This window comes from Pelodiscus sinensis, chromosome 20, assembly GCF_052426305.1.
Source record: "Pelodiscus sinensis isolate ZL-2025 chromosome 20, ASM5242630v1, whole genome shotgun sequence".
Taxonomy (NCBI): domain Eukaryota; kingdom Metazoa; phylum Chordata; order Testudines; family Trionychidae; genus Pelodiscus; species Pelodiscus sinensis.
The window spans coordinates 9920111-11004432 of record NC_143071.1 but is presented as its reverse complement, the minus strand read 5'-3'; the positions used below and the strand labels follow the sequence as shown (position 1 = coordinate 11004432).

Genomic DNA, 1084322 nt, shown 5'->3' with positions numbered 1-1084322 from the left:
TTTTGGAAACTAATTAGGCTGCATGTTTTAATAGGCAAAATGCTGGAGTTGAAGAACTATGATTATTGAAATGGATATAAGGCTCATCAATCTAGTGGCTGTTGAAAGTGAGCGAGGGAAAAAATAACCTATTCTTCCCATCGGAATAATTCACATGAAACAACTGTTAACACTTCTTTGGTCTGGCTTAGGTTTAGGCAACTAGTTGAGAGCTAACCAACTGTAGAACCATAATTTCATATTGCAGCTTGTTAGATATGCCCATTTATTCATCTAAAAAAAGGGGATGGTTCCTTTAAGTTAACGTTTAAACTATTTCTGCATTTGCACTGTGTGTATTATACATCTTGTGATCTTTGTTTTAAGATTGGGACTGGTGCTTGGTGGCCATCTGTCCCAGAGATGTCTGTCAAGGAATATCAGTTTATGTCCATCAGAATTAAAGGTGCAGTGACAATCCAAAGGTGTTGAATATAATGGTGGTGTCTGTCAAAGTTTTCTCCTAATCTGTATATTAAAGATTTTAGAAGCTCTCACTTTGAATATACCGTAGTACTTATCAGCTATATGCTTTGGTCTAAATTTAGAGTAAATTTCTCCTGGGAGTTATTGATGAGTGCTTCAGATCTTGTTTGATGTCTGAAATAGTGATGATGCTGAGGAAAGTGCACAGGCTGGGGCAAGGGAGGGTATCTCATTGTAGATACTATTTAAGACAGGTTATTTGTGAAAAGTTGGTATTGTTACGTGAAGTAAACCTGTTGTGTCCATTAATGTCATAATCAGCATACTTATATCAATGGAAGAATAAGTACATTACTAGTAGTAGAACCAAGATATCAAGATGTAGGTATGAAAAGGCTGTCTGAAATGCAAACAAAAGCTAGAAGTACATAAAAGAATCCTTCTGCTTTTCCAGGAGCATACAACTTTGGAAGGCTCCAGTGATGGTGAGAAGGGTATCCTTATCATAAAGCAGGACCCTCAGCCTTATAGGTTTGGAATGGGCATCTCTACCAGAGAATGAGTGACTAGTATTGGGGAACTATACTTTGGCATAGGTGGAACAAGAGGGGAAACTTTCAGTTTTGATCTGGATTGATATTGTGTCCTTGGAGAAGGGATGTAATTTGGTCCTAATGACTGAGTGCTTTCTTTAAGAAGTTTAGCTCTTTCAATTGGAGGCTGAATACAGGTGTTCAGGGCCTGGTCTCACACCACATCTAGAAGTGCTGAAAATGATAGATTGTGGACAAACAGCTGAGTTAAGGAAAGGGCAGTGTGAGGCAGAGGCTTGAGGCTGATGCAGATAACCAAATTTGAAGGACAGTCAGAATATTTTCCAGATTAATGCTGATAGAATGATATTGTGAATCCTGGTTTTTTTTAAAGCAATTAGTGTTATATTTGTCAAATCAGCAAGAATATTTGGGATTAATTGCTGTAGGAAGAGCTTCCCTGAATGGGTTGGATTCTTCTCTAGAAGACGTGGTGACCTTTTTAAAAAAAAAAAAAAATTACAAAAAGGGTGCAAGTGGAACAGATCACAAGTGCAAAAAAACCTCCAAACACTGTAGAAGAGAACTGTTATACTGCATAACAAGGCAGTGAAATAAGGATGTATGTTAGTCAACATGCCAGCAAAGGGAGGTGGACTTTCACACAGAAAGGAATTAAGCAAAGCTGCTTCTTGACTCATTGGAGAAGCCAAATAAGAGTAATCTCCAGATGATAGTCAACATGAAAAGTTTTCAGAAGAGATGGGGGAGATGTTGCAGGAAAGGTTTGGTGTTTCATCAGCAGTGATTTATATGGGGAGGAAGAGTTATGGGCAACAGTGGCTGAGCAAATGGCATGGGTGTAGTGAGGCAATGTCTGGAGTAGGCTACATCAAGTCCATAGTGTTTAATTTAGCAGTTTAGAAATAGACCATGAAACTAAGGGAGTCAGTTTGCAGATGTATATAATGAACAAGGCAATTTAAGTATACCACCACCTTTTAGTCTTGTGGAATATGAACTACCTGTGGTTATAGGGAGAAATTATGCTTGTCTTGTTCTTCTGAACAGTAACGCTAATAAGATTAAAGGGAAGAATCACCAGTTGTGTTCATGAACACAAACCTGCTACCGAAATAAGAATGGTTTAACTCCATATAGAAAGAATAGTAAAGCTGCACTTGGTCAGAGTAGACATGGTTATATGTAGTTATGCTAGTCATCTGATCTATGGAAATTGGTATAGGGTTAATCTATACCTAGTTTGAACAGATGCTGAGATTTATTCAGAAGGGGGCAACATAAGCAGTGCTAACAATTACTAGACAGGCACAAAGTTCAGCAATCAATTTTTATTTTTTTAAAAAAATTCACAAGACAACTGTCAGAGGTATTATAACTTCAGAGAACATACTTTCAAAGTTTCATAAGTTTAGTTTTCATAAGTTTAGTATTCATAAGTTGTTTGCATGATTTTAGTATTTAGATGTAGAACACATTTTGAAGCAATTGCAAACGTCAAGCCTTCAATCTACTGCAACCCTTAACTGTTTTGGAAAATACTCGTGCTACAATAATAAGGTTCTTTAGAAAGATTAACAGTACAGGTGAGTATTTTGATGTTTGAAGAGTACCTGATGTGCTAGCTTTTGTAAGCAATGACACAATTTCTCAAGAAAAAGCTGGAAGATGACATTTTGGATAATGGCAAAAGATGGGTTTTAACATTAATTACTTTAAATCATGAAGTAGATTAAGACTGATTTAACCTCCATTAAGCCTTTCTTAAAAGCTGGAGAGTGAGAACTTGCAGTAGTGCAGGGACTAATTTACCATTCCAGCCATTTCTCCAGTGTTGTAAAAATGTATCACAAATTAATTTTTTTAAGCTGGCTTGCAGTATGTACTGTGAACAAGCTGACACAACTACGTCATGCAGGCGTATATTCAGCTGTGTAAATAGAAGTTCCATATAATGTATCATCATTTTATATTTTGATAGTTACCTATTCTTGCCAGCCCTTTGACAAAGTGGGAGGCATACATTTGTTTCTTACAGTGAGTAGAATTTTTCTTTAAACAGAGGTTTGGCTCTATTTTTGCTTGAAATTAAGCTTTTAATAAAGTTACTCAATGTACCTACTACCAAACATCTGGACTCAGGGAAATGGGTCAGTAATACACAGTGGATAAGGCATGGGCATATAAAACAGACGTGTTCTGCCAACTTCAGCGCTAACTGTACTATTGCCAAGTTGTAATCTCTGTTCTTCTGTAAATAGGAATACTCTCAGAATAGTCTTCAAAAGCACCTTCCTACATAACACTACAGTATGTTAAACTATACTATGTTCAAGTTGCATTAGATCAGTGATCTATCTAATCTAGTACATTAAATGTCATCAACTGCTTCGAAGAAATAATCTTTCACTTAACCTGTTAAACAGTTTGTTCCTAATCCCCCATTAACAGTTTGTACAATGATATACAACACTTTTGTAAGTGAATATTGTTACCTGTTGCTAATATTCTAATTCTCACTATCTTTTCACAGTAAATCACAATCTAGTTCTGTGGTGCTTGAGTGCAGGTTTTTGGTATCTGCTTGAAACTTCTACTTTTTGCTTACTGTTAAAATACTACTTGTGTAACAAAAAGGGGAATGAATAAAAGCTGCAACTTTAGTTCTTCCCACTTCTAACATGTTCTCAGTGATTAATCCCTCCCCTCTGAGTTTCTTCCGTGCCCCTAATTGTGACCTGTCTTAAAATCAACTTGCTTCTCCTATATCCTTTAAGGTAAAGTGAAGATAGGAAAAGTGCACATAATCCAAATGGGGTAATTTTGACACTAGCATATTAGGCACCTGTAGCTACCGTAGCCATGAGTATATTTAAAAGAAAGGAATAGGGCAAGATCTTATGACTGTGTTGTATAAAAAAAAAAAAAGCTTCACAAAATATTGCCACTTGTATTTAAAAAAAAAAACCACTTTATATACACAATATTTGCTTTTGAGGTAAGCAATGTTTTTAATATGCTTATTGTATTTTAGGGCTCTAAACACTTTGACATGCTTATGTAAACCAAGTAACACTCTGGCTTAGAAATATATCTAGTTTAATACTGGTACCCAGTCATTTGTAACTACCCTGTGCAAATTCATAGTAAATTCTTATACTACTACACTTTATTGTAACAGAGCAAGAAAATAATTTGCCAATTTTTATTTTTTGGTTTCATTTAAGTTCCACAGTTTGTGGTACTAAAGTGGGGATCTTAAGCATAGTCCTTATGATTATCAAATTTATTCCAGAAGACATACAAATACTGTTCAGTACTTAAAGGTAAGGCACATTGGCAAAGAAATGAGACACTTAACAGCCTGATTGCATATTACAAGATACTTAGGTTTGGGGAATGAGGACAACCCGTACCACACCAAGAACAAAATGGATTAAACAGAACCACAACAGTTTTGACTTCTTACAAATTTAAGTTGCAACATTGTGTAATTAAGTCTATTTTAAACTTACTATGATAGTTTGTCCTTATTTGTGGGTGGAATAGAAAAACTTTGGACTATTAACCCTAAACCAAAAGTGTTACTGGCTTCTTTCACAGAACTGCAGCAGTAAACAAAGTTCATTCAATTTAATATATGTACCCTGAGGTTTTTCCAGTTTATTCCAAAGATGTATGATGAAATTGTCTGTTTAGCTTTTAACATAGTAATATACTGTTTTTCATTTATTTGAAATTAAGTACAGAATAGTGACATGCAAGTGATGTAGAAGTTATACCCCAGTTTGATACTAAATTTCGAAAAATTACTTCAACTTTAAAATTTACAGCAGGCTAGAACACTAACACCTTCCAGCCTGGGTAGGAGAATGAACATCCAAAATATAGAGAACCACAAGAATGATCAAGTACCCAATCAAACACTACTTCTCTGTTGTTAGAACTGATGGTTACTCTGAGTTTGAAGCTTCCTCCCTCGTTGTTATTGGGACCTAAATGCACAACTTCCATATCAAATGTTACAGTTGATCCACAAGTAACAGCAGGCAACTGGTTTGTCATCTCTTTGCCATTTACAAATACTGCCCCTGAAACAGTCAAGATATTTAAACATTATTTCTTACAGTACATAATGATTGGGGGCAGAAGTTGAAGGCCCCTGCACACTTTCTCCCCCCCCCCCCCCCCACAAAAATAATGTAGGATATCTAGCTTGATTTGCTTAGTAGTCAAAGCCCCAGGAAACTGATGCATAAAATTATGCTGGAACTTTGCAACAGCTACTCTAACTGTTTACAACTGATAGCTCTTCCCAAAATCAGAAGAGGTGATATTGATTAAAGCATCTTACCCTGGTCCTGTGACACTTTTTTGCAGTGGAATAATAAGCAAATATACTAGCTGAAGAATAAGGGCAGCGGAGCTCTACTATTGCATTCCTTATGCACATCAGTAAGGAAACAATCAACATTTTTCATATACCCCTATCCTAAACTATTAACCATTCTTTTTTCAGAGATAATAGAAATTAGGTTTCAAAATAGCTGTTAAACTATGGTATATTGATCCATTATTAAAAAAAAAAAAATCAAGGCTATGGCAAACTGTTTGGTCAAGCAACAAAAGATTGCTAATGAAGCATAAATCGAATAAGTGATTTTAAAATAATACATGTTCCTTTTCCTGCCTCCACTGCATTTGCTTAGAGACTGACTACAGGACCCAAGTAGGAATGTTTTCAGTAATTTTCATTGTATGTGCCTCAGGGCAGGGTCTCTCTTTAGAAGTCAGAGTGGTGTTTAGCAAGCTTTTGAGCATTTATTTAATCAAAGTAAATTTAAAGTAAAATCAATAGTACTTCTGACCAATGCCCATTTTGAACCCAGTATACTGTCTTCTGAGAATGAATTGAACAGGGCCATTTGAGTGATCGGTCATCCAGTCCCAGGTAACCACAGGTTTAGGGACACTTGGTGTTGCAGCCCTAGCTGTCTTGGCGAATTGCCATTGATGGATCAATCCTCCATGAACTTATCTAATATACCAGACGTGGCAGACTCCAGTTGTAGCAGCCACTAAAAGGCAAGCCCTGGTCCAGCCATGTTCTCCTAAATGGACACTAGTCTCAGATTTTTTGTCTTAGAACAACACATACAAATTACTATAGCATACACAGCATTAAGCTAATTTATGAATGTTAAAAATACACAAGTACACTTCAGGCATCTCATTTTGCTCAAGTTGCTGGAAGCTGTAACAATACTACAGCAGCAAAGATCCAGCAGTTAGGAATAAAGTGAGATGTTAGAGCACACACTGTACAAGTAAGACATAGTCATGATCTTCGTAAACAAGTAGATTATATTCAACAGTGCATCATTAATAAACTCACCATTTGTGCTAATGCATACAGCTTTATCTCGCTGTAAAGAATCATAGCCATTCTGCTGTTCCACACAGACTCCAATACTGTCTCGTTTATCTAGCTGACCAACTGCTTCGATTCTATGAAGAAGAAAGTTGTTAAATTCTGAAGCTTAGTTTTTAAAAAAAGCACTATGGCGCATCCCTAATCAGCACTACTGTCACCAGGACCCTAAGATATCCCCCACAATTTCATCCAAACTGAGTAATTGGTGGCATAGATCCTCAGGCTTCATCATATGTTTCTCTTACCCATGTTGCAGATGCTTACCTGCCTCAGAGGTTACAGCTTTATTATTTCTCTCAATCCTCAAATTTTCACTTTTTTTTTAATTTAATTTAAATGTTCTCCCTAATGGTATAGCTTATGGCCTGTAACTTTCAATAGTTGTGGAACACTGCTTTTAGGCAAGCTGGTCCCACCTATAGCATTTGTACCAATCCAGGCAGAATTACAAATGTAGTCACTGTGTACTAAATGGTCGTCAGCACATTTTTTAGAACAAAATGCTCCTCTTCTCCCAGGTACAGGAGGCCCTATGTGCAGCAGAAGTGGGACTCATTATAATAGTGATTTAAATTACTAATTGTGAGGTCCTAAGTGGGTGTAGATGATATCCATGACAAAATGAGGAAGAAATCATGTAGGAGAACAAAGTACAATCTCAGATTAACATTCTCCATTCTGTTGCCATTCTTCTATTTGAATACAAAAGTTAATACAGTATCAGTGATGACAGTCAACTGTATAAGAAGGATTAAGTCACTACATAGAGGTTAGAATAGAAATTGGTTAATATGAACGAATCTCAGTTGATATTTGCAAATGTCAGTTACTGGGTATTGAAAATAAACACATGATATGAGCAACAAGGTGCACAGAGACAGCCTGCTCCCACAACATGATTTCTGAGCTTGCTGTACTTCTGCCATATGCATGGTTACCTTTTTTTGTTCAAATCTTTTAGCAGTTAACTGACTACTTTTCAAGACCCAACAGCCCTATTAATATGAAGACCAGTATTGGTCATCGATAAATCCCTCAGGGTGAGAAGGTACACACAGTTGTAGACTATCATCGATTAGCAGGTTCCCATGGCAATTATGAGAGCCTAAGCCTTAACTCAGCCTGCTCGCTTTCTTCAGACAGAGGCCATGCCTTTGATGGGGAAGCCGGGGACAGAACAAGTAACTGAGGAAAAGTAATTTGCAAACCTGGCTTCTGCCAAGATGGATTTATGATTTTGATACAGAACTGACAGTGAGACTTTTCCAGATAGATTTGTATGTATGGACCAACCTTTGAAACCTAATGGCCATGTCCCAGCCAAAGGCCAGTCATCAGGCTTATAATGCAGAGAAGGATTCCATAATCTGTGTATTTAAAGATACTTCTAAACATTGGTCTGTTTTCTTCGGTCCTGTGAATCATACCTTTATCTTTACACAATAGCAGTCACAGAGATAATGGGTAAAATTCTGAAGAAATTTAGAAGTGATTTAGAATACTACATTATATTGACTTCCAAGAAACAGACTAAATGGCAAAGTTCCTTTAAAAGCAATTGGATTTTAGCTCCTAAATCTCTTAAGTGCTCTTGAAAATATAACCTGCCCTGTTCTGGTGGGGATTCGTTTTCACTGGAGCGGATACAGCTAATAATTTAATATCAAGGTGGCAGGTGTTCAATGCTTATTTTGCTTCAGTCTTCATTAAAACAGTTAATTGTGACCAGATACGTAACTCAGTATTATCAAGGGAAAAGCAATAAAAGCTAAAATGGGGAAACAACAAGTTCAATGTTTAGCTAGATGTATTAAAGTTGTCAGGGCCTGGTGAAATTCACCCTAGAGTACTTAAGGAACTAGCTGAAGCAATCTTGGAATCGTTAACTTTTAAGAATTCACAGTAGAGGGGTGAATCTCAGGCTATGTCTAGACTATGGGATACCAGAGGTATCCCAGAAAAACTCCGCCGTGTCCAGGGAACACATCTGCCCTTCTAACATTTTTTGTGGAAGAACAGATGCACTCTTTCGTAAGCCCTGTTTTCCTCGTTTCACGAGGAAGAAAGGGCTCTTCCAAAAGATGTTTTTTCGAAATTTGGCTCAGTGTAGACAGGCCAAATTTCAGAAAAGCCTCTTCCCCCCTCTCTCCCTCCCCACCCCCCAAAAATCAGAAAAAGGTACGCAAATTGCAGAGTACAATTTGCATACCTTTTTCTAACAAAAAGTGGCAGTCTGGATGTAGCCTCAGAGTACTGGAGAAGGACAAACATGGTAGCTATCTTTAAAAAGAGGATCCAGGGAATTACAGACCAGTCATCTTTCCAGGTATCAAGGTTAGGTTAATCATTAATGCATAGTTTATTACTAAACAATCAATTTGTAAGCAGTAAGAGAATAATAAGGTTTTAAGGAATAGCCAGCATAGATTTGTCAAGAATAAATCATGCCAAATGAACATAATTTTCTTCTTTGATAGATTTAACTTTCTCATGGACAGTACAAAGTATCTAGAGGCTACAGTGTATCACTAATTAAGAGTCAATGTGATGCAACTGCAAAAAACTGAAGAGTCCTTTAATCCAGAGTACTACTCAACTTTGGAAGCTCCGGGGGCCACAATGATACAGCACATGCCAAGGGCTGCAACTTAAGTATGGTTGCATATACATGCAAATATATATGCAAATAGTTTTTCACACTGAAGAGCATGAACACAAAAATTAAGGCAAGACTATACAGCACACAGGCCTCATTTAAGTCAGTTCTGCTGATATTAATCAAATGCAATATTCACCCAATTTCCACCCATATGACAGAACTTTTAATGAGCAATGACAGTCCAGGAATTTAACTACTAAAATGCATATCAACAGAAGACTATTATATTGACTACTTTTTTGATTTAGCTCCCAACTGTGGGCCGCAAATAAGCAGACCGCATGTGGCCCACAGGACACGTGTTGAATAGCCCTGATGTAGAGTCATGTGGCACTAGCGAGGGATCAGCTGGGGTACTGTGGCCAGCTTTGGACACCACACTTTAAGATGTGCATAAACTAGAGGGAATCCAGAGAAGAGCAGTGAGATCCATGAGGAAAGGAAAAAAACCACTGGATGTTTAGTCTTAAAAGATTGAAGGAGGAGGCTGATTAGTTTTCAAACATGTTACGGGCTTAGTTGTTCATGTCCGCCCAAGGCAAAACAAATAGTAATGGATTAATTTGCAGCAAGGAGAATTTAAGTTAAATATTAGGAAAAACTTTCTAATTGTAAGGGTAGTTAACTTCTGGAATAAGCTTTGAAAACAGGTCATGGAATCCCCATCACCAATGTTTTTAAGAACAGGTTGGACAAACACCTGTAATGGATGGTATAGATTGACATGATCTTAGGGTAAGAAACTCAGCTTGATAAGCTCTCGGGGTCCCTTCCAGCCCTACATTTCTACAATCTGTCAAATTTTACAAAGATGCAACAGCAGCTTCAAAAACTGGAAATTAAGTTAAAGCCCTTTTTTTAAATCATGTTTTATTATTGAGTAGGTGGCAAATTATTAATTAGTTCCTTCCAGATGTACAAGAGAACTCCACATTGGAACCATGTTGAACTCATACTCTAGCAGGTTTTTCAGTTCTCTGGAAAATATCACTGAGGCAGCAGAAGACTATGTTATAAAGCAGTGATGGGCAACGTAGGCTAGTGAGAGGGCCAGATAAGTGGCCCGCAAGGTTGTCGTAACCAAGATTTGTCTCCTGGGATTAGGGTAGTTTTTCTAATTGTGTTTGTGTACCTAGAATTTGTGGGGTTTACTGAGTGAACCATAACAGCGCTTTGACGGGATGCCCATGGCTCTCAGTGTTGTGTGCAATTAGCACACGCCTCACTTCACATGCTCTTGCTTTGTGTCACTATAAATATCGGTAGGAAAAAACTACACGGAGGGAAGCCAGCAGAATTTGACAATGCTATACGTGAATAATGGTTTAAAAAAAAAAAAAAAGTTTCGTGGGCCACATATAGAACCCAGATGGGCCAAAGGTTGCCCCTCATTGAAAACAAAAATCCAAGATTCTTAAAGTTTTGCATCTCTAACTGATCCACAATGAGAACTGTTTGTACAAAAGAACCTTAGATAAGGTTTACAATTCTCATCAGTTCATATTTTTAGTTTTCATTACACCTAGTCATTACTGCTCTTTTACAAATATTAACTTAAATATTCAGGTATCATTTAGGGATGTTAGTTATCAGTTAATTGAACAGTCGACTAACTGCATGAATTCTTAGCAGTTAGTCAACTATTTTATAGTCCCCAGGGATGGGGCTAGCAGCCTATGCAATCCAGGCCCACTCCTGGGGAGCTCCCTGCCACCCCATGCTGCTGCCTCTCTATCAGAGGGAGCAGTACAGGGTGCAGGTGGGAGCTGGTCCGTGAGGGGACCCAGTTTAAAACCCTGTTCCTCTGGTGGACCAGCTGGGCTGCCTGTCATCCCACGCTGCTGCCTCTGAAACAGAGGCAGCAGCACGTGGTGGCAGCAGTCCCGGTCTGCGGGTGTGGTCCGAGCTCCCCACAGACAGAGGCAGCTGGGAGAGCATGGAGGAGGCTGCTCCGGCAGCAGTTTCTGTCTGGGGGTGCTGGCTGCAGACAGAGGCTGCTTTGCAGCAGCAGCCACTGGCCACAATGAACCTATGCCCAAGGTGAGCCTGGGCTTGCTGTGGGCAAAGGCTGCTTTGCAGCAGCCTCCCTGGCTTCTCCCCCACCCTCACATTGCTGCCTCTGATGGAGGGCAGCAGTGGAGGGGGCAGGTGGTACTGCACAGCAGGTACCAGAGGGAACTGGCTTTTAAGATGGCTCCCCACAGCACCAGCTCCTACTCCCCGCCACCCTTGCTGCCTCTCCTACAGAGGCTGGGGAGGAGGGGGAAGAGTGGAAATGCCAATTAGATTAACGGATATACCTAGGCTTATTGGTTAATCAACTAGTCAACTACTTGTTCACATCTCTAGTCTCATGTTTTTGTACATTAGAAAACTCCAACTCTAGGCCCCTCATTGTAGTTCAGCATCTGATTTTTTTTTTGTCTAGAAATTTGTATGTTTGCATAGCACAATGCTGACCACGTGCACTAGCTTATCTGTAAATGTAAACCCATTTCTAAGTGAGCCACTGCGTTGATCTATCACTTCATCCACATTACTGTGTGTGACTGAGCAGATCACAGAAACGTGCTAGAATAGGACTAGTGAAGGAAGAGCCAGTCATTGCATAATCAGCAGGACAGAACAATTCGGCTCAAGGGCAACAGTGAGGAAGTCCTTCTAAACATGTCAATAACATGGGCATAGTGGCAGGCTGGGCACCCCAGTAAAGCGGTAAGCTTAAATTAATGGGCCCATGGGTACGGTGCAGGACAGCATTTCTTAGCTTAATATTTCTGACAGTTCCAGCAGAAAATCCTCCCAGTGCACTACCCTAGACAAGAGAAGTCACGTGTAAGGGTACTTTTAGAAAGAGTTTAACTAGAATGAATCCATATTTAGAAGACCTATTTTTCTCTGCAGCTTTGGAGAACTTGTGATCTGGAGTTGTGAAGTCTATCTATAATGTGCAGTAGAAATACTATTTAAGAGCCCATGTTTTAAATCTTATATCACTACTTTACTGGAAGCATGCAGCCCACAGCTGTCCTTTATAGCTGCAGGGAACAGTCACTTTTACAAGATCAGCCACAAGTTTTTTAGGGTTAGTGAAACCAAACCAAACCCTCCCCCTTGCCCAGTTTCCATTCATCTTAAAGCAGAAAGTTGCACAAGCCACTATCCCATTGTATGCACATTCCATTCATAAATTGGCTGTATGCAGATGAGACCAAGCCTGCCTGAGCCACTATGGCGCACACACTGTGTGCGCACATACTATGTACCCCCCCCCACCACCATCAGACAGCCTCATCTCAAATTGCTAGATCAGTTGGACTAATCATGCAAGTACAAACAACTGCAGCCTGAAGAGGTTGATGCTCATCCTTGAATCTCTCACCAGCCCTTCCAAGTATAGCTCTTGGGGGCAGCAGAGAACTGGGAATAACATTGGCCCAGGCCAATTGCATCATACCCCCAATTACAGCTTCATCTAAATGTCTTGACTGAAGTGTCACCAACCAAAGGGGTCTAGTTCTGAGAAGGGGATGTACAAAATGCTGTTTTTATTACAGCTTTGCTAGTCCCTGGGGAGGCTATTATGCCTCCTGAATATATGTTAAGATTACAAAGCTGCACAATTATCTGTAACATGAGTTGTGCCCGTTTCTACTCAGGAGTCTGGTTATCCCTTTGTGAATGCGCTGTTGAAACAGATGGGTAAAGCCAAATGCTAAGGTACTACATTTTGTAAACTAGCAGAATCTAATATATATTTAAATGGAACGCTCTTACAGGGACTGGGGAAGTAACACGGCTTATTTTCTTAACTTTTGAGATTCTCTTTAACACAGATGTTCCATCACATCTTTTACAGACACAAATGAGCTAGTGTTCTGTTATACAGAGGAACTTGTCTCAGAGAAAAGAAGCAAAACCAATACTACCAAAAACATTGCACATTAAAACTATTTAAATCTCCGTTACTTATATGAACAGGTAAGGACACTTGTGAAACAGAACCAGGGGGAGTCTCATAACTGTATTTAAGAGCACAGATGCTTCTGTGCCAAGTGATATTAAAACCTAATGGGGTATTTTTTAAGTTGGAAGCTGTGGAGCTGTTTGTCATGGTGAACAATGGACAGCTGAATATGCCCTTGCTCTATGACTATCCAAAGGCAACAGAATCCAAGCTTTGTGAAAAGGGAAAATGCAACACCATCTCACTGTTGTGTCAAATTAGAATCTTAACCATGAAAGTAATTTTCCCAAGATACCTTCTCCTTTCAGGAGTTTCTACAGATGGCAACCAACTGTCATCTGACCAGAGCTATAATTATGATGGAGGTGGCACCTGTTTGAGAACTTACTCCACTGTCAGCCCTTCTTATGCTGTCACATGAAAACAACGCTCCAACCGTTCCAGAAGAATTGGGAGGGCGGGAAAGGAAAGAAGTCATTACTTTGGCCAGAGCATCTAATCTGAAGCCCACTGGAATCAGTGGAAGAATACCAACAGGCTTTAGATCAGGCAACAGCCATTGTTGAAAAGTACCAACAAAGATTCTAAACACTTCACAGATCCACTCAGCCTAGGTTAATCTGAGACTTCATGGAGGAAGGAAGTGTTTCAGCATCTTTTCTAGATTAGGATAGATCCTACAAGAATATCTTAGGCTTTGTCTGGAAGAACTAGTAGGTGGAAGCAAAGTGAAAGTTCAGCCTTCACATACAAATGGGACTCTGTACTATGTACACACCACTAAGTCTGATTCAGGAGTTTATAACTCTGACATACACAGAGATAACAGAGACAAACAGGAAATTCCATTTGCGCAAGTGCCTCATGCAATGGCAATACTGCATGTACTTGCCTGAAGGTTAACGTCTGCCCACAGAAGTAAGTAGGAGCTTTGGAGTAGAGCACGCCGCCGCATGACTGAGAATCATTTCGAAGTGCTATGTTTCTTCTACTGCTCAGGCTGTAACCCTCCAAACCTGCTGTCCATTCTTCAACAAAAACCAAAAAAGAAAGGGCTTAAATGGTCATGTGGGGAAAGAGCTGCATCTGCATCTAGTCTTTTTACTTCATGTGAAAGAGTCATGTTACCAAAGCTGTGGGTCTAACCTCTCCTAGATGTGCAAAAGGAGTGAGAGAAATGAGGCATTTTCTGCAATATTGTGATTCTTGCCAAAAAGCTTAACTTGCATTTGACTCTTGGCTATGATCCCTTACACAGAAGTGACCAAAATATATATTACACAGTTTCCTTATCAGATTAATTGTGATAATAGTAAATTGGTAATAATAATAATAATCATTTTTAGCCAGTTTAAGAACTAGCCTTATAGACATTTGCAAACTTCTTAGATTTAAATCTTCTACAATAAGGGGAAAAAGCTCCAGGCTATTAAAGAAATCAGAAATCCCTGAGGAAAACGAACAATGGTTAATGCTCCATTTCTCAGGACAACAAATACAAAAGGGAAGTAGATGGGAAACCTCCACAAACAGGCACGACAGATGTGAATTTAAAATTCTTCATGAAACAAAAGAGAATTTCACACTGGCATTTTCCAAGTGCAGGAGCTACTCCAGCCCAAGTATAAGGTTAATAGCTACCACATGTGCTACAAACTAGCTACAGTTAAAATTAAGCAAAGAATCCAGCTGTAGAAAGGTATATATCTAAATACCTTGTATTATTTATACACATTTAATTCAATATATATTGCAAAGCAGGAAACTCCATTGTCTGCGGACAGCAAACAGCTCCACAAAATCTACAGCATATTATTGTTTTTTCACACACATTATCAGCTTCAGAAGACCAACAACAAAAGTGTATACCATGAGGAACTAGTGTAGAACGACCAGTTTGAGGAATGCTCCATGGACTCCATTCCTGCCGTCCATCACCTCGGGCACAAACTCTGAACTGGTAATCAACATTGGGGTCGATCTGTAGTACTATGAATTCCATCTCAGAGCCAACATACACATCTTCAAAGTGATGGGCAGTACTCTTGCGAGATTGAAGCCTGTAGTCTTGAGGTATAAAGTCATCATCCACCTAAACAGATATTCAGTCCATCAACAAGGGATTGTGACTCTGGATTTCTTTGAACTACAATGTGTCCCAGTAACATTTTATGTTAGCAACATTTGTCCTTTGCAAGGTAAAACAGCTAAAACAGTGTTTGCTAAAACAGCTGCTGAACACACAACATTCTTTCGTACTTCCGTGGGAATGGTTTGGTCAGCACCTACCACCCTGGGCCTCACCTGCAATTTCCTACTGTAATACATACCGCCACCAAATATGCATTTTACAAGATGTTTATTCCTAAATTAATCTGCTTCTGACACATACACGACACTAAGACCTATTTTTGCAATTGCTAGTTTCACAGAATTAATATTTCTGTATCACTCCTCTGTTTAGGGGGACGTGCTCATTGGCAGCAGGTAACTGCCCACGCTCTCACCACCCAGGAACGCTGGGGCTGTGGCACGGCTGCCGGGGAGAGCTGGACCTGCGCCACCCGCTGGGATGATGAGACTGAGTGGGTCTCAGGATGTTCAGAGGGCTGAGGGCAGAAACCTACGATGGGAGTGAACGTGGCTCCACTGGGGGGAGGCTGTGGAAGGGGCAGGGCTTCAGGTGGGAGGGGCAGAGCTGAGGTTTGCCTTCCCCAGCTGGGGGTTCACCCACCACCCACAGAAGTGCTATAGGCTGGTTTTGTTTTGGGGGAAGAGGGCTGGGTGAGGTAACCTCCTGCCTCTTCCATTTCGGATAGTGTGGCCCAAGAAGGGAGGAGGAGTGGGCAGCTTTTGTCAGTTACGTCTGCTGGCTTTTCTTCGTAACCAGTTGTAAGCACACCTGTGGCACTAACTGGCAGATGCAGGTACTCTCAAGCAGCGAACAGGTAGTCCAGTGCCAGACTTAGCAGACTAAGGGCTGGATTCTCATGTGAAAGTTTTCCCACACACACACACACGTGTGTTTCAAAATCTACCACTATGTGCACTGGTTTAAACCGTAACATAAAATTTCTTCCAGTATATTTTAAATCCCAAGTCAGAAGGAGATGGAGAAAGAAATGCAGGGTGAAACGGACAGTCTCTTGAGAGAGAATACTTCTTTTTCTGAACAGGATCAAAGAATCTGAGCTACATTCATTCTTTTACTCACCTTACACCATCGCACTAGGATACCCCCAGGCTTCTCAGTAAGTTCTTCTATCTGTACAGGTGGCCGAGATGCTACAGTCCCATGATTGAAGATTTGATTTTTCACTATGGTCAGGAGACAGTCATCCAGCTGGGCAGATAAACAAGGCACATCAACCAAGGCAGGCACTTCTGGCAAGCTAAAGAGAGAAAAAAAATGCTGACATGTAAGACAACAGCTTGTATACAATTCTATTTCAACCATAGACTTAAAAGACAACATGTGGATTTGATTATTTTTTTAACTCTATACTTCAAGGGACTCGTTTTGAAAGCTAGAACACTAAAGAATTCCAGATTTCAGACTTAAAAGACATAGGAAGTAGCTACTATTTTAGGCTTAATTATGGCCATGTCTCAGTAATCTCCTTTCTTTCATCAGGGTTGGTAAAAACAATTGCAAACAGACAACCCATATTTCAAGGGGGACCATCCGAGGACTAAACACTACTTAAATTATCAAGGCCAATCCCCTGTCAGAATCTACATGTAAGTGGGTTAAGCAAAGCCTGAAATAAATCCCTAATTCCATTGTCTTAAAAAGGGAAAATACAGCCCTGGGTAGAGACATGTAAATCGTGATCCTTGCTGCATTCGCCAATCCTCCCCACCAGATCAATGGCTCTTACCTATCCAGCTGAATGTGCAAAGCCTTTTTTGTAAAGCTGCACAGTTTTTCATTCTGCTCGCCCATGACCCCATGGATGACACACTCTCCTAGAGTGAAAGAGTAAAAAAAGGTCCTTGTATGAAAAATGCTCAAGAAAAATATTCTCCACGTCAAGATGAAGTGAACAAAGCTAATATTTTTTTTCCTCAGTGTTCTCAATGCTCCAGAAAGACACTTAGAATTTCAACACTTGTATGTTCTAGCTATTAGTTAATAATATATGCCTATATAGCATCTTCTGCTGACCATCTCAAATAACTTTCTCACGGGAGTTCCCACAAAGCTATGTGATTTGATCCGAGGTCTCAGACAATAACAGAGCTGGGGCCAGATGCCGGAAATCATGGCTCCTAATCCTCTGGCTCCAGCTACTTGACAGACCAACTACTTTAAAAGGGAAACACCATCCCAGAACGTGCAGAGCATCTTTACTGATCAGAACTTCAAAAAGCAAAAACCGCAAAGAAATTATACCAGGTTCAACAGTGCATAGAATCAGGCCCTGCTCATCATTAATGTAATTTTTTTTTCAAATGTAACAGTCTGTGATATTTTGTGCAGTGTGAAGGCTAGGGATAAGTAGAAAGTTCTGCTACCCTACATTTATTTGAAAGACCCTGAAGTTACAGGAAGATCTATAGAGACTTCTGCTTAAATCCATCTTGGATTCTTCTCAAGTCCAGTTATCATCTGATGACTGAGATGTGAGCACTGACCTGTTCCAAGTGGACAACTGTCAACATTCAAAAGAAAAAGAGGAGAGAGGAGAGGAGAGGAAAACATTTAGTAGCAAAAGGCTGAACGTGCATGAAGAGTGAATTCCCTTTTTGCTCTTGTTCAGATTAGAGTCACTATATAGCAAAGCTTTTACTGACACCATCCATATAGACAGATGTGGCCCAGTGGATCAGAAATAGACTAGTAACTAGGGATCCAAGCCATGTTAACTTGTACCAGGGATCAACTCTACTGCAATCAATGCAATGGAGGTCAATTTAGTAGGCCTAATGAAGACCCACTAAATCAACTGCAGAATACTCTCAACTCTGGTACTCCACCGGAACAAGAGGAATAAGTTAAGCTGATAGGAGATGGTCTTCTGTTGACAAAGCGTGGTGTTACTGCAGTATGTAAGTCAACCTAAACTATGTTGATGTAGGTCAACTTATCCCAGTAATGTAGACAAGGCTTTAGGCAAGTTATGTCACCTCCTTTGGTCAAATGGAGATGGTGCTACATGTTGGACCCCCATGGTCTGACACCCTTAGAACCTGGCCAGTCTTGAACAAGGGAATTTGCTGGGCCAGGGGAGGTCCCCTGTCACCAGCTTCCCAGGCACCCGACTCTGCTTCTAACCCCAGTCAGCCCCTACTTTCCTCAGCCATCTGTGTACCTGGCCCTGGCTGGACCCCTCAGCCCTGGCACTCCCTGCTGCACTGCCTGAGACCCTGCTGCAGGACTCCCGACTATACCAGCAGAGTTCCCCATGCTGGTCGAGTCCCCTGCCGTGGGGCTCCTTATGCCGCCAGAGCTCCCCCCAACACGCTGCAGGACTTCCCACGTCACCTGAGCTCTCTGCCACAAGCCTCCTAGCCATGCTGTGGGGTTCCTTGCATGGCCTGAGCCCCTGTCACACTCCTGGCTGCACCATTGGCGGCTTGTACATTACTGCTCCCTTTAGCGATGTGCTACCGGTAGAACCCTAACTTCTCCCTAAGTAGCACATCGCTACAGGAAGAGCTCCCTGCGCCGCCTGAACCTCGTGCCACAGGACTCCCTGCACTGCCAGAGCCCCTCCTGAAGGACTCCTGGCTGCGTCACCAGAACTCCCCGCACTAGCAGACCCCCTGCCACATCGCAGGATTCCCCGTGCTGCCTGGGCCTTTTAGCGCTGTGCTAAAAGCCATGGTCCGGCCTGGTTTAGGGAGGTATAACCTGTAATACCAGCTTCACTGGAGTAGGTGAAATTATTTGGATAGTAACAAATTGCTACTTAATTATGACCACTCTGTTGGATTCAAGACTTCAGTCAAGCAAGCAACTTCCTTACACACAAAACTCACATCCAAGTAGCTGACTGTACGACATGTTGCATTTCACAAACCAGAAAGCACAGTAGCAGAAAGTTAAAGTTGAGACAGACAAGAACAATGCAAGGAAACAGCCAGCACTGTCTTGGCAGAAACACACTGCACAATAGGTTTTCCAGTGCAGGGACATAGTTAGTATTGATATTCCTTTCTGACTAGATATTTAGTAATGATATGGAAGAGTTCACACTTCCACACTTCTACTGTTTTCTGTCCCAACTGCAAATCTTCTGGAGAAACGCGTGACTTTCCTTGCGGATAGAACTTGGATGCAAGGAAGGGAAAGGTCTCTAACAGGCAGTGTAAGCCTTCAATTTCTGTACAGTATGTTTTTGAGTCCAAAGACTCAAAAATTACTTTCTTTCAGTCTCATATGCGGGAACAAACATTCCCTCTATTTTTGGCACAAACTCATTTTCCAATATAAAATAAACTCAGATCCAAAATTGCGTTCTCCCAGAGCAAAACCAATTTGACCACACTGGATGAAATGTATCCCTTATGAAAAAAACTAGCATAAGACCTATGCACCAATGAAGTTCCACTTAGGTTTAAAATAAACTTCCACTACCAAAAACAACATAGAAGTGTTGTTACTTATTAGGGCATCTGAGATACGTTTCATTTGAAGAGGCCAAACAATCTCTTGCTTTTACTTTGGCAGCTTGGAAGTTTATTTTCAGAGAGATATATTGCCAAGACGTTGGTACTCTTCCCCTTTTAACATTCCATACTTCAGCCCATTTATACATAACCCCAGGGTGCTATACAGAAATGCTAAACGATGAATCTGCAGGAGCAAGCATCGACATGTTTCTCCCAACCGCACCACCAATTCTGCAAAGAGATCTATAATTCTTTGAGTGTTGGTTTAGGATAGTCCCATTTTAGCCAAAATATGCTGTTTGTCACATGCATTATAATCTACCCCAGCGATGGGCGACCTAGCCGCACGAGTGGCCCTCCATCGCAGCGGCCACAAGATTGTCGTAAGCAAGATGGTCTCTCAGGATAGGGTAGTTTTGCTAAGTGGCGCTTGTGTAGCTAGAATTTTCAGAATGTGCCAACTGAACTGTAGCAGCACTTTGATTGGATGCAGAGAGCGCACGGCTCTCTCTGGCAATATTGTGTGCAATCAGCACGCACCTCACAACATGTGCCCTTGCTTTACACTCATGTCACTTTAGTATTAGGAGTACAAAAAAAAATGTGGACAGAAAGCCGCGGAATCTGGCAGCCTTGCATGTGGGCAACAGCAAACAAAATTGTCTTGTAGGTCAGACATAGAACCCTGATGGGCTACAGGCTGCCCACCACTGATCTATGCTAGTCTTTAAGAGAAGACCTTTTGGAATGTATATTTTAAATAGCCCCATACCTTCCTGGAGCAGGTCATCAGCCGTACTGACTCCATGTTCTATTAGTTTCTGGCATTCATCCAGTGGTTTGATGCTTTCTTGTTCTATGGCATCCACTTCCTGCAGCAATAACACTAGTCGTTCATCCAGCAGCTTCCTCAGGGTCCCTTTTAAATCATTAAAATGCTGCTCAAGTACTTCCCTCGTCAGAGCTGCACTCTCTTTGATCTGACTCAAGACAACAGAGAAGGATTCAGGGTAAGCAGCTAAATATATATATATTGCTTTTATCATTTTAAATCACATCGCCTGCATTTGCTAGTGGAAAGCTCTATGTTAGGTCAAATTTTACAAAGGCTCTCAAACAGTTAACAAACCTACTACAGGTTAGACCTCCCTGCTCCAGCATCCTCTGGACTGGGGAGTTCTCTGGCCTGTGGTGGGCCCTGGAGCTAGGGCTCCCCACTCTGCTGCCAGCCCCATGCCAGGCCTCCAGGGGTCAGCCTCCTCTGGTTGGGCTTCTCCAGCCTACTTCAGTCCCACTACTGCTGAGGTTCCGGCGGGGGCTGCAGATTCCTCCCAGCCAGCGCTGGCCCCACTACTGCCAGGCTTCCCTACCAGCCGCCACCGGGTCTCCACGGGTTGGGACTCCCTGGGGTTGGACTCCCCACCCACCACAGGACCAGCCCCTACTGGCCCAGCAGGGTCTCCTCAGCACCTGCGGGATTCCCAGCTGGCTCATGCACCTCACTTCCAGGGCTCCTTCTTGACCAGGGATGTTGCTGGACCAGAGAGTCCCAGATTTGGGAGGTTCGACCTGTAGGATGCTGTCATTGTAAGATACACATTTGAATAAGGGTACAAAGCAGGGGAGAGAAGAAGCAGTGAGGCTATCCAAGTGGAAAGACAAGGGATGAAAGCAAAGCAAGACTTTAGAGAAGGATTATAAATAATTAGGAAAGCCTCTGAGAAGAGAATGTCCTTTATAAGTGGTTCTCTCCCTCTTCCTCTCCCCCTCGCCCCCAATCTAAAAGACAAGCTTTACAGTGGAACAAAAAACAGGACTATGTAGCACTTTAAAGACTAACAAGATGGTTTATTAGGTGATGAGCTTTCGTGGGCCAGACCCACTTCCTCAGATCAAATCGTGGAAGAAATTTCCACAATTTGATCTGAGGAAGTGGGTCTGGCCCACGAAAGCTCATCACCTAATAAACCATCTTGTTAGTCTTTAAAGTGCTACATAGTCCTGTTTTTTGTTCCAGCTACACCAGACTAACACGGCTACATTTCTATCACTAAGCTTTAGAGTGATGAGCCTGCAGTAATAAGGTCACACGGATCAGGTGGACAACAGGATGCCTTTGGCCAACTAGGAGCTAAGCCCTGTCTGCCATGGCCAAAATAGCCCAATGCAAATGCGACATCTTGAAAATTTAACCAATACAAATCAAACTAGAACACATTAAGTAAATCAGTTTACTCTGGGACTATGAGAAGATAGAAACATGGCCTCATTACCATTGCATTTGAGTGCCTCTATCTTGAGGTATTTATCCTCACACCACCCTTGTGAGGTAAGGCAGTGCCAGCATCCCCACAGTAAATAAGAGGAACTGAGCCAGAAAAGTAAGTGACAAGCCCAACGTAACAGAGGAAGTTTGTAGTAAAACAGGGACTTGAACCCACATCTCACAAATCCTTGGCCAGTACCCTGACCACTAGATAACTCTTCTTTTATTTTATTCAACATATTTCCTTTCTGGTTTTTAGAAACTATTTGCATTTCCTGAGGAAAGGAAAGTCATTAGCAGCTTTTTTGTTCTCAAGTAGGGGAAATGTCCCCCTCTGCAGAATTTGTGTTCTTCCTCAATAAGAGCACCCACAGACAGTACAATAACCTATAGGCTGCGCCTCAGAGCTGCAAGTCTCAAGCTGGTGCATTAGAATGGAAGAGTAGATCAGATGCACAAGAATTTTAGAAAAGAGTTACAAGCAATGATATTAAGGTTCTGTATTCAAAGGAAGGATGTAAAATCCTGATAGTCAAGTTAACCTAATGTTTAACCAGTTAACCTACTAAACAGGGTCCCGGGGGAGGGAGGGGGGCACAAAGAACCGCTCCAGCTCCCAGCCAGCAAGGCTCCTGCTACCAGTTCTGCACTGGGGCTGGGGCACTGCCGGCTCCCAACCCCCATGCTGGGGCTGCTACCAGCAGCCAGCCCCCTGCTCTGGGGCCCGGCGGAGCTGAAGCAGCGCTCTGCCCACATCAGGCTGCTCCAAGGTACCAGTTAACCACTGCCCTTTCACATCCCTAATTCAAGGTTACAGAGAGTGTCTTAAGACAACTTGCACAGGAACAGCCATTAACACATTAAGCAGCAGCGTGGTATTTCCCATCCCTCCAGAGCACTAAGACAATGGAATACCCACTTCTTGTGCAGCCCCTTTCCCACACATTGGACTCGCTTTAGCAAGGAGAATGGCCCCCCAGCTCACGGTATTAGAACAGAGATATAATAGTCTGTATGTTAGCACACCACAGGTCTTCATTGATAGTTCACTGCATTGTAATTGAATATTTTAGCATATTTTATCTAAAGCCCATTGAAGTTAGTGGAAAGACTTCCTAACTTCAGTGCACTTTGGATTAGACCGATCACAAGCCAGTATTTGGAGAAACTTACAATAATTAGATCCACAGAATGGAAAGAAAATGGTTTCAATGTTCACTATGGATGACTGTACATCTGTGTGTTTGAGTCACTAATTTAACATGAACAGGACATTTTTAAGTTACAAGAAGACTATCACGGCGTCTCAGATCAGGCAAGAATCCAGTTATGGCCAGTACCAGATGCTCCAGAACACAGTAACAAATCCTGCATTCAGTAGGTATGAAATATGCTGTGCTCACCGAAAAAAACATCTCTTTCCTCCTATATTGAAAGGCTTAACCCCAAGAAACATGGGGGGTTGAATCCCCTCCAAAACTTTTCTTTTTTGTATTTACTATTACAACTCTAAATAGTTATCCACACAAGTGACCGATTAATCATTTGTTTGAATCTTACTTTTTTTTTTTTTTTTTGCCTTGAGCTTGGTGCAAGGAGTTCCAACTGCACGTCGGGTGCAAGAGAGTTTTGTTTTGAAATCAGATGGAAATGGATCACCTGGAACTCCATTGAATGTTTCCCTTATTCCTTTTTTTATGAATCAGGATGAATAGTGAACATGCCACCATCTCCATTTTGATTTGGTGGATAACGTAAGAATCTTTATTCCAAAAAAATTATGGATTACAAAAGGCTTAGTACAAAGTCTAAGAAGAACTCACAACATCTGACTTTTTAAGAAGGAGACACCTGAATATGTGAAAACTTAATCACAAGCTAATAGTCAGAATTAGACACCCCACTCTGAAGTGTTTTTATGATTTACACACACAAGGAAATGATGCAATAAAAGCCAACTCCTAGATGCAATTTCTGTATCTTTAGAAGGGCTGACAACCTACACAGGAAGCTTTGGTTAGGTAAAGTAAATTTCCTCTTCAAGTAATCTTCATGAGCCTCTGCGCCTGCCACATAGCTTGGTTTCCTTTCACTTGTTATTTCAGTGTTTCAGAAAAAAAGGAAGTGCTTGGTAGTGTACATGTGAGGCAAGGATGGCGGATGACAGAAGAGAATGGTTATTCCCCCAAACCTATGACTGAGTTTGTATACACATCTAAATCAGGATCAGAATCTCAATCCTAAAGCTAGAGCTGTGCAAAGACAAAAACAGCAGAAAGTAAAAACACACACAGAGGCTTGAGAATGGATTTGAATTACTGTAGTAAAATGATCCAACATGGAGGCTGATGCTACAATGCTAAATGATGCACAGAGCTAATGTTTCCTTCTAGCTCAGTCTATAACTCTTGAGATTTCCAGAGGCTTCCCCCCTTGTGTCCTGCATGTTTAATTCATGTTCTTCATCAGATATCTTTTTAACATGGGCTCAGTTGTGGCCAACTCCAACAGGTGCCCAACCCCACCATTGGAAAGTGGGTGCAGGGGAACAGAAACAAATGCATACCACCACCGAGCCATGCAGAAAAGAGAGCCACTGAAGTTGCAAGTACAAGAAAAGATTCAAGACTAATGAATGCAAAGTCCCGTACCCGGAGAGAGGAAACAAACAGCACAAATAAAGAGGAAGGTGGCAAAGTAGTTGCACTCACTATGGAGCAGCTATACTCACCGTGCTAAGGCAAATGTATTGTCATTTGTCTCATTTTATGTGAATGAGCAGCACTGTCGTTGCTACTGGAGAGGCAACATTTGGACAAGAGCAGTGGTTCTCAAACGTTTCAGGGTCACATCCCCTTACCAAGGCCAGGAGTGGGGATGTGGCTCCATGGTAGGGATGCAAACTCAGGATGTAAGAAAATGGTTAAAGTACCCAAAGAATTGATAAAAATCCTAGCAGTTACATGTGCTGCGGGCTCTGCAGTATAAACCTTATACGCACAGCCAGCTCCCCAGGAATGGGGCCAGAAGCTGGGAGTTGGCTTATGCATGCCGGCTGTCAGCCCTACTGCCAGGGACCTGGGTATGCTGCGGGCTCTTCAGTATAAGCTTTATACCACACAGCCCACAGCATGGGACGGCCGCTGGCTCCTGGGCTGACAGCTGGGACCTGGTGCATACTGGTGAAAAGTTTAACCATAATGTAAACCGATAAGCCAATATTTATCAGTGAACTGTTCAAACGCTTAAATTCTTACATTCCTAATGCAAATGGGGTAAGGTTGCCAAGGCCAGTGCTGGAAGCTGGGGCAGAGCCAGGAACTAGGGCCCCAGGGTAGGACCAGAGTCCCAGGAGTGGTCTCCCAGGTGCACAGCTGGCACCCAGGCCATGGGCACAGGGTAAGGAGGAGCAGACCTGATAGGTTCCCTCTCCATCCTCTATGTGATCTGGCCCTATCCCTAGCCACACCTCGCTGAATGGTCCTCTGTGCCTGGCTGAGGGAGTGTGCTCCATAGTTTGGAGACTAGATGAATCTGAGGCTCACTACCTTGAGCAGCTTGCAATAACAACTTTGAAGAAGACTATGTTTAATGAACATTAATCTCTCATTTGGTCATAACATCAAACACTAACCCAGATAAATTTACAACAGATTTCTGTGGTGATGGGATCAGTTTCAGGGAAATTATCTGATCACAACAGAAAAATTCTGTGAGAATTAAAATAAAAGAAAGATCACAATCATAAAAAGTTTCAAAGGGGTATCCATGTTACCTCTAATTGTAAAGCCAACAAGCAGTCCTATGGCACCAGTGAAATGGGTTTTACCCACAAAAGCTCATGACCTAATAAACGTGTTAGTCTCTAAGGTGCCACAGGACTCCTCATCCTTTTAACACCAAGGGTGTATCTCAGGTCTACAAAAAGCAAAAATATTCAAGGTATCTCTACAATGAAGAGTTAAACCAGATAAATAGGTACCTGACTCTGAATATGAAGTCAGGCAATTATTTGAAAATCTTACTTTGATCATTTTGTCTTACAACACACATTTCTAGCTTTCAGGGTTGCAGAGAAAAAACTTTAAAATGGAATCTCTAAAAGCCCCCAAACTGGAAAGCAGATTAAAAACTCGAGAAGTTTAACATCTCCTTATTTTCCAAACAATCTCATGATCTGTGAGGGAGAGTTGGCAAGTTCTGGCCACTGGCAAAACAGACGCAGTTCTCTTCCTGCATCTGACAAAGTGAGTGGCAGCTCAGGAAAGCTTATGCCCTAATAGAATCATAGAATACTAGGACTGGAAGGGACCTCGAGAGGTCATTGAGTCCAGTCCCCTGCCCTCATGGCAGGACCAAATACTGTCTAGACCATCCCTGATAGACATTTATCTAACCTACTCTTAAATATCTCCGAGATGGAGATTCCACAACCTCCCTGGGCAATTTATTCCAGTGTTTGACTACCCTGTCAGTTAGGAACTTTTTCCTAATGTCCAACCTAAACCTCCCTTGCTGCAGTTTAACCCCATTGCTTCTTGTTCTAGCCTCAGAGGCCAAGATGAACAAGTTTTCTCCCTTCTTATGACACCCTTTTAGATACCTGAAAACTGCTATCATGTCCCCCCTCAATTTTCTCTTTCTAAATAATAATTCTAAAGTGTTCATCTTTCAGGTACCGCCGGACTGCTTGTGTTTGCTGAAACAGACTAACAGGGCTACTTCTCTGAAGCCCCTTTTCTTAGAGCTGCTCAGTCTGTCAGAAAGGCAGCTGCCTGAATGGCTTCGGTTCAGGTCAGGTTCGGATTGTTTTCACTCCCAAGGGGGGCAGGGACCTCTTGTTTTCAATAGCAACTTGGACCCCACATAATCTGAATCCAGGAAAGGGGAGTGGTGTGTTCCAGCCTATGGACTAGCTCCCCTTCCCCTCTCCCCAGAGTCACCCCAACTCTCTCCTCCAGCCCAACCCCCCCCCCCCCCCAGCACACTGCACTCACCAGCACAGCTCTGCGCCCAACCCCCCTTGCCCTCATGCTCCGCCCCCCAGCTTCCCCCCCCCATAACCTCCTATGCCCCACCTGCTTGCGTGCCTGCTGCAGCCCCCGCAGCCTCTGCTGCAGCTCCAGCCGGTAGCTCCGCGCCGCCTCGATGCTCTCCCGAGCCTCCTGCAGCAGCAGCGCCTCACCCTCCGGATCCATCCCACTCCCCGGCCGGGCTGCGGGGACCCGCTGCTGGCAACAGCCGCCCAGGCTGGCCTCACACGCGGAAGCGCCCCACATCCGGGCAATGAGCCAAGCGGGGGGGCGGGGCAAAAAAAAAGTTTGCTTGACTTTTTGGTTTGTTTTGTTTTTTTTTAAATCAAGAACAACTTTATTGATCCCCGAAAATGGACATATCATTGGCATTCAAGCGTTGTAGGAAGAGAGTGTCACAAAGCACAAGTCCCGATTGCAAAAAACCCTTTCAGAAGTCAAGGCTATTTGTATGTATTCACATCCATCATCATCCGAGAAAGTAAACACATCAATTAATACTTGGGTGGCATAAAACAAATCCATTGATTATATGTACAATGAATTAGCTTTGAATTTATTGCTACATTTTACATGTCTCCACCCTAGTAAACTAACAATTCATTAGAGCAACGATAATGCAGTCATTGCATCACAATGGAACTATTTTGTAATTCCAAATTTAAAAAAACAACAACAAATGGTCTGGTAGCACTATAGACTAACAAAACATGTAGGACTATGTAGCACTTTAAAGACTAACAAGATGGTTTATTAGGTGATGAGCTTTCGTGGGCCAGACCCATTTCCTCAGATCAAATAGTGGAAGAAAATAGTCACAACCATATATATATGGTTCCACTATTTGATCTGAGGAAATGGGTCTGACCCACGAAAGCTCATCACCTAATAAACCATCTTGTTAGTCTTTAAAGTGCTACATAGTCCTGTATTTTGTTTCAGCTACACCAGACTAACACGGCTACATTTCTATCAGTATAAAACATGTAGATGAGCTCACGATACTATCTATATGGTCTATAAAGTGCTACCAGACCATTTGTTGTTTTTTTCTATACAGACTAACTCAGCTACCCTCTGAAGCTTCCAAATTTAAAAGTCACTAACACAGGAGAAAGGATGGGCTGAGATTAGAATGCAAGCCTGGGGCTTGGGAGAACTAAGTCACTTAGATTTCAGCATGGCCTCAGGCAAGTCATTTAGACTTCAGTGGAAGCTTGGAGCTTAAATACCCTTAGGCTATGTCTAGACTGGCATGATTTTCCAGAAATGCTTTTAACGGAAAAGTTTTCCGTTAACAGCATTTTCGGAAAAGAGCGTCTAGATTGGCACGGACGCTTTTCCGCAAAAGCACTTTTTGCGGAAAAGCGTTCGTGGCCAATCTAGACGCGCTTTTGCGCAAAAAAGCCCCGATCGCCATTTTCGCAATCAGGGCTTTTTTGCGCAAAACAAATGTCAGCTGTCTACACTGGCCCTTTTGCACAAAAGTTTTGCGCAAAAGGGACTTTTGCCCGAACGGGAGCAGCATAGTATTTCCGCAAAAAGCACTGATTTCTTACAATAGGAAGTCAGTACTTTTGCGGAAATTCAAGCGGCCAGTGTAGACAGCTGGCAAGTTTTTCTGGAAAAGCGGCTGATTTTCCGGAAAAACTGGCCAGTCTAGACGCAGCCTTATGGATTAGCGATTTAGCTGCAATCACACAGAAAATTATGAAGCACTACAAATGCTAAAGTAATTGGAACCAGATAAGTACCCAGGATATACATACTATTAATTATTTTTATGATGCATCTGGCCTTGCAAAAATAAACTTTTCCAAACATGAGGGACAAATATCTTTTTTCTTGTGCACTTAAATTCCAGATACTGCAAGTAACTCCATCTGGGTGGACCTCTCCACCTATGCTGAGCCAGACAGTATCAGATTAGTATTATAGTTGGTCCCATTATGACAGTCAATGTACAAATACATAATAAGATATGCAGACCTTGCCTAAGTGAGATTGCACTCCAAAATCGAATAGGCTAATGAAGCATGGGAGGACAAAATGAGGCACAGAAAGGCAAAGTGTTTTGCCCAGTGTCACACAGCAGTTAGTGGCAGAATAGAGAATAGAACCAGGCCTCCTGAGTCTGTCCAGTTCATTAGCCACTAACTCATGCTGCCTCTACTCTCAAAATTTATGAGCCACTCTTCCAAACTTTTTAACTTGCACATGCTTGATTTTAATGCACTGAAATCTCAGCATACATTCAGTTAAGCACACACTTGTCTTCGGATAGCTGCAGTCTTATATTGCAGTAGTGACCAAAAGCGCAAGTCAGGACTAAGGCTTTTCTGTCCTAGGCAGAGGATGCACTGCTTCAAAGCTCACACCCAATCAAAAGGTTCAAAGCATATTTTAATTTTTTAACGCAGTTCATTATTTTGGAAAGACATGAGGCATAACCCCTTACCCAAGACTCTTGCCGGGCAGATCTCTTCCTCAGTCTTTAGCAGTTCTCTGGGGGTCAGCTTCTACCCCTCCTAGGCTCCAGTAAGTCACTCTCACCTTGTGCTACAAATCCCTAACTTTTAAACCATTGGGTTGCAGGGCAGACACCCCAACCTCTCCCTTCTTTCTTTCTTTCTTTCTTTCTTTCTTTCTTTCTTTCTTTCTTTCTTTCTTTCTTTCTTTCTTTCTTTCCCAGAGTCTTTTCCCACAAATCCCATCTCAGCTTCCTCCCTGGCCCTAAGGTTGTCAGATGCTTTAACCAAAAGTACCAAACACATACCCTCCTCCCCCACCCCCCAAAAAAAAACAACTGGGGAAAAAATTCTGTTGAGGGGAAAAAAAAGGGGGGCGGGGAGAGATTGAAGTTGTTGAGCAAAAAAACAGCATGGCCCCTTTAAGAAATGTTTGTGAGGCTTTATGGCCTAATAGGAGCCACTGGCCATCCACCATCTTGTCTCCCTGCTCCGGGCTGGACAGCTCCCCTGCAGAAACCAGTAAGCACCTGGGATTTTCACCTCTTGGCTGGGAAAAAAAATCAGAAGGTACCGGACATTTGAGGTGTCCAGTATTTTTTGAATTTTTTACCAGACAGGAGGCAAAAATACCTGACTGTCCAGGTCAATACCGGACACCTGGCAACCCTACCTGGCCCTTTCCTAGCCATCCTCTCCCTCTTAAGCAGACGATGCACCCCAGATGGCTGCAGGTAGCCAAATGAACATCCAACAGCCCTGGTTCTCAGACACGTGCTCCTCCTGCATGTGACCCCAATGATCCTTCATTACTGCCCCCCAACCCTGGCACAGGTGAGCAATCCAAGCCCTTAGGCCCCACTTGCTCTGACACTGATGGCAGGGGGGGCATGATGGTGATTTCAGGGCCCAGGAGGCAGCAGTGGCCGAATGCAGGTGCCAGCCACAGGAAAGTGGCTTCCACTCGCCACACTTCTAATATGCGAGAAGAAGCCAATTAAGACCCTCTCCTCTGTGACCCCCGCCTCCAACCATCCAAACCCACCACCAGAGGAAGCCACTTCGCATTTGCAGAAAGTTTGTCCTCTATGGCCTCCCATTTCCACATCCCTTTTTTACGCCATGACGTTTCACGTGCCCCAACGCCTCCTTTCCCCCCCCCTTCAACTCGGAGGAGGCGCGAAAACCCACGTGACCCTCCCTTCGCAGGGAGGAGGTGCGAGGAGCTCGCGCTGACGTCACGTGACTCGGAGGGCGGGGCGGCCCGCGCCGCGCCAGGATCACGTGACGCGGGAGAGGCTGGCTGTGCGCCGTCCAGCCTGGATCACATGGGCCTATGGGCTGCGCCCCCTAGCGCGCCGGGTTCCGAACCTGTCCCGCGCGCGCTTTTCTGCCTGGGTGCTTCCGCCGCGCGTTTATTCCTGTCAGGCGGCTCCGGCCGGGCCGGGCGCTCTTGCCCTATGGCTCTGGGGCAGGGGTCTCCCTGGGACTGAGGGATCCTGCGTGCCCCCGACTGGGGGGGATGGTGGGGAGAGTGACCATGGCTGCGGCGGCGGCTACTTCTGCCCCGGGGAAGGACAGTGACGCCCCGGTGAGACACGAACCCCCCCCCCCCGAGCGCTCTCTGAGGGGGGAAACGGGAGGACTCGGGAGCTGGGGCCTTGCCGTGGGGCGCGGGTCCTGGCGGTACAATACAGGGGCGGGGAAAGCTCTGCTGGGGTGGGGTCTGTCAGGGATGGAGGCCTCGTCCTGGGGCTTGTGGGACATGAGCACGGAGTTGGGGTGCAGCGAGGGGAGGGCCATGTTACCGGGGCGGAGGGGCGTAATGCGGCGGTCGCAGGCACTGCTGGGCTGGAGGCAGGGACGGTTTTATTGTGCGTTTGGCTCCCAGCGCAACAGGCTCCTGGCCCATGAGTAGCGCTCCGAGGCACTCGGGTCAGACTCCGAATGCTGTTGAGAGAGGGCTTGGTATCGGGCTCTGATGTGGTGCCCTAGAGCAGCTTCACCTTGCAGCGTTGTGTATCAGGTGCTATGCTACTGCAGGTCACAGATGTCCTGCTTCTGGGTGGTGTGTGGTTGGGGGAGGGTATCAGTACTTAAGTGGAGTTGGTTTTTGTTTATTTGTTTGGGAGATGTGCTATGCACAGTAAAACAGTGCTGAATGTTACAGCTCAACATGAAAATTTTGTCCTATGGCATCCCAGCGGTAAATGTCATAACACCTAGTCCCTTGAATGTATACCTCACTAATGCTACCCAAGTTATGGCTCATTAAGTCGTTTCATTCACAACATTTGTGGATTCCCTGAAAGCTAAGGAAGGAGTCCCACTCAATATATCTCCTACAACAAAAAATTTAGCATAGTGCAATCTGTGTTCAATGCCTGGTCTACACACGCTATTTGTATTAATTGTTAGCTGTTTAGCTTATAGGAGTGATTTATTTATTTTTAATGAAGTAGATAATTTGTACTATAGAAACAGTTATACTAGCGTAAAGTTGGTTATTTGTCCTAGTTTAGCTTATTTCTATAATTTTATGGTGGTAATTTGTACTGGTGTAAAAAATTTTATGCCAATACACAGCTTTAATTATATTGATTTTTAATTAAAGTAGTGCAAAAACTGTATGTAGGCCAGTTGTTGCTATTGGACTCACAGGCAAATGCAAGAAGCATAGTAAATTACTGCAAAATAATGACATTTGTACATTTCGAAGCTGGTTCAGTTGTAGTATGAAAAAAGCAGTACTGTTCATATATTGGAGAAAGATGTAACAGATTCTTAATTTCTTCAAGAAAAATGTGTACTTTATTTTTCTTGAGATATTTTAGTATTAATATTTGCATTTCAATAGTGACTTTAGGCTCCAGTCAATAGTAGGGTACACTAGGTAGTGTACAAATGTGCACATGGACAGCACTGTCCTGGAAAATTTAGTCCTAGATAATTTGTCCTGAAGGTAGGCTTCCTTAACTAATGTTAAGGATCCTTTTAGAGCTGTTTTAGGTACTGATCCTGCAATTAAGCTCATGCAGTCAGACCTCTATGCAGTCTAGAGCCTTCACTGAAGTCATTTTGGCTATGCAGAGATGTAGGGGCCTGCCCTGCAGAGTGAATTTCAGAGTGAGTTTTCAAGTTACTGGATAGCTTTATCTAAGAAGGTTTACATGTCTGTTGCAAAGAGGTAGTAATATTAAAATGCACTGACATGCGCATTTTCCTTGGATAAAGACTTCAATTTTTCTTTTATCCTGTTAAATTGTTTGGTAATGTTCAATGTTACCACCTCATTATCTTAAGTAACTATTATTGTTAAATTAATGATGATTTTTTCTTGCTTGTAGCCATGCAAGAAACGAAGAGAGGAAGATCCCCCTACAAAAACAATTACAAATTATTTTTCACCATTAGCAAAAACTGTGGATAAAGTGTTGTCACCACCAAAATCTAACAACATATTGGATTACTTTAAAAAGACTTCTACAAATGAGAAGACCACTTTCCTCGTTGGAGTTGGAGAAAATAAAATTAACCAGTCTTACCAGCTATGTGCTGATGATGGCAAAGATTGTAAATCACCTTTGAGACCTACTTCAGAATCTTTTTCAAAGCTAAAAAGGAAAGGGAAGAGAGTTAATTTAAATAGTAAATTAAGAGATATTAAGACTCCCGAGAATGAATGTATGATAGAAATAAATAGTAACGATAGTACAGATATGATGAAATCAGAGGAAGAGTGTTTAAATACTAGTTTTATTGCTAACAGTGCTTCTGTTTCACTTGCACAAAAACATGTAGACAATTTAGCAGCAGATAATCAACAAAACAAAAACTCTTCAAACATTATCAAATGCAGAAATGATGCGAAGACAACCAAATTGGAGTTAAATGTATCAAAAAATCACCTAAAAAGATCAAGGAAGAGGAAGCACAAGTATAATACTGATTTGTCTGAAAATTCCTCCTCTGAAACCCAGCTGAATGTAAAGGAACTGAAAGATAAAAAACAAATCACATCTAAAATAATTGAAATTAAGAGTACTGTAAGCAATTCAAGCCTTGAAGTTAATGTGGATAAGACATCACAGTTAAATGATAGTACAGTTACAGTGTCATTTGAGGATTTTTTGAAAAGTCAAGGAGAAAATAAAGTGGAACAAATTCCAGAAACTAGTATGCCAATGCTAAACAATTTTATTACAGATAATGAAGAGGACAAAAGTGGTAGTATCAGTGACCCTGAAAATGGAGAGGAGTCTCAACAACTACCACTTAGAACAGTAACTGTCCTCGCACAGATTCATCCCATTCCCCCAAAATCTCTCTCTCTGCCAAAGGAGCAAAAGGTTTCTAGAAAAATAGCCTCTATTTTTTTGAAGCAAAAAGAATGTGAAGTAGAAAGAGAAAACAGTCAATCTCTTTTAGAGATTGAACAGACTGAACAAATGACTCAGAAAAGAAAATCTAATGTAGTTATAGAGGAAGAAGAATTGGAGTTAGCTGTACTAGAAGCTGTAGGACCTGAAGCTGTGAAGCCAAAATGTACTATAGAAGAAAGACATCAGTTTATGAAAGCTTTTAGACAACCAACATCTGATACGGTCAAAAGTGGAGTTAAAAAAACAATTGGAAAACTGAAGGAAGTCAGTGAAAAGCCTTCAAAACAAAATGAAGGAATGGATGAAGATGAAGCAGCCTCAGATAAAAGACATGAAAGTGAAATACTAAAGGATTATATTGACAAGCATTCCCATTGTAGTACTACTAAGGAGAGAATTAATATGCTTAAAAAGAAAGGAAAGAAGGTATTGGAGACTAAAGGAACAAATATTCCAAATAGTAGTGAAAATAATGAAAATACAGTGGCTAATGCTCATATTAAGGAAAAAACTTTAGATAATATAAGAATCCCATCGCATCTGAAACAGAGTGAATTAAGGAGGAGCCAAAGGCAAAAGAAAACTGAAAACTTCAAAAATGTTACACCTGAAAAAACTAGGGTTAATAATACTGTTTCTGAAAATGAACTAGGTGATAGTCCCCTACATGCTTCCACACCAAAATCAAGCAATAGATCCTTGAGGAAAAGTAACATGTATAAGTCTGAGGTGATCACAGTACCCTTTGATGCAAAGAGCCCAATAAGGTAAAAGTTTGGATTTTTAGAATATTTATAATTTTGATAATACTTTGCTTTGGTAAATAATTTTCATCTCCTAGAAAGGATGTTTGTTTATATAAATGTCAGCATTAAAGGCAGGGGAAATAGATGGTAAGTGGGTTGAAAAGCAATCTTAGGTTTTCTGCAAGGTTAGTGGGCCAGTTGAATAGCAACATGGAAGAAGTGAAATTTTCATTGATCTTTGAAGTAATAGAACCCTGTGCTGCAGCTACTGTATATACTTGGAACTTTTCAGTGTAAGGTCCTTAATCCAAGACTGGAGATTCATTTTTTTTTTCATGGATGGAAGAATATTTACAGTTTTGACATACGGGAAGATGTGACTTCTGCTAATCTGTTGAAAAGCAGTTCACAGTAGGGGAGTGGAAAATGGTACCCAAATTAAGGATCTTCAGATGGCTAAGAATTTCCTCCTATTTTTAAATTAGTGAAAATTCGAAATTTTTTTCAGGTTTTGTTTTTAAATCAGTGGAATGGGATAGGGAAGCATAAGTTCCTATTCCACATCTGAGAATTTTTAAAAATAAATGCACTACAGTAACTTGATACATTAAGAAATATTCTTTCTCTGAAAAGAACATTAAGATCAGTTGGGTGTATGCCTGTGTTCACAGGAAAAATATATTTAGATCCTTTACTCATTAGGATTTTTGCATCTGTTGATAGCAATCTTAAATTCTAATGACTCTGAGGTAGAGACTGAGGTTCCCTTTAAAAATTAATTTAATAATGTTTTTTCCTTGTTTAGAATGAGGTTTACTCGAATTAATGCATCTAAAAAATCCGAAAAAGCTGAAACAATGGAAAATGAAGAATTTACCCCAAGAAATATAAAGGTGGCTTTTATCAAGTCTGTTACATGTTTGTATTTTGTGTTTGGGAAGTCACTTACAGAATACTAAAGTAAATAAGTGTAGTACCTTCTTGTTCCAGATTATTTGTGGTGTACAGTTGATCAACTAAGACTTGAAAAATCCATTCACTTCAGGGGCACTGTTAAATGAGGGGGCCTACATCTTGAAGTCTAAATGAATTTAAGATAACATTTTAAAAATAAAACATTTGGTAGATGAGTGTAATCATAAGCAATGTCTGTTGTCAGAAAGATGGGTCAGTGGCATTAGCCTTACCACTGAATAAAATGGGATTTCTCTGTTTCATTGCTTTTACTCAGCATATTATCAGCAGCAGTAAAATTGTTTAAAAAAAAAAAAAAAAAGCTATAGCTTGGGAAAGACAGAAGCAGAAGTTGAGGCATGCATTGGAATTCTTAAATAGAGGGGAAAAGACCTAAATACTCGAAGCTATGGAGAGGAGGGAAGGATAGAGTTATTGACATATCTTTCTGATAGACAACACACAGGAGGGTGTGCAGGGATGTCAAGAGAAGGAAATTCCTCCTCTAGCTGCTCTGAGGATGGAGTGACGCTTCAGTTATATTTTGGCCAGAGACTCATTCAAAATGCAGTCTCTAGTCAGGGCCCCAGGGATAGCATCTCTGCAAAAACTCAATGTTTTGTTCCAGATAGATAAGGTTGTTTTTTGTCACCAACCAGACCTCACAGATGAAGCCTCTCAGCTTAATTATCTCTTTCTGTCTCATAGGGTTACGCTTGCATTGTGGGTGGGCTCAATCTGGTTTCAGATGGACAGATAACCAGTATACAATTTTGATAATGCAGTACATTTGGTCTCAAATATGTTTCAGTAGGTGTGAAGCTGCTTTTTATAGCATACCTGAGATTTCTTCATCGGGGTGATATTGTAGTAGGTATGTTAAATATCGGTTAATTGAGTAGTCAGTTAACCTCATGAATTCTTATTGGTTACTTGATTATTTTATAGTCCTTAGGGGTGGAGCCAGCAGCCAGTGTGCTCCAGCCCCGCTCCCAAGGAGCCCCCTGCCACTCTGCACTGCTGCCTCAGTATCCGAGGCAGCAGCATGGGTTGCCAAGTGGGAGCTAGTCCATGAGGGGACCCAGTTTAAAAACCAGCTCCCCTCAAAGACTGCCTGCCACCCTGCGCTGCTGCCTCTGATAGAGAGGCAGGAGTGTGGGGTAGCAGCAGATCCTGTCCAGGGTGGGTCTGAGCTACTGGACCCAACACAACCCAGAACTGAGCCAGGCTGCCTGCCTGCCCAGCTCCTAATACACTTTAAATGCAGAGCCACAGCGGCGGTAGGTCACGAACCTGGAGCAAGCCAGGACTGAGCTGGGCTGCTGGCCAGCCTGCTAAGAAAATTGACTGGCAAGTGGCAGGAGGGAAATGCGTGTAGTCTATAGCATTAACTTAAAAGCTTTTGCTTATCGGTTAGTTGACTATATTATTACATCTCTATATTGTAGCACAGTTATAAGGCAGAAACAAGCCGTCTTACATTTGGCACTACCTGGCATTCTAGTTAGCATTTTCAGCAGCAGGAGCAAATATTATTCACAGATACCCAAGTGCCTTCAGAACAGGGATGATCATAGAATACTAGTACTAGAAGGGACCTCGAGAGGTCGAGCCCAGTCCCCTGTCCTCACAGCAGGACTAAGCACTGTCTATATCTTCCCTGACAGGTGTCTGTCTATCCAGCTCTTAAATATCTCCAGTGATGGAGATTCCAGAACCTTCCTAGGCAATTTATTCCAGTGTTTAACCACCCTGACCATATTAAGTGTTTAACCATAGTAAGGGCAGAACAAGAAAGCTTCCATTAGCACTACCTGTGCTCTACTTGTTTGTTTCATGGATAAATTACAAAATCTCTTTGTAAAGTTATCATATAGATAGATAGACATCTGTTATCATATAGGTTAGATAGACATCTGTCAGGGATGGTGTAGACGGAGCTTGATCCTGCCTTGAGGGCGGGGGGCTGGACTCGATGACCTCTCGAGGTCCCTTCCAGTCCTATTATTCTATGATTCTATGATATCTTCCATGGGCAGTACATTTTTTTTAATTGAATGTTTATTTCTTATCAGCTCCATAGCATTTGCAGCTGCCCCACTCTTTATTTTCTCTCTCTTTTTTTTTTTTAAGTAATCTTCAATGGCAGTCCCTTCTCTTCTGCTCTGATAACTTTTGCAGTGTCTTTGTGAATGTGTTACCCAGTAGTAGCAATAGATTTATAAGAGTGGTAATCCTGATGATTTCCGGTTATCCAATATTCTCTGTTTTGTGGCCTGTGTTATATAGAAGGTCAGATTAAATTATCACAATGGTCCCTTCTGACCTTGGAAGCTATGAATTTCCTGATAGAATGCTTATGTAAAATGGTACTAAATAAGATTTTACTTTAAAGAAAAGCAGTTATTTTCACAACCATTTTATTTCCTTTTAAATTGTATGCAACATGTGTTTCAATGATAGTGTAACGTATGTAGACTGATTTTTATTTTAATGTAAAATATATGGCTATTAATGATCAGGTGTTTTCATCATTTTGTACTTTGTTTATAGAGGACCTGTACTTCTAAAAATCTATCCAAAGCTAAACAATTGATTGAAAAAGCAAAGGCGATACAACATAATAGATCAAAGGCTAATGAAGATACCCCAACACCTGTAAGACGCTCATCTCGACAGCAAGCTCTTGCTGAAAAGAAAAAATTACAAAAAAATGAAGTAAGTTTGCAAATTGAATAGTATAGAACTCATATTTCTTTTAAAGTTATTCTCATTTAAGCAATAATTTAGTTTTAATTTCTTATGCTGTTTATGTATTTCTGCTATGGGATCTTATGAAGTGAATGGAGATGATGTGGTAGCATGGTTTTGATTTTACAGTACTAACTAGTATGAGTTGGATCTGAAGATTAAGGGATCATTCCTGCAACCACTCGAGCCGTGGAATCACTCTAACAGGCATTGGACATAGCTTACTATAGTGTTCTGATTGAGGTTTTTACTTTAAGTAGAAAATGTCAGTTTCAGTAATAGGAAACTGGTCCTTGACCCAGAAGACTCAGAATCTTGGATTTTTTTAATGTCTCTAGTAGTTAGAACCAAAAGAGACAGGATAGGCAAGAAAATGTGACAGACGAGCATAGCTGTTCCTAAACAGAATGACATCTCAGGGACAATGTAAAAAAAATTATAAAATCAGACCAACTTTTGCAATATTCCTGTAGGAAAAAAGCTCACTCATTTGTACTTGGTGCTTTAGAAGATTTTTTTCCTGTAACTTGCTCCATGTTTGTAGGAAACACAAATAGAACTGTTAAATAGAGTAATTTTTGAGTTTTAGCAATTGTTGTTTAATTTATGAGCTCCATCAGTATCTATAATTAATTGGTAGTGTACAGAATTGGAAATAGTATTTAGTGAGAATAGAGTAGGTGGTATTTAATTTATTTATTTTTTATTATTATTATTCCTGTCCAGGATTCAGTGATCATTTTAAACTCAAGCCCAAAGAGTACTATTGATTCTACACAGAATGTGGAGAAAAAGCAAAAGAAACTTCGAAGTTTAAATGATGTACTAGGGAAAAAATCTAAAAATATGAAGGTTACTAACAGCTCACATGGTAACTGAATTTAAATAAACATGTTTTATTTTTATTTCAATGTATAACATGCCAATCTCGAACACCAGGACTATTTGGACTATACTACCGTGGTCACCAACCTGTCAATCGCAATCGACTGGTGGATTGTGGGGGCATGACCAGTCGATCGCGCAGCATTCCCTCCCTGCCCCCCTTTCCCTACTACTATCCCCAAAGAGGAGCCTGCGCTGACGCTCCCTCCCGCGAAAATGGAGGTAGCGCTGGCTTCCTGTGGCGTGGAGAAGAGGTCCTGCAGCTGCGCGCCAGCTCTGGGTCTCAGGAAGCACACGGGCTGCTCTTCCCCTCCCCCAAACAGCCGGGTCTGTGCAGGGGGAGGATAGGTGGGGGGGGGGGAATAGGAGTCCTGGGAATAGGAGTCCTGGCACTTTTCAGGAAGTGCGTGAGTTCTTCCTCCGCTCCCCACAACAGTCATGTGCTTCCTGAGAAATTGGAGCTGGCTCGGTCTCGGGACTCCTACTCCCTCCGCACAGGAAGGCAGCCAGGGGAAGGAAGTCCCCGATGGCGTGACAGACTTGGCTGTTTGGGGGAGGGGAAGAGCAGCCTGCATTTCTTCCTGAGACCCTGGATCTTGCGCGCAGCTGCAGGATCCCCAGGTACTGGCCAAGCTGTCTCTGTCCCCTCCCCTATGCCAGACCCCCATGAGTATCCTGCCCCAGCACCCACCAGTGCCCTGTCTCCTGCCTAAACCCCCACCAGCACCTTGCCCCTGCCCCATGGCCAGTCTCCCACCAGCACCCTGCTCCAGCACCCTGTCCTTGTCTTGTGGTCAGACACCTGCCAGAACCCTGCTCCTGCCCCCTGGCCAGTCACCATTCAGCACCCTGTCCCCTGGCCAGACACCCACCAGCACCCTGCTCCTGCCCCCTCCCTCCTGGCCAGACACCTACTCACAGCTTGTTCCTGTACCGTTTTCCATTCAGATTCTTGCACCCCCATTCCTATCTCACTCACTGGCAGCCCTGTCCAGCGTGCTGGATCCCTCATTTTTGGCCCCACCTCAGATTGTAGAGGGACCCACAAATTCCACTAACTCTGGAACCCAGAAGAATTAATCTGACCTGGGGCTGAAGTTCCAGGAGAGTGAGGTGTCTCAGTTGGGACCACATTAGTGAGGCTTGGGATTTTTTTGGAGGGGTTGTGTTTTTTGCATCTCACTTGTGTAGCCCCAACTGACTTTTCTGATGATGACCCCGACTCAAAACAGGTTCCCCGCCCCTCTCATAAATAAAAACAATGCTGAAACATTTTGTGTTTGACATAATATTTTATTTAAAAATGAAGCCTGGCCAAAAAACCCCAAATGGGGCCAAGTCCCATCTGGCTGCAGCATCATAACACTCCTACACCCCTCATAGAGCCCAAACCTGAGCCTGTCATACACCAGAACCCCCTGTCATGAGCCTCTCACATCCCCTACATCTCCAGTCTTGTGCCACAACACTCCTGCCCTATCCACACACTGCAAACCTGTGCCCTGAGCCCCTCATGCACCCCAACCCAAACTCCTGCACCCTCACATCCACAAGCCTGAGACTGGCTCAGCACCCCAACTTTCCACCTAACCCCAACAGTCTCCATCCTGGAGCCCCCTCCCTGAGCCAGCATCCCCTTCTCCACCTCCTGCTGCACCCAAATTCCCTCCAAGAGCTTGAACCTCTCTCTGCTTCCCACACCCAAATCCCTCCTTCCCACCCCAGAGCCCGCACTTCCTGTCTCAGCCCAGTGAGAGTGAGTAAGGGCTGGGGACAGAAAATGTTGGAGAGGAGAGGAACAGAGAGGGTGGGGTCTTGGGGAAGGATGGAGTAGGTCTTGGCTTGCCCTGACATTTAAAAAGTGATCTTGGGTGTAAAAAGGTTGGAGACCACTGCTATACAGGCAGTCCCCGACTTACGTGGATCCGACTTATGTCGGATCCGCACTTACGAACGGGGCTTTTCTTGCCCCGGAGCTCGCGGGCGGCGGGACCACCCAGAGCGCACCGGTCCCGCCACCGCGTCCTCTGGGGCGAGAAAAGCTGCTCCGGGTCTCCCTGCTGTGCTGGGGGGAAATCCCCAGCACAGCAGGGAGACCCGAGCAAAGCCGCACAGGCGGCGGGACCCCGCTGCCTGTGCGGCTTTGCTCGGGTCTCCCTGCTGTGCTCGGGGGGGGGGGGTTCCCCCCCAGCACAGCAGGGAGACAGGAGCAAAGCCGCAGAGGCTGGGGACCCTGCCGCCTGTGCGGCTTTGTTCCGGGGCAAAGGAGCAAAGCCGCACGGGCAGCGGGGTCCCGCCGCCTGTGCGGCTTTGCTCGGGTCTCCCTGCTGTGCTGGGGAGACTCCCCCAGCACAGCAGGGAGACAGGAGCAAAGCCGCAGAGGCGGCGGGACCTCTGCGCCTCCGCGGCTTTGCTCAGGTCTTCCTGGTCTGCTGGGGGAGGAGGGGACGCAGCTAGTGCGCCCCCCTCCCCTCCAGCAGGCCAGGCTTTTGTTGTGGGACGCCTGGGGTAGAGCAGCTGGGGTGCTGCCGGGTTGGCCCTGCGGGGACCTACCCGGCTGTGCCCCAGCTGTTCTGTCCCAGGAGTCCAGATTCAGCCGCTGTTGAAACTGATCAGCGGCTGATTCCAGGAAGCCGGGGGCAGAGCAACTCTGCCTAGGGCTTCCTGTAGTCAGCCGCTGATCAGTTTCAGCAGCGGCTGAATCTAGAGCCAGTTCCGACTTACATACAAATTCAACTTAAGAACAAACCTACAGTCCCTATCTTGTACCTAACCCGGGGACTGCCTGTACACACACTCTCTCTCTCTCTCTCTCTCTCTCCGCGCGCGTGCGCTTCTTATACATATAATTCCCTTTTGTTAATTTAGGTATGTGCCCTCTTGACAGTGTCCTTTTAATTAGAATAATTTGGAAAACTCTAAAGAAAGTAAAATAATTTCTGTTACTCCACCATTTTTCTTAGTCCTCTTGATAATTTAGGTGGGTTTATAGTCACACTTCTATACACTTGTATGGAAGGAGAAACTGACTATTTACAGTCTGACTGCAAGGTAAAAACAAAACTACAGAAAAATATTTAACAATACTAAGTAAAATATTTTTGGACATTTTTAAATTGACTATCTATAGAGCAAGAAATCTTTAAGGGAATTAAGCTGCAGAGTAAGTCGTTCTTAAAGAAAAGCATACTAAATTTTAGGGGTATTGATATATATATAATACAAAATATTTAATAGGAAGACAAAATGAGGATGAAAACATAATTGTAGAAGTTATTTGGTTGTTAGTGCTAATCCATATCTGCTTTTTCCCCCCCGCCTCCTTAAGGAAAAGGGAGAGTCCTGCCTTCGTTACTGGGCAAAAAAGCTCAAAATGTTGCAGATGAACCAATTGTAATTTTTGATGATAGCAGGTCAGTCCAATACAAATTGTGTATAATGTGTGAGAAATGTATTGAATTCTTTCATGGTCATATTGAAATGTCCAGGTTTCTTTGTGTTCCTGTCATATTACATAATTTTTAAAGCTAGGATATTAGAAGTTGTTAAATACAGTAACGATGTAATTGCTAAAAATCTTAGCAGTTGCAAGCACTGCAGGCTCAGCAGCATAAAGCTTACCTTTATACTGCAAAGCCTGCAGTGAAGCCTCCCCAGGAGCAGAAACGCCAGCCTCTGCCCACCTGGCTCTCACAGAGGAGGCTTCACTGCCCTGCCACAGAGAAGCCACCTCCTTGGGAGCCAGCAGAGTCTAACCGATAAGTATCAGCTTATCAGTTAAACTGTAATATCCCTAATTTAAAGTACACATCAAAATGCAGTAGCAAAGTATTGTGTTTAGATATTAATTGGTACATAACATTTTATATCCCTAATTTTAATATTTAAACTGGTTAAACTGTATGTATAACTGGCCTGCCCAGGTGCTATGGGCTCAGCCTGGCTAGAGCACCCCGTGCCTGTGGCATAGGCTTCTAAGGCTAGGCCAAGCCCACAATGCCACAGCTAGGGAGCTGTTCCGGCCAGGCCAGGTGCCCGTTAACCAGTTATCCGGGTAAGCATGCCAGTAGAGCTAATGCTTACTGGGTAACTGGTTATCCCTTTACATCCCTAATTAAAATGTTACAGGCTGACTTTTGCACTGTTGTTGGATCCTTTTATGCTGCTCAAAATCCAAACCTGCATTTAGTTAATCATAGAATACTAGGAATGGAAGGGACCTCAAGAGGTCATCGAGTCCAGTCTCCTGCCCTCAGGGCAGGACCAAATACTGTCAAGACCATCCCTGATAGACATTTATCTAACCTACTCTTAAATATCTCCAGACATGGAGATTCCACAACCTCCCTGGGCAATTTATTCCAGTGTTTGACTACCCTGACAGTTAGGAACTTTTTCCTAATGTCCAACCTAAACCTCCCTTGCTGCAGTTTAAGCCCATTGCTTCTTGTTCTAGCCTCAGAGGCCAAGAAGAACAAGTTTTCTCCCTCCTCCTTATGACACCCTTTTAGATATCTGAAAACTGCTATCATGTCCCCCCTCAATCTTCTCGTTTCTAAACTAAACAAACCCAGCCTTCCTTCAGCCTTCCCTCATAGGTCATGTTCTCTAGACCTTTAATCATTCTTGTCGCTCTTCTCTGGACCCTCTCCAATTTCTCCACATCTTTCTTGAAATGTGGTAGAATCATAGGACTGGAAGGGACCTTGAGAGGTCATCGAGTCCAGCCCCCCGTCCTCAAGGCAGGACCAAGCTCTGTCCAGATGTCTATCTAACCTGTTCTTAAATATCTCCAGAGAGGCAGATTCCACCACCTCTCTTGGCAATTTATTCCAATATTTGACCACCCTGACAGTTAGGAATTTTTTCCTAATGTCCAATCTAAACCTCCCTTGCTGCACTTTAAGCCCATTACTCCTTGTCCTGTCCTCAGAAACCAAGAGGAACAAATTTTCTCCTTCCTCCTTGTGACACCCTTTTAGATATTTGAAAACCGCTATCATGTCCCCCCTTAATCTTTTTTTTCCAAACTAAACAAGCCCAGTTCATGAAGCCTGGCTTCATAGGTCATGTTCTCTAGACCTTTAATCATTCTTGTCGCTCTTCTCTGTACCCTTTCCAATTTCTCCATCTTTCTTGAAATGTGGCGCCCAGAACTGGACACAGTACTCCAGCTGAGGACTAACTAGTGCAGAGTAGAGCGGCAGAATGACTTCATGAGTTTTGCTTACAACACACCTGTTGATACAACCTAGAATCATATTTGCTTTTTTTGCAGCAGCATCACACTGTTGACTCATATTAAACTTGTGGTCTACTATGACCCCTAGATCCCTTTCTGCCATGCTCCTTCCTAGACAGTCGCTTCCCATCTTGTATGTATGGAACTGATTGTTCCTTCCTAAGTGGAGCACTTTGCATTTCTCTTTATTAAACTTCATCCTGTTTACCTCTGACCATTTCTCTAACTTGCTAAGGTCATTTTGAATTATGTCCCTATCCTCCAAAGAAGTTGCAACCCCACCCAGTTTGGTATCATCTGCAAACTTAATAAGCGTACTCTCTATCCCAATATCTACATCATTGATGAAGATATTGAACAGTACGGGTCCCAAAACAGACCCTTGCGGAACTCCACTTGTTATCCTTTTCCAGCAGGATTTAGCACCGTTAACAACAACTCTCTGACTACAGTTATCCAGCCAATTATGCACCCACCTTATCGTGGCCCTATCTAAGTTATATTTGCCTAGTTTATTAATAAGAATATCATGCGAGACCGTATCAAATGCCTTACTAAAGTCTAGGTATATGACATCCACTGCTTCTCCCTTATCCACAAGGCTCGTTATCCTATCAAAGAAAGCTATCAGATTAGTTTGGCATGACTTGTTCTTCACAAATCCATGCTAGCTGTTCCCTATCACCTTGCCACTTTCCAAGTGTTTACAGATGATTTCCTTAATTACTTGCTCCATTATCTTCCCTGGCACAGAAGTTAAACTAACTCGTCTGTAGCTTTCTGGGCTGTTATTTCCCTTTTTATAGATGGGCACTATATTTGCCCTTTTCCAGTCCTCTGGAATCTCTCCTGTCTCCCATGATTTTCCAAAGATGATAGCTAGAGGCTCAGATACCTCCTCTATCAGCTCCTTGAGTATTCTCGGATGCATTTCATCAGGCCCTAACTTTTCTAGGTTATTTTTAACTTGTTCTTTTTTTATTTTACCTTCTAAAACTGCCCCTTCCCACTAGCATTCACTGTGTTAGGCATTCCTACAGACTTCTCGGTGAAGACCGAAACAAAGAAGTCATTGAGCATCTCTGCCATTTCCAAATTTCCTGTTACTATTTCTCCCTCCTCACTGACCAGTGGGCCTACCCTCTCCTTGGTCTTCCTCTTGCTTCTAATGTATTTATAAAAATTTGTCTTGTTTCTCTTTATTCCGGTAGCTAGTTTGAGCTCATTCTGTGCCTTTGCCTTTCTAATCTTACCCCTGAATTCCTGTGCTGTTTGCCTATATTCATCCTTTGTAATTTGTCCTACTTTCCATTTTTTATATGACCCCTTTTTTATTTTTAGATAATGCAAGATCTCGTGGTTAAGCCAGTGTGGTCTTTTGCCATATTTTCTATCTTTCCGACACATCGGAATAGCTTGCTTTTGGGCCCTTAACAATGTCCCTTTGAAAAACTGCCAACTCTCCTCAGTTGTTTTTCCCCTCAGTCTCGATTCCCATGGGACCACACAATTCTCCTATTAGCTCTCTGAGCTTACCAAAATCCGCCTTCCTGAAATCCATTGTCTCTGTTTTGCTGTTCTCCCTTCTACCCTTCCTTAGAATTGTGAACTCTATGATTTCATCATCACTTTCACCCAAGCTGCCTTCCACTTTCAAATTCTCAACCAGTTCCTCTCTGTTTGTTAGGATCAAATCTAGAACAGCTTCTCCCTTGGTAGCTTTTTCAACCTTCTGAAATAAAAAGTTGTCTCCAATGCAGTCTAAGAACTTATTGGATAGTCTGTGCCCCGCAGTGTTATTTTCCCAACATATATCTGGATAGTTGAAGTCCCCCATCACCACCAAATCTTTAGATGATTTTGTTAGTTGTTTAAAAAAAGCCTCATCCACTTCTACCACCTGGGTAGGTGGCCTGTAGTAGACTCCTAGCATGACATCACCTTTGTTTTTGATCCCTTTTAGCCTAACCCAGAGACTCTCAACACATCCGTCTCCTATGTTCATCTCCACCTCACTCCAAGTGTGTTCATTTTTAATGTATAAGGCAACACCTCCTCCCTTTTTCCCTGTCTATCCTTCCTGAGCAAGCTGTACCCTTCTAGACAAACATTCCAATCGTGTATTATGCCACCAAGTTTCTGTGATGCCAACAATGTCATAATTGTACTTATTTATTAGCACTTCCAGTTCTTCTTGCTTATTTCCCATACTCCTCGCATTTGTATATAGGCATCTAAGATCCCGATTTGACTTTGCCTCCCAGTTTTGTCCTGACCCTCCTTTCTCTCTGCCATTGTAGCCCACGCTCCCTCCTGTTTCTGATCCATCACCCAGGTCTCCATGTTCTCCACTTACCTGTGGGTTTTGCTCACCTGTCCCCGTCGAACCTAGTTTAAAGCCCTCCTCACTAGGTTAGCCATTCTGTGCCCAAATAGGGTCTTCCCCCTCCTCGAAAGGTGAACACCATCCCTGCTTAGCAGTCCTTCCTGGAATAATTATTATAATATGAAATGTCTTCTTAAAATATGTCTTAGAATTATGGGAACCAGGAAGATGAGTGTGCATTCCATCTTCAGGTTTGTTACTCTTGGTAAACCTTAGTGTTTAGCAAAAACCATAATATAAAAATTGACTGAGGCACTGTTTAGGGCATTTATACCTAGATTTGCCCTCAGAGGTCCGCCACTCTCAGGGTGTCAACTCCCTTGTCTGCTTCCTCTCTTTGGAGTAGACGTGTATGATTCTTTACCATCTTACTGGGGTATCTCCAGGATGAACAGTTTTCTACCTTCAGTATATTATTCCCTGCAGAAGGCTAAGTACTTCTTGCCTTCTTTTCAGAGACTAATAGTGTAATTGCCCATAGTTATAAGTTACCACACAATTCTCACTAATAGGGTATATTTAATTCTTAAGGTAAAAGCATAACTCAGAAAATATATTCAAAACAATAAAGAAACTAAATGCATGCTTAGCAGAATTCAACTCCACCTAGGACTTGTTTCATGTTCATCACAGCTTCTACCCAGAACGATCACCTCACTAGACAGAAATCTTTCCAACCCTTCCCTAAGGATTGGGATACTGTTCTTCAGCTAAAGCGACGAGGAGTCCTGTGGCACCTTATAGACTAACTGAAGTGTAGGAGCATAAGCTTTCGTGGGCAAAGACCCACTTCGTCAGATGCATGTAGTGGAAATTTCCAGAGGCAGGAATAAATATGCAGGCCAGGATCAGGCTGGAGATGACGAGATCATCTCCAGCCTGATCCTGGCCTGCATATTTATTCCTGCCTCTGGAAATTTCCACTACATGCATCTGACGAAGTGGGTCTTTGCCCACGAAAGCTTATGCTCCTACACTTCAGTTAGTCTATAAGGTGCCACAGGACTCCTCGTCGCTTTTGCAGATTCAGACTAATACGGCTACCCCTCTGATACTTGTTCTTCAGCTGTATCCGAACAAAAGCCTCGAGTCAGTTCATCACCAAGTTATTTATACCCATGTCATTTCTTTGTTGGTCTTTAGAGAATACACTTTGAACCTTTGAAGAAACAATGAATAGGTTATCAGCCAGACAAAGGGTCCCCTCCTCAGGGCAAAGTTTCAAAGTTCTGATAACCAGAAGAATTATGTCACATACTCCCCTTCTCCTAGGGAATTTGTATGCAATTGCACAATAATATATAAACAATTTTGTTTTTAATTCAATGGATCCCACAAGTACTAAACATAATTCAGGTCTACACAGCAGGGCTAAAGAAGAAATAAGCTACAAAACTTGAGCTACATCAGTTGTGTAGCTTAAATCGAAGTAGTTTATTTCGGCTTTTGGTGCTATCTACGCAGCAGGAAATCCAAGAGAGAGCGCTCTTCGTCTGACTTCCCTTAGCCCTCGTAAAATGAGGGTTACAGGAGCCAGAATAAGAAGTTCTCCAGCTTGTCATTATTTCAACATTATGTCAAAATAACTGCTTGTAGTGTAGATGCGGACTATGTTATTTTGGAATAACATCAGTTATTCCGAAAAAACACTGTAGTGTAGACTTACCCTAAGGTTTATTCAGGTTTTCTATCTGTCACAGTCAGGAATGAGTCAAATTACTGGTAGGGATAAGTAAACTTTTTCCATATTAAATCGTGTTATGAACTCTGCATGCTTGGTAGCTTGATTGACAATAAAATTCACTTATTTTGTGTAAAGCCAAGATGTATCTGAAAATTCTCAAGATGATGAGCAGTTCAAGGCAAAACGTGAATTTTTGATGAGTGGTTTGCCAGAGTCTCTAAAAAGACACATTGCAAAGAAAGCAGCAGTATTAGAAGCATACTCTGTGGCAAGTTGCTGTTTTCAGACAGTCATCCATGTACAGCAGAAGGATGATGGTAAGTTTTTATTTGTCTTGAGCTCGTGTAGTAAATTCAAGTAGCACTTTAGGAGATCTGGGTTTGAAATCAAAGGTTTAAAGACAGAGTTTTAATACAACTATGATGGAACTAGCCAATTAGCCCGTCATAAAACGGGATTTTCAGGTCTCTCCTCCATGTCGGTCTTCTCTCCTGAGCCTCCGGTCTCTTGCTCCGTCTGTCTCTCTCTCCTCCTACTGCCTCCCTCCCCTCCCCCCCCAGCTCTCCTCCGCCTCCTGCCTCTCTCTCTCTTTCTCTCTCTCTCTCTTTCTCTTCCCCCTCCTGCCTCTCACTTGGGGGACCGCAGAGCCCAAACAGCTGTTTGGGCTCCTCACTCCCCATGCTGCATGGAGAACGCTGAGCCCAAACGGTCGCTTGTGCCACTTGCTCCCACACGGCGGCCCGGCTGAGTGGCACGGAAGTCAGCCGAGCGACACAGCAGGAGGTGAAGGGGGGCAGGGTGGTGACGTTCACGGCCAGGGGCGGGGCCTGGAGCCATTGTCATGCCGCACGTCACCACCCCGTCCCCCTTCCCCTCCCGCCGTGGTGCTCGGCTCACTTCTGCACCGCTCAGCTGGGCCGCCATGGGGGAGCAAGCAGCCGTTTGGGCCCCGCACTACCCATGGAGCACGGGCCGTCCAGAGGGAACAGCCAGCATTTCAGGCAACAGCGCCGCCCAGAGGGAACAGCCAGCATTTCAGTGTTACAGACTCTCAGACATTGGGCTACTATATATATATATATATATATATATATATATAATATAATTGGCAAATCCTACTTTTTCTTTGTGTTACAGTAACAAAACTAAGCATATTGATACAAATAGTCTTATCAAATATGCATTTTAAAACAGAGCTCTGATATGTCAATAATATGTAATCATATTAACTTCATAAGTGGACAAATAGCATGTTTTAAAGGTATAATAATAAAATAGGACTTGAAAAAACAACTTATTTAGGGAGAATAAATATCTTGCTTTGGCCACGTGATGCATGGAAACATCTGATTCTTTACTGAAAGGGAATGGGATAAGAAGAAATAGAACAGCCTACATATTGCTGCTACTTTGACACTGAAAGAAGATTGAAGCCAAAGGGACCCCTAAGCTTCTTGCTTTTTCCTCAGAAAGTGAAGGATTGTGCTCCTGTGTGTTCTCTCTTTTTAAGAGAATAAGAGAAAGGAACCAAAGTAACTGCTGTGTCTCAGAGGGAGAGTGACAGAATTTCTCCTGGAGGTATTATGACTTGAAGTGATAATCTTGCAAAGAACTAAAGGAGCCCAGAATTTATTAATAGGAGTGGGAGGCCCAGGATCACTAGATGCAAGGAAGGAGTATATGTGAGCGTGTGCAGAATTGTTTAGTTGGTAGGAGGGTAAAGTTGATAGGGATATGAAAATATTACTGTGTAAATGAAATAGACTTGGCTTTGAAGGCATAGCCAGGTTGGAGGTTTCAGAGCAATTATTTCTCACTTGATCCAGGAGGCTGAGTTACTTAACCATGAACTTTTTCTGACCTGTTTCCATTCTTATGTAGATTGTGTGATGTGGAGGTTGACATTGCCGTCATGTCCTCTTCTAACCCAGCTAAGAGAACTGAACACGGAAGTAACTGATGTCACAAAACTCGCTATTTCACTTGGTGAATTCTCAGTTATAAATTCAAAATCTAGTGACGACAATTCAATTGTGGTTAGTATGTTTAGTCTTTTATTGGCATAATAAATAAATCAATACAAATGGCTTACTTTTTCAGGGCTTTTGTTCTTTTCCAAAATCCAGTGGCCTTAATCAAGGCATCTGCCCATGGTTAATTTATTTAACTTGAAGTTGGTTAATGTAACTTGGTCTTTCCTGTTACAGCATCGGAAAGGGTATGTAGCGCCAGATACTTTATAGCAGTGTTTTTTAAACTTTTTAAGACCGAGGAACACCAAACAATTTTTTTTTAATGAGGAACACCAGGGATTATTTTTGTTGAGCCAAAAAAAAAAGGAAAAGGGTCAGGGGAAAGCTATTGAGCCCCCCCAAAAAAGAGGTCGCCTGCCCCTTTAAGGGTGGCCATTTTGAACTCTGTTGTTCTCCCTGGCACACCAGTGTGCCGCGGAACACAGTTTAAGAAACACTACTTTATAGTGGTCATTGTGCTTAACAAACTATGTAAACAACTGTGCTTTACTAGTAAAATTTTTCATGTAGGTTTATTTGGTGCAATGCTTTTCGATATTTTGAATAACTTTTTATTTTATATCTATATATTGTAGCTGTCTGGACAGAGACCAGTTATTTCCAAAATACTAAGGATGTATTTGTTGGAAGAGATCAGATCTTCAAACTCACAGTTTCCCGTGAGAACTTTTTTTTACCAGTTTCTGAAAAAACAAACTGAACCTGTACTTTTCAAAAATAAAAAAAAAGGTTAGTAATATATATAATTAAAACTATTGATGACATAGAAATAAGTAAACTTTAAACAAAATATATCGATAGAAGCATTATGATTTGAATAAAATTTCAATAATATTTTGTGTCGTGACTAACACTTTTCTAAAATTTTAGGAAACAGAAATGTAGTGTCAATACATTTGAAGTTTTGAAATTATGTAATGCACTCTATTTTTTGCTCATTAGTATGCATGGAAGAACGTGAAACTACAAACTCTAAACTAGATCAGATAAGTTCTGAAAATCAGAAAGAAATCAAGAGGAAAAGAAAAAAAACTGAAGACCACAAATTAAAAAAAAGAAAACAAGTTGATAATGCAGAAACTGAACTAAAATCCAAAACTCCTGAGTGCATAGTTATCGAAGTATCCTCCATAAAGCAAAAAAAACCACATATGGAAACAAACAGACCCCAGGAATCTGATGTTAAAATAGTAGAAGACACTGAGCTTGGATCAATATTAAACCCTTTCTCTGGTAACTTTACGTTTGCTACTTATGTTTTTAGAAAATGCTTTTGTGCTATTTAATTAATGGACCTAGATGAGGTTCATGGAATCTCCACAGTTGCTGCAGAGAACAGTTCCAAATAGTCTCTTTTCAGATCCACAGAGGGAATGGAGAATTGGGAATGTCATATAATGAACAAGCCATTCTGGAAATACTGACTTAACCCCAGAATGGAGTCATTTAAATCTAGGCAATATATACCATGATTTAAATTACTTGCTTTATGTTTTAAATATTGACTTCAGTCAGGTTAAGACTTTATAAAACTAACTTGAACATTTGTGCTATTGCAACATTAGATCAAAATTTGTAATGTAATTATGAATGGTGTTTCGTTGCTTTTTTGTTTTGTTTTTATAAATGTCACTGCTGGCAGGGTATCTTACTTGAATTTTACAAACTGCTACAGTCAGAAACTAAACTGCTGAAAATTAAGGCCCTCATCCTGCAAATAGGTTTGTAGCTTTACTCATTGAATAGTCCTATTCACTTATTTGCAAATTCTGATGGAGGAGTGGTGTTGACATGTTGTAATTCTGTATCAGAATGTGGTGGTGTATGCAAATATAGCAGAGGGTATTTGCTTATCAACTTTGTGTTAATGTTTACAGCAAAAATGTTAATGAGGCCCTAGATTTGTCTCTTTTACTGTAAATGAGCATTTTAAATGTAAAACATTTTTGTAAGGAAAAAAAGTCTTTCAGTAAAATCTGGAAGTTCTAGGGACAATTAGTAAACTAGTCAAAGAAGCAGTATATTCACTGTATACATTTAAGACTATATAAAATAGGAAGAAAGTAAAGATCTAGTAATGTGCAAATAAAATAGCTGATTTTAAGTTTTAAAATATCAATATTTAACAGAATCTTTTTAACATTAACTATTTTCATCTAGCTTATCCCTTATGTGTATACAAGTTGTAAGGCCTAGTACAGGAGTAACTGCCTTACCGAAGCAAAATGCAGGACAATGTAGCACTTTAAAGACTAACAAGATGGTTTATTAGATGATGAGCTTTTGTGGGCCAGACCCACTTCCTGAGTGATGCTTACAGGTTAGCTGGCAGCACAGCCAGGCAGATGCTCCCGCCCAGCCAGGCCGCCTTCATTGTGCGGAGGGGTTGCTCTAGCCTGGCTGGGCCTTCTGCATTGTGCTGGAGGATAAGGGGCTGCTCCACATTTAAATGGTTAAACGTATTGTTAACCAGTTAACTTTTTAACAACAATTTATATCCCTATTGTGATATAGTTTAGGTCAGACCAATGTCCCTTTAGGTCTTACAGGGTACGTCTAGACTACAGGCTTTTGTCGACAGATACTGTCGACAAAGCAAGCCACTTTGTTGACATGAGAGTGTAGATGCAAAGGACAGTGTAGATGCAAGAACACCTTCTGTCGTCAGAACTCTGTCGACAAAAGGCGTTATTCCTCGTAGAATGAGGTTTACAGTCGTCAGCAAAACTTCTGAGTTCTGTCGACGTTATGTTGACAGAACTCAGCGGCAGTGTAGATACAGGTATAGTTTTGTTGACAAAAGTCCACTTTTGTCGACAAAACCCTGTAGTCTAGACACACCCATACTCTCTGATTCTATACTAGAGGCTGTCATGAACTTGGATGTGTTTGTGTGAACAGCAGGGTGAATTCTTTTTCTTTGCTTTGCTTTTACCTCCCAACTCTCATATAATCTCCTGCACACAGTGCACTTACTTAGACTGTGTGCAATGATTTCTGTTTGTCTCTAAGCATTTGTTGAGCTCTGTCTTTGCTCTTTTGCTTTTGTGAGGTGGTCCTTTTTCCCCTTTTTATTCTCTTAATTCTAGTGTTTTCCAAAAACCTGTTTTGAATCAATTTTATGACTGTTATCTTATTCAGATTTTTAGATGCAGAAATATTTAAAATGGACAGTTTCTGTTTTTCTTTGCTTGTAGATGGTGAAAAGGAAGATGTGCTCTGGACAGAAAAATATCAACCTCAGGACTCTAGTGAACTTATAGGGAACTCAGTAGAAATAAAAAAGTTACACAGGTCAGATATAAGAAAATGTATCCTTTTGTAAACATCATTGATTTTTTTTTTTTTTAAATGAAGATTTTTTGATACTGTCCTATATGGCATTCTCATAAGCAAGTCTGGGAATTTGGCCTATACTAAATAGGGCTAGAAAATTCAGTGTAATTGATTAACTGGTAATTAGTTAACTGGTTAAATGTGAAGTAAACTTCACGTTTAACCCATTTACCAATTAATGGTGACTGCCCCCCTGGACCTGCTGGAGACGGGCTGCTCAAACACCCAGAGCAGCCCCTGTCTGCACTGGGCCCCTATCGCGGGCGGGGAGCTGCTCTAGCCCCCACCAGTTAACCAGAACCAGTAAGCATAACCCATTAAGGATGATGCTTACCTGTTAACCTTTCACATCCCTAATGCTAAATTATTATAAAGTGGATGCAAAACTGATTGAAAGACCATACTCAGAGTGATCAGTGGTTCACTGTCAAACTGGAAGGATTATCTAGTGGTGCCCCACTTTGGTCCAGTATGATTCAATATTTTCACTAAGCAGTTGGATAATAGAGTGGAAAGTGTGCTTATGAAATTTGCAGATTACATCAAGGTGGGAAAGGTTGCAAGCACTTTGGAGTACATACTTAATTCAAAATGGCCTTGAATTGGTCTGGCATTAACAAGAGGAAAATCAAGAAAGAGGAGCAAAGTTCTGCATTTAAGGCCAAAAAGTCTAATGCACAACCTCAAGTTGGAGAATAAGTAGGCAGTAATACTGCTGAAAATGATCTGGAGGTGGGTGGAGTTAGCGGATCACAAATGGAATGAATCCCAGTCTGCACTACAAGCATATGTCGCTATAACTACATCATTCAGGGTGTAAACAATCCACAGCCCTGAATGACCTTGTTATATCCACCTAACTACCATCATCAGCCCCTGTCCCTCCCCAGCCCCTGTATATAGACAGCTCTGTGTATGTATTATAGACAGCACTGTGTGGACAAGAAGGCATCTCCCTTCGACACAGCTGCCACTTCTCACAGAGGTGGATTAACTACACCTGACAGAATAGTAGTGTCTTTGCTGAAGCAGTGCAGTTGAACTGATGTTGTGCTGTACATGAAGATAAGCCCTATGCCAGTTTATTGAGTAATATTAATATTTCTCTTCTGGGTTTTTTCCATAGTTGGTTGAAAGAATGGAAAAAAAGAGCTGATTGGGAAGAAAAAAACAGTCAGAAGAGTGAAAAAGATGCAGAGAGTCAGCAAGGTGCTAGAATTTTTCTACATTTTGCAAAATACTGACTTTAAAAGACATCTTTTTTGTGTTGAAAAATATTTTAAATTACTGTATTTTTTTCTAAATATGGGAAGTATTCTGTGTTCACTCTAATACATCCCTCTGATGTGAAATGGCTAGAATTGATAATGATTAAAATTATTTAATTGTTTCCTTTGGTTGAAATAATTGTAGATTCTATGGACTGCATGGATTTCAAAGATGACAAATCTGAGAGTGAAGAAGAGAGTATTCTCTGCAATACTGTGCTCATTACTGGCCCATCAGGAGTGGGAAAGACCGCTGCAGTGTATGCTTGTGCTCAGGAGCTTGGTTTTAAGGTTTGTTTTAGTCAGCTTTTCAATTTGTACATAAGCAATATAACAACTTTTTGAATAAAGAGCATCTGAATTCCCTTTTCATAAATTATTCTTGCAGATATTTGAAGTTAATGCCTCTTGCCAGCGAAGTGGTAGACAGATCCTGTCTCAGCTAAAGGAAGCTACTCAGTCTCATCAAGTGGACAAACAAGGTGTAAATGCACATAAACCTTGCTTCTTTAACTGTGGTAGCAGCACTAAGTCCCCAAGTAAGTGTGGCATTTATCTTATCTTTTCCTTTGAGAGGCCAGCAGAAGAAAGCTATAAGACATTCATATCAAAAGTGGTAAACTCAGTTTCACATTCTAATTATTTTTGCATGGTAGAATAAGTGCTGTAGCACTTGTAAGGGATATTAACCACAGTTGAATTAACAAAAGCAAGGAAAAAAGTAACTTTGCATATTGCTGGTTATGTTATATTACCTTGTATTAAACAAAACATCTGAACTAAACTCTGATGCTAATTTACCTGAGAAGTGTTTGAGAATATATTTTAAGTTGAAGGTTAATGTAAACCTTGTCTTTCAGAAAAAATAAATTCTCCCAGGAAAGCTATTTCACCAAGAAAACCTCCACTTTCACCCAAAGGAACAGGATTAAAACGAAGTTTACCCCCTAAAACATTAGCAAATTATTTCAAAGTATTTTCTAAGCCTGAGGATAATGAAGAAATAGTAAAATCTCAAGAAAAAAACAAAGGTAAGTATTACTGTTTTATAATGGGGTTATTCTGGTTGGGGTTGGAAAAATATATTAGGGCACGTCTACACTGCAGGGCAAAAGTCAAATTAAAATATGCAACTTCAGCTACGTCAATTGCATAGCTGAAGTCAAAATAGCACCAAAAGCTAAATTAAGCTATCTTCACAGCAAGAAGTTGAAGGAAGAACACTCTTCCTTCGATTTCCCTTGCTCCTTGTGAAATGGAGGTTACAGGAGTCAGAGTAATAAGTCCTCCATCTCAACATTATTTCAAAATAATGGCTTGCTGTTCTGTGTAGACATATCCTTAGATTTTAAGAGACATTGAAGTTCACAATTATTTGAGGGGGAAAATGTATGGTCTGTGTTATACAGGAGGTTAGAAGAGAGGATCACATTGGTCTCGTCTCTCTTTGGAATTGATGAATCCTACTGTGCAAACAACTTTGGAAACAATGTAGTGCAAGAGAGCATGATAATCAAATGTATATCTATAACTTTTGGTAGGCCTCTAGCATCCCAACTATAGGCTAGTATGTATAGAAATGGATTACATGAATATTATATTGAAGCTATGACAGACTAGACAAAAATACACTTATTTTATTATAGCAGTTTCCAGAGGCCCCAACCAAAAGGAAAGGATCCTTTTCTCTGGAAATGCCCAGCTACTGCAAACGCAAAGAGCACAGTTACACTAGAAGGTACATCTACACTGCACTCTTGTTTTAAAATAAGCTTTTCCAGAATAGTTATTCTGAAATAGCTTATTTCGAAATAGCACATCTATACTGCAGGGAAGCCTCAAAATTACTCCGAAGCAGGTTTCCTTGTTGCAGATGTACTATCTTGATTTAGAGCCCCAGAAGGCACTGGGGAGAACTAACCTAGAATGGCCCTGGTGAGGGGCTATTTTGGAATAGCAGCAGAGGAGCTTCTACACGCACCTTATTTCAAAATAGCTATTTTGGAATACGCACCATTCCTCATAGAATGAGGTTTACAAATTTCAGATTAAGCCATCCATTATTTCAAAATAATGGAATGGATGAGTAGACACTCACATTGTTATTTCGAAATAACAGAGAGTCTATAGGGCACAGCAGCACCAATACAGCTGCGCTGCTGTACGTTCTCTAACGTAGCCACTCTAAGTTGATTGGCGAGAGTTTTCCCATCGGCTGAACTATTGCAGCCCCTGAGCAGTAGAAGCTATTTTAGAAGGAGACGCTCTCCCACTGACACAGCTCTGTCCACACTAATGCTTATGTTGGTGTAATTTCTGATGCATAGCGAGGTGATATGTGCTTTACAATATGAGTAGCCTCATTGACTTGAATGAGACTATCCACTTGTGGAAAGTTAAGCTAGTTATATGTCTTTGCAGGACTGAGACCTATGTAGACTGATAAAGAACAGAAGAAAGAAAGCATTACAGCTGGCAACAAACCTGCATGGACTAATAACTTTCTCCTATCTTATTTTTATTTTAAAAATTAATGCACCTTGATAATTAGCATTTCCCAAATAATCAGTGATCCCCAGGAAACCATGCAGATCATTATCCTCTAGCGACATCAGAAAAGAAAATAGATGTGTTTTGAAGTATTTATGTTGATGTTTTTTCTCATTTCATACATATAGGACAGTGCTAGGGAACTAATGCATTGTAGAGTTTCCTATTAAACTGCTTGAATCATCTTTTAATTTTACATTAATCTTATGGCCTATTCTTTGTCTATATGCAGCAAATACTCAGAATTCATCTAAAGAAAAAGTGGATATACAAACTAAGTCCGCAAACAAGGAAGTGGGAGGAGAGGAACCCAATAGAAAAAATGCAACCTCTCTTATACTCTTTGAAGAGGTAAAACTTCAATATGTCACTGATGTGGAAAATTAATACAGGTTGAACCTCTCTTGTCCAGGACTCCCAGGTCTGGCCACATGCGTGGTCCAGCAGAGAGGTCTGGCTGCAGAGGTTAAGAGCGTCTGGGAGTGGAGTTGGTCTGGCCATGGGCAGTCAGCAGAGGCAGTGACCTGGGAGTAGAGAGCTGCTGCCATATGCACAGGGCCGGGGTCAGAGAACCCCTGGACCAGGTGCTGCCACTTCATACACAGGGTCAGGGAACTCCCAGAGCAGTTGCCACCCCACACGTGGAGCTGAACCCACGGAGCAGCTGCTGCCCCTCATACAGGGCAGGGAACAGAGCCTTAGGAGCGGGTTGGGGGCATCAGAGCCAGGCAGGTGGGTCAGAGGAGGTCAGGCCTCTGGGTTTTCCCAAGGCAGCAGCCAGGAGGAGAGCCCTGGGAGAGCTCTGGTCTGGAAAAGTCTCTTGTTTGAGACCACACTGGTCCCAAGGGTGCCGGACGAAGGAGGTTCAACCTTTATTTCAATAATAAATAGTTAAGTATAAAGATTATCCTCAACTTTTAAACTAATTCAGCTAGCAGTTATTTCACCCACGTAGATATTTCTGAACCAGACTTGCACAAATTTTCCTAGATGAAAATCTATTCATTTTCTACCATGATGATTAAGAGTGAAGGAATCTACTTACATATTTACTCACCCATCAACAAATTACTTGGAGTAAGCAAATTGACAAAATTTTGTTGAACAGTTCTAAAGTAAATTTCTTTAATTACGTCAAAGGTATTAGTTTCTTATTTAAGATTGCATGCATGCCATATTTGAAGTTTTTACATTTTTTTAAAATTATCCAAATACCAAATAATGTTTAAAACATTTCAAAATAGGCATTAAGATGTGTTTTTTTTTCCATACTTTAACATGAATACCTGAATGGCTTTTATGACATTTTCTCCCCAGATGCTCTCCTCACAAATAAAAAAAAAAATTTGGTTCAGAATAACTGGAAAATTACAGTTCAAAATGTAATTTAGAGAAAGTTAGTGCTGTTTTGCCCTTAACAATAACATCACTACTATAATCCTGTAAAATATTGTTAAACTTGAACATATAAGACAGTGTCCTGAATGCACTAGACATAAGGTAGTGGCTTTTATTCATAGCAAGAATATTTCCTTAGCTTCACTGTGTTAAGGTGAAAATTTTATATTAATGGTAAAAGCTAGATCCGTAGTTAAAATAAGCTACATGATTTTCCATAACTATGAAATTGTTAATCAACATTTAACACTTTATTTGTACTTTCTATAGGTTGATATAATATTTGATGAAGATGCTGGGTTTCTAAGTGCAATAAAGACGTTCATGGCTACTGCAAAGAGACCCATAATTCTTACTACAAATGGTGAGTAATGCTTATTTCAATAATGGAACTATGCAGATGTAAGGATCTACTTTTATAAAACGGATTAGTTTCACAGTCAGAATAAGGGGTGCAACACATTAATGCAAAGTTAAGGTATCTGGCATTCTCTTTAATCAGTGTATGTACTTTTATATTTACAAGGATTATTTTTAAAATGGTATTTTTGAATATTAATATGAAGTCACTAGCAGTTTTTTGATGGCTGCTTTAAGGAATACGGCGAAAAATAGTTCTGAATGTAAAATTTCACAAGATTTAATTTTTTGTCTTTGTGTAGATCCAACTTTTAGTTTAATGTTTGATGGTTACTTTGAAGAGATCAACTTTAGAACACCCTCTTTGGTAAGTCTTTTAGTTTTGGAATACAGATGGCATTAATATCTTTATAGTTTAGGATTTAATTATAACTGAAAACTTCAAATTAGAGTTTGAAACTTGTAATTCTGAAAGGAGTGGCCCATGGTTGCTCCACATTGAAGTGGTGCACTAGCGCTGCTGCGCCTCTAATTAGAGATTTATGACAGCAATGCCCCCCGGCCAGCTGTGCATGTGGAATGCTGATGCGCGACCTTTGGAATGGCTGTCCTGCACGCACAACCAACCGCCTCCTCAGTTCTTCTCTGATCGCTGCCAACTTCGGTAGCAGCAGAACAGTTGTCCTGAGTTTACTTTGTTGTTAGTCTTAGAGAAAGAGTTCATAGTTAGTTGAGTTCATTACTATTAACTATACTAATAACTATGGTTTTAAAAAAATTCCTTTTTGTCATTTAAACCACAGTTCATTATATCATCTATAGATAGTGACAGTCCCATTTCCAGAGACCACTTGGAAGAAACGGTTTTACCGAGACATGCCTGGCTCACCAGGATTTAAAGGTGCAATAGCTGCAGGTTGTCCATTTCTATATCGGACAGACACTCAGTGTGCATGCTGTTTGGGTGAGGAGCACAACACGGAACAGTGCCCTCACTGTAACAAGTTGACAACCAGAACAAGAAAAGTGAGGAAACTCCAGCTAAAAATGCTTAGCATGGAGAAAACCTCAGTCTGCCTCAGACCCTGAACATGCCACACCACACAGGCATGCGTCCCCTGGGGTGGCATCTGAGAGAGGGGCTCCTAACAGATCAAGCCCCAGGGACCAGGAAAGGGCGCAAATGCCAAAAAGAGGTCTCATTCTTCCTCAGGGTCTGTATCACCAGCAAGAAAGCACGCTCAGAATAAAAAGTCTGCCTCCATGCTGATTCCACCCAAGGCACCTGACAAACAGACAACAAACAGACGGCACCGAGAAAAGCTGCAACCCCAAGGAGAGGGTTCGACCTTCCTCCTTTAAAGCCGAGCATAGAGCTGAAACACAATAGCTCCATGCCGGCATCAGCAAAAGCGCTAGCAGCACAAAAACCAGCACCAGGAAGACCGCGATCAACACCGACACCGAACACTCCATTACAAGCTTCTGCAGCGCCAGCACCAATGAAGCGCGCAAATGTGTTTAACAACCGGCACCAGCTCCAGCCGTAATGCCAGTGCCCATCTCTCTCCCCCCACCTCCGCTGCCTCAGTTCACCACCACAACAGAGCTGACAGTGGAATCAGTACTGGGAACACTGATTTTTGGGACAGATGAACATATCCAGGTTCAGTTTTTCCTCAACACTAATATCGGCACTGCCTTTAATGAGTGACAATGAGGAACCTATACAGATGCATCCAGCCAAAAGTTTGTTGACCCAGCAAGTGGAGCATTGGCAACAACTACAATGGCTTCCGCCACCCATTCCAACCAACTGGCCGTATTGGGACCCAGGGGTGGTATTGAGAGTTCAACAACCTCAGCAAACCGCAGTTACCACAGGCATCCAAACCTCAGTCCCCCCCCTACTCATTCGCCAACTGTTCCTGCTTCTCAGAAGACGAAGGGGAAGTTGACATCGTAGGGACAGAACGAACAATAGACTCGCTCCCACCTACACACCTTTCATCCTTGTTACCCGATAACACAATCTTGCCCCCATCACCCAATGTAGGGGATGATTTTAAATCCTTTCAGGAACTGTTTAAATAGGTAGCAGACATGCTGGAAATATTGCTGTCAGCTATGCCTGAGACCCAGCACAAACTGACAAATATCCTGCATGCTTCGCCACATGCCAAGCTGGCAATTCCCAGGAATGAAGCACTCATGGACCCTGCCAAAGCCATACGGCAGACACCAGCAACAGCCCCACCAACTTGTAAAAGATCTGACCACAAGTAGTATGTGGCCCCGAAAGGTGCGGACAGCTTATTCTCTCACCCCTTGCTGAAATCTCTAGTGGTCGATGCAGTCAACCAGAGAGGCATGCAGCAGGTCATGCGTATAGTCCCTACAAAAGACTGGAAACACCTGGACCTAATGGGCAGGAAGGCTTACTTGTCAGTCAGCCTTCAGCTCCGAATTACAAACTATGTAGCCTTCCTTGCAAAATACACACACCACATATTCGATCAACTTGCAAATTTTATTGAAAATCTTCCTGATAATAAAAAAGAACAGTTCAAAATGAACATCAATGAAGGAGCGTTGATCTCTAGAACAGCCCTACAGGCTGCCTTAGATTTAGTAGACACGGCCTCAAGGTGCTTAGCATCAGCAGTTGTCACGAGGTGTGCTTTGTGGCTCCAGCTTTCCGGCTTCCCAAGGGAGGTCCAGTACACAGTTGAAGATCTACCATTTGAGGACACGAAGCTTTTTGCCGAATCCAGCAACACCTCACTCCATACGCTGAAAAGCTCACGAGCCACATTAAAGACCCTAGGCATACGCATACCTATGAATAAGAGAAAACAGCAAAGATCTTTCTCTCAGATACATAAGTCAACCCCATTTAACCAACACCCAAGACACTAATGACAGTAGGTGCCAACCAAGGCAGAACAGGTGCAGACAGACCTCTGACCAGGCAATGCACAACATCCCATCAGGCATTTTGAAGGTCTAGTCAAGGGTCAGACAGCACCAAGATTTCCAACGCAGCAATCCAAACCTTGTACAGCATTTGGCAGCAGACTAGCTGTATTTTATCCAGCGTGGCAAACCATCACCACAGACACGTGGGTGTTTGGAGATCATCAAAACGGGTTACAGTATCCCATTACTGTATCCCATTCACTACCATCTCCCACCCTCAACCCCCCGCCCCGTCCCTCTTCTGGAACCCCTCTCACGAGCATGTGCTCATACAAAAGGCACATCTCTTACAATTAGGGGCTATAGAAGAGGTTCCACCAGGACACAGGGAAAGGGATTCTACTCCCACTACTTCCTAACCACCAAGAAGTCAAGGGGTTGGAGACCAATTTTAGATCTCCAAAAACTTAATCGCTTTGTTCATTATCAACAGTTCAAGGTGTTAATCCTAGCCACCATCATTCCTGCCTTGGAAGGGAGCTTGGCTGTCCACCCTCAGCCTTTAGGATTCATATTTTCATATCTCAATACATCCAGCCCACAGATGGTTTTGTGATAAGGAACCTACATTTCCAATACAAAGTGTTACTTTTCAGGCTCTCAGTAGCCCCAAGGGTATTCTCGAAGGTAGTGGTGGTGATAGTGGCCCACCTAAGAAAGAGGGCGTCTTCATATTACCATACCTCAACGATTGCCTGCGGAAAGGCCCCACGACATGAAACACACAGCAAGCAGTTGTAACCACCAGAGCATTGTTCAATACTGGGCCTACAAATATTCCCGCTTCCACTAAGACTATAGAATTTGTAGGGGTGCACTTGGACTGCAGGAAAGCAATAGCATCACAACCAGAGCACAGGTGCTCAGCTATCAAGGACCTCGTATCCCTGGCACAAGCCAGCCCGTCTGTAATGGTACATCATTGCCTACAACTAGTGGGGCACATGGCAGCAGCCATGTTTGTGGTACCACATGCCTGGCTGCACATGAGACCATTGCAGGCCTGGCTAAGGACAGTATACAGACCACACACACACACCATATCAACAAACATCTTACCATGCCAAGCAGAATAAAGTCCACACTCATGTGGTGAACACTACACCACAATGTGTGCAGAGGGGTCCCCTTCCAGCAACCACCTGCAACACTAGCAATCATGACGAATGCCTCACTAACAAGCTGGGGAACCCATTTGGGCAAACACAATGTCCAAGCCAGATGGGACAAGGAGGAGACAAACAACCACATAAATCTACTTGAACTCAGGGCAGTCACAATGCTTGTGTTCATTTTCTGCCACTGATTCAGAAAAAAACAGTACAGATACTAATGGACACTGTCACAACAATGTATTATATCAATCGGCAAGGGGGAAACTCGATATTACCAGTTATGTCAGCAAGTGGTGAAACTGTGGGAGTGGTGCATCTTGAGAGACACAACACTTTTATAGCAACCAATGTCCTGGAAGACACTCTCAGAAGAAACTTCCCACACAAACACAAGTGGGAGATCAACCCCACTAGGGATGTTAAATTTCGATTAGTTAATTAATCAAATAGTCGATGGGATTTCCATCGACTATTCAATTAGTCGATAAAGACTAGCACATTCTGCCTTTGAAATGTACAAGAACCCTAGTAGGGACTCTTGTACATTCTAACGGCGGAACGCCATTGCTGTGCCCCTGCTCCCCTCTCCCTCCATGGAGCTGGAGGGAACCGGCTTTTAAGCTGGCTCCTCTCAGCGCCCTCACTTCTTCCCCCACCTTGTTGCCTCTTCACAATAGAAGCAGCAAGCGAGGAAGCAAATAGTTGACTAGTGTGTCGACTATCTGATAAGCTTTTGCTTATCGGATAGTTGATTAGTTGCTTGCATCCCTAACCCCACAGTACTGAACCATCTATCCCAAAAGTGGGGATTTCGGCTGATAGACTTCTTTGCCACCCGCAAGAACAGGAAGTGCCCATGTTGCTGCTTCAGAGCTGGCATAGATCCCTGATCCTTTAGGGATGCATTCAGCATAACATGGGAAGCACCCCTCCCATATGCATTCCTACCTTTCCCACTGGTCCAATGCACTGTCCTGAACATCAAGCAGGACAAAGCCAAAGTCATATTCAGAGCCCCAAGTTGGCCCAGGCAAACCTGATACACTTATCTGTGGCAGGCAAAGATATGTCCACCATACTGCTTCCATCCAGTCCAATCTTTGCTCATATAGCAGAATGGGCAGATGCACCATGCAGACATTCACACACTCCATCTTCACGTTCTAAGGATGTTAAGGAGTAGTCAACTAGTTGACTATCCAATAAGCAAATGCTTATCGGATAGTCAAGTTGACTAATTGATTTCCTTCCCCCCCACCCTTCTGCCTCTATCAGATAGAGGCAGTGGGGGACAGGGAGGAGAGCGGATACCTCAGAGGCAGCACTGAATAGAGCCCAGGGTGAGCTCCTTACAGGAAATGCTGTGTGGAACCTGTGGTCAGCTGGGGAGTCCCCAGCTGACCCCAGGCTCCATGAGGGTGCTTCCACTTTGAAATGCACAAGAGCCCCCGCTGGGGACTCTTGTACATTTCAAAGCTGGCATGCTGCCTGCAGCTGGGACTTCCTGCTCGCCCCAGGCTGCACATGAAGTTCCACATTCCTCCTTTGAAATGTACAAGAGCCCATGCTGGGGCTCTTGTACATTTCAAAGGGGGAATGCAGAAGTGCCAATCAAGTAGTCGATGGAAATTCCATTGACTTCTTGATTAATAAATTAATTCTTATTACATCCACCAATACAAGATTATTCTGTCTTCACTCAAGAGAATCCTCCGGGGCTTGCACAATATGTTTCCATCACGAAGAGATCCAATTCCAGCATGGGACCTCAACGTCATCCTCAGGGCACTCATAGACAAGCCCTTTGAACCATTGGCCACCTGTTCCCTTCTATACCTATCAATGAAAGTCGCTATTTTAGTTGTAGTTACCTCTGCAAGAAGAGTGGGTGAGCTAGGAGCACAAATGGCGGCCTCTCCGTACACAATATTTCATAAGGATAAAGTGGTCCTCCGTACTAACCCCAAAAGTATGTACCTCATTCCACTGTAATGAACCCATATACTTACCCACCTTCTTCCCTAAACCTCATAAGGGCCACAGAGAAAGGGTACTTACACACCCTTGATGTCCGTAGGGCAGTCGTCGTCTACTTATACTGTACAGAACCCTTTCGTAAATCTCTGCAACTCTTTGTGTCCTCTACAGAGAGATCAAAAAGGTTACCCATATCCAAACAAAGACTGTCCAAATGAATATTGGGCTGCATATATCTAGTTTACAACATATTCCAAAAGGAGCCCCCGGCAACAATGCGGGCTTACTCCATGAGAGCAATGGCAGCATCAACAGCCTTCCTCGGGAGCATACCAACAGAAAAAAATCTGCAAAGCTGCCATGGGTTCAGCACACACCTTTACGCAGCACTATGTCACTCAGTCATTTGCAGATGATGATACGTGTTTTGGCTGAACAATATTGGCAGTTACAGAGTCTAACTCATCGAAGCACCCGCCACTGAACATGAACGTTGCTTCGTAGTCACCTCAAGGTGGAGCACCCACGGGGACACTTCTCAAAGAAGGGAAGGGTACTCACCTGGTGCAGTAACTGGAGTTCTTCAAGATAGTTGTCCCCGAGGATGCTCCACCATCCACCCTTCTCCCCTCTGCTTCAGATCTGACTATGTCTGGGTCAGAGAAGGAATGGTGATGTATTCTGTGCGCAAATAGTAGGAATTAGAGTTGGGTTTGGGAATCTCCATTCTTCCATTTTTAGCCCTCTTTGCTAATGAGAACATTCTAATTTCATGGCATATTACAGTATGCAAAACTAATTTGCTTCTAGGGTGACTTGCCTTAGTCTGAATAGATAATTGTATTGTCTTTCAATGGGTTCTTCTCATATGTTTTATTTTAGGTAAATGTTGCAAGCTATTTACAAGTGCTCTGCTTGGCTGAGAATCTACGAATGGATTTAAAAGACTTTGCCACTTTGTTAACCATAAACAACTGTGATATCAGACAAAGTGTTCTTTACCTACAATTTTGGGCTAGAAGTGGAGGTGGATGCTTGAAAGAAAAATGTTTAGCACTTCATGGTAAGATAATCTAATTTTAAAGAACAGACATGTAACACAGTGGTTTGCAACCTTTTTTACATGGGGGACCAGCAAACCCATTCACAAGTGTTCGGTAGACCGGCAACACTGTATTTGTATATTTGCATGTTCATTACATAAATAACAAATATGCAAATACAATGTTAACTGTCTGTTTGGCCCCAACCCAGCCCTTTGCTCCCCAGTGCCTTAAATGCTTTGACCTCGACCTCTATACCCCGTGCCCTTTAACCTCACCGAACAGCCCTTTGTAAATATACTGTGAGAAAAGAACCTAAAGTAAAATTGTTGATGATTTTCTGACAAAGTCCTAATCTTCTATTTAGTGGTATTTTAAGAACTTTTTCATAAAAACAAAGATTCTTCATCGTAGAAGGAATCTGAATTTGTTATATCAGTAGTTCTCAACTGCCGGGCTGTGGTCTGTTAGCTGCGGTGCCGCAAAATCATAGGGCAAAATCGGCCGTGCAGTCAGAGGAAGTGGTCGTTGAAGGCGAGCGCGCTCTCTCTTCCTGCCCTCCACCATGCGGCTTTTCCAGCTGCAGCAGCCGCCTGCCCCACTGCTGTACCGGTCTTCTGGCCCCAGATCCCAGACTCCATGGCGCCACCCACCCGTTCAAAAATTATTGTCCACCCCTGCCATAAGGAGTTAGGGAGCCCTGATCATAGGTATCTCAATCTGCAGTTAACTCTGCACAAGAGAGCTGTTTGGGCTCTTGGAGGTTGAAAGCAGAACTGGAGGAAGAGAGAAGGAAATTTAAGAGGGAATTAGGGATGTGGTCTGGGAAGGTAGGGCTAAAATAACATACTGGGAGGAAGCAGAGATTGAGCTGATTGCTTACAATGGAGAGATAGCAAAGGAGGAAGAATGGAAGGGAAAGACTTGGAAGAGTGAATAAACGTGGGTGAGGGAACACTGGTAACTGGAGAAGCACTGCTATTCAAAATTACAGTAAGAAGTCAAGATGAAGTATAGGATTTATTTTTAGTGTGCAAAAGAATGGAGACCACAAAAGGATAATTTAAGGATTAAATTTTCATGCACAATTTGTGTTTAAAACTTAAACCTAAATCTGTGGTGGTGGTGTTGGTTTTTTTTGTAATAGGAGGAGAGGAACGAGAAGGAACAGATCAGATAACTTGCATTGAAAACGTTGCTTCTGAGAATGATCTTCCTCAAACTGAGATGGAGCTTCCAAAATGTGATACTGGCTTTACTGAGACTTTGCTTGGCCTTAAGAACATTTTTTTACCTTCAGAAGATTTGCTTTCATTTCTTAAGGTATCTTCATGATTAGGCCTGGTTGCTAATATTTTGAATGAGTCTTATCTGAAATATATGTGAGTTTGCTATAGCTCATTAAGGCTACGATTTAGTCAGGAGTATTTAGTAAAAGTCATGGACAGGTCACAGGCAATATACTAAAAATACCTGTAACTAAATCTAAGTCATGAATAGGTCACTGGCTGTGAATTTTTGTTTATTGCCTGTGACCTGTCCATGACTTTAACTAAAAATACCTTTAAATCTCTTAGGCAGTGGGTGGGAGGGGACTAGGGACCAAAGCTGCTTTGGCCAGCGAGCTGGGGACTGTGGCCAGGAGCCGCCAGAGCAGGGGCTGATGTGACTGTCCAAGGCCATTTGAGCAGCTGGTCCAAGAGCCAGCTGCTTGGGAGGCCTTGGGGTCAGCCAGACTGGCCCCTGAAGAAATCAGAGGGCCCAGAAAGTGATTTCTGCAATCTCTCTGACATATAATGAGTAGGACTCCATTTCTGTTCTGATAATTCTGTTTGTTATAAATGCTACAGAAAATTATCTTACAGAAATGTTTAGCCACAATATTTTTAAAGTGTCGGTGACTAAGTAAAACCCCACATTGGAAAATTCTCATTAAACCCCATAATATACAATGCCTTGGATGATGAGTACTGAGGTGTATGTGAATAGACAACTTTGTGTAATAACGTGGTGTGGTTCATATTTTATTTATTAAAACAATTATGGTAATAAATACATTTATTATGTTTACATTGTTTTTACAGCATAAAATCACAACAACAGAAGAATGGCGTAAACTGATACAGATGCTCACAGAATTCCAGATGAAGAAAGTGGATTTTATACATAGTAACCTTGAACTTCTTCTGCCTTTACCAGTTTGTGTTCTTCCAGAGCCAACACAGAATTCTAATCCTTCATTTAAAAGGACTACAGTAAATTCTTCAAATGACGTACCTCTTGATAGTAATTTCTCTGAAAAAGCTATCCCTGTCAAAAAGCCTAAAAGGATGAAGCACCAGAAAAAGATTGCTTTATTGGATGATAGTGATTTATTTGATACTGAATTGAACTATTCGGCTGGATTTATAACTTTGCCATCAGACATTCCTGAATCATGCTTGGAAGAAAACAAAGATGGATTAAAAGTTATGATGAATGAAAAAGATAAACAATTGAACACTGAAATATCAGCAAGGAAAAAAAGCTCTGCTCTTGCTTCTTATTGTTTAAATGCAGTAACTGAATTTGTGGAAAACATGTCTTTCTTAAACACTAATGTAATGACACACAAAGCGTTTTGTAAAAATGAAGGGTTTAATTGGACAAATAGCAAAATTAAAAATGGTCTTTCTGATGATTTTAGTACAGAAGACTTTGATTGGTGGAGTTATCAAAGCTGTAGTGAACTAAGGGCAGCTATAGAAGCACTCAGTTTTAGTAAGTGCTCTGCTGGTATTTCACAAAGCATGGAAACCTCCTTGAACTCCTGTAAAACACTAAGAAGAGATCAAACTGAGGAAATTACTCTGCATGTTTCAAAAGACAGAAATGATGTATATTTTAGTCAATCGGCTGATTTAAGGTAAGACTAAAACCTCACAATGCCAGAACAAATATCAAGAGGGGAAGAGAAGGTTTCTCCAACCCTCATCCCACTAATATTTGTATTGTTTCTTGGATGTGTACTTGCGCTTAAAAACAAACGATATAGTATGGTCTATTGTTAATTTTTATACACTTCAGAAAGGATCCTGGCTAGATATTTCTCATTTTAAAGAACATTTTGTCAAGCAGTAATTACTTTTTTTAAAGTTAAGTCCTCCATTGTTTTTTAATTAACCAGTTATAGTAAGCTTGCTTATGAGTAGTAGCACTATTCTGGTCTGTTACAGAAATAGAGTATTTGTCTGGAAAAAGCCACACATTTTAGAGAATTAAGTGTAGTAGGCAAACTGATGTTGCCTATAGGCTTAATTCTGCAAGCTCATATGCATGTGAATAATTTTACTAATATGTATAGTGTCATTGTGAGTCCAAATTGCATGCATTGCTTTTGCAGAATTGGGGCCTGAAAACATTAAAAGTAGGTCAAATGAGGATATTTTGTAGTAAGTCTTTAAAATCAAGAGAGAAAATCTTGAATATGGTGTTAGAGTAAATTGTTTTTGTTAATTTTAGCAAGTATTAAAGCAAAGATTTTGATTTTTAATGTAGAAGAGTAAATACCTATTATACCAACTTTTCTGTCACATATGACAAAGAATACTTAACTAATTACTGCAAAATAGATAAACGGAGAAATAAATCTTCTAGCTTCTTTTATTTTAAAACAAGTCACTGTAACATTGAGCACAAATGTCAACACATTTTTACAACACCTATTTAGAGCAGTGGTGGGCGATTTACAGCTTGCCTACGGGGTTGCCAGATTCCAATGGTTGCTGTCCGCATAGTAATACTGATAGTTCTTTTCCTAACACATACATGAAGGGCAATGAGATGAGGTGCATGCAGATTGCACCCAACATTGACTGTGAGAGCTGTGTGTTCCCTCTGCATCCAGTCAAAGCACTGCTATGGTTATGTCCACACACCCCAGAAATTCTGGGTGTGCAAGCATAGTTAGCAAAACTACCCTATCCTAGGAGACTGTCTTGGAAACAACAATCTGGAGGGCCACACATGTGGCCCACTCACTAGCCTAAGTTGCCAAACACTGATTTAGATGGAGTCATTTTGATACTAAGTCCTAAAATGGGCACATATTGCAACATGAAAAAGTTAGTGTGATAGAACATGAAGCCTGTATTCTAGCTATCCCAACAAAGGGCCAAGAACAGATGTTCTGGAGTGCACCATGTGTACGTGTGTGCTAAATATATAAACAAGGACCACACCTAGAAAGACCTTCCTCAAAATTGCTTTTCACAGATGAACTAGGAGAATCTGCAGCGTAGGCAGCTTCTGTCCTGTGGTCCCTCCTCTGGCTCTGGATATTTTGAGGGGACTACACAGAAGTGAGACTTTGGTCCTAAGATTCCTGGAGTCATAAGATGATTTAGTAGTGTATAATAGTCTTAGTTTGGAGCATTTTTGGATAGTTACACCTTCTGTAGAGTTTTAAATTGGTGGTTTTGATCCTCAAAGAGCTATCTGTATTCTTGAACAAGAAACAATAAGGGTTCATTATCCTTCTTTTCAGCATTCACAGAAAAGGACAGAAGAGGCTGGAAATCATCAAAACTGTATTTTCCACTAGAAGTCCTTTAAGCCTGGTTAACAGGCAAGCTAGTGTAACTGAATACCTGCCTGCTCTCCGCAATATTTGTAGATCAGAGAAACGTAAAGAACAAGGGAAGACTAAAAGAAGGTAGGTTTAGTTTACCCTAATCTCCGCTACATTTCAGCATGTGATAGTGTTTAGTAAACTTTAGAAACATTTATCATGAAAGTTTTTTTTTTCCTCTTAAATGTCCTGGATTCAGAATCATTGCCTAATTTTTGGAAAACTATCAGTCCTGTTCACTCTGATTTTTTTTGTTACAGGTTCCTGCATTATCTTGAAGGAATTCATCTTGAAATACCCAAAGAAACTGTTTACAGTCTGGCAGCTGATTTCCCTTAAAAGATTTTATACCAGTAGTGTCTTGTACAGATTGGTCTACATGGTATTTTGATTTTACCAGACCATTTAGTTTTTACTGTATGTTCAAAGAGCTATTTGTATTTAAAATACAGCTTTGAGTATTTAAAAATGCAAACTGTATATTTCTGCTGTGATAGTATTGATTTCCACAATCCAAATGTGGGTTCTTCTGGTGCTTATATATATATACTCCCTGTGTGTTCAAAAGCATTTATTCTGTGGTACCTCTCAGGACTTTAATTCTTTTCTCTAATTGCGGCCTTAACATTGCACTTTCAACTAAGGAGAATTAATTCATATATTCGATAGCAAAAGGTGCTTGAGTAATGAACTAGTGCCACAATTGGTGTTCGAAGTAAGTATTTTTCCAGGAGAAGACTGCTTCATTGCTCTAAGCAGTAGTTTCAACCTGATTCTTCAAAAGTTGTCAAATAACCTGCCTCATGCAAAACTTTGGTAAAAACAGGAAGCCTCTAAGTAATCACAATAAAAAATTAGGAAAAAATTGAAGTAAAAATACTTAAAATTGAAAATTAAAGTACTATGCATCTTAATATGCATATCTCTATACATTTTCATTTATTCCATGTATTCTCATTACATTTGCCAGGCCGGTGCGTTTATCTTAAATGGGAAGAAAATGTTTACTGTACTCCTAAATGGGCCCAAACAGATTCAGCCAGATTTTGTAAATAATACTTCTATATCTGTATTACTTCTGAATTTAGTAACATATAATTTGTGGTAATCTTGTATATTGTGTTCTATTTTTTTATATTGTATTTTATATTTGAAAGACTTCAATCCAGATATCTGAGGTTAAAATCTGTTTTATATATGAAAGGAAATAAATTTGAGTGAGATCTTGGTACAACTCTTAATGTTCTGGCAGTATGAAAGGTAAGATTTAAAATTTGATGATCTAAACCCTCTGCCTTTTTTAATCACCTGAAAGTTTTTTTTTTCTAAATGACACATTTATTTAAATATAAGCTTTTCACAGCCAATATCACGTTTGGACTGTTGCTCTAAAGACTAATATGTAAGGTTTAGTATAGAGACACAAGTGCACATCATTAGACATTCCTATAACTTTTGAGGAGACCAATTGGTTTAGTGCACTATTTCCTATAGCTGCTTTCTCACCCTATATTTTCCTGGCTTCCTTTCATTATAGTTTACTCCAGAACATGCTTATGATAAAGCAAATTGTTAGCTTGAGATTACTGTATGTGGCTTAGTCTTCGTTAGTGCAGGATTTCAAGCAACAGAATGTAGTGTATATTTATTGAATGGTAGCTAAACAGATCTTAATGAGTTGTATCAATGATCTAAATGCACTAGATTTTTTTTATCAATTGATTCTGTACAGCTTTGTAAAGAATAAAATATACCCAGTTTGTAAATATGTACCTATCTTCAGTATCTACTGTATACCATTATTTTATATAGTTAAGACCTATTTAAAGGCTTTAATACCACACAAGTCCTATTATTTCAGGTTAATGTTTTTAGGTTTAAAAAGTGTGCTTGTTTTTGGTAACACACATGAAGCCAGAAAGTTATGAAACTTCAATCTGCCAAAATATTCAATCTTTTCAGGTGCTTCCTTTACCTAGATATGGGGGAGGGGGAATTGTCCCTGGCTTCCCCCTTGGGAAAGGGGAACAGATATCCCCGTGGCCTAGACTTACTGTCTGGTGTTACAGCTCTCAGACACTCTCCCTCATTTAGTACTCCTGAAGGAATTCTGTATGTGTGTGGAGTTCATGTCCAGTGCAGAATTCTTTTCTGCCAAAAATATACTCCCTCCTACAAGAAGTTCTGCCTCCACTCCATACACACATACTGTTGATGGTAATTGTCACTGTACAATGCAGAATTTTGCAAAAAAGTTGTGAATGCAGAATTTCCTCCTCCCCCGCACAGTAATAGGCTGCAGTGCTACTAGCCACCACTAGAGGCCACAGACTCAGAGAAGCCCAAATTGCATAGACAAAAAACAGGACTATGTAGCACTTTAAAGACTTACAAGATGGTTTATTAGGTGATGAGCTTTCGTGGGCCAGGGTTGGTAAATCAAGAAAACCAACAATAGAACACCACTTGTCATCTCCTATAGCTCCCAACTTAAACCCATCCCACAAATTATCAATAAACTACAACCTATACTAGAACAGGATACTATACTCAGAGGCTCTGGGAGACAGACCATAGTCTCCTACAGACAACCACCTAATCTCAGGACAATTCTTACCAACAACCACAGGACATACCACACTAATACCAACCCTGGAACTTTTCCTTGCAACAAACCCCATTGCCAGCTTTGTCCACATATTTACTCTGCTGACACCATTATTGGACCTAACCAATTCAGTTATAAGATCAAGAACACATATTCCTGCTCATCCAGAAATGTAATTTGTCATGTGCTGACAGTGTCCATCTGGTACGTACATTGGACAACGTCTCAGACGCTTCGCCAAAGAATCAATGCACATAACGGATATCGGACAGTATCACAAAGAAAAAAGTTTCTTGCCATTTCAACCAGAAAGGGCATTGTCTCAATGACTTGATTATCTGCATACCGCTTTTTTGATCTGAGGAAGTGGGTCTGGCCCAAGAAAGCTCATCACCTATTAAACCATCTTGTTAGTCTTTAAAGTGCTACACCGTCCTGTTTTTTGTTTCAGCTAGACTAAACTAACACAGTTACATCTCTATTACTAAATTGCATAAAGTAAGCTTCCAAGGGGTCGCCAAATTAATCTGTAACAGGAAAAACTTAACGAATAATCTAGTAGCACCTTAAAGACTAACAAAATGTGAGCTTTCATGTCATCTGAAGTGGGTTGTGCCCACAAAAGCTTGTGATAACATCTGTTTTTAGTCTTAAAGTACTATTAGACTATTCATTCTTTGTTTTTCTTGCACAGAGGAGAAGGCATGGCTGGAGAGGAAGCTTGAGGATTCCTGGTAGCTGCAGTTGATAGGATGCCAGGAGGGAAGAAGAGGGTATTATGTAGAAAACTCTGTGCAAGCATGGGACTAAGCATCAGGTGCTTTCTCTGAATCCCTGGGCTCTGTGGAGGAGGGGAACAGGTATCCGGGGAAAAATGAGTATCTGAGCTGGGGGGAGTTCTGCATTTGGGTTCTCGGGTGGGGGGGGACAGAAGGGACAGAAACAGGAAATGTGTAGAAGAGCCATGAGAATCAGCAACTGTCCATTTCGAGGCTGAGATGCCAAGGCTGCTGATATAGCATCATGTGACATGTCTTAAGATACTTTGCAAAAAAAATCAGTTTGAGATGCCTTGATAGCAGTGAACAGCGCATGTAAACTTGGCTTCTGCTCGTCAGCCCAATATTTAATGAATCAATAGCCAATACTTGATTAAAACAGATTGAAGTTTATTGTGGTTCTGCTCAAATAGTAAAAAAGGCTTAAGTAGTGTTATTTAATATTAGAAGTTCATAGAAGGCAAGAGCCTGTAGTACTGAATCACACATTTCCTCATCTCTGTTTTGAGTAACTGAAGAAAATAGGTTTCTGTAACGTACCACCTTGTTCCTGGGAAAGGACAATCGTGGCTGTTCTTGGGTAACGGATTGCAAGAGAAACTGCTTCACAAGATCCATTCCACTAGTTCGAGAGTCTCCTACAATTAATCCAAAGTGTTTTCCTACAGTGCTTCGGGCCATACTTACTACTTTGTGCTGGCCATCTTGTATAAATGCCTTTTGTAATAGGACATACAGCATGGCTTCCACAGTACGAAGATGTAATATTATAGGAAAGAGATTCGTATTCTGAACAGGAAGTCCGTTTTTTTCCAAAATATAAAGATCAGCTTCAGGAATCTTAGATACAACTGAAGAAATCTAGGAGGGGGAAATAAATAAGCATGAATGTTAACACTAAGAATGCATTTAAGCCAAAAATTAAAGCTACAGATTTCATAGCTACTGTCTCAAATCTGAAGGTGGTTTCTATTAGGTGGCTATTATAAAAAGCTACATTTCACTTTTGACCAGATTATATAGTCGTCAGGAAAACTTTATCCAGTCTGTGGGAATATTAATGAGACATGTCCAAGCTGCACATTTTTACTAGCTCTATTCCTGTACTGCTCTGAAGAGCATTTGTTTGAGTCAGTTTAAAGATACTGCAGTCATGGTGAATATGGGGAGAAAAAGTAGTTAACTCTCAACTAGTTCTTTGGTGCATGTACACACATTGTACTAGGAAGATGTCAGTATAAATACCATTATAAGCTGCTCAGCCTTAGTACTTTAAGACTACATCTACACTGCAGGCTTTTTGCGCAAGAACTGTTTTGCGGAAGAGTTCTTGTGCAAAAAATCTTCCACAAGAGCACAGCCACACTGCTATGTGCTTTTGTGCAAGAGCATCCATGGCAGTGTGGACGCTCTCTTCCACAAGAAAGCTCCAATGGCCATTTTAACCATAGGGGCTTCCTGCCCAAGAAATTCATGTTGCCTGTTTACACTGCCCTCTTGTGGAAGAGTTCTTGTGCAAGAAGGCTTATTCCTCCTGGGGAGAGGAATAACTCCTCCAGAAGAAGCCCTGTTTTCCAACACTATACTGTAAATTTACTTGTGCAAGAACACACATGCAGTGTAGACAGCTGGCAAGTTTTTGCACAAGAACCATGCAATGTAAACACAGCCTAAGGGTGCATCTAGACTGGCAAGATTTTGCGCTTGTGCAAAAACTTGTCAGCTGTCTACACTGGCCACTTGAATTTGCGCAAGAACACTGACTTTGATGTACAAAATCAGTGCTTCTTGTGCAAATACTTTCCCGCTCAGGGATAAGCCCTCTTGCACAAGAATACTTGCGCAAGAGGGCCAGTGTAGACAGGCACCTTAATTTTTTGTACAAGAAAGCCCGATGGCTAAAATGGCTATCGGAGCTTTCTTGCACAAAAGCGCGTCTAGATTGGCACGGATGCTTTTGCGCAAAAGCATCCTTGCCACTCTAGACGCTCTTTTGTGGAAATACTTTTAACGGAAAAACTTTTCCGTTAATAGTCTTTCTGCAAAATCATGCCAGTCTAGACGTAGCCTAAGGGTGTATCTTCTCTGTAACTGAAAACCCACACCTGGTTGTGGCAGCTGAAGTAGGCCTCCCTCCAGCCCCAACTTGATGCAGCTGCTGCACCGCCAGCAGGCCCCCCCCCTCCCCCATAGGACCACGCACCATGGGTTCCCAGAGTGACTCTGTCTGGGAGAAGAGAAAGAGAATATTTCCCTAAAGTCCTCCCCCACTCCCATCAGTGTCTTTCTTTCTTGGTGGGAGGGTGCAAAGGTTTAACATGCTCCACCACCCCCAGGCTCCCAACTGGCCTGGGGGCAGGGAGGGTATGTGTGTGTAAAGTCTCATGCCACCAGGGGTACGCAGTGCCTAGAGGGAACCACCACCTGTTCAAAACAGTTGGCAGTTCTCTTTAGGTGCCGGGTGCCCCTGGCAGGGTATGGGCGGGAGACAAAGACTTCAGATGCTCCCCATCCCCAGGCTAATCAGGGTCTATGGGCAGAAGGGTACTTGAAGTTTCCTGGCCCCACTCCTTCTGGGGTGGCCAGCAACCACTTCCAAAATTACTAAAGTGGCCCCTCCTTCAAAAGTCACCTATGTGGGAGGCTCCCAGAGTTAGGGCTCCAGCGTGAGCCAGAACATCTATACCTCAGTTAAACAGCCTCAGTCATGCGAACCCAAGTCAACTGGCATAGGCCAGCCACTGATGTCTAACTGCAGTGTGAGGGGAGTGGGCGCATCTCTTCTCCAAAACCTTGTACTAGCAGAGATCCCAAAAAACTTTTGGAAAGAAGCCAGCTTTCCCACTTCTGTCCTGCACTTAAGTCCTGCAACCATTGACGGCAGGATAAATTTTGGGACTACTAACCTGCTACATTCTTTATCAAAGGTTGATTGCAGTAGTTATAGTTCTACTTTACACATGTTATAGAATTCCCTTTTCCACTCTGAAGAACATCTAGATCCCGCTCAAACTAGCAAAAAGCAGTTTAGAAGTACTGCTAAAAAGAAAGCCCTTCCTTGGAAAATTAAGTCAAATTGTACACACTGTACCATGACAGTCAAAAGAATAAGCAATTTAAGACTAACAAAGAGGCAAGGACCAGGTCTGGATGAAAATTTAAAGGATTCTGGCAGTGGTACACCAAAGCCCAGGAGTTAAAGTTTATTAAAGTCTCAAGCACACACTACTTACTTCTTCCAGATACACTGCCGGATTATAGGCTCCTTTCATGAATCTAACACACTCTTCTTGTTGCCAGTCACAAACTGTTAGGTTTCGATCAACATGAGCCCATGCAATTTTACGGGTGCCAAAAACAACAGACACAATGCTACCTAAAGTCTGAAAAGGGGGAAAAAAAAATATTATTCTGCATTTTGAAGATGTAACGCACAAATTATTTGATGTCTTAGGGTAAAATACTGCTTCTTAAAAATAATGTATATACTCAAAATTATTAAAATTATTGATTTATGGGAATAACAGAAGTTTATTCTGAAAATAAGAGTTTCTTGTTAAAATCAAATTAAAAATGTTATATACCTCCAACCTCTCTCTCTCTATTTCAGGTTTAATAAACCTCACTGAAGATCTGGTGTCTTGTATTTTTCTCTCTCTTCTATCTCCTTTCTCAGATGGATCGAGGATAAAGTTACACACTTTAACAACAGTTTTATACTGAAAGAGGGGCACTGCCAGTAAACTCTGCAAGTTCCGAAATGGTCCATTTTTTTCCCTATGCTGAATTACATTGCCAGACTTTTTTCCTCTCAACAGTTTAATGGCTGAAAGTTCTCTCTCAGATGCTGTGTTGAGCACTTGCAGGATGGCAGATTGTTGTTCAGGGGAGTACAAATTATAAAGTTCATCTTCTGGTGTCTTGAGGTTTTGAATCGCTGTTGGGGAATTGATCCAGTTGTGTTGTACAGAAGATATTGATTTTTTCTGACATGAGGAATGGTGCAGGGACTGAAGCTGATATGACACCAACCGGACATGAAAGAAATACTTTCCTAAGAAAAATGAGTTAAAATAATGTATTAACTTACTGAGCAGATACAACCATACCACTTTGCAAGGCACCCATTTCATAAATTCACTTCTGTGCCAATATAGAGAAGTTTGCCAGCCTCTGAATTCCCTTTAATTAAAATTAGTAGCAGAAATGTAAAATTTCAAGCAGGTTATAGAAAAATGAGTTAGAGAAAAGAGGTCACCCATCATTTTAAACTTCTTCTATTTGGGTGGGTTTAATTAAAATAGGTTCTCACCCATTAATGAGCAAGTGTTCTACGATACATACTTAAATCTAGCCCTGGTAAGTAATGACCCAATCCCAACCTGTGAAATGAGTTGACTGCTTCAATCTGTTTCTTAGGGCAGTGGTTCTCAAAGTGTGGTCTGTGGACAATCTTGCAGGTGGGCTGTGTAGGCCCAGGGCTTCCCCCTCTCTTGCAGCGGGGAGCCTATGCTGGTGTTCATGCCCCATACCCACCCCTTCCCCCCCAAAGTTACAATGCCAGGACTAGTTTCCTGCTGTGGGAGGGGGAGGTGCACATAAGCCTCATGGTCCAGATCCACACACTGCTGTTTCTCCTTCCCCTGCCTGGGGGAAAAATAGCACAGGAAACTGCTCATCTGGAGGCTTTCCCCGCTAAGCCCATTGGCCAGAATCACAGCTAATGGGAGCAGTGCTTGGGAGCAGTAGGAGGCACGGAGCCAGGTTAAGTGCCCCCCATTTTCCTCAGGCTCAGACCTTGCACTCCCATCCCCTCCCTCTGAAACCCCCACACCCTCAGTCTGCTCCTGCACCCTTCTGCCCACACAGACCCTCCGCCCAGCCCACTTTTGCACCCTACCTCCCATTCAGACCCTGCACCCGCACCTCTCCTGCACCCATTTTATTATCATGGGTGGTTGGCTGGTGGTCTGCATAAAGATCTGTGTTAAGCGGAGTGGGCCATGGGCCACAAAGTTTGAGAACCACTGTTTCACAAGGTAGGTGCCACTTTCACATTCACAACGGCTACTAGCTGTTCCCCAGATGGTAGTTTCAGCAGAGGCAAAGGAGCACGAAGACTCAATCACCCTCTCAGCCACAAAGGCTGCTCCTCTGAAGCAAGGTTGGCTTGAAGCCTGTTGGCAAAGAAATGGGGTTGTATTGCCACTACCTATTTTACAAGTAAATGGACCACTTTGATCCACAGGATTGTAGAGCAGCAGCAGCAGGTAAGTGCCTTGAAGGGCAAATTTCCCACCATTCACCGAGGCCTCCTCTATGCCAGTGGTTTTCAAACTGCAGGTTGTGACCTAGTACTGGGTCATGGAATATCAGGCACTGGGTCTCATTGCTGCATGGAGATCAAGAAACCAGCTGAGTGAAGGCAGCTACCTGCCTGGCACCACAGACACAGCTGACAACAGGATTCATTCCTAGGGGGAAAGGGCTCTGCACACTGCCCCAACCCCAAACTCTAGCTCCACACTCCCATTGGCTGGGAACCTGCTACTGGCTGGTTTTGGTGAACAGCACCCCCACTGCACCACGGACCAGGAGCTGCTCAAGGTAAGCCCCTCCTGACCCAGCCTTGAGGCCCCCCCAAAGCTCTCCTCTGAGCCCCACCCCAGAGACCACACTCCAGTGGTTCCCAAACTTTTTGGCATCACGACCCCCCCCCCTTTTTGATTTTTGAAAAACCCTCCCCCCAAAAATAGCAAAACTTGTTGAGCAAAAAAAAAAAAAAGGAACTGAGCAGGGCAGCAAAACTTGATGGGGGGAGGCTGGGCTGTCTCGCAACCCCCCCTGGAATTTCAGGGGGCACGCTTGGGACCCCGCGCTCTAGTCTAGTTATGTTGGGTCGCAGACACCAACAATTGAAGCGGGCTGGGGGGGGGGGGGGGATGTGACAACCACCGCCCTAAGCTAGGAAGCTGTCCATGGATTCTCTGAGGCCCTGAAGGCGGCTCCCCAGCCCCAGCCCAGCTCCGCGCTGTCTGAGCAGCCGAGGGGACCGAGTCCAACAGGGCCAGCGGGCTCCTGCAGCTGCCTAACCCCAGAACACGGCGCGCCCCCCCCCAGCCGGCACCTTCCCAGGGAGCCCCCCCCCCCCGCCCAGGCAGATCGACGGCTCCTCCTTAGACCCCCTCCCCCACCGCCGGACTCTCCGCCCCTCCCCCCTCTCTACCGCTCCGCAGCAGGCTCGGGAGCCCTCGGAAGCTCATCCTGCCCCTCCCCCGCCGGGCCGCGCGTCCCCGCCCGCAGAGCGCCCGGGGAAATGAGGCCCCCGCCCCCGCGCGGCTGGTAAGAAACGTTCCGGCCTCAGGCTGGGCCTGGCTCCCCGCGGTGGCCTTCCCCTGTAACTGCCACCGAGCGGGAGAGGGGGGAGGGGTAGCAACATGGCGCGTGCGTGAGAGCCCCCGGAGCGCCCAACCCCCCTAGGTTCTGTGCGTGACCCACAGCCCCGCAGCGCCCAACCCCCCTAGGCTCTGTGCGTGACCCACAGCCCCGCAGCGCCCAACCCCCCTAGGCTCTGTGCGTGACCCACAGCCCCGCAGCGCCCAACCCCCCTAGGCTCTGTGCGTGACCCACAGCCCCGCAGCGCCCAACCCCCAAGGCTCTGTGGGTGACCCACAGCCCCAGAGCGCCCAACCCCCCTAGGCTCTGTGAGTGACCCGCAGCGCCCAACCCCCCTAGGCTCTGTGCGTGACCCACAGCCCCGCAGCGCCCAACCCCCCTAGGCTCTGTGAGTGACCCACAGCCCCAGAGCGCCCCACAGCCCTGGAGCGCCCAACCCCCCCAGGCTCTGTGAGTGACCTACAGCCCCAGAGCCTTGCAACCCCCTTAGGCTCTGTGCGTGAACCACAGCCCCGCAGCGCCCAACCCCCCTAGGCTCTGTGCGTGACCCACAGCCCCGCGGCGCCCAACCCCCCCAGGCTCTGTGCGTGACCCACAGCCCCCAACCTCCCTGGGGTCTGATCTGCAAGGGCAACAGCCCCCGGAGCTCCCAGCTCCCCCCACCCGAGCCTCATCTCTACGAGGCATAGCTTTGGGGCTCCCCAACACCCTAGAGTCTGAGCTGTGAGAGCCACAGCCCCCCAGGGCTCCTAACCCCCTTATGGTCTGATCTGCAAGCCTAACCGTCCCAAAGCTCCCAACTCAAAGGGTCTGACAGTCCCAAAGCTCCCAAACCATTTAAGGTCTGATCTGTGAGAGCCACAGCTCCCAACCCCCCTCTGGTCTGTAAGGGCTGCTCACAGTACTGCCTCAGAGATCTCCTCTGGCCAGCGAAGGGGGAAAAGGGGCAAAGAGGAGGGGGAATTATTTGAGTTTCAGTACCCAGGAGGACAGGCCAAAGCAAGCAGGCAGGGCGGGGGGGTGAGTATCCTCCCCTCCGATAATTGGTTCTGGCAACCATTGTTCCTCCATCTACACAAGGATTTTCCTGCCCTGGCTGGAGAGCTCCCTTGGCAGGTCCACACTCAGCAAACCCTGCAGTAGTGATGGGGGGAGGGGGAAGGGGAGGGTGCTGAACTGGTGGCAGAGGGGCGTACCCCGATGGACGATGACCAAGCCTCCCCCTCTCTCCCACAGAGGCTGGAGCAGAAGTCCCATTTCCTCATTTCTAGGCTAGTTCAGAACTGCAGCAGAAGTGACTGGTTCTGGGCTAGGCTGGGGAATTGCCCTGTGCAGCCTTCCCGAAGTGGAGCGGCCAGGGGCAGGATAATGGCTCAGGACCGCAACAAACCTGTGCTACTGGAGCTGCTGACAGCAGCCGGAACGGGGAACTCCCATTGTGCAGACTGCGGGGCACCCGGTAAGAGGAAATGTTCCTATGGTGCAATTAGCCCCAATAGGCTGCCCCACTGCTACCTTTTTCCACTGCCTCAGACCTCCTCCCAATCCCTCCCCACTGGCTGCGAATCCCACCCTGGACCTCCCTGTCCAGGACCCCTTCTCTCCCCAGATTTAACTTTCACTCTGCAGGACACCTCTCCCTCCCTTGCCCATATTCCTACCCCCCAGCTCAGGACTTGTCTCTCTGGCTACAGAGGCACAGCTACAGCAGCTCTAGTGTGGATGGGGTGGGGCGGGGTGAGGGGGTGGCTTACTCAGTCCACAGAGCTCCAGTCTGCCTCTTTGGGACAAGGTTGAGAGCTTCATCTGCAACCCCAGAGCTCTGAGCCCACCTAGGGTCTGATCTGTCCTGCCAAACCAACCCAGCCTGGTGTTTCCAATGATCCTGCTGCCACTTAGTATCAAACTCTTATCCATCTGTGCTACTTAGTTACTTCCTGACAGTGGTCGACTCTTACTTGACAGAGTTCCTGACATCATGCTGAGATCAGCAGCAATAGCCTTTCACTTCTTTTATTAAAAGAATGTGAAAATGAGCAAAGCGCACATCCACGGCTGACACTTAAAGAGACAATGCGCATTTAAATATCTAGTCAATAAAAAAAAATGTGATGGTTTGTGATGGTCCCACTGCCCCTTAGTCACCTTGCCCTTTCTGTGATTTTACAATCACACTTTTTAATTGTTTTAAACATTTTTCTGTCTTCTGCTGCTGTGTGAAAGAACCACACAGATCACAGGGGCAAAGGATTGGGTTTAGAGAGGGACCGAAGAAGCCCAAGGTATGTTAAAGGCTGTCAAAACATGAGGGCTACGGCTACATTGGCAAGATTTTGCGCAAATACTTTTAACGCAAGAGTTTTTGCGTTAAAGTATTTGCTCAAGAGGGCGTCTACACTGGCATGTGCTTTTGCGCAAGAGATGTGCTTTTGCACAAAAGCATCCGTGCCAGTGTAGACGCTCTCTTGTGCAAGAAAGCTCTGATGGCCATTTTAGCCATTGGGCTTTCTTGTGCAAGAAATTCATGTTGCCTGTCTACACTGGCCTCTTGTGCAAGAACACTTGTGCAAGAGGGCTTATTCTTGAGCGGGAGCATCATAGTTCTTGTGCAAGAAGCACTGATTTCATACATTAGAACGTCAGTGTTCTTGCGCCATTTTTAAATCCCCGCTGGTTCGAGCCCCGTGCAGCGCAGCTACACGGGGCTCGAACTAGGTAGTTCGGACTAGAGTGCCTATTCTGAACTACCGTTACTCCTCGTGATGTTTGGTAGCAAAGCAGCAGAACAATGAGACACTTTAATGGCTAGTGAAAGCAGGTGCCATTTAATTGTCTGCAAAGGGGTCAGTCCCACATACACCAGGGTTGGATTTGACGCAACTTCTGATGTAGTTTTGATTAGAAGGTGACACTGCCCTCCTCCCCACACACACACACATAGTTGTCCCCTTTCCAGTGGCTTGATATATGCTCTGTTTTTACACTGCTGCCTTTTTTCCATTTGTGTTTAGATCCCGAGTGGGCCTCTTACAAACTTGGAATATTCATTTGTTTGAATTGCTCTGGAATTCATCGCAACCTTCCTGAAATCAGCAGGGTCAAATCCCTCCACCTTGACTTCTGGGAGAATGATCTAGTAGAGGTACAGATGGAGAAAGCAAAAATTCACATCCAATCCGCTGCAATTCAGCTCATCCTTTTCTGTCCTGTGTTCCAAAATAGCCTGGTCAGATTAACAAAAACCTCACAGAGCCAAATTCATCCTTGCTGATGCTTCTGGGGATGCCTCTGGTCCAAAATGTCAAATCAAAGCACACTAATAGGTGGTTGTGCCTCTGTATATTATGAAGGACCATTTATATAGCCCCATAAGTGTACATTGTGTTTTATAACAAGTATACAATGATTTTCACATATCTAGTGTCTGTGCATCACAATGCTCTTTTCAAACATGAATTCAGCCTCCCAACTCCCTGTAGGGAGGTATACATATTATTATCCCCATTTGACATCTGGGGGCTGGAGGTACAGTAATTCCTCATTTAACACGGGCCCACTTAACATGTTTTCACGATAGCACGATTTTTTTTTTAGGGAAGGTTTTTTTTAATTACACAACCGTCTCCGGAATAACACAGTTTCCCTAGCCGGCCCATTGCTGGCAGCTGCACGGGGATTCCCCTGCCTCCCTGCAAAGCAGCACAGGGTTTGCCGCTTGCCGCGCCGTTCCCTGGCGACCCCCCCTTGCCAGACACAGTGTAGGTCCCGGCAGACCCATCACAGGGGCATACTCCCAACCCAATCCCCCTCCCTTCTCCTTCCCTTCCCTTCCCCAAACACCTACCCTCCCTGCTGTAACCCTGTCCCTTTCCCCCTCCCAACCTTATGTCCCGGTCCCAACAGACACCACTGCTTGAAACGCAACCCCCACCTTTTCCATTATTTTCAATGGGAAAATTGACCCCTCATAACGCGATTTCACTTAACACGATCATTTTCTGAAACATCTCTATAGTGTTAAATGAGGAATTACTGCACAGATATTATAGAGGAATCCTATTCCTCAGTTTCTTCTATCTTGTGTTTTAAATTAATCAGCAAGTCCCAGTTTTCCAGCACTGATAGTATAATGTAGATCAATATACAGGCTGAAATAAAGATCACACACACAAATGGGTGCAAACTGTCATGCCAGGGAGGAGATTATAAATGGCTAGAGACAAACACACTCCACTGTGGGGAGGCTGGCAAAACATCTGAGCAAAGCACAATCCCGCATTTGATCCTAGTTTCTGTCATTCCATGTTCACCTCAAGGTATTGCTTTTTCTGGTTGCCACTCATCTAACTGAAACGTCTTTTGTCTTGCAGTTTATGAGGACTCATGGAAATTTCTGTGCCAAGGCTAAATATGAGGCAAAAGTCCCTCCTTTCTATTACATCCCCGACTCCAAGGACTGCCTGTAAGCTGCTATCTTATAGTGTCACAAACCTTTACAGATCAGTAACTACTGCTTGCCCATACATCTGTTTTCACTACAGATTGCTTCTCCCTAAACCAGGACTTCCTGGTCTGGCAACATCCGTGGTTCTGCCAGATCATGGATGTTCCTGGACCATAGAGCCCTGGGGTCGGGAGCCAAGTGGCAGGAGGGCCAAAAGCTGGGAGCCCTGCTGGCATGGGAGCCCAAAGGGACTGGCAATAACAGGGCCAGAGCTCTGGCAGCCCTCAGCAGCGGGGCGGGGGCCAGTGGCAGGGGGGCAGCCGGGGACGGCAGCAGGGAGGGCCAGTGGCAGGGGACTTCCCCTTGTTTGGCAAACTCCCTCATTCGGGACCACTCAGGTCCCGAGGATGCCACACCAGGGAGGTTCAACCTGTATCAATTTCCAGTAGGATGTTTGTTAATCTGAATGAATGTCAGGTCACGCCGGGCTGCAGAGGAAAGGGCCATGTGTCTGGGCTGTACCTGGTGTGTCATGAAGTGATATTTGGTTTGATCTTCTTGTTTCCAGTAGCACCTTAGCACCTCGGGTGGAGGGCTATAGTTGTAAACTTATTTTCCCTGAGAGGTGCTTTAATGGCTTCAACATTGGGATTTCTGGGGTCTAGAAGCCAAACAGCCACAGGTTCAGTCCCCAAGCATGTCTCTGTACCTGGAAGGTCATTAGACTTATACAGTAGTTCCATGCATTTGTATGAGGGAGATTTAAGTGAGGTAGGGAGCAGTCCTGGAGGTTTTGGGGATACGATTTGGCTCTCGTAAGAGAGAGGCCTGGGCCGTGAATTCTAGACCTAGAGCTAAAACTCTGGAGGGTTGGACATGATGTTCCCCGCTTTAGGATTAGGCCTGTGTTCTAAATACTATTAACTCAGCTACTTTGTAACAGTATGACTATGTCTGCATGGGCAGGCCATTGGCTTGGGACCCAGATCTGTGACTTAAGTGGAAAGATTCAGGAGTACAACACGTTGCTGACACACAAGTGAGCCCCAGCCTCTAAGTTGGACACCAGCCATCCAGCTTTAGACTGCAAGGTGCAAGCAGGGAATCTGCTAATTACACAACATTGAACCCTACCAGGGACAATGGTTTCTGTCTAGGATCTGAATGTTCCCCACATTCCATTTTGCAGCAGCTCTCGGGTGTTTCCAAGAGTCAGGGAAGCTGGGTTAGTTCTGTGGGTGGTTTTCATTTCCTCTCCTGTTCATTACATATATTTCCCCCTCCCTACAAAACCACCCATGTTAATTACTCTGCCCATTAGGGAGCAAGATTCTTCCTCCTGCTTGCATGGAAACTAGCCAAGAAAGTAACAGGAGACTTTTCAGTTGTGAACTTATATGAGTGGGAGTTTAGTTCTGCTGCCAGCAAATAGTCATTCCCACCAGCCTATGTTACCCAGGCAGGCAGCTACTAAACGTTTTGCCCTCTTCTCCAGTCATGTCTCTTTGTTGGCTTCAACTGCTCTCCTAGGAGACACGGGAGTGAGAGTGAATTTGCAGCACTCAGAGGCTGTTTCTATGTGTCAGGGGGCATTGGGTGTCCACAGCTGGGAAGGGCTGTGGAATATCAGTGAAAGAAAACAGAAGCCGGCCCGGCTAATTGCTATTTCCTCTCTTCAGGGTTTTAAAAGAACAGTGGATCAGAGCTAAATACGAGCGGGAAGAGTTTGTTGCCAGCAGTGTCTGCCATGAAACAGGTTCCTCAGGTGACTGCAAAAATGAAGCAAAAGTCCCAAAGAACTGGAATCCCATGTGTGTCAATGAGGCTGGGGGAAGCTGGAGTGATTCTGTATTCAGTCAGCTGCAAAACCTGCAGCCTGTTTGATCAGTTTGGGTGGGCAGCCAAAATCCTTTCCCCGGGGAGACCCAGCCTCTGAGGGTGGGCATCTAATTAAGGGGGGATGTTCACATTGGACGGACGGCAAGTAAAAGGGGCATTTTCTTGCTTCAGGTCCAAGATGAGCCCCCAGATGCCTAGTTGGGGGAGGCAGCCTAGACAGTCGGAGCCACTCTGCAGCTGACTCTACAGCCTTGGACAAGTCGGTGGAGGGTACGTCTGCACTGCAGTTCAGCACCCCCGGCCAGCCCAGCTCAGCCAGTTTGGGTTTGTGAGGCTAGGACTGTAAAACTGCAGTGCAGAGACCCCCGTCAGGGAGGAGGGTCTCAGAGCCCGGGCTCTAGCATAAGCCCAAATCTCTGTAACTCAGTTGTACAGCCTAAGTCATCTGAAAGAGGCCAGCCATGGGGGTGTAACTGCAGTCTAGGCATTCCCTTCGGGCCTGATCTTCACAGGCGCTTAGCCCCTATGATACCATTCATTTCAGCTGGAGTTATGGATGTCAGCCCTGATCATACAGGGGACTGGTTGTTTGGCAGTTGCCCTCATGATGGGAATAGGGAGCCGCACCCTTGGGATTAGAAGGAAGCTCACTCCCCCCTTTCCTTGATCTTGGTCTTCCCAAGGAGGTTGTGGCTTTAGCAGAGAGCAACAGGACACTCACAACCTGTGCTTCCACAGGAGGCTGCCAAACATTCCGGTTGTGTCTCCGCTTGCACTTGCTTGATAAAGCTTTTGTTGTTCACAAGTGTTTAGTCCTCTCCCTTGTGCACAAGGAGGTTTTGCTGCGGCAGGTGGACGTGTGAACGCTGCTTCGTCGGCAGGCATGCTGTCCTGCCAGCAAAGCAAAACCTGCCCACTGGGGGTGGAAGTATTGTGTTGGCAAAAGTGCCGGCAAACAGCATTCACATGCACCGACTTTCAGTGAGAGGGCTGGGTCGACACGGCTGTGTCACTAAAAACTTTCACGTAGACACACCCGAAGTCATCTCCTTTTCCCCCTCTGCGAGGGGTCCAGATTCCCCATGGTTCAGGTGGCGACACAGAAGCCCGGAGTGACTCAGTTCACTGCCTTAGATCCACGTAAGAAGTAACTGGAGTAAGATGTACGCGTCGGGATTCCCAGCCCAGGTTTTGCTCTAACCACTATGCTCCACTGTCTTGTGTTCCTCCTGTAAAAAGGGGATTTTCAGTCCGGCCAGGGGTGTGGAGAGCGCTATGAAGAGAGGACTTTCGAATGGTGGAAGCATGTCATTAGGGTGAGGTAGATTGCTGGGATGTGCTAGGCTCAGCCTGGACTGAGGAACTTGAGCTGACCTGCAGTGTCTCTCAGGATTGGGACCTGGGTGCCAGAGCGAATGAAAGGGGATCATTCTCCTTAGTGTGTGAGATGGAAACGAATGCCTGGATAACCACTTAGACCCTGTGCTGCTGTGACCCTAGTGCTCAGATGCCCTCGCTCTTGGTCCCGTCTGCAGGCAGCCGTGAAGGGTTCCTGTGGAAGCGCGGGCGGGACAGCAGGCGGTTCCTCAAGAGGCGGTTCCTCTTGTCGGCATGGGAGGGCGTGCTGAAGTACTACACCAAAGAGGTGAGGGCCCCCACCGGCCACGGGCAAACCAAACGGTGTCCAATCCATCCAGGACATAATCACTCTCCCCATAGGCTCAGATGCTGAACAGTTTGCTGCCAGGCCCACCTCTGCCTTTGAAGGGAGGTTGGAACCCTGTGCCAGGTAACACCTGGGAGGTTTGATACGTCTCTCTTCCTACCTGGGAGCAGCTGGCCCTTTCCTCCATCTCCCTGGCAGCCCCACCCTCCATCTCACTGATGAACCAGGGTGAAGAGACTTGGGCAGTTGAGCCGGAGGAGGAGCCGGGCTTCTTCAGTTGGTGCTCGACAGTCAGTTCTGTGCCCTGCTGGCTTCAGACATTTCAGGAAGCTGGTTTGCAGCTCTCTAAGGGCCCGTCAGTCATCGGGATGTTAACCGGTGAGCATACCAGGAAACAGGAGGCTTGTTGGTAGGCTTCTCGTTTAACCAGCCCTGGCCAGTGAACTCTGGTGGTCAGCCGCACCCAGCTGGAACAGAACCTCACGCTGCAGTGGGCCCAGATAGCAGGCCCTTGATTAAAACAGTTAACCAGTTAAGTGCTATCATTCAGCAGGTTAGCTACTTAAACCTCCCTAATGGGTGATTTGTCTCCATCGTTCCTGATTGGCTTCCGTCAGGGTCACTGCTGACCCGATGACTTTTTCCATTCCCCAGTCTAGAGGTCCGAAAGCTGTGATTAGCATAAAAGATCTGAACGCCATGTTCCAGACGGAGAAGATCAGAAACCCCCATGGGTTGCAGATCACATACAGCAAAGAAGGTCAGATGAGGAACCTCTTTGTCTATCATGAAAGTGGTAAGGTAAGTGCCCTGATGATTTTGTAATTAATAAGGTAGACACCTGAGCACAGGGTCTGCAAGCCCTGGTCTACATGAGGCAGTTCTTGTGAAAGAACCCCCCCTTATTTTGAAATAATAAGCAGCGCATCCACACTACCATGCCCATTATTTTGAAATAATGTGCTGGTTATTTTGCAGTCTGTACTCCTGCTTTCCTTGGGGAATAACGCTTATATTCGGGGTAGCCGAGTTAGTCTGTACAGGATAAACTTAAAAAACAAAAAAAAACCCAAAACTGATCTAATAGCACTTAATAAACGAACAAAACATGTAGATGGTATCATGAGCTTTCATGGGCACAGCCCACTTCTTCAGATGACTGGAGTTTTGAATTTAGGAAGTGCAGACCCAAAATAAATAGGGGAGAAGACAGAAGGAAAAAAAAGGAAGGGGGCGGGGGCAGGAAACAAGGATTGTCTATTTTGCCTTCCTGTTTTTCACTTTGATTTTTTCATAACCTCTGCTCCTTGTTTCCAGTCCCCCCTTCCTTTTTTTCCCTTCCCCCGTCTCTGCTATTTATTTTGGGTCTGCACAACTTAAACTCATAACTCCGGTCATCTGAAGAAGCAGGCTGTGCCCACGAAAGCTCATGATACCACCTATATGTTTTGTTAGTCTTTAAAGTGCTACCAGACCAGAGGTTTTTTTTTAAGTTTATTTCAAAATAATTATTTTGAAATAGCATTCATGTGACTGCTTCGCTGCTGCTATTTCGAAATAACTCCTCAGAGTCAAACTAATTAGTTTCCTCAGGCTTCAAGTCGAGATAGTGCATCCACAGTAACGGAGCCTGCCTTGAACTAATTTCGAGGCTCTCCCATAGTGGGGACACGCTATTTCAATTTTGTTGTTTCGGGAGTTATTTCAAATGTAATTATTTTTAAATAATTTCCTAATGTAGACATGCCTTAGGAGGGAATATTATCGCTACATCTCTCCCTTTCAGCCTCAGCTGAAATCACTCAGGCTACGTCTACACTATTGCATTTTTGCAGAAGAGGAAATGCAAATGAAGCGCTCATTTGCAAATCTCGCACTCTCATTTGTATAGTCTCTTCTGATCCTTTTTGCAGAAGAGGTTTTTCCAAAAAACCTGCAGTTTAGAAGGGGCCATTTTTCGGGAAAAAACCCTGTTGCGCAAGATCCCTTATTCCTCAAAAAATTAGGTTTAGAGGATCTTGCGCAAAAGGGTTTTTTGCCGAAAAATGGCCCCATCTACACTCCAGGTTTTTTTCTGCAAAAACCTCTTCCGCAAAAAGGATCGGAAGAGAATATGCAAATAAGAGCATGAGATTTGCAAATGAGCACTTCATTTGCATTTCCTCTTCCGCAAAAATGCCATGGTGTTGTAGACGTAGCCTCTAGAGCAGGCATGTCCAAAGTCCGGCCCGCGGGCCAATTGCGGCCCGTGTTCCGGTTTAATACGGCCCCACAGGTAATTTGGCAATATCTATCTTTTATGGCCCCCAACGAATCCATATGTATTGAGATGAATACATTGTAAAATCTCAGTTAATGTCAGTTGGTCTAAATCAGTTATAAATATATTTGGACACAACATGTATACTTGGTGTTATGTTCCTGTTCATATTTTTTGAACTTAAAAGTTGACTGACAACCTTTATTATCAATAATATGTAATGTACTTTACAATGTTCCTGACATATATTTCAGCTTCCTGGATTTTTTTTTTCATCTGGCCTTCAGATATGAAAGGCAGAGTGATTTAACACCTGTTTAGATTTGTCATCCATGTGACGAAATGAAAAGTATGCTGTTTGCAATAAACTTTGCATAAAATAGTTAATTTGCATTTAATTTTAATGGTTCAAAGAATGTCAGGCAAAATGGTCGGCCCTCACGCATGTTCACTTCATCAAATCTGGCCCTCTTTGAAAAAAGTTTGGACACCCCTGCTCTAGAGATTTGCAGAGGGTAGTTACAGAATTTTACAGTACAAGTAGCTATAGGTATCCATTTATATTGGTCTCCTGACTCTCTATGAGGGCCTGATACTGCTTGCTGCATGTGCTGTGATCAGTCTCAGTGGGTCTACTTGCAGTCCAAAGAGTTAAGCACGTTTTCATAGGACTGGGGCCAAACCGTGTACAAGTCTGCAGTTATATTCAGGGAAGTGCTTGTGATAGGTGTGAAAAACTCCAAAAAATAGAGATAATTCTCATGTTTTGCATTTTAATTCAGTCCAAAACAGTTCTCAGTCTTAGATCAAATCTGTAGAGGTTTTATTCTGGTTTTCTCAGAAGCATGATTGTTCCCCAAACCAATTCCCCCCTGCCAAGTACTCACAACCTAGGCAGATCCAGATTCAAAAGGTTTTAAGCAGGTGCTCATTGAACCAATTAAAAATTATTCCCACAGTTTCTGTGAGTTAATCTGATCAGTATCCCAATAGGAATTCTAGGGATACCATTATCCCACAAAGCTTTTTGAAAGGGCATTTTCTAAACGATTCTTGAAGTTTGCTTATTAATATCTGAAATGTCTTGGAAACACATCAAGAGCAAGCCACAGCACCTGATCCCAGTACAAGTGTTGCTGTAACAGTGACTAAAATAGCATTGCTCCCAAATGTATTATTTCAAACACCTGCCAGGAATGTCTAGAGAAAATATTAGTCCTGCCTCAGGGCAAGGACTAGACTAGATAACTTATCGAGGTCCCTTCCAGTCCTATGTGTCTATGATTATGAATACTGATAATTAATATGCATAATATTTAGAATGTGTTCATGTCATTCATCCCAAACATGAACCACAGGCAATATGTGCTGCTACCGAACCTCTCTAACGTGGCATCCTCGGGACCTGACCAGTGCCTAACCAGAGAATTTGCCAAAGCACAGGAAGTCCATATTGTCTAGCAGCGTTACCAACATTTCCACTGCTCACTGGGCTCTTAGAAGACATTTGGGGGTATATTAGAGCTAAATAACAGCACAGAACCCCGAGAGTCAGGACAAACTTTATGGGTGTGATGGTGCATCGGGGAGCCCCCAAACCTGCACCCCCATCCGCAGCCAGATGTGACTCTCAGCAGGCAGCACAGGCTCAACGCTGACATAGGAGCCGGGTCAGAGCCTAGTCCTTTTTGGGGAAAGGGGTTCACAGGCCCCTGAACCACCGTCCTGGACTTAGTCTCCTTTCTTCATGCTTCCCTCCGCTAAGACTGCCCCAACCCTCAGCAACTGGTCCCTCAGCCCCCAGGCAGCCACACCCCTTGCTTTGTTCAGATTCCACCATCTCTCTCTCTCTCTCTCTCACACACACACACACACACACACACACACACACACACACACACACACACACACACACACACACACACACACACACCATCTCTTTCTCACACACACACACACACAGATCCACCATCTCTCTCTCTCTCACACACACAGACACACACATACACACACACACAGATCCACCATCTCTTTCTCTCTCTCTCACACACACACACACACACACACACACACACACACAGATCCACCATCTCTCACTCACTCACACACACACACACACACACACACACAGATCCACCATCTCTCTCTCTCTCTCTCTCTCTCTCTCACACACACACACACACACACACACACACACACAGATCCACCATCTCTCTCTCTCTCACACACACACACCCACCATCTCTCTCACTCACACACACACACACACACACACACACACACAGATCCACCATCTCTCTCTCTCTCACACACACACACACACACACACACACACACACACACACACCATCTCTCTCACTCACACACACACACACATCCACCATCTCTCTCTCTCTCTCTCTCTCACAAACACACACACACACACACACACACACACACACACACACGAGTCTCCACAGGAACCAGTGGATCCAGGGCCACAAGAGTGTACAGCACTCCCACACATCACAGTGGGACTGCGGGAAACTTGGCCACATTCATGATAAATGGACATTCAGCTCACTAAAGCCATGCCGGGGCAGACCAGAGAGTGCCGGACTAGTGAGTTTCAACCTGTATTCAGTAATGGCAGTCCATGCTTGTCACATAGCTTGTCTTTCCTAGGAAATGTTGTCTGATGGTTGGAGTAAAGGACTTGACTCCTGGGTTCTCTGCCACTTCCTCATTATGTGACCTAGGGCAAGTCACCCTCTCTGCCCCTCAGTGTCTCAAAGGCTCTGGTGGAAGCAACAATAAATGTTTGCAAAAGAGCCTGCAGACCCATTGGGTGACAGAGGCAGCATTATTATCCCATCCCATCTCTCCTGTCTTCACATCGGTATGCACTGTCTCCCTTAGGAAATTGTTGACTGGTTCAATGCTATTCGGGCAGCGCGTTTGCAGTTTCTTAGAACCACCTTCCCCACTACTCCTGAGGCCGAGGTGAGAACTGAAGGTGCTTTAAGCATGAAAAAGCATCTGCTTCCTTTCTGTGCCTGTGCCTTTGTCACTAGGGCAGGAGCATGGCGTTGGGAATCCCTTCTGTGTCCCTTTTCCCTGCTTTTGGGGGCGGTAAGGACCACAAGGAGGGGCTTTGATAGACACATGGGTGATGGGTAAAGCCTAGCTGGGGAAGGCAGCCAAAGCCCCACCCCAAGTCACAACCCTTCATCCGAGACCATGCCCCTTCATACCCTCCCCCCACCATCTCAGCCAAGCCCTGCCCAACCAGCTGTGGGCCAGGGCTGCCGCGTGGAATGGCCCCGGCCTTTCCTGGCCACTGGGAAGCTGGGTTGCTGTGCCCATTTTGGAGAGCCTGGTTCTGTAAAACACCTTCTCTCTCTCTCTGTGTGCGTGTGCGTTTGTTCGTTCCTAGGGTTTTTCTGGGCTGATGTGGCTGAATGAATCTGTCCCTCTCTCTCTGTCTCAAACACATACACTCTCTATATCTCTCTTTCTCTCTCACCCCTTCCTCCCTTTTTCCTTGTTTCTAGAAATACAAGACACAGCTTAACCTGTTTCAGGAAATTTGTCCGAGTTTACTTCTGACAGCCCTGTTAAAGTTGAGTGTCATGACTATAAACACTGAAGTTCAACTCCTTTGGCTCAACCCAGGGTATGTCTACACTACCCCGCTAGTTCGAACTAGCGGGGTAGTGTAGACATACCCCCACGTATCAGTCTTTTCTGGGATTCTTTTACTTGAAACATATTTCAGTTCAGTCAGCAGAGGGAAATCAGATTTAATGGCAGGCCTAAGGGATTGGAAGCCAGGACTTCTGAGTTCTGGGCTTAGCTTTGCTGCTTACTCGATGGAGTTGGTTCATCTTCCCATGCCCACCTAGGAATAAGGACCAACCGTAGAGGGGTCTTGTGACACACCGATCAAGGATTTCTGTAAAGGAACTTTCAGAAATTGAATAAGGGCGAAGTATCGTCCTTTCTTAAACGGAACTAACATTTCTATCAACACTTCTCTAGCCCTTGATGGAGAATGAATGACTGAATTTCCTGTTCTCCATTAGCCATTTGCTCATTTCACTCTGTCCGTTTGCTGGAACCCTCCTGTTCTATGTTAATTTTGCCAGCCACTTGCAATATTACTTTCCATGCATACCATCAGGCCTACTCATCCTCCAGTGCCACCACTGATGTTTGGCTAGTGATTCTCAGTTTTCTGGTACCAAGGCAAGAATCCACTAACCCCTTTACTTCCCCTGTTGAGATGACAGCCCAGGTCCTTTCCTGGGGGAATAATCCACTTCCAGTCACACAGAGAGGTCTGAAACAAAAAACAGGACTAAGTAGCACTTTAAAGACTAACAAGATGGTTTATTAAGTGATGAGCTTTCGTGGGCCAGACCCACTTCCTCAGATCTCTATTACTATTCTACAGAGAGGTCTGGCATTGAATGTCACTCCAACAAGCATGAAGTCTGCCAATCAATCGGGCAGCTTCCAAGTTATTTCTGAGTTTCAGTTGTGGTGTTTCTCCTTTCCATTGACATGACAGAATTTGTCTCTCTTTTTGTGGTGTGTGTGTGTTCTGTCCCCAATATATTATTCACTTTGATCAAGGATTAGCTCCTCCTCCTTCTGCATAACGAGACAGCAGCTGTTTTAGTACCAATTAGCAATTAAGTTTGGATAAGGAGGACTCAGGACAACCTCGCAGGGAGGAACATGTTATGTACATGCAGTCTGCAAAAGGGAGATCAAACTTGGAAGTTAAAAAATGGCATCCTTTGAAAAATGCCCTTAACAGAATGACCCTCTAGTACAGGGGTCTCCAACCTTTTGAAGCACAAGATCATTTTTTGAATTTAAGTGCAATCCAGGATCTCCTTCAGACCCAAACACTCTTGACTCGCCTCCTTTGTACCCCTTCTCCAAGGCCCCCCCTGCTCACTCCATCCTCCCTTCCTTCATCAGGAAAGGGCAGAGGGTTGGGGCACAGGCTCTGGTCTTGGACTAAGGGATTTGGAGTGTGAGGGGGGCTGAGCTGAGCCTGGGGCAGGGAGTTGGGGGTGCAGGAGGGGTTCATGACTGAGCAGGGGTTCGGAGCTGGCTCCATCTGGGCACTGCTTACCTCAAGTGGCTCCTGGGTGGAGGTGCAGTGGGGCTAAGACAGGCTCACCCCTACCATGGCCCCACACCACTCCCAAAAGCAGCCAGCAAACTCCCTCCATCCCAAGCCCTCTTGTAGCCCCCCCCTCCGTGTGGCCCTGGGGTGGGGTCAGCTGCACCAGCAGTTGCAGAAGTCACAGTGGAGATAGAATACAGGGTGGGAGTGGGGGCACCCTGACATCAGTGCCCCTCCTCTCCCTTCCCTGCTCTGCACAGCAAGCAGGAGGTTCCTGGGGAGGGGGTAGCTTCAAAACAAAGGGCAGGAGGTGCGCAGCAATGGTGGGAGGGGCAGCTGAAGGGCTGGTACTTGACAGCCTCTTGGCCAAACCATCAGGATCACCTGTCAGAGGCTCTAAGATCCGATCGACTGGTTGGTAACAACTGCTAGTAAGTAGGCAGGCAAATAAACAAGCAAAACCCCTCTGATTGTTTGCTTTGACAAATTAGCACAGAGCACGGGCCGGTAACTAATGTCTCTTGTGTTCTTCTAGCTCCTACCCAAGATTACAAGGAATTATTTCAAGGAAGGCTATATGGAGAAAACTGGGCCAAAGGTAGTTCCACTTGAATTTCATACCTGGTTAACCACTGCTTAAATGCTTGGCACTTGCCAAACATGGCTCCTCCCCTTACGCAGTATGTTGGCTAAACTGCCAGGATCACGCTGAAGGAGCTTGCGAGGAGTCATGTGTAAGTGCATCCCCATTACACAGCACGGTCTTTCAGTCCATCAAGTGCTTTGGGAGCTGGTTTTATTTTTGCATGAAAAATGACTTTGAGGGATCCTTCTTCCCAGACGGGCTAAAAGTGTGATGGAATAATTGGGGGGATGACGTCTGGGAGAGCAGAGTTATATTATTTAGCACAAGGAGGCGGTAGTATCATCAGTATCTTTGCTAACCTCAGGTTCTTATCTTCAAATAACACCCAGAACAGCAGAAGCATTACAATGATGATCACCATCATGCAAACCTCTGCCCTCATCAGGTCTCCTCTTGTATGCAGGCGCATAGTTACGGCTACGATTTAGGGCTCAGATCAGTCAGGGGCTATAAACACAAAGTTGCAGCCCGTGACGTCTCCATGACTCTTACTAAAAATGCCCCTAACTAAAGCTTGGGTGCTCAGGAAGAGGCTCACTCCAACAGACACTGCTGTTTCAGGAGGGGGGGGGGTGCTCTGGGGCCCTGCTGCTGCTGCTGCTGCTCTGGGTGGGGAACAGCACAGGGTCCCCCACCACTGCTGCTTTGGCTGGAGGATAGCCACTGCTGATGTTGGGGGAGCACAGAGTGGCATCGCTGCTCCCAAACTGTTGCTCCAGGGCAGCCTGGAGCTGAGCAGTGGCCGGTTTGGCTGGCCTTGGGATGTGCCCAGCTATTTGTGTGGCTCTGGGGTGGGGTCAGCTGCACCAGCTGTTGCAGAAGTCACAGAGGTCCCAGGAAGTCCCCGAGTCCATGACCTGAGCATTACACAGAGTCCTAGCCCGCTGGCTCAGTAAGGGAAGTGGGGGAAACGGAGGCGCTGCTGCGTCTCTGGCATACCTTAGCTCTGCCCACGTACTCAAGCTCCACCCTGAGTCAGTGTTGCTGCTTAAAGGCCCAGCAGGGACACGTAACACTGGGATGGAAATAGCACTTGTCAGGGTACTTCAGGCACACAGGCGCCGTTTCAGTCTGTCTGCCTCCAGGAGGCTCCGTGCCCCCTCCCCTTTGGAAGAGTCCCAACCGGACGAGGTGGAGCAGGGGTCTCAAATCCCCGGCTGAGGCACTCTGGCTCAGGAATCCCCACAGGCTGGGGGCAGGGGCTGTCCGTTCCTGTCCCCCAAATCCCACCTCTTCCTGCCATCGCACTGCCCTCCTCCCCCCATGGCACCCTGTCCCCAAGGATGCAGCACCAGGGACCGGCAGGGGCAGGGGCCTGGTGCGGCGTGGCAGCAGTGGCCAGGTCCCCCACACCGAGCCGCAGGGAAGCGGAGTGAGAGCGCCCGCTTGAGTGCGCTCCACTTCCCCCGGCTCCTGTTGCCACAGGCAGTGCAGGGGGGATCTGACTGCTGCTCTCTCCCCGCGTTAACCCCCCCTCCCCCAGTAATCCCTAAAGCCACATCCTTGGGGGACAGGTTGCCATAGGGGGAGGAGGACAGTGCGATGGCAGGAAGGGGTGGGATTTGGGGGACAGGAACGGACAGCCCCCGCCCCCAGCCTACGGGGATTCCTGGGCCAGAGTGCCTCAGCTGGGGATTTGAGACCCCTGCTCCACCTCGTCCGGTTGGGGGATGGGAACTCGCAGGCCTCCCCCTGGCCTGCGGGGCCTCCTGGGCCGGATTGTACAACTGCTCGCTGGGGATGGCCTGTGGGCTGGGAGTTTGAGACCCCTGGGCTGGAGACACTTGGCTTTTTTAAATGAAACTCGAAATTCGGCGGAAGCTGCAGCAAGCCCCAGAGCAGGGCCTGCCCAGCTCAGCCCAGGGGGCAAGTGTCTCGCTTCCATTTCTGCCTCCCACGGCAGCAGATTATGTGTTGGAGAGGAAGGGACCTGCGTCACTCGGGTTGTCATGGCGGGGAAAGGGAGGGGCACGCCATGGCCAACGCTGAGCCGCAGAAATGCAGGTTACACGGAGAAACTGACACAGCCAACGCACGGAGTGAGCTGCAGAGCCGAGGCCTGGGCGAGTGGGCAGACCCCTGCTTCTGGACACCGGCTTATTGACGAGCTTCTCTCTCTCTGCAGCACAAGGAGGCCTTTAAGAAGCGTTGGTTCAGCCTGGACTCCCAGGAGAGGAACCTGCTGTACTTTAAAGACCCGTTGGTAAGAGGATTGTTCCCGTGAGCAGAGCCCCTTCCCTGCGTTTCTCTCTCACCCCCTCTCCGGTGACTGCACGAGCCTCGGAGAACTCCATTCCTGTTTGGACCCCGTAGTGAATGCCCGGATTTTCAGGAGAGCTATGCCCCTTGGGAGCGGAGCGCTGGCGGATCTGGCTTGAGCTCTTTGGAAAGTTTGCCTCCCTGCTGGTGGGGAGCAGCTCTCGAGAGAACCTCGGGGGAGATGACCAAGGAGGAAGTAGCAGAGCCCGGAACATTCCTAGGGCTGTGCTTTCCCAGTGCTGTGTTTTGGACACAGGACATCCTCCCCGTGGTTTTGGTATGACCAAGCACACACACCCCCCAGCTCCAAAATCCACAGCACTCTAGTTCCTTATTTTGAAAACGCCTTTGGGTTTATAAACCTCTGGGCCGTTCCCTGAAGCCCAGCGGCACTGGACCCAGGGTAGCGTCCCTTCCACATGGAACCTCCTGCCCTTGCTTTCCAGATGGCAGCGCAGCGCCACCCCCGAGCAGCCACGAACCCTGTAAAATGGTCTGTAACTGTCCTGCTTTCTCCTCCCCAGGATGCCTTTGAACTGGGCCACGTGTTTATTGGACACAAAGAGCAGGGCTATGAAGTCCAGGCTGACTTGCCCCGAGGAGTCAGCGGGAAGAAGTGGAAGGCTGGGCTCACCATAGTCACGCCACACAGGAAGTTTGTGTGTGTGTGTGAAAACGACCGGGAGCAGAAGGAGTGGCTGGCGGCGCTGAACGTTGTCATCTCCCAGCCTAGGACGGGCTGTGAGCTCCGGCAAACTGGACTTTCTGCATAGGGTTCGTCATTGGTCTGGGGCCAGTTTGTGCCAGGGAGGCAGATGCTAGGGCCCCCTCTGCAAAGATCCTCGGGGGTCGGGCTGCTTTGCTACACGCAGAAGCCCTGAGTGCCACGGGCAGAGCGGAGAAGAATGTGGATGGACGGAGCATGGCCAAGATGGACGTGTGCCCCAGCCCCGCCCCACTGGGCCCCCGCAACAACATGGGGCATCTCTAGACTGAGGCAGGGGCGGCACTCACCCCCAGATCTCCTGGCTGCCCCTGCACTGGCACCTGTGATCCATCCATTGCTTCATGGCCACTGGCACTAGTGGCAGCTTAAAACTCCTGACCACACAAGGGATTTGCTTAGGAGAGTTTCTGTGGCTGTCCTGACCAGAGCTTCGCAGACACTGCAGGCACAGCCATGGGGCAGGCAGCGTTCCTGCTACCTGGAAGTAATGTGATGTTTTGGGCTGTTGGCTCGCATCAGCAGAGCTCCCCGCTGCACAGAACATAAGAACGGCCACGCGGGCTCAGACCAAAGGTCCATCCGGCCCAGTATCCTGTCCTCGGACAGTGGCCAGTGCCAGGTGCCCCAGAGGGAGTGAACAGAACAGGGAATCACCTAGTGATTCCTCTCCTATCACCCATTTCCAGCTTCTCACAAACAGAGGCTGGGGATACCCCACTCCCCCGCCCATCCTGGCTAGCGGCCACTGATGGACCTAACTTCCTTGAATTTATCCAGCTCTTTTTTGAACCCTGTAAGCACTGTGTTGTGAGGGGAACGGTGGCCAGCCGCGTGCAGCATGGTCAGCTGGCACTCAGCACCTCTTGGCTATCTGCTGGAAATGTTCCAGAGGAGCCCTCAGCTAGAATAGGGTTTTCCAGCCATGGCAGAAAATAGCTGCTGGAAAGCGGAATCAGCAGGGGAATGAACACCAAGAGGTCAAAGGCCCGGCGCCAAAGGCGAATTCACAGGACCAACATCCTGGGGAAAAGCCACCTACCCCGGTGGGATGTGAACAGTAACCTTTACTGGGTGATGCTTACCGGGAAGCAGTTAACCAGTCCCAGGAACAGCCCCACAGCCATGGCCTGCCTTGGGCCAAGGGCTCCTCCAGCACAGGCTGGGATTTTGCCAACGGCAGCCCCACCCCGGGGGCCAGCCCTGCAGGCTGGGGGCTGCTCCAGCCAGCAAGCTCCTGGCCCCAGAGCTGGGATCCAGCTTGGTTGGTTAACTGGTTAAATGTTAGGTTAATCTAATGTCTAACCAGTTAACTGATTAGTTGGGATTTTACATCCCTACCCTGAATAGAGAATCAAGCCAGGCTGTATATCCTAGGTGCTTGCTGTGCCGTCTCGGGGCCCAGTGCTTCTGACCGGCCGGGCTCTGCTCAGCACAGCACCCACGTGGGGAGGAGGGAGCAAGGCAAAGGTTTGTGGACCCCCAGTCCTGGCCTACTCTGCAGCTCCTCAGCTCCAGAGCGGGCCGGGGATCGTGCTACATTACACTTGGCTGCCCGTGGCCGCCAGAGGCCATTTTGTGAGTCAGGAGTGGCTGGAGCACAGAGGCCCTCCAGCCGTGTCTCCTTTTGCTCAGTGAGGGAGTGAATGAGCTGCCCTGTGGGAGCCACGAAGCCTGGAGCGGGTTTGCCGGATGAGCCAACGAGAGACGTCTGGTTCGGGAAAGGAACCGCAAGCTGCCGACCCCTTGTGTGAGAGCTGACCTAGGCCTGGGGGGAGAAGGGAAGGAACTTGCTTGGACTTGCTTACTCATGCTGAGATGCCGCAAGGATGTCAGCTTGGGCAGGGCAACTGCACGCTGATAAGGAACCCTCTTGGCTTGCCCAGGCTCCGAGGCCATGCCCTGCGACAGACTTTTGGGACCCTGGGTGACCAGGGAATTTCCCAGTTCCTCCCTACGCAGCCACCCAAAAAGGAGCCCAAATGGTCTGTGCGTCAGAGAGACAAACTTTCAGTCAAGTTTCTCGGACTTTTATGAAAGGAAACCACCTTCCCCAGGTCCTCCTGGGAGGTGGTGGGATGGGGAGGAGACAGGTCACCCCTCCTTCCTGCTTCTACGTCCAGCCACGCCTGCTTCACTGGGGGCTTTGAGGGGCAGTGGCAAAGAGCCAGCCGCATGTCCGCGTGGTCCCCCAGGCCGCGGGAGCCTCAGCTGGCCCATTAAGCTGCCGTTGCAGCCAAGGACGTGGCTCTCGGTGTCGCGCCTACTTGGTCATTACTCGTTCTGGATGTCACAAACCGTCTCTGTCTTGTTCACATTTCAGCAGAGGCCACTCTCGGGCAACACTGACCACCAGACCCGCTGACTTGGGTGCACGGTTTGAGGGGGAAGATAAACTCAGAGACACCAGCTGAGCGCTGTCTTTGCCTTTGTTTTCTGCCCCAGAAAGAGGGGAGCGAGGGATTGAATTTCCGGGGCCCAGCCAAAGGAGCCACGGTGACGGGTAGGATGTGGCCACCTTAGCAGTAGGAAGCAGACCAAGATAGCCACACTCAGTTAGGGTTGCCAGGTGTCTAGTATTTTCGCCTCCTGTCCAGTTAAAAAATTCAGACAATACCAGACACCTACAATGTCCAGTATTTTCGGATTTTTTTCCTGGCCAAGAGGCGAAAATCCTGGCTGCAGGTAGGGTTGCCAGGTGTCTGGTATTCACCCGGACAGTCCGGTATTTTCAGCGCCTGTCTGGTAAAAAAAAAATTCAGAGAATACCAGACACCTAAAATGTCCAGTATTTTCTGAATTTTTCTCCGGCCAGGAGTCAAAAATGCTGGGCACCTGGCAACCTACAAACATTCAGTGCCCGGCTCCGAACACCCCCAGTCCCCCGACCCCAGCCCCCATGATTACCTGGTTCCCCAAGTCTGCCGGCACAAAATGGATGCCAGCCAAAAGGCCTAGGGGAAGCAATGTTTTTCTCTGGGTCTTAGTGCTCAACTTTTCCTATCCCTGCACTCACTTTTAAAGGGGACATGTTGTTTTAGTGCTGGGGTTTTTATTTTATTTTATTTTTTGGCTTAATAAGTCCTTGGAGTCTTTTTTTAAGCTCAACAACTTTGGTCTCCCTCCCGGTTTTTTCCCCTTCAACAGAATTTTTTCCCGTTTTTTTTTTGGGGGGGGGTGGTTGTTCGGTATTTTTGTTTCAACCATCTGGCAACCCTAGCTGCAGGGGAGCTGTCCAGCCCGGAGCAGGGAAATAAGATGGTGGACGGCTGCTGGCAGCCTGTTAGGGCCAAAAAGCCTCAAAAGTATTTCTTAAGGGGGCAAAGGAGCCACTTTTTTTTCTCAACAACTTTGGTCTCCCCCCTTTTTTTCTCAACAGAATTTTTCCCCGGTGTTTTTTTTTTGGGGGGGGTGGGGTCAGTATTTTTGGTTAAACCGTCTGGCAACCCTACACTCAGTTCATGGGACTGTCAGCCACTGTTACGTTCAAAAAGCCTGCCATGGACTGCCCTGGAGCCCGCAACCAGGGAAAGAGAGCGCTGCATCCCAGTGTCAGGGCCTATGGGGAGGGCTTTCAAAAGGCTTAGCCCTGGCTCTGCTCCCACTGAAATCAGACCCACAGGTCTCAAACATGGGCCCGCAAGATTTTTAGGGGTGGCCACACTCCAGCCCTCCACCCACCAGCCAGCTGGCAAGAGGTTCCCTGAGACCCATGTATAAGGCTTCTCTCCTGAAGTCCAAATGGTAGAGTCCCAGGGCAAGTGATGACCCTACTTAAACCAGCCGTGGGACCAGGAAGCTGTCTGAACTGGGCTCTCCTCGGCTCCGGACTGCAGGCCTTGTGCTCCTCTGGCATCTGACTCACGGATCCCGACATCCAGTTTGTCTCCTGCCTTTGATCCACTGATACCCTGACCAAGCCTGAGTCCGGATCCCAACATATGGTTTGCTTCTGACCTCCTGGGTCCCAATTCCTGTCTCATGGCTGAGGGCTCTATTAGGTCTGGCTGCCCCTGGCCCGGATGTGACGTCGTGGGAGTTTTACTATTGACTCTAGTAGGAGCAATGTTATGCCAGTACTGAGCACCCAGCCTACGGGCATATCCTAATGCGGCGGGGAGGGTGCACCCTATCTCTGGTTGGCTTCAGCGGATTCTCAGACTCTCCCAGGAGATGTCCCATGGGTTCAAAGAAGAGAATCACCCCCTTTTGTTACAAGTGGCACGAAGTCCCTTAGCTGTTCTGTACATTTGGATAACAAAATCCACAGACTATGGCAAAATAAAAGACAGTTTTGACCTGCTCTGACTGCCTATGTAATAACAATAGTGAGGATTCCCCATGCAGCCACCTTCATCCCAGGATCTCAACTCTGACTCCTTATGGCACCTGGGCAATCTGGCAGGAAAGAGAGGGAAAGGCCAAGTTTTGTCAAAAGCAAGGACAGATCTGGGGCATCCCGTCTGAGACAGCATTCAGAAGCACAGGGCACTTGCAATCCAGATCAGTTCAGTTGGGACGATGGGATGAGACACTCTTGACAATCAGGCCTATGTGGGGCCTACCAATCAGAGGCTATTTCTGACTTGCCGTTAGGCCCACAGTGCCAGAACTGGGGGCAGGACTCCGAGGCCAGACGCCCAGGGCCATGTGGCAGTGTTTTATACCCACTCTGCACCCGTGTCAATCAACGTCGGGCAACAATGAATTGGACCTCTCGTCCTCTCCTCTGACCACTGAGGAACACTCCTCTCACCAGGGGAGCTGACAGCCTCCACAAGTCCTTGGGCAAGATATGGGGGTGTGGTTTCATGTCCCCCAGAAAGGGAGGAGCCTCATGAAAAAGGGGGAGGGGCTCAGGTGGAAGGGGCGGGGCCAGAGCAGCCAGCCCTCAGAGCTGCACAGAACATGCCCTTCAGCTCTCCAGCAGCGATGTCAAGGGCCAAGGACTTCAGGGGCTGCTGCACTAGCAGTGGTGGTAGCCGGGAGCCCCAGGTCCCTTTGAATCACCAGACCTGCCGCTTACTGCTTTGGATGGACAAGTTCAGAGGTCTGGTCCAATCAAGCAGCCAGATGTCTGGGTGGTTTTCTTTGTATCTGGACTGTTTTCGTCTGCAGATCAGGCTGGAAAGCTTGCAAGCAGAATGTATGGTGAGGCTGCCTGCACTTCCTGCTCTGGGCCTGTGTGACAGGGCGCCTGCCCTGCACTGGCCCTTTAAGACCAGGATTCAGGCCCTGAGCTGGGAACAGAGAGGCCAGCTGAAGCTGTTAGGGCTAGTGAGAGCCCAGCTGGCAGCTATGTAGTGCAGCACAGTTGGCTTGGAGAGGCCAGCTGAAGCCGTTAGGGTGAGTGAGGACCCAGCCAGCAGCTATATAGAGAAGCACAGTTTGCTTAGTGGGGGGAGCTAGTGAAGGGCTGACAGCAGAGGAAGTAGGAGCTCCCAGGAGAGAGACCAGCTGGGGATAGCCAGCTAGGGCTGGGAGAGGGCCAGCCAAGACTCCCCCTGGCTAGGGGCCGGAGGCAAGGCCCAGGGTTTGGAGGCGGATCACAATGCAGCCTGGGTAAGCGGGGCAGTAGAGAGAACCCCAATGCCAATGATGAGCAACCGGTACAGACTGTAACTTGCCCTGAGAGGGGCTAGATGAGGACAGTCAGGGGGCACTGAGGCACGATGGGGGGCCTGCACCCTGACAGACAGCCTTCCTGAAGCACCCAAAGTAGCTCACTCTTCCTGCTGAAAAAGGTGCCTGGGGATGAGGGAAAGATTTCAACAGAACTTTGCTGCATCTCAGAAAAAAAAGTTTGGGCTGGAACTTCATTGTATTTAACTCATCGAGTTCATCATCCTTCAGCCTTAAGCAATCTGCTTCTCTAGCTCCCACCTTGCAGGAGGAGCTGCTTCTGCCTCTCCAGGAGGCCTGATGAGTCATGCTGGTTTCAGTTCACCCTTTTATTCAAAAATCTTTTAAAAGGCTCATCCTGTGTCCAGTGAAATCAGCCCCTGGTTGATTCGAATGGTGTTGGTTCAGGCCTGGATCAGTTTTGCACTACACTGTTTTATGTCCCCTGATTTTTGTGCTGAGTTTAACCAAACTAAAGAGTGTGAGGTCAAACCAGAAAACCTCTGATTTCAGCCCAGAAGGAACCAATAAATAGATCATCTAGGGAAAATGCAGGCTGCAGAATTTCACCCAAGAAAGTCTCATGTGCTACCAACAATGCCGATACCCAAGAATTTTGGTCCATGCTGCACCTGATTTCTGGGGAACCAGAAGATCTGTTGTATCACCAGCTGTCATGGGTGTTTTGTTATGAAACCAGGCAATTCACTCTCAGAAAACGAACGAATGAATATTGAGTTTCAATACACATTTTGTTGGACCTCAACATTTTTTTTTTTGCCAGGTTGGTTTCATTTTTCTGTTCAAAATCATCTTTAGTCTGAACCAAAGCTCCAGATCAGAACTCTCCAGAACTTTGGGTCAGGTACTGGCCTTAGGCTACACTGCAATTAAAGGTGTGATTGCAGCGTGTATAGCTAAAAGTTGTAAAAAAAGACAGCAGCATCAGCTTCAGACAGGGCTAGCAATGTGAGTCCATACCTAGGGACTTGTACAGATTAAAGTTGGGGGGGGGGTATGCCATCTGACCTGCAGTCAGCTGTGGAGACATGATCTTTGTGTCTCTGACCCCTGTCTACAGGGCCGTCCTTAACCATATGCATTATATGCAGCTGTATAGGGTATCTGAAAATTTGGGGCACCACTGGGTCCCAATGTCTCCCCACTCACTTCTTTTTATCCCTGTTCTGTGGTTCTGCTTCCTCCTGAGGGGATCTAGTTACCCATGAAAAAGCCTGCCAGAGCTATTAGCAGACCACTGAATCCGTGACAGAGCCATTCGATTGGTAATGAAGTCATGTAACAGGCATTGGCTGAGTATACTGTTTCTGAATTTACTGTAGTCTACAGGGCCTTAGTTTAAGATTTGTTTTATAAACATTTCGTTAGTGCGTTGCTGAAGATTATAAAATCACATCTCTAAAGAAAACCATCCCCCCCACCTCACCTGTGGGGCTGCCGTTAGGCATAGAAGTGCCAATTTAATAGTACTGCGTAGAGCCCCGTAAATCCTAAAGATGGCTTTGCCTCTCTAACTCAGATCATGGTTTGTGGCTTCACTGGACATGCTTACTGGACCATGCCTGGTCTCTGTTCTTTCTCTGGGCAAGATTCTGACACTAATGTTCAGTGGCAACCATACTCCGCAAGTGGTTCCATTGGACAACCTCCTAGAGCAGAGGTGAGAAAATACTGGTCCGTGGGCCAGATCTGGTCCACCAGGGTCAGCCCCGGTGGGCCGCCACCACTATATTTACCTGCATGGCTACAGGCGATCGGCATTTCTGTTGGCTGCAGATCGTTGTTCCCAACCAATGAGAGTGGCAGAAAGTGATAAGAACATAAGAATGGCTATACTGGGTCAGACCAAAGGTCCCTCTAGCCCAGTAGCCTGTCTGCTGGCAGTGGCCAGCACCAGGTGCCCCAGAGAGGGCGGACCGAAGACAATGATCAAGCGATTTGTCTCCTGCCATCCTTCTCCAGCCTCTGACAGACAGAGGCCAAGGACACCATTTCTATCCCCTGGCTAATAGCCTTTTATGGACCTAACCTCCATGAAATTATCTAGCTTCTCTTTAAACTCTATTATAGTCCTAGCCTTCACAGCCTCCTCTGGCAAGGAGTTCCACAGGTTGACTACACACTGTGTGAAGAAGAACTTTCTTTTATTAGTTTTAAACCTGCTACCCATTAACTTCATTTGGTGTCCTCTAGTTCTTCTGTGATGGGAACTAATAAATAACTTTTCTTTATCCGCCCTCTCCACACCACTCATGATTTTATAGACCTCTATCATATCCCCCCTCAGTCTCCTCTTTTCTAAACTGAAAAGTCCCAGTCGCTTTAACTTCTCTTCTTGTCTTGGACCACGCCGCTTCCTGCCTTTCCCATTGGCCAGGAATGGTGATTCGCAGCCAACAGGAGCTGTGATTGGCCGTGGTGGTAAATATAGCCGCGACAGCCCTTCAGGGGCTAACCCTAGCGAACTGTTGCATGTTATTGCCCACCCCGGTCCTAGAGCTACTTCAGGATTATTCAGCAGCCCAGAATCCTCAAATCATGACCCCATCCCAGACCCAACATGGGCTCTGTGCTCCACGGCACTGGGTCACTTGTGGAGTAAGGTCCCATCAGGTGGTGCAAGGGGATCAGAATCTAGCCCAATGTATTTCTATGCCCAGAACTTATTCTCTTTATTACCATTCTTCAGTTTATTTTTGTCTCTAGCTTTTTATTTACTGTATCCAGCTTGTCTTTTTCAGTACATTTCAAATAACAAAGTGCTCTTTTTAACCCGTCTTTAGCAAGAACAATAGAGGATTCCCTCTTGGTGAAGAGTGTGATGCTGATTTTCTTTCACAGAAGTTACAGGTGTTCAGCTGCTTTCAGAATCAGGCTGATTGTTGTGTGAAATGAAGTGGCCACAAGAGAGCGGCAGAGGACAAGGAATGGGAGGATGGATGGCTCCTACTTACTGAGCAAGCTGAAAATAATGTACTGAGCTGAGGAGACATTTTCTCTGCACTGTTCTGTTAGGGTTTACTTCTTTTTGATGAGGCTTCTTGTATAAGGAAGCTCAGTACTTCTTAAGTGCATGATGATTAACTTCAGCCAGATGTCCAGTTGCTAATACAGTCGTGAGCAGCCAAGCTTTTTTTTAGCAGAACACTGAGCCAAACACTCAAAAGGAATTCGGAAGGAAGGAGGAGTGTCATGGAAATGTGTGTTTTCAGCCTAAGCTAGATCCCAGATCCATACAGCCCCAAACTTGGAGGGCTTTGAGAGCCAGAGCTGCTTCTATGATCAGAGAAAATCTCTGTGGTCAAATCCCTAAGAGTATCATTATAGATCGAGATTTAGATTACACAGTGGCCAATAGCCTCAGAGAGGGAGCCGAGTTAGTCTGTACCTGGAAAAACTTAAAACGCCGACGAATGGTCTAGCTGCACCTTAAAGACTCACAAAACATGTAGATGGTATCGTGAGTTTTCATGAGCACAACCCACAAACGGTGGCCAATGTTTGCTAGCCGGAAGGGGTTAGATTCTTACGTAGCAGATGGGCGGAGCAGGAACAAAGTGCTCCTCCTCTCAGGGCTCTCCGGTGGACAGTCTTTCATAATAAGAAAAGAAACTGAAACTTCCCGTATTTTCTCTCCCCAGGAGGCCATGGCGGCTGCTGCTAATCCTGTCAAAAATCTCGAAGATGAAATGACTTGCTCTCTTTGCCTGGAGTATTTTAGAGACCCAATACTAATCACAAAATGTGCCCATAGCTTCTGCCGAGACTGTATCACCCAGCACTGCAAGGACCAAGGATCCGGCGTCCGCTGCCCTCATTGTAGGAAGACCTTCCATCAGGAAAACTTAATCTCAAACCGGCAGCTAGCCAACGTGGTGGAAATAGTCCAGCGTCTGAAGAAAACTGCTCAAAACAGGGGAGAGGAAAGTGAGGTGGAGAAACACCAGGAAGTATTGAAACTCTTTTGTGAAAATGATCAAGAAGCCGACAAATTGTGGACTCAGGATTTTCGAGATGGGCTTCCCCCCGATAGGACAGCATGGGAGAACAGGGTATTTACTGTGTGCTGCATAGTTAGACTGGCTACTTACATAAATAATAATAACAATAATTAATCATGTCTAGCACTTGTAAGAGCTATAGGTAGGGTCGTAGCAAATTCACATCTTTTCTCTCTCGGGAAGGTCAGTGTGGTCAATTTCACAGTCATAGGATTTTAAAAATTGTAAATTTCATGATTACAGCTATTTAAATCTGAAACTTCATGGCGGCAGAAGTGTAGCGAGGGTGTTATGTGCCTGGCGGCAAAGGCAAAATTTGCACCCACCCCCTCCCCGCTGCCACCACACGGCGGGGCCCTGAACCTGGCGCACAGCTGAGCCCGACTCTGGAGAAGGGGGGCAGCTTGTACTGCGTCTTCTTCCGACCCCTCCAGTTTGAGGCTGGGACCCTGCATGCGCTAACCTGCCGGTGGAGATGGAAGAGTGTCAAGCTGGGGGCGGAGAAAGGGGGAGGAGGCTCCAGCCGGCAGGCGGAGGGGCAGGCAAGCTGAGGAATGACGGGGAGAGGAGGGAGACTAAACTGGCGCCCCCCCCCAGTGTGGCGCCTGGAGGAAACTCCCCCCTACATGCACTTCCCCTCTCTATGCCACTGCATGGTGGTGTAACTGTGGGGGTCCTGACCCAAAAAGGAGTTGTAAGAGGATCACAAGTTTATTGTAGTGGAGATTGCAGGACTGTACACTGACTTCTGCATGCCTCCTGGCAGTGGCAGTGCCTTCAGAGCTGGGCAGTTAGAGAGAGGCGGCTGCTGGCCGGGAGCATAGTATGGCATTGCCACCTTTACGTCTGCTCTGCTGACTTCAGAGCTGGAGTGTTGGTCAGCAGCCTCCTTTCTCAGGCCACCCACCTCTCTAGGAAGCCCAGGCATAAGAGTGGTCCCCCATAAATGTCCTTGTGGCTTCCCACTGCAACTACTAGTCAGAGCCCCCCAATCTGAGAACCACTGGTCTCCCCCCCATGAAATCTGTATAGTATACGGTAAAGCAAACCAAATGCCACATTTCATGGTGAGAGACCAGATTTCATAGTCAGTGATGCATTTTTCATGGCCATGAATTTGCTGGGGCCTTAGCTATAAGCACAGTCATGTCAGCTGAAAGTTAAGGGTGCTCAGTATACTGAATACTTTGCTGGACTGGCCATAATTCGAGATATACTCCTCTGGGGTTGTGGGAAGAGAGTTTGACCTGACTGTGTCTTTGCCAGTAAATGCTTATGGGATAGTCATGCTAGTCAACTAGTCACTTCCCCCACTCCTTGCTGTCTCTATCAGAAAGAGGCAGCAAGGGGGGGGAAGAGGAGGAGGTACTTCAAAGAGGCAGCACAACTTGAAGCCTGGGGCCAGACCCCGGGCTCCACTTGGCACTGCCGCTTTGAAATGCCACGTGCAGCTCAGAGCCAGCTGGGGTGTCCCCAGACTCCACATGGCATTTCACAGCAGCAGCGCCAAGTGAAACCCAGGAGCAGTTGGGATCTCCTCATTGACCTGGGCTCCGTGCAGCACTACCGCTTTGAAACACCGCAGGGAGCCTGGTGTCAGGGTCCTCCCGGTGTTTCAAAGTGGCAGCACCGCAGGGAGTCAGGAATCAGTTGGAGACTTCCCCACTGACCCAGGGCTCCATGCGGTGCTGCTGCTTTGAAACACCGTGGGGAGCCCAGTGTCAGGCTGCATGCCGCGTTTCAAAGCAGCAGTGCCGCATGGAGCCCAGGATCAGCTGGAGTCCCCAGCTGATCGCGGGGTCCATGCGGCGCTTTCACCTTTGAAGTGTAGCAACAGCCTAGGGCTGTTGCTACACTTCAAAGGTGGAATCATCCTATCGATTATTCAATTAGTCAATATTTAACATACTTACACTGAACTACTAATATGTGACTGATTGGCACTTAAATGTCACAGTGATGGGAACACAAAAGGCCCAATCCAATTCTCACGGAAGTCCGTAAGAGTCATGTCATGACTGCTCACTGTAGCATTTCTCAACCAAGGGCCCATGGTCCCATAGGGGGCCATGAACAGGTTTCTGGGGCCAAGCAGTGCTGCTTTTTGACTCACAGTGGCCCAGAACAGAAAGACAAAGCCCCCAAGCCCTGCCATGCAAGGCTGAAACCAAAGCCTGAGCAGCTTGGCTGTGTGGGGCCCTAGGGTAACCCTGTTTGCTACTCCCTACATGGCTACCCTTAAAGGGACAGGTGATTTTTTTTTTTGCTCAATAACTTTCCCCCCGATTCCCTTTTTGTTTTGCTCAATAACTTCCCCCCAATCCTTTTTTTTCTACTCAACAAAAAATCCTTGGTGTTCCTCATAAAAAAATTATTGTTCGGTGTTCCTCGGTCTTAAAGAGTTTAAGAAACACAGCTCTAGATATTAAGTAACTGATTTGTGGCCAAAGTGCCCTCCAGGTGTGAACTGCACTCACGTTCATTTCACAGCTCTGACAAGAGAAGCCCAGTTAATTTGGTCTGAAAACCAGGTAGTTGGAGAGAGATTCTAGAGAGGTAGGTTTCCTGGGCTTGCCCCTCTCTGATACATGAGAGGTGCAGGGTGACTTTCACAAGACCTCAGCCATCTAGGAAAGGCCACTCTAACTTGGCTTCCCTTTGGGTGAGAGGCGGTGTATTTAACCCTCATCTTTGGCCCTATCTCATGATACTGTCTATATTTTTATCAGAGGGGTAGCCGTGTTAGTCTTAATCTGCATGAACAAGGAGAAGTCCTTTGGCACCTTGTGGACTAACAGATTTATTGGAGCATAAGCTTTCGTGGGCAAAGACCCACTTCATCAGATACATGACATAGACACGCTATTTCAAAGTAAATAATATTTCTTCTGGAATAGCTTGTTCCGAAATAACCATGCAGTGTAGATGTAGCCTAAGATGCCACGGGTCTACTCCTTGTTTTTAAAGTTATGGACTAACACGGCTACCTCTCTGAGGCTTTTAAACGTTCACTGCACTACATTCAGCCACACAGAGTGACTCCACTCAAGATCATCTCATCTGAGGAAGTGGGTTTTGCACAGGAAAGCTCATGATAAGATTCATATCTTGTTGTTAGTCTCTAAGGGTATGTCTACACTTGCTCCCTAGTTTGAGATAGGGATGCAAATGTAGCTGACTGAAATTGCTAATGAAGCGGGGATTTAAATATCCCGTGCTTCATTAGCATAATCTCATCCACATGTTATTCCTCTCAACAGCTGATTTGAACCAGGAAGTGCACTCTGGGATGTGTTAGTTCGAATCAAACCCCTTGGTTCGAACAAACGTTACTCCTCATTTTTTGTTTTAATTAGACACACCTATGTTTGGTAGCTGAAATAAAAAACAGGACTATGTAGCACTTTAAAGACTAACAAGATGGTTTATTAGATGATGAGCTTTCGTGGGCCAGACCCACTTCCTCAGATCAAATAGTGGAAGAAAATTGTCACAACCATATATACCAAAGGATACAATTTTAAAAAAAGTGACCACATATGAAAAGGACAAATCATATTTCAGAACAGAAGGGAGATGGAAGGGGGAAAGGTAAATGTCTGTGAGCTAATGATATTTACCTGCCTCCCCCTTCTTCTCCCCTTTTCCTGCCCGCAGCACCTGGCCTTGGCTACTGCCTCATCTTTTCCCCCTCCCCCCCATTTCCTCTCGCTATTGTGACCGCGCCGAGGCTGCAGGGTTGCAAGGGAAGCTGTGGTGCTGCACAGCCTCTGCCGGGCCTGCCTAGAGCCTGGGGAGAAGCCGGCATAGTCAGGAGCAATGTGCCCCACTGATCTTTTCCATGTGGAATAATTGTATGTGCACCAAGGCTTGTGCCACTGTGCACCACCTGTAGAAAATAACTGGGGGGGGGGGGAGTGGGCGCTCTACTGATGAGCTGGGCAGTGTTGGAATCTCTCCTGCGCAGCTGCACAAGCACCCAGCGTACTGGGAACTCTGGTCAGGAGCCTCCCCTCCTTTCTAGCCTACTTGTCCCCCTCTTCGGGAGTCGGATCGGGCGGAGGACCCCAAGTCTCCCCTCACCTAGAAACCACTTGCTTACGGCGTCAGACGGGCCGCCTGTCCCAGCGTGCTGTTGCTCACTAATTGCTTCCTTTCTCAGTTTTTGCCACATCCTTATAAAAGTGACTCTATCTGCATCTATAGAGTGGACTGGCACATCAGTGTATCGCACATAGGGCAGCATAAACAAGTCGTGTGAAATTTTACTTTGTGCTGACTTGGCTAGAGCTTTTTATGTAGCCTGTTGTAAAATTAGGCAAATACCTCGATGAGGTGAAGCACCTCCTGGAAGACCTTTGTGAACCCCAAGGGGTACATGTACCCCTGGTTGAGAACCACTATCTTATGGGACTCCCCCTCCCCCCCATTTCTGGTGGGAGCCTGCAGAAAAATGGAACTGCTACCACCCAGCACAGCTGAGTTCTGCTGGAGGGGGTTGGTTGGAGCCACTGTGTTTCTGGGCCATCCTCTTCCGCTGTGTCATGTAGTACTTTATGTAGGAATGGCGGTGGGGGGGGGGGGTGCAATTGCCCAGGGGCCTGGCAATTTAAAAGGGCCCTGGAGCCCCAGTTACTGCTGCTATTGCTCTGCTGAAAAGCGTCTCTTGATGGAAAGGCTCTTTTGAGATGCCCTGTGCAGTATCTGGGGCGGGGTTACTGGGCCCCACATATCGAAAGCATCTTTTGGTCAAGAGACGCTGCTGTGGCTTTCCCCAGAGCAGGCAGGATGGGTCTGGGGAAGGGAAGGGAGCTGCTCTGGGGCTCTTCAGAGCAGGTGGGGGACCAAGATGGCCTGGCCCAGTGCTCCTTTGGTGTGTGTGTGGGCACTTGGGGCTTCTCGGGGGGGTGGGGGGGGAGTTTGTGACACTGGCTGAGGGTGGCGGCAGAGGGCCCATTGATTTTTGCCTGGGGCCCAGAATTGCTGTTGGTGGGTCTGATGGCAGGCAGCAAAGATCCTGCCATATGAGCATGGAGGTCTGACGAGACTGCAGAGGGGCTGCTTGCAGGCTCAGATTTAAAGTACTGTACGTGCTTTGCTGGTTTGGGGCCAGAGCGCTCAAGCCCCTGCTGGGCTGCACCCACAATTAATATGGTTCCTGTCTGATGGGTATTTGGCGGCCTGTATGGAATCTGCTGGTTTCAGTTCATTTTCCAATAGACCGATTGGGAAACCATTCCCACAACTGGTACCTTGTCGGCTGGCTCACTGAAGCAGCTCAGGACCGATGGGTGTTTGGGATGCATGGACAGCAACAGAAACCCAGTGTCTCGTTCGCTGTGGGTGCGGCTCCGCGAGGATAAGAGCAGGGGATTATTATTACAGTGACTATTAACTATTGTGAATAGCGATCATTTGTATGGTAGCATCTAGGAAGCCCCCACTGGAGACTGAAGCCTCATTACCTAAAGCACTTTACACAAAGTACAGTGAAAATCCCCTACAGTCTCCGGCCCTGATCCTGCAAGGCAGATAAACTCATGACAGATGTTTAGCGAGTAGTTTCATCGACTTCGATGGGGTTAGCGCCATGCTTAAAGTGAATTGCATGCTGAAATCGCTGGCTGGATCTGAGACTAAATATTTAGGGTAAACAAGGCACAGGTATTTTTCCCCAGCATGTCCTCTAACCCTATCACAGTTTTTACACAGGTTCTATCAATAAACATTCATATGTTTCACTCTGAAGGAGCGGGAAATAAGTGAGGTCTCCAAGCAAATTGAAGTGGTCCAGGATGCCATCAGCAGCACTAAGCAGTCCAGTACTGAAATGAATGTACGTACATGCACCAGCCACTCTTCATTTATGCTTTTACCCTTCACTGAGAGCTGCATCACCATCTTTATGCAGGACGACATGGGGCAGGGAGTCTGTGTATTATCATCCACCTCTGATTCCCCCTTTTACGCCCACACTCCCAAGGGCTTTCTCTGAGGAGTGGCATGCATGCGTGCCTAGAATTAGCAGCGTGGGCCAATTAGATGCAGAGGAAGCGCACAGCTCTTACAATGTTTTGTGGGCCACACACAACCCCAGTGGGCCGTGGGTTGCCCACCACTTCCCTAAACATATGGACTGGCTTTGTGTCTCTTGCCCCCTCCAAGGAGCTGGGTGGGACGCATGTGCACTTCTCCGAGCCCGGCACACAAGGGACTGAGCTAGAATCTCGGTCTCAGCATTGACTGAGGCCTGCTGTCCTTAGGCTTACAGGTGCCCAACTCTGCGTTCCCAGCACAGCCAAAACTCCTGCTGCAACCAGTGCAAATTTGTGCCAAGTACACGTCTTCTGAATAAAAATAATTGTGCTGAAATGAAGTCACTTGCCAGAGGGGGTTAGATCAGGCTGTAGAGACTGATGTTCTTCAGCTTCCTGTTGCTAGTAGAACTCACTCCCCATCTGGTGCCCTTCAGGAATATGTGTCTCAGATCAAAGGCTTGATTACCGAAGACTTTGGTGCCATGAAAAGGTATCTTGAAACCCAAGAGAGAGCCACGCTTCAGGTCATTGCTCTCGAGCAACGAGTGGCTCAGCAGAAAATAGACGAAATGATTGGCCAGCTCACCGCGAAAGTGAACAAGCTCACCAACATCAAAGCCCAGCTGGGAAAAGGGCTGCAGCATAACACAATGGAGCAGCTGAGTGTAAGTAGAAATCTATGGGCCAAACCCCCTGAGTTTCGTGAGCATGTATGGAGTGTGTGCAATTTTCACTGACTGCACTACAGGTTGGACCTCCCTGGTCTGTTACCATTGGGATCTGATTGGTCCCAAATGAGAGAATTTGCCAGACCAGGGAAGGTTCCGTGCTAGCAGCCCCCAAGTCCACCACCAGCTGCTGGCTCTCTGGGCAGTCCAGGCTCTGGCTTCTGCTCTGGGCTCTAGTTCCAGTCCTGCGCTCCCAGGGACTTCCAGGGGAATAGCTGCTAAAATTAGATATTTTTAAATCAGGAGGCTTAGATAACTTGCATCCAAGAGTTTTAAAAGAGCAGGCTGAGGAGATCACTGGTCTCTCAACTTTGATTTTCAGTAAGTCTTGGAACAATTGGGGGAGGGGGCAGGTTCCAAATAACTGGAAGAAAGCTAATATGTCAATATTTTAAAAGGGTAAATAGGATGGCCTGGGGAATTATAGGTCCAAGGAATTAGAGGCCTGTTAATATGTTGTTGATCTGGGGCAAAATGGAGAGAGAGATAAGAGACTTCAGTAATAAAGAACTAATGGGGGTAATTAACAAATGTCAATCAGCATGGGTTTATAGACGACAGATCGTGTCAAACTAACTTGACTTTTTTTTAAAATGAGATTCCAAGTGTGGTTGTTAAAAGTAATAGTGCAGATGGAATATACTTAGACTTCAGTGAGGCGTTTTACATGGGTCCATACAATGTTCTGTTTAAAAAACTAGAATGTACAAAATTAACATGGTACACCGTAAATGGATTAAAAACTGGCTACTGATAGGTCTCAAAATGAAATCAACACTGAGAGGATATGTTTCTACTGGGGATCTGCAGGGATCGGTTCTTGGCCCTGTGCAGTGTAATGCAGCTGTGGCCCAAAGGGCTAATATAATCCTTGGATGCATAAACAGGGGAATTGTGAGTAGAGAAGTTGTATTACCTCAGTATTTGATACTGGTGCAACTGCTGCTAGGCCCTGTGTCCTATTCTGGTTCCCACAATTCAAGATGGATGTTGAAAATGGGGTCAGAGAAGAACTCCGAGGGGGATTAAAAGTATTAGAACACGAGTCTTCTAGTGAAAGGCTCAAGCAGCTCTGTCTGTTCAACTTCACAAGGAGAAGGTGAAGCAGTGACTTGATTACAGTTTATAAATAGCTACGCAGGGAACAGATATTGGATAAAGGGCTCTTCAGTCTAGCAGAGAAAGGTGTGACAAGATCTAATGATTGCATGTTGAAGCTAGATAAATCCAGACTGGAAATAAGGAAGGTTCTGGTGAATTCTCTGTCACTGGCAATTTTTATGGCTTTAAAGATTGGAATATTTTTCTAAAAGATACGCTCTAGTCATTTTTTCAGGGAGGTTCTATGGCAGGGATGGGCAATAAGATGGAGGTGATTTGCCAGGTTAGCGCTTGGTGGGCTGCTGCCATGATATTTACCTCTGCCTCCACAGGTACGGATGATTGCAGCTCCCATTGGCTGCAGATCACCATTCCCAGCCAATGGGAGCTGCGCAAAGCAGCGCAGACTGGGACATTGCTTCCCGCAGCTCCCATTGGCCAAGAACAGCGATCCACAGCTAACGGGAGCTGCAAGTGCTTGTACCTGTGGAGGCACAGGGAAATACAGCAGCAGTGGCCTACCAGGGGCTAACCCTGATGAACCAGATCTGGCCCATGGGCCAGTATTTGCCCTGCTGTACTAAATGATCCCAGTGGTGTCCTCTGGCTGTGAATTCTAATAATCTAAGACTGATTCGTTTTTAAAAACTCTGATTTCTTTCTCCCTCCACCCCAGCCCAGCTCTCTAGAGTCTGAGAAGAAAATCGAGAGAGAAAGAAATCTTATCTGTTTGTGGGGACGGAGGGGCTGTTTATTTAAACAAATTACAATCTGATTGCAGAGACAAATCCCTGTGAGTTCAGTGGGCAAAATCTGTTATTTCCATTTTTGGTCAAGAACGTATCTTTCGATATTTTCAGCAGTTTCAGCTTCTCCTCTGGTCACATTATAATAAAGAAAATTCTCTCTGTAAAGTCTAAGACTGACTGGTGCTTTCCTCTCCTGGTTTTCTGAAATTGCCAGAAACTCTTGATGAAATTATTGCTATTTGTTTAGCTCAAACCACTTGTGCATTCAGCTCTTCTGTCCTCCTTAGGATACCAGCACAGACTCTCCGATAATAACGCAGAAAATTACACTCGATCATAGGAAGATTTGTGTTGTCACAAGTGCGGTAGAGGACCTCAAGAAGCAATTGGAAACAATAATATTGAAGAATTATCCAGCACAGCTGCCACAAGGTAAATGTATTTTACTTGTGTCGTCTTTTGTGGTGAAACCTCTTGACTTGTTACAGGACTTGATCCTGCAAGATGCTGGTGACTTCTGGAGTCTCTGTGCAGTGTCACCTTCCACTGAGGTCAACAGCTTGTTTCGCACCTTGATTGCAGGGTCGTACTTGTATTACTAAAAGCAGGGGTCTCCAACCTTTTGAAGCGCGAGATCACTTTTTTGAATTTAAGTGCAATCTAGGATCTACTTCAGACCCAAACACCCTTGACTCGCCTCCTTTGTACCCCTTCTCCAAGGCCCCCCCCTGCTCACCCTATCCTCCCTCCCCCCCCCATCCTTCCTCCCTTTCATCAGGAAGGGGCAGAGGGTTGGGGTGTAGGTTCTGGTCTTGGATTAATGGATTTGGAGAGAGGCTCTGAGCTGAGCCTGAGACAGGGGTTGTGGTGCAGGAGGGGGTTCAGGATACAGGCTTTGAGGGGGAGTTTGTGTCTAGGGGTGCTCCGGGCGAGGGCAGGAGCTGGGGGTGCAGGAGGGGGTTTATGACTGGGGCAGGGGTTCAGGATGCAGTCTCCTGCTGGACGCTGTTTAGCACAGGTGGCTTCTGGGTGATGGTGCAGCAGTGCTAAGACAGGCTCACCCCTGCCCTGGCCCTGCACCGCTCTCAAAAGCATCCAGCAAATTCCCTCCAGCCTAAGACCTGTTGTGTCCCCCTCCATTCTATGGAGATAGAATACAGGGTATGAGGGGGCACCCTGACATCAGCGCCCCCTCCTCTCCCTTCCATGCCCTGCACAGCAAGGAGGGACAGCTCGTAGGCAAAGGACAGGAGATGAGCAGCAGAGGGGGGAGGGGCAGCTGAAGTGCTGGCATTTGACAGCCTCTTGGCCAAGCCAGTCAAGATCACCTGTCAGAGGCTCCAAGATCTACCAGTGGATCCCAGTTTGCTGGTTGGTGACCACTGACTTAAAGGGACACAGCTCGGAAGTTTGGGCTCAAATTGTTTCTGACTCTTACAGAAATAGAGAGGTGATTTTAGCATATTTGAAACTTAGTGGGGTTTTTTGAAGGGGAGGGAGTGTTCCAAATTCCCTTGCAGTTTTGAAGTCAGAATAATAGTGTGCTGTTCCATGGATCATGGGAACCAGAAAGTGAAACTGACTAGAATCCATTTGGAAACAAATCAGTGATTGTTTCTATCTCTCTTTACTTTTTAGGTATGAATGTAAACAATTTACGTAAAAGAAATGCTGTCTAGAAGTAGATTATTATAGTAGACCACGAGCTAAATATGAGTCAGCAGTGTGATGCTGTTGCAAAAAAAGCAAACATGATTCTGGGCTGCATTCACAGGTGTGTTGTGAGCAAGACACAAGAAGTCATTCTTCTGCTCTATTCTGTGCTGGTTAGGCCTCAGTTGGAGTATTGTGTCCAGTTCTGGGCACCGCATTTCAAGAAAGATGTGGAGAAATTGGAGAGGTTCCAGAGAAGAGCAGCAAGAATGATTAAAGGTCTAGAGAACATGATCTATGAAGGAAGGCTGAAAGAATTGGGTTTGTTTAGTTTGGAAAAGAAGATTGAGGGGGGACATGATAGCAGTTTTCAGATATCTAAAAGGGTGTCATGAGGAGGAGGGAGAAAACTTGTTCATCTTGGCCTCTGAGGCTAGAACAAGAAACAATGGGCTTAAACTGCAGCAAGGGAGGTTTAGCTTGGACATTAGGAAAAAGTTCCTAACTGTCAGGGTGGCCAAACACTGGAATAAATTGACCAGGAAGGTTGTGGAATCTCCATCACTGGAGATATTTAAGAGCAGGTTAGATAGACATCTGTCAGGGATGGTCTAGACTCTAGAAGTACTGGGTCCTGCCGTGAGGGCAGGGGACTGGACTCGATGACCTCTCGAGGTCCCTTCCAGTCCTAGTATTCTGTGATTCTAAGAATGTGTCAAATTCCCAAGTACTTGCTCACAGAGAGCTGAGCCTTAGCAAGGACTTTGGGATTTGGCTCAAAATATTTGCTCATGTCCCTAGTACTGTTCTGATGTTTAAGAAGGAGGACCTAACCACTTAGCAGATAATTAGGAGATCTTCAACCTAAGGACCACAGGCCTACAGTAGAAATTATTACTTATAAAGCATAGTGTGCTAGGTGCTGTACAAACAGAAATAAAGACAAAATCCCTGCCCCAAAAATGTTTCAGATGCAGTAAGAAACTGAAGGAGAGAAATTGAATGAGGTCTTGTTGCTTCCCCATTAACGAGAAAACACCAGAATAATGTAACCAAGAGGAGTTAGCTGTGAGCAGGTCCTCCCTAGTGAATCCTTCCAATGAATAGTCTCTTTCTATTTTTTGTTCCTCTCCTTTCAGGTATAGTCTTTATGCTGTGGGAACTGGGGTACCAATTCTGCAAACATAGTCACAGGTTTAGTTTTAAACCTGCATAGAGGAGTTTGCAGGATTAGGACTCTATTCATCAGGCAGCAACAGAACATAAAAGTGTGAACATAAAAGCAGAGTTGTTTCTAAAACACTAGTGCCAAAAAAACCTTCCACTAGAACTGTGCAGATCAATGTTGAGAGTGACTCAGATGTTCAAAGAGAGTTCCAACTGGCAGTCTTGCAAATATGCATTACAAGTGTTACTGCAAATCAGAATGTTCTATGAGTGGAGGTTATTTGTTTTAGAAATATACATGCCATTACACACACCTCAATGATGAGCACAGAAGAACCTGCATAGAACAGAGAGTTAATTTGTGGTTACCTGTCATGCCTCATGGGTCTGTTACACATGTAATTAGTCATGTGTAAGTATAGTCACTGCAGCTCCAGGCAAAATGTTTTGATAATTGTGGATGCAGCGTATGTGTGTCAGCTGCACAAACATCTTTGCATGAGTACTTCATGGAGAAATTTAGGTCAGAAAGCATTATAAAAATACCAGCTATTTTTTTTTCCTGTTGGACATGTATTCTAACTATTAGCTATTGCAACACTATTTTTGTTAGAGGGCATCCCCACTATAAGTTGCCCCAGTATACATCCGTTACACACTAAAGTTATTAACGCTTGTAAGAACCGATGAGTTATAAGTCCTCCCATTCCCTGCTCTTAAGTCGCACGCAAAAAAAAAAAAAAAAAAAATTGCGCAAATGGAAGTCAGTCATTGGAGAAAAATTCCCCGCTTTAAGTTGTTTTGCTATAAGTCCAAGGTTTTTCGAACGTATCTTGGACTTATAGCCAGCATGGCCTGTGTTACCTGTTATTTGCCTTTTATTTTTTAAAACAAACTACTAACAGAGAGACTTTCCCCCTCTCCCATTTATCAGAACCTGTAGATTTACTTCAGGACACAAGTGCCTGTGCCATGTCTGTGGATTCTGCATATGACAATCCAAAACCGGTTATTTCAAGTCAATTTTCTCAGTGTAAGTATGTGAAGCAATGTGACCAGTTTGTGAGCAACATTAAAATGAAGGGGATTAGAATGTTCACCCACATGGCTGGATCCTCACCTGCTGATTTGAGGTAGTTTCATTGACATAAGAGGAGCAATGCCCATTTACACCAGCTAAGGATCTGGCTGTTTTTCTTTCCAATACATGATTTATTTTAAAGGAATTTTTTACAGCATAATACAAAGTACTGAAGCTGTAGCTGAACCACTATGCAAATTTATCAGACTAAAACCATATGGTAACTTGTTCACATGAGTTGCTTACATGAATTCTGATGGGTAAATATTCCATTACTATTGGTAATAGGATCATTGTATTGTAAGAATGTGAGTGGAGACAGATTTGAAGTTTTAGATGCCCTCTGCTGAAGTCTGTGAACCAAATCCAGAGTCTTTACTGAGTTTTTATTCAGAACTGGCAGACAGACAATGGAGTTAGCTTGAGTAAGGACTTGATCTTAGATTTGGTCCCTGGAGTTCAGAGGGAGTTGATAGTTCTCATCAGTTTTCCAGATCAGTCAATATCTGAATTAATTATTATTACTATTGTTTTCTTTTGTGAAGCCTCAGTGTTTGATCACTGCTAGAGGGTTGGCATTTGGATTACCCTAATGAGGGATACATGTAGCAGTATTCAGAGAGGACCCCAACTTTCAGCTGTGTTTCATCTTTGTTGCAAATGTTTCATTGTCCAGTCTCCCTGATGCTTTCAGGTTAGGAAATTTCCCATTATCTGTTTTAGGGGCAGTGAACGTGACCTTTGATCCAGAAAGCATCCCCTCTAAACTGGATATCACATCTGAGAACAAGAAAGTGATCGTCTCCCATTTTTCAACTTCTTATAAACCAACTGCGAAGAGATTCCGCATCAGCCAAGTCATGTGTTCCCAAAGTTTCTCTGATGGACGCCATTACTGGGAAGTAAGTACCAAGGACAGCAGTGGATGGGCTGTTGGAGTTGCAAATGGAAATATTGGCAGAACCGATCGGCTGGGAAGAACCGTACTATCCTGGTGTGTGGAATGGTCCGATAAGAATAAACAATTGTCAGCTTGGCACAATAACCGGGAAACCCGGTTAAGTGATCAAAGGCCCCTGACGGTTGGAGTTTTCCTTGATCTTGAAAACAATCACCTGTCCTTTTACTCTCTCACTGATAAAGAAATGCTCCTGCATCGATTTGAAATCAGTATCCTACACCCTGTTTACCCTGCTTTCTGGCTGTATGGTTTAGATGAAGAAGGATCCTTAACTATAAATCATATCAACAGGGACTAGTTTGCAGTTCTTATGGAAACTGAAGACTTAAACTGTGAATTGCAGGGATGCAAGAAATAAAGCTTTATAGAGCTTCAGGTTTTGGATAGGAGGCTTTTATATCATGATGCAGGGATAACATCTTTAGCATGGCAGGGAATTAACAGCGGATGTGTTTTGTTCCTCTGCTTTTCTCTATTTTCACCCTCCTTTTTACAAATTCTGCCTGATCCGTCCTGTTTTTGTTAAAGCAGCTCTATCAAATGGCAGTAATGAGAAGCAGGGATCTGTACTTACAGGAGCGAGGCAGTTACTCTAAGTCAATGGTTTTCAAACTTTTTTCCTAGCAACCCGGGTTGAAGAAAATAATTGATACCCACAGCCCATCGGAGCTGGGGATGAGGAATTTGAGGTGTGAGCGGGGTTCTGGGCTGGGGCAGAGAGTTGAGGTGCAGGGGTGAGGGCTGTGGAATGGGGCTGGGCACTGGGGAATGGGCTTACCTCTAATGACTCCCAGTCATTGGTGCAGCAGGAGTGCAGAGGCAGGCTTTCTTTTGGATCACACTGCACACCGGACATGGTCAACAGCAAGTCTGGCTCCTAGGCGGAGGTGCACAAATGGCTCTCATCTGCAGGCACCGCCCCCCCAGCTCCCAGCCAATGAAAGTGTTGAGCTGGTGCTTGGGCCGGGGGCAGCACAGGGAGCCCAGTGGCCCCCCTGCCTAGGAGCCAGACTTGCTAGCTGCTTCCAGGACATACGGTGTCAGAACAGGGACTCCCCAGTTGTTTTCAAAATGCAGGTCATGACCCAGCTTTTAGGGTTGCCAGATGCTTTCACAAAAAATACCGAACATGGCAGGAATAAAATTCGTTGTTTTAAAAAAAAAAAAAAAAAGCCAGGGGACCAAAGTTGTTGAGCAAAAAAATACCGGACACCTAGCAACCCTACCAGCTTTCGCTAGCTGCCAGGGTCCCTGGGTGCTGAGCAAGGCAACCCAGTGAAAATGTGAAAACCACTATCCTATGTGCCATATATAGCTTTCTCTCTTTATATTCCATTTCATGTGCCACATGTAGCTTTCTCTCTTGATTCACAGGGAAGATTTGAGAATATAAATTAGTCCCTTATTGTCAGGGCTCACCAAACTGCAGCAAGCCCCGCTCTCCAGCCATGCTGTGCGGCGATCTGCGCATGCGCAGATTGCCTGAACCTGGCTCTTCCGGGTTACAATCTACTCGCCATGGGCGAGTAGATTGTACAATTTGTCGAGCCCTGCTTATTGTAATATGTTCATCCATCCACTTTAGTTACAGCCAGCGTAAAACAATCCCTTATGTTAAATAGGGACATCAGTAGAATCCTGTTCAATGGAATGAAAGATCTGTAGTTGAGTCAGGTGGCCAGATGAGAGGGGAAGATACCATGAGTGTGGTGCATGTTTTGGGGATAAGCACTGAATTCCAGTAAATGGGCTGTGTATCCTCAGGGACCCAGTGCTACTGGGAAATCTGCCAGAGGAAGAACAGTCTGTGATGGGTTGGGTCACAGCGATCCCCTTGAGATTGTCCCCTGATGTGGTGCTCAAACTACTGAGCCCACCTGTCTGCCCTCTGGGGGGTCCTACCACCCTGTCCTGCTAAGCCAGAATCTCTGGTCTCCCCCAGCCCTGGCACAGAGTTGGGGTATCATCCCCAGGGTATCAGCCCCCTAGCAGAGTAACAGACACTGATAACTACTCAGCTGTGGAGGGTGCAGTTACAGAGACTTGTCAGCATCCAGGAGCACAGCCTCAATGGGACCAAAACCCCAAATCTCTTTGTGTAAGTTTTAAACAGAGAAATCTCATAAAGTTCACTTTCTTTACCAACAAAAGAGAGAGATGCACAGCTGTTGCTTCACCCCAACCCCCAGTAACAGTTATTTACACTGGGCTTGCTACTAAACAAAAGTGATTTTATTAAGTATAAAAGTTGGATGTAAGTGATGGCAAAGGATGACAGACAGATCCAAGTAAGTTACTAAGCTAAAAATAAAACAAAATATACCAGCGAAGTTACAAGAAATTGTTATAAAGCATAATTTTCACCCCATTCCTTATTTTAGATAAAATTCTTCAGGCCAAAGCTGATCTTTTTTCTAACCTGGGCCCAGCTGCTTCTCCACCATTCCTTATTAGAATTCTTTATCCTCTTGTGGAGGGGAGCAATATGTGAAGAGAGCTGAAGACCCTCATTATTTGCTTCCCATCCCTTAAATAGAATTTCTGCAGGGTGCAAAGTCTTTGTCCCATTCCCCCTCCTCACTCCTGGGGAAAAATACCAAATTCAAGATGGATTCCAGCTCCAAGTGGCATGGTCACATGTCTTCATAGGACCAACCGCAGTTTGGGCTTACAGGAAAAACAAGAATATTCACAGATCCTGGTCTTGAGTTCCGGGCCATTAAATCCCTTAAGTACCACTAATGGCTTTCATTAGAAGATCTAGATTAATAAACAGGTTTACACTTTATATTTTGAACTATGCATACAAGAATGATATGTGCACACACATGGAATACATATACCAGGGCTACGTCTAGACTGGCATGATTTTCCGCATGTTTTCCGTTAAAAGCATTTTCGAAAAAGAACATCTAGATTGGCACGGATGCTTTTCTGCAAAAGCACTTTTTGCGGAAAAGTGTCTGTGGCCAATCTAGACGCGCTTTTGCACAAAAAAGCCCCGATCACCATTTTCGCGATCGGGGCTTTTTTGCGGAAAACAAATCTCAGCTGTCTACACTGGCCCTTTTGAGCAAAACTTTTGCGCAAAAGGGACTTTTGCCCGAACGGGAGCAGCATAGTATTTCCGCAAAAAGCACTGATTTCTTACAGTAGGAAGTCAGTGCTTTTGCGGAAATTCTAGCGGCCAGTGTAGATAGCTAGCAAGTTTTTCTGGAAAAGCGGCTGATTTTCCAGAAAAACTGGCCAGTCTAGACACAGCCCAGGGGATTGCAGTCTCTTGAATGATAGGTCACATGCTCTGATTTGCATAAAGCATATTTGAGTTTTGCATATTCATATTAACTCATTTCCATAAAAAATATGGGAGCGTAGTAAAAATGTTGCTGTCAGGTTTTCATGGAGGATCGAGGTTCCAGTATGTATATATTTCCAACAACGAAGATTTCCACATAGTTAGGGAAAGCAGAATATTGATGCTCAAGGCCCTGGTCTTGCAAATGTTTACAAATATGCTTAACTGAAGTATGAGGACAACACTTGTGCTTAAAGGCAAGCACATTCATACGTCTTTGCAGGATTCTAGGAATGTAGGTCTGTTGTGTGGCTCTTAAGAGATGATGCATGTGGGATGACATGTAAGCAAATTGGCCCTTGCAAGTGCCAACATGGATATTTCTTTCCCCAAGTCCACTTGGAAAAGATAGAAAGAGCAGCAACACTCTGAGGAGAATACTGAGCAGGATTTGGGCCCTTCCCATCTCCCAAATGCAGGCTGATCATAGTAGCTCCAAGACTGTAATTTGTCATTGTCCATAAGTTAACTCTCCCGTAGAATCTGAAAATAGGCACTTTACGTTGGCTTTGGTTTTTCATACATATTATTTGCATGTCTCATTTGCTGTCTTTTACTTTGTCATTAAAGTGAATTGTATTTTCATTAAAAATATGAAAATCTGCCTGTCTCTTGCATTTCTGAAATCCAAATCACAGTTCCATTGAAACCAATGGCAAAATTCCAAATGACTTCGATGAAACCAAGATTTAGCCCTTAAAATCTAAACCTATTGCCTTTTCTTAGGGAAAACTCCCAGGCTGTGTCAACATTGGCGTGATCTGGCGCAAAAGCGGCTGTGATCTTGCACAAAAACTTGCTGCCTGTCTACTCTGGTCGCAAGTTCTTGCGCAAGAACACTGACGTTCTAATGTATGAAATCAGTGCTTCTTGCACAAGAACTCTGATGCTCCTGCTCAGGAATAAGCCCTCTTGTACAACTGTTCTTGCGCAAGAGGCCAGTGTAGACAGGCAACATGAATTTCTTGTGCAAGAAAGCCCTATGGTTAAAATGGCCATCAGAGCTTTCTTGCTCAAGAGAGTGTCTATACCGGCTCTTGCGCAAAAGCACACGCCAGTGTAGACGCTCTCTTCGGGAAGAGTTTTTGCACGAGAACTCTTCTGCAAAAGAGTTCTTGCACAAAATCACGCCAATGTAGATGTAGCCCCACTGACTTGTACTTGAGCAAGGAGTGCTGGCTTTGGCTGTTAGTTTCTAAGTTACACATACAAAAAGGGAATGTTACACAGTACTACGGTCAGCATGTTGTAGTTCTTCTTCACATACTTGCTCATGTCCACTCAACATAGGTGTATGTGCTCACCACGTGGACCAGCGCTGGAAGAACTTCCCTTAGCAGTACCCATAGGGACCTAGCTCAGGCACCTCCAGGTGTGGAATGCACATGCTGCGCTATAGAGGGTGCCTCCAGCTGCCTCCACCCTCAGCTCCTTCTTGCTGCCAGTGATGGTGCTTGAAACCTGCTTGCCTCAGCTTTAGCTGTGGTGGCTTTTCCTATTGTTGGACTCTGTTTTCCCTGTAAATAGTTACCATTGTTAAGTCATTATAGTGTTATCATTTAGTTAGATTGTGTCTACATTGGCATGATTTTCTACAAAAGCACGCGCTTTTGCACAAAAACATGCTGCCTGTCTACACTGGCAGGGAGTTCTTGCGCAAGAACACTGACGTTTTAATGTGTGAAATCAGTGCTTCTTGCACAATAACTATGATGCTCCCGCTTAGGAATAAGCCCTCTTGTACAACTGTTCTTGCGCAAGAGGCCAGTGTAGACAGGCAACATGAATTTCTTGTGCAAGAAAGCCCGATGGCTGAAATGGCCATCGGAGCTTTCTTGCGCAAGAGAGCGTCTACACCAGCACGGATGCTTTTGTGCAAAAGCACATGCCAGTGTAGACGCTCTCTTGCGCAAATACTTTAACACAAAAACTCTTGCATTCAAAGTATTTGCGCAAAAATCTTGCCAATGTAGACGTAGCCTTAGTGTAGATCCCTTAGGGTAAGTCTACACTTGCACCCTCTTTTGAGAGAGGGATACAAATGTAGACATTCAAAATTGCAAATGAAGCCGGGATTTAAATATCCCATGCTTATTTGCATATTTGGTTATGGCGCTATTTCAAATCCCATCTCTATTTTGGATCCCATCTCTTCCTAAGAATCCTTGTGCCCGGAACAGATTCCCATGGTTGAAGAAACTAAAGCCCTCTCTCCGACACCACCTGCGCAACCACGCATTTACTTCCTCAATTCAACAATCCCTACCTAGACCTTTTCCTTCAATCAGAAGGATGGACGAGAACACCACTTGCCCTTCAAATTCCTTGATTCTTCTTCCCAGCGCTACATAATCTGCTGTGACCCACTCAAGGTCATTCTTAGCCGTATCGTTAGTTCCCACGTGGAGAAGCAGGAAGGGGTGGCGATCCAAAGGTTTGATCAGTTTGGTAAGCCTCTCAGTCACATCCTGAATGCGAGCTCCCGGTAAGCAGCACACCTCTCGAGATTCCAGGTCCGGACGGCAGATGGATGGCTCAGTCCCTCTTAGAAGGGAGTCCCCGACCACCACCACCCATCGTTTTCTTTTGGGGGTGGCCGGCCGTGGAACCCCCATCCCTAGGACTACACATCCCATGCCTTCCAGTAGATGGTGTTCCTTTCCAGTTTCTTCCTTGTGAGGTCCCTTCCAAAGCATTCAGCACTGTGGAGAGAGCCTGAAAGCGATTACTTACCTCTATAGCATGCTGGCCTTTTTCCCCCTTCTAGAAGTTACACACTTCCAGTTCTCTTCCTAGTCACGTACTGCCCTCTCTCAGGCTCTTCTGCCTGCTGTGCTTGAAGGATTAAATGCTGCCTTCTATCGAGGAAGTCTTCATCCTCTCTGATCGAGCGTAGGGTCGACACTTGGGCCTCCAGTCCTCTAACTTTTTCTTCCAAAATGGCAACCATCTTGCACTTAGTGCAGTTGTAATGTGTTCTTTCTTCTGGGAGGAAGACAAACATGGCACACACTGTGCAGGTAACAACAGCAGACCTATCACCATCCATCGCTGCTGCCCTGGAGAAGGGATTTAAAAAGAAAGGCAAGAGAACCTCACGCCCTTCCCAACTCCCTCTCTAAACTCCCTGTTGGCACTCACCTGTTTGCAAGCTCCTTGGTCACTTGCCCACTGCCTTATAAAGCCCTGGAGTGCCTGAAAGTCCCTCCCCCTACCAAGGCTCAGCCAATCAGCAGAGGCTTCTAGAATTCAAACTTTAATTAGAAGCCAACAGTTTCCACCTGCCAATCACAGCACACACTCCATGAAGGGGAGGGGGCAGAGGAAGTGGGGGGAAGCCTCACTCACAAACACAAGGGAAAAAAACAAATAAAAACAAAAAAAGAACACATACCAACCCTCACAAACACAAGCTCAGTACACAGCAAGAAAGCCCCAAACACAATACACACTTCCCTCAAGAGTCCTGTATCTGCTTCTCCTTTACCTGGAGAATTCCCTCTCTAAAGCCTCACTCAAAAACAGAGAAAAAAAAAAACACCCACCACACACCAACCCTCACTCACAAACACAAGCTCAGCACACAGTAAGAAAGCCCCAGTAACAATACACACTTCCCTCAAGAGTCCTGTATCTGCTTCTCCTTTACCTGGAGAACTCCCTCTCTAAACTCCCTGTTAGCACTCACCTGTTCGCAAGCCATGGGGGCCAAGTTTGTATGATTTTGGTGGTGGCCAGAATGGGTCCAAGCAGAGCTGTCTCATCCAAAGGATGGACCAGGGCTCTGGGCCCCATGCTTTTGGGGTACATGTAGTCCAGTGCAGCCTGGAGGGTTGGGGTGGGGCCTTGTGCCAGCAGTAATGAGCAATCTGGCCACACCTTGCCAGTTTCCAGTGTTGCTTGTAGTAGGGGATAGAGCCATGTTTCTTAAACTTTTTGAGACCACAGAATACCAAACAATAACATTGTTTTATATGGAACACCTATGAAAATTTTCTTAAAAAAAATTGTCGTCAGACCAAAAAAAAAAAGACAAAAACAAAATAGTAACAAAGAAGAGGTCGTGGCACACCTGTGAGTTGTTCACGGAACACCAGTATTCCGCAGAACGTAGTTTAAGAAATACTGGGATAGAGGCTAGAAATAAGTGTGATGGGAGCTTGGGATAAGGGGTGGAATAGGGTGGAGCTCAGCTGGGAAGGGGTGGAGCTGAAGTTTGGACGGAGTGGAGGAAGAGTGGGGGCAGAGCAGAAGTGGGCAGAGGCGGGGCTTGAGGGAAGGGGTGGCCTGGGAACGGGATGGAGCAGCAATAGGCTGAGGCTGGGTTGCTTTCTGCTGCTGGTGCAAGGGCTCCGGCTAACTCACCAGGCCGTTCTGGACCCTGTGTCTCCTGAAGTTTGGGGCCCACCAAAGTGTGGGGCCTGGGGCAGTCACCCTGGTCTATCCTGTGGGCAGGAGGGTTCTGAAACTATAAACCCAAACATTGCTGGAGCCAGGCCATGTTCCTAAATATAAGTGGAGCATGGGCACCACGGACCCTGAAATTAGCTGCCAACATGGACAGACAGACCCCACCTCCCCACACACACAACACAGACAGATCCAGCATGGACAGACAGACCCCCCCCCCCACAACACAGTCAGATCCAGCATGGACAGACAGACCCCACCCCCACACACACAACACAGTCAGATCCAGCATGGACAGACAGACCCCACCCCCCCACACACAACACAGTCAGATCCAGCATGGACAGACAGACCCCACCCCCCCACACACAACACAGTCAGATCCAGCATGGACAGACAGACCCCCCCCCCCCACACACACACAACACAGTCAGATCCAGCATGGACAGACAGACCCCCCCCACACACACACAACATAGACAGATCCAGCATGGACAGACAGACTCCCCCCCACACACATAACACAGACAGATCCAGCATGGACAGACAGACCCCACCCCCACACACACAACACAGTCAGATCCAGCATGGACAGACAGACCCCACCCCCCCACACACAACACAATCAGATCCAGCATGGACAGACAGACCCCCCCCCCACACACACACAACACAGACAGATCCAGCATGGACAGACCCCCCCACACACACAACACAGACAGATCCAGCATGGACAGACAGACCCCCCCCCCACACACAACACAGACAGATCCAGCATGGACAGACAGACCCCCCCCCCACACACACAACACAGACAGATCCAGCATGGACAGACAGACCCCCCCCCCCACACACACAACACAGACAGATCCAGCATGGACAGACAGACCCCCACACACACACAACACAGACAGATCCAGCATGGACAGACAGACCCCCCCCACACACACAACACAGACAGATCCAGCATGGACAGACAGACCCCCCCCCACACACAACACAGACAGATCCAGCATGGACAGACAGACCCCCCCACACACACAACACAGACAGATCCAGCATGGACAGACAGACCCCCCCACACACACACACACAACACAGACAGATCCAGCATGGACAGACAGACCCCCCCCCCCCCACACACACACAACACAGTCAGATCCAGCATGGACAGACAGACCTGCAACAAAGACAGATGCAGCATGGACAGACAGACACCCAAGGCAGACAGCTCCCCCATAGACTGACACCCCCCAGCCCCGCAGACCCGGCATGGACAGGCTGCCTAACACAGCAATGCACAGACACGCTCCGCACGCGCGTCACCGCCGACTCGCCCCCCGCCCAGTACAGGCTCCTCGCCGCCAGGGGGGGCGCTCGTTCTCGCGCGCTCGCGCTCTTCCTTCGCGCTATCGTGTCCCCGTCGGGCTGCCGTAGCGGGGCCGTGGGAGGCTGGGCCGGCGCCGGCTGAGGGGGCCGGAGCGTGCTGGAGGGAAGGCCAGGCCAGGCCGCGACCCCTGATGCGAGCGGGACCCGGCGCTGGGCCCAGGGAGCGGGGCGATGAAGAAGGACGTGAGGATCCTGCTGGTGGGAGAACGTGAGTCGGGGGGGGGGGCAGGAGGGGCAATGGGGGAGGGGTGGGAACGAGCAATGGGGCAATAGGGGAGGGGTGTGCGCTGGAGGGAGGGGGCCATGGCAGGAGCATGGGGGAGGGGTGGGAAGGGGCAATGGGGAGGGGTGCACAGGAACAGTGGGGGCGCTGGGGGGAGCGGGGAAATAGCAGGAGCCATGGGGCACTAGGGGGAGAAGTGGGGGCGATAGGGGAGGGGATGTGAGGGGGGCGAGGGGGTGGGGAGGCTGGTGCCTCTGAGCTGGTGGCTGGTTCGATGGTATTTGATGGGAGGGGAAGTCGCCCCCTTCCCAGGGCCCCTCCACCCCTGCTTTGGAGATAGGGCTACGTCTCAAGGGAGCCTTGGGAGGCTGGTGACCAGGAGCTCTGCTGTGTGTGTGCGTGGAGGAGACCATTAGTCAGGTGTAAAATCATACATCTCCTCCCCCCCCCATCATGCCATCTCCTCCTGCAGACTGCCCCGCCCGCAGCCGGCAGATCGCTGGCTTCCCCCTCGCCTTGAGTGACTGGAGAGCAGGCAGCGAGCTCAGTGCCACGGGTTGGCTCGGTTGTGCTAGTTAAATGGATTAATTAAAACTACACCAAGAATAAAAGAAGGAGGGTAGCAAGCTGTGTGCGTCCAATTAGTTTGCAATTACCGGCTTGGATTCTTACAGCCTTTGGTGGGTAGATTCCCAATTCTTAGCATATCCCTGGCCTACATTTGGCAGTGGCCTGGTCTGGGATTGAGGCGTTTTTTAGACTGCATTTGGAGTTTGCGAACGATGCTTTAAATACCATTATCAGACGAGCACTGTCGCTGTGTGGTTAGAACAGGGGATTGCGAGTTCTGATTCCTAGTTTGTGCTACTGATTCATTGACCTTGGAGAAATCCCTTGGATTCTGAGACAAAAAAATTAGAAAATTGGTGCCCAATTTTAAGTTCCTAGGTCCATAATTGGTCCCTGATGTGCTTAGCAGTCAGTGTATCCTACTGAAATTAGTTTGTAAAGCAGGTTAGGGTCCCTGAATGTGGAAGTACTATCTAGATGGCAAGTATTTAATATACATAATTATATTAAGAACATAGCAATTGCTTGAAAGGTACTGCTAACATAATTTTCCTGGCAAGTGTAGGCTTTACTTAGTTTGTAGAATGGTTTGTAAAATGATTCTATAGTGTGGAAGGTCCTATTTACATTGTAGGGGGAAACTTTTAAGGACTTTTCTAGAGAACAGTGTTACAGCATGATTCTCTTTCTAGACCAATGTTAATATGCTTTCAAATCTCAGTGTAGATAAATAAAGGCAATACATGGCCAGATTTTAAAACAACAAGTTTATTTGGCTTTGAATATATCTTTTATACATTTGAATATGCAACTGAATTTTTCCTATGTGGCTTCTTTTCAGAACCTGTCCCTAACCTAGTTTCTTTGTTACTAATTTCTGTGACACAATTTTGAGAAGTACGGTAGACTGCCAAGCTGACTTGCCAATTCACAGACAGTACAGTGTCTAAAATTGGGTTGTCTGGGTGAATCTCGTGTATATGAAAACAGGCATCATGTTTTAAATTGCATAACCTTTGTATTATCATTGCATGGAATTATCAAAAATCTGTATAACTAGTGAATTAGGTAGAAAATACATAGGATAAAGTCAATCGTGTTACAAGATGTTCATTGTTGTACGATATTAGATTAAATGTTATATAACTTGCTAAAGACATATTTTTAATGTTAGAAATGACAATTCTTCAAAGATAAATACATGGTTGGGAGGAAAACATAGTTCCAAGGTCACTAAATTGAAAATGTGGTTAGTATATTTTTAGGAGAAAAACAATCAAACTCTTTCAATATCACAGATCTACAATAATTAAAAGTTTAGTATTTTGGACTCTTTCTGCTACAGACTTTAAGTACAGATGCAACTCAAGGCTCAGTTCCTATATGATAAATGGGCACAGATCATGTAGGTGATATATGTTTCAGAATTTCAAAGAACAGTACTGAGCTGAAAGCACAGGCATAGTTTGACTTCAATATTTGGGGTGACAGATCCAGTCTGGCCAATTAAGCTGCATGTGGGGAGCAAATTTCATCCCTCCCCTGAGGCTTGCAGTTTGGGAGGGAGGGCAGTGCTTCTGCAGTCTCTCCCCCAAAACTATGCCTATGGCTGTAAGTGTATTGAGTTTCTTAAGAGATGCCAAATTGACAGTATTGGGAGCTGTACTGTATTTGTAATAGGGATGTAAATAAGTAGTAGAATATACAATTACTACTTCCCTTGCTGCCTGTGGGGGGGGAGCAAGGGAGGCTGTCATGAAGTAGCCTCTGCCTATGATAGATCCCAGCTCTCTGTTTGTGGCGGGACCAGACTTGCTGTGGACATGCACCTCTATTCCATGGGAGGTAGAGCAGCCTCTGTCCATAGGGCGCTTGGGCCACCTGCAGACAGGGGCTGTTGCCTCTGTATGAGAGACAGTGGTGCATGGCAGTAGGTAGCTAGTCTACGCAGGTAGCTGTTTTTTAAAATGCTCCCTTCCTGTGCCAGATTGCACTGGCTGACATCCCTGACCAAAGGGCTATAGAATAGTTGAATAACTGCTAAGATTTCATGCGGTTACACAACTATTCAATTAACCAATACCTAGCATCCCTAATTTGTAATTACACATACACAGCATGAATTGTTCGAAATTCTTTACCAGTATTCTTCAAATGTTTATTTTTAAGGATTGTTTCTCATAGAGGTGGAAAGTTAGTTCAATTTACATGGTCATTTGAATATTGGCTTGTCAGCAGAAACTGTCAGCAGTAGAGTTTTTTTTGTTTCTGATGTGAACACATCCATTGGACTGGAACCACAATTCATTTCACCTAGGTCAAGAAAGAGTCATCAGATGGTAATGCCAGTCTGTCAGATTCAAATTGTGAAATAAAGTGTGAAAACCCTTCTATTTTAGTGTATCCCCACATTCATACAGTTCCCATTGCCATGGTTTGCATTTTGAGGCTTTTTTTGGTCAACAGAATACTATCATCCAAAACAACCAAGCTGTCATTAATCTTTAATAACTGTTAATTTGCAGAGAAGCTCTGGAATGCTATTTTTAAACTTCATAATGTGAGAGGTTTCACTGTCATGCTCAGCCGAGAGAATCCAGGTTAAACACTTCACAATACCACAAAACTTTATATAGTAAACCTAACTGACAGATAAGGTAGTATTGCTAAGACTAAGTAAACAATAAAAAATAAATTGGAGCGATATATGTTCAACCCAGATTTTAGCAGAATAAACTTAGTTTCCTACTTCTCAAGCAGTAGATCTTCAGAGAAACAAGACAATAGAGGTTCCACCAAATCAAACATTCAGGCAAATTTTGTCCTGACAAAGATTTTCCTGAGGGAGGGGGAGAGGGAAAGGGCCAAAAATGCAACCCAACTAGGAATGTTACAAATACAGTCAGTGAAAAACTCTGACCCTATAGTGCCAGATGAGGGAGGAGATTTTTAATATTGTTGCTGTGCTTGTTCTGGAGAAATTTTCTTTAAAATTATGTAAAATCTTATAAACCAAAATAGCTCTTAAAGAATTGCAGCAATCTAGTTTTTTTTAAAGCAATGACATGTCTTCTCAGTTATTGAAAGAATAGTTCTTTCCTTGCCTGCAAATAACCCAGCTATGGGTAATACCATGAAGTTCTGGTCCATGGACTAGAGCTCCTTGGCACTGTGGCAATGCAAATTATTATTATTAATGGGAAACCAGAGATACCCACTCCTTCAGTCTATGGAGACCCCTTGCTTTTATTACAGTTATACTCCCCTCCTTTTCTAGAAGGATGTATGTGCAACCTCCTAGGCCAATGCAAAATTTGCTCTGTGATTCAACTATCAGGAGGCCCTGTGTAGCAAGAGGTTGATCTCTCTCCTTTCCTTCTCTCCACTGCTTTAATAGCTGACAGGCTGAAAACTTCAGGTCATTATTATACTTAGGACTTTCATGAGTAAAGTACATACAGGCAGTCCCCGACTTACGTGGATCCGACTTACGTCGGATCCCTAGATACGAACGGGGTGAGGCAACTCCCGCACATGCGCAGCAGCATTCCCGGGGCTCGCTCACCTGGGTCCTAGGATCCTCCTCCTCCTCGGGCCGGCTCCGACTGGGGTCCCGCAGAGCTGCTGGGAAGAGGAAAAGTGCCTCCCCACGCCCGCTGCCAGCAACAGGCTGCCCCCTCCCCTGAGCAACAGGCTGCCGAACAGACAAAAGCAGCCTCTCTGCCCCTCCTCCCCTCTATACATGCCGGGCTCCCGGAGCGCAGCAGCGTCCCCGGGGCTCGCTCACCTGGGTCCTAGAATCCACCTCCTCCTACTCTTCGGCCGGCTCCAACTGGCCTCTGCCTGCACCAGCTGGCCACAGGGACAGGGATCCCGCAGAGCTGCCGGGTAGAGGAAAAGTGCCTCCCCACGCCCGCTGCCCCCCCCCCGCGGCCTCGCATCCTGCACGCCTCCCCCCCTGCCAGCAACAGGCTGCCCCCTCCCCTGAGCAACAGGCTGCCGAACAGCAGACAAAAGCAGCCTCTCCGCCCCTCCTCCCCCTATACATGCTGGGCTCCCTGGGCAAACAAAGACTCCACCAAAACAAACAAAGTGCTGGCCTCATTGTGTTAGCAAAAAAAGGACCCTCCTCCTAGAACCCTGGGTGGTGTGTGGAAATAAAGCTATTAGCTCAAAGCATGGTGCAGAGCTGTTTGGTATTTGATGAGTTACTCCTTTAGTCCTGAGTTTGTCACAGGGACAGAAATAGATGTGAAATCTTCTGAACAGGGGAACAGACAGCAAAACAAACAATAGAGGGGAGTTAACCTTTCCCTATGCTATCCAAAACTAAAAAAAATGTTTGGCTAGAGTTTCCCCTACAATATGTACCAGTTCCGACTTACATACAAATTCAACTTAAGAACAAACCTACAGTCCCTATCTTGTACGTAACCCGGGGACTGCCTGTAATTATTACACAAAGCAACAGGCCTGCTTACAATAGATCCTTGTAATTAAATGAAGGAAGATTGAGACAGAAATTAATAGAAATTATCAGTATTCTATTAATAGCAAAGTAATTTGTAATCACATATCTATCTTTTAATATAAATGTCGTTTTCTTCTGTGATGAATCTGAGACAGTTTGGTAGTCATTAAGGGAAATAGCCAGAGATTTGGAGCAATCCAATTTTTCAATTGCTCCGCTCCAGCACCAATAGTGACTGCTTCAGCTCCACTCGGACTCTGCTCCGAGCTCTGACTCAAATTAATTTTTAACTAAATAAAGTGTATACTGTAATTTTGAAAAAACATGATTTTTATTCAGGGTTTTAAAACAATTTAAATGTCATCAACATTGATACAAACTAGAATAATTCATAATTCAATCTGTAAAAAGTTATTGCAGCAATCAAGTAGTCTTTCATAGCCTGCCGCAGATCATTTAAAATTAACTTTAAAGCTGAAAACAGTCGCTCTACACTAGCTTGTTGTTGGCATGCTCGAAACAATTCTACAAGCAGCCTGAGTGCGGTGTGGATAGCTATGAATGGCCTCAAAAACAGTCTTAACTTTTAGCCTCCCGGTAGACTCCATAGACTCTCAATCTTCCCGAAAGTTTCTCTCCAATAATGCTTCATTACAATTATGAATCACAGAAACTCGCCGGAGTCTTTCTTGTTTATCCAATTCCTTTTCAAAGTCGTCATCTTCTGAAGAATTGGTGCTTGAATTATTTCCATTTCCCTGTGATGGTTGAAGATGTCTCAGGGACGGACGCTCAAACAAATTCAGAGTGGAGACGCAAGTTTGAGAACAGCCTGCTATTTATGAATGATGTGAACTTTCTGAAACTGCAGATTCGACTGTTGATGACTCCTTTTGTTGTGTTTCGTTTTCTTCAACCTCTTTCGCCGAGTTCAAATGTAGCCATAGATTTTGTTTTTCGAGTCATCGAGCAACATCAAGGAGCCCTTTCTTTGCCTTTGGTATTTCCCTCGAGGTAAGAAGAATCCTATACCGTGGGTCAACATAAACTCCTGCAAGGAAATGAATATTGTCAAAAAGCTTCTCTTCGCATTTCTGCATGGAGGATAGAATTCTTTCTGCAATTTGTCCACCATTTTCTTGCAAGAATTTTGACAGTTTTTGCTATTCCTTCATTAAAACTCCCAGGGTTACATCAACAGCTTGAAGATTTACAGTTGTTTGGTTTGGCTTTGCCAGGAGGTCTCACAGGTTCTTCACATCGTCCCATTCAGCTTTTGTTAACTTGAGTTCTCTTGTTCCAGCAGCAGCCACTTGTTCACAGTAAGATTGAAAAATGAGAAGCATCGCAAATGTTGAACCCCAGTGAGTCACAGTATCCAATGATTGAGTTATCCCATGTAGATCAAGCAGAACACTTGGAATACTTGGGGTTTGTAGTTTGACTACGACTTGTCAAATTTTTGCCAGAAATTCCTTCCCATGTTCTTTGTTCAGTCCATCCCAGATTGTCAACTGAAGTGTGTAAATACCACACTTCATCAGTTGGACTTTTGAGTCGTCCTCATGAAGCCATGTTGGAAGTATGAGGCTAGGGTCATTTACCCATTGTGCAGCAGCATCCATGTTGTTTGATTTCATCCATTCCTTTAGTTCCTTCATCAGGAAAAATAGCTTCAGTTCTGTCCACATCTCTGTTCTCGGAGGTAGAAATGGTTTCATTGTCCTCGCTGAAATTTTTGACGGCACACGTCATGTTTCCTGCATTATCAATGCAGATGCTCAGCACTTGCATTTCACTGATCCCAAATTTTTCTAAAATAGCTTTTACTTGACTTTTCACGTAGGAAGAATTGTGACGCCCTTCAGTGTCGATTAAGGTTTTTACTACAGCTTTATCTTTTCCTTCTTTGTAGTACTGAGCATTGATTGCAAAGAAATTTCTGTTTCCATGGGTTCCTGCATACATTTTCAGGTAGCACAATTCATTTTGGATTGAAAATGAAAAAAAAAAGCTGGAGCAGTAGAGCAGTCAAGATTTTCTGTGCTCCAACTCTGCTCCAGCTCCGGGCAAAAACCTGCAGCTCCACTGCTCCGGGCTCCGCTCCAAAGCCCTGGAAGTAGCTCATAGTAACTTGGAGCTAAGATAGTAATTAGGTGCAACAAAAAAACCCACATATGTTTTGTTAGAGATCTCTGACATTTAAGACTGGACATTGCAAAGAGAGATAATTGACTGCCAGAGCTTGAAATGTTTGCTAAACATCTACTACAGGTTGGACCTCCCTGTTCCGACACCCTGGTCCTGGATGAGGGATTTTTCCAGGTCAGGGGAGATCATTTCAGAGTTTCCCCCCCCAATGGCCCCTTCTCCGCTTTCTGGCTCTCCTGGCAGCCTAGCTGAGCCGCACGCTGGCTCCTTGCCCCACCCTTTGCAGCTCAGTTGAGCTGTGTGCCGGCTTCCTGCTCCCTTCCCTCAGCAGCCCAGCGGAGCCATGGGCTGGCTCTCGGGCCCCCACCCTGCTGCAGCGCGCCAGGACTCTCTGGTCCTGGAACATCCATGGTCATGCTGGACCACGGATATTGCCAAATCAGAGAATCCTGGATTTTATAGGTGCAAGCTGTAGTTGGAAATAGAAGGGTGTGTCTACACAGCAAAGTTATTTCAGAATAACGCTGTTATTCCGAAATAACTATGCGAGCGTCTACACAGACATTCCGTTATTTTGAAATAATTTCAAAATAATGGGCAGCTTATTCTGACTTTTGTAAACCTCATTCTACAAAGAATAACGCCTATTCCAAAATAGCTATTTTGAAATAAGGTGCGTGTAGATGCTCCACTTCTTCTATTTCGAAGTAGCCCCTCACTAGAGCCATTCTGAGTTATTCTTCCTGGGGCTCTAAATCGAGATAGCACGTCTACATTAGGGAAGCCTGCCTCAGACTAATTTTGAGGCTTCCCTGCAGTGTAGTTTATTCTGGAATAACTGTGCAGTGTAGATGTACCCAAAAATGTCAAGTAGACCTGCCATCCCAAGCTGTTGAGAAAAGATGAGCTTTCTTCTAGCTCCTGCCTGTAGTTCTCTTTTGGGAGTTGCTACTAATCAAAATTGGTACAAAATCCACTCTAGGTTAAATTTCAAACTTCTTGCTGCAGAAGAAGTAACAATCTCTCTCTTGCAGGGCAGCTACAAGAGTAGGAAGACGGGTCCTCACTTGTATTCCTTTTCCAGGCTTCTGAAGAGCTTTCCAATAGTATGCATCTCATTCAGCCTCCAGGTTTTGTGTCTTCTTGCCTAATGAGTAATTCCATTGCCTGCATTTGTTCCTGCAAAGAACTTTCCAAAGCAGGACTGGAATAATATTTTGAAACTGACTGCTTAGCAAAGAAGTGCAAAGAAGCAGAGGCAGTGATGCAATCTGCAAATTCAGGAAGATGACATTCTTGCAGGTGATGCTTGGTTCAGATTTGGCAGTTTTATGTTTGGAAGACAATCTTTGCAATAAAAAGAACCAAACACTTTTTTAAAAGCATGAAAGTGCAAAGCCGGCAGATATTGATTCAGTTTCACCAACTTGCCAGAGTAAATATCTTGCTGGTCAAGGCTAATTGATGACAGCATCGAGTCCCGATGACAGCAGCAAGAGTGTAGCTAAGGAATAGACTAGTTCTTTTCCGTTTGGCTTTTTATATCATGCTCATCATCATAGTATCTGAGCAGCCTCCAAGGATAAAACTAATATAATGACTAACTCATGTCAGGAGTGGTTTCCTGTTTTCTCTTCCTCAGAGAGAAAATAGTTAGCTCATATTTCCAATGGTAATATAAATAGTATATAGTCTAGAATGAGGTATTGCAGTAAGGTGCACTGAGCAGAATTAGTAATAGTAATTCATGATTGTAGGTGGAACATTTAATCCTTTTATCTTTAATTTTCAGTTTTTGCAAGAAAGCTGTAATTTTTTTTGTCATTTCAGACGGAATCAGTTATAGAGGTGCATAAGAGATAGCGAATATTTGACAGAACTCCAGAAAAAAGTTCATGATCAAATGATGCAGATTGTAATAACCTCTTACCTTAGTCATTTTGCTGCTTGGCTCCGTTGTGCTGAAACAGCATTACTAAAAACAGCAGGTTTCTTCTGGAAAAAGTACATCAAAGGGTAGGTGGTCCAATAGCAATGGAAGGATTTTAAAAAATATTCTTTAACAGGATCCTAAATATGGCCTACCCTTTGGCCTACCCTTCTTCACACATGTGGCCTTACTGGTCTCATTGGGGTTACACTCATGATAAAGGGGTATTCATACAAGGGCACAGTATTGAGCCCTTTAATTGATAACTTTTATCCTGTTTTTAATTGAGGAAGGGAAGAACAAATAGCTTAACCTGATTTGAATATGCTTGTTTCTTTAAGCACTTATTTTATTTCTGAAAAATGTATAAAGGGCTCTTTAATAGTAATAGTATCTTTGCTAATCACTCATACAAACAAGCTTTTTAAGTGATTGAAAATACAACAGTTGTTACTGGCCTAAAGTAACCTTGAAAATAAATCAAGGAAAATAGAATGTACTCATTTTCTTATCCTACGATTACGCTGCTAATCTTTTATTTGCTTGTCAGAAAAAAATATTTGGCCCAGGTGTGTATTGAACAGTAAATAGCTCAAAGGAACAGCATGTAATAACTGGCTTAGAACAGTGCCTCTCACCAGAACAAAGTTGCATCTCTGGCTTAAGAGACTTGTGTGGTAGCTGCACTTTTAATAATTTCCTGAAGTGAAATCCAAATAATCATTTTTTACACTGGTCGCAAAATTCAGCAGTCCTTGTTGTTTTTAGAACAATTAGATTTTTTTAATAACAAAACAAAAACTTCATATCAGGCATTTTGCCATATTTTGTAATGTGAAAGCAGACAGAATACAGATTGTTGAAGACTCAGGATATTTTAGCATTATAAGCAGTACAGCACCATAGCTGCAGCTATGTAGCTGTAATAGGAATGTGAATGGCTAACCAGTTACCCAGGGAGCAGCCCTCTGCCCGCAGTCTGCCATGGGTGGAGGACTGCTCCAGCCCCATGTGGCTAGTGGTTGGGAGACCGGCGGCTGAGGTAGCCTCGGCCCCGGCGCAGGAGCCCGGCGCCTGAGGTGGCCCCAGCAGGGGCTGGAGTGGGAGTTTCACTGGCTAGGGGGCTGGAATAGTGGGATCTGACTAGTCGTTAAACGTTAGGCTAATCTAACTTTTAGGCAGTTCATTGATTAACTGGGATTTTACATTCCTAATATGTGATAGGTGGGGGGAAGGCCCTCTCAAGAGGCAGTAGCTAGGTTGACAGAAGAATTCTTCTGTGACCTAGGTGTGCCTACAGTGGGAGTTAGGTTGACTTAACTGCATTACAAAGAGCATGAAAATCCTGAGTGATGTAGCTAGGTTGACCCAAGTTTTAGGCATAGATCTGGTCTTAGTCCATTGTTCTTAATCTAACAAGAGCCCTGCCCTTTATCCCAAGGACAATAAGGGTACATCTACACAGCAGTGTTATTTTGGAATAACTGACATTATTCCGAAATAACATAGTCTTGTCTACACTACAAGCAGTTATTTTGACACAATGTCGAGCTGGAGGACTTCTTATTCCTACTCCTGTAACCTTCATTTTACGAGGAGTGAGGGAAATCAGAGGAAGAGTGCTCTTTCTCAGACTTCCTGCTGTGTAGTCAGCGCCAAAAGCTGAATTATGCTATTTCAACTTATGCTATGCAATTGATGTAGCTCAAGTTGCGAAGCTTATTTTGGCTTTAGCCCTGCTGTGTAGACGTGTCCTAAGAGTCTGGGACTGAGGTGGAATCATAGTGTCAAGAATAACTATAGTATAAAAGTAGGATTACATATGTAAGATTCCTAGACTCTGATATGTGGAGGCCTGGCTTGTCAGATAGTACTTGCTTTTCTCCTTTCCAATTGCTAAATTACTTTAAAAGAAGCTAAAAATACATTAATGCTTTTACAGTATTTATTATCAATGTAAGTAATTACTGTAATCTACTCTGTGAAAGTTTGGGGAGCCTTGATATGTAATTATGCAACATCATTCATAATATTCTTTGGAGGATTATGCAAATTGCTCTCAATAGCAGCCTTTGTAAAGCTCTGTTACTTGCTAGCTGGGTCTCCTTTGCTCTGTCTTTATACAGTAATTACTAAAGGGCATGACACTAATCACTTTAGAATATGGTAAAACAGTAGCCTAGTTGATTGAAAAGTCAACACAGAATCCAATCCGTAATCTGAGGGTAAGCTCTGATGTTCCCAGTAATAGTGTATTAATGACCAGAATTTCTTTCTGAACTATAAGAACCTCACTTCTTTTACCTGGATGAATTGAGACTAATGATCATATACTTGCCTAAACTTAGCATTTTTCTTTTGATGAAACTAGCCATGTGAAATTACCAGTATCTTCTCGTACAAGCATATTTAAAATAATGAGAAATCAGAGAAGCACAGAGTCAGCTAGAGTCCTTTTTTCTTACCAGTTTTATTGGGGGTTTTTTTTTTTTTTTTTTTTGAGGGGGAGGAGGAATATACATCAAAAGTGTGCTTAGAATTTGACAAACATAGAAAAAAATAGTCTGATCTTCATGGAGTCTACAATCCAAACTGGCTTCAGAAAGTGCTCCCTGTAGTATATTCTTCACTGTTCATCGGATTTTATTGAAGACATCCTTGTCTTTTAATCGTTTTCTTAATGCGTGTGTCACTTGCTACGTTGATTCTTTTAATCCCTTTCCTTCCTGAATTCTTGTGTTACAGTAAATATTCTTCATGCACTCCTAAATACTTTCAGAATTGCTACACATTGTAGTAATGTGTGACTAAAGCTGGCTCATCTTAATCAGGTAAATCTGAACAAGGCAAACAAGATTTATTTTTATTCTCTTAGCTGAAAAGTTTAGGTATGTATTTGAAAACGCACAGAAGTCTGACTCTCAATAACCCTGTGAAGATGCTGAGGACCTATGTTTATATTTTATAGAGAGACATTTTTGTTAAATTTTTAATATTCCATTTTTTTCCCTTCACAGCCAGAGTTGGAAAGACATCGCTCATTATGTCTCTTGTCAGTGAAGAATTTCCAGATGAGGTAGGACATCCCTATTTGTCCTCTAAATTGTGCTTCTCTCCTAGACAAGCTACTTAACCATTTACAAAAAAGTGAATGTAAGTTCAAGTTAGTGAGTTAGTTTTAAATTTATAATCAGTGGAGTTTTTCTTATTAAAGTATTAAAAAATGTAATAAAATGTATTGGCTTCTCGAAGAGTGTCTTAAATTGCTTCATAAACATATGAACAGTAGTCATATTTAAGTTATTTTTTCCTTGTTCTTTTCATATGCTTAATTGAACTCACACTTGTTCTTCTTAATCCATGTACTCCTGTTACTCCTTTAAGAATAGTCAGAAAATAACTTAGATCAACAGAGGGGAATAATAGAGGACAAGATATTAAAGAAGGGAGGGTGAACTCTCTGCAAGAAGGCATTACTTGTAAAAATGTGACCCACAGAGCAGGGACTGAGTGCATTCGCACGCTGGCTTCTCTGTGCTTTACAGTGCAGAGCGGCAGCTAGAGCAGTTGCGCTGTGAATGGGCACGAGCCAAATTGAGTACCGCAACTGCCTTCCCTTGTCGACTAATCGAATAGTCGACAGAAAATCTATCAACTATTCGATTAGGGAAATAATCGCATTTTAACATCTCTATACATATCCCAGTAGATGTAAATAATTGTGTCTAAACCTTTTTCAGAGAAATGAGGAAAGGGTTGGGTTTTTATGGAGTAGATTGTATTCAAACATTTATCTGGCTATTCCTTTGAGAAAATCAAACTTACAGCATCTTATTGCTAACATTAGCTGGTTTCCTTTTCTTGACACAGTATTAGGGGAACAATAGTTTATCATCTTTTAAAGTGAATGTTTAAAGTTTGGAATGTGGGACTTGAAGCTGGCCTCATATACCATGAAGGATCACTCTTAAACTGCAGTGTTGCATTTCCTAACATAAGGCAGTATGTGTCTGAAGCCCAAGAGCAAGGCTATAGATGTTTTACTGTACTGTTACATTATTGTTTGGGCTCCTTGCCATAGTTACCCTTCTGAATGTCTTGTAGCATTTCACAGCCTTCACATGGTAGAGTCCACTTCAACGAGTACCTTTTTAAAAGGAAAATTTAATCTACACTTACCTCAGCAATCTGCTAAAAACAGCAAAGATAATTTCAGACGTAACTCTATCAAATATAAATCTTCAGAAGGACTTGCTGGAATCATTCCTGTGTTTGTTATACAGGTCAGAACTGTGTAGCTATGTCATGGGGGTTGTCTTATTTTATACACCAGGTGCTGCCATTCTTGGGAGACATGTGACTGTGGTCTGCAGCTTTATACAAGGCCATTCTTTGAGCAGTCAGGCTTATTACAAGTACATAAAGATATGGCCAGGCAAAAAGTCAGGGCAGGTGGATGAATTTCATTTAGACTATAGATTGATGTTGTGATGTTAGGAAAGCAATATGGATTAGTGGATGGAGCATTGGACTAGGACTCAGGAGACCTGGATTCTATTCCCAGTTCTGCCATTGGCCTGCTAAGTGACATTGGGCGTGTCACTTCACCTCTCTGTGCCTCAGATTTCCCCATCTGTAAAATGGGGGTGATGAGACCGATCTGCTATGCAATCTGTGGATGAAAAGTGCCATGTATGACTGACCTGTTATTTACCATGATTATTACCACTATGTTCCTGAATCTGGATTGGTACTATTTGGTAATACGGGGAATAAATTACCTGCCATGGTTGATGCGCACAATTTTTCAAAGCACTAATTTTCAGGAGTATCATTTCTGAGTTCACTGTAGACTTCTGTAGATATAATGTAGTAGCAGAATCCGTCAAAGAAAAGAGCTTAACATGTATTGGGACTTTTTGGAGAGAGAGCTTTATATATTACATGTCATCTGTATTACACAAGTTTCCCATACTGTGAAGATGAGTGGTTTTCAGGGGCCTAGTCTGCTTCATTCAGGTCAGTGGGAGTTTTGCCATTTCCTTCAACAGAGCAGGGTCAGGCCTCGTAAGCCATTTGTGCAAAAAGAACTGAAAAATTAAAATAAGATTTTTGGCAGCACTTTTAATTTGGCATGTTGCCAAAACCTACAAACAAACTTGCTGCAGGGAGTTTCAAAGCCCTGTTCAACTGACGCAGGCTTGCAGAGCTTGCACAGTGGACCTAAAAATAACAGCATAAAAGTCTGGGCACAGGCTGTAGCTTGGGCCCTGAATCCCAGCAAGAGAGTGAGAGTCCTGCAAGCCCAAGTCAGTTGACCTGAGCTCTGAGACTTGCTGGCTCAGGTCATTTTTTTGATGTGTAGCTGTACTCTTAGGATATGTCTACACTGTAATAAAACATTCACAGCTGACCCATGCCACCCAGGTTGGATTCCAGGGCTATACAATTGCAGTCTAGACATTCAGACTCAAGCTCTGGGCCCCTCCCTCTTGCAGGGTCCTAGAGCAGTGATTCCCAACCTTTTTCCCATGGAGGAACCCCTAAAATAATTTTTCATATCCCGAGGAACCCCTACCTATGAAAACATTTGCTTGGCCAGAAAAAGTTGACAGTGGGGAGTGCAATTCAATTACTGCTAAATTATTGTCAAGAAAATGTATTTGTAAAGAGCTGTTATATATATGTCAGCAGAGAATTCTGGGAAGCAGAAGGGCAGGCACAATACAACTAAATATAACCTTAGATACGAACTGACCAAAACAAAACAGAGAGGCAGTTGGTTGCGTACAAAGATTATTCCAGTATTGCCAATTGCTGGACAAAAATTCCCGCGATATTTCGAAGGATATTTGGAATTGTTCGCGGTATTTCAAAATTTTTATTTATTCATTCCACGATTTCTCACGAAACCCCTGATGATGGTCTGCGGAACCCCAGGGTTCCACAGAACCCTGGTTGGGAAACACTGTCCTAGAGTCTGGGCAAATAAGCAAGGAAATGAAAAATGTACCCATTCTGTTATGCTTAAACGAAGCACACGAGATCTTTTATAGTGGAAAAGGCAGTACACCGCATTTATTGAGAATACAACAGTTGCATATGCTTTTCAATCACACACACACAGAACATCATGCATACACAGTCTTGCCAGATGATGTCATAGTTACCAGTGCAGAGTCTCTGTCAATCTAGTGGCCAGCTAGATCGAACACGGGGGAGCAGGGCCTTTGTTGGTCACGATCTGATGCTCCTCTGGGGTTGGTGACAGATGAACCCAAAGTTCCATAGCAAAGCACCTTGCTTTTATAATCCTTTTCTCTGTTGAAATCCATGGATTCCTCTCTGTCAGCTTGTGACCGGAATGTTATCTTGTTGATGTCAATTGTTCCCAAACATCTTCCAAGGCTCATCCTGTAATCAATCATCTTTTGGGGGTGCCCGCTCTGCTTCAAGGTTCGTCAATCTGCCAATCCTCTTGTGAGTAGGGGGTACACATTGATGGTTATAGATGGTTTCTTTGCAGCCAGGTTGTCTCATGTTCTGGCCTTTGCCCACGCTCGCTCACCCCCCTTCTCTGTTCTAATCAATACAACTTTGCATCTTATCTCGACACATTCACACTCCTCTTACACACATGAGCAATGTTACAAGGGCTTTCGAGATTACATAGATCTGCATCGGGTAAAGCAAAGAGGCGTTGCAAATCAAACAATTAAGGCTTTGATCTTCAACGTTTTTCAAATCTTATTAACACAGATACAATATCCAGAACTCTCTTTCCACTTAGGCCCATTTACTAAACTCACTTTTAGGGCAAAGGAATAGATATTTAACTAAAAGGACTTAATTCAATACAATATTAAATGTATATTGCTATATTATTGCTACATTATTATATTGCTAAACCTAAAATACAAATATATTAAAAAAAAAGCTTTCAATCCTAACAATTCTACAGAATAATATTACATAAATGATATATTTAAGCTTAAGGCTTAATTGTTAAATATGGTATAAGTGAACAAGCTTTAAATAATTTACAATTCAGCAGTTAATTTGTAGGATGCCTTGCAATAATGTTGCCTCTAACATTTTTGGGACTGAAATTTACTTCAGCCTTCATTCCAAGTCTTTCAATAACAATGATTCTCTGGCATAGCAGTGCTTAGACTTGAAATTCCTTACACATCAAACACAGTATAACAAAATTAATAATCACTTCTATTTAAAGCTTCCTAATCACTGGAGAAATGTATCTAAGCGCTTTTTATAAACCATGTTTTGTTCATTTACCTGCTGTATTGGCCGCTTTTATAGAGATTTTTCCTCCTTCTTGTTTCTTTTCAAAACAAGGTTCCTCCACGTGCAGAAGAAATTACCATCCCTGCTGATGTCACCCCTGAAAGAGTACCAACGCACATAGTGGATTATTCAGGTAGCGGTTCTATAGTACACACGGCTATAAGACTTACTGTGATCCAGGATTGCTTTCCTGCTTCAGTAGCCTCATCAAAACTTCCAGCTTCTGCCAGGACTGGAGATGAAATTAACATTACTTTAATGTAGGTTTTGCGAGCATCAGTGTTGTAGATTGACAGGGGTAGATTGCAAACTCCACTGAACCTAACCCTTGCTGTTGTGGGTAGTCCCACTGAAATCAACAACAGTAGCAATGTTCTAATAAGGTCAATGGGTGGTCTAATCATGGTAGTAAGTGTTTGCAGGATCAGGCACAAGGCAGCTAAATTCAGGGAAATCCCAAACTGCTCTCACTCCATTTAGTGAAGAAGTCAATACAAATGTAGGCAGCTTTTACATATTCTATGTACTGTGCTATCTTGGCACAACAGGATGAGATGACAATATTGTTTAAACTTCTGTAAATTTATGTACTCTTATTTTCATGTATTTAAAATGTTCCATTCTCATCTGATGCTTGCTAAATAAATATTAATAGTTTGAATACTGAAATCGAATAGAAGGCATAAATATACCCTACCATTGACCAGCAGGCAGAAACTCAAGCCAACAGTTATGTTTTATGCCATGCCTCAAAAGTCAACAAACTCAGGCTCTGTCAGAACAATATAGAAAGCAATTCCAAAGTCAGGAGCCCCTAAGAAAAACTCCTGTCAGACATTCAAAGGTGGGGAACCAAGAGTGAAGCTGCATCAACAGCTTTTCAACAATTGTGGCTGGATAGGAGTGGATTTGACTTTTTTTGTCTATTTTTGTGTGTGTGTTAATTTTCATGTTTTGTATCAGCTAATATTGGTACATTTAAGGACGTTAGAGTTTAACTGGTTAACCCAGTGTTTCTCAAAATGTGGGTCGCGACCCCCAGGGGGGTCAGGAGCAACTTACAGGAGGGTCGCAGCTGGATCTGTTTTTTTATGCAAAAATGTATCTCTCCCCGACATCTCAGTTGCCAGGTGTTCGGTTTTCACCTGGACCCCTGCTGTGTCTGGCGGGGGCTGTGGAGTGAGGAGCACCGCAGAGTCTAGTGAAAGGGGGACAGGAGGGGACAGTTGCCAGGTGCCACGCTAGGGGGATGCCGGGCTGGGTGGGAGCGGAGCATGTGCTGTTCTGGCCCACGTGACCAGCAGAGACCGGCAGCTGGCCACGTGATGCTTCCCCTACAAGCTGCGAGCTGAGGCAGCTGGGCTGGGTGGCAGGAGCAACTACTTTAAAAGTAAGATTGTTCCTCCATGCCTGGCTCTGTGGGGAGGGGGGAGATTTGATTGGAGCGGGGCTCCGGACACTGAGGATGCCTGCCTCAGGGGGAGGGGGAAGTGCACTGGGATGGGAGAGTGCTGGGGGGTCTGAGGCAGGGGGGAGTGCACTGGGATGGGAGGTGCTGGGGGACCTGGCTCTGAGGCAGAGGTGAGAGCATTGGGATGAGGAGACTGGGGGGCATTGCTCAGGGTGAGTGCATTGGTTGTTACTGTGCAGTCCCAAACTGGACAAAGTGGTGCAACTTTTGCTTAACAACTTTGGCTCCCCCTCCCCTTTTTTTTCTTAGCACCTTTGGAGCAGTGGTGGGGGGGGGGGGGGTCACACAAATTCATTTAGCAGTTTAGGGGGTCACGGTATCACAAAGTTCGAGAACCTCTGGGTTAGCCGATAAGCCCAGTGTGTCCAACCATTCTGAAGCGAACTAGCCGCACTCAGCCAGCCAAATAGCCACATTCTTCAAGCCAACTAGTCACACACAACTGGCCAAATAGCCACATGTGGTTCGTGACTTGCGTGTTGGATACCATGGCGATAAGCTAATGCTTATCAGTTAATGTTGTCAGTTAAACTCTGCCCTGCTTCTGGGAAGGCTTCACTGAGTACATTCCAGCATAAAACATGTCCTTGTAGAGAGTAACAGCATCAGTTTAGCACCCAAAGAAGGGGATGGCAGAAAATGCTGCGGACCCAGTCCCTGCTGCAGTCCAGAGGAAGCCTGTCTTGCCACTGCACTTATTCAGTTTTAAAGTTCAAACTGGAAACCTGTGTGCAAAAGCCAGTTGCAGCCTGGTGACAAGGGCCTCAGTTTCACTGCCTTTGCATTAGAAGCATTTTTTTTCCCCATATACTTTGCTAAATGTGATTAAAAATCAAATGGGCAATTCCCAGGATGGCTCTGCCCTGAATGAGCACAGTAAAATATTCTCTGGTTTAGTTCATGAAGATATTCAGTTTCAATGGCATTTTTTTCCTGTTGCTTGCAGAAGCAGAACAAAGTGATGAACAGCTTCATCATGAAATATCACAGGTAAGCAACAATTTAGGATTAGCTAGAATCTAATTAGACAGCTTCTGCTGCTTGATTTCCCTTTGCTGTTTATAACCAACTTTTTAAAGTTTATTCATTCTAGAGGGCTTCTGGCTTGAATTATTGGAAAAAAGCCCTCCCATTCTTCAACATTTCCCCCCACTTTCATGTTGGAGCCCTTTGGCACAGCAAAAATGTGTCTGATTGAGGAAGATTGGGTGCCACTTGTTTTCTAAGAACAACATGGGAGCAGTTATCACTATTAGTGAGATGGGATTGCTTTGTAGTAATTCAAATCACTTACTCCTTTGAGGGTTAAGCACTTTGTCCCTCACTTTACAGTGCTCCTGTCTGGTGGAGGCAGACTTGAAATCCAGCAATGGTAGAATGTGGTATTTGCAAGTCCAGGTTGAAGTATAATGAGATGGCAAAACCCGAATCAAACTTAAATCCTGTGAAAAACAAACAGATGTGCCCACAGAGCACTGCCTTTCCTGGTTCCCATGGGATAATGTGGTCAGGGCCAGCCTTACACACACTTACTTGGGATTTTGTGCTTTCTGCATAATCATTGCAAATGGTCAGCTTTGCCTTTCCTACCTACTGTGACCAGAGAATACAGCAGCCATCAGCACTATATTCCTCCCCTTTTGGCAATTTGTGTGGAAAGGGACAAACCAGCTTTTTTTAGGCAGTCATCCAAGAGCCTGATGATGTTTACAGCAAAAATATCCCAATGCCTGAAAAATTCAGTTAACCCTTAAGAGCAAACTGCTGCAGGGGGGTGTATGTGGAATTACTAGAACCCTTCATTTCCTGCCCTCAATACTTGCTGAGCATCTTCAGTGCACCACTGTATCTTCTGCATATAGAAAATGTTTTCATGTGCTCTCCTTGGTGGGTAGCCAAACTGGAGAACTGCAGCTCTGGGAACTCAGATGCAGATAGCTTAGAAGTCTATACCACCATTGCCCTGGGATGTACCGTGGCAGAAAATTGATTTGGGCATTTCTTGGTATTTCTTAATGCAGCACCCAGTCAACCTGAGGAACTCCTTGCCAGAACATGTTGTGAAGACCAGGACTTTAACTGAGTTCATAAAAGAGCTAGATAAACTCATGGAGGATAGGTCCATCAGTATTATTAGCCAGGATGGACAGGAATGGTGTCCTTAGCCTCTTTGTCAGAGGCTGGAAATGGGTGACAGGAGAAGGATCACGTTCTGTTCACTCCCTTTGGGGCATCTCGCATTGGCCACTGTCGGCAGACAGGATATTGGGCTAGATGGTCCTTTGGTCTGACCCAGTAGGGCCGTTCTTATATTCATTTCTCTGCTCTCTACAGGTCACCAGTAGGCTCTAAATTGTATGAGCAAGCTAGGGGCCAGACACTGGCCAACAAGGAAGCATGTTTTATTTTGTTGTGATGTTGCTAGGTATGCTTGTTAACTGTTTGCTGTTCTAGGGAATGCACGCACTCAGGATACAATGGTTCCTCTTTTTCATTTTAGGCTAATGTAATTTGCATAGTATATGCTGTTAACAACAAGAATTCCATTGACAAGGTATGATGAAAACACTTTTTATAGTATCTAGCCACTGTTTAAGACTGGGGTCTCAAACTTCCAGTTGTGCAATCCAGACCTGGTGGGTGGGGAAAGAAGGTGCTATCTGTTGCTGGATCCCAAGTCTCACCCTTTCCCGCCATACCCCTGCCCTACCCCCCACATGGCGCTCTGTTCCTTCAGGATGTGGCTTCGAGGATTAGGGGGTCGGCGCAGCGGCAGTGGTCACATCCCCCTCTACCTCCTGCTCCTACATGAGCCTCAGGAGAAGCAGAGTGCACTGAATGCACTTGCTCCACTGCGCTCCACTTCCCTATGGCTCGTGCTGCTCCAGGTGGGGCAGGGGGATGCAACCACTGCTGCTTCCTGGTACCAGGTCCTCCCAGTAATTCCCAAAGCCACACTTTCAGGGGACAGGGTGTCATGGGAATGAGAGGGTTGGGCAATGGCGGGCAGTGGCCGGTCTTGAGGGCCATTAATGGACAGGTCCCTATCCCCAGCTTGCTAGGAGTCCTGGGCTGATTGTGCAATCATTCTGACCTGGGCTGGTCTGCGGGCTGGGCGTTTGAGATCCCTGGTTTAAGATGTCTCTTGTGAAAAGGTACTGAAGGCACAGCGAAAACTTTGTTCTGGAGTACAGGCAGTCCCCGGGTTACGTACAAGATAGGGACTGTAGGTTTGTTCTTAAGTTGAATCTGTGTGTAAGTCGCAACTGGCGTCCAGATTCAGCCGCTGCTGAAACTGACCGCCAGTTCTGCCTTACATACAGATTCAACTTAAGAACTCCAAGCTCCCCAAGTCAGCTGCTGCTGAAACTGATCAGCGGCTGATTCCAGGAAGCCTGGGGCAGAGCAACTCTGCCTCGGGCTTCCTGTAGTCAGCGCTGGTCAGTTTCAGCAGCGGCTGACTTGGGGATGCCTGGGGCAGAGCAGCTGGGGTGCTGCTGGGTTGCTCCAGTAGCACTACTCCTCGCTCCTTGGTGCTACTGGACCAACCCAGCAGCACCCCAGCTGCTCTGCCCCAGGCGTCCTGATTCAGCCACTGCTGAAACTGACCAGCAGCGGCTGAATCAGGACCTGGGGCAGAGCAGCTGGGGTGCTGCCGGGTTGGTCCAGTAGTGCCCAGAGCGGCACTGCAGGACCAATCGGCAGCGCCCCAGCTGCTCTGCCCCAGGGTCCACAACAAAAGCCTGGTCTGCTGGGGGGGGGCACACTAGCTGCGCCCCCACCCCTCCCAGCAGACCAGGGACACGGGGAGCAGAGCCGCAGAGGCAGCGGGGTGCCGCGCCTCTGAGGCTTTGCTCTGGCAAAGTCTCAGAGGCGAGGGACCCCGCCGCGGCTGCGGCTTCAGTCCCGGTGCCCCTGGTCTGCTGAGGACCGTCTCCAGCAGACCAGGGGCACCGGGACTGAAGCCGCAGCAGCGGTGGGTTCCCGCGCTTCTGAGGCTTTGCCAGAGCAAAGCCTCAGAAGCGCGGGAACCCGCCGCTGCTGCAGCTTCACTCCCGGTGCCTGTGGTCTGCTGGGGACGGTCTCCAGCAGACCAGGGGCACCGGGAGCAGCTTACGAACGGGGCTTTCTCGCCCCGGAGCTCGCAGGCAGCAATCCGCCACCTCGACCTCCGGGACGAGAAAGCCCTGTTCATAAGTGCGGATCCGACGTAAGTTGGATCCGCGTAAGTCGGGGACTGCCTGTATTTAAAGTCCATAAAATCTAACTGGAAAATATTTCATGGTGCGTAACCTACCAGTAGTACTTTTTTCTGGTGGTGCCTGTCAATCATCTTGTTTAACATTGATACCTCAGGATATTCTGTTGGGCCTTTCTCACAAACAAGGGGTACTGGATAAAATTCTCTTCTGCCTGTTAATACCATGCAACAGTCAGCTGGGAAGTCAGCCTTTGCTGACTTTGAGTCAGCCTATGCCAGGTGTGGCCATCCTGAGCCTGAGAAGGAGCCACAGTTTCCCTATGTACATTGCCAAAGAGCTACAGTAATTTGTCAGCAGTCCCCATCGGGTGCCGCCTCCTCCCGTCTCCAGCATCTTTTGCCCACCAGCAGCCCCACCGATCAGTGCCTCCTCTTCCTTCCCCATGTCTCCTGCCCACTGCAGTCAGCTGTTTCATGGCACTCAGGAAGCTCTGTAGGGGCGGGAAGGAGCGAGGGCGCTATACACTTGGAGGAGGAGGTAGAGCCAAGTGTTAAGCACTGGAAAGTTGACACCTGTAGCTATAGCCCTGGAGTCAGTGCCTGAGCAAGGAGCCGCATATTAACTTCAGGTGAGCCACAGGCTGGCCACCCCGGCCTGTGCTTTTCCTTTATTCATGGCCAAATTTGATGCTCCTTCCAAATCACAATAAGCCCAGAAAACAAGAGACCAAGACCAGCCATTCCCAAGTTTATTGTATGCAATTCAGTCATATTAGCCTAAGTGTATGTTTCTTGATAAGGGTTAATTTGCTGCTTTAGGTAACAAGCAGATGGATTCCTCTCATCAACGAAAGAACAGACAAAGACAGCAGGTACGCATGGAGAGAAAGGAAGAAACATGACATAGACCTAAACCTTAGGGTGATGGGAGTGGTTAAATAACATTGGGGTCTTATACTTCCAAAAAAGACAGTTAGCCTGAAGTTGCCCCACTGCCTACATTTTTTACAAATATTTTCAACTAGCAAGTGACTCTTTGCCTATCAAATACGCTATTTTAAAAATGTCATTGATGGCATGCGCCATATATGTGAATGCCTTGCTGCTTTTTCTGCTGTAATGTCCTGCACGAGTTTTCTGCTTATGTCAGTTAAGCTAAGACAGTCCATAGCCTCATCACAATGCTGCCTCCATGGACAGGCTTCTGATTTCTTCAGGCTCCAGATATTTTACTATCCCCGCTTCGGCTCTGCATTTAAAATATAGAAGGAGCTGGGTGGACAAGCAGCCCAGCTCGGTCCCGGCTCACACCAGATCCGGTAGCTACCTCCACTGCGGCTCTGCCATTTAAATGTAGTAAGAGCTGGGCAGGCAGGCAGCCTGACTCAGTCCTGGCTCATGCCAGGTCCGGGACCAAATCCCACTGCTGCACTGCATTTCAAATGTAGTAGGAGCAAGTAGAGCACTTTGTAAGTGAAGTGCTTGTCATATTAATTTGTTTGACACCATTATGAAATACAGGTTGAACCTCTCTAGTCCAGAAACATCCATCGTCTGGAATGATTTTAGTCAAATGAATGTCCACTTTCCATGGGTGTGGACAAGTGTCCCATGGTCCCATAAGGTTTGTTTACAGCCACTAGTTCTAGCTCTCAGGGTTCTGTGCTGTTATTTAGCTCTAACTCAGAGTTTCCCAAACTATGGGCCACGGCCCGGTACTGGGCCGCGGGGAAAAAAAAAAAACAGGCCTCAGCGTGGCTGGTGGCTGCCGGCAGGACTAGCCTTAGGCCGATTCGGGCCCCGCGCCCCTGAACCTGGAAGTGCCAGCGAGTTACAAAGCCGGGGGCCCTGCTCCACTGACATGTGGAGCTGGGTCTCTCCCCCGGCTCTACCGGGCGCAGATCCGCTGCCAGGCCTCCCCCACCCCGCCCCCAGAGCGTCCCCGCCATGCGCGGCTCCTCCTCAACGCCTGCTGCTGCCCATGTGCGGCGTTGCTGGAGGAGTAGGTGCTGGGAGAAGGCTTGAAAGAAGGGGTGGGCATGAGAGAAGTGGGGATGGAGCAAGTCATGTGTGGGGGCACAGAGGCGTAGGAGGGGATGGGGTAGAGAGTGCTGAGGGAGTGGGTATCAGGGAAAGAGAGGGTAAAGGGGGCAGTGGCAGTAAGGGAAGGGGGAGGCACCAGGAGGGTGCAAGGCTAAGGGAAGGTGCAGGTGCCAGGAGATTCTGGGGTGAGGAGGATGGGAGAGCTGGCCACCGGAAGCAGCACTGGACGGGGGAATTGGGGCAGGCTGAGGAGCTTGGGGGGCTGGTGGAAGCAGGGCTGCTGGGGGGTGCGAGGTTGGGGGCAGGGAGCTGGCCGGGGAAGATGGGGGGCGGGGGAAGAAGTGGCCGCCGGAAGGAGGGCTGGATGCAGGCAGAGGGGCTGGCCAAGGGAGATTGGGAGGAGAAGCGGGGGGGGCGGGGCTGGCTGCCCGGGAGGGGGTTGGAGGAAGTGGGGCTGGCCAGAGGCTTCTCACTTGTGTGGTCTCCAACTGATTTTTCTGTGGGTCAGTGACCCTCATCCCTACCATAAATAAAGAAAACATTGAAACCTTTTTGTGTTGGAAATAATATTTTACTTTATTTAAATGAAATTTGATAAACTAACATGAGAATGTTAAAATGTTTAATCTGTTTAATAATTTAAATTAAACCATTCTCCCTACCTGCAGCTGATTCAGATAATATGGTCACCATACCCAGCCTACCTCTGTCCTCTCCTCCCCCACCACACAGATCCATGAATAAATTAAATCTTGGCACGCCACTTTTGAAAGGTTGTACACCCCTGTGCTAGACAATATTGACCTCTCATGGTCTGGAAAATTCTCTGATTCAGAACTGGTCAATGTCCCGAGGGTGCCGGACTAGAGAGGTTCAACCTATATATCTCAAACTATTTTACTGTTGTTTGCTCTTTACCATTGGTGTTTAGTTATTTATAGTAACAACATAAAAGCAAATTGTTTATTTCCTCTGGAATAATGGAAGTAACCAAATGAAATAGATGTCTTCAGCTCCTTCTCGTACATATCATCTGATAAATCTTATGTTTTCAGGCTTCCTCTTATATTGGTTGGAAACAAATCTGATCTAGTGGAATATAGCAGTATGGAGACTATTCTTCCCATTATGAACCAATACACAGATATAGAAACCTGCGTAGAGGTATGCTCCTAAATTTTGGAATCCATTGTGAATGAATAGCAAGTACCCATTGCTGCCTAGCTTATACTTAACTTTTTAGAGAATAGTAGTGATAGAGCAATTCAAAATTATTGTATTGTTGTTTGTATCTTAGTAGTGCCAAGAGGCTGCAGCTGACCTGCAGACCCCATTGAACTAGGCATTGCAAACACAAATACCTCTTTTTTTTTTCCCCCTAAAGGAGCACAGTGCCCTCTATAACGGACCAGATTTTTTCCTAGGCTACGTCTACACTGCAAGGTTTTTGCGCAAAAACCTGTGGAGCATCCACATCTCAATTGAGCATTTGTGCAAGTAAATCAGCAGTTAAACGGCAGAACAGAGGGCTTTTGCCAGTGTACGTAAACCTCCTTTTACGAGGCATAACTCCCTTTTGCGCTACAGCTATTGCACAAAAAGGCAAGTGTGGATGCTTCTATGGGGAGAAAGCACAGGTGCTCTGATGGCCATTCTGTGAGTGGCCATCAGAGCTTTCTTGTGCAAGAGCGTCCACACTGCATGGACACTCTTTTGTGCAAAAGCGATGTGCTTTGAGGTGTGGACATGCTCTTACGCAAGATGTTTTTGCACAAAAGTGCTTGAGCAAAAGGCTTCTTGCGCAAGAAGCATGTAGTGTAGATATAGCCCAAGAGTTCAGCTTTTATTTAGACACCCAGAGAAGTGGTAAAATAGTCAAAAGTGTTAACTAATTTAAAGACTTCTTTTTCAGTGTTCAGCTAAAAACTTGAAGAATATATCTGAGCTATTCTATTATGCACAGAAAGCTGTTTTACATCCTACAGGGCCTCTCTATTGTCCAGAGGAAAAAGAGGTACTTTATTTGTTTTTAAATCAATATGTGTGTGTACTAGTAATAGATTTAGTTTTGCCAAGCCCCTTTCAGAAATTAAGAGTAAAATATTTGTTTCACTTACTGCTTTTTATGCTACTTGCACCTCAATGATTTTTTTTTCCTTGCTTGATTATTTCTGTCTAACTGGTCATCATGTGCCTACTTCATTATGCCTATAATTGGTGACATTAAGCAGAGTTGTGGCTTTTACCAAGTCCTGGGGGAAGAATGTTGCAGAATGTTAATTTTTACCTCCCAATTAATTACCTGTACAGGCCGTCCTAGCTGTAAGTCCAAGATAGGTTCCACAAAACTTGGACTTAGAGCAAAATAATTTAAAGTGGGGAATTTTTTCCCTGTAGTGAATTCCATTTGTGCAAATTGGTGGGGGTTTTGCGCGACATAAGAGGACAGAATGGGAGGACTTATAATCAGTTCCTACAAGTGTCAACAACTTTAGTGCAGAATGGATGTATACCGGGGCGACTTACAGCAGGGATGCCTTGTACAAACAATTACAAATCGATTTTCAGATTTAATTTGGTCATAGTTATGTAATGATGTCAAATGTAATCTGATATAATCTGCTCCAAATTCTTTCTCCATTAACACAAATTAAAAGTAATGCTATTTACTTCTGGATAGTAACTCCAGAATTACTGCCATGGAATGGAAAGTAGAATTCTTTCAGAGCACTCTTTGACAAGAGAGATTCAGAAACATGAGTGCATTTTTTACTGTTCTAGTGACAGTTTCTTAGTATACTAGTTCTATAGGTTACCTGGGTGCATGTGGATTTTGATAGTTATAATATAGGTAGCCATTAACAGGGGCACTGAATTTATCACTTATTGTACATTGTCACTTCATCTTGACCATTGAGTAATAGAAAGCCACAAAACAATCGCAGCCTGACTTTGCACATCCTGATTTTGTTTACTGCTGTTGTGTAGTGTCATTGTATCACCATTGTGCAATTAGTATTGTCATTCCTTTTCTTTCTTCCTCACTGTTTTGTGGTTGGTAGTTGGAGAACTTTTCTCTCTCCTTTTTCCCTTACCATCGTATTGCGAGGAAATTCCCCCTCTTTCTGTTTTTGCACCTGGCTAGGGACTCGTCAGCGTTTCCTCTCCCATGCTGTTGGTCCATATGCACAGTGCTCTGTGTATAGATGAGAGCGGACTGTTAAAATTGCTGTTATTGGCTCCAAGGCTCTTTCTGAAACCTTGCTTAAACCAGTTAAATATAGGTCAGGTGCCTGTTCAGTATTGTTTCACTGTAGCTCTAGAGCCATTGAATTGAATTTCATTTTTGGGGTAGAATATCTGTTTAAGATATCTTAATAATGTATCCTCATTGATACACAGAAGGTTGTTCTCTATTCTAATCACATAAATATTCTTTAATGTCAGAATTAGGATTAGAAACATAGGGTTAGAGGGAATCTTAAGTGGTCATTTAGTTCATCCTGCAGTACTGAGGTAGGATTAAATTTACCGAGGTGATCCATGATGTCTGTTTTTATCATGTTCCTAAAAACCTCCTCTGACAGGGATTCCTAATCTCCCTTGGAAGTCTGTTCCAGTGCTTAGCTATCCTTATAATTAGAAAGGTTTTTTTCCTAATAGCCAACCTAAACCTCCATTGCTGTAGATTAGACTGATTACTTCTTGTCATATCTTCAGTGGACATGGAGAAACATTGATCACCATCCTTTTCATAGCAGTCTTTAACATGAGTTTTCCCTAGTTGTCTTTGCACTAGACACTTTTTTTTTCCTCAACAAAAAAATCCTTGGTGTTTCTCATAAAAAAAGTTATTGTTTGGTGTTCCTGGGGCTTAAAAAGTTTAAGAAACACTGCACTAGACTAAACATGCCCAGTTCTTTCAACCTTTCCTTGTAGGTCATATTTTCTAAACCTCTTCTGGATTAATGTATTATCTTAAAAAGCTGATAATTTAAAAGATGATTGTGTAGGACCTGAGGAAGGGCACAATAGTCTAATACAACAGTTATAAACTTTTTTTTCATTTGCGGACCCTTGAAAAATTTCAAATGGAGATACAGACCCCTATGGAAATCTTAGACCTGGTATGTGTACTGCAGGTTGAAAAATGCTGTTCTATGGTAACAAGAACCTTTCATGACCTCTTAGATATAGCCTGCTCTCCTGGATCTCCAAACTATAAGTGAAAATCATTGGTATAATGCACCTCAATGTATATTAGGAAAAGCTGGGACAATTATTTTCTTCAAATTTCTGTCCACAGATTAGTTTTTAAAATTACAATAAGGCAACAAATACAGAGAACTATTTTGGAGTATTTATATTTTGGATTTTTCTGCCTGCAAGGATAGATTCAGGATTTTATATAATACAAAAATTGACTTGTAAATTCTATTAAGCTTCCTTAATGTAGTCTGAATAAAAGTTTTTACTGGTGCTGGGTATTGTTGTTTGTTGTTAATTTTCTACATGCCCATTCTGAAAATCTAAAACAACTGTGCTCTGTTGTGGCGGTAGTATGATTATTTTCAAGTTTAAGCCAAAAAAAATTCCTTTGAAAGTGGGTCCTAGTTTTTCTCTTGATCTGTAGATGAAACCTGCCTGTATAAAAGCTCTCACACGCATCTTCAGAGTCTCTGATCAGGATAATGATGGCACTCTCAGTGATGCAGAGCTCAACTTCTTCCAGGTAGGTCCCTACTGTTTTTTAATCACTTCCTAACTTGTCTGTCTTAGTAGCTCAGCTCTAAAATACTGTCAGAGCAAGTGGAGCTGACTGGTGACTTTCCGATACCCATTTTTAATTATTATACTGATCACTGGCTACTTTGTGCCTTTTAAGGTGCTGCCATGTACTTTGGGACTGGAGGAGATGCTGACCTGGCCATAATTTCTCCTCGAATTCCAGGCTGAACAGTGGCCCAGTACCACATAGCTATTCTTCCTGTTGGCATGGATTTAGGGAAGGCCCATGTTCCCCTTGGGATTCTGTTATCTTCCGTGTCTCCACTGGGATTGTGCTTTTAGCCTTGTAGAGGGAATGGCAGGCGTCTCTTTGCACTCCCTCCCTTGATTAGTGCAAAAGCTTGCCATATATAAATCATCTTTGTATTGTTGATATGCATGAGATACTGGGTCTCATTCTTCTTTCACACTGGTAAAATCAGGAGTTACTCCACTGCTGTCAATGCAACGACCCTGGAGTAAAATGACCAAGACGAAACTCGGGTGTAACATTTCTGATAAGGAATTACGTTTAACCTTACGTTTTAGAACTAAGAACTAAAATGCAGAGTTAAAACATCTCAAATCTGAATTCACATTGCTGTGGCTAGCTATTGCTAAGATGGTAATTCAATTGAATAGCTTATGTTTTTCAGCTGAAATTAGCAACGCTTTTCTTGAAACAGCCCAGCTGTTTCCAGCCTTTTGTGGGGCTGTCGGCTCCCAACTTGTGCAGGGCAGGCAAGGCTGCTGCCGCTTCTGGAGCCACTTCCTCACTGGCTGCCACTTCTGGCCCAGAGCTGGCAGTCCTATGCAGGGGTCTGGTGGAGCTGGAGCAGCTCTCTACCTGCAGCGGGCGCTGCTCCCCAGGTACTGGTTAACCGGTTACCTGTGAACATCTCTATTTTCTACATATTCCATCTTCACTAACTAATGCAGGTTTAAATACAGTCCTAGGATCCCCAGTTTTGCATTTCAGTTTCTTTAAACACTTGAAAACTGAGGCAAGTAACAGATACTCTGACCTGTTCTGCTCTTAGGCAAGAGCTGTGCCAGTGAGCAAGGAGCTGTCCTGCCTGCTCTGCTTACATTTAGAGTTTGCTTGGATTGCCTATACCGTTAAATTAACATAGCTTTTAGAGCTGCATTTTGAGCAGAACATGCTGTATGATTGACTTAGTATCCGTGTTCCTAATGCATTTTCCTTGTTTGTTAGAGAATTTGTTTTAATACACCACTAGCACCTCAAGCATTAGAAGATGTAAAGAATGTAGTCAGAAAAAATCTAAGTGATGGAGTTGCTGATAATGGACTGACATTAAAAGGTAGGTATTGTTCGAAGACCGACATTTAAAGCTGATATAAAATAAAAGTCTATGCATCATCTCTTAAAGGAAAGTGATTGATATTCGAGTTCAGTTTCTTGCTCCCTGGGCCACAAGAGCTAGTCATAACTTGTCTGTGGCATGATTTCTGAGGGTGATAAACTGAGGAATAATGGGGGAGAAGAAATGGAGTTCATGTGGAGAATGCTTAAGGGGCTAAAATGTCTGAATTGAGTGTGCTGATTCAAAGAAATTCTCTCAGGCAAATTCTATTGTTTCCATTTAGAGTAGGCTATTTCACTGGTTTCAGTAGAGCAGGGGTGGGCAAAAGGGCCTCTGTGGGCCGAATGCGGCTCACCAAGTGGGTGGATCTGGCCCGCAGAGGCCCTGCCGCTGATTGGCCTGGGGGAGGGGGAGCATGGGAAGTCTCCTCCCAGCCAGGGGCATAGGCACCTAGGGGAAAGGGGGAGGCGGGCAGACAAAGGTGCTGCCCCACCCTGAGACCAGTCATAGTCTGGGGGCGGGGAACCTGGAAGTATCCCAGCCCCGGCCCTTCCGGTGCAGTCCGGCAAAAAATTATTGCCCATCCCTGCAGTAGAGGGAGCGCTAATGTATATAAACTAGCATTGGTTTCTCACCATCATTTTAATGACAGCTGTATAGACCTTTTAGAACAAGTGGTAAAAATTAAAGGCAATATCTTTTCTACTGTCTGTGGTAGCTACAACTGTGACACCAAAAGTGAGAAATTATAGAGGGAAAAGCCTAATCTAGACAGCCTTAATAAATCATGCATGGATTGAACTGGAGGAATAATCTCAGTTTTTGGTAAGATATGAAAAGCACTTAAGCAATTATCCTTGACTTTTGGTGTAGGAAAACTAATACATGCGTCTGTGAAACTACTGTCCTAGGTTGTCATTCTTTGTATGTTTAATGGAGATTGTGTAAAAACTTTTAGTATGAAACAAATTGAAACCAACCCTATAATGAAAATGCTGATGCTAAAATTTAGGAAACAAATTTTAAGGAAATAATTTTAGCAATCCAATTATAAAAGTATTATACTTGTACAAATTGAAGGTACAGAAAATGTCATATATGCATTCAGATTTTATGTATTCTGCACTGGGATTTTGTATTTGTGTGTGTTATATTTATTCAGTAAAAAAAAATGTAAATGCTAAATGTATGAAAAGCTTCAAAGCCTTAAGAGTTATCATTTAATTTCAGGTTTTCTTTTTCTACACACGCTTTTTATTCAGCGAGGAAGACATGAAACAACTTGGACAGTATTACGCCGCTTTGGATATGATGACGACTTAGAGCTCACACCAGAGTATTTGTTTCCTCCGTATGTTTCAGTTGTTAATTTTCACATGTTAACTTTACATGGAATGTGTATTTAATGCCTTGAGATTGCTAAATCAGCCCACTGTTTAGTATTATACAAACACAACTCCCAGTCTTGTCAGTAATGATTACATTTACATGAACACATTATGGGTATATAATATGAAATACAGGCTGCCCACGACTTGCGACGTGATTGGCTCCAGAGATAGCGTTGCAAGTTCGGGGCGTCGTAACTCGAACCTGCATTTACAACAGGCGTCGTATGCTGTCGTAAATGCGGGGCAGAGGACGTAACTTGGGGGATTTTGGCCTCTTCTGCACTTATGGGAAAGGTCGTATGAACGGGGGGGTAGGGGGAGTCGTAAATCAGGCCCTTGTAAAGCAGGGGCCTCCTGTAATCTCTTGATATTTGTGTCACTTCAATTATGCTTGTGAATTAAGGGCCTAAGCCAGTGCCCACAGAAGTCAATGGAAGTTCTTTCCGATTCCTTCCTTGGGTGTTGGAGCAGACTCTTGGAGCAGACTAATACCTTTTTATACTGACAGAGTGGAAGGATAAAGGAATTCCAGTTTCAGTATTCTAGTGGAAATATCTAAACTTAGGTTTCATAGTGTCTGCTAGTTTTCACTGTGGGTTGCATATGGAGAGCAGAGGGACATAGGATTTGCAGTACCAGATTAGACACTGTTCATTTCACTTCAGAATGCTGTCCCTCACAGAAGTCCATACCTCACTCTTCAGAGGAAAACAAACTTTTGTTTCTGATAATGACAGTTGTGCAATAAGAGTCAAATGGCAGGAGGAGGAAATTCTTTCCATGATCACTACAATTGGTTTATGACCAGAACACAGGACTAACTATCCTTTGTCCAACTGTGCTGGAAGAATGGACGGGAGACACTTGTGGCTTAATTAGGCCACTGCTTTATTCCTAAATGGGAGGGACCACCTGCCAGACAAGTGTGCAGGGCAGATAATTCCACAGCCCTTTACGTGTATCTGTGGGAGGAGGAGGCTGCTGGCTGCCTTCTCCTTTCACCCATCCTGGTCCGCAGCCAACCTGCTGCTTGGACTTCATTTCCCACCTTCCCTTCTGAAGGAGGGTTAAAGGAGACTGTTAAGGAGAAGACAGGCTCTTTACTGTCCCAGTCATAGGATCCCCAAGTCCCTCATTTCCACTCCTTTAAAGAATACCTCCTTTAAATCCTTTGCCAATCCATTTTATCGGATCACTATATCCCTTCCTTACAGAGTAACTGCACTGGATATCTGCCCCACACTTCCATGATCAGTTGTGACATTATGTCCTAACCCCCATTTTATGTTTGCCCAAACTAAGCCTCCTACCCATGGGGGGGAGGGGGACGGGATCCACTTTGCCTCAGCCAATGTGGTGGTGAAGGGAACAAATCCCATCCCAGTCCTTTGAGAAAAGAGCAACTAATGCAATGCCCACAGTGGATCATGACAAAACCTGGTTTTTAACCACAGCCATTGGTTGATGGGTGGGAACTACTCCACCTGGTCCAGGTAAAAGAGGCCTTTTCCTCCACCAGCATAGACCTAAATAGTCTCTGCTCCCTTCTGGTCATCTGCAGGGGAGGATCAGTGTCCCTGGAGACCTGGTTTGAAGCTGCTGCAGCAAGTTATGCTCCTGCTGTTTAGGCCTTAAAGGGGCCTCACATCTTTTCCTACAGGCCAGCCGACAGTCCTGACGGCTTAATGTGCAGTGCGGTCCTTCTCTTACCACGCATAGTTACAAGTGGGATGGTTATAAAACTAGTCAGCCTTTTTTATGGCATTTAACTTTAGGGTGAGATTTTTCAGAGACTCTTAAGGGAATTAGCTGCCTAATTCCCTTATTTTCTTCTTATCCCATCCTTCTTTCATAAAATGCTGCTGCTTTTCCTGTGATATCTGAAAGTGCTTTGTATTACAGATGATTTTAGAACTCCTAGTAAACAGTACTTGCTGTGTTCTCTGAGAAACAAAAAAGGAATTGATTGTAAAGCCAAAAACTTGAAATGCTTTTTTCCCCATATTTATTTCATGAAAGACTTGTATTATTTATTCCTAGAAGATTTACCCCAGTGTTGCTTAGGTCTTTATCTCAGTTAGTTTTTGTTCATATGAATCATTGTTCTGGGCTGAGGCGTTCAGTATGCAGTCTGTTCCGGGGAGAGAGGACTACCCCAGCCCTCTTTTACCGCAGCAGTTTGGAACCAGGTGAGAAGCGCCTCTTCATGGCCACTGCAGCTCCAGTGAGCGCAATTGGGGAAGGGGCACATGTACCCCAGCTGGAACAGGTCCGTGTTCGTCTGCCCCTTGCACTCCCCAGCCAGAGTGAGGAATGGAACAAATTGTGCATTTTCCCCACACTCCCTGATGAAGGGGAACAGCCAGCAATGTTCTCCTATAAACTGGGGGGCTGCAGCCCCCCATCCTCCCTAAAGGGCACTTGAGGTGTGGAAGGCTCAGAGCTGGAGCAGTCCTAGACACGGGTGTGTGGCTCTCCAGCCAGCCCCTTTCACCTTCCTGGTGATTGTCTCTTTTCTATAGGGTTTTATGTGTGTACCGATGTGCATCGGGGAGGGGTGGGGAAGCTTCTGCCCAACCACCTGCACAACCAAACTGTTACCTTTAAGTTATGATAAGAGGAAGCTGCATACCAAATTTGATGGTCTTAGCTCTTACCATTTATGAGGCGTTCCTGAAGTAACAGACAGACACTCTCTCAAATATATAATAGATGTGACTAATTTTTGTTCTTTTTTTTTTTTTTTAAATAAACAGGTTGAAAATTCCTTCTGATTGCACAACAGAATTGAATCACCATGCATATTTGTTTCTCCAAAGCATTTTTGATAAGCATGATTTGGTAAGCTATTAGTCTGACGTAAGTAGTGTTCATATGATGCTTTAATTGTTCTCTAAATTTTAACTTTTTGTCTTGATCTGTACAATGGGATGTTTATCAACAAAATTCACCCCTGATGTCCAGGAATCTTTTGTACCTTCCATTAAGTTTGGATTGAAGTTTATGAAGCTGTACCAAATTAATTTTTAAACCCAAAGAAAGAATTAGGAGCCAATGTTAATCCTTAATGTGGCACAGGAAACTAAATCAATACTTTATATTGGGAAAGCCATCTTCCTTGTGTTAAATTGTTCTGTGAGCAGGTAACATGCTGCCAATTTGTCTCCTTCCTGGGGCTGTGCTTTGTTAGCTCAAGTAATAACAGAACAAAACTCAGTTGAAGCTTTCCTCTGATTCTTGTTCAAGCTCTGGGAGGGAGGGTGAGAAGCATGGATGGTGTATGAATCATTGGATTTATGGTGCTCCAAAAGTCCTGGGAGGGAAGGGCAGGAGTAGGCATTGCTGGGCTCCAGTGCCTGAGAGTGCTTTTGTCTATGTAGCTTATTTTGTTCAGGAAACCAGTATAAATGATATCGGCAGAGGTACTGATACGCTAGTATAAACTGGTGGAAGACAGTAATTCCTCATTGAACACTATAGAGATGTTTCAGAAAATGATCGTGTTAAGTGAAAACGTGTTATGCGGGGTCAATTTTCCCATTGAAAATAATGGAAAAGGTGGGGGTTGCGTTTCAAGCGGTGGTGTCTGTTGGGACCGGGACATAAGGTTGGGGGAGAAAGGCGACTGGGTTACAGCAGGGAGGGGAGGTGTTTGGCTCAGGAGAAGGAGAAGGAGAGGGGAGGGGAGGGGGATTGGGTTGGGAGTATGCCCCTGTGACGGGTCTGCTGGGACCTGCACTGTGTCTGGCAAGTGGGGGTCGCCGGGGAACGGCGCAGCGAGCGGCAAACCCTGTGCTGCTTTGCAGGGAGGCGGGGGAAGCCCCACACAGCTGCCCGTGATGGGCTTGCTGGGGGAACCCAGCTGCCGGCCTGCAAGCGGGGGCGAAGGAGAAGGGGTAAGGCATCCAGCGAGGGAGACTCAGCGGGGAATGGTGCGGTGAGCGGTGAACCCTCCGCCACTTTGCAGGAGCCGCTGGCTACGGGCCGGCTGGGGAAATTATTTTATCTCGGGGATGGTCATGTAATTCAAAAAATGTTCCCTTAAAAAAAAAAAAAAAAATCATGCTGTTGTGAAAACGTGTTAAGCGGGCACGTGTTAAATGAGGAGTTACTGTATTTACCCTTTCGAGTATATACAAACCCAGAGAATGTTTTTAAAAACTGATCTCTCCTTCCCCAAGAGGTGGGTTATCTGAGACGGAAGGGGGCAGATGGGGTGCATGGGCTGCAGGTAGAACCTCAGTGGGCTGCATGCCACAGGTTCCCCACCTCTGGTTATGCAGCCCACTTAGATGAAAGAGGGTCAAATGAATGACCCACTCGCTAGTCTTGGTTGCCCATCGCTGATTTAGATAATGGCATAGAGAGTACGCTTATAAAGTTAACAGATGATACCAAGCTGGGAAGTGTTGCAACTGTGTTAGAGGATAAGAGTATAATGCAAAATGATCTGGACAAACTGGAGAAATGGTCTGAGGTAAAGAAAGTCAAATTCAATAAGGATAAATGCAAAGTACGCCACTTAGGAAGGAACAATCAATTTCACACACATACAACAGGAAGTAACTGTCTAGGAACGAGTACTGCAGAAAGGAATCTAGGGGTCAGAGTGGAACACAAGTGAAGTATGAGTCAACAGTCTGACTGCTACTGTTACAAAAAAAGCAAACATGGTTCTGGGATGCATTAACAGGAGTGTTGTGAGCAAGACATGAGAATTCTTCCACTCTGGGCTGACTGTGCCTCAACTGGAATATTGTGACCAGTTCTGGGCACCACATTTTAGGAAAGATGTGGAGAAATTGGAGAAGGTCCAAAGGAGAGCTACAAAAATGATTAAAAGTCTAGAAAACGTGATCTATGAGGGAAGATTGAAAAAATTGGGTTTTAGTCTGGAAAAGAATTCTGAGAGGGGACATAACAGCTTTCAAGTACCTAAAGAGGTGTTACAAGAAGGAGGAAGAAAAATTATTCTCCTTAATCTCTGATGACAGGACAAAAAGCGATGGAGTGAGGGGCTTAAATTGTAGCGAGGGAGGTTTAGGTTGGACATGAGGAAAAACTTCCTAGCTGTCGCAGTGGGTAAGCACTGGAATAAATTCCCTAGGGAAGTTGTGGTGTCTCTGTCATTGGAGATTTTTAAGAGCAGGTTAGACAAACATCTGTTAGTGATAGTAGATGGTGTTTGGTCTCCTGCATTTATGGCAAGACTGGACTTGATGACCTTTTGAGAGCCCTTCCAGTTCTAGTATTCTATGTCTTTCTAGGGCCAACTACATTTTGAGCTTACAGGAAAAATAAAACCATTCACGGGTCATTGGTTTGAGCCATTAAATTGATCCTCATTAGCACATTTAGAATGAAAACCAGAGTCAAACCTCATGTTCCTAATTTCACACACAGGAATGATACATGCAGAAAAAATAGGCCATACAGATTCAGCAGAGTGTAACTTTAAAAATGTTACAAGACCTGTTTTGCATAAAGCATCGAGTTATTTATATTCATAAGCCAATTTTCAGAACGCATGGGTGGGTGCACGACAGCAATTACACCAGCAAAAGATGCCTTTATTTATATAGCTTATTTTGTTCAGGAAACCTGTATCAATTATATTAGCAGAGGCATTGGCATAAACTGGTGGAATATTTACCCTTTCTAGTATAGACACATCCTGAGAATCCTTTTAAAAACTAATAACCCACCTATTGAAAGTAAGTCCTTACTATAGTTTTTATGGAACCAATGCTGCACTGGCCATTCAGATCCCATGCAAGAAATACTTTACTGTTGTGAGTACATTTTGATGAGATTATTTATATCTGATATATAACTATGTGCATATTTCCAGGATAGAGATTGTGCTTTGTCCCCTGATGAACTCAAAGATTTGTTCAAAGTCTTCCCTTATATGCCATGGGGACCTGATGTCAACAACACCGTGTGTACAAATGAAAGGGGATGGATAACATACCAGGGGTTTCTTTCTCAGTGGACGTAAGTATGGTAGATTATGTGTTGCTGTTGCTTCAAGTGTTAAGTTAGGACATTATAGTGGCTTATGTTAGGTTATTACAGTGTTTCCCAACCTTTTTGTATAAAGTACCCCTTTAAAAAAAAAAGTACCCCCAGTACCTACAGTTTTCAGACACACGCAAATTTTTTCTGCCATTGCAACACATTTAAACAACTTAATCGTAGCTGGGTGGGCATGACATTTTTGGATATTAAAAGTGCAAAAATAATAAAGCGCTGTAAAACTTAAAACAAAAATTCAGTTTTCTCCAAATTTCAGTTGTGTTGACTCTACTCCCCAGACTTCTCTCAGTACCTCCCGACTTCTCTCAAGTACCCCTAAGGGTACTCATACCACTGTTTGAGAAACACTGGGTTATTACATCTCTTGAAGTCCTATTTTATTTTATTTAACATTTATCTGTGTAGTTCTAAATTCTCTATGCAAATCTTTTGCTAAAATTAATGGTCAATCTAGTAAGGTAACTGAAAAAAATCAGTCTAGAGTTTAAAATTTTTTGATGAATGTTGGCAGTGATCTCCTTCATTGAATACTTTAAAATAACTATGCTAATTAAGATGCCATAGTTTTACGGTGTGAATTATTTTTATGTCATTCAGATCTAATTATCTGTACATATAACAGTGGAGTGCTGCTGCTTAAAGATGTATAGCAAATATTATGCCAAAATGTGGAGATCTACTTAACAGATGAGTTCCTGAGACTGTTGTAACTGCTGTTCAGAGAACTGGTAGTAATTCTCAGAGTTAGAGAATTACTTACCCCCTTGTTTTAAAGGGAACAGGAAAGATTATTGCTATGGTGACTGCAGTATTAAATTACTTGCTCAGTAAAACATTGTCCTTTCCATTTATGAAAACATGCTTTATTTGGAGCCAGAGTTTCTCCCTGAAATACCCTAATGAAGTTTCAGTTTACTCTCTTAATGGGGTTTAGTCTGCATTATAAAGTTGTTGCACGCGTTTGGCATAGCTACCAGTGTTCCCAAGGGAGGCGGGCTGACTTAATGTGAAAGAAGGTTGAATTACCTTGACCTCTGGAAAGAATGGTAATTCCGCAATAAACTGAAGCTCTGTGCACTAGGACTGTTGAAGAAGTTCACATTAACTCATTTTGTCTGAATCCTTTTTGTTGGTTGATTCAGAAACTTGCAGTTCTTTTTCCAGAACTTTTACATCTGCCATCTTTACATATCTGACCAGTAGAGAAATTCACTTAAATATCTATTGCTGATTTTGTTGGGTTTGTTTGGTGCTCTACTAGGTCAGCAACAGACTAATATATCTGACTGGAGCTAGGTGTAGCAGGGAAAACATGTGCAAGCTTCTACATACAGCCCAGCCAATGTAAATCAAATCTGATTTTCCTCACCCTGCCTATATCAGTCTTGGTTCTTCCATCCTCTTATCCTACCTCTATCAGTATATCTCCGTCCAGCTGAATCCTGCCACTTGCTTATCCTATCCTGAGACTCTCCTCTCCAAACATTACCAGTCATATTAAATTCTATGGTGTGACTTTTATATGAGCATCCTTGCTTGAAGGGGCTAATCTGAAATCATTACATTTATTCCTACGTGGCCTACATAGTATTAAAAATAGGTCTTCAGAAATACTAACTTTTTGTACTAACCAGCTGCTGTGACAGTAATAATTAAGGGATGCATATTGTTTTTTGATTTTTGTCTGTCAGTCTTGCTGACATTAGTTCATTTGAGAGTATGTTACTGCCTTCTGCTTGAATTCCTCCTGACAAAGACTTGTTAGATCATAGCAGGGACTTCCTTCATAATGTCAGGGGTTCGTTCTGTTAATATAATGAGGCCGTTTGACTTTCAAACACTTGTGTTCTCATTAATGTGTGGCATCAAAAGAACATTTAGTTTTTGCCAGATATGTTACATGGGACTCAAGCACTTTGAATAGAAATTTGGAATTGGGTGTTGGCAGTTAGGAATGGTTGTTTTGGCATTTTTTTTCCTTTAGATTAACTACATACTTAGATGTACAGCGCTGCCTGGAGTACTTGGGCTACTTAGGCTATTCAATACTGACAGAGCAAGAGTCTCAAGCATCAGCAATTATAGGTAATTATCCGGAATGTTTTTAACTCAGTTTGGGAGTTTACTTTAAAAGATCAGTTTCACTCATCCAATTGCCAAGCAGTAAATTGAGTTTAACTGAAACGTCCTCTGTGTTTTTTTTTTCTTGTTTCTGCTTAAAATGCAGACATATTTTGAAAAGGAATATCCTGGAGAACGTTCTAGTTTGTTTATAAAAGTAAAAAGTATATATGTAAAAGATCATGGCTTAAAAGACACCATTATATGAAAAAACTATTTCAATTCCTATTGAATTAGTTTGCATGTTGTTCACTTTTTAAAGAATGTGTACCATTGGAGTATTAAAGATTTTAATTACAGACATTTCAAAAATTAAGTCATTTAATTGTTCCTACTGTAGGAATTGTAAAATTATTTTTTTTAAAGTAACTAGAGATAAAAAGATAGACCTCCAGAAAAAGCAGACTCAAAGGAATGTGTTCAGATGTAATGTTATTGGGATGAAAGGCTGTGGGAAAAGTGGTGTTCTCCAGGCACTTCTTGGAAGAAGCCTAATGGTAAGAAACATTTTCCTTTTTATGAGAGTTATAATTGAATAATATTAAGCGTCAGTTTATGCAACAAAATTCTGTTAACAGTATGCAGCTGCCGTAGAACTTTAGCTGTAAGCTCTAAAGTTTGGGAGACCGATTATGGATTGCAGTATTTTACAAATTATCAAGTAAACAGATAGGACAATTGCAGATAACTGCAAAATGTGCTTTGTTCATTTTCCTTTATATTAGGGCTGTGTCTACACTGGCAAGTTATTCCGGAAAATCAGCCGCTTTTCCGGAAAAACTTGTCAGCTGTCTACACTGGCCGCTTGAATTTCCAGAAAAGCAGTGACGATCTAATGTAAAATCATCAGTGCTTTTCCGGAAAAACTATGCTGCTCCCGTTCGGGCAAAAGTCTTTTTCCGGAAAACTGTTCCGGAAAAGGGCTAGTGTAGACAGCACAGTAGTGTTTTCCGCAAAAAAGCCCCGATCGCGAAAATGACAATCGGGGCTTTTGCGGAAAAGTGTCTAGATTGGCCGCGGATGCTTTTCCGGAAAAAGTGCTTTTCCGGACAAGCGTTCTGCCAATCTAGACGCGCTTTTCCGAAAATGCTTTTAACGGAAAACTTTTCCGTTAAAAGCATTTCTGGAAAATCATGCCAGTGTAGACGTAGCCTAGTAGTTTTATTGTAATCTTTGATACTTCATTACTGACAAAATGTACTATAGCTTTGAGTTTACTAGCACTATGAAGCCGTCATAACATAAGACTTCACCATAGTTCTCTGATATTAAGTGGGCATATTTATTTAAATACATTTTGTATAGGGAAGAAGTTGCTGTTGATTTTTGTCTAACCAAGCAATGGGCAATAATTTTTTTTTGGGGGGGGAGGACTCCAAGAATTTGGGAAGTGGTCAAGGGCTGCACTTCCTGTGATATTAATGGAGGGAGTGTAAGGTCTAGGATGGAGGTTGAGTGCAGAAAGGAGCTCAGAGAGGTGATTGGGGTACAGGAGGGTGTACGGGGTCTGGGAGAGAGTTTGGGTGAAGGAGTGGATTCTGACCTAGTGAAGAGGTGCAAGAGGGGGTTCAGGGTCTGGGAATGAGCTGTGACCAGGGATGGGGGTGCAGAGGGTTTGGGTTGTGACTTGGGGGGCAGTGGAGTGCCCAGGTGCAGACTCTAGTGAGGAGGGGCTTACCCCTGGCGGCTCCTAGCCATCAGTCCAGTAGTATCCTTGGGCTGGCTCCCTGCCTGCGTAGCCAGCTGCTGGGGCCAGTGTGTGCATCTCTTCATGGTGCACCAGGGGCCTGGGGTGCTGTGAATTGCCATGAGCCTGCAAGTACGGCCCAGGCAGCTCCCATTGGTCAGTATCCAGCCAATGAGAACTACGAGGATTGTGCTGGGGCGGGGGCAGTTTGTGTGGGTTCCCAGGGGCACGTGCTGCTCAGACACACACACGCTGGTACAAGCAGATGGCTTCTTTGAGCAGCGTGTGGCAGGCAGAGAATCTGCTCGAGGGCGTTGCTGGGCTGCAGAACATTGGCAGCCCAGAGGATCATGGTGGGTTGGATTTTGCCCACTCTTGGTCTGACTTTTAAATTCTCTGTTTTCAGAGACAAAGGCAAATTCGCGCAGAGCACAAATCTTACTATGCGATGAATACAGTCTATGTATATGGACAAGAAAAATACTTGCTGGTAAGACTACATCATGGCGCGCGCGCTCTCTCTCTCTCTCTCTCTCTCTCTCTCTCTCTCTCTCTCTCTCTCTCTCTCACACTGTGAATTAAAAACAAATTGTATTACTGGCATACATAAGACTGTTTACTTGAGGCATTTGTTTCTCATTTGGATTTAGCTGTCTTTTGCCCTGGTTGTGAGTGCTTTTTTCAGATTTAAATACTTCAAAGAGTGTTAAATACATATTTCTAGCTGCTTGCAAAATTAAGTTTATATAATCTGTAAATTATTGACTGTGCAATATTTTATTTTTGGCAGCTTCACTTAAAATGTACCAAAAATGCAGAGGGAATATCTTAATTGCACTTATTTAGCTGGACAACTTTTAATAAGGTTTCTATTCTATTGTTACATCCTAATTATCACAACACATAATTTTGAAAACATTCAACGTTGCAAATCTAATGCACGCATAAATAAAAATCTTCTAATTCTCTTAATGTTTTAATGTTAAGAGGGGCCAGTCACATTCTATTAGGTTCCCCTAAATTGCAACAGTATTTAACTGTTTTAGTGTCAGTTGCGTTCAGTACGGTCTCGCCTATCTTTGTAAGCATCGGTAATGTAGGAGAGACGATGTTCAGTCTGATTCTTATAACTGAAGGGTCAATGCTAGAGAATAAGTGACTATACTTATTAGCTCTATAAGAAGTGTGCTCTGGTTTTTAGGAAAATTAAGATTTGATCCTCAGCCTAGCAATCATCATTTTCTCTGCCCCTAAACACGCTTTGTGGTCTATGCTGTGTTAAGAGACTTTGCAGAACTTAGGCTCTAGAAAATACACCTGACCATTTCTAAAGTATGTTTTCTCTTTGGGTCTGTTCACATATTTGGAGAGATTCCAACATGAGATATAATAGAAGGGAGAAATATAGCAAGGAATTTACCTCGTTACAAAATGAACCTTTCTGATGGGTGAGAGTTGTTAGCCCTTTTTTGTCCTAAAACATATTAATGCTTAGGATAAATTAATAATCTTCAATAGGTGAAGGTCTGTGAAGACTGGAAATATACTTTAACATTTGTTTTAAGGTAGTTCATTAGTCGTAATTGGAATGCTCCCTTTGTTTTGCAAGTTCTTGTTAGTCCTTGTATCAGTGGTTTTGACACTTAAGATGAGAACAAGATTGAATGGGCATACAAGGCATTATCTATTTATATATTTTAGAGTGTGTGTGTGTCTTTTTGAGTGTCTGCCTGCAAGTGCATTTGTTCCAGAACTCCTCCTATATTATAAGAGCTAGGGCCATCAAATTTGGTACGTAGCTTCTCCTCGTAACTGAAAGCAAGGTCAAAGTTTGGCTGTGCTAGGCAAACCGGAGGCCTGGAGAAAAGGACAGTTTTCCATAACATGCAAAGGGAGGAGCTGCTGTTCAAAGGGATGCGATTTGAGTGTGTCTATTAGGAGCAGACGTATTACTAAGGAAATCGCCAGCAGGGCTGGGCCTCTGCTATTTTGCGGGCCACCAGATCAGGGTTCCCCTGTCTGGGAGACAGCTTCTGCCACTCCCCGTCCCACCCTGGGAGGGGCCAAGCCCAGGGGGAAGGAGAGCCCTGGCTGGCCTCTAGTGATAAGCCAGTGGACGGGTTGTGCGGTCCCTGCTACCCTGCATCTCCTCCCCCCCAAGAGAAGCCAGCAGCAACCCTTGCCTTGAGCCCCTCCTTACTCTCCAACCCTCACCTAGCCCCTCATGCCCCCCGCTTCCTGTCCTGAGTTCTCCACATCCCCAAGGCCCTGCCATGACTCCTGTATCCCTCACACCACTAGCCCTGTGCCCTGGAGGACCTAGGCAACTCTGGGTAAGTCTTCTAATGTGGTATAAGCAAATATTTCTTTATGCTGAGACTATTTTGGTTGCTTGCAGATGTGATGATACCTGGTTATGTGCTAGCTTTGGTACAGTCTCAGTATTTTGAGCTTGAAGAAACTTGATAGAAAATGAAAATAAAAAAGAAAGAAACCAGAAAGCCGTGCAATTAATTTCATAATGCTAAAGCTTTTTTCCTCCTTTTTCAGCTACATGATGTTAGTGAATCTGAATTTTTAACTGATGCCGAGACATTATGTGATGCTGTTTGCTTGGTGTATGATGTCAGTAATCCTAAATCCTTTGAATACTGTGCTAGGATTTTTAAGGTTTGGATCTTTTGTATGTATCTCATTACACTGCTTAACCAGAATGAAAATAAATGTTCATGTTCAGTTATCAGCATTGCTAACGGTCTTAGCTGGGTGCCAAAGTGCATATACTTCCTGCCTGATTGATGGTTATATGCAGCTGATGCATTTAAAATTGCAGTAGGCGCTTTGATGGGCTTCTGTGTTACTAAGGCCTGGCTATGGTTTAGCTGCCTGTGCAGAGCATTCTGCTTCTAGAGCTAAGCCTTTGAATGCTTGATGTTGCCACAAGAAACACTAATAATAGGCAGTTCCAAATTGTTTGAACACGTGAACTCCTGTTTGTCTCAATATTTTTCTTTAAATTTGCAGCAACATTTTGTGGACAGCAGAATACCTTGCTTAGTGGTAGCTGCAAAGTCAGACCTACATGAAGTGAAACAAGAATATACCATTTCCCCTGCTGACTTCTGCAAGAAACACAAAATGCCTCCACCACAAGCCTTTACTTGTAACACTGTCGATATGCCGAGTAAGGATATCTTTGTTAAACTGACAACAATGGCCATGTATCCGTAAGTAGTCAAGCATCATAGTTTTCATACTGCATGGATCATGACAACACTGCATGTCATTCTTAGCTAAGAGGATGGAACTCTGCCTCATTTAAGTTGTTTAGCAACAGAGAGAGATATTAGTGATATCCGTGATTTAGAAGGTTCCGTTAATCCAATACAGACAAAGTTCTGTTCTCCCTTCATGTATACTTGCATAACTCATTGCTGTTAATCATTGTCAGCGGGGAGCTGTGAGAGTATGCAGAAGAGACTAGACTTCCATATGCCATAACTACTACTGTAGTGAGTTTAATATAATGTACAATTATTAAAAAATGGCTTAACAGTAACTAGTGATTGCCATTAAGTTAATATATGCATCTGAGTTTCAAAGGTACTGAGCACCCACAGTTCTTACTGAATTGGGGGTGCTCAGAACTTTTACGTCCGTGTTTAGATACAGAACTCTGGACACTAATGGTGGCTTTTGGTTATGTCGCTGTCTTACTATATGTATGAGTCTAAAAGCAATAATGTAAGCAGTGCCTTCCTGGGAGATTATTTAAGACTGAAAGTCACTGAAACTACAGCCATATATCATGTAAATAGGAATATCACATTGAGTATTTTTCTGTTTTCTTACATACCAAATGGTAATCAATATTTGATGAACTGACACAACATGGTGCAGTTTTTATAACCCTTAGCAATGAGATACATATCCATGTTCTGTTAAAACACTAAAATCATCATGTATTTCTAGCAATTCAATATAGAAATATATCTTAAATATTCACCTAATTAAACATTCACGGTGTTCCCTACTTGTTTAAAATGATGAAAGTAATTGTTGAGATGAATGACTCAGTCCTTCTTGCTAATATTTTCAGTCAGAGTTATACAAAAATAAATGACTTACCTGACAATTATTGCAGTTCAGATCCATAGATAATTAGGATTAATAGTTCCATAGAATCATAGAACACTAGAACTGGAAGGGATCTTGAGAGGTCATCAAGTCCAGTATCCTGCCCTTGCAGCAGGACCCAATGTTGTCTAGACTATACCTGATAGATGTCTATCTAACCTGCTCTTAAATATCTCCAGAGATTCCACAACCTCCTTAGGCAATTTATTCCAGTGTTTAACCACCTTGACAGGAAGTTTTTCCTAATGTCCAGCCTAAGTTTCCCTTGCTGCAGTTTAAGCCTGTTGCTTCTTGTCCTATCCTCAGAGGCTAAGGAGAATAATTTTTCTCCCTCCTCCTTGTGACATCCTTTTAGATACCTCAAAACTACTATCTTGTCCCCTCTCAGTCTTCTCCTTTCCAAACTAAACAACCTCAATTATTTCAGTCTTCCCTCACAGATCATGTTCTTTAGACATTTAATCATTCTTGTTGCTCTTCTCTGGACCTTCTCCAATTTCTCCACATCTTTCTTGAAATGTGGTGCCCAGTACTGGACACAAAACTCAAATTGAGGCCTAATCAATGCAGAGTAGAGCGGAAGAAAGACTTCTCGTGTCTTGCTCACAACACTCCTGTTAATGAATTCCAGAATCATGGTTGTTGGGTTTTTTTTTTGTTTTTTTTTTTGCAGCAGCAGCACTGTCACACTGTTGACTCATATTTAGCTTGTAGTCCACTATGACCCCTAGATTCCTTTCTGCAGTACTCCTTCCTAGACAGTCGCTTCCCATTCTGTATGTGTGAAACGGGTTGTTCCTCCCTAAGTGGAGTACTTTGCATTAGTCCTTATTAAACTTCATCCTATTTACCTCAGACCATTTCTCCAGTTTGTCCAGATCAGTTTGAATTATGACTCTATCCTCCAAAGCAGTCGCAACCCCTCCCAGCTTGGTATCCTCTGCAAACTTAATAAGCGTACTTTCTATGCCAATATCTAAATCATTGATGAAGATATTGAACAGAACCGGTCCCAAAACAAACCCCTGCAGAACCCCACTTATTATGTCCTTCCAACAGGATTGTGAACCATTAATAACTACTCTCTGAGAATGATCATCCAGTCAGTTATGCACCCACCTTATAGTAGCTTCATCTAAATTGTATTTGCCTAATTTATTGATAAGAAGATCATGCGAGACCATATCAAATGCCTTACTAAAATCTAGGTATACCGCGTCCACCACTTCTCCCTTATCCAGAAGACTCGATATCCTGTCAAAGAAAGCTATCAGATTGATTTGACATGATCAGTTCTTTACAAATCCATGATGGCTGTTACCTATCACCCTATTATCTTCCAGGTGTTTGCAGATGAATTCCTTAATTACTTGCTCCATTATCTTTCCTCGCACAGAAGTTAAACTAACTGGTCTGTAGTTTCCTGGGTTGTTTTTATTTCCCTTTTTATAGATGGGCATGATATTTGCCTTTTTCCAGTGTTCTGGAATCTCTCCCGTCCCCAATGATTTTTCAAAGATGATAGCTAAAGGCTCAGATACCTCCTCTATCAGCTCCTTGAGTATTATAGGATGCATTTCATCAGGCCCTGATGACTTACAGACATCTGACTTTTCCAAGTAATTTTTAACTTGTTCTTTTTTTTTATTTTATCTTCTAAACCTACCCCATTCCCACTAATATTCACTATGTTAGTCATTCCTTCATCAGACTTCTTGGTGAAGACTGAAATAAAAGTCATTAAGCACCTCCACCATTTCCAAATTTCTGGTTACTGTTTCCTCCTCCTCACTAAGCAATGGGTCTACCCTGTCCTAGGTCTTCCTCTTGCTTCTAATATATTTATAGAAAGTCGTCTTGTTTCCCCTTATGTCTGTAGCTAGGTTGAGCTCATTTTGTGCCTTTGCCTTTCTAATCTTGCCCCTGCATTCCTGTATTGTTTGCTTATATTCATCCTTTTTAATTTGTCCTTGTTTCCACTTTTTATATGACTCCTTTTTTATTTTTAGATAATGCAAGATCTCCTGGTTAAGCCAAGGCGGTCTTTTGCTATACTACTAATCTTTCCTATGCAGCAGAATAGCTTGCTTTTGGGTCCTTAATAATGTCCCTTTGAAAAATTGCCAACTCTCTTCAGTTTTTTCCCTTAGTCTTGCTTCCCATGGGATTTTACCTACTAGCTCTCTGAGCTTACCAAAATCTGCCTTCCTGAAATCCATTGTCTCTATTTTGCTGTTCTCCCTTCTACCCTTCCTTAGAATCATGAACTCTATGATTTCATGATTACGTTTCACCCAAGCTGCCTTCCACTTTTAGATTCTCAACTAGCTCCGTCCTATTTGTTAAGATCAGATCTAGAACAGCTTCCCCCCAGTAGCTTTTTCAACCTTCTGAAATAAAAAGTTGTCTCCAGTGCAGTCCAAGAACTTATTGGATAGTCTGTGCCCTGTTGTGTTAGTTTCCCAACAGATGTCAGGAGAGTTGAAGTCTCCCATCACCACCAAATCCTGCACTTTAGGATGATTTTGTTAGTTGTTTAAAAAAATCCTCATCCACCTTTTCTGCCTGAGTAGGTGGTCTGTAGTGTAGACCCCTAGCATGACATCACTCTTGTTTTTTGCCCCTTTTAACTTAACCCAGAGACTCTCAACACATCTGGTTCCTATGTCCATCTCCACCTCAGTTCAAGTGTGTGTACATTTTATATATAAGGCAACACCCCCTCCCTTTTAGCTCTGCCTATCCTTCCTGAGTAAGCTGTATCCTTCTATACCAATATTCCAATCATGTGTATTATCCCACCAAGTCTCTGTGATACCAACAATGTCACAGTTGTGTTTGTTTATTAGCACTTCAAGTTCTTCCTGCTTACTACCCTTGCTTCTTGCATTTGTATATAGGCATCTAAGATACTGATTTGACCTTGCCTCCCAGTTCTGCCTTGTCCCTCCTTTTTTTCTGCTATTATAGCCTACACTCCCTCCCGTTTCTGACCCATCTCCCAGATCTCCATGTTCTTCACTTACCTGAGGGCTTTGGTCATCTGTACAGTAGTTCCCTAGAAATGCACTGAGGTTTCTTTGGTTAATAATGCCTTTGTGTGACATGTAATCAATAAAATTTGCATCTTTTTGTTTCACAAATTTATTAGCTATTACATATTTTACATGGTGTTCAAATTTGTATGTCAGACTTCATAATTAATACATTTAAGATTGCATTGTTTCTCACTAAGCATCTCGCTCTGTTGCTAAGCATACTTTACATTCTTCATTTGGCAGGTGGAAGTTTATACACAGTGGTGAACTAAATATGTTATAAAAGAACAGATGAATTCTAGTATGACAGCTAGCATTGGCTTTAATATTAAAATAATGTTATCTTCACCCACCAGTCTAAATTTTAATAATAGAAATATCTTGAATTAGATCAGTAAGGTTCCTGATTTGTTTTTACTTTGGTTTATTTGGTAGTGCTGGAATTTTAGGACATTTAAAACTCTGTGTGGCATTGTGTATTTGTTTCTTATAAATATCCCTTATTCCTCCCTAATTTTCAATCGTGTGTATATTGGTTACGGGGGAAGGAGTATATAAAAATTGGGTATTTGTATCACTTTATAAAACAAAATGTGTTCTGTTATTGAGTGATAGAAAATGTGGCTCCCTCAATTTTCCTTTCCTTTCCTTTGATTGAAAGGAGGGTGTTATCTATTGCTGTGCAGACACATTTCATTAAACGTTTGACACTTTGTTCCTGAAGACACACATAACAGACATTTTTCATAATGTTTGTGTTTTGCAGTTTTTATCTGTGTAGGAGGAGGCATTTGCCAGTGTGTCATCTACACTTAAAACATCTAGCCTTGGAATTCTGCACAGCTTTAGTCTACCCTTGCCTCTCCTGCCGACCTTCTTTTCCTCTTTCAGATGTACCTAATTTATTCCTAAATCTCTTGTTTGGCACAGCTGTACTGTGTGCCTGATTTAATGAGCAAGATCTGAACTCGTGTCCTTCTGTGTGTTTTCGCAGCCATGCCCGATTACGCTGTATGTGCGCCTGCAACAGGTGTACATTTTGCATCTGTCAGAACTTCCTCAACTCAGACTTGCTGCAATCTGTAAAGAACAAACTCTTCACTGCAGTTCTTAACAGGTCCTTAACTTTATTTACTAGGTACCAGGTGTGCTTTTAAAATACAGCTTTAAAAAAAGCAGTTGGTAACCTTATATGATGCAGATTTTCACTCCATATCCACCAGACATATGCTTCTATTAATATTTGCAGTAAGATTAGCCCAATTTTATGAACTCTTCAGCTTAAAAGTATAGTTGATCACTGAGGGCTTAATATTATGGTGGTGTATTGAAGCATTGTCAACAGCCAATTAGTTGGTAGCAAAATATTGCAGAATTAGACCTATTTTTTTTAGGTAGATAGTTGAGAATGAAAAACTGTTAACTTTTTAAAATCTGTTTAGTACTTGAATAACATCTAAAACATGTAGTGTGAATTAGATCTTTTAAGACACAAATTTTAGAAGTTAATTTTATTTAAGTTATTATTGCCGGCAAAAGGTAAGGCTTATATAGAGTAACATTAGTCAGTGTAATTATGTTTATAATATAATTCATAGAACCGAACTTTGTGGGAGTTAATATAAAACACATTTTACTGATCTTCAGTTTGTACCGATTAGTGGATATGATGTGAATAAATCTGCTGCTTTAACAGCCAGCTCCTCTTGAACAAAACACAACCTGCTTATACACTTTAAGAATATTAGCCATTTTAGAAAACTTTTAACCTCCCAAAGATTCAAATATTTTGGGAAAAAATTGATATACGAACATGAGAATGTTTTCCACAACATTTTTCATAAGTGAAAACAGTGCTGCCTCTTCTCTTACTTGTACTGCAGGCTGTGTTTGTTGAACCCCTTGTCATTGACACACACACAAATTACTAACAGCTGAAATTCTGGCGTCTTGGCCTAGCAAATGAATGGGAGTTCAAACCGAACAATAATTCTGTAGTGTAAAGGCTCCATATTCCATATCTTTCTGGAAGGTACAGATGGTTGATATGTGCATTTTGAAAGATCAGGATTAGAATGCATTCTTGTATATCTTTAAAGTCTTGTGTTGCATGTTTTGTGTGCTACCTTTTGTTAATTTCAGATCATTGTAGTGCTGCCACGAAACAGAATAGGTATCCTCTTTATATGCGGGCTGTACATGTGCAAGGGATCTGATGATATTTCTGATTTGTGCGTAGACGGTATGGAGTGAGTTTTAGTGAAATGTATGTTTTAGAGTTCAAAGCATAACTATAATAGTATAATCTAAATTTACAGAAGAAAAACATTTTGTTAGAAAATTAAGATTATTGATTTAGAAATGTAGTGAAGCATTTGACACTGTCCCTTCATGTTACACTTTTTTTGCATAAATTGTCCCTCAAACAAATCCCCTTAAAACTTGTCCTCGCTTAGGTTTTCCACACAGCCAATTTAACACATATGAAAATCCCAGAAAATAGCAACTCTTCTAACTTTTCAGTAGGAAGTCTGACACCTTTCAAAATGATCATGGATAAATTGTCCCTGTTTCTTAGCTGCAAGGTTCTTCTTCCCCTTGCTGTTTTTCTGTTTGAGAAGTCTCCATTAGATTCCTCATGAGATTTATCCAGGATAATAGTGAGGATTATAGCTGACTTGCTATCCACTTGACCATATACCAGGGGTGGGCAATATTTTTTTGATGTGGGTTCATTCCAAGATTTTGGAATGTGGTCAAGGAAGGACTGCGCTCTTCCATGATATTCATGGAGGAGGCACGGGGTCTGGGATGGAGATCGGGTGCTCAAGGGTAAGGGTAAGAACTTGGGGTAAGAGATTAGGGCACAGGAGGACGTGTGGGGTCTGGGAGAAAGTTTGGGTGAAGGAGGCTGTTATGACCTAGGGCAAGGGACTGTGGGGGCAGGGGTGAGTACAGGAGCTTGGGTTTTGACCTAGGCCAGGAATAGGTTGTGACCTGGGGCAATGGATTGGGGTGCAGGGATTTGGGTTGTGCCCTAAGGCAGGAGGGGATTGTGACTAGGGATGAAATATTTTGATTAATTGGCTAATCAAATAGTCAGATAAGGGTGCCTCTGCCTTTGAAGTAAGGATGTTAAAATGCGGTTAATTGTCTAGCTGATAGGCACCTCCGCATTCCTCCTTTGAAATGTACAAAAGCTGCGTTGAGCTCTTAATCACAGATGCACTGGGCCTTGCAGCCTGTGTGGGGGTGGGGCAGGCAGGGAGTCAGTTTCCCAGTCAGAGCCTGCCTCAGGCACCTCAGCCACACCTGCCCCTCAACCCTCGGCCCCCCCACTCCTGGCCACCTACCCTACATAACCCAAACAATTAGTCGAAACAATAGTTAAGAATAAAATTGTTAGGCACGTAGAAGAATATAATTTGTTGGGCAAAAGTCAACATGGTTTCTGTAAAGGGAAATCCTGTCTTGCTAATCTATTAGAGTTCTTTGAAGGGGTTAACAAACATGCGGACAAGGGGGATCCAGTAGATATAGTATACTTAGATTTTCAGAAAGCCTTTGACAAAGTCCCTCGACACAGTCCCTCACCAAAGGCTCTTGTGTAAATGACATTGTCATGGGATGAGACGGAAGGTCCTTTCATGGATTGAGAATTGGTTAAAAGACAGGAAACAAAGGGTAGGAATAAATGGTTAAATTTTCAGATTGGAGAGGGGTAACTAGTGGTGTCCCCTAAGGGTCAGTCCTGGGACCAAACCTATTCAACTTATTCATAAATGATCTAGAGAAAGGGGCAAGCAGTGAGGTAGTAAAGCTTGCGGATGATACTAAACTGTTCAAGATAGTCAAGACAGAAGCAGACTGTGAAGAACTTCAAAAACATCTCAAAAACTAAGTGATTGGGCAACAAAATGGCAAATGAAGTTTAATGTGGATAAGTGTAAAGTAATGCACATTGGAAGAAATAACCCCAACTAGACATATAGTATGATGGGGGTAATTTGGCTATGACAAATCAGGAAAGAGATCTTGGAGTTTTCGTGGACAGTTCTCTGAAAATGTCCACACAGTGTGCTGTGGCGGTTAAAAAGGCAAATAGAATGTTAGGAATTATTAAGAAAGTGATAGAAAATAAGACCCAAAATATCTTACTGCCCCTGTATAAAACTGTGGTACACCCACATCTTGAGTACTGTGTATAGATGTGGTCTCCTCACCTCAAAAAAGATATGTTGGCCTTGGAAAGGGTTCAGAAAAGGGCAACTAAAATGATTTGGGGTTTGGAATAGGTCCCATATGAAGAGAGGCTAAAGGGACTGGGACTTTTCAGTTTGGAAAAGAGGAGACTGAGGGGGGATATGATAGGGGTATATAAAATCATGAGTGGTGTGGAGGGGGTGAATAAAGAAAAGTTATTAATTAGTTTCCCATAATATAAGGACTAGAGGACACCAAATGAAATTAATGGGTAGCAGATTTATAACTAATAAGCGAAAGTTCTTCTTCACGCAGCTCATAGTCAACCTGTGGAACTCCTTGCCAGAGGAGGCTGTGAAAGTTAGAACTATAACACAGTTTAAAGAGAAGCTAGATAAATTCATGGAGGTTAGGTCCGTAAAAAGCTATTAGCCAGGGAGTAGGAATGGTGTCCCTGGCCTCTGTTTGTCAGATGCTGAAGAGAAAAATCGCTTGATCATTGTCTTCGGTCCACCCCCTCCGGGGCGCTTGGCGTTGGCCACTGTCAGCAGACAGGCTACTGGGCTAGATGGACCTTTGGTCTGACCCAGTACGGCCATTCTCATGTTCTTATGTAAACCCTCTGTCCCTCTCCTGCACCCGTATTCCCTCCAGATCCTGCACCACAAACCCCAGGCCCAGGTCACAATTAGGGATGTGAACAACTAGTTGACTATCCGATAAGCAGATGCTTATCGGATAGTCGACGCACTAATCAGCTAGTCGCTTCCTCCTGCCCTTGCTGCCTCTTTCTGATAGAGGCAGCAAGGGGGGAAGGGAAGAGGAGCAGTGCTTCAAAGCAGCAGCGCTGTGTAGAGCTTGAGGTCTGCCACTTTGAAATGCTGTGTGCAGCCCATGGCCAGCTGGGAGTCCCCAGCTGTCCCAGTCTGAGTGCGGCATTTTAAAGCGACAGCGCCGCTTGAAGCCTGGGGCCAACTGGGGACTCCCCCACTGATCCTGGGCTCCATGCAGTGCTGCCACTTTGAAATGCCACATGGAGCCTGACCCCTGGGCTCCATGCTGTGCTGCCACTTTGAAACACCACAGGGAGCATGGGACCAGTGGGGGACTGCTCGAATCCCCCGCTGGTCCTGTGCTCCCTGCAGAACTTGCATCTTTCAAGTGTAGCAACAGCCCTGGGGCTATTGCTACACTTCAAAGTAACGATTTAAAAGACTAGTCGACTATCCGATTTGCTTACTGGATAGTATTTTGACTAGTCATATCTCTTGCCCCCTGCTCCCCCTCGCTGCCTCTAGATAGAGGCAGCAAAGGGGGGAGGGAAGGGGTACTTTAAAGTGGCAGCACCACACTTTGAAACCCGAATGTGGCATTTTAAAGGGGCAGCCACTGCACAGCTGATCTGCGGGTCATCTGTGCGGTGGGCTGCCCCTTTAAAATGCCACCTCTGTGCCTTTCAAAAGGCCAGCCATGGAGCCTGGGTCAGCTGGGGACTCCCCAGCTCATTCTGGGTTCCCCGCGGCCTGTCCTGTACAGACCCAGCTGATCCCGGGTTCCGGGGAAGTGCCAGGGTCAGCTGGGGACTCCCCAGCTGACCCCGGACTCCTAGCCCCATGCAGTGTAGCATGGAGCCCGGGGTCAGCGAGAGACTGAGCTCCATGGCTTTGAAATGCACAAGAGCCCCTGCTGGGGAATCTTGTGCATTTCAGAGCAGGCACTGGGAGCAGTGCCAGCGCTTGACGCCCACCCCACAGCTGTGAAACACAAATGGCTTGGCAGCCACTTTTCTGAGCAGCATGCAGAAGGGGGCGGTGCAAGCAGGGAATCTGCCTGAGGCTTGGCGGGCTCGATCCTGCCCCTGGTCCTATTTTGCCCAGGACTGTCCTGTACAGTAGGAACCACAAGCTGCAGAACATGCCACCTTCTCTGTGTGAGGTTCATCGTTTAGGAGGAGAATACTTAGGAGAGCTTCTTCCAGGGTGGTGCACAAATGCTTCCCTTGTATGATCTGTTGGATGGATCATTTACTTAATGCGAATTGTCTTCATTGTGGTGTCCAATTCACCTGTATTTTCTTTTAACCAGCTCCCCTCCTATCTAGCACTTCCTTTTCCTCCCCTAGCATTTTCTTACCAAGCCTCTGAGGATCACAGGATATGTAGTTTTACTCAGTCTCTCCACACTACAGTAGAGTGAACTGAGTAATGTATATATGAAAAGCTCTATTTTTCTTGAAAATACATTTAAGATGTTTATTCATTCTCATATATTGTTTTATAAAATGACAGCCGAGATTAATCTTTAATTATTGACAAACTAAAAGACTTACCCAGCATTGCCCGGGTCCTTCTGGCAGTGTGGGGTAAGGTGGGCGGACCAGGAATCAGGGCAGGGTCTTGGGGATGTAAGGGACTCTGGGCAGGAGGGTGGGTGGGGGCTCTCTCTCCCTACCCCCTGGCTCCTCCTGGGATGTGTGTGGTGGGTCTTCCAGGGACCCTCTCCTCTGCCCCTGGGTAGGGTTACCACGTGGCTTAAAAAAAAACACCGGACACACTTCATCTCAGAAGGGGGGGGGGGGGAGGAACTGGCTGCAGGAAGCAGGGCTGATGGGGGTGTGTGTGTCAGGGGCAGTGGGGCTGGGCGGGTGAGATCGGTGGGGGGGGGCACAGGCCTACGGGAAGCAGGTCTGGCTGGGAGGGGGTTGGAGGGAGCGGAGCTGGCCGGGGAAGATTGAGAGGAGGAGCAGGAGAGAACTGACCAGAGGGAAGCAAGGCTGGTCGGGGGGAGCAGGGCTGGCTGGGGGAGATGGGGGGGGGGGGAGAGGGAGAGGGACCAGCCAGTGGGAAGCGGGGCCAGCCAGGAGAGGGTCGGGAAGAGAGAATTGGCCGGCGAGAATTGGCCGGCAGGGAGAGGGACTGACCCGGGCGCATGCCGTCCCGGTGAAACATGAGTGAGTCCGGCCCCGGGGATTCCCTCTCACCCCGCCCCCCGCCCTGCCCCTCACGTAGTTGCACACTGCCTGGCTGGTAGAAACACTCTCACAGCGTGAGCGTGTCTACCAACCAGGCAGTTCGCATCTAGGTACTGATACTCCTAATAATAATAAAATTACCTAATTAGAAAATAACGGACTTTTTATATGTCCAGTATTTTCTTAATTTGTTTCCTGGACAGAACCCTCAAATACCGGACTGTTGGTTCAAAACCAGACGCCTGGCAACCCTACCTCTGGGTCCTCCCGTGGCTGGGGTAGCTGCCATGAGGGTCTCTTCCCTCTCCTCTTAGCTCCTCCCTTTCTGGAGGGGGGTGCCAAAGGCTTTCTCCATTCCCCCTCCCAGTGCAGGGGAAGCTAGCAGAGGCTGTTTACCGGGCACGGGCACCACTTACCCAGTAGGGTGGCAGGCAAGATGATGAGCCCTATTCCCAGCTGGCCACTCCTTTGGTGGTATGGCTGCCCGCAGTGGTCATTCTGCAGTATAGCTCTCTCATGTACTCGCTGCTTCCAGTGGCTACTGTGAGTATAGCATCCCTCCGAACAGCCCTCCGAAGAGGCCTGCATGACTAATATAAACTGAAATCCATTCAGATTTAACCCCTAATTGCTATTGTTAGCTGGTGTTGCTAGTTAATGTTCTATATAATCATAACAAAAATAGAATTTCATAATCATTTTTAATATTCCAAACCCAGCGATTAAGGTAGTATCAATGATTTTGGGCAAATGAAGAATCCTGGCTCCACTTATATTCAACTTCATGTCTGTCTGACATAGGGTTGCCAGATGGTTTTAACAAAAATACCAGACACATTTGACATTACCTCTCAATTGACATTACATCTTATTTAGAAAATCCTGGACATTTATATTTTCTCAATTTGTATCCCGAATAGAAAGCTCAGATACTGGACTGTCCGGTTCAAAACCGGACACCTAGCAACCCTAGTCTGACCATCACCATGGAAATCCCCAAAGAATCCTAGTTTAGCCAAAAAACAAATCGATAGAAATGTGGATATTTATCCATTTGATGTATCTGTTATGGAGAAGCAGAATTGTTGGTTTGAACTACCCAGGATCCTTGTTTGTAGATTTCACTAGGAAGACAGCACTGCATTTTAAGCACTGTAAATTGCATGTGTGAGAGAAAGCACTTGTTCGGATGTTGTAGTATTTTTATATTTTTAATTTGTTCTTTCCTTTAGGTGTTCATTTTCATTTGTCTGGCTGGCATTCACTCTCTTTTTATTACATTATTTTACCGGTTTTTAAAAACATTTTTGTGTGTAATTCTAACTCTTTTAACCATCAATTTGCATTTTTTTTGCTATTCAGCAAACTATTTTGAATGCTCAATGAGATTTTGTTTTCTTCTTTCTGCTTTGTTGGTTTTAAATCGTCCATTCATCTTGTTTCTCTTATACAATGGCTGCATTTTACTCTGGCATTTGGGATTTATGATTAAAAACAAGATGTTTGTATTGATTCATGTGTGTGAGAATAACGATGGTTCCATCAGGGAGATTTTTTTCAGTAAGTTTTGTACTTCGATTCTGATATTGAAATAGTGGAAATAGGAGTGAGGCTTTAGTTAAAAAAATTCTTTTAAAAAAATTGTTAAGAGAAAATAGTTCTCTGAATCCAGTATAGTGTAGTGCACTTACATTTTTGGGCAACGTATTTATACACCTTTCCAAAATCACCATAAAAATTGCTTAAATTATATAGGCATTAAAAAATATGTATTCGCTTTTACAATGTATTCGCTTTTACAATGATGTTGATCTAAATTAATGCTCTTTTATTGAAATTGATGAAAATCCTACTACTCATTACTGGCTCTAGCCAAGCATAATTTTGCAAAGCTATGATAATGCACTGTTTTACTAATGGAATATCTTGAACTGCCTGTTCACATTGCCTCAGGGGCTAAGCGGCACTTTTTATTTTTCATATTGTAGATGCCTAATGAGGAAAAAAATTGTAATATCCAGAATGTGTTTACAACTAGAAAATTATGTGCCTAAGTGTAATATTTTAATGAAAGCTGCAGCTACTTGCATGGTCTTTTTTGTTTTAAATTCAGTTGTTTAACAATTTGTGGCTAAAACATAGTTTGTCAAAGTAAACTGCTGTTGCCTGCTGTTTGTTAACTTATTTATCATTTGGTGTGAGTATCCATATGGCTGGTCCATTTTCGTCATGACAAGGTGGTGTTGACCTCATTTGCTACGTTTTTTATATTCTTTGCCAATTAGCATGTGGATAATTTTTGAAGATTTTTTTTTTTATAATATCTTCCCAAACTTGAGATTCTTCTGCTACTAATGTTGATTAAAAAGCTTGTCTATATTGGCTCACAGCTCAACAAGTTCTCATGTATAATAGGCATGCTCAGTTAATATCTTGCTTAGTGTGCAATACTAACTTCTTGTGAGTTGTTAAAGTCTGTTAAAAGAAACACTTTTCTAGATTGCAACAGATGTGTCACCAAAATATCAGGTGATAAAACTGCTACTTGCCTCAGTGTTTAAGGGCAATTTGAATCAAAGTTCTGTGCTTTTTCTTTCCAAATTTTTTAAACCTCAGTTCTGTTTCTAAATATAATGTGGAAAAAGTGTGTTTAACACAGAAATCTTATTTTGAAAAGTTGAATAGCTAAATCTTATTACTAGCCAGCAAAGTCTGACAAAACTCCACTCGTTTTTAGTTCTAATTTAGGATACACTTTGTTGTCTTGTTAAAGATAGGAACCAGTTCTTCCCTCATTTGGGGTATGTCTAGACTGCATCCCTCTGTCGGCAGAGGGATGCAGATTAGGCAAGTTGACATTGCAAATGAGGCAGGGATTTAAAAATTCCATGCCTAATTTGCATAAAAATGGCCACCGTGTTTTGCTGACTCCGCACTTTGTTATAAAAAATGCCCAGTCTAGAGAGAGAGAGAGAGAGAGAGAGCGAGAGAGAGAGAGAGCGAGAGAGCGAGCGCCAGCCTTTTTCGACAGATCCTGTAAACCTCCTTGCAGGACGCATAAGGGATCTGTCGAAAAAGGCTTTCTTTCTGGACAGATCCCCCTCTAGACTACAGCTTTTTGACAACAAAGTGCTGAGTCGGCAAAACGCAGCGGCCATTTTAATGCAAATTAGTCCCTCTGCTAACAGAGGGATGCAGTCTAGACATACCCTTGGAGTTATTGGAAGTTTTGATTATTGGCTAATTGACACATCAGTCGTATAATATATATTCCTAAATATACACACAGCATTTTACAATTTTGAAATTTTATTTTAATATATATTGTCTTACCTGTGTATTTAAGATTAGAAGGAACTCCTAAAATGTAGAGCTTTCATTGATACTAATATGGAAGCTGTACATTAGGGGACAAATTTCATGTAGTGTAACCACATTAAAGTTGAAAAGGTATATCAGAAATGAAACATCCCCTTTTTGTTGTATGGAGTTATTTTTTATATGAGGAACAAAAAACAGGACTATGTAGCACTTTAAAGACTAACAAGGTGGTTTATTAGGTGATGAGCTTTCGTGGGCCAGACCCACTTCCTCAGATCAAATAGTGGAAGAAAATTCTTCCGCTATTTGATCTGAGGAAGTGGGTCTGGCCCACGAAAGCTCATCACCTAATAAACCACCTTGTTAGTCTTTAAAGTGCTACATAGTCCTGTTTTTTGTTCCAGCTACACCAGACTAACAGGCTACATTTCTATCACTTTTTTTTTATAAGAGATGTGAGTAGGGCACTGAGCTGTGGGAAGATTACATTTCTTCTTACACAGATTGTTATGAAACATGAATAAGTAAAGGTGGGGACTTTAAAGGAGCCCAAAGGAATTAGATATCCCAGTCCCACTCAATTTCAATTTTGGACTCCTAATTCCCTTAGAATTTCTGCCAGAAAGTACAGTAGATCCAGTGTCCATTGATGTCACTAGAAGGACTCCCATTGGTTTCAGTGGGCATGAGATTGGGTCTTGGTGTTCGGTCAGGCTAATTTAGTTAAAGGAACAGCTGCTTTACTCTTTGCCTGAGATTAAATGTAGAGGAAAAAAATGCTATGTTATGAGTGAGTCATTAAATTCACTGATGCTTTGACATGGGAATAGGATTTTGGCATGATCATGAGGCTACCTTAATGTCTTTTACCCATATTCAATAACTTTCTTACGTAATGCTTATTAAATGTTCACATATGCAGAAACATAAAAGGCCAAATATAGAATTGAACGATAGATGGAGCTTCAGTAGATAAGATGAGATGCATCTACATAAAACAAGTATAGATTCACAGTTTTAAACTGGTGCATTTAAAATATATATGTTTTGTCAGGCAATTTAAAAAAGCGTTGCGCTATTAATTATATCAGAAATATGCATCCTTCAAAGCTGGTGTATACAACCATTATTCTGTATTTTAAGGCATTTTGAAACTGAGGTTTTAAGGTACATATTCACTACACAAAAACATTTTAAGATTACAGTTTCTTAGAGTACGACTTGACCCAACAACAATAAAGGAAATTAATCAGAATTAGAGCTAATACTCTAGTATTTACGTAGTCTGTTTTGATGAAGTCTGCAGTTAGGGTATGTCTTCATCAAAGAAAAGTTTTCTTAATTTGGGTTAAAATAGCAGTAAAGACACAGCAGTTTGGCTAGAAAGACAGATTAGCAACTTGAATTCAACCCCAGGACCTCTTGTAGATTTAACGCAAGCTTCTAATCTGAGTTAAAAGATGAGGTTGTGTGTCTGCTGCTATTTTAGCTTGAGTTAGCTAACTTGAGTTAAGAACATAACTATTTGTGTGTGTCTGGGTAGTGAAGACAAACTTACAGTGATTAGTGTAAAGTGTACTGCAGTATCCTGGGATAAAATGCTTCTTGGGTTTTCAGCTTCTATAGCAGCTTCCTTTTTCTTGTTAGTTAATGCTATAACCTCCTAGGTGTTTAACCATGTCCCTTTTTTGCATTTAATTTAGTTACCTAGTTAGTCATTGAACAAATTCCTGGTTTTATATATTAAGTTTTTAACAACTGCACAAGACCAAGAGAGTAGATAAAAACAAATTAGTAGCTGAATACCTTGTGTGAGGTGTATGTACAGCATACTTTGAGTCGCTTCTTGTTTTGAGCCCTGGTATGAATTGCAAACTGTGCATGTGTGTAAAAAGGTTAAGACTCCATGTAGATGAGTTGGGTGCCATGCTGTTAGCAGACGAGGAGAGCAGTATTATTCACCAGGTGCACGCCGTCAGCTCTGTGGAAGATTCCATCTTCATGGAGTCATCTCTTGATCCACAGTTACTTGAAGACAGGTAACAGTATCCTAATTGGCGTGAGCTTGCCATTTTCCCCTTTAAACCCCCCCCCCCCCCCAAACTACTTGACATCTAATTCTGAGTTATTTTGTAGAAATTAGTGGTGGGAACTAATGCTTGCAAGAATCCATGAGTTTGGTCTGTTTCAAGTTCATAACCTTGCAGGGAACTTTTGAATGAGAATAGGAATTTGGAGAGCAGATGTGAGTGGTTATTCATAAGCTGTATTTCACTTCAGTAGAGATAAACAGAAGAATCTGTGCCTGTTCTGTAGCATGCGATACTCTAGTATGCAAATGTCTATGTACAGTAAATGTCTGCTAAATGGTATTTTACACTGGCTTGTATGTTGCAGTAACATTAAATACACAATTCACGTTTTATAAAGCAGCATGATAATTCTGTAATTCACATTGTATGGTCAGCTAACTCTATTTTGCACATGGTATATGCACAGAATATCTGTATAGTCCTTGTGCTGTAACTGCTTTTCAAGCTTTCAACCAATAACCTATTCTTTTCCATATAGTTCTAAACCAGTATGAACTATATAAACTCAGCTACGATATGTAGGTTCTCTAAATCATCTCCATAACAATCAGTTTGAAACTTGAAGTACTTTCAGATAAGGTCATTGTAATAATTTTTAATACTTTATCTACTGCTTTATGGTAAGCTGTCATACTTGAGACTATGTGAAGATGGCTAGCAGTGTTTAACTGAGCATGCTCACAAACTTTATTTGTGGTATCAGGGATACTGGGTCATTGGCTTTCTCTATCTTGTCATGCATAATGTGGCTTTTTGTGTCATCCAATCACGTTCATCCTATTATGTTGCCTTGATTCTTTTTCTGTTCATGTCAATGTCACTGCCTGTTCCACCAGCATGTAATTCTCTTAACAGTTTTCAATGTAGTATTGTGATGAATTGCTTATCTCTTGATTTTTGTGATTCTGTATTGGGGAAGGATGTGCAAGTTGTCATTGTTGTGATTCTGGCTTTTGGAGAAGTACACTTGTCAGTCAACTGCTTGCGAATCAGCACTTTAAATAATGTTGCTTGGAAGGTTTAATTCTGAAAAGCAGAAATATGTGAACAGCCTTTTAAAATACTACCTTACAGTACTTCACAGTGTTGGAATATTTGCTCAGTCTGGGTGTGTAATTATTGCAGCAGCTTTCCCTTGTAGAGTAGTTTTTGCTGCTCTCAGAGAAAGTCAGTTCCACCCCATCCTGCCATTCCCAGCTGATTAATGGCTTGATCTTCTAGCCCACTTCACTTGCATAGTCTCTGATTTCAGTGGGACTTTCTAATATGATCAAGGGCTGCAACATCCGGTCCTAAGCCTTTAAGAGAAGTACCAAAGGCTTGCACTTATTAAACCTTCAAAACCCTAAAAGTGTGCTGCTTAAGTGTGACAAGTGTTAATATATTTCCAAAGCAGATTTTTATTTGACATGACATAAATTGCTGGACGTTCTTGTCATGAAATTAATTTCATTCTTTGTCTTTTTAACCTGCAGGCATGTGATACAAGCAGACCTCAAAAGCTCCACGTTTTGGCTTCGAGCAAGTTTTGGTGCTACAGTCTTTGCAGTTTTGGGTTTTGCCATGTACAGAGCATTATTAAAGCAGCGATGATCTGAAAAGCAGTATCTGGCCCCTACCAAATTAAAAAAAAAATTATGTACATTCTGAATGCTTTAAATTCTGCTAGAGATATTTATATATGCAGAGTTACTTTATTAATATTTGTAATTCATGCATAAGATTGTTTTAAATGAAAGCTATAACTACAGTATTGCATAATGTGTGGAAAAAATTGCATTGTAACAGCCAACTAAAAATGGCCTAATTTGTGAGGCCAAAAGGGAATCTTGTAAATAATCTGTATATATTAAGACATTGCTTCCCAAAAAGTTATTAGAAATACTGTTCTTAGGTGTTTCATCATAGTGAGAGTGTATAATTGGAATTCATTTTCAATAGAGTAGGTTCAACTCAAGGATCATACTTGCTCAAGGATTACTTATTTATTTCACATGCATCTAAAGTTCTTTTTTGGGACTACACATTATACAAGATGGAATATGTGGCTTTTTTTTCCTTTTTAAACTGAAGAGCCAGCCAATTTACCCACTGAACTATATTTTAAGGAAAAAGTCACTGTGGCAGATGTGGCCTAATGATTTTTGTATGTTACATGACCTTTGACATGTTTAACTATCTAAGAGACTCCTCTTTTAAAAGAAAAAGGTAAACTTTAAAAACTGCCAGGCAGACTTCATATGCATTGGAATTCTGTGTTGGTTCACTTTCCACTATGTTTTATAGCCCTTTCAAATCAGATGGAAAACAATTTGTAAATTATAAATGTTTATAATTCAAAAAGTGTTGCTGTTTAATTCTTCACGGTAAATCATTCTTGTAAAAGCTGTGTATGGGGTAGAACTAAAATAGTACACAGTGCTTATTCCACTTTAGTGTGTATTAGTTGCATGGTTCACAGGGGGTTAAATACCTGGTTAGAATTACTGTTAGACAGCACCTTTTTTAATGGATCGAGTAATCTAATGAATAGAATATCCTCATGACAAACCTATTTTTTCCATTGCAGGCCTTTTCAAGTATTTCAATAAATAACTATGTACTGTGCCTTGCCTAGATATCTTTATTATTTCATTAAAGGTACTGTTGATAGTAAAAGCCTGCCCTTCATCACAGAGAATACTGTAGCAACACTTTAAGATGTCAGTATGTAAATATCTTGGATACATTGACTCTTCTGTCCTACATTGTCACTCCATTCAAGTCAGTGGAGTTACTCTTGATTTTTACAACAGGAAAATAGGATTGGGTACTAAACTCCACTGAAACTAAAGAATGCATTGCTGATTTAAACTTTCTCCATCACTAAGCAACCATATTCTGATGCATTTTGATCCAATGGGGAAATGAAGAGGTTTTTCTCAAGATCATGTACTCTGAGGCAAGTAATTGCAATGAATGTCTATTGTTGACCAAAAGTTACATTAAAAAGTTCCCGTTTATTGCTGGCTGGGTTTTGCAGGACCTACTATTGACTGGTTCTAAAAGGATGTGTTAATATGCCGAGCCCAGTGAAGAGAGAGTTCTTGGCAGAGAAACAGAGAAATACTCAGGCTTTAATTTGGTATTGTATTCCCTTGTGTTGTAAGCTGGGTGAAACCTTGTGATGGGTTGGGTTCAAAATCATGTGCAAACATACCCTTCACTTAAGATAGTTGTTAAAAATACTTAAGGCCCATACATAAAGCAAGGCCTAATAGAATTTGCTCAGAAACTAGCAGAAGGTTCCATTAGATACTGTGGTTAGATGTGTAAAAGATGAGACAAGAGTCCAGATGACAACAGAGAAAGAGGCTCATGCAGATGGAAGAAGAAAGCCAAGCAGTTGCATGTGAGCACAGTGTACCCTGTAAAAATCTAGAGAAAACGCATTTGGATCTGTTGGCCAAAGAAACTTGGAAACAGCTCCTTTTGGTTTTTGTTCCTTCTGTGTTTGAAGGAGCAGGACTTTGTATATTCTTTGTAAATAAACAATACTGCATCAAAGAAAATTCTTGTCTCCGTCAATTTCTGCTTCCAGCTGGAACATCCCTTATGGCCCTGGAATTGGAATAGCCATTTGGGTTGAAAAGATGCAACATTGATGATGATAACACTGGGATCTAGTTTCAAAAGAGAAATATTGTGGGCTGGTTCTTCCTATTGACCCAAAATGCAGTAAGGGATGATGATGCTTACAGAAATCAAAGATGGACAAAATTAATTTAAAACAAGACTTGGAAGGCTCACAAAAACAACTCAAGCAGCATGAGAAGGATTCCCAGAAAGAGGTGAGGGGTTGACTTGCAGACAGGTCAAATCTCTGTTGAAGCAACAACCACAAAGTTTCTAGACAGGTTAGGAAGCCCAATTGCAAAGTTTTGGGGGCTGGAATAATAGGGCAGATCAAAGGAGTGAAAGCCATCTGACTGCTATAGAACAGAAGTCTATTTCATGAAATAGTGGAAGGCAGTATTTAGCTAGTTTGGAATTTGCTAACAAAGATGAGCTGCAGCAGAGAAATGTGTTCATGGGCATGGTACAAAACATAGTGAGGGAGGAAGTGGGAAGCTTATAAAACTGGCTAAAAGAATAATACCTGTCTGCTAAACTGTGACCTTTCCAGAGTAGAGGAGGGGGAGAGGAGATGATAAAATGAGGAAGTTCTTCTGCTCTACTCAACATCAGGAGACTGAAAATCTCCTGACCCAATGAATTTTGTTACAATGGCTGTTGGAGCTGATTTGATTTCTGAAAGCTTCCTGAAGAAAAGAAAAGATAAAAATAGCTAGTATTCTTCCTGGATAGATGCATGGTTTGGGGTGTAAAATCTTTCATGGGAAAGGTAATCACTGGAGATCCTGTTTGGTTTGTAGCCCAAAACAAAGACAGGAATTAAAGGGAATATTTTTATCATAATTTCTGTGGTTATACAATTCGCAGTTATACATTTCTTTTGTAATGTCAAAAATGTCATTTAGTCATAGATATTTGTTAGAAAAGTAAATAAATCCTTTTGCCTTTTTACATGTTTTATTGCCTTTTTTACTATGCTTTTTTTACTACTGTGGAGCCTGCATATTAATACAAAATTATATAACATTACAATACATATTTGGGGAATATTTTAGTTTTTACTGCTAATTCAAAGTACATCAATTTTTGTAGCTGAAAATATTACAGCTGTCCCATGCTTTCAAACATTTACTGGTTCAAGTTACACATCAGTTTAAATATGTGTAGGATAGGAAGCTGTCAGCACCTTTTTAAAAGTGCTGTCATTGCTTTAATCTATTCTAGTATAAATATTTAAGCAATGTACTTAGGTCTACATAAAAATATTGCTTTCTTAGCAATAATGGCCATTAATTTCTTCATAGTGCAATGGATTGACAGTTTATCAAAATAGTTGTAAAGGGGGTAGATATTCGTACTGTTGACAAGAATGCCTAGAACAAAGTCTGTGTACTTTCCTAATTTACCTTTTATTCCAGTTGATTTAATCACAGCAGGAGTGGGAAGATTTGATTTCGCTCTGACAGCTTTCTTTTATACAATTTAAAAGAGGCAGATTTGTGAGATGATGAAAACCAGAAAAAGTAAAACAGAATGGATTTTTATCTACATTCTCATTCAGTGTAACAAACATGTATTTGTCTGATTACACTTTGGAATATATGTGATAGCCATATGAATATGGCCTCAATTCAATGCAATTAAGCACATAGTTAAATCCCATGACGTTCACTGTGGTAATATGTACTAAGTATATGAAAGTTAAACACATGCTTAAGTGCTTTGCTGAATAGGAATGGATTTAAGCATGTTCTAAATCAGGGTCTGTATTCTGTATCAACATCTAATTTGTATTCAGTGCCTGCTGTTTTTATTCTGGTTTTTGGTGCAGCATAGCTGTCTCTTGTTTTGACTCTTCCACTGCTTCCAAATAAGTCAGAACAGATCTGGCAAACGTTTTCTAATAGGTGCTAAATAGAATAGATTTTAATTTGTAGTGTGTAAATGTATTTCCAGACACCTATATTTAATTCTCACATTGATTCTGTGTGAGAATCCATCAATTCTGCTCAGAGATAGTGGGAGATGGTGCTTTGTTTACTCATCCTTGATCCATTTTAAGTTATGGAGCAGCATTAATGTGCTGTTAGATGTAGCCATTCTTCATGGTCAGTAAGGAGTGGAAATAGAATTCCATGGCTAGAATCCTGGGTTCTATTCCTGGCTGGCCACTGACTTGCTGAATGACTGTGGACAAACAATCTCTGTGATGCTGAGATTTCATCTTTGTAAGGTGCTTTGAGATCTTTAACTGGAATTCCACAAGGATGAAAGGGGAGTGGTGGTAGCCGAAAAGGTTCTGCATGTCTAATTCCAAAACACCTCAGTGCCCAACAGTTCCCACTCAGGCACCTAAATGAAGGCTTAGAAAGTGCTCAGCACCCATAAGATCCCATGTTTTTCAGTGGGTCTAAACACTGCCAAAAATCTGTCGAGTCATCCATAGATGGCCGCATAATTCCACACCAAGCTAATTGAAGGTGGAGGTTCCGTACGCAACTAGACCTTGTTCCCATTTATATGACAGCTGTTAAATTTTGACATCTGTGTTAAATGAGTGATCACTAATAATGTCAGATGCAACTTCTACAAATGTACACAAGGACTTTTTTGAAAGAACTCCTAGATAGAAAAGGAAAGATAAAAGATGACAGTGGATTGGATTCAGAGCAGTAACCTCTAGGTGGGACAGTCTCCTTTGGTTGATCACACTGGCTGGGAGAAGCCTGTCTCCATATAAATCAAATGTATGTTTATTGGGGACAGGGCCTCTGTTCATCTCCTGGTGCCTTATACTGTGGCTTTATCTACACTGCAGGGGTTTTGCGCAAGAAAACGTCTTGCGCAAAAGTGTGTCCACACTTCAAAAGCACGTTGCAAAAGCGATATGCTTTTGCACAAGAGAGCGTCCACACTGCATGCTCTTGCGCAAGAATGATCTGATTTCCATTAACAGAATGGTCATCCGAGCACCTGAACTTTTTCTAATAGGCACTTTTTGCAAAAGAAACCCCTGTGGAGCATCCACACATGCCTTTTTGCTCAAGAGCAGCAGCACAAAAAGGAGTTATTCCTTGTGGTGAGAGGAATAACTCTACCAGCAAAAGCCCTCTGTCCTGTCTATTTACTGGGTTTTTTTGGTGCAAAAATGCGCTTGAAGTGTGGAAGCTCTGCCAGTTTTTGCGCAAAAACAGCTGGTTTTTGCGCAAAAACCTGGTAGTGTAGACATAGCCTGTAGGTTTAACCAAAATCATGTATTTAATTGGTTTATATATTTGCTAAATAAGTTACATACATTTTTGGGAAGCTTGTTATGGTTCCATTTTCATTCACTTTCTTTACCCAAAGCCATTCTCCATTTGCTACCAACATGCTCTATTCAGTTGTGACGAGGCAAGACATTAAAATGATGTAAAATGGAGTGTAGGCTAAAACTTTCAAAGGGACTGAGCGTTCTGCAGCCGACTTCTATTAAATGTCAATTGGACCTGAGAGCTTGAACTCCCTTAAATGTCTGGCTTCTAAGAGACTGGCATGCATGTGCATGCAGTGACTTTCTGTAAGTCTAAACATACTTTCTCTATTAAGCTTCACATCACCCATTTTACAGCTGGGAAAACTAAGGCACAGAATGCCCATAAGCACACAGTGACTTAATGGCACAGTCTGGAATACATGCGCGAACCAGCACCGCTGACTTATGTCTTGTTTTTTTTGCTAACACTTGTTTTTTAAATAGACATGTATATGGACAAAGTATTGGTTCTGACTCCAAAATACCACCACCTACTTGCAGATGCAGTAGGTGTACAAATTATTTACTTTTTCCATTTTTTATGTCATGGAGTGAAGGGGTAAATGTGTTATTTGTGCCTTCACGTTTCACAAAAACCAGGTGACATTCAATGGAATTAATAGACAGCAGAATTAAAACAACATAGGGAAGTATACTACTTCATGCGATTTAAATTCAACCTGTAGAACTCATTGCCAGGGGAAATTGTGAAAGCCGAAAGTATAACTGGGTTCAAAAAAAGAACTAGAGAAGTTTGTGGAAGACAGGACCATCGATGGCTATTTGCCAAAGTAGTTAGGAATGCAACATTGTGCTGGGGGTGTCTGTTAGCCTCTGACTGCCAGAATCAGGGACTAGATGATAGGTTGATGTGTCAGTTGATAATTTCCCTGTTCTGACAGTAGCAGTTGCCAGAAGACAGGATGCTGGGCTAGGTGGACCTTTGGTCTGACCTAGTATGGCCAGTGTTTTGTTCAACTTGGCATAACGAAAGAGGACAAGTCATATGGCCCTGGTCCTCAGCTGTAAGGGAAACAATCCCGATTTACACTGGCTGGAAAATTTGGTCCTACGTGTTTTAAGTCTTTTCCTTTATCAGGATGATAGAGGTTTGTTTGGGGTTTTTTAATTTTTAAAAGTGCCAATAGCAAATCTTAGAGGTTGCCTGAACTTGTGGAGGCTTATTTATAGAAATGCTCTTTAGGTGCAGTTGGTACGCAAGGCACAAGCTGCGAAAGTTTGTTACCCTTTTGAGATCACAATGAAAGATGGAAAGAGGAAACTGTCAGACCAACGGTCCATCTTGCCCATATCCTATTTTCCGACAGTGGCCAAGGCCAGATGCCCCATAGGGAGGGAACACAACAGGTAATCGTCATATGATCCCTCCCCTGTCACTCATTTCCAGATAGCACTGACGTCCTGTTCTTACCAGGAGACTGGAAGTCCTGTTGTTCCACAGCAGTCATTAGCATTCTGGCCCCAAAACATCTTTGTCATGGCAGCATGTCAAACCATTGCAATTGTGATTCCCATTCACAAGGGTATACAGGTTGGACCTTGCTGGTCCAGCACCCTTGGGACCTGACTGGTCCTGAATGAGGGGATTTGCCAGACCAGGGAAGGTCCCTGCCCCTATGGCCATGCTGCCACTAGGCTAGGACTCCAGCCTGCCCCCGCTGCTGCCTCAGCCCCCTGGGGCTCTTGCTGGCCCTGCTACTGCAGGGGCCAGAGCGCCATGGCCAGAGCTGCACAGCCACCTGGCTCCACAGCTGGGCCAGAACTCCACAGCCACCTGGCTAACAGCTGGGACAGAACTCTACAGCCACCTGGCTCCATGGCTGGGGCCGGAGTTCTGTAGCTGGGGTGGAGGGACAGGGCTGAAGCTCCATAGCTGGGGCCAGAGCTCCCTGGCCACCGCTGAGGCTGGAGTTCCCCGGCCACTGGAGCCAGGACGCAGCCGGAGCTCGGCATCCAGAGATGGGGCCAGAGCTCCATGGCTACAGCTGGGGCCGGAGCTCCCTGGCTGGGGCCAGAGATCCATGACCACAGCCAGGCTAGAGCTTCCTATTCACTGGGGCCACGGAGCTCTGCTTGGGCCAGAACTCCCCAACCATGCCATCCATCCTCCCTCGCCCGCCCCACTCTGGGCTCCCAGCTGAGTTGCTGGTGCCACTCAAGGTGTTCCTGCCCCACTGCCAGACCTCCCTCTTCCTAGGCTCTGTGATCCAGGAATATCCATGGTCCTGCTGGATCACGGATGTTGCCAGACCAGGGAGTCCCAGCTAAGGGAGGAGCTACCTGTACTTGCATTTCTCCAGCACCCTTCATCCTGAGATCTCAAAGCATTTTATGAATGTTCTGGCTCATCATTTCTGTCAAGTAGATAAAAGATTATTTTTCCCATTTTGCAGAAGAGAGGTGCAGAGCAGTTGTGATTTGCCCAGGATTACAGAGGATTCACCAGCAAGCTGAGCAATGAAACTGGTGTGTCCTGACTCCCAGTTGTTCAGTCTTAGTTTTAAACCATATCAGAACCAATGGAATGCCAACAAATCAAGATTTAGTCCATTAACGTAAGTCCACTTGATACTTGCTTTTTTTTATTTCTTCTTTTAAATCAAGATTTGAATTATGGCGAAGAACCAGCTATTTATGAAACTCTAAAAATGGAGCCCATGGAGGACAATCCTAGTGATGAGAGGAGCGAGTAAAGGGAGATATTAAAGCTGTTACCATGGGGAACGAGGTGAGCGATATACGTTTTCTCCACTTAATAAGAATCAATTACTGTAGTGCCATAAAGTAAAGATCTGGATCCAAACATTCCAAATTAGATGGTTTCGGGTGGGCTCCCTGATAGAGGTAGGAACCAAACTCATTCTAATGTGCTTTCAAACTTTCCCAGAAAAGGGAGAGTGTGTTAAGGGACACGATTTGTATTTGTATTCAGGACAGTCTCTGCATTATTGAGATCGGCCCATTGAGTAGATGAGCCAGACCCCACTGCTTCTGGATTCCTCCAGCATCACAACCCCCATCGGATCAAAGCCAGGTACTGACTTCCTGCTCCCGGGTCGGAACACTTCCTCCACTGTGCTTCTCAGCTCGGTGGCTTGGGATCTAAATTTGTGTCCCCTGGGCAAACAGCTGTTGTATCTCACTGGGCTGCTGAGTTGGCTCCTGAAGAATCTGTATGGAGAATAGCCTTGGTTGAGTAATGGGCAGGTCTATACTAAACCCAAAGGTCAGCTTAAGATATGCTTAAGCTACATAAATAATACAGCTGGAGTTGACTGACTTAAGCCAAATTTTTCTGGCGTCCCCACAGTGGGAGGTCAACAGGAGAAATTCTCCCATTGACTCCCCTTACTCTTCACAACTGCGAGGAGTTCCGGAATCGAAGGGGGCACTGTCAGCATTCCATTTATCAGGTCCTTGCCAGACCCGCTACATCGAATGCTGGAAGATCAATCTCTGCAGCGCCAATCCTCCATTTAGTATAGATGTGGCCTACCAGTGATAAGTGTAATGAAGAACAAAGACAGATACTTTATCTGTTCCCTCAGACATTCAGACAAAGCCAACCAAACCTTCAAACACCTGTGTTCGATGAAACCTTTCTAGTCTTACTGGAAGAAATCGGCTAGTGACGGTCAAGTTGTTCCTTCTGGACTCCTTAACCATTTGCCATCCAGTAGTTAAAACAGTAGGTAACCATGGTGCGGAGTGATCTGTTTTCCCTGATATTGGCATAGTCAACAATTTAAATGGATGCTAAAGCATTAAGAGGAAGGTGGTGGGAATGCCTCTAGATCTTTCCGCTTATTGTTGTCTTTCTACATGGCCTGCCATTGCTGGGGATTTGTTTTTTTTCTCCCAGGGATGAAGGGTGTGTCTCCTCTTGAGGTACTTGTATAACTTCTCATTGTCAATGGGAGTTGCTCCCTAGTCAACCTGTTACTGTGTGTGTGTGAGCACCTCTGCCATAAACTTGGCATCAAACGTACTCAAGTGCTGATGATCGTGGTCACCCTCATGTGCAGGTCTGCAAAAATCTGATGTGCGTACTCACCCTGGGTGGGTATTTTTATGATTAAAATCTGATGACTTCCATGACCAACACAAAACCCATACCCCTGTCATCACTGTACAGCAGGTGGGCAGATCTTCTGGCCAGGCTGATGGTTTGCATACGCTGCTGAAGTGGCTAGTATAGGTGCTAGAAACAGTGGTCCAAAGGTTGTGTACCCTCCTTCCCCCGGCTTGATATGGATTTCATTAAATACAGTGTTTAGAGTTTGGTTCAAAGGCTCTCAGCATCCCCACCATAAAAACTGTGACATGTCTGGTGGCTAAAGATCTACACAGGGCATAAGCCCTATTAATAATAAGCTTTGTACTTAATGTTGATTCTCCTTCAGCTCAAGTATGGAAAGGGGTAGAGGAAGGAAGTATGGAGCAAAAATCTCTCAAATAAGGAACCAAATATCTCCTAATATTAAAGAGGGGGAAAAGTGTAATGCCAAAAGTGCTAACCTGGGCCTCAAGACCAGATTTATTTCCCTCCTCTGCCACAGACTGCTTGTTTGGCTTTGGGTTAGTCACTTAGTGTCTCTGTGCCTCAGTTCCCCATCTGCAAAATAGCAGGGCTGTTGTGAGAATAAATTCATTAAGGCTTGTGAGGTGCTCAAATATTACAGTGAGGGAGTCAGGTAAGTACCTTAGACTGTGCTAATATTTGTGATTAATTTTCATAAGCTTTTTTTACATTTTGTAGACAGTCACAAAATTGAAAAACCATTTAAGGAAGTGGAACTTTAGTAAGAAGACAAGGTGTTTGGCTCCGTAAATCTCCCTGAAGCATATGAAATATGAGCACAAACATCAGAAACATTTAAGCGATGTCTTGTTGCCACAGGTGCTGATTAAGTCTTATTGAATCATTACATTGTGCATTGACAGGAGACTAGAGAGACAGCTGATGCTAATGGTGCTGCTATTTTTTCACTTATTTTACAGATAATGATTCTAATTAAGATGAGGATGCTGTTATTAGGATGTTGTGAGGACCCGAGTATAACTAAGTTTAAAAAAAAGAATTAGGCCAAGTCTACAGTAGACCTGGAAGGTCAGGTTAAGGTACACAACCCCAGCTACATAAAATACATAGCTGGAGTTAGCTTACCTTAACTCAAGCTTGGTGCCATCTTTGCTCTGATAGGAGCAAACACTCCCATCGGCTCCTTTTACTTCTCGCGGCTACAAGGAGTATCAGCACCAACCGGAGCCACCTTCAGCATTTGATTTAGTGGGTCTTAAGACCCACTAAATCGAATACCAGAAGATCGATCTGTGGTGTGGCAAGTGAAGACGTGGCCTTAGATAAATTCATGGATGATAGGTCCATTGGTGGACCATCAGCTATTCACCAAGATGTTTGGGGATGCTTTCAGTGATGCTAAATCTCTGATTGCCAGCAGCTAGGACTAGACCTGAGGAGACAGATCACTTGATAAATTGCTTTGTTCTCTTCACTCTTTCTGAAGCATCAGGTGCTGGCCACTGTTGGAAGACAAGATACTGAGTGAGGTGGATCACTAGTCTAACCCAGTATGGCTGCTGTTCTGAAATTCCAAGTTTCAGGAGAAAAGAAATTGTGTTTAGTAAGGATATTGGTGTGTCAGAATCTACCTTGCTGTGGAATTGTGCTCCTAAATGTAATATTTCCTTTTAAGGGAAAATTAAGTCTCTAGCCCTTATAGTTTGAAGACAATCTTAATATAAACTGATACAGTGAGGTCTTCCTGAGTCACCAAGCATCCTGAAACAATAACTGAGTATGAACTGTCTTACTCACCTCAGCAGGACGTCAACTCTGAAACCTAATAATGAAAGTTTAATCAATCATTTTTTTGTTTCACTGCTGATCACCTTAACCACAAATAAGTAGCTACTGAGCTTATCCCAGATTACCTCTCTCCACTTCTGGATTGCTAGAGTCACATCTGTGCCTTATTTGACTCCCAAAGCTTCCAGCTTTCCCTCTGCCGCTTGTGCAGAGGAGTTATGTACTGCTGATGTACAATTCTGTAGCATACCAATCACTGAGAATGTAGACAGAGGCTTGGGTTAAAAGGAATATAAACATAAAATGGGTACCTGAAGGACGGCAATTATTTAGTGACCAATTAAACTCAGCAAAAAACTCAACCTTTACGCTTGCTTGCAGCTGCTGCCGGATTTCCAGTTTGCTGCAGTAGGAAACCACACACAGGTGGTGGGGTCTTGCTGTAGAATGTCAGTCCCGATTGCCATAGAGAACATGGGACCTCTTTGTGCTAGCCCACAGCAGAATGGAGTGCACCAGACCCTCCCAATCGATAGCATTTCCTCGATGCCTGCCGAAGCATCGTCACTGATGCCGACTGTGGAGGCAGCAGTTTCTCCTACCCCCCCCGGCCAGTTGGAAAAGGGGCGGTTAAATACCTTTGAACACAACAACTGAAGAAGGGGTGCTCTCTGTTTGTTTCAAATTGCACCAAAAAGAAATAGAATCATAGAATCCTAGGACTGCAAGGATCCTCTGGAGGTCAAGTCCATCCCTGATGGACAGCCCCTCGCTCCATCTAGCTGGTCCCTGAAGGATGGAGCCGATTATTGGGACCCAAAAGTTTTTGCAGCTCGATAATTTCTCTGTTCCTGTATCTTTTGGCTACCTAGAGAGGCTGGGGCATGGTGAGAGACAATTTGAAGATGGGCATTAGACACTAATGAGGAGACAGCTATTGTTTGAAAGACTGGGTGAGGTTGCACAATGCAGTGTGGAGAGTTTGCAGGCATGGAAACCTTCTCTGATTAGATTTTATTATGTTTTTCACTAGGGGAAATTAGTGGAGATGCTAAAAAGTATCATGGTTGTGCTACTTACGTTGTGCAGAACACAAGAAGTGATGCATGTCTTGTTGTCAACAGCGCTGCCTCAGCAGACGATGAATTTATGCCCCGAGCCTTTCAGAAGGATCTGCTGGCTGCTAAGAAAGAACAATCTATTAATTTTACATGAGCCGCTCCCATCCATTCCTGAATATGTTTAGGACAAAAGTCCTCTTTAGGCAAAGCTGGATAGATGGGTTTTCCTTTGCTTCCCAGCAGGTTTCCAGTTTGGAGTCATTGTTGCTTTTCAAAACTTTTCCCTGTTTGGGTTAATATTTTTTATTAATTAAATAAGATTTGTACTAATTTTTTGTTTTTCAAGCATTACAAGATAATGTGCATTTATTTCCATGGTAACATGTGAAAATAACTTCTTGAAATATCTGACCTGCTCCCGGCTGCTGCAGATGGAAGCAAGTTGCCAACAATGACTCATTGCTACTTGTGAGGAATATTATAGTTGGTGATGGATGGAAGGAGCTGAAAGTAGCTAGATAGTTGCAAATAAAGACCTTGCTAACATGGACAAACAGAACTCCCTTCATTGTATGTAGAAGCTTCCAAGTTAAGTTGGATGCTCTTTCAAACTAGGTAGCACTGAGTATTACTATAGCATGATATGGGCCATATCCTTAGCTCATGTAAACAGACATCGGTTCACTGACTTCCTCCATTGGTATAAACCCAAAAAACATCCTTTGACTTTAGTTAATGGACCTATGCCAATTTACACCAGTGGAGGATTTGCAAAGCATCATATAAAAATAGTTAAACACAAAAAATAGTGAAGGGGAAGCTTTTTACCTGCTATGGCCTAAGTCCTGTAAACGTCCGGCAACAGTTGTTTTTAATCGGTTACTGCCAATCAGTGTTCCCCGTAAGCTGAGCACTTGGACAGCCCAGCTAAGAGAGATTCAAATGCCACCCAGATGATTAGCAGAGTGCCTACAGCTGGCAGCATGTATTTTTCCCGGTGGTGCACATCCATACATGCCTTAGTGCAAGCAACAAAATTTATTCTGCAACCAGATGGAAAAAATTAGAGGAAAAATTGCTGCCAATGCTTTACATGCGGCAAGATCCTGAACACTGGTCTTATCAGGTAGTTTAAGACCAGCTAGCAAGTGGGTCTGTCAGATCCAGATGCAAAGGAAGTTTATTTTCATGCTGCTCACATTGATTGTTGCTTACAAACCTGTTCTTTTTGAGTATTTGGGGGAAGGTCCTATTTAAAAAAGATAAATACCCCAGAAGAAAGGAGCAGTGTGAATTCTCCAGTCCATTCATTTCCCTTACAAATCCTTCCTGGCGAAGACCTTGGGGCTGAAATGTCATTGCTTTAGTTTGTCTGGTGTGTTCCGCCTGTGTTTCTCTCCCTCGTTCCGCTTTCAGGCTACGTCATGATGCACATTCCCCTTTTTTGTGTGATGTGTAGAAAGCACCTCACATTCAGGGTCTTATGAAGCAATTTTGCAGATTATTCCCAGTTAACCATGGGTTTAGGTTAGTGGTGGGAAAATACTTGGCCACTGAGGAGGATGGCGCGTGGGCAGGCGGAAGAGATGCTGGTGGGAAAGACCTGAGTGGTATAAAACTTGATCTGGGCTCAGTCCTGAGCTGCCTTCCTTGCCCAAGCTGGGAACGATGGAGGTGAGACACCCTTCACATTCCTCCTACCCACACTGCTGCTCCATGCATAGTGGGGAAAACAGTTACCGCCGGGTTGCTATTTGCTCTGCTGGGCAGACAGGCAGGAAAGGGGCAGGGCCTTGGCTTTGACCCCACCCTTCCTCCTAAAAAAACAGCCAGTGCAGCCAAGACTCAGCATGAACTGTGCCAGGAACGAGGCTGGTGCAGCTCAATTCCTCCCTGCAGCAAAAGGGGAATGGAGTCACCGTTCATTCCATGCCAGCTGTGCCCTACCCCTTCCCAAGGGCTAGTGATAACTGCAAACTAGGCCTTACCTTGGTGGGTCACCGAGTTGCTGGAGAGAGCCCTCCGTGCTGTAGATCAGCCAGGGAGCAGCCTGCATTCCAGGGCTGCTCTTGGGGACAGAGCAGGGCTTGAAACAGTGAGCTCCTGTCTACACCAGACACAGCACAGTCCCTGCAAGCGACCCCCATAGCTCCATTCCGCCACTGCGTTGTAGCCCTGGTATAGGGCAAACAACCTCAAAGAATGAGTCAGGCTGGGTAAACTCAGGCCTGGGGGCCGGATTCGGCACACCAAGCATTTCTCTCCAGCCCACCCAGCTGATTAGCGGAGCGTGCAAACTTACAGCCTGCAGTGTGTGTTCAGTTGCCCCTCCCCTCACTCCTTCCAGGAGTCTCCTAGCTGTGCAGAGCAGAGGGGGAGGATGGATGGGAGAGGGGATAGCTGAAGTCAGGGTGTCCCCCTGCCCTTGTACCCCATCTCTGCAGAGCGGGGATCACAGAAGGGGAGATAGTCAGCATAGCTGCTCCTGTCAGAAGCATGTGACCCATAGGAGTGCAGAAGGGGAGGAAGTGAGGGGAGACCGAGCGGGACAGATTTCCCTCCGAGACAGAGCGTGGTGTGTCTCAAACATGTCTCACACACACACTGCCACATGTACGCTCCCAAACTTTGTGCCACACACACTCAATCTGTCACAAAGTCTGCCTCTCACACAAAGCGTCTCTCTCTCTCTCTCTCTCTCTCTCTCTCTCTCTAGCCCCAGCCCCTTCTACCTGAGGCTCTGCCCCTTCCTTGGGGCCCAGCCCACAACCACATCAAAATTTGTGAAGTGCCTCCCGGCCCCCGCAAAAGTGATCCCCTTCCCGCCCCAGAAATAAGGAGATTCTATTCAGTCTTTGGCCTGACTCCAGACACTTGCAGCCAGTGTTGATAGGACACAGGCTTTGATCAGAGATGAGGAGACCATGAATTCATTTTGCAAACAGCCATCAGATACTGTCACGGGGCTCTAGGGGTGCTGGGAATATCTAACTGGAGGAAATCCTGAAGGAATATGAAATTAAACAGCCTGGTGTAAAACGACCCTTCCTGACTCTGTTAGGGGTAATTTATTTTAACGCCCGGGAGTCACTGAAGGGTGAGGCCTTAGCAGAGAAGCTAAACGCTGCTTTTATGGGATCTCCTAACACATGTTATTTTAGCAGGCCAGAAACCCATCTGCATTCCAGAAAGTGTGTGAACCTTGTGTAAAGAGGAAGGCTCCCTGAATCATGGCCTTGATTCAAAGGGCCAGATTCTGACCTTTCTTATGCTGGGGTAAATCTGGGGTGCTTCAGTAGCCAAGATTAGCATTTTCATCTTCCCAACAGCACTAGGAAACTGCATCATAAAGCTTTGCTTATTCGTTTATATGAGAATCAGCTGCCACTAGAGGGTAGTGTGGTTTCGAGACCTCACTTTCCATGAAACCACTTTCCACTGCAACCTTGATGCAGTAATAGTAGTTACCTGGCATGCTGCAGTGTTTCCAGAGACTGATTTTAATGGCACGCTCTTACTCAAAGTAATGGTGCCTGTTTTTTTTTTATTCTCTGCTAGAACAGCTGGTCCTATTTCAAGGAGACCAGATGAACCTTGTAGAACAAAAATGCAAAATCAGGTCAAGGCAGGTGCATTGTTTCCACTGGAGACGACACATCCGCTGACCAGAGATGCAAACTTCCTCACGTTAAGAAAAATACTTCAATTCAGAACATAATGGAGCAAATTGATGATGCTTGTCCATGCTCCATAATTACTCTTAAGCTTTGAGAGGGTTTGAGCTAGTTTTGCCGTCTGGCTGCAACAAAAGGCATATGTGTGTGTGCAGGTGCAGATCTCTGCTTGTGTGTATAAACATGCATTCAGTGCTGCCCGCTCTCACGATAGCTGTTGCTTTGTCCTGGAATTGTGGAATTTGGTAAGGATTTCAGCTTTCATTAAAGAAAAAAGTACATTTCTAGCCCTTTTGAGTGCAGACAAATCTAGAAACCGGATCCAAGGACAACCTAACGGTGCAGATATCAAAAGGCTTAACAAACACATGATTTGAGGGAGCTTGACTCCAGATTTCTCAACAGCTGGGGTAGGCAATGCCCACAGAACACACAAGGGCTTTTCCTACATACGCTCTGTGCTCAAATAATGCACCGAGATTTAATGGCCACTTATCCAAGCGCTCAGAACAGGTATCTTGAAATTTCAGGGGTAGCAGTTCTACCACAGAGCTAATCTCTTCTGAGGCTAAACTTCCTCCTTTCTCCCACCTTCCTCTCCTGAGGGAACAAAATATTTTCATGGAGCATCTGGAAACTTTGCAATACTCATCTGAATTCCTCCTTCCACTTCTCTGATTTACAGCCCATTCTCCTCTATTGCAGATTGCTGCAGGCGGGAAGAAGTGTTGTAAAATCCTGCTGCAGCATTACCCTGTTTCTCAGCACCTATGCAAATCATGCTGATCAATGGCTGAGTAGTACAAAGCAATATTATGCATTTGATTAGTGCGGCAATCCGGCCACAAGCACCAGAATTTTGTTCCAGTGCTTTGTAACCAGTATTTCGATTAATGGCAGCACACAAAGGAAAACAAAAATAACTTGAATCTGAATTAAGCCACACGAGGCGGGGCTGAGGGAGGGAAGATTTTCAATAACAGGATGCCCTTCACAGGGCAAAGGGAGATTGGCAACTTACCTTTTCACTGGACCTTGACTGCTCCCTTCGGAGTAATGTTAGGCAGAGCTTCTGGAGCTGTGGAAAAAAAATCTGGAAAAGAAAGTGAGAGGGTTTAGTGTTCAGCTGTCAGAACTCCACACATGCCTGCTTTCCAAGCCCGCCTTTATCTTTGCATCCCTCTCCAGTGAGGCTTTGTCAATTTACCACCACACAAGGGAGAACAGAAATGCAGAAGCATGAAATCCAGAGCACAAACAATATTCGTGCTAAAGAAGTGAATCCTCCCCTCCCATCTTTTAAACCTCCAGAAGTGTGTAGGTCTTCGGTAAGGCCAGAAAGGATGTTGACCAAGAAGCATATTGCAGCAAGATCCTGTTGAAGGTAATGGAAGTTCTGTGCACAGAGCACAGATTTAGGTCCTGACCTAGCATGAGATACTCCGGCGGCATGATTTTAGACCTGATTTGGAACAGCAGACAGATAAAGTAAATGCATAGACTAAATGTTGCTCCTGGAATATAATATTTAAAGGGGAATGTTTGCTGTCTTGCCACATCTTCTCATCACTTGCATAAGAATGTTCATACTGGGTCAGACCAAAGGTCAATCTAGCCCAGTATCCGGACTTCTGACAGTGACCAATGCCAGGTGCCCCAAAGGGAACACTTAATCAACAGGCAATCCATTCCCTGCATTCCCAGGTTCTGACAAACACAGGCGAAGGACACCATTTCTGTCCATCCTGGTTAAACTTCTCCTGCTGTTGTTCACTGACACTGAATCCTGCTTTATTTGAAACTTCACGTTTCTTTAATATCTCTTCTGCCAAATGGCAAAAGTTTGGTCAGAAAGCAAAACAAGGGGAATCTTGTGTCCCTTTTGGAGAAGAGACACTATCCTATGGAACTTTGATTTTAGAAGCCATTTTTATAGCCTCTCCTTATAAGTCATGTGCCCCTCCAATAATTTTTGTTGCCCTCTGCTGGACTCTTTCCAATTTTTTCCTCGTCCTTTCTGTAGCAGGGGACCCAAAACTGGACATATACTATGGATGTGGTCTCACCAGTGCCGAATAGAGGGGAATAATCACTTCCCTCAATCTGCTGGCAATGCTCCTACTAATGCAGCCCAATATGCCATTAGCCTTCTTGGCAGCAAGGGCACACAGTTGATTCATCCCCAGCTTCTCATCTAATGTATTCTCCAGGTCCTTTCCTGAAGAACCACCACTTAGCCAGTTAGTCCTAGCGTGTAGAAGTGCTTGGGAATTCTTCTGTCCTAAGTGCAGAACTTTGCACTTGTTCGTGTTAAACCTCATCTGATTTCTTTTGGTCCAATCCTCCAATGTGTGTAAGTCACACTGGACCCTCTCCCTACCCTCCAGCATATCTACCTCTCCCCACAGTTTAGTGTCATCCGTGAACTTGCTGAGGGCTCAGCCCACCTCCTCATCCAGATTATTATTGAAAATTCATGGCAATGTCTTTGCCATTGCCTCCAACTCTTTCCGTTAGGGCCCTGGATCTGCCTTTATGGAGTCCCTGCTAGGAAAGGAGCTGCCCCACTGTAGCCCAAAGAGTCCTTACCACAGCCCTTGTCTTTCCTGGATGGCTCAGCGTAAAGACAGCTTATCTGTGTTAAGTTAGTATGGCAAAGAGCCTTCCTTTTCTGTTCATTTACCAAGACACAAACAAACAATACTATGGCTGTGTGCATCTAATGATCAAACATGTCTGGCCATTAACACGTGCATTAGGGGTGGTTGTGTCAAATTACCAAAATAGGTAACCTATGGCACTTTTCATCTGGTGATCGCAAAGCGCTTTAGAAAACAGTGACATCTCTGCCTTTCAGCTTGGGAAATTGAGGCACAGAAAGGATCAGTGACTTGCCTATGGCCACAGAGCAGCTCTGTGGCAGAATGAAGTAGGATCCAGCTCTCCTGATTTCTGGGTTGGCACCCCCGTGTGGGATCTTTAAGGGAGGAGAAAAAAAAATCAAGCAGGTGGAATAAGGAAGGAGCCTTGGAACTTTCAGAGGGGTAGCCGTGGTAGTTTGTAACTTTAAAAACAAGAAGCTGTCCTGTAACAGAAGTATATAGGATCATGAGCTTTCATGGGTAAGACCCACTTCATCAGATGAGTTGGAGTGGAAATAACAGAATTCAAGGGATATATAACAGCAAAAGAAGTACCTGTCAATTGTAGGATTCCTATTAATGAAGCTAATTAAGTGGGCTTTGTTGTACCTCGGTGTTCTGTACCTCGGTACCTTCAGTGGTCTGAACTGCCACTGTTGTCTAGTCAGGGTCGTCCTGGCGCGCTCCTGACAGGACCTCTATTCCGTCGGTGGTGATGAACTTTCGGCTGCGTGCGTAACAATCGGTGCTCCCTTTATCTAGAGTGTTAGACCCCGTGCACTTGGGTCAACACAGGAGATCTCTGAGAGGCCCCGGAAATGACAGATGCAGGCAAGGTTTGAAATCAATCGAGCAGGTTTATTGTCAAATGCGAAGCTCTACCAGTTGGTAACAGAGATCAGTGCAATGTTACACCACTGGGCACTATGGCCCGCGTTGACAAGGTACCAACACTGGGCAGGCCTATTGCCGTATGACAGATATGAACAGCAGTTAGCCAAAGTTAAGCTACTGTACATTCTGTAAGTTCAGGCAACGACACCTGCCGATCAGGCACCTAGTGTGCCCCCACCCCAAGGTCAGCCGGAAAGCACCTTTTGCGGTGTCCTTTTATAGACAGGTACAAACAACTTACATCATTTCTTTATGTACCTGGTTGCCACCCTCTGTTGCCTAGTTACCACCCCTCACCTTATGGAAGGGGGGCGTATTTACTATCCTTCATGCTGTCAATCTCGACCCGGTCCTGAACCTAGGTCGGTATGTGCATTAGTTTTTAGGGAGTCTTTGTACCAAGACATTTCTTATTAAGATGTTGCGTAATTCCCCTTTGGCTTACAATTTGTACCCAGTGCCTCCCTGTGTCCTTCCATGCTCTACCTCACTTACACAATTACACAGTTATCAGTAGGGCCTCTTTCTTGGCTCCTGTTACTGAACCAAAGTCTTGCTCACTAGATTGCAGGCCTGTTTTTGTTTTCATGTTACAGGCATCTATTTAGGCCTGTTGACTCCATGTTACTGACCCTCAACTTACTATAGGCTTGATGTGTTCCAATCATAGCTTGTGTGTGGAAGAGATCACATGAAAATATTAAACTATAAGGCTACGCTGCAAACAAAACACTGCCTAACAAGACTTCTGTTATGTAACTATCCAAAAATATAATAATATGCTACATTTGTCATTGTGCCAGTGATCTCTGCTAGACAGGAGGTGATATCCACCGTTACCCTCTGCAATTGCACCCTTCAGAGGCAACTTATACAATTTTCAAAAGCACCCAAATGAATTTGACACATAGGGACCCATGTATCATTGAAAATTAATGTTCTTATGTCATGGGTGCTTTTGAAATTTTTACCCTAAAAGCCTAAATACAACTCCACAAGCATGAACGTTTCCCACTAGTACTTTATTATTTTAAAACCAAGAGTCTCAGCTCAGTCAGCTACTTTCTTTTTAGCTCTATAATTGTTAAAGACCTTCTGTTCATTTTTCCCTAGAGGTAAGATAGACAGAAGGCATTTTAAATGTAGCAATAGCTTTTAAATTTCCAGATAACTTTACAAGTGCACTTAACAGCTAACTAATACAAATAGTGGAGTTAAGCCAGGGTTAATTCAACCATTTTTCTACTACTGCTGCAGTTGGTTTAATATTTCCACTTAAAACATGACTGAATTGCTTCAGGAAGAAGAAAAAAAAACAGCTTTGGAGCCTGTACTTATGTTGTACGCTGCAGTAGCTCAGATTTTGAAAACAAAAACACATTGAAGGGAGGCTGTCAGTATTGTTACGGTACCATTTAAAATGAGATTTGAGCTGCAGTCAAACCAGGGAGGGAAAGAAATTTATTTCAGAACCAGTGAATAATGAAAAGAATTTAACTGAACTCAAAAACCTCTCTAAGCTGTCAAAGATCCTGTTGGAACTGGGGGATTCCAGAGAAAAGGAAACCGAAGAAGCCCGAGCCATGTTTCTTCTGTTTCATTTTGTTCATTTCAGTTTGGCTAGGGATATGCTACCTTGAAGCTTTTAAGTAATGTTGATACAAGGCATTAAGGTGAAAAGCAATATTTATTGTTTTCCAAAAAGACAAAGAATCCCATCATAGAATACTAGAACTGGAAGGGACCTTGAGAGGTCATCAAGTCCAGTCCCTTGCCCTCCCGGCAAGACCAAGTACCAATTAGATCATCTCTGGCAGATGTCTAACCTGCTCCTAAGTATCTCTAATGATGGAGATTCCATAACCTCCCTAGGCAATTTATTCCAGTGTTTAACCACTCTGACAATTAGGAAGTTTTTTCCTATTATCCAACCTAAACCTCTCAAGCCCATTGCCTCTTGTCCTATCATCAGAGGCCAAGGAGAACAATTTTTTCTCCCTCCTCCTTGTAACAGGTACTTAAAAGCTGCTATCATGTCCCCCCTCAGTCTTCCCTTTTCCAAACTAAACAAACCTGATTCTTTCAGTCTTCCCTCACAGGTCATATTTTCTAGATCTTTAATAATTTTTGTTGCTCTTCTCTGGACCCTCCCCAAATTCTCCACATCTTTCTTGAAATGCGATGCCCAGAATTGGACATGATACACCAATTGAGGCCTAATCAGCACAGAATAGAGCGGAAGAATGACTTCTTGTGTCTTGCTCAGAACACTCTTGTTAAGGTATCCCAGAATCTGTATGTTGTTGTTGTTGGCAACAGTGTCATTTTGGAGAAGGTAGATGTTGCAGATGAAGATAAGAACTGTTATCCTACTCTTATCCAAACCCAGCCCTCTTCTTCTGTTCAGAGAAGGGGGAGTAGTATTGTGCTTACAACTGGCAGTCATCTATTTCCAGCTGACTTATCCACTTGGCCGAGACCCTTTGTGTTTCCTGATGCTGCCCTCCCGAAGAGCTGCTAATCATTTGTAAAGCACTTTAGGATGCTTGGATGTAAGTGGTCAGCATATGGCACTCACTGAATGAGTGAGGAAAGAAAGAACTTAAAGCTGAAATACTGCAAGGTACAAATGATTATTAGGGTTACTGTGTGGGGGCTGGGAGAGGCTATGGCCCAGTCGTGCTCCATGTCAGATCAGACTCCTGACAGGCCAGCAGCATATTTGTTTTTCTCATAGTTTCATTTGATTTACCAAAAACATGACTCCCCCTCCCCCTCCCATATGCATTATCTCTGAGTTTCCTCTGATATAATGTAGTGCAAAGAATTCGGTGAAAGGATTTTGATTCCTATTCCTTCATCCTCCACCTCTTAGCTTTGGTCCTCCCATCTGAAAGCCTATCGGTTCAGAATTAATTATAAGCATGACTTTGGTTTGTGTTGACAAATAACCTGCAGATACGAACTGGTCTCTCTTTCAGGCTGATCTGTTACTTTTGGATGAGCCATATCAACATGTGGTGTAATTCTGTCAGATGGCAAAGCTAAATAAAGTGTTTGTAGTGGTGTAGTTGTGTTGGTCCCGGGATATTAGAGACACAAAGAAGGTGAGTGGTATCTTTTACTGGACCAACTTCTGTAGGTGAGAGAGACAAGCTTTTCAAGCTACACAGAGCTCTTCTTTGGGTCAAGAGCTGGTCCTGTAAAAGATGTTACCTTACCTCCCTTGTCTCGCTAAAGCTACATATGCTCAGGTCTTGGACTATAATCCTTTTGTAAACATCTAGGCACTGTGAGAAGTGGTTTGGGATACCCATACTGATTTAGTACAGAAGCAACATCCCAGCACTGAGTTAGGAGGATGTTGTCTCATCTTTGGAGTGCACTGTAAAACCCAAGTCCTACCCATATGTGGTCATACAGGTTCTGCTTAGGGTGACCAGATAGCAAGGGTAAAAAAAATGAGATGGAGGAGGGGAATAATAGGACCCAAAAAGAAAAAGCCCTAAATATCAGGATTGTATGTGTAAAATAGGGTCATCGAGTCACCCTGGTTCTATTGGCACTTTTCATGACACTGAAAAGAGTTAAGCTCACTGTCATTGTATCGAAATACCTTTGACATTTCAAGTGAAGCAGGGTTTTTCACTTCCTGTCCTAAACATCTCTTAAATTCTAGAAGTGACCTCATTTGAGTGTTGACTGTGGGGTCTGAGACCTGATCCTGCAGCCAGATCTACACAGATCTGTGCATTCAGCTACAATGGAGTGTGTAAAGCACTTTGGGATTTAGTGATCTGAAATAAGTGCTGTTAACAAGCTGTTTTGATTTCCTACAACAGGGTTAGAAAACTGTGTGTCATATGTGGGTAGATGTCCACTCCTAGAGCTTTATATTGCATGGTAACTGACCTTTTCAGCCACTTCACAGGTAGTGGGTAGGACCGAATACCATTTAGCTTAGAATACCAGATATCAAAGGTTGCAATAAAAAAAGGGTAAAAAACGAAGGCAGATCACGCTTGATAATCTCAAGGTTTCTTTTATAGGGCTTGAAAATGTTCCTCTGAAGTAGCTACGTGTGCCGTATCCTCAACAGTGATCCAAAATTCCACGTTCTACATAGCATATTACCAGGCAGAGCTGCCAGGGGGTGGAGTGTGGGAAACAGTCTCACTTAAGAAGCTCTCTAACTTGTGTAAGAGAGTAAATTGCCTGTAACAAAACTCCTAATTATAACCTTGTTAGTTCCCTACCCAATAGAGGAGTGCAATAACTCACATGCAAGGTTGTTCTCTCTTTAAAAAAAATCTAATTTTTATTGCACCTTTTAGTTGGTGAAAATAATCCTCAGAGATGGGACAGGATCCCAGCTTTCCAATGATACTTTCTTTTCTAATTGAAGGGCAGTTTAGTGCTTGTGTAAGGTGTCAGATGGACAGCCCATCCTAATTTGAGAGAATAATAAATCATACCTAGCTTTTATGTAGATCTTTCCAGCAGGACATCTTGGACCAATTCACATTGTTTATCCTCACAACACCTTGGTAAGGCAGGGTAGTGCTGTTATCCCCATTGCACAGATGGACAACTGAGGCACACTGACTAAGTGACTTTCCCAAGGACACACAGGAAGTCTGAGACAGGTAAGAGAATTGAACATGAGTTTCTAAAGTCCCAGGCTAATTTCCTGATCCCGAGACATCCTTCCTTAAGTGCCAGAAAAGCTTTTGCCATGCAAAATTTCTATATTGCCTGGTCTCGATCCTCATTTAAAAAGATCAGATTTAAACCTGAATGATTTCTCCAGTTCAGACCTTCGGTGGGACTGGCAGGCATGATTTTTTTGTTGTTGTTAATGATGTGACTATAAGCTCACTTATTTATTCCACTGAACAGCCCTTACATGAGGACTGAATTATCATTCACTTTCTCTGACTGGATTTGAACCTGTTGCCAAGAGGTTTAAAAGCTTCACAGCTCACCCACCTTCAGGACTATCATTTCCCTCTTAACATCTGTTGTACAATTTTAGCTCCAAAGCCTGAGAGAGAAAATTCCTAACCACTTTTGAGTAACAAGTTGATTTGTGTGGCTCAGGGCCGGCCCCCAGCTTGCCTGGATCTAGCCCCTGAGGCTTGGGGCTCCCGCCCCCCAACAGTGGGGAGTCCGTGTTGGTTCTCCAGCCCCCTCACTGTCTCCCAGCAGAGTTGGAGCACACAAAATCTACTAGGCTGGGCCCCCGAGGTTCTGGTGCTGGAGGGAAATGTGGGGAGTGTCCTTCTCTTCAGTGAAGGGTATTTTTTTTGTTTTATTTTGGCTTCTCACTTGCATACAGCCCCCGACTGATTTTTCTGTGGGTCAGCAGACCCAAAACCAAAAAAGGTTCCCCAACCCTGGTGTAGCTAGAGCTCAATTTATCAAGACAAAGCTTTCTGTATAGGAATACCCCACTACTCTTCGAAACAAGGGCTTGCTTTCCACGTTTTTCTTTTTAATTGAGGGCTAAATGGATAGTGCTGGAAGGACAGTGCTGTGATCTAGTCTTTCTGCCACACAGCAGATTAAAACAGTACAGGGCAAGCTTCTCCCTACAGCCCAGTCAGGGATTCTCAAATTTCTTCTGGAGGAACCCTCTGGAGGAAGTCCAAGGACAGGGATCTGATTCAGTGGTGGGCAACCTGTGGCCTGTTGGCCACATTTGACCCCTTGGGGTTCTCTGTGGCCTTCGAGACATTTTGTTTACTGTTGTCCATGCACAGGGTTGCCAGATTCTGCTTGTTTTTGGTCAGTATAGTTTTTCCTATCAGTATTAAAGTGACAGCTGCTTTTGCGGAAAAACTTGCCAGCTGTCTACACTGGCCGCTTGAATTTCCGCAAGAACACTGACTTCCTACTGTCTGAAATCAGTGCTTCTTGCGGAAATACTATGCTGCTCCCGTTCGGGCAAAAGTCCCTTTCCCACAAAGCTTTTGCACAAAAGGGCCAGTGTAGGCAGCTCAGATTTGTTTTGCGCAAAAAAGCCCCAATTGCGAAAAGCACATCTAGATTAGCATGGACGCTTTTCTGCAAAAAGTACTTTTGTGGAAAAGCGTCCGTGCCAATCTAGATGCTCTTTTCCGCAAATGCTTTAATGGAAAACTTTTCCGTTAAAAGCATTTGCGGAAAATCATGCCAGTCTAGACGTAGCCTGAGAGTAAGCCACTGGATTATAGATCTTGGCCTTGACTTTCTCTCTGTGCCTTCTGTGATGTGGCCTCCCATCAGCTGTTGACCACTCTTGGTTTCACATGTCACCATGCAGCTCCTCTTCTGGCTCAGTAGTGCTACATTCCACCACCCTCTTTGAGAAGGGGCTAATTCTGTATTTTGATTGGAATACACCAGACTTGCTGGCTTTCTCTTCCAGTCCAGGGTTTCCTGAAGTTTCTAATCCAAGCTCCCGACGGCTGAGGTTTTCATCTGGTAGCTGCAGGATCGGGGGGGGGGCATTCCTACAGAGCAGGATTAAAAATGATCTGGAGAATTACAAAATTCACTGGTCTGCCTAGGGTGGGAGCCTTGGTTAAAACTAATAAAACTCATTAGCTGCAGCTTGACCCGCTTCCATTGCTCAAAAGCCGGAGTAATGAAAAGGGGGTTAATGTTAAAGCGCCTTCAGCAGGGCAGAGAAAAGGGAGCAGGGGTGGCCCGTAGACTCAACCTTACTCCCCTAGGCAGCAAGGCCTCGAGAGGGGATCCTAGGGGCTGGTTGCTAGGGGCAGGTACAGCCGTCAGGGTCAGACAGAAGCGGGGGCTTTTAGGTGGTGCGAAGGAAGCAGCGTGCCAGACTTAATATCTGGGAGGGGGCAGGGATCCCCTCGCCGGGGTTCAAGCGCGGCTCTGCGCCCAGGGCAGGCTGGGCCCTTCTGCTTCTCCTCCCTCGGCAGCAGGGGAGCCCAGTGACCGCCCCTGGAAGCGCGGGACGCGGCCCTGCCGAGCTGCCTCTGGGTTGCTCTCCCGGCCGGGCAGGCAGCGCGCTCAGGCCCGGGCGGGGTTCGGTCCTTAGCGAGGAAGCTGCTGAGCCTGGCGCCCGCGGGAAGCCGGCCAGGCAGGGGCGCACCTGGGAGAGCCTCCTCCGGGCGCAGCGGGCTGGCCTGGGCGGGGGAGGGCAGCAGGCAGCCGAGGGCTGGAGGCTTGCGGAGGGGCTGGGATGAGCCTTGGGCTCCGAGGGCCGGGGGGGGGGGCTGCATTGGGGTGAACCCGAGGGGTTGCGGTGGGGCTGGGGGGGCGGGTTGCGTTAGAGTCGGGGGTCCCCGGTGCTGGGGGGGGGTTGCGATGGGGTCTGGGTAACCTTGGGGGGGGTTGATGTGGGAGCCGGGGGAAGCCCGGTGCTGGGGGGCGGGTTGTTGAGGGGGTCGGAGGGAGCTTGGGGCTGGAGGATCGCGATGGGGTCGGGGGGATCCCCGGGTGGGGGGCCTAGGGGGATCCCCGGGTGGGGGGCCTGGGGGGATCCCCGTGCTTGGGGGGGTGGGGGGGCTAGGGAGGCTGCTGGGGGGGTTGCTGTGGGACGGGGCCTGAGCCGGGGGCGGGGGGGGGGGCTGCCTATACACCGGCCCTACCTAGCGCTGCGCTGTCAGCGCGGATCTGGGCTCCCACGTGCACTTCGCCGCCCGCCCGCGAACTTGCCGGCGGCTCCCGCCCCGCAGCCCGGCGCTGCCCGCGGACGGAGCCCCCTGGCTGGGAGACCGCGCCACGTCCCTGTCGCAGCGCCCCCTCCCCCCGGCGCCTTGATTTGCCATTCTGGGCTGTGCCTCCCGAGGCTCCGGGGGAGGCGCCGCTCCCCCCCCCTTCCCCCCCGAAAGCGGAGGCGGAGGAGCTCGCAGCCCGGCTGAGCCAGGCTCGGGGGCCACACGGCTGCTGGCTCCCCGCGTGGCGCGCAGGTGCTGGCTCCGGGCTGCGGCCGCCGGCTTGCCATGACCGGCGGGCCCTATGCGGAGAGCGGGGCACGGCCGCGGGCTTGCAGGTCTGTCCCCAGAGCGCTGGCGGGGCTCACCTGTGCCGCCCCGAGCCGCAGCACACGGGCAGCAGCCGGCATGCCCGCGGGAGGGCTCCTGCCTGCGCGCCCGGGAGCCCCCCGCCCAGGATCCCCCCCGGCTGCAGGAGCCCTGATGGAGAAGCCGACGCTGGGCCGGGTTTGAAAGTTTGCCAGACACCAGCTAGTTGCAATTGCTGTCAAAATCCGGGCTGGTTCCCAGCATGGGAGACAGGCGGCCGGAGACACACGCCGGCTCTTCCCCGGCCGTGGCTGCCAGCTCCGAGGCAGAAGAAATAGAGGTGCTGGAGTCGGAGGATGTCTTGCCTATGGCCACAGAGGATGTAAGTTTCATTTGCTCTACACTCCCTCTTCCCCCCAATGCCTTAATCGGATCAAGCTATTTATAACTGAACTTCAAGGGGGGAGGAGGTTTGGTGACACTGGGGAGGGAAAGTCGCAAGAATAGAGCCCCCCCCCCGCCCTCCATATCCCCTTAACCACATGAAATCAAGGAGAGAAGCGCATTTCCAATGACTTTTCTGCCTAGAGTCAAATCTTTTCTCCACTAAAGGAGACTTCCTGATATGTCTATGGTGCCAGAACACGGGCCCTGCCCCTAAATACTCACAATCGACATACCTTGTCCCTGGGAACCCAAAGGGAGCTCAGAGGGGTGGGCCCTTCAGCTCTCAAGTTTCAGCAGGAGCAATATAGTTAACTCTTAAGAGGATCCTTTGAAAATCCCCATTTTTGTGTGTGTGTATGTGTGTGTGTGAGTGAGAGAGAGAGAGAAAATAAATCCTGTAGGAATATTGCTCTCTTCAGTCCCATGCTTACTTCAGACTGTGCATTGTGGCCACTCTGAATCCAAAGGGAGTTAAGTGATGGTTGGTTTACTTCAACCTACAGTTGTCATCCATATATGTTTTGCCACTTCAAGGTGGTTTGTGCTTTCAGAATATTATCAAGGAACCTGTCTTTACATGTAGGAGAACTTTATAACAAGCACCACATGGTCCATGTTCAAAGTGTGTGTTCTAATTCTTTCGCTTTCATTGTGTGCACACATCCTCTTAAATTTCAACTGAGTTGTAAGCCTTAATCTCTAAAGATTCTTAAACTGCAAACCTGGTATTGACCAAGACCAGCACCTCTATGTTTTTAAGTCTGAGACACCCCTTCCCCCAGTTTCCTTTCCACTGCTCAGAAGATTTAGGGATCCTGAATCTCTCTTCAGGTGACCACTAAAGATTCATGACTACATGGTAATGAGTGCATTCATACTGGGGCAAGTATGCAGCCAGCTAAGCATTTACAGTGCTATCAGCGTCTGACAGCATTATTCCACTGGTGGTGCTATAGTTAGGTTTCCAATTATCCTGTTTCTGACACTGTGCTGCATTCCTGATGCAAAAACTAACTGGTCAAATGTAGGAGGCTGGTTTGCTGTGGGTGCTTGAGTAATTCTCATTTGCATCAATGGAAGATCCTCTGAAGTATAAAGCAGAAGTACAGGGAAGCAATGGAGTTAAAAAAATACCTTTTATTTCCCAGAAGCCCTTTGCATCTCCATTGGACCCCTCCTAGGCCCTTGTGAACTCTCTTTTCCACCTCATCCTGTTGGGCATCCCCCATCCTGAACAGGCCTCCTTCCCTAATTTGTGACGGACAAGACACCACCACATTCTGCCCATTCGCTTTGATCCCTGTTGCCCTGTGCAGTGGGGAACCTGGCACTGGCTTACCAAGTGGTCTTGAGGCTTTGACTCTTTTGGAAGTAGAGAGGGGGTCAGCAAAGGTGCATGGGGAGTCTAAGATGAAAGCTGCTGTGTAAGAGCCTGATTCGCTGCTGATAGTGATCCGTGGAAGGACTCACATTGACTTCAGTGGGTGCTGGATTAGGCCCTAGTAGAGCAAAAAGTCATTTGTTATTTAGGCCTCCACCTGCATTACCAATCTCATGTCTGTGATGCTCTTTTTAGAGTCTGCAGTTTCTTGGCAGGTGGTTGTCCCCTGTTGCTCATCTCCTTCTCCCAGTAACCTGGGGGACACGAGTGCTCTTCAAAGGCAGAATTTGATGCTTTTCATATTAGGGATGTTAAATATCAGGTAATTGAATAGTCGAGTAACCTCATGAATTCTTACTGATTAGTCGACTATTCTGTAGTTCCCGGGGGTGCAGCCAGCAGCTAGTGTGCTTTGGCTCCACTCCCGAGGAACCCCCAGCCACTCTGTGCTGCTGCCTCTGTATCAGAGGCAGCAGAGCATGATGCCATGCAGGAGCTGGTCCGCAAGGGGTGCCAGTTTAAAAATCAGCTCCCATTGCGGACTGGCTGCCTGTTGCCCCACTCTGCTGCCTCTAATAAAGAGTGGGTGGCAGCAGCTTCTGTCTGGGACAGGGCTGAGCTCCCAGACCTGGTGCGAGCTGGAACTGAGCTGGGCTGCCTGCCCGTCTGGCTCCTAATACATTTTAAATGCAGAGTCACAGCAGGGTAGGTCCCGGACCCGTCACAAGCCAGAATTGAGCCAGGCTGCTGGCCAGCCTGCTAAAAAATGTACTGCCAAAGAGCGGGGAGGGAAATGTGTGTAGTCTATAGCATTAATCTACTTCATATGAATCTCTGAATGTAAATGCTGAACTGTTGTATGGATTTCCCTGTATAAAAGTGCTTTACAAACATTAATGGGCCAGTTTTGCAATTCTCATGTTAGATGAGCATTCATTCCTTATACGCTGAATTACTTACCTGGGAGCTTTGGGTGCATGAGAAAATCAGGATTGTAGCCAGTCTAACTATTGCAATGTCTCTTAGATAAGCAAAGATTCTCCCTAAAGACATATAGAGGAAGCTGAAGCAGAGTAGTATTAATTATGATTATTAATTTATTTTAAAGTGCCCTCTCCCAAGACAGTCGGGGCATCAGTAAGAATGAAAATATAATAACATTTATTAACACACAAGTATAAAAAAGACCACCCTGTATCATTATAATGTCCAAATTGTGACTTGTCCAGGGTCACAGAGAAAAATGACCAAATCCAGAATGTTTTCTGCCCAGCCTTCGGGAAGCATGCAGATACTGGTTTTGTACTGGATTTTTTCCCAGGGGGTAATAAACCGGGGTTTGTTACTTGGAGGATCTGTATTTCTTTTTGGAATTTAGCGTTATGTGCGATCCGTGGCGTTTGTAGTCAGCAGATGTTGAAAATGCTGAGCACTGGGCTATCATGGACTCTAGGAATGGAAGAGAAAACATGGTCTTGAGATGAAAAGCACATATCTGGATGAGATCTGGGGTGTAACCCTGACACTGACTTGCTATGTGATCTTGGGCAAGTCACATGAGGCCCACTCCAGCTCCCATAGAAAACATTCTATCTTTCCATTGACTTCGGCAGGGGGTGGAGCAGACTTTTAAAATGTCTTATGCCTCAGTTTCCCCATCAGGAAGACGGAGATAATGCACACCAACCTGAGAGCCTTGTGGTGAGGCTGATTTTGTTGGTAATCTAGAAGTGCCAAGATTCATTTGTGGGCAATCAGTACATAAAATGTTACAGAAAGTTGTGAAAGTTCCCCTCCCCCATGCAGTTGATGAATTTCAGGTTGGGATTCACAGGCTGCAGAATCCTGTCTGAAAATTAAAACTGTTGAGTTAGGAGCACACCGAAGGCCGAACTGAGCTTTGATTTTTCTTTTTCTCTCTTTGCTCTTCTTTTACTTGGAAACTTGAGATAAGCTCGCTGGCTTGTCTACCAAGACCTGACACACAGTCGATTCTTACACATTGCTAATCACTTAAAAAAGGGAGAGGGCTGTCTGTGGGAGGTTCTGCTCCCGCCGCGTTGGCTGGAAGGGAATGGCACCACTGTGTTGTCATTACAACACTTAGAGTGACATTAAACAAAGCCCGGGTTTAAAATACCCTAACACATGAAAGCATTGGGCAGGTTTACAGGCACAAATGAGAGTTTATAAATGAATATCCACTCCAGCTACAGCTTAACCCACTTGATGGGAATTCAGCAAATTAATATGTAAACCACGACCTCTCCGCTAGGTAGGCAAAGTTCAATAAATGATTGGAAGAGAACATAGTTAAGACTTTAACCGGAGCACTACTCTACACAAAGCAGCAGAGGCATTTTGCCTGCGTGAAATCTGGTGCCAATATTTTTCTCACCTTGCTTTCAAAAGCAAGCGAGGGAGACGCAACTCAGGAGCATTGTACTGTGGTTGGGGGGATGGGTATGAGTGGGCTTTCAAATACTAGACTGGAACTAACTTTTATAGCAGGGTTGGGGAACCTCAGGCCCCTGGCTTGCCTGGATCCGGCCCGTGAGGCTGGGGTGTGTGTGCCCTGCAATGGGGAGACTGTGCTGCTGCCCCATCATGGAACTGGAGCACAAAGTTTATTAGCGGGAGGCTCTCTAAGCTCTGGGGTGCAAGGAAAATGTGCGGAGTGTCTTTTTCCTTCTTAATTGGGGTGCCACGTCAGTGAGGACTTTTTTTTTTTTTTTTTTTGCTTCTCACTTGTGCATGGCCCCTGACTGATGTTTTCTGAGTGAGTGGTCCCCGGCCCAGAAAAGGTTCCCCACTCCTGTTTTATAGGGATCTTGGAACCAGCTGCGTTGCTGTGTCACCCTCACATTGCCACATGGCTACTTCTTCCTTCTCACCATGCCTCTTGGGAAGGAGACACAGTTATGTCCGATTTGAGAGCCCTGCTAGGGAGCTGTCTGCTGCTCGGACTTCTGCGCTTCTGATGGCATGTGAGCCTGAGAGGGGATGCAGAAGTGAGCGCTTTGGATCTGAGGCGGTGCAAAATGTAGAATGTGGCCAGCGACTGGCTTGCTTAGTGGTCCCAAAGCACTTGAAAGAAACAATGAGCCGTGTGAAGGCGAAACACACACACCTGACTGCATGCGGTATCTCCTGCATGGGTCTTTTAATTGCTGAGTTGAGGTCACAAGGATTGGTGGGCAAACTCTTGGTACCCCTGAAACACGGCAGGAGCATTAACCCTTCGAATGCCTCCCTTCTGCCTGGTGATATTATTCATCCCCATTTCTCAGATAAGGACATGAGGCACAGAGAGGATATGACTTGCCCAATGCCTCATCGCAAGTTACTGAGAGAAGCAGGAATTCCCAGCTCACCATCCCAAGTGCAGTCCACCAGATCGTTCAGTTATTTGCCTGTTTAAAGTATATTTCCAGAATGATTTGCATTCTAATATAATTGCTCTTATCTTTTTTTTTTTTTTCCTTTTTCCCCTTCTTTATGCATTGCCTCTTCTCTATCAGCACTGGAAAGCTCTGTTTGATCAGGTATGTGAACTATTCCCATATTTTATCACCCTCCTTCTGGTGAGAGAGACTCTCACATCTTCCTTCTGGTGAGAGAGACTCTCACATCTGCTCGCTTTCCTTTGTGCATTAGAGTTTCCCGTCTGTGCTGTGCTGCGTTGTGTGTGTTTTCAAAATCGGGCTTTAACCTGTGGCCCATGTAACTGAGTTGGGCCTTGATCCAGATCCTCATGCATTGGCATCTGTGATAGACATCACCGCTGCAGCTGCCTGTCCCCATGCAGCTGAGGTTTTGAATGAGTCCTGGAGACTCGATTCCCATCCATAGAGGTGCTGTCCTCTAGGTCAGAGCTGTGTGTGTGTGTATAGAGGTGATGTCCTCCGTGTGTGTGTGTGTGTGTGTGTACATTTATACTCAAATTGTTACCAATTGTGCAGTTCCTGCTCTCTGGCTAGAGGACCTTACTTTCCAAGGCTGTCAACCCAGCACCTTCATGATGATCACTGCTAGGTTCTTTGGGCTAGATCCTTAGCTGGTAAATTGACTTCAGTGGAGCTACTTCAGTTTATTCCAGCAGAGAAGCTGCTCCTTTCATTTTAAAAGTTTTTTTTTTTAAATCACATGCCTCTCTTTCCACTGTGAAATCCATAATTTTTATCTATTTAATTTATGGGAGCCAGATCCTCAGCTGGTGGAAGTTTATGTGGCTCCACTGACGTGGATGCTAATTAGAACTTCTAAAATTATAATCTGTGCTTCAGATTTTCAGACTGGAGCATGGGTTGTAATTTCCAATGCTGTAACGAGCATGCTTGCTTTGTGGCGTTCCTGCCATCAAGCACCATGAAATGCTAAGTAAATACAATTGGGATTTTTGTAGAGTTGCCTCCTTGACTTGCCTCTTGAGTGAAGCATTGTGTACATGAAACTGTCAATTATGGCTCTTAATGCCCCCGGCTTGTGTGTGTGGCTCTCACCTTGTGTCAGGGAGCGGGTGTCCCTTACACTGCCATCGTTCTAGCAGCACTAAAGTTCTGATGAGATTTTGCTGCTGCTTTATGAGGCAATAACCCTGTTCCTGAATGTGAATAAACTACAAAACGAAAGGCTCTGGTGCAGTCTCCTCAGAGGGATGTCCTTGCGGCCAGAGGTATCCTGTTATCATTCAGTAAATAATCTGACTGCTAGCCATGACGAGTGTCCATTTATAACCCGCTAAGCCACGATCTATTATTAATCCATAAATCTAGGTTGAGTAGCATTTGCCAGAGTGCTGCACTGTAGCCAGCTGGTGATTGGAGGCGTAGTAACTAGATCATTGAAATGGTCAATCATATTTAAAGCTCCGTAGTATGTTTTAATTTGTTAGCCTTCTGTGTATTAACGTGGATTGCTCCCATTCAGAGGGATTCCAGTAGGAATCAGTTGAGCTTGAATATTTGTTTTGACCATTCTGGATTTTTCCCTGTTTCAACAATTTTTTGCTTTACTCAGGAGTAGATCCTGGAAGCTCCCTGAACCTGCACTGAAGTAATTGAATCCTTGAAGGATGGGGCTTTTGGCTTGTAACTATGCGGGCTCAGAGAGGAAGTGGCAAATTCCAAGTGGATGCAGAGAACTTGACTGTACAGCTGGGGTGTCATTTTTAAAAAATGGCATGATGGCAGTTGCTTTTATGGTACATTTCCCCAATGACAAGGGAAACAGACTGTAAATCAACATCTCTCATAATTAGCCACATTTGAATTAGGGCTGCAGCTGAAATTTAAACCCTGTCCATAAGGCTTTATTATCAAAGAGAAGGCAACCCATGAAAAACCAGTCCCAAGTCCTGAGTAAATCAATACAGCCTTTGTTGCCTGCGGGCAAAAGCAAAAAAGCAGACGTCTTCTTTCAGCATTATATCAGGAAGACAGAAAGCCCATTAGCTTAGCAATGAACAGTAAGATGCTGTTTGTCATGAAACACATTCCCTGTATCCAGAAATTCACTGCACCAAGAGAGAGGCGTGCATTTTGTTGAATGCCAACTGGAATCTGTGTGAAACATGAGGTCAATATCGGGGATTTCTGCTGCACTGGCTAGGGAACACACATACACTGACACATACAGCCCTGTTGTGCAGTGCTAAACCTGATTCCCTCTGTGTGTCTGCCTGGAGGGTGAAACAGGTGCCCAAGGATTTTGTGTGCATTAAAAGAAAGGGTGGACCTCTCTTCCCTTCCCAGAAGTGTTGTGGTCTTAGCACTCTGATACTTGGCTCATTAACGCCCTTACTCCTGTTTCATCTGGAGATGTAGGTTGTGCCCACGAAAGCTCATGATACTAGCTACATTTTTTTGTTAGTCTCTAAGGTGCTGCAGGACCATTCATTGTTTTTTAAGTTCTTACTCCCTGTCAGCCGAAGCACGCGGGTCTCTCAAGTCACTCCTAGAGAGGAAGAGAACAGCTGGGGAGGAGAGGAGCAAATGTGGGAGCCCTTGAGAATTCACAGGCTGTGATCTAGGCTCCGGATGACGGAACTACTGTGAGGATAAAAGAAAGTACAGGTTGGACCTCCCTGGTCTGGCACCCTGGGGATCTGAGTGGTCCCGAACCAGGGAGTTTGCCAGACCAGGGGAGGTCAAGGCTCCTCTCTGGGCTATGGGCGTCCCTAGGGTGTGGGCCTCCCTCCTCACTGCTGGCCCCATGCTGGGCTCCCAGGGTCAGCCTCCTTGAGCTGGGATTCCCCCCAGCTGCCACTGGCCCCTCTCTGCCAGGGTCCCCAGTCAAGCTGGGGCTTCCTGCTGTCCCCGCTGTTTCTGGGGTTCCAGACCGGGCCTGGGACTTCGCTCTGGCCATCACCGGCCCCACTCCCACCAGGGACCTCTCTGCCAGGGACCTCGCTTCTGCCAGGGGTTTCCCTCACCCACCGCTGGCTCAGCTGCTGCCTGGGTTCCCATCTGGGACCAGGGATTCCTCCTGGCCCTGCGGGGTTCCCGGCCAGGACTGGGGATTCCTTTCAGCCGCAGCAGGGGCTCCCTGGCCTCAGGCTGTCCAGGGCTGGACTCCCCAGCCCCACAGGGCCAGCCCCTGCCAGCCCAGCTGGGGCTCCCCAGCACCCAGGGGACTCATAGCTGATTCATGCGCCCCTGGGGCTCTCTTGTCCAGCAACATCCGTGGTCCTTCCTTCCGGACCACGGATGCTGCTGGACCAGAGAGTCCCAGATTTGAGAAGTTCAACCTGTAATGATTAGATCTGGTTGGAAGATGGTTACTCTCCTTCCCCTAAGAATTTTTTATCACATTTTTTATTTATATTGAAAAAAAAGATCTTTTTAAATGTTGGGGGTTTCCCTGGGAAAACAAGGCATTTTTCAGTTTAAAAGTACAACATTTGGGGATTGGTGGAGGGGGGGGGGGGAGGTTTCCTTTGTAAAAATTCCAAACATGAACATAGAAACGTTTGGACAAACATTTCTGTTTAATCCCAACACAATGATGTTAAATATAAGAGACGTATATTGGGATGGAAAATGGCTCTAGTTTTGTCTCATGGATCACTGCATAGCCCTCTACAAAGAGGTGACTTTTACCCTAGGCAGCTAGTCTGAAAATCCTGGAGGTTGAAATGAGAGAGAGGTGTGTGATTTTTTTTGTTTGTTTTAAAAAGTCAAGTAAAGAAAGGCTGGAGAACAGCTCAGAACGGATGGACTGTTCAGTGAGGTTTTAGGATACCACTCGCAGGGTGAAATCCTGGGCGTATTGAAGCCAGCGGCAAAACTCCCCTGGACTTTAGCTGGGCCATGCAAACAGACAGATTTGCAGTGTCGCAGCTCCAATTCCACAGCGCATCTGTGATGCATTTTCATTGTGGGGCCAGGGCCCTTATCCAGTGATAAACTCACTGATTAACTTTTATATGGATTGATACTTTTATTTATTGTGCTCATAAACACTCCCGACCACACACACTTGAGCTCTGCATCTGCCATCTCTCATGGGGCTCAGGCCAGAACTGTGCGCTTCACACATTTGTTTCCATTTCAGATCCTCACTCCAAGCAAAGGGAGAGCTTGTCTTTTCCTCCCTCAGGTCTCTTGGCTTTTTTCCTCATTAGCTTTTCATCTGGTGGAGAGGATTCATTCCTTGTTAGCTATGGAGATGGATTGTATAGCAGGTGGGGCAGAGCGACTGCTTCACCAGGCAGTGTGAAGGCAAATGTGGCCATTGTCTTTTGGCTTGTGTAAAAACACCCCTTGTTAATTCTCTCTCTCTCCCAGAAATAAAGGGGTGTATTCAGTTCCCATGTGGATGCAAAATTTCCTGGTAGTTAAATTAGAAGACTGCAAGTCAGGATCCTTGGATTCTATCCCCAGCGTTGACACTGGTTTGTTCTGTGGCCTTGGTCAAATTATTTAACTTTCCTGTGCCCCCCCGATTATCCCTGTCAGCTGAAACATGCAGGTCTCTTAAGTCATTCCTAGAGAGGAAGAGAACAGCTGGGGAGGAGAGCCAGTGAAAACTCCAGAGAATGGGGAGGAATCCAGTTTAATCACTGTGGTAAAGTGCTTTGAAACCCTCTGATGAAAGTAGGCTATAGAAATGTGCAGTGTTTCTTGTCACAACAGACCAACAATTGTGGCCTTTTCCTAGAGATGGAGAGGGTGTGGGTTTTTTGGCAGCTCATTGACCAAGTTCCAAAAGCCGGAGTAATTCAGACCAGATGCCTTTTTTCAGGCCTCCAGTATCTGAGGTGCCGAGGACTGTTTTGTGGGATTGGTGTCCATGTCTAAGTCACCACCATCTCCCCCTTACCCATACCTTGGTCAGTGTCTGTGAGGGACAGTAGAGTGTTTGCTTTAAACAGACAAAGCCTTTGCCAACCCATCACCTGGGTTCATTTGCCTATGAGTCTGGGCTGCATTTTTGTTGCAGCTGTGTGCGAAGGCATGGATTCTTCCATCATATTTCTACGTGGGTGTGACGGTATCAGATAAAGTGTTTACTGGGAACCTCCAGAGATGGTTGGGCAGCCAATGAGAAGCTGGAGATCCATAAAACTCTGCAGACATACAGGCTTTCCTCACTAGAAGTCCAAGAGAAGTTCCCAAAAATTTGGACTTACAGCGAAACAACTTAAAGCGGGGAATTTTTCCCCCATGCACAAATTTGCACAAATTTTTCCGTTTGTGCAAATTGTTTTTTTTTCTTTTTTGCATGACTTAAGAGCGAAGTTTTACAATGCATCAGTTCTTACAAATGTCCACGACTAGTGCGGAGTGGATGTATACCATGGTGACTTATAGCGGGGACGTCCTGCACCCAAGACCAGAGGAGTCATTCTTGTCCGTGCCACGGAAAGTTAAATTGACGACAATAGTGTTAGGATCACATGCAGCTGAGTCCACTTTGTGGTCATTGCAGAACCATGGTTCAAAGCTGCACGGAGTGAAATCCTTGCTGTTTGCCTTCTGATGAGGAAGAGGTGGCTTTATTGGAAAGGGCTGTTTCCTTGCGGTTGTGGAGATGCAAACACAACTGCCTTGTGCTAGGGCATGAAAACAAGGACGGTCACCAGAAAGTGAAAGTGACGAGGCTAGCTTTGAGTGCAATGCAGAAAACCAAACATAGACAGGGGAAAACCAATTAGCTATCGGCCTAGATCCTGAATGATTGAAGGTGCAAAGCACTTGGCAGAATTGGACTCGCTGGATGAAGTTGTTGGTAACTGAGGCAAGGAGCTATTTTTAAGTAAATTATCTTTGTTTTAACAGTGACCCCTTTCTCACTGTAGCCTTTAATGCAGTTAAGACAATATGTTTCCCATGCTATAAAAGAGATTCCAGTTTGCTCATTTGGACACTCTGGAGTTTTAAAAAGCACATTTTAGTTTGTGTTGTTTTCCCCCTTCGTTTGTTCCTGGATACATTTACTGCCTGTGTCTAGCAAAAACAGCAAGATTGTTTAATTTGAGGCATTGACAGTGCTTCGTGTATGGTCAGTTTTTCTGTTTTCTCTGTAAAATCACTTCTTTCCCCTCTTCTTTATACGGATCTTAAACTGCCGAAACTGACAAGGAGCTCAAGGAAATGCAGAGCATTTTCTAACACTGCTTTTAACTCCTTTTAAATGTTGGCTATATGTCAAAATGTTGCTGTTCCTTTAACACAAAACATCTTTTGGCTGATCCTCCTCATAACAGCTGTCTCTATTAAGTGCATTGTGTCAACAGAAAGAACCTTGTGGGGTATAATATTAATGAGGGAACACTCATGGGGAGCTAACTATTTTATAGTGCGGACTGTGGTGTAAATGGCCTGACTCTCGCGGATGCCCAGGGGTTATGAATCAAGCCCCAAAAATAGGGTCAAGCTTTCTGTTGATCCAGCTCATTGAATTAAGCACATTTGTAGGAGCTCGGGGATGTTTCTTCCTCCCGACCAAGAGAGGGCTTGTAAAAGGGGGAAAGAAACTTAAAAGCTAGGAGAGCACATTTGGTATCGTGCAGAGGGGGCTCTGCATATGTCCCATACTCCAGAGTCTAATCTCATTTATAGTTGTCAGTGGGCCTGTTAGAGGAGATGAAAAGGAGAAGACAAGGAGGCAGAATATATTAACCTCGTGCAGAGGGCCCTAAGAGAGCACCTGCCTCTGCCCCATTACCTTGAGAAGGGGGCAAGGACGACAGCTGGGCATGTATCATCTGCTGTTCTTTGAAGCGCACTGTCCATGGAACATACGATTAATGAGTCAAGGGAGGGTCTATTGTAAACCACAAAGACTGGGGGCTTAAGTAGGGCTCTCAGTCCTCTTTCTTCTCGCTACTGCCATCACTTTACATTTCTCAAGTGGAGCAGGGGGTGCAGCCAGCCACAGTCTGAGACCACAAAGCCTCCCTTTTTCCTCTCTTCCCTGCTGACCCTTGTCACGCGGCATTAACCTTTTGACTCCGTCGTTTTGGACTTCGGGTTGGAAAAAGTCAATGGAAATTAATTGCACAGTGTGTGTTTTCTAAGAGAGGATGTGTCGGGGGGAGGGGAGGGCAGGCGGTGGTGTGTCGTTGTTTTCTTCAATGATGGGATGTTTCTCATGCGCTGATACTGTATGGGCCAGTCCTATAATGATTCCCTGGTACCCTCCATCTGAGGGTCTCCGAGCGCTTTGCAAACATTAAGCCCGATAGCACCTTTGAGAGAGATTTGTCATCATCCCAGTATGAAAGAAGGGAAATTGAGGCACAGAGCTGTCAAGACTTGCTCAAGGTGGGGCAGCCGGTCACTAACTGAGCGTAAGTCCTCTGCTTTAACAATAAGCCCCCCTTTTGTCTCTTGCGAGCCCAAGGCTGCAGGCATCAACAGGGGGTCTGCGACAGTTTTGTTGATAGTGGGGGTGTTGAGAGCTGTTGAACCCAAATGGAAACCCTGTATATAAAATAAACCAATTTAAACTAGGGAGTGCTGCCGCACCCTCCACACCACTAGTCCCAGGACCTAGGATCAGCAAGGGGAGTGGATAGATGCCCAAGAGATGGAGAGATCAGTAAGATCCTCAAATGTTGCTTCTGTGACTGCTCCTTCACTGCCAGTATCACACAAACAACACAAATTGTTGTTAATAAACCTATCCACCTGGACACTCCTTTCCCTATCCCATGCAGCTCAGCTGCCAGATTCCCTTTTCACCAGCTGTTCCATTTCCCATGGCTGGCTTCCCTTCCACTAACTTCCCATTGCTATTGCATTGGGTTGCTCTGTTGGGGACTGCTAGCCACAAGTGCAAAGCCTGCTGGGAATAGAAGCCACCATCATGAGCTGGCCGTGGGTGCACCGATGGAGCTCTGGCAGGTGGGACTAGAGCAGTGTTTCCCAATTGGTGCTCCGTGGAACCCCGGGGTTCCGCAAAGTGAAAGTAAGGGTTCCACAAGAACTCGGCACTTCCCTGCCTCCTCTTAAAGAGACAGAGCCTTTTTGCGGTGGGACTCGCCGAGTCTTTTTTTTTTTTTTTTTCTCAACAAATTTTACCCTGGCAACCGTAGGGGTTCCTTGCAATTCTTTTCAAGCTGAAAAGGGTTCCTTGGCCAAATAACATTGGGAAACACTGGACTAGAGGAATGGCTGCTTCTCCCCATGACAGTGATTTTTATACTTTCACGCACTCTTACGGGCTCGCTCCCTCTTTGCAAATGGCTGTGAATCACTTCTGATTTATAAGGGAGAAGAACATGGGAGACAAGTTTCCAACCAGTCTGGCTAATGGGAGTTGAGCAGTGCAGGATGTGGCAGGCAAAAATGAGCTGATCATTTCCTGTCTGTACCAGAGTGAGTCTTTCTGATTCTTCCACCTTGACCTAAGTTAAGACTCCTGCTCTCTCTCTCTCTCTTTCTCTCTCTCTCTCTCTGCCTCCTCCCTTTCACTTGCCTGCACCTCCTCCCTACCAACAATGCCAGAACCAGTAGCTTCGTTTCCACTTTGGCTTGGCTGACATGCTGGCAGGTTCGCCTGATGGGACTTCCATAGAAATATCTGGAGACTTTCAAAAGGCTTCTGGGGTGTGGCTTGCCATCTTTGCACTCCAGTGGGAGTTTAGCCTGTGCAGAAACTGCATGTTCAAACATTCCAGGCACTTCCTCTTTGTATTAGGAAATTGTAATAAACATAATTCAGCCCCAGGAAAAATGCTAGAAGGATGAGACCAGTCTTAAACAGCTCAGGCAAGTTTATTGTCAGTTGGGTGCATCTCTGGATTTGTAAAATCTTGAGATTTCTTTACAAAAATAGGTTTCTGTTCCCCTTTCTCTCTCTGAAACGCTTGGGAAACCAGAGGTGACAGAAGTCAAGTTGCACTCAGATGGTTCTACCTCAGTGTTGTCAGTGTGATTTTCAGTGGGATACTTTTTCTTCCATTGCAGTTTAGTTGGCTGAGTGGGCTTTTTAGGTGCACGTGTTTTCTTGCTAATGTGTTGCTTGGAACATCTTGTCCTGCATGCAAGAAACCACTAACGCAATATTAATGTTTAAGCTTGTGTGGGGGTTTTTTCTTTTTTTTTAATTTTAAAAATCTTCAATGCAGCATGGCCAAACACTGCTATGCAAATTGTCTGCGTGCTTAGTCTCACTCTCTAGCACTGATATTATTGTGGGTCCCTGTCTCTATAGGAACGGTGCCAGCTGGCTAGCTAGTCAAAACAACTTGCAGATTTCGCTTTCTCTCTCTCTCCCTCCCTCCTTCTTTCTTTAAATCATCATCACTTAGGCTTGTTACATTTGAAAGGCTTCCAAAGATACCTTTCAAGAGATCTGGTAGACGAAGGCTTTCCCCATAGGTCATGCTGTGTTTCTAGAGGGCACTTGTTGCAAACCCACAAGAGTATGTTTAGAAAATAAATGCATCTGTGGATGTGACATAGGCCAAGAAAATCCAGGAAATGCCTAGTTGAGGCTATGTTCTGCCTCCAGCTCCTCACTCCGTTAAGCTTCGTGGCTGCAAGCACTGGGCTGAAAACGAGTCCGGTTCTGATCACGCCAGATCTCCTGTCCTCAGAAGGGTGCAGGCCAGGGGGCTTGCTAGATGGAATTCTGTTCTCTGAGTCAGTCATTCAGCATGATGCTGGGGGTGTCTGTGGCTAGAGACACCATGTTGGGATGAGAGCATGGGGCGGGGCATTTGTGCACACAGAGATTCCAATGACTGGTGCAAGAGTGGAGTCACTAAGCCGAAGGCCCTGGCCAGGTTCCTAGCTGGCTAATGGGGTGCTGCTGGAGAAGTGGGACCTCACTTCCCCTGTTGTGTGTGGTTGGTTTTTCAAGCCCCCTAGAGAGTAAGGCGCCCAGCTCACTGGGAGGTGAGTTCCCAACTCCTTTAGGCCTCTTTGAGAAGGCCAGCTGATAACACTAGCCTAGTGCGTGCTGTGTCCCAGCCCAGAGGTAGCTGTGGGGTAGCGGCGGCTGAGCCATCCCCAGAAGTGCTGTCTGTAGAGCACGTGGGTGCTGTGTACGGTATGTTTGAGCTTCCATCCTTTGCAGCTGCTTCAGCCCAGTGGGAAGCACGGCGGCTGCCATCTGACCTATTGCCACATCATATCACTGGCCTCCCTCTCCCTCCCCCTCCTCCCCAGTCAGCAGCACTAGCGCTAAGCCACAGGGGACCTGCTCTCGAATAATAGGCCACGCTTGTCAGGGTGACTACCTGACACCATGCTTGGCACAGCTCGTTTCTGAGCTGGTCCCAAAGGGGAGTTCATTTTTCACTTAAAACACCAGGATCCCTGGTGTGGTTGCTATGGCATCTGATTATCGTTGGTACCTGTGGGGGTCTCCCTCGGGGTCAGGGCACCACTGGGTGAAGGAGTCACGGCAGCTTTTAATTCTCCCTTCTCTCCCAAGTAACCCCCTGCCCTGGGGAGATATTTTTTTCCAGTCGTTGCTTGGGAACAGCTGTGCAGGGTGGCCTGACGCTGCCAGTGACCAGCGTAATGAGGGGTGAAACTGATGTTAAACAAGCCCGATCAATCTTCCCTGCAGAAAACATTCTTCACGGTCTCTGATACTTGACACACTGTAGGGAGCATCTGCTTTGGAGCTTTTGGGCAGAGACAATCTGATGGGAAGAAATAATCTAGGCCATGAGAGGAAAAGCTAAGGATCAGATACCAGATGGCTAGTGCTAAATCTCTCAGCCCAGGCCCTTCTTGGATGGCTTTTTCCCTAGGGGCTGTCCCCTCCCTGCTGAAATCCTTTAGTTCTGGAGTCGGGGTGAGACTCACCCCTGGTACGCACTGCAGAGATAGGTTGACGTAAGCTGTCTTAAGTCAACTTCATAATGTCCATCCCCACAACAATATTCCTTCCCCCGACGAAACTCACCTGCTGTGTTGACTTCATAACGACATTTCCACAAGAGGCTGGAGCAATGTAGACACTGCATCGCTTAACTGGCCTCCAGGAGCTGTCCCACAATGCTTATTGTGGCCACTCTGGTTCCTGTTTTTAGTTCCACTAGCCAGAGCAGCTGGAGACATGCCGCTTTTACACAGAGCTGCATGCTATCCTATGCAAATGTACCTCTTGTTATGGTTGCAGAATTATTCCCTCCCTCTTCTCTCCCCCCCCCACCCTTTCCTGCTGTGCAGCTTTGCAACCCCTTCCCAAGACACCCTGTGCTAGAGTTGCAACGGGACAGAGACGACCAACTTTACCAAAGCAAAGAACGAAAAACCTCATACTGACTATCTCAAGGGCTTAATTCTGCGAGGTCCGGAGGACACTGATCTTTACTGAGCAAAGCACTTACATGCATGCTTAAATGGTCAATGGACTATTCACCTATTTGAAAGGGGATGTGCTTAAAATACACTTTGCTGGATTGGCACCCTTGTAGGACCTTGCAGGATTGCTCCCTCAACCCTGCTCTGCACTAGGGAGTTATTTCAAAATAACCCCTTGTTGGTGGGGTGTCTGCTCCTCACTGGCCTCTAAGAGTTAAAACCCATCCCTGGGAGTAGGGTTGCCAGGTGTCCAGTATTCACCCAGGCAGTCCGTTATTCGCGTGCCCCATCCGGTAAAAAAACCAGAAAATACTGGACATGTAAAATGTCTGGTATTTCCTGTTTCTCTTGGACGGAAGAGAATTTTCCCCTGCCATGTCTGGCAGGGGAGTGAGGAGCGTGGGGCCATTTAAAGGCGCAGCACTTTTTTTTTTTTTTTTTCCAACAGCTTTGGTCTCTCACCTTTTTTTTTCTCAATAGAATTTTTTCCCTGGTGGGTTTTTTTTTTGGGGGGGGGTGTTTGGTATTTTTGGTTAAACCATCTGGCAACCCTACCTGGGAGAGGGCTGGAGCAGTGGAGCCAGCAGCTGTCCTGGTATGAGCCAGTTAGGGCCCAGCTGAGAGCTGTGTAAATAAAGGCACCTGGAGAGGTGGAGGAAGATACACTCTTGCTCTGGCATGGGGACAGGAGGGACATGGCTCCCAGGGAAACCGGACGCTTCCTGAGACAGGGCAGTACTGGGAAGAGGCAGGCAAAGCTGGGAGCTCTGGCCAGACTTCACTCCCAGGCTGCAGGCCCTGAGACAGGGCCTGAGAGGAGGCCTGAGAATACTAGGGCTGTAGTTAGAGTGGGACTGGGGAAAGGCAGGCAGAGCTGGAGGAAGCTCTGGCCAGGGAAGCTCCTAGCTTGCAGGGCCTGAAGCAAACCCTGTGTGTATTAAGGCTGCAGAGAAGCAGCAAGGGCAGGCAAAGCGAGCAGGTCCACACCCCCTTGCCAATGATGAGCGGGCTTTTCAGCCTTGCAGTTGGCCCCTATGGTAAGTGGCTAGATGAAAACTGGAGGTGGGTCACTGAGGCAAGGGGGGCATAAGGGTTGGGGGGTTCCCAGAGGGGGAGGACCCCAGAGTGCAGAGACACGGAGAGACACCAGCCACAAAGGGGCTCTCCAGCACCAAGAAGCTAATTCTCAGAGTGACCAGCAGGAGGTGCTGTGGTGGTGAGTTGCACTGTTGCGCGTCCCCTCCTCCCCCACCTTATTTTGAAATAAAAAGTCCACATTACCAAGCCCATTATTTCAAAATCTGTACTCCTGCTTTCCTTGGGGAAAATAGTTATTTTGAAACAGCATTAGTATGGACGTCTGCTGCTGCTATTTCGAAATAACTACTCCCCAGAGTAGTTTGAAGTAATTACTCCTCAGTGCTTCCTGTGGTTCTAAGTCCAGGTAACGCATCCACATTAAAGGATCCTGCCTCTGACTAATTTTGAGGCTTCCCCTTAGTGTGGACACGTTATTCGATTCTGTTCTTTCGGGAGTTATTATTTCGAGTTTACTTACTTTGAAATAATTTCCTAGTGTAGACAGGCCCATAGAGAAACACGCAATACACTCTACCAACCAAAATATTGGGAATTCAGTTTTTTATTTCTGCTGATTTCCTGCCAGCTTTTCACAGGAGTTTTCATGTAGGTTACACGGAGAGCAGAAGCAAGTGACAGGAATCATTTTTCCCCTCAATGCTTTGCTAGAGCCTAAATAACCTATAGACTGAGCTCATACCACAGCTTTTAGAAAAGGGTTAGAAATCTCAGTGGTGTTTGGTTATGTCTGCGTGTGTGTCCTGGCTGTGATAACATAGTTCTGCTCTCCAGGTGGCATTGGAGGGCTAGCTTGGATCTCATTTGGGTTTCTCCTGATTTCCTGGACTGCACTCAGTTAGCAAATGCTAGAGGCAACAGCAAACCTTGCTGGGAGAGTCCTTTAGGAAGGGTCGAGGAATCCAGACATACATGTGGCTGTCTGGCATTTCAGAGAGACTCTAAGGATGTTGACATGTTTTTCCATCACGTATCTTCCTCCTTTTCTTGTAATCCTGGAGCCTGTTCCCCCCACTGACTCCACCTGTGTTAGATAGTGGAGACAAAAGGTAATGTCTGACTTCTTTGTACCAGTTATTTCAGCACTGGGAGCTGTCTGTGGGACTTCAGCCTCAGCAGAGGGAGCTCACACATTGGGTTTTGTGGGTCCTGCAAAAATGGCGATTTAAATTTGGACTTTTTTCCCCATTACCGAACAGCCTACGCAGACAGCCTGGCTCGGGAAGTGCTCCTCCAGAGCAGAGCAGTAGCCTGTTAGCGGAGCAGGGGCTGGGAGGCCGTACTGACGTTTCCTTTGCTGATTTACAGAGGATGCTGGTGTCCAGGATAATCAGCCAGTTCTAGCGATCGCTGTAAGATCACTGCTTCACAAATGTTTTTTGCTTTGCCGCTTGTCATTTTGGAGAATTATTTTGGGTTACCCTGACCAGACAGAGGGTGCGGGCGCATCATGGCTGTCATGTCTGTTAGCATGTTCCATTGTCCGGCATCTTATCCTTAGCATCTTCCCTGGTACTCCTCTGTGGTAAAATGGCCAGGCAGAGCTGGCCTTACCAGGAGGCGAACTGAGGCAGCCGCCTCAGGTGCCAAACTGTGTGGGGGGGGCCCACTAGGACCCAGAGTGTAGAAAATTGTGTCTGCTGCTGGTGTATATGTCGGCAGCAGAGCAGCACCACGAGAGCAGTAGAGCAGGAAGAAGGCAGAATTGAGACCTTTCTAAGTTTTGGCCCAAGCGAGGAGGCGTGGGGGCATCATTTGAGCTCCCCGCCTCAGGTCCCAAAATGTTGTGGGCCAGCCCTGTGGCCAGGATAGGATTGACTGGGTTACCCAGAGTATTATGGGATGGAGCCACACTCCACCCCTTCCCCCAGTTTGTCAATGTGAGTCTTCCCCCCTCGCTCCCCATGATCCAGTTGAACAAAGCAGCAAGTTGTTGCACTGAGCAGTCCCTTAACAAAATCCATACCTAGCCATGTCGCCACTGGGGACCTTCAGAATAGGGGTGTAAAATCGCGTTTAATTGGTCAGCTCCTTAAAGGGGCAGTGGGTGGGGTCGGGGGCAATTCAGCCTGGGTGGGATGGAGCAGCCTTCCCACTGCTGTGGCCGGGGATGGCTTCCCCAATTATCACCCCTCACAGACACTAACCTTCCCCCTGCAACCCCCTCTGTTCTAAAATCTGATTCGTCAATTTTATATGTGTTCACTTTTTTTTTAGTGTATCACTTTGGTATATATGGTTGTACCAATTTTCTTCCACAAATTGATCTGAGGAAGAGGGTCTGGCCCACAAAAGCTCATCACCTAATAAACCCTCTTGTGAGTCTTTGAAGTGCTGCATAGTCCTGTCTTTTGTTTCAGCTAGACCAGACTAACACGGCTGAATCTCTATCACTAACATGGTGTGTGTACGAGATGTCCTCTTCCCCCAGGCCGCTGCCATCCAGCTAAGTGAATTCTACACTGGACGCACTCCAGAGATCTGGGACTGCGTTGCCGCGGTGGTTGAAGTGCTAATAACATGCCGGGTGGGAGGCATTCGCTTGCTTTCATACGCTGTCGTTCACAGCATCTGAAGGGGGAGTGTGTGAGGCAAACAGGCACTCCACCTCTCCCTTCAAGGTAGGTGGGGACAAGGCCCAGGACACCAGAGCACAAACCACATCGCTTCCCCCAGAGGTGCAGTGGGCTGTTTGTATGCACACGCGCATCTGATATGGGACACGTGGTCGGGCAGAGCCGTCAGGTCAGAGGGATGGATTCTTGATCAGCCCGGGTGTTCACGCTACGTAACCTCTCCAGGCATGACCGCCACCGAGCAGAATTCCCCATGGGGGAGTGTGTGTACAGTCGCCGCCCAAAAGTTATCATGTGTATTGAACCGTCTCCTTTTGGGATTCCCAGGGTTGAGCTCTGGCACCCTGCTTTGATTGATGGGGCAATGGAGAATTGCTGTCGGTGGCCAAGCAGAACTGGAGCAGAAAGTCATTTGCTGGCTGCTGATTTATGGGCCTGATAAACAGTCATGAAAGGGGCATTTGAGAATCCTGTGTACCCTGTTGGGTTCCAGGTGACTAGCAACTCTGTCCCGTGATTTGACCGTGTGGAGTAATAAAACTGGGGACGCTAATTAACTTCTTGGCCTGCTGAAAAACAAAGTACTCTGCTCTTTCAAGCAAGAATGAGCTTATGGGCTAATGAGCCTGCATTAATGACAGAACGTGTAGCCGCAGCACAACAAGGGTACGTCTAGACTGCAACCCTCTGTCAGCAGAGGGATGCAGATTAGGCAGGTTGACATTGCAAATGAAGTGGGGATTTAAATATCCCGTGCTTAATTTGCATAAAAATGGCCACCGTTTTTGCTGACTCAGCACTGTGTTGGCAAAAAGAGGCAGTCTAGAGGGGAATCTGTCGAGAAAGAAAGCCTTTTTCGACTGATCCTGTAAACCTCCTTGCAGGAGGCATAAGGGATCTGTCGAAAAAGGTTTTCTTTCTCGACAGATCCCCCTCTAGACTGCCGCTTTTTGCTGACAGTGTGGATGAGGAAGAAGAGGAGAATGATCAGCAAGCGAGTGGGGCAACTGATCTCACTGACAGGACCTTCTTATAACTTTGGAGCCAGCCACCTCCTCCCAGGATGTCTTGCTGCTGGGCCCTGATGTGGGGGAGGTGTCAGCCGACGGTCAGGGCAGTGTGTGTGTGTATGCTTCTGAGAAAAGGTTTAACGTCCGTGTCTTTACTGCTAGGACCGGGGTCCCGTCGCAGAGGGTGGCCAGCAGGCCAACAGACGCCCCGTTATATAGAAAGAGCTTATTACACTTTAGATTTTAACTGCTAGAACACAGGGGTTCCTTCGCAGCGGGCAGCCTGGGAAAGGCTGGAAAGGTGCCCCAACGGATCTTGTCACCTGGGAGTGACACAGATCCAAACGCCTAAGCTCTCCTTATGTCTGTCCCTTTATGACCGGCTGAAGTTCTTTTAAATTGTGCTTGGTTCTGTTACAGCAACTGAAGGAGTCAGGTTAAAGCTTAAACAGTTACAGGTTTATTAAAAGACTTATAAAAGCATATGGTTACAATGGCTATTGCTCTATTTCTTAAATGCTAACAAATACAGATTTTAAAAATGGTTACAAAGAAAATAAAGATAGAAAATAGAAATAATGGTAGAAAATAGAAATAATGGTACCAAGTGACAGCTTAATCTTTAAAGAGCTCTAAGTCTATGTATATATATACTTAAACAAAGGACCACATCCAGGTACAATTTTTACCCCTTTCTGTGCCTCTCGACTCCAGCGTGTCAGGCCAGGGCCGGTCTCTCAATTCCTAGGAAAGACGAATACGAGGTGGGCGTCCCCTTGGAACCTCGGGAGATCAAACACCTAACCCGACCAGCAGATAGATGGTAGATTGACACTCAAAGAGAATGCGCTGCTGGACCTATCTTTATACCCCTGGGGGCCTGTATTCTCTTTCTTATCTAAGATGCCGAATTCTACTGGTCCGTTTTGTGGCGCCAGTTCTTACAAGCAAGTTTCAAGTTAATTTACACTTGCAAGAGAGATAACTAAATTGTGAGCACTAGACATTTTTTTACTGGGCGAGAGATTCCTCCCCCCCGCGGATGGATGTGTGTTCGTATCAATATGGGTTAAGTCAAGGGCACTCCTTGGCAGCCTCTTGGTCAGCAATTGGCATATCTCTGTTTATAGCCATTCACGGTCACACAGCTTGGGCCTTCTGCTCTGTGTGCCCTGTATGCTCCAGGCAAGCAAAAATGGATGTTACAAGGGGATTCCTGTCTGGCTACAGGAGGGCACTTCTGGTGAGTTCACATTTTTAATCATGCTACAAGTGGGATAAGGCAATTGGGGGGGATCTGTGGGGGCCACTGTGTTCCAGAACAGTTTGTTAACCCAGTGTTTCTCAACCAGTGGTATGAGTACCCTTAGGGGTACTCGAGGAGTCTGGAGGGTACGCCAACACAACTGAAATTTGGAGAAAACTGAATGTTTGTTTTAAGTTTACAGTGTTTTTTATTATTTTTGTACTTTTTACACCCAAAAATTTCATCGCCCGCCCAGCCACGATTCAGTTGTTTAAACAAATGTGTTGCGACAGTAGAAAAAAAATGTTGTGTCTGAAAACTAGGTACTGGGGATACTTATAATTTATTTATTTTTTTAAAAAAGGGTACTTTATTAAAAAAGGTTGAGAAACACCATGTTAACATGTCTGGAGATGGAGCAGGAATCCTCTCTGTGCATCTCCATGAAGCTCTCTCAGAGGAACTTTCATCCTTCTCACAGGGTTTCTGGGGAGCCCTGCCTTGTTCCGTCCTCCACTGTAAGACACACCTTTCCATGCCAAGCCAGCAGTAAATGGTCTGGTGTCATTGCGGCACAAAGCATTGCAGCATAAGGCCCAGGTTTCTGGCTGCATTCTGTCAGTATCCTTATTCAGAGAAGACTGACGTTGTGTATGGGAACGTGTTTAAAGCAGGGGAAGCTATTAATTGATGCCTCTGCAGTAAACCTCCATTTGTGCATCCCCAGTGAAACATGGCTCAAGTCCCTGCCATGCCCGGACCCCTCCCTCTTGCCTGCTTCTGCAGGAAGGGAAAGTTACACTCTCCTGGCACATGGGAGGGTGCTGAACATGTGGTCGCCGTGTGAGCCCCTGCTGTGCCACCGCCTGCCCTGTTGTCATGGTCTCAGCCGACAAGCCTGTTTTAGGCCCTGGCTTCTCCAGCCCCATTGCCCTTCGCTTGAGCTTTCAGACCTTCATGGCTAGGAGCATGAGGTTCCCTCCCTGACTCCTTGGGCTGAGCGCTCCCAGCTACCAGGGAGGCCTCCAGCGAATGGTGAAATGGCCATGCCTGGTTCCACCCACACTGACTGTACCAGCTCTGGCCCTCAGAGCTCTCCCTCCCTTGCTGTGTCCGTCAAAGCCCTGCCCCGGCTCTGTCCTGACTCCTGGTGCTGAAACGGCCACTAATGACAAGGATTTACAGCCAAGGGAGCACCTGAGGAGGCTCGTGTTTCCTGCAGGGTTAAAGGTCTGCAAGAGCCCCTGAGCGCTGGGGGCTGCAGAGCTCCCATTGTCTCTGCCCCTCGTGCCCTGCATGGGCTTGTGGAGCTGTCTACATGCAACCCTCGGAGGGGGCCCAGATGGAAGGATCACTCAGCCCAATCCAACCGGTGTGGGAGAAGGGATCAGGGCCCGCCTCAGCGGCATGCGCACCACAGGGAATCTCTTCCTCAGCCTTCATGCTGCTTGTCGCCCTCCCCCCCCCATCACTAACCAGGTTCTGCTATGGGCTCTTTGCCTCCCATCCCTGGCAGCTTGTCCAGCTCTTTGGCTGTCAGGGCTTAGTGTGCAGCTGGATAGCAGCCTGCCTCTCTCGCCTTCCCTCTCTCTTTGGACAGGGACTGTAAAAGTCTATTGGGAGTGTAATGGTGCAGGGAGCAGCACTGATTCTGCAAGGGAGTCCACCGGGATGTCTGAACATGCCACCTGGAGCAGCGGCTCTGCTGTCCCTGCAGCCAGGCCTGTCTGCTCCCTGGGGTGGTATGGTGCACATGCCAGGGGTGGGGAACACTTAGGGGAGTGGCCCGTGGTTTTTAAGGACAAGGCCTGCATTCCTCCTGGTGGAATTTTGGTCTTTGGCCACCAAATGGATGCACCCCTAGTGCGCACTACTGGCTTCACCCTGAAGATGCTGCGCTGTTATTAATTGCAAGCATCTATCGAATGATGCCTGTCACTGTGGCGTCTGGGCACCTTATCAAGATCACAGCAGAAGAGACCGCATCCAGCAATGCCCAGCTGCCTGAAGCTTTACCAGGGCAAGCAAGAAAGTGAAGCCCGTGTGTTGGAAAACCAGTTGGATGCAGCAAGAAACTCTTCTGGAGTAATTCACTCCGGGGCTGGGCTGTTTTGCGTTGTTGTTCCTGTCTGGGCTGGCTGCCAGTAATGCCACTTGCCAAGTAGTTTGCTAAATAAGCAGCAGCAATGAGGAGACCCAGTGGCTGAGATCTGATTAACCTTTGTAACTTCACCTGCATCTTAGTTGGATTAGCTGCATTTCTTTAAGCAGGGCTTATCTCTGTGACATCTGATGCAGAGAACTTCCTCGGGCAGCAGTGTTCCACCAAAACATTTATTACTAGCAGTTTGCTGCATGCCTGCTGCATAGCTAGTTAAGGCTTCAACCTATTACATTGTTATGGCTGATGCCTAGTGGAGGGGAACAAATAAGCACTGAAGACAGATCTCTCTGTAGAGAGGGGCTGGACTTAATGGCCGGAGCTCAGAGCTGGGTGCCAGAAATATCTGATTCCGTCTGTGGCTTTGGAGCTGTTGCTTAGGCTCTTTGCCTGAGTTTCTCCATCAGCAAAATAGTTTTAGCTTTTGTAGGAGTGCTGTGGGGGATGGAAAAATTGCAATGAAAAACTCTATACAGGTTCGAAGGATCATTATGTCTCTAGGCAAAGCTTCCTTTTCTCCCTTTCCTAATATCATAAACTTCCTTTGGGTCTTATCTGTTAGTATCTTTAAGATCTTTGCCTGTCTCGGGGCTGCAGAAGTGAGCTGACATGGAGACAAATCAGCAAATGGTTGGCATTTCTAGAGCATCTTTCAACCACGTGTCTCAAAGCATTTCAGAAGCGTCACATAATTGGGGAAACTGAGTCACAGAGGTCAGTGACTTGCCCACCATACCACAGAGAGGCTATGGCAGAGCTGACTGTTGAACCCAGATCTCTGCTCCTGGTCCATTTCTTTAATTCCAAGACTCTTCCTTCTCTCAAAATTGTACCCTGTACTATATATAGGCTCTATATTAGACTGAGGCTCATTTCTGGTTCTGTTCTGTGTATTTATTCCTTATAAACAATCATGCACTTTACATGGACAGACCCTTATTTTCCTAAGCAGGGTTATCGGGCCTTAGCCCCCTGCATTCTAAATGAAGTTGCTTTGGGAGCTTAATCCCTTTGAAAATCAGTTCCACTACTTATTTGTTTTCTTTGCTTCCAAATGGGAGACTTAATATTTGCACTGGCATCTGCTTCTGTCTTTGCAGCATACAGCAACACAATGGGCTACATACGGTACAAGGCCAATTGAAGAAACAGTCCTTGCTGCAAAAAGCTCGTAACCACCTAGTCCTAGGGTGTGTTTAGATTACAGGGTTTTTTCGAAAAAAGGGGCCTTTTAAAAAAAAAAAACCTTCCCCTGCGTTTCGACAGTTGCCGCAACTTCCAAAAGTAAATCAAAAGAACGCGGCAGTTTTTTCGACCGTGGAAAACCTCGTTTTACAAGGAATAACATCTTTTTTCGGAAGTGCTCTTTCGAAAAAAGGCATTATGTCACGCAAACTGTGCTTTTTCGAAAGAGAGCATCCAGACTGCCTGGGTGCGCTCTTTCGGAAAAGTGGCTTGCGTTTTCGAAAGTACCGATTGTAGTCTAGATGCTCTTTTTCAAAGGAGGCTTTATCAAAAGTCTCTTTCAAAAAAGGCTTGCAGTCTAGACGTAGCCCTAGACTCCAACCCAGAAAGAAGCAGAACTGATTTATGGAGGGCTTTTTCCCAGAGCCTGCCTTCCTCCAGCAAGAGCCAATTAATTATCTCCTAAACAAACTTAAAATAAATGTCTCCTTCCCTTCCACACCAGTAACTGACCCTGGCACACCCACTATCCCTATTGTTCATTTAGGTCAGCTGCCTATCTTTGGCATAATAGGAGGGTTACTTACCTATGGGAGGGTAGCTCTCTGCTATATATGGACACCTAAAAAAATCTGAGCTGTAATTTAACATCAGAGAGCGTCTCTGCAATAGGAGGAATAAAAGATGCACCTAGCCTCCCCTATAGATACTTTGAGGTCAAGAGGCTGACAGTAGATGCTTCTATAGCATTTGAAGTGTATAACAGTTCATGAAGTTCAAGGGTGGAACTTCAGGAGGGTAGAGGGTGAGGGTGGAACTTCGGGAGTATGGGGTGGGGAGAGCAGCTGTGCACGCCGGGATGTGGCTTACTTTTGATCCCGTTCTCTGGCCTCTAAGGGAGCATGGGGAAAGTGCTTGCATGCCATGCATGCCTCTCACGCTTGGCTGATGTGTGAGAGGCATGTACAGCATGCAAACACTTGCCCCTCGCTCCCTTAGCGTCCGGGGAACAAGTTCAAAAGTAAGCCACGTCCTGGCACACGTGGCTGCGGGGTGGGGGAGAAGAAAAGGAAAAGAAAAGTAAAGATCCTTACTTGTATATTTCTCTGGACCCCCTGCAGTGCCCTCGGGGACCCCAAGGGGTCTGCTGACCACAGGTTGGGAACCGAACCACTGTTCTAAAGTGTTGGGGGTATGTGTATTTTTTACTGGTGAGAGATGATCAGTGTTCCCTGTAAGCTGAGTGCTTGGCCACCCAGGGGAGATTAAAATGCTGCCCAGCTAATTAGCAGAATGCCCACAGCTGGCAGCATGTGTTTCTATTGGTGGTGCACATCCGCACATGCCTCAGAGGGCATAACAAAATTCTGCACACGGATGGCACAAATTAGAGAGAACATTGGTCAGGACTGCCAGTCCTAGTTGCATAATAAGTGGCATCTGGCCTTGGGAAACGAGACTGAAAATTTGTAATTTTCCCTCCAAACTGCCTAGGGGGTTTGGACACTCAACTCCTATTCATTTGACTAGAAACACTAAATGTATTAAGCAGCTTTGGAACACATCAGCTTTTAAGCCCATATACACATGATAGCAGGGATTTGGAGATCTTTAACATTACCCAGAAAGGTTCTTTAGTTTACCTTTTGGTCGTTAGCCTTGGTGAAGAAAACACACTTTGTGACTTGTTATTCAAAAACCCCAGGGAAAAGCAGATGACCTTTTGGTTTTTTCCTTAGTAGTTTGCTAGCTTTTCCAATTCTCTGGACGTTTGGGCACTCAGCAGCAGTTGCTCTGACCACCAGGTTCTTCTTCAGAAATTCTCCATTTATCCTTCTTGGGTGTAACCCAACTTATTTGGGCTTATGGTCGGTGTTCTCTCAAAACTGTGCAGCAGCACAGCTTCACAGGTCAGGCCCACCCAGTCAGAGGCTCAGGGCAGGGAGCTGACTGACTGGACGGAGGTGATTCATCAACTGTGAAGCTGTGCTGCTGAGCAGCTTAGAGGGAACACTGCTTGTGGTGCTTGGGTCCAAAAATTTCAGTGTGGACAGTTGGACCTGGGCAGGAGCCCAGGTTCTGAAAATTTCCCCTGTTTTGGAGATTCAGAGCCCGGGCCTTCAGCCCAAGCCCAAACATCTACGTGGTAGCTTAATAGAGTGTTTATCAACCTTTTTTTTAATAAGGTACCCGCTTTAAAAAAAAAAATTGTAAGTACCCCCAGTACCTACAGTTTTCAGACACAATTTTTTTTTCTACGATTGGAACAGATTTGTTTAAACAACTTAATTGTAGCCAGGTGGGCGATTACATTTTTGGGTGTAAAAAGTACAAAAATAATAAAGTGCTGTATAACTTAAAACAAAAATTCAATTTTCTCCAAATGTCAGTTGTGTTGATGTACCTCCCAGACTTCTCTTGAGTACCCCTGAGGGTACTCGTACCACTGATTGAGAAACACTGGTTTAATCGTCTCACAGCTGACTCTAGCCAGCCATGGCCATGCTATGTGACTTTTATCATAATACAGGGGTATTAACAGAAGCTCAGTTCCATGAACTGGCATTTATTTTCTTCTACCTGCTGCTGAAATTAGCTAACGATTGCTCCACTGACGATGTGACACAATGATTTTTAAGAGTCACAAAATAAGCAACTGTGTTGGGGTCCCCGAGATGAGCCTGCTGAGCAAGATTTGACTCAGTCTCTCACCCTAACAGATTGTACAAGCAGCTTATAGACGTTCCTCAGTAACAGCCTGGACTCCCTCCAGCCTGGGTCCATCTTCCCCAGTTCAAAGTCTTTTTCTTCCAGATATTGAGATGGGGGTGGAGAGAGGCCATGTGATGTCACCGTCTTTCTTTTTATACCAGGGGTCTCAAACTCACAGCCCAAGCAGTTCCACAATCTGTCCCATGTGTAGCTGCCAGCACAAGTCCTTGCAGCCTGTGTGTGTGTGTGTGTGTGTGTGTGTGTGTCCCCGTACCCTTCCCCCAAGCCCAGCCCTGCTCCGTCCCCACCCCACCCCTTCCTGCCCCTGCTCCGCCTTCTCCCCCTATTACACCCCTTCCTTCAAGTCCTCTCTCCTGAGGCACATGGCCTGGAAGATGGCAGCAGAGCAGGGGATCCTTGCTCTGTGGGGGAGTCCGACCTCTGCTGCTAGCTCCAGCCTACCCAGGGCCCTGCAGGTTCACCTGAGTATGGGGGACCATCCCTTCCATAGGACAGTAGGGACAGCTGCTGTGGGGCAGGGCCTGGGCAGCCACTATGAACCGGCCTTGCACCCACCTCCCCTGGGCCACAGGAGTGTGCCAGCAGCAGTGTGGCGCGATCAGCTGGAAGCTGCTCTAGCCCCTCTGTGCTGCCAGCCAGGACCCTGGCGGGGGGGCATTAAATTGCTTGGGGGTAGCGGGCAGGACCAGGAAATGCAGAGACCCCTGCCCCTCCCCCAAGCCCATGCCAGAGGGAGATGTGTGCTAGGAGGATCTGAGGACTGGCACTGTCAATAAGGTAAACTTGAGACTCTTGGGTTGTGTCTAGACTGGCCAGTTTTTCCGGAAAATCAGCCGCTTTTTCGGAAAACCTTGCCAGCTGTCTACACTGGCCGCTTGAATTTCCACAAAAGCACTGACTTCCTACTGTAAGAAATCAGTGCTTTTTGTGGAAATACTATTCTGCTCCCGTTTGGGCAAAAGTCCCTTTTGCGCTAAACTTTTGCACAAAAGGGCCAGTGCAGACAGCTGAGATTTGTTTTCTGCAAAAAAGCCCCGATCACGAAAATGGCGATCGGGGCTTTTTTGTGGAAAAGCACGTCTAGATTGGCCACGGACGCTTTTCCGCAAAAAGTGCTTTTGCAGAAAAGTGTCCGTGCCAATCTAGACGCTCTGTTCTGAAAATGCTTTTAACGGAAAACTTTTCCGTTAAAAGCATTTCCGGAAAATCATTCCAGTCTAGACGTGGCCTTGTTTTATACCTTTTTCCAGCTGCTAGAAGGATTCTTGCTGAGAGGTGATGGTCAAGCAGTCTTCCCATGCCTTCTCTGAGGAGTCTGTGGGATAGTAGATTTGTTTTGGATGGGCCACCAGTGCCAGCCTGGCCTTAGTCCTTCCTGAAAATCTGGCTGTGGGTGTCTCCTAACCTCACACTGTCTTTCAGTAGCACATATAGCAATATTTCACGACTTCACATATAATGATACTACATGCAACCCAACAGGGTATTGGTGTTCAACAAATCAAAGACTTTTAAAATGACACTCCACAAGACCATGCATTTGTACCAAACGTATCCTAGAGACTTGGAGATACGGCGTCCACAACAACAAACTTGTTTCCATGTATTTTAAGCATTTAATGTGATCTCTCCCTAATGCATTGTGCATTAGTGTGGATGGTACCCTACAGTAGCGTGAATGTAGAGTAGATGTCCTTGATGGTTGCAGCAGAAGTTTTCCTCTCGGATACTGTCCTAAGTCAGGCTGTAGAATGTATGCGACGACTCTACCTTTTTGTGATTCACATTGCATTCTTTTGTTCTCACAAAGGAGAACTGGCCCATTTCATAACATTTTCGATGCAGTCGTATGGTATGGCACCACTGGTGCCCGATTATGAGCGTTCCCATAGCAATGCCCTGCCTATCTCCGTTTCTGCACTCCTGTGTGACTTTGGGGGCACATCCTGTGGTTCTTTGTGCTGAGATGCTCTAGGATTCTTTCCCCGTCAGTTGTGTCTATTGCAGGAGAATTTTTCTGTCCTTCAAGAGGAATTATGGGAAGGGATTGGAGGACTATCCGTGCTCGTGTGGTTTTTGTCTGTACCCTTACTGCAAAGTGAGTGAGTCAAAGTGGCGATTGGTCTTTAATCTACTCCACAGCTGGGTCGGGTAGTTTTAGCTAAAAGCACTTCCAAACCTGGATCAGAGGTTTTTCTGTGTGGATGGTAGGAGACTTGGGCTAAACCTGGATAACTGTGCAATGAAAACATACCTTTCGTCTGTGTCTATACTAGGGAAAAAGGTGTGTTACAAACACGAGGTAACTAACGTGTTAAAATCCTGAGAGAGGCAGGGTAGGTGATAGTTTTATGATGTGTTAACAGATTAAAGTGGAGTGGATCGACTCAAATCAAAGTGATTGAAATCACCATAAAAAATCTTTTATTTAAATCAAGTTACCAAAAAAAAGTAAGTCTGCCTAGGCTTAGAGTGCATTTAATTTCAAAATTAGTCTCATTGAACTCACTGGCACTTCTGTTTTTTGAGAAAACAAGTATAGATTGAGGTTCCCTTGAAAAAGCTGAGTTATGCTGAAGTAAAATAGGAAATAAACTTGTGGCCATGATGTTCCAAAATAAGGGGGTAGGTATTATGGAATATAAAATAAGAAAATGACACTCAGTGGCAACTAGCATCTCTAGATTTATTTTACTGCTGCTGTATCGTATACTTGGGTGGTGGATTCTAACCCCAGTTAACTTATTAAACTAGCCATAAGAATTATCTAAGATAAACTTTTTTTTCTTAGCAACATCCAACACAGCAAATAGCTTGGGAATTTACTTGTCAAATTACACTTCTACTAAAAGACAGAGAGAGGGTCTTGAATACTGATGCATTGCAAAGTGAATTATTTAAGTTACTAACCAGTTGATCTGCTCAACCATATTCACATCTTCATCTACATAATTTTCTCCCAATAAGCAGTTTTCCTTAACATGTGTCATTCTTGCAACTAGGCCCTGCAACATCATCTTGCTCTGCTTACACTTGACATGTTTCCCTTTTTTACCCAGGGAGTGAATTTCTTGACAACATTCCCAGATAAGATCTCTCTTCTGCCCGGAAGCTATGGCAATTTTTCTGTGGCAAAAGTGTGGGAAATATAGACAACTGTGTGTGTGCTGAATAATGTCTTCCCTTTTCCTTTCGGGTCCACTCCATTCTTGCTTTCCCTGCTGCCTCCAACATTTTCTATATATTGCCTCTTTGTCTTTTAAGACAATGTCTTAACTAACTTCTCTGCCATGCTTTGGCAAGGTCCACCATAACATAAGCACAGAACAAAAACAATCCTGTCTAGCTTGTGTCTTTCTTTGCACACTGTTACTTTTTAGTCTACTGAGAGAGAGAAATTGAAAGCCCAGAACTTCGAAGAAGCAAGAGCTGTTTGTTAGGCTTGACAGATTAGAGCTATTTTTTAAAAAAAACATCAAATTTTATTCATCCTGGATTAAAACAGACTTTAGATCTAACTCTAGAATTTATCTTGGAGATGGAAGCACATGTTAAAATTACAACTTCTTTATTTACACTGAGGGTGAAATCTTGGCCTCATTTTAGTTAATGACATTTGGAGAATTAGAATTTCATTCTAGTGTTTTTACCTGCTTTAGTTATCACTTGCTAAGAAATACACATTTTTCATATTAAAGACAAGGTCTTGCACTCAAGGCAGATGTAATCAAGTTGGTCATGTGACTTATTGAAATACACATTGAGAAGATTTATTCCTGATATAACTCTTGCACTTCAAGTTGTAAAACCTGCGCGTCACGTTTTCTACATACTGTTATAACTTGGAAGTATAGGTTTTGCAGCTCATATATTATATACTGTCCATCTGTCTTAGTCAGACGTGGGAACCCCTCACTACTTTACCTCTTGTAAAGAAAGTGTGACCATTAAATTGAGTTACGATGAATGCTAATTTCCTTTTTAGGAATTAATGTATTCATGTAGTTCATGTCCACTGACCCTACAGCAGCTTGTAGGCTGGATATGTAAATTGCACGCTACAGAGGATGACTGATCCATTAAGAGATGAAATCTGATGCCCACATTTAATGTTGCGTGGGAATGGTTGGTTTGAATTTAGAAGGAACCTGTGGATATCTTTTTTCACATTTGGTCTCTAAGGCCATTTTATTACTGTGCCAATAGCAGTGAGGCGATCTTGTGGTGTTTAGATATACTATGGTCGGCGTTGTCTCCACCTGGCCTTATTTGAAACAAGGTGTGAGAGAATTTAAACAGGATGAAAAATATTTTTAAAAGTAGTTAAGAAACTTCAGTCTAAGTCCACCTTTCTCCAACACTAGCTTCGAGAGATTACTAGGATTCAACTGTTCTCTTGCAGCATTTGCAACCCAGAGATTGCACTACTGTGCTACTGCAGTGGGACCGAGCAAAACTGACTAGCACAAAAATCAAAACTGGCCAGTTTAAATTTTCTTTCAGCTAGGTACAAATTACAGTGAACCCTCGCTACTTCGCGGTTCGACCATCGCGGATTCACGACTTCGCGGACTTTTTTCATTACATTATGTATATACGTGAATCCGCGATGGTCGAACCGCGAAGTAGCGAGGGCTCGCTGTATACATGTTAAATATACATGTCCCTACTTCGCGGATTTTCAACTATCGCGGTCGGGTTTGGAACCTATCTACCGCGATAAACGAGGGTTCACTGTATACAAACAGCCCTGATCGTAAATAAAATCACCTTGGAGTTATTTTATAAGTCTCAGTCTAAGAAGCTAGGAGGGTATACAGTGAGAGAGGTAAGGAAATGCAGTTATGGTTTCTTAAATATGGGCTGAAATCCTAAAGTCAGTGAAAGTTTTGCCAGTGACTTCCCTGGGATCAGGATTTCACCCATTATTTGTAAGTTGAGTGTGTCCCTTTAAAAGTGTAGATCTAAACATCTTTGAGTCCTTTAATCTGGGTTTTATTAAAGGAAAATTGCAGAGATACATTAGGAAAATGTTTGCGTTCAATTTAATTTTTTAAGAGCATGAAAGAGTTAATCAGACAGTTTGGACCTGTATTCTCCAGTCGCTTCTGCATCCCTTTTCCTTTCTGTACCTCAAGATGAATGCATTGGTTGTTTTTGGAAAACATGGGGAAAGAGGCATCTGCCTACTAGCATCTGGGCTGAGTCTGAGTGTGTTGTTTGTGTGCAGTTAGCAAATAGGCACAGAAGGAACGGCTTTGATGAAGTATAGCATGCTTGAAGTTTGTGAACTAGAGAAAAGGAGAGAGATTAGACTGGAGTGATTCTTTCGCTAGTGTCTATAAAAGGGTCTCCAAAATATTGTAAAAATTCAGCTCGAGAGTTGAATGTTTTAAAAAATGAATTGCCACGTCCAAGCTTAGCTAACGAGCGCCCAATTTCTATCTTGTTGAAAAACACCACCTCTGAACAGGCACTTTGTTGTCAAACAGCCTCCCTGAACATGATCTTTCCAAAGGCGGGTGGGTTTGATCAAACAGAGCTGGTCTGAGGAAACCCCATTGTTATTGTAATGATGGCTTGGGCACACACTGCTTGGATCTGGCTGACTGACCTGTTCTCACATGCTGATGCTTTGGGGGTTAGGAGGAACAATGTCTCCATTTGGCACTGTCAAGAAATGAGCACAGTTTAATGCATTTCAATGAAGAAAACTCTCCTCCTTGGGGAGCGGAGGACAGTACCAACACCAATGTTTCAGTTGCAACGGCTGCTGTCTGCTGATGGCACCGTTCCATTGTGTACATTCCCTGTGTTAAAGAGAAGCAGACTTAGTTATTTAAAAAAAGAGAGAGTCCAGTGTGCGTGTTTGGGGATGTCTTGCCTGTAAAGTAGTAAGTCCTCACAGACAGCCACTGACTACAGGCAGTCCCCGGGTTACATGGACCCGACTTACATCGGCTCCCTACTTACAAATGGGGTGAGGCAATCCCGCACTAGCTGCGCCCCCCTCCAGCAGACCGCCGAGATGCACCGCGGTCCCGCCGCCCACGTCCCGCCCTCCCAGCAGACCAGAGAGACGCGGAGCGGCTTTTCTCAGCAGACACCTCAGTTTGAGAATAAAGGACTGAGGGAAGTGAGGTGTGGGAGAATAAAACTGAGCTCTGGAGAAATGTTTGGCTAGAGTTTCCCCTACAATATGTACCAGTTCCGACTTACATACAAATTCAACTTAAGAACAAACCTACAGTCCCTATCTTGTACGTAACCCGGGGACTTCCTGTACTGAAGTAAGTACCTCTTCAAACGCAGCTCTGTTTGTTCTCTGTGGTATCAGCTGAATGTGTTGGCAAAACCAGCTGCTTGGCAGTAGTCTGCTCCTGCTGCTGTTTGGTTTTGAATATGGACGCATCCTGGGTTACTGGGAAGCCTGAATTAACACATTTAAAGGTCTGATCTTGATCTCTAGGCAGGTAAAACTGCCCCTGAAATCAGTGGGAGCTGTAGGTATTCAGCCCGTCAGGCAATCAGCTGTTTCTTCAAGTGTCTGACTAGACATAACTTTGGTTGCCCAGGTTCATAACTTTTGGATGACTTTTCTCTTCCAGTCGCATTTTTGCTTCAGGTAGTGGGGACATGTTTCCAAATGGTTAATTTGTGGAAGTCTAGTACCACACCAGTGGGAGGCCATTAACCCCTTCCCTTCCAATAGCCATTAAAGCGGTGTGGCTGGTTACAGAGAATTCACAAAGGCAGGGCTTCAAGGGCATGAGTGGGCAGTCACCAAATAAAGAAAAAGGAGGAAAACATCCTAAGTGGTGAGTGATAGGACCTAGAACAGCCTTATTGATTGTACTGGGTACTTCTGGGAGTGTGTCATCACCTGGACTTCTGCATTCTGCTCCTACAGCCATCACCCCACCTCTCCATTTTTTTCCCTGCCACACTCCTTCAGGGCCTAAACAGAATTGTCCACCATTACCACAGCACCTCCTGGATCAAGGCCTCCAAGCTACAGCCCTGAAGCAGCTCTTGAGGCAGTTTATTTCCCACTGCCTTTGACGGTGTTGCTGCCACCCAGAAGGCTGTGAGCACTATTTCCACTGGCCCACCCGATTAAATCCTCCAGGCATCAATTAGCGCCACTTTGGGCATGCAGAACTTGGAAAATAAACAGACTTGGGTGCTCTGGGGACAGCCCAGTGACTCTGCAGGTAGCAGGCAGCACATGCCACATCTGAATGGAAGAGGAGTGTTTCCTTCTGCAAATCTATGCTTTTGGCTTTGGGGGCTTGGAGATGGAGGCAGATGTAGAGCTAGGAAGCAATTTATTATTTTATGTATTACTAGAGGATTTACCCAGCGTTGCTCAGGCCCTTCATTCATTCTTGTTTTTTTGGAAATAAAATGAAAATGCACACGTTTCATTGACATCATTGCTGGGGCTGAGGGGTTCAGTAGGCAGGCTGCCCTGGGGAGAGAGGACTACCTCAACCCTCTATCACCACAGCAGCTTGGAGCCAGGTGAGAAGCACCTCTCCATGTCTGCTGCAGCTCCAGCAGGCATAGTTGGGGGAGGGGTGCATGTCACCTGGCTGGGGCAAGTCCAGGTTCATCTGTCCTCTGTGCTCCCCAGCCAGAGTGAAGAATACAGAAAACTGCACTGTCCCCACACTCCCTGATGAAGGGAAACAGACAGCAATGTTCCCATAGGAATCTGGGTGGGGAGGAGCTTTAGTCCCTCCCCCCCCACACACACACTCCCTGAAAGGCTCCTAGGAGGGGGGAGGCTCAGGGTTGGGGCAATACCAGATAGGAGGGCACACCTCCAGCCAGCTCCTTTTACCTGCCTGGTGATTTGGTCTCTTTTCTGCATGGTTTTCTGAGAAGCAATCCCATTCCGGACACATCCTGTTTTCCTGGCACAACCAAACCCTGACCTTGCTTTAAGTTATGACAAGAGGAAGCTGCCTACTGAATTTGGTGGTCCTAGCTCTGACCGCTTAGGGGGAGTCCTTGAACAGGCAGACCGAGCCATGCACAGGCTCAGAGACAGACTCTCTCAAACATAGAGTAGATGTATGTGTGTTATCACTGTGCCTAGGAAGCCTGATCATGGACAAGGTCCCACGCTATGTGGTTCAAACACAGGATGGAAAGATGGTCCTTGCCCCAAGGAGCTGCAGTCCAGATACAAGGCAAGAGACAGTGGACAGATGCAGCAGTGGAAGGGCAGGAGTACAGGAAAACCATCAGACAATTGGTGAGATGCAGGTGGTCTCAGAGTGAAGCATCTCAGACCCTAAAAGGCAATTCCCTGAAAGCTTCATTTGCCTTCTTCCTTCCTGGCCATCTTTAAATAATAATATGGAGATATACCATGTCACAGAGCTGGAAGGGGTCATCAAGTCCACTCCCCTGCCCTCACAGCAAGACCAAGTACCATCCCTGACAGATTTGCCTCAGATTCCTAAATGGCCCCCTTAAGGATTGAACTCACAACCCTGGGTTTAGGAGGCTAGTGCTCAAACCACTGAGCTATCCCTCCCTGTTATGCTGGTGCTTAATGGCTTTTAGTCCATTTTTACTTTAGTTGCCGCCTCAGAGTAGTTCATGTGGTAGGGGCTAGTTCCTATGCAGTGAGACAGACACAGACATTATCCTACATCTTCCTCTCTGTGAGTGCAATTGACCTTATTTTGCCGCATCCATTTACTGTAAAGGGTCTGTCTTCAGTAGTCGGGCAGGCAAGGTAAAGGCCTTGTTGACTGGGAGACCCGAACAAGTTTGTCCCACCCAGGCAATCTGCAAGCTTAGTGAGGAGCAGAACCTGGCCATGGGAAAATGTTACCGACTTCCACTTTGATGTCCTTGGTCGTCAGCTCCTGTCTTGAGGAATTGCTCTTGAGTGCAGTGCTATTGAAATCGTTCTTTGGAGGAGCACGACTCAGTGGATCGACAGGGGACTGATGCCGTAATGGTGGAAGGAATTTGCCAACCATGCACAATAATCTTTGGCTGTTGTTATTCTGGTTCATTGGCTCATAACTGGTGATAGGGTGCGTGCTCGCACACAACGAATGGTTAAGGTTGCCAGTTATGATTAGACGCATTCCTGGGGATTTCATCACATGATGTAATCTTTACATTCTGGAGACTCCAGGACAGTCCTGGGAGACTTGGCAACCCTACAAATGGGGAGCTCATATGTTGATTGATTGGTTACTTGGCAGGAAGCGATCCTTGTGCAGCATGCGCTGTTCATGCACTGTCCAGGATTTGACTTCCTCTTTATCTCATCTCTACAGTCCTTGGCCTTTGATATCTAGTTCATAGTAAACAGTTCTCTGGGCCTTCTCCCACTTAACTTACTTGGCTCAGACATTCTGTCATCTTAGCCTACTGACCTATTTTCAACCTGGTCATTAATTTACTTCCCTAATTCTATCTCCTGCCCCCCAAAATTATTCTTTGCTCTAGATGTTAATTACTTGCGTCTGGCTAAGCCTCAGCTACATGCCTTAACATCTCCCTCCCCTCTCCCCCCAATCTGTGCCACTCCCTGGACTTTAGCTGTCATGGATCTAGTTACAACTATTGCTGTTCTAGAATTGACACTAGGGGGTAGACATGTCATTTTCTAGAGGACATTGAGCTAGGCTTCTGGGAGGAGTCAGTGTTGGGTTCTTGCCCGTCTGGGCTGCAGACAGAGGATGTGTCTGCTGCAGTGAAATACCAGCTGCTGCCTCTCAGCTGACTTGGGCCAGGTACGGATGTTTAACTACAGGATAGACATACCCTCTGTGATCATAGGCTGGCCAAACAGATGAGTTTAGATTATGGGATTGTGCATAAGGCTTGGAGACTGGCCTCCTTCATCCTAATCCCATCCCTGCAAGTGACCACATGTGGCCTTGAGCAAATCACTTACCTCTGCTGCCTGGTTTGCTCATGAGTGGAGAAGGGATAATAACTCGGCTTCCCAGGGCGTTAACAATGTGCAAATGCGGGTGAGGGCCTGTGTTTTTGTTAAGTGCAGCGGATGAGGGCATGGGCATGACATCACTTGGAGCCTATCAGAATGCGTCAACAGTATGAGCTGAGAAACCATTTCCTTAGCAGACTATGATGAGCTTCTTAGGTGATGAATGTGCCTGTACACCATGAGTGCCCTTTACTGTAGCTTTTCCTGCTTTTTCCTGGCTGTACAGGCTTTCATGAGGTACACCCTACAGATCCTGAGGGATAGAGCAGCTTCTACCACTCATGGGGCTTTATTTTCCGAAAGTTCCCCGTCTAGACTGGTGCTTTTTGCCGGCAAAGCCCCGAGCCAGAAAAAAGTGGCAGTCATGTTTATGCAAATGAAGTGGGGAAGATTTAAATCCCCGCTTCATTTGCAATTGCGCTGTGTCTAATTTGCATCCCTTTTACGGAAAAGGGGTGCAATCTAGACACAGCCCTGGGGTTGAACGGCTAAATTGAAAGGGTATTAGCTGTGAGGATGATTCTGCCTAAAGCGGGGGGGGAGGACAGAAGTTAGAGTAGCAGTATTGCAACCCCCCCCCCACCATCATAATAACCTTTTGACCTTCCTTCCACAACTCCCATGACCCCCAAAATTACAACATGGAGAAGTTTCGGATTTGAACAGTTGAAATTGTGAAATTTACATTTTTTTAAATCCTATGATTGTAAAATTGAGCAGAATGGACCATGAATTTGGTAAGAGGGTTGGAGGCTGTTGTATATCTACTATATATTGTAGAGAGTTTGTATGTTTGATCAAGAACTTCTCCTGAACGGTAAGAGCTAGGTCCACCAAATTTGGTATGCAGCTTGTTGTTATCGTCACTTAAAGCAAGGTAAAGGTTTGACTATGCCCAGAAAATGAGATGTGCCTGAAATGGGATTGCTTCTCATAAAACCAAACAGAAAAGAGACAGTCATCAAAACAAGTACAAGTTGAACCTCTCTGGTCCAGCAATATCCATGGTCCAGCATGATTTTAATTAGCCAGATGTCCACTTATCATGGATGTGACCTAGGATGTGAAGGAGTTATTGGATTGTTGACAAGTTTGTCAACTCATTATCCCCCCTCCCCCTTTGCTGCTTCTATCAGAAAGAGGCAGCGGGGGGGGGGGGGCGGGGGAGGAGAAGAAGGTACTTCTAAGCAGCAGTGCCACGTGGAGTTTGGGGCCAGGCCCCGAGCTCTGTGTGGCGCTGCCACTTTGAAACACCGTAGGGAGCCCAGCGTCAGGCTCCTCATGGCATTTCAAAGCAGCAGTACCACGTGGAGCCCAGGATCAGCTGGGGACTCCCCTGGGCTCCATTTGACCCTGCTGCTTACAAATGCCGCATGCAGCCTGGGGATACCCCAGTTGGCTGCACACAGCATTTCAAAGTGGCAGCACTGCACAGAGCCCGGGGTTAGTGGGGGAGTCCTCAGCTGATCCTGGGATCCACGTGGTGCTGTCACTTTGCTGATGCTGGGCTCTCTGCAGTGTTTCAAAGTGGCAGTGCCGCATGGAGCCTGGGGTCAGCGGGGAGTCCCCATCGACTAGTCAAATAGTTGATGTAAAATTCATTGACTATTTGATTCTTCAGTTACCCGCTATTTAATATCTCTAGTGTGACCAAGTTTCCTATGGTCCTATAAAGTTTGTTTACAGCCACCAGTCCTGGCTTTCAGTGTTCTGTGCTGCTATTTAGCTCTAATTTACCCCTAAATGTTTTCTAAGAGCCCAGTAAGCTGTGGAAATGTTAGTAATGGTGCTGGACAATATTGACCTCTCATGGTTTGACAAATTCTCTGGTTCGGCACCGGTCAGGTTCTGAGTGTGCCACACTAGAAAGGTTCAACTGCCACAGTCCTCAAAATTGACATAACCGAACGAATGCTGAAAGAGACTGAACCAAGATGATCCAGAAAAATAGGATGAACCTGGAATAGGATTGCTTCTCAATAAACCTTCTGGAAAAAAGGTAAAACAGAAAAATTTGAAGTAAAGCTCTGTTTTGGCACAGTTATATCAATACTTAAAATTTGAAAACTAGAAGAAAATGTTATTAGAAACCAAATTGACTACAACCCTTTTTTTGTTAAAACATAGTGAATGATATGAGGGCTGAAGAAACAAAATACACTTGATGGAATGCCCAAATCACAGACCTGAGCAATGCCAGGTAAATCTGCTAGTCAGTAATACAACTCTCCTGATCAGTCAACATCTGCTCTGCTTCAATTTTTTGTCACAAACAACAAAAGACCATGTTCTCTGCAGCTCGTACATTTTTTGGCCCAAGTTTGAGGGGTAGATTTATGGCTTTGGATGGAACCTCAAGTTAAAACAATCAACTTTTCCTAATGTCAAGTCTCTTTGGAGTTGGATTTGAGCTTGTTCTAACCAGCTGAGCACCCAAGAACTCAGGAAATGTTTGATTCCACAATGAAGGCCTCACAGCTGATACATCTCTCTAATGGGATCAAAGCACAAATTCAGCTTTAACCTCCCTCTGATTTTAAAGCCCAAAGGAAGCCCCGTCCTAATGAAGTATCACCATCAAATGGACTTGTACCAGCCCCTGTTACTCAACTAGTCAATTTTCTTTGATGGGAGAGACACATTTTTCAAAAGTGTCTAAGGAATTTAGGCACATGAATAATTTCATTTCAAAAGGGCTTATGCTCCAAAGTCACTTGGGCCCCGATCTTTAAAGATAATTGGATGCTAACTAATTCTCATTGACTTCGGTAGGATTTAGGTACTTAAATCCTTTTGAAGATCTAGTCCTCGGGCACTCTTAAAAATCTTTCTCCCATAGCTTACTGAATTTTTTTTTTAAATTAAGCCATTCTCAATGACATCTAGGCCTGAATACCTGGAAATTAAAATGTGATTTTTGTGGTTGGATGCTCCATTCCCCCTTTGCTCTGCCAAAGAGCAGCCCTCCTCATTTATGGTCTGTATTTCATCATGAAATTCTTTTAACCCCTTACCTCCCCCAGCTTGTCCTAAAGGTCTGGGAAAGTTGACACTGGTGCATTATGTTCCCTGTCCGAATTGTTGTGGGCTCGTGTTGATGTGGGGAAAGTCTCAAGACAAGAAGACCACCGGGCAAGAGAAGGTGGGGTTTTTCAATCCGTCTCCATTCATCTCTTGCGGCGGTGGGTGGGAAGGGCCTTGTTTGCATGACAGGATTTAGAGGGGAGTTTTTTGTTTTGTGTTTTTAGGCTCCTTTTAGAGCAGCTGTGTTGGCCTCTGCAAGCACAACAAAGCAGAGCATGAATATGAGATTCATAGGGCCAGCGCACTTGGAGTCTGGCAAAGAGGGAGTGACAGAATGGGGAGTTACTCAGCCAGATGCAGCCCAGAGGCTATCTATCACAGGGGCAGTGAGCCTCAGGCTTGGAGGCAGCCTCCGGCTTGCCTGGATCCGGCCTCTGAGACTCGGGGCTCCCCTCCCAGCCCGCTCCTGCGCTCTGCCTCATGCTCGGACCCCAAACCCCAAACCTCCTTCCTTGCAGCCCCATCCCATACACTAAACCCCTCATTTTTGGCCCCATCCCAGAGCCTAGGGGGGAACCTACAAAATCTACTAGCCTAGCCCCCCAAGGCATGTGAAGAGTGTTTTCCTCCTTCTCAGTCAGGGGCCGCATATTGAAGTTTTGGGGTTTTTTTTGTTTCTCATTTTTGTGCAGCCCCCAACTGATTTTTTTTGTGGGGGTCAGCAGCCCCCAACCCAGAAAAGGTTCCCCTCCCCTGATCTATCATTTCACCAGATGAGGGGCTTTTACCTTGCTCCCTCTCCCCACTCCTCCAGACCACAGCCTTTCAGCCACCCATCACTCAGCAACACCAACAAAATATGTAAATCCAACTCCATTGTGGCTCCCACTTCACACACACACACCCCGCCACCTCCTCCTTCATTTGGCACCTCAGACAGTGCTGTTGGTTTCTGGGGCAAAACATGGATCAAAACCTCCTTGGACAGGAGGAGGTTTGCTGTGTGTGTCCGTGCGCAGAGTTCTGGATTTCAAGGTGACCCTTCCCTCCCCCTCAACAGCGGCCTGGTGTTCATGAGTTCTCTCCCCGCACTGTGGGGCTGTTTCCTTTGGCCAGTGATCCTGAAATGCTGCTAGAAGTATCCCGTGAGGTAGGAAGCTGCAAAAGCCCTGCTGACGTCACCGTAGCTTTTCGTAGGCGCTTTCCTCTCTTACGGCTGGGTCAGAGCAGGTCTGCCAGGGTAATACAAGGATTCATGTGACCTAGTCCAGTGGTTTTCAAACTCTTTTTCTCATGACCCAGTTGAAGATGTTAGTGACTCAACATAATTTGACTAGAATGTGGGCTCCGGATGAAAGCTTTGGGGGTAGGAGGAAGCTCTGGCTTGTGGGGAGGTCAGGGCTGGGACAGGAGGGGCTTAACCTCGAGCAGCTCTCAGTCAGCGGTGCAGCAGGGGGGCTAAGGCAGCTTCCTACCTCTCCCAGCACCACAGACCATGCTGCGCCCCAGTAGCAGCCAGCAGCAGGTTCCCAGCCAATGGGGGTGTTTGGGGCAGGGACAGTGTATGAAGCTCTGTGCCCCTTCCCCGCCCCCATCTAGAAGCTGGGCCTGCTGCCAGCTGCTTGTTGGGCACAGCGTAGTCTGCGGTGCCACAACAGGCAGGTAGTTTCCTTAGCAACCCCACTGGTCACCTGATCCCCCTGCAGCAACGAGACCGAGTGCCCGACATTCCATGACCCAGATTTGGGTCACTACCTGTAGTCTGAAAACCACTGCCCTAGACTCTGTGCGTGCCGGTTATGAAATCTTGCTGTGAATTTTGCAAATCTCCCTTTCTAGGAATAATCACCTCTAGCTCTTTCATCCATGCATCTCCACGGGCTTGACAAAGGATGGGGTAGAGTCGTCATCCCCATTTTACATGGGGGGAAACCAAGGCACAAGATGGCAAAAAGATTTGTCCAGGGTCACCCCGCAGGCCTATGGCAGAACAGAGACTAGAATTCAGGTGGAGTGCACTATCCACTTCCCCATGCTGTCTATGATAGTAGAGTTGTTTTAAAATTTTCTAAGTTTTTCCACTGAATAATTTAAATGTATAGCAATTTCAAAGAGTTTTTTGTTTTTTTGACACTCTCCGCCCCCCCAATAGTTTAAAATGAAAGTAAAATGTTTGTTGTGAATTGAATTTTTAATTTTTTTTTGGTTTTTGAAAAACCTAACATCAAACAAAAAATTAAATTTGAAATAACCATCCCTTTCATTTTCAGTTTTTTAACTGAAACATTACAATTTTCCACAAGACATTTTAAATTCATTTCTTTTGTCTGAAGTTTCTTATAAGAAAATACATTTCATATAAGATTTTGTGCATGATTCTGCTTTCTAGATCTTGTAGAAACAGCGCCTGCAGCTGCTGCTGCCCCATCCCAGTTTAGAAGGGTAGAAGGTTATCCCTGTATCTGTCTTCCCTCAGACTTTTGCTGAGGAAAAAGTATTTTTTGGGTAGAAGCAGGTGATCAGTTGTCCAGTGGTATTTCTGCCCCTTCCTGAGGCTGCAACTGGCTTTCCCAGGCTAAGTCTACACTACAGAGCTTTTGCACAAAAACGGCTGTTTTTCCGCAAAAGCTCACGGAGTGTCCACACCTCAAGCACGTTTTTGCATGAGTAAAACGGAAGAACAGAGGGTGTTTTCCAGTGTAGGTATTCCTCATTCTACAAGGAATAACTTCTTTTTGCAAAAGAGTTCTTTCGCAAACAGGTGTGTATGCATGGGCAAGAGGGTTTTTTTGCGCAAGAAGAGGGAAGAGGAAAATGCGCAGGTACCCTGGTGGCCATTCTGTCCATAGCAATCACTGCTTATTTGCGAAAGAGCATCCAGGCCGTCTGGATGCTCTCTTTTGCAAAAGTGCATTGCTTTTTCGATTCGCTTTTGCAGCGCGGATGCTCTCTTGCGCAAGAAGATATTGCGGAAGATCTCTTCTGCAAAAAGCTTCTTGCACAAGAAGCCTGTAGTGTAGACATAGCTCCAGAGAGCCATGTTTTATGTGTGACTGGCTAGATCCCTTCTGTAATTTTGTGACCCAAGGGGTAGTTGGCTGAACTCAGGACTTCTGGATTTTAAAGTATCACTCCACTGAATGGTTAGCCACAACTGCATCAGGCTCAGCTTTGCTATGTGGCCTGTAAGCATTTCAGAGTACCACAGTGGAACGTCAAATCAAGATACGCAATTCCAGCTACGTTAATTACGTAGCTGGAGTCAACGTACCTTGTTGTGAGTTTTCCCGCCATCCCTACAGTGGGAGACTGATGGGAACAAATGCTCCCATTGGCTTTCCTTACTCCTTGCAGAAGCAGGAATACTGGCCGCTGACGGGAGCACCCTCCGAGTTCGATTTACCGAGTCTTGATTAGACTCGGTAAATCGAACTCCAGAAGATCGCAGCAGCATTGATCTTCCGCTTAGTGAAGACATGGCCTGAGTAAGTGCCTTACTCTCTCTGCCTTACTCTCCCTTCCTAGTTCATTTGCTTCTGACCTCTGCCTTCTCATGTTCTCTGCAACTTTCATTTCTCATTCTTCCTTCCCATCCTCCTATCTTCTCTTTCTCACTTTAGTTCCTGGCCTTATTTCTTCCCTTCCCTCAGCTTAGCCCCCTGTGGTCACATGTCTCCAACAAGAATATCATGCATGTTTACAGCATGATTTCAGAACTGATTTCTGCCCACAGATTTGTGCATATACCTATCGCTAGTGGCAGTGAGAGCTCTAGCTGCATCTCTGAGTCCTGTCACCTACATTTCTGAGGCAAATGTTACTGAATTCTGAGTAAACTCTTCTCTGTACTGGAATGTTTGGGGGTGAGGGGTGAAGTGGAAGGAGACAATTCAAATGATTAGTTCCAAAGGACACAGAAACTTGGAGTACTAGAACCAGAAGGGACCTTGGGAGGTCATCAAGTCTAGTCCCCGTCCTCACATCAGGACCAAGCACCATCTTCTAGACCAACTCTGACAGGTGTTTGTCTAACCTACTCTTAAATATCTCCAATGATGGAGATTCCACAACCCCCCTAGACAATTTATTCCAGTGTTTAATTCCTGGTAGGACGTTTTTCCTAAAAATGTCCAACCTAAACCTTCCTTACTGCAATTTAAGCCCATCTGTGTATCTTGTAGCAAAAAAACATCAGCAAGAGCTGCGCTCAGACCAGAACCCCATATCTAAACATGCCTATATTTGGGGGAAGTTCAGATCCAAATCTAAAATGTTATGGGCCATTCCCAAACCACAGGTCCCAACAGACCTGAACTTTGGGACAGTTTGGATCCAAAATTAGTGGGTCAGACCCATCTGTAAAAGAGAGACTTTCTCAAGAAACAAGTACTCTCAGGAGGCCCTATGGCTAGACACAGCTAGGGTTTGGACAGGGAATTTGATGGCCATCTTTTTTCTTCCAGTGATGGGGATGCTGCTAAGATGCTACAATTTCACAAGTGTGATCAAGGTCTCCATTTAGTATTCCCAGTCCATTGCCCCTGTCACAACATCTGCTTGCTCAATGGGACTGTGGCAGTTGTTTTTGTATGAGCATCCTTGGATTAAAGCAGAATTCGTTGTCCTGTTATTCCTCTTGGAAGCTGAGTGGTCATCTCCCGCCCTCCACCCATTCTCCACACTCAGAAAGCAGCTCTGCCAGTGTTTGCCGCTATACTCAAGTCATTGTCAAACACTCATTGAAACTGTCCCGATTATCCTCTGCTTATTTGCATAAGAAGATTAACCGGCCTGTGGTGACCATGCCTCTGCTTTCCTAGGCGGGACATCTGGATTTGGGAATGGGAGGGCGCTGGGCTTCCCAGGGATGATGCATAATGGGACTGGATTACAGACCCAGCACACACGCATCTGACAGGCGCATCTGATCCCGTCTAACAGCAGCCCTTGCTGGACAACTGCCAATCATGAGTGGCCCTCCTTCACCCTGGTGGGCTGCAGCAGCCCGGGGCCCATTGGGGTTCCACTCTACAGCCCGACAGCCCCCCCCATCTGCCCCTCTCCCGCACATGCCTCACACACTGAGGCACCAGAGCCCTGCACTTACCTGCTCCTCCCTGCTCCTTCCATCACTTTCGGAACACAAATCACCTGATTCGCGCTCCATCCCTGCTCCCCTCCCAGAACTGGAATGTGCGGGGTGTCTCTATAGTATCTGTTCATTACCAAGTGATGGGTAGGGCCCTATGCGGATACAAAATTGGTATCAAGTATCCGAGGGGTAGCATGTTAGTCTGAATCTGCGTAAAGGAGAAGTCCTGTGGCACCTTATAGATTAACAGATTTATTGGCGTATAAGCTTTTGGGGGCAAAGACCCACTTCGTCAGATGCATGTAGTGGAAATTCCAGAGGCAGGTATAAAATTGGTATCTGCATTCGTATAATAAAAAATGAGCCATGGATATGTGCATCCATATCCACAGATGCAAATACCCACCGATATAAAGTGGATAGTCGTGGATTTGCAGGGCTCTAGTGATGAGCTTTATGCTGTTTCCTTTAGGAAGTGTTTCATTGTTACGAAGTTTTTCCAGAAACTCAATTTAAGTCTCTTCCTTAATTTCATCCCTAGGTGGCCCATCTAAATCATTCATCTCCTTCCTGGGTGTTCACTCTGTTCGGACTTTCATAGACTGCTTTGTTCCCTGCCTTGAGTCACCCCATAACACAGCCATGCATATATAGTGATTTTTAACCTTTCCTCACTATTAATCAATCCCTCCAGCATGCTTGTGAACAGCGACTAAAGAAGGAGAGAAGGTTGGGTGAAAATTGAGTGCAAGCTTCACTCGAAGTTGGAAAAGGGGTTAAAAAGTGGAGTACGTTCTCTTGACGTGATAGGTTTCAGCGTTAGCCCCAGAAGTCTACAAACACTGGTAGCAGATGCACAAATACCGCTTCCTGTACTGAGCCAAAAATAATTCATATTCTCTCCCCCCCTCCACACTCCATATGTAAGATGCTATGCTTATGCCCAGACTGGCAGATGGAAGAGCAAGGAGCAGTTATAGTTGCAATTATGATTCTTTGTGGGTTTGTCTGCTTGTGAAGTTGCAATGTTCAAGCTTGTCAGTTTCTGCAATGCAGCCCTTCCGGAATTCTACAGGCTTCCTGGATTAGTTCCTCTTCCTGTTATTTCTCCATTAGAATCACCATGACACCAATGACATTTCCTGCTTCCTATAGATACCTTTAAAATGTCTCCACACACAGTTTACTTTCCCAGCAGCATTTTTGCTTTAATCTCTCTTAGCTCCTTCGTGGGATTTGCCCTTCACTTGGCCCATACTTTGGCCTTCTGTTTTATATTCTTTTCTATTAAGCTGCTCAGCAGGGAGAGGGAGATTATAACCAGGTAATCACAGAACAGGTAGCTGAATTCTGCTAGAACTCTGTTCTAATCCATCCTCTGTGTCTTTGGGCAAATTCCTTAACCTCTTTGCCTGCATTTTGCCATGTTTATGAGCAGAATCTTTCCCTAGCTCACAGAGGTGTTGGGAGCACTGATTATGCTCTTTATAAACACTATTTAATTTGTTAGTTCAAAGTACAGTACATGCCTAGGACCTCTGGCATAAACATATTGGCTGCATCTAGATTGTTAAGATTTTGTGCAAATACTTTTAATGGAAAAGTTTTTTCTTTAAAAGTATTTGCGCAAGAGAGCGTCTATACTGGCATGTGCCTTTGTGCAAAAGATATGCTTTTGCGCAAAAGCATGCATGCCCAGTATAGATGCTCTCTCGTGCAAGAAAGCTCCGATGGCCATTTTAGCCATTGGGCTTTCTTGTGCAAGAAATTAAGGTGGCTGTCTGCACTGGCCCTCTTGCGCAAGAATACTTGTGCAAGAGGGCTTATCCCTGAGCAGAAGCATCAAAGTATTCGCACAAGAACCACTGATTTTGTACATTACAAAGTCAGTGTTCTTGCGCAAATACTAGCGGCCAGTGCAGACAGGTGGCAAGATTTTGCACAAAAGTGGCTGCTTTTGCGCAAAATCATGCCAGTCTAGCCATTAAGTCGATTACACCGAAGTCCCTAATCTAACTCGTGTTCCCATCTGAGGTCTTTAAATTCTCTCTTGTCTAGTTCCTTTAAAAAAAAAAGTCTGTTTTTTTTTCTCTCTGATAAATCACGTTAGTATTTATGCTTTCGGTTTTGTGCTGTTGTTGCAACGTGCTTTTAAATATGTTGTACTGTTTTTATCATATTTGTTCAGTACAAGAAACATCAGGTATGTGGGGAAGAAAAATCTGCTTCTTGAGCAACAGCACAGATGGAAACCTTGCACTTTAATCTTAAGAACCCTGGTGTATATTTGACATCTGCATGGTGATGGAGATGCTGAGAAAGCAGAACAGGGGGACTGTGATGAGTGTCAGTCCAGTTCTCTCTTGATTGCTTTTGAATGCGGTGTTATGTTGTTGACTTCTGCACCCCTGGGATTGCCAGAGTGGCACATAAATATATTTGTAAGAATGTGAGCCATGAGCTTCAAATGTTAAAGTAACTCAATAATAATAACTATGAGCATCTTAAAGCACTTGGCAATCATTAATGAGTTAAACCTTGCAGCTGCCCTCTGTGGGAGGTTTTGTTGTCTTCTTACCCATGGGGAAGCAAGGCCCAGAAGAGATAAATGGCTTGTCCCAGGATCATGCAGTGAGTCACTGATGGAGTTGGGAACAGTTTCCAGATATCCTGTCTCTGGTTCCCATGCTTCACCCACGGGATCCTTCAGTTACCCCTTTATGTATGCAATCCTGGCCATTCATATAGGGTACTAGACTGGGCGTGAGGAGCCTGGGCAATATAGCTTTGCCTTTGGGTCGCTCTCTGACCATGGGTCACTTGTTTCCCAATAGTGTGTCTACATAGCAAAAAAAGACCCTTCACCGCCAGTCTCAGACCCCAGGTCAACTGACTCAAGCGAGTCTTGGGGGCTTATGCTGTGGGGCTAAAAATGGCAGTGTAGTTGCATGGGCTCAGGCTGGACCTCGGACATTGAAACCAGGTGAGGTGGGAAGGTCTTGAGCCTGGGTTTCAACCCAAGCCTGAAAGGCTGTTTTTAGCCCTGCCATGTGAGTCTGAGTCATTCATATTGTTGTTTCCCTGTTCAGATGTATCCTGCAGCCTTGTCTCCCCCTCCCCGCCGCACCCATCCTTTGTGAAATGGTGGTGATGACCCAGCTCTGAGCTTGACATATGAAGATGGTGCTAAGTGATAACACACAAAATCCAAACAATAGAATCATAGAACTGGACAGGACCTCGACAGGTCATCAAGTCCAGTCCCCTGCCCTCATGGCAGAATCAAGCTCCATCTAGACCAGAGCTACTCAACTTCGGAAGCCCCGGGGGCCACAATGATGCTCACAGCACGTGCCGAGGGCCTCAACTTAAGTGTGGTTGCATATGAATGCAAATAGCTTCTTTCACACTGACGGGCGTGAATACAAAGATTAAGGCAAGACGACACAACATGCAGGCCCCATTTAAGTCAGTTTTGCTGACATTAATAAAATGTACTATTTACCCAATTTCCACCCATATGACAGGACTTTTAATGAGCAATGACAGTCCAGGAATTTAACTACTAAAATGCATATCAACAGAAGACCATTATATTGAGTCCTTTTTTGCTTTGGCTTCACAACAGTACAGGAATTTAACTACTAAAACACATATCAACGCAAACCATATTGAAACCCGTACCACACTGCAAACGGCCCGGAGGCTGCATGTTGAGTAGCCCTGTTCTAGACCATCCCTGGCAAGTATTATTCTAACCCGCTCTTAATAATCTCTAATGATGGAGATTCCACAGCTTCCTTAGACAATTTATTCCAATGCTTATCCACCCTGACAGGAAGTTTTTACTGATGTCTGACCTAAACCTCCCTTGCTTGCAACTTAAGCCCATTGCTTCTTGTCCTGTCATAGGACATTAAGAAGAAGAATTTTTCTCCCTCCTCCTTGTAACACCCTTTTAGGTATTTAAAAGCAGTTACCATGTCCCAAGTTAAAAATGTTGCTTCACCTTCATATGCTGGTTGCCACCTGCCAGGCTGGTGGCAGCTCTTGAGCCCCTGCTTTTAATTCTTTTAATTCTTTTGGCCTTTTTTTTTTCCCTTTTGTTGTTCCCTCCACTAGGTTTTGGGGCCCCTCCCTTTGTGAGGGGATGAGCTTCCAGGTGTCTGGCATCCGGCGGCTGCTGACTGAGTTGCTCGGAGTTCGTGAGAACTCGGGCTGGAAGCAGAGAATGTACCGCATGTGAAGGGATTGGAAGGGGATGTCAGATGGTAATGCTGTCTGCTCTGGGATGCTTTCCTTCCTCCTGGATGAAAGTTCATGCCGTGTCACTCGCCGCTTTTGATAAGGGCTTGTCAAGTGATGTGGGAGGCCTTGCTGTCTCCGCAGTTGTGCTTTGTACATTCTGCTTTCTGTCCGCCTCATTTGCCTCCTTATTTTTTCATTCGTGCAACATCGTTAGCTCTTTCCCATTCACGTCTCCTTTTGCTCTCTGCTCCATGTAAGACTTCCTTGCCTTTGGCACCATTCATGTCCCCCCTGCTCATTCACGTCTGCTTCCCTTTGCTCCATTCATCCCTGCATTCTTTGTGGTCAATCAAGGGGCTCGTCTCCTTGTCTGCTCCTACCCTTTGTGCCTTACAGTCTTCCTTCCGTGAGCAACAGTTGCTGGAGGCAGTCAGTGAGGATACAGTGCTGAAAACCGCTCCACTTGGGGGCCTAACTCAGCTCCAAGAATGGCTAACAGGCGCTGCACGGAGATGATTTGGCTCTACTGATTTTTACTCAGTAAGCTAAAAGATTTTCCAAATCCCCTCTCCCTCCTTCTAGGGTTGCCAGATGGTTTCAACAAAAATACCAGACACACTTGACATTATATCTTATTTAGAAAACATCAGACATTTATATTTTCTCAATTTGTTTCCTGAACAGAAAGCACAAATACTGGACTGTCCAGTTCAAAACCAGACACCTGGCAACCCTACCTCCTCCACAAATGGGGAGACCTGTGGGCTGTCTGCCAGGGGAATGCAATGAATAGGAAGCACACCACAATTCACTAATACAAAGCTCATGGGTCCTGCCTGCCTTTTCATTTCCAGGTCTTTGTTCCCTTCTGTCCTGTCTTTTTCTGCTTCAGTGTATGACTTCTTATTTTAGTCTTTCAACTTCTTGGGCAGTTCCGAGGTACGAGTCAGTGTCTGCTCTAATTTCTCATCACTAAAGAATGTAATTCTACATCTCCCAAGGCCTTCATGTCACTGTCTCTCTCCTTTAACGGTGGCCATTCCTGGTATCTTCTCCATTTCTTCCTTATCCTTCCATCAATAACCTGCACCCAGACCACCTGGTGCTAGGACCACATCAGATTTTGAAAGTGAAGTTGGATCAGGCCAGATCAGGCCTTGTATGAGAATGTAGGTGATATTTAGGAAATACTATTGGTGAATCAGACAGTAGCTCTTAATTCCAGTTCAGCACTGACCCAGTACCCCAACCTGGCAATGGGCGGTGCTGTGTTGCTTTCAGATGAGACTCAGAACAGCAGTGACTGACCACTTGGGAGCATTTCAAGAAGATCTCACTCACTGGTTGTGAATGTGACCTCCCAACTCTGATTGGTGCCAGCATCGTGTAGTGTGACTCTTGTCGAGTTGCACAGAGGGAGCTCTCTCTGTGAAGCGTCTTTGTTGTAACATGTCATGACAACTGACTGGGATGTGTGCTGGATTGTCACGGAGGTTTGCCTGCCCTGTGTTAATCAAAGGCCTTCTGCTTTGGATGGGGAGACTGTTTCGCTCAGTCCATTGAGGGAAATGGGGAGCATTTAGACAGGCAAAAGACACCGGCCAGCAGGCCGCTTCTAAACCTCAGCAAGTGCTGTTGTTTTCCATGTAAATGTGGAGAATTCATTACAAGCAACAAAAGAGGATGAAATTACTAGTGAAGGCAGGAGTAATTTTTGGGGGGGGGGGCATTTTTGTGAGAGAAAGGATTCAGTTGGCAAAACAAAAGCTCATTGTTGGGATGAAACAGCTGTGGATATTTTAATTGCTGTCTCCGTTGGCGGGAGATAAGGAATTCTTACCATCCAGGACAAGGCTCTCGTAAAGAATATTCAACACCCACAGGAGGCCTGTTCCCCTTAAGGACCTATTTACAATTATTTAAAAGCAGGCAGAAATATTTCTAGTGCTGCCTCCAGTCAAGCCATGTGGATGTGGTAATGTGACTCTGTGGTGCGAGACAGCCCCATGCTGATAGCCCCATGCTGAATGTGAAGTAGCCAATTAAAAGACCAGGCCTGTAGCTACATTACATGTTCAGCCTACGACTCCTGCATCGTAGAGTTGCCAGGTGTCCAGTATTCACCTGGACAGTCTGGTATTTTCGGCTCCTGTCTGGTAAAAAAAATTCAGCGAATACCGGACACCTGAGATGTCCGGTATTTTCTGAATTTTTGCCCAGCAAAAATGCCAGGCACCTGGCAACCCTACAAACACTCAGCGCCCGGCCTTTCTCCCCTGAGTTCTCCCTGGCCCCCATCAACCCCAGCCCCCATGCTTACCTGGTTCCCCAAGGCTGCTGGCACAAAATGGGTGCCGGCCAAAAGACATAGGGGAAGCAATGCTTTCCCTGGGTCTTAGTGTTCAACCGCTCTTACACTTTTAAAGAGGACATGTTGTCTTAATGCTGTTTTATTTAAATTTTGTTTTGGCTTAGTAAGTCCTTGGAGTCCTTTTTTTTTCTCAACAACTTTGGTCTCCCTCCCTCCCTCCCTTCAACAGAATTTTTTCCTGATTTTTTTTTCAGGGGGGGGTGGAGGGTGTTCAGTGTTTTTGTTTCAACCATCTGGCAACCCTACTTGCATGCATTTTCTGATGGGCTTGTGCTGAAAGAATGGAACATGGCGCTGGGTTGTGTGCACATCTGGGTTCTGTTCTCCTGCAGGGCTTGTCTGTGTGTGATTGATCCGCAGGGAATACTTTCTGGGAGCCATGCCGCACTCCGGGACTTGTACTGTTCTATAGCAGTGTCCGCAGGGACGTTACCATGTGGCAAGTGAGTGTGTGCATGCTCAAATCCAGGCTGGCTGAAGAGACAAGCCCACCATTGGCTTTCAATGGGGCTTTTAAAGGGGGACTTAGACTTCTGAGCTGTTTAGGCATTTTGGAAACATTACCTTCTGTGATTCCGTTTCTGCAGTAAAAGAGGGCTCTTGCTTTGCCTCAGAAACATCGAAGTGTTTTGAGATCCTCAGGTAAAAATCACTTGGTAAAATATGATTATTACTAATATTGATTTTCATTGCCAGTAACAGGCGATGTCTAGACAGCAACATTATTTTGAAATAACTTAGTCTGTCTCTACACAGCAGGTAGTTATTTTGAAATAATGTCAAAATACTGTCAAGCTGGAGGACTTCATACTCCGACTCCTGTAACCCTCACTGTACGAGGAGTAAGGGGGGTTGGAGGAAGAGTGCTCTATTTCGAAATAAGTGCAGTGTAGATGCTCCCAATTTTGAAATAGGCTAAGCAATTGGGGGAGGGATAGCTCAGTGGTTTGAGCATTGGCCTGCTAAACCCAGGGTTTTGAGTTCAATCCTTGTGGTGGCCATTTGGGGCAAAAATTTGTCAGGGATGGACTTGGTCCTGCTGTGAAGGCAGGGGACTGGATTCAATGACTTTTCAAGGTCCCTTCCAGTTCTAAGAGATAGGCAATCTCCATTATCTTAATCTTAATTGACATAGCTCAAATTGCATAGTTTATTTCGAGTTAAGCCCTGCTGTGTAGTTGCACCCCAGGAGAAATTAAGTGGCAGTTGTGCTTATGATGTGCAGAATTCAGCTCGTTCTCCCACTGTGTGCATTTGTACAGGGCCTAGCACAGTGGGTAGCCCTGATATGGGTTGGGACTCTGCATGATACTGTGGTACAAATAACATGAAATTCAGAGTAGTGGTTAACTAAATAAATCACGCAGTAAAATAGTCAGATGAAAAAGGGGGGAGGTGAGGAAGCTTTCTTTTGTCAACTGAGGTGGTGGTTGTTTTTTTCCTGTGGGTGGCAACGGAAAGCCAGTACATCAGCAGGAGAGTGAGCTGGATTCAGTTTGCTTCAGCACATTCCAGCCGCATTCCCCTTGCAGAGTCTTTCTTAAATAATAGAGATGTACCTTTGATGTTTCTGGAGAGGAGAGCTCCTTGAAAGATCTCTGAGGCACTTTGCAAATGCACTTAGATCCTCACAGCAGCTGTGTGGAAGACCAGGGTTGCATCTGTTTTACAAACGAACACTGAGAGAGGCCCTTCTTCAAGTCCTGCAGTGAAACTAGGATCAAGGAATAGATGATGTTTAGTCCCTTCCTCTCTGCCCTTTAGACGACACCGCCTGTTATTAGAAGCCAAAAACACAGCTTCAGTTTGTGAGCCTCCTTTGGGTGTGTGGTACTGGCACTTAGACAAGTCTCTTAGAAATGTAAACTAAAAAACATGGTTGACATGGAAGCCACTGAGAGGGAACAAGCACCATAATGCTTCTCCTCAAAGCCTTTTAGTCAGGGAGGCCTGAACTAAGTGGCTTGCCAGGAGTTAGTCTCAAAGCATCTCCAAGAGCAGCAGCCAATCCCAAGGTTGCTTCCAGCCACCTGTCCCAGTGGTTACCCTGGGGCACCACCAACCATGAATGCTCACTCATTAGTGTTAAATGATACAAATTAAAGCAATCAGTGTTGCCATCCTCTGGCTGCTAAGTGCTGGAAAAAGATCTCACCACAGTAGCTTAGTTCCAAATACATCTGTGGAGTTACGCTGCGCCCACGTCCTCTCTCACTGAGGTTTGCATTACACTGTTTATTTCCACATATCTTGGACAGCAGAGAAGTTTCTATCAGGAGCTTCATGGGCAGTTTATGGGCCCTGTGTCTGAGCAGTGCCTGATGGGAAGTCACTGTACATGAAGCATGCTTCCCAGGCAAATAGTGCTGCCTAATATCAGTCAGTAGGCTTTGGTCCTCAGCCTGTCTGCTAGAGTGGATGGGACCTTGTCACAAACCTGTGAAAAGACAGTGCCAAGGCTGTTGTATTTACAAGGTGGGCCTGTTCTTTGCTTTTCATTTTCCTCTGTTTCATAGATGTGTAGATTCCAAGGCCAGAAGGGAGTACTGTCTGGAGAACTCTGCATCCAAGAGTTTTAGAAGAGTTGGCTGATAAGCTCTTTTGACCAGCGGTATCACGGAAAAGCTCTGCCAAGGAACACATCTGCTTTTCCAAAAAAAATGTTGGAAAAGTGGACGGTTTTGTTGGCATCCCAATAAACCTCATTTTACGAGGGAGAAGGGATGTTCCGAAAGAGGGCTTTTTCCCGAAATTTGGCATGTATGTGTAGATGGGCCAAATTTCGGAAAAGCCTCTTTCGGAAGTAAATTGGAAAAAGATATGCAATTTGGGTACTACAAATTGCATTTCTTTTTCCAATTTATCTTTGTAATGTAGACATAGCCTAAGTCTTGGGACACTGGTAAAGTCCCAGAGGACTGAAATGTCTGATTTTGGTAGTTGCTGTTTAACATCTTCTGGTGTTACTGTTGAAATGGAAAGTGTTACATCATTCTAGGATATGAATACATCATTTGGCATTTTCCCAAAGGCAGAGGAAAAATATTTGCTGTGCTCTTCGGCCTTTTCAGCATCATTAGTGACAGTTCTGCCATTTCTATCTATGGTGCAAACCATTATTTAGGTGCAAAGAATTAAGTTGATACCTTTGTCTATGCAAGAAAACATAGTGTCTCTATTTCAATAATGATTCAGCCAACCAGTGATAGCATCAGGAATCCTTGTCTATAAGAGGGAATTGTAAATAAAATAAACCCCCTTCCCCATAAGTGCAGGTTTAACTAACCTGGTAATAGGAAGGGATCTGGCTTATAGAAAATTTGCCCACAGCAGTTCTCCAACTGAATCACTTAAGCTGTGAATACTTTTGTAAAATTCCCTGGTACGCTATGCTAGCACTTACAGCTGAGACTATATCTATACCCCAGTGCTGTCTCTGTGCATGCTAGAGTTGTGTACTGGTTGTAAAAGCATTCCACCCTACAGGTGACAGCCCTTCAGTTGTAGGGCAAGCAGTTTCCTTGTATATCCCTCACCAGCCTTATTGAGAGACCTAGCTAACATTAATGTGAAGCATGTTGAGATCCTCTGATGAAAAGCTGCTACAGAGGTGTGAAGTCAGATTAACTTTAATAGGTCACAGTATTTAGGGTGACTATCAAATATCTGGTGGTTTTAAATGCCTCTCTCATGCTCAGTTTTTTGATAGTTGATCCCATAGCCTGTATGTGGGAGAAATAGGTTTGATTTTAATTAGACTGTGAAACTTATTGCCACACCATCTTGTGAAAATCAAAAATGTAAAAAGATTTTCAGAAATCTCGAACATTTATATCTCAAGTTATTGTCTTGTGTGCCCCAGCCAGGGCATTCACCTTGGATATGTCTACACTACAGCGTTATTTCAAAATAGTTAATTCAAAATAAGTTATTTTGAAATAACATGTCTAGACACAAAATACATTTCAAAATAGTGTTTTGCTATTTTGAAATAGCGCGTCCACACCGAGTAGACGCTGAATTGCATTTAAGGCCAGCCGTAACCAGGTTCAGCAGGGCATCAGGTCAGGAGTTACTTTGTGTGGCTGCTGCCTGAGGCTATCTGAGGCCTGTGCTTAAAGGGATCCCTCTCCCACCCCGCAACGGACAGCCAGTTCTCAGGTTTCCCTGCATGCTTGCCTACCTGGATGAGGGACAGCAAAGCATTTTGTCTCTGCATGCTCTGGTTACCCTCACTCAGGACACCACAGCACTCTGCAACATGGCAGAGCCGCACCTGGGCACTCTGGTGCTTCTCTTGGACATGTTGCGGTGAGCCTGGCTGCACTTTCTGTAGGCTGCCATTCGGGAGGTCCATTGGGGGGCTGTCAGTATCCAGGAGGCCCTGTGGGAGAGCTTCCACCTTAAGGAGCACTAAGATCCTCCCTGGTATGTCCCACTAGGGGCTTGTGCCTCATTCCTCCCTCATGGCCTTCCACTTACCCCTCCCTAACCTCCCTTCCTGATGTCATATAAAATAAACGTATTTTCATCAACACAAACTCTCTTTATTTAACAAAACTGGGGGGGAGTGGGGAAAGGAGGCAGGAGAAGGGATAAGAGAGGGTTGGAGAGGGGAGGGGGAAACCTTGGAAGAGGGAGCTGGAAGGGGGAAGCAAGGGGAAGAAGGGGGAGGGGAAGCTCAGGGTTGGGGGTCTTGCTGGACCAACTTAATTGTCATGCAAACCTTCTCCTGGATTTGCATGTGGCCTTTGGTGTCCAGGCTGGCAGCTATCCTGCCATAGACGGCCGCATTCCTCCGTCTAGTGCAGAGATCATGGACATTGGGGGCATCACCCCCCAAACCTGAATAAGGTCCATGATCTCCATTCTGGACCAGGAAGGCGCCCACCTTGGGAGCTGGCAGACTAATCCTGGGGAGCGGTGGAGGGCTGGCTGCCAGTGGCTTGCTGGCTCATGTTTTGGGGCCACTGGGTCAAGGGCAGTGACTGCTGGCTCTGGGCTGGCAGGCTTGGAGCTGGCACAGGCACTGTGGCTAGGGTCAACCCCTTTAAGGGCTCTAGGAAGGGGGGAGGGAGGGGAGTGTTCTTGGTTGAGGCTGGAGTGGCCACCAGGGCACCCTGGGAAGGCTGGAGGGTCCCTATTTCGATATAAGTGGCTACACAGCACTTATTTCGAAATAGCTATTTCAAATTTGGTGTTATTCCTCGTGGAATGAGGTTTACCAAATTAGAAATAAGTGCTCCGCTATTTCGAAATAGCGGTTTGGCTGGGTAGACACTAGTAAAAGTATTTCGAAATAACTTTACTGTGTAGACATATCCCTAGAGTGTGAGAGAATAGCAGGGCATGGACTTGAAGCGGGCTGTCTCACATCTTAACTGAATGCTCTCTTGCCACTGGGATATTGGCTATTTTGGGAGTAGGCGGGGTGTGGGAGGTGATTTTTTCTCTCTCTCTGTCTCTCTCTCTTACACTCTCCTTCTCCTTCCCTCTCCTCCATGAAAATCTTCAAAAGTTTTCTGATTTGTCCCACATTAAATTGGAACAATTTAGACATCTTGAAAATATTTTGCAGAAAACCCTTTCTTGCCCAGAACTAGTTATAGTTAGATTGGACGTTGGGTCTGCTCCAGTCTGCTAATTCCTTTCTTTTTATGATTTATGAAATATGTTAGAAGGCTATTAAAGTAGAATAATGTTGCTCTCTTTCCCCTGATTCTCAACATCCCTCTATTGGAGCCAATTTCTGATTGAAAACAATCCCCCTATTTTTTATTAAAAAATGAGGAGTCCAATGGCACCTTAAAGACTAACAAATGTATTTGAGCCTAAGCTTTCATGGGCTGGAGCCCACTTTGTCAGATGCATGAAGCTGAAATTTTGGCAGGGATAGATACATATGCAAATATGGGAGTGTTAAATTATTATGAGGCGGTCTAGTGCTAACGAGCCCAATTCAATCAAGGTGGATGTGGCCCATTCTCAACAGTTGATCAGAAGGTGAAAATACCAAAAGTGGAAAAATTGCTTTTTGTGATGAGCAAGCTGTGCCTGGTCTCTAATCAGACCCAGTCGGATAGTGTCAAGTTTGCATCTGAATTCCAGCTCTGCAGTTTTGTCTGGTTTTTGAGGTTTTTTGCTCAAGTAGGGCAACTTTCAGTTCTGTTCCTGAGTGTCCAGGGAGGTTGAAGTGCTCTTCTACTAGTTTTTGGACGTTACTGTTCTTGATGTTTGATTTGTGTCCATTTAGTCTGTTGTGTAGTGACAGTCCGATTTAGACAATGTACATGGCAGAGGGGCAGTGCTAGCACATGATGGTATGTATCACATTAGTAGATATGCAGGTGAATGAACCCCTGATGCTGTGGCTGATGTGGTTATCCCCTATGATGGTGTCACCTGGGTAGGTATGTGGACAGAGTTGGTAATGGGGCTGGCAGGGAATGGTTCTTGGGTTAGTGCAGGGGTTCTCAAACTTTGTGATACCATGACCCCCCCTAAGTTGCTTGCACCCACTCTAAGTTGCTTGCGACCCCCTGCAGTTTGAGAAACATGGGGTTAGTGTGTCTGTTGTGTAGCATGTCTGTTTTTTATGTTACGGTAGCACCTTGAAATCCTCAACCAGATCATGGCCCCATTGTTCTAGCAACACAGAGTAAGAGATGGTTCCTGGCCCACAGTATTTGCATTCTTGATAGACAAGACAGTCAAAGTGTGGGAGGAGAAATGACTGAGGTCACACAGCAAATCAGTGGCAGAGCTTGAATTAGCATACAGGGGCACTGACTGTGTCTGGTACCTAACCATTGGGGCCCAGTGATACTGCACAATTCAAAATTGTTTCTATCTCAAATAAAAAATCATTTTGCTTTTTTGGCTCCCTGCCCTTTTTCCATTAGTCTTAATGCACTCACATTAATAATGGAAGAGGAGAGAGCAGAACTGGGCAGGGCTTGCTCTATAAACACATCCCTTAACAGGAGGACTAGTTGCATCTCCTGCCATCCTGGCAGGCTCATTGCTAATGTAGCTGTCCACCTTGTTTTAAAAGTTGCATCTCACTTTGCTAGTAAGGGGGCAGCCTTTACCTATCCTGGATCTTTCAGACTGGAAATGAGCCTGAGGCATAAAGTTTGGATTTGTAACCCCTTCTGGTGCCAAAGTTTTGAGGTGTTCAGTTTCAGGAGTCCAATTTGGCATGTTATAGAGACACTCCGTGCTGCCAAGGTCAGATCTGGATCGGCTGCATCCCTAAAATCAAGGGGGAGGGGGTTGAATCCCAGGTTTCACTGCAGCCTATTATAGATTTGGGCCGGCTACAATGTGGACCCGGATTTGAGCTTCCACAAACTGTGGTGGGGGACAGGGATCTAGTTTGGGCTCATCTATAATTCAAATCAGCGGAACCTCCGCTCCAAGCCACCCTGGTTTTAGTGCTGCTATTCAAACAGCTCTCAGCCCAAAAGGCCCTCTTTACTGGGAGGTACCAAATGTTCAGCATAGCACTTCTCTGCTGCCTTCTGTCAGGAGTTGGCACTGTCCAGTGGCTCCGCACAATGATTTAGTGAGGGGCTTACTCTGGCACTTGGATGTTATCCGGCTTTTGAGAGCAGTTTCCAGCCCTAAGGTTCATCTCAGGGCAAAGCAATCTAAAGCCCACTGACAATACAAGACAGCACTTAATCACTAGATGCTGGCTGTGTGGTGGTGAAATTCATTATTTACAGTGAGAGACAGCGAGAGAACATCTTAGCAGGTACCACGCCAATGTTTCACTGTGTGTATGGTTCTCAACAACTCAGTTAATTAACTGTGTGTGGGAGTGGAATGGGAGTGCATGTATGGGGGTTATCTCACAGCATATTTTGAAATAAGCCACCTTCCTCCTTCCTGCCCTAGTTTAACCTCCTCTCCGTACACGGTTGTCGTCCCGCTACCAGAAGCAAGAGCAGCCACCTGGGAAGAGAGTTGCGGGCAAAGTTTTGTTACGGTAGCTTCTGCCATTTTGCTCTCTCCTTTTGGTTTATGAGATGGGATTTGATCTGCTGCCTGGTCAGGCCTTTAATCTTTATCAAAGCAGCTAATGCTGCATATTCTACGACTGTGTGCCGAGATAATAAAACATTGTGTGAGCTCAAGCTGAGTAGCAGCATGAATTTCAGAGACTGGTGAAAGCTAGAGATGTCAACAGAGTGAGACCTACAGCTATTTTGGGAAGCGTTTCTTTGCCTGTCTCATAAATTTCCTGAAGAGGCATTGCTCGTGTGAAGTCAGTGCTGTAATGGCACAAATGTACCTGTCTGTCTAGCTGCTTCTCATTGCCGCAGAATCCGAGTGCTTCATTAAAGTGCTTGAGAAAGTCTGCATTGGGGCGGGAGGTGTTATTTCTAGCATGGGAGGACCTCCCCGCACTAGCTCTGATTGAGCTATTGTGCTCCCTGTGACATTTCAACGTGTAGCTATGGTGATTCAGTGGGCTCACTGTCCCCCAGGACAATCCTGCCTTAGAGCCTTGCCTATCCTACTTCTGGCACCATGGTAAAAGCAGGCTAGCTTAAGCAGAGCTAGTGCAGGTATGTGTGCTGGAAATGACACCTCCCACAGAAACCTACCCTGTGTCAGCAAGTGTAAATACAGTATCACCATTTTACATATGGAGAATGTAAAGCCTAAGGATGTACCTACTCACCCAAGGTTTCCTTATGAAGGATATGGAAAACCCACTATAGATTAGCCCCACGCTTCTGAAAGATAAGAACGAAAGGTCATTTCCATTTTACTTCTGGGGAAACTGAGGCACAGTGGGTTTTTCTTTTAATGACTTCTTCCACGTCAACTGCAGATCTGGGCCCTGAGCCAGGAGTTCTGACTGTGAAGCCCATGTCCTCACCAGAAATGAGGGTGTCTCTCAAGCCTGACACCAGCCTTCATGCTGAGATAACATCACTATCACTGGAAAAACCACAGGCTGTGGTAAATTCTCCGCACCTGGGATAGATCTGTCATCCCAAATAGGGATGTTAAAATTAGATTAATGGAATAATCGAATAGTTGATGCAATTTGCATCGACTATTCACAGGGATTGACAGATAATGTAATCTACTCGCCCGTGGCGAGTAGATTACAACCCGGAAGAGCTGGCGCAGAGCGAGCTGCGCATGCTCACAACGCATAACAGCATGAAACCGTGCAGCTGGCGAGCGGGGCTTGCCACCGCTTGGCGAGCCCTGACTATTCGATTAGTCGATAAAGGCACCTCCGCCTTTGAAGTATAGCAACAGCCCCAGGGCTGTTGCTGCACTTCAAAGTTGAAAGTGCTGGCCCTGTGCTCCTTGCAGCATTTCAAAGCGGCAGCGCCACATGGAGCCCAGGGTCAGTGGGGGAGTCCCCAGCTGACTCCGGGCTGCACGCAACACTGTCACTTTGAAGCACTCTCTCCTCTTCCCCCCACTTGCTGCCTCTTTCTCATAGCGGCATCGGGGTGGGAGGAATGACTAGTTGACTAGGGTGTCAGCTATCTGATAAGCATTTGCTTTTCGGATAGTTGACTAGTCGTTTACATCCCTAATCCCAAGCCAGACTGTGATTTTCCCTCCTGCTTCCTTTCAGGCTGTGGCTCCCATGGCTGCTCTAGTGCCCAATAAGTGTCTGCCATTGGCTCTCCGGGGACCTCATTCAAATGAGATTCTTGGAGGTGGGGAAGGAGCAGCAGCCTGTGCTGCGTTAAAGTATTCATTGTCTAACAGCAGCGTGTCTTTGACTCCCACCCTATTTGTGCACTCAGTCGTAGCTGATGTGCCTTTAATTAAAGAGGCAGAACAGTGTGAGGTTTAATTTAACACCACTGCCACCACCTTTAAAATACATTTTCTAGCTGCTTCCTTTCCCAAGCAGTTTTTGCTGGGGTACCTTCCTTTTAGGATGAGTTCATAATAATAATAGTAATGAATAAGAGAGCTTGCAGTGGGTGGGGAAAACATGCGCCTCTAGCTGGGTGGTGGTTATGGTCATTAATGTATTTACATTTTTGCGTAAGAGCCTGGTGGGGGACCAAGGGAATTAAGGGTCATTGTCTTTGAGACGCAGAGGAAACCTTGCATGAAATTGCCGTTACTGCTCTATTGTGCCAACTGGGCTGCCAGCCTTCCACGCTGCTCAGCTCCTGCAGTTGAGTTACATTTGTTCACTTACATAAAGGCCAAGACAGAAGTGATACGGCTGAGCTTAACCCAGGAAGACAGTGGCTTGAGTTGGAGGAGAGGATATTTGTCTGGTGAACCGCTCCCTGTTGAGGTTAGGAGCTCAGAGCTACATGGGTTTGATGTCTGTGCTGACTTACCATCTTAATGGAATTGGCTATGTTAGTCCTGTCTTGAGGGATGAGTTTTCAGGAATGAATTAACCATGGATAAATATTTGAAGCATCTTCTAGTTAAGGTCAGCTTCTTTTTGCAACCATTTGATTTGGGGTAGAGTGGAGGGGGAAAGGGATTTTTACACTGTGTAGTTATATGTTGTTTTTATCATATGAGGGAGAAATGGAAAGAAATCATTACATTCTCTGATTTTGTAGATAGCTATCGTTTTGGAGTAAAGGTTGTGTTTGATTTCTTTGCGTGTGAATGTCTGTGGAAAACATGTGCCTCTAATTGGGTGGTTGTTATGGTCATTAACGTATTTGTATTTTTGCTTTAGAGCCAGGTGGGGGATGAAGGGAATTAAGGGTCATTTTCTTTGAGATGCAGAAGAAACCTTGCAAGAAATTGCCATTGAGATGAAATGCTCCAGATCTTGTAACAGACAAGCAAATCCAGAAAAATAAACATCAAAGCTTCCAGCATCTGTGTTAGAGATGGGGCTTAAAGCAAAAAATGTCAGATTTGGATGATCCAAATTTGGGGTCAGTCTCATTGTAAAGAGAGAGGCCATTTCTTAATATTCAGACTAGAAAAGTCAACAATTCAAATCTCAGTTGCCAAAGTGTTTGGATCCAAGGTTTTGATTCAAGTCCATTTCAAATTAGCAGGGCCCTACCAAATTCACGGCTGTAAAATATGCATCACGGACTGTGAAATTTGGTCTCCCCCTGTGAAGTTTGGTCTTTTGTGTGCTTGTACCCTACACTGTACAGATTTCATGGGGGAGACCAGCATTTCTCAAAATGGGGTCTTGATCTAAAAGGGAGTTGCAGGGGTTCATAAGGTAATTTTAGGGGTGCTGCAGGATTGACACTCTTCTGTACTGCCTCCAGAGCTGGGTGGCTGGAGAACGGTGGTGGCTGCTGACTGAGGGCCCCGCTCTGCAGGCAGCAGTGCAGTAGTAAGGGTGGCAATACCACACCAAGCCATCTTCGTCTGCGTTGCAGCTACCGCTGTCTCTGCCTTCAGAGCTGAGTGCCCAGCCAGCAGCCACTGCTCCCCAGCTACCAGCTCTGGAGGCAGTGCTGCCACCAGAAACAATGCAGAAGTAAGGATAGCAGTACTGCAACTTACCCTTCAATAACCTTATGACCCTCTCCCACAACTTCTTTTTGGGTTAGGACCCTTACAATTACAATACCGTGAAATTTCAGATTTAAGTAGCTGAAGTAGTGAAACTTACGATTTTTTAAATCCCATGGCAATGAAATTGATCAAAGAGGACCATGAATTTGGTAGAGTGCTATCGATCCATGATTGCAACAGCAGGCCTACTGTATTATAAGAATAGTGTTTGTTCCAGTCATAATATGCTTGGCATGCTATAGGAAGTATAGAATATGGAAGGGACCTTGAGCGGTCATGAAGTTCAGTCCCCTGCCCTCACGGCAGGACCAGCCAGGACTCTCCCGGACAAGTGTGTGTCTAATCTGCTCTTAAAGTCTGCAATGATAAAGATCCTACAACCTTCCTAGGGATTCTATTCCAATGTTTAACCACCCTGACGGTTAGGTAGTTTTTTCCTAATGTCCAATCTAAATCTCCCTTGCTGCAATTTAAGACCATTGCTTCTTGTCCTATCATCAGAGATTAAGAATATGTAACACCCTTTTAGGAACTTGAAAGCTGTCAGTCTTCTCTTTTCCAGACTAAACAAGCCCAGTTCGTTCAGTCTTACCTTATAGGTCATGTTTTCTACACCTTGAATCATTTTTGTTGCTCTTCTCTGGACATTCTCCAATTTCTCCATGTTTCCTGCTACCTCCTGCTGATCCTTTCATCTGAGTGGAACATCACAGGGAAAAAACACAGCAGCAAAGCGGCATGAAGAGTGAAAGCTGGTTGTTTGTGTGTGAGAGCAAGGCCTTTTCTGACTGAAGCATCCTCTAAAATGACCAATGTGGACTTCAGATGTCTGGGAAGTCGGTTTGTCACATTGCTATCTGCTTAAGTGACAAGATCAGATTTGTTTTGAGCCTAATGTTGATATCACAGCAGTAACTAGAATTAATTTAAGCAGTGTTTTTCAGGCTAGGAAGGGCTTTATGTACTGGTTGTTCTTACAAATGTTCATCATATAACAAGTGTCAGTGAAAGCTATTCATGATCTTTGTAGCTCTTCTTTGCTTATGGGAGGGTGTAATTCATACCCTTTAAAGAAATATACACACTTCAGATTGATTGTGATAGGTTTTCCTACCCATAAGTTACTTTCTCAAGGGCAAAAAAATGAACTAATAACATAGCTGGAGTGGAGTCTAGGTAGTTCTGACCTTTCTTCTGCTTTCACCACGAGACAAATGGACCTCAAATAATGAGAAATTTAAACCTACAGGGTACAAATGTATCATCCCTGAGCAAGATAAGTCTTTTCCTTTCAATTTGTGAATACAGGTAAATGATAGTTAAGTAAAATGACAGTGTTGGGTCAAATGTTGTCAGTTAACAGCCAGGTACTGGAGTGTTGGCTGAGTCTGTCCGCCTCAAATAAGGCAACGTAGTTTCTGCTTGATTAAGGTTCTATCTGCTGTTAGGCTAAGGATGCGCTCTTCTCTTTCAAAAAGGACTCAATCAAAGCACATTACTGAAGTGTCACATGGACAGTCCGTATTCAAAAGGCGAGTGCAGGGTAGATTCACTCTCCAGCCTGCCATGAACAAGATGGCCAGACAAGCTCTGAGTCCAGCTATGGGATTGGCTCCACTTTTTCAGGCCTCATTATAAAGGGGTCCTCCTTTTTGGTCCTCCTTTAGTGGGACCTGCTGGAGAACTCAACCTTTGGGATTGGCTGCTGCTCGGGGGGAAGACACGGCATATCACCATGTGCATTGCAAAGACCTAACTTGGCGCGTGGAGGAAGACATATTGCATCGACTTTCTGCAGATCATTTGTTTTTGTTTTGTTTCCAGTCATCCACCCCCACTGACAGCTCCTGTATTGAGGCAACTCCTCCATCAACACACTAGCACGCCGGCTTGGTTCCAATGCATGCCGCAGACCCCTCCCCTCTGCTGTTAGCCCCTTCCCCTTTTTGGACCAGTCCATCGAAACAAAGCCACAACAAAGGAAGCTTTTCAACAGATGCCTTAGACTGGTCACAACCGTGGAGTCTGTGAGCCTCATTCCGCAGAGATTATCATAAGGGATGCAGTGACTCTATTCTAAAGCGCTCGAGTGAGCCGGTTGTCGGCTGCATGCTGAAGACAGGCGGCAGAAGCTTTCTGATTAGGGGCCCAGGCTGGCTCAGTGAGTGGGCTGGAGCTGTTACACACATGCTGCCTTTTAGAAACCATTGGCCTCGTGCAGAGGTCAGTTTTGTGCAGCGGGTTCTTCAGCTGCTCCGCTTGACGGAGAGCGCTGAGCCAGATTTCACGGTTGGTATGCTGTGCCCCTGCTGTCTGGGCCACTTGCCAACTCAGCCTTTCTTCTGCAGTGTCCAAACCAAGCCAGCCTAAAGGTGCAGGCATCCCAGGCTTTTGTTCACAGCGAGGGAAGAGGGAAGGTTGTTGAAATCCGTGTTGCTTTCCCTGAGCTCCCTTTTATGTCCAAAATGTTTCCATGGAAATCTACCTCCTGCACGGACATGCTCCTGTCCCGCCCCCCTTTCCTTCTACCATGGAAGCCAGCCAACAAGCTTGATATCATTATCTGCAAAGAGAGGCCACTGGGATGCCAATTCGTCTGAATCAAGTTTGGAAACTCAAAGGCAAATCTCCCAGCAACTGAGAGCTGGCTGAGATGAGGCCGAATTGGAGCTGCAGCACATTAGTCCAGGGCACTTGTGTGTCTCTAGTTTTCAAGCTTAGAAAGAAACAGGTTCAAACTGGTGCTCTTTCTGGCTTTCTCCTTTGCAACGTGTTGCATTTTGGGTGACCCGCTGTCCAGATAAGGATCCACGTTGGCAGCCCTTTGCCAGGAGTTGCCGAGGGTGGAACCCGCCTGTGGTGACCAGGCCCATGATGGTGATGGAGCTTCCTTGCAAAGGTGATATTGTTGGGTCCCAGTCCAGTGAGTCTCACAAAACTCCAGTCCCTAACTGGTGCTGAGGGGCAGCGTGGGTGGCTGCCAGAGCAGGCAAGGCTGGAAGGGCCCGGAGAACGGACGGCATTGTCAGCAACTGTGCGGCTCCGTCACAGATAAGGCGTTTTGGAAGGGGGAAAACATGCAGACATGGGTGGTGGGTATAAGAGACAGGGGAAGCCTGGCCCCACCCACACTCCGTTCCTAGCCCCCGCCCCACGTCCGTGCATCTCCCCGAGACTGTCTGGGATTCAGCCCTGTTGAGGCTGGGGCCAACCTGTCAGCTCTCTAGGGGCTGGGGCTGTCTGCTGCTGGGACCCTGTGCTCCGGCCGGGGCCAGGGAACACTGGGGCCAGCTGCCCTTTCCCCACTCCATTCTCCCGGGCTGGGGGGGGAGGGGAGAGGCGAATGCTGGGACCATATGCCACGCACTGGAGGAGGGGAAGCCTGAGGACACTTGGCTCCCACTGGGCTCTGAGTGGCAGGGGTGGGGCCTCAGTCAGAAGGGGTAGGGCTGGCGCTTCCCTCCCCCAGCCCTAAGTTCCAGAAATTTAGCTTGGATTCACCATGGAGCTCATGGACCTTTTGACTAAAGTATTGGACAGATCTTAAACTGTGTTCCCTTTGGATAAATTCAGAACCAGGCCTGCACTTCACACTTGGTCTTTTCCTTTCTGGTGGGGCAAAGCAACACCATGGATCCAAATACCTCAGAACTTTTGAGGCTCTCCTTTCCAAACTTGGTTACTTGGAACTATGTGTAGTTTTGACCCCAAACTGGGTAGGACTTGGGGCTTTGGGCTGCCAAGTTTTTATATTGGTTTAAAGCAATAAAAGTCAAAGCAAAATTGGGGTTGGAGGTTCAGGAGCCTGCACCAGCACAGAGAGAAAATTAAAATGGCTCCTTCCTTCAAACCCAAACTGCTATGCTTGCCACAGTCTGTCAATGACCTTTCCTCTGTCCTGACACCTATACTTCTGTGTAATTTAAACTAAGACTCATCTTTCTTTAAAATGCCTTGACTTTTTGGCTCCTTTTTGCTTAATCCCTTTGGGTATGTCTACACTACCCCCCTAGTTTGAACTAGGGGGGGTAATGTAGTCATACGGAGTTGCAAATGAAGCCCGGGATTTGAATTTCCCGGGCTTCATTTGCATAAAGCTGGCTGGTGCCATTTTTAAATGCCGGCTAGGTCAGACCCCAAGGTGTACAGAACGAGGTGTACAGGTGTAGAGGTGTACAGGTGTAGAGGTGTACAGCTAGTTCGGATTAGGAAGCGTAATCAGAACTAGCTAGTCCGTGCCGCGCGTAGCCACGCGGCATGGGGTCCGACCTAGCCGGCATTTAAAAATGGCGCCGGCCAGTTTTATGCAAATGAAGCCCGGGAAATTCAAATCCCGGGCTTCATTTGCAACTCCGTATGACTACATTACCCCCCCTAGTTCGAACTAGGGGGGTAGTGTAGACATACCCCTAATTTGTAAGGGGTGGGGAGAGGAATAGTCTTTAGCACAGAAATGGCGAAATGGTGAACAATTTTGTGTGTGGGGGGAGGGATGCAGGCTCAGGAGGGAGTTTGTAACAAAAAACAGGACTATGTAGCACTTTAAAGACTAACAAGATGGTTTATTAGGTGATGAGCTTTTGTGGGCCAGACCCACTTCCTCAGATCAAATAGTGGAATAAAATAGTCACAACCATATATACCAAAGGATACAATTAAAAAAAAGTGAACACATATGAAAAGGACAAATCACATTTCAGAACAGAAGGAGGATGCGGGGGGGGGGGAGGTAAATGTCTGTGAGCTAATGATATTAGAGGTGGGGAAATGTAAATGTCTGTGAGCTAATGGTATTAGAGGTGATAATTGGAGAAGCTATCTTTGTAATGGGTAAGATAGTTAGAGTCTTTGTTGAGACCGACACGTAGAGTGTCGAATCTTAGCATGAATGACAGTTCAGAGGATTCCCTTTCAAGTGCAGATTTAAAAGGTTTCTGGGGCAGGATGCAGGGAATTAAGTCGTTGAGACAGTGTCCTTTCTGGTTGAAATGGCAAGAAACTGTTTTTTCTTTGTGATCCTGTCTAATATCTGTTTTGTGGGCATTGGTCCTTTGGCGAAGTGTCTGAGACGTTTGTCCAATGTACATAGCAGACACACACTTTTGGCACATGATAGCATAAATTATATTTCTGGATGCGCAGGAATATGTGTTCTTGATCTTATAACTCACTTGGTTAGGCCCAATAATGGTATCAGCAGAGTGAATATGTGGACAAAGCTGGCAATGGGGTTTGTTGCAAGGGAAGGTACTAGGGTTGGTATTAGTGTGGTATGTCCTGTGGTTGTTGGTAAGAATCATCTTGAGGTTAGGTGGTTGTCTATAGGAGACTATGGGTCTGTCTCCCAGAGCTTCTTGGAGTTTAGTATCCTGTTCCAGTATAGGCTGTAATTTATTGATAATGTGTTGGACAGGTTTAAGTTGGGGGCTGTAGGTGATGACAAGTGGTGTTCTATTGTTGGTTTTCTTGGGTCTGTCTTGCAGGCTCCTGTGATGCTAATCGTGGCTCCCAGGAATTGGCCCTGAGGTTCCAGCGGCCCCTGTGTGCAGGGAGGCTCTGCCTGCACGCTGCTCTCATGCCTGCCAGTGCCACCCCCACAGCTCCCATTGGTTACAGTTACCAGCCAATGGGAGCTGCAGAGCCAGCACTCCGTATGCTGCCCCACCCCCAAGTGATGGCTTTGTAGCTCTCCTTGGCTGGGATCCATGTTCTGGGAGCTGCGTGGAGTCAAGGCAGGTAGGGACCCTGTCTTGTACCTGAGCCTCCACTGTGTCTCTAACCAGACTTTTAACTTTTCCGTTAAAAGCATTTTTGGAACAGAGCATCTAGATTGGCACGGACGCTTTTCCGCAAAAGCACTTTTTGCGGAAAAGCGTACGTGGCTAATCTAGACGCGCTTTTGCGCAAAAGAAGCCCCGATCGCCATTTTCGCAATCAGGGCTTTTTTGTGCAAAACAAATCTGAGCTGTCTGCACTGGCCCTTTTGCGCAAAAGTTTTGCGCAAAAGGGACTTTTGCCCGAATGGGAGCAGCATAGTATTTCCGCAAAAAGCACTGATTTCTTACAGTAGGAAGTCAGTGCTTTTGCGGAAATTCAAGCGGCCAGTGTAGACAGCTGGCAAGTTTTTCAGGAAAAGCAGCTGATTTTCCAGAAAAACTGACCAGTCTAGACACAGCCCCTTAGTTTTTGTTAATGACATTGTAATTTTTAAGATTTGCAATGCTTCATATTCCATCTCCTCAGGATACATGATAGGCTTGAGGCAGACCATGTGAGCTTAGAGCTGTCCTAATGTATGAATTGAGACTGATAATTTCCCTTATTCTCTCTAGAGTCACTTGGGAGCAGTATTCTTTTCTAGGCCAGAAGGAGCCTTGCAGTGGCCTCGTCTGACCTCCTCACACAGGCTAGAGAACCTCTCCCATTATTTCTTGCATCAAGCCACCAACTTTTGGTTGAGCTACTTCAGTGGTTCTCAAACTTCATTGCAGCGCGACCCCCTTCTGACAACAATAATTTTGGTGTGACCCCAGGACTCTGATAGCAGAGGTCTCTTTAATTTAGCAGGGATCAAGACTGGATGTCTTTCTACAAGTTATGATCTATCAGCGGTTGTCAGACTGTGAGTCAGCGTCCCAAAGTGGGTCATGACCCCATTTAGTGGGGTTGCCAGGGCTGACATTAGACTTGCTGGGGCTCGGAGTGGGGGAGGGGGAAGCCAGTGCTCGAATAGTTCAGCACTGGGTGGTTGAGCCTGCCTGATGCCTGCCACCCAGGACTGAAACATTTGGGCATTGGCTTCTAAAGCCAGCCCTGGCAACCCCACTAAACGGGGTCATGACCCATTTTGGGACGCTGACTCAGTTTGACATCCCTTGAGAGATCATAACTTGAAGAGAGACATCCAGTCTTGATTTAAAGACTTCATGTGGGGGAGAATCCTCCACATCTTAGGTACATTGTTGCAATGATTGATTGCCCCCTTATTAAAAAAATGCCTCTTTTTCCTAGTCTCAGTTTGTCTTGCTTCAGTGTCCAGCACTGGATCTGTAATGCCTTCATCTGCTAGATTAAAGAGACCTCTGCGATCAGAAATCTTCCGGCATAGCTACCGATGGACTGAGATCAAGTCACCTCTTCGCCTTTACTTGCATTGATTAGATTGAGCTTCTTAAATCTCTCAGGATATGTCTACACTACCCTCCTATTTCGAAATAGGAGGGTAATGTAGGCATACCGCAATTGCAAATGAAGCCCAGGATTTGAATTTCCACGAGGAGTAACGGTAGTTCGAACTAGGAAGCCTAGTTCGAACTACCTAGTTCGTGCCCCGTGTAGCCGCGCTGCACGGGGTTCGAACCAGCCGGGATTTAAAAATGGCGGCGCCCGGCTTATGCAAATGAAGCCCGGGAAATTCAAATCCCGGGCTTCATTTGCAATTGCGGTATGCCTACATTACCCCGCTAGTTCGAAATAGCGGGGTAGTGTAGACATACCCATAGTCTAAGGCAGATTTTCCAGCTCTTGAATCATTTTTCTTCTCTGCTCATCCAGATCTGTTTTGTATTGTTGTACGTGGCTGTCAATGGCTACTAGTCTCTATTCCCTTCCCCCTCCCACCCCCCGGGGAAGCGCCTGTGTTTCAGGGGTGGCTGGTGCAGGTAATATTTTTCAAACAGGGTGAGATCCTTTTTAGGGAGAAAGTGCTCGACAAGCAAGGCAAGTTATGTTGTCTGTGCCCGGTATTTGACAGGATAAGGAATCTGAAAATCTCTGTAAGCCTTCTGGCTGCCTGCCTGCCAGGAGCAAATGTTGACAGTTTTAACTTCGCAAATAAAAGCATGAACAGAAATGAACACTCCATTAAATGGATCCATTGGCCAAACAGTGCAGTACCTGCCGAGACATGGTAGGGTGTATTTACTTGGAGATGCAGACTCCAAGAGAGATCTATGAGCTTGTGAGACAAGACGAAGGCTGTAGGTAAAAGAAGTGGGAATGAGGAGGCCGATGGGAACATTAATGGGGCATGTCTGCTCTCTGAATAGAATCCAGAGGAGAAGAGGTGGTATCTGAATGCCGAGCTGAGGGAGGGAGGTTCTTTTGTCCTCATAACCCTATGTGTCTCATGCTCTGGATTAGGAATTAACTTTAGAAAGCAGGTGCTTGCAATCCTGCAGGTACTAGAGCTTTGGGGTTGTGTCTCTGCTTGCTGGCAGTTTGGCGTGGTCACTCTCTCAAGAGCCAGGCCTCTCCTCCTTTCTAGCTAGGTGGGCTCTCGTGTGCCTGACTGGATGTGATCACCATCCCAAGCGGCCAGCAACCAAAGCCCTCAGGCTGCTCTCTAGGGAAATGCAGGGGTTTGCTTTTCTGCTCACCGATGTCTTCTCTTGCTCTCCCTTCTGTGTTCACCTGGAGCATCCCTCCCTGCCTCAGGCAGACATAACCTTTACATTCTGCAGCCCTGACACGGCATCCAGGACAGTGTCCCTCCACCTAGTATAACTGGCTGCCTACTACTGATTGGGTGATGGTAGAGGAGTTCTCCCCATCAAGAGCAGCAGTTGAACCTAGGGCAATGGGGGGCGGAGCCCCCAGCTCTGCCCCTTCTGCCTGAGGCCCCACCCCTGCCACCCAAGACCCAGTAGGAGCCTAGTGCCCCTACCCCCCTCACTATAGGGTTAGGCCACCCTACCCCAATGGGCAATACATGGCCTTAGTCCTCCCCTCCCAAGCACAGGGGAAGGGCAGGGCAAGTGGCACCAGCCTTCCTTGGCCCCAGCTGGAGCACAGGGGAGAGGGAGGGTGAGTAGCACATAGCCCCAACCCCTGGAGGGCTGATGGCTCGTCCCCAGCCTTAGCAGGGCTGAATCCCAGACAGCCCAGGGGAGATGCCCTGAAGTGGGGCGGGACCTGGGGGCAGAGGGTGGGCAGTGCTGGGCTGGCAGTTTGTGAAGGCGTTGCTTTCCCCTACCTCTTATACCCGCCGTCCATGCTCCCCATCCCTTGTACCGAGAGCTGCACTGCAGCCCACAGTGCTACCTGCCAAAGGGATACCGTTGTGATGGCGTGCGTGGCAACGTGTCACTCTGCAGCAACACTGCTGCCATCCCAGCGGGGCCTGTGGCTGACCCCTCCAGAGGTCGGCATTGTAGGCGCTGTGTCATGCTGAGCATATAACTCTTGCTTTGTTTTCTCCCTCTCAGTTCGACCCCGAGAGCACTGGCTACATCAGCACTGAGAAATTCCAAAACCTCCTCCAGAGACACGGCTCTGAGCTGGACCCACACAAGCTGGAGGTCCTCTTGGCCTTGGCAGACAACAATTCAGACGGGAAGATCTGTTACCAGGACTTCGTCAACCTGGTAAGTCAAGTGAGCCAGACGGAGGAGCAGCTTTCAGCCCCAGGTGCTGGGTTTGTGTCTGACATTCTGTTTCCAGCAACGATTTTGGCTGGGTCCCGCCTGCGAACGCTGGGTGCGGTTTTCCAAAGCGCGCCGCGCACTGATGTTGAGGGTAAAGCTCCCTTCAACTTCAGTGGAAACAAAGTTAGGCCAGTGCTGGGCACTTCTGAAAGTCCTCCCCCTCCCCCACACTGTCTCTTTTAAAGGCATTTAGAAGATGCCATCCCTGGGACGTTCCTTCTCCTCCCTCTGCCCTTCCAGCTGTCAAGTGTTCTGGAGTATGGCGGCCGGCTGGGAGATTCACACTTTCAGAGGCAGCACGGAGCCTCCAGCTATTCTCAGCCTTTGCTTAGATGAGCTGGCTCACCTGGCTGCTTGGGTTCTGATGACACAGGCTGCACGTTTGCATTAAGCCCCGTGCAGGGCTGATTTCCAGCCTGGAAACTGCCAGGCGGGACCGTTCCTGTTGACCTGCTGTGCAGGATGGCGAGTAATGAAAGAAAAAAGGGTTCTGTTTGACTTCCCATTGCCCCCAGCCCTAGGATTTCCTTCCTCAGCCTAGGCACCTAGGAGCAGAAATGATCATTATCCAAATTGGGTGCCGAGAGCTGTTGGCAGCCATAGCCCCTGGACCCTGAAAACTGACCGTGTGGTTCCTGTCCCACTGCAGAGAGGCCTGGGAGATGGGTAAGGTTTTCAAATGCACCAAAGTGCCATTTTCAAAAGTGACCTGGGGTGTGTCTGCACTGGTGTGATTGGGGCATGGGTAGGCTTACCTGCATGGGTAACACTAGCATCTTGCACACGGCAGTATAGGCTTCAGCACAGGCTGGCAACACAACTGTGGGGAGTCTGGGATTCTATTCTGGTTGCTATCTCATGCTGAAACCTGAGCTGCAGTATAATCACTGCCACTGTTACCTAATTAAAGCTGGCCTGGGTATGGCTCCCCACACTATAATACATCTTCACTTGCTGTGTACACATACCCATAGGCACGGCTGGATTAAGACCTTTAGAGGCCCTAAACACTGAAAAGATTATGGTCCCCCCCCCCCATATGTAATTCAAAATAAAAACAATACTATACCGTAAAATCTTTTTGTGTGTGTGTGTGTGTGTATGTGTGCCCCTGCTTTGCTAGTGCCCTAAGCACGTGCTTAGTTTGCCTATTGGATAATCCAGCCCTGCCCATAGGCACTTGGGAATCTGAATTTCATTGACTTGCCATGAGACCATGGGCATGTCTTCACTACAGGTTGGATCAAAGGGCAGCAACCGATCCAGCAGGAGTTGATTTATCATGTCTGGTATAGAGACTATAAATCAACCACCAAGCACTGTCCTGTCAGTTCTGGTACTCCACCAAAACAAGAAGAGTAAGTGGAGTCAATGGGCAAGCGTCAGCTGTCGACTTTCTGCTGATGATACTGTGGTAAGCAGACCTAAGTACATCAACTTTAGCTATGTTGTTCACCTCGCTGAAGTTGCATAACTTAAGTTGACGGCCCACGCTAGTGCAGACAACGCCCTAGACTCCTAAGGTTCCAATGTCATCTGTGCACTTTTGAAAATGTTCCTCTTCATTTCTGTCTCGCTGGCCTCTGGCTATGGGATCTCTTTGTGACTAGGATCACACACGGAGCACTAGAAATAGTCTTGTGCTCCATAAACAGCTACTGCTGTGAAAACAAGGGGGAGAAACTGTGACTTTTGACAAGTTGGCTCCTCGTGCTCTGCTCTCATCTGCCGACAAGCACAGAGACCTGCTTTCTTAGGCAACCCACCCTTCCCAGAGGTTCTCGGATGATAGCAAACATCCCCCCCTTTTTTTTTCCCATCGTGCACTCTCCGTTTTTCTCGATATGTCAGTTGATATATTGCATGTTGTTTGTTCAAAGGTAGATTTTTCTCTGGGTAGCTGTAGGTCTAGGAATCTCATGCTGTATAAAAAATTCCAGCTAAGCCTAATCCACATCTGATTAGTTTAATGAATGAGGCACTGAGCTGTAATAATTTGCCAGTTCAGGAGCCAGCATAAACTGTGAAAATGACCAGTGTGGCTGCCCGATATTGAAATAAAACCAGCAAGCAACCCGCCCAAGGAGAGAGAGGCCAGCCCAGACTCTGAAGCTGAAAACTGAAGCCAGGAGCATCCTTAGAATTTATGGAGCTCTATGTAGTACTATTAAACTGGTGCCCTATGCCCAAAGGCAGCCAGGCACGGGGCATGATTTTAGAGATGTGATTTTATAATCGTAAGCAACACGCTAATGACATGTTTCTAGACCCTCTCCGGAGGCAGCGAAGTCATGGAACAGAGCTAGGAAGAGGCGGGTGGGTGGACAGTAAGACCCAGTGGTGCCTCATATTTTCGGGTGTCCTATGCAGCTGTATATTCTGCGTATGCGTGAGGACTGCCCTGCCTCCACCCCCAATTCCTCCAGATCCCACTACAAACACTTGCTAGCTTCTGGCTACATTACTCATTCCAAACTGCTTCCCGCCACTGCCTTCCTGACTCTCTCTTCCCTGCCGCCTCCTCTCTGGAGAGCAGCGGCACCGTTTTGAGAACATGAAGGGTGGAAAGATGGGTTGCACTGACCACAGAGCGTGGCAGGGTGATAGGGAAGAGACAGGTTAGGGCATGATCTGGCACATACTGAAGTCACTGGCCCTAAGGGTGAAATCCTGCTCCCATTACCTCTTTGGTTTCCCCATCAATAACTTTGGAAGGACAGCTCGCTCGTGCCTCACCGTGGAGGCCCAGCTGAAAGATGCTGCATGGTCTCACTGCAGAGTGTTACTGTAGTTAAGGGCCATTTCTCTTGGCCTCCCGTTACACTGTAAGCTCCCTCGGTGTATTCTGCAGTTCTCAATGAATACAAGAAAAGCCTACCAGGACTGCACTCTCATGCATCTGGTTCACAACCTCGGCAATGGGTGAACAGGGCAGTGAAATTTCCTTAGGTTGAGGCACTGAAATAGATCCGTCGAGTTCAGTTATTCGGTCTCAGCGGTGCTTTGTGTGGTTTTAGATACACATCTGAAGTGCTGCAGCAATGAAACTGAATGCGGTGGGTTTGGGGAGGAATCTCCTCTCCCCACTAGCTGACGTGGTCAATAATTCCCGATGCTCAATGGTAAACAAATTTCATGCATTCAAAGCCTCCTGTGAGCATTTTAAGCCTTTTTGGGGGCAAGTATCATTAAACTCTTTTACAGGTAGAGGGAAACTGAGGCAGAGTTGCAGTAACTTGCCCAAGGCCGCAGAGTGAAATGTTGTTAGCAGAACCAGAGGCCTTTCTGGCTATTAACCAACAGGCTTAGTCCCAATGAAAATGTGAGTGATGGATCTAACACTAGGAGTGCAGAGAGCTGACTGGAACCCATCCTCCAGAGAAACCTTTTTGACCCTGGCACATGGTTCCCAGTTGCAGGACAGGGAGTTTCCTCCTAAGAGAGACCATCCTGAATCATTTCTGGCTGAAATGCTTGTAAAGGAATGAAAATGTCATTAGACTTTATGGCGTTAGCCTGGTAGGACATCAATCGCTTCTTATCACCTGTCCCTTCATCTCCCTCATTTACTTACTTGCTCTAGCTAATCAATAGACCCGCAGATGCTGAAAAGCTAAATTACTTCTAAGTGGTGCTGCTTCTTCACCTCCTCCAGACTGTTCAGTGGGTGCAATAAATCCAAGTCAGCTTTTCTGTTCTGTAGCCTTCCACTCCTTCCCCCACTCCTCTCCTCCCCAGCTTTATGCCATGCTCCTGCTGGAGAAATAGGGAAAGAACACCAGGGCTGTGTCTACATTGGCACCCTTTTCCGGAAAAGGGATGCTAATGAGACACTTCGGAATTGCAAATTCCGCAAGGATTTAAATTTTTCCTGCAGCATTTGCATGAACATGGCTGCCGCTTTTTTCCGGCTCGGGGCTTTGCCGGAGAAAAGCGCCAGTCTAGACGGGATCTTTCGGAAAATAAAGCCTTTTCCGGAAGATCCCTTATTCCTGATTTTAAGTAGGAATTCCAAAGTGTCTCATTAGCATCCCTTTTCCGGAAAAGGGTGCCAATGTAGACACAGCCCAGAAGAATGAGGAACATGATTGGAGCAAGCATGGATGAGATTTCTGTAAAACTAGCCCATCTGGTTCATTCCATAGCTGGGCTCTGCCCTGTTTGTGTACAAGCAAGTCTGGTCTAATGTAGGGATGTTAGATATTGCTTAATTGAACAGCTGAGTAACCTCATGAATTCTTATCGGTGATTCGACTATCCTATAGTCCCCAGGGGTGGTCCCCAGTGCGCTCTGGCTCCACTCCCAAGGAGCCCCCTGCCACTCTGCACTGCTGCTTCTCTATCAGAGGCAGCAGCAGGGGGTGCCAGGCAGGAGCTGGTCCGCAAGGGGAACCAGTTTAAAAACCAGCTCCCCTCACGGACTGGCTGCCTGTCGCCCCACACTGCTGCCTCTGATACAGAGGTGGCAGCAGCCCCTGGACTGAGCTCCTGGACACAGCATGAGCCAGAACCGAGCGGGGCAGCCCGCTTGGCTCCTAGTACACTTTAAATGCAGAGCTGCAGCAGGGGCAGGCTCCAGACTGAGTGGAGCTGCTGGCCAGCCTGCTAAAAGGTTTATTTTGGGGGGGGGAAGGGAATGCGTGTAGCCTATAGCATTAACCAATAAGCTTTTGCTGATTGGCTAATTGGTTACTCAACTACACTATTACATCCCTAGTCTAATGATAAAGCCCTGCCGGGGAGCTGGGTTCTGTTCCTGCCCTGGCCTTTGGGTGTCTTTGGGCAAATTATTTCCCTGCTCTGTGCTTCTGCTCCATCTGCTCTGAGTTTGTGAGCCCATGGGGACAGGAAGGGTCTCCTGCTCAGTGTTGGATTCTGAGCTTGATTGGGGTCCGTCAAGAGAACACGAAAACATTTTAGGCATAACCTCAAATCACATATCAATAGAGTTGCCAGGTGCCCGGTATTGACCTGGACAGTCCGGTATTTTTGCCTCCTGTTTGGTAAAAAATTTCAGATTTTTTTCCCAGTCAGGAGGCAAAAATCCCAGGTGCTTTCTTGGGTAGATGTCTGTCCCGGAGCAGGAAGACAAGAGGGCAGACAGCTGCTGGCAACCTGTTAGGGCCAAAAAGCCTCAAAGGCATTTCTTAAAGGGGCCATGCTGTTTTTTCTCCCTCAACAACTCTGGTCTCCCCCCTTTTTTTTCCCAGTGGGTTTTCTTTTGGGGGGGGGACATGTTTGGTATTTTTGGTCAAACCATCTGGCAACCTGTCAGCCGACGGTCAGGGCAGTGAGTCCCTTATGACCGGCTGAAGTTCTTTTAAATTGTGCTTGGTTCTGTTACAGCAACTGAAGGAGTCAGGTTAAAGCTTAAACAGTTACTATTTTATTGTTACAGGGTAAATTTAGCTGTTAAATGCTACTACTGTGTTACAGATAACACAGACACTACAAAGGACAGGACAGAAATTACACTAATAAGTTACTTACAGGTACCATGAAACCCTTTGGTTCTCTGAGCTCTTATTAAATGCATGCAAAATAGACACATAGCAGGTATATATTCTCACCCCTGCGTTCCAGACTTGGCGTGGCCAGCGTCTTTCTCTCAATCCCTCGGGAAGAAGTAGGGCGAGGTTGGGCGTCCCACAGACCTCGGGAGACAATCAATACCTGCCAGCAGGTATAGATGATTGGAGCTCAAATAGGGTGGGCTGCTGAACCTCTTTTATACCCCTTGGGTCATGTAGGCTTCTTCCTGGGCTCAAGTCTGCCATTAAGGAAAAATGGCTTTGAATGCCAAGTTTCCCACGAAGGGTGCAAAGCATAATTTACACCTGGGAAAATGCAGACAATGGGCACCTCTAGTATGTGATGGGCGAAGATTCCTCTCTGGGACAGTGCAGGCGTGTCAATTACTGGTACTAGCCATCAGGGCGACGGGAGGCCCCGGGTCATCAGCTAGCCCATTTACTGTCTGGTTTCTGTTTATGGTAGAGTCAGGGACAGGTAGCAAACCTGTGTTCCCAGGGCATCAAAGGCTGACTGCCTTTCTCTTGCTCTCTGGGGGGGGTAAAACAAGATGGGGCTCGTGGAAAAACAAGATGGGGTTTTGTGTCTGGCTACACAACCCTACCTATCAAAAGACAGGAAAGAGCTCACAAAGGGCAGAACTGAACGGTCTAAGTCTAGCCTGGTCCTGCAGATAGCCTCCTCTTTAGGGTTGCTGAGTTGTGTGAAAGATGTTCAAAGCAGAACTCTTTCTACTCCTGAAAGTGACTGACCATCAGTGTTCCCTGTAAGCTAAGCACTTCGGCAGCCACCCAGGAGAGAGTCAAATGCCGCTCAGGTGATTAGCAGAGCGCCCACAGCGAGCAACATGTTTCTACTGGTGGTGCATATCTGCACGTCTTGGTGAACATGACAAAATTTAAGTATCAGAGGGGTAGCCGTGTTAGTCTGAATCTGCAAAAGTGACGAGGAGTCCTGTGGCACCTTATAGACTACACTTCAGTTAGTCTATAAGGTGCCACAGGACTCCTCGTCGCTATGACAAAATTTATTCTGCACATGGATGGAAAGAATTAGAGGGAACATTGCTGGTCATCCTTTACTTAGCCCAGTAGTGGGCAATCTGTGACCCATTTGGGTGCCATCTGCAGCCCATTCACCCTGTCTCTGCTGCCCCCCCTGCACTTTTGGAGGGCCCATGAATTGGCTGATTCATGCTCTGTTCCCGCTCCTCCCCTCCTTTTCAGAGCCACTATTTCAATGCAAAAATGCATTGGAAATACCTGCAATCTAATGCCTGCGGTACGAGGCCCTATGAGTGTGATGAACTTCCATGTGGCACAAGCAGTGATACATCTCCTTCGGGGGAATGAGGTGACATTGCAATAGATGGGGAAACCTGGGATGTTTCATGTATCTATAAAAGCTCAGTACCAGGAGAGCTCATTTTTATTATTATCAAGGAAAGCCTGGCATGACACCATGAATTACGCTGATGAGCGCTTACAAATAGCTAAAAAGGAGCATGTATGACAGACAGGTAATACCTTACATGTACATGTCCTTGCCTTCCATTAAAGAACTTGGACGTCTAGACTTCAGATACAGCCATTGCGGTCTTGTGTGAGGAATCGCTTACAGCAACGGAGACCCTGGTGCACTAATAAATAAATAACTTGTGTTGGGTAATAATTAAATACCTCTGCCTTTTGCTCTTATTCCAAGGATTGATTTTCCTATTCCTATGGCATAGTTAGTGTGATGAATTGATCTGCTTTCAAAGATTGTGGTGATGAATCTCAGGGAGGAGAACATAGATCGTCTGTTCCACATTTCACCACCGGCACTTTACGAAGGTGGCTGGGTGTTTTTCTATAAATATTTATGAGTGAACACTCCGAATTGTTAAAACATTATTGATTAGCTTCTTGTGGGCCTATCAAACAAGTCCACGTTACCGTGACTTTTTTAGCAGCAATCACCAGAGCCAAAAAGGGCACTAATAGAAGGGAGGTTGCTGCAGAGGTCCAGCCAGGTGGGGCAGGTTTCAGTGGCCATGTCTGATGTGGTTGGTAATGTAGGGAAGGAGGGAGATCCCTGGGTTCCTGTGTGTCACAGAAGCAGTTCATGAGTTTCTTCACAAATTTTGCCCACGGGGAGGAAGGGATGTAAAATCCCATTTAATTAGTTAACTGGTTAAACATATAAACGCCTGGGCCTGCTGCAGACAGGGGCTGCTCTGGATGACTAGAGCAGCTCATGTCTGTGGTGAGAGTAGCCCCCTACCCATGGTCGGCAGGAAGCTGCTTCAGCCCCCACCCATTAACCATCCCTACAGGGTGGGTAGGCTGGGTGTGCTGTTTGCTGTTACCTGGAGCCTGAGAGTCAAACAAAAAGCCCCTCATACAGGAAGTCAAGTATTATACCAGGGATCAGGAGACCTGGGTTCTCTTCCCATCTCTTCCACTGCAATCTTGGCCACTCTGTTCCACCCTGCCCTGTTTCTCCTGCCATCCTCTGTGTGTCTGCTCTCCATAGGCCATCAGCTCTTGCAGGCAGGAACCGTACGTAGCCAGAGTACAGACTATGGCAATGGCTCAGAACATGGGGCTCCCGCAGCTGCCAAATACTCTGCAGCCGAGCCAGGAACTGAGCTCTGGTTAGAAACAGGACTTCCTGGCTGTGTGGGAGGAAGCCTGGAAGCCCTGGATCTCTGACCCTGGGCAGTCTGCATGGTGGGGCTACCCGAGGGCCATATATACCAGAAGCCCAGGCTGGATGGAAGCCCACCAGGGCAGGAAACCTGTCTGTGCTCCCTCAATCTTGATATATTTTCACAAAAAACTTGGGGTCTAAATCTATAATGTCCTATGAAAATTCCTGACCAGTTCCCATCCTGGATGCATTACAGCCTACCTCTCCTCTTACACCCTGCCTCTCGGATCAGCCAGGCATTTTCTACTGGTGTCCCCAGGAGTTGGTCTGCAGGGACTAATGGAAGCATGTTTTTGGTGGATGACCTTCTGCTCTGGAATTTGCGCCGTCAGTTAGTCCAGTGCAGCCAAAATTGGCAGGACCTTCTGAGCCTGCTTTGAAGCTCATCTTTTAAACTAGGGTTTTCCTTGAGAGTGGCAGCTTTGTGGGATGGGGTAACCTGGGAGCAGGTTTCACTGGAGGTCAGCTGATTTTTTTGTCAGTATGTCGATGTGGTTGATGATGGTCAACTGTCTTCACCCCCACCCCCGCAGTGGCTCAACCACATAAGAGGTGATCAACCAACAAATGCTTCCATGTTAGTTTAAGTGGAATAGGCTTGTGTTTTGGAGCTACGTGTCCTGGCAGGGCGCCATTTCATATGATATATGGGCTCAGAAAAACTAGGGTGACGGCATTACGTATACATCTTAAGACGGATCACATACATAATCGAAAATAACAAGTAGTCCTGTAGCGCGTGCTCTCTCTCTCTCTCTTTCTGTACATATATATCTACAGTGCTTTTTTTGTAAGAAAGAAGATGCCGGTACTCCGGGGGGGAGGAAAGTTGTTGAGCAAAAAAAAAAAAGATGTATTAAGTTATGCAGGGAAAATGGGTGTCGTTACGCACCTATACGATTGTTAGTCTCTAAGGTGCTACAGAACTATTCATTTGTAAAAGTTACAGACCAACACAGCTACCCCTCTGAACTTTAAAACAGAAAAGAGCATGTGTGTAATATGTGTAATATGAAGGGTGAGCAAATTCTACTTCTAGTTATTCATATTCTTTAAGCATATAGTTTACACTTTCTTTGTCCCGTCTGCGTTTGTTTTCTGGAAATATTCTAATGAACAAGCTTATTGGTCCTGGATTTTTTGTGGAAATACTGATTTCTAAGCAAATCTTGGAGGATATTTACAAAAAGCCTCATATAGAATTCTAAACCACACTGGAAACTTAAGAGTTGTTCATCCTATAAGGGATCATATGCATTACCAACATGCCTTTGCTTGAGTTTCTAATAGTGAAAACTTGTAACAGTCTGCTTCAGAATCATTTACAGACCCAAAAGTATCTCTAAAAATCATTTGGCAAACAATTAAGTATAATGAATACATTCTACAACACTGAAGTCTGCCGATGCAGTTCACAGAGTGAAAAGCATCAGGTAAATGAATAATTTTGAATGATTTTTCTCATCTATATGTATGAGAACCACATTGAGTAAGTATAAACCATAATGCTGCCTCATATACATATTTTATGTATAAAAGACCATGTTTTCAAGACTCTACAAAGAACAGCAAAAAGCAATCACACGTGGCTTTTTCTCTGTGAGAGACACAGGGAAGAAAAGCTGCTTGCTGGAAAAATGAATATGCATTTTGTTTATGTCTATCATCCAGTTGGTTTTTGTTGGCGTAGAGGAGACCCTAAAAGCACACAATGAACGTGCTGGCTGTAAACAAACAGCATCGGCTGCAGGAGGAGATAAAGCCCAAAGTTGTTTAACTAACATTGCTACCTTCTGAGATGAGATGATCCAGAAAGTAATTACAGATGAGACATTATTTATTGGCCTGAACACGCTTTGCCTTTGGCAGCCGGGGATCTCACAGGTCAGCTTTTTCACAGTGTCCTGTGAGTCCAACAATGCCAAGCAGCAGGGCTACGGATCCCTGTAGTGATGGAGTCTCTGCTTCCCGACCAAGCATTCTTTCTTTTCTCTCTGGAAACATGGGACAGATTTGTTACCTCAGACAAACCAGGCGACCCGCCTGCCACACCAGGCTTTTCCTCAGATGTGGCAGCAGAGCCAACGTATGGTACAGTGCAGCCAGCAGCCTGGCTTCTGTTATGATACAAAATAGAGGAGTCAGGCATACAAAGCAATTTCCAAGCTGCTGTGATAACTTGTAATACAGTAGAGTTATTACCTGGCATTATGCCTTGTGCTTACAGTTTTCTCTTATGCAAGTCACTTGGATAGGTCATGGCCCTACAATATGTAAGGAAGGAAATTTCAGACTAAGGCCTAGTGTGCTTTGCAAGTATAGCTACGTTGGCAAACCTCCCACTGGAAGTGCAGCTTATACCTGAAGAAGAGTGCTTTGCGGGGATAGCTTACACCAGTTCAGGGCCATCCTTAACTCTATGCAGAATATGCACCTGTGTAGGGCACCAGAAAATTTGGGGCACCAGTGGGTCTTAGTGTCCACCCAGCTACCTCTTCCAATCCCTGTTTTGTGGTTCTGCTTCCTCTGGAGAGGAGCTAGTTAACTTAAAAGTAAAGAAGCCTGCCACTATTAGTAGAGCACTGAACCTGTAAAAGTGCCATTCAGGTGGTAATGAAGCCATTTAACAGGCATTTGCCAACCCCAGGTATATACTATCAGTTTCTGAAGTTACTGTGTTAGTCGACAGGAGCTTAGTATAATATTAGCTTTAAAATATTTCATTAATGTGTTGCTAAAGATCATAAAATCACATCTCTAAAAATCATCCCGTTGGCTGTACATTCAGGCATAGGACACCAATTTTATAGGGTCCCATAAATCCTATAAAGTCCCATAAAAGACAGCCCTGCACCTGTTCCCTGAACAAAATACGCTTTCTACTGTCAAAATCACACCCCTACCCAACATGCGGGCTTCTGCTGGGAGCCAAGCCGCCCCCAGGAAGGTGCCGGTACGCCAGAGGGGAATCCCATTCAATTAAGGTTTGTTGGGAAAATAGGTGTCGGTACGCCGTCCCGGGGCGTACTGTCACCAGAAAAAGCACTGGTGTAACCACCATCAAATTTTAGTGGTTACATGACTATTTGATAGTCCCTGGGGGCAGAGCGGACAGCCAGTGTGCCTCCAGCCCCACTTCTGGGGAGCCCTCTGCCACCTTGTGCTGCTGCCTCTGTATCCCTCTGCCTGGGATAGAGGGGCAGCAATGTGGAGGTGAGGCAGCAAGGTGGGGGGGAGTGCATATAGTTGACAAGATTAACCAGTAAACCCAGGTTTATTAGTTAATCCTGTCGTCTACACATTGACATCCCTAGTAAAGTGTAGGTTTAAAGTTCTGGTGGACTTAGTTTCTAGTCCCTGCTCTGCCACACACATTACTGTGAGAAATGGGCAAGTTGCTTCACCTCTCTGAGCCTGTTCTCCTATAAAAGGGATATGATGGCTCTTCCCTACCTTGTTTAACATTAGCAAAACTGGCTGAGATCCTCCAATGGAAACTATGGAGGAAGTAAACTATGGAGGAAGATACATTGTGTTGTCTCAGCTCTGTGATGATGATTGTGGAGAGGAGCTGTGTGGCACAAGGAGGGTCGGGGGCAATAGCTGTCTCTGAAAGGGGCTGCTCCCAACACCCTGGGAATGTCAGGCAAGCTCCTAGAAACAGCCCGCAGTGTGAGATTACAAAATGCAATACAGTTCATTCCAAAATAAATAGCTGTTGCTTTGTAGTAACTATAAGCTGATGCAGCATATTTGCTTTGAGCAAAATGCACCCACTAATTTAAACCAGATCCTTTGTTACCCAGGTCTGGGATCAGTGCCCCAGGCAGCCACTAGGTTTTGGTGTTTTCCCAGAGGAGGCAAATCCTACCTGGTTTTGTGCAAGTAAAGTGCATTTTTAAAGAGCGTCAGCTGTACAACGGTAATCAAATCACCCTAATCCAGGATCCACAGACACCAGCCTGGTTCCTCCTCCGAGGAAACAGCCCAGCAGCCTTTTTGCTCACCAGCCCATCTCCTCTGAGCTGCCCCGGCCGTGCACTGGTAGCCTCCCACTCCAACTTCTGCTCTGGGAAAGCAAATATACCAAGTTGAAAAAGCAGGATAACAGCTGTAGCCTTCGCTCCTCCTGCCTGTTGTAAGACAGTGACACATGCCTGGTGATCATCCAAGGGGGAGAAGGAAACGCTAGTTTGGGATCATTCTCCCTCCAGTGAAGTGGGTGGGGGGAAGAGCTCTGGATTATAATTTGCTCTGAGTAATAATATACAGACATCAGGGCCCTCTGGGACTAGGTGCCCTCCATACATAATAATAAGAAACCCAGTACTTTTCCTGACACATTTCCAGTTCAGACAAGACAAACAAAATGTGGGAAGGGAAAGACAGGCGACATGAATCCCCTGAAGTCACACAGGTTAGTTGCTCTAGCAGGCTTTGGAGATTATGAAAAGAACACCAGCTATAGGAGGTAGGGCCCAGTTCTGTCATCTAGCTGTGTGCGCACCTGTGAAAAGCCCCAAACAGAAGGATACCTTCATGGAGCAGCTTTTGGGTCCCACTCCTAGTTCCTCCAAAATCAAAGGAGATGAAATTCTGCTGGCTCCCTGACCCATAAGACTTAAGAGTCTTTGCCTAAGGCCATGTCTTCAGTAGGTGAAAGATCCATGCTGCCACAATAAATCATCTGGAGTTTGATTTAGTGGGTCTAGTAGAGACCTGCTAAATTGAACTCAGAGAGCACTCCCATCAGCACCAATACTTCTGCTTCTGTGAATACTAAGGGAAGCTGACAGGAGCCTTTGGCTATAGGCAGACTCGGCCGCGGCCTAAGGCGCCGCCGCCCGGGTTGCCCAATGATGACGTCATGAGGGCACCTGGGGTGCCCACCGATGACATCAGGCCATTGATGGCCCTGCAGGCAGGGGTGCTGATCGCGTGTTCCACATGGGGCGCCAGCTGCTGCAGCTGGCCTCGGGCCACTCCTGCTTTGCTCCCGTCAGCCTCCCACTGTGGAGAGAGCGCAGAAACTCTAATTAAGGTATGTAGACTCCAACTATGTAATTAACGTAGCTAGAGTTGTGTATCTTAATCCACTTTTCCCCTTTAGTGTAGACCTCGCCTAAGTGAAATATATAGGCATCCGAACCAAGACCCATAGCTGGATGAATAGCAGAACAGAATAATTCTGCTTTGATAGACTGGCACTGTACCTGTTCTGCAGGCAAAAATGTAAAGCTACAATTTAGTTCCTGAAATATAACTCTTACAATTTTTTAAATGGGCTGCTCTTATGATCATATGGAAAACATCCTATGGAATTTAATAACTGTTCTAGAGATTTCATGAATCATTGTATCAAACGTAATAGACATCAACAGACTGGCTATAGAATGTTATAGGTTTGCTCATAAAACTCATAGAAAAGATCGCATGAAATTCTTAATACTTTTCTTTTTTTTTAAATTTTTGTAGGCCCTGTTGGTTGATTTAACAAAGCACTTAAGCAGTGGCTTGAGTGGAACTCAATGGTTTATAAGCAAGTATTTAAAATTAAGCATATGCTTAATAGTAATATAAATGGGTAACCGTGCTAAGTTTTAGAGGAGTAATGCTTATCAGTTAACCAATGCCTGGCCTGACCAGAACTGGCCCATGCCAGTGCTATACCATGGGCAGAGGACAGCTCTAGCCCAACCAGGACTGCCGCCCACAGCGCAACACAGTGTGCCGGTTAACCAGTTAAACAGATAGTTTAACCAGTTAACATTTTCAACGGGATCCCTGATGCTTAGGTCTTTCCCAAACTGGTGCCATAATCACTATTCAATTTTGTAGGACTTTTCAGAGGACTGGAGAATTGAATGAGGTTGTGCTGAGACCTTTCCCTCTTGGAAAACTCCTGTAAAACTTAGGCTGAAACCAACAGAGTTAAATTGAAAATAAAAAATAGAGTTCTTTTGAAATTACTCTAAAAACAGATCGGCTTGAATAGAAAATTGTGTCCTTTATTGGATTTTTTTTAAAGCAGTCACTACAATTTAATGGAGAGCTATATCCTGGTTACAGAATTTTATCGATTGGTTCCAGAGTTCTATAGATAAATGGCTGGCTCTATGAAATTCTGTAGTGTTTCCCCCCGCTCCTTTTGAGTTGTAAAAGGCTCTGTGCAGCACATCATTTTACAGCCCTTAAAATACCCTGTCGTCTTGGAACTTTGTAACCTTTTCCCTCTGCATTTTTTCAGGGTCATGCATTGTTGACAATTGTTCTGTGGACAAAACCTTTTGTCGGCAACTTACGGCACTGAAAAGAACCATAAAAGCAGCCCTTCGGTTTTCCCCTTCCAGCGGTCTTGGCAATAGTGCACACCCCCGCTCGCAGCAGTGTTGCAGATGAAAAGTTCACATTGTTTTGGTTTCTGAAAGGGTTTTTCCATGTTGAACTCTCCACATGTTGTTTAGTTTTAAAGGAGTGGGACATAGCTCAAGCAGGGAAGCATTGCACAGCCAGTGGGCACAAATGGGAGCTAAGCCATGCTGAGAACCTCCTATGAGATGTGGCATGCCTTCAACTCCCCAGCCCCCTCTCCACCCTCCCGTGGGTAGTTAGCTACTCTTTAATTACTAGCTGCACAGTTTGCCCAGTGACTTCTGTCTGACTTGATTTAGAAGCTTTGGGTGTGCGTACTTACATTTTCCTTAAAATGCTTTCCAAAGCACATGGCTAAAACCCATCCACTCGTCCCCAGCCCACCATTTCCCTGGTGGCAGCACATTGCTAAGAACCAAGTTCTGCCCTGCCTAGCTCTGGTGAGCAGTGTGGGTGCTTTCATCAGTGTTAAATCCAGAAGGGACTGCTAGATCATCTAGTCTGAGCTCTTGTCTAAGACAGGCCACAGAATTTAGTCCAGTCACTCCAGTATGGAGCCCATTAACGTGTGTTCACACTGGGAATGATCCAAACCTAAGATCTGAACTCCCACAGCCCCTCTCTTCCAAATCATGGACCAGTTCTGACGTGTATCTTAATGTGCTTTGGTTCCCAAGAGTGCCATTGTGCTCCTGGCTCCTCATCCCACTTCAGTGCATCTTTTCTCATGGCGTGAAATTCTGGTTCCGTTGCTTTTCATTGGCAGTTCGCCATTGACTTCAGTGGAGCCAGAACGTCACCCAGAACCTCCAGCATATGTGCACAGTAGTGTCATATGAGGGATTTTCTTGGGCACTGCAGCAATTATCTGGGGAGGGAACTACAGACCGGTCAGTCTCCAGAAAATCCTGGAGGGGATCCTCAAGGAATCCATTTTGAGGCACTTGGAAGAGAGGAAAGTGATCTGGAATAGTCAACATGGATTTACCAAGGGCAAGTCACACCTGACCAACCTTATTGCCTTCTTTGATGAAGTAACTGGCTCTGTGGATATAGGGAAGACAGTGGACGTGATATACCTTAACTTTAGGAAACCTTTTGATAAGGTTTTCCACAGTATTCTTGCCAGCAAGTTGAAGTATGGATTGGATAAATGACTTGTAAGATGGATAGAAAGCTGGGTAGACTGTCGTGCTCAATGGGTAGTGATCAACGGCTCAGTGCCTGGTTGGTGGTAGGTATGAAGCAGAGTGCCCCTCGGGTTCATTCTGCCACTGGTTTTGTTCAGCATCTTTATTAATGACCTGGATGAGGGGATGGATTGCACCCTCAGAAAGTTTGCTGATGACACTAAGCTAGGGGGAGAGGTAGATAAGTTGAGTAGGAATAGTGACCTGGACAAATGGAAGGATTGGGCTAAAAGAAACCTGGGGAGGTTCGGCAAGGACAAGTGTAGAGTCCTGCATTTAGGATGGAAGAATTCCAAGCACTGTTACAGGCTGGGGGGCTTACTGGCTAAACAGCAGTTCGGGAGAAAAGGACCTGAGGATTAGAGTGGATGAGAGAAGCTGGATATGAGTCTACAGTGTGTACTTGTAGCCAAGAAGGCTAATGGCATATTGGGGTGCATTAGTCGGAGCATTGCCAGCAGATCTAGAGAAGTGATGATTCCCCTTTAGTCATCACTGGTAAGGCCATATCTGGAGTACTGCCTCCAATTCTGACAATTTAGTCAGTGGCAGAACTTTCCGCTGCTCACTTGGCTGGACAAAGAGTTAAGGCAACGTATCCCAACATTTCTAGACTAAGACACACAGTCTGTGATGTATCATCTTACGTGTTTCATGACATGTTTGTTACCTCCCCTTGTACTTTCCTCCTGATATTTCAGACAACGCATTCCTATTCACCACCTGTTGTTATGCTTTTACTCCTGAGGTTTTCAGACAAAATATCACTATTCATCACATTTGTCAAACTATTTTATTGTGTGCTAGGTTGGGGTGTCCTTGTGCTGTCCTGGTGGAATGTATTTACATGTTCCGTATGTTTTAGCAGTGCTAGCAGTACTAGTGCCAAGTTTATGTCCTGAACACTGACTTGCAGGCAAACATCTGCTTTTGACAGGGCCTGCCTGTAACTCGTAGTATAACTCTTGCTCACTTTAGTTCAGGCCTCAGGCCTCACACCAGGCCCATGCGTCTAATTCTTTCTTTCTCCAACAGTGTGTAGACTGTGTATCTTACACATATAACATAATGTTTAGTGCATGATTTGTATGTTAGAACCTGTTTATATTAAGGAAATTTGTACCAACACGGTTATTTCAATATATGGACAGCAAAGCAACCTCCCACCTGATGTAAACAAACCACTGTAAAAGTAGGTTGCACTTACCAGAGCCAGCCTCGCGGATGCAAACCTCACATTGCCTTAATGTGGTGTGTTTTTGTTAGAGGGTTTGTGTCTGCGTAACAACACTGGCATAGTTGCTCTGGTATGCGTTTCCCTAGCATAGGTGGAACTTAAGATTGATCATTGGGGCAGGGGAAGAGGAGCTTGTATTTGAGGTCTCCAGTCTAAAGAGAGGAACAGGTTTGTAGTCAATAGTAGTAATCCGTGACAAGCCCTCGTATGCACAAATAGAACAAGACGCCTTGGTCAGGAATAATACAATATCTTGAGGGGGTGAAGCTGAGAAAACATAACTACTCTGTGTGGCCCTTGAAAACCCCAGGTTCAATCATGTGAACCCCTCACTTTTATGTCCAATTGTTCCCCTCAAAAGATTATTTGCATTGAGTCCCATGAGAAGACGCTACATGATAACCCATCATGGAGCCCCATCCACTGGCCATCCTTACACAGGTAAAATGCAACATTGGTGCCGATTGCCTTCCCATTGGTCCTATCTCATAGAATCTTATTGCATGTCATCGCTGACAGGCAAGGCACTGTGTACATCCCATTATGGGAAGTGAACTGTCATGGGAAACCTAATAACAGATATAAGAGGTGCTGTTTGAGCACATTCAGCTTGTGTGTCATTTTTGAGCCCCTCTGGTATGTGGTATATGCAGCAGCAGTTGAGAGAACATTCTCTGCAGTGAAATAGTCTAGCAACTAATCACTGCACTTGTTAGAATAGAAGTTGGCATAGGAATTTCCATCCAAAGTCATGATTTCTCAGCTGTTTTGGATCGCTTATGGATGAAACTTGATATGTGAGATGTCAAGTTAAATGGCCATATACACACAATGAAATTGTATAAATACATTTTTAAACAATTTAGTCACTTCAGAAAATTAAATCGGATTCTTTTCAGTTCCAAAGAAGTCTCTGCGCTCCCAACAGCTAAACCAGAAATGGACAGTTGCAGGTTTCTGGTGTGTCAGTTGTGATATATGCCATCATGTGCCAGCAATGCCCCTCTGCCATGTACATTGACACAAAAAAATAAATGGACACACATCACAAATGGCTAAATACAAAAAACAGCAGGAGAATATTTTAACCTCTCTGGACACACAGTTACTGACTTGAACGTTGCCATTCTCAGGCAAAAAAAACTTGAAAAACAGACTGAAACAAGGAAGTGCTGAGCTGGAATTCATATGCAAATTTGACACCTTCAAAAGAGGTTTAAATAGAAACATGAAATGTATCTCATTACAATAGATAATTTCCCCATCAAGTACTTTCACTTTCTCATCACTGTTGGGGGTGAGCCATATCTACTCCGGTTTAATTAGCACTCACACTCCCATCTCTGTATCCCTTCCTTTTGCCTTTTCTTTTGCATCTGAAGAATTGAGCTGTATCTAATGAAAGCTTATGCCCTAATGTATTTGTTCGTCTTGAATGTGCCACCAGACTCCTCGTTGTCTTTGCTGAAACAGACTAACACAGCTACCCCTCTGGAACCTGTAATGTAACTGGCTTCTAAGGCTGTGACTGCTAGAATTCACTGTGAATGCAGTTACTTGTATCCTTCCATTCTGCAGTGTTGAGATGCTTCACTTCTTGTTGCCGTCCCACGAGTAACATGACTTACCACCTGAAACAGATAATTCTCAGTTGGGGGGACATGATGGTCTGAAATACTCCTTGACTCAAGGCCAGAAGGGGCCACTGTGATCATCTTGGCTGGTGTCCCATAGAAAGTGAGTCCTAAACGCCCCCAAAATAGTAATAATTAGCAGGGCTCACCGCACCGGTTAAAGAAAAGCTCCACTGCCTGGTTAAAGAAAAGCTCTTAAAAATGACTAATTTGTTTCCTTGTGACAGTGGAGGGTCCCCAGGAAGGTGCTTATATGTTAACATGAAACGGATGAGGATGTGAAGCATATGTGTGTAATGAAATTGTTGTCGAGCTATGTGCTTTGGAGAGAGCCTACGCATATCCACTATAGAGCTTTGTGGAAGTGTGGGATGAGCGAAGGAAGTAAATATGAATCTTGAATACAAAATTGGTTAGAAAAGCAGCATTTATAAGTAAAAAAGTTATGAAATGGAACCTTTTAGGAGGCTTTTAAAAGGACCATGTTAACCTTTCATATTTAGTGCTTTGTCTCCGGGAGAATCCTATGGAGTGGGGAGGCTGAGCAAATTGCTTGTCACGGTGTGTTGGATATTTTAAAAGTAGCCAAGGGCAAACTTCAGTGGTTAGGCTTAGTGGGCAAAAGTTGATGCTTTTCCAAGCCTCTTAGGGCTTGAAAATGGGGCTAAAATCAGCTCTTTATGGTATTTTGGGAGTACTCCCATGGAATACTCCTTCATAAGTCATGGAATTGCAGCAGTAGCCCCTGCAGACCTCTTTTCTTTGGAAGAGCTACATTGTAAATTACTAGATATGAAGGGGATATTCAATCGTATGTACTATGTACCATACATAGTGAATGTATATGTCAGAAAGTTCTTTCTCCCTTTACTCTGGGATGGTCCCCTAATAGCGGAGCTGCTGCTGGTGAGCCATGGGTCTCCTCAACTTCAAAGCTTCAGTCGGAGATTTGGATAAAGGCTCTGGTCGGGAGGGAAAATCATATTTTAGCTGAAGTACTTCATTGATCCCTACCTAGGTAAAGGGATTTTTTTAGTAGATTTCAGTAGAGACTGGAGTCCAGGGGCAGATGTCTGCAGGACAAGAACATTATGGGCCAAAAAACTTCAGCAGTTGCCATTTAGAAAACTAGCCAAGTGGGTCTGATTTTTTCCAAATGCTTAGTACCCAGAAGAATGGGTCGTGGGAAAAGCTGGCTGCAATCTGGTATTTTAATGTTTCCAAATAGTCAAGACCAGGTTGACCCAAAGCCCTCAATTTGAAATCATGGGGAAAGTTGGTTCTAGATTGGAATGGTACATTGGCCCCTTCTTACAATGGCTTGAGGGTTTGGACACCCTTGATGTTACAAACAGTTCAGCTCCAGTTCCAAATGGGCATAATTAATCCCTACTCTAGAATGGACTCAACCCAGCACTCCAGATGTGGAGCGCTCTGGAAGTGGGGTGACATTCAGAGCTAAACTTTGGGCTCCATTTTGTCTGGGATGTTTATAGGCCAAGGAACCCACATGTCATCCAAGGTGAGCTGTGTGCCTAGAGCATCAGAGCTCTGTCCTCATCATCAGCCCATGCCCACTCATTTGCCAAAGGAGGTTTCTTTCTCCCTTGGATCCTGAATAATAAAGAGCCATTTAGAGGCGACTCGGCCCTAAATAAGCATGTGGCTTTTGTTCCTTTTTCATGTAATACTTTATACACCCATCTGCCTGCAGCTTTAATATCATGCTCATTAAAGAAGTTGCAGATCAGTTGCACGAGGAGGGAATGGGTTGACCTGCCCCGAATTTTTGGAGCCACAATACTGTGTGAGCCAACAATGGACTCAGTGTTCTTTTGGTTGGTGATTAAATGCTTGGCTTACAAATACCAATATTATATAACCTTCAAAATCAAGGAAGTAAATTATGACCATATGGGAGGCTCTCAGTTTGCGAAGATTTAATTCTTCCAAAGAAAAAACAGGTTTCTCAGTTAGCATAGGTCCAAACAGAAATAGTCACTTAATCTGCTGTCTGTCTGTCTGTCTCCACTGCCCTGGATCCCAGTCTTCTCCGGAAACAATTTAATGAAGTTAATGTCTGATCCAAAGTCTTCCCATTTACTTCAATGGACTCTGGATCATGTCCTGAGACTTATGCTGTAGCCCCACGCAACAGCCCCGGATCTTGTGGGCTCTATTGTGACCTGGAGCCTTTGTACTTGAATATAAGATAGCCAGTGACTATAATCAGGATCCAGCATGAAGGCTCTTTGTCTTGGGGCCTGATATGAACAGGGGCTCAGTGCACACAACCAGCTCCATCCAAAGTTCAGTTCCCAGTAGTAGGAAACCTGCCATTTTGTATCCTCCCCAAACCCCGCACCCCAAGCTTTTTCTTCTCTGTCTCCCTCTTCCATTAAAAATTGCATCCTGGCATTGAAATGCTGATAATAATGCCCTTCTAAAGCAGCCAGCAGCAAGGGAGGACAGCAGTGATAGGTAACAGAGACTAGAAGGTTTTACAACTGAGGCCTTGTCTACAAAACAGTGAGAGCATTTACACTGCAGTGTGACTTTCGTCTGGAAAAACACCCAGTTTTGGCAACAAAAAACTTCCACCCCTGCAAGCCTGCAAGTGACTTTTTTCTTTTCTCCTCCCTTTATTGTTGACAAAGAGCCAGTGTGGACTCTGCTGTTTGTTTTGTGGAGAGAACTGACTTCTGCCAGTATCCCACCATGCCAGCTCTGTTGGCTGTGCTCAGTGTTTTGTGATCTCTGCTGCCCTGCAGGCATGTGCCTCCTTCGCTTTCAAGCCTCCAGGAAGTATCTGACAGCCGAGTGAGCTGCTCTGTTTGGGGAACAATGAACAAATCATTGGAATGCTCCTGTTCTACCCTGCATTAGGAACACAGCAGCAGGCAGACTGCTGCTTTAGGGGGGAGGCCAGGAGAGACTGCTGATGCAGAAAGAGGGCAGGAGAGATTTGCTGCAGGGGGAGGGCAGGAGAGATTGCTGTGCTGTTTTGACATTCCTCAGCATGGAGAGCTCACAGAGCTACCAGGGAATGCCAAGAAGGCAGGGATCAGCTCTGCCTTCCCACAACACGAGATTGGGTGGTTGGTGGTTTGCAGCTTAGGCAGCATTTTATCTTCCGCCTGTATCATCCCAGTGGCTTCATCCTCATTAGCCACTGGAGAGGTGGAACACCACGAGCATCTTCTTGCCTTACCAGTTCCTCTTCATTATCTGCCCTCCTAAGTGAAAACCCAATAAAATGCACTGGAACAATGCTAGACTCTTACTCCATTTGTAATAAAAATGCAAGTGTCTACACAGCCATTCTATTATTTTGAAATAATTTTGAATTAACAGATGGCTTATTACAAAAAATGTAAACCTCATTCTACGAGGAATAACATCTATTTTGAAATAGATATTTTGAAATAAGGCTTGTGTAGACGCTCCACTGCTGCTATTTTAAAATAGCCCCTTACCAGGGCCATTCTAAGTTATCCCTCCCCAGTGCCTGCTGGGGCTCTAAATTGAGATAGCTAGTCTACATAAGGGAAGCCTGCCTCGGACTGATTTTGAAACTTCCCTGCAGTGTAGACGTGCTATTTCAAAATAATCGTGCAGTGTAGACGTACCCTCAGTGACCTTCAGTGCTATATTTTTGTATTGTCAGAACCCTGCAGATCTTACTTTATGAATATGTTGCACAGCATCTAAGCATGGGTCCAATAATTAAAGCAGAGCTGAGGGCCAAACAATTTGCTCCCCTTTTCTATAGTTCTACCGGTTACTGCTGTTAACAGGAATTGCTGTAAAATAGCAAACATCTGATTTACTGGTTTTAAAGAAAGGTAGATCTCCTTTAAAAAGAGGTGCTAGATGTTGACACCCATATTATGGGCTTGGTGAAGAAATTATTGCTTGAGATTCCTTAGCCCACTGTATGCAGGTCATATTGGTCCTGTCTGGCATGAAAATGCATGCCTCTGTGAATCTTTAGCAATCAAAGCAAAAGTTATAACACATTGGGCCAGAGGATAGCATGTTCCTTTTTTGTCTTCCAAACAATACGTGGCCTGAAGGGTTTGTCCTTTCCTTTTGAAAGTCTTCTTCCTATGCCTCTTGTTACTTCGAGCTTAGACTCTTGAAATTCACTCTGTGTCTGAGGTCTGTTGTAAGCTGGAAGTAGTGCTAAAGGCAACCTCTCCTACTTGGTGAGGAGAGCAACCAATCAAGAGCACCGTTAGAGTAGCGCTGTGTTTTCTGTGGTACTCACTGGTTAGCTTGAAGGGAGAATGTTGGCTTGAATCCATAAAACCCTACCTATTCCGGGACCCATCTGCCAGAGAGACTGCCCCTTTCCCCATACCATACTGCTTCAGCTGTGACCACTGGAATGGGGTCCCCTGTGTTAGGACAAAAATTGCTGGCAAGGTGCACTCTGTACGAGCCTCTCAGCTTTGGGACTTCTACGTTGGGTCAAAGCACCCTGAGTCTGCTGACCTGGGCAGGCTGAAAGGGTCCTCTGGTTTTTGGCCATTTGAGGAGGAGTCTATAAAAGGGAGAGCCTAGAGTGGTTTATAGCTGAATTTTACTGGGGAAAGTGAAGCTGTCCGAGGACTGTCAGCTGGAGATGTATTTTAGGTAATGGCAGGAGTCCCAGAGCAGTTGGACAGATGCCACCTTATCCAAATACATATAATTCAGAAGCTTCTCAGCATAACATATTGGCAGCTGGAGTCCCAGGCCTAAGAACGCTCTTCTAAATACAGCGCTGGTTAACATCTTGGCCGTGTCCAGACTCAGGGGTTTTTTCGGGAAAAGTAGCCTTTTCCCGAAAAAACTTCCCCTGCGTCCAGACTCAAGCCGCGTTCTTTCGAAATTATTTCGAAAGAACGTGGCTTTTCTTTCGATGGCGGTAAACCTCGTTTCACGAGGAAGAACGCCTTCTTTCGAAAGTTCCTCTTTCGAAAGAAGGCGTTCTTCAATGTAAATAGGGCTTCTTCAAAAGAGAGCATCCAGACCCGCTGGGTGCTCTCTTTCGAAAAAGCGGATTGCTCTTTCGAAAGATCCGCCTGCAGTCTAGACGCGATCTTTCGAAAGAGGCTCTTTCGAAAGATGCTTTCGAAAGAGCCTCTTTCGAAAGAAGCCTGCAGTCTAGACATAGCCCTTGGTATGACAATAAGTCAGCACAGACTTTTCTTAGAGAACATAATTCAAGGACGGACGCTGCTCGCACAAGGAGGAGAGGAGCGGGGAACTTGTGTGACTGTAGAGAACAGGAGTTAGCCCTACACCTTGCAGTATTTTCACCTTGAGGTAGTTGGCAGCAAAATAGACTCAGAAATCCCTCAGCAAGGTAAAGATATACAAGGGGGGGAAGTGCTTTTTTTATGACAGTATTGCCCGGTATACAGTACCGGCACCTCTAGTCACAGCTTACCTGGAAAGAACAGAGTATACCGGCATCGCTGTAATAAAAATGGCCAACAGCCAGCTGGGTCATGTGTCTTAAAGGGGCAGTTCTGGCCCCACTGCTTTTTTTTTCCTCAACAATTTTCCCCCTGGAATACTAGCACCTTTTTTTTTTTTTAACAAAAAAAAAGCACTTGGGGGGGGAGGGGTTATAAAAGTAATGGAGAATTAGCTCACTAACTGCCTCTGTTTGGAAGGCCCCTGCATAGCTTTCTGCAGCAGAATTAATATACTAGAGGGACAAGTTCCTTTACAGAGGTGCTAAAGAAACCTACATCATGGGGAAATGACCGTTAACTCATTTAATAGTTTTGCCAGTGTCAATCAGAAGTGAGCGGTGTCACCGGTCCTTGGTGAATCATCGTATTCTCTCTTGATCACCATTATAAAGATTAACTAGGGAGGGAAAATTCAGTTTGGAAACACAAAGAGGCCCCCGGATAAAGGTCTGCATTGGTTTTGCCGTAGATGGCTTGCAGTAGTTACTCAGCTCTGCAATGTGGACTCTTCTCAGCCCAATTATACGAACACATCCTTGCCAAGTGTGACGGGGACACATGTGCATTCAGCACAGAAATGTGAATGCAGAAGTCCTGCTGTGCACGACTACTAATCCAATAATCATCCAGCCCTGCCCAGCCAGAGCTTCCAAAGCACAACAGGAAGGGTGGTATTTTCGAAAGCAGCGATCACTGGCTTAGCTCTGCTTCTGCTGACGCCTATGGTAACACTCCATGACTCCCGTGTGCACCAAGCTGGACAATGCGGAGAGCTTTTGCAAATCCTCCGCTGGATGAACTGAGTCCCACAATCGCCCTGGGAACTGGATATTTTTATCCCCAGTTTTCACATAAGAGATTGGAGGCCATACAGCAAAATCAGTGGGAGAACCAGAATTAGGAGTCCCAAATGCCAGTGTTGGCCTCTGGTTACTAGACGGCACTGCCTATGAATGCTACCATCAGGTAGAGCAGCAATGGACAACCACAATAGGGAGTGAGCCGCATGAGTGACCCTCCTTCATCTCAGCGGGCTGCAGCAGCCCATGGCCCGCTGGGGTTCCACTGGCAGCCTGAGGACTCCCTGTCTGATCCCTTCCCCGCATACCTTTTGCACACTGGAGCCCCGCACTTTCTTCTCCTCCCCGGCATTTTCAGAGCACCACGGATCTGCTGATTTGCACTTTGCCCTGCTCCGCTCCCTCCCTCCCAGTTTGAACAGCCCGGAACAGCTGATTCGCAGTGTTCCAGCTCTGGGAGGGAGGGGGAGGAGCGGGGACAGACAGCCAATCGGCTGATTTGTATGCTCTGAAAGCCCTGAGAGAGGGGGGGAAGAATAGGAAGTGTAGGGCTCAGGTGTCTTAGTGCACAAGAGGTATGTGGGGGAGAAGGGCAGACAGGTAGTCCATGGGCTGCAGGTGGGCCACATGTATAAGCACTGACAGACCCCAATAGTTTGCAGGTGGAATTGAACCTGGGACCTCAGGCGCTCAGTGCATGAACCTCTACCGCATGAACTAAAAGCCAGCTGGCTATTAACTAAGGCTATAGAGCAAAATTGTATTAAATGAGTGGATATTTGCTCAGGGTGGTGGTCAAGGCCCTTTGATGAACCCATTGGCTTGCTGAGACCTTCCTTCATTGGAAACACTAATCAGAAGGATGGAGAAGACTTTAGTCAACCCACGCTGGTGCGGGCAGCCATTGCTGTACTGCCAGACAATGCACTAGAACTGCTTGACATTTTTTTCCTGGAAATCTTTCCTCCAGTGAAGAAAAGCTGCCTGAGCCCAACCAAAACAGCACCAAAAACCACTTTAAAACGTCCCACTGGGGAGAATTGTACTGAAAACTTTCATTTTGAATTGGGGGGGGGGGGGAAAGTATTTATATTTTTGAAAAAAAATCCGGGGTGTGTGTGTGTGTCCATTTCCTACATTGACACTCCCCCCTCCTTATTCCCAGGGGGCGAGGGAGATGGAGGAATAGTAGGAAAAGCAGAGAGAGGTTGAGGAGAGAAAGGAGCCTCTCCTCCTTGTTACAAGCACGGTAATGAAAGAGCAGCCACTGTGATACTGGATCCCAGTGAATGTGCCCAAGACCCCAAAAAGGCCATGGCACTATGGTCACCCAAAATAGCCCGGTGCGCTGCATCACAGCAATTAAATCTGTGTGTTTGAAGCCATTTGGAACAATTACCCAACAGCCTACGCGTGCCTGAGAGCACAAGGTTCCGGCTTTGCCATCTTGAGGCTATTAGCCAATAACAAAGCGAGCCAAGAACCCTGAGAGGCCAGTCCTGCTGTGTTGTATCTTTTATTCAGCCTTGGCACTGGGCGGGAGCAGATGTCTTTGGACTGTGAGCCTGCAAGAATGCAGGCAGTAAATCAGGGGAAGGGCCACAGCCTGGCTAGCGGCGAGCGCACGGCGCTTTCTTTCCACTTGTGAGGTAAGGGGGGGAGGTGAGTTCTGCTGTGCTTAAACTGTGCGGGAATGCATTACTCAAGCATGAACAATAATGGGAGGCTGTAATTGCTCTGGAACCAGGGTGCACACCCAGGGTGCACACCCAGCTTATTGTCAGCAGCTTATCACTTAAGAATTAACATTACGATGCAGAATAAGATCCATCTGTTTCCCTTGAAAGAGCCTTTCCCCCTCCCCGCCTCTGGTAACATAACCAGGACGCTCTTACCCATCCCTGAAGAGCTGGAAAGGAGAGAGTACATCGATCACAGGTTGAGCCACAGTGGGAATGCTTCGTGATCAAGTGGATTTTCAGGAGATTTCTGAAGGTAGAAAAGGAGGATGCTCAATATATATTAATTGATGGCTAGTTCCAAAGGGAAGCAAATCACAAGAAAGATATGGGAGCAGATCAAATGTATGCATTGGATGTGGGACGGGGTAAGGGACTTATTGACAATCAAAGGAAATTCTTATTGCCATGATCAGGTGGAACTCACTGCCTCATGATACTCATAGACTTTGCTCTTCAAGATCCTCCTCTTCCAGCTTGGTAACACACCCCACAGCCAATCACATGGACCCGCTTGGTAATACTCCCACCCGACAGGCCAATGGTTTGGGCTCATATTTTTTCCCTTTTCTCTTTTCAGATGAGCAACAAAAGGTCAAATAGCTTCCGCCAAGCCATTCTGCAAGGGAACAGGAGACTGTGCAGCAAGGTGCTGCTGGAGGAGACTGGGCTAAGCCTGTCCCAGAGGCTAATTCGACATGTTGCATATGAGACCTTGCCACGCGAGATAGACCGGAAGTGGTACTACGACAGTTACACCTGCTGTCCTCCACCCTGGTTCATGATTGCCATCACCATTGTAGAGGCAGGTATCCCACTGGGGAGCTCCTGAAAGCCCTGCCCCGAGTGTGAGCAAGTGTGAGCTTTGGCCCCACGCATACAGACCATGCCTCTGCCAATGCACTTGCCTCTCTCGGGCCCGCATTGCTGTGGGGCCCACACTCTGCTCATTTGGGGATCTGCATGGTGTGGGATAAAGACTACGGTGAAACCATCACGTTCCCTTTCACGTTGAAATTGGAGCTTTGGAACGGAGGTCTCCAAAAGCAGAAGTCTAGGCATTCATCTGCTGCTTCCCATGGCATGAGTTTCTGGTGAGGTACAGGTTGCACCTCTACAAACCGGGACACTCTGGTCTGGCAACATCTGTGGTCCGGCAGGACCATCGATGTTCCAGGATGAGAGAGTCCCGATGTGCTACAGTGGGGATGGGGCAGGAGTGGAGCAGGAGCCTGGCACATTGCGGGGGTTGGGAACCACTGTGCGTAGCTCAGCTGGACTGCCCAGAGGAGCCAGGAAGCCCAGTGGGGTGGCATGGCCAGCGGTGGGGGAGCAGTGGCAGGGGAGGGCGGGGAGGCCCAGTAATGACCTCCCCTGGTCTGGCAAAATCCCTCATCCGGGACCAGTCAGGTCCCAAGGGTGCTGGACCAGGAAGGTCCAACATGTACCTCAGTACAGCTATTAAGTTCTGCTTAAGTTAGTTGTCAATAGGCCATTAGACCAAGGGTGGAGCAGTGATGTGATCCAGTCATCCAGCTGGAAAACCTAAAACCTCTTGCTCTTTGGCCCAAATCCCATTTAGCCTTTGAGCTAGATAAATTTGGTTTCTATGGAGCTTAGTCACCTGCGGATCTTTAGGAAGAGGAGACCATAGCAAGGTTCTGCATGGATACTAAAGACTCTGGTACCTTGCATAAAGAGTAGACGCTTGCCTTGTCATTCTTCAGTAAAACATGTTCCTACCCCTCAGTTTTTCTCAGTTCCCTGCTCATGGTGGAACTGTCTGGATGTAGTTCGTCAAAGGGCTTAGAGGGCCTTTGCAGTAAAAGGTTGTATGTAGATTTTAAATAATTTTGTTTGCGTTTGTGTTTTTTTTTTTTAATTGCATCTCAATTGGAGTTTTGTTCCTCAGAGCCGGAGTCTTGCAGTCATGCATGTTTGTAAATTGCCAGTGTGGTCACAGTGCAGTCTGAGCGTGTTGTAATAGCTGCGGGGGGGAGGAAGGGCGGACTATTATGCAAGTTGGCTATTGGATTGTGGTTTATTTCCGTGGAGGGATGGTGTTCATTAACGAAGGAATCTCTCTGCTTTTCTAGGTTGCCTTTTTTCTTTACAACGGCGTGGTATTAGACAGATTTGTGCTGCAAGTCACCCACCCTTTATACCTGAAGAACTCACTAGTGTATCATCCTCAGCTCCGTGCGCAGGCTTGGAGGTACCTAACCTACATATTCATGCATGCAGGGTGAGTACTTCGCACGTTTTGGAGGTTCCCCACAGCTGAGTTTCCAGAGAGAGAGGTTGACTTGAAACCGTTCAGAATTGGATTTTTATAAAAGATTTTTCCTTTGCAAATGGACAGTCTGTGAAGTAGAACAAATCCCGAGCTGTTGAGGGACATGGTGAAATATCGGGGTTTGTCATTCAGATGGGATGCCTTCAAAGTCCTTCCACTGGAGGAAATAACACTCCTGATTCAATAGGTGGTGCTTGTGTCTCACTACTGTACCAGTGACCCCCACAGAGATATCTGGGGCTACGCAACTCTGCGCTTCTCTGCAAAAAAAATTAGCTGAATTTTATACCAAATTTGCCACATTTGGCTACGAGAGGCAATCTGGTCTTGTGGCTAAAATGATGGGATTCAAGAGCTTTGCGTTCTAATATTGACTCTGCCGTAGACATTCTGTGTGAGCTTGGAGGAGTTGGTTAATCCCTATATGCCTATAATATATAATTACTTCATAATATTTTGCTATCTTATTACATTTGGTGGTGCATACAGGCCCAATATGAAATCAGAGTCTCAATTTGCCAGGCACTGTACAAACAACAGGCTGTGACAATACCTGCCCTAAAGAAGCAACATCACAATCAGAGGGGAAATGGAGGCGCAGAATGAAGGGACTTGCCTAAGGTTACACAGCAAGTCTGCGAGCCCAGTTGGAAACAGAATCCAAATCTGCCCAGTGGCCCGGACTGGATTTTGCTGCCCACAGGGGGTTTATGAAGCTTACTAAATTGATGGTTGTGAAGTGCTCAGAGGCCATAGTGATCATTGAGCACCATAGAAAAGCAATCTAACTGGCTGAAATGTCCATGCTGTCTGTGTGTGCGTGTGTGTGCGTGTGTGCGTGTGTGTGTGTGTGTGCGCGCACACGCCAGTGATCTTTATCTTTACAAATGCCTGTATAGATAAATTGTGGTTTTTCCCTAATTTTTCATTGGCAAAATCAACTGAGACAACTTCTCTGCCATAATTTATTATTTGAGCCTTAGAAGGAAATAACTAAAGACCAGTGTTTCCTCACAGCTTTACAGGTGATTAATCAGCTCCGCCCACTCAGAGGCTCAGGGCTCCTTGCAGGGAACTGACTGGCTGGGCAGGGCTGATTAATCATCTGTGAAGCTGTTCTGCTGTGCAGCTTAGAGAGAACACTGGGAGGGACCTTGAGAGGTCATCAAGTCCCGTCCCCTGCCCTCACAGCATGACCCAGAACCATCTAGATCAGGGAGGCCAACCTGCAGCTCTCGAGCCGCATGCAGCTCTTTGCTTAAAGAAATGCGGCTCTTGCTAGTTCCGAGCTGCGCGCCCAGACTGCTCACGGCCAGTCGCTCTGCGCACGCCTCCCAGTGCCTGAAGGGAGAAGTGCGTAGTGGCAGCTCTGGGACCCAGGCATTGGGTTTTCGCAGTGGTACCCAACACGGTGCCTGCAGGTGCCATGACGCCCGCCGGGCCATTTCTGTGCATCCATCGAGTGATCAGGGGTGGCCCCGCAGAGCATGGGCGGTGCCAGCCCCGCGCGCATGGCATATGGGCGGCCCCTCCCGCGGGTGCGTGGCACATGGGCTGTGCCGGCCCCGGGTGTGCGGCACGTGGGTGGCCTCACCCGCGGGCGCGTGGCGCATGGGTGGCCCCACCCTTGGGCGCAGCATGAGTGGCGCTGCCCCCGGGCACCTGGCAGCCCCAAAAGGTTGGGGACCACTGAGTTAGAGCAAGGGCGGAGGGGGGCAGCGGTCTGGGGGTGCCTGGCTCTGGGGGAGGGGGTGGGCATTGGGTTAGAGGGGGGGCCTGAAGCACCTTAAACTCAAAGTCTTCATGGATGCAGAATAAGGCAGCCAACACAGATGTCATATTTAAATTCCAGGTCAAAAGAAGAATCAGCCTGTATCTGGTTTACACTGTTTCTTTAAAGAAAATTCAAAGGCTATTGTTTGCCAGGCTGAAGCAATTATTCTGAGATATGAGTCTCTCCCTTATTGTTTTTGAACCTCTCATATTTGCAGTCTGGGACAGTCTTGAATTTTTAGAACTATAAAAAAGCCATAATCTTCATAAATAAAAAAAATGAAGAAACCATACCAGAGATCAACAAGCTGTAGTGAAACAGGCACTTTAAATTGTGCTAATTTACTTCACAGGACATAATAGGGCAGTAGTGTTAAATTTAAAATACATGGTGGGGATGTTTTTCTTAGTGTGAGAATATTACTGTATTTTTAAAAGGGTTTTTTTTTTAATTTGATGTTTGTTCCTTGTCAAGTTCTCTGGCCATGAATTTTTTAAGTGACTGGAGACTTTTTTATTGGTTTTTGTCCAAAATGTCCAGTAATGTTATTTTTATCACTACATTTTGTGTAATCTATCTATCTATCTATCTATCTATCTATCTATCTATCTATCTATCTATCTATCTATCTATCTATCTATCTATCTATCGAGAGAAATATATAATACATGGCTCTTTTCACTCTATCTACAGCTATTTTGGCTCTTCATCTCTAACTGGTTGGCCACCATGATCTAGATCATCCCTGATAGTTGTCTGTCTATTCTGCTCTTAAATATCTCCGGTGATGGAGATTCCACAACCTCCCTGGGCAATTTATTCCAATGTTTAACCACCCTGACAGTCAGGAAGTTTTTTCTAAGTCCAACCTAAACATCCCTTGCTGCAATTTCTGTACAGGCCACTGTTCCTGAAGATGCATGCATCATGCAGCACTCCAGACCACCCTACATTTGTGTCTGTGAAATGCCCATAGCAATCCAGAAGCACCATGGAGAAGTCCCCCTTCCGATTGCTGTACTGATGTACAAGGTGGTCTGGTGCTATGATGGAAATGTGTGTGCCATCGATTGCCCTGCCGCAGTTTGGAAAGCCCACATCAACAAAGCCAGCCACTATGTCATCCACATGTCCCAGAGTCGCAGTCTTACGCAGCAAAATGTGATTTGTTGCCCTGCACACTTGCAGAAGGACTGCCCCGACAGTAGGTTTCCCCACTCCAAACTGATTTGCAACTGCACGGTAGTAATCAAGAGTCGCCAGCTTCCACAAAGCAATTGCAACCTGCTTCTCTACCGAGAGATCAGCTCTCCTTCAGGTGTCCTCGAGCCTCAGTTCAGGGCCAGCTCAGCACACGTCTCCAGGAATGTTGTTTTACTCATCCTAAAATTCTGTAGCTGCTGGTCTTCATCCCACCACTCAGCGCTAGTTTCCCTTGCCCAAAAACAACCCTACTCTGCACAGCTCCTCTGTGGCAGCCAAATGCAATGCTAAGTTACTGCTGTCCGTGTCACTCACTGTCATCCGCATCCAAGTCGTCATCTTCTACCATAAGTAGCTCTGCTGCAATGCATGCTGTCCTAAGCACAATGCACACAACATGGAAAAGAAGTCTGAGGTCCATGATTTCTCACAGGAGATGTAGGAGTGCACAGTTAGGACCACAAAAGCTTCAGAGGAGTAGCTGAGTTAATCTGTAGCAGGAAAGACTTAAAACACAACAAATAGTCTGGTACCACTTTAAAGACTAACAAGACATGTAGATGGTATCATGAGCTTTTGTGGACACAACCCACTTCTTCAGATGACTGGAGTGTTGCAAGTCCAGATACAAGAATAAATAAGGGAAGGAGGGAAAAGGGAGATGGGAGGAAAAAAATTGAAGGGGAGGAAGACAAAAAGTGAGCAGATAAGCTTCAGAGGGATAGCTGAGTGAGTCTGTAACAGGAAATTTAAAAATTAAAAAACGACAATTAGTCTAGTAGCATCTCAAAGACTAAATAGTTAAAAGAAGCTGATAAGAACCATTAGTTTGCACTTGGAAAGGAAGATGACCACCACCAGATTCTACACAGACATTAAGAACCATTAGCACCTTCATTGTTTGATAGGTTAATAATATGCGAGCCATCCAATATCCCGATTCAAATCATTAGTATAAGAATTAAACTTGTGAATGAAGTTAAGCTCCAATCCTTCTCTGTGTATTTGGCATGTGGAATTGGTCTTAAACAAAACAGCAACTTTAGTCTTTGAGATGCTACTAGACTACTTGTTTTTTAAGTTTTTGCTGTTACAGACTCACTCGGCTATCCCTCTGAAGCTTCTCTACTCTCTTTTTTCTTCCTCCCCTTCAATTTTTTTTCCTTCTCCCCCCTTCCCTCCTTCCCTTATTTATTCTTGGATCTGGACTTCCAACACTCCGGTCATCTGAAGAAGTGGGTTTTGCCCATGAAAGCTCATAATACCATCTACGTGTTTTGTTAGTCTATAAAGTGCTACTAGACTATTTGTTGTTTTTTAAGTTTTTACAGTAAGGATTGTCGGGTTTGAATGGCATGAAAGTCAACTGTAAGCTCCATGAGGGCTAGAAGCAAAGAGGTGGCTGACAGGACGTTTTTCATGTTCCCAAAATGCCTTGAGCAGCATTGCATGTTCCCACAGTGCCTAGTGACTGAAGGTGATGCCAGGCACAGGGAGATGCTTACCCACATTGCTTTGCTCTTTCTGTCCTCGGGGGCGCTAACAATTTGGCCATGATATGTCAACAGAGAGTGGCAATGCAAACATGATTTGGCAACTTTCTTTTTGGCGACTTTTGCATGTCGACAGCACTTTCATCGCCAAAACTTTCCAGGGTAGACATAGCTTAAGTGTGAGGTAAACTCACTTTGGTCCTTCTCGAGCTAGCGGGATTATAGTGCTGATTTGGTCAAGTTTTCCTCACAGTAAACCTCAAGAGCTTTGTTTTCACTGTTTTTAACCTCAGGGTAATGCATGTGTGTGAATTGGGGGTAAAAAACGTAGCTTTTCAGGAGCAAAGACAAGGCCTAATTGTAATATGTTATTTCATACACTCTGTTCCCTATCTCCCACCCCGTCCTTTTTCCTCCTCCCTCCCCCCCTTCTCTCCTATTTATTTTGAGTCTGCACATCCTAAACTCAAAACTCCGGTCATCTGAAGAAGTGGGCTGTGCCCACAAAAGCTCATGATACCATCTACATGTTTTGTTAGTCTTTAAAGTGCTACCAGATCATATGTTGTTTTGTAATATGTATGTGTGTACTTTATGTACACATATGCATGTGCATATGTGTACTATATATCTTGTACAATCAGATCAAATAGCAAAGTGCTTTGGGATCCATTTGAACAACAAGTAAGATCATTAGCATTTAAATTTGTTTCTTTATTGTTTGTAACATGGTTTTCTAATCCATGAAATGTCACTACTTCGCCTTTGCAAGCAACACTCTGGTGTTAATCACACTTGTTGCTTGAAGTTTTCCCAGCCCTTTTATTTACCAAGTTTACTTTGCATCTGTGGCTGGTTTCCTAGGGAGGCAATAGCAAAGACAGTATCTAACATCTAACCTTTGTAAATATTTGAGATTTATCCCCAGAGAGCCTCATTGCTTTTGTAGTGAATTCAAACTCATGTAGATACATAACCATCAAAGCCACACACAGTCCAACTTTGAATAATAAACCCTGTAGCCATTTTTATGAGGATGCGGCATCAATAGTTAGATGGTTAAATGATCATTTATTTCTGACTTATTTGTATTAAGTTCCTTTCATATCAGGAGAATAGATAAATCCTGAAAAGGTAATAATCTTTTTACTGGGAGCCCATTATTCTCATCTCGTTTTCAAAGGGCAGACTAATCCAGTGGTATGGAGTCTATTGTTGTTATACTTCCTGCTGAGACTTTAACAGCATAATTTGCATTCCTTAATTTACTGCACTTATCTGCTTTTTTTTTTTAAAGTGAAAGTGACAGAAGGTGTTTGGAGAAGAAGGCAGTTGCTAAGGCCAGCTGGCTCTGCTTCTTGAAAGATTCCAAAAATTCCCTGTTTGTGTGTGGAAAGAGCTTTATGAAGAGGCCTGAAAGCCAAGCAAAGCTGTAAATTTTGCCCTTCTGCTTTCATGCAAAGCAGCTGTTGATTATCTGGGGCCCAGCCATTTATAACGCTGCCGTAACTAATGACTTGTATTGATTCTCCGTCCCATTTGTTTGGTCCCTGAGAAGGCAAACGTCCTAATAAATCAGTTATAGTGTCACTTCAAGAATGACACATTCAGAGCTGGAGAAAGCTAATTATGTTTTATGGGCGCTTATTCACTATGGAACTGCGGATGCTCTCAGCTCAATGGGAAGGAGGCCTGAATAGGCTCTCACTCAGGGTGACACTTTTTAGAACAGTCCCATGTCAGATCCCCAGAAACAGCTTTTATCCTCCCTAACTCAGCTCCTGCAAAGCTGGCTTGCTCAAATACAGACAGTTGCTTGGCTTGAAAATGTTGGACACCTCCCCATGACAGTTACTAGTGTCAGCCTCTTGGTTTCCTTTCTATCCAAGGGCAGTGAGATGCTCTGAATCATCCCTGTGGTCTCTATTTGACTTTCACAAGAGCATTCCCAATTCAGTGCTTACGTCCCCTGGGCCTGCCTGAGCCGAATGAACACAAAAAAGTGACCTTGCCAGTAGCTCCAATGCTCAGAGCAAGCAAGAGAAGCACCCTCAGTTATAGCAATGTCCCATAATAAGCAGCAGAACAAATAGGGAGAGAAAGGGGATTAGGAGAGAACATGAGAAATTAGGGATAGAAACAAACCTAGTAAGACATCAGCCCATCTTTCTTTTTTAAGGACAGGATTGTGCTTTCCAGAACAATGTCTAGTACTATGGTGGGCAGTATCCGGCCCATGAGCTGAACGTGGTTCACCAGGGTTAGCTCTGGCAGGCTGCTGGCACTTTATTTACCTGCGCCTCTGCAGGTACGGCTGTTTGAAGCTCTCATTGGCTGCAGATTGCTGTTCCTGGCCAATGGAAGCAGCAGGAAGCAGTGTGGACCAAGACACTACTTCCCGCAGCTCTCATTGGATGGGAAGGGTGATCTACAGCTAACAGGAGTTGCAAGTGGCCGTACCTGCGGAGGCACAGGTAAATAAAGTGCCAGCAGCCCGCCAGAGGCTAACCCTGGTGAGCCACGTTCAGCTCATGGGCCGGATACTGCCCACCATAGTACTAGACATTGTTCTGGAAAGCACAATCCTGTCCTTAAAAAAGAAAGATGGGCTGATGTCTTACTAGGTTTGTTTCTATCCCTAATTTCTCATGTTCTCTCCTAATCCCCTTCCTCTCCCCATTTGTTCTGCTCCCCATAATCTGGCTTATTCTCTGGTCTAGTATTTTGTCTATCTGACTTTTAAAATATCCGAAGGGAGGAAGCTTCTGCCACAGTGGTGGGCAACCTGCAGCTGGAGGGCCACACGTGCCCCATGGGGGTTCTGTGTGTGGCCCATGAGGGATTTTGTTTACCATTGCCCACACACAAGGGTGCCAGATTCTGCTGGGTTTGGGGCACATAATTTTTTTCTCCTACCAATATTATAAAAGTGACTAGCATTTAAAGCCAGGGCCTGTGCAGTGAGGTGCATGCTGGATGCACACGCAGCATTGGGAGAGCCATGCCGGGTCTAAGTGCAAGAGAGGGCAGTGAGCAGAATGGCCCTACCCCAGGAGACTGTTCTGGTTCCAACAATCTTGCAGCCCACTGAGCTGAAGGAGGGACCACTGGTGCAGCTCCCTCACTAGCCTAGGTTGCCCCTCACTGTTTTACCACCTACCCTGGGAGAGTTCTCTACAGCCTCCAGCGCAGAATGTTTTCTCCGATGTTTACATTAGGCAAACCACAATGCTGGCATGAGGAAAGCCCACAAGAACTAGAGATACCTAGCCCAAGATAAATGGTGACTAAGGCATTGGAGGGCAAGATAGCCAATTGGATTTCTGGGTGGTGAGAACACAGCCGGTGACAAGGAGCTATGTAGGTTGGCAAAAGGGATGCGCAGTACAAGTTGAATCTCCAAATCCAGGACTCTCTGGTCTGGCAACATCGTGGTCTGGCAGGATCATGGATCTTGCTGGCTCAGAAAGCCCCGGCTGGCCAGGTTCAGGGGCTGAGCTGGCGGTGGGGAGGCAGGGAGCACAGACCTGGCCGGCAATGCAGCCGCGCCTGGGCTTAAGGCAGCAGGGCCAGCACCTGGGAGTGAAGCACTGGCCAGCAGGGGCCGAGAGCAGAGCCTTGGCTAGAGGAATCCCCAGCTCCAACAGCAGGGCTGGTGCCAGCTGGGAGGAATCCCTGGCCCCAGCCAGAGTCCCTGCGAGACCAGGGCTGGTGAACCCTGGGGGAATCCCCGGCCCTGGCCAGGAACCCTGGAAGCAGCGGGGCTAGTGGTGGCTGAAGAGTCCCAGCCCAAGGAGGCTGACCTCAGGAACCTTGGCTTGGGGCCGGCAGCAGGGTGGGTAGCCCAGGCTCCGGAGACCCCAACAACCCAGAGAGGAGCCTTGACCTCCCCAGGTCTGGCAAACTCCCTGGTTCGGGACTGCTCAGGTCTCAAGGGTGCCAGACCAGATAGGTCCAACCTGTACCATTGTTAAAGCGCTTGGGAATCCCTCAGTAGCAAAGGGGAGGTGTAAATATTTGCATGGTGCTTCAAAAGACAGAAAACGACATTTATGTGCCAAGTGTTGTTGATGAGACGCAAGATCTTTGCTGTTCTAAACTCGTGATCAAACACAGCGGAAATCTACAGCACCGGTGTCTTTTTTTTCACAGACACATTTGCTTGGGATTCACGCTTTCCGGCTGGCTCCCACGCAGCATGGCACTTGTTAGTGTGCACAGTAGGGATTGTGAGCAGCAGGCAGCCTTAAAACCATGCTCTGCTCGGCAGGTGGGAATTTCACAAGCACTCAGCATGGGCCTGTCTCGGATTCTGCTGCAGCCAATCAGCGTTTTACCATTGACTCTAGAGAGAGCAAAGCAAGGCCAGAATTCAGAGGTTTCCTTGCACTTGGCACATCCCCCACGTGAAGGTAACCTGTGTCAGCCACATGTGAAAGCTCTACGGGTTAAACCTCTAAACGCTGGGACTCTCTGGTCCAGCAACATCCATGGTCTGGCAGGATCGTGGATATTGCTGGTCCGGAAAGCCCTGGCAGGCCAGGTGCAGGGACTGAGCTGGTAATGGGGAGGCAGGGAATACAGCCCTGGTCGGGAGTGCAGCACCGGCCAGCAGGGGCCGAGAGCACAGCCCAGACTGGATGGGCACAGCAGGGCCGGTGGCTGGGAGAGCAGCCCAGACTGGCACCCTCAGTGGTGAGGAGCACAGCCCCAGCCCCAGGCAGGAGCACAGCACCAGCAGTGGGGGGGGAGGGGGCAGTGGAGCCAGCGGCAGGGAGCAGGGCCAGGAGGGGAGCTTTAACCTCTCCTGGTCCGGCAAACTCCATGATTCAGGTCCCAAGGATGCTGGACCAGGGAGGTCCTACCTTTACTTTCCTTCTGCTTCTGCTATGGGCAGCTAGGGATCAGCCCAGCAAATGTTAGGACCTGGGGATGGACCTGCTAGCAAGAGTCCTGAAGGAGAATTGTGTATCCGCAAGGGTGGGGAAGGAACTGTGGTGGAACAACTGCGTCTACCCTGGAATTGCCTGGAAAGCCACAAGTCAAATCGATGTGCAAAGCAGGAGAGCATCCTGTCGAGTGGTTAGAGCAGATCACTGAGAGTCAAGATTGCTGGGCTTTTGTCTGTGTCTGCTGCTGTCTTGCTGTATGGCTGCAGGTCACTTACCTCCTCTATACTCCATTGTACCCATCTGTGGAAATGGGTCTAAGATGAGCATTGTGAGGCTGTTGCTATTGGTTCAGAACTTGGCGGTCTGTGGCTGAAAGGACCAAAGGCTGCCAAGGAGGAACAGCAGAAAAGACAATGGGTGATGTAATGTGTTCTGAACAGCTTGGCTGTGAGTCCCTTGACTCCAGTAACCCTGCTTTTCTCTTGTATTACTGCTTATTTCCATGCAGAGGCTATTTCTAATGTTATACATGCATCAGTGGCTTCAATTATGCTTTGGCCATTATGAGGACTATGCTGAATGGGATTTCACTTAAAGGTGAAAACATTTCATAGCACCTGCCTGGTAGGATAAAAATGTTTTCAGGTTGGGTGTTTCTCAGTGTTTTTCTATCAGTAACACCCGTGCCACCAAAGTTTGATCTTTTCAGAGTACAACTTGGCATCAGAAGGGGGTAAGTTGCATCATATAGACTTAAATACTGTCTCAAGCCCGCTCCCAAATGATTACAGGACAATTCCGGGGAACCAGGAATCTTCTTCTCAGTTGTATTTCTAGCCCTTGAATAAAATATAGTCTTCACGTAAGCAACTTCGTCACTTAATATATTTGGTGGATCAAAGCATATTGAATGGCTCCATGGCTCTAGATTTCTGCTATATGCATTGGTTCGCGCTTTACTCCATGCTGTATATTTCTTTAGGGACACGCCTTGCTGTTCAAGTTCACACAGGAAAGTGTGGCGCATTCCTAAATCCGCTGATCTGAATTATCAGACTTCTTGTCGTAACAATCCATTACAATGCTACTGAAAGGAGTGACGTATCTTCGGGTAAAGATAGTGGCCTTTGCACCAAATTCTCTTCATCTTCCTTATTACAATCCTGGGAAGAGACATAATTCTTATGAAAAGGTTGTTTGACAGAACACTCAGGAGGTGCACTCCGCCTGTATAGATTTAACTCACATAACCTGGGATTATTTGTAATGTTCTGTTGGAATAATACAAACCTAATGTAATCTCCCACCCAAAAAATTTACTGAAGCAATCTACCATGGTACCCTATAATAAATGACCCCTGAGGAGTGTGAACAGTATCTGTCACAGCTGCTCTGTACTGAATGAAGTCAGATCTGTTTAATTTCATGCACTAGCATGGATTTCTAGTGGATGCAGCCTGCAAAGATTGGAAAATCCCTAATGCTGCTACAGCTAGCGGTGACTTCCTTAGGCGTTGGCTTTGTTTAACTTTTAAACAAAGGTCCTGGGTTTTTATCCCCTTCCTACATACACTTATCTTAGATTTTACTGTGGTGGAGTTGAAGCCATCAAACTCATGCCTAGGGATAGCTGCCTGTCTCTCCAAATACAAGTATCAGAGTGTGTGATATGAATATTGATGGTAAAACAGCCGTACGTCAATGGCTAAAAAAAATGTGTTAAAGTTACGTAGATTGAGCCACAGAAATGCTGTGATTAGAATCTAGATTGTGGCTCTCGTGGCCTCCCCTTCCAAGACGTCATTACCCTGTTGGAAACACGGGGGAAACACTGGTGGGAAAAACACAACAAATGATCTTTTCCTTTGCCCCAGGATAGAACACCTTGGACTCAATGTTGCTCTTCAGCTTCTGGTTGGGGTTCCCCTTGAAATGGTGCACGGAGCAGCAAGGATTGGCTTTGTCTACATTGCTGGAGTCATAGCAGGTAAGGGCTGGGTCTGACCCTAGATCACGGGTGGGAAACCTTTTTTGGGTCAGAGGCCATTAACCCACTGAAAAATCGGTTGGGGGAGGGGGACACTCACAAGTGAGAAACAAAACAAAAACATCCAAAACAAAAACCCCGTCACTGACATGGCGCCTGGCTGAGAAGGAGAAAGACACTTTCCACATTTCCCTTGCACACCAGAGCCTAGGAAGGTCCAGCCTAGCAGATTTTGTGTGGGCAGTGGGGGAGTTGGAGTGCCAGTGCAGGCTCCCCAAAGCTGGGGGGAACCCTGAGCCTCGGGGGCTGGATCCAGGTAAGCTGGGGACCACATCCAGCCCCCGGGCCTGAGGTTCCCCACCCTTACCCTAGATGAATGCAAGTATGGAAATGGTGTGTTTATGTGTTTATGGTACTGGTGAAGAGATGCCCATTGTTGACTTTTCTTGGGTTCTTTGACATGGAAAACAAAGACCACACTTGGGATGATGCCGGCCATTTAGCCTTGCCATTGCGATAACACTAAGGTGATAACACTCGCAACATGGATCCATTAGGGCTATACAGTCCATTTTGCAAATAGCATCTGGAGGAAGCCATATTTTGGAGATGACCTCGCATGATGGTACTGAGGTGGGCAGCAGTTATTAAAGTATCCCCCTGTCTCCACCATATCCGTTCTTTCAGCAGCAAGGAAGCCTGGATTTTAGCTTTTCTTTCTTTGAAGTGCCTGCATTTCTACTTGGCTGGGAAAGGCAAGGGAGAACTTCAAAGAAAGGCCCCTTCCCAAATTGCGAAATTCTCAGTTCGTTTATTTTGTTAAACATTCTACAAACTATGCAGCCCCATGTACCTTCCATGAACCTCAGGGCTCCATCTGCGACTCAGCAGGTGTGAAACTCGCATGGAAACCAAAGAAGTGGTTTGCACAAATCTCTGTTAAGTAAAACCTCAGAGGCCTGTGAAGGCTCTGCCTGGAGCACAGACACATGGCAGCCTTGACCCAAAAGGGCTTTATCTGCTGGAAGACAGCAGCTGTGCCCAGAAGGCACCAGACACCAGGACTTCCTGCAGAGCTGTCCTTCAGTGGCTGCACTTGGGGTGTCCTGAGCCAGGACTTCCTGTAGAATTCTCTCTGCTCCAGGGGTGTCCTGCTTCTGAAGTACTGGCAAGGTCTAAGTCCAGGGCAAGGCCAACTCAGAGCCTTCATGGCATCCGTGATCACTGGCATAATCGTGGCAGCATGACTTTGCATTTGCATCACTGTAATGTTAATCCTTTGTGGTTTAAGTAGGTGACATAATGCGCTTTTATTAGGAGGTGTAGCCTATGGGGCTAACCTGCCCACTAGCGTGTATATATAATATTTATTTTTTCCGTATGGTTTTGAGTATATGTTTATTATATTAAGTTCCAGTAGGTTTATATTGGCAGTAACACAAAAGACTTACAGGCCACGTCTGTATGTTGAGCTGAGGCAAACTTAGTATTTTTATCTGGGACCTTTCACTGAGATACCACAGTTAGCTCACATGTGTTCAGGACCTTTCACCTAGATAGATGGTGGTAAGATTAAGGAACTTTCCATGGTATGGGCATGTCCAAGAATACCCTCAAACTTAGCCAGTACATCATTTCTTAGAAAACCCCAAAATAACCAGTTGGGACCATACCAAATAACCAGGTAGGACAGAAATAATACATGTGATAGACAACCACAGAAGGCCCATGGTAACGAATTGATGCAGATGATAATAAGTTGAGATCGATGCTATACTGAGCTGTTGGAAAAAGACACTTCACCTTTAGTAAGGTGAGGAAATACAAATAAGGAGAAAAGGAAACATCCTCTACTGAATATTAATCAAACACAACAACGTCCACGTAACATATGATACAAGTGGCATCCCAGCCTAGGGGTGGTAGGAGAAGGAGATGCAGTCCTTGGGAGGCGCCAGAATAATAGTCACTAGTGATGATGGGGAAGGCGACGGTGACGAGGAAGATGATGGCTAACACCTTGGGTTGTTTTAGAAGAGTCCTGGGCAAAATCCGGCCTGGGAGCCAAATCCGGCCCACCAAGCCACCAGATCTGGCCTGCAGACTCTGCGGGGAGCCCCAGGCAGGCTCAGCAAATTCTTGACCAGCAGAATCCTGGAATATATGGGGTTCAGCTTATGAGAGTTGTAACCTGTAACTGTATTTTTAAAACGCTTCCAAAGTGATATAAACTAAACTGAAAAAGGCCTCTGTTTTTGCGTGTCCACCCAGGAGTTACAATAGTTTAATTACACCAGTATACTACTACCCGTAAACTTCCCTGTGTAGACATGATCTCCTTTGAAAATGAAAATTGCTACTAAATTGGTACGTCTATCCACAGCAGTGAGACTCAGAGCCCAAGTTTGACAGTCTTGGCTCCTGGGGCTCACACTGCACGGATAAAAGTCACAGTATAGGCTTTTAGGTTTGGCCTGGGGTCTGGCCTCCACCCCCCCGGGTTTCAGCGTCTGAGCCTGAACATTTGGGCTGTTACCAAGAGGGCGCGTCTACACAGCAGTGCTAAACTCGAAATAAGCTACGTAACTTGAGCTACGCTAATTGTGTAGCTGAAGTCAACTTAGCTTATTTCGAATTTGGACATGTCTACACAGCACTTATTCTGAAATAGAGCACTCTTCCCCCGACTTCCCTTAATCCTCGTCAGGGGCGGATGAGAGTTTTGCGGGGCCCAGGGCAGCACAATATCACGGGGCCCCCCCTTTGGAGAAAAAACAGAAAAAGAGGGTGTGTCCCCCCGTGCCCACTTCTCCAGTAGCCCCACACTGATCATGTGAGCTACCCCCTCCTCATCCCCTCTCCTAACACCTCCCTCTACACACCTGCCCTGCATCTCTCTTCCTGGTGCTGGTCCCTCCCCTGCAGGTGTCTGCCCTTCTGCTTCACCCCCAGAATCCCCAGGCACCTGCACCTTCCCTTTCCCCTGCACCCTCCTGGTGCCTCCCCCTTCCCTCACTGCCCCTGCGCCCTTTGTCCTCTTTTTCCCTGATGCCCACCCCCTCACCACCCTCTGCTCCCATTCTCCTCATGCGCCTGTGCCCTCACACATCCCCGCCATCCTCACGCCCACCCCTCCTTTCAAGCCTTCTCCCAGCACCTCTCCCTCCCCCCTTTAGGCCCCAATGCCCTTACCCTCTCCTCTCCCAGCATCACCCTGTCCCCCCTCCCACTAACACCTCCCCTCCTGCCCTTTTCCTCATTGTCTCCACTTGGCCCCCTGGCATTTGTCTCTCCTCCTCTTTCTTCTCCTGACCTGCCCCTCTCCCCTCAGCACAAGCCCCTTCCTCTGCCATCCACCTTCTGCCTCCCAGTGTGCAGTGTGGCAGCGGCCACGGCCCCGGCCCAGGCCACGTGCCAAACTGTGTGGTGCAACGCTAGGCCTTGTGGTTTTAAAGTCCCGGGCCGTGGTGTCACGCCACGCCACGCCACGCCCAAGCGTCTCCCCTCTCAGCTGTTGCGTGGCGTTTCAGCACGCCGCGCATGCACTCCCTCGGCCCCACGTGGCCTGTACTGGCTGGCGCCAGGGAATTTCAAAAGTGCGGGGCTGCAGTGCCCCGCCACAATCCCCCCCTTCCTCCTCCAGCAGCCGCCGGCTGGCCCTTCGGCAGATGGCCCACCGGGAAATTCCCGGTATCCCGCCAGGCCAGTTCACCCCTGGCGCTGGCGCGGGGCCTATTGAAGCGCGGGGCCCGGAGCAGCTGCCCCGCTCGCCCTGCCCTATATCCGCCACTGATCCTCGTGCAATGAGGGTTACAGGAGTCAGATTAAGAAGTCCTCCTGCTCGACATTATTTCAACATTATGTCAAAGTAACTGCTTGTAATGTAGACACAGACTATGTTATTTCAAAATAACACGGTTGAGTAGATGTACCCAGGCTGACTGGTTTAGCTCAGGATGTATGGTGATTTTTTTTCCCCATATGGAATTACATTTTTTCCACAGTGAACAGAGAAAGCTGCTGTAAAATATGTTGTGCTGAGTAATGATAAATCGGACGTTACTGTCTAGCAAGGGAAGGCTCTGGGATAAGAGAAGCAGGAAATGTAAATAGTTTGCTAAGCTAGGAATAGGTACCACGCGAATCACGTGCTTTTCAGAGCAGAGGGACAAGTCCCAGATACACTCTGTGGAGTCTGAGCCAATTGCCACTGGCGTCTGTAGGAATCTTGCCATTGAAGTCAACAGGCATTGGAGCTGACCCTAGGAGGCAGGTATCTTGCAAGGCTCAAGTCATCTTTCTACTTGACCCTGGGTTTGGCAGAGAGGTCCAAGTTTAACCACTTGCTACCCAGAAAACCCACCGATTTAAAAAAACCTATTTGTTTATAAATGCAAAGGGCAAACCTTGGACCATTCTGGGTGTCTCTAAACTACACCCTTCTGCCGACAGAGGGATGTAGATTAGGCACATCGCTATTGCCAATGAAGCGGGGATTTAAATATCCCACGCTTCATTTGAATAGAAATGGCCACCGCTTTTTGACGCCGCGGCTCTTTGCCAGCAGAAAGCGGCAGTCTAGATAGGGATCAGTCGACAAGGAAAAGCCTTTTCCAACCGATCCCTTATGCCTCGTGCAATGAGGTTTACAGGATCGGTCGGAAAAGTCTTTTCCCTAATTTAAACACAATGATCTCATCCGCGGAGTGGGGCTGGTAGTTGGGGAAACACAGGCAAGAGCTTGGGCTTCCCCTAGGCTCTGGGGTGGGGCAAAAAATAAGGCGTGAAGGATCAGGGAGGGGGCTCAAGTTCAGAGGTTGGGGTAGAGTTGCTGGGTATGGGTGGGAGTTAGGTTGCTGGGGTAGGCTCAGGACTGGGGGTAGGCTCCCTGCCGACCCAGGCCCTGCACTGTTCCCTGAAGCGGTGGCCCTCACTTGCAGGCATCGCCTCCACAGATCTGGGCTTTTGGCAGCCCAGAGAGCTTTTGCGGAGCCCCCCTTAGCCTGAAACCCTGGGAGGCAGCCCCTAAACCCCCTGTATTAATCCAGTCCCAGAGACCAGAAAGGAGCAATTCTGTGGCCTCAATCTTTATCCTTGGTAGCACTGGGCTCCTGCTCTCGCTTGAAAACCTGCTGTAGCTAGGATTAGCTGGCCCACACATGCTTTTGATGAACAGGAGACTTCTTTTGGATTTGTCTCATTACCATGCTCCTTATTTATGCTGAATGAATTGTCCGATTTCCCTTCACGCACACGCTTCTCCTGCCATTGGCAGCGCTATGTGAGCCGTGGCAGGATGCGGAAAGTGGAGGGGGAAAAAACCCTTCTTATCACCAGACGAACACAACTTGGAAATTGTGAACATGAAGAATCGCAGGCAGAAATCCAGCACACGCTATCCCTGTGTTGTTAGATTTGTTTAGCCAATTATTGGACGGCCTTCGATTGAAACCATGTTCCCAGTTCTTTGGACTGTGCTAGGAGAGTGAGTGAATGAGGAAATCTACTGTATATTTGAGAGAGTCTGTCTGTCTGTCTGTTCAAGAACTCCTCCTAAGCTGTAAGAACTAGGACCACCAAACTCAGTAGGCAGCTTCCTTTTATAACTTAAAGCAAGATCAGGGTTTGGTTGTGCCAGGAAAATGGGATGTGCCCGGAATGGGATTGTTTCTCAGAGAATCATGCAGAAAAGAGAGAGAATCACCAGGCAGGTGAAAAGGGCTGGCTGGGGGTGCCCTCTCCTCCCCATCTGAGATTGCCCCAGCCCTGAACCTCCCACCCCCGCAGGCAGAGCCGGCCTAAGCTACGGACTGACCGGGCTACCACCTAGGGTGCCCCATTGTAGGCGGGGCCACGCATGCGCCACACTCCTGGGGGGCGGCGCCACGTTCCCAGGGCGCACAAATGGCTCGGGGCCGGCCCCGCCCCCAGGTGCCCTTTAGTGGGAGGGGCTAAAGCTCCTCCTTCCAATACATACAGGAACATCGCTGGCTGATCCCCTTCATCAGCAAATGAGTGGAAAGTGCACAGTTTGCTTCATTCCTCACTCTGGCTGGGGAGTGCAGGGGACAGACAAACCTCGACCTGTCCCAGCTAAGCTGGCCCCCTGGAGCTGCAGTAGCCATGGAGAGGCACTTCTCAGCTGGGCCCAAGATGCTGCAGTGAGAGAGGGCTGAGGTTGTCCTCTCTCCCAGGGGCAGCCTGCAACCCGAACCCCTCCTCCCCAGCTCCGTCCCAGAACAGAGATTTAAACGAAGCGTGGACATTTTCATTTTATTTTCTAAAACACAAAAATTAATCAAATGAAGGACCCACGTAAGGCCGGGCAAGTCTTCTAGTCGAGATACAATATAGCTTGTAAACAAAGGGGGCAATGCACCCATGCTTATCCCCTGCCCTTAGCTGACTTTCATCAGGAGGGACAACTCATTATTTCTAATCTAATTCTCTGCACTTGGCTTGGCTGTGCTAGTAGAACCTTTTGCTGTGCAGAGACGGAGCGACTGAAAGGGCCGTTTCCAGCGCAGCACCCCGGGGATTTTATTGTGTAAATACTATTCTCATTAATGGCTCCTCATTAGCTTCTCAGCCAGAGAACAACACGCACAGCCAGGCGCCATAAGAACCCGGGAAGCTGGCTACGTTTCCCTGGGGGGGATGCCTATCAGCTATCAGAATTATAGAGGCATCCGTTCCAGTGTTAAGGACGTGCTGAGATTTGCACTCAAAGCAGGACTAAGCCCCCTTTCTATCTCTCTTTGACTGAGGTGAGTCTCTAGATGTAACACAAGGGATGTGATAGTGTAAACATGTGAGCAGTTAACCGATGAGCCTGGATTACACGCAGGTATCGGAGGCAACAGCGCGGGGGCACAGGTGGGAGCTGGTGCTCATGGAGAGCCGGCTTTTGAGCACAAGACCAATGAATGCACAAAAATAGGATACCCATAGTCAGCAGGTTGTAACTTTAAAAACAACGTGTTACATGACCTGTTTTGCATGAAGTGTCTTCGAGTTATGCATATTCATAAGCCAATTTTCATAGAGCATGGTGGGCGACAATAAGGATCCCCTTTTACATAGCCAGCATAGGGCAGTGACCCACATCTATTACCTCAAGACTTCTCCCCGCCTTCCACGCAGATGGGGCAGGCAGAGAAGGAACTCAGCAAAAGCTGACCCAACCCAGAGTGCACCAGCCTGTGCAGCCACACTGGCATGGGGGAGAAGACATCTGCTGCTGGTCTGTGCATCAGGCTCTGACTGATGGGCGATTAGCAAGCTTAGGAACATTCTTAGCTCGAGCGAAAGCCGATAGGGAAGTGTGGGGTTGAACTTGAGGTGCTATCCCAGGTTAAAAGCTGAGTTGCTCTGTCCTGGCACGGTTACCCGGAGCCGGCACGCTTTTTATTTGTCTGCAGCGAAGACATATTCTGAGTCACGTTTCATCCCCTGGCCCAGGGGCACTGTGACGATGCTTTCTGCTGAACCTTTTAGTTTTTTTGCTCATCCTTCCAACCCACTCCACTGGTCTGCTTCATCCACTGCTTATGTTCTGTCAGGGAGGGACTGCGAGTAACAATTTCTAAGGCACCAAAGACATGTAGGGGTCCAGCTCTTTGAAAATGGGAGTTAGGCTCCTAAATCGCTTATGTACTTTTGAAAATATTGCCCTGTCTAAAACAAAAGACAGGACTATGTAGCACTTTAAAGACTAACAAGATGCTTTATTAGGTGAGGAGCTTTCGTGGGCCAGACCCACTTCCTCAGATCAATATGTGGAAGAAAATCGGCACAACCATATATACTAAAGTGATACAATCAAAAAAATGAACATGTGAAATTGACAAATCAAATTTTAGAACAGAGTGGGGGTGAGGGGAGAAGGTAAGTTTCTGTGAGGTAATGACATAGCGGTGATAATAGGGGAAGTTTCTGTAAGGTAATGACATTAGGGGTGATAATTGGGGATGCTACCTGATTGCCCTGTCTATGCTGTTTGAAGAGTGCAATGGAGCCTTGATACTGGATTAAGCCACAATCAAGCTCTTACATTGGCAGAGTAATTAGCAAAGTCATAAAAGTCCATTAGAAGATTTGTTCTACTTAGGCCTTTTGTATTTTCTGCTGTTCTGTGATTTTTCCCTCTTCCTTCCTAATCGTGAATAATCTCTATTATCCCTGCCTTGTGATGCTGGCTTTGTCATTTCTACCTTGTCTTTCTTCATGTCTTCAATTACTTTATAAAATTCACAGTGAGAGGAGCTTTGTAACCTGACCCAGCCTGCCTCTAATTGAGATGAATTGAAGAAACCATGTCTTCCTTTGGGAACATGACCATTATTGTACTAGCAATATTTTGCTCTCTGAAATGTCTAGTTTATTATGCACAACTTTTACTGGCCCTGATAATCAGGGAGAGTACCCAGAGTCCTTGTTTTCTTACTGAGTCTCTGTGCAGTGGGAATCTCCCTTGGGAGTCTACTGAAATGGGAAACAGATGGCTATTCTGTTGCCTACCAGTATCCCAACCCATCTGGCTCTAGATCAGCAATAGGCAATAACCAGCCCATGGACCAGACATGGTTCACCACAGTTAGCCCCTGGCGGGCTGCTGTCACCGTATTTACTTGTGCCTCTGCAGATACGAGCGCTTGCAGCTCCCATTGGCCACGGATCACCATTCCTGCAGCTCCCACTAGCCAGGAACAGCGCTCCACAGCCAATGGGAACTGCAAGTGCCCGTACTTGCGGAGGTGCAGGTAAGTACCACAGTGACAGCCCGCCAGGGGCTAACCCTGGTGAATCGCCGATGTCTTATTGCCCACCCCTGCTCTAGATGCGTTCTTTTTCTTTCAGAGTTGTAAAATCACATGTGTTGTTTTCATCCAGGGTCAGCCATGAACCCACGACTAGTGTTTTGTGTTCTGCATCCCACATAAGCTCATACAGAGTCATAGATTCACGGATGTTAAGGCCAGATGGGACATTGTCATCTCATTTGGCGTCTGTCTTAGGCTAGAGGATTTCCCTCAGTGTCCCTGCATCAAGCCCATAATGTTTGTTTGAGCAAGAGCGCCTTGCAGGAGACACTGCATCTGAATTTCGAAACTGCAGTTGACAGGCTGGCTCTGTCACCTTCTCCTACAATGGCACCAGAAAGGGAATGAGCTGACGTGCTCATAGGTCCCTTCCAGTAATGCATGGCTCAGTTCCCCCCCTTCAGAACAGTTTGGCGTCCTGTAACCTAGAAGGCCAGCCCTGCTGGCATCTAATAATGATCGAAAGCAACTTTAGTCATTTCAGTTCACTCCGGGTGCAGCGCCGGAGGCATAAGGGCACACTTTGCAGGCTTTATGCTGGCCCTTGGCCGGGGGAATTGGACTCCAAATGTTGATCTCCAGCTTGTCTTTTCCCCTGACCCATCAGGGCTCGACTGAGTTCCAGGGGAGGATGGAAGTGCCTGGGTCCAAGTCTCTGGACAGAAGGTGAACTCCACGTAGGAAAGCATGAGAGAGCTGCAGCACTGAAGAGACCCCATAGTGGTCTGAGCATAGGAGTGTGGAGTGCCAAACCCATATCACATGGGTCATGGTTCCGTACAGTGGGGAGCACTTCCTGGATTGCAGCTAATGGGTGTGGAGGGCTCTCAGCACCTGCCAGGGTTGGACCTGAGTTCTCTTTGCCTTTGTTTCCATCGCAGTGCCCTAGGAGTGATGCTTACCTCTCTCGCTGCAGTGTGGCGGATTATCTGGGGGCGGTCTGGTGTAGCACAGGGTCTCAGCCCTTGCACGACCACCCCTCGTGTCACACTGCTCTCATGCGGGACTTAGCTGCCACCTAGAATCTCATTGTACTGACGAAGCAAGGAACTGTGCAGATTTCCAGTTATTTCGACACCAACCTTAATGGGAAAATCCAACCGAGCTGGCTCTAATTTTCCTTTCAAAATGACATTGAGTAAGCAAGGTTAATGTGCAGTACATGCTGCGCGCTGGCAGAACCGCAGCATGGCTGAACAACCCACGCAGCCGGAGTCCCCCGGGGAAGCCAGGGTCCCCGCTTCCATTAAAGAGAGACCAAAGAGTCGTTAACGGAAGAGAGTTTAACTACCAGGCAGGCAGCAGTTGCTGTTCTCCCGGACGTCTCCCAGCCTAGGCAGCTGGAACCTAATACCCAAGATATGATTGAAAAGCTCAGCATTACTGTGCCTCTGAAGATTTCAGATGACTCAAGAACTCAGAGCGAAGCTTGGTATGAGCCAGCTGGTTTCCTGTCATCTCCTAGCACTGAGCCCAGATCCGCTCGAGAGAGGTGAGAGCCTGGGGCTGGCTTCGGGGGAAGCCACCAAAACGCGCCAAGTGTTGCATGGTTTGTATTTATGTCTATTTTGGTAAGGCTCAGAGGCCCCAATTGGGATGGGGCCCTGCTGTGCCAGGCATGGGTCAAGCATAGGAAAGAGAACCCTTGCTGTGAAGAATTCAATCGATAGAATAACGTGAACATCTTTCATGGGAGGCTTTGCAAAGGCCTAGCCCCACACCCAGTGCATTGGTGATGTAAGCTTTCAACATCCCTGTGATATAGGGCAGAGTATAAACCCATTTCACAGACTGGACAAACTGAGGTACAAGCATATCAATGGTTAGATTGGGGGTTCTGTTGCATGAAGGTGGATGAGAAGACAGAGAACCCTTCACCTTCTTTCATCACCCAGTGCTTCATATCCTGAGTGCAAGATGTGGAGTGTCAGTGCCCTTAGCAACACTAGACATGCCAGGGCCACTGTAGCTGGAAGAACCACTGCCTGCCCCAGAGTGACATGCCCAAGCTCACATGATAAGTGAATCCCTTATGCCTCCTGCAAGGAGGTTTACAGGATCTGTCAAAAAAGGCTTTCTTTCTCAACAGATCCCCCTCTAGACTGCTGCTTTTTGCCGACAAAGTGCTGAGTCCGCAAAAACGGTGGCCATTTTTATGCAAATTAGGCACAGGATATTTAAATCCCCACTTCATTTGCAATGTCGACCTGCCTAATCTGCAACCTTCTGCCGACAGAGGGATGCAGTCTAGACATACCCTTAGTGTCTCTGTGTGATACTGGCAATGAAAGAGAACTGGAGCAGATACACAGATATTTTAGGCCCCCCCCACAATGCCCAATGGTGAAGTGGGAACATCCCAAACATCTAAAGAAAACTCTTTCCATACTGGAAAATTAAGAGTAAATAAAAATGTGAAAGTTACTTATAGAATCGTAAGGTTGGATGGGACCTCAGGAGGTCATCGAGTCCAATCCCCTTGCTAAAAGCAGGACCAATCCCAACCAAATCATTCCACTGTCAAGCCGGGACTTAAAAACCTCTAGGGATGGAGATTCCACCGCCTCCTTAGGGAACCCATCCCAGTGCTTCACCACCCTCCTAGGGTATGTCTAGACTACATGGCTCCGTCAACGGAGCCATGTAAACTAGTTTACCTGACATAGTCAATGAAGCGGGGATTTAAATAATCCCCGCTTCATTCAAATGAAAATGGTCGCCGTGCTGTGCTGACAATCAGCTGATCTGGCACAGCACGGCAGTCTAGACGCTGATCGGTCGACAAGGGAAGCTTTTGTCGACCGCTCCTGTAAACCTCGTTTCATGAGGCATTTCAACCAGAAAGGGCATTGTCTCAATGACTTGACTACCTGCATCCTGCTTCAAAGACATTTTAACACAAGACTTCAAAGAGAAACCTCTGAACTGTCGTTCATGCTTAAATTTGACACTTTACGACTGGGCCTTAACAAAGATGCTAATTATCTTACCCATTACAAAGATAGCTTCCCCAATTATCACCTCTAATATCATTAGCTCATAGACATTAACCTTAACCCCCATCCTCCCTCTGTTCTGAAATTTGATTTGTCCTTTTTATATGTGTTCACTTTTTTTTATTGTATCCCTTTGGTATATATGGTCATGCCAATTTTCTTCCACAATTTGATCTGAGGAAGTGGGTCTGGCCCACGAAAGCTCATCACCTAATAAACCATCTTGTTACTTTAAAGTGCTACATAGTCCTGTCCCTAGTGAAATAGTCTTCCCTAAAATCCAATCTAGATTTCCTGTTGCCTTCTTGAAACTGTCTCCTCTACAACTGATTCACCTTTTGTCATCTCTGGGATTTAAACTCTTTTGTGCTCCATTCTGTGCCTCCATTTGTCACCATCTGAGCTTCGATTTAGCCTTCACTGCTCTTGCAACTTCCTAAGTAATGGACTGCACTTGTACACCTTTAAATCAGAACCCAGTGATAAGTTGTGAGTCCCCAGTTCTTCCTCTTTGCACAAATGTTTGTCTTGCCAGGACTAAAATCACTTTCATTTTATCCATTCAGGGACTCATTTATCTCTTAGATGGCTCTTCACTATTTTAGCTCAAGTTGTGATTCCTTTTGCTGCTTGCACAGACTTTAAGATGCTGTTAAGGGGTGGGTGAACCTTTGTTTACAGGTAGGAGGTTGACAGATGTGTGATCCTTCAATTGACTTAATGGTCGGCCGATGCCCACCTTGGACAAAAGGAGCTTGGGAATCTACCCAGGAATGTTTGAGGAGTGTGTATGTGTGTTGGGAGAGAAGGCAGAACACAAAGCAACTGACAGAGACAGACAGACAGAACAGCTTCAAGCACAGTGACTGGATGAAATGTGGGACTAGGAGAAATGGGGGCTAAGGAAGTTTTGGGTCCAGGTACTGGCTGAACAGAGTGCTTTCAGTGAACGAGAGAAGCCGTTTCTGCTACCTGATTCCTTCCATGTTTAGAAGCATAGGGCTTTGTACATATGATATAAATACACCAAACCATATCTGAGAAATACCTGACTACCACCAATTTCTACTCCAACCCCGAATGCTCCCACGTTTCCAAACTTTGACCAGTTGCTTGAATCGAAAGAGGCAACAAGACATTGCTGCCTCATGCTGTATTAGGCTGTGAGGGGTGGGAAGGGTGTGCAAATATATTTGACTGTAGTTTTAAAGTAGATATGAAAGAATGTGTGTTTCTTTCCTGGCTGAGCTGCTGGGCTTAGTTGGCTTCAATGTATACCCCTACCCCAGTGTTGTTGACTGCATTCTGTAGTGCATATGGGAGGGTGCAGGTGGAGAGTTTTCCCATCAGTAGCAAGTTGTAATTAGCCGTTTTCTTTTCCCAAGGTTCCCTGGCAGTGTCGGTAGCTGACATGACTGCGCCTGTGGTGGGTTCCTCTGGAGGGGTTTACGCACTCATTTCTGCCCATCTGGCCAACATAGTGATGGTAAGTACTGGAGCCATTGTCAAGCCTGTTTGAAAGTGAATTAATTCTGGGAGACTAGATGGCTATGGGGAGCTTGGCAGTGGGGCCTATCCTAGCTAAAGCAGCAGTCTGGATCCAACCTGGGACAGAAGTGACAAATATGGTCACAAGCTGATGGTTGCTTGGCAGCCTCTGCTGAAAAGCCAAGGATTTGAATGGGCCTTAGAAAATCATTTAAGCCTGTCCGTGTACTTAGGACAGTTTTCATTACAGCTTCTTTTGTATAAGCACCAGGAGGGGACTGGTATAAAAAGCTCTGAGACAGAAGCTTCTTAGAGGAGGAGGATGTTAACAGTGGTCCCTCTGCAAGGAGATTTTGTTCCAAACACACCCATGGGTGTCTCCAAACTATATGGCTCCAGGCTGTAGGGCGGGCAGCAGTCCCATTCATAGGTTGCCAGAATGTAAAGGACCACAGAGTCTTGCTGTTTCCAGTGGGCTCAACTCCTTACCCCAAGGGACATTGTGTGTGCCTGGATCTTCTCTAGACCAGGCCTAAATATTCCACCGTAGGTGCTGCTCTCCTTTCTGGCTAACACAGTAGGTCCCTCTGGAGGTAGATCTATTGCCTTCTTCCCTGTTGTTCTGCACTATGGGATTGTACATCTTTGCTTTCTTCTGGCTTTTTATGCATTAAAAAAGTCACACACACACACACACACACACACACACACCCCGATCCACGGAGGAGGCAAGACTGAAGCATATGCAGTGGGTTGCCATTTTAAACAAAGTGTCCCTGCTTCTAGTCTAAATGGTCTGCACCCTATGACCAAACGTGAGCCTTTGATGTATCTGGCGAAGTGGGTCTTTGCCCACGAAAGCTTATGCTCCAATAAATCTGTAAGTCTATAAGGTGCCACAGGACCCTCATCACGTGAGCCTTTGGGTGACTTCGCAACCATCGTAGGGTCCCATTGTCCCACCCTCACACACACTACAAGGGTGTAAGAATAAGGGTGAGGAGCCAAAGGGAATTTGAATTTCAGTGGGATTTTGGTATCTGACGTCCCTAGACCCTTTTTCAAATTCAGCTTAAAACCTTACTCTGGATAATACCAGTTACCAGATAGTTTGCACTGGAGGAGTCACCATTCATCTACCATCCCAAAGCACTTTGCAATGGTCAATATGTATCATTCTCCTAGATTTAAACATTGGGTTTTTAAAACCCAGAGGAATTAAATTACTTGGCTCAGTTCATAGAGCAAAGCGATGGTAGAGCTGGGAATAAAACCAACACTCTTGGCTCACCGTCTTCTGACCTCACCACTGTGTTTTTCTAGTTACTGGACTCTGGGACTTGGAGTGGTGCAGCACTGCTCTTCAGACAGGCACCAGGAAGTAGTTAAGGCACATACAAATGTTGGTAACCCAGCCTACGCCAGGATGTGAATGGGGCAGCCAGTGAGAACCAGTTGCAATGTAGACGGCAAGTCTGTTGCTCTGTGGGCACTGAAGAAGGCAGGAGGGCCCTGTGGAATTATATCAGAGCCAAAAAGGAAAATTGGCTCTAAATAAAGCAATGCCTCTCAAACTGCAGGCCATGGGCCACCTTCGAGAGGGGCAGCTTGTCATGGAGGTCTGCAGAATGCAATATTATGAGACCCAGGAGAGGGGCTACAATGGTGGGTTAGTGAGTTTAGAAGGGGACCCATGAAAGAGGTTTAGATAGCTAGGTTCAGAACTGAATGTAATCCTAGACCCATGCACCAAAGAATTCTTCCCTAAAAGCTCCTGGTCCTTGTGCTCTTTGCAAACCTGGCATCAGCTGATAGAAATAGGCTGGTGATCATTAGAAACTAGTGAGATGGATTCTTTTTTGACTGACTTCTAATCCACTCAAATATTGTTGGTTCAAAAGATCAACAGCCAGGTGACTGTTACCAGATTCATGCACCGCTCAAAAGAAAGGAGCAGAGAAAGGAAGATTCTAATGGGAAAATAGATACTCTCTGCCTATATATTGGGCATCGGTTTGTCCAGTCGAGCTTGTATTAGGATGTATTCATTTGCTAATGTGGGTGGCTTATGTGGTTTTCTTTATGGACAGAAGGCTCATTTCAACATGTCCCTTTCCTGGACTTCTGCAGTGCATATGGGGTGGAAGGAAGGCCCAGTCATGAAGACACTAGCTTGGGAGTCCTGAGTTTAACTCTCTGGTCTGCCATAGCTCATGGGTTTCCTGTGTGACCTCAGTCTCTGTGTGCTTGAGTTCCTTAAGTTTCCCAGATGGGACATTCAAGCTAATTAAACACCTGAAATGGACCATTTGCAGGTGGGATGCAGGCAGGGGTGTTGTGTTTTCTTGCAGGCACAGCTTTATAGATGTCTTGGTTCTTACAAACATTTCTGCAGAAATGGCACTTCCATGAGGTTGACGCTTTCTCTCCCTCTGGCCTCACCCCGTCACTGGGCATCAATATAATAATTAAGGGCCTGATCCTGTATGGTGCTGAGCACCTTGAGCTCCCATTGATTTCTGTAGGAGCGCTAAGGCTGCTCAGCATGCCAAAAGAGATGCTTCCTTTAGGGCCCTGTGAATCTGAGGACATGCCTTGGTATATGAGGCCATATGCTCAAACCCACTGGCACTTGCCCCTGCAGGTGTACTAGTGGCAGTATCCATATGTAAGTAGTGAGATTTGTACTTTTAAAAAATTGGCCCCAGTATTATCATAATTCTATAGAGCGCTTTAGCTTGGCAGTGTCATAAATACAGTGAGCAGAGATCTTGGATCCTTATGTGCCACAAACCCAGCGTCCCATTCCCTTTCAGTTACAGGAGAACCTCTGTTAGCTGTAGAAGATTTTATGACACACAGTTGAGCACGTCTGCATCTGTCCAATAGAGGGCAGCATGCGCACACACACTTCAGTGAGTTCATTCATTTTTAATGCATTGTTCAGGTTTCTTAAAGTGTTGGATCATTCCATCTTTTTAATTCTCTCCTATTTAATGATTGTCACAGTAGCACCAGTCCCTTTGCAAAATGATCAGTAATGTACCAAAAAATAACTGAACTGACTTTTATGAACCTTTCTTGGCTACCCAGTCCTGGGGTATTTTTCTTTTCTTTTTTCTCCCTTGCTCACTTATTATTCCTATGAGTCTCCCTTACATAATGAAAAAACGCTTTGCATTTGCCACTCCATCGCGTCTGTTGACAATACTCATCTTTTTGCACGTATGGCTTGGTGGGGGAAGGGAGAAGGAGCTCATTTGAATCTTCCATTTCTATGGGGACTCTTGGTAACTGAAGGAAATTAAAATATCTCTGCTTGTAAAAAAAAAAATCCTGAAAATAAAATAACCAACAGGAGCAAGCAATAAAACCGTTTCACCCTCAGGAAAATAATAAAGGGGGGGAGGAGAAGTCAACAAAGCTGCATGGAAATGAAGACTAAAGGAGGAAAATGTATTAATCAGCATGAGCTCAGAGCCCATCTGACTATGTTTGCTGTCTCTCTGGAGAGAGAAAACTAGTTACTTTGTTTTGCACAAATTGCATTCTTGCAGCTGCCGAAATGATTTATACAAAGAACCTACATAGCATTTTACTAAGGGACTACGCCCCCTTCTCGCTACGTTCACCAACCCCCATCTCTCTGGGGCAGGAGTCGGCAGCCTTTTCAAACCAAAGAGCCAAACTACATCAAAATTCAGAACAAAGAGCCGTGTAAGAATGCCCATTTGCAAGACTGAAAATATGCAACTTAATGTTATTGATAATGAACATAATGATTAATCTCTTGGTATAAAAAAGCTTTTCCTGCCAGATGACAGAATGACGTCACTACGTCATCACTGTTGGCAGAGTGAGAAGGGGAAGCGGAATCGCTCCACCCTCAAACACCTGCTGCAGGTGTTCTGGGTGCGGAGTGTTGCTGCCCCCAGCGCCTGCCCCCTGTGTACACCGGAAGCCGGGGAGATGGGAGCCACGTGGCCTTTTCACCCTTCCCCGCTCCCTGGTGCTCCAGGGAGGCAAGAGCCACAGGGCCTCCTTCCAGACCCCTCCCCGGTGCTGTGGGGAGATGGGAGCTATGCGGCCTCTCCTTCCACCTTCCCCGGTGCTCCAGGGAGGCAGGAGCTGCGGATGCCCCCACTCCTGTCTGTGCCAGTGAGTGGGATAGGGATGGGGGTTCAGGATCTGGATGGGAGATGGGGTGTAGGAGGAGGTAAGAGTGCGAGATCTAGGTAGGATGTAAGGTGCAGGAGGGGGTGAGGGTGCAGAGTCTGGCCGGGGGGACAGTGCAGGAGCAGGGATAGGTACAGGAGCAGGGTAGGATAGGTGTCTGGCCGGGGGAGGATGCAGGAGCAGGCTGGGGATAGGGTGTCTGGCCAGGGGAAGTGGGCAGGAGCAAGAGAGGGTGCAGGAGTGGGCTGGGAGCAGGGTGTCTGGTCACAGGGGAGGGGACAGGAGCAGCCTGAGAGCAGGGTATCTGTCCAGGAGGGAGGATGCAGGAGCAAGGGGGGTGGAGGAACAACCTGGAGACAGGGTGTCTGGCCATGGAGAAGGGTACAGAAGCAAGAGAAGGTGCGGGAGTGGGCTGGGAGCAGGGTGTCTGGCCATGGGGGAGGGTGCAGGAACAAGGGGGGTGCCAGAGCAGGCTGGGGGCAGCATGAGCAGCTGTTTCCCTGCAAGTCAGATCCAGCAGGGAGGTTTGGTCCTTTTTCCCCCTTTTCCCCACAGGAAGCCAGCACAGGTGCTTCAACCTGGGAGGGGCAAGGTTGGAGCGCCAGAGCCAGCTCCTTGCTGCAGGGGAGAGCGGGGCGGGGACTGAGCTGGAGCTGGTGAGTGAGGGGGCTGGGTGGAGGGGCAGGAGCGAGGAAACTGCCAGCAGGGCGAAAGGGGAGCTTGCCGTGTGGGAGCATGTGACCCGTGGGGCTCCTTACGCTTTGGCTTCACCTACCGCCGCCCCCAGCATGGTGACGCTGACACGATTACATAATTCTGTCATCCTGTAGGAAAAAACATTTATATATATAGAGAGAGAGCTATGTTGTAAAATAATTGCAAAGCTACGTCAGGAGCTGGACCCTGGACTCTTTCCATATTTGTGTGTGTGGTCTGCAGATTACAATTTGACTTTGATAGCTCATGCTTCCTTACACAGGCCAAATTCCTTTGGAAAGAATCTGACTGAGATCAGATTTCTATCACTGTGCTTAATACTATTACTGCTTTGCCATTTCTAGAGATAGCAGGTGTCGAGAGGTAAATAAGAACCTAAGTAGAACAGGGTTCTACAGCATCTTCCTTGTAAGGATTTCCTAGTGCTTTAGAAATGCAACTAAATTAAGCCTGCCTCCCAGCACACCTGTGAATTGGCTTAGTATTCTCAGCCGCACTTGATTTGGAAGCTGATGATAGAGACTTGCCCAAGGAACCTGTGATGATCCATGTGTCTTAACAATCTACAAGTGTCTGTTTTTGTGTGGTCCAAGATGCATAATATTCTGCACAATGTGAACGTATATCAAAGAGCAGGTAGGCTTTGGCAATCATATTTACACTGCTGGAATTTTCTTAGAAGAGCAAAGTCTACACATATTTCTGTACATTTTCTTTCTTTTGGAAAGTATGGACACTGCACGGCTTAACTTGAAATAAGCTATACAAATTGAGCTACGTCAATAATAAGGAGCCATCTACACAGCACTTATTTCGAAATAGATAACTCTTCCTCCGACTTCCCTTACTCCTCGTACAATGAGGATTACAGAAGCCGGAGTAAGAAGTGCTCCAGCTTGACAGTATTTTTACACAGTTTCAAAATAACTGCCTGCTGTGTAGATGTGGACTAAGTTATTTCGTTATAATGTTGCAGTGTAGATAATGTTATAATGTTATAATGTTGCAGTGTAGATGTACCCTACAGGTACGTCTAAACTACACGGCTCTGTCAACGGAGCCATGTAGATTTGTTTGTTTGGCAAAGGGAAAGGAAGCCGCAATTTAAATAATCACGGCTTCATTTAAATTTACATGGTTGCCACGCTGAGCCGACAAACAGCTGATCAGCTGTTTGTCGGCTCAGCGCACTAGTCTGGACGCTTCCCTGTCGACATGAAAGCCTTTTATCGACCTCCCCGGTAAACCTCATCCTACGAGGCATAACGGGGAGGTCGATAAAGGGCTTTCAGGTTGGCACAGGAGCGTCCAGACTAGCACGCTGAGCCGACAAACAGCTGATCAGCTGTTTGTCGGCTCAGCGCGGCAGCCATGTAAATTTAAATGAAGCCGCGATTATTTAAATCACGGCTTCATTTCCCTTTGCCGATCAGCCTAATCTACATGGCTCCATCAATGGAGCCATGTAGTTTAGACACACCCTACATGTGCTCATAGGGCTTAACTGTACTGGGAAATTACACTGTATTAACCCTACATGTTACAAACAATTAGCTGACATGATGTTAAATGTGGCAATCCTTAGCCACACGGAATAAATCATTTTAGTTAACATGTTTTAATGTAACTAGTTTCCCAGTGCAGACAAGGCCCTAGTTTGTGTATCTTTCATCCCTGAAATCTTGAGTATTTCCTACTAAGTATAATGCCATTTTTATAATTAGGCTCTGTTTTTTTAATGTTATGCATTTCAATTATAATTATTAATGTTTATTTCCAGGGGTATTTTTATTTTAAATTTTGTTGCCCACCTTAAATTTTTGCACTAAATTTTTGCACTAGCTGGAAATTAAAACAAAGCTTTACACTAATTTATTTAAAACCTAATTATTTTAGAAATTAAGATTAATAAGATTCAGAAATAGAACAGTAATATTTCTATTTTAGAATAGTTCCCATAGTTTATTTGCTAGATAAAACTGACAGCAACAAAAGAGAGCATTAGCGGCCTGTGAATGCAACATATATGTATTCAGCTTCTCCATTCTGTCACTTTTTATTATTAATATGAGAAGTTATTTCAGTCTGTTTGGATGGAGGCATAAAATGTGAGTTATGGACACTGGCTGATTTAAAACCTAATCCTTCCAAGATTACGTATAAGTATCAGAGCAAACTGTTGACCTATAAAATGTTAACTGGGGTAAGATATGACCCCTTTATGAATGCTGACCTACTTGTGGGCTCCTAGAAATTTGCCGCGCAATCTGGTTCCAAATGAAGTCAATTAAGAGGCTTGCTACTCAATCCAATGGCTGTGACATCTGCTGCTTGCAGTTTAACATGTCGGCACCCAAAGAAAGAGAACCCCTGTTTTGGATGGATGTATTTCACGTAGTGACAAGCCAAAACCAAACTCTCCGCTCCAAACAGCCTCAGACGCTGCAGAAATGTACAGATCTGCAGTTCCCAGAGTTCCCAGTTCCCAGAGTACAGTTCCCAGAGTGCCTATGCCAGCTCCAAGCCTGCCAGACCAGAGCCAGCAGTCGCTGCACCTGACCCAGTGGCCCCAGCATGAGCCAGGCAGCCAGTGCCAGCCAGCCCTCCACCGCTCCCCAGGGCCAGTCTGCCAGCTCCCAGGAGCCTGCCAGGGGTCGGAAAAGGCGGGAGCCTGACTGGTCCAGTGCAGAGATCAGGGACCTAATTCAGGTTTGGGGGGATGCCTCCAACGTCCATGATCTCCGCACTAAACGGAGGAACACAACCGTCTACAGGCAGATGGCTGCCAGCGTGGCCACCAAAAGCCACATGTGAACCCAGGAGCAGTTGTGCATGAAAATAAAGGAGCTGCAGCAGGCGTATGCCAGGGCCACAGGGGGCAGCTCCCAATCAGGGACAGACCCAGACCTCTGCCCCTATTTTGATGCTGTGGATCGCGTCCTGGGGGGTCAGGACGGTCCGTGCCCTGCAGTTGGTCATCAACCCTGGGGCAGAGCTTGCTGCCTCCCCAGCTACCACTCCTCCTCCCACTCCTTCTCCCTCTCCTGCTTCTTCCTCTCCACTCTCCCCATACTCCCAGGGACGCTGAGGCCCCTGCACCCATGGTGCTGGGAGACAGTTGGGCGGGCGAGACCCTCAGCCCTGAACTTCTCCTCCCCCTTCCTCTCCTTGACTTCCCCTCCCAGCTCCCTCCTCCCAGGTTCCCCCTCCCCTCTCCCACCCTCTTTCCTCCCCTCTCCCACCTTCTTTCCCCAGTCTTACCTCAGTTTCATTCCCCTACCCACCCCAGTTTTGTTCAATAAAGAGGCTTTGTTGTAATGAACACATGTCTTTTATTGTACAGCAGGACGGTGGGTTAGGGAGGGGTAAGTGGAAGGATGTGAGGGAGGAATGAGGCACAAGCCCCCAGTGGGGCAGACCAGGGAGACTGTTACTGCCTGCAGAATGTGGTGCCAGGCTCGCAGCAACGCGTCCGAGAGAAGCACCAAAGTGCCCAGAGGCAGCTCTGGCTCCATGTTGCAGAGTGCTGTGATGTCCCGAGTGAGGGCAATCAGAGCACGCAGAGAAAAAAATGCTTTGCTGTCCCTCAACGAGATAGGCAAGCAAGCAGGGAAACCTTAGAACCAGCTGTCTGAGAGGGTTCCCTTAAGCACAGGCCTTAGATAGCTTCAGGCAGCAGCCACACAAGGTAACTCCTGACCTGATGCCCTGCCAGAACCACTTCTGGCCAGCCTTAAATGCGATTCAGCATCCTATCAGTGTGGACACACTATTTCAAAATAGCAAAACGCTATTTTGAAATGCATTTTGTGTCTAGACGCGTTATTTTGAAATAAGCTATTTCGAAATAACTATTTCAAAATTAGATATTTCGAAATAACGCTGTAGGGTAGATACACCTTTAGAGTCTTTCCATTGATTTTAATAGGCTTTGGATCAGGCCCTTTGGGATTAGCCTCATCTCAGTAGTGGGCTGATCCAAACTCCAGTCGTGAATGTTGGGAAAGTCCACTTACAGACTATGCAGCTTGGGTCCAGTGTCAGTTTCATGCCTTCTCTTCCCCACTTATCTTTTTACATTTTGCCTTCTATCCATATGACTGCAGATCAGTGCAGATCACACACCAAGGAAAATGTTCTCTGTGTGTCGATGTCTTACTGGCCTATTCCATATAGATTGTTAACAAGACAATCTTTTTGTGAATTCATGCCTAATTATATTGTCAGTGGTTTCTGCTTTCCATAGCTCTTTCGTACAGTTTCTTCTTTAGGTTAAATGCAAGTCCATAAAGAAAGGGAACTGATGCAGGCCATAAGCCTGCACAGAATTACTTGTGTATTGAATTGTGTACACTTTGAGTAGTTCCTTTGAAGCCAAAAGTCTCCTGAGGTCAACAGGAGCTTTCCATTGATCTCAATGGGCTTTGGATCAGGCCTATGGTGTATAAAATTAAGCCTCTGTGGTCTTTGCAGGATCAAGGCATTAGATTCTTCTGCATTTTATGTTTTGGTTCCCTCCTTTATTTAGAACATATGTCTTATTCTCCTGTATTTTTTGTGAAACGTTTACAGATTTCTATGTAACACAAAAGGTGGTTTATGCAGATATAGCTTGAGTGTAATGCAGATCAGAGCTAATATTCAGCTGGCTCATAACAGATGTGGTATTATATCCAACGTCCCTCATTGCAAAGATTATTGTACATGTTTGTATGCATCCCACAGTGCCTGGCAACACCATCTGTTGCTAGGTGTTGTGGGACCATGGAACAGAGCGTGGGGCATCTCGGGACCATGCAAACTTTCCTGTCAGGCACCACTTTGTTCAGGGGTTTCCGGCGTCCTTTCATGAGTTTTTTCCAGCAGACATTGTCTACTACGCAATCCAGCATCTGCAGTGCGAGAGAATGGCTCTTCTCTTGCATGCTCTGGTAACTGTGGTGAGAACCTCGTGTATAGCAGAGGAGGAAGACTCGGAGGATCCTGGTAGTGTGAGTGATATGGACAGTGGCAGTTGGCAGTCCCAGAGCAGCTGTACAGGGTAGTCTGGGGAAAGCAGCACCGAGTAGTGGGATCACATCCTCATGCAAGTGTGGGGTGAAGACCAGCACCTACTGAACTTTAGGATGCGTAAAGCAACCTTCCTGTAGCTGTATGCAGAGCTGGCCCCCGAACTGTGGAGCAAAGACGTCAGAATGAGAGCTGCCCTCTCCGTTAAGTAACACGTGGCAATTGTTGTGTGGAAGCTGGCAACTCCCGATTGCTACCGGTCCGCTGCAGATAGGTTTGGAGCGGGGAAGTCTACCGTCGGGGCTGCAGCCCTGAGAGCTGGTAAAGGAGGTACTGGCAAAGGGTTACAACTCACAAATGTACGTAGGTTCAGGTATCATCATCGAAGTTGGGAGAGGGGGTGGAGCGCATGAGAAAGTGCAGACTCCCAGAGCGGGAAAAAGGAATGGAAAGCATAGAGGGGGGGATTGCTGGACAGAGAATTTTGAATCTGCTGCAAGGGTGGGCACACCCATGTTGGCTCACTGTACTGCTTCACTAGACACTTCAGGAGCTCAGTCTGTTCCTCCATTACCCTGATTGTGCGTTCTGCGGCCTGCCTGGCGAAGGCCTGTTTGTCCTTGCGATTCCTCAGCTTCTTTTACAAGCGTTTTTCCAGATGTCTGTGCTCACTCGCTGATTGATTGATTGATTGATTGATTGATTGATTTAGCACTTTGCAAACCAAACCCTCCCTGTGTTTTCTAGGACATTTCCTTATCTGTGCAACCTCTCTGACGTGGTGCACAGAGGGGCCACCCAGGTCTCTGTTCAGCACAATGCACAAAACATTGAGTCCTCCATTGTAACGTTTCACTGACAAACCCCTTTTCCAACATTTCCACTCCCTTTCCCTCTGACTCTTGCAAGGAATGCATCTCGGCAAGCATCCTAATCGTGGTGAGTGAAGGGGTGGGGGTGGCTGGCGGTTGTGCATACGGACAAAAGTAATTCCAGCCGGGGCTAGAAAAGTCCTTTTGCAGGAACATAGTTCTAATTATGCCCCACTTCTCCACAAGCTGGGAACTAGGGATATTAAATATTGGTTAATTGAAAAGTCGAGTAACCTCATGGAAATTTTATTGGTTAGTCGACTATTCTATAGTCCCTGGGGGCGGGGCCATTGTATCAGAGGCAGCAGCGTGGGGTGGAAGACAGGAGCTGGTCCACGAAGGGAGCCAGCTTAAAAACCAGCTCCCCTCGCGGACTGGCTGCCTGTCACCTTGTGCTGCTGCTTCTGAGAGAGAGGCTTTATTTTCCAAAAGATCCCTGTCTAGACTGGCGCTTTTTTCTGGCAAAGCCCCGAGCCGGAAAAAAGCGGCAGCCATGTTCATGCAAATGGAGCGGGGGAGATGTAAATCCCCGCTTCATTTGCAATTCCGACTTGTCTCATCTGCATCCCTTTTCCGGAAAAGGGGTGCAGTGTAGACATAGCCTTAGTGTTTGCACTGAGGGAGGACAAGAGAAAGGATTCAATTCTCGTGCATTTGTTTGTGGGCCATAATCTAAATGATCTGTGTATTTAAAACAGTTGGTCAGGAAATGGATTTTTCCCTGTAGATTAGAAAGTTTTGAGTTTTTATTAAAAAAACAAACAAACACTAAAAAGCTTTTGGTCATAAAGTTTTCTGTATTCAGGATTGTGGGTTTTTTGGTGAAAGGTCAACATTTTCTAGAGAAAGCAGACACTTTCTGAATAAATAAATCAAACAAACCTCCAATTTTCTGTTGAAAAAACCCAACAGTTTAGATGGAACATTTTCAACCAGTCCTAGTATGTAAGCCATGAATATTTTGTCTGTCCTTTTCCCTCAAGACGTGAGTTCATCCTTTAAATCCTTTAAAATATATCACATGTCTGCAAAGAGGGAGAAATATCTTGGTATCTCATTGCTTTCAGTACTCGTTAATGCCACTTTTATTACCTAGGAACATCCTTTTCCCCTAGATCAGCTGAAGGAAAAAAAGTGTGTGTCCTATTCTTTCATTCAGAGCCTAACCTCTTAATGCTGGTGAGAGGATAAAAGTGTTTATTAATTACATTCTCTCTGCCCCATCAATTCCTCACTCCAAATTCTTCTCAGTTTGCTAGGTTGCGAAGTTTTGAGATTACACTCATAAAATATGCAAATAAAATGTTACCAGTCCACCAAAAGTTTGTGAATGTGTTTGCTGGTCCCCGGCATGAAAAAGATTGGGAACTACTGGCATTTATCACATTAGAGGATGTGCAGTTGTATGAGCCCTTAATGTGGCTTATGTGGTTAGGTCCTGTGGTGGTGTTGCTTGTATAGATATGTGGACAGAGTTGGCAATGGGGTTTGTCGCAGGGAAAGGCTCCTGGGTGAGTGTATGGGTATGTCTAGACTGCATCCCTCTATTGGCAGAGGGATTCAGATTAGGTAGGTCGACATTGCAAATGAGGCAGGGATTTAAATATCCCACGTCTAATTTACATAAAAATTACCGTCATGTTTTGTGGACTCAGTACTTTGTCAGCAAAAAGCGGCAATCTAGAGGATCTGTTGAGAAAGAAAGCCTTTTTTGACAGATTCCTTATGTCTCCTGTAAGGAGGTTTACAGGATCTGTCAAAAAAGGCTTTCTTTCTCGACAGATCCCCCTCTAGACTGCCTCTTTTTGCTGACAAAGTGCTGAGTCGGCAAAACGTGGTGGCCGTTTTTATGCAAATTAGGCGAGGGATATTTAAATCTCTGCCTCATTTGCAATGTCGACCTGCCTAATCTGCATCCCTCTGCGGACAGTCTAGACATAACCTATCTGAGGTGTGTGGCTGCTGATATGTGTTTGCCTAAGGTTGGGGGGCTGTCTGTAGGTGAGGATTGGTCTGTCTCCCAAGGTCTGTGAAAGTGAGAATCATTTTCCAGGATAGATTATAGATTGTCGATGATGCGCTGGTGCAGTAGGTGATGATCAGTGGTATTTTATTGTTTTCCTTGTTGGGCCAGTCCTGCAGTAGGTGACTTCTGGGCACCGGTCTAGCTCTGTCAATCTGTTTCCTCACTTCCCCAGGTGGGCATTTAAGTTTTAAGAATGCTTGATAAAGATCTTGTAGGGATCTGTGGGATTGGAATAGATCCAGTTGTATATTAGAGATTGCTGTAGATAGTGGATCGGGTGATGTGTCATGGTTGGAGGCTAGAGGCATGTAGGTAAGAGTGGTCAGTAGGTTTCCAGTATACAGAGGTGTTTATGTGACCATCATTTATTTGTACTGTAGTGTCAAAGAAGTGGATCTCTTGTGTGGACTGGTCCAGGCTGAGGTTGATAGTGGTGTGAAAATTGTTGAAATCCTTGTGGAATTCTTCAAGGGTTTCCTTCCTGTGGATCCATTTGACGAAGATGTCATTAAGGTAGCATAAGCAGAGGAGGAATGCCAGGGGATGGGTGCTGAGGAAACGTTATTTTAGGACGTGACGAAAAGCGTGATGAAAGAAACAGAAATGTAAAGCTTGTGGGATGCAGAGGGATTAAACAGGGATCCCCAGTTCTGTGGATTTACTGGGCTCTCACATCTTCATCTTCTAGCCGCAATTCATACGACTTGTGAGAGCTGCATAACCCTGAATTTGATGTGTCTCTCCTTTTGGCACGGTGATGAGTCAAGAACCCTAGGAAGTGTGGCAAAGGCAGCGCCAACTGGAGCAGAGCTAGTTTGTTCCCATTCTGTGTGTGTGGCCCCTTGACCTTCAGCAAGTGTCTAGATCCATCTTCAGAATCCCACGGCATAAAAATATGTGTAAATTGTACCCGGCATGATTTTGTGTTTGTTGTCTCCTTTTCCAGAACTGGTCTGGAATGAAGTGCCAATTCAAGCTGCTGCGCGTGGCTGTGGCCTTGATCTGTAGTAAGTATTGTAATATGCTTGGTGCGCACATAATCCGGTTTTGTTTACCTTTGCCATTAGTGATTAAGCATTCCCTGGCTTGGCTCTGTCGCTGTGAACCAGCAGCCCAAATTCACCGCGGCAGAACCTTGATCACTCTGGAATGCTGAGTCTGGATTCAAATGTTAAACAGGACCCTTTGAAAATTGAAGGTGCATTGTTTATTGGTATCTGGATTGTGGATGTTCATGAGGGCCTGGGGCTCATTGCTTCTCTGTGAACATTCCAATACACAGTGCTTTAATAATAGCAGTGTGTTGCACTTCTACCACCCTCTCAGTCTGAGGATCACCAAAGTATTTGGCAGGCATCAATAAAGTAAGCTGCCCTAAAACCCAGTGGCAGGGAAGTGTTATCCCTGCTTTCCAGAAGGGGAAAATGATGCACATAAAGATACCAAGGACCAAATTGTCCAAACCCCTGACATTGCCTTTTCAGAAGTAATATAGGTACTTTGGAGCCAAAGTCCCATTGACTATGGATGAGACTCACTGAAGCTATGAAGGGCCAGATTTTCAAAGGTATTTAGGTATTTAGGTCACACTGCACCTCTGTGCCAGAGGAATAAATAAAATCCTGACCTATTCACTCTCAGGCTGCAGCCTTACGCACTAGATCATCTTTCTCATGCTAATTTGAGTGCTTGAATGGGTATGTGAGTAGGTTATCCAGCTGGTTGGATAGCTAATTAGTGGGGCAGTGTGACTAGTGATTTTGAATAGCCTACAGTCTGTCAGACTAGTGGTTATTATAATGTATGTGTTATTATAAAGGTTTGTTCAGAGCCCATCACCTGAGTGCCCATATAAAAGGCTATAGACTAAGCCTACCCTCAGTAACCCCAGCCCATCAAGAGACAAAAGCCATCCAGCTTCATAAAAAAAATGAAAGAGGCATGGGGGTGAGGGAGAGAAAAGCTAAAACTGCAGCAGCATCAGAAACTGAGCTCTATGGGTAGCCAGGGCCAAACTTCACTAGACCAATAAAGGAAACAAGTTCTTCAGCTCCACCAAGAACACCTGCCGCCTACTCCCTAAGGCTATGTCTAGACTGCAGGCTTCTTTCAAAAGAGCCTCTTTCGAAAGATCGCGTCTAGACTACAGGCGGATCTTTCGAAAGAGCAATCCGCTTTTTCGAAAGAGAGCACCCAGCGAGTCTGGATGCTCTCTTTCAAGGAAGCCCTATTTACATTGAAGAACGCCTTCTTTCGAAAGAGGAACTTTCAAAAGAAGGCGTTCTTCCTCGTGAAACGAGGTTTACCGCCATCGAAAGAAAAGCCGCGTTCTTTCGAAATAATTTAGAAAGAACGCGGCTTGAGTCTGGACGCAGGGGAAGTTCTTTCGAAAAAAGGCTACTTTTTTCGAAAGAACCCGAGTCTGGACACGGCCTCAGAGTCAGGCATGGGACCAACTCAAGAGTGCCTCAGCCAAAGGGCAGGGGGCAATGTCAAGTGAGAATGAAAGGCTGCATTTCTCCCCTTTTGTCTTGCTATGCAAACGGGAAGCCCTAGTGCTGATGCACAAGGGGTGGGCTCATCTGGAGGAAAAAAAGAGGATCAAATGGATTTCCAACGTGTTGTCCATGACCAAACATCTTTCCACTGATGGGGGGGGGGCTTTTGTAATGTCAGTGTTAGATCCTGATGTCCTAGAGCAACTATATTAGATCATCCAAGTCTGGCTGTCTAGGGAATTGCAATCATATTCATGACTGCTGAGTCTTCCTGTCCTCTCATCGCTTAAGCATCAGCAATGCAGTCTACAAACAGTCTGTGGCTTGGTCTACACCTAAAAATTGCATTGACTTAGCTACGTCACTCAGGGCTATGAAAAATGTCCCCTCCTATGCAACATCACACCCTGGCTGTGTCTACACTGGCCACTTATTCTGGAAAATCAGCCGCTTTTCCGGAATAACTTGCCAGCTGTCTACACTGGCTCCTTGAATTTCCGGAAAAGCACTGACAATCTAATGTAAAATTGTCAGTATCTTTCCGGAAAAACTATGCTGCTCCCATTCGGGCAAAAGTCCTTTTCCGGAAAACTGTTCCGGAAAAGGGCCAGTGTAGACAGCCCTGTAGTCTTTTCTGCAAAAAAGCCCCGATCGCGAAAATGGCGATCGGGGCTTTTTTGCAGAAAAGCACGTCTACATTGGCACGGACGCTTTTCCGCAAAAAGTGCTTTTCCGGAAAAGTATCCTGCCAATGTAGACGCGCTTTTTCCGAAAATGCTTATAATGGAAAACTTTTCTGTTTTAAGCATTTCCGGAAAAGGGTGCCAGTGTAGACATAGCCCCTGTGTTTACAACTAGGGCCTTGTCTACACTAAATGGAAGATTGCCACTGTTGCAATCGATCTTCCAGAGTTTGATTGAGCAAGTCTAGTTAAGATTCGCTCAATCGAACTCAGAGAGTGCTCCCACTGTCGTCCGGTACTCCTGCTCTTGCCAGAAGTAAGGGAAGCCGACGAGAGTGTTTGCTCCTGTTGGCCTCCCGCTGTGGGGATGCCGCCAAGCTCAGTTTAAAGTAAACTGACTCCAGCTATGTATTCTATGTAGCTGGAGTTGCATACCTTAAGCCAAGCTGGTGTGTCTAATGTAGACCTGGGCTAGATGATGGAAGGACTCTTTTGCAGACCTAGCTGGCACCTCTCTGAGAAGAGATTTAACTATATGGATGGGATAAAAAACCTTTCCATCCAAGTAGGAAGTGTCTATCATACAGCACTATAGTGACACAGCTGCAGCTGCATAGTTGTGATGCTGTCAGGTAGACATGGCCTCAATGGGTTCAGAACAGCGATCCCCAACTTTTTCCAGATGGGGATCCATTTTGACAATTCAGGAAGACTTGGTGACCCAAGGCAATTCAAAAACGGGGGGAGGAGGGGGTCAGAGCCACCTGGGGAGACACTTGGTGACCCTTTTGAAATGTAATGGTGACCCATATTTAGCTCGCGACCCATACATTGGGAAACCCTGGTTCAGAAGCTTCTAAACCCACTGAGGCCATGTCTGTACAACAGCAGCACAACAAGCCTGCAACACTAGAGCTATACATCATCGCTACCACCACTGGAACTGCAGGTCAGTTAACCTACAACATAAAGGCTTGGTCCTGTGAAGGCCCAAGCACCTTCAACTCACACTCAGTGCCTAAGCCAGGGCTACTCAACTTTGGAAGCCCTGGGGGTCACAATGATACTCACAGCACATGCCTAGGGTCGCAACTTAAGTGTGGTTGCATATAAGTGCAAATATATATGCAAATATATGCAAATAGCTTCATTCACACTGATGGGCATGAATACAAAGATTAAGGCAAGACTATACAACACACAGGCACCATTTAAGTCAGTTCTGCTGATATTAATAAAATGCAATATTTACCTGATTTCCACCCATATGACAGCACTTTTAATGAGCAATGACAGTCCAGGAATTGAACTACTAACACGCATATCAAAAGAAGACCATTATAGTGACTCACCGTTGTGGACTGTGTTCCCAGTGGAGGCCATGTTCAAAGGATCCCACCCACAGTCTGCATGTTGAGCCCTGCGTAAACCCAAACCGCACTGCAGGCCGCAAACAAACAGGCCGCATGTTGAGTAGCCCTGGCCTAAGCCTTTGCAGGTGGCTGGAATCACAAATACATTCTAAATGTTAAGTCAGAATTTCTTCCTGAATTAGAGCTAATTGGCAAAGACAAATCTCAACGGGAGGTTGTCTGAGAGGCATTCCTAGGCTTTCAAACTTATTTCTAGGACTTTGGTTGCTATTTTTACATTTCCATTTTTGTAATTTATAAAAGTGAACAGAGATAACGGGCTCTGAGAACTGAATGCATAGAATAAGCAAAGCAGCAGCTGTGCCCATGTGCTTGAAGGAAGTATCACCTCACCATTTGGAGGCCAGGAAGGAATTTTGTTTTCCTAGAGGGTCCAAATTGGCAGAGAGGCCTGGGGAGTTTTTCACCTTCCTTGCAGCACTCTGGAAGTGTGATGAAGTGAAATAGGAACAGAATTTAATAATTAGTGATAGTACTTGGTAAAAATATTTGTCACAGCTTGTGACGGTTTTCAATATGGTTTAAAGGCATGATTCCTAGAAGTAAAAGACTTGGGATTTTACTCATTGGCCTTGTCCTTACAGGATAGGTATGGTGACCCTATTTTCTGAACCAAAAATGGGGACTGATTCAGTTCCTGGTTTCTCTCATGAAATTATCAGTAGGGAAACTGACTCTGGTAGAGTTGGCCTCTGGCAACTGGACAAGGACCATCAGCTCACCTTGAATAGATTATTGATGGCTGGGTTTGGTCACCACAGACCTGTGGCTGATTCAAGCAAGTGACCTAGCGCAGTGGTTCTCAGACTTTCCAGACTGCTTTACCCCTTCTATTAGTCTGATTTGCCTTGCCTTAAAGCTCACCTCGTTCAAAAACAACTTGCTTACAAAATCATCCTACATAAAAACCACAAAAGTGTCACAGCACACTAGCACTGAAAAAATTCTTGCTTGCTTGCTATCTCATCTTTACCATATAAATATAAAATGAATTGATTGGAACATAAACATTCTACTTACATTTCAGGGTATAGCACATAGAGCAGAAGAAACCAGCCATTGTCTACATGAAATTTTAGTTTGTGCTGACTTTGCCAGTTCTTTTTATGTAGCCTGTGGTAAAACTATAGAAATATCTAAATGAGTTGCTGTACTCCCTGGAAGACCTCTGCAAACCCCAGGGGGTATGTGTACCCCTGGTTGAGAGCCACTGGCCTAGAGAAGAAAGGCTTCCTGCTTTGTTACCACTCAGCTGATTCTCTCTAAGGTTTCTAACTTTAATGTAGAAATTTTTTCTTTAATTTCCAAAAAAGCAGCAAGCAATTAGGGTGAGTATTGCTTGTGGAATGTGGGAAATGCCACCCAGATGCCTCAATGGGTGGGAAGAATCAACAGGGCAGGCAGCAATTGGGGAAGCTAGGTTAAACAGGGAAGGAGTACAAGTGAGGCTTTAAAGCTGTCTCACCACTCCTGGGTCCCTTACCCTCCCCTTTCACTAATTTAGACACTCACCAGCTGGGCCATGTGGTGTCTCTTTTTGCTCCTCTCCAGCAGCTATACCTTCCCCACCCTGTACTAGTAGCTTTGGAGCTGTGTGTTGTGAATGCTGTGGATTTGACTGATAGGGTTTCAGAAAATACCGAACATGGCAGGAAAAAAATTGGTTGTGAAAAAAAAAAGGACACAGCAGGGGTTGTTCTGGGTTTTTTTGTCGATTCAAGACTGTCCAGGTGAAAACCGCACACCTGGCAATCCTAACCTCATGCAAGGAAGGGTGGGGCTTCCCTTCCCTCTCCCTCTTGTACGGGATCCGTCTCCTTCCCCCCCCCCCCCCCCAGCCTTTCCCTCAGGTGCCACATGCCTCCTTAACAGTTAAGGAGGCACTGCGGCCAGTGTAGGGCTAGCTAGGGCTACAAGACACTTCTCCTTGCTGCAGCCAGCCTGTTGCAGGGAAGGAGATCTAGGGCTTGCCCAGATGTGGCCACCCCTTCCTCCCTAAATGCACCCCATGCAGGAAAGGGGCTGGGGGTGATTCTCTTCCTTCCCACTCCTGCAAGGTATCCCCCACCTCCCCGCCCCCTGCTCCTTCCCTCCAGTCCCGCATGCCTCCTTAACTGGTAAGGCTCCAGTCTCCTAGAGGCTAGCCAGCCTATTCAAGGAAGGGGGGGGCAGTGGCTTCCCCTTAGTTCTAAAAGGTGCCCCATGCAGGGAAGGGGCTCAGGGGCTTCCCTTCTCTCCGACTCTGGGAATGGATCCCCTCCCCTCTCCTGTCATTCTGCTCATGGCAAAAGGAATTTTGCTGGCAGCCTCTTTCCCTGCCGCCTGGCTGACATGCCGCAGGGCTCCAGCATCTGGAGCTTCTCCCTCGGGCCAGATCTCCTGTGCGGCCTCTCCCACGGCCCTGTGGCAGGGGAGGCTGGGGAAAGTTTTTTCAGTGGCCCCAGGGACATCCCGCCCCCTCCCCTGCCAGACACGGCAGGGGGAAAATGTCCCTGCTGGCCTTCCGTCCGAGAAAAACAGAAAATACTGCACATTTTGCATGTCTGGTATTTTCTGGTTTTTTTACCAGACAGAAGACACAATTACTGGACTGTCCGGGCGAAAACCGGACACCTGGCAACCCTATTGATTGACTTCCCAATTGGAGGTCAGGAAGGAATTTTGTTTTCCTGGAGGTCCAAATTGGCAGAGGCCTGGGGAGTTTTTCACCTTCCTTGCAGCACCCTGGCAGTGCAGTGAAGCGAAATAGGAACAGAATTTAATAGGTAGTGCTAGTGCGTGGTAAGAATGTTTGTCACAGCTTGTGACTGGTTTCCAGTATGGCTAAAAGAATAAGAGGCATGATTCCTAGAAGTAAAAGGATTGGGATTTTACTGATACTTCTTGTCCTGATGGGATAGGTACAGTGACCAATTTTCTGAACCAAAAATGGGGACACATTAGCCATGCCTCCTGACCCCACTCTTCTGCCACAGGAACCCCCACCTCGGGGGTAATACTTCTAGGGTCAAGATGGACACATGACCAGAAGTAAAGGGTGTCATGTAACCCCCCCCCCCAAGAACTCCTCCCACCATTTTCTACCAATAGGGATGGGTTTGGGCCCATAGGCGCCCCCACGCAACTATACAGCAATTGTATGAACCCAGGCCCCAGACCTAGTGTCCCATGACACTACTGTGCTAGGTGTCCAACCTCGATTCAAGATGAAATCCAGGACCCAAGACCTATTACTTTGCAGTGTAGATGCAGCCCCATTTGACTCAGGGTCAGGGAATCCTCCAGAACTATCCCACAATTTCATGGGACATCTTCTTTAGTCCTCTTAACAGATGATGCTTACCAGTTCCAATTAACTGGTAATCAGAGGGGGCTGGAGCAGCTCTGCAGAGGGCCCACTGCAGACAGGGGTTGCTCTCATCTGGAGCAGCCCCTGTCTGTGGGGGACCCTTGGGACTGGCGCCAGTATCTGGAGCAGCCTCTCTCCATAGGAAGTCCAGCCTGCTATGGACAGGGGCTGCTCTGGAGGGGGCTGGGAGCTGGCGGCAACCCCAGTGTCACCTAATATTAACTGGTTACCTGATGAATGGGAATTTACATCCCTAATGAGATGGACTGCAACTGCATTTTTTGAAGTGACTGCAAAACTATCAAGTGTCCTTCATTTCCACGAGCCATAATGACAATACTGAATTAACCATGACAGGTACAGGGTGGAGAAGACCATGTCACTAACCCTCCCCACCACTGCTTGAAAGGTGCATTTCCCATGGCGGTCAATGGATCTGAGCTATTTTATATGTAAAGCTATTGAGAAATGTATGTGTCAATACCACAATGGCAATGCCTCTATTATGTAAATAATGCGGAATAATAATTGCCAAATGTGACCACTTCCCAACCTGCTTACAAAGGGCCTGATCCAATTTAAACTTTAAGCTAGGAGCGGGCTCAAAGCAATCTGTTGACGTTATCCAAGAAGATCCAGTTAACCCTTAGTCACCCTTAAAAAATATAAGGGACCAATCAGTAAAAGCCTCACTGCCGGGTATAGGTGATTTTAGGAGAAAATTGGAGAGACTCTGAGTTGACTTCTGACAGCAGCACTTTCTCTCACTTGGACGTGGGGTCTTTAGCACACTTTGTGTGTCAGAATAACTCAGAAATGCATTGTCACAGCTAACTCCATTCCAGTCTAGGCAACACGCAGCCCAAAGACAGAACAAATCCCTTGAAACTGGAGGTCAAAACATCTCACCTCTCCACAGAGCTCACGAAGGGCTTGTTTACCCAGAAATACAAGTCATGACAACCCTCTCTACAGAGAGACGATACATCCTGCCTCCCTGTGTTTTCACTTGGCATCTTACCACACTGTTTAAATCCTTCAACTGCTTGGATGAGTTGTCTGTCCATCATCCAGGCCAGATTTCACCACCATGGTAACAGACCCAATCTCTCTGTGGGCTCTTATGGAGCAGCAGGGAGCCTGGGGCAGTCTCTCGGGGTGGAGAGGCTGAAGGTGACTCTATTTCAGTGGTTCTAAATTTTTTTGGCCCAGGGACCAGCTGGTTCAGTGTCAATCTTTCTATGGACCACCAGTTGCTAATGGAAACTCACAGTTGATTACATAATTACACCTGAGCCATTTTGCTGGGGCTGCAGCTAGGGAGAATGGTTTAATTTAAATGATTAAACAGATTAAGCATGTTAACATTCTTGTGTTAGTTTATCAAACTTCATTTTAAATAAAGAAAAATATTAATTTATGTCCAACCCAGAAGGTTTCCATGTTTTCTTTATTTATGGCAGGGGTGGGGAACCTTTTTTGGGTTGGGGGCCACTGACCCACAAAAAAATCAGTTGTGGACCACAAAACTGAGACGCAAAAAAATCCTCCAAAACCCCCGATCCTCACTGATGTGGCCCCCAACTGAGACACCTCACTCCTCTGGCGCTTCAGCCCCATGAAGTGAGGGGAAAGGACAGGGAAGACTAAGATTCAGTGTTTCCCATAGGCCAGATTTACTTTTCTGCAGTTCCGGAGTTAGTGGATTTTCTGGGCCCACTTAGGCTTTGAGGTAGGGACAAAAGTGAAGGGTTCAGTGTGCGAGACAGGGCTGCCAGTGAGTGGGACAGGGATGGGGTGCAGGATCTGGGAGGGAGGTGAGGTGCAGAAGGGGGAGAGGTTGCAAGGTCTGGGTGGGAGGTAGGGTGCAGAAGCAGGCTGGGAGTGGAGTGTCTGGCCAGGGGGTAGGGTGCAGGAGCAACGATGTGAATGCAGGAGCAGGGTGGGTGTAGAGAGTCTGGCCAGGAGGGAGGATGCAGAGTCTGGTCAGGAGGGCAGGAGCAGGAGCAAGGGAGGTTGTCAGAGCAAGCTGGGGGTGCAGGGTCTTGGTGGAGGGAGGGGAGTGAGGGAGGGGGATTGGGATGTGGGGGTCTGGGCATGAGGGGGGATGCTTATCTGGCTTTGCGGCCCCTGGCAGCAGGGAAAGCTTTTGGACAGCACACTGCCATTCCCCCAGCGGGGTGGGGAGGGGGAGGAAAATCACACCACCACCCCCTGCACGCAGTGGAGAGCCTGTGCAGCCACCAAGTTGCAGCTCCAGCTCCGACCTCCTGCTTGGAGGATGCACGGAGTGGGGGAGGTGAAGAAAGCCCCGAGCTTCCCCACCAGACCTGGATCGCAGAGAGCAGCAGAGCAAGCAGCTCCATGCGCTTCCATTCCCCCAGAGGGATGGGGGGAGAGAGAGTGGCAGCGCATAGATTGAACCTGAAGTGCCCCAGATGGGCTCCATGTGGTGGCAGCAAATCCAAGGTGCTGAGGTCCAGGAGTGGCTCCGCCGGGTTTTGCCTCAGACGCGGTCCCCGCTGGCAGCGGCAGCTGTGGCCACTGTAACAAAGAGCACGTGGTTGCCAGGAGATGGAGGAGGAGGCGACGTGGCCGGACCAGAGGCACAGTGATGGAGCAGGAGGTGGCAGGGTGACGGGGGTTCACTGGGCGGCGGCACGCTGGAATTCGGGAAGTGCTCCAGAAACCGTATGCCACTGGAAGCCACCTCAGTTGCCTGCTGGCAAAGCACCAAGGGAGCCACCTACATGCTCTGTGGTGGTGGAGACCACTGCTGCTGTGCCATGCTAGGGGGTGAGCCTCTGCAAGGTTCTGCCAGTGAAGAGCAGGGAAATGGGGGTGCACCGAGCCGTTTCTAGCTTGCTTCTCCCAAGTCAGATCTGGTGGGGCTTTCTGGGACATTTTACTACTTGATGGAGACACAGGAACAGACAGGGCTGGCCTTACCATGAGGTAAACTGAGGCAGCCACCTCAGGTGCCAGACTGGGGGAGGGGGGGCGCCACTAGGACCCAGAGTATAGAAAATTGTGTCTGCTGCTGGTGCATATCTATTCTCTCTGCTCTAGATGCCCAGAGATGGTGGAGTGTCATGAGAGGAGTAGAACAGGAAGAAGGCAGAATTGAGACCTTTCAAAGTTTTGGCCCTGCATGGGGCCGTCATTTGAGCTCCCGCCTCAGGTGCCAAAATGTTGTGGGCCGGCCCAGGGAACAGAGTATTTAAATTCAGAACTGTCCTGGAAAATCCAGGACGTTTGGTCGGCATAGGGGAAGATCTTGCAGCCTTTACAGTTTGAATTTTCCCTTTTTAGTACCCTCCGTCTAAGCAGTGGTGTGTTTGTGGTAGGACTCAGCAGGTGAGTAGAGTCCTAGGGTTAAGCTAAGCAGAGTCTGCCCCAAGTTATGGGTTATATTGCAGGAGAATCCCTGCACTGGAACTAATTTAAAATACTTGATAGATGAGCGTATGGGAGGGTTTTGTCCTTGCCCCATGTTAAGTTTAATAAAGTTGCCGCCAACCACTTAAATCCATCCCTGTGCATGTTCTCATTCACCGCTGTGTCTAAAACTACATCAAGTGAAACAGGAATACAGAGGAGACCCGACAGGCCTGAGTAGGGAAAGAGCTGAGGAGATATGTCATGTACTGACTGGGCCAAGTGAAGAGGAGAAGGCAAGGGACAGCCACCAAGAGGTAGATGTAAAGGAAGAAAAAATAATTCCTGACTGTTCCTTTCTACGTTAATAAAAACCACCAGAAGAATCTAGAGCTGATCATCTCTGGTCTAGATCTGTTTCTGAACTCCCACAAAGTTTGGGGCTGCACAGAGCTGGGGATTTGGTTCAGCCCGATCTTTAATGAAAACCGCAACCCACATTCAGGTTCCTCTTCCAAACATGTTTCTGCAGCCAGCATGTCAGCCCCACGGCCACCTGGCCCGGCTCACGCGGAAGTTAGTACTAAGACTGTCATTACAATAACTGCATGAAGGTTGATTCTTTCTGTCTGCCATACATACAAGGTCATTGGGTTGGAGCTTCTGTTGCTCATAGGCATGGGAACTAGGGGTGTGGGGAGGTGCTATAGCACCCCCAGGCTCCTGGCCACCACCCTGCATGCTGACGGCTCTGCTGCCATCCCCTCATTGCTGGCATCCTGGCTGATGCACTGTGCGCCAGCTGCCTCTGCTCCAGCTCTGTGCCCGGGGGGAGGGGTCTGCTGCCATCCCCATGTGCCAGGGTCTCAGCTGCTTCCCCCACGCCCAGAATTCCAGCTGCCACCCCTGCGCCATATGGTTCTGTTGCTGGCCCTGCGTGCCAAGAGATTCTTCTGCCAGCCCAGGGTCCCAGCTGCTAGCCCCATGTGCTGGGGCTTTGCTTGTGGCCTCAGCTTGGGGGAGGGGGGCTGGAAAGGGGCAAGGGGGCTGGATTTCAGCACCCCCCCACTCTTAAAAATGTTCCCACTGCTGTTGCTTGCTAAGATTATCTTTGTGTTCTATGGCATGTCTGTGTTGTATAAGTACTGAACGCATGGTTGGCACTCAATGAATAGTAGAGAGTCCCAGCCAGCAGGAAGTCAACAGCAGCCCTAGGAAACACCTGGACAAATACCAAAAATAAGAGCAAGGAGTAGTCCTGTGGCACCTGAGGCTATGTCTAGACTATACTGAAGTTTCGAAAGTGAAAGTAGTCGGGGCGTGGTTCTTTCAGAACTCCCCTTTTTTTCGAAAAGCCGCGCTTCCTCAAAAAATGAGGTTTACGTGGCTTTTTGAAAAAGGGGGGAGGGTTCCAAAAGAACTGTGTCCCGACTATTTTTGAAAGTGAGATCAGAAGAAGATATGCAAATTCCCGCTCTTTCGAAACTTCAGCATAGTCCAGATGTACCCTTAGAAACTAATGAAAATACAGATAGTATCATGAGCTTTTGTGGGTAAAACCCACTTCATCGGATGAGCTGGAGAAGAATAAAAGAAACCCAGATTTTTATGAATGAAAAAGAAGGGGGGGAAAGGTACCTGTCAATTGTAGGACCAGTGCTAATGAGGCTAATTAAATGTGCTGTTAGCTTTTGATGTAAAAATGAGGTGAGCACTTTACACTCTCTGCCTACATCAGCGTTTCTTAAACTTTTCAAGACCGAGGCGCACCAAACAATATATTTTTTTTTAATGTGAAACACCAAGATTAGGGGAGGGACGGTTTGGGGGGAAGTTATTGAGAAAAAAAAGGGTTGGGGGAAAGTTATTGAGCCTTTAAGGGTGGCCATTTTGAATTCTGTTGTTCTCCGCGGCACACCTCCGACTGCCTCTCGGCACACCAGTGTGCCACGGGCAGGAGTGACCCGAGGCCGGCTGCAGCAGCTGGCACCCCAGGTGGAAGGCATGATCGGCGCCCCCGCCTGCACAGCCGTCAATGGCCGTGATGTCATCATCGGGCACCCAGGCCAGCTTCGTCCTAGGCATCTGCCTAGTCCTAGGCTGCCCCTGGCTGTGGAACACAGTTTAAGAAACACTGGCCTACATTCATGTTACATGTCTGATGTACAGGGAGCTGACTGGCAAAACTGGCCTACGACTTCCCCTTTCCTTGTATCAGAGTGCACTTTCTCTCTGTTTGGTACAGCAGTCATCTCTGTGCTATGCATGAGATAACAAGACCTTGATGAAGCAGCACATGCTGGTTTCTAGTCACTGACTTGAAGGAGCTCCAAGTGGAGGCAGAGAAGGATTGAGATGGACAAGGGGCTTATTTCTCTCTCTCTTTCTCTCTATTCCAGTGAGCTTTGAATTTGGAAGGGCTGTGTGGCTGCGGTTCCATCCATCTGCTTACCCCCCATGTCCACACCCAAGTTTCGTCGCCCACCTGGGCGGGGTGATGGTAGGAATCACGTTGGGAGTGGTCATCCTACGGAACTATGAGCAGAGACTCCAAGACCAGTCCTTATGGTGGATCTTTGTTTTTATTTATGTCATCTTTGTACTGTTTGCCATCTTCTGGAATGTTTTTGCCTACAACTTGTTGGATCTGAAGCTACCTCCACCTCCTTGAGTCCCTGCAACAGACTGCTCAGGAGGGCAAAAGACTTTTCCATCTGCCAGCGATGTTAAATGAATCGAAACCAAGGATTTATTTTTATATGACGATTGGGGATACATAAATGGTCTTCTGGGAATGCACATGTTAAGGAAACTTCTGACATCTTTTTCGTCTGACTGAAGAATCTGAAGATTTAAGCTAAAACGTAACAAGAGAAGTTGGGGCATGAATCAGACAGGTACTATTTATACTCCACTGGGACCCAATCCTGCAGCCTCTCCATTATGGCTACTCCCCTTGAAGAAGGGCTGCAGGATCAACCCAATGTTTGTAACTGGGCGTCTATCACTCGGTTTATTAGCACACCCATGGATGTTTAATTTGGATCACTTAGATTTTTCCAGGCTGTGCTGGATCCATGACCAGTCGGTTTATGAAAGTCTTGTGTTTAACTGAGTAATAAAAGAAAAACAAGTTTCACTTTTCCCACCTAGAGCATAGGAGCTAGAACTAGGGACACTGCCTCATAGCTGGCTTGAAGGAGTAAGAACAACCTTGATTGTTTCAACACCACCAAGCTAGAGACTCAAGGGATACTCACAAGGCAACTTGAATTTGGCTTTAATGGTTGTATCTGACTGTTCAGCCGAACCACTGCCATTGCCTTATTACTTGAATGGTTAACTCTAGGCAGAGCTGTCCTGTCCATAGGATGATTCAGGGCAGCTGCCCCGGGCCCTGTATTTTCAGGGCCTCCGTGGCAGCCGCCTTGACCATCTTATGGATGGGTCAGGTACGGACAGAGCCCTGGTCACCCCACTCTCTGCACTCATTCAGGTGGCGGGAGCTGTAGTGGCCCAGCAGCCTGCTGTGCCCTGCCCCACCCTGCCACCCTCTCCCGGCACACTGTGCTTGGCTTCTCCACAGGTCTGCTTCCTGCCACCAAGGAGAAGCGGAGTGCAGAGGGCTAGGCGAGGGTGATGGGCCAGAGCAGGCTGCTGGGCCCCTGCTGCCACTTGGCCTCTGGTAATCTCCCAGCTCTCAGCAATCAAGGGAGAGGGTTAGAGGTGTGGAGCAGGGCAGGGGGCATGGAGAAGAGGTGGAGCAGGGGCTGTGCCGGACCCTGTGGGGAGGAGGGCTACCCTGAGGTTGCCCTAAGCCCTGAACCCTCCTAGGGCTCGCCCTGAGTCCAGGGGTTTTCAAACTAAATGGCACTGTGACCTCGGTCTGACACACAAATTACTACATAACCCCAAGAGGGGGACCCAAAGCCTGAGCCCACTGGAGCCCCGTTGCTTTAAGTGGAGGGGGGCAAAGCCTCACTGCCTCAGGCAGAGGGCCAAGGCCAAAGCCCTAAGACTTCAACCCTAGGCAAGAAGGCCTGTAACCTTCAGCCACTCAGGGCTGAAGCCCTTGGACTCGGGCTTTGGCCTCGGGAGGCGGGTTGGGCTTTGACATTGGCCCCGGGCTTCAGCAAGTCTAAGCCAGCCCTGGCGACATCATTAAAATAGGGTCACTTGTGACCCACTTTAGGGTCCTGATCCACTGCAGAACTTTAGTCTATAGTTTAGCCTTCCAGTCAGCTTCCAAGGGGACAACCAGATGTGGTCACCTTTCATGGCAGAAGCGGACCTTCAACTAAATGTCACACAAAATTGCACTAAAAGCCTTGGGGACACTATAAAGTGGTTGTTTCAGACAGGACATTCTGTCGGAGGTATTTCTTACCAGTAGTACATGTTTCACTTGATTTTTACAACCCGTTGTGGTAAATAATTTGGCAGGGTTTTCTTTTCTGAGTGGGGGCAGGTTAGGATTTTGCTGCTGTTCAGTTGTGTTTTATATGGGTTGAAAATCAGGTTGTTTTCTTTTGCCCTTTCTTTAAGGTTATGTATGGTCTAATGCCTTGTCTGCAAAGAGTGTGGACATGATTTCCCTCACCAGTGTAGACTGGGAATATGCAGGCTATAAAGCAATGCTACATACCATTCAATATGCGAGGAGCCAAGTTTACAAACCAAAGTTATCAATTACGCCAGAGATTTATTTGCCACTAGAGCACTACTCAAGTGTGGCATCCCTGGCTTGGTATGTCCTAGGCTTGTAAAACACTGGGAACAACTGTTGGTGTGGACCCAAGGTCTTGCCTAGACAATGGATATTCCAGGGTTCCAAGAACAATTAGTTGTGATGCCTTTTGTTCTAGTGTGGCTGGGCCATAGGTTTTATAGATCCCTAATTGGTTGTAGTACTCTTTGTAAAGCAAAAAGGCATAGTGTCATGGTGCGTCATGCATCTGTAGGTCAGGGAAACCATTTAAAACCCTTGGCAGTATGGGCCATGCTTTAAGCACAAATCTCTAGTAAGGTGCTTACATTATTTCATATTTCACTGTTGATAGTTAACTGCACAGCAGAGAGAAAAATTGTGCAGGAAGGTGGAGGATTTATCCTCTTGTAGGTTTCCCTGAATTACTCGGCTCCTTCTATAGTCTCTTAGATTTTAAGGCCAGAACAGACCATCAGATCAACCAATTCAACCTCTGTCATAGACAGGGCGTAGAATTTCATCATGACTAAAGCATATCTTCTGTGTTACATGGATGCCCTTGATACTACAAAAAGGTGTGTGTGCAAAGTGTGGACCCCCATGTAAAGGGCCAGCAAGGGGCCTATCCATCAGTTAACTCTCACCTAAGGCCTTGTCTGTAGTACTGCGGGCTATTGATCTAACTTATGCAACTTCAGGTACATGGATAATTTTGCTGAAGTTGATGTACCTAGGTCTTCTTACTGCAGTATCTTCAACAGCTGACACTCTCCCCTAGGCTCTAGTTACTCTTCTTATTTTGGTGGAGTACCCGGGTCAATGGGAGAGTGCTCAGTAGTTGATTTATCATGTCTAGTATAAATGCGATAAATGGACCCCTGCTGGATCAATGGCTGCCCATCGATCTAGCCCATAGTCAAAACATGGCCTAAAACACATACTGAGCGGTTAGGTGAGACCTGAACAGGACATAGATCTCATTGGTTCTGTGCATAGGAGTGAATTTCACGCATCCCAAAGATGGGCATAGGGGACTTTGCTTCTAAATCACAAACTGAGTGGGTCAAAAATGCTAAATTTGTTGTGGGAAATTTTTAATTTTTATTCAGTTTAAAAGTAGTTTTGATGGATAGTTGTTGACCGGCTCTTTTTACAAGACGTGTAATTCCCCTTAACTGGGGAAAACAGAATCCTGACCTTGTTTCCTGAGATCTGGATCTTCTGTTTCAAAGGCACCAGGTCGGGAGCCTGAACGGTTCCTTCCTAATCTCTGCCACAGCTCATATAATTAGATGACTTGGGCTCAGTTTGGAATCAGTCTCATTGTCATTACAACAGCGAGTTTTGTTTCTTGTCCAGTAACAGCACAGCTTCACAGGTGATTAATCAGCTCTGCCCAGTCAGAGGCTCAGGCCTCCATTCATGGAGCTGACTGACTGGGCAGGGTGATTAATCAATCACCTGTAAAGCTGTGCTGCCGCACAGCTTCGAGAGAACACTGATCACAGGCCGTGTGTTCGCTACAGGGAAGATCAATGTTGCCACGATCGATCTTCCAGGGTCCAATTTAGCAGGTCTAGAATCATAGAATACTAGAACAGGAAGGGCCATTGAGAGGTCGTTGAGTCCAGTCCCCTGCCCTTATGGCAGGACCAAGCACCATCTAGATCATCCCTGATAGATGTCTATCCAACTTGCTCTTAAATATTTCGAGTGATAGAGATTCCACAACCTCCATAGGCAATTTATTCTAGTGTTTAACCACCCTGACAATTAGAAAGCTTTTTCTAATGTCCAACCTAAACCTCCCTTGCTGCAATTTAAGCCCATTGCTTCTTGTCTTATACTCAAAGGCCAAGGAGAACAATTTTTCTCCCTCCTCCTTGTAACTTCCTTTTAGATACTTGAAATCTGCTATCATGATATGTGAAAACTGCTAAAAAAACCCAGATGGGGTGAAATCCTGACTGCAGTGAAATTAATGGGAGCTTTTCCATTGAGTTTAGTGGCTTTCACCCATGGAGAGTGTTTTATGCAAAGCAGCAGAGATTAAAATGACAGGTGAAGAACATCACTGAGGCCAAGTCTACACAAAAGGGGAAGGTTGAATTAAGATACACAACTCCAGCTATGTTAATTACATAGGTGGAGTTGACATACCTTAATTCGAGTTTCTGCACAGTGAGGGGCCAACAGGAGCAAACGCTCCCGTCAGCTTCCCTTACTCCTCGCAAGGAGCAGGAGTATAGGTGCCGATGGGGCACGATCTGAGTTCCATTAAACAGGTCTTTACTAGACCTGCTAAATCGAATGCCAGAAGATCAACAAGTGGAGATGTTGCCTAAGCAATCACATGTACAAGAGTTTGTATCCATTGTTGCAAGTCAAGGATCATTCTCTTTCATAGTGAGAAGTGCAGTGTAGTTGTAACTAACTGTCAGTTGCAGAATATTAAAAAGACAAGGTGGGTGAGGTAAATAAGGTATTACCTCTCTCACCTTGAGTCTCAACGATAGAGTGGATGGAGGTGGGGTGGGGAGAGGAATAACTAGAGATATTAGATAATAAGTTACTACATTGTTCAGACTGAAGGGTGCTATTCTCTGCATATTGATAAACCATACCTTGTGGTGATACTTTTAAACTAGAGCTAGTCAGAAAATGGTGACGTTTTCCACATGGAAACTCCTGACAAAAATTAAAAACAAAAATTTTAAGTGCAGTGTTCAGCAGAAAAAGTGACTCTTCATCAATAAAACAAGAAACAGAACATTTTTTTGTCCAAAAACTGGAAAGAGTTTCAGATCTTCCAACAAAAAAACCCCAAACATTTTTAACTTTTTTTTTAATTTTGAGAAAAATAGACATTTCCTCACTAAAAAAAGTTTTGTCAAAAGCCCTCAATTGTCCATCAAATGCTATAGAATGTTTTCAATCTGTTCTACTTTAAACCTGATGAAGATTTTTCTGAACACTTTTGTTTTTGAAGTGCACCAAATTGGAAAGAATTTACATGCAAGTTCTTAAAGAACCTCCCCATGAAAAATCTCTATCCGCCCTCTGTATAAATAGGTGTCATATATATTTTTCACTTATATGAAGAATGCAGGTTCACTGTAGTAAAGTGCTGCTAGATGGGTCTTTGTTGATGTAGAAACCATTTTATTCCCATTACAGCCTCACCATGTATCAGTATTTGAATGAGAGAGAGGGAAGGAAATCAACATATTATCCATAAGATAATTGAAGACTATACCCTGTGGCTTGTATATTGGCAAAACTCCTGTTGACCTCACAAAAAGGCTTAGAATTAGGCCTTCAGGATCTGTATCTAGAAATGCCTCTGATCCAGCTGTACCTGTTTTGTGGCTTAATAATGGATTTTAGGCTATGTCTACACTGGGAAGGTTTGGCCACAAAAGTGCTGTTGAAGTGCAAAAGTGAAAACCGGTCAAACTGGTTTTTCTGCCTCCCACCGTCTCATGGCCACATTGCTAGCTCCCCTGTCAACAGATAGAGCATACCACAGTGCAGTGTTGTGGGAAGGCAGAACTGATCCCTGTGCTTCTTGGGGTGCTCCTCTGTAAGCTCTTGGTGCTGAGCAATGTAAAATCATCACAGCAGCCTCTCCCCCTTCCCCTGCAGCAGCAGTTTGCCAGCCGCTGTGTTCCTAGAGCAGGGCAGAACAGGAGCATTCCAATGATTTGCTCTTTGTTTGTTCCCTAAATGGAATAGCTCACTCAGCTGTCAGATACTTCCTGGAACTTTGAAAGAGAAGGGGGTGCGTGCCTGCAGGGCAATAGAGATCACAAAACACTGAGCACAGTCATCAGAGCTAGAATTGTGGGATACGGCAGAAGCCAGTTCTCTCAGCAAACACAAATAACAGAGTCCACACTGGCTCTTTGTTGGCAATAAAGGGAGGGGAAAAGACAAAAGTCTCTCACAGGGGTAGAAGTTTTATCACCAAAACTAGGTGTTTTTCCCGATAAAAGTCACACTGTAGTGTAAACGCTCTCACTGTTTTATCGCCAAAAGGCACTTTTTGGTGATAAAAAGTGCCAGTGTAGATAAGGCTCTCTCAAGGCCACTGACTCGATCAAGGCCATTTGTCTTCTTGTCACCTGTTATCCTTTTCCCCAGCACTAGCTAAGAGGGCCATTCATCAGTCCAGGAAAATGATGGTTAATACATTTTGATGGGAGGCTACTCCAAGAATGTGTTAAGTGATCACTCTTCCATATTAGTGGAAGAGATGCAGGGTCTAGGATGGCGGTTGGGTGCAGGAGGGTGCTCAGGATAAAGGGCTGGGGTGCAGGAGGGGTGAAAGGTCTGGGAGGAGCTATGGGTATAGCTGTAGGAGAGGATTCTGAGCAGAAGTGTAGGAGGGGTTTGTGATCTGGAGCAAGGGTTTGGGGTGCAGGGTTTGGGAGGGTGTATGGGTGCAGGAGCAGAGGTGCAGAGGGTCTGGGTTGTGACCTGGGGCAGGAGTGCAGGAGGAGGAGCAGACGGGTGCGGGGAAAGGGGGTGCCAGGTGCAGGCTCTGGCCTGGAGATGCTTACCTTAAGTGGCTCCTGGCCAGCAAATGAGTGGGACCCTGGGGCAGGCTCTCTGCCTGCTGCGCTCTCGCATGCCTCTCAAAGCAGCCAGTTGAAGGGGCCACGTGCTTCTCTGCGTGTGGCATGCCCCTTGTGGGGAGGGACAGATGGTGCATGCCTTACCTGAGCTACAAGCAAGGCCAATGCTGGGAGATTGTACTAAATGAACCCCCTCCCCCTGCTAGGGGTATGGGGCACTCAGAGAAGCACATGGCCCCCACAGCCAACTCCTTTGAGTAGCATCTGGGGGTGTGGCAGGCAGGGAGCCTGCTGGAGGCTCATGCTGGACCGGGATTTAGCGCTTTGGAGGGCCGGATTTTGCCTGCCTCTGGTCCAGGAGGATGAAGCTGGAAGCTGGAGGGAGAGACTTCTCTTTGACAGTGGGACCTTATTCAAGTCCCTTGTCCATTCATTATTCTGGGCAGGGTTCCTTGAAGGATCCTCACCTGCTTCTTGGATCCCTCATTTTGACCTTGTGGCCTTGTCTCCTTGTCCGTTTTGTTTTTGTTTTTTCTCATTGATCTGTTGGTTTTTAAGTTCTGTTGCTCCCTCCCTCATCTGAAGGAGTCGGCCTTTCATTGCTTAGGTGGACTCCGCCAACCAACCCCTGTTCTCAGTTAGGTGGCACCTTAAACTAGCAAAATTCACGCGTATAGATGAATGAATCAAACATTTTATGTGTCAATGAGTGAATTCATCCATCCATCTCGCACAAAGGCAGCATAATGCCAAATCTATGCTCGATGTCACCAGCTGAGAGATGAAGGGCAATACAAGGCACTTGAGCTTGGATCTTTATTCCCTCTTCTAAAAACTGTTTAATAGTCACCATTTTAAAACGATCAAATAAACTGCACACGTTCTTTAAAATAACGTCAGAATCTATCCATCTCCATTATGCTGCCTTTTCAGTTCACCCCATTGTGCCCACATATTGCAGCACCAATGAGTGGCCAGAGGATAGATTTTTCTCTTTCTCCTCCAGATGTCCTTGCGGCTGCTGGTTTGTCAGAGCCTTAGCATAACTCTTCCCCATCGTTTGTGGATGAATTGGGACTTTCAGTGGCTCTTCTTATCTGGTCATGAAAGAGCAATTTACATAGCAAATTGATTTTTTTTTCCATTTCAACTGCTGCCAGAATTTCACATTATGTAGCTCAATAAAATGTTAATCTATTGGACCTTACAGATACTTAACATCAGAGAGTAGGGGGAGGAGAGAGTGGAATTGTTATGATCCTCATGAAGGCATGAGTAAGTGGTGCATATTTTATAGTAAGTTTCTTCTTATGCTAGTGTCCTTGGACAAGTATTTTATGGAGAAAAGAAAAGATGTGGCGTACCTGTAACCGCTATTCCCATTATCCATGTTGTATTGCAGGGATGCACAGCTATTGTGTAGGACTATTCAGTATATTATTCTGTGGTCCAGGACTCCCTGGTCTGGCAATATCTGTGGTCTGGAAGGACCGTGGATGTTGCGGGATTAGACAGCCCCAGCAGCAGAGGTTGCTGGCGGCTCGGAGCGGAGCCAGCTGGCGGGGCAGTGGAGCCCCTGGGGCACCAGAGCTAGCAGAGGGGCGGGGCAGGGAAGCCGGGGGGGGGGGGGGGCAAAGCTCGCAGGGAAGCGGAGCCCACAGCTGGCAGGGTTGTGAGGCTGGTGGGGCTGCTGGGAGCTCCAGTGGGGCGTGGAGTTGCCGTGAGGGTGGCAGGGCTGCCAGGAGCTCCGACAGGGCCACCAGGAACTCCAGCGGGGTTGCTGCAGCTTGTGGGGCTGGGTAGAGGAGCCCAGCATCATAGGCCTCCCCGGATCTAGGAAACTCCCTTGTCCAGGACTGGTCAGGGAACTGGACCAGGGAGGTTCAACATGTAATGGGTTTGCAGAACAACCAAACAGGAAGGGAAAGGAAGACTGACTAAGAATCCGGGAACACTGGTAGTACAACTCCTAGAGTGACACCTGCTGGACAATTCAGAGATTGATTGCAGCAGCTGTTTTTATTTAGAGCTCCACATTGATGGCTCCTTCTTATGAGAACTAAAAAAGGAAAGCAATGAATAGTGTCCGGGGGGAAAGCACAACTCAGAATGAACAGACAAATGCACAGTCAATGGGAGCTGCAAGTTGCACTAATTATTCCTAGAGCCTTGGTTCCACAGACAGTTTTTTGCGTACATCATCCATCTACTATATATCTGAAAGAGTGAGTCTGTCTGTCTGTGTGTCTGTTTATTCGTGCAAGAAGTCCTCCTCAACAGCAAGAGCTAAGACCACCACATTCGGTATATAGCTTCCTCTGATCATAACTTAAAGCAAGGTAGGCAGGCCCATAAGCAGGAAGTTCTGTGGGGGGAGGGTGCTTTTTTGTAAATGTGCACCCCCAAGGTTCCCCTAGTAAGTGGGGAAATCAACCCCAGCATTCCCCCGGCATTAGGGAAGGAGGCTCAGGCAGCACGTTGCTCCTGCCTTCCCCCAGCTGACTGGAGCATGCTTACTTGGGGTACCATTGGGGGGAGAGGTGCTTTCGCAACACACACACACACACACACACACACACACACACACACACACACACACACACACACACACACACACACACACACACACACACAGAGAGAGAGAGAGAGAGAGAGAGAGAGAGAGACCTGTAAGTGTTTGGTTGTGCCAGGAAAATGGGATGTGTCTGGAATGAGATTGCTTTTCAGAAAACCATACAGAAAAGTGAGAATAACCAGGCAGATGAAAGGGACTGCCTGGGGATGCACAGCCTCACCCCTTCCTGGACTGCCCCATGCCCGCACATCCCACCCTCCAGGTGCCCTTTAAGGCGGGTAGGAAGAATGAAGCTTCCCCCTCAGATTCATACAGGAACAGGTCTGGCTATTCCCTTCGTCAGAGAGTGTGGGGAAAGTTCTCAGTTTACTCTAGTTCTCACTGTGGCTGGGAAGCACAGGGAGCAGATGAGCTGCACACTTTGCTCTCAAAGGGGAAGAGCAAGCAGCCCCCTGGTACAAATCTTGGGAGAGGCACTTCAGTCTGTCCCGCTCTGCCCCCCGCCCACACTCACTCGCTCTCCATTGCCCTGAGTCCATCCACACACAACACTGATGCTGCACCCCCCACCCTAACCCCTTCCTTAAGGACCCAAGCAACGCTGAGTAAATGTGTTAGTATTAAATAAAGAGGCCAGATAACGAGGGATGGGATATGGTCATGAGAAATAACCTCTAATTGTGGGTGAAGGAAAAAAAACCTTGCCAAATTAACTTTTGCTACATCTTTAACTAAGCATTTCATGTCCCTTTTTCCAGTAAACCAGTAATAATACTTAGCACTTACAAATATTTATGAATCTTCACTGCTTGCTTAGGTAGAAATGAGCATTTTATTTAATGATATTAATGAAGAAACGGAGGCCAGGGGAGTTGACAAAGTGAGCCCTTGTTAGAACTGGGCCAAGAACTCAGGGATCCTATTGCCAGGGACCATGCTCTGTCCAATGGATCATGCTGCCTCTGGTTTTTAGATAGGAGAATTTGGGTTTTCATTGGTGCACAACAGATAGGAATCTTATTTTTGAGCCCAAGTGGCCATCTCACAAAGTCAATAGACCTCCTCAGATATCCATGATTTTGTGCAAACATTTTATTCTCACAAGATTTCAGCCTGGATTAGTTAAGTTTTCAAAAGTTAGGAACACAAATCCTACTGATTTTCATGGGGCTTGTCTTGAGCACCTAACTTAATTATGAGTTTTTTAATATTCCACTGTTTGGTTTTACCGCAACTGTAACCACACCTGACCCCAGCTGGGCAAGTTTAGATCTAGCAAGCCAAAAGCCAACACATTTTGGGTTCTGGATTTGGTCTCTCTCTTATTATGGTAATTCTTTTTCTTATACAAAGTCACAGCCTTAGGGTACTGTGTGATGTTGCTCAACAACTCCGACAGCTTAGCACTGTACAGCACGGACACTGAGAACTGTTTGAAGATGAAGGCAATATTCAGTGGTTCACTAAAAGAATAAATCGCATGTGAAACAAAAACAAACTGTTTTAAAGGTAAATGTATTATTAATGTCATCATTAATCTTTGTCTTTTAATGGGAAGAAGCTCCCTAATGAGGTTCTTTAAAATGCCAGAAAACAGTACAGCAAATTTACATTGCTGAGCACTTCACAACACAGGACATGAAAAATTCCACAGGCCTGATTTATGCAGCAAAAATACATTAATTTCCAATGAGTTTAATAGACACATTAGTCATCAAATGTATCCTGACACACACCCCCCAGAGTCTGTTTCGTTTGAAAATAAAGCTAGATTTATGCAACTTGATTTTCTTTTGCTTTCACCATTAATGCTAATGCCTCCTCCAAGTGTTAATCACAGAGCACCAAACAATATAATTCTGCCTTAAAAATGCTGAACAAATGATGCTTCACCATCAAGGGCTAGGAGAACAAAATAATATTTGCAAAGTAACAAGTTGTCATATCTGTTTCCAAATATTTTTGTATTGTGTACATTCTGTATATTTTTGTTGTAACAAATATTATTTGAGCACAGCTTCCATTAAAGATTTTGGAGGCTTTAAAAAATGTGAGCTTGTTAATGTAACATGCCAAAAACGAAAAAATACCAACATGCAAAGAGGGATTGTGTTTTATAAGTACATCTACAATTAAAAATTAACAAGAATGCTTGACATGAGTGATTTGATGTCAGCTTTTCTGTTTCATCATTAACTATTGAAATCAATTACTTACTTTTGTATTTTATATAAAGTGTTTGGTAAAGGGAAAAATAGATTTCTGCCCCATGTTGTTTCTGTTCTAAGGTATGAAGAAAGTGGTATCATCTGATTGTTTTGTTTTTTAATTTTAAAAATTCAGGGCTTTTCCACTTCCTGATAACTGGAACACTAGTGAAATTATAAGTACAAGTGACAGCAGCCTGAAGGTTGAGAATGAGTGGGATTTTAAATTTGTCTGTTTTAACCAGACTTTTCTTAGCTATTTTTTTGTTAAAGTATTTACCACCAAAGTCTAATGGACACTTAGGAGAAAATATGTCTTGTTATAGATTTGACGGTCGTTGACACCCCCATTGAATTAAGAAATGAAGCTAACAGTCCTCCAGCAAAACAAGGAAAATTAGATTTCAAATTCCTGGGGCTATGTCTAGATTGCAGATTTCTTTTGGAAAAAGCTTTTCTGGAAGAGATCTTCTGCAAAAACTTCTTCTGAAAGCAAGTGTCCACACTGCCAAAGCACATTGAAAAAGTGCTCTGCTTTTTCGAAAGATAGCGTCCAGACTGAATGGATGCTATCTTGCATGTAAACTGTGATTACTATGGGCGGAATGGCCACCATGGCATTTGTGCTTTTTCCTCTTTCCTCTTCTTGCGAAAGAACTCCCTCTTCCCCATCCACAGATGCCTTTTTCCAAAAGAGCACTTTAGGAAAAAGGCTTCTTCCTTGTAGAAAGAGGTTTACCAATGTCGTAAAAACCCCTCTGTTCTTTCCATTTTCTTTTGAAAGAACGCGACTGCAGTGTGGACATAATTGAAGTTTTTTCGGAAAAACGGCCATTTTTCCAAAGAAGCTCTGTAGTGTAGACATATCCTGAAACTGATTAGATACGAAGTAAACAAAACAAAAAAAAGCCTGTCTTTATACGTTGTAAGGGAGCAAAAAAAAAAGGGGGGGGGGGGTGTAATTCCAATTTTAAGAAAATCCTTTGCATATTGACATTATGAATAGTTGGGCTACTATATCACTAAAAAATTAAATAGAACCTTGGCCACTTCTCTGAGGCATTTTGAGATCCCTTGTAACTAAAAAATAATGAGTGACAGTTTACAGTTACTGCATGAGTGTTAAATTCATCTGTTATTTTTAGTGATTTGCACTTAGAGCATTTTTCATCAGAGATTCTCGTGGCTCTTTAAACAGCATATAAGGCCTAGCAATGCTGCTGAGAAGTAGGTGAGTAGTATTTGTTTTAGATAATGCAAGTTGGCTGTTTGTGGCTACGTCTACACTCCAGAGTCCAGGGAACGCGTCCACATTTTCGGATCAGTTTCGGAAGAAGTGGGCGCGTTCTTTCGGAAGCTCTGTATTCCTCATTTTATAAAGAATAAGGGCTCTTCCGAAAGAGGAAGTTTATCCCATATTTGGCCTCTTATAGACAGGCCAATTGTCAGAAAAGCCTCTTCTCCCCCCCCCCAAAAAAATTGGAATACCTTAGGGGCCCCCCAAGCAGACCAGGGAGACGCAGAGCAAAGCCGCGGCGAGAAAAGCCGCTCCACGTCTCCCTGGTCTGCTGGGGGGGGGGGAGAGCGCAGCTAGTGCGCCCCCCCCCCAGCAGACCAGGCTTTTCTCGCTGTGAAGGACGCGGGCGGTCTTGCCGCGGCGAGAAAAGCCGCTCCGCGTCTCCCTTGTCTGCTTGGGGGGGCCCCCCCAGCAGACCAGGGAGACGCGGAGCAAAGCCGCGGCAAGAAATAGTGAGCATGCTATATTTAGAAAGAACGGGCTTGCAGTGAAGATGCAGGATGGCTATTGTAGTGTACACGTAGCCAAAAAGACGGAAACTTAGGTATGCATTTGCTCAGGGAAGAAAAGCCTATGCATGTTGAAGAGATCAAAAGCAATGTCTAAAAAGTTGGGCTTTATAACTATGATATGTGGCTGGTACTATTGAATATAGGTAACTATGAGCATGCTAGGACAACATCTAGAGACATGTAATTTTTTTTTCCATAATGAAGGGTATGCCAGGTAATTCTCACCAGTTTTGGATTGCCTAACGGTGATCACCACACAGACTGGTCTAGAAAGGTTTGCCTGGCTCAGATATCTTAAAGTAACCTGTCTCCACTGTAACGAGTCTGACATCTTCATAGTTTATGTTTTGCTAGAAATACTGTAGATATTTAAAACAAAGCTGTGAGAAGCATCAGGAAGGGAATGAGGATGAAACAGTGCTCAACCAGTGATGCCCAGGTGTTCTGGAACTTCACAAGAGGAAGCAAAAGGCATTTAAAGAGAACATTACCTTGGCATGTAACATCTCGAGCAACAGAAACTCTCTTATTTCACTTTGTAAGTATCCATTGTTTGAAATGAATGAGGAATTCCAAGAATATAGAACTGTCTTGTACAATTCTACTCATCTAAGGTCTTTATGAAAAGGCAGGTTTTAGTTTTTTTCCAATATAGTCATCCCTATAAAGGTTGGGTGAGTAACTAAAGCTAGAAAACTGTCTTAATAACTTTGCAAGGCCAGTACAAATCTATGAGGATGGTAGCAAATATTCATCTTAGGGATGTAAGCGACTAGTCAACTATCTGATAAGCATAAGCATAAGCTTACTGGATAGTCGACTACTGATGTGACTTGTCGCTTCTCCCTGCCTTGCTGCCACTATCAGAGAGATGCAGAAAAGGGGGGAGCAGGAGCTGGTGCTGGGGGGAGCCAGCTTAAAAGCCAGTTCCCCCAACACCATCTTCACAGGGGGCAGGACAGATAGAGGCACAGCAGGAAACAGCGCAAGCGGGGACTGAAGCAGTCTCCATTCGTACCGGTTCTGCTGTGATTCTGCTTTTGAAATGTACAAGAGCCCTGGCGGGAATCCCATAAATTATTCGATTAATTAATTACTCTAAAATTTAACATCCCTAATGCAGCCAATTCTATTAATTAAAGGTGCCCTGAAGGTAACTCAGAAGCCAGAATGCAGATTGGTTTTGATCACATGTATTGTGGGTTACATACTTGTGATATTTCTGGTATTCCAGTAACACCTATATTATAAATCTTCAGAATGACCTGCCCGTTACTATACTGGGTATTTTGAGGCCACCCTTGAGCATAAGCAAAACACATTACTGCTTGGGGCCATCAGCCAACCACTCTATCCAAAGTGGGTAAGGAGCAGTCTCATTTCTCACACCACCAGCGCATCCCCTGGCAATTAGAGGTTCTTGCCTGGCAGACTGTAATGCTCTTAAGGTTAAGATTTTGTTACTGTTATTTTTAGTAAAAGTCACGGACAGGTCACTGGCAATATGCAAAAATTTATGGAAGTCTGCAACCTGTCTGTGACTTTTATTAAAAATAATGGTGAGATTGATGGGAGGGTAACTGAAGCTGGAGCGGGGAAGAGGATGAGAACCCAAGCCTGGGGGGAGGGTTTGTTTTCCAGCATTCGCTGCCCTCCGCAGCTGAGAAATGTGGGGCTGCTGCCACCTGCAGTGACTCAGAGCTCTGGGGACTCCACTGCCTACAGATCCTGACAGCTGTGAGGCCAGCAACTTTGAGCTCTGTTTGCCCTCCCCACCACGGTGGCTCAGAGATCTAATGCTTCCTCCTCCCCAGCTTGCTGTCAGCTCTGGCCCCACCACCCTGGGGCTGAAGCTGAAAATAACATGACATTATTTTATCCTTAGTAATGCTTGATATGAAGACATTGTGCAGCAACCCATTCTTCGTGATGCTCATATATCTCTTACCAGGGAGAGGTCCTTTGCACCTGAACCAGTCTGAACACTAAAGGATCGGTTTTCCAAAGTAGTTAAAAATTTATGGAAGTTATAGAAAGCAACACAAGTTACTGAGTGCTGCTAGTATTGGTTTACTGACTCATGAATAAAACATGCTGAAGGAAACTATTATTAATCTTCGGTGATCATGCATGCAGCCTAAGATGTGACACGGTAACAAGCTGGGGTTTTTTTGGCTGTTTTTATTTTCCTCTCTACCAATGGACATCCTTTCTCTCACTGGTATGATGCCGCTATACCTCTTACTCTTCCAGATATTGGTAGGAGAATAATATAAGCTCTAGAGCCTAAACATTCATTTATTCATTGAAAATACTTGGAATTAAAGGTAAACTATACCATCAAGATTTTTAATTTATTTTATTAGATATTATTACATTGCAAGAAAGCATGTACCTTTTAACTCTGATGTACAGCGCTCACAAAACAAACAGCAGTTATACAACTGGTTGATTAAATTATTACAAATACAGCTAGTGACAAAGACCTCTTCATAATAGGCTTGTTCATTAAGTGTTGAGTTATGATAAAACACACTACATGCAGACTGCATTCCCTAGCTAGTTAATTGAAATAAATGAGAGTTTTGCCTACATGAGGCCTCCTTCCTGCAGTCCTCCTCTGTGTAATCTTGATAAAAGATAAACTTAGTTGTGGTTCCTATTGTACCTGAAATGGTGTATATCTTACATTCTGCTGTATAAATTACTTACGGGCTAGAAAATGTATTTCCCATGATGTGTGGGAAATTTCATTTCGGGAGTACAACGATGGACTTTCAAAATGAAATAGACCTGAGCTTAATTCAACACAGACTTAAGGCCAGGTTAAATTCATCTTTATAAAAGTTTTAGCCTGATTCTCCACTGCTTTGCAGCATATATATGTGCAATGGTGCTGTAGTTCTAGAATACTATACAGACAAGCTGGGGGCGGTAATATCTTTTATTGGACCTAACTTGGACAAATGATCCAATAAAAGATATTGCCTCACCCATCTTGTCTCTCTAGCAACTTAGGAAGTCAGATACACTGAATGTGAATGTAAAACACTACCATGCTGACATAGTGTTTATACACCTGTGCAAAATCAGTGATAACAGACTGATAAGGAAGTGAAGAATCAGGCCTATCATTTTACACATAACTTGACTGGTTCGACGTGTATACATACTCTGAGGCACACACCACATCAACCTTCCATACAAGTCAGGAAAGCTTATTTTAAAGATTATGTTCAGTTTAAAACAAATCAGTTCAGCAAGCATAATCTAAGAGATAATCTGATCAGAGAAGTACAGACTTCCAGAATTAAGGATGTGAAAACAAGTGACAAGAACATAGACCTTGTTGCCTGAGAAAATTCTCTGAACTGAATATGTTTAATTCATTTACTATATGCAATTTATCCAAATGTTTGTAGTTCTTTATATGACTTTTTTGTTTGTTTAAATAAATCTGATCTCAGCATTTAGTCATGATCCTCTCTACTTGATCTTATGCATTAAACATTTTTAAATGCTTAAACTGTCACTGCCATTCATGTGGAAGTTTTTCCTATGACAGTAAAAAACAAAATGGTGTGGTACCCCAAAAAAGGAAGAGGAATCAGATGCAAAATCTAGTAAGTGTTGAAAAATGAATGGCTGAATTGGCATAAAATGCTATATTCAAAAACTGAAGCAAATCTCATGCTGCTTTTTCTAAAAAGAGGAACTATAAAAAGACCCAGATGTGAAATAAGTTTGAAATGACTGAATGCACTCGAATATAATTTAAGTTTCTGCAATAATGAATTCTGATCTACAAAGAAGGAATTAATTATTTATATAATAGCAGAAAATGAGTACAAAAATTAAGATCTTACGCTATTGCTGTTTCTCTCATGAATTCCTCAAGGACAATTATTACATTTTTGGCTTCTGGCATTTCAGCATGCTCCACTTTAACGATCTTCAGAAGGACTTCTCCACTGCCACAGTTCTTTAGAAACATGTAACACTTAAACAAGGCATAATGGTTCATTTCTGCCTGACGAATAAATCTCTTCAGGTTGTTAGTGTCTTGTATGGCCTATAAACACAGTAACAGAAAATATTCCTCATCCTTTTATTTGTAGAAAAGGTATGCCAATACATGAATTTGGAGAAGTGGAGGAGTCTGCATTAAGAATTGTATTACATATACTAGTAGACAAATCAGTTAGCTACAACTATGGATGAGAGTTGCTACTGTCATTTTAAAGTTTGGTTGTTTCAATTAAAAATAGACTGGTTTCTAAATCTGTCTTTGTTTCCGTGAGAGGGTATTCTGTTGTTGCCTGCTCCAGATACAGCAGGACCTAAGCAAACTTTCACATTTATCATTATATCAATGCATAAGTGACTATTTACATACTCAGTAACCCTTCGGTCTCCTGAAAGCAGATGAGTGTACAAAGTTACCTTCAATTTAAAGTTCTCCAGTATTTGCTGGAAGAGAAATGGATTTCCACCTTCAGCACTGTTAAGAAAAGCTTGCATCCAATCCTCACAGAATTTGTTGCTTCCTGTCATATGTACAAGAATGAAGAAAGTAGGTAAGGAAAAAGTGTGTGTGTGCGTGTGTAAGCAATGCATAACCCAGGTCTATGTGACTATAATCTCACTCACATAATAATGACACCAGTAACATCTGTCCTATGGCATAAATATGCAAAAGCATAAAAATTCAAAAGATGGACAGGACAGGATGTGTATGAGAAAACAAAAGAAAATGTGACTAATTCCTCTTTCTTGCTATTTCGTCTAGTATTCCAAGAAAATAGATTTTGTTTTCAGTTTCTTTGGAACATCTCTCCCAAAGCTCCAGGTGCTTTTAAATCTACAAACAAGATTAAAATCTACAGCTAACAGTTCAATTCAATAGAATTTGCCCAAAATAGTTATAATTATCTGACTATCCACATCCTCCAACACCCCACCCATCAAAAGCCTGATGGAAAAAGTGAGCTTTACGGCTTGATCTGATCTGAGTTTTGGTAGATCACAGAGCTGAGCAAATTCCAGATTCTAGGACCCCTCACTTTGAAACCAGATATTAAGTGTCTCTGTAGATTGTATATGTGATATCAAATGGGAAGAAAGGTGTCCTCAAGATAGCTAGGCACCAAAATGTTCTGTGTATGATAATATAAGGTGTTGAGCCTTCTGTAAAGATGAGTTGGATAAGTTGATGGCAGTATACCGATCCATAATCTCACCTGCATTATGGAATTGAGGCTTTGGTCCACTGCAGTCTATTACCACCGATTTGTGCTGCTCTTCAGTCATGGCTATACACAAAGAGGTCACTGTACCTTCTTGAATGAGACCTTGGAGACTGGCAGCGCTCAGAAACCTGACACACAAAACTACTGTGAACTGCCAGTTTCCACCCAAATAGCAAAACCAGGAAAAGGGATCATACAAAATAAGTCAAGCTATTTATAGGCTCAACTATCTCTGTGTAGATGTAATATTCTTTACCTGTTAATATCTTTCTTTGTTCTTTCATCTGAATTTTTAACTTCAACAGGAGTGTAACTCAAAGCCTTAAAAAAAAAAAAACAGTTTGAATGCTGCTGGCTGTATATATTTCACTTCTGATACTATATAAATTATTTTTATAATCAGGATCACTTGTTACTCTTTACTAGTAAAGTTCTTTTCCTAGTAGTTTAGTAAGTATCAGAAACTAGATAACTGTTCCAGACTATATTCATTATAACTATTTATACATTCTGAAAAGCATACTCGTTTGTTCTTCTGTTAACCACTCTGCCCACATCTTTCTCATGTTCGTTGTCTACCAGTATTTTTATTCTCAGAGCTTTCTACGATGAATTTCATAGATACTGAGCTGTCCTGGTCTGAGCCCAATGGAATTTTATTGCCTATCTCATTTTAATTACAAGATGAACAATACTAAGTATGCAATTATAAAATAAGTCCGCTATAAAATTATTAATTTTAAAATGTTAGTTCATTCCTGACCGGTGAATGAAATAACTAGTACTGGCTTAGCAATATAGCTGAGAAAAGTTACTTTGTATTGACTAAAAGGGGAGGTTTTTCTCATTCAGTTCAAGGTGAATGGAAAAGCAAATACAAGTTACATGAATAACATAATAGGATCTCTGAGCTGACTAGAAGATGTTTTAGTTTGATGTATACTTACAGCATGTAACAAAAAGGTGAGTTTCTGCTGGAAGAGCTGTACAACTCTCTGGATAGGGCACACAGAATCCTCAAACCAATTTTTTAGGTATGGTTTAATACAAGTCTCCAGGTTACTTTTCTGTAGCAAATTGAAGCATTCAAGCTTTGAATCTGGCATGAAAATAAGCATTCAAACTATGCAATTTGGATGTCAAGTCCTTTCTAATTTTGAACTACAATTGCCTAAAATCATTAGCTTGGCATCTTAAGTCTTACTGACATGAAACACTAGCTCTGAAAAGCTTTCTATTCTGCAAGAAGATGACATGTTATATTTGTAATGTATTCTGACATGTACCAAGCAAGCAGTGTAGTCCAATAGATAGGACACAGGAAAGGGAATCAGAACCTGCGTTTCATTCCCTGAACTTTTGTTATCTTTCTCCTCCAAGCTTATTTACATAACAAAAAACAAAACAACCTGCCACTGCTTAGAAAATTTAAGAGACTGGCTGCATCGTGCAAACCTCTCTATATGCTATTACAGCATCCTGAAGGGATTTAGTCAATTTATTCACACTTCTGCCTGAATTTACCTATTTGTTTCACAAGGAACTTTTACGATTACCGTGCTTGGAAAAGAAAGTCTGATTTTCCCTTTGTTTAAAATTTATCCAGTGGGCAGCACCTTGTATAAATTGTTTCACTGTATAGACAGTTGCTCATTTCCCCATTTATGTTGGATTTCATGTCTTAACTTTCTGTGTACTATGTCTATGCTCTATGTAGCCTTTTGTCTGAGTAATCAATCCTAATTCTGTAGCCCATGGGACTAGCTTGCCAGATTGCTATACTGTGTAATCTGTTTTTTCTTTATTGGTTTATACCATTTTGTTTGATATTTCAGTGGGTTATTTCATTATATTTGGCTGTAATGCAAGGAATTTATAAGCCTATATCCTGTACGATTAGCTAGAGAAAATTAGCACAAGTGTTTACAACCTTTGGCGTGGATTCACGACCTACCGGTTACCTTTCTGACTTTGGGGAACTGAATGTGTTTTCCAAAATTCTGGGACACACCAGTAACCACAAGGTACCCCGGAAGAACAAGGGTTCTGTCCTCAGTGTGAATGACTTTGCTGCACAATCCAAATGTCCAGACAAGATACTGAACTCTATACACTCTCTAATTCTGTAACCTGATTTGACAAGAACCCAAGTATCTACTGTGCAGATCATTGTCAAATTTATAACAAATCAGCCCCATAAAATCAGATTAACAATTTGTAAAATTTCATCTTAACAGTTTAAAAAAATTCAGCCATAGAATTAGATCTTACCTCTGAATCAAGGCTAGCCTTCAGGCCTTGAACATATACATCCAACTCAAGTCTGAAAGTATCCTCTTAAGGAAATAAGATACATAAATTAAGACTTGCATATTGCCAATTTAGTATGTAGTATGTAATCGCATTCTCAGTTTCACATCTGGTAGATGTGTACAAGTAAACTAATAATTAATGAAGTCAAGTAACTTGCAGCAGAGATGGAACAGGTTTCAGAGTTAATTGGGGTAAACACGCTACTTGTTATTTTCGTATGCTTTTTCCCTACACCCAAATGCAGAAAGATTAAGGAAAGGATATAGCTCAAGTCCTTTCTCTGAGCCGCCTAAGAAACAAGTTATGTACTCTGGAGGGCTGATGTTTGATTCCACTGTTGTGTTTTCTTGTTGAAGAAGACAGTAATAACAAGCAACTCGACATTCTGGTATGCTAGAGACAGAAAAATAGATGTGTCAAATAATGTAATGATTGTTCTAAATTAATCTCATTTTGTATCTCACATTAGAATTTAACCTGCCACACTCTGTGGGCAAAATCTTGACTCTATTGAAGTCAAAGGAAGTTTTGCCATTGACTTCAGTTGGGTCAAGATTCCCTGTCCTACATTCTGTATACATTAGTGTGTAATCAGATAATGATTACAATTAGAATTTTGAATCTTGGTTTTCTTTCACCTTGATCAATATAAATCCATCCTGATCCCAAGAGAATACTCTTGCCTTCAGAAAAGTAATATGTCATCCCTTGACTGAGGGACATCCCAGAAATAAATACAAGTTTTAACTATCCGATTTATAAACTCTTTTTAAAAAAAATACTGTTTGTATTTTCCAACAAGGATTCAAAAGAAAAACTGACTTTAGAAATAAAGGCCATGTGTACTGTAGTGAGAGCCAACTACAATATGTACCATATGCTAACTCCCAATACAACCTGCGCAAAGCACCACGTGTACAACCTTTCTGGATCATTTCCTTCTTGTTAATTGCACAGAAAGTGTGATCAAAGTAACCTGATCAAAACCTATTTATAACAAATTAACATGTTTGCAGTTCTTCACTGCCACCTAAAGGAAATATAAGGGAAATGCTGCTAACGCATAACTAAACTTGGAGCATTACATATGCACTGACAGGCTGATTAGCTGCACTCAGGATTAAACTCGTATGAAGCAGCAGATGGTAAATTTAGTGAGACTGACAGCATTTCTTATTACTTCCCATGTTTATCACAAATTAAAAACAGTACATTTTACTCTCACCTCAACTCCACAGATGCAACATTGCCCATCCCCTCAAAAAGTGCTCCTTTAACAAGACGCTTAGCAATAAAACTGCGCAATTCTGTCTCTGCTTCAGCTGGTAAGTTAGTAGCCACCAGGGAGAGGCTATGAAAACAAGAGAAAATTTGTAGTGAGAAGAGGAGCAAACTGTTTTAATTCCATCTATCAAATGTCATGTAGGGAGGAGTGCTTCCTTATGGTTCTAGCAGAGGGTCAGTCAAGACTCCTGGAATCTGTCCTTGGCATTGTCCCTAATGCATTATATGACCTGTGGTAAGTCAAAAATGTATTCAGTGCTTTGTTCAGTAGGTTGGGATTCTTCAGTTCTAATATCAATTGACACAGATTCTCTCAGTAGCCTTAAGCAGGTCACTTAGGCCCAGATTCACAAAGGGACTTGGGCATTGTGGCAACAAGCAGCACAGTGTCTAAACTTTGGGTGCCTGCACAATCACCTGACTATACTGCAATTTAGAAAGTTAGCCGAGGCTCCCTAGTCAAAGAATAGGGAGAGAGAGGCATCTTAGGGCAGGTCTACACTAGGGATGTAAGTGAGAAGTCAACAACCTGATCAGCTTAACCTGATTACTCGCTTCCTCCCCCCACCTTTTGTATCAGAGGCAGCAAGAGGCGGGAAAGAGGAGCCGGTGCTGCGGGGAACTGGCTTAAACGCCGATTCCCCCCCAACACCATCCCTATGGTGTCACCTGCCCCCACCTCCGCAGTGCTGCCTCTATCAGAGGCAGCAGGACGTGGGTAGGGAGGTAGGGGAGGTTGCCACGAAGCAGCCTCTGCCTGTGGTGGCCTGGGCTGGCCATCGGTAGAGGCTGCTCTGACAGCAGCCCTTGTTTGTGGACGGCCGGGGCTGGCCACAGACAGGGGCTGCTGGACCCAGCTCAGTCCCAGTTTGTCCTGGTCTGGGACCACTGTGGCTCTGCATTTTAAATGTACTAAGAGCTGCAGTGGTCTCGGCTCTGTCCCAGCTCATGCCGGTCTGGGGGTCTACCTCCACTGCACCTCTGCAGTTTAAATGTAGTAGGAGCAGAGCCGAGCTGGACCAGAGCACATTCCTTTATTGACTAATCATGTCGTTCATACAAATTGTACATGATTTATTTGTATCGACTACATGATTAGTCAATTACCCGCCTCTTAACATCCTTAGTATACACTAGGAAATTATTTCTAACTAACTTATTTTGAAAAAATAATTCCCAAAATAACTATTTTGAACTAAGCTTACTCCCCAAGAAAAGCAAGAGTTATTATTTCAAAATAACCAGACCCTTATTTTGAAATAATGAGCATGGTAGTGTAAATGCTCTGCTTGTTATTTCAAAATAACTCCCTAGGGTAGACCTGGGCTTAGAATGTAATTCACAAAAGCCAGCAAACTGTGTGAAGAGCTACCTAAGCTAACCATTGGGGAAGCCAAACAGGTATATCCTAAGCTCTGACCCTCTCAGGCAAATAAGTGATTAAAAGCAGGCTGCAGAGAGGAAGGGGATAGACACCTCTCTTTTCTAGTGACTCATAACCTACAACTTCTCTCCTAATGCGTTCTTCTGAGACTGGCATAGGTTGATTGGTATCTAACTCCTCATAAAATGGCTGGAGGAAAAGGCGATTGTTACTGCTCACCTGATAACTTTTATCTGTGATTTAAGCACTCAGCTGGGACATGAGAAACACAGGTTCAATCCCCCCTCTGATGGAGGGGAGGGAAAGGATTTGAAGAGGGGTCTCCTATGTCTCTCAAGGAAGTGATCTAATCATTGGGCTATGACATAGTCTGAGGTGAAGGTCTCTCAATCTCTCCTACAGAAGCTATTCCACTCTCTATAAATAAGTCCTTGGTGTAGAGATTTGAGGGGATAACCTAGTCTTGCACCAATGAGTCATTAATTATCTATACTCAGACTACAATTATGTAGATACGTTAGAAGATTAATAGTAGTATAAAAGAAAAAAGTATGAATTTCCAAGGAGTACAATTTGTACCGGTCTATTATTCTAAGCTTCCACTCACTCAGATCAGAAAGTCAATTTGTTGTGTGGGTCCATTATCATCTTGGCGTTTAAAAGAAAAAAAAGCCACCAGAAAAATATGCCAGTATTGGTTTTAGGGGGATTTGTATTTTGATGTGGAATGTGTTCTCTAATGCTGTATTCCTTTTTGTATCTACCCAAATACCAAGCTTTCAAAGAGTACGAAGTAGAAACTGAATGGGGAACCACAGTACTTAAGTGGCATTTTACCTAAAATCTTCAGCAGAGGGAGTTTCTGATGTTGCACTGCTGGGACTTCCATCATCACTGCCAGCAGCCTGTTCTGATGAACTGAAAAGCAAGGTGTTTTTATGACTGACATTACATATATTAAATATAATTATATTACCATTGAACAGGGCAAAGGGGTAAGAAGCATTGTGGGGATGGTGCAGAGTAGAAGTAGCTTTTGTAGTTAACTATGGAGTGAAGGACAAACAGGGTGGTTAGGAGAGAAAGGAATTAATTGTCATTCCCTCTCTTAGGGTATGTCTACACTTGCAGCCTAATTCGAAATAGGGCTGCAAATGTAGGCATTCAAAATTGCAAATCAAGCCTGGAATCTAAATATCTCGCGCTTGATTTGCATGTTCCCGGCTGGGCGCCATTTTTTGAAATGGACAAGCCCAGAATAACTGCCCGCGTCTACACGCGGCAGTGAAACGGGCGTTCGAAATAAAGCCCTATTTCGAACTACCTGTTAAACCTCATTGCAGGAGGAATAACACCCAAGGCAGATCTTCCTAGCCACCCAGAGGGCCAGGGCTATCGCACAGCGGTTCCAGCCCTCCCGTGCAGCCAGAATACCAGGGCTACCGTGCTGTGGCCCAGGTCCACCACAGTTGGCGGAGTGCAGAGGTCTCTGTGCTGCAGCCCCACTCCTCCCTGACCACCGAGGCTGTCATGCCACGGCCCCAACCCTCCCTGGAAAGTTTCTGTTGGTGTTACACGCTCCCAAACAAAGCACTGCTATGGTTCCATCAGCACACTCCACAGATTGTAGGCACACAAGCGCCATTAGCAAAACTGCCCTATTCCAGGAGACCATCTTGGTTACGACAATCTTGCGGTCCACTGAGGTGAAGGAGAGCCACTCATGCACAGGGCCGGATTAAGGGGGGGGCCTAGTTGGGCAGCTGCCCAGGGCGTCAACCTATGGGGGGCACCTGATAGCAGCTGTCAGGGGCCCCGCATGCCTGGTACCCCTTACAGCTGCAATCAGGGGCCTCACAGCGCCCCTTAGCGCTGCAATCGGGCGCCACGTGCCCGATTGCAGCTGTAAGGTGCGCAGCGCGCCGTGGGTTCGGGGCCACGCATGTGTCGTGCGCCCGGGGGCAGAGCCACGCATGCGGTGCGCACCGGCTGCCCGGGGCGCAGGAATGGCTCGAGCCGGCCCTGCTCATGCGGTCCACTCACTAGCCTAGCTTGCTCATCGCTGCTCCAAACCTTAACATGTCTGAGCAACCCTCCCTTCTCCCTCCGCTGAGGGTCTGTCCTTTTCTTAGATAGACACCTATTATCCCCACCCCCGGTCCGGATTGTAGCCCTTCACCCGACCTCAACCCGGGAATTAAAGCCAGCAAGCCACAGCCTCGCTCCCTCCTTCCAGCTGCATCGGCTGCCAGCAGCGTGCGGGGTCGGCGATGGCACCTGCAGATCGCAGTCTGCGGGGCGGCCCAGGGACGCGGGGAGCCGAGGGCCAGCAGGCTAAGGAGGAAGTGGGGGAAGAGCAGACGGCTGGGTACTATGGAGCGGGACTCCATCCAGCCCCTCACCTGCAGCACTGGTAGCTGTACAGGCAGTAGTAGCTATCACTGTGCCGCTCCTCCGCCGGGCCGGCCCCTTCCTCGCTGCTCTCCAGCTCCCTTTCATCCCCATCCACAGAGTCCTGCAGAGACGGCAGCATCTTTCGTGCGCCGCAACGAAATCCGCCCTCCCCTGCCGTTACACGGCGCTCCTCTTCCTGCTCCGCGCACTCCACACACACTCCGGTTCCGGCTGCACTCATTGCCTGGCCTGGCTTTCACTCAGCGCCGCGCCTAATCCTGGAACCGCTCCCAGTTCCTGGAAGGACAGGGCAGGCTTGAGCCGGCTTCCCAGCCTCCCCCTCTACTGGGATGGAAGGTGGTGCTTTGTGTATTCCCACGAGATATTTCGTTTCAGCGCTACGCTTAAAATCTCTCCCAAAGAGTCCCAAGGTGGCAGCTCTGAGCATTTCTCCCCCTTCCAGGTATGTCCTCCTTCAGTTTGGAGGGAGAATCGTTCATTTAGGATGTTTTGAAATCTTCCTCGCTCTCTTAGGAAGAAGAATTTTACTGAATGTGCTTACATTATAGATACTGAAATTAATTCTGAAGCTGTTTAAATCCCCCCCCCATCAGTTTACCATTTGTGGGGAAAACCCTAATTTTTACAGAAGCTACAAGTCCTCTTTTATATCTCTTCTATACTTTTCAAATCTCAAATTTACAAATTTCAAATCTCTTCTATACTTTTATAAGTAAATTCACATTTTGCAAATAAAGAAACATGTCTTGCCAAGTACCATTTCACACAAGAATTTCAGTGTCAAATTATGTCTACAGACATGACATCTTGAAGAGTAAAGACCTCTACTTAGCCACACAATTATGGTATTGACCAATAGTGATGCAAACTTCTCCAAACAGCCCTGCTGATATGCCTCAAAGGCCAGCATGGTGTGGCCACCTCTTGATGACAATGATGGTTCAATCCCTATAGTTCATTCCTTGGTATCCATACTGGGACCGTTGTCACTTAGGACTTGTTTTGAGGGGACGAAATGCCTGCTGTTTTGCCTTAGTGTCATCACACAGTGCATCTGCGCAGTGATACCATGGCATTGTGTTGACATTTTGAGGGAATGCAAAATGTTGTTCCTCTCGGTGCTATCACACAGTGCATCAGTTGTGAGGACGCTATGCACGGATTGCCAACACTCCCGGATTTCCTCAGGTCTCCTGGAATTAATTAATCTTTAATTAAAGATTATGCCTTGTGATGAAACCGCCAGGAATATATCTCCAACCAAAGTTGGCAACCATATGCTGTGCTGATGTTGGATAGGATGGGATCACGTTTTCCTTTTGTTAATGACTTGATGTGACATGTTGGAACACCCCTAAGGCCATGCTGATGCTTTCAGGGGAAAGGACTGTTCTGGATGTGGCAGGCTGACATGGTGATTGCTGTGCCAATGGGGCTGTGGTGAGGCTTTGGAGGGCAGTTCTGCCTCAGCAGGTTGGGATGGGGAGGCACAAGCCTAGTGGCACATCACAATGGCACATCCATCCTGTCCAACAAGCCTGTGGGCACCTTAAATCTCTTGGCTGGTAGGCCCCGAATCCCTGTGGCTCTGGCCACTAGGGGGGGTTAGTGCGCAAGGTTCTAACCCTCCCCCCGCAGGACTGAAACAAAATGGCTGCCGCTGGCAGTCGCGCTCGTACGTTAGCACACTCCGCGGCGGAGGGACTGGAACCAGGCCGACGTCACGTGGCAGCCCCGTCGCGGAGCATGCTGGGAAGCCAAGGGCTTGGAGGCGGCGGCAGGAGGGAGTGCGGCGGCCATTTTGTGTTCCTGCGAGAGGCCGCTGGAAGGCCTGCGGCTGCTGCCTGCTTCTCGCCTTTCTCTAGCTCGGTAGCGCCGCCGCGATGGGGCGGAAGAAGAAGAAGCAGCTGAAGCCCTGGTGCTGATATCCTTTGCCGCAGATCGGGATGGCTTCTCGGCCGGGACCGGGGGTGGTGAAAGGGAGCGCGCGGCCTGGTCTGTTACCCCCCCCCCCACCGCCGTCGTCTCCTCACTGCCCCGTAACGTGGCCTAGTCTCCACTCTCAACCCCCCTCTCCTCCGTTCGTGGACGGGATGCGTCGGGTTCGTTCTCTTTCTCCCCCTCCCTTCACTTTTTCATGCCCGTCCCCCAATCCCTCACCGGCGGGCGGCCTGCGCTCTCCGTCCCCTCCCGCGCCCCCCCCCCCCCCCTCACCGGCCCCCCCCATCCTTTACCGGCAGGCGGCCTGCGCTCTCCGTCCCCTCCCGCGCCCCCCCATCCTTTACCGGCAGGCGGCCTGCGCTCTCCGTCCCCTCCCGCCCCCCCCCCCCCCATCCTTTACCGGCAGGCGGCCTGCGCTCTCCGTCCCCTCCCGCCCCCCCCCCATCCTTTACCGGCAGGCGGCCTGCGCTCTCCGTCCCCTCCCGCCCCCCCACAATCCTTCACCGGCAGGCGCCCCCCCCCATCCTTTACCGGCAGGCGGCCCGCGCTCTCCGTCCCCTCCCGCGCCCCCCCCCCCAAATCCTTCACAGGCGGGCGGCCCGCGCTCTCCTTCCCCTCTCCCAATCCCTCACCGGCAGGCGACCCGGGCTCCCCTCCCCCGACCCCCAGTCCTTCCCCGGCGGCAGCCCGCGCTCTCTTTCCTCCCCCCCCCCCCTCTTCCCCCCAATCGTTCACCGGCAAGCGAGCTCGGGCTTTTCGCCCTTTCTTTCTCCCCCCCCCCCCCTCTCCGGGACGCGGCCTTCTCCGCCTGGCTGCCGGCCGCCATGGTTGGAATTTCGGCCGTGGGGTGCCTGTTTCCTGCGGTTCCAGCCCCTAGGTCCCCATAACTTCTCGCTGCCCTGGAGTAGTGGGCTCCGTGGAGGAGACCGTGGGGAGTCAGCAGCAAGGGGAGGTTGGCTGGGGCAGTGCGTATTTGTGTAGAGGAGAAAAGGAAATAGCCCTGGGGGTAGAGGCGGTCACATTCCCTTAGAGAAACTTAGGAAGACCTCACCCATCTTGTGTGCCTAATACAAGAGTGGCCAAACTGCAGCTGGTGAGCCAGATGTGGCTTTTTTACATGTAAAAAGTGATTGTGAAATCCCTTCCTTCCCCCTCCCCCAGTTTCTGCCTATCAGCTTTGGAGGTAGGGGTGAAAACTTGGGGCCTCCTTACAGCAGAGTGATACAGTGAGGTTTTCCTCCCAGTAAAGGAGGAGGCTCTTAATTTCCCAGAGCTCTAAAGGCCCAAACTTCAGTAGGCACCTCCTGCAAGGCTGAAGCCCTCCGCAGGTGTTACAACAATCTTCAGAAGTTGGAGAGCAGAATCAGAGTCATAGGATCAGTAAATTTGGCCACCCCTGTTTTACTATCCTGGGACCAACAGGGTTGTGAGACTTGGTGCAAGTCTAGCTGAATAGAGAGGTGCTGAGAATTTTCCCTCAATCGCCTAAGGTTTGACTGCTGCACCAAAGGCAGTATTAAAGATCATTTGAATTTGCTACATTATAAATCGGTTCCTGGCCACTATTTTAAATTGATCTGTTGACTGAATTGAATTACAGTTGATCTATTCCCCTAGTTTTTTTTCCCTTTTGTCATTTCTTTAAGATGCTTCATACAAAGATCTGAAAGCTTCAGAATGTCCTTAATAATCTTGAATAGGTATTGCAACAGGGATTTTGATGATGAGAAAATCCTTATACAGCATCAAAAAGCAAAGCACTTTAAATGTCATATATGTCATAAGAAACTGTATACAGGACCTGGTTTAGCTATACATTGTATGCAGGTATGTCTTTTGTTACTTATACTTATGCTTCGTGTTCATATTATTCAGAGGGCTACTGAATTTAAAAAAAAAAACTATTGCTTCTAGAATCTCAAAACTGGTACAGTTGCCTTGTTTAGGAAACACTGATGTGTGTCTTCTCTATTTCTAATACAAGAACATAGACCCTTTTTCATAAGTTCACCGATGTCAGTAATGCTGTCACAAATGTACACATTAACATATACATTATTAGATGGTTTATCTTGGCCTTTCATTCACATTTAGGGTTGGGGAAGAGGCACTAGTTAGCTTTACATTCAGAAAGCAAGTTCCTATGATGGTTTTTATATCTATGTGGTTTATAATAACCAGGGTAAAGTATGCTTCTTAGAAGCTATTCTTGGGTATGTTTTACTGCAGAGACTATACCAGTATAGCTACATTGCCATAGTAAGGCTGGCATGACTCCATAGTATAGACATAGCCTGTGCTGGCTAAAGGGTGTTTCCTTCAGTATAGGAATGCCAGTTCTGCACATGATGGTAGTTGTCAATAGACATTCTTCCATCAAAGTAGCTGTGTCTACTTTGAGTTGGCATAAGTTAGGGATGTGATTTTCCACATGCCTAACAGATGTAGGTATGTCAACCTATCTTTTAATATAGGCCTACAATTTTTACTGATGAGGACATAATTACATAAACAGTTAAAAGTAGTATTTTAAAAAGTGATAAAGTGTGTAGTTCTTATCTCAACTGTGAATAAAGGACAATAGCACGTGTGTGTCTTTAGCAGCATCCCTTAGTTTAAAAGACATTTCCTGGCAAAAGTGTGATCAGACCCATGTGTCACAAAAGAGTTTATTGTGCAATATGACACAGAGTAAAAAAGTGTTCAGTGAATTATATATGTAGTGGAACAAATTGCTTAAAACATTTCCCTGAACAGACCAACACAAAAAGAAAATAGTTGTTGAACTAAACATCTGTGTATTTCTTATGGCTATGAGTGGAGCTGACAAAGTGAGTAATCTTAGAATAGTGTGTTTCAGAAGGGTAGCTAGCTGTGTTGGGTTTTTCAGCAAAAACAAGGAGTCTGATGGTACTTGAAAGTCTTAACAAATGTATTAGGGTATTAGGGCATAAGCTTTTATGAGCTACAGCTTGCTTCCTCATGCTGAGGTGAAAAATTGACACTGCCTGTAGAAGTTGTGGTATCAGTCACAAAACTCTTAGGTGTGTTCAGTAAACAAATTAATTTGTTTTGGTTTAGGTGCATAAAGAAACAATAGATGCTGTTCCAAATGCTATTCCTGGAAGAACAGACATTGAACTGGAAATATATGGCATGGAGGGCATTCCAGAAAAAGACATGGATGAAAGGAGAAGGTTACTTGAACAAAAAACTCAGGGTAAACTTGATATCTGTTTACTTGTATTGTATCATAATACGTTAACTGGATTATTGCATATAAAGAGGTGTGTGGCTTTGTCTCTGTTTACTGTGAATGATGTAGGTGTGAATAGTAACATTTAATGTATAATGCATTTCTGTAGTAATGAGACTAAATATTATGTTGGGCCTATTTTAATCCTGAAGTGCAGTGTATTATGAAGCTCTCATTTAAACCATAAAACTGCAATAGTTGGGCTTTGTGCTCTGTACAAGTAGTTAGCTTAAATATAGGATTAAAGCTACTACTTCGAAAATAGTTCAGCAGCAGGACTTGTTTGAAGGTGAATCCTCAGTGACCTGGGTTTTACATTACTAATCAAATTCTGAGTGGTAGAGTCCCTTGATCTTCTGGTAATGCAAGTAAGGAATATCATCAGATTTTTTGGTGCAGAGAGAGCAGTTGGTACGTTATGTAACCTGCTTTGGTAGGTTTTGCTGGCCATTTAGGTGAGTCTAGGTTGAACTTCCCTAGTCTGGCAACACCACTGGTCGGACGTCATTGCTGACCCCATGGGTGCTCTGGGGCTGGAGCACTCAAAGGAAAAAGCAAAGGGCTGTGGACAGGAGTATTGGCAGACCAGGGAGAGTGGAGCCAATAGTATGCTGGGGGAGCAGAGCCCTAGTACCCCAGGAACAGAAATTGAGTCCTGGGCAGGTAGAGGGAAGTAGGGATGTAAGCAACTAGTTGAGTAGTTGACTATCCAATAAGCCTGCTGAGTCCCAGTTCGCACTGTGTCCCAGACCCACACTTGCTGCGGCTCTGCAGTTTAAATGTAGTAGGAGACAGGCTGTCTGCGCAACCAGGCTCCTACTACAGTAAACTTCCGATAATCCGGTACCTTTAGGACTCGGGGTGCCGGATTATCAGATATGCTGTACTATCGGAAGGGGGGGCTATGAAGGGTCTGGGGTGGGGCTGGATGCCACCCCAGACCCGTCATAGCCCCCTCTTCCAGAGTCCAGCTCTGCCCTAGGTGTCCCCGATTCAGCCGCTGCTGGTCAGTTTCAGCAGCGGCTGAATCCAGGACGCCTGGGGCAGAGCAGTTGGGGTGCTGCCGGGTTGGTCCAGTAGTGCCGCCCTTCGGCTCTGCGAGACCAACCTGGCAGCACCCCAGCTGCTCTTGGGGACGCCCAGGACAGAGCAGCTGGGATGCTGCCAGGTTGGTCCCACAGCGCCGCTCCTCGGCACTGCGGGACCAACCTGGCAGCACTCCAGCTGTTCTTTCCCAGGCGTCCCCAAGAGCAGCTGGGATGCTGCCGCAGCCCCGAGAGACAGCGCTTCGGGACCAACCCGGCAGCACTCCAGCTACTCTGACCCCAGCTTCCCCAATTCAGCTGCTGGTCAGTTTCAGCAGCAGCTGAATCGGGGAAGCCGGGCACAGAGCAGCTCCAATTGTCCAGCAGCCAGAGTACTTCTGGGTTCCTGATGGTGCCGGACCATCAGGTTTGCCGGAGCATTGGATGCCGGACCAATGGAGTTTTACTGTATATTTAAACTGCAGAGCCGCAGCAGGACCTCTTATCGAGTACTCAATACAAATTGTATTAATTACCTGCTGCTTAACATCCTTAGAAGGAAGTGGAGTCCCAGCTGACCAGCTTTGACCTCCCTTGGTCCAGCAAATTCCCTGATTTGGGACCAGCCAGGTCCTGAGGGTAACAGCAGGGAGGCTCAACCTATAGTGATATTTTCTCCTAGCCAACGGTAACTGCTTTGGCAAATACCTGTCTGGAAAAGGATTATTCTATTACCTTGCAAAAACTGTGACTTAAGGGTGGATAGAAGAAAAGGAGTGAGACTAGTATAGAAGTTTGAACTTAGTGGGTGCTGAGAATGGCTTTGTGAACATCTGTGGTGTTTTATCCTATTCCTTGCAGTCCTACTACGTAGATTAAGCTATGGCATGCAGACCTTGGTGGCAATTCTTAAAAAAGATTCTAATGTGTTTTTTTGCCCCCTTTTACCAACTCATACACACAAGCCTTTTTCCCTTGTGTAGTTTGTATAAAAAAATTTTCTTCCTTCCTAAAATACATAGTTGCAAGTTACTAGTAGAGTCATTTGAAAGTTAGTTTCAAACTAGAACAGCTAGGCAGTAGATTAAATTTTATTCTCCTAAATTGTGTACATTAGTATTACTCATAATCTGATAGTGTTACTTACATTTCTATAGCAGAGAGCCAGAAGAAAAAACAGCAAGATGATTCTGATGAATATGATGATGATGAATCTACAGCTTCAACCTCATTTCAGCCACAACCAGTACAGCCACAGCAGGGATATATGCCCCCAATGGCACAACCAGGAATGCCTCCTGTGCCAGGTGCACCGGGAATACCCCCAGGTAACTAAGGCCTTTAAAACTAGACATGAAAAATCCAAATACATCTATTGAGATGCTACTTTAATGCTAGGGCAATGGACTGTCATCTTCCCAGCATTGTTAGATATGGCAGTACAACTCATGATTGATGCTTAAGCTTGTAACATCTTCCTTCTTGAAGGAAATATAACAATAAGAAAGGTCACAATAGTGGTAGAAAGATTGCAGAAGATTGGTGCCAATCAAGGAAAAATAATTATAGTGCCACCTTTCTAGTCTAGCTTCATGCTGGTTGCTGCCTCAGTTTCCCTTCAGTTGCTGTGCCAGTATCTCCCTGCTGTTCTCCCAGTCTGCTCAAGAAGGCCTTGCTGCCACTCCCATGACTTACAAGCCTATCTTCCAGGACACTGTTTCATTAGTTCAGATATAACTTAGAAAGTAACAATCAGTGCAGGATGCTGGTCAGAAGCCTTTCATTTTGCTTCTCTGTCTCCAGGATAATCATAGGAATCAGACTTCTTGTGGTCCATATTCAACTGAGCCCTTTTCAGCCTTTTGTAGAAAACACCTATCCCCTTCTTAGTTGAGTGATCAGCTGAACAGGACTGCTTGGCTCCTTGCCCTTAAAGGAGCATGCTACCCTGTTACAATCCATAAATGTGAAAAGCAAAATGTCACTGGTAGAAGATCCTCTCATTATATAAAGATACATTTTCTGTTGTGAATAACTTATTCAAAAATCCCTCCAAATAGTAACAATAATCTGATTAATTTTGCCTCTATATTCACATAAAAGCCTAGCTGAAATTCCATTTTGACGTGACCGGATGTAGTCTTCATATTTTAAATATATTCCTATTACAGATTTTAATGAGCCCATAATTTGGTGGTCATTTTGCAACTCCATTCCATAAAAAGTACTTTCTTGTCCAAACTGCCTACCGTTGACACTTATACTTTTCTGCTTTTATGATGCAGCATATCTCCAAGCCAGCTCCTATATAAATGGATTTTGTTCTGACACAAAAGGTGCATCTGCATTGCACTGTAACTTGAAATAAGATACGCAATTTGAGCTATGCAAATTGCGTATCTTATTTCAGTGCTATTTTGAAATAGCTTATTTTGTCATTTGGTGCTGTCTGCACAGCGCCAAATTTTGAAATACCCCTTACTCCTTGTAGAATGAGGTTTACAGGGATGTCGGAATAGCGAGCCCAAAATAAGGGGCTTGCTGTGAAGGTGTGGGGTAGCTATTATGGGATATTCTGGTATCCCAAAATAGTGTTGCATGGTAGAAGTAGCCCAAAAGCGATGAACATGGTTACATCTGCTGTATTGAAGAAGCTTTCATTAACTTGCCCTGATGCCATTTAAGAATTCCATTGTGGATGAAAACTGACACTTAGAGTATGTCTAAACAGCAACATTATTTTGAAATAATGTTGAAATACTGTCAAGCTGGAGGACTTCTCACTCTGCCTCCTGTAACCCTCATTATACGAGGAGTAAGGAAAGTCAAAGGAAGAGTACTTTACTTCAAAATAAGTGCTGTATAGACGCTCCCAATTTTGAAATAAGCTACACAATTGATGTAGCTCAATTTGCATAGCTTATTTTGAGTTAAGCCCTACTGTGGAGATGCACCCTTAGGGAGTTACTCTGCCAGGGAGAGAGAATGCCCTAGGAAGGTAGCCTAGTATGTCAGTGAATAGACCACTAGCCTAGGACTTGGGGAAACGTGGGTTTGTTTCCTGTTCGGCCACAGACTTTCTCTGTTATCTGTTAACCCTAAGTCATGTATTCTTGTTGTCTGTTTTCTATCTGTAAAATGGAACTATTTCCCTCCCTCACAGTTGTTATGGGGAGTACTACATTTAAGACTTGTGAGTGTTTTGGGTTGTCCTGATAAAATTTGGGTATAGGAGAGTAAGGTATTACTTCCCTTAGGTTTGCTAAATTTCATACAAAATGCTAGATTGTGTGTACACTTATATCAAGGGAAAGAGAGTCTCTATCCCTTAGTGATAGAACTTCAGTTTTCTGATCACATGTATTGATATCTGCCCCATTCTTGACAACTCTTACTGAATTTATCTTCCAGCAGTGTTGAAAGGGATTTTTCTCTGAACCATACATACCAGTTGTTGATGCAGTCTTATGTGTCTGAAGTCTCATGCTGATAAATCTGTTACCCATCTAAAAATTGCACTTTCCATTTAAAGGTATACCACCCTTAATGGCAGGTGTTCCACCAATGATGCCAGGAATGCCTCCAGTTATGCCAGGAATGCCCCCTGGGTGAGTAAAAACATAATCTTAAATCAGTTGGCCTGTGTTCATGCAGTGTTTTTTGCACACTAGCAACTTGCTATCTAAATCTGATTTAGTGGCTTTGAACTGTTTTAGAAAAAAATCAAAACCTTGGGGGGGATTATAAACATGATTGTTAATTTAAATTGCATAGGGCCTGGAAGGCTATACACCAACCTCAAAATGTCACTAAATTTAACAGATTGGATGTAAATGTGATGGTGATGTCACTCCTCTTCTGTTCCAGCCACCAGATTAATGTAATTGGATGTAAAATCTTGCTTTGCTGGTTTAAACCCTTCCGTGAACCCATTGTCAAAGTTTGCTGTTCAGATATATTATTACATCAGTTTCTTTTGTTCTCATTGGTTGTGGATCCAATGAGAAACAAGCAAGTTAGTCAGTTTAAGATTTTTGTTAAATGAGATGTACACAGACTGGTTCTAGAGTGTTCAGATGAAGTTTAAGTTGTTTATATAGTTGACACATAGCACCCTATCACAATGTGTTTGGAAAATCAGTTAGATTTTTTGATTTTTGTCATACATTTTCACAGATTACATCAACAGAGAAAGTACATGCAGTCATTTTGCGGTGAAAACATGTAAGCATCTAATTAATGTGATTTAGGTACATTCATTATGCCGTTTTATGTCAAATGAAACCTGCCATTGAGCTCCCCTCATTCAGTTCTCTTAGAGTTATATGACTTTTGGTTTTGTATTTTGCACAGTTTCATGTTTTCCTTGCTAAGAATAATTAGGGATCTCCAAAGACAAAACAAAGGGAGATAACATTGCAATAGCTGTCTTGTTTCTGTCTTCACTTTTCATTTTGCAGCAGGTATGCAGCTTCATTTGGTCAGCTTCATTTGGTCACTCCCTGTGACTAGACGGGAGTTTGGTTTTTAATCAAGATATTTTTGAAGCAAAATGCTTAATGTAATACACAATTTTTGAATTCCAAAAAGTGGTGGTATGGTGTTATTGCAGATGCAGTCTATGAGGATATTTTTTCTGTTTGGCTTTAAAACTTATAGCTTGAAAGACTTCTTTCTGCAGTCAGGAGGCTGCTGGTTTTTAGTCTGAGTTGCCCTTAAAGTTCCTTGTCTAAGTTGCAGATAGTAAGGAACATAATTTGTCAAACTTTACTGGTTTTACAGATTGAAATTGACTTTATTGTTACTGGTTTAAAGCCTAATTTAAACTAAAATGGATTTCCACTTTTTTTTTTAATAAGGGAATATCAGGAGAAATGAGTCTAGCCTTGGCCTATGAAATAATTTCTTCTGACTTACTATAGTTTAGTCCTGTTCATTTCAGACTCTAGGGAAAAAATGTCTGTTTCATAACATCATACCCTGGCTATTTCTTGTAAGTTTATCTTCATGGTGGCAGTGAGAGGACCTCCCTTATCCAAGAGTTGAGGAGCCAGGGGCGGGGGGCCCTGATTATTTTCCCTAACCTGGTTGCAGGTACTACTAGTTCAAGAATCTTCATTCTTCATATGGTATCTTGTGGACACCTTGCCTCCTGTTTAATAAAATTTGTGTGGGAACTAAATTGCTTAAGTTTAAAAATAATAGTAGGATGGTATTTAATGTCTTTTTAGTTTATTTTAATGCAGTTTAGCAGCCACTGATCGATAGTAGGAGGGGCTAACAGGACACCACTGTTCAGTCTTAGAGGAAACTTGAGTCATATCTTCCTAAAATACCACTAGTAGGTGGGAGGAATTTATTCTTAGTCTATGTCTACACTGCAGGCTTTTGCTGGCAGAGAGTATGCTAATGAAGTGCTCATTAGCATTTGCCATGCTGTCATTTACATATTCTCCGCTGATGCTTTTTGCTCAAAAAGCATTGGCAGAGACTATGCAAATGACATCATTACAAATGCTAATGAGCACTTCATTAGCATACTCTCTGCCTGCAAAAGCCTGCAGTGTAGACATAGCCTCTGAGACCAAGCATGGCCTTAGGTGCTGTCAACTTGAAAATCATATTGTTATTCAAAGAATAGATAAAATTATTGGAAATTGAAACATCAGAAAGTTTTCAGTGCAATTGATGGAATTTTATGTGGTTGGCTTTACCTGTTTGTCAGCCAACATTTTTTTTAAAATAGGAAGATGTGGCTGTGTATTCACCAAAATTGGCTTGAGATCTCAGACAAATGTACTAGCTGAAAATTTTGTCTAATATTTCTTATAACTTGATTTCAGGTTGACTGTCTTTTACACGTTCAAGTTTAGACTCCTTTATTTTCTCCTGAAGTCTTCAAAAATGAAACAGCATAATTTAAACAAATTTTCTCAGGTATTTTGTTAGAGAGGTACTAATATAGCTTAGGAAGATACTTGATATACTATATATTAGCAGGCCACTTCACATTGAAACAGAGCCAATTAACTAAAAGGGCATGCTTGAATATCTTTTTAATAGAGAGACTAGGCCTGGGAGTCTGATCAGATATCTGATTGATTGTCATCTTAAAGAATTGAGTCCCATGTGAAAAATAATTCTCTTCCTGTTAACAGTGGAACCTCTTATATTGAGGACTGGCTTGTCTACTGAGAATCAAGGCAACTTGAATTCCTGAATCAGTGGAAATAACTAGCTTACTTATAGCACCTTTAGCTTAATATTTGTGTGTGCAGATGGCCTCAATAGGACATCTGTAGTGCTTATATTAGTCTATTTTTTTATGTTTTAATAGGATGATGCCAATGGGTGGAATGATGCCTCCTGGGCCAGGAATACCACCTCTTATGCCTGGTATGCCGCCAGGTAGGTCAGTGATGTCGAACTCATACTGTGGTGAGCTAAATATCTTTTATTTAACTTGGGGATCCTGGGCTAATATGGTTAAAATTGGGTTAGATACTAACCATACTTCATAGTGTGCATCTTTGTAAAATTCAGTTGTGGCTTTCCACAAAGTTTATAAGGGTAGAATGTTGTGGCAAACTAACATTTTGAATTAGTACACTTTTATTTATTGGGGAGGGAAAATGTGGAGAGTTATTTTTCCTTTTTGTTATCCTTTCTTTCCCCTACAATACTCTGCTTCTGACCCTTTCTTTTCAATGAATTTTTCTCTCTTCTAGTTCCATCTCTTCCCACTTCTGTTTTTTTTCTCTATGGCAGCTATGGAAAAGTTGTAATTTAGCATTTTAGTCTATCCTCTGTAGCCTAGCTATGTGGAAAGCATTTCATGAGGAAGTTTTTGCATCAGGCTGTTAAACACTTAGTTAACTGCTTTCCACAGCTGTCCTGGAACTGTGGGAGTCTAGAACAAAGAAAATCCTGCATCACTGTTAATGACAGCTGGCTGAAATTGGTACAGTCTTAAACTAACCTGCAGTCTAGCTGATTAGGCTGGAAGATTAACACCCGTTAGGTAGATTGTACAAAATAATATCTTTATACCTGTCCAGGAATGACTATATTACCATATGCTTGGGGGAAACTTTTTGGCTTATTTTGAGAAGTTTTATATTTTTTTGCACAATTTTTCTCCAGACTTCTTGGTTTAGGTGGGTATTTTAATGTTTCTTTGTAATGAAATGTTGCTTTACTGTAAATAATAATTATAGCGTTGTATAAACTGCTGCATAGTATTGTACTGTTGCATGTGACTTAAGTTGCTTAATTCAAAGGTCTTGTACATATACAACAAAAGAAATAGCACTACAGTACTTGTGTAAGGTGAACAGAAAAATACTATCTTCTTATTATGAAAGTGTAACTTACACATGTAGTTTGGTGGGGTTTTTCCCCTTTGGTTACTTAACTGCACTCAAAACCATGCAAAATATTATTCTACAAGTCCACTCAGTCGTGGTCCTTCTTTTGACAAATGCTTAGGCAAACAAGTTTGTTTATATTGACAGGTGATATTGCTGCTGGCTTCTCATTTACAATGTCACCAGAAAGTGAGAACAGGCAATTCATTCATTCAGTGTTGCATGGTATTTACGTGTTAGATATGCTAAACATTTGTGTGCCCCTTCAGGATGTAAAATCCCATTTAATTGGCTAACTGATTAAACAAATCATGTCAAACCAATCTGATAGCTTTCTTTTATAGGATACCAAGTCTTGTGGATAAGGGCGAAGTGGTGGATGTGGTATACTTGAACTTTAGCTAAGCATTTGATACAGTATTGCATAACTTTTTTATCAGTAAACTAGGGAAATACAACCTAGATGGGGCTACTATAAGATGGCTGCATAACTGGCTGGATAGCTGATCTCTGAGAATAGTTATTAATTGTTTAGTCATGCAGGAAGGGCAGAACAAGTGTGGTTCTGCAGGGGTTAGTTTTGGGACCGGTTCTGTGCAATAACTTCATCAACGTTTTAGATATTGGCATAGAGAGTACATTAAGTTTGCAGATGATACTAAGCTAAGAAGGGTTGCAACTGCTTTGGAGAATAGGGTCATAATTCAAAATGATCTGGACAAACTGGAGAAATGGTCTGAGGTAAATAGGATTAAGTTTAATAAGGACAAATGCAAAGTACTCCACTTACAAAGGGAAAATCAGTTTCACACACACAGAATGGGAAGTGACTGTTTAAGAAGGAGTGCTGTAGAAAGATCTAGGGGTCATAATGGACTACAGACTAAATGAATCAACTGTGATGCTGTTGCAAAAAAAAAAAAGCAAACATGATTCTGGGATATATTAACAGGAGTGTTGTGAGCAAGACATGAGAAGTAATTCTTCACCTCTACTCTGATTAGAACTTAAGACCGTAAAACAGTCCTATTGTGTCAGAGGTAATGTCCATCTAGCCCAATATCCTGTCTTTCGACAATAGTCGACACTAGATGCCCCAGAGGAAATGAACAGAAAGGGTAATCATCAGCTGATCCCTCTCCTGTTACCCATTTCCAGCCTCTGACAGACAGAGGCTAGGGACACCATTCCTGTCCATCCTGACTAATAATTATTAATGGACCTATCCTCCATGAATTTATCTAGTTCTTTTTTTGAATCCTGTTAAAGTCCTGTTTTTCAGAACATCCTCTGGCAAAGAGTTCCACAGGTTGACTGTGTGCTACATGAAGAAATACTTCCTTTTGTTTGTTTTAAACCTGCTTCCTATTCATTTCATTTGATGATCCCCTTCTTCTCCTCAGGCCTCAGAGTATTGTGTCTAGTTCTGGGCACCACATTTCAAGAAAGATTTGGGCAAATTGGAGAGAGTCTAGAGAAGAGCAACAAAAATGATTAAAAGGCTAGAATACATGACATGTGAGGGAAGACTGAAATAATTGGGTTTGTTTAGTTTGGGAAAGAGAAGACTCCGAGGAGACATGATAGCATTCTCCAAGTATCTAAAAGGGTGTTACAAGGAGGAGGGAGAAATATTGTATTCCTGGACCTTTGATAGGATAAAAAACAATGGGTTTAAATTACAGCAAAGGGAGGTTTAGGTTGGACCTTTAGAAAAACTTCCTAACTGTCAGGATAGTTAAATACTGGAATAAATTGCCTACGGAGGTTGTGGAATCTCCATCATTGGAGATACTTAAAAGCAGGTTAGACATACGTCTCTCAGGGATGATTTAGATGGTGCTTGATTCTGCAGTGATGGCAGGGGACTGGACTTGATATCTTGAGGTCCCTCCCAGTTCTAGTATTCTATGATTCTTAAAGTGGGGGTGAGTGCAGGAGCAGAATAACCCTTCTTTTCCCCCAGTTGCAGGCAGGGGCTGCTCTGCCATCCCCAGTCCCAGCAGCTCCTGCCTGCAGGTAGGCCAAACCTGCTGCAGACTAAGGCTGTACTGGCCAGGATGCTGAAGCAGCCCCTGTCTTCAGTAGGTGCCCCTGCGGGGCTGGAGAAGCCCACTGCCTACTGTAAGTGCTCCAGCCCCCACTGGTTAGCTGGTTAAACCTTCACATCCCTGGTGCCCCTTCATGCTTCAGGCGCTATTCCAGTGGATATGCTTCCATGCTGCTGATGCTTGTTTTAATTGAATTCATGACTGAGCTCCTTTGGAAGGAGAATTGTATGTCTCCTGCTCTTATACCTGCATTCTGCCTTGTTTCGTGTTATAACAGTCTCGGATAATGACCCAGCACATGTTCATTTTAACAACATTTTCACAGCAGATTTGACAAAATGCAAAGAAGTGTGAGATTTCTAAAGTGTGAGATTTCTAAAAATAGCAATAGTACTTGACCCAAGATTTAAGAATCTTAAGCGCTGTCCAAAACCTGAGAAGTACGCGATGCGGGGTATGCTTTCATAAGTCTTAAAAAGAACAACACTCAAATGTGGAAACAACAGAACTCAGAGCCTCCAAAAAATAAGAACTTTTATTGGTCATATGTGACACAGGTGATGAAAATGAAGATGTCATTCCGCTTTGCTTTGGATCATTACCAAGCAAAACCCATCATCAGTATGGAAGCATGTCCTCTGGACTGCTGGTTGAAGCAGGAAGGGTCTTATGAATGTAAATATCTTGCAGAGCTAGCTACAGCAGTGCCATGTGAATGCCTGTTCCCACTTTGAGGTGACATTGTGAACAAGAAGGGGGCAGCATTTATCTCCTGCAAATGTAAACAAATTGGCTGTATAAGAAATACTGTTGCATGGACTTACAGGCTATAAAGTTGTACACTGTTTTATCTTTGAATGCAGTTAATTTTTGTACATAATTCTATATTTGTAAATTCAACTTGCATGGTAAAGAGGTTGCATTACAGTTAGGGATATTAAATTTTGATTAATCAGCTAATCGAATAGTTGATGGAATTTCCATCGACTACTCAATTAGTCAATAAAGCGGGTGCTCACCATCCCGCTGCGCTTCTCCCTTTAATATGTACAAGAGCTGCCCATGGCTTCTATACATTTCAAAGGGAAAGACCCAGCAGGTTCCTGCTGCCTCTCCCCCTTTGAAATGCAGAAGAGCTTCTCCTGGCTTTTGTACATTTCAGAGACACACAGCTGTTCCTCTCTGTGCCTCTTTGTTTGAAATGTACAAGAGTCACAGGCAGCTCTTGTACATTTCAGAGGGCAAGGAGCAGCAGTTGAACTGGCACCAGCAAGACTGTTTTAATCACAGTTTGTACCATTTTCCCACTGTCCCCTCTGCCCCCCACAGATGTGGTGCTGGGGGGAACCAGCTCACCCTCCCCCTTGCTGCCTCTCTCTGTTAGAGGTTTCAAGGGGGGAAGCAACTAAATCAAGTTCCCTTGGGTAGTCAACTAGTCGCTGACATCCCTAATTACAGTGCAACTAATTGTAATAAAAATAAATGTAAACTGAGCACAGTACACTTTGTATTCTGAATTGTATTCGTATATTTGAAAATGTCAAACATCCACAAATATTTCAAATTGTATTTTATTATTTAACAGTGCAATTATTCGCTTGATATCCCTACTTGATATCAACTTTGTCTGCAATATTGTTTCTCCAAAGGAGCCTGTAGAGCAGTCAGTCATAACTTAATCTGAGTTAGCGTGTTGCTACAGCCTCAAAGTCCAGTAATGACAATTTGTCCAGGCTTCATAGCTGCCTTATCACGGAGTTGGCAGCTTAGGGAATAAGGTTCACTTAGTGTATCTTAAACAGGTTCTCAGAGTTCCACATGGAATTAAATGGAAAGAACTTGTACAACTGTGTGTATGGGGTGGGTATCTAAGCACCCATCCATACTTTCTCTGTTTCTCAAAATTCAATCTAATTGTAAGAGGATGACACACAACTTCAGTCATGCTCATAAATGTGATAAAAATGTATGCATGTATAGTAAAAATTAATTCATGACTAAACACTCTACAAGCTGATAAAATGTAAATTGACATTACAGGCATATGTGTGTCAAGACTATACTATTAATGTTTTTAAAACATTCTGGAATAGTATACTCAGGAGGAATGTTTCTATTAATCTGTGCTTGAATTTTTATTAAAATGTCCTGTTTTCATAGGTATGCCACCGCCTGTTGGTCCTCGTCCTGGTATGCCTCCCATGACACAAGCCCAGCCTGTGACAGCACCAGGCATTCTTAATAGACCACCAGCTCCTGCTGTAGCAGCACCCACCCCACAGCCTCCAGTTACAAAACCACTTTTCCCCAGTGCAGGACAGGTAATGTGACCTCTGGAGACCTAACTACCAAATCTTGTACTTTATAATGGACTATAAAATTAATCATCATGACTTGTGACTGTTAGTACTTTTCGTTGAAGATATTACAAAAGTAATTGGTAAAGCTTCTCACTTCGGTTCTTTATTATAATGAAGTTTAATACTAGGCTGCTGATTTTTTTATTTATTTATTTTTTTAAGGATTTTTATTCACTTTTTATTTCCCTTGTCTCCAGTGTCCTATAGCAACTAGGGAACCAGGTATAACTTTTATCAGCAGGTGGTGTGTGAAGCTTTCTGGCATTACTTCAGTTTGGGAGGGGAGTGATTGCCTGAACATATTTGTCTGTCAGCAGATGGAGATTTGACTTTTTAAATCTTCCACTCAAGTTCACAATGCAAAAGTCTTGCCATAGTTTGTTTTAATCAGGATTCTGACTTGTGGTCTTTTGATAGCAGGCTACCACTGTCTATTAGCAGATAAAAAATTAAGATTGCAAAGCTGCCTCACTCTTGTTTTTCTGTACTTTTTTTACTGTATTTGAACAAGGAAGCCTTATTGGTAACATAATATAGAAGCAAAAGAAGGCAGTGATGCTTAACTTTGAATCATATGCTGATTTGAAATTATTTATGTAAAAAGTGTTAGTTTAAAGCTGCTTAAATGAGGGGTTTTTTTTTGTTTTTGGAGGCTTGTGACCATTATTGTTTGATTCCCTTTGTTGTAAATAAATACTTCCTTAATTCTTTACTTGATATCAAGAATGTACAGAAACTTTCAAGTGTCCTTTTTACAGTTTGGACTTCTCCAGAGAAGATAATCATTTACAAAAATTCAGTCCCTTGGTTGAGAGATCCTTCCATTTGGATATTTTCCACCCATTTGTTTGGAGACTGTTCACTGTTTCCTTTCTTTTATGCTACAGATGGGGACACCTGTCACAAGTTCAAGTACAGCTTCATCCAATTCAGAAAATCTGTCAGCATCTTCTAAAGCTCTGTTTCCTAGCACAGCACAAGTACGCAGGAAGTTGCAGTTTTAAAAAATTGCTTTGCAACTTAACCCTTTGGACCGTTATGTAAATCTGAAATTGTCTGCCTAAACATCTTCAGATAATTGCTGTTATATTCCTGATTATGTTTAGCTGGTAAAACCACAAAATCCTTATAATTATGCATTACATCTTGTAGGAATACACACTTTAAAGTGTTCAATTCCTCTTTGAAGAATGGGAGAAAATGAGAAATACTACATCCTGGTTCTGAAGGGTTAAAAAAGCATGAAAGTAGCTAAATGCATTTTAGTGGGCAGTGGTTAGCTTGATGCATGGTGAAACTTTTTTAGTTCATGCTGTTTAATCTGATGCATCACAATATAGGGAAACTAATTGCATTATGTTTTAAAATTGAAACATTTGGCTTTGATAGAAGGTTAAATGGAAGATTGAAAATGTATGCTGGCTACTGCCAAAGCATTCTCTCAAGTGAAACTCATTTTTGTAATTTTTACTTTTAAAGCAAAATTTTCTTGTCTCTAATGTAAACATAGATAGTATTGACTCCAGCCTCTTGTCTTTCACAGTGGACCTCACATTTGCTTTCACTTAGTTCTTCAGTCATAAATGAGGCTAAAATTTCAGGAAGAGCTGTAGACAGGTATTTGAGACCTTTTGCAGGCTATTGCAGTGTTTTTTTGTTATGGAGAGACTGCTTCAAAATTCATTTTAATTTTTAAAGGCTGATGTGTCAGAGCTCTTATATTGAAAGGTTTAGTTAAAGCCAAGATTTTCAAAACATTTAATTTCATTACTGAATGCTAACACTTGGCGTTGTATTCACTAATGATTACTAAAATACACTAATTTGTAATAACAGAATAGAAGATTACTTCAGCATAGCTTGTCTTTACTAAAGCAGAGAGATCCATGAAAGATTTATATATCAAATTGAATATTTTGAGTGAAACGATACAAGAAATTTAGCAGAATGTATATGCAGTTTTTATTTTGTATCTTTTGTGTTAGCTGTGGCTTTTGATCTGCAACATTTAGACTTAGTGTGTGTACTAGGTTTTATTTTGTCTTTGTTTTCAGTTGCTTTGGTATTATGTGATGAGGCTGAATGTTACTTTGGACCAGCTTATTTTAACTGTGTATATTATTGGAACATTTCAGATGTCAAACAGGTAAATGAATCTTATTTTGAAAACTAAGTATGTCTACTGATTAATTTTGTATTTCACAGGCTCAGGCAGCTGTTCCAGGACCAGTGGGTACTGATTTCAAACCTTTGAATAATACACCTGCAACAACCACAGAGCCCCCCAAACCTACATTCCCTGCTTATACACAGTCTACAGCTTCAACCACTAGCACAACAAACAGTACTGCAGCTAAACCGGCTACATCTATAACAAGTAAGCCTGCTACCCTTACAACAACCAGTGCAACCAGTAAGTTGATCCATCCAGATGAGGATATATCACTGGTAAGTTAAAACAGTTTTTCTTAAGTTGATAAATGCAACTCATGCTTCCTCTGAAATTGTCATGTGGCTAACTTTTCTCTATCCCAGGATGACTTCAATGGCGGCAGGAGTGTTAAAATACATTTAATTCATCAGTATTTCATGTTAGGGGGCATATCTTCAGGTTCAAGGCAGCAAATAGTGTACTACAGAGTTACTGCTACATTACCTGTTGCATTGACTCTAAGACTAGAGCCTGCTAGTACACTAGACCTGTCTGCTCAGCTTAAGGTATGCAACTCTAGTTATGTATTTTACATAGCTGGAGTTGGCTTACTTGAAGCCAAGCTTGGCGGCATTCCCACAGTAGGAGGCCAGTGAGAGTCGGCTTCCCTTACTCTTTGCAAAAGGAAGAGAACCTGACACCAGTGGGGCGTCCTCTTCCTTTTAGGGTAGACAAGGCCTAAGAATCTGCCTGCCTCAGTGTGGCTTTGCCTTAATTGGCTCCAACATCTCAAGTCTGGTGTATATCTATTAGAACTGTACCAGATGCAAACACATAGCTAGCCAGCTTGGCACAGGTGAGACTGAGCAATTAAGTGCTGACAAATATGAAAAACAGTTACGTGGATGCTGTTCTTCAGTTTCAAAACTGAAAAATATCAAGACAAAGTGCATCCTTAGAGTTAAGGTTACGCTTAGTTTTGTTCTTTAGATTCACAATTCCTTTCAGATTTTTTTACATGCTAGAGGGTTGCACCCTCTGCTTGCTATGCTCGCCTACCCCCCTCTCTCTGGCTGCTTTGGCTTCACTGAGGAGCCTGATGACGTGATGTAATTCTGTTATCTGGCAGTAGAAACTGAGAGAGAGAGAGAGACTACCACCATTGAGGGGAAATTGACTCTTCTTTTTCAGCCCTGAGAGGGGTTGGCTCCTTATACGCAAAATATTAGCATTGACGGGATAGTTGAACTTGCATTATGTGGTAATTTGTCTAAGACATACTATTGGTAATATACTTGACAATTTTAGAATAAGAAATTAAAAGTTCTATTATTGAAGGTACCTTTAATGAATTCTATTTTATGAATTCTGTCTCATTTATCTGGACATTGTGCACCAATATGTAAATTAATATTTCAGCTCCCTTGCTTTTTCTCTGCTGTGTTTAAAGCAGTCTATGTATGGTGTTATTTTTAGGAAGAGAGAAGGGCACAGTTGCCCAAATATCAACGTAATCTCCCTCGACCAGGACAGGTATCCATGGGCAATCCATCAGTTGGATCACTTGGAGGTATGATGCCACCACAACCTGGAATTCCTCCACAGCAGCAGGGAATGAGACCTCCTATGCCTCCTCATGGTAATCATACTTTTTCCTATTGCACTTGATTTCACTGAATTTTTTTTCATTAAGGAGCAGCAGTTAATTTGAAATAAGCATGTTTTTACAAAAATAAACTTCAGTCTTTTTTTAACATTGAAAGGGTTGAAGACAAAAGTTCGATCTACTAAGATAGCTTTATTTTAAAATAACATTTTTAATAGAAAACTTGTACAGATATATTTACTTTCGTCTTTAAAATGTTTCATTTATAGGTCAGTATGGTGCTCATCACCAGGGCATGCCAGGATACCTTCCTGGGGCAATGCCTCCATATGGTCAGGGACCTCCAATGGTGCCCCCTTACCAAGGTGGACCTCCTCGACCTCCAATGGGAATGAGACCTCCTGTAATGTCGCAAGGTGGCCGCTACTGATGCTACTACACACAGTCTAATAGGTTTGGAGATTAAACCTTTTCTCATCTTGTGCTGTTAATATAGCCAAGCTTCCGTCAGTTAAGGCTTCATTGTGACTTTAAAAAAATATCTTCCCACATGCAAGGAACTATTGGACATTCTTATTTTACATGGGAAAAATTTATTTGGAATAATAAAACAGGAACTTTTCCTGATGTTGCAATTTATACTGTATGGCTTCTTTTTCATGTTTCATCTAGGTTTTTAGAAGTGAAGTATAGTAAATATGGTTCGTTAAATTGTGAAGGCGCTGGAATTACATGAACATACCATCTTAAAGGCAAGTTCTGTAACATTATGTTGCTATTTGTAAAGTGATGCCTTCACAGCACTTCAAGTGCTGTTGGACTTCACGTCCCCAACTTAGCTTGGTGAGGGCTGTAACTATTCCCAACTACGTGTACATTTAAAAATCTGGACATGTAACAATATTTAATGTATTTAGAGTTCCACCTGTTGCAGGGTTTAAGTAAACTGACCCACTAAGGTCATGTGACTTTTCTGTACTGTTATAAACTTCATTGTAATAAAACAAGACAAAAATTTATATGCCTTTTTATTCATGACCAGCTGTGGACAACTGCCTGCAAGGTTTGTACAAATGCATGCCATGGTAGTTATTGGTGTAATAAACGCATATTTACTGCTGCTGTTTTGATATACTCTGAATTCTTGTTTGAACTTGTCACTTCTTAGCTGCATGTTGTAATCTCCTAAGCAAGTAGACTTAGACCTGTACACTTATTAACTAACTTAAAAATATTTAAGAATGAGGTTACAGGCTACATCTTACCTATCATTGGTAAATTAAGTGGTTGCAGGTTTCTTGAATAGGCCTTTCTTCTTTTCTGAAATAAATCTTAGGTAATTTGTAACATTGGCACTTTCACATGTTAGCAAGATGTAAATGTGATCTCTGGCTGATATAAATCCTAGTGCCAGATGTATCGTGTTAGTTCTTTCTTCAGATCATTTTCTTAGGTGTGCGACTGCATCGATGCATGAACCTCAGGAGCCATTCAGAAGAAAACTTCTAGAAGCTTAGGTGCATGGCACACAGTGAGTGACTGTGTTGAAAATGACCTGCAAAAAGGAAAAATAGGCCTTTGCCTTGTTTTGCCTCTATGATGTGTAATAGAGCCCCCAAGTAAGGATTTTTGTTTTCTGCTTTTACCATAAATATTGAGAATTTCAAATCTGGTCTTACTTGAATGGTGGTAGTCATTGGAAACAAGATGACTCCTGTTGGTTGGGTTGGGAGTTTTCTCGGCCCTTGAAGTGCCAGGTGTGTCGAACCTTTGAGACTCTTCTCCCAATTGTCTTAATTACTTCGCTAACAAATCAGAATTTTGAGTCTGAATTAGTCCCCTACTATGTTACTCAGATTAATTTCCTTGTTACAACTTAAATCTTGCTTCTTTAGTTGACTAGTCTTCCAGTGTTGAGGTGCTAAATTTCTAATGACAAAATACAAACACGGGGTAATAAATTTTTGTGAGGAAAGGGTCCTTTTAATCATCAAGGAGCAAAAAATGGCAAATCTTACTTTTCCTTTGCAGATCAACTTTAAATAGAAGTTTTAGCTTCAGGTTATATCTTGTCATCTATGCCACTTCTGTTGTGGTGATATTCTTTCCTTGTTTTTCCATAGCATAGGCTGACATGCTTTACTTCCACTTCGGTCATCAGTATAGTAGGATTTCCTGTATTTTTAACTGTAACACTAAGCATGGTGGCTTAGTCTTATTTTTGGAAGAGGTTTTTTTAGAGCTGTAGTTTGTAGCAGAAATTTGACAGTGCTTTACTTTCATGCTCTGTCTTTTCAGTCTGGAAATCTTTAATTTAAAGATATCCAGAATATTGTGCTCTCTTCCAATCGAGTGTGTTGCCCCATGGAACTCATTATACAATGTTTCTGGTTCTTTAGCATCTTAATTTCTAATTATATGGCCTTTGTTTAACAATTCAAAAATTTACTGGGCAAGTGTCCAGAACCCTGTACTAATCTTAAGAAAGCAGTGACACTCTCCAGATATTGTAAAGAAGCATATTTCTAGACACCATTTTACCCACTGGACATGTGTCAGCTTACATGTAGGATAAATAAGCAGATTCATTCAGGAGTTTGCTTGAAAATATATTATGAATTGGCCTTGAATTTTCAGGTCTTTTTTTTCCCCCTATAGCCCTTTACACTTTGATTTCTTTATAGTCATAATTTAATATGTTCATTGTTGTACTCCAGATGGAAACTGGTTGTCTTCTGTATGGTCCTAGGGATCATTTTAAAAAGTCACTTTTTTTTATACCACTCCTAAAAATATTCATATTGATATCTTGATTTTGTGTTCTGCCTGTAAAACTGTGAAACTTCTATCTTTTTCTTAAACTCTTACAATGCTGAAAGCACTTCCTCCACAAACAAATCCCTTTTTCTCACCTGCTACATTTCTATAATCCATTTTTTTAACTTATTTTCTGTTCCACTCCCCTCCCCCGAAGGATGAGTAGTCAAAAAAATAGTACATGCACTACTCACTTAATCATGCTCTACAAATTTGTCATCATTTGTCCTTTAGACCAAAGTAATTTCAATTTATTTAATCGCTGTTTGGCTGGCTAGTGTTATTTTATAGCTCACAAATATTATTTAACTCTTTAGAGGTTAGAAACATTTAGATACATTTTATATTTTTAACAATATTGATAAAAACTCTTACACAGAAATATGCTTAGCAATGTTTATTAGGGTAGACACACATGCTAGTCTTCTGTAGGGATGTGAATAACTAATCAACTATCTGATAAGCAAATGCTTATCGGATAGTCGACACACTAGTCACTCCCCTCCTTGCTGCTTCTATCGGAAAGAAGCAGCAATGGCGGGAAAGTGGGTCAGGTGGGAGTGCTTCAAAGTGGCAGCACCACATGGAGCCTGAGGTCTGACACTTTGAAACACTGCGTGCAGCCCAGGCCCAGCTGGGGAGTCCCCTGCTGACTCCAGGCTCCATATGGTACTGCCGCTTTGAAACACAGAGCCAGTGGGGGACTGCTTGGGTCCCCTGCTGGCCCCATGCCTCCCCACAGCGCTTTCACCTTTGAAATGGAGGCGCCCTTATCGACTATTGAATTAGCTGATTAACCTAAATTTAACATCCCTAGTCTTCTGTACACTGTTAGATCTGTAATGCAGCTACCTTGAATTGCTGCCACTTCTATTTCAGTGGGAATATTCTTACAGAATTTGCTTAATGGCCCCCAGTTTCATATATGTCTAGAGAGTTGGAATTGCAGTAGCATTTCCTGAGAAAAAATAATCTTAACCATTTAACCTGCCTCCCTTTAAGTTTAGCATGCCAAATCTCATACTGAAAATGAGAATTTGTGAATCAATAAGTTTGGTGACTGATCAGCAAACCATGTAACCAAATGTTTGTGTAGACCAGCAAACCATGTAACCAAATGTTTGCGTAGATAGAAATAGCTTAGTGAACAGTTTGCAGATAAATGTTTGGAAACAGGTGAGGAACGTCCAAGTTTGTGCAGAAGATTTAACTTTTTTCATTAGATCTAAATCATTTTAAAAATACTCATGGTATTCCTGTAAGAGAGGCATTCTGTCCATTTTAGGGACAGAAAACAAGTGACTTGCCCAAGATCATACAGAAAGACATTTGAAAGAGCCAGATTGGTAAACTTACTTGAGTTGCTAAACCACCTTTCAGCACAGTATTCAAGTTAGATTTTACAAAGTTGACTAGTTCTGGTCTTTGATTTGTGAGTGAACTCTTTCCTTTGAATAATTTAATAAGATTTCCTGATGGCTAGATTTTTACTCTTTTTTACAAATCATTGCTCCTCTATTTCAGATTATAGATTCAAGATGCTGGTAATAGGTATGAGGATGGGATGTATATCTGATCATTAACATGGATAATTAACCCTTGCTCTGTGCATGCATAGGAGGACACAGTCAAGCTTCTAGAAAGTATTCAACTGCTTCTGTGGTTTGCAAGGTGCATGCACTCATTTTGAGTGTATGGCACTGCAGAGCAAATTACCTGTGTAGTGCACTCAAATCAGTGGTAATTAATTTTTTCTATGACTAATAAATGAAGTACAAAATACAACATATAATCTGAAATTACTTTGCAGGAAGCAGATAATTCGGAACACAAGACCAAAAAACTCAAGACTTTAGTTATCAACAGTGAAACGGGCAATAAAATGACTTCTGGTTACAGAAGCTGAAACTAATATAGGAGCCCACCAGCTGGTGTTGCAATTCCTAAAATGATTTAAATTTTTTTTGGTCTGGTACTAAATGTCTTAATAATTGTACTGGTCTAGCTACTTCAGAAGACACTAAGGTGAAGGTAAACTTTTCAGTGGCTGATGGAATTTTCACCTAACATTACTTTTTGGGAACTAGAACAGTAAATGCCATCAGTTATGGGAAAACAGAAAATAGTTATGTTCCAGTCATCAAGCTACAAAGGAAGTAACCTAACATCTTAATTTTGTACAACTCAGAAGTAGTCAAAGTAGAAAAGGCTTAGTTTGGAATTAACAAACAAATGTTAAGGCAGCAACTTTTTTTGTTTGCTTGATCACTGGAATTTTGTTAATTTTGAATGCATGTCTTTCACTTAATTCGGTTATGTTTTTCTAAAATCTAAATTTTTCTTCTTCCTATAGCCCTGCCATAGGACAGGCTGAGGCAGAGTCTCAGTGTTGCCCTGTTCAGTCTGAGGCAAGTGGGATTTATTTTATTCATTCTGGGGGCTTTCACAGCTTTATGGCTGTTGGATATTTATGTCCCCAAACTTGCAGCAAGTTTGGTGAAGGCCCCTAAATTTAATTTAATTTAGGATTTTTATAATCTTTTGGTAGATGGGCTCTATATTAATATTCATACTTCTTTGCTGTGGTGTTTTTGAAGAGATTGGGGGGAAGGAGTATTTAAGATGAATGTTGTTGCAACTTTTGCCCCTTTATCCTTCAGCCTGGTCCTTTTTTTTTAAATCCCATGCACTGTTTTTTTGAAGGTGTAATCTTTTAATGTAGCTACATGTAGCCTACATGAACAAATCTGTTGGGTGATGCTGTTACTTTTTCTGATAAAAATGTGTTGAAATATTGCTTCCTTAATCCAAAAACTTCATCATAACACTTTTAAATCCATTTAGTTATCAGGCCTAAAATATTAATAATTATAATACTCAGAACTGAAGGCATAAAATTAGCTATATTTATAGAATCCTAAATAATAATTTTCCATAAAAAAGTGTGATCTAATTTGTTGTATTCATGTTATACCATGAAAGTTACACCATAAAAGTAAATATTAATATAGAGCCCTGCAAGGAGGAAATACACATTTAAGTTGGTAAAAAAGAAAAGAGGAATGAGAAATTGAAGTTGTGGATTTTGTAGCAATGTCAGTTTGAAAGTTTTCTTCTTGAAATTGGCCTGTTAAAAAGGCATGATATTGTAAAGTTTGGTGTATTGCACCATGTACTCTAAAATCACATCATTCTTTGCCAATTTTGAGGGTTGTGCAGTGTAACATACGTGTTTAATAACTGCCATTACCATATCAACAATATTGAAGTTAAACCTGAACTCTTATTTAGAAAATGAGATACTTTAGTATCTTCAAATAATTTTAAAATTGCTATTTGAGCACACTTGCCCCTTGGCCGTTTTCTTGCAAAAGTATTTTATATCTGGACAATTTCAGCCCCAAGCACAGGTTTAGTCCCAGTGTAATCTGATTGTCTCGTGTCAGCACTGACTCTTACAATGTCCAAATTAAACAAAAAATTAATGTTTGTTAGGCTGTTTGAAATTGGTGCAGCAGATAAGTTTTTAAAGACAGCTTGTGATGCACCATAGGAACTGTTTAATTTCTTTCTTTTTTTTTAAGTAATAGTTAACTAGTATAGCTTTCACAAGTCTGTTTGTGGTTCACAATTTCTCGAATACTATTGCCTGTCATCTACAAGAGTAGAACTTGTTCCTTCTGCCTGGTTGCCTTTTTCCTTTCGAAATCCTGCCCAAGTTCCCGACACTTGCATTCTGAGCCCTTTCTGGATTTCTGATCCTTCTTGGTTAGCACCAGAAACTTAATTATTAGTCTCACTAATGCTCAAATTTGTGAGACAGGTGCACTGAATGTTGATTGTATTCAAGTCATTGTTAAAAAATGTGTTGTGTTCCTAATTCTTTCAGTGTGAAGATTGACGCATAGCACTACATGATAATACAGTCGACAGCATTTTTCTGCTAAATTTATTCATGTAGAGCTTGTTAGGTCACATCACTGTCTTCTCTGCTTGTTTGAATAAACTGGTCACAGGCAAGAGTTTTCTTGCTGAAGAAAATTGAATAAGTTGTGTATTGTAGGTGTTGCTCAGGTATCTGAAAACTTTTAAGACTCAATGAATGAAAAATAGCCAGAGAGTGTGTTAATATTGATTCACTCTGCCATGTCACCACTTAATAGACTGATACAAGTACTTGGATGGAAACAATTTAGTGTTTGGTAAGTGTTCAGGTGTATTTTGTAGTAGAAATGTTCACATGTAGATTAATGTATACACTCTGCCTTATCTAAGGTATACAGTTCTACAAAGATAAGTATCCTTTGATCCACACTTGGATTATATCTAATAAACATTCTATTTGTTTGAAGATACTAGTTTAAGATGGCTATGAAAAATCACTCACTTGCACTTCTATTTCTATTATTTTTCTATTATACTAATGCTCTTAATGTAAATTAAGTGTTGCTTCACCATACCAACCCCCTTCCACACATGAGTCTCTGTATTTCTTGTATCTGTCTTATGAATGAGGCCAAATAGTATAGCTCTTTCTTTTCCCTTTCACTATAAGGATATTTTCTTTTCCATACTTCTTGGAATCCTAGTAGAAATTAGGGATGTCAACATGTACACAGTTAACCAATGAGCCTGGGCTCATCAGTTATCCCTCGTGGTTACATGCACCACTCGCCAATCCCCACGCTGGGTTGGGGGGGCAGAAGCTGGTATGCGAGGGGAGCTGGTGCTCACAGAGCCACCTGCCCTTCGCACTGCTGCCTCTAATACAGAGGTGCGGGGGAGCCAATTGCTCCCCCTAGTGCTGCTACTGTATCAAGCAGCAGTGCAGGGGGGAGAGGTGCAGGCAGGAGCACTCCACACACACCGCAAAAATAAACGCATTTTAACATCCCTAATAAAAACTGGTTTCTGGAGGAAGACTAATCACTTTATTGAGGATGTAAAATCCTATTTAAAATGTTGATTGGTTAAACTATTAATTTAACCAGTTAAGTGGCTTGTAGTGTGATGGGGCCCAGCCAGGTTAGAACATCCCTACACCTACAGCACAAAGCAGATGAGAGGCTGCTCCAGCCTGACCAGGCAGAGGGGTTGCTTTGAGCTCCAGTTAACCATTTATCCCGGTAAGCATGCCAGTAAGGCTAGTGCTTACCAGGTAACTGGTTACCTCTTTACATCCCTGTTTGCTATCCTCTTCTGAAAAACGCACTCAGTGGCACTCTGGAATGATTCTGCAAGATATTGTGTGGATTTGAACTTTTCTTTCCTATAATTTTTGATTCAGTGTGGTATCAGAAATCTTTGGTCTTCAAACATAATTTTTGCTCTTTCCTCCATGTTCCTGACTTCCTCTAAAAGAGTTTTATGGTTTTCAAGAGTTTTTCATTTTGAGATTTCTGTAAGAATTTGAAATATTTAGGGTCTCAGTGACTTAGCAGGCATGGCAGTATTATCCTAATGTGGTGCCACAGTTGAAGCCGTGTATTTAAAAGCAATAAAAGAGTAGTTTGCATTTTTCATTAAATATTCAGTGGTGTTCTCTGACCTAAAAGGTATAGAGGCTCTGCTTTCCTTCTAACTACAACAGATGCACACCGCTTTACGTTATTTAATGGGAGCTTTTCCTCCACTCCTGGATCAACCTAACAATCTTGAAAGCAAGTTGTCCGGTGGCACCTTAGAGACCCATGTCATCATATAAGTTGTAGTGGAAATAACAAAATCCAAAGTATATACAACAGCAAAAGCGTTTACCTGTCAAGTGTAGGACTCATATTAATGAAGCTAATTAAGTAGGCTGGCCATCTCTCCGAGACTTTTTGAACAAATCTTAAGTGTTTCAAAAATCTCTAAACATAGATCCAGTTTGGTTTTTTTGTTTCGTTTTGTTTTTTAAAATCTTGTCTCCTAATGGAAGCTTGTCTGACATCCTTGAGTGTGGATCTAAGGACATTGCCAGAAAATCTTCGGTTTTATCCAAGAATTTTCCCTATTTCAAAGTGGCATGTCCTTACTAATACCCTGTGTGGCACTATGTTGCTCTGTTTTTGCTTCTATTTTTTTTCCTGAGAGCCTTGTCAGAATCACTTAAAATATTACTTTTATTTTCTTACATCCTAATGGAAGTATAGAGTAGAAAAATTCAATTTAAAGCTACAAGGACCTATATTTTTTGTATGGACTAGAATTGCAATAATTTGAACTTACACATATATCTCATCACATGCAAGGTAAACAATAAGAGTGACAATTAAAATATGTGCCATTCATTAAGTTATTGGTGGTTTTAGAACATTCTGATATTTGCCTTATATAGAACACTTTGTATATTAGTAAATGCTGTCCCTTAAGTGCTGTGGACATTACTTAATGCCTATCTACCTGTTTTCAAAATGGTTACACTAAAGTAACTAGAATATCATATGGCACAGTGGTTTTTAACATGTTAATCATTGTGGGCTGCATCAAGTACTACTTGTATGTACTGATAATGTCACATGGACTGCAAGCTAATTGGGCTGCAGGTTGAGAACCACTGCAATAGCCATGGTTAGTAGATTTAGTGACCTCTTTCTGGCACACATGTACTGATGGTCCATTTTTGTATTTGCCATAAAAATGTGTCCAGATATTAAATTTGGGAGTGGGAAAAGAATTGAGGATAGATGCTTTGGAAATAATCTTGTTGAGTTTGAAGACACATTTAATCATCTGATTGTTGTCATTCAGTTTAAATACATTTCTTGTATGGCAGTCCTCTACAAATCTCTATCTGAGTAGGAAGTAGATTATTCATCAAGCTGTGATTATGATTCTGGTATCATGTTTCTTCTAGTGTGTATCTGAAGTTTAAATGCAACTTCATTGTTGGTCAAGTGACCTAAATATACTGAGGACTTTGGTGCAAGAGAATCAGACTTTTAATCCACAATTTCTTGATCCTTTGGCCAACATAGACTTGAAATACATCAAACTCCCCCAGGTGGCTGCAAACTGTGTCTCTCCCTTCTCAACCCCAGTCTTTTTCTTATGTGGTGTGGAAGATTCACAGTTGGGAGTCCTGACCAGTCCTTGATTGGCCAAATGGTGCCCACATAAAGCTTCAGAGTAAAGGAGGAAGATGAACTATCTGCAGGATTTCTACTGCAACATCTGCATTTCATTCAGATCATCAGACGTAGTGTATAGGGTTGTAAGATCCAGCCTTTTTATTCAGCCAAGTACTTAACTCACATTGTATCTAATAGGATGGTGTATCTTCAATGTTAGGATACTACACGTTTCACTGGAAGTCTATGCATTGGTTTCCCCCACCATCTCATAGCAGAAAACATCAGTTTTAATAATACCATTTTTAGTGGTGCTAAACTCCTCTTAAAACATTGATACAGGTTTATCTTGACTAGGAATTAAAAGGTACGACCAACAGTTTGACAGTGTAACAGTCTCTTGTATGAGATCATGTTTGATATAATAGCTGGCTCATTTTTGGGCTTCCTAGAATAATACACTAAGAATAAATCTGATTTTGAGGCCATGGGATTTTTTTTCCTCCCCTCTTCTCCTTCATGGGTGGTACAGAGAGAAGACACATTATGGCAGGGGAGTTGATAGGTCAGGTGAGATCAAGTTCAGGCATATGTTTCCTCAGGGTTTCCTTTTTATTTTTGCTAAATTCAGTATACATTTAGTTGCACTTCGAGAGTAATTCTTTTTTAAATTGAATTACACTTTTGTTGCTCATACTAACGCCACTTACTAGTCCCAACTTCAACCTCTTGGTTTAGAATGTAGGAATTTTCATCATACATTAGAAAAGCCCACATATACTCAAAGGAATGCATTTCTCTGTTCCCTGATTTACGAATCACATACCAAGATGAAGTAAAACTGAATTCACAAACCACTTCAACTTTATTGCCTCAGTGAAGCAGGTGAAATTTAAGAAATTTAGTGTACTCAATCTGTGTTCATTGAGTGCTCTTAATAGGGTCACTCTTGCAACTACAACTTGTAATTCCTTGACATTCAGGTTCATCCAAGAGGTATTTATCACATTTCACTTGTCAGATACATGAGTTAAAAAACTTAAATCAAATTTAAGGGCAAATTAAGCATAATTTTATAGCTATCTTTAATCCATTTTTTTTAAAAGGGACCCTAGCAATTGAGGTTTGACTCTTTTTTTTTTTTTTTTTTTTAAATGAGAACTAAATTATGGATAAACTCCTTGGTTTAATACAACTTGTGTTTTTGTTAACTAGCAGCAGAATTTCAGCATTTGCTACTTACTGGTAGAGAAGAAAAATCCCACAGCACTGCCAGTACAGGTTAGTTTAATCTGTAAGTACCTGATATTCCTATTTGAAATATTGTGTTCAGATTCCATTTAAATACACGAGGAGAGAATCTTTGATCACCTAAATGTGAATAAGTCTTTGTTATGTAGGATATATGTTGCTGTCTTCAGTAGTGGATACATTTGTAGAACTTAACAGTTAAAGTACAATGATTCTAACTACACCTAGTGGTTCTATACTTTTACAGACACCTGATTAATGGAAATGGGGATTAAAAGTTTTGATAGCCATTTTGACAGTATTGAGATATTTAATAGACACATGAACATGGATTCAGCAGTCACTTCAGTAATTCACTTGCCACCAAGAGAGGTCATTTTACCAGAGTGAAATGATTATATAGGATTTTGATATTTGCTTATTTTGGGATTGGATATTCATGACCCTTATGCTCTCACAATAATTTAACCTAGACTTAAATTTTCTGTTTACAGATCAAATGTAATATCACTGACTTAAGATCCCCACTCTCATTTATTTGATGTAGTAGGCCCTGTGCCATGGGATTAGACTCTGAAATCCATCTTAACCCCTTTCTGCACTTCAAAACTCCTACAGATGTTTTCCTCTGTTTAGTTTACCCCATATTTATTGCCTTTCCCTCATATTCCTCCTTACTGTCTCCTTGTACCCCTCTGTTATTGATTGATTATGCTTAATCTGCTTGGCAGGTGACTTGATGGTTTGGGGGTTTTGGTTGTGCAGTGTCCTGAGCATCTTGAGTGCTTCATTTGAAATTCAGTTCAGAAGATAAAGTTTTGTATATGTACGCAAATATTCTGTGATCATTTTTAGGTGCTCTTTAAAAATAAACTCAACTTACTCCAAGACTACAGCGCATTAAAGAGCAAATGTTAATGCAAACTACATCATAACAGCCATACTGGGTCAGACCAACGGTCCATCCAACCCAGTATCCTGTCTAATAGTGGCCAATAGCAGTTGCCCCAGAAGGAGGGAACACAACAGGTAATCCTTACGTGATCCCTCCCTTGACACCCACCCCCAGAGAAACAGAAGCTGGGACACCATTCCTACCCATCCTAGCTAATAGCCATTGATGGACCTAATCTCCATGAATCTGTCTAGCTCTTTTTTGGACCCTGTTAGAATCCTAGCCATCAACACATGTTCTGGCAAGGTGTTCCAGAAGTTTACTGTGCGCTGAGTGAAGAAAAATTTCCTTTTGTTTGTTTCCCTAGTTCTTATATTGTGGGAATAAGTAAATAACTGTTCCTTACTCACTTTTTCCACACGTGTCATGATTTTATAGACCTCTTATCATATCCCCTCTTAGTCTCCTCTTTTCTAAGGTGAAATGTCCACATCTCTTTAATCTCTCTTCATATGGGACTCGTTCTAAACCCCTAATCATGTGCCCTTTTCTCAACCTTTTCTGAATCAGCTTTTAAGTAAAGCCGTGTCTCGTGGTTATAGTACAGCCAGGAATAGTCAAATAGAAAGTAAAACCGTCGTCTCAGTTTAGCTAATTAGAGCGACAGTCTCATAAGAACGGCCATACTGGATCAAACCAAAGGTCCATCTAGCCCAGTATCCTGTCTGCCGACACTGGCCAATACCAGATGCCCCAGAGGAAGGGATCACAACAGGTAATCATCACGTGATCCTCTCGTCAGCCACCTCCAGAGAAACAGAGGCTAGGGATATCATTCCTACCCATCCTGGCTAATAGCATTGATGGACCTAACCTCCATGAATCTATCTAGCTCTTTTTTTAGAACCCGGTTAAAGGTTCATCTTGTATAAGTTTTAATAATTCATTCTCGATTATAATAGCTTGTTGGTTTTTTGTTATAGAAGAAAACACTGGCTTTCAGAGCTGTGATAACATTTGTAATTTTAGAAGTACACCTTAACCAAGGGCTCCTAATCTATGCACAGGAATTCAAATTGTAAATGTTCACTTGCTTGAAAGTGGAAGCACACAATTCAGCTTTCTCATTTGTGATATGCCTGTGCAAACTTGTCATTTGGGAACCTGGTAGGTCACTTGTATAGGAATTAAAATTAATCTGGCCTGTAAATCCAGAACACAATTGGGAGTTATGTACATGTATAAAAGTTGCAGATTGCTTACTGTCAAATCGGTGAGTATACCTCATATCAGGGATGGGGAACCTTTTTAGAGCCAGGGCCACTGACCCACAGAAAAATCAGTCTGGGCTGCACACAAGTGAGAAACCAAAAAAAAAAAGAGAAGAAAAACCCCACCCTTCACCAGCGTGGGAACGCCGAGCCTCAGGCTGGATCCAGGCAAGCCCGGAGCTGCATCCCACCCCCGGGCCTTAGGTTCCTCACTCCTGCCTTATGTAGTAAAGTTCATGAATCTTTCCTTTAAATTGATGTTTTTAAATAATTATGAATCTGTTTGCCATTTGTGGCACCAAATCTGTCAACCAATTCTTTTGGACTGCAGTATTGTTCTGAGACGTATGGATTAACGTTTTACTTCATGATACTCTCATTAGTATTGAACACTCTCCTGGGCCACACTCATTCTCTGGTGCTTCATATTGCAATCTTGAAGCATTGTATTCTCTTGCATTAATATAATGAACTACGGTGAAAATGCCATCTGAGATTCATGTATAATTATTTCATAGCATGATAGAATATTGTTTCAATAATAGAGTGAAATAAATTTTCCTTTCAAACAGCAAATTTTTATTTTTCTGAAAGGATACTGGGAGTCTGTAGACTTGTCATTACCACATAAGTCCATTTTACTATAGCAATTACGTGGAGGTCATGTCTCAAATTCATGCACTTTGAAGAAGTGATGTGAATGAGAGTGAAGTAACTGTTGGAACATTAAAGATGCCCATCAGTCTGTAAGCACATGTTGCAAATTGTGTACACGGTAAAAAGTATTGCTAAGAGGGAGGGATAAATTTAAAGGTTTGGTAAGTATGTGGGTAACTGTAAAATGCATGTTGACTGTAGAAATGGTAACTGTCTGCAGTTTAATTTTCATAGCATTCAGTTGACAAAGAAGTGTTGAAGATCATTTGGGACCAAGAACAATGAATCAAACTTGTGTACCTTGTGTGTTTTTATGGGACTCATTTTTCTTCAGGAATTGGCAATTGGATACAAGTACTTCCATAATATGTATCTAATTCTGACTTTCTCTAGTGATTAAACTTAGTAATTTAATAAATGATTTGCTGCCTGTGTGTTTTCTTTGAAAGAACAATTTAAACTCTGCAACACATTGTCTGGAAGTGCTCCACAAAAGTATAAAAAAGTGCATTTTCAACCAACCTTCATCTTAAATAGCTTAATGAAATCAAGCAAGTGAAGAAAAGTAGTTTCTCTGCAGAGACATAGGGTCAGAGATGCTGCAATTCCATATGTCTTTGAGGCTAAAAACAACCCAAATCTGATCCTTGTGCTTTGCCTTCCTAATTTTTGTCTGGGTGTTTTTTGTACCTTTTTTTAAAAAAATCTGGCTTCCTTTGTTTTGTGTAGATCTCAGTAATCTAACAATGAAAATTAAAATTAATAAAAGTTCCCAAAACTGCCAAGTAACTATTATGTGCTAGTAAGACATGATACTTGAAGTAAGTAATCCAGTTGTACTTTTAGATTAAGGCATATTTGACCAAATGAAAATGGGAAGGATTTTTTTAGCTGAAATGGTCTTGATACTAAATTGGCCCAGTATAATTAAACTTGAACAGTTGATTTGCAGTACCTAAAAATAACAAATCTTTTACATATTTGAAGACTTTATCAGGTCCACCCTCACTCACCTTTCTCAAAACTAAAATCCAGTTTAACTTTTCCTCATAAGTCATGTCTTTTAAATCTTTTGTCATTTTGTTGCCCTCCTCTGGACTCAAGTTTGTCCACATCTTAAAGCATGGTACCCAAACTTGGATGTAATACTTCAGCTGACACCTCATATTGCCAGGTAAAGGGAGACAATTACCTCCTGTGTTTTACACATGACGCTTCTGCTCTCCAGAATAACATTTGCCTTTTTTGCTACAGCATCACACTTTTGACTCATTCTGTCTGTGATCTACTATATCCTCCAGATCCTTTTTTGGGTTTTTATCCCTTAGTACTTTGCACCTGTCCTTGTTGATTTCAGTCCAAGTCATCAATTTGTCAAGATCATTCCGAATTTTAGTCCTGGCCTTCGGAGTGTTTGCAGCTCTATCCAACTTGATATCTGCTAATTTTGTAAGCATGCACTCCACTACGTCATCCAAGTTGTTAACACTGAATAGTACTACCGGAACCAATATGGATCCTACTTGAATAAGAACAGCCATACTGGATCAAACCAAAGGTCAGTTTAGCCTAATATCCTGTCCTCCGACAGTGGCCAAATCCACTTGATTTCTCCTAGTTTGATGTTGAACCATTGATAATTATTTTGAGTCTCATCTTTCAAGAAATATTTGAATTAAGAACACAAGCAATTCTGAGTAAATCCTCTAATATGCAAATAATTCACGTCACACAAAGTGACAATTCCGAGTCAAGTTTTTAAAGTCTTTGAACTAGACAGTGTGTAAAAAAAAAAAAAAAAAAAAAAGTTTGTGCAGGAATACCATTTTCTGTTCCAATGTAACATATCAAATATGTTCAGGAAGAGTAGGGAAGTAAATATTTGTCCGATTCAGACTCATGGTAGTCTCATAAGGAGTGCCAATTACAGGTAAATATTCTAGAACTGAGATGGATACCTCTGGCTTACAAAGAGTTTCTACCATTGATCAGATTCTACAGATTCTCGTGGACGATCCACAGTGACCTACTACATAGAGGAATGTACAAGAAGTCATAGCGCTCTTGGTGGGATTTATTCAGATTTGTGTCCATATGATGGCTCTCCACTAAATTGCCAACTTTCTAACTTTGTGCAAAACAACTCCTATGCCTGGCTCCTTCTGTGATGCCCTGCTCTTGATTGCTCTTTTCCCTGTTACTGTCTCCTGCCCTCTTGCTTTCACTGGGCTGAGCCAGCAGGGGAGTTGGAGTGGGGCCAGGGATGAGGTGTTCGGGGTGTGGGAGAAGCCTGGGGCAAGGGGAGTGGGCTCCACATGGGGCCAGAAGAGAGGGACTTGGGCAAGTGGGTTGTGAGGATTCTGGCTGGGGGTGGGCCAGGGATGAGAGATTTGGGGTGCAGTAGAGGAATTCAGGCTGGGTACTCCAATCAAAAAACTAGATGCCTGGCAACCCTACTCCACCTTCTGGAGGAGAATAATAGTTCAGCTGATTCACTGAGCAAAAAAGGATTATTAGAAGATTAAGGATCAAATCTTCCAAAAATCAGGAAAAAAATCCAGGATCCATAGCAGATGTTTTCATGATTGCTGGTTACACCATTTGGTGTGTGTTTACCCCCTATTTCCTTTAATTCCAGGGTTATTAAGGAAATATACTGGTAGTTCCTCCTTGCCCTCAACAATTCTGGTTTTCAAATCTCATGGTGCTAATTCAGAATGAAGTGATATAGAACTTACAGCCTAGCTCTTTGCCCAAATCACTCAGCATGGTTGTATCTCAGGTTGAATGGCTTCTGGATGTCTTCGTTATCTAGAGAACATTCTTTAGGAGTACAGAATATTTTCAGAGCAGGAAATTATCTACAAGAATTAGGTATTCTGCAAAATGAAAGTTTATTATTCTGGGCAGAATTGAAGGGTTACATTCCTTCTCAGTGCTCTAGTAATTGGTTTTGTTGCTTCAATTAAGGTACATTTTGTAGCAAAATCTGCATTCCATCTGCCTACAGAAGGGCCTGTGATTTCTCATTAATCAGTGAGCAGATTTAAGGGGCCTTTCTTATTTTCCTCCTGAAAATGAGGGCAGGGAAAGATTGCTGCACCAGGGGATTTAAATCTAAAGACTTTCTTCTATGATGGAACTTTTATTTTGAATCTTACCAAGCTGTTCAATATCCTTTTATCAATGAAAATGGCATTGTTGGTGGCAGCTACCTCAGCATATAGAATAAGGGATTTACACTGTTCTTCATATTGACAGAGTAACTATGAACATCCTTTATTTCTGAGTATTGTCAGACTTTCAAATTAATCAGTTTATTCATTTACAAGTTTTCTTTCTACAAATTCATTTCTCTCCACCTGAAGCTAAATTACAGTCTTGGTTGAGAGGATTATTGTTGTACTACATTTTCCATAACATAGCAAGACTTTTTACTACTGACAAGAGTTAGGGAAGAGTTTTATCTTCACATTTGGACTCACGCTACTGGAGCACAAGCATCATTGGTTGCATAACTAAGTCAAGTCCTAATACTGGAGATTTCCACAGCAACTTTCTGAACTTCAACTCACATGTTTATTCATTAGTAAACACACCTGTTTAGAAAGGGTGATTTTGCAATCAGTTTTCAAATAACTCCTATCTCCTGTCCCATTGGCAATTACCAGGGCTCGACAAATCCGCTTATCTACTCGCTTATGGCAAGTAGATTTCAGCTGGTTGCCCCGTTCACTGGCGGTGTGCGCATGCGCAGTGCGGGTCTGGTGCATGCACAGTGAGGGCTGGTGAGTGGGTTTTTGCTGTGGTAGTCAAGCCCTGGAAATTACAGATAGCAGTGCCCTGCCATGAAAAAATGCATCCCAGACACTGAAATCTGGTCATTTATGTGCTTTTCCAGAAGCTATACAGGTTTCATAGGGGGGGTTGTTTTTCAAATTGTAGGCCCTGACCCAAAAGGAAGTTGTGGAGGAGGCTTGCAGTATTGCCACCCTTGTGTTCTGCCTTCAGAGCTGGGTGGATGGAAAGCAGCTGATGTTAATTGGGCATCCATCTCTGAAGGCAGTGTCCTGCCAGCCGCAGTGCAGAAGTCACCCTGACTTCTGCACTGCTGCCTTCACGCCTGTGTGGTCAGAGAGAAAGTAATGCTGACTGAGGCCCACGCTCTGCAGGTAGCAGCGCAGGAGAAAGAATGTCAATACTGTACTGTACCATCCTTCAGTGCTACTGCTAGCAGCAGGTCTGTCTTCAGCGCTGACCTCCTGCCCAGTAGATGCTGCTCTTCGGCTACCTAGCTCTGAAGGCAGCACCACCACCAGCAGCAGCACAGAAGTGAAGTTAACCTTGTGAGCTGCCCTCCCCCACAACTCCTTTTTGGGTCAGGATTCCTATAATTGCAACACTCTGAAAGAAGCAAGAGAAATAAGAGCCCTGAAATGTTTAAGAACAGCTGTAGTGGGTCAGACCAAGGTCCATCTAGCCCAGTATCCTGTCTGCTGACAGTGGCCAATACCAGATGCCCCAGAGGGAGGGATCACAACAGGTAATCGTCACGTGATCCCTTCCCCGTCAGCCACCTCCAGAGAAACAGAGGCTAGGGATATCATTCCTACCCATCCTGGCTAATAGCCATTGATGGACCTAACCTCCATTAATCTATCTAGCTCTTTTTTAAACCCTGTTAAAGTTCTAGCCTTCACTGCATCCTCTGGCAAGGAGTTCCACAGGTTGATTGTGCATTAAGTGAAGAAAAACTTCCTTGTGTTTGTTTTAAACGTGCTGCCTATTAATTTCATTTGGTGACCCCTAGTTCTTGTGGGAATAAGTAAAAAACTTTTCTTTATTCACTTTTTCCACACAAGTCATTTTATGGACCACTATCATATCCCCCCCTTAGTTGCCTCTTTTCTAAGATGAAAAGTCCAAGTCCTTTTAATCTCTCTTCATATAGAATGACAAACCCCTTATTTCTGTTGCGCTTTTCTGAACCTTTTCCAATGCAAATAGATCTTTGAGATGAGGCTTTTGGCTCCCACTGCAGAGCAGTCCAGCGACAGCAAGCACAGGACAGAATGAAACACCGGAAATACCTGTAAGAAACCTATCAAATAGACATGTGCCATCCCCTGTTATAAATATTGATGGTTAACAGCAAGCTTTAGATAGCTAACCTGTGTCTGAAGAATGAGGATAGAAATAAAAAAAAGGTAGTCCTGGCAATATTAAAAGATGTGAAAAGATACACTGCATTGTAGCTACAATCCTATACTAAAAGTCAGGTTCCAGTTAAACTAAGACCTAGACTGGTGCTTCTCAGAATAGGACAGGTAAGTGCCCAAGAGGAAGAAGTAACAAACAGTACTGTCCCAGGATTGGTAAATCAGATGCTGAAAATAATGGAAAGGTTCACAGAATATTAGGAGACAGGAGCTGTGACTCAATTGCAGGGGACCGAATGAAAAAGAATTTGAATGTGAAAAGCTGAGATCGAGAGGGTTAACGCTTAGAATTGATGTATGAACACATGGAGTGGCCCCCAAAACAGTTGAGTGCAGCACATAAGGCCGTTCCTGCAATCCATTTGGCATGCAGACAAAAATAACAGACACTGGGAGAACAAATTCAGTTTTTACAAGAACAGGTAACTACCCCATCTCTCCTCAGAACCGGTAGCGTGTGGGTTCCCAACTGTTTTGACCCACCAAATCCCACTCCATGCTTAGCTAAAAATATTCCCCCCCCCTCAAATATTTTTAAATGTTTTCCTTTATAGTCTTTCTCAGTTTGCTAAATTTGCTGTTGCTGCCTGTACCTTAAACAACTGTGAAAGTTAATTTCTCTTGGCTGCGGTCTTGCTACGTTCCTCGGTTGCTTTTCATCCTTTTTCCTGCCTCGTCTCACTTTGACTCTGTTTTAAAAGTTACAGCTTTTACAGAAACCTCCAAAGGTACATCTACACATTAACATAACTAGCACTATTTTGGAATAATTTAGTCCGCATCTACACAGCAGGCAGCTATTTCAAAATAATGTTGAAATACTGTCAGTCTGTAGGACTTCTTACTCCGTCTCCTGTCACCATCATTGTACCAGGAGTAAGGGAAGTCGGAGGAAGAGCGCTCTATTTCGAAATAAGTGCTGTGTAGACTAGTGGTCACCAACTAGTAGATTGGGATCTACTCGTAGATCTTGGAGCCTCTGACAGGTAATCCTGACTGGTTTGGCCAGGAAGCTATCAAGTGCTGGCACTTCAGTTGCTCCTCCGCTCACTGTCATTCTGCTCCTGCCCTCTGCCTTGGAGCTGCCCCCCTGGGAGCCTCCTGCTTGCTGTACAAGGTATGGGAGGGAGAAGTGGGGGGGGATGCTGTTGTCAGAGTGTCCCTCCTTCCCCCCACTTCTGTATCCTATCTCCACACAGAGAGAAGGGGAGGGAGGGAGCTTGGCAATGAAAATCTCAGTCACTCCTACACCCTGTGTGTGTCTGTCATTCTTACAAACACACTGCCCTTCACTCTCATATCCTGACCAAACACACGTGGGGGGTTGTCGTTATAGCTTTTACTGCTTGCAAAGTATGTTGGTTTTGGTTTTTGACTGGTCTGTGCGTTTCATAATTTTCATTTCTCTCTTATACTTAAATGTAATTCTTTGAGTAGCAAGTTCTAAAATACCTAACCTGCTATGGCTGGAGTCATTATCCCTGTGGTAATTGCTGCTCCTGGCAGTGGCTGGCATGTCCCTGCAGCCCCTGAGAGAGGCAGAGCAGGGCATCTCCACATGCTGTCCTTGCCTGCAGATACCACTCCTGAGCTCTCATTGATCAATAACAGGGAACTGTGGCCAGTAGAAGCTGTGGGTTCAGTGCCTGTAGATGAGATGAGGGGCAGCCTGTACATGCAGTCTGCTTTTAGGAGTGGGCCTGGGCAGGAGTAAGCCTCCCTTAAGTCCACTGCTACACCACCTGGAAGCCATCTTAGGTAAGTGGTGCCCAGCCAGACCCTGCATCCTGGACCCGCTCCTGTACCAGACATGAGTTCCCCTGCACCCAAACTCCTTCCACACTCTGAACCCTTTGGCCTAAGACCAGACCCTTCACCCCAAGCATCCTGCCTGGTGAAAGTGCTTGAGGTTCAGGGAGGAAGGAAGATGGAGTGAGCAGGGGTGAGGCCTCAGAGAAGGAGTGGAGCAGGGGAGTGTGGGGCTCCAAGAAGGGGTGGTAGTTTTACATTGCAATTAAATTGAAAAAGTGATCTTGTTGAAAAGGTTGGAAACCACTGGTGTAGATGCTCTCAATTTTGAAATAAGCTACAGTGAAACCTTTGTTATTCGGCACTCTGTTAACCAGAAAACTTTGCTAACCGGCATTACCCCCAGCCACAATACTATCACATCTTCAGGCGCGCAGGCCTGGCTTGGTTTACCGTGATTGGCTTAACAATGTTTTATTTAAGAAGTACTAATCCTCTTTAACTCAAAATAGAAATGTGACACCAACTGCCTCACACTACAAAACTACCAATATTAAAACTTGAGTTTTACTATTATTGTCCATTGGTTTTTCCTAGCTTAATGGGACCCTCAGATAACCGGAATTTTTAGATAACCAGAATGCCCTAATCCCTGAGCATGCCAGATAACACAGGTGTTTCACTGTATTTTGAAATAAGCTACACAATTGACAGCTCAATTTCCATAGTTTATTTTGAGTTAAGCCCTGCTGTGCAGAGGCACCCCAAAAGCTAAAGCAATTGAACACAAAGCAAGAGGAAAACAAGGTAAAAACATTAAATTAATCCAGTACATTGATTATTTTAATCCTTCAGGAATGCAACAACTAGAATCATTCCTAATTTTCTTGAAACTGTTTGCTAAGCAACAAAAATGCAGACTTTGCTTCTTAGCCTAACCACTAACTAATATTTGTAACTTGGGCTTTTCTTAGCCCAGACAGCAAAGTTTTGAAACAGTTAGGCTACGTCTACACTGGCCCCTCTTCCGTAAGGGGCATGTAAATTTCAGCAGTCGTCGTAGGGAAATCCGCGGGGGATTTAAATATCCCCCGCGGCATTTAAATAAACATGGCCGCCGCTTTTTTCCGGCTTTTAAAAAAGCCGGAAAAGAGCGTCTAGACTGGCCCCGATCCTCCGGAAAAAGCGCCCTTTTCCGGAGGGTCCTATTCTTACTTTGAAGTAAGAATAAGACCCTCCGGAAAAGGGCGCTTTTTCCGGAGGATCGGGGCCAGTCTAGACGCTCTTTTCCGGCTTTTTTAAAAGCCGGAAAAAAGCGGCGGCCATGTTTATTTAAATGCCGCGGGGGATATTTAAATCCCCCGCGGATTTCCCTACGACGACTGCTGAAATTTACATGCCCCTTACGGAAGAGGGGCCTGTGTAGACGTAGCCTTATTGTAAAGCAGTGAACAGTGCCTTAAATTACTATATTAATGCAATAAATTTGGCAAATATAAATATAAATGCTATAAGTTTATTAAGTTTTAAAGAAGGTAATTTGCTCATTTAAATGTTTAAGCCTTTTGTTTTTCTATTTATTTTTATTTGCCTTATTTTATATAGTTATGAATGGAATTCTGGTACCATTTATTTTTAATTGTAAGTTGTGTGACATGTGACTACTTTTTTTATTTTGTTGCAACAAAAGTCAGATGTATAGCCTTTATTTTTTTTAAAAAGTGGCAGTACACTATTTTATTATCATGTTTGGGGTATAATCATATTAATACCACTTTTTTGCAAAGTTCAAAAGGTTTCAGTTATAAATATATGTACATATATTTTGCTTCAATAATGCAATTGCAAGCAAAAATTAGTCTTTTATTAATCACAATTTTTCAGTTAACTATTATGTTTAGTATAAAATATTAGTAACGCCCCTCAAGTGAAAATGCTGACTATACAAATAATTGCAAAAGTAGAGCTTGCGTTATAAAATACTTGATGCCTACTAAATTATAAACAAATGAAATTAATCTGTGTATTAAATTTGTTTCTAAAAATAAGATACATGTAAAACAAACAAAAAACCCATTATTATATTTACTAACTTAAACTGCTTAAGGATGCATCCCACAGCCCAAAGACAGAACATACCACACCACAAAGGTAACAGAAGATGACAGTACACAATGAAGAAATGCCCGAGCATCAGGACAAGAAAAATGAAATGCTTGATAAATAAGAGATTGATCATACACCTCAATCTACTACATATCAACAATTAAATTGGTAATCTGTTAGAAATTACTGTTAATTTAAAAGCTTCAGGGGGTAGCCAATTTAGTCTGTACACGATAAACTTAAACAATAAATGGTCTGGTAGCACTTTATTGACTAACAAAACATGTAGATGGCATCGTGAGCTTTCGTGGGCACAGCCCACTTCTTCAAATGACCAGAGTTTTGAGGTCTGCACATCCTAACCTCAAAACTCCGGTCATCTGAAGAAGTGGGCTGTATCCACGAAAGCTCATGATGCCATCTAGACAATCCCTGACAGATGTTTGTCTAACCTGCCGTTAAAAATCTTCAGTGATGGAGATTCCTCACCCTCCCTTGGCAATTTATTCAAGTGCTTAACCACCCTGACAGGAGGTTTTTTCCTAAACCTCCCTTGCTGTAATTTGAGCCCATTGCTTCTTGTCCTGTCTTCAGAGGTAAAGAAGAACAATTTTTCTCCCTCCTCCATGAAGCAACCTTTTATATACTTGAAAACTGCCATGTCCCCCCTCAGTCTTATACTTGACTGTGACATAGATATATTCAAAACCTGAATTGTACTAATGAATTCAGGGTTTGTGTCATATCTCACATGTAGAGCCCAGCACAAATACCAATTTCTTTCTGCGAATAGAAATTGGTATCCACTGAACTTCAGGAACTGTAGCAGTCAAAGGGGAAAATGTCATGCTGCCACTCCCAGGCACCAGTGCCTCACACCAACAACTCCTCCTGATTGTGCATCTGTACCAGTACCAGCCCCATCCCCACTGGGGCTGTATGACCCTAGACAGGAGATGCAGCTGCATGGAAGGGCTGGAGTGGGGATGGTACCAGCTGTATGAGTTGCTGTCCACCGAGAACAGCAGCACCACATTGGTCTTTTTGGCCACTGTGGTTCCCAGGTTCAATGCTCTGCAGTTCAGTGAATACCCATTTCTTTTCTATTCATGGATAGGCGCATCTGTGGATAGAACTTTGTATCCACACAAGGGCTCTGTTCATATGCAACATGAATGTTAAGTTAAAAAACAATTCAGCCGATTTTACCAACCCTCATTATAACAATCTCCATTTTACTTTAAAAACAACTTTCCTCTCTCCCCTGATTTTGAACAGAGAGTGGAACGTACAGTGGCTGATTGTAAATAGCGGCTGACTACAGTTTACAATAAACTGCAAAAATAAGTGGCTGCACCTAAAGACATCTGTTGAGCATTTCAGAAAAATTTACATCTGCCTTTTATCTTCTCTGTTGACAAGTTTCAGAAGGTACATAGAGTTCTGTGGCACCTTAAATCCTCACAGGTTTATTTGGACAAGCTTTTCTGGGCAAAAACTCACCTTTGTCAGAGACTAAATAAATCTGTGAGTCTTTAAGGTGCCACAGAACTTCTAATGGTGTCTACATTGAGCAGCTTAATGAACAAGCTGGGATTCATGTAAAGAGTTGTTTAGCCAGACCCCATGCAAAGTAGGATGTGAATGGATAGCTAGTAAGCATCACCTTACTGGGTTATGCCTACTGCTTACTGTTAACTGGCAGGGGCTGGAGCAGCCCTTCCCCCACCAGCCACAGGCAAGAGGCTGCTTCAATCCCACAGGGCCCGCTGTGAACAGGGGGCTGCCCCATCCCAGCTGGAGCAGCCCCCGCCTGTGGAGTGGGGGCCGCTCCAGCCGCTCTCCGTTTAATCACTTAACCAGTGAACTAATTAAAGGGTATTTTTGTTTCCAATGAAATTTAAATTAGGTACAGGCAGTCCCCGAGTTACGTGGATCTGACTTATGTCGGATCCGCAGTTACGAACGGGGCCCTCCCTCTCCCTGGTCTCCAGCAGACCAGGGAGAGGAAGCAAAGCGGCGGAACACGCAGGCAGCGGACAGGCCAGACGCGTCTGGGCTGTCCGCTGCCCGCGTGCTCCGCGGCTTTGCTCTGCTTTGCTCCCCGTCCCCCTGGTCTGTAGACCAGGGGGACGGGAAGCAAAGCAGAGCAAAGCCACGGAGCCTGGGGTTCTTAAGTTGAATCTGTATGTAAGTCAGAACTGGCGTCCAGATTCAGCCGCTGTTGAAACTGATCAGTTTCAGCAGCGGCTGAATCTGGACGCCAGTTCCGACTTACATACAGATTCAACTTAAGAACAAACCTACAGTCCCTATCTTGTACGTAACCCGGGGACTGCCTGTAGTTGTAATATAATGACATTGAAAAAAGCAAAACACAGACTCCAAAATTAATGTATTGAGTTGCTTTATTAGAATATGCTTTTTTATACATAATTAAAAAAATTGGTATGGTAAAGACATTTACAATATGGAGGGTTTGCATTTTTGACATTAGTAAATTATAATAGAAAAAAGTATTAATGTTCAGATAAGCCTATGAAATCAGTAAACATCTCAGTCATGTCCTAAGCCACATGACATGAAGGTTATAAATCAGTCAGTGCCTTTTCTACAAAATGTAACGTAGCAGTGTTAGAACTGCTCTTGTTTAGTTTCTTGCATTGTACAAACTATGACAAATTGTGACGAGTTTTTTACTTCAAACTATTAACTATTTTAAAAACAAAGCTGTTAAAATAGATTAACTACTGTTTCATCTACTTTACCTATTTAAAAAAAAATTTAATGTACAGCTATTTTTTTAAACAAATGCTTACTTTTCCTCCCTAACACTTTTTCTTGCACCTCACCCCCCAAAAAAGTTGACAGATGAGTGAATGTGCTATTGAATTTGGTTATCCAATGAAACAAGTATGCTAAATAGTTTGTTGATATACAACGAGTCATTTTAAAAGTATTTTCCTTTAATCTTGGAAACTACTACAACTAAATTACAGAACACAATTGCAAATTATATTCTATTTTATAATTCTTTTAATGCATCTTATATGCATTTTGGAGGAAAGGATACAATTTACATTAATACCTACTTAGTCCTGTGGTGGATTTGGCCTCATAGTTCCAAATAATCATTTCTCACTGTCTGTCTCTTTTGCATATTTCAGTTTTCCTCATAACTAATCTAGTAGTAAGTAGCACTCTTTTAAATCATGACGCAGGCTCATTATGATTCTCCCCACAATTCTTTGGACTTGTTTTTTTTCCTCGGTATCATACAGTTTGATTTCTTTATATACAGTTTTTTAATATAACAAAAGACTAACACAGTTTTCTAACAGCACAGTGTTTACTATCAATTTAATGCACGCAGGTAACTAACTTTATGGAAGAGATTTTTTTTTCTTTACTTATTGACCTGAATGTCATGGGCAACAAGCCCATTAAAAGAAAATCCTAAATAAAATGTCACATTTTCATTCCCTTGAGGCACGGACTCGTAATGTAAAGCTAAAATATGAATCTGTCCAACATGACCCCGTACAAACAATTTTCCATTCTCTGTCCAACCTGAAACCCTTCTTAAAACATCACGTATTTTACCTATATTCCACACATCACCATGTTGCCACTTCATCCGCCGATCATTTAGGGAGCCATCAATTAATTTATCAATCCTCGTCTTATGCACAATCTTTCTCAGACCAGTGCCCTTGCCCAAGAAAAAATGCGTGTAAATTTTTTTCTTTCTTGGAGCAACATTTTTGACCTTGATGTCATGCATGCGTTTCATAGTCTGAAGAGCTGATAGGAGAATATCATCTTTATCTGGATTAGGTTCTTTGTCTAAAGCATCATCAGGCCAGTACAATAAGGTGAGCAAAAAATGTGCACTTGCTGGAAATGCTGTTCTCCTCTGTTTAAAAAATCTGTTGCTGAGTGCTCTAAGTGTTTGAAAAGGAAGAAGTTTGGAAGATCCAGGAGCTAAACAAGCTAGTGTGATGTGACACAAAATATAATTGATGAGATCAATGTCCTCCAGCCTTTCTTTCAGTGGGTCAGCTGGAAAAAAATTAATTATTTGTTCTAGCTTTTCAACTGACCTCTTCTCTTTTGAATCAGACAAAAATGAGAGTATAGTAGTGACAGTGCCACCACCGTATTTATAGATGTTCATGCGTCTGACAAGTTGAGTTACAGGCTCTGCATTGTTTTCTCCTAGAAGACACTTTGAGGTAAAGAACTTAGCATAAACCTCGGACTGTCTTTTCAGCCACTTTCGGGGATTGTAAACTTGTTCTTCCTTTGCCTCCTTTGCCTCCTCATCTTCTTTCTCCTGGTTTTTATCTGTTTGGAAGTAACTTATATCTTCTGAAATCCAGTCCAGAGCATTATAAATGTTGTCACGTAAGCCTTTTAAACGACTGTGAAGCTTTCCCCACGGTTTTTTAATTTCCTCGGGAATGTAGTCTGTTAGCAAATAACGCACAAGCTCAGAATGCTCCCCTTGTGGGTTTCTGGGAAATACCTCAAGTGTAGAAAGGAATTTTAGCAGACGACATCCCACTTCAACCTCTCCAAAATAACCAGCATTATTCATGTTGTCGATCTCTGCCTTTGCTGCCTGTTGTGCAGCCCTGAAGCATTTCATAGCTTTAAGAGCAATTTCTATAATCTGAATGACTTCACCAGGAGTGGCCTCATCTGTCTTTTTGTCCATAGTAAAACTAAACCATTTTTTAAACACTTGCCCTTCCGTGTCCAAAATAAAGGAATCATTTGGCAAACGAGATTTGGCTACCCCAGCCCAAAAATCTGCATCCTCAAATTTTTCATGATTGTAATGCAGTCGAGCAAGCTGCTGGGCAAAGAAGGCATCTTTTCCCAGGCATTCATAGGCAGCTTTTAAAACCTCTATCGCTTTTTCAAACTTTTCAACCTTACAAACATGCTCAATGAATGGTGAGAAGAGGCTGTCAGTATTGTCTCCCCTGCTCTTCTTGTCACGACGTATAAACAGATCTCTGATGAACTTCACAAACTCTTCTCGTCCAAATCTATGGTGTAACAGCACTTTTTCCTGGAGAAGTTTCATAGCAATTTGACTCTGAGGCTTACTTCCTGAGAGCTGATACAGAATTTCCTTAGCTACCAGGTAATGTATGATGTGGACAGATGAAATGCAGGTAGTATTTTCTCTTAATTCAATAAAAATAACTCTTGCCTGTTCACTTAAGTTATTTTTAAAATCATACTCTCTCAGTCTCTTTTCGGTATATGCCCCCAGCCCTAGAAAAGCCTCACAGTGTGACAATGAAATGTATGAATTGTGTACATAGAAATTGAGCAAAGCCACATACCTCATTAAATTAGTAACAGGGGAAGAAAGGTCTATGCCTTGCAACAAATGCTCTACAAACTCCCTCACATACGTTTCATTAAACTCCTCACTCATTAGGACAAATGTCAGAATAAATTCAGGTTTGAAGTCTTTCTGCTTTTTAAGTTTTTCAATTTTGGTTTTAAACAGGTGTTTCTCTTGGTCTGTCAGTTTGTGAGTGACAGCAACTGTATCAAGGGGAGAAGCTTTGCAAAGCTTTTCAGGGACGTTAGATCGTTTACAACCCATAAGGATGAAACAAGGCTTGGAAAAATGACTTCTTTGAGCTGCCATGGCATCCATTAAATCATTTTTTAATTCATCCAGATAATCTTCATCATAGTCTTCAACCAGGAGGAGGACTGGGAGAGAATTCTTCATGTCGTTTTCATCATATTCTCTAAAATTAACTGCATGCTGGCAGACCGTTGCAACTGGGTATGTGGATTTGACCACAGCACATCTTAAATCCTTTCGTCTTTTCCATAGGACTTGCCTTGCAATGGTGCTTCCTCCACTTCCAGGTTGATGGAAGATTTTTATTTTAGCCACAGAATACCTAATTCTGTTTCCATACAAAATGTCATCTAAGATTTTATGAACCTCCTCGCAGGTCTCCCGTTCAATGACTTCTCCACAGCTCCCTTTATCAGCAAGCCAGAAATTTTTCCAGCTGACTTTTCTCCCTTGATAAAATGTCTGTTCTATCTCTTGTATTTCTTTTGTGCTCAGAAGATCCAGTTTGATATCGTCACACTGATCTGCACACAATATTTCAAGGGAGAACATTTTCTCTTCTTCCAGTGTTGGAAGCACACACAAACCTTTTGTAGAAACTGGTAAATGTCTGGGACATATTGCAGAAGGCATCATGTTTTGAATAGTGGCATCTACATGACTCAGCTTCATGCCCACAATACTTCTCTCTTGTAGTGTCTCAATATTACATGATGCCTGAGCTAGGTTAGCCCACTTCTCATAATTTTCTTTAGACTCTGCAATGCATATGATATAATCCATACCATTCATTTCTGTATAGAATTCCTGGAAGGTATCTACTATGGGCTTCTCCACAGGTGAGAACAGGAGGAAAAGTACCACAAAAGATCCTTTAGGAAGGATTTCATCACAGATAAATGAAACAGCTTTCTTAAGATACTTCTTTTTAGTTCTAATCCAAGTGTCTTCATCACAAGATTTTTCATCCCCACGGAAGTCACTCCGTCCATTACAAAATATCCAGCTAGTATGATCAAACAGGCCCAAATGTTTTTGAAATTCAGTGGTGCTCATTTTGGTTTCATTGGAATAATTTTGCAAGAAATGTGATCTTGTTGCATGATGCTCTTTATACTTGGCATATAAACCTGACACATTGGAATTCTCATCAAAGTCAAACACACAGAAAATATTCATGCGCATTAAAAAGCTAACAGATTTCAGATCCTCTTTTCCACATCTGTTTGTGACTAGAATATACCACAGAGAATCATTCATATAGTTCTTGCCATCAGTGAATAGGACTGATAACTTACGCCCTAAATTTTGGGAAATTTCCATAGGATCCTCATTACTAGAGGACTCAGCCTTTTCTCTTCTGACGTCCTTCTCTTGTAAACCCTGAATAAAAGTCACTAGTTCTTCAGTCTTTACCGGCTCAGACTTTGCTCCAACTCTTTGATAGAGAACTGGCATTCTGTCAATGGTCACTTTATTGCTGTCTTCATTAAATTTAGGTAAGCGTACTTGAAAGATCTTCCCCTTCACTATACTGGATGATGGTTCAATGTCAACCTCCACTATAAAGAGTTGTTCTTGAGAGTCTTTCTGAATCACTTCAGTAAAAATAGGAGGGTGAATACAATTTCTTGCGGTTTGTCGTTCAGATGGCTCAAAACATTTTTCAATGTAATCTAATGCATCAACATAGATATCTGTGTCTCTTACTGGTATGCCAGCTATCTGTCCATGTTTCCAGCCTTTGTCTTCGACACTGTCCATTACACCAAAGTGTATTGTGCCATTTGTTCGAACATTCATGCAGGCTGAAGCATATTTCATCACTTCATATGCAAACTTGGCTTGCAGTCGTTGCCTGTCTAGTTTTGCAGCAATTGTAAAAGATTTGTATTCATGGCAAGGCGTGATCAAATCTATGACTCCAGTTTCCGGAGCAAGAATTCTGTTTTTCACATATTTAAAATTAATGTCTTCATTTTTAAATTGTCTAAATTTGCTCAGAGTTAATGATTCAACAGTGTTTTCATGTGAGGAATGATTTTTTTTACCTCCTCTCTTGCAAAGAGAGGATGTTTTTTCTGTGTGCACCTTATCAATTTCTTCTACTGCACCAGAGTTGTCTGTTTCTGAAGATTCATTTTGGTGCAATGTTACTTGAAAACTTTTGGGCTGTGTGATGCTGAGGGCTTTTAAATCTCTATCTGTCTCTTCTTTTGGTGTATTAGCCTTGATAGCCACAGATGCATTACTGTTTTTTATTCTCCTTTTATTATCATTGGTTGTGATATCAGAAGCCAACACTTCTACAGTCTTATTGCTGGGATTATCTGCTTGGGCTGAGTCTGCTGCTGCATTCTTGTGCAAATGTTCCAAAAGTTCATTTCTTTTCCGTGTTATTATGTGGATTTGGCCTCCTTTCATACCCATGCTTCTGAGGAAAGGTTCATCTAATTCTTTGAGCACTGGGCCAGTCACTTCCTCATCACATAGCTTTTCTACATACTCTTTCTTAATTCCAATGGATTCTAGCCAGCATCTAACCTGGGACTCATTCCATTCAGCCAGAGGTAATGTTTTGTAGTCTGAAAACAAAATGGCATGTCAGTGTCACATACTCACAGAAGATTACTCTTAAAAAAAAATTGACCACACCATGCCCTAAAACCTTGTCTAGACACACAGTTTTAAGTGTGTTGTTAGCTAACAACACGTTTGAAAAGTCTAGCAAGGACAAGGTAGTTTCGACTTTAACGAGTACTAATCACACTGAGTTGAAGGCCAGGCTTCACCCCACATGCCCAGGTTTTAACTCCTCCATCTTAAAATGTGTTAAAGGCAGCTTGGCTTGTGTCCACTAGACTTCTCAAGCATATTAGCTAAAGCTTTCCAACAATGTGCTTTTTATCCTATTCTAGACAAGGTCAAAAAAGAGACTTTATGGAGCAGCTGTAGGGACTAGCAGACATGGTGAAGCTTCATAATTTCCTAGAGTTTAAGGCGAGAAGGGACCATTACATCTTGTCTGACTGTCTGCATATCACAAGATGTTAAATGTCACCTAGATACCACTTCTCTATGTTAGCGAGACTAAAACACTGCAGTCCTCAGGAGAACAGAGGCCTGCAGCTCCATTTTGGGAGGTGCCATCAATGCCCAAATCTCTACAAGGTCCGGAGCTTGATCACATGACATATGCCCAGATGATCCCAGCAGGCAAACCACACTGCATGCTGCAGAAGAAGGCAAAAACTAAGCCTTAAGTGCTTATCAGCACTAGTTACAGTTCTCCTCTACGTTTCTGGGGAAACCACTGAACTACTGTGTCTGTTCCCTTTCTCCCAAAAGAGGATACTACCTCCTTACCGTTCTCACAGGACTGTGGACAAGATTCACTAGTTTGCCCCACACACTGAATAAATAAAATGCTATGTATTCCAAGGGCAAGTTCCATTACCCAAGAAGTGTAAGCATCTTACACAGAGATACATACCCATTTTCTTGTAGAAGTAGGTTTATCCTCTTGCTCAGAAAGTGAGCGCTAAGGGAGAAAAAAGGCCATATTAGATGAAGACAACATGTTTTTAAATTAGCTGTTTCTATATTGTTCAAAAATAACAAGGGCTTTGTCTACACTGCAGTGTTTTTGTGCAAGAAGCTTTTTGCGCAAGAAATCTTCCGCAAAAACTTCTTGCGCAAAAGTGCTTCCACACCTCAAAAGCAATGTGCTTTTGTGCAAGAGAGCATTCACACTGCATGGACACTCTTGCGCAAGAAAGTTCCGATTGTCATTCAAAGAATGGCCGTCAGAGCACCTGTGCTTTTTGTGATTGGCTCTTTTTGCACAAGAAACCTCTGTTGAGCGTCCACACACATCTTTTTGCTCAAGTACTCTTGCACAAGGAGTTATTCCTTGTGGAGAGAGGAATAACTCTCCTAGAAGAAGTGCTCTGTCCTGTCAATTTACTGTATTTTTTTGTGTGTGCAAAAACATGGTTGAGGTGTAGACACTCCACTAGTTTTTGCGCAAAAACAACTGGTTTTGCGCAAAAACCCTGTAGTGTAGACATAGCCAAGTAGTCCTGTGGCACCTTAGAGCAGGGGCTGGGAACCATTTGGGGGTTGGTGGCTGCTGACCCATAGAAAAATCAGTCAGGAGCTGTACATAAGTGAAACAAAAAAACCAAAAACAAAACCCAGGAACCCTCATTGATGTGACCCTGAATGAGAAGGAAAAAGACACTCCCCACATTCCTCTCATACACCAGAACTCAGAGTGGCCTAGCCTAGTAGATTTTGTGTGCTCCAGCCCCACAGTGTTGAGGGAGGGAGAGATGCCATAAGTCTCAGGGGCTAGATCCAGGCAAGCCGGGGACTGGCCTTGGGTTCCCCAACCCTGCCTTAGAGACTAGCACAAATATATAGTATCATGAGCTTTTGTGGGTAAAACTCACTTCTATAGTGTTCAGTTACTTTTGGGAGTGTGTGAGGGAACCACTGAAGTTATTTACTGAATGTACCACCCATACCTGGGTTTGCCTTCCACCTCTGCCTTTCAGTCCTTGGTATAAAAGAGGTGGAAGAATAAACTTAATAATGTACAAACCACAGTGTGAGACTCTCTTATTCATAAACCAAAGCCAGTAACTATTCCTCCTTTCTCCCCTGTGACGTTATTGGGGTTTAATAAGAAAACACAGCTAATGTTTGCACTCGCTGATGATGTGTGTTTGCCCCAAATTCTGTGCAAAGTGGGCCATGCGAGGTGTCTAATGAAAGCTTATGCTCTGCTGATTCTGTTTGCACCACTCATATGCATGTACGATTTTTATAGGTAAAGTTATGACTATGGGCTCTGTGCTTGTGTTTTAAATGTTTTCTGTCTGGGAGACAGCAGCAGGCATCAACCACCTCTTGTGAGGGGGTGATTAATCAGTAAATAGCTGTGCTGCATGGAAAGTGAGTGGCTCTTAAATGTTGCCAATAGACACCTGAGGAATTTGGCTGTGAATCTGTAGATCAGCAGGTACACCATGGCTCCTTGCCTAAAGGGACGTGGTCCGGTCAATTGATCATGTGATCAGCTCCATTTTGGGAGGTACCATCACTCAGGAGAACAATGGATTGCCCGACCCATGGGCAAGATTATAAAAGGATCCTCGGGGTTCCCCCATCTTTGTCGTCAATCCTGCTCCTGAGTTCAGGAGTATCTCTGCCATGAATAGAGAGCTGGGAAGAACCTGTTGACCCGTGTTATCATAGCATGTACTCCAGAGACTTTAAGCTAGCAGTGTATTACATCTCTGCTAAGAGCCTGCATCAAGAACCTGGTGGCTGATGTATGTAATGTGCTTTCTTTAACAATTCTACTCTCAACCTTTTCTTTCATTTATTAATAAACCTTTAGGCTGTGTCTACACTGGGCCACTTATTCTGGAAAAGCAGACGCTTTTCCGGAATAACTTGCCAGCTGTCTACACTGGCTGCTTGCTTTTCCGGAAAAGCAATGACGATCTACTGTAAAATTGTCAGTGTTTTTCCGGAAAAACTATGCTGCTCCCGTTCGGGCAAAAGTCCTTTTCCGGAGAAACTGTTCCGTAAAAGGGCCAGTGTAGACAGCACTGTAGTCTTTTCCGCAAAAAAGCCCTGATCGCGAAAATGACGATCGGGGCTTTTTTCCGGAAAAGTGTGTCTACGTTGGCCACGGACGCTTTTTCCGGAAATACTTATAACAGAAAACTGTTCCGTTTTAAGCATTTCCGGAAAAGGGTGCCAGTGTAGATGTAGCCTTAGATTTTAGATTCTAAAGGATTGGCACAGTGGGCTCTTTTGGGTAATATCTAGGGTATAGAGTGACCTGTGGCTGGTCCTTTGGGACTAGGAGAACCTGTTTGATTTTTATAATCTCTCACCTGTGTAAGGTGTGGTGCTGGTTGTGGCATAGGTAAAGCTGGAGTGTCTAAGGGGATTGCTTATGAGACTTCTTGCTGGCCTGAGTGGCAGCCAAAGTGCTCTGTGTGACTGGTTTGCTGCCTTATAGAGGAGGACCCTCGTCTTGGACTGTAAGTAGCCCTGGTTCTAAGCCGTTCGCCCTGATTTGACCCTCACAGCTGTGCTCCAGACCACCTGGTATACTACACCCTATCTCTCGAGTCTACTTTTTTTCTTGTGAAGCTGGTAAAAGGTGCCAAACTGATGGCTCTGCCCCAGGTACAGCAGGGGAAATGTCTATACAAGGTTTGTGCCGGAAGGATCAGCTGCAGGCGTGAACAGATAGCTTAGGCTTTTGGCCATTGAGTTCTAGGTGTCTGCTGAGAGTGCCCTGAAGTGGTCATTTGTGATGGTATTTCTCTTCTTGAGCACTGGATTGAAACTATACTGATAACTAGATTACAGAGAGCCACACTGCAGCCAACACTAGGCTGGCAGAATTATAATTAAAATGTTAATTGCTGCATTGAACCTTTCTGAGTTCCCAGGAAGTGCTAAACCTCTCCACTCTGCCCAGGCCTGCCAAACCTATCGCCCCAATCCACCCTGTGTCTTCCCTTCCCCACTCTGCTGCCTTCCCTGCATCTTTCCACCCACACTCCTCCGCATCGGCCTGCAGCGCTTCCTGCATGGTCCTGATCACCAATGGGCAGGAGGTGCAGGAGGTAGAAGAGGAGGAGCTGATTGGCGGAGCTGCCAATGGGTGCTGAGCTCCCACTATTTTTTTGCTGGAACACCTGTTCCAGCCCCAGAGCACTCACGGAGGTTGACGAGAAGTCCTGTGGCACCTTATAGATGCACAGATTTATTGGGGCTTAAGATTTTGTGGCCAAAGACCCACTTCATCAGATGCACATAATGTGCCACAGGACTTCTCATTGTGTTTGCAGATTCAGTGGATGGAGAGGCTACCCCTCTGATACTTGTCTTGGAGGTTGGTGTCTGTGCCACCTCTTCACCTTTACAAAGGCCTGTTTCTCTCCTCTTCTGCTCAGTTATGCACCTCTCTGGACATTGCTTTATTTAATGCTACACTAAGAGAACATAAGAGCCATACTGGGTCAGATGAAAGGTCCATCTAACCTGGCACCCTTTCTTCTGACAGTGGCCAATGCCAGATGCCCCAGAGGGCGTGAACAGAACAGGGAATCATCAAGTGATCCCTCTCCTGTTATCCATTCCCAGGGACACCATTCCTACCCATCCTGGCTACTAATACTTAAATTTACAATCCAGTCCCCTCCTTGCTGTAGATACTTACTTTTGGCATAAAGGTGCCTTAAACTGGTGTTGTTCAGTGCTGTACTACAGACAACTCATACAAAGATGCCGTGTGCAAAATAGGGTCCCGTACTAGAGTTATGCAAAAGTGAGAAAACAGAAATTGAACATTACTGCCTGCAAATATTTATAAAAGTCCCCTCAAGCAAACTCAAGAGACAATAGAACAGTTAAAGAATGACAACAGGTGCATCAGACTATGTCACAGAAAATGTAAATACAAATAGCCTCAGATGTTTCCATACCACTCTAGGAAAGGTCACCTCCGCTGTCTCATGCCAGGTCAGTGGCGGCAGGTTTCGACACAGCTGTGATGGAGGTTCATCAAGGTAATTCCAGGCTCAATCTTGCCTCAAGGTTGTGCTGTGAATTCAGGTTTAAAGACAGAAGAGTGGATAAAGAGACCAGCCTGCAGCACAAAGGAAAATGAAGCAGGACCCTTCTCTGCATGTTTGGGGGAAATGAGGAACTCTTACTTTTCGGGGAGATGAAGAACCCTTATATCTTTGATGGAGAGTGGATGGAGAAGGAAGCATAGGATTGGTGAAAGATGGTCTAATTCTTGTGAAGGGTAGGGTGAAGAAGGAGCAGTAGCTACTGGCAGGGGTGCGAAGAGACTGGTGATAGGGGATTAAAAGGGAATGGGAAACAACTTCACACATTTAAGTAAGCAACAAGAAAATGGAACAAATATGAATGAGCGATAGGTATTTGCTATATATCCAAGCAACAGCTCCTTACATTCTCTTGCAGAAGCAACTCTCAAAAACTTCTGCGTTTTTTTAGCTGATCTCTTAAAAGACACTTGACATGGGGCCTGATTCCATTAAACCCTTCTGGCCTGCACTAGATTAGGAAAGTTAACTCCCAGCCTACGCCCTGCAGCATAATGTGGCCTACCAAATCAGCTAGAGCTTTTGAGGAAACGAAAGTTATTTTTGTCAGTCCTGCCTAAAAAGCTCCACAGGGAGGCAGCAAAATGCAAGAGCTGGATACATTTCTCAGCTGCTACATTCCTGATCAGAACCAAGCTCATGAGGATAAAAATGGCCTTAATTCAGATCCCTGTGAAATTCAAGCAACCCTATGGGCTGCCCTGTGTTATAATCAGCTGCCTCGGGGTCCTAGGGGCTGTTTTGGAAGCCGGGGACGCTCCCTCAGTCCACATCAGCAATGGGGGCAGGGAGGGGGAAGTATTGTCCATGATTCACTGCGGGAGTTTTGCAGCCCATAGGGCTAGCCTGCTTGCTTATATAACTTGTCTTAAGCCTGTGGAAAGGGACTATAAAGAAACCATGAACTGGACACTTGGTGGTCAACAAGTTTGCAAATCAGGCACGGAGATCTGGAATTTTCCCATTCTGAGTTACAGAAATCCAGCTCTTCTACAAGAGTTGGACTTTAAGGGGTGGGGGAATAAAACTTTCCTACGGTCTAATAGTGAGCTGCCCACTCTGTGCTCCGTGGGAGTGGGATCCTCATGGGAAGAGGATAGGAATGGGGGAGGCTGTATTTGTGGGGGGCACTGCCAAGACTGAGGACATTATCTAAGCTCATCCTGGGTCCTGCACAGTGATTACCTAGTCAAGGTAAGAGCAGTGGGCATAGGCCTGTGGAGGGAGGTGGTGCAAGGAGGCCACCTAGAGGAACAGGAAGGGGGCACGAGGAGACACCCCATTTAGCCGTTAGGATTTTGGCAGGCCCATGGGGGGAGAGGGAGGTGGTGCACCTCCTAAGAGCTACCATGAGTAGCCTGTGCCAATAGGCTGCATTATCTTTCAGCTGGGGCCCCAGCACATCGGGCTTGATGGGAAGGGAAGAATCAGAAGGCAGCCATGGTTGGGGGACCGATTTGCTGCTTGGGGTGGGATTGTGCCTGGCCTCCAGCTGACCTCCGAGATGCACCCGTGGGGCTTAATCTGCAGGGACTGAGGAGACAGACAGTGAAAACAAACTAGCAGGCTGATCTTCCTCTTAGCCCCCTCCATAGGCATCGCACAGTAGGGCCCAATGGCCCCCTAGACACAGATTCCTGCCTTAGCAACAAGCCTCCCCAAGGTTCAGGAGCAGGGAGGGGCAGGAAGATCATAGCCCCAAGGGAACATGGCTGTGGCAGTGTGAGGTTTCATTCCTCTCATCCCTGCTATGCCTTAGGGAGCATCATTTGCATGGAGTGACCCAGAAAAAATACCCACGCCACAAAGAACCACATAGTCCTCCTTATCCCTCTCATCCAGGCTGCGCCTTAGGGGCCACGCTGTACATTTAATTAACAGAATCAAGGTGCCAAGTTTGGAGCTCACGTCCAAGCAGTGCTGTAGGGCAGGCTTACCTGAGGCGGCTGCTGTGGGGGAGAAGTTCACGGTTCATTCACGGAAGCTGCAGCTCTAGAGGAAACATTTCCTGGTGCAGTTGGAGATGCAGCTTGTTTGCAGCTACATGATCACAGGGCTGGACAGTAGCCCATGGTAGCACGTCTCTCATGGGTCAGATCTTGCAAAAGCTGCTGCCTTTCCCTGCCTTTGGCCCCTCTTGTACTCCAGAAGCATCTGCCGGGCTGGTTACTTTGCATTTGGCGTTCCTACTTCGCAGCCTGCCTTTCTAAAAGCCTGTCGCAGCCCTGAGCTTGGAATGTGTCCAAGTCTCCACCCACCAGCCTCAGCCTGTCTAGAAATGATCAAGCACAAAGGCACTTCCCTGTTGGGCTGTGAGCTCAGCTCTTTTGCTTGCCGTCGGCCTAGTCTAGGCAGTTTAATTTAACTGATTTAACCATGTAGGGCTTTTTCTCACTGGACTAGCTAAATCTGAACAACCTTAGTGTGCTGCTCCTAGTAATACTGGGGCTTTATAGCACCTTTCCTTGGGGAAATGAGCTAGAAGCACCTTACTGCCAGTTATTCCATAGCTATTTCCTCAGCTGCCTGCCCCTGCAGTGTCACACCTAGGTAGGTCACAGGGCACTAGCTAGAAACAGATCTTAGTCTGATTCCATCTATTGCTGTAGTGCCAAAGAAACCGTGTATATCAGTTAAGACATAGTACAATAGTGCCGAGCGCATTAGCCAGGCCTTGCACATCTCCCACCATAGAGGTGTGCGTGCCCCTGCACAGATGACAGACATTTGTTCTCTGTAGGTGGCTCAAGCACTGTTCTTGGCACCACACCCTTGTGGTGTAAGAGAGTGGAGCTGCTCCCAATCCCCCACGGCTCCTTGGCACTGTCACGGTTATGGAACGATAGCTCCCCCTCCCCCCATTTCTCTTTGATTGCACATACCGATTCCACTGTAAGGTAAGACACAAGCCAACACGCCTTGGTGTGGGTTTGGACTCTACCTGAATAGCGCGTGTAAGCCAAGCCATCCAAAACTGGCGTCATGTCTGGCCTGATAGGAAATAGCATAACAAAGAGCAAAAATTTGGACTGATGAGCAACTTTCTGCTTTGTCTACAAGCAGCATTAATGCCAAGAAAGCTACAGACACTGTCTCTGCGCTAGCAGACTAAGACAATCCTGTGAGCTAGAATTGGCACAGCCAGTTGGTAGCATAAATTAATGCATGAAGAGATCCAGGATGAGATTCTCTGAATGGAAAAGGGTTGGCCCTTAGGTCTGTCTGCAACCAACAAAGCAAATAGAGGAGCTAACATTTTTAGTCTGCCCTAGATAGAAAGCAAAAAGCCCTTCTCCCGACTGAATGACACTTTTCCTTATCCTTATGTGCATGGCGGGGGGTTTTGGCAACAATGCAGGCAAACAGACTGCTTGGTTAACATGAAAATTAGGGACTACACTTGAGAGAAATTGTAGGGAAGAGGGGAGAAACATTATCCTTATGGAGAACTGTGTATAGGGATTCTGACACCAGAGGTCTCATCTCATGTACCCCACCAGGTAATTGCCACCAGAAATGCTACCTTAACAGTCAGATGAAGGAAGGTGCATGAGCATTCAAACAAAGAGCCCATCAATTTTATTGGGACTAACTTCAGATCTCACGCTGGAATAGGATTTCATATGTGGTGATACACTCTCACCAAGCCCTTTGGGACCTGTGTGGTGACTGGCAAATAGCCTCTTTGTCTCAAACCCACTAAGCTGCACCTCTTGTAGAGGCAATTGCCAAAATCTGTTTTAGAAGATAATCCAGCACAATGCCCAGGGGTGCCCACTCTGGAGATACACCTTTCTATGAGCCCAAATGGAGCCGAGCTTCCTACTTCTCCCCACACCCTTGGGCAGACCTAGTGAGGTGGTTTCTGCTATTCAGAAGTATGTCCTGAATAGCCTTCAAGCAGGACGTTTCAGTGTTCACTATAATTGGTGTGCTTGGGTGGCCACCTAAGGGCGAGTCAAATGCGGCCCAGGTGATTAGCAGCGCAGCCACAGCCAGCACCATGTGTTTCTACGGGTGGTGCATAGCCATACAACCCTTGGTATGCATAACTAAATTTATTCCACACATGGAGGGAAAAAAACATGAGGGAACATTAGTCTCTGACATAACACACCCGCTCCATCAGATGTAGAACTCAGCGGTTGGGCTGGAGAAGGCATCTGTGGGCCTTGGAAATTACATCTGGATCTAACAAGGGACAGTGAAGGCTAGGTGGACAAGAACAGCAGGATCGCGTACCAGTGTCGGCAAGGCCACATTAGGGTGCCGTGAGCATGGTCTTGTTTCACTTTACGATGACGCTGGGAGGTAAAGGACTCAGAGGAAAAGTGTCCAGGGAGGATTTCTTTCAGTAGAAGAAACAAGCATCTGTCAATGAGCTTTGCGGGTGCAACACGAACCAACACAGAATGCCATCAGTGCCTTTCCTGGGGCAGGCTCAGCAGAGTTGGAAAGGTATCGTGCCACATCTGGGCATAGTGTCAACGTGGCCATGTCCTTCCTGCCTGGTCTGCTTTATAACGCTGGGTAGCAGGAGAAAGGTATAAAGTAACCAATGAGACCAAGGAGTGAGAGATGTATTCTGGAGGGACAGCTCCTCGGGGGAGAGGTGTCACTAACAGCCCCTTAATGGGCCAGAGCCCATTTGTTCACAGACTCATTGTGTCTGTGCACAATGACTGCGCTCTCCTTGCTCTCCCGGATTTGTGGACAGATTCTTCAGAACTTCCACGTCCCCAGCTGTGTAACCCTTTCATGTCTCTACCAAGAGAATTTAAAATTTACTACAGTTTAAATCCCCTGAGACGCTTGTAGCACTTTTGCAGTGGGAGGCTGGGTGGCGCATGCACTGTGGATTTTTGATAGTAAGGTAAAATTAAATAAGATGGTTTTAAAATGCCCTTTGTACCAATCCCATTTTGTAGCTTTCATCTCACAAACTTTGAACAGCGTATTGGGGCTTCATCAGTGCTTACAGGAAACTAGGCGCTTATCTGGCAGTTGCTTTTATACTAACTAGTCAACAACTGATGTCGTTTAGCCTACGGCTACACTACAGAAGGTTTTTTTTGGAAAACCATCTGTTTTTCCCGGAAAAACTTGCATTATATCCACACTGCAATCACGTTCGTTCAAAAGAAAATTGAAAGAACAGAGGGTTTTTTCCAACAGTGGTAATCCTCTTTCTACAAGGAAGAACACCTGTGCCAAAAGAGCTAGTTTGGAAAAAGGTGTGTGTGGATGGGGAAGAGAGTTTTCCTTCAGAAGCAGAGGCCTCCAGGAAATAACTCAGGTGCCCTGGTGGCCACTCCATCCAAAGTAATCACAACTCTATAGTTTCCTGTCTCCTGGCTCCTCTTAAAGCTGCAGGCACTCTGGACAAGTCTTGTGGCAGGAAGCCAGCCTTGGAGCAGCACCCTGATTATGCAGCTTGCCCTGCCACAGGCCTGTTCACCCATGGTGGAGCCAAATGCCCTCAAGACCTCCCTCGTGCTCGCAGGGAGTATGAGCAGGGCTCCCAGAACCCACCCAGGGGGACCAAGAGGCGGACACCCTCCTGATCTGGAGCAGAGACCCTGTCCCTCCTCGAACTGTGGGTGAGGAGGAGACACTACAGGATCTCCATCCCAAATGCCACAATGCAGACATTTATGGCTGGATGGCCGAGTCCCTGGCAGAGTGCGGACACCCACCCCGGACCTTAGAACAGGTCCGGAGTAAGGTGAAAGAGCTCCACCAGGGCTATGTGAGGGCCAGAGAGCGCAGCTTGTGCTCCAGGGCAGGACCCCACATCTGCTCCTACTATGCAGCGCTCCACCAAATCCTAGGGGGTGGGGATGCCATTTCCCCACCTGTTGTGGACTCTAGGCTCAACATGTCTGTCGTTGCCCAGCTAGAGGTCACGGCGGAGGAGGAGGACAAGGGACAGCAGCAGCAGCAGGAGGAGGAGGAGATGGCTACTGTCACGCTGTGCTTGGCGTTGGTTGCCACGAGCCAGGATGTCTCCCAAGCATCGTCTGACACCGGGGAGGGCTCTTCAGGTGAGTGGTCTCAGTTTGTCACACACACAGGGCGGGGGAGGCGAGCACCAGGTGGGGAGAGGGGGTGCGTGCAAGCGTTGCTGAGCCTGCTAGGGCAGGACATCATGCTGCAGTCCATGCACGTGGAATCACGTGCAGCATTAGTGTGCACCACGCGGACTCAGCACGGACTTAGCATTAGTGTGCACCACACGGATTCAGCACGGACTTAGCCCCCTGAGCATGCCCAGGATCCTGCTTCCACACACACGTCTGGACGCCCTCCCACCACTTGCCACGGTTGGAAGCAGGCTGGGCACAAGGGAGCAGGCATGACCCCAGCCACACTGAGGAGTGCCGCACACAGCACATGGGCATGCCTGCATGTGAGCAGCAGCACCCACTCCCACAGGCAGCACTGCCAGGCGCAGCTGTGTGTGTGCTGGTCCCAGGGAGGGTCAGGCTGCTCCCGGCTCCTGCGCTGCTCATGGGGGAATCCCACTATGGCCGGACACTTCCCTTGCCTGCTTGCCTGTGGGCTGTGGCGGGGGAGGTAAAAGTGGGAAGCATGGTCCCCTGGGCACCTCAGGGCCTCTTTGAGGCAGGGCCCGCTGTGCAGGCCACACATGGCCTTGCTCCCGGGACATCCCCCTCCTCTGGCCCGAGGACTATTGGTCACTGCTCACAGAGGAGTGCACCGCCTCAGCGACAGTGTCTGCATGCCCCCTCCCCAAGTGATGCCCATGCCTCCTTCCCCTGACCCTTCCAGCCATCCCTGATCTTGCTCCAGTCCCCCCTCCTCGTGGTCCTAGGACCCACCCAACCCCAAGTCTGACGAGGTCCCTGCACTTGAGGTGGCACATCCAGCCACCCCCGATGCCCTGGCTGAACTGGTTCCGGGTGGCCTTATATGCGAGATAGCATCCAAGCAGTCTAGACGCTATCTTTCGAAAAAGCAGATTGGTTTTTTGATGTCCTTGGCCAGTGTAGACGCTCTCTTTCAGAAGTAGTTTTTTCGGAAGATCTCTTCCCGAAAAGCTTCTTCCAAAAGAAGACTGCAGTCTATATGTAGCCTTTCTTTTTTAGGACACCTTTCATCTAACTATCCTGCTTTGTATCTGTTAAGAGAGAACTCAACTGAAGTTTCTAGTAAATTTTGTTTGCCAAGCTAAGAGCAAGTGATATTTCAGTCTTCCATGGATGTTTCGGTGTGGTCGTAACCATGCAATAATTTTAGAAGAACCAAAATGCAAACTTCAAGAATTCTTTATAGCAGTCACTGTATCGTAGTAAGTGCAATAAAAACAATGAATCCATACCATTAAGATTCTTGTGCTGAATTGTCTGCCTTTTCAAAATTAACAAGTTAAAATATAAGAACTATATATGTTCAAACAAATGATATTATGAAGTCAGTACATATGTAAATCCTAAAATTAAGCAACAGGAGTATGTGATAGTAAGTTGTACAGCTTCTTAAAGAATTTGGGCTTCCACAGTATTAGAACTTCCTTTCTAACTTTCCTTGCCACAGGCAAATGCCAAAATGTTAATGATTATTCTGGCTTTTTTTTAACTCTTCAAACTACACATTGAACCTCTCTAGTCCGGCCCCTTGGGACCTGACTAGTGCCAAACCAGAGAATTTTCTGAACTATAGGAGGTCAATATTATCTACCAGCAATGTAAACATTTCCCCTGATTATTGAGTCTTAGAAGACATTTAGGAGTAAATTACAGCTAAACAATAGCACAGAGCACTGAGAACCAGGACTGAAGGCTGTAAACAAACTTTATGGGACCATGGGAAACCTGGTCATACCCATGATAATTGGATATCCTGCTAATTAAAATCATGCCGGACCATGGATGTTGCCAGACCAGAGAGTGCCAGTCTAGAGAGGTTGAACCTGTACTATATTTTTCTCTACAAAAACCATTGCATGTTTTGTTGCTTTCTTGGTTTTGGTTATTTAATAGAGATAACTTTCACTGTTAGTTTGCCTGGTACTATACAACAAATGATGTGTACTGAAAAGTTATGGTACTGTGCTAATATACAACACTGATATTGTGCTTAAAGAACTGCACGGGATCTTTTGCAGAGGGTAAGGCAAAATGCCACATTTATTGGTAATACGTATATCAATCAATACTATCATATACATATGATAAATTACATTCTCTCTCTCTCTCTCTCACACACACACACACACACACACACACACTTGTTGTTACCAACTAATCGCTCCCCTTAACTTCACTGGCTAGGTGAGTTAGATGGGGAGGGGAGGAGCCAGGCTTCTGACGATCTGGATCAATGCTCCAATGTTGATGAGACTCAGGGTCCTCTGCAAGACACCCCACATTTATAGTAGCTTCCCTCTCATGTATTCCCTCTATTAGTCATCTTTAGCTGCGTCACTTAGTCATTTCTGGTGACTTCTTCTGGTGACTTCTATGTCGTCCTTCATACTGCCACGTTCATCTTCAAAGAGAGTTTTTGAATTTGCCTCCAAAGAAGGTGCTTGCTTATGACTCCCAAGGCTGTCAATATGTCTGATCTTTCTCAATGAGTCCATCTGACAGGTCTTATTCTTGGATCTGGTCCTATTCCCTTCTCCAACTGTTGCAGTTGTTCGGAGGTGCTTCCTTCCACACTTTATTCATTCACACCTCATTCAACAGAGCAATCAAGCAAAAGTGGAGAGATCTATTCTACTTCTAATACAAAGATATTTTCTGTACCTTAACTATTCCTAATGACTATAACATTATAAAAAGACTTACAAAATTATATGAAAATCCTTAAGACAAAGTTATATGAAAATGATATAAAGTTATATGAAAAAGTGCTTAATACAAAGTTTCTATAAAACATTATACTACTATTTATCTACAATATGGCAGAGAAAGTTTATCAAAAGTTCTCCGTGTCCACTGGAAGTAGAACAAGAAGTAATGGGCTTAATCTGCAGCACTGGAGATTTAAGTTAGATATTAAGAAAAACATACTAACTATAAGATTAGATAAGCTCTGGAACAAGCTTCCACTGGAGTCTGTGAAATCCCCATCTTTGGAAGTTTTTAAAAACAGGTTGGACAAACACCTGTCAGGGATTGTCTGGTTTCACATGTTCCTGCCTTAGCCTGGAGGGCTAGAAAAGATGACCTCTCAAAGTTCCTTTCAGCTCTATATTTTTATGCTTCCATGAGTTAGTCATGGGCCAATGTGCAAAAGCCAAAAAGCATCACAATAAAACTTAAAAATAAAAAGAAAATTCTGAAAATTCTAAAATTTAGAAAAACTAAATACAGAAAAAAAAGACACACAAAATTAGTCTGTATGGGTACTTCTACACTGCAATGCTATTTTGGGATACCGGAGTATCTCAAAATAGCTATCCCCATATCTTCACAGCAAGTCCGTTATTTCGGTCTCGCTATTTCAACATCCCAGTAAACCTCATTCTACGAGGTGTATGGGACATTTCAGAATAGTGTTTTATTTCTAAATAAATGACAAAATAAGCTATTTTGAAATAGCATCGAAATAAGATACACAATTTGCATAGCTCAAATTGCGTATCTTATTTTGACTTACGATGCAGTGTAGATGCACCCTATGTGATTATCATAGTACTAGCTTCTTCCTTATACAATAAATATTGTGATAACATACCTATCTATACATAGTAATATAAATAAGTATTTGATATTGGTCACCTTAAAACATAATCTTCCTTCTTACTTTCCCTGAAAAGATCCAAATCAAATTATAGGTTGCAATTACGTATAGACAATTTTGTATCTTCCAGTAATTCATTTACTAAGTCAAAAAGGAAAATAAATTTATTGTATTAACTACTCTGGAATCTACTTCCCACAAACTGCTGTAAATATTAGTATTTCTGTCACTAAAGTTGGTTTATACGGTCTAGTGTTGAATTTGGCTACATATTGATAAGATTATTCGCTTTTGCCCCACCCTCCTGAAAACAAAACACAACACAACAATGAAACTTGACATTACAGTTCCCTGGTATTGTGCATAGAAATCAGAGACGGTTACAACAGAATTGTTAGATCAACCCAAATTCAACTTCCATTCAGTCTTTCTCCTGAAATTCCACCAGTAGTTAAAATCAGATACAGGATTTTTCTTCACTTCCTTACTTAATCTATTGTTGACCATTAATGCTGTTAAACTCATAGATATAATTATTATTGTACTTGTGAGTGAAAGGAACTAATATAAATGTAAAGCAATCTAAAAAGTATACTAAGAGGTTCCATTGTCTGCTGATGGCTCATAACTGATGAAGCAAGTTACTTTTAAAAGCAAAGGTTAATAGATCAAAAACAATTACCATGATTAGAGATTTTACAGGGTTTCATAGCATTCTAGATATTGGAATAGTTCCATCACCATCTTCCTCCCATAAGGGCTGGCTCATAATTTGTTTCTAGATTTGTTGTTATTGATATGAAAACTTAACATACCGTTTCAGTTTTATACAAATACACAAATAAGGAAAGAAGTCTCTCTGTGTTGAATATCCAATTTCCTTGCCCTTTCTAATGGGAAATAGCTTAAAAATTGTCTGAGAGGGAATTGAATAATGACAGCTGCATTGAAACAAAGTATTCAGATACAAATCAAGGACTTGAAGACTGCATATGGCAGTTGACATCAAGATTATATCAGAGTCTTGGTTGTACTTGCTCTAAGAGGAAGATTTATTATTCATTTTGGACAACTGGACTTATTTTTGCTGTCTGTTAATTTTAAGAATGTAACAGAAAAAAACTTTTAAAATCATGCAACATTTTCTTAGAGTCCAATGGGACTTTCAACTTAATGTACTAAGCACCTTATTTTCTGGAGCAGATTGTTTTATATTTTTACCTGAATGTCATAGGCAACAAGCCCACTAAATGAAAATCCTAAGTAAAATGTCACATTTTCATTTCCTGGAGGCACTGAATCAAAATGCAAAGGCAAAATATGAATCCGCCCAGCGTGACCCCGTGCAAATACTTTTCCATTCTCTGTCCAGCCAATCACTCTTTCTAAGACACTATGAACTTCACCTATTTTCCATACATCTCCATATAGCCACTTCATTCGTCGTTCATCTAAGGAGCCCTTTATTAATTTATCAATTTTAGTTCGATGCACAATCTTGCCTACACCACTGCCTTTTCCCAGGAAAAAATGTGTGTAGATTCTCTTTTTCCTTGGAGCAACGTTTTTCATCTTGACATCATACAAGTGCTTCATGGATCGAAGCGCAGATATGAGAATATCGTCTTTCTCTGGATTAGATTCTCTGTCTAATGCATCATCTGGCCAGTACAATAAAGTGAGCAAAAAATGGGCACTTGCTGGAAAAGCTGTTCTTCTCAGTTTAAAGAATCTACTGCTGAGTTCTCTAAGTGTTTGAAGTGGAAGAAGTTTGGAAGATCCAGGAGATACACATGCTAATGTGATGTGAGACAAAATGTAATTGATGAGATCAATGTCCTCCAAGATTTCTTTCTCTGGATTATCTGGGTATAAGCTAATTATTTTTTCTAGCTTATTACCTGACCTCTCATCCTTTGAATCTGACAATAATGAAAGAATGGTAGAGATGCTGCCACCACCATACTTATAAATGTTCATATGTTTGACTAGCTGGGTTTCAGATCGAGAATTTTTTACCACAATAAGAGAGTCTGAGGTAAAGAATTTGGCATACACCTCGGACTGTCTTTTCAACCACCTTCTGGGATTGTAAACTTGTTCTTCCTTTTCCTCGGCCTCATTTTCTTTGTTCTGGTTTTTATCTGTTTGGAAGTAACAGAGATCTTCCGAAATCCATTCTAGAGCATCATAAATGTTCTGGCGTAAGCCTTTTAAACGACTGTGAAGCTTTCCCCACGGTTTTCTAATTTCCTCAGGAATGTAATCTGTTAGCAAATAATGCACAAGCTCAGAATGCTCCCTTTGAGGGTTTCTGGGAAATATCTTAAGAGTAGACAGAAATTTTAGTAGACGACATCCCACTTCAACCTCGCCAAAGTAACCAGCGTTATTCATGCTGTCAATCTCTGCCTTTGCAGCCTGTTGTGCAGCCCTGAAGCATTCCATAGCTTTAAGAGCAATTTCTATCATCTGAATGACTTCATCAGGAGTGGGCTCATCTGTCTTTCTGTCCACGGTAAAACTAAACCATTTTCTGTACACTTGCCCTTCCGTATCCAAAATAAAGGAATCATTTGGCAAATGAGATTTGGCTACCCTAGCCCAAAATTCTGCATCCTCAAATCTTTCATAATTATAATGCAGTCGAGCAAGCTGCTGGGCAAAGAAGGCATCTTTTCCCAGGCATTCATAGGCAGCTTTTAAAACCTCTATCGCTTTTTCAGAATTTTCAACCTTACAAACATGCTCAATGAATGGTGAGAAGAGGCTGTCAGTATTGTCTCCCCTGCTCTTCTTGTCGCGACGTATGAACAGATCTCTGATGAACTTTATAAACTCTTCTTGTCCAAATCTATGGTGTAACAGTGATTTTTCCTGGAGAAGATTCATAGCAATTTGACTCTGAGGCTGATCTCCTAAGAGCTGATGCAGAATTTCCTTAGCAACCAGGTGATGTATGATATGGATACATGAAATATAAGTGGTGTGTGCTCTTAATTCAATGAAAATAAGTCTTGCCTGTTCACTTAAGTTATTTTTAAAATCATACTCTCTCAGTCTCTTTTCGGTATATGCCCCCAGCCCTAGAAAAGCCTCGCAGTGTGACAATGAAATGTATGAATTGTGTACATACGAATTGAGCAAAGCAACATACTTCATTAAATTAGTAACAAGGGAAGAAGGGTCTATGCCTTGCAACAAATGCTCTACAAACTCCCTCACATACGTTTCATTAAACTCCTCACTCATTAGGACAAATGTCAGAATAAATTCAGGTTTGAAGTCTTTCTGCTTTTTAAGTTTTTCAATTTTGGTTTTAAACAGGTGTTTCTCTTTGTCTGTCAGTTTGTGAGTGACAGCAACTGTATCAAGGGGAGAAGCTTTGCAAAGCTTTTCAGGGACGTTAGATCGCTTACAACCCATAAGGATGAAACAAGGCTTGGAAAAATGACTTCTTCGAGCTGCCATTGCATCCGTTAAATCATATTTTAATTCTTCTAAATAATCTTCGTCATAGTCTTCAACCAGGAGGAGGACCGGGAGAGAATTCTTCACGTCGTTTTCATCATATTCTCTAAAATTAACTGCATGCTGGCAGACAGTTGCAACTGGGTATGTGGATTTGACCACAGCACATCTTAAATCCTTTCGTCTTTTCCATAGAACTTGCCTTGCAATGGTGCTTCCTCCACTTCCAGGTTGATGAAAGATTTTTATTTTAGCCACAGAATACCTAATTCTGGTTCCATACAAAATGTCATCTAAGATGTTATGAACCTCTTTGCATGCATCACGTTCAATGACTTCTCCACCGCTCCCTTTATCAGCAAGCCAGAAATTTTTCCAGATGACTTTTCTCCCTTGGTAAAATGTCCGTTCTATCTCTTGTATTTCTTTTGCGCTCAGACAATCCTGTTTGATATCATCACATTGATTTGTACACAAAATTTCAAGGGAAAACATTTTCTCTTCTTCCAGTTTTGGAAGTGCACACAGACCTTTTGTAGAAACTGGTAAATGTCTGGGACATATTGTAGAAGGCATCATGTCTTGAATAGTGGTATCTATGTGACTTACTTTCATGCCCACAATACTCCTCTGTTCTAGTGTCTCAATGCTGCAAGATGCCTGAGCTAGGTTAGCCCACTTCCCATAATTTTCTTTAGACTCTGCAATGCATATGATATAATCCATACCATTCATTTCTGTATAGAATTCCTGGAAGGTATCTACCATGGGCTTCTCCACAGGTGAGAACAGGAGGAAAAGTACCATAAAAGATCCCTTTGGAAGGATTTCATCACAGATAAATGAAACAGCTTTCTTAAGATACTTCTTTTTCGTTCTAATCCAAGTATTGTCATCACAAGGTTTTTCATCCCCATGGAAGTCACTACGTCCATTACAAAATATCCAGGTGGTATAATCATCTAGGCCCAAATGTTTTTTAAATTCGGTGGTGTTCATCTTGTTTTCATTGGCATAATTTTGCAAGAAATGCAAATTTGTTGTATGGTGCTCTTTGTATTTGGCATGTAAACCCGATACACTGGAATCCTCATCAAAATCAAATACACAGAAAATATTCATGCGCATTAAAAAGTTGATAGACTTAAGATCTTCCTTTCCCCATCTGTTTGTGACAAGGATGTAACTCAGGTAGTCATCTATATAGTTCTTGCCATCATTTAATAGGACTAATAACTTACGCCCTAAATTTTGGGATATTTCCATAGCATCCTCATTACTAGAGGACTCGGCCATTTCTCTTCTGACATCCCTCTCTTGTGAACCCAGAGTAAAATCCGTTTGTTCTTCATTCTTTACAGGTTCAGATTTGGCATTAAGTCTTTGATAGAGAACTGGTTTTTTTTCATAGATGGTCTTATTGCTTTCTTCATTAAATCTAGGTAAGCATACTTCAAAAATCTTCCCCTTCACTGTACTGTATGATGGTTCAATGTCAACCTCCACAACAAAGCTCTGGTCTGCAGTGTCCTTCTCAATCACTTCAGTAAAAACAGGAGGGCGAATGCAATTCCTTGCAGCTTCTTGGTCAGATGCACTGAAACATTTTGCAATGTTTTTATCCAGGGCATCAACATAGATGTCTCTGTTGCTAACTGGAACCCCTATTATCTGCCCATGTTCATAATCCTTGTCACCTTCAAACCTGTCCATGACACCAAAGTGTATCGTTCCATTACTTCGGATATTCATGCAGGCTGAGGCAAATCGAATCACTTCGAAGGCAAACTTTGCTTGCAGCCGTGGCTGGTCGAGCTCTGCAGCAATAACAAAAGATTTGTATTCGTGGCAAGGAGTGATCAAATCAATGACTCCTGTTTCAGGAGATAAGACTGTGTTTTTCACATACTTAAAATTAATATCTTGAGTACCAAATGGTCGAAATCTGCTGAGAGTTAAAGCTTGGGCTCTTTTTTTATGCACTGAATGACTTGTTCCATTTTCTGATTTGATAAGAGCAGACAGTGATTTTTCTGTCTCTTCCCTCCTAGACTCTTCTACTGTACCAGAGATGTCTATTTCTGAAGCTGTGTTCTGGTGAGATGTTGCTTGACAACTTGCTACATTTTTAGGCCCTGTGATTTGGTTGGTTTTTGTGCTACTCTCTCTCTTTTCAGCGGGCACATTAGTCATTGCAGGTATATTGGAATTCTTGGCTTTCACTTTCTTTTTCTGAGCATGAGTTGTGCTACCAGGGTGACTCAAAATTTCTGTAGCCTTAAAGCTGGGATTTTCTGCTTGCTCTGCACTTGTTTTTTTGCTCAAATATTCCAAAAGTTCATCTCTCTCACATATAAGTACATAGATTTGGCCTTCTTTCATACCAATGTTTTTGAGGAAAGATTCATTTATTTTTCTAAGCACCGGACCAGTTACTTCTACTTCCCTTAGCTTTTTCACATATTCCTCTTTTATTCCAATGGACTCTAGCCAAGCACTGACGTGATACTCATTCCACATCGCCACAGGTAACGTTTTGTAGTCTGAGAATAAAGTAAGTGTTAATAAAAGTAAATAATACTATTAAAAATAAAATAATGGTAATCATAAAGCAGACAAAAAGTGAGGTTCTGTTCAGAGCAATTCACTGTGCTGTGTTCTCATAGCTGTGTTCTTCTGAGAGAGAGCATGCATGCCCACATATGCATGGGTTCTGGACTGAGTATAAAATTGGGGATCGGGAACTTCTACATTCTAATCCCAATTGTCACTCATTGGCTTCTAGCATGGCGCAAGTCACTTAGCCATTGTGAGTCTGAGCTTCCCAATCTGTAAAATGGGAATAATACCTACTTACTCAGGTTGCAGGGCCATTGAGAGGATTCACAATTGAGTACCATACAGTGGATATGTATAAAGCTATATTAAGGCTAAACATGGCCTTTCAGACATTTACTTGTACTTATATGTTTAAAAATAATTATGGGAAAATATTTTAAAAGCAAAGTACATACCCATTTTCTCTTGAAGTGGGTTTTCCCCCCACTGATAAGTGAAGATCTAAGGTAGAAGAAAACATACATAATGTATCAGAGGGATAGCCGTGTTAGTCTGAATCTGCAAAAGCGAAGAAGAGTCCTGTGGCACCTTATAGACTAACTGAAGTGTAGGAGCATAAGCTTTCGTGGGCAAAGACCCACTTCGTCAGATGCAGGCATCTGACGAAGTGGGTCTTTGCCCACGAAAGCTTATGCTCCTACACTTCAGTTAGTCTATAAGGTGCCACAGGACTCTTCTTCGCTCATACATAATGTGTTACAGAAAATAATTTCCCCATTGTCAAGACTGTGTTTTTTTTTAACAATGTATCTTTTTATATGTAAATTATTAAATCATTTTCTGAATCCTGGGTTGCCATCTAGGCACACTGCTTTTCATGGTGTGAGATAAAAGTGGTGGAAAACAAAGCCAGTAATGCATAGAAATTAACATAGCTCATTAGTCATGAATGTGGGAGCTTAAATTCATAACTCTCTAGGTGCTAAAACTCCTGGGCTGAATGGAGACACTGGACTTACAGCTTATTTCAACAATCTATAACCTACCAAGCACCCATGGAGCTGTTCCCTTCTCCCCCTCTTTTCTCCCTATCACTGGAGGGGTATCAATGCTCCACCTCAGCTTGAATGGTACCTTGAAATCAGGGATGTTAAATTGTGGATAATCAGCTAAACAAGTAGTTGATGCAATTTCCTTTGACTACGCGATTAGTCGATAAGGGGGAGAGGGCACTCGCTACCCTGCTACAGCCCTGCAGTCTGGCTCCTACTGAGGCAGCCCAGCTCCTACTACATTTAAACAGAAGAGCTGTAGTGGGGCTCGCTCCTGAGGGCGGTGTGAGCTGGGGCTAAGCAGTCCTGGCTTGCGCCACCCCCCGGAGCTAACCTCTGACTCTAAAATGTTGTAACAGCCACCTGACTCTTTCCCTGGGGTATATTTCAAACAAGGGGCCGTGCTCTCTGTTTACAAAATGAGTTCCCATTCCCAGCTTGTTCTTGATGGCAAATACCTATTAGTGCAGAGGTCCCCAATTCTGAGGGGTTCTGGGGAATGGTGGGAGGTGTAGCATGGCTGGGGGTGCAGTCCAGTCACAAGGGGAGGGAGTGCCAACCTGTTTTGCTCCTGGCCTTGGCTGCCAGCCCCATGCCTGGGGTCATGCCCCCTGCTGTGGCCACAGGCTCAGCCACCTTAGCCCTGTCCATTTTCCCCTTCCCAAAGCCTCAGTTCCAGCCCCAGCTCAGGGTAGGGAGATGGATTAGGTAAGAGGGCCACAAGGTAAAAATTTGGGGATCACTGCTGTAGTGCAATATCTGGGGGGCCCAAGGGGAGGGGGCTGGGGTGTGCGCTTTGGTAGAGGAGCAAAGCGGGTGTGCTAAAGCCCAGTGGAGTGTGCTAGAAGCAGAGTAAGCAAGTGGAGGAGGGGAGAGGAAAGAGGGACAACTAGGGTCTGGGTTTTTTTATGGACTAGCTGTTCCTGCATGGTCTTTTGGACTCTATTTGGTATTCATTGAACTGAGAGGGGTGTAGCTATGACCCTGCCCAGGATGTTGTGTGGGCCCTGCGCAAGGTAGCCAAAAGCTACATATACATGAATGGATCCACTAGGCAAGAAGAATGATTGGATCAGACATAATGGGTGTGTTTGGTATTTTCACTATGTTGCAGTGTACACATCAAATCATGTCAAACCAAGCTGATAGTTTTATATCCTATCAAAGAAAACTTTCTGGAAAAGGGAGTAGTGGTGGATGGGGTATACCTAGACTTATGTTGGTAAAAATCTATACCCTCAAGTGATGCAGTTAGATCACTCTATCTCCCAGGCTACATCTACTCTGCAGGCTTCTTGCGCAAGAAGCCTTTTGCACAAGAGTTTTTGCATAAAAACGTGTTGTGCAAGAGCACGTCCAAGATTTCAAAGCACATTGCAAAAGCGATGCGCTTTTGCACAAGAGAGCGTCCACACTGCATGGACGCTCTGGAGCAAGATAGCTCTGATGGCCATTCACAGAACGGCCATCAGAGCACCTATGCTTTTTCCCATAGGAGCGTCCACACTTTTGTTTCTCCTCTGGACCGTCCACACTTGCCTTTTTGTGCAATAGCTGTAGTGCAAAAGGGAGCTATTACCTACACCAGCAAAAGCCCCATTCTGCCGTTTAACTGCTGATTTACTTGTGCAAAAGTGCATTTGAGGTGTGGATACTCTGCAAGCTTTTGCACAAAAACCTTGCAGCGTAGACATAGCCCCAGTGCACAGCCCAGTGTCGACAAGAGGGCCTCTTGCTTGGACATGGTTTCCGCTTCTCAGGGAAGGAGGCAGCTCTACTGACTGGAGGAGTTCCCTCCGCAGCTGCACAGAAGGAGCCATCAAGACACTGCAGCCTTTTACGTATGAACTGGGAATGCTAATTCCACTGCGGATCTGATCCCAAGCCTTGTGGTATGATGGGACCTGACTAGCCCTCTACAGCAGTGGTTCTCCAAGTGTGGTCTGACCATTTCACAGTGGGGCCATGAGCTCAGGGCATGACCCCCCCCCCCCTCCCAGCAGGGAGCCTATGCTGGTTTCCAACCCCACAGCCATGCTGCCCCACCCCCACGAGGTTGATATGCCAGTGCTGGCTTTCTGCTGTGGGGGAGAGGAGAGCAAGCCACCCCCCGGGGTCAGATCCACCTTGCAGGGGAAGAAAGCAGCTCTATGCACCGCCACTTCGCCCCTCCCTCCCCCCAGGAAAGGCAGGGCAGGAAACCACTGGCCTGGAGGTTTACCCTGCTGCGCCCATTGTCCAGAATCATGGCCAAAGGGAGCAGCAGGGGATGGCACCTGGGAGCGATGGGCAGCACAGAGCCTGGTAAGCACCCCCATCCCCAGACTGCATCCCTCCATCCCCTACCTGCACCCTCCTTCCCTCCCACACACGACCCCCTGCCCCCAGTCTGCTCCTGTGCCCACAAGGGGGCAGCGGAGCGCAACAGCGGGACGCGTTTGCCGGGTGAGGGGCTCCGGAGGCTCCAGCCCCAGCGGGAGGGGGCAGAGAAAAGCCCCTTGATCCGAACAGCTGCCCCCGGGCCAGTCCCGCAGTGCAGCCACGAGCAAGGCCCGGGGCGCGAGCCCCCTACCCCCCCCCCGCCAAGGGCTGGTGCAGCAGAACAGGGAGTGGAGCGGGGCCTCTCCTCGGAGCCAGCCTGGCACAGTCGGGGGGGGGATGAGATGAGATGAGCCCCCCCTTTCCCCCAGCGCTTTGCTGGGGAGATGAGGCTAAACTTGGAGAAAGTCTATTCCCGTGGGGGGGGGGGGGTAGCGGGCTACGCCAAGGGCTGGTGCGGAGCGTGCGGACCCCCCCCCCCCGGTTCAGCCGCTTTCCTGCCCAGAGAGCCCCCAGCTGGGCCCGGCGCTGGAGGGGGGGGAGGGAGGGAAACTCCGAGCCGAGTTCTCCCGCGACGCAGCGGGGAGGAGGGTGAAACCTCCAGCCACCCGCCCAGTAACTGCCCCCGCCGGGCGGAGAGGAGCCCCCGCTGCCGGCACAGCCCGGCGCCCGGCTCACCCGCAGCCCAGGCTGCCCGAGGCACCGATAGCGGGAGCAGCTGCGGGCAGGTTCCGCCCCCTGGCGCTGCCCCGGCCGGGCTCCCCGCGCCCAGCGAGGCGAGGCGGGCTGGTTTCCTGCCCCTTTCCTAGGGGCGTTGGGCACCGCCCTGCCCGCCCCGCACAGGGCCGGTGCCAGGGGTCTGGCTTCCTAGCGGAGTTGGGCACCGCCGCGCCCCGAGTCTCTCCGGTGCCAAACCCCCCGCAGCGAGGAGCCCAGCTGGGCGCTTTCACTTTCATTTCCCCGCCTCGGCTCTGCGCCCCGCCTGCTGCCCAGGGGGATTTCCCTGCTGCGCATGGCAAACAGCGGCCCTGGCTCCTGCCCGCAGCACCAGCCCCTCACCTGCCCCAGTTTGCTCCTTCCCCCTCCCTGCGCTGCCTCTGTTGCTGGCCCGGGTAAACGCGGCCTCTGTGATGGCTGGGATTTGCCGGCTTGGGGCCTCTGCACGAGCAGTCTGGATTGAAACACCCCCCCCCCCACCTCTGTGATTTGAGCTTAGTGCTGCTCCCCCCCCCCCACAAACGTCCTAACTCTGCAACTACCTGGGTTGGTTGGCTGGTTTGTGCACACCCCCTCCCTCCCTCCCCTCTCATAGACTTTAAGGTCAGAAGGGACCATTATGATCATCTAGTCTGACCCCCTGCACAGTGCAGGCCACAGAATCTCGCCCACCCCTCTTAGAATAATCCTCTCACCTATATCTCAGATATTGAAGCCTTCCAATACTTTGAAGGCCCCAACATGCAGAGAGTCCTTCAGCTGTGATCTGTGCCCAATGCTACAGAGGAAGGCGAAAAACCTCCAGGGCCTCTGCCAATCTACCCTGGAGGAAAATTCCTTCCCGACCCCAAATATGGCGATCAGCTAAACCCTGAGCATGTGGGCAAGACTCACCAGCCAGACACCCAGAAAGTTCCCTATAGCAACTCCTATCATCCCTCCATTGACCTATTTCCCCCCCCCCACTGGGCAGATTGCCAGGGGTGCAGTGACATAGCGAGGGGGCAGTTGCCCCTGGGCTCCATGCTCAGGGGGCACCAATTTAGTTTCCCTCTACTCCCACTGTCATTCCTCAAATCACCTCCTTACTAATTTAAATAAAGCATGTACCTTTTTTGTTTACCCCCCCCCCCAAAAACAAAAGACAAAACAACCCCAACTGCAGTTAAAGACAAGCACCACTGGGTATAGCTGCTAATCTACTACACATTTGAGAGCACTTGTGTGTGTCTGTCTGTCTGTTCAAGAACTCCTCCTAAATGGGAAGAGCTAGGACCACCAAATGCGATAAACAGCTTCCTCTTATAACTTAAAAGCCAGGTCAGGATTTGGTTGTGCTAGGGTAATGGGATGTGCCCGGAATGGGATTGCTTCTCATTAAACCATACGGAAGAGAGAATCACCAGGCAGGTGAGGGGGGGCTGCCTGGAGGCATGTCCCTCCCTCTATCCAGGACTGCTATTGTCAAACCTGGACATGCCCCAGCCAAGGGACGTGCTCCCCTCTCCCAGCTGTGCCTGCTGGAGCTGTAGCAGCCATAGAGAGGTGCTTCTCACCTGGCCCCAAGCTGTTGTGATGATAGAGGGCTGGGATAGTCCTCTCTCCCTGGGGCAGCCTGCCTACTGAACCCTTCACCCCAGCCTCACCCCAGCGTAATGAATTAAATTAAGCATGGACATTTTCATTTTATTTTCCAAAAGTTAAAAAATAATTGAGTTGAGGACCGGAGCAACGCTGGGTAAGTCTAGTAACATACACAGGGCATACAAGGGTTTCAATGTAACAAGCATATAAAGGTCCTGTTCACACACAGGTTTTTAGTCTCACTGTTACAATCTAATCCCATATTTAATTCAGTGTCTACACAGCCCGTTATACACATGAGAGATTGTCACCATATTCATAAATTAAAAACCAAAATATTTAGCATCCTGTAAGTGCTGGCCTAGCAGTTACTCAGGCATCCAGCTTTGTTTACAGACAAACCCCATGCACTCTTAAATATTACATGGAAAAGATTAGACTTACACTTTTATTTCATTCTGCCATTGGTCCTTCTCAGCTGTGAAATTTAGAGAATATAGTTTTCATAAACTAGTTTCACTTCTCAGCTGAGCCACAGATGTAGGCGTGATCACCGCTGGTCCATTGCTATTGGTAAAATAGCTGCTAGGAGGAAGCTGTTACCAATTGCGCTGGCTCTGCTTTTCCTGTTGCTGCTTGTCAGGGTGCTTGGTCCAGCCTTTGTTATCTGAAACTCACCTTCTCTTTCAGACCCACTAGAGCAGTGGTCCCCAGCCTTTCGTGGCTGCCGGATGCCTTGGCGTTCGGGGTCAGGGCCGCTCATGCACCACACTTCCGGGTATGGGACCACGCATGTGCCCACGCATGTGCCGTGCACCCGGGGGGGGGGGAGGCTGCCCACACGCCACGCACCCGGGACCGACACCACGCATGTGCTGCGTGCCGGGGGCAGGGCCAGCCCAGACATTTCAGCGGGTGCACATAAATGCCCCGGTGGGCGCCATGGTGCCCACGGGCACCGCGTTGGGGACCACTGCACTAGAGTCTCCACCTGCTGGTTATGGACAGGGTCGTCCCTAGAAGGGTGTCTGCCTCAGGCCCCGCTTTGTCTTTTCCTGCTCCACCCCCACCCCACCTTTTCCCACCCCTTCCTCAAAGCCTGCAAGACTGGGGTGGGCAAAATACGGACGATGGGCCAGGTCCTGCCTGCCAAACCACCAGATCCATCCTTCCACCATCCCACGACCCAGCAGGAGCCTCAAGCAGGCTCCTTGTCTGCTGTGCTCCCACATACCACTCAAAGCAGCTGGCTGCAGGGGCCATGTGCTTTTCAGCACCCTGCGTGCCCCAAGCCCAATCTCACAGCTCCCATTGGCTGGAAAGTGCCCATGCCTGCAGTGCAGGCAGCTCATGGAGGCCCCCCCTTCCCAAGGGGTGCATGGCATAGAGAGAAGCACAGGGCCCCTTTGGATGGCATGCAGGGGCGTGGCCATCAGGGAACCTGCTGAGGGTTCTGGCTGGGAGCCACCTAAGGTAATCTCCTCCTGGCCAGAGCCTGCATCTAGCACTTTCCTCTGTCCCAGGTCACAACCCAAACTCTCCGCACCAGTGTTCCCTGTAAGCTTCAGGGCAGCACAGCTTCACAGGTGATTAATCAGCCCTGCCCAGTCAGAGGCTCAGGGCTCCTTGCACAGAGCTGATTGACTGGGTGGGGCTCATTAATCACCTGACAATGGTAGGGGAGGGGCTGTTGCTGGGGTATTGGAGGCTCTGCTGGGAGACGGGGGCTGTTTTGGGGGGGCTGAAAGCAGAGCAGGCAGGGCTCAGCTGGCTGCAGGGGAGACGTGGGGGTGGGGGCCCAGGCCGACTGGCCTGAGGGATCCTTTGCTGTATTCAGAGCTCCATAGACCTCCTGCTAGGGACTGGCTGGGAGTCGCTCTGGGCTGGGCTAGTCTCTCTGGGAGGGGCTCACGGCAGAGGCAGGCAGCTGGAGGCCCCGAGAGGTGCTGTCCCATAGGCGGAGAGGCAGACCCCCAGGTGAGAGTGCCCCCCCCCCCCCCCCCCCCCCGAGAGGGTCACTGCACTGGAGTGGGCCCCTGAGAAAGGGTTGTCTCACTGCCGCTGGAGAGGGGGATCCGCCCAGGAGCCAAGGGAGGCCAAGTGGGGAGTTCCCTTCGGAGGTTCCTGTGGGGGCTGGCTCCCCTGGAACGGCTCCCTCCAGCCGGCCTGTCTCTCTGCTTTGGCCCTAGGGTGCCACCCCTGCCCCCTCCCCGGCCAGCCTCAGTGTGGGCAGGACCCCAACTGGCAGCAGCTTTACTAGTGGAAAGCCTCCCTTTTCCCCCCGGACTCTGCCTAGCCCATGACGTGCCCGAGCCCTGGCCCAGTGTGGGGCTGGGTGCTCAGTCTGGGCTTGCAGACTCCACCTGTCTGGGAGTGGCTTGGGACAGGGGCAGCCCCCCACTCTCTGCCTGGGGACCCCTTGGGGCAGGGAGGACTGGAGCCTCCTTTGGAGTCCGCTGGCTCTGCTGCCCCACGCCCCGCTGGGTGTGTGTGGGCTCTGGCTGAGGCCTGGCCCTCCTGCAGGTGGGGCCAGATGGACACAGGGATTGCCAGGAAATTGGGCTCCAGCTCATAGGCTCTGTGGCTGCTTGCATTCACAGCTTGGGACCTGGGGAAAGGTGGGACACGCAGGCTGGCTGGGGCTGGGCCAGCTAGGAAGTGGGGGACATGAGGCCTGAGGGGCTGGAGGGATGTGGTTCCCAGGGGGGAAGTGGGGCCTAAGGGGCTGGGGGCATGTGGGTCCCAAGGGGAAGTGGGGCCCGAGGGGCTAGGCTGGAGCATTGCCAGCTGGGCTCCGGAGCAGCGTGTGTATCAGCACCCGGTTTTGCTGGTATCCGAGGCGGCACAGGCAGCTGGAGAACCTGCAAAGCTGTGCAGCCATGCAGCTTAGAAGGAACAATGCTTTGCACTCCTGCTCTTGCACCCCCACCTCTTTCCAAACCTTGCACCCCAAGCCACTGTCCCAGGACACAACCCCCCTCCTGCCCTAGGTCACAATCCAAACCTCTGCACTCTCCTCTGCCTCAGGTCACAGCCCCCTCCCAGACTCTGCCCCCTCTTCCCCAGGTCACAACCCCCTCCTTTACCCAAACTCTCTGTCAAACGTTACAGTGCCTCCTGTAACCCAATCCTCTACCCATGCTCCCTTCTTGCACCCAACCTCCATCCCAAACTCTGCTCCTTCTCCATTAATATCATGGAAGAGCATGGCCCTTACCAAATTCTTGGAGTGCCCCTCCTCCCCCATAAAAAATTACATACCCCTGCTCTAGAGGAGAACGAAAAGCAGACAACTGTACCGGTGTTAACTGTACTGCTTCTTCTAGTATAGTAATGCATGTCAATGCTGGCCTCCTCCTACGATGCAAGTCAGGCACGCTCTGTACATCTGAACATTGTAATGGGAAAAGGAGTCACGTTTGCCAGAGGTGCCTGGCCCTACATCAGGCTTGCCCATGCTCGGCTACTGGGACTAGCTAAACTGCAGTGCCTCTCACAGCACTGCTGCAGAGCCTGGTGGTGCCCTTTTACCCATATCCCTCACCCAGTCTGTTTGCAGATGCCCATGTGTCTGCATCAGGCCAAGAAGATCCAACACCTCGTCTTCTCCAAGCTAGCCTGCATCTGGAGCATGAAGACCGCATGGCTGTCTGGACAGGTGTGCACAAGAGAATGCTGCTAGGTATGCCTGCCCCAGTGGGTAGGCGGGAAAAGGCATTTCAGAACCAGTGTTGGACTTCTGGAGGGCACGTGGCTTACAGTCTTCATGATCCCCATGCATTAGAGTTGATGCTGTGACCAGAGTAGTCAGTATCGGGTGTTGTGGGACAACTGTTGGGACACTTAAGAATTGACACAGGTCACAGAGCAGCTGCATTTGCATTGAGTCTGTTTCAGTAAGTCGACCACAGCTTGATGCCGGTAAGACCCGTGGTTATTGCATTGCCATAGTGGAGCGATTACATTAGCCGGAGACAATTGTTGAGTGTAAACGTGCACAGCCAGGTAGAGGCAAGGCAGCTTAATCAAGCTGACTTTGTAACATAGCCCCAGCCTATGACTCTTCGGAGACCTCTCCTATTACTCTGGGAACTGCTACCTAGTCATCCTAAGTAGAATCCTCAAGACAATGAGACGCCAAGAAGAAACAGTTACTGATTTTGTAACAACAGTAGTTCCTCAAGCTGTTTTGCCCATGTGGGTCCCACAGCTTGTCTTCCATCTGTGTGCCATCCGAGCTCTTCTCTTCTGAATTAGCAAGAGAACTGAGAGCTAGTCAGGCTGTTTTGTCCTAAATACCTGGTGTGGGGAGGGAGGGAGGCGACAGGGGAGAAGGGCAGGAGGAGTGAGAGAGATGAAGAACTTATGTTCACAGGGCTCAGGTGCTATTTAATGGAGATATAAAATATTAAGATGCAAGAATTAGCCTGAGTTCTGGGACCCTCCTTCCTTTCAGGATCCTGCAGCCCAACCCTGAATGTCCACACCACTATTGAACAATCCCTCGGTCCAAGCTCTGTAGCACAAGCCAGTGGGCATGGGGTAGCTGTGGGTTTACCCCCGAGGGTAAACATACTCTCAGGGTGGAGGCCTGGCTTCAGTTGACACTGGTGCTTAAAAGATTCCAATTCTCTTATTAAGTTTTCAATCATGGTTTCCACTTTTATTTGCAACAAGTTATGCTCTCCCCATTCTCTGAATACGTGTGTTCAGGAATCAAGTCTTGTTTGTAGTATATTCTGCTGTGAATTAGCTGCTCTATCCTGGCCTCTCACCACTATTCTCTTGTTTACCCTCCTGGAGGTGGAAGATGTCATGCGAACAGACTAATCTACATCTGTCCCTGACTGTTTTGCATCTAAGACGACACACCATGTTGGTGTGCGCTCGCTCACCGTGTTTTCTTATGGCCTTACAAAATGATGAGGATACTTGAGCCAAAGTTAGATCATTTTAGTTAAAACAATAAATAGATGTGTTCAGGTTATTTTAGGTGTCTGTATAGCTCTTGTTAGAGTACCTGAGCCTTTCATAATCGTAATGTATTTATCCTCAACACTTCTGTGAGGGATGGCAATCCTAGGGGGAACTGGAATGTTTTGTCACCAAAAATTGCCTTTTGGTGACAAGAGTGAAAGCATTTACACTGCAATGTGACTTTTGTTGGGAAAAGCACCCAGTTTCCAGCCGAGAGATACTTTTTTCTTTTCCCCTCCCTTTGTTGTTGACAAAGAGCAAGTGTGGACTCCGCTGTTTGTTTGGTCGAGAGAACTGGCACCAGTACCCCCCAATTCCTGCCTGATGGCTGTGCTCAGTGTTTTGTGATCTTTGCTGCCCTGCAGGAATGTGCCCCTCCCCTTTAAAGCTCCAAGAAGTATCTGATAACTGAGGGAGCTGCTCCGTTTGGGGAGCAAAGAACAAATCATTGGAATGTTTCTGTTCTGCCCTGCACTAAGAACACAGCAGCAGACAGACTGCTGCTGCAGGGGGAGGGCTGGAGAGACAGCTGTGTTGCTTTGACATTCCTCAGCATAGAGAGCTCACAGAACTACAAGGAAACCTCAAGAACATTGATCAGCTCTGTCTTCCTGCAACACTGCATTGTGGAATGCTCACCCCCATCAGTTTGCTCCTTCTGTCAACAGGGAGCTAGCAATGTGGCCATGAAATGTCGACTGCAGGAAGAAGAAAAACTGGTCTGACTGGTTTTCACTTTTGCCGATTTTTGCTTGTCGATAGCACTTTGGTCACCAAACCTTCCCAGTGTAGACATAGCCTGACTGACTTCCTTAAGGTTACAGAAGAAATCTGTGCAGGGGGGCAGGGACTTGAAGCCAGATCTCTTAAGGTTAGAGCAGAATGTCTTTCAGAGGTGCTTGCAAACCAAGAGATGTTTTCACTAGCTGGGAAAGTACTTGCAACAGGCATCAATTCTGCTCCACTGGTGTTAGCAATATTAGGAACCCTGGGATAGATGGGCCACCAGCTGCCAACACCTTTTAACACAGTGTTACGTAAATACCAGAACAGGTCTAAGCTGACACTGCTTAAAACAGCTGCAATAGCCAGTGATTAACAGCAGAGCTCCTAACATCAAAAAAACCTGTGGAACAATGTTAGCAATAGACACACCCTAAGTCTCTTCACCCAACACACTAATGAAGAAGGGGGAAGTGAATAAAATAAACACCTTAGACCCACCTCTGATTTTAGTATGGTAGCCAAGTGCATTTTGAATCACAGGAAAACAATGCTTTACAAGGCCTCTAAAAACACTGCAATTCAGCTGTAATTTCCTATGCTCTCCTGTGCATGTCACCACTGCCCTCTGGTGGCTCGACTGTCAGAATCACCCACACAGTGTAGGGGAACATTTTAACCTGCCTAATCACTCAATCAGGGATTTAAAAGTAGCCATTCTTCTACAAAGAAATTTAGTTAATTACAGAGAGAGACTGCAGAACTGAAATTCATCTTCATTTAAAGCTGTTACTATAGGCTTGAATAAAGACATTAATTGGTTGGCACATTACAAAGCCAATTTCTCCTGCCTTTAACATGCACCTTTTCACATCAAAAGCTAGGAATGGGACACTTCAGCCCACTTAATTGGCCTTATCAACAGGGCTCGACAAACCACTGATTCTACTCGCCCGTGGTGAGATTTCAGCCGGTCGCTCCATGCGCTCCATTCACCGGCGCTGCGCGCATGCGCAGTGACAGTCTGGCACATGCACGGTGTGGGGCTGGCGAGTAGCTCTCGCCGCAGTTTGTCAAGCCCTGCTTATTAACATGGGTCCTACAATTGACAGGTGGTACTTCTGCTGTTATATGTATCTTGGATTCTGTTATTTCCACTGAACCTCATCTGATGAAGTTGGTTTTACCCACCAAAGCTTATGATATTATATATCTGTGTTAGTCTCTACAGTGCCACAGGAATACTTGTTTTAAAGTTACAGCCTAACACAGCTACTCCTCTGGGAGACAAGTGTTTCTGGCCTAGTGGTTGTCGCATAAAACGTCTTAATAGTACTACACACATGGGGTTACCGTAGCTCTTTATTTAGGAGTAAACATGAATATACCTACCCAGCTCCTGTATCAGACATTTGACACCTTGTTCAGGAGGAGTTTAAAAAGGGCAAAACCTTCCACCTTACGTTTTTTGCTTGGTTACCTTTAACATGGGGTTTTATACCTTTTCTTTTGAAAGCCATGCTGTTCCCATGAGAGAGCACAGCCTACTTCCTAGTCCTAATTCTCCTACTGATAAACAGCCATTTTCACTAAAAAATGCAAACGCGCCTCAGTTTCTAAACCTATTTTATTTATTATTGAGTACAAGTCATTATTTAGTAGAATTATAAAAGAATTGTACATTAGAGGTATAAAAATATGAAATAGGCTTTGAATAATCTTAGATAAAACTACCATTTTTTCAAGCTTTAAAAAACACGTAATTTGCACAATTTGGCATCTTGATATCTGGTTTCATATAATGTAAAACTTGGAAACTCCCATAAATGTAAGCTTCAGAAAGCTGATTGCATCAGAAAAAGGAAAAAAATCCCATACACCCCCTAGCAATGCCCAATCACACAAGTAACCGTCAATAATTTACTAGTTTATGACACAATGGCACAGTCAGACAAATTAAAAGCTTCCTTTGTCCACATGACTTACCCATTACCAAGAATAGACAAATTAGTTCCATTGAAAGATGCAGTATAGCTTTTCCTCTTCCAGTTATTAAAAAGTGGTTAATAGAAAACACAGGAAGGGTTTTAAAAAAAGATTTGGCATGCTTTATACTTGTACCATTTAAATTTGATACCACTTTGTAGTAAAAATTAAATAAATATAAATATGTTAAATAAATAGACTGTAAAAGAATAATACACATACATTACATCAGATCCCAGCATTTCTTAATGCTGTTCACACACTTAATGCTTGTCACAGCTTTATGGACACTGAAAAGGAATACTGCATCCTTTCAATGTAAAGAAAATGTATTTAAGCTTCACCTTGGACATCATCATCAATCCAGACACACAGGAACTCAGATTTCATTGCTTGTTACTACTTTAGTTCACCAATTAAAAATGTGGTAGATAATTTCACTGTTCTTTACAGCAATTCATAATTAGATCCCTTTCCCCCAATCCTGGTCACACTGCCACTGGCTCATTAACTGAAGACCTTCTTAAGAAAGGAAAGAACAATTCCAGCTATGTCCAATACACTACCTGGCTTCTTTCCTACAAAGAAGCTAGAAATGGACATTGGAATATGCTCCTCCAAATTATGGCATAGCTCAGTTTTTAATACTGTGATCTAAGCCAAATACTGCCATTGCCCTCCTATGTATATTTGGCTGATTTCTCAACACACCATGGCACGCAAATCTTGCATTTGTGAAGAAAATAAAACCGATTTTTCCAATCAGTAATTCATAGGATGGCATTGTATCGACACAACAACTGGGACTCATATTCAAGGGTTGCACTAATTAATCAGAAGTTACATTCTCTTCACAGGTGCTGGATATTTTCAGATTATTCCCTTTACAACCGCTGTATTGTATCTAAGACACTGTTTCAAATGCAGAATATGGCAGTAGTGCAATAGCAGGCTTGGATGGTTTGCTACAACTAAAAGGCTCCTTTTCCAAACCGTAGCGCGTAGTAACGAGATGGTTTCAGACACCGTTTCATTCTGTGCAGTAAAACATATGAATTATAAAATCAAGTACCGCGTAGGTATGTTTCGACAGCAGAATGATGTTTCCTCCCAGCTATTTGCCCTCACTTTTCACTTTTTTTCCTTAAAAGCAGACTTAGGATAACTCCATCCATTGGTTCAATGCTTTTCTGAAGGCAGCACTCATTCCTTGTGCTCCAACAGTCCTTTTCTGGCTCCGGTGTGCGCACAGCACAAGGCACTTTTTTGGAAGCTTGGTTTCTTCAAAAGAGACATTTGACTCTTTGAGGATCCCATTAGTCCCTGCTAAAGGTAGGCCCACTTCACAGCTCGATGCTTGGAATGCTCAGAGAAGGGAGCTCCATCCCTTCCTGCTCAAATGGCATCTCCTGGCAGTCTTTGCTCTGCAGAGTCCTGACTATAGTAATGCTGAAAGAGTCTTTCCCGGCTGCAGATGTGCATAGCGTGGTAGGTGTGAAGGAGAAGGCGAGGGAAACGAGACGTGAAATAACATACAAAATGGTCTGGGACAGAGCCCAGCGTCTCCTGTACTTCCAGGGGCAGTTCTCTGTAATGATGTTTCTAGGGGGGGAGGAAAAAAAGTCACAGAAGAGCATTTTTATAGAGGGTTCACTTTCGCTCTCTATGCAACATACTAAAGAGATCCCCATGGACAAGAAAGTTTAGTGGCCAAAGAAGCCTTACTAAATGACAAGTGTCATTTTATGGTGGTGGACTGTTGATAGGAAAGTGGAAGACCACCTAATATTACTATATATTTTAGAAATGTGTATCTGTCTACTCATCTATCCGTGAGTCCATTTGTTCAAGAACACCTCCTAAACAGTAAGAGCTAGGACCACCAAATTTGGTAAGGCAGCTTCCTCTCATCATAACTTAAAGCAAGGTGAGAGTTTGCTTGTGCCAGGACAATGGGATTTACTTGGAATGGGATTGTTTCTCATATAACATTAAGGGAGGGGTCTGCTAGCAGGCAGAGTTATACTGCACAATGACCACAGGGGGGTGGCAAACACCTCTGAACAGCTGCTGGCTAGCAGCATGCCCCTGGCTGGCCCCAGGGAGAAGCCAGCAGGCACTCTGAGTGGCTCTGGGGAGAACCTGGCAGGCACCCCCATCCCTGAACCCTCCACTCCAGTCCCTTCCCTCCTCCCTGACTCCTACAACCCCCACACTCCTAGCCTCCTGCCCTGAGCTCCCCCACATCCCAGAGCCCCTCCCCTGAATCTTGTATTCCCCCCACACCACCAGCTCCCTGCCCTGAAGGACTGATGGGTAAGTCTTCAAGTAAGCCAATAAAAAGATGGTTTAGGTGGAAACCACAACATATTGCTGGAAACAGATTGTGTCACATTCCAGTTATTTCAAATGCTGTTTATACTTCTGAATAGGCATGGAGAATATGACAGGTATGAGGAGCTAGATGTTTACATGGTACAAATTCTAAGGTTGGTTGTTCTACCCCTTTACCTTATTTCTCATTGCCCGTAGAAGATCCCGTACTGAACCCCCTTTATAGGATCTGAATTTTCGAAGATCTGCAAAAGCAAACAGGCTGTGTGGGTTTTGTTTTTGTTTTTAAATGAACTGATGTGTACAAATTCCTCCAGGGAGCTGCTCTGTTGCTATGTCCCATATTATCATATTAACACGGAAGAGCTGTTTGTTCTGTTCTGTTCTGGCCAGATAAATCACGATTTGAAGTATTACAACCTTTTTCAAACTCTACAGGAATAAAATCAGTGCAGGAGGCATATTAACAATGCAGAATATTAAACAGTTTGATGCATGTGGGGCCTGCATCATTTCTGTTCTTAAATGGAAATACCCTTAAAGCCTGGGAAGTAAACAGTGGGAAAAGAGGCCTGAAATTGCTTAACTTTTGTTTTTTGTATTTTCATGCTTAAGTCACCCAGCTCTAAAACAGGAGATATACATGTGTATGCGTGCGCGTGCGTGCATGCACATTCTTTTTAACTTTAAACAATTCAGTACTTCAGTTGCAGGCCAAGATCTCATGTAACAATTGTGAGAGATAATGATATTGTTGCCTTCCTGTACACATAGGTTAGGAACTATAGCCTGTAATTCCCTGGGGTTATTATGGAATATAGTTGGAGTTACCTGTCTGAAGGGGAACAGTGATGTGCTCTCTCCAGTCCATTTTTACCACCTCTCTCCCTCCTCTCTCTAACTGCTTGACTATTGGACCATCTAGAGATTCTTTCTCTATTCGGTCACTCACATCCTGTAAGAAACAATCAAGTTATTTCTATGGGTGGCAGATAGAAGAGATGGGGGAAAGCAATGCCCAAACTGCCAGGCATGGCCCCGCCCACTCTCCGCCCCCAGAAAGCATACTGCTTCAGCATGGCTCCCCAGCCACGCTGAGGCTGGGGACACCATGCGCCACCCGCCCTCCCTGTGCTCTGGGGCTTGGCTGGAGGCTTGTTCCTGCACTGGAGGGGATGGCTTGGCTCGGCTCCCATAGGTAGAAGGGGTAGGGCTGGGAGCTTGCCTCCCCCTGTAATATGTTCACCCACTGCTCATGGTTATTTCAAATGCCATATCTTTACTTCCAACTCCTACCCCCCAATTACAAACAACTCTGTCAAGTTAAAGGGTGTCCTGAACAGCGGCAGGGAAACAGTACCATGTAATTGGATTGCACGTATGATTGGCAGTCAGGCGCTATCTGCCACAGTCCTTTCAATACAGAAAACCCACCGCGCTCACTGGGCTGGAACTCTCCAAAGAGCTGAGCATTTCCTGGCATGCACTGACAAAGCCACACTTTGCTGTTTGCCAACCGCCGATTCGACATGCAAATCTTTCAAAGACTTTAAACTTGAAGTTCAAACGTACAATTAAAAAAAAAAAACCACTGTTTAATCCTGGACAGAATAAAAAATTGACAAGACAGACCTGAAAAAAATGGAGCTGTCTTTCTAGATCCCAGAAGAATGGGTGCTTCAGCACACAGTTGGCAGATGGGCGTTTCTGAGGATCCATGTTTATCATCTGCTCTATTAAGTCACGAGCAATTATGTCTTCTACAAGAAAAAGGGAGTTTATTCCTAGTGTCCGAAACAAGTGAAGTTGATTTCAGTCTTTAAGAAGCCATCACGACACTTTCGAGTTTGCCAGAGATCTAGAACATCCAGTTGGATGCTCGACCTACAAAGAACAGGCCAAGTCCTTCCCTGATTTATACTCTGTGCAACCCGTCACAAAGTCAATGGGGTTGAACTAGTACAGCCAAAGTTCAGTTCGGTCTTTTAACCATCCTGGATATACATGAAATTCTCCTTAGAACTATCACAGTAAAGCTAAGAGGGCTCAAAACTTTGCAATCAACCTGAAATTTCACATGCTTTTGGATAGTTAAGTCAATAGTTTTAAGGTCTTCTCACTTTCAATAGGTGCTTCCCATAGAATTACTTCAGATGCCTGCACTTCACATTGGCAACTTTGGGCTCATGGTGATTCTCAGGTCTCAGAACGTTTCCTCTGGTGTCTTGAGAGCTACCGATCCCCACAGAATGAACTACAGTGCTTTATATTTAACAGAGCAGAAAACTTCCATCTGCTTACCATGCGTCTCCGGATTTAAGCTGTCCAGGCTGTAAACACCCAGGAGAATGTTGGCTTGCCGCTGCAGGGATTTGCCAAAGGGGTGGCTGCCTTCGGATACCACGTAATAGAAGACGCAGCCAGCCGAAAAGATGTCCACTGTGTATGTCTGCAAATGCACATAGAGTTCATTAGCAACATTACAATGGGGTTTGTTCTGTACTTTGGGTCAACAACACAACTCCGTTGTGAATCTGAGGGAACAACAGAAGCTTTTATAGTCACTCTTCTTTCTCTTCACAGTATTCAAAAGTAATTAGGACATGGCAAATCCTGCACTGAAGTCCACCTGCTAGAACATTCTTAACTGACCACTTGCAATATCCCCACTTTTCTAGGACAATCCGATCTGTCTTTAAAGGTCACCTCCATGAAATGACTGATTGTTGGTGGGCTGTTGGATGATCACTTTGATTTCACCATGACGATAAAATGTGGTACAGGATAAAATTCATCAGGGCTACTCAACTTTGGAAGCCCCAGGGGCCACAATGATACTCTCAGCACATGCCGAGGGCCGCAACTTAAGTGTGGTTGCATATACAGGCAAACAGATATGCCAATATATGCAAATAGCTTCTCACACTGACAGGCATGAATACAAAGTTTAAGGCAAAACTGCATAACACACAGGCCCCATTTAAGTCAGTTCTTCTGATATTAATAAATTGTAATATTTACCCAATTTCCACCCATATGACAGCGCTTTGAATGAGCAATGATAGTCCAGGAATTTAACTACTAAAACGCATAGCAACAGAAGACCATTATATTGACCACTTTTTTGTTTTGGCTCCCACCTGCGGGCCACATGCTCAGCCCTTGGTAAACCTAAGCTGCCCTGCGGGCTGCAAACAAATGGGCTGCGTGTTGAGTAGCCCTGCAATACACTAATAGCCCACTGGCTGGAAGTTCAGCCCTCAAGAGCGAGTTGTGTTTGGAACCTCTGAAAATTAGACCACGGACATTTGAGCTCCAAATCAGCTTGAATGAAGAGGCAATACACAGTGGACACAAAGGTCTGATAGAGTGACACTGGCCAGCCCCACTCCATGGAACTTTCCTAACCCTGGGAACAAGAACAAATACAATTGACTTACAGGGTTCTCTTTGCAATCTTCACTCAGGATCTCAGGAGCGATCCACCCTTCCGTGCCTGGCACTCCAGACTGGCGACTAAAGCTGTGTCTGCCCACTGCCAACTTCTTACACAGCCCAAAGTCTGAAATCATGGCTTTGACCTTGCCATGGGCATTGGGCATTGAAATTAGGATATTATGAGGTTTCAGGTCCCTGTGGACTAATACAAACACCAGTTAACTCATACTGGGACTCACCAAGAGCATCTTTATTTTATTTAGCTGGAATGAAACCCATTCACCTTGCTGGAGCAGTTCTAATTACTGGTCAGGGATCTATAGGCTGAAGTGCAAGGCATCTCTTGCCTATTGTATTTCCTTTCCTTCAAATCCTGCATGCTTATTTCGAAATAGCACGTCTACACTACAGGGAAGCCTCAAAGTTAGTCCGAGGCAGGCTTCCCCAATGTAGACGTGCTATCTTCATTTAGAGCCCCAGGAAGCACTGGGGAGGAATAACTTAGAATAGCCCCTCACCAGGGCCATTTCAAAATAGCAGCAGTGGAGTGTCTACACATACCTTATTTCGAAATAGCTATTTCAGAACAGACGTTTTCCTTGTAGAACGAGCTTTACAGATTTCGGAATAAGCCGCCCGTTATTTTGACATAATGGAGCAGTGTAGACTCACCAAGAGTTCTTGTGAGAGCCATCCCACACCCACTGGTTTTCCAGAGCCATCCTGGGTTATATTTTGTACTTCAACAGCAGCTCAGAAGCTCAAAGCCAATACTGCTACAGCAGGGAAGTATTAGCCACATTTCAAAGACAGGGAAAACTGCGGCATGGAGGGGTTGTGCAGCATTCAAGACTTCTAGCTGGGAATAGAAACCAGAGCTCCTTTTCCTCAGTGCTGTGACTGAGCATCATGGAATGGTATTACCACCCCTCAACAAACTATAAAGCCGCCACAGTTCCCTGGCTCAGGCCAGCTTATTTCGCTTCTAACCCAATAAAACATGCAGTCACCTGAAACTGAATCAAAGGGCCTTCTTACCAATATTGAGAGAGTGTAGATAAGCAAGACCAGATGTTGTCTGTTGCAGTAGGGTAATGGGCTGTAAGCCATGGCGACTGAAGTCCTTCTGCTCCACATACTGACCATCACAGAAGGGAAAACAGAAAGTAAGTCTAAAATCCAAGCATATTCCTTATACACATAGATCCCAGGCCATTGAAAAGCTCCCTCAACAAAGGTAAATTCTAACCAGCTCTCATTAGACTGGGTATGTACTTACAAGAAACTCTCACAGACAAAGGGGAACTTTCAGACATCTGACTGTACTAAGATTCCACAAATTTGTCGCAGGGGCTGGTCTGTTCCAGCATGCTTTTCAAATACAGGACTTTTATTTACAAAGGGATCTCAAATAAAAGTGAAGAGTAACAGACAGCTCAGTAGATCAGCAGAGTCATTTTTTCCAGCCTTTTTTTGGGCCAAAAATGCAGATTCAAGTTGACTGAACCTCTTTGTGTATTTGAGTCAAATTTGCTGGGTTTGGTCAACCTCCAACCCCGCCCGAAAAAAAATTCACAATAAAACCAGTATTTGAGTATTGACATTGTCAAAATATTTTGATTTTTCAATTCAAAATGCCCTTTCATTTAGAATTTTATTTAAAAAACAGTTCTCTCTCTCCCCCCATGCACCTGGCTAAAATGAAAGGAAGCTTTCTGGTTTGGGCATCACTCAACTCAATTTTTTTCCACGGTGGGCACCAGCTATTTGTACCCATTCCTAAATTCCACAGCCCAAAGGGACTACTGTGATCTAGTCTGATCTGTGTAGCACAGGCCATAGGACTGCCCCAAAACAATTCCCGGAGCAGATTTTTTAGACAAACATCCAATTGTGATGTCAGCGATGCCACATGACCCTTGGTAAATTGTTCCACTAGTTAATTACTCTCACCATTAAAAATGTACACCTGTATTCCAGTCTGAATTTATCTGGCTTCAATCTCAAGCCACTGGATCATTTTATATCTTCTCTGCAAGAGTAAAAGACCATTCTTAAATATTTGGTCTCGATAGGGATACTTAAACACTGTGATCAGCTCATCTTTTAGTCTTCTCTTTGTTAAACTAAATGGATTGAGCTCTTTAAGTCTATTGCTACATGGCATGTTTTTTAATCCTTTAATCATTCTTGTGGCTCTTCCCCGAACCCTAATTGATCAATGTCATTCTTGAATTGTGGACACCAGAACTGGATGCAGTACACCAGCAGCAGTTACACCATTGCCAAATATGCTGGTAAAAGAACTTGTCTCCTCCTACTTGAGATTCCCCTTTTTGTGTGTCCCAGAATCGTTTTAGCTCTTTTGGCCACAGTGTCACACTAGGAGCTCATGTTCAGCTGTTTGTCCACACCAGAACCCCTAAATCTTTTCCTGAATCACTGCTTAGCCAGATAGGAGTCCTCCTTTCTCTCAGTATGGCTACATACCTTACTCCTAGGTGCACACATTTACGTTTTGCCACGTTAACATGCATATTGGTTGCTTGTATCTAGTTTATCAAGTGACCCAAGGCTGCTCTGAATCACTGACCTGTCCTCTTCATTATTTACCAATCCCCCATTGTTTGAGTCACCTGCAAACTTTTATGAGTTCTGACTTTTGGGTTTTCTTTTAGGTCACCGATAAAAATGTTAAATAGCGAAGAGCCAAAAACCAATCTCTGCAAGATCTGACAGGAAAAACAGCCACTTGAGGACAATTTCCAAGTGCGTTTGGAGATCTGTTAAAGAATTTTTTATCCATTCACTGCGTGCCAAGTAATTTGATACTGTTCTAAATTTTTAATCACAATGTCACCTGGTACCTGTGATCCTAAGCAACCAAGTCAAATGCTCTACAGAAATCTAGGTCTACACCAACATTGTTACCTTTATTAACCCCCAAAACAGATATCAAGTTAGTAGGACAGGACCTATTTTCCATAAGCCCATGCTGATTTGCATTAATTACATTCCACTTCTTTAATTCTTTATTGAGTCCAGCATCAGGGGCGCCATAATCTTGCCCAGGATCGATATCAGGGTGACAGGCCTAAAAATCAGTGACATCTCATTTCCTACTTTAAAAAACAGCCACAGCATTAGCTTTCTATTCTACTGCTCAGTACTAAATCTCCCTTATTTCCACAGGGAGAGCGGAGATTGCCAAGAGGAAAAGCCCCTGCTGTTTCCCTAGATGGCCTGGTTTTTAAAGGAACATAATTATTTCTGTTTTATCCTGGCTGAGAGAAACCTCTCACACAGGAATTAACCCCGAGTACATCCTGCTTATCAGCACTGTTCAGAGGGGGCTGAAAGTAGGTAGGGGGCTGAAAGTAAGTAGTCAAAGGTGTCCAGCAACTTACTCACACCAGGATAAACATAGCCCCTGCCTTGCTATCCCCACAAAGCTATCTTTAGCACATGCTCCCCCGACACTCAGGGCATGTCTAGACTGCCTGCAGCTTTCGAAAGAAGATATGTAAATTTGGCACAAATTTGCATATCGTCTGCCAATCCCATTTTTGGAAGAGTTTTTTCGAAAAAAAAAAGCAGTCTAGACATGGCTCTTTTGGAAAAAATCCCTTTTCAAAAGAACCCTTCTTCCTAAAAAAATGAGGTGTATAGGGTTCTTTCAAAAAGAGGAGTCCCCCCCCCTTGAGAGACCGTCTAGATTGCCTTTTTTTGGGGAAAGGGGAGAGAAAAAAAAACCACCCACACCCCTCTTCTGAAAACAGGACTGGAAGAAGATATGTAAATTTGCACCGAATTTGCTTCTTTCAAAAGCCGCAGGCACTCTAGATGTGTCCTCATGCTGCTGCGCTTCTTTAAAAGGAAGCTCTCAGGGCAGGCTGAAGCCTTAAGGAGCGACACTTTAGAGAGGGTACTAGCGAGGGCAGCAAGTGCCTGCCTTTGGGTGTATCATGCAGCGTGACTGAGGAGAAGCCTTTTTCAAGAGTCAACAGAAGGTTCAATAGTCTCTTCTCTTAGGCCAGGTGTACATAAAAGGGGCAGGTCAAATCAAGATATGCAACTTCAGCTATGCTTATTACGTAGCTGGAGTCAACGTACCTAGTTTCGTGTTTCCCACTGTCCCCGCAGCGGGAGGCAGATGGAAGCAAATGCTCATTTGCTTCCTTTACTTCTTGCACAAGCAAGAGTACCAGCAGTCGGCAGGGGCACCCTCTGAGTTTGATTTAGCGAGTCTCAACTAGACTTGCTAAATTGAATTCCAGAAGATTGATCATGCCAGCACCATGGAGTGAAGACATGGCCTTAGATCAGACACCTGGGAAGCCAAACAGCAGGCATTGGCAGGCATGGTGACATTGATGTCACACTGCAGCTTCTTTATTACAGTTGCTGATTACAAGACAGTAGGAAAAAAGGAATGTGTTTATGTTTTGCTTCTGTGATACCAACGTATTGCAATCAATTGGGTTGTCTCCAAGTCACCCTGGACTGTGAGAACACTGAAGGGATGAAGAGGTTAAGAAAAGTCTTTTAATTACACATACAGCAAACGACTATGCTGTAAAACTAAACAGCCAATTACAGACAGTGATGTGTTGTCTGCATATGGCAGGTCCCGGAACCACAGACTCAAAGCCGAGTTAAGAGTCTGCCATTGAGAAGCCTTTCACAGTTTTCTTTCTACATTTACACGGCTCCCAAGAGCTCTTTGCTTTAGCAATATTTGAGATTTGTCATCGACCGGTTACCTCCTGTAAGGTGGCAGCACAGAGCTCAATGGCAATGTACTGAAACTGCCTGTCCTTCTCAGTGCAGAAATAGCGGATCACGTTGGGATGCTCGTCCGACTCGCGCAGGAGCTGCACTTCACGGTCAGCGAAGCTGAAGCATTCGGGGAGAATTCTTTTTACCGCCACGTCTCGGTTATCAAATGTCCCTCTGTAGACAGTCAACCATGCGGCAGAGAAACCTTTTAGAGTCAATCTGGGCTACTGAGATAGGCGAGTTACACGGCACCAGGTGAGCTGATAGACTGGACAGGATCCTGGGCAAAGTCAGGGGTGTGGCTCCCTGCTCCTGGAAAGGGTGGGGCCAAGGCAGACAGCCCTCAGTGCAACCCCTCCCCTACGTGGCTGCGAGCCCCAGATCCTTTTGAATAGCCGGGTCCTAAGACAGTTGCCCCTTTGTGTCCTGTCCCCTCCAAGTTGGGAGACCTTCATGGAACACACTTCAGACAGACATTAAAAAAGCACTTCTCCAGTGTCGGGGACAGATGGACCAGGCGCCTCTGTTAAGTGATTTCATGTGAACAAACATTTCAAACAAATGACGACAAAACTCTGGATTCTTGTTAGTAAAGGGACACTGCAGAGAAGTGCCCTCCCCCCACATTTTCATTCATATTAGATCATAAGCATTTTTTTTAAAATGCTCAAAAAATAGTGGGAGATTAACTGGTCTATAAAATCAAAAGCATATATTTTCTTGTACCTGTAAACAATCGTTCCTTCAGCTCCATGTCCCAGAACGTCTTTCGGGCTGAATGAAATCTTGCCGACCATTATTATGCTTGTCTCCGCCTCTGAACAAAAACAAGCATCAAAAAGATTCATTTAAGGCAGATTTTAAAAGTCAGCACTTTGCAGCTGTTTATCCATTTAGCACCAGTAGGTAACAGCTTCTCTCTCAAGCTTAAATGCACAACACTGAAAATTAAAAGAGGGTGAGAGATCTAGGGCCAGGCTTTCATCATTACCTCTACAGAGCATTCCAGTTTTGGTACACAGTGCCATTCAGATCTGGGCATGCAAACTGCACCTGTGCATGAAGTTTGGGAGCTGGACTCTAGACAATCCTATTCATGATTTCAAACATTCAGCGGGGTGGGAGCCCTTGGAAAATTTGGCCCAGTTTTTACAACACAAAAGGTCATGGCTGGGGAGGTACACAAGGGAAGCAGCTTTTAGGAGACAAAAAGCTCTTTGCAGTTGGGACCAGAGACCACATGCAGAGGGGAGGGGAGGGGAGTCCAGCTTCCATGGTCCCACTCAACTCTTGGCTTCAATTAATGCCAACAGCATTATTTGTTTTAATAAGCTGGACTTTTCTGCCTTGGGGTCTGAGGCCACCAACCCATTTCAAATGTGCCCAAGAGCAGCCATGCACAGCCTGATCCTGTACTCCTGACACAGGCAAGCCTTCTACTGTGGTCGGATTAAGCTTAAAATGACAAAACCATGTAGTCTCCACTGAAAAAGAAATTGAAAAGTCACCTCTTGCTAGAAGAGCTCAAGAATAGGGATGGAAAGAATATACCTAATGATGGACATGAATCGCAAAGTTCAGGATTCAATACCAGACGTGTTTCTAGGAGATGTTCTAGCTCAACCAGAAGTCATGGGTTTGCTGCAGGAAGTGGGGGGGGGGGAGGAAAGGGGGGGGGGGGGGGGGGTTCTATGGCCTTCATCATACCGGTCACAATGGTTTCTTTAGGTCTTAAAAATCTATAAAGTGTTGTCAATATTCTATTTTTGTTCCTCTCCCTTTCCCTGTTGTGCTTTGTTACCTTTGGCATTGGAAGAAATGTAATTAATGAACCTTCTGATTTTTAATTCTTAGTGGGCCATCCCGTGAAAGACGTTAGATTAACTTTACCTCCCTTTTCTTGCTCAGCGAATAGACACCTCCCAGGTTCAGAGCCAGAGAGGTTGGAATATGCCGAGTGGTTTGATGCTTTGGGAGATACGTTGGGTGTGCTGGTGGCTGAGCTCTCTGTCCGCACACAGGTGTCGTCCAAAAAGTCTGTCTCTGGGGAGAGATCGCTGGGGGCTCTGAAGGGCAGTGGCTGTTGCTGCGCACTCTTCAGGAGGAAAGAGAGATGGTTTTACCACCACATCAATGAGGGAATAAAAATCTCAACAGACAAGGGGGCAGATCCAGGGCTCAGCATCCAGAAAGGAAAGATTCAACTGTCCTCAGAGTGAAAGATTTCTCATTTCCAGACTCTCAACTTATCTCAGGCAGGGCAGTTAGAGCGTTTCTGTCACCCAAACTCACTCTTTCACTTACACATTTTTAAAGCATGGCTGATAATTCAGGCTAGTGACTGTGACAGCAAAAAAATGTCATTAGCTTGAAGTTTATTTTCTCTTAGAAAAGTATCTTTAGACTAGAACATAAGAACGGCCGTACTGGGTCAGACCAAAGGTCCATCTAGCCCAGTAGTCTGTCTGCTGACAGTGGCCAGCACCAGGTGCCCCGGAGGGGGAGGACTGAAGACAACGATCAAGTGATTTGTCTCATGCCATCCATCTCCAGCCTCTGACAAACAGAGGCCAAGGACACCATTCCTACCCCCTGGCTAATAGCCTTTTATGGACCTAACCTCCATGAATTTATCTAGCGTCTCTTTAAACTCTGTTATAGTCCTAGCCTTCACAGCCTCCTCTGGCAAGGAGTTCCACAGGTTGACTATGCGCTGTGTGAAGAACTTTTGCTTATTAGTTTTAAACTGAATAGCTATCATTAAGCTGTAAAAGGATACAGTTCTGATTCAAAGCCCAATGAAGTTGGCGGGAAGCAGGAGGAGGGATCTTCTGATAAATTCAGTGGTCTTTGGATCTTGACCCAAAAAAGATAGCAAAACACACACACACACACACACACACACACACACACACACACACACACACACACACAAATAGCTGAATGGGCAAAAACCCCTGGAATAGGAAAAGTCTCGAGTGTAACCATGCGCGCTAGAAATCACTGCCACATGAAACACGCCATTGCCTTAGTTATCAGATTGCACAGCTGTGATTAGCTCAGTGATAACTGTTACTACACATAGCTAACAGAGAAAACGGAACTGCCCTTCTTTTATGAAGTCCTGGCTCTCTTCCTCCCCAGCTCCTGAATGATCTTTACCCGGTGAGGCTGCCAAACATTGCAGCCCTCTCAGAATTCACAATACCACTGAGCTCCATCAGCATTACCATTGGACAGGTGATGACGAACGCCACCCAGCCGACAAACAAAAAAGTGCTCAGGATGACTGTGGCCATGTCTTTCAGCATGGAATCAACGGGAGCTTCTGGCCGAGGTACAGGCTGGCTGGGCTTCTCTTCAATGTCCTTCGGAATGGAAGGTGGCAATTCTTTTGAGGACCCTTCAACCATACCAATAACCTAGGAAACAGAGAAGGCTCCATCGATTCAAAATTTCAATAGATATACTGAATGTCAGCACAGCTGCACAATGCATTTCAATGGGCGGGGGAGGAACCATTTCTTAAAAGCACCATGATATGCAAGACTCTCTTGAATGTGACGGTGGCTCACAGAAAAATTAGTTATTCTCTGAGGACCCTGCAGTTCATTCGACAGACTATTTCCACTGAAGTCAAAGGGAGTTTTGCATGTGGAAGGGAAGCAGGATTCATTAAGTCTGATATCAAGAGTTCTATAACAGAGTACTACCAATGATACCCTATGGTGCACTTCCACCAAGAACTTGGGAAAATTCCCTACACTTTTTCCTACAGAGTCCAAGTTCTCACAACATTTTCATATCCTTCCCATGCCTTCTTCAGTTTTTCAGTGATATGATCAAGTTATTCACAAACCTCCTCAAAACTTGCTTTATCAGAGTCAGCTGGAATCACATTTTCTTGCCGTTTAGGCAAATTGCTTGGAAACTTCTCCAGGATCTTTGTTGGGGCTGATAATGGTGTTTCATGGTGCCCTTTAAATAAAACAAACAATATTTGTTACAAGAATTGTTCCTTTTTAGAGGGAACAGGCTTGATTTTGGCATCTTTCTGCTGAAAAGCAATACTCAGGGCTTAGTTGCATTAATAAAACGGCTTGAGGCCATCATGGTATGTCAATTTAGAATAAAATGAGACTCTCTTATGTGTACCTTAGCACCAGAGCGCTGCCTCTGTAGAATGACCGAAAGCGTGGGAGATTTGGGCATAGATCTGAACACTGTTACATGTCCTCTGAAGTGAAGCAATGCTCTTGCTCTTAAAGGCTCGGAACCTGCAAGTATTGATTATGGCCTCGGACTTCAACAGGACTTGTATTCAGGGTCTAGGTGCAGATTTGGACCTTGACTTTGTCTCTTGCTGAAAATAAATATGGACTAGTCACCCATTCAGTGAGCACTGCCCATCCTGTGCACTAAATAAGATGGGAGCCTTCTGAAAATATAAGATATGACCATGCAATTGAAAACTACCATATGCAGAAGGTGGCAAGTGAAGGGTTGTAGTGGCAAACTTCTTTCTGGCATCCTCCAACTCTTGAGAGCTTGACTTTGCATCTTTTACAGTCTTTTAATGTAGCTGTTTTAGATATAATTTAAAATACTGTACATGGCAACAACAATCTGTCTGCATTGTTGATTTTGTCCAGCAGAGAGCAGTGTAGCACAGAGAGAGGGTGGAATTGTACTGATACCTATTAGCAGCCAGTGGTTCCTCCAATAGTTGAGTTTCTTTTCTTTCAATCCTGCTGAAAATTTGAGATCCGTACTTGGAGTGATAACACACTCGCCATTGTCTTCAATAGTGACTCCCTCTGTTTTGGGGCCCTCTAACAGAGGTATGGCTCTGCCACGAGGCTAGAAAGATAAGAGGTTGATTATTACAGTGAACAAAGCGCTATACTGCTACACAACACTTTGCGAAGCCTCAAGGAATTTATCAAATCTAAGTCAGACAAAAGACACAGGACATAACTCACAAACCATATTAGACGGGCCAAAAGCTTTCCCTTGGAATTAAGCAAATGTTTAACTCAAAATATGTTATTGTTAAAATTACAGGTGGGAAGCTTTACATTAATTTGTGATTTCCTTCACATACCATGCCTCTCATGTTGTAGGGTTTGAGAATGTTAGCAAGCAACCAGTTACAGCCCCTACACAGGAGCCATGGAAAGAGCGTGAATGCACCCACCCCCCACACACAATCTTTCATGGTTTGCCTTGGGGCCAATTCCAGCCGACCTAGGGAAGGTGGGGGCGGCAACATTTCCCCAACCTCTCTCCCCCATGCTCTGGCCAGGCAGAGATGGCTGGGGCTGATTTATTCTCCTTCACTTAGGAGTGAGGCCTGGGCAGGGTTGGGCCATGGGGGGATAGAGGGGAGCAACCACTAGCCCCTCCCACAGCTCACGCCCCCCCCCCCGAAATTCCTGCATAGGGGCCTGAGTTACATGCCAACAATGCAGTGACTGCAAGTAAACAGACAGACATTATGCCCTCAGCCATAGTAATCCTGCATTACTGAGAGAAGGAATCTTGCTTAGGAGGTGAAACTTCCCCCCTCTCCTCCAAAAGGATCTTTGCGTCCTACAAGGATAGCCACAATGCCAGCAAACAAAGCCTTGCTTTAACGTCTCAGAAAATGTCAGTGCTTTCAACGGCACAAACTGGTGGAAACTTTAACATCAATAACCACAACACACTGTCAACCGTGGTAGAGAGTTCCTTGATGTGGAACTTGAACTCACTCTTCTGATTTAGGTAGGAGAGGGTTTCCGTCTCAGCTCAGACAGACACGCACTCCCATGCCAGCTACAATGAAATGTTTCTTGTAGTATTGGAAACCATTCCAGAATTAAGGTTGGGTCGTCATATTTACATGTTTTGCTGCAGCTCCCTTGATTTATCATTTGTTACTTTAGAAACCCAGCTGCTGAGGAGTCCTCTCTGGGACGCTTTTATTTTTTTCACTAAGATGTTCATCCGTGTGGTTGTGAAGCTCCCTTTCTGAACATGAACTGAGCATAAAAAGCACAGGGCTTCTGACCCACAGGGTCCTACCCAGCATTCCTATGCTTTATAGCAGGGTAATGTAGACCAGTGACAGAAGATCGATCAATCAAACCACGTAATTTAGAAAAGCATATCATGCTTTATCACAATAAGATCTAGAATCACTAATTGATTCAGAACACACAGAATCACTGTACTACGTGTATTATGGCTATTTCTCTTTCGAATGAATTTATGTATTTAGCAAATTTTAAAAAAAACCACTCAGGTGTGTGTAGGGGGGGGGGAGGAGATTTTTTTTTAGCTGAAAAGGACACTTGCATTTTTTGTTATGACAAGGCTGTGGTTTTCCTACTATTTTGCTAGGATAAGAAGCCTGAAATTAGAGATGAGACTAAACAACCCAAACGTGGGAGAAGTTCAGATAAAAGGTGAGTGCGCAACTTTTCAGCATAGAACCATACCTAATGCTAGAAAGAGGGCTTTTCAAAACATGGTTTCAAAATCCTGAAGTATCTAACTTACCACAATAGCCACTCCTTCATGCACCATGGATGGAGATGCATACAAGCTTGTTGAGTATTTCCCTACATACAGCGTAGGCCTAGAACAACAAAAGTTAGGGAGAAAGTTCCAAACAGCTGTTTTTACCACCTGGGTTACAAACTTAGCCATACACTATTTAAGAGCCTATTAAATTTGAATCACTGGCATGCTCAGTATTTATTTATTCTTGTACAGTAAATGTTAAAGAACAAGGAGACAATTATCTCCTTCTAGTCTCTTGCAATCTATCGAATAGCAGCTCTACTATGTAAGTGAAAAGAAACACAATTTTTAATTGGAGTACTGAAAAGCACCATCAGTCAGACTCTGAAAACAATACTCACGTCAACTTGCTCTTGGTCTCTGTTTCCTTTGGGAAAGGATACTTCCACTTAGTGATGCGCCCAACCTCCCCGGACATAAAGGTCAGGTAGCGCAGTGTTTCGATTCCCACATTTGTGTGCATTACTTTCCGCAGACCTTCACGCTGCCAGATGTAAAAAGCTACCACAGGGGATCCATAATTCTGAATCCACAGCACATCCCCTGATTCACTATCCACAGTCACCACCAGTCCGTCTCCATTAGATACAAAATGGGACATTTCTAAAATGTACAAATACACAAAAGGTTATCCAAGTCTCCTACTTATTCCTAGATATAGTAACACACGCATCAGCAGTGCTTGAACCTTAAATGAATTAATACAATCTATCAGGGCTTGTCTATAAGACGACAAAGTCCATGGCAAGCCTCAGTGTGAATCTACAGTGTACTCACTACACTAACTGGTTGTGCAGCTTCTCCTACTACACACTAGAAGTTCCGTAGTGTACTTTGACATGTTGTGTACAACAAAGCACACTATGGAACTTTTCATGCATGGTAGAAGGGTCTGCATGGTCAGCTAGTGCACAGTAAGCTACTGTGCTGTAGAGTCACACCTTGGCTTGCCTTGCACCAACTCTCTGTGGGGACAAGCCCTTAGACTTGTTCTTATTATAATGAAAAACAGTAGTGCTAGTGAGTGGCTTAAGTGTTCACAAAATTATCCTACTTTTCTCCCCTTCCCTCCCCCCCCGTCAGAATATATTGTTTAGCTGTTCTCCTAAGCATACTGTGGCAGGGTCAGTCTCCCTCCTGAGACCCTGACCACTGTTCTGTCCACTGTCCCACCCTTTGAGGGCTGCAGCATGGCCCTTGCCTGCAGCGTTTTTGTCCCTGGGCCTTCCTAGTCCTTAGCATAAAGGAGGGTGCACTCTTCTTGCCCCAGGGGATGGGGGTAAGGGAGCCCTCCAACACTCCCTGCTCTATTCCTCACCTCCCCCTGTAGCCTTTAGCAGAGCTGGTGGTTCCTCCTGCTCCTCCAATTTATAGGCTAGCCATATACAGTGTTCACTCAGATACCAGGACTAAATGGCTAAATTGGGGGGAAGAAAAGGCTAAAAGGGGAAGGGAGCATAGCAGGGCAACTAGGGTCGGTTCCACCCATTGCAGAGAAAAATGTCAGGATATTCTGGAGCTATAAGCAAAAGTGAAAAATATGCAAAGGACAAAATCAAAGTTCTTACTGTATTTCACATCTTCATCAGGTACAGTGGCAGCATAATCAAAGTAGGTGGCATTCCATCGGAGCTCCTTATTTTTGGTATCATACATTGTGATAGTGTATTCTGTTACAAAATAAATACACACACTGTGAAAAAGACAACAGAACTTATCATCTGTGACGCCAAACGCTTCTCACACCTTGCTTTGCATGTTTTTTGGCTTTTTAGGTTTTTCTGGCACTAACAAATATAGGCACAGCTCATGAAACTGAGGCCACATCTTCACTTCCAGGAAGACTGATGCTGCCGTGGTTGATCTTTTGGAGTTCAATTTAGCAGGCCTAGTAAAGACCTGCTAAGTGAAACGGTAAGGACATCCCCGTCAACGCCAGAACTCCTACTCCTCACAAGGATCAAGGGAAATCTAAGACAGTGTTTCTCCTGTCGACCTCCTGCTGCGAAGACAGTGCCGAAGCTCAGCTGAAGGTATGTCAAATCCCACCTCCCCCCCCCTTTTTTTTTTTTTTTTTTTATTAACATAAGTGAAATTGCATACCTTCAGCCAGGGTTTCTCAAAGCGGTCCACGAAACCACTCTGAGAAACCTGCTAGCTGGCCTTTCCGGTGTGTTTATTTACCGGCTCCACAGCCACAGAGCCTCGTGGTTCCCGTTGGCTCTGGTTCACCGTTTGCAGCCAAGGGGAACTGCGGGAAGCAGCATGGACTGGGCTGCCGCTTCCTGTGTTCCCCTTGGCTGCAAATGGTGAACCAAAGCCAATGGGAACTGCAAGTCTCTGTGGCTGCAAACCCAGTAAATAAACACACCGGAGCAGCCAGCTAACAGGTTTCTCAGTGTGGTTTTGTGGACCACTTTGAGAAACACTGGCTTAAACCAATCTTCGGCCGTGGTATGGACCTGGCATAAAAGGCAAAACTAATTTCTGTTCCACTGAAATCTACTGCTCAAAATGAATCTCAGAAGACAAAAAAGCAGCAGGTAGCACTCCAATCCATTATCAGTTCTTTTTGCTTCTTCCTCCAAGAGGTTTTTTATAGCATTCCTATCTAATTTGATCTACAATCTCTGCATTTCAAAATTAAGTGAAATATCTTCTGTAACAGAATTTTTGCAATAAAGATAACTTTTAAAATATTCTTAAAAACAGATTCATCTACAGATATCATGGCAAGACTGCAGACATAGCCTAGAGAGAGACATCTCAAATATAGTTTGTGGGTCTATTTTAATCTTCTTTGCTTTGAACGGAGCATTTGTATTTTCATTACAACAGCTGCTGTCTTTCCATGTCCCCAATCTGTTAATTCATTAAGACCAAAAGCTTCAGAAACCACCAGTGTTACAAGCTGTTAGCATGGTACATCAATGAATTAATAGAATTTACAAGCCACTTTGCTTGGGAGCCTGCCCTAGCTATCACTTACACAAGCATCACTAGATGCAGGAACCACCCATTAGTCTGTGAATCTATAAAATGGCACTTCTCCACTGTTATCTGCGGGCTAATCATTATTTTCTGTGTACAAGTCACCATCACTGGCAGATATTCTTTGAGATTAAACAAAACTGAGTTTATCTTCAAAAGGTTATCCTATATGGGCCTGCATTGGCTTTAAAACAAAAGCAAAAAGCCAAAGATTCTATTAAGTGCTTAAGGAAAAGCGTCTTACCGGTTCGCCCAAGATACAGGAGGGACGTTGATGGACAAAGGCTTTCTGCAAATGATGAGGTTAAGGTTTGCTGTTTCTCCCCAGTGACAAGGTCTATCACGTACCAAATATCTTGCTTCTTTCCTGAAATCACCAATTAAATTGCATTACTGTTCAGTGTTAAAATTACTCAGATACAAAATCCAGGCTCTTAGGAGAAGCTTTTTTGATTTGAGAAGAATTTCTCTCGTGGGCCCATGTATGGGAATTTTTCGTAACTGTTTTAATAGAAAATGTTTAAAAGCTTTTTTGTTAAAATAATTTTGGAAAATAAACGAAAACTAGAAACCAAACAACACCGTTGCCCCCTTCATTTAATGTTACTAACTCCTAGCCGATACTGGCAAGCACAGTGATATTATTTCTCGGACACCCTCAGAAGCACCATCACATAAAATGAGTTATTACATTCACGGTATCCAGCTGGCAAATGGTTACTGAAGAGAGTTTTGAGGACTGAAAATCCTTCTGTTAAGAGAGGAAGAAGATGAAGGTGCTGCTTGCTGTAGCTCAGTATGGCGGGAAGGAGCGATCAGCTTCCACACCTATAGGAACAGCAAGACAATGGAACAGACTGCACAGGGAGGTTCTGGAAGTTCTCAAAAGGAGACTGGAGAGCTGTTTGTGCTGGATCATTTAGACCAGGGGTGGGCAATAATTTTTGATGGGAAGTAACCTCAAGATTTTGCTACCTAGTCAAGTGCCACGCTTTTCTATGAAGGGGATTCGGGGTCTGGGATGAAATTTGGGTGCAGAAGGGAGCTCCCAGCAGGTACTGAGGTGCAGGAGAGGGTGTGGGGTCTACGAGGGAGTTTGGGTGAAGGAGGGGGTTGTGATCTGGGGCAGAGGCTTGGGGTGCAGGTTCCGGGAGGGGGGATAGATGCAGAAGAAGATTCTGGTTTGGGAGAGGGGCACAGGAGGGGGAGCAGGATTTGGGGCAGGAGAGGGTGGTGGCCTGGGGGCAAGGAGTTGCGGGGGAAGGAGGACCTGGAGTGCCAGAGGCTCTGGCTAGGAGGCACTTAGATGGCTCCGGGCCAGTAGCCCTGCAAGACCTCAAGGCAGGCTCCCTGCCTGCCACAGTCCCAAGCCACAGAGAAGCCAGCCATTTAAAGTGGCTCGGGACAGCTCTGAAGTTGCTGGCTGCTCGTGCCAGAGGGTTCTAGTGGGGCGGCCTGTTGGCCTGATCTGGGGCCATCTTGCTTTCCCCTAGTTTAGACGCAACAAACCCCTGGGGGAATCCCGCCCAGGGGTCAGACCGACGGACGAAGGGGTTTGCTGAACCCCCCTGCCTGGCCGGCAGGGGGTGATTGCATCTCGCAACTCGTCCACACCTACACTACAACTTTTAACCATTTTATAACTCGATTTTCTGACTCAGTCCTAGTTGTGATGTAGGCAGGGGGCACTTGGCTGGCTGAGGCAAGTACATTTATAAGCACGAGAAGGTGTTTCAGTCTACCATATAACTGAGCTAACAATATATTTATATCACAGAATAAAGTGAATTAAATTTCCGTTAGTTGTAAAGTAACTTTTTTTAAAAAAGGAGGCAATGCAATGGTTTGAGAAGAGAAGGCAGTTGGTTTTTTATCTTGGCATGTCAGTAAGTACTGTATTTAACTGATTCTCTGGTATCAGAAAATATTACGAAAGGCTATAATTAACAGCCAAGGCTGAGATGACATTTTCATGCAAGAGTGCTTGGTCTGGTTTGGGCAGTTTGTCAGTTGCTGTGGGGTATGGTGCAATCTTTTAAATCAGTTAACCCATGGAGAGATTAATCAGAACTTACCCATGTAGAGAATCCCATCTGAACTGCGACAGGGCGATGCCTGAACCAGCTCAGGGATCGTAAACGGAAGTTTCTAGAAAAAAATGCAAAAGCTCATTTAAATATAAAATTTGTGCACTTTGAAACGTGTGTGATTTTCCCAGGCATCTTCAGGGGAAAAGGGAACCCACACGGCTCATTTTGGGGATTTCTCACTGTTTTTCTAGAAATGTCACAGGAATGGAGGAAATATTTCTAGCACAGAAAACTGGAGGTCAGGACTCTTGGGGTTTTACTCCTAACTCTACCACTGACTCATGAAATCAAGTCCATGTCCCAAGAGAGCGCTTTCATTGCCCCATCTGTTAATGAGTTTACGTATATTTACCAGCCTTGCAGAGGTGTAACATTAGCATTTGCAAAGCTCAGCAGTCTTCATACCAACAGTGTTATTAAAAAGGCAATGAATTATGATGATCACCCAATTCGATAATGCTCCTGGGCACGCATCACACCTACATACTTGATGAATAGCCTTCCAAGATTTTAATAGGCCTTCATCAGGAAGAGAAAAGTGAGAAACAGAAGGACTGCACACACACAACTGAGGCCAGGACTTTAGACAGTGAAATTACTTCCATTCAGCCTGGTATATCTACAATGATGCATCCAACAAGAATATTTTACCTAAGGAGATGAAGAGGTGAAAGGAAACATCATGTGCTGGACTGAATGCTACCTATATCTACCCACACAAACAGCACCAAAAATATGTACACAAATTAAGGCCATGCATCTAGGTGCATTAGGAAAAAAAACCATCTGTAAATACTTCTCTGTTCAAAAATAAAAAAATGTTTAAGTTCTAAAAGGAAGTTATAGTGGCTGCCAGGAAAAGAAACTTGTGGGAAGCCAAACATTTTATCTGAGTTTCATCAGAAAGCTGTTGCTTTTGTCAAGTGTTCAGCTGACATCTGTAGAGCTGACTATTTCAATGCAAATATTTTGGAAGGGTTCACAGTTTAGCCTGCTTACTAAGCACTACAACTGCACCTGCTATTTGAGACAGCACAGAATCCACATTTATCCTAGTATGGGTTGGAATTTTCAATAGGATTGCTAAAAAATTTTTTTTTTCAGGACATCACTCACTGAGTGTGCTATATTCGATAGGTCTTTCTTCTAGGGTACTGAGAGAATTACTTAATATTTGGAGGGGGTAGCTGTGTTAGTCTGTACCTTTAAAAACAACAAGTGTTCCTGTGACACCTTAGAGATTAACCAAAACACACAGAATTGTGAGCTCATGATTCTAGATATTTTGATTTGTCTCTAAGGTGTTATCCTCATTACACTGGTAAATGCTTCAGAAATATCACAGATCAAAAAGATCAAAAGGGTCTGCCAAAGGTGTTTCTTAAACTCACAAGGAAGGCTGTAAATTTTGCTTGTCCTAAACGAATTGATGACCCTCAACCAGCAAGCAGCACAGCTCAAATGCTGTCATTGCAGGAATGTGTGTCCTAAAATTGGCACTGGCACCAGAGTGTTTGCTAACCAATGTTGTCAGGCTTTCCCAAGAAATACTTGCTTCCCGTAACTTATTCAACATGTGGGCAGCCTGTAGAACTTCACAACACTGCCAGGAAAGCAGACAGTGGGAAAAGAAATCGAGGCACCTACGCTTTGTGCAATCTAATTAGGGTGCACGTGTAGGCAGATCAGATACTGGACAAAGCAAAATATACTCACAGTTAAGCCTTCATTATTTTTGCCACCAAGTGTATATAAACTGCCATCGTTTGGGTCTGGAAGAAATGCTGGCCTAGGAGTTAAACAGTGATTATAAATAAGTTAAAGACATTGCACTTGTCACCAAACAGAGAAGCAGCGATGGCCCTTCTGAGACTAGGTGAAGGAGCCCACTTGAGATTTGCTTATTGACTTTATAATATTTGGTTGTTGGAAACACTTATTAACTAGGCTTTTAAATTAAACAAATTTAACAAATGGAATGAATTTCAGAACTAGGCCAGAATGTTAAACTTAAATTAATCCCAGTATTGTTCCTAATCTAACTGAGGCTGGGTTGACCAGTATGTAATCCTCAAAATCATTCTACAGTTCATGATTGTTTTTTTTCCATGTGGAAGCCTCAGACCCTAAATTGGTCAATTTTTTTTTTACATTAGAATGACAGCTCTAATCAGGTTAGACTTGATGTGCAGATAAAGTAGCTCATTTTGTAGCATACAGTATCACTTTTGGGGTAAGGAGAAACAAAGGACATTATTTTACTGGGATTAGTAACGCTGTCAGACTTCAAAGCTATGAATATGCCAAGTGTGATTCTTACGGGGAGCGTCAACACTTCAAAACAAGACAGTACCACAGAAAATAAGGCTACCCAAGTGGGGAAGGACAGCTAGGAAAAACAAGAGGGCTGCGCAACTCAATACATCTGGGAAGTAGAGGGGAAAACTACAGGCAGTCCCCGACTTACGTCGGATCCGCAGATACGGGGCTGCCCCAGAGTATACGTACTGCGGGACCTCGCGGTCCTGCCGCCCGTGTACTCTGGGGCTTTCTCTGCGTCTCCCTGGTCTGCAGACCAGGAAGACGCAGAGCAAAGCCGCGGAGGGGCTCGGGCAGCCCAGGGGCGCCTGGGCTGCCCGAGCCCCCCCCCCCCGCGGCTTTGCAAAGCCGCGGGGAAGCCGGCAGCGGAGCAGTCCAGGCGCGCCTGGGCTGCCTCGCTGCCCGAGCCCCCCCGCAGCTTTGCAAAGCCGCGGGGAAGCCGGCAGCGGAGCAGTCCAGGCGCGCCTGGGCTGCCTCGCTGCCCGAGCCCCCCCTCCCGCGGCTTTGCAAAGCCGAGGGGGGGGCTCGGGCAGCGGGGCACCCTAGGCGCGCCTGGGATGCTCCGCTGCCGGCTTCCACGAGGCTTTGCAAAGCCGCGGGGGAAGCCGGCAGCGGGACAGCTCTGACGCCACGCGGCTGTCCCGCTGCCGGCGTCCTCAGAAGCTTTGCTCCCCGTCTCCCTGGTCTGCTGGTCTCCAGCAGACCAGGGAGACTGGGAGCAAAGCCGCGGAGGACCCAGGCGGCGGGACCGCGGTGCGTCTCGGTCCGCCGCCCGTGTCTTCCTGGTCTGCTGGGGTGGGGGGGTGCGCAGCTAGTACGCCCCCCCCCCAGCAGACTAGGCTTTTCTCCGGACGCCTGTGGCAGAGCAGCTGGGGTGCTGCCGGTTGGTCCCGCAGCGCCGCTCTGGGCGCTACTGGTCCAACCCAGGAGCACCCCAGCTGCTCCGGTCCTGATTCAGCCGCTGCTGGTCAGTTTCAGCACCGGCTGAATCAGGACGCCTGGGGCAGAGCAGATGGGGTGCTGCTGGGTTGGTCCAGTAGTGCCGAGGAGCGGCGTTACGGGAGCAACCCAGCAGCACCCCAGCTGCTCTGCCCCAGGCCTCCTGATTTAGCCGCTGCTGAAACTGACCAGCGCTGACTACAGGAAGCCAGAGGCAGAGTTGCTCTGCCCCGGGCTTCCTGGAATCAGCTGCTGATCAGTTTCAGCAGCAGCTGACTTGGGGACGCTTGGGGTTCGTAAGTTGATTCTGTATGTAAGTCAGAACTGGTGGTCAGTTTCAGCAGCGGCTGAATCTGGAGCTAGTTCCGACTTACATACAGATTCAACTTAAGAACAAACCTACAGTCCCTATCTTGTATGTAACCCGGGGACTGCCTGTATATGGAGTTTTGCCATTGACTTCAATGGGAGAAAGATCAGGCCGACTGTTTTCTAGTTAAAAGTCTGAAGCTTTACTATAGTGGAGTGGATTTACCGCTCCACTGGAATATATGACGTGGAACTGAGCTACCCTCAAGTGATAGTTTGAGAGCTTCATGTTTAGATTTTTGTTGCATGGGACTGTTTGTGTTGAGTGGTATATTTTTATATTAACGTAAATGTTTACAATCTGAAGACTGTTCCCCAGAAGGTTATGCTATTTTCTAGTAGTTCGAGTGATCCTGAAACAGGTGTGATCAACCTGTTTATGTCCCAGACATGTGGCTCCAAGCACGTGTTTGGGAGAAACCCAGACAGAAGGGAGAACATTTCATTTCAGTCTTACACACAGGGAAAGTTTATATAGCTGAGTGTGTCCTTTCATTGCACGCTCTTTAATCCCATGTTCAGTTATCTGGGGCATTTCAACAGTTCCCCAGTTAAACAAAAACCAAACTTTTTGATGTCAATGAAAATCAAACAAGCAATAGAAGGCTGAAGTAAACAGAGAACGAGAGACTTACTCTTCCACATGTGTTGGCACTTGGAGTACAGGATCTGCACAACAGAACAGGCAGGAGTCAATGTACATGCAATTCAAAGTCATGAGCTCACACCAAACCCAGGATTAACCACTTTGTGAGCCAAAAGAAGCAAACAGAGCTTCTAATTTATTATATAGCTCTGTATCCATCAGCAGGGCAATTCTGCACCCTATGGAGCTACCTTTGGACTCAGCCCTATCTGTACTCCTCCACTCCCGAAGGGAACTTGCATGAAGCAACAGTATTGCATTGTATCCTGGGTCATCCCTATACTCTTCCTAGACCACGAGCATCCTACTTTGCACATGAAGGTACGTTTCTAGAGTGCAAAAATGACCTCTTTTTCTAACGAGCTCCTTGGTGCCTAGTCATCGTCTGCCCAGAAGGAAGCTGATTATAATTCCAGGGCCACCACAACAACAGTCTTCAGTGATCAATTTGATTTAAACTCATGACAATATTCATTCATGTTAACAAGGGTCGTGGAGAAGAGAAAGAGGGAAATATAAATATTAATACCCGAATGCAAAAAGGCCTGCTTAATGCCTCTTTAATCTGTATTTTAAGATCACTCAATATTCAGTGTCAAAGCAGGCGGGAAAGCATATACACCTGCCCTTTCTTGGCCAACGTCACACTCAAATTTAGGATGCAACTTGTACACTGAGGACCCGGTTCTGTTCCTGTTGAAATCAACAGGAAAATGTATGGAATAAGGCTATGTCTAGACTGCAAGCCTCTTTCGAAAGAGCCTCTTTCGAAAGAGAGCATCTAGACTGCACGCGGAATTTCGAAAAAGCAAGCCGCTTTTTCGAAAGAAAGCACCCAGTGAGTCTGGATGATCTCTTTCTAAAAAGCCTGTTTGCTTTCAAGAACGCCTTCTTTCGAAAGAGCACTTTCGAAAGAAGGCGTTCTTCCTCGTGGAATTAGGTTTACCACCGTCGAAAGAAAAGCCGCATTCTTTCGATTTAATTTCGAAAGAACGCGGCTGCAGTCAAGATGCAGGTGAAGTTTTTTCGGAAAAAGGCTACTTTTCCCGAAAAAACCCCTGAGTCTGGACACGGCCTAAGTGAACTAAAATAAACTTAATCAACAAATGGTCTGGTAGCACTTTGAAGACTAACAAAAAGTGTAGATCATGAGCTTTTGTGGGCCCAGCCCACTTCTTCAGATGTCACAGTGTCCCAAGAACCATAAAACTTTCCTTCACCTCTGTCTGGGACAGAAAGAATCATCTGAACGCTCAAATGATTTCTCCAGTGAAGCCTCCCCAAACATCCATTATTCACCTCCTTCTCTGCACTGCCAGTGCTCGTGATATTGTCACACATCTCATAGTACTTAGTATCTTTCTTAAAGCCCCAGCCCTGATTTCCTGTGATTCCGTGATAGTTACAGCTAGGGATGTAAAATCCTGTTGAACTGGTTAAGGGAGACGGGCGGGGGGGGGGGGGGGGGGGGGAGGTGGAGGGGCTGCCATGTCGGGGTCGCAGCAGCTCCTCCCACCATAGACAGGAGCGCCCTTGCCTGTGGCAGGCCTTGCGAGACTGGAACAGCCCTCGGCAGGTAGGGGGCTACCTTAGCCCACACCAGTTAACCGGAACCGGTAAACCTCACCCATTAAGGTGAACCATTCTCATCCCTATTTACAGCTTTCATGTAAAAAAGAGAATTTCTAGACTTTTTAGATGCAGAGGAAAGTTTGAAAACAGGAGTCACAAGGGCTCTTACAAAAAACAGGCATGTTAAAAAAACTGAGTTTGGTTGTTTTTTTATCTCCTGATTTTTCAGCAAACTTAATATTGCTTGAGTACCTGGGGTTGACTAGTAACAACATATAGAGATACTCAAGTGTGCAGCATATACTCTTGTGCACAGCATTTGCAAGGGGACTTGGTGCACAAAGCATTCATCCTTCACTCTCATCTGTGAGAAAGTTTTAAAAGTAAACCAGAAGAGAGAGAGCAGAACAGGTGCTTGCTCCCAAAAGATACAAAATTAAAATACTCAATGAATAAAGAAAACAGTTTAAAGTTGACCCAACAAGCGAATGCAAAAAGCAACTCCTATTTATCTTTTACACCAGCTCTCTCACCACATACACAAACAAAATGATGCAAGAGGAAGGAAATAAGGGCTCAAACATTCTCTTCTGAGAGACTTTGATTGGGAAGCTGGCACATGTCCCTCTCCCCTTCAGTCCTCTATTCCCTTCCACTAAACAGCACTATGGAGCTGCTGAGTTCCAAATGCAACCAGAGCCAGAGTTTTGTTTGCTTTTGAACCCCCAAAAGATGAGTAGGTTCTTTCTGAAAGCAGACAGAGCAATTTAATTCATATTAGGGATGTTAAATATTGGTTAATTGAATAGTTGATTAACCTCATGAATTCTTATCGGTTACTCGACTATTCTATAGTCCCCGGGGATGGAGCCGGCAACCAATGCGCTCTGGCTTCACTCCCAAGGAGCCCCCGGCCACTCCACACTGCTGCTCTGTATCAGAGGCAGCAGCACGGGGGGCCAGGTGGGAGCTGGTCTGTGAGGGGAGCCAGTTTAAAAACCAGCTCTCCTTGCAGACCAGTTGCCGGTCACCCAGTGCTGCTGCCTCTGAAAAAGAGGCAGCAGTGTGGGGTGGTAGCAGCCCCTGTCTGGGCGGGGGGGGGTCTGAGCTCCCGGATCCAGTGCAAGTTGGAACTGAGCCAGGCTGCCTTCCCACCCGGCTCCTAACACATTTTAAATGCAGAGCTGCAGCTGGGAGGTCCCGGACCCGTCACAAGCTGGTCACCCTCCTAAAAACATACTGGCAAGTGGGCAGAGGAAAAGGCGTGTAGTCTATAGCATTAACCTATAAGCTTTTGCTTATCGGTTAATCGACTACACTATTACATCCCTAATTCATAAGCACACAAAGCTTCTGCAAGAAACTCAATGCAGGAGTATGAAGACCGCACACTGTTAGGCTGTTCAGCCATGTTACACTTGTAGATTAGATCAGGGAGACCATGGCAATAAAGGGTTAATGCTCCCTACACTCTAGCCCAGGGTGGGCAAGAGAGAGTCCACAGGCCAGATCTGGCCCGCCAAGCCCTTTGTTCCAGCCCACGACCACCCAGCAGTTCCCCTGCCCCCACTTCTAAAGTTCGTGAAGTGGCCCCCCTACAAAAATTATTGCCCACGCCTGCTCTGGCCTGTATAGATCATGCAAAACAGAAAGCAGGACACTACCTGCTTAAATCAATCAACTACTTAAACTTGAACTACAGGTTGAACCTCTCCAATCCCGCCCCTGGTGGGGGGGTCAGATCCTGACTGGTGCTGAACCAGAGAATTTGTCAAACCACGGATGGTCATTATTGTCTCTCAGCATTCCCAGCACGTCCACTGATTATTGGGCTCTTAGAAGACATTTGGGGGTAAATCAAGCTAAATAACAGCACAGAACAATTAGAGCCAGGACTGGCAACTGTAACCAAATTTTATGGGACTACAGGAAACTTGGCCACATGCATGAAAAGTGGACATCTGGCTTAAGATATCAACAGGCAGATGACCACATGATTAACCGATAAGCCCGGGGTTATTGATTAATCCCGTCGACTACACCCATTCCCCCCAACCCCACTGCCTCTGTATCAGCTCCCCAAGAACACCAGATCTGCCTGCTCCCCCAACCCTGCGCTGCTGCTTCTGATAGAGAGGCAGCAGCATGGGGGGCAGGGAAGGTAGGAGCTGACATGTGCAGGGAGCCAGCTTTTAAGCCAGCTCTCCACGTGTGCCAGCTCTGCAGACCCGCCTGCATCCCACAGAGGCAAGTCGGCAGGCAGGAGCCACGCTGCTGCCTCATAGGCAGCAGCGTGAAAGAAGGGGAAGGGAAGCTGCTGTGAAGCAGCCTCTGTCTGCAGTGGCCTGAGCTGCTGCGGACAGAGGCTGCTCTTCAGCAGTAGCCATGGTCCAAGGGGAGTCCGAACTCCCTGTAGACAAAAGCTGCTCCAGCATCCCACAGAGAAACCTCTGTCCACAATGAGCCGGGGCCTGCCACAGTCAGATATTGGTCTGTGGCAGCAGCCCCTGACTGTGGGGGAAAGGGGGGGGCAGGGCTGAGCTCCCCACAGATAGGAGCTTGGACCTCCCCACGGACAGGGGCTGCTGTCACCCTGTGTTGCTGCCTCTGATACAGAGGCAGCAGCACAGGGTGACAGGCAGCCGGTCTGCATGCAGAGCTGGTTTTTAAACTGGCTGCCCTCGCGGACCAGCTCCTGCCTGCCACCCTGCACTGCTGCCAGGGTGGCAGGGGGCTCCCTGGGAGTGGGGCCAGCCCCGGGAACTATTGAATTGTCATGTAACTATTAAAATTTGTTGCGGTTACACAACTGTTCAATTACACGCTATCTATCTAATATCCCTAATCTGGCAAACTAAAATTATATTGGACCACGGATGTTGCCAGACCAGAGACTGCTGGAGTAGAGACACTCAACCTATACCGTAGTTATTATGGTCAGTTGGGACTGGACAGAGATAGGGTTCAGAGTGAGAACAGGCAGTATAACTGGCCCACAACAAATAATCTGTAGCAAGTGTCACAGCAATGAGCCCCCAAAGCAACTGCGTTTCAAAGATTTTAAAATAGTACCACAAGGAATCACTTAAGGTGTCTAGACTACAGGGTTTTTTTTTTTAAAAAAAAGAGTGACCTTTTTTCGAAAAAACTTCCCCTCGTCTAGACTGCTGCTGCGTTTTTTTGAAAGTAAATCGAAAGAATACGGCAGTTTTTTCGACTGCGGAAAACCTCATTTTACGAGGAAGAATGCCTTTTTTCGAATGTGCTCTTCCGAAAAAAGGCGCTATGTAATGCAAGCTGTACTTTTTCGAAAGAGAGCATCCAGACTGTCTGGGTGCTCTCTTTTGAAAAAGAGGCTTTCTTTTTCGAAAGTACTGGTTGTAGTCTAGACACTCTTTTTCGAAAGAGGTTTTTTCAAAAGTATCTTTCAAAAAAAGCCTCTTTCGAAAGAGGCTTGCAGTCTAGACATAGCCTTAGATACTCGATCTCCATAGTCCTGTTTGGTTAATAAGAGTAATTTTCCCACCCAATTACATAAAAGAACAAACTGCAACAACTCACTTCCATTGGGTCAGGGGAGAAAACAGGTCTGAAGCTTTATGGGGAAGGAAAAAAGCATGGTCCATTTTACCAGCTAGATCTACATTGTCAGTTCTCAGCTGCCTCCTTCTTTTTGGTGTTCCCTGATCTGTAATATATGCATCTAACATACCACCAGGTGCTGACTTTCCAATTCAGCAGCTCACTGAAGATGTGTAAAGAAAAAATTATTAGAACCCTGATGTAGGGTTTGGTTCAACTCAACAATAAAAACACCTAGGAACTAAAGCGTGATCAGAAACAGTAAGTGTCCATTGGAATTCAGGTGAGATAGACTCAAGGCAGAAAGTGATAAATATCCCACCATATGCAAGATATTTATAGTCACAATAACCTCTCAGAAAGAGAAAAAATGTTATTTGGTGAAACATGAGCATCATAAATCTGCAGCAAGTGGCAAATGCTTCTATTAAAGGGAACTTTAATTCATGTGTTACATGCACTGCTAGAGGCATGCTCCAAGTGACTTTGCAAGTTCCTGATGAACTGATTATGTACTTAAATTTCTGGTGTGGGAAGACATAAGCTGCCTTTAGTAACTGCAAAGATTGATATTGTCAGTCTTTCTTCAGCAACAGTACTTGAGCAATCCTGCCAAAAGCCCTATCTTTGATCATCACTTCCTCAAGTGATCGCTTAGGATGATAAACCTGTATACTTTGGTTTTGAAATGGTATATTTGTTGGGGTTTTTTGGCAGGGGGGCGGAGGTCATTAAACGCAGTACAACCATACACATTTTTAAGATTGCTTACTCCCTAATTTAGACAAGGTCTTTGGTGACCCTTTCTTGCCTCAACTCTTTCTTTAAACTTTTAAAAACTTAAACAACAACAGAATAGTAGCACCTTAAAGACTAACAAAGCATGGAGATGGTATCATGAGCTTTTGTGGGCACAGACTCCTTCAGATGACAGGAGTGTTAGAAGTTTTTGTTTTTTTCTTGCATCTGGACTTCTAACACTCCTGTCATCTGAAGAAGTGGGCTGTGCCCATGAAAGCTCACGATACCATCTACGTGTTTTATTAGTCTTTGAGGTGTTATTGGTCTACTGTTTTTTAAGTTTTTCCTGTTACAGACTAACTCGGCTACCCCTCTGAAGCTTTTAAACGTTTAGATGTTTTTACTCTAAGAGTCTGATCATTCTCTTATTTATATGAATGTGAGAAGTCCATTGAGAAACCTGGTGTATAACTGGTGAGACCTGACTCAAGCATCAACTTTTCTAGTACACTATTTACTGATCCACTATAGCATGCACCCAAAGCTAATTCCACATGACATCTTCAATTTAAAGGTTGCTCTCATCTTCTTACTGCCCAAATCCATCATTGTGTGTTACTTTACAACTTGCTTCTAAGTAGAACAGGAAAGGATGTGGTGTTCTTTCTTCATGTGTATTAGTATCTAAGGTTTTTCAACGAATGTACGAGAAAAGGCCTTAACTGATCTGAACAACTGCAAGATCAGTCAGAAGGTTTTAGATTCTAATTCTGAGTTTCTTATCCAGCCTGGCCACAACCTTAGGCAAAGTGTTGTATCTCCCCTCTCCCCCTCCAAAAACTAGAAGAATTCAATGACAAGCAGAGTAAGTTCCATAAACCATTTGTGGAGTAAAAGAGCTTGAGTTCAACTCATCTTTTAATGCTGGAGAACCTACTCAGGAGGAATGAGCTTCACAGGCTGAGCTTAAAACAAAGCTCCTCTTTTCTACTACCTCTGGACTCTTCATCCAAGAATATGCTGTGATTTTATCAATTAACCACGCATCATAAGAGTTAGGATCGATCTCTCTCTCTCTCCCTCTCCCTTTGTGTTAAACAACTTTTTCCTTAACTCAGAACTTTGCAAAGCTGTTAGAGAAAAGAGTTACTCGTCACAATTTCATCAACAAATAGCACCCCCTTCAAGACACTGAAAAGTCTTATGACACCAGAAATCCAATTGATTTCATCCCACCTTCCTCGATGTATCTTTCCTGTAGCATTGTTGCATGTCCCCAAATATGGAAAGAAAGTATTGTAATGCTATGAAAATAATGAGCTCTACTCTGGTGTAAAAAACTCGTCCTCCAGTATTTCAGGTAGATTCTTATACAGATACCACCCCGAGAATGAGAATGTTCTCAACTTTCTTCCTAGGCACCATGATTCCAAGATCGATCTCAAAGAAATGATTCCATTTCTAGTGATTCCTTAGAGGAGAGAATCCCATCTTTTACTTACCCCCTTGGAGATGGAAATTTGGTTTAGTAAATATTCAAAATTAGCAAGGTGGGTGGCTTAGATTCAGATGCTGTTATTAAGGGTCAGGAAATTTTGTACAGGCAGTCCCCGAGTTACGCGGATCCGACTTATGTCGGATCCGCAGTTACAAATGGGGATTTTCTTGCCCCGGAGGACTGGAGTGGCGGGACACCTGGTCCCGCCGCCCGCCTCCTCCGGGGCGAGAAAAGCTGCTCCCCGTCTCCCTAGTCTGCTGGGGGAGCCAGCAGACCAGGGAGACGGGGAGCAAAGCGGCGGAGGACCCGGGCCGGACCCGCTGCGCTGATCTGGAAGCTGACCAGGGAGACGGGGAGCAAAGCCGCGGAGGACCCGGGGCCGGACCCGCGGCGCTTCCAGCTGATCTGGAAGCGCCCTGGGTCCGGCCCCGGGTCCTCCGCCGCTTTGCTCAGCGTCTCCCTGGTCTGCAGACCAGGGAGACGCTGAGCAAAACCGCGGAGGACCCGGGCTAGACCGCGGCGCTGATCTGGAAGCGCCGCGGTCTGGCCCGGGTCCTCCGCCGCTTTGCTCCGGGTCTCCCTGGTCTGCTGGGGGGGGGGGACACAGCTAGTGCCCCCCCCCAAGCAGACTAGGGAGACATGGAGCAAAGCCCGGGGCCTGTGGTAGAGCTGGTGGGGCGCTGCCGGTTGGTCCCGCAGCACCGCTCCTTGGCGCTACTGGACCAACCCGGCAGCACCCCAGCTGCTCTGCCCCAGGAGTCCTGATTCAGCCGCTGCTGATCAGTTTCAGCAGTTTCAGCCACGCTACTGGACCAACCCAGCAGCACCCGAGCTGCTCTGCCCCAGGTGTCCCCAAGTCAGATGCTGCTGAAACTGACCAGCGGCTGACTACAGGAAGCGCGAGGCAGAGCAACTCTGCCCCGGGCTTCCTGGAATCAGCTGCTGATCAGTTTCAGCAGAAGCTGACTTGGGGACGCCTGGGGTTCTTAAGTTGAATCTGTATGTAAGTCGGAACTGGTGTCCAGATTCAGCCGCTGTTGAAACTGATCAGTTTCATCAGCGGCTGACACCAGTTCCGACTTACATACAGATTCAACTTAAGAACAAACCTACAGTCCCTATCTTGTACGTAACCCGGGGACTGCCTGTAGTACTTACTGCACAAGAAAAAATAACCAAACATCAATCCCATTAATGGCCTCCTAGAACACTGTCTAAATGTCCCATATGAACTATATGAAACAACTGCCTACACAACAAATAAATGGATCCAATTAATTTTCACTCAAGAGGCTGTTTGCAGTAGAGCATAATGGGACTGAAGAAAATCTTTTCTATTCCTCTACCCGTAATACAATTTTCCCAGAAAGACTGGTTGTGCACATCCACTCAACTCAATTCAGCCGCTGAAACAAATTTTCTGATTTAAGACTTACATTGTCTTTAACTAAAGTTTAGATACCGCTATGAAACTTATTTCAAGGGAAACAGTGAACTTTTCTTACTCTGTCCTATGGTTTGGCATATATATCAACTTTATTTCAATGTTTAATTTGAAATAAAAAGTTACCTTGGGAGTAAAAAGAATCTCGAGAATCCAAGTTCATTGATATCTTCTCTTCTGGTGGCCTCAGACATTAGCACAAGCAGACTAGCAGAATAAAGAAGACTATCCTACCAGAACCTGTATCAAACTTTCTCTGCCTAATTGGCTAAAATGAAGAAAGCCTGTGTCAGAGTTACTCGGCTCACCTGTGTGCTCCCTTCAGGTCTTGGGCCTCAATCCATCACTTCTCTCTTGGGGTGGACTCACTTAATTCTTCCACACTCAGACAAGACCCGGGTTGCAGTTCCTGTGACCAACCCTGACTACCTCTGCAGCCTGACATACCTTCATGCCTACCGTTCTGTTTCCTCTGGGAGCTACCCAGTAGTAACCAGTGACCAGACAGACTCCTTAAAGAAACATATGATTTGTTTAGAATCAAAGCGTTTAAAGAGGAAACAATAAATGCCTATATGTGCCTGCCTGCTTCTCCCTGAGGCTCATCATTCTCCAAATTTAGGAGTATGTAGGGATAACATATCAATGTATTAAAAATGATTCCCCCAAGTGGAAGTGACTCCCCATAATTTGTTCCTCACAACTAAAAGTGTTTAGATTTATTATTATTATTTATTATTATTTGTTAAGATTGTTAAATGTTTAGATTTCTATAATTATTGCCCCTCTAGAACATAATTTGTTAGGAATATAATATTAGGACTATGTAGCCAGAAATAGCTTTCCCCCATCCCCCGTGTCCCAGGGCATGCTCAAGCTTGTGCAAGTGGCTGCTTGAAATTGACATTGCAGAGATACATTGTAACAATTCATTGTCAAGCCACTAACTCTGCTCTGGGAGCAAAGCCCTGTAATTGACTAAGGGCATTGTTACATAATTGACGCCTGTTCTCTTCAAAGCAACTGTAACTAAATCAGCACTCAGACAGAGAATGTTTCAAGAAATGCCACCCAGAAACTTGTGACTTCTTTTGTAACTATAACTCTTGAATATGTAAAGTTGTTATTATACAAAATACTGTATGGGAAACATTAATTAGGGAATGTATGTAAAGGTATATCTACACTACCCCCCTAGTTCGAACGAGGGGGGGTAATGTAGTCATACGGAGTTGCAAATGAAGCCCGGGATTTGAATTTCCCGGGCTTCATTTGCATGAAGCTGGCCAGCGCCATTTTTAAATGCCGGCTAGTTCGGACTGCGTGCCGCGCGGCTACACGCGGCTACACGCGGCACGAACTAGCTAGTTCGGATTAGGCTTCCTATCCGAACTAGCTGTACACCTCGTGGAACGAGGTGTACAGCTAGTTCGGATTAGGAAGCCTAATCCGAACTAGCTAATTCGTGCCGCGTGTAGCCACGCGGCACGCAGTCCGAACTAGCCGGCATTTAAAAATGGCACCGGCCGGCTTCATGCAAATGAAGCCTGGGAAATTCAAATCCCGGGCTTCATTTGCAACTCCGTATGACTACATTACCCCCCCTAGTTCGAACTAGGGGGGTAGTGTAGACATACCCTAAGAGAGAGAGTGCTTGGATGATGTATGAATGGTTCTGAGAGGTGCCAGCCTGAGAATACAGCAACAAAGGGCTGAAGAAGGCGTCAGGTGCCAGTGCAACCAAAAGGTGTCAAGTGGAGAAAACCAAGTACTGGAGGTCCACCCAATGAGATCACTGACGAGCACCTGGCAGCCACCCTGAAGACATCAGCATGATGCAGCAATTTCCATAGACTGGCACAGGAAGAAATTCCTATAAGAACTGGACTAAAAAACTATGGAATCAGAGTCAAAGGTTCTGCTGCCAGCCTACCAGGAGCTTCAGATGCGCATCTGATCAGGACTTCGCTCCCCACTACCATCACTTGTGTACAGAATACCTGGCCAGTATTCTGTCACAAGCAACTTCCAGGCTGGTAACTACAACAAATACACAGAACCTGAATGAATGGATGAATGAATGTTTATATGTATAAGGGTTAAGTAATTAAACAACGTTGTTTGCTTCTATCTTTTCTTTATTTTTTTATTATTATTTTTACAATAAATGTGGCTTTTTGCCTTATCCCCCTCATAAGATCGTGCTTGCTTTTATTGGTACAACAAAAAGACCCAGCTCCTTCAGACTCCAACCTCTATCAGCCCTTCCCCCCAAGTCTTTTTAGCATCCTTTTGCTCTCTTGGCTCCCAACCTGGCAAAGATGTCTCATTCGCTGGAACCTAGAAATAAGCCATTGTCCTGTAACTGCTCCTCAATGCTTGTTGGAAGGCTTTTGCTTATCTTCATCTATTGTGCTCCTTTCCTGCTCATTTTTTGCAGTGCCATTGACCCTATTATCCTAGAATAACACAATCATAAAGGAAACTCTCATAACTCAACAAGTAACAACTGCTCTTCACTGACCACTGCATAAAATTATTACGTCACAATTCCTAAACTATTAAATATAGCAGCTGCACATCTGGCACAGCCCTGTCAAAGTGCAACTAATTCACAGATGTAGGAGATAGGGGAAATGATCAGAAAAGTCGTTCAGTGTATACCTCGATGATGTGGAAGTAGAAAATAATTTATTCCATTTTTGCAACTCTTAAAAAAGATCTGTACTATTACAAAACCATCGGCTGGAAAAATAAAGGGTGAAACGTAAGAGGTTGATTCTAGATTCTATCTGAGGGCCCGCTTACAAGAACAACAAGAATCAGGGGGCCTATTTGCATAATGCTTGTCACAGGTTTTATCTCATTAATGGGGCCCAGACATGTCTCACTGGCATCAACATTTTAACCAAGCCACAGTCAGATGCCCTGACTCAATTCTGCTTGTATTATATGGACCCTACTAATGATAGACTAAATGGGTCTGGAATAATTCAAGACAGTATTTTGCAGGCAAAGCCTGGGATTTTAAAGTAAATAAAACAACAATGACAAAAAACCCAACCCTGCCATATTTGCATTATTTGAGAATAATTCCTAGCGAATGGCACAATGCTAAAAGTGCTATACAAACTTCTACCACTTTAAATTCTGTCTCTCTCGCACAGAAGTGAGATAAGGAGAGATTTTCCCTTCAACAGTTCTTTTTAAAAGCATGCTGCAGATTTCCATCACTTTAATGTGCCTTGGTCTAATAGAAACATATGAAAATAATGAGTGAAAAGGAGAAGTGGCAGATTCTGACAGCAATTGAACCAGCTGCTGCCACAGTGGAATGAACTGGAAAAAATGGTTTCTGAGGTAGGGTCTCTCGTAAGAGGATGTGAACTAAAGTGTGTGTCATCCCAGCTAAGTGTTGCAACTTCTCTCAAAGATCAGAGACACTGACTCACAGTCCTCTGGAGTTTCCTGAGGAGAGAGGAGTTCATTGCTTGCATGGATTTTAACACCTTCTCTCTCTAAAGTCTCTATAGGTTTTAATCTTTGGATCTGCAACTCTGTACCAAGCAATCCTCCTAGGCTGGGCTTAACTATTATTATTTATTTTATTGTCTGGCCTATAGATCCCAACCGGAGCCCACTAGCAGTGCTTAAAATGTAAATTGTAAAAAAGGGCCCAATCCTGCAACTTCTACGCATCAGTCCTCAGCTTCAATGGACTAGTCATGTTGGTAAGTCTTTGGAGAATCAAGAGTCTTCTTATAATTTATATTGATGACTGTTACAATGCCCAGTGTTGCACAGAAAAGAACATACAGTCCCTTTCCCAAAAAACTTACACTCCAAATTAGACAATACACTCTATATTGGCTGGGAAAGGCAGTACAGTCTGGTGGAAAGGGTGCCGGACTGTGACTCTGGAGACCTAGCACCTTTCCTGGCTCTGCTACCAATCTCTTGGCTGATCTTGGGCAAGTTACTTCACCACTCTGGGCTTCTATCAGGTAGGTGGGGCTGGGTCAGCTCTAGCAGGCTGTACACCCAGGAGACAGAAAACAACAATTTCAAACCAAGAACATCTGGACTGGCTGGCTGATTTGCAACAGCTGTGCCAATCACATACTCTATCCATCTGCATGCTGACTTTGACTAATGGGATAAGGCAAAGCAAGCAACCAACCTATGGTGGTTATAGATACAGCCTCAAAGCTGTGCATATACATTTGGAAAACACTTCATGGAAGGAGTTGGTTGTAGGTAATGGTCTGTAGAAAGAGAAAGATCATTTGGGACCAAAGGGCAGGGAGACTGTTCCATCAAAAACAGTGACAAAGAATGCACTGAAATAAACCAGAAAAAAGACAGACAAAATATGCCCAAACTAGCACCCTGAAACACAACCTACTCACATTTTTCGCTGTTCAAGATGCTGCTCATTAACACAGTCACATGTTAACAGACTAGTCCCGAGTGCTTTTTGTGAGAGACACAGGAGCAGTATTTCTTACAAAACACCCTCAGAACAAAAGACCCCTGAAATAAGACTTTTTAAAATACAGAACATTAATTTGATGGCATTCAAGGGAGGGCCATTCTCCAGAACTAATCTTGCCCATTGGCCTGGGCTGCCCTACTGAAATCCATTCAGATTTCTCACCTGCACTTTTTCTCCAGTTTAGTGTTCCCTGCTCTGAGAGATTTCCTTTCCTTCATTGTGGCAGAGAATATAGTTTTGTGACCAAATCAGGAGGTTGCCCAATGTGTCATTGTTAGGCTCATTGCTGGCTGTTTGCTGGTACTTGATTCCATCTTCCTCTATAGCAGCAGTTCCCAACCTTTTACAGATGGGGACCCATTCTGACACTTCAGGAAGACTTGGTGACCCAAAACAATTCAAAAAAAGGGGGGAGGAGGGGAGTCAGAGCCACCTGGTGAGACACTTGGCGACCCTTTTGAAATGTAATGGCAACCCATAGGTTGGGAAATCCTGCTCTATAGGAAGAATGTGGCATAGTTTGCACGTGTGGAAAAGAGCAGGAGCATTCAAATCACCTTTCTTGGCAGCACTAAATGTGGGCAGGAAACTCAAACAGGTTATTGTGGTGATAAGAGGCACTAGTTCATTTGCTTTGCATTCTTGAAATAGGCTTTAGTGCTAATCAGGACAAACTGACAATGGAAAAGTGTTGATGTTTAAGCGCTATTACAATGTGAACAACCCTTCTTCCCGATACTGAGTTTCAGCACATGAAGACACAAGGCGGTTTTGTTTTTAACAAAAAGGTACTATACCAGTTGGCCTTGAAAAACATCTAACTTCTTAAGTGTAATAATAAAACCCAATGTCACAGACAAAGTATTTCATTGTGCTGTAGGTGACCTCCAGATTATCTCAAGTCATGTGAATAACAACATATGCTTAATTTTCTGATATCTAGGGTACAAAGCAGCTGTCAGAGAACCCAGGCAAGTGTGCACAACTTACCAGTGTCACAGAAACGTTTGTATGCTTTACAAACTTACACTTAACAGAGATAGAGCAGCACTACATATGGCAAGCATGCCAAATTCAGCACTAACATTATATTTCTTCTGGTATTGAACATAGCATTGGAGTAGGATGGTACACGGTTAGCCCACTCTGACAGTGGAGCCCAGAACTGTAGTTGTCATATATCTTTCATGTGGGCTTTTCACCAACCTGGTAGTAACCAGCGGAAGATTCAGACACGCTAATTTCAGTTAGAAATCTCATTTCCAAATTCAATTCCCAGGTCACCTGTGTAGTTCCTTGCCGGTTGAGATTTCACAACACTAAATTAACCCAGAAGGATGCAGCTTGTTTTTAAATGGATTCCAGTGCTAGTGTCTAATACTATATATTTGTGCATTGAGGTTTGTGGTTTTCATTGCTATATAGAACCAAACTAGTGGGTGATAAGAACTTCTCAAAACACTAGTCAGGTGCACTGCCTGCAGAGAAATACCTAGAATATTAAACAGGCAATACAACAAAATGAATATCCTTTAGAACTTGACTATCCAGGCTAAAACAAAAAACAGGACTAAGTAGCACTTTAAAGACTAACAAGATGGTTTATTAGTGATGAGCTTTCGTGGGCCAGACCCACTTCCTCAGATCAAATAGTGGAGTCCTGTTTTTTGTTTCAGCTACACCAGACTAACACGGCTACATTTCTATCACTATCCAGGCTAGCGATGCTTAAAAAAAAATCAAATGGTGTTTTGCAACATTCATAAAAAGGAGTTAAACAATCTTTATTTAAATTAGTGTCCTCTCTTATTTTCATTAGTCTCTTCTGAGGCACCTAACCTCTTTCCCTTACTGCTTACAAGTAAAAGCCAACTACTGCACTGAGTCTATACAAATGAATTTAACGCTGCGTAAGACAGGGCTATGCACTTATATGCACTTGTACTGACGTAACACAGTGTGAGTGAAAATTTCTCTTAATATTAATAGAAACAACAGGGCAATAGTGAATTTAGAGAGTAATAATTTTCATTCTTCTAATCAAGACTGCTCAGGGACAAAGGGGCTCTCCATGCCTCATTAACATGGGTGACAATATTGGTATAGAGGGGAGAAAATGATGAGAATATCCATAGACAGAGATTCCTGCAATTTCTCACTAGCTTACCATTTCCTACTCCGCTGTGGATAAGTTGTGCGCTTATAAAAATAACTGCTTGTTTGATAGAACTTCATTCAAACAATCAAGCGTCTCATCAGGACAGAACCGGTTTGTACCACAAAGACCAAACTAGCACAGTCCTTCGCCTCCAATTCAGCCTGCCGACTGATCGGGCAACTGGTTTACAAACACGGAGCAGAATGATGCAATCACCGTGACAACATTTCATGAGCTGCTTTCTAAGAGATTTTCAAAAGGTGCAGAGAAAGGGCTGCCTCTCAAACATCTCCTTCATGTGTCATTGTCAAACACCAATATCCAAACACAGCTGCTTTATTTTGTATTAAATGCTATCTTTTCATCAAGGAAAAACTGATAAACTATTCTTATAAGATCTCCTTTCTTATTGTTTTATTAAGTTATAAGAATATCTAGAACTCAACTTGTTCCACATCAACAATCATAGAATCACAGAATAGTAGGACTGGAAGGGACCTCGAGAGGTCATCGAGTCCAGTCCCCTGCCCTCATGGCAGGACCAAGTACTGACTAGACCATCCCTGATAGACATTTATCTAACCTACTCTTAAATATCTCCAGAGATGGGGATTCCACAACCTCCCTGGGCAATTTATTCCAGTGTTTGACCACCCTGACAGTTAGGAACTTTTTTCTCATGTCCAACCTAAACCTCCCTTGCTACAGTTTAAGCCCATTGCTTCTTGTTCTAGCCTCAGAGGCCAAGATGAACAAGTTTTCTCCCTCCTCCTCGTGACACTCTTTTAGATACATGAAAACTGCTATCATGTCTCCCCTCAATCTTATCTTTTCTAAACTAAACAAACCCCAATTCTTTCAGCCTTCCTTCACAGGTCATGTTCTCTAGACCTTTAATCATTCTTGTTGCTCTTCTTTGGACCCTCTTCAATTTCTCCACATCTTTCTTGAAATGCGGTGCCCAGAACTGGACACAAAACTCCAGCTGAGGCCTAACCAGCTCAGAGTAGAGCGGAAGAATGACTTCTTGTGTCTTGCTCACAACACACCTGTTAATGCATCCCAGAATCATGTTTGCTTTTTTTTTGCAACAGCATCACACTGTTGACTCATATTTAGCTTGTGGTCCACTATAACCCCTAGGTCCGTTTCTGCCATACTCCTTCCTAGACAGTCGCTTCCCATTCTGTATGTGTGAAACTGATTGTTCCTTCCTAAGTGGAGCACTTTGCATTTGTCTTTATTAAACTTCATCCTGTTTACCTCAGACCATTTCTCCAATTTGAGCAGATTATTTTGAATTATGACCCTATCCTACAAAGCAGTCGCAGCCTCTCCCAGCTTGGTATCATCTGCAAACTTAATAGCGTACTTTCTATGCCAATATCTAAATTGTTGATGAAGATATTGAACAGAGCTGGACCCAAAACAGACTTCTGCGGAACCTCACTTGTTATACCTTTCCAGCAGGATTGAGAACCATTAATAACTACTCTCTGAGTACGGTTATCCAGCCAGTTATGCACCCACCTTATAGTAGACCCATCTAAGTTGTATTTGCCTAGTTTATTGATAAGAATATCATGCAAGACCGTATCAAATGCCTTACTAAAGTCTAGGTATACCACATCCACCGCTTCTCCCTTTATCCACAAGACTCGTTATCCTATCAAAGAAAGCTATCAGATTGGTTTGACATGATTTATTCTTTACAAATCCATGCTGGCTGTTCCCTATCATCTTACCATCTCACCTTCCAAGTGTTTGCAGATGATTTCCTTAATTACTTGCTCCATTATCTTCCCTGGCACAAAAGTTAAACTAACTGGTCTGTAGTTTCCTGGGTTGTTCTTGTTTCCCTTTTTACAGATGGGCACTATATTTGGAATCTCTCCGGTCTCCCATGATTTTCCAAAGATGATAGCTAGAGGCTCAGATACCTCTTCTATCAGCTCCTTGAGTATTCTAGGATGCATTTCATCAGGTCTTGGTGACTTGCAGGCATCTAACATTTCTAAGTGATTTTTAACTTCTTTTTTAAAATTTTATCTTCTAAACCTACCTCCGTCCCACTAACATTCACTATGTTAGGCATTCCTTCCGACTTCTCGGTGAAGACGGAAACAAAGAAGTCATTAAGCATCTCTGCCATTTCCAAGTTTCCTGTTACTGTTTCACCCTCCCCACTGGGCAGATGAACAATGACAGACATGAACCATTAAACTTGTCTCAGAGGGGTGCTGTGTTAGTCTGTATCTGCAAAAACAATGAGGAGTCTTGTGGTACCTTGAAAACTAACAGATATATTTGGGATAAGCTTTCAGGTGCCACAGGACTCCTCGTTTCTGCATTAAGCTTGTGTTATCCTTACTGCCATCTGCTTCCAGCACAGAGTAGTGACAGGAGATGAGTTTTGCACCATGCCTTTTAGGGCAATAGATTTAGGCTTTATTGTACAAGTGGCAGAAGCTCCATGGGAGCGGTGGCCAACTTGGAAATGTACAAGAGTCTCTACTGGGACTCTTGTACATTTCAAAGTTGGAACTCTGCGTGGAGCCCGGGTCCAACGGGGAGTCCCACACTGGCCCCAGGCTCCATGCAGGCGCTTCTGCTTTGAAATGTACAAGAGCCCCTACTGGTCAGCGGGGCTCCCCACTGGCCCCAGGCTCCACATGGCATTCCAACTCTGAAATGCATAGGAGCCTTCGCTGGGCTCTTGTACTTTTCAAAGGGTGGAACGCAGAAGTGCTAATTGAATAGTCGATGGAAATCCCTAAACTAATAAAAATGTAACATCCTTAGTTTATTCTGCAGTGCAGAGGAAAAATCTTTAAAAGGGGTATTATGTGCAAACAGAGGCAAATAAAGTTGTACAAATATTGCTACTGTGCAGGTCTGAACTCAAATGTTTGGCACAGTAATCATATCTATAACCTATGCCTAAATGTTCCAAAACATTAAAAAAAAAAATAGAAAAAATCCAAATGTGACTATATACAGATCAACATGATTACTATAATGCTGCAGGTAGATATTCAGTTATATCCAGAAGGGGAACAGCAGAGTTAAGGAGCAGGTCTTCCAATGTATACAAGGCCCTACCATATTCATGGTAATGAAAAACACATCACAAACTAGGGATGTGAATGGTTAATCAGGTGATGCTTACTGGTTATGGTTAACTGAGCAGGCAGGGAGCTACTCCAGCCCCTATGGGCCTGCTGTGGGTGGGGGGCAGTCCAGTCCCACCCGGAGCGAGGATGAGGCACTCTAGCCCAGCTAGACTAAAGAGAGGTGTGTAGAGCACCCCGCCCTCCCAGTTTAATCAGTTAACTGGTTAAACATTACATTTAACTGGTTAACTAACTAAACGGGATTTTACATTCTTATCATGAACCATGAAATTTGGTCTCGTGTGTGCTTTTACCCTATTCTATACAAATTTCATGGTGAGACCAGCGTTGCTCAAACTGGGGATTCTGACTCAAAATGAAGTTGCAGGAAATGTCACAAGGATTTTATGGGGGGCCATGGTATTGCCACCCCTACTTCTGCGCTGCCTTCAGAGCTCAGCAGCAGGTGAATGATAGCTGTTGGCTGGGTGTCCAGTTCTGACGGCCATGCCGCACCAGCAGCAGTGAAGAAATAAGGATGGCAATACTATACCATGCCATCATTACTGCTGTTGGTAATGGTGCTGCCTTCAGAGCTGAGCTCCTGGCCAGCAGCCACCTCTCCACCAGCTGCCCAGCTCTGAAGACAGTGCCACTACCTGCAGGATTGCAAACCTCCTCAGCCTCACAATAACCTTGCAACTCCCCATAATGCCTTTTTGGAGTTAAGACCCCCCCCAATTATAACACACTGAAATTTCAGATTTAAATAACTGAAATCATAACATTTATGATGATTTTTAAAATCCTATGACCATGAAATCAATCAAAATGGACTGTGAATTTGGTAAGGCCCTAACTATATACATCTGTTTCAAAGATTTTGTTGGTTTCACAGTGTAACAGATTGTACCCTGTCACAAAACCATGATAATATGTACAAAATATGTTTTATGGACTTTTAAAGACTTGTAATCAGCAAACATTACTGTCCCAGTAAAATGTGTGTATCCTCACTGTATATAAAGTTATACAGTTACTCACATTACTGCAAAGAAAGAATGAGGAGACCTCCTACTCACCTTCTTTTAAAGTCCATTTGATTGATCCTGTCCTCTTGCTGACAGCATGTAAACTTCCATCAAGGGTTGAAACAAACAACAGTGTCTCTGGCACAGTCACCGAGCTAGTGCTTCCATAGCTCTGAAAAAGAAAAGCCCATAAATGTACATTATAATTTGTTTAAAATCTGTTACTTTTAATTATGGCATTCTGCAAAAAGTCAAGATCCTTTTCTTTTTCATGTAAAGATCAGTTTGCTTTCTGCAAAGCACACTGTTTTACCAAATCCCTGCTAGACAGCTGAGTATTGCAGAGACAAATGAATGTCACTTGGGGCAGCCAGAAAACCTGAAGGAGGGAGGAAAGGGCAATGCCAGACAGGAATCTGAGGAATGGCTAACACCAATCAGTAGATAATATAAAGTATCTAGAATATGAGCTTTTGTTTAGACCCCCAGCATACCTGTTGGCTATTCCTGCCCCCGGATCTTAGCCCTCTTGTTGTATCAACACTATAAAAACAAACTGAGTTAGACATCTGGGGTGAAATCCAGACCTTGTTAAATTCAATGGGAGTTTTACTATTAACTTTACCCCTAGTGTCAAGTATTCTTTCCTACATGGGGTACTACGCTCTGCTAATCCTTTTGATAACGGTGGAAAAATCATTCTTAACAAATTTCATTCTATGAAATCTGTGTAGTATAAAGTTTGCATAGGTGGGAAAACTGTTTACTATTTGGCATTTTCATAGCACACTCTTTGAACCTAGTTATTGCAACATGTAATTTTATCACACAGCAAATCAAAACTATGTAATGAGAAAACTAGAACAATGAGTTAGGGTCAAAGTTGCTAGCAGACGAACCAGAAACTTAACTGACTCATGCTCCCCCCCCCCCCCCTCTGCCTGGTACAAAAAAAACAATATATACCAACAGCCTCAAAATGCATATTTTGTTACAAGCCTTCAGTTATCACTCATCACTTCCTAACCTGTCATCTGCCTCGTCTAGGAAGTTTCAGAAGAACAATATTTAAATCTCAAGTGACTATTGTTGGTAAGATTAAACTATGTGCATTGATCACCCAATGACTGAAATTTTAAAAATAACGTTTAGATTAGTGGTGGAAAACCTGCGGCCCTTCAGGGTTCTGTGTGTGGTCCATAAGACATTTTGTTTACCACTGCCCATGCATAGGGTTGCCAGACTCCACTGTTTTCCACCTCCCTAGGGTTTTTTTTCCTACTGGTATTACTAAAGTGACATGCACGTAAGGCAAAGATATGTGAAGCAAGGTGAATGCTGAATGCATGCAACATTGATTGTGAGAGCCCATGTGTTCCCACAGCATCCAAAGTGCTGCTCTGGTTCAATTGGCACACCCTGCCAATTCTAAGTACATGAGCGCAGTTAGCAAAACTACCTTATCCTGGGAGACCATCTTGGTTACGACAATCTTGCAGCCCACTGGGATGAAGAAGCGCCACTCATGTGGCTCACTGAGGTAACTTTCCCACCTCTTCACAGCAAGCCTCTTATTTCAGGCTTGCTATTCCGATGTCCTTGTAAACCTCATTCTACAACGATTAAGGGATGTTTCGGAACAGCGCTTTATTTAGAAATTTGCGTAGCTCAAACTGTGTATCTTATTTTGAGGTATGGTATAGTGTGGACACACCCTCACTAGTGTAGGTTGCCCATCAATAGTTTAGATCAATTCTAAGAGTTTTCACCATATCAGAATTTGTGCAGGACAAAACATGAAGTTGCCAAACTCAAAATCTTTGGCTCACCAGTGGCTCGCTCAGGCAGAGGCACAATGAAGCAAGGCTGCACACTGCCTCTGCAGCTCCCACTGGCTGCGGTTCCTAACCAATGGGAGCAGCGGAGCCAGCGTGCTCAGGGCAGGGCAGTACACCAAGCTCCAGTGTCTGTTCCTCCGCCTTGGAACGGCAGGTACATGTCACTGCTTCGACAGAGCCAGGTAGGGAGCCTCTAGTCCAATGCCAACCTGACCCTACTGAAGATCAGAAATGCTAATTTACAGAGCTTTCTGGTTGGTAAAGTGCCAGATAAACAAATATTATAATAAAAGCTGTGTTAACAAGGAGCACGTAACAGCTTCTCATATGCTGGTCCACGGTGCATATCACAAATGATGTTGGTAACCAATATGCAATTTAATAGCATCTTTCCACAAAAATATAATGAACTATAAAGAGCAGCAGCTACATTTTAAAGACAGGGAATCTGAATTATTTTGCAAAAATTAGGACAAATTTTGTTGAAATCAAGAAAAGCACCTAATTTTGGGGTGAAAAGTCAACATGGTTTCTGAAAAGGGAAATCGTGCCTCACTAATCTACTACAATTCCTTGAGGAGGTCCAACAAGCATATGGACAAGTGGGATCCAGGGGATCCAGGGTACTTAGATTTTCAGGAAGCCTTTGACAGTCTCTTACTCAAGGCTATTAAGCAAAGTAAGCTGTCATGGGAGAAGAGGGAAGATTCTCTCATGGACTGACAATGGGTTAAAAAATAGGAAATAAAGGATAAGAATGAATAGTAGTTTTTCAGAATGGAGAGAGGTAACTAGTGGTGTCCTGCAGGAGTCCTATTCAATATATTCATACGTAATCTGGAAAAAGGGGTAAACTGCGAGGTGGCAAAATTTGCAAATGATACTAAACTGCTCAGGCTGTGAAGAGCTTCAAAAGGATTTCTCAAAACTAGGTGACTAGGCAACAAAATGGCAGATGAATTTTAATGCTGATAAATTCAAAGCCATGCACATTGGAAGACATAATCCCCATAATTTATTATAATTTCCTCCTTTTGCAACAAAATCCCCATCATTTATTATAATATTTGTTTATCTGGCACTTTACCCACCAGAAAGCTCTGTAAATTAGCATTTCTGATCTTCAGTAGGGTCAGGCTGGCATAGGACTAGAGGCTCCCTACCTGGCTCTGTGTGGGACTAAATTAGCTATAACCACTCGAGAGAGATTCTGGAGTCATTGTGGATAGTTCTCTGAAAACACCCTCTCATTGTGCAGCAGCAATCAAAAAAGCAAACAGAATGTTAGGAATCATTTAAAAAAGGGACAGAGAATAAGACAGAGAATATCTTACTGTCTCTATATAAATCCATGCTGCGACAACATCTTGAATACTACGTGCAAATGTGGTTGCCTCATCTCAAAGAAGATATCTTGGCATTGGAAAAAGGTCAGAAAGGGGCAACAAAAAATATTAGGGGTTTGGAACGGCTATTTTAGGTGAGATTAATAAGACTAAGGTGAAAAGTCCTAGAAAAAAAGATTAAGAGGGGATATGATAGAAGTCTATAAAATAACTGGTGTTGAGAAAGTAAATAAGGAAAAGTTATTTACTTGTTCCCATAGCACAATAACTAGGGGTCACCAAATGAAATTAATAGGTGGCAGGTTTAAAACAAACAAAAGGAAGTATTTCCTCATACAACATGTGGAACTCCTTGCCAGAGGATGTTGTGAAGACAAGGATTTAATGGAGTTCAAAAAAAGAACTAGATAAATACATGGAGGATGGGTCCATCTATGGCTATTAGCCAGGATGGGTAGGAAAAGTATCCCTAGACTCTATTTTTCAGAAACTAGAAATAAGCAACATGGGTTGGAACACTTGGTGATTACTTGTTCTGTTCATTCCCTCTGGGGCACCTGTCATGGGCCACTGTCAGAATAGAGGATACTGGGCTAGATGGACCTTTGGCCTGACCCAGCATGGCCGTTCTTATGTTCTTAATTGCCTGTGGTGTGAGTGCCTAAGTCGATCTGTGATGTGATTCGTAGGTTGGGGGCTGGCTAAAACCAGCTCTATTTAGCTGCATCTGAAAATTATCAGCTTCCACAGTCACACTGAGGTGCCTCGAGACTAAACAGATCTCTTCACTTATAACAGACAAGTATAAAATCTAATGTTAATCGAATATATTTTAACTTTAAAGTCAAATCATTAAAGAGACTTAGAACAAGTTAAATTGCTCACAAGCTTCAGACCTGGTGCAATGGATGTTAGTCTGGAAAGATTTATAATGGAAATGCTGGCACAAATGTGAGCAGAACACATCAGAATAAAAGTGGAACGCCCTTTTCTGATTAAACTGTAAAACATTAACGAGAACAGCACATGTGCATATCCTGCCTAGAGACTGGGAAATACACTGCCCATGCCTGCTATTGATTCTGTGCAGACCAGTTTGCTCTGAGGAGGAGTTCAAAATGAAACATTTATATATATTTTAGTGCTTGTAATGTTGCATGATTTTGACGCACCCTTTTTCTGACATCTTATGAGGTTATCCTAAATCCACCACGAAAATGCACAAGGACGGGGAAAGGAGGAAATGGTGCAAAAGGAGAAACCACATACTCAGTTCTTGGCATTCGCATCATCTTAACAGGCTTTGCAACAATAGGGTCCATTTTGAGCTAAAGATTCCACCCAGAGTCTGCTGAAGGTATCATTGTTATATGGATTGACGGCAGCTAAGACTCAAGTAGAGTTGCCAGGTGTCCGGTACTGAACCGGACAGTCTGCTATTTTCACCTCCTATCTGGTAAAAAAAAAAAAAAAATCAGAAAATACCAGACACCTAAAATGTCTGGTATTTTCTTATTTTTTACTGGCCAGGAGGCAAAAATTCCAGGTGTTTACTGGGTTCTGCAGGGGAGCTGTCTGGCCTGGTGCAGGGAGGCAAGATGGCAGACGGTCGCCAGCAGCCTGTTATGGCCAAAAAGCCTCAAAAGCATTTCTTAAGGGGCCATGCTTTTTTTTTTTTTTGCTTAATAACTCTAGGGGTCCTTTTTTTTTTTGGTTCGGTATTTTTTCAGAAACCATCTGACAACCCTAAAAGCAAGATGAAGGCCCAGAGCTGTAACTAGTGACACCAAATATTAAAGGTAATAGAAAATAGTTTCAAGTGCAGTGCTGCTCACTTGATCATCACCAGATCTCAAAGCATTTACAAAAATGGATGTACATCATAGCCTTGTTTTGTAGAAAAGGAACTGTAGGCACAGAAGGGAAGTAGTTTGTCCCCAGACCACACACACGGACACACAGTGGCTGAAGGGGCAATAAAGCACAATACTTCTGACTCCTAGTTCATAGGCCTAACTACTCCACCATGCTGCTTCTCAGAACTATACAAGAAAGCTTTTCACATAAAAGGAGTGCAAGTCTTTCAAAGCTCTCATTTTACACTTTAAACAGTAGTTTTGAATGTTCAGGCCCAAAGTCGCTAGCAATTTTGGTGACTCAGTATTTGGGTGTTCAACTTGAGATGTCTTAAAAGGACCTCATTTTCAGACAATGGTGAGCAGCTTCCCTCTGAAAAATCTGGCTTCTAATATGTCACAGTTGGACACGCAAAATCACTAGTCGCTTTTAAAAATGTAGGCCTTACCCAACTTCAGTGAAGTCAAAGGAGCGTTTAAAAAAAATGTATGCATTAGATGAAATATTTTAAAAATTGGACACAGATTGAAAGAGAACATTTAAGAAAAAAATAACCTCCTCACACTATTCTTACCTTCATCACTGCTTGTCAATATTATAAAAAACAACAAATGGTCTGGTAGCACTTTATAGACTAACAAAACATGTAGATGGTATCGTGAGCTTTCGTGGGCACAGCCCACTTCTTCAGATGACTGGAGTTTTGAGTTTAGGATGTGCAGACCCAAAATAAATGGGGGGGGGGGGAGGAAGAGGGTGGGAGACAGGGAGCTAGAGGGAATCAGTAAGTAGTTAAAACGAAGCAGATAAAAATCAAAGTCAATTGATAGTATCCTTCCTGACACACAACTTTTTGCCACTTAACATTTTTTAAGCTGAGCAATACAAAAGTAAAAAGACCAATCAATTTCATTTTGGTTTATTATAAGTTTCACTTTCAGGTTTTAGTACTATAACCCAGGGCTACCTTTCTAAAAAGCCAAATTGCTTACATTGGAATTTATTTGCTTTTTAACATTTAAATTTCATGTACACATTTGTATGGGCACTAGGTTTGTTGGATGCTAGTTTCACAAAACAATTTTTTTTATAAATGTTATGGTCAGGATTATGCAGCAGCAAGAAAGCCATCTAAGGTGTTTCTACAGAAAGGCCTCGACCATTAAAAGACCTCACCTGTTCCATAACAGGATTCTGTTTTTAAAGATAAAATGCCTTTCTATTGTTCATTGTTGTTTAAGAGGCAATAGAGATAATCATGTTTGGTTTTTATTAATGTTCAATAAGGCTTTTTTTTTTTTACTGTTTTTTATGATGTGTGGTCAGGATAAGTGCCAGATCTTTGAGGGTTTGCAATGGGTTAAAATCCTTCCAAACTCTTTTCTTCCTGTGGATTACCACCATCATTCACATAAATTCAGAACATTCTGGTCTGGCATAACCTGACCTAACTTTCTGGTTTACCTAACGAATCAGCAAACAGCACTAACAGAACAAAAACGCTTATGTTTGTTTCTCATTCTCACAAAGTCAAATTCTTCCTCCCCCAACAGAATCAGAATCCTCCCCCAAAATCAACAGAATATGAGTTAGTGTGTGATATTTGTTTTGGAGAGAATTTGATTGAGATTTAACTGACAAGATTCATCAGTAAAATTAAAACATACAGCTAGCTGTGCGTCTTCCAAGAGAAGTTCATGCAATCAAGCAAGCTACATTATCATTTGATAATCTTGATATTGTGTAATTAACAAAAGGTTAACATTGAAAGGACTAACTTAAAAGAGCTGGTTCTTGTTCTCATGAATAAATTACCTTGAAAACAAGAACCAGTGAATTTATCAGCAAACCTCTAAATCTAAGGGAAGTTAATTTTCTGAAGATCATTATTTGCACAATACTACTTTGTAACAGTACCTTTTGTCTGGAAATCCTCACAGATGTCACAAGATCTAATTAAGCCTATTACTGTAGCGTGGCAGGTAACTGTTAAAATATGCATTTTACAAATGACTAAAAAGCACAGAGAGGTGAAGTGATTTCCTCTTGGTCACATAAATCAGTGGCAATCCCAAAAGCAGAAGTTAGAGGAGATTGGACTCTCAATCCCTTGATCTAATCACCAGATCATTTGCTTTTCTAATGTAGATACAGCTGATACAGTAGCATTTTCTTCTCTGGGTCAGAAATGTATGTATCTATATAAGAACGGCCATACTGGGTCAGAACAAAGGTCCATCTAAGCCCAATATCCTGTCTGCCAACAGCGGCCAATGCCAGATGCCCCAGAGGGAAGGAACACAACAAGTAATCCTCACGTGATCCCTCCCCTGTCCCGCATTTCCAGACACACGGAGGCTAGGGAATAAGTAAATAACTTTTCCTTATTCCCATTTTCCACACCAATCATGATTTTATAGATCTCTATCATATCCCCCCTTAGTCTCCTTTTTTCTAAGATGAAAAGTCCAAGTCTTTTTAATCTCTCTTCATATGGGACCCCTAATAATTTTTGTTGCCCTTTTCTGAGCTTTTCCCAATGCCAAGATCTCTTTTTTGAGATGAGGCAACCACATCTTTATGCAGTACTCAAGATGTGGGCATACCATGGATTTATATAGAGACAATAAGATATTTTCTGTCTTATTCGCTATCCCTTTTTAAATGATTCCTAACATTCTATTTGCTTTTTTGACTGCCGCTGCACACTAACTGCATGAGAAGAGTTTAACTCAAATACAATACCTGTAATGTAGTTCTAAATGAAAGTGATGCATTCTTTTTTAAAGGGGCGCATCCTTCGAGTGGTATATTAAATCAAAGGCCTTTATCCGCTGCCCATGTCAAAGTTTAAGATCTCATGTTACTTTAAGGAAAAATTAGAAAGAGACACACTGGCATGTATTACTCAAATATCCAGAGCAGCTTTCCCTATCTTATAATAGAGGTTCTAAAGTACAGGACTCTGTTCAAGTAAGTGCAGAGTGCATAATATCTGAAGTGTGTCATAGTACTAAGAACTAGTAATATCTAACAGCTTTGTAAACAATTCTGATGTACTTTACATAAGATAGATAATATATTTCTCTAGGTATTTTCCCTCCAATTATTAATGACCAGCAGCACCTAATTCTCAGCCGTCTCTGAAGTGCAAGCTGAAAGAAAAACATAGAAGTTTCTTACTCCTGTAGGTCAGGTATTCATTCTTCCTACACTTAAAAATGTTAAGAGCTAATTTACATATAAGCTAATGTATACGTAAAGCACTTAAATTAAATCCAAACATTAAAGAGGCCTTTTTAAAAAACTAGATGAGCCACTTATTTAATTTGTTCAAGCATTCTTTAAAACTCTGTTGCAAATTAAATAAAAATTCAATTTTTTTTGTTGCAGTGATCCATCATCATTTTTTCAGAGTCCTTAGAGCACAATGCTGTTTGAAAAAAACCTGAAAACAAAAATACCACAGCTGAACCTATGATATTAAATAAATGTTCCAGTTCTGAATCATCTATGAACTGCATAAACAAATTGTGCCTATCAAGTTAATTGTATTTGATTACGTATCATCCTCATATGCCAGATGTTGCCCACCTCCAGGTAGCAGGTTAACTAATAAAAGATAAGCTCATACTGGAAACCGGTGGTGGTTCATTTAAGGAGACAACCACTGCACTATACATTTTAAACAAGCTGTTGTATGCCTTTTATCTACTTGCTAACTTAGGGTGTGTCTAGACTACAGGGTTTTTTAGAAAAAAGTGGCCTTTTTTCAAAAAAAACTTCCCCTGCGTCTTGACTGCTGCCGCGTTCTTTCAAAAATAAATCGAAAGAACGCAGCAGTTTTTTCGACTACAGAAAACCTCATTTTCTGAGGAAGAACGCCTTTTATTCAAAAGTGCTCTTTCGAAAAAAGGCGCTATGTAATGCAAACTGTGCTTTTTTGAAAGAGAGCATCCAGACTGCCTGGGTGCTCTCTTTCAAAAAAGCAACTTGCTTTTTCAAAAGGACTGGTTGTAGTCTATACACTCTTACTCAAAAGAAGCTTTTTCAAAAGTATCTTTCAGAAAAGCCTTTTTCGAAAGAGGCTTGCAGTCTAGACATAGCCTTAGACTCTTGCCTGCCCCAATTACAGGAACAGGGCACTCATCTCTCATATTTTACATACGTCACTGCCATTAATACACTCCAGAATGAGAACAGACTTTTTTTTTTACAACTGCATCATGTTGTTGACTCAATTTGTAATCCATGAGAACCCCCCCCCAACTCCTTTGCAGCAGTACTGCTGCCTAGCCAGTTATTCCTCATTTATGTAGCTGTGCATTTGATTTTTTCCTTCCTATAAATGGCTTTCTGCCAAGAGGAAGAAAGAACATTCTCTCCTTACATAGCACCTTATATCCCCAAAAAGATCCCAAAGCACTTCACAAACAACATGGTTTTCTACCAGGTATCACTTTATCCCACTATTAAAATGCAGGACTCCCTGGGGTGAAACACAGCTGCTGTTTAAGAGCTGTTTAACACTGTTTAACAGCATACAGCCATTTAAAGACAGGAAGTCAAGATTATTGTACCCCACTAAAAATGTAGGTAGGACTGAGGCAGGCAGAGAGCTGGAATCATATATATAGTAGCCCAGTGTCTGAGTGTCTAATGCCGAAATGCTGGCTGTTCCCTCTGGGGGGCGCTGTTGCCTGAAATGCTGGCTGTTCCCTCTGGACGGCCTGTGCTGCACGGGGAGTGCGGGGCCCAAGCGTCCGCTTGTGCCGCTTGCTCCCCGGCAGTGGCCCGGCTGAGCGGCGCAGAAGTCAGCCGAGTGCCATGGTGGAAGGTGAAGCGGGGCAGGACGGTGACGTGCGGTGTGACAGCAGCTCCAGGCCCCGCCCCCGACCGTGAACGTTACCACCCCGCCCCCTTTTGCCTCCCGCTGTGGCGCTCGGCTGACTTCTGCACTGCTCAGCCAGGCTGCCGTGTGGGAGCAAGTGGCGCAAGCGACCATTTGGGTTCCGCACCCCCCATGCAGCATGGGGAGTGCCTAGCACAAACGGCCATTTGGGCTCCACGGTCCTGAGTGAGAGGCAGGAGGGGGAGGAGAAGTAAAAGAAAGAGACAGAGAGAGGCAGGAGGCAGAGGAGAACTGAGGGAGAGAGAGGGGCAGGCAGTAGGAGGAGGCGGAGAGAGAGACGGAGCGAGAGACCAGAGGCTCAGGAGAGAAGACCGACGTGAAGGAGAGACCTGAAAATCCCGTCTTATGACAGCTAATTGGTTAGTTTGTGAATAAAATGGCAAACCTCTCTTCAGACTTCTTCACAGATTAACAGTGCTTTTCTAAGCTACTCACCCTCTGAACAAGCATTTGTCATCTCACAGATTGGTTTCCCAACCAGCAATTTCACTTCCTGTCTTCTTTTGAGAAGTGAATCTAACATGCATCATTACTGATGATAAAAATACTCAGGAAACTCTTGTAGGGGCCCTTACTAATTAGTGGGAGAAACATGTTCAAACTGCAGAACTGACCATGAATCATTAACACCTTCTATAAAGGAGAGACTAAGGAAAGAAGAGCGTGTGAAGGCCCTCAACTATCAAAGTCCTTCCACAATCTCTGGAGAGAAGAGTCTGACCGTTGTTAGGCCACAACACAAAAAGTGTGTTTTAGCACAAGCCTCCTCACAATAGTGAAGGTAGAATGGCAGCCAGCTCCTGGGATGCAGGCCTGAATGCTATCTTACTAGGGATGTTAAAATCAAGGTAAATGTGTAATTGGTGAAAAACTCGGTGACGACATGGCTACACACACCAGGAGCCGGCTCACTGTGCGGACCGGCTCCCACCTGCCTCCCTGCACTGCTACCTCTGATACAGAGGCAGCAGTATGGGGACAGCAGGCAGCTCCCCAGGAGGCAGTGGGCACCGCGAGACGGCTTTTAAGACGGCTCCTAAGACGGCTCCTGGCACACACTGGCTCCCGTCTGCAGCTCTGCTCATAGGGAGCTGACTGCTACCCCCACGCTGCTGCCTCCGATACAGAGGCAGCAATGCAGGGTGGCGGCCGAATCCCTAGGAGTGGGGCAGGAGTCTGCACGTAACCGATAAGCCCAGGCTTATGCATTCACATCCCTATTTCTTACACAGACTGAGTTCTTCCAGTGACCTAGCCACCTCCATTCCAGCGGGTGGATTAACTACGGTGACGGAACAACACCTTCCATTGTTGCAGCGTCTATATGGCTCTGCAGCCGTAGCGCAGACAAGTCCTGACATCGCCCACTGGATTTTGAGCATGCAGGGAGAGCTACTCACCACACAAATTCCCAAAAGCAGTGTTTGACTAACTGCACCTTTGCATTAGTTACCAAAGACACACTGGGGATATTCAGCTGCTTCAGTCCCTTGCATGGGCTTGCGCCACCATTCCCCACAGAAAGCTTCTAATTACTGAACAGCTGGTGCCATCAGCTTGGGGTTTCCAGGTCTGAGCTGGCTCCTCACAGATTTATTGTGGCTTCTCGCAGGTAAAGGCAACAGCCAACAGGAAGAGAAACACAAATGAGAGGAGATTAAAACCTAGTAAAGCCATTTTACCACCAGTTCCAAGAATCTAAATGATTCGATTCAAGAAACAATACCTGGAGATGCAGCAGCAGCACAACTGTATAGACAAGCAGGACCATCCCTAGGGGAGCTCAGGACCTATAACAATCCCCCCCCCCAGGGGCCAGGCATGGGGCAAAGGGCAACTGCCCCACCCCCGCTCCACTCCAGCCCTACCCCTGTTCCACCCCCTTACCCAAAGTCCCCTCCCCTGAGCAACACAACCCAGGGGATTACCTGGGGGCCTGGCACGGAGTGTCAGCAGGGGTTACCCCCTTTTTGCACCCACTGGGATGGTGGGAGCCAGAGTGACCTACAAGCCTGCTCTACAGCCGGGGCTGCTCTGCTTCCTGCTGTCCCCCATGCAGCTGAGTGCAGTGGACTGGGAGATGGACAGCAGGCTGCTGGGTCACTCCAGCTCCCACTGCTGCAGTGAGAGGAACAGCCCCTCCCCCAGATAATCCCCCAGGCTGCCCTGGGCAGCCACCCCGAACCATCTCCGAGTGCAAGAGAGGCCCTCAACCATATTGAAATGTTCCTCTACTACTAAAGCTGCAGGACGACCCACCCAGACAACTCCTCACACCTAGAAGTTTAAAATCGTACCGTGAAAAGTACTATACAAGAGCAAATCATTAGAGACGTTGATTCTCTTCACAACACGGCAGCATGGGTGGGAGATAGGAAGGCATCCCTGAAGCTCATGATAATCCCAGGACTGTCCTGGAGGCCGACGTGTCATAATGGTGGATACACAATAAATACATATTTGAGATTCCGAATAAAGGAGAATTCAGGCTGCCATGTTCCACCTAAGGATTTCTCACATGAGAAAAACTGCCCTTGTTGGAGCCTTCAGAGTCCAAGAGTTATGCCTATAGTACCCCTTAGTTCTAAACTGTTTAAACAAGGTGCAGTCTTGCAAATACAATCATACAATGGGAAGGGCTACAGCAGCCACTGTACATCATCTGCAGTGGCTAGTCTAGATGAGACATGTCAAAGCCAGAACATTTGCAAAGCCTTTGCCTATAAGGACTGCTTCAAAAACACAGCTTATCCGTCAGTTTCTGCTGTGGCTGCTCTTTACAAAATATTAAGAATATGAGGGACGCCTCCCTCCACACACACACCTCCTCTGCCCCGAGTAAGATTCTGATAGCTTCCACAATAAAAAATAGGGAAACCCACAAGAGAGCTTTCAAAATATTTAAATGGATACTACCCAATTCCAGTACACTAATTTTTTCATAACCCCTGACAACTTTGTGTGACTCAAAAGCTTGCATCTCTCATCAACAGAAGTTGGTCCAAAAAGATATACAGGACTATGTAGCACTTTATTTTGTTTTAGCTACACCAGACTAACACGGCTACATTTCTATCAAAAAGATATATTCACTCATTCACCTTGTGTCTCTAACTTTCCCACGATGAAGACTAAATTTTCCCCAAAAATCACCATGACAAACGATAATTGCAACCATAACAATGTTTGGAATGTATGTCCTGTTTTAAAAAATAGTTCGTAAGAAGCAGGGAACTGAAATATTACTTTATTGTGGCCATAGGAGTTGGGAACTAAACACAACCCCTAAACTGCTTGTTTACATATCAACAAGCAATATTTTCTTTTAACTCTCTGCTAATTTACAAGCTTGGTTAATACCTGAAAAGGAATGGAAAGTAGTTCACGTGCAAAGAATTCTTTCTGCACACTCTACAAATGGAAAGCATGAAAGTATTTGCTCACTTTTTGCCGTCAGAGCATCACTGAGTTTAAAGATGAAGGGGAGACCATAACTGAAGGAGGTATTCACACAACTTTCTGATGTCTGATTGTTGGCTGTGCAGCGTATAGCCTAGAAAGTTCTGAAGTATTAATCAGATCATTTTAGCAGTAATCTGCACTCTCATCTTAATCTGTTGGGTGTCATATATTTGGAAGCAGGAGGGAATAATTTCACACCCACACAGCCAATTCCAGTAAGTCCAGGTAAAAACCTGACACAGCTTTCTGGTTCAGGGACAGGGATAATCAGGGAATATGTGCCCACTACTCCCCATCTCATCCAAGTTTCAGTGAATAAGGTGGGCACGCTGGTCTGCATGGCTGTCAATATAACTCTTTTCACAAGCACTAAATTAAATAACTAAAATAATAATAGCGTTCAGCACTATTTCACTCAGAACATACTATGCATGAATGATCTACTTAGTAATTACTAAATATTTTCAAATTACATAAAGAAATGTGTATAAGAGTGTGTTGAGAAGAAAGCCATGGCTCCACAGACTTTTCTGATACTAATGTGATATGTTTTCACTCTGGCCGTCATGCCACACAAAATAAATTACTTCCGGCGTGGTTGAGTATTAGTCCATCTCCTCCCCTGACACGCCAAACAGGTTGCTCTGCACATGGCTCACTATCAGTAAGAGTCCAAGACGCAAACGTGCCAGATGCTTTAATTGGTCTTACTCTTCTTTGCACATAGCACAGCCATTGCACAACTAGGTGGCAGTCACTTCTGGCACTCAGCACTCAAACGGCCACTAATATTTTGAAAAAGAGAATATGCAGGTTACAAAGCTGACACAGAAAGCTCCTGTACCAAAGAGCTTATTTTCACAACTCCAAAGGCCAATTTCTGTTTGCTTACATCCAGGAGGATGAAACTAATCCAGGAGGTTACACAGGTGTAAGTGACAGCAGAGTTTGGTCTCATGTAGGCATCTCTTCCCTTCAACCAACTGACACTAACAATAATGCCTGTTAGGCTTTGTTCCAGCCTGCTCCAATTGCTTTGTTCCACCACTGCTTGCTCCCCACTTTTTTCTTCAACCTTCCTTCATTCTCAATGCATGATCTCTAGCTGCTCAAGGACTCTCTCTCTCTCTCTCTCTGAAGCACCAAAAGTGGGCTTATGTGGTGCTGCATATTAGACGCTGCAGCAGCAATCTTGGATATCAAGGGTGAGCTGAACCTTGGAGGTGAATCAATCCTATTTTAGGCTTGTCAGTGTTCCTTTATTTCCAATGCCCCATTTGTTTTACCTCCTAATGGGTTAAAAATCCAGAAGCATATGCAACTCTTACTAATTCAAAATCGCCAATTAATTTTAATTTCAAGGTGCAATATTTTCCAGCTAAGACTTTCAAACTGACAGACCCATTGCAAATTACAGAAGTTTGTGAGATAGCAAGTAAAAAAGAAACCAGGAGTGCTGCACCACAAGATGGATTTTATTCAGGTTGACAAACAACTGCATAGTCAACTGGAACACCTGTTGTAAGTGTGAAACAGAAATAGGTTGATTTAGTAATTTAAATTCCTTCATGGCATATTTGTAAATATAGATTTACAGAAAAAAATTAACATGCATAAATGTCTAAATCCAATTTTTCATTATCCATGTTGTTTACTTGAATTTTGCACTTCACCCTGGACAATGAAAACAGACAAGTCAGTTTTACTGGTGTTTTATTAGTGTACTTCAGCACTACCCAAAGGCTGCAGTGCCTGCATTGCAAACACTGAATAGGAAGGATCGTTTTTCAAAAAAAACCTGCTCAACCGGAATTTTTTTAAATACCCAATGAAAATATTTCCATTAGCACAAGGACTTATAAAAGCTTGTATTTACAAAGCCTAAACTTTAGACAAGTTTAACCTGACCTTTCTTTGAGAAACAGACTGCTCCATCACAAAAAACACGAAAGCTCCAATTCTGAGATGAGCTCTACATGCCGGGGTCTACTTCCACAGAACTCCTTTTACTAACTAGCTATAATTCGATATAAAACAAGAATCTGTTTCAAGAATTTGTATTATAGTCAGAATCCAAAGAGCTGTAATATAACACATTGCTAGAGAGAGAAGGCAGCATGGGGAACTAACAGTGCAAGAAAACAGATCAAGCTATAACTCTTTAGTGAATAGCACAAAAGATGATCATATAGAACATGTGAAAAGCTTGATTTGTGTCCTCCCTCAAAAAACTGCCTTCTGTAGACTCAATTATGAATTTTTATCAGCAGGATAGCGTTTTACCAGCTGTGAATTTCCATTCCAGTGGTAAAGTTACATGAAATATTCAGAATATTAAAGAAACTATATTGCTCCTTTTGGCCTTATAAACAAAAAAACATTGTTTCTTTAAATACAAACTAAAAAGATAGTTTTCTAACATTTTAACTAGAGACTCAAATTTCTGCATATTCTCCAAGCCTTCACAAAGTTAAGATTCAACAAATAATCTTGAGTACTGAATGTTAATCAGGACACAACAGAAGAGGGTTAGGGGTTTTTTTAAGTGCTTGCTGCCACTCCTATAACACACTTCCTCTTAAACGTATTACCTCTTTAAGGGAGATAAATAAAGTTTTAGAAACCAATGAAGAAATGAATAAAAACTGATCTGAATTAAAACAAAGCTAAAGCACAGTTGTGTTAACAAAGTTCTCACAGATTAGTATCAAAGAGTAGTATCCATCATATAGAAAACCTTTGTATGGATTAGCAGATAAGTGCTCTATTTCTAGTGCTTCGCTTTTAAGACTAGAGAAGTTTGTCTAGAAAATACTGGTTTCAATCAAATTCCAATGAGAATAGTTTCCTCCATTAATTCAGCTTTGTTTAAAATCAGTGGTCTATATTTCAGAGGTGCTAAGGAGAACCCATATCCTACTGAAGTCAATGGAAGCAGCAGCTTTGTATCAGAGGCAGCAAGTGTGTGTGGGGGAAGGGAGGGTGAAAGGCGGGAGCCGGTGCCTATGAGCACCGGATCCTGTGGAGCCACCTGCCTGCCCCCTGTCCCCTCCCCTCCCTCCAACCAGAGCTGCTGCCTCTGATAGAGAGGCAGCAGCACAGAGGCTGGGAGGGGGGGAGGCAGGAAGCTGTACTGCAGTTCCTGCTTTAGAAGCAGTTCCTGCAGAACTGCCTGCCTGCCTCCCCCCAACACTTCTCCAGCAGCATGGATGGAGAAACTGGAGAGGGTCCAGAGAAGAGCAACAAGAATGATTAAAGGTCTAGAGAACATGAAAGAACTGGGTTTGTTTAGTTTAGAAAAGAGAAGATTGAGGGGGGACATGAGAGCAGTTCTCAGGTATCTATAAGGGTGTCATAAGGAGGAGGGAGAAAACTTGTTCATCTTGGCCTCTGAGGCTAGAACAAGAAGCAATGGGCTTAAACTGCAGCAAGGGAGGTTTAGGTTGGACATTAGGAAAAAGTTCCTAACTGTCAGGGTAGTCAAACACTGGAATAAATTGCCCAGGGAGGTTGTGGAATCCCCATCTCTGGAGATATTTAAGAGTAGGTTAGATAAGTGTCTATCAGGGATGGTCTAGACAGTATTTGGTCCTGCCATGGGGGTAGGGGACTGGACTCGATGACCTCTCGAGGTCCCTTCCAGTCCTAGTGTTCTATGATTCTAAGAGCCGCCAGGCAGAGGCATAGCAGGGGGAGGGGGTAACTGGGCACAAGCCGGAAATTCTGGGACCCGGTGTGAGCTAGGACAGCTGATTCCTGGCTCACACCTGGTCCCCCTGGCTGCACCTCTGCCTTTTAAATTTATTAAGAGGCTGGCAGCTCTTAATACATTTAAAAAGCAGAGGCGGAGCAGCTGGAACAGGGCATGAGACGATTCCTGGCTCATGCCCAGTCACCCCGCTACACTTCTGCCTCTCCTGCCCCCCTCAGAAACAGTACTGGGGGGAAACTGGCTTTTAAGCTGGCTTCCCCTAACATCAACTCCTGTTCCCTCCCCCCGAATCTGATGTTGATTCTGTCAGATAGAGCTCTAAGTTCATTGCTGGCTACAGGCTGAGAATCACTATGCATAACGAAACCAACCCACTAAACTATATTTTGCGAAATGGAGTGAACTGATTTTTATAGTATTAGTAATTAACTTAATACTTAAAAGAAAGCTGCCCCCATCCTCCCAAAAAACCCCAACAACCCCAAAACAAAAACTTTACTTTGCCCTTTCTTTAGAAAATTAAATAAAATAGAGAGGTCTTTATAACCTTAAAATATTCTAGCAATGATCTGTCAATTATTTTTAAAGTGCCTATCACTGAAGTGTGTAAGCACTGGTAAGTCTTCATAACTGTATACGTGCACACGACAAGACTATGCCCATAAACATCATGCTGTACCTCTGTTCCCAGGAGCAGGCAACATACTCAGCTATACATAAATTCCACTCTTACAGGACTCGGTCATCTTTCTAGGTCAAATTCTGAGAGGTGCTGATCATCGTCAACACCTAGGAAAGCCAAAGGACTGAGGCCCCTCTGGGGAAATAGAATTTGTTTAAATATTCACAAGAACACGAGAGCCGGGAAGGGTGGTAGGACAGTGTGATGCATATGTGCAGCTGTACGCTAGGACACAGTTAGCAGCTCTAATCATAGGTACATGGAATGTGTTAGCTTTCTCCTAGAGGAATATAAACACAGGAATTACATTACAATGAGCTATCAAATGTACCAGAAATTCAAATCTTACATACTGAGGTTATGCAACATAAACCTTAAAAATACATGTCTTTTTCCATTAAGTCTTAATCCTGTCTGACATTAATTTTCATATGTGTTTGGCAACTTAACTAATACTGGCTGATGACAGAAAGAATGCTTCAACAGAAAACATCTGAGAAAGCCTGGGGTTTCCCCCTTTCTAGAACATGATGCATGTGTTGCAATTCATGTGGGTTGTTAGAAAGCACTAAAACTCAGCCACTGTATAGGACATACATACTAATGTTCTAAACAGTCATTTTGTCCTTACTAATAGGTTGCTATTTTTGAGATGTATAATCTTCAAAGGGAAAGAGAATTCAGGATGTTCTGCTACAGAACTAATCCCATGGAAAGGGTTAAAATAAGTAAGTTTCTTTTACATTTTTCTTTCCAGTTCATCATAACATTCTCTCTTGTGAATTCCAGTGTTATATTGCAATGCGCTATAATATTAATAGTGGTACCACTGATATCTATTTATAGGTAATTCTATTGTATTCTTCACTTCGTATCTATGATGTTGCTCCCTGATAATGTGCTTCCATTTATTGCCTGGGCAATTCCCAGAAATGCTCTTTGAGAAAAATACCAGGAAAAATAAATATAAATCTGTAACAGTTATGGGAAACCTGCAGCCCATAGGCTGCACATGGCCTATCAGGATTTTGCGTGAGGCTCATGAGACATTTTGTTTACCACTGCTTATGTGCAAGGTTGCCAGATTCTGCTGGTTTCCAAACATGTGTTTTTTTCTACTGGTATTACTAAAGTGACACACATAGAAAGCAAGGCACATGAAATGAGGTGCATGCTGATTGCAATGACTGAGAGAGCTGTGCGCTCCCTCTGCATCCAATCAAAGTGCTGCTACAGTTCAGTTGGCCCAGCCCACAAATTCTAGGGATGCAAGTGCAATTAGAAAAACGACGTTATCCCAGGACACTATCTTGGTTATGACAAGCTTGCCGCCCACTGAGATGAAGGAGGCCGCTCATGTGACCTACTCACTAGCCTGGGTTGCCAATCTCTGATCTATAATATTAACTACAAGCAGCAGCAATGTTATCATACAAAATGACAAAGGCTGGGAAATTAGGGCTGACAAACTTACAACAGCATAATGACCCCATTCCTTTTTCTTTGTTATTAATATGTTCTTTTATGTCTCTCTGGTAATTTGGCTCCACAGCAGCAGCCCCTGCCCACGGGGGGCCCGAGCTCCCCACAGACAGAGGCTGCTCCAAGGGATGCCAGAGCTGTCTGTCCACGGGGAGCTCATACCCCACGCAAACAGGGGCTGCTGCCGCCCCACACTGCTGCCTTTGACACAGCAGCAGCAGCGCGGGTTTGCAGGCAGAAGCTGGTTTATAAACCGGCTCCACGGACATACCAGCTCCCGCCTATATTATTATGGTGGCAGGCGGCTCCTATGCGTGTTCTTCATTTAAAACTCAGACCAGTGGGCTGGGACTGAGCCAGCCTGCTGATCCAGGTTTTAAATGCAGAGCATGCAGGGGAGGGAAGCTTGACATGGTTAACCTGCACATTAACCGATAAGCAATCGCTTATCGGTTAACCACTTAATGGCTACTCGATGGACATTCCTACCCCTGACACATTTTTGTCTAATCTGCTCCTAAAAACCTCTAATGATAGAGATTTCACAATGCAGGCAATTTATTCCAGTGTTACTTCCTAACTGTCAGGGTGGTTAATTTCCCAATGTCCAACCTAAACCTCCCTTGCTGCAATTTAAGACCATTGCTTCTTGTCCTGCACTGAGAGGTTAAACAGCATACTTTTCCCCCTTCCTCCTTGTAACAACCTTTTATGTACTTGAACACTGTTATATCCCCACTCAGTCTTCTCTTCTCCACACTAAATAAACCCAATTTTTCCTCAACCTTCTCTCATAGGTTATGTTTTTGAGACCTTTAATCATTTTTGTTGTTCTTCTCTAGACTGTCTCCAATTTGCCCACATTTTTTCTGAAATGTGGTACGCATAACTGGACACAGTACTCCAGCTGAGACCTAATCAACTTGGAGTAAAGTGGAAGAATTACTTCCAGTGTTTTGCTTACAAACACACCTGATAAAAACAAACCTCATTCTGTATTCTTTCCTTTTTTTTTTCCTTTGGCAACAGTGTTACACTCTTGATTCTTATGTAGCTATGATCCACTCTGAGCTCCGCCCCCCCAATCCTTTTCTGTTGCACTTCTTCCTAGGCTGTCATTTTCCATTTTCTTATGTGCAACTGATTGTTCCTTTCTAACTGGAACACTCTGCATTTGTCCTTATTGACTGACATCCTATTTTCTTCAGACCATTTCTCCAGGTTGCTCAGATCATTTTGAATTTTAAACCTATCTTCCAAAGCACTTGCAACCCCTCCATCCACAACCTTCAGAAGTGTCATCTCTATGCAATTATCCAAATTGTTGATGAAATATTGAAAAGACCCAGACAGGATTCCTGGGGGACACCACTCAATATGTCCTTCCAGTTTGACAGTGTATCACTGATAACTACCTACTACTACTGTCAGTCTGTTAGCTGGAGTGGCAGACCTAAAGATTGCAACTCTCTTGATGACGCATACAGATGTTCATAGAATGAAATTTCTATTTTTTTCAAACTTCTATAACTACCGACAGCAGTCTCTTCTATTGCATAACTCGGATTCATTCTCAGAGCAGGTCTGTGTGTGCACTGAGGCAGGGGTTTGGTGGAAAAATAGTATATGATTACGTAATTCAATACTGTATGATTATGCATGTGCGCAAGGGGGCCAAATGAAGGTTGCCAGGCAACCATAATTATGTCATTCCTCTAACTTTTGAGCACCTGACTTTGCAAGTTTAATAACGTACTCTTAATGTAGTTATGTGTGAGTAATATAAATTTAAATGATACATTCCCAAAGGATGGGAACTGTATCTATGAAATATACATTTTAAAATCATCTTTACTTAATAGAATGGAAGTTCTTTCTCAGAGCCACTACAGCACAGATGACATATAGACAGAGTTTTGTATTGATCTCTGATGATTTGTTAGTGATTATACGTTAATAGTAAAGTAACGGATGATTTTAGATAAAACCTATACAGTCTAACTTCCTGTGCATCCTAAAAAAGTAAGTAGAGGGGGAAAAGAGCTTTATTTCAGACTCAACAACAGTAACCCTAACTGTGAGTAAGGAATATCAAAATGACCTAGTGACTAGGGCTGTACAAAGGGATGGTCAGTAAACTTGGATTCTAGTCTCAGCTGTGCCAGTGACCTTGGACAATTGCTCCTTGATTGTGTCTCCTTCTGTAAATGATAATAATCCTAACTATGACTACATATTTTTCCTAAAAACAAACAGAAGTATGTCCCTGGACAATATCATACATGTCAAGTGTTAGGTTTGAAAGAATTATTAAAGCCAAGTTATAAACTTCTAGAAAAAAGCACTAATATCATGGTCCCAATCCTGCAGCATGACCCTTATAAGTAAAGAAACTATGGGTTGGATCTCCCTGGTCTGGCACCCTCAGGACCTGACCAGTCCCAAATGAGAGAGTTTGCTGACTAGAGGAGGTCAGTTCTGGCCCCCTGCTGCCAGCCTTCCAGCTGCTGGGTTCCCATCCCAGCCACGCTCCGAGCACCGACCCCCAGCCATGCTCCCAGCCCCAGTTCTGGCCTGATCACACTCCAGGCCCATCCCAGTGCCAGTTGCTGGCCACTCTGTTGATGGACTCCCAACTGGCCCCCACTCCTTGCTGGACCACGGATGTTGCTGGACCAGAGAGGTCCTACCTATACTGTGTTTACAGTTCCTGTTGATTTAAACGGACTCTAAATGGGATCAGTAATTCATCCAGGCAAATCATCACTCAAGATAAATTTAAATGCGGTTTGCTCATGTAGTGTATTTGGACCAGGTTTCCTTTATAAGACTTCCAGGCATAGCTAAAATATTTCTTATCACAGACAGGATTTACAGTTTGGTTCAAAGGCTGTCAGCAACCCCACTTCCCGCACTCCTGCTGCCAGGCCCAAGATTTAGGTTTTTCTGATGTGGGTGGCATGGTAAGAATTTTACAAAACTTACTACTGATCTTATTTTTTCAACATTATAACACAGTGGGGGTTGAGACACTTATTTAAAGTTTTCCTCTGCAGTGCTCCAAACCCAACAGTAATGTGGTAAGCAGTGAAACTCACCAACTTAGATAAACTGACCAGACTGAAAAGAATAAAAGAAGTAACCAGCATACATGGAAAGTGGTGTCCTCTTTGTCTTTGAAGCCTCTATATAATTATACCTAAAATTCAATACAAATTATGAATACAAAAATCATCCTAAATGGTGAAATGCAAATTAGAACTACACAAAGATTTTTAAAAGTAGCTTATCTTGACAGTATGCTTTCAACCTTTTCAGTTTTTCTAATTGAGCAACAGTACTGAACACTTTAAAGTTTCACTGTTAAGCATGTTTACTTTTAAAAGGGGGAGTTGAGCTGTGCAGGGAAAAGGAAAGCTTCCAACTTTGCTTAACCTGAACTATAACCCCATCTATCAAATCAATATTCTCAACCAATCCATTATACTTGCTTAAAAAGCATAACCTTAAAATGTACCTCTCCTAGATTCAGGTGGAGAAGTGCATGTCATTTGGCCCTTTTCACTATCACGGGATCCACAGAGGTAACAATCTGTTTCTGAATCAAAAGCTAATTGCCATATTAAATTTATCTGTAAAAAGAATTCACTTGTTAAATAGACTATCTACCTTGACAAGTCCAAGGCTACATTATTTCCCACTGGATATATATCACGGGATCCACAGAGGTAACAATCTGTTTCTGAATCAAAAGCTAATTGCCATATTAAATTTATCTGTAAAAAGAATTCACTTGTTAAACAGACTATCTACCTTGACAAGTCCAAGGCTACGTTATTTCCCATAGCCTCTAGATGCCCAATGATACCGTTTGAGCACAACTTAATTATTTTGTGACAATGTGTTGTGCACTTGCTTTTCATCCTGGGGAGACCAAGTTTCAAATTCTGAGTAAGAGTCCCAACTAGATATTTGGTCCAATCACAAAGTCACCACCTGCGCATTTAGCACAACTGGCAAATTTTTGGTCAAGAGAGCATAGAAGTAAAGCAAAAGAAGTGCTGCAAATTGTGAATGCAGCAAACTGACAACGAATCATTTTTATCTTCAGCATCAAGAGTGTTTTGGTTTTTTACAAACGAGTAGTCCCGTGGCACCTTAGAGACTTTAAAAAAAATAAATCATGAGCTCTTGCAGGTAAAACGCACTTCATCAGACGAATTGTTATTTCCACTCCAATTCATCTGATGAGTGGGTTTTACCCACAAAAGCTCATGATTCTATATATTTTTGTTAGTCTCTAAGGTGTCACAGTACCATTCATTGTTTTTAAAGTCACAGACTAACACAGCTGCTCTCAGAGTTGGAGTAAGAAGGCAAGGTCTCGGAACTGAAGAGCTTACAATCTAAACAAATCTACAGATGAAGGAGAGGAGACAGCATAGAACAAAAAGTGAAGGGACTTGAGCGGTGTTGTTTTACTGGGTCTCTCTAGCTGATTTGTTTACATACTTTGTCCATCTTCAGTTATGCTCATGCTTCTCTGATCAGCACCCATCTGCTCGATGCCAAGTTCATTCTATTTTTGGTGTTGAAAATCAGTATATATATCTACGCAGCAAATATTTAGATAGGATATTATAAGTAACCATACCCGAAAGTAAATGGGTACACAGCTGCGTGTTTAGGACAGAAGTGAAACAGAGAAGAGTGTCATCCACATGCATGAGTGTACATAGTCACTGGGCATTCATGGGCAGAAAATGGTGATCATACAACGATGTTTAAATAGTCAAGTAAATAACTTTACCGAGATAAGTTATTGCCATTATTATTGCTATGTAGACAAAGGGGCTGTCTGACTCTGCAGATGTAACCTACCCAAGTAGCCCTAGCCAAACACACCTGATGGCAGCTCCCCGCTTCATATCCCACATATGTCTCCAGCTAAGAGAGCAGCGCCTTTCTGTGCAACTCCCTTCATGCAGCATCCTTCTGGGATTTGGGGAAGCAATTCCCCTCCTGTTCACACTGAACAACACAGCACTCAACCTGGGAGTCCTGCCCCTTATCTCTGCCCACACAGAACCCAGGAGAGGACCCCTCCTACAGTGCCTCCAAAGGCCTGAAGCAATTCTCCCTCACATACACAGATGTAGGACCCAAGGGGCGCCCAGCTCCTCCACCGCCCCCACACGCTTTTAAACCCATCTCCTACAGTGCCAGAGACTGCAGGCTGAGCAACTGTCCCAGAGGTGGGGAGGCGACAGCGCCTCAGCCACCATGGCAGGCACCAGAGTGGCAGGGCACCGTGTGCCAGGTTGGCCAGGGCTCTCAGCGTTGCCCAGGGGGTTACACGTCCCCACGCAGGGGAGGGAGCCGCCCCCTCACCCAGCGCAGAGGGATACACAGGGCAGCTCGCCCATCTCTTCCCTGGGGTGAGGGGGGCCCCCACTCACTGCGCCCCCTTCCTGCCCCCGAGGGGCCAACTCCCCCCTGCCAGCCTGCTGCGAGGGGTGCTGCGGGAGCGCCCCCCACCCCGCTCACTGCCCGAAGGGGGCGCAGGGGGGCTCCCCCCCTCTCCGTGCGGGAGGCTGAGCCCGGAGCCGGCGCGCACTTACCCTGGGCCCCGGCGGCAGCACCAGCCAGGCGACCAGGCCGAGGAGGCAGCGGCGGAGCAGGGCCCGGTGCGGGGGGCGGCCGCCCCGCTCCATGGCTCCGGCGGCGGCTCGCTGGCTGCGCCGCGGTGCAGCGTGTCCGGCCCCGCAGCTCGGCGGGGCGGAGCCGGGCTGGGGAAGGCCGCCCACGTCAGTCCCGGCGGAGGAGGCGGAGCAGCGCTCGGCCTGGAGGCCCGGGCTCCGCGGCTCATTCCCGCAGCGCCTCGGACGCCCGGGGAACCGCCTCCCCGGATCCCTGCCTGCAGGCGGAGTCTGGCTATTCCCGGGCGCGGCGCGGGTCCCTCTGCACCCCGCTTCTGAACGCCCGGGCGTGCCTGGCTCATGGCCCCTCTCCGGCGCCTTGGGCTCTCGTTCAGGGGAGAGCGCATCGAGCGCATCCCCTGTGTCATCTCTCCCAGAGGGGCAGCCGACTTAGGCGGTTACTTTAAAACACAAGAGCAGGCTTGTGGCACCTTGAGGTACGTCTAGACTACCGCGTTTTGTCGACGGAAGTTTTGTCGACAGATACTGTCGACAAAACTTCCGTCGACAATTTGCGTCCAGACACATGGAGTTCTGTCGACAAAGCAAGCCGCTTTGTCGACAGAACTCCGTAGTCTGGACGCAGGGTTACAGGCAATAACACCTTCTGTCGACAGAGTTCTGTCGACAGAAAGTGTTATGCCTCGTAAAACGAGGTATACCAGCGTCGACAAAACCGCGGAGTTCTGTCGACGTTATGTCGACAGAACTCCACGGTAGTGTAGACGCTGGTATTGTTTTGTCGACAAAAGTCCACTTTTGTCGACAAAACTAGGTAGTCTAGACACACCCTCAGACACTAAGGCTGTGTCGACACTGGCATGAATTTCCGGAACTGCTTAAAACGGAATACTATTCCGTTTTCAGTTTTTCCGCTAAAGGAGCGTCTACATTGGCAGGCTGCTTTTCCGGAAAAGCCCTTTTTCCGGAAAAGTGTCTGTGGCCAATGTAGACGCGCTTTTCCGGAAAAGAGTCCCGATCGCCATTTTCGCGATCGGGGCTTTTTTCCGGAAAAGACTACTGGGCTGTCTACACTGGCCCTTTTCCGGAATAGTGTTCTGGAATAAGGACTTATGCCCGAGCGGGAGCAGAATAGTTTTTCCGGAATAGCGGCTGATTTTGTACAGTAGAGCGTCGTTGCTTTTCCAGAAATTCAAGGGCCAGTGTAGACAGCTCGCAGATTATTCTGGAAAAGCGGCTGATTTTCCGGAATAAGTGGCCCAGTATAGACACAGCCTAAGGCTACGTCTACACTTGGGGCTTCTTGCGCCAGTGTGGCTGTTCTTGCGCAAGGAAATTGACAGTACGGCATGGTAAGAGAGGGCTTCTTGCGCAAGAGCTACGCTCTTTTTTGACAGGTGTAAGCTCTCTTGCGCAGGAGGGTAGTGTGGATGCTCGGCAGGGATTTCTTGTGCAAAAAAAGCCCTATGGCTAAAATGGCCATCGGAGCTTTCTCGCGCAAGACAGCGTCCACACTGCCATGGGAGCTCTTGCGCAAAAGCACAGCTCGCACATGGGAATGTGGACGTTTTCTTGTGCAAGGCTTCTTGCACAAGAACCCTTGCGCAAGATGTTCTTGCGCAAGAAGCCACAAGTGTAGACATAGCCTTTGACATTTCATTAGGTCACAGCTTTCATGGGGTGTCTGATGAAGTGGGATTTCCGCACAAATGCTCACAACCCAATACATGTGTTAGTCTCTAAGGGCATCTATGCAGCAGGGCTTAACTTGAGATAAGTTACACAAATTGAGCTAAGTCAATCATGTTGCTTATTTTGAAATAGCTTATTATGACATTGGGAGTGTCTACACAGCATTTATTTCGAAACAGAGCACTCTTCTTCCAACCTCCCTTACTCCTCATAAAATGAGGGTTACAGAAGTCAGAGTAGGAAGTCCTCCAGCTTGACAGTGTTTCGACATTATTTTGAAATACCTGCCTGCTGTGTGGACGCAGACTAAATTATTTCAAAATAACACTGCAAATTTCAAAATAATGTTCCTGTCTAGATCAACCCTATGATGCCATAGGACAGTACATTATCATCTACTCTATTTATCCTTGACTGTACCCTTTTTTAAATTGTCTTTGACTATTCGGGTGGTGAGATGTACAGCTCCAAACTGCAAGTTGAAATACCTTATACCTGCTCAAACCCCAAATCACAGCAGAACTAAAACTTGTGCAAGGCCATTTGTTGTTTTGGATGTGGGCTCTTCTGCATAAGCATTTAAAAAGTAAAGTGTATACACTTTGCATGGCCATATTTTCAGTATCAGCAGCCCAACTGCAAATTTTTATTAACATGTGCCATTACAACTGCATGTATGCATGAATTTTTAGATATCTGTATTTCCATTTGTATGTATTTACAGTAACTGAACACACAATGGCAACTGTTTATTCTTATGGAGACCTGGAACTTCTTTGCAAACTGCCTCAATGATCCTGTGAGAGGAGGGTGAAATAATTCTTCAAGAGAAAGGATTTGCTCTGCTGCCTTTCGTCAAAGTTTTCTGCCTCACCCCACCATTGTTCTATCGGATGTATTCTTCTTGGCAACTTCCTCCACTCAGAAGTGGCAGCTCGTCAGTGGCTTTATGTGTATATGGTTCTAAAGAGTTGTGAGAGTATTTGAGATGAAAGGAATATAGAAATGTCAGATGATATTATTGCTTTCCGTGTTTAAACTTGTTATATATTGGTTTATATATTTGCATCAAGAGTTCATGGCTTATAATCTTATATTCTGAAATTTCATTTCATTTTTGATTGAAATGATAGATGCAGAGATGTCAGCTATGTAGTTCACATGCCCATATTATGCATTAAAAGAACTGACCTTTTAGAATGGCTCAGCACAAGTTTGAATTTCTCAGTTGAGAAAACTGCCTTCCAAAAATATGAACAAATAAAATTATGGAAATTCTCGCCTGCCCCACAAAAAGCAAATAAACTGGAATCAGCATTGTGCAATATCTATGAAAAGCAGCATGTTTAGAAACTGCTTTCTGTTTAGTGAGGAAAAAAAACCCTCTGGGCACAGTTAAAATACATTTAGAGATGATCAACTTCTCCAAAGGAGAAATTAGGATGACATCAAATTCAGGCATGGGTAGGTATATTCCCAGCTTTTCTAGATCTAGCTTTCCAGATTCCACTGTAAGTAGATAGTGACTGGCCCCCTCCAGTGGGCAAAAACACATCCTAAACATTACAAATGTTTTTGATTTAGTGAACACAACTAGGCTACGTCTACACTGGCCCCTTTTCCGGAAGGGGCATGTAAATTTCACCAGTCGTCGTAGGGAAATCCGCGGGGGATTTAAATATCCCCCGCGGCATTTAAATAAAAATGTCCGCCGCTTTTTTCCGGCTTTTAAAAAAGCCGGAAAAGAGCGTCTACACTGGCCCCGATCCTCCGGAAAAAGTGCCCTTTTCCGGAGGCTCTTATTCCTACTTCAAAGTAGTGAATAAGACCCTCCGGAAAAGGGCACTTTTTCCGGAGGATCGGGGCCAGTGTAGACGCTCTTTTCCGGCTTTTTTAAAAGCCGGAAAAAAGCGGCGGACATTTTTATTTAAATGCCGCGGGGGATATTTAAATCCCCCGCGGATTTCCCTACGACGACTGGTGAAATTTACATGCCCCTTCCGGAAAAGGGGCCAGTGTAGACGTAGCCCTAATGTATCAAACCTTTAAAGTACTATTTTAAAAAAAGACATTGATTTTTGCTTCAATTATAAAGGGAACTTGAATAAAATAGGAAAATCATTAAAAGTCAGGAAAAATGGATGGATAGGCTAGGGCTGGTGTATTCCACCACAGCAAAATCAACATTTAATGCCCACAAAAATGGTCTTTTAGTAGAATGAGGTGATTTCCCAGGAAATAAAGAAAAACAGAAAACTCCTCTTGGGAGAATATCATTTATCAAGGAAGCAGAATTCTGAATTGTCAATGTAATACTGTGCAGTTTAATATTTGGGATTTATGCATCTCATTTAGTTGTCATGATCCTAAATTTTCATGCGTATTAAAATGCATATTGCCCAGCCTTTCAGAGTTGGCATTTTACCACTTAACACAAGGCAAGCAGAGAAAATGCCTCTACTTAGAAACAAGAGAGCAAGGATCATTGCATTTGGAGCTGGTAAATCTGAGAGCCAGACCTGGTATCTCAGGGGGGCTAGATGCATATCAGCAAAGGCATACTAGTTTGGGCCTCCCAGGCCTGATGTAAGCCCACCGCCTGCTCGTTCTCCACCCTGCCTCATGAGCCGAGGACCACCTGCTGACATCAAACTGCTGCATGTCCCAGGACTTGCATTTTATTGGTTGCTGGTGACAAGGAGCAGTGCTCATTGTGGGGCCCAAGCTCTAAATCCCAGTGAGCTAATCACTCATTTCTCCGTGGCTCAGTGCAGGAGGTGAGCGTGGCAGAGGCTGGGCACCAATTCCCTTGTGGCGCTAAAGGCAGGTTGAGGCTGTGGCAAGCTCTTGGCTTCTGTGAGAAGTGGGGGTTTGGGCGTACAGGTGGGGGAAGGGGCTTTGGACTGGCCATTCCTCTGGCAGTGGAGGGTGTCAGGGTGGGTCCAGAGTATCCTGCAGCTCCTCACAGACATTAGAACTTCTGATGCGGATGAACTGAAGCAGAGTCTGAGCCCCAGCATCAGGTCCCGCAGGCCTGCTTTGCTGACAGCCCCTTCCAACCCTACAGGCTGAGCCCAGCCCAGCCCCACGCGCTGGGGCTGTGAACCTCACCCAGCCCCTGTTCCTGCAGGCATGTTAGGAGATGGCGGGCACTCTGTTGCAGTCACTGGAGAGCTCCCATCTGGAGTGGCCCCAGCACCTGCTGACCTGCACTTGTAGATGGAGGAAGAATGATCAATAAAACAGCATCCCAGCTCACAGGCCATAAGTTCCCCAGCCCTGCCTTAGAAGTACCCCAAAATTAGACAGCTTCAATATTTTGGATACCAATAAGTGACTTTTTACTACAATTGGTCTGATAATTTCTTACCAGGGTTCATTAGCAGCTAGAGTAGGGATTTCACATCAGGCAATTCTTCCCCACTTTATGGGTCCCAGAGTTCAATGTGGTTCTTGCCTTGGACTTTCCGTTCTCCATTCTGTATACTAATGAAGTGATACACATGAGGCTAGGGGTTTAGGTATGTCTTTCCATGCCTTTTCATTGCTTTTTTCAAGTCCCTCTTCTGATCAGCTGTAGCTCAAGCAGATAGGAGTGGGGGGGAGAAGGTCTTGTACAAGATAGGCTAGACCAGCGTTTCCCAAATTATGGGCCGCAGGAAAAAAATACCAGACCTCAGTGTGGCTGCCGGGGTGCTCCGGGCTTCTGGAGTGCCCAGGCGGTGCTGGGTTCCCCAAGCCCTGGACTGGGCTGAGTGGAGGATGCAGCCGGATGTTCTAGGCTTCCGGCACAGAGGCGTAGCAAGGGGAGAGCAGGGGGACGGGACGGACAGTTGTCCCCGGACACCATGCTAGGCAGAGGCGTAGTGAGGGAGGTGGGACGGGGGGCAGTTGGCCCCAGGTGCCATGCTAGGGGGGCACTAGACTGGGGTGAGAGCAGAGCACACAGCACCATGAGTTGCGGCGAGTGGCAAACCTGGTCTGTGTGGAAACGCTCCCTGTAGGATTGTGCTGCTTCTAGTAGCAGTTTCCTATAGGAGCATTTCCTTACAATCGTACAGATAAGAAAATGCTACAGGTAGCACATTCCTATAAGGTAGCAGCTTTCTACATTACACAAGCGCTGTCAGGCCACGTGCTCCCTGTGCAATCAAGCCTCCAAGGCAGGGCCAAGTGGCATGAGGAGCCACTTTAAATATATGGTTACCCTACCTGGCTCTGCAGAAGGGGATTGGGCTAGGGAAGAGAAGCTGGGGGTGCCTGGCTCCAGGGGATGGGCATTGGATTAGAGCGGGGGGGGGGGGGGGAGGGGGAAGAGTTCTGAGGGAGAAGTGGCATTACATTGGGGTAGGGGGGCTAGGGATGCCTGGATCTGGGGGAGGGGTGGGTGCATTAGGCATACTTATAATTTTTTAAATGGGATACTTTATAAAAAATGTTGAAAAACACTGCTCTAAACCAGTAGTATGAATACCCTCAAGGGTACCTGAGAGAAGTCTGGAGGGTACATCAACACAACTGAAATTTGGAGAAAACTAAATTTTTGGTTTAAGTAATTTAGTGCTTTATTATTTTTATACTTTTGACACCCAAAAAGATATCATCCACCCAGCTATGATTAAGTTGTTTAAACAAATGTGTTACAATGGTAGAAAAAAATTGTGTGTGTCTGAAAACTGTGCTGGGGGTACTGATAATTTTTTTAAAGGGGGGTACTTTATTAAAAAAAGTTGAGAAACACTGCTCCAAACCATTCCTGTTGGCCTCCCTGTTTCCCTTTTCCTTTGGCAAGTTGGGTGGGTAGCAGTTTTGGTAAAAATATATCAGACATGTGCACACAGTGCCCTCTCTACCCCAACTTGTGCTGGATAATCCGGGCCTCAACTCTAAAGGAGTTGGCATAACAGATGTAATTGATTCCCTCCATGTGTTGTTGTGGATAGTGCATGTGGGGGCCTGCCCCAAACTGGAGGGGGTGGGGGAAGATGCAGTACAAGTTCCCCCCCTCCTCTCAGGGTCCAGCTCAGAAATGCACCAGTTCCAGGGCCCTGCCCCATGGCAGCAGGACGGGAGGGGGGGGGGGGAGAGCAAATTTTGCTTTTGCCCCGGATGCATAACACCCTCACTACTCCTCTGCCACTAAGGCTGCATCTAGATTGGAATGATTTTCTGGAAATGCTTTTAATGGAAAAGTTTTCCGTTAAAAGCATTTTTGGAACAGAGCATCTAGATTGGCATGGACACTTTTCTGCAAAAGCACTTTTTGCAGAAAAGCATCCGTGCCAATCTAGACGCGGAAAAGCATCCGTGCCAATCTAGACGTGCTTTTCCGCAAAAAAGCCCCTATCACCATTTTCGCAATCGGGGATTTTTTGCAGAAATCAAAACTGAGCTGTCTACACTGGCCCTTTTGCACAAAAGGGACTTTTGCCTGAATGGGAGCAGAATAGTATTTCCGCAAGAAGCACTGACTTCTTACAGTAGGAAGTCAGTGCTTTTGCGGAATTCAATTGGCCAGTGTAGTCAGCTGGCAAGTTTTTCCAGAAAAGCAGCTGATTTTCTGGAAAAACTGGCCAGTCTAGACACAGCCAATAGGGGTACCGGGATGGGCTGCAGGCAGGTGGTAGAGGAGGTGCAGGGCAGCTCACATGGGCTGCAGGAGAAGGGAGGTGCCAGAAACCCGAGGCTAGTCTCAAGGGGAGGGAGGGGCAGGAAATCAGAGCTGGGCTCAGCACTTTTGCAGGGCTTGGGGGGAGGTGCAGGGAAATGGGGCTCAGCTGTGCTGTGGGAGAGATATGCAGGGAACCAATACCAGGCTCAACTGGACTGAGGTAGATGGGGGAAGGCATAGGGAACAGAAGGGCAGCTCGGCTGGGCTGTGAGGCGCTGCAGGGAACTGGTGCTGCACTCCCTTGGATTGTGGGGGATGGTTTTGGTGGAGGTGCAGGGAACCAGTGGGGAGCTCAGTTGGGTTTCAGGGGAGGGAGGTGCAAAGAAGCTTAGTGGGAAGGGAGGGAACCTAGAGCCCTGAAATGACCTCTTCCGGTCCAAAAAAATCCCTCATCTGGGACCATTCAGGTTTGGGAAACCCTGGTCTAGACAGCTTTTTATCCATCTTACAGTCCATTTATCCAATAGATATTTAACTTGCTGGCAAGAATATTGTGGGAGACTATATCAAAAGCTTTGCTAAATCTGGCAGGGGGGGGGAGGAGAGGGGTGCGTTTGGAGGACCAGAAACAACTTATTTGCATATTCATCATTTGCTTAATAAATATGCAAATGAACAGTACAGGTCCACCAAAACCTTGTGAATGGATTTACTGGTACCGGTGTCAAAAAGTTTGGGAACCCCTGGGCTAGATTAACTATGACATCATTTCCCAAGAACACAGAACTGGTAGTAACAGACCCAACAGAATAAAACTTGTGCTATAAGAAAAAAGGTGGTAAAACTCCAAGTTACAAATCAAAGTATAAAAACCATAGCAAGTGCTACAATAGAAAGATTGAATTGCTAAAACAAATAAGTATTATTTAAATGATTTTAAGCACTAGCTATTAAAATAAAAATAGTATCATGACATGCACTGCACAATGATAATGCAGTTAAATGATGAAGTGATGCACTGCATAATGATAATTCAGAGACAAGAAGTTTTCAGAAAAATAAGAGAAATAGAAACAACATTTATAAAGGATCAAAACTACAATTAAAATGGGTTACAAGTCCTGGAGTGCAATTCAGAGAATCACAGCAGCTAAGACAAATTTGTGACCAGTTGTGAGATTTCACTTTAACATATAAACTAATCAGAGACTTGTAAATCCTCAAGATGTGTTACAGACTCCCTCAAACACTGGGAACAGCATTCAGTCTCCTGTATTGTAGCAGTGCAGAGAGAGTGGGGCTTGCTGGGAGAGCCAAGGCATTAGGGAAGCTGTACTTTTAAGAGCACAAATGAAAAGTAACAGGGGTAGCTGTGTGTAGTGCCTTGCATTTTTTTAAATTGTATCCTTTGGTATATATGGTTGTGACTATTTTCTTCCACTATTTGATCTGAGGAAGTGGGTCTGGCCCACGAAAGCTCATCATCTAATAAACCATCTTGTTAGTCTTTAAAGTGCTACATTGTCCTGCATTTTGCTTCAGGGGTAGCTGTGTTACTCTGATCTGGCAAAACAAAAAAAGCAGTCCCATGAAGAAGTGGGTCTGCCCCCCCACCCCCGAAAGCGCATCACCTAATACACCAGCTTGTTAGTCTTTAAAGTGCTACATGCTTTTTTTTAAGAGCACAGTGCTCCTGCGCTCATACCTTTCGCACGAGTGGGGAAATAAAAACCCCTCTCTGCCCCCCCTTGTGCCTCCCACGCTGGCCTTTGCACACTCAGCAGGTAGCTCATCCCCCCGGGGAACTGTTCACTCTTCTGCCCCTCCCCACGTGGGGACAAGCCCCTCCCCACGTGGGGACAAGCCCCTCCCCACGTGGGGACAAGCCCCTCCCCACGTGGGGACAAGCCCCTCCCCACGTGGGGCTGGTGGCAGTCGCCCCCCCCAAGCCCCAACTCCAATCACCCTCCCCCCCAAGGCCATTTAATTTCCACCCCTCCTCATCCCCCCCGAGCGCCTTTGAAACGCGAGTCAAGACCCGGCAGCGGCATTCGCACCCACGGAAGGCCAGACAGAGAACAGTAGCAGCAGCAGCTCCCACTGAGCTTGCTCGGAACCAGTACGCATGCGCCATACGCCTTTTCAGTAACACATGCGCAGCCGCCGACGTGAAAAGGTCGCGTGTCCCCAGACTTCCCTTTTATTGGTCGCTGGCCAGAAGGGGGCGGCGCCTGTTGAGGCACCCGCAGTATAAATAGCAGCGGCGCGCCACTCCCCGCCCTTCTCTCTGTGAGTTCGTGTGGGAGGTGAGCGCGGTGAAGATCGGGGCCTAGTCAGCAGCGGGCGGGCGCGCGCGCGCGACCGGGTGTGGGGAGGTATCTCCTTGGCGTCTGCGAGGGGAAGTGGCGCTAGGGGCAGGCGGTTGGCGGGGGGGGGGGGTGAGGAGGAGGCTGCTGCCGTGGGGGGGTTTTATGGGGGGGGGTCCAGCCAGCTGCCGTGATGATTCTCCTTACACGTGTTAGACTTCTGACGCGCATGAAGTGAAACCGAGTCTGAGACGCTGGGGCGGGCTGAGCCCGGCCCCTCCCCCTCCCCGGCACGTGGGGGGGGGCGTGAACCTCACCAGGCTCCTGTTCCCCGCAGGCCCCCCCGGAGCCGCCCTGCTGCAGTCCCCGGAGAGCGCGCGCCGAGCTGAGAGGACCGGTCAATAAACGAGCAGCGACATGCCCGAGTGGTCTCCGTGCTGCGCGCCGCGGGGTGGGGGGGGCACCGCCTTTGAGCCGCGCAGCCTCCCTCCCCGGGCGGCGCTGGCCAAGCAGCGGTGCCAGAGGAATCGCTTGTTCATAACTGGGGCCGCTTGGCTCCAGCCCGAGCGGCGCTTTTAAGAGCAAGCCACAGGCTGGGTGGTGTCAATTGAACTGGCCCAGGGGGCCCCGCTGGGGGCGGGGAGGGCGGTCTCATGAATAAAGTGTGAGCTGAAGGGGGGGGTGGGTGGGCTTAATGGCTAAGGCATGGGACTGTGTGTTTGAGTTCCCCTCACCCAGGACCATTGCAGGCCACGAGGGCTACGTCTACACTGACATGATTTTCCAGAAATGCTTTTAACGGAAAAGTTTTCCGTTAAAAGCGTTTTCAGAAAAGCGCGTCCAGATTGGCAGGACGCTTTTCCGCAAAAGCGCTTTTTGCGGCAAAGTGTCCGTGGCCAATCTAGATGCGCTTTTCCGCAAAAAAAGCCCCGATTGCCATTTCCGCAGGTATTTCTGCAAAAGCACTGACTATCTTACATGAGATTGTCAGTGCTTTTGTGGAAATTCAAGCGGTGAGTGTAGACGGCTGGCAAGTTTTTCTGCAAACGCAGATGATTTTGTGGAAAAATTTGCCAGTCTAGACACAGCCAAGTGGTCTGGGACTGAGGCTCAGCTTCCTGAGCCCATGGTCTGGAGCACCAGAACCACCTTCATGCTGGGACTGGGAGTGAGCCAGCAGGGGACCTACACAGCATACAGGCACTACATGGAATTGTGCCTGGGAGCAGCAAGGGGGTGCAAAGCCAGGTAAGCACCCCCAGCTCTCATGGCCAGATACTGTACACCTCCCTGCCCCATCCTCACACCAAGATCTAATCTGCTCCTGCACTTCCCTGGTCCCCTGGATAAGGGATCAGCCTGCAAAACCTGGGTTTGAGTTGTATCTGGATACGTGACACTTGGAAACTCCAGTCCCTGGCTCCTATTGGAGTACCAGCATACTTCCTGTTGTGGGGGGAAGTGCTTCCCCAGACATGCTGGCTATGTCTACACTGGCCCCTTTTCCGAAAGGGGCATGCTAATTTTCAACTTCAGAATAGGAAAATCCGTGGGGGATTTAAATATCCCCTGGGGATTTAAATAAAGATGTCCACCGCTTTTTTCTGGCTCGGGGAAAAGCCGGAAAAAAGCGTCTAGACTGGCCCGATCCTCTGGAATAAAGCCCTATTCCAGAGGATCTCTTATTCCTACTTTGACGTAGCTGCTGCCTGTAGGAATCTCCATCTCTGGAGATCTTCAAGAGCAGGTTAGAGCGACATCTATCAGGGATGGTCTAGATGGTACTGGGTCCTGCTGTGAGGGCAGGGGATGGGACTTGACCTCTCCAGGTCCCTTCCGGTTGTGTTCCATGATTCTGAGGCTTTCCCTGCTGTTGGCCAAATTGCAGTGGGAGGGGGTGGGGAGGAACCAGGTGAGTTTCTGCATCCCCCTCCACCCTGTTCTCTCTTCCTCAGCAGAGGTGGGGGCTAACAGAAGCCAGTCTTTAGGACTACCGCACTGCTCCCGCTCCTCCAAAGCCAGGCAGAGTAGCACTGGTGTTCCTGCATCAGTTCAAAGGAACTCTGGGTCCCTTTGAATGACCATGTCCAGGACAATGGTGCCCTCTGCCCCTGTCAGCAGGCCTTCCTACACCTACTTCCCACCCTGATCCCACTCCCCCCCCTTCACCCATTTTTTCATCATGGGTGGTTGATTGGTGGAAAGGTTTGAGAACCTCTGCTGTAGCATACAGGTATGTCCTACTAAGAGGAATATTCAATGGGTTTTATGGCAGATAGTCCCGCCCCTAAGCCAACTCTTTCCCTCCCAAGCACCTCCTGAACCAACTATGCAGTAAAGGAGCCGGTAGCACAGGAGAAGTTTGAGCACCACTGGTGCAGCAAGATTATCCCCTAATACAAAATTGTATATTATATACCCCAGGCATCACATGGTAGAAGTTTGATATGTCATTTTAAAACTCCAAAGAGTTAATTTGATGGTTTGTCTACATTGCAGGGGCAAGCTCTACAAAGCCCAGTCCTGCAGAGTAGGGGTGCAAAGTCAGTTAACTGATTAAATGGCACAGGTGGGGGGCTGCTCCAGCCCACCAGTTAACCACTCATGGCCCTTTAGCTGAGTAGAGACCATCTTAACTTTGAGATATGTCTCTTTGCTTGTGCTTGGGGGCTTGAGTAACAATCTAGGACAAAAAGGGGTTGTGACCAGTGTTCCCTCAAAGATTTTCCATCCATGTTCGAGAAGAGTGAGTTTTGTCCTGTGTATAAATACTGAGGTGATATGCACTTGCTCAGATGGGTAGCATCCACTAATGATGCTCTCAGAGAGACTATCCCAGCACAGGGAGCCCAGCCCCCCTTGCTAGGACCCTGAGTTTTGCTCCCAAGGAAACAAGGCATCTAGGGAGGGGAGACCTGCCTCCCTAGGGAGCACTGCGCCTCCCAGAGCTGTGAATCCCTGCCTGGGGTGAGAGTTGGCAGGGGATGGAGCCAGTCGGGGTGGGAGAGGAAGAGATGTGGGATGGGTGGGAAAAGGGATGCTAGGGCCCTGATTCCAGGAGCAGCTGCACTGTAGGCATGGCCCCCCATTTTCCCACCAAGCCCATCTCCACCAGCTTACCATGTGAAAGGAAGGTGAGTGCGTGGCTCTGCTAAGGTGGGTGGGACTCAAATTCTATATGTGGGCCTGTGAGGGTGCGCACTATAGCAGTAAGTTGGTATGTCACCTGGGACAGAGAACATGGTAGGGAACAGCCAGATCCAGAATCAGGGCCATGCAGGTCTGAATAGCTGAGAGTGGAGGGAGGGAGAAGTGGTTTGTGTGTTCCTGGGCTAATAGAATTGCGCTGGGCAGGGTAGTGCACAAAGCGTCTCCTAACCTTGGGGAGCAGCTGTTCAAAGACAAACAGGACCCTGCATCTGCTATTCTGAGCATGGGCCTGGCAGGTAGGGAGTCTTCTCAGGCTCCCTGCTGTGTCCATGGTCCTGATCCAGTGGATTGGTGGGTTAAAAGGCAGGCTGTATTTTTCCTAATCCTGATCTACAGTTTGACCCAGCTACAATTTACATTATAAAAACAGGATAAATACAAAGATTTAAAGCATATGATGAAAAGTGAAATACTCAACTAGCATGGAAGGAGCTAAAATAAAATGAGAGAAATAAGGCTAATAGGACAACTGGGAAAAACCTTTTGGACACTCAAGATCCTATCCTTAAAAAAGTGCCAGAGAAGTGAACTGGATAGGGGGAAAAGTTTAATTTCAGTTAGGTTGTCTCCTAATTCTATTGTAGCTTTAAGATTGATTATATAGGGTTTGCTCAAGTTTGGGTTCACTACTGCTTTCCTGCAATGGCCAATGCAGAGGAAAGATGAAGCTGCATGAACAGTAATTGAATCTCACTGGAGTTCTAAGACATCTTTCAGGGTCATTAGATAGCTGACACCCTTGTCACTTTTCAGTGTGCCACGTGATCACTGAGTTGTCCTTCCATGAGTGGTAAGGCATACTGACTAGTAAGAGGAATACTTGCAGGACAGCATTCTCATGCTATAGGTAGCAAGCGGTATACTTTCTCAAGATACTAAGTGATGCTGGGGTGAACTGACATGCATGGATCAGACAATACTAAAACCAATGGCTGCATCTAGATTGCCATGATTTAGTGCAAAAGCAGCCACTTGTGCAAAATCTTGCTGCCTGTCTACACTGGCCGTGAGTATTTGCGCTAGAACAGTGACTTTGTAACGTACAAAATCAGTGGTTCTTGCGCAAATACTCTCATGCTCCTGCTCAGGGATAAGCCTCAGGCTTCAAGTGCTTCCCCCGTCCCCAGGCCAATCAAGGCTTGGTGGTGGGAGAGCACTGATGTCTCTTCCCGCCCTGCAAGAAGCACATAGCACTTTGGAGTGCAATGTGGTCCTTGCAGGAAGGGAGGAAGTTTCGCATACCCCTCTGCCCCCAGGTCCCAATCAGCTTGGGGGCAGGGGAGCAGCAGGGCCTCTGCGGGCCGGATCTGGCTTGCGAAGACCCTTTTGCCCATCCCTGTCATAAAATCATACAGAAAAGCAGGTGAGGGAGGGGGCATACCCCCAGCCAGCCCTTTCAAGGACTGCCTGAGTCCCTCCCCACATCCTTTAGGGAGGGTGGGGGAAGGCTGTGAAGCTCTCCCTCTGATTTGTACAGGAACATTATTGGCTATTCATCAGAAAGCAAGGAGTAAAACACACATTTTGCTGCATTCCTCACTTTGGCTGGGAAGTGCAGGAGGCAGAGAAAACTGAACCAGCCCCAGCTAGGGGACATGCACCCCTCTCCCAGCTGGGCCCACTGGAGTTGTGACTATGGAGAGATGCTGCTCACCTGACACCAAGCTGCTGTGGTAAGAGGGGGCCCGGGGCAGCCTGTATACTGAATCCTCCAGCCCCACTATTTAAATGAAAACCAAAAATTGAGTTAAGGACTATATATTAGATGAAGGGATCAACTGTGGGATTACCTTTGCTTATAGTTCAGTGTGTTATCACTAACTACTCGCTCTTCATTTTGCACACTTTTACATAAAGATTCCACTGCAACTAAGTGAAGCCATTTATCCTCTACAGTTCTCCATAGCCTCATTAATGCAGCTTGAACATACAATAAAAAATGAACTTCTGGAGATACTGTAAGAGGGGTAACAATATGAATGGCTTCCCAACTCCATCTTTTGAAAACATGGGTGTTTTGCACAAGTTTAAACTACTGGCCAAATGTAATTATGCAGAAATAACTTAACAGGCTATGGAATGTGTCTGACATGGGATAAATTTATTTCAGGAAAAAAAAGCAAGCCAATTGTAGTACCCCACAGTTTGATTAGGAAGTGCAATATGACAATTGCGTAATAAATCTGGATATCTTTACTCATTAGTGCATCTAGTCCCTTGATTTTTAGTTATTGCACATAGAAATAAATCATATAAAAGACCTGCGTACAAGACATGCAGACTTTATGAAAGGCAGACAATGCCAATGTAGTAATGAGCGCAATACGAGAACAATATACACAAACTGGAATGGTCACAGGAGTTTAGGTAACAAGTCTAACCTACTAATATTGCAATTAAAAGTAACCAAAAATAGGTGTTCAAATATAGACTTAATTTTTAAATATATTAAATGCTAATTTTCTTTATTATGTTTCAGGCAAGGTGCTGTTTATAAAATCTTCACTATGATAGCTTCATTTAGAGATGGCAAATCATCAAAAGTTACACAAAGGACATTTTGATTAACAACAAATGGGACTGAACACAATATACAAAAAGTTCTTAAAATTTACTTAAAAAAGCAAATTACACTATTCAAAAGGAGAGCTACAAAACTCACCTGTGTAAACTAAAACATTCTGACAAATACATGAGCAGTTGGCAACACTCAGAAAAAAGTCAAAGATGTTAAATATCAGATATGTAGTGTTCAAATAGTCCAAATGCATACATTTTATCTGACTCTCCACACAGGATAGAAATACAAAGGCAGGGGGTTTTTTTCCTCATAGTTTTGGCCATTTATTAGAAGAAACTCTCCTTAAATCTATCATAGCCCAGTTTGTGATCAGCCCGAGCAACTTCAAATGTTTGAATTCCTATTTCACAAACAAAACAGAAATAAACACATAAGTGTCAAAATCTGTCTTCAGTTACAGCTACAAATTCTCACCAACATCAGGTGATTTGAAGTCACTGAGGATGCATGGCTGTAACATCAATATTTAGTCCCATGCTTTGCATGTAAACACTGGTGTCACAGGAAAACACAGCAACAGAAACTCCTATGAGAATCTCACCATTTATTTCACTGTATTAGAGACTTCTTACACAAGCAGGATAACTTTTTGATGTGCAGTTTTAGACATTTTCATGTGTGCTCATATCTTTAAACATTCAGAATTAACCACAAACCATGGTGATTGTACCTCACTATGAGGCAGGCTTGCTGCTATGGTTTGGTCTCATGGCTTTGCCTAATGCATTCTTAATCAAAATAACCCCACCAATTCCCACTTTCACTGATATATGTGAGTGTGTTTTATGGCTACTTGCTTCCCAAAAAAGCACTAATTTTGTATGAAAAAAATAAGTTAATATGTATACCCCACACAAATGCATTCACAATATTACCTATACATCTGATTTACATTCATTTCTCCTGAAAACATTTCCTATTTCAATTGCTTGACACAAGCTATTGACTGCAGAAGTGAAAGAACATAAAACAGTTCATTCTACACCTCCAACTGCCTGAGAGAGAAAAAATAGTCTTCCAGTTGTATACGTTTGTTCCTGCAAGAGGATATAGCAGGCAAGTTCCTTTGCTGCAAAAGAACCACAATCCAATGCATTAGCACGATGTATGAACACAAACTGACCACAATTTGTGTCATCAAGCTCCTTGATCTATTACAATTAGATTTTTTTTTCTTCAGAACAGGTCATCTTAGCCTCAGTTAAACTCCTGACAGCAGCCATTACAAAATAAATCAACTTATAAATGGAATGAAACTTCATATAAGTGCAGTAAACAGGAACAATAACCAGGCAAGTTGAGCGCAAAGAAATGGTTATAGGCAGTTCTCTTTAAAAAGTTGTGGCACGAGTTAAGGACAAAACTACTGCACAGTTTAAAAAACCATGAAAATAAATTTCTTAATACTGTAAACTGCAAGTCTTCACATTTCATGGTTCATCAACAGCCTCTGTGACTGCATCCTTTGAAGGGCACGTAGATGAGCGGGGATCCATGGCTGAGTGCATTAGAGGAATATAAACATCATCCATGTTTGGCATGACAAAAATTTTCTGCAAAATGAAGGCAAAAATCAAATGTAACTTGGTTTAATACGTTGTTCAATATTTTAGGATTTCTGGTTAGCCTAATTCAAAAGTAAGTAGCATACTTAAAATTCAATTTCTGGTTCTTTGGCTTAGAGTTTGATGCAATTTGTATATGCAAGCTCTGCAGTGCCCAACTAGCCTCAACAGTTTTGATGTGTAACCTGGGATGTCAATGTGTAGACGAATACACGATTAACCGATAAGCTGATCAGAGGCAGCAGCGCGGGGTGGCAGGCGGAGCCGGTTTAAAAACTGCCTTCCTGTGAAGACCAGTTCCTGCCTACTGCCCCGTCCATGGAGGAACCAAGCTCCCCGCAGACAGAGGCTGCTGCTGCAGAGCTGCTTCTATTCGTGCAGCGCTTAGACCCCCTGTGGACAGGGGCAAATAGGCAGGAACTGGTCTGTGTGAAGCCAATTTTTAAACCAGCTCCTGTCTGTCACCCCGTGCTGCTGCCTCGGATAGAAAGGCAGCAATGTACGGTGGCAGGGGGTCCAGGGAAGTGGGGCTGGGAGCGCACTGGGTGCTGATCCCACAACTGGGGACTATTGAATAGTTGTGTAACAGCTAAAATTTGATGCAGTTACATGACTATTCAATTACATGCTATCTAACATCCGTAGCATAAACTACAATTGCAGACAAGACATTAGGAAGTGCTGAGATCCCTGCACATTTTACTCAACTCACAGAAATGCCTGTTTTCTCTCCCAGCATGTGTCTCACTGTAGTTCAGTGGTGGGCAATCTGTGGCCCACTCTGGTTTTCTGTGTGGCATAGGGGTTGCTAGATTCCACTGGTTTCTGTCCATTGAGCCATGTGCTCCCTCTGCATAAAAGTGCTGCTGCAGTTCAACTGGTGCATTCCATGAAGTCTAGGTGCACAACCACAGCAAAACTGCCCTAACTCAGGAGACAATCTTGTTTAGGACACTCTCGTGGCCACTCGAGATTAAGGAGGGCCACTCACGCAGCCCATACACTAGCTTAGTTTGCCCACTGCTGCTGTAGTCTCTTTGAAGCTGAATTGAAGATGGCAGTCTTGATCTAGAAAGTCTCCTGGATAGGTCTGACTAGTCAGACCCTTCCTCTCTTTGTGCCATCCTGGGTATTTATATCAGTTGTGGTTGATCAGTTGGCCAGTTTTTCAGTAGTGCTCAGCATCTAGCCCCCTCTCACTGAGAGCAGGTGACCACTTTTACAAATGGAAAATCTGCAAGTAGCTTAGGTCAGCACTAGGAATTAAGGGAACAATTTTGAACCACAACTTCCACTGGTTACATAACAAATATCTTTGAAGTTATTACAGAAACATACCTGAAACTCCTGTTCCAGTTTCTTTTCTATCCAGTCAGTCACATGAACCAAAGTCACTTCTCTCTCACCAAGCTTTGGCCGAGCTTTTAGCTCTAGATAGGGAGGTCTTCGGAAACCATACCTCAAGAGAACACACCAAAAAGGGGATATTTTATTGTGACTGTCTCCTGAAGGAAATGCTTGAACACATTAGTTGTAAACGGAATTCGGATTCTGATGAACTCCTGTCACAACTCTAGTTTAATCAATATTCATTCTTATTGCATTTCTTCCAAAATGCTTATAAGCTGAGTATCTAAGCTTTTCTTGTTTTGGTCCCTCAGAACTATTTTGCATATGGCATGCTCTGCAGAGGAAGGTTTTATGATACTAGCACTTCTGAGAGGCTGGCCCCAAGACATTTTGTAGCAAAACATTTCAAAGACACTGGGCAAAATAAAAGAATTACACTGACATGTCTATAAAATAAAAATCAAACTGCTGCAAAGATATGTAGAGCCTTGTATAAATTGGAATGTTTATCCATGAATATGGATAGCCATTGGGATACACAGATCCACAGGACTCTTCTCTCAAGGTAGTACAACAAGGTTGTCTGATTCCAGACTGGATACATTGGGCTGGGCACAGGGTTGGGAGTGGTGCAGGCAGGAGGAGCTGCTGGTATGGGGTTCTGGTTCCTGGGTGCAACAGGACCATGCTTCTCTCCACTGGTTACCGCGACTCTTCGAATTAGAACACTGTGGATCCTGACATCTATCTGTGGCTATCACTTCTATCCATGCAGGGCTCTAAAGATATGAAAGTACCCCATGTCTTTTAGAAGATAAATTAGTATTGTTGAGTGGGGAATGACTGTTCAGAGAATTCAGTTTCTATCTTGCTCTACTGCACTTACCATATTCTGTCAGTAGGTGGTGGTGGAATGTTAACAGCTAGTGTTCCTTTACACTCTTGTACTTCAACAGTTAGCAGCAGTGGAGTATTGGAGACTTCTTCAATCTTTTTTTTAATGAACTCAGTCTCTGTGGCTTTCTGGAAATATTTTGACTTGGTAATTTTATCCACAAGCCTCATGATTTTACTTGTCCGATGTCCTCCAACATACCTTCAGAAGTGGAAGAAGAAAAAATACATAATCAAAATGATGCACCCAGAAATTAGCTAGTTTTTTTTCTAAAAATTTCTTTTTCTCTGCATGCTCCATGAAGAAACAGCACAGTGGGAGCTACAGGCTGTACAAATGATGATCTCACATAAAAAACATGGGAATGAAATGAAGAAAAGTGCACGCTGAATGCTAAGGGAAACTTCCTGTCAGGGAAATGTGTGTGGTGGAAGCCTCAATAGTTGAGAAATTTAAAATGAGGTATGCTAAAAGCACTTCTCCAAACATTTATTTATTTAGTTATTTATTTATATACACACACAAACACACACTCTTATGCTGAGATTTTCAGAGAGATCTAATAGTTACAATAGATGCTTACTACCTCCTGTAAGACCCTCAAAATTTCACTGATAGTTTACTCCTGCTGGGGAACAGAGTAAGACAGATTTTCAAAGATATTCAGGTGCCTCCTGGAGTTTTCAAACAGGGCCTAAAGTGCCTATCTTAATTTCAATTGAGCCCAAATGCTTTAGAAAATCCCACCTTCCTTCCCCTATCATCTCCAGCTGGGCTGGTCCCATAGGGAAAGCCCAAGACCCTCTGGCCCAGTGTGCTGGCTAGCAGGAGCCAAGCTGGCACAGAAGTGGCAGGGGAAAGCACTTTCCTGCCTGTTTGTACTCTGACCCTGCAGATTCTGCAGAAGCTCCCGGGCAGGGACTTAGCACCCTCTACACCCACCTCTCCCCACCAGGTCCTTTCCTGGGGAGCATACGACTGCTCCAACCACTAGGCACCCTCCTTCCCTTGCTGAGCCACCACTGGCCAGGTTCACTGAAGCCCCTGCAATCAGGTTCCCTGGGCCCTGGTGCATAATACACGCTTAGGGATTAACCCTTCCTGCCCACACTCTAGCTGGGGGACAGGAGGTGGCTGCTGGTGGCCTACAACATAACCTACAGGGACTTAAGTCAACTTGATGTTAATTTGAATGTTTGTACAGCATAGTTCTGATTGATTGCCATTGAATTCACTTCAGTACAAGTGTACAATTTTACCTAGTGTCCCATATTCAGCATAAGGAAACATAGTCACCCTATCTATTCAGTTATTGTCTCCCAGGCATTAATCTGCATGAACACAGTGGGCCAATTCTCAATTGGTATAAACCAACATATTTTCATTAATTTAAATTAACTGATTTATACCAGCCATAGATCTAGCCCAACCAGAAATAGAGTTATCCATTCATTGGTAATATTGTGAATTTTCAAAAGCACGAAAAAGTTAGGTGGCCAGTCAGAATTTCTTTCTACATTTATATACAAGTAAAAATTACATGCATTTATCATTGCCAACAGAACAAAAAGGGAAAACAATGTATTTGTAAAAGTAGAAGATATATATTGCATATAAATAATTACAAAGAGCACCATATACACATTAAATGGATTTGTCCATTAAAGATACACATCCTGGGTATCTACCCGAAGAGTCTAATTGAGAAACCCACAAAATTATTTTATAAGCTTTTCTTATCCCCACAGCACAGTAGGGAGTGGAGTCACACAGTCAAGCTACTCTAAAAGTCAACAAAAGGAGAGAAAAATCAAGTGACAGTGACCAAGAGAAGCTATGGCTCAAACGCTACACACTTGATACTTAAGTTTAGAAACTCCTAAACCATAAAGAAATAGGTTAACCCCTAACTAAGATGACCTAATCTTTCCACTTCTGAAGGCATTTACAACCGCTATGGTTTAAGCACAATGCTGGGAATTCAATTCCTGGCTCTGCCACCAGATGAGACATCTTAGGTATAAAAACTTCCAAGTAACTTTCCAAAGTCACCGAATTTGTAACACTGGATAAATACATTTAGCGTTTTTTAAAATCTACAGATAAGTTATGGAAGTATCAAAGGTAATCTGAGCACTATGCAGTACACTCTACAGAGATCTTTTGCAGGATAGCTTAGAAATTAAACTCCTGTGTATTCTGCTATGAGATTAGCTATTTATTTTGGTCAATATTTCCCTTTCTTCCTTTGTTGTAGTTTGCTAGTTTCTTGCCCCGATTCCATCCCAGAAGCAGCTGCCTTTCAGTTATGTTGTTGGAAGGTCATACATACACAGACACATATTAGTGATGCCCTTTTTCATGACAAACACTGTGGTGGAACAGAACGTGAAAGACTGTCAATCCTTCACCTGGCAAAGATTGTTTGACACTGTTACCCTGGGCTTTAACAAAGTCATTACCTACATGTTGTATTATAAATCCAGTCTCCCCCTGTCTTTAATAACTGCATTTTTACATCAAAAGCTATGACACTTCCAGTCCACTTAATTAGCCTCATTAGTACCAGTCTCACAACTGACAGATTTCTTTTGCTGTTTTATGTGTCTTGGTTTCTGTTATTTCCACTCCAGCACTTCTGATGAAGTGGGTTTTACCCATGAAAGCTTATGATACTATATATTTTTGTTAGTCTCTAAGGTGCCACATGACTACTTGTTTGTTTTTTAAAATCAGGTAAACATCTCACCCTTCTGCACCGGGATTCATCTGCTTCTCTCCTCCCATCACCTCAGGAGCATCATCCTCCTCTGAAGACCCAGCACTAGAAGACTCCTCATCACTGTCTGCAAGGCAATATGCCCTTGGCCTGCAACTGAAAGAGAGAGGGATGACAATTCATTATAAATATATAAGGTGCCTAAAGAGCTACTCATAGTGAATGGGTGTTAATATGATGTTTGTATGGAAATTGTCTGTAATCCCTCTCTCCCTCCCCCATCACTTTCTTTAACTATCTAGAGAAAGTAAAAATCCCAAAACCCAAATGCACACTGAGATTGGTTGCAGAATCTTTGGATTAAATACATATGACTATTTACAGAGAAGACTGCTTATCTTCAGGGAAGCTGAATCTTGCATGAAATGAGAGGGTGCTGTGTGGCAAGACAGAAAACAGAATGGCTATGTTGCATGCCATTTTAAGAGAATGGGAGATGGCTTTAAATATGTTTGCAGACACATTCTTGTTGGTGTTGCTTTTCAAAAGCTTGGAATAAAATGAAAAATGTCAAAAGCTTTATATAAAACAAACAAGAATTTTAAAGTGCTGAGATGAGAATATGTAGCTATATCTTGTCCTGAACAAGTGGATTTATATTGAATGCCAATATAAGACTCTATTCAACACAAATTTTGTGTAAGGGTCCCAGAATAGGAAGTTTCAGTTTTATTTTGGAGATAAATGTGCCATGCCAGGTATGGTGTTTACACTTCACATATGTGGAATCACAGAACAGAATCAGAATCACAGGGTTAGAAGAGACCTCAGGAGCAAATTGAGTCCAACCTATTATAACCTAAATAGCCCAAAGCTATTATCCCCAGTCACTACCAGAGTCACAATTGTCCTTTGCATCTACCTACTATAATAGATGCAGGGTGCCAGATTTAGAAGCAATGTGTGAAGTGATGTAAATTACAAACTGGTAGGTGAGCTACAGAGGGCTAGCTGATTTTAAGTGAACCTGAGTGAAACCTATATGCTGAAGGGCCAGATGGTGATTTAAGGGAAAGTATCCTGCCCACAACATTCTGTTGGCTACTTTTCCTCCCAATACCTTATCTCTTCTGGCCCCTACCTGGGAAAGCTGTACAAACTCAAGCGCTCTTACAATGCATACATTCACTTACTGGTGTGTAACTTGTAGCATCTTACATATTTTTAATAGAAATCTGCACAGAGCAGTGTGTTATGCACACTGTTGCTACTTAAGACATTCAACCTCTGATTTTGGGTGAGAAAGTTAAGACAACAACTCTAAATATTCACAGGTCTTCATGGGTGTTAGAGAAGTGAGAAAGACTAAATGGGGATTTCAAAGGACACTGGACATGACTATAGGCCTGTAAATAATGCATTCATGCACATCTGAAATGGATAGTTTGCTACACCATCTGTGCATGAAAGTAAGTGATTACACAAGGTGCAGGGCACTGGAAAAATCAGGTCTCAATGCTTGGTATATGTCAAGGAAACCTGCAGTGTTGTAATTAACTGGTGTGGTTACATTACTAATTTGTATCCATGCACTACAGTTGATATAGTTACAGGAGTATAAATTTTCCTAATGTGCGTTTAAAAGGGAAGGGTAGACAGACAATTTGCTGCTGGATAAAAAGAAATTATTCTAGGTACTAAAATTCTTTAAAAAGTATTTTGCAGAATTCCTTCCACCCCACCCAAACTTAGGACACAATTTCCAGTTGGTCTCTTTGCGGCACACATTTCCCCTTTCCCCATGGATCTATGGGAAAATGATTATGCAGGCAGGTCAAAATTGTAGCTCATTGTACCAGTGCACAGAAATCTGGTGAGTGACCTGGGGCTATATGGCTACAGTGTAATTTCTGCTGAAGAGAGTCCATCATGGATTAAAAGGAGTGAGGATAGTGGAGCAAAGAGGTTACTCACTTTGTACAGTGATTGCGTTTCTTCAAGATGCATGTCCCAATAGGTGCTCCACTTTGCATGTACCTCGAGTTCTTGATCAGAGATTTTCAGTTATCAGTGTTCACTTGATCTATCCATTTGCCCTGTGCCTCCTTGGGCCATGTAACAAAGCTATACAGAGATGTGCAGGCATGCTGCATACAGTCCTTTATTTACTCAAAACATCCCCTAAGGAACAGCCTGAAGCAAAGGGGAAGAAAGATGGGTACTGGAGCACCCAGAGGGAGACATCTCAGATTCACAGTTACTGCACCAAGTGAGTAACCTTGTTCAAATAGTGTCCCCCTGGGGACCAACCAGTATCCCCAGATGGCGGAGGGAACTTTGAACTGAGTCCAGAATTGAAGACAGTACTGCAGAACCAAGTGCCGCATTCGATCTGACAGCATGGATCAGGGCAGAATATTTGAAAAATGTATGCACTGTAGCCCATGTAGACATATTTCAGGTTCTGGTACATTCTTCAGTAATGCCAGATGTTGCCTGGGATCTGGTCGACTGTGCTATCAGGAGAATGCCTGCAGCGACATAACTGATAGCACATCCCAATATCCATCTCAATAGCTTCTAATGAGACACTGAGAACCCATAGATCTATCTGCAAAGGAAATGAAGAGCCTAGGTGACTTCCTAAATAGCTTGGTTCCCCCTTCTATCATCCAATGAATATAAACAGGTATGTAGCTTCTGGAAAAACTCTGGCAGATGAATGGATTAGGGTAGAACTCTGATAGAAACTTAGGTAATAATTTAGGGTGTGGATATGAAGAGATCTGGTCCATAAAGGGATGATCTACCATCAAGGCCCCAATCTCTCTGATCCTACAGGTCTGGGTGAGGGTTACAAAAAAGGCTGTCTTCATAGACAAATGGAAAAGAAAATAGGCTGCCATTGATCTGAATAGAGGTCTCATAAGAGAAGTTAAGGTCCCAGGTCTGGGTAGTGTATCTAATCTGCAGACAGAGATTCTCCAAACCTTTAATAACCCTAGATACCAGATTTGCAAATAGAGACTCTTTCCACTGGAGATTGAAAGGCTGATATTGTGGCCAAAGGGACCTTAATTGAACATATAACACTGATTTCTTTAGATCAACAGATAATTCAGAATGGCTGAAAGCGGCAATGAATCAGGCAGAAGGCCTCTTTCATTTCTACAGATAAGTAGTGCAGGTTTATCTTTTTCTCTTATTCAGTACATCTATACTCTATAGAGCACAGGGATTCTAATCCTATGAACCGACAAGGATCCATGCCCTCAGGCAGAGATCTGCAAGGTTGGGATGAAGCACACAACCTTCTTTCTTGATAGATGAAAACTGTCAGGAGCCTGAACAATAGTTGGACACATAGGTGAACCAGGTAATGGTACCACTGCTCTCACTATTTATCTAAACTAACTATACTAACCACAATAGAAATAGAAAAGCCAAGGAACATTCAAGGCAGCCATGTGAGGGTTCCACATCAGGCCAAGGCAAATGAGAAGAAACAAAGGGCCATTTGCTTGTGTATCCTCATACTGCCTTGCTATCTGGCACAAGGAGGCAGAGGGTGTATGAGCAGGCCACATGGACATTGCTAGCTAAAAATTCTGATCCAGAGCTTGAGAGGCATGTGCACCTGAAGTGGAGCAACGAGAGGAACACTATCTGAAGAATAAATATTGCCTTTACATCAGGATATAAAATATCACACAACAGAAATTAATTCCTGGACTCAATTTTTGGAGTAATTTCGTGCTCAAATGAGAACCAAATCTTTTCACAACAGATTTAAGTAAGGGAAGGATTTGGGTGAATACACTTTGACATTAATATACCTTTTGTAATGCAAGGGCAAGAGAGTTTTAAGCAGTTATACAATAAAAGTTTCGGCCAAGAGGGAATTACCCAGGATTGTAATTTTAGTTGTGTGATATTCCACAGCTTGTTACAACATGCAATTTATAGCTGGGTTTTCTTTCCTTTCATTTTTGTTGTTGTGGTTTTGCTCTCATGTTTCCCTTTTCAAAGGAACCAGGCAGAACACTGATTAAAGTCATTGTCATTGTATTGTAAGTGGGCAGAGAAAGATGCCACGGTTGTTGTATGGAGTCCCACCAATTTAAAGGAGACTCAAGTACAATGCCCCAAAACACAGTATTATTCCCTAAGAAAATGAGAGCAATAATTTCAAATTCATTTTTAATTAGTAAGGATCCAAGTTGTAACATTTGGATTTCTACAGAGGTACAACCTCACTGTTGCTCCCTGCTTGTATCAAAGCACCCAGAATGATGCATACCAAATGCTTCTACAACAAGTCTGAAAAAGATCACTCACAATAGTCCCAGTTTTATTAGCCCACACTTCCAGTATCCTGAAATATTTTCTGCATCTTGACAGCACGCCCCTTTATTTCGAAATATCTTTCAACATAATGGGTGCACTATTTTGATGTCCTGGTAAACCTCATTCCACGGGGATTAAGTGATGTTTTGAAATAAACTATTTTGAAATACACTCAAAATAAGGTGCTCAATTTGCATAGCTTATTTCAAACTACAGGTGCAGTGTAGACCTACTCATGGTGAGCATTCCTCAAATAATCCCACAACTATGAAGCTACCAACCAAGATATCAGAAAGTCCTGTCTGCTTTAAATTAAGTGACGTGAAAGACGGCCTCCTCCAATCTTAGTATATGGCGAATGGTTCACACTATGTGATCACAACAGAAGGATATTCCATTCTCAAAGTACCTTTTTGTGCTGGCTACATGGGATTTTACTGAACTGCCACTTGTACCCTGTATTACTATCTATACTTTTTGTTAGTCTCTAAGGTGCTACAGGACCATTTGTTGTTTAAGTTTTTTTAATTTTTTTTTATGTAGCATAATGTAACTAAGATAAATTATATTGTGTAAGAGACTGTACTTCATTTTAAAATGTGGATTAGCCTGCCTGTATTTCCATATAGAAATATCCAGTATGCTGAAACCTACCAGAATTGTCATTTGTTTTTAGAACAGCCATTTCACATTGGCTCACTGGCAGTGACCCAGAGTTGCATATTGTGTTTGAGTGCTCTCTAGAAGGAGAATATCTCACCACACTCCAAAACATTAATGCAAGATACCAGTTTTGATAGAACAATGCTAGAAAAAGTCAGACATGTTCTTTGTATATTGACAAAGCTCATTAATATGAGGAACTAAAAGTAACTCAAAGCCTGTTTCAAATGAGGTGGATATCTTATTCCAACTACTTGGGCTGCTGGATTTTTTGCCTGCTCTAGCTCCAGAGTTCAATTTGGCACTAGGCACTTCAGTCAAGGTCACAATCAACTGCCATTTATAAACAATCTGCACTGTTAACTGAGATTTCGTCTACTTGTTTATACCAATCTTACCCATACTGAAATCAAGTACTACTTTGGCAGATGGCGAGGTGTGGTATGAAGAGACAGAACAAAGGCGTTTGTGTGTTAGGCAGAGGGGTCTGGCAGAACTAGCATATTGCTGGGAGCCAGAAGATTCCAAATTCCATGCCTGGCTTGCCAGTGACTCTGGGGTAATTTAACCTTCCTGCCTCAATTTTACCAGTGCGAGGGATTAACATTTGCAAAGCATTGTGGACATGTAAATTAGTAGTAAAATTACTCAAAGAAAATATGTTGAAAGAATGTGAGAAATATTTATAATTGCTTCTTTATTTATATCTATTTCTAATTTCCTCATAATACTTAATTGTTTGGTGCCAAAGGTCAGATACCCCAATGATGTCTGTTAACACAGGCTGTAACATTTCACCACTTTGAAAACCGGAATTTCCTAAGGATTCATTGGAAAGTTGTCATCCTGACTGAGAATAAATATGGCTTTCGCCAGTCTGTTTTGCCCAGAAGTGACTATTTTAAAAAATGTGTTATTTCGTTTTTGTTTGGCCAAAGAAGAGTAAAAAGGCTTTATAAATAGGGGAGTAAAAGAAGCATTGTCTTCAAAATTTTCCTGATGCGATGGACCTTCACCCAGCTTCTCATGCAACAGCAGCCTTGCAAAACTCTACCTCAACAACTGTTCTGGGGAGAATTAACTTCTTCAGTTAGGTAGGATGACCAGATGTCCCATATTTAAAGGGACAATCCCGTATTTAAGCCCTCCTGCACATATCCCAACTTTTTCTTAGTCATGGGAAATTGTCCCCTATTTTCTCTTTTCCCTTCTTCCCCCATCAGTCCTGGTGAGTCCTGCTACTGACCAGATCCCTGCTTGTCAAATACCTGCCCACCAGTGGTGAGTGAGTGTGTATGTAGGGATAGTGGTGGACAATGGGGACAAGTGTGCAAGGCTGGTTCCAGGGCAAAGTGGCAGTGCACAGTGCTGGCTACTCCCCCTGCTGGCCCATCAGCTCAGCACCCGTGTATGCTAGTTCTAGGCCAGTAGGGCCCCACTCCCATCCTATTTCTGACCAGCACTGGCTGTGAACTGTGGTGATTGGTGAATGCAGACAGGTACCAGACAGTAGCTGGTTACATGTTGCCTCTGCTGCCCATCCATTGTCCTTTACATGCTCTCTCTCTTGCTGTCCTCTCCCTTGTTTGCTCCGGGCCCTCTACCCCAGACCCACTGTTCCTCCCTATTCCTCACAAGGAGGGTGCATCCTGTTCCCAGCACTGGGCAGAGAACCAGCCTCTAGCTAGGGTGAGCAGCTAACCAACAGCCTAGCGAGCAGGCTCCTTCCTTCCCCCACTGTCTCTGGCTAGGCTGGTCCCATAGGGAAAGCCCAAGACCCTTTGGCCCAGTGTGCTGGCTAGTAGGAGCCAAGCTGGCACACCCCTCAGCTAAGCTCTGAAGTGGTAGGGGAAAGCAATTTCCTGCCTGTTTGCACTCTGACCCTGCAGACTCTGCAGAAGCTCCTGGGCAGGGACTTAGCACCCTCTTCACCCACCTCTCCCCCCAGATCCTTTCCTGGGGAGCACACAACTGCTCCATCCACTAGGCACCCTCCTAGGATGGCAAGGTCATCCTTCCTTCTGTCCCCTCCCCCAACAGCCGAAAGCAGCTCCTGCTCCTTCCCTCCTGCATAGTGCTAAAGGCTGCTTCTGGATACGTTCTGGTGTGAATCCTGGCAGAACTTGGGAGGCACGTAACCCTGCATGCCCCTCCCCATGTGTTGCCTCAGGAAGATCAGGTACCAGGAGAGGCGGCAGGAGATCACAAAAAGTGCAGGACAGAGTGTGTCCAGGCGGGTCCATCTCAGGGACTCAGCCAGGTATGAAGGGCAGAGAGCACTGGGAAGGGAGAAGAGGGTCTGTTAGTCAGCCCCCTGCCCCATGTGAGGTGCACAGGAGTGTGTGTGTCACCTCCTCCCACGTGAGCCCCAATTTTTTTTTAATGGTGAATCGAAAGAATCCAACTGCGCAATATTTCTTTTCTACAGGGACTTAGTCAACTTGATGTTAATTTGAATGTTTGTACAGCATAGTTCTGACTGATTTCCATTGAATTCACTTCAGTACAAGTGTACAATTTTGCCAAGTGTTCCATATTCAGCATAAGGAAATATGGTCACCCTTCAGCTGGGCAAGTAATATATCTCAGTTCTTCATTACTGTCACAGTTTAGACAGGTAAACAGATTATATCTGGGATGGAAAAATCTTAGCAAGCATGTTGCACCATTACGCGGCTATGTTTTATTTTTAAAGTGCTTGTCAGAAATACCTGAATGAGTATGGAGATAATTATATTGTGGTATGGTTATCCGTTCTCAAGTAACTGGAATAATTTTCCCTCACAGTTATAAAGTAATTTTTCATATTACCATCACCCTTCTACAGTGAAGGGCATTGACTACAATTATATCAAACTTGGATTCAAAAGCATGGAGTTCAGTGTGATTTGCCAAAGCAATTATCCCGACAATCTGAACTAATACTTCGTTGGGCTAATTTTAGTAGTATGAATTAAGATGAGCTGTGCAGAACAGAACTGAAATGTGACTTCTACTAAGGTTTCAATAGTCTTCAGATATCTCGATTTTCAGAAGCTTTTACACAGTATCCATTTTATGTAGAAAAAAGCTTCTGAAAAAAAATCGAGATATTTGAAGAGTACTGAAACCTTAGTAGAAGTCACATTTAGGTGAGGCCATCTGAAGGGGCTAATCCACTTTTAGTTCTCAATTCAGAGTATACATTGCCTAATTACTGGTATTAACATTTACTTTACCTACAAATGATTGCCATGTAAACATTTAAACTATGCTAAATTAAAAAGAGATGTGAAATCAATGTGTTTGCCTGCTGTATTTCAGAGACTGTTCTTTTCATACAAAGACAATTCTGCAGACTTGAGGGAGGGCAAGCAGAAACCCATTCCTATTAGGGTTGTAAAATACGATTTAAAATGTTAACTGGTTAAACTATACATTTAATCAGTTAACCATCCCATCACAGGGGGCCAAACTGGGTGCCAGCTGGGTTACCCTGGTGAGGCAAATGCTTACCAAGTAATTGGTTAATCCTTTACATTCTTATTTTCTACCAGTGTCTGCTTTTTTCCATGGGGGAAGCATTTTGTGGAATACCTCCTTTTAATATTTAGGATCACATCATTTGTCAGTGATACTGATGTAAATCAAAAGTAACTTGCCAGACTTTGATGGAGTCACTACACATTTAGCTTCAGTAAACTGTGCAGAATCCAGAACATGACTTCAGATTCCAGATTTATCTGTGCAACAGTGCAGAATTTGATCATTAATATGTTCTGCTTGTACTTCCTTTTTATATGTCATGTCATTTAGCACTTCTATAAATCTTACTTGATATACTTCATAATGGGCCAGGTTATGTCTCAAGCATGCAAATGTGCTTTCATTAAATATTAAGGGACAGTTTTATTTATAATCCAGAAAAGGTTAGATATGCAGGAATATTTTCTGGATTTGCTGGCAGAGGGTATGCACTATATCATGCCTGCTGTTCAGAGACGTCTGATTTCTCAGTAACTAACTACTCTGATATTCTAGTTTGTTGCTGGAAAAAAAATAGTTACTTTGAACCATGAAAATTCTAGGACCTCAGTGGCTACTTAACCTCTGGCTTCACTATGCAGCAAAACTGGCATAGGACATATTTAGGAACATTCTTAGCTCCCAATGATTCAGAAATGGTGTCTTTATACACAGTCTCTACAGAACTGAGACACTAGGGGGCAGCAACAGCCAATTGGAAGGCAGTGAGTAACCTATTACCATCACACATTAAAATTATTTCTTTTCCTTCTAAACAGAGAAAGAAAACCCATTGAATGGCTTTATATAAGACAAAAAGAATCAACATTCCACAGCTACATTAGATGGATTTGACAAATACCACTCACCAGATAAATACAAATCCACAGATTGATGAATCCAAACACATTATAAACAATGAAGCAAAAATAGCACAAATACAAGTTAGATAGGATACAGTATGTTATTTCTAGCCAGCTTATCAAGGAGGCATATCTCATTTAAGAGGAACAGTTCTTTTTACCTCCTATGTATTCAAAACTAGACTTTAAAAGATGAACATGTTTATTCATTGCATAGTAAAACTAATGAGTAGCATCTGAATTGTCGTCATGCAGGATGCAATTACCCTTTTGCATTCATTTGCAACATTATTTGTGTTATAGTAGCATCACATAATACCTACTAATCTAAAGGAGAAACTGGACAGGGTATTGATTCTCAGGCACAAAGAGGAGCATTGTATTTATGAAAGAAAAATGGGAAAACACTATGGACTTAAATAAGATACATCCAGCATTTAGAATTCTGTGCATGAGATTCAAGTCAAGTCTAATGCCTGCTTAACACATACCTAGCTAGCTGCAAAACGAATTATATTTAGAGCCAATCAATAGGGATAGAAATAGGTATCAGAAAAACCTAGGCTCTATTTTCAGTTTTGCCATAGCTGCATAATCTTAGAGTTGCTTCATCTCTCTGACTCACTTTTCCCCCATTTGTTAAACATTAATACTTTCCTGCTTCATTACTATACAAGGATAATTTGAAGACTAATAAACAAAGTGATAGAAGCAGTCAAATGTAAAAATGTACCCTTTAAACACCGGAAGTTAAACCCTACTAAGGAAAATAGAGAGGAGCATAAACTCTGGCAAGTCAAGTGTACAAGTATAATCAGGTAGGCCAAAAAGCAATTTGAAGACGACTAACTAAATACTCAAACTAACAGGAAATTTTTAAAAAGTATGTCAGAAGCAGGAAGCCTGCCAAACAATTAGTGGGGCCATTGGACAATTGAAGTGCTAAAGAAGCACTCTCAGAAGATAAGGCCATTGCAGGGAAACTAAATGAATTCTTTGCATCTGTCTTCACTGCAGAGGATGAGAGGAAGGTTTCCCATGCATCAACTATTCTTTTTAGATGACAAATCTGGGGAACTGACCCAGAATGAGGTGTCAAAAGAGGTGGTTCTGAAACAAATCAGGGATGTAAGCAACCACTCAAGTAGTCGATTATCCGATAAGCTTAGTCTCATCAGGTAATCAAGTCATTTGTATCAGAGGCAGCAAGTGGGGAGAAGCAGGAGCCAGGACCGAGGGAAGCTGGCTTAAAAGCTAGTTCTCCCTAGCACAGTCTCTGCAGTGTGCCAAGGGGAGGCAGAGCCGCAGTGGTCCCACATCAGTACTGGCTTGTGCCAGCTCTGGAAGCCACCTGTACTGCAGCTCTGCTTTTTAAATGTACCAAGGGCCTATAGGCTCTTACTACATTTAAACAGCAGAGCAGCAGTAGGGAACCTGGTGTGAGCCAGGACTCAGCAGTTCCAGCTTGCACCGAGTCCCAGACTGCTGCAGCTCTGCTTTTTTAAAGGTAGCAAGAGTTAGTGGCTCTTGCTACATTTAAAAAGCAGAGCTGCAGCAGTCTGGGACCCAGCTCTGCAGTTTAAATATAGTAGAAGCCTAGCTTCTACTCCTCAGAAAAGAGATTTTGGAGTTATTATAGAAAGTTCTCTGAAAACATTTGCTCTTATGTGCAGTGGCAGTCAAAAGAGGCAAGACATAAGAAAGTGTTATTTACTCCTTCATGTGACATAAGAACCAGGGGCCACTCAATGAAATTAATAGGTAGCAAGTTTAAAAACAAACAAAAGGAAGTATTTCTTCACACAAAGCACAGTCAGCTTGTAGAACTTATTGCCAGAGTCATTGTGAAGGTCAAAACTATAATGGACTTCAAAAAATAATTAATGCAAGTTCACAGAGGATAGGTACGTGAATTTACATAATTCTATTAGCCAAGATGGTCAGGAATGTAACCACATGCTCTCGGTCTCCATAGTCTCTGACTGCCAGATGCTGGGAGTGAGTGATTGGATATGGAGCACTCAAAAACTACGTATTCTGTTTATTCCCTCTGAAGCACCTGGCACTGGCCACATGCAGAACACTGGATAGATACTTGGCCAGATGAACCATTGATCAGGCCCAGTATGGCCATTCTTATGTTCTAATTTAGGTATACCTGGTTATCTACAATCTGCGGTGAATGTGTTACAAATTTCATAGCAAGAATGGACAAAATTCATCTCTAGTGGAAGCCTACCAATACCATTGGAGTTACACCAAGGAGATATTTATCCATTACTTGCAGTTAACTAAATTCTTATATTTCATACTTGTCAGTGCCAAAGCAGAACATTAGGAGATCTTATACATGTTCAAATAAACTAAAATATAGGTATCAACATTGTTCCTTTTAGAAGTTAGCATATAATGTCACTGTCTTTTTCTTGCAGAAAATGTGCAGAATAATGAATTCAGAACTTATCAATTAAGTAACTGACTTTAATATACTCTTTTAAAATCTACTCATTTGTAATTTCCAAGTGTACCTGTTCTAAGGCCTAGTCTACATTACCAACCTAAGTTATGCTACTCCAGCTATCTGAAAATTGCCACTGGAATTGACGTAGCTTAGGTCATCTTAATGCAGTGTCTTCACTGTGCTGCATCAACAGGAGATGCTCTCTCATTGGTTTGCCTTACTCTTCTTGGGGAGCTGGAGTATTGGAGTCGAACAGAGACTTTTCTGCTATTGATTAAGCTGCACTTCATTAGACCCCCTACATCAGCACCCACTGCAGTAACCTCTCCAGTAGTGAAGACAAGCCGTAAGATTTAAAATCTTTTAGAACAGTATATTGTTCTGCTTACAAAACCTTTATTTAAAAAAAAAAAAAAACAGTCTATTTAGAGAGCATCTTTATATCTTGTGTACAAACTTCTCTTCAGCATTTAGCAGGTCTCTAATGCAAATGGAGATACCTTTAGATCAAAATCTGTTGTCTAAACAAAATTAAGAACTGATATAATAAAGCATATCTTGTTATAAAAATTTAGTTTATGAAGATAATCAAATGTCAATAAATAGAAACAATTGTTTGGTTCCAAATGTTATTACAGGCTTACATCCAAATTCAGCCCTCAGATACAGACATCAACTTCCACTAATCTAGAATGGAACTGCAGTAATATTTATGGGTAGAATTTAGTCCTGCCTTTCTAATTCAGGTCTGGTTGCTTTCATGGGCAGTAGTATCTTACCCTTCTTTGCCAATCTCTCCAACTTTCAGTGCTTCACCAAGAGGCTCTTTACCAAGTTTTGTCAAATTCATTTTGGTCTCGAGGGTCATTAGAAAAGACCCGTTGTAGGACATTTCCAAATCAATCCAAAGCCCTAGAATTGTTAATGAAAAAAAATAGAGTAACATATACAATCATTTTATATTAAAGTCATGTCAAGCTAAAATCATTTTAGAACAAAAGTGTTCACAGGGTTACTAACATGACCAGAGATTTTTCAAAATGGAAAAATATCTCATTTTACCACTTGTGCGGTTTACTTTTCAAATTTTACTCAGCTTGGACAGTGTGAGTAATATAGATGTGGCAATTACACTATGTAGAGAGCCTGCATAACTATAATGCCATTATGGTTCAATTTCCAACCTTGGGGGCATTGTCTTACAAGTATAAACAAAATAAATTAGTTTATTAAAATTACGATTTTTGTAAATGGTTCGAATCTCTGAACTAGTTGATCTCTCTTTACACATTACATTCTGAGCCACCAAATGAAGATTCGCCAAAAACCTTCTGTTGTCAGACATGGTTTGTTGAAGTAATAAAAGAATGTTCTATCACTTTTAACTCAAATTTAATTTTTTCCTGAGGTCTAACTCAAACTCTCTCTAATAAAAGAGATGAGTGTAATGTTTAACTTGCACTTTCAATCATCTGAATGTTATTCGGTTTGTATAGGTGGCCTCTTATCACTGTGACCATGAGAATTTCTGGGGACTTACATACTTGCATCTATTCCTTATCAGTGACATCTTTGCTCCTAAATGAAACTGTTAGCCATGGTGCTGTTTGTCCTTCTGTGAGGCACAAAGTGACTGTTCAAAGGAGATGAGCAATATAGATCACTTGTGATATGGAAGGTAAAGATACGCAGGTGCCACTCAACATATCACAAAGGAGGAAATGTTGTACTTGAACAGAGGAAGCTGCCTACTAATGAGCATTTAGAACATTTTTGCAACTCAACATTTATTCTGAACTCCCAACTGCAGTGGAAGCTAGGGACACAGTATCCATCCACTCAGTTTCACAGGAGCCTCATTTCCAGTACCAGAGGTCCCATTATTCTTAGGAATATGAGGATCAAGTGAGTGGCCAGAGGTATGCAGCCTTGCATATGATCTGTGGTATCACTGGAATAAAGTCTCAGTATTTTTTCTCCCCAAAAGAAGAGGCTGGATAATTTCCTGGTACTCTTGAGGCAATACACGAAAATACAGGGAAAGACTACAGGTTGAACCTTTCTGGTCTGGCACCCTCAGGACCTGATTGGTACCAAATGAGGGAATTTGCCCAGACAAAAAGGGAGGTAGCTTGCCATTGGCTCCCCAGCCTGCTGCCGGCTCCACTTTCAGTCTGGCTAGTCACCCTGCCCATAGCCATTACCAGGCTGCCTGCCACTGGCCCTGGCCCCGCTTTCCCTGCTGGGCCGCTGCACAAGCCCAGCCCCCCAGCCAGGCTGCCAACCTAGCAGGGCTCCCAGCTGCCAGCCCTTCTGCTGCCTGATTCCCTCTGGCCTGGGAATATCCATGGTCCAATGTTGCCAGACCAGAGAATCCCAATTTAGGGTGGTACAACCTGTAGCTTCAAGTTATAGGTGTATAACTTCCAGTAGATCACATTCCTGGTGGACCCATCTACTGGTTTGATAAAATATACAAAACAATTATTAGTGAAGTTCTAACTCTACTGTGGTACTAAAAAAAAAAAAAATCTATACATTATTATAATCAACATTCAATAATGAAACCGCACAATAAAATTATAAGTTAAACAGTCACCCCCACTACTGGCTGTATAGGTAGGGCCCTACCAAATTCTAGGGATGTCCACATGCAGACAACTACACAATTAACCAATAAGTCTGGGCTTATTGGTTAATCTTGTCTACTACACGCACCTCCCACACCTCTCTGCCCCTACTATAATCTTGTGACCCTCCTCCCACACCAGCTTTTTTCAGTCAGGACCCCTGACAATTGCAACACTGAAATTTCAGATTCAAATAGTTAAAAACATGAAGTTTGTGTTTAATTCCTACAACTGTGAATTTGGTAGGACTCTATTTTGTTGCAATCCTTTCTATGCCATTGTAAAAAAAAAAAATCAGCTGGGAAAAACCCTCTGATTCCTTTCCTGCCAGATGTGAATACCATGCATTCGTGAATGGCAAGATAAAGCTCATCAGAGAACGTATCAAACAGTCTCATATTACAAGGTCTTACCCAAACATTCCTTGAGATATACTACTTCTATATACTCACATTAAGGCTTCATTACACAAAATAATTCTTCCCCCCTCTCCCCCAATGACTTACCTGATGTGAATAACAACAAACAACACTCTCCTGCTGTAGTGCTTTAATGCACTGCAGGCCAATAGGAATATAATTCAAGAATTAAAAAGTCACCCTCTGAAAATTCAAACAAAAACCTTTCAAGAGCCCAAATTCAAAAACCTCAGATCTATGTTTTCAGAAGTGATTAGTCATTTTAGGTGTCAGATCTAATACCTTAGAAAAGCTCGAATACACAGAAGACAGGAGCTAAACATTTTCTGAAAAATCAGGCCCCATTAAAGTTGAGCAACCAAAAATTGACCCTCCAAGAACACTAGTCATATTTGAAAACTTTTACATTCACTTAGGCCAAGCGTCTATGGTTCTCTTTTCTACAAACACATCAGCAAACCTGAAATGCCACATACATGCCTGAAATGTCCAACCCTGCAACCACAACTCCAGGATGCAGAGCATCGAGTATACAAAGTCTAATATATTCATATAGTTAGAAACAATGCTGGAGGCTATTTGTCTTTAGTTCCCTCATTTATCAATATAAAACTTCTCTACAATTCAAATGAATGTGAGCTGTTTCACATTGTGTTTCTAAAGGAGGAAGCAAATGCTAATTTATGCAGAATTTCCCTCTCTGCTTTCTTCTGGTGAAATTAAAGATGGCATTGGGAACCAGATATCACATGTCTGAACAGCAGAGAGCAACTCTTTTTGAAATCAGAGAGTCAGCATGCTGCAAACTACTATGATGTTCAAACAATAGATTAAATTAAGCAAAGGAAACCATTCAGATTACTGAGAGAGAGGATGTTCTCTTCTACTCTGAGTAACAGGTTTGTCAGTATAAAATAAATGAAACCCCTCCCACCTATACACGTGTCGTGGTATAATTTAGTCATCCAGTTATCTGTTGTTTAACCTTGATGAAGACACAGAAACATCACAGTACTTCTTATCAATATATGGGAATGTTAACTCAAGCACTATTTAAATTCAAAAGCTACTTTCTCTGTCAATGTTCAGGATTGCTTAAATGCATGAAAGTCACGTAAGCAGACTGTCTGTTTCTTGTAGTCCAGATTAGTGGAATTTTTTTTTGTGAAGCACTTAAAGATTTTTCAAATATTGTACATCACTCCATTTTTAAGACCCAAATAGACTATATGAAGTGATTTTGGTGGCCTGAAACAGCATACCACCACAACATTTCATTCCAAACTTCAGTTCTGACTGAGAAAGTTGTCTAAATTACCTATATGTTTATCAGTAAGTTCTCATTACTTATGCAAAAATAAAAATATTTTCTAATCATTGTCATCATATCCACATACATCCCTTAAAAATCAGGGCCAAAAGACATTAAGATTATTTCAGTGATTTCATGTTTATTACAAGAATTAATGAAATGCAGGACCTAAAATGTCACTTCTAATTAGACAACATGACTGCAATTACATGGATTATTAATCCTACCATAAATACTTGCCTATTGTAACTAGTCTGCAAACAAGAAACTGAAAAGATTTTTACTCAGTGGTGGGGGTTGTCACAATACTAAATTAAACCAAAACCACAAAGCAATATCACAAAACTTGTCTCCTATCTTTTAAATGCAATACATTTATTACAAAGATAAGCACATAGAACTATAGTATTAGGTCACAATTGATAGCCCGAATACATTCTTAATTCCAACATGCATTTCCAGAATAAAATTTATCAGAAATCAATTTTAAAGTTTTTGAATTCCACGACCAGATAATCTGTCTACAACATTTTAGAATAAATAAAGTTTAACATAATCTAGCACTTCGGTTCCCAAACTGGGGGGGACGTGAAGAAATTCCACAGGGGCCTGAGGTAACCCAGCCTCCTCCATCAATCCCCCCCACAAGAAAGAGCCTGGTCCGTCAGTAAAAAAATTCAGAAATACCATGTGAAATGTCCGGTATTTTCTGTTTTTCCTGGCTCAGGTGTCCATGGGAGCACGCGCAGTTTAGGGTGGGGGTGGGGTTAGGGTTGGGGTGTCCCAGACAGACTTAAAAATGGCCACCTTAAAAGGGCAAAGCCTGCTCTGCTCTTAAAAGGGCAACTTTTAACAACTTTTCCCCCAAAGTACCAGCACTTTTTTTTTTTTTTTTTAAACAGGTCCTGGGAATTAGAGGGGCTGCCACTGTTTTATAGCCCCAGTCAGTCCCTTGTTTCTCCCCCCCCCCCGCCCCCAACAAGTTTTGCTGCTATTTCTTGGGTTGGGGATGTATGAGGGTTTCTCAAAAAGGGGGCATGACGACAAAAAGTTTGGGAACCACTACTCTAGCAGTTAATGAAGTTTTATTGGCTTTTAATCAAAGTTGGTGTACCATGTATTTTTTTATTCCATTCAGTTACTTCTGTTATAAAAGTCACAATAATGCTGATGAGATATATTTACTAACTGTTTTCACTTACCAGATAAGGGCATCATTTCAGGAAAAAAAAAAAAAAAAGGTGAAAGGAATAGGGCAAAATTATGCCAGCATTTAAAACATTTATTAGATTACTAGAAGATTCACTCATCATTGCTTGGGTCCTTAACTCAGTAAGTGTTTGGGGTTTGGAAAATAAAATGGTGAGGCTAGGGATGAGGGGTTCAATATGCAGGCTGCCCCAGGAAGAGAAGAATACCTCAGCCCCCTCTCACTGCAGCAGTCTGAGGTAGGGATGTAAGAGAGTAGTCCATTAGTTGACTACCCGATAAGCATAGGCTTATCAGGTAGTTGAGTCAACTACTGTACTCACATTCCTCCACCCCCGTGCTGCCTCTATATCAGAGACAGAAAGGGACGTGCTGCCTCTATATCAGAGACAGAAAGGGACGGGGGAAGCAGGAGCAGGTGCTTGGGGCAGCCAGCTTAATAGAAGGCCCTCTCCAGCACTATTTCTACCTCCCTTTCCCCCCCAATGCTGCCTCCCTCCCCCCCACCACAGCAGCAGGGGTGGGAGGGAAGGCTGCTCCAGCAGCAGCCCGTGTGGGACCTTTTGTGTGGACAGGAGCTGCTGCCACCTGGGCAGATAGCCCAGCTCAGTCCTGGCTCATGCCAAGACCAAACCCCACTGCAGCGCTGCAATTTAGAATGCAGTAGGAGCGGAGCAGCCTGCACTCCAGAGCTGGGCTGCCTGTCTGTCCAGCACCTAAACGCTGCGGCTCTACAATTTAAAACACAATAGGAGCTGGGGAACAGGCTGCTCAGCTCCTACTGCCTTTTCAATTGCAGAGCCACAGTGGAGTTTAGTCCTAGCGTGAGCCAGGACTGAGCAGGGCGCCCTGCCTGCTTGGCTCCTACTAAGTTTGGCTCCTACTAAGCCCAGTCAGCAGGCAGGCTGCTAGACTCCTACTGCCTTTTAAATTGCACAGGTGCAGTGGGGTTTGGTCCCGGCACAAGTCAGGACTGAGCTGGCTGTCTTTCCTTGCCCAAGTAATTGAGTAGTGGATAAAAATTTTATCGACTACTCAATTACTAAAATGGCCTAATTTTAACTTCCCTACTTTGGGGCCAGGTGACAAGCACCTCTCCATGGCCGTTGCAGCTCCAGCAGACACAGCTGGGGGAGAAGTACATTTTCCCTAGCTGGGGCAGGTCCATGTTGGTCTCCCCCACTGCTCCCCAGCTAGAGTGTGGAGTGCAGCAAACTGTGCATTTCCCTGGGGGAGCAGTAGCAAAATTATTAATAAAACCTTTAAGTGAAAAAAAATCACTTTTTATTAAAACTGGGTATGATGCTCCAGTGAGAGAGCCATTTTACAGGCAAGCTTCCAGTCCTCAAAAGAGTTGTTAATACTGGAGATGATGCACAGATTGTGTTTGCATTAGGAATGTAAAACATCATTTTAAAAAGGTAACCGTGTAACCATTAAAAATCTTAGTGGTTACATATGCTGCGGGCTCCAGCCCCTACCAGTTAACTAGAACCAGTAAGCCTCACCTTGGAGGGTGAAGCTTACTGGTTGACCTTTTCCATCCCTACTTTGTATGCAACAAACAGTGGTGATTCAGCAATGATGATTAGTATGTTTCTAGGTTGCTCTCGGATAGCTTTCAGAAAATCTAAAAACTTTAAACAAAACCATTTTGTTTACACTTTTGAGAGGAACACTAGAGCTTATATGCCTTCTTGTGTTCTACACTGATTTGAGAACACAGAATTTTCAGTGTCATCATCTACAAAGTGTATGTATGGCATTAACCAACTGTTAAGTGCTACAATTTTCAACAAGCATCAGTTACAGGTTGAATCTTTCTAGTTTGGCACTCTCAGAACCTGACCAGTGGTGAACCAAAAAAATTGATGAACCATAGGAGGCCAATATTGTCTAGTAGCATTATCAACACTGCCACTCCTTACTGGGCTCTTAGAAGACATTTAGGGATAAATTAGAGCTAACTAACAGCACAGAACACTGAGAGCCAGGACTGGTAGCTATAAACAAATATGAGACTGCGGGAAACTAGGCCACGTCCATGATAAGTGGACATCCGTCTAACAAAAATCATGCCAGACCACAGATGTGGAGAACCAAGAAAATACCAGACTAGAGAGGTTCAACCAGTATTGCAAAATTTGGTCTGACATCAGAGTTTGCACTAAGTTCATTTAATTAATAGATCAGACTCTCAGCTCTTTAGCAAGATGGTACAAGAGGATCTAGCATATTGCACCTAAGCACTTCAGACAGTAACTATAAGCAATGAAATTGATGAAACAGCTTCATATAGAAGCTATGAAAAGAAATATGAAAGTGTTGAATAGTTTCAGTTGTAAATTCAGAACTTTTTTACATCACTTTTATGTGGAGCCAAGGAACCCTAGCCTAAAGCCTAGAATTTATTTCTCAAGTTTACAAACAGAATCAGGATCAACTTAGTCAACTGAAAATGTTTTTTCAAAGACCCTAATCCTTTGGCTGAAAGGAGAGCTTGCTGGACATTCTGTTTTTCCAAATAAATTACCTATGCCTTCAATAGTTATCTTACTCCACTGGAACAAAACTCATCAATTTCAAATTCAGAAATGACTGGCCTTGGTCAAACAAACAGCTAATTATTCTGAGACTAAGTAGATTTACTTAGTTGTATACGCTCATATTATGACTTCTGAGTTTTTAAAAACAGAACAGATGTATTAACTTTCAGCAAATCTCCCACAGAAGTCCCCACCTTCAGAGCATCCCAAATATTGTATCAGTAGGTAGCATAAATGATTCTAAAACCTTGTCTGAACATAAAATTTATACCACTTTAACTCTATTAGTAGTAGCAATATATGCAAGTATTTTTGTACAGCTTATGTTCTTATATAAATTTAGGGGAATAAACTAACCACCAGAATAACTGTATCCATACTAGGGGCAGTTGTACTGATTTAATTATTTTGATGAGCAGTCACACCACTAACCAAAGCAGATAAACTGCGTACATACAGGGCCTAAACTTCTGCTATGCAAAATGTGATTGATTTGGATACAGGGCATCCCTGCTATCGGTCACCCTGGTATACATCCATTCTGCTCTTAAGTTGTTGATACTTATAGAAGTTGATGTGTTATAAGTCCTCCCATTCCCCACTCTTAAGTCACGCAAAAAAACCCAAAACCAATTTGCGCAAATAGAAGTCAGCCGCAAGAAAGAAATTTCCCACTTTAAGTTGTTTTGCTTTAAAGTCCAAGTTTTTTTTTAATGTGTTTTGGACTTATAACAAGGACGGCCTATATGACATTAAGTAAATAAAATGCAGCTAAACACAACACCAGCATCACAGTTCTCCCGCTCCAGTGAGTCATGTGACTTCACCTTTGCAAACAAATGAGAAAAACTAAGAATTAGAAAGAGAAAATACCCACCCTGGTAAGAAATTCATCAAATAGGTTAGTAATGAAATTCCCCCTGGGAAGCACTCGAGAAAAGACCTGGTGTCTTGTGTATGACCGTATGTATATTTCACCATACTTAGGTTCTGAGAAAATATCATTGCTGTTATCTTTATTTAATGTTTGTTCCTGGTAAGGGACACTGGTGGAAGGTCAGTTAGTCAGGAGTATTTCCCTAAAGTTCTACTTAATGGAAACTACTTAGTACTTATTTACACTTCATGACTACAGTGTACTTCAAACATTACATAAGACTTTAATGTCTTTATAAGGGATTATACTTGCTTTACACATTGAGAAACTGAGGCACAGATCATGTACACAACTTCTCTAAGTCACACAACAAGTCAGCAGAAGAACCTGCAACAGAACCTTGTGTCACGTGTTCTAATATACCCTACTAGTGGATCTAACTGACAATTCTTGTCAAGAAGAATTTACTAGTCTTCAGCAAAATTATCTTTGGAGCTACTAATTAGTTTCACTGAACTTTCCAGAGCACAGAAACAAAAATTTGGATACAATCCTACTTTACAGTTTGAATACATTATGCTGAGAAGTTTGTAGAAATAAAGAGTTTAACCTTTTGCTAACTCAGTCTCTGAAACTTATAAATAATGTTCTCCAAAGTCCCCACAACTGATGCAATTTTAAATCTATGCTGACTCACACTATGATTAGTCTGGGTATGGTTAGGATCCAGTGATTGGTTGCTGAGTGCCAGTTGGAACAAGTTCTTAGACTTACATCTTTGTTCAACTATCTGAAAGATGGGAAAATGGTTTTAAAGAGCAACTAAGTTATGAAGCAGATGTGAAGGGATAGTAAACAACAGAGTCCCTTAAGGGAACATTTCCCTGTATACCAATTAGTACCTTCTATACCCTGGGTCAAATAAGTCTCTTGTAGATCAACTGTATTCTTCAAAAACATTTCCAACAAGTCAACATCAAAATTAAAACAGGGAAGAGAAGATGTGGCTTTATAAAGAAAAGGCTTGTTAAAAGGAGACAGTTGAAAATCATGCCCAGGGCTATCCTGAAAATCTAGTTCCTAGCTAACAAACAGTTTCATATAATATCACAACAGATTTCTCTGTTTCTAGGATGAGGGGAGAACAGCTCTTCTTCATCTGAGTGGACTGACAAAAATCCTGCCTCTGAAAATAGCAAGGTGGTGGAAGTCATGGCCATGACAAATGCCTTGATTTGGGGATATGTAAAGCTAGAAAGAACTCTGATTAAGTTTCATCTCCCAACACTGGTAGTAAGAAAATAATCATTTCACAAGTTATCACCTCTGACATTGACAGACAAGCACAAAACCTCACAATGCTATTTTTATGAAGTCTCTTTTCAGAGCTGAGCCATATGTTTGTTTTCTAGTTTATTAGTATTTTATTCTGCTGAATCATTGTTTTCATACACTAAGGCAGCAGCTCTTACACAGAAGTCAGATCCAAATTCTGATACATCACAGAAGCAATTCTTCACTGCCTTGTACTCCCTCAAATTTTACTTTTCTTCGATAATTCTGTGAATTTATGGTGTTCTGTTGGAAATTCCCTTAAATTCACTCTGCTGCTCACCCATAGACGTTATAACACTGGTACCAGGCACTCAGTACCTTGCACAGCCAAATCCTAGTGCCTTTATCTAGTACTCATTCCCTCAAGCAAAGCTCACACTGAAATTCCAGGGCCAAGCTCTACTCTCAGCAGACCCACAAAGAAAGATCTTGAAGAAGACAGAAGTTGGCCTTTATCAAACTAAGTTCTGCTAAAGAGAATCCACAAAGTGGTCTGCTTTTCCCAGGCTTACCAGATCCCAATATATATCTTCTATAAACTTTTCAGGCACACAGCATATTTGGAGTGCTAAAGAAACTTTATAATCACTGCAGACTGAATGTCAATAACTTTACAAATCCATTTTTAATAATGGTAGCCAAATGAAAAATAAAAGAGGGGCAACTCAATAGTTAAAGCCCAGATCTTGTGCTTTGAGAAAAAGGTTTTGCAAAATATAAGAGAAACAGCCATGGAGGTTTTGTTTGTGTTTTTTTTAATATTTCAGTGAAAATGGTTTAAGTTGAGGACACTAGGGAAAATTTACATCTGTCTATTGTAGTAGTGAACAATAGCAGGAAATGAGAAAAAAATGGACTATAAGCACAAATGAAGCTAACTCTGTCCAAACTGAACAAAATGGAAAAAATAAACAAAACAAAAATGGTAAAGTAACTTACATGGTCAGTTTCAAACATTTAAAGGTTCTCAGTAACACTGGGTAATATGGTTTTAAAATAAATGTTTATAACTTGACAGTGTCCTTTTAATTCTGCAATAGAAGCAAACTATAATGAATATCCTTTTTACTCTCAGTGTAAAAAATTCCTGTTCAACCCAAGTATTCATTACCTTTGTGATCAACGTAAGGTTTGAAGGCTTGAAGAATCTTCGGCACCGCAACTCCCATGTCAAGTTCAGTTAGAGTTAGCTCGTTCATGAAATATGGCAGCTGGAAGAAAGTACAGAATACATGTATCAAGTTCATTTTAAACAGAAGTATAAAGAGACCAGGTATTCTGTGATACATGGAAAGCCATTAACGTACATTATATTTGAGAAAATATTTATCTGAGTTACCAATGAAAGGACACACAAATAATTATCATTATATGCAAAAATTTAAGTTCTAGGATTTAGCATTCCTTTATTTGAAATATTTTAGTGGGTTCCTTGGCTTATGAACTGAGTCACTGCATTTTTAATAAGTCCATTCCAATGAGTTTTGTGCCTTACAATTGTAGTTTTGCTCACAGTCAAGAATACAGGATTCAAACTAATACAATTGATTCATTATAAAAAAATGTCCATTTCACATTTAACTTATAAATGAACTGTATACTCTATCAATCAAAACAAACAAAAGTTATAGGCTGAGAATGAAGTGTGGATACTGGGCAGTTTGCCAGATTTAAAATGATCCGTTTTTTGTGTTTTTCTTTTTTTTAAACATGTATCAGGCTACAGTTAACACATTAGTTAGTGGAGAAATTCTGCAGGTAGGCTGATATATTATTTTAAGACCCTCGCTATTTTATCCACAGCTATTAGTACTATATACTGTGTGCACACAAACATACACAAATAAGTATTTAGAATTAAAGCAAACAAATGATAATCATGTACACATTATTAAGATATAAATATATGCAAAGGTACTTTCATCCTCAGTCCCAGTGTTGAGTGTGCCCATATATATTTTCAAACACATATGTACTGAACTGTGTTACACATGGTAAAGGAACACTTAGTTTTCTATTTTTGTTGTTGGAGGCTCATACGTTCCCTAACTTGCACTGCTCTGCTGTATGCTGCTCATCCGGTCAGAGTATAGAAACTTTGCCTCTGTTTCCTTCCTAGATGTCCCTTGCCTAAATGAAGAGATGAGACTAATTGCTAAACCTCTGTTTTAATTAAGTAGGGAGAGTAGTAATTTCAAGGAAAATTCTTTAGGTACGAAAGTACTGTGGCAAAGCTCTGACCATGCCCCATGGGTCCCACACTTCTAGCAGACAGCATTTGCCTCAGGGGCTAGCTGTAACTCTCCACATACAGATCCTTGGACTTTATTAGAGGCAAGGATCACAGCCTACTGCCCTTCTCATCACAGGCTCATCCATAGTATGGGGTGAAACCCTGCACAGTCCTGGTCTCCCCTCTTAGGGGCAGACTTTGTAATACCAAGGGGAGGGTTGGGGAGAACCCAGGCCCACCCACTATTCTGAGTTCTGGGCCAGGGATGTCAAGGGAATGGCAGCAGACAGATCTGGCAACTACTTCCCTGGACCATTTCCCAAAACGATCCCTCCTAGTGCCTTCCTCTGGCACCTGAGCAAGCCTGTCCTGCTCTTCCTCGGTCCTCAGCCTTACTTGCGGACCCCAGCTCTCACTCAGACTTTAGGTTCCTTTACTCCTCCAAAACCCCTCACATGCTTCCAACTAGATGCCAAGACCTCTTTTTAACCAATTGATCACAGGTGCTCTGATTAGTCCCACCTAGTTGACTCCAGAAACCTCCCAATTGTCTCCAGGTGCCTCAACTAGCCTCACTGATTCCTGAAGGTTCAAATCTGGTTCTGGGTTAGCCCTTGTTAATTCACCCTGGCTGTGTCTAGACTGGCCAGTTTTTCTGGAAAATCAGCTGCTTTTCTGGAAAAACTTGCCAGCTGTCTACACTGGCCGCTTGAATTTTCGCAAAAGCACTGACTTCCTACTGTAAGAAATCAGTGCTTTTTGCGGAAATACTATGCTGCTCCTGTTCAGGCAAATGTCCCTTTTGCGCAAAACTTTTGCGCAAAAGGGCCAGTGTAGACAGCTGAGATTTGTTTTCCGCAAAAAACCCCCGATGGCGAAAATGGTGATCAGGGCTTTTTTTGCGGAAAAGCACGTCTAGATTGGCACGGACGCTTTTCCGCAAAAAGTACTTTTGCGGAAAAGTGTCCATGCCAATCTAGACGCTTTGTTCTGAAAATGCTTTTAACGGAAAACTTTTCCGTTAAAAGCATTTCCGGAAAATCATGCCAGTCTAGACGTATCCCCTGTGTACAGAGACCTATTCAATTGGGAAACAAAATGGCAAATTAAATGTAATGTTGATAAATGTAAAGTAATGCACATCGGAAGAAATAATCCCAACTACACATACAATATGATGGGGACTAATTTGGCTACAACTACTCAAGAGAGAGATCTTGGAGTCACTGTGGATAGTTCCTTGAAAACATCCACTCAGTGTGCAGCAACAGTCAAAAAAGCAAACAATGTTAGGAATCATTTAACAAGGGATAGAGAATGAGAGAATATCTTATTGCCTCTATATAAAACCATAGTATGCCCACATCTTGAATACTGCGTACAATATGGTCACCAGCTCAAAATAGATATTCTGGCATTGGAAAAGGTTCAGAAAAGGGCAACAAAAATTATTAGGGGTTTGGAATGAGTCCAATATGAAGAGAGATTAAAAAGACTTGCACTTTTCAGTTTAGAAAAGAGAAGACTAGGAGGGGAGGGGAAGGAAGAGGAGGGGATATGATCGAGTTCTATAAAATCATGACTGGTATGGAAAAAGTGATTAAGGAAAAGTTATTTACTTATTCCCACAATATGAGAACTAGGCGGTCACCAAATGAAATTATTAGGCAGCAGGTTTAAAACAAACAAAAGGAAGTTTTTCTTCACTCAGTGCACAGTCAACCTGTGGAACTCCTTGCCAGAGGATGTGAAGGCTAGGACCTTAACAGAGTTCAAAAGACAGCTAGACAGATTCATGGAGGTTAGATCCATCAATGGCTATTAGACAGGATGGGTAGGAATGGTGCCCTAGCCTCTGTTTGTCTGGAAATGGGAGACAGGAAAGAGATCACGTGAGGATTACCTGTTATGTTCCCTCCCTCTGGGACATCTGGGTATTGGCCACTGTCGGCAGACAGAATACTGGGCTAGATGGACACCTTTGATCTGACCTAGTATGGACATTCTTATAGTCAATGTAGGGCTAATATACTTACCTTCTAACACTCTCATGTACTCCTCTGGCCTGCCCCATCACAGTACCTTATGAACACACTCAAGTGTCCATAATTAGAAATGGCTTAGAGCTGGTCTACACTACTATGAAAATCAATGCAATTTATGTTGCTCAAGGGTATGAAAATACACTCCCTGAGACATCTAAGTTACTTTGATTTAAAGTACTCTCTACACTGTGTTATGTCGGTATGAAAGTGTCTCCTGTCAACATAGCTTCTGCCTCTCACTGAGGTGGAATAATTACATCAATAGGAAAAAGCTTGTCTTCACCAGATGCACTACATTGGCACAGCTGCACTGATGCAGCATGGTAGCGAAGCTGACATGACTGAGTCTCTTGCAGGACTGATCCCAACCAAGGTAATACTGTCTTTTCTAATTTCACCCAAACACAGCAATCCCCTCTGTATCACAGCACTGATTAAATGTAATACCAAATGTAGGCAAGAGGCGTTGGTATAGACTGGTGCCATCACTGACTGCATTACAGAGTTCAAAACTTGCAGATACAAAAAATAATGTAATAACATTCCCGCTGAGATTCCTAGAAGAATTAAGGGAAGGAGGAATTTGGGAGAGAAATGAAAAAGGATGCAATTTAACCAACCAAATGAAGGGAAAGTTCCTAACATCAAGATGCTCAGCAGGGATGAGACTGTTCTCAGTTGGTTGCACAGTAATCAGATTGCTCGAAAGGTCATATAAAAGTATTGCAGCGTGCAAGAGCAAGAGGGTTAACACACAGGCTGTTTGACATAAGGGGAGGACAGTCTTGAACAAGAACACCTGAGCATAAATTTGAAGTCTACAATACCCTGAGTAACCTAAGGCACCAGGACCCAAAGGGGAGGTAACTAGAAGCCCAACATTTTCCCATTCCCCAATGGTAAGTGGGGAACCACCATGAAGAGTGAAGTCCTCTGCCACACACAGGTTTGCCCTCCCAATGTGTCTCCAAACTGAGCCGGAAGGATCATGTCTCCGAGTCAGAGGTCAGTTCCATCTCCACAGCTCTAGGCAATGTTTGGCTTTTCTGCTGTGACTAGGGTTCAAGTTGTGAGGATAGGTTTTTGTGTTGTGGACAACTCTCCACTAGCCAAGGCACTGACACCATGAACTAATTCCTCACAGGACACCAAACCATCAGCAAAGTAACTTTATATTGACTACCTAGGAGGTGAAAGGCTCAGAATGCCAAAAGGCAGCAAATGACAGAAAATATATTGCATGCCTCTGCCTGTAATAGCAGCAAATATTTATAATAGTGTATCACCCTATACATGTATGGTGTTTATTAGCATTTATCTCTCTCCCTCATTCTAATCTTTTGTCCTCAAACTACTCTTGCTTCAGTGGTCACAGAAACAGCCATGGGTAGAATTAGTTTATTGATTACTTCCAGTAGCAGAAGTAACATGTTTTCTTAGCTGTTTTTGGCAGCTAAATTCCAGTATTGGTGACAGCAGGCTCATTCTTTCCTTTTGTGTTTAGAAACAGACTGATAAACACCTCCATTCCATTCCCTCCCTAAGGAGTTGAACAAATCTGTCATTAGCTACTGCTATTTGGAGGAATTCATGAATGCCAGGGGCAGACCATGAAAGACAGTCGAGAGAGACGGGGGGGGGAGGAGGAGAGAAGAGTGTGCACACACGTGCGCACTAGATATCACTATTATATCCCTTTCCAATTCAGATAGATGCTGCCTTGAGAACTACTCCCAGACAGAAGCCTTGTTTAAATTCAGATTTCCGTTATAAAATGTGCTTATATGGACACAGTTATAGCTGCCTGATCCCCACCCCTTTCTATTGTCAATACATCATTTCCGAAAGCAGTTTTCATTTCAACGTAATCCTCATTGGAGGTTCCTGCTCATAGTATTAGTGTCAATGAGTAGAAAACTAACCCACTGTAGCACAAGGATAACATCAGCCTTAGAGATTTGTTGGTCAAGCGAGCTTAAAGAATATTAAGCAGTAGCATTACAGCAAATAGAGAAATATTTTTCACCTCTATCGGCCCTCTATGACTATGTCACACTGCTTCCCTCTTGCAGAAGAGGAAACGCAAACGGAGCGCTCATTAGCATAGCCACTCATTTGCATATCCTCTTCCGATCCTTTTTGCAGAAGAGGTTTTTGTGCAAAAAAGCCCTTTTGCACAAGAACCCCGTAAACCTCATTTTTTGAGGGATAAGGATTCTTGAGCAAAAGGTTTTTTTTGTGCAAAATGGCCCCATCTACACTGCAGTTTTTTTTGCACAAAAGCCTCTTCCACAAAAAGGATCAGAAGAGGATATGCAAATGAGAGTGTGACATATGCTAATGAGCGCTCTATTTGCATTTCTTCTTCCGCAAGAGGGAAGCAGGGTACGTAGTCTATGTATTTTGCAAATATCCATTAATTCGGCCTCCACAGTCTTATCAAACAAACAATGACTATCTACATTTTGTAACCAGGTCAAGTGACAGGGCCAAGAAGCCACAGTGAAATCTGTGGCAGAACTGAATTATGTGTCTGCTCTTTTTGTTAATATCAGGGCACAAGACACTATATCAAAAGTACAAAATAGTTTTTAAAAGTATTTTTAAATAAAATCTCTTCATAAAACATGTGACTAAATGAAAAAATATATAATTTCTTATGCTGGAGAATAGGAAGTGTAACCTCACCCCCCCAAAGAGATACCTTTATTTTGCTGAGTTTCATTTGGATCTTCTTGGACACAAGATCAGACCAGTACTTTTCTCCTAAGAAATCCCAAAATATTCTTCCAAGCAAAGCATTTACCCATGTCTCCCGTTCCTCTACTTCAGCTTCCGTATGGCTATCTGGCAACTGGCAACACAAATATAGAATACAGTTATTGAGCACAACTTAGACCATTGAGTCACTGTCTAAAGAAACATTTCCATCTAGGTCTTGTCTACACTGGGGAAATTCACTGTTTGGTAAGCCATATTAAAAATAATGTCTACACTGTTTAACAAGCTCTGTAATTTTCAAAATTATGCAAAGAGATCATGATTTACCCTAATTTGTCCCTATCAATACAATAAAATCTCAGTGGAGACCTAAGTTAGCCAAATATGGAGTCATTTGCAGCAAAGAATGAAGGTGTTCAAGTTATAAGATATTTACACAGACTATTTTTTAATGCTAACAGCAAAACTACGGTTCAGTACGAAACAAATTACAAAATTCCATAGCATATCAGATAATAGTAATCTGACAAGTGCTTAAGTCTTCTTTCTACACAAATACACTTATTTTATTTATATTTATTTAAATATTTTTACCCCACCTTTCTATTTAAAATATTCACTTGCCTTATCTAGTCTGAAAGCAAAGCTAAAACTTTTTTTGTGCTAAGCAAAACTAAAAATCAGAAAAAAGGAATATAAGGAAAGTGAGAAGCACCAAAAATCCTTTGTATTTTCCTCCACATATGTCCAAGAGTCCAATAATGGAATGACCAGGGCTATATATAGTTAAAGATGAAGGCTGAATCAATGAAAAGGGGGGGGAGGGGAATTGGCTAGGGAATGTTTCTCTGCAAAGTTCAAGCATAAGAATGCAACATGAGGAAAATCTCCCACAACATTAACATCTCTGAGGAAACTATGTGATTTTCTTGCCACTGAGCTGGGCGTCTTGTAGCAATATTTGTATGGATCATGTCTTGGCTCATTTGAGAGTAATCCCAAACAAATCAAGATATAATCTTTTTGGATATTGCAATTTTCTAATTTCAGCTATAAAGGCAGAGCCAACAATGCCAATATGTATGCACCTCCACTTTCAGGGTGTGTCTAGACTGCAGGGTTTTGTCGACAAAAGTAGCCTCGACAGAGTTCTGTCGACAGAAGGTGTTATTGCATCTACACTGTCCTTTGCGTCTACACTGTCATGTCGACAAAGCGGCTTGCTTTGTCGACAGAACTGGATGTAGTCTAGACACTCTTTGTCAACAGAAGTTTTGTCGACAGTATCTGTCAACAAAGCCTCTGTCGACAAAAGCCTGTAGTCTAGACCAGTGTTTCCCAAATGGTGCTCCGCGGAACCCTGGGGTTCCGCGAAGCGAACATAAGGGTTCCGCGAGAACCCAAACGCTCCCCTCCCCCACCCATAAAGAGACAGAGGAGCCCGGCACGCAAAGACGCTGGCTCCTTCCCCGCTCCCCTTTCAGACATCTCCCGCGTCCCCCGCTGCCGCTCTGCTTTTTCCACCGGGAAAAGCAGAGTGGCAGCGGGGGATGCGGGAGAGGGATCTTGGGTTGATCAGGCAGAAGCGGGACAAGCAGCTGCTGCTAGGTCCCGTGGTAAAAGCAGAGCGGCAGCGGGGGATGCGGGAGAGAGATCTTGGGTTGATCGGGCAGAAGCGGGACAAGCAGCTGCTGCTAGGTCCGGTGGTAAAAGCAGAGCGGCAGCGGGGGACGCGGGAGAGGGATCTTGGGTTGATCGGGCAGAAGCGGGACAAGCAGCTGTTGCTGCTGCTAGGTCCCTTGGTAAAGGCAGCTTGTGTGTGTGTGTGGGGGGGGGGAGGAGAGTACTATCAGTGAGTGGAACACCGGAACTCCTACTCACTGTGAGGATTGGAACAAATCTCCATACACACTGTGAGGACACGTGGCTCCTGTGTGTGACTTTAAGTTTAAGAATTCAATCTAATATCAAAATTCCCCATGGATCGTTGGTTAAAAGAAGGAACTTTTCTCTTTAAAGTGAGTACTTCAAACTCCAATATTTTTACTGAAACCAGCAAGGAAAATACTGAGCCAACTCAAGTTAATTATGAAAAACTTCAGCTGACTAATAAGAAACGCAGGTATTGTGAGGACTATTTGGCATTTGGATTCACAAGCAATGGAAATGAAGATGCTCCAGGTGCCCAGTGGTGTAGTGTGCAACAAAATATTATCTAATAGCTGTTTAGTACCTGCTAAATTGTGAAGACATTTTGAAACAAATCATCCAGAATACAAAGATAAAGACATTAGTTTTTTTAAGCAAAAGCTTGAATTGCTTGAAAAAAGTAAACTCTTCATGTCAAAAATTGCCAAATCTGATAATGAAAATGCAACAGAGGCGTCTTACAAAGTAAGCTATCGTATATCGCTTGCCGAAGAAGCACACACTATTGGGGAATCACTCATAAAACCATGTGCAAAAGATATTGTGATGTGTATGTTGGATCAGGAGTCTAGTAAAAAAGTTGAGGCTGTGCCACTATCAAACAATACTGTCACACGTCGTATTCACGATCTTGCTGCTGACATCGAGAAGGAGCTTATTTTTCGGCTGCATTTATGTGATGCATATGCATTACAATTAGACGAGCCCACTGACGTTGCAGGTCTTGCAGTTCTGCTTGTATTCGTCCGTTATGATTTTAATAGTTCTACTGAAGAAGACTTACTTTTATGTGAATTTTTGCAAACCAATACAACTGGTGAGAATATATTCAATTGTATCAATAACTTTATGAAAACACATCAAATAAGCTGGGAAAAATGTGTTGATGTGTGCAGTGATGCAATGGTAGGAACAGTGGCTGGCGCTGTAACACAAATAAAAAATGTAGCACCAAACTGCACCAGCAGTCACTGCATTCTCCACAGACACGCTCTGGTAGTTAAGAAGATTTCTCCCTGTCTTAAAAATGTGTTGGACGAAGCAGTACAGATTATTAATTATATAAAAACTCGACCATTACAATCAAGACTGTTCAAAATTATGTGTGAAGATATGGGAAGTCAGCACACAGCCCTGCTTCTACATACAGAAGTCAGGTGGCTACCCTGAGGAAAAGTGCTGGTTAGATTATTTGAATTGCGTCATGAGCTCTCCGCAAATCTGATGGATCACAAATTCCAACTGTCTGATCGTTTAACAGACTTTTTGTGGTTATCTAGAGTTGTGTATCTTGCAGACATCTTTACAAAACTAAATGAAGTAAATCTGTCGCTGCAAGGAAAGAATGTAAATATTTTTCATGCGAAAGACAAAATTTTGTCATTGTCACGGAAGCTACAGTTTTGGATCTCATCTGTAGGACGAAATGATTTGGATTGTTTACCAACTCTGAATGATTTCCTTGAAGAAAATGGATACAAACTTGATGAAGATATTCGCAGTGACATTGCAGATCATCTCCGCGATTTATACATGAACATCATTAAGTATTTTCTAAACATCAATGACAACAATAACTGGATTTGAAATCCATTAAGTTTAACAGAAAAGCCAGTCAGTTTTTCAACACAAGATTATGAAAACCTAATTGAAATCGCTTCAGATGGCCAATTAATACAAAAATTTAAAGAAGTTTCTCTGATTACATTTTGGAGTGACTTATGTCAAAGTCAAGAATATTCATCTTTAGCTGACGAATTGCACGTCTTGATGTTACCCTTTGCCAGTACATACTTGTGCGAAACTGGGTTCTTGAACTATTTTTTTTTTTTTTTTTTTTTGCTCGACAAACTTAATCCCTGGCTAGGGGGTTGCTTGAAATTTTTCTGAGTTTGAAAGGGTTCCATGGTCAAAAAAAATTGGGAAACACTGGTCTAGACATACCCTCAGATTCACATGCAGGGAGTCTGAATTCTATGTGGAGGACAGAAAGAATGTATTGGATTTCTCTGCAAAGTCTCTTTTTACAGTAGTTAATGTCTACTACCAAAGAGCTAATCCAGGTCTTCCACCTAATTCCCAAGAATTCAGAATGTCTGTTGCTAAGCACTATAGATTCCCAATTCTATTCAGCGTGAAGACTGAATGTCAGCCAGGCAGAAGTAAGATGAAGATAATACTTAAAGTGCTTCCTAGGAATAGAGGAGAGGTACAAAAACCACCTTAATTCAAAGATTCATAAAGCATAGTCTTCCAGCACACTGTATTAGGTACCTATCTCCTCTTATTGTTCATGGGAGAAGTTTGTGCATAAATACACCTCTCTCCTCCCTCCAAATCTGCTCCCAAGAAGCTTAAAGGAACATTATGTCAGCCCTGCAACTGAGCACGCTTAGAGGAACTGCTTGTTCAAGAGGAACTGACTGGTTATTTAGACTGTAAGCTCGAGGGCAGTTTTGTACAGTGTCCAGTAGCGTGGGGTCCTGATTCACAGATATGGCCAAAAGGTACTTTTGTAATATTGTAATAATCTAGTCCAGGGCTGGGCAAAAAATCCTCTGTGGGCCGGATCTAGCCCACCAAGTCACAAGATCCCGCCTGCAAACACAGCAGGGAGCCACAGGCAGACTTCCCAGCTTGCCCTGCTCCTTCATGCTGCTCAGAAAAGCAGCTGCTGGGCTATTGGTGTTCCAGGAAATGTGAGCCGGGGCGGGAAGGGGGGGGGGGAGAGGGAGTGCTGCTTCACCGCTGCTCCCACCCCCAGCACAATCCCATTGGCTAGTTTCTGGCCAATGAGAGCTGCTTGTTTGAAAAACAGGAAGCAGACAAAGCACCACTCCCCGCCCCCCCTGGCTCTTATTCACAGAACACATGGCTCTGCAGCCTATGCAGGGGTGGGGCAGGCTCCTGCCTGAGAATCAAGTTGAGCTGCTGGCCAAGAGTTTCACGGGTAAGTCTCCCAGCCAGAGCCTGCCTCTGGCACTCCATCCCCTTCTTTCCCCCCCAGTCCTCTGCCCTGCTATTACTACTGCCCTACCCCACATACCTAAACACTCTGCCCCCCTCCCAGACCTTAGACTCCAATCTCAGGATCCAGGGTACAACCCAAATCCCAGCATCCCCTCCAGCACTCTAGTCCCTGGCCCTAGGTCACAACTCAAACCCCTGCACCCAATCCTGTGCTTCAGGTCACAACTGCCTCCTTCACCCAAACTCCCTCCTAGACCTCAGAAGCCCTCTTGCACTTGAATCCCTTACCCCAGGAGTGGGCAAGACAGCCTCTGCAGGCTGGATCTGGCCCACCAAGCTAGTTGCTCCAGCCCACACCTGCTCTGCCAGTCCCCCGCCCCCAGGCCAATCAGGGGAGCGTGTGAAGTCTTCTCCTGCTGCCAGGGGCACACAGCACCTAGAGGAAACTGCCAGCTGTTTTGAACAGCTGGCAGTTCTCTCTAGGCCCTGGGGGTAGGGCAAAGACTTCTCATGCTCCCCCTGCCCCCAGGCCAATCAGGGACCATGGACGGGAGAGTATGGGAAGCCGCCTGGCTCTGCCCCTTCTGCCCGACGCCCCACCCCTTCCAAGGGTAGCCCACGACCACTTCAGTAATTTGTGAAGTGGTCCCCCTCCAAAAACTATTGCCCACCGTGATCTAGTCTGACTTCCAACATAAACAGATCACATGAGATGACTAATTCATGACTGTGGCCCCTAGGTTTTACCATACTACTACTACTGTTAAGAATAGGAAAACAATATGGGAGCTCCAAATATACATGCAGAATTGTAGCTAGTGACAGAAATACACGAATTTAAAATGGAACGTATCCATCAATGGAGCTTAAAGGAAATCATCTTCTTCTAGCCCTTCACAAATATGTGCATCAACTTTCACATCCAAATTCCAGGATAAGGCTAGTGGTTCACTTGAAGGAGATTTTGAAACATTTGGACAGAAGGATAATGGCCATTCTTTGTAATGCTTTATGCTTATACAAGGCTGCTCAGCTGTCAAATGAACTCAATATTTCTTGCTTAAAAACAAATTTCAGATATGTTTATTGTTACTGGCTAGTTAATCTTGATGTGCATGTTTAGATTTACTGTCCTCCTCCTGTAACTGCCACATCTCAAGCAATACTGTTTGTGATGCATTTCTAAACTACTTGTAAAATTAATGCATGATTAGAAAATGTTTGGTCTGTGTTTTTGATTAAAAAATAAAAACTGACAACTACATTGAATAGTTCTTAGAGAGTTACGGAGAAATTATGAGATGATAGATTCAGAAAAATGCTACAAAACCATTTCTTTTATACAACAGCCTCATTTTAATTTTATTGTACGAAAAGCCCCACATTCTAAATAGTCATGGAACATGCATTAGTCAAGCTAGCGTTAAGAGTTACTGATGGGACTTTCATTAAATAAAATTGATTTTTAAATGTCAGTTTCTGTGTTTTGAGGTGACGCTGAGCTGATTTTTCTTAGACAGTACAGATTGCAGATTTCCATGCTACTCCAGATTTCATAAAAAGAAACAAGTTTAATAGTTAAAAAGCAACAGCAGGCAGTAAATTTACAGTGACAAACTGTAAATATACATAACATTATCTCAGTCTAATAATAGTTTCAGGTACATTAAAATGACTGTGGTAAAATGCCAACTATAATCAAGATATGCATTGATTATATATTCTCCAAGAAGCTCGACAACTTAATAAGTGACTCTAAACACATTTAAAATCTGCAGTATTAAAAGGGGCATAGTGGTGATAGCAACTTGCCTAAGATCATAGGAAGTGACATGTTATTTTGCTCAAAACAGAAGGATCAAGTTACTCACGTCTGGACTCTGACAAGGTGACAGCTTGATTTGTGGTGCAATTAGTTGCACTAGCTGCAACAAGATTTTCCTTTGTTCCACAGTATGTTTATTTTTTAATTTTCTGTGTTGTTGCTACTTCACAAGTATAACCCAGTAGATAAAAACACAATCATTCTTTTATAATTCTAGGTTAACATTTATCTCCCCTGCTTCCATTCTCTGTTTTGGCATAACAACCAGGGAGACACAGTGGCTGCTTTGAAATTAGCTGAACATGATTTCTTTGCCACCCTTAATATTCCCAAGGGCTGTGACCTTATAGAAAAAGAGAATTTGCTGGATTCCTAAACTCTGTTATGACTCAGCTTCTTGCCAATACCATTATCATTGCTTCAGAGGTTGACTGAGGGTATATCTAGATTACATGCCTCTGCCGACAGAGGCATGTAAAATAGGGTACCTGACATAGTCAATGAAGCAGGGATTTAAATATCCTCGGTTTCATTAAAATAAAAATGGCCGCCATGCTGCACTGGCTCAGCTGATCATGAGCACAGCGTGCGAGTCAAGACATGGATCAGTCGACAAGGGAAGCCTTTGTCGACAGCTCCCTTATGCTCTGCCTGATCAGGTGGGGCTGATTAAGCAGCTGCAGCGCTGTGCAGCTTCACAGCTTAGAGGGAACCTTACTTAGGATGTGTCTACACTACCAAGTTTTGTTGACAAAACTTATGTGAACACCCAAAAGTTGAAAACACAAAAATCTTTGTCAGAGTATGTTCACATTGTGGGGGTACCATCATCAACAGTGTGAGCAATGCACTGTGGGTATGTATCCCACAGTGCTGTGTTGTGGAAAGACAGAGCTGATCCATGTGCTTCGTGGCACTCCCTCAGAATTTTCCCACAGCCTCTTCAGCTTCTGGGAGCAGTTACATCAGTAGCTCTGTGAGCTCTCCATGCTGAGGAATGTCAAAACAGCTCAGTACCCTCCTGCCCCTGCAGCAGCAGTCTGCCTGCCGCTGTGTTCCTAGTGCAGGGCAGAGCAGGAGCATTAAAATTATTTGCTCTTTGTTTGTTCCCCAAAGCAGCAGCTCACTCAACTGTCAGATACTTCCCAGAGCTTTGAAAGAGGAGGGGCACATGACTGTAAGGCAGCAGAGATCAAAAAATTGAGCACAGCCGTCAGGGCGGTCATTGTGAGATACTGGTGGAAGCCAGTTCTGTCCACACAACAAACAGCAGAGTCTATACTGGTCCTTTGTGGACAATAAAGGGAGGGAAAGAAAAAAGGCTCTCATGGGGTAGAAGTTTTTTGTCGCCAAAACTGAATGTCGTCCCCCCCACACCACCAGAAGTGGCATTGCAGTGTGAATGTTCTCACTGTTTTGTCGATAGCAGGCAAGTTTTGGTGACAAAACTTGATAGTGTAGACAACACCTTTGTTTTTGTGAGGAAGATTGCATCTGAAAGCAAGTTTCAATCTAAATGGAAGTGGATAATTCTACTGCTTTCCCTCAAGTAACTCTCTTGGAAGGGTGCCTGTGATAGAAACTAGATCTCTTGGGCTTGAATACCATCAGTTAAAATGTACACCAGTAGTCAATTTGGCAATAATTTCATCCCAGAAGAATAAAACATTCCTTGGTATGAATTTTAAAAATATACTGAAAAATGTACTTACACGATATAAAAAATTGGAGAGATGAATCAACTTTTGAAACATGGATTGAAAAACTAAATCACAAGTTCGAGCCAATTTGTGTTTTTCCTAGTGCACTTCCCTACAGTTTAGAAAAGGCAATAGTGGAAGCTTTTAAGTACCACAATTCAGTTGAGGGAAGGACACTCCCATTCTGTTTATGGAAACGTACAGTGTATTGTATTGGATGCACAAAAATGGTCATAAATACAGAGGTAAGCAAAACAACTGAGTGTAATGGTTTTAAGGGACTGAGGTTTTCCATCAGATTATTTAAGTCCAAAGAATTGTTGACCATTCTGAGCTGAAAACAGAATATGTATTGAATAGCATTAGAAAGTGGTCCCCTACTTACATGCATTTGAGGATGGGCTCATCATAAAATATATCCTAATTATGAGATGGTAGAGATACATGGACATATCTGAATGTTTTATATCTCCCCTAAGAAAGATATTAGCCAACGAGAATAAACTGTCTTTTCTCAGCACTAAATTGCAGTTATGGATGAAAAGAGTATCTCTAAATGACTTCCTCCTGATTTCATTATATCTGCATACCAACTACATTTTTAGTTGGATCTGCTTAACACTAAACAAAGAAGTTACTTGATGTGATAAAATGGTTACTTACCTTCACAACTGTCGTTCTTCAAGATGTATTGTTCATGTCCATTCTGCTTAGGTTTGCGCACACCAGGTGCACAGATTGTCAGAGTTTTCCCTTAGCAGAGGAGCCCTCTGGAGTGGTGCCGCCATAGCGGTGCATATATACACATGCTAGCCCTCTACCTCCTTAGAGGATTCTGGCAAGAAGGAACCAACACAGGTGGGATGAGGAATGCACATGAGCAACGTATCTCGAAGAACAGCAGTTACGAAGGTACGTAACCATTTTTTCTTCTTTGAGTGCTTGGTCATATCCATTCCACTTAGGTGACTCCAAAGCCAAACCCAAAGACGTGGGGTTGGAGCCTACAGAGAGACAGGCTACAATACAGCCCTGCCCACTGCTGAGTCATCCCTGGCATTCTGCGCTATGGCAAAGTGGATCGCAAAAGTGTGCATTGATGACCAGGTAGCTGCCCTGCAGACCTCTATGATGAGCACCTGAGCTATGAAGGCAGCAGAAGACACTGAGGCCCTGATCGAATAGGCCGTGATAGATAGGGCTGGAACTTGCACCAGCACATGGACACTCTGTGGTACAATAGGGCTGCTGTCTGCTCTGTAACCTGGTGTCCCCCTGCGCTGTAATGTGATTCCCACTGACTCACCCAAATGTGTATTAACCCAGACACCTAGGCTCAGCCTCCCAAGGAGAGACACAAAGGGAGGAAGGTGTAGACCAACACCTGGCTGGGGGGGCAGGGCCTTGGAGGGAGGCGGTTGCTGTCTGGAGGCATGGAGAGAACAGGCTAAGCTGGGGGCTAGGGGTGATGGACCCTAACCCTAGGGGCCTGAGCCATCCTGGCCCTGCACCCGGTAGCTACATCACGTTTGTGCTGTGCTGTATTCTGGAAAAATCAATAAACCCCCCTCTATTCTACTGGCCGGCGGAGACTGTTCTGGCTGCTACGGGGGTGCAGGATAGGAGAAACCCCAACTCGCCGTCACACACCCTGATGTAGGAAGTGATCCAGGACTAAATACGCTGGGCTGACTCCAGAAGGCCCTTCATTCTGTTGGCTATCGACACAGATAGTTTGGAGGGGGGGGGGGGGGAGAGAAGACTTATGAAAGGGTTTAGTCCTATCCAAATAAAAGGCTAGAGCTCGTCTAACATCTAAGGTGTGTAAAGCCTACTCTATCCCAGAACTGTGGGGTTTGGGGTAAAAGACTGATAGAAAAATGTCCTGATGAAGGTGGAAGTGGGACACCACATTGGGCAGGAATGTAGGGTGAGGTTGAATCCTGACCTTATCCTTGAAGGCCTTGTACGGAGGGTCCACCCTTATAGCCCACAGCTCCAAAACTTGCCTAGCAGAGGTAATGACTACAAGGAATGACACCTTCCAGGACAGGTACAGGAGAGAGCACACTGCCAATGGCTCAAAGGGCAGGGCCATGAGCTTAGAGAGCATCAGGTTTAGGTGCCAGAGGGGCAGGGGCTTACACACCTGGGGATAAACCTGATCAACTCCTTAAGAAAATGATGTACCATAGGGTCCATGAAATCAAACCTGCCCCACGATGCTGAGTGGAAGGCTGAGATAGCCACCGAGTACACCCTTACTGAGGAAGGGACCAGGCCCTAGGTTCTAAGGTCCAAGAGGCAATCCAAAAAGCCAGGACTGGGGCCTTCATGGGGAAGAATCCTTTTCCCTCTGACCAGAGTATGAAGCGCTTCCACTTCACCCAGTAAGAGACCCTTGTTGAGGGTTTACAACTTCCCAGGAGAACTGACTGAACTCAGTCCAAACACTGCCTCTTCATGGCAGTCAGCACACAGCTTCCATGCCATGAGGTGCAGAAATCAGAGGTTCGGGTGCCAAAGCCTGCCGAACTCCTGAGAGATCAGTTCCGGGTACAGAAGGGCCAGGGACCACTCCATTGAGAGCTCGAGGATGGCTGGGAACCAATGATGGCGAGGCCACACTGGGACTATTGGGATCATGGAAGCCCTGAATTCCCTGACCTTGTGAATCAGGAGAAATGGGGGGGGGGGGGAGGCATACAATAGGCTCTGGGGCCTAGTGCATCCTCCAGTGTCCCTGGGCAGTGGCTGAAGAGGGAGCAAAAGCGGGGGAACTTCCTGTTGCCGCAGGTCGTGAACAGGTCCAGGTGGGGAAAACCCCACTTGTGGAATCTGGACAGAGCCACATCCGCCCTGAGGGACCACTCATGCCCCTCAAAGGGCCTGCTGAAACGATCCGCCAACGCATTCTGGGCCCCAGGGAGGTAGGAGGCCCCCAGGTGAATGTCAAGGGTTACACAGAGCTCCCACAGAAGGAGAGGGCTTCCCTGCACAGGGGATAAGAGCGAGCACCACCCTGTCTGTTTATATAATACATTGCTGCTGTGTTGTCTGTCAATATCAAAACACACCTGTTTCAGAGCTGTGGTAGGAAAATACCTCACGTGAGGCAAACAGCCCTCAGCTCCCTCACATGGATGTGGAGGGAGAGGTCCATGGGAGATCACGCACCTTGAGTCTGTAGCTTCCTGAAATGGGTTCCCCAGCCCATATCTGAAGCATCCATCACCAGCTGGATGGATGGGGAAGGGCTGTAGAATGGCACCCCTTCACAGACCACCTCCTCACAGTCACCAGTCGAGAGACTTGAGCACGTCCATGTGGACTGTCACCACCCTGTCTATATGCTGGAAGGCGGGTTGTGGACTCTCACCAGCCAGAGCTGGAGCGGTCGCATCCTGAGCTTGGCATCTCTCACCACATAAATGCAGGCTGCCATAAACCCCAACATCCTAATGTAACATCCGGCCATCGTGATGAGGAATGATTGGAGCCTCAGGATGGCCTCCTTTATTGCCACGAAGCAGGCCATGGGCAAGGAGGCCCTGGCCCATGTCATATCCAGACAGGCCACCCCAAACTCTATCCTATGGGGGAGGGGGGGTTAAAAGTGGACTAGACCTAATTTAGGATGAGGTCCAGCCTGAGAAGTGTGTCCCTGACAAGGGATATATGCTCCAAAACCTGGGAAGGGGGGGAATCCCTTATGAGCCAGTCATCTAGTAGGGTTCAGGTCTACCCCTTATGTTTCCTCAGGAACACCATACCCTTTGTGAATACCTTAGGAGCTGTAGAGAAGCCAAAGGGGAGGGCTGTGAATTCATAATGATCATGGCCCACCAGGAACAGAAGGAGATGCCTGTGAGGGAGTGTGATAGAAAAGTAGAAATAGGCATCTTTGAGATCGAGGGTAGCATACCAGTCTCCTGTGGCTAGGGACGGAATGATCAAGGCCAACGTTACCACCTTGAATTTTGACTTCACTATAAAATCATTTAGCCTCCTCAAGTCCAGGATGTAGCGGAAGCCGCCCTTGGCCTTTGAGAACAGGAAATTACAGGAGTAGAACCCCCTTCCCCTGAGTTCCCACGGAACCTTTTCCACAGACCCCAGATCGAGGAGCTGTTGCACCTCCAACCATAGGGAGATACTTGTGAGAGGAGTCCCTGAAGAGGGATGGGGAAGAACGTGGGAGCAGAACGGGATGAAATATCCACTTTGCACCATTCCTAGGACCTAGCAGTCCATTGTGATATGTGACCAGGCACGGTGGAAATGTATCTGCTCAGGAGCACCTGCTGGTTGGTGATCCTGAGCAGGAGGCTCCCAAAGGAGTAGGTGTTGCGGCCAAAAGATCTGCCCGATTGGCCTCCTTATTCTTGGGGATAGGGGTGAGTTGTCCCTGATACTCGTGGTGGTTAGCGGCCTGCACCATGATCAAGCCCGGTGGGGAGTGCAAGAACAGATGCTCATATCCTGCCTGGGGGACAAAGTACTTCTGCCCCGCTCTCTTGTGGGAAGAATGGAGGCGTCTTCCAAAAGGCCTTAATGATCTTACCCACAGTTTTGTTCAAAGGCGGGGCCACTTGAGATAGGGCCTCCAACTTGAGGATGTTCACCGTCAGGTTGGAGTCCTCAGAGGCTCGCTCTAGCTGCACCCCAGGCTCTGTGCCAGTCTCTTGAGGAGGTCCTGATGGGCCTGGGAATCCATGGCTGGCATTGATCGAGAAGCCAGACTCAAGGCCTCATCCGGGGAGGACAACGAGTACTCACATACTGTCAATTCCTCGTGCTCTTGAGGTCGCTCCAAGCTATGAGATGGAGTTGCTTGGCTCGGAGGGCCCTGGTCCCCAGTCTCTTCCAGCAAGGGCCTAAGGGATTGATGTGGCCTGACCAGATGCCAGTGACTTAGGTAGCAGCACAGCGAAGGGTGGCACCCATGGCATGGAGAGTGAGGAGCCCACAACAGAAGGGATGTTCCTCGAGCTTGATGATATGCCCACAGGGTCCAGAAAGGTCACTGCTCCAGGTTTTGCCACTAGGGAGGTCAGGTACAAGATCAGGAACAATGCCAGAACCTAGATCAGTGCCAGGTTCTGGAATGACACTTGGTCTAGGAGCAGTGCAAGGACCAGGAACATGAGTTTGTAACCTGGGACTGCACTGAATCCATGTTGGAGTCCAAGGAGTAGTCAGACAACCAAGGTGGAGCTGAAGATGGGCCTGGTGAGCTGTGCTGTGAGGCGTGTCGGATTATTGCCACCGGCTTGTCCCGGTGCCCGATAGGTGCCGGGGGCATCAGATGCTCTGGTGCCATAGACTGTGCCACCAGGATAGAAGCACTGGAAACTGAGCTCTCCCTCGACTCCTGGGAAAGTGTCACCGCCAGCACCAAGGGCACCACTGGTACCAGTGCCAGCATCAACGTGTGCACCGCCGCACATTCTGCCGGGCCCAAAGCTTTCAAATGGGCCAGAACCAGTGCCAGTATCAACAGTTGTCTGCCAGAATCTGGTGCCGAAATCCCAGTATGGGCTCAGGACCAGTCACGGTGCACTGAGGATGGCGAAGGCGGACTCACAGTCAACTCAATCAACTCCACCTCAAAGGAGTCTGGTGTGTAAGGCCAATCAACAAGCACAGTCTCCTCTTCTGGACTGTGCTCTCTGGCCACGCTCGACTTGCCAGGCTCAGGCCCAGGAGCAGCAGGCCTTGCAACCAGTGCAGGCACATCAGGATGCCCAGACTGGGAGTGCACCACAGGCGCATATCGAGGTGGCGATCTGCCTCTCTCCATTCTCTTCTTCTTTAAGGCAACAGCAACCATGAGCGGTGCTGAGCAGAGGGGCACCTCAATGCCATCGAGGCCCCAGAGCATCCGGGAGCTTCCCTCACTGAGGGCGGTGCACTGTGAAAATCCAGTGCTGTATCCGTGGCCAGTCCCGGGCAGAGTGCTGATTCCACCAGGAGTATTTTCAAGCACAACTCTCTTTTGCACTGAGTCTGGGTCTTAAAACTGTGACAGATCCTGCAGTTGACGGGGACATGGGCCTTACCCAGGCACTTTAAGCACGAATCGTGTGGGTCTCCACAGGGCACAGGATTAGCGCAGTCCACACAGGGCTTAAAGCTGTGAGGCCCTGGCATGCCTCAGGCACGGGACGGGAAAGGGATGCAAAGGCGAACCCTGACCCAACACAAACACTAACTAACTATAACTGTAAACGAATGACTTAAACTAATGGGGAAAGCAACTTTGAGAACAACGGGGCTCAGCTAGGTGCTAACTAACTGCTATGTCCGAAACTACTGGGATCACACTTGCAAGCAAGCAAAATGACAGCAACAACCATCACAGGCAGTAAGAAGGAACTGAGGGAGTGGACAGTCAGGGGTATATATACACACACACACCACTACGGCGGCACCACTCCAGGGGGATCTCCTGCTGACCCAATGGGTACTACTAAAGGAAAACTCTGGGTATGTCTAGATGTCTAGACTATATGGCTCTGTCAACGGAGCCATGTAGATAAGTTTACTAGACATAGCAAAATGAAGCGGCGATTCATTTACATCAAAATGGCCGCCGCACTGTGCCGATGATCAGCCGATCGGCACAGCAGGGCAGTATAGACGCTCCACAGTCAACAAGGGAAGCCTTTGTTGACCGCTCCGGTATCCCTCGTGAAACGAGGTTTACCGGAACAGTCAACAAAGGCTTCCCTTGTTGACCACGGAGCGTCTAGACTTCCCCGCTGTGCTGATCAGCTGATCGTTGGCACAGCGCGGCGGCCATTTTGATGTAAATGAATCACCGCTTCATTTTGCTATGTCTAGTAAACTCATCTACATAGCTCCGTCGACAGAGCCATGTAATCTAGACATACCCTCTCTGACAATCTGTGGATGCAGTGTGTACACACTTAAGTGGAATGGAAATAGGCAAGCACTCAAAGAACTAATTACTATTCTTACTACTGCAGCATGAGCACAGCTATAGGAGAGTAAGCTTAAGTAATGAAATAGGTTTACCCCTATGTTAACACCCACTGAAGGAAGTGAAAAGCTAAAGAAAAACTTGGCCTACAGAATCATTTTTGGTGCTGATGTCAGATAAGCCAGTCTTCAGAGATCCCAAGTTGAGCCTAAAGGACTGGCTCTTAACAATAATAGCCTTCCAAGGAAGTTGCTGAAGGACAAACACAGATTCTCACAATGCCATTTTTCACAATCAGTTTTCAGATTAAAGCTGCACTTTCCAGGCTTATTGTCTTTTTCCTTCTATACAACTTATACTCTTTAAAGCACTAAGCATCAAAAAAAGTCACAGGATCTTAAAACGTCTCTCATAGAAGTACTCTAGGCAAAGGACTTTACCTTTTTCACAGAAGTAGGGCTACTGTCTGCACTCCCGACTGGACTAACCACAGGGCTTTTATTTTCTTGTGGAACACACTTCGCCATGTACACGCTGTAGTCCAAAAGCATTTTCTGTCGTACATTGCTTGCCAGTTCCTTTTGCTTAGGCTGGGACATGATTTCTTCTACGCTTCCTTTGCTACTGCTGCGACTATGTGTAAGAATTCCAGACTGGCTATTAGTTCTGCTGTGTGATGTCAAGAACCCTGAAGCAGAAGAAGTAACAGCCATTAATAAAGAGAGCAAAGAATGTAGGAGAACAGCAAAACAAGTAGCAGACCACAAAAATGGATGGCTGCAGAGTCAAGCATGAGGCATATTTATCACTTTGGTGATTCTAGGGGTTTTTTGTGCTTGATTTGTTTCATAAAAAGATACAATTGAAAGCAGTGCTTTTCCATCACTCAAGGCTACAAGAAATTCCATAGTTATATATGTTTAGATGGCCTTAAACTCTAATTTTCCAGTATTTTGAATGATTCAATATTCAGCAGCAATGCATACAACTGGAGATGTCAAAATTCTCTATCAATTCATATGCATGCCCACCAACAGAAGTATAGGGGGCAGTTGCCCTGAGACCAGGTGATTCAAAAAGGGCCTGGGGCTCTCGGCCATTGCTGCTGCTAAATTGCTGCTGGCTCCCCATGTGGTGTGCTGTGAGCAGCACTGAGGTCTGCCTGGGTGAGGCAAGACCTAACTCTGCCCCTGGTGCCCAAGGACCCATCCCTTCTTGGGCAAAGAGATGCCCCACCACGTTTAGCCCAGGGGCCCAGCGAGTCTGTTGGCCCCATTGTTCAAATGCAAGTAGGTCTGTGATCATCTGTATAATACATGCTCGATTTTCAAGTAGTTTTGCTGGAGAGTGCCATGGGCAAGTACAGACTATACATAATTTTAGACTATAAGGATTATACAGATTGTCCAAGGAATTGAATGTTTGAAATTTATAATCCACAGGAGAAATGTACAAAATACCTGTTCTGAATTTGCATATCAGAGACCTATGTTCCAGAAATTATGGAACACATTTCAAGAGAAAAATTTGTAATAGGGAGGCATGATAAGGAGAGAGAAAGGAAATTTAAGATTACATCAATGCATGTTTTCAAAAATCAATACTTCAAACACTTGATCCAACCATTGAAGTTACAGTAGACTTCCGATAATCCGGCACCTTTGGGACCTAGGTGGTGCCGGATTATCGAATATGCCGGAGTATCAGGAGGTACTCCGGCAGGGCGCTGTGACAGGTCTTCCGGGACCCACACTGCCTCTGGGGGGTGGGCAGGGAACAGTGCGGTGAGGGGCAAACCCCCTGCCGTTTTGCAGGAAGGTGGAGGAAGTCCCGTACGGCCGCCGAGAGTTTCCGGGAGGGGAGCGGGCTACCCACCCTCCAGACTGCAGTAGTTATCGCCGAGCAGGGGGATGAGGGGCGGCACTGCAGGACCAACCCGGCAGCACCCCAGCTGCTCTGTTCCGCCGCTTCCCCAAGTCCGCCACTGCTGCTGCCGAAACTGACGAGCAGCGGACTTGGGGAAGCAGTGGAGCAGAGCAGCTGGGGTGCTGCTGGGCGCCAAGCAGGGGGCTGAGGATCGGCATTTCAGGACCAATCAGGCAGCACCCCAGCTGCTCTGCTTCCCCCGCCTTCCTGCAAAATGATGGAGGGTTCGCCCCTCGCTGAGCCGTTCCCCACCCACCCCTCACCCCCCGGCCGGACACAGAGCAGGTCCCGGAAGACCTGTCACAGTGGTATAAATCTTCTTCCCCTCTTCTACCCTTCCCTTTCCCAGACATGAGCACCCATGGGGCTCACAGCAGCTCCAATTGTCCGGCTGGCCGGAGCACTTCCAGGTTCCACTTAGTGCTGACTATCGGGAATGCCAGACCACTGGATGCTGAACAATAGGAGTTTTACTGTGTTACGAAGATGTCCCTCCATTTACCATGTTTCTTGCTAGGTGCATCTGACATGAAGGCAAAAGAATTTAAAATTTCAAGAGCACTGCAAGCATACATGGATGTTTCAAAAAATATGTATCAATCTACCCATGAGAAAGTTTTAATATTTTAACAAAAGAAGGGGGAGGGCAGAATACAGATCTAATGCCTATGCCCACTAAAGTCAGCTGCAAAAACTGCATAGACTTCAACAATAGGGGTGTGTCTAAACTACATGGCTCTGTCGATGGAGCCATGTAGATTAGGCTGAACAGCAGAGGAAAATGAAGCTGCAATTTAAATAATCGCGGCTTCATTTAAATTTAAATGGCTGCTGCGCTGAGCCGACAAACAGCTAATAAGCTGTTTGTCGGCTCAGCGTGCTAGTCTGGACGCTCCCACGCCGACCTGAAAGCCCTTTATCGACCTCCCCGTTATGCCTCGTCAGATGAGGTTTACCGGGGAGGTCGATAAAGGGCTTTCATGTCAACAGGGGAGCATTCAGACTGCCCTGATGTGCCGACACACAGCTGATCGGCAGAGCGGGGCAGCCATTTAAATTTAAATGAAGCCGCGATTATTTAAATCGCAGCTTCATTTCCCTTTGCAGAACAAACAAATCTACATGGCTCCGTTGACTGAGCCATGTAGTTTAGACGTACCCTAGAGGACTGAGCCCTTTTTGTAAAAACCACATATACAGTCGTTAACTTAATAGATGATCTCTAAAATCTGTTCCATCACAATTTTAGGGAACATCAAATTCTGCATGATTATTTTTGGACTTGCTTTTTAAGAACTAATGCTTAAATTGGTTTCTTACAAACACCAGCAAGACATTCAGTTTTATAGAAGCTTTCTCTGTACTTTCCCTAACTCCCTTTATAAAACTGTTCCTTAGTTAATTTTTTTAAAAAGTCACCAGCTATTTGTATACAAGACCCCTTCTTCCCCACATACCCTCGTACCTGGCTTGTTTCCACATAAACTCAGTGGCTTCTTCACTTCAGACTTTAACTTGGAAGCCAGAAGGAACCTCCTAAACCATTCTTCTTTATCCCTACCCGTTCTTCCAAACAGATAAAGTATTTGATCCTTTTGGCTAATGGGTTTTGTCCCATCTTGAGGTTTCTTAGATTCTTCACTGCCTAAGTCAACATTTTCTGCAGGTGACTTTTCTTCTAAGTTCTCTTTATCAGTCTGGGCCTTAGCCATAAAATCTTCTTGTCTACCAAGTTCAATGCAAATCGGATACTTTTTATTCCAAATTCGTTTTCGAGCCAGACTCTTGGGAACCAGGTAAATCTGTAAAATAAAAAGTGAGAGAGTCAGATTAAAAAAAACCCAGAACAAAAAGAGAAATTCCATAGAAATAAATGACAAATTAATGTATAATATTCTGCATTAATTGATGAAAATAGCCAGGTTTCACTTGACAAGGTGTTGAATGACCTCAGTTCTCTCTGGGTTTAATGGGAGTGGTGAGTGTTCAACTCATTGATGGATCAACAGGCCCTACCCATCTAAAATGATATGGAGAGCTTTAGCAATGAGCCTTATTTAAACCAGGTCACACTCAGGTAGATTACACTCCTGGAATCACATGAATACATTAAAATCTGTTTTCCATTTGGGATCAAACCCATCATTTTTAAAGCTTGAGGTTTGCGGTACTTGTGCTATGTGACTACATAGAATCCAGAAAGCAAAACTGAGTATTTGATGATTATATTCCAAGCAGAATATATGCAATCTAAGAATGTTAAATATCATGTACCAGGGTAACCGTATAACTGCTGAAAATGTCAATGGACACATGGTTATACATGCTGCAGGCTCTGCAATATAAAACTCAGCTTTGTACTACAGAGCCTGCAGCGAAGCCTCCCCAGGAGCAGGGCTGCCAGCGTTTGACCGCCTGACTCCCAGGGAGGCAGCTTCACAGCCTTGCCGCAGTAAAGCCACCTCCCAGAAGGCTGAATGTAACCGACACAGTCAACTGATAAGTCAACTGTAATTTTATGCTCAGATCACCCACAGATTTGAGAGAGAGAGGTAATTTAGGGTAAACATCTCCCCAGCCTCACTTCCTTCCACTCCTGTCTTGATTTCTACACAACCCATAGTGTACCTACCTAAAGCGGGACTCCCTCAGCCTGGTAGTGGGAAAAGACATGATACAGTCATCCCTTTCGTCCATCTATCCATCTACCTCCCACTCCTGCTTCACCCATGTAATCTGTATTCCCTCCACTTGTACAATGACAAAAATGATTGGGCACTAAATACTTTTCTGGTCTTGAAACAAGCAAAAATCACTGCAGGTTTCACAACATTAGGCATATTTTAATGTAAACGAGAAACAATACTCAATACTCCTTCCTACACTGCACACTTCCAGGACTCTGAATATTTACGTGAAGAAAAAGGGGGAGGCACTAATTTTAAAATGCCCTTTTGCTTTGCTAATTTATTTTCCCTGTCCCTTTTGTAAGTTTTCAAGAGGATGCTTAACATCATCCCCATTGGTTTTATTCCTTTTATAGCAAGATTCATGCATGCGTCATTGTAATGGAATCCTTGTGTAAAAAAAAGATACCAGCCCAAAAATGTCTCATTTCCCCTCAATGTTTTCATATTTTTATAGCCACAGAAAAGATTAATTGTAGATCAGTCTTCAACATGAAATAGCCACTGGCTAACATCTGTTCCCTTTTATGCTAGCAGATTAAATCAGCATAACAGTTTGAAAGCTAATCAGTAAGTAAACAGTTTTCATTTTCATGATAGAGGAAATTAAACAACTAATACTTTATTACAGAAATTAGCAGCATAACTAAATAAAACTCACCTTGCTGTCTGTAAGATCATAAATTTTCTGGCCAATGTAGATTACATCAGTCTTAGACTCATTGTAAATAGCCCTTCTGGAAACATTTTTATTGGGTTTTGAAAGTCTTAACGAGCTTCCTTCCAGTCGCACATAGACAGAGTGAGTCAATGTAGCGTGGTAAGTTTCTGGATCATAATTATAAATTTCATTCATCCATCCCTAGAAAAGGAAATATTTGTTAATCAATACTGAAGTAATTGGCAACCTGATCTAGTCTGAAAATAAAATTTTAAAAGAGTTGTCAACGATTTATAGTAAGACAGACTCTTTCCCACCTGATGTTACATGGATGAATGCAATGAGGCAGTAGATTGGGCATCAAACTGAAATCAGGAAAGCAAGATTCTATTCCTACCTCTAACACTGGCTCTATGACAACCAAGACAAATCAGTTTGCCTTTCTGTACCTTTTTGTTTCCTTATCTGTATAAACAGGAACAAATGTTTTTTACCCACCTTTATGGGGTGCTGTGAGATGAATAGGTGAAAAGCTCCATATTTTAAGTAAGCTTCATATTTTGTTCCCAAGCCTGGGGGTACCAGATTAGCCAGAGGCACTGAGCAGAGGAAAGGAGCCATGAATTACCCAGAGTATATGTGCACGAGGACAGCTCTGAGGACAATGTTTTCCTTGTCTTAGCCTCCTGGATGACATATCTTAACAGTGACTCCTGTATTTGTGCATTAGGAGACAATTCCTGCAAGGATTTGAGCCTCCTCAGTACTCAATGAAGTCAATGGAAAGCAAAGCTACTCAGTACCTTGCTGTCAAGCCTTAAGTCTGCACAATAGAAATCTTTATAATACTTAAGAGAGTAAGGGAGGAATGGTGAGGGAAAGGGAGAAAAGAAAAAGTCTATAAATGTACATTATACAAGGCACTATACAAAAAGTTAATACAGTGCTGCAGTCAATGTAAAATATTTTCCTACACAAAAAAAACAGGGCAATGTCCTAATGCCCATTTACTTCACTGGGAGCTGATGCCAATCATTTTCTCAGAACAGACAATGCATTATTCTCCAAGGACTCTAGGTGCCTAAATTATATTAATTTCACCATCTCTTTGCATTTTTATTAATACTAAGAAAATTCAGCTTTTTTTTATATATTCAGTAGCCTCCTCACTAAGTCACACATCTGACATTTCAACCTGAAAACACATAGTCTGCTTTTAGATTTCACCAACACCAAAACTGTATTTGGGTTTTGTTTATACTAGACATAGCCAGCCTTCACATACAGAAATATAAATGTATCAGGGAGAGAGTTTGTAGAGCCAGGAGGATTTACGGTATACACAGCAGGTTTTGTCTGTAATGGGCACAGCCTACTTCCCTTCTGGAAGTTATTAAATCAAAAAGTTTCAAAATAGACACAGCAACCAGTTTGCATTTGAGTTTTGAATTTCATCCAGAAATTCCAGCTGGAATTATCAAAGCACAAAGGACATCACAAGACTTGCCTGAAGTCATAGCATGTTACTCTGTTCAAATCCAGAGTATTCTATGGCTCATGTAAAAGTTCTTCCCATCACCACCACCCTCTAAAAATTCTCTCAAGTAACAATGCAGCTTTCTCTGGATCTCCTACACCCGTACATACAGATGAGCATGGCTTTCACCAACATCACACTCATAGTGAAAACAGCTCACACCACACCAATGTCCTCCAACTAGTTTCACACACTTTTTGTGTTTCTTTTGGGAAAGAAAACAAAATCTAGACTTCTTCCCATCTCCACTGAATCTTTGGCCATAAACCCTTGACAATCCACCATGCAAAAAGTAGCAGCAACAGACTAGAAAATCCCTCATTTAAAACATCTTAGTATTGTATCTAAGGATTTCAGGGTGCAATCCTGAACATATGGCAGGTCTTATCTCTAGCATGACCAACTCCATTATTAAGCTCTCATGGGAGAAAGACGGTTATACTAGTAGCATTTTTATGGAACAACATACTACGATCACCTTTGAGATGTTTAAGAGGGGATCTGCCACTTTTCCATCAAGTGAGTCCTCCCCAAGATCAGTAAAGGACACAGCAACCCTGGCAGATGGGGGCTCCTGATCCAGGTCTCTTAACTGGGTTCCCTGAGTTAAAACTGGTGCAGAAATCTACAAAGGTTGTTTCCTTGGACAGTTTCTGTAATACCTGACAAAGGATGCTGCTATTTCCCAGAAGTTCACTATTCTGGTGGTGATCTATAGTGGAAAAGTATTTAGCATTAGAGTCTTTTGACTCAGAGTCCAAACTGTACATTTTATCACCCCAATCCTCAGCCTGCATCTATACAATCATGTGAATTGTGAGACTTGGAAGGATGAAAAAAATAGTAATAGTGCACCAACATTGGCTACACGGGGTTGAGACTGGAGCTTTTTGTATTGGGAGCATAAATTCTAAACGTACAAGAGCCAGCCTTGAACAAGAATTAAAACTTCACAAGGAGAGTCTACAGACCATGGCACAGAAAGAAGGGAATGCCTTGAAACTGACACTGTGTACTTTGCAGCAGCAGCAGCAGACCCGGACTGATTACAAATACTGATACCCAAAATCACTGTCCCAAGCAAGTGAATGAAAGAAGGAGCCTTGCTATGAAGCTATCTAGAGTTTGGGACTTTGACAGAAGCTCTTCCTGATCTAATAAGTCAGAGATCAGTACAACTGACATCAACAGGGCATTGAAGACATAATGCTTATAGAGCCCTTCATTTTGCTGGCCACTCCATGGCAGTCGGCAGGACACTTCAGTAACAAAGCTGTCCCTCTAGGCTTACTGAGGGACCAGATCTGCCTTGACAGCCCAGCCAAGTCCTGGCGCTCTGCTGTGGTGGCTGATTTGGCTTTTTCCTCTGAAGCACTTGGGACTGTGCTTGTGCTAGAGTTATAGAAGTCAACCCGGAAGGCGTCAAGGATTTGGATGCGCTCCCTCTTGGGAATTTAGGGTGGCATTTGCTGAGTTCTCACCCCTTCTGCATCTTTTGGCCAACTGTGGCAAATGATGCTATCAGTGTGGTTATCAGAATGGCACTGTCCTGTTCATTGGCAGTGTTGAAGCTGTTTAGTAGTTTTCCTTGCTCCTTAGGTCTCACCCCTGCAAAAGAAAAATTAAGAGCACTGGGCGCCTGTACGGAGCTCCTTTACTGGCCACAGTTAAGACAGAACTGATTGGAATGTTCAACAAGAGGCACATGGCAACAAAGATGTGTGGCTTGTGCTCCATTCTGTTATTGCTGACATCATACCTCTTCCAACTGAACAGAGTTCTTGTCAGTCTCATGAATAAGGAGCTCAGACTATGAGTGAGAATCTTTCATGGATGTTAACTTCAGAGAATAGACTTTATAATTTAAATATAAATTTAAAAATACTGAACTAACTATAGAAGCAAGGTCCATACATTTTGTTGTTCTGGCTAGCTACCTGCCTCACCTTTTTCAACATATACGAGTGCCTCAGTCCTAATTCTATCCTCACAAATTTTTGAAAGTAGGAAAACCTGTGAAGCAGGGAACAGAGTATATTAAATGACTAACAAAGTCATACAGGAAGTCTGTGACAGAGCAGAGGATTGCATTGCTGGCTCTTGAGTCCCTCCCATCTAGTGCTCTATTCACTAGACGGGAGGGACTCAAGAGCCAGGAATTCACTAGATGGGATTATTCCTGTATGAACTGTAGAATCAGGCTCTTTAGTACAGGCAGTCCCCGGGTTCTGTACAAGATAGGGACTGTAGGTTTGTTCTTAAGTTGAATTTGTATGTAAGTCGGAACTGGTACATATTGTAGGGGAAATTCTAGCCAAACATTTCTCCAGAGCTCAGTTTTATTCTCCCACACCTCACTTCCCTCAGTCCTTTATTCTCAAGATGAGGTGTCTGCTGAGAAAAGCCGCTCTGCGTCTCCCTGGCCTACTGCGGGGGGAGAGGGGGTGCTAGCTTCGCGTCTCCCTGGTCTGCTGGGGTTGCCTCACCCGTTTGTAAGTAGGGATCCGATGTAAGTCGGATCCATGTAACCCGGGGACTGCCTGCATCACACTTAAGCAATCAGACGTATTAGATCATTTTAATGTAACAGTTTCATACAGTTGAGATCTCAGGCATGTTTTAGTTTACAATGTAAAACTGAGGCCAACTCTTGGAACAGTCTTCTGACTGACAAGCCAAAGTACTCAGCCCTCTCAGGAGTGCAGGGGACTTGATCTGATGACCTCTGGAGGTCCCTTCCAGTTCTATGATTCTATGAATATCAAATATCAGGTTTTCTGTGCAAAGAAACCATCAAACACAAATGAAAACATCAGCCAGCCAGCTTCCCATGAGCCAGAATTCTAATAAAAGTATCATATCCTCTAAGAATCATTTGGCACCACTTTCACAGAGCTCCATTAGCAGACATTAGCACTAAATTGATCTCATTTTAAACCCCAGTACTGAGGTCCTGAAATGCCTGCACAATCTGATATGCAGTCTTCATCAGAAGAATTCCTCTGCAATAGTTTGCTTCTACTCTTTCATAATTAATTAATTACAAGAATATGTTGTTTGAGAAAATGGGAAAGATTAAAAAAAAGATACCTTGTACCAGCATCTTTCAAATCAGGGCTATGCAGCTACTTTACAAAAGGTGGCCAGTTAGCATTAGGGGATACAGAGACACAGGAAAGTTAAAAAGCTTGCTCACGATCACAAAAGAACTCAATGGCATTATCGGGAATGGAATATAGGTCTCCCACTTTAACCACTGATATTTTTTTTCCGAATTTTCAAAAAAGCTCAGAAGTCTACTTGTCCCTGAAAATGCTTCTCTTCACCTCTTTTTTTTTTTTTTTTTTTTTTTTTTTAATAAAAAGGCATACAATGGCTCCAGACTTAAGTTGTATTTAATGGCTCCAGACTTTAAATTTTATTTTTATTGGATAAAGGGTATAAACATTGATAAATTTACAGATAGGATGGGTAATCTGGCAGAAATTAAATATAGGAAAACATCTGTTTAGGATGTAAAGCATAAACATGGCAGAATAAAGCTTATCATCCATAAACAGAAAAAACAAACAAACACTAAGTTTATCGGTGTTCCAACAAAGTAACCATTAGCTTTCAGCAATCAAACTTCTTCATTACTGTGGCCAAGTGGATTCCAGACACATTAGCCAAATTCAATCCTGGTGTAACTCCACTAATTTGGACTGAGTTACACTAGGACCTTATTTGGTCCATTCTGAGAGCCTCAACCTAGTGTTTCAGGGTGCAAGATCAGCCAATTCAATGTTAATACAATGCTCTGCGAAATCAAGTATGAAGGAAATACGCCAGTAGATATATTCCACACAGCACTGGGAGACAAGCTGAACCTAGCGCATAAATGAAACACCATCCTTCAATAAACTAGGAATGTTAATTTGTTAATCGTATAGTCAACAAATATTTTGTCGGTTACACAATTAATTGATTAAAGTTAGCACTGTAAGCACTCAGTCCCAGCTCATACCAGGTCTAGCAGCTACTCCTGCTGTGGCTCTGCACTCAAAGGATTTGCAGGGCCGGTGGGCAGGCATTGTGGTTCAGTCCCATAGAAAGGATCGGCAGAGCAGCAGCAGGGGTAGCTGGCAGACCCAGCGCAAGCCAAGACTGAGACAGCGTGCCTGCCTGCAAATCCTTTGTATGCAAAGCCGCAGTGGGGGTAGCTGCCAGACCTCTCCGAGCTGGGACTAAGCCAGCATGCCTGCCCACTGGCTTTGAAAATACTTTAAATACAGAGCAGGGGTGGTGGTGTTTGTATATAATCAGTAGTGTAATCTGATAAGCATTCACTTATTGGTTAATCATTTAACTGGCTATGCTATTACATCCCTACAATAAACAAAGCTATCAGTTTCCTAATAAATTAGACTAACTTCTTTGGGATAGACACTGCTTTTTACAACATATTTTTGTACAGTGTGTAGTGCAACAGAGATCCCCTATTCTGATTAGGGGCTCTGGACGTTTTTTATTCCTATTACCTACATTATAATAGATAGGTTAGGTCTCAGTTTCTCTTTGCTGTCCTCTTGTTCAAAAAACATCTTTTTCTGCTTTTAGAACTAAACCACAACTTCTCTTTGCTACCCAGATACTTATGTGATAACATCTAAAGGCCAAATAATGTGTTCTGCATTTAGATAGCATCTTCCATTTGTTCATGACCATAAAACAAAACTAGCAGAACAAGCTACTCTCTAAAGCAGGGGTGGGCAATAATTTTTGGTGGGAGGCCACTCCAAGATTTTGGAAAGTGGCCAAGGGCTGCACTTTTCTGTAGAAAGAGTGCGGGGTCTAGGATGGAGGTTGGTTGCAGAAGGGCACACGGGGTATGGGAGTGGGATGCAGGAAACGGAAGGAGGTCAGGAAATGGTGTGAGATCTGGGTGAAGGAGGGGGTCAGGGAGGGAGCAGGAGAGAACTCTGGCCGGGGGGAGAGGGGGGCACTAGGAAGGGGTGCAAACTCTGGAAGGGAATTGTGACTTGGGCGAAGAGGAAAGGGGGTGCAGTCTGCAGAGGATTTGGATGTGACCTGGGTCAGGGGATTGAGGTGCAGAGTCTGGGAGGGTGTTTGGATGCAGGAGAGGATTCTGGCCTGGGGAAGGGGTACAGGAAGGGATACAGAATCTGGGAAGGAGTTGTGACCATGGCCAGGGGGGTTCAGAGAGTTTGGGTGGTGACCTAGGGGAGGGAGTTGGGGTGCAAGAGGGGCTGGGGTGCCAGAGGCAGGCTCTGGGTGGGAAGCACTTACCTAAGCATGCAGCACCCCCAAGGCAGGCTGGGATATCTGCCTGCTGCAGCTCCAGATCACTTAAAACTGCAAGCTGCTCCCTTCAGGTGGCTCTCAGCTCAGTGAGGTGCTCCCATCCCCTCTAGGACCTAGGCCAATCTCTCAGCTCCTATTTTCTGGTTGTTTCAGGGAGCTGAGAGATTGACCGGGATCAGTTTCTATTGGCTGGTTGTTTCTGGCATCTAGAAGCCAAGGACTGGGCTGGATCCCACAGGGTGGTCCTTAGGCCGGATCCGTGGCTTGGCGGGCTGGAGCCAGCCCCTGGGCCATTTTTGCCCAGCCCTGCTATAAAGTGTCCTGTTGGATCTGAACGACACTTTTTGCTACAACTGAAACAGCAACTAACACCTGTATCTGCAATTTAAACTTTGGGGCTTTTTTCTTGTAGGCAAATAAAGAGAGGGGACAATCTGAATCTCAAAAGACAATATTGGTTGAAAGGCTACAGAAATAAATAGGATGAAACAAACTGATATAGCTGGGGAAGGAAAAGGGGACATAGGTGTTCAGAGTTCATAAAGTAAATTAAAACTAGTCGTCTCTTAAAAAAAAAAAAGCGTGCCAAATACAAACATAAAAAAAAGCTTTTGTCTTAAGAGGACTGTATTCAGGAGAGCAGTGGTTCTCAACCTTTCTGGACTACTGTACCCATTTTAGGAGTCATATTTTCTGGAGGATACCCCCTATGTTTGACGTCATTTAAAAACTAGTTGCTCACAAAAAACAGATAAAAATATAAGCACATCACAGCACATTTCCTGAAAAACTACTTACAGACAAAATGAGAGAGTATTAGGGATATAAAAAGTTGTTTAAAAATGTAACTGTGTAACTTCTAAATGTGGGCTCTGTAGTATAAAGCTTTATATAGAATCTTTATACTGCAGGGCCCACAGTGAAACTGGCTCCCCAGGAGCAGGTAGGGTTGCCAGATGATTTCAACAAAAATACCAGACACACTTGACATTACATCAAAATCTCCATTACATCTTATTTAGAAAATACCAGACATTTCTGTTTTCTCATTTATAGTTTCTCAATTTGTTTCCCAAACAGAAAGCTCAAATACTGGACTGTCCAGTTCAAAACTGGACACATGGCAACCTTAGGAGCAGGTCAGCAGAATTTGCCAGCCGTGCTCGCAGGGAGGTTTCACTTCAGGCTCTGAAGTATGCGGTGAAGCCTCCTCACCGCTGCCGACCCCACTCCCAGAGAGCCAAAATATAACTTGCGGTGGAGAGGGGAAACAGGTGGGGCCTCCCACAGACAGGAAGCTACTCCAGCTGGCCAGAGTAGCCCCTGCCTGCAGCGGGCCCCACAGGGTTGGAGCAGCTTCCTTCCTAGTGCAGGCGAGGAGCTGGTGAAGCCTACTGGTTAGCCTCATTTACCAGTTTTGGTTTTCTAGTTAACTGGTTAACCATTTACATCCATAGTCTGTATGAAATGTTAGTTTGTACTGACTTCGCTGAGCTTTTTATACAGCCTGTTCTAAAACTAGATGAGTTGATGTACTTCCTAGAAACCTCAATCTGCCCCCTGGGAACACATGCCTCTGGTTGAGAATCTCTGCAGTAAAACACTGAAGGGCATGTGGGAGAACAGGGCCTCAATCATGAGTGTGTGTCCTTCTCGGTACCTTTTCTAAGTCTAATCTATCTTATTTTGAAATAAGACAACCAGGACTGCATTCAAGGTGTGGGTGTACCATGGATTTATATAGTGACATTATGATAGCTATTGTCTATATAATTGATCCATTTCTTAACAGTTCCTAACATTGTTAGCTTTTTTGACTGCTGCTACACATTGAGCAGACGTTTTCAGAGAACTAGCCATGAAGACTCAAGAGTTCTACTTTAAGTGGAAAAGATAATAAAGACTCCATCATTTTGTAGGAATAGTTGGGATAATATTTTCCAGTGGGCATTACTTTGCATTTATCAACACTGAATTTTGTCTCCCCTTTTGTTGCTCAGTCACCCAGTTTAGCAAAATCACTTTGTAACTCCTGACAGTCTGCTTTGAACTTGAACTTTGAACTATCTTGAGTAACTTTGCATCATCTGAAAACTTTGCCAGTTCACTGCCTACTAGGGATGTAAACGAGTAGTCGAGTATAAGATTAACCAATAAGTCTAGGCTTATCAGTTAATCTTCTCAACTACTTACATTCCTCCCTCCCCCTCCCAGCTGCCTCTGTATCCGAGGCAGCAAGAAGGAGAAGCAGTAGCTGGTGCTGGGGGCGGGGGGAAGCCGGCTTAAAAGCCAGTTCCTTCCAGCACTGGCTCCACAGTGCCATCTGCTCCCTATCAGAGGCAGCAGTGCTGCAGGAAGGGGGCCAGGGTGAGGGGTGAGGAAGGAGAACAGGAACTGTTGCTAGGGGGAGCCAGCTTAAAAGCCAGTTCCCCCAGCACCATCTCTGTGGTGCTACCTTGCCCTGACAGAGGCAGCAGCCTTTGCCCGTGGTGGGTCCAGGCTCGCAGCAGGCAGAGGCTGTTCTAGTAGCAGCTCCTGTCTGCAGGGGCTCCCAGTGGGGAGCTGCGATGCCTCCGTGGACAAGGGCTACTGCCACAAAGCAGCACTTGTTCGCTGTCAGCCCCAACTATCACGAACAGGGGCTGCTGGATCTGAGCAATCCCAGCTCAGTCTTGGCTCTCAATGGATCTGAGACCTACCCCCACTGGAGCTCTGCATTTTAAATGTAGGAGGAGCTGGGCGCTCAGGCAGCCCAGCTTTTACTATATTTCCTGGACCCGGTGCGAGCCGGGACTGAGGACACCTTCCTTTATCAACTATTCATGTCGTCAATAAAAATTTTATCAACTACACAATTAGTGGATTACCCACCTCTTAACATCCTTAGTGCACAATTGTGCATATGGCTGCATGGAAGAGACTGATGGAGAAAGTTACGAGAGTAAGGTGTTGAGAGCAAGGGAAAAGAAAACATGGGAAAAGAAAGTAGAGTTAAGGAGACAGAGAACAAAAAGGGAAAGATGGTGGGAAAAGAAAGAGGAAACAAACTTTGAAGGCACAAAGTCAAGATAGGAAAAGAAAGTGACAGGAGCACTAGATTCTATTTTAGAAATTAAATAGAACATGGATTGACTTTCTGTTATGGTAATATTAAATACACGCTAACAGTAAATTATTTTAGTTCTTTTATTGCTTTACAGGCACTTAGCTTTTAGAGGAAGAATACGACTGCTCAGATATTTTTCATCCTACCCATTGGGCTTATTCCTCAGGCTAAGTGTTGTTGAGCAATATTTCTCATGTTTCTACTTTCAAGTAGGAACAAGAAATCCTCCGGAAAAGGGCTTATTTTCCGGAGAATCACGTCTAGACTGGCGCTTTTCTCCGGATTATCCCCAAGCTGGAAAAAAGCGGCAGCCATGTAAATGCAAATGCTGCGGGGGATATTTAAATCCCCCACGGAATTTGCATTTCCGAAGTCTACATTAGCATCCCTTTTCCGGAAAGGGGTGCCAATGTAGACATAGCCAAAATGATGTATAAGGAAAGAATGCACAAATGGGACAAAACAGCCTAGTCACTGGTATCAAAACAGTCACTAGCGTATGTTAGGTATAATGCCAGCTTTTAAAGCTCCATAAAATGATCTCATTTAAAATGTATCATGCATTGGCATGAAAACAGTTCTTCAACCGGAACACAACACCAGAAAGCTTTGAAAGCCTGTAGCATAAACTTGATTTTCCTATATTCATTTTAAGGCTTATTACAGATTAAGCTTTTTGTCACCCTGCAGAGGCTCTGAAATGTTCAGTGCTTGTTCTGACAGAGGCATATGTAATTTTTTTTTATTTGGTGAAGCATCTGGAATTTGCAAAAATCATATTGTGTTCTGTTACACCACAACAGAGGTACTGAATTGGGTTTTAAACTCCTGAATGGTACATAGAAGCTCTCAGTTTATCTGTATGAGAGAAACATGCAACACTCAAAATAATACAATTTAATATTTTATCAAGACATACAAAAATCCAATACAATTAACGTTTGAACAGAATCTTCAGCTCAAAATATTAATTTCTGGCCTGCAGGATACTCTCAAAGTTCATCTCCTAGGTGAACAGATAATGGGGGAGCTATATAGCCTCGGAATGAAATTCAAAAGGATATCTGTTTCCAACTGAAATGACAGAGATGACCAAGTTTCCTGAGTTTTGTAGCGAGTAGGTGAAGTTTGTTTAAGCAGCGAGTAGGTGAAACTGACAATTAAAGGGGTATTCAAAGCCATTTACAGCAGTGAATAAAAATGACAACTTTTCTGATTCAAAGCAAAGTAGACATACTAGGTCAGCATTAAGGATAAACAAGGGTGTGTACTTTGCAATCCTTTCTTCAACAAAGTGTATATTTTCTTTTCATTATTGTCTGCGAAGAGAAACTCGTTCGCAATTTGCAGACTAACAACAAACTCTTTGTTTTTAGATGACTGGAATAGTACATGATCAATATTTAAAATTTACATCCTGTTTATACCTCACATGATATTTGTTCCATTCCCTGACAGCATGACTTCCAGCATATAGCATGAATTTCAACATCAATTTCAGTATACATTTCAAGTTTCAGAATTCAAAATTTGCAGTGCTGCTGCTGAGAACTACAGAATTAAACATTTACTTTTAGTAAATTGAGTTTAAAATGTTTGCAATTATTCATTCAAATAAAATTATTTATTAGAGTATTTGCAAAAGTGAACACAAAAAGATACGAACAGTTAAAACAAATGTTTCAAAACTAAAGTGAATATTTGTGAAATGTTTGTGAAAGTCTTCCTTTCACAAAGAAACAGTTGAGAAATCTTTGTTATAAAACAGCGGAGAATAAAACCAACACATGTACACTGCACACAGACACACAAATTACATATTTTTAACCTAACTGGAACAGCCGGGAGGAAAAACAAGTCATTTTCCTGGGAAGGCTCTCTTTTTCCTTTTGGAAACATGGAGTCCCATCTAGGGATGTCAATGTTTAACTACACAATTAACCAATAAGCCTGAGCTTATCGGTTAATCCTGTCAACTACATGCATTCCCCCCTTGCTGTCACGGTATTAGAATTAGTTGAGTATTCTTTAAAGCTTTATAAAATATTCAAGAAGCGAAATAAAAAAATTCAATAAGCACACACTTTTTTAAAATGACTTAATCAAGTTGTGTCTATTCTTGGCCTAATTGAACATGTAATCTTTGTCTCCCCTCTCACACTTCCCTCCTGTTATTTGCCCTTCCCCCCTCTAGTCTTCTCTTTAATTAAGCTCTTCAGGACAAGGACCACATCTACTTACCGTTTTTTAGCAAATATACCCCGTGGTTTTTGCTTTTTGAGTTAAAAAAAAAAACTTGCATACCCCGCGCACGAGCATAACCCGTGGGGTATACAAGGCTGTGCTGGGGTATATTTATGGTGAGGGGAAGTGGGGAAGGGAGTGGCGAGAATTAGCCAGCCACTCACCGCCCGGTTCCTGCGCAGCCTCCAGGCAGGGGAGTGTTCACCGCCTGGTTCCTGTGCAGATGGATGAGCGCTTCCTTGCCCTATCCTACAGCTGTGGAGGAATTGGGCAGTGAGTGCGCCCCCGCCTGGAGGCTGCACAGGAACCGGGCGGGAGAGCGCTCACCGCCCAGTTCCTGCACAGCTGGGTGAGCGCTCCCCCTGCCCCTTCCTACAGCTGCGGAGGAACCGGGCGGTGAGCTGGTGTGTAAAAAATTTTTTTATATACCCCGCACCCGAGTATACCCCGCGCAGGGGAAGGGAGCTTTCGGGATTTGTAAAAATGAATATAACCCACAGGTTATATTTGCTAAAATACGGTATACATGTAGAATGGCTATCCCATTGAGTCCCTGATCCTGATTGTTGACTTTTGATGATAAACAAATTGGAAGTATTATGCTAACGTTGTGTTGCTCATGTTAATCCAAGTCATGATCTGGACCCCAAGCCAAACTTTTATGAGAAGTAAAGAATTTTTTTTCCAAACTAACACAAGCCTTAAACATCAAGAGCAAATACGCTGAAGCAGATGGAGAATTCAGCAATATTCACCATTGATACTCAAGACATGAATCGCCTTGAGTTGGAGGGGCCTAATAAGTCTCTCGCATATATCCCCCCCACTCACATAAATGTATTACCTAAATCCAAAATGCAGGATAAGAAAGAGGTGGCATAGATATGCTACAGGTTGTTTAGCATCAACTGGAATCCAGCCTTCCATTCACTAGCTCTTGCAGATTTGAGGATGAAGTGGTCAGTGAGAAAGTAGCAGCTGGCAAGATAAAGAGTTAGTGTGTTAGGTCAACAAGCTGGCCAGGAGAATGGCTTTTGGTGCAAAAGACAACAGCAGAGAAAGAAATGGTACCACGTAGCCTAATCAAATGAGAACGATGTACCAGCCTGCCAAAGCCAAAAAGTACTCAAGGTGGATCCAGTCTTGAAAGAATCATGAGAAAAACCTTCAAATTCATTTTTCCCAGTTTCACATTTGCAGTAAACTATTTAGGCATAAAGACACCTTCCCATGTGACAAAGGAAACCCCCAATATTTCCCATAAAGTTATACAACATTTGGCCACATTCTTTATTGTTGGATTCTAAAATTATTCAAAATTCAGGACAGTTTCCCCCGCAACCCTTACTCAGAAGACATTGTCAGTGCCAGTTCAGATGCCTTATTGGACTGAGCCCTCATCTGCACCATGACCTTTATTCTCTGAGGTAAATAGGACACTGATACAATGTACCTCTGATTTGAGAGGAACAAAGTGCACCCAGTTTAATCCACCTCTAGTGCTGATCCTATTCTCTTGCCACTGCTTCCCATCAGATTCTTTGAACAGTCTGTACCCAGAACTTTCTGCCTAGTAACAATAGTAGCCTAAAACTGAAACTATTGCATAAGCACATTGCAACTTAATGAACAATACTGCACATTGTGTGACTGCTACATAAACTAATGCAAAGTGCTCCCCCACCCCCCTACGCACCAACAAATCCCTCTTAAAGTCAAATCATATGCAGCACTGGAAATTTATTCTGACAGAAGCCAACTCAGTCCCAGCTAAGAACATTGCTGTTCCAATACACAGATTAAACTAATGTATTCAATGTTTAAGAATTTCATGACTAACAGTATGTATCAAAGTAACCTGTATATATTTAATCTATTCTATTATACCAAATTCAGGCTTCTTGCCTGTCAAACTCTGCACAAACATCAGCCCCATCAACATGTGTACTCTCTCATTTCTTCTTATTTTTCCTTTCAACTGCTGTTACTGCTCATTTGCTTTTCCTACTTAGTTTCCCACTGTCCTTCAAGCCCACCATTACTCTTAGAATAGCATTCCATTTTGTGCCCGACTATCACCACCTCTTTTCCTTCAAACCCCCCTTAGAACTACAGCTGTGCTAAATGAACTCTCATGTACACATAAGATTAGCAGGTGAGTTCACATCAGATGACGCTTGTGAAAGTTTAACGAACATGTGTTGAAGCTGAACATATAGGCAGGAAAGCTAGCCAGCAGCCCCACATCCTTCTAAGCATTTGAAGACATTCTCCCCATTTTCATATGACACTTTGGAGTGAAGGTTAACAGTAAAAAGAGGAGTTAGAGTGGCAGTGAGAATTCTTTTGTAGGAGTGAAGTGAAAAGTGGTAATTCCTGTTAATTTCACCTGGTTTAAAGCCCACAGTTCAGTAACTAATGGATTTTCAGTGAGTGACGCTTGCTTGAGATGATCAAAATTAAAATCTAAGCAACTACTCAGATGGATGTCATGCTGTTATATCAGTTACTAAACCAGAAAGGTTGAGAGTTTCTATGTGAGCTTGCTAAAATTAGCATCCACTTACAATCCAATGAAACCAAATCAGAACTTTGCAAGTCACTTCCCCCATTATTTGATGCATTTAATATAGAATAATAAAAAAAATGTAGGCCACAGAATTCTGCAATATAGATGCAGTAGCCTTTATCTTAGGAATTCTCAGAAGCTACAGGTTTCAATATGCAATGTACTGATGTAATTACCATGCCATTTTAGTTATTGCCAAACTTTCAGCAAATTCTCAGTTTGACAAAATCCAGATGTACCTGCTATAAATTCAATGCCATCCAACATTTTCACTATCCTTTGATTAGGAACTAAAATTTCCCTGTGGAGAATTAAGAAGTTGTGTGTAATATTGTATGTCCCTCAGGCAATCTGTTTGCATGCCAGGAATTAAATCAGAAAAAAGCTATAAAGCAGTGGTCACCAACCAGTAGATCAGGATCTACCAGTAGATCTTGGAGCCTCTGACAGGTGATCCTAACTGGTTTGGCCAGGAAGCTATCCAAGCACTGGCACTTCAGCTGCCCTCCACCAACTATCATGCTGCTCCTCTCTTCTGCCTAGGAGCTGCCCACTTGGGAGCCTCCTGCTTATTGTGAAGCATGTGGGAGGAAGGGGGGGGGGGGGACGCTGATGTCAGCATCAGCACCTTCCTCCCCCATTCCTGTACCCCATCTCCACACAGAGCGAAGGGGATAGAGGAAATGCAAATCTCTATCACTCTCATACCGTGTGTGTGTGTGTGTGCGCGCGCACGCGTCACTCTCACAAACACACATTGTTCTTCACTCTCCTCTCCCAACCCAACATGTGTGTGGATTGTTGTTACTTTTACTGATTGCAAAGTGTGTTACTTTTGGTTTTTGACTGGTCTGTGCATTTCATAATTTTCATTTCTCTTGCACTTAAATTTAATTCTTTGAGAAGCTGAGTTCTAAAATGCCTAACCTGTCGTGGCTGGAGTAATCACCCTGTTGGAATTTCTGCTCCTGGCATGTCCCTGCTGTACTGAGAGGGGCAGAGCAAGGGGTCTCCACTTGCTGTCCTTGCCTGCAGACACCGCTCCTGCAGCTCCCATTGATCAACAACAGGGAACCATGGCAAGTAGAGGCTGTGGGTTCTGTGCCTGTATATGAGGGGCAACACATGGCATCGTGGACCCACTTCTGTAAATGCCAGCTGCTTCAGGAGTGGTGCTCGGCCAGGCAAGAGTAAGCCTGCCTTAATCCCATTGCTCCACTACCTAGAAGCCATCTCAGTTAAACGGTACCCAGTCAGAGCCTGCTTCCTGAACCCCTGTCCCAGTCCTGAACCTTCTCCTGCTCCAGATACGAGTCTCTCTACACCTAAACTCCTGCCTAGAACTTGCACCCTGAAACTCCTGCTGGACCTCAATCCCTCACCCTGGGCTAAGCCCAGAGCGCCTCCCACATGCCAAACCCTTTGGTCCAAGACCAGAGCCTGCACCCCAACCCACTACCCCAGCCTGGTGAAAGTGAGTGAGGACGGGGATGGAGTGAACAGGGTGAGTCTTGAAGAAGGGGTGGAGCAAGAGCAGGGCCTCAAAGAAGAGATGGGAAGGAAGTGGAGCAAGGGTATTTGGATGTGAGCTAGATCTTACATTGCACTTAAATTGAAAAAGTGGTCTTGTGGTTAAAAAGGTTGGAGGCCACTGCTATAAAGGATGAAAACCACAGAAAACGCAATAATGCCAAAGATAAGATTCCTGGAGTAACCAATGTAGGGGAGCTATCAGTTGGCTTTTATGGTCTTTGAATGAAAGGATCTGCAGATCGGACACCTGTAGGAAATGTGAGCTTCAGCCAGGCAGCAGAGGCAACCACATGACATTGCTGACTGGCATAGGCCTGCAGAAGGTAGCACAGGCTTTAAAGCCAAGAGAGTGGAGCCTGTCTCTGCGGCTAAATCACTACTGGGACTAACTACTAATCTACAACTATTTAAAAGTACTTAGATGGAAACTATTTACAACCGAATAGGGAAAAATAAGCTGTCACTAAAGCTAAAACTGGAGCATCCAGTTCTACACGCTATCACTGGCAGCAAGAAGGAACTGAGGAAGGAGGAGCCCAATGGTGCCGTTTACAGTGCAGCATGTTTGCAGCACTCCAAGGGGTGCTGGAGCTAGTCCGCTACGGATGCTGCTGAGGAAGAATATCATTTGGTACCGGTACATGTGGCAAGCACACACACCTATGCTGACTGGACATGAGCAAGCACTCGAAGAACCACCAGACTGTGGCAAGAATTTGTAGTTCATTGTGACATTCTCCATAGCTTTGGGGGATCTGCTTTTCTTGAAAACTTTTAGCTTTCCAAATAAAAGTGTATTTTACTCATTATAAACCTTGTAAAAAAAAGTCAAAAAATTCTATACAAAGTAGAATTTCCCCTCTACCAGCTTTATACAAAAAAAGAAAATAATGTAAACGCTTTAGATTACAAAGCTTTCAGGGAAGGGATTGTCTTTTCAAATACCACAAAGTCCAACTTCTACCTACATACTCCCCCACTCTCTCCTCCCACTTTTCACCAAAACTTAGTAAGTGCATTTTCAGAAGCATCAGCTGAGAAGAATACAAATTCATAGCTAGTACTTCCAAGGCTTGGCCACTGAGAAAATACTCAGGCTCAGGAACAGGGGCTGGAGCAGTCAGTCCTATTTATGTCACCTATTGGAAAAGGGGTAATGTACTGTCAGTCAGTGTGTATCCTGGGATGAGAGGAACACTCGCAATGAAGAAATCAGAATGATTGAGAGGAAAACCCCAAGACTAAGAAAACAGTAAGTAGAAGAGAGAGAACTAGACTGAACAGCAATGGAAGCAGTTGATTATTTACTGAACACAAAGTGTTTCTGGAATGGTATTAAGGATGACACTCTCCACCCCAAAGAATTTACAGTCTAAGTTAGAGTGCGAAAATATCAGAAGCACGTGATAGCATGTAGGCTGAAGGCCTCCGCTTCAGACACACAAAAAAAGCACCCAACTAGAACAGAGAAGTAGGAAAATAAAACACACAGAAGAAAGAAATTATTACAAAAAAATCCAAGCCATTATTATGAAGAAAAATACAGACTGAAGAATGTTACATAAATACTCAAGAGTCCTAAGAGAGTTTATGAAGATTATACCAAAAAGAAAAACATTTTACTTGTTCTAATATCCTGAAGTTAAAAATCAAGAGAACTGTTGTCACTAAAAAAAATTCAGTAGTTCAATTTGCTTTTTCCTTCCCCAAATGTCTGACTGAAGGGCTTTTGACATACACGCTTTATTTTCAAGAATACTTGAAAACTAAAAACAAAAGATTAAAAAAAAAAAAAAAAAAAAGAGCTCCACCCAGGCTTATATTCCTTTAACAATCTGTATTTTGTTTAATCAATTATATATTATAAGAACTCTCTTTCTGGAGAGTTTTAACAGTGATCTACCTAACAACCTGAAAAAAGTCTCCAATTAGCAGAAAAAATAAGCTAGTTGTCTAAGAAATCTGATTTTCCAGTGCAGCGAGACACATTAGAGCACTATTTTTATGTTCTCCGATGGGAATGGCCTCTATTAAGATCACCAAAAAATATGCATCATTTGGCAGCAGCCTATTCATCATTTTCTAACCAGTATTTTGGATTGACTTGATAATGGAAAGAAAAAAAACCATGCACATTATGCTGAATCTTTAATCAGTTAAAATGATATCAAGTGAAATTGTCACTGAAAAATTTAAGATTATGTTATATTTCAAACACAATTTCTTATCAAACTATCCAATTAGTCCATCGCCTATTTTTTTTCCCCAAGGTTGTTTTTTTTTTTTTTTTATTATGGTCACCAATGTAAAAAAGATGGTTTCATGACTCCATGAGAAAACATCAAATAGAAGGAGTGGTCACATGGGTCATAGCTGGACAAAGAGTACAACTGTAAATTATACAAGGCAAGTGAGTAGACTCCAAATAAGGAGCTCGTAGCTCTTTTGATGGGTTGCAATCATCCAGCTAAGATAGGTGAGTTATAAGATGTTTAAAAAGTCAAATATAGACACACCCCAACTCAGATGGTCCTCCTTGACATTTTTTTACTTAACATTTCCTATTCCCAACCTAATTACCTGACATTTGATGTAAGTTTGTTTTCTCAATTTCTATACTGCAAAGGTAGAAGCTTCACTAAAAAAAAACATAACAGTGCTTTTGGAATTTCCTGGACCGTCTACGTTACAATGAATTGCAATCTGGATAGCAAATTCCCTCAGAAACAAACAAACAAACAAAAAAATCACACCTTTGCAACAAATCAGTCATGGGCCACACACAGGTGAGAAACAAAAAAGAAAAAGAAATGATGTGGCCCCCGACTGAGAAGGAGAAAGACACTCCCCACATTTCCCTTGCACACCAGAGCCTTGTGAGGCCCAGGTTAGTAGATTTTGTGTGCTCCAGCCCCACAGTGGGATAGCTGGAGTGCCATTGCAGACTCCTCAATGCTGGGGCATGAGCACCGAGTCTCGGAGGTCACATCCAGCCCTGGGCCTTAGGTCCCCCATCCCTGCTCCAAAGAGGGAAGTAACGTTGATTCTCTCTCGTCTTGCATAAGTAATTCACGAAGGAAGTTAAGTAGAATATTCTTGCCTACAAAATCATGATTAAATATTGCTAACATCTTCAATTGTGCTCACTTATAGTTATGATTCTAAGGTGCAAATATGCTGAACTAAATTAGCTGATCTAGCCAAAGGATAATATGTCCATTTAGCAATCTCACCTTCAATATTTCCGGTTCTTTGATGTCCAGAGATGCTGTATTCCAGTGCTTGCTCAGATTACTATGTAGCTTGTGATATTTATGAACATTTGATGTAAAAAGCCAAATCAAACAGATAGCAATCATAAATCCAAGGGCAACTCCCAGGAAGAGTCCACAGAAGTAACTAGGGAGAGGGAGTATAAGATAAGCATAGACTAACATTGTAAAGAAATACAAAGTCTTAACTGGTATTTTAGGCTGCTGTATGCATAAATCAGCTTCATCTTCACTATGGAGAGCAGTCCCATTTTCCTCAGTTATTTCTGCCTGGAGCAAAGGTTCTGTGGGGTTTTCCACTTTGCTTTCATCCTCTATCACACAAAACTCTTCAGAATACAGTTCACAAAATTCTTCATCTTCTTTGCTTGCCAGTGCAGACAAAGAACATTTCTCCAATACCAGTGAAGTTCTCAAATTTATGTCCTTTGTGCCCACAGACTGAGAGCTTTTAGTCTCTGTATCTTTCACATGTTCCTCAACAGTTCTGAGCTGATTACTTTTATTTAGAGTAGAATCACTTCCATCATATTCCCCTTCAGAATCACATTCTTCTTCCTTAATGCTATAGTTGTTATTGCTTTCCAAATGGCCATTTAAATTGGAAAGATTTGAAAGTTCTGAAGCACTTGAAGATAAGGCTTTGGGCCTGTGGCAACTACTTTCATCACCCATTATTTTGCTGAGGAGTTGAAAAGGCTCATAAATGACTTCTGAAAGGCGTCGTTTAGTGTCTTCAATTTTAGCCTCCATTTCAGGTACTTTAAAAAAAGAACGTGTATCTGAAGGAGATGTTAATGGGGAAGAGGGGGCAGTTTTGGAATCACCACTTGTAGCTCGAGGTTGAGTGAACTGTTTGAACAGGTGCAAGTTCAGTTTAGAGTCAGGAGGTTTGTAGGATACAGTTTCCGATTCTTGTTTAGATGTATCTGTGGACAAAGACTTCACTAAGGTTTTCATTAAGTGCCTATGTCTTGTGGGAGGGGTTGGCTCTTTTGGTTCTACATCTGTTGAAAGGGACTTAACTAAACTCATAAAAGGCTTTGAGCTAGAAACAGTGGATGAAGCACTAGACAGGACAGTTGGCTTGGATGGAGAGGACAACGGGGAGGATGACGAGCTGGCTTTCTGTTCCAAAGGGGACAACACACCTGAAGAGCTAGCTACAGGATATGAATCATATGAGGGTGATAGAACTAATGGCACTGCACTGAATACTTGAGATGCTGAAGGAGGATCCAATGGCTTTACAGTGTTAACGGTTGGCAAAATCACAGGTGACGAAGGTAGGAAAGATGCAGAGTTGACCATGCTAGGCGAGGTAGCTGGATCAGGAAAATCATGGCCACCATGTTCAAAGCAGAGGTCTTCCTTGGCTTCAACTGCTGTTGTTACAATGCTTTGGTCATCCAGTTCATTACTGGGAGAATCCTTAAACTCTTCTTCCTCCTCTTCTTCCTCCTTCCCAAATGCCGAGAAGTGAATGGTGAGGATATCTCTGGAAACAGATCGCTGAACTTGCACTTTTGGGGCAGACTGCTTTGAAGACATTTCATCAGTTTTCTCTGCATGGCTACTGTTCAAACTTGTCATTGCAGGTCCCAGAGATGTGTCAGGATCTGTGAAAAGAATATTGAATTAAATTAAAGCAATTTCTCCCCAAAAACATTAAGACAAACACAGAAAAAAAAACCTACTAGTTACATATGACAAGACTGCAACTGAAGAGCAGCAAATATCCATACTAGCACTTTGTTAAAAAAGTAGTTAAATCCAGTGTATCATGTGAAACAAACTTACTCTGCAATAACTAAGAATTTATTTTCAAAATTCAGACATGTTTTAGATAAAATACATACAAACCTGACTTCTTCCAAGTGCACATGACAATACTTTTGATATCTAATGCAAAGATTAAAGGGGGACTCAGTCACAGGGAAAATGAGAAGGGAGCAAAGGAAATGGAGGAGAATAAAGGAAAATAAAAGCAAAGCAGGTGTGGGGATACAAATGGAGAGGCAAAAAGATGCCTGTTCAGCTGTCTTTGACTGTTTGTGGTAATAAGAGGGAGTTTCAATTTTGACCCAGGTTTTGAACAGGGTGTTCAGATCTGGGAGGTTTCAGAATCACCCCACGGCAAAGATAAAAGTGAGATATAACAATCTAACTTGCAAGCCCTTAAACTAGCTTGGGATTGTTCGCATTCCTGAGCTTGTTTCAGGCCCATAGTTAGTTGTGATGTCAGTTCAGATGTGCTGTATGTGCCTAGAAATCTATTGCTCGTCATGCAGGCTAAGGCTGAAAAGTGTGTGTGTGTGTGTGTGTGTGTGTGTGTGTGTGTGTGGGAGTCAGGACATCTGGGTCTATTCTTGGATCAGAGGGATATGGGGAGAGAAGGAAGCCGCCTTCACCCTCCATAAAATGAAGGATCATACCTCCTACATCACCAGGTTCAGGTTAGCAATGAAAGCATTTTGAGATTCTTTGATGGACAGGTGTTGTGTAAAAGCAAAGCATTATGTCTATCATTTAGGAAATTGAACTCCAGGTAATACTGAAAATGGCGACATTACGCCCCCATAAAGTCCTCTGACAAAGCAGCTATTAAAAAGCAAAAGAGCATAATAGTAGAGACAAGAATTAAAAGCACAGGAAGCTTCTAGCTTGAGTTAAGTTGCATCCTCACAGCATGCTAAAGGCTGGTTAACAAATTCTCCTTTCTACACCTCTAAACATGAAGCAGCCCTTAGTCTATATACAAGAAGATGGTACTGCAGCATAGGCAGACCAATCCCATTTCTGGAGCCTAAGTGTGTGATCACTATGACATATTTCTATGAGCTCAATGTCAAATGAACACAAATTTGTTTCAAAGATGTTGATCTCCTCTCCACCTCTAGTTCAATATGCCAAGATCACGTAAAAAAAAAATCCTGAGCCAAACCTGCTAGCAATACCTCTTTGCATATTAACTACATCACATCAATTTATGATATGCATCTGAACTAGAACACAGACACAGACTTTTAAAAAGAAATGAATTCCAGGTACTGGTGACCACCATACAAAATGCATGAGCATATAACCTCTGCAATTTCCCATGAAGCAGTATTTTATTTTCATTGTCAAGACAACAAGTTAGTCACCTTAGTAACTAAACTATTTTCAGGAGCTGTGAACATGTTGTAATCAAACTGTCAAGCAGAATTAATCAGAAGTCTTTGCTAATGTTTAAAGTGCTGTTCTACTCAGAATCCAGCTCCCGAGTCTCCCATAGCTTTTCTGTTCTGCGGGTAATATGTAAACCAGAACTGTTAACCAACTAAGTTCCAACTGCAGGACCAAGTTCTGCCAAGCAGGTACAGCAGTGCAATCCTACTGCAGCCAAAGAGCTAAAGTTGGCCTACAGAAGCAATTACAGGTGATTATATAAAAGAATGGAAAACCCCAATGGAGCTTTCAGATCCAGGGCGAATTTGCAGTTGGAAAGGAAAAAAGATGTAACATTTTATATATTTATCTATTTATTTTACTTGTAACTCAAGTAATTTGCTCTGGAAATTAAGATACAAATATGAATCCATATACAGGTACTGTCTTTCACAGATTTACTTTTCATAATAGAATGTTTTTACTGATAATTACACAAACTGGTATCATTGTACCAGATATAAAAAGCAGTCACATAAACCAAACTCCTTAAAACTAAATTAATTGCAAGAAAAAAATTGATTATTAAGGTTCCTTTCCCCTAGCCCACTCCAAAACACTAGAATGTGGGTTACAAGAGAAGTGGGTGTGGAGTGTCATTCCCAATATTTTGGGAATGTTTTCTGTTCTCCAACAAAATATGTTCAAACCTATTCCTTGGGTTCTACGATATACACTTTTTTTTTTTTTTGCTTTGTTATGCAACTAAGTTAACAGTTCATTTCTGAGAAAATCTGTATATTGCTTTCAGAATGCAAGACTGGAGTGAGACAGGATTTTGACTTGATGCTCATCACTAGGATGTTAACAAAGAAACTATTCTTATAATAAATCATGCATCAGTGAATCAGATTTTACTGTTTAGAGCATAATCTAGATCTCTTAAAACATACCAAATGGATAGTGGAGCTTAATTAATGAACTCAGGACCTTCACTTCCTAATTTTTTATTTTAATTACACAGCCTCTGGTGTCTCATCTATGCACTTCCATAGCATCTTCCATCTGAGGCTCACACAGTGTTTATAGGCATAATAAATTAAACTTTACAGCACCATCAGTATATTGCCCATTTTAAGTGGGAAAACTAAGGCAAAATATAAGCAACTTCATCTAGGTCACACAGGAAGTCTATAACAGATAATGAGGACAGTCCCCAGTTTCTGAGTCACACAAGATCACCCTTCCTTATATTTGATGTGCAATAGTTCAGGTAGTAAGTTTACCATTAAAAGTTATTAAATAAGAAGTTTGGCATTGTGTCACCATTAAAGATCTAGGAGTATGCTTGCTCAGCCAGCCAGCATGGCCAGAAGACTTATTTTTCCCCAGACAATAGCCTACTTTTTCCACTGAAGTTAAACATTGTCCCAAATGACTTATTTTGCTGGTCTGTTCAGAAACAAGGCTTTTTGAAATCACAGCACTTATCCCACTCTGATGCTCTCCCAGCCAGAAGAACTCATGAAGGAATTAAGTCCTTTTTAACCTCATCAGAAGGACGTCACTCTTGACCACAATGCACTGATCGCCTGGATATATACATGAGGAGAAAGTTTTTTTTTTAAAAACCCACGGAGGGGGGGAGCAGTAATTGAAGAACCTTGCCCACATTTTGTTCCTACAAAAATCCAAATCAGCTCCACTGGAACCACAATTTTGACAACTGTCTTTAATAGTTACTTATACATTTCTATCACTATTATACATATTGCCTATTTTTACTTACATGTAAAGGAAGCCTTGCAATATTGCAGTTTGTAAAACAGAATTAGCTCACACTGCCAAACATCTCCTAGTGAGTGGCTGGAGTATAATAAACGCAGGTCTTGGTTTCAGGTCTCTGTATTTTTATAGCAAATGCAGAGACATCTACCACAGCTTGCAAACCTTTTCCTAATTTGATTGGAACCAAGGAATTAAACGCTCTACAAACTGGAGAAATCAGTATTGCAGAGCACAGTTGTAAAACTCTCAAGTTTAGATACATTGTTTTTGAAGATTGAAACTAGACACCCAAACAATGTGGAATTGATTAACCAGTGTTTAGTTTGGTTTGCTTCCTCTCCTTATGACACTAGCACTATTAATCCTTCACTTTACTTGAGTCAAGCTCACTGCAGATAAGAATTACAATGTTCTCACCTAACTGCTAGCTCCATCATCATATTGCAATCCTGACCTTAGACACACACATCTGTCAACGAATTTCAATCCTAACCTACAGCACTCTTACTAGTCCAGCTCCCTGAATCTCTCCCTACTTTCCCTCCCATATTTACTCCCCCAACTGTAACTTCTACATCCCCCACCTTACCTCTGACAATGCACATGAATCCTGCCCTTAAGCACACCCTTCAACTCCCTCCCTCTGTTCTAGTTCAGAGCCTTTTTTCATGCACTATCAATTGTGCAGATCCGACTTCTGGGGGGCATTCATAAACTGTAACATTATTACCAGAACTATAAGTTGAAATTGCTGTGCATCTGCTCAAACAATTTAAAGATTAGTAGCACATCCTCTTGAAGGTTAGAGAGCAATAAACTGGGTGGCCATATTTGACAGCAAGGGAGACAGCAATTTCTGCAATATGAATACCTGGGTATTAGGTACTTCCACAAGGTACCTATAATGGGTGCAGATGGTAATGATTTTCAAATCATATGGAACTGATTTGGTATGTGCATCAGTATCCTAAGAACAAAGAGCTCCTTTTATTTATAATGCAGTATTTCACAGTCACATGAGCTCTCTAGACCCCATTGTTAAGTGTTCTGATCTATATAAAGCCCTGTGTGGATATAAAATTTATATCCGCTCCTGATCCACAATCATGGTCTGTGGATTACCACGAATTTGCAGGGCTCTACTGATGTGCACTCATTGAGAACAAGACAAGGTCACAAAGTTTATGTTCACTTTTTCCCTAACTAGGAATTTGACCTCATGTCTCCAGCAATGAATAGTACTAAATCATTGCACTAACTGTTAAGTTTCTTGAGAGGCTGAAGAAATGGAAGTTCTGCACTCTTATTTTTAGGTGAATTTCTTCTCAAACCAAAGTCTATCTTTTCATTCAAAAATTAGCGAAACCACTTGAATGTTTACTCGAAGGCTAACATCTGTTACATAAAAGGGTGAAGCCGCAATATGGTTTCTTACAAGCACATTTAATCAAAAAGCTGAATATATTTCTCCTAGATCCATGTACTGTATAAATGGACTCTGTTTTCCAGCTTCAATATACAGAACCTTGCAGTTGTAATTCAATGATTTGTTTAATAAAAGCATTTAAAATTGAGGCCTTGCTATATAAAATTCAGTTTAATCTTTGCATCATCATGGTGTTTGGTTTTATTAATATTTATTCCTTTTTCAAAGAGTTCTTATGTTAGATACTGTATTTCTGATATAAGTGAATAAGAGAACTTTACAAAGTTCTTATACTATTATACCCTTATGAATAAAAAAAAAAAGTGGGGCCCCCACTATAGATTAAAAGATTATACACCAATTACCCAGGGAGGAAGAATCAGAAACTATCTGGAAGTGAGAAAATAATTAAAATGCTAATTAATCTGGTTTTGCACAGCGTTTGCCCAGGAACCCATGAAGAATAGGTCTGCCTACTAAAAAGGCAAAGTGAAGCTGTCTACCTTTTTAAAACTAGAATTCTTTGAAACTTGTGGCTCCTATCTGGATTCCACTGCGAGTATGCATTTACTCCACACACCTGAAACTGGAAAATTCCCGCAAGTAGCATCCATTGGTCCTTGGACAGACCTAGCCCACAGCTAGTTCTCAGGTTGGGCGGGGGTTGGCTGAGGACAGGAGGGAAAGGTTGCAAAGGGGTATGGCTTTGGGTGGAAGGGGCAGGGATTTATTTTAGTGTGGGTGGGGCTTCAGCTTAGGGATGTCAATGTGTAGTCAATTACATGATTAACCAATAAACCTAGTTTTATTGGTTGATCTTCTTGACTACATGCACTCCCTCCCCCCTTGCTGCTTTAGGGGGGAGTGGGAACCGGTGCCCATGAGGAGCTAGCTTTAAGCAGGCTCCCCACAAACACCAGATGCACTTTCCTCCCACCCCTCCACTCGGCTCGGAGGGTGCGGAGGCATGGATCTGACTTTCAAGCAGGCTTCCTGCACATGCCGGCTCTACGGACCTACCTGCTACCCTCCTTGCTGGTTTATACAGAGGGCAAGGGAGTCTGTGGCAAAGTAGCATCTGTCCAAGTCACCCCAGGCTTGCCGTGGACAGAGGGTGGTCTGCGGCAGCAGCTCCTGCCTGCAAGAGGTCCAAGCTCCCTGCAGACAGAGGTTGCTATCGTGGACCAGCCTCTTGGAACTTCCCGCAGACAAGGGCTGTTACTGCAGAAACAGGAAGCTTGGACCCTCCCCACCCCCATGGAGGAAGCAGTGCAGGGTGGCAGGCAGCCGGTCTGCATGGGGAGCCAGTTTTTGAACTAGCTCCCATAGCAGACCAGTTCCTGCCTGTCACCTTGCAGGGTGCTGGTGATGAATTCTGACAACAACCCATGCAAATGGGAACTACCAACTTTCCCTCAGCTCTGGAGCTGAGACTCTGCTGAGTCCTGTCACTCCCCAGTCACACATTCCCAGAGCACAGCTGTGACATGCAGAAGGCTTTTTTGGGGGTTGTTGTTTTTAAACCCCCAATCAGTACAGGATGGAAGGGGGCTCCCTGGGAGTGAGGCTGGGAGCGCAATGGCTGCCAGCCCCACCCTCAGGAACTATCAAATAGTCATGTAACCACAAAGATTTCATGCAGGTACACGACTATTCAGTTACACAATATTTAACATCCCTAACTTCAGCTGTCTTCCCCATCTGAACCTGTCACCCATGTCTAACAAATTGTGAATTATAAAATTCAAACATTTCCAGGAAGAGAGAAGAGCAGTCCAGACACTGGAATATTCTGATTCAGACCATGCAGTGAACTGAAAGACCTGGAGAGGCTGTCTGAACTGATCCTTAAACTTCAGTACAAAGCAGGTAAAGAAAAGGGCCCAGATTGGGACCAATACACACTGCTTAAATGACTTCTATTATCTCAATTTGCAAGGAGCCCATTTGTAGCCACAGTGGAATAAACAAGCATAAGGAACAGCAATCAAAGAACAAAGAATTAGAATTATTTAAAGATCATACAACTGCAAAAGAATCTCACGCCTAGGGGTAACAAAGTAAAAATGTAGCACATAGGAATACAGAGTTTGTAAGTATTGACATCTGAGGTGGACAACTGGTAACAGTTTAAGACATCTCAAAGCACAAAAACAGTCTGGCATAAAACTAGAACCAGAGGGTGGAAAAAAACCACACAAAGAAAGATAGAGTAACAAGACTTGTGGTGAAAGAAGTGCAAAGACTATAAATCAGCCATCAAGATCAACAGCTACCAATGAAGTTTAATAGTTCATTCTTGCAAATAAGGATATTTTGATTGAATATCATATTGCATAAAAGGGAAAAGTTAAAAGTATTTCTGTCTCTTAACAGCTCTTAGATATTGTTTCTTTTATCATTAATCTACTTTTTGATCAGCTACTCAAACCCAAGAAGATTTAGAACAAAGCTTAGTGGACCACAAATAGATATGGTGTAAGTTTACTTTTTCAGTTTTAAGCATCAGGCTCACAATAGGAAAAAGATCCCATGTCATACAAGCAAAAGGAAGCAAAGCACGCATGCATGCACTCATCCACTTCTCTCCAGGATTCTAGAGGAGCCTTCTCTCAGATTTCTGCTTCAAGAGATGCTGGTAAAACCTCCGGCAGCTTCTTACAACACTGTTGGTGAATTCTGATTGATTTACAAACAGAGATATCCTTGAAAAACTTACTATATTCCTTCACGTTCCATCTCCTTGACCATGCAGCATTTTACATGGCTTATGAATACCTGAATCGATGGGCTCTCATTACAATAAGGAGATGCAGTTTCAGTTTTTAAAATAAATAATTTAGTACAATGATCTCCAAACGTTTTAACCACAAGATCACTTCCTCAATTTAAGTACAATATAAGATCTACCTCAAACCCAAATACGCTTGCCCCGCATCCTTCATGCCCCTTCTTCGAGGCCCTGACTCTGCTCACTAGGTTCTCCCTTCCTCCCTCCCCCATTCTTCCTCCCTTTCAGCAGGAAGAGGCTTGGGGCACAGGCGCTGGTCTTGGGCTAAGGGATTTGGAGTGGGGGGAGGGGCTCTGAGCTGAGCTCGGGGCAGGGAGTTTGGGTGCAGGAGGGGGTTGAGGCTACAGGCTCTGTAAGGGAGTTTCGGTCCAGGGGGCTCAGGGCTAGGGCAGGAGTTTGGGGTACAGGAGGGGGTTTATGACTGGGGCATGGGTTTGGAGCTGACTCCAGTTGGGCACTGCTTACCTCAAATGGCTCCTGGGTGGCGGTGCAGTGGGGCTAAAGCAGGCTCACCCCTGCCCTGGCCCCGCACCACTCTCCATAGCATCCAGCAAACTATCCATCCCAAGCTCTTTTATGCTCTTTTATGGAGATAGAATACAGAGTGGGAGAGGGGGCACTCTGACATCAGTGCCCCCACCTCTCCCTTCTCTATTCTGTACCACAAGCAGGAGGCTCCCGGGGGGACGCAGCTCCAAGGCAAAGGGCAGGAGATGCGCAGCAGTTGGGGGGGGTGAGGTGTGGGGAAGAGAGCAGAACAGCTGAAGTGCTGCGCATGATGGCCTCTTGGCCAAATCAGTCAGGATCACCTGTCAGAGGATCCAAGATCTATGAGTAGATCCCGATCTACTGGTTGGTGACCACTGATTTAGTGCCACAGCTTGCAGTGGAGAAAAATTTCGTTGTTCTAGCCACGTTTTTGGAATTTAAAGGATTTAATTTGCTATAGATTGAGATATAATTCGCCTTGGTGAAAGAATTAGCAAGCTACCAATATGCAAATAGGTATTTGTTATATAAAAAATGTTTAGTTCAAACTGCAACAAAAATAGCATTCAACAGTCCAAACAGCAATCATTGGATGTGACTCAATACACCTTCTGAAGGACTCCGCTCAGAAAGTGTTCCTTATTTGGTCTTTATGCTTCTATAAAACACTTGCACCCATCCTTCACTCTGGTCTAAGATATCAATTCCTTACCCTTAAAAAAAAAAAAACCACGCAAAAAATTTCCCTGCACTCCCTGGCTAGCCTTTACTTTTATATTTATTTTAAGAGCAAAGGCAGATGTAAAAACAAGTGATTGAAACCGCAGTGACATTCATACTTTATTGCTTTTTAGTCATGAATTTGGGCTGCCTAGTTTTCTGATTCTGTTTGTTACCGCCAGTCAAAATGCCAGAAGGCTGCCTGTTGGTGACAGGGTTGTCAGATGGTTGAACCAAAAATATCGAACCACCCTCTCCCCCCCCAAAAAAAAAAAAACTACAGGGGAAAAAATTCTGTTGAGGAAAAAAAAGGGGGGGGTCAAAGTTGTTGAGCAAAAAAAAGGGGGGGGTCAAAGTTGTTGAGCAAAAATAATAAATAATAATAATAAAATAAGAAAACAGCATGGCCCCTTTCAGAGTGAGTGCAGAGTTAGAATAAGGATAGGAACAGGGGGTTGCGCACTAACACCAAGGGAAGGCATTGCTTCCCTTTGGTCTTTAGGCATTTTGCTGGCAGCCATTTTGTGTTCTTGTTCAAGCCAGAACTTAATTTCTCTGCAGAATCAGGTAAGCATGAGGGCCAGGGGCTGTGGGTGTCGGGACCCAGGGGTGGAAGGGGGAAGGAGAGACCGGGGACTGGGCCCGAGGGCTAAGGTATTTTCATCTCCTGGACGGCGGCGGAGGGTGGGGGAAAAAAATCAGAAAATACTGGACATTTTAGGTGTCTGGTATTTTCTGAATTTTTTTACCGGACAGGCAGAGAAAATACTGGACTGTCCGGGTCAATACCAGTCACCTGGCAACCCTAGTCGGTGATTGATTTGATTATCAGAAATCCTTCAGGCAGGCTCCAGATTGGGTAATCTCACAAATTACAGCCATGAAAACAGGGCCTCATATTTCTACATTTTGTTGTTGTTGAAATAATAAAGAAAAGCAAAAGAATCAGTCTTCAGGGCTTTTGTGGTCACTTGTCAGTCATCCTAAGTTTAGCTGAGGCTAAAATACATCATGGTGTAGCCCAGAGGTGGGCCATAATTTTGGAAGGGGGAGACACTTCACAAATTTCAGAAGTGGCTGCGGGCCAACCCGGAAGGGACAGGGTTCAGAACTACTCTGCTGGGTATGTTGACCTTATTTTCTGAACCAGCTGAAGCCAATAAGAACAGTTTAATTTAAATTATGAAACAGATTAAGCATTTTAACTGTCTCGTGTTTGTTTAAAATGAAGCTTGATAAATTAAGTAAAACATTATGTCCAACACAAAAGGTTTCAATGTTTTCTTTACTTATGGGAGGGGTAGGGAACCCTTTTTGGACGTGGGGTCACTGACCCCAAAAAAATAATCTGTTGGGGACCACACAAGTGAGAAGTAAAAAAACTCCTCCAAAACCCCCCTAATGCTCACTGATGTGGCCCCAACTGAGACACCTCACTACTCTGATGCCCCAGCCTCATAGGGTGAGAGGAAGGGGGGAAACTGAGGTTCAGGGCTTCCCATAGGCCAGACTTACTTTTCTGGAGTTTGTGGATTTTATGGACCTCATTAGGCTCTGAGGCAGAGACAAAAATGAAGGGTACAGTGCGCGAGATGGAGCTGCCAGCAAGAAGGATAGGAATGGGGTGCAGAATTTGGGAGGGAGCTGGGGTGCAGAAGCAGTAGGGTATCTGGCCAGGTGGAGGGAGCAAGGCAGGGTGCATTGTGTAGCCAGGAGAGAGGGTGAAAGAACAAGAGAGGATGATACAGCAAGCTGGGGGTGCTGAGTCTTGGGGGGAAAAGGAACTGACAAGATTGGGGTGGGAGGGTCTAGGCATGACGGGGAACCTTACCTGGCTTCATGCCCCCTTGAAGCAATGGCTGCAGCCATGCTGTCCCAGCCACCCCGGAGGGAGGCCCTGCTGCTGCCGTCACGCAGGCCGGGGCCAGCCCCAGATGTACTTCTGCTACGGCCACACAGCAGCACCTCTGGGGCCAGCCCTGTTGCAGAGCCTCAGCCCCTGCGCTGCCTCCTGCCTAGCAGCAGCGCAGGGGGGTAGAAGAGCAGAGCTGAGCTCCTTCCCCCACCCCACCCCTGGTGCATGCCTGTTAGGGGGCAGGGCCTGTAATTGCCTTGCAGGCCGGATTAAAGCCCAAGGCAGGCCAGATCCGGCCTTCTGAGAGGCTTTTGCCCCCCCCCCCGGTGTAGCCAAAAGACAGATTTACCCTTCTTACTCTGTTTGAAAAACAACTTGTGCTTTTTAAAATTCAATACATATTAACCTTTATTTATTTATTATAACCAGATTTGGGGTATGTCTACCTTAGGATGTTTGCCCTAATGCAACACACTTGACTGCTATAGTTTAGCACAGAGTAAGCAAGACACGTATACAGCAGCACATCTACAGTAGAGGTTTGTACCAGCACACCAACAACACTGGAATTATCAGTGCACACTCCACAGGGTAGTCAAACCCTTGAAAGCATATTCATCTGTGTTTTCACAGGAAAAATGTAGTTCTGCCTCAAGGTCAGATAATGCAGCTACAGTACAGGGAGCTAGAATCCCCATTACAATACACTGATTTTGTCAGAGGCACACTGCCACATGAGTAACTTAAATAGCTGTAATGGGATATCAGCAAGATGGAGGAGGAAAATCCATGCCAAGAAGGTAATGACTGAGGATACTTTACACCAGCCTCTTCTCCTTTAGGGAAGTATATTTCCAAGATTACTTTGGCTTACACTTCTGCTGTGGATTTTTTTCCCCCTCTTGTCCTCCCTCAAATTCCTCTGCCCTCTCAAAAAAACAAACCGAATAAAAACCCAAACAACATACTTAAATGTTAGTTCCTGTTCTTTTCAGTAACAGCTTTAGCTCCAGCCTATAAATCAAAACTCATAAGCGCATTTGTTGCATTCCACTTTTGAAATAGGCAGATAGCTTATTCCCTAAACAGTATAAATGCTCTTCAATTATTTAAAAGCTCAGAGTTTTGGGGTTTTTTTTTTTTTTTAACACAACTGGATGAACACATATTTTGCAACTGGATGAACCTCATGTGTAAGCTAAGGGGAAAAGGTCACGGTTTTAAAGAGAGGCTGGAGTCAGAAGGAGAAGGTAGATATTCAGACCACCACTCCACTGTGCAGCTCAAAGTGGTGAACCTAGAGAGTTGCTAACATCAAAGGCATTTCCTAAGTAAGGTTTACATCAGGGAGAGGCATGAATGTATCGCCTTTCTGTCCAAATCCACGTGGCTAGCTAAGGCTGAGTAAATGATAAGCCTACAGTAATTAAATCATTTGTGCACATGAACGCTTGGCTCCTTATGTCAGTAGTGCCCAGCATCACCGGAACACTTGTATCAACTTTATTGTCAGTGTCGAGTATCATGGGATGGCTCCTGAAAGCCACCAACTCTTGATGTAAGCAACACAGCAGCTACACTGTCACTTCATCAACATAGTTACGTTGACTGTGACTCTACTCTGATCAGGGAGATTGTGTTAGTAAATCGGAATAAAGAGGCACTTACATTAGCAGGAGCCAAATTTAAGTGAAGAAACTTCCACAACTAGATTGATGCATGGCTGCTTGTCAACCTAACTATGTAGTGTAGACCAAGCCTATGTTGGAAACAGTAATCAAGGGCATTATAAGTAGCTAAGCACCTTACAATATTTAAAATGTATTTATCCTAATACCATCCCTATATGAGGTATGGAACCATTTTACAGATGAGGAACCAAGACAAAGAAATTAAGCAGATTGCCCAAGGTCACACAGGAAGACTGTCACAGCTAGGAATTGAGCCCTAAGCTAGTGCCCCATACACTGTACTGTCAATGGATTAATAGATGCTATGCTAGTTTTCCAAGATCCAATGTTTTGTACAAATCGTACAGGAGCAACACACCAAATGTAGGAAAAGACCAAAAGAATGTGCACACACACCATTCAACGATGAATTATGGGATATTAACATTTGAAATGTGAAAAAAAATACACAATCCAACTTCTCACATTTAACACTTTCTTGCACTAACTATAGACCTTACCTTCTCTCATATGCACTAAATTCACCCCTAACTTGGACAGGAGAGTCAAAAATACATTTCCAACTGAAATGTAAAAACATAATATTTTGTTAAAAGAATTGTCTGGCAGATAAGTGAATAAAAAAACACCTGTAAGTACCATGGTAACCTGTAAAGACATTGTTTGTAATGCTCACTTATACAGGTTAAATCTCTCTCAACTGGGACTCCCTGTCCAGCAACATCCATGATCCAGCAGGACCAAGGTTGTTCCTGGACCAGAGACACTCGGTGGAGAGCCAGAGGCAGGCATACTACAGGGGCCGGGAACTCAGCCAGGCTAGCTGTAGCAAGGCCAGTGGCTGGAAGCCCTGCTACAGGAGTCCGACTGAACCGGTGGCAGGATGGCCAGGCAGCCAGCAGGTTTCAGCGGGGCAGCGGTCTGCTGTGGTGGGGCCAGAAGCCCTGGCAGCGGGCCATGAAGCTGCCACATCAGGGCTGGTGAACCTGAAAGCCCCAGTGGTGGGACTCTGTGGCAGAGCAGGAGGGCTGCTTGCCAACGGGAAGCCCGCCAAGAGACCAGACCAGGAGTGGAGCCAGGCTGGGGGGCAGAAAAGACCTCCCCTGGTCTAGCAAAATCCCTCCTTCAGGACCACTTGGGTCCCAAGGGTGTTGGACAAGGGAGGTCCAACCTGTAGTTATTTTTCTAGTCTAAACATACAGGAAACTCTACCATCTGATTCCAACATGTGGAAACAGTTTTTTCCCTAAATGCCAAATATTTGCAATTATTCTAAGTGCATGTGTTACGCACCCATAAACAGTGGTTGTCTTTAAAAACATTCCAATTACTTAAGACAAAGTAAATGTTTGAGCATGATGTGTAATTTTTCCTACGTTAAATACAATGATGTACACAAAATAATGCAAATAAGGTACTATTATTATGCAAGACAAAAATGTTTTAAGGTGGACCCCTGTAGTTTCACAAATTGACCAGAGGGGAGTGCTGCACCAACAGTGCTGCATTAACAGTATCACCTGGCCATTCTTTTAGGTTCCATAACTTAAAGCTTTTAAGTGCATGCATTTGTCTCATGAGTCTGGCAAAACAAAATAAATACGCACTTCAAGTTTGTTTGAAAACATTTTATTTCCTATACAATATTCTTTCTAGCAATAGATCTACTCTTTAGTTAGATCATTAGCACAATCTGTATTTAAAATCCCAAATTCACAATGTAGTGTTAATTACCAGGTGTTTAAGTTATTTAAATATCAGTTGCTAATGTATGTGGTGTTAATTACCTGAAACAGATTAATTTTACAAACAAAACAAGTGGATTGGAAATCATTTTGATACACAACAAATAAGAGGAAGTTACTCACCTTGTGCAATAACGATGGTTATAACTTAGGTGTCAGCGTGTCCTCCCACCAACAATAACAGATTTTTAGCCTAGCAGTGCCTTTCCATGCTGCGTATGCACAGTCACCATCTTGTGCTGTTTCATCCGTTAGAGGTGCGCATGGCACAGGTTCCCTCAGTTCCTTTTCTACTAGAAATCTTTTAATGGATTCGAAAGTAGTGGGGAGGAAGGGAGGATAGTGAAGCACTCAGTGACACACATCTCAAAGAAACTTTGTTACTGCACAAGGTAATGTCCTCTTCTCCTTCGACTGGTGTCCCTGTGGGTGCTCCACTCTGTGACTAAAGAGAGGTTATATGCAAGAGGAAGCAAGAACAGCATCACCTGCAGAGATGGATGGTATTGGCCCTTGCTATAGTGCATAACATCGTGCAAAGGTGTGATCAGAGGACCATGTCATCACCCTGCAAATGTCAACAAGGAGCACATTGTGCAAAAAGGCAGTGGATGCAGCTATAACTCGTGTGGAATGTGCAGTAACCCTATGAGGTGGGCACTCATTGCGAAGTCTGTAATGGGTGTTTATACAGTTCGATATCCACTTTAGATGCACTGAGTGGAGATGGCTGTTCCCTTATGGGACCAGACATGCAAATAAAGACTATATTTGATCTTCTGAATTGGCTTGTCCTATCTATATAGAATGCTACTGTGCATCGTAGTGGGATGAGGAAACATGGAGACTTGGTTCATCAGGTCATGGAAGACTGTGATGGCTCAGAGATGGACTTTTATGGAGTTGATGGAGAGCCTCGTTTCGCTAAGATATTCATAAGGTATTCCAACACGGTAGGTATGGGAGTGGTAGTGGGTTGCAATTGATATTGACTGCACCATTCCTGAAATCGTTGCTGTTACCAGCTGTTCAGACAGCTGTTCAGATAGACCTTCTTCACTCTCTCAGAACAGGAAGTTCTTTATTTTGGAACCATGGAGAAGCTGAGCAGTGAGCTTGAGTGCTTGAGGGTGGCAAGTTTGCCTGCGATATTGGGTCAGCAGGTAGGGGATGATGGGGAGAGGAATGGGTTTGGCAATTGAAAGGTGGTGAAGGTACAGGAACCAAGGTTGTCCAGGCCAAAATTGAGCTATCAGAATGACTGTTGCGTGGTCTGTACGCATCTTGTGGATCACCCTGGGGACCAGGAGAATAGGTGGGAACACGTAGAGGAGTAAAGCTGACTATCGTATGGTCTGTACGCATCTTGTGGATCACCCTGTGGACCAGGAGAATAGGTGGGAACACGTAGAGGAGTAAAGCTGACTATTGTATGGTAAAGGCATCTCACGCTGAGTGCTTTCCCTGACCTGCTCTGGAACAGAAGTGGTGAAATTTGCAATTGGTTGCTGTCACAAAAAGATCTATCACCAAGAACCCCCACTGGTGAAATATGCCATGAATTATCTAGGGGTTGAGCTCCCACTCGTGCTGCTCAGAAAAATGTCTGCTCACAGTATCCACGATGATGTTTTGTTGGCCTGGAATATACACTGCCATCGGCGTGATGTTGTTTTTGATGCACAAGTTCCAAAACTGGATCGCCTTGGCACATAGTGAGTGTCATCAGGCACACCACGACAGTTAATGTATAACATACGTGGTATGTCATCTGCGAGGACACGTATGGTCTTACCGCGGATGAGCGGAAGAAAGTGCAAGCAAGTGTTGCCAACAGCTCTGAGCTCCAGTATGTTGATGGGTAACGTCGCTTCACAATGTGACCACCTGCCCTGGGGCATCTGATGCCCCCAATGAGGGCCCCATTCCATGAGTGATGCATCTGTAGTTATTACGCAGAAGGGTGACAGTGAAGAGGCACTCCCTCAAGGAGGTTGTATGGATAGGTCCACCATCGCAGAGAGGTCAGCATTAGTGCGGGAAGGGCTATCCGTTTCCCTAGACTGTGCCTGTTGGGGGTGTAGACTGATACCAACAATGTTTGTAGGCAGTGCATGTGGAGCCTCACAAGGCGTACCACATAGGTGGTAGCTACATGTGACCTAAAATTTGAAGACATGTCAGAACATTTTTAAAGGGAGCATGTAGTACGGTGCCTATGAGATTGTGTAGAGCATGAAAATTGATGGGGAGGCAGGGTGGCTCTGGCTCTGGCTGCATCTAGCAACGCACCGATAAATTCTATTTTCTGGGTAAGTTCCAAGGTGGATTTTTTTATGTTTATAAACAGGCCCAAGTGGGAAAAGATGTCCTGAGCAGTGTCTGTCGTGATTAAGGTTTGTTGTCATGACGTACCTTTGATTAGACAATCTAGGCAGGGGAATATGATTACCCCCTGCTGTCTGAGAAACACATTCAGCATGGTTAGAGTTTTGGAAAACACAACATCAGAACCATGTCCTGCCCTTTCAACGGTCATGTTTGTTACCTACTGTAAATTTAAGAAACCTCTTATGAAAGGGATGAATGGTTATGTGGAAGTAAGGGTCTTGAAGGTTGAGGGCTGAGAACCAGTCCCCCTTGTCCAATGCAGGTATAATCATTCCTAAAGGTCACCATCTTGAACTGGAAGTTGCAAACAAATTTGTTGAGTTTCCTGAGATCTAAAATGAACTTCCAGCCTCCTGTCATCTTTGAAGTAAGGAAGTAGTTTGACTAAAATCCTCTCCTGTGGAATTTGTGGGGAACTGGTTCTATGGCCCCAAGCGGAGTAGTTTTTGTACCTCTGCTTGTAAAAGGGACTCGTGAGAAGGGTCCCTGAAGAGGGACAGGGAGGAGGGGGGTTGGGTATGGGACAGACATGAAGGGGATAGTGTAGCCTGCTCTGATGATCTCAAGTACTCACTGGTCAGTAGTAAAAAGGACCCATAGATGATAAAAAGGCTTCAAGAGGTGGTGGAATATGTAGAAAACCTGCATTGGTCTTATGGGGTGGTCGCTCAGACCCTCGACCAAACCTTCAAAACTGTTGTTTGGCTGGTTGAGGTGCTGTGGACTGAGTGTTTTGGGCCCTTCTTCTGTTAGGTTGTTGTTTGGACTTCTGGTCAAATGGTTTCTATTGTTGACTATGGAAGGAGCCATCTCGCAGTCTCTGGTAAGATGTGTAACTTCTTCTCTTGTTAGGGTGTGTGTACATGCCTAATGTCCAGAGGGTTGTGCAAGAATCCTTCACTCAATGAAGGACCTCCTCTGTCTCGGCTGCAAAGAGTTGGTTCCTGTCCTCCACTTTCGTCTGCAGCTAACGTGGAATGCCAGATGACTGTAGCCATGAGGTGCGACACATAACTGTCGCCTTGGCTGCTGTGTCTGCTATGTCCATTGACACTTGTAATGCCATCCGGGCAATGGACTGGCCCTCAATGTTCGACTGGAGCTGTGGTCTCTTTTGTTCAGGGAGGTCATTTAAGAGCTCCTGCGGCCTTTTATAATTTGCATGGTTGTAATTAGCGAGGAGGGTAGTATAGTTGGAGATGCAGAACTGCAATGTAGTGGAAGAGTATATTTTCCTCCCGAACAGGTCCAACCATTTGTGCGCCTTAACCTGAGGAGTAGATCCAAACTGTGGTTTATCTAGACCGATGATGAACTGCATCGACAACCAATTAGTTCATCTGGGGGTGGGAGAATGGGAAACCCAGCCCCTTGTCTGGTACAAAATATTTCCTATCCACCCTGCAGTTAGTAGGAGGAATAGAGGCTGGTGTTTGCCGTATGGTTTCTGAGGGTTCCATTATGGCCTCATGAATTGGCAACGCTATTTTGGATGACACAGTAGGTTGCTGTATCTTGAGTAATCTGTGTTGTTTTTCCTGAACATCCTGCAGAGCAGTGTCCTGAAATTGTGCCACCCATTTAAATAGATCCTGAAATTGTTTCAGGTCATCTGCTGGAGGAGAGGAGGAAGGGAAGATAGCCTCATTGGGAGACAAAGAGAATTGAGGTGCTGGAAGGGGACTGTCCAAGTCTGATTGGGGTAGGTCAGTGGTTCCCAATCTTTTCAAGCATACAGCTCCCTTTTCAATCTGTTAAAATTTTACAAAATCCCCTCCCTCCCCCTAAGGGGAGCAGCAAGAAGTGGTGGCCAGCACGTCCCTTGGCCTGCACTGCTTCCTCAGCTCCCGCCTGCTCCATCCCCTCCTCATCCACGGAGGATACAGCGAGGGGTCTCTCATGGCCAAAGGCAGCTCCTGACTTCACACTCTGCCCTTGACCAGGCATAGAGCCCTGGAGGTGGGGGGAAAAAAAGAAAAGGAAGGATATTTTTCATGGGACTGGGAGGGGGAAGAGGGCTGGAGCATAAACAGAAGCACAGCTGGTGGCAGGAGGATGGATGGTGCCTCCTGGGCTATCAAGATCCTATCCCAAGGGTGGGAGGCAGTGTGCATGCAGCCAGTTGTGATTTCTGAGCTCCAGGCAAGAAGCGCCTGGCAGAAATCATGGACCCTCAAGGGTCTGCAGACCATAGTTTGGGAATCACTGGGGTAGGTCATCATCTTCCTCCACTGGATCAGCTTGGCTTGTTGCTAACGGGGACTCTGGTGGGTAAGCCACAGATGATTGTGCTCTAGTAGGAGGAGTGTGAGTTGTACGTGCTGGAGTCACTGCTGATCAATGCAGATGGGAGGAGTGAGTGCAGTACTGATTTTCCAGTTCCCAGAGTGGCCAATTAAGTTGGTACTGTTGAGGTAGGTATGGCCACGGGTGGCTGAACCAGGGGTAAGGAGGCCAATGATGGAATGATTACTACCTGGTTGAGCGCCAAGATGCCACTAAACTGGCTGGGGATAAATTCTGGGAGGACAGTGTGGGCAAAAAGGAAATATCTGGTGAGTGATTGTGCGGCCTAGTCTCTGTAATGGTGGGAGAGTACAGAAGTAAAATGTCTGCCCACACCAGTGGTGAGGCTGCCAGCGGCTGTGGTGTTTGGTGCAGTGTCTCTGTCCTCTTCTGAGTCCTGGATTTTGAAACTTCCAGTACTGATGTTTGCTTGGGTGCTGGCAGAAATTGAGAAGAGGACAACTGTATCAGTGCCACAGTGTCCATCAGTACTGGAGGTGGCAGCATGGTCACCTTTGTTGGCACTGGGCAATAGCCCGTGCTGGTCGGTGCAGAACAGCTGGATTTCTTCTTTGACTCTTGACTCCATCCTTTTTGTGGGTGCCACTTTCCACTTTTCCGTGGTGCCGGAGGTGGACAGTAAAGACTGTGCCGGTGAAGGACCTGTGAGAGTCCCAGGGAGGAGACGAATTTTTTTTTTTTTTTGTGGCATAGAGAGATCCAAAGGGGCTGTTTTCTTCGGATCTGGCAGCTGAAGAGATTTCTCCCAAAGTAAATTCCTGAGCCTCATCTCAGAGTCTCTTCTGGCTCTGGCAGTCATTCTTTGGCAGTGCTGACAGTTCTATGCCACATGGCCCCCACACAGGCATTTTATGCAACAGGCATGCCTGTCTGAAACAGGCATGGGGACTCTGCACGAGTCACATTTCCTAAAGTCAGGGGAACCCAGCATAATTAACTCAGGGCAGGGGTTCCCAAACTTTTTGACACGGGGACCAGTAAATCCATTCATGAGCTTTTGGAGGACCAGTACCATTCATTGCATATTTGCATATTCATTAAGCAAATGATGAATATTCACATAAGTTGTTTCTGGTCCTTCCAAAGCCCTCAGTGCTAGCGTTAGCAAAGCTTTTGATACAGTCACCCACAATATTCTTGCCAGCAAGTTAAGGGAATATGGACTGTATAAATGGACTGTAAGATGGATAGAAAGCTGTCTAGATCAGGGTTTCCCAAACTTTTTACTTTAGTTGGAACCCAGTTTTTTTAGTACTGTTTTTTGCAGCCCAAAAATATTAACACACAAAAAAAAAATGAAAAATGAATAAAATTTCAGTTTTCACCCAGCTGCATCCTCCACCCAGCCTGGGCCAGGGTTTGGGGACCCCAGCGCCGCATGGGCACTCCAGGAGGTAGGAGCAGGAGCAGACTGGGGGTAGGGTAGCTGTCTAGGAGGGAGGGTGCAAGGAGGTGTAGGGTTGCCAGGTGTCCTGTTTTGTACCAGACAATCTGGTATTTGAGGAGTGGGCAGTAATTTTTTTGGGGGGGGGGGCCATACCAAGAATTTGGAAAGTGGTCAATAGCCACACTTTATTTTAATAGAAATGGAGGGGACGCAGTGTCTGGGACAGAGGGCGGGGCAGAAGGAAGCTCAGGTTTACGGGTTCAGGAGGAGGCTAGGTTTGAGAGGGAGTTTTGATCAGGGGCAGAGGTGCAGGGGTTTGGATTATGACGTGGGGCAGGGAATTGGAGTGCAAGAAGGAACAGGGTAACAGGTGCAGGCTCTCACCAGGAGGTGCTTACACTAAGTGGCTCCCAGCCAGCAGCCCAACAGGACCCTTGGGCAGGCTCCCTGCCTGCTGCAGCTCCACACACTTCTCAAAGCAGTCAGTATGTGTGTACCTGCACCACGCACCCCACGGGGGTTGTGTCTGTGCACTGCTCCCACCCCCAGCACAATCCTTGCAGCTCCCATTGTCCAGAAACCAGCCACATGGAAACTGCCCGGGCTAAGCTTGCAGACACAGACAGCTCAAGGAGCCTCTCCCCCCCATGGCACATGCTGTGCAGATACACCTGCACTGGCTCCAGCAGCCAGACACTTTGAGCAGCATGTGGGGCTGTGACAGGCAAGGAGTCTGCCCAAGGGTCCCAGTGAGTCACAGGACTTTGGTGGCCCAGAGCCTGCCAGGTTTAAACCATGCCGGTATACTGCATTCAAGAGTTTAACAACCATGCCTGCATGGGACCTTACAAGCTTCAGACTAGTTTGTCCAGCTGTTCAAGAGAATACACATCTGCAATTTCTGCTGTAGAGAGCTGCATTCAATTTAGCTGGATGACAGCCAAAGCATTTTACACAGCATGCATACATACCTTTAGTAGATCCTGTTTACTTCCAGTGCTATTCATTTCAACCTCCAGATGAGATGCCCTAATGAAATTCACTCTGTGACTCTGCTGTTAATTCAGTCTATCAGATTATCTTAACATTTAAATGACTAACCACTGACCACCAGTGTATTAGGGTCAAGGGATGTTTATTCTTTGAGATGTTATTCTCAAGTGCCTGTCAACTTCATTTATTATCAACATTTTAAAATATCCATCAGGTTTATGATAATGTATCTCTATCACAGTGGTGTGCAACCTGTGGCCGGTGGGCTCCATCAGCCCATTGGGGTTCTTTGTGTGGCCCACGAGACATTTTGTTTACCATTGCCCACATGCAGAGCTGCCAGACTCCACTGGTTTCCCTCCTAAAACTGGCTAGGTGGGCAGCTAACACACTAAAAATTGTCCTCTGACCACAGTGGCTCAGATGGCAAGTCAAGTTAGCCCTGGACAGGTTTATATTTGGCCAGGAAGTCTAAGCCACTGCCCATGCCACATTTTTTTAGCTAATTAGCTAGGGAAGAGCTAGTGTGCCTATATACAGACACTGGGGAACATGCTCCCACAGCTGCAGTGTAGACATAACCTAAAGGAATTTGTCCCATCCTCCTTACACCTGCGATAGAAAATGGCAGGAAAACTTTTCAAGATAGATTTTCCACTCAAAACAGAGGAAGGCGAAAAACTTCCACAGCCTCTGCCAATCTACCCTGGAGGAAAATTCCTTCCGGACCCCAAATATGGCGATCAGCTAAACCCTGAGCATGTGAGCAAGACTCACCAGCCAGACACCCAGAAAGTTCTCTATAGTATCTCCTATCATCCCTCCATTGACCTATTTACTACTGATAATGAATGGTCAATTAGTTACCAAGATCATGTTATCTCATCAAACCATCCCCTTCATAAACCCATCTAGTTTAATCTTGAAGCCAGATAGATCTTTTGCCCCCACTACTTCCCTTGGAAGGCTGTTCCAGAACCTCACTCCTCTAATGGTTAGAAACCTTCGTCTAATCTCAAATCTAAACTTCCTACTAGCCATCTTATATCCATTTGTTCTTGTGTCCACATTGGCATTAAACTTAAATAATTCCTCTCCCTCCCTGGTATTTATTCCTCTAATATATTTAAAGAGTGCAATCATGTCCCCCCTCAGCCTTCTTTTGGTTAAGGTAAACAAGCTAAGCTCCTGGAGTCTCCTTTCATAAAACAGGTTTTCCATTCCTCAGATCATCCTAGTGGCCCTTCTTTGTACCAGTTCCAGTTTGAATTCATCCTTCTTAAACATGGGAGACCAGAACTGCACACAGTATTCCAAATGGGGTCTCACCAATGCCTTGTATAATGGCACTAACACCTCCTTATCCCTACTGGAAATACCTCGCCTAATACATCCCAAGACCCTATTAGCCTTTTTCATGGCCATATCACAATGGCGGCTCATAGTCATCCTATAATCAACCAGGACTCGGAGGTCCTCCTCCTCCGTTACTTCCAACTGATGTGTCCCTCGCTTATAACTAAAATTCTTGTTATTAATCCCTAAATGCATAACCTTACACTTCTATTAAATTTCATCCTATTGTTATCACTCCAATTTACAAGGTCATCCAGATCTTCCTATATGATATCCCGATCCTTTTCTGAATTGGCAATACCTCCCAACTTTGTGTCATCCACAAATTTTATCAGGACACTTCCACTTTTGGTACCAAGATCAGCAATAAAGAGACTAAATAAAATTGGCCCCAAAACTGATCCCTGAGGAACTCCACTAGTAACCTTCCTCCAACCTGACAGTTCACCTTTCAGTATGACCCACTGTAGTCTCCCCTTTAACCAGTTGCTTATCCACCTCTCAATGTTCAAATTAATCCCTATCTTTTCCAATTTAACCAATAATTCCCCATGTGGTACTGTATCAAATGCCTTACTAAAGTCGAGGTAGATTAGATCCACTGCATTTCCTTTATCTAAAAAATCTGTTACTTTCTCAAAAAAGGAGATCAGGTTGGTTTGGCATGATCTACCTTTTGTAAAACCATGTTGTAATTTCTCCCAATTGCCATTAGCCTCACTGTCTCTAACTACTTTCTCCTTCAAAATTTTTTCCAAGATCTTGCATAGTTCAGATGTCAAACTAACAGGCCTATAGTTACCCAGGTCGCTTTTTTCCCCTTTCTTAAAAATAGGAACTATATTAGCAATTCTCCAGTCAAATGGTACAACCGCTGAGTTTACAGATTTGTTAAAAAATTTTGCTAATGGACTTGCAATTTCATGTGCCAGTTCCTTTAATATTCTTGGATGAAGATTATCTGGGCCCCCCGATTTACTCCCATTAAGCTGTTCAAGTTTGGCTTTTACCTCAGATATGGTAATATCTACCTCCATATCCTTAGTCCCATTTGTTATGTTACCATTATCCCTAAACTCTTCATTAGCCTAATTAAAGACTGAAGCAAAGTATTTGTTTAGATATTGGGCCATTCCTAGATTATCCTTAACCTCCACTCCATCCTTAGTAATTAGCGATCCTACTTTTTTTTTGTTTTTTTCCTATTTATATGGCTATAAAACCTTTTACTATTGGTTTTAATTCCCTTTGCAAGGTCCAACTCTACCTGACTTTTAGCCTCTCTCACTTTGTCCCTACATGCTCTAACCTCAATAAGGTAGATTCCTTTACTGATACCTCCCATCTTCCACTCCTTATATGCTTTCTGCTTTTTCTTAATCACCTCTGAGATGCTTGGGAAAAAATTTATAGGTAGGTGTGTTAGACCTTTTCTTGGGATACAGGCTTCTGACAGCTTCTGCAACTTTAACTTAAAATAATCCCAGGCCTCCTCCACCTCAAGATCCATAATTTCTTTAGTCCAATCAACTTCCCTAACTAATTTCCTTAATTTAATAAAGTTAGCCCTTTTGAAATAAAAAACCCTAGTCTCAGATTTATTTTTGTTTATCCTTCCATTTAATTTGAACTGAATTAGCTCATGATCACTTGAGCCAAGATTGTCCCCTATATCTATTTCATCTATGAGGTCCTCACTACTCACCAAAACCAAATCTAAAATAGCATCCCCTCTTGTTGGTTCAGCAACTACTTGATGAAAGAATTAATCAGCTATTGCATCTAGGAAAATCTGAGCCCTATTATTATTACTAGCACTTGTTCTCCAGTCTATATCTGGAAAGTTGAAATCTCCCATGATTACACAGTTTCCATGAGTATTTACTTCATTAAAAACATTAAAGAGGTCTCTATCCATATCCAAATTGGATCCTGGTGGTCTGTAACACACCCCAAGCACTATCCCAGGGGAGGATCTGATAGTTTTCTTCCCCAATGTGATTTTTGCCCAAACACACTGTCTTCTCCATTCCATCACTTTTTATTTCTTTACAATCTTCCTCATCTTTGATATACAATGCGACTCCACCACCTTTACCCTTATTTCTGTCTTTCCTAAACAGCACATATCCTTTAATACCTGTACTCCAGTCATGCCTAGTATTCCACCATGTTTCTGTTATTCCTATAATATCTGGTTTCACTTCCTGGACCAATAGCTCTAGTTCCTCCATTTTGTTACCTAGACTCCTCGCATTGGTATACAAGCATCTTAATTTTTGCTGTTTGGCCTCACTCTCATTCTTTACCCAATTTGACATGGACGTTGTACCTCCAATATGACCTATTAGACTAGTATCCACCCTACCCTTCCTCATTTATATTCTCCTACCCCCAGCTATATCCTTTCTTATTTCGTTTTCCTCCCTCTCAGTGTTAAAATCTCTCCTGCTTTGATCACAAGCCTCGTGATAATTGAGTCTTCTTTATGATTAGAATTAAGCCAGATCTGGGAACTTCACTACCTGATGCCTACCATCATCAACTGTGACCGCTCAGGCTTGATAGATTATGCTCGTTTTTTGGTACATGGCATGAGAAGGGAATCCCAGCCTCCTTTTTTGGGGGAGGGGGGGGGGAATTTAGGTTTCATGGTTTGTGGAGACAAGCTAGGAAACATGCCCCAAGTTCGGCCAAAGAACTCAAACTCCAGACACCAAATCAAATGAGGGAGGGAGGGAGATGAAAGATCACGGCTCAAGAAAGGGAATAAACTTACCCTTCAATGTGAGTTAAACAACCCAAGGGCTACAATCTTCTTTTGTAGCTTGTCATGCCAGTATCACTTTTAATGTAATAAAAAAAAAAGTCAACTCCTCTATGCACTATATATTTCTCCAGTATTCAATGTATATGTGGAACATCATCTATAAATTAACTGTACAGCATTACCACATCTCATATCCAAATGGAGAGAGAGATGAAGCATGGCCAGTTAATTGTGTGTTTACACAAATTTCAATGTTTCCTCCTCAAAGGAAACAGCAGATGGTACAGATACGTTTCTTGTGCTTGACTCAACCCATAGTGGGGTAACAGTACTTATAATACTCTTCAACTTTCTGAAAAGTTGCCAAGCAACCAAGGAAAGGTTAACTACAGCATTTTAAGAGGGTCAGATATGAGGAGAGAGAGAAGAATGGATATTTTAGGTTATTTTTACTTTAAGATTGTAACTGGTTTTGTTACAACCAGTCAAGCTTTCATTAACTCAGCTTACAAGAATGCCAGGAGCAAAACTTTCTAAATAATATTGAGGCTTCTAAAATCTGTAGGGTCTTTTTTTCTCTTTATATTAGAGTTTGTGTTTTCTCTGACCCACATTTCTGGACTTTTCTTTAAAAGAAAACTCATTTTCCTGAAGATATTCCCCCTTATTGTGTCTTTACTTCCCTACAGAAATTCCACACATCTCTCCAAGGAACAAAAAAAATGGACACAAAACAGATTCTCTGCAGGTTAAAGAAAAGATTTATTTTAAATTCATTAAATGGAAATCACAGCCTCTATCCTTGTACGACTATCAAGGAGATGAACAGGACAAAGCCAAAGGTCAATGAAGTTCTTTCCTCCTATCCAGTAGATCTTAATGGTTTTTGTTTCAGATAGAGACTGAAGAAAACAAACTAACAAGTGTACAAAATATGGAACACTTCCAATCAGCGAAAAGATTAACTGGATGACCCAAAAGCCTCATCCATTGCTATTCTCCACAGTACTGTATATAAATGCTGGAAGCTCTGGACTCTATACCCAACTTTTTCAAAAGCAATTATATTCATAAATGGCTAAGTGGCTACCTTCTCATAGTTAACCCCTCTTAAGATTATATTATATAAAATTTTAAAACATCCCAGAAACTATACAACTTAGGAAGGATTAAAACCAATATAAGTTAGAGGTACATGTTAATCATTCACAAAGCTTCTGCTAGCTGGGAAAGTATCAGACTCCAGATTTCCTAGCAACTATTGATAAGACATTTGGGGATTTCTTTGAATAATATAGCTGTTAACAGCCTTATTCCTTTATTGAGGACATACAGCCAATGCCCTACAGGGAAAAGAAATGCCATATTTGGTGTTTTTTTCCTGCCTGTTGCTAGGCTCACTATTTCAAACCAGAGGCTTAATTGCATTGGCCTTACTTTGGGCAGTTGATTACACTAAATGTGATAATCTTGTTTTGGGAAAGACATGGGATGAAGGGAGGGAGAGAGGTGTACATGCAATAACTTACTATTTAATATTTATTATTTAATATTACTATTTAATAATATATATAGTAAGTAATACATAGTAATACTCTCTCTCTAGATTATATATATATTATTAAATATACTTGTTTGTTATTCAATAACTAACCTACGGTGTACTAGATACTCTGGTTATAACATATGTAGCTGTGCCATTCAGGAACATCATTCTTTTGCATCAAGGTAGTTTTTACCATCTTTTCTTGCATATATCGAAAATGGGTAATGATCAGTTTAGTGAAGACCACTTGTGCCATTTCTCTTGCTCTCCTTGGGTAGAACTACATCATTTTGTACTTTTCACCGTGAAAAACTGTGACAGGCCTGCCTCCATCAGCATGTCCCCTGGTGGTCAAAGGTTACTTTGCAGCAGCACCCTGCCTTTGTTTCCCCTATTCAGAGCCCTTTAAGTTCTACATACCAATCTAAAGGTAATTAAAAACATTTCCTCCATGGGGACCAATTTGTTTAGTCCTCATACAGTCTAGCCTTAGTGCCCCAATCTCTGTTCATTGTTGCGGTATGGAATCCCCAGCCCTCATTCTTTGAGCTAGAATCTAGCTCCATCACTAGTCACAGGCTTTACTTGGCTGGAATTTAGTTTTCAAGCTCCGACTTTCAAACTCCATTGGTGTGAGGTTATTCCTCCTGTCTCAGCAGGCTAGTCCCAGTACTCTTAGCCAGGGCAGCTCCCCAACCTCAGGGTCTTTCCTGTAAGAACCTCCCAGCAGCAATTGTCACAACTTTCTGAACTTCTACCTCAGTTTCCTGCTGCCCCTTAAAGGGCAATCAGCTCTCGAGTCAAACCCCATTAAGGTTAATACAGCACCAATGGCTCGTTGGATGATCAGGCTTGGCTGGCCCTAGGCCAAAGACCCTTGAAGATCAAACCAACCTCTTACACTAAAATGAAATGGTAGATGTTATTCTTAGGAGAAGCAGGTATCTAATGTGCAAAGCAGCCCTCCTAAAATTTCCCCCTTTAAAACTAATTGTTAGAAGATGAAAAACATTGTCTTTTGTAAATGAAAAGCTATCATTGCCTACTGTAGTATCAAAAGTGAGAGCCTGTGGTTTAATAAAGTCAGAGGATAACTATCTGGATAAGGCTCTGTGCACATCACTGAACAAGTGGGAGGAATCATTTGCAAGCAAAGGGCTAATGAAGTTCTACTTTTATAATTGAACTTGGAATGAGCTCATACTATTGGAGTTTGGCACCTTCAACAAACTTCCTACAACTCCCGTGAAAGGTATATTTATGAGGGACTAATGCAACTGCTTTAACAACAAAACAGAACAGTTGAAATTAAGAAAAACAAAAGGAAGTAGCGACGAGGAATCCTGTAGCAAAGATGCATCTGACGAAGTGGGTCTTTGCTCACAAAAGCTTATGCACCAATAAATCTGTTAGTCTATAAGGTGCCACAGGACTCCTAGTTGCTTTTGCAAATTCAGACTAACACAACTACCCCTCTGATAAAAAGAAGTAGGATATCCAAATGAGACCCCTGAGATTAAACCTTTAATCTTCTAGTTGAATATAACCTGTTGTTGCTCAGGTCCTTAACTCAATTTTTATTTTTTGGAAAATAAAATGAAAACGTACATGCTTCATTTGAATTATTGCTCTGGAGTGGGGCTGGGGGTTCAGCATGCAAGCTGCACCCAGAAGAAAGGACTACCCAAGCCCTCTCTCACCACAGCAACTTGGGGCCAGATGAGAAGCGCCTCTCCACTGCTGCTGCAGCTGCTCAGATAGGCACAGCTGAGGGACATCTTGGGCCAATCCTAATTCTTCTCTCCCCTTGCACTGCCCATCCAGAGTGGAGGAATGCAGCAAACGGTTCACTTTCCCCTCACTCCCTGATGAAGGGGAACAACCAGCAATATTCTCATATGAACTGGGGAGAGGGGGAGCAGGGGTGGTGGTGGAAGGTGCAGGGCTGGGGCAGTCCTGGACCACTGGGAAGCACCCCCCCCCCCCCCCCCCAGCCAGCCCCTTTCACATGTCTGGTGATTCTGGCTGTCTCTTTTCTGTATGGTTTTATGAAAAAGCAATCCCATTCCAGGAACAGTCCATTTTCCTGGCACAAGCAAACCTGTATCTTGCTTTAAGTTAAGATAAGAGGAAGATGCATACCAAATTTGGTGGCCCTAGCTCTTACCATTTAGGAAGAGTTCTTGAACATACAGACACACAAACGCTCTCAAATATATAGTAGACGTCCTTCTTTCCAATAATGTTATCATCAATATAAACCACTAGGTTGATCTCCAGAATCATAATGCTATCCATTACAGCAGACCCTCTTATTTACAACACTTCTAAAAGATACTAGATTGTGTATACTACTGTTAGTCTGTCCTGCCTCACCCAGACACAGTGGCTGTGTCTAGACTGGCCACTTTTTCTGGAAAAACAGCTGCATTTCCGGAAAAACTTGCCAGCTGTCTACACTGGCCACTTGAATTTCCGCAAAAGCACTGACGATGTCATGTAAGATTGTCAGTGCTTTTGCGGAAATACTATGCTGATCCCGTTCGGGCAAAAGTCTTTTTCCTAAATACACTGGCCCTTTTGCGCAAAAGTTGACAGCAGAGATTTGTTTTCCACAAAAAAGCCCCGATCGCGAAAATGGTGATTGGGGCTTTTTTTCAGAAAAGCGCATCTAGATTGGCCATGGACACTTTTCCGCAAAAAATGCTTTTGCGGAAAAGCGTCCTGCCAATCTAGACGCTCTTTTCCGAAAATGCTTTTAACGGAAAACTTTTCCGTTAAAAGCATTTCTGGAAAATCATGCTAGTCTAAACATAGCCAGTATCTTCAAGAGTTCAGCACTCTCAATCCAGCAAGTGAGAGAAGGATTGAGATCAGAAAATTTTAATGTGTGCACCGAGAAAACAGACTGATGTATCGAAAAGTAAGATGGGGAATATGGAAACCTAAGTGGGTTGTTTACCTATTCTAGTCTTGGCTGTAAATTGATCATTGTGCATGTATACTGCACACAGAACTGATTGCCTGCATGTTTATTTTACTCTAATAAAAACATCAATAACTCAAAAAGGTTAAAGCTAGGGAAGCAAGTATTCAACTACTCGACTCCTTAACTCCCCCTCCTCCCCCCACAGTCAGCAAGGGAAAAGGGAGAACAGAAGCCAGTGCTGGGGAGAGCCAGCTTAAAAGCCGGTTCTGCCCAGCACTGTGTCCTGTAGAAAGGAAAAGGACATTTCTTACTCATTTGCTGGTGATAGGAGAGGGAATGGAAGGTTTCTCTTTCACCATCAAAATGCTGCCTGATCTGTGTGGTATCAGTTTCACACTACAGTCACCATGGCCAAATCAGATATTCGAGGTCCCAGCAGACCACTGGGAGACCTACATGTGTTTTGAAAGAATCTGACACAGTGTAATAAGACGACTCCTTACACAGTGAAAGGCCAGCAATCAAAACTTCACAGATACCAGCAATTCAGGTGTCCTATTAAAATATCCACGCCTTAAAAAAAGAAAAACTAAAGTCTTTGTACTACAGTACTGTACTAAAAAATTCTTCTCTTTGAATTACATTTGACAGGGCAATGTGCAATGGACAGAACACTAACATATAGACTATAAAACTGATGTTCTACTTTTGTTAAAAAAGTGGAAGCAAGATACAGGATTAAAAACAATAGTTTATAGGGGACACACACCCCACCCACACTCCCCCACACACACATTAATTTTATTTAGTTTTGCTCTGCAGTTCAGTGATCATTGTGAAATATATGCAGTTTTCTCTAGAAATGATAGATGGCTCATAACGCAGTACATCAAGATAGTAGGGAATGGAGGTGGATCAATCAGTAAGTCTACCTTGATTTCATATACAAGAGAAATGAGACCTTTTTTCCTACCAGCTAAGAAATTTAACAGTGTCTAGCCTGCCTAGTATACACTTTGGTTGATTTCCAAATTCATAAGAAAAATGCACCAAAACACTAATGCACTTCCAGCCAAGCAATAAGGATGCTTTAAACAAACAGGTTTCACAGGATGGAACCAGTTCATCTGGTTACAAATGACATAAGTTTAGCATTCTTTTGCAGCATACTAGCTAACAAGGGAAGCTGCTAGTCAAGTACAGGTCCTACTTAAACAAATCCAACATTATATGCATCAGATGAAGTGGGTCTTTGCCTACAAAAGCTTATGCTCCTATACATCTGTTAATCCAGTGGTCCCCAACATTTTGAGGTTGTCGGGCGCCAGGGGGCGTGGCCGTTTGCCCGCCCGGCGCCAGGGGGCGGGGACACTTGCCGCATGCCCGGGGGCGGCCCCCCCCCAGCCGTGGGGCCCCCTCCAAGGGCCACGTGCCCAGGGCCGGCGCTTCCCCCCCCCCCCTCCAAGGCCCGGGGCCGGAGCTCCCCCCCCCCCCCCCCCCCCCCCGCCGAGTGCCATGAGCCCAGGGCCGGTGCTCCCCCCTGCCGCGTGCCCAGGGCCGGCGCTCCCCCCCTCCCGCCGAGTACCGCGCGCCCGGGGCTGGTGCTCCCCCCGCCGCGTGCCCGGGGCTCCCCCCGCCCCCCCCGCCGAGTGCCGCGCGCCGGGCGCTCCTCCCGCCAAGCGCGCTCCCCCCGCAAGCGCCAGTGCGCCATGTGCCCGGGGCCAGGCCATTAATTAGGGCAGGAGGACCGAGTTCACAGGGATTAGCCTAGCACAATGGCTCTCCCCTGAAGATATGCAGAAGTCTTCCAGGGGGTGTACATTGTCTCATCTAGATATTGCCTACTTTTACAACAGGATAGGTAAAAAGCACTAGCAAAGTCAGCACAAACTAAAATTTTATACAGAGAGTGACTTATTTATATTGCTCTATATACTACACACTGAAGAGTAAAATATTTATAATTTTATTTTAAAATTATATGGTAAAAATGAGAAAGTAAGCAATTTTTCAGTGCTAATGTGCTGAGACACTTGTATTTCTATATCTGATTATGTAAGCAAGTAGATTTTGTGAGGTGAAACGGGGGTACACAGGACAAATCATACTTCTGAAAAGGCTACAGTACTCTGAAAACATTGAGCACCACTGGCTTATCAGCACAATTACAGTAATCTATTTACTGTACCACAAGATAAGCAGGAAAGACAGATGTGAGCTGTAGGGCAATAGCAGGATCCCTCAAGGCTGGGAAAGACTTGGTGGACTGTAGATAAGGCCATGAAGGCCCAAGGCACTAACAGATGCCAAGAAACCATGATCCACTAGCTAAGTACCTTTCACAGCCCTAAAGAAGAGCACTGTGTGCTTCAAAAGCTTCTCTCTCTCTCCAACATAAGAAACTCCAATAACAAAAAGCCAGTGTAAGTAGTACCTATTTTTCCTGCTTGAGAAACTTCAACACAGCCAAATTTATTGTAATGATTACAAAGGAGAATTTAATTGTGCAATTCAGTATTTTCCATAACTTTTTCATCTGAGCAAAAAGAGGTAGTTGTGAAAATCAATTCAGATACACTGCAACAGACCAAACCTTCCTGATGGTGTTATCATTGCTTAATGCAAGATCCTATTTGCAGGAAACAGGAAGGATTCTTACTAACAGTGTGCTACAAAACAAGGCTGTGCAAAAAGGTTCAAACCTTCTAAAGATGTCCTATAAGAAAACAAAATATTTAGCACTGCTGTAAACCACAAACAGGAGGAGATGAGTTCTTAATTTTAAAGTAGTTTTCAATTAAATATGCATATTTCCTTAACACACAATGGAAAATAATATAAAGTTCTAAATAAAAGACCTTTCAATTTTTTTCCTTATAAGCTGTCAGCTGCACTTTAAAGTGTAGGTCTCTGCCAGCTGCGCATGAAGGCACTAATTTGATTATTCAGAATGGTATGATTGGATTTCATGCAGATTCCTCTTCCAAAGGGCTCTGAAGAGTAAAGAAGTTTTAGCCTGTTATATCAGGGGTGAGGAATCTTTTTTGGGTCAGGGGCCACTAACCCACAGAAAAATCAGTCAGGGGCCACACACAAATGAGAAGCAAAAGAAAAAAAACCAAACCTTCACTGATGTGGCCCCCAACTAAGAAGGAGAAAGACACTCCCCACATTCCCCTCACACAACCAAGCCGGGAGCGGAGGGGGGAGTGGGGAAGAGAGCAGACTGTATTTGCTCTAGTCCCACGGTGGGACTGCAGGAGAATGAGGGTGGGGGTGGAGCACTAACACGGGCTTCCCCAATGCTTGGGAGTGGAAACCCCAAGCTTTGGGGGCTGGATCCAAGCAAGCCCAGGGTCACATCCAGCTGGCGGGCCTTAGGTTCCGCACCGCTGTGTTAAATCTTCACTCTCTCAAGTATCTCTTTTGCCTTATATCTGCTATCATTCTTTAAACATGCATCCCTTGTCTTGGCAAGCAGACATTTGAAGGAGGAGGGGTGCATCACAACATCACGCATCACACTAAGGATTTGTCTTCACTACACTTTCAATAGGATGACGATGAACCAGCTACACAAGTCCCTGTGGTATCACAGACTGGCTCATTACATGTTTGAATCGCTGCCCCAAGCCATGCAAGGAGCATGGGAAATACTGAACAGCAAAGTTACTTCAAAACAGGATTTTCCAGTAGCTTGATTCAAGAAGACCTGGTCATGCTCCCTTTACTATTGTTTTCAGATATTCTTATATTTGAAGGTGAGATGCATTAGCTGTTCAAACACAACTGCACCTCATGGTCAATGCAATAACATTTTCCCAATACATCAGCCTTCGTTCCAGAACTATAGCTCTTCCAAAATACTACAGCCATTGAGTTTTGTTTCCTTGTTTTGCCAGTTCATTTGTCTATTTAACTTGCTAGAAAAGGGTCAGGCAGACAGGCTACTTAGCTTTGCCAAATGGTTCCAACAAAAATACTGGACACACTTGACATTACATCACAACCTACATTACATCATATTTAGAAAATATCAGACATTTATATTTTCTCAATTTGTTTCCCGAACAGAAAGCTCAAATACTGGACTGTCCAGTTCAAAACCGGACACCTGGCAACCCTAAGGCTAGTTAGTCGGTAAAGGTATGTCTACACTACAGTGTTATTTCGAAATAGCTTATTTCAAAATAACACGTCTACACACAAAATGCATTTCGAAATAGCATTTTGCTGTTTTGAAATAGCGCGTTCATACTGAGTGGACGCTGAATCGCATTTAAGGCTGGCTGGAACCAGTTCCAGCAGGGCACCAGGTCAGGACTTACTGTGTGGGGCAGCTGCCTGAGGCTATCTGAGGTCTGTGCTTAAAGGGACGCCCCCCGGACAGCCAGTTCTCAGGTTTTCCTGCTTGCTTTTCTACCTCGATGAGGGACAACAAAGCATTTTGTCCCAGTGTGCTCTGATTGCCCTCACTTGGGACACCACAGCACTCTGCAACACGGAGCCAGAGCTGCCCTTGGGCACTCTGATGCTTCTCATGGACGTGTTGCTGTGAGCCTGGCTGCACTTTTTGCAGGCTGCCATCCAGGAGGTCCATCGGGGGGCTGTCAGGATCCAGGAGGCCCTGCGGGAGAGCTTCCCTGTCTACCCCACTGGGGGCTTGTGCCTCATTCCTCCCTCATGTCCTTCTACTTACCCCTCCCTAACCTTTCTTCCTGATGTCAAATAAAATACACGTATTTTCATGATCACAAACTCTGGTGAGACTGGGGAAAGGAGGCAGAAGAGGGGAGAAGAGAGGTGAAAACCTGGGAGGAGGGAGCTGCAAGGGGAAGAAGGGGGAGGAGAAGCTCAGGGTTGGGGGTTTCACCGGACTAACTTGATTGTCATGCAAACCTGCTCCTGGGTTCGCATGTGGCGTTTGGTGGGCAGGCTGGCAGTTATCCTGCCATAGACAGCCACATTCCTCTGTCTAGTGCAGAGATCATGGATATTGGGGGCATCCCCTCCCAAAGCCTGAGTAAGGTCCATGATCTCCACCCTGGATCAGGAAGCCGCTCACCTTCTACGGGCCCCGACAGGGTCCTGGAAGCTGGCAGACTGCTCCTGGAGAGTGGTGGAGGGCTGGCTGCCAGTGGCTTGCTGGGTCACGTTTTGAGGCCACTGGGTCAGGGACAGTGACTGCTGGCTCTGGGCTGGCAGGTTTGGAGCTGGCACAGGCACTGTGGCCAGAGTCTACCCCTTTAAGAGCTCCAAGGGGGGGGGGGGGAGGAGTGTTCTTGGTTGAGGCTGGAGTGGCCATCAGGGCACCCTGGGAAGACTAGAGGCCCCCTATATCGAAAGAGGTGTCTACACAGCACTTATTTCGAAATAGCTATTTCAAATTTGCCATTATTCCTCATAGAATGAGGTTTACAAATTTGAAATAAGTGCTCTGCTATTTTGGCCGTGTAGACGCTAGGAAAGTTATTTCGAAATAAGGGCTGTTATTTCAAAATAACTTTGCTGTGTAGACATACCTTTTGATACTTATAAACGAGGACAAACCTAGCCTAATAGTTCATTAAGCATGTGTTGGCTGATTAACCACTATTTTATTCTTCATTATAAATCACTTGAGAATTCTGACAGTAATATCACTGCATGATATTTAATCTTGACTTTTGTTCTTCATAAAGCAAATACTGTTAAAACATAGCCGTTTATTCCCTTGTCCATTTACATTGATTTCCTTTAAATATCCCTGTGCTAAATATTCTGTGCCATCAGTACAGGCAGTCCCCGGGTTACGTACAAGATAGGGACTGTAGGTTTGTTCTTAAGTTGAATTTGTATGTAAGTCGGAACTGGCGTCCAGATTCAGCCGCTGCTGAAACTGACCAGCGGCTAACTACAGGAAGCCCGAGGCAGAGTTGCTCTGCCCTGGGCTTCCTGGAATCAGCCGCTGATCAGTTTCAACAGTGGCTGAATTTGGATGCCTGGGACAGAGCAGCTGGAGCGCTGCCGGGTAGGTCCCCACAGCGCCGCACCTCAGCACTGCGGGGACCAAGCCGGCAGCACCCCAGCTGCTCTACCACAGGTGTCCCCAAGTCAGCCGCTGCTGAAACTGATCAGCCGCTGATTCCAGGAAGCCCAGGGCAGAGCAACTCTGCCTCGGGCTTCCTGTAGTCAGCCGCTGGTCAGTTTCAGCAGCGGCTGACTTGGACGCCTGGGGCAGAGCAGCTGGGGCCCGGCTTGGTCCAGTAGCGCCGAGGAGCGGCGCTGCAGGACCAACCCGGCAGCGCTCCAACTGCTCTACCCCAGGCATCGTCGGCGAGAGAAAAGCCTGGTCTGCTGGGGGGGGGGGGGAGGCTCACTAGTTGCGCCCCCTCCCCAGCAGACCAGGAAGACGCGGGTGGCGGGACCGCTGAGATGCGCCACGGTCCCGCCCGCATCCGCCACGGCTTTGCTCCGCGTCTCCCTGGTCTACTTTCAAGTAGGAATAAGAGATCCTCCGGAAAATGAAGCCTTTTCCGGAGAATCACGTCTAGACTGGCACTTTTCTCCGGCTTATCTCCAAGCCGGAAAAAAGCGGCAGCCATGTTCCAAAGTGCTATTCCAAAGTGCTACATTAGCATCCCTTTTCCGGAAGGGATGCCAGTGTAGACACAGTCAAAGTGTCTTGAATGGTAACCCAGTTTGAGGTGCATTAAGGCAGCCAGAGCTGTTTTTACTGAACCAGATGAAAGGGTAAATTGTGGCCACATTCATACAGACAACATTCTGCCCTAAAAGCGTAAGCCCCTGTACTTCTTTTACCACAAGTCACTGGGGCCTGACACTAAAGAGAGTGTGGTCACACACTATGGACATGGGCACAAATGCTTTTCGGATAGTCTACTCAACTAGTCGCTTCCCTCCCTCCTCTTGCTGCCTCTGTCAGGGGGACGGGAGCTGGAGTTGGTGCTGTGGGGAATCGGTAAAGCCGGTTCCCCCCAGCAACATCTCTGCAGGCGGCAAGGGAGGCAGAGGCACAGCGGGAAACAGTGCGAGCGGGTCCCCACTTGTGCCGATTCCCACTGTGGGCACTTCTGCTGTTTGCTCCTGTACATTTCAAAAGCAGAAGTGCCGCAGGGAGCACAGGGCAAGCAGGGACTGAAGTAGTCCCCGCTTGCCCCATGCTCTCTGTGGCACCCCGCCCCCCCCCCCTTGCTACCTGTATGAAAGCCAGCAAGGGGTGGGGGACAGGCCAGTGCTGGGGGACTGGGACAGGCCAGTGCTGGGGGACTAGCTTAAATGCCTCTATCAGAGGCAGCAGGGGGGATTGAGGATGCTGCTGTGAAGCAGCCCCTCGTTCATGGTAGCCAGGGTTGGCCACGGGCAGAGGCTGTTCAGGTAGCAGCCCCTGTCCAAAGCCAGCCCTGGCTGCCATGAATAGGGGCTGGTGCCAGAGCAGTCTGTTCACGGTTGCTAGGGCTGTCTGCCGGGAACAGAGGTCACTGGACTGAGAAGTCCCAGCTTTTACTACATTTAAAATACAGAGCTGCAGTGCAGGTGGCTCTGGAGCTACCCCCGCTGCAGCTCTGAAGAAGTGCTTATCGACTAATCATATAGTTGATACAAATTGTATTGACTACATGATTAGTCAAATAATTGCATTTTAACATTTTTAGTGGTAGATAGAGCGCATCCTCACTGCCAGGGATTGCATCAACTTAAGGAGTGATGTACTGTGGGTAGCTATCCCACAGTCCCTGAAGCAGATGGGAATTCTGGACTAAGCTCCCAATGCCTCATGGGATAAAAACATTATTGCAGGTGGGTTATGGGTGTATGTCATCAGCTTCCTAGGTATGTGACTCAGAACCAGGCTTATACTTTGGCATACTTGTCTAAGCTCCTTTATTTTAATGTGGCATTGCTATGTGTCTGCAGTGTTGCCCTTATCCACCATGCTCTGTGCAATTTTGGCATAGATGTTGATGTTTCTTTTGCTGGTTAGGAGCCCTACCTGCATAGACTCTACTCCACACACAACAATCAGATCCACTGTTTCCTGAAAGCTCCATGCTGGATGCATTTGTGACCCTGGGCATGCCTGCTCAGCTGTGAAGCTGAGCTCTCCACATTGTTCCAACAGTAAATGAGTATTCAAAATTCCCTGAGCTTTTCTTGTTCACCTGGCTGAAGAGTATTGGTCTTCAAGTGCTCATCAGACTGTTCACAATGGAGCACTTTGGATCACCACCTAGAGGCCAGTAACTCTGAATTATAATGCACAGTCTTCACGCAGCCATTAATTCGAGGCATGAATGTCTCTCAAGCTTTATTCCACTGAGGTGCAGTACAGAGGTCAATTTTAAAAGCTCTTTAGGTCAACTGGAGGTACTAGGCAGTTGAGACACAATTTACAAATTCAATCTAACGCTGAATACATCCACCTAAGTGCATAGTGTAGACCAGGTATAAGCCAGTATGCATCATTATACTGGATCTAGGATTTCATTTTGGGGGCCCATTAGCAATCTTAGGACACTAAGGAATACCTTTGGAACATCTGGAGGTTATTTACTTGCTAAATAAAAGATAGAAAACCCAGTTTCCTACATTAGTGCCCTACAGGGTTGTTGGGTTATTTTTGTGGAGTTTTTTTGTGTGTTGTTCTAAAGATGCTGATTTCTAGCTGTTAATCACTTTCTCCCCCTCCCGCCAAATGGAAACAGCTTAAGAGCTATCTGCTTTTCCATGTTTCTGAATCTCTTTGAGAGATTCAAGGGAGAAAGCAGTATAGGGATGTAATAGTGAAGTTGATTAACCGATAAACAAAAGCTTATAGGTTAATGCTATAAACTAGGGATGTTAAATTTAGATTAATTGGCTAATCGAATAGTCAATGCAATTTGCACAGACTATTTGATTAATCTAGAAGGGTGCCTCTGCCTTTAAAGTGTAGCAACAGCCCTAAATGACTGTTCAATTAACCCATATTTAACATCCCTAAGGAAGTATAGAAGCTTAATATATTTAACCAATTGGACAGCCAGTTTCTGCCCAGATGCCAGTTTTCAGCGGAATCTCTCATTCAGGTCTGTTTAATGAAAAATCAATCATATTAAAACACATAGCAGGAAGCCAGAACACACAAGAGCTAGGGGAAGCTTCCAGGTAGAAGCTCTGCAATGACAAATTCTAATAAAAGATCCTTGTTCAGTGCTAGAAGAAAATTACTTTTCAGCATTGCCAAAATGACAAGCACAACCCAGAATAAGAATACAACAAGTGTCCACAGCAGCAATGAGGAATCCTGCTTAAACATTAAAAGTTTAGATATCAGCCCTAGAACAGCAAATATTTTAAACACTAATATCTCATAGTTTTACAAAATCAGTTGAATATATTTAAAACAAAATAAAATTGGAACTGCCTAAGTGATTTTAAATGTAGGCATCTCTATTTGATTAAAATTTATAAAAGCAAACTTTCTTAATGTATGTCTACATATACATTCAAACTATGTCAAAGGTCTGATAGCAACAGAGTAGAATAGAAAACAGAGGGCAGTGGAGCCATCACATGTATCAGCAAAGCAAAACACCATATTCAACACTTAAAGTAGTGATTAAGTGGATTAATGCTCAATTCAAAGCAAGTTTCTATGCCGTATGAATTAGTTATAAAACCTATGTCACCCTAATGAAAGCTTTTAGAGTACTCAGAACATAAGACAGCCACTGACAAATGCATAAATTGTCCTGGATGAATTCTAGGTCAGAGCCTTCAAACATTTGCATTACCAATGAAACTTCTGACTAAACCCACTTGATCTAGGGTTCATCTTTTCCTCTCAAGAATTCTGTTCTACAGTGCGCCTTGGCCAGCACTTTCCTATCAGCTTTAAGAGACACCGGATGATAATTGTCTAGAGTTCTTCAGTCACTTTGAAAAACAAAATAATCAGGAACTTTTGTCATCAACTCAGCCTCTGCCAACCGTCAGTATTACTAACACAACCAAAGGAATAAAAACTAAAAATCTTTGTGTGTACAAAACTCAATCTCCACAAAACACTTGTGGTTAAAGTAGCTATAACCGTGATCCAAGCCAGTGGTTTTCAAACTATGGGTTGTGACCCAGTACTGGGTCGTGGATGTCAGGCACTCAATCTCATTGCTACAGGGTGATCAGGTGACCAGCAGGGATGCTAAGGCAGGCTTCCTGCCTGTCCTGACACTGCAGACTGTGCTGCACCCTAGAAGCAGCCATCAAAAGACCCAGCTCCTATGTGTGTTTGTTGGGAGAATGGGGGGGGGGGGGAAGAGAAGAGGAGCGCACAGGGCTCCACCTACTGCCCCTGGCCCTGAGTTCTAGCTCCGCACTCCCATTGGCTGGGAACTGCTGCTGGCCACTTCTGGGGCACATCATGGTCTGTGATTCCAAGACAGGCAGGAAGCTGCCTTAGCACCCCAGTGCACCTCTGACCAGAACCTGCTCAGGACAAGCCCCTCCCACAAGATGGAGGACTCTTCTATCCCCCTCCCCCTGCCCCAAAGTTCTCATCGTCAGCCCCACCCCGGAGCTCACACTTTAGACAAATGTTAGGTCACAGGCATCAACGATTTTCTTCAGCTGAGTCATGAGAAAAAAAAATTGAAAACCACTGATTTAAGCAACATGCTGCATCATCAAGCCAGCAACTGAAACAGTCACCAATTAACTTTCAGCACTACATGTGCCATAGAGCTAGGCTGGAATGCTCCTCCCAGTGTGTCCAACTGAAAATGATCCTGCACTAGTGAAGGGATGCAGAGAAATAACCTACCATTAAAGTTCTCTGTCTAGTTTCTGCAACTCAGTTTATTAATATCAGGAAAGCGATTTAATTCCTTGAAAAACAAAAGTTATGTTTTCCCTACTCAGTCTCCATTCTTTTTCCAGGCTGGGACTTAAATATCCTCCTCAAAAAGAAAACCACAGATAATCACATTACAAACCATGGTTCCACTGGGTGAACATTTCCTATTTTTTTGGCATTACAAACTGACTGAGAGGAGAGGTGATTAACAAGTACCGAGACAAATGCACAGGTCATTTGCTGACCTTCATGTATGATAAGGTACATTATTTTGTCCTGTCTTTGAAAGGACAGGGGGGAAAACCAGCAGAAATATGTGAAAAGCAGATTTTATAGTTGCTGGGCTCAGAAAACCACCTTTCATTGCGGTAATTTTCAGTGCACAGCAGTTTCAAGAATAAAGCCAAAATGTCTTCCCAGCTTTTATTTGTACTACTTGAAGCTAGTTTCTCCTTTAGGGAATACAAACTTTAGGATTCAGATGGTAGTTGCTTATCAAGAGCTTCTAAAGCAACACCACCTCAGACTTACTAATGCAGCCTACAAGACTTTAGTTTTAATCATTCTAATTTCCCCTTCACCACTACCCAGGCTAACTAAATGTTATCTTTCCATATTTACTGTATGATCACTGCATTTGATTCAGTTAATCTCAGTGCATTTGCGTTATGTGGAAGGGGAAAGAAAACCTCACCTTGCAAAAGAGAGTGTCAAGTGTGGAAGCATCCTGATGGGATGAACAGGCAAACAGTATTACGTTGAAACAACAAGGAGGCCTGTGGTACCTTAAAGATTAACATGTATTAGCTTTAACGGACTAACATGGCTACCTCTCTGAAATTTGTCATTATGATGCTAGGAATTCTATTGGACAGTGTGACTGACATGGTGGGGACTCTGTTCTGTTTGCTTTGTTATGCTGTAGGTGATTCCTACTGTCCTGTACTGTTCTGTTGTAACCCTGTGTGTGTGCCTCAGTTTCCCTGGACACTGCACTGGTATCAGGCTGGGAATGGGAATGTTGGGTGTGGCTCTGACTGAGGGGGAGGCTGCCCCAGGCGACCCCATGTTAGTACATATACAACAATAGCTCAAGTTGTCTTGGAACCTGAGCCTATGTGGAAGATTCAATAAATGACACTTTTGAAGCTAGACAGAGTAGGAGGGGCTACCTGCAGGGTTGGATCAGGCTGCTGGGGGCGCTGGCCCTGGGTCCCCTCTTCCCAAGTTGGGTTGTACTGACTGGTTCTGGCTCCCATATTAACAAGTCGATGCTATGCCGTAACCCTGTAAAAAATAAACCTTCTTTTCTACTTGCTGGCTGAGTCTCACATCTGACTGCAGATGGGGGTGCAGGGCCCAGTGACTCCCCCACACTCCGTGACAGACAGGCCTTTTAATTGGGAAGAGTACCATAAGGAATAGCGGTGGAGAGGGGATGGAAGGAGTTTCAGTTTGTGCTAACAGAAGAAAAAACAAGATACACAGAAAAATGATTGGACAACAGGCTGGAAATTATTGGTTTATAAAAGCAGCATAGAGAGGGGACAGAGTAAAAACGGAAGACAAGAAATCAACACAATTTTAATCACTAGTTGCCCCAGATGTAAAAGGGCATATTGAAGGGGGGAGGAGGGTCCACTGGCCAGGTGACCTACCCTAGCTCGGAGGGGTTAGGACAACCCGTCTTTACTCCATCCCTGCCCTGCCTCTTATCCCCAGGCCCTTTCCCCAAGTGATGTGACCTGGGGGACTAGTGGGGCCAGGAGCTAACACTGGCATTAGGGATGTAAGCGACTAGTCATAAGAATATGCTTATCGGATAGTCGAGTTGACTAGTTGCTTCCTCCACCCTTTGCTGCCTTGATCAGAGAGAGGCAGCAAGGAGGGGAGCAAGAGCCAATGCTGGAAGGAGCCAGCTTAAAAGCCGGTTCCCCCCAGTACCGTCTCCAAGGTGGGGGGCAGGGGCATAGCAAGGAACTGGCAGCATTTCCACCTTCGAAATGCTTTCAAAAGCAGAAACGTCGTGGGAGTAGAGGGCGAGCAGGGGACTCGAGCAGTCCCCTGTTGGCCCCGTGCTCCCCACGCGTGCTTTGGTTTTGAAATGTACAAGAGCCCCCTTGTATATTTAAAAAAAAAAAAAAAAGCAGCAGCAGCATGAGGCCAGTAGGGGACTGCTTGAATCCCCCGCTGGCCCCGTGCTCCTTGCAGTGCTTCTGCCTTTGAAATGCAGCAAGCGCCAGCAGGGCATGGACTGTTCAATTAGTTGATTAATCTAAATTTAACATCTTAAACCGGCAACAAAAGTCCACCCGCTCCCCTCCACACACATACCCCGACACACACACACACACACACACACACACACACTCTCACTGACAGTAACAGGGGAAGCGGAGCAACATGACTTCAGCTCACTTCGCTCCTCCAGCCACACCGCTCTGCTTCCTACCTGTAAGCATGGGGGCAATCCTGCCCCTCCCGTGGGCAACACTAGACACCCCACCACCACCAGCCACCCGCTTGCCCATACCACGGAATGGTGGGCATATGCCCCGGCATGCCCCCCCCCCCATATTATCTATGTTTACATTTGTCTAGGTAGATTTGACCAGCTGCTGTCATGTTAGTTTCAATACAACTTCTTTGCCCTTAGGTAACGTTTTATCAAAAGTACATTACAACAAACTATCCTTACCACCCCTTGATGGTAATAGGCAAGAAAATATTTTCCATACAGCAAAAGTGACTTGCCCAAAAACACGTAGGAAGTGAGAGGAAGAACCAGGAATGGAACTTAGAATCCCTAGTACGAACACAGACCTGAGGCTGCTTGATCATGCTGCTTCTCTGAACATCTTCCCAAAGAGAATATGTATAGGCTTTCCTCCGCTGCTAATCCGCTGGGCTGCATGTGCATTTTCCCTGAGGTCCAGCCAAAGTGCTCAGCTAACTGGGAACTGCTCACAGGCACCCAAGGGGAAACTGAGGCAGCGAAAGGCCCTCCTGGCTCTGCTTGCACATGCCACACACCACTTAGTGGCAGAGCCAGGCAAGAACCCAGGAGTCCTCATTCCCTCCCCCATGCTGCAGGGAGAACCCAGGCATCCTGGCCCTCGGGCATGGCGGTGTTAGGCATACTCCACCATAGCCAGGATGTATACATAAATTGGCTATTTTCATTAAAATTAACATTAAAATGCTGTCGCGGCACTGCCTTAACTGAAAGTATGGCCAGAGCACCAGCACTAGGTGTGAGCTCTCCCAGTCACTTAAACGAGGGGAGAATCTAACAGTGCTGGACAATCTCTGTGCCAAAGAATAAATTGACACAAATCAGACATCAGGAATGATAACACACAAACACATAGGGGAACATTTTAACCTCCCTGGACATCCAGTAAAAGATTTGAAAGTCGCCATCCTTCTACAAAAGAATTTCACAAACCAGTTACCAGGGGAGACAACTGAACAGGAATTCATTTGCAAATTCAACACTATCAACTTAGAAAAGAAAAAGGATCTCAACTGGTTAACTTATTACAAAGGCAATTTCCCCTCTCTGAATATTCACATCATCTCCAGACCAAATGCTATGAATGACCCACTTCCACCCAGACTTGATTAGCTTTATTAAAATAAGCAATTTCTCCCTTATACATACTCCTGCTTCTGTAATTTCCCCTTCAATTTATCTGATGAAGTGAGTTTTAAACCACAACCGCTTATGCCCTAATAAATCTACTAGTCTCTAAGGTGCCATAGGACTCCGTCCTATTTACATTGATGCTTTACAATGCTACTTTTTGCGCTTGGAGGGAGGTGTTTTTCCACACCTGAGCGAGAAAGTTGCAGTGGAGTGAAGTGGCAATGTAGACGTAGAGATTGCAAAGGTGAAAAGAGTTTAGATTTTCTTTTAAAAAAAAATAAAAAAAAATCTTGTGCTCCAAGGTGTTCTTGGTGATAAAAAAATTTTAAAAATGGGATTTTGAAATCCATATGACCAGGATTTTCAGAAGGGTTTACTATGTAACTCCACCATTGAGAATGACAAAGAATCCTCCCACCAATACTTAAGCTACATCAACACTGCCGAGTTTTTGCGCAAAAACAGCGTTTTTTGGGCAAAAACTCACAAAGCGTCCACACTATAAGTGCGTTTTTGTGCAGGAAAAAGTACAGTAGATCGTCAGAAGACAGGGCTTTTTGTGCAAGAGTTATTCCTCTGTCCACGAGGAATAAACCTTTTTGCGCAAGAGCTCTTGGGCAAAAAGGCATGTGTGAACAGACAACAGGGGTTTCTTGTGCAACCTATGGAAAAAGCACAGGTACTCTGATGGCCATTCTGTGAATGACCATCAGAGCTTTTTTGCACAAGAGCATCCATGGCAGTGTGGACGCTCTCTTGTGCAAAAGCACTTGGCAATGTGGACACGCTTTTGCACCAGAACTTTTTGCGGAAGATCTCTTAAAGTCTTAAAGTCTAGAGAGAAGAGAGGAAGCTGAGCACATTTGAAAGTCTTCCCTTAAAAACAGATGTTTATAAGAGCTTAGTTGCATTGAAAACTTCTAACAAGAGCATACTCTTAGTAGGTGCTTCATGTAACTTTCCTAGTGAAGATAACTGCCACTCATTTGAATGTTTAAGGTAGAACTTTTGAACAGCCAGGAAAAGCGTTATATAATTATAATTTATTAGACCAAATTCATCCCCATAACACACCACTGGAACAAATGGATTGTCATCTAACATGTATCTCAGGGCTGGGCAAAAGGCTGTAAGCAGGATGGATCTGGCCCGACAAGCATTTTGATCCAGCCTCCGGCAGCTCCACCGCTAATGCGTTTCCTGGGAGCCACTAGGGAGCAATGTTCCCTGGAAGGTGTCACCTGCGCAAGTGCACACCAAGAATTTCAGTCCTGCTCACATCCTCAGCGGAGTTGCGCAGCCGCGGTCACAACTGCTCCCGGGGGCAGGGCCATGTGGCAGGTTGCTGCCCCACTAAAAATAGCACTGTAGTCCAACTCCAGTTCCAGCACACAGGGCACATGGAGATCCGCCCCTTGGGAGCAGGCTACTGGTGGTGTGCGCCACTTCCCGCTCTCCAAGGTGCACGGCGCACCCTGGTGGCTGCAGCCCATCTAGAAAAGTTTTACTCACGTTAGAGGAGAGTGATGTGCCTTCCCTTCACCCAGAGCGCTTGGCACCTGAGGATCCCGTGTGGCAACAATGGCTCTCAGTGGCCAGTATGAGCTGCTCAGTACAGACCTCTTCCCCAGGGGTCTCCAGTGTGCGGGACGCTTGGCTCTGTGCCCAAAGAGGGACTGGCTGCTCTGTGCCAGCAGCCAGAGCCATTCCCTGCCTGTGCTCAGGGAGAGGAGTGCTTCGCCAAAAGGATTTCCTTTCGTTACTTCAGGCTAGGGTATACTTTGTTGTGTATGTCTTGCTGAGGGGCTCGCTGAATGCTGACTGCCAGCCCTAGGATATCTGCAGGAGTAATGTTCAGCCAGGTTGGAAGATAGGTCTTGCTCCTGCCTCAGTATATTTTGGTAATGAAGCTGAAGGATAGGAAATTCTCCGGTGGATGCTTATTTATAATATGCAGATTAAAACAATATGGTAATACAAATGGCTCCAGCAAAAGGGGATTGAGGAGTGCAGGAAGGCAGAAGGGGGGGAGGAAGTGGCAGGGGGAGAACTAAGGGGAAGGTGGGGGTGAAGAGATGAAGGGACTTGCGCTGAGGGGAGAGGCGGGGGCAGGGTAGGAAAAGAAAGTGAAAGGCACCAAGGGACAGGGTGAAGGAGAGACAAATGCCGGGGGGGGGGGGCCAAGAGGAGACAATGAGGGGAAAGGGCAGGAGGAGCATTGGGGGGGGGGATGGGGAAAGGTGTCAGTGCGGGAGGGAAAAGGGAAGTGACAAAGTGATGCGAGGAAAGAGGAGGTGCGACGAGACGGTGCTGGGAGAAGAGGGATTGAAAGGAGGGGTGGGCATGAAGACAACTGGGACAGAGTGGTAAGGGGATGGGTTCCAGAGAGGAAGAGGGCAAGAGGGGTAAGTGTTGGGAGGGAAGGGACAGTGAGGGAAGGGGGAGGCACCAGGGAGGTGCAGGGGGTAAAGAGGAGGTACAGGTACCAGGGAAGGTTTGGGAGTGAAGCAGAAGGGCAGATACAGAGAGGGGATTGGAGGAGAAGAACAGGCACCAGAGGCAGAGGAGAGTGACAGGGCAGGTGAGTAGAGGGAGGTGTTAGAGAGGGGATAGGGAGGGGCAGCTACAGATGATCAGTGAGGCTAGAGGAGTGTGGGAGCACAGGGGGAGAGGGCAGGTTCCAGGAGGGCTGAGGAGTGTGAGAAGGGCAGGAGCCAGAACAGCAGAGGAGGGGGAAGGGCAGCAGGCACCAGGGGGAAGAAGGAGAGGTTTATAAGATATTTGTTAATAACTTGGGTGCCACAACTGAACAAGTGCACATGAACTCAATACTGGCACACAAGACAAAACTCACTCTGCTCATGGATGGAAAATCTTAGAGAGAACACTGCTGGGGAGGCATGAGACCTTTCAACTGCTGTTATTTAAAGGATTTGTGCTTTCTGAGCGGCTGCCAGGCAACTTGGTAGCAGCTGCCCAGAAAGCAAGAGCCATTTAAATTGCTGCTATTTAAATGGCTCACAACTCCTGGAGCCCGAGCCAGGAGCCCTTTGAATAGCAGCAGTCGAAAGGGCTCCTGACCCACAGCTGCCCTATGGCTCCCCTGCCCCCAGGCCAATCAAGACCTGGGGAAAGCAGAGCATGCGAAGTCTCCTCACCCCACCCCGGGCACACAGCACCAGAGGGAAATGCTAGCTGTTGAGAACAGCTGGCGGTTCTCTCTAGGGGTATGTCTAGACTACAGGCAGTCCCCGGGTTACGTAAAAGATAGGGACTGTAGGTTTGTTTAAGTTGAATCTGTATGTATGTAAGTCGGAACTGGCATCCAGATTCAGCCGCTGCTGAAACTGACCAGCGGCTGACTACAGGAAGCCCGAGGCAGAGTTGCTCTGCCCTGGGCTTCCTGGAATCAGCCTCTGATCAGTTTCAGCAGCAGCTGACTTGGGGACGCCTGGGGCAGAGCAGCTGGGGCGCTGCTGGGTGGTCCAGTAGCGCCCAGAGCGGCACTACTGGACCAACCGGCAGCGCCCCAGCTGCTCTACCACAGGCTCCGGAGAAAAGCCTGGTCTGCGGGGGGGGGAGGGCGTACTAGCTGCGCCCCCCGCCCCCAGCAGACCAGGGAGACGCGGGCGGCGGACCGAGACGCACCGCGGTCCCGCCGCCCGGTCCTCCGCGGCTTTGCTCCGCGTCTCCCTGGTCTGCTGGTCTCCAGCAGACCAGAGAGACGCGGAGCAAACCCTGTTCGTAACTGAGGATCCGAAGTAAGTCGGATCCGCGTAACTCGGGGACTGCCTGTACATGCCTCTGGCGACAGAGGCAAGTAGATTAGACTACCCGGCATAGGAAAATGAAGCGGCGATTTAAATAATCGCCGCTTCATTTAAATTTACATGGCTGAGCCGATCAGCTGTTTGTCGGCTCAGCGTCGTAGTCTGGACGCTCCGCGGTCGACGTCAAAGGCATTTGTTGACCTCCCAGGTATGCCTCCTGGGATGAGGCATACCTGGGAGGTCGACAAATGCCTTTGACGTCGACCGCGGAGCGTCCAGACTACCGCGCTGAGCCGACAAACAGCTGATCGGCTCAGCGCGGCAGCCATGTAAATTTAAATGAAGCGGCAATTATTTAAATCGCCGCTTCATTTTCCTATGCTGGGTAGTCAAATCTACATGCCTCTGGCGACAGAGGCATGTAGTTTAGACGTACCCTAGGTGCTACACTCCCCTTGCAGGGCGAGGGCGGGGGGAAAAGACCTAAGACTTCAGTGCTCCCCCACTGCCAGGCCAATCAGGATTGGTGGGCAGTGAAGTCTCCTTCCCCTGCCCAGTCTGCCCAAGGCCCCACTCCTTCTAGAGCAGCCCACAACCACTTCAGAAATTCCTGAAGTGGCCCCCCTTCAAAAATTACTGCCCACCCCTGATGTATCCACTGCCTCCAATTAATTTAGTCCATCATCATCATCACCACCACCACCACAACAACTCGGCAGGATTTAAAAAAAAAAAAAAAACAACAACTAAATATCAGAGGTCCCCCAACTATTATGTCCCTGTTCATGATTCTCAACAGGTTATTAGCAGATTAAGAGTTGAAACCCTTTGGCGTCACCTTCTGATAACATATTCCATAGTTAACATCTACGGTTGCTCTCTTACATCGACTAGTCATTATTTTTAAATGAACTACAAAGCAAGAATCAATAATTACCATCTAATGACAAGAGATCCAGTTACCATGGCACAGACAATGCTCTCACAGATCACTTTCCCACAGCATTTTTAAAAAGGATCAGGCTGTGTCTTAGGTTTGTGCTGCCTGCTATAGGGATAAAAAAAATGAGCTAAAAGATTATTTTGAATAGTTGGGTGTTTATAAGACATAATACAAAGAACATATTAGAGAAGGACACACGGGGAATAGCTGCAGTGGGCTAGGAGGCAACTCAAAGTAACATAAAAATGAAATATCAATTAGCTGTTACAGGAAGTCTAATGTACTCAATAAAAGCCAGCACTGGGAGATCACAGAATGCATTTTACCATAGGCAAAATTATTCCAGCCTTCCACCCAAGAATCCAACTACAATCCAAAAGGCACAGCTCTTCAACTGACAAACTGTCATAATTCTAGGGAAGATCTACCACAGAATATTTCTATTTAAAGAGCCCACAATTTAGGAAGAGGAGGATTACCTAAGTAGATGATTTTGGGTTTTTTTAATCTTTTTGGAGGAAAGTAATACAACATTATTTTCCAGTAATTCAGGTTTTTCTCTTTTAGCTATACCGTAAGAATTAATACATACTAGGGATGTTAAATAGATTAACTAAATCAAAATAGTCAATGGGATTTCCACTGACCAGTCAATTAGTTGATAAGAGTGCCTCTGTCTTTGAACTGTAGCTCCAGAGCTCTTGCTACAGTTCAAAAGGGGAAGCCCCACAGGAGACCAGTGGGGAGTCCCCCGCTCGCCTTCGCCTTTGAAATGTACAGGAACTCGGAGCAGAAGCCTTTACTTTGAACTAGAAAGCTGTAGACATAAAAGTGTGTGGATTTTTTTGCCCAGAGGGATTTTTTTGCCCAGAGGGATTTAAAAAACAGCTAAGAGCATGTATAAAATTGTTCTTAAAATACCACCTGTAAAATGGATATAAAATACTTCCTTGAGAAGGTAGTTTGTTGAGTTTCATTAAAACAGGATTATGTGTTTGTGAAAATGAAAATCATGGGCATTAACTAATGGGTGTTTGCAAAGCTCTTTGTTCAGAAAATTATCAGATTCATGGATGAAATAGTCTATAAAAGTGCAAAGCATTATTCTACATTAATAAAAGCGGTTTCAAATTAATCCTGCAACAGACAAGCAAGACGGGTTTACCCAATAAAGATCAGATTTTAAAAACAAAAGGGCAAACAAAACTGCAGCTGAAAATATGGGGACATTTTCAAAGAATTATTTTAGTGCAGCTACCATGGTACTAGAGGCCATTGTAAGTACTTCTACATTCATACAAAGGACTTGGTTCTGTTTGCGCTAAATTTGCTTTGTTTCACTTTAATCATGTGTTGCTCAAACACTGTTTTTCTTATCTGAATAATGTGGTCCTCCAACATTAGAAAGTGAAGGAAAGCTAAGAAAAGCAACGTTTGAGCAACACACAATTAAAGTAGAACAAAGCACATTTAGCTCTCACTAAACCAAGTTGTGTGAATTCCCCTAAATTTAAAAAAAGTAAATTAAAAATAAAAAGCAAATATAGCACTTTACAAAGAATGACAATATAGCAGCTAGAGCTAAGCAGAGAAAGGTAATCCCATTTCACAGAGGATTATGGTATTTCAGGAATTCAATTTGCTTCAACTTTAGAATGGAAACCAGAAGTACTAAAGTTCTCTGTGAAAGGGAACAGAGCTCTGGCTCCAGGTCAGTTTGCCTACTGGACCACTCCAGAGAGCTGGGGTCCTTCAAAGCCATTGGTAGCTAAGGAGCTGTGAGCCTGGGAGCCAAACTATCCAAATGTGGACCTCAATGAAAAAAAGTTTGAGACCCTCTGCAGTAAAGGATTTTGAGGATACATTCTAAAGGAGAGGTATTGTCTATCTAGTGGATTGACCACAGGAATAGGAGACAGAAACTTATATGTTCTAGTCCTGGTCAGATCCCAGTTTCCTGAGACTTACATAGGATAAGATGGTGTGTTTTACAAACTGTAGCATACATAGGGCAACTTGTATTTTAAACACATTAACTGGTTGAAAACAACAAATACCTGTAGTCCTGTAATTTCCAGTGTTGATCTTGACCAGCTAATTCAGGCATGCCTTCAGAGTATGTCTACACAGCAACACTATTTCAAAATAACTAGCGTTATTTAGAAATAATTTAGTCCGTCTACATAGTAGGCAGTTATTTTGAAATCATTTGGAAAACTGTCAAGCCGCAGGAATTCTTACTCCAACTCCTGTAACTCTTATTGTACGAGGAGTAAGGGAAATCAGAGGAAGAGTGCTCTATTTCAAAGTAAGTGCTGTGTAGATGCTCCCAATTTCGAAATAAGCTACGCAATTGACGTAGCTCAATTTGCGTAGCTTATTTCAAGTTAAGCCCTGCTGTATAGACACACCCTCACTTAGCTTGTCTCTCTTCCCTAAAATGGGATGAAATTAATGAACCTACCTGACAGGGGAAATATGTGAGATTAGTTAGTACTTGAAAAGTTTTCTGCAGATGGAAAGACCTACCGGTATTAGATTTTACTCTAGTACAAAAACAAAATATAATGAGATTAAACACACAATGTAGGTACAAAGCAAAGTGAAATCTTAATGATACAAAGAAGGGCTAGGTACAGTGGTGCACAAAACGTGATTACAAATTGTTTTCCTGCACAAAGAACAAACTATGAGCTCCTCTTTAATCTGATACAAGATTATTTCAAACCTCAGTGGATTAGTCCAGGGGTTCCCAAACTTTTTGACATGGGGACCAGTAAATCCATTCACGAGCTTTTGGAGGACCAGTAACATTCATTTGCATATTCAATAAGCAAATGATGAATATTCAAATAAGTTGTTTCTGGTCCTCCCAAAGCCCCCAGTGCCAGTGTTAGCAAAGCTTTTGATACAGTCACCCACAATATTCTTGCCAGCAAGTTAAGGGAATATGGATTAGATAAATGGACTGTAAGGTGGATAGAAAGCTGGCTAGATCAGGGTTTCCTAAACTTTTTACTTTAGTTGGAACCCGTTTTTTTTCAGTGCGGTCTTTTGCAGCCCAAAAGTATAAACGCATATTAAAAAAAAAAGAATGAAAAATGAATAAATTTTCAGTTTTCACCCAGCTGCATCCTCCACCCAGCCTGGGTTAGGGCTTGGGGGACCCGGCACCACATGAGCACTTCAGGAGGCGGGAGCAGGAGCAGATTGGGGGTAGGGTATCTGGCTAAGAGGGAGGGTGCAGGAAGGGTAGGGTTGCCAGGTGTCCGGTTTTGTACTGGACAGTCCAGTATTTGAAGGTTTTGTCTGGGAAAGAAATTGAGAAATTACCAGACACATAAAATGCCTGGTATTTTCTAATCAGGTACATTTTATTATAATTAGGTATATTAGTCCTTAGCTTCTTGGCTGGTAGATGTGCTCATGCTGTCAGTGTGTCTACCTGCCGGGCAGTTCGCAACTACTCCAGGGAAGGTATGTGGGGGGGAGGGGGCAAAATGGAATCCCCGGCCAGACTCACTCGTCGGCCAAGGTCTGCAGGGTCTGCATGTGCCTAGGTCAGTCCCCAGTCCAGCTCTGCTTCCAGCAGCCGGTTCCCCCCCACCACCCACCAATCTCCCCCAGTCAGCACCGCTCCCCCAACGACCCCCCCCACACCAGCCCCGCTGCCCCCGTCTAGCCCTGCTTCCAGCAGCTGATTCTCCCATCCTCCTCCTCCTGATCTCTCCCGGCCAGCTCTTCCTCCTCTCCCCCTCCTCCCCATATGCAGCCCTGGCTCCGCCACCTGCCCTCTCCGATCTCCGCTGCCGGACAGCCCTGCTATCCCCAATCCTGCTTCTGCCACCTGCCTGCCTCTCCCCCATCTCTGCGGTGCTGTCCCACAGCCCCCAGCACTGCTTCCCAGTGGCTGGTTCCTCCCCCCCTCCTTCCAGCTCGCCCCACTCTGCTCCCCTCCCAGCAGCCATGCTGAGGCCCGGTATTTTTTTTCCCCTTGGCCCAGTACCGGGCCATGGGCCATAGTTTGGGAAACTCTGGATTAGTCTATGGTTGACTGAGTTGCCTGCACCACTGAATAAATTAAAAGGATTTTGAAAAAAATTTATTGGTAAAAGACTAACTTTTTGGCTAAGTGGCTTAGAAAAATGTGTTTTCTTAATCAAGGAAGGATAAAGTGACCATTTTGGATTAAAATTTTTAAAAGCAAAGTGGTTTAAAAGTCTTCAAACTATTATTTATTTTAGCTTTATTAAGTTTATATGCTTGGTCACCAAGATGAAACTACCTCTAAGCAAGTAGTATACAAAGATCTCCCTTCCCTCCCCCCCGAGGTATACATAATACAGCAAAATTCTTAAACTTCAATTTCATTTTTTAAAAACTAGCACAATTCAAGATTATGCTGAAACAGACTAATCAGTGTCTGCCACCTCACTTGCTTATAAATCATTTTGTACAAAAAAAATGTTTTTCTTCCAAAAAGTTCCATGCTACAATCCACTTTAAAACTTCTCTTTGTCTTTTAAAAAGAAGAAGAATTTCCATGATAAATTACTCAGCATGTAGCACTGGCATATTTGCCATATTAATATAGGGCTCAAATTCTGCCCTATACACTAACCAGGCAATCCCATTGACAATAATGGCTTGGCCCCAGCATAAGCCAGAGCAAATGTAACTCAAGAGATCTAACTAAAAATTATTTTTAAAAAACACCACCACATCAGTAGCCTGTTCATCTGTAATTACAACAAAGCTAGGAAAGAGGCCTCCATAAATGTGAATAAAGAAACTAGTGTTAAGGACGTGATTTAAAATAAAGTGAGTTAACAACAAGAAGCTACAAATAGAAATAAGCATCACTGTTACTAACTTTTTTTCTAGGGGACCCAAAGTTCAACTTTGAAAGATCACTGGAAAAAAGCAGCTATACAGCTACAGCTTTGTAAACCATAACTCAGGTCACAGCGAACGTGGTCTTTGCTCAACAGTTATTCTTAACCACACAAGAGCCTTTTAATAAGATTTGCCTCTTTGTGTGTTTTTATTCTTCTTCAGAAGAAGAGAACTATTGACTTACATTTTTTCATATTTTACATTTATAATCATTCTGATTCAACGCCAGAGGATTATCAAACTGCAGGATTAATGTTGTAAGGCCCTTTTACATCTGATGGCAAGACATATTCCATTCATGTTTTTTTCAGTTCTCAAACATTTCCAAAAAAGGTTTTAATGTAACGGCAATTTAACAAGAAATTTTTTAGTGAATACCTTTTCTCCCATTCATTTGGATGCCCACATCTCCTTTCATTCACCTACTTGTGACAGCTACTGCAATCATTTACATGAAAAATTGTATAAAATAATGTATTGGACATTTAGCCTTTCAATGTGATTTGACCGCTGGAAGTGAGAAAAGCCAGCACCAAGTAAGAAGCTAGCTCTCTCCCACCCACAATTTGACAATCAATGATATAGGGAGCCAGGATTTCCCAAGTTCTGACCCTGGCTGGTACCTCATCTGTGCTACCAAGTTAGGTAAATTTGTATCAACATAGCTGTGCATGGGTCTACACCAAAATTTCTCTCCTGGTGATGTAAATACTCCAGCCTCTGTCCAAAGCTACTGTGGGACCTTGGGCAATATGTTTTTGAACTTCTTTTCTACATCTGAGACAGGGAGATAAAGATACTTACCCACCTACTTCCCAGGGATAAGGTTAGGCTTAACATAATTAATGCTAATGCAATATTTTAAACATACACGTTGATGCATAATTCCTAAAATTCTATTAAAAAATCATATGGGCCCAATATTTTCCTGTAGTAGACTTGTGCAGCTTATATAGAACATCAGTGAAACATTGTGTGCTTCGAACTCTCTTAAATTCCAGTTCATGAAAAGATTAATAGGAGATTAAGAAAACATAGCAAGGGACGCTGTGCTAAGAAATGCAGGCACATTTTTAAGAAATGAAAAAAAAAAAAACGTGTTGAGCTTTACAAGCACCAAAAAGCCTTTTGTGCTTAATGCAACATTCCCCTCATGTCAATCAGATTTACATTCAGCCCTAGTAAAATGCCAGCATACGGCAATACTGTAGCCATACCTCAGAAAGAGAAAGGAGGAAAGAAAAACAGAGACATTTCCCAAGATTGGTAAAAATGTGTGCTAAGGGGCCACATACCTTTTCTGCTACTGGACTCATGGAACAAAAATGTTTCTACCCAGAGAACTATTCTGATGGAGAGCTGGAGTTTGCCTTCTCTTCTCATTCTCCCTCCCTCTCCCATTTCAGCAAAAGAAGAGACTCAGGGGTTGCGTACATTTATAGTTCTGCAGCAGCACCAATGTAGTATTTAGTGAAGTGCTGCTTACACCAATAGCAGGGCTTCTCCTATTGGTATAGGTACTTCATCACCGGGAGAGGTGACAGCTATGTCAATGGGAGAAGTCCTCCAGTCAACACTGAGCTATCAAACACAGGGATTAGGTTGGTATAATGTCAAAGAGAGGTGTAGAAAATCCGCAACACAGAAAGAGGAGCAGCAGCAGTCAGGACCAGCACAAGCGGGACTGTTTCAATCCCTGCTCACACCGTTGTCCCACTACCCTCTGCCTCCCCTACTCCCACAGAGATGGTGCTGGGGGGAACTGGCCAGCTCCCCCCAGCATCGGCTCCTGCTCCCACACCTTGCTGCCTCTCTCTGTTAGAGGCAGCAAGGGGGAGAAGCGATCAGTTACGTTCCTATTCAACTACCCGATAAGCATTTGCATTCGACTAGTCACTTACATCCCTAATCAGCACATGAACACATACACCCCAACCTTTGTTCTCCCACTGCACGAAGCCAAAGCAAAAACCACCAAACCAATAATCCCAAAGCAAGGTAGGGCAAAAGTTCTTACAATATAACCAGAGAGGATCAGCAGAAAGATACGTGGCTCACCTCTGTTTGTTCATATGCATATGCTGATCTTGTCACCTCTGTTCCCTATCATTTTCCCTGTCTTGAAAAATATTAATTTAGTCTATCTGTAAGTCCTTTCAACTCTATGTTTAGCTTAAATGATGCAAATGCCCACAAATAAAAACCTGAATTCTTTTTCTCATGGTGGGGTGGGGAGAGGGGAACCAGGGCCGGACCATGGTTCCGGCTCTTTGCAAGCGGGGGTGGGGCATGGCCGCAGTTCCCAGCATCTCCTCGTGCCGGGAGGGGGGGTAGGACTGGGGGGGCAGGGGCAGGCTTCCCACCCCCAGGCCAGGGGGAGGGGTTTTCAACAGGGGTGTGTGGAAGAAAACAGGCCTTCACTCTGCGTTTGTGAGCAACAAGTAGTCAGAGACAGTTTATTTGAGCAATATTGCAAGGAAAGAAGCTGCTGCTAGACAGATCGTCAAATACAAAACAATTAGAAGCCAATATTATATATAAACAGACAGTATATATAACAATAAACAATTATTCCCCTTTCCATAACAATTCCCTTCAGACGCCACCTTATCTCAAGGTCTTCACTAGAGTCGTAATAGAAATGTAGCCATGTTAGTCTGGTGTAGCTGAAGCAAAAGCTCATCATCTAAAACCATCTTGTTAGTCTTTAAAGTGCTACATAGTCCTGCATTTTGCTTCCCTAGAGTCAGCATTCTATCCTTATCTCAAGCACAAGGGAGATGAGGGGCGACAACAGCGTCTCTCACAGCTCTCGCGTTAAGTCTCAGAGTTACCACAAGTTAGGCTAACCAAAAGGTCAAAATGGCTACATACAAATCCCTTAGCTTCCACAGGGGCCACTTACTGGGTCTGATTGCTGGCAAAATGGTGAGCCCCAGCCCTAGCTGGCCACTGTTTTGTTGGTGCAGCTACTCCCCTGTATGTCACTCTGCAGTACAGCTACGCTGACCATACGGCCCGCATTTTCTGGGACAGTTCCAATTTCAAATATGCTGTCCCATTGTTCCCATACACCATCGAAATGTCCCAGAATTTCCAATATTTTGGCAAATTTTTCAGCAGTGGGGGGAAGGGGGGAAAAAGCCCTGAGGCTCCCCACCAGGTCTGGGTTGTGGGGGATGAAGCGCAGCTAGAAGTGGCTGCGTGCACAGCTGCTCTCCCTTTCCCTCCCCTGGCTGGGGGAACAGCAGTGCACTTCCTGGAGGCTCTTCCCACTGCTCTGGAATCCGGCCAATAGGAGCAGAGGGAGGCAGTTCCTGGGGCACAGTGTTGGGAGCCACACAAAAGGAAGTAAGTGGCTCCACTTCCCCTCATGCTCAGACCCTGCACTCCCAACCCACTAACACACCACCTCCACCCACACCCTGCACCCTCAGTCTGCTCACTCATCACCCTACCAGCACCTTGTAATCCCAGCCCACTCAATCACCACCCTATGATTTAATTTTTATACTTTTGTAAGATTTTTCATATAAATTCACAGATCAGAAAAAAAATCCTTTGTCAGATCATGTGTCCCAATTTTTTGTGAGGAAAATTGGATCACCATGAGTATAGCTGTCCCCCACACTTGCTGTCCCCAGTGGTCATTCTACAATACAGCTGTCTTTTCAATCAGCCCCCTCCCTTTCCAGGTGACAAAAAACAACTGGATTCCAGGCACATCCTGACTTCGCTTTAAGTTAGGATCAGAGGAAGCTGCATACCAAATTTGGTGGTCCTTGCTCTTACTGTTTAGGAAGAGGAGTTGAACGAACTGACTCAAATGGACAGACAGATGCACATTTCTAAAATAGACAGATGGACCTCAGCCAGCACAAAGAGCTACTGTCTAATCCCCCTAAATCAAATCATTCCTCTAGGCTGCTACATTTAGAAGATGCTCATATTCTGAATTTTCACTAGCTACTTATGGAGGTATAAAAGATGTAGGTAGATTTCATCCTGCAAATGTTAATCAAACGAGTGGTTCCCATAAGCCTGTAGTGGACAACTATACAGTTGAAAATGAAAGAATGTAGGTGGGAATATGTATCCTACTTTCCTGTTTGTCCACAGAATCCAAAGTGCAATAATTAAGATCACTGTTCTACTATTTAAATTCAGCTACCATGTATGCAAATTCTGTTTTCCCCTAAGTGCCATGTAACACAGTGTGACTCACCACTGAGGTGCCTCTTGCTAGTCACTCTGGATATGTCTACACAGCAAAGTTATTTCAAAATAACAGTCGTTATTTCAAAATAACTTTACCAGCATCTACACAGCCAAACTGCTATTTCAAAATTAAATCAAAATAGCGGAGGACATATTTCGAATTTGGTAAACCTCATTCCACGAGGAATAACGCCAAATTCGAAATAGCTATTTTGAAATAAGTGCTGTGTAGACACTTATATCGAAATAGGAGGCCTCCAACCTTCCCTAGGTGCCCTGGTGGCCACTCCAGCCTCAACCAAGAACACTCCTCTCCCACCCACCTCCCCGGAGCCCTTAAAGGGGTTGACTCTGGCCACAGTGCCTGTGCCAGCTCCAAACCTGCCAGCCCAGAGCCAGTGGCCCCAAAACACGAGTCAGCAAGCCACTGGCAGCTAGCCCTCCACCACTCCCAAGCAGCAGTGTGACAGCTCCTAGGAGCCTGCCAGGGCCCAGAGAAGGCCGACGCCTTCCTGGTCCAGGCTGGAGATCATAGACCTTATTCAGGTTTGGGGGGGGATGCCCCCAACGTCCATGATCTCCGCACTAGATGGAGGAACGTGGCCGTCTTTGCTGCCAGCCTGGCCACCAAAGGCCACATGTGAACCCAGGAGAAGGTTTGCATGAAAGTCAAGTTGCTCCAGCAAGACTCCCAACCCTGAGCTTTCCCTCCCCCTTCTTCCCCCTTCCAGCTCCCTCCTCCCACCCTCTCATGGAAGAACGTGAGAGAGGAATGAGGCACAAGCCCCCAGTGGGGCAGACCAGAGAGGCTCTTAATGCTCCTCAGGGTGCAAGCTCTCCCACAGGGCCTCCTGGATACTGACAGCCCCACAATGGACCTCCCAGATGGCAACCTGCAGAAAGTGCAGCCTGGCTCGCAGCAACGCATCCACGAGAAGCAACAGAGTGCCCAGGGGCAGCTCTGGCTCTATGTTGCAGAGTGCTGTGGTGTCCAGAGTGAGGGCAACCAGAGCACTCAGAGACAAAATGCTTTGCTGTCCCTCATCGAGGTAGGCAAGCAAGCAGGGAAAGCTGAGAACCAGCTGTCCACGGGGGATGGTCCCTTTAAGCACAGGCCTCAGATAGCTTCAGGCAGCAGCCACACAAAGTAACTCCTGACCTGATGCCCTGCTGTACCTGGTTCCGGCATGCCTTAAATGCGATTCAGCATCCACTCAGGGTGGACGTGCTATTTCAAAATAGCAAAACGCTATTTCAATATGCATTGTGTGTGTAGACGCATTATTTCAAAATAAGCCATTTCAACTTAACTATTTTGAAATAAGATTTCGAAATAACACTGCAGTGTAGACATACCCTGAGGGAATTAGCTTCTTGGTGCTGAAGCACCCCCTTCTGGCTGCTATCTCCCTGTGTCTCTGCATCCTGGAGTCCTCCCCCTAAGAACCTGCAACCTCCTATGCCCTCCTTGCCTCAGTGACCCACTGCCAGTCTTCATCTAGCCCCTTACCTTGGGGCCAAATTGTAGTCTGAAATAGCCTCTCATCATTGGCAAGGGGATGTGGACCTGCCTTTGCCTTCCCTTGCTGCTTCTCTGCAGCCTTAATACATTCAGGTCTTGCTTCAGGTCCTGTAGCCTAGGAGCTTCCCTGGCCAGAGCTTCCCAGCACTGCCCTATCTCAGGAAGCAGTCGGCTTCCCTGGCAACCGGGTCCCTTCCTGCTCCCCAGTCAGAGCAAAAGTGGGTTTGCTTCCACCCCTACAGGAGCCTTTAGTTATACTGCCCTCACCTGGGCCCTAATTGGGTCATACCAGCCACAGCTGCTAGCTCCACAGCTCCTGCCCATTCCCAGGGCTAGGATTTAACCCTTAACAGGTCAGTGTGGGGCAGATGCCCCATCACATACTAATCTATAATATATAAAGGAGAATGTTTGTGCTTTAATAACTTGGACACTATAAGAGCTATCACAACCAAACTTTGCATGGGATAACCTTTCATCCAGGAGAAGGTTTTACGGGACTGTGGAAGGGAAGAGATGAGAGACCAACGCCTCTCCATGGGGCTGCACAGAGCTTGGCAGTGCGGGGAGAAGCGGCTTCCCGGGGGAAGCAGCAGGAACAGTCACTCACTAAGGCTGGCAGAGGGACAAGGAAGCGGAGGGCGGGCTCGGGTGCAAGCAGCAGGCGTGCAGCTCCCTACCCACTCCCTCCCCTCAGGCTCCTCACCTCAGTTATATCAACCTTCCCAAGCAGCGCCGGGTAATTCCCGCTAGTAATTTATAATTAGTCCAATTTGAGACTGAACCTGCAAAGCCTTACTCATGTGATAAGCCATACTGACTCACTGACAGACACATTGGGTCCAACCCTGGAAAATATTGCGCCATTCAACTCTTGTTCAACGTAGTGGCATAGCTGGACTCAGGACTTTAGGCAGATATATGAGTGGTCTGATCTTACAAAAGTGCCACATAGATCTAGAGTTCAGGAAAAATAAAGAGTATTACAAGAATCTGGGTCAAATTTAAGACTTAAGCCACTTGATAGCTTTCATCTGATCTAATATAGGTCACCAATTTTCTTCCCCAACTCACAGGAAAAATGATATGTAATTAATTGGTTATTTTATTTCTTGATTTGCCTAGCAATAAGTTAAACAGCAGCAAAAACCATCAGATACACAATTTTATATTGCCCTTTGGAGCCTTAGTTCCTCATGCTGCATTGTTGAATCACTCCATGTTTATAATACAGCTCATTCAGACTGATGTATATTGCCATGTAATCTACCATAGCAATGGTAATTTTTATAAGCTCTAAATCAGATGTGCTGTTAAAGCTATCTACTCATTTCCTCATACATCTCTATGCACCAGGGGTGTAGTTGTTTCTATAATACTATTAATGGTTGAGCTAAATTGTAGGAGATGGGACACTGCACACAAATGGCAGTAACCTTTGCCTTGCAGCACCAAGGTACACTGTCGTCTGAGGAAGCCATTCATCCTCATATCTCTTTGACAAAGTCCCATTTCCAACAAAACACAAAGATATAAATGGAAATTAAATAGCTTCCCCCCTTTTAGGGGGAGTGGAGGGGAGACTCTTCATGGAATATAGTTACTTTCACCTCATATCCATCACAAGCCAATAATCAATAACAGTGCAGTGAGTGTGGGCCATAGATCAGCCATCCTAAATGTGATTTCTAAGTTTCATTCAGTTCTTGGCAGCTAGAGTGCCCACACCCCAAAAATGACCACAACAGACATCAGTCCTTCACAGCAACTTCAGCAGCAAACAATGTGAATGGATTATGCAGACTACCAAGTGCTAAAAGTGGTCATACTAGATCACCATTAGGCATTTTGCCTATGAGGTTTGGAAAGAAAAGTTGCAGTGCCACTACCTATATTATTCCACAGAATAGGTATAAGAGAAGTTGACAGAGCTGTCAAATCTCAAGCAGTATATCTACTAGCTATAATCACTGGGGAATCTAGTCACAAGAAGTAAAACTAGAGAGAATAAACAAAGGTCAAATGACAAGTGAAGAAAAGGAATATTCAAGATACAGGGGTTTATCCACTGTTAGTGTTCCTTTTGTTGGCACTTCCATTACAAGCACAGATCCAGTTCTAAGTTGTATACTTGGACATTTAAAAAAAAAAGTGTCTGGCCCAGGCTAAAAGTTGGCATGCTACGTCTCAGAACACAGAATTTTAGGGGCTGTTGTTTATTAAGTGTTAAATTTTTAAAAAGCATGGATGGCAGAAATAACAGAAGTCCTTACAGTTAAATACTGTTTCTGCTCTTGTAACTGTAGGATTCTAAAAATGAGTATTTTCAGGAAATTAATCTATATGGTCCTGATCCAAAGAATTGCCCTGCTTGGTGCTTTAGGGTGTTTATATATCCACCTTGCAAAACTAGGCCTATTGTCATTAGAAAGCAATCAGCTATAACATCACAATTACTTTGCATGCACAGCTAGTCCTTTTCCTCTAAACACCTTTCTTGCTATGCTTTGGAAAAATTAAAATACAATAGCTGCACTGTTTTAATATATATTCACAAAATATAGTAGAATAGTGATGCAGGGACAGTTATGGTATTTGTTCACAATATCAATTAAAGATACAATGTTACCTTTATTAATAAACATTTTATTTAATCCATAACCACCAACCACAGGCCTATTTTCCTTTCATCACCCTTTGAATACATTTCAATCTAGCCATGAAGTCATAAAGTTAAAGCTAAAAAAGTGAAAGTGATAGCCAGAGAGAGCGAGCTATGGAAATTCATTATAAGAACTGCAAAGTTTTTAAAAAGATTAGCTTATCTTGTCTAACAACACAGCTATGTAGGCACCAAGAGACACAAACATCATTACATCCACCACCACCATCACCACTGAAATGCATTTAACCACAAAGCGGAACAAAAGCAATGTGGTTGGAACAACAAGCCCCAGTTTAAATTGCAGGGGGACATTGAACTGGAAGGGACCTCGAGGATCTAGTATTCTATGATAACTGGGGCTTTCCAGAAAAAAAAAAGTCACATTATTAGAATTAAGCCAGATCTGAGAACATCACTACCTGATGCCTCGTGCACTGCTATCAACTGTGATTGCTCTGACTTAGTATATTACGCTTGTTGTTGGTGCATTATATGAGAAGAGAATCCCAACGCTGTTGTTTTTTTGGGGGGGTTTGGGGGGGGTTTGGGGGGGGAGGGGGGCGACTTTAGATCTCATGAGTTGTGAAGAAAAGCTAGAAAACATGCCCCAAGTTTAGCCAAAGAACTCAAACACCAGATGTCAAAGAAAAATCCCACAAGATATTTTTAGCTGTGATTTCAAGAAGTAATTTTCTTTTTTAAGGTGGGCATTTCATGAGTTTTGAACCCTTGGTATTGGCAATACAGTACACGAAAGTTGACAGCATGTCCCCCTGCATCCAGGAGCCCAGGATCCTACAAGAGACATGAAACTGAGTCCTCTCCATGACACACTGTGGCCTAGCGCTGGGATGCGCCCTCCCACTCCCGGCTAACAACCATGCCCTGGTACTTGGATCCTGTTTGTCCCCTGTTGACATCCAGACACTGGATCTCCCACCCTCACCCAGGGTAACAAAGCAAAACCCAACAGCCCCACCTCTGCTGGCTGCAGAACTGCATCAGCTCAGGTGGCTCCCTGGCCAGTACAGTTCACAATGCGGTAGAGGCAACCAGCATGACTTCTTGTATCAAGTGATGCCCTCTATGGCTGGGACTATGTGGGTGCTGGAGGTCTGGGTACTGCTGTGAGCTACATGCTCAGGTGAGTCCCTGCACACCATCCACCTCTTGCTCTTCCTGGCTGGCAGTTACACAGGCCTGATTTTCAAAATATTTCGTGGGACAGACTGGGAAGTGCTCAAGCCACAGATGGCCCGTGAGCCAGGAGTTTTTTGATCCATGATCTACACTACTCTTCTGGGCGTTAAGGGGAAAACGCCAATATTTGCTATATTTTATCTGTCCTTCAAAGTCATCTCTTTTCATCAAAAATTCTGATCCAGAGAGTAGTATATCAGCCTATACTTTTCACAGCAAAACAATGTTTTCAAATAATTAAGGTGCAAATACAGAGAAACAATGGTCTTGCCATTCTCAGAGATGAGAGTTGGGATATTCAGGAGATGGAAAAAAGTGGGGATTAAAATATCCACTCCTCTCCATCTTTTTCTATCATCTCTTTCAAGATATTAATGATCAACTCAAACCAGACTCTAGATTTTTCTATCACTAGTTTACAGCAAGTTTAGATCTCAAGTCTGCAGGTTAGAGACCAACTCTGCAAAACGTATGCAAGACTGGCATTGTTCATCACTTCACAAGAAACTTTTAAACCATCTGGCTTCCCTTTGTTCTCAAATAATTTTCTGCTGCACTTCAGACTGTTTAGTATCTTATTTTTGGGAGAGGGCTGAATAGGGTCCAGTATAATCCATTTGAGCGATTTTTCAAAAGCAGCATCTGACTTTGATCTCTCAAGTTTTCAGCACTCAACTGCCTGCATACTGAATAAGGATGTTTAGTATCGATTAATTTACTAGTCAAGTAGTCAATGGAATTTCCATCGACTACTCGACTAGTCATTAAGGAAGGGCGCTTTAAGCGCTCACTTCCAGTTCAGGCTGCATCTGAGCACAACTCCCAGCTGCAGCTCTGCACTCTTAAAGGGACAGAGAGGAGCAAAGACACTGGCTCATTCTCTGGTCCTCTGCCAGGTCTCAGGACAACCCTCACGCTGCCCTCTGCATTTTTAAAGGGATGCGGCAGTGGCAGCTGGTTTGTGCGGAGACAGACAATAATTTAAATGAAACATATACATCTTCATTTTATTTAAAAAAAAAAAAACAAATTTATTTAAGAATCCAAGCAAGGCCAGGTAAATCTTCTAATCTACTATATATTTGAGAGTGTTAGTGCATCTGTCAGTGTCTTTGTCCATAAGTCTGTTCAAGAACTTCTCTTAAAACAGTGAAAGCTAGAACTATCAAATATGGTATGCAGCTTCCCGTATCATATTTTAAAGCAAGGTCAGAGTTTGGTTGAGCAATGGGCTATGCATGGAATATGATTCCATTTGATGAGAAACAAAGGAAGAACCACGATAGCAGGGACAGTTATACTGCAGAATGACCATGGGGGGGGGGGCAGCAAGCAAACACCCCCTCACCGCCCCAACAGCTCCGGGAGCAACGCTGCCAGCAGGCCACCCAGCAGTCACCCCAATAGCCCTGGGGAGCAGCTGCCTGTCCTTCCCACCTCCTGCCCTATTTCAATACCTCCTAAGCCCCTGCCCTGACTCCTGCACACACATCCCAGAGCCCCAAGCCTCTGACCTGAAGAACCTGAGCAATGCTGAGTAAATCTTCCAGTGAACTTATAATTAACATTTAACATTTGATGATTGTAATGAAGACCACAAAAAACTTCAATACAAATTCCTGACTGTCCAAGTGCTTTGTCCCATCACATACTTACATTATGCAAAATACTTTCAACTCTGGCCTAAGAACATGGGATTATGAAAAAAGAGAGGCATATTGATTTAAAGTGAAGCTGTTACGAGTGTTCTTTTGGGCGGTCAGAATATCTCATTATAGAGATAAACCCTCTGGCTTTAAACCTATTGAGTATTCTAAGTTAATGGTAGAAGCTTCTATGAAAACAAGGGGATAAGTTTGGTGGAACTTCAGCACTTTCCTGATTAGGGGCTTTATTATAAACTCTTGACAGTTCTCATATGTTTACCTCTCTATCTGAAAACTGAAATGATTAATTCTGTTCTACAGACAGGTGACAAAGTCAATCCTGTTGCTCTCAATAAGCAAGCTGCTGAGCTGCTGCAGCAACAACCACAGCATCACTGAAATAAATGTGAGAAAGGAGGGAGAAAAACCAGTACAATACAGCAACCAGACAGGTAACTTAACAGGTCTAAAATTGAGGTTTGGAGCAGCTAGATGCTATAAAAAAAAAATCAGACTCACATTCCAGGAGAGTTAATTTATCATTTCATAATGCCTACTGAGGTAATACTAAGCAATTTATGAAATGTATGGTTTTCCTACTAAGGTCTTAAAAAACAATTCTTCCTGCTCTAAGCATTAAAAGTATTCTTTGTCATCAGAGATTATTGCACTCTCCACCCTGGCATCTCAATGGTGCCAAGTTTTAGGTAGGTATAAATACTATAGGATCAAACGTGCTTATTAATGTAATTTCCTCTCTGCACACACGAAGTAATACAGAGTGTTAAACTGAAGTGATCAAATCAAGTGACTGCTTTCAGAGCAAAAGAAACCACATTTAATAAGCAGATAAAAATTTTAAATCTCAAAAGGCCATGTAGATTAAGGCCAGTGATTACTGCCATATAAATACCAAAGGAGCTATTTGTCATTTCTCCTCCATTGCACTGTCATTTTGCATTTTATATGAAAGTGATGACAACATGAATAAAGTCAGTTGAGCATACAAATTTTCAAGGCTGGGGTTGTGAAAGACTGTTAAGAGTTATACTAGAATCTAATATGTAGTATACTAACTAGATGAAGGTTTATATTCTTTCATAGGGAGCCCTTTCCTTACATGGAAGGGTCTCTCACTACCTACTGGGATAGAACCAACCCTGTCTTTTTACCTCCCACATTCGTCCTCTGAACTACAAATCCTAACAATCTTGACCTGCAGTATTGTCCTCCATACTGTTCTGCACTGCAATGATCCCTGGTCCTTTTCTCCTCCAAAACCAGAGGCTATCTTATCCGTACAAGTTGCCATAACCCTTGTATCTCCTACTATCTCTTCTTTATAACATACTAGCAGGTGTACCCAGAGTTCCTTGGGTCTTTAAGTGAAGTGATGGGTTTTTGTGTGTGTTTGAAAAATAAAAAGAAAATATACATGTGTTATTTAAATTATTGTATTTTTCAAAAATGAAAAAAGAAATAAGTTGCTATTAATAAAAGTAGCAATTCAAACATTAGATAGATCTTATTTGATAGACAATATTTGCAGCTTTTCTGTCTTTTGCTTTAATAAAAAGGAGATGGGAGTGCAGGAGAAAGCAGGGGGCTGGAAGAGTTGGGAGGCTCAGGGCAGAAGGCACTAGAGTGAGGGCAGAGGGTGGGGAGCTGATGGCACAAGGTTGGGTGGGGGGGGCTGGAGTGAGGGGAGAGGGATTCAGAGCAGAGAGAGGAGTTGCAGAAGAGTCAGGGGAGGGGCCCATGAGCTTACTAGAACAACCCTTTCCTAACAATTTCCATAAAATCCTCCTGCATTTCCTCCTTTCATCATCTTTCCTGCAGAAATCATTCCCACTGAGAATAAGTAGTAGTAGTTCACCGAACTGTTATTTTTATTAGATCTCTCTACTCCTACATTATTGCATTCACCTCTCCTATCAACGTACTGTCCTGCTTGAAGCAGCACATATCTTACAGCTTTATTAGAAGAAAAATATTTTGGACCATACCATCTTCAGGTCAAGAATATAAGAGTGCATGAGAGGTATCCATTAATTAAATCTCCCAACAACCATCATCATCATTTCAATAGGAAAATGGAGGTGCTGAGATCTGAGTAACTTGCAAACTCACTAGTGATCATAGGCAGCAGGGCCAAAAGTAAAACCCGCATCTCCCGATTCCCAGTCTTTTAGCTACTAAGCTATGCCTCAATAATAAACTAATTTTGCTTCTTCTCTGCCCCCAGGCTCCCACCTCCAACTACTCCATCACATTTAAAATCCCATCAGGTCTCCATTCCATTTTTACCTACCTGTATCATATTACAGACTATAATAGATGAAGTTTGGCTCTTCAACCTCTGTAAATTAAGTCTTCATTCTAAATCTAATACTCACCACTTCAAACACACCAGGTCAGAGACTTACAACCAGTTCTCATTAAGTCTCATGTGGCTTAAGGTTGTTGGCTTTCTGGCCATGCTGTAAGACTTACTTCTTTTCCCAGGTTTCACCTATGGAGTTGAATGAGTGCAGAGAGGAGAGCTGGAGTCCAGATGGATTGACAGAGTCACAGATATTGACTATCAGGAGGGTTTTAGCAGATAAATCCATAGCAGTAAGTATTCACGTGTAATAAAGCAGGGGCGGGAAACCTTTTTTGGGTTGGGGGGACTGCTGACCCATAGAAAAGTCAGTCAGGGGGCCACACACAAGTGAGAAAAAAAACCACACAAACCCTCATTGATGTGGCCATCTACTGAGAAACAAAAATACACCCCCTGCATTCCCCTCACACACCAGAGCATAGGGAACCCCAGGCTAGTAGATTGTGTGTGCTTCAGCCCCACAGTGGCAGGGGGACTGGCATGCTGGTATGGACTCCCCAATGCTGCAGTGAACCCTGAGCCTTGGGGACCGGATCCAGAGAAGCTGAGGGTCACATCCGACCACCAGGCCTTAAGTTCCCCTCTCCTGTAATAAAGGGACACAATTACAGGTTTCCCTAATCATTGCCCTTTCCAGTAAACTAATACATTGCTACACATTTGTCCTGATGTCATGTCCTCTTTGCTATTTACCTCCCTTCATTAGTTACATTGCTGTCTTCAGATTTCAGTAGTCTATAACCCATCTTATATTTACCCATGTAAATATCAAATATTTCAGTCCACAACCATATAAATTGCACATCTGTTTACTCCCTATTCACTGCATCTTTTTATTTACATCACCCAACAGCAGTCTAAACAGTTGTGCAGAGACAGCTAAGTATTATCCAGTAATGTTTGAAACTCAGATACTAATGTGGTAAAAATCTGAATTTGAAACTAACCATAAAATAGAAGTGCAAGTGACTTCTTTATCTAAAAGAAAGGAAAAAATAAACCAAAAAAAGACCATTAATTTATATTTTTAAATTCTTTCATTTATAATGGTCTGCTAGGGGTCTGTGCCCTCTACTTGTTCGCTTGCCTGCACCCTCCCCTTCTCCGTTTCAGGATTGCTGAGAGAGCCTGTTGATGCTGATGATGTGATGACATCATTCTGTCATTCAGAAGGAAAAACTTTCTATAGATATAGATTTAGATTTGTATTTTATTGTAAAATAGCATTTATTACAGTATTCTCCCACAATCTCTATATGTGATGTCTTTAGCCAATCAGAACAGGTGATCCCTACCTATATTATGGCATATCACAACAAACAAAACTTTAAAGGCTGACTTGTTTATTTCACAAAAGCTTAACTTTACTTTCTTCTGCTAAAATTAAAATCATATACCTCTTGATTAAATACTCTATTTTTAGAGTATGCACTTGATTGCTTTTAAAATACTCTAAAGTACACAAATATATTTTCACATTTTAAATTAGATTAACTGTAATTTAGAAACCATTATTATAACTTTTTGTATAAAACAAGCTAATACTATTGAATGGTGCTTTTGGTTTTTTTAAAGCCACAGAAACAAGATCATGAAATCGGCACGTATGGAGACAAACAAGTATGACAAAACACTGTAATAGGAATGGAGCTTCCATAGACTGGAATTTTCAAAGGTGATTAAGAGAGTTAGGCACTCTATTCTAACTGAATTTCAGTGGGAGCTGGACACGAAGCACCTGTAGGCCCCTTTGAATCTAAGCCATAGTTGAGAACACATTTGTGGATGAGGTATATAATGTTAACAAGTTTTGAACAAATGTTGAGCAGGAACTTTTTTTAGAAGTTGTAAAACCCAGTTTTAATGCCAACTAGAATAATGTTCTTGGATTTGAACACTGACATAGCAGTATTGAGAATTAAGTGCAGGAGAACCAGAAGGTACAACTGACAACACCTACTTTTAATGAACAAGATGAGTAAAAACCACATCAATACTGAAGAGTAAGTTATTTGCAAAGATTCAAACCATGCTCATTTGAAGTAACAACAACAACAGAGGTCTGGAAACTTGTTTTTAAGATAAGATACTTTTTAAAATAATAAAAACTATCCCTGTCAGGTTCCATATCCACTGTTTACTAGTATAGGGCCAGATTTCAATTACAGTTACACTGGGGAAGGGAGGGGGCAAATCAGCAGTAACTCCACTGACTTCTGAATCTGAACTCATCAGAATCCAAAAAAATGCAAAAAGACAAACCTGATATATCTGACCAGAATGGCTCACTGCTCACCGGCAGGCAACCAACCATCCAACCCTCTTAAGTGCAAAACAAACCAAAACTGTGATAAAGCACCATTCACCAACTCTGCTTTCAGCTGTAGCATACAGGCATGCAGCATACTTGTCATGAAGTACATACCAATGTAATCTATATGCGGATGAAAACTGGCTGTTCTAGTACTCTTTCCTGTTGTGGCTGGGGCTCTCACCTGCATCCTAGGCTGGTTCCCTGTGAGTTTCAGCTACCACAAGCTAAAGAGACAGACATGATACAGCCTTCCTCCTAACTCCGCTGCTGCAATCAATACTATGTCTCCGATAGGAACAAGGGGACAAGACAACCTAGAGCTAAAGCCTATGGATTACGCTGTCTCATGGCAAGAGGGGAATTTTGACAGGAAGGTCACTCCTCCAACTGCCACCTACCTCAACCATATTAAAGTCCCTTTTACAGTCAGAGCTCTACCCTCCCAGCCTGACAACAATCCTGACAGCCAGCAACCCCCCCATACACTAAAAATGCTTCCACCCAGAGTCCCCTATACCCTAGGGAAACCCTGAGCTCCAATATAATCTATGCCACCCAGACTCGCCTCCATATAAACACCTCAGCACAAAGCCCCTCTTCACTCTAGAAATTCCTGTTACCCTGCTGCTGCTCAGAGTCCCCCCTCCCCAGAATAACCCTGTCACCCCACTGCTGCCCAGAGCCCCCCCCCCAGGAATTAGCCTGTCACCCCACTGCTGCCCAGAGCCCCCCCCCCCAGGAATTAGCCTGTCACCCCACTGCTGCCCAGAGCCCCTCCCCCCCCAGGAATTAGCCTGTCACCCCACTGCTGCCCAGAGCCCCTCCCCCCCCAGGAATTAGCCTGTCACCCCACTGCTGCCCAGAGCCCCCCCCCCCAGGAATTAGCCTGTCACCCCACTGCTGCCCAGAGCCCCCCCCCCAGGAATTAGCCTGTCACCCCACTGCTGCCCAGAGCCCCCCCCCTCCCCCCCCCCAGGAATTAGCCTGTCACCCCACTGCTGCCCAGAGCCCTCCCCCCCCCCAGGAATTAGCCTGTCACCCCACTGCTGCCCAGAGTCCCCCCCCCCAGGAATTAGCCTGTCACCCCACCGCTGCCCAGAGCCCCCCCAAGTGACACCCTGCCCCTAATCCCGCCATGTGCAGCCCCTGAGAGGCAGCTGCGTATCCCTCCCCCCTAGGCCCAGCCAGGCTGCTGCTACCTCCGAGGCCGGAGCTCTCCTCGCCCGATCCCGGTGCCTGCAGGAGGCTGCCGGGCTCCAGCGCCTCAGCCGGGGCTCTGCAGCGGCGCTCCCGCCGGCTGAGCAGGAAGGCGGGCGGCGGAGAGCCCGGATCGGAGGCGGGTCCAGCCCTGCCCCGCTTACCTTATCGCCGGCTCATGGTACTGCCCTGCCCGGGGCGGGGGTGGCTCTAGCGTCGCCCTGCCCGGCTCCTCGCTCGCTGCCAGCCGCGAGCCCCAGCGGCGGGAGGAGGGGAAACGGCGGAGCTGCCTCTGCCTGACGCGGCGCGGCCAATCCAGGCCTGGCGGGGGGCCGGGCCTAGCTTGGCGCGGCGGTTGGCGCGGCTGTTAAAGGCGCAGGGGCCAGCGCGGGGCGCGCTCGCTGAGCGGGCTGGGCTGCGTGCGGGCCATTTAGCTCCAGTGTAACGGGCTCTGTGAGGGGGAACTGGGCTCCAGTAGAGCGGGGTGTATGGGGGGGGTGCTGGGCTCCAGTATAGCGGGGAGTATGGGGGGGGGGTGCTGGGCTCCAGTATAGCGGGGAGTATGGGGGGGGGGGGGGGTGCTGGGCTCCAGTGTAGCGGGGTGTATGGGGGGGGTGCTGGGCTCCAGTATAGCGGGGAGTATGGGGGGGGGGGGGGGTGCTGGGCTCCAGTAGAGCGGGGTGTATGGGGGGGGGGGTGCTGGGCTCCAGTGTAGCGGGGTGTATGGGGGGGGGGGGGGGTGCTGGGCTCCAGTAGAGCGGGGTGTATGGGGGGGGTGCTGGGCTCCCATGGGGGGGGGGGGGTGCTGGGCTCCAGTAGAGCGGGGAGTATGGGGGGGGTGCTGGGCTCCAGTAGAACGGGGTGTATGGGGGGGGTGCTGGGCTCCAGTAGAGCGGGGTGTATGGGGGGGGGTGCTGGGCTCCAGTAGAGCGGGGAGTATGGGGGGGGGTGCTGGGCTCCAGTAGAGCGGGGTGTATGGGGGGGGTGCTGGGCTCCAGTATAGCGGGGTGTATGGGGGGGTGCTGGGCTCCAGTGTAGCGGGGAGTATGGGGGGGTGCTGGGCTCCAGTATAGCGGGGTGTATGGGGGGTGTGCTGGGCTCCAGTGTAGCGGGGAGTATGTGGGGGTGCTGGGCTCCAGTATAGCGGGGTGTATGGGGGGGGTGCTGGGCTCCAGTGTAGCGGGGTGTATGGGGGGTGTGCTGGGCTCCAGTGTAGCGGGGAGTATGTGGGGGTGCTGGGCTCCAGTATAGCGGGGTGTATGGGGGGGGTGCTGGGCTCCAGTAGAGTGGGGTGTATGGGGGTGCTGGGCTCCAGTATAGCGGGGTATATGGGGGTGCTGGGCTCCAGTATAGCGGGGTATATGGGGGTGCTGGGCTCCAGTGTAGTAGAGTCTATGGGGGTGGGGACTGGGCTCAAGTGGAGTGTACGGAGGGGAGCTGGGCTGTAGTATAGTGGAGTTTATAGGGTGCTGGGCTACAGTACAGTGGGGTGTATGGGGGTGCTGGGCTCTAATATAGTGGGATGTTTTGGGGGAATTGGGCTGCAGTATAGTGAGGTGTTTGGGGGCACCTGGACTCCAGTATTGTGGAGTCTACTATGGGGGAAACTGGGTTCCAATGTAGGTGGGTCTATGGGGGGAGGAATCTGGGCTTCAGTGTAGTGTGGTCTATGAGAGGGAACTGGGCTCCAGTGTAGTGGGGTCTATGAGGGGGAACTGGGCTCCAGTGTACTGGAGTGTATGGGGGGGGAGAACTGGGCTGTAATGTAGTGGAGTTTATGGGGTGTGGGCTCCATTATAGTGGGGTGTATGGGGGTGCTGGGCTCTAGTATAGTGGGATGTTTTGGGGGAATTGGGCTGCAGTATAGTGGGGTATTTTGGGGCACCTGGGCTCCAGTATTGTGGAGACTATGGGGGGACCTAGGCTCCAGTGTAGTGGGGTTTATGGGGGGAAATTGGACTTCAGTGTAGTGGGGTTCATGGAGGGAAAGTGGGCTCCAGTACAGTGGGGTGTTTGTGGGTAATGGACTCCAGTGTAGTGAAGTGTATGTGGGGACTGGACTCCAGTGTAGTGGGGTATGTCATGACCCTCCATGCTTTATGAAAATTGGCTTATGAATATGCATTACTCAAAGATGCTTTATATGAAGTACATCATGTGACATGCCATTTTAAAAGTTATAATCTGCTGAACCTGAATATCCTGTTTGTGTACATGTAGCTTTCTTGTCTGTAAAGTTAGAAACATTAAGTGGAAATCTGTTTTATTAATCCAGCTATTCTAGTAAAGGCCATTAGTGATACTTTCGGAACTTAATGGCTGGGTGAGTAAATCAATGATCTGTAAAATGTTTGTTTTTTCTGTAAGCCCAAACTGTGGTTAGGCCACCTAATGATGACAACCGTTTTGGATCAGTACTTTTCCACTCAGGGGAGAAAAAATTGAACTCAGCGCAAAGAATTCTGACCTTAGGCAAAAAAGATATAAAGGGGGGAACCAAACAACAGAGGGAGTTGCCAGACACCAAGAAACCCACACACATACATTTACCAGCTAAGATACCTGCTGGAAACATCTACGACTGAATGGGGGAAGAATTGGACCCAAGCTAGGAGGCTGCTTAACTTGTGAAAGAGATGATTAAAACAACTTGTTAGGGTAAGAATTTTCATGTATCAAATTTCTTAGTGTATTAGGATTAGCTGTTGTTTTGCTTATTTTGGCTTAGTAACTCACTTTGATCTGTCTGTTTTCACTTGCAGTCACTTAAATCCTACTTTTTATACTTAATAAAAACACTGTTGTTTATTATCAAGCCCAGTGTAAATAATTGTAACCGGGGGAGGGGGAAGCAACCATTGTGCACATCTCTCTTTCATCAATAAAGACTGCGAACTTACAAGCTTTCTCTATGTAAAACTTCTATATAGACTAGAGTAAGATGAATTTATTTGAGGTTTTCATCCCTTTTGGGGGCTATATTCCTGAGAACTGTCAATAGTCCTATTGTTGAACCCTCCCAGAGCTGAGCTGGTTCAGAGGGTGTATTGTTCTGCTGGGGAGCAGTAATCCTAATTGTGCCTTAACTGAGAGAGACCAGAGCTTCTGGCCCAGCAGGACAAGGTGCTGGGGAGCCCCAGGGGACAGGAAGAGTGGGCATCAGTCACTTGATCAGCACACCAAAGGGAACCCCTGCGATCCAACCCATCACAGGTGTATGGGGGGAACTAGGTTCCAGTGTAGTGGGGTATATGAGGAGGAGCTTGGATCTAGTGTAGTGGGTCTTTGGAGGGCACTGGACTCCTTTGTAGTGGGGGAGAGCATGGTGGGGAGCTTGGATCCAGTATAGTAGGAAAGTGAGGGGAGCTGAGCTCCAGTGCAATTGGGTGGGGTGGGGGTTGTGAGAAGGAGACACAGAAGAATTGAGAATGGACAGGTTGCTGGAAACAGACAGGAAAAGACTGGCTGGGAGGGGAATAATTCTACAGAGAAAGGGAGAGGCAGAATGAACCAGAGGTAGGGATGAAGACAGAGAGGAAAAAGGAGGGAGAATGGCACAGAAAAGGCTATTCTAATGTACTAATCTCTGCAGGGCTTTCCCCCTCCAGTGGTAGACCTAGTTAAAGTGTTCAGTGTGGGGCATGGACTTACCTACTACTCTGTCTGTGGTGCCTAGCACAATGCAGCACCAGCGTTGGTTGGTCCCTAGGCAGGACCATGATAAGCACAATAAATAATACAAATTAGACTCAGATATTGCCCGTAAGAGTATTAAGCTGAATTAATGAAAAATTGAGTACTCATTACTCTCACGTGTTCAGGGAACTGTCAGATGTCTGAAAGTGCTTGCTAATCCTGAACTGTTGTAGGAATGATCATTGGTTCGAAAGGGAAGGTGCTCCATGCACTAGTGTCTTGTTTAAAAAGTTTAAATCATGCAGTCAGCAAACAGAACTACTACTTGTGGCTTCTCTGCGTGGGGAAATTTACTGGCATTAACATACTGGTATACAGGCAGTCCCCGGGTTACATGGATCCGACTTACATCGGATCCCTACTTACAAACGGGGTGAGGCAACCCCGCACTAGCTGCTTCCCCCCAGCAGACCAGGGAGACGCGGAGCGGCTTTTCTCAGCAGACACCTCAGCTTGAGAATAAAGGACTGAGGGAAGTGAGGTATGGGAGAATAAAACTGAGTTCTGGAGAAATGTTTGGCTAGAGTTTCCCCACAATATGTACCAGTTCCGACTTACATACAAATTCAACTTAAGAACAAATCTACAGTCCCTATCTTGTAGGTAACCCGGGGACTGCCTGTACTGGAATAATTATAGCAACATCATTATAACTCCCTGTGAGGACACTCTTATTTCAGAATTGTTAGAAGAAAAACTGCCCCCCCCCCCCCAAGTAAAAAAGTTTGGCCAGGCCGCTCTTGCTACAGTGGGTTGCAGTACTCTTTGGGAGAAACTGGCCACACACTTCTTGCATATTGCCTTTCGAAAAAGGGAAGGTACGAAAAGGGGAAAATAGCCTTAGATTCTCCCATCTGTCACCTTGGCATGAGAACTGCGGGGCTTACCAGGTCACATGAAATCTGCACAGTTTCGGCCCAACCCCTGGGACACAGACCCCCACTTGATGACCATTGGGCCATATATGGTAATATGCAAGTGCAGGAAAGCGATGTGCAGACTTGGGGATAAATACCCATTGCACAGTTCGCTCGAGGAGGTCTTCGCAACACGCGTACCACCGTGCGTGTGCCTTCCCGTATACTTCAAAGCGCCGCCGGCCTGATTAACCGACCAGCCACCTCCCCCGACTCTCGGGCATAACCAAGGCCTTCGCAACCAAACCGTTATCTTTGAAATGTTCCGTGTGCTGTGTAAGTTGGTATGTATGATTTGATTTTCTTTGTTGTATAAGCTTAGTGTTGTAGTTGTTTTTGGTAGTACATAGATTTTGTAGTTATCACTGTTATTTAATTAGTGTAGCTGGATATCTTTAGAATAGAGACTATTCCCCTTGCCATTCCCATCCTTATATTTCTGACACGTTTAACTAGAAATCGTAGAATATAATAAATACTGTAAATTCATTATTAACGCGGTCTATTAATCTTAGAATAAATACTATAAATTCATCACTGTTATAAATAAATATCTTTTATTTGCTAAAACGGTCCACCTGGTTCTGTCCTTCCCCCCTTGGGTATGCATCATCGGACCTGTGATTCTCACGACAAGAATGAGTGCCTTTTTCCAGTTTAGTTTATAGCATTTATAACAAAGCAACATGAGCTAAACCAGAGAAAGGTATTCATTCTAAGAAGAGTGTCCTCATGGGGAGTTATCCCAATATTACTATAGTGGTTCATTATATCAGCATAGTTGTGCTGATAGATTTCCTGGTGTAGAAAACTTATAGGTCACTTTATTAGATGATGTCAAAATAGTAAATCTAATTCACTAACAAATTTAAAAATGGGATATGAAATCAAATTACAATAGTTCCAGACTGGCTAATACAACCAAATAATGTCTTTTAAAATATCCTTTGACCACCTGTCAACATATCTAAATCTTATTATTAATAATTATATAACAGAAGCACCTAAAAACCCAAGTCAAGGATTGGGGCTCATTATCTAAGCACAGTATAGACATAAAGAGACTTATTTTTACTGTACAGGCAGTCCCCGGGTTACGTACAAGATAGGGACTGTAGGTTTGTTCTTAAGTTGAATCTGTATGTAAGTCGGAACTGGCGTCCAGATTCAGACACTGCTGAAACTGACTGCCAGTTCTGACTTACATACAGAATCAACTTAAGAACCCCAGGCGTCCCCAAGTCAGCTGCTGCTGAAACTGATCAGCAGCTGATTCCAGGAAGCCCGGGGCAGAGCAACTCTGCCTCGGGCTTCCTGTAGTCAGCGCTGGTCAGTTTCAGCAGAAGCTGACTTGGGGACGCCTGGGGCAGAGCAGCTGTGGTGCTACTGGACCAACCCAGTAGCACCCCATCTGCTCTGCCCCAGACGTCCTGATTCAGCCGCTGCTGAAACTGACCAGCAGCGGCTGAATCAGGACCTGGGGCAGAGCAGCTGGGGTGCTGCCGGGTTGGTCCAGTAGTGCCCACGGGCGCTGCAGGACCAATCGGCAGCGCCCCAGCTGCTCTGCCCCAGAGTCCAAAACAAAAGCCTGGTCTGCTGGGGGGGGGGGGAGCACACTAGCTGCGCCCCCCCCCCCCCCAGCAGACCAGGGACACGGGGAGCAGAGCCGCAGCGGCAGCGGGGTGCCGCGCCTCTGAGGCTTTGCTCTGGCAAAGCCTCAGAGGCAGGGACCCCGCCACGGCTGCGGCTTCAGTCTGGGTGCCTGTGGTCTGCTGGGGACGGCCCCCAGCAGACCACAGGCACCCGGACTGAAGCCGCAGCCGCGGGGGGTCCCGCGCCTCTGAGGCTTTGCCAGAGCAAAGCCTCAGAGGCGCGGGGAACCGCCGCTGCTGCCGCTCCAGTCTGGGTGCCTGTGGTCTGCTGGAGACGGTCCCCAGCAGACCACAGGCACCCTGACTGAAGCCGCAGTCGCGGGGGGGTCCCGCGCCTCTGAGGCTTTGCCAGAGCAAAGCCTCAGAGGCGCGGGACCCCCCCGCGGCTGCGGCTTCAGTCCGGGTGCCTGTGGTCTGCTGGGGACCGTCCCCAGCAGACCACAGGCACCGGGTCTCAAGAGGCAGCAGCAGCGGTTCCCGCGCTTCTGAGGCTTTGCTCTGGCAAAGCCTCAGAAGCGCGGGAATCTGCCCGGTGCCCCTGGTCTGCTGGAGACGGTCTCCAGCAGACCAGGGGCACCGGAGCAGCTTACGAACGGGGCTTTCTCGCCCCGACTTCCGGGGCGAGAAAGCTCCGTTCGTAAGTGCGGATCCGACATAAGTCGGATCCGCGTAAGTCGGGGACTGCCTGTATATGTCAAAACCAAATACAAATAGCATTCAGACCATATTTCTTTGCACATCAGGTGACTTGTAGTGCTTGTCAAAAGGGATGAATTAACAGCCCTGGAGACTGTAGACTACTTATGATACTTACATCAGTACATTATCTGAGTGTATTTATCCTCATGACACCTGTGGAGGTAGGAAAATGTTATTATCCCCACTTCTCAGATAGAGAGCTGAGAATCAGAAATAAAGGTATTTAGGCACCTAACTCACATTGAAATTGTGGGAAATCTGGGATCTAAATACCTTTGAGGATCTAAGCCTAAGTGATTTGCTGAAGATCATAGAGGATATCCACAACAGAGTGGAAATTGAACACTTTCAGAGTCCAGTGTTGCCTGTAAGCTGTACACTAGGGATGTTAGCTATCAGGTAATTGAATAGTCAAGTGGAATCTTAGTGGCTACTCAACTATTCTATAGTCCCCAGGGGCAGGGTGCAGCAGCTAGTGCAATCCGGCCTCACTCCCAGGGAGCCCCCTGCCACTCATGCTGCTGCCTCTGTATCAGAGGCAGCAGCACAGGGTGCCTGGCGAGAGCCAGTTTAAAAAACAGCTCCCCACATAGACTAGCTGCCTGCCACCCCGCGCTGCTGCCTCAGTGGGGTAGCAGCAGTCTAGTTTATTGGGGGTCTGAGCGCCCCACAGACAGAGACTGCTGGGGCGGAGACGAGGCAGGGGAGGCTGCCCTGAAGCCTCCTCTATCCACAGTGACCTGGGCTGCTGCAGACAAAGGCTGCTTCACAGCAGCAGCCCCTGTCTGTGGGGAGATGCTAGCCCCGCCCGACCACAGGCTGCTGCTGGAGCAGCCGCTGTCTGCAGCCAGCCCAGGCCACCACAAACAGAGGCTGCTTCATGGATGCAGCCTCTGCCCCCCCCCCCACACACACACACATTGCTGCCTCTGCTAGAGGCAACAGTGAGGTGGGGGGGGCAGGTGGTACCTCAGAGCTAGTGCTGGGGGAACCAGCTTTTAAGTCTAGGCTTATAGGTTAATCGTGTAGTCAACTACTCGTATACATACCTACTGTGCGCTTGGGCAGCCACTCAGGAAAGGTCAAATGCCACCCAGCTGATTAGCAGAGTGCCCACAATGCCCATAGCCAGCAGCAAGTGTTTCTATTAATGGTGCACAGCTGAACATGCCTCAATTCACATAACAACATTTATTCTGCACATGGATGGAAAAAATACATTTAGAACATTGGTCCTAACTCCAACTTTAATCATAAGGCCATACCTCCTCCTCTAGCCATAGACCAGGAAACGGTGCTACGAGCTTTCCCCATGCTGCCCTGTCATTAGCTTGCTTCTAAAGAGACCAGCTCTCTGACTTGTCTAAACACAGAAGATCGAAGCTGCCACAGTCAATCTTTCAAGGTTTGAATTAGTGGATCTATTGGAGACACGCTAATTCAAACTGAGAGGGCACTCCCATCAGCACTGGTAGTCCTGCTCTTATGAGGACTAAGGGAAGTCTAAGGGAGAGTGTCTCTTATTGACCTCCTGTTGTATAAATGGTGTCAAAACGTGATTTAAGACCCTTTGACTCCAGCTACGTAATTAACATAGCTAGAGTTGTGCATCTTAAGTCAACTTTCTCCTTGAATGTAGAACAGGCCTGATGGTACTACACTTCTAATACCCATGATGGACACAATCCTTCAGGGTGCTTAGCAGCTTCTCTAAAGGCTGAATACCAAAAACGCACACTGAAATGGTAGTTGAAGGGGTTCGGCATCTAGCAAGGCCTGTCCCTCTGTATACTAGGGAAATGGACTGAGTACCAAACTAAGAGCCAGATGGTCCAAGTTCCTCTTGTGACAAACTGAGCACTCCCAACTCTCACTGAAGCCCAACACCACAAAGGAACAGGCCCTTATTTCCTAGACAGCGTTCATAGAATACTAGGACTGGAAGGGACCTCGAGAGGTCATCGAGTCCAGTCCCCTGCCCTCATGGCAGGACCAAGTACTGTCTAGACCATCCCTGATAGACATTTATCTAACCTACTCTTAAATATCTCCAGAGATGGGGATTCCACAACCTCCCTGGGCAATTTATTCCAGTGTTTGACTACCCTGACAGTTAGGAACTTTTTCCTAATGTCTTGTTCTATTCTCAGAGGCCAAGATGAACAAGTTTTCTCCCTCCTCCTTATGACACCCTTTTAGATATCTGAAAACTGCTATCATGTCCCCTCTCAATCTTCTCTTTTCTAAACTAAACAAACCCAATTCCTTCAGCCTTCCCTCAGAGGTCATGTTCTCTAGACCTTTAATCATTCTCGTTGCTCTTCTCTGGACCCTCTCCAATTTTCCAACATCTTTCTTGAAATGTGGTGCCCAGAACTGGAAACAATACTCCAATTGAGGCCTAACCAGCGCAGAGTAGAGCGGAAGAATGACTTCTCTTGTCTTGCTCACAACACAACTGTTAATACATCCCAGAATCATGTTTGCTTTCTTTGCAACAGCATCACACTGCTGACTCATATTTAACTTGTGGTCCACTATAACCTCTAGATCCCTTTCTGCCATACTCCTTCCCAGACCGTCGCTTCCCAATCTGTATGTGTGATTGTTCCTTCCTAAGTGGAGCACTTTGCATTTGTCTTTATTAAACTTCATTGTATGTATCTCAGACCGTTTCTCCAATTTGTCCAGGTCATTTTGAATTATGACCCTATCCTCCAGATTAGTCGCAATCCCTCCCATCTTAGTATCATCTGCAAACTTAATAAACATACTTTCTATACCAATATCTAAATCATTGATGAAGATATTTATCAGAGCCGGTCCCAAAACAGACCCCTGCGGAACCCCATTTGTTATGCCTTTCCAGCAGGATTGTGAACCATTAATAACTACTCTGAGTACGGTTATCCAGCCAGTTATGCACCCACCTTATAATATCCCCATCTAAGTTGTATTTACATCCATCAGATGGGAATAACTTTTGGTCACATCCAATGTGAATTTGACTTTCAGCCAGTGACCTGTGCAGGTAATAGTCTCTGTATCCCACTACCAATTCTTTGAATCATCTACCAGCATTCAAATGTCAAATGAACTTGAAATATTGGTTCCCCAAAGAGCATAAGCTACATTTAGGTCCCTCTAGTTCTGTGATTTACTATTATTTACTGTTTGCTGTTATTGCCTAAATTTATCACACCAGCAAAAGATATAATAGGATCCTGAGAGAGTTTTACTTGGGTTATGGAAACAGAGTAAATATGATCTTTAAAAATGCAAATAATTATGGAAATCTTCCTCTTCTTCCTTTATCATCTTTGAATATATCTAAGGCAAATGGAGGCTGGAAATATATGTGCAAGTTATTTGCAGCTTTGCTGTTGTTGCTGTTCATACAAATCATCTTTTCGCTTCTGGTGTTAGCACATGATTCTCAACTACCTTGCATCTTGTGTTGACATCTACTCTACAGTGTCAAATCCTACAGCTCTCTCTCAGTGCATTGCCCCTTCTGAATGCAAAAGGACAGCTTGTTGACTAAAGACTGCAGGGCGAGGCCATTATTACTATTATTATTATTATTATTATGGTTTTTTTTTACCTTCTTTGCTATAAAAACAAAATCCTAAATTCCAGTGACCACTGTTGGCTGATTCACTACATCAGTTTCAATTCATTTTCAAGTACACTTTTATTTTAAAATGAAAAAAATATTTAAAATGCACACACCATTAAGTATACATGCAAGTAAGGAAGTGTATCCTTTTTCAGATCTCCTACCATACGTGGCAGTCCTTTTTCAGATGTAGTATTACACACAGCAAATGTTGGCATTCCAAAGTTTAAAGATAAGATAATGGTTTTTATTTTTCCAGCACCAAGTGTTCTATAGACGAAATATATCCCACTGCATGAAAGAGACCAGTGGATTGTTCTCTTTTTTTTTAGCTATATGTGACATAACAGAAGCACTGAAGTTATATTTTTTAATTCCTCAAAAATATGTAACAAAACATTACACTAAGATTCTAGTTCAGAAAAACATTTAAGTACAACTTAATTTTAAACAAGTTTTCATCTGATTGACTTCACTGGGACTTAAGCATCTACTTAAGTTCTTTGCAGAATAAATATAGGATTATTTATCTGCTTACAGATAAGTGTGACGGGCCGCCAACGGCCCGCATGCCGAACGGCCAGAACCCCCCCCCCCCGCGCCGCGGGGCCGCTGGACAGTGGCGGCGGGGCCGGAACCTGCCACCGCACCTGCACCAGAGGGAGACCACCGGCCCCTCCCCTGGGAGGGCTCAGGCAGGGGCCATTGCGGGGAGTGACAGCCGGGACGTGGCTGGGGAACCCACCACGTCACCGGAGGGGTGGGGCCTCCAGACCGCGTCCGGCCCAGCCGGCCATTTTAAAAAGGCCCGCTGGCAGGGAGGGAGGAGGCAGCCTCCTCCCAGGGAGGTAGAGATGGACCGGGGCCCAGAACGGACCGAGTGTGTGCCCGAGACCGGCAGGCGGCCCATCCCCGTCCCAGGGACTCCCGGGACGGCCCCCGCGCCGGAAGTTGGCCAGTCCCAGGTCAGAGGACGACCAGGACAAACCCCACCGCCCACGGGAAGAGCGGCTCGGCCGGGAAAAGATCCGCGGGAACAAAAGGACCCTCGGGACTCCTGCAGAATGACCCCCGGCCCGGAGCCCAGAATCCTGATAGGCGTTGGGAAACAGCAGGGGTGCTCCAGGGGCCAGGGGAAGGGAGGAAGCAGCCTGGGGCGGGGGCCTTCTGGCGCCCTTGGGCAGACGTGTTACGGGAGGAAACACCCCCCCGTCTGCCTTGCAGGGGTGACAGCGAGCCCCTGGACTTAGGGCCCCGGGCTGGGACCCGGAGAAAGGGTGGGCCCGGGTCCCCCTCCCAACCCCCCTTGGGCACCCAACCCCTTTCAGAACCGGAATGCACACAAACGTGCAAACTGCGGCGGCCGGCCAGCAGGGTCGGCCAGGGTATTGCCCTTCTGAGGGGCAAGACTCGGGGCACAAGCCCCTCCCTCCTGCTAAGGCGGGGTATAGACACGAGGTCTGCTGAACCCCCCCTCTCCTGCCCTGCAGGGAGGGGGTGATCACACCCATCTTACAGGACACACGACCGGGAATCCTGGCCGGGGGCCTGGTTAGAGGATGAAGGGGTTCGCTGAGTCCCCCTGCCCGCCCGGTAGGGGGTGATCGCACCCCACGACTCGTCCACACGAAGTACATACCTGATGTTTACATGGCAAGGACTGTAAACATGTTAAAACTTCCTAAATAAATAAAAATGTAAAAAAGATTTAAATACTTAGCTGAACTGGGAACTAAATGAGCAAATCCTCCCCCTGTGACCTTCCAATCTGAAGCTTTTTCACTATGTATTGACAAAACAACAAATTGGCAGCGTGATGGGGATATTCAGACTTATAATTTGAATGTTTTAACATGTCCCAGACCAATGTCCATGTAGACAATATTTAAATATTTTAAATGAAAATCAAAGCCTCCAGTCAGTCACTGCAGGATGGTATATTTGTTTTAGAACATGAGAATGGATACAGATTCCACGTAGGCAAATGGGTTAAGACTCTTTACCGTGGTGGCTAGTGTTGTTCCTTCTTTTGATATGAGTGTCATGTTCTGAACTTACTGTCACCCAGCTGCACATGCAGTAGCAGATGTTTTAGGCCTTGTAAGTAGATTTCCTATTGCAGGAGAAATCGTCAATGCAGAATCTGAATATATTTTAAGTATAACTTGTTTTATTTATCCAAACACACCAGTCCAGGGGCACAAGTGACTCCAACAGCATGCAGGCAAGATTCCCTCTCAAGAATCCCTGCTGAGCATCAGTACTTGGTTCCCAGGGAGTGTCTAGACACTGGGTTTTTTCAAAAAATAAATCGAAAGAACGCAGCAGTTTTTTCAACTACAGAAAACCTCGTTTTACAAGGAAGAACGCCTTTTTTCGAAAGTGCCCTTTTGAAAAAAGGCACTATGTAATGCAAACTGTGATTTTTCGAAAGAGAGCATCCAGACCAGCTGGGTACTCTCTTTCAAAAAAGCGGCTTGCTTTTTCCAAAGGACTGGTTGTAGTCTAGATGCTCTTTTTTGAAAGTATCTTTTGAAAAAGCCTCTTTCGAAAGAGGCTTGCAGTCTAGACGTTGCCCCGGAGAGCTGCTCTGTTTTTAAAACTGATGCTAATCAAAGACCAAGGCAGAGTGCAAATTCTCTGGCTGCTTGCACAGCTCTCTCACCATGGTCTATTGCCTCCAGCCAGACTCTTGCACATTCCAAGCTAACATCACTGCATGGTTTCCCAAGATGATTTCCTATGTGACATCATGCACCTGGAATGATCATTGATAGCCGGGATCAAAACCCTTGCACAGGAGTCACTACTGTCTGAACAAAAAGTCACAGCTTTGTTAGCCAAGGCTGCAGTAAACTTATCAGCGTCACTTTATGGCCCAGCCAACACTAACGGGGGACAAAGGGTTAGAGTCCCTATTGTTTAGCTACTCTCACTAGCCAAGGATGCTCCTGTTGCACTTTAACAATCCCCATCCTGGTATGGAACAACACAGTCTTAATTCAGGCAGTCAGGGTTCAGTCTCATTTCTTTAACTCTAGAGATCCTCAGTTCATTCCCCATAGTAAACAACCCAGCTTAGGGCCATTAGCAACACCCATATGCTAAGCATTAGAAAGACCGGGCATAGCAGGAACACCTGGTGATGCCTGCCATAAAGCTGTATCCAAATAGCTCTAGATGTAATTTTTATTTCTTTATGGCCTTATGTTATATTTTTCTGTAGGTCAGGTGAGAATTAAGAGGAAGAACAAGGGCTAAGGAAATCAGTGTCTAATATTTTTGTTCAGAGGAGCTGACAGCCTCCACAGGCCCCTAGGCATTGTATAGGGGGTGCCCGCTGCATTCCCCTGTAAGGGGTGGGGCCTTGGGCAGAAGAAGCAGGGCCAGGACCAGGGTCAGGGCCAGGACAGCCAGCCATCAGTGCTGCCCAGACCATGATGTGTCCTCCCCCACCCAGTCCCCAGTGCTGCCTGGAGCAGCACAGCAGGCCCACCTCACCAGGCAGCCCTAAGAGCCAACCGGAGCACTCCACGTGGTGTTCCAACGGTGATTTAAAGGACTCCAGGGCTTTGAATGGCCAGCCCCCAGTGCAATTACCCCCTTTAGCCCTCCCCCCGCCCGTGGGCCTGTTTTTGTTTTAAGCGCCATTTCTAACTGTAAAAAGCTCTTTAGCTTCTATTATAGTTTTTGTCAGGTATTTACAATCCTTGAAAAGTCAAATTATGACCGAGATTCTATTTTCGTACAAACAAGATTTCAGAGAATTTAGGGCCAGCAGGACTATTTCAGTCCAATGCCAAATGGCTTTTTTGCATGGATTTGACCTTCCCGCTGCACTGTTTCAAACAGCAGCAATGTATCGGTGTACCAAAAAGAGAGAAACTCACTGCAAACTGACTAGAAACAAAACAAACCAAACAGAAATCCTGCCTATACTGATGCTGCAGAGCTTGGCAATGAGCACAAATTTCCTTGGGTTCATTCCCTTCGCCGTGCTGAGCTGACAGAGCCAGTTCTACACCTGGGATGCACCAGGGTAGTTAGTACAGGGTGACCATGGCGTGGGCCTGAATTGTCAAGGTTGCATCCTTGTCCACAATGGAAAAAAATGCAAAAGTAAACAATCCACCATTGGATAAAGTAAGAGTTTTGACATTCGGTCAGGTTTAATTAATCACATTGGTCAGATATTTGTAACGTGGCATCATGGCAGCTAAGTTTTTCAGAAGCAGGCAATGATTTTGAGAGCCTGAGGGTATGTCTACACTGCAGAGTTTTTCCAGAAAAACAGCCATTTTTCCAGAAAAACTACACTTATGTCCACACTGCTATTGCATTCTTTTGACAGAAAGTTGAAAGAATGGAGGGGTTTTTCTGACTGAGGTAAACCTCTTTCTATGAGGAAGAAGCCTTTTTCCAAAAAAGCTCTTTGAGAAAAAGGTGTGTGTAGATGTGGAAGAGATTGTTTTTTCAAAAGAGGAGGCCTCCAGGAAAAAGCACAGGTGACCTGGTGGCCACTCCGTTCACAGTAACCACAACTGAAATGCGAGATAGCATCCAATCAGCGTGGACACTATCTTTCGAAAAAGCACATCACTTTTTCGTTGTGCTTTTGCTCTGTAGACGCTCTCTTTTGAAAAAAAAAAAAAATTCCGGAAGATCTCTTCCAGAAAAGCTTCTTCCGAAAAAAGCCTGCAGTCTAGATGTAGCCAGAGCTGAAGGCACTAATTTTGGGAGCCTGAGCAGAAGGCCTAATTTTCAGAAGTGTTGTGCACCTGCCTCCATGATTCAGATCGAGTCCTGGGTGCTAAGCATCTCTGAAAAGCGCTTGGACTAGTGTCCAGGGTCCCAGCTGCCTCCCTGCTCTCCTGCCAGTCCTGTGAGCCCCAGGCTCTGCTGCTGGCCCTGTGCACTGGGGGGCTCTGCTGCTAGTCATGTGCCCTGGCTGCTGGCCCCACACACCAGGGCTTTGCTCCTGGCCTCAGCTCAGTGAGCAGGACAGGGTAAGGGGGGGATGTCAGCACCTTAAAAATGTTCCTGCACCCCTGAGTGAACATAAATTATTCAAGGAACAATAGGGGAACTTCCCAAGCTGATCCTCACAACAGGATTCAATGGCATCTTTTACAAACCATAAGTCTGATTCTCAGTATAAATCAGGGATAGTTCCACTGAAATCATTGGATTTAAACAAGCGTTCTGGGAAGGGAAACATGACCTATGAGTAATGGAAATACAGCAAGTCTTACACAATGAGAATGGGAGTGTAGCAAAGACATGTGTGGGAGACTGTCTCTTTGTATTTAACAGCCCAAGTAATTCCTGAGTGAGGCAATGCTCTGAGAAACAGATCAGACCATTCAGCTGGATAATGTTATCTTCCACCCATTCTTCAAAAAATACAAGGGAATAGAATACACCTTGTCTTTCTTGGTACTCCTGTCATGAGTACAGGAGGATGGATTAGATGACCTCTCAAGGTCCCTTCCAGTGATACAGTTCTAAGATTCTCCAGGTAAATGTGAAGCAATTCTGAGAGAGAGCAAATCTGATAGGATCCAGCAATACACTGGGTCTTAATTGTGGCATTTGGAGAGCAGCTGAAATCAAAAGCCACTTTTGAAAAACAACTATTGATTTAATCTCTTAGTGTCTAAAATAGCTTTAAAATGAGAATTCTATTTATCTTTTTCATAGGGGCATTGTGAGGCTTAATTAATGTCTGTAAAGCACTAAGAGCCTCAGATCAGAATTTCACAGTTCAAGCTCACACTTATTCAGGAGAGAAGTTTGCTTGGATGCGTGGGTTACAGGTGCTTTTGAGAATGATTTGCTTCCATTCAACTAAATTCAGAAGTCTCAGTTTTCAGTGATCTCATGCCTCCAGTGACAATAGAATTTGGGAAAGATATAAGAATTATAGCACTTGGCCCATTCTAAATATCCTGGTTTGCTGCGTGAGTCCGGGGGTGTGCACTTGGCTTTAATTTGCTACAGTACTGTACAAAACACAAAGAGCCAAGACCTGCCTGCTTCAGGGTATGTATCATTCCAGTGAACACTTACAAGCAAGCTTCCTATTGCTGCAGTTGGTGCTGATCATGTGTGGAGAGTGGGAGTTTACTGAATAACTCTCTCCTTTAACCCTGTGTGTCTGCCCCTCTATTCTACCTGTCAATTAAATGCCTCAAAGAAAGAAACATTTCCTTTGTGAAAGAAAGCACCCTTGACAGCCTGCCCCCCTTTCCATTTCCTTCTTTGATTGTCGTCCTTGAACCTGAACTCTCCTCTTCCTCCTCCCACCCGCCCTCTGCTTGCAAATCTGCCAGTCACATCACCCACATACATCACTCTCTCAGTTATACCTCTGCTGATTGTCTCACCTATGCTCTTACACTACCCAAGGGGAGAGGCAGTTTTCTCCTTTCTCTTCCCTACCCGCTAGCCCAGGGGTGGGCAATAATTTTTGGTGGGGGGGGCCACTCCAAGATGTTGGAAAGTGGTCAAGGGCCGCACTTTTCTGTAGAGGAGATGTGGGGTGTAGGAGGTTGGGTGCAGAAGGACACATGGGGAAAGGGACTAGGGTGCAGGAGACGGAGAGAGGTCTGAGAGGGAGTTTGGGTAAAGGAGAGGGTTGTGACCTGAGTCTAGGGATTGGGGAATAGGGTCAGGGAGCGAGTATGGGTGCAGGAAAGGTTTCTGGCTTGAGGGAGCGACTTTCGGAGGGAGTGCAAAGTCTGGGAGGGAATTGTGACCTGGGTGAAGGGGAAAAGGGATTTTGGGTGGTAACCTGGGACAGGGGAAATGGGGTGCAAGGTCTGGGAGGGTGTTTGGGTGCAGAAGAGGATTCTGGCCTGAGGGAGGGGTATATGAGGGGTACAGAGTCTGGGAGGGAGTTATGACCTGGGGCAACGGGGTGCAGAGGGTTTGGATTGTGATCTTGGTGGGGTGAGTTGGGGTGCAGGAGGGGCTAGGGTGCCAGAGGCAGGCTCTGGTTGGGAGGCACTTACCTAAGTGTCTCCCAGCCAGCAGCCCTGCAGCACCCCCAAGGCAGGCTGGACTCCCTGTCTACTGCAGCCCCAGACTGCTTGAAACTGCAGACTGCTCCCACCACGTGGCTCTCAGCTCTGGGAGGGAGAAGAGGCTTACGTTGCCCCCATGCCCCAGGCCAATCTCTCAGCTCCTATTATCTGGTTGTTTCCAGCCAATAGGAACTGAGAGATTGGGCTGGGGGTGGGGTGATCACACAAAGCCTCATCCTACTGCAGAGCAGAGAGCCGCATGGACTGCTCGTTAAACCACGCAACTGTGTGTCTGAGGGTCCCGGCAGGGTGGTCTGCGGGCCAGATCTGGTGGCTTGGTCTGCCAGATTCGGCCCCTGGGCCGTATTTTGCCCAGCCCTGCACTGGCCTCTGCTCTCCAGCAAATACAGTCAGTGGCCCTTGTGCACCCTCCCAAAGTCACCAGGGCTGCACAGGTGTCACTGAGGTCATCCTTCTAAGGGGAGCTGGTCAACACTCAGAATTTCTGCTTGCCAGGAAATGCAATATATAGAAATGGGGATTTGGGCCAATTCAGCAGGAAACCAGATTTTTCAAATGTACCGGAAAGTCTGAAAAATGTTCATTTGGGAACATCTCCCCAGCGGGTGGAACCGCTGCTTGCCCCTGACTAGCAGCTTGCAGGGCTGTCAGGCTCCCTGATGCATGACTGGGAGATGCTTAAAGCTGGGCCTTCCCAGGCTTTCAGGCCCCCACCTTCATAGCAGGGAGCCAGAAGCCCTGATATGGAGGGGCTATCCCAGAGCCATACACACTGGAAACCCTAGGGTCACCAGCTCTGGGGCAGTCTCCGCAGGCTCCCCAGCAGCCCACTAGGAAACCAGAGAGGTTTCCATCATGGTGCAACAGAAGTTTGTCAAACTCAAGATGTTTCCACAAAACATTTCAGGTTTAATGAATTGGCATTTTCTGACAAACTTTCTTTTGTCGGATAATTCTGGGCAGGCAGCTGTAATTCCAGTGTGGAGGGGATAATACTGGTGCTGGGGCAGAGAAGAGTGGAGACAGCCTGGACCCCCTTCCCCTGGGCTCTGGGGTGCCATTTAGGAAAGGTTAGGGGGTGCTGTGCCCTCCCTGGAAGTTTGAACTGCTGCATTTCATACTTAAGATCTCTTAAAGCCCATGCCCTAGCCCAGAGGTGGGCAAAAGGGCCTCCATGGGTGGATCCGGCCCGCGGAGGCCCTGCTGCTCCCCCTCCCTCGGGCCAATTAGGGTCTGGGGGCGGGGGAGCACACAAAGCCTCCTCCCACCCTGCCAGGAGCACGTGGTGCTTTGAAGCGCCACACGCTGCTCGCAGGGCGGGGGGGAGAACAGAGGAGACCCCCAGGCCAATCAGGGCCTCCGGGCAGGGGAGCTGCATGAAGCTTCTTTCGCCCTGCCCTGGCTCTGCAAGCAGCCCGTGGCACTTCAAAGTGCCAGATGCTCCTTGCAGAGTGGGAGGAGGTTTCCCACGCTCCCCCGCCCCTAGGTCCTGATTGGCCTGGAGGTGAAGGAACATGCCAAGCCTCTTCCAGGGCATAGGTGCCTAATGGGAAGGGGGGGCCAAAGGGGCCCCCCTACACCCAGACCAATCATGGTCTGAGGATGGGGTAGCCCCGCCTCTTCCCGTTTAAGCCCAACCCCAGTGGCCCCCAGGCAAAAATTATTGCCCACCCCTGCCCTAGCCCTAGAGGCAGCTCTTAACTGCAGCAGACCTTGTTCTGCTCTCAGCTTTGCCTTTGGGGTAGGACCTTTGTTTATAAACAGAGGGAGGCAGGGTGATTAAGATAACAAAAGACTTGTCAATCAAGTAATTGAAGGATTGTTAAAGGATGATGAACACCCTTGCCAGGTATTGCACTTAAAAGATAGGGGAAAAAGAGTAGGCATAAATAGTGGTGAGCTCCAGGGGTTTGCACTGGGACCAGTGCTGTTTAACTTATTCATAAAGGATCATGAAAAAGGTGTGAACACAGGAGATTGGTGAAGGTAGGGCTGGCGGAGGCAACCCCCAAAGCTCACCTCTAGCCTTGCCCCTTCTGCTGAGGCCTCACCCCCCCACCTGCCACAGGGAGGCGGGGCAGTGTATCGCGTATGACCCTCAACAATAGGGAGAGGAGGGGAGCACCTGGGCACATGCTTGCCCCACCCTCCCCGGCCCTGGAGCACCAGGGGATGGGGGGGGGGGGGCGTGCCGCATGGCCCCAGCCCTAGAGCACTGGGGACAGAGGAGGGGGTGTGGCTCCAGCCTCTCCAGCCCCAGAGCACAGGGAGGGTGGGCGCTGGGGGTAGCAACACTCTGCCCCCAGAACTCCCACAGCAAGCATTCTTGGGGCGGAGCGTGGGCAGGGCCCTGTTTGGTGGTATGGGAAGGGTTTTCCCCCGCCTGGGCTACCAGATGCGCATGGGCATGAACAATGAGGTGGCAAAATTGCAGACGATACAAAATTACTCAAAATAGTTAATTCCAAAGCTGAGTTATAAAGGGATCTCACAAAACTGGGTGATTGTCTTGGAGGGGAAGCCCTGGAACAGACTCTGAACTTTGTTCCGAGTGAGGCAACAAACTAAGTGAACGGCATTGAACTGAGACACACTCTACAGAGAACACCGAGATGGGCCTCTGTAAGGGGTGTACCCCACAAGGAGTTTGTGATCACACACAGTGTAACTGGGCCAGAGGGCTGGGTAGCTGCAAGGCTTTTTAAAATGGAGGCCATGCATGGAACCCGCACTTGGCCAAAGGGGGACACTCAAGCAAGGTGAATGCTGACCCTGTTACAGCAACACAATAGCAGATGGAATTCTGTGATGCTAAGTAATGCACATAGAAAAATATAATGCTCGCTATACATATAAAATTATAGGGTCTAAATTAGCTGTTACCACTCAAGAAAGAAATCTTACAATCATTGTGGATAGTTCCCTGAAAACATCTGCTCAATGTGCAGTGGCAATTTAAAAAGCGAACAGAATATTGGGAATGATTAGGAAAGGAATAAATCATAAGGCAAAATATCATATTGCTTCTATATAAAGTCATGGTCTGCACACTTCTTGAATATTGCATCTAAAAAACATATTGGATTTGGAAAAGGGACAGAGAAAGGCAACAGAAATGTTTAGGAGTAAGGAACAGCTTCCATGTGAGGAGAGATTAGCAAGACTGGGACTTTTCAGCTTGAAAAAGAAATGACTAAAGGTTGGGGGGATATGTTAGAGGTTTCGAAAATCATGAACGGTGTGGGAAAATTGAATAAAGAAATGTTATTTACTCCTTCGCTAACGTAACGTAATAAAGTCACCCAATTAAATGTATAGGTAACAGGTTTAAAACAAACAAAAGAAATTATTTCTTCACAGTCAGCCTGTGGAACTCTGCCAGGGGATGGTGGGAAGTCCAAAGTTATAATGGGGTTTCAATAAGAACAAAGTAAGTTCAAGGAGGATAAATCCATCAATGGCTCCTATCCAGGATGGGCAGGGATGGTGCCCCAGCCTCTGTTTGCCAGAAACTGGGAATGGGTGATAGGGGGTGGATCATCTGATGACCAACTCTTCTGTTCATTCCTTCTGAAGCACCTGGCATTGGCCACTGTTGGGAGACAGGATACTGGGCTAGATGGACCATTGGTCTGACCCAATAAGGCCAGTCTGATGTCCTTATATAGAACCCAAATGTATCTACCCACTAGACCCCACTCCCGTCCCAGAGCTGAGAGAGAACCCAGGAGTCCTCCCTCTCCCTCTTCAGAGTTAGTAATGAAGTTAGACTACACATTACATTTTTAGCATAATATGTCCCTTAAGTGACTTGCCACAAGATGTCAGAACATATTAGTATTAGAGCTGAGTGGGTCTAATATTTATTCCATTTTATTACTTTCATATAGGAGTTAGAGACATTGTTCCTTTCAGCTAATTGCTAAGGTACCTGCTAAAAAACCCTAAAGTTTTCTAGTGCCTTAGTAACTCCTAGAAGGAGGAGAGGTGTGTGCGGGGGAAGGGCAGACAGTCGATTCCACCCCTGCCCCTCTGATTTGCTGCTTGGCTTGTACTGAGCATGCTCAGTAACACTGCCAAAGCCGCTTTCCTCAGTCTGTATCTCCATGACCTCACTGCCCCCTGCATCGTGGCATGCCCAGGTGCCCCCTAAAATCTGAAATGGTGCCCTGCTTGGCCCCTAAGAGCCTTGTGGCAGCTGAGAATAGCCAGGGGATAGGAACACCCCCCTCTCCCCACCACCATGCCTCTTCTATTCCCATCATGCCCCAGCCATACTCTTGTACTAGGGAGATTCTGCAGGGTGGTAGCACAGTAACACCAGAGCAAGGGTGGGCAAAAGGGCCTCCACAGGCTGGATCCAGCCTGCCCACGCGGGTGAATCTGTCCCGTGGAGGCCCTGCTGCTCCCCCGCCCCCAAGCCAATTAGAGCCTGGGGGCAGGGGAACACGCAAAGCCTCCTCCCACCCTGCCAGGAGCATGTGGTGCTTTGAAGTGCTGCCCACTCCTCGCAGGGTGGGGGGAGATCGGAGGAGGCTTCATGCACTCCCCTGTCCCCAGGCCAATCAGGGCCTGAGGGCAGGGGAGCTGCGTGAAGCTTCCTTCACCCTGCCCCGGCCCTGGGAGGAGCCTGCAGCACTTCAAAGTGCCACATGCTCCTTGCAGGGTGGGAGACAGCTTCCCATGCTCCCCCTGCTCCCAGGTCCTGATTGTTCCGGGGATGGGGAAGCAAGCCAAGTCTCTTCCAGGGCATGGATGCTTAGTGGGAAGGCGGGGGGAGGGAGGGCAAAAGGGCTCTCCCATCTCCAGACCAATCAGTCTGGGGTGGGGTAGCCCCACCCAAGAGCTAGCATAGTTAGTATGGCCCCTGCCACCGACACATACTGTAGCAGGGCTATTGCTAGAGTGGGTGCTTCTCAGCCTTTTTGTACCAACATGGCCTCTGAAAAGCAGCCTGTAGGCACTCACTAGCTGAGCTCAGGGTTTGCACAGTTGTGTGCAGGGCAGAATCAGACCCTTTGAACCCTCCTGCAGCTTTTTCAGATTGGCCCCTTGCATCCCTAATGCAGACTATAGGCAGCTGGCGACACAGCTGGTGCTTACCTGTCTGCTGTGCCTTCCATCTCTCACGGAGAGGTGATCCTGAATGCTGTGCAGCGTAGCCAAGTATACACTGGCAAAGTCAGATAAAGGTTGCAGGAGCTGGTATCTGGATTTCAGTGCACTCGACCTGGCTGTTGCATAAAGCTCTAAGAGGCTGAAATTTGATCTGTACGTGATGGAAAAGTCAATACCCTTCCTTTTGCAGAAACAATTGTGAATAACATTCACCAAGCTTTTGAGCACTTTATGGTGCAATCTTGATAAAATACAGTGGCGACAGAGGATAAAATAGCACTCATGTTTTTAAGTGCATCACCACAGATGTTATACCAGAAATTCCCAATAACAACTTTGGACAGTTCAGGTATTTGCTATTGGCTTGTTACTAAAGAAAAGCACAGGAAAGACTCTAAATAAGTGTCTGGCCCTGCTAAATTAGTCATTAATTTAAATTTATGAGTGAATTCACTGTTCCTCAGTCACACTCTCTCTCTCTTGCTCACTCTCCCTGCTCGGGGAATCTCAGTCCCAAGCAACAGGTGTCTGGAACCATAATAATCACTAAGGGCTGGAGAGACAAAGCACCAGAAGGGCTTATTGGCACAAAGCTTTAACTTGAGCATTGCATAGTGTTCCACACAGGCATAGAGTAAGTCTGAGAGTCAGCTGGTGCTGCTTACTCTTCCCTTAAACAACTCAAGGGTCACACTCCCTGCACACACAAGGGACTCCTTGGGTCCTTCCTTTATCCCCCATCCCACCCTGCATATGCTCCCCGTGTGCCACCCTCCCTTCCCCCTTTATTTCAGGGTCTTCCTACAACTCCCACACACACACACACACACACACACACACACACACACACACAGACTGACCCTTGCTAGAAATTCTATTTGCTTTCAGTTCCCCCGATCTCCCTTACCAGAGTCCCGCCTTCTCTCACTGCAGGGCAAGGTCTCCATGTATGGCCCCCTTCCTCCTTTTCCCCCAATCCAGGGGCTGTGTGCACGTCCTTATTCCCCATCTCTCTCCCATTTCAAGATGCTCTGAATGCACCCCTAAGGCCTCCTCTTTGCCAGATATTCCCTTTCCCACACGCTAGGGTCTCTTTGTTGCCTTCCTTTGCCATTATTATTTCCTTTCCTTCTGTCCACATAAGCCATTCGGCATGTCAACATGTTAAACCCCTTTTGGGAGGACGGGCAGAGATGGGCATCTGTTCCGACTTTGTACTGGTACCTGATAATCAGAGACGCAGCATAAAGGGAATTCTTGGTTGCAAATGTGGAATAAAGGACTGAAGCTGTAAACAAGATAGATCATTGTCACCAGTTAATGAGAGCAAAGCCTCTGAATAGTTCCAGGTAGTCAGACTTCAAAGTCCCAGTGTTGCAGGAATCGTTATGTAAATGACCTTTACAGAAGTGCCAGGAACTACAGTCTCTGCCGTAATTAGTTGCAACCTTACTAGGAACAGCAGAGGGTCCATAATTGCCTTTCATAGCTGGATCCAACACAACTGCAGCACAACCCAGTATCAGAAAAACAACCGGGCCCCCACTTTGGAGAGCCAGACCCTTTTCTAAATGAAGCAAATTAGTCCCTGGGCTTTGTACAACTGAAATTACAGCTGATAGAGGAATGTATTGGAAAAAAAGAAATGATCATGTATAATTCAAGGTTACAAGAATATAATTTAAGTTTCTAGGAAATGAAATAGTTACCGTAAGTGACTATTTCCCCAGCAAAGTTGGGGAGAAGAGATTGAGGTTGGCATGAAAACTCTACGTGACTTTGATTTCCCATGGCTTTTCTGTTCTCTTTCTTTATTTGTGTGATGGTCCACCAGAGAGCTACGGCCTACAGATTGAGAACTGCTCCTTTTAGAGTAGACATATCCAGCAGCAGCCTGGGAAGCTACATGTGTGTGCCTGACAGTGAATGCAACTTCCAAGGAGCCTTTTGCAAATATGGAGCTGCGTTCACTGCGCAGGCACTGACAAGAACAGAGCCTTGAAAAGTGGATAAAGGATAGGCTAGCCTTTTGCTGGGATACAGGGCCCCCCTGTGGAAGAGCGCTGGCCACTCATCAGTACCTTGCGAATAATCACAGGCCAGATGGATCATTTGATGTTTGTTTACCTGTTCTGTTCATTCCTTCTAGGGCACCTGGCATTGGCCACTGTCAGAAGACAGGGTCAGACCAAAGGTCTATCCAAAATGGCGGTTGGTATGTTCATTACATTCCAGCTGGTCATTTTACTGCTTTTTTTCAAAAGCTTCAGAGGGTCAGCCAAGTTAGTTTATACTTAACTTAAAAAACTGAAAAAAAACAATAAATAGTATGGTAGCCCTTTAAAGACTACAAAAGCTCACGATACTATCTACATGTTTTGTTAGTCTTTAAAGTGCTACCAGACTATTTGTTGTTTTTTAAATTACCGCTACACCCTGCAGGTAGTAAAGAGGGTTGTTGCTGCATAGCTATCAAGTTATTCTTGTCTAGTAGCAACAGTTTGCAGGGGGGTTCAGGGCAGGGCATATGATATAAACCCTGGCAGAAATCTGGGGGGGCACATGACCCATGCTCCATATGTAGCCAAAATGTAGTATTTTAGTGTTGGTGTAAGAATATAAGTTTGATATAGAATGACTTGCTTATAAGTTGTGTATGCTTCTATTTTACCCTGTTTCTCATGATAGACAATGTCTACACTGCAAACTTACCTGTGTCTGCTAGTAACTATAGTGATAGAAATGTAGCCGTGTTAGTCTGGTGTAGCTGAAACAAAAAACAGGACGATGTAGCACTTTAAAGACTAACAAGATGGTTTATTAGGTGATGAGCTTTCGTGGGCCAGACCCACTTCCTCAGATCAAATAGTGGAAGAAAATTGTCACAACCATATTCCTTTTCATATGTGTTCATTTTTTTAATTGTATCCTTTGGTATATATGGTTGTGACAATTTTCTTCCACTATTTGATCTGAGGAAGTGGGACTGGCCCACGAAAGCTCATCACCTAATAAACCATCTTGTTAGTCTTTAAAGTGCTACATAGTCCTGTTTTTTATTTCTGCTAATAACTATGTAATCCTTTGTCTGAAACTCTCTGCAAAATGGTGTGGTGGAAGTGGAGGGTGTGTGTAAGTGTGAAAGCTGTCACAAATCTCTAGGGCTGTGTCTACACTGCACCCCTTTTCTGGAAAAGGGATGCAGATGAGACAAGTCGGAATTGCAAATGAAGTGGGGATTTAAATTTTCCCTGCTTCATTTGTATAAACATGGCTGCCGCTTTTTTCCGGCTCGGGGCTTTGCCGGAAAAAAGCGCCAGTCTAGACGTGGATCTTTTGGAACATAAAGCCTTTTCTGAAAGATCCATTATTCCTGATTTTAAGAGGAATAAGGGATCTTTCAGAAAAGGCTTTATTTTCCAAAAGATCCCCGTCTAGACTGGCGCTTTTTTCCGGCAAAGCCCCGAGCCGGAAAAAAGCGGCAGCCATATTTATACAAATGAAGCGGGGAAAATTTAAATCTCCGCTTCATTTGCAGTTCCGACAGAACTCTGTCGACAGAAGGCGTTATGCCTCGTAAAATGAGGTTTACCAGCGTCGACAAAACTGCTGAGTTCTGTCGACGTTATGTCGACGTTATGTCGACAGAACTCAGTGGTAGTGTAGACGCAGGTATAGTTTTGTCGACAAAAGTCCAGTTTTGTCGACAAAACTCTGTAGTCTAGACACACCCTTGGGTACCAAAGCTTAAAGGGGCCACACTACAGGACAAAGGTAGTGTTGGGGACTGATAGGCCTGTTGTGAGAATTGGGCCTACCAAATTTTCCCTATGAGCTCAGCTACAAGGAAGTGACTGTACGTTTGTAAGCTACCACGAGAACCTATAACAACATTGATAGGAAAAGATACAAAAGGAAGACGGAGACACTAGCCCAAACCAAAAGGCCTTCTGATACAGTTTAAGAATTGTGTTAAAGATCATTCCTGGTAAATAAGAAAAGAGAATCGGTGAAGTAAAATTGGTGAGCCAAAAACTAGACCTACAGGTTGTACCTCCAAAAACCCCGTTCTCTCTGGTCTAGTAGTATCCATCGTCTGGCACCACAGGATAAGGGCAGCGTGAGACTGGGGCCAGAGCTCTGTGGCAGCCTCCAGAAGCCCGTGGGAGCCTACAGCAGCGCAGGGACATGCAGGAGACCCTCGGCAGCACAGATCGGTGCTGGACTGGAGCCCCACGGCAGCCGCCAGGAGTGTGGGGCTGGGGTTAAGCCCCGCAGCAGCACAGGGCTGGATCCCTGGAGCAACCCGTTGGAGCGCAGGGCCGGGGCTGGAGCCCCATGGCTGCCCCTGGATGTGTGGGGCAGCAGCCCTGGGGCAGGATTCAAACCCTCTGCTTCCCAGGGAGTCAGCAGCAATTGGGCAAGCAGCCCAGCCAGGGAGGAGAGGGGGTGGCGAGGCAGGGAGCCGGTGGCAGGAGAACTTCCCTGATCTGGTAAATTCTCTCATTCAGGACCAAGGAGGTCCAACCTGTACAAAATGAGGAAAAGGGCTATTCCACCTACTACTCCTTTATGTTCTTATGACTTATTATGTTCTTATGACTTTGAAGAGAAAAATTGGTCAATGGAACCAGCTTTACCATCATGGCTGCTACCCTCTTCATCTCCTGGGACAATGAACCTTCATCATTCTAATTCCGAGAGTTGTCCTGAAGAGACCAGGCCAGATAGAGCGACCCATATGACTTTGCCACCATTACTGGCTCTGTGGCTCCTGCTGAATCCCAACCACCACCTAGGATGAGATGATATTGGACATTTACAACAATCGCTCTAGCCCATCTCAACTAACTGCTCTTTTTCCCAAAAGGACAGTTTATTACCATCTTGGTACCATCTAAGAAACTGTCAAACAAGGGTGATTGTTTTGTTTTTTTTAATCTAAAAACTTACTTCAGCTAAAGAGAAAAGGAACAAGGGACATTGTTAAAAACAAAAGCATTATTTACTACTTCACATTTAAGATGATTTTACCAATTTTCCTTTTCTTTATCTTTAATAAAAGATTAAAATTATTTTAATGCTATATTTGCCATGGAACGGAGCAGGCTAAAATCTCTGTATACCTAATCCCAAATCTTGTTTAACACTATTTCAAGTGACTCGGTTATTTTATCACCTTTAGTTTATGTATTAGTTTAAATGGATTATAACAGGCCCTATAACCCTGAAGGGGACAACCCAACCTTGTTACATTGACCCTGTGGTTTTACACTGGCATAGGTGAGAACACAGCCAAACCCATGGTTTCTATGTGGTAGGGGAAAATATAGACATGACCTTTCTCAGACAGAGTCAGCATGCCAATTAGTGTGTCATGAATAATAACCATTAATACTTGATCTACTATAAAGGAGAAAAAGGCAGCAATTTAGTTAAGCCTAGTATTATGCTGTTAATGTTGGTGAGTTGAAAAAATATACCGTAATCCTGGTAATCTGTAATTAAAAAGCATAAATTATACTCTTTTCCTTGGAGAGGACATTAATGAAGTCTGCTATGCACAGCCATCTACAGCATAAGACAGACATGTAGGATTATATGAATTATCCCATAACAGTAAAAAAGGGAATAAAGGCACTGGGAGAAAAATCAGCTTCAACGGAGGAAAATATAATTAAAACGTGTCTGTAAAAAATTGTCAGCATAGCCCGTTATTTGACTAACCCTGATGTGCACCTGGGTTTTTATTACAACAGCAGGACTCCTTCAGTTCCCTAAGGGAGGGTCTCTACAGTAAATTTAACTAGGGGGGACATAAGGTTCTAAAATTTTTGGGCTGAGCCAGTCAATATCTTAGCTTGTGTGGACCACACCATCTTCCAAGAGCAAAGAACAAGCCCCAGTGATTTCAGTGAATGAGCTGGCTTATTCCTCACTCGTTTCTTGTCCCACCTGTTTCCCAAAGGTCTGACATCCAGACATGGGGCCAACTTTTCTAAAGAGCTGATGGCCACATTTTAAACTACTCACCACACACAACCAGTGTTCCCTCTAATCTTTTCCCCCCATCTGTGGATTTTTTCCATCCACATGTGGAATAAATATCTTTATGTGCATCAAGGCATGTGCGACTTTGCAACACCTGTAGGAACACCGGTAGGTGCTTTGTTAATCAGCTGGGTGGTATCTGAACCTCTCCTGAGCGGCCGCACAAGAGCACAGCATACAGGGAGCACTGCCAACAACCACAGCCAAATTTTCTAGAGCATTTAGAGCCCATCGGCTCCCGTTGTGACAACACCTGGTTGTCCAAAATTCTCAGCACTTACTGCACACGTTTGAAAAACTGGCCCTGGATGCATGTGCTAAGCCATCAGGAGTATTCCAGCCCTGGAGCCTGATTTTCCCCGAACTTGCCCCTTGCACAGTAATTTACAGCTGCAGCGGTGATACGTGGCAGGGAAAGATGGGAGAGCACTGGCCCTGCCTCTTCCTGCCCTGCCCTAGCTCCACCCTTACCCACCCATCCTTTCCCAGCACTCTCCAGAGCAGCAAGGTGGGCACCAAACGTCCTGCATCTTCCCCGCTGGTGAGTGAGTGAAGCAGGGAGGGAAGGCTGCAGACTGCCAGCACTCCGTCCTTGGGGGTGAACGTGCCGCCCGCGTACCCCTGCGCATGCCTATGTACAGCTGTGAAGACACAATGCAAAGCAGATGCACAATTTTCCTCTTTCCACGATAGTGAAGCCTCATCAGACTCCAAACTCCTCCATCCTCCAGGAGAGACCGTAACGTCCAGAATAGACACAGGAGCACAAAACTACAGGCTCCTCTCTTCAGCAGCCCCAGCAGCAGGTGAAGTGCAGTGTGTAGCAGATGAGCAGTTTTGGCCCCGGTGGGACGGGGCCGTGACTTCAGCTAGTTAAGGAATGTCCCACACTTACACAACACCCCTCCCATGCAGCTTTGAGGCCACCCATGCTGTGAACAGATTGATTGTTTAAGAAGGACACTTTTACCCTGTAGACCAGGGCCACTCAACACATGGCCCATAGGCTCATGCACCTATTTGTTTGTGGCCCACGGTGGGGTTTGGGTTTACGTGCTCCTTCCCTCGAACCCTGTGGCAGTGCTCACAGGCAAAGGCCAGCAGGGGTCATTCACAGCCCACAACCCAAGCACAGCAACCAGCAAGGTACTGACACTACATCGCCACATGTGGGAACCACACATCACAGCGCAGGGGGACCCCGGGATACAGAGCAGACAGCATCCCCACTACACCACACCTGCTCACCAGTCACACGCTCTGAGCTCAGAACACTATCAGTTCTTCAGCTTTTAATCTGACAAAAGTCTAAGTGTATTACATCGATGCTGTTTCCTTTATAAATCAAACTTGCAACCTCCCCAAAAAGGTATCAATATAGTCTGACGATCTATTTTCCATAATCCCATGTTGCTTGGCATTCATTACATTTCCCTCCTTTAATTCTTTACTAATTGTGCACTGTAATAGCCACTCCATTCTCTTGCTAACACTGATAGACAGGCCTATAGTTTCCTAGGTCATAGTATTTGTCCTTCTTAAATGTTGACACAACAATAGCTTTCTTCCAGTCTTCTGGAACAGTCACAGCATTCCAGGACATATTGAAATCAACACACACTGCCCAAAGATCTCCTCAGCCAGCTCTTGTACAACTCTTGGATGCAAGTTATCTAGACCTGCTCATTTAACAATCTCTAACTTTAGAAGCTATTGTATCACCATACTCCTTTCATTCTACTAATATTTCTGGAGGATATCACATGCTTCATCATATTTTCCCCAGAAATTCTTAGCTTCTGATTTACATTGATTACTATCCACTTCACCTTTCTTCCACTTGTAGCCCAACCTCATTGATTTCAAATGTGAACTTGTATTCCCCAAGCCCCGCTCCCGTGTCAACTTGGTGCTGTGGATATTTTTTTTAAAATGAATATGTGGCCAGCCAATGCAAAAGACTTAAAAGCTAGCACTTTGCTTGCAGGATCAGTAACTGCTTTGTGGAAGGAGGATAGCTACATTTGTGCTTACTCTGCAAACCATAAATCTCTTGGATATTGCCATCTAGGTGACAGATTAGATAATATCACTTTTGATTACGTTAGTTCCCATTGACAAATACCATGCTTTATAGTATCAATAGTCTGTAGATTAAAGGTCCCGGAATCTTATGGTCCTCTATTCCAATTCATGGACACCATAGATTGAAAAGATTCTCCCTGGCTCAGTGTATAGAAGAATCTTTTATTGACATCTGTATGTTTCTGTTTTACCTCTCAAGAGAAGGACTCAGACTTTTGCTGATTTCAGCTGAAGTTTGTGCTGTTCGTGTCTCTATTATTGCAGCTTCTTTCCTGGATGAAACTGCAATTCTGCACTGAATAATTCCATTCCCTCTATTGGGAAAGCTCTCTCAATCTTCCTGCACAGTATGCTGAGAAAACAAATTACCTGTATAAATATCCATTCTGATTTTAAATTCAACTTTCAATGAAAGCCACATTCTGATGATGCTAGATTGTCTGGGCTATTCTTTATAAGCTCCCTTTGATTTCAGACTGGTGCACTTCAAATAAGAAATAGACAATACAAGTCATTCTTTTTTGGTTCTTTAATGTATACATGACAGTCTGCACATTATTTTCCAGATAACTGTGAAAGCAAAGCCCTTTCTTTTTCCACCAGGAAAATTCCAGAAGGCATTGACATTCCAAACAAAAAAGCAGCTTGCATTTTTAAACATACACTGCCGAGGCTGGACAGCCATCAGTCTGATTCCTGATTAACTTAATTTATTTTACCACTTAACGTTTTTCTACACCTCTATTTGTTCCTTTTTTGTACATACACTTTGCTTTACAATATCTGTAGCCAGTTTTTCCTAAAGTACTCCCCGTTTCCAAGCAATCCAGGGGGCAATAATACAGCAAAACCTGGTGATGGATCCCAGATTAAGAACCTGCAAGGAGCAGAGCTCATGGTACAAGCAGTTAACCTGAGAATGAGCATGGACAAAAAGTGCACTGTGGGGCTCTCCTTGGGGAAAATGGAGCTCTGGGCAAACTTTATTTTGGTGCCCAGCCCCCATTGCCCCTGCCCCACATGTGCACCCCCCATTGTCCCTGGCCCCTGCGGGCTCCCCACCTCCCATTACCCTAGCCCCTGCATGCTCCCCACGCTTCCCATCCACCTAGGGCCCTCTGCCTCCCACATGTTTTTAAGTTGTATTGAGCGCGCTCTCCCTCGGTAGGCAGCTGGAGTGTGCTGGCTGGGTGCCTCATTCTGAAGGCAATGCCCCCACCAGCAGTAATGGAGAAGTAAGAGTGATATGCTCTATGTATTGCACTGGTGGGCAACTTGCGGCCCATCAAGGATCCAAGTGTGGCCCTCCAGACATTTTGTTCACTGTTGCCAAGCACAGGGTTGCCAGATTTCACTGCTTTCTGTCCATGTTTTTTCCTACCAGTGTTACAAGTGTAACACACACGTAAAGCAAGGGCAGGTGAAGTGAGATACGTGCTGATCATACACAACAACAGGAGTGCATTAACACTGCATTAACAGGAGTGTTGTGAGCAAGACATGAGAAGTCCTTCTTCCGCTCTACTCTGGGCTGATCAGGCCTCAGTTGGAGTCGTGTCCCGTTCTGGGCACCACATTTCAAGAAAGATGTGGAGAAACTGGAGAAGGTCCAGAGAAGAGCAACAAGAATGATTAAAGGCCTAGAGAACATGATCTCTGAAGGAAGACTGAAAGAACTGGGCTTGTTTAGTTTGGAAAGGAAAAGACTGAGAGGGGACATGATAGCAGTTTTCAGGAATCTAAAAGGGAGTCACAAGGAGGAGGGAGAAAAATTGTTCTCCTTGGCCTCTGAGGATAGGACAAGAAGCAAGGGAGGTTTAGGTTGGACATTAGGGAAAAACTTCCTAACTGTCAGGGTGGGTGGGTGGGTGGCCTGTGAAGATCAGGGTTAGGGGTAGCAGGGCTGTCCTGTGGAGATCCAGGTGGGTGGGCGGCGGGCGGCAGAAGCAGGGTTGGAGGCAGCAGCGCTGTCCCATGGAGATCCGGGCAGGTGGCAGAAGCAGGGTTGGAGGCAACGGGGCTGTACCATGGAGACAGACGGAGGAGGGGGCGAGCGGGCGGCAGTAGGGTTGGGGGCAGCGGGACTGTCCTGCAGAGATGGGGATGGGGCTGACGGGGGAGGGAAGCAAGGTTGGGGGTAGCGGGGCTGTCCCACGGAGATGGGGGGGCAGGTGGCAGAAGCAGGGTTGGAGGTAATGGGGCTGTCCAGCAGAAATCGGGGAGGGCAGGTGGCGGAACCAGGGCTGGACGGGGGGCGGGGGGGCTGGCCAGGGGAGAACAGGAGGAAGAGGACGGGAGAACCAGCTGCGGGAAGCAGGACTGGACAGGGGGCAGCTGGGCTGGTTGGGGGGGGGCGGGGGGGATGGGGGGGGGTGGGGGGGGAACTGGCCGCTGGAAGCAGGGCTGGAAGGCGGCAGCAGGGTTTGACTGGGAGTTCGGGAGGGGGAGGGGGAGAGCGGGACTGACCTGGGCACATGCAGACCCTGCAGACCCTGGCAGAGGAGTGAGTCTGGCCAAGGATTCCATTTTGCTCCCCCTCCCCCAACATACCCTCCCTTGAGTTGTTGCGAACTGCCTGGCAGGTAGACACACTCAGGCAGTGAGAGCACATCTACTATCCAGGCAGTTCGCAGCTAAGGACTGATATACCTAATTATAATAAAACTTACCTAATTAGAAAATACCAGGCATTTCATATGTCTGGTCATTTCTCAATTTGTTTCTCAGACAAAACCCTCAAATACCAGATTGTCTGGTACAAAACCGGACACCTGGCAACCCTACCCCTCCTTGCACCATCCCTCCTAGACAGCTACCCTACCCCCAGTCTGCTCCTGCTCCCGCCTTCTGCAGTGCCCATGCGGCGCCGGGTCCCCCAAGCCCTGGCCCAGGCTGGGTGGAGGATGTAGCCGGGTGAAAACTGAAAATTTATTCATTTTTCATTCTTTTTTGTATATGTGTTTATAGTTTTGGGCTGCAAAAAACAGTACTAAAAAAACCGGGTTCCAACTAAAGTAAAAAGTTTGGGAAACCATCTTACAGTCCATTTATCCAATCCATATTCCCTTAACTTGCTGGCAAGAATATTGTGGGTGACTATATCAAAAGCTTTGCTAATGCTGGCACTGGGGGCTTTGGAAGGACCAGAAACAACTTATTTGAATATTCATCATTTGCTTAATGAATATGAAAATATGCAAATGAATGTTACTGGTCCTCCAAAAGCTCGTAAATGGATTTACTGGTCCCCGTGTCAAAAAGTTTGGGAACCCCTGGGGTAGAATATTGAATTTAGATTCATGTTTTCCCAGGCTAGAAGGGACCACTGATCCTCTAGTCTGAGTTCCTGTATAGCACAAGCCAAAATAATTCCTAGAGCAGATCTTCCAGAAAAAATCCTCCCTTGATTTTAAAAATGGTCAGTAATAGACAATGCACCCCAGCCCTTAGTACATTGTTCCAATGGTTACTCTTCCTTGTAAAAACATTTCCATCTTATTTCCATCTATAGGAGCATATGCTGAAAAATTAGAGTCTGTTTAGAAATGGGGCAGCTGTTGCTTCAAGAAAACTGGAAAGCACGGGATCGACCGAGCATTCCATCTGTTTAGGAAATGACCTGTAAATTCTTTGGCCACCAGAGGTCAGCACTGGATTAGCACTCGAATAACTCAGGGGCCACAGGGAGCACTTTTAAATGGAAAACTCCAGCCAGGCAGTAACATAACATTGTGGGGGCCGATAACAAACAGGCTAAATTCAATGCCTGTGCATTGAATGGGTCCATCGGCCTCATGTTTGCATGCCCAGAAGTCTACAGGGAGAGAAACTGTAGTGAGAGGTTCAACGTTGTTTTGGGGAGAGAGGTTATTACCAAAATAGTTGGTACCATGATCTTTGAGGCATGCACTGAAGATCTGTACTGTCAGGCCATTTATTGTAAATATGAAAATGGTCTAATTTTAAGTAGATTCTAGGCCAAATTGCAAAACGGTGCTATTCATTTTACACTATAAGTCTGTATACAAGTTACAAAATAGATAGGGACACTCAGTTGCCTGAAACTAGGTTATCCAAAATTCCTTTGTATCCATAGAGAGGTCGCATTCACCAAGGTGAATCATTTAAATGACAAACACCTCCTCTGTGTTTGCACATGGACCTGCTTTTATTTGTTTTGTTATTAGGAGTGTGTCCTGTACACAACGTAGTTGTCATGGGCATCTGTGACAGAACGGAGGGAAGGAACAGGTGAGCTTGCACTCTGATCTCTAGCTCCCCTGGAGAAAGCTGACTGGGCAATTAGAAATCAGGCTGAGGGGGCAAGGTGAGATAATTAGCCCATCAGCTCAGAAGGCTAAAGAGACACAGGCAGGAAGTGAATGGGAGAGGGAGGAATGGGGCTAGTTGGAGCAAGAATCCTAAAGGCCCTAAGGAAGACCCAGAAGATACTGTAAATATCTGGTCCTCACGAAAGGACTGAAAACCCAGAAGATATTGTAAATAGATGTCTATATGGGGACTGTAGTGGCATTGGTGGAGGGAACTCAAATAAGCGGCACTATGAATCAATGTTCCCTCTCCTCTTTTCCATGCATGTGCAGAATACATTTTATGTGCACTGAGGCATGTGTGAATATGCACCACTAATAGAAACACAAAGCCTGTGAGTGCTCTGCTAATCGGCTGGGCGGCCTTTGAATCTCTCTTGATCGGCTGCACGAAAGCACAGCTTACAGGGAACACTGCTGTGAATGCCCCCATCAGTGAAGTCTGCATTTCTGCAGAGCAAGAAAATAGGAGCAAAAGCACGCTCTGCTACAGTACAAAAACGCCTCAAAAGCTTTTTTAAAGGAAAAAGCCTTCATCAGTTATGTCAACTTGTGTTTATACAGATAAGTGTCATGTTCACCATAACATTTCAATAACAGAGGGCTCACTCCTTATCCTGTACAGAGTATTAGCTATGCATATCTACAAAGAACATCCCTTATGGTAAGGTTTACACGTAGCCTATCTCCCCAACCCACCCATGAAGCTGTTTAAAGCATCACACCGGGACCGCTTGAATTTTTCTATTTCATAAGCTGCTTCAAGAAACATTGCACTGAAAGCACAATAAGAGGAAAACAATAAAAAAAATAATAAACTAACGTTCAGCGTTCCAACAAATCGCATGGTACTAACAGATGCTTTCTGGAGGCACCATCAGCTTAACTCCAGCATGAAATAGACAATGGAGCAGTAACTGCTTTGCACAAAAAATAAACTAAAAATAGTGTGCTGATAGTGGAGTGTTAATAATTAGCAGGGAGAAGAAAGTGTTTGTTTCAAGGTCTCCTGCTTTGCCTCCTCTCCTGTCTCATCCTTGAAGTATCTGCAGTGCCCCAAGACAGTGTGAAGAATAATAAAAATACCAGCAATACAAGTATCAGGGCTGTTCCCCACTCTGGCACTCTGAATGCAGGAGGTAGGGCCCACAAGAGAACTTAAATATCTTGCCTCTTTAGGCTCTGCTTTTAAAAACTCCCCACAGTCACTGATGCACCGGCTCTGAGAAAAAAACAAAAGCTGCCACCATGAAGTGATTTAACCCTGAAAAAACAAAGAGGAGGGAACACTTGAATTCCTTCCCCAGGGGTATCCCCAAGCTCTTTTGCCCCAAGAGAGCTTGAAGAGAGAAAAACAAGCTGCAGTCTCTAGTAGCGGACCGCTCAGTCTTAGGCAGGCAGACATACACCCAGACCTCCTGTTACTTTCCAGGACACAAGAATCAAATCATGGCCTTAAAAAAGGCGATTTTTATTAATAAAACAAAAGATATACTTGATAAAGCGTGCTTGGTTGTTAGGTGTTATAGAGCAACTATGCAAAACAAATTAAAACACAGAGGAAATCTCTGGGAACAAGTCTTAGGTAGTGAATGGGGGAGGGAAGGCATGGATTCACACAGAGAATTTTAAACCAAATAACAAAATACAGAAAAATACCTGGTTGCGACTAGATACACGTTTTCCCTCTACTCATGATTTGTGCTGATTTGTACTTCAAGGTCCAGTTCACACCCATGTCCAATATTTCTTATGGGCATGGTAAGTCTGATTACTGCATCTGCTCCCTCTACCCCTTAACTTAGAATCGCACAGAGAGAGCAAGCCAGGTACAATTCTAAATACAATTCAAATTTCAGCACTGTTTTCCCATTGGTTCTTCTGGACACCTGCCAACACCGTTGCTAGCTACCTGAGTTTAACCCCTTAGTCACCGGGTGCTGGCCAGCATGCCTCCTATCCATCACAATGAGAAAACAGGTTAAGCAAGCCACTGAGCATGGGTTGGGGCCCCCTTTTGGAACCAAGACTTAGATATAGTGGGTGCGAGTGACTATTAAAAACAGTGGGTTACTGTATATATTACAAAATAACACAAAGGTAGCTTGGAGCATTTAAAAAAATCAGTAACTGTGCCCCCCAGGATAATGCAGTGGTTCTCAAAGCAGGGATGTAAAAGTGTAGTTGATTAACCGATAAGCAAAAGCTTATCAATTAATGCTATAGACTACACGCATTCCCTCCCCCCCCCACACACACACTTGCCAGTACATTTTTTAGCAGGCTGGCCAGCAGCCTGGCTCAGTCCTGGTTTGCAATGGGTCCAAGACCTACCCCTGCTGCGGCTCTGCATTTAAAGCATATTAGGAGCCGGGCGGGCAGGCAGCCCAGCTCAGTTCTGGCTCACGTTGGGTCCGGGAGCTCAGACCACCCTAGACAGGGGCTGCTGCCATCCCATGTCGTTGCCCCTTTATCACAGGCAGCAGCACAGGGCGACAGGCAGTAGGTCTGCACGGGAAGCTGGTTTTTAAACTGACTCCTCTCGTGGACCAGCTCCCACCCGGCCCCCCGCGCTGCTGTCTTTGGTACAGTAGCAGCAGCGCGGAGTGGCAGGGGTCTTCTCGGGAGAGAGGCCAGAGTGCATTGGCTGCTGGCCCACCCCCAGGGACTGTAGAATAGTCCACTAACCGATAAGAATTCATGAGGTTAGTTGACTATTCAATTAACCAATATTTAACATCCCTACCTCAAAGTGTGGTCTGTGGCCATCTTGCAGGTGAGCTATAGGCTCGGGGCTTGCTGTTGTAGGGCGGGGCCCAAGCCGCATGGGCTGGATCTTTTTGCAGGGGAAGGAAGCGGCTTCATGCACTGCCACTTCCCCTCTCCCTGGCTGCAAGAATGGCAATGCAGGAAGTCACTTGCCTGGAGGCTTTTTCTGCTGCTCCCATTGGCTAGAATTGTGGCCAATGGGAGCAGTGTGGGGTGGTGCCTGAGAGCAGTGGGGTGCATGGAGTCAGGTAAGTGCCCCTTCATGCCCAGACCCCCCACTCCTGCACTCTACTTCCCACCCAGATGCTCCTCCACCCTCAGCCCACTTCTCCAACCAACCTCCCAGCCAGAAGGTCCCCTGAAGATCTACCCTAGACTGTCTAGGAGTACCAAAATATTAGTGGTATCAAAACGTTTCCAGCCATTTGCTATCAGGATGGAAGTGAGATCAGGGGGGGACGGGGGTGGGAGAATGATTGGTCAGAAAAAAGGGGTTTGTCAAAAACATTTTTTCCCCAGAAAAAATATTTTTCTACCGAATTATTCATTTTCTGAAAAATATGAACTATTTGGAGGAAATCCTGTGACTTTTTTTGAAATAAAAAATGTTCAGGAAAAAGCCTGGAATTTTTCAGTTTCCTAACATATACATTTTAAAAGTTGTCACTTCCTGTCCCCCATTTTGAGTTTTCTAGCTTTTACCAGCTGGAAAACAGGAACAAAGGGTTGAAAATGTTACTTTCAGAGAGAAAGCACATAATCCTTAAATGTGAATTAAGTGCAACACTTCATAGTGAAAGTTACATTTAAAAGTTGTCGCTCTTTTTAAATGCTTTCCCAAGTGAAAAAAAGTTGAGAATAATAGGAAAGTTGGGGGGAAATTGCTTTCTTACATTTTTAAAATTTCTATGGGAAAGTGAGATTTGCCCAACAAGAACATTTCCAGGGAGTATTCCAAGCCCTCGGGGCATTTGCAGACAGCTCTAACTAGGACATAAATCCCAGATGACTATTTCTGAGGCTAAGCTTCCTCACCACGATGTATCACAAAATCCAGAAAAGTTGTATTTACAAAAGTTTTGCCATCTAACCTTCTTGCAGGCATTGGATGACTGAGTCAGGCCACCCAGTTGCTTTGCAAGAAAGACGAACACTTTGCATTTCATGGCATCCTCCATTCCATGATCTCAAAACACTTCAAAAAGTATAAGGGGAAATATTCATTACTGGGCTCTGCTTTTCACTGCCACCATTTTTAGGTGCTCATTTGGAGACACCGAAGAGCATGATTTTCACTGCTTCTGAGCAACCACGGCTCCCGTTGACTTTAGCTCAAATAGTGCCCCCTCTGTACCATCACAAATTAGATGGTGTCTCAGATGCAGCACCCAAGGCTCAAAAGTGGCTTTTGAAAATGTTGCCATTACTTAAGCTTTACAGACTCCCTGGTGGATAGACCTCTGTTGGCTTCATTTCACAGCTGGGAAAACCTGCTCAGAATCTTGGGGGATTTACAGTGTCTTCTACAAAGGGAGGAAAAAACCCTCACACTGCTGCAACTCAGTCTGTTCTCCTTTACCCAGCTATCCCCATGCAGGGACGAATAGGACCCTTGATGAGCAGTGACTTCATATCACATGCAATCAATTATTCAAATCTGCAAATAACTCTAGAAAATCATCCCCGCTATGGCAGCGCCAGTGAGGGATGAAATTGCTAAACACCATGAGGCACAGCTGGCAATCTCAGAAATAATAAGGGAAACATCATTAAGCACTTAGGAAGGGGAAGATAAATAAATTTCTCCTGGGTCATCTGAATTTTGCAATTTCTCTTGGAAAGTTTAGCGCGAGCCAGGTGGGTCACCAGGCCAAGATATTCCAGGAAAATCCTAATGTGGCTGAGTGTTTTCTGGAAATCATGTAGCACCCAAACTTGATTCCATTTAAGCCAATGACAAAACAGCTGTTGATTTCAAAAGGGGAAAGACTGGACTTTTAACTAGGTTTCAGTTAGGAATAAGCAGCAGAAGTAATTGACTAGCATTTCTTAGGGCACATTTGAATACAAGGCTGAACTTTAGTACCCACGAAGCCAGTGATCACTTGGGGGTGCCTATTCTGGAATCCCATTCAGACCCATGCTAGTAGCAATGGGATCAGAGTGGGAAGGAAAGTTACCCCCCCAATCCCAACCAGGCAGCAGAATAGATTTTTAAGGATGAGGAACAAAGAAAGGAATTCAGCAGCAGCCTGACTAGTAGGATTTCTGGGTGCCTTGCAAGTTAGGGATTTAGTAGGTTTCTCTTTTCCTTGCAACCACCAGACTGTGACTGAGTAAGGAAAAAACAAATAAAATGGAACTTTAAAGCTCAACAAAGAAATTTACTGTAACAATAAGATGGCTGATCTCTGTGAACTGAATTTGGTCCAGTTCCTAGTGGTCCATAAAGCCAAAGCCACCCCTCCCTCATTTGGCAACATCAGAGAGGTCCACACAGGATGAGTTCAGAGATAAAAGTACCCTCTTGCTAACACAGGTAAATGATCTACCCAAGTCACAGGATTATTGTTAATTCATTCTTTAGAAAAATATCAATATGTTCCTCATGTCAAGCATACAGCGATCACTCTGTGTCATCCCTAAACAACTGAAGGAGATACCGTAAGTCTAATACATTTCAGTAAAAATTCATTTAGCAACATGAAGCCTAAGAAATCTCAGTCATTCAAGACTCAGGCTTCAAAAGATAGATAGATAGAGAGATAGAGAGATAGAGAGATAGATAGATAGATAGATAGATAGATAGATAGATAGATAGATAGATAGATAGATAGATAGATAGATAGATAGATAGATAGATAGATAGATAGATAAAAACCCAAGCCCAACCAACCAAAACAAAAATATCCCCACAAACATTTTTTTTAAAGAAGTTCTGAGTAACTTTCATTTGACATCTAGTATCTGGGCTGTTCACATGTACCTGGGTCATGTTCCCAGGCTGTTCTCTGTAATACTGGGAGCCATTTTCTGTTGTCATTTTTTTTTAAATGATTCTCTTCTCATTTGACTGCAGAAGCTGGAGCTGTATGAAAAGCATCACATAACATGAGATTTGCTGATAATCTTGGGCTGGTAACACTGAGATTCATATAGCATTTGCTTGTCAAAGGAATGCCCCTCATGAGGTCTTTATCAGAAAGGAAAACCTAAGCCCACAGCATATATAAACCATGTGTGCTTGAAAATTGTACATTGGCGAGGCAGAGTGGACGAAGCTGTCCTGCAGCTGTCCTGGGGAACAAGAGGGTTTCAAAGTCTCCAGACATCTCACTTCATCACCCTGCAAAGGCTGCTGTAACTTGTGGCCCTGCTCTAGAGGAGCAATAGAGCTTGTAAGGAATTCAGAATAGACAGAGCATAAGAGTTTCTTGGCTACATCTCAGACCTCTTCCAGCCTCTACCCATGCCCTGCCCTGGAATGCCATCTTCACCTGTGAAGTCATCCTGAATTTCCCATAATGCCACTATATCTGCCCTGCATCTGCTTTCTACTAGCAAGGGCCAGATCACAATGATGAACAGAGCCCTCACAGTCACAGCACCCTAAGCTTTAGAATTTCATTCCTTCAAAGCTCTATTGGGCCATAGCGACTATGGAAATCGAGTGAGTAAATGTTGCAGGCTCAAGCCTCAGAGGCTGAAACAGCCAGGTAGTGATGGCTGATCATTCCTGCTCCTCTGTCTGTGCTGTGCTGATTGATTCCAGAAACCAAACTTCTGAAAGCTGCTACATTGTCTTTTGAAATTATTATTAAATTCCTCCTGGCAGCCTTCTTCCTAGCCACTGCTTTTCCTATGAAGGCTTCTTGGCTTCTGATGTCTCTAACTTAGAACAAGGAACTGGCTTTGTGCTTTTTCCACTTTTTTGAAGAATCGGTGTTGGCACAGTCATGATGACCAATTCAAGCTCCCTCCTGTGTGCTTTAAATGAAGGGGATCCAGGGTTCCTTTCTACTTGCTCTGTCTCTGTGTAGCCCCAGGGAGAACAATACCCCCATGTTATCCTGGGATAGAGAAAACACCCTGGTCTCTCTCACCACACTGGCTAACACCTTCTAGAATAAGGCAGTCATTTCGGGGACACATCTCCTACAACTGGCTAATATTTTTGTTTGGACTGGCTGCTGTTGCTAGTATATTTTCTGCAAGTGAACCTGAGTCCGCAGTCAAGCAAACCTGCTCTGAATGCAAGAAAATAAACCATCTCGTATAAAATTGGTGAGACACCATCTATACTCCCTCTCAGACGTGGGAACACCAGCTCTCACGCCTGGGAATAACATATAGGGCCCGTTTGATGAAGTGATTTAATCTGTTGCTTCTCACACCATTGGATAAACCTCATGCAACCACATGTCCAGTCTGTCTTATGCAAAATGGCTTTGTCCAGTCTTTCTTACTGTGGTAAAAGGATGGGAGGGAGGAACTGGGGCTTTTAAAAGCTCCTTTCCCCTGCTTTTTGAAGGTGACTATACTTACAGTGCACTTGGTTTTACATATGCTGAAGCAGAGACTTGGAGAGAGAATAGAAATGTGAAGAACTAAACTCATTTGGAATGGCCCATTGTTTTGAGTCTTAATTGAAAATGGGCATCGTTTCAACAACAGACACCAGAAGCTTACCCAAGCGTTCAGTGCAGCAGGTTAACAAATGAGGCTCATTTGGCATCTGAAGCCCCATTCTGTAGAACAGGAAACTGAGCTCATTGCATACGACTGTTCCTTGCTTACTGGGCAGGTACGTTAGCTTTGGCTGCAGCAGAGAAGTTTACTGATGTGCTGCCTGGCATGTCAGTGACACACTTGTTCACTCCCCCTCAGAAAAAAGTGCTGAGACAGGTCACATGAAGGATTTACTGTCATCCCGGAGCATCTCCTTGCCTGTGGGCACCTTAGCACCAGCATTGCCCCCCCAATTCCTCTCTCAAGGGCTCCAAGACAGGCTCTCTTGGATCAATAAACCAGCCCTAAGGCAAAGTAGCATTACAAGACATAGTGCCAATAACATGTAATAGGAGTCCCAAAACATGGTGCATTGTTCACTCCCCCTTCATGTAGGCTTCAAATCTCACAACAGAGAGTCCATCAGCCTAGCTCATACCATGCCTAGAGGTCTTGCGCCAGACAGCCACTCCTTCCAGCTCCTCACCAGCGCACTCCTGGGAATTCCTCCTCCGACACCCTGTTCCATTAGCCATTCATTTCAGACAGGTCCATGGGGAGGCTTCGCTCTCAGCCCTGCAGCACGGAGAGGTCAGCAGGTAAAGTCTCCCCCTTGTACATCCCTTCAGCTCAAGATCAGCTAGCAAATGCCCTTGCCAAGCCTTTGTAACACCAACATACCCTGGTGCTCTGCAGGCAGAATCAAACCTGGGACTGCTGGAGCCAGGTGCATGAGCCTCTGCCCATGAGCTAAAAGCCAGCTAAGGCTGTAGAGCAGACTCATTATTTTCTCTGTAAGTGGTCTCAGTGCTATTAGAGGGGATAATGCACCATACACAGAAGGGCTGCATCTAGACTGGCAAGTTTTTCCGCAAAAGCAGGTGCTTTTGCGGAAAAGCTTGCCAGCTGTCTACACTGGCCGCTTGAATTGGCGCAAGAACACTGACGATCTAATGTAAGATTGTCAGTGTTCTTCCGCAAATACTATGCTGCTCCCGTTCAGTCAAAAGATCTTTTCCGGAAATGCTTTTGTGCAAAAGGGCCAGTGTAGACAGCTGAAAACTATTTTGCGCAAAACAGACCTGATGGTGAAAATGACGATCGGGGCTCTCTTGCACAAAACCGCATCTAGATTGGCACGGACGCTTTTCCGCAAAAAGTGCTTTTGCGGAAAAGCGTCCGTGCCAATCTAGACGCTCTTTTCCGCAAATGCTTTTAACGGAAAAACTTTTCCATTAAAAGCATTTGCGGAAAATCATGCCAGTCTAGACGTAGCCAAAGTGTTTAAGCTACATCTTGCTTTCCCTTGCCTTGCCAGCTTGGCCTATCATGGCTAACACCTCCTTCAGGATTTTCCCACAACTCTAATTCTCCCTAGTACTTTATAGTCCCCTGCGCTGCATTCCATTCTTAGGCAAGGTCTATACTAGACCTGGAAGGTCAGGTTAAGTCAAGATATGCAACTCCAGTGACATAAAATACATAGCTGGAGTCAACATTCCTTAAGCTGATCTTGGCACCATCTTCACAGTGGGAGGCCGATGGGAGCAAACACTCCCATTGGCTTACCTTACTTCTTGCAACTGCAAGTAGTACCAGCGTCAACTGAAACCACCCTTGGTGTTTGATTTAGTGGGTCTTAATTAGACCAGCTAAATGGAACACCAGAAGATTGATCTCCAGTGTGGCAAGTGGAGACATGGCCTTAGCTAGACAAACTGGGAGAATCTACACTGACATGGAGGAGAAGGGAATGGGTTGGACCTGTTTTATTTATTTTGTGACATTCTAAGAACCAGATAAAGTAAATGAATCTATCAGCAATGTAAAGAACTGGTTCAGCCTAAACTGTTCCAGTTTGAAATACTTTGCACCAGTGTGGACACAGTCAAGCTGAAACAGCCCCGCTGGTCTTCTCCTTTTGAAATCTCCAAAAATCCATGAGTTCTGGGAGCCATGCCAGGAAGTGTAGGACAGATTTCTGGAGGGCCTGTAGATTGAAGTGATTTTGAGCTGCACTGATGCAAATAAGGGGCAACTCGCAATACTTCTTAAAGGGATTCAGCATGGCGGGTGTGGATAATGTAATCAGATTCATTTGTTTCATTACAACAGATGACAGAGTTTGAGCAAAGTTCACGCTTTCCCCTGCGTTCTGTGATGTGATGTGTGAAGAGACCTTCCCCCCTCCCCCCCACACACACATAGTTTGCCATTTATAACAACCCTTCCACACGGCCATTTGTGATTTGCTAATTAAAAAAAAAATCCAAGGATGCAAAGTTAAGTTCAAAGATTTCTTTATTAAAATACTTTTTCCAAATTCACTGCAATAACATTTGGGGTTGGTGAAGGGAGAGGGCAGGTTGGTGGGATGCTAGAATGTATATTTGCCAACAGAGATGAACTAACAAGCCTTGTGAAAGGTTTAAATGTTTTAGGATACAAACAACCTTTTCCTAGGGAAAAATAAATTAATAAGGTATTAGTCAGTAAGAGACTAAAGAGTGTAAGTTTGGTGGGGGGCAAAACAAACAAACAAACCCTTTGCTCTCAAAGGAGGTATATAACTTTTCTGTTTCAGAGCTTTTAATACAGAGTTTCAAGCAGTAAATATACATATATATGTGAATCCCCTCCCCATTCTCTGTAAGAATGACTTATATCCTCATTGGTTTAATTATTTTAAATACTAATTGCCATTTGAAATGAGAGCTTTCTTATCTATGCCCCTGATCCCATGATTGAATTTGCAGTGATACACGGGAACAGACTGCAGGATTGGAACCCACTTTACAGTCTGAAAAACCCCCTAAGTTTGGAGTTTTTGTTAGTTTGTATTTTCTTTGCAACAATAAACCTGATATACTGTAGAGATAAGTTAGGGACAGGTTTGAGGTTACAACCAAATAAGCTTCTGAACTTCATTAAAGTTTGTGGATGGGATTTGATTATGGGTTTAGCTTCAAGCCCAAATCTGTTGACCTGGGACCCAACATCTGTGATCTATATTTTGTCTAATCTGGACTGCGATGGGCAGTCATTCTTTTGAGAGAGAATAAATATGCCAACCAGTTCAACAAGCATTGAAACATTTAGATAAAAGAAGCAATTTAACAAAGAACAGGGAATATTTGTGTCTCTAATGATGTATGCAGTTGGTAAAGTTCTGAAACTCTGTACATTATTAAGTTGTAGAAGAGCTCAGAATATACTCTTACTCAGCTGCAATTTACACTCCTAACTCTCCAGAGCAGGATGAATTGGAGGATGAAGAAAAAAAACTCTTTTAAGTGAGAGAAATTAATCATGTGGCAGCCATGTGTCATTGGTTTCCATAGGTACTTTCCCATTTAAATCTTTATTTGTAATTTTTTAAAATTACATGTTTTAGGAATGTCCCTATTGTCCACCCTGAGGAAATGAACATTGAAGAGAGAAGGCTGGCAGGTTCATAAATAAGTGCCAAAGAGCTTTTGAAACAGGCACATCATCTTGCATCTTGTTCTTTTCTCCCAGCAGATGATATTTCCAAAGACGCTTTTAAGTGGCATCTGGAGAACCTTCTATTCTCTATTGGCAATGAGGGAGGGAAAGAAAAAACTATAAGACTAAGTTAAAGAAACTCTTGGATCAATGAAATTGCATAAAGAGATTAAATATAACAACTGTTCCAAGAGCTACACAATCAGCTAAACAATAATCATGCCTCTTCTTCAAGGATAGTCAAACATCTCCATTGTATGGAGAGGAAATGAAGATATCAGAGATGTAGGCTAACATTCAAATCTGCTTTCCTATAGTTAAGCACTTACATCTATATTGGAGGTCTGACTAATAAATAAGTGGATACATTTTCAGTTCTCTAAGTGGGAAGAGAGCTGCAGACGTTTGTCTCCAGGATAGTACATTCTGTATTAGTACAAATGTACACCTGAAAGTACAACACGTCCTGAGTGAGGCTAATTAGTCCACTTTTTCCCCACCAGAACAAAATAAAACAAACAAACAAGTCAAAATGACAGGGGAGAATATGAAGTCAGAATGTACGCCGGCAGCAAATCCAACACAATACCAAATTAGTATTTGGCGAAGTGGCTATCTCATTGTTAAGATATTTCCTTCAATATGTTTTCAGAAACTAGGACCATTAAATAACTTAGAAAGATTGCCAGCTCTGATTCCAGGAAGGAAACCTCCTCCCAGTTCCTCTCTGAGTAATTCAATTAATTTACTCCAGACACTTCCAAGCCGATTTTAGGTTAAAACGAAGAAAGAAAGAAAGAAAGAAAGAAAGAAAGAAAGAAAGAAAGAAAGAAAGAAAGAAAGAAAGAAAGAAAGAAAGAAAGAAAGAAAGAAAGAAAGAAAGAAAGAAAGAAAGAAAGAAAGAAAGAAAGAAAGAAAGAAAGAAAGAAAGAAAGAAAGAAAGAAAGAAAGAAAGAAAGAAAGAAAGAAAGAAAGAAAGAAAGAAAGAAAGAAAGAAAGAAAGAAAGAAAGAAAGAAAGAAAGAAAGAAAGAAAAAGAAAGAAAAAGAAAGAAAAAGAAAGAAAAAGAAAGAAAATGCAAAGACACCCATTTCTTTTGCAAACACTTCCTATGGATGAAACTAGATCTAAAATCCTATAGCAGACAAGATAAACAGAAGAGGACAGAAACCCAAAGTTTGTATTTTGTTCTAAATATCCCAAAAGTCCAATGGATCCATGCCCGGGTTACTTTGGTCAGTGCAGGGCATAGACTGCAATTTGATTTTAACCCAGCTAAATAATTCAGGCTTCAATGGGAAAGTATTTATCGAACACACCACTGTCACCGACTTAAATGGGATCAAGCCTTTACTGTGAACGTGTGTAATGTGACAACCCTTTGTTGTCAATGTGTGGCATTTATGACAGCACTGGGCTCACTTGTCTCCTGGCCCCGCATGGTGTGCAGGGAGAAAAACTCTTTATTGCTTTCATTGGATTTGATTTATTCTGACAGTGACACAACTTCGTAGAGGCTGAGGTAGGAATAATGGAGGGGAGAGAGCTCGTTATAAAGCTGTTTTCTTCAGCACAGCAATTCTCAGCTTTGCCTTATGAGTCGCTCACCATTAATGCAGAACCTCATCATTGAATAGGTATATTAGAAGCATTATCTGAATTTGAAGTGGGACTCAAGACCCTAAGGATCAGATTTCAAATCCCCACACTGTGGCTGAGGTCAAAAGGAAGGCATGTACCCCCATCTCTGAAACCCGGACTCCAAATAGGGGTTCAGTCCCACAGTCCTTATTCCCATCTATCTCCCCAATACATTTTAATAGTGTATTGCCACAAAAATCTCCTGAGATTTGGATTCTGTCCCTGATGATGTCAGATAATGGTCTTCAAGGCCTACTCTCTGACAGGAAACCTGATTATCTTATTGTCCTGAACATGTTTCCTTTAGGATGCCACAGTGTCAGGACTGGAGACCGAAGGCCTCTATCCTCTGAACCTGGGCAGCAACACCAAGGGCAGTCTCTCCTGCAGCGCGATCATGTCCGCCTCCCCCAAGCACTTCCACAGACCTCTACAGTAGGAAACGGCCTGGAGGGGAAGGTTAAGCCACTTGATCAGGTTATTAGGACTCTGTTTTGCCTTGATGAGTTTGCCTCTGGGGAACTGTTCCTGTGAGGCATGACAGAGCCCCTGCTGCAGGAAAATAAGCTACAGAAGAAAAACACTTCAATAAAACCAGGAGAGAAGACACAGCCAAAGTTTCTCCATCTCTTTTCTCTCCTCACTTGTATGTTGCCTGAGCAATGTTAAGAAGCAAGGGGGGGAAATAAGGAAATTCACTTTCCGTGCCTCACTGTGGCTCACTTATCTGGAGAAGAGAAAGGAACACTGGATTGTTCCTGCTCAGCAGCCAAAAGAACAAAGGCCAACGCTGCTTTTTATCCAGGGAAAGTCATGCGGGCCGCACGGGACACTGTAAGGATGAGCAATGGTGATTCAAATAGCTATTTAAATCGGGAGACGTTACAGTATTTGACTGCAACAGGGATGCCTGGTGGGGTGTTTCCTGTCCGATAAGAGTATGTCAGAATTTCTGGGAGATGCTTGTGCATAGCAAAAGCGTCATTTCCTGTGACGTGTCTTTAGGCCCATATTCAGGAATTTCGGGGGAGGGGTATGGGTGAGCTTTCTTTTGTAATTGAATGTACACCCGCCGTGGTTCCCTGAGTAAGCAGGGAAATGAGCCCCAGTCTTCCCCTGGCTGGCCAGAGCATGGGGGATGGAGGCTCGGGCAGCATATTGCTCCTGCCTTCCCCTGGCTGGCCGGCACATGCTTACTTGGGGGATGATGTGGAGGTGCTTTTGCACCCTTTGCACCTCCCTTGCATCTGGACCTGATCTTGCTCAACCTCAGGGGTTAAGTTTAGTGACACATGCACATTATGATCCTGCACATCTTTGGGCTGCCTCTGTGAAGCCCCCAAGGACATATGGCTGGGGAAAACTCAGGTAAAAGCAGGGTTTTCTTTTGTGTATTGATGAGAAACTAAAAAAGCTTGCGGCAGTCTATTGCATTTTACAGGAGAGCATAATTACTACTCTCCAGTGGCGAACAGGAATTTGTGCACGCACCCACAGAATCCAGCTCCTCTCACATTGCTTGCCAGGAGATGGTAACATTTCAGGGCCTAATTAATTAAAGCCAAAATTATTTACACAAGGTGCTGAGGTGTTTTCTCTGCATCTTGTTCAAGTCCCAAAGCAGCCTCAATCTGTCTTCAGGTCAATGGTGTCTAGACCCAATTTTCATAATAGAAAAAAATGATCCAAATCATCATCATCAATAGCACCTTGCATTCAAGGATCTGAGTGCTTTGCAAGCATGCATTAATGAAGCCCCTCAGCACTTTTGTGAGGGAGATATTACCTTTCTTTGGCCCAGCTGTAAAATAGTGATGAATGATTGGGTCAAGCCCAGAGAAGACAATGATAATTAATGGGCAGCAGGTTTAAAACAAATAAAAGAAAGTCCTTCACACAGCACATGGTCAATCTGTGGAACTCCTTGCCTGAGGAGGTTGTGAAGGCTAGAACTATACCAGGGTTTAAAAGAGAACTAGATAAATTCATGGAGGTTAAGTCCATTAGTGGCTATTAGCCAGTCTAGGTAAGGAATGGTGTCCCTAGCTTCTGTTTGTCAGAGGGTGGAAATGATGGCAGGAGAGAGTTCGCTTATAAAATTGACCACAGAATCCAGGAGGACTGGCTGTCCATGGGCTCACACTTACTCTCTAGACCTTAAAAGCATTGGGAAATACCTGTGTAAGGCTCAGTTCACATGAGCAGTGAAAGTGTACGTGGAACCTTGCTTTATGTAACCATTATGGATAAAGGTGCAAAGACAGGCCTGAATCCTGCATGCCCAGAATCTTTCACTGAAGTCAAAGGGCACAGAAAATATGCAGGCTTCATTCCGATAGGCAATCCACTGAGAAAGAACAACACTTCTTATTCATGTAGGGATGTCAAGGGCTTACCAGTAACAGGCGACTCGGCTGGGCTGGAGCAGCGACCCACCTGCCTGCAGTGTGGTGAGATGGGCGCAGCCTAGCCAGAACAGCCCCCTGCCTGCATCGGGTACGGGGCACTCCAGCCCTGCTGGGCCCACCATACTGTGGGCAGGAAGCATTCCAGCCAGCTGGGCCTGACACCCATACTGCAGGCAGGGAGCTGCTCCAACCTCCCCACCTGCCCTCATTCAAACGGTTAACCGATCAAACATAACATTTAACTGATTAACTGATTAAATGGGATTTACATCCCTGCGTTCAGCATCATGCCAGCTGTTTGCTGCGGTCACTTCTCTCTACCTTCTCCTGTGTATACTAAGTCCTTATCCCTGGCCCAGATTTAAAAACCAGAGCTCCTCTGTGACACCGTGCGGCTGCATTCTTGTAACTGGGAGGAGAACTAGGCTTGATTTATTTTTAGAAAAGAGAGAGGAAAGTAAAACTCCAAACTTTTAAATGACAATGAAAAATAAATCCCATTCGCCTATTAAATCCGCCTGTTTATTGTTACACATTCCATGACCTTCAATGCTCTGCCAATAGACTGTAAATAATACAGAAGGTTTCTAGTGTATCCTATGTGGACTTGAGTGCTGATAGAGGGTGGAGGACCCTGCCTTTCAGGACAAGTCTGCTATAAAAAGTTATCCTCCAGCCACCTCAGTAATTCAGTCACTTTTCCATGTCTGCCCTACACTCCTTACATCAGTGGGGCATGTCCTCAACAGGACAGCTTGCACCAAATTAACTGTCAGCATGGGGTGTTGTGGGACAGCTTCTGAAAGGTAACAATCGGCAATGTAAATAATGCTGTGTCTACACAGGGGTGGGCAATGACAGGCTTGTGGGCCAGATCTGGTTGCCCAGGACTAGTCCCTGGTGAGCCATCACTATATTTACCTGCGTTTCCCACAGGAATAGGTGATTGCAGCTCCCGTTGGCTGTTCCTGGCCAATGGGAGCTGTGGGAAGTGGTGGCCTGGTCCACGCCACTTCCTCCAGCTCCCATTGGCTGGGAACCATGATCTGTGGCCAGCAGGAGCTGCAATCACCTGTACCTGTGAGGCTCACAGCGACAGCGGCCCACCAGGGCTAACCTTAGCAAACTGATGTCATTTTCTTGCCCACCCAGATCTACATTGACACTGCACTGACCTAACTACATCAACCTGAGCACTATGCCTCTCTCAGAGGTGGAGTTATTAAGTCGGTGGAGAGGGTGAGTGACGTCGGTGGAAGCTACATTTTAGTGTAGATGCTTACAGAGTTAGTTCACGAATGCAACTTACGTTGATCTAAGTATGTAGGGCAGAAGAGGCCTGAATGTGTATGGTGAGCTGACATAGAGCCTGCTACTGTGATTGTTATTTCCAAGTCTCATTTTTTTCAGGGTTTTTTAAAGCAAATGCTCCAGAGTCATATAAAATAAGTGGCAAGAAAAACACATGCCCACCCAGGTTTGTGGGAGGGATCTTATGCACACTCCTCTTTTGTAGGCTTCTGCCTAGGGAACCAACGCTGGCCCTGCCAACAGCTGAGACTTCCTCCGGCTTTATCCTAACACACGCCTGTGCTTTACCAGCTACCATTTAGGGTCCCCACCATCTTGTCTAATACTAGGAGGCAATTGGGCCTTCGCAGACTTCTTCCATTTGTGGCAGTTCCTCCCTTCCCTGAGGGCTTTTCTTTTTCAAGAGTCACCTTTGACACCCTTTTCCTGTGTTCAAATCCTAAAGAACTATAATGAGTTTTGCCTCAGGCTATGGCTACCCTGGGAAGGTTTGGCAACAAAAATGCTGTTGACATACAAAAGTCGGCAAAAGTGAAAACCAGTCAAACCGTTTTTTCTGCCTCTCACTGTCAACATTTCATGGCCACATTGCTAACTCCCCTGACAACAGACAGAGCAAAGCATTGTGGGTAAACATCCTCCAGTGCAGTGTTGTGGGAAGGCAGAGCTGATCCCCTGTGCTTCTTGGGATTCCCTCAAGTTCCATGAGCTCTCAGTACTGAGGAATGTCAAAGCAGCACAGCAGTCTCTCCAGCTCTCGCCCTGCAGTAGCAGTCTGCCTGCCACTGTGTTTCTAGCAGAGCAGAACAGAAACAATCCAATGATTTGCTCTTTTTGTTTGTTCCCCTAAGGGAACAGCTCACTCAGCTGTCAAATACTTCCCAGAGCTTTGAAAGGGGAGGAGTGCATCCCTGCAGGGCAGCAGCAATCACAAAACACTGAGCACAGTCATCAGGACAGGTATGGTGGGATACCGATGCAAGCCAGTTCTCTCAGGCTACGTCTAGACTGCAAGCCTCTTTCAAAAAAGAGCGTCTAGACTACAACCAGTACTTTCAAAAAAGCAAGCCATTTTTTCAAAAGAGAGCATCCAGGTAGTCTGGATGCTCTTTTTCAAAAAAGCACAATTTGCATTACATAGTGCCTTTTTTCAAAAGAGCAATTTCGAAAAAAGGCATTATTCCTCGTAAAATGAGGTTTTCCACTGTCGAAAAAACTACTGTGTTCTTTCAATTTACTTTTGAAAGAACACAGCAGGAGTCTAGATGCAGGGGAAGTTTTTTCGAAATAACTCTGTAGTCTAGACACATCCTCAGAATCCACACTGGCTCTTTGTTGACAATAAACGGAGGAGAAATGACAAAAGTCTTAGGCTGGAAGATTTTTATCGCCAAAACTAGGTGTTTTTCCTGACAAAAATCTCATTGTAGTATAAACACTCTTGCTGTTTTGTCACCAAAAGCCAGTTTTTGGTGACAAAACATGCCAGTATAGACAAAGCCTAAGCAGGGACTGAGCAAAAGATCTCAGAATTTAGCATCTGATAGGATCCTTCTCTCTTTTATTCTTGTTAGTTTTATGGGGGCAGGTCTTATCATAGTGTTGTTTTCCTTGTGTGTGTCTCAATTATTTATTAAATAAGATTATAAATCTATTGAAACAAAGACTGTATCTTCCTGTGTGTTTACCCAGTACCCAGCCCATTTTGGGTGCTAACAGAACAGCATTAGGACAAATAATAATCATTACATTATTGAACAGTGTAGGCAGTATTTGATAAATAACATTAATGTAGTTATTATTTCTGAAGTGCTTGTTCTTTGCCTTTTGCATATCAGCAGAGCAAAGTGATCACTCCAGGGAGGCATTTAGCCTCTCGTTTGCTCCGCAAATTGGCTTTTCCTCTGATTAGTTTGGTGTTCCAAGCTATTCACCGTATCATTCCTTGACTGTTCAGGAAATCTGTGCCATGAAGGTTAGTTCGGCTGGGCCTTAACCTCACATGGCATTGCTCCTGTTCCCTGATTGAATGATCATACTAAGGTCAGAATCTGCTTTCTATTAATATTTGTTTAGAATGTCACAATCTTCACCAGCAGTCCTGTCAGTCAACCCATCTTCAAATATCCTTGTTGAAGGTGCTAGATAGCACAGAACAAGAGCACAAGCAGAGCTGATGCAAGTTTCTGCTCAAGCCAATAGTCACAGCCCAGTAATCACCTCACTCTACACCTTAAAAAGAAAAATCATATTGGCATATAGCAAAAATCTTCCAATGTATGAGTGTGTATGAACATGCACTGATAAAATATATACTTACAGAGTGCCTGTTTCCCCCAGAATCTGCAAAATAAAATATAGTTTAGGAATGGCATGGTACATTTCAAACTGATCCACTTTATATACAAATGAGAATTCTGAGTTAATTGCACTTGGTAATTTTGCAGGGATATAAACTAGTTGGCTGAGAAATTACAAAGTGAAAGTTCAGACCCCAATCCAGCAAAGCACCTAAGTAGATGCTTAGTTTAAGTACAAGAGAAGTCTCATTGATTTCAAAGACTGAATTCAGTAGATCTGTATGTAGCTCTGGCTGACTGTGGCCTACCAGTTGTGACTGGTTTGACAGCAGTTACTCTCCCTCACCTGCTCCACGTGGGGATCAGAAAGGCAAAAGTCTGAGTGACAAAACATTCTCTCCTGAGAATAAGCAGCTGTTGCACATGACAGGAGCTTCCTTTGAGTGGCAAGTTATCTTGAGCAATATATTCTACTTTGCTCTCCTAAAGGATGTGTCTGACAGAGGCTGGGTGAGGTAATCATTTTTTATTGGACCAGCTTCTGTTGATGAGAGAGACAAGCTCTTGAGGTAACACAAAGCTTTTCTTCAAGTCTGGGAAACTGACTCTGTCTCAACTAAATACAAGTTGGAACAGATTGTTTGGCGTAAGTAGTTAACGTATATTTCAAGGGACCATTCAAGATGAAGTGGCACTAGAGTCAGTGAGGCATAGGCGCTGACTTCCCCTCTAGCCAGGGGGAGCTCTGGCTCAAATTCCCCCCCTCTGCCCTGGCCACACGCCACCCCTTCCCTCAAGCCCACACCCATGCCCTACCTCTTTCCACCTTGCTTTGCCCTCACCCCGACTTCCTTCCATCCATCCCTTCCCCAAGACCCACCCCACCTCTCCACACCCCTTTCTCCATTCCACCCCATCTCCTAAGGCCCCACCTAGCCTCCTCTCCCAAGCACACCACATCTTAATTTTCTCCCTCCCTTCTGGAGCTCCCAGAACACCACAAAACAGCTATTTGCAGAAGGCGGGAGGTGCTAGGAAGGAGTGAAAGGAGCTGGTCAGAGGGGCCACTGTGGGCAAAAGATGCGGGAGGGAGGAGACAGTTTGGCTGATGGTGGGTGCTGAGCACCCGATAAGTTTTCCCCATGGGAGCTCCAGCCCTGGAGCACCCATAGACTCAAGTGCCTATGTAGGGAGGGGAATGGTTGGAGAATCCTGGAGAAGGGTACAAATGGAAGGATATCCCAAAAAGTTACGCAAGCTTTAATTAATAAAAAGATTCTTTAGCCTGATCCAAAGCCCCTGAAGACAATGGGCATATGTCCATGCAACTTCAGTGGGCTTTGGGTCAAGCTCCTTGTGTTTATTTTTAGTGTAGATTTAATTACTGTCATCTGAAAAAAAAAAAAACCTTTTGCGTTGGTAAGGAAATGTTCCCTCTCTAAAAAGTGGGTATGCATTGAGGTTAGAAGAGTGACTCTTGTCTTCAGCCATGTCTTCACTTCCCATGCTGGAGATCAATCTTCTTCGATTTAGTGGGTCTAGTTAAAACCTGCTAAATTGAACACGGAGGGTGACCCCAGTCAATGCTGGTACTCATGGCAGTTGCAAGGAGTAAGGGAAGCCAATGGGAGCTAAGTAGATATATATATATGATCTCTATTATCAGCATTTTTATTATGTTAAAATTGTAATGGTTTTAATTAACTTTTCATTTATATTCCAGGAGTGATGTCTAAAGAAATCATTGCTTGGGTCTTGTCTTCTTACCGGGCGATCGACATTACAGAGCTCAATCTCCCAGGATTTGATTTAGTGGGTCTAGTAAGAACATGCTAAATCAATCACTGATCGCACTCCTGTCGACTCCACTGAGTCATGAGTAGTAAGGAAGGTCAATAGTAGTTTCTCCCATAAATTTCTCACAGTGGAAACGTGGCGGTAAGACAAACTAAAGTATGTTGACTAGAGCTACACTATTCATGTAGCTCGAGTTGTGTATCTTAGTTGGACTTTGCCACCTGGTGTAGACCTGGCCTCGCTCTTTTCAGTCTTATCAATGGAACTTAGTCAGGGATCTGAGTTTGCCTTAAGTCACTTTTTTTTTATGCCAGTGCAATTCCAATGACTTCAATATGAAATTGGGCTCAATATTCTTATCCTGTCCGAGAGGAGCAAAAGAAAAGATTTTTGGAAAATATGCAAACACTTCTTGATTGCTTCTGGAAGCAGATACGGCTCAAAACAATAATGCCATTTACCCCCGCCAGATCAAAGCCAAACTTGAAATGGACAAAACTAGCTATTTGATTTATGAAACAGCTTATTAAGGAGCATGCACGCAAAGCTTCACTGTGTATTGTGCTCTCACAAAGAAGGAAATTATAAATTTTATATATTTCCCAAACTTCACATGAAAGGATGTTTGCTAATCCTAAGCTACTTTGTACTATGTGACAACAGATCACTCACCTTTTTGTAACAGTGTCACACAAGATCAAAAGACAATAACTAATTGGGTTTCTAGCATGGGCGATTGATGCCTGCAGGGTGGGGGGAGATACACGGAGGGCTACCCAGAGGAACAGAAAGGGGGCATGATGGGGCATCCCATTTAGTAATTATTTTTTTGTAGGAGCTTTGGGAGGCAGTTCGCCTCCTGAGCGCTACCACAACGATTTCTAAGTAAACACTATCTCTTCTGCCAGGTAAATGTCACACACTGCAGTTGTCTGAGGATACCATGTTGGCTGTTAGAAGGTGAAGTGATTTCTGCAATGTTGTGAACCAGGTAAACACAAATATACTGTAATTAAAGTATTGGGCTGCTTACTTAAGTCATGCTTATTGCAATAAGTTATTAATGTTTTACACACTTTTTCCTACTGTAACATTTAATTACATGTACAGTGATTTTTTATCTAAACCAAACTCATTGTTATACTGGGAGATGCTGGTGTTTTTGAAGGAAACAGAGCTAACTCCTATTAAAGGAGGCAGGAAAAGGTGCAGAGACATTCTGGGTTCTGCTCATGTATGGGTAGAGTTGCCAACTTTCTTCCAGAGAAGTGGCAATAAGTTCTGTTATGGGCACCAGGGAATAAGTGACCTGAAGTTACAAATCCTGTGATTACTGAGATATTTGCCAAGTATAAAAGAGGTAATATGCCTCTATTAATTACTAAGGGACTAAACGTGCTTGTTTTTTCTCACTGATGCATTAGGTTCAAATAATACATTTGCATGGTAGAAGCAAATACTGAATTTGCCACATAGCATGAATGCTGGCCCTGCTTCCAAATATGGCTGCTTGGTATGAGGGAGCATGGATGGCCATTCAAGCAGAGAGAGAGAGATTTGGAGATCTCATATGTATACAGGCAGTCCCCGGGTTACGTACAAGATAGGGACTGTAGGTTTGTTCTTAAGTTGAATCTGTATGTAAGTCGGAACTGGCATCCAGATTCAGCCGCTGAATCTGGACACCAGTTCTGACTTACATACAGATTCAACTTAAGAACCCCAGGCATCCCCAAGTCAGCTGCTGCTGAAACTGATCAGCAGTTGATTCCAGGAAGCCCGGGGCAGAGCAACTCTGCCTCGGGCTTCCTGTAGTCAGCCGCTGGTCAGTTTCAGCAGCGGCTGACTTGGGGACGCCTGGGGCAGAGCAGCTCGGGTGCTGCTGGGTTGGTCCAGTAGCGCGGCCGCTCCTCGGTGCTACTGGACAAACCCAGCAGCACCCCAGCTGCTCTGCCCCAGGCGTCCTGATTCAGCCACTGCTGAAACTTATCAGCAGCGGCTGAATCAGGACTTCTGGGGCAGAGTAGCTGGGGTGCTGCCGGGTTGGTCCAGTAGCGCCAAGGAGCGGTGCTGCGGGACCAACCGGCAGCGCCCCACCTGCTCTACCACAGGCCCCGGGCTTTCCTCCACATCTCCCTGGTCTGCTGGGGGGGGCACTAGCTGCGTCCCCCCCAACAGACCAGGGAGACGCAGAGCAAAGCGGCGGAGGACCCGGGCCGGACCCGCGGTGCTTCCAGATCAGCTGGAAGTGCCGCGGGTCCGGCCCCGGGTCCTGCGCGGCTTTGCTCAGCGTCTCCCTGGTCTGCTGGCTCCCGCAGCAGACCAGGGAGACGGGGAGCAGCTTTTCTCACCCTGGAGGAGGCGGGCGGCGGGACCAGGCGTCCTGCCGCTCCAGTCCTCCAGGGCGAGAAAATCCCCGTTCGTAACTGCGGATCCGACATAAGTCGGATCCGCGTAACTCGGGGACTGCCTGTATATCAAACAGTCAGCGGCTCTGTTTAGACTTAGAGCTTGTCTCCATTTATCTGGAGATTGACATTGTGGAGATCAATCTCCCAGGGTTTGATTTAGCTGGTCTAGTAAGGACTGGTTAAATGACTGCTGACTGTACCCTCATCAGCCACAATACTCCACTAGGTCATGAGGAGTAAGGGAAGTTGATGCAAGAGTTTCTCCCATTGACCTACCGCAGTGGGGATGCTACAGAAATTTGACCTAAGGTACGTTGATTCCATCTATGCTATTTATGTTGTTGGAGTTGCGTATCTTAGGCCAACTTTCTCCCCTAGACCTGGCCTTAATCATATGTCTGTGCTGGATTGATTGAATATGGAGAAGTTGGGGGGGGGGGGGCAAATATTGATTCAGTTAAAGCAAGGAAGCTTGCAGTAGCTCCACTGCACACATTGCATAGCCCCACAGATGCCATTACACACGGGTGTGCACATATTTTCCCTTAAATTTGCACTTCAGCTGAACCCAGTAACTTCATGCATGCACAGATGGTGCTGATACCACTAAGCTTTGCCTGGTTTTTGGCTGAAAACTAAAAGCCAGGCCCACACTACAAAATTTGGGTCTGGCTCTGAACTCTGCAATTGCCCTGCAATTGAGAGCTATTCAGGTCCAGGTTTGGTTCACACATTCCTGGGGGAGAGAGGCTAGACAGAAGATTTGGACGAGAACCGAATCTTGAATGCGTCAAAGTAGGTAAGGAGGATATTGTGAGCCCAGCTTTAGTCACATAGACACAAAAAAGTCACCACCGTGTTTGGCCAACCTGGCTTTGAGCTTTGAATTTACAATGAAGTTCCCAAACCAGGGGAATTCCACCTGGCATCTTGATTTACTGATAAAAATTTCTCGCTGTGCTAGTGAATATTCTCCCAGCTCAGTGCAGAGATGTCACATCTGGAGCCTGGTAGCAGGAAAGTGGTAAAACAGATTTTCTGATGACTGGGTGTAATTTCTAATAGCTTGTTCCTAACAGCGCAATGCAAGTGGGGATTTCTCATGCCTCTTTCCGCTAGGGAATATTTGTTTTTCCACAGTATATTGTTAGTTGTAATAGGCATCTTAAAACTTCCTGTCTCGCCACTGCAGCGGCCTCTCAGTGATGGATTCATTTTTCCAGTATAAACAAACCTGGGTTAAGCCATGTATTTTGTTTGCCAGATTTCCCTTTTTCCAAAGAGGGATTAAAAATAGACAACAGTCCATAAACCCCCTGGTAATGAATCACAATGAGATCTGTGATGCCACACAGTATCCAGCGCCCACCCAAAGTCATTGAAAACCTTCCCACCAGCAACAATAGCTGCTGGACCGGACACAGAGCAAATACACTGGACAAGCAGAAATTCACTAATACAGAGTAGCTCCACTACAGGCTGGATCGATGGGCAGCGATCGAGCCAGTGAGAGTCAATTTATTGCGTCCAATATGGATGTGATAAATGGACTGCCGAGCGCTTGCCTGTCGACTCCAGTACTCCACCAAAATGATACGGATAAGTGGAGTCAATGGGAGCGCATTAGCTATTAACTTACTGCGTGAAGACACTGCAGTAAGCGGAGCTAAGTATGTCAATTTCAGCTATGTTAGTCACAGAGCTGGCGTTGTGTAACATAGGTCCACAGTCTGCGGTAGTGTAGAGGGGGCCCATTTCCCACAAACTGTGTCCTAAAAATCTTAGGGAGGGCTCTAAACACTGGATAGTTATTGTGGAACTGAGGCAAATCCAAAGCTTCCTCCCCTAAGAATCCAACATGCATTTGGAGCAGCGTGGTGGGGGAACAGCCCCACATTCGCTGGAAAGGGAAAAAGCAAACTGGGGGGAGCCTGTGCAGAGCCCTGGCTAATCAGAAAGGGGCTTTTAAGGAGCCAACCCGAAGGGGGCATGATAAAGCAGCCCAGTTTATAAGGAGCTGCCCAGCAGAGAGAGACATGATGGTCCTGACCAGAGAGTGTGCAGGATGGGTTACCTCAAAGAAGGCACTTTCAATACAGCAGTGCTAGGCAGGCTAAGGGGAAGCTAGAGACAGAAGCTCCAGCTGGATACCAGGCTGCAGGCCTTGGGACAAGGGACAAGTAGGTACAGGGGCCACAGGGGAAGTGGCAGGAGCGTAGTGAGGAGAGGTCGGGGGGGCAGTTGCCCCTGGGTGCCATACTAGGGAGGTGCCAGTTTAGTTCCTCTCCATTCCCCCTGTCATCCCTCGGCTTACCGGCTCCTCCTTTGCCCGCCGCCGCCAGCTGGAACCTCCTCCCTGCCTCTCCGGCCCCAGCCCCAGCCTCCTCCATCTCTGCGGGCAGGTTAGTGCATGTGGGGGCCCGGCCCCAAACTGGAAGTGACGGGGGAAGACGTGATACAAACTCCCCCCAACTCCTCCCAGAGTCAGGCTCAGCCATGCTCCAGGTCCGGGGCCCCGCTGCATGGCGGCAGCAGCAGGAGTGTGTGTGTGTGAAAATTTTGCTTTTGCCCCCGGGTGCAAAACACCCTTGCTACGCCTCTGGGAAGTGGCCCAGGGAACAAGGGGCAGTGAAGGGGAGTAGAGGAAAGCAGGACAAGGCTGCTGCCAGAGGATCCCTGGGTCAGGACTCAGAGTGGTGGGTAAGCCTGGGTCCCCGCCTTCACCTTTATACCACACCTTGCCACCAAGGCATGGCCGATACAGACAGAGGGGCTAGGCTTGGAGAGCACAGCTTGCCACGAGGCAGTAGAGACCAAGGACTGCGGATACAATCCCCGGAAGAAAACAAGAGACCATGGTAGTGAGCACTGCCAGAGGGCAGTGTCCCAAAGAGGACACCGCAGTCTGAGAGCATCGTGGGTCCAGAATGTGAATCATGGAGTGTGGATGGGGGGAGACACCAGCCAGGGAGAGGCGCCCTGGTGGTGGTCAAATTAATTCCCTGGAGCTACCAGCAGGAGGCGCCATGCGAGGTTCCAGTGGCAATTTAAAGGGTGGGGGCTTTGGCCACTACCAAATGGAATTGTCAGGCTCAAGGGAGTTGTCCCTTTTGCCTTCCCTCCACCTTTAGTGGGCCTGAATACAAGCCTAGATCCTTGACAAGCCGGAAGGAAAGGAAAGTGCTCAGAGGACTGACTGGCCATGGAAGAAGAGGCAGTAAAGTTCTGAAGCAGGGTTGCCCATTTTGGTCAGGTGTATTCCTGGAGGTTTTGGCACATGGCAATCTTGAATTCCTGGAGGCTCTGGGACAATCCTATTCGGAAGCCCAGCGACTTTAGACTTCCCTTAGGGTACGTTTACACTAGCCCCCTAGTTCGAACTAGGGAGGCTAATGAGGGTGACCGAAATTGCTAATGAAGCGCGGGATTTAAGTATCCCGCGCTTGATTAGCATATTCCCATCTGGTCGCTATTTTGGAAACTGACTAGCCCGAAGTAACTGCCCGCGTCTACACGCGGCAGAGAAGCGCGATTGTGAGATAAACCCCTTAGTGCGAAGGAACAGTTAAACTCTCATTCCATTCCATGAGGTTTAACTGTTCATTCGAACTAAGAGGTTTATCTCGCAATCGCGCTTCTCTGCCACTTGTAGACGCGGACAGTTACTTCGGGCTAGTCCGTTTCCAAAATGGCGACCGGCTGGGACTATGCTAATCAAGCGCGGGATATTTAAATCCCGTGCTTCATTAGCAATTTCGGTCATCATTAGCCTCCCTAGTTCGAACTGGGGGCTAGTGTAGACGTACCCTTAGTTCATTGAGCTGAGAAGTAAAGAGGTGCTAGCCACAGGTAGGGCGTTGGAACAGCACACTAATGACAGCAGGGTCAGAAGTGAAAGCCAAAGAAAACGGTGGCTCAGTTATCACATCAAATTGTATCACCAACGCATGAGTTACTGACCTGGGAAATCCCTGCTGCTTCTCCCCCCACAAACTGCTCTTTGGCCACACCCACATACATTCTTTGGAAGGGCAAGATTACACATGAAGCCCTGTAAAGAGCTCTATCTTGGATTACAGACTGATGTGGCCTTGAATCACATACTAACAGAATACTGAGCACCCACCAAACGTTTAACACCAACAAAGCAATGTGACCAATATTCGTTCATTAATTCGCACTATGCCCCAAGCAATTGGCAGACAAATATTATCCCTAATTTATTAATGAGGAGCGAGTCCAAGAGGCACAACAATCATGCTTGGTCTATGCTCATAGCTGCTAATTCTGTGGGGGCTCCAAAAAAAATTAGTGGGTGTTTTAATATGATAGAGGTATATACGATCATGAGTGGTGTGGAGAAAGTGAATAAGGAAAAGTTATTTCCTTGTTCCCATAATATAAGAACTAGGGGCCATCAAATGAAATTAATGGGCAGCAGGTTTAAAACAAATAAAAGGAAGTTTTTCTTCAGTCAACCTGTGGAACTCCTTGCCTGAGGAGGTTGTGAAGGCTAGGACTATAACAGGGTTTAAAAGAGAACTAGATAAATTCATGGAGGTTAAGTCCATTAATGGCTATTAGCTAGGACGGGTGTCCCTAGCCTTGGTTTGTCAGAGGGTGGAGATGGATGGCAGGAGAAAGATCACTTGATCATTACCTGTTCAGTTCACTCCCTCTGGGGCACCTGGCATTGGCCACTGTCGGCAGACAGGATACTGGGCTGGATGGATCTTTGGTCTGACCCAGTATGGCCGTTCTTATGTTCTTATGCTTTGCACCTTCTGGCAGCCAGCTCCGCACTCCCCTAAACACTTCCTGTCTGGCATGCCCCTGCTGATCAACTCCTCCCCCTTCCTTCGGGTGCTTCCTGTCTACAGGGATTAGCTGCTCTGCAGCATGCTGGGGGAAGAGTGAAGTTGGGGTGCACTGGGAAGATGGGGTGGAACTGAGAGGGAAGAGATGGGGCAGGGGTGGGAGCTTGAGACAAAGGGTAGGGTGGGGGCAGGAAGAGGAGGGGTAGGGGTGAGTTTGGGGGGGAAGGGATCAGGTGGGGGCAGGGCCAGGAGTGGAGCGGGGGGGGGGGGGGAAGGGAGGAGGTTGAGCACCCTGAAGGCCCAGAGGAAGCCAGCACCTGTGTCTATATTTAAAAATCAGATCAATCTCAGGGCCAGATTAAGGGGTGGGTGAGCCGGGCAGCTGCCCGGGGCGCCAACCGATGGGGGGCGCCTGATAGCAGCTGTAAGGGGCGTGCGGCATCACTTATAGCTGCCATCAGGCACCGTGCGCCTGGCTCCCGCAGCGCCAGCCCCCTCATCCCCGCGGCGCCGGCCAACAGCGCCCTTCCTCACACGGCCACGGGGCCCTGCATGGCCAGGCGTGGCCCACCTCAGGCTGCACGCCAGCAGCGATGGCCGGGCCGGGCTGGGCAGCGCATGCCCCATGCACCCCGGGGACGGGCCCGCGCATGTGCCGTGTGCCCGGGGCGCCAAAAAGGCTCGGGCTGGCCCTGATCAACCTAACTGCATCATACTGTCAACCTTTTGTGTAGACACGGCTAGGCCCATGGAAGGATTCCTCCAACCACCTACCTACCGCTTTTCTGAGGCTACGGCTACACTGCAGGGTTTTTTTGGAGGAAGATATGCAAATCACACTTACATTTACAGATCTTCTTCCGATTCTTTTTGCAGAAGAGATTTTTCCCTGTGTAGACGGGGCAAAATGTCAGGAAAAAAAAAACCTCTTTTGCAAGACCCCTTATTCCTCATAAATCGAGGTTTACAGGGTCTTGTAAAAGAGGGTTTTTTCCCAACATTTGGCCCCATCTACATGGGGCCAAATAGCGGCAAAAGCTCTTCCGCAAAAAGAATCGGAAGAAGATATGCAAATACAAGCGCGATTTGCAAATCTTCTTCCAAAAAAACCTGGCAGTGTAGCCATAGCCTGAGAGTTCAATTAATGGGAAAAAAACCATCAATGCCTGTTGCTGTAGAGAGTGACTGAACTACAGCACTATTGCCATGGTGATGCAGTACCATAGCTGGAGCACCAACACAGGCTCAACACTGGGTGCAGGGCTGAGCCTCAAGCCATGGCCCATTTGCTAGGCAACCAGGGACACAATGTAATAACCCCTGGATTAAAATTTAGACCTTCTTGGCTCTCAGTACTATGCTCAGACAACACCGCCTTTCTGATTATTTGATAGACCCATGGCTACTGTGCTGCAGATCACATTGGTTACCCTCAGAAGAAATTTCCCTTTAAATACTGAGGATCAAGTTCTCTTTTACAATAAGACCCCTTTACTTCTCCCTGAAAGAGTAAAAGGGGAATTAAAGTGGTTTCAGTGTAATTTACACCTACTACCAGAAGGGCCTTATTGTAAATGAGGCCACATCTCCACTTGCCATGCCGGAGATCAATCTTCTGGCATTCGATTTAGCAGGTCTAGTTAACACCCACTAAATTGAACGCTGAGGACAGTTCTGGTCGGCTTTGGTACTCCTTGTAGTAAGTTGAGGGTCAGTAACATGGACTCAGCAGGCCTGAATAGAGGCCTGTAACATGAAAACAACAACAGGCCTGCAATCTAGTGAGCAAGACTTTGGTTCAGTAACAGAGGAGCCAAGAAAGAGGCCCTACTGATAACTGTGTAATTGTGTAAGTTAGGTGAAGGACATAGGGAAGCACCAAGTACAGACTGTAAGCCAAAAGGGAATAACGGAACATCTTAAGGAATGTCCTGGTACAAAGACTCCCTAAAAACTAATGCACATACCGACCTAGGTTCAGGACCAGGTCGGAATTGACAGCATGAAGGATAGTACATAAGCCCCCCTTCCGTAAGGTGAGGGGTGGTATCTAGGCAACAGAGGGTGGTAACCTGGTACGTAAAGAAATGATGTAAGTTGTTTGTAGCTGTCTATAAGGACACCGCAGAGGGTGCTCTCCGGCCGACCTTGGGGGGGGAGGCGCACTAGGCGCCTGAACGGCAGGTGTCATTGCCCGAACTTACAGAACGCACAGTAGCTTAACTTTGACTAATTGCTGTTAATATCTGATATATGGCAATAGGTCTGCCCGGTGTCGGTACCTTGTCAACGCGGGCCATAGTGCCCAGTGGTGTAACATTGTACTGATCTCTGTTACCAACTGGTAGAGCTTCGCATTTGACAATAAACCTGCTCGACTGATTTCGAACCTTGCCTACATCTGTTGTTTCCGGGGCCTCTCAGAGATCTCCTGTGTTGACCCAAGTGCACGGGGTCTAACATGCTAGATAAAGGGAGCACCGATTGTTACGCACGCAGCCGAAAGTTTATCATCACCAATGGAGTAGAGGTCCTGTCAGGAGCACGCCAGGACGATCCGGACCAGACGATGCTGACACTGACAGTTCAGACCACCGAAGGTACTGAGGTACAACACTCCTCACAGTCGCGAGCAGTAAGGGAAGCTGATCAGAGTGTTTGTTCCTGTTGGCCTCCATCTGTGAAGATGGCAGCAAGGTTGGCTTAAGGTAAGCTGACTTCAGCTTCGTATTGCATACCTTAACCCAACCCTCCAGGTGTACTGTAGACCTGGCCTACAAGCAGGGCTTGTCTGCACGTAGCATTATTCTGGAATAACTCTCTGTAGCGAGACACTTATTCTGGAATGAAGGCGTCTTGTTCCTGGATTGTTTAAAGTGAATTAAGCTAAACAGGAACAAGGCCATTTTATTCTGGAATGAGATCATCCAGGGTTTATTTACACTACAGAGAAGATGGACACTGCCGCAGTTAATTTGGGATTCAAATTAATGGGTCTAGTGAAAACCCGCTAATTTGAACTGAGAGGAAACTCCTGTTGGCATCAGTAGTCCTGCTCCTCATGAAGCGTAAGGGAACTTGATGGGACATGTGCGCCTGTTGACCTCCTGCTGTGGGGATTGCGCCAAAACATGATTTAAGATACTTCAGCTCCAGCTATGTAATTAACGTAGCTGAAGTTGTGTTTCTTAAGTCAATTTTTCCCTTCAGTGTAAACCAGGCCCCCCACACAAGTCAGTCTGGAATAGCTATTATGCTTTACATTCACACCTCATCTTAATCCGAACTAACTTTCAGGGAAGCAAGCCCTCAGACTGATGCCATGGAAAACCAGTCTGCCGCCTTGCTGTACCAATGTGTGTCAGATACAGCAAGAGAGACAGAAAGAAAAAAAGTGTCAGCATTATGCTCAGGGCTCGACAAATAATGTCATCTACTCGCCCGTAGCGAGTAGATTACAACCCGGAAGAGCTGGCGCAGAGCGAGCTGCGCATGTGCAGAGTGCAGAACCGCGCAGCTGGCGAGCGGGGCTCACTGCCGCTTGGCGAGCCCTGATTATGCTCATAACATGAATTTGAGTGAATTAACTCCCTGCACTGGAAATACGGTTGCTAAGTGTCCGGTATTCAACCGGACAGTCCGGTTTTTGGGCCCTCTGTCCGGTAAAAAATTCAGAAAATACCAGACATGTGCAATGTCCGGTATTTTCTGGTTTTCTGGCTGGGTGCCCGACGGAAGCCTGGCGGAGGCGGAGGAGTGGCTGGGAGGCGGGCGTGATCGGTGCTGGGAGCCTCTGGTTGCGTCTGATGTTGGAGTGATGTTGGAGGAGGAGAAGCCCTGTCCGTGCTCCTGAGCGCTGTTCAAGCGCATTGTGGAGCTGTAACTGGACTCACTCGTGCTTTGCCGGGACCGTGCGCAGGACGGGCAGCACCCTGGGATCTGCATGTGCCTGTGTCAGTCCCGCTCCCTATTGGCCAATTCTCTTCCCTCCCCCCCCGCCCCGCTTCCTCCCCCAGCCAGCCCCGCTCCCCCCGACTAGCCGTGCTTCCTGCTGGTCAGTTCTCCTCCTCCCGATCTCCCCTGGCCAGCCCCGCTCCTCCCAACCTCCCCCCGCAATCTCCCACAGCCATCCCCGCTGTCCCTGACCCCCCGATCTCCCCCAGCCATCCCCACTGCCCCGACCAGCCCTGCTTCCCACTGGCTGCCCCCCCGATCTCCCCTGACCCTCCTGACCCCTCTGACCAGCCCTGCTTCCCGCTGGCCACCCCCCTGATCTCCCCTGGCCAGCCCTGCTTCCCCAACCCTCCCCAATCTCCCCTGGCCAACCCCGCTACCCCCGACCACCCCCCACCAGCCCTGCTCCTTTTAGCTCACACTTCCCATCAAGTGTGTCCAGTATTTTTTCTGAAGCTACCTGGTAACCCTACACTGGAATAATAGCAACACTTTGCACTTATGACATCTTCCCATCTCAGAGCTCAAGGCTCTTTACAAAAATTAAGCTCATCCACCCAACATCTCTGTAAGGATAATACCTGCAGCTGTTCAAGTTCTGGGAGGGAGGAGGAGGAGCAGGAACAGAGCATGAATCAGCAGATTCATGGCTCTCTGAAAGTGCTGGGAGAGAGGGGAGGAGTAGGAAGTGTGGGGCTACAGTGTCCCAGTGCACAGAGGCATGGGGGAAGAGCCAGAGAGGGGGGTTGCAGGTATCAGCCTGTAGTATCAAATCGATTGAGGTCCTCAGCATCTCATAGGATGCATTCATTCTCTTGCAAGATCGTGTTCTAAAACATATATCAGTCTGAATTGCTAATGATGCTCCAACTGTCCAGGGACTCTGACCCTTGTCATATCTGTGTGGACATTTCGCTACAGTGATATTATGCAGCCTAGCCAAACAAAACAAATATTATACTTCAATATGTAATGTAGCCATCCAAAACTACGGCAAGCCTGTATGATGTCCTGCTTATCTAGTTGAAACACTTTTCCTGTGTGTCAATCAGGAAAAACAAATGCAGTTAGAACAATACCCCGTTATTACGTTTCCAAAAATAACTTTGAAACTGTAGCCTTATGTAGACGAGAGCAGGTGGATTGTAAGATTAAGGGGGCACTTGCGTATCATCTGTCCAATTCAGCCCAGACTTTCAATCGAATCTCATTGCGCTGAATTTCCTGTCCTACAACAAATACAGTTTTAGAAGGGCCTTAAATAATAATCCCCTCAAACACACTTGATTTGCCGAATTAGGTCTCACAAAAGGTCACTACAGTACATACGGCTCTCTGCTCTGGGAAAAGCAATGCTATAATGAAAGGCAAAATATTTCTGGCTTCACCACCCTGGCACAAAGAAAGACGTACACGGTCTGTTTCTGCAATCCTTTAAGGGTCTGATCCAAAGTCTGTGCGTCAGTGGGAATTTTTTCACTGACTTCAAGTCAGATTCCGGAAACATGCAGTTTTATAAAACTGCAAGGGCTCTATGCCAAGTAACTGATCTCTTCTTTAGTATGAAGGCTATTTGGCTTTTTGATGAAAGAAAGACCACCAAGAGGGAGCATGAGCTAATGGTTATAGCATTGAGCTGAGAATCAGAACTTCTAGGCTGTGTTCCCAGCTGTGCCATTGTCCATCTATATGTAACCTTACACCAATTACTCAATCTCTCTGTTTACTCAGCTGAAAAACGGAGATAAAACTGACCTGCTGTACCTCATGTGATAAAATTAAGTAAGATTTGTGAAGTACTTTGAGATTCTCAGAAGTGAGGTTCTATCAACAGGCAAACTGTCTCTGGAGAGGGGGAGGACAATCACAGATAAAAACTAAAAAATAGGTGGGGGGGGGGAGAAGAGGGGGAGAAAATGGGACTTGCACCACAAAAGCCAAATGGTGAGGGAAAAAAAAGACACTAACCAGTGTACAGCTTGACATTTACAAATAGATATTCCCTAATACAAAGGAGATGGAAGGAAATCCTCTCTGATGGAGTGTTTGACAAGCCAGCAGGAAGCACCTTAACCTAGTGTCTCTGGAATTTCAGTGCTGCCAAAGCAAGGGTGGATAGTCACCAGCTGTAAGAAGGATCCTTGCTGGCCTCAGAATCTGTGAGGAGGAAGTGGGGAGTGTCCACAATTTGGAGGGAATCCGATGGCATTCGAACAGAAACGAAGCGTGATAATAATGCTTCAACATGTGTTGGTTTAGGGGCAGGATGGGGTGGAGGCTACAATACAGATGTGTAGAAGTTGTATCATAGGAGGTTGGCTGGGCCATTATTGAGACAGGAAAAAAAAGAAGCAATACCCTGAAGTATATAATAGGCCTCCGTTTCAGAAAAAGTGAGCCTCTGCATGTACATTCTGGACCCCCAATGAGAGGGTTGGGGAGGCAAAGGGGCCAAATACCCCAGGGCCCAGTGATTCAAAAGGGCCTCAGGTTCCCAGCTGCTGCTACTGCAACGGTGGTGGCGGCCAGAGCTCTGGCCCCTTTAAATCACCGCCTGAGCCACAGGCAGTGTGCTCCAGGCAGCACTGAGGGCTGACCGGCCCCCACTCCTCCCCTTCCACCGGGGGTCCTGCCACTTCCGACAGCCTCTATGGGTCACTAGGCAAAGGAGGAGTCCACACTCCCGGGAGGGGCAGGGCCAGGGGCAGCTGGCCCTCTACGGTGTCTAGAGTGCAGTATGTCCCCCCACCTCACTGTGTGGTGCTCTGGTGGAAATGTAAAGGGCTTCAGGCTCCAGCTGCGACAGTAGCAGCAGCAGCGTCCGGGAGCCAGGCTCTGGGGCAACTGCCCCCCTTTGCCCTCCCCCATTGGCAGGCCGGCCCCCACCTTGCCCAGGGGCCTGGCGAGTCTGTAGGCCCCACTGTATAAATTCCAGCCTGGAAGGACAAATTTGGGCTTGTGCTAGCACTCTAAAAAGATACACACCACTTTCAACTGCAGGTTGGCTTGGGCTTGGGATTTGAAGCCCACAGAGAGGAGTGAGAATCAACCCCGGCCCATCAAACCGTGAACAAGGTAAATATTAGCAACTGGAAACAGCCTTGATTCAGAACACACAACCCATCCCCCTCCACACATTTGGGGCATGTTCAAAACCAGAATCAGATCTCCAGCAGCCCTTGGCAGATACAACATGAATAGATTAATAGAACAGATGTACCCAGTTGTTCATCACACCACACTGTGGATCATGATTACTCTGTCGGGACTCACAAAGACGCTGTGAAATTTTGCAGCACTTAAATTCACTTAGCTGCTACGTGGGATTTATCCATAGGACCTCACTTTTTTCTATACACTATACTATCTAACTTCTCTAGATACAGATGTTTCCAAACTTCCTTCCTGAGTTTAATTTTTCACTAAGCTTACTTACCATTATTGGCTTTTCTGATGTCACTATATACTGTATCAGTCCCCTTCTTTACAGGAGCTGGAAAATGGATTGGCACAGAATCAATTTATTTCCCTTTTTTGTTTGCTTGATGTAAAGCTCCTTACAGTAACAGAACACACTGTTTTACTTTCAGAGGAACCCGTTATATAAACAGCAGTGCGCCATTCCATGTCTGGATGAAAAAAGCAGCTATGCCCCCCCACTTCCCACCCTGTGTCTATGGTTAGAGACATGGGCTCTATCTAGTTAATGCTGCAATTAGCATCCCATTATACATTTGATTGGCCCTCTACCACGCATAAGTTTCCCCAGCATTAAACCGATCCTCAGATTTGGCAAAGAATATCTTCCCCTGGGGTAGAGCTTTCCCTTCAATAGTTTAGTAGAAAACTGGACAAAGCTGTTTTAAGTGACACAAGGGCTCACAAAATGAGCTCTGTATTCTAGAAATTGCTCACGCACTCTGTGTGCCTTCCAGCTCCAGCTTCCTTTCATGGAGCTGCTCTAGTTGTGTGGAAAGGCTCAAGGGAACAACCTCACACTCAGCACTCTAGGGTTCAGGATCAATGAGATTTTTGCAAAAGGAGATCTCCCGGTTCATGGTGATGGATTGTGACTATGCAAGAAGTCCATGGGTGTAGGGCATGAGCTAAAGACAATGGAAAGGAAGTCTGAGATGGTATGGATGAGTAGGAGAGATGGGGGGAAAAAGGACAGAGATTAAAGCCTCAACATTTAATGCTGCTGGGTTTCCTCCTCCAAAATGCTACAGCTGTCCTTTCCCACACAAACTTCATACAGCCCCCTTTCTGGCAACAAAAATTACTTCACAGCCCCAGGAGGGGGGAAACTGAAGCTTGAGTCTGCTTAAACCCCACTTCTCCAGGTGGTGGTGGTGGTGGAAAAGCCCCAAGACTTATTAACCCTAACCTTAAAGGGCCTGCAGTCTGAGTCCTGCCACCGAGGGCGGAAGCCTTCAGGCTTTGACTTCAGCCCTGGGCAGTGGGATGTGGGCTTCGGCCCTGGGTGTCAACAAATCTAAGCCAGACCTGGCATCCCCACTCAAAGGAGGTCATGACCCACGTTGGGGTCTCAACCCAGAGTTTGAGAATCTCTCTACTATGCAAAGAGCTTTTATTTGTGGGGGGAGGGGGGGGGGGAGAGGGAGAAGATGAGAGGGGATCCAAAAATGCCCAAATGGGAAGAATGACTTTTCCTGTCCAATGCTTGTGTGGAATCATTTTTGGCACAGATGAGGCCAGCTGCCCGCAGAGCTCAGGCTCTGGCCGTTGTCATGAGCTCCTGCAGCAATGCAGCTGTGGTTAACCTGCGACTCTAACATGGTTCTCAAGAAAAACAAAAACAAAACCCTGGGGAGCTGGGCTAGAATCATTCCTAGCACGGTTCTGCTCCTCGTATGGACAAAGCCTTTAGCTTTAGGAGGATTTCTGAGAATCCCAGAATGTGCACAGGCAGGTTCTTCTGGCATCAGTGGGAGTTTTGGCGGTTCAAGAATGGCAGGGCTGCACCAAGGCCTTCCATTCCTTCATCTCCCCGGAGTTCTCTTAATCTTCCCCACCGGAAGGATGGCTACCTTGCAGCATCACAGCAGGCGTGCTGCTCAAGGATGACATTTCGGGGGGAGAGGAGGGCAGCAGCCGTACATATCAGGATGTGGTATGGAGTCAGAGAGCGAGGGGAAAGTACTTACATTTTGCAATGCCTCTTATTCCTGGCTCGGGAAGGGAGGGGGCAGAGGAATAAATCACAGAATCCAACTATTTTCCCTTTGCTCACTCACTTTTCTTCCTGTTCCCCTGACTGGAAGTTGCATCACACTATGTGCACCTATTGTTCCTCCCTGCTCTCTCGAAATGGCATCCTTGGCTGCTGCTGTAGGGTAGATGCTTCCTACATCAGCTGAAGAGGTTTTTCTGTTGCTATAGTTAACCCATCTTTCTGGGAAGCTGTAGTTATTCTGGTGGAAGAATTCTTCCATTGGCCTATCTGCAGTGGGGAGGGGGCAGGAGGGAAGGTTGGTTGTTCTAACCATGTTGCACAGAGCATGAAATTTCTCACATCCCTGAGCGATGTAGTGAGGTTCACCTACGTTTTAGGTGTAGATCAGGTCTGAGTTATTTTATTAGGTACCAGGTTTATAAGGCATGGCCAAATTGCAGCAGGCTGATAATCCAACAAGGAATGGGTGCAAGAAAGTAGCATTTGGATGCCGGCGCTGAATTAAGCTTAGCTGGGGATACAGGGTTGGTTGAGAGGCAGTGTGGCCCAGTGGATAAAGGACTGGACTGAGCTACGAAACTTGGTTCTATTCCCAGTTCTGCCATCGGCCTGCTGGGTGACTTTGGGCTAGGCATGTCACATCTCTGTGCCTCAGTTTCCTCCTATGTAAATTAAATTATAGTGTGCTGAAGCACTCTGAGATCTACTGCTGCAAAGCATCATATAAGGGCTAGATATCATTATTAAAAGCTGTCTCCGGTGGGTGTAAGTGTGATTACTCTCTGGTCTTGTGAGATGTTAGCTCAAAATGGGGAAAAAGACTCATAAGATTGCTTCTTCCCCTTTGATACCAGCCAAACCAAAAGATAAGCAATTTCTTACTTTTCAGTATTAAGCAAAAAGCTATGACAGAGCCCTGAGGTAAAGTGCTTATCAACTCTGGGTCACAAACTAGCTGAACAATGTTCAAAATAGTTCAAAGTCACCTCACTGTAATTATAGTTTGTCCAATTCCTGTGGGTGTGACAAAAGAACCTAGAAGGAGGTTTGTTAACATGGTTTGGCCTGTGTCTGCAGACAAAGTAGTGGAAGCAATTTAGATGAACTATGTCTCGAGTGAACTTCGATAGCTCCTAATTCTGCCTAAAGACCAATGGAAGCTGGGCCTGTCTACACATTTTAAAAACATTAGTTAAGGAACTCAACATTCTGAGATTGGTTATCTCCACTTTTCCTTAGGTGAGATGGTTAAGTGATTTCACCAAGGTCATTCAAGAAATATGTTGCAGAACTGAAAGGTGTCTGAACTCTTAATCCTGTATTTTAGACACAAAACCATTAAAACCTATAAACCGGGGTACTCTTATATTTGTTGTGCATTCAAACTGAGAATCAGGGTAGTGCATTGTGAAATAGCCTCACACATACCCTGGGACCACATTCTGCAATCTCCAAACGATTTCTTTTAAATTAATTTGAAATAATTCTGCTACACACATTTTAGACACTGGGAGCTAAGCGCTACTGAAGTCAATTCCAAAACTTCCACTTGTTTCAGTGGCAGCAGGATGCGAGTTTCAGCAAGCACTTAACAGGAATATTGATTTGTTATGAATTTTCATGCTATAACAGCCTCTGGATTTCACATGCTTTTGGATTTTTGTTAACTTAACTTATATGGCCAGGGAAGTCAAAAGAAGTCTTCCCACAATTCTGACCAAATTTGGAATTAACACCTTTAGTATATTACAAGCCTGGGTCAACTCCCATTGATTCAATCAAATGATTACCAAAGGGAGCTGGATCCTTTTTGATTATTTGATTATTATTTTGATTTTATGCCAGTGTGTGTCTACATATAGTTAACCTTTTATAAGTTGTTCTTTTCCTAGCTCTGAGTAAAAGTGCTAGCAGAAAGGACTGAAAAATAATGACATTTAGTTCCAAATGACCTTATAATGCTGCACCCTGCAAATGATCAGCCAGCTATAGAAGTAAAAGGAGGGGCATTTTCTTACTCAGCCACCCTTGGCAGTTTCTCCCTTCCCCTTTTAGGGATATTTCTTGACAATGCTTTAGCTTTGGTCTTTGATTTCCTTGTATTAACAATAAAGGGCCTGACTCACTGCACACACACAATTAGCTTAGAAAAGATATGGAACATTTTTTTGTTAAGCACAGTCTCTCCTTAAAGATTTATTACACCACTCCTCATCACCAGCACCTCTTTAAATATCAAATCACCAAACAATTCTAACCTCCAACAGATAAAACTGTACTCAGCAGCTAGCTAGCCACTTTCATTAGAGGATCGCACTGCTACTCACAAAGGGGGGTATCGAATTATCCCAAATGTACAGCTGGAGAAAAATAAGGCAGTGAAGCCTTGTCTACATTAGCTTTTTTTTCTGGCAGATTTACCACCCTTAATACTCCTGGTGCTGCTTTTCTGTGAGCGATGGTGAAAGGGAAATCTGGTACAGAAATGGTTCCCATAGCCACCGCACATTTACCACCCTAAGGTGGTCAAGAATATTCACAAGCCTAGAAAAGAGATCAGTCAAAGATTTGGCTTGAGGGAAAAGGACAAAATGTTAATAGCTCTTTAATGCTCATTGACAGCATTCTATAATTGGATTTCTAGGAGGATGGGGTGGGGGGGATGTTTATTTAATCCTTATCCTCAAAACTGCCCCAAATGTTACTATTATGCATTAATTATTGATTCTGTTCCTCTTGAGGTCAGCAGGAGTTATGATCCTGACTTCCCTGGCTATAGGAAGAGACTTTTGTATAATTAGATATAGTAATTTAGGCCTTGCCTACACTACTGCAGGCCATCAACTTAATCACACAAATTCAGCTTCATGAATAATGTTGCTGACGTCAACATACTTAGGTCTGGTTACTGCAGTATTTTCACTGCGATACATCGACAGCTGACACTCTCCCATTGACGCTGCTAACTCTTCTTGTTTTAGTGGCGTACTGGTGTCAATGGAAGAGCATTTGGCGGTCAATTTATCATGTCTGTACTAGATGTGATAAAGTGACCCCTGCTGGATCGATCGCCGCCTGTCTATCCTGCTTGTCGTGAAGACGCCCTTAGGGCCTGATCCTGAGTGATTGAAGAATACCTGAGCTTCCATCGAAGGCAATGAGAATTGAACGTATTCGGGGCGGCCCGTCCATATAGGCAAACTAGGCGGTCGCCTACGGCGCCAAGCTAAATGGGGTGCCAAATGGTGGCGCAATATCATTGAGGGGGTTTGGAGGTGGGGGTGCCGATTGCATGGTTCGCCTAGGGCACCAGTTGCTGGCAGCTAGTCTAGGGCCTGAATGTATTCATCATCTTGCAGCGTCGGGGACTTCATTTTTGTTGTTTTTTTAACTCCGTCTGCTCTTAATAAAAATGAAAGAGGCTGCCTGTTGCAAACGCACTGAGCTCTGAATGCTGCCTTCTGGATGAGGAAAGGATCCCCCAAGAGCAGAACATAGATCTCGCTTTGTTGTTGTGTACTTTGCCTTCATCCAGGAAAACAGACAGACCCTGTAGGGGATTTAATTGCTTAATATTTGAATCCTTGAGCTCGGTATGAGGGTCCGGAGGTGTTCACTCAGGCCAGAAGTGCTGGTAATTGTCATGGCAACACAGACATGAAAGAACACTGCCTTGAAGTAGAACATGTGCAATGCCAGCATGATAAAAGCGTTGCTGCAAAGCCAGGGGCCAGAGCCCTTTCTATGGATGAGAGTAGTTATTGAAAATATATTTAAAAAAACAACAAACAACCCTGGCCTTACTCCTCTCCCCCTGAGATGTAGGCTTTGTCTACTACACGTTCAAGTTTAAAAGTAGCAGTATAGTCACAGCAGGAGCGCTGGGAGAGAGATCTCCCAGCACTCTGTATAATCCACTTCCACAAGGGGAGTAGCTAACAGTGCTGTGAGCCTATTTACACTGACCCTTTATTGTGCTTTAATTTGCTGCGCTTGGAGAGGGTTTTTTTTTTCACATCCCGGAGTGAGAAAGTTACAGCCCAGTAATTTGACAGTGTAGACAAGCCTTAAGGCCATCTCTGTACTTGCAAGTTTACAGTGGCTCAGCTGTTCCTGTAAGTGCTCTCCTGTAGCTGTGTTATGCCTGCGAGTGTGTCTTCTGCCAGCATAGCATTGTGCACATGCGTTCATGCCAGCAAAACTTATATCACTCAACTATGTTTCCACACCCCTGTGCAACAAACATTTTGCCAGCATAAGTGCTTGTGTAGACACGGCCTAAATCTTATCCTGTATCATGCAGTGCAGTGCAGAGTTGTAAGAATGAATCTTTTGCATAGGCTGCTGTTTGGGTTTATTTAACAGCTTCCATTCTAGCAGTATTTGGCCCAATAACACAGTGGATACTGGTAGTGCAATGATCACATATAACCCCAGCAGACCCCAGTTGTCTGCAGGCAGAATTGAACCTGGGACCTCTGGAACTTAGTGAACGAGCCTTTAACATATGAGCTAAAAACCAGCAGGCTGTTAGCTAAGGCTGCAGATTAGACTCATTCTCTCTGTTAGTGGTCTCAGTGTCACTAGCTAGATGATACAGTACACCATACCCAGAAGGTGTCTGAGTTACACATGCACTTACATGCTAAGTGGTAGTTTTTGTCTTGTCTACACTGCAGAAGCTGCAACAGTGTAAGGAGTGTAAGCATGCAGAGTTGCATGGCTTAGTACAGCAGGACAGAAAGGACCAAACCCTGCTTTACTCAGATTCCTGAACCATGATACAGATCTGTATAGCCCAAGGCTAACTTGAAACAGTATCTTCAGGGGATAGCCGAGTTCTTCTGTTACGGAAAAAAACAACAAATGGTCTGGTAGCACTTTATAGCACTTTATACCATCGACATGTTTTATAGTCTATAAAGTGCTACCAGACCATTTGTTGTTTTTTTGAAACAGTATCACGTAGTTAAAACATGCTCCAGTACTATTTAAAAGAGGATCTTTTTAAAATGTCAGTGCACTACTGTATTTAACTAAATCAAAGTAATAAGGCATTTTGTATAGTATAGACTGGACCTTACACTGAGCCTAGGTATTAGGGAAATATTATTGAGAGAGGGATGTAAAGGTTATCCCCTGCTCTTTTAGGGGTTAAGAACATAAGAACGGCCATACTGGTCCATCTAGCCCAGTATCCTGTCTGCCAGCAGTGGCCGATACCCGATGCCCCAGAGAGAGGGAACACAACAGGTAATCCTCACGTGATCCCTCCCCTGTCACCCACCTCCAGAGAAACAGAGGCTTGGAATCTTTAACTTGTACCTGACAAAAATCTTAGGTTAACATTTCATCTGATAGAAAGTATTTTTTATAACATTCCACGCCTTTGTACTGCCCGGGGAATGACTAGAAGTGTGTGAAACATGTAACTGTAGACATAACTGTTATTAATCCCTTAAGATACAATACAGTGGTCCCAATATCTAAGGGCACCATTTAGCAATGGTAAATAGGTTACCTGCTTCGAATGCAGCCAGAGAGCCCCAAGAAGAGAATTACAATGAATCACTGCTCTGAGACACTAGCCGTCTTGCTGCCAGGCTCAGAAGCAATACATTTGTACAAACAACCCTTTATACAGCTAGGCTACATCTACACTGGCACTCTTTTCCGGAAATGCTTAAAACGGAACAGTTTTCCGTTATAAGTATTTCCGGAAAAAGCACGTCTACATTGGCAGGATGCTTTTCTGGAAAAGCACTTTTTCTGGAAAAGCATCCGTGGCCAATGTAGACGCGCTTTTCCATGAAAAAGCCCCGATCGTCATTTTCGCGATTGGGGCTTTTTTGCAGAAAAGACTACTGTGCTGTCTACACTGGCCCTTTTCCGTAACAGTTTTTCCAGAAAAGGACTTTTGCCCGAACAGGAGCAGCATAGTTTTTCCAGAAAAACACTGACAATTTTACAGTAGATCGTCATTGCTTTTCCAGAAAAGCAAGCGGCCAGTGTAGACAGCTGGCAAGTTATTCCGGAAAAGCGGCTGATTTTCCGGAATAAGTGGCCCAGTGTAGACACAGCCCTAATGAAACAAGAATGTCTTCAGCACAGAAATAAACCGGTGTACTTTGGTAGCTGGAAAGAGCAAGTTTGTGATTTTCTTCCTTTGGCTTTTCAGCTTGTCAAGCTAAAGTTGAGTGCTGAGATGTGATTTAATATCCCCAAAGGATTGCATTTATTCCTAATGGCTTGGACTTTTGTGTGTGTTCTGAACAATTTGCCCACTTTCTGCACAAGGAGCCTGAGGATCCCATGATTTTTTGGGTGAGGTAAAAAGATTGAGTTGTACATGCCATCATTGGGAACAGGGTCCAGCAAGCAGATTACCTGAAAGGCTACGAGGAAGATGCACTAACACCAGGCTAAGAGGTCTGGCTACTGCCATCATTATTACTTGTATTACACTCATGTGTGGGAGTTCTGGTTATGGATCTGCTATGCTAAGTGCTGTACCTTGGAACTATTAAGACATGTAACAATGAGGCCTACAAATTTTCCCAATTTGTGAGCTCAGATTTATGTATATAAAAGTTCATAAGATATTACAATAACCTATACCAACAAATGTCGATGGAAAAAGATGCAAAGGGGTGACAGATGAATTGAGTTACTTTAATTAAAAAGGCCTCCTGATGTCATTCATGGACTGTATTGAAATTATGCTGGTTAAAAACACTGGAAAAGAGGAGCTGGAAATTAATGAGCCAAAATTAATATATTGGATATGAAGCCAATATAGTGGAAGGAATGGGCTATTCCTCCTACCAAAGCCTTTCTAGGGCTCTAACAAGAAATATTTGGAGGGGAGAGTATGAAGGAATAAAGGAAGAACAGAAGAAGTAAAGACAGAGGCTACTAAAGTGAGCTTCACCATCAAGATTCCTATGCCCACATTTCCTGCTATCCCAGGCATTCACCATCTTGATCCTGAGAGACGTTAACCACACCAGACCATTCCAACCAAGGGGGGTCAACAGAATTGCCAGGCCCCTGGTAGGGTTACCAGGTGGCTTCAAAAAAACCACACTTGATCTCAGATGGGGAGGGGGGGACCAGCCGGGAGGAGATGCGGGGGCGGGGGGAATAGCCAGCGGGAAGCAAGGCTGGGGGGCGGGGATAGCGGGGCTGGCCGTGGGAGATGGGGGGGGGGGGAACTGGCTGACGGGAAGCAGGGCTAGCCGGGAGGAGGTCGGGGGGAGCGAGGCTGGCTGGGGGGGGGAAACCAGCAGGTGGGGAGCAGGACTTACCCAGGTACACACAGATTCTGGGGTGTTCCCCGTCCCACATACAGTCCCATAAAAGTATGAGCGAGTCCGGCCCCAGGGATTCCCTCCTGCACCGGCCCCGCCCCCCCTTGCGTAGTTGCGTGCTGCCTGGCTGGTAGACACACTCACGCAGTGTGAGCATGTCTACCAGCCAGACAGTTCACAACTACATACTGATACGCCTAATAATAATCAACTTACCTAATTAGAAAATACCGGACATTTTACATGTCCGGTATTTTCTCAATTTGTTCCCCGGACAGAATCCTCAAATACCGGACTGTCGGCTTTGAAACTGGCAACCCTACCCCTGGGCAAGGGGGGCAGTTCAATACTCCCAGAAGGGACGGGGCTGGAGCAGCCCAGCCCTCGGTGCTGGCCAGACCTCACCGCGCCCCTCCCCCACCTTAGCATGCCGGTGGTGATTTAAAGGACCCAGCCGGAGCCCTGAACCCTTTTGAATCACTGGGCACTGGGGAAGTTGCCCCCTTCCCCTCATCCCTCCTGTCAACAGGTCTGATCCCACCACATCAGTTCCAGCTGAATCTGAATTACCACCTCCTGGGGTGATGGTTATTACTATTTAAGAGACGTTCAGATGGCAGGGGAGGGGAGAGATGGGCTTCCTTCTAAAAAACCATCTACAGCAGGGGTGGGCAAAAGGGCCTCTATGAGCTGGATCCGGCCCGCCAAGCGGGTTGATCCAGCCTGCACAGACCCTGCTGCTCCCCCGCCCCCAGGCTAATTAGGTGCGTGAAGTGCAGGAAGCCTCTTCCCGTCCAGTCAGGAGCATACGGCACTTTGAAGCGCAGCGTGCTGCTTGCAGGGCGGGGGCAAAGCGGAGAAGGCTTCGCGTGCTCCCCTGCCCCCCGGCCCTATTTGATCTAGGGGCAGAGGAGCACAGGAAGCCTCTTCCCATGCCAGGGGCATGGACACCTAGGGGGAACGTGCGGGCGGGCAACGGCACTCCCACACCCCCAGACCAATTATTGTCTGGGAGCGGGGAACCCAGAAGTATCTTGGCCCCGCCCCGTTCGCTTGATGCTCCGCCTCTCCTGCTTCATGTCCCGCCCCTTCATGTGCAGCCCAGGGACACTTCAAAAATTTCCAAAGTGACCCCTGGCAAAAAATTATTGCCCACCCCTGATCTACAGCTAAATGGAAAAGGAACAAGGGATGTTGTTCCAATGAAAGCCCTATGTAATACTTGACATGTCAAATGCTTGAACTGGCTTTCCTTCTTTTCCGTCTCTTTCAGATACAGAAGAGTTTTTACTGGTGTGTTTGCCAGGGCATTAAGTGGCTGAGGTCTCTGGGTACCAAGCACCAGACTTTGTTTAACAGGGACTGGATTACGTTCACTCCTTTAGCCCAACTAATCCTTCTGAATGAATACCACAGACAGCAGGAAGCTGCTGTTACCAGGGCAACCAACATTTCCACTTCCCTGCATTCTCCCTGGGTACCTCTGCACTACACGTGTGACAGCAGCACTGTCACCTAAATGCTACCACCACCACAAATTTACCGTTTTCTATCACAGTAAATCCCCTCAAGAGGCAGAAGCTGTGTCTACAGAGTTCAGTTGACATAGGTTTTAGGCGTAGGCCAGGTCTCTGTTTTCCTGTAGGCCATAGGACACTCTCCAGCTCCCCTCAGGCCCTACGGGACTAATCCCAGTTCCTATGCTCTATCTCCTAAAAGAAAAAATTAAAGTACCCCTTAGTGGGTATGAGCCACAGCAGGCTGCTTTCTGCTCAGATCCCAGCTGCCTAGCCAAAGATCTTACATGGCAGGGTAGGGCATGTGCACAAGAGAACCAGGGAGGAAAGGGAAAGGCCTGGCTGGCTCTGGTAACTGCAGTCCTGCTGATATCACAATAGTCCCTGCATCACTGAGAGCTATTACCAGGGAACTACCCTCCACACACAACAGGACCTACTCCAGCTCCCAGTGAAATCAATGGCAGAAAGAGCAGGTCTGAAATGACTCCCACTTCATAACTATATAAGTCAGCCAACTAATTACCTCTGCAAGGATCAGGCGTTGACACTTCAACTTCAGTATATTCCACCTCAGCACTCTCCTGGTCAGGTCCTGGCCCAAAATAGCAAGAAGACGTTTCTTTGTAGCACTCCCCATTCCCTACTCACTGTGAGCCTGAGCCCGACACAAGTGAAGTCATGGTCAAGCGTGCAAGGACTTTAGTGGACACAAGATCAGTGAGTCTGCTGTGGGAGGTTGGGGATCAGCCCAGCATGGAGACAGCAGCTGAAGCAGAATTCCTTCCTAAAACTGTGGAGTCTAGATGGTGTCTGAGTGGGGCTTTTGTCTTTTATTGATGGTCTTGAAAAACACCCTTGCCCCGCCCCTTTTTTGAGGCCACGCCTTACTCACTCCACCCCTTCCCTCCATTGCTTGCCCTCCGCACCCTCACACGCTCATTTTCACCAGACTGAGGATGGCCGGGAAGGGTCCTTTTTCAACTGGTTGTTCAGTTGAAAACTGGCCACGTGACCACCCTGTTCCCTACACCAGAGTTCTCTATGTGCCTGTTCCACTCTCCCCCCTTTTGCTGCCCTTTTTCTCCCCATTATTTTCTCGTTTTCCCCAGTCGTTGAAAAAGTAGCATCTCATCTGCATTTCTTTAACCTCTCTGCTTACCTCAGTGTCCTCCTTTCATCTTATGATCTCTGGCCCCTGCTTCTGAGTCCCTCTCATTAGTCTTCTTCCCTTCACTGTGCAAGTATGTTTTAGATGCTAGCGTTTTCAAATAGCCCACTATTTTACCTCCAATGGCCTCTCCAACTACTGCCACATGTACCCTCTAAGGTCATTGAATGTGCCACCAATTGCTGTCTAGAGCTCTTCTCCACTTGTTCCAGGCTTGACCCTCCCCAGTCATCTCTTGCCCACCACTAAAATAGCTCTCAGAATCTTCAATAGCCTTCTCCCAGCCAAAGCTCAGAACCAATACTCTCTGCTCGTCCTCCTGGGCCTGCATTCAACATTTTCTTCTTGAAATCCTGCCCTCTGCTTTCATGAATCTGTTCGCTCCTGACTCTTCTCCTTCCTCCCTAATGAGCCCATCAGCATTTCACTTAAAGGATCCTCATCATGCCTGCCCTTCAATTTTCTTTTGGAGTTCCTCAGTCCCTTTCTCATTTCCTTCTGTATCTTTTCTCAGGAGAAAACTATCATCTCTAGACGGATGACTCTCAGAGCTTCCTCTCCACTCTAGACCTCCATCCTTCTGTCCAAGATAATCTCGGTCTTTATAATATCTCCTTGGTGATGGCCATTTTATAAGCATAAAATCAACACGGCTAAAAAAAAACCTCTCAATCCTTCCTCACCTGCCTTCCCAAAATTCCTCTTTTCTCAGTCACCACGGACATCGCCACCATCCTGACTGTCACTCATGCCTGTAAACTTTACCTGCCACTAGGCCCTCTCTCTAGATCTTCACATCCAGGCTTTGTCCACATCCGACTGCTTCTTCCTAAACAAGATCTTGAGCCTCAACCAGCCTTTCCTCTCCATCTGTGCTGCTAAAACTCTCATCCAGACCCTCTCAAGTCTTGACTATGGCAGCCTTCTGCTCACCAGCCTTTACTAATCCCACTGTCCCACTTGTATCCATTCGAAATGCCGCTGCAACTGTTCTTCTGGTTCGTCACCTGGAACTTTGCGCTCTCCACTGGCTCCTCCTTCGCTACTGCACTACTTGTCTTCACCTTCATGGGCTCTCCCAGCTGTACCTATTATTACATACGCTGCTGGGACAGTGACCCTCACCTCTGGTCTGCCAGTGATACCAACTTTCAATGCCCCTTTGTTATATTTTCGACAATGTCCCATTGTGCTGTCCCCCCACGCTGCATATGGGGGGGGGGAGCTTCCAACCGAACATCGGCAGAGCCACCTTGGTTACCCTCCTCCAAATCCCTTTTTAAAGCTTTTTTGCCACAATGCCTATAAAAAGCTTGACCACAGGTAGCCAGCTGGTGTGCTGAGATTGTGGCTTTTCATACTGACCAGAGGATCTGAGCGTTGTATCTATCTACTGTCTCTTGCCTCATATTTAGACTATCAGTTCTCTGGAGCAAGAAACAGTCATAGGATCCATAGAATTTATGGCCAGAAGGAACCAATCTAATCTGACCTCCTGAACAACACAGGTCATAAGACATTTTTGCTGTAAATTTGCCCAGCCAAAACCATGTTATCCATCAGGTTAGCAGGAATCACATTTTGAATGCTCACATGCCTACATGGCAAGTATTGACATGAGCAGTGAGGATTGAGGGGAAACAATAGTATCCATCTATGAGTTTTCAGCCATAATATCACCAGAATATTTACATTTAAGCACTGCTTTTTAACTAGTTTTTTTAAACACTTAGCCCTGAAAAAAAAAGTATCTGTATACAGCTATACATCTAGATGACACAACACCTGATACCATGATGACTTTAAAAAGGAGAATTTTTAAAAAAGCCTATCTGGCATCATAATTAGCTGGAAGATCATTTTCTTCATATTTCATACAGTTTAAAATGTCAAGAGCTGAAAAAATTATAAAAGCCAAGATAAATAGAAGGCAAAGGAAGCCTATGAAAGATTCTCTGTGGAAGATTCAAACATAATATTGGTAGTTTGAAATACATTTCTCAGTAAATAATAATAATAATAATAATAACTTTCCTTTTTCCTATGCCACTAATTGACAGAAGCAACTCATTAGACTCAGAACACACCTGGGACATAAACAATGTTACTCTCATTTTGCAAGTGGGAAATACAAAAAACGTAGACACAGAGAGATGAATGACTTCCCTCAGTATTACAGGCAGTCCCCGGGTTACGTACAAGATAGGGACTGTAGGTTTGTTCTTAAGTTGAATCTGTATGTAAGTCGGAACTGGCGCCCAGATTCAGCCGCTGCAGACCAGGGGGACGGAGAGCAGAGCAAAGCCGCGGAGCACGCGGCCAGCGGACAGCCCAGACGCGTCTGGGCTGTCCGCTGCCCGCATGTTCCGCCGCTTTGCTTCCTCTCCCTGGTCTGCTGGAGACCAGGGAGAGGAAGGGCCCCGTTCGTAACTGCGGATCCGACATAAGTCGGATCCGCGTAACTCGGGGACTGCCTGTACATGACGATGAGGTAGGAGAAAATTAATGAACCCTAGAGGGCCTAATTGCCAGTCCCCTGCTCTCACAATCAGACATGAACCCACCACCTTTATTTCCAAAATGATAAAAAGTTGTGGTTAAAAAATGAGTGTGAAAATTACCTTTATTTTCATCTGTTGATTTTACATGATTTTCACCATCTTCGCTGTAAACTGACTCTAAAACTAAATATGCAAGCAGAAAGTGAGCCAACAAGCAGCAGAAGATAGCTGTGCTTCATTCATTCCTTTTGCTTTCTCATTAAAATACAACAGAACTGTATTTGTGACAGTATCACCCCATGCAATGATTTAATTATTTAGGGGAAATTCTGCCCTTGAGTATGTGTCTAAGCCCCTCTCATAATATAAGAAAGAAGAATTTGGACTTTTAAGAGGACCAATTTAAAGCTAAAGGAAAACAAGGAATATCTTGGTTCATGTTGTGTGATCTTTTCATAATGTGAGAGTTTATCTGCATTGGATCACTGACACCAATGGAATTCAGACTCAGACTGAGGGCCAGAAATACCCTGCTGAGGTCAAAGAACATACTGAGATTGTTTTGGAATGGGGAAAAAAAAACCCTTATCTTAAAGACTGGTGTCTTCCGGAGTTTGGAAAAGATAAACAAGACAGGGGTGTCTTCTAGTGGAGAGGCAGGACTTGATAGTAGTTAAAAACAGGGACAGTAAGTGAGTAGTCATGGGCGGTGAGTGAAGGCAGGGCTGGGGGAGGCAAGCCCCCAGCCTCAGCCCCTGCCCTGCCCCTTCTGCTTAGGCTCTGCCCCTCACAGGAGCCAAACCACCTCACTGCCTTGCCTCCACACCATGAGGGGCCGGGGCAGCATGCTGCACCCCCCTCCTTGAGCAACACTCTGCCCCCCAGCATGTCTACAGTAGGGGTATGTCTAGACTGCATCCCTCTGTCAGCAGAGGGATGCAGATTAGGCAGGTTGACATTGCAAATGAGACAGGGATTTAAATATCCCGTGCCTAATTTGCATAAAAATGGCCACCGCATTCTGCCGACTCAACACTTTGTCGGCAAAAAGTGGCAGTCTAGAGGGGGATCTGTTGAGAGAGAAAGCCTTTTTCGACAGATCCTGTAAACCTCCTTGCAGGAGGCATAAAGGATCTGTCAAAAAAGGCTTTCTTTCTTGACAGATCCCCCTATAGACTGACACTTTTTGCCGACAAAGTGTTGAGTCAGCAAAGCGCGGTGGCCATTTTTATGCAAATTAGGCATGGGATAGTTAAATCCCTGCCTCATTTGCAATGTTGACCTGCCTAATCTGTATCACTCTGCCGACAGTCTAGACATACCCTAGGTGTGCTGGGGGCAAGGCCAGGCTGGTGGTTTGGGAAGCCAATGCCTTCCCCTGCCTAGCATACCAGCTGCCCATGTGAGTAGTTCAATGTTCTACTGTCTCTTGGGCAGATCACCTGATCTCTGTGTCTTGGTTTTTCCTTCTACAGAAAGGGGGTAAATGGCTTATCCACCTTTATGAAGTGTTTTCAGACCCTGGGATGAAAGATACTGTAAACATACACAATTATTAGTATTTGGTGGTCTGAGCACAAAGCTGGAAACAATGAACTCCTATTGTCTTAGATTGACAATAGGCATGCTTATGTTTCATTATTCAAAGAACCAGCTTGGTACTTTACCATTGAACAAGTCCTGGGCGTATGGATGATTGATAAGAATAGACCTCGGTCTCTCCATGCAGGAGTTCAAATACTTCAATTACTAGCTTCCATAAAAGTGCTGACTTTTTAGACAGTACTGTGGGTAGCATCATACTACAGCAGTCTAACCATAAATGCAGTGCAGGATGGTAGGATGGGGAGAATTTCCTTGGTACAGGTTGAACCTCTCTAATTTGGCATCCTCAGGACTCTGACCAGTTCCGAACCAAAGAATTTTCTGGATCCCGGGAAGTCAATATTGTCTGTCAGCATTATCAACACTTCTACTGCTTACTGGGATGTTACAGGACATTTAGGGGTAAATTAGAGCTTAATAACATCAGAGAACACTGAGAGCCAAGATTGGTGGCTGTACACAAACTTTATGGGACCACGGAAAAGTTGGCTGCACCCATGATAAGTAGACATGCAGCTAATTAAAATCATGCTGGATGACTGATGTTTCTGAACCAGAGAGGTTCACCTGTATTGATTTAATAAAGCTTGCCATAAAAGTCTGCCGCAATGCTCCCTCTTCAGGAAGTTCCGGTAGCCTGATACTTACTGACCTTTCTTTCTTTAGCAAGAGTTTAAGCAACGCATATACAGCCGGTCCCCGAGTTGTGAATGGTCGACTTACGACCATTTGCAGTTACGACCAAAGCTGTCGTAAATGGTGGACCCCGAGTTACGAACACGATCTGCGCTTACGAACAGCGCAGTTGTGTGTATCTCTATGGGGTCTGACTTACGAACAAACCTAGTTATGACCAATTGCTTGGTCTGTAAGCAGTTCGTAAGTCGGGAAGAGGCTATATTGGCAAAACTTTGCTCAGAATAAAATGAAAGAGAAATGTCAGCAAATGGCTCCAGCCAAGAAGTACTATGAAGATTACCACGTTCAGCTATGTGCCAAAATGATGCAGGCTAGGACCAGGGAAGAAAGGGTGCGTGAGTGTGCTTTTTTCCCTTGTTCTACTAGGGAGAAGACTCCAGTATTGAGTGAGCATCTTTCCCCCTTTACTGTGTGGTGTGTATTTATATTTGTGAGAAATCAAAGTTTTTTGGTACAAAATGTTAGAGGCCAACTAAGCTAAACAGCACAGGCCATGAAGATCCAAGCTCCTTCCTTCTAAGTGTGGCTCTGTTAGTTTTTCTGGCAGCAACCATCCTGGAGCCAAGAGCTTCTAAACATCCACATGGTCTACTCTTGGAAGAAAGCATACGTAAGACTATCTGCTGGATAGTCATGTCCTAATTGAAATGATTGTTCTCTAGAAGGACTGCCACACATTAGAGCAGCCACCTCCCACCTAAACAAAAGCTACAATGAACTTTCACTGTTGGGCAACAAAAGCTACTGGGCTTAGCCAAGGTGGGACAGTAGGGTCCAACTTAGTAAGGAGGAAGGGAGGGGAGGGGAGAGTGGGGAGGACAGTACAGAACAGCAGAGGGAACTATTTGGGGAAAGGAGCTCTCTTCACCATTAGCTCGCAAAGATGAGTTTGGAGAATGTTTCTATTGGTATCAAAAGTAAGGCGCCCTTAACTTTCCTTTTGAAAAATGATTAAAAATGACACCCCTCAATCAGTTAGATCCTTTTTAATGTTACAAAACCTACTTTATCTTTTTTACTGTTGTACATGCATCAGCTATGTGGGAGGAAGCTGAATTCTAATTCTACTCATGCATCAATTCATTATAAATTGCATCAATGAGATTTAGGTTGGACATTAGGAAAACCTTTCTGTCCAAGGGGTTAAGCACTGGGGAGGCTGTGGAATCGGAGTACAGATTTTAAAGAGCAGGTTAGACAAGCACCTGTCAGAAATGGTTTAGAAAACTTAGTCCTGTCATTTACTGCATGGGACTGGATTAGGTGACCTCTCGAGGTCCCTTTCAGTCCTATGATTCTATCACGTTGAGGACCAATGCTGCCCTCAGTTATTTTAACTTGATGAGCGCAAAGATGATAGAGTTGTAACAGGAGTGGTGATCTAAGGCGAGAACTGTGCTTCAGGTTGCATGGAGGAGTAAGATCATCTATGTAAACAGCAAATATTGAGTCTGATTGGGCCTCAAAGATCAACATGAGCCCAACTTGATTTGGTCCCTATCCTATGCCATGTCTCATGTTTACTCCTATGTATGACTAAGGCTTGTTCCATTAAACTATTTCCAACCACTATATCCACCTCATTTTCAGAGAAGATTTCATTGTGCATACACAAAAACAATAAAAAACCCACCCCTTACATTTGTACATGCAGACTGGATAACTGCATTTCCGCATTATCCAATCTACACATACAAAGGCCTTTTTTGTGGGTACATCTACTAGTCCATCATTTAAAAATTGGGCTCCAGAACAAACCATGATCATGCAAAGCCAAATTACTAAACAAACATTCATTGATTAAAGCATAAGGCTGACAGAGAATATTAAACACTATTTTACCAGGATAGAATTCCCCATCATTGTTCTGTCCAGATGCCGGTTTCTCACTAGTTGAATTAGTGGCTGCTGTGGATCTAAAAAGGAAATATACAAAAATAGACATGACTAAGGAACCATCCTTGAAAATAAAAAAAAGTAAGAATTGTTTAATTTGGCACCACTCCTTTATTACCCTTTTAAATTAATAGAAGTTTTGCTATTGACCTCAGTAAGAGCAAAAACAAACCCCAACGTCCAGAGTTATCCCCCTTGTCTTCTACTATATGTGTATTTGATTTTAACCCTGCATCTGTAGGCATTCAAATCCCAGCCTGACATTCCCCATTTCTAGCAGCTGGCCCATTTCCATTTTGAATATTTCCTCATCCTGTTACTTGGGTCTGCTGCAAGTAGCTGCAAGCATCTGGGCATTTCTTCATTATCTGGGGCTATGTTTACACTACAGAGATACCACCAGTATCCCAGAAAAAATCTGCTGCATCCAGGGAACACGTCCGCTTTTTTGGATCAGTTTCTGAAAAAGTGGGTGCATTCTTTAGGAAGCCCTGTATTCCTCCTTCCATTTTATGAGGAATAAAGTCTCTTCTGAAAGAGGAGGTTTTTCCCACATTTGGTCCCACATCTGGCCAAATGTCAGAAAAAACTCTTCCAAAAAAAGAATCGGAAAAAGGTATGCAGTGGAGATATAGCCTGAGCTACAAGTACAAATGCTGTTTTTGTGGGTGCGTCTACTATTCCATACTGTTTTCTAGCTGAGAGAATAAGATACATATGTACGGTGAAACATAAGCCTCCAGCATTTCAATCAGAAACATTTTATCATTTCCAAAAAAAAAGCCATCTTACCCAGACATCTCCACAGAAGGATGTTTACCTTGCAAGGGAAAGAGAAGAGATAATCTGTTATATCCTGAACAACTAGAAAGATAAACTTAATAAGAGATGAAAATGAAAGCTACATGTAGGGGCCCATTCATCTCTGAGTTACGATCATTTCTAGAGACCAGGGTGAGCTTTGGTAACTTGTTTAGCGGATGTAGAAGTTGCCAGATTGATTAGAGGACTTCATGGGCCAGGATGAGCACAGAACAGATAAAGTGCTGACAGTCTCAATACAGGAGCCCATATTCCCCTCTCGATCGAATGGGGATGCTTCCAAAGATGAAAGGATAGCTCAAACCCATGGCCCACTCAGTTCTTGGCCTCCTATCTAAGACTGTCAACTAAGAGGCTAAATGTGATGGTTTTGTGTACAGACCGCTGAAAAACTTTCATATCTTAACTTTGGGTGGCAGAGCTATACTGACCTAGACCAAAATTAAGAAGTTTCTTAAGCACTCTATATCCTATTTCCAATCCCTTTGGCCATGCAGTTCTCAATCTGACAGAGATGCTATGATCTAAAACCTTGCTCTTTAGGCAGGCCAATATGCAAAATATCTGGGAGTGTCAGACACCCTAAAGGTTCCCAAAGGTTTTGGTTCACAATGGACCAGTCCTTCCTATTTTTCTAGAACAAAAAACATGAAAGAATAATGCAATTGTGATTAACCAAATCTGGAGCTCACTATTCAGTCAAAACTCACAATGAATAGGAATTGCTTTTGAGTAGAGACTGAATACATGCTTAATAAGAACTTTAAGTTTTTGAGGCAATATGCATTTAGAGAGGGGCCTGACCCACCCCTACATTTGGGGAAGGAAGAGGGAGTCCAGAACTTGAACCCAGATCTGCATTTCATAGCTGTATGATGGATCAAACCAAACCAAACCAAGGCAAACGACCTGAAGCACTGGGGTGATTTAAAAATCCAGATCTGCGTCCAAATTATGTGACTTTTACCCATGTATAACACCACTTTCTACTAGCCCCTTCTCTTCCGTAGGACTGTTGCCAGGATTTGCCATCACTTGCAGGTGTTCAGAATGCTGCAGCATGTTTACCTCTCCGTCTGAGCCACTAAGATCATTTTTCTCTCACCCAGGATCTCTTTACATTGACTGATCATGAAGCAGTTCAATCATTAAGTTGGCTCTGTTAGTTTATAGAGCCTCTAAATGGATGGGCTAGCTGTTCGCTCCTGGAGACTGGTCATGATGGGCATTTGTGCTCTCGTGTGTAAAACATCACTTTTTCAAGATCCCACCATCAGAGCTTAGGCCCCTCTCACTTTGGTTGAGAAGATATCATGATTTTACAGGGACAGTATTGATATTCTGAGTTTTTTCTTACATAGGCACCTACTTGCCATCTGGTCACCCTATCCTCCCCTGGAGACCTTAGTTCAAGGGGGACTTAGGATGAGGACACACTACCTCTTGACAGCCAACTCAGTCCTTGTTTAAAAACATACTTTAACCTCCCCTCCAAAATATGATTTTGTAATCATCATTTTTGGCCCTACATTCGTCACCTTTGCCCCCACACTGCTATTTCAGCCCTGGGTTCTTAGGGTATGTCTACACTACCCCGCTAGTTCGAACTAGCGGGGTAATGTAGGCATACCGCACTTGCAAATGAAGCCCGGGATTTGAATTTCCCGGGCTTCATTTGCATAAGCCGGCCAGCGCCATTTTTAAATGCCGGCTTGTTCGAACCCCGTGCCGCGCGGCTACATGCGGCACGGGATAGATAGTTTGGAATGGCTTGCTAGTTCGAACTATCTATCCCGTGCCGCGTGTAGCCGCGCGGCACGGGGTTCGAACAAGCCGGCATTTAAAAATGGCGCCAGCCGGCTTATGCAAATGAAGCCCGGGAAATTCAAATCCCGGGCTTCATTTGCAAGTGCGGTATGCCTACATTACCACCCTAGTTTGAACTAGGGTGGTCGTGTAGACATACCCTTATAGCCAAACCCTCCATTGGTTCTATTAATTCAGTACCCAAAGAATAGAAGCAAAATGCAGGACAATGTAGCACTTTAAAGACTAACAAGATGGTTTATTAGATGATGAGCTTTCGTGGGCCAGAACCACTTCCTCAGATCAAATAGTGGAAGAAAATAGTCACAACCATATATACCAAAGGATACAATTAAAAAAATGAATACATATGAAAAGGACAAATCACATTTCAGAACAGGAGGGGGATGCGGGGGAGGGGGGAAGAAGGAAGGAAGGAAGGTATAGAATAGAAGAGATTCATCGTTACCCTTTTCCTTCTTACGCAAGTACCACCAGAAACCAGAAGCTGCTATGGCAATTACAGCCAAGACAATTGCTGCGATAAACCCTTTCTGCCATGCAGCCAGGATGACTGGAAATGAGAAGAGACACGTGTGATAATACATGCAGCGGTACAAAGTCACTACTGGCTTTAACCACTCCCAGCTCCTCACTGCAAGCGGTGTCGGCATTACGAAAAGCAGCGGGAGCAGCACAGTATTTCCGCAAGGAACACTGATTTCTTACATGAAATCATCAGTGTTCTTGCGGAAATTCAAGCGACCAGTGTAGACAGCTGGCAAGTTTTTCCGCAAAAGCAGCTGCTTTTGCAGAAAAACTTGCCAGTCTAGACACAGCCTAACAGTATATGTCACAGAAGATTTGAGATAGACCCATTCTATAGTATTCAGAGCAGCGTAAATCTCCCAAGTTGTCCTCTCAGGGTGTGCCATGAGGAGCATAGCTTACCGTTAATGAATAGCAAGTTGCTTCGCACAGGCAAGCTGGCCCGGTTGGAGACTTCACAAAAATATTTCCCTGTGTCTTGCTTCTTCAACGATGTCATCTGCCAGATGACTTTAGTGCTCATTTTGCTTTCATAAAATAAAGGTTTCTTGTCATTTTGTTTAAAAATGCTGAAGTTGATTGGCAAAGATCCTTCTTTTACAGAGCAGAAAAAAGTAATATCTCCACCACTCTCTGCTTCCTGATAGAGTAAACTTCCAAAGCTTACATTCCTAATAGGAGCTGCAGATGAAAGCGTGGGGGGAAAGACATATCAGGTTATAAAATACTATTGTAGAAATGCTTCATGTGGTGCCAGTTCATCTTCATGTCAAACAGACTGACAACACATGACGTGTGTTCATTTATTCCCATGCTCCCTAGACAGCCTTTGTTCAGGAGCAATGCCCATTTATTTATATGTAACTCAATAATGTCTATTCCCTCGTCTACTTATGGTTGCTCAAAATAACCAAAAACAAAAGGAGAGAAAGTCTGAACCAAAGCCTATTAAAGTCAATGAAAGTTTTCCTATAACTTGAATGGGTTTTAAATCAGGGAACAATTTAGATATTACTAGAAATATCAACCACTTCCTCAGCTTGTGTAAACCATCATAGCAACCTTGGCTTCAGGGGAGTTATGCTATTTTACACGAGCTAAAAATCTGGCACAATACTTCTAAATCTGTCTATCTATAAAATATACATAATTTAGAGGGTTTGTGTGTCATCCATCTGAGAGTCCATTTGTTCAAGAAGTCATCCTAAACTAAAAGAGCTAGGGCCACCACATTTGGTATGCAACGTCTTGTTATCCTAACTTAGGCAAAGTTTGGTTTGCTTTGGTTGTGCCAGGAAAATGGGAAGTGCCTGGAATTCGATTGTTTTCATAACACAGAAAGGGAGGGGGCTGATAGAAGGGACAGTTATATTGCAGAGTGACCACTGGGGGCAGTGAGCATGGGGGACAGCTGTACTGCAGGGTGACCACAGGGTGTGGCCAGCTGGGGCCAGAACTTTCCATGTTACTAGCCACCAGCCCAGGTAAGTGGTCCCCCTGCCTCAAACCCTCCTACTCCTGGCCCTCAGCCATAGTACCAGATGGGGGGAGCCCCGCTAGCCTCAGCCCCACCACCCTTGAGGAGCTACAGAGCAGGGTCAGGCAGCAGAGCTTCACCACCCCGACAAGATGGAGACTACCAACACCCTCCCTCCCCAGTAAACTGGAGGCCAGGGCCAGCCAATGCAGCCCCTGAGGAGCACCACCAGGGCTGGGGCTAAGGCTGAGCCATACAGCCCCACCACCACCCCAGGAGCATCACCAGGGCCAAGGCTGGAGGACTGTGCAGCCCCGCTCCCATCCCCAGAGGAGCACCAATGGGACCAGAGCTGAGAACTGTGGCTCCAGCCTCTCCTGAAGAGAACCTCCAGGGCCAGGCACCTCAGCCCTGGCCCCCACAGGAGGAGCCCATAGCAACAGAAGCATTCTTGCTACCGCAGGCGGCCCCAGTGAGCCTCCCCAGACCTCCCAGCGCCCTACCCTGAGACCCCTGGCCTGAGCCCCCCAACCCCTACCCTGAAACCTGCATCCCCTATGCCCTGAGGCTTCCCACACTTCCCAACCCCTGCTCTCACTCTTACACCCCACTCCTGCCCTGGGCACCCCCATAACAAATTCCCTGCCTTGACTCCTCTACCCTGCCCCACTGCCAGCCCCCTGCCCTGAAGGAGCCAAACAATGCCAGGTAAGTATTCTAGTCTACAATATATTTCAGAATTTGTGTGTCCAGCTGGCTGTGAGTCTGTTTGTTCAAGAACTCCTCCTAAATAGTAAGAGCTAGGACCCCCAAATTTGGTATCCAGCCTCCTCTCATCATAACTTAAAGCAAGGAAAGGGTTTGGTTATGCCAGGACAATGAGATGTGCTTGGAATTTGATTCTTTCTTATAAAATAGAAAGGGAGGGGGTCTATTGGCATGTACAGTTTACTGCAAAATGACCACAGGGAGCAGCAAGAAGCCAGAGATGCGGGCTGGAACAACTATACTCCATTGAAGGGGCGGGGGGAAGAGGTGTAGAAAGGGACAGCTATCTGCTATATATTTGACAGAGTTTCTCTGTTTGTGTGTCTGTCTGTCCCCCAGCTAGAAGAGATGTACCCCTCCCCCAACTGTGCTCACTAGCAGCCATGGACAGGTGCTTCTCACCTGGCCCCAAGCTGCTGCGGTGAGAGAGGGCTGGGGTTATCCTCTCCCCAGGCCACCCTGCATACTGAACCCCTCATCCCCAGCCCCAGCCCAGGGCAATGACTTAAATGAAGAAAAACCAAAATTATTTCAGTTAAGGATCTGAGCAACACTGGGTAAATCCTCCAGTAATGTATATTTTCCAAATCAATTAAGAGTGAACACAGGCAGCAAAGGACCACGTTCTCCCTAGAGGAAAGAATGAGATAAATGGTCTAGATTCCTCATTTAATAGCGTATGGAAAAAAATAGGAAGAGATCAGTTACTTTGTATCTAAATGAATATATTATGGTAGGTGCTGTCAAAATACAGTGTTTAGATTTGATGTTTTGTTATATATGCCAGTGCTTAAAACATTAACCTCTGAGACCATTAGTTTATCCAATTATATAAACAATATCAATGTAAAAGAAAAATGCGTATATGTCATACATCCCCGAAGCTTCCTATATTAAAAGAACATTAACGTGGCAAAAGTCAAAAGGCTAACAGAATCAGAACTTAGGAAATGCCACAGTTCAGGTTTCCCGTGGAACCTTCATTCGGCCCCTTTTTGCACGTGTATTAAGATACAGCCTTTAACGACAAGAACCCATACTAATTCCACAGGATTCCTGTTTCATTCAGTGTACCAGGTGGATGATAATGAATCATAGAAGAGTAGGGTTGGAAGAAACTTCAGGTATGTCTAGACTACACCTCTCTGTCGACAGAGAGATGTAGATTAGGCACATCGAAATTGCTAATGAAGCCAGGATTTAAATATCCCACACCTCATTAGCATAAACATGACTGCCTTTTTTTTTCAAAATGGAGTTTTTTCGGAAAAAATGGCAGTCTAGACGCGGATCTGTCAAAAATAAAGCCTTTTTTGACAGATCCTGTAAACCTCATTTTTTGACAAAGGGATGCAGTCTAGATGTAGCCTTCGGGAAGTCATTTAGTCCGACAACTTGCTCAAACTCCTAGACAGAGTTTTGTCAAGCTGGGACTTAAAAACCTCTTAGGATAGAGATTCTACAACGTCTTTAGGTAAACCACTCCAGTTTCACACACCCCTCCTAGTGAAATAGTTTTTCCTAACATCCAACCTAGAACTCTCCAACTTGAGACCAACTTGAGACCATTGCTCCTTGTTCTGTCATTTGCCACCACTGAGAATACCCTGGCTCTATTTTCTATAGAACCCTTCAGGTAGCTGAAGGATGCTATCAAATCCCCCCTCACTCTTCTATGGATTAAACAAGCCCAGCTCCTTCAGTCTCTCTTCACAAGTCATGCACCCCAAGTCCCTAATCATTTTTGTTGCCCTCCCCTTGACACTCTCCAATTTGTCCATCTCCGTTCTGTAGTGGGGCGCCTGAAGCTGATGTGACCTTCCCAGTGCCCTGCTGCCAACTGCTTACCCCTATTCCAGCTGTTTTGGCAGTGCCTGAGCATTCTCAATGCAATTTCTGCTGCTTTGGCAGCCAGTTAATTCCAACACTTTAGAACACTCCCATGTATCGTTATTACATTGACAGGCTGCCAATGTTTTCCCGAGTAACACATGTCTGGGAATAGGTGGATTATGATTTTTTTTAAAGTTTTTGTTAAGTATCTTTTAAAAATTGAATAGAATTTCACAGGACACAGAAAAGACACTTCTGCATCCCATGGGTAAAGCGCTGCAAATCCATGGATATTCACTTTATATTTGCAGTTGTCTGCATTTGCACATGTGAATGTGAATATCCATGTCTCATTTTTGTTAAGAAACAGATGCGTGATCTGGGCTGCTGTTGCCGGCAAGAGTAAATCTCAGGTCCGACACTAGGTTTTCAAAGTACAAAGACACGCTACACAAGTATCTGTCAAACACAAGCAGTTTATTTTCTGACAGCTATCAGCTGCGCCCCTTAACTAAAAGAACAACATGATAGAAAAAGCGACATTCTTACATCCCTTCTGCAAGCTGGGGACCCAGTTTCAGCTGCGGATGAAGCAGGAGATCATCTAGGGCCTAGACTTTCGAGGTGCCGGCACCAAAGCCCATCGGTGAGGTCCAAATAGCTGTGCTCTGGGGCAGCTTTAAATACAGTGTCTCTACCTTGTTTGGCAGTTTGGAAATTTCCAGGGAGTTACTCATTGCTTGTGACAGTATGGCTCAGCTGTACAGACTGTCCTTTGACTTTGTTTACATGATCAGTACATTTGGGTAAACAGGATTGTTATGTTCCCGCCCTTATGTACAATTATGTACAATTCTTGCTACAGTGGTGTATGTTCCTAGAGGCTTGCTTTTGGCTCATCAGTAGTAGGGAAGGAGGGGTGGAGGAGAAATAGGAAAGGGGGCGGAGGGGAGAGTACAGGCCTCACCACCCCTATACTTCACATGTACAGAGTTCTTCCGCAATTAACCCCTACAGCTGCTGCTTCCTGCAGTTCCCCTTGGCTGCAAATGGCAAACTGCAGCCAATGGGAGCCAACAAGGCTCTGTAGATGTGGAGCCGATAAGTAAACAAACCGAACCAGTCCAGTAGCAGCTCTCTCAGAGTGGGTCTGCCGACCACTTTGAGAAACATTGATCTAGAAACCCTGCAGATTTGAACCCTCCACTTTATATCCATGAGGATGGATGCAGATAACCGTGGCTCATTTTTGCATATATGGACATAGATATGCATTTTGTATCTGTGCAGGGCATTCTCCCAACTGAATATCAAAGAATTGCTGCATCAATGAGTCACAAAAAGTTGCAAGCAGGCTTTACAATGGCAAGTGTTAGGCAACCTAAATCCAGGAGTGTAACCATCTGCCCCTTTAATAAGATTATACACAGTTGACTGTCTTCCTTTCCTGCATATCTCATATCCTGCTTGCCTTCTTATTGCAAGCCCTTCCAGGCAGGGGCCATTACTGCAAAGATTATTAATGTGATTAACTTTCAGCACAAAGTTACTGGGATTACTCACATGCTTAACTTTAAACACATGCATAAATATCTGCAGGAGGAGGGTCTATCATAACCCCTAGTTGCTAATATGACATAATAAATGATAATGAACCTGGTTTTCAGAACTACTCAGCTCCTGCAATTCCTATTAAAATTCCTATTAAAATTCATCTAGAGTTGAAGGGACTCAGCATGTCTGAAAATCAGGACTAACAGCAGCTGTGTGTTGTGGAATGATTAAGATGTTAAAACTGCAAATCTAAGGATATGTCTAGACTACATCTCTTTTCTCGAAAAAGAGATATAAATGAAGCACTTCAAAATTTCAAATGAAGCCAGGATTTAAATTTCGCATGCATCATTTGCATAATGGCCATCATGTTTCTTTTTTTTTTTTTTAAACAGAGCTTTTTGATAGAAAAATGTCAGTTTAGACTGGGATCTTTTGAAAATAAAACCCTTTTTCGAAAGATCTTGTAAAGCTCACATGCACTGTCAATATCAAGGACCACCACGAGAACAGTTTTGTGTATGTAAAAACACATCTATTTCACACTGCCTACAAAAGGTACAAAAGTTAGGCTCGATCCTCCAGCTCTTACTCATTAACTTCATTGGGACTATTCTAATGAGTAAGAAATACAGGGCTGGACCCATATTTATAATTTCAAAGACTTAAGAACAAATCATTTTGGTTTTGCAAGTAAGTCTGAATACAGTAAGGAGATTTTTAAAAAAGTCACAGCTAATGTGAAAGATATTTTCCCATTAAAATAAAAGTGGCTCTGGTTGATCTGATCTACCTTTCTAGGAGAATTTGTGTTTTATAGACCATCACAAAATGGTCTGAAGTTCAGATCCTCAAGTATTTTATGATTTGTCTGAAAAAAATGTTTAATATACATTTTAGCCTTATCTGCTCAGTCCACACACACACACACACACACACACACACACACACACACACACACACACACACACACTAATAGAAAATTAAAATTCTCATTCATGTATCTTCTTTAACAGTTAATTGGACTTACTTAGCACTGTGATGTTCAACCTTTGGCTACTTATCTTCTCATAGGAGTGACGGTTGCTAGCTTCGCATCTGTATTCTCTCAAATCATGTAATGTTGTTTGTATGTCCCTGAATTCAGCATACGTATTATCCAATACTGTGATGGTCTGAATACTTCTGTTTCCTCTGAAGAGTGTATAATTTATAGGTGGAGTTCCAAAAACGGATTGACAACGTAGGAGTAGAGTATCCCCTAACACCATCTCAGTGGATGAATTGGAAACAGAAAGAACTGGCTTTGAGACTGGCGCTAAAAGAGGGAAAATGTTATTGAAGTTGTATTAGGGTAAGTCCTAGTACCAGTAATTAATTGAAGACTGCTACATTAATGTAGACATGATCTATAAAACATATGCTACTTATTTGTTCCAAGTGATAAAGGAAGCCCCGCACATTGGCTGCATGAGTGTACTTCTAGCAAACAACTTGATTTCCTTACGGTGCGGTCCTCCATGATCAAGATAACATCTGCCTCCTACTGAGATCTGGGAAGATTGCTGAGGGCAGGGTGGGGGTGAAGCAGAGGGGAGCTAAATCAAGGCAGAAGTGGATAGAGTTTCAGACAAAAATTGAAACAAAATACAGGACTATGTAGCACTTTAAAGACTAACAAGATGGTTTATTAGATGATGAGCTTTCGTGGGCCGGACCCACTTCCTCGGATCTGAGGAAGTGGGTCTGGCCCACAAAAGCTCATCATCTAATAAACCATCTTGTTAGTCTTTAAAGTGCTACATAGTCCTGTATTTTGTTTCAGCTACACCAGACTAACACGGCTACATTTCTATCACTATTCGACAAAAATTGGTGACTGAAAAGGTGTGTAGGGTATGGCCAACTACTGAGAAAGTTAAGATGAGGTAGGATAGAGGGAAAGGACAATGGGAGAAGGATGCAGCAAGCTTTTGAAGAGAGTGAAGGGGCATGGAAAGGGGAAGACTTACTGATTTCCTTCCCTGATTATTGCTGGCCCTGGAAAAAGCTAACGAGTGTGCATCAGATCAGAGCTAGTTCTGTATGTCTTGTGACTACAAGAAAGTCAATAGAAAGTGACTTGCTGTTTGCAATTCAAGGGTTGCAGTCTGACCCTGCAAACCACTGGGCTACTGATCTGCACAAGTGTTTTGCAGGATTGGGCCTTTAAATCTCTTTATCAACTCACCGTAAACAGTTATCTGTACAGGGTTACTCTCCTTGATGACTCCTTTTATCTCAGCTCTGCAAACATAGGATCCGGTATCATTCACCCGGGCTGTGATAGTGAGGTTGCTGGAACTTTTCAATAAGATGCCGTTCTCTGGAGGTCTCTTTATGATAGAGTATTTTGCATTAAGGGAGCCATTAATATGGCACCATAGGTTTAAACTCTGATTCTCATCTAAGTCAGTCAAAGAAGGAGTCAATATTGGCTTGGAGAACAACTCTAGACAACAAATATAGAGAACGGAGAGAATTAATTCAGGTTGTGCATAGGGGCGAAGTAGCTACACTTCCCAAACTATCTGGGCAAAGGACACAATGAAATGAAAAGGGGTTGCGGTGCATTAGCTATTTTTATCCATCAATGAGGTACGTAGACTATTGCCATCCCAGGGCATCCTTTTATGGCCTGGGGTGGCCCTGCAGGAACCCTGCCTCAGTTTCCCAGAATAATACGGTCTTTAAAGTAATACCCCTCTCGATAAAATTCAGCTCCCCCCAAAAAAGTCCCTTTTCTGCTCACCCCTCAAGTTTCAAGTCCTTTTGGGGACTATGTTCCAGGCCTGGCTTCCCTAGCCCATAGATTGTTGACCCAGGTTCAGTGGTTTCCCATCCCTCCTTTCTGGGGCTCTGTCCAGGCTGAGTTCTTCCCCCCGACTCATCAATTTCTCCTTCAGACAGATTTCCCCTTGGAGCTTCCTTTTGAGTCACCTTCCAGTCACGACTCAGGCTCTTGATCTTTCCCAACTGGGTCTAATAACCCCCAAATCGTGTCTCTGGTAACAGGGAAAGAAGGGAGCTTTTGCCCCTCCCATTCTACAAGGCTCCTGGTCCCAGATCTTTAAAGAAATGATGGTCTAGGATGACCCTAAACCAAGGCTGGGCAAAAATGCAGCCTGCGGGCTACATCTGGCCCACCACGTGGCTGGATCCGGACCATAGGAACCTCAGCCAGCTCCCCACCTGGTCTGTCCCCGCTCCGCACTCAGAAAAACCAGCTGCGGGGGTCTGTGAACACTGCAAGCTCAGGGGAGGGGAAGAGGCTTCTCATGGTGCTCCTGCCCCCAACAAAATCTTGCAGCTCCCAAGACGTAGAATCATAGAACCATAGAGCTGGAAGAGACCTCAGAAGGTCAAGTCCAGCCCCCTGCTCTAGGCAGGACCAATCCCAACTAAATCAACCCAGCCAGGGCTTTGTCAAGCCGAGACTTAAAAACCTCTAGGGATGGAGACTCTACTACTTCCCTAGGTAACCCATTCCAGTGCTTCACTACCCTCCTAGTGAAATAGTTTTTCCTAATATCCAACCTGGACCTCTCCCCCCACAACTTGAGACCATTGCTCCTTGTTCTGCCATTTGTCATTACTGAGAACAGCCTCTCTCCATCCTCTTTGGAACCTCCCTTCAGTAAGTTGAAGGCTGCTATCAAATCCCCCCTCACTCTTCGCTTCTGCAGACTAAACAGACCTAACTCCCTCAGCCCTCCTCGTAGGTCATATGCTCCAGCATATTCAGCCTTAATCATTTTGGTTGCCCTCCACTGGACCCTCTCTAATGCGTCCACATCCTTTTTGTAGTGGGGGGCCCAGAACTGGACACACTACTCCAGATGTGGCCTCACCAGAGCCGAATAAAGGGGAATTTACATTTCCCTTCCCCTCTCCCAACCCCGGTTATAAAATACTTGGTTTCTGTTATTTCTCTCCAGTTCATCAATTGATGAAGTGAGTTTTACCCATGAAAGCTCATGATACTATATATATTTTTGTAAGTCCCTAAGGCGCCACAGGACTACTTGTTATTTTAAAAGAACAGATCGGAGAAATACTGATGGCTGGTAATATAAGATCCTAGTTTAGATTAAACTGATTAGATAAAATAGGTATTCACCCAATTTCCACATGCTGTTGGCCATGTTGTTAAAAGCAGGGCTCGCCAAGCCGCGGCAAGCCCCGCTCGCCAGCCACGCTGTCCAGCAATCTGCGCATGCGCAGATCAATCTCTTCCGGATTGTAATCTACTTGCCATGGGCGAGTAGATTACATAGATTATCGAGCCTTGGTTATAAGGATATTCTGCATATGACAGTATTAAAACCCTGGGAAACATCAGTATTCCCTGTAAGCTGAACACTTGGGCAGCCACCTAGTAGAGTCAAATGCTGCCCAGCTGATTTGCAGTCAACCACAGCTGGCAGCATGTGTTTCTATTGGTGGTGCACATCTGCACATGCACCGATGCATATAAAATGTATTCTGCACATTCATGGGAAAAAATTAGTGGGAACACCAATCTTCATTCATTATAACATAAGAAAAACAACAATAAACTCATGCAAGGTCCCAGCTTGGGCGTGGCACCACTGTCTTCTACTGTAGCAGTGCGCAACCTTTTTTCAGACGTGACCCCAATATACTCATGTTGCGACCCCTAAGATAATTTGAGCAGCACAGCTCTAAGATCCGGCCAGCTGGGGGCTGGGGCTGGGGCTGGGCCTGGTCATTGGCAGCCCCGCAGTGCAGCACGGAACTTAGATCCGGCCAGCCGGGGGCTGGGCTCAGCCATTGGCGGCCCCCCAGAAAGACATCTGCAACCCCCTTGGGGGTTGCAACACATGGATTGCACACCACTGCTCTATTGGATGAAATGAGACTTGCCCAATGGCAAGTCATAGAGTTTGTAAAAACATTCTCCTTTAGCTGAAATAATAGAAGAGTAATTGTGCTTCTGGAGCAGATGGATATGTTTAACCCCGTTGTCATGGTGAAGTTCCAAATGCCCATGACACGCAGTTTAATGACAACCATGAAACACCCGGTTGCCAGGGATTTGTCAGTACCTGCGCCTGGTACAGTATTTTACAATTTCAAACTATTTGTTAACGTCTCAGAAAGTATTACTATCTTCATTCTATCATAGGAGCAAACCAAAATTCAACACCCGGTGGATGTACCATGTCTGGACTATGGTTCTTCTTCAAGGGCACCATTTCAGAAGAGTGCGGGAGGAGGGAGGCAGCATCTGTGTATCAGTGAGTATCAGGGAGTGAGGGGAAAGTACTTGGATTCCGTAGATTACTCCTCTACTCCCTCCCTTCACCAGCCAGGAGTGAGAGGCATGGGCAGAATCCAAGTACTTTCCCCTCACTCCCTAATAGTCAGGGGAATGGGAAGAAAAGCAAGCCACGTCCTCGTACGCATGGCTGCTGCCCCCATTCTGCTCTCCTGAAATGGTAGCCTTGCCTTTCTCCAACACTGGCTGCTCCAGCCATTGTGGAGGAGACAAAATAATTTTGTAATTGGGATTTAAAAAAATAATCACTCTCCTTCCCCCCAGCCCTAAGTAAACTTAGTCACCTTTGTAGTACAAATAGGATCTTTGCTGAACGGCAAGCAGTGATCGGGTGCAGATCCTCAAAGTTATCCAGGTGCCTAACTCCCATTGAAAAATCAGTGGGAGTTAGACACCTAAATACCTGCGCCTGAGCGTCAGCCAGGATTAGAACTCAGGAAATGTGCATTTGAGTGTCACTTTCGTGAGCGATGCAAGATCTAGAATGACCGGCACTCCTACCTGGCACAACAATGTTTATGCTGCTGCTTTTCGACACTCCCCCCAGTTCCACTTTGCATGTGTAATTGCCATTGTTCTCTACTGTGGCTATTGCAGAGTAAGTGACAGAATTCTGTCCGCGTGTACTGTTCAATATCTTTCTGTCTCTCTGGATGAGAATTTCAATGTCCTGATTCCGGACTTGAACCGTTGTACATTCAATGTCAATTCTGTCTCCTTCTGTGATGTTCTGTGGGGGCCTGACAGTCATCTTAGGTTTTGAAAATGGTTCTGAAATGCAATAGATATAAAATTATTCGGACAACAACTTCCTCTTTTTTTAAAAGAAAATATTTGTGTGGGGGGATACGGTGGGAAAGGAAAAGGGAAATTGGATACCATTCTTCTTGAGGAACAACATGGTTTTAGGCAAGGTCATTCATGCACAGATGTGATTTTCACTTTAAGTAAGAAGGTTTATGAAAATGTAAATGAATTTCTAGGAACCCTTGGTATTAATTTCAGACTTTCAAAAAGCATTTGATAGTGTAAATTGGGATACAATGTGGAAAATTGTTAGGCAGTATGGAATTCCAATTAAACTTATCAATGTAATGAAGCCATTTTACACTAATTCCAAATATTGTATTAAAAGGGATAGAGGATTAAGTAATTTGAAATTAAGACAGTGGGAAGGCAACGGTGCTTCCTGTCTCCATTCTTTGTTCTTAGTCATCATTGATTATGGCCTCAAGCAATGTAAATATAATCCATGTGGCTTAAAGTAGAATCATTCAAGATTATTTGATCTAGATTTTGCCGATGACATTGCTCTTCTGTGTGAAAATGCTGAAGGATGTCAAGCATGCATAGATGAAGTTAAAGAAATGATGAAGAAGGTAGGACTGATTCAATGTAAAGAAATGTAAAACCATGATAAACAGATATATGGATTTAAACATCAAAACTGATGATGAACAGCTAGAGAGGGAAGATGGTTTCAAATATGCACAATAAGCCAAGATGGCATACGCTCAGAGAATATAAGAATAAGGATTGGCAAAGAAAATCCAGCTACAATTGCAGAAAGACTCCAACAATCTTTGATCCTGCAGATTTTCATCCTCTTTGCTAATGACAATAACAAATGTCATACAGTGCCTGGCATGGACGCATATGTTGCATATCCATCAAGACTCACATCTCTCTTGGGGAACCAGTTGTGCATGTCACGGAGTAACCTCCATTTCAACTAGAGTGATGGGTGGGCACATTATAATCAGCTGATTTAGCAGTACAGATCAAAACACATTAGAATGTAACCCTGATGACATCACATCTGGGTTTGGATCCTAAACTTGGATGATGTTTGGGGGCATATGGGATCTAGGGTTTTAGTTCACACCTATCTGCCCCCCCTCGCCCCGCCAAAAAGCCAAGAAACAGACCTGCTCTGTCCCCTACAACTACTGAAGCATTGGCCCCACAGTATGCTAACATCTTTATGGCTGACCTAGAACAACGTTTCCTCAACTCCCGTCCCCTTTCACCCCTCCTCTACCTACGGTACATCGATGACATCTTTATGATCTGGACGCATGGCCAAGAAACACTGGAGATATTCCACACAGATTTCAACAACCTACACCCCACCATCAACCTCAGCCTGGACCATTCTACACGAGAGATCCACTTCCTGGACACCACCGTACAAATCAACAATGGAAAATTAGACACCACTCTCTACAGAAAACCCACCGACTCATACAGTTACCTACATGCATCCAGCTCCCATCCAGAACACACCACACGATCCATCGTCTATAGCCAAGCCCTTCGATACAACCGCATCTGCTCTAATCCCACTGACAGAGACCAGAAGCTTCAGGATCTCTACCAAGCATTTATAAATCTCAACTACCCACCCAGAGAAATAAAAAAGCAAATTGAAAGAGCCAGACGAATACCTAGAAACCATCTACTTCAAGACAGACCCAAGAAAACCAACAATAGAAGACCACTTGTAATCACCTACAACCCCCAACTTAAACCTATCCAACACATTATCAATAAACTACAGCCTATATTGGAACAGGATACCATACTCAAAGAGGCTCTGGGAGACAGACCCATAGTCTCCTATAGACAACCACCTAACCTCAAGATGATTCTTACCAACCACCACAGGACATACCACACTAATACCAACCCTGGTACCTTCCCTTGCAACAAACCCCGTTGCCAGCTTTGTCCACATATTCATTCTGCTGATACCATTATTGGACCTAACCAAGTGAGTTATAAGATCAAGAACACATATTCCTGCGCATCCAGAAATATAATTTATGCTATCATGTGCCGAAAGTGTCCGTCTGCTATGTACATTGGACAAACATCTCAGACACTTCGCCAAAGGATTAATGCCCACAAAACAGATATCAGACAAGATCACAAAGAGAAAACAGTTTCTTGCCATTTTAACCAGAAAGGACACTCTCTAAATGACTTAGCCACCTGCATTCTGCTACAAAGACCTTTTACATCTGCACTTGAAAGGGAATCCTCTGAACTGTCATTCATGTTAAAATTCGACACTTGCCAACAAGGACTTAACAAACATTTGAACTATCTCACCCATTACCAAGACAGTTTCCCCAATTATCACCTCTAATACCATTAACTCACAAACATCCCACTCTCCCTACCTCTAATATCATCAATTCACAGACACTTACCTTCCTTCCTCCCCCCCCCCCCCCGCATCCCCCTCCTGTTCTGCAATGTGATTTGTCCTTTTCATATTTGTTCATTTTTTTAATTGTATCCTTTGGTATATATGGTTGTGACTATTTTCTTCCACTATTTGATCTGAGGAAGTGGGTCTGGCCCACGAAAGCTCATCATCTAATAAACCATCTTGTTAGTCTTTAAAGTGCTACATTGTCCTGCAGTTTGCTTCAACTACCCCAGACTAACACGGCTACATTTCTATCACTATTCTCATAGACTGCCACTGTGGACAACTTTATAACTAACAACAACGATATCACCATTTTAAAATATCCACGTTTCCAACTCAGGCAAACAACAAATTACCAGAATTACAAGCAATCCCAGGGAACCCCTGACACAGATGCCCTCCTGTGGATGAGCCACAGCCTACCTCGGTGCCCCCTTCATCCACCTGAGCAAAAAAACAGTGTCTCTGTGGCAAATTCAGCCCACTTTTTTTCCCCCATATAAAGCACCACAATCCACAGATCCTTTGTAGTAAAAACAATTCCTTTCAAAATCGCACAGTAAAACACAGTTACAAGGCAGCAGCTCTTCAGTCCCACGGGTTGTGCACTCCTTTGGCCCCACTCGCTAAGTATCTGTCTACTAACACCTGCTTCTTTCCTTCAAGGCTTCTATAGCCCCATATCAGGTCTCCTACAAGAGGACTCCCCAATGTTCCATTCCCCAGATCTCTTCTGAGAGTCCTGTTCCTGCTCCTGGGAGCCTCCTTAATCCAGAGTCAACCCCTTTTGAGTATGGCTTATACAAACTGAGTGATTCTTCTCCTCACTCTTAGGGGGCCCTGCATACGTCTTCCTGAAGCTCAGCAGGGTTCCCCAACCTCAGCCTCCCAATAGTTTTCCTCACAATTCGTCACCAGCAACTCAGAGTTACCACTTTCCTTCCGGTCTCCTGCAAGTCTCTCTTTCTCTCTGACCACTCACTGCTGCTGTCTGTCTTTCTCTCCTCTGTTCTCAGGCAGCATTCACCAGCCCCTTCCTGATTCTCCAGCTATGTCTACACTTCAAGATGGGGGCATGATTTCCAGCTCAAGGACACGTATTTGAGTGACAGAGGGGTAGCCGTGTTAGTCTGGATCTGCAAAAGCGACAAGGAACCCTGTAGCACCTTATAGACTAACAGATGTATAGGAGGATAAGCTTTCATGGGCAAAGACCCACTTTGTCAGATGCATGTCACCTAACATGCATCTGACGAAGGGGGTCTTTGCCCACAAAAGCTTATGCTCCAATACATGTTAGTCTATAAGCTGCTACAGGACTCCCTGTCGCTTTTGTATATTTGAGTGTGTGTCCTAAAAATAGACACAGTACTACAAGCAATGGGAGGGACCACTTCCCTGAGTACTGAGTACATACCTATGGTTCTGGGTGGGTATGTCCTGGAGGTGGCTAGTCCCTCCCACCACTTGAGTCGCCATGGCTGCGCTCCATTGGTAGGGCACCACCTCAAATCAGCACTAGCACATACATGTCTCCTAAAGCTGGAAACCATAGCTCTAGCCCAAAGAGCGGACATGTCCTCAGTCTAGTCTCAAGCAGTTCTTCCCTGCCTCTTCCAGTCTCGGGCACCCTCCTTTATGCCCCATTGAGAGTCAATTGGCCCCTCTTAAAGGTGCCCATCACCCTGTGACACAAGCAAAGAAATGCAAAGGCACAAACTGAGCACACGTCTACACTACAAAATTAAATTGATCTAACTTAGGTCCACATACAGCCATCCCAGTAATCACATTCCTTGTAGGCTCACTGATGGGGGGAGGGCAAAGGGGGCAGGTGCCCTGGGGCCTGGTGCTCCTGGACAACACCACTGCAGCAGCAGTAGTGGCTGGAACCCTGGGCCCTTTAAATTGCCTTTGAAGTGCTACCTTGGGCTCTCTGGGTGGCTCTAAGGACTGGGGGGAGGGGGAGTTTACCGCCCTCTGGGCAATTCTGAGGGCTGGTATGTGGGAGAGGCCACAGCATGCTCCAGGCAGCACAGAGAGTTGGCTGCCCCTGGCCCTGCCCCTTCTGCCTGAGACTCCCCCCCTTCCAGGAGCATGAAACCAGGCCCTACCCACCTTGCCCAGAGGTGTATGGAGGCTGTTGGCTCCCCTGATAGCTGGTGTGTTTTTCCACTTTACCTTAGTGGTTTCATGTCCTCACCAGGAGTGCTTGTGTAACTGCCACCAGGCAGATTTGAACCTGGGACCTCTGGAGCTTAGTATGGGAACCTCTACCCTCTGAGTTAAAAGCCAGCTGGCTCTCAGGCCATGCTGTAGACTCTACAGTGTAGAGGTCTCATCTGTTGCTGTGGTCTAAGTGCTACTGCGTGGGACAGAGAACCAAACTAGGTGCATGGGTTACACTTGCACCAATTGAACTGTCAGCGCGGGGCATTGAGAGAGAGCTTCTGAAAGCCAGTAACAGTTGATGTAAGCAATGCAGTGTCTGCACTGACACTGTATCAACCTAACTACACTGATACTGATTCTGTCTCTCTTATGGATATGGATTTGCGAGGTCGATGTAGCAGGAAAGTGACATCAGTGGGAGAGAGATTTTAGTAGACACTTACATAGTTAGGTCAACATAAGTTGCCTAGAGTCAACTTACTTTATAGACTAGACCAGTTCTAAGCAACTTACCCACAACTGTAACAAGTGTCATATTACTGGGGTCTGATGTGGAAATACCAAATGGTGACATAACCTGGACAATACATTGAAAATTCAATATTCGATCCCCCTCTTGGACTGGAAAGTCAACAGATGCAAAGTTTTCCCTTAATTCTTGCTTCTTTTTGGTTTGTTTCTTTTGATCCGGCAAGAGTTTGTCGAACAGGAAAATGAAGGGAGGCTTTTCTTCTGGTTCTTCACATCGTAAAGTCACAACTTCACCCTCCGTTACCTCTGTTTTCAGGGCAGTCAATTTCGGCTGGAACAGCCCTTTGGAAAGAAAACAAGCAAATATAATTAGACAAATCTAAAGCAGAAGTTCTCTCTGGCATTTGTACTAGTGGCTATTCTAGAGTATGGGCAGAATCAATCTGATCCCAGACTTAGGCCAGATTTTTACAGTTGGCCAAAGTCTGGAATAAGACACTCAGGAAGTTTAGGGCAAGTATTATGCTATATGGGTGGGCATTCCGATCATGCTGCTGTGACCAGTGAATCAAGACTTCTCTCATCCCATCACTCTGCAACATTGAACATTCCACAGGGTACTTTCCTAGCAACCTTAGATGATGTTTGTTCTACCAGTATACGGTACTGGCAAAGTGCTCCCTGTGTGAATGTAGCCTTCGCTCAGTGGGGCTGGAGCACCAGAGGAGTGAAGTGTTTCATTTGGGAGCCACATCGATACATCAGTGAGGTTTGGGATATTTGGAGGTGTTTTTTTTCCCTCACTGTGTGGTCCCCAGCTGATTTTTCAGTGGCCCCTGACCCAAAAAAGGTTACCAATTCTTGCCACAAATAAAGAAAACATGGGAACCTTTTGTGTTGGACATATACAACTCACTGATGTATCGATGTATAGATATTTTACTTGATTTAAAATGAAGTTTGATAAACTAACATGAGAAAGTTAGAGCTTAATCTATTTAATAATTTAAATTACTATTTCCTGACTGGTTAATTAAACCATTCTCCCTAGCTACAGCACTAGCAAGATGGCTTGGGCTTAATTATGTAATTAATGGCAAGTTTCCATTAGCAACTGGTGGTCCACGGAAAGGTTTGCATTGAGCCAGGTGGGCCATAGGACAAAAAGTTTGAGAACGGTCATTAAGAACACTTCCCCATCAACACTTCTAACTCCCACATCATAACAAGCAACAGGTAAAATCTGATTTCTCCATTTGGATATTGGAACGGGGGATACTGGTCATTTAGGACAGTGGTTCTCAAGCTAGGATACGTGTACCCCTAGCCTCCCCCCCCCCAATGCCAATGAGTGCCAGATGCAGAGGATCTGGAGTGGAGATCTGCCATGGGCCTGCTGGGTGACCTTAGGCCAGGCTCTTCACCTCTCTGTGCCTCAGCTTATCCTCGTTTTACTGATACTGCAACACATTTTGAGAACTCCAGATGAAAAGTGCTTCAGTATTATTATTAATGTACATTGAGAGAGTACGGGTTGCTCCTCCCTGGTCTGGCACCCTCAGGACCTGACCGGTTCTGGATCAGGGATTTTCCAGACCAGGGGAGGTCATTTCTGGACCCCCCTGACACCAGTCTCTTCCAGCCCCTCTTGCTGGTCCCCACTGCCCTGTCAGCCCCCACTGCAGCGCTCAACAGCCCTGCCACCTCCATGCGCACCAGGCTCCCGCTGCAGCACTAGCACATGTGGGGCTCCCAGTGCCCTGCCCAGAAACCCCACTGCCACATGTCTGTTTCCCACTGTTCTGCCATCCCGCAAAGGCTCCCAGGCACTAGCTCTCCACCAGGACTTTCTGATCCTGAAACATCCATGGTCCTGTTAAGAGAGTTTAAACCTATAGGACATAATCTACCCTGCTTTTTGTAACATAAAAGACTGCCACAGTTGGAAGGGTACTTACCCTCCACTTGAACTTCCAAATCATTGCTGCTTTTTGTTTTTCCTTTTGCGTCCACGGTGCACCGATAGCTTCCTGAATCCACTAATCGAGCTGGGAATATTTTGTGACGTGCTTGGACATCCTTCAACGTGGTGTTGTGCACAAGATTGTCGTCTTTGTAAAATAAAAAAGTGAGCTCCATCTGGAAGCTGGTGCTTTTGCTAATGTCCGCAGAGCAGTTCAGTTGGATTGACTTTCCATTTGTCACTTTGTGGGATGGGCTAGTGAGTGTCACTTGGTTGATGGTCACTTGAAAGGGGAACGGAGAGACAAAAGTCGCATTTAGTTTCAGTCTGACCAAAGTCCTGTTTGTTCTCTGATGTTGCTATGTAATGCTCATTACAATTGCTAAAGGCTGAGAACTCTATGAAATAAGCACTGTCCTACTTTATTGGGGGGGACCATATTTCCTTCAGTTGAGTACAGGATACTTGGTAAAATTACTTGTAGTCAGGTGAGTTCTATAGCAATCAATCAAAATTGTGCTGTACAAACATTCAAATTATAAGATTGACTGAGCCCCTGTGAGGCATAAATACTGAATAACTGGAATCCTTTGTAGTTACTTTCTTGTCTTTAAGGCTTTAGAGTTCACAGGAGGAGATATACATACACACACACACACACACACTCCCGTACACCTCTCTCACATAGGCAGGTGACCGACCATCCGGACTCTCCCTGGCTGACGCTCTCCACCCTCCTTGCCTGACTGGGTCCCCAGGGTAGACTCACCTCTCCTGGTACCTGGAGCCTCTTCTTCCCAAGGCAAAACATGGGGGAAGGGACACAGAGTCACCGGAAAGGGGTATGGAGAAGCAGTGGGCCTGGGAGGCAAAAAGGAGCAAAGCAGAGAGGGGCAGCAAGAGCAGGAGCATGTAAAGAATCAATGCGCGGTCAGCAGAAGCAATAAGTAATTGGCTGCCATCTGGAACCTGTTCACACTCACCAGCCACCACTGCTCGCAGTGCACAGTCAGTGCCGCCCGGAAACGGGATGGGGCGGGACCCTGCTGGCCAAGAGCTGGCATGCAGTAGGGACTGTGCTGATGGACCAGTAGGGGGAGCAGTTGACCCCATGAACTGCTTTGCCCCACCACCAGCTTTGCACACCCCAAAACCATCGTGGGGCACTGAACCCCCTCACTCATCACTGATAGGCCAGCAGCTGGCAAGCGGGGATCTGGCTAGCAGCAGGACCCACCAGTAGTAATGGGGGGAAGATAGAAAATATGGGACAATTTGCCTGTTTTTAAGAAAAAGTCGGGACACCTGCAGAGGGGCTTAAATAAAAGGTTGTCCCTTTAAAAATGGTACTTCTGGTCTCCCAATACTTTCCGGCCTTGAGTCTGCAACTGGAACCACACAGGCAGTCTCCCACTGAAATGTATGGGGCTCCAAGCAGGTGAAAAGATCCATTCAAGTGCTTGTGATTGCAGAATCAGTGTCTATGTTTGTATAATGCCTTGCACAATGGATCCCCAATCAGATGTGTCAGTGCTACCCCAAAACAAATACAATTCCAGTTATCTGAATTCCCCTTTTTCAAAAATCCTCATCTGAATTCACAGCAGTTTCCCCCATTAGCCCTATTTTATTTAATAGCACTTCTGTTTATCTGAAACCTGGTCATTTGAAACTTTTGGACGTCTACCAGGCTTTTAGGATATATGTCATTACACTGTGTTACCACTACTGTCTTAGCCCACCTCTCACATCCATTGTTTAAGGATTTTTGTGATTAAAGCTCAAGCAGGATTGGCTTGAGCCATTCTTGTCCCCCGGACAGCGGGCGCACAATGCATGCACGGCTCCGCCCCGGGTGCACTGCACATGCGCGCCCCGCCCCCCGGCACGCGGTGCACCTTACAGCTGCAATTGGGCACGTGACGTCCCTTACAGCTGCCATCAGGCGCCCCACATAGGTTGGCTCCCCAGGCAGCTTCCCAGCTAGCCCCCGCCCCCCTTAATCCGGCCCTGAGCTCAAGGTTCCCCTTCCATCTAGAAAAAATTTTCATTTTCAAGCAACACATCTGTACAATGAAGTAGGTTTTTTTTTTTTAATTACAAGAAGAAATGGAGAACAGGGAAGGGGAAAAGCAATTTTGAGCAGTTTTGCCTGTTTCTGTGATTATTTTGCAAAGCCCTCACTTTAACATGCCACTCAGGAAAAAAATGAAGTCCTTGTCCACACTGGTCAGAAGAAAAACCTAGGAACCATTCTGGCACCAGCTCTCTCTCACAGCTGTTGTCACTACCGTCTGAAAAGTCATGTGGCCTAAATACAATCCATGCTGGGCCGTCAACTGAATCCTCTGAGTTAATTCAGCGTTCTAACATAGCCATTGGGTGGGACTGCTTGAAATTCCCTTTCAACTGAGGAGCAGTTAGCTTGCCAGAGAGTCTCATAATGTATAACTAAAGAGAATGCTCTTTTGCTTCAGTTATAGTTAAAGATGACCAGACTGGGTGAGATTAATGTGCAAAGAGTCATCACACACTATACACACTTGAAGTCAGAGGGTGGGCAATAATTTTTGATTGGGGGCCACTTCAAGATATTGGTAAGTGGTCAAAGGCTGCACATTTCTATGGAGAGGATGCAGGGTCTGGAACAATGTTGGGTACAGAAGGAAGCTTGGGGTAGGGGACTGGGTCTGAGAGGGAGTTGGAGTGAAGGAGGGGGTTGTGACCTGGAGCACGGGAGTGGGGTGCAGGGTCAGGGAGGGGGTTTGGGCGCAGGAGAGGATTCTGGCCTGGGGGAGGAGTTTAGAAGTAGGTGCAGAGTCTGGGAGGCAGTTATGACCTGATGAAGGGGAGGTACAGAGTTTGGGTGGTGACATGGGGCAGAGAGTTGGGATGTGGGAGGGAATGAAGTGCCAGATGTAAGCTCCAGCCAGGAGGCATTTACCAGGGTAGCTCCTGGCCAGCAGTCCAGCAGGTCTCTCAGGCAGGTGGCCTATATGAGGGGCCTGGCAAGGCAGGCTGTGGGCCGGATACGAAGGCTTGGCAGGGTGGATCCAGCTTGTGGGGCAGTTCTTGATACTCCCCTCCCCCACTTTAAGTCCTACTTAAATGATGCATAAACTTGTGCTGGCACTCAGCTCTAGAATGAATTTACCTCAGATGGAGAACAAACGTGAAGTCTGTAGGAAGTGCTAAGCAGAGACAGGAGAGAAGAGAAAAGAAGTGAGAAAAAGAAATAGCAGGAGAAGAAATGTGGCTGCTTAAGAAGCTAGGGGCATGGTCCGTAAGGGGTTTGTATGAAATACTTCAGAGACTAGTCCGCCCTGTTGAGCTACATGGACATTTCACTATTGATTTCAAACAAGAGCAGGAAGAGGCTGATGGCAACCAACGTCTGTATTTAACACCTGTATTTCCCCCCCCCCCCATAGTGTTATCTTAAAATGCCACTCCCTCGAAGAGGCAAAAGAGGGGAAGATAAGAGAAGAGGGAATTCTTCACCCCAGAAAGCAGCTGTTTCCTCCTGAAGCTCATGGTAGCCTTCCTAGGCTCATCTCCAATTTCCAGAGACTGCTAGGAACTTGACCATGGGAAAATCTTCCCTGAGGTCACTGAATTTTAGATATTGGGATAAACTAGACATTTTTAATCACATTTGTACATCCCTTCAAAAACACACACACACACACACACACACACACACACACACACACACTTGAACTGGAGGGTCTTGGATGGACTGGAAATTGGTTACAAACATCATCTCTGGATTGGGATTGGCAGAACAAAACCCCCAGCAAATGAGGTTTTGCAAAAGGAAAACCCAGTTTGCTTGACCCATCTTTAATGAAATTCCATTCTCTGTGGTGTGATGAGAAAAGCATGTACTAGAACAGGGAGGACAGAGGTAGCTAAATGTGTCTGCAGCTGACTTGTTCTGGTCCGCTTATCTGTCATGATTCATTGTTTCCAAGTCCGATAGCAAGAGAATCCCAGCAACAAAGGAAAAGCCAGCCATTTTACTTATCTGGGCAAATGGAAAATTGCAGAGCAGTCCAATGTGCTGCTCTATCTAACCCTGTAGGCCTTGGAGCAAATTGATTGCTCGAGTAATGTGGCAGAAATCCTAGGATTTATTCAAGGGCCCTCTATCTCACAGCATAAAGTTGTGTCACTCAGAAAATCTTATTTTACATGAATATGTAGGAGCAAAACATGCAGGAACAAAGCTGAGATCTCTGTATAAGAACCATAAGTTCTCCCAACTTTGGTAAGTAGAGTCCAGTGTTTAGACAGAAGTTCAACAGCTCAGGACAATTTGAACAACACGGATGATGCATTTACATATGCCTAAGGCTGAATCTTCATTAGAAATGCTGCAGCACTTGAGAGCTACGCCACTGTTACACTTCAGCATGGAAACACAACAGCAATGAGAGGGATTCTGGAGCCTATTCCTACGACCAGGGTCTCCTGTTGCTGTAGTTAATCCACATCCCCAAGAGTTGGTAGCCACGTCAATGGAAGAATTCTTCCATCAACCTAATGTTGTCTACACCTGGGATTAGGTTGGCTTAACTATGTCACTTGAGGTATGGACTTTTCATAAGGTAGCTGGATTGACCTCATTTGAGAAGTCCCATTGAGTTCAATTGGCCAGCTCAGATGTGTAAGGTTACTCAATGCAGACATGTTTGCAGAATGGGAGCCCTGAATAACCGTCATCTGAGAGAACAAAGTAAAAGTATCAAATTTCACACAATCTCCCCAAAATGCAAAGCTTTTGAGCCTGAAAAAGCTTCCTCAAAATTTATACTGAATCCAGCATTTATGTTAAAAAATCCTAAACCACAGTACACACACAGAAATAAAACTCTGCATTTAGCTAGCTCTAATTATGGGCCTGGTTCTATAGCTTTACTCTCACTGCTTGTCCTTACCTATGAAAATCATCTCACTGAAATTAGTGGGACCACTCCTATAGGGTAAGGACTACTCACAGGAGCAGAAGTTGGGAGATCAGGCTTTATTTATTTTCCCTTTCCTGAAAAGCCAGCCTCAAACAGCAGGACAGAAAAATATGGCCAACACTTCAGTTGTGTCTCCAATCACTGCATCTTTTATCACATACCAGGTAAAGCAGCAGCACAGTCAAGTGTCACATTTCCGGCGTTTTGTTAGCTGAGGTCACAACACTCACATTATTTAAATATAGGTCTCACTCGGTGAAAAGCAAAAAATCAGTTCAAACCCATAATTGCAAAGATCGTTTTCTCCCATTTTTTTTTCCTTTTTCATTTTTTTCCCCAGTGGAAATAATTACAGTTTATTACATAATCTCCCAGTTTTCTGGTGGCCCAAGTAGGAGAGACAAGCTCATGATTGCAAGTTCAATCAGCTTCCCCGTTCCACCAACCTCCATCAGGCAAACTTTGCACAGCTCGTCAGCTGTTTTACACTAGGTCTGCTATTTTGTTAAACTCTAATGCACTCCAGTGTGACAAAAATGTTCTAGTAAACACTTCTTTTAAAACTGTGCACGTTGCAGGTCTGACCCTGAAATCCTTGCCTAGCCAAATCCCCCATCGCTGTACGCACACCTCTGAGTAGGAACCATTGAGGTCCAGAATATTGCAGCAAGGAGACAATTGTCAGAATTACAATTAATCAGGGAAATCTACATAATACCTGCAGGCAGTGGGCCAATTTCATCCTTGGTGTAACTCTACTGACTTCACTGGGATTACATCAAGATGGACTCTCACCCATTCTGACTTCAACAGCGCTTGAGCATGTATTTCAAGAGATTGCAGGTTAAGCCCATGCTTATGTACTTTGCTGAATCAAGGCCCCTATCTCATTCTAACCCCTTTGGACCATTGGGTATGATTTTTTTAAGCAGAAGTCCCCATTAAAAGGAAAGGTGAACAAGAAAAGTAGAATCTGACCCTGTAAATATCTTTGCTATTAATAAATATACTCTCACCACTGAATAAGAATTCCCTCCAGACCCACTGGATTATCGTTACAATTTTCCAACAGATGGCAAAGTAATATCCTAGCAGGCTTTTTAAGGTCATCCAAGTATTTGTTTAATAAAAAAGTGTTTATTCCTTTATCATCTCAAACATGATATATAATTCGCTGTAAGTCTTATTCATGTAGCTATAAACAAGTCAAGGAAAATAAGTTTATGGGCTTTGTTTGCTTTTGCTCACCCTAACACTTGTGACTGGTGGCTATGCCCAGTTCGCTTGGAATTTAAATTACCGATTAGTTAGATGAAGCTCATGGGAACCCTTGCTCACATTCAGCCACCATAGTGAAAGGAGTGGGATGGTTTCCCTGCCTCTGGTGGAGCTGCTCTATTCTTGTTTATTTGTAAATTCTCCTAGCCAGAAAAAAAACATTTTCCTGGCACTCATGAAAATCTGAACAATTCTGTTTTGGATTCAACTGGACTGGGTGATATCATGGACCAGGCATTTCCCAGCATAAGGGAAGGAGATTGGGGGAAAAGAGGAGGATAACACAGAAAATTATAACTTACTTCACCCAGTTTCAAGAGGACACATGCTGAACTTTCAGTGCTCTCTGGATATTTTGAAGTTCAAAGAGCAAATACATCCAGCAAGTGCCCTTAATTTATCTCTACCAAATGGTCTCTCCTCCCTCCCGCATTATGGGGACAAGACAGCAGCTTTGTTAAAATATGACAGCCCTAGGAACGAGATTCCCCATTCCTTCCCTTCTTTTGTGAACCCTGTCAAATGAGATTTACTGCAGGGAAAGGGTGAATGGCGGGTCTGAAAGAAAAAATATTGGCAGCAGGTTGCTGATTGAAACAGTGTGCAGTGCGGATTAAAGGCTACATAAAGATATTTATCAGAGGGGTAGTAGCCATGTTAGTCTGGATCTGCAAAAGCGACAAGGAGTCCTGTAGCACCTTATAGACCAACGGATGTATTGGAGCATAAGCTTTCGTGGGCAAAGACCCACTTTGTTAGATGCTCCAATACATCTGTTAGTCTATAAGGTGCTACAGAACTCCTTGTCACTTATGAAAGTATTTGAAAACTTTGTATATTGTACATAACTAATACTGTTAGATAACAAACACTGAACATTTATAATTGAAATATGGAATATTGTTTGATAAATACTCCCACAAAGCCCCCATTGACTTCAGTGGAGTCAAAATTTTACCCTAAGATTTCTGGGTGTGATTCTGTTTCTAACTGGCAATCCAAACTCTTTTTTTCCCCTTTTTTGAGCCATTTTATAAACAAACAAACAAAAAGACTTCACGTTAAATCATTTTACATGGGTCAAATTCTGCTCTGAGTTAAACCCGTGCACATCCAGAGTAACTACTGTAGATCTCTACTACAGTAACTGAAAACAGAACAGAACAAAATCTTTGACATATCCAGAATTTTAGAAGAAAGGGTCACAACTCACCAATGTCTTGAGCTTTTAGACTTGGACCTGGAAAGATGAGAGGAAATGTTATATTCAAAGCTTAAAGACTGAGCTTAAGGACAAAATGCAAAATATGGAAATTCTTCATGGCAGAGAATTCTGAAAAATGTTTGTTTCCAGCTAATCAAAACATATATATGAGGACAACATTAAACATGCCAATATTTAAACAATGAACTTACAGTATAAGAGAATCACCAGCACAGCGAGATACATCTTGTCATTGGAGAGCAGTTACCTAATTACCGAAGAAAATGACCACCCACTCTGGTAGTTATGCCGCGCAGCCCTAAAACTCCACAGAAATTTTGATTCTTAGAGAGAAACCACTAACGCAGCTTTGCTATGAAAAGCCGTAGGTTTTTCCAAAACTTCAGCAGAAAATGGCTTGTGTTGGTCAAGTAATCATTCCCATTACTGGAAAGTGGAAATGGCAAACAATGAGAATCTATCTGCTGCTAACAGGCAGATTATTGCACAGGAAGTGACTGGTCTTTTCCTGAGGAACCCACTGAACACATTTGCTTTGTTTAGTTTCTTAAGGTGTATGAAAAAAACAAGTAGTCCCAGTGACATTTATCCTGAGACGCCTGCTCATGCCTATGTTTTTAAATCATGCTTACCAGTTTAAAATCAGAATTTCATTTCCTATTTGATCTCACTGGATTCTCAATAAATTCTGCTTAGTACTGAAAATCCTTCTGTCAACACACAGGGCCAGAGCCCAACAGGTTTGTAGATTCACTTCATGACAGAGTCGATGAGGGATAGTTGCATTTATTAATCTCACTACGTCACTACTATGGCAGGCTTAATACTGCCAGATGGTTACACAGCTACTGCAAAGTAATATGCCAATAAGCGTAGGCAGAGCAATGCATAAAAGTGAGCAACAGGCATTTGGAAATGCTTATGCCCCTTCAGTCTACGGGGAGTCCCATTCCAATCACCTTGCATCAGGTGGAGGTGGCTCTAGCTGGTGGGCTCCAAGACTCCCATCAAAGTCTAGGTCCCTGGTGAGACTCAGCGGACACGGGACTCCCTACACTAGTTATATTACAGGGCTATGTCTACACTGGCAGCTTCTTGCGCAAAAACTTGCCTGCTGTCTACACTGCCCAAGCGTTCTTGCGCAAGTAAATTTACAGTATAGCGTTGTAAAACAGGGCTTCTTCCAGAAGAGTTATTCCTCTCCCCACAAGAAATAAGCCTTCTTGCGCAAGAGCTCTTCCACAAGAGGGCAGTGTAGACAGGCAACATGACTTTCTTATGCAAGAAACCCCTATGGCTAAAATCACAGGTTCCTTGCGCAAGAGAGCGTCCACACTGCCATAGATGCTCTTGCGCAAAAGCACGTCTCTTGCACAAAAACCCATGCCAGTGTAGATGTGCTCTTGTGGAAGACTTTTTGCACAAGAACTCTTCCGCAAAACAGTTCTTGTGCAAGAAGCTGCCAGTGTAGACATAGCCCTGCAGTTGTTTACTTTCAACGCCATTCTTATCACTCTTATGAGCTGAGACTGAGGTCAAATTTGTTTACCGCTTAGTAGTTTCCCAGCTCAAGTCATGGGTTAGAGCTGATAAAGCCCAGCTGCTGTTTGTACTTGCAGAGTCCCAGGCTATGCTGAGCTGGGTAAAGCAGGGATGGAAACTTTCATCCCAAGCCTGCTGAGCTGCAGGACCCACATATGCAGGGGCGGATATAGGGCAGGGCGAGTAGGGCAGCAGCACTTCAAGAAGCCCCACGTATGCGCCGTGGCGCCACCGCGCATGTGCCGTGTCAAAGGGGGGGGCCCCACGAAATTGTGCTGCCCTGGGCCCCGCAAAATCGTCATCTGCCCCTGCACATATGACTTTTTATGTGACACCTTCAGGGTATACGTCTAACTCAGCAGAGCTAAAGTTGAATTAAGCTGCACAACTTCAGCTACGTCAACTGTGTAGCTTAAGTTGATATAGCTCAATTCGGCTACACAGCAGAAAGTCGAAGGAAGAACACTCTTCCTTTGACTTCCCTTACTCCCCATGAAATGAGGCTTACCATGAGTCGGAGTAAGAAATCCCCCAGTTCGATATTATTTCGAAATAACAGCTTGTAGTGTAGGCGTGCTCTGTTCTTTTGGAATCATGTCAGTGATTCCAAAATAACGCGGCTGTGTAGAAATACCCTCAGAATGGATTTAGATCTGAGCATTTGCCCCACAAAAGTTGTTTTGCTGCATTCTCTATGGGACTGGAATTTCTATTGTGATTCATTGGCTGCACTGTAGATACCATGGCAAGTTAAATTAATTTAAGCAGATACAATTGTATAGTCCCTAGATCAATGTGATCCCAATGCAGGGGTTTCAATATGCTGCCATCAAGCATTTAAAATAAATGTATACTGCTGGTTTTTATCTTGTTTGTTTAAAGCTGACTAAAATATACACACTCAAAACCCAAATCCACCCAGAAGTTGTCAGATTTGGGGATTTGTCTCCCAATTAAAAATCTGAGCCAACGATGCTCATAGGTCAAATTTCAGAAGCATAGCTAAATTTTCCAAAAGTTTGAGGCTGTTTGAATCTGGGGATTTGAACAAGGGTGAAGTTAGAGTGAACAAAAATTGATTTCAAGTAATAGAGGGGTAGCCGTGTTAGTCTGGATCTGCAAAAGCGACAAGGAGTCCTATGGCACCTTATAGACTAACAGATGTATTGGAGCATAAGCTTTCATGGGCAAAGATGAAGTGGATCTTTGCCCACGAAAGCTTATGCTCCAATACATCTGTTAGTCTAAGGTGCCATAGGACTCCTTGTTGCTTTTGAAGAATTGATTTGTGATTTTTTTTAATTGAAATCTGCAGTTTGTAGACATGGAAATGAAAGTTGAAGTTTATAATTTTTGTCAAGTTTCATTTTGAGCCTAAAGTACAGAAATAAAATTAGGGGAAGTGTGAACTTCAGAGGAACGGAGTGTAAAGTGAAGGCAAAATGGGTGGAAAATGCTACCATGTAGATTGTAGCATTTTGCCCCAGAGTGCACTGGTGTAATCATTTGCACAATGTACAGGGCAATAGTGAATTAAGCCCACGAGTTGAACTTAGTGTCAAGCTTGTTGGAGAGGATGAAAATTCAGTTTGGGGAAGCTCTTTGAGATTGACATTTGATTTTGTTACAAACTGGAATGCAAACCAAAAATTTTGAAAGTCTTCATTTCAAGAGAATTCCAAAAAAATTTTTGTTTTGGATTGTTCAGAACATTTTGTTTCCATTTAAATGTTGCATTATGTTCAAATATGATACAACATTAAAAAGTACTGAATCAGGCCAATAATATTTACCGATAGCTGATTCCAATAAAACAAGGCTATACAAAACAAAACAAAAAAAAGCTGGCAGCCACAATGAAAAATAGGTGTCTTGATATTTCATCACACTCCGGCTACATAATCAGAGCAATCAAGCATATTGCACCACTCTGAGGACACGGACAGGATTTCTTATTACAGTTATCGCTGCTCCGTGCGAGATCTATCAGAAAGTGAATGGAAATATGATAAATAGCTCATGGTAGTAAATTGCCCCAACTAGTTTACAATTTAATGCTCTACTTGCGTAATGAGCTCTGCCCAGGCAGATCCCAGGGGCCCAACACACACTTACCGACTTCAGTACAGCTTTGCACAGACACAGAGGTTTGCCCAAGGACAACTCATCACAGGATCCGGCCTGAACAAATAAACCAGAGACTAGGTTCTTTGCAACAGGTTTTTAGGATTTTTTTCCCTTTATAAAATAGATGCAAAGCCATTTTTTTACAACCCTGTTTTGAAGAGACATATGAGTGCACTAGGGGCAACATCTTGACTCTATTAACGTCAGTGGAAGTTTTGCCATTGATTTCAGTAGAGTCCAGATTTCATACCAAAAGTACAGAAGACAATAACTGTGCAACAAGTCCAGGTAGAAATGACAGTGCTGAGAAGTCCTGGGATTTTACCATGAGTTATTCTTAAAGCGCTAGATAGTGTAGTCAAGCACTCCACTTTCCTTTTATATACAAATGGGCAAATCTTCATGTTTCTGGAGAAAAAGTGAATCCTTAAGCCTCCAAAATCAGAATGTGTAGCCTATCAAGTTACTTTCCTATCATGCTAATATAATGTGTGTGTGTTAATTTAGATTAATTTGGTAATAGTTAAAAATTCTAATACAAGAAATCTTCAAGAAGCTGCTCTCAGCATTCCTGTAGGCCCTTTGTGTTAGCTTGACTGATGTCTGGGTTCAGTGCAATACACTAAGCCTTATGTCTGCCCAAGTTTGTGAATGCCGCTAATACTAACACAGCAGTACTCACCTCTTTGGGGGAGGGCTTTGCCATTAACTCATCTGGGTACAGTACAGCTCAGTCCTAGGCTGCGTGGTGAGTCGGGTTCCCTTACAGTGCAGTGGCTCCTGCACTAGAGTATAACAAGATGGTACAGCCTCTGAATGCACTTTCCAATACGTGCCATGTCTGCATTACAATCAAAGGACAGGCTTATACTTGAATGAGAGAACATACATAAGCTCACAGTCCAGGTCAAGTAATATGGGGTTATTATATTTTATCTTTTGTCCATGCTGCAACAGGCCGTTTGCAAGATAAACAGGAGCTAAGGTTTGCAGACTTCCATGGTTGGGACACTGTCTCACCCAAATACTGGTCATAACTTATGTATGGTTTCCCGGGCCTGAAAAAGGGAAACTTAGATCTGGACCGTTCAGGATGACAGGAACAAGACCCTCAGACTCAGCAGATGTATTATTAAATATAAGTCTCAAATAATTGGTTCAGGCTGGGTTAAGCAATTAGGATACAGGTTGCGATAGATAAACACAAAGGCCCATGGCAACGAATTGACATGTGATAATAAGTTAAGAGCAATGATATATAGTCCAATTGGAAAAGAACACTTCAGCATTAGAAACACCCCCTATTGAATATGCATTAAACATGGTATCATTAGTGTCACTTGGTATAAAAGTAGGACCCCGGCCCAGGAGGATAGGGAGGAGATGTAGTCCTTGGAAGGGCCAGAAGGATGGCCCCAGTGATGATGGGGAAGGTGAAGGCAATGAGAAAGATGATGGGCTAACACCTAAGATTGTTCTAGAAGGAATGATGTAAGTATATATGAATGTACATTCCCTGTCTTATGAAATTGAGGTGTTTATTAATAAGGTTAGCACAGTCACAAACTATAAATATTGTAAATATACAAGAGTTTCTATATTGTGAGTGCTGTAACTGTGCACAACAGGGTTCCCAATCATAGTATAATTGAATACTGGGCCTAATCCTGGGACAGAGAACCTGTTAACCCAGGTGTGGCGGGATGAAGCAACCCTGCTCTTACCCAGGGCCAGGGGGAGACCCAGGAGCCGAGGCTAGCCAGCACCTGCCATGACCAGGAAGCGGTGGGGCCGGATCTGGAGGCCCCACTCAACGAAGGAGGAGGGGCCGTGCTTGGAGGGAAAGCCCAGAGAACGGCCACAAACACAGTGCTGAGGGATGACGTCACCCGCCGAGACGATGTGACGTCGAACCAGCAGTGGGGAACGAGCGAGGGGGGAGAGTGGGCGCAGGGGCCGGCATGATGTCACCCCATCAAACGCCGGGGATGGGGATAAAAGGTGCTGACACCAAAAGTAAAAGAGGGTGGGAAAACAGGAGGAGGAGAGCGCCAGGGTTGTGTGGGGACATCGTCCCTCCCTCCCCCAAGAGAGAGAGACTCAGACGGTAGAGGTAGGAAGTGGCCCAGGGCGGGATCATGGAGCCCGTGAGCAAATGCATTTAGAGGCATCTCACCTGTTTGCTAGGTTAGGGAGTCAGGCTCCCTTCTTTAGGGCCCTGGGCCAGGACTCGGGAGAGAGGGTGGGCCCAGGTCCCCCTACTCCACCGTCGGAAGTCGAATATTGATGCCCAGGCCAGTGCAATTGTCCATTGTGCGTTATTGTCAAACGGATCCATAAGGGACATGTACTGTTGGGGGTTGTAAAGGTGATGGAGGGCACAATAAAACGGGTGATTGCATGAGATACGAGTCAGGACTTCTTACAGTGGGTAATTAGAATTTAAACAATCTTAGATCAGGCTACAAATGCAACAAAAAATCTTGTGGTTAGTCTTAAAATCTCATGATTTTTTATAGACCTGATTCATGACTTTTGAACAGTCAGAACTGGTAACACGGGAGTATAAGGGATTACATGGAAAATGGTCCCAAAACAAGAGCGGAAGAAGCGAACAAAAACAGGTGAAGTGGAAGTATTGGGCACAGCAAAGAGAGTGGGATGTGGTTTTCCTTAGCTCTCTTCTGCCTCTGTTTTCTTTTTCTTAAACTATGTTACACTTTGCAGAAGTGGCAGGTTTGAGTATTGATTTGAATTCAGAGGTTTGGACATTCAGACCCTGTCTTTGCAAACAGAGTCAAAGATTCTGAGAGGATATTATACTGTATAGTCAGCAGAGCCCATGGAAAAAGTTACTTCTGCTAAAATAAACATGCACTGACTTGGGCGAGAAGTTGGGGAAAAAGAAAAAAGGAACTATTTAACAGTATTCATAAAAAAATAGAAATGGATTCATTAACTCCAGCTCTCTCTGTTATATCCTAACCATGTTAACTTTTAATGTGGCCTAAGATTTGCAAACATACATGTGGAAAGTAACATGGGAGGGGCTGTTTTTTTATGCCCATTAATCCACTTCCAATAAAAAATATTCCATTACAGCAACTCAGGCTTTGTTCTAATTCTGTTTTGGCAAAATAGGAATAAAAGGAGCTGGCAAAGCAGAACTCAGGAAAACAGCACACGTCTCTGATGGCTGGAGTTGGATGAAGTATGCTTTATGGATTTTGCACAGCCACATTTTAGGGCCTTTATATACATATATGTACATATAATATACACACAAACACTTCTGGCTCATAGCATTGTCTACATACATACAAGAAATTATGCTATAAACACACAGAGTAAAAATTAAGTAAGTACTTCAGAATATTGCTAAATAATATTGCAGGTTGAACCTCTCTAGTCTGGTACCCTCAAGACTTGACCGTTACAAACAAGAGAATGTTCTGGACCACGGGAGGTCAATATTGTCTAGCATCATTGCCAACACTTCCACTGCTTACTGGGCTGTTATTTGGGGATAAATTAGAGCTAAATACAGCACAGACCACCGAGAGCCGGGACTGGTGGCTATAACCAAACATTATGGGATCATGGGAAACTTGGCCACATCCATGAAAAGTGGACATCGGGCTAACTAAAATCATTCCGGACGACGGATGATTCCAGATGAGAGAGTTTCAGATTAGAGAGGTTCAACCTGTAGCAGACAAATATTAAATGCACGGACTTAGTTCTTCTGTTGGATTCACTTTATTGCATAACACAGCTGCTTGTGACTAATAGATAATCTACATACTTCTCAGCTTTAAGGTTATAGATTTTCCAATAACATTTTTTAAATGGTGAAGGGAAAGGTAAATTTTTCCATGAAAAAAATGTCCAGTTATGCTGACCTAAACTATATAAAAGCTGAGTAAGGATTTAAGGATCTGATCCATTATTGTTGTTATATTGTTATTATGCAGGACACAAAAGGGGATGTTTTTAATAAACTAAAATATGAGCATCTCAAATATATACCCAAGGTTTCTTTAGGAACTTGGGTTTTTTTGGTTAGTATCAGACCTATACTCTAATCTTGGACTATAGCACAGCCAGGAGGGAGAGATACTGGAATCCAGTTAAAAAAAATCTCAGAGGAGTAGCTGTATTAGTCTGTAACTCTAAACACAATGAGTAGTCCTGTGGCATCTTAGGTTATGTCTACGCTATGCGCTTATTTCAGAGTAAATTATTTCAGAATAACACCCAAAATAACTATTTCAAAATAGCACATCCACACTATAGGGAAGCCTCAGAATTAGTCCGAGGTAGGCTCCCCTAACGTGGATGTGCTACCTTCATGTAGAGCCCCAGGAAGCACTGAGGAGTCATTACTCTGAATGGTCCGGGGGAGGAGCTATTTCGAAATAGTAGCAGTAGAATGTTCACACTACCCTTTTTCGAAAGATCCTGTAAACCTCGTTTTTTGAAGAATACAGAATCTTTTGGAAAAGGGTTTATTTTTTTTGACAGATCTGCATCTAGACTGCCGTTTTTTTGAAAAAAGCTCCATTTAGAAATAAGCGGCAGTCATGTTTATGCAAATGAAGCACAGGATATTTAATCCCAGCTTCATTTGCATCCCTCTGTCGACAGAGGGATGCAGTCTAGATGTAGCCATAGTTCCTACAAGAGGTGGAACTGCAGCAGGAATAGCAACGGGTAGGAAATTTCATTAGAGGAATTCTAGAGCCGTCGAGGCCTTTCTGTGCTGCGTGTTCATCCCAAGGTTTCTTCAGAACTGAAAGCAACTTGGCTTACTTCCTGCCTGTAAAAGATCTGTCCTGTGGCATTCTGAACTGTGGCATATGTGGATTTTATAAGAAAGTGCTGAATAAAAGCATTATTAAAACAAATTAGGATAACATTAAAAAGAAAATAATGACATGTTCCTAGCCCTGGCCAGTTTGTGTAATCGGAATTTCCTAAGTAGGGTAACAAGGGCTTTCCTTGTGTAGTGTTCATAACATTCCCTCAGCACATCAGTCCATTTTTAAATCAATCCACTTTTATTCTGAGCCAGGAACTCCTGAGCTCCAACCCTCATTCTGACATTGACTCACCGCACAGCCTTGATCACATCAATTAGGCTTTAGTTTTCAAAAGTGACTAGGGATTTTGGGTAACTACATTGAGACATTACAAAGTCCTTAATTTCATCAAAAAAAGGCTTCACTCTTTTTGAAGGTGAGGCCCCTTCCAAATTAGGTGACGGATTTTAAATCACTAGTCTCTTTTAGAAGTGGAGGTTTTAATCTCTCTCTGGCTCCGTTTTTTTCCATCTTGATGATGGGGATGATCAAGGGAGCTAAGAGCTCCCACAGGCCCCTGGGCAAGGCAGGGGTGGCTTCTCGCTCCCAGAATGGTGGGGCTGAGGGCAATCCCCATGTGCCCCCCCATGCCCTCAGAGCCACCTGGAGTGCACATCATGATGCTCCAGGGGTGATTTAAAGGGCCAAGTAGCAGCAGCCAGGAGCCCTGGGTCCCTTTGGATCTCTGGGCCCCATAGCAATTGCCTTTTTGCCCCCACTCCACCCTGTCAGCAGGCCTGGCGATGGCAGATGTATGTTAAACTCTAGTGGCACTGGGAGGGTTGATTAGTAAGAGCACAGTATTAGCGCTATGTGATAAAATCAAGGAAGTATGAAAATGGAGAGGCCTGGTTCTCAGAGGCTTCATTGTTTATATAAAACCCCTTTGTTTCTCTTGGGGTCAATGGGAACTGTTTTCCCCAAGTCAATAGCTTTCAGGTGTAAGCTGTGCTATAGTCCTTGCAGAACATACACAAGTATGGTATTTTGCAACAGGGAACAGGAAGGAAATACTCATCTGTGTAACGGTGCATCCGTAACATTAGCAAGCTCCCAACTAGCTATTTTGCAAAGGAAATAGCATAGTAGCCATAGCAATTAATAACCAGGAAGTGTAAGCTAGCTTGTTAGCAATAGTAATTATTCTCCTTAACCTGGTTCCCTTGAAATACATTCATAACAAAGCATTGAACACTTGGCCAGTTTCCAGCAAAGGGTCTCCAGAGCCAGGTAGAGGAAAGGAGGAGGAGGCCACATGCCAGATGGAGCACAAAGACTGATAAACGTATTGCTATTGATAGCAAACATAGGAAGGAAGGAGATTTTTCCCAGCCCCTTCAAGTAATGCAGCCCAGATGTACAAAAGTCTGGACAAACCAACCAGCTTTTCCCACCAGGAGACAAAGGCAGTACATCCTCTTAACAGCAGAGGGGGAAAGAGTTTAGCAAAATTATGTGTGGGCTAATAGAACACAACTAGAGTGTGTCAAAACAGCTATAGGTTCAGACTAAAGTATCTGGCTTGAGGATGAACCAGGGTTAGAAGTCAGGTTGAGTCACCAAAATGTTGTGAGTTGAGCCTCAAGACACGTCAGCACAAAATGGAAGCCCTCTCAGAGGATCGAACAACCTCCTGAGAGCGCCACTACCTTGGGGAGCATCAAAATGGTTCTGAAAGAAAAAAAAAAAGAGAGAACCCTTGTGGTTCTTGGTCTGGCTCAGAACCAAAACCACACAAGTGATTTTGAACCCAGGAAGCAGGAGACCAGAGGGTCTTGGGCCCATCTCCAGTTTTAATTAAATTGACCTGAACCACAGTTGAATAGGCACCTTTGGACCTGCGCTGGTGAGTAATTCAACTGTGTATTTTCCCACAGTCCCCATTGTCTCCATTCTATATATTGGAATGTCTGATACGATGTCAGACAAAGCTGACCGGGAGGCATTTCCTACTTGGACCAGAATTGAGAAAGGAGGTCAAGGAGAACATCAAAAGAAGTTTCTTCCATCCCCAGGATCCACTGTACTTGTGGCCAAGTGGGGTGTGGAAAAAGATACGGCATCCACAGACACTCTGACTTCAATTCTTTCAAACCCATCTCACTTTCTGAGCCAGAAGGCAAAGCGATGAAAGCCCAACGCCTATCAAAGTCAGTGGCGACTGACTGAATGACTTTAATGGCCAATGGATCAGTCCATCTCATCTGGGAACTGCTGATGGTTAATACGTCTGTTTGCTCTTTCTTCTGGTATTTGCCTAGTTAAATAAGCAAGGATGCCGACAGACTTGCCAGGCCCCTGATGCGGGCAACGGCTCCACACTCCTGGAAGGAGCGGGGCTGCAGTAGCCAGCCCTCAGTGCACCTACCGGGCTGGCCCTTAGCACTTCCCAGAACGTGCTGTGTGGCAATTTAAAGGGCCCAGGGCTCTGGCGGCCAACAGGAGCCCTAGGCCCTTTTCAATCACCAGCCCCCAGGGCAACGTTCCCTTCCCCGCCGTCAGCGGGCCTGTAAATAAACCACCAGCAATGTCATCTCTTTGAAATGGAGCTTTGCCTGAATTTGGCTGTGAAGACACTTTGACTGAGTATGGACTACGTAAACGTTAAACGAGAACTTCTGAATGTTGGCCCATAAATGTTCAGTCTTTTCAGCTGCCCTGTTTCCTGTGACAAAAAAAAGAAACTCAGAATTCATACATCGTTTCAGCCAATTGACTTTTGCCAGCCCCTCAGCAGGCCCGCGCTTAGAGTGTAGCAGGAGGCTGCCGCTCGGCAACACAGGGCCTTGCAGGACATCGGGGTCAACTTCTACTTTCTGCGTTGAGCACATGCTGATCCCCGTGGGCCCTCTACCTTGCTCACTCCCCTCCTTCAGTTCTGTGGGGCTCTGCCTCAGGCCCTGACATTTCTACGCGTTGTCTTTAGTACTGGCACACTGCTGTGGGGGAGAACCTGCCACAGGTCTGACAGATGGGCCATAACCAGAACGATTCACCTGCATTTCGGTTACTGGGTTGATTCAAATATGATGTGCAGCCAAACAACTGCCCATTTCGGTTTTGCCACACAACCCCTTTGCCCAGCATATAGCAGACGGTGGATCTGATTCCAAACCTCTTGATATCAATGGGAAATTTGCCACTAATTTCACTAGGATCAGGCCCAGCATATATTTATCTTAGCTTTTCAATTATTTTTATGTAACCCTTCTGCCAGTAGCACCAGCAGCAGCCAGGGATGGGTTCAATATCTGGGGGTTCTTCTCTATCCATCCAACACAGAACTGGTTCAAGCCCCCACCCAGTGATGTGGGAAATTCACACCTGGGGTAACAAGTTTCACTGTCAGACACCCCTCGGCTGGCAAAGGCCACAGGTTTATGTTTGCCTTCCGCTTCTTGGTATAAGACCGCTCATAAGCCCTCCGAACTGGCATCTGTTTGTAGGAGAAATGGCTTGCTCGAGTAAGCAAAAACTAAGACTGGAGCATGAATTAGGCAACGAATGAACTCTCAAAAAGCCCTTTCTAGAGTCCCATCATGCTCCAAAGTACTCTAAGGGACCATAGTGTTTCAGCTCAGGAGACCTTGGGGACCTCCCCTTACTCTTGATCTTAGACTTGTTCTTGCTGGACGGGTATCTCCTGGTCAGATCATGCAGAGACTTTACAAAAGTAGCTTAATTCTTCACAAACCTGTGGTAGTAACTACTAAATCCAAGAAAGGTCTTAAACTCTCTGTAATTGCTGGGGTGTGGCCACATAGTGAGTGCTTCTATTTTATCTGGATCAGTACTCACACTTCCTTGGGACACAACGTGACCAACATACATCACTAATGTTCGGCAGAATTGGCACTTATTAATGGAAAGATTCAGTCCATAGGTCTCCAACCTATCAAGTACTCTAAGAAGTCTTTCTTTGTGATCCTTCAACTTCCAAATACAATCAGATCATTCAAATAGACTGACACTTGCAGAAAGTTCATGTCTCCCACAACTTTCTCCATAAGACACTGGAATGTGGTAGGTGCCCCAGAGATCTCTTGAGGCATGCGTTCAAACTGATAAAACCCCAATGGGCAGATGAAGGCTGTCTTCTCCTTATCCTCTCCTCCCAAAGGGATCTGGTCGTATCCATTTCGAAGATCCAATACTGAGAACCACTCGCTTCCCAGAAAACAATCTAAGGCATCTTCTAATCAAGACATTGTGTATTGGTCAACCACAGTATGACTGTTTAGGGAGTGGTAGTTGATATACATCCAAATTTTCCCATTCTTTTTACAAACTACCACAATGGGTAAGGCATAGAGGCTATAGGACTTGGTAGTGATGCCATTTGCAGTCAGCTCCTGAAGATGATGTTTCACATCTTCCATCTCTGAGAGAGCAATTTTTCTAGATCTCTCCCTGAAAGGTCGAGGGGTCATGTAGCCTGATTTGTGCTTTTGCATACCCCAATGTAGCCTTGTAATTTTGTAGGCAATAAGTTAGTTATAATGAATGTATTGTTATAGCATTAGGTTTGGATTAAACTTAACACAAGATATAGGTCTCAGACAGGCCAGGCATCTTTGTTAATTTAGCTCCAGCTCTGTTTGATGTTAGCATGTTCCGATGTTGAACTGAAGGGATGGAACATTGTAATGCATAGTGATGCTAGTGTTAGATAAGCCTTGTAATAGATAGAAATAAGTTTAATGTTGAAAGACCTTGTACTTTAAGTGACTAGAAGTACCCTCTTTGTTCCATGCTGCAATTATGTAAATGCATTGTTTATGTGAATGAGAGAAAATGTTTTATGAGAGGGAAGCGTGAAGGCTATTGCATGCCTAGATGATCAGAGGAGGAGCCGGAAACTCAGTGACACCAAACAGTTTTCAGTCAAGCAAAGCACTTTGAAGATGGAGATTGGACCGGGGCAGTTTGACGAAGCCTGAAGTTAGTGGCAAGCACCCCTCGATAGGGAATCGATAACTTTTTCTGGAAAGACAACACCCCCGAGGGTATGTCAGCATATGGATATCAAATGACTGAGAGAACAACTGCTTCCCAATAAGCATATGTTGTAGGAAGATGGATTGTGATGCGGAGTGACTGATTAAGGCTTGACAATGCAAAATGTTTAGACTTGCACGGAAAGAAAATCCTATAAAGGAGGAGGTGACTTATATGGTTCTTCAGGTTCCATCCTGCTAAGACCATGGAGCATCAGTTCGGACTGACAAGAACCAGGCTCCCCCTCGTACTCGACCTATCTGGCCAATAGGTTGGGTCGAGCAACAGATTGGTAACTATTCCGTCAGCAGGACTTGTGTGTGTGTATGTGTAAATGCATACGCTACTTCATTATATTATCAATAAATGCGGTGTGTTGCCTTATCCCCCTGAAAAAGGTCCCGTGTGCTTCTTTTAAGCAGAACACCATGTCCCACTCATGCAGTGAAAAAACCTTGGATCTTTCACAGAGTTCCTTCCTCAGATGATCCTTCCACTCCCTGGACAATTGTGAATCTCCGAAGTCAAACTTTGCTGGATTTATAGTTGGAACTTGAGTTTCACACTGGGGTCTCACAATTGATTCGGGCTCGAACAGGTCTGCTATCTTTTGTTCTCAATTCACAACAACATCACAACTTGTTTTATTAGCAATCAGTATAGTGACCTTGTCCTCAGCTGCTGCCAGTAAGGTTATAACTCCACTGGGGAACAGGACCCCTTCAGGAAGCTCTCCTTCAGCTGGTTGTTCTATCATGGCAAATGCTCCTTTATTCCCTTTCAGACAGGTACCCATGACAAGCACTTTCTTGCTCTATCCTTGCAGGCACTATTAAGGGGGTCGTACCCACTTACCTCAGCACCTCCATCGGTAGCTCAGACATCTCCTTTTTAGCATCCTCAATTTTCCTATAGGCGTCAGCACAAAGTGTATGGATCATCAGGATGTCCAGATGTTGGGCCCCAGCCCGCTGTCTGCAGTAATCTGTGAGCACCTTGAAGAGACTGGAGTTGGTCCCTATCACCACAGACACATCAGAGACTCATTTAGGGTTGGGGCATATCAAGGCAGCTGCGTCCATCTCTTCTCTTACTCCTGCCACTTCCTCTGGGAATTCCAGGTGTACTACGAATACCTTCGTAGGGGTATTCATTCATGCTGAGGCCACGCAAGGCAAGGCCAGTCAATGGCTGGATAGGCGGGTGCCTAAGCATCCGTTGGTAGATTGACTGAAATGTAATAGTCACCTGCAATCCAGTGTCAAGAACTGCTTTGCACTCCGCTCATTCAATCCTCACTGTGACCTCTGCTCGAGGTCCTATCAGTCCTGAGGGGATCCCAGCTGGGCAGTCTTTTCTGGGAGATCCTTCAAATCCTATAGGCCTGGGTGGCCCCCATCCCCAAACTCTGGCAGTTCCCTGACCTTTCACAACTGATCCTCAGCTTTTTATAAACTAAGCCAGGATTTTCCTCATTTCGGCAATTGGCTACACTGTGCCTATTTTGACCACACTGGTAGCAGAAGAACTGTCCTCTCCCACTTGGCCCGAGTGGGATGGCGGCTCCAAGTGCTGACTTCTCCATCACCACAGCCTCAGGCTCCTTACCCCTGCAAATCCTAGCTTGCTCAATGACGCTTTGCAACACAGCCATGTCAGAACCTGCACTTGTTGGGCAAATTCCTCTTTGGTGCTCTCCATCAGTGCACTGGATGTTTGTTGGGGTGCTGTGCTGACAAGCTCAGATGTCCAGACTACGCGAAACTCATGACAGCCTTCCTTCCTTCCTTCTTTATGACCTCTTTTATCAGCTGGGAATAGCTAGGGGGATGTTCCTGTCACATTCTTAGCTGGAGATTAAGTAGAATCGAGCTATAACATTGAGTTCTTCTTTCAATTTGAGCCAATTTGGTCTGGTCCATCTGCTCGGCAGTCACTGCTCCCCTAATGACAGCTCTCTGTAGCAATCTCTCTAGAAGATGCATATCTCCTAGAACTGGAAGGGACCTTGAGAGGTCATTGAATCATAGAATACTAGGACTGGAAGGGATCTCGAGAGGTCATTGAGTCCAGTCCCCTGCCCCCATGGCAGGAGCAAATACTGTGAGACCATCTCTGATAGACATTTATCTAACCTACTCATATATATCTCCAGAGATGGGGATTCCACAACCTCCCTGGGCAACTTATTCCAGTGTTTGACTACCCTGACAGTTAGAAACTTTTTCCTAATGTCCAACCTAAACCTCCCTTGCTGCAGGTTAAGCCCATTGCTTCTTGTTCTATCCTCAGAGGCCAAGATGAACAAGTTTTCTTCCTCCTCCTTATGACACCCTTTTAGATACCTGAAAACTGCTATCATGTCCCCCCTAAATCTTCTCTTTTCTAAACTAAACAAGCCCAATTCTTTCAGCCTTCCCTCATAGATCATGTTCTCTAGACCTTTAATCATTCTTGTTGCTCTTCTCTGGACCCTCTCCGATTTCTTGACATCTTTCTTGAAATGTGATGCACAGAACTGAACACAATATTCCAACTGAGGCCTAACCAGCGCAGAGTAGAGCGGAAGAATGACTTCTCATGTCTTGCTCACAACACTCCTGTTAATGCATCCCAGAATCATGTTTGCTTTTTTTTGCAACAGCATCACACTGCTGACTCTCATTCAGCTTGTGGTCCACTATAACCCCTAGATCCCTTTCTGCTGTACTCCTTCCTAGACAGTCGCTTCCCATTCTGTATGTGTGAAACTGATTGTTCCTTCCTAAGTGGAGCACTTTACATTTGTCTTTATTAAACTTCATCCTGTTTACCTCAGAACATTTCTCCAGTTTGTCCAGATCATTTTGAATTATGACCCTAACCTCCAGAGCAGTCGCAGCCTCTCCCAGCTTGGTATCTTCTGCAAACTTAATAAGCGTACTTTCTATGCCAATATCTAAATTGTTGATGAAGAGAGCCGGTCCCAAAACAGACCCCTACGGAACCCCACTTGTCATACCTTTAGATTACTCTGCCCCTTGCCTGCAGTGACCTTCATATATTTATATATTTACCGTACAATACACATAGACCTTTATGGTATTTTATAGAGTTGTATGAAGTGCAGGATATTTTCACTGGTCTAGACAAGTCACAGGCAATCAGGATTGTGAACCATTAATAACTACTCTCTGAGTACGGTTATCCAACCAGTTATGCACCCACCTTATAGTAGCCCCATCTAAGTTGTATTTGCCTAGTTTATTGATGAGAATATCATGTGAGACCATATCAAATGCCTTACTAAAGTCTAGGTATACTACATCCACCACTTCTCCCTTATCCACAAGTCTCGTTATCCTATCAAAGAAAGCTATCAGATTGGTTTGACATGATTTATTCTTTACAAATCCATGCTGGCTGTTCCCTATCACCTTGCCACCTTCCAGGTGTTTACAGATGATTTCCTTAATTACTTGCTCCATTATCTTCCCTGGCACAGAAGTTAAACTAAGTGGTCTGTAGTTTCCTGGGTTGTTCTTATTTCCCTTTTTGGGCACTATATTTGCCCTTTTCCAATCTTCTGGAATTTCTCCTGTCTCCCATGATTTTCCAAAGATGATAGCCAGAGGCTCAGATACCTCCTTTATCAGCTCCTTGAGTATTCTCGGATGCATTTCATCAGGCCCTGGTGACTTGCAGGCATCTAACTTTTCTAGGTGATTTTTAACTTGTTCTTTTTTTATTTTATCTTCTAAACCTATCCCCTTCCCACTAGCATTCACTATGTTAGGCATTCCTACAGACTTCTCAGTAAAGATGGAAACAAAGAAGTCATTAAAGCATCTCTGCCATTTCCAAGTTTCCTGTTACTGTTTCTCCCTCCTCACTGACCAGTGGGCCTACCCTGTCCTTGGTATTCCTCTTGCTTCTAATGTATTTATAAAAAAAAGTCATCTTGTTTCCCTTTATGCCTGTAGCTAGTTTGAGGTCATATTGTGCTTTTGCCTTTCTAATCTTGCCCCTGCATTCCTGTGTTGTTTGCCTATATTCAGCCTTTGTAATTTGTCCTGCTTTCCATTTTTCATACGACTCCTTTTTTATTTTTAGATTATGCAAGATCTCGTGGCTAAGCCAAGGCGGTCTTTTGACATATTTTCTATCTTTCCGACACAGCGGAATAGCTTGTTTTTGGGCCCTTAATAATGTCCCTTTGAAAAACTGCCAACTCTCCTCAGCTGTTTTTCCCCTCAGTTTTGATTCCCATGGGATCTTACCTATCAGCTCTCTGAGCTTACCAAAATCTGCCTTCCTGAAATCCATTGTCTCCATTTTGCTGTTCTCCCTTCTACTCTTCCTTAGAATTGTGAACTCTATGATTTCATCATCACTTTCACCCAAGCTGCCTTCCACTTTCAAATTCTCAGCCAGTTCCTCCCTATTTGTTAGGATCAAATCTAGAACAGCTTCAACCTCCGGAAATAAAAAGTTGTCTCCAATGCAGTCCAAGAACTTATTGGATAGTCTGTGCCCCACTGTGTTATTTTCCCGATATATATCTGGATAGTTGAAGTCCCCCATCACCACCAAATCTTGGGCTTTGGATGATATTGTCAGTTGTTAAAAAAAAAAAAGCCTCATCCACATCTTCCACCTGTGTAGGTGGCCTGTAGTAGACTCCTAGTATGACATCACCCTTGTTTTTAATCCCTTTTATCCTAACCCTGAGACTCTCAACACTTCTGTCTCCTATGTCCATCTCCACCTCACTCTAAGTGTGTTCATTTTTAATATATAAGCAACACCTCCTCCCTTTTTTCCCTGTCTATCCTTCCTGAGCAATCCGTACCCTTCCATACAAACATTCCAATTGTGTGTATTATCCCGCCAAGTTTCTGTGATGCCAACAATGTCATAATTGTACTTATTTATTAGCACTTCCAGTTCTTCCTGCTTATTACCCATACTTCTTGCATTTGTATATAGGCATCTAAGATACTGATTTGACTTTGCCTCCCAGTTTTGCCCTGATCCTCCTTTCTCTCTGCCATTATAGCCCACGCTCCCTCCCATTTCCGACCCATCTCCCAGGTCTCCATGTTCTCCACTTACCTGTCCCCGTCGAACCTAGTTTAAAGCCCTCCTCACTAGGTTAGCCAGTCTGTGTCCAAATAGGGTCTTCCCCCTTCTTGAAAGGTGAACGCCATCTCTGCCCAGCAGTCCTTCCTGGAATAGCATCCTGTGGTCGAGGAAGCCCTCCTGGCGACACCATCCTTGCAGCCAGGCATTCACCTCCAGGATGCACCTGTCTCTGCCTGGGCCCCTACCTTCGACAGGAAGGATCGAAGAGAATACCACCTGCGCTCCAAACTCCGTCACCCATACTCCCAGAGCCCTGTAGACACTCTTGATCCACTCAGTGTCACACCTCGCAGTATCATTTGTGCCCACATGGATGAGTAGCATGGGGTAGTAGTCAGAGGGCTGGATAATCCTCGACAATGTCTCCGTAACATCTCAGATATGGGCCCCCGGCAGACAGCATACCTCCCGAGATGAAATGTCAGGGGGAAAGATGGGTGCCTCCATCCCTCTCAGAAGAGAGTCTCCAACCACCACTACCCTACGTTTCCTATTCGCAGTGGTGGCAGCAGACTTCCCAGCCTTGGGGGTACGATGCTTCTCCTCCTCTGCTGTAGGGAGTGATTCCTTATCTCCTGTATAAAGAAGAGCATAACGGTTTCCTAGTACCACGGCAGGAGGGTTCGGAGCAGGGGTGGACCAGTGCCTGCTACCAGAAGTAACCAGCTGCCAGTGTCCACCCTGAGCCGTTTCCTCCTCCACCAGTGGTGTGCCCGCATTCCTGTGTACTGGGACAGCTACCTCAGCTGTCTCCTCATGAACACGATTCAGGAATTGCTCATGGATTTGAGTGCTCCTCAATCTAGCCACCTCCTCCTGTAGCTCTCCCACCTGCTGCCTGAGAGCTTCCACCAGCAGGCACCATTCACATAAGATGATCTCCCCAGCCTGGATATCAGTAAATGGGAATTGCAAGCCACAGTCCCTGCAAAACCACACCAGGATCTGGGTAGAAGCATCCATGCTCAGGCGCTCTGTCTGGCTACAGGCGCAGGTGGAGGAGACAGAAGCAGCGCTGGCACAGGTGTTGTATGTCTTCCTGACCATCGTAGGCCTCCCTCTGTCAAACTCCCATGTCTGCAGCCCCCTGTCCGCTTTCGTAGACAGTCCCCTGCCTTCACAGCAAGGCCAAGTACCATCCCTAACAGATTTTGTCCCAGATCCCTAAATGGCCTCCCTCAAGGATTGAACGCACAACCCTGGGTTTAGCAGGCCTAACCATTGAGCTATCCCTCCCCCCACAATAGCTACAAGCATTGGTGCAATTTCTGCATTTAGCTTCAACACAGTTTGTGACCCCACAACAGCCAAATTGGTTACAATGGGCAAAGCACCTTCTAGCAGTTGAACATCTAGCAAGCCTGAGCAACCTGTTTGAAGTGTATTTACATAACCACACACAGGATTTCTTTCCCATTCCAGCATGAACGGTTTTTACGTAACAGTTGAATACCTTACAGGGCTAAACAACTGAGTGAGCACAACCACACCCAGGATTCCTTTCCCATTCCAGCTAGCTGTATTGGATGCATTGATTCAGACCTGCTTACATTTAAAATGACTCAATTCTAATCCACCAATTTATGATCAATCTAATCTGCCCCTTGCCTGCAGTGACCTCCATATATATATTTACCGTACTATATACATAGACCTTTATTTTATAGAGTTGTATAAAGTGCAGGATATTTTCACTGGTCTAGACAAGTCACAGGCAATCAGGAAATTAACCGGGTAAGTTCTAGAAATATATATTTTTAAAAATCCATAGTCCTCTTTTTTGGAGAGTGTGACATTTGAACATTTTATGTACTGCAAAAACTGTCTCCTTACACTTGTGATAGAAATGTAGTCGTGTTAGTCTGGTGTAGCTGAAACAAAAAACAGGACTATATAGCAATTTGTGACAATTTTCTTCCACTATTTGATCTGAGGCAGTGGGTCTGGACCATGAAAGCTCATCACCTATTAAACCATCTTGTTAGTCTTTAAAGTGCTACATAGTCCCATTTTTTGTTCCTTACACTTGAGCAGAGATCAATGTTATTCATGGATTTGTATGTTTACCAACAGCTTATCCTCTTTCTAACATTCCTGTCATCTGAAGAAGTAGGTTGTGCCCACGAAAGCTCATACCACCATCTACATGTTTTCTTTGTCTTTAAAGTGCTGCTAGACTATTTTTTGTTTTGCAAGATTTTCCTTACCCTCTTTGTTGGGGTCAGGCACTTCTGCCAGGGGTCTAAAAAGCTCTCTATAACTTAAAGCCATGAACACCAAACTCTGGGGTGCACCCCCCTACAGAGGCACAGAGGAACATTCAGGTGGGGTGTAGTGAGACTTTGGCCAGATCCCAGAAGGGGTGAGGAGAGAGCCCCACTGAGCCCCAGTCTACCCCCAACTCCACTATGGCCCTGCCTAGGATAACCAGACAGCAAGCATTTACAAGTACATTTGTTCCAGTCCCTTGGACAGACAAACACATACACGATCTTTATCAAGCATTCCCACCTGGGGAAGTGATGAAACAGACAGAGCCAGACAGGTACCCAGAAGTTACCTACTACAGGACAGGCCCAGCAAGGAAAATAACAGAACACCACTGGCCATCACCTACAGCCCCAGCTAAAACCTCTCCAGCACATCATCAATGATCCCTTATGCTCACTGACCATGAAAGAGAGGCCAGTCCTCGCTTACAGACAGCCCCCCAGCCTGAAGCAACTACTTACCAGCAATTACAAACCACACCACAGACACACTAACTCTATTTAACTGGGCAGGGGGGTGAAGCACTGGAATGGGTTACCTAGGGAGGGGGTGTAATCTCCAAATCTCAAGGTTTTTAAGTTCCAGCTTGACAAAGCCCTGGCTGGGATGATTTAGTTGGGACTGGTCCTGCTTTTAAGCAGGGGATTGAACTTGATGACCTCCTGAGGTCTCTTCCAACCCTATAATTCTAGGATTCTATAACCAATCCCTGAAACAAATCCTGTTGCCAATTCTGCGTATCTACTCAGACAACACTATCATAGGGCCTACCCACATCAGCCATTCCATCAAGGGCTCATCCACCTTCACATCAACTAAAGTGACACGTGCCAGCAATGCCCCTCTGCCATGTACATTGGCCAGAGCAGACAGTCTCTACACAAAAGAACAAATGAACACAAAACAGACTTCAGGAACAGCAACATACAAACCCAGTGGGAGAGCATTTCAATCTCACTATACACTCAGTAAGGGCACATCTAGACAGCGGGGCAAAAGTCGAATAAAGCGATGCAACTTCTGCTACATCAATTGCATAACTGAAGTCAAAATAGCTTAAGTCGTTTTTTAGCGCTGTCAACACAGCAGGAAGTCGAAGGAAGAACACTCTTCCTTCAACTTCCCTTACTCCTCATGAAATGAGGGTTACCACAAGTTGGAGTAAGAAGTCTTCCTGCTCGATGTTACTTCGAAATAAAGACACGCACTATGTTATTTCGGAATAACGTCAATTTATTCCAAAATAACGCTGCTATATAGACATAGTCTAAGAGACATAAAAGTATCCATCCTTCCCCAAAAACACTTCAAAAGCAGACATCAAGGAGAAACTGCAAAGCTGTAATTCATTTGCAAACTTGACACTGTTAATCTGGGTTTGAATAGGGATTGGGAATGGCTGGCTCACTACTAAAGCAACTTTCCCTCCCTTGGTATTCACACCTCCTCAGCAACTGTTGGGAGTGGGCCACATCCACCCCGACAGAGTTGGCCTTTTTAGCACTGGTCCTCCACTTGATAAGGTAACTCCCTTCTTTTCATGTGCTAGTATATTTATGCCTGACAACAATTTCCACTCCATGCATCTGACAAAGTGGCGTTTTGCCCTCAAAAGCTTGTTCCCAAATAAATCTTTTAGTCTTGAAGGTGCCACAGGATTCTTCATTGGTCTTGTGGATACAAACCAACATGGCAACCCTTCTGATACCAGACATCAAGAGTGGGATAGAGGCAGGGATGGGGTGGGAGGGCAGTAGGCACCTATATAAGAAAAAGGCCCAAATAGCAGGGCCTATAAGACAAAGGCCCAAATAGCAGGGCTGTCCTTGTAAAATCAAGACATCTGGTCATCCTTCTCAATCCCAGCTGCAGATCTGAGCATGCCTCAGCCCTGGCTGTGACCCCTACTCCTGACCATGACCCCAGCTGCTCTGGCCATGGCCCCTGATTGTGGGTTTAGGCCTGCTTCTGGCCCCAGCTCCCAGCCATGGCTCCTGGTGGGAGGACAGATCAGGGAAGTGGGGGGCACCACTGAAAAAGTCTGGGTTCACTCTGTCAGTGGTCCCCACAGTGCTAAAAATGTGGCTCTCTGAAAATAAGATTACATTTCACAATGGCACCACCTAGTGGAAGTTGATCGCTAGTAAAATGGAAAGAAATTCTGCTCACTACAATCCATATTCTCTGCTAAATCAATGTTTGAAAGCTTCATTTAAAGGGTTCTCCTAGTATCACTGATGTCTTATAGCCCCTCCATCAAACTGCAACATACAATAGAATAAAGAGAGTCGCTGAGCCTTTCCCATCAAAGTTGTCCATTCCCATCTTGCTCATGCTCGTTGCAGGTGAAAGTCATTGTTGCCATGTAACATGGGCTCAGCGCCTGAATGAAGAAGCTGTGGTAGTCACCTACTACTGCACTGATTATTTGCACTGCAGAAACATTCAAAAAGCCCCAAGCTGGCAGGGGCTGAGGATTGACATAGGAGAGGTTGGACTGAGACCTCCAGCATCATAGGATTTTAATGCCTCGGGCAACTCCTCCAGAGTCAGAATCTCAGCTTTCATTTAAAAAATAAATGTTTCTAGCCCGTGTGATTGGGAAGAGAAACTTGAAAGCACAAACAAAGTATATCCAATGCAGTTACATTGGCCAGAGTCTGAAAACAGCCTGAAATAACAGCTCCAAGAGGTGTGAACTTTTCCATTAAGCTCTCTGATTCCAGGAGTCACTTGCACTGGTGGGAACTGTCAACACCTCCCTTACTCATTCCCTCATAAGGGTTTGGATTTAAATCCCTGGATCCAAACACAGTGCTGTGGTTTTGAGCCAAACGCAGAACTGGAAGCGGGATGTGGATTTATTTTTTCAAATTCATTGAGGCTGCTGCCCAAGATGTTAGTATCTGCCTGTTTGTGCAGACAGCCTGAAAACAAATCATCTGGCAGAGCCCACTATACTTTTCGGCTGTGTCTAGATTGGCAAGTTTTTCCCAATTGGCAGCCGCTTTTGCGGAAAAACTTGCCAGCTGTCTATACTGGCCGCTTGAATTTCCGCAAGAACACTGACGATCTCATGTAAGAAATCAGTGCTTCTTGCAGAAATACTATGCTGCTCCCGTTCGGGCAAAAGTCCTTTTGTGCAAGAGGGCCAGTGTAGACAGCTCAGATTTGTTTTGCGCAAAAAAGCCCCGATGGCGAAAATGGCGACCTGGGCTTTTTTGCACAAAAGCGCATCTAGATTGTCCACAGATGCTTTTCCGCAAAAAGTGCTTTTGTGGAAAAGCATCCGTGCCAATCTAGACGCTCTTTTCCGCAAATGCTTTTAACTGAAAACTTTTCCGTTAAAAGCATTTGCGGAAAATCATGCCAGTCTAGACGTAGCCTTCCTCTGTGTGAAAACAGAAGAAAGAAATAAGCCAGAGGGAACCCAGCACTACGTTACTTATGGCTACCATTCAACCTCAACCTACCTAGGCTTTTGTGCTACAACTATACAAACACAATTTATAAGCACAAGACAAAGGTTCCAAATAAACATTCATGTGACTGTTTACATAGGCAGCAAGTAACATAGGCACAAGAAGGCATTGCCTTCCCAAAACTGCCTACACTCCATTCTTTGCTAGCCACCTGGGAGGGCTGGGATCACAGCGCAGCAATATGGATAGCCAGGAATGATCCGGCTGCTATGTGGCTGCCCCATTGCTGGGTCTAGGGGCAGCAGCCTGGGGTGGGGGCTGCCTTTGATTCCACTAGAGGGAAGGTTGCAGTAGGGGGTGGGGCCTCAGCTTGCCTTGCCCAGCTCAGCCTTCACCTCCCCCCCATGACTATTTAAACAAATTCCATTTGAATAGGTTTGGGTTCCTTTTGGGAGGGGGAAGGAAGAGAAGGGGTTCAGTAGATTCAGGCAAACACCACCACCATCAGGCCATGTCTACACTATGCAGAAGATCAATGCTGCCATGATCGTCCGGGGTTCAATTCAGCAGTGAGAGATAAAAAGGCATCGTTTAAAATGTGGAAGTTAAATCCTAGTGAGGAAAATAGAAAGGAGCATACATTCTGTCAAATTAAGTGTAAAAATATAACAAGAAAAGACAAAAAGGAGTTTGAAGAGCAGCTAGCCAAAACGTAATAGCAAAATGTTTTTAAGTACATCAGAAGCAGGAAGCCTGCTAAACAACCAGTGGGGCCACTGGATAATCGAGATGCCAAAGGAGCACTTAAAGACGATAAGGTTATTGTGAAGAAACTAAATGAATTCTTTGCTTTGGACTTCATGGCTGAGGATACTGGGGAGATTCCCAAACCTGACCCATTCTTTTTAGGTGACAAATGGGAGGAATTGTCCCAGATTGAGGTGTCCATTAGAGGTGGTTTTGGAACAAAACTGTTAACTTAACTGTAGCAAGTCACCAGGACCAGATGGAATTCACCCAGGAGTTCTGAAAGAACTCAAATGTGAAATTGCTGAACTATTAACTGTGGTTTGTATCCACCCTTTAAATCAGCTTCTGTACCTAAAGACTGGAAGATGGCTAATGTGACGCCAATATTTTTAAAAGGGCCCTAGAGGTGATCCTAGCAATTACAGACTGGTAAATCTAACATCAGTACCAGGCAAATCAGTTGAAACTATAGTAAAGAATAAAATTGTCAGACATATAGAATAACATAATTTATTGGGGGAAAGTCAACATGGTTTCTATAAATGGAAATCATGTCTTACAAATATACTAGGCTACATCTATACTGCCGGTTTTGCCGGAAGTTAGTAATGCTAATCCATGCCTCATTTGCATAATTTATGCAAGCTGGCTTTGTGCAGAAAAAGTAGTGTGGACCTTTTTTGCACAAAAAAGTTCACATTTCTTTTTTCCCCGCAAAAATGGCTTGCATAGTGCATTCAAATGAGGCATGGTGATATGCTAATTCGTGCCTCATTTGCATACTCACTGCCAGGAAAACCAGCAGTGTAGATGAAGCTCTAGAGTTCTTGGAGGGTGGGGCGTCAACAAACATGTGGACAAGGGGAATCCAGTGAATATAGTGTACTTAGATTACCAAAAAGCCTTTGACGAGATCCATCACTTGATGATCACTTGATCACTGTTCTGTTCACTCCCTCTGGGACATCTGGCATTGGCCACTGTTGGAAGACAGGACACTCTGCTAGAAGGACCTTTGGTCTGACCCAGTATGGCCATATTTATGTTCTTATGCTCTTATAGAATGAATCTTCCTCAAATGCCATCTCTCTGCACAGTAGTTGCTTGAGCAGCTTTGATTTTTAATTCTGCTTTGATTTTTAAACATATCCATTGAGAGCAGTACTAAGGACAACAACTGAAAACTCCCTGCCCTAAGTGCAACCACTTTATAGAGTGAGAAAAGTAGGACTACATACCATTTCCCAGTTGACACCAACCTGGTCACCATAACCATCCAGAACTTTCTGGGAACAAGTCTCAGAGGGGGAACCAGCGTAGTCTATAACTTTAAAAAAACAAGTAGTCCCGTGGCATCTTAAGGACTAACAAACATGGGATCATGAGCTTTCATAAGTAAAAACCACTTCATCAGATAAGTTGGAGTGGAAATAACAGAATCCAAGATCTATATAACAGCAAAAGCAGTTACCTGTCAATGGTAGGACCTGTGTTAATGAAGCTAACACAGTTGAATCAGGCTGGATGTATCCCATTAATAGCTTTTGATGTGAAAATGTGAATGTCAAAGGCAGGGGAACTGGCTTTGTAGTGTGTTAACCAGTTAATATCTTTATTTAAGCCCAGGCTGACAATGCCAAATTTGTGAATGAATTCCAGTTCAACAGTCTGCCTTTGTAATTGGTTAGTGAAATGCCTTCATAGAAAAATGACTACTTTTAAATCCATGATTGAGTGTGCAGGTAGGTTAAAATGTTTCCCTACAGGTTTAAGTGTGTTACCATTCCTGATGTCTGATTTGTGTCCATTTATCTTTTGTCAGAAGAGGCTGTCCAGTTTGGCCAGTATACATGGCAGAGGGGCATTGCTGGCACATATCACATTAGAGGATGTGCAGAGAACCCAAGATCGCTTGTTTCATAACCACAAGCCCTTATTGCTTGAGCTAAAGGAGAAACTATTTATGGGTGAGCAAGAGAAGCTATTTTGTTTTACACAAGGAATCTCAGTGTGTTAGGGTCAGGATTGGGGGGTCCCTGACTTCCTTAGGCCTTGCTACATGAGCAAGGCACACAAATATAACTAAAGATGAGATTTTAAATGGATTTCTTACACCAGTGCAACCTATATGGACAATGTTTAAAACTAGTCTCCATTTAAGATCAAAAGGAATAAGCCACTCTTAGACTGACATAAGACTGACCACACAAGCATGTGCACCAATTTATAAATGTGATTCAAGTTAAACCAATGCAGTTTTCTTATCTAGACAAGGACTTAAGCGCTTTTGAAAATCTGAGTCACAGTGCTTAACACACAGTTCAGCAGCTCTCAATCCATCCAGTAGTGGGCAGTGGCCAACCCATCACAAGGACATGCCCATGTCATTCCAACAATATTTGCATTTCATCTTTTAATGAACGATCCCCCTGTATAGTCAGATCCAACACCAGGACTATCTGTTTGGTACAAACTCATTTCTAGTTTATGGGAAAATACATCCATTTAGGCTCTGCTGCTAACTTTGATGCACCACTGTAAATGTCTTTCCTTCCTGCTACTGCAAGTTTCAGCGCAGTTGGTCACCCGTTCCAATAGATAATGTTAAAAACTCTGCCACAATTACTTCCCTGAAGCTCCAAATCACCTTCCTCCACTGACTCATGTCCATTTGGCCACAGCTGTTGGCCACTCATGTTCTTTCACCACAGTTGCTACACACTAACCCTCAACACCCAATATGAAGCTCTTCCTTCCTCCCTCCTAGAGTTACAAAACTGTTCTTAACACTAACACCACTGTAAATCAGAAGTAACTCCACTCTAGTCATTGGAGTTTCACCAGGTCTTCCAACAACCTACCCTCAAGGAACAACATTTGCAAATTCTGCTTTCCAATGAAGTGAGACTTTTACTTGGAGGAGACACAGCTTCCCTTCCTGAATTTTTGGCTCCTTTCCAGAGATGGTCCCAAATTCTCACCTCCAAACATGTTGTATCGCAAGTCAAATAGCACAGTTCTGGGGTCATCTCTACCATCATCTCCCTTTAATATACAAAAGAGGGCAGCACTGTACAGGAACTAGGATTCAAAGAAGTAGGACAGATACAGTTCATATATTCAGATTTTGCCTTTTTCAGCTCTGGGTTTATGAGAAGTAGGTTTTAGAATGACATCAAAGTTCACCCCTTTATGAATTGTTTTAAAAAAAACTCAACCCCCAAAGTATTTCCAAAAGACTATTGAGTAAAGATTACCATTTTATATTTGCTGTTCAACTAGAGAGGTTGAACCTCTCTAGTCTGGCACCCTCAGGACGGGACCAGTGCTGAGCCAAGAATTTACCAAACTATGAGCAATCAATTTTGCAAAGTATTTGCAACACTGCTTAATAATCATATACGACTGTACTAATACACCTTATATAAGCCTATGCCTAGCCAAGGCTTACCAGCTCTTCTCATAACGAAGTGTTAGTGTAATTTTACAATTCTACTGTATTGGCACAAGGAAATAAGTGAAGTATAAAAACCATGAAATAATATGAAAAAGAACAAAATAATATAGGTAAATCTATAATGTAGTCACCTAAAACAATGCTTGAATTCCGCTTCCAAAGTGATAGGACAATAGCTGCTAATTCAAATTACAGTACCATCTGGGGTCTCTGCAGTAGGTATATTCACCTTTTGCTGTATCAGTACGGACATATGCCACATTTAGCAGCGTTACCAACATTTCCTTTGTTTGCTGGTCTCTTAGAAGACATATTTAGGAGTAAATTAGAGCTAAATGACAGCATGGAACCCTGAAAGTCAGGAATGGTGGCTGAAAACAAACTTTGTGGGACCACGGGAAACTTGGCCATACCCATGATAAGTGTACATCCAGCTAACTAAAATCATGCTGGACCACGGATGTTGTCAAACCACAGAGTGCTGAACTAGAGAGTAGGCATCTAGAACACCACTGTCTGGTGACTAGAATATTTATTAGCATTATATTCCAACCACATATGGACTCCTCATATAACCTGGTGTGCATAACCAAGACATTGCAAAGATGTTAATTCTGTCTTTCCGTGCCTTTGGCATTTATGGTTCATTTTAAGTTGCATCTCAGACACTTGCTGGGGAATGGCACAGAGAAACAAACACGTCTGGACATATTCTAGAAGTGCAGAAACATTTATGCAAATCTAACCAACATCTAACATCCGTCATTTGAACTTCCTCAAATCGCTTGTCACATTCCCTTCAAAGAGCCTTTTACCAGCAGAACTACTAGTTCCTCCTTATTGTTGTAAGAAAATGCTTAAACTTATGATCATTCTATTCTTTCTCCCATCCTTATGTAAGCCATGGATTTGCTATTATTAACTGTATTTTATTCCAAAGAGGGACCGTTAACCTATTTTGCTCAAGTTCTTCTTCTCTCTTTTAGCTCAATCCACTCAAGAGAATCAAACATCCAATGGGAAAGACTGTGGTAAGTTTTTGTTTGCAGATTTATGATGTTACTCGATTTATTCAGCTTTGCTCGGGTCCTTCAGGTCAAGGGGCTGGGGAGGTAAGTAGGTTCTGGAGTCTGGGTAGGGGATCAAGGAGGGGCTCAGGGCAGAGTGCGTAGGGGGAAGGGGCTGGGGGCTCAGGGCACAGGGTGGAGGTGTAGGAGTCAGGGCAGTCAGTGGGGGAGGCTGGCAGATGTTCCCCGGGGCTGCTTACATTGTTTAAAATCCCACTAGAACGGTTGAACACTGATCCCTGTACCTCATTTTACACTCTGTAGCTGGCTCTAAAAAGGAAAGAGGATTTAAAATACTAGAAATACTGTAATTCATACTACACATATGCTGGAGATCAGCATTATTCTATAGAAGGAGTTCACACATTTTCCTCCCGACAGTTACATTTATGGTAAATCCATAAAAAAAAAAACCCTGACATTACCAGAAAGTTGTCTCACACTTTAGAATGCCCAAGTCAGGGTAGGCTAAAGTTAAAGCTGCTCCCACAACCTTAACTCTGCTTCTTTGTACATATCTATCTTTACAATACAGTCCATGTACAGTACATCTTCCCATACTATTTTGCAACTAATCAAATAATGGGTTATACTCTTTCCCCCCAACAGCTTTCGATACACTGCTTTCTTTGCTATAGTGGACCAGTAGAAATTTGTTGGCTTAGACTTTTTATATCTTAACTGCTGCATACAGCTGTGGGTTTTACTATGACAGTTTGCAGCCATGTACTGATGACGGATATGAAACCAGGTGATTCAGTCTTTCCTAGGAAATGAGCAGCTAAGTATTGTCTGAGGCTTCTTTCTTGCACAGAAATGTCCACATCACGGGCATGAACTTTGGGTGAATTGCTTTAGGACAGAAATAGGGAATATAAGGCCTGGGGGCTGTATATGACCCCCAACTTGCCTGGATCCAGCCCCCCAGGCTCAGCATGAGCCCATGCTGGCGCGCCAGTCCCCCCACCTCCCTACCGTGGGGCTGGGGCACACAAAATATACTAGGCCGGGCCTCCTGCAGGCTCTGGTGTGCGAGGGGGATGTGGGGGTGTCTTTCTCCTTCTCAGTTTGGGGCCACATCAGTGAGAGGGGTTTTTTGGCCTCTCACTTGGGTACAGCCCCTGACTGATTTTTCTGTGGGACAGTGGCTCCCAACCCAAAAAAGGTGCCCTGCCCTTGCTGTAGAAGGATTCCCTTCTGGGAAGTGTTCCATGCAGGGACAAACTTTGCCTCCTCTCTGCAAACCATCAGTAGTTATTCTGCCCCCCACTTCTACATGGCTCCCCAAAGGTTAAGACACAAGCTAGGTTTACACTACAAGGTTTTTGTGCAAAAACGGCCATTTTTGCGCAAAAAATGGCAGAGCATCCACATCTCAAGCACGTTTTTGTGCAAAAAAAATCCAGTAAATAGACAGGACAGAGGACTTTTGTAGGTAGAATTATTCCTCTCCCCACAAGGAATAATTCCTTTTTGCGCTACAGCTCTTGCGCAAAAAGGCATGTGTGGTCACACCATAGGGGTTTCTTGCATAAAAAGAGCCTATCAGAAAAAGCACAGGTACTCTGATGGCCATTCTGTTCATGGCAATCAGAGCTTTCTTGCACAAGACCATCCATGCAGTGTGGATGCTCCTTTGCACAAAAGCACATCGCTTTTGCGATGCACTTTTGAAGTGTGGATGTACTTTTGCGCAATCATTTTTTGGGGAAGATCTCTTCCGCAAAAAGCTTCTTGTGCAAAAACCCTGCCAAGTGGACAAAGCCACATTGAAGGACAGGAGACTTTTCTCTTCTTCTCCTGACACAACATCTGAATTTTTGAAAAAGATTTCCTGGGGGTGGCAGGTGTGTGTGTTTGAAGATTATTACGCTGTGGAGGGGACAGGAAGAAGCCCCATTGTTTAGAACAGTCCAGACCAGTAATTCCAAATTAGGGAGCAAATCCACACTGCGAAGGGGATGGATATAGCAGGTCTTTTTCATCTCTAGATACCCTGAGCCTCTTGTCACACTGAGAAGCTACTCAAAAGGTGTGTTGTGTAAGGATTAGGTAATGGGTATAAAATGCATGTTTTCTGCATGCTGCAGTTTTTACTCCATCTGAATTTCTACCCTGTACCTGGGAAGACAGGTACAGAATTTCCTGAGAGAGAGAGAGAGAGAGAGAGAGAGAGAGAAATAGTTTGTGCTCCTGGGAGCGAATCTTCCTTGCATTAAAAACTCTAAGGCCTGGTCTACGCTAAAGCGGAAGGTCAGCTTAAGATAACCAACTCCAGCTAGGCTAATTATGTAGCTGCAGTCAACATCTCTTAAAATCACCCTCCACACAGAGGGAGGTCAATGGGAGCAAATGCTTCTGTTGGCTTCCCTTACTCCTCATGAAGAGCAGGAGTACCGGTGCTGACGGGGGCACCCTCTGAGTTGGAATTAATGGGTCTCCACTAGACCTGCTAAATTGAATCCCAGAAGATCGACTGTGGTGGCAGCATCTTCCACGTAGTATAGACATGGCCTAAGAGACTTCATGGGAAGCAAGAGTAGGAGCAGGCTCTTACACCACAGTAACACTCACGAAGGATCTCAATCCACTTGACAAACATGCACTAAGGATTTGATCTGTGTATGAAATTCCATTGATGGCCTTGTTCAGAGAGCCCTTTCAGGTGTGGAACATAAGCTTCACAACAGCCCTGTCCATTAAGTGATCCCTAATTAGAGTGAGGTATCTGGTGAGCAACTGCCGAAGAGTTGAGCAACATTCTCCACTAGTGTAGTCCTTGAAAGTCAAACCAAACTCCGGGAAAACCATGAGTGTTCTGTAAAGAGGTCACAGTGTGGTTCTTAGTGTTTCACTGCGTGTCCATTTTACAGATGGGGATATGTAAGAATACATAGTTCAATTTGGAAGTCTCAACTTTATGTCTGCTTACCAACAGTTCTGATCATCATCATCACCACCACCACCAACCATGGGCTCAAAGCACGTTGGTGTCTGATGCCTCCCTCACTATTTCCTTCCATCTTTCCCTGTCTAGTGTGGAGTGGCTTAGTTTCTGTTGACTAGCTCCGCACCAATCTATTATATCATCTCCCCATTCTCTGTGGGGTCTGCCTCCCCTATTTGGACCATCCAGAAACAACTTTAATTCTTCAAGTCAATGGGAATTTGGGGGAACTGAGCTCTTTTCAAAACCTGGTTTAAAGAGTTGACATTTTTTTCACCTGTAATTATAAAAATGCTGCCCCAGTCATTATTTCATTATTGTCTAACGCCAAAGAAAACTCTCCCATGGCTCATAGTTTCTTTTTTTGATGTTTGAAAGATCTGGAATGTTATTGCCTCAGATACTGTCCTCATCAACGTAAGGGGGTGCAGGGCTTGGGACAGCCCTCCCCCCCATCAGTCCCAGGCTCTGCCTCACTTCTTCCTGCTCCCCTCCCATCCCCTTGCTTACTCTCATTTCATTTCTTCCTCAAGGCCACGCCCCTGCTCTACTCCTTCCTGCCCCCAGCCAACCTCTTCCTCCAAGTAACATGGCCAGGGGATTTAAAGGGAGGTGGGGGCATGGCTCTGGCAGCAGGGATCAGCCCGCCCCCATGCTCACAAGTGGTGGCAGGAAATGGTGCAACTCAGCCTCAGCCTACTCTGCTCACTCCCAGCCTAGTTATGAACACATTACAGATCTGTCTCCCCTCAGCCAAGGAGCGTTCTCCACAGCTGAAATAGCAAAGGTTTTTGGAGCAGGTTGCAAGAAGATATTTGTACACTGAAACTTGGGTCTAATGGCCAGGGATGGACTGTCAGGTGCTCCAGCTCTCATGCCCTGGGCTCACTCATGCCTCCACCTAGTTCTCTGGGGTTTTGTGAAGCTATTTGTGGATTGTTGTTTCACTCAGAAATGTTTCCTTTCCCCAGCACCGCTGTCTAACCCTGAGCTCAAGTCTCTCCAACCAAGCTTAGAGATAGAAATTGGCCAGAACGTGACACTGTCCTGTCTGTGCACCAATGGCGCTCTTCCAATCAACTATACGTTTTTTAGAAATCAGAGTCTGTTGTCTATTATAACCATGAAGGATAGGAACCCAGCTCTGCATAACCTCACTATCAATTCTGCCAGCGACTTGGGGGAATATAAATGCAAAGCTGAAAACAGAAATGTCAACAGCTCAAGATACAGCACGGGTCTCACCTTTACTTTCCTAGGTAGGTACTTGTGTGTATCGGTGGCATTTTTCAACATCAGGAAATGAATGTTCCTAATAATCCATCCCAGCTGGCCTGATCCTGCCAGGAGCTGGAGGCACTACCTCCTATCTCTCTCTCACTTCGCACCATGAGGAAAGGGAACAAGCATTGTGGAATAAACCTCCTCAAACCCGTTCAGAACAGTTTTAAAATACTATGTGTTAAACATGTAAGCTCCAAGTCCAGAGAGGACTCTGGCAGCTGGGACTGTCATCAGATGGGGGTCAGACCATCTAGATCTGACCCTATTGTTTTACCACATCTGCGCAAAATAGCTTGCAGAATACAATCCAGGACCATTTTAGGATTGTGCTCCCAGGTGACCTTCCCCCTCCTGCCTTTAACTTTAACACAGAAAGTTAAAGTACTTGATCTGTGTAATAATTTTGATTAACATTTCCATTCTTACTGGTCAAATTAAACCTTTTCCCCTAGCAGCAGCACTATCAAAATGGCTCGGGTGTAATTATATATTTAATGGCAAGTTTCCATTAGCAGCTGGTGGTCCATGGAAAGGTTGTTCCTGTGCCAGAGAAGGCAAAAGCTGTGTTAAACATAACTATCAATTCGCCAAGCTGTCATACAGTAACATTTGAGCAGAAAGATCAAAAACAGAATGCCATTTCTTTCAAAGGGACAGAGCCTTATACTTTTCATTCCATTCATCTTGTAGCAGCAGCGGCCAGCAATCCCATAATGCTTTCCAATAGAGGACAGCGTTCTATAGCATAGAATGCCTCTGTCTAGAATTTGGACTACCAGACCCACAGCTGGTTTGAACTGGGGTTCTTCTATTGGAATCAACAGAGCTACATTGATATGGGGCAGCTGAGGAGCTGATCCTGTCTACACGTCTCCGTTTTAAATCTCATGTTTGCTTTGCACTTACTTTTGCATTCCACTGGTTTCTTTTCAGATCCTGTATCCAAACCAGTGTTGAGCGCGACTACTTCCTATGTGAAGATGGGCCAGAACGTGACCCTGTTTTGTCACTCAGAAAATGGTTCTTTTCCCATTGATTACATGTTTTTTCAAGGAAATAGGAGTATATCACGCAGAATACCTGTGTCAGAAAAGGCAAAAGCTGTGTTAAATATAACGATCAATTCTCCCAGTGACTTGGGCAACTATAAATGCAAAGCTAAAAATAAAATCTCTAATCATATAAAATATAGCAGCAGTCTCAACTTTACGCTGGCAGGTATGTGCTTCTGCTGTTACTAATAGAGCTGTGCCTATCTATGTAAACGGGGGTAGTAGGTCCAGCCCATTGATGGAACTTTGAGTGCCTGGCTGCTGGATCCACATGGCATCCTGAGGCCCAGCAGGTTAGAACGCTGCACATTCACAATCCGACTTGCTATTCCTAATGTTTTGTTCCAAGATTTTACTTTTGAGGTGAGAGGTGTGTGGAGGTGAACAAAAGAAACAAAGCCAGGGCTTTTCATTTAAACAGACAGAGCTTGGATTAGCCTATAAAGGAACACACTAAGAACAGAGGCATGAGCAAGGAATTACTTTTAAATGGCTTGGTAGAATTAAATTTGTATATATACACACACACGAGAGAATTTACCTGGCATTGGCCGGGTCCTTGTGGACGCTTAAGGCAGAAGGTCAGGGGTTCAGGAATCAGGGCTGAGAGATCTGGGGGGGCTGAAGGACTCACCTGAGTTGTCATCAGAGCAACATGACCCTTGCTGCTGCAGGCATCAGCTCCCTGGGTTTCCCAGGACCACACTGCTCAGCTGGTAGCTCTTCCGGGGGAGGGGCAGGGGTTATATTGTCCAGTCCCAGCCAGCAACTCCTTCTAGGGGAGCTGGGGCTATGCTAGCTCCTCCAAGGGCCAGGGTGAAGGGCTGGGACTAGGGCTACAGCTAAGGGCTGAGGGGGGGGGGGATTAGGGCAAAGGGGCCACTTACCCTTGGCTGGTGTTCGGCAACGTGGAGAGCCCCGTCCCCATCTGGCCACTCTTTTCCTGACGTGGCCACTTCCTTGTGGTCATTCCGCAGCATAACTGTTCCTCGCACTCGCTGCCTCCAGTGGTCATTGTGGAGCATAACTGTCCCTCTGATCAACCCCCTCCCATGTGCTGGAGAACAAGCCCATTCCATGCACTTCTTGTTTTCCTGGCACACTGAACCATGACCTTACTTTAAGTTAGGGTAAGAGGAAGCTGCATACCAGATTTGGTAGCCCTAACTCTTATACATTAAGAGTTCTTGAACAAATGGACTCATAGAAAGACAGATTCATGGACAGAGAGATACGCACAAAGTCTCTAAAATATAGATAGATATGTATAATTTCAACAAATAATATACATTTTTATTTTAATGATTTTTAGTTTTACTAAATTTTCAATTGTGGGAAATTATGGAGGGGTTAGACAGCAGCATGGTTAGACAATAATTATTTAATTGCAATAGATATTTGAGATAAAAATCCAAAACTTCGTACCTGTTAAAGCACAAATCACCAACATCACACACCAAAAATATGCAAAGCAAATACCCTCAAATTAACTTTCAACATTTTGTGTTTGATGAAACTCATGTTTACCAACCTTGACAGATAAAAATCTAATCCTTCCAAGACTTGTTTTTTATAGTCTTCCCCGGCACTCCTCTACCTCTAAGTTCATCCTGTACACATGCAGGACATCTTAGCCAAGACCCTACCTCCTGTGATAGGGCAGGATTGTGGCCAGGTACTCCTTTCTCTACATCTGTAGGGTTCTCAGTTTGGAGCCAGCTCTTTACTCTTTCTCTAGGCTCAGGTTAGGGCGCCCTGCCACAGTCAGTATTAAGCACTGCTTTGCTGCTTTGCTACTTCTCCAAACTGTGATAGAAAAGGCCGGGCTTCAATTTTAATGGAAAGAAATACTTGGAACATTTTGCTGCACCTGCTCTTGGTCCCTACAAACACCCTTTCTCCTGTTGACAGAAGAGAATGACCCTTCCTATCTCCTCTGCATTTTTCTTGGGCTGCTGTTTCTGCTGGTGGTGATAGCGATTGCCCTACTGATTCCATTTTGGATCCTGCCTTGGTGTAAAGCAAGTGAGTTCTTTTGGCTTCTCCATATTTTCATTTTTCTTGTAAAATAGTGCTGGCTTTGGCTCCTTATATTACATGCTATGTCCGTGGGAATGGAAGGGTTAGCTTCCTTTGTGCACATCACACACTAAGGATTCCCTGTTTCTTAGCAGCTGGTGTCAGTACTGACAATGGGGCCTGGTCCAGTTGGTATTTCCTGGCCAGTTCCCATTAAATAGGAAGGGATGGCCCAATAATATAAGCTTCAGGTTGGTAACATCAAGAGTCCAAGGGACAGATTAATTAAATCCAGTTAAGGTTAACTTATTTCACCTTTCTGAGGTAGTCATAGAGCAGTAGCCATGTTAGTCTGATCTTGGTAAAATGAAAAAAGCAGTCATGTAGCACTTTAAAGACTATCAAGATAGTTTATTAGGTGATGAGCTTTCGTGGGGCAGACCCACGTCTTCAGATCATATTCTGAAAGTGAATAGGCATGACCATTTTATAACAGAGGGATACAATGAAAGAAGGTAAAAAAATTACAAACTGGCAAATCAGCTACATAGAACAGAAGGTGTGTGTGGGGGGGAGAAGTGACAAGGAAGGAGGAAATTGCTTACTGTAAGAGTCAATTAAGTGGCTAATCTGGGGTCACTACAAATATCAAAAGGTGGGGAGGCTGACTTTGTAATATGTAAGATCATTATCTCGATTAAGGCCCATTCGCAACCTTTTAAAATGTCAAATTTTAGCATAAATAAGAGTTTTGAGGTCTCCCTCTAATCTGGTTTCAAAATCTCTTTGTTGTAAGACACATGTTGTCAGGTCTTTAATATCTTCTGAGACAGTTGTTATAATGGAGCCCTTAGAAAAACAATATCCAACCTCCTCTGAGTAGATACAGATCTGGTGGTACTTTTAAGTGAATTTTGCCCTCGGGTAAAAAGGTCTCTCCTCACTCTAGTAGACACCTTCTTCCTCTACTACATGCTAGAAGAGGCCACGTTTCAATACAGATATAAATAAAGGGTAGCTATTAATGTAAGGTAATAAGACCCAAGAGGCACTACTCTCCATCTTTTAACTGACTCCAAATCTATCTTTAAAGCCAAATATGTCTCTTCCTATCAAAATGACACATTTTCTGGATACATTTTAGATTCCCAAAGGCAAAAAGTTACAATTATGCTTATTTTCATATAAGTATTTTTTGCCAAGATCAAGGGGACTGCTCCCATGCCATAAGTTAGGTGTGTGCACAACTGTTTGCAGAATCAGGGCCTGGGTATCTAGACCAGGTCTACACTAGACCCAGAAGGTCAGCTTAAGGTATGCAACTCCAACTCCGTAAGTAACGTAGCTGGAGTCAGCATACCTTAAGCTGAGCTTGGTGCTATCTTCACAGGGGTTAATTGACAGGAACGTTTTCTCCTGCCTGCTTCCCTTGCTCCTTTTGACTGTGAGGAGGAGTACTGGCACTGACCAAAGGCACCCTAAACTGTCTATTTAGCAGGTCTTAACTAGACACGCTAAATTGAACTCCAGAAGATTGCTCTCCAGCCAATAATTATAGATGTGGCCTAAAATTAAATTTCTTGCAAGAACCCCAAGATATATCTCCAATCCCTGCTGTCTTTGGGAGCAACTATTTTCTTTTCCCACACATGCATGTAAAGATACAGTCATGCATGAATAGCACTCCTTGCCAAGGAATTATATTCAGACAATTGCAATACTGTATTTAAAATATCTAACACCACCCCCCAAAAATCATAGGACATGCATTTTTTAAACCGTTGATATGTAATCACTTGAATAATTTTGTTTCCTTTGCATCTTGCAGGAAAACTGAAGTCAGCAGGCTCCTCAAGAAGTTTTGTTTCAACAGAAAAGGCAACAGGGTCTGAAAACTATGTGACATATACGGAGATTGGTAAATTACAAATGGCTCTTTCTTTAATCATGAAACTCACATGCAGGAATTACAATTAATTAGTCCTAGATAAATTCCATGGAAGATGCATTTGGGGCTCAAATGGGAAAGATGGGAAGCAAGTTATTGAGCCAACAGAACTCCCATTGACCTTAAGCAGACATTGCTCGGTGACTCTTGGGATCAGGCCCTATGCGAAAATCTTACGCGGCCCAATGGCTAAATTGTAGCCCACAGAATGAGATCCTTAGAATCTTGTGTGAACCATTTCTCAGGTCCAGTCAGGGAAGAATTAGAAGGAAAGTTCATGTGTGGGAGTTGTGGAACTGTTACGAGAGTGAAAACCACAAAGCAGAGAGAAAATGAAATACTAGTAAATGAAAGAGCTTAGTTTTACACATTAACTTCTTGCTAAGGTAAAAAGATTTCTGGGTTGCGAGCAAAAGTGAAAACACAATTGTACAGCTTCTGCATTTCACTTTGAATTCTTTAGTGTACACTTCAGTTCTTCACTCTTAGCATTGCTCCAACCTGAAGAGATTTAGAGCCACTTTCCACCAAAATGGAGCCACAAAATAACTGGGCAGCAGCTGACAGTGTCTCCATGTTGTGTTATAATGAAGGATAAGGTTTTGCCACAAGCACTGTGGGGATTCCCTAACTTTAACGGGCCTGTGTGACTTCAGGGCTAGAGCAGCTGTCAGCCCTTTCCATAACATTGAGTCTGGACCAGTGGCAGGCAGGGCCTTCCACAGGAGCAGTGGCAGGGTTGGAGCTGTTGGTCAGTGCCCAGTGGTGGGACTCAGATTAAATACCAGCGGGAGGGGAGATTTGCAGCCAGCCAGACTTCTATAAACGTTTATAGCCCATGACCTATTCACAGACCCCGCCAGCAAGGAGAGCAAAGGGGTCAATTGCACAGGGAGCCTGGTGTTTCAAAGAAGCCTGGAGCTCCAGGCCCCTTTGAAACACCACAGCAACACCGCTCCATATGGCTTCGAGGGCTAGGGGGAGGGCCCAGCACCATGCTCTGGGAAGCACTACTGCCCTCAGCTCCACCCCTTCAGCCCAAGGCTCTGCCCCATCTGTTGACAGTCAACCCTGCTGCTTGTCTGCAACTTACTAAAAATACCCGTAACACAAATTATAACCTTAATTACTAGCCAATAGCCTGTCATAAGATGGGATTTTGAGGTCTCTCCTCCACATCCATCTCTCTCTCTCCTCCTCCTACTACCTCTCCCTCTCTCTCTCAGCTCTCCTCCCCCTCCTGCCTCTCATCCGGGGGACCACGGAGCCCAAATGGGAACAAGCAGCGCAAACGGCCATTTAGACTTTGTGCTCCCCATGAGGGAACAAGCAGCTGTTTGGGCACCTCGCTCCCCGTGCTGCATAGGGAGTATGGAGCCCAAATGGCTGCTTGCGCCTCTTGCTCCCGTGTGGCGACCCGGCTGAGCGGTGCAGAAGTCAGCTGAGTGCCACGGCGGGAGGCGAAGGATATGACTGAGGCAACAGCGCCACCCAGAGGCAACAGCCAGCATTTCAGTGTTACAGAGTCACAGATATTGAGCTACTATATATCTGATAACATTGTGTTGTCCCTGTGGACTAATGTTCCACCATAATGAAAACGTTGCAGGACGGGTACCACACTAGGATTATCTAGAATTTGTCAGTTCTCTCCTTAAAATTTCCCCCACCACACTTAGAGGCTGGGAGTAAGGGAAGATGCCTCCCCTCTCACTATCTTCACCACTCTTGTTTCAAGCAACTGGAATAAAGATAGGAAAATGGGTATCTTCCCTCTCTCTACCCTGACCTGTCAGAGGAGGAATAGGGAGGCATGTTGGCTGTTTTGCTCCATTAGCTCTGCATTCTGAAAATTTTCACTTGAGGGAGAGATGAGCGCTCAACTTGCTCTGTCCAAGAGTAAGTAAAGGGAACACAAAAGCAGACTTCTGTGAGAGGCACAAGGGGGGCGGGGGTATCTCTTATATTGCAGGCTGAGTCTCAGTGCCCTTTCAAAAGCTTAAATTCACCATGCGGTCATCTCCTGCAACTGAACCTGAACTCTTTATCACTTGTTTCCATCCAGAGTATGCTAAAACTGAAGAAATGGAGTATGCTAATGTATTGATTACTGGAAAGGAAGACAACAGGAAAGGTAGCAACATGGAGCTTTTCCTATTTGCAACATCCACCATTTGCAAATTTATACCACTAGTGTTCTGGAAATGGAATAAAAACTGATTTAAGCACAAATGTGTGCACAATGTTCACTTGGAATAGAACCTGTGGTTAGCATTCAAAGGGCATTTGAAGATGAAAAGATTGAAATGAATTATGGTTGCAAACAAGCACCAAAATACAACCGCAATTCATCTACAAGCGTAACCTACCAACATCTAGACTAATGGATTGGAGGTACAACATTGGTTGTATATGGAAAAGTTTGAGCACAGGACTGGCCAACAGGAATTCCCATGCATTAATACTGCTGCTGACATTGAGTCAAAGTACTGAGTCAGTTTCTCCTTTCTAAAATAAGAATAATACTATCACACCTTGTAGAATTTGTGAATTCCAATCAATTCCCACACTACAATCTTCATTAAGCCAAAATTAAGGTTTATAGTATATACAGATAACTTAAAGGTTTTTTTTGTTTGTTTTTTGTTGTTTTTTTTAAACAAATAGTGTAGCTAATTAAAAAAACCCTAGGAAAAAAGTCAGGAAATGGTTAAGATTAAATATTTGAGTATGAAAATCAGTGGTAGGGAGGGGATGAAGTGGTCCACAAAAAAGCTCCCCACTTTATTAGGTGTCTGTGGGATAAAATAGTTAAGACTGCCTGCTAAATAGGCAAACTTATAACTCCAGTTAGAATCCTTGATCTGAGAGTAACTACCAATAAGTATCTTGGATCCCAAATATAACAGCTTCTCTCTCAAACTGTCCTATTTGCATTGTTCTTTTTTGAGTTGCAAGAGGCATGTTTCAATGTAGATTGATTACTGTGGACTTTTTTAAATAGTTATTGATCATGCCTTTTCTGACTTACAGTAAACATAAGGGCAGATACTACTATTGTCTACTCTGAAATCATCAGGAGAGATGAAATTCAAGGTAAGTTTCCTTTATGGTGATTTACATGAGGAAGATTTATATAAAATATTCTTAAAAAGAGAACCTCTACCCCAGTGAATTTTGCTAGCATCACCATGCTAGTATAGAAAGCTCACAGGAAAACAGTTAGATGCTGGTTTCCTGGCCTAATTATTCTGTAATCAGATAATGATGTTACTCTCCTCCCTTGCCAATCTTAAAGAATGACTCCCTCTGACTTTGAAACTACAATTTGATCGAGATGGAAACACAAAACATATTAGAAAAAGTTCATTGATGCCCAGATTTCTTATTCCACAAGTAATGCCATTATAGCCAATGTGGCTAGATTTTTTTTAAAAGGTACCAACAACATGGTGGTACAACTTGAATTTCCATTGGCATTACTCCTTTGACATAAGGGTGAAGGAGTAAGCCAGCAATTAGCTAACATGATCCAATTGTAAGGTGCTCATACAGAGAGCTTTGCTCCATCAGGAATTTTAGGAAACAACAGGATTTTAAACAAGTAGAGAATAAAAAGGCCTTTTTCAGCCTGTACTTACATTAAAGGTCTGTCCCAGTAGCAGTTTGTTTGGCAGGCTCTCTCCCTAAAAGATCCATTGTTATCAAGGCAAACCACCACCGCCTGCCAAGGAGCAGCTTCCCACGACTCCCAGGTACCAATTTTTTTACTTGAGTAGGACTCCTGCTGGTACTCTCCCAGTGTTTTCCATTTCTGGGAGTGGAGCTTGACAAGACACTGCAAAAGTTAACTTTTCCCCTGCCTGGGTCCGTTACAAAATTAGTACATTACCCACTCTCTAATGCTCCCCACTCACATTGTAGCAATTTCCCCCCTATGTTAATACATTACTTGAAATAATGTTTACAACTTAGTCCTTCAAATTGGTCTGCAGCTTTCAAACCCTTGAAAAGCTGAAGAAACAACTAATAATGTATTGCAACAAAGGAAGTTTAGGCTGGACATTAGGAAAGACTTCCTAACTGTCAGCACGATTAAGCACTGGAATAAATTGCCTAGGGAGATTGTGGAATCTTCATCACTGGATATTTTTAAGATATTTATAAACACTAGATTAGAGAAACACGTGTCAGAGATGATCTAGATGGTGCCTGGTTCTGCCATGAGAACAGGGGACTGGACCCAACCTCTACAAGTCCCTTCCAGTTCTATGATTCTTTATTATATTCAAACAAGAAATCATAGTGGTCAGAAGACTTAACTGGAGAACAGAAACAATATGGAGAAACATTCACCTAACGCATGCTTCCATTCTCTAAAAACAATGCATTCCAACAGTCTTACTTTTCAAGTGATCTTTTCCACATTTAAGTTTTTTAAAATCTTATGTATTGACTCCCCTGTTTATCTTCCTACATTTGTCACTATATCTCAGTATTATCTAGACTGTCAACCACCGAAAACTTACTCAATTTACTAAAAATATCCTTTCCTACAGGAGACCAAATTCTCTAGAACATGCCTTTGAGTCTGCACTGCAAAAAGAAGCAAAACCAGATCTATCCATCAGAGGCAGATGAGGGCTAATAACGTTCATTTGAAGAGACTACCAATTAGAAAACTTCCACAGCCAGCAAAGCTTACCCTTATCTCAAACTGGCAGACTTGGCAGCCAAACATGATTAGTGATTTGCCTCCCCTGCTTATGGAGGATAGATCTGGTTTTGTCTCTTTCTTCAGTGTAAGTTGAAAGATCTTCATAGGAGGATTTGGATTTAATAGCAAATGGGCGCATTACAAAGCTTTATCAATACTGGTTTTGAAGGACGTCATGAGTATTTCCCCACTCATCTAAATAAGAACAACCGATCTCTAGCAAACAGTACGGTATTGTGACTCATCAGAATTCCTGACATGTACTCCATCTGGGCCACTGATTTTGTTTGGAAATCAATGCAAACACAAAGATACAAAATTCCTTTTATTAGAGACGTTTTCATTTATACATTTTTAGCTGCTGTAATGTACTTTTTAACAAAGTCCTTCAGTCGAGAGATGTGCATCATTTCTTTCATGGTGGTGTCTCTGCTTCTTAGCTGAACCACGCCATTCTCCAGAGTAGCATCACTGATCAAGACTGTGAAGAGGACACTCATCTCATCATACCTGCCAAAGAAGGAACACTCATTATTGCTGTAACAGTATTGGTGTCTTGGTGTGCAACAGACTTAAATTGGGGTTATATCCCAGAGCACTGTATATATGTTCAAGTTTTTCTATTTTGTTCTGTGTCCAATATGAAGAAGCCTGTTTTCTTACTTTCAGCTGCTTAAACCTTCTCTAGTTAACTGTGGTAAGTTATTAGATTCCTTTGCAACAAAAGGAGAATTTAATTTAATAATCTACAACAGGGACATTTTTCATAGTGGAGAAATAATAACATTTTTCTCCTCTTTACTAGCTTACACAACCATGCTTCAAAGAGCAATGTACATGTATGTGACTTATTAAATTTGCTATGTTAAAACAGTATGAGTTATTGCTTGTTGAAAAACCTCAATTAATGTTAAGAGAAAAGCACAATCTAAATTCTTTTCACTCCTTAAATCTATTTATGTCTTGTAGACTAATATAGACCAGTTTCAGCCATCTTAGCTGGCATGAGCAATTCTTATACAGCAGGACTGCTTGAACAAACAATTACTACTAAAGCTGGTAGTGACAGCAGGGCTGGATTCTATATAACAATTGTTTCAAATCAAATGGCTTAAGAATGAACTGCAGAAATCAGTCCTGACACAAAACTGGATGCAAGCTGATTCAGTGGATGTGTAATTTACTTTAGAGAACCACAATTTTCAGTCAGAATTTCCCAAATGGTTTATTATTAGCAACTAAAGAGAAAAAAAAGTTGAAGTATGGAAATTAAGAGTACTGAAATCCCTCGTTATTTGAAGTGAATACGCATTAGAGATAAAGTCTCAATCTGTGTTTTAATACATATCTTCAGTTATTTGATTACTGTACTTGATGATTTCATAATGAAATCACATTGATTTTTGCTACCTTTAAGGAAAGTCAAATTTCTACCTGACATTTTATTTCTCTCTTACTTTGAGTAGAGTTGCTCCAAAGGCATCTGCATGGTTTCAAGATATCCAGGCCACACAGAAATTCCATTATCTATTAATTCGTTAAACAGCCCCTGGCATACCTAGGAAAAAAAGAGGCTTAAAATATTGGGAGAAGGAGCTATGTCAACTGTAGTATCTATTTTATATTAAAGCTGATTTATAATGTTTATATATTAACAGCAACACACACTCGGATAAGAGAGCACTACTGCTAAGAAATCTTCATTTTTATACATATGCATGCCTAAATATATAGGTGGGAAAGACCTTTTTATTTCATACACTAATTTGAAAAGTCAAGTTTTCATCTGCAGATTTCCTCCCTACTACTGTTAGTCTTAACACTACTATGAAGGATTAAATAAATTTAGGTGGGTTTTTTAAAGTTTGTTTATTCTGCATGTAATTAATGTCCCTATTCTATCAATAGTGCTGGAGGAAGGGCAGTCGTTAAAACGCTGGACATTTCTGTTCCCCATTATATGTGGGATTAGTCACAGTGGAGCCAACAGATATGCCAATGCCCCCAAATTCACATGGCAACGCCTATCATGCAGGGAATACGGACTTTTGCAAGGATTCCTAAATCCTGCACAGTGTGAACATTGCTGTTTCACTGCAGTGAAGACCCTCCATGCACACGAAGGATGAAAACATTCACTCAGTGTGCAGCGGCAGTCAAAAAAGCATATAGACTATTAGGAATCATTAGAAAAGCAAGAGAATAAATCTTATTGCCTCTATATAAAACCATAGTATACCCACACCTTGAATACTATGCACAGATGTGGTTGCCTCATTTCAAAAAGATATATTGGCATTGGAAAAGGTTCAGAAGAGAGCAACAAAAATGATTAGGGGTTTGGAACAGGTTCCATATGAAGAGAGATTAAAAAGACTGGGTCTTCTCATCGTAGAAAAAAAAAAGAAGAAGAGACTAAGGGGGGATATGATAGAGGTCTATAAAATCATGACTGGTGTGGAAAAAGTGAATAAGGAAAAGTTATTTACTTATTCTCACAATATAAGAACTACGGATCACCAAATGAATAGGCAGCAAGTTTAAAAACAAACAAAAGGAAGTTTTTCATCACTCAGTGCACCGTGAACCTGTGGAACTCCTTGCCAGAAGATGTGGTGAAGGCTAGGACTTTAACAGGGTTAAAAAAAGAGCTACTGTATTTTCCGGCGTATAAGGCGACTGGGCGTATAAGATGACCTCCTAATTTATTAGTTAAGATAGGTTTTCGTCTTATACTCGCCGTATAAGACTACCCCCCCTTAAGAGGTCAACCGGCAGCGCCCCAGCGCCCCTCCGCCTCCCCAGCTTTGCTCCCGGTGTCCCTGGTCTGCTGGAGACGGTCCCCAGCAGACCAGGGGCACCGGGAGCAAAGCCGAAGCAGCGGCGGTGTCCCGCGCCTCCCCGGGAGCAAACTGGGAGCAAAGCCTCTGAGGACGCCGGCAGCGGGGCAGCCCAGGCGTGCCTGGGCTGCCCCGCTGCCGGCTTCCCCCGAGGCTTTGCAAAGCCACGGAGGGGCTCGGGCAGTGGGGTAGCCCAGCCGTGCCTGGGCTGTTCTGCTGCCCGAGTCCCTCCGCGGCTTTGCTCCGCGTCTTCCTGGTCTGCAGACCAGGGAGACGCGGAGCAGCTTTTCTCGCCCCGGAGTACACGGGCGGCGGGACCACGAGGTCCCGCAGTCTGTGTCCTCCAGGGCGAGAAAAGCCCCGGCGTATAAGACGACCCCCGATTTTTGGGGAATGTTTTTTAGCATAAAAAGTCGTCTTATACGCCGGAAAATACGGTAGATAGATTCATGGAGATTAGGTCCATCAATGGCTATTAGACAAGATGGGTAGGAATGGTGTCCCTAACCTCAGTTTGTCTGGAAATGGGTGACAGAAGAGGGATCACATGAGGATTACACCTGTTGTGTTCCCTTCCTCTGGGGCATCTGGTATTGGAAGACAGGAAACTAGGCTAGATGGACCTTTGGTCTGACCCACTATGGCCATTCTTATGTTAAGCAGAGCTTTCCTCACATGAATAGAAGATTAAAAAACGTCAACATGAGAATTATAGCACAAGACTAGATGGAATTCCAACTACCACAATTAAATACTTAGCTGCAACACACCTGCCTCAGCTCCATTGTTGGGCCTCTTCCCATGTCCAAAGCAACTTTTATTGGTGTTAAACAAGGGTGCAGCTTAAGTACCTACCAGTATAGCAAGAAACATGTTACTGGACATTTACATTAAATACATGGAACAGAATTAAAAGGGTATTAGTGAGATATACAGGAATATCCAACTGAATTTATGTTTTTGAACGAATGAAAAATAAATGCTTAGTAAATATATTCAATATGTACAGTCTTATGTTCTCTCAAAACAGAAATCCAGACTAGAATAAAGTGAGTCACATTTGATGTAACACTCAAGATGTTGTAGCTTCCTAGTAAAAACTATTTTCACAATCTCTTCTACCTGACACACACTCCTGCGAGGAGTCAAATCATAGAGCTCCCTTGAGACTAACCTGATGTGCTGATCATACCACAGAACCCATCTTCTACCTGCCCTCTAGGGTTCACCCCAACACCCTGTCCTTCTGGACTAGATGCTCCAGACTCTCCCAAAGTAACAGAGGCTCTATGTCTAGATTACATCCCTCTTTCGAAAATTTTTGACAAGATCTTTCGAAAAAGGCTTTTCTTTTCAAAAGAACTGTGTCTAGACTGCGGTTTCACTTTTGAAATTGTGTTTTTTTGAAAAACGCTGTCACACAATTATGCAAATGAAGCGCTGGAAATTCAAATCCCGGCTTCATTTGCAATTTTGGTATGTCTAATTTACATCTCTCTTTTGAAAGAGGGATGTAGTTTAGATGTACCCAGAGTTGGGTAACAGCCCCTCAGCATAACACAGATGCTGACAACGACTTAGGTCTGGGAGGGCTCAGCCAGAGACTTGTCAGCACCCATGAGCACAGCCCTAAACAGGACCAAAACCCCAAGTTAATCCATCTTATTCTGTATAACAGTTTTACACAGGGCAAGCTCAAAGATATTGGCCCCTTTTAACAATGAAAAAGATATGCACAGCTGTTGATCTCCCAGTTAATAAAAACCCACCATAAATAACAAAATTGGATACAAGTGATTGCAACTGAAAGTAGATGGACCAAAGTAAGTTACTAAGCAAAAATAACAAACACTCCAGCTAAGCCTAATACACTAAGAGATGTTGTTACAAATCATATTTCTCACCCTAATTCTTATTTCAGAAACAATTCTTCACAAGTTAAGAGATGATCTTTCTCTCTGATGTGGGCCCAAGCAGTTTTACTCAACCCTTCTTGTTACAGTTCTCTCTCTTTCCCAGTATTCTTGTGTAACTTCCTAGGGCGGGGAGGAAGTCTCAAAAACCAGCTGAAGACCAATCATTGTTTGTTTTTCCCCCCTTAAATAGAATTCATCAAGGCTGCGTCTAGACTGGCAAGTTTTTCCGGGAAAAAGCGGCTGCTTTTGCGGAAAAATTGCCAGCTGTCTACACTGGCCACTTGAATTTGCACAAGAACACTGACGATCTAATGTAAGATTGTCAGTGTTCTTCCACAAATACTATGCTGCTCCCGTTCGGGGAAAAAGCCCTCTTGCGCAAATGTATTTGCGCAAGAGGGCCAGTATAGACAGCTAAAAACTGTTTTGCGCAAAAAAGCCCCAATGGCGAAAATGGCGATCGGAGCTTTCTTGCACAAAACTGCGTCTAGATTGGCACGGACGCTTTTCCACAAAAAGTGCTTTTGCACAAAAGCATCTGTGCCAAATCTAGATTCTCTTTTCTGCAAATGCTTTTAATGGAAAAATTTTTCCGTTAAAAGCATTTGCAGAAAATCATGCCAGTCTAGACGTAGCCCAAGAGTAGGAATCCTTTGTTCAATCCCACTACCGCAGAAAAATACCAAATTCAAGAATTTCAATACCAGATGACGTGTTCACATGTCTTTGTAGGACCAACAGCAGTTTGGGCTTACAGGAAAAACAAAAGCATTTATAGATCATTGTCTAGAGCACCAGGCCATTAAGTTCCTTAGATACCATTAATGGCTTTCACTAGAAGACCTGGATTAATAAGGAGGTATACACTTGGTATTTCTAACTTAACTTACAAGAATGATGCAAGCACACAAACAGAAGACACATTCAGGGGATTACAATCTCTTGAATGATAGACTACTTGCCCTGCTTTGCTACTTGCCCTGCTTTGTATATTCATATTCAAAAACATATTTTCATAAAAATATGGGGCTGAAGTATCAAATCACCTTTCTCTGAAGAGTTTTCTTTCTTGATAGAGAGCTCTCTGTGAGCTGCAGAGAGTCACAAAGATAAGCTAGCACTCCTTGGTCCAGATTGCCATTCACAGAGAGCACATGAGGAATAATATTCTTTCTTCCATCTCGGCCCTGCAGGAGAACCATCACAAAAATAAAAATAAAAAAATAAAAAATAAAAATTAAAAAAAAAGAGTATATATAAAATGAATGAGCACAAAAAGCCACCAATCATAGGTGGGTTCCTACAATGTACATTTAAAACATTAATATATTAATATATAAAGAACAAGCAGGAGCAACATCACAACATGTGGTAATATCTAAATGAAGTCTGTAGCAAAGGAGAGAAACACTCCACCTTCCTTAAGTACTACCTCTGAATCAACATCTTAACAAAAACAATGCAAGAAAATAAGCCTTACACCAAGTTAAGGATTTCAGACCCAGGCAATTTGGAGCTACTCAAAGAGAATACCTTGCAAGAAGGCTCTCCGTTTACATCAAGGGCTCCAATGTGAGCATTTTATTGATCTCAACTATTGCAGAACAGCAAGGGGAGGTTTCTCAGGATTTGATACATCAACGTCAAAGCCTTAAACCACACATGGAAAGGCAACTAGTGCAGATCCCAGAGCATCATGTAATAATCACAATAGTGTACTTTATTTAACAAATGATTACCACAATCTGAAACAGTTCCCCACACTGTTCTGTCAAAGTACCTCAAGTCTAACTTCAAGAATCAGCTCTGGAAGTGAGAAAACAGTTCAGTTATGACCTAACTAGCTGCTTTCATGACCCAACAAGATCACAGTCCAAGATGGTATGACTGTGGGCTACCAACTGCAATTTTTTTTTTTTACATATTAATCAACTGGATCAAACCAAAGCAAGATCTGTATCTCATAATGAGTGAGCAACATTTTAAATGATAAAACGGGGGGGGGGGGGGGGGGGGGAGACTTACTTGTAATTTTGATTTATCCCCTGGATACATTTGTAACAATTCATTATCTCCTAGACTCTGCAACGTTTCTATTGGTTCCTTTCCCCAAGGAAAGCTGTAGTACAAATTATTTCCTTTTCTTCCCTCTTTATCTTGAAAGTCACTGCTGCTGAAGTTGGATGGGCCTATTGCAAACTGAAAATTAGAGGTTTAAAATATCCGTGTATTGTACACATTAACTGAATTGAAAATAATAATGCTCTGAAAATACAGGTGCAAACCCCACTGGCCATTTAAGAACAGTTTTTAGAATTCCAAAATGCTACATCAGTTACAGCACACATGCCCCAAATCACTCAAACCTAAATTAAAATGGAGTTTTGCAATTCCCATTATAAACAGTTTGACAGTATTGTTATGCACTACTATACAACTTCTCTATCACATAAATGGTTACAGTTCAGTGGTGGATAACTGGCAATATCATTCTATATTAACCCTAAAATTGCTTTAAAACATAAATGCTGTAAGAGGCATCCCAACATTTTCTAGCGTAGAGCAGTAACTAATATGATGTAATATCAAATACCTTTCTCCACCACTGGAGTCGCTGGCGTAACCAGTAATCAAGCCACTGTCCCGCAGTTCTGGCGGAGCTAAACCATACAAGGGAAGACACTGTCCTTTCGCCTATTCTTTAAACAATAGTAATGGCAGCAAGTTAACTCCTTAAAAATAATAAGGGAAAAGCAAGAGATAGCATTCAAAAAGTTATCCAAAATGAGTTTGCATTTTTGTTTGTTTAAATAAAACAGAGATTTGTCAGTTTTCATTACTGTACCTTGCGATGTTGTCATTTTGATGCTCAGTGTTCGGAACAGGATGAAAACATACTCCAACCTGAGCCAGTCCATATGGCAACCTCTTGTTTACCAGTTCTAGACAATTAATATATTGCTCAAGAGCACCTGTTGCAAGACAAATCATTTCTGCAGTTCTAGGAAGCATTTTAAAAGTTTTAATTATAATTAAAAATAAATTTGAACTTATCTACAAAACAGTTAAAGCACTGACATTTAGCAAGAAAGGACAAAGGTAAAAAGCAGTAAACTCACAAAGCTATATAGACCAGCTATGTGCAAAGCTGATAATTTCCATACATTAAATTATAGTGTTCTGCATCTCTGCCATTTGAACTGCTGTTTGAGATAACTGGCAGAAAATTAGTTTCCACAGGCCCAATTCCTGTGTTGACAGAACATAGGGCAACACTAGCCGTGATAACACAAAAGTGTAACAAACTGAGACATTGCAACATGAAAATGCAACTGGTAAATCATTTTAACAGATTAATCTTATCTGGTGGGATAAATACAAATAGGTAGCCACTCCTGCCTTTGGCTCCCAAACAAAGCAGATGAGAGACCATGCCTGCAATTTCTAAACCTAATAATGTTAATTTGGGGTTGAGATTAAGAACATACCATGAAGAAGATCTTCTCGAAGCATCCCAGACATCCCCAGCACGTTTTCCATAGAGGCAACTATCTGCTCTTTGTTTAAGTCTGTATTCTGGAAGATGTCACGCAGGGCTCCAACCTGTATCAGCCTGAGAGCTTCCCCTGCTGGAAGCATGCCAGCTCCTGGAGCATGATGTAGGGAATCCACTGCAAACACTTGCTCCCTGGAAGCCACCACAGAGGCCCACCACTGAGCTGCCAAGTTCTTCCTCAGCTCCACCCCCAGAGGCCCAAAGCCGGGATGGCAGCCCCTCAGGTAAGAGTGCCAGGTGAGTGCCTGCTGCTGGTCCCCTCTTAGAAAGTGCCTCCTTTGGCAGACATCCGACAGCACCTCACTGCCCTCCCAGTGCTGCCCCTCTACGCTGCTGCGGGGGCCCCCCATGCAAGGCCTCGAATGGGCAGCCAGGGGCCCCAGAGCAAACCTGGGGGGCGCCACTTGCACCGCAGGGGCCCTCCCAGCCGCCCCGGGGGAGCCCCTCTGCCCCCCAGGGGCTCCCAACTTGTGCCTCTGCTGGATTTTGGAGGCGCCCATCAGGGGCTGTTTGAGACCATGGACCCCCATCCGAGCCCTGCCCCAAAGCCCGACCCCGGAGCAACCGCTCAGCACCATGGTACCGAGGGGACCTAGGCGGCGAACCCCCCCCCCCAAGTTCCCGTCGCGCAACACTAGGCAGTGCGGGAGGATTGTGGACGCGCATGCGCACTTGTATAGGGAACAGGCACTGCGGCAAGCACAGGCGCGTGCTGCCGCTCTCGTAGGCGCAGAAGGAGCTGGAACGCGCGCGCTGTGTGCTGGGCAAGGCCACGCGCCCGGCACTTGCGCATTAGCTCCCCTGCCCTTCTCCCCACTTCCCTCCTCCTGCGGAGTCCCAGCTCTCCTGAGACCCTCTAGGGCTTTGCCAGCTTCCGCCGCGCCTCCCCCCGCGGCGCGCAGAGCTGGTTCCTGGGGCAGCGCTGGAACCGATGCCCTCCCCCTCGAGACCCCGCCCCCTCCCTGGTCTTCCTCCCCGCTGCCGAATCCGAGCCGGGCGCGAGCGCCGCTTCAGTTGCCTGGTTACGGGATCGGAGACGCCTCTTCCCTAGGCTCTTACTACAGTCCGTCTCCCACTTCCGGCCTCGCCAGGAGGCCTCCAGCAAGGAGCTTATCCAAAGAGAAATGCAAAGTGCTCCACTTAGGAAGGAACAATCAGTTCCATACATACAAGATGGGAAGCGACTGTCTAGGAAGGAGCATGGCGGAAAGGGATCTAGGGGTCATAGTGGACCACAAGTTGAATATGAGTCAGCAGTGTGATGCTGTTGCAAAAAAAGCAAATATGATTCTAGGTTGTATCAACAGGTGTGTTGTAAGCAAAACGCGTGACGTCATTCTGCCGCTCTACTCTGCACTAGTTAGGCCTCAGCTGGAGTACTGTGTCCAGTTCTGGGCGCCACATTTCAAGAAAGATGTGGAGAAATTGGAAAGGGTACAGAGAAGAGCGACAAGAATGATTAAAGGTCTAGAGAACATGACCTATGAAGCCAGGCTTCATGAACTGGGCTTGTTTAGTTTGGAAAAAAGAAGATTAAGGGGGGGACATGATAGCGGTTTTCAAATATCTAAAAGGGTGTCACAAGGAGGAAGGAGAAAATGTGTTCCTCTTGGTTACTGAGGACAGGACAAGGAGTAATGGGCTTAAAGTGCAGCAGGGGAGGTTTAGATTGGACATTAGGAAAAAAATTCCTGTCAGGGTGGTCAAATATTGGAATAAATTGCCAAGGGAGGTGGTGGAATCTCCCTCTCTGGAGATATTTAAAAACAGGTCAGATAGACATCTGTCAGGGATGGTGTAGACGGAGCTTGGTCCTGCCTTGAGGGCAGGGCACTGGACTTGATGACCTCTCCAGGTCCCTTCCAGTCCTATTATTCTATGATTCTATGACCTCCCCTGAGGCTGGTGTGGGGGGTAATAATGCAGGTTCCACCCCCCCCAACTATGCTTATGCTAATACATGGGCAGATATTGTTCCACTTGGGGAGCCATATCCCCCACAATCTAGCATCCTGCCAGACTAATGGTGGGAGGTTCCTGGCCCTTGGTGTTTTCCTTTTGAAATGCCTCTTTTTTATACTTGAATTTTAATTTTTTTTAGTTGAAAGAAAAGCCCAACAGCACTGGTGTTTTTCAAATGAAGGATGAAGTTTAATAAGGACAAATGCAAAGTGCTTCACCTGAGAAGGAACAATCAGTTTCACACATACAGAATGGGAAGCGACTGTCTAGGAAGAAGTACTGCAGGAAAGGGATCTTGGGGTCACAAGCTAAATATGAGTCAACAGTGTGATGCTGTGGCAAAAAAAGCAAACATGGTTCTAGGATGAATTAACAGGTGTGTTGTGAGCAAGACACGAGAAGTCATTCTTCCGCTCTACTCTGAACTGGTTAGGCCTCAGTTGGAGTATTGTGTCCAGTTCTGGATGCCACATTTCAAGAAAAATGTGGAGAAATTGGAGAAGGTCCAGAGAAGAGCAACAAGAATGATTAAAGGTCTAGAGAACATGACCTATGAAGGAAGACTGAAAGAATTAGGCGTGTTTAGTTTGGAAAGGAGAAGATTGAGAGGGGACATGATAGCAGTTTTCAGGTATCTAAAAGGGTGTCACAAGGAGGAACGAGAAAACTTGTTCTTCCTGGACTCTGAAGATAGAACAAGAAGCAATGGGCTTAAACTGCAGGAAGTGAGGTTTAGGTTGGACATAAGGAAAAAGCTCCTAACTGTCAAGGTGGTTAAACACTGGAATAAATTGCCTAGGGTGGTTGTGGAATCTCCATCTCTGGAGATATTTTAGACATTTATCTAACCTATCAGGGAAGGTCTAGACATTACTGGGTACTACCATGAGGGCAGGGAACTGGACTCGATGACCTCTCAAGGTCCCTTCCAGTCCTAGTATTCCATGATTCTAAATCAGGACTAAACTTCTGTCTCTAATAAGGAAACACCATAGAGCAGGGCTACTTAACACAAGGCCTGCAGCCCATTTGTTTGCTGCCCCAAGTGCAAGTTTGGGTAAATGCAGGGCTCAACACGCAGCCCGCGAGTGGGATCCTTTGAACATGTCCTCCACTGGGAACATGCTCCACAACGGTAAGGCATCTCCCAGGCGGGGTGAGCACTGAAAGATGCAAATAGACGGGCTGGCTGGAACAGACGGGTACAGGGTGTCATTGTCTCTAGCCTCCAGGGACGAGGTGCTGGGAGCACTTGGGCATTGTGTAAAAGAAGTTATTTATTTGCATGTATATGCAACCACACCTAAGTTGCAGCCCTCAGCATGTGCGGTGCCTTAGAGCATGGGTCATCATGAACAGGGCACTTGAAAATCTGCTAGCTTCTACCCAGAGATGGCCTCTGCCCTCAGAACTTGAAATTGATGCTTCTGATCCCATGTGGAGGCCATAAGACGCCATGCAGATATCAATCCAGCACTAAACTGCATAGAATGTAGGAATGAAACCTGAAGCTATTTCCTTGAGGCTGTTGTGCTAACACCTGCACTCAGGGCTGGCCCGAGCCCCTTTGGCACCCTGGGCCCGGACATGCGGCACCACCCCCGGGTGCACGGCGCATGCGCGAGCCCACCCGTGGGGTACGGGCCCGTCCCCAGGGTGCACAGCACATGCACGAGCTGGCCACGGCCGCTGGCACACAGCCCAGAGCCTGCCCCCGGGGTGCATGCGCTGCCTAGCTAGTGCTGCTGGCGCACGCGCACCAGGCCATGCAGGGCCCCGCAGCCATGGGGAAAGGGCACTGCTGGCCGGCGCTGCAGGAGCCAGGCATGCGGTGCCTGATGCCAGCTGTAAGGGATGCCGTGCACCCTTACAGCTGCCATCAGGCACCCCCCATCGGTTGGCAACTTGGGCAGCTGCCCGGCTCACCCATGCCTCAGTCCGGCCCTTTCTGCACTTATTAAAAATGAGTAGCCCTGTGGCACCTTAGGCTATGTCTATAGCAGGGCTATTTTAGGATATCCTGAAATAGCAATTCCGTGTCTTTACCTGCGCCTGTTATTTCAAAATATCTTTTGAAATAACAGGCACGCTATTCCAGCGTTCCTGTAACTCTCATTCCATGTGGGTTAAGAGATTTGTCGGAATAGCGCTTTAGTTCAAAATTCCCTCAAAAAAAGCTACGCAATTTGCATATCTTATTTCGAGGTAAGGGTATTCTGTAGACATACCCTTAGAGACTAACAAATCCACTTCATCAGGTGAGTTGGGCTGGAAATAACAGAATCCAAGGCATATAAAAGCTTTTGTGAGAGACCACAGCATTTTCTGTCAACCCTTCTCTGCCTTCTCCATTATGTTCACAAATTCATGCATAGACAAATGAACTAGGAGATACGAGTCAAATCACAACTTTTCAAACATGGTGTGGGTGAGGACGCTGTTGTCCACTGAGGTTGAATGCAAATAGGACTATGAAAGGAAAATTGGATGGTGCTCTGAGTCTAGACGCAAGAGGTGAGGCCCCTGCATGTACAAAGCCCTGTGTAGTCAGAAAGATAAGAGATGCCCAATGCAGTTCTTGTGAGAACAGCACTGTTACATACAAAGGCCTCTAGCAGAAAGGTTCCTTAGGCAATCAAGTGTTAAAACAGCATAGATTGGATGGGACCCAATGTTCTTTTGTAGGTGTGTGCAGCTGATGTGAGAGATTTATCTGCTCCATCTGCTAATGAGCTCACAACTGGTAGTCTGACTCAACAGCACAGCAGGGGAAATTTCCATACATGTGCTAAATCATGGATTTAAACTAGTTCCACTAATTAGAGCTTAAAGAGGAGTCAAACATTCAATATGCCATGTATGTTATGAAAAATTCATGCATGTTCAAGTCTCAATGACTTGGAATAATCCCATCATTGGTTCTTTACCACAGTTGCCAGTTTTACAGACTAGAAGAGCAACAGAGTGAAAATAAGAGATCTACAACAATTGTTACTAGGTCACCCTGATAAATTATACTGTTAAGCAAAAGAAATCTAATTTAACACCCAATCCACAGTAGGATCAGAATGCTGCTAGTTACAGTAATATTTACAAACCACTGGGCAAAGATAGCCTTGTCTGAGAATCAGGAATATACTACAGTTCTTACCAAAAAAAGCAAATTGTTTATACCCCCTGAGGAATCTGTTCTAGTACCCTGCTAGCAACAAACATGCTCTGATTAATTATAACACTTAAAGTTAACAGAGTTCCAAGCCCATTGTGAGCAGGAGCTAAATAAAATAAATTCACAGTAAAACTACACCTGACCAACTTGTATGCAAAGCTTATGCTGTCAATGGAATTGCCTGCTCTAACAGCTGTGTGCAAGAAAATCTTTACTATCCTCAACAGTAACATAAATGAATATAACACTCTATGGTTAACAAAGACAGGGAATTGACTAGCTGAAAAACCTTTATTCTGGGATATACTTTCTCTCTCCTGAAGTTTACAAATCTAATTCAGGTAAGACTACAAATGCATAGGACAATAACTCAGAATGCAACATATTTATTATCTTTTAAAGCAGTGCCACAGCGGATGAATTTTTACCATTATTATGTAACAGAGGGAAAAGTACTGGCTTAGTAACCCACATCACAGCTAGGGTGGGAAAGTGATTACAGGAATTCTCTTGCAGTTTATGATGGCTGTTAGCTTCTCTGTGACGCTATAGGGAGTGCCAGTCTTAACAAGCTTAGATTGATTAAGCTTACAAGCTGTTGTGTGTTGCTACCTTATTTATGGTTGCTGGCAGGTATAAGTTTCCAACCTAGGTCCTGACTGACCTAAAAAAATCTCTGCTAAAATAGCACAAACCCACTTCAATGGAGTGCTTCTCCTTATGGATTTCCTAATGAATGAAACTCTCATGACTCTAGGACCCAGTTATGACTTGTAATTGCTAATTTGTCTCTATGCATGAACATGTAACATGCCTTTTTTCAAGCTAAGGGAGAGGTAGGTCATAGGTTCATTAATTTATCTTCATTTAGCTCAGGCTATGCCTGGTTTTCAATTTTATATAAATAACAAGGAATCAATTTTCTGTTTAATATAATTAAGCAAAACACATTTAAATGGATTTTTATATCTTATGGATTTTTAGTTATGTAAATTCATGGGTTCCTGTTTATCTTAAATTAGACAAAACTGGAGGCTCAAAATTGCAGGTTTCAAAGAATTGTGGAATTTGTTTAGTTCCTTCATCTTTCCACTATAATTGATATCCTTGCCCTTTATTTTGAAGGGGGTCTTAGGAAGATCACTTCCACATCCCTGAGTGAAAGTTTAGAACTTACATTGTGGGTAACATTAAGAATTCATTTCAAAATTAGGGCCTTATTGAGATGGTGTAGTAAGAATTCAGGTAAAGTCTCTACCCTGACCCCAAAATTTTATAATCTAAAAAGACCCCCCCAAATTAAAAGCCTTGCCTAATGAAAAGATAAAAGGGCAAAAACACACCAGCAAAAAGCCATTCAGAACAATGGCAGATATGTTTAGTAGTAGCATGTTTGTTATGCAAGGTGGGTAAGTTAGGTTTACACAGTGGGGGAGAAGGGAATTTTGAAGTGACAAGAGCAAGGAAAGGAGTTAAGAGAGCAGGAGAGGATAAGCAAAATACGCAGGCACAGAATTTAGGGAGCTGAAAGGGAATGAGCCACTAACAGCAGGACAGTAAATAGGAACCATCCATTTTAGCCTAGATTTTAGGATGCTTGTCAGTGCATTCTGGAATAAGATTGTCAAACCCCAATTGAGAAGTATGCGCTTGCATAGGGCTTCATCTAAGGGGAATCCCCACACCCATCATGCAGTTACCTAGGGCTAGAAGAGAGATTCCATGACTTAGGGGAGGGCTCTGCTTGTGCACTGTAGCAGGAGCCTACAGAGCAGAGTAGGGAATGTGACCAGTTCACGGAATAGAAGCTGTACTAGCACCTCTGTTGTGCTGTCCAACATCATACATAAGTGTTTCCTAAATGGTGTTACACAAAGTGAAAATAAAGGTTCCATAAGAAAATTTCATTACAATAACATTGATTTAATATTTTTATTTAAGCATTTGTGAATTTTATTGAAAACTACTTTAATGTGTTTGCCATGGTAATTGTCTGTGAAGTGCCATCTTAGCCGGAGAGGGGATGATGTCACTATTCAGTGCTGTTATATACCACCATAAATCCCCACACACTGAGGGAGTGTGGATCACGTGGGTGACTGAATATGAATATACTAGCATCACATCAGTCAAGGTGAAGCTTCAGCTGTCAATCTAGCTGCTTATATGGGAGTGAGCAGGCACTGCTCTCACCAACACTTCCGTAGAGTAGCGTGATTTCTTGTATTTAGAAATGTAACCATGACAAATATAAATTGACTCTGGTAGATTAATCTACATATTGAGACCTTGCTTATCCTTATTTGTGGTCTATTTTTTCAGCTCCAAGTATTAGGGCTTCTGCAAGATTATTTTGAGTTCAAAAGGGCTCCATGACCAAATAAAATAGGGAACACTGTCACATACATGATCTGGATCACAGGAGATGACAAACATTTTCCAGCTATACAAAATTTCTGAAAGTCATATCCAAAAATGTTTAGAATAGGAAGTTACAAAGGGATCTCAAAAATGGGTGACAATAGCAGGTAAAATTGAAGTGATGAATGCAAAGTAATGCACACAATACAAAAACTACATGTATGAGCGATGTCCAAATTAGCTACCACTCAAGGACAAGATTGCAGAGTAATCCTCAATAGTTCTCTGCCATCTGCTTACTGTACAGCAGCAGTATAAAAAAAGCTTTAAGTGTCAGGAATGAGGAAGGGGCAAATAAAGCAGAAGATACCACTATAGCAATCTATGGTGTCCACACCATTAATTCTGCACAAAGTTCTGGTCTCCACCTCAGAAAAGATGCACTAGAATGGGAAAATGTGCAAAGGACAGTAAAAATAAAGGGGATGGAAACTGCTGCATATGCTGTATTCCCCCTTCACATAACACAAGTAGTGAAAAAGACAGCAAGTTTAAAAACAAAGTACTTCTCCAAACACCACAGACATCTTGTGGCTTGGCTCTCTGCCACAAAATGTTGTATGGTACAAAAGTGTAGTAGGTTCAGTAAAGAAATAGCCATTTATGGATTATCCTCCACAAATGGCTATTGGAACTAACAACGCACTAGTTTAAGTATCCTTAAAATTCTACCTGTCAAAGGCTGGGATTGAATGCCAGGGGATGGATCACTTTGTTATTCACGTTCTGTGAGGTGGTAGGGTCTTGCTTTCTATTACTAGTGTAGGTGCTGCTGTTCCCTGCCCCCAAGGAATCTGGCCCCAAAAGCTGAAGAGAAATGCTGTGTGAATACTTTACACCTTTGTAAATATCCAAAAAAGTTGACAACTTCAAGCAGCTTTGTTTGAGGTATTTGGGTTAAAACCATAAATATGTAACCCAGATAAATAGCTTTGTTTTGATCAGTGATTAGGAAATGCCTACACTCCATTTGGCAGTGTAGTCATTGTCAGATCCAGGACATTAAACACTGAGGTAATATATTTGACCAACATTGTATACCCTATTACCAATCAAATGTACACAACTCTCAAAATTGACTTTTTTTTTGCAGTAGCTCCCCTAGCATTGAGCATCCTTTGAACAATCCAGCAGCAAAATGCTATCCTCTCAGGTCTTAAATGGTACATTTGCATACCTTGAGAAGTCAGTTTGTGGGCTTAGGCTATCTATCCCGACCCAGTATTGTTTCAGTTCTTTATATTCTGCCCTACTTCTGTGGAGCATGACAGTGTCATGAGGGCAGGAATTGACACAGTCTTCAAGTCCTAGGCCCTGTACCACCATAGGAACACAAATATTAGCATTTAGCAAAATACCCTGGTTTATACAGAATCAACCATGCTATTGCATTCTGTCTATAATATGAAAGACTACAACCTGTCGAACATTGGGAGGCTGGATGATTTCAGAACAGAATTTGCAATTCAGGGCTCATCTATAATGCCTGGTGAAAGATGCCTCACATGAAGGTTTTTCCTTGCACCCAAAAAGCAATCTGGAAACCAAGGGCTTGCAAACCTTTTGAGTTAGATCTTAACAATTTTCTATGTACATGCTGAGTGTTAACCAAAGACTTGTCATTCCTCCTGGTTCAGTTGCCTAGATTTCAGTGCTATTTGTATACCAAGAGTTATTATTGTAATGACAAGGTTTTATCACTAGATCTTGGATTCCCAAGTTTCAAGGGGAATTTGTGTCACATCTATTAGTGACAAAACATCCAATAAGTTTCAATGCACCACCATTAAAAGAACCTGCTGTACAATTACACAGTACTCTTGCCCTTTAGAAAATTATATGAGTGTGTACTTGGCTTGAGGCACCAAAGTTAATTCACAGCTGATGTGATCAGTTTTAGGCGCGCTTGCTCTGAGATGCTGTCAAAAGCATCTGTAGAAGACTACATATTATTCTTTGCCTTCACCTAATGTATTTTCAGATTAAATCTACTCTAGTCAAACATGCCTAAAACTACTTTCAATTTTGGATCTGATGCCAGTTCTGCCAGTAAAGTTCAGCTAATGTTCCCCAAAGGCGTTTCAATGTTACTAACCAGTAAAACGAAGCCACAGCATTAGAATGCATTAGGCTGGTTCTCTAGCAATATAACAAAGACTGTTATGTGAGGATAAATGAAGGTGTAGAAAAAAAAGCCTTTCTAGGATTTAAGATTTATCGCTTGTTTCACCGATGTAGGTTCATGTACTTAAGTAAATTTCCACATCACAGAAAATTCAGTCTTCAAATATCTTTATTGGAAGGCCATGCACTGCCCTCTTACTGTATTTCAAATCACTGTACATTTACTTGGTGAAAACACTGCCTGCATTTTCTAGTACAAAAAACTAAAAATTGTTTCAGGAATGTAGAGAAATATTCAACTTAAATAGCGAAAAAGTGCACCATAATTTACTGCTGCACTGTAGTCACTTCTGCATTTTCCGTAAGTTTCTTAAATAACTATCCTGTCTTGATAACACACAATATAAAGAGCAATTATGAAAAACAGACATTTAAATATACTTCTAAGTTATTGAGTATAACCAGCTGGCATTGGGTAACCTATCATAGGAGCAGCACCAGTGGCAGGATACGCATACTGCTGTTGGTTCATACCATTGTGCATAGTTGCAATGTTACTTGCATACTGTTGATCATAACCATTCTGATAAGCTCCTGCAGGGTTAGCAGTAGCTCTGAAGCTAGTTTGCATGCCAGCAGATACAAAGCTAGTTCCAAATGGAGTTCCATTACTGTAGGTTTGTGCACTGTAGCCACCATTTTGGGCTTTTGCTCCGAACTCTCTCTTTCCTACTGCACCGTAAGTTCTCTCAAAGTTCTCTCTCTCTCTGAAACCAAATCCACCCCTTTTGCCCGCAGAATATCTGTCACGTCGATCACCTCGGGAACGACCTGTGAAGAAAAAAAATCCAGGTGAGTGACAGTCAAGCATCAATATCCATGTAATTCAGGCACGTCAAGTACCTGCCTGCATTTCAAGGCACCCAAATTCTGTGCACAACTTTCACATTCCTAATATTAAACTCTTCACATGAATAGTCAACCAGTATCACCCTTAATGGGTGAGACTTACTGGTTCTGGTTAACCAGTGGGTGCTGTAGCAGCTCCTCCGCCCCCATTACCACACAGTGTAGGCAGTGTAAGTAATGCAGAGCCTGCTGCAAACATGGGGGACTCCAGCCAGGCCACAGTGGCCCATCTGCAGCAGGAGGCCACTCCAGTCCAATTACTGCAAATCCACCCACCCTTTAATTGGTTAAACATTGATGTTTAATCTGTTAATGATTGAACAAGATTTTACATCCCTATTTAATATTGAAACAGTTATGGAAAATAGTGCAGACTGCCTAACTCTGAAGGAGGGTCTTGGTCTACATCTGATCCATCACCTCTACATAGCCAATAAGCACTTAAATGGACTGATTAGAGAAGCATTAGAGTCCTAAAAAGCAAAAAGTGAGGTTGCACAAAAGACTGGAGGTGAAATGCAGGATGGGAATAAAGGGAACCTGATATTGGACGAACATTTTTCCACCCCAGTGTAATAGCAGATTGGTACCAAAGCAAGTGATTTTATGTAAGAGTATATTCTGTTACCAATCTTTGCTATTGCTTTCAAAGTGACAGCAATTTATTACAGATAACTACAGTATTTTATATCTGTCCACTAAGGATGTAAAACTGTGTATCCACTGAAAATTTCAGTAAAGATATTCACACACAGGATAGGTGAGAACTGGATTTTAAGATGGCCCCCATTCTCCCCTCATCCTGTGCATGTCAAAGGGGAGGCTGCCTACTCTCTTCCCCCACACTTTTGAGACAGCTCCCCATACACACCAGTCCCAGCATCCCCCAGCCCGCTGCATGATACAAAAAGAGGAGGAGAGGGGGGCTCTTTGTATAACTAAATGGGCCCAGACTCATTGGTTAACTGTTCTACTAAAGTCACATCCCTAATGTCCACAAGCCATAATTAAATTACTTTTTCTGCACAACTGACATTGATTCAATACATTTAGTAACAAATGTAAAAATCTGTTTAACTGGCAAGATGACAAATCTTAAATCACTCCTGAAGTAAAATGTTAGTACCCCTCTCCAGTAGAGGGCCTTGAAACACTGAAGTTGAAAATACTTGTCTGAAGTCCTAACAGGCTACAAAAAAAATGCATTGACAAAGTGTGTAAATTGAGTATTTACCTGAACCTCTGTCTTCAATCAACTGAAGCAATTTGGGGTTGATAGCTTGATTAGCCTCCCGAAGCACAGAGATGAGGTCGCTTACTTGCTTTATATTGTTAGGAGTAAAGAATGTGTAGGCTGTGCCTGTTTTGGTACTACGGGCAGTTCGTCCAATTCGGTGGATATAGTCCTCTGAGGAGTTAGGGTAGTCATAATTGATGACAAATTTCACATCTTCCACATCTGTAAAGTGTTGCAGTGCAGCAAAAGGCAATGTACAAGATTTTGCACACCACAACAGCCAAATCAAAAATAAACGTTAGACAACTATATTTGTAAGAAGCTAATGGCTGCAAAGAATGTTGTTAGAATTATCCATTTTGCTTGAATATTGTGGAAGAGAAAAAGAGTATGTACACTCCATCTGTACCAATCTCATCACACCCACCCAGTGATCTAAAAACCTTACCATAAAGGAGAATGCATTTGCTTGTCATTCCCAACTCAAGAGTTCCCTTACAATCATCAAGTGACTTCTGAATGCTTCTTGCAGTAGGGCCACTAAATCTCACAGCAGCCTCTTCATGTGCTCATTTGAGGACCTTAGAGTAAAAACACACAAGGTCCTTCACATACACACTCATCAGAAGCTCAAAAAAAAATGGGCCACACTGCTTGTCTTGCCAAGACCTTTCAACCGCAGCTGCAAGAAAAACATACCTGTCCCCCAAAGTCACCAAGTTGTTTTTATGCACTGTGTCTCGTCTAGGCAAGCGCTTCCAAGAAGCCAGGGTTCACTTGAGAATGTGTCTCTCTCTGGCAGGTCTCGACATGACGACTGGTGTATAGGTGAAGGAGGAACTTTGACTTTCAAAAGGAGAAGCCATTGCTTTCCCGCCCCACTTGTTAAAGTGAGAGGTGGACTTTTTCTCAGATCTCATGTGCCAGTACTCACCAATTTGTACAAGGCTTAGTACATTTTAATGCTGCTCTCTCCATTTCAAGGTTGAATTTAATTTCATTGAACAATGAAGTTCATATAATTATTTTCTTCGACATTTCAGCAAAGTCACTGAAATTCAAAGACCCACAGATCACAGTGAACAGTATGCACAGAGCTACAGCACTGCACCATGGCAAATCATGCAAAGCATGGGACAGAAAAATATACCAGGGCAACGTGAACTGTGAATGAAAACTGCCGTTTCATGAGAGAACAGTTTATGGGGTAGTAGTTTAAGAGATGGTCTTTGCCTTTTGAAGATTACTGGCACACAATGCTCTCAGCTTTCACCTCTCTATTCGACTGGAAGCAGCCAGCCGATCATTTCCACTAGTCCTCCATCCCCCTCGAGTCCTCCGATTGTCATGCCTAGGCCTTGCCACAAAGACTGCACCTTTATGTGAAAAAAACTTAGAAAAATGCAGAGGTTAAAGAAAGCAATGAACTTTCTTTAAATGTTCTGGCAACTGACATTACAGGAGTTGTACTAACCTAGACCTCTGGATGCAACATCTGTGGCAATCAGGATAGGAGCTTTTCCATGTTTAAATTCTGTAACAGAACAACTGGATTAGCTTATATTTGAGAAAAAAAATCTGAAGAGTGCCAAGAACAAGCTTGAATCACACTTACCATTTAGAACCCAGTCTCGCTCCTGCTGACTTTTGTCACCGTGGATACCCATTGCTGGCCACCTGAAAGCGCATTTACATTGAGTGATTATCAATTTTATACCTACACAGAACAAATTCAGGAACTCTGCAAATATGTATGGTTCCAATCTGTTTATATACTTCTGCTTTTTAAGTGGAGCAGTTTCAAGCTCTTAAAATGGAACTGAAAAACATTTAATGAATTTATACTGCATCAATTAAAAATAGATCTTGCTGGAGGGCAAGTTATTTGGATCAGTGAACTGACAGAAGCTTAGCTTGGCGTATAGCTAAGCTGCACAGTGAAATCTAAATAAGCTAAACATTCTAAAGTTAGAGGAAACATACCCATCTCTTCTCATTTTTCTGGTAAGATCATCACATCGTCTTTTGGTTTCCACAAACACAATAGTTTTGTTTTCTTTCTCGCTCATAATTTCTTCCATCAACCGAATAAGCCTTTGCAAGAAAAATTAGTTAATCAAAAAGCACAACTAGGAGATTCCTAAAACTAGCATATTGTTTCTATTAGTGCTATTAAAAGTCACAATTTGACTCCAAATAAAACCAACTTCTAAGCCCCACACTAAGTTGTTTAAATTATGGTAAACTTCATCATAAGTGAAATAAAAATCAAAGGAAAACCACACTGAAAATTTGCTAATTCTATTAATTCAGTAGATCCCATGAAGACATCTGACTTTGAGAATTAGTTTTACACTCCCCAACTGCCTTGGGAAGCACAAATTCAGTGACTACTTACTTGTCATCTTTCTCTACATCATGACATACATCCACAATTTGAAGAATGTTGTGATTTGCACTTAGTTCCAATGCCCCAATGTTGATGTGTACGTATTCTTTCAAGAAGTCTTCGGCAAGCTGTCTAACTTCTTTGGGCCATGTTGCACTCCACATTAGAGTCTGCCTGTCAGGCTGAAGATACATTAAGACTGTTTATTAATTTGAGTCATCCCAGTAGAACTGCATAGTTCAGCAATGTAGCAAATGTTGCACCCAGCTATGCAGTGGACAGGTTAGATCCAGTCCAATTTAGTTAATATAACTGATGGGGATTGAATTCAAAAGTTTGATTACAAAAATTATGATAAATAGAAAGCAAGGTGCCTACATATGTTAAAGTAGATTACTTTTGATTCAGTAAAGATCAGAACATGACTCCTTTTAACTTACCCTTATCTGATCTACAATTTTTCTGATCTGAGGTTCAAATCCCATGTCAAGCATTCTGTCAGCTTCATCAAGTACAAGGTAAGTACATCTCCTGAGATTGGTCTTTCCAGCTTCTAAGAAGTCTATGAGTCTTCCAGGTGTTGCAATACAGATTTCCACACCTTAAACGAAGCACAGAGCTTAGCATAACCGACAAAAAAGTTTCCATATTGCCTATGTCCATACGTTAACAGATTCTTACCTCTTTCTAAATCACGAATTTGTGGTCCCTTTGGAGCACCTCCATAAATACAAGTAGACTTCAAACGACAAGCTCTGCTATATTCAGCTGCCACTTGCTGCACTTGTTGAGCCAGTTCTCGAGTTGGTGCCAGCACCAGACACTATAAACATTGTAAATATCAAATTAGTACACCAGCAGGGTAAACAAGCACAAAATCTTTCAATTTTTGCCAAATCTATTTAGAGAAAAGCTAGCTACAAGAGTCAAAGTTTTATGTAGGCAAACGTAAATTCTAAAAGATTACCAAAAATCTTTTAGAAGTGGAAAAGATTGTCTTCCGGTAACACTTTAAAAAGTGTAATAGGCTTCTTTAGGTTTCACTGCCAAGATACCCTTCAACAAGTACCCTCAAAACCAGCCATCTTTTGACACGGGGGGTTATGCCCTCAAGCTAATCCAATTTTGGGAAGCACACTTTGAATTCTTCAGTCTTAGAAGACAGTCTATACACAATGCACCTAAGCCTGATGGACTAGCTAAAACATGAAACTGACTACTTGCAAGGTTTATAATGATGCAGCATTCAAGTGCCTAGCTTTTCTACTCAATCCACATACTCCAACCCCAACAATTTGCATTTAAGAAAGCCAGATTCCTCTAAAAGAAAAGAGCTTCATATTCTTATACTCACAATAGGTCCATCTCCTCGCTCCAGGAATGGCTGATGATTTATATGCACTATAGCAGGCAACAAGTACTGTGTGAAAGCAAAAACTCATGTTATACATACATATATCTAAAACACTAGGAAATGCAACTAGATTTGCAGTTTTATGTATTAGTAACACTTTGAACATGGAAATGCAGTTACATAACCTGAACATTGTAAAGTTACAACTTACGGACAAGGTTTTCCCAGATCCAGTCTGTGCTACTCCAACCATATCCAGTCCACTCAAAGCAACAGGCCATCCTTGTGCCTGAATAGCAGTTGGTTCAGTGAAATTCTGTCCCTGAATTACTTCCATAACATTTGCTGCAAAAGAGAACCAATGAATTAGAAGCTTGCATTCATGATGTCTGAGTGAACCCCTGGATATACAGGTATCTGTACTCACCAGGAAAGTTAGCTTCATAGAAATTTATAAGCGGTTTTGGACAGGTATGGCCCTTCACTGTGATTTCTTTGCTTGCTCTGTACTGTTCAACCTCTTGCTGCAAAACATAATTACATTAGCATTATTTAAGCTTTATCTAGAGCAAAATTGCAATTGACTGAAATCAGTTGTATTCAAATGAAGTGTAATAATTTCTCTAAACTTACTGATTCATATCCCACATAATAAGTCGTCAAGTAAAAAACACATTAAGGGTCAATTCCTGCACGGATAAACAATTTTAATAAAGCAAACAGCCATGGTACATACCACAGTGCGTCTGACTACATCAGGATGCTCTTGATAAAAATTCTTCTCAAATTTGGGCAGTTCATCTAGGTTCCATTTCTTTTTTGTAAGTTTTTCTCCAGGGTTTCCAAATTTCTTTCCAGATAATGGTCCGCCTCTGCTTCCTCCAAATCGAGGGCCACCAAACCTAAAAAATTATTAGCCATGAAAATGTTTGCAAAATGTACCAGTCTCTTATGTGACAGTTAACTCACTTCCATAGTAAGATCAATGCTAAAATACTCAATATAGCTAATTCCTAATTTGTGTTCATCAATATTTGGAGAAAGCATTTAGCTGCCCGTTTTCACTTCCAAAGTATAATAAAAGCCACAAGCAGCAGATTAGGATTAGTCACCAAGTACCTAACACCCCAAATAAAGGAGCACCTAATTTTCTAAAGCATTTAAAATGAATCGCTGGAAACAAAAACAAGGCTAGCCCTAACGCCTTGGTAACAGAAGTGACACTCCCAGTGTGCGTCAGAGATTGAAGAAAGCCAGTGTATGCCCGTGGGTGGGGCGTTATGAAATCTAGAAACATTCTCGTAAGTGGGTGCCTATGGGATGCTTTTTAATTTAAACAAGCACAACAAATTCGGGTAAGGAAACAAAACCGGCCGCAAGACGCTGGGTCCCAAATAAAAAGCGCATCGGAGTCTCTTCGACGGAAAACGATAAAATCACCAGCGCCCCCAAATCCCGTTCAGCCGCCAAGTACGCACCCCCCATCTCACAACTGGGCCAACGGGCACCGTGAAGGGTTATTCGCCCCTCCAGGCCCCGTCCCCATCCACCCGGGCTAGGCGGCGAAGTGCCCCCGCCCCCGCGGAGAACATGGCGGAGCGGCAGCCGCGGTTTCCTTTGTTTCTCATTTCTGTCTACGCCACATTTTCCAGCCGCTGCCATTTTAGAGGCTGGGCGGGGAGGGGGAGGAACAAAGGCAGCAGCCGGCATTTTGATTTCCCCTCAGTCACCGCATGGCGGGGCCGGCCATTCACATCCGCTTACACAACACAAAGCAAGAGCCGGCCGGCTTTAGCCCCAGACGCCATCTGCCCAGGGCGGTTCCGGAGCGGGAAGGGGGCAGTTTCGGTCACCGGAGGGGCGCGTGCACGACCCGTTAAACCGCCAAACACGGTTCCGACTGCCCGAGCCACCAAACCGGGAGACCTGGAGCCCGAGCTGCGGCGGGGGGAGGGGCGCGTTCCCGACCCCCCCCCCCCCCCCCCCCACAACCCGGAGCCGACGATCCCCAACCGTCGAGGGCAGATTGCTCAGCCGAGTTTGTACTTCACCGGCATTCGGTCACCAGCCCCCGGGCTCGCCTACCACTCTCCCCCCCCCCCAGGTGCCCCCGACTGCTGGGATCCGATGCCATCGCCCCCCATCGCCGCAGTCAGCGGCCCCTCCCGCCATTCGCGGATCGATGGAGAGGGCGCCCATCCCCGCCGCCATTTTACATGGTTCAACGGCCGGTAGAGCCGTTCGGAGGAAACACGGCGGCAAGCGCCGGCCGGGGCCCCAGACTCACCCTCTGTCCATGTCGTATCCAGGCATAGCAATGGCGGCGGCGGATGAGACGAGCCCGAGCACTGAAGCGAGAGGCAGAAGGTACGGGAAGGTCAGGGACTGCAGGCGACTCTAATGAATGGGGAGCGTCGAGGCGCCCGAACGCCGGTTATATAGCCGGCGCCCCAGGGAATGCTGGGAACCGGGTCGTGACGCGAACTCAGAACCCTTCCCTCTGTCCTGCGTCAGAGATCGAAGCAGCCGTATTCCCCTCCCCCTCCTGTGGGCGTGGCCGCGAGCGCTAGGTTCTCGACTTCTCTTTTGCTTCGCCGGCCGGTTTTTACCCTCGCAGGCGGAAGTTCCCCTTTCCACTTCGGGCGTGGCTCGCGCTACAGTCACTGCCCGGCATCCCCGCCCCCTTTCCGTTTTCCAGGCGCGTGCCCAAAGCCCTCGAGCGGCGTCCTCCCCTCCCCCTAACTTCAGCCTTTCGCGCCCACGCTTCTCAGAGCGCGAGCCGCCCGCGCCTGCGCATTCCTAGTGGTGTCATCCCCTCCCCCTCATGCTCCGTTGTTGTCATCAGAGGCCTACTGTGTCCTTTGTAGCCCCTTTATGATGGAAGAGGAGCGGGAGGGGGGCATTAACCAGCTGGGGCGCTGCACAGTCCCTCTCTCTGCCCCGAGGCTATATAGGGGAACCAGCCCACTCTCATCAAAAGGGCATTGCCCCCAACAGCCCCAGGTTCTGACATGGCTGTTCCCCACACACACACACACACACCCCCCAGTAAATGTGACTCAGCAGGTGGTTCATCATCGTTGGGAGTCAGGAGCTTTGTTTTATGTAGAATCCTAGGACTGGGGCTGAAGGGGACCTTGAAAGGTCATTAGGTCCACAAACCTTCAGAGAGGCAGGATAAACCCAGATCATCCCTGACAGGTGTTTGTCCAGCTTGTTCTTGAAAGACTTTAACAGTGACAGCCCCCGGGGAAGCCTGTTCCACTGCTTAACTGCTATTTGGAATATTTTCCTGTATCTTGCTGCAGACCAAGTCCATTACTGTGTCTATGGAGAACAATTGTTCATGGTCCTCTTTCTAAGAGCCCTTTAACATATTTCAAGCCTGTATCAGGTTTCTCTGTCAGTTTTTTTCTCGGGAATAATATGCCCAGGTTTTAAAACTTTCCCTCACAGTTTTTTTTAAATCTTTGTATAATTTTTATTGATCTTCTCTGGCCTTTCTCCAATTTACCTACATCTTTCCAAAAGTTTAGTACTCAGATTTAGGCACACTACTCCAGCTGATGCACCACCATTGTGAAGTAAAACAAGACAATTAACTATAGTGTTAGCTGCAACACTATTTTAATACAAATTGCAGATTTATATTAGCTTTTTTCTAACTACATCACCTTGTTAAAATGTTCAATTTGTGATCATGAGAACCCCAGATCCTTTTCAGCAGTACTACTAACTAGACAGTCAGTTCCTATTTTGTAGTTGTGCATTTAATTTTTCCTTCCTAAGTGAAATATTTGCAATGTTTTTATTGAATTTCATCTTGATTTCAGATCAATTTTCCAATTTGTAAAGGGAATTTGGAAATCGTATCCTCTAAAGTGCTTGCAACTTCTCCCAGCTTAGTGTCATTTGCAAATTGTATAAGCATATTCTCTATTATCCAAGTCATTAATTCAGATCACTAAAAGCACTGGACCCCTGACTGACACTGTAGAACCCCACTAGATATGCCCACAGAAACTACTCTTAGTCTGGTCTTGCAATCAGTTGCCCACTCAGCATATAGTATTTCATATTACCCATTTACCATTACATTACCTCATGTTTCACTACATATTGCATCTGCACTATTTTCAGAAATTCTTCCTTCATTGCTTTAGCACCTGCTGATGCCCAGTTTTCCCTAGAGCTTCCATTGCTGCTAGGAACAGTGGAGATGCTCCCATACTAAACTAACAATGGGATATTTTTAAATTAGTGGTAAGTCTGGAGCTGGCAGCAGGAGTTGGGCCCATCCCAGCACTCACTGGCTGTAGCAGGAAGTAGAAGTACCTGGCTCCTGCCTATTCTGCTCTGCTAGCTCCCAAATGTGTCACTGCTTCCTGCTTCCAGCAGGGGTGGCCCCAATCTCTGCTGCCAGCACCAGGCCCCCTGATAATTCCCTGGACTGCCCTGGGCCCCACACTGACCCCAAAAGCGCAGATCCTGGGATGGTTGCTCCTCAACTGTCCATAGCACAGGACAGCGCTGTCTTCTGTTCTGTGAAAGAGCAAACAACATTTCCTTATTCTCTTTCTCTACATCTGTCAAGATTTTATAGGCCTATATCATCTTCCCGATGTTAAATCTCTTTCAAGCTGAAAAGTCCTAGTCTTTTTAATCTTTCCCCATACGGAAGCTGTTCCATACCCCTAATCATATTTGTTGCCCTTCTCTGTTGTGTCTTTCCCAAGTCTAATATATTTTTTGAGATGGAATGACCAGATTGGCACACACTATTGAAGATGTGTGCATACCCTGGATTTATATAGAGGTATTACATTTTCTTATTTATTATCTCTCTCTTTCCTAATCATTCCTCACATTCTGTTTTCTGACTGGACGCCCATAGCATCTAGCTATGAATCAGGACTTCATTGTGGTAGCTGCTGTATAAAGAATAAAAAGATGGTTATTTTCCCAAGGAGTTTACAAAGAAGCCTTAGATGCTATATTTTGAATATGCAAAGCTATTTGATTTTTCCTTTGCTCCTTCCTTTTTTATACCAAGTGGCATGATATGTTCATTTATCAATTAAGTCATGGCTTTATGGAGGTCTCTGCTTATATTGAAACCCAGATTTGGTACTAGAGTCAATATAATTGACTTTCTGGTTTGTATGTCACTGTAATTCACTGCTCTCAGACTAGTAATTAAGATCCCAAATGCTTTTGTCTTCAGCCTTCTTCAGGTACCATACATTACATGTGTTTGGGATATTAATGAACAGGGCACTCCAGATTCTGGGGTAACATGGATTGATGCAATATAGAATTTTGAAAACTTTTAGCCACTGTTTCATGGATAAGCAAATGTGTTTAGGCCACTGGATATCTATTGCAGCTAAGGAAAGCTGGAAACTTCAGTGACAGCAGTAAAGGGGAGTAAACATAAGCAGGCAACATCTTTCAAAGTTTTCTCCTGCATTGGGGTGATAAGAGTCCCCAACATTCCTACACTCTAGAACAAGTCTTTCAAGATCAAAAACTTTCCTGTGCTTTCTTATCTTCCCAAGCACTCCTGAAGCCTCATTTCCCTTTAATCCCAATCCTCTATGTTCAAGAAAAGCAGCTTAAACTAAATCCTTTATTGACAAATTCCTCCCAGCATTTCCTAGGACAAACTTGACCAGAGCTCTCTCATTTTGTGCTGTCTCCTCCCCCAGTACTTCATATCTACTGGGACAAGCCTTCTCGACACCTGAATTTGGCCTTGAAAGTCTACATCCAGTAATCTTGCATAATACTCTATTTCAGAGTGATTAGATGTACAGTGTATGTCTTTAGTTAGCAGTCTGTAGAACTGTTTGTTATGCCTTTCTATCATTCATTATGTTATTCTGAGTCAACATACAAGACTTTTCACTATCATTATGCATTATTGACTTGTAATACGATTATTGATGCTTTAAACATAACACATAGCTGCTGCTTCAATGAATTTAAAGTGAAGATAGACAATGAACATAGATAAGGGGAAGAAACAAAAAGAGTGAGATGCAGAAGTGATGTTTATTATAGGATTTAGGGTTTGTGGGGGGTTTTTTGAGCTAGAGCCATTGAAAGGAGTAAGAATTTTTGTGCTACCCATTAGTGAACATTTCTCAGACTAATGGTTCCACTCAAACCAGGATCAAGGGGACCCCTGCCTCTCTTTCCATAGGTCCTGGAACACTTACGTTGCTCTGTGTATGTAATGATACCCTGCATCACTAGGGTGTCAAGCTTTCCCAACAGAATGCCATTTCGGACCAGATGCCATTGCCGCAAATGGTGTTCAGTCCATCAATTCTGGGAGAGTTGGAAATCCTATGCATCACTGTTACTGTCAGGAGTTGTGGGTGCTCCACCCTCTGATATGACCCTATTACTTTCTCTGGGAGGCTTCCTGTGAGGGCATACCCACACTGTCCTTCCTAGACTGTTCTCTGTGGGCAGTAGGAATCAGGTTGCCACTTGTCCTTGTTTTTACAGGAGCATCCCTGATTCGAGATATCTATAATGGGAAATCTGTTGTAAGGGTGCTCAGTACACTTTGCCAGCTGTCTAGTTTTATGAACTCAAGATCATCCTGAACATTCCAATTTTTTTGTACCTCAGAGTTGGCAACCCTGCCTAGGACACTGGGTGCAGGGAAATGCACATCACTCCCAGGGCAAAGAAAGAAGAGTTCCTTGGGACACCGTTGTTGTTCTCATTGGGTTTGCTATAAGGTAGCCAATTTTGTTTAACCTTATTTCTGGAGATTTAATCACGACATAATCTTTAATTCCTGGCCAATCCTGGAAGGGTGTCAACTCTACCTGTGCATGCCAGGTTTTCCCCTAGTGCTGTCCATTGTGTGTGTGTGAGATCCTATAGCAGGAGTTTTCAAACTGTATTACACTGCAACCCCACCCCTTCTAACAAAAACTACTGCACCAACCCCAAGAAGGAACCACTGCTTGGTGGGGAAGAGGGAGCCAAAGCCTGAGGACTTTAGCCCCAAGCAGAGGATCTAAAACCTGAGCCCTACCGCGAGTGGGGCTCAGGCTTCAGTTTTGGCCTCATGACTCACAAATCTAAGCCAGCATTGCCAACCCCATTAAAATAGGGTCGTGACCCATTCTGGGGTCTCACCAGTGCCCTATAACTGTCTGTCAGAGATGGGGTGGTGACTAGTCTGGCTTTCACAGGCCTCTCCTGTGGGTGCCCTCAATCCCCTGGTAGCGCTCCACAAGGCGGAAGGTCCCACGTGAGACCTGCCATCACTCGTGGGGTCGCGGCTCACACGCTGCATTCCTCACGGTTTTGCTCAAGTAGAATCCGACTACGTCATAGTCCAACTGTAACCCTGGAGACTGGGGGCTGGGAGGAGGGTTGGCCAGGATCACATGACCCAAACGCGAGCGCTAATTCGCGCGCGTTGCTTAGCGGTACAAGAGACCCCGCCCCTCTCGGTTGCTATAGCAACCGGAGCCGACGCGGCGGCGAAATAACCCTAGCGACAAACGTAGCCGGTGTTTAATCAGACCCCGAAACGGTGAAAACATCTGCGATATCGGGTAGAAAACGGGGGTGGCGGAGTTATAAAGTATAAAAAAAAGAAGCAGCTCGCCAGGAAGTCCCGCCTCTTCCGGCTCCGGCTTGACCAATCGTTGCGGGGGAAGTGCTGACGCGATATTTAAATATCCTGGAAGGGCGGGGGTAAGGGAGCTGTTGTTGGGCGCGCTGAGGGAGCTTCGGCATCGCGTCCCAGTGAACACATCATGGGCAGCTCTGAGGAGAGAGGTGGGGGGGCGTGCAAGGGAGCCCCACGGGCGGGGGGAAGGGGGGTTCTGGTGGGAGACGGGGGCGGTATGGGGCGCCTCCCTCCCAACTCGAGCTACTTACCTGGCCCTATTCACCCTGGGCACCAGCTCCCCACCCGCCCTGCGCGCTACTGGCTGCAGCACACAGGCAGGTTAAGTGACGTGACTAGGGTCACCGAGTGAGAGCGAGGCGGGATTGAACCCTTCACCCTTGAACCCCGGGCTCGTGCCCTGTGTGGTCACCCATCTTATCGAGTCCCCACCCGTGAGCTCGGGTGGATCGCTGCCATGCATCCCGGAAATCTGTGTGGGGCCAGGGAGTGGGGGGAATGACTGCTGTAGCAGGGAGCCCTCTGGACTTGTCCTCAGAGTTATGTTTGTCTATAACAGTTAAGTAGAACAGCACACACCTGCCAGGCTGCCTCTTGTTCTTGTCCCCATGCTGGACTAGGTGGGGAGCAGTGTTCCCTCTAATCTTTTCCACCCGTGTGAGGCATAATTGTATGTGCGCATTCACACGTGCCTCAGTGCACCACCAGGAGAAATAAAAACCTTAGCTGAGGGCAGTCTGTTTATCAGGGAGGCAGCATTTGAATCTTTCCTGAGCAGTCATATAAGCTCGCAGCTTTGTACAATGAACATATGAGTAGTTGTCTTTCTCTCCTGTCTCAGTACTGTTTTGTGAGCCAGTACCTGCAATCTTATTGGCCCTGTGTTTTCTCCTTCTCTTGTCTTGTAACTTAATTACAGACTCTGAGGCTTTCTCTTGGGTGAACAATCCCCAGATGACCTCATTTAATATGTTAATACTGAAAATGAAACAAGTTATTTGGCCATAGCCTAAGGACAATTAAACAACCAGAAAGTATCCTTTAATTTTATAATGTGAAAATGAAATAGGAGGGCGAGTGTTTTGGGAGGCAAATGTAGGTATCCTTCAGCCTGTGTTGGAAAAAATAGATCTGGACACCAAAAGGCTCTTGCTGCTCTGCCAACAATTTGCTAAGCTATCTGCCACTTATTGAATAGTCTGTTTCATACACTTTATCTGTTTAAAATTATGCAGAAAAACCTTTTGTGTAGGGCAGAAAAGAGAAATGTGTGTGTGTCAGCACTGCTGGCAAGGGAGGGAGTTAATTTGTTTCTCTGGACCTCTGGTAGGCTACCAACAAACTTCTGCCCTTCTTCCCATGATGAATATTTTGTTGCCCCAGGTGACTGCCTTTAAATTAAAGCTGGCCTTGCCTGTCCCCTGCGTATTTGTGCATTTCATATTATACTTAATTTTTCCTCTTTATTTTTCTGCCCAAATAGCAAAGAACACACCAGTTTCCATAACAAAAAACAATTTGGGGGACAAAAGGCTGTCTTTCTCTCCTGTCTTTTGCTCCCACCAGTAAATAAAAAATACATAATTATTTGGTAGGTATAAAGAGACATTTTTTACTAACGAAAGTGTTACATGAGCCTTTTGCTTAGTCTCTCTCCATCACACTGTACATTGAAAGGTTTTGTACTTTTCTAGCTAAGTCATTTACATGTTTTAACTCTTTTTAATAGAATGGGTTGATGTTGCCAATGATCTTCTTATGAAATGTCATATAAATCTACATGTGACGAAGCTCTCAGAATGTGATGCCAGTGTATTTGTGCGTCTTTATGAGTCAATCTTGGGAGAAAAAGTACCAGGTAGGAACAGAGCTCCTATATAATTTATATCTATAGTGGCTTTCTTTCATGTCTGTGTGAATACAGACATAAATACAAGTGTAGTAGGAGAGGAATTTATTAATCTCTCAAGTGCAATAACATTTTCAAAAGTGAAATCACAAAATAAACTGAGGCCAGTAGAATACACTATGCATATGGCCCAACCAAATTTGCATCCAGGAAAATGACACGGCAGATTATGAAATCTGGTCTCTCCCTGTGAAATCAGGTCTTTTGTGTGCTTTTATGTTATTTCCTTACTATATATTTTAGAAATTTCTGTCTCTGAGTTTGTTTGTTCAAGAACTTCTCCTAAACGGTAAGACCTAGAACTACCAAATTTGGTATGAAGTTTCTTCTTATCGTAACTTAAAGTAAGGTAAGGGTTAGGGATGTAATAGTATAGTTGATTAATCGATAAGTAAAGGCTTATAGGTTAATACTATACACTACACGCATTCCCCTGGCCAGTAAATTTTTTAGCAGGCTGGTCAGCAGCCTGGCTCAATCTTGGCTTGAGCCAGGTCCAGGACCTACCCCCACTACAGCTCTGCATTTAAAGTGCATTAGAAGTCAGGTGGGCAGGCAGCCCAGCTCGTGCTGGGTCTGGGAGCTCAGACCTGCCCCCCTTAGACAGTAGCTGCTGTCATCCCATGCTGTTGCCTCTGTATTAGAGGTAGCAGTGTGGAGTGGCAGGCAGCTGCACTGTGAGAGGAACTGGTTTTTAAACTGGCTACCCTTGTGGACCAGAACCGGCCTGGCACCCTTCTCTGCTGCCTCTGATAGAGGCACCAGCACAGGGTTGCAGGGATCTCCCCAGGAGTGGGGCCGGAGCACACTGGCTGCCGGCCCCACCCCGGGGACTATAGAATGGTTGACTAACAGATGAGAATTAATGAAGTTAATCGGCTATCCAATTAACCGATATTTAACATCCCCGGTAAGGATTTGATTCTGCCAAGATAATGGAATGTGTGTAGAATTCGATTTTCTTATAAAATGAAAAAGGTGGTGTCTGGTAGGAGGAACAGTTATACTGCATAATGCCCATGGGGGGCAGCAAAGGGACTGCCAGCAGCAGCACAAAAGTAAAGGTTGCGATATGGTACCATGCCACCCTTACTTCTTCAGTGCTGTCTGCAGAGCGCAGCAGCTGGAGAGTGGCAGCTGCTGACAGAGATCAGCTCTGTAGGCAGCAGCGCAGAACTTAGAGTGGCAATACCATACAATGCTATCTTTCTGCGCTGCTATTGGCAGTGACTCTGCCATGAGAGCTGAGCTTCTGGCCGGCAACGGCTGCTCTCTAGCTGCCAAGCTCTAAAGACCACCAGCAACAACCTAGAAGTAAGGGTAGCAGTACTGGAACCCTTGCCTACAATATTATGATCTTCCTAGCCCCTTTATTGGATCAGGACCCCTACAATAACACTGAAATTTCAGATTTAAATAACTGAAATCATCAGATTTATGATTTTTAAAATGCTATAACCATGAAATTAACCAAAATGGACCATGAATTAGATAGGGCCCTAATCATGTGTATTTCTGGTAATATACTGTGTAGTTTAACATTCAAACAAACAAGTTTGAAAAATGTAGTGCATAGAAGGTTGAGTAGTCTTTAAATGTTGCTTAAACTACTCAAGTGAAATCTACAGTAGGATTTGAAGGTGTTCTGTTAGCACATGCTATCTGTGTTTTAAAGTCTAGTACAGGCAGTCCCCGGGTTACGTACAAGATAGGGACTAGAGGTTTGTCCTTAAGTTGAATTTGTATGTAAGTCGGAACTGGCTTCCTGGAATCAGCCGCTGATCAGTTTCAACAGCGGCTGAATCTGGACTCCTGGGACAGAACAGCTGGGGCACTGCTGGGTAGGTCCCCGCAGGACCAACCCGGCAGCACCCCAGCTGCTCTACCCCAGGCGTCCCGCAACAAAAGCCTGGTCTGCTGGGGGGGGGAGGGCGGGCGCACTAGCTGCGCCCCCTCCCCCCCAGCAGACCAGGGAGACCCGAGCAAAGCCGCGGAGGCGCAGAGGTCCCGCCGCCTCTGTGGCTTTGCTCCTGCCTCCCTGCTGTGCTGGGGGGTCCCCCCCAGCACAGCAAGGAGACCCGAGCAAAGCCGCACAGGCGGCGGGACCCCGCTGCCCGTGCGGCTTTGCTCCAGGGCACAGCAGGGAGACCCGGAGCAGCTTTTCTTGCCCCGGAGGACGCGGTGGCGGGACCGCTGTGCTCTGGGCGGTCCCGCCGCCCGCGAGCTCCGGGGTGAGAAAAGCCCCGTTCGTTAGTGCGGATCCGACGTAAATCGGATCCGCGTAAGTCGGGGACTGCTTGTATGTATAAGGCATACAACCTCTAATCCATGCTAATCTGGTAGAAAACTTGAGCATCTGAATATGGTGCTAGGGTAAGTTTACACTGCAAAAAAGTGTTAACTTGGGTTAGTTGAGTTAAAATAACAGTGGAAACACTGCAACTTGGCTTGTATCTTGGGTTGACAACTCAAATTCAGCCCCAGGCTCCTCTTTTGCCTTCCACTCAAACCACTAACCCAGTTGCAAGTAACGTTTCTATGTCTTAGCTAACATGGATAAAGAATGTTTTGCTATCAAAAGATAATTAAAAGCCTTATCTACCCTGGACTTTCAAACATGTTAAACATGTTTTAACAAACCTCTTATCCTGTTCTAGACAAGATTGCTGTAGTGCCAGGATTTAGAAATGAAGTTGCTAGATGGAAAATACCTGCAGGACAGCTGTCTATTATAAAAACAAATATGTATGCAAACTTGTTCAATTCTATTCTACTGACCTTCTGTGATGTAAGACTCCTATCATGAATTTTATTACAAGATTTGGCTAGGATCATGTTACAAACTATTTCTCGCCTTCCAAATTTCATGTTTATAACAATCTTTTCTTAAACTAGAGCAATGAAAAAATTAGTATACAGCTGCTGGCATTGTTCTACTTTCTACTCTGGTTGTAGCATATAGCACTTATAACACTTCCCAAATGCAGCCACAATTCATTTGTACTTGGTAATTTACCATCAGTGCTAATTCGGTAGCCCCATCAATTCTGGAAAAAAATTAAGATTTCCGCTATGGGTGTGAAGAAACCATAATTAATGTGACCCAATGCAGTATTGTTTTAGGCCATCTCTACTCCAGGGCTTTTGCAGGCATTGCAGTGAGTAGACCAGGCCTTGAAGAGTGTACAGCTGGTCTAAAATAATAGCTCTTATTAAATAACGAGGATGGATCCAGTTCATCTCAGTGGAATCTGAATCTTTGTGCTTATACCTTTGTTTACTCGGGGTGGGTTGAGGTGAGAACTACAAATGTTTGAGGGGCATCCAGACTAGTTTTTACGAAAGTGTTAATTGCTTTAATTGGCAATCAAATTCAAGGTAAAAAAAACTTAAAACAATCCCTGAAGCTTGTTGATTCAAATTAATGTTATGTTTCAAAACTGGTTCATGTAGCACCATTGCTGGTACCACATAGAAAAGAAGAGACCTTAAACAAAACAGCAAACTCTAGTTCAGCTCTCCAAATTTAAATTGTTCTCACATATTTCCATTTTACTATAGGCTATAAGGGATGAATACTACTTAAGTCAGTTCTGTCTTCTAAGTCAAGTATCATAGCTGAATACATTCTGTGAATAGTAACCAGTGGCTCTATTTGCACTCAAATACATACGTGCATTCTGTTCATATATGCAGTAACCATTGAATTGTTTTCCTATGACAAAAGACAGTAGGGTTTCCCACCCCTACTTTACACAAACCTTTGCATTTAATTTCATTACAAATAAAGTAGAAAAAATTATGTCGCTTTTGGGGCCTACACAGGGTATTGTCCCCTTCAAGTAGGCTGTTGTATGATGCAATGTTTGTTTTTGTATAGATCTCATAGCCACTCCCAGAAGCCAAGAGGATGATGCACATAATGTACAAGCAGTAATAGATTCTCTGGCATTAGACTACTTGCAGGTCAGCTTGTCACACATCACTGGTGAGTATTTACGCTAATGGTCAATGAACTGAGAAATATACACGTGTTTCTGAAAAATGGTCCAGACTTTACTTTCAATTTTATAATCAAGGATGCAATCTTTCAGAGGATGCTGTCATATCTGCATGCAAAATGGTGCACCTGCAATTACTAATGCCCAGCAAATAGAGGCTTGGTCTAGAAACTAAGGCTGTGAATATTTATAGGGGGCCTGCCAGGGACAGGGGCTGCTCCAGCAGGGATGCCAGAGCAGTCCTGGCTATGAGGCGTCCTGACTTGTGCAGCCCCTGCCTGCGGCGGAAAGGGGTGGGAATCCAGCCAAGCAGCGGGCATGGAGGCTGCTCTAGCCTGGCTGGAGCCCTCCCTGCCCTTCCCTTTAATTGGTTAACCAATTCCATAAGATTTTACACCCCTGCTGACAACTGGGCCATCAATTTAGAGAACAAGCAAATAATTAAAAAATAGATTAAAGCATGTAATTACATTTTGTGTGTGCTGTATGTGTTGAGGCTATTTGTTTTTACCTTGAAGCTACTTGGATTGAGACACAGCAGACATCCAATTATTCCTAGTGACACATATAGCAGTTTATCTTGCTTTGTGCATCAAGTCACACCCTTCCACCCAACTGGAACAATGTTGTGGTTGGTGATGTCAGGCTGTATGGAAAGAGTCTTTGCCCTTCTCACCTTGGAAACAGCAGAAGCAGTCTTGAATGTGTCCTTGGGGGTATAATTGCGATACTTGGCAACAGAAGAAAAATACATTGTGGTGGTAAACATTCAGACACTAACAGATGGAGTGTTAAAAGCAAACAAGGGAGGATGAACTGTCTAGCTAACTGGTAGATGTGTGTGTTTGAATCTGTTAAAAATAAAACTATTTGTAACAATTCAAGTGATAAATTGCCAATATGGTCTCAATTTTATTTGAAATTGATTTTAATTGGATATTGTCAAAGTGTTTAGTTTATTTACTATGATGTTAAATTGTGAATATTTATAATAGAAATAGTTAAGATATTTTAATTGTCTAAATTGGACTCCCAAAATTTATGGAGACCTTCAATTTTTAAGTTTGTTGATTCTTAAGGTGGTTGATTCTTAAGGTTTTTTAATTGAATGACATAACTTGAAATATAAACCAGATCAGTCTCTTAACAGTAACAGTGCTAACAAACATCTGCAGTAAAATACTGACAGAATAGTTCAAATTCTGGTTCCAATCATACTTTAGAAGAAGCCAAACATTCTCATGGGTGTTAAAGACCAACATTTTTATAGAGGTTGCAATATTGCTTGTGACTATTTGTAAATAACTGGAGTGCATCTAAGTCCTCTGAAATCTGAGCCTACATCCGCTCTGGGCAAGACACCCTGGGCATGTCTAAAGAACGTGCGGCTGTCATTATGTAAATGAAGCGCGGGAATTTAAATCCCGGCTTCATTTGAAATTTTGATCTGTCTAATTTACACCCCTCTTTCGAAAAAGGGATGTAGTCTAGACATGCCACCTCCTGTGGGCCGCATCTGGCCTGCCAAGCCACCAGATCCAGCCCACGGATGCAGCAAGGAGCCTCTGGCAGACTCCCCTTCTTGTTCCGTCCCTTCATGCTGTTGGGCCGTTTGTATTTCACAAAGTGTGAGCGGGGGGGGGGGAAGGAAGGAGTGGTGCTTCACGTCTTTTCCTGCCCCCAGCACAATCCCATTGGCCAGTTTCTGGCCAATGGGAGCTCCCTATTTCAAGAACAGGCAGGGCAGGATGCACCTCTCCCCTTAGGCTCTTACTCACAGAGCATATGGCTCTGCAGCTTGTGCGGGGGTGGGACAGGCTCCTGCCTGAGAAACATGCTGGACTGCTGGCTGGGAGTCTCACAGATAAGTCTCCAGCCAGAGCCTGCCTCTGGCACCCTATCCCCTCCCTCTCCCTAGCCCTCTTCCCCATGACTCTTTACCCCATGACCCCACATAAGCCTAACCCTCGGCCCCCCTCCTGAGCCCATACCCTCTCCTAGACCCTGCACCCCAATCTCTGGCCCCAGATCACAATTCCCTTCTGCCATAGGTGATAACCCAAACTCCTGCACTCCCTCCTGCACCCTAGTCTCAACCTAAACCCCTGCACCCTGATCCCTTGCCCTAGGTCATAACCCAAACCCCTGCACCCCAACCCCTGCCGTAGGTCACAACTGCCTCCTTCACTGAAACTCCCTCCTGCACCCGAATTCCTCACCCCAAGCTTCCCTCTTCACTCAACCTCCATCCCAGACAGGGGCAGCCCGTGAGCCTAAGAAAACTAGGTAGTTGCCTAGGGTGCCGCTGGCCTGGGTGCCCGATGATGACATTACGGCCATGCAGGCGGGGGCGCTGATCATGCCTCTGCCTAGGGCGCCTCAGACCACTCCTGATCCCAGACTCTGCATCTCCTCCATTAATATCATGGAAAAGTGTGGCCCTGAACCACTTTGCAAAATCTTGGAGTGCCCCCTACCCCCATCAGAAATGATTGCCTACACAGTGATTATCAACTTTGTTCTTGATGAGGCATGTATGTGGGTTTTTAGTGGCTTACATTCTGTCTAGCGAAGACCAGTAGTAGTCTATAAATAACTGGTCCCCCCTCAAAAGTGAGAATGGAACCATTCTCCTCCTAACAGCATGTCCTGCTGACTGATAGGTATGTCTACAGAGTATTGCAGGCTTTTTTGAAAGTCTCGTACATCAGCCTTCCCAGCTAATAGTTGGTTTGTGGGGTAACAGGCATGTATGAGAATCCTACCAAGTTTCCCAAATAAACTATAATGCTGCTTGCTGAACCAGTTACAAAGTGTAGGCAGATATCTCAACAGCCTGCTCTAGCATATTTTTATCCTGTAGAAACTGAATAAACTGCTAACGTGTCTTTCCTTAGAATAAGTATGCAGCATGTAACCTTGATGTCTGGACTGCTCCATGAGAACTCATGCAAAGTGTCAGTGAAGTTAGGCTTTCAATTGTTGAAACAGAAAATATACGCTTTCAGGATATTTGCAATCTCCCTTTAAAATATGTTACAGAACTAAACATCTAACAGTGACTCAGACATCTAACTGGAACTTACATTTCTTCTGAGTTGATACCTGTATTGGGGATGCAAAATCCCATTTAATCAGCTAACAGATCATGTTTATGGATAAACGTTATGTTTATGGTTAAACGTTATGTTTAATCAGTTAATCGCTTAAACAGGGACAGGTGTGGGGGCTGGAGCACCTCCCCCCACTCCCTATGCCACAGGCTGCTCTGATTGGGCTGGAGTGCCGCTGCTCCACCCGCTTATGGTTAACAATAACTGGTAAACATCACATCCCTAATCTCTGTGTGTTTCTCTGAACAGCATTTCCAAGGTTTTGACAATTTTTTAAAGTTGATGTTTTTCTCTAAGCTTTAATTACTAATTCATAGTAACCTCTGTTAAGGAGAGAACATTGTGAAAGGAGAGAGAGAATCTATCAGAAATCTGTTAGAAATATTTGATGGCCTGCTCGAATATCTTACTGAAGAAATCAGTGAAGCTTCTTCTCAGAAGGGGGGTGAGTAAAGAGACAGGTAGCTAATGAAAGTATCTCAGTTCAAGATATTAAATGCTACTGCTTATTATTATAGTGGACTTTTTCTTATCCTACCTGTGTACCTCCAGTGTAACTATTAAACTACCATATTGGGAAATAAATTCTGCCTTACAAAGAACTGTGTGTGTATGTATATATATACACACAGTTCTTTGTATGTCTGTGGGTGGAATATGGCTCCTAACACTGCTTATTCCTTTGCTCTCCCCCTCATGAGCAGCTTTTTTTTTTTTTCAGGAAGTCCATAAACATTTAGTATCATATATGGAAAACAGACTTTGTAAAACCTTGTTTTTACAAATATCTAAGATGAATTGAAGGGTTTGCAATTAAACAGGCTTTTGCAGTTTTCAGAGAGGTAGCCATGTTAGCCTGTTTCAGCAAAAGCAACAAGGAATCCGTTGGCTCCTTAAGGTCTAACAATTTTATTATGGCATAAGCTTTAGTGAGCTCTGCAGTTATACACTCTAGGTAAACCACCTCTGTGAGAAGTGTAGAGCTTGCTATGCTCAGGATAGTGCAATGGGGTCCCAATGTGGACACTGTGGTGTAGTACTGTGTCCTAACTGACCTCTGGCACCCTTCCCACAATGCCTGTCTCATCTATTTGAACTCTAGGGTGTGTCTAAACTACATGGCTCCGTTGATGGAGCCATGTAGATTAGGCTGATCGGCAGAGGGAAATGAAACCGTGATTTAAATAATATGTGCTTCAGCGGTTCAGTCCTGAGTAAAGCTTTCACCCTTCCCTTGACAAATATTACAGAGGGTACAACATGTGGTGATAATCACAGGGATGTTATTGACCAAGTCCAGCTTCCCATACAAAATTCATCAGCAGGCCTTTAAACAGCCAGAAGCGTACACTACCTGCACCTGCTCAGTCTGTTATTGAACCGATCCTTGCCGATGTCAAGGCTCCCATGTATGGTTTAATGAGCCATGGCATTAAGAGATAGGCAGTGTCTCCAAGGTTCAAAGTGGGCATTTCCACTTTCCTCCCAGCGATCTTTTGATCCAGGAAGAAAGTGCCTGCTTGCAGTTTCCTGAACAGGCCAGTGTTCCAAAAGATGTATGTGTCATACGCCTTTCCAGACCAGCCTGTGTTAATGTCAGTGTAAAGCCTTTGGTGATCCACAAGTGTCTGCAGAACCAAGGAGAAATACTCCTTGTAGTTAATGTACTCAGAGGCTAGGTGGTCTGGTGCCAGAATTGGAACATGTGTTCCATCTGTTACTCCACCACAATTTGGTAAGCCCATCCGTGCAAAGCCATCCACAATTTTTCACACATTGTCCAGAGTCGTGGTCTTTCGGAGCAGGATGAAATTGATGGCCCTGCACGCTTCCATCAGCGTCAGTACAGTGGTTGACTTTCCCACTCTGAAATGATTGGCAACCAAGCAAAAGCTGTCTGGAGTAGCCAGCTTCCACAGTGTGATTGCCAAGTGCTTCTCCACTAGCAGGGCAGCTCTCATTCCCATGTCCTTGCACCACATGGTGGTGGTGAACTCCTATGAAAGTGGCTTTCCTCATCCGAAACGTCTGCAGTCACTGCTCAACATCCCAGGCTTGTGTTAGGGATGTGATCCCCCCATTCAGTGCTTGTTTCTTGAGCCCAAAAGTGGTATTCCACTGGGGTCAGCACTTCCAAGAATGCTACAAGAAATCTTGTGTCATATGAATGCTGCTCAGGCTCCTCATCGTCACTTTTCAGCTTCAGGAATAATTCCACTGCCATTCATGATGTGTTCAGTAAGACCTATCAGCATTTTTGTGAACAGCTCTGGAGCCATTCCCACACACTGAGGAGGCAGAGCGTGCAGCACAGAAGCCATTAAAGATGGTGCTAAATGTGGATGGAAGCACAGGGATTGCTGGGATGTGAAGTGATGCACAACAGGGTCTTGGGACAGGACCCAAGGTGCTCTATGGGATAGCTGCCCAGAATGCACCACTCCAAAAGACACTGGAAGTGTGGTCATGCTGATGCACTGGTGGCTTACAGAGTGGACACTCAATAGTGAAGAGGTGGGCAAAATATGGCCAGCCTTTGGGTGTAGTGGGAGCTTCAGGCCATCTCCCTGCTTATTCTGTCCCCGCATGTTGTTCAGAGTAGCTCTCTGAACACTGCAAACCCAGGGGAAGGTGTGTGTGTGTGGCGGGGGGGAGAGGTTGTGTGTGGTGCTTCTATTCCCAGCATAATCTTGCAGCTCCCATTGGTCTGTTTCTGGCCAATGGTATCTACTTAAGAACATAAGAACGGCCATACTAGGTTAGACCAAAGGTCCATCTAGCCCAGTATCCTGTCTGTCGACAGTGGCCAATACCAGATGCTCCAGAGGGAGGGAACACAACAGGTAATCCTCACATGATCCCTCCCCAGTCACCCGTTTCCACACAGAGGCTAGGGACACCATTCCTGCTCATCCTGGCTAATAGCCATTGATGGACCTAACCTCCATGAATCTATCTAGCTCTTTTTTTAATCCTGTTAAAATCCTAGCCTTCATCATATCCTCTGGCAAGCAGTTCCACACGTTGAATGTGCGCTGAGTGAAAAAAACCTTCCTTTTGTTTGTTTTAAACCTGCTTCCTTTGAATTTCATTTGGTTGATCCCTAATTCTTATATTGGGGGAATAAGTAAATAACTTTTCCTTATTCACTTTTTCCACACCAATCGTGATTTTATAGACCTCTATCATATCCCCCTTAGCCTCCTCTTTTCTAAGATGAAAAGTCCAAGCCTTTTTAATCTCTCTTCATATGGGACCCGTTCCAAACCCCTAATCATTTTTGTTGCCCTTTTCTGAATCTTTTCCAATGCCAATATATCTTTTTGAGATGAGGTGACCACATCTGTACACAGTATCCAAGATGTGGGGCATACCATGGTTTTATATAGAGGCAATAAGATATTCTCTGTCTTCTTCTCTATCCCTTTTTCAATGATTCTAACATTCTATTTGCTTTTTTTGACTGTCGATGCACACTGAGTGGATGTTTTCAGAGAACTATCCACAATGATTCCAAGATCTTTCTCTTGAGTAGTTGTAGCTGAATTAGTCATCATATGGTATGCATAGTTGGGATTATTTTTTCCAATGTGCATTACAGGCAGTCCCCGAGTTACGCGGATCCGACTTATGTCGGATCCGCAGTTACGAACGGGGATTTTCTCGCCCCGGAGGACTGGAGCGGCGGGATGCCCAGATGCGCTGCAGTCCCGCCGCCCCCGTCCTCTGGGGCGAGAAAAGCTGCTCCACGTCTCCCTGGTCTGCTGGGGGGGTCCCCTCAGCAGACCAGGGAGACGCGGAGCAAAGCCGCAGAGCACGCCCGCAGCGGGACCGCCCGCGTCTTCCACGGCTTTGCTGCATCTCCCTGGTCTGCTGACCAGGGAGACCGGAAGCAAAGCCTTGGAGCACGCCCGCAGCAGGACAGCCTGGGCGCGCCTGGGCTGTCCCGCTGCGGGCGTGCTCCAAGGCTTTGCTCCCCGTCTCCCTGGTCAGCAGACCAGGGAGACAGAGCAAAGCCGTGGAGGACGTGGGCGGTCCTGCCACCCGCGTCTCCCTGGTCTGCTGGGGGGGGTGCAGCTAGTGCCGCCTCCCCCCCCCCCCCAGCAGACCAGGCTTTTCTTGCCTATGCCTGGGGTAGAGCAGCTGGGGCGCTGCCGGGTTGGTCCCGCAGCACTGCTCCTCGGCGCTACTGTACCAACCCAGCAGCACCCCAGCTGCTCTGCCCCAGGAGTCCTGATTCAGCCGCTGCTGGTCAGTTTCAGCAGTGGCTGAACCAGGACGCCTGGGGCAGAGCAGCTGGGGTGCTGCTGGGTTGCTCCAGTAGCGCCGAGGAGCGGCGCTACTGGAGCAACCCGGCAGCACACCAGCTGCTCTGCCCCAGGCGTCCCCAAGCTAGCCGCTACTGAAACTGACCAGGGGCTGACTACAGGAAGCCAGAGGTAGAGTTGCTCTGCTCCGGACTTCCTGGAATCAGCCGCTGATCAGTTTCAGCAGCAGCTGACTTGGGGACGCCTGGGTTTCTTAAGTTGAATCCCTATGTAAGTAGAACTGGGGTCCAGATTCAGCCGCTGTTGAAACGGATCAGTTTCAGCAGCGGCTGACGCCAGTTTCGACTTACATACAGATTCAACTTAAGAACAAACCTACAGTCCCTATCTTGGACGTAACCCGGGGACTGCCTGTACTTTACATTTATCAACATTACATTTCATTTGCCATTTTGTTGCCCGCTCACATAGTTTGATGAAATCTTTTTGAAGCTCTTCGCTTTCTGCTTTGGTCTTTACTGTCTTGAGCAGTTTAATATCATTTGCAAATTTTGCCACCTCACTGTTTATCCCTTTCTCTAGATCATTTATAAATAAGTTGAATAGGATCGGTCCCAGGACAGAACCTTAGGGGGGACCCCGCTAGTTACCTCTCTCCACTCTGAAAACTAACTGTTTATTCCTACTCTTTGTTTCCTGTCTTTTAATCAGTTATCAATCCATGAAAGGACCTTCCCTCTTATCCCATGATGTCTTATTTTACGTAAGAGCCTTTGGTGAGGCGCCTTGTCAAATGCTTTCTGGAAATCCAAGTATACTATATCCACTGGATCCCCCTTGTCCACGTGTGTGTTTGACCCCCTCAAAGAACTCTAGCAGATTAGCAAGGCAAGATTTCCCTTTACAGAAACCATGTTGACTTTCCCCCAACAAAGTATGTTCATTTGTGTGTCTGACAATTTTATTCTGTACTATAGTTTTAACTAATTTGCTTAGTACTCACCTTAGACTTACTGGTCTGTAATTGCCAGGATCATCCCTAGAGCCCTTTTAAAATTTTGGCGTCACGTTAGCTATCTTCCTGTCATTAGGTACAGAAGCTGATTTAAAGGATAGGTTATAAACCACAGCTAATAGTTCCACAATTTCCCGTTGGAGTTCTTTCAGAACTCTTGGGTGAATGCCATCTGGTCCCAGTGACTTTTTACTGTTAAGTTTATCCATTTGTTCCAAAATCTCCTCTAATGACACCTCAGTCTGGGACAATTTCTCAGATTTGTCACCTAAAAAGAATGGCTCACGTTTGGGAATCTCCCCAATATCCTCAGCTCTGAAGACTGAAGCAAAGAATTCATTTAGCTTCTCCACTATAACTTTATCATCTTTGAGTGCTCTTTTAGCATTTCCATAGTCCAAGGGCCCCACTGGTTGTTTAGCCAGCTTCCTGCTTCTGTTGTACTTACATGTTTTGCTATTACATTGGGTAGCTGTTCTTCAAACTCCTTTTTGACTTTTCTTGTTATATTTTTACATTTAATTTGACATCTATCAAATTATTTGTTGTAGTATTGGCAGTAGTACCCATCCTGTGGTATGTGGGTGTGTTTTTCTTTGCAATTAACAAAGCAATTTTGATTGTAAACAGAGGAACCTGACCAGCGAGCTAACAATGATATTCAAAGTGCACTTCAAGAGCAGCAGGAAGGTGACTTTGAGGAACCTGTGCCACTTCTGAAACTCTCATCAGTTGCAGAGTAAGACTGGTTCTGAATGTTCTAAAATTGTTGGCACAGTGACTATATTTTTACATAGTGTCTAGCATGTTCATACTATGCAAGAAAAAAAATTACTGGGTACAAGCATCAAATAGAATGCTTGGTAGTCTTTGGGCAGCAAGAGATCTAAAATTAGGATCAAGTACGTGTTTGCATTGCAAACCCTAAGACATCTTGCAGTTTTTTTGAATCAGCACAGTAATGAGTTATGTTCCAAACTTCCATTGTTGTCACAGTGCATATTTTTTTTATATAAATCACTGAAGTTTAGTTAAATCAATTATATTACATTATTTGCCTTTTTTAATTAGCTTACTCTGTGAAAACTGATCATACTCTTAAAAGTAAAGGCCAGCAGAGTTAGGATTATTCTGCAGCTCCATCTTGTGGCTTAGGAAAGCATAGACTATTATTGCTAATAGATCTACTGCATTGTGTTTCCCTTAGGTCTTCCCAGTCAGATATTTTTGTCCCGTCTTGGGAGGTAGAAGGATCAGAATCAACTAGTGAGTTAATCAGGCTTGGCGACACTGCTCATTCATTTTCACTAAGAAAGGAAGGTGAGTTTTAAACGTACCTTTAAGACTGTTCTGTATGGACATGGACTCTTCTAGGCATGGGACATGTACTGGCAAAAGTGCTTAGTATTTTTAAATGTATGAAGGGACTGGGAAGCATGCTTGTAAAGCAAAAAGCATATAGCACTTCTTTGTTATGAAGATCCTTTAAATGCTTCAGCTTATATATGTTTAGCACAACTGAGATGAAGCCACCTCTGGGGCAGATAGGGAAAGTTACCTGGCATAAAGTACACTCTCTCACTGTAGATCAGAGTAAACTTAGGTGAAGATAATAGGACCAGTCTTTTCTCTTACAAGTAACAGCAGTGGATTTTGAATGCTTTCCAGTAGCACATGAACACTTTCATGGTTCTTATTTCATAGACCCACAAACAGAACTGCATGGTACCCACAGTATTTATGTCAAGAAAAGATGATTTGACTGAGATGGAAACATCTGTTTCCTTAGAGTTTAGGGTTTCAAACTTGATTTAGAGTTGACCGTTATCTAGCCCTTCTGGTTGAAGGTTTGTTTTTTATCTAAAAAGAGGACTATATAGCAGAACAGTGTGAATTAGGTCCAGAATGGGAGATAATGAAAGCATAACTGGATAGCATCAGACGATCACAGTATGAAAGTCAAACTGATATAACAGTATTACTTCAAGACACATTATGTATGCCTAGCAATTAATTTTTTTAAGCTTCCCTCAAGCAAACAGGTGGTAGGAGTCAGGGCAATTCAGAAATATTCTATGAGGACTGGATGGCTTAGGTAACTGCTAATAGGAGCCACTTGAATTGGATTCATTCTGAACACCACTAGCATTTTTGTTGATACAGGTTGGACCTCCCCAGTCCAGTACTTTCAAAATCTGACCATTCCCGAATGAGGGGAAGGTCCCTTGTCACCGGTCCCCCTGCCTCCAGCTAGCTGTGCCACTGCCAGACAGCCCCCTGCCATGGGGCTCTGGTACAGGTCAGACCACAGATGTTGCCAGATGAGAGAGTCCAGTGTAGGGAGGTACAAACTGCAACTTCCTTTACAAAGTGAAGTACTGAATGGGTACAGAGGGTTATTATCTTGCCCCTGCAGCAGCAGCTGAGCAAATCTGTAAGTAAAACTTCTGTAGCATACTGTGTTAAGTAACATTTCTATATGTGCTATAGTTTCCATCTGCAGAATTCTCCCTGGAGCAGTGCAGAGCATTAACTTCAACTAATTCAGTCCAATATGAACACTGTCTAAACATAGAGCCAATAATAAAAATGCATTTAATTATTTAAACATAAATGTAACCTACTTTCAAACATCACTTTCAGAGTTCCAGCTCCCTGAATTGTTGCCAGCAGAGAGAGAGAGGTCTAAGGAGATTAAGGAACCTGAAGACACTGAGTCTAATGTGGCACCTTGTCCACTCATGGCATCATCTAGTCAGCTTTCTAGCAGCAGAAGAGCACTTGTAAAAGAGAGAGAAGGTGAGTGAAATTTTGACTTCCTGAGCGATACCTTAAATTCTGTAGCCTTCCTAGTTCTGTTGGGCTATGTCTAGACTGCAAGCCTCTTTCGAAAGAGGCTCTTTCGAAAGATACTTTCGAAAGATCCTCTTTCGAAAGAGAGCGCCTAGACTGCACGCGGGATTTCAAAAAAGCAAGCCGCTTTTTCGAAAGAAAGCACCCAGTGAGTCTGGATGCTCTCTTTCTAAAAAGCCTGTTTGCTTTCAAGAACGCCTTCTTTCGAAAGAGCACTTTCGAAAGAAGGCGTTCTTCCTCGTGGAATTAGGTTTACCACCGTCGAAAGAAAAGCCGCATTCTTTCGATTTAATTTCGAAAGAACGCGGCTGCAGTCTAGATGCAGGTGAAGTTTTTTCGAAAAAAGGCTACTTTTTTCGAAAAAACCCCTGAGTCTGGACACAGCCTTGGTGGTAGTCCTCATGGTCATGGATTTGGGACTGGAAACATAGTAACTGACAAAATAAAACTTCTGTATCTAGAGTTACTTATATATGTTGTTCTTGTCTTTCCTCCTTATTTTCAGTTTTGGAAGGAATCCGAATGGTCTGATATCTGAATTTTCTGATTTATCAGGTGTTTAACCAACTTAATGCTAAATTATCAAATTAGCTCTTGTAACTAGTTTCTCACCCAAAAATCCAAATTCTTCAGCATTCAGCAAAGATGGAAGCTACTCTCAATGGCTCTTATGTGGATTAAACCCTAGAACCGTGGTGTCCACCACGCTAGCTACATGTGGCTATTTGGCAGGTTGAGTGTGGCTAGTTGGCTTGAACAGTGGATATTTGGCTGGGTAAGTGTGGCTATAGTGGCTTCTGCTTCAGAACTGGTTGGGCACCATGGCCCTAGAATGAGTGAGGAGTAACATGCTTTTTCAAAGAAAGCTGAATGAAAGTGTCCAGCTGGCATTTTTGTTAAATGGATTAACTGTACCTACTAACTTTTGATATTTGTTTTAAGGATCAACGGATTCTGTTCATTCCACTGAATTTGTCAAAGAGAGTTTGAGTTCTAGTGCTAAAAAGCTTGGAGAGCCCATACGCCCAGCCATTCCTTTGCAACCACCATATCAGCCTCCTGAACCCAGGTCCTATTATTCCATGGGAAGAGGATACCAAAACTCAGCCAAACAGTCCCCAGATTTGTCTAACAGTCATGGGCTTGAAACTTCTGTTGTAAGTGAAAACCTCTTGGGTTTTATTAGTAAATATCTTCAGCTTTTCTGTATTTCATTTGTAGAATGGAATTAATGGAGCATCTGTCTGAACTGTATCTCTGATGAATGGATTATTAATATATTGACTCAAAATATTACTGATCAGAAGACTACTGAATTGGTAATTTAATATGCATTTTTGTTTCTGTTTGTAGGTTATAGAGCCACTTACACAGGAGTCAGCTGCTTCTGATAGTGTTCCTCTGTCAAGGCTTGCTCCTGGTGAGAACAAGTTGTGCTTCACATGAAACTGTGTTCGAAAGCAGTTAAATACTGGTGCTTGTTATTTTCAATTAATCTGATTGGCATTACTGGAAATGTAGTTTTGAAAACCTTTAATCTGTATTTTGATGTTCAAACCTTACTAAAGTCACATTTCTTAACAGATGGGAGCAAATTATTTCTATCACTGTGTTTACAAGGAGAGTGAAAATAGGTCATAGTCAAAGGGGATTTGTGCTGAGAAGTGAGTCCATTGCTTAACTGTGTCTTTTTTCCAGTTAATCCAGCTAAGGTTTGTGTGTTTTACAGAAACTCATTGACAAAGGATACAGCTGGATTGGCACAGAATAAACTAGATGTGAATGTAGCCAAAGACAAACTGTTAACCATGCTTTCTGGAACTGATTAAACCCTCTTAGTATAGACAAGACAGAGAAAATAAGCACTACAAATTAACTTCTGTGTTGCCTGGGAGACACTGGCTACTTTTCCAGTTTCCATAGCATCACTCTTGCAGATAACACTCCTGAAAATTCAAAGCCTACAGGAAATTCTCCTTAAATTAAAAAAAAAATCAGTGCACATTGCCCGCCACACATCTAATTACTTCCTTCCCCTATTATTTCTACACTTCTTTTGACAAACTATCTGTAAGCTCTTGAAGCAAGGGGCTATATCTTTTGTATTCATTCTGTAAATCACTAAGCACACTTAGGTGATGTGTAGTGAATAATTAATCCAGTAAACATTGCTATTTCTGTTGCCAGTTTTTCCAGCTGGAGATAAGGCAGCGTCAAAAGTTGAGCTAAATGGCATGTATAGTGTGGATGAGGTAATTATGACTTCTACTACTTGTAAAACCAATATATGTATTGTGCGGGGTTGCTATAAATCTGTATACTTGGAATTTCCACACAGTTATGCACTTAAACTTTTTGCTGTTTTTCTTTTCAGAACCTTGTGAATGTGACATGATATAATGTAATATTAACTAGCTGTATCTATAGCAGATTATAAATTTATACCAGTCATATATCAATGATATATTAACACTAACTGATTACATAAACACTGGCATTTACATTGCTGACCAGTTCAGAAAAGGCATCTAGTTACGACATATCAGTTGGATTTATCTAAGGATGTTTAAGAATAATATTTTAACTTCCTCCTTTGCTCTTATAATATGATACTATTCTGTCCACACCCCAGAATCAGGGTGTCTCTAGCAAAATGGGATTTGCCTAAGTTTCAACAGAGGATTTGCCTGATTCTTAAGATCAGTCAGCCACCAGGCCAGACTACTTCCTCCTCCTTTTCCTCTCATTTTCCCTTTGGAAAAACTGGATAATTCAGCACCCACAAACTGGTTGGTAGATTTCATTTCACTGAAAGGGCCTGCAGGGAAGTAGGTTCTTATAGGAAATTAGCTGAGCTGGAGCAGTTTGCTTGCTTCATAAAACAGTTTCTGCGTCTCTAATTGATCACCAAAAATGGTAGAAGCCATTGTGGAGCTGATCTACAACTTGGCAACATGAGAAGATAAGCTTTGATGGGAGGTGAATAGGACTTTGAGACTACAGTGCAGTGTTTCTCAACCTTTTTTTTATAAAGTACCCCTTTAAAAAAATTATAAATATCCCCAGTACCTGCAGTTTTCAGACACACACAATTTTTTTCTACCGTTGCAACATATTTGTTTAAACAACTTAATTGTAGCCAGGCGGGCGATTAAATTTTTGGGTGTAAAAAGTACACAAATAATAAAACACTGTAAAACTTAAAACAAAAATTCAGTTTTCTCCAAATTTTAGTTGTGTTGACATTAAGGATGTTAAAGACTAGTCGACTATCCGATAAGCACTTGCTTATCGGATAGTCTTTTGTCTAGTTGACTAGTTGATAGACACTTCCGCATTCCTCCTTTGAAATGTACAGGATCCTATACAGTTCAAAGGAGGAATGCAGAACTCTGCAAACAGCCTGGGGCCAGCAGGAAGTCGTGTTGGCTGCATGCGGGTGCCTTCTTTGAAATGTACAAGAGTCCCCAGCAGGGTCTCTTGTGCATTTCAAAGCCATGGAGGCCTGCTAGGTATTTTGAACTGGAATATGCTTATGGGCTCTGCAGGGCTCCTTAATTGTGGCAGGAGAGGAAGTATAAAAGGTGGATGGTATTTTCCCAAATACTATCCACCTGGGATGTTTAAAAGATATCTCACTCACAGTGAACACTGCAGCTCTGAGATCCTCCCTCTCTTCAGTTAGGAAAGAACTACTGAATTATGTTGTAACTTAATTCAGCTGTTCAGTGATCATTTACCAGTTGCACAGATGAATGGGGAAGTTTGCAGCTCTCAGCTAATTTTAGAGATTGAGTAAAAATCTTTTCGTTAGATGCTTTATGTTCACATTTGAGATTATTTGCAAACCTAAGAGATAAAAATCCTCATTCAAATTGGACTCATTAATCTGGTGCAACTACTATGCATAGACAAGCCCTAAATTTCTCTGTTTAAAACTGGTTCAGATTGCACCTGTACATTTAATGACACACACTAAACCCCATTGTAAGCTAGGTTTAAACAGATGAAGTTTACCAAGATTGGTATAAATTACATTATTGGTTAAACCAGTGCAAAGTTGTAGGTGAAGCCTTACTTTTTTTAAATAGGAGATGACGTTCTTGATAACAAGATAGCAGTATGACATAATGGAATGTCTCCAAATCTGTATTCCTACTGGCTGTGTCTACATTGGCCCCTATTCCGTAATAGGGATGCTAATGTAGCACTTGGGAATAGGCAAATCCGCGGGGGATTTAAATATCCCCTGCGGGATTTGCATTTTCATGGCTGCCGCTTTTTTCCCCGCTTGTAGATAAGCCGGAGAAAAGTGCCAGTCTGGATGCGATCCTCCGGAAAATAAGCTCTTTTCCGGAGGATCTCTTATTCCCACTTTCTCTTATTCCCACTTTCTGGATTTGCCTATTCCCAAGTGCTACATTAGCATCCCTATTACGGAATAGGGGCCAATGTACACGTAGCCACTCTGAGCCCTGGTTGAGTTCTGTTATGGTTTCACTGGTCTAACTATAGTTAATTCTTGGACAGACTTCTGGGTTATCCAGGATTAAGTGAATAACCTTTTGTAATGTGCTCTGGAATTAGCTGTCTCAGTAAATACATATTTCAGATGTCAAAAAATCACATCTCTAGCTCTTATTCCTTGATGACACTTCACCAGATTATGTGGGAGCCTCAAGTGTCTCATAATGTCTGTTTTATTTGATTTAGCTGTCTTTTTTTATTTCATTTAACACTGATACCCAATACACTATCTGAGCAGGTGTCAGATAGTATAACTTTACTACTATCCAATCATATGATTTGACATGTATATCCATACAGACTTTTATATGGTCCTCTCTGTGCCAGAAATTTGCTGCATAGTCTGTGGAATCTTTGAGCCTTTTACTGAAAGTTCATAGTGAATTTTATCTTGTCCTCTTCCTTCTCTAACAGGTTGTTGATGTAGATGGCTCACATACATCAACTCCCTGCTTAAAAGAAGACCTCTCACAATGCACTGATCAGATATCAGTAGCACGAATCACAAAACCTGAAACAAGTATTCCATCTAGTGGAAAAAGGTGAGTCAGTTTTTTATATGAATGAGCAGCTCAGACTTTCAGTGCTCACTTTCTTATACAGGACTTCCAATTCTTGGCTACAGCTCAGAATCCAGTCAAGAATAACAACCAAAGTTGTTAGGTGCTATTGGCAAAGTGAAATGTGCAGTAAGGTGAAGATCTAGAATATCTTTATACCCTTTACCAGTGGTCTAACTCGGGTCTTTTTTCATACAGAGAAACCCATTTCTGAGAACCAGATAAAAATAAAACATTTTGTTTTTCCTCTTAGGAAAGATCCCAAGACTAGCAGCTCCTGAGTTCACTGAAGTCTGCCTACTTGAAATCCATTGTCTTTATTTTGCTGTTCTCCTGATTTCGTGATCACTTTCATTCAAGCTGCCTTCCACTTTCAAATTCTCAACCAGTTCCTCCCTATTTGTTAAATCAAATTTAGAATAGCCTCCACCGAGTAGCTTTCTTCACCTTCTTAAGACTGTTTCGAAGACTTGAGTAGGCCAGGGCATCTGATTCTTACAAACACTCTATAACCAGGGGAAATACTGCTATAGATGTGTAGGTGAATTGTGTCTCAATACTTCTGGTTTCTATATAATTTCCTAATCCCATTTTTTAAAGTAGACTGAACTCTGCATCTGTTAAGCAATGGTTACCTTTGACCTTTATGATCATACTTGGCAATGAGTGATCGCCCATCATCACCACCACCTTTGACCATCAATTTTTTGGGGACAAAAATGAAAATTGTGTAGTGGTTTTTTGTTTTTTGTTTTTTGTTTTTTTTTAATAAACAAAACCTTTTTTTTTTTCCTCTTAGCAGATATGAAAATTTTATCACAGATTCACTTGGAGAGGAACCCCTTTCAGGCAGAAGGACCAAGGATAAATTATCTGAGCAAGAGCTGCATGAAATGTCAGAAAAACTCTCTCGCAGGTTAAATGAACTAGATTTAGTAAGTAGGAATCTATTCTTGTTGATACCTTGGTATTTATCCAGCATTTGTAACAATTGTGTGAAGCCTAACTAATATCTAGGGAATTAGGCCAATCTTGGTAGGATTAACTTCTAAAGGGATTTTAAAAACACACAAACTGTATTTAATGTAAAGGAATGGATGCTGCTGCAGAAATAGTAAAAGAAAATGAGTTGTTTCATCTCAGATAAGAGATTGTGATGATGTAGTACGAAGTACATATTAAATCATTTTATAAAATACTGCTCCTTCGGACAGTAGAAATACTAGGATTTTACTAGTATTTTAGTAAATACTAATAGTTGGCTATTACACAATTGTTTTTTTAATTTAATGAGGAATTATGTGGAACCTTAAAGACTAAGATTTATTTGGGTATAAACTTTTGTGTGTAAAAACCACTTTGTCAGATGCATGCTTATGCTCAAATATGTTTGTTTTTAAGGTGCCCCGCGTCTCCTTGTTTTTTACAGATACAAACTAACACAGCTCTCCTTCTGAAATTTATTTTATATTGACATTTTTAGAACTTTTGTACCATTGTTTAATCTATAATGTTATCTTTTGCCTAGCTTGATACTTTTTCAACGTATGTTTTTATTAAATTCCCAGAGAAGTGCAGAACTAGTTTAATATATAATAGAATTAAAAAAATCTACAATCAGTACTTCCAGTTTTGTTACACAGTTCTAGACTTGTGAGGATGAATTACTACAGGAGTTCTCAAATGTGCTTGAATGATGACCCCCTTCTGAAAATAAAAATTACTATGTGATCCCAGCACAGGGAACTGCAGCTTGAGCCCATCCAAGCCCTGAAGGGTGTGGGAATGGACAGCAGCAAAGCCAAAGCCCAAGAACTTCAGCTGCTCACAGGCCTGCAACCTGAGCTCTGCCAGCCAGGGATGAAACCTTCTGGCTTTGACCTTGGCCCCAGGAGGTGGTGCTCAGGCTTCAACCTCAGGGGCCCCAGCAAATTTAAGCCAGCCCCAGTGACCCATTAAAAAGGGATCGTGATCCACTTTGGGGTCCTAGCTCACAGGCTGAGAACTGCTGAACTAATGAAACTGACCAGATTAATCTCTAATCAATAGATGTTAAAGAGAGCTTTGGGTGAGCAACACAGGGAAGAGATGTTGACAGATGAAGATAAACTCTCTCAGCACAGTGACAGTGTCATGGATTATCGGGGAAGGAAACCTCAGCCAGGTAACAAGCCAGAATGTGTTGGTTTTCTAAGTGCTGGGTGAAATACAACCTTGGAGCAAAGTTCAGAATCCTAATATAATATTGACCCTGCTATGAGGGAGAGGAACACTGAAAAATTGGCCTGTCATCTTGTTGTAAAACACTATAGATGTCCTGTTCTAATATAAACAGTTTTACATCCCTTGTCTTTGGATTTGTGAATCATGTTGTGAACCATAACTTACACTGGCAAAGGAGTTACAGGGCTTGATCTAGTCTATTGCTGCAACACCAAACTGTGTTCTAAGATGACTCTGACAATGTAAACTTGTACTGCAGACCCTAACTTTTAACAGTATAATACTTGTTTACTTCCTCTTTCCTTGCCCCATTGTTATATTTTCCAGCACTTGTGATTTGTTGAATCAGAATACTAGAACTGGAAGGGACCCAAAAAGTCATCAAGTTAAATCCCAGGCATACGTAATTATGATACAAGTGAGGTAGTACTGGAGGCTTGGGCAGATTTTTATTTTTATTTTATTTAGTCCTTATTTCAAAATCCAACAGGGCAGACTTTAAAATAAGGATATATTTTTTTAAATTACTTTATTTGCAGCATGCCCCCTGTTGAATGGTTGGGAACATTTGGCACAATTCTGGATTTAAGCCCCGTTCATCCTTACAGTTTTTGTTGCTAATTTCTGATACTAGTTGGAATAGCATTTATGCCTTTATTTTGCAGCCACCCCACATCCAAAAAGATTTCTTAGCAGGCCACGATCCCTTTCTCCATCCCCACCCTCACCCCGGTATCTATTTCACTCTGAGTTTGAAGATGCTCTTCAGAGAGATCCAAGAGGCCAGATGGGGAAAATGCGCAAGCAATTGCAAAAGGAAATGGACCAGAGAAGAATAAAAGCAAAGGTAACTATTTCTGGATTGCATTCTATATGCCCCTACATCTTGGTTAGAGGGAGCATTTGGCTTAGTTTAGGAATTAATTTTACATTCACTGTACAGTTGTCTTAAGAGGCTGCTGTAGCAAAGATGCAGACATTAACTCAGCACCTACACAGCACTACCTCTTGCATTTAAAACAAGTTAAAAATCACTTAGAAAAGTTAGATGCCTGCAAGCCATCAGGGCCTGATGAAATGCATCCTAGAATACTCGAGCTGATAAAGGAGGTATCTGAACCTCTAGCTATCATCTTTGGAAAATCATGGGAGACAGGAGAGATTCCAGAAGACTGGAAAAGGGCAAATATAGTGCCCATCTATAAAAAGGGAAATAAGAACAACCCAGGAAACTACAGACCAGTTAGTTTAACTTCTGTGCCAGGGAAGATAATGGAGCAAGTAATTAAGGAAATCATCTGCAAACACTTGGAAGGTAGCAAGGTGATAGGGAACAGCCAGCATGGATTTGTAAAGAACAAATCATGTCAAACCAATCTGATAGCTTTCTTTGATAGGATAACGAGTCTTGTGGATAAGGGAGAAGCGGTGGATGTAGTATACCTAGACTTTAGTAAGGCATTTGATACGGTCTCACATGATCTTCTTATCAATAAACTAGGCAAATACAACTTAGATGGGGCTACTATAAGGTGGGTGCATAACTGGCTGGATAACCGTACTCAGAGAGTAGTTATTAATGGTTCTCAATCCTGCTGGAAAGGTATAACAAGTGGGGTTCCACAGAGGTCTGTTTTGGGACTGACTCTCTTGAATATCTTCATCAATGATTTAGATATTGGCATTGAAAATATGCTTATTAAGTTTGTAGATGATACCAAGCCGGGAGGGGTGGTGACTGCTTTGGAGGATAGGGTCATTATTCAAAATGATCTGGACCAATTGGAGAAATGGTCTGAGGTAAACAGGATGAAGTTTAATAAAGACAAATGCAAAGTGCTCCACTTAGGAAGGAACAATCAGTTTCACACATACAGAATGGGAAGCAACGGTCTGGGAAGGAGTACAGCAGAAAGGGATCTAGGGGTTATAGTGGATCACAAGCTAAATATGAGTCAACAGTGTGACACTTGCAAAAAAAGCAAACATGATTCTGGGATGCATTAACAGGTGTGTTATGAGCAAGACACGAGAAGTCATTCTTCTGCTCTACTCTGAGCTGGTTAGGCCTCAGTTGGAGTACTGTGTCCAGTTCTGGCCATTGCATTTCAAGTAAGATGTGGAGAAATTGGAGAGGGTCCAGAGAAGAGCAACAAGAATGATTAAAGGTCTAGAGAACATGATCTATGAAAGAAGGCTGAAGGAATTGGGTTTGTTTAATTTAGAAAAGAGAAGATTGAGGGGGAACATGATAGCAGTTTTCAGGTATCTAAAAGGGTGTCATGAGGAGTAGGGAGAAAACTTGATCATCTTGGCTTCTGAGGATAGAACAAGAAGCTTCCCTTCAGCAAGGGAGGCTTAGGTTGGACGTTAGGAAAAAGTTCCGAACTGTCAGGGTGGTTAAACACTGGAATAAATTGCCCAGGGAGGTTGTGGAATCTCCATCTGTGGAGGTATTTAAGAGTAGGTTAGATAAATGTCCATCAGGGACGGTCTAGACAGTACTTGGTCCTACCGTGAGGGTAGGGGACTGGACTTGATGACCTCTCGAGGTCCCTTCCAGTCCTAGTATTCTATGATTCTATTTAATATCTACAACAGTTTGAGCTCTATATAGACTAGAGAAAACTGGGAAAAGGATCTTTGCTGTCCATTCACTGCTGAGACCACAGTTTTAAGATGTAAATCCTGGTTTATCAAAACAAGCTTGCTGAAATTGCTTGAGGCTTGATGTTCAGGCCAATACCTTGGGAAGTGTTATCAAACTTGTAAACTATCCTGGATGACTGAGCTATTGACATTCCATGGTTTAAGATTCCTTTTAATGAAACTTTTAACCAGCAATGGACATGATTAACAAGTGAGTTATGACTCATTTTCCCTTCTGAGATAAACAAAAGCAGCCTAAAGATGGGGAAAACCTCTGTTGTAGCGTCCCTCATTAGGGTCTGAGTGACCATCTCTTCTTTTTCTCAGAGGTTCACAATTTATGCAGGGCACTTAGGGAATAATTGACACTATTCCGAAATAACAAAGAGCGCATCTACACAGCAAGCCATTATGTCGAAATAATGGTACGCTGGAGGACTTCTTACGCCGACTCCTGTAACCCTCATCTTATAAGGAGTAAGAGAAGTCTAAGGAAGAGTGTTCTTCCTTCCACTTCCTGCTATTTCGACTTCAGGTATGCAGTTGACATAGCTGAAGTTGCATAGCTTAATATGACTTTTGCCCTGCTGTGTAGTCATGTCTTCATAGCTCAGTATTTCTCACGTCTTTCTCCCAGGCTTCTTTTGCAGATTATCCCTTAAGCCCAGTCTACTTAGAAAAATCAGTTCTAGGGATGTTAAATTCAGATTAATCAGCTAATTGCATTGACTGTTCGATTAGTCGATAAGGGCACCTCCTCCTTTGAAGTGTTGCTACACTTCAAAGGTGAAAGTGCTGCAGGGAGCACGGGGCCAGCAGGGACTCAAGCAGTCCCCCATTGTCCCTGCGATTCCCGTATCATTGCAAAGCAGCAGCCCCGCATGGAGTCCAGGGTCAGCTGGGGACTCTTGAGGCCAAGGTCTGGCCCTGGGCTCTATGTGGTGCTGCCGCTTTGAAGCAGCCCCTCCACTTCACCCCCTCCTCCCATGCCTCTTTCTGATAGAGGCAGCAATGCGGGGGGGCGGGAATGACTAGTCGACTAGTCATTCACATCCCTAATCAGTTCTCATGTCCTTGTCTAGTGTCCTTGTTGTCAGAGATGCTCCCAGGACATCCTGCCATCGCTGTGACATTCCTTACAATCAGGAAAACAGGCCTTTTTTTATATCTAGCATGTTTTGTTAGCAACCTATAGCTCTCATGATTGCTGAACTAAAAGTCCCAAAATTCCTCATCTTTGGCACAGGCCAAGTCACATGACTTAGAACTTTGAACCTCTCAAAGGCCTGAGCTTCTCCTGTAATAGAGTAACTTCAGGATCCTCATTTTAATGAGCGTCAAAATTAATATCCTCAAATGGGCATCCCAAAATACTGATTACTCTAATGCAGAATAGTACAGAGGCACAGCTGGAGAAGAGCTTAATCCTTTCATGTTCAATAACTGTTTTTGTAATGTAGATAAAACATCTTGTTCTAAATTATATTTCGAGATCGAAGTTGTATGGAATAATTAACACTAAAGAACATGAATATTTACAACAGAAGCAACTTTTATTTGGCAAGCCTCCTTTTTCACCATTGATGCTTTTTCATGACCATGAGCTGTAGCTAATATAGTTCAGACCTTGAGCTCTAATGCAGATGGCTGTGCATAGGACATATGTTATACGATTTAATATGGAGCTGCAGCCCCTGGGTGGGACAGAGTGTTTAGACTATAATCCTGCAGCCTCCTGACTAGGGCTGCAAAACATTCAGACGTCCTGGGGAATAAGCCAGCTGGTCAGGGTATAGCATTGAGCAGGCAGCAACCCATAGGTGTGGCAAAGGAAGCAGTTAGGCTGTAGCTCTGCAGCCTCCTGGCTGGGGCAGCAAAACAAGGAAACATTCAATTAGTCCCTTGGCCAGGGCAAAGCAGCAAGCAGTCTGCAGCCCCTAGGTGGACGAGGTAAACCACAGTCTGTCTTCAGGCCTCACCTCTCTCTGGGTGAGGGGATAGTTCAGGCAGCTTCCTCAGCAGGTGGCTGTTTGGTTTCCCCAGCAATCTCTTTGGCTCTCAGGTAGGCAGGCAAGGTCCCCAGGCTTTGCCACCAGGGGTGCTACAGGGATCTCTGCAGGAGTCCGAAGTGTACTCCCTTCCACCTCCAGGGTTGGGCTGCCTCCCTTTATCTGAGTTCTCCACTCAGAGCATGCACAGCAGGGAACAGGGAGCCTGGCCTCCTGGGCCCACAATTGATCCATCTACTCATTAGTCAGCTATTGAGACATTGAGCAGTTTCAATGTACTAGAGAATTTCACGAAGTCTTTAGCTCATCATTTTGGGGCATAACCTCTGCTGGGGTTATGGGAATCTTTTAGTTTATTTCAGGGTTATGGTTGAAGGGCTTTTTTGTAGAGAAAGGTTCACAACATTTCTTAAAGCCTGTTTGATTTTAGAGTGGGGGTGGGCAATAATTTTTGATGAGGGGAGGCCACTCTAAGAATTTGGAAAGTGGTCAAGGGCCTCACTCTTCCATATTAATGGAGGAGGTGTGGGGTCTGAACTGGAGGTTGGGTGCAGAAGGGAGCTTGCAGCAAGCGATTGGGGTGCAGGTGGGGTGTGGTGTCTGGGAGGGAGTCTGGGTGAAGGATGCAGTTGTGACCTGGGTTAGGGACCTAGGGTGCAGGGGTTTGGATTGTGACACCTTGGGCAAGAGGAGGTTGTGACTTGAGGAAGGGAACTAGGATGCAGGAGGGAGGTGGAAGGGTTTGGGCTATGACCTAGGGCAGGAGGGGGTTGTGACTTGGGGCAGGGGAATGGGGTGCAGAGGTTTGGGTTGTGACCTGGGGTAGGGGTTTGGGGTGTGACCCGAGGGAGGGGATTGAGGTATAGGATCTGGGAGGTGATATTGGTGCACGAGGGGGGCAGAGGGTTTGGGTTGTGACCTAGGACAGGAGGGGCCTTTTACCTGGGGCAAGGGATTGGGGTACAGGATCTAGGAGGGGATATTGGTGCAGGAGAGGGGAAGAGGGTTTGGGTTATATGGGGTAGGGGGACAAAAGGTTGGGGTGCCAGAGTCAGGCCCTGGCTGGGAGACTTAACTGCTTGACTCCAGTCAGCAGCCTTCCCAAGTACACTCCCTGCCTCCCCTACCCCCACACTCAGGAGAGGGTGCTTAGCAAGCTGTCTGACAACAAACAGCTCCTATTGGTGGAAACTGGCCAGTGGGATTGTGCTGGGGATGGAAGCAGCCCCCAAACTGTTTCCTCCCTCCCCAGGGGCTCACAGCTTCTTAAAACAGCTCTTCAGTGGCTACATTTCTCAGCAGTGTGCCAGGGAGGCAGGCAGGTAGTCCACAGGCCAGATCTGGCAGCTTGGCAGGCGCCCACGGAGGGTATTTTGCCCAGGCCTGTTCTGGAGTAGTGTTTCTCAACCTTTTTTTATAAAGTACCTCTTTAAAAAAAAAAAAAAAGTACCCCCTTTTTAAAAAATAAGTACCACCAGTATCTACAATTTTCAAACATACAATTTTTTTTTCTACCATTGCAACACATTTGTTTAAACAACTTAATCGTAGCCAGGCAGGCGATGAAATTATTGGGTGTAAAAAGTACACAAATAATAAAGCACTGTAAAACTTACAACAAAAATGCAGTTTTCTCCAAATTTCAGTTGTTTTGACGTATCCCCCAGATGTATCTTGAGTACCCCTAAAGGTGCTTGTACTACTGGTTGAGAAACACTGTTCTAGAGTCACCTGATCTCCTAGAAGTTTGTGGAGAATGCATTGTCCATAGCTCTTATGTACTTTTATCCTTAGCTTTGTGACCTGCTTTGTCACATAGGAACACAACTATCTTGACGATTTTTAGATCAAAAATCCAGTATTTAATTTAGCTGGGGCTTGATCTATTAATTATTTTGAAGAATAGGACTGAGGCCTTATGTGAGCATCTGAAATTGCCCAAGAACAGGTAGAGGAGCTTGAGCACCAGTCTGTTCTCCCAATGAACCTAGTTCATGGATAACAAGAGCAGCTTATTCATTTATTGTAAACAGCTTGTGCATCTTCACATTCATCTTGAGTGAATTACAATAATTCACCCTGGAGAATACTGCGTAAACCATTGCAGCCAGGTGCTTGTCCCGGAGGAAAGGGTTAAGTTTCCTAGTAAGCCAGAGGTGAAAAGTCATTTTGACATCAGCACTAATTAGTTCCATTTATGTGACTTCATTTGGACTGATAATCCCCTTTGCAGAGAGTAGAAATTCAGACTGAGTGTCTTTTATCTTTTGTTTCCTAGTTGCTGACTAAAGCCTATGAAGATGAATTAAGAATTTTTGAAGCTAGAGAGAAACTGGGGCTTTCCAACCTAAAAGCAAAAGCCAGAGAAGTGGTAGGTGAAGCGTACAAGAATAAACTGGAGAGTGCATGTTTGAAAAAATCTGAGTTACTCTGTCCATGCTTGCTATGTGGGGTACATAGATGATGCTTTTAAATGACACTACCCAATGCTGACCCTGACTTAATTATTAGTGTAATAGATGTTGTGAACCACTTTGATCAGCTTACACTACATTTAGGCTATGGTTGATAGTACGGATGTTAAAATGTGTTTAACCATGTAACCACTAAAGTCAGCTCCTGCCTGCCCCCCTATGCTGCTGCCTCTGATACAGAGGCAGCTGTGGTGGGGAGAAGGGTAGGTGGCTCCCTGGAAGTTGGTGCATGCTAAGGATGTTAAGAGGTGGGTAATCTACACAATTAGTAGATAAGGGAAGGCTTTTTCAGTCCTGGCTCAAGCCTGGTTCAGCAGCCCCTGTCCAAGGGGGTTCCAGTGGGGAGCTGGAACCCCCCTTGGACACGGACTACTGCTGGAGCAGTCTCTGCCTGCAGCAAGCCTGGGCTCACAGCTGCCTCCCCTCCCTGTCCCTCTGTGTAGCTGCCTCTGCAGCGGGAGGTAGGGAGGGGGTGGGAGAAGGTGGCACTGCAGAGATGGTCCTGGGAGGAACCATCTTTTAAGCTGGCTCCCCCCAGAACCAGCTCCTGCTGCCCACCCACTACCCCTGCTTGCTGCCTCTCTCAGAGGCAGCAAGGGAGAGGAGCCAGTAGTCAACTACTTGACTACTCGCTTACCTCTCTAGTGCATGCAGGGAGCCTGCATGTAACCATTAACTGTGCACACAGTTACACTTTCACATCCCTACTTAGCAGTAGGTAATTTTCTTAGGGCACATAGACCCCAATAGTCAGGGAGAGGTGTAGGTAAGGATGTTAAAACAACTGGTGGATGGAATTTCCGCCGACTAGTCAATAGGCACTTCAGCATTTCAAAGGAGGAATGCGGAACTCCGCGTACAGCCCGGGGCTAGCGGGAAGTCCCGCTAACTCTGGGCTACATGCGGCGTGCCTGCTCTGAAATGCACAAGAGTCCCTAACGGGGGCTCTTGTGCATTTCAAAGCCATGGAGCCTCGGGTCATTGGGGGACTTACAGTTCCCTGTTGACCCCAGGCTGCATGCTATGCTGCTAGGAGCCCCGGGTTAGCTGGGGAGTCTGTGTTCCGCTGACCCCAGGTTCTGTTTGGCACTTTCCCAGAACTCGGGGTCAGCTAGGGAGTCCCCAGTTGATCCAGGGTTCTGGGGAAATGCTGCAGGGAGCCCGGGGTCAGCTGGGAGTCCCCGGCTGACGCTGGGCTCCAAGGCAGCTGCCCCTCTGAAATGTGCCAAGGCGGCATTTTAAAGGGGCAGCTGCTGCACAGCTCATCTCCTAGAGGCAGCAAGGTGGGGATATCAACTAGTGGATTAGTTTTTAACATCCCCAGGTGTAGGTAGTTAGTAATCCTTAAAGCAACATCTTAGGGATGGCACAAGGACCATGATTCACTATTAAGTATGTCCTGTAATGGATTCCCCCCTAACTTTTGAAGCATTAGCTTTATTTTTTTTGCCATGAGAATTAAAGAGCTGTCAGATAGTCTGGCACTTACAGCTTGTACCCTGCATTAGTGTTTGCCTTTGTGAAGCTCTTACTATGAATTCTAGATAAGTCAGATCATCCAGTGCTGTCAACTAACCTAGAAGGCCGAGATCACTGCAAGTCTGAGTGAGTGGCAGGGAACTGGCAGCAGTGTTACCTGCTGCTAGTGTATAAGAAGAAAAGGGAGCATGATTGGAATGCCTGTATGCCATGCCATTCTGAGCTGTATTTTCACCCCTGAGGGCCCCTGCAGCCATACATGGAGCACTACCAGAATTAGGGCTGTGCAGAGGAGAGCTTGCAGTCTCCATTACCCATCCTCTGACCTGCATTTGGTGAATTTTGAGCCCTGCTATGGAGAATCGGCCTCACTGTGTGCAAACTTCCTTCCTGGAGACTCAAAAGCTACTTAAGTTCTGATATCCAAGCCATCTGAACTACCATTCTTTCCCTCTCATACCTGTTCTCCATCTGTTTTACATCTGCTCCTAAGGAACAAGAATACCAAGAAAACATCTTTAAAGAACCTCCAAAAATGCCTCGGCCAGCGAAAGTTTATTCTAGAAAAACCACACCTCGGAATCCCAAACAGAGTCAGTGGATTCCAAGAGGAGGGTTTGTGAAGCCAAAGAAAGCAGCTCCAAGTAAGAACCACAAAACTCTACTTGGTGGAAAACTGGCATCCTGTGAAAGCATCTGGTGAACTCCAAGAATAAAGGCATCTGGCCAACATATACCAGTCAGCTGTAGCATTTTTCCCCTTATGACCTCCAGATGTCTGGATTTTTGTGAGGGAAGATAATGTTTTGAAATAAACCATTGTTGCAACACAGCTCAAACTGACCCATCCATTACCTCCTTAGAATACCCTGAACTCTCTCAGATTTATTGCTGTTATTGTCACTCCTGTGTTTGGTCCCCTGTTCATTTAGGTCACTGTTCCTTGCACATGAGGGTTTGTCAGCTTTGAAATTGGAGCTCTAAAGTGTGAGCATGCCAGGGGTGTATACATAGCTGATGTTCACCTGTATCAGTTTCTTTCTCTTTTGCAAGACTGTGGCTGGTGTGGAAAGTTACCACTATTGTGGGACTAATGCTGCCACCAGTATGTTGAGCAAGTTGCAATCCAAGCACAATGAATGCTCAGAGTGCAAGCCATGTTTTTAGCAGCTGCATGCTGGGCCTTCATGATGTAAATCCACAGCTTGAATGGCTCCTGCTACACTGCCTTGGTTTCCAAATGGTTGAAGTGAACCCTCCATTAATTAGTAAGTGCCAAATTATTTTATCGCATGTTCATATCAAGCTATGAAAGTTGAAGTGCGAAAGACCTGACTCTTAAATCCATCCCTAATTAGGACACTAGCAACTATTGCTGCTCTCCTGGGGCCTCCTATCTCAGTGAAGCATTCCTAATTTATTTGAAGAGGATCCGTACAATCGCTTCACCTAGGAAATCTGGGATTAAATTATAGGACCAGTATGACTGTGTTACTTTAAATAACTACATGCAGCTAGCAAGATTGACAGGAGCAATGAAATTATTGGGGTAGGGCTGGCTAGGCTTTTTAAAAGTATCAACCCTCTACTATTGTAAAATAGATCTCATGGGAAAGTAGCAAAACAGATTGGCATAGGCTGTTTCCTTGCATGTTGTATAGACAACAATGCAATACATGCTACTGAGGAACAATGCAGCATCATGGTAACCGCATATTAAATAGACAAGTTGTTCACGTCGAGGTGTATCTTCATAGCTAGAAGTTAAGCTGTCTGGAAGAACTACTGCTAAACTTTCTCTACAGGGGCTTGATTGATTGATTTTGCTTTTATCTTGCAGTGAAAGTAAAGGACAATGACCTTCTGCCTCTGCTACTGGAAGAATTTCCATACCTGCACATTTCCCACCACTCTCTGAACAAAATGTGGCACCAGCAGCTTGCCCAGATTGAACAGATGAAGTCTGCTTCTGGCAAAGGCCGATCCAGGCTGAAACTCCAAAGTGAAGTGAGAACCTCTCTTGTTCAGCATGAACACAGCCTCTTAGGCTTGACCGGGACAGTGCAGCTACACAACAGTACTGGCCACAAGTTGGCTGCACTAAGCAACAAAACCCAACCAATTACATAGATACTGTGCACGGTATTGGCACGACCCAGAGGCAGAGCGAGGCAGTGCCTCCTGCACTAGTTTGTACATATGACCTTAGAATGGCTATGAATTCTGAAGTCTGATTTTTCTTAAAAATGGAGACTCAGCTTTAAAGGAGGCAATGGTAGATTTGGCCTAGTTCTCTAAGAACCAGAACTGTTAGTATCTCAGCTCCCTGGCTTTAAAAAGCTGATATGGCTCACTGTCATATTACAAAGATATGCGGAAGCCTATTGCTTATATTACTGCAGATGCAAACTCTACAAATTTTCTGTTCCAGCTCTTTCATCTTGCATATTTGGATATGTTTTCCCATGGTGTTTGTTGTACAAATATATGGCATACATTTGAGTCCAACTAGCATTCAATTGTCCCCAACAGATGTGTCTGTAAAAGGAAAAGCTACTCTGCAGAGTAAGGAGGCACTCCATAGTTAAAGTAGGTGGTCTAAATCAGGACACCAGGGTTCAGGTTCTGATCTTAATCACTCAATTTGCATTTAATCCTATGTACTTGTTTCTCTACATTCAAGATAGGAATATTTTTCCACCTTCGTAAATCACTTAGAGAAATTAAGGGCTATTACATATAAAGCCAGTTTAAAAACGGTTTCTAGCATGCAGAATTTGATAGCTTGTTGAATGCTAAATGAAACTTCTTCCTTTTCCTTCTGTTAGCCACTTGGGGCAGAGTACACTGAAATTTTGCTCCTCTGTTAAGTCCTATCACTGAGTGCCTATCCTGCAGAATTTAAAGCAATTGCCTGTCACCCTTCTTATCTCAAGGTGGAAGAAGCACTAAAGAAGCACGACCTCCTTGTTGAAATCATAAAGAAAGATCAAGACCATAACAAGAGACTGGTATGTTTTTCCAAAGAGGATGCACACAGCATATGACAATTACATGGTGGTATAGCCAAAAAGATCCTCCAGTTGTTGGTTCATGAAAGCAGCTCCCTATTGTGTCCTAAGCAGATGTGGTATGGAAAACTTTACCTAGTCTCTTTTGTATGTGGCCACTGAGGTCTCAGATTGACAATAGGCATGCTTATATTTCATTATTTAACGAAGCAGCTTGGTGCTTTACCAGTGAACAAATCCTGAGCATATGGATAGAAATGTAGCTGTGTTAGTCTCCTGTAGCTGAAACAAAATACAGGACTATGTAGCACTTTAAAGACTAACAAGATGGTTTATTAGATGATCTTTCATGGGCCAGACCCACTTCCTCAGATCAATAGACCACTATTTGATCTGAGCATATGGATGATTGAGAAGAACAGATGTCAGTCTCTCCGTGCAGGAGTTCAAATACTTAAAATACTAGCTTCCATAAAAATGCTGTTTTTATTATTTTAGGCAGTACCGTGGATGGCACCATATTACAGTAGTCCAGTGCAGTGCAGGATGGGGAGAATTTCCTTAGTACCAATTGAAGCTCTCTAATCAAGCACCCTTGGGACCTGACCAGTTCCAAACCAGAGAATTTTCTGGACCACGGGAGGTCAATGGTGTCTAGCAGCATTACCAATTCTTCCTCTGCTTACTGGGATGTTAGAGGACATTTAAGGGTAAATTAGAGCTTAACATCAGAGAACACTGAAAGCTAAGATTGGTAGCTGTAAACAAACTTTATGGGACTGTGGGAAACTTGGTCACACCCATGCTAAATGGACATGCAGCTAATTAAAATCATGCCGATGACAGAAGTTTCTGAACCAGAGAGGTTCAACCTGTATTGATTTAATAAAGCTTGCCATAAAAGCCTGCCCCAACGCTCCCTCTTCAGGAAGCGCCGGTAGTCTGATACTTACTGTCATTTCTTTCTTTAGCAAGAGTTTAAGCAACGCATATATCGGCAAAAGTTTACTCAGAATAAAGTGAAAGAGAAACGTCAGCAAATTGCTCGAGCCAAGAAGTACTATGAAGATTACCGCGTTCAGCTGCATGCCAAAATGATGCGGGCTAGGACCCGGGAAGAAAGGGTACGTGAGCGTACTTTTTTTTTCTTGTTCTACTAGGGAGAAGACTCCAGTATTGAGTGAGCATCTTTCCCCCTTTACTGTGTGGTGTGTATTTATATTTGTGAGAAATCAAAGTTTTTTGGTGCAAAATGTTAGAGGCCAACTAAGCTAAACAGCACAGGCCATGAAGCTCCGAGCTCCTGCCTTCTAACTCTGGCAGCAACCATCCTGGAGCCAAGAGCTTCTAAACTTCCACACGATCTTCTCTTGGAACAAAGCATACGTAAGACTATATCTTCTGATCAGTCATGTAGTTGAAATGATTGTCCTCTAGAAAGACTGCCACATATTAGAGCAGCCACCTCCCATCTAAACAAAAGCTAGAATGAACTTTCACTGTTGGGCAACAAAAGCTACTGGGCTTAGCCAAGGGTGCAACTTGATAAGGGAGGGGAGGAGAGAGTTGTAGGGTTAGTACAGCAGAGGGAATTATGTGGGGAAAGGCTCTCTTCACCATGAACTTGCAAAGATGAATTTAGAGAATGTTTCTATTGGTATCAAAAGTAAGGCGCCCTTAACTTTTTTTGAAAAATGATTAAAAATGACACCCCTCAATCAGTTAGATCCTTTTTAATGTTAAAAAACCTGCTTTAATTTTTTTTTACCATTGTACATTCATCCGCTATGGGGGAAGCAAGCTGAATTCTAGTTCTACTCATGCATAAACTCATTATAAATTGCAGCAATGAGATTAGGTTGGACATTAGGAAAATCTTTCTGTCCAGGTAGTTAAGCACTGGGGAGGTTGTGGAATCTCCATCACTGGAGATTTTAAAGAGCAGGTTAGACAAGCACCTGTCAAATAATTCAGAAAACTTAGTCCTGTCGTTTACTGAATGGGACTGGACAAGGTGACCTCTTGAGGTCCCTTTCAGTCCTATGATTCTGTAATGTTGAGGACAAATGCTGCCCTCAGTTAGCTTTGACCTTGATGAGCGCAGAGACAATAGTTGTAACCGAGGAATGGTGATTGGAGGCGAGAACTGTGCTTCAAGTTGCATGGAGGAGTGAGATCATTTTTGTCTATGTAAACAGCAAAATTTATATGAAATTCACACAAATGTGGAATTTCAATGTAATTTAGTCCTCGTTAGAATAGTGTCGCCTCTCCACTGTTTAGAGGATTTTTAGAAGGACCTGTTGGGGATATGACACTAGTTAAAGTAGAATCTAGGGAATTCTTCTAACTTCAAAGATCTCTTCATAAAGTTCTATGGCTTACATGTGCAGGCCGTGTATACAGTAAATGTAAATTGAGCTGGCATAAATCCATAGGGTAGATGTACCACCCTACACTAGGAGCAGAGGTTTTTCCTTTAGTTACACACTTAAACATCTTAATTTTTGGCAGATATTTAAGAATTTATTCGAAGAAGGTTTAGAAATTCAGAAGCAAAGGCTGCAGGAGCTGAGACTGTATAGTAAAGAAAAGCGGGCTGAGCAAAGAAGAGTACACCAGAATGAATTAGAGTCTATGGAGAACTACTACAAGGACCAGGTAGGCTTATTTGATTGCATCCAAGACAATCTACGCCGTTTTCAATCTTAAATTGGTAAATACCTTTCATATCTTATTTAATTCTAATTCAGTATTTATTGTATTCAGTTTTCAATGCTGGCAGAAGCTGTATCACAAGAACGTCAAGAAATCCAAGCCAGAGAGAAAGCACAAGCAAAAGTAGGTGTATTTAATTTTCAGTATGTCAATGATTTCTTGTTCCAAGTTGTTTTAATTAGGGATCTTAACGGGCAAGCATAAGGCTTACTCATATGCATACCAGCAAACTGGCCTTTGCCAGTTAACTCTGCCAGAGGTAGCCATGCTGAAGCAGCCTCGGCAGGACTGGGCAGTGGGTCCCCATGATCAATTTGGGCCCCCACAGACAGGGCTGGACGCATGACCTAGGTTAGAGTTAACCAGTTAAGCACTACAGTGTAACCAATTAACCGTTTTATTATTCCTAGTTTTGGTTAATCTCCACATTCTTTTTAAGACACTGCACAAAACAAAAAGGGAGTTAAGGTCAAAGATGGAAAAGGAAATTCAACAGCTGCAGACTATGATAACGCAGAATGACGACGACACTTTTTTCCGGGAGCTAGAAGCAGAACGACTGAAATCCAGACTTCAAATGGCTTCTTTTCAGTATAGCAAAAGCTATTTCTTGTAAGACTTACACTAACTGTTCAATGTCAATGCAGCTTTTATTTCTGGCATACTCTGGGGAATTCACAACCAGAAGACGGTGGCTGGTTCTTTAAAATGTCTGTGTGGTTTGCAATGTCAGAGGCATGGTGTGGATGTAAGTGGCAAGAACTAGAACCTGAGTATTTAATAAAGTTTAATCAATGTAATTAGTTTCACTTGATAAAAGGGAAGCAAACTATTTCATGCTGCCATGCAGCCTCCAGGTCAAAGTTCTTAACCCAAGTTGTGCTGAAGGACATAATCTGATCTACCTGGGCACTGTACTCAATACTCCATTTTCAAAAAGGCTAATGCGCTGCCACAGCATCTCCTGCCAGTAGCACTGGGAATTAGCTCGTCAGCAGGGCACCTCCCTCTGGTTGGTCTCCCAACATTCTCACTCCACATTCCAGTTCTGGATACTGTCCTCTGGTAATATCCACTACAGTTGATTAACCCTTCCCTAGAAAGGGGACAGACAACAGCCCTGCATCCCTGCACTCTTAGATCCTCTCCTCCCAGGGACCCTCCAATCCCCCATACCCACCTTTCCCTAGTGACCCACTGCCACTTGTCATATAACCCCTTACCTCAGGGCCAAATGGCAGTCTGAAATGGCCACTTATTGGCACAAGAGAGTGCGGCCTTAATACACCCAGGTCTTGTCTCAGGCCCTGCAACCTGGGAGTGAAGTCTGCCTCTTCCCAGTACTGCCCTCTCTCAGGAAGCCTCCAACTTCTCTGGCAGCCAAGTCCCTCCAGCTCCCTAGCTAGAGCAAGTGTCTTCCTCCCTCCCTCTTGGTGTCCTTATTTACACAGCCCCCAGCTGAGCCCTAGTTGGCAGTATTAGCCTCAGCTGTGGGCTGTGTGTTCATCCTTCTCCCAGGGCTGGGTTTTAGTCTTAAAGGGCCAGTGCAGGGCAGCTGCCCTGTCACAGGCCCCTATCAATGTCTTAAGTCAGCTTCTGAAATGTGTGACTGCAAAATAAAATGACACAACAATGATGGCAGCTCTTTAAAATAAATCATCACCTGAGCAAGTTCCTTGTGAAAGAGCAGGTCAGAATGGGCATGCCATGCACTCTTTGACGTACAAATCAGTTACCCCAGTAAAGGCTGGGCACACCTCACAGTGTACACAGCCTTACAGCATATTGCTCATGGGATACACATACATATGATTTAACCAGGAGTATATTCCTGTACAGGTTGAGTCTCTCTAGTCCAGCAACATCAGTGGTCCAGCATGATTTCAGTTAGCTGACTGGCCACATATCATGGATGTGGCCAAGTTTCTCAGGGTCCCATCAAGTTTGTCCTGGCAGTCCGTGTTCTATACTGTTATTTAGGTCTTAGTTACTGCTAAATGTCTTCAGGCTTACTAAGCAGTGTGAGTGTTTGTTAGTAATGCTGCTAGACCAGGGGTGGGTAATAATTTTTGATAGGGGAGACACTCTAAGCTTGGAGAGTAGTTAAGGGCCACATTCTTCCATGGTATTAATGGAAGTGCAAGGTCTGGGATGGAGGTTGGATCCAGAAGGAAGGCTGAAGTAAGAGAGAATGGAGTCTGGGGAGGGACTGGGGTGCCAGAGGCAGGCTCTGGCCAAGACACTTACCAGCCAGCAGCCAAACTAACATGCCTGCAGAGCTTACAGTGTTTCTGCCTGCCCAGCCACGTGATTGAGTGAGTAACTGAGCAGGAGGGAGAGGTTGTGCTTGGTGAGTGCCTAATATTCAGGCAGCTCCCATTGGCCATAAGAGAGCACCCGCAGCCATGTTTCTGAGTGGCATGCAGGACAAGCAGGGGAGCCTGCCTGGGACCAGACTAAAGAGGTTCAAGCTGCAGTATTTTGGCCCTTTAAAGAGCTAGTGCTAAGAGATTACAGTACTTGTGCCCAATTCTGTCCTCAAACAAGCTTGTCACCTTATTGTTAAAGTAGTTCTTAATTACTCCATGCATTTAAAAATCTAGAACACTTTTTGCTGAAGAATCAAACTGGTGGAAGAACTTCCACACTCTTAATTACTTCCTAGAGAGAAAGCATATTAATGTTTTTACATTTCAACTTTACACTGGTTTTCTATACACTACTATCATCAGATTGCTGTAATTACTCCACTTACAGATATTAATTAAAGCCTGCCTTCGTGGTGGGAATATCTACAGAAGTAAAAAACCATGTTAATATTTGTACCTGGTTGAGGTAGATAGTAAAACTGTTTTTCAAGATGAAATAGTTTGCTTTACTGAGCTACTTGGAAAGTCACTGTCCTAATACCACAGTGCAAACATTTAGATCTAAAAATAAATCGACATCTTGTTACTCTACTGCAGTGTTTTTCCGTCGAGAGCCCAGCACTTTCCCCCATCCCCTGTTAAAGAGACAGACCCTTTTTGCAGCAGGTTGGTGGGTTTTTTTTTTCTCTCTCAACAAATTTACCTGCCAACCCTAGGGAGTCCTTGAAGTTCTTTCAAGCTGAAAAAGGGTTCCATGGCCAAATAAAATTGGGAAACACTGCTCTAACAGTCTATTTGAGAACAGACCAGTAAGCAGTGGGTTTGACCATGATGGTGTGAAGCAGGGCTACTCAATAGGCAGCCTGTGGGCCACATGCAGCCCATGGCCTGTTTGTTTGTGGCCGATGGTGAGAGCCAGAACAAAATAGTAGTCAATATAATGGTCTTCTGTTAAGCGTTTTAGTAGTTAAATTCCTGGACTGTCATTGCTCAAAAAAGTGCTGTCATAAGGGTGGAAATCAGGTAAATATTGCGTTTTATTATCATCAGCAGAACTGACTTAAATGGGGCTTGTGTGTTGTGTAGTCTTGCTTTAATCTTTGTATTCATGCCTCTCAGTGTGAAAGAAGCTATTTGCATTTATATTTGCATGTACATGCAACCACACTTAAGTTGTGGCCCTCTACATGGGCTGTATCATTGTGGCTGCCGGGGCTTTCAAAGTTGAGTATAAAGCATAATGTATTCAACTTGCTTTTACCATCCTCAACATAACCTATTCAGTTGTCATGTTGAAGTACAGCAGCCTAGCTCTAACCTATGCTGACAGTACATTTAATGCAAAGATCCTAAAGCTAACCCTGAATCCAATGTTCAGTGTCCATCTACGACTTGCTGCCAAATGTCTGCAGTTGAAAGGCAACTCCTGTACCTGTCACTTATCTCCACTACTGAAATATATGGACTAGTAAGTTAAGTATAAGAGTAAGCCACAAGTGTGCAGGTTCTGGTTGGAGTGCTACAAACAGTATTCTGGCCTTACAGGCAAAGTAAGTATCTGAATGGTGTTTGAAAGATAACTGACATTAAATCACAGTGCGAATTGGTAACTGTGAGGGGGTTCACTCACCACCGCAGCACCCCCTGCCGTCTGTCCTCGAAATTAGCTCTTTTGGCTGGCGGGGTACCTTCCCTCAGGTGGTGGTTCCCCTCTTTCTTCCAGGCCGCGGCGTCCTCTTCAATACACTGCCCTCCGGCAGTGCCCAAGTCAGTCTCTGAGCCCCCCTTCCGGGGGTTGTTGTTTCTCCCCCAGGCCGTTATTCAGGCCCTGCAGTCTTGGGGTTTGCTTGGCCAGAGCTCCCCTACCCCTGCCTTGCCTCCCCAGCCCTGCCCTAGCTCCAGGGAGCCTCCTACTCCCCCAGCAGCCAGGCTTTCACTGCCCTCCCCAGGAGCAGCTGCCCATGCTCTTATATAGCGTCCAGCTGGGCCCTAACCACCTAATACAGCCTCAGCTGGGGCTAAACTCCCAGGCCCTGGGATTTGCCCTTAAAGGGCCAGTGCAGGGCGAACACCCTGTCACAGTAACAAAAGAACTTGAGTCTAAGTTTTAAATCCACCCCCAGACAGGCAGCAGGTAGGGTGTCCCGGTGTCCAGTATTGACTCGGACAGTCTGGTATTTTCTCCTCCTGTCCAGTAAAAAATTCAGAAAATACCAGACACCTAAGATGTCCGGTATTTTCTGATGTTTTTCCTGGCCAGGAGGCGAAAATACCAGGTACTTACCTGGTTCCACAGAGGAGCTGTCTGGCCCAGAGCAGGAAGACAAATGGCAGATAACCATCGGCAGCCTATTAGGGCCAAAAAGCCTGAAAGGCATTTCTTAAAAGGGGCCATGCTGGTTTTTTTCCCTCTTAACTCTTGGGGTCCCTTCCCCCCCTTTTTTGGGGGGGGGATTGGTATTTTTGGTTAAACCATCTGGCAACCCTAGCAGTAGGAAGTGTGCCTGAGTACTGCCCAGGTAAGCCCAAGCCACTGCCCCAGCCTGAATCCCCCACAACCTGGAGCCCCCATCCTGCACCCTAAACCCCTCATCCCCATCCCAGAGCCTTTGCACTCCAACCCTCTGTCCCAGTCCTGAGCCCCTCAACCCCAGTTCCACCCTAGAGCTCACACCCCAGCTGGAGCTCTCTCACTCCTGCACCCCCAGCCTCTGCTCCAGCCCTCAGCCCCCTCCCCATGCTCAGAACCTCTTGACCCCACTCCATCACATGAGTTTATGTGCACCAATACGAAGGTAATATGCCGCACATCCACTGCCACATTGGTGCACATAGAATTCATTCCGCACAGGGTAAAAGTCAGAGGGAATGCTGCTCTCCACTACCGGAGCTGACTCCCTGAACATCTTTAAAGTTACCAAAATGAACATTCCAATTAAAAACGTCAAATGTTTTTAAACCATTGATGCTGTGACAGTGCAAACAGCATACCATTTATTGCTCAACTTCTGCATGGGTACATTAAGTTTTTTTAAACCATTTTATACAGATGTTTTGTTAAAGCTCATGTAACGGATGGCAATACAATGAACATCAATGCTAAAAACACTCTGTAATAAATATAATGGAAATGAGAAAATAAAACTCAGTTTGTGGAGGGGAATTATACTTGTATATAAACTAATTACAGCTACAGACAAAGCTTGGGATGTGATAGTCAAAAACCTAGTATATAGTGTTAAATACAACAAAGAGCACCTGTTAACTCTGTGGTGCAGTTTAAAATCTGAAGCAACGTGAGCATGCTATATTAAGCTGTATGATGCATACTTTTGATATAGAAGCAAAGTTTTTACTTCCATCAATGGAACCAGTTTTTAAACGCACCAGAAGTTTAATACAGATGTAGCGCTGTTGAACAAAAATACAAAAGGAAAACTTGTGTGCTCTGGACTCTAGTATAACAAAAATGGAAAAAAATAAATCAGTTTAGAGAAGCTGAACCTATGTGCAAAAAAAATTAGAATACATACTGTACAAAGCACCATTACAAAACTCTTTACACCGAGAAATTAAATCCTCTGAAACTTAACTATGTGCTGTATATTTGAAATCTACAGAACAGTCACTGTTCATAATTAAACATTCATAATGAAAAGCAACAGCATGAAAACATGATGCAGCATTTCTCTAAAATGACTTTAATGCAACTCAAGAATGGATAAAGTAAAACCCAGAAAGGAGGAGAAGCTGAAATAAATATTCACATTAATCATGGGGTGAAAGTCCAAGGTTCAATGCATCATAGGGCTTAGCACCAGTTTGAGGGAAAATGGCTGACAATTTTGGAACTAAACCTTCATGGGTCACTACTTTGCAAAATGTATTAAATTTCTGGCCAGTTGGGGTGCTTTATTTAAAGCTCTTACTTGTCATGAAGGTAAAAAGGCACTCCAAATATTTGATATATTCATTGTAACTAGTCAAAGATGTAGAGATATTAATTTTGTCTATCCATATAGATTTTCCAACAATAAACTGGTGGTAGTACAGAGATTACACAATACTAAAATGCTTAGCAGGAAAGCAATGCACCCACAGCTAAAACTACCATGTAACTTCAAAAATTGGGTTAGACGGCATACAGGGTTTTTGTGTGCGTGTACGTGCTTGTAAATTCCAATAAACCCCTACATTGGATTCAACATCTCAAACCTATAATACACGCTGATGGGATCTGGGCCGGCTATAGGTGTGTTTTCCGGGTGCTTAGTTCAGGGAGTAGACTATAGTCAGGAGGGAGATGCATACCTGAAGCAGCAGAGGGATCAGCAGAGGCCATCAAGAGACCTTGTACATGGGCAGCTCCAAAGAGGCATTGAGCTGCAGCAGCTGAATGTGGGGAATGCAGTGTTTGTGCTCTGTGTTCCAGGGCTGGGTCCTCAGGTATCTCAGACCTGCATTGCCCTTTCACCTGGATGAGGCCTGGTTGTGTTAATACACTGCAGGGAAGAGCTGCTTGCAGGGTGAAGGGAGTCACATAGGATGAGACTTGTCTAGAAAAAAATCCCAGCCACATAACAAACAGCCACTTCTCCCAGAGTGGTGCTGTCAATAGGCAGCACTGCTTCTTCCTTTTGGATGGGGGATGTAGTGCAACTGTCCCCCACAACCTCGCATGCCAAACCCTTGCACATCACTAATGATGTTTCCAGCCTGCGAAGTGATACAGGTTAACCCGTTTCTAGAGAGCAATCCAACTCATAGCCTCTGAGGTTGGGAAGGTTTTTGTAGAGGCCATTACCACTCAACTTGAATGAGCCCAGCAAGTCCTCAAAATGAGGAAAAATGTGTGGCAGACTCCCAGCCCAGCTGCCAAAGCAGATCTCTTGGCTGCTTCCGGTGCACTGACCTAACCTGCCCACTGTGCACGAGCCCAGGCTGGTATGTTTCTTAGCAATCAGTCTACTGAGGAAAATAAGTGAAAACTGTAGATTTTGGGCTACCAACGATGGTATGATCTTGTTAAGGCTGCTCTCCAATAGACATACTATTAGGTTTTTAACCAGTCATTCTAATAAACATAGACCATTAACAACTTATGTGCTGTAGCAGTCAGATTTGGCAGAATGAATTCATGTGTTGACAGATTCACAAACTACATAAAATAGATTTAAAAAAAAAATCACTGTTTCATTATTTAACTTGTACTGTGAAAGGAAATAACTGTTTACATCCCATTGTCTTAGTAAGCTCATTAGGCTTGTTTTCCAATGTAAACTAGTGCACATTTATGGTGATTAATTATAAAACCAATTTTAAAACACTGATTAGAAAAATTTGAAATTCCCTCCAAACGTGGCTGCCCTCATGATGGTGCAGGAAGGCAGGCAAAATGCCAGTTACACATTACCTACCGATCATGCAGAAGAATGTGGATAGAAAAACTGGGCAGTGAGTAGCTTAACATTTCCCATGCTCCATGAAGACAGCATGCTGCCCTCACAGTAGGATACTCATTTGAGCAGCCCAGGTTAGTTCCCATTTGAATTAACCATATTCTTGCATATATTTACTCTGAGTTCTACAACCAGTGACAAGGTTGTGCTTTAACCACTTCATTTTCAAAGCACATCAACATCATGCATGTTGGTTAATAGATGAACTTTACTAACAGTTTGAGTTAGTTACTCTTCCATTGTTGTAACTTACACAAACCCATGGGACATGAGCAGCCAAACAAAGATTAAACATGGTTTACCTGATAAGTCTGTAAGCATCAACAAGTACACAATGTGAATTGGCTGCATCTGAACATAAAAAACTTTGGTTCATCAGACAGATACAATGGGTTCTGAAACATGAACTGATGGCCAGCAGAAGACTGTCAACATCACCTCATCAGCATGCTTTAAGGATTTTTAAAAAATGTCGCATTTCTGTTTTAAATTGAAAGCAAACCAAAAATACTTTTGACAATATCAACTTGTTACAAAAATGCTTGTTTAAAAAAACTAAATGACCAACACTCTTTAAAAAAGGGGTCTATTCCATGTTTAACACAAAGTACTGTACCAAATGCAGCATTTCATTCAGCTTAGGAATCTTGACGACTGATAGAAACAGGACCCAGAATTTCATGTCTGTAATTCATGCTTGAAAAATATAAAAAGCCCCATTCTGGGTAACATTTAAGTTGACCATATAATGCAGAATACAATATTTCATTATAAGAAAACGTAGTTAACATGTAAGTGGCTGTAATTAAAAAGATTAATGATTCTTTTAGTCAATTTTATGCAAAGTTAGAATAATCCAAATTTTAAAAAAAATAACAAGTATAGACACTGTTCAGTATGTTTATTCAAGGTGAAACGTGATTGGTACCGACTGCTGAAATTCAGTCTTGTTGTCTGAGAGAATAGAAATCAGGTAGGCAAATAGAATAGTTAACAGCTTTACAAAAATAGTAGTAGTCTTTACGTGTAGAATACTGCTTAACTGTTGAAATGTAAAAGTCAGCATTCTGTATCTTCAAGATATTAGTTTTTAATAGCAGCTGAATGGTTCCATGGCAAGAGCCACAGAACCTATTTTCTTGAAAAAAAATCCAAAATTGTCCTTTCCCTCACAGTGTTCTTTAGGAAAAACGGGAAAGTATTCCTGTATTTCAAGCATTTCTTGAGTCTTGGCTGAGGGGAGGGCTTTCTGGCTGACAGGAGTATAAATAGAGTCATAGGTAAGTCTGCAAAGGGTCATTCCACAGCAAACCCACATGTTTCTTCAATGGCGGTTAGCAGCTTCTCATACAGCTTGTCATAGGTTTCGTAGGGAGGAATGTCTATTCGATTAAAGCTGTTAAGAAAAAAAAAAGTTTTTTCGAGTGAATTTCAACTCTCCTGAGAAATCCAAGATGGATGCAGTTCTGTTGCGCTTAAAACTGCATTTAACACCCTTAAACTACTTTGGTGATAAGCATTCAACTTCTTGTATTATATATCTAAATTACAATAGCCAACATAACTACATCAATATAAAACTCCCCCCAGATTATATCCTATTGCAGGGGTGGGCAAAATATGGCCTGAGGGCTGGATCTGGTCTAATATTTGTGTCCAGTCCACCATGATTCCCTGGGCTACTCAAACACCTGGGGCACAGAGGGGTGTTCAAGCAAGCAGGCTGTCTGCCTGCCATGGCCCCACATCACACCTGGAAGCAGCCAGCTGCATGTCTCTGTGCATCCTTGGTAGAGAGACAGCACACAAAGACCCACTGCTCCTCTCCCCCTATGGGGTGCTCAGAGAGATGCCAGAAGCAGCCCCGCTGGGTAACACCTGTGTTAAATACCTCCTGGCCAAAGCCTGCACTTCACACCCCCTCCCACACTCCAATTCCCTGCCCCAAGCTGGAACTTCCTCTTGCACCTAAACTTCTCTAAGACCCCACACCAGCTTCATTAATACACTTGAAATGTGTAACCTGTGACAACTTACAAAACTCGTGGAATTCCCCCCCCCCTCCCAGCAAAATGTACAAGATCAATGGACAAGTGTCTATAGTAATATGAGGGCCTAAAACAAAAGCCCAGGTACCACAGGCCTGGTCTGAGGCCTAGCTAACAAAGGATAAAACATGGGTAGCAAAGCAAAGCTAAGCTGTGAGTAAGAGACAGCCTCCTGCTCACAGAACTTGGCATGAACAGGGCTGAGAAAGGAAAACACTAATTGGTAATAGGCCCAGGTGTAAAACAGTAATTGGTACTGGTCATAAGTTGAAAGCCCATGGTACCACCAGCTCATTAAAAAGGACCTTGGTACAAATTCCCCGCAGTCACAGACCCACATTCAGGGAAGGTTCTAAAATGACAACATGATGGATAGACACTTTCTAATCAGATCACGAGGTACAGGGTGGCAACCTGACAAGTCAGGAGTGAGGTGTAATTCGTTTACACCTGTCTATAAAATGGTGTTTTGGGGGGACAGTCTTTGTCCAGCCCAGGGGCAGTGGGAGTTTCCCACTGGTTGTGCAGAGGCCATCGTTGTAAGTCAGGTCTTGGCAAAATATGGCTGGTGGGCCGGATCTGGCTCGTAGATGCTGCAGTGAGCCCCACACAGGATCCCTCTTGCCTCGCCCCACCCACACGCCGCTCAGAAACGCGGCTGCTGGGCAGTTTTTCTTTTAAAACTAAGTCAGGAGGGAAGAAAGCTTTAGGAGCTGATCCCAGCCCCAGCACAATCCCATTGGCTGGTTTCTGGCCAGAAACTGGCCGGTGAGAGCTGCCCGTTGGAATAACAGGAAGCCACAAAGCACAACCCCATTCCCCTCCTGCTCAGTTACTTCCTCAAGCACATGGCCGGGAAGGCAGAAACATTTTAAGTTCTGAAAGCAGGCTGGTTTGGCTGCTGGCTGGCAAGTCACCTGGCGAGAGCCTGCCTCTGGCACCCCAGCCCCTCCATTCTCCAACCCTCTGCCCCTCACTCAACATACCCAAATCATCTGCCCCCTCCTGCACTCATATACCCTCCCAGATCTGGCACCCCAATCTCCTGCCCCAGATAACAGTTCCCTTCTGCCCCAACTCACAACCCAAATCCCTGCACCAACTGCTGCACCCCAATTCCCTTTCATAGGTCACCGTCCAGCCCACTGCACCCCCATCCAGTACCCCAGATCACAACTGCCTCCTTCACCCAAACTCCCTTCCTTACCCAAGCTCCCTTCTGCATCCAACCACGATTAATATCATGGAAGAGTGCGGCCCTCGACCACTTTCCAAATGCTTCAACTGGCCTCCCCGTTGTAAGTATGTGTGTGTAGTGATTTGGCAGAGTCTACTGACCACTATTACTGTACTTGGCTCAATAAACCTGGCCAGGCATCTTTGATCCTTATCTAATTTGTGGTCTATGGGTGCCTTCTCGAGGTCTGCAATGCTCATAGGGCCCACATCATTGAGCACACACGCAAGCAGCCTTCTGGTTATCATCATCGACAGAGCCAGAGACCTGTCTGGACACCTTGGCAGTAAATCGTCCTGACTACAGTGTCCATTTAGCAAAACACTAGTATTTTTATGGAGACTGAAAACTTAAAGTGGTCTTACCAGGTATGAGCTTTCGGCAAGTTATTAGTGCTGGCATCGATCTGGTGTATTGTAAATAGCCTGGGCCCCGCAGCACCTGCAAATCCAGTAAAGATGAATTCTCTAGCACTAATACACGATATCACCCCCAAACTGCTATCTTGTAACTGTTAGGAAGGCAGAGAGAGACGTAGACAAGCAAGGGAGACAGATGAGCCATTTACTAAGGAAATGAACACAGTACAATATTGTGGCAGGGAGGGAGAGAACACACATAACAGCAAATAGAAAAGCTGTTGCGTAACATTTCCCCGTCGGACAGAAGTTTGGCTGTCTTCAGACATGCGCAACACTACTAAGACTGTTGAAGCCGATGAGAGATGCACAAGAACTAGCAGAACAAGTTTCAGTCTGCACAGCACTAACATAATAAGCAGAGCTTGATCTACAGTGTTTGCATTGGTATCATTATTTCTATTAGGCGTTTGATTTTTTTGTATACTAGGACAAGCCATAGCATGGCCAGTCATTCCACTAGAGCCAATTTCTCCTCAGACCAGAAAAATCGACACTGGTGTAAGCACATTTATGGCTATACTAGAAGATTTACCTACTATTGCTCAGGTCCTTAACTCAATTAATTTTTGTTTTTTGGAAAATAAAATGGAAATATCCACGCTTAATTTAAATCATTGCTCTGGGGTGGGACTGGGGATGAGGGGTTCAGTATACAGGCTGTTCTAGGGAGAGAGGACTACCCCAGACACGTCTCACTGCAGCAGCTTGGGCCAGTGGCATAGCCAGGGGAGGGGAGCATGCGCCCCAGCTGGGGCAGGTTAGTCTGCTTCCTGCACTCCCCAGCCAAAGCACTTTCCCCTTGCTCTCTGACAAGGGAACAGCCAAGAATATTCCAGTACAAATCAGGTGGGGGACAGCTTCCTATGGGGGCGCCTGGGGGGAGGCTCGGAGCTGGGGCAGTCCTGGACTGTGGAGTGTGCCCCCCCAGCCATCCCCCTTCACTTTCCTGGTGATTCTATTTCCTTTTCTGTATGGTTTTATGAAACCGTAGTATTGCAGGGACCTATACCATCTTAGGAACCCAAAGGCTAAGGCTGGCCTCATGTGAAGAAGGCTGGAAGGGATGGTTGGTTTCCAGAACCCCTGGTTTTGGTAAGTTGCAATTAGTAACACAAGGTATTTGCTCAGTTCAAATCCAGTCTAATTGGTCAAGAAAATACTTCTCGTTGGTGAATGTGTTCTCTCAGGTGAGGGTTGGGCAATCATTTTCACAGGGGGGGCCAATTCATGAATTTTGGTACAAGGTCATGGGTGGAGGCTACACAGAGAGAGAGTGTCTGAGTGTGAAAGAGACTGTGTGAGAGGGACAGACTGAGAGTGTGGGGCATTGACCACAGACCGGGTGTGTGTGACAGTGACACGGTGTGTGTGTGCTGGCTGCTGCTGGGTACATTTGTGAGAGAAGCCACACTATCTCTTTAAGACAGCAAAAGCTGTCCTGCTCTGTTGTCCCCCCAGCTCTGCAGAGATTGCGTATGGGGAGAGGGGGGAAGAGAGTGAGAGCACAAGCACTGAAATCTTAGAAACAGTGCACTGTCTCTTAAGATAGGCACTCCTCCTATCACTGATCAGCCATGCTTCAGATTGGAGGTTTCCCTCTCCCTGACCTCTACTCTGCAGAGATGAGGTACAGGGGTAGGGGACACCTTGATTGCAGCTCTTCCCTCTACCCCGCTAGGAAGAAAAGGGAGCAGGACGGAGCAAGGTGGGGAGGGGGCAGCTGAACACATTCTGCTGGCTGTACGTTTGCACGCTCTGCTAATCAAGTGGGCAGGCCAGAGAGAAATACTTGGCAGGCTGGATTTTGCCCATCTTAGGCACTTTGCTTCATCTTGAGAAAGCAAAGAAGAGGACCACAGAGGGTTGAGGTCCTTGCCTCTGATTCTGTTCACCTAACGGCATGGATGACAAAGTCAGAACTATTGCTGCAGGAAGGTATAAGGAGGAAGGCATAATGCAGCTGGCTAATGAGATACATTCTATCTATTCGTGGGCTGCTCACAGGCATGTGGCTCCTTCCATGAAGAAGTCAACATCACAAATCTCTCTCACACCTGTTATAGTCACAAAGAAGTTACTTGTTGGCTTTTCTGACCATGAAGTCAATTATGGACAGCTGCAGAGGCGGTGAGGGATTGTAATAAACTGATTACAGAACAGGCTGCCAGAAAAAAAAAAAAAAAAAAAAAAAGCAGCCAAGAGAATCATATACGGGTCTCTAATGTCCAGAGTTTATTACAATTAATTAGAAAAGACTAGAGAAAGAAGTGCTTTAGCAAGTAAAAGAATAGAGCAGGTTACAGCCAAGAATATGAGACAGAAGAGTACAGTATCAGATAAATGATGATGGAAACAACTATTAAGACCACTGAAAACCCCATTGTAGTAACAAAAACTAGGGATGTTAGACGTAAAGTAATTGAATAGTCATGTAACCACATGAAATCTTTGTGGTTATGACTATTCGATAGTCCCCAGGGGCGGGGACAGCAGCCAGTACGCTCCTGGCCCCACTCCCGCGGAGCCCCCTGCCATTCTGTGCTGTGGTCCAGAGGCAGCTGTGTGGGATGGCAGGGGAAGCCAGTCTGCGAGGAGAACCAGTATAAAACCCAGCTCCCCACATAGACCATATCTCCTGCCACCCCTCCCCCCCCCGTCCGTGGGGGGGGGGGCGGGTAAGTTGTCTGACCAGCCTCTGTTAAGGGGAGATGGGACCCCCCGCAGACAGAGGCTGCTGTTGCAAAGCAACCTCTGTCCATGGCAGACCCAGGCTCTCCACGGACAGGGGCTGCTCCATGGGATGTGGAGCAGCCTCTGTCTGCAGGGTGCTTGGGCCCGCCTCAGACAGAGGCTGTTTCGCAGCATCACGGAGCCAGTGCTAGGGGGAACTGCCTTTAAAGTCAACTCCGCGCAGCACCTGCTCCTGCTCTCCCCCCTCAGCTGAAAGGCAGTGGGGGAGGTGGGAGGGAAAATGCGTATAGTTGAGAAGATGAACCGGTAAACCTAGGCTTATTGGTTACTTGTATAATTGACTACATGTTGACATCCCTAAAACAAGCAAAGTCACAACACAGATCAATTATCTTATTTTTATGCAAAGTTTCTGTAATGTCCTAATCCTTTGCCCACATGGATCCCTTTTAAGGCAGTTCCCGTAGACCTTTTACCTTGTAACGCTTTAAAACCCTGAAGAGGCACTCTGGATGAGCCGGTTACAAACTGGAGCAATCGTGCTCTCCTCTCTTCATCAAAGAACTCCACAGCTTTCCAGAACCATTTCACAATATTGCTGTCTGGGGTACAGTGTTTTAACCTAGTATTTGCCTTCCAGTCATTAACATCAATCTTTCCAAGTCCACAAATGATGAGCTGTTAATTGAATACATCATCGCTGATCAATAAAAACAAGTGAGCTATGCATCAAAATACAATGCAGGTTTAAAAATACCAATAAATTTCAATGTGAATTGAAAGTTACAGGCTCTCTCTTGTTTAAAGGCACATATACAATTATATCATTTTATTCTGTAGTAAGAAATGTCATACAATGTATCCATTTTCAAGGTGTCCTATTCAAACTTCATTTCCAACAGAGCAGCCAACTTCCAAAAGTTGTATGGCAAAGATAATTTAGAGACCTTGAAAGTGTCTTGTGTTTCCAGATGTACATTTTACATGTCAAATTCTGCATTCAGATGTTGCATCACTGCCACTGAGTTCAAAAGGAGTTTTTTTATGAGTAGCTGGGGATATAATTTGGCTTTTAGAATTCAACCAATTATTTTTTCCCCCCTCCTAATATAACTTTTTATTGTAGTCGTATCCACGCATCTTATACAAATCAGATTAAACACATTTACAAGACAAATGCACAAGTAAAATGCATCTGGAACTTTGCTTAATTTTGTTATAACATTCATCCCGATTGTGTCAGAGTTTAAATTAAAAGGGTTTTATCACTGTCACATTTGAACAATTTCCATTTACAATTCAACAGCAATAGCCAAGTCCCTAGTGAAATTCATGGAGTCTCTGGCACATCTTTCTTTTTGGAGTTAACACTTTCCGTGGGTTTATAATGTTTTTATTTTGGGGAAGAAAGGTTGTCTTTGGGCACAGTGGAATTTCAATGTTGTGGATAGCATTCTTGTGAGAGTGGAAAGGCCTTTATCAAAAAAGAAGGTTTTGCAGTATTTCTGAAAGTGTCAAACTCTGGCTTTGTCTAAGCTTCTCTGGAAGCTGGTTCCTCTCAACAGAGAATACTTTGTCCCCAGTTCTCATAAGGCACATGAGAATGGACAAACTATCATAATATATTCCAGTCTAGAAACAACTTTACAAAAGGAAACAGGAAAAATATGGATAATTCATACTTGAGTCATTTTTATAAACCAAAACACACACAATGGCGCCATGGTTTTAGGCCATCACTGCAGAACTGGAGAGAGAGAAAAAATCCCAGCTATGGATTCTATATTAGATACTGTTTTTTAAAAACACAAATTGGGAACCTGCCGCATTTGCCAAGGGCAATACTCTATTGCAGGTGCTGGAGTTTTACATTTTATAGAGCACTTAGCAGCAGTACTCAGGCTCATAGATTTCTTTAAGGGTAATATATTGCCATGATAGCGAACACTATGGACCAGTATGAGCTGATTGTAGAGACTTCTGAACAGAAAACCAGCTTAACCAAGATACAAGAGAGGTACAAGAGGGAACCCTACATGCCCTACCACAATGTATTGAAATAAAGGAAGTGGATACTTTTACAGTCGCTATGAAACTCCTTATTCAGTCACTCCCAAGATTACCAAAAACAAAAGCCCAAACCTGTGTATATATACTCTGCTCAACAAGGTTAAACAATACTAACCACATGAGAGAGAAAATGCTTCAAAAGTTGACAAACAGAGCTACTGGTTCGGCAGAACAGACACAGAATGGAGAGTGTAAAAGATCAGTCTCACATTCCAGGGCCTGGGTGACCTTTGTGTTTAACTATGGCTCTTGTAATATTGCACCTGCAAAACCCAAAAAACACTGGGGATACAACTTAGCATGTTGTTTAGTCTCAGAAGAATGCATCAGCCTTTTATTGTTACACTTGACGACAAAATGTAACATTAGTGTACTGACCTCTAGCTCCTTCTCATCAAATGTCTTCAGCAGATGTTGTGGGATTACTTCATTAAATCCCTTCTGCAGTGCTAGAAACTGAGCTTCAATGCCTCGTAAAAAACGCCAGTTTACATAAAGCCTGCAAAAGCAAGTACAAATTTGTTTTGTGAAAAAATATATTTAAAAACACAATAACCTTGCACTTTATTCATCCAAAAATTAAAACAACAGCAACACCACAATACAATAAAACTACCATATTAGTGCTTAGAAAAATGTGGCACTGGCAGTAAGTTCATACAAGCCAAACTCTCTCCTGGAGGAAACATTAAAAAAAGCTTTCCTTGAGAAATAGATGGATGATTATTTAATACCTGACATATTCTTTTTTATTTTCCTCTGTAACAGGGATGCTTTTCCCATTGGGTTTCAGTTCATGTTGAATAATTTCTCCATAAGCATTGTGTTCCACACAGAACGTATGATCCAAGACACCTGTAATATCATTTTCTCTTGGGGAGGGAAACAAATGGCTCATTACAAAAGACATACTCTACAAATGTATTACACTCAAATACTTATGACAGACATCTCAATTTAATTTTCTAACCCGATTTGGTTTCAAAATACTGATAAGCAGCACAACACAAGAAGTTATATTACGTTTTAATATTTAGGAACACAAATAGCTTTTTTCTAACAATTTTAAATAGAATTATTAAATTGTGGAATACATACAGTATCCAAACTAAGCTGTTGTGAAGATCTGGGTCAACCAATTCCATGTCATCAAGAGTAATTGGCTTTCCTAGCAATTGCTTATAGAAAGGCAATGTGAAGCCCCCATCAATATAATGTCCATGAAACACAGCCATCCCCATAATCCGTCCAACAAAATGGAAATAGGATAAGTGTTCCTGGAATTAAAAAAGATAAAATACATGAATTTAACTAAATCTGGCTTCCTGAAAGAGTATATACTGGATTTCAAAATTTCAGAATTAAGATTTTTTTTTTTTTTGTAAAAAGTTTCTAGGTTTTCTGTTGCCACTCACTTTCAAAACAATCCAGAGATCCTATTACTAAGTACAGAAACAACTTGTATTCATACATTCCATAAAGCAATTCAAACATCTGGCACCAAGATTAAGTTGAAGTATTTGGTATTTTTCTCTGATTAATTCTAAATACAAAAGGGTCGTGCCACTGCACAAATTCAATTTCTAGCAATGCTAATGTGAGAATAAGACTCTAGTGTAAGGCATTCCCCATGTGCATTTGATTTGAAGATGAATTTCCTAGGTCATAGAAATAATGAATTCTATAAATTTGTCATCATTTGTACCGGATTAACTGCAGAGTCTGGATTGATTTGCAGCGTATAGATATCATCTCGTGAATACTGGAAGAGGCCGTAATATGGATTCAACATTTCATGAGACAACAGGTAAAGCCATTCCCTGGAGAAATAAAATAATTATTTTACTGCATGTTTCAGACAAATAAATTTCTATTTTGAGAGGTTGTGCAAAAACTAAGGTTTTCAACTATAAACATTTAAAGTGATTTAATATAGAGTTAAGCTAAAAACAGGATAGAAAGCAGAAATTACTTTTATTCACCCAATTAGCATATAGTACTTGAAAACAGCCGTTTTTCCAGCTCTCCAAGGCTCCTCTTCAACTTAAATCTCAATAGTTTCTAGATATTTCCACATTTTTAGGCATTACACATTTAAGACAAAGTTGTACTGTGTATATTTTACTCACTATACAAAACTGCTGTATGATACGTTTCCGAATATATCCATTACCTGAAGGCCATTTACATTAAAGGCTTCAATTTAAAGTGCTAAATAAATTTGCACTGATTGGTAAATATTGGTTTAAAGAGTGGAATGGAACAGTCTTAATTTTTCATATGGCTCCTTAGCTTTGCTTCTTTGGCTGCCAGCAAAGCAGAGGGCAGATTGTCCAAGGAATGCGAAGCAGAAGAATGACAAGTAAGAAAACACTAACAGAAGCACTGAAATGACGCTTTACTCTCGCTGTTATTTCTACTTTTGAAGCATTTTTGTTATAACCTAAAAAGCAGCCATAATTAAGTCAACAAAATATTAGATTGTTGTAAAAGTAATGATTAAATGTGACATCATCCAGGGATGGGAGGTTACATGAAGTAAATACTGTGTAGTTATGAAAAATCAAGTAAAGATATGTACAGCTCTGCAACTCCGAGATACCTGCTTTATATCCATGGATGTGGACATCTGCACACCGTGGATCAGATGCAGATACACATTTTGTATCCATGCAGGAATCTAAAAATATTTACTTCTATACAATATATAATAACTGCCTTGTGTCAATCATTACGACAACTTGCCATACTGTATCTAGACATGCCAAAGAAATATTGTCCAGTTTTGGGGGGCAGATGGATGCTTAAGAATGAAAGTAACAACTCTCTCTACTCATGCATTGTTTAGAATTGAACACAGAAGAGCTATTTGCCACAATAAATACCGTATATACTCGAGTATAAGCCGAGTTTTTCAGCACAGTTTTTGTGCTGAAAAATGCCCCCCTCGGCTTATACTCGAGTCAGCCTCCTGCTCGCGGGCGGGCTCAGCGCGTCTCTGCCGCCGGCCGGGTCTAGATGCATGAGCCCGGAGCTCCGGCCCCCCAGCCCCTGCCCCTGCCCTCCTGGCCCTTCCAGCCCCTGCCCTCTTGACCCTCTCAGCCCCCCTGTCCCCTCGCTCCCCGGCCGCCCCTTCACCTACCACTTCCCCGCTCAGACCCTTCCGACTTCCCGTAAAGAGTCCGGCCGTGGAGGCGCTCCCGGCCGCGGAATGGAGCGGAGCTGGGCCCCCGAGTGCTCCCGGGCGGGCTGCCGGGGCCGCGGGGCGGGGCGTGGCCCCCCGGCGGGGCGCTGTCAGGCAGCGGGCAGGGCTGGGCGGGCAGGTACGCAGCGCCCCTCCCCTCCCCCTGCCGGATCCCTCCGCGCCCCGCTGCCCGCGCGCTCCCCCTCCCTCCCCTACCCGGCCCGGCTCGGCTCGGCTCACACTGTTTGGGAGCAACCGGCCGAGGCGGTGGCTCCTGCGCAGCGAGCGAGTGCAGCAGGCCCCGGCCCCTTCGCCATGTCCCTCAAGCAGCAGCAGCAGCAGAAGACGGCCCAGGGCGCCAGGAACAACCGCAAACCCCCCGGCGGCAGCGGCGGCCCCGGCCTCCCGGCTACAGGGAGGCCCCATGCCAGGTGCGCATCAATGCAGCTGCCGGGCCCAGGGAGCGGCGGTAACCGGCCCGCGGCGCCGCCAGGCGGCGGGAGCTCTGCTGCGCCTAGGGCCAGCGCCACTGCCCGGGAGGCTCCGGTGGGTCCCGAACCGAGGGCGGGCGGGCAGGGAGCCTGGATCCGCCCGCCCCCCCCCCCCCCCCCGCTGGCTCATTTGCCCATCGACGCCTGGCCCAGGTCTCGCACAGCCCTCCCCCCCCCCCCCGCTGGCTCATTGGCCCATCGATGCCTGGCTCTGGTCTCTCACAGCCCCCCCTCCCCCCCCTGCTGGCTCGTTTAGAGGGGGCTCGTTGGCAGGCGAGGGGGCCAGAACGTGGGGGCTGCGGGGGCTGAGCTGTGGCTGTGCCTGCAGAACCATATTGTTTTTGTTGACCCCCTTTTCCCCTTACAGAGCTAGGTTATTGTTTTTCTTTGAAATAAATATTCATGTAATTTTATTGGTATCTATCTTCATTTTTTACATTTACCAGTAGCTGCCTCATTTCCTACCCTAGGCTTATACTCGAGTCAATACTTTTCCCCAGTTTTTTGTGGTAAAATTAGGTGCCTCGGCTTATATTCGGGCCGACTTATACTCGAGTATATACGGTAAATTAACATTTGTCTCAACTTATTTCATTCACAGGTCATGCATCCATACGTCAAAAAGGAGGCATATTATGTCTGTATTACAGTAGCGTCTACGTGATTTTGCAGTAGGAACAAGGACTTCACATGTTATACTGGCAAGTGTTCTATCAAACCACTTTAAATTATGTTTAGACTGAAAAATTTGCTACCAGCAGATAAAAATGTTTTTAACAAGTGAAACATTAAAATAGGCTTTATTTCCCTACTCTAGTAATTGCTAACATTTGACTTTAAATCCTAGGCAAGTTATTTCATTCAAAACTACAATATTAGACTCATTTGTCTTCCCAAAAATGTATCACAAGGTAAAGTCAGGCCTTAATGGTGTAAACTCTCTAAGAGCTCAGCTTCAGTAACCAGAGTTGTGTGTGTTTTGGGGGGATGGGGTAAGAGGGAACAACTACATCTTAGCAGACTTACTAGAAACATAGCTCACATTTAAAATGCATCTCCATCAAGTCATTTTGCAGAGTTACTTATAGGATACTAATTTCTTTGTTGGTGTTACTTTCTACTCTAAAGAAATACCAGAAAACTGAGAAATAATTTTGCCATGCAAGTTATTAGTGGAACACACATTAAAAAGAAGACTTTTTAAAAAGACAAGTTACGTAGAAGCAAGATAGCATAGTAGATAATTTAGGTAAAGTTTTCTTGAATACCTGGCAACCCCTCCATAATCAAGACCTTCTTCTCCACGAAATTTTATCATTAATCGCTTCCATAGGTCTTTAGGCCTCATCTTCATGACTTGCCTGTAAGACTCCTGTAATCACAGAGTCATATTCACAGATATTCATGGATAGACATCCTACTGCTATTTGTTATGATAAATCATTTGACTTTCAGAACCTAAATCACAGAATGTCCTTTAAGTTATTAACTACCATTTCTCATGCACTAGATTTTTACTATGGTTTTCTAGATACATAACATTAACTGACCAAAAAAGAACAGTCATGCAAGAAAAGCATAATAAATTGCTTGTCATGTGCAGGGATCATTTCTCTTTGCTTTGTCCTTCTATAACTTCTACAAATAATTAAAAACTATAATTCTATGTAAACTGCTTTGGAGATTGAAAGTGCTATATAAAGGCTCATTTCTCCTGTCTGAGAAGACAAAACATGAACATTCTGTTAAGGCAGTGGTTCCCAACTGCTGGTCCATGGACCTGGGGCAGGTAGCAATCCCCTGGCCGCAGCACTCTGCCAGGCCACACCCCCAGCTGCTAATAGGCCACACCCCCAGCTGCTAATGAGCCCTACCCACTAGGGTTCCCCATGCAGCAGCAGGATGAGTGGTGCAGCAGGCAGCCAGGTGAGCTGTGTCTGGAGCCGGGATGGCGGGGCAGCCTCACTGTGGCCTGATTCCAGCTCTGGCAGCCGCTACACAGCCTGGCCTGCAGGGCAGCATGATGGGCAACTTCAGTGGTTGGCCAGGGCCAATCGCTGCGCAGAGGGCAGCTGCCCCAGCCGCAGGGGCCAAGCACCACAGTTAGATCAGCAGAACTTGTGCTCAGCATGCCTAGGGAAAGGATATTTCTCTAGACTGTGTACAGCTAGCCTGTATTATCTGCCCTGGAGGTTCAAAGGGAGTGGTAGAGACATTCCATGATAATATTGCACTAGAGCATCTAACTGGAAAATGAAGCCCATGCGGCCATCTGCCATCCAAGACTGATCGAAGCATCATAAAAAGAACAACAAATCTTCCATTCCATGCACTGTCTCAGATTCTGCATCCTTTGTTAGATCACTAGTGAAAGATCATCAGCCTTTCCATAAAAGAAGGAATCTCACAGGCTGGGAAAACAGTCAGGGTAATCTGCTTGCAGACTAAAGTGATCATGAGCAAGTAAGACTATAATTACCAAATAAAATACAGCCTGTATTGAACCATTAGTACCTAGAACAAAAAGCTGTCCCCTTGGCATGATATACCCTTAAAAGTGGTATTTTAGGGTGACATTGTGATATATCCATAGTAGTTGTGGTAATGCTATGGAGATTCTCCCGGTTACATACTATGGTCCATTCGTAAAACAGAGGTTAAGACACTGCATTTGTGCTTTAAAGCTCCTAATTTAGCAGAAGGCCGATAAGCAAGTAAGCTGAAAGAAATAGTGTCATGGTGTTCAACCACTTTACTGTTCTTGGACTCATTGAGAATATTCAGGATAGCATCAACCGTCATCCATTCAGCATCAGTAGAAAACAGGTTTCTTTAACAACATAATAATGCCATTAAAGTGATCTCAAAATGGTTTTGTTTCTGCTACTGCTGCTAAGAGCAGATCCTAAGTATACCAGTTAGAGCTACTGTGTAGCTTTTCTTAATACAGAATGGTGGAGACAACTGATTGAATTTTCCCCAGCATAACACACCATCACTTTATACATCTGTTTCCTTGTAGAAAAGGGCTCTAACCGGACGGACATTATTTTCCTACTACTAAATATTTATTTTTCTGTGGTACTTGACCCAATATCTTACCAACGTTCATGAATTTATCCTTACAAAACCTTGTGAGGTTGGGAAAATATTATTCCCACTTTACAGATTAAACACCAAGATTTAGGGCTCAGTCTAGCCCTTGTTTGAAATTAAGGGCATGGCTTAAACAGGAAGTCTGTAATAGAGCTGGGAATAGCACTTCTAAATCCCAGACGCCACATGCTGCACGGAGGGCAGCTTCCCCAGCAAGCCCATTCACCCTCCCTCCCTGCTCAGTGGGAGCCTCCCTCTAACATTGATTTATGCCAGTTGAGGATCTGCCCCAAGATTTTTAGGGAGAATTTTTTAAAGGCACAAAATGGATTCAGACCAACAATATCCCAGAAATTTTAGCTGGCATCTTAGTGTCTGCTGAGTGGGGTGCCTTTTTACTTCACAATATTATTATACTCCAAAAATCCTAATGGAGACACAAGTATACCAGCATAAAAGTATTTTTGCCAGTATAGCTGATTTTGGTTGGGGAACTGGTATAAGTAGTATCAGAAATAGCTTTTTTTTTTTTTGGTCAATAGAAGCTGCAATCTTCAGTGGGTGGGTTGCTGGTTCAGCTGTATTGGCAAACCTTCGGTGTAGACATGTCCTTTGGGACCCAGTGCTCATTGATTTCCAATGGGAATTGGCTGCCTTTGCCTTTATCAGCTGGCTCAAGGACCCTCTGGCGGGGCTGAGCAGGGGCCTCCACTACCTAGGCAGCTGGAGTGGCATGAAGGGGCTGGGGCTGTTCTGGTGGGTCTGGCACACATGATTTTATGTCTTTCTTTAGACTTCACATTATTTGGGAAAGGGATACTTCACTATTTGTTTGGCACAGCTTTCCTACCGTATAAACCCTGCATTCATCTAAGCTAATATTAATTATTAAAAACTAAACTACATTAAGTGCATAGGAATCAGCACACAGGCTAAGACCAATGAATGACATGTATTGTGTGTGTACGGATGCAATGTAAAATAACACGTGACTGCTCAAAATTAACTGCACTGATGAATATGCAAATACATTACCATAATGAATATGCAAATGTTTCAGTGCCAGCCCGCCAAAAGTTGTTTTAATGAGTTTGCCAATCCAAGGGTTAAACAAAAAGGTTTGGAATCACTGTGTTAAGGATAGGTGCACAAACAAACCTTCTAGGGACCATTAAAGAATATCAAGTATTGCAAGTACTGGATGTGCCCAGTACTGAGAACCCTACAGAGTTACAGCTCTATCATGTAACTCGCTGGCACTACTGGAAGAAAATGTGTGAACAGAGAAACTGAAGAACAGAGAGGTAGGAGGAATGCAGGCCTGGGGAATTCAATGTACAGTTTCTGTTTGTCAGCAATGTCGTGATCCCCTAGAGCTAGTACCCAGCCCCCAAGAAACTACAGCTTGTATTAAACATGCTTACGTGTTGCCAAACCTTACCACTGGAAAATTATACACCAGACCCCCATATATCATGAGATTTAAAAAGTACTTCTGATTTTTAATTCAGTGAAAAGTGCATTCTCTATTTCCTACTGGTCTCTGAGCCTTTAAGGTGCACTCAGGTCAGATTTTCAACCTTTGCTCTGCAAGCACACAAGTTAGAAACTTACTTTTTAGTATATAGGAGGAGCCCTGGCCGCAGGAGCCCTGAAGCAGGTCAGCTGTAGGCTTACAGTGATTTCTAAGAAAAATCAAGCCTCTCACAATCTCGCAATAGAACTATCAAATGTCTTTTTCCAAAAAAAATCCTGACATCTGAAAAATGTATCAGGAGACTCTGAGTGAGGCTTAATTTTACTTAGAAATCACATCTCTTCTGATAAATCTGTTAGTTGGCATGTCTGATTACTGCACAGCAGCCCTCCTCCATCCACCTAATTAAATGTGATGAGCAAGTCTTCAAAGGAAAGACTCATCCAATCCTGCTTCGGTGGAAAAATAGGAGCTACAAGTTGCAGACTTAAAAGTGAAAAGGTAGCGGTGAAGAGGAGTCAAAGAATTACAACTGTATATGATTAATTAAGCAAAACAATGTTGCAAAATTCCAGCGAGAATACTGCACTTTGGGTATCTCCTATCACTCAGCAGCCTTGAGAATTCATTAAATTAAATTACCTCATTTTCAAAAATCTGAACAAAAATGTGTATTTGAGATCCATATTCATCTTCCACACAGTATGTAAGATTAATGCTATATGAAGTTATTTACCTGTTATATTTATTAAAAAAAATTTGTTTGCACCCTCCCCTTTTCTAAACAACCGTCCCTTCCTTTCTTTTCCAACAAAGATATGAAATCATATCTCATCTAGGATCCAAACACTCCTCAAACTCTTACCCCAGCATATACCATTACCACCCCTCAGGAAAGTTCCTTCCTCTCTCTTTTCTGTCATTTAAAAATGGGTAGAGCTGCTTTATCTTCAGTTTACCTCAAAAATCTCTTCCCTGGAGACTTCAATGCGACAGTGGCCAGCTTGGGGTTGGTGCTGCGACAATTCTTGCCTTAGAATCTTGAGTTTTTGCACCAGGTCTCGCTTATACCTTGGCACAGTCAGACATTCTGCCTCATCTGGAAGCTGGCACAACGATACTACCTGCTGTTGCTGCTGATCTTTAAGTTGGTTCTGACGGCTAGAAACAAACACAGCTGTTTTCAGAAACCAAGTCACATGCCCCTATTTCCCTTTCAGATAATTTTTAAATTTTAGTATTTACAACAAAACTAGGTTCAATTATACATGGTTACCTACTGTAAACACATTAAAAAATGTTCAGTTTCAGTCAAAAATATCCAGAGACTTTATCCTGACTAAAGACATATGCTTCTGTCTTTCTTGGCAAGTATCTTGTTTTAGGGTTTGTTACTTCCATTAGTGCTATTCTACGAAGTACGTAAAAGATTATAGCACTATATAATAAAGCATTATCTATACAGTTTTACCACTGAGCTGCTGACACTGAATTTACCATTTCCATATTTCCTTTGCATGTTTTACCTTCCTCCATTTTAAAATTCAGGGATATGCCAAAATCTATGCCTCTAATCTACAGTCAATACCACAGTTTGTTTTAAATGGCTTGTCTGAAAAAGAGTAACCTTACAAAAAATGTTTGTATTGGCAGCTTGGCAAGGACCTTGTCCCTTGTACCTGGACTAGTCTGGGCCACAGGAATGTAAGGAGTTCACATTGTAATTAATTGGCAGAGATAAACATGTATTTTTACCAACAATTATACAGCTGCAGGCATGTGAAAGCGTCCATTTTGCACACAGTAAGTGGATATTGTTTGAGCTAGATCAGTGGTTCCTAAACTTTTTAATAAGGTGACACACCAACTGCATTTGTTTTTTGTTTTTTTGCAACCCACCCACGTTCCAAATTCGTGGGGAGCAGATAGGGGGCAAAATCATAGGCCAGCATCCTCTTCTGCCTCCCCTACTGTGGGGACACGGACCATCTGCGGCTCTTCACTATACCACCATCACCTAATCCCACCCCAGTGCAGAGGGGCAGACCTGTGGGGATGGGAGAGTGCAATGAGATGGGCTTCTGCACTCACCCAAGAGTGGCAGCTCCTACACAGGGTTGCCAGATGGTTTCAACAAAAATACCGCACACACTTGACATTGCATCTTATTTAGAAAATACCGGACATTTATATATTCTCATTGATATTTTCTCAATTTGTTTCCCAAACAGAAAGCTCAAATACTGGACTGTCCGGTTCAAAACCGGACACCTAGCAACCCTACTCCTACCTCACAGGAACCAATTGTGCACAGGGCCAGAGAACCATTCTTCTGTCATGACAGCAGGGCAGCCAAGCCAAACCTGAGTGGTGCTCAGCCAGACCACAATGTCTGGAGAGGGGAGTCAGGGTCAGCCCTGCAGGAAAGGAGCTGCAGCTGCAGGGTGAATGCAAGCTGGTTTCCCTCCCCCCCCCCCCCCCCGCCAAATGCACCATGCCTGCAATCCATTTAGAACCTTTCGATGACCTGCTGATGGATCATGAGGCCTATCATCTGGAAACGCTGACCTAGCACAATGGTGTTATTTAAAAAAAAAAAAAAGTGTTTCACTTAACCTATACAGCAAGAAATTACATGCGGAACACAGGAGATAGTATATTGAATGTTCAGTACTGTAGAACGAAGGTTAGAATTCAGGATGTGGTTTTTTTATTCAGCTGAATGTTCTTAATGATATCTCAAGCCTCATATACCAAAAATACTAAAATGAACCATGCATAATTTTAGACCTGAAAACAGTTTAGTCTTTTGACTGTTTTGAAAATGATCTGCTAGAAAGCTCTCTATGAACAATGGCCAAGCAGAATTCATTTCCAGCAAGCTTTCACCACTGTAAGTAACATTCATGGTTGGCAGTGAAAAGTGAAAACCCTAGCTTGCTCCAGCATTTCAGTAGCCATTCTGTTCTTACAGAACCCTCTTTTTTGATGCCATTAAGCAGGGTGCACAAGGAGGAAAACGGGGACCAGAAAAGTCACTGCAGACCAACAAAGATCACAAGGCTAGTCCACATGGAGTGTTTCTCAAACTGTGGCAAAGTCACAAACAAAAATTTTAAAAGGAGTTTTAATGTTAATATTTGCTTTTATTCTACAGGTTATAAAGAGGGATAATGGAATTAATTTCAATTCTACCACCAATGTTGAGACGACAATTTATTATTTGTTTGTCAGGAAGCAGATAGTGGAGTTTCTCTCCCCCTTTTGTCATTGCAAATCTCTCAGAACAAATTGTACGCTGCTTCTCCTAAGATTTAGCAAGAAGCTGGTATCAAAAAACTCTCCAGGAGCAGTTATTTGGGAATGAAGAAGGAAACCACTATTGGTTTTACTTACAATGAGCTTCAGTTATTTTAAAATCACTATGCTTAAAAATGCACTAAAATGATTTAATGATCTCAGTGATGGTCTAGAACTAGCTACTTGGGTGAGCTAAAATGCAAGATACTCCACTTCCTTCTCCATTCTTTCCTATGAAACTAACTTAAAACGCTCTAGTGGTGCAGCTGCACTGCTGTAGCGCCTCATTAGGGATGCCAATTCTGCCATCAGGCGAAACTGTCCCGCTGGCACATGTAAGCTGCCTCCACAAGAGGTGGTAGCTATGTCGATGGAAGAAGTCTTACTTGCCTAGCACTGTCTACATAGGGATAAACTTTTGTCAGTTTAGCCACATTGCTCAGGAGCGTGAGCTTATCACACCATTGAGCAATGCAACCGGGCCATGTCTAGATCAGCGTTAACTGTCCACCTCCAAATGGTCCTTGAAGCAAAGTTCCAACACAGTTCCTGAACCCAGTCCTACATCATTAACGCTACGGATTTCTAATGCACCCAATGGCTTATACTTAATATTATCCTCTAGCTTGTGATAAGATGCATGACAACAGATTCATTTTTAACAGCAATATAAACTTCATACATTTGAGGATAACGCTTGATGATGCTGAAGCTAAAAGGAAATCATTCTTTCATTTCCTGAACACTCTAATTCCACAAGGGCAAGCCAGTAAAAACATCCCTTGTGTTAGGCCTACCAGACAAGGTTATTTTATATACTTTACTAAAGAGAGTAGCCCTGTAGACACAAAGCCAATTAATCTCAGTCTTAAAGGAAAAGTAAGTAATCTATTAAATCAGTGTGAGTTTAAGAACTACGCATCAAATTACAGTTTAACCAAATCAGACCAAATGAAGTGTTAGCTAAATTAGTCTGCAGCACTTAAAATAATAAAAGCATTCTTTTACCATTACTAACAGCTGATGTCGGTATTTTGCTATTTGTTTCTTACTCATTTTCATAGTTACTTTTAATATTTGAATCATCAGAAAATTGCTCAACTACATTCCAAAGTAATATACTCAATGAAGCATTTTTTTAATTTATTCAGCTTTGAAAACTATCAGCAACTCTAGGCCATTATTTGAATTTTAAACAAAATCAAGTAGCTAGCTATATATAATGCCATAAATGCCATCAAGACAAAATGGCACCCTTGCTCAAAGGGTATGTTGTACCCTGAACTGTATGCTGTATTTTTGAATTTAGAATCCCAATATTTTATTTTTCAGATAATTTAAAAAATCTTACAAGCTTAAGGCAAATTACATATTTTTTCTTCAGTGCAAATGGGGATGGGGGGGACAGGAAGGTGGGTACACAGAGAGAATCACTTTCACATATCCTGTCTGGTACAATAAAAGAATAAACATTACAGAAGATTTGTCAGCCTGCAGACACTGTTGGTTGAATTTCTAAAATCCTTTCCTAATCAAAGACAGATGTACAAATGGAAAGCTTGAACAAATTATTGTAGGTCTTACAGCTTGAAGAAGTGTAAAATGGTTCTGGAGTTTGCAAGTCAAGCTGGATTATCCTGATGCAAAGCTGGCTCTACTGTAAGTCACAACAGAATGTAAAACTACCTGGCCACAGTTATTTTGTAAATATCTATGAAACGGCAACTGGTGGATCTAAACAGTGGCAGTGCTAACCAGAATTTTTTTAAATATTTATATTCCAATGAATTGAACCTTCTACAAATGTGGCTGGGTGCAGGCTCCCAACGCATCACTGGTAAATTCAGTTTCAATGCTAGAGGCAGCTAAGGAGCCAAGGAATCTAAATAGGGTTGAGGGGGAAAAAAATGTATATTTGCACAAAAAGAAGTTATTAACCTGGACTATGAAGACTTTCATAAAAATGTCTGTAATGTTAAAAAAAAGGGTCCGCAAAAACATTTAAAAATATGTTTTCTCAAGTAAAAATGGGAGTTTCTCTCTCAAAACATTAAATTCCTGATGTGGATTGTCTGGACAAAAGCCATTTTCCCCAAATCACCTAGCCAACTTTTAGGTGATGGCACAAGTTACATAAGAAACTTTTCTGGATGTTTTCGGAACCGAATTTGATTCTTCTGCTTGCTAGCTCCTGACATACTCTTCTTGGCTTGCCTTCCCAATGACTAGTACACCAGGAACTTCTACTGGCACAGTGATGTCTTGGAGGGGCTATACTGATCTAACCCCTTGTATTGACAGCGCTAGTTCACAGGAAGAATTCTTCCATCTACCAAACTACTGCCTCTTGTCAGCATAGGTAGCATCTATACTGAAGCACTATAAAAACGTACTGCAATACTGCAACTGTGCTACTGTAGCAGTTTAAGCATAAATATAGCCTGACTCCCTTTAAGAAAACCTATGGCCATCCCTCCCCAACACCTCCTCATGCTGACTGCATATGGCTTTCTGCCCATCCAACTCTTCATTGTTTCTTCCATTTAATACCCAGTTAATACTATACAGGTGTTTCCCAACACAATAGTCTTAGGTGTTAGTGGGAGAAACAGAATCAAAGCTCCAGCAATGCCTGGACAAGCTGATAGTTGCGTCTAGACAAAAAAAAACATTTGTATTCTTTTTAGTTTCCATATTTAGCAATTTTGAAACACTTCAAATGTGAAATGAGTACATCAGGTATGAAAATGAGAACCAGAATTCCACAATGTTTATTCGATAATAATAAAATGGCAGTGTCTGAAAATACCCAGATTTAAATTTTAAGATTCTAAATGCTGGGACATAGTATTTATGATGCACACTAGAAACTTATGATTCACACTAGAAACTCTTAGAGCTCATCTAGACTACAGGGAAGATTCAAAAGAGGATATGCAAATTCTGCAGGAATTTGCATATCTTCTTCCGATCTCCGCTTTCGAAAGTGAAAGTAGTTTAGACGTGGCTTTTTCGGCAAACTCCCCCTTTCTTAAAAAGCCACATAAACCTCATTTTGAGGAAAAGTGACTTTTCAACAAGAGGGGGGAGAAGGGTGTCACTGAAAAAACCGTGTCTAAACTTTCATTTTTGAAAGTGAGATTGGAAGAAGAATTGCAAATTCCCATGGAATTTGCATATCCTCTTCCGAATCTTCCCTGTAGTCTAGACATAGCCTTACTGTTTTTCCTCTAAGTTTAGTAGTAGCTTTATTTCCAATGAATGGAATGTTTCTAATTGTCCTTATTAGAGATCTGGTGCTGGACATATAGACTGACACACTGTATCTAGCTACTTGATCACTGGCCTAATGCATCAATTTTACTTTCTATGAAAACAAAATTTTTTAAAATCAGTTTTTTACCCCATAGATTAAAACATTAAGATCTGAAGATAATGCAAAAAGGTACAGCAACACACTGCTTCTACTGTCCCTGGATAAATGCCACTGCTATACAATATCTCACCTGGGGTGGCAGATCTCTTCCATGGGACGGCACCTGCCCCCCCATGACATCACAGTGGCCACGCCCCTGTTGAAGGGTGGTAGAGATTAAAATATTACAGTAATCAAAGCTCTCTCATATACACTATTATACACATAGATATCTGAAGCATGTTAATTGAAGGGTAAATACTGCTGCAGAGTTTACATAACAGAAGGACAGAATGCACCTCTGCTTATATCAAGCGCTCTCACAAGAGTCAGCTCTTTATTCTAATATTAAATTTAATGTGTGTTGGACGCTTCTCAAACTTACTTTAAAACTAAGTGCAAATTAGCAGATAGACGTGGATCTGTAAACTGTGTCGTTCTGTTGTTATGGTCAACAAAATAAACTCTGCCTGTTGCTGTATTACGGATCTCCCATCCAGGAGGCAGTGGACCAAGTTCTTCACAATTGATGTTGCTAAGATCCCTGCAAAAACAAATATAAAATGAAAAATACCTCAGCATTTGGCCTTTGAGCCAAACAAGTGTAACTGTAACAGAACAATTCCATGAAGTCTGAGAAAATGTATTGTTTCAGAAACTTAATCTGTTCAGCTGGAATCTCTACTCCCAAGGTACAAGTCTACCAAAGAAAATGAAAATATACACACCTGACTACATATGCTTTGGGAAAGCAGTTATTACATAATCTTCATTTTTACAAAATAACTTAATCAGACGCTAACTTAATCAGACACTAACTTAATACAGTCTTAAAAACAAAAAGTAAAAGCTGACACTATATTTGCCAACAGGAGTTGCATCAGTTTTGACAATAAACAGTTTTTAACACAGTGTTACTAATTTAAAGAACTCAATCACATTTTTTTTAAACTCCCATAAAACAAAACTACATTTCTGACTAATTAAATTTTCCATGAAGAATTAAGCATGGATATGCCTAAGCCAAAAGCCATTTTTGACTGGAGTTTTTCAAAAAACAATTAGATGCAAGAAAAGCTCTAACAAATATTTTACTTAAATGATTAAGTGATCTCAGGCAATTTCTATTAAAGTCAGACAAGTTCAAGTAGCATTTGCAGGTCAATTTATTTAAGATGAATATTGTGGTTTTTAAAAACTCTGTAGCATTTCTCCAAGGTATGATAAAATATCCCTTCTTGCCCACAATCTTTAGGTATTCTAGCTCAACTTCTGTTGACATCCTTGGGAGTCAGCCATATGTAACTATTTCAATTTGGCTCAAATACATAAATTATGACTTCTCACAAAACAAATGATTACCGTCTTTTAGCGAATAAACCCCGCACCCAAATATACCTTGCGGTTTTTGCCGTTTGAATTTAGAAATCCCTGTATACCCCACGCACAAGTATAGCCCGTGGGGGCAGGGTTTATTCGGGCGCGGATATATTCCTGCCTGACCCCGCTCCTGTGCACCGTGGCCGCCTGCAGCCTCCCGCTGCTGCTGCTGGCCGCCGAGCCCCGCGCCCGCAACTGCTCCGAGGTGTGGCAAGGGGGCTACAAGGAAGATTTGCAAGGGGGTGCAGGGAAGATTACGAGCAGGTTGCCAGGGGGCATGGGCAGTTTGCAGTGATCTGTGGTGCGGGCCACCTGCCACCCGGGCCAGGGTTCCGGGCTCCTTTCCTTTGTCAGGCTGGGCTGGGAGCCTCCCGCCTTGCGCCTCTGCTGGGGATGCCTCTGCCCCAGCTCTGGAGCGTTCCGGGCTCCAGGGCAGACTTTGCCCTCCGCCCCCACTTCTGGGAGAGCCACACAGGGAAAAAGTTACTGGGCTCCGTGCCTCCCCCCCCATAAGTTTCCCTGCGTTGTTCAGCCACGGGCTGTTCAATCCGGCCCGGGCTCTCTGCGGGGGAAAAGGTGTTTGTAGCTCTCAACCCAGCCCAGCAAAGGCTCAGCTGGGAGGGGCTCTCAGAGCGGGGAGGGGGCATTCTCCAAGGCATGTGCTGCATGGCGGGGGAGCACTCACCCCCCTGGTAGCTTTTGGAGACCCCCCGCCGGGAGGCTTGGAACACTCACCGCCCAGTTCCCACACAGCCGCACTCACCCCCAGGTGAGTAAAAAACGTTTCGTATATCCCGCACCCAATTATACCCCATGGGGGGGGGGGTGCAGGGTTTGTAAAAACCAATATAACCCACAGGTTATATTCGCTAAAATACGGTATACTGCATCTTTAAGCATTTGGTATCTTTTGTAAAAGGACCAGTAACGCTATACTAGTTTGTAGCAATGGCAATCTTCAACTAATAGAGAAAAGAGTCAATCCCCCTATATTTTTGTACGGTCTTGTTGCAGAATATGAAATATAATAGCAGTGCTTATGGTTTACAAAAGAATGGTGTCATTGTAAATAGTTGCAAAGTGGTATTTTATCAAAGTATATATGGGAGAATGTACAAAGCTAGAGTAAGAAAAGTTCAAGGAAATCTTTTAGTAGCTCACCTGTTTAGGTGGAGTAATAAATATCTAACAATCATTTTTGTACAAATCATGTTAATAAATCAAATTTTCTAAATGGGTAATTTGTAGATCCATTGACCTCTTCTTATCAAACAGCAGCTTTTATCTTTTACATTGTTAACTACACTTTGAGAAATTTATGCTGCTCTTAATTAAACCTATTAAATACAAAAGTATCTGACTATAAGTGTTACTATATTCTGTCACCAGTTTATAATTTGGATTTCCTTCTTCACCCTCAACCTGAACTGTCAAAATGTTTAAAAGAAGCAGTGTACTTATACAGGTTACATGCATAATTTTTAAACCTTCCTTTGTGGCATCAATAATCTGTAGCCGTAAATACTTCCATCATTTTAGATGGTAAGCCACCCAATTATACCCACAAACAACTAAATGTCAATATGCCCTCATTTGCAACTTCAATTATCTGATGCACAAAAAGTATACATAAATTAATTCAAAAATTCGCCACACATAAAATGGAGACTAGTTCTACGCAATAAGATATATTGCCCAGATGACACACAAAATGATAGAAAGCATGATGCAGGGGAAGATCTTCTAAGGCCTTAACTATACTACAGCAGGCCCTTGTTCTGAGTTACACAACTTCAACTATGTGAACAACATAGCTAAAGTCGATGTACTGTACTTAGGTGTGCTTACCGCAGTATCTTCATGGCAGTAAGTTGATAGCTGATGCTCCCCCATTGATGCCTGTTACTCTTCTCATTTTGATGGAGTACCAGAGTTGACAGGAGAAAACTCAGCAGTCGATTTATTGTGTCTACACTAGCCACAATAAATTGACCTCTGCTAGATCTATCACTGCCTGTCACTCCAGGCTATATTGAAAACATGCCCTAAGGCACAAATGGCAGTTGACATTTTGGTGTGAGCTGAGCTGTTTATCATTATTACATTTTAGAAAAACTATGTCCATAGTCCATGAAGGTTTAGGACAATGTCACAATAAAGGTATTTTTCTTGTTTCGAGAGTAGTATTTCATACAGCAAAAGTGTCACCTTTTCATTAAAAACTTTTAATTTTTATTCTTCAAACTGTGGTTTTGAAGCACCTTACTCACATCTGGTAAGCCAACATCCATTTACATGGGAATAAACATGAGCAGCAGACAACCACAGCGTTGTTAAGTTTCTCGGAAATCTGAGGCCAGGTCTATACTTGACCTGGAATGCCGATGTGAGGAACACAACTGCAGCTATGTAGAATACATAGCTGGGGTTGGCTTATTTAAGCCAAGTTTGGCGCTGTCCCCAATGCAGGAGGCTGACGGGGGCAAACACTCCTGTCAACTTCCCTTAATTCTTGCGACTGTTGGAGCTACCCTCAGCATTTAATTTACGGGTCTATACTAGACCCACTAAATTGAACGCCAGAATGTCAATCTCTGACGCGGTGAGTGAAGACGTGTCCTAAGGGATTTTACATTGGCATCTGGAGATTTTAGGAGGTAATAATCTCAAAGAGCTTCCAGTGTGATAAGGATTTTTTTCAACTCACAATAATTCTCTCTCACACCTCCCCCATGCCCATACAGGGATGTGTTTAAAGCAGTGTTTCTTAAACTGTGTTCCGTGGCACACTGGTGTGCCGCGAGGCAGTCGGAGTTGTGATGTGGAGAACAAAAGAGTTCAAAATGGCCACCCTTAAAGGTGCAGGTGAGCCTTCCCCCCCAAATAACTTTCCTTCCGACCCGACCCTGCCCCCCACCCCCCCAACAAAAAAAATCCTTACTGTTCCTCATTAAAAAAAATTGTTTGGTGCTCCTCGGTCTTAAAAAGTTTAAGAAATACTGGTTTAAAAGAGTGGGACAGTAAACCTCAACCTTATAGCAAGTGGTGATACATCTTTGCATCGGATTATCCTGTCCATCTCCCTGAAAAGGCAGAATTTATTCTGCAGAGCACATTTTTCTAATACTTAGTCTAGTTTCAACATGTCAAGAAAATTGGGCTTCCCCATTTCAGTTGAACATTCCAGAACTTAGTACATCTCATCCACATATGGAATATTTTTGTGATCTCTTTTCCTTCTTATTTCATTACTTCTAGTTATATTTCTCTTCCTCCTGATAATTTGCACACTTTCAATTCATCTTCCCCATTAAATATTTAGCCAAGCTGTACATACTAGCTTTGTGTGCACCAAGAATCAAGTCAATCCTTTCTATCGGTTTGGTTCTCTTCTGTGAATGCCTTCCCATTTGCATATGGGTAATGAGGTGCCCTGAACTAAGAATATTCAAGGAGCAGTCTCTGATCACTAGAGACAGAATGAGTATTCCCCTCTTGCTCCTGTACACAATAAAATATTACATTGGATCTTTTTGACTATTACAAAGGTCTACTCTAGCTAATTTGTCACCAGTAGGTGTATTCTACCATTTTCACAACTTCTATATCCCACTGAATATCAGTGTTGCAAGTTATCTTTTTGCAAAAAGTGTGTTAACTGTAGCATCTCTGCAGTCATAAGAAAAGAGGTTGAGTAGGCAGCAGTACATGTTACAAATTGTTATAACTGAACCATTAAACCAGTGCCTGTGTTAAATCCACCATTTTTAATGTTCAGCAGAGTTAGGAATTTAAATTCCCAGGCCTGTCTGCAAACAAAAAAGTGATCCAGTTTATCTGACAAGATTTACTCTTAAATCAATATCCACAGATTGAAATAGGTATCTGCTGAACCTCAGGACTCTCCCAGGAACTGTAACAGAGAAAGAAGAACATGGGGATGCTGCTTCCAAGAGCTAGCACCCCACACTGGCAGCTCCTTCTGTATATGTGGGTATTCTACCCCCAGCCATTCCACACAGCCACATGTCCAGGAGGAACTGCCAGCAATGGGCAGTGGCTCCTGAGAGTGGCAGCCCCATGTTCTTCTCCTTTTCCTGCTGCAGTTCCCGGGAGAGCTCTGCAGTTCAGCAGATACCAATTTCTATCTGCGGACATTCTCATCTGCAAACAGAAATGTGTATCCTCGCAGGGCTCTACTTATAAGAGTTCTCATTTCTCTCAGTGAAAGAGTTGAGAACTTCTGACCAGCTGGCCCTCCATATTTAGTGATTCCACCCCGTCCCCGCATCTTCTACTCTATCTTCCATTATTTTATTAGGGATAAAAAGCCAGAGTTAAGTTTTTGGGATATCTGATACAACACCACTGGATACTGTAGCTCCTTTAATAAAAACAGTTCAATTTATTCTCTGAGACTTTCTATTATTGAAGAATTTTTTGAAACCTTAATTTTTGATGTAAGGGATATAATTTATTTTGTTGAGTGGCTTACATTAAGATGAGAAGCTGGATTGCTGGGAGGTTAGAGTTTGGGGGAGAGTTTCATCTATCAAGCCAGTTTGTATATTTTCTTAAGTAACATTCAACAATGTACTATTGGAGGATAAGCAATTTTAAGAAAGTCCTGTTTAAATTAAGACTACATATAACCATAAAGACATACAAGTTTTTCTCTTACCTTGGTACTCTTGGGTCATGCCATGTGCTTACACCAGTCTGAGTATGTAGGAAATAGACCTGACCTTGTTGAGTGGTCCTTTGCTCTGTTAAGTAAGGTAAAATAAATATAAGGACAACCAAACCAGGAAGAGAGACATGCATGAAAGGGAAAAGAAAAAAAAGCGATTCATGTTACTAAACAAACTGCTCTGCTGAAAAGATGTTCTAGAAATGTGGTTAAACAGATTTTTTTTCCCCATGTAAAGGTTTTTAGGTATTGTCATCAGATTAATGTGCTAGGCTTTCTGACAGCAGGCTGAACAGGCTGCTTTTGGTGTTCAACTAAGAAACCCAAATCAGTGTCAATTAGCATAGCACCAAGCCTTGAAAATTGGCAATCAGACAATTTTTAAAATATTTGTTTTGCTAGAGTTAGGGAATGTTTTTTCTTCAGTCTCAGTTTTGGAAAAATATCACAATTTGTAGGTGTGTGTAAGAGACTAGTATCTTTTCTTTGCTGTTTACAGGAGTTATTAGGAGACAACAGTTTCTGTTTGTTCTGGAATTTTGTATATATGTGGGATTACATAAAGCCTCAGCAACACTGGGCTGTACTTTTTCTAAGGCCATGTCTAAACTCTAGACTAGTAAATATTACATTGTTATAACAGAAGTAAAAGTGTCACGTAGGCAGTTATTGTTATAGGGATCTAAATCATGCTTTTTCGTAACGTGATTTAAAAGAAATAAGCAAGTGACCAACTGAAAAATGTGGAAACATGTTTGAAAACAGTCTTTGTACCACCCTTACAGAACTACCAAATGTGGTAATGTTTCTCAAGAAGTCTAAAACTGTGGCTATTTGGCCAGTTAAGTGTGGCTAGTCTAGCAGCACCTTAAAGGCTAACAAAACATGTAGATGGTGAACCCACTTGCACCCACGAAAGCTCATGATACCATCTATATGTTTTGTTAGTATTTAAGGTGCTGCTAGACTATTTGTTGTTTAAGTTTTTTCCAGTTACAGACCAACTCAGCTACCCCTCTGAAACTTTTAAGTGTGGCTAGTTTGCTATAGTAGTAGCCACTATAATGGCTACTGCTTCAGAACTAGTTGGACACTACGGATCTAAAACAAAAGTATTCCAATATTCCCCTAGCTGTATACTAGAAAGATTAAGTCTGGATACAAAGTTGGATAAGAATGCAGCCTTTAAAAAAAATGAATTCAAAGCAGCTACTATATAGTTCATGTTTTACTTTAAAATGTTCCACTTCCCTAAAGAGTAAATTCAGATGTCCTTGACCCAGATATCTAGGTAATTAACAAGTCATTATCCATGAAATAGCTATTTCTCTATGACCAGCTGGCAGAGTCCTATAAAAGTCTCTAGATAATGTGGAACACCACATCAAATGTAAAAACTTCCACTAAAAAGATTAGACATTTAATGAGATTACAGCATTATCTTTGTGTTTTAGTTTGAGACATTGAATTTAATTGGCTAGCTACACTTACAATTGTAAGAGTATCTGTTATAACCACATAGGTCAGAGCTAGTTCACTGGTGGCAGAATTCTATCAATTTTAAAAACTAAAACTTCATGAAATTCAATTAAACCTAATGAACAGCTAAAAGCATTTTATTTTAGGGAGTGCAGAGAAACAAAGCTACGTTATCATGAGGATGTTAACCACTTATGTCATCCACTCTAGCTTATTTAACAAAATATGTGATGTGCAGGCCCGGTCAAAGAGTTCGTGGGGCCCAAGGCAGCGAGTGAGCAGCTAGGTGGGCAAGGCCAGGAACTGGGCAACGCGGGACCAAGAATGCGTAGGTCCCAAGGCAACCACCTCGCTCACCTTGCCCAAAAGCCAGGCCTGGTGATGCAATCAAGGGATCAATAATAGTACTCCACTCTCATAGAATGCTTTTTATCACTTGATCTCAAAGTGCTTTGTGGTATCATTATCTCTATTTTATACATGCAGAAAATGAGGCACAGGGTTAGTCAAGATCACCCAACATTCCAACCACAGAGCCAGGAATAGAACCCATGTCTTCTGAGTCCCAGCACAACACCCTATCCACTAGGATGCACTGCTTTGTGATGTGGTAGTTATGTCCTCATTTTTAGTACTATGGAAACAAGCTAGGTGAATAACTGTAATATGTGGGGGGAAAGCCATATGATTTTTAAATGGGCTCCATGATTTTCCAGCCTCTCCATTTCAATGTCTGTGTGCACGCATCACATGCATGATCATCAGAAGACTCTTCCGTAGCAGTACCCTTTAGGTTGGCCATAGTACCCCGCTGTGGTGACGCCTCACAATGCAGTATATATACACGCCTGCCAACCCAACTTCTGCTTCTGTTTCTTTTTGCCAGAAGAGAGTCTGACAGAGGGGAAGCAGGTGGGTCTGGAATAGACATGAGCAACACAACCTGAAGCCCGGCATTTGGGAAGAACGACTAACTATTGAAGGAAGAATATATATATATTTAACGACTAACGACTAGATTACTAACTATAAAACTGCAACTTTAAACTACGTATAATAACTATGGTTCGTCTCTCTATGCTCTAATGAACAGTGTTCGCGAGAGAGATGTTGTTCCGTCCGCGGCCGAGGACGGTCAGGAGGAACTGGCGGGAGCCGGACCAGCAGTGCTCAAACGGCGCGAAAAGCCACGAGCCGTACTTCGTGCATGCGTGGTCCGGCATACTATGGCTAGAAAAGATCTCCGATCTGCGGCGCCGGGACAAGCCGACACCTACAGTGGAGTACCCACGGGACACTGCTCGAAGAAGAACAACAGTTACAAAGGTAAGTTACCGTTCTTTCTTCTTTGAGTGATTGCTCATGTGCTTTCCAATCTGTGACTTACTAGTAGTTGTACAGAGGAGAGGATGGACCTCAACTTGTTGCTGAGTGCAGTACAGCTCTGCTGAAGGCCACATCATCCTGGGACTGCTGTTAGAGGGCATAATGAGACATGAAGGTGCGAATGGAGGGCCACATAGCCACCTTGCAGATGTCCTGAATCGGGACACGTGCGAGAAAGGCTGCTGATGAGGCTTGTGCTCGAGTGGAGTAGGCTGTCATAGGAGGGAACAATACCTTAGCCAGGTCATAGCACAGATGGAGTGGTTTAGTATGCTCCAGATAAAAAGCCTGGCATCCAGAGAGTGCAGCACCTGTTCCCTATCCGTGGTAGGTGGCTTTGGGGAGAACGACAGGAGAAAAATGTCTTAAGTGACATGAAAGTGACACTATTTTGGGCAGGAAGGCAAGGTGAGATCATAGCAGCACCTTATCCTTATAAAACACAGTATAGGGGGGTTTGGAAATAAGGGCTCTCAGCTCTGACACCCACTTGGCTGAAGTAATAGATATCAGGAAGGCCACTCTGAATGAGAGGTAGGCTAAAGAACAGGTAATCAGGGGCTCAAACAGGTGCTATCAGAATGACTGCTGCTTTGTCCAGTCAAATTTTGAGGAGGACCCTGGGTGTAAGTGGCACCAGGAGAAAAGCATAGAGCAACTGCTCTGTCCACATCAAGTGCAAAACATCATACAGTGATCCTCTGTAGAGCCTCTGGAAGAGGCAGAAGCATTCGCACTTCTTGTTGAAATGGATTGTGAACAGGTCCACTTAGGGATGACCCCATTCCCAGAAGACAGAGAGTGATGTCCGTCCGGAGAGACCACTCATTTGACTGAAGAGACTGGCTGAGGTGATCCACAAGGTCATTCTGCTCCCCCAGAAGGTAGGAGACTAGCAGGTGGATATTGTGGGAGATGCACAGGTCCCACAAGGCAATGACCTCCTGACACTGGGGAGAAGAGTGAGCACCGTCCTGTCTATAGATATAAAACATCACCATGGTGTTGTCTGTCACCCACTCCTTAAACAGAGCAGGAATGATTCTCTGACATTGATATGCAACTCCACGTCCAGAGTTGACCACAAGCCGTGCATGAACACATCGTTCAGGTGGCCCCTCATTCCGAGTCCAAGGTGTCCATAACCAGGGTTACCTCTGACAGCAGCCCCTGCACTTAACGCCTGGGGCTGGGTTCACCACTCAAGGGCGTGCAGGATCACCAGCAGTCAATTGAGTCCCTGGATGGCATGAACACTAACACCAGCCACCCATGGAGTAGCCACAAACTGAGTTGGGTGTGCTGGGGAATGTATTTGCAGAAGGCCATGTGCCCTAGAAGCCTCATACAATTTTGCACCATCCTGAGCGGGTACCTCTGCAGTTCTGAGATGAGACTTGCCATGGCCTGAAAATGAATCTTGGGCAAGGATGCTGTCACCCAGCTAGAATCAAGAAGGGCCCCAATGAACTCGATTCTCTGCAAGGGAATGAGAGTAGATTTCAGCATGTCGAGAACTAGGCCCAGGTGAAAGAACGTGGCTTTGACTAGGTCCACCTGCTTGAGCAGTTGGTTTCTCAACCTGCCCTTGATTAATCAATCATCCAGGTTCAGGAAGACCTGAACCCACTGATGACATAAAAACATCCCCACCAACACTATGCACTTTTTGAAGACATGCCAGAGTCAGGTCAAATGGCATGAACTGGTAATGTTTGCCTGCCACGAGAAAATGTAGAAATCGCCTGTCTGTCAGGATAATGGCAAATGTGAAAATACACTTCCTTGAAATCCAGGCCAGCAGGCCAAGTTCCCCTGATCCAAGGAAGGAATAATGAAGGACAGAGAGACCATGTGGAACCGAAGTTTCCATATGAAGATGTTTAAGTTCCCTGAGGTCCAGGATAGGGTGCAGACACTCTTTGTCCTTGAGAATAAGGAAGTATCAGGAGTAGAACCCTGTGCTTTTTCAACCCCTGATGAACCTCTTCTATCACACCTAGGGCAAGGAGCAATTGTACCTTCTGTATGAGAAGTTGCTCGTGAGAAGGGTCCTTGAAAACAAATGAGAAAGGATGTTGGTGAGCAGGGAGAGAATGGAACTGGATAGAATATTTCACTTCTGCTGTGCTCAGGACACACTAGTCTGAGGTAATCTGCAACCATGCACGAAAGAAGTGGAAAAACGGTTCCCAAAAGGAGTGATAGATTCTAGAATTAAGTCTGGAGCTCTTTCCTCAAGCACATCCTGAAAAGTGGGGCTTGGAACAGGGGCACTGTTTGGATGCGTCCTGGCATTGGGCGGATGAGGAGCAAGGAGGTCCCCTCCGATTATTTCGCCTGCCCCTAAAGCATCCCTCATTTTGCCTGCGTGGGCCAGGGAAAAAACAAGCAGGCTGCTGAGACCTAAAATGTCTGCAGTGCAGGTGGGCATTTGGATCCCTAGGGATTTAAGGAGATGATGAGAAGGATGCCACAGGAAGTGGGGGGGGGGGTCTTCTTGAGCCAGCGGGTCCTCCACCGCCTCCCTCTCCTATGGTTGGTCTTGTGGGGTCAGTGCAAGCATGGGTACCACCAGCACTTGGTCACCTGGCTCAGCCTATGCCTCCAGAATTAGAGGAGGGACAGGTATCAATGTTTCCACCAATGGTGCCACCGAGGCAGTCCTGGAAGGCGGTCCTTGCCCTTGGCTTTGGTGGTACGCCCACAGAGTCCAGAAGGGCCATTTGCATTGGTGCTTGCCAAAGGGGTGGTCAAGACTGCACTGTTGCTGTCAAGGAATCTCAATGCCATAACCCATGCCAGGAGTGTGCCAGGACCGAGGTCGATACCAAGAAATGTGGGACACAAAGGACTCAGCGCCCGAACACAAAGTGCAATCCAACACCAGAGTGTTGGGGGAAGCAGAAACATATGGTGCTGGTGAATGGTGCCTCAATGAGCTTCTGTGTTGGCTCACGGCTGTGGGACCCAGTGCCAGGGGACTTACAGAAGGGGCCATATATGGCACCATATGAACAGTCGCCAGTGCCGGCTGCATGGTACTCAGCTGTCCCCCAAACATCCACGTGGTGGGCGTTGCCCACGGCACAGAGGCTCACCAGAAGTGGAGCCACAGGCCGCTTCAGGGTTGGTGCTGCCATTTTCAGTGGTGTTTCCTGGAGATGGCAAGGCTGCTCAAGCATCATCAGTACCATAAACTCAATGGAGGTCCTGCCAGCCTCAAAGGTGTCAGGTGTGGGAGGCAAATCCAGATCCTCCTCCAGCCCTATGGGATCCAGGGAGTCCATTGACATCAGACTCCATGAGCCCACCCTGGGCATTGCAGTCAAAGGTTCTGGGGCCAAGTTGCCCATACTGGCAGACCATGGGGCCTTCCTAGATCTCCAGGAGGGAGAGCATCCTCGGTTGGTCTCCATTTTCCTCTTAGGCACCAGCGAGTGGGAACAGGACTATGCTGAGGAGCCCGCCTGATGCATGACGGATCAGTGCCAGTGAGCCCATTGCTCCTCCTGTCTTAGGATTCCAGTGCAATATGCACGAGGGAATTGAAGCTGTGTCATAGGACCGAAGTGCCAACTCCATTAGCAACAGCTTAAGTCTCTGATCCCTCTCACGTTTTGTATGGAGCTTAAAACCCCTGAAGAGGCTACACTTGTCTTGTTGATGTCTTTCTCCAATACAATGTAAAAACGCAGCATGCGAGTCTCTCCTTCGGGCATACACTTCCTGCACTTAGCACATTATTTAAACCAAGGGTGGGGAACCTTTTTTGGGGTGGGGACTGCTGACCAACAGAAAAATCAGTCCGGGGCAGACAGAAAAGTGTGAAGCAAAAAGAAAAAAAAAATCAAATTAAATCAAAACAAACTCTGACTGACGTGTCCCCTACCTGAGAAGAAGAAAGACACTCCACACATCCCCCTCAAACACCAGAACCTGGGAGGCCCAGGCTAGTGGATTTTGTGCGCTCCAGTCCTGCAGTGGGACAGCGGGGGACTGAAGCTCCAGCACAGGCTCCACAATACTGGGGAGCCTTGGGGGCCAGATCCAGGGAAGCCCAGGGCCAGATCTAGTCCCTGGACCTTAGGATACCCACCCCTGATTTAAACCTTTGAAGCCTCTGCATGCCCCATAGACTTTGCAAGTGGAGGGGGAAAACCCTCATAAAACAACTATCTATCTACAATTATCTACACAACAAAGAACTCAAACTACACACTAGGGAAGAACTACTGGCTAAGCAAGAAGTGAGAAACTCCAACGACCATCACTGATAGAAAGAAGGAACATAAGTGGGAGTCAGGTTGGCAGGGCAATATTCCCTCTAAGCTGCGCGGCAGCATGGCCCCACAGCTGCTTAATGAGGTCTGGCCAGGGGCTCATGGCTGCTGCACAGGAGCTGCCCAGCTGGGGGAGGGACATATCCCCTCCCTACCAGCTGAGAGAGACTTGCTGCTCTGTCCTCAGCAGGGATCTGCTGTTGTAGCTGAGGAGGAAGTGCCCCTCCCCCAGCCAGGCAGCTCCATGCAGGTCTCATTAAGCATCTGCGAGGCCATGGTGCTGTGCAGCTTAGAGGGAACCTTGCAGCAGGGCTAGATCTACACACAACACTTTGAGGCATCACCACAGGGAGTGCTACAGCCAACCTGACGGGTACTGTTAGGGAAAGTCTTTCCAAGGATTGTGCACACAGCTCACGCACATATTGGAATGCACAGGAGCAATCACTCAAAGAACAATGTATCTTATTGTAATGTACATTTCTACTGACACCAGGCTTCCTCCTTTCTAGTTCTTAACTTGCAATTTATCACCCTTCACCTATAAACAAAATATAAGGGAGAGGCTTTCCATCATGCTGATACATGGCTTCATCAAACCCCCACTGCAGTCAGTGGAAAGACATCAATTGACCATAGTGAGTGTTGTACTGAGTGAGCTCTAATGCTACAAGTTTTAAAAGTGTAAGTTTCTCCTTCCCTTCTCAAATCATAAATAAACCCTACCACTTCAATTGGAGTACAGAAGGCACAAGAATGAAATTATGCTTTTACATTTAAACTATTCTTGGTATTTAGAGAGCTCATAAAACAGGCGTGGGCAAAATACCCTCTGCAGGCTGGATCAAGCCCACCAACGCAGCAGGGAGCCTCAGGCACACTCCACTGCTTGCCCCGCTCAGAAAAGCGGCTGCTGGGCCATTTGTATTTCACCAACTGTGAGCACGGGAGAGGAGGGAGTGGTGTTTCACGGCTGCTCCAGCTAGGGTTGCCAGGTGTCCGGTTTTCGCCCGGACAGTCCAGTAATTGTGTCTTCTGTCCGTTAAAAAAAAAAAAAAAAAAAACCAAAACACAAAGAGCAGAAAATACCCGACATGCAAAATGTCCAGTATTTTCTGTTTTTCTCAGATGGGAGGCCGGAACATTTTCCCCCTGCCACGTCTGGCAGGGGAGGTGGCGGGGTGTCCCTGGTAGGGTTGTCAGGTGTCCGGTTTTCTACCAACAGTCCGATATTTGCACTGTCTGTCCAGTAGAAAAAAATCAGAACATTCCGGACATGTGCAATGTCCAGTATTTTCTGAATTCCCGGCTGGGTGCCGTAGGGAAGCCTGGTGGGGGCGGGGGAGTGACTGGGAAGCAGGGCCACAATTGGCGCTAGGAACCTACGGTCACGTGCAAAAAGCCCTCACAAAATGTCTCTTGACTGCTTTACAACAAGGCTATTTTCTGAAGTCCAATCTTAAATTTAAAACTTTGCCAAAACTGAACAAACAGGTCAGCATTTTAACCAGTTATCCAAGAAAGAAAAGCCCCCCCCCCCCCAAATTACAAAAAGCAGGGTAGAAGGGACCTCATTTACCCAATTTCTTACATGACTGAAATAATGTGACACTATCTTCTAAATTCACATACCATATCCCTCAGGCAAGTCAGGAGGAGTATGTAAATGTGTTCTGCTCATGTAATTCCTGTGCCTTTGAGACCTGACTCTCCTCTCTGCCATTCTGGGATCTGACGACTGTCCACATGTTGCACCATTTGTTCCTGTAATTGGTGTGTTCTCATCCACAAAGCAACTCAGAGGTCTGCCTGGACTAGAATATTCAGATGCTGGTCTATTGGAAGGTAATGAGAAAAGGTTATTTTTGTATCAAAGGAAATTATTCTCTCCAACCACACCATCTATCCTTTATGAATCAACACATTTACATATAATAGATAAAAGGATCAGTCACTAAAAGTACAGGAAACAATCACTCAAGTTTAAGTCTTAATTTAATAAAACATGAGAAATGTTCAGGTATTAGCTGCGTCAGACTGTTTTTGCACGTCTTTGATAAGGCAGCAAACTATTATTTTGTTATGTAGCCCTTGCTAAGCTACTCATGTATTGGTCATATAAAGATTTTACTGCAGTGTACTCTATAGGTTACATCTGAAGACCATTCAAAAACATTAGCTAGGGCAGAATGTCGCAGACCATTAGCTAAGCAGTGCTTCTTGCAGGAAGCACATTATGCCTGTGCTCTGTGATAAGCACTGCTATTCATTAGCTTCCAAATACAACTCAGGGTATTCATTTTAGGTCAGATTCTTATGGCTTTTGCCTATGTTAAAAACTGCTACTCTCTGCTGCTGCATCAGTCTAGGTCAGTAGTTTTCAAACTTTGGGTCCTGAAATATTAGGCACTGGGTTTGGTTGCTGCAGGGGAATCAGGTGACCAGTGGGAGTGCTAAGGTAGGCGACCTGCCTGTCCTGGCACTGCAGACTTCACAGCAGGCGTGGCTCCTACATCTGGGGGTGGAGGAGGGGAGAAAGAGTGCACAGGGCTTTGTACATTGCCCTTGCCCCAAAAACACTAGCTCCGCACTCCCATTGGCTGGGAACCTGCTGCTGCCTGCTTCTGGAGCACACCATGGTCTGCGTTGTCAGGAAAGGCAGGAAGCTGCCTTAGCACCCCCGCTGCACCTTCTGACCAGGAGCTACTCACGATAAGTCTCTTCTGCCCCAGCCCTGATCACCCTCCAAAGCCAGAGCCCCTTTCTACACCCCACACTTCTCATCCTCTGCCCCACCCCAGAGCCCACACTCTAGTCAAATTATAGTGGGTCGTGGGTATCAACAATTTTCTTCAACTGGGTCATGAGAAAAAAAAAGTCTGAAAACTACTGGTTTAGGTCACGTGAAGCACTTGATGTAGCACTTGCACGCACATTGTTAAAAAGAGGGTGCTGGCAGTAGGATATTTTTAGTGAGGGGCCTGCAGCTCTAGAATGTTTTCCGCTGGTCCCTCTTGAGCATGATGCTGCTATTATTTGTATTTCCATAATGCCTAAGGGCATTAAACCATTTGTATTTCCATAATGCCCAGGTCATAAACCATGATCCCACTGCACTAGGCACTGTTCAGAAATGGAACAAAAAGACAGTCCACGTCCCAAGGGACATACAATTAATTATAAAACAAGAAGGAACAGATGGAGACATACAAGTAAACAATAAGACAATACTGTTCAGAACAATAGGCAGCAGTCTCCACACATTAGCAGCCCTATGGAGCAAAAAGCCACATCTTACTGATGTTATGCAGAAAAAAAACAGTGAGATTTAGACATAGCATGGATGTGAGGACCTACACAGAGATCTGAGTCATAGAGGATGCCCAGGTTACAAGTATGGGGAGTGACAGGCAGGATGCTGGTGTTGTTCACAGTGATAGAGAAAGCAGGTAGCAGAGAAGACTTTAGGGGTATGGGGAAACTGGAGATCTATTTCAGCCATGTTTAAGCTTGAGCTGGAAGCTAGACATCCTGAAAGTGATGTCCGAGAGACAGGTCAAGGCTTTAGTTGGGAGACAGGGAGAAAGACCAGAGTAGAGAGGAGTTATCAGAAGAGAGATGAAAGCTGAGTTTGTGAAGGAGTTTAGCCAAAGATAAAAAAGTGTAAAGAGAGAAGACTGTGAAAGGGGTAAATGACAGGATTAGATTAGAGCATGTGGAGATCAGGGTATGCTACAAGGCTTGTCTGTTTCCGCTCTCCACCCACACTTCTGAGAAGAGTATCAGATAAGGATAGTTTAAATGGGATAAGTGTGGTTGTAGTTGTTAGTCCCGATAGACTGGCATAGTGAAGAAAAGTTATAAACATTACAGCTTCATAAAATGATCTTTCATACAATCTCCAATGTTATCAACTGGGGATCCATATAAGCACCAGGGTCTACCCACATCTCAAACCAGCAATACTTTTGTATTTGTTTTTCTACTAAACATGTCTGTGTCTAGACCTTAAGACAGACATTTTTAATAAATTAGGAATATATAAATTCATATTTTGATTTAATAAATGGTCAGTTCTTTCAATTGAGAAATGCAGGAATATTGTAGAACTGAATATTTACCAATCATTTAAAGTCATATTTAGGGATATAAGTGACTACTCGACTACCCAATAAGCATAGGCTTATCGGATAGTTGAGTCACTACTAGACTAGTTGCTTCTCCCTCCCCCCTACTGCCTCTGTATCAGAAGATGAAGAATGACTTCGAAGTGCCTTAAAAGTAAATAAGAGAGCAGAAGGAGGAGCCAGGAAAGGGATTCAGAAAGGGCAACATGATAAAAGCAATGAGTTAGAAAAATGATTTTTGCAGCAGCATTCTGTATCAGAGGCAGCAAGGGCAGGGGAGCAGGAGCCAGTGCTGTGGCACCTCTGCCTTTTAAATGTAGCAAGAGCACTGCGGGAATGATTTCTGGGAGTTAAGCAGGAGGGGGAAGAGAATAAAATATCTGGGGCCAGATTTTCAGAGATTGCCGAGCACCTCCTTTTGAGCCCAATGGGAGCTGTGGATGCTCATTGCTTTTGATCAGCAGGTGAACACTACAGGCATATTTTATAATCTCTTACCTTGTTGGTCGTTCCCACTGAGTTGTCCTTGTAATGTGATTTAAATATTGGATCCTTCCAGAGGCAGTTCTCCGCTCCTCCCAACTAAAATTCAGACATTGAGAGAGATAAGGCAACAAGTGATATTTCCAGGAAACCAGGGCACAAAGACGTTTCTAACAGAACAGCCAACTCAGGAAGACAATCTATTATGAATCACAGTAGCTGAACATGCTAAACAGTGAAAGTCCAACTCTCAGATTTAATAAAATTAGGGGGCGGTGCCCCTGCTCGCTACACTCTAGGAATAGGCAGCCCCAGCTCTCCGCCCTGGCTGCTGGAGAGGGCCAGGCCAAAGTGTATCAGCCATGGCCTGCTTCAGCTCTCTCCCCCTCAACTACCCCCAAAGCAGACCCGGCTCTCTCCTTCCAGCTGCCAGGGAGTTGAGCTGGGCCGAGGCTAGCCTGGCTCTCTCCCTCCAGCTGCAAGGGGGGAGGGTGTGTAGTGTACCCCCACTCAAAGGGACAGACCTTGCAGCTCCAGTCTCCCACCCCTGGGAGGGGTAAGACCTCACAGCTTGTAGCCCCTGTTCCCCCACCATTCCAGCCCCAGCTATCCCTCACCTTCCCTCCCCGGTCACACCAAACCCTGCCCTCTCCCCAAGTCCAGGCCCTGGCCCTGCACACAGCCCTCTGGTCACCCGTGTGGGGGAGCGGGGCTCAGGCCCCTTGCCAGGCCCTGCGCTCTGCCCACCAGCAAGGCCCAGGACAGAGGACTGCAATTTAAAACTCCAGCAGCCGCTCATCGGAGTTCTAAAGTGAGGTGCTCCAGCGGCTGGGGCGGGGGGGAGGCAGTAAGACCTGTGGGAGGGGGGTGTCCCGCAATACTGCCACCTCTTCAGCAAGCCTCTCACACAGCCTCCCCAACCACCACCACCACAGGCCTCACCGCTGGCCCCTACCCTCCACATCACCAGAGCAGTGCAATTTAAAACTACAGCCGCCACCACATGGTACAGCTATCCCCGGCCTAGAGGCCAAGGTGTCCCCCAGTCCAGGCCCCCCTGCAGCAGGCCTCTCTATTGGCCCCCGCTCCACCCTCAGAGCACCACAATTTTCCTCTCTCCTCCCCCCCACAAGCCCACCAGCAGCAGCAGCTTATCTTCAGTGCTGCTGCTGCTTGGGAGCCATAGGTTGCCAGTCCCCACTGGGTTAGCAGTGGGAGGAGGGAGAAAGGGAGGAGGTGGGGCGGCTGAGAGGAGAGGGGCTGTGGGATGCTGAGTGACACGTCCTGAGTGACATCCCACAGGAAAAACATTTTTATATATATAGAAAGATGTTTTCTTCTTAAAGCCAGACAGTCATTAACAATGATATGCCTTCACTTCCAGTAACTATTCAAACTGAAATTACCTCCAAACACCCCACAAGGGTCCTGATAAAAATGTTTGATAATGCACTCAAATTTGTATTAATTTGGTAACTGCTTGCTTCAATATAATTTATTTTAATGATGGTGAATTAACAAAACTTATCTATAACCATTCAAAATGAAATCTCTTGTACATAGACTTAAGTCATGTTAATTAATAAACACATTACTCCTAAATTCATATCTAAAAACTTGTAAGATATTTTCTCTCCACCTTTGCCTCAAATATATGCATTCTTTAAAATTCTGTTCCACTACTGTTAATGATTAAGTTATCGGTTACAAATGTTAGGCAACAAGTTAATGTGAAGCACCAGAAGCTCTTTGGTGCAGTCGACCTCGCTCTTTGTGTACCAACAATGATTCTAGTACCTTTTTGCACCAATTTCCTTTGATAAAAATACTATTTATCTTTAAATTAGAAGGCCTTTCCATTTATTTTTCCATTAAAAATTCTCCTCTCAAAAGATTAAGCTAGTTAATTGTATAAATACAAAGCTAAAAAATATTTAGAAGAGGAACACTGAACAATGAATTACATAAGGTTTAGAATTTTCTTAAAATTTCTTCAGACTCAAGAAACACCACAATCTTGTTTAGGGCTTGAACATGATAATTTATATTATTTTTAAATGAAAATTGAAAAAAAAAATCAGCTTTCTTCTGGCTTTTCCTGACAAGCCTCTCATTCAGGATTCTGTCTTTCCAAAGTGCTTAAAACAGAAAATTTTGCTGAACTCCCAAAACGGTTTTAGGTATCGAGCGCATCAGTTTTACACAGGAAAAATATCCTGAAACCAGTCTTTGGTGGGCAAAAATACAGAAAGAATTTAGTCTCCACTATCCTGAATAATACTGTTTCTTGATTTATTAAAAAACCCAGACATTTTAAAAAATACCATATCCTCTCTACAACTCTGAGGAAGACATTTTGGGCAGGCTCTTCTTACATTACACAGGGTACAAAATTAAGGCACTGGATCCTACTAGATTATTTTGTGGCTGAAGCAGGGCTGTTCAAGAATGTTGGTTACTGCTTAGATTTACATTATATTCATGTAGGTCACTTTTCTGTTCTATAATTCTCAAACCAGTTGTGGGTTCTTGGGTATATACTTTCATTCACTCACTTACGTAATATGCTTCCCTATACCCCAAAATCACAGATAGACAATGTTCACACTATTAACAAAGGACCTATTACAGTACTTACGTCAGTTACTGGTATGTCCCCGGCTCCTAAATTTAAACTTCTATACATTTACAAATATTTAAAAAAAAAAAAAAAAATTAGTCTAACTTTACTTTGACTTCTCATCATTTCAAAGGTTAATAATAAAGTGAACACAAGTGTTCTCTTACCCATCTGGCAAATCATTATCAAATAATCGACTACAATCCACAACTTGTCCTCCTGTGCCTATTCGGTCTCTGGATTGAAGACTTACTATTAAAATATTGAAAGATAACTATTAAAGATATTGCAACAGAATCCAAATCACAAATACATTTGGAAGGGAATGGTACTTAGAGGAGGATTAAGTTAAACCATTTTCTGAAAATTATTTTCCTCCCCACATAGCTAATAAAGGGTAAGCAGAGATAATTTGTGGTTTCACAAAGTAAAATCTTTGCTTGATACTTTGAAAATCCCACTTTTTAGAGATAAGAGTGTAAGTTAAATCTGAAACTGTAATTAATTTTTATTTTCCCTAAGCAAAGTTTTGAACTCTGCAGCTGGCAGGGTAGGGTGGCTGATTTCATGCACAGTGTCAGACTTTTATTACAAATGGAAAAGGAACACTTCTAATGGAAAGCAGCATTCACGACTGGGTCTGTAAAGGGGTTGAATCTGCAGTTTCCAATAACTTAATTTCAACCTAAATACTATGAATGAGCTTGAAAAATCATAAAAAATTAACACAAAAAAAGGCAAAGTTAAAATGCTATGTGCACTATACATTTTGACTATTAGGGACCTAAGTAAACTAACACTGAAGTATCAGTGGTACACAATTCAAATATGTTTAAATCTATTTCAAAAGCATCCATCAAAACACTAGTACTTATAATAAAAATTATAAACAAACCAAAAGTGTATTACATGCTACAGTCCTAACATTTAAAAACACCACTGTTATGCTAGAAGCTTTTTCATTCCAATTATGACGTGTTATGGACAATTTTTGTTCCTGACACAGCAACTTGCAAAATGTCTGATCTGAATACCGAGGTTGCATTTTGTTGTTAAGAGGGTAGTCAAGTATGAGACTAAATGACAGTTTTCTGCCGGCTGTGTGACATGAATACACCTTGACATCTCTGGACACCTGTGTTCGAATCCTGTTCACAAATGAAGTGAAAATTAATTTAATGGCCTTAATCTAGAGCAAATGAGCATTTGCCCCATAACATCAAACCCCAAGATAATTTAGCATTATTGCCAACCTCTGCAAAACAGACCCAGTTCTGAACCAAAAGGCATGCTGAAATTCAGACAACTGGGAGACTAAGCTATACAAGAAGCCTTGAAGTATGTGTGCGCATTAACTTCATTTCTAGCCAATATTAACGCTTAAACCTTTGACAAGAACTAAGTTTACAGTGTGGTCTTTATTAGAGAGAAAGGTGGACAGCTCTTTTCTTAAAAGGGAAAGGGACTGTCTGATTTACTCTATTCTGCAACAAACCCAGACATTACAAGTTCTTGTTGTTGCATGTAGGCAATAAATACACACAGACAAAAATGAAACTAAATAATTACCTCCTCTTTATCTGTGTGAGAACCAAAATTTGTGGACAGCTTCATTTTGTAATGAGTAAGGACTCATTTTTCTGCACCACCACACCAGAAATAAAATAGTGGCACAGAAGAGCACTGCAAAATTAAGATACAGTTCAGGTGCCCTTTGTATCCATTAACCAAAAGCATTCCACTTATTTTCCCCTTGTTGAAGGTACCCTAGTCAATCAATTGCAGAAGATACCACTTAGACTGAAAAAGAATAATTTGCCTTTCAATTTTACCTGTCCTTAAATTAAGGCCATTTCACCATGTTATAAAGCTAATGCCCACTTCCAACTAATTTCGACTACAATTTATTTTTATTTAAAAAATCTCTACTCTAACTATTATTACAGAATTACCTAGTTTCATCTGAATCCTTTCACCCACAAAAAACTGTATTCGTGAAGAAAAATTTAAGATTAACAATGAATTTTCAACAAAAAAGGATAGGAGCCTCTGGAACCTTGGTGCGCATCCCTTAAGTTAGACACCACACTGACTGAAGACACAAGACCTTTCAAAAATTAATAGTTCAGAACACAATTTGCAAACACTACTATTACAGATGGAAGCATCAGTGGTTCTGATGTAGCACATTTTATAACTTGACAAACTATGGATTTTTTTAGGGAAGAGAGGAACACTGCTTTCAAGCAGGTGTCAGTTGGCAGCTCTGGGTACTCCACCAGCACCAAGGGAGCTACTGCAAGTGGGTTTTCATTACTGTTCAGTGTGAACCCCCTGTTCAGTAGAAAACTGATACATCAGTATGGGCTGAAGCATTAATAGCATGTTAATGATACTGACATCACTCACATCTCTGTCTTCATGCTATCTTAGTAATTCACTAAGGGTACGTCTAGACTACATGCCTCTGTCGCCAGAGGCATGTAGATTAGGCTACCTGGCATAGGAAAATGAAGCGGCAATTTAAATAATCGCCGCTTCATTTAAATTTACATGGCTGCCGCGCTGAGCCGACAAACAGCTGATCAGCTGTTTGTCGGCTCAGCGCTGTAGTCTGGACGCGCGGGTGTCGACATCAAAGGCATTTGTTGACCACCCAGGTATCTCTCATCCCAGGAGGCATACCTGGGTGGTCGACAAATGCCTTTGATGTCGACACCCGCGCGTCCAGACTTCCACGCTGAGCCGACAAACAGCTGATCAGCTGTTTGTCAGCTCAGCGCGGCAGCCATGTAAATTTAAATGAAGCCGCGATTATTTAAATCGCCGCTTCATTTTCCTATGCCTGGTAGCCTAATCTACATGCCTCTGACGACAGAGGCATGTAGTCTAGATGTACCCTTAGACTGCAAACTGGAGGCAAAAACAGCTAGTTAAAAAAAGCTAACAAACTGGAGGGACCAATGGACAGAGTATTTTGAGGAGGATTATAAACATCCAGAAGCCCTCACTTGCTGCCTGCCTGTCTATTGGTACAGATTTCCCCAGCAAGATGGATCAGGTACACCACTTGGGGATTTTATTACCAGGAGCTAAACATGGAGGCCCAGATCTTTATTCCATCTGGGGAATATTCATAGATTACAGCTATCCCACAAAAATACAGACCTCACCACGGTGACTTCCTGGCTAAACTACTGTAATGTGCTCCACTCAGGGCTGTACTTCAAAATTACTCAGAATGACAAATCAGAATGCAGCAAAAGAAGAAAGCTTCCACGAATTATTCATATAGTGTTTAAAATATTAAATGATTTAGGAACAAAGTACATGAATTATACAGTGATAGCCACTGAGATTGAAGCAAGAAACATTTTTAAAAACCCCATAAAAATACACAATATATTCGTGAAGTTATCCTAAAGAAGAACTCGCCCTAGTAACAGCATCCTTGTCAGGCATCCATCATTAGCAAAACTCAAGTCAGTTTGATGCATTTATACTAATATTATTGTGGTCTAGTTTGCCTCATTTCAGTACTACAGTACAAGCTTTGTCATCCTGCACTTTAATATCTGGAAAATTCTGTTAACCAGCATCCGTCACAGACAGCAATACAATTCCTCCAGCACCATTTTTCAATTTTTTCCAGTGCTTGCAGAAGTCAAGTTTGTCCATGTTGCACTTGTGTACAATACCATTATCAGATATTATCTAATCCGTCCTACAATACGGCTAGTGTACAGTGAAAAATTTATGAACCATCAGTGTAAAACTCAAGCAACTGGCACATTTGAATGAATGGCAACCCCCATTCCCAATGAATGCTGGATAACAAAGCTTGTACTATATTTTGCTTTTTTGGGCGTTGTTATTTTTGTTGAGAACTCTGTACGAGCTCCAGTGCATGCACATACACTTTTTTTTAAAAGTGCTTTTGGCAATTTACAAAATTTGAAAACATCATCGTTACTCTAGTCCAGAAAACACCAATCTAGAAGCTGATAGTATAATTCAAAAGAACATTTCAATTGAACTTTAACAAAAGAAATCCACACTTACCTACTATCTGTCCTCTAACAGTATCATTATCATTTGGCCCAAGTTTGCATAGATCCAGCCTCTGATCTATAAAATTAGGAAATATCTATTTTTAACTACATAATATTTGTCTGCTTTTAAGGACATGCTGAATTGCCGTAAAAGCAAGATCTGGGCTACTTTATATATGCTAGAATTCAGAAAGGAGAAAAAACAAAATTCTTAAGACAGCACACTGAATTTTCATACTTCTAAAATTGAAAGTCAGAAAAGCATTTAATTCCTTTAAAAAATAATCTATTCCATGACCCATTTCACAGTTTTCCTCCTCACAATTTTTACTTTCCTCTTCCTCTCTCATTTCTCAGCTATCAGAATCTAGCCTGGTCACATGGTATTGAAACATAACTGCCTTTTTCCCCTCGTGGAGAGCAACCAATGCCATAAGTCAATGTCGCCATGGCATCTGATAATAGTACAAGAGAGACATTAACACAGACATAGCTAAACTGGAACATCCATCAAATGAGCACATACTCAACACTAAACAGCAAGAAATCCAAGCAGTTCAGCAAAATGCAATGTATTGAACCAGTGAGACAACAACAAGAAGTTCGAAATTAGAGAGTCAGTTGTTCCTTCATCTTTAAGAATCTACTTTTTGGGAGACTAGCATACTTCCTGGGAGGGCGGGAGGAAGCGGGAGAGCCTAACTGGCCTATCCAGGTAAGCATGTATTTTTCAACAAGAGCTGTTTGCCAAGCTTTGTTCTAGGGTTGTAAGTGACTAGTCGACTAACCAATAAGCAGGAGCTTATCGGTTAGCACTATTGACTAGTCGCTTCTCTCCCCCCCCCCCCCTTTAGCTGCAGCTCTGCAATATTAAGACACAGGGGAGCCAGAGCACAAAGATGCTGACTCAGTCCCTGCTCCCGCGGGTTATTGGTCAGCCTACAGAACGTCCTCTACTGCCGCTCTGCATTGCAAGGGACAGGTGAGCTAGCGCACAAAGATACTAGCTCAAACCCTGCACCCGTGGGTCATAGGTAAGCTCGCATAACCTCCCCTGCTGCTGCTCTGCATAATAAGGGCCTGGTAGACTGGTGTGTGAAGACTGCAGCTCAGTCCCTGCTCCCGCAAGTCATTGGTCAGCCCGCATAACCCAGTCCCTTGTAATGAAGAGCAGCAGCAGCGCAGCTTATGCTGGAACCCACAAGCCAGACTGAGCGCTGGAATGCTGACCCTTATCGACTAATCAGGTAGTCAATTTAAAAAAAAAAACACCTATCGACTACTCGATTAGGAAAGTAACCACATTTTAACATCCTTACTTAGTCCAGCGGCCAGCATGCCTTATAACTGATCAATTACTATTCTCTTACCAATTTAAATGGCATCCTTGTTAATTAACATAATGAGAAAGGCATTTTACAATTTTTATTAACATTCTCTTAAAAAAGTAAATCCTCAATATTGTAAAAGTTCATTAAAAACTATTTAACATTTAGGCACAAGCTACGTAAATAAAAATTGAAGTTCTACTAATTCTAAAACTACAGAATTCTAATTTCAAATTAAAGTTACCCATCATACACCTCTTTGCACTTTATGAAAGAAACAACAAGTTTAACACTTGGAATCCAAACAATATAATTGTGATAAGAGTCGTATCTTTGAAAGTAATAAAAGCAGTGACTGGAAACTGTCTTCCTTTACAGCTCTAATATATGAAGTTTAACGTGCACAATTAGTACCAGAAGCACCAAACTAGTAAGACCCTACGAATGACCATACTGGATCCATCTAGCCCAGTATCCTGTCTTCTGACAGTGGCCAATGCCAGTGTCCCATAGGGAATGGAGAGAGCAAGAAATCATCAATTGATCCTCCTCCTCTTGCCCATTTCCAGCTTCTGACAAACAGAAGCTAGGGACACCATTTAGTTTGGAAAAAAGAAGATTAAGGGGGGACATGATAGCGGTTTTCAAATATCTAAAAGGGTGTCACAAGGAGGAAGGAGAAAATTTGTTCCTCTTGGTTACTGAGGACAGGACAAGGAGTAATGGGCTTAAAGTGCAGCAGGGGAGGTTTAGATTAGACATTAGGAAAAAATTCCTAACTGTCAGGGTGGTCAAATATTGGAATAAATTGCCAAGGGAGGTGGTGGAATCTCCCTCTCTGGAGATATTTAAGAACAGGTTAGACAGACATCTGTCAGGGATGGTGTAGACGGAGCTTGGTCCTGCCTTGAGGGCGGGGGGCTGGACTCGATGACCTCTCGAGGTCCCTTCCAGTCCTATTATTCTATGATTCTATGATTCTACAGATTCTGGCTAATAATGGACCTAACTTCCACGAATTTATCTAGTTCTTCTGAACTCTGTTAAAGTCCTGGTTTTCATAATATCCTCTGGCAAGGAGTTCCACAAGCTGAATGTGCATTGCATGAAGAAATACTTCCTTTTGTTCGTTTTAAACCTGCTACTTATTTATTTCATTAGGTGTCCCTTAGTTCTTATGTTATGGAAACAAGTAAATAATTTTTCCTTATTTACTTTCTCCACACCAGCCATGATTTTATAGACCTCTATCATATCCCCCCTCATCTTCACTTTTCTAGGATGAAAAATCCCAGTTTTAATTAGTCTCTCTTTATATGGCAGCTGTTTCATACCCCTAATAATTTTTGTTGCCCTTTTCTGAACTTTTTCCAATGCCAAGATATGTTTTTGTGATGAGGTAACCATATCTGCCTGCAGTATTCAAGGTGTGGCATACCATGGATTTATATAGAGGCAATAAGATATTCTCTGTCTTATTCTTTATCCTTTTTTAATGATTACTGACATTCTGTTTGCTTTTTTTCCACTTTTGCAGTAGATGGAGTGGATTTTTTCAGAGAACTATCCACAATGATTCCAAGATCTCTCTCGAGTGATAACTAATTTAGTCACTATCATTATATATGTATAGTTGGAATTATGTTTTCAATATGCATTATTTTGCATTTATCAACATTAAAATTCATCTACCATTTTGTTGCTCAGTTACCTAGTTTTGTGAGGTTCTTTTGAAGTTCTTCAGAATCTGCTTTGGATTTATCTATCTTGAGCAGTTTAGTGCAGCAACAAACGTGAGATTCTAAGACCTAAGATGAACTACATTTTGAGTGGTCTCATCGGAAAAGCTATCTTAAAGATTCTAAGTATACAATTTTATCTACCTCTAGCATACTTTTGTTGCACTGGGACATGCATAAAGTAAGACTTTCTATACAAAAGATATTGCCAACTTGTAGTGGTCCAAAAGATATCACTAATGTACATAAAGAATTGAGAGAGAAAACAGTGTAAAGTGAGTCTTGCTGGTGCTAGGACTATTTTACCTCTGCGTATTTCATTACAAGTATCAAATTGCAGTAAAACTCCCCTGGTCCGGCATCCAATGGTCCGGCACTCTTGATGGTCCGGCACCATTTGGAACCCCAAAGTGTTCTGGGCAGCCGGACAATTGGAGCTGCTCTGCCCCTGGCTTCCCCGATTCAGCCGCTGCTGAAACTGACCAGTCTGGAGCAGAGCTGTTGGGGGTGCTGCCGTGTTGGTCCCGTAGCGCCACCCCTCGGTGCTGCGGGACCAACCCAGCAGCACCCCAGCTGCTCTGCCCCAGAGTTCCCCAAGTCAGCAGCTGCTGAAACTGACCAGCGGCTGACTCTAGGAAGCCCGGGGCAGAGCCCCCCAGCTGCTCTGCCCCAGGCTTCCCGGAGTCAGCTGCTGGCTTGGGGAAGTCTGGGGCAGAGCAGCTGGGTGCTGCCGGGTTGGTCCCGCAGTGCCGAGGGGCGCATCCCCCCCACTCCTCCCCAATCCCCTCATAGCCCCCACTTCCGATAGTCCGGCATATTTGATAATCCAGCACCCCCTGGGTCCTAAAGGTGCCAGATTATTGGAAGTTTGCTGTATATGTTTGTAATCTATGAGGTAAAATATTCCAAATAAGTGTTGACTGTTAAATAAAGCCAACAACTCTAATAGCATCCCAAGTTTGTGCAAAAATAAAAGGTCTGTGAAAAGATAGAAACAGTTATTCTTCTGATAACTACTCAGTCATTTAGCATACAAATTTTAGGATTGAACCAGTTTTCATTCATGAAATAGCTGAAGCCCAAGAAGGTTATAAAGTCAATAGGCTTAGGCTATGTCTACACAACAATTTATGTTGGCATAACTTATGTTGTTTAGGCATGTAGAAAAACCACACCTCTCTGAGCAACAAAAATTACACCGTCATCAGAGCTCAAGCGCACAGCTTCTCTCACCAATATAGCTTCTGCCACTCATGGAGATAATTTTATTATGTCAATAGGAGAGAGCTCTCTCGCTGGCATAGAGTGTCTTCACTAGACACGCTGCAGCAGTGTAGTTATAAATGGTACTGTTATACTTCTACAGTGCTATACCTATGGACATGGCCCAAGTCATGGATTTTCAATCTGGGGGTGGCAACCCTCCTCTTCTTTGTATCTGGAGCAGAGGGAGTTTGGAAACATTCCACTGTATTATGTAGGCTGGAAACAAAAAGCTAAGAACCACTGCCTTAAATTCTATGAAGATATTGCAATTGACTAGCCAGCCAAAGATACAAGGCTTTGAAAAGGGCAAAACAAAACCAAAACATTCAGGTACATACAGAGTTGCCACAATTTTTTTTACACTCTTTACAAAAATGCTCTAAACTAGAGAAAAAAATGTTAGCACTTAGTGTACTTACAACCAGTGTCTTTAAGGCGGTTGATTGCATTTGAAAGAAGTCTCACACAACCCAGAAAACCAGCTCCCTGTTTTTTATGGATTTTCTTGTGGTTCCATACACTGATCGTTATTGAATCTGACTTCCCAATATATCTGGAAAGGGCAAAAATAAATGACATTACAAAATTACACATTGATAAAAGAGTGAGAGTCTTAAATCACACTTGTTTAGACTTCTTAAGTGCCATGGAGGTCCAGAAGAGGATACAAGTTACATCAGTTTAGACTTGCCTCTGAGTCAGTATTTCTAACAAGACTGCACAACACTTGGGCCCTTGCCTTGTGAAATGTGTGATAACTACAGAGCTAAAAAACATTTTGCTGAGAACTTGAAAAATCCAGATAAGGAGTTCTCAAATTTTAGAAAATCTGAGTACTGAATTTGTTATTGGTTGGCTGGTTTGGTTTTTATTAGGTTCACTTTTCAGAAGAATTTTATTTGGAAACCAATGTTTACAGGAAGCAATTAAAAAAAAAACACCTTTCAAAACATTTTGGATGTATCATTTATTGCCAACACTTTCTGACTAGACATTGGCAGTATGTCTAAGTGAGAATGACTGGTATTTAACTGTTCAGATATTTCAATCGTGGGAAATATACATTTAAAAATTATGGTCCAAGATCCTGAAATGTGCCATTCCGAGCTCACAGATGTTGGTCTTTAGATGATTACCAACTTTCTAAATACATCTTCCCCTACTCATTCTAGTTTGTATTATCTTCTTAGTGAGTTCTTAATGCAGTTGATTATAAAGTTTAAATGATACTATCAATAGCGTTGCCAGGTGCCCGGTATTCACCTGGACAATCTTGTATTTTCGGCTCCTGTCCAGTAAAAAAATTCAGAGAATACCAGACACCTAAAATGTCCAGTATTTTCTGAATTTTTCCCTGGCCAGGAGGCGAAAATGCCAGGCACCTGGCAACCCCACAAACACTCAGCGCCCGGCCACCCCCCCCCTCCCTGAGTCCCCCTGCCCCTGACCCCAGGTTTACCAGGTTCCCCAAGGCTGCCAGCACAAAATGGCTGCCAGCCAAAAGACCTAGGGGAAGCAACGCTTTCCCCTGGGTCTTAGTGCTCAACTTCTCCCGTTCCTATCCCTACACTCTTAAAGGGGACGTGCTGTTTTAATTTAATTTTGGGGGGGGGGGGGCTTACTTGGAGTTCTTTTTTTTTTTGTGCTCAACAACTTTGGTCCCCCTCCCCTTTTTTCCCCCCTTCAACAGATTTTTCCCCCTTTGGGGGGGGGGGGGAAGAGGGGTGTTGGCTTCAGTATTTTTGTTTCAACCATCTGGCAACCCTAACTATCAAGGCTGGCAGACCAAAACAATGGGCCTACCTGTCAGGGATTTAAATTGCAGCTGTACTCAAGTACTCATGTAACGCTTTCCCCCCTGCTTCTTTCTTGTATGCAGGCCTTCAGAACAGGATTCTTGGAGATTTCACTTCACTGCCTGCATACAAGAACAGAGCAGAGCAGGGAAGAGCGTTACTGCAGGTGCATATACCTGTGAATATATATATAGAGAGAGAGCAAAAACCCAGAAAAACTACACCCTAGTTTTTTTTACTATTACAGTTAAATAGGACTAAAACAAATTAATCATGATTAAAAAATAATCAAGGTTTTAATCAGACTGTTAAACAATAGACTATCAATTAAAATTGGTTATATTTTGGAAGGTTCTTCTACATTGTCAAATACATAGATTTCAATTACAACACAGAATACAAAGTGTACTGTACAGTGCTCACTCCTTTTATTACAAATATTTGCACTGTAAAAATGATAAAAAATTCTCTATTGTGAAAGTACAATTTACAAATATTGATTTGTTTTGCTACATACCTGCACTCAAAAACAAGAAAATGTAGAACTTTAGCGCCTACAAGTGCACTTTGCCCTATTTCTTGTTCAGCAAACTGCTATGACAAACAAATTTGTTTACATTTACTGGAAATAATGCTGTCTGCTTATTTAGAATGTCACCTGAAAGTGAGATTAGGCATTTTCATGGCACTTTTGTTTCTGGCATTGAAAGATATTTATATGGCCAGATATGCTAAACATTCATATGCCCGTCATACTTTAGCCATGGATTCCAGAGGACATGCTTCTAGACTGATGGAGCTTGTTAAAAAAATGAATGTGATAATACATTTTTGATTGAACTCCTTGGGGGAGAACCGCATGTCTCTGTTTTACCCACATTGTCATATTTCATATTATACCCGTTTTGGGTGATGACTCAGCACGCTTGTTTTAAGAACACTTTCATTGCAGATTTGACAAAATGCAAAGAAGGTACCAACGTGAATTGTCTAAAGATAGATACAGAACTCGTCACAAGGTTTAAGAATCTGAAGAGCTTCCAAAATCTGAGAGGGAAGAAGTGTAGAGCATGCTTTCAGAAGCACCTCTCTGATAAAGAAACTGCACAAATCACCAAAAAAGAAAATCAACCTTCGGCTGGCAGCATTTAACTCAAATGATGAAAATAAATATGAATCGATAAGTACTGCTTTAGATTGTTATTGAGCAGAACCTGTTATCAGCATGGATACATGTCTTCCGGAATAGTATGAAGAAACATATGGAACTTTAATGTATCTGGCACATAAAATCTACTAGTCTGAGCTCCCCAGACTCTGGTGCATGACAGGAACATGGGGAGTGTCTTTCTCCTTCTCAGTCGGAGGCCACGTCAGTGAGGGTTTGTTGCTATTTTTGTTTCTCACCTGTGTGGGGACTCCCAACTGATTTTTCTGAGGGTCAGTGACCCGGCCCAAAAAAAGGTTCCGCACCCCCAGTCTAAGGATATTAACTAACGAGTAGTTTATTAGTGGCATATCGACTACTCAATAGGTACTTCCCGTTGGGGCTCTTGTACATTTCAAAGGAGGAATGTGGAACTCCACGTGGGGCCACTGGGAAGTTCTGCTGACTCCAGGCTCCAGGAGGGCATTTCAAAGCTTAAGTGCCCTCATGGAGCTTGAAGTCAGCAAGGAATTAAGAGACCTCTGTTGACTACAGGCTCCATGCTGTGCTGCCGCTTTGACATGCCATGTGGAGCCTGAGGTCAGCTGGGGACTCCCCAGCTGACCCTAGGCTCTGCGTTCTTTGAAATACCGCACTGGAACCTGGGATCAGCTGGGAAGTCCCTAGTTGATCCCAGGTTCTGGGTAAATGCTGTGCGGAGCCCGGGGTCAGCTGGGATTGATCCCGGGCTCCACATGGCATTTCCACAGAACCCAGGATCTGATGGGGACTCCCCACCTGACTCCAGGCTCTGCACACTTTGTAATTCTGCACTGGAGCCAGGGTCAGCTGGGGACTCCCCTTCTGACTTTGGGTTCCATGAAAATGCCGCAGGGGTCAGCTAGGGAGTCCCCAGCTGACCCAAGACTCCGCACTGCATTTCCACAGAACTCAGGGTCAGCTGGAGATTCCCCAGCTGACCCCGGGCTCTGCGCACTTTGAAATGCCATACCGGAGCCTGAGATCAGCTGGAGAGTCCACAGCTGACTCAGGATTCTGCGGAAATGCTGCAGGGATCCCAGAGTCACCTAGGGAATCCCCAAGCTGACCCTGGGTTCCACACAGCCTGCCGCTTTGAAACGCCATGGAAGCGTTTCAAAGGGGCAGCGCTGCACAGCTGATCCCGGGCTCTGTGTGGCGCTGCTCCTTTGAAATGTCACCAGCTGCGCACTGCACTGCTGCTTTGAAACACCGAGGCAGCGCTTCAAAGGGGTAGTGCCACACACAGACCCCGGTACCATTTCTGCGCAGTGCTGCTGCTTTGAAGTACCCTCTTCCCCCCCCCTTGCTGCCCCTATCTGATAGAGGCAGCAAAGGGGGGGGGGGAGAAAGAGGTCAACTAGTCGACTCAATTATCTGATAAGCATTTGCTTATCAGATAGTTAACTAGTCCTTAACATCTTTATCCCAGTCTATGCTATATTTCATATACTTATTTTTGTATTCTTAAAGCAGATTCTTGTGAGAGCTAGTTATGAATACTTAAGAGTAAAGAAATGAACAGCCTTTTATTTTCCAGTATTTCCTTGTTGCTTTTCACAAGGTCAAAAATTGTCAAATAGGTTTGAAATTTTATCTAGAAAACTCATTAAGTAGAAGTATGCATTTCAACACACTGCTATTAGAACATTTCAATGTGAGTGTTTGTGGCTCAAAAGTAACCCACCATAAGCTCTTCATGGCAAGCAGGCAACTTCTTCGATACTGCTACTTACTAATTTTGCCTCTGAATTTTACATCAGAAAAATCTAGTCCCAGCATCATATAAGGGAAGAAAATATTTTAATTTATACTTGTCAAAGAAAGATTTTTTTTCCTCCTTTGGGAAAGAACACTTCCTAGAAGGATTTATTGGAAAAAATGCTTAATTTCTTTTATCATCTAAACTGAAGCAGGTAAAAATTATAATGGTATTTAAGGCACGAGCTGACATTTTCAGACCATAATTTTGACAGTAAGCTACATGTTTCTCATCAACTTGCAGTAAAAATCCAACATAAAAGCCAAGCTAGGAGTTTTATTACAAAAAAAAGTTCAAAACTTTAAAACAAAGATGTTAAACTCTGCTTCGTCACATAATTAAAATCAATTTCTTTCTCTTCCCTCAGAGTATTCCAATGTATCCAAATTCTGAGTTTCGCCATTTTCCACTCTCCACGCCCATCCTCAGAACCTACATGATGGCTCCCAATGCTTGCAACTGAGCCCATATGAAAGACACTAATAAGGAGGAAACCTCAAGAGATGCAGCTCAGATGAGCAAGATACCCAGAAATTACCAAATCTTAACCTTTCTGTATCTCAAGTCCGCAAACTAAGATTTTGTACAAGAACTGGGTTTTAGTAAACATTCTGGAAACAGGCTAGTGCTAATCTGTCTTTCAACGCTTCCACCTCTAAACAAAAATCGAGTAAGTTAAAATTGAATTATTTTGTTTAAAATTCAAAAAAAAAAGTTCAAGACAACTTTAGACAAAATAGTCAGCTCTTATTTAATCTCAGTTAGTTCACCAACATCCACAGGTAGCATTTCCTTCAGAGCCTATCCTTTTGCACCATTATCATCCAGAAGGGTTGCTGTTGACTGACACCTACCATTGTGGTACTAGGGCATTTACCTCTCCCCCTCAGTTCTGACATTTGATTTGTCCTTTTCATGTGTGTTCACTTTTTTTGATTATATTCCTTTGGTATATATGGTCATGCCAATTTTCTTCCACAATTTGATCTGAGGAAGTGGGTCTGGCCCATGAAAGCTCATCACCTAATAAACTGTCTTATTAGTCTTTAAAGGGCTACATAGTCCTGTTTTTTGTTAGGGCAAAGCATACTTTCTTTGCAGAACTCAGCTGGAGACAGGAAAGTAAGAGGAGGAGAAAGGGCAGAGGGAGGAGGGACTCTCTTCTTCCTCAAAAAGCACCTCTAATCAGACCAGATATGCGGTCTCCACAAAAGCTAAGAAAATGCAACATAGAACTAGACGCCAAGGACCCCTAATTTCTAATTCCCTGCTCTGACAGACTTCTTTTGTTACCTTGGACAAGTTACTCATTTTCCCTCAATATTCCCATTTGTTTAAAAAAAAAAAACCACCAGTAATACTTCACAATGGTGATGCTAGGTTTACATAATGTGTATGTGCTTTGGGGACAACCTAGTTCCAAAAATACAGAACAGACTCAATGTAAATTCAGGTGCAGTATCATTAAAAATTCTGTAAGTGTTAATTTGTTATGTGAAAGGTTTTAAATTTGGCATTCAGCAGACACATCATAGCCAAAAGGTAATGTTACTGGACATCAGAATCTTATAATTATTAAAAACCCTATAAGTAACTATATAATTTCTTCACAGTAGAAAATTAAGCAATGCTATATTTAAATTACATCATTTCTAAAAATTCTACATATTTGCACCTTCTTCTGGCCAATTTCCAATGCTCTTTGGCCACAGAAGAGACCAAGTGGGCATTCTGCCATTGAGACACCATCTGCTATCCTTGGCGTGCATGATATTTCCTGTAAGAGCGCAAGTGTCGTAAGTCAGAGACTAGTGTTCCCATGCAATGGTGTGTTGTTAGGGTAAACATTATGATGCCTGTAGAATCTACCATATTATTTTCAGAAGAGGTCAGCAAGGCAAATAATCTCATAGATTGCAAGGATTAATCATCAGCCTTTTTGGCAGTGGGCTACTTACTAGTCTAGAAAAATGTATAGTAAAAATTTCTGCAAAGGAAAAGATTACTTTATTTTAACATCTGCTTGGGATGAAGAGCAGAGAACTGGTATTCGTTATATCAGAATAAGAATTCAGACTATGTTTAAATCACATTCAGATTAATTTTATAGAGTCAAACTCATTTAATCAAGTCAGGGCTCCTTAAGAGGCTGATCATGAGGGCAGCATTTTGGGGTTTAAGATACTTTTCTAACTGCCAAGCTAGACAACTTGGAACTGAGAATATGTATATTTAAAAACTTGCTAGGGACAGTATACAGAGCTCCAATTTTTTATTTTTATAAAGGAAAAAGAAATTGGGTAACTAATGTTAATAATAGAAAAGAGGTTCCTTATATTACATCTAGTATTAGTGGACAACAGAGCAAGGGAACAAAGAAAATATTTGGGTTTAAATGAGGATAAAGTGGAATAGAGGAAGGGAATAAAGGGAGAGGAGAGAGAAATAAGACGTTTTTTCTGAATGACCGATGAGTGAAATTCAGTGTGAGGTCAGTTAAGTGCCAAGAGTGCTTTTGAATCCTTTAAAAAGCCAATCTCTAAAGGAGGATTAAGGAAGAAAAGTTTTCTCTACAGCATCATATCCGAAAAAGATATGTGTTTTAACAGTAACGTTACCTATGAATAGAAACTCATTTCTCTTGTATTTCAGGTCCCACACAGACACAAGAAATACAAACATGCTTCCTCTTGAGAATTCATTTCATAATGCAGGCATGGAGATAACTCTTCCAGAGCTTATGAAAGTATATGCTAATTACAGAGAAAAGACCTGCCTCTGTATGAGGAGTTATTTCTGCTAATCTGAACAAGTTCATGTCTGAAGAAAATGAAAACAGAAAATTCTGAAAATAAGAATGATGGAAAAAAGGCCTTTATGGAAAATTAAGATTAATCTGCATTTAGCTTCCAATTGCATTTAAATATAAATAATCTAAGGATGCTCAATTGGGCAAATTTGGAGCACAGTAATTTGTAGGAACATGACATGTCTATTACTTTGCACAAAACGGGACAGATTACACTTGATCCATTTAGTACAGTGATCGATGGATCCCAGCAGGTCCACATTGTATGATAAAACAAAGTTGTCTGTGCCTTTCTGCTTATAAATACTGGGTGGGAAAGAAGGAAGGGAAAAAATTGATGAAGATTTTTGTTGCTATTTTCACTCCTGTTTTCCTGGCAAGATACTGAGAACCCTCTACAAAATATGAAGTATTAAATGCTCTTAATAATCTGCTCCCAACATCTGCCCACTCCCATAGACCATTACAACTGCAGTCCTACTCTCAATGCCCAAATTAAGTAGTGATTGGTGAGATATTTGTTCTTTAAGCTATAGGCAGTTGCAGCACAGAGCTTAGAGGTAGACACATCAAATTATAGCCACTCATTACTCCTTTTAAAAATCCCACAATTAACTTTAGAAAAACAAGAAGGTTGCAAAAAATACAGACTTGGAAACACTCTTCTCTCTTTCCCATCCTCCTTACTCTTTCTTTTTGTTCCCATAGAGAAGCTAATTAACATAGGGCATTTTCAAAAAGAAACGAAGGAAAGGTAAAGGGGTGGGAAGGAAAGGGAAATGCAAGACTTGGGCACTGTGGCCAATTTAAATATATTTCACCAGCTGGCACCAATTTCCACAGCAGTATTTGCCATACCAGCCTGGAAAACATGTGCTCCAGATTACAATGCCTAAGCAGTTTGGTTCCCAAAAAATCTCTGAAAAAAAATCAGTTCCTGAAGATTTAGAGAATTCACTTAATTAGCTACTTGTACAAAATCAGCACTTTGGCAGCTTTATTAATACGTTCTTTAAACATCTTCTCATAACAAACTGCTTTAAATCAAATGGGTTAGTAAATGGAAATAAGACTGTGTATGCAGAGCTTGTTTCTGACCTAAGTTTTTATGGCACAGTTACAAAGCTTTGAAAATATGCTTTAAAAAAAATGCTGTCTTGGTCTACAATACCCTTCCCCCAGTAAAGCAAATACTGTTTCATTAAAATATCAATGACACTTAGTGAAATAGTAATGCAAATATTTTGTATATTGCACCAAAACTTTTGAAAACTTATTATGAATGTTTAATCTTCAACCATTCAAGGAAGTGGGAGATCTGAGAATGCTTTTATGTGCAAGACCTTGTTTAAAGTATGCTGCTAAAGATCTAAGATGCTGGCTGGACTCATGGCTTCTTTTCCTTGGGGAGCAAGAGGATGTTAGAGTGGAGATATTTATATATGTGTAAGTTCAGTTATGCAGCTATGCTGGGGCAAATCCTTGGCAGAGATGTGCTGCATTGGTGCAAATCAGGGCTTGCATCTAGTGCAATTTATTGTAGTTTTAAAACAATCTAGGTAAAGATGCTGCAGCAGTCTCAAACTTATAAAAGCTCATTGTACATGAATATGTTGCAGATACACTGGCGGTCTGCTGTAGCATGGTCAATACAAACACTCCCACAAGACAGGCTCTAAGGAGTGAATGCAGATACATACTGGCAGAAAACAGGAATTGAGGAAGACGATGTGGATGGAGGAGTGGATTAAACCAGGATGTAATCAGTGACTAAAAAGATCTCAATGAGGTAAACTCAACTGCAAATAGTTCAAAGGCTCCTTTTTCTGCCTTTCACCTCTGGAACATAGTGAAAGGACAAAAGGAAAAAAAGAGAGCAAAACACACAAAATAATATAAAAAGACGTTGAAAATCCCTAAGAAAACAAAATATAGCATTATTTTGGCATGGAAAATCCTCCCCCAGGGAGAAACAAGAGAAAGAATGAACCACACATGGCAGATATGTCGTGTTGTTTAGTGCAGTACTGAAAGGAGCTCGTGGTAAGAACGGCAATATAAAAATGATACAAATTAAAAGGAGTAAGAAAGAGAAAAAAGGAAACAATATTAAGACTGAAGAAAGATTCTGAAAGACAGACACCAAGATAGGTTTTAGAAGAGAAAAATAGAATGAGGAGGAAAAGAAGAAGGAATGCCAAAGGAAATTTGGTAAAATTATGTTTTCTTTTATGCGCAGTCCAATATCAAAATGTTGGACAATAAAGTACTTCAAACAACACTATGCTACCTGTAAAATCCATTGCACAGAGTGTATTAGAAAATGTACCAGAGCATAGAGTTGAGATGAGAAAAGTGTTATGGTGGTGCATGTATTTTTCAGCCTGGCTAATCAGGTTTACTCCTCTGGCATATTTTTCAAGCTCTTAACTGATGCTACTGTGGCCATTTGTCAATTTGGAGTTTCTGCACTCTTTAGAGGATTCAACTTCAAACCTTTGCTGTATTTTAGACATCACTGTTAACACCTACAGGTCATAATGCTGATTCCACTTTGGATCAAGCGTATTCTTCACAGTATCTGTAGAATGGCATTGGCCAGATCCGTCGACCACCACCTTAGCAAATGGATCAGGAAGTCCTATAGGAGGGGAGGAAAAACTCATAAAAGGGCATGCTTGAAAACTGAGAAAAATGAAATGATAATCAATATACAAGTGTGATTCTTTTCCCCTGTATGTTGGGTATTTTTAAAAGGATTTTATTTAATCTGAGTCTATCATCACAATTCCAGCTGCAAGTAGGTTAACTTGATCTTTGCATGTGAATATTCAAAATTCAGGATAAAATACTTACTTTGAAAGAATTGTCAGATATTTCATATTCTGTACAAACATAATGTGGCTTATGTATTTAAACTAACAGAACTACAATGTTACACTGTCTTTAAGTACATGAACAAACTGAGCTTTGCAACTACATTCTAAATGTGACCTTCAAAGAAAAAGAAAGTTGTTTTTTTTATCTTGTTTGCTTTTCCGCCCCTCTTAGGTGTAAAAAGGACTGAACATCGCCCCTTCCCCCCTTTCAAAATGGTTTTTCCTTCTGCTATTTTTACACTTGCAATTGAAATCTTGACTACGGGGGATGGCTGACTGGAGACCTGTTAGGACAACAAAATGAAATATACTAAGGAAGTACAACCTGACTGAGAAGGGAAGTGATTTTCATTCAAACTCTTTAAAAATGTTTGTTTTATTAAATCCTTTAAATCAAATATTTAGGGAGAAAAGCTCTTGTATAAGGTTCTAAAACACTCTCAGCTCCTTAAAGCATCTTAAGTTCCCAGTGAACAGCCAACAAGAACTCCATTAAAATCACAGGAGACAAGATAACATTCCTGGTACTTAAGTTTGTTTAGTTATTGCTAATTATTTGTATTATAGTAGTATTTACAGACCTCATCTGAGATCAAGGTCCCATTTTGCCAGGCACTATACAAAACACATAATAATGGACAGCTTCTGCCTAAGAAAGCTTACAAACAAAACAAACATTAAGACTTTACATTTTTAAGACCACAAAAAGGGCACACATCTATCTTTTTCCTCTTTGCGGGTTATCTTTAAAGTTTAGAGTCTAGTCCTTTTTATTCTCCTGCTTTAACTCCCAGTCTCATTAGGAAGGAAGTTGATGTGTATGTTTTGGTGCATGTGTAGTTCAAGAGAACCCTCTTTCCTTTCTTTTTGCTTTTCAAAATCTCATGAAAACTAGTGGAAGGTGCATAATTTCAGTACAGGTTAGGAAAACGTGTATTCTGACTTGCTCATTAAATATACTATTTTTTTTATATCTGATTGTTAGACCAAAGGAGCTGTTCTATAGTAAAACGTTAAATATATGTATATGATCCTTGTATTTTTGAAAGCCTGCAATTTGTCTAAGAGAAGTTAATTAAAATGAAGAACTTGTATCTCCATTCTAGAGCCAGTACCAATATAATTGATACCTATTAAGTCTCGGCTTGAGAAAGCCCTGGCTGGGTTGATTTAGTTGGGCTTGGTCCTGCCTTAGGCAGGGGGGTGGGCTTGATGAACTCCTGAGGTCTCTTCCAGTTCTATGATTCTATTCCATGATTCTATGTGGATTAAAAACACAGAATCTTTTGTTTAAAAAAATATAGTGCACATCAGCCAATTATATTATTTGAAACACCAAAAGTGATCAAACCAATATTTTTAGATAAAAATCCTTCAGGTTTATTGACACCAAAAAAGTCTTAAACCCACAAGATTGTATACTCTCTCCCACACCAGTCCGAAGAAGTTGTTGGCTGATATTTTTGTTAATGCGTGTTTTAAAAATATATTTTTAAAATACTCCCACAGTGAGTTCCAGTTAAAAAGTTATAAGCTCTGAAAAACAGTGAGTTGGAAACCCCGCTGTCTCCTTCAACACATGGATATCAATGTGTTATGTTACTATGTTAGAAGTGATGTACAGAATGTATGTAACATGTACCACACATGAATTCATAAATTTTAATAGCTACTTACGGAAAAAATCCTTTTTCACCAAGTTTTTTGCACATAGTACTGCAAGGGAAACAAGAAATACATAATGAAGTTACTGGTCATTAATATTTTAGAATGTCTTTATCTTCTCTGCATTCCAGAAAACCCAGTGCAAAGTTAAAAAAAAAATCAATGAACATCAAAGGTGTATGCAAGAAAACAAATTATAATCATGGGCAATTTTTAATTGTGTGTGAAATAAACACAGAAGGCTGAGCCAGAAGTTCCCTCTTTCGGCAGTTACCCCAGCAGCAACTATGGTGGAAGTTATACAGGAGAACATCACCTTTCTACCTGTGTATGCTTTCTAGCCCTTCAGATATGGCCATATTTTTTATCTGATCTCATCACATAACTTGTGGAGGAGGGATGGAAATCAAGAAAGTGCAAGTGCCTCTAGAGGGGATTCCCCAATACTGTATGCCCTCTTGGCATAATTCCTAATGGACAAAGATAAGTTACTATACATGAAGTTAGCTTGCCCCATACACTATCACACAAATTACAGATTAAAAAGGCATAAATCATTTAGAGTTGCCATATGTGTTTTCAGCTGTCATTCTTGAGTCTAATTTTGCAGTTTCAATGTCTCACTTTGAAAACTGGTTGCTATGATAGCATAAGCCAGCTTTTAAAAATGTATTAAATTCACACTTTTTTTATTAGACGACAAAAATAACCAATCTCCAGAAAATATTCATGGCACAGCTAGTAAAACATAACAAGGATTTAAGGAGATAGTGTGCAAATGTAAGGAACATTTGTGAAAGTGTTAAACAAGCTTTGCCTTATATGAAGAATAGATTAGAAATTATTTCAATTTAAAGAGCTAATAAAACAGTGTAATGGAGATTGACTCAAGATCTTTTTATCCCGGACATATACTCTATTGGTTACTTGATTTGTAAGTCATTAAATTACAATACTTTGTTTCTTTTAATAAAATATTCCAGTTTATTAAATGTTTAAATAAAATTTTGAACAGTAAATGACTCTCTCATTGCTTAAATATAAATATTAAATACACCATTCTAAATACCATCATAATCAAAATATCACCAGAAGGTAAATTATAACCATTTAATTTCATTATAACCATTACTTTGATTCTATGCAATTTTTCCATAGAATCAAAGTAATTGTCTAAATAAGGTCAGGTGTTAAAGGCAGGCACTTAAGTGATTTTTCTATAAAAATGCTTGTCTATTTTGAAAACTAAATGGGTCTGAATAACAGAGACATAGCTACACTAAATGATGTTCTAACATTTTAACACGAAATTGATAAAGCCAGGTCTCCCCTGGCAGAGAAATTCAATTTAAGATACGTCACTCCAGCTACAAGAATTGCTTAACTGGAGTCAACTTATATTAAATCAAACATCTGGGGAGATGTTTCTCCCATCGACTTCCCTTATTAGTACAAGAGTTGACAGGGGCAACCCCAGCATTCGATTTACTGGATCCTTACTAAACTCACTAAATCGAATCCCGGAAGATCAATCTCCTGAGTGTTGATCTTCCCAGAAGTCTAGACAAGGCCCTAGTCTCAAAATGTTCTACAGAGAATTTCCTTACACACAAAAAGGCTTTGTTTAAACTTTATATTGAGTAATGACGGCTATAATCATTTCCTGGTTGACATAGTGTCATATTTTTTCACTTTGTGTATACCTTTTTGTTTTAGCTACCTATCAGCAACAAAAGATTCAGATGCTGGAGCACTAACAGAGACCTAAAATAGACTAGTTTCACCTAGTTCTAAATGACTTAGAGATCTGTCTTCTTTTCAATTTTATTATATATGTCAGAAACGTGCGTCAATCTGAGTCCATTTGTTCAAGAATTCCTCCTAAACAGTTAGGGTGCATCTACACTGCACCTGTAGCTCAAAATAAGTTATGCAATTTGAGCTATGCGAATGGTGTAGCTTATTTCGAGTCAATTTTGAAATTTGGTGCTGTCTACATAGCACTTATTTCAAAATTAATCACGACTCCAAATGGCCTCTTACTCCTCATGGAATGAGATTTACAGAGATATTGGAATAGCAAGTCCTTTATATTTCAAAATAACAGGTGTGCTCAAAAGACGCGGAATAGCTATTTCGGGATACCGAAGTGCTGCAGTGTAGACATAGCCTAAGACCACCAAATTTGGTATGCAGCTTCCTCTTATCATAACTTAAAGCAAGGTAAGAGGTTGATTGTGCCAAGATAATAGGAAATTCTTAGAATTCAATAGTTTTTCATCAAAAAGAAAGGAAGGGGTCTGCTAGCAGGGACAGTTATACTGTTACACTTGGAGAAAGATCACAGATTCACTGCGAGAATTCTTTTTGTGACAAGCCCACACTAAAAATGAACTGAATAGGAAAATCCAATCACATGAGACTGGTGTCATCTACAATCAGAAAAAAGGCAGCTCAATTTAAGAACATTCCTATATTAAATCTTTTGTGCTGGTTAAAAATAAATAAATAAATAAATAAATAATCAGCACCACGTAATCACACACACCAACTGAGGCAGTTTTCCTCTCTCTCTTTGCAAACAAAGTACTTACAAATTTATAAGTGATGTTTTTATGAAAGATTTCCACTTGGTAAAATTGAAGGAGACTTTTAAATAAACAATTTAATATATATCATACTGTATTCAGAAAAATAAGTAGAAAAAGAGCAAAAGTGATCAAGGGAAAGGTTTTGCTATTAAGCTGGACGCTACATATGGCAGAATTTTGAAAAACATGAATTATAAATGGCTTCCTATTTTTCAAGTTCTTCTGTTTGAAAATTCCTTCACCTGAGAGGATATTAAACTTTTGGAGGAATGGAGGAAAAAAAAACAGGTAATGACATGGTCAAATGATCAAGTATTGACAGCCCATGTTCATCCTCTGCTTAATGAATGAGATAACATTTTTACAATTTCTGTACTCTCTGATAATGAACCAGTCTAAAGTTAGCATTCACTGCAACAGTTATCCATTTGTCTTCATTAATTTATTTTAAAAAAATATGGTTTCTTTTGTCTTTCAAATCATATTACTGCCCAAGCAAATAAGCTATTAAAATATTGCAGTTAATACTATAATTTAAGAGAAAGCAAGCTTTTATTCAACCAAATGGAGTAATATTGGAGTGTAAACTGAATTTAAAAAAGGGTATGATGTAGAGCAATCATATGCAAGTAATAGTTTTATGAAAGGATACTAGAGCTGAGTTATCAGTTAATGAAAGAAATGTTGTGGTCCCTGAAGAAACAATGAAAAATTGAGAAAGACACTGGAAGCTCTGATATTTAAAAAAAAAAAAAAAAAAAAAAAAAAAGTGGAATAGAATGTCTCTATCATCACAGTTTGGTGCCTCCAGACAGGTCTTGTTTATTTTTGGAAATTGAAAACAAAACCTCTCTCAAAGTATTCAGGGATTTATTTGCAATTACAAAACCAAGGCAAAATTGTAATGTGTTGACAATAGGGGGAAATGCTTTCCCTGAGGATAACCTGGATTTTAAAACTGAGGGAAAAAAATAAAAAATGAAGATAACTGCCTGTAAGTTACAAAGTGACAGGGATATATACATACACAAAATTACTCACCAAATAATTCTAGTTCTCTGTGAATGGCACACTCCCAGGCCCACAGAGATTTGGGAACCTTCTAAAAAGCAGTGTCTAATCACCAGGATATTATGAGCATCCTCTCAAAGCCTAAAAATTATTGGTAAAAAGTCCAAAAGTTGTATTTGGCACATACAGAGGGTGGAAATTCCCCCAGCTGGTTGTGAAAAGGAGTAATGGAGTTTTTCAGGAGCTGACCTGCCTCTTTCAACCTTGGCTTGAAATATGTCCTCCCAATGGACAATGATTTTCTTGAAGTTCCCAAAGCTCAATGGTGCTGGTGGCTGCATTCCACAAAACTGAAGTCCCGTTGGAGAAATACAATACTCATCATAAATATTTCCTCCATATGAGGAATACGCTTCCCTGACCTGGATCTGTAAGGACACATCTATACAGCAGCGTTATTTCGGAATAACTAGCATTATTTTGAAATAAAGTGAGAGTCTACACAACAAAAGCATTATTTCGAAATAATATCGAAATAATGGGCTTCTTATTCTGACTTCTGTAATTCATTTTACAAGGAAACACACCTATTTCGAAATAGTTACTTTGCACGGAAATAGTTATTTCGAAATAGGGAGTGCAGCTGTAGTTTTTTCAAAATAAGTGGCCTCCAGAGCTTCCCACCGCTGTCCTGGAAGCCACTCATCTGAACTCTACAGTTCCCCTTCCCCTGAAATCTGCAGCCATAGGGAAAAGGGCTTGTGGCACACAGCAGGCCCTGCTATTCCTGTGCCACACAGCAGCGCCCTGCTTTGCCCTACCTCTGCAATGGCAGACCCCAACACACCATCTGAGGCTCCCACAGCTGCAGCCCAGCTCCCAAGACCATGTCTGAGGCCAAAAGAGGAGCATGCTTTCATGGACTGATGCAGAAATCCTGGATCTCATTGAGCTCTCAGAGGGAGAGGGGTGTAGTCCAATGTCCTTGATCTCCACATCTGATGTTGAAATGCCAATGTGTACAGCAGCAAGGCCGACAGCCTTGTGCAGTAGGGGCACAGCTGCACTCCGGACCAGGTCAGAATGAAGGTTAAGGAGCTCTGGCAGGCCTATTCCAAGGCCAGGGAAAGGAGTTCCTGGTCAGGAGCGGCATCCCAGACCAGCTGCTTCTTCACCCAGCTGGATGGTATCTTGGAAGGGGAGCATGTCACCTCCCCTCCCCTTGTCATTGACTGGCCTGGCAGAAATCTGGGATGGAGGGAAGCATGTGACCCTGTGTGCTGCCACACATGTTGCCTCAGGAAGACGTGGCACCAGGTACCAGGAGAAGCAGGTCCATCCTGAAGGCCCAGACACGTCTGGGCAAAGAGAATCAGTTCAGCTGGTCCATCCTGTATGAGAGTGCTATGCGGGAGAGTATGTTTGTGTGGTATCTCTCTGTGTAAGCCTTAATGCTTTAAAGATAAGAAGGTAACTAAAAATAATCCAACTATAAAGTATTTCTTTTCAACAGGAGCTTAGTCAACTTGATGTTAATTTTAACATTTGTATTGCATAGTTATGACTGATTGCCGTACTGGTTGCACTGTATTTAGCATAGGGAAATATGGTCATCTTATCTTTAAAAAAATGGGGTAAGGGAGGAGGTAGGGTAATGAGCTGAGGGAAAGCATGCAATGGGAACCTTCCAAACTAAATAATTCAACTGCAGATGGCTAATGTTGGTACAAAAAAAGCAGAGAATTTCAGCTGTCCCTTGATACCTAGATTTTAGGCATGTATGCAACCACAGAACATGATGACAATCTGTTACATAAGATAGTCATATAAATTTCTAGGATGATGCAATGAGAGGACAGCTACTGAACTCAAGGTGCCTAAGGACCTGAAGTCTGAATAAAAAGAGTACACAAATAAATACATTAAAAACAATTTGAGGAATCACATGATGCAAAGGGCCTAGAAGGATGCTCCCTCAATTTATCCACGCTGACCAGCATTGTTCTTTGAAACCTAGCTTCCTTGCAACCTGGTAATTGTCACTGGGTATATCTCAGCTAAAAATTGAAAAAGCTCACCATTTACTGGGTCCCTGTTCATCCAAAGCAAAAGTTTTTGGCAACCAGCAACTACAGGGATGAGCACTTTACAAATATGTGAACAGTTAAGTATCTGCACAATTCCATAAAGTAAAAGAGTAATAGGTTCAGCAAATTGGTTAAATTAATATTTTCAATGAACCTATATAAATCAAAAGCTTCTGGAGAGCCTTGAGCCAATCAATATGCCACTTGACTTATGTAAAGTCTAAAATATTTCTAAAAAAGCCTTTTGAGAGAAAAATTACTAGGCTGTCATATGCTATTATATTTAATGCTGTCACCATTTATAAAAGCATACAGGACAAACAAGTGAAACAAGTGATGGGAATTAGTTTTAATTCTTCAGAACATAAGAACTGCCTTAATGTCACTCAGTAATTGTCCATCTTTCCCAGTATCTGTCTCCAACAGTGGCCCATATCAGCACTTCAGGGACAGTGTACAGCACAGGACATATGGAGTAATCTTCCCATCCTAGTGCTGGAAGACAGAGGTTTAGTATTGCACCTCTTACCATTTATCTAGTCTAGTACTTCTCAATCCAGTTATACTTTTGGTCATCACAAAATCCAACAGCAATTGTTCCACAGACTAGATGGGTTGGAAAAAAGCATCTCTTATTTATATTAAATTTACTGTTCATTAATTTAATCGGATGACCTCTGATTCTTGCACTATGTAATGGAATAAATAATGCTTCTGTATTCACTTTTTCCATACCATCAATGATTTTATAGACTTCTATCATATCTCCCCTTAATCACCTCTTTTCTAAGCTCAACAGCTTCAATCTTTTTGCCGTCTCTTCTTATGGAAACCATTCCATACCAATCATCAGCTTGATTGCTCTTATCTGAATATTTTCTGATTCCACTATATCTTGAGATGGGGCAACCAGAACTGGATGCAATATTCAAGGTGTAGGCACACCATGGATTTGTATTGTGATAAATAGGAATGTAAAATCCTGATTTAAACAGGGGTGAGCAGGGGGCTGCTCCAGTCTGGCAAGAGCAGTCCCCCTGCCTGCCACTGGGCTGGAGGCCTACATCCTCCCTAGCCGCAGGCAGGGACTGCACTGGCCAGACTGGAGCAGTCCCTGTCCCTAGTGGGGCCCCTGGCCAGCCCCCTGCCCATGGCAGATGGGGAGGAGGTGCTCCAGCTCCCACTGGTTAACCTTAACCAGGAAGTGTCTCCCACTAAGGGTGAGGCTTACCGGCTAAACCTTCACATCACTTTCCTTAAACTTGCTAATGTTCTGTTAGCCTTTTTCACTGTTGCTGTGCATTGTGCAGATGTTTCCAAAAAACTATACAATCTCTTTCTTGAATTATAGCAGCTAATTTAGACCCTATTATAAATGTGCAGTTGGGATTTTTTTCCCAATTGCATTACTTTGCACTTAAGATTGAATTTCATCTGCTATTTGTTCCTAGTAATAAAGGTTTGAGGTCCCTTTGTAACTCTTCACAATCAGCTTTGGCTCTATCTATCTTGGGTAATTTTGTTTCAGCTGCATATCTTGTTATTTCCCTGTTCATCCCTTTTTCCAGATCATTTTGACTATGTTGAACAGCACTGGCCCCAGTACAGATCCTTGCGGGACCCCATTATTTACTTCTCTCCATTGAGAAAACTCACCATTTATTCCTACCCTTTATTTCCTTTTAACTAGTTATTAATCCATGAGAGGATCTTCCCTGTTATCCCATGACTACTTAATTTCCTTTAGAGCCCTGAGTGAGGGATTCTGTCAAAGGCGTTCTAAAAATCCAACTACATTATAGTCACCAGATCATCCTTATCCACATGCTTAATGCCAGCCTCAAAGAATTCTAATAAATTGATGAGACAAGACATTGATGAGACAAGACTTCATTTTACAAAATCTATGTTAACTGCATCAACAAATCGTGGTTGTTGCTTTGTTTGTTTTAGTCTGATAATTCTATTCTTTACTATAGTTTCTACCAATTTGCCCAGTACTGACATTAGGCTGACCAGCCTGCTATTGTCTCTTCCAGAGACATTTTTAAATATCAGCATTACATTAGCTACCTTTCAGTGATTAGAGCTTTCAGTGATAGGTTCTGTACCACAAATGGTAGTTCTGCAGTTTCATATTTGAGTTCCTTATAGACCCAAGAGATCTAACCATCTGGTCTTGTTCTAAAACCTTTTCAATTGACATATCAATATGGGAAATTATTTCAGGTCAGTTGCTCAAAAATAATAGCTCTGATGTGGATCTCCCCGCCACATCCTCTGCTGAGAAGACAGATACAAAGAATTCATGCTAGTGGCTCACTGCCTCTTCAAAAGTCTTGCTGCTTCTCATGTACTAAAAAAAAAAAAGTTACTTTTTGCGTCTTTAGCAAATTGCTTAAATTCTTTCTATACTTCTACACCTAACCCTCCTATTAGCCTCACTAGGATGTGGCTTTCAAATATTAAAGGATACTTTTTTAACCTCTAGCTGGCTCCAGTACTCTGACGTTTAATAGTCGGAGCATTCTTTTGGCCCTCTTAATGTCTTTTCTTATTTAAGGTATACAGTCTCAGCTTCATTTATGGTGCTTTTAAATAATCCCAATGCTGCTTCAAGTTCCTTTTAAAATTTCCACCTAACAAGCATCCTCATATTTGTATTGCTCCCCTTTTTGAAGTTAAATGTTAATGCGATGGGGACTTTTGGTATTACCCCCTACAAGAAAGTTACATTTTATCATATCATGGTCACACTTCCAAGCAAGTCAGCTACAATTACCACTTAGACAACATCCTATGCTCCACTCAGAACTAAATTTAAGTATTTCCTCTCCCTTTGTGGGGGTCTAGGACTAGCTGCTCAAAGACGCAATTATTTTTTATGTCTAAAAAATGTTATCTTTGCATCATGCACTATGGACATATACTTGGTCAATATGTAGGGTTGCCAGGTGTCCAGTATTCAACCGGATAATGCAGTTTTTGGGCCCTTTGGTAAAAAAAAAAAATTCAGAAAATACCGGACATGTGCAATGTCCGGTATTTTCTGGTTTTCCAGCTGAGCACCCGACGGAAGCCTGGCAGGAGGGTGGGGCACGATCAGCACTAGGAGCCTCTGGTTGCATCTGATATAGGAGTGACGCCTTGGGGAGGAGGAGAAGCTCTGTCTGTGCTCCTGAGCGCTGTTCAAGCACATTGTGGAGCCGTAGCTGGACACGCTCGTGCTTTGCCAGGACCGTGCGCAGGACAGGCAGCGCCCTGGGATCTGCATGTGCCCGGGTCAGTCCCACTCCCCACCAGCCAATTCTCTCCCCCCCGCTCTTCCCCCACAATCAGCCCCACTCTCCTCGTCCCTCTCCCGGCCAGCCCTGCTTCCTGCCGGCCGGTTCTCCTCCTCCCGATCTTCCTCGGCCAGCCAGCCACCCTACCCCCGACCACGCCAGCCCCGCTCCTCTTCCTATCAAGTGTGTCTGGTATTTTTTCTGAAGCTACCTGATAACCCTATCAATATGAGGATAGTTAAAATCACCCATTATTATTGCTTCCTGCTTTTTTATCCTTCCAAACCTCAGATTTCAGTTGTTTTCAAACATTCTATGCCAATATATCATCTAGATGAAATGTAATATATAACTTAGCAGTACAAAAATTATTATACAACAAACAAACAAACAACTAATAACTTCCCAGCCATAAAAAGCCCCAGATCTCCATTCAAACTGCCCCTTTAGAAAAAGGCAGAAAACTGCTTTGCATAATGCCAAGAAGTTGAACAAATTGTACAAAGAGCAGGGGGATCGAAATCTAGAACTGAGAACCTACCACTGAACACGCCCCACAAGCATTCTTCATCTGAACAAATCTAGGCACTGTTCAGTCCAGCATCATATTTCACTCCAACTCCCAAGAGAGTGAGCCTCTCCTCCTGTTCCAAGATCTTAACAACATTAAAAGATTTTTTTTTTTAAAGTTTCCTGGGATGAGAAAACTTGTGTTGTTAAGGTGCTCATGTTTGCCAACATTTTCAACACTATCACTACCATCTCCTTTAAGAAACAAGGTTGTAAAAAATGCTGGTGGTTCTGGAAGCTTTTTATTCTCTAAGATCCCCACTATTGTTACTACACTACTGCATTTATACCAGTAAGCAGCTGCAATGGTAAATTTTTGCCAAAAATCATGATGTAGACATAATCTAACTCCTAAGTACGTTTCAAGTCACACTGATTTAACTGAAGTGGGTAGGCTTTTTTAAAATAATGTATATATACCCCTGTGCAAAACACTCATCAAATTTGTGTAAACTAGGCTTAAATAACTTTAAGTGTGTTCACATAGGATCTGTCCTGGTACAGAAGAAAAAAATATTTCAAGAAAACTCATATATACTTTAGTTAAACCAGTGCAACTTATATTACTGACAAGGCCCCAGATGACTAACATCATAACCAGTCTGGTCATCTGAAGAAGTGGGCTGTGCCCACAAAAGCTCATGATACCATCTACATGTTTTGTTAGTCTATATAGTGCTACCAGACCATTTGTTGTTTTTTAAGTTTATCCTGTACAAACTAACTCGGCTACCCCCGAAGCATCATAACCACAAAAGGCTTTACAGATGAAAACCAGCATCCTGCATTGTACCTTGAAATGAACTGGAAACCAGCATGGAGATGCATGAAATGCAACTCAGTAAGTGGAAAGCTACATTGTATACTAGTTTGTGTGTTTTCAATGGCCAAGGGAGAAAAGGACTGCAGTAAACCAATCCAGAAGGGGCAACAGGAATGTTCTATAGACATAAATACGTGTGCCAAAATACATTTGCACACTGATTTCATACATATTTAGGTAATTTAGCAACTAATATATGAGGCCTTATGTGTTGCAGAAACATGTTCAGAGACATGTGTTAAACCAGAAAAAAAAAGCATGAAAATGTTTCATGCAACTGAGTCTTCCCATTACATATCTGCTTTAATTTTAAAACAAATTATTTTTGTAATGCTTTAGTGCATCAGGAATACTGAGTATATTCAGCAAGCTGAAAAACATTTACAGTGAATATAATAGCTCATGTCAGCCATACAACAATAAAATTATTTTTATTTACTATTCTAACACATTTGCATTTTCAAAATTGGAGTGGAGTGAATCCTGTTTTTCATTTTTCATTGCATGCTACTGCATCCTAACAAACCATGCTCAATCCCATTTTTTTAGTCAAGTCTATATTTCCCATGTTTCTCAGTTTTTTGAATTATCATTTATGTTATATAAACAGCAAGTTCATTTGAATCCAAACTTCCGTTTGTAAGACAGCACAATTAAGACTGGACAATTACTTAACCAAAGGAAAACAGACTGAGGACAAATTCAAGAGGCATTTTCATGTATGCAAACTTGAACTTTGTAGAAAAAAATAATTTACACTGCAACCTACAAGTTTTCTGTACTCTTCTAACTTCTGCTGCTAATTATTCAACAGCTCCCTCTTAAACAGCCTAGTTTTAGCTTTGGATTTATTTTACAGCAAAATTATATTATTGTTTTTATAACATTGGGGTCTGTTGCTATAGATATTATTCTGATGTCACAGTATTATTATTACAGTTTTAGTCACACAGTATAAAAACCATGCAGTATATAAACACCTATGAAACCACAGCTCCCTGTCCCAAAAAAAGAAACTGCTATCTGAAGACACAAAAGGTGTGTCTAAACTACAGGGGGTTTTTTTTTGTTTGTTTTTTTTTAAGTGGCCTTTTTTCGAAAAAACTAGACTCAAAAGAACTTGGCGGTTTTTTCAACTGCGGTAAGCCTCATTTTACAAGGAAGAATGCCTTTTTTCAAAAGTGCTCTTTCAAAAAAAAAAAAAAAAAAAAAAAAAAAGGCATTCTTGAATGCAAACAGGGCTTTTTCGAAAGAGAGCATCCAGACTGCCTCGGTGCTCTCTCTTGAAAAAGCAGACCACTTTTTCAAAATAAGTGGTTGCAGTCTAGACGCTCTCTTTCGAAAGAGACTTGTAGTCTAGACGTAGCCAAATACAGAAGGCCATTACAGGAAACAGAACAAGCAGTGCAAGTAGCAAAACATGCATTTGCATCTAGCTTTGGAGACCTAGTGGGATTTTAGATGAGATAAGGAGGAAACTGAAGCTTCTTGGAAGTTATTGATATGGAGTCTGTTCTGAGAGAAGTTGGCAGTATATAAGACAAGTTGAGAGGAAAGTAAAGGAAATCTGAGCATGAATGCAAGTTTTACCATTGATAACAGAGGAAAAGAACATTTAATGATGTTCTAGAGGAACAGCAATAGGATTTGGTGATAACCTGGATGTGATGGGATAGAAGGTAAACATAAGAATAGCCATACTGGGTCAGACCAAAGGTCCTGTCTTCTGACAGTGGCTAATCCCAGAGACTGTAAAAGGAGCCATCAGAACAGGTAATCATCACGTGATCCATCCCGTCCATTGCCTATTCCCAGCTTCTGACAAACAGAGGCTAGAAACACCATGGCTGTGTCTACATTGGCAAGATTTTGTGCAAAAGCGGCCACTTTTGCGCAAAATCTTGCCGCCTGTCTACACTGGCCGCGAGTATTTGAGCAAGAACACAGACATTGTAAATGTACAAAATCAGTGCTTCTTGCACAAATACTCTGATGCTCCCGCTGAGGGATAAGCCGTCTTGCGCAAGTATTCTTGCACAAGAGGCCAGTGTAGACAGGCAACTTTAATTTCTTGCGCAAGAAAGCCCAATGGCTAAAATGGCCATCGGAGCTTTCTTGCGCAAGAGAACGTCTACACTGGCACAGATGCTTTTGCGCAAAAGCACATCTTTTGCACAAAAGCACATGCCAGTGTAGACGCTCTCTTGCGCAAATACTTTTAACAGAAAAACTTTTCAGTTAAATGTATTTGCGCAAAATCATGCCAGTGTAGACGCAGCCCATCCTCCCTGAATTAATGTAGTTCTTTTTTTGCACCCTGTTATAATACTGACCTTCACAACATTCTCTGGCAAAAAGTTCTAAAAGTTGATTGTACATTGTGTGAAGAAATACCTCCTTCTGTTTATTTTAAACCTGACGCTTATTAATTTCATTTGGTGACCCCTAGGTTGTTTGTTTTTGTTATGAGAAGGAGTAAATAGCAAATAGGGAAGTGTTTTCTCCACAGGCAAAGATGATGCCAAAGTGACAAGTCTGGTTGCTGAGACCATTCACTTTCTCAATGAAACAATCTGGAAGAAAAATGACAAACTCGGTCTGAGCTTGAGAGGGGCTTTCTCCAAGTCAATTCAGGAGACAGGAATAGGACAGAGGGCGTAACGAATAGGGATTTTAAAATGCAGGTATGAAAATGTGTAACCACTGAAAAATTCAGCAGTTACATATACGTGCAGCCAGCTCCCCGGGAACCTGCTCACGCTGCTCCTGAGGCGCTGGTTGCCTCCCCACACTGCTACCTCTGTATCAGAGGCAGCAGCACAAGGCGGCATTCAGCTCTCAGGGAGCTGGCTGCCATCCCCATATTGCTGCCTCTGATACAGAGGCAGAAATACAGGGTAGCAGCCAGCTCCCCGGGAGTGGGGTGGTAACCTGTGTGTAACCCAAAGCCCAGGCTTATTGTTACCGTTTACACGGTTATACGCTCACATCCCTAGTAAGGAGTTGGGGTGGAGAAAGCAGATTAGCACTATGACTTCATTACAACATAAGCCAGAAAGAGAAGTTGCTTTGCAAGGAAAATAAACTTCCTGTATAAAAACATACATATGATTTAAAAAATGAAAGCTTTAGAGGAGTATGAAAAATAAGTGGACATAAGTTATTCCCAGTTTGTGAATTACGCTCTTTAAAACCAATAATTTAAAACACTGAATTCTTAAATATCTGGTACATTTATAAGTTTTTTTTTAAACTGTAGATTAAGTACAAAGCAATCTTTTGTGCCTGATTTACTGACCAGTTTGAGACAAACTCTTTATAAAAAGTGCTCACATAAGGCAAGCACAAGACTGCATATATTATTGAATAGTATTCTAAAATCCAAAGTATTTTTTTAAAATTAAGTTTCTACTCCTACATTTACAAATAAAACTTTCAAATTGTGAACTCAGTATATGCAGATGCAATGATATTCCCCTTAGTCTGTAGACAGCCTTAAACAGCAATCACTTTGATAGAAATGTGCATTCATGAGGTATTGAATATGAAATCTAGTGATTAGTGAAATAGTTCTCAGTATAATTTATATGATTAGTTTACTTACTGTTATATGTAGTAACGGACGGGTAGATCGCTGTCAAGGATTATGATTAATGTGTATTCCTGTATCTCTAGAACAGTGTTTCTCAACCTTTCCTTTTTTTTTTTTTTATAAAGTACCCCTTTTAAAAACACAAAATTATAAATACCCCCAGTACCTACAGTTTTCAGACGCAACTTTTTTTTTTTTTTTTAACCATTGCAACACATTTGTTTACACAACTTATTCACAGCAGGACAGCGATGAAATTTTGGGGTGTAAAAAGTACAAAAATAATAAAGCGCTATAATACTTAAAACAAAAATCCAGTTTTTTCCAAATTTCAGTTGTTTTGATGTACTCCCCCAAACTTTCCTTGAGTACCCCTAGAGTACTCATACCACTGGTTGAGAAACACTGCTCTAGAAGACCCCAGTTAAGATCAAAGCCCCACTATGCTATCCACAAATGCAGAGGAAACAGCAATTCAGCCCCAAAGAATGTACCATCTAAAAAGACATGTGCAGAGGAAAGAAATACACATACAAGCAAAGTAATTAAGATGGAGATAGGCGCACAACTTGTTAGCATAATGTTTGAGTTTATTTCATATAAACTCTCCACAGTCTAATCTCCAACCGGAGGCTAATGGCCATGTAGTATAGGTCTCAGGGAAAGTATTGTAAGAAGTCTATTTGAATTGTCTAGCAGTGTCAGATGTTCCCCTCTCCCCAGCTCTACCAAAATTAAATATATGTTGTTTTTCATTCCCTTCAAGCAAGAACTTAATAAAAATATTAGCAGGTGAAGACAAGGTGAACTGAAGCAGACATAATGATGTGATGGATTACAATGGCTCCTACCCAGCAAACCAGCTTTGAAGCGCCCCATGCTCCTGGCAGGGGGAGGAGTGTGTAAAGTTTATTCTATCCTATCCCCGTCCTGAGAGGAATGCGCAGCACTTAGAAGTGCCGCACGCTCTTGACAGGGTGGGAGGAGGCTTCGCTCTCTCCCGCCCTCAGGCCAATCAGCGCTTGGGAGCAGTGAAGCATGTGAATTCTCCTCCCATCCTGCCAGGGCCTGGGGGTAATGCAAAGCTTTCTCTGCCCTGCACCTGCCCTGTGAGGAGCGCTCATGGCAGGGCGTGAGGAGACTTCGTGTGTTCCCCTGCCCCCAGCCCGTGATTGGCCTGGGGGTGGGGGAGCACAAGAAGTCTTCTCTCACCACCAGGGGCATTGGTGCTGGAGGGGGAGGGGGAGTAAAGGGGATCTCCCACCCCCAGACCAATCATGGTCCGTGGATGGGGAAGCCTGGAAGCATCCTGGCCCCGCCCCTTCTGTTGAGGCTCCGCCTCTTCCGGAGCAGCCAGCCCTGCTCTAAGCTGTGGGGCAGCACAGTTTCACAGGTGATTAGTCAGCCCCACCCAGCTGACTGACTGGGCTAGGCTGATTAGTCATCTGTGAAGCTGTGCTGCTGCGCAGTTTAGAGGGAACACTGATCACAGGTCTTCACTATAATCAGGCTGACAACCTGTGTAAATGCCTACACTAAACTGTCATTCCCAACGTAACTCACTGGCTACACTGAGGCATTGTCTATATTTAAAAGTTTAAAGCACAGCCGTGGCAGTGCTTTAAACTGAAAATGTGGCCATGGCATGAGTGCTGGGAGAGCTCTTCCAGTGCTCAATGTAAAGCACCTTCACAAGAGAAGTAGCTAACAGCACTGGGAGCATGACTTCCAGCACTGTAGCCTGGTTCACAATAACGCTTTATAGCATTGTAACTTGACGCATTCAGGGAGGAGCTTTTTCACATTCCTGAGCCAAAAAGTGCCAGTGTAGACTTCGCCACTCCACTTCCATGAGAGGCAGAGTTAATGTAGTTATGTGGATAGTGTCAGTGTAGACACGGAGTTGCTTTAATTGACAGACTTGCTTTCAGAAGCTGTCCTAAAATGTACCCACACTGAGTGCATCATTAGTACAAGTGCTCCTTGTGAAGATATGTTCCACTAACACAAGGAGCAAAGCATAAACCAGTGATAGGCAATCACGATTAATAAGTGAGCCACATGGGTGGTCCTCCAGCCTACACATCTCCTCTCTGGCCTCCACCCCCATTTCCCTCTTGCACACTGGGGCACTAGAGCCCTGCACTGATCTACTCCTCCCAAGCTCTTTGAGAGCACCACAAATCTGCTGACCTGCACTCCATCCCCACTCCTCCCTCTTTCTCCCAAAGAGAGAATGTTGTGAACAGCTGACCTCATAAGAGTGTTGCAAGTTAGCTACTATATTGTGCTCCCTATGCATCTTCTGTATTCATCTATTGTTTATTGTCTTACATAAGAAAAATCTTATATATTGTGTGGTTTGAAGTGTGCCTAGTCTATAAATGGGCATTAATATATAACTGGGGCCCTAGACGTAAATTTCTGCTAAGCTGCACGGCCTTGCAGCTTCCCATTAAACCCTGCACAAGCACAAGGGTTTGGGGCTTCAGCAAGGAGAGTTGCCTTTCCCCAAGCCCCAAATCTGCCACAGTCAGCAGGAGAGCCACCCCTCCACATCAGCTCCAGGAGGGAGCTGTCATGGCTAGGGGAGAGAAGTCCCTCCCTGCCTGCCCCAGCACCAAGCTGCTGGAAACAAAGGAGAGGGGCCCCACAGCTCTGTGCTGTGGCAGGTGGGGAAGTGGCCAACTCAGCAGGTCCAATTCCTAGGTGGGGGGGGGGCAGGACCACTGGGCTCCATGAGCTGCCTTCGCCCTGCAGGTGAGAGAAGCTTGTGAGGCATGGCACGGAGCTTCATGCCCACCCACAGGGTACCTGCTGGCTCCTTCCAGGCCACAGCTCAATATACCAAGACAAGCAGGCACCAGGCAGCCTGCCTTAGCACCACTGCCCAGGAGCTGCCTTGGTAAGCCCGAGCCCCAATCTCCTGCCCCAACATTAACCCCCCCTCAACTCACTGCCACCTTCTGTACCCCAAACTCTTCATCTCCAGCCTCAACCTGAAACCCATACCTCCATGCCAGAACCTGTACCCACTCCTACAACCCAAACCCTGGCACTAAGCCCCTCCCCAAACCTGAACACTCCCCACCCCCCTGCACTCCAAGCCCCTCATCTCCATACCCACCCCAGAACTGTACTCTCCGTCAGAGATCTTGCATTCCCATCCTCTGATCCAGCTCCAGGCCCCTCAATCCCACTCCAGAGTCTGCACCCTGAACTGGAGCCCTCACACTCTTGAATCCCAAACCTCAGCTACATATCTGAGCCCCCTCCCCAGAACCCCAACCCATTTCTGTCACATGAATTTTGTTATGTGCACCAATAGACACATCACCTCCATGTCACACATAACACAACTCATTCCTCTCTAAACTCATTCTGGTGGGAAAAATTAGAGAGCACTTCCCTAGATCTTAACACAAATAAATAATAGTTTGTAAAGCACTTTGAGATCTTCAGATCAAAGTTGCTGTTTAAAGTGTTGTTAAAAGGTGGAATGCTCAACTATTTTTAAAATGAAGAATAAGATTTGCCTGAAGTACCTGATAATTAAGGAGTTTTTATTCTGACAAATATATTTACGTATTTCATTCCAAATCAATATTCAGGGGTCCACAGCACCATGGACAGATACAGAAAGATCTTGATTTTAGGTCAATAGATTAAAAAAAAAAAATCTCATAGCAGTCAAATATGTTAAACTGCAGAAACAAGAGAGAAATTGGAAAATATGTTTAAAGCACAGCATATGGCTATGTTACAAGAAAATGAACACTTATTGTCAACATCCAAAAGCAACCATCCAAAAGCAACCAATACTGTGACCGCAGCCAGAAATAAGTTTACAGAGAAAAAAGGACTGAGTCCAAAACTAAGATCAGTGAACAATCTTCTGTCTTTTCACGTGTCATCACCATAGAAAAACTACTTCATCCTTTTAAATCCAACCAAGAGGTTCAACATTAGTTATTTTAAACATCAGTGTCTTCTATAGGATGTGAATTTTTTTTTCTTTTTTAAGAGAACACATGGAATGAGAGGGAAAGATGTGCTGCTCCTCAGTTCTCACCACAGTACTACATTTTAGAGACAAATTGTTATTTTTCTCTACTGAAACATCATCTTTTAATGGAAATCATTAATATGGCTTCCTGAGATTGGATCCGAGCAGTTTGCATGTAATAAAGAGTGCAATACAATTGTTAAAATAAGTCCCAGCTGTAGAAACACAATGCTCCGCTGTTGCTAATGTGTGTGTATTGATAATGAATGGTTGTCTATGCTTTAATCTGAATAAAGCTCCCAACTGCTCTGTCTCTTCTTGCCAAAAATTCTCCTTCCTCCTCCAGACTGTTGTTGCATTCCAATTACTCTACTGATTGGAATGAAACTATTAGAGAGAACGAACGAACGAGAACACACACACACACACACACACACACACACACACACACACACACACACACTGAACTTTTACTACCTTTATGGATGAGATTTTTCTCAGAACTGAAGTTCAAGGAAGCATGCATATACACACACATTCCAGCAGGGCAGCACAGTACTTTATACATTTCTAACCAAATTTCTGTTTTCTTCAATTGCTGGCATGCTACCCAGCAACTTGTATTTTTCTATTTTTCCCTCACTTATAAGGAAAATGGGGTATAACAAAGTGAAATGTTAAGACATCTAACTAGTGGTTTTGTCCAGCTAAAAGGTATGGTTTTGTCATGCAATGAAGGTTAAGATTTCTTTCACTCTCTGGTTTACAGTTGCAGTATGTGTTTTAAATATGAAGTTTTCACTACGGGATGCCAAACAGAGCAGTCAACAGCATCCTTACCCACCCCAAGCTTTTAAAGGGACAGTTTAAATTTACAAATTCAGATAGAAACCTGTTTGTTTTTGTTTTAAAAGAACACTACTACTCCAAGTCACATATAAGAGGAATATAGCTAAAATAATTGAAACATCTTTTTATTTTAGTTTATTCTATGCTTTTGAAAACATTTTGTGTACGTATAGTCTCTTTCACTGTCAGCCCTAAACATTCAAGTTCCTTTTTGAGAATCCCACAAAAGAGAGAAGCTATTTTTAAAAAGTGATCGCAAAGCAACAAACATTAGCAGACAAACTCAAAGGCATGTGGCATCTTCAACTATTCACTTAATATTAAAAAAAAATCCCATTACAGTAGTGACAAGAGGCTCTAATCAAGATAGTAGCTGCGTCATGATAGGTGCTGCTTTGCAAAGTATAATACTGTCCTTGTCCCAAACATGTCACAAGTATATTTACAAACAATAAAAAAGAGTGACAGAAGGCAGACTAGATTTCATGTTGATGGTCTCCTTTCAATACTAAAAAATGCAAATCACTTCTGCAGCGTATTTCACCTATTTTGGAAATCAAGGTTCTCCCACGTCACACAAAATTCCAATACTGTTTTGAAATCAATAGTGGAAAAACAATCAGGTTATTCAGACTACAATAGTGGCCTACAATTATTTTTCAAAATTATAATCCTAAATTATTTAACACATAAAAGTAAATATAGAATCACGCCTAGTTTTTAATTACAGATTTATGTATCTGGAAGACAGACTATCAGACTGATTCAGCTAATAATCAAATTACAACATGTTATCAAAATAGTTTAGCAAAACATTAAAGCACAATTATTTTATCAGCACAACAATACAAAGAAAATGCGAAAGGAAAAAAATTAGGCTGAAATCTAAGTGCAAGGGAGAATAATTTCTGAACAAAATATAAAGCATTCTTTATTATATATTAGAATAATTTCTACTCAGAAATTTTATCCAGAGACATGACTTTAATAAAGATCACATTCTTATTTATCCTTCATAAAACACATATTTGTGAAGTTCAACTTCGCAGATATGAATTTGCTAAATAAAACTTAATACATGACATGTAAAAAGAAATACATTTTTAAAAGATTCATATGTCTGCATGTAAGCATTTTGCCAGGAAGAACAAAGCAAATCTGTTCTCCATGGACTAAACAAACAGCACAATCAATAACCCACTTCCAGCCATCAGAATGAAACCTAAGGCATTCAGAAAATGAAAGCATGTCCTAGTAATCTGAAATACTATTTCAAGCACTGCAAAGTATACCAGGAACTGATTGTATAGAGATTGTATATTTTTCTACTTTCCATTAGATTTATTGTACTCAATTATGTTATAGCTCTATATAGCTTTAGGGTTAGTATTTTAAGTTTCCTGATAAAACTACACAAAACACCAGTTATGTGCAAGTACTTAATATATACCCATGTCAATTAAAATTAAATAAGCAAATACCAATTGTTTATCATGGAAGAAACATTAAAAATGCATTGCATTACTGAATATAAATAGGTAAGCCAGTAAAGGCTTATAGAGTAATCAGTCATCTTGTCCAGTTAAAACAAAAACAAAAACAAAACAAAACAAAACAAAAAAAATACCGGCACATAGTTTCCAAGGCAATTCTGAATTTCCGTAAGAAAAAAAAAAAAATCAGACTCCAGTAGTCTGTGCTTAGGATGCCTGAATGACTTGTGGACATAGCCAGATAGAGTCTGCCCAGACTTGCCATGTTTAGACTCCTGTTTTAACATCATGATGTCTACTTCACAGTATTGTTTTACTATAAACAAAGGGCTTCCTTTTCCACTCCTCCCTCTTACTACACTCAAAGCCAAAAAAAAAAAAATACACCCACAGAATTCTTAGCACAAGGGACTAACATTCACATTTCCTTGATTCATTGGGTGATGGGCTTTCTGCTACTCACATCAAAGTCTATCCATCTAATTTATTTGATGTGGCTTTCAAAGGGTAAAGGAAGAAATTATTCTGAATCCTTTGCAATGCCAACAGAAGAAAAACGAACAGTATATTAAAATCTTATTTGTGTATTCTTGTAGGTGCCTTGCACAGAAACACAATTTTGTTTCTAACTGGATGCATTCAATTTTACATCTAAAGAACTCCCACTTTCAAAACACTTGTCACATGCTCAGATCAAGTCTAAATGATACAGTAGTAAGATGTGTGTGTCTGCCTACATACAACTTGTATCAACTGGCATGTTCATCACTGCCACAGCCAGTGGAACTGAACCAGTGGTAGCACTGGTGAGAAGTTCTGAAAACAAAGGCTAGCATGAACATTTTGTATTTCCTAGTCTAGCACGGATGGAGCCTCCCAGACCAGTCACCCAGCCAAGAGGCTTCTACCATAATTATTTTTATACAGTAGAAATGTCATTCAACTTTCCTCATATCCTAAGTATTGCCCTTCTTGAATGTATGAAAAGCAGATAGCACATCATAAAAGCACTGCAAATTATTACAATACTGAACAGTTCTCCAGCCAAAACGCAAAATTTAACAAGCTTTAACTGCCAAAATGCTTATCTGAAAAACTGAAGGTTTTTGGCAGGCATTAAAGCCCAATGTGCAGGTAACCCATTTCTCATATCTGTAACAAATTCAGTTTATAATTTTACATTCTAAGCAGCACAATAAAAGGATGAAGGAGGAAATTAAATAGAAGTAACTTAAGCTACATATTTTAACAGTTGTGTTTGTAGTGTGATCACCCTAATTACAATTAAATTCATCTCAATTTGCTACAATAGGAAGAACAATTACAAAAAAGAGAGATTAACTGGATATCAAAAGCAACACAGGCCAAGGTTAGATAGTATCTATCTCTAATCTTAAAATCTTGAAGAGGAAGCAATTAAATACAAGTGAAAGACAAAGTAAACTCTTTCATGAGCATACATTCTTTTCCCTTCTAAAACATAGGTTTAAAATGCCCTTAAAGAATTAATATGTAACTAAGAGTTGCACAACATACCTATAACTCTGAATAATTAATACACTAAATTCTTACCTCTGAACAAATGGTCTGAAATCCATGAGACAATGATTTCAAAATATTACCCAAAGAGAGTTAAGATTCATTCTGTTTCTAACAGAATTAATTTCAATCTTCTTCAATAGAGAAGTGATTTGTTCAAAATTATTTTTAAAAGAAATCACACGTCAAGAGTTCATAAAAGAACACAGGAATCTTCCTCTGAAGATGAATGGACCAAAAATAATTGAAAGGTAAATTCACTACTTACCAAATACAGACATGCAGAGTATTAATAAGGAAAAAGGGTTGAAGACAACAGGGATAAAAAAAAAAACCACAGTCCAATGTACTTCATATATTTATGAAAATGGACTATAGGAAAAAGACATTTAACAAGAAACAGAGCCCTAAGATTAGCTTCATTGAAGTAAAACTCTCCATCACTTAATGCTCTATAGTAGAGGAAACAATAAAATAAAATGATGATCTAATTACCATATGGACAAAAATGCCCTGAATTTTAAAAAGGGTCTACTGACAAGAGAGCCCTGTAACTAACCAAGCCTCCTGCACAGTAGGAATAATAAATTACTGAAGCTTGCCTGGGACCAGATCTATTCAAGTTTCTCAGTCTAAAGCACAAAGATCTCCTACCCAATGTAAACAGAAAAACTGAACTCTGTCTCTTAGCAAACCCAGATCGTGGTTACAAGTATGGTCCCACTGAAACATCCTTCTACTATTGATACTACTCCAGTAACTACCTAAGCCTACATTATTTGTCAATCAGAGTTTCAGAAAGTGTTGATCTAGTTCTGCAATATTTATTCTAAATTAAATTTTATGGTCTCCAGGAATGTGTTAAATAAATAAGTTATATAATTTCTTCTTATATGTCAAGATCTTCATTCTCTTTCCTTGACATCACAGACACCCAATACAGAATATATAACTACGTTCCTTGCTCTGCTTAGTTGTTTGTGATCTCAACATCTGTTCCAACACAGGAAATAAAGCCAACTAAATTTCAATCCTGCCAGGTTAAACACAGCAGATTTTATATAATCTTTAAAAATGACCTGCATATGATTATTTTTAATATTTTATTTGTACTGAAATAAACTAGATGATTTACCTTTTGTTGCTCAGGTCCTTAATTCAACTATTTTTATTTTTTGGAAAACTAGAGGGCTCTGCCCCTTGCACACTATGCACACCAACACCCCTGGCCACTACACACAGTAACTCCCCCCCGCCCCTCCTCAGGAGGAGGCAGCAGTGCAGGGCTGCCCTCAGCTCTCCCCAAGCCCAGCAAGAAGAGTCATGAAGGTCCGGTGCTAGGCCTGGTAGGAGACACTGGCCTTGCAGAGGCAACTTGTTGGGTAAGTGCGGTGGGGGGGAGGGGAGCTGCTCCCTCATCCCCACCACTTCCCATCCAGCTGTCTCCAGCCCTGCTTCTGCTTCCAGGTCCCAGGCCCCACTGCCCGGGACCCAGAAGCAGAGCCAGAGGCGGCTGTGGGAAGCAGTGAGAACAGGGGAGCAGCAGAGCTTTCTGAGTTCCCTGTGGCCATCATTCAACAAGACACCACTGCTCGCTGATGGGACCCGGGAGCTGGAGCAAGAGGTGGCTGGGACACAGGAACCGGAGCCCAGCAGCAGGCAGTGGAGCCGGGAGCTGGAGAGGCTTCCTGCTGGAGCACCGGGAAGCCCAGAGCACAGCGAGGAGTCACTGCTGCCCCCCCAACCCTCCTGCAGGGGAACCAGGGGCCAGTGGGAGCCCAGGACACCCCTCCGCCGCCTCCCCTCCTCCCCCGCTGCACCCACACCCAGCCCCGGCCTTGCTTCTGGGGAAGGGGGGAAAAAAATCACCCCTGTGGCAAAGGGGTCCCATCCTGCCCCAAGCCATGAACATCGCTTCCTTTTCTCACTCTGCCAACACTGATGATGTGATGTCATTCTGTCATCTGTCAGCAAAAAATGTCTCATATAGAGAGAGGTGAAATGAAAATGTATATGCTTTATTTGAATAAAACTACATTTTTCCCTCATTTCCTGATGTGTCCAGCAATGTTCCCGTATCAATGAGTGGGGGAGCTTCACCCTCCTATCTTCCCTAACAGGTGCCGGTGGGGTATGAGGCTCAGGGCTGAGGGAATCCCAGATTGGGGAGGGAGCACCCCCAGCCAGCCCCTTTTACCTATCCTGATGATTCTGTCTCTTTTCTGTATGGTTTTATGAGAAGCAATCTCATTCCAGGCACATCCCATTTTCCCGGCACAAACGATCACTTACCTTACTTTAAGCTATGATAAGAGGAAGCTGTATTCCAAGTTTGGTGGTCCTAGCTCTTACTGTTTAGGAGGAGTTCTTGAAAAAGCAGACAGAACACAACTCTCTCAAATATATAGTTGATACTGAAAGAGCAGAGGCTGGTTTGTTTGTTTTTGTTTTCCAGATTAGGGATGTTAAATATCAGTTAATTGAATAGTTGATTAACCTCATGAATTCTTATTGGTTAGTCAACTATTCTATAGTCCCTGGGGGTGGGGCCAGCAGCCAATGTGCTCTGACCTCAATCCAAAGGAGGCCCCTGCCATTCCGCGCTGCTGTCTCTGTATCAGAGGCAGCAGCGTGGGGTGCCAGGAAGATGCTGATCCACGAGGGGAGCCAGTTAAAAAAACAGCTCCTCTCATGGATCAACTGCCCGTCACACCACACTGCTGCCTCTACTATAGCAGCAGTGCGGGGTGGCAGCAGCCTCTGTCGGGTGGGTGCGGGGGGAGGAGGGGATGATGTGCTGTGCTCCCGGATCCAGCGCAAGCAGGACTGAGCCAAGCTACTGGCCAGTCTGCTAAAAAATTTACTGGCAGCGCGTGCGCGTGCGCAGCATATAGGCTATAGAATTAACCTATACGTTTTTACTTATCGGTTAATCAGCTACACTATTGCACCCCTATTCCAGATACAAGACACTACTTTTTTTGAAACCTTAGAAATATCAAACATGTTAACTTTCACTCTCAGTCTTTTTAAAAGGCATTAACATTTAATCTCTCCCCCAAATGTTTATTAGGCATTAACATTTAATTATATAAAAAACGCTAGATAGTGACTAAAAATACCTTCTTCTAAACTATCCAGTCTTCCATCTCTTGCGATGTGTTACAATGTCTCTAGTTTTTCTACTACCCATAAAATTCTAAAGCAGAGACCACTAAAGAGTGACTACAGTGCTCTCGGAGTATGGGTGAAGGAGTTTGGAGCGCAGGTGGTATTCTCTTCGATCCTTCCTGTCGAAGGTAGGGGCCCAGGCAGAGACAGGTGCATCCTGGTGGTGAATGCCTGGCTGCAAAGATGGTGTCGCCAGGAGGGCTTTGGCTTCCTCGACCACAGGACGCTATTCCAGGACGGACTGCTGGGCAGAGATGGCGTTCACCTTTCGAGGAGGGGGAAGACCCTATTTGGACACAGACTGGCTAACCTAGTGAGGAGGGCTTTAAACTAGGTTTGACAGGGACAGGTGAGCAAAGCCCACAGGTAAGTGGAGAACATGGAGACCTGGGAGATGGGTTGGAAATGGGAGGGAGCATGGGCTATAATGGCAGAGAGAAAGGAGGATCAGGGCAAAACTGGGAGGCAAGGTCAAATCAGTATCTTAGATACCTATATACAAATTCGAGAAGAATGGGTAATAAGCAGGAAGAACTGGAAGTGCTAATAAATAAGTACAATTATGACATTGTTGGCATCACAGAAACTTGGTGGGATAATACATATGATCGGAATGTTTGTATTGAAGGGTACAGATTGCTCAGGAAGGATAGACAGGAGTAAAAGGGAGGAGGTGTTGCTTATATATTAAAAATGAACACACTTGGAGTGAGGTGGAGATGGACATAGGAGATGGAAGTGTTGAGAGTCTCTGGGTTAGGATAAAAGGGATTAAAAACAAGGATGATGTCATAATAGGAGTCAGCACCAGGCATGTTGTCAGCATTAAATAAATAAGTCATCTTTAATAAGCAAAATGATATGGGTCACGGAGCAATAATATGTTAAATCATGTTTATGGGTAATTAAACGAGACACAAAATTCACATAGTTCTGCCACCGCACATTAAGAAATTCCTACAAAGCATCCAGCAGATTTAATTCCCCGTTTAGGCAAACACACTCACATGCCTACCTCTGTTCAGATTAGCGCTTAAAAATGGCAGCATGAGCACAATGGAAAGACTAGAAAAAAGAAAACATCCACACTGCTTGTTTTTGCGCAAAAACTGCAGCACAAAAACAGATTGGCAGAAAATATGCAAATTAGATCGTGACTCATGCAAATGAGTCCCTCATTAGCATATTTTTGCCAAGAAAACTCGTAGTGTGGACGTAACCTTACAGTTTGGGTGCACATAGCCCCTTTTCACCAAAAGGCGAGGATGACAATGATCACAATATTGGAGTGTTTGTAAGTTGCATAACAAGCATACTAGAATGTAGTTAAAGGCCACAAAAACCAACCAAACATGCACAACCTTCCAAAAGAAGAGAAAAGAACGAACAATCCAGTCCATCATATTTTGATCCAAAATAATTTTAATGTTCAGGATACACTGACACACAGAATAGGAAAAGATACAGTTTTAAATCACACAGTTCATTATTTATGAGCCAAACCAGTCTGAGGTTTAAACTACTTCTGCTCAATGCTCATCCCATTCAGAGACGGTGAATCATTTCCCATTTGGCAATACTCCTGCCTACAAGGCTGTCTTCTGTGAAATTTCTTCTGTATTCTTGTAATTATATTTGCTAATTTAGTACACCTGACTGAGTAAAAACTATTATTGCCAGCTATCAGACTAGACTTGTGTCTGATAAATAGGACAAACTGAACAATCCTGTTCTGCCCCAATCATAGAAACAGAATGCTCCTTTCTAAATCCAGTGCAGTAAATTACTTTCTAATATTCTTGATTTTCTTCCGTTGGCAAAATAAAGCATCACAGATCTACAACAATAGCAAAATAAATGTATCTCCAGCAGCTGGACTCACTGATATATCCAATAACCCCTTTTTTAAAGTGTATTGTTGCTTTTCTAATCATTCTGTCCTTGAATTCTTAATTTAGAGAGACAGAGGTCTGAGTATTTTGAGGTTACAGGTTACAGTTTTTCAGGCAGCCCTCCATAACTCTTTATTTCATTCTGCTTTCTCTTTCAAAGTATTTTTAAAAAGTTCTCCCCCCTCCCCATCGCCAGTTGTGTGTGTAAATAAAGAAACGCATTTAATTCCTCTTTCTGGCTGAACAGTATCTTAAGAGGGTATGCTTAGGTTAAGGAGAGAAAAAAAATATATGTTTTTAAATCTACCTGTAACAAAGACTAGAATAGACATTTGATAGAATTCACTCCTGCACCTTTTATTTTCTGCCAATTTAAAATAGCTATTTAAAAAAAACGAAGCAAAAAAATCTATCAACCCCATTAAAAAAAAAAATCTGCATTTAGAATTTTTCTTTCCAGATTGTAGATATCAGTTATGCAGATATAAGAGATATATAGATGCTCTGCTTCCAGGGATCCTACCACTGTTCCCTTTTGAACCAAATATCACTCTGCTCTCCCCCTCCTTTCCCCTCCCCCGTTGCTGGCTCTGATACAGCTACACTGTAGGCTAGAGGCAAGAATTGTGACATGATCTCATTCAGTGAATCATTCAAGAGTAGCCCATAGTAAGGGATCTCTCACATAAATTAAATATGAAACAAAATACAGGACTATGTAGCACTTTAAAGACTAACAAGATGGTTTATTAGATGACAAGCTTTCGTGGGCCAGACGCACTTCCTCAGATCAAGTAGTGGAAGAAAATAGTCACAACCATTTTCTTCCACTACTTGATCTGAGGAAGTGGGTCTGGCCCACGAAAGCTCATCATCTAATAAACCATCTTGTTAGTCTTTAAAGTGCTACATAGTCCTGTATTTTGCTTCAGCTACACCAGACTAACACGGCTACATTTCTATTAATAAATTAAATATAAGATTATAAGGGAGCTCAGTACAACCACTACAATCTTTTAATTCAATGTAAACTACAGACTACCAATAGTTTTTGCCTAACTCTGAAATTCTGTGCGTCAGAACATTTTTTTTTGTCAAAGTCTTCAGAGCCAAATTTATGGAAAGAGATAAAAACAAAGTAATACTATAACAGTTGCTTTTACACCTAGTCTGCCAAAGCAATGAAATTCACATACAAGTACTAAATCTATATATGCTAAAGGGGCATCAATTTGAATCTTGTCCATTTCAAAAGGAAGTTCAAAACTGATATCAGATACTACCCCCGCCCAAGTCCAACTGTCAATTTGAGATTTTGCAATCATATTTTTTAAATGTTCTCTTTGTTTATGTGCTAAAGGCTGACACAAACAAGACAGGAAAACTGACTACAGGGAAGAAACTATGAAAATGACTATACGTAAAGTGCTGTCAAATGTACAAAGATAATTTTTCTCTCTAATCTTTCAGTTCAAGTAACTTGTGACAGTAAAAAAAAAATATGTAAGCTGATTTTAAGTTAACATGTACTATGAACGTGTATGATTAGTATTTTCATGAGTGAATCATGCTGATATTCATAATGATAAAAGTAACCAGAAAAACTTGCATCAGTAAATATTAACTAAAAATATTGGAAAACATTTGAGAAAATGACTAAAAAAAACTGACAGTAACAAAAAGTTCCATGCAGAGCAGCCAATGTTTAAACTTCAGTTCCCAACTATTTACTCACTTCCTAATTCCAAACAAAAATCAGTTTGTCATATAACAGAAGGATTGACAGCACTTGTAATGTTGCCCTAGGTAGTAGAAACGTATTCTTATAACTGTTGGGATGTCAGCTTTCCACAGAATGTAAATATACAGATTATATTTTCTGTTTTAAGCAATAACCTACACATTAAAGTATTTTTAAATCAGAATCTGACAAACAGGAAAAAAAAATCTTCCTGCCTATTATAGCCAGCTCAGACCCAAACAGCAAACAATATCTTGTTCCCTTCCCTTACTTAAAGATAGTAGCCAACCATAGCATACTGAGCATATGATGGTGCTGAAGGCTGTACAGACAAAACCATATATACTGCATGTAAACATTAATCAACCGTGTTGAAATGTTTGGATGCTCAAAGACCTTAAGCCATTCTAATAATAAATGAGAAAGTAAGCTATAAGAAGTACTCAAACTATTGCCATCTGGAGACATTCTAGACCTTTCAAAATTGGCATTCATAACCCTGTTGTTTGAGAGTAAAAAGAGATTTAGATTTCTGAATGATTAAATGTCAGTCACTCTTATGAATATGATGAGCAGACAGAGAGACTGTCTTTCTAAACAATGGTAACTTGACACAGAAGTTTTCAGAGAAAGCAAACAGCAAAAATTGGCAAGATTTCAGTTCAAGAATTGGATACAGCCTATCAAAACATTAAATAAGAAAAAAAGCAAAGAATTCAGATTATTGAGACTATTGCAAAAGAGTAATTGAAAATAAAGAAAATGTTTGTGGCTGAGAGTATACATTAGGGATGTAATAGTGTAATTGATTAACCGATCAGCAAAAGCTCATAGGTTAATGCTGTAGACTACACTCATTTCTCTCCTTCTCCTCCCCCCTCCTTAGCAGGCTGGCCAGCAGTACAGCTCAGTCCTGGCTTGCAATGGGTCCAGTATCTACCGCTGCTGCAGCTCTGCATTTAAAGTGTATTAAATGCAGGCAGCCCAGCTCAGTTCCAGCTCATGCCGGGTCCAGGATCTCAGACCCCTCAAGACAGGAGCTGCTGCCTCCTTATCAGAGGCAACAGCACAGGGCGACAGACAGCCAGTCCACAAGGGGAGCTGATACAGAGGCAGCAGTGCAGAGTGACAGGAGGCTCCTCAGAAGTAGGGTCAGAGTGCACTGGTTGCTGGCTCCGCCCCTAGGGACTATAAAATAGTTGACTAACCGATAAGAATTCTTGAAGTTAATCGTCTATTCAATTAACCGATATTTAACATCACTAGTACATACTTGTAATGACATTAGACATAGTCTTGCAAGCCTTTCTTATGGAAGTTTTCCATTCGAGTCCGTAGGGGCTACTCATGTGAGGGTTGCAGAATTAGGGCCACTGTTTGCAAACTCTTACAACTCAAAACTGCATCAGTGGAACCTCATTTTATTCTATATAACATTAGTATCTTACATTTTACCAATTATGTTTATAATTCACTGACATAACTACTAATAGAAGATTTCAATGCACAATATTCTTATTCATATTTTATGCCCAAGTTTTGCTCTAGTGTCCTTTTTTGTTCACACTGCTTGTCGGCACATTTGAATAGAGCACCTTACGCCTGACATGATCAAAGGGTGCCAAAATTCCCTATTTCTGCTACTATATCAACAGCTTGAAGAGATTACCAAACACACAAAGCTCTGAACACTAAACCTATATAATCAGCACTATCAGTACCTGGACTGTGATGGCCCTACTGCTCCAAACACTGCCCCAAGGCTACATTACATTACCATCAATTTAAAGGAATAAAATGGCAAACTATTTCATAACATTTTTTAACAACTGTAATTTACTACATCTTCCTTTTGTTATTCCTTCTTTGCCTTTCTGCTTCACTCTTATTCTTTCCTCCCATCTACATTCTGGTGCATCTTTTCTTACATTGGCTTCATTGTATGCTTGCTCTTTTTCTGCTCTGGCATCCATTTATGCCTTTATTTCCCCAACACTGTATTTGCCATATCCTCCCCTATATATTCTCTTTCCTTTCTTCTCCCATACTTGCATTTTAAAACTTATATAATCACTCCCTCCCACCTACTTCCATCCCCATATTCTACATCCAGACACATTTCACACATTAATTTTTTCCAGCATACACCAGTGCAAGTGAATCATTAAAGGTCACTCATGTGAGTAAAACACTATAGTTACACTAAAAATCCCCAGTTAAAGTCTTGTCCACGTACGGAAGTTAATTCACGTTCAATCTGTGCACATTAAACCCCCAAAACTGTTACAATGTTCAGAGGATAAGACAACCTCTACAACCCAGCTGCTAGGAAAGGTATATGAAGTCTTACTGGGATGCTATCCTAGAGTGTTGATCACTGGGTATAATAAAATGAAATATGAAGGAATTTAGCCTACAAATCTTGAAAAAAATAGCTATAATTTGAAAATACCTTAGGAGTTTTGATGTAGGCCAAATTGTTCCACTGTAAGGGTAGGTAAGGTAGGGCCAAATATTATTCTTGCAAGAAACCGCTGAAAAGAAAAGTAATGAAGTAAAACTGTACAAGGTTCTTCATTATAGCTTTTGAGAAAACACAGATGGACTCCATTCTCACAGTACAACTTATATTAATATTGCACAGTCATTAAGGAAAATGTATTTGTTAGAAAAAAATAAATGTCCAGACATACGATTCACCCCATAAACATTAAGGAATTTCTGAAACAATGAAGCAGTTCCCTATATAACAAATGCTAGCTGCTATAGTATAAAACCTATTAATACTTTAAAAGCTACTGTTGTTAGCATGAAGTGTAGCCCATTAATCCCATCTTGCCTAGTTAAACTAACATAAAATAGTTGACAAGTCGGAAGTCTTGCAAAAATTCTTTCCAAGAAAAACAAAGATGAATTTTTGCATGCTGTTTTCAGATGGTAACTTACATAATTGGCAGCTATGCTTCCATTTTACACAAGATGCAATCTTTACTATTTAAATTGATATTCTTAGAAGAGCTAAGGCAATTCTCCTCTCATGAACTGTAGAGGACCTGAAGTATTTCATAAAAAATATCATTGTGCATGAGACTTATTGCGGATTTTGTTTTCATATAAAAAGTATACATGCAATATATTTGAGAACAGAAGTGGGCCCTCTGATAGCATTAAAAATTCTAGCTTTAGTACACAGTAGAAGATATTGTGGGAATTCCTGGGCAATTCAGTAAAATGTGATTAAGATTCTGTTAAATATGTGAAGAAGTTGTAGAATCATAAAATGTAGTAATAAAAGGAAAAGGCTCCTTGTGCTAAGGCAGAACTATGTATATCCAGAACACTCCCGAGACATGTTTTTCTTATCTGTTCTGAAAAACCTATGATTGGGATTCCACAACCTCTCTTGGAAGCCTATTCCAGAACTTAAGTATCCTTACAGAAAATTTCCCTCAACATCTAACCAAGTCTCCTTGCTGCAGATTAAGCCCATTATTTCTTGCCCTACCTTCAGTGGACAGGGAGAAAAAAAGGTTAGTTACCCCATGCAGTAACTGTAGTTCTTTGAGATTGTCTACCTACAGTGCTCCACTGCAGGTCTGCTTGCACTCCACTTTGCTTCAATCTGAGATTTTCATTAGCAGCATTTATTCAGCCCATGTATAGGCCCTAAACAGGCCTGTACCTCATACCAAGGCTATAAAGGGCTGCAAGGGCAACTGTCTTCAGTTTTCCCTCTACCACAAACTGCCATAAAGGAAACTCCAGAGCAGTAGCTGAGTACCTATAAGAGGATACATCTCTAAAAGCTGCACAGGGTGAATAACCTTTTCTTCTTCAAGAAGCCTCCAGATGGGCACTTCACTTCAGATTTCTCCCAAGCAGCATTCCCACAGGACAGGAACTTCAGGAAGCAGATCCAGAACTTGAAGAAAGAACCACATTACCAACTGCTATATCAGATCTAGAAGCATGAACCAAGGCATAATGCTTGGAAAAGGAATACACTGAAAACTACATTGTGGTTCTGCAGACCTCAGATACTGAAATTTCTTTAATTAATGTTAATTGTAACCTTGTAGAGCATGCTAACACCATAGAAGGCAGCTAAATGCTAACTGCATGCAATAACATATCCAACCCACCTAAACAGCTTCAGGGTGGAGACTGTAGATTCTTTAGATCTGTCTAAGGGAAACAAACAGCCTGGGTGTTCTTTGAAAAAGTTTGATCCTATCAACAAAGTAGGCCAATTTTCATCTGACACATAAGGTATGAAAGGAAACCAACTAGAAAGAATTATATGGGTTGGGTAGGAGGAGACAGTAAATAAATGGATGGATTATGTTGAAACTTGGATGACAGATTTGGTAGGAATTTAGGGAGTAGACATAAGGAAATCTTATCCTTTAAGAATATCATGGAAATAGGCCTTTCCACTAAGCCAGTGGTTCCCAATCTCTGATACATGATGGTACTGCAGGGGGTCCATGGAAAGTTTAAAAATAAGGATCAGGTCCACCGTGGTGGGTCTGATCCTTGCTTTTCTTTTCTTTTTATTCCTCCCCCAGGGAGTAGGGTCCATGAAATTTTAATAGATTGAAGAGATTGTTTTCAGCCCCCACTCCTGGCTCTCAGTGTTCTGGACTGTTATTTAGCTCTAGTGGACCCTTGTATTCTAAGATCCCAATAAGCAGTTCGTAATGCCATTAGACAATATTGGCCTCCCGTGGGCGGGGAGAGAATTCTCTGATCCAGCACTGGTCAGGTCCCAAGAGTGCTGGATTAGAGAGGTTCAACCTGTATAAGGTGATTGATCAACACTGGTTCAAAGGGAGGTCTTTTACGACATCTAGGAACTAAACTGATATCCCAGGCTGCTTCTACCTGAGGGAATAAAAGGTTGTTATGGTAGTTAAGTCAACTCTGACTTTAAGAGAACCCTGACTGAGATGGTTGACAATCCAATTTTCTTGAGTTGCAACAGGTAATCCAGGATGCACAGAACAGGCTTTTTGTCCAGAGTAAAGAAGAAGCTATCCCTAAGGGCACGTCTAAAAAGCAGGTCTAAAGCCGAAACAAGTTACATAACCTGAGCTACGTCAATTGCATAGCTTAAGTTGAAATAGCTTATTTTGGCTTTTGGTGCTCTCTGCACAGCAGGAAGTCTGAGAAAGAGTACTCTTCCTCCAACTTCCTTTACTCTTTATAAAATGAGAGTTACAGGAGTCAGAGTAAGAAGTCCTCCAGCTCAACATTATTTTGACTTTATGTCGAAATAACTGCTTGTAGTATAGACACAGACTATGTTATTTCAAATTAACGTTAATTATTTCAAAATAACACTGCTGTGTAGACATATCCTTAGAGAATTACAGTCTAGACTCTCTCTCAAGCAAAGCTAATGCCACTTCTGTTCACAGAGGGGGCAAAGAGACTAACTACTGGAAATCCCCAAGTTTCAAATATGCCTTGGAGGGTCATTGAGGCCAACTTTCACTTATAGTGCTTGAAGAAGCATCTGCTGAGAGCACTGGCAGTGGTATTTCAAAGAGAGGTAGAGTGCTAAAATGCATACATGATGGATTATGCACCAGTTCCACATCTTAATTGTTTCAGTGCACAGAAGCAACCCTCCTTGCCAGCTGATATAAAACACATAACCACATTATTTGACATGACCCTGAAGAGAAGCAGAAAAATGAAGGCAGGCATTCTTGACTCCCCTGAGTTCTAACACGATGATATGGAGAGTGGTTTCTTGAGGCAGCCATCTGCCTGTATTGTATAAGCATTGACATGAGCTCCCCATCCCAACAAGAATGTATCTGTCATTACTGTGACTGCTGGGATTGACTGGTGAAAAACGAACGCATGTATCAATGCTGTCATGGTCTTCCCACCAGTCTAGGAAATCTTTTACTTAGTGGAGAACTGAAACCTGTCTGTCTGTCTAGTCAGTGACTAGACTGCTTCCAGGATGGCTGAGACCAACAAAGACATAACCTTGCATGATCCGATGGGGAAAAAAAGGGCAAGCTGCCATGTGACCTAAGAGGTGGAGGCAGTTTTTCACTGAGGTTTGACAGTTCCTTTCAGTAGACCTGACTAGAAATTATACTGTTATGAGTCAGTCAATGGGAAGGTAGGCCCTGGCAGACAAACTTAAGGACCCCCCCCAAACCGTATTTCTGTACAAAGGTCAATATCTTCTTTTTTGTTTTTAATTTAAGCTAAAGACCCAATTCTGTGTGGATGAGCAGCGCTGTTTTCTAACATTGACCCTCAAACAGTCAATCATCGAGGTATAGAAATACTAAAATCACTTCTCAATGAAGGAAAGCCACCACTAGAACCTTTGAAAATATTCTTACCAAAAAGGAATTCCAAAGCACATCACAGCAAATGATTCTGGCCTATAACTAGGTGACGTCTACAAATTTAATAAGCATGTTATCCACTCCGTTATCCAAATCATTGAAATATTTAATAGTACCAGATTCAGGACAGACCAATGCGGCAAATGTAAAGAGAGAGCATTGTGGCCTATTGGTCAAGATGACAAGATCAAAAGCACGGGGAATGTGAAGGGAGAGCTATAAAGGCCATCAGTCATAGAGAGACAAGATAACTGCCTTGGTGGGCATGAGACCCCTCTTTGTCCACCTCCTAATCCTGGAACCTAACAGAGTTAAAAACAAGAGGTTGGGAACAGGTTGAACACAACTCAGCACCTATCAAGACTTGGAAGGCTACCTCACATATAGATTTGAACCGGTACTTTCTTGTCTGCTTTGCCATGCCTTTGAGGGGCAGAGAAACTGGCAGGGAGATGCTGCAGCAGAGGCACTGGGAGCAGAAGGAATACTGAAGAGGGAGAACCCTTCTCCCCACTGCCCAAATAGAGGGTAGAAAAATTGAAACAGAAGGAATATGTGCAGGAGATGAAGAAAATCACTGCTGTTTGCTGCTGTGGAACCAGAGAATCTGAAAGCAAGGAGTGGTGGTGTGACCAGAACATGCAGCACCAAAACACTGATCTGACTCCTTGAAGCTCAGAAAGGGGACAGCAACCAACAGCAAAGGGATGCACTGACACCCAAAGTGAAGCACCCACAGGGACACACATCTTGAAGAACATTTCAGCTCTCTCTTTAAAAGGGCAAAGAGGTAACATTTTTAACAACTACATTTTGATCCAACTGTTGAGCAGAACGCCCAACACATAAAAGTCATTCCTATATAGAGCATAACTACACTGGAGGATCACACATGATCCTAGTGTAAGTGTTTCTGCATTTGTGGAGTCTAAACAATTCAGCTTTTTGGTAAACAAAACAACAAAAATGTGCATCCAACAATTTTAAACCACTGCACAGTACTATGAGCTTACATAAATTTAGCATTTACTTCCACAGCAAACAGGAATTCCACACTGGCAATAGTGCCATTCATTTTGGCTAGATGCCAAAAACAATATGTTTTATGAACACACCAGTACTTTCTTACAAGAATAAATATGATATGCTAACATTATCCCAGGTTCTTGATTTATGTACTCCTATCAGTAATTTTAAATGCTTGTTTTGAAGTGCCATTTGTCTGACCTATTTGAATTTTATCAGACAGCACTAAGATTCACAGATATTTTAGATGTGCAGCCTTACTTTGCTTCCGATTTTATTGCAGCTAAGAAACAGGAAATGGACAGTGTCTTCTACTTGTGATGTTTTGGGAAATACAACAATATAAATAGGAACAAGAACACTTTTTCCTCTTTTCATGAAGAATTCACATTTCAAAAAAAAAAAAAAAAAGACCTCATGATATTGGCATTAGAATGTAGACTGTACCCTGCCTTTTAACTTAGGCCAGTGATCTTGCAGTACACTGAATCCAAGCATACAAGGATCCAGCCACCTTCAACTCTTCCTAACCTTAAAAGGAATGGACAGAGATGGTGACTGGCATCATGCAGAATGAGGCCATTTACATATATTTAAAAGCACAAATTCTAAGAAATCTATGAACACATTAATTTCAATGCCAGGCAGGAAAACAGATGTTTAAATAAAAAGTAGCAAACAAATGAAAACAATTACAGGTTGGACCTCTCTGGTCTGTCTCCCTCAGGACCTGACTGGTCCCAAATGAGGGGGTTTGCTGGACTAGGGGAGGTCAATTCCATCCCTCTGCTGACGGAATTCCGGACTCTCCTGGGGTCTGTCAGCAGACACGGTGTAGCTTCTCTGTCCCTAGCTCCCTGATCTGCCAGTCCCTGCTACCATAGCTCTGCTGCCCCAGGGTCACTGGGCTCCACTCCCCAGGGTGCAAGGACTGCCACAGCACAAATGCCCTAGGACCACCGGGACTCCGCTCTCCTTGGGCTGCCACAGCTCCAGGGCCACAGCTTTCTGCCTCCAGGGCCACCAGGACTTGGGGCTGCTACGGAAGCTGGGGCACCGCTCCACAGGGCCACCAGGGCTTTGTTGTCCCAGGGACACAGGGACTCCACTCTCCAGAGCTCCCAGGGTTGCCACAACTCTGCTGCCCAGGGTGCCAGTGCTCCACTACCCTGTGGCCACTGCAGCTCCACTGCCCTGAGGCTGCCAGGGCTGCCATGGCTCTGCTGTTCCAGGGCTGCTGCAGCCAACCCTGTAGCCACCCAGGTCTCTGGTCCACCAATATCCATGGTCCTACTGGACCACAGATGTTGCTGGATCAGAGAATCCAAGACAAGAGAGGTTCAACCTGTACTTTAATTTCAGAGCGATAGCCATATTAGTCTGCTTCAGCAAACCAATGAAGAGTCCTGTGGCACCTTAAAGACTAACCAATTTATTAGGACATAAGCTTTAGTGGGCTGCAGCTCTTTTGTTGTTACTAGTTGCCTGTGAGTTATATCATAATAAATGCCACAGGGCAACAGTTCCTGCCCCCAGCTTTTATTTAGCCCCGACTGCTGGGGTTCCCAGGGAATTCCCTTCCTGTCCACTTCCCCACACAGCAGCAGCGTGAGGGCAGCCTCACCATTGCCCCAGTTCTAGCTCCGGCAGCTGCTACATGGCCCAGTCAGCAGAGCCAAGAGCCGGGTGAAGGGCAGCTGCCCCAGCCAGCGGAGCCAATCGCTGCATAGCCACCGAGACCAAGTGCCCCATGATGGGCACCTGCCCTTGCACCTCCATTCTCTTCCCTCTCCATTTGGCAGGAGCCTCCCCCTGGCCTCCAGCTACTCAAAACCAGCGGGTATGCACATTATTATTATACATTATTAAGTGCACAGGAAAATATGAATGTGCAGAACATGTGAGCACTATCAGACTTGTTAGTACTGCCTCTTTAATTCTGGTGCAATAGAGGCAAAGGTTTGGACTGGAGAATACTCTTGAACAAGTATTAGCAATTATTTTATTGTGATTTTTTAATGTGCACACAGCAGTTTTTCAAATGCTTGTTAACCATCATGCCTGCCTCCCTCCCCCCCTTTGATTTGCCTGATATACCATGGGCTAAAATTAATATGCAAATAAATTACTTACCATAATTAATATGCAAATATTTCCATGCCAGTCTGGCAAAATTTTGCCGGTCTGTGATATAAAAAAAAAGGTTGGGAACCACTGGCATAGGGCACAAAAGAGACTTCCATATATTCCAGCCCAACAATGAGAACCTATTTCTGATTTTCCATTTCCATGGTCAAGCTGCACACATGTTTGCACCACTGCAGGTATACAGTTCCTTTAACAGCTCAACTTTCCCAACAACCTGCCTGTCTCTGCTACTCCACCCTATACAGTTCTAATTTTCTCAACCACCCACTGCTGCTATATCCAACTACCATTTCCTTTAGAAAGCTCCTAATATACTACTGATTTATTCATCCTTTCAGGAACTGAATAGGATTTTTTATATGTATTTTAAACAAAAACAAAGAGCATAAATAGCATTGTTGCATAGCAGATTCAGCCCTGTAGTCTTCAATGCAGAAATTTATGACAGCTATAGTCTAAAAGATCTAGCAATTTTAATAGGTTGATTAGGAATAGATTTCATTTTCTGGAAATACGCTATGAACATAAATCCTGTTTTCCAGTATCTTGTTTCTCAAAAATAAAAATCTTCTCTGAAAATGTTCATTTTGAAAGCTTATATTAATAAGATGAAATTTATTTCTATTCCAACTCATGTTAGAATTAAAAAAAAAAACCACCATTTGTCCTTAGTTCAAGAGAACATTAGCCGTAAGAACTATTTTAGTTATGAACTACAAAGTTCATACTTAACCATCTGATGTATGTTGAATTTTTCTTAATTTCCTGTAAACATTAAAAAGTTTTTCAAGTCATGGTTATTATAATCACTCTCTTTCTCCTGCTTACCCCATACACCAGAAATAAAAGACTGACTGTTTCACTGTACATATTAACCTCAATGGACCTCTCACCCTCAATTCAATAGAGGCAAAAGTGCACTCAAATTCCTATCTACCCAACTGCAAATCAAATAGTTCAGAACTAAAAAGTTATGATTACAGACCTAATTAGTTGTGCCTGCATTTAACTGGATCAATAATATTGAAAAGCTGGGTTGAGACTAACTGAAATAATAGCCTTTGTCTTTCAGTGCTTTAATTGATCATTACTGACTATCAGTAAGTAATACGGTCCCAATCCAGCAAATGCTTATACACTTGCTGAAAGTTAAGCATAGGCCATCCCAGCCAAACGTTGCCCCAATATACGTCAGTTCCTCACTAACGTCACTGATCAATTTAGGAACTGTTTCATTATAAGTTCCCCCATTCTCCAATGGTACGTCGCTCAAAGAAAAAAAAAGAAAAATTATCTCAAACGAAAGTCAGCCGCTTGAACACTAATCAAAGAAATTCCCTGCTTTATGTTGTTTCACTATACGTCCAGAGTTTTTGGAATGTAACTTGGACATATAGTGGGGACAGCCTGCATATGTATGATTATTTGCAGGAGAGACACATAACTTTTGGCATATTACAGGAAATATGTATGATAAAAAAAATCTCTGTGGCCAACTGCTGCAGCTCACTGTCGTAGATAGCCATGGTGAGCTCCCTGACCTCTCAGCCCTCTGGCCTAAGCTTCCACCCATTGTTCTGACTCCTGCACTGCAATCCTGCTGCCCTGAGCCCCCCTCACTCAACTGCTTGCCCTGATTCCTGCATTCTCTATACTCCCAGCACCCTGCCCTGAAAGACCCGAGTAATTCCAGGTAGGTCTTCTAGTCCAGTGTTTCTTAACTTTTTTTTTTTTTAAATAAAGCACCCCTTTTTCAAAAAAGAAGAAGTACCCACAGTATCTACAGTTTTCAGAAACATGAACATTTTTTCTACCATTGCAACACATTTGTTTAAACAACTGAATCGTAGCCGGGTGGGCGATGACATTTTTGGATGTAAAAAGTACAAAAATAGTAAAGCACTGTAAAACTTAAAACAAAAATTCAATTTTCTTCAAATTTCAGTTGTGTTGAGATATCCCTGAGGGTACTCGTACCACTGGCTGAGAAACACTGTTCTAGTCTACTATATATGTGAGAGTTTATCTTTCTGTCTGTTCACCTGTTTCTTCAAGAACTCCTCCTAAACAGTAAGACCACAAAATTCAGTATCCAGTTTCCTCTTATCATAACTTAAAGCAAGGTAAGGGTTTAGTAGCACCAGGAAAATGGGATGTGCCCAGAATGGGATTGCTTCTCATAGAACCACACAGAAAAGAGAATCTCCAGGTAGCTGAAAAGAATTGGCTAGGGGTATGCCCCTTCTACTCCCCCATCTAGGACTGCCCCAACTCCAAGCCTCCAACCTTTCAATGTGCCCTTTAGGATGAAGCTCCTTTCCCCTGCTCCCCCGCACTGGTACAGGAACATTCCTGGCTGTTCCCCTTCACCAAGGAGCAAGGAGAAAGTTTAGTTTGCTGCATTCCTCACGCTGGCTGGTAAGTACAGGGAGAAAACAAACCTGGACCTGCCTCAGCCAGGAAACATGTGGAAGAACACTGCAGCAGCTGTGAAGAGGCACTTCTCACCTGGTCCCAATCTGCTGTGGTGAAAGGGCTAGGGTTGTCCTTTCTCCCTATGGCAGCCTGCATACTGGCTCTCTCATCCCCACCCCAATGGTTTAAATGAAGAAAATAAAAAAATATTTGAAGTAAGGACCTGAGTAACACTGGGTAAATCGTCTAGTAAATTTATATGTTTCTTCTTTTCCTTTCACTTTCAGAATTGTGCAAACGTGAAGTAACCATCTTATACCTTTCCATTGGGAATACCTTTCAATTCACTTTTAGGAATGGAACGAAGCACAAAAGCCTTCCAGCATAAGTAGCACTTGCAAGAAGAAGTCAAGAGCATCGATTATTTAAGAGATATATGTGAAACCTGGTAATGGACTAATGTAAAAGTACTTTTCACATTACAGTAAAACTCTAGGGGGAGGGGAGAGAGAGATAAGTGGAAGCAATGCTCAGGGACTCATGGAGTGAGAGGGGGACAGGTAGGCAGAAGGAGTGCTTGGGAGAACTGAGCTGTCTGCCCCACCACCACCACACTGCTGCCTCTGATAGAGAGGCAGCAGTGCGGAGGAGACGGGGGCATGTGTGAGTCTGTACACATAGGGAACTGGCTTTTAAAGGGACAGGCGCAAGAGTTGGTGGGGTAGGCAACAAGGATGTTAAGAGGCAGGTAATTGACTAATCATGTAGTCAATACAATGGAGACGATGCTGGGGGAAAACCGGCTTTTAAGCCAGCTCCTCCCCCCAGCAACAGCTCCTGTTCCCGCCTTGCTATCTCTGATTCCGAGGCAGCAGGGAGAAGGAGGAGGGAGAGAGTAGTCAACTCGACTACCCAATAAGGCTAAGCTTATCAGGTAGTCAACTACTCACTTACATCCCTAGTAGGCAGGAGCCAATCCTACGGAGCTGCCTTCCCCCCCATACTGCTGCCTATCAGAGGCAGAGCGGGCGGTGGGGGGCCCACAGGAGCCAATGCTCCTGCCTGTCCCATGTGTAAAAGTGTAACCATTAAAAAATTCAGTGATTACACATTTACACAAATAGAAGATTTTTAACATCCCTACTCTCAATCTCTAGCATCAAAAGGGCCAACACTGAATTTTACTTTCAATATAATGTACATTAAGAAAAGACAGTTTGCCTCAGTGCCTTGGCACTAGACTGTAAGACCAAAAAAAAAAAAAAAAAAAAATCAGGGAATTCTACTCACAACTTTGCAAAGAAAATCAGACACAATCTCAGACAAGTCATTTTCCCCCATTCTGCAGCTCAGTTTCCTTCCCCTGGACACTGAGATAATGTTGAGCCAGCTTTGAGTTAAGCTTGGAGATCTACAAACAGTTCATTATATGTCACAAGTGTTCTTATCTAACCTTGTGGTGTAAGCATCTAATATTTGAGTAGCAAGGGAAAGTTATTTATCTTGTTCTTTTGCTTCTTTGAAGATATAAATCGCTCAGATCCCTACTTTTAGATCCCAAAACTCCAGGGGAAGACAGATTATAAATACCTCCAAAAATTGAAGTACATGGGGAATTTCCAGTTGGACCCCTTCCTTCCCATAACCCATTCAACCATGGCCCAGTCCAACTACCAGTATACCACTAGACTAACATTTTCAGCATAGGCGTGCGCAGCACATTTCATTAGGGTGTGCACCCAGGGATTTTTTTTTTTTTAAAGGCAAACATTTATTGAATACTCAATCATAAAGGACATTATTTTTATTCATCAAACGAACTAAAAAAACTAAAACTTAACTAAACTTAATTTTTTTTTAAATTAACAACTAAACTTTACTTAAAAGAGCATATCATGCGATTACATTAGAACACAAAGCCACTTTTTTTTTTTTTGAGACATTAGGGTGTGCTTGGGCACACCCCCTGCCCACGCCTATGATTTTCAGTCAGCTCCTGAAGCATCAGATCAAGTACTGAGTTCCTCAGGGGCTGGGAATATTCTAAAGGCAACACAGTCTGACTGAAGGAAGAATGCCATGTGCCACTCAAATGATCTCAGCTGTTGTGACAACACACAGGAAGACATGCTGTCATGCATCAAGAAAACAAACATCTTGTTTTACACCCAGAAAAAGCTACAAAGTCAGTGCACTGCAATAGTATAGAAGTAATGTATTCATTCCATTAGATCAGTGGTTCTTAAATAGGGGCCACTTGTAGCCCAGTCATCACACAGTCGCGGCCCATGTGACATGCTCGGGGCCATACAGACAGTAAACATACTGTGTGGATGTAGCCTGCCTAACACAGAGAGAAGCATATGTGATCAACAACAGTAAACAGGTTGAAAACCACTGTATTAGATAGATGGGGGCCGCAGAATTCTGTGCCAGATGATATTTCAAAGTGACCTACAAAGGAAGAAAACACTAGAAGTCCAACCTGGAAGCCAGTAGGGATGTGAAAGGTTAACTTGTGGAGGTTGGAGCAGCTCCCTGCGGCAGAAGGGTGGTTCCAGCCCCATGAGACAAGCCACAGACAGGGGCTGCTCCAGATGGTTGGAGTATACATCACTGGCAGGGCTAAACCCTCTTTAATCTGTTAACCAGTTAAACAGCATGTTTAACTGGTTAATCAATTAAATGGGATTTCACATCCCTATTAGTCAGAAAGGAATGGATAACCCTGGCACGGTCCATAGCAAGAAAACAGTGCAATCTCTTAGCTAATCTCAAATGAGTGATATGTGTTAAGGATGTTAAATTGCAGTTACTGAGCTAATTGTATAGTTGATAAAATGTATAACAACTACACAATTAGTCAATATGACCACCCTTCAGAGCCACAGCGGGGTTAGCTCCGGGAGCCACCCATGCTGTGGTTCTGCATTTTAAATGTAGTAAGAGCTGATGGGCTCTTTCTACATTTAAAATGCAGAGGCGCAGTGTACACATGAACCGTGACTGCTTGGTCCCAGCTTGTGCTGAGTCCAGCAGCCTCTATCCACAGTAGCCAGGGCCATGAACAGGGGCTGGTGCTGGAGCAGCCTCTGGTCATGGTGGCCAGGGCTGCGCGTGGCCAGCCTTGGCTGCCACGAACAGGGGCTGTTTAGTAGCAGCAGACTGTCTACAGGAGGGCCCAGTTCCCTGCTGGGACCCCTGTGGACAGAGGCTGCTTCTCAGCACTCTCCCCTATCCCTCCCTCTGCTCTATCAGAGGCAGCAGGGGAAGGGGAGGTGGCACCCCGGAGACTGGGCTGGGAGGAACTGGCTTTAAAGCCAGTTTCCCCCAGCACCAGCTTGTGTTCTCCCCCTCCCTTGCTGCCTCTAATAGAGTCAGCAAGGGGAGGGGGGGAGAACAGCACAAGGAGCACGGGGCAAGTGGGGACTCAAGCAATTCCCACCCCATGTTTCCATGGGGCTCTTGATGCATTTCAAAGGCTAAAGCGATAGTGGGAACCAGTGAGACCGGGGACTGCTTCAGTCCCTGCTCGTGCTGCATCCCTGCTGTGCCTCTGCGTCTCCTGCCCCCTGTGGAGATGGTACTGGGGGAAGGGGAGGAAACTGGCTTTTAAGTGATCTCCCCCAAGCACTGGCTCCTGTTTGACACCCGCCCCCCTCATGGGGGGGGGAGTGACTAGTTGAGTCACTACTCGACTTATCCAGTAAGCTTATGCTTTTCAACTAGTCACTTACATCCCTAATACATGTACCTGAAAATCTAAGAGTAGTTGGAAGTAAGATTCAGAACTGTATCAAGATTGTGAACCCCTTTTGGCAAAGAAGGGAGCATGCTCTACTAACAGTGGTTCACTGCTCCCAATCAGCAGGAGCTGCGGGAACTGTTAGCCAGCACCTCCCTGCAGCCCCTGCCATTTCCTACAGCTCTAATATTCTTCCACAGAGTTGAAGGGCAGAAAGGAGCACAGATTGATCTAGTCTGACTATCACCAACCATTAAATTTCAACCAATCAGCTACCCTTCTCTTGAGCCCAATTATTAGTGTTTGGCTAAAACAGATTTTCCAGAAAAGCACCCAGTCTTGACATGACGGCATCAAGAGGTGAAGAATATGACACTTCTCCTTGGTAGTTTCTTTCAGTCATCTGTTACCTCCATTATTAAAAGATGGGCCTTATTTCTAATTTGAATGTTTCTTGCTTCAGCTTCCAGCCATTGGTTCTTGTTATGCCCTTTGCCATTATATTAAAGAGCCCTTTGGTGCCAGGTATTTACAGTACTTACACACTGTAATCAAGTCATCATTCAGTCTTATTTTTGACAAACTAAACAGATTGAGCTGTGTAAGACTCTGATTATATGACATTTTTCCTGGCCTTGGAATAATTTTTGTGGCTCTCTTTTTTTGCATCCTCTCCAATTTTTCAACATCTTTTTAAAAATGGCATCACCAGAACCACATGTAGTATTCCTGTATCAGTCTGACCAATGCCACAAACAGAAGGGAAATAAAATCACCCTTCTATTCCTACTTACTCCCCTGTTAATAGATCCAAGGATCTCATTAGCCCTGTTTGCCAGAGCATTGTACTGGAAGTTCATGTTAAGTTGCTTATCTACTAGGACCACTAAATCCTTTTCAGAATTGCTGTTTCCAGGATTTATTTCCACCATCACCCCACACACACAGACCCCATTCTTTGCCTATGGCCTTACATTTCTTGTTCCTAGATGTACAATATTGCATTTGACTATATAACACATTTTGCTTGAACAGGCCCAGTTTACCAAGCAATTCTAACCACTCTGTACGAGTGTCCCATCCTCATCATTCTTTGTATTATTCACAAATTTTATCAGAAGTGATTTTATATTTATTTACAGATAATCAATGACAATGGTGAATGGAGTTGGAACTAGTACCACGCCTTACAGGAGGGCTACTCAAATTTGGAAGCCCCGGGGGCCACAATGATACTCACAGCACATGCTGAGGGCCACAACTTAAGTGTGGTTGCATATACATGCAAATACAAATGCAAATATATGCAAAAAGCTTCTTGCAAGCTGATGGACATAAATATAAAGATTAAGGCAAGTTTAAACAACAAAAAAGGCCCCATTTAAGTCAGTTCTGCTGATATTAATAAAATGCAATATTTACCAGATTTCCAGCCATATGACAGCACTTTTAATGAGCAATGGCAGACCAGGAATTTAACTACTAAAATGCTTATCAACAGAAGACCATTATATTTTCTTTTTGTTTTGTTTTGGCTCCCACCCACAGGCCACATGTTGAGCCCTGTGTAAACCCAAACCACACCGCCGCATGCCCACATGTTAAGTAGCTCTGCCCTACAGAATCCCATTAGAAACACACCTAGTTGATTAGGATTCCTCTCTGACAACTAGTTACTGAGATGTCAGCTACTTAACATGTGCTTTAAAGAATTTAGCAATGTACAACATCAAGTAAGCTGGTACAAGCCAGCCATGGAGGACTCATTGCAGTGCAGACATACTTGAACACTTACTATGGACTGGGGGTGTGTGTCCAAGAGTGGCAGAGTAAACAGACTAATTTATATCTATGCAGTTACCTTTATCAACCAATGATTCTCCTCACTGTAGATACAGAAACACTGAATGAGAAACTGTCTTACCCCCTATACACACATTATGCTCTTCTCTCATATTAAACTAATTAAAGAGTATGGTTTGTGTTTCGTGGAACACACTACAGGCAGTCCCCGACTTACGCGGATCCGACTTATGTCGGATCCGCACTTACGAAAGGGGCTTTCTTGCCCCGGAGCTCGCAGGTAGTGGTCCTGCCACCTCGACCTCCGGGGCGAGAAAAGCTGCTCCCGGTGCCCCTGGTCTGCTGGGGACCGTCTCCAGCAGGCCAGGGGCACCGGGAGCAAAGCCGCAGCCGCGGCGGGTTCCCGCGCTTCTGCGGCTTTGCTCCCCGTGTCCCTGGTCTGCTGGGGGGGGGGCGGGCGCAGCTAGTGTGCCCCCCCCCAGCAGACCAGGCTTTTGTTGTGGACCCTGGGGCAGAGCAGCTGGGTGCTGCTGGGTTGGTCCAGTAGCGCCGAGGAGCGGCCGCGCTACTGGACCAACCCAGCAGCACCCGAGCTGCTCTGCCCCAGGTGTCCCCAAGTCAGCCGCTGCTGAAACTGACCAGCAGCTGACTACAGGAAGCCCGAGGCAGAGTTGCTCTGCCCCGGGCTTCCTGGAATCAGCTGCTGATCAGTTTCAGCAGTAGCTGACTTGGGGACGCTTGGGGTTCTTAAGTTGAATCTGTATGTAAGTCAGAACTGGCAGTCAGTTTCAGCAGCGGCTGAATCTGGACACCAGTTCTGACTTACATACGGATTCAACTTAAGAACAAACCTACAGTCCCTATCTTGTACGTAACCCAGGGACTGCCTGTATACAGTGCTACATGTTAGTATTTTACCATAATTTGGAGTTTTGGTTTGGAAAATGTATTTTTGAAAAAGCTGTACATAAAAGAAAATGGCATTAAAAGTTATTCAGTTAAACCCTTTGTAAAATGTGTAATATTTTGAAGAATATGTAACTAAAATGTAGTGCTCTGGTTTGCTTGTATTAAACTCCATATTGTAACATTTTTAGCACTAGCCTTCATTTCAGTTAACTTTTTACAAAAACATATAGCATTCCATACTCCTTTTCAAACTTGCAAAATTCAAAATATCCCTCTCCTCCAACAGATAATTTCCTCTATAAATATTACAATATCAGCTCAAAGGAACTCTCATTGTGATGCTATGCTTTATGTTTTGATATGTAGGATTTTTTTGGTTCAGCACTAGGTGCTACTGTGAAATACCATGCCACCTTTTTTTTTTTGTTAAAAGAAGGTAACCCCTCATGGAATTAACAAAAGATGCACTGAAATGATAGTTGAGATTAAATATTTTTCTCTCTTTCTAAAACTCAAATACAACTTTTTGTCATGTTTTTGCCAAATTTGTAACTTCTGGTCTCCTGAGAGTAGATGGTAAATAAGGGTAAGAAGAGAATTTCCTCTACCAACTTCCCCATAGTCCCCAGCCCAAACTGTATTCATTCCTGACCCACAGAAGTCTCTTGTATTCCACTTCTATTTTTTCGCGCTGGAAAAGATTTTCTACACAATTACACTATACCACAAATACCACACAAGTTAGCCTTGATCCTTGTGGGTACATGATGCCAAGGCCAAGAAATTCATTTCACCCATTACCCATTCCAAATTCAGATCAAAACTGTATCAAAAGAAGTTATAGTTTTCGTTTAGAAAAACATTACTAATACATATTGAGCTAAACTCCAAACTGATTTCTTTTTATTTATTCCTGATTGATAAAAATTAGCTAGACTGATGTATTTCATGAAAGCAGACATCGCTGAAAACTCAGGATTTCCAATACTATTCAACACTTCTAGTCCGTGAAGATGAGTGATATTCTCTTAGGGTATGTCTACACTTGCACCCTAGTTCAAACTAGGGATGCAAATGTAGGCATTCAAAATAGTCAATGAAGCGGGGATTTAAATATCCCGCGCTTCATTAGCATGGTATTGCCTGAAGCGTTACTCTGATCAACAGCTGTTTTGAAAGTGAAAGCGCACGCCGGGACGCATTAGTTTGAACCAAACCCCTTGGTTCGAATTAACGTTACTCCTCAAAAAATGAGCAGTAACATTAGTTCAAACCAAGGGGTTTGGTTCAAACTAACGCGTCCCGGCGCGCACTTTCATTTTTGAAACTGCTGTTGATCGGAGTAACGCGCTGGCATGATCATACTAATGAAGCGCGGGATATTTAAATCCCCGCTTCACTGACTATTTGAATGCCTACATTTGCATCTCTAGTTTGAACTAGGGTGCAAGTGTAGACATACCCTTACTTGCTCCGCACCTTCACTGTTAAGAATTAATACCATAGTCCACCTGAAAGCTTGGAATCACAGTTTTCAAATGGTGCACCGTATTCACTTTTATAGAAAGAGACCCACGAGAATGACAGCTATTAAAAATCACGTAAGAACTGAAATGGGGTGAATGCTGGAGTTATCAGATTGTCACCTAAACAGGCCGTAAACATGGTTAGTTAAAATGGTGGCAGATTAGGTAAAATGCCAGTGGCTGCAAAAGTCCTGCCTATTCAACAGTTCCCATGGCTAAATCAGTGATACCCACAGAGGGAAAAGTATAGTGTAGACACAGCCTTAAGCCCAGCTTTGGCTGGAACTCACACTAACCTGACCTATATTTGTGTAAATGAGATCAGAACCCTTCACTTACATTTTAATTAAAATCTTAGCATAAAAGTATTTGAATATATATTTAATATTTTGACAATTATCTAATATCCTGTTACTTTCTACCTCAAGACCATGCATAATATACCAGTGTACATATCAGTAAGAAATATTTGTCTTCATGTGGCTGTCATAAAAGGCAAAGTTGAATAGCCTTAGAAGAAATTTATAGCCTAGATGCACTGTAAGATAAATTTAAAAAGTTATTAAAAGTATGTCACCGCTATGGTTTTTCCCCTATTATGGAACCCAGACCTAAATAAACTGTTAAACACTTAGTGCAAAGGTATGCCAAACATTTCTCAGAACTTTCTTAAGGTCCCAACAAAGACTCAACCTTTTCTGCAAAATGAGGCCTAGGTTAAATATTTTATTTGGCTCTTCAAGATGGACTGAGCAGTTGGGCATGAGCTTCAGATCAGTTCTTGGACTCACATCAAACACTATCCTTTCATTTATCCAGTCAGTCAAAACAACGTTTTCCATCTAAATCTTTAATGTTTATGTCCTGAAAAACTGCTAATTGAATCCAGTTCCTGAAATCCCTTTTTAGAATCTATACCATCAAGTTTAAAGATAATGAACACAAAAGAAATAAGTATTACACACCGATTACAGAATTAATCCTATCAATGTTCAAGCCAAAACAGAAGACTGCTAGTTTCATAAAGCCAAAGAAAATTAAGATTAAACAACACTAGTCAGAATTAGAGAGAAAATTATTTTTTAAAAAACACCACTGGAATAGAAGGACACTAATTCCAAACAATTTTAGCATTCAAGAGTTCTCAGACTGCTTTTACAATCAAAAGGGGTAATCAAAACCACCCAGAGTACTTCAGACTATTCCCAAGCAAGAACTGACGTCAGTTCAATTAATAAAATTCAATTCAGCACTTATACCAGCTTTCCTTAAGCATGTAAAACTTCCTTATAACAACTGACCTTACGTGTAAATCATTTACAATTAGCAAAAGCACAAAATCTCTCAACATATCAGATGTACGTGAAGGACTAACCGATGCTTCATGCAAATCTCTTAAAATCAGAGTTGTTCTGTTCCAATGCCAAACCATTATTAAGCATGGAAGATTCTTTCTGAAGGCAATTTTGTGTGTATTTTCTTTTCAGCATCTCTCTTCCCATTTTTTTTTAGCAAAGATATATGCTCAAAATATATTCTTAAGATACTATCTATCCTTTCTTGAGACTAAATTGATCATAACTGCACACTTTACTAAAATTCAATAAATGAAAAAATATCTACACAAGCTATTTATTTCTTAACCACGACCATAACCTACTCCAATGCATCTATATTGTCAGACAGACCATTATGTCCTGGCCTAGATCTTTATTAAAGGGAAGAGAAATCCAGAAGTGAAAGATTTTTGTCTAGAGCAGTGGTCACCAACCAGTGGATGAGGATCTACCTCTGAAAGGTGATCTTGACTGGTTTGGTCAAGAGGCTATCAAGCACAGCACTGTAGCTACCCCTCTGCACACTGCTGTGTGTCTCCTGCCCTTTGCCTTGGAGCTGCGCACCCCTTGGAGCCTCCTGCTTGCTGTGCAGGGCAGGGCAAGGAGAGGAGGGGGCGCTGATCTCTGGGTGCTTCCTCACCCACCCTATATTCTAGCTCCACAGAATGGAGGAGGGGGCACAACAGGGCTTGGGATGGAGGGAGTTTGCTGGCTGCTTTTGAGTGTGGTGCAGGGCCAGGACAAAGGTGAGCCTGCCTTAGCCTCACTGCACTACCACCCAGGAGCCACCTGAGGTAAGCAGTGTCCAGCTAGAGCTAGCTCTGAGCCCCTACTCCAGGTCATGAACCCTTCCTGCACCCCAAGCCCTTGCTCTAGCCCTGAGCCCCTGGATCCAAACTCCCTTACAGAGTCTGTACCCCCACTCCCTGCCCTAGGCTCAGCTCAGAGCCCTTCTCACACGCCAAATCCTTTAGCCCAGGACCAGAGCAGGTGCCCCATCTCTGCCGCTGCCTGATGAAAAGGAAGGAGAATGGGAGAGAGAGGGGGGAGTGATCAGGGGCAGGACATTGGAGAAGGGGCACAAAGAAGGGGGGCTATATGGATTTGAGGTAGATCCTGGATTGCACTTAAATTCAAAAAAGTGATCTCATGCTTAAAAAGGTTGGAGACCAGTGGTCTAGAGTTTTCCATTAGGCCAAGGCAGGATTATAAAGCATTTTTTTAAACTCACCTTAGTTTCTCTGAGCTCAGTCAAAAAGCAAGGAGCCACAGACACAAAAGTGCAGAACAGTATTTTTAAACTAACACTGTCCCACATATCAGTCCAGCGCCACTCATTTCCAAAGTTTATTTCTAAGGAGTTCACCACCTGGGCAGTATCCTGGCCCTGCATAAAAACCCCTTTTACAAGATTAATCTAAATAAGTTCCAAAATAGAATGTAAGCAATTATAAGAAAAAAATCTACACGATCTAGAAAAAAGCCATTTTTCTCTACTTCGAATTTTAAAAAATTAAAATGCGGTAACTTTAATTTTTTTATTAGAAGTTAACTGAAAATACTGCACATACCATTAAAATTACATAATTTAAAAAATGCAGCAACTATTTTTAGACTTTTTTGAAAGAACTAATAGCTGTGCCTTACAAAATAAGTTAACTAGGTTCAATAAGTTGTTGGAAGACAAACTATTTTTAATACTTTTCTTAAATCTTGTATTTTCATATACTGAAGTCACAATTTAGAGTACAAAATGTGTTTTCTCAATTTGCTGTTTCCTCGCAAGTCTTCAGTGATTATTTTTCAAAGGCAGACAAGCTTTATTCATATTTATAAGTGTTTCTCCATATTTATCTACTTACATTGCCCTCATCACTACAAAAGGAGCTCATTCCAAGTATTCAGAAACAGATAATGTTTTCCTTCCTTTCCAGAAGACAGACTGAAATTAGTTTACACCATAAATGTAAAAGTAAACTAACATTTTTAAAGGCCATGGGTTTTTTAAGGGCTTTTTTCCTACAGTATGATGGCCTATATCCTATGAATTGTTTACAATCTCAACTGAGGAAACTGGCTTGAAAACAGCAACACAAAAGATCAAAACAAAGGGCCTGATAGTTTGACGATTACACAGAGAAGACGGAGAGGGTGAGAAACAACCTAAGGTACAATGAGTGGTCCTGTGGCACCTTAGTGACTAGCAAAAAAAATATAATATCATCATCTGACAAAGTGGGTTTTACCTACAAAAGCTCATAATACTATATATTTGTTAGCCACAGGACTACTCATTGTTTGTTAAAAAAAAAAAACTTAGAAAGCAACGAATAGTCCTGCAGCACCTTAGAGACTAACAAAAAATGTAGATGGGATCATGTCTTTTATGGACACAATCCACCCATGATCCCATCTACATTTTAGTTAGTCTCTAAGGTGCTGCAGGACTATGTGTTGTTGTTAAGTTTTTTTTCTATTACAGATTAACAGCGACCCCTCTGAAACATTGTTGTTCAAGTAACAACTAACACAGCTACTCCTCTGAGACAGCCTAAGGTACCTACCAAAAAGTTACAATGGCCTCCCTAAATACTACAACATATTCAACAACAACAACAGAGAGAGTGGTCCGGCATTTTACAGAGAAATACATCTAATGAGCTCAGGTTTAATCGAGATTCTGATTGAGGGAGGCGAGGGGCTCCACTACCTCCACCTCACCCCACACACACTGCCCAGGGCTTCACCTCTCCTCCTAACCCAGGCGTGTTTACTACCCTAGAGTAAACAATCCTATCGTGGCCACAGCAACGTGTCCCACGGGCGACGGGCAAAGCCGTGGCCCACGGACCCCCCTGCTGAGAGGAGGGAGGCAGGGAGTTTACTTCTTGTTTCCCCTGAGGCCTCTCCGTGCCCCAGGTTCAATCTCAAAGACACATGGAGGGAGCTCGGTCCCACCCACCCCTCCAGCTGGACTTGCGGGGCTTAGACAACAGAGAAAGGGGCTTCCCCGGGTCTCTCCTTTCACACCCCCACTCCCTTCGCAGCCACACTCGCCCGCTCTGCCCCCCCCCAGCTCCCTCACCCCAAATCTTCACCCCCCCACCTTAGCCACGACGGCCCCCGCCCAATTCGACCCCTACCCTCCTGAACCACCGACCCCCTTCTCCCCACCAGGCTCCCCTCAGCCGCCTCCCCCCTGCCCGTCTCCTCACAAAGCCCGGCGCTTGGCCCCCCCAGCCGCCCGCTCTCCGCCACCCTCTCCCGCCTTCCGTCCCCGGCCCCTCCTCACCTGTCAGTCGCAGCTTGACGGGCCCGTTCCTCCGGGCCCCCTGGTTGGACATGTCTCCGGCCGCGGCTGGGGCTCGGCGCTGCCTTCGCCCGGGCTGCCCCTGCCGCTGGGGCCGGGTAGGAAGCGGGGAGGCGCTAATGGAGTCGGGCTGGGCGCTCAGGGCAGCGGCGGCGGCGGCCGCCGGACGAAGAGAAGCCCGGATGTGCCCAGCGTCGCCATAAGCGGGGCCAGCGCCGAGTAGGAGGCGCCGCCGCCGCCTTCCCCCGCCCCCTGCCCGGGGCCCTGGCGGCGAGCACAACAAAGCCCGGGACAGCGCGTTACCGCGGCGGCAGCCGCCTCCCTTCCTCCGGGACGGAGCCTGCTCGCCGCCTCGCGCCCAGTGGGGGGTGGGGGCCCCCGTCCCAGTCCCCGCTGCTCTCCTGCCCCTGCGCTCCTCCTCAGGACCTCACTGCCCCGGGGGAAGGGCTGCGTATCCCGACTGTGTCCCCCCCCCCCCCACTGGGATGCCCCCAGGGCCTCACTGCCCCTGGGGGGGGGGGAGGCGGTGTCTGTCCCCTAAGAGCCCCCCCCGGGAATGCCTCCATGTCCTCACTGCCCTGGGGGGAAGGGGTGCCTATCCCCATTGTGTGCCCCCCACTGGGATGCCCCCAGGGCCTCACTGCCCCTGGGGGAAAGGTGGTGTCTGTCCCCTAAGAGCCCCCCCCCCGGAATGCCTCCATGTCCTCACTGCCCCGGCGGGGGAAAGCCGGGGTCTGTCCCCTAAGTCCCCCCCCCCCCAGAATGCCTCCATGTCCTCACTGCCCCAGCAGGAAGGCGATGTCTGTCCCCTAAGTGCCCCCACCCCGAATGCCTCCATGTCCTCACTGCCCCGGGGGGGAAGGGGTGCCTATCCCCATTGTGTGTCCCCCACTGGAATGCCCCCAGGGCCTCACTGCCACTGAGGGATAGGGGATGTCTGTCCCCACTGTGTGCCCCCTCCTCCTGGAATGCCCTCATGTCCTCACTGCCCCTGGGGGAAGGGGGTGCCCCCACTTCAAGGGAGTGTCTGTCCATTACTGCCTCCCCCCCACTGGGATGCCCCCAGGCCCTCGCCAGTGTTCCCTCTAATTTTTTCCACCCCTGAGCTGAGTGAATTTTCTGATGTGTGCCACTCAATACATCGTCTTCATATTGGTGCACATCACAAAATTAATGTGGTGGGAGTGGAGTCAAGGAGTTCTGAGTGCAGGAGGGACCACTGGGCTGGGGCAGATGATTGGGGGTGCAAGGGTTCTAGCTGGGGATACAGACTCTGGGGTAAGGCTGGGGGTGTTGGGTTTGGGATGCAGGAGGGGGAAAGACTAGGGGTTGGTGTGCAGGAGGGAGTATAGGTTCTGGCTTGGGGGTGCAGGCTTTGGGATGGGCCAGGGAATGAGAAGTTTAGGGTGAAGGAGGGGGACAACAGTTTTGGGGAAGAGCTGAGAGTTGGTGTGCAGGAGGGGGTGCAGGCTCTGGCCTGGGGGTGTGT

General features: G+C 44.2%; 19 protein-coding genes, 1 long non-coding RNA gene and 2 other non-coding genes across 84 annotated transcripts; 10 read left to right on the top strand and 12 right to left on the bottom strand.

Moving 5' to 3' along the window:
• Positions 1-3937: 3937 nt before the first annotated feature.
• CRLF3 (cytokine receptor like factor 3) lies at positions 3938-27258 on the bottom strand. 2 transcript variants are annotated; one of them, XM_075903849.2, is made up of 9 exons: positions 27042-27258; positions 21168-21266; positions 20470-20677; positions 16961-17048; positions 16294-16471; positions 14949-15171; positions 13972-14107; positions 6415-6527; positions 3938-5110 (listed from the first exon to the last, which is right to left on the bottom strand). In XM_075903849.2, the coding sequence occupies exons 1-9, from the start codon at positions 27240-27242 to the stop codon at positions 4857-4859; spliced, it is 1500 nt and encodes a 499-aa protein (XP_075759964.2). In that variant the 5' UTR covers positions 27243-27258; the 3' UTR covers positions 3938-4856. The 2 variants fall into 2 exon arrangements, with proteins under 2 accessions (XP_075759964.2, XP_075759965.2); XM_075903850.2 differs by lacking the exon at positions 21168-21266 and having other exon boundaries at positions 27042-27257.
• Positions 27259-30731: 3473 nt separating this feature from the next.
• ATAD5 (ATPase family AAA domain containing 5) lies at positions 30732-72932 on the top strand. Of its 2 annotated transcripts, none has more exons than XM_075903854.2 (23): positions 30732-31055; positions 32812-34613; positions 35398-35485; positions 38100-38264; positions 39024-39168; positions 42511-42595; positions 48630-48811; positions 50376-50530; positions 51103-51256; positions 51470-51760; positions 53725-53821; positions 54990-55072; positions 55277-55422; positions 55520-55670; positions 55992-56162; positions 57914-58032; positions 59350-59443; positions 59742-59806; positions 66393-66573; positions 67704-67876; positions 68638-69458; positions 71079-71246; positions 71423-72932. In XM_075903854.2, the coding sequence occupies exons 1-23, from the start codon at positions 30987-30989 to the stop codon at positions 71499-71501; spliced, it is 5484 nt and encodes a 1827-aa protein (XP_075759969.2). In that variant the 5' UTR covers positions 30732-30986; the 3' UTR covers positions 71502-72932. The 2 variants fall into 2 exon arrangements, with proteins under 2 accessions (XP_075759969.2, XP_075759968.2); XM_075903853.2 differs by having other exon boundaries at positions 67701-67876.
• Positions 72933-74917: 1985 nt separating this feature from the next.
• Positions 74918-80922, bottom strand: TEFM (transcription elongation factor, mitochondrial). 2 transcript variants are annotated; one of them, XM_075903856.2, is made up of 4 exons: positions 80776-80922; positions 78134-78603; positions 77783-77932; positions 74918-75410 (listed from the first exon to the last, which is right to left on the bottom strand). In XM_075903856.2, exons 1-4 carry the CDS (start codon positions 80810-80812, stop codon positions 74973-74975), a joined length of 1095 nt encoding a protein of 364 aa, XP_075759971.2. In that variant the 5' UTR covers positions 80813-80922; the 3' UTR covers positions 74918-74972. The 2 variants fall into 2 exon arrangements, with proteins under 2 accessions (XP_075759971.2, XP_075759970.2); XM_075903855.2 differs by lacking the exon at positions 80776-80922 and adding an exon at positions 78932-79672.
• Positions 80923-82156: 1234 nt separating this feature from the next.
• Positions 82157-100296, top strand: ADAP2 (ArfGAP with dual PH domains 2). 2 transcript variants are annotated; one of them, XM_089771871.1, is made up of 10 exons: positions 82162-82404; positions 83957-84087; positions 85316-85407; positions 87069-87154; positions 88764-88873; positions 89549-89695; positions 94053-94136; positions 96812-96874; positions 99048-99125; positions 99706-100296. In XM_089771871.1, the coding sequence occupies exons 1-10, from the start codon at positions 82314-82316 to the stop codon at positions 99952-99954; spliced, it is 1131 nt and encodes a 376-aa protein (XP_089627997.1). In that variant the 5' UTR covers positions 82162-82313; the 3' UTR covers positions 99955-100296. The 2 variants fall into 2 exon arrangements, with proteins under 2 accessions (XP_075759976.1, XP_089627997.1); XM_075903861.2 differs by lacking the exon at positions 94053-94136 and having other exon boundaries at positions 82157-82404.
• Positions 100297-109102: 8806 nt separating this feature from the next.
• RNF135 (ring finger protein 135) lies at positions 109103-125861 on the top strand. Its single transcript, XM_006125161.5, has 6 exons — positions 109103-109600; positions 115299-115385; positions 116022-116252; positions 118453-118597; positions 121920-122018; positions 122790-125861. The coding sequence occupies exons 1-6, from the start codon at positions 109196-109198 to the stop codon at positions 123323-123325; spliced, it is 1503 nt and encodes a 500-aa protein (XP_006125223.3). The 5' UTR covers positions 109103-109195; the 3' UTR covers positions 123326-125861.
• Positions 125862-132203: 6342 nt separating this feature from the next.
• Positions 132204-196249, top strand: RHOT1 (ras homolog family member T1). 6 transcript variants are annotated; one of them, XR_012896891.2, is made up of 22 exons: positions 132205-132389; positions 144544-144602; positions 148883-148964; positions 151249-151292; positions 152803-152856; positions 155323-155375; positions 157602-157710; positions 158459-158560; positions 161180-161278; positions 162530-162638; positions 163872-163992; positions 166789-166873; positions 169884-170029; positions 172056-172156; positions 172559-172689; positions 174286-174369; positions 176430-176549; positions 176904-177106; positions 182049-182171; positions 193445-193588; positions 193686-193794; positions 195118-196249. XR_012896891.2 is itself a non-coding variant. In XM_075903863.2 (21 exons), exons 1-21 carry the CDS (start codon positions 132353-132355, stop codon positions 195233-195235), a joined length of 2124 nt encoding a protein of 707 aa, XP_075759978.1. In that variant the 5' UTR covers positions 132204-132352; the 3' UTR covers positions 195236-196249. The 6 variants fall into 6 exon arrangements, 5 of the variants coding, with proteins under 5 accessions (XP_075759978.1, XP_075759980.1, XP_075759979.1 ...); XM_075903863.2 differs by lacking the exon at positions 193686-193794 and having other exon boundaries at positions 132204-132389; XM_089771825.1 differs by lacking the exons at positions 132205-132389; positions 193686-193794 and adding an exon at positions 132935-133084.
• A 26107-nt stretch (positions 196250-222356) lies between these two features.
• Positions 222357-383778, top strand: RHBDL3 (rhomboid like 3). 4 transcript variants are annotated; one of them, XR_016347529.1, is made up of 10 exons: positions 222357-223032; positions 228000-228023; positions 296693-296851; positions 324158-324382; positions 325674-325822; positions 337110-337222; positions 350426-350526; positions 364276-364336; positions 377070-380756; positions 380823-383778. XR_016347529.1 is itself a non-coding variant. In XM_089771824.1 (9 exons), the coding sequence occupies exons 1-9, from the start codon at positions 222913-222915 to the stop codon at positions 377339-377341; spliced, it is 1194 nt and encodes a 397-aa protein (XP_089627950.1). In that variant the 5' UTR covers positions 222357-222912; the 3' UTR covers positions 377342-383778. The 4 variants fall into 4 exon arrangements, 3 of the variants coding, with proteins under 3 accessions (XP_089627950.1, XP_006125224.1, XP_006125225.1); XM_089771824.1 differs by having other exon boundaries at positions 325674-325792; positions 377070-383778; XM_006125162.4 differs by having other exon boundaries at positions 377070-383778.
• Positions 257433-483399, bottom strand: LOC102457124 (sterile alpha motif domain-containing protein 9-like). Of its 2 annotated transcripts, XR_012896892.2 has the most exons (4): positions 483108-483399; positions 477447-477492; positions 471407-476975; positions 257433-257538 (listed from the first exon to the last, which is right to left on the bottom strand). XR_012896892.2 is itself a non-coding variant. In XM_075903868.2 (3 exons), exons 2-3 carry the CDS (start codon positions 477448-477450, stop codon positions 472171-472173), a joined length of 4809 nt encoding a protein of 1602 aa, XP_075759983.2. In that variant the 5' UTR covers positions 477451-477492; positions 483108-483399; the 3' UTR covers positions 467201-472170. The 2 variants fall into 2 exon arrangements, 1 of the variants encoding a protein (XP_075759983.2); XM_075903868.2 differs by lacking the exon at positions 257433-257538 and having other exon boundaries at positions 467201-476975.
• On the bottom strand, positions 392887-403528 carry C20H17orf75 (chromosome 20 C17orf75 homolog). Its single transcript, XM_075903887.2, has 10 exons — positions 403179-403528; positions 401614-401694; positions 399334-399459; positions 398373-398501; positions 398067-398124; positions 396743-396862; positions 396052-396116; positions 395787-395923; positions 394990-395093; positions 392887-394618 (listed from the first exon to the last, which is right to left on the bottom strand). Exons 1-10 carry the CDS (start codon positions 403409-403411, stop codon positions 394409-394411), a joined length of 1263 nt encoding a protein of 420 aa, XP_075760002.2. The 5' UTR covers positions 403412-403528; the 3' UTR covers positions 392887-394408.
• On the top strand, positions 404940-439313 carry ZNF207 (zinc finger protein 207). 18 transcript variants are annotated; one of them, XR_016347527.1, is made up of 15 exons: positions 404944-405115; positions 406833-406959; positions 408214-408352; positions 410571-410741; positions 412946-413021; positions 413590-413637; positions 415751-415851; positions 420992-421152; positions 422079-422171; positions 423397-423639; positions 424820-424982; positions 425219-425701; positions 430120-430174; positions 436037-436099; positions 439127-439313. XR_016347527.1 is itself a non-coding variant. In XM_089771814.1 (13 exons), exons 1-12 carry the CDS (start codon positions 405075-405077, stop codon positions 425377-425379), a joined length of 1524 nt encoding a protein of 507 aa, XP_089627940.1. In that variant the 5' UTR covers positions 404944-405074; the 3' UTR covers positions 425380-425402; positions 425622-426069. The 18 variants fall into 18 exon arrangements, 10 of the variants coding, with proteins under 10 accessions (XP_089627943.1, XP_089627946.1, XP_089627941.1 ...); XR_016347525.1 differs by having other exon boundaries at positions 436037-436112; XR_016347526.1 differs by having other exon boundaries at positions 436034-436099.
• LOC102463999 (sterile alpha motif domain-containing protein 9-like) lies at positions 450300-463950 on the bottom strand. Of its 5 annotated transcripts, XM_075903871.2 has the most exons (5): positions 463188-463950; positions 461101-461218; positions 460836-460927; positions 457077-457124; positions 450300-456168 (listed from the first exon to the last, which is right to left on the bottom strand). In XM_075903871.2, exons 4-5 carry the CDS (start codon positions 457078-457080, stop codon positions 451373-451375), a joined length of 4800 nt encoding a protein of 1599 aa, XP_075759986.2. In that variant the 5' UTR covers positions 457081-457124; positions 460836-460927; positions 461101-461218; positions 463188-463950; the 3' UTR covers positions 450300-451372. The 5 variants fall into 5 exon arrangements, with proteins under 5 accessions (XP_075759986.2, XP_089627949.1, XP_006125231.3 ...); XM_089771823.1 differs by lacking the exon at positions 460836-460927 and having other exon boundaries at positions 461089-461218; XM_006125169.5 differs by lacking the exon at positions 460836-460927 and having other exon boundaries at positions 461119-461218.
• A 6573-nt stretch (positions 483400-489972) lies between the features above and the next one.
• On the bottom strand, positions 489973-561562 carry ERN1 (endoplasmic reticulum to nucleus signaling 1). 2 transcript variants are annotated; one of them, XM_075903888.2, is made up of 22 exons: positions 561368-561556; positions 536507-536627; positions 516811-516844; positions 514265-514337; positions 512534-512606; positions 510703-510825; positions 509036-509137; positions 507809-508070; positions 507444-507522; positions 505598-505760; positions 504760-504878; positions 504131-504322; positions 502791-502995; positions 501627-501717; positions 500885-501074; positions 497160-497259; positions 496124-496323; positions 494985-495132; positions 494316-494443; positions 493515-493638; positions 492861-492928; positions 489973-491951 (listed from the first exon to the last, which is right to left on the bottom strand). In XM_075903888.2, the coding sequence occupies exons 1-22, from the start codon at positions 561458-561460 to the stop codon at positions 491745-491747; spliced, it is 2895 nt and encodes a 964-aa protein (XP_075760003.2). In that variant the 5' UTR covers positions 561461-561556; the 3' UTR covers positions 489973-491744. The 2 variants fall into 2 exon arrangements, with proteins under 2 accessions (XP_075760003.2, XP_089627938.1); XM_089771812.1 differs by lacking the exons at positions 489973-491951; positions 492861-492928; positions 494316-494443 and having other exon boundaries at positions 561368-561562.
• A 1765-nt stretch (positions 561563-563327) lies between these two features.
• On the bottom strand, positions 563328-570846 carry LOC142819125 (uncharacterized). Its single transcript, XR_012896902.2, has 4 exons — positions 570767-570846; positions 566469-566584; positions 566210-566310; positions 563328-564061 (listed from the first exon to the last, which is right to left on the bottom strand). It is a non-coding gene; the product is annotated as an uncharacterized LOC142819125 (long non-coding RNA).
• A 356-nt stretch (positions 570847-571202) lies between these two features.
• On the top strand, positions 571203-571267 carry LOC142819193 (small nucleolar RNA SNORD104). Its single transcript, XR_012896987.2, has one exon. It is a non-coding gene; the product is annotated as a small nucleolar RNA SNORD104 (small nucleolar RNA).
• A 208-nt stretch (positions 571268-571475) lies between these two features.
• LOC142819194 (small nucleolar RNA SNORA76) lies at positions 571476-571609 on the top strand. Its single transcript, XR_012896988.2, has one exon. It is a non-coding gene; the product is annotated as a small nucleolar RNA SNORA76 (small nucleolar RNA).
• A 4696-nt stretch (positions 571610-576305) lies between these two features.
• TEX2 (testis expressed 2) lies at positions 576306-725626 on the bottom strand. Of its 4 annotated transcripts, none has more exons than XM_075903889.2 (12): positions 725448-725624; positions 652671-654328; positions 633145-633345; positions 631262-631598; positions 628311-628558; positions 612484-612633; positions 606613-606712; positions 595953-596085; positions 583366-583491; positions 580608-580817; positions 579710-579830; positions 576306-578359 (listed from the first exon to the last, which is right to left on the bottom strand). In XM_075903889.2, the coding sequence occupies exons 2-12, from the start codon at positions 654300-654302 to the stop codon at positions 578237-578239; spliced, it is 3381 nt and encodes a 1126-aa protein (XP_075760004.2). In that variant the 5' UTR covers positions 654303-654328; positions 725448-725624; the 3' UTR covers positions 576306-578236. The 4 variants fall into 4 exon arrangements, with proteins under 4 accessions (XP_075760004.2, XP_075760005.2, XP_075760007.2 ...); XM_075903890.2 differs by lacking the exon at positions 725448-725624 and adding an exon at positions 725286-725418; XM_075903892.2 differs by lacking the exon at positions 725448-725624 and adding an exon at positions 713864-714183.
• A 1683-nt stretch (positions 725627-727309) lies between these two features.
• MILR1 (mast cell immunoglobulin like receptor 1) lies at positions 727310-889758 on the top strand. 6 transcript variants are annotated; one of them, XM_089771810.1, is made up of 10 exons: positions 727310-727941; positions 781845-781927; positions 873003-873047; positions 877002-877289; positions 878248-878532; positions 880278-880391; positions 882214-882303; positions 884399-884467; positions 885367-885429; positions 887409-889758. In XM_089771810.1, the coding sequence occupies exons 4-10, from the start codon at positions 877154-877156 to the stop codon at positions 887492-887494; spliced, it is 843 nt and encodes a 280-aa protein (XP_089627936.1). In that variant the 5' UTR covers positions 727310-727941; positions 781845-781927; positions 873003-873047; positions 877002-877153; the 3' UTR covers positions 887495-889758. The 6 variants fall into 6 exon arrangements, with proteins under 6 accessions (XP_089627936.1, XP_089627934.1, XP_089627935.1 ...); XM_089771808.1 differs by lacking the exons at positions 727310-727941; positions 781845-781927 and adding an exon at positions 870395-870526 and having other exon boundaries at positions 887409-889757; XM_089771809.1 differs by lacking the exons at positions 727310-727941; positions 781845-781927 and adding an exon at positions 872794-872912 and having other exon boundaries at positions 878248-878334.
• PECAM1 (platelet and endothelial cell adhesion molecule 1) lies at positions 769771-843983 on the bottom strand. 12 transcript variants are annotated; one of them, XM_075903895.2, is made up of 16 exons: positions 843655-843983; positions 843452-843478; positions 835986-836273; positions 834070-834369; positions 828666-828935; positions 825054-825314; positions 823854-824141; positions 817594-817872; positions 817112-817216; positions 814807-814834; positions 813961-814034; positions 809935-809997; positions 806669-806737; positions 795555-795611; positions 779160-779182; positions 769771-771567 (listed from the first exon to the last, which is right to left on the bottom strand). In XM_075903895.2, exons 1-16 carry the CDS (start codon positions 843686-843688, stop codon positions 771538-771540), a joined length of 2196 nt encoding a protein of 731 aa, XP_075760010.2. In that variant the 5' UTR covers positions 843689-843983; the 3' UTR covers positions 769771-771537. The 12 variants fall into 12 exon arrangements, with proteins under 12 accessions (XP_075760010.2, XP_075760012.2, XP_075760014.2 ...); XM_075903896.2 differs by lacking the exon at positions 769771-771567 and adding an exon at positions 775081-779071; XM_075903897.2 differs by lacking the exon at positions 795555-795611.
• Positions 889759-890142: 384 nt separating the features above from the next.
• On the bottom strand, positions 890143-896087 carry POLG2 (DNA polymerase gamma 2, accessory subunit). The gene is made up of 6 exons (XM_025180549.3): positions 895295-896087; positions 894652-894778; positions 894400-894505; positions 893832-894005; positions 892853-892993; positions 890143-890741 (listed from the first exon to the last, which is right to left on the bottom strand). Exons 1-6 carry the CDS (start codon positions 895938-895940, stop codon positions 890646-890648), a joined length of 1290 nt encoding a protein of 429 aa, XP_025036334.3. The 5' UTR covers positions 895941-896087; the 3' UTR covers positions 890143-890645.
• A 9102-nt stretch (positions 896088-905189) lies between these two features.
• Positions 905190-913403, bottom strand: DDX5 (DEAD-box helicase 5). Its single transcript, XM_006110598.4, has 13 exons — positions 913215-913403; positions 911664-911829; positions 911355-911451; positions 911139-911272; positions 910928-910993; positions 910255-910396; positions 910014-910174; positions 909583-909755; positions 909168-909278; positions 908800-908861; positions 908659-908718; positions 907182-907406; positions 905190-905869 (listed from the first exon to the last, which is right to left on the bottom strand). Exons 1-13 carry the CDS (start codon positions 913238-913240, stop codon positions 905487-905489), a joined length of 1806 nt encoding a protein of 601 aa, XP_006110660.1. The 5' UTR covers positions 913241-913403; the 3' UTR covers positions 905190-905486.
• Positions 913404-918370: 4967 nt separating this feature from the next.
• Positions 918371-958061, top strand: CEP95 (centrosomal protein 95). 6 transcript variants are annotated; one of them, XM_075903917.2, is made up of 22 exons: positions 918371-918491; positions 920320-920448; positions 924380-924487; positions 927945-928058; positions 933527-933635; positions 934104-934216; positions 935540-935695; positions 936692-936906; positions 937103-937169; positions 937937-938001; positions 940691-940818; positions 941636-941771; positions 942886-943000; positions 943725-943906; positions 949996-950088; positions 952164-952314; positions 953511-953677; positions 954607-954681; positions 955653-955805; positions 957196-957342; positions 957451-957522; positions 957839-958061. In XM_075903917.2, the coding sequence occupies exons 2-22, from the start codon at positions 920349-920351 to the stop codon at positions 958013-958015; spliced, it is 2643 nt and encodes an 880-aa protein (XP_075760032.2). In that variant the 5' UTR covers positions 918371-918491; positions 920320-920348; the 3' UTR covers positions 958016-958061. The 6 variants fall into 6 exon arrangements, with proteins under 6 accessions (XP_075760032.2, XP_075760031.2, XP_075760029.2 ...); XM_075903916.2 differs by lacking the exon at positions 918371-918491 and adding an exon at positions 918518-918655; XM_075903914.2 differs by lacking the exon at positions 918371-918491 and adding an exon at positions 918643-918739 and having other exon boundaries at positions 941639-941771.
• An 8052-nt stretch (positions 958062-966113) lies between these two features.
• Positions 966114-1083191, bottom strand: SMURF2 (SMAD specific E3 ubiquitin protein ligase 2). Of its 4 annotated transcripts, XM_075903922.2 has the most exons (20): positions 1082816-1083189; positions 1029601-1029639; positions 1027577-1027685; positions 1017911-1018044; positions 1013169-1013234; positions 1009274-1009358; positions 1006502-1006585; positions 1003509-1003711; positions 994720-994804; positions 989044-989202; positions 988750-988815; positions 982903-983104; positions 978639-978742; positions 975401-975515; positions 974794-974972; positions 974430-974567; positions 974074-974194; positions 972102-972303; positions 968878-968953; positions 966114-966623 (listed from the first exon to the last, which is right to left on the bottom strand). In XM_075903922.2, the coding sequence occupies exons 1-20, from the start codon at positions 1082865-1082867 to the stop codon at positions 966524-966526; spliced, it is 2319 nt and encodes a 772-aa protein (XP_075760037.1). In that variant the 5' UTR covers positions 1082868-1083189; the 3' UTR covers positions 966114-966523. The 4 variants fall into 4 exon arrangements, with proteins under 4 accessions (XP_075760037.1, XP_075760034.1, XP_075760035.1 ...); XM_075903919.2 differs by lacking the exon at positions 988750-988815; XM_075903920.2 differs by lacking the exon at positions 1027577-1027685 and having other exon boundaries at positions 1082816-1083188.
• Positions 1083192-1084322: the final 1131 nt, after the last annotated feature.

Excerpts from the sequence above, each read along its gene's own strand:
- CRLF3 (XM_075903849.2), bottom strand. The coding sequence starts at position 27,242 with ATGTGGGGCGCTTCCGCGTGTGAGGCCAGCCTGGGCGGCTGTTGCCAG. Across the intron at positions 21,267-27,041 it reads TGCAGCAGGCACGCAAGCAG|GTCGAACCTCCCAAATCTGG; the intron begins GTGGGGCATAGG and ends AGCATCCTACAG. Across the intron at positions 16,472-16,960 it reads TTGCACATTCAGCTGGATAG|CTTGCCAGAAGTGCCTGCCT; the intron begins GTAAGAGCCATT and ends TTCTCTCTTTAG.
- ATAD5 (XM_075903853.2), top strand. The coding sequence starts at position 30,987 with ATGGTGGGGAGAGTGACCATGGCTGCGGCGGCGGCTACTTCTGCCCCG. Across the intron at positions 39,169-42,510 it reads GGTTACTAACAGCTCACATG|GAAAAGGGAGAGTCCTGCCT; the intron begins GTAACTGAATTT and ends CGCCTCCTTAAG. Across the intron at positions 50,531-51,102 it reads GTGACGACAATTCAATTGTG|CTGTCTGGACAGAGACCAGT; the intron begins GTTAGTATGTTT and ends TATATATTGTAG.
- TEFM (XM_075903855.2), bottom strand. The coding sequence starts at position 79,079 with ATGGGGCATGAACACCAGCATAGGCTCCCCGCTGCAAGAGAGGGGGAA. Across the intron at positions 77,933-78,133 it reads TAGAGAGAGAGAGGTTGGAG|ACTTTAGGTAGCATTGTGTC; the intron begins GTATATAACATT and ends CCCCCTTTTCAG. Across the intron at positions 75,411-77,782 it reads CGGCAGTGTATCTGGAAGAA|ATTTCTTCAGTTGTATCTAA; the intron begins GTAAGTAGTGTG and ends TCCCCCTCCTAG.
- ADAP2 (XM_089771871.1), top strand. The coding sequence starts at position 82,314 with ATGGCTCAGGACCGCAACAAACCTGTGCTACTGGAGCTGCTGACAGCA. Across the intron at positions 82,405-83,956 it reads TGCAGACTGCGGGGCACCCG|ATCCCGAGTGGGCCTCTTAC; the intron begins GTAAGAGGAAAT and ends ATTTGTGTTTAG. Across the intron at positions 85,408-87,068 it reads CCCGACTCCAAGGACTGCCT|GGTTTTAAAAGAACAGTGGA; the intron begins GTAAGCTGCTAT and ends TCCTCTCTTCAG.
- RNF135 (XM_006125161.5), top strand. The coding sequence starts at position 109,196 with ATGGCGGCTGCTGCTAATCCTGTCAAAAATCTCGAAGATGAAATGACT. Across the intron at positions 109,601-115,298 it reads GGACAGCATGGGAGAACAGG|GAGCGGGAAATAAGTGAGGT; the intron begins GTATTTACTGTG and ends TTCACTCTGAAG. Across the intron at positions 118,598-121,919 it reads TCCAGCACAGCTGCCACAAG|AACCTGTAGATTTACTTCAG; the intron begins GTAAATGTATTT and ends CCCATTTATCAG.
- RHOT1 (XM_075903863.2), top strand. The coding sequence starts at position 132,353 with ATGAAGAAGGACGTGAGGATCCTGCTGGTGGGAGAAC. Across the intron at positions 158,561-161,179 it reads ATTGTCCAGAGGAAAAAGAG|ATGAAACCTGCCTGTATAAA; the intron begins GTACTTTATTTG and ends CTTGATCTGTAG. Across the intron at positions 166,874-169,883 it reads TTTTTGATAAGCATGATTTG|GATAGAGATTGTGCTTTGTC; the intron begins GTAAGCTATTAG and ends GCATATTTCCAG.
- RHBDL3 (XM_006125162.4), top strand. The coding sequence starts at position 222,913 with ATGGGAGACAGGCGGCCGGAGACACACGCCGGCTCTTCCCCGGCCGTG. Across the intron at positions 324,383-325,673 it reads TTGCCATCACCATTGTAGAG|GTTGCCTTTTTTCTTTACAA; the intron begins GCAGGTATCCCA and ends CTGCTTTTCTAG. Across the intron at positions 325,823-337,109 it reads TACATATTCATGCATGCAGG|GATAGAACACCTTGGACTCA; the intron begins GTGAGTACTTCG and ends CCTTTGCCCCAG.
- C20H17orf75 (XM_075903887.2), bottom strand. The coding sequence starts at position 403,411 with ATGAGTGCAGCCGGAACCGGAGTGTGTGTGGAGTGCGCGGAGCAGGAA. Across the intron at positions 399,460-401,613 it reads CCCTCTGCTGAAGATTTTAG|CCTCTCCCTGGTGGCTACTA; the intron begins GTAAAATGCCAC and ends TTGTTTTCATAG. Across the intron at positions 396,863-398,066 it reads AGGCTAGCCTTGATTCAGAG|AAAAGTAACCTGGAGACTTG; the intron begins GTAAGATCTAAT and ends AATTTGCTACAG.
- ZNF207 (XM_089771814.1), top strand. The coding sequence starts at position 405,075 with ATGGGGCGGAAGAAGAAGAAGCAGCTGAAGCCCTGGTGCTG. Across the intron at positions 413,638-415,750 it reads TCATTTTGCGGTGAAAACAT|GATGATGCCAATGGGTGGAA; the intron begins GTAAGCATCTAA and ends ATGTTTTAATAG. Across the intron at positions 415,852-420,991 it reads GATGTCGAACTCATACTGTG|GTATGCCACCGCCTGTTGGT; the intron begins GTGAGCTAAATA and ends CTGTTTTCATAG.
- ERN1 (XM_075903888.2), bottom strand. The coding sequence starts at position 561,460 with ATGGAGCGGGGCGGCCGCCCCCCGCACCGGGCCCTGCTCCGCCGCTGC. Across the intron at positions 508,071-509,035 it reads TGATGAAGATGTGAAATACA|AAATGTCCCATTTTGTATCT; the intron begins GTAAGAACTTTG and ends TGTACATTTTAG. Across the intron at positions 497,260-500,884 it reads GTGCTGCCACCTTACAGGAG|TATGTGGAGCAGAAGGACTT; the intron begins GTAACCGGTCGA and ends TGTGATGGTCAG.
- TEX2 (XM_075903889.2), bottom strand. The coding sequence starts at position 654,302 with ATGACAAGTTTGAACAGTAGCCATGCAGAGAAAACTGATGAAATGTCT. Across the intron at positions 580,818-583,365 it reads ATGAATCCCGGTGCAGAAGG|GTATGTTGGAGGACATCGGA; the intron begins GTGAGATGTTTA and ends CCACTTCTGAAG. Across the intron at positions 578,360-579,709 it reads AACTGGAACAGGAGTTTCAG|AAAATTTTTGTCATGCCAAA; the intron begins GTATGTTTCTGT and ends TTCATTTTGCAG.
- PECAM1 (XM_075903895.2), bottom strand. The coding sequence starts at position 843,688 with ATGTATCTCGCTGTGCTGGTGATTCTCTTATACT. Across the intron at positions 828,936-834,069 it reads GACACTTGTTACAGTTGTGG|AACCATTTTCAAAACCTAAG; the intron begins GTAAGTTGCTTA and ends ATTGCATTTCAG. Across the intron at positions 814,035-814,806 it reads CCTTCTGTGGAGATGTCTGG|ATCCACAGCAGCCACTAATT; the intron begins GTAAGATGGCTT and ends TTTCCTTTTTAG.
- MILR1 (XM_089771807.1), top strand. The coding sequence starts at position 872,870 with ATGCTTAAACTTATGATCATTCTATTCTTTCTCCCATCCTTAT. Across the intron at positions 873,048-877,001 it reads ATCCAATGGGAAAGACTGTG|CACCGCTGTCTAACCCTGAG; the intron begins GTAAGTTTTTGT and ends TCCTTTCCCCAG. Across the intron at positions 884,468-885,366 it reads AAAGGAAGACAACAGGAAAG|TAAACATAAGGGCAGATACT; the intron begins GTAGCAACATGG and ends TCTGACTTACAG.
- POLG2 (XM_025180549.3), bottom strand. The coding sequence starts at position 895,940 with ATGGTGCTGAGCGGTTGCTCCGGGGTCGGGCTTTGGGGCAGGGCTCGG. Across the intron at positions 894,779-895,294 it reads TCGAGAAGATCTTCTTCATG|GTGCTCTTGAGCAATATATT; the intron begins GTATGTTCTTAA and ends GTCTTGCAACAG. Across the intron at positions 894,006-894,399 it reads GACTCCAGTGGTGGAGAAAG|TTTGCAATAGGCCCATCCAA; the intron begins GTATTTGATATT and ends TCTAATTTTCAG.
- DDX5 (XM_006110598.4), bottom strand. The coding sequence starts at position 913,240 with ATGCCTGGATACGACATGGACAGAGG. Across the intron at positions 910,175-910,254 it reads AATTCGTGATTTAGAAAGAG|GTGTGGAAATCTGTATTGCA; the intron begins GTAAGAATCTGT and ends GCTTCGTTTAAG. Across the intron at positions 907,407-908,658 it reads TGTTGCATCCAGAGGTCTAG|ATGTGGAAGATGTGAAATTT; the intron begins GTTAGTACAACT and ends AACACTTTACAG.
- CEP95 (XM_075903913.2), top strand. The coding sequence starts at position 918,718 with ATGGGCAGCTCTGAGGAGAGAG. Across the intron at positions 937,170-937,936 it reads TCTGTCAAGGCTTGCTCCTG|TTTTTCCAGCTGGAGATAAG; the intron begins GTGAGAACAAGT and ends TTCTGTTGCCAG. Across the intron at positions 940,819-941,635 it reads ATTCCATCTAGTGGAAAAAG|CAGATATGAAAATTTTATCA; the intron begins GTGAGTCAGTTT and ends TTTTCCTCTTAG.
- SMURF2 (XM_075903922.2), bottom strand. The coding sequence starts at position 1,082,867 with ATGTCCAACCAGGGGGCCCGGAGGAACGGGCCCGTCAAGCTGCGACTG. Across the intron at positions 1,013,235-1,017,910 it reads CCGCCTTAAAGACACTGGTT|ATCAGAGGCTGGATCTATGC; the intron begins GTAAGTACACTA and ends CTAATTTTATAG. Across the intron at positions 975,516-978,638 it reads GATTATGGAGGGGTTGCCAG|GGAATGGCTTTACCTGTTGT; the intron begins GTATTCAAGAAA and ends TTATTTCTCCAG.